Source organism: Schistocerca serialis, chromosome 7, assembly GCF_023864345.2.
Source record: "Schistocerca serialis cubense isolate TAMUIC-IGC-003099 chromosome 7, iqSchSeri2.2, whole genome shotgun sequence".
In the NCBI taxonomy this organism is placed as follows: domain Eukaryota; kingdom Metazoa; phylum Arthropoda; class Insecta; order Orthoptera; family Acrididae; genus Schistocerca; species Schistocerca serialis.
The window spans coordinates 191,715,045-192,664,462 of record NC_064644.1 but is presented as its reverse complement, the minus strand read 5'-3'; the positions used below and the strand labels follow the sequence as shown (position 1 = coordinate 192,664,462).

Here is a 949,418-nt window from a genome sequence, read left to right as displayed (position 1 = left end):
TAGGAAAATATAAAACCAAGACCCATCATTTCAAAATTAGAAGTGAGGGTAAAGTGATAGAAGATGCTCATCAGATAGCCAATATATTCAATCAACATGAGAACATAGCACCGAACCTAATTAAAAGTCTATGCAATTCAAACAACAAAAACATAAACGTACCAACTTGTGAAAAGACAATGTTTCTGTACCCGGTAACAGAATGTGAAATTAGAAATGATATTAATAAACTATTAAATAAATTGTCTTGTGGTATTGACGGAAGTCCAGACAAGGTAATCAAACATAGTTCTACCAGTATAGATACTCACCTAACTGTCATTATTAATACTTCTTTCAGGACAGGAGTGTTCACATCAAAACTAAAATTCTCCATAATAAAGCCACTTCACAGAAAGGATAGTACAGCTAACATAAATAATTATAGGCCAGTGTCATTATTGTCAGGTTTTTCTAAAGTAATTGAAAGAGTAATGTATGAAAGGCTAGCTGACTTCATGAATAAAAATAAAATACTGACTAATGCTCAAAATAGGTTTAGAATGAACAGATCCACAGAAACAGCAGTCTTACGATTCCTGAAAATGGTCCTAAAAGCCTTGGACAATAATGAATTAAGCTGCAGGATATTCTTAGATTTATTTAAAGCATGTGATCTAATCAGCCATGAATTATTGCTTATGAAACTTCAATTTTATGGGATCCAGGGACTCGCCTTCAAATGGTTCAAGACTTATCTCTCGACAGACAACAGAAAGTAAAAGTATGTCATGAAGACAAAGAGTATCTTTCAGATTTAAAAAAAAAACTAACTATGGAGTGCCCTGGGGTTCTGTGTTAGGCCCTGTGTTGTTCTTGGTGTTTATAAACAATTTGCCAAACCATCTGACAGTTGCAGAAATGGTGATGTTTGCTGATGACACTAGCATTTTCATAAACGGAAACACTGAGGATAATCTACAGCACAGTGTCTCTAGGACAATAAATGAAACAGTAAAATGGTTTAGCGATAATGCTTTGATCATAAATAAAGTTAAATGGTATTGATGAATTTCAGTAATATTAAAAGTAAAGCTAGAAGAAGAGTAAAAGCTGAGTTAGGGAAATATGTTATTGCACAAGCTCCATACACAAAATTCCTAGGTATGTGGGTGGATGAGCACTCGAGATGGGAAAAGCATCTACAAGTTTTGTTTAAATGCTGCTACGTGCTAAGAATGCTTCAGGGCTGTTGCAACACTGAATCATTGCTGTGTGCCTATTATGCGTGTATGAACAGTTTGCTTAGATGTGATTTCTGGGGAAATTAAAGTATGGCAAAACAAGCTTTCAAACTTCAAAAAAGGGCTTTTAGGATAATGAAAGGGGTTCCCTGTAGAGTGTCACACAAGGAAATATTTAAAAAATTTAAAATAATTACTCTTCCTAGCTTATACATCTATGAATGTGTCTTCTATCTGAGAATTCACCACGAATTTTCAACATTAAATAATCAGGTTTATAACCATGAGACAAAGAACAGAGATGATTTTCACAGAAACACCCACAAAGGAGTGCTCTACCAAAAAAGTGTAACCTGCCAGCCCAAGATACTTTTTAATGCTTTGCCTGCAACAATAAAGAAAATTAAAGAATTTCATAAATTAAAGGTAGATCAAAAACAATTTTTACTAACACACAGTTTTTATAACGTTTAAGAAAATCTGAATATAGAAAAGTAATATTATTTATATATATTGATATAAAATATTTGTGTTTATTATTCAAGTTTTTGAAACAAATTAAATATAAGAAATTATATTGTAATTGATGACATCCATACAATGTATATTGTTAACAGATGAATAAAGAGATTGATTGAAGACCTACTCCTGCATTACCCCTATTTGATTCTGTAATGATAATCATGAACTAACCTGACCATCACACTTCACTACTTCCCACTGTCTCTGCCTGCTACATGTTCACTTCTTTTTTAAAATTTGCTAACCTACCTACTCAATCAAGGACTCATACATTCTGCATTACAACACACAGAATGTCAGTTTCATTTTTTCTGATGATGTCTTCCTCAAGTAACTACGTAAAAATGGCTGAAGAACATTTTACACAAATTTGTTCTACTGGAAATAATAATAGTGGTACTGATAATGGTACCAATAGTGTGAATCAGTCATCAAAGATTTTATGTGGAAAACTGTACACGCTATTAAAAATGGTGATAAACATTTTATTAATACTTATCATTTCAAGTAAGGGGTTATGGACATAGTTGGCAAGATGTTAAAGACACTCAAGATAATGTTCACGGTAAATGTTATGTTACATTTGCAGCCCAGTGGTATTCTAATCGATTAAGTCAATTTTTATCTAAAGCTCAATTTCATAGTCTACTGGATTATTGTTATGTTAATTCGACTTCTATTGATTTAATACCTGTTGGATTAGAAGCTTTATTTTCCACACAAAGTACATTAAGTGGTCAGGATCTATAACACGTGTGCCATTTATTATTTATAATATAGGCAGAAAATTAGCTGTTGCTCATAAAATAGTTGAAATAAATAGTACATCTGCTAATTTAATGTTAATTAGTGGTACCAAGGGAAAAAATATTTAGCTAAAAATCATGTGGGGAGAGGGATAAAATGACTATCCATCCTGTACAACAGTATTACATGATTGGCCTATTTATGATTCTTGGTCTATTCCATTTGATAATAATGGTTCAGGAAAAAAAAATTATGTGGAGTATTCAAAATGAAGTAAGAGGACCAGTATTATTAAATAAAACATTCACAAGGTACAGCAAGTCGTGCAGTAGATAATTCAGATTTTTTTTTCATGGAATTATAAACCACAAATAGGTATAATTAAAACAGCGTGTCATACTCATGGTGTAGGTTTAGAAGACAATATATATGTGTTAGGTTCAGTGAATAGGCCTGCTTTTTCAATTGTAATCAAAAAAGTAAGTCCAAGTGATGGTGAAAAATTAAAACCAGTATCTAATGATATAACATTATTTGTGTATGATCAGTGTATTGAAAAAGGCCAGGAAGTAGGTACATCGAATGAAATACATCAAGCACCTCAAGTACCTAATTTTAGTTTAGAATAGCGAGATGGCATAATGTTCTTGAACATAAACAAAATGCAAAAGTTTTGTTTTTCTGTGTATAGAATCAGCTACATGCCGTCCAACAAACTTGCAGATGATGTGATGTATGCTGAGAAAAAAAAGCACAGAAAATATCAAACAGTGACAATAACTCTTAAAAACATACCATAACATACAATAAATAAGATTTAAAGATCCTACTGACGAAACACACAATTCTCAAACAGCAACAGCAACCCATGATTGCTTTGTGCATTTTTCGGACACACCTGACATCAGAGACCACAAGGGAGGGGGAGGGGGGGGGGGTCGTGGGCTGCTGTTGGCAAGTGATCATGAAAGCATGAGCTGGTACTTATCAACATAATTAACTTATTTTATTTTTAGAAATGTTGAACGGCTGTCTTTTAAAGCTGTAGAAACTTTGGATACCAATTCTAGTGATTCACTTCCATCTACAACAGATGCACGTGCAATCTTAGAATGGGATTCAGATGAATCTGATGGTATTACAGCTTATCCTGGTGATGAATCAAATACAACTATATCAGATTCACAAATAAAAGAACATTTGAAATGTATTTCCATAAAGTGCACGGAAGATATAAGAAGTATAAATAAAGAACTACATCTAGACCAGACATATTTTGTTTTGAATTAACATGGCCTAAATGAATTTTAAATTCACATATTCATGAAATTATTGGATGAACAACTTATATCCTAATGACAATAATTTTCTGTGGTCTTTCGACTGGAATTAAAAGAGTTTAGAAGATATGATCATTTTATGTGATGTTTGGCTGTAATAACTGAGACACATTGTATAAAATGATCATGGCCAAATGAATGTAAGTTTCCAATTACAGAAATTATTTTGGTCAATTGTATATATCACGAGTGAAATATTGGAAAATTACATTTGTTTTTTAATTTATATCAAAGTAATATTATCAGCACTGTGTCCTGAATGTTACGTAAATGAAATTGTCAATAAGAGAGATAATGATGCATTGAAAGAATTAACTATGTTTCGGTACCAGAACTTACACCTATTCAACTTATTCTCCAAATCAACATCATTATGCTTTCCAAACACTGGAAATTAGATGTAAAGATATTAATAATAAGTTTGAAACATTATTACAAATGAGTTCAATTCTTTTTTTTGAAATGTATGTTTAAAAGCAACGTTTGGAGAAAGAATACATACAAAATTTGTTGATGAATATATTTATCATGATGACACACAAATACAAACTAAAGTGTACTTTTATTTTCAACCAAACCAAAAAGAAATTAACAAATTATTTGGATCGAAAACCATGACCAATAATAAAATTAATGCTACTGATTCTTCTTTAAACTATTCTGATACTGGCAAGATCACTGATCAAGAACCTCCTAAAACACCAGGTAAAGATCTAGAAGTTGTTGTAGAAAAGGAAGAAGAAGACACCAGTTTGAATTCACCATCTAAGAAAACTTGAAAGTACTGATTCAGTAAAATACCTAGGAATTGTAACACTACTAATTAAAATTGTTAAGTTTTATTAGTTGGGACAAGAGTGTATGGACTCCTTGTATGTCTATATAACCACTTTATCAAAAATATACGAGCATCACTATTCAAAATCACTATTCAAACTTTGAGGTTTGCCGATGACATTGTAATTCTGTCAGAGACAGCAAAGGACCTGGAAGAGCAGCTGAACGGAATGGACATGGTCTTGAAAGGAGGATATAAGATGAACATCAACAAAAGCAAAACGAGAATAATGGAATGTAGTCAAATTAAATCGGGTGATGCTGCGGGAATTAGATTAGGAAATGAGACGCTTAAAGTAGTAAATGAGTATTGCTATTTGGGGAGCAAAATAACTGATGATGGTCGAAGTAGAGAGGATATAAAATGTAGACTGGCAATGGCAAGGAAAGCATTTCTGAAAAAGAGAAATTTGTTAACATCGAGTATAGATTTGAGTGTCACGAAGTCGTTTCTGAAAGTATTTGTATGGAGTGTAGCCATGAATGGAAGTGAAACATGGACGATAAATAGTTTGGACAAGAAGAGTATAGAAGCTCTTGAAATGTGGTGCTACAGAAGAATGCTGAAGATTAGATTGGTAGATCACATAACTAATGAGGAGGTATTGAACAGAATTGGGGAGAAGAGAAATTTGTGGCACAACTTGACTAGAAGAAGGGATCGGTTGATAGGGCATATTCTGAGACACCAAGGGATCACCAATTTAGTATTGGAGGGCAGCGTGGAGGGTAAAAATCGCAGAGGGAGACCAAGAGATGAATACACTAAACAGATTCAGAAGGATGTAGGTTGCCGTAGGTACTGGGAGATACAGAACCTTGCACAGGATAGAGTAGCATGGAGGGCTGCATCAAACCAGTCTCTGGACTGTTCACAACAACAACAACAACAATTATTCAAAATAGTGAATCGTATACAAGGCAAATGCAACTGTTCCAAAAACCAGAACATTTCATTAATTTCTGCAACATGTTCAAGTTTCAAAGCAATTGGACACGTAAGATCTTCCAGCAAAACCAATAACTACCATTACAAAATCATTACAATTCCTTGGAAAATTTGTCTTCGTCTTCCTGAAAAAAGCAGGAAGTAATAAAGAACACATCCACTTCATTCATAACTGCAAATGACGTAACGTATCATGCAGATGTATCTTCCACAACAGCATCACTTCTAACTTTGGGCGGGCCGAATTTACGAAAATCAGTCTCCTCAAGTATTTCATTGCGAAACCAAGACAGATGTGTTTCTTCATTATGGTCGGACAAACCAAAAAATGTATTTATGATTTGTCAGTTTTACAATGTACAAAAAATCACAAAACTACCAAGCAATGTTTGGTGCAAAGCCAAACTAAGGGAAATACAAATGTATGTGAATATGGAGAATCCCAATTTGAAAGTGACTTAAGCAGTCCAGAATTTGATAACCAGTATACAAATTTATCTGGGCCATAAATAAGATTGCAAAAGAAAGTAAACATTTTCAGAACTAGTTAATATTGTGGAAAATCATGTTAGTGTTCCAATTAACAAGATACAAAATACATTATTTTGGAGGAATACTATTTCTTTATGTACTTTACATGATAAGATTTTTTCAAATGTTATAAAACATATTCAAATTATGTTAAGTGATTTTTCTGTATGGCAATTATATAATTATCTTTTGAATGCAAAGGAAGTGTATTTTCAAGCATATGCACAAGAGAATGAGATTTTTCACTCTGTTGAGGCTGTGAGGATGGGTTGTGAGTTGTGCTTGGGTAGCTCTGATGGTAGAGCACTTGCCCGTGAAAGGTAATGGTCCCGAGTTCGAGTCTCCGTCTGGCACACAGTTTTAATCTGCAGTAAGTTTCATACGCATGACAATTTGATTCATATTATTTCGATGAAAAAGAATCTTTAGATATAATTAAACATTTATTAGAATATCAATTTGGAAGTGACTGGGATATCATTTACGATTTTATATGTACATTGTATAATATATTAAACAAAGCAAATGGAAAATGGAATTGTATTCAGTTAATAGGTTTACCTAATAGTTTCAAATCTACATTTGCTTGTTTAATGGCAATTGCTATGATTAATAGTGGACGATATAATAAACATTTTACATTTGGATTGATGGAGTGTGCTAATAATGGATGGATGATCCTAATTTTGATCCAGAATCATTTGTTCAATTAAAATGTATTTTTAGTGGCCCAATATTCAAATAAAGTGTGAAGGAGTTTTTACTCTTGATAAAACTCCTGAATTTGTATATTCTAAGATTGAATATTTCAAAGGAGATGTATGGGAACAAAGGATTTGTAAATATTATTGGACTACATAGGATATAAAATTAGAAAAACAATTAAACCCATTGAATATAAATTTTGTCAAAAATAATACAAATTGTTTTATCTTAAATCGTCATCATCCTTAGTACCTGTAATAGGCGATCTACTACGATCATGTTTTTTACATTTTTTCCTTTATTGTTTGGATTAGGTACATTTAAAGTATCAGAAATATGTGCAGAGGATCCAGGTATTATATCAGTACTCTATATTGTATTATAATCAAAACAAACACCTCTAAAATCATCTACAAAATATATAGTTGAAGAAGTCACCCACATTTCATCAGAATGACTTAATGCGCATGTTTGAGACTTATATGTTTCATAATTAGTGCCTATAGTAATTCTAGTTGTCATCTGAATTACCATTTTAGCATTCACAAACAAACTTATCCCAGTAGGAGTATTATTTGGATCAGGATTAACACCTAAACTAAAACTAGGTATTTGAGGTGCTTGATGCATTTCATTTAATTTACCTACTTCCTGACCTTTTTCACTAAACTGATCATACACAAATAATGTTATATTATTAGATACTGGTTTTAATTTTTCACTCTCTTCTTGCACCGCAAAACCACTTGGGCTTACATTCTTCATTAGAGTTGAAAAATCAGGCCTATTCATTGAACATAACATGTGTATCATCTGCTAAACCTACACCCTGAGCACAATGTGCTTTTTAATTCTACTATTTGTGGCTTATAATTCCATGAAAAAATTTCTGAATTATCAACTGCACAACTTACTATACTCTATGAACACATTTTATTTAATAATACTGGTCCACTTACTGCATTATGAATACTCCACATATTTTTTTCCTTAACCATTATTATCAAATGGAATAAACCAAGAGTCATAATTAGGCCAATTTTGTACTACTGTTGTACAGGACAGATGATCATTATATCCCTCCTCCCACATGATTTTAGCTAAATCTTTTTTCCCTTGATACCGCTATTTAACATTGGATTAGTAGATGTACTACTTAATTTCAACTATTTCATGAGCAACAACTAAATTTCCACCTTTAGAATAAATAATAAATGGTACACGTGTTATAGATCCTGATCCACTTAATATACTATGTGCGGAAAATGAACCTTCTAATCCATCAGCTATTACATCAATTTCACTAAACTGATCATACACAAATAATGTTATATTATTAGATACTGGTTTTAATTTTTCACTCTCTTCTTGCACCGCAAAACCACTTGGGCTTACATTCTTCATTAGAGTTGAAAAATCAGGCCTATTCATTGAACATAACATGTGTATCATCTGCTAAACCTACACCCTGAGCACAATGTGCTTTTTAATTCTACTATTTGTGGCTTATAATTCCATGAAAAAATTTCTGAATTATCAACTGCACAACTTACTATACTCTATGAACACATTTTATTTAATAATACTGGTCCACTTACTGCATTATGAATACTCCACATATTTTTTTCCTTAACCATTATTATCAAATGGAATAAACCAAGAGTCATAATTAGGCCAATTTTGTACTACTGTTGTACAGGACGGATGATCATTATATCCCTCCTCCCACATGATTTTAGCTAAATCTTTTTTCCCTTGATACCGCTATTTAACATTGGATTAGTAGATGTACTACTTAATTTCAACTATTTCATGAGCAACAACTAAATTTCCACCTTTAGAATAAATAATAAATGGTACACGTGTTATAGATCCTGATCCACTTAATATACTATGTGCGGAAAATGAACCTTCTAATCCATCAGCTATTACATCAATTTCACTAAACTGATCATACACAAATAATGTTATATTATTAGATACTGGTTTTAATTTTTCACTCTCTTCTTGCACCGCAAAACCACTTGGGCTTACATTCTTCATTAGAGTTGAAAAATCAGGCCTATTCATTGAACATAACATGTGTATCATCTGCTAAACCTACACCCTGAGCACAATGTGCTTTTTAATTCTACTATTTGTGGCTTATAATTCCATGAAAAAATTTCTGAATTATCAACTGCACAACTTACTATACTCTATGAACACATTTTATTTAATAATACTGGTCCACTTACTGCATTATGAATACTCCACATATTTTTTTCCTTAACCATTATTATCAAATGGAATAAACCAAGAGTCATAATTAGGCCAATTTTGTACTACTGTTGTACAGGACAGATGATCATTATATCCCTCCTCCCACATGATTTTAGCTAAATCTTTTTTCCCTTGATACCGCTATTTAACATTGGATTAGTAGATGTACTACTTAATTTCAACTATTTCATGAGCAACAACTAAATTTCCACCTTTAGAATAAATAATAAATGGTACACGTGTTATAGATCCTGATCCACTTAATATACTATGTGCGGAAAATGAACCTTCTAATCCATCAGCTATTACATCAATTATTATTATTATTATTATTATTATTTTGAGCTTTTCCTCATTACAGAGGCTTATCTCCAACATAATAATTTACTCAGAAATTACAATACAAAGAATAAATGTTCTCAAACTATATTTTCAAAATTCAATAGAAATCGATTTAACACAAAAATAATCTGGTAGACTATGAAATTGAGCTTTAGATAAAAATTGACTTAGATAAAAATTGACTTAATTGATTAGAATACCACTGGGCTGCAGATGTAACATAATGTTTACCATAAACATTATCTTGAGCATCATTAACATCTTGCCAGCCATGTCCATAACCCCACACTTGAAACAGATGAATATTAATAAAATGCATATCACTATTTCTAATAGCATTTACACTTTTCCACGTAAAAAATCTTTGACAGTTGATTCACACTATTAATACCACTATCAGTGCCACTATTATTATTTCCAGTAGGACGAATCTGTGCAAAACATTCTTCAGCCATTTCTACTTCATTACTTGAAGTATCTTGTCATGCTTGCTTATATCCTACCGGACCAGCCCGTGGATCTTCTTCAGCTTTCCATTAATTCAAAAATGCTTATCTATTTCCTCAATAGGTGGAGTATTTAATTCACTATTATCATATGCTTCTTGAATAATATCTCATGGTTCTTGTGGTTCATCGTCTAAATTAGGAAACAGATCAACCACGGTGTCAAGTACTTCACTTGTAATAGAATTATCACTAGCAACACCAGCAGTAGCGGATGTAGTAAGTCTTGCAGCATTAATTCTTTTTGTTGCAACCCATGATAAAGCACAAGCTGCAACTGTCCTTTTATCTTTCAATGTTTTCAATTTAGACATCATGTTTCCATTGTTACTGCAACATAACTGAATACCTGTTTCATAGTACCTTCCTTTTATGCCCACATTTGTTTGGATAGCCTTGGCTGATCACTTGCCAACAGCAGCCCACAACCCCATCCCTGCAGTCTCTGACGCCAGCAGCGTACTTTGCACGTTCTTCAAACACTGCTGATGTCGGAGACCATGGAAGAAGGGGGGGAGGGGGGGGGGAGCTGCTGTTGGCAAATTTCTTGCCTACTTTGTGTCGTTGGTAAACTTCTTCTCATGCTTCATCCTGTAAACTTTCTGAATAATGTAACTGAGTCAGCATTTATTGTTCTGCAAAATTTTATTTCTCTTTTCTTAGTTAACCTGACTGCTGTAGATGCTTTATTACTGCCATGGCCATATTAACTATTTATCACGGGCCTTACATCTGTTCATAAAAGGAAGTTGGATTTCAAAATAATTATAAATTGCTGTTGCATTATGTCCTCCTATTCTTGTTGGGAAGATAACTGCGGAGTCGAAACAAAGATGGACATCGCTAGCTATAGATGCCTTCAATGAGGACTACCCAGTGTGAAATATGTATTGAAATCTCCACATGCAGTCACTTCCTCATTATTTCTGCTAAGTCTTAATAATCCCCTAACTAAGTGTTTAATGAAGTTTAAAACATTGGCTGTTGGTGACCTGTAGCCTGTCAGAACTGCTACCTAGAATGTTTCCTAGTATGTTATTGAAGTGATGCACTAATCTTTATATGCATCTGAAAACAGAATTGAAGCAAGATTGCATCTGTGCTCATCAAGGACTGTTGAGAATCTTGTTAAAGAAGAAGGGAAGAAACAACTTGGAAAATAAATTTCATGTTACTCAAATACAAATATGGAGTTCTCTAATAAACTATGAGACAGAATTGCTCGCCAGCCAGTATTTAACTTCCGACCACAAAATGTATAATACTGGTGAAAGACATACATAAAACTGACAAACTACCTACCTTTCGCAATTACAGTTCTTCCTCATGGGAGAGTGAAGGATATGTTGCTGAATTTAGAAAAACAAGGGTAGTTCACTCACGCCTCACATGTAGTGAGGTGATTCTCTCTCAGCTGGGGTCTTAATGACTTGCTTGTCCTTGTTAAATTTACTTACCTTTCCCTCTCTCTTTGACATGGAAGGAACTGTAGCTCCAAAGTAGTTTGTCACTTTTACTTTCATTTGTGTCTGTTGCCATTACTACACATTTCATTTCCTGGAATGAAGTACTTGCCAGCAATTCTGTCTCATAATTTATAGTTTTCTGTATTAAATTTTTCTTTGATACATATGGAGTACTCTACTATATTTAACTAACGGGATAATTAATTCTGATCAGTTATTGGAAGAAAAAGAAATATCCGCAAAAGTTATTTTGAAATGATTAGCAACAGAAACAATATCAGAGGAATAAATAGTGGTAGAATTAGAATTTCAAGCCATTGACTTAAAGTACAGGAGACTCATCAAAACACAAAAACTGGTTTACAATTTTCCTTGTAATACCAGTAATATAATATACAGTACTGAATAACTACTTAATTAAGCAGTTAATAATTTTTCTTCAAAAGTAACAGACTTTTAAGATTAACAGTCTTAAGTACTTGCTCTCTCCTACTCAAATTTTCAGGTTGTCATTTATGAATTCTACTGAATAACAATACTCCTGCTCTAGTTTCTCATATAAGGATTTTTTCAGTGTCTCTAAATTTATGCTGAGTAAGTCTCTTCCTTTCACTTTGTTATAAATTTTCATACCCATATAATGTGGAGTTTGAGCATAAAGTTTCAAACGGTGGGTGGGCAGCATAAAATAATTTTGATTTCTGGTGTTGTAACCATGTCGAAAGTGATTTGCTACAAATAAATCAAGGTTACTGTGTACAAAGGATATCAGCTCATACATGTCTAGTGAGGGAACATTTAATATGTTTATGAGTGGGCGACATGATTTTCTTCACCCTACATTGTGCATATTTCTAATGATGGTTTTCTGAAGTTTTAGTATTCGACACATATGTTTTGAGTTACCCCAAAATACAATTCCATACCTTATTACTGACTCAAAGTAGCTGTGATATACTATTTTTCTTATGCCCATACTGGTAGCATTGTACAGTATTCTCATTGCAAATGCTAGGCTATTTAATTTATTTGCAAGGTACTGTATATGTGATCCGCATGATAGATTTTTATCTAGTTGCATTCCAAGGAATTTCACACAACTAGCTTTCTGCAAATCCTGGTTTCTGTGACTGACCTGAATATCATTTAATTTTGCTTGTTTTGTTCTAAACTGCATTTACTGAGTCTTTTCCATGTTTAACTTAAACCCATTTAAATCAAACCAGGTATCTAATTTTTCTAAAGTATTTAATTCAGTTTGTGGAATTTGATCAGTAATGTTACTTTCAACAATGTATCATCTGCAAATAAAACTGAATGACACCCAATATTAAGTGGCAGACCATTTATGTAAAACAAAAACAGAATGGGACCTAAGACAGAACCTTGGGATACTCCATGTAAAATGGTTTTCCATCTTGAAGTATAAGTTCCTCTCTCTGATGTTATAACCACTCTTTGCCTTCGGTTGGTTAGATAGGACTTAGACCATTCTAATACCATGCCACAAATTCCATACTTTTCCAGTTTACAGAGTACCAGGGAGTGATTCACACTATCTAAGGCCTTTAATAGGTCACAAAAAATTCATGTGGCAGGCAGTGAATTGTCTAGAGATGAGCTAATTTTATCAGGAAAATTATTTATAGTAGATACTGTGGTTTTGCCTTTTTGAAATCCATACCAATTTTTTGAGATAATTTTAAATTTTTCTATGAAATTTTGAATTTGTTTGGTGACTACCTTTACAAATATTTTTGATAGTGATGGATGAAGAGAGACTGGGCGATAGTTTCCCATATGTCCTTTTGTGCCATTTTTGAATAGTGGCTTAACTACAGCATACTTCAGTGTGTTTGGCAAATAGACTGTTTTTAACACTTTTGTTGGTATCTCATCCCATGCTGCTGATGTTTCACTTTTTAGTGATCCTTGACAAGATACTTGAGGATTGTAATGAAATGAGTATAATAGCAAAGTATTACTGGGAGAAAAATCAGTTTTAATTTGAAATAGTCTCTCTTGCCCTAACAGATATTTGGATAATGAGTGTTCAAGGAATTAAAGGGAAAGATGTAGAGTAAGATACTGCTTAACATGAGATATTGCTAAATGATTTCACTATGAGTACTGTAAAACATAATTACAAGGTTAAAACATATTTTTGCCACTCATTTCATGTAATTATTTATTTTTATAGTGACCAAATTTCAACAATTAATGCAGGGAGAATATACAGGATATGTTCAAAACATTATTGAATGCAAAGGAATATTAGAATGGTGTGAAAGAATGAATGACCATCTAACAATGCAAATGTGGGACTGACTGTCAGAAGTGCATACAAAATCTATCTTAATTCTTGTCTCAAGGTTACCCAACAAAAACTGATGGGCAGATTGTAGAAGTAGTATGACCTAAAGAAGCAAAAAATTTATTAGTACTCTGGCTGCTACAGTTGTTTCTAAACACAGCAGTATTCAAATGAGTTATTGCAATTACTATTCAAAGTACAACTGTTAGAGGTGGAACGAACACAGCTGAAGAGAACAACAGTGACATTGTAGTTAATGTGAATAGGGAAGGTCAGCTATTATGGACCAAATTAACAGACTCATGCGATAGGTTTTTAAATAAAAGACAGAAAGGTGTCCACTTATAAGCAGTTGTGAACAGTTTCATACAGAGCTTGCTAGTGAATTGTCAAAACACTTCCCCTTGAATCTATGTACAATATGACAGAAAGCATTAATCCAGTTTAAGGAGGAAGAAGGACAAATCAAAAACATTGTTAAAATAATTGCAGAATGGACTGAAAAAGGCTGTTTTTTACCTGTGACAAGACAAGCATAATAAAATAATTGATTCTATAAAAAAGCACATGTAATAAATAGAAGTTTAGGGAGTCTCCATGGTATACATTATTTTAGTGAAGTTTGATGGGATATTATTACCTGATAGTTCTGTGCACAAGATATAATTTTTTATGCTATTGTATAAATTCATCTGTATGTTTCTCTTTTGCTGCATTAACACCACGTCATGAATGAATGGAGAAAAGTGGAATTAGCCTGTGTACGCAGAGTGTAAGCTGAAGGTCCACAGACATAGTGGTGATGCACTTAGGATGACTGACACACCAGTTGGTGTCTTCAAAGAGGTTGGTGGGTACTATGTGTCTGAGAAGTTTCGGAGTATATCGTATTGTGCAGTGCTTATATAGGATGTCCATCTCAAAACGCTGTAGAAAGAGAACCACCACTTAGAATGATGTCACAATTGAACAGCATATTTTTGATGCATTATGGAACAAAGAAAGTTTAACAAAAATTTTACCAGTATACTTTGTATTGTGCTGCAAGTGTCTTAACGCAAATAGGGTCAGCTGTAAATGACAGACATATCACAATACAACGGCTGTGGTTTGAGTAGCACATTACACCTTCCATACTGTTCAATTTGCATATTGCACAAGTTTGGAAGTCAATAGTTGTGGTGCAGTTAGTTAGGCAAGCCCTTCACTATGGCTGGGTCATACCACATCAGATGGGAAAAATTGGTTTTTAATTGCCCTGAGGCCAAAAATTGCATAAAAAGCAAAATGATATTGGTTTTTAATTTTCTGAGGCCAAAAACCATGTAAAAGGCAAAATGACATCGATTTCCAATTGTAATGAGATTGGTGTAAGACATGTTCTGTATGCTATGCACCTTTTTCTGCCACAAGTTGGTTACACAACAGATTGGATTGCCTTGGGCATCCTGTTCAGACTGTATTGCACAAAGCATGCCTTCAATTTAGCTATGTTTGTAACTTGAGCACTGAATACAACATTTTTCAGATAACTTCATAGACAGAAGTCACTAGGATTAACACCAGGTGGTCTGGACTGCCAGGCTGTAGGCAAATGATGGCTGATAATTCTAGGAATTTTCGAAATGCCACTGCAGCATATGCTTCACTGGCTGTGCGATGTGTGGAGGAGGGCCATCTTGCGTAAAATGATCCTACCCACACATTCGCTCTGTTGAAGGATTGGAATGATACTGATGCGCAAATGCTCTCATGGCATTTACCACTGATGATACAGGCAACAAGATGCACAGGACTCATCTTCTCAAAAAAATATGACCCTATGATGAATGATGCCATCAATCCTTGCCATAAAGTCACCTTTGCAGAATGAAGTGATACCAGTTGATGTGTCTGCTGATATTCCATTGCCAATATTGTGCATATTAACATATCCATGGAGATGGAAGTGGGAGTCGTCTGTTCACAGTACGTTCCACACCCATTCATTGTCCACTTCCATGTGAGCAAGAAATTCCAGAGCGAACATTTTTCTTGCTGGCAGGTCAGCAGGAAGTAACTCCTGAACATGGGTGATTTTATATGGATAGAAATGGAAGTAACTCCTGAACCTGGGTGATTTTATGTGGATAGCAATGGAGGACATTTCATAGGATTTTATACACCATGCTCGCAGGCATGTCGAATGTTCAGGCAGTTCCTTGTGCACTGCACGTTTTCGCACCACCACTCAACCCCTCCACCCCTCCTGCAGTGCTGCGGCCACATCTTTGACAGATGTCAGATCAACTGCTTTCCTCCTCCTGCCACATTGCACTTAAAAAGAACCTATCTTTTCGAATTTTGTAATCATTTTCTCCAGACCCTCATCAGACATCATCCCAATGCCTTTTTCCATACCTTGAGTGAACAGAACTTCTGCAGGGTTAATGGTGCATAGTCACTGTTCGTGTAAAAAATCTTTACCAGCAGTGTGTAATCCTTCATGAAGACAGTCATGTTGGGCATCTCGGTCAGAAATTGAGGAACAGTGTGTCTACTGATGTGCATATTCTGACACAGTGCCATCATTGGTCAAATTTTCATTAAATATTTTTTTGTTCCAAGATGTTTCCCCCTGTATCAATAATATGCTGTTCAAATTTGACATCAATCTCAGTGATGGTTCTCTTTCTACAGCACTTTGAGATTGGAACTTTAATTATGGACACCCTGTACATAAAAACTTTGCATCCTATGGAAAAATACAAATCATATGAAAGCAAAATCGAACTTTTCTTACATGACATCCCGAAAGCCATGGATCAAGGCAGTAAAGTAAATGCAGTGTTTCTGTATTTCTGGAAAACATTTGACTCAGTACCACATTTATGTTTATTATCAAAAGTATGATTATATGGAGTCATCATCATCATTTAAGACTGATTATGCCCTTCAGCGTTCAGTCTGGAGCATAGTCCCCTTTATAAAATTCCTCCATGATCCCCTATTCCGTGCTAACATTGGTGCCTCTTCTGATGTTAAGCCTATTACTTCAAAATCATTCTTAACCGAATCCAGGTACCATCTCCTTGGTCTGCCCTGACTCCTCCTACCCTCTACTGCTGAACCCTTGAGTCTCTTGGGTAACCTTGCTTCTCCCATGCGTGTAACACGACCCCACCATCTAAGCCTGTTCGCCCTGACTGCTACATCTATAGAGTTCACTCCCAGTTTTTCTTTGATTTCCTCATTGTAGACACCCTCCTGCCACTGTTCCCATCTACTAGTACCTGCAATCATCCTAGCTACTTTCATATCCGTTACCTCAACCTTATTGATAAGGTACCCTGAATCCACCCAGCTTTCGCTTGGTCGAAAGATTGAACGGTGCAGAGATAACTTAGTCTTGGTACTGACTTCCTTCTTGCAGAAGAGAGTAGATCATAGCTGAGCACTCACTGCATTAGCTTTGCTACACCTCGCTTCCAGCTCTTTCACTATGTTGCCATCCTGTGAGAATATGCATCCTAAGTACTTGAAACTGTCCACCTGTTCTAACTTTGTTCCTCCTATTTGGCACTCAATCCGTTTATATCTCTTTCCCACTGACATTACTTTCGTTTTGGAGATGCTAATCTTCATACCATAGTCCTTACATTTCTGATATAGCTCTGAAATATTACTTTGCAAACTTTCAATCGAGTCTGCCATCACAACTAAGTCATCCGCATATGCAAGACTGCTTATTTTGTGTTCACACATCTTAATCTCACCCAGCCAGTCTATTGTTTTCAACATATGATCCATATATAATATGAACAACAGTAGAGACAGGTTGCAGCCTTGTCTTACCCCTGAAACTACTCTGAACCATGAATTCAATTTACCGTCAACTCTAACTGCTGCCTGACTATCCATGTAAAGACCTTTAATTGCTTGCAAAAGTTTGCCTCCTATTCCATAATCTCGTAGAACAGACAATAACTTTCTCCTAGGAACCCAGTCATATGCCTTTTCTAGATCTATAAAGCATAGATACAATTCCCCGTTCCATTCATAACACTTCTCCATTATTTGCCGTAAGCTAAAGATCTGGTCCTGACAACCTCTAAGAGGCCTAAACCCACACTGATTTTCATCCAATTGGTCCTCAACTAATACTCGCACTTTCCTTTCAACAATACCTGAGAAGGAGTATCAAGCAAAATTTGTGACTCGACTGAGGATTTATTGGCAGGTAGGATTTAGCATTTTATCTCAGATGGAGAGACACCTACAGATGTAGAAGTGACTTCAAGTGTTCTCCAGGGAAGTGCGTTGGGACCCTTGCTGTTCAAGTTGTATATTAATGATCTTGCAGACAATATTAGTAGTAACCACTGACTTTTCACAGATGATGCAGTTATCTATAATGAAGTACTGTCTGAAAAAAAGATGAACAAATATTCACCCAGCGCTTGATAAGATTTCAAAGTGGTGCAGAGATTGGCAACTTGCTTTAAATGTTCAGAAATATAAAATTCTACACTTCACAAAAATGAAAAAAATGTAGCATCCTATGAGTACAAGTCACAGTTGGAATCAGTCAACTCATTGAAAGGTTCTGTTCACCTTAAGATTTTTGCCACTTGTTCCTGGCCATCCTCGATGCATCTCTGGGTTTGGAAGTGGTATACACTGATGGCTGTATGGTCAATAGACGAACAGGTTTTGGGTATATACATGCAACAATTCTTCTTATTCTTTTACATTTGTTGTTGGTTTACTGTCTCACAGCCATTGTTCTCTTTCCTGAGATTTTATCAACTTGTCTGCATTGCTAGTTTTTCTTGTGGTAATGGAAGATGAGGAAATAACAGATGCCAAGGGTGCATCTCCCACTGCATAACATGCCACGGGGACCTCCAGCTGCTTTCTGAGTGGTGAAACTTACCTGTCTCCAACCTCTTCCTCTGCTCTCATTTCTACTTCTTTCTATCTCTTGGTTCTATTGGTTTTCGGTTACAAAGCGTTCCTCAGGTTTTGTCTTCTGTGTCCTTCCTCTCTAAGGACTTGTCCCAGCTTGACGTATACAGGATGGACAGACTGTTGACCTCATAGTTTGGTCCCTTTAGCTGCATAGCCGCACCAATCCAGTCCAATGAGTCAAGCGACAGACAACTGAGTGTAACACATTTTAGGGATATGAAATTGAGCAATGATCACATAGGTTCACTTGTAGGTACAGCAGGTGGCAGACGTTGGCTAATTGGTAGAATACTAGGGAAATGTGATCAGTCTACAAAGGAGATTGCGTACGAATCACTCGTGCAACCCATGCTATAGTATTGCTCACGTGTATGGGACCTGTACCAAATAGGATTAATAGGAGATACTGAACATATGCAGAGAAAGACAGCCTGAATGATCACAGGTTTGTTTGTCCAATGGGACTGTGTAACAGCCATGCTAAAGAAATTGAATTGCCAGATGCTTGGAGATAGATGCAAACTATCCCGAGAAAGCCTATTTAAAAAGTTCTGAGAACCAGCTTTAAAATAGGCACATACTACAATCCCCCTATTTATCACTCCCATAGCAATCATGAGGACAAGATTACATTGATTACAATGTGCACAGAGGCATTTAAACAGTCATTCTTACCATGCTCCATGTGTGAATCGAATGGAAAGAAGCCCTATTAACTGGCTCAATGGAAAACACCCTTTGCCATGCTCTTCACAGTGGTTTCTAAAGTATGTATATATAAGTAGATTTGTGCATCATCAAGCCTTACTCATAAACTTATGCTATCGGTGTCCTGCTTGATACCTTGCAGAGCATCTGACAAGTAATGCTTTGAAAGATTTCCTCAACCTTTTTGCGCAATTCTCCATTAATGTTTTACTGACACATGGGAGTTCATTATTTCCCATAATGAGTTGACTGGTGTGGTAAGGTGCAAGTTTTGTAGAGGCCACACCAATGGCGCAGGAAATGTTTCTCAACCATGTCCAATCCAGAGGCTTCAAAATTGCTCGTCAAGGAACTCATTCGCCTGAAAAGTAAAATGTGTTGAAGCTTTTTCCTGCTCTAACCACAACTCATTATTTGAGCTGAGGTATTAACCGTACTGGCAACACAGTCAGATATGAATTTTCATTATTGTGCACTTCAGAAAAATAGGGTCTGAACAGTATCATGATAACATCTTGGCCCCTAGCATAACATGAGGTGAGCTCCTTGGCAACTCTTGCACATAACAGGCCTTTTCTTTAGACCAGAAAACCACATTCCTCCTGTGTGAATTGTGATAAATTGTATATCCATCATAAAATAACACTCTTGAGTGAGACATGACATTTGAAAATTGTGCCAACAAAGCACAATAGGCTACAACTTGCTGCTCCTTGATACTTTCAGATAATTCATTCACAAACTTCAGTCAAAATCCTTTCACTTACAAGTCTTTTTTAATGTGGTCATGCACCACAGTACTTGAAGTTTAGCTGCTCTTTTGTGAATGATTTCATTGGAGATTGCTCACTGAGTGGCAGCAGTATACATTTTCTCTTGTGTTTTCTTACATCCAGTAAGTTACCTTTCTTTGACACTGCCTGAAACAATTAGGTAGGGTTGCTTTACAAGGTAGGGCCTTAACCAAAGTAATCTCAGCACATTCCTGACATTGTTTTCCCTTTCTGTGTACATTCTTGCAACCACAGACATGCCACTAATCGCCCCACAACAGTGTAATCCTCTCAAATCAGGCACAGCTTCACAACTGAAACAATACAGTAGTCTAACAAAATTGTCAGCTTCAAAACAGGGATGGCAATAAAAGACCTATTTATTTTCCCCAAGTGTACAAAGTTGAGGAGAGGACAGGATTTGTCAGATACTTTGTAAGTGTTGCTGGTTCCTGCAGCACCATGAAAGAGAAATCATTAGAAGTGTAGGTCAGTCTTTAAATCCTCCACAGTCTTGTACATGTGGTATTGGAATGGTAACTTGCATATCAGGAACTCAGTGCTCGTGGGCACATGGTGACAACATCCAGCATGTAATACTGGGGATTCTTGATGCCGCTAGTGACTGTTTGCGTACACTTTTTCCAAAGATTTACTTGTGGACTCTCTGCTTAATGCGTGCTGTGGTGAATTAGGTAGTAGAATAAGTAGTATAGACAAGGTACAACATGTGCATGCTTACATTACAACCCCTCAGCAGTGACTGAACTGTAGTTTCATCCACATCACATCTGATGCTGTTAATTCAAACCGCAATGAAGATTTGTTGCTGTTTAATTATATTTTAATTGAACATTTATTTGATTATTGCATCTTCTTTTTTGTTTATTCTTTGTGTTCCATACAATACATAATATTAATCTTTATGGGAAACACAATTTCTTTGAATAGAAACTGTAAGGCTTGTATGTGCAATAGGATATTTAATTCATAGTTTCTACAGGAGAATAATTAAAAATATGCAGATCCAAAAGCTAGATTTTAAAGCATAGTTAATGTCATGGTAAAGACACGCGCAAGAAATTCATAGGAAAATCGGAGATATCTCATTATTTCAAAGACCTTTAGAGAAATATTAATACCCAATGAAATGGGTGGGGTAATAAGGGAAACGTAATGAGCTCATAGCATAATGTGGAACAAATAAATCTGTATTTCCTTACATTTTAGTTTTACACTAAAACTAGAAGCCAGCCTAGAACAAGAGGTAATAGGAAATACCCACAATGTAGCAGTTAGATTTGTTATAACAGGATGTCTTTTAAAGGACGGAAATGACACTGGCCCCTTGTGTGTGTGTGTGTGTGTGTGTGTGTGTGTGTGTGTGTGTGTGTGTGTGTGTGTGTGTGTTTTACACTGCCAGTCTGCTGCTCAATACAACTTTTATGTGGTGAGTAGCAGTTTCTCATAATTCATACTGTTGTTATTGCATACTAAATTTTCCATTATTTGAAAAACCACACACAAATTTTCAACGAGGTATTCCTGCCTGTTGTAAGAGGTGACCAAAAGGAGTCTCAGATGTTTCAGCCTATCTGTGATGGTCCCCTATAATGTTGCCTGCCACTCTTCAAAATTTTCCCAAAGAGCGAGCCAAATGGGGAAAGGCGCCTTACATGGTACATCATGTCTCTCGTGTGCTGCGGCCTTAGCATCCTTTATCATCATGGATCTGCAATTCCACTCATTCTCCAGCCATTGGACAAGGATGTCTTCCCAACTGCATTTCCTCCATCTACTGTGCGGTGTCATTTTCTGCACTGACGCTCTGTTGAGATGGGGTCACCATGTACCCTTTTGGTTGTAGCCCCCTGCCAGGTGGCCTTTGCTGAGGCTGGGTGGCGCCCGGGGGGCGGGGGGGGGGGGGGGCTGGTCAGAGTGGGTGGCATCAGGGTGGATGACCCACAATGAAGCGGACTATGTCATCTCTTGTGGTCAAACACCAGCAATCTCTAAGAGTTCAAGGTCTCAATTCAATGCAAGGAAGTTGACCCTTCCCTGGCCACACCGTGGTAGGATCACCAGGCTAAAGGTAGGAGTAAACCTCATTCACCCCAGTACCTAGTATATATGTGAGCTGATGGGGAATCTTTCCTGTTAATGAAGCCTCAGTTTTTTGTGGAGTGTTTAGAGGACAAGTTTGGGGAGGTGGAGGGATTGTCCAAAATATGATCAGGGTCAATCCTGATAAAAACAGCATCCTCTGCCCAGTCACGGGCATTACTCACCTGTGACAAGCTGGGGAATGTTTCTGTTTCCATCATGCCCCATAAGAACTCAAATATGGTGCAGGGTATTATATTCCACAGGGACCTTTTGCAGTCTGATGATGAGTTGCGTGCCAACTTCGAACGACAAGGTGTTCATTTCGTCTGGCACATGCAGAGAGGTCTGAAGGATAATCAGGTTGCCCCCAGTGCCTTCATCTTGGCCTTTGAGGGTGACACATTACCTGAGAAGATCAAAGTGATGGTATATCAATGCGATGTAAACCCATAATTATATCCCTCCCCCAATGTGGTGCTTTAATTGCTGGTAGTTCTTCCTGCTGTACTTCCAGCACCACATATCAAGATTGTGGACATCCATCACATCCCAATACGCCATGTGCCCCACCTCCCATTTGTGTCAGCAGCTGAGAGCACCATTCCCCTTGCTTGCTGGATTGCAGGATTCTCCAGAAAGAAAGGAAAAGCATGGAATACAAGACCCTAGACCAACTGACCTACACGGAGGCTAAGAAGAAATTTGAAAGGCTAAACCCTGTGCACATGACATCGTCTTACACCACAGCTATAACAATGGTTACAGACCATCAGTTCTGCCATTTATAGTTGGTCCTGAGGACTGCAAGACTACAACTGGCCCCCTTGATGGCGGGTGGCATTTGCTCGCTCAACATTTACTTTGGGAGCAATGCCCCCCAACCATCGGGGACATCAGTTCCCACTTCTCAGTCGGTGAAGCACCTGTCTTCTTTGGCTCCTCTTGCTAGGAAAGGGTCCCTTGAGTCACTGCCTTCCCCGGTTCCTACCAGTGGGAAGAGGATGCCCGCCAGCGGCTGAAGAACCCACAGGCAGCTGGTCATGGGGGCTCAAGGTCCTCCTCGGCCTCTGAGACTGAATCAGTGAAGTACTCCAGCCATAGAAATCCAATAAGCAGTGACATCCAAAAAGAAAAAGACTCCCAAGAAAAAAGAAATTGTAGTGGCCCCCACACCACTGCTACCTACAAACTCCATGTCTGAGGACGAGGTGGAGATTCTGGCATCCCCCAAGGACCTAGATCTCGCCGGAGCTTCAGACACGATGGCTATCAATCGCACAGGTAGTCAGTCAGTGGCAGCAGGTGACCCTGAGGCAAAAACTACCTCCTTGGGTCCTTCTTGCCTTCCCAGACTCCAGACAACTTCATCCTCCAGAGGAACTGCAGTGGTTGTTTCCACCTCCTAGATGAGCTACAACAGCTGTTAAACTTTACACCTCCTTTCTGCATTGCCCTCCAGAAAACCTAGTTCCCAGCAATGTGAACACCTACCCTTTGCAGCTATACGGGATATTACAAAAACTGTAGTGAATATAATAGACTGTCAGGTGGAGTATGCATCTATGTCCTGAATGCAGTATGTAGTGAACCCGTCCCCCTTCAAACTACTCTTGAAGCTGTGGCTGTCAGGATAAGGAAACACCGGAAATAACTGCCTGCAATGTATATCTTCCTCCAGATGGTGAGGTACCCCTGAACATATTGGCTACACTGATTAACCAATTCCCCAAATAATTCCAACTTTTGGGAGATTTTAAAGCCTATAAAACCTTGTAGGGTGGCACCGTGCTTACTGGCCGAGGTAGAGATGTCAAAAATTTCCTCTCAACTCAACCTCTGTCTCTTAAATACTGGGTCCCCCACACATTTCAGTAGGACTCATGGCACTTACTCGACCACTGATTTATCTCTTTGCAACCCAGGACTCCTCCCATCTGTCCATGGAGAGCCCACGACATCTTGTGTGGTACTGACCATTTCCCCATCTTCCTGTCACTCCCCCAGCATCATTCCCCCAGATACCTACCCAGCTGGGCTTTAAACAAGGCAGATTGGGAAGTTTTCACCTCCACCGTCACCACTGAAACTTCTCTACACAGTAACGTGTGGTGGTCACGAGTGTAACCACAATGATCGTTTCTGCTGCAGAAAAGGTGATCCCTCATTCCTCAGGGTGGCCCTGGTGAAAGACAGTGCCTTTTTGGTCACCAGAAATTACTGAGGCCATTAAAGAGTGGAGGCGGGCTCTACAGAGACAAAAGTGGCACCTATCACTGGAGCACCTAAAAAGATGGAAACAGGAGTGTTGGGAGAGGCACGTCTCCACCATTGGGTCACTTACATCACCTTCGCAAGTTTGGATGAAGATTAGATGCGTCTTTGGGTACCAGACAACAACAGGTGTCCCTGGCATATCTATCAATGGAGCACTACTACCAATGCAAATGAAATTATGAAATTGCTGAGCACTATGCTCGGGGCTCTGCGTCAAACAATTAGCCCCCCCCTCCGCCTTTCGTATCCTCAAATGATGCATGGAAGGGAGACTCCTCTCGTTCACTGTACGTCACAGTGAACCATATAACGCTCCATGTACTGAGTGGGAGCTCCTCCGCACCCTTGCACATTGTTCTGACACATCTCCTGGGCCAGATTGTGACCACACCCAGATAATTAAACATCTCTCATTGGACTACCAGCGATATATCCTCATCATCTTCAACCGCATCTGGAGTGATGGTGTTGTTGGCTCCTTGAGTCATGGGACCTACTAGCTCCCTGCCAGGACGGTTTCTGCAAGGATCACTCTACCACTGATAACCTAGCGTCCCTCAAGTCTGCCATTTGAACAACCTTTTCCAGATGCCAACACCTGGTAGCCATCTTTTTTGATTTATGAAAAGGCTACGACACAACATGGCAATACCATATCCTCGCCACATTGCACTATAACAATGATTATGTATTTGGGTTTCAAACTATTTTATCAGTAAACATTGATACAGTTTTAAATACTACTTTTGGTTTCCTTTGACATACAGTATAGAGGAGAACTGACTTCTGTATGAACAGGAAATAACCACTCACTTTGAAGTTAATAGTATTTTGTTGGTAGTGCGGATAAACAGTATCATAAATATTTACAAAAGTTGTGGTGTACGTAGGACCGATACTACGTGATTACATGACGCATTATTGTGAGAGAGTCGGCCTGTTAACAATTACCGGATGCCAATCATCCATACAGATTCTTATGGTTTCCCATATTGTGGTTGATGTGATAATTAGATTTGTGAATTCATGTACTTGGATTGACACCCCTATAGATGGAGATTTATCCTTTACTGCTTAAAAGGTAGTGTGTTTGTGCTCGGTTATACCCACTATGAAGTTCACTATGTGGTCAATTCGACAGAGAATTCGCTTTCCCTTGTCAGGCTCCAGATTGGACACATTATCGTCTTTCGCTGTTACAGGTCAGTTTCATCCGAATCACTTAAAAGACCTTGTATTCAGAATAATTTTACTTCCCACTCTCATGCTTGTTCTTGTAATCAGTAGATAGCTTACATTTTAATTATTAATTTAATACAAGAACTGATGTATATGGATAAGCAAAACGAATGAATACCCGTGGTGTAATGGTGGTATTGGTTGTCAGATGTTCCGCCGTCCTAATAAGTAGTGATTAAGCATGTCATCAAGTGTAATTAACCTAATCAACCTTTGACTAGATCACATTTACAATACGAGGGTTATACGCTGTACACTTTACTGTGTGTCTTCGTTCTGATAAGTGTTTATTTATTAGAGGAACAGCAAATATTTTACAGGTGTGACGTATTGTTTCGACTGTCAATATCTAGTTACTTCTTTTGGAGTATTGCTATGAACTTGATCGTTCTATTGACCATGTAAGCATACTAGAATTACACTACGTGTGACCAAGGTTACTGCCATTGATGAGACAAAGGTGTTGAAATAGCGTTTTTCAGTGACATGTTAACTTACATTTTTATTGAAATGAGTAAGTTTTAGATTGATTAGTATGTATTTTACACCACAAACTACCTTTTATTAACTAGGTTCCATATTTGTTTTCCGGTTTCTTATTATTCATTTTGCGACGTTATGATTGACATTGTTTAAGTAACTCGTTTCACCATCACTTTAGTATGATGGCAATGCAGTGTTATACAAACATAACTCTATTTCTACCTTTCCCTCCCTTTACCATTCTTTAATAATGGATCTTACCCTACATATATCTGATTAGCAATGCATATTCTCTTTAGCACTTATTATCCGTAAGTGTAATGGCTTGTCACCTAAGTTTTTTTATGTATACTCCCATTTCATTTAATGCTTGACATTGATCTGTAATATAAATGATCATGTATATATAATTTCATTTGTACTTATTTGTACCACATAAATTGTTAATTTCCAGAATGATTGCATGTAATGAAAACGGCCAAAATGTAATTAATATTATTGAATTCGTCCATTATGTAATATGTTTATAATATATTTGTTTACATAATAACTCATAGATTACTGAGGTCACATTGGTTGTTGTATGTATGGTATATTTTATAGGGCCTGAAGATGATGTTACAACATTGAAACTAGTTGCCAAAATAAAATCGACACTTTAAATACAGCTCGAGGAATTTCTTCATTTTTAATATAAATTTACACCAGCTGACGTTCCACTGTCCTCCATTTCAACTATGAATGTACGAAGATTACATGAGTGGGGTCTCCAGGACCCACTGATGATTTTTATCCAAAACTTCCTGTCGTTCTGTACTTTCTGTGTCCAAGTTGGTGCCTCCTGCAGTTTCTCCCATATCCAGGAGAATGGTGTCATGCAGGGCTCAGCAATGAGTGTCTCTTTATTTTTAGTGGTCATTAACAGTCTAGCACCAACTGTGGAGCCGTCCGTCTCACCTTCTCTGTATGCAGACAACTTTTGCAATTTCTATTGCTCCTCCAAAACTGGTGTTGCTGAGTGACACCTACAGAGAGCCATCCAAAAGGAACAGTCATGGTTTCTAACCCACAGTTTCCAATTTTCAGCCATGAAGTCATGCACTTCTGTCGGTATCGTATAGTTCATCTGGAACCAGAATTTTACCTTGATGATGATCTACTCACTGTAGTGGAGACATGACAATTCTTAGGACTGGTTTTTGGCACCCAATTGATTTGGCTTCCTCACCTTTGTAAGCTTAAGCATAAGTGCTGGCAGCACCATAATGCCCTCAACTGCTTGAGCTACACCAATTGGGGTGCTGATAGCTCTAGGCTCTACAAAGCCCTTGTTCAGTGCTGCCTTGAGTATGGTAGTCTGGTTTATGGTTTGGCAGTGCTCTCAGCATTGTGGTTGCTGGACCGGTCCACCATTGTGGAGTTCAGCTAGCTATGGGAGCTCTTAGGATGAGTCTGGTGATCAACCTGCTGGTGGAGGCTGGGGTCCCTCCATTGCAGATCAGGCGCTGACAACTGCTTGTCAATCATGCTGCGCACATTCGTAGCTCTCCTGAGCAACCAGATCACAATCTCCTTTTCCCAGCCACAGCAGTTCATATCCTACGTCGCCAGCCCAGGTCAGGTCAGGGATTACAACTGCTGTTTGCATCCGATCCCTTCTGTCTGAACTAGAGTCCTTTCCTTTACCACCTCTTCTCTGGGTCCATTCACATACACTTCCGTGGTGCACACCTAAGTCGCAGTTTTGGCTGGAACTTTCGCATGGCCCTAAGGACTCAGTTCCTCCTGAGGCTCTCTGCTGTCACTTTCTCTCGATTCCTGATGTGTCCTGGGGCTCAAAAGTAGTCTACACCGATGCCTTGTTGGTTGATGGTCACATTGGTTTTGCTTATGTGCACATAGGACATATTGGACAGTGCTCCTTGCTGGATGGCTGCACAGTGTTTTCACTGCAGAGCTGGTGGCCACATCACATGCTCTTGAGCATATCCGTTCCTGCTCTGGTGAGTCCTTTCTTGTCTGTAGTGCCTGCTTGAGTGGCTTACAAGCTATTGCCCAGTGCTACCCTCGTCATCCTTTGGTAGTGACCATCCAGGAGTCTGTCTACAGCCTGGAACAGTCCGGTTGTTCAGTGTTGTTTGTCTGGACTCTGGGACACGTTGGAATCCCAAGAAATGAGCTTGCTGAAGGCTAGCCAAACAGGCTACTCAGAAATCGCTTCTGGAGATCGGTATCTCTGAAACTGACCTGTGCCCAGTATTACGCCACAAGGCTTTTGGGATTTGGGATACAGAATGGCATAATCTAGGTATGCCCAATAAACTGTGTGCCACAAAGGAGACTATGAATGTGTGGAAGTCCTCCATGCGGTCCTCTTACACGGACTCGTGGTTCTCTGTCGGCTCCACACCAGCCACGCTTGGCTTACCCACAGCTATCTCCTCCGCTGTGATGACCCACCTGAGTGTTGGTGTGATGGCCAGCTGACGGTGGCCCACATCCTGTTGCACTGTCCTGCTTTAGCTGCCCTGCAATGGAATTTTCAGTTACTGGACTTGTTACCCCTAGTTTTAGCTGACAACCCCTCACTGGCTGATTTAGTTTTATGTTTTATATGTGAGGGAGCGTTTTATCATTCCATCTAAGTTTTAGTGCGTGTCCTGTGCCCATCTGTGTTTAGGCTGGAGGTTTTAATGTGTTGCAGAGAGGCTGGCTTATCCTTTTTTATTCTTGTGATCAGCCAGCCATGGTCATCTGCTCTACTACTTTAATCCCTTCTACATGCTTCTTGTGTCTCTCTGTGGTTTTCTTGTCTTATTTTGTCCACTGTAGTGTCTGTTGCCCTTCTGTAATTCTTTTGGTTTTCCTTTCTCCAGGTTTTGTGCGATAAGTCTTGTTTGTTTTATTCCTTCCCTTTTGGACTTGTTTTATAGGAACAAGGGACCGATGACCAAGCAGTTTGGCCCCTTCAACCCCTCCCACCTTAAACCAACCAACCTACACCTTTTTCCACAGAATGACTTGTGGGCTGTCTGGTTAGTGCACGCTGTGGTGGAGTAGGTAGTACAATAAGCAGTGGACATAGTACAACATGTGCGTGCTTATATTGCGAGCCCTCAGTAGTGACTGAACTGAAATTTCATCCATGTCACATCTGATGCTCTTGATTGAAAGTGCAATGAAGATTCACTGATGTTTAATTATATTTTAATTGAACACTTATTTGATTATTGTGCCTTTTTGTTTATTCTTTGTGTTTCATTTAATTTATAATATTAATCTTTATGGGAAACATAATTTCTCTTTGTGAGACCTGAGTTTCTCCTGGCGTATACAACTTTCAAATAACTTCCGGGAATTCAGCCAGGTAACACTTTCAGCGACCGCCGATATTTCGGCAAACTGCCTTGAAAATGGCGGGGTGTTCTCCAGCCGAAATATCGGCGGTCGCTGAAAGTGTTACCTGGCTGAATTCCCGGAAGTTATTTGATAATTTCTCTTAGTAGTAACTATAAGGCTTTCATGTGCAGTAGGATATCCAATTCATAGTTTTTACATGAAAATGACAAAAAATATGCAGATCCTAAAGCTAGATTTTAAAGCATAGTCAATGTCATGGTAAAGACACATGGAAGAAATTGTTAGGAAAATTAGATCATTAATTTCAAGAGTAATATTAATACCCCGTGAAATGTATTTCTGGGTGTGTCTAATAATTGAAACATAATGAGCACATACTGTAATGTGGGAAAGATAAATTTGTATTTCCCTACAAACTTCTAGGAGAAATTCTTTTTTGTAAAGTGGGACAGATTTTAATTTTGCACAAAGACTAGAACACAGCCTAGAGCAAGTGGTAATAGGAAATACCCACAATTTAGCAATTAGATTTGTTATAACATCTGGCCCTGCGTGTGCATGTGTTTCTAAATCTGAAGGAGAACTGTCTGATTGCTTAAGTGCTTAAGTCTACTTTTAAATGTGCCTGCCTGCTGCTCAATGTCTCTTTTGTGTGGTAAGTAGCAATATATCATAATTCATATTATTGTTATTGCATACCAGATTTTCAATTATTTGAAAAACTTACATACAAATTTTCAAGAAGCAGAATTTATGATCTACTACACCCCTCTATGTGGGGACTTAAAGAGTTAACGTTAAATTTAAACAGTCAGTCTTCCTGTGATCTATATGTAAAGGGAATGGAAGGAGATCCATTTATTTGATAGAATGGAAATTATCCCCTGCTGTGTCACTTCACAGTGGTTTGCAGAATATGGTAAAAAAAGTTGATGCAGTCCTTGCTAAGGGAATTTCACTGTATGGCAGTAGTACCACAAGGAGAATGGTGAATGGTTGGAGATAGTGATGGAAATTAATTGGTTATGTATATTTTTATTGTTTATTAGCTCAAAAACCCCGCATTACTTGGGTGCTCATTTTGCCAATTTTCTATTAGAAACAAAAAGAAAAATGAACACTGTTTGTAGGTAATATCCCCGACAGTTTCTGTACAATTGGCACAGCTGCCTCACTTCTTCATAGCTATACAGATGGTGATTGTTTTTATCTACAGCCATTTGTGCATCACAATTGAAAGCTGTCAAAAATGCTGCCAGGTGTCAGGGATTTCCGTAAGTTGAGTCAACTGTAGGACTGTCTTAGTAGTAAAGATTAAATGTATTAAAACTTCATGCATGATACAGCATTTTTTCATGCATCTCAGTGTTTATGATGTTATCTCTCTACAACCTGGCTACCTACCTTCCAGAAAGCTTGTCAGTTTCTCACATAAATAGGGTTCCAGGTGTGATGGGTGGGAAGAGGTACCTATATTTTTGGTTCTGTGTTCTTTTAATTCCTCAGCTCCAGTATTCTCAAAGTTTATCCTCCTCCTCTCTTCATTTCATCCCAATTTGCACAAAACCTTATTGAAAAGTCTCAGTTCTTCCCCCTTTGTGTTTGTTTCAAACAAACCCTTCCTCATTTTTCCATTCCACCATTCCAAACCAGCTTATTGGGCACCATGTATGATCGCACTCCTGCAGATTAATTCTGATATGAAGAGTAAAAAATTGTAATTTTGTATTGGGCGAGGATTTTATTTTGTGCAAGAAATAATACCTTTCGTAAATTATGACTTACCCTTTGTTTGGACAGCATATTTGTATGAGCCTTTTACAGACAATAGCAAACAATGCAGGAAAAGGTAGAGTGCTACTTACCATAAAGAAGACACATTAAGTTGTAGACAGGCACTATTAAAAGACAGTTACACAAAACTTTCGGCCACAGCCTTCATCAGCAAAAGAGAAACAGAGAAACATGCACCATACGTATACACAAGCATGCAAACGTCACACACACATGCTGGACAGCTCAGGCCACAATGCAACTATCACATGGGATGGCAGCAGCAATCTGGAGGGGGCAGGGAAGGGGAAGGGATAGTAGGGTACAGGTAGGGGGACAGAGGAATGCTGTCCGGTGGAATGTGCAGGGACTTGAATGCCAAAAGACGCAGTATCAGGAAGTTGTGGAGTATGGAGGTAGCGAGAAAAGGAGAGGAATGGGGAAAGATGGGCAGGTATGTTGCCAGAGGGTGGTAAACAAAGAGGGTGGGAGACAGGAATGGGGAGGACGTGATAGGACAGAGGGGGCTGTAAGCTGTTGGGTGGAGGCTGTGGGGACAGTATGTTTCTGCAGATTGAGGCCAGGATAATTACAGGAGTGGAGAATGTTTTGTAAGGATAAGCCCCACCTGCACAGTTCAGAAAAGCTCGTGGTGGAGGAGAGGATCCTTACAGCTTGGGTAGTGAAGCGGCCATTGAAATCAAGCATGTTATGCTCAGCTGCATATTGTGCCACAGGGTGGTCGACTTTGCTCGTGGCCACAGTTTGATGATGGCTGTTCTTCCTGGTGGATAGCTGGTTGGAAGTCATACCAATATCCGTCACACAGTACCACCCCGGACAGGAACAACTGAACCACGTCCTTCACGAGGGCTTTGATTACCTATCATCATGCCCTGAAGTGAGGGACATCCTACCTGAGACCCTTTGCATCCCTCCATCGACCACCAAAGCTCCACAACATCCTCGCTATGCCACTGCCAGTCTCAACCTCTTGCCACAAGGATCATATCCCTGTGCACGAACGAGTTAACAGACCTGCCCAATCCACCAGCCCAGCAATTTCTATTCCAGTCCTGTCACAGGTTTACTCTACCCCAACACAGAATGGACCACCCGTGAAAGCAGCCATGTCACTTACCAGCTCTCTTGCAACCATTGCACAGTGTTTTATATTGGTATGACTACCAAGCAGCCGTCCACCAGGACAAATGGCCACTGCCAAACCGTGGCCATGAACAAAGTCGACCACTCGGTGGCACAACATGCAGCTGAGCATAGCATGCTCGATTTCAATGGCTGCTTCACTACCCAACAGTTTCCACCCCCTCTGTCAGTTATCTCCTCCCCACTCTGATCTCCCAGCCTCTTGGGGCCTCCCGGCCAACAATGCCATATGATCATCTCATTTGCTTGCCGCCCTCTGCCAATGCACTCGCCCATCTTTTCCCGCTTCTCTCCTTTTTGCTCCTTTTTTCGCCATCCCCCTGTCCCATAGCCTCCTGATGCTGCACCTGTCAGCATTCTAGTCCCTGCACACTCTGCCAGACAGGATTCTCTGTACACCAACTTGTACACAGTCACTATTATCCCTTCCCCTTCCCTGACCCCTCCAAACTGCTGCTGCCATCCCATGTGACAGGTGTATTCTGGCCTGGGCTGTTGGGAGTTAGCAGTAATGTGTGCATGAGGTGTGGTTGTGTGCTTGCTTGTGTGTATGGGTGGCGAGTGTTTCTCTTGTGCTGATGAAGGCTGTGGCTGAAAGCTTTGTGTAAGTGTCTTTTTAATTGTGCCTGTCTGCAGCTTCATATGTCTTGTTTATAGTAAGTAGCAATCTATATTTTTCTACATTGTTGATATTTGTACAAAAAAATAGTTAGTATCTGGAATCCTAGTTGAGATATCATTCTAGCTCTCTGTTCAGTGCTCTCTTTCCTACATGCTGTAGATCTTTGAAATCACACTTCATCTGCAATGTTTGGGGTCTTCCCACAGGTCTAGCGCCAGTGATTTTGATATTTAACACTATTTTTGACCTTCGGCTTTCTGGCTAATCATACCTACCCACTATGCATGTTACATTTTGATTACAGCTATAATGTTTGGCTAATTGTATGTGGTGTATAGTTCAAAATTGTGATCGCTTTTTCACTTTCTGCATCCACAATGAGTCGATAGATTTTATGAAGGTTCTTCCACACACCAGTAGCCTGTTCAGGTCTTATCTTGTGGTGCTCCACGTAGCTCCTTGATGCAAAAATACGGGTCAAAGGCCAACTTGCTAGTATTTCAACTTGGTTGGTAGGTTCCTGTTTGAATGTAGCACCCCTAAATGCTTGAACTTGGGAGCATAGTCCATCTGCAGCCTGGAAATGTGGAAGTAGCCCCTGTGAGACATTATGGTCCACATGAAGATTCATGTATTCTGTATTTATCCTGTTGAACTGGAAACTTAATTTACTTGCTGCTCATTGAATGTCTTGATCAATTTACAAACAATAATTTAAAGGGTACAGAAGAAAGACCTACCATATTTCAAAAGGTAGTTACAAACAAACAAAGAAGGATGCACAAAAATACTTTTATTTGTGAACAATAAATACTATTTGATTTTACATTGGTTGATTAAAAAAATTATGTCCAGTAAATGGCATCCTCATTGTTGACACACTGATAATGCCTTTCCCAGAAGCTGTCCATAGTTCTCTGTGCCATTTCCGGTAGAATGGTGATTGGCTCCTTAAGCACTTGCAGGGTTGTGGGGCAATGTTTGTACACCTCATTCTCTTAGTAGCCCCAAAGAAAATAATCACAAGGTGATGGATCAGGTGACCTTGGGGCCCAGACAATTTTTCTTCAGTAAAAAAGAAAATATCCTGAAAACAGCTCTCTTAAAATTTCTGGGAAATGCCAAGAAGTGTGAACTGTGGCTCCGTCTTGTTGGGATCTTCAAGCTCCCCAACAAACTAGTTTAACTTAGGTCAGAGGACAGTCACCATCATGTGAAAGTGGCAATTTGAATTAACTATTTCCATTACAGCATCTTCTTCAATACAATATGGACCCAATACCAAACTCAGCAAAGGTGCACCAAACAGTTACACAACGGCTATGAAGTGGTCCTACATGAAATTCCTGAGGGTTTTCTGCTGCACAGTAGCAGATATTTTCAGGGGATGGTTTGAAGAATTTCCTCACACACAGCTACGCCATTTTCAGACTCTCTCTTGCTTAATTCTTTGGTAACCATCATTTTGTATGGATGCATATGAAAATCTTTATGTAAGATTCTTCTTACACTCCTATCGGAGATCCCTAGGCAGCTGCTTGTTTAAGTACTGAATGATTTGCATATTTCTGGACAGATGCTCTCAAACATGCTACATTTTCCACATTACTGCAGTCCAAGGCCAGCCAGTAGACTCCAAACTTGAATAGTTTTTCTATCATGAACAGAATCATGTCAGCCAAGTTTGAACCAAATGCGAAATGCTTTGCTGAGTAATAATCACTAAACTACCATTACGAATATACTGCTGCGCAACAAACGCACAATGCTCACCTAGCCATGCCATTGCGCCTACTGAAAATGGCACGTACACTATGAAACTTGCTGGCAGACTAAAACTGTGTGCCGGACCGAGACTCGAACTCGGGACCTTTGCCTTTCACGGGCAAGTGCTCTACCAACTGAGCTACCCAAGCATGACTCACGCCCTGTCCTCACAGCTTTACTTCTGCCAGTACCTCGCCTCCTACCTTCCAAACTTAACAGAAGCTCTCCTGCGAACCTTGCAGAACTAGCACTCCTGAAAGAAAGGATATAGTGAAGACATGGCTTAGCCACAGCCTGGGGAATGTTTCCAGAATGAGAAACTTCCTGGCAGATTAAAACTGTGTGCCGGACCAAGACTCGAACTCGGGACCTTAGCCTTTCACGGGCAAGTGCTCTACCAACTGAGCTTCCCAAGCACGACTCACGCCCCGTCCTCACAGCTTTACTTCTGCCAGAGCTTCTGTTAAGTTTGGAAGTTAGGAGGCGAGGTTATGGCAGAAGTAAAGCTGTGAGGACGGGGAGTGAGTCGTGCTTGGGTAACTCAGTTGGTAGAGCACTTGCCCACGAAAGGCAAAGGTCCAGAGTTCGAGTCTCGGTCCGGCACACAGTTTTAATCTGCCAGGAAGTTTCCAGAGTGAAAATCTCATTCTGGTGACGTACACTATTGTTGATCAATATCCCCTCCACATCAGTATCTCCACCACTGTTCGTACAGAGGCCTCTCCAAGTACGGGAGATCTTTTTGATGGACGCTTTATATTAATTCCAATGGAATTAACATAGTCAGGGTAGCTACTCATTTGTTGAACGATTGAAAATCTGGGATGTAATAACTTCAATATGAAGTGGATAGATCACTACTCGCCAAGTTTTGAGTGGCAGACAGGCATGTTGAAAAAGACTGCTAGATAATATCAGCTACTGGACTAAGTACTTCATCAGTTGCAGATAAAACATGTACACACCCCCACTATCATCTCCAGTCAAATAATTATTGCTGAATACTGGTAAAGAAATTAAGAGATAGTGCAGTGGTTATGTGCTTGTACAGTCTGTCAGTGACGGGTGGGCTTCCATTGTCCATGCATAACTGTAGGTATTTTTGGTTCGGAATGAGATATTTACTCGCTGATATAGATTCAATGAATTTTCATGGCTAAGATAATGCAGCAAAGGCTTGTATCAAAGGGCTGTACAAATTGGCATTCATAAGAAGAAGAACAACACCAAAAATGCAACAGGAGCATAATATGTAAGAAATTGTCCATGCAACCTGCCACTGATGATGCCTTGCAGAAAATAAGGGCGAAACACATATGGCACTAAAATTGTGTTTTATTCAGTTGCTGTCAGATGGCCCATAAGTAAAAATTATCAATATACTGTAATTGAAATAGTTAAGCAGTCTGACACCTCTATAAAGTATCTAATACTGAAAAGTGATTATGCATGGATCTATTGCAAGACATTGAAAGTTATCCCAGATTTTCTTTACTTGCTGAGCCTACAACAGAAACAAGATCATATACCAAAATGAATATGCAGTTAGAATGATCAAATATCTTATTACAGCCAATGTTAATGAGACATTTCATCAGTGAATTGATAAGAAACTAACCCAATCAAAAATGGATTCTGTAACAGATGTTCAGCGTGTGTCGATACAGAGTATCTACATGTTCCTGGACTGATGGCAATGTCTCTCACAACTGTTGATGGATAATGTTCCATTATGTTAAGATTTGAAGAATTTTTGGAGCAGGGAAGCCCACAGAACTACTTACCGGGCCCTTCCAGCCACACATGGACATTTCTAGCTATGTGACAAGGCACATTATCTTCCAGAAACATCCCACCCTGTCAAGGAAGTGCAGTCATCATATAGGGGTAGCCATTATGTGCAAGGATAGGCTTCGAAACAAACTGGTCGAGAGTATCTCCCACACAATGTGATGGGTTTGAAGAATGCCATGAAAACATTTCCTGGTGCCCCTATTATCGCATCATCTTGTTTTCAGATTGCTCAATCTCTGGCATCTCTCACTGGTCATCCTAGATGTTTGCCTATAAACTGGACACGAAAAGGTGACTTATAGACAATGGTTAGCCATTGCTATTTAGTAGCAGTTCCATTCTGACTCTGTCAAGAACACTCAGGATGAGAATACTCAGAATGCATTCTCATCATCAGCATGTTTCTGGCATCAATCATCTGTTTTAAAGCCCCATGCAACATGTCTGTGCATCTCCTGCAAGTGTCATATTGATTGCCCTTATTTATTTGAATGATGAGCTGTTCCTCTGTAATGTGTCAAGAGAGCCTCAACACACTCTCATCAACAAAGTTCACTTCAGATATCAATGATACATGAAGCTCTTATATTTCCAAAACAGTTAGTCTTGTGCAATTAGGGAGGGTGGTGGGGAGATGCACAGTAGCAAGAGATAGCATACTGCATAAAGCTGCAGCCCATAGTGTACCTCTCCCACACACAGTAGTATGTTGTGAAAGTTGTTTTTCCTTTTGGGCACATGTATTGACAACTAATTGTCCTTGTGGCATTCATTATGGGAAACCAAAAAGAATATTGAGAAGCATAGCACAAACAAATGAGAGCTGTGTATAATTTCTTCAGAGAGTGTCTCGGAAGCAGATGGTATGTCTCCACGTAGTACCCACCCCACTGATGGCAGTTGTCATGTGAGAGTAATTAAAGCATGTAGTGTATGACACATGAGAATCATGCAACAGACACCTATCAAATTGAATATAAGCATCTTTTAAATCCTCAGGGGAGCCACACAATCACAAAGTAGACATAGGTACTCTAAGCAACTTGGCTAAAAACATTTTATGCCATATGTAATTCCTCTGTATTCTACACATGAATACCTGACTACAAAAATTTTAGTTTCGCAAATGAACAAAGCCATGACTTTTAGTAACAGTAAATGGAAAACATTATGAATACTAGAGAAATGTGCATCAGACATCTTAAAATGACTGTTAGAAAGAAATTAATTATCGAGGTGAGTGATACAGTAGTTGCAAAGAAGAATAAAACAGACGCACAACCTTGCTTTGAAATAGGATATTTCAGTGCCTGTGCTGCTAAGAAGAATGATGCAACGCACTGTGGTGACTACAGTTGTTACAAAATTTATGAAATGTTTTCACAGTTGCGAATATTAACAACAATCAGCTGTACAAGGGAATGATGAAAATGAAAATTTATGCCAGACTGGGACTCAAACCTGGATTTTACACTTTATGAGAGCCATCTCCTTAACTGCATTGGCTATTCATGCGTGACACACGGCTAGACCCAAACTTCCATAAGATGCATGACACACGGCTAGACCCAAACTTCCATAAGTTGTTGTTCCTGAGTCACAACAATAACTTGTACATACATTATGTAATTCTCATACAAGGGAGGACATTTCAACTGAAAGTCGCTTCCTGGTATCAACTGATAAATACAATATCGCAGTGCCTGTGTTATTAAGAAGGATGATGCAGTGCTTCTTCAGACACATAGTCAAAGCTGTTAAGACAACTGGTCACATAAAGCAGGAAATCTAGATTCGAATCCCTGTCCAGTACAAATTTTCATTGTCTTAATTCCTTTACACAGCTGATAGTTGTCCATATTTGCAACTGTGGATATATTTCATGTATTTCATACTGGCTGTAGTCACCACAGTGCCTGTTCCTTCGGACATCCATGAATTCATGTCTGAAGGAACATTTCATCATTCTTCTTAACAACACAGGCACTGCAACATCGTATTTATCTGGCAATATCAGGTAGTAACTTTCAATTAAAATGACCTCCCTTGTATGAGAATTACATAGTGTGTGTACAAGAACATTTTGTGACTCAGGAACAACATCATATGGAAGTTTGGGCCTAGCCATGCGTCATGCATGGATAGCCAAAGTGGGTAAGGAGATCGCTCTCATAAAGCATGGAGTCTGGGTTCGAGTCTGTGTCTCGCACAAATTTTCATTGTCATCATTTCCTTATACAGCTGATGGTTGCCCACATTCACAACTGCAAATACATTTCATGTAATTGCTTGGAAAAGACCACATTCATTACAAAAACATATGTAAACCAGAGTCACAAAACATAAATATGATAGAAAATTAGTGATAGGCTTGGCTGTCTGACATTGGGGTGAATTGTTTATACAGGACCAGCAAGCACATCCTTAATTCTCTAATATTATGTTTAAGGCATAAAAGTCTAAAACCATTGCAAAATGATGTACAGTGTTTTCACACACTGATTTACAAACCAGTAATTCCTGTACCCCTACAAATTCAATCACTGTGGTGGATGTCAGCAACAACGAAGCCCCCAATATGCGTACACTGAAACCAGGTATTACCATTTTGTTACTGAACAATGTGTCACCTCTCTCCCTCTCACAGCTCATCACAAATCAAAGTGAAATTGCTGCTGTTGCCCACAAACTGACAATAAGATTGTAAAACAACATGGGAACCAAGTTAGTAGGCTGCTGACATACTAGTGACATTAAAATCCCACCAAGCTGTTATGAATGCAGGTAAAAATTGCACATATACAAATGAAATTACACAATTTCAGAGACTTTACTGTTCTCATGAAGATATGATTTCATGCTTATAGAGTGAAGTAACGAGTGAAAATTTGTACCAAGGCCAGGAATCAAACCCAGGTCTCCTGCTTGCTAGGTATGTGCATCACTGAGCCACCTTGGCACAGCAGTTAGCACAACTGCATGGATTACCCTGGAATGTCTCCTTCCTCAATCCAAATTCTCACTGCAGCCCTAGTCTGCTTTAAATTCCCCCTTACATACAAGCATTTTGCATAATTTCATTTCTAGAAGTAACTGCACCTGGATTTCAGGCCGGGTCCCTCATTTGCGTTCAATGCTGATGTTCTGTTCCAGAACATGGAGAGTCTTGGCAATTCTGTTCGAGTGTAAGGGCGTATTTAAGTAGACTGGGGCTGCAGTGAGAATCTGGATTGAGGAGGGAGGCATGCCAGGATAATCTGTGCAGGTGTGCTAACCACTGTGCCAAGGTGGCTTAGTGGCTAATCCACCTGCCCTGTAAGCAGGAGACCCAGGTTTGATACCTGGCCTTGGTTCAAATTTTCACTCGCTGTTTCAGTCTGGGTGTATAAAAACTGTGCATGCAAAGAAAAGCAGAACTTCATAAATTGCAAATGTTAAGTCTCTCACACTGATCTAAAGCATAATAAGGTTTTTATGGGCAGAGTGATAAGATGTGCAAGTCGAAGATTTTAAAAATAGCAGCAAGGGTTTTGTCTTGGAGCCTATCATAAACCTTCAGGAATTAGATACCACGAATGTATTTGCATGAACCAATTATCACCTTGTCTGTGTAGCTGTCAAATCCATGAATGCATTGCAAATTTTCAGTCTGTCCTCGGGATGCTTATAGTTTATTTTTGTAGAGGCAAATAGTGATTTCCAGCAGCTGCTATGTGAGTGTAGATTAATTTTTGTGTGTGTGTGTGTGTGTGTGTGTGTGTGTGTGTGTGTGTGTGTGTGTGTGTGTGTTTCACAAAATAATCATTTTGGTCTTCTTCTAATTTCACAAATTGAGCAAGAATGAGACTGTTTAAATCCAACTGGTCACTAAAGTTCATTTGAATATGCAAAGCACACACATATGATCAACAAATATAGTTTCCCTAACTAAATTTCTTTAAGGTTGCTGCCTTTAACAACACACCGTTTATTATTTTCAGTTTGACCAACACACCATCTACTGCTACTACATTTATTAGTTAGTTCCACTTTTGTTGTTAACATGACTCTCTTCCTTATGTGGCACATATGTACTTCAAAATAATTTTTCATCAGAAATTTTTGTTCATCCAGTAAGCAATTAAATTTTTATGTCATTGCTGTCTTCTTTCAACATCTCTCTTTTAATAAATGTACAACACTACCTTTGGAATGATAAACTCTTACCAACAATGATAATGTTTGCTTGTGCACCTCTCCCAGATGTCCACCTAGTGCTGAAATGGCAGCATGCAAGGGGCAATGCTGCAAAGTGTTCTCCCTGTTTCTCTCTCTGTGCAGAATATGCACTAAGTCATCACATTACTTGTACACCACTCAAGTACACAAATAATACACTTTATCATCAGTTTGAGAAACCTCGCCATTTCAGAAATACTTTGTACTTGTTTGAAGCTGTTTAACATGGATGATCATCATCAGGCAGAGTTAAATGACATGAGTTGACAGAAACCACTAGAGAGAGATGTATAAGAAAATGTGTGCATATGTAGAAAAGTTTAAAAAGAAGCATAATAGAAAATATATACTGGCAACTGCAAAGAAGTTTAATTGTGCAATGAATATAGCTTATAAATTGGTAAGATTTTGTTAAAAAAATCTCCCATCATGTCAGTATTCTTTAATATAAAAGTAAATGTTTGAAAAATTTAAGGAGTGCAGTGATCATGGTCTGATTGTCCATGATCGGCCAAAGAATGCAGTTTTAAATGCACTGAATCAAAAACTTTTGTATATAGATTTAAAAGAGAAAACCACATAAACTCCCAAAAGATTAGTTTGTACAAAAGGGAACGAAGGACAAAAAAGACATTAAGTGGTCTGCAGCAGTATTTGTACACACCTTAATCACAGCTGACAGGTATAGTGGAAACAGTATTTTCAATACAGACCAATCATGATTTGAATATAAAACGGCAAGTAGGCAAACTTTATAGAATGTAAGAGAAAAGCATATGTATGCTGTGGTGAAATCTATATTATCTGTAACATATTCTCAGACTGTCCGACTTCATATGCCATCTGCTGAATTTTTTGGTAAGAAGCTGTACATTTGTTTTCAAGAACAAAAAGGACAATTCAGGCCAAAGGTGAGACATGGGAAACTCCTCTTAACATGGTTGTTGATGTTAGCACCTGTAGTAAACTTAAATGGAATCTATTCTCAGTTGATTAAAAAATGTTTGAATTCCAGATTCAAAAGGCAACTCGTTACTTTTGCTTGATTCTTGGACTAGGCAGTCCATGGAGCTACATTTTAAGAACCTGAAATTCAGAAATCCTTAAACTGAAAATGCATTCACAATACATCCAGCCATTTGACTTCTACTTTTTCAGGCAACATAAACTTGTTGTTCACAGGCATGAATACAGCATTAGAAATTGAGATGTTGCAAGTTACACATGACCTAGTATTAACCCCTTAACATAACGATGCTTTTTTTTTTTCAAATTATGTTCCAAAAAATAATATATTTTTTACTGATGAAAAACATTCTACAATTAATGACATTACATATAGACACATAAAAGTAGCTTTTAATGCCCAAAATAATGAGTTACAAAATTCTTAAGATCAACACTAGTAAAATTGCGAGATACTCATGCACCGGACTTTGAAAATATCCTGAAACTTGAAGACTTTTGTAGTTTCTGTGTAGCTGTGAAGTCTAACCACGTATTTCACAATGGTTTCCTGTGAACATAAGTCTTGAAGCAGCTGGCTGAAGCGCAGTTGATGTATTTATCTCACGTCACTGGCAAGCACTTGTCACTCAACTGATGAACTGTCATCACTTCCAGTCTCTAATGAAGTAACATCACTTTCTTCTTCACTTTCTGAGCCACTAAATTCGATGTCAAACTCAGGATCACTATAGCCATGCTTTTTTTAAAGCACTGCCTAAACAGCAACACATGAGAGAGGCTGAAAACACGTTTTGTTGACAAGTATCCAAAGCTGCACATAGTAAAGATGATATTTAGTGGCAACCACCTCAACTAAAACACAACAGCCCCACTACAAATGTAGTACCAGGAGCTCTCTACTGGCTGAACTCGTTAAATTTCAGTGCTGAAACAAATATAAGCAAGGCTTCATTTTTTCGAAGATCTGTTCAGCCTGAGTATACTCGAGATTTTAAGTTTCTGTCAAAATAATAAAAATGAGATAAGTTGGGGTTTTATGTTAAGGGTTAATAACTTCATTCAGTTATTTGCCGCCAAGTGTCTTTACCAGTTTTCAAGGACGTGGTCCTTTATGCCTGGAAGACCAGTGGATATGCGACAGAGAAAACTGATTTGAATTCCAATAGCATACTTAAATCAGTGTTACATGTACCAAATAGTGATTGTTGTATCAAACATTGTGAATACTGTGCTGTTATTAATTGTCTGTACTGTTCTCAGAAGTTCTGTCTTGAACATTTTGTAATCAGACCTCATTATCACATATGAACACCATCATATGATGGAGCAAAATACACCATTTATGTCCATATTAATGTATGTTGGTATGTATGTATGTATGTATGAATGTAGGTAGGTAGGTACATATGCATGTTACAGGATGAAAACAAATGTATCCGTTAGTGTTTACACAGTGTACAGTGTATTGCAGAGTTTATTTTCAGATTGGACTAACACTGCCACTTGCCTGCAAAATGGATATCTGGTCTATGAATGCATGGCCTTACTGATTGAAAACTAGGCACTTCCGTAACAGGATATCAACACCACTGCATTCACTGACTCAAACGGAGCTTGATACGTTAGTTTTTCCCAAACAAGACTTATACAGTTGAAGCACATCTATCTTGAAAGATTATCATGAATTGCATGGAGAAATCAAGCAACAGGAAAAGCTGGCTTTAGAACAAACAACTTGAAAGTTGTGAACAAAACTAGCAATGAAAATTATTACTGTGTTGCCCGACTTATATATATATATATATATTTTTCAAATACTCAGGAAAATATGGTGGAAGATCAAGAATTCATAGAGAATTAAGCAAGGGTGTAATGGGTTTCAGAAACTATTGTTAGTAGTTTCAGAGAAAGTTATCAAGTCTTTATATTGGGAAAAACAAGAAGAAATATCGGTTAATGCACCACACCTGAACCACCTTTTTTTGCTGATGACACATTTTCATTTTCCTCATGTTTTTAACAATTAATGGAAGAAGTTAACAGAGCAAACAGGACAGGTGGCAGTAGCTTTCAAATGCCTTTGGAAGTTGTGACCCCCATTGTAATAATAGCCTTTACACAGGTGCAGTTGGTTCTCCACATAACTGGAGAAGTATCATACCAGTCCTTAACACCAGCACTGGCTGGGTGAAGGGGGTATTCAACTTTTACTTTCCAAAATAAAAATTTACTCGAGAACTAATTTGGACGCATAATTCACCACACACACTGAAGAAAAATAGAGAACATAAAGTATTTGCAGATCTTATTGTAGTAAACAACTTAAAATGAATGTGTGTGTACCTAAAGGATGTCAAACAATATGAAAAATAAAGATGGGATACTGCCCTTCATTTCCTTTGACATGGTATACTAACAACAATAATCATTCTGCGTAAGATGCTGTAGTAATTTCATATCATGTGCCAATTTTTAAAAGCATAAATTATACGGGATGGGGCAGATGAAAATGGCCTGGAGAACAGACTTCTAAGGTACAAAGAGAAATAAACACAGTACTAACCTGACTACAGCAGGTGTTGAAAGCGACCACCATTCATCTCTTGGCACTTTTGGGCCCAGGTCGGCAAGTTGCTGGAGGAGGATCATTGCTGCTAGAATTGCTGCAATCTCATTCAAAATGTTCTGTTGCACTTCTTGAAGACTATGAGGGTCATTCCGATATGCCTTAGACTTGAGAGCTCCCCAAACACAGTAATCACACACTGTCAGATCTGGTGATCTGGGTGGCCACAACAAGACTGACCTCTGCTAACAACTCTGCCAGGTATTAACATTATGTAAATGTGCTCTAATGTTTGGTTGGGTGTGTGGGCAGCTGCTCCATCCTCTTGGTAGTAACTGTAGGTATTTTCCTCCTCCATTAATGCATACATTCAGATCCAGTCTTAGACACTCATCCAGGCCACTTTTATTTGTCCCACATTGTAGTATTCCATATAAACATTGCAGATCCTGTAATATATCTCTAGTGGTTTTTAAAATAATAGAGAACTTTTAGAATTTGAAAAAGGCCTAACATTTATTGCAATAGCTGCATTTTTTACAGTTGTATTTTTCTTAATAATAAATGGTAACATTTTTTAAAATTATTACCAGCAGCAGGAAATTAAATTTGTAGCATGTATGTAATATTTTCAGTTTTTTATTAGAAAAAAATTCTATATTTTCTTTCATTCATTTGGTTTCTTTATTGTACATGAATGTCATCTGCTGAAAGAAAATGTATTCTGCTTCAGTTAAAAAAATCCATTATCTGTGCAGCTTATGAAAGAAACCCCTGAGATAAACATAGCAAATAGCCACTTCACATTTTGTTTTGTTAGTTTCTGTAATAAGAGGTGCCCATTACAGGGCTTATATTTAAAATGTAACAGGCTTACATCATGAAATACTGTTACAATACATAATGTGTAGAAAATAAAACTCTGAGGAGATAATGTGTCAACTGCATAGTCAAGGCAGAATATCCATAAAAACAAATGTGAATGTCGTAAAACACACTCCCTTTATTATGTCTGTCTGTGGGTTGCAATGATGCAATGCAATCAGATGTTCAACAACAAATAGACCTATCAGCATGAGAGTTTGAAACAGTTCTCATATTGCCAAGCATTTTGATTAACAGAGATGTGATCAACGAAAAAAAGAGAAAAAAGCACACTTAATTCGTGCTGAGGTATCTGTCACATTACATCATCTGACAAAGCAAAATTAATTGAATTAAACTTCCACTATCACACTGCACCATTTCAAAAGAAAAAAAAATCAGGTTGACTTCAAAAATATGTAATTTGATCAAATAACATTCACACATACAGATCTTGATCTTCTGAGATGCTAGTATAAAAGTGATAGGAAGGGTTTAAATTGGTGTGCTACAGCTAACCATACTTTCAGAAAAATAAATCCCTGATTTACATCAACTGGCTGTGCCTGTTATTGCATTCTGAGTTTGATACATTTGTTATTCCTCCATTACAACTAATGGATTAAAATGCACTGATTGCTGTGAAGTACACTGTCCAGAAAAAATTGAGTTTTGTAATTTACATTTTCAATGCCTGTAACAACAATGGCTAACAAAATAATTGTAACATTCAATGGTTCCTTTCTGTAGAACTGCAAATGAAGGATCAAATATGGCCTGAATGGTTCAAAGACATAACAATTCTATTTCTTAGTTGACTATTTGAATCATAATTTTGATGAACTAATTGCCAGAATCTACCTAATCCTTAAAAAAATACAGTAATACAACACTGTTATCTCAATTCCTTCCCCATATACAGAAAACTGTGGTAACATATGATTCAAGGAGTGTAATGGTTTTTAATTTGCAAAATTTTCATAGTCATCTTAGTCATTTTTGTGAGCTCACATATACCTGGTGCCTCCCTCCTCATCCACATACTATCTCCTGACACATTTTCAAGATATGTCTCCTTTGTAACAAGAATGAGGGCTACAAAATGAAAACAAATCCCACAATCAGTTATATATTAAATTTTCAACTGTGGGGGTAACCAGGAGGGATTCTATTTACAGTTATACAGAAAGCACCTGATACAGGCAAATCTACAATTTTTTTCAAATTTCTCTTTGCTGAAAGAAATTACATTGCAGTGATATTACTCTTCAAAATAAAGTTACAAACAAAATTATCCAACATGGATATATATAGAGAGAGAACAAATCCTATTTAAAATCGAGAACATACATTCCCTTAACATCTGATGGATGTATTTAGAAACAAAAATAAATTCTCTCTCTCTCTCTCTCTCTCTCTCTCTCTCTCTCTCTCTCTCTCCTCCTCCTCCTCCTTCTCCTCCTCTATCCTTCAAGTTAATCAAACCTGCTGCCAGTCATTGGCACATTATTTTGACTAGGCACCTTCCAGTCATCTTCAGGTGAGCCAGTGAAGACTTAAGATGATTTCCCCCATCCCACAATTAATTACCATGGTATGTGTATTCCACATATGCATTAAGATAGTAATGGGAAACTGATCACACTACCCTGCAGGCAGCACCCAGTGGTGGGTCAGCCAGTAACGTAGTGCGGTCAATCTCTCACTGCTATCTTAAACATGTGTGGAATATATACAGCATGATAATAATAAACTGTGATATGGGGAAAATCATCTTGAGTGTTCGATGGCTCATCTGAAGATGACTGGCAGGTGCCCAGTGGAATTATCATGGACTGTAATTAACAACAGCCAGCAGCAAACCCAAAACTTCTTTGAATATTCACTCCACCAAGAAAATTCACCCAAGTTCATCAGAGTTCTCATTTAAACTCATCTCTCCTTGACAGCTAAAGTTACAAAAGTGCATGTTTTACTACGCATGTGTGCTTTCTTTCCTTGTGGTATACATAAGCAAGCACTCATGTAGATACATTTGTGACCAGTAAATGGGGCGAAAATTTACAGGCATTGATAATATAAGAGCCATACCTTAAGGCTCATTTTTGCCACAGTTCCTTAAAAATTAAACAAAGGAATGTACACAGGAAATAACATCTCTACAGCTAGAGAGCCTTGGAAGTCAGTCACTTAATTAACACAGATTGATGGCATGTAAAAGATTTTTCTGTTGTAGTAAAAATACTGTCAACTATTGGAGAACAATATTATGTTCATTATTAACACACTAACCCCTGCTTATTTAAATAGCACGAAATCATTCGTACTATTATCCTTTAAGCTTTCATGTACTGTAATACAAGAAATTTAACATTCACAACTTTATTTTATTCTAATTCTTTCTGTGACATTCATTCAAACATACATGTGCAATGGCATCACAAGCATGCACACACATGAACATGCGCACGCACGCACGCGCGAGCACGTGCACACGCCCACACACACACACACACACACACACACACACACACACACTCTTTTTGTTAAAGAGAAAAATAATTTAAGTTCAGATACTTTGAAATTAAAACTAAAATAGCTGTCATTGGCAATCATCTTTGTAGATGATTTCAAGAATACTGTTTTCATACTTCGTTCATCTCTGTTGATGTCCATTTCAGTTTCAATGACAAATAATGTAACAATCTGAAACTCCAAATAAAACAAGGGAGTAGGAAAATTATTTCAGTATTACATTATGAAGAAATTTTTTATAACATTAATAAATAACTTCATAAACTGTAGCCTTTTTGTCACCCGAACCAGTCACTATGTATTTATCATCAGCTGATATGTCACAGCTCAGCACCGATGATGATTCTTTTGACTGCAAAAAGAAGTAAAGATTTCATCAGGTTCTCACATAATGTAAGTGGGAAAAAAAAAGAAAAATGTATAAATGCAAAACAGATAGTCCACAGTAGTGTAAGACCCTGTGGCTGCTAGGGTATGTGACAGGAATTAAACCTACCAAGTATTTATGTGACACTCTACAATTTTTGTGTTAAACAATATCAAGTAATGTAAAATTCAGGATGGACAATATTATGGAAAATATTGACTACTACTCACTATATAACACAGATGTTGAGTTGCAGACAGGCACAACAAAAAGACTGTCAAACAAGTAAGCTTTCAGCCGAAAAGGCCTTCTTACATGCGTGCGAGTGCCAGCCCACACACACACACACACACACACACACACACACACACACACACACACACACACACATGCGTGCACATGAGCATGTGAACATAACTGAAGAAGCAATCTGAGTAGTGGGGGTAAGGAGGGGAGGGAGAGGGAGAGAAGGGTAGGGGTGGGGGACAGTAAAGTGCTGCTTGTGGGAGCATACAGGGACGTGGTGTGGAAAGGGTATCACAGTTAGTTGCAATTTGGATGTTAGACGGAAGGCAAGAAAAGGGGAGGGGAGTGGAAAAGGATTGAAGTAAAAAGACTGTGGGTGCGTTGGTGGAATAAGGGCTGTGCAGTGCTGGAATTGGAAGACAGAAGTGGACAGATAGGCACTGGAGAATGACTAACAAAGGTTGAGGCCAGGTGGGTTACGGAAAAGTAAGATATATTGCAGGAAGAGTTCCCACCTGCGCAATTCAGAAAATTTAGTGTTGGTAGGAAGGATCCAGATAACAAAGGCTTTGAAGCGGTCATTGAAATGAAGAATGTTGTGTTGGGCAGTGTGCTCAGCAACTGGGTGGTTCAGCTGTTTCTTGGCCACAGTTTGTCACCGGCCATTCATGCGGACAGACAGATTCTTGACAGTCACACAGCACATTGGTTGCAGCTTAACTTATAGTTCACATGACTGGTTTCACAGCCCTGCCTTTGATGGGATATGTGATGGTGGGAGGAAGTATGGGACAAGTCTTGCACCTAGGTCTATTACAGGGATATGAGCCATGAGGCAAGGAGTTGGGTGCAAGGGTTGTGTAGAGACAGACAATGATATTGTGTCAGTTCAGTAGGCAGCAGGATACCACTGTGGGTGGGGTGGGAAGAACAGTGGGTAGGACATTCCTCATTTCTGGGCACAATGAGAGGTAGTTGAAACCCTCGTAGAGAACCTTACTCAGTTGCTCCAGACCTAGGTGGTACTGAGTCAAGAGGCAAGTGCTCAACTGTGGCTGGATGGTAAGACTTTGGGTGGTGGGTGATGACTGGAGAGACAAGTCATGGGATATCTGTTTCTGTACAAGGCTGGGAGGGTAATTATGGTCTGTGAAGGACTCAGTGAGGCCCTTGGGATATTTCAAGAGAGACTGCTCCTCGTTACAGATGCGATGGCCACAGGTGGCTAAGCTGCATGGAAGGGTCTTCTTGGTATGGAATGGGTAGAAACTGTTGAAGTGGAGGTATTGCTGGTGGTTGGAGGTTTGATATGGACGGAGTACTGATGTAGCAAACTTTGAGGTGGAGGTCAACATCAAGGAAGGTGGATTGTTGGGTTGGGGAAGACCAGGTGAAGGAAATGGAGGAGAAGATGTTGAGGTCCTGGAGGAATGTGGATAGTGTGTCATCATCCTCAGTCCAGATCACACAAATGTTGTCAATGAATCTGAACCAGTTAATGAGTTTGGGATTCTGGGTGGTGAGAAGGGGTTCCTCTAGATGGCCCATGAAAAGGGTGGCATAGGATGGTGCCATGCGGGTACCCATTGCCATGCCCTGAATTTGTTTGTAGGTGATGCTGTCAAAGGAGAAGCAATTGTGGGTGAGGACATATCTGGTCATGGTGACCAGGATGGAGGTTGTAGGTTTGGAATCCATTGAGCCTTTGGAAAGGTAGTGTTTAATGTCCACAAGGCCAGGGGCATTAGGGATGTTAATGTAAGAGGATATGGCATCGATAGTGAGGAGAAGGGCACCATGTGGTAAAGGAACAGGACTGTGGAGAGTCGGTGAGGAAACTGTTGGTATCTTTTATATAGGGTGGAAGGTTGTGGGTAATAGGCTGGAGGTGTCTATGAGAATGGAGATTCTCTCAGTGGGACACAGTAACTGGCCAGAATGGCGTGTCCTGGGTGTTGGATTTATGGACTGTAGGAAGCATTTAGAAGGTGGAAGTGCAGGAAGTGCTAAGTTTGAGGAGAGAGACAGACTCTGGGGTGCTGCTGGTTTTCTGGAATCGAGTCACTGTGGTATGGTTTGCAGGTAGACAAATGTGATAGCTGTCAGAGCCCTTCTGCCAGGTGATCCTTGCAGTTCAAAACAACAATGGAGGAGCCTTTGTCAGCAGGTTAGATAATAAGGTCGGGATCAGTTTTTAGGTGGTGGTTTGTGGTTCTTTCTGCAGATGTACTTGTTTGACAGTCTTTTTGTTGTGCCTATCTGTGACTCAATGTCTCCTCTGTAAGGTGAGTAGTAATCTATTCTTTCCACAATATTGTCATTATTCCATTCTGAATTTTCTATTGTTTCATTTTGCCTAACGGATTTTCTTCCATCCTGTAACCCAGAGCTGTTTTCCTTTGTTACTATTTTCTAATGCATTACTATACACCGTCTGTCCTTCTTTCTCTTCTTTCCTGTGTTTTACATGTCGCCTTCCTGCACTGCATGCTCTTACTTATGAGTCACACTGTACCAACTGTCTCATCCGCGCACAACACAAGGCTACAAGGGTGCACTGATTGTCAGTGCAGCATCTCGTGTCCCACATTTCTACTGCCGATATCATTAATCCTAGACCTTCAAATAGGTCATTCCCCCTGTGTCACTCCCGTATATTTTCATGTGTTATTTTCTGTACCTTCCTGTGCCACACAAACTTGTAACTCATGCTACCAACCCTTCCTCACCCCCCACTCCTTCACCTCTCATATATCAGTTCTCACAAACTAACCTCATCTATCTGGTCACATCTGCTGTCCCTCTTTTCAGACATATCTGGCCACAGACCTGCAAGCAACATCACACTCTATTTTTTCTTTGATTTCATTGTGTTATCACACCAATTTCAGTGGATATTCACCTTTCACTATTGGCCTGGTTCCTTAGGTTTCATCTAGTTTCTGCATACTTCATCCATTCCGTTATTTTAATGATTTTTCCCACATATTTTGGTGTACTTTTGTGAATTTTTTTCACATGTATTTTTATGTTATTTATGTATTTTTACGCATTTTTAGCCTCCACCATGGGTCCTTGCTCCTTCCATCTGCACCAATACAGAAACGCCTCCTTATCCCTAGCCAGAACCCTGTCCAACACACTGTTCCAGTGTTGTTGCCTGGGCCATGGAATCCCCTGTAAACGGCCTTGCCCTCGAATTACCCATCTCCGGCTGCCATCCTTCTTTCCACAATGACCTCCGCCTGTACAGATTCTGCCAATTCTTAACCCTCACCAACATAGTCCTGCAAAACCATATCAATCAGGCCCAAACCACCCTGCAATACCTTCTCTCCATCTGCAAAATTCTCCTGCTATGCACTCCCATATTCCTGGATCGGTACTGCATATTGAATCTCATGCCCTCCAGGAACCAGAGCAACATGCACAATGCGCTCTCAAAAAACTCTCCACCCTCATCACTTCCTACTCCTGCCTTGGACTACCACAATCCATCACCTCTGCAACAACTTCCTACATTTACCCCACCCTCAAAAACTCCCTCCCACCACCATATAGAGTTCAGAACCTAAACAGTCCCAAAACACAGTCATGAAGCTTTCTTCCAAAAGTCTTAGCATCACAGAAGTATCAGTCCTTTCCAGAGGCCTCACCTTTTGCCCCGCTCCCAAATTCAATCATGCTAGACTTGGTAAAGACCTTCTCTTCTTCTCCTGACTCCTACAGTGGAAACACTTTTTCGCCAACATCCCAACCAAAGACCAATATCAAACCCTGCCTGACTCAGTTCACTCCTCCATCCAACTTTGTGCCATCCCCACTGCCCCCCAAATCACCTCCTGTTAACTTTCCACAATTTCTTAACCTTAACCTTGCCTGACTATCATTCTCACAACCCTCAACATGCAAAATACACTAGCATCTGCAGAGAGAACCACAATGTACCACCTAAAAACTGATCCTCATCCTGACCTACTGACAAAGGTTCCATCACAGTTGTATCGAACTGCGCAGATTATCTGGCAGAAGGATCCGCCAGCTGTCAGATTCATCCCTCCTCACCCCTACCACTCCCCCGCACTGCTACCTTCTACATGCTTCACTAAGTCCATAAAACCAACCAGCCAGGATGCTCCATTGTGGCTGGTTTTGTGCCCCCACTGAGAGAACCTCCACTCTCATAGACCAACATCTTTAGCCTATTACCCACAACCTACCATCCTATATAAAAGATACCAACCATTTCCTCCACCGACTTTCCACAGTTCCTGTTCCTTTAACAAAAGGTGCCCTGCTTGTCACTACTAATGCCACCTCCCTTTACACTAACATCCCTAATGCCCATAGCCTTGTTGCAATTGAACACTACCATTCCCAACGCCCAGCAGATTCCATACCTACAACTTCCTACCTGGTCACCATGACCAACTCTATCCTCACCCACAATTACTTCTCCTTTGAAGACATCACCTACAAACAAATCCAGAGCATCGCAATGGGTATCCGCATGGCACCATCCAATCCGAAGGGCCATCTAGAGGAACCCTTCCTTGCCACCCATAATCCCAAACTCCTCACCTGGTTCAGTCACTGATGACATGTTAGTGATCTGGATCGAGGATCAGGACGCCCCATCCACATTCCTATAGCACATCAACACCTTCTTCCCCATTTGCTTCACCTGGGCCTCCTCAATCCAACAAGCCATCTTCCATGATGTCGACTTCCAACTCAAAGATTGCTACATCAGTAGCTCAATCATATCAGACCTACCAACCACCAGCAATACCTCCACTTCAACAGCTGCTACACATGCTATACCAAAAAGTCCCTTCCATGCAGTCTAGCTACCTGTGGCCATCACTTCTGTAGTGACGAACAGTCCCTCTTGAAATATGCAAATGGTCTCACTGAGACCTTCACAGACCAAAATTATGCTCCCAACCTTGTGTGTTATCTCTCTGGTCAACTTTCACCTCCTAAAGTCCCACCATCCAGCTGCAGAAGAGTTTTACCATTATCACTCAGTACCACCCAGGACTGGAGCAATTGAATCACATCCTCCTCCAGGGTTTCAACTACCTCATTGTGGCCTGTAATGAGGAATTTCCTACCCACTATCCTTTCCATTGCACCCACATTGGTATTCTGCTGCCCACCAGACCTTACAATATTCTCCTACCTTACAATATTCTCCTCCATCCCTACACAACCTCTACTCCCAAGCCCTTGCTTCATGTAACAGACCTAGAAACAAGACTGTCCCATACATCCTCCCACAATCACCTACTACAAGCACCTGTGAAACTAGTCATGTGATCGACAAGCTACGCTGCAATCACTGTGCTGTGATCTATGTGAGTATGACAGCCAATAAGTTGTCTGTTCGCATAAATGGCCACCAACAAACTGTGATCAAGAAACAGCTGGACCACCCAGTTGCTGAGTACATTGCCCAATGCAAAGTTCTTCACTCTATAGACTGCCTCACAGCCTGTGCAATCTGGATCCTTCCTATCAACAACAGCTTTTCTGAATTGTCCAGGTGAGAACTCTTCCTGCAAGATATCCTACGTCTCTTAACCCTCCCGACCACAACCTTCATTAAGTCATACATTAAATGTATTTGCAGTTGCAGATATGGATAACCATATAATGAGCTGTATAATGGAATGATGACAATGAAAACTTGTGCCGGACTGGATTTCCCACTTACTGCGATCAGCCACCTTACCATTTGCCTACGCGAGCATGATTCACAGCCAGACCGTCCGCCCCGGTAGCTGAGAGGTCAGCGTGACAGACTGTCAATCCTAAGGGCCCGGGTTCTATTCCCGGCTGGGTCGGAAATTTTCTCCGCTCAGAGACTGGGTGTTGTGTAGTCCTAATCATCATCATTTCATCCCCATCGACACGCAGGTCACCGAAGTGGCGTCAAATCGAAAGACCTGCACCAGGCGAACGGTCTACCCGCCGGGAGGCCCTAGCCACACGACATTTCCATTTTTTACAGCCAGACCCAAACTTCCATATGTTGTCAACAAAGTGTCTCTACTCTGAACTCGTACATCCATTACATATATTCCCATACAGGGATGACAATTTACTTTGAAGCTGCTTGCACTGTGTCTGTGGATAAGTATGACATTGAAGTGCCTGTATCATTCCATTACACAGCTGGTGGTTATCGATATTCGCATGTGCAAATACATTTAATGTATTTCGCAACAGCTATAATCACTGCAGCGCCCATTCCAATGCATCCACAGTCTTTTTTATTTCTCTCCTTTTCTGTCCCCCTTCTCTCCCCCTGTCTGCACCTAGCAGCCGTACCCTCTCCCAACCATGGCTCTGTATGCTCCCACAAGCACCACTTTACTTTACTGTCACCCACCCCAATCCTGTTATCCATTCCCCTCTCTGCCCCAGCCTCCTCCTTTCTGCCACCACAATGATTTCTTCTTCCCCCATAAACAGCTGCTCACAATCTGGTCTCGGCAGCCAAGACAGTGTGTGTGTGTGTGTGTGTGTGTGTGTGTGTGTGTGTGTGTGTGTGTCTATCTACTTTCGAAAAAGGTCTTTCTGGCCTAAAGCTTACTTGTTTGACACTCTTTTTGTTGTATCCATCTGCAACTCAGCACCTCCGCTATGTGATGAGTAGCAGTCTATCCTTTCCATAATATTGTCATTAACTTTGTATATGTTTCTCATGTAATTCTGAAGATGAAAGTACTGTTCTACACCTTACAATTTCAAATGAAACCTAAAATTTACAATTCATTATTAAATAACCTAAACTGAATAAAGAAATGATGAATACACTTGTGAAAGATTCTAATATTATTGACTTACAATTGAAATAATATTGCTATCGACTAAACCATCTTAATTACTTTAAGTCTATTATACAAAATTAACACTGTGGTGCATATATAATTATACTAAAATAAATGATAAATTATAATTTAGTTAACAATATGAGGTAAATCTAATATGTATCTATTTACCTATATTTATCTAAAGTAACTATTTATCTAAAGTAACTATTTATCTAAACAATGGGATTCTTCCAGAATATTGTTCAAGTGCATGTGATCTCAGTGATGTTTTGAATGAAGTATTTTGAATGAACAACAAGCATTCTATGCATTTAGTCAGTGGTAGTTTTGTCTTTAATGTCATGTTAGGATTTTATTTTCTAAAATAAGCAACTATAAAGTATCTTAACATGCATAGCAGAGTGATGAGTTAGGTTGCAAAAGATTTAACTCTTAAGATCTAGGTAGAGAATTTGAGCAAAATGAATTAATACAATATTTTCAGTTTCTGCTGGTTTCAGGTGCTTAAATATCCATACTCTGTCAGTGAAGTTCACTGTCACGACCTTTGATTATTGTGACTGCAATGTGCTTCTTGGCGATACCAGTTAGAATACAATGCTGGCAACCAGTTGCTACACCTATCCATTTTAACATGTGCAAACTATGTCTAGCCCTACCTCACAATACATGTGCCCCTTGCTGTATGAATGGGATATTAAGGGTATGTATAATTGTGGATATGCCATCCTGCAAATAAACAATTTCAGCATTTCATTATTCTTACACAGAAGTAGCAGCACTTGTTGCTTCTGCCTGTTAATCTATAACTTGAGTCGTTCCACATTCTTTAAGGCTGTCTTTCATGATTGAATTTATTGAACTTCTTGAGTTAATGAATCTCTCTCTATTGTGTGCAACATCTATGTATTTACAGAATTTTGAATGTAGTATATGTTCAGAATGATAAATTATTTTTACATGCCCCTTGAAAGCTGAATTTTCAAGAGAGGCCTGAGGATGCTCCCAGTTAATTAAGTCCACCAATGACAAACAAAATGGAATAAATAGAAGCTTCTTACTTGGTTCTTCAGCAACCTGTGTTTACACCACAGTTACGATACAGTTTGCAAATTGTAAAAACCTCTTTGAGAACTTTTTTATGTGGCTTAAAGTCTGGGCAACTATAAGGCATCAGATAAGGCCTTTACGTAGTACATTTAAGTTTTCCAGACTGTATACTTTTATTCCAAGCAATGGTGACTTTCATGCAGAGAGAGGTCTGACTGGGCTTTCCATGTAATTCACTGCTGGGGCCTCCTCTACATTTTCTAGCTGAGGAACAGTCTTCCATCTGACCAAATACTTAATAATCATTCAAGTCCCTGGTTTCATTACATTAAGAGGCAACATACTAGAGAAGGTTTCACTACTTCAGATCCTGTATGCAATGTGCTGGTATCACAAATGATGATACTTGAACCAGGATCAATGCAGCATCAATGCAATGGCATAAAAGTAACAGGCTATCTATGCAACAGCAAAATTCTACTCCAACTTAGTGCCCAAGTACTTAAAACTGTGCTTGAACTTGCACTGTATCTGCTACAATGTGTTGGTCAATAACAAATCTCACTGAGCAATCCATCAGTGTCATCTAATAACATGTGACTGTCTGACTGCGTAAGTAACACCACTATCAGTTTGTGGGCAAACATGAAACCAATCACTGAGAAAACAGGTCACAGAGCAGCATAAGGAACAGTGATGAAGTTTGCATATCAGCTCAATGTGGACAGATGAAGACCACAATGAAGATCAGAGAGATGATGGATATATACACTCAGTGATATTACAGACTGAACTCTATGGCCATGGGATAATTCTAGGAGGAGGTTACTGGTATCCAAGTTGGCAATGATGCTGGAATAACTTAACTTCAGACTTTTCCCAAAGGATATGTTGTTCCATGGAATAATATGTTGGTTTGAATCACCTGTACAAGACCATCCAAGACACTGGATATGATTTGTAACCAAACAATTTAAATGTGGGCTAAATGTAATGGATCACCCTTCATTTGCACTCGAGCTATTACGTGTTTCGCAAACAGCATGAACAAATCTGCCACAATTATGGAATATTCTGATGAGAAAATTGGTATTTTTAAACTATTTGTATGTAACGAAACTTCCTGGCAGATTAAAACTGTGTGCCCGGCCGAGACTCGAACTCGGGACCTTTGCCTTTCGCGGGCAAGTGCTCTACCATCTGAGCTACCGAAGTACGACTCACGCCCGGCACTCACAGCTTTACTTGTATGTAGCTTGAACAGTTCATGGGTGTACCACCAGTTCACAGTGTCCAACAGGCACAATAATTCAATGGTCAGATATGTTGCCATCGTTGGGTGCGCTGACAAACTAAGTTCCTGAGGACGTGCGGCCACTAATATCGCCTGCCCCCATGAGCCACTCCCTTCACAGTCCCTGCCTGCTGTTGAGCATCAGCAGTCACAGAGATGCTAACATCGGTGTCTGTAATAGCATCAATGTAAGTTCACAGTCCGCCATTGTCTCCTGATCATTTTGTCTGCTGAGAGTCTTCTTTATTAAACTCAGTGCTGGTTCCCCAGCCTTGCTAAGATTATAGCTGCAATCTCTGTTGATGATATTGTCCCTGGTGCAAAGTTCTATGACCTTTCTAACAACGCTGCCCCAGTATCTGGAAGTTGGTGCCAAGATCCTGGTACATTTGTACTTCATCATGAACTTCATCATGAACCATGGACCTTGCCGTTGGTGGGGAGGCTTGCGTGCCTCAGCGATACAGATAGCCGTACCGTAGGTGCAACCACAACGGAGAGGTATCTGTTGAGAGGCAAGACAAACGTGTGGTTCCTGAAGAGGGGCAGCAGCCTTTTCAGTAGTTGCAAGGGCAACAGTCTGGATGATTGACTGATCTGGCCTTGTAACAATAACCAAAACGGCCTTGCTGTGCTGGTACTGCGAACGGCTGAAAGCAAGGGGAAACTACAGCCGTAATTTTTCCCGAGGGCATGCAGCTTTACTGTATGATTACATGATGATGGCGTCCTCTTGGGTAAAATATTCTGGAGGTAAAATAGTCCCCCATTCGGATCTCCGGGCGGGGACTACTCAAGAGGATGTCGTTATCAGGAGAAAGAAAACTGGCGTTCTACGGATCGGAGCGTGGAATGTCAGATCCCTTAATCGGGCAGGTAGGTTAGAAAATTTAAAAAGGGAAATGGATAGGTTGAAGTTAGATATAGTGGGAATTAGTGAAGTTCGGTGGCAGGAGGAACAAGACTTCTGGTCAGGTGACTACAGGGTTATAAACACAAAATCAAATAGGGGTAATGCAGGAGTAGGTTTAATAATGAATAGGAAAATAGGAATGCGGGTAAGCTACTACAAACAGCATAGTGAACGCATTATTGTGGCCAAGATAGATACGAAGCCCACACCTACTACAGTAGTACAAGTTTATATGCCAACTAGCTCTGCAGATGACGAAGAAATTGAAGAAATGTATGATGAAATAAAAGAAATTATTCAGATTGTGAAGGGAGACGAAAATTTAATAGTCATGGGTGACTGGAATTCGAGTGTAGGAAAAGGGAGAGAAGGAAACATAGTAGGTGAATATGGATTGGGGGACAGAAATGAAAGAGGAAGCCGCCTTGTAGAATTTTGCACAGAGCACAACATAATCATAACTAACACTTGGTTTAAGAATCATGAAAGAAGGTTGTATACATGGAAGAACCCTGGAGATACTAAAAGGTATCAGATAGATTATATAATGGTAAGACAGAGATTTAGGAACCAGGTTTTAAATTGTAAGACATTTCCAGGGGCAGGTGTGGACTCTGACCACAATCTATTGGTTATGACCTGTAGATTAAAACTGAAGAAACTGCAAGAAGGTGGGAATTTAAGGAGATGGGACCTGGATAAACTAAAAGAACCAGAGGTTGTACAGAGATTCAGGGAGAGCATAAGGGAGCAATTGACAGGAATGGGGGAAATAAATACAGTAGAAGAAGAATGGGTAGCTTTGAGGGATGAAGTAGTGAAGGCAGCAGAGGATCAAGTAGGTAAAAAGACGAGGGCTAGTAGAAATCCTTGGGTAACAGAAGAAATAGTGAATTTAATTGATGAAAGGAGAAAATATAAAAATGCAGTAAGTGAAACAGGCAAAAAGGAATACAAACGTCTCAAAAATGAGATCGACAGGAATTGCAAAATGGCTAAGCAGGGATGGCTAGAGGACAAATGTAAGGATGTAGAGGCCTATCTCACTAGGGGTAAGATAGATACCACCTACAGGAAAATTAAAGAGACCTTTGGAGATAAGAGAACGACTTGTATGAATATCAAGAGCTCAGATGGAAACCCAGTTCTAAGCAAAGAAGGGAAAGCAGAAAGATGGAAGGAGTATATAGAGGGTCTATACAAGGGCGATGTACTTGAGGACAATATTATGGAAATGGAAGAGGATGTAGATGAAGATGAAATGGGAGATATGATACTGCGTGAAGAGTTTGACAGAGCACTGAAAGACCTGAGTCGAAACAAGGCCCCCGGAGTAGACAATATTCCATTGGAACTACTGACGGCCGTGGGAGAGCCATTCCTGACAAAACTCTACCATCTGGTGAGCAAGATGTATGTAACAGGCGAAATACCCTCAGACTTCAAGAAGAACATAATAATTCCAATCCCAAAGAAAGCAGGTGTTGACAGATGTGAAAATTACCGAACTATCAGCTTAATAAGTCACAGCTGCAAAATACTAACACGAATTCTTTACAGACGAATGGAAAAACTAGTAGAAGCCAACCTTGGGGAAGATCAGTTTGGATTCCGTAGAAACACAGGAACACGTGAGGCAATACTGACCTTACGACTTATCTTAGAAGAAAGATTAAGGAAAGGCAAACCTACGTTTCTAGCATTTGTAGACTTAGAGAAAGCTTTTGACAATGTTGACTGGAATACTCTCTTTCAAATTCTAAAGGTGGCAGAGGTAAAATACAGGGAGCGAAAGGCTATTTACAATTTGTACAGAAACCAGATGGCAGTTACAAGAGTCGAGGGACATGAAAGGGAAGCAGTGGTTGGGAAGGGAGTGAGACAGGGTTGTAGCCTCTCCCCGATGTTGTTCAATCTGTATATTGAGCAAGCAGTAAAGGAAACAAAAGAAAAATTAGGGGTAGGTATTAAAATTCATGGAGAAGAAATAAAAACTTTGAGGTTCGCCGATGACATTGTAATTCTGTCAGAGACAGCAAAGGACTTGGAAGAGCAGTTGAATGGAATGGACAGTGTCTTGAAAGGAGGATATAAGATAAACATCAACAAAAGCAAAACAAGGATAATGGAATGTAGTCCAATTAAGTCGGGTGATGCTGAGGGAATTAGATTAGGAAATGAGACACTTAAAGTAGTAAAGGAGTTTTGCTATTTGGGGAGCAAAGTAACTGATGATGGTCGAAGTAGAGAGGATATAAAATGTAGGCTGGCTATGGCAAGGAAAGCGTTTCTGAAGAAGAGAAATTTGTTAACATCCAGTATTGATTTAAGTGTCAGGAAGTCATTTCTGAAAGTATTCGTATGGAGTGTAGCCATGTATGGAGGTGAAACATGGACGATAAATAGTTTGGACAAGAAGAGAATAGAAGCTTTCGAAATGTGGTGCTACAGAAGAATGCTGAAGATTAGATGGGTAGATCACATAACTAATGAGGAAGTATTGAATAGGATTGGGGAGAAGAGAAGTTTGTGGCACAACTTGACCAGAAGAAGGGATCAGTTGGTAGGACATGTTCTGAGGCATCAAGGGATCACCAATTTAGTATTGGAGGGCAGCGTGGAGGGTAAAAATCGTAGAGGGAGACCAAGAGATGAATACACTAAGCAGATTCAGAAGGATGTAGGTTGCAGTAGGTACTGGGAGATGAAAAAGCTTGCACAGGATAGAGTAGCATGGAGAGCTGCATCAAACCAGTCTCAGAACTGAAGACCACAACAACAACAACAACAACAACAACATGTGATTCTTGGACAAATAGTGGTCTGTAACTGCTGATTTGGTGGGATACATCAATCGGTGTGCCTCTGGTGGTCTCAGCAACAATCTTTGATGGCGTGCACTGTGTGTCCAATATATGTCTTCCTGCACTGACATGGAATCTCATATAAGCCGGCCTTCTGCAAACCAACATGATCTTTGATGCTTTCCAATAATGCTCATGTTTTATTGGGAAGGCAAAAGACAGTCTACACTTGGCAAAATAGGCATCCAATTTTTCCTGATCAGTATACAGTATAAAGGCAGTGGCTGCCTCTTTCTCCGTGGCTTCTTCGGCCTCCACAGGTTGTACTATTGTGGTGGGCTGGAAAGCGTGCCTAATCTGCCATTCTGAATACCTCTTTTCTCAGAATACAGTTCTAAGGTGTTCCAGCTTCTGAGGCAGACACTCTGTATCTGAAATGGTGCACGCCCTGTGTATTGGTGCATTTAGTACCCCATTCCTCTGTGTTGGGTGGTGGCAGCTGCCTGCACACAAACACAGGTCCGTGTGCATTTTCTTCTGATACAGACTGTGGTGCAGGGTGCCATCAGCTCCTTTGTTGACTATGATGTCCAGGAATCTTCCCTCTGCTTCAGTCTCCATGGTGAATTTGGTGTTGCGATGTACAGAGTTCAAATGTGTAAGGAAATCAAGGAGTTTGTCCCTTCCATGGAACCAGATGATGAAATGTGTTATCCACATAACAGGAAAAAAACGGGTTTCCATTTGGGTGATGCCAGGGCTTCCTCCTTGAAGTTCTCCATATACAAATTAGTGACCACAGCTGAGAGTGGGCTGTCCATTGCGACTCCTACCACCTCCTCATAGTATTCTCCATTAAACAAAAAATGCGTGGGGGCCAGGACATACATGGGAAGGTCGGTGGTCTTCTCGTCAAATTTCTGGCCAATAGATTCTACTGACTCTCATAGAGGTACACTGGTGATTAATGAAATGACATCAAAGCTCACCATAATATCTAAGTCTTTCACCCTGAAGTTGCTGAGGCTTTTTGCAAAGTCCACAGAATTGCAGATATGATGAGTGCATTTGCCCAAATAAGGGCTTAGTATTTCCATCACGTATTTTTCCAGCAAATATGTAGGTGGCCTAATATTGCTGACATTGGGGTGCAATGATCCATTTGTATGTACATCATAGGGAAAACACCACAGTCACTGAGGATTTCATATCTGGATTAGAATTCATTGAACTTTAATTTGCTGCCAAGAATATTCACAACAGTAAGAGCATCCTTTATTGTTGATACAGACAACATCCAAAAAGACATTATTCTTAATTTTGACAAATGAAATTGTTTTCTTTACAAACTCAACGGCACTGTCCATCGATCTGAGACTCCTACCTTGTAGGATTTATAGTGGAGATAAAAAACATCAAAAATAAAGGAGTGTTTGTTCAGCATGTGTGAGAGCATCCCTGAAACTTTTATCAAACTCTGGAGGCAAACACTAAAAGCGGGCATTGTCCATGATGCAGAATTTTATTCTAAAATTTTGAGAGTCCATGTTCGAAGAAGGGTAAGGCAACATATCACTTCCTCCCACATACGTATCACAAAATGACTATGCCATGAGAGTCAGAGGAATTAGAGCTCATACAGACGCTTACCAATAGTTGTTCATCCAGCACATCATTCACAAAATTAATGGAACAGAAAGGGAGAAAATGATGCTGTATCAGATGTACCCTCAAACATGCATTGGAAGTGGTTTGTGAGGTATAGATGTATATATGGGATCTTTTTTTTTAACATCTGGCACAAGTCAGAACACAAAAAAGAAGTAGTACAAAGTGAACGCTTAAAAAATCTAAGATGGATAACTTGAAAATGATAGAGGGTTGCATGCATTATCAACTTTCACCAATTACAAACGAATATCCACTGGTAATAAGCAATTCAAACCAAAGAAATATTTGAGAGATTGTATTCCAATTTTTCTACTTAAACTAAACACGCACAATACAATCACTTTAAAAAATTTTAAATTCAACTGTTGAGCTAAAAATTATGACCGCCTGCTTAAGAGCATGTTGTTCCATCTTTGGAATGCAATATGAGGTGTGACTATAAAATAATGGGATTATTGCTGTAAATATTTTACTTCAGAACCGTACATATTTAGTTATTGTCACCCTTAATATATTACCCTCATCTATCCCTACAATGCTCCATACGAATTTTCCACTGATGGAAACAATGCTGGAAGTCTTCCTTTGTGAGATCCTTGATGACACATGCCCCTTCAGTGGACTGAAATCTTGTCCCTTTTAATGTTGATTTGGCCTTGGGGAAAAGATAAAAATCATGGTGCATGGTCAAACACTAGGATGCTGTACTTCACTAGAGACCTCTAAACAGACAATGCAGTATGAACTAGTGCACTGTCTTGACGCACACTTGTTCTTTCACAACTTGGATTCTTACTTTCCCGCAGAGTTGAGCAAGAACCTCAAGGTGGTAATGTCAATTAATAGTCTGACCTCCAAGAATCCAGTGAAGATATACAGTTCCATGAATATCAGAAAAAAAAAAACAATCATCATTGCTTTGAGTCTCGACGTGCTCATTCAAGCTATTCGCTCTTGGTGCATGGATCTGGATCACTTGTGAAAAACCAATATTCATCACATGTTATCACTCTTCCCAAGAAATTACGATCATTTTCAATGGTATGCAATGTGTCAGTACAAACATTTTCACGAGCTTCTTTTTGTTTGATAGTGAGAATTTTCAGCACTGTTTTGCGCTTACACTTTTCTAAATTGGTTAGGTAAAATTTGTCTTATGCATTCTTTGTCAGCTCCTACGGTTTCAGAAATCGACTGAATACTCAATCGGCAGTCAGACTGATCATACTACCCACTTTTTCAATTTTTTCATTTGGTTTTTATGTTGATGGGCATCCTGGGAGGGAGTTATCTTCCGCGTCTTCTCGGCTATCTTGGAGATGCTTCAACCACTTAAAAACTCACATATGTGATGAACAGTCTTCAGCATACACTTCTTTTAATAAAAGATAGGTTTCAGCAGCAGTTTTTCCAAGTTTCATGTGAAACTTCACAACAACTTGTTGCTTTATTATTACATTCACCATTTTTGCTGCAAAACAAAACAATAGCTCTCACACAAATGAAGGCCATGGCCACACTGATTTGTCTATAGATGACAGAGATGCTGCGTTCGGCTGAGAAGGCTCCATGCTTCACTGCTATTGATTGTTCATCTTTGGTGAATGGGTACTTAATTTGTGACAGCATCAGTCCCATTAATTTATAGCCACAACCCTTACAGCAGCAGATCCGCATGGCACAGATTTGACATGTCCCTGGTAGGTTTCTGGATGTATGTGGCACGAAATATCTAAGCACAGGTCCTGTAAATTGCAGTCCGGGGGTTTGGGGGGAGGGGGGGGGGGGGGGGGGGGGGGGGGGTCAAACTGCCACCCGACAGTGTCTCAGATGCGTTACACTACATTCAGTTCAGATGAATTTGGAGGCATCCCTGTTGGCGGAGAGATCAAGTGTAAAGTATGTTGATGGTTCACACAGTCCACAGCATTCATAGTGCTTCCAAATAGTATCACAGGGCCCCATGAAAGCCGAGGCAAATGGCCTCCACAGTATAATAAGGCCCCCATTGGCCTGCAACTGTGGCACAATGGCATGTTTTGAGAAGCCATTCATTTGGATGACTGCAAACCCAGGCACAACACTTGACCTGGTCAAACAAGAAATGTGATTCATCTGTCATGTTTCCTCTGATCCACAGTCTGATCTCCATGATCTCATGCCTATTGCAATTGTAATTGACGATGTTATGGGGCCAATACAGGAATAAGTATGGGTTGCCTGCTGCAGAGCCACATGTTCAATAACTTGGGGTGAGGAGTGTGCTCCAAAACACTTGTGTCTGGACCAGCTCTGTACTCTATCATCAGATCTGCCACAGATCATCACCTATCCTGGTTTACAGTGAGCAAGGCTCCGATCTCCATATTTTTTGAAGAGATGCATATATCCAACACATTATCTCCTGCTCGTGGATCCACTGCTTTTAAACCATTTTCCATAAATGTTCCCAACAGTACCACATGAACAGCTGACCAGCTATACTATTTCTGAGATGCTTGTTCCCCAGTCCCAGGCTGTAACAGTATGTCATTCGCAGAAGTCACTTACGTCAGTTGATTTCTCATTTGTGGACTGTATCATTGTTAGAATGATTCTCCATTTATTTCTGCTCTGCTTATATGCTTTCTTTACCATGTCAAGCGCCCATGATGTCGCCAGGTGGTTTTTAATCCCACTATGAACAGTGGTTGTAATGTTTTAGCTCATCAGTATAAACTCATCTGCAGATAAAGTTCAAACAGGAACACCTTACTCTGCAACTTACATCACCATAACAAAAACAAAACTTAATTGAAGTCAGTGTCCTCTCCAAACCATATAAAAAAATGCTCTCCTCATTCACGTACACCAGATTCAATAGCAGTCTTAATCCACTTGTATAGTACCTAATGTGATTATCAACAGGTCTCACTGCCCTCATCATTATTATTGGTAGCTTTTCTTTTCTTTTCTTTTTTTTTTTTTTTTTTAATGAACCTAGACTTTTGCCTTTCATAAACTACCATACCAACTGCTGTATCATGAAACAACTATACATAATTTATTGTTGATATTTATTTCAATACTGGTCTTAAAAATTATGCTTAATATACCTGGAATATTGATGCACCATACGGAGTCCTCCAGGCATTGAGCAAATTGTCTTTGCCAGTAGAGACAAACCACTTTCCACAGGCAGCAAAACGCAATGAAAGTACACAGGATTCATGCAGATGAAGCTGATATTTGTCTGGCTTCACAGCATGCAGCACCTGTAAGAAACAAAGTACATCAGTCTGAATACTGTAACATAGGTAAGACCCATATGTAATTTCGTACAAGAATTTAGTTAAATTTTTGATGAGATTTTATGTTAGAAAGAGGAACAGAAAAATAAGCAATATGCCTGGAAATTTCATCCTTAAAAATTAAAATTTTGCCACTGGCCACTAAGGAAAGAAAAGAGATCAAGAGAGACAACATTTTTGAAAAAAGAAACTTAAAACTGAAACACAGTGTCTATCAACCAATACACATCAAACAAACTGTACTATTTTATAGACAGGATGAGTCAAAAAGTACTTTACAACTTTGGAATGACATAGGAATTTATTGAGAAAGCTTACTGAATTGGTACTGTATCCTTTTGTAGCAAACAACCTCAAGTTTCACATACAAGTGGTGCCACATTGATATGATGTGATTACCACTTGATGCAGCAAACATCTCACTGGTAATCAATTTCTTCTCAAATTTGTTGCAGCAAATCGGGTATAACTTGAGTGTCAGCAGTGTAGATTGAAGATTTCAGGTCAGATAAATTGTTTGGTAGGGAAGGAACATAGCCGGTCGAGGTGACCGAGCGGTTCTAGGAGCTTCAGTCCGGAACCACATGACTGCTGCGGTCGCAGGTTCAAATCCTGCCTCAGTTATGGATGTGTGTGATGTTCTTAGGTTAGTTAGGTTTAAGTAGTTCTAAGTTCTAGGGGACTGATGACCTCAGATGTTAAGTCCCATAGTACTCAGAGCCAATTGAACTATTTGAAGGAACATATATACAGTCTTTAAATGAAACCCCAGAGAAAGGAATTCAATGGTGTGGAGTCTGGGAAGTGAGATGACCACGCATTTGGCCCTTCATGGCCAGCCCACAGACCTGGGAAGTAATTATTGAGGAAGCTTCATACTTACATGAGAAAATGAGGCGATGCACAATTGTGGTATCTGCCATCACTCAGCCACCGGCCGACAACGATGGATGTCAACATGAGCAAAACGCAGCCAGCTGCACAGCTGCAAAGATAACACACATGGACAGGGCATATCGATTCGCTGACTGGCCACATAGTCCATTTCGATATGTCCACTACAGGACCAGTGTCACGAGATGGAAGCAAATTTCCACCTGGCCCCCGGTGCCATCACACACCGTGTTCCCGGATTACCTGGACGGTATATAGGCCGCTGCAACAGCATCGTAGAGGGAGTCCTACATCTACATCTACATCTACATTGATACTCCGCAAGCCACCCAACGGTGTGTGGCGGAGGGCACTTTACGTGCCACTGTCATTACCTCCCTTTCCTGTTCCAGTCGCGTATGGTTCGCGGGAAGAACGACTGTCTGAAAGCCTCCGTGCGCGCTCTAATCTCTCTAATTTTACATTCGTGATCTCCTCGGGAAGTATAAGTAGGGGGAAGCAATATATTCGATACCTCATCCAGAAACGCACCCTCTCGAAACCTGGCGAGCAAGCTACACCGCGATGCAGAGCGCCTCTCTTGCAGAGTCTGCCACTTGAGTTTATTAAACATCTCCGTAACGCTATCACGGTTACCAAATAACCCAGTGACGAAACGCGCCGCTCTTCTTTGGATCTTCTCTATCTCCTCCGTCAACCCGACCTGGTACGGATCCCACACTGATGAGCAATACTCAAGTATAGGTCGAACGAGTGTTTTGTAAGCCACCTCCTTTGTTGATGGACTACATTTTCTAAGCACTCTCCCAATGAATCTCAACCTGGTACCCGCCTTACCAACAATTAATTTTATATGATCATTCCACTTCAAATCGTTCCGTACGCATACTCCAAGATATCCTACGTGTGCTTCCGCTCGCACTTGTGACTAGTGACCACACATACTAGGAACCCTGTGAAACTTAGGGTACTGTCTCTACTATCTCGGATGTGGACTGGAGTGCACTGGACTTGTGCAATTGTTATGGATTGTGAAGTGCTATTGTGCATCAATATCATTGTGAATTAAGCATTTAAGTATTTTGGATGTTATTGTGTTATTCTGATATAATACAATAAAATGGTGATGAGTCAACAAGAATCAACATCTCTGGATCACGCAGTTAATGCAGCAACAGGTGGAGAACCAGAAACAACTCATGGCTAGTCTACAGCCTCTTCTCACCAGCACAATCATTTCATCAAATTCCGGCTTTCCCTTCTTTTGATGAAGCCCTTGAAGAGTGGGAATCATATGAAACAAGTCTGAAGGAACACTTCTAGGCCTTCCAGGCAACTGACATCAAGCTCATGAAATCTCTGTTTCTTTCCTAGTCTAAACCGGTGGTCTATCATTTCCTGTGCAAATTGGGTCCTTGTCTACTCCTTTGGAATTATCATTTCCGGAGATATGTGCCTTGTTGATGCAATTTTACCAGCACCACCCATGCATTATTTCCTCAAGCAAAAAGCACACATCACAATCATATCGTGAGTGGGCAGCTGAATTACAAGGTCTCAGCCACAAATGCCATTTTGTCGCTGCCACATATAATGAATCGTATGCTGAGGAAATGATCCATGATATGATTATTCGTGGTGTACTAGACAGAAAATTCCAGGATGACGCCCAATAACTTGAGGATCCCTCGTTAGACAGAGTTTTAGAACTGGCTCAAATGACTGAAGCCTCGTGCGCTGCAAGCCAAAAATTGGAGACTTGGGAGGAGATTGCAGCTGTCCATGCCACCTTGCCCCGTAATCCTGATGATCCCTATACACCCACTGACGATGTGGAGGTTGCCACCATCCACCCCGACAGGTGTCCTGCATGCCCGTCACGATCTCAGCAGAAGCCCGGGTGCTTTTCTCACCAGTGGACCCCACACTGTCTTCCGTCTTGTCCGGACTGCTACAAACAACATGAAAGGGACAACTGCCCAGATCGTTGGGCCTACTGCTCTCTCTGCACCTTACAAGATCATGTGTCATCGGTGTGTCATTCTGCTAAATCCACGTCCAAGAAGGACTCTTTTAACACTCCAATGGATGTTAATCAGATTTCCACTATTGAGGTCCAGGACACTTCCAATAAATTGTTCCAGGACGCCTCCATTCACAACAGGCCACTAAAATTACAGGTCCACACTGGAGCAGTAGCTAGTTAGATCAATTATGCAACTTATGTACATCTTGGAGCGCTCCCATTGCAGACTTCCTCTCGCCGGCTAGTGGCCTACAACAAACTCAGCATTCCTCTCCTGGGCCAGGTTGATCTTCCTACAAATTATTGTGGCGTAACACAGATGATCACATACATGATAATCAACAGCAGTACTACCACCATCCTTTCTGGCCTCAACGGCTTTTGTGCCTTTTGATTTTCTATCAAGGACTCTGTCAATGTGATTTCTGATGAAGTTCCATATGCTGGCCTGCAAGAGCTTTGTCATGAATACCAAGATATCTTCCGTGACGAATTGGGTAAAGCATGCAATTTTCTGGCACATGTTTCCCTGATGCCCGTCCTCATTATTTTCGTGCCCGTCCGGTCCCTTATCGCTCTCCACGATCTCGTCAAGGAAGAACTAAATCGTCTCACTGCAGTGTGTGTCCTGGAGCCCATATCCTCCAGTCCATGGGCCACACTTGTCATCGTCATCAGGAAACCATCTAGAAATCTTCATTTGTGTGTTGATTTTAAAGTGACCATCAACTCCCAATCGGAAATTGACACATACCCACTACCTCGTACGGAAGAAATATTGGCAAAACTCCACAATGGCAAATATTTCTCTAAGACTGATTTAGCAGAGGTGTATCTGCAGTTACCCTTGGATGATGCTTCTCAGGAGTTCCTCACACTCAATACTCCACATGGCCTGTATCGCCTTAAGTGACTCATGTATGGCATTGCTAGTGCACCGGCCATTTTCCAGCACTTTCTTGAACAACTGGTCAACTCAGTCAAAGGCTGTGTCAACTACCTTGATGATGTGATTGTTACACAACACATGATAAACAACCACCTCCAGAATCTTCCAGGTTCTCCGTAATGGTATCCTCTGCTGCAACAAAAACAAATGCTGCTTTTTCCAGCAGGAAATTGAACATCTGGGACACAAGACCTCCAGCGAAGGAATCAAGCCACTAGACCATCACATCCACGCCACTGTCCAGTTGCCTGGGACCCACCAATCTCATGCAACTGCAGCCCTTTTTTGGTAAAGTGTAATACTACCGAAGTTCCTTCCTGCGGCAGCAACAGTGACAGCTCCTCTTTCCCTACTTTGTATAAATGGGGTGCCTTTCACTTGGTCTCAGTCTTGTGAAACTGCCTCCCAGACCTTGAAATCACAACTGCTTACACCCCCGTGCCTTTCCTGCTTTGACCCATGGCAGCAACTCATCCTGGCCACAGGTGCATCGGAGGCGGGTGTCGGCGCAGTGTTGGTGCATCGATTCACAGATGAAATATATGTCTCTAAAACATTTTCAGATACTCATAAAAAATATTCCCAGATCAAAAAAGAGGCTCTCGCAATTGTCTTTGCACTCAATAAATTTCACATGTTTCTGTATGGCACTAAGTTCCACTTAATAACAGATCACAAACCTCTCATCGCTTTGTTCCACCCTGCCTCCAAAATTCCGGACCAGACAGCTCATCGTTTGCAGCACTGGGAGTTGTTCCTGACCCATTATCAATATGACATTCACTTTCGGCGTACTTCAGAGCATGCTAGTGCAGATGCCCTCTCACACCTTCCCTGGGGCCCCGATCCTGAATTTGACAAAGAACAGCTTCTCTGTTTTCAGATCAATGTTGCAGTCCAAGTGGTGGAGGACTCCTTCCCACTGACTAGTTCCACAGTTGCAAAGGCAACAGGTCAGGATCCTGATCCAGTGGGTCCGCAGTAGCATTCTCCATGCATGGCCAGAGAGGCAGCCACCTCTCTCTTCTCCTGCCTGCCGGTACTACCTTACCATGGGCCACCAGTTCACCACTATAGACAGAGTAGTGCTCCTGCTCCCTGAGGATGGACAACTGCAGGTGATCATTCCAGACGCACTGCGCTCCAGGTCCTGCAACTGTTTCATGAGGGCCATTGGGGCATCACTTACTCCAAGCTCTTGGGTTGCCATTATTTGTACTGGCCTGGCATGAGCCATGACATTGAAGAGATGGGCCGTGACTGCCCAGCTTGCCAGCACCAGCAGCTGGCACAATGTCAGACTTTTTCTTCTGGCCTCCCTGCTGTTGCCCGCTGGAATGTCTACACCTAGATTTCACTGGCTAGTGTTTTGATGATGTGTACCTCATCGTAGAGGATGCTTATTCCCACTTCCCATATTTTGTCCATTGTCCTTCCACGACCACATCTGTTACTGTACCTGCCTTAGAACGTACTTCGCCATTGAAGGCTTCCATGAAGGGAAGGTTACTGACAACAGCCAGGAATTTCTCACCTTCTGCCTGTACCACGGAATCCATCACATTCCTACATCCCCACTTCATCCCCAGTCCAATGCCAAGGCAGAATGCATGGTGCAGACTTTCAAGACCCAACTGCGGAAATAGGATGCTCCTCACTCTCTTGTTCCCACTGCCCAGGTCAGTGCCACCTCCATCAGCGTTGCGTTTCTGTCCCGGAGTGGCTGTTTGGGCTTGAGGTTTTGGTTGCCAACCGAATTGGCTGCTGGGTGTGATCCTCCAACAGTGGGGCCTCAAGATTTTCCGTGTCAAGATCCAGGATCAGGTCATGCTCTAGCATGCTAATCAGCTCCTTCCTCAGTCAGCACAGCAACTATTGACTGCCTGCCAGCCAGATCCCCACCGACAGTTGGATTGCAGGCCCATCAGCCAGATTTCTCCTCCACCTGCTGCGGACCTGCTGGTTCCAGCAAGTGGCATCACGGGTATCCCACCACCTCTGGTCACTGGCCAGTGGCTGTCTCCTAGCCCTGAGGGCGGTTCGGCCATGCCCGATATCCGGAGCCCATCCAGACAACAGCCGCCTTCACTGGGAGCACAACCTTTGGCCGAAGACATTTCCCCCACACTACAATGCTGTTCCTGGACAGGGGCCCAGATGACAAGATGCCTCTGCAACTGCCTCCACCACCTCAGCCCCAGCAGGTCTTCCAGCCTCGCTGTCTCTGCCATCGCCAGGGACATTTTCGGCCTTACTGCACCACTCTCCCACACAAATCTGATGAAGAACACATGGATGTCTCCTAAATCACCAGCCACTGTTTCACAGCTTCCTGTGGGAGGAGGAGTGTGGTATCTGATATCAAACAGCCACCAGCCAACAATGGCGGACGTCAACACACGGAAAGCACAGCCAGCTGCACAGCTGCAAAGATAACACAAATGGACTGGGCACATAGATTCACCGACCGGCTGCGAAGCCCATTTCGAAATGACCACTAGAGGGCCAGTGTTGCGAAATGGAGACGACTCTCCACTCGGCCCCTGGTGCCACCACATGCCGTATTCAGGGACTACAAGGACTGTATATAGGCCACTGCAACAGCTTCGTACAGCGAGTCTAGCACCTGCCTTTGCTTGCACTTGTAACTAGTGACCACACGTACTATGAACCCTGTCGAACTTAGGATACTGTCTCTACCATCTCGAATGTGAACTGGGGTGCCCTGGACTTGTGTAATTGTTATGGATTGTGAAGCGCTGTTGCGAATCAGTATCATTGTGAATGAAGCATTTAAGTATTTTGGATTTTATTGTGTTATTCTGATATAACAGCAATCTTGCTGGTAATAAACCATTCCATTTCGGTTATCTTCATCAATCTGTGGAATTGAAGCTCCTGGTGGCAGACAGGGGTACTGATGCACTATGTAAATCAAACTTGAGGTTGTTTGCTACAAAAGACATATCTCCCATTTCTAACAAATTATTATTTTGGTGCTATCCAAAATTTTCAGGACTGGTGCTGCCATCTGTTGAAAACCTTACCTTTAGACTAATGGTCACCATCATCCTCAAAGTAGTTCCCATATGCACGTACACACTGGTCCCAGAGCTTCTGCCACTGGTCAAACGTTTTCTGTAAGTCCTGTTCTTTGAGCATGCTTATCACCGCCAGCAATGCTTCTTGAATCCTCTCTAGTGTTGAACTGGTGGCCTTTCAACTCGAGTTTCAGCTTTGGGAATAGCACGAAGTCACAAGGTGCCAAATCTGGCAAGTACGGTGAGTGGAATACAACCGCCATGTTGTTTTTTGCCAAAAAGGTCCTGGTGAGCAAGGACGTGTGACAGGGCACATTATCATGATGCAGCAGCCAGTTCCCTTGATGCCAAAGTTTGGGCCATCGTCACCGCACATTTTCACGGAGCCGTCACAAAACGTACACGGAATTCACTGCTTGGTTGGGTGCGATGAATTCCTTGTGCACAGTTCCCTTGGTATAAAAGAAAACGATGATCATGCTCTTCACTTTTCTCTTCACCTATCTCGCTTTTTTGAGTTTTGGAGAGCCTGGGCTCTTCCACTGTGGCAATTGTTGCTTTGTCTCTGGGTCATAACGGTAAACCCAGCTCTCGTCGCCCGTGATAACCTGTCACAAGACGGTTGAATCATCAGATGTGGTCTGACGAAGGTCCATGCACACTTCAACATGCTGTGCCTTCTGATTGGCAGTCAAGACACTTGGCACAAATTTTGCGGCGACACAATGCATCCTCAATTCATCAGTCAACATTCATTGACATGTCCCATAACCAATACCCACTTCATTTGCAAGGTCTTGAATGGTTCGATGTCGATCCACACGAACCGATGTCGATCCACACGAACCAGTTGTTGAAGTTTGGCTACAATCTCTGGCGTTGTGTGGCTAACAGGCCTTCCAGTGTCAGCATAATCTTTGACATCTGTATGGCCGGCCCTGAACTGAGCATGCCACTCAAACACACGGCTCATGCTCTGTCCCTCAAACACTTATTGAATCATTGGAGGAGCCTGCTTTGCACTTTTCCTGAGATTCACACAGAATTTGATACACACGCATTGTTCTGCTCGCAGACCCATCATAAAATCGCCACACACCGAATGCAGAGTATTACGGAAATCATTGTGGACACGCAACATGTCCTCCCAGCTGAATGCCACTCTGCACACTGACTCATCAGATATGCAGCTCTCGCCACCTAGCAGTGCAAAGATCTAGTACTCCTACTTTTCAGATGGAAGCACCAGCCTTGAAAATTTTGGATTCCACCTCTTAACTCACCGAAAGGCAAAAGCGCTGCACCATTGAAAGATGCACAAACAAAATGTATAAAGCTTTGCTTTGCTAGCTTTTGGAACGAAATTCCTTCCTCAAGCTGTAGGAGAAACATGACACACACACACACACACACACACACACACACACACACACACACACACACACACACGAAATCCTCCCCACTCCACCAAGAGTGTCTTTCCGCCATCCACCTAACCTTCGTAACCTCTTGGTTCATCCCTATGAAATCCCCAAACCACCTTCCCTACCCTCTGGCTCCTACCCTTGTAACTGCCCCAAGCTTTCTATGTGGGAATGACCAGCAACAGACTGTCCATTCGCATGAACGAACACAGGCAGACAGTGTTTGTTGGTAATGAGGATCACCCTGTGGCTAAACATGCCTTGGTGCACGGCCAGCACATCTTGGCACAGTGTTACACTGTCCGTGTTATCTGGATACTTCCCACTGACACCAACCTATCAGAAATCCGGAGATGGGAACTTGCCCTTCAATATATCCTCTCTTCCTGTTACCCACCAGGCCTCAACATCCACTAATTTCAAATTGCCGCCGCTCATACCTCACCTGTCATTCAATAACATCTTTGCCTCTGTACTTCCGCCTCGACTGACATCTCTGCCCAAACTCTTTGCCTTTACATATGTCTGCTTGTGTCTGTATATGTGCGGATGGATATGTGTGTGTGGGGGAGTGTATACCTGTCCCTTTTTCCCTCTTAAGGTAAGTCTTTCTGCTCCCGGGATTCGAATGACTCCTTACCCTCTCCCTTAAAACCCACATCTTTTCATCTTTCCCTCTTCTTCCCTCTTTCCTGATGAAGCAACCTTGGGTTGCAAAAGCTTGATATTTGTGTTTGTGTGTCTGGCATGTGATGTGAGTGAGTGAGCGAGTAAGTGTGTGATATATGACTTACCAAATGAAAGTGCTGGCAAGTCGACAGACACACAAACAAACACAAACATACACACAAAATTTAAATGACAATGTAATCACAGTGCATAGGACTTCATATTTTACATTTCAGTATTATTTAATTATTTTTCATGTACTGAAGGCATAATATAATTTTTATCTGGTACAACCTTTTGGAACATGGACAGAGACATAAAATTTCACAGATTTTCATATTCACGTTACCATGTAATTATGACTTACTTAGGTTAATGATGGAAAAAAGCTGTTCTCGCACATACAACCATATTATGAAAAGAATAGATTGCTACTCATCAAAAGGCCTTCTTCTTAAGTAGAAAACACACACACGTGTGAGTTATGCTTGTGCGTATGTTTGTGTTTTCTACTTTATATGGAGGCCTTGTGGACAAATGCTTAAATATATACCATTGTTTGTTTTCACACACACACATGTTGATTCAAATATTTTATCACATTTGAAACCTCACTGTGGAGATGTGGAAACTCTTTCAGAGGAAAACAATGTAGACCTCATGGACACTTTCAATGTAAAAGAATTTTCTTTTAAATAGGAATTATATTGCAGATCACTCAGTTCCAACTGCACATGCAAAGAGGTGCTTTCAACTGAAATAGCAAATGATCTCGAAAACAGCTCAAAAAGAGAGGTAAGATTGGCAGTGTTTCAAAATTTTTAGAAAACTATCCCTGACATTCCTTCATGGCCACAATGAAATTTTCAAACCTTGCATTTTCTTCAATACCAGTGAACTTAAGGAAACAAATAGCGTTTTTTTGTCAGGATTTGTCCCTTACACAATGTGATTTTCTTTTTAAATGCAGCCCCATCCAATCAGAAGTGATATGTTTCTCACACAGCAGTTTCTTAGTGTGGTCAGAGTGCAGTCAAATTCACTTAAAAAGCAAGGTCTGGAATCCCATTCCTACTCTCGATTTTCCTTCATAAATTTGACAACAGCAGGTTTTAAATCAAAAAATCATGCCAGGCATGCTCCTTGATGTAACCAATGTACTTTGCAGTAACTTATAATATCTCTGCACTCAAAAACTATTGCAGCTCACAGTCAAATGATGTGTGTGACTTCAGAAAATTTACTATTCGTACCACTCATTTCATCATGTGTTCCATTCCTGCAAATTTAGCACAAAGTGCTTCTTGATATACAGAACAATTTATTAATCCAATCTGCTGATCACTGTAATTTTTTTGCTCTTTGATCGTCAACTAAATCTTTAAATTCTTTCTGCTTGGTGTAATGATATTTCATAGCAAATTTGCTATACCTGTCGATTATTCGACTGTATATAGCATAATAGATACTGAGATTTCTTAGCCTTTTCTTCAGACATTTCCATTCATTTTTAAAGGCTTCTGTGTTAGATCACTACCGTTCATTTTTAAAGGCTTCTGCATTAGATAACTAGATTGCCTCTTTCTGTGGAAACAGCAACTGGACCTGTGAACTTCTTTTACACTATGAACAAATAGCAGGGGGTAAACAGCACTGACACCATACCAGAAGAATGTCATACTTCCTAGAAGTACTGAGCAAAGCTGACACAGGCTCATCCTTTGCCAGCACATCGTGCTGGCGTGCAGTCTAGTACACCGTGGCTGATCCTGCTATACAGAATTTGCAGCTAAGTTAGCCCCTTTCTTAGCCGTAAGATCAGTATATCCCTCAAAAAAGAACTATGCCCAATGGCTGGAAGAAAGCAGAAGTCACACCCACCTACAAGAAGTGTAGCAAAAGTGATCCACACGGCTATCTTCTGATTTTATTGACATAAATGTGTTATACGATTTTAGAACAGATTCTGAACTCAAACATAATGAGGTATCTTACACAGAATGATCTCCTCCACACCAACCAAACTGAATTCTTAAAACATCTGCCACATGAAACGCATGACACACATTTCTCACATGCCAACTGGAAAGTCAAGGATCAAATCAATGAACTGGATGCAGCATTTTTTGACCTCTCAAATGCATGAAGTCCAGTACCACACCAATGCTTATTAGAGAAAGTATGATTATATGGGGTATCGAAGGAAGTTTGTGACTGGACTGATAGTTTCATGGTACAGAAGACACAGCAAGTTATCTTGCAAGGACAGTCATCAAGAGATGCAGCAGTGACTAAATCTGCCCGAGAGAAATGCGTTGGGACCCTTGCTGTTCAAATTATATATTAATGACCTGGTAGACAACATTAATTCTAACCTTGCACATCTTGCAGTAATTCTGTTACTTATAATGAACAGAAGAAAGTTGCACAAACACCCAGTCAGATCTGGATAAGATTAGTGGTGCAAATATTGGCAGGTTGTTTTAAATGTTCCAAAGCGTTAAACAGTTCTTCAAAAGCACAAAAATGTTGCAGCCACAACTAGCTGGTTGAACCAGACATAAGACAAGTGGCAAATTTCACTTTTTTCTTAGGATACTATGAAAATCCACTCAATTAACAAAAGAGGTTGATTGTAAAGCATTTGTGCAACCCACCCTACAATATTACTCAAGTATCCGAGACCTGTACCAAATAAGACTGGGCTAACAGGAGATACTGAATGTATGCAAAGAAGGGCACCACAAATGGTTACAGGTTTGTCTGACTCATCAAAAAGTGCCATGGCCGAGATCAAAAAGTTTATTGCAGAAGTCAATTATCCTAAGAAAGATTACTTACAAAGTTTTAAGAACCAATACTAAGAGAGGAATCTAGGCCTGTACTACAGCAACTGAAGTATTATTCCCAAAGGCACTATTGAGAAATTTAATTTTATCCACATTTTGCAGTTTCAAACGTGACTGTATTCAGTACACTGGAGGTATGGATTTAAAAATGCCTTCAGTCACATCTTTTTGTGTTTTAGTAAATACACGACGCATTTTGGACACTGTGGGTCCATCATCAGGTGTAATGTGTCTTAATACATGTTTTCAATATAATGGAAGGAAACATTCCACGTGGGAAAAATTATATATAAAAACAAAGATGAGGTGACTTACCGAACAAAAGCGCTGGCAGGTCGATAGACACACAAACAAACACAAACATACACACAAAATTCAAGCTTTCGCAACAAACTGTTGCCTCATCAGGAAAGAGGGAAGGAGAGGGGAAGACGAAAGGAAGTGGGTTTTAAGGGAGAGGGTAAGGAGTCATTCCAATCCCGGGAGCGGAAAGACTTACCTTAGGGGGAAAAAAGGACAGGTATACACTCGCACACACGCACATATCCATCCACACATACAGACACAAGCAGACATATTTAAAGACAAAGAGTTTGGGCAGAGATGTCAGTCGAGGCAGAAGTGTAGAGGCAAAGAAGTTGTTGAAAGACAGGTGAGGTATGAGTGGCGGCAACTTGAAATTAGCGGAGATTGAGGCCTGGCGGATGACGAGAAGAGAGGATATACTGAAGGGCAAGTTCCCATCTCCGGAGTTCGGATAGGTTGGTGTTGGTGGGAAGTATCCAGATAACCCGGACGGTGTAACACTGTGCCAAGATGTGCTGGCTGTTTGTTGGTAATGAGGATCACCCTGTGGCTAAACATGCCTTGGTGCACAGCCAGCACATCTTGGCACAGTGTTACACCGTCCGGGTTATCTGGATACTTCCCACCAACACCAACCTATCCGAACTCCGGAGATGGGAACTTGCCCTTCAGTATATCCTCTCTTCTCGTCATCCGCCAGGCCTCAATCTCCGCTAATTTCAAGTTGCCGCCACTCATACCTCACCTGTCTTTCAACAACTTCTTTGCCTCTACACTTCTGCCTCGACTGACATCTCTGCCCAAACTCTTTGTCTTTAAATATGTCTGCTTGTGTCTGTATGTGTGGATGGATATGTGCGTGTGTGCGAGTGTATACCTGTCCTTTTTTCCCCCTAAGGTAAGTCTTTCCGCTCCCGGGATTGGAATGACTCCTTACCCTCTCCCTTAAAACCCACTTCCTTTCGTCTTCCCCTCTCCTTCCCTCTTTCCTGATGAGGCAACAGTTTGTTGCGAAAGCTTGAATTTTGTGTGTATGTTTGTGTGTCTATCGACCTGCCAGCGCTTTTGTTCGGTAAGTCACCTCATCTTTGTTTTAATACATGTTTTATTTCACCTCATTCAAGATAAGAAATAAAACTGTATTAAGGCACATTACACCTGGTGATGGACCCACAGGGTCCAAAATGCATCCTGTATTTAATAAAACATGAAAAGTTGTAACTGAAGGCATTTTTTAATTCATACCTCCAGTGTACTATGGAGAAAAGTTAAGACTAATTGCAGTGTACACATGGGCATTTAAGCAGTCAATCTATCCACACCCCATTTGTGAATGGAATGACAGGAAACACTACGAGATGGTACACTGGGAAGTACCCTCTGCCATACACTTCACAGATGAAGACTAGAAACGGCAGAGGAAGGTGGAGAGGGAGGGGAGGGGTTGGGGAGGGGAGGGGAGGGGAGGGGAGGGGAGGGGAGGGGGAAGGGAGAAAACCAGCCGTGAAGATTATCAATATCAGAATCAGGGCACTGCTATTACTGGCAATGTTAAAGCATTCACTCCAGAATTGCTGCTCCAACATCCAGCGTGTTCTTAATGAGTTGCTGTGAGATATTTCCTTTGCTTTGCACATTTGAACCATTTCCTTACCACTTGCTTTTTTCAAGGAAAACTGCAGCTCCTCCACGCAATTTCAGTGTGTCATGACTACTACAGTATTATCATTAAATTGAAGACGTATATTTTCACTGTATATCTCTAAATGAGAAGTACCTATCAATAGATAAAGTCTGTATCAATGAACATCACTGCAGTATGAAGTTTCCCACAACAACAAACGGTTCACATATTTTTTCAATGTGTAGAATGTCATCCATTGGCACCAACAATAGTATACTACTGCTCCCAAGGTTTGCCTTATGTTGCAATATAGGAGAGGATCTACAGTAATTTCCGGAAGTCTGGAACACAAGTGCTTTCACAGCATAAAAGACGAGTTGACCACCACATGTGAGGCATTAATAACTTGTCTGCAAGCAGTAAAACCTGTACATCACCTCACCTGCACACTTGACAACAGTGTGTCTATAGACAGTAAAACTTGCTGTGCAAAAGACAGCAGTCTAGCAAGATGGTCTCAATCCAAATGCAATGGTAATCCAATTGCACTGGTAATGTGCAATGGTGTACTCATCGTCTCCGTATGTACAGTTCTTGTGATACTTTTGAAAGTAAAACACAAAAAATGAACATTTCTTACACAAGATATTAATGATTCAAATTGTCATTCCAGTAATTCATATTTTAAGTTATATTTCACCAATGTGATGCTTTTGTAGCTAATTTTATTGTAAAAATAGAGCCTTTTTTGATGTAGTTTCTCACATAGTTAGTCTAGCATCTCTAATAATATTCTATTCACAACACTACTTATTACATCCTATTCCACTTCTTCCACCACCCAAATACCACAATACCTCAACATTTGAGTTCTCCATGCCGACAGCAAGCCACTCCCCTGTTGGGCAGTAACCAAGAGAGAAGATCTGCGATGAGAAGTCATGCTGTTGCAGCTGTCGTCCTTCCCTGAGGTCCCAAGAGCGTACTGTGTTGTCAAGGCCACCTGTCCACAGTTTTGTGCCATCCGCAGAAATATCAATGCATGAAGCACCGTCAGTATGACCTTGAAATTGGCGTACTAATGTCTGATTGTGCAGATCCCAGACAGCAATATTCCCATCAGAACAGCAACTGAAACATACCTTATAGAGAACAGTACTCTATTAGTCATCAATTCACCAATGCCAATACCTTTAATCACTAAATGTATGTACATCCTAACATCTACTCCCCCCCCCCCCCCCCCCCCAAAAAAAAAAAACACTCCACTATTAGGAACACTGACCCATTAACTTAAATATATAAAAAGGAAGAATTATAATAAAGAATAGAGAGACACATCTAGGAGATATTTCCGTAAGTTATGTTAAAATGAAAATGTACTGTCTCTCATGCATTTAATATTGGTCAGTAGGGAATTGACTATTTTAGTAATAGCATACTTTATCCCCTTTTGGGCTAGTGACAGAGACGCAAGTTCACAGCAGATGTCATGCTTTAGTCTGGTGTTATGGCTATAGTGTAAACCTTTTCTTTCATAGTAAGGAATTGTTTAGAACAAGACACACATGTGTTGTTGTTGTTGTTGTTGTTGTTGTGTTCTTCAGTCCAGAGACTGGTTTGGCGCAGCTCTCCATTCTACTCTATCCTGTGCAAGTTTCATCTCCCAGTACATACTACAACCTACATCCTTCTGAATCTGCTTAGTGCATTCATCTCTTGGTCTCCCTTACTTTTGCCATTTGCAGTTGCTGTGGGAAGACACCACATGATAGGAATGAATTGCATATGTCTAATAAAGGAGAGAGTATGTCTCTTGCTGTTATTTTTATAATATAATCTGGGATATCATCAATACCAGTTGAATAATTACTCTTCAGTGAATCAATAGTATTTAGGAGTTCTGTTGGGGCTATTGGACTGAGAAACATGGATATATTGTGTATTTCAATAGATGAAAGTTGTTTCAGTGTTGCATTAGGTGGATTGCCAAATTTTTCCTTCACTAATTTTCCAGCAACAGTTGCATAATGCTGACACACAAATTTATGGTATAACACATTAAAGAATGAAAATATCCAAGATATTCCGATTTAGATACAGCAGTCTCGGCAAATAATTCTTAAGGTGAATGCTGATGATTTTTTTTTTATTGCTTGGAGGATGAATCACAGTTGGGCCTCACATTTTCCCATATGCTGTAGGCGTATCAAACAGTAACACCTATGCAACTGAAGTGACAATTTGGAACAACAAAAAGTGGACTTCAGATGCCTCCAATGCTGACAGACATTTAAAAGCTACTTCAGTAAGAAGTTGTGTGCTACAAATTGCCTAATATGAGTAGAACTGCAAAGAAGTGGTTTCTGACTGAGGATAAAAACGTAAGTACATCACAAACTCAGAGACAACAATTGAGTACTGAGAGAAAATATGCCCAGTCCCACTACTACAGGATCTTCAATTACCAGTAATGCTGATCAGTTACTCAATGAGTATTACCTCTTTCATAAACAGAAGGATGATACAGGTCATGTTAAAAATCTCTTGGTCACTGTGCAGGGGCAATGTACAGTATTATGACTCAATATTTTATTCTAATGGAACAGTAAGACTAGAAAACATTGTTGGTGACAGTACGTTATGTTGGAGGGGAATATGGATAAAGGAGATAGAATAAATTTCCTGATTCTATTACTGCATGCAAGTCAGAGCACAAACTAACTGAAAATTCCTTCAACTTACAACACTTGAAAAATGCTGCAGTGTCTGACTCCTTAAACAGACTGTAATGAAATTGTTGAGGCTTTCGTGGCCACTTGTTGACAAACTGCTTGTTGGCCTCTGCCTCAGGTTCTTCAGCTTATATTTTTTTGGTGAGTTTTCTAACGTTTCGCCAGCATAATTGGCTGGCATTGCCAAAGCTTCACACTCCACCAGCAATGGAGGGTGAAGCTTTGACAATGCCAGTCATTCAAGCTGGTGAAACATCAGAAAAATCATCAACAAACATCAGCCAAAGAGCCCACAACACAAACCAACAGACAGTTTCTCAGACTGCAATGCAATCATACACTGAACTGCAACTGTCAACAGGGGTTTTATTTCCACAAATAAAACTTCAGCAGCTGGTTTTGCAGAAAATGTTATCGTTGCACAATAGAAGAAGAGGAATGGAATGCGCATATTATTAATATTAATCTGTGATAGATGTACAGAACATATCCCTCTGTACCCAGATTTTTTTTTCTACAAAGAGAAGGTTCAGGAGGGGGAGGAAGACGATTTTCTCTATGTAGAATGAGATATTTCCATATTCACAACTGCAAACAATGTGTGCATGTTAATACACAGTAAACAACTAAAGGCACCTGTTGACTTCTTCTAACGATATTTGGTATGTTGATCTGGTGTATGAACATGTCTTTTGAATGTTCCTTTGGAATTATGTTACAGTCAAACATTAGAGATGGATGCAATGGTTTGACAATGAACACAAACATAAAAAACTATGCAACTGTGCCAGAAACTTAAATAAATCTATATAAATAAAAATCAGTTGCCGCAGGTATAAAAGATCATCACTTGAGAAGGGCTCAACCAATTTCGTTTATTTTTCTTTTTTTTGTGTTAATAATTTTTAGGACAAGGTTTGTAACAAAGAACATTTTTGGAAAATCCACTGGAAAAGTTGGTAATAGGGATGGTGTTTTTGTATGAAAATCTCAACGAATAAAATAAAAATGACAGGTGGTTTGACAGTTCTGCTGTCACATTGTAAGAGGTCCGAGCAGATGTAATTTCGATGTATTGCTCATGCGCTGCCTGCGATATGCAAGGTCTCTGACCAGAGAGCAGTGTTGACTGCAATAGGAACTGTGTAGCTGTAGCAGTAAGTTGTGGATAGTCTGGAGTCTGCTCTGGTCTGGTCTGGTGTATCGTGTTGGCTGGCCCGGTCGTGGTGCAGCAATGTCGGAGCCTGAGTATTATTGTATAAGGTAAAAAGCAGCCTCGCGCATATGTAGTAATGTTATCTGAAGTCGCATGTAAATGTTTTAAAACTCTTGTAATAATAATCTTCCTCATAAAAAGTAACTTTTAACAACCATTCATATCAATTTAAAGAATTTACTAATTTCTCCCATCCATGATCAGCCCGATTATTGCAATAAAAAAATCAGTTGCTTCCTTTCATAAATGACACATAGGTCGGCCAGCATTGCACAGAGCTGTGCCGGAAAAATTTATTGCAAGAGCAGATATATCCGGCGACTTCACTGAGGTAAGAATTTTTCCTTTTTTATTCAGAATGATCTTCCAGGGCCATGACGCAACACTGCTGTCGTCCAAAATTTGCCAGGTTAAATTCACAGTGAATTATTGAAAAGTCATAAGTGAGTGACAATTTAATTGAGAGGTTAGTTACATTGTTTTATTAGCAGGTTACTGAATTTTTTTTTTTATTGGGACGTTACACTGAATGTGAACGACATAATTATAATTTTTACTGTTGAGAGGTTTAGGAATTTTTCTGTTATGAGGTCACGCTAAATGTGAATGAATTTTGAGCTTAGATTAAATCGGAAAGAATTTTGTGGGTAGATTAAATGTAAACGAATTTTGTGTGGAGGTTAATGTGAAAAGAATTTTGTAGGGAGGTTACAAATGAGAAAGAATTTTGTGGGGAGGTTACACTAAATCAGAATCATCATTATCCATAATATTTATTAAATTTGGTGGGGAGGTATATATGATATGTCTGCTTGTGTCTGTATATGTGTGGATGGATATGTGTGTGTGTGCGAGTGTATACCCGTCCTTTTTTCCCCCTAAGGTAAGTCTTTCCGCTCCCGGGATTGGAATGACTCCTTACCCTCTCCCTTAAAACCCATACCCTTTCGTCTTTCCCTCTCCTTCCCTCTTTCCTGATGAGGCAACAGTTTGTTGCGAAAGCTTGAATTTTGTGTGTATGTTTGTGTGTCTATCGACGTGCCAGCGCTTTCGTTTGGTAAGTCACATCATCTTTGTTTTTAGATATATTTTTCCCATGTGGAATGTTTCCCTCTATTAATTAATATATATTCTGATGGACAATGGCTGTATATTTTTTTAAATATATGTGGTGCAGAAATGTATATATAGTAGATAAAGGGGAAACATTGGCAAAAAAAACTCTAAAAATCCTTGATCGATTTACTTCAAATTGTGGCACGATACTCTAATAAAGATTCCGATGAACACAGGCTACACATTTTTTAAATATATATGGTACGTAAATATGTATGGAATACATAAAGGGGAACCACTGTTAGTAAAAAATCTCAAAAAAAACTCTTGACCAATTTGTTACTTTTATACGATATTCTAATAAACTTTTGTACAGATAGAGGCTATTTATTTTTTAAATATGAAAAGGACAAACATAGTTAGCAAAAATCTCAAAAACCTTGACCATTTTGCATCAAACTCTTGCAGGATACTCAACTAACACTCACATGGACATAGGCTATATAATTTTTTGAACAATAATGGACAGATTTTCTGTTAAAGCCAACTACGAGAAAGAGAATGGTGTGCTGCAAAAATGGGCAGTTTGATTTTCTTTTCCGTAGTCAGTTTTAACTTAGATATCATGGCCTTTAAACCATTAGACAAAGAGTTTCTTCATTTTCTTTCGCATTATATATAATTTTAAACAAACAATGACAATACATGACAGTGTGCAGTTTTGTTTTCATTGCTGCAATCAGTTTTAAGAGGAATGTTTTATTTATGGCCTCTGATCAACTTCTGATTACAATACTACTATGGAATCTGAATCATCTGAAACTTTGCAATCCTACCCGTTCACAGATTAAAAGTATGAGAAATATTGTCATTGAAGCTACTATCCTCACAGATCCAGCAGTTGGAGAGGTCTCTCCTGTACCCCTTATATTACTTGGATTTACCCATTCAGTTTAAGCGACTTCATTTCCCAATCTAGGTTTCGTTTGCAAACAAGGCCCAAAGTCAGAGAGAAAGAGTACATGGACTGATGGGGGAGGAGGAGAAAATGGACATAGAGAGGGGGAAGGAGAAGATGAATAGAGAGAGCGGTGAGTAGTAGATGGAGAGATATTTTTTTTTTTTTTGGTGGAGGGGGGGGGGGGGGGACTGAAGAGATAGGCTGTGAGAGATAGGAGAAGAAGAAGTGGACGAAGAGAAAGGGGGAAGAGCAGGAGATGGACAAAGGGAAGAGGAGGAGAAGACACACAGAAAAAGGGGAGAGGAGATTAGGATGTATATTCAGTGCCCACATATTTAGCAATTGGAAAGCATTGCCGGATTCACTAATAATAAATAAATTGAGTTGCTGGTCCTTTATACCAAAGCAATGTTGGAACTGCCATTAAGAGAGCCTACAGTTTTGTTTACTTACTGGTGTGCGATTTTTCAGACCTTCAGTCAGGTCCAATTGTGATGTTAACCAAATCAGGGAGGGAAAAAGGATGATCAGAATTAACAAGCCATAGATAGTACAAGCTCAGGTTGGACAAGTAAGGGCAATAAAATCAGTCATCTCTGGTACTTACCTCATATCACCTACAGAAACTGCAGGAAACCTACATAAGAATTTCTGGATAGCATTTTGAATGCATAATCTATTGAAAGTAAGTCTGAAGAGGGAGGTAGTGAAAAAGGATTGCTCCAAAAGCTAGTAAATTTTCTTTCTTTCTTTTGTGTGTGTGTGTGTGTGTGTGTGTGTGTGTGTGTGTCTCGATGCTTCTGTTTTTTGGTGAGCGATCTCCTTTACTTCTAAAGTATTTATATTCTACCAGAACTTTCCACAAAGACATATTAATCAATGTGCCACATCACTAAGTGTTTTTGTATGTATCACTTATTCTTTGTTTAAAGACGGCAGGGTCAAGGAGGGGGAGGGGGGTGGGAGGGAGAGGGAGGGGGGGGGGGGGGGGAGAGAGAAAAGAGAAAGAGAGAGAGAGAGAGAGAGAGAGAGAGAGAGAGAGAGAGAACCATAAAAATCTTAAAAACCTTTAATGCTTTATATTCTTTCTCATCCTTTCCCCTCCCTATGTATTATCTGCCACAGTGCTTCAAAAATATCATGAACAGAATACACCAGGGATGCAACAGTCCAGATATCTGGGTGGTTATTGACAAAAAATATGACTCAACTGATCCACAGAATTGGGGGTATTCTCCACCATTGCTATTAAATTGCCGAGGGTTGAAATCTCCATTGCTCAACTTCTGAATGAATCGATGAAATTTCTGCTGCCTAAAGCTGTTTGCTATGATAACAGTATTTTCCTTTAAACTGATGTGGCTGTATACATGAAAAAAAAATTCCAAGATAATGCAGACTGCTTTTCACAGTGTTGATGCTCTGATCGCAAACATGAAAAAAGATTTTCTTAGACTAGCATGCAAAGTTATACTCTCTCACAACATGGCTCAGGAAGTTACCCTATCCCCTTATCATATCATCATAGGCTTCAGTACTTGGTGAAGTACAGCTAAGTATTATGCATACAGTTTAAAACTGCTTATTAAGCAGCAGTTAAAATACAGAGGTTGATTCTTCAATTGCCATTTTGTGGGATTTGCATTCTAACATAAATTTGAGATCATACCTGGTTTACGTAAAATCAAATTTTACATTAACAACGAAGGTAATCAAAACTTTTTTAGAAACTTCCTACTTGCTTTTGACTGATGCAGTTGGTAAGACTGAGCATGCATTTGCAGCACTCGGAAAGGTAGGCTGAAGTAAGGTCAAATACAATTGCACAAAAAAGCACTTCTCGATTTGCAGCAAATCACAGTTGCAAAGATACGTGGAATATTCCTGCTGCTTTGAATGGTGACACTTCTGCATCATTTCTCATGGACTCACAATTAAACAACTGACTATATTTAAATGTGCAAGACTGCCAACATATACCATGGACTACACCCTGTAATGTGAAAAAGTCTTGTTCCAGGACCATCATCACTCTTTTATGACTGACAGCCTAAACATGGTCTTAGCCATTCACTGTAATGCAATATTATATTTTACCACATAAAAATCCACATTCTAGTCATTACATCTGAACAACCTGCATAAGCAGAAAAATTTTAGGAAAAAGAATAAGTTACTACATCTGAGTTCTCATTGAATTAAATATTTTTCTTTTCTTCTCATAATTTCAACAAAAATAAAATATTGAGCTTAAATTACAATTATGCATTACATTACTTGAAATTCACTGACCTTTGAGTCTGGACTAATTGCAAGAGCATAACATGCTGGTGCATTTGAAGTTAGTTCAGCCTTAATACGTGGTGTTGGTGAGGCCAGATCCCATATGCTTAAATTACTTGCCTCCCCACCAACAATTAAAGTTCTTCCATCAGGCAGCAATTTAACTGATCTGATGTAATTGTCTCTTTGCTGTTTGAAACATAAATAAGGGGAAATATAGTTACAGTCAGAATGTACACTTATAACATACTCCTTTTCCTACAACAGTTGCAAGGAAAAAAATGCTTTAATAATCCTAATGTTGTAATAAGTGATTGAAAGACAAAGCGTAGTAATTTATACAGAGAGAGAGAGAGAGAGAGAGAGAGAGAGAGAGAGAGAGAGAGAGACTAATATTAAAGGTATTTTTCTTCAACTAACTAGAACCTATTACTTTGTGTGTTATTGTGTCCATTCAGGATATAGGTACGAGGAGGGTTTGAAAAGTCCATGCAAAGTCCGAGAGATGGCACCGCTGGTTCGTATCGAGGTCATGTTTAGTTAGTAGAATCTTTGGAAAGAACACACACCAAGTTTCAGCCATATTGGTCTATTTCTTTGTGTTTGGCATTTGTGTGATTCAAGGAAGTCTAGTGATTGTCAAAAAATGGATGAAAAATAATTTCGTGTGGTGATTAAACATTACTTTATGAAAGGCAAAATGCCTCAGGAGACTAAAGAGAAGCTTGATGAACATTACAGTGACTCTGCACCTTCGATTACAACAGTTTATAAGTGGTTTCAAAATTTTCAGAGTGGTCATATGGGCACAAGTGTTGCTGAACATTCTGGATGCCCTGTGGAGGTTACGACTCCAGAAATCATTTATAAAATCCTTGTCATGATGATGGATGACAGAAGAGTTACAGTGCGTGAGATTGCTAGTGCTGTGGGCATCTCAAATGAATGGGTACATAATATTTTGCATAAACATTTGGACATAAGAAAGCTATCCGCAAGATGGGTTCCACGATTGCTCAAGCTTGACCAAAAACGGAATCATGTGAGGTGTTGCAAGGATGGTTTGCAGCTGTTTAGGAAGAATCTGGAGGACTTTAAGCATCATTTTTGTCACTGTGGATGAAACATGGATACATTACTATACTCCTGAGACCAAACAACAATCTAAACAATGGATTACCAAGGGAGAATCTGCACCAAAAAAGGCGAAGACCATTCCTTTGGCTGGAAACGTTATGGCGACTGTCTTTTGGGATTCGCAAGGGATAATCCTCATCGACTATCTGGAAAAGAATAAAACTATTACAGGTGCATATTATTCATCATTATTGGACCGTTTGAAAACCAAGCTGCAAGAAGAATGCTGGCGAATGGACAGCAAAAAAGTCCTTTTCCATCACGACAATACACCAGCACACACCTCAACAGTTGTGGTCGCAAAATTAATGGAAATAGGATTCCAACTCGTTTCACATCCCCCCTATTCTCCAGACTTGGCACCCTCAGACTACTATTTGTTCCCCAATTTGAAGAAATGACTGGCAGGACAAATATTTTATTCAAACGAGGAGGTGATTGCAGCAACTAATAGCTATTTTGCAGACTTGGACAATTCCTATTATTAGGAAGCAATCAACAAATTGGAACAGCGTTGGACGAAATGTGTAAATCTAAAAGGAGACTATGTCGAAAAATGAAAAAGGTTTACCCCAAACACGTGAGTAGTTTTTATTTTTGCATGGAATTTTCAAATGCCCCTTGTATCTAGATACTTAGTTTCAAGGGAAATAATCAATTTTTGAAAATATAATGAATTGGATGGATGAAAAAATCTACTCACCAAGCAGAAGCAGGAGAAAACATGTGTAAAAGATAGGGAAATGCGCAAGCTTTCAGTGCCAGCAGCTCCTTCTTCTGGCAGAAGGGTTGAAGGAAAAGGTAGAAAGAAGGAAAGAGCCTGGCAAGGTTTAGTAGGTGGGAAGAGTTACAGAAAAGTTGCCCAGAACTCTGGGTCAAGGAGATTTGATGGACAGGCTGAGAAGGAAAGACTGATTCAGCCTTTCCATCTCATCCCAACAAGTAAGTTTCGGCTGACCTGGAATTCTGGCTGACTTTTCAGTAATTCTCTCCATTTGCTAAGCATTGCCAGTCCTTTTTCTTCATCTCTCTTCCTTCCCCTTCAATCTTTCTGCCAAAAGAAGGAGCCACTGGCTCCAAAATCTTGCACATGCCCGTAACTTTTATGTGTGTTTTCTCTTGCCACTGCTCGATGAGTAAATTGTTTATTTACCCAGGTACATTAAATATTTTATTTGTAATACATTAATACATAAAAATTAAAATGTCAGTGATAAAAACTTGTACATGAAATGATCATGTCTGCTATACTTCACTGGATTTCTTTGAATTTGGACTGGCAATAATTAGAAATTGTGGTAACAACAAAGCCAGAATGAAGCATCAGGGAACAGTTTCATTGAAACAGTACTTACTAAAAACTGCTAAAAACACAATGTAACAAAATATATGAACTTCAGTGCAACAACAACAGAAAATAAAATGCCATGAAATTTGGTGATATATGGACAGTAGGACTGCAGAATCAACAGATAAATTTTATCTTTGAGAGATGACAGTTCAATAGACAAGTTTTATCTTTGACAAGGATTATCTCTGGTGATCTACCATCATGATATTTATGTGAAATGTGATTTATTATTCTCATTACATGCAGTGTACAAATCATTGAATCTGTTGTACAGGAGAAAAGAATATAATGATTGAAAAGAATATAATCACTCTCGATGTGCCTTCCATCAGTTGGCAAGGCTCAGTAGAATCAGTAGCACCTCTGAAGATGGCACATGCAGCTCTGGACAAAATGTCAAGAACAAAAAACTTTCATGGCCCACAACCATACAATCTGGAAGAGTCACAAGTGACAAAGACAACGAGCTGTGGAAGCCTTCATTGTGTGATTAAATACAGGCTTATACCAGTAAACAAGATGTCATAACCAAGATGAATATAATGTGTCATGGTATTTTTTTGGCTAACAACAAGTGTCAGTTTCCTGGTACCATGTATAAACAGCACAACATGCAACAAGAAAAAGTGGAGAAACTTTACATCCTTTCCTGAATTCCAGGACACAGTTCTATATTTTTGTGCAAAGTCATGGTCAACATAAATCTAACATTAAGGTAAGATAATATCATGTTCATCATATATATATATATATATGTCTAAAAAGAAAGATGATGAAACTTACCAAACAAAAGCGCTGGCAGGTCGATAGACACACAAACAAACACAAACACACACACAAAATTCAAGCTTTCGCAACAAACTGTTGCCTCATCAGGAAAGAGGGAAGGAGAGGGGAAGACGAAAGGAAGTGGGTTGTAAGGGAGAGGGTAAGGAGTCATTCCAATCCCGGGAGCGGAAAGACTTACCTTAGGGGGAAAAAAGGACAGGTATACACTCGCACACACGCACACATCCATCCACACACACAGACACAAGCAGACATACTCAAATGGTCTCTAAATATGTCTGCCTGCGTCCGCACGTGCGGACGGACACGTGCCCGTGTGCGAGTGTACACCCGTCCCTCCCTCCCCCCAAGGCAAGTCCCCCCGCTCCCGGGACCGGAACGACTCCCCACCCCCTCCCCCAAAACCCACCTCCCTTCGTCCTCCCCTCTCCCTCCCCCCCCCCCGACGAGGCAACAGTCTGCCGCGAAAGCCTGAACCTTGTGTGTGCGCCCGCGCCTGCCCGCGCGTCCATCGACCCGCCAGCGCCCCCGTTCGGCAAGTCACCTCATCTTTGTTTTTATATATAATTTTTCCCACGTGGAATGTTTCCTTCCATTATATATATATATATATATATATATATATATATATATATATATATATATATATATATATATATATATATATATGTCTAAAAAGAAAGATGATGAAACTCACCAAACAAAAGCGCTGGCAGGTCGATAGACACACAAACAAACACAAACACACACACAAAATTCCAGCCCTCGCAACCAACGGCCGCCCCGCCAGGAAAGAGGGAAGGAGAAGGAAAGACAAAAGGATACGGGTTCCAAGGGAGAGGGCAAGGAGTCACCCCAATCCCGGGAGCGGAAAGACCCACCCCAGGGGGAAAAAAGGACAGGCATACACTCGCACACACACACACATCCATCCACACATACACAGACACAAGCAGACATTTGTAAAGGCAAAGAGTTTGGGCAGAGATGTCAGTCGGGGCAGATGTACAGAGGCAAAGATGAAGTTGAAAGACAGGTGAGGTATGAGCGGCGGCAAATTGAAATTAGAAATTAGCGGAGATTGAGGCCTGGCGGATAGCGAGAAGAAAGGATATGCTGAAGGGCAAGTTCCCATCTCCGGAGTTCTGACAGGTTGGTGTTAGTGGGAAGTATCCAGATAACCCGGACGGTGTAACACTGTGCCAAGATGTGCTGGCCGTGCACCAAGGCATGTTTAGCCACAGGGTGATCCTCATTACCAACAAACACTGTCTGCCTGTGTCCATTCATGCGAATGGACAGTTTGTTGCTGGTCATTCCCACATAGAACGCTTCACAGTGTAGGCAGGTCAGTTGGTAAATCACGTGGGTGCTTTCACACGTGGCTCTGCCTTTGATCGTGTACACCTTCCGGGTTACAGGACTGGAATAGGTGGTGGTGGGAGGGTGCATGGGACAGGTTTTACACCGGGGGCGGTTACAGGGGTAGGAGCCAGAGGGTAGGGAAGGTGGTTTGGGGATTTCATAGGGATGAACTAAGAGGTTGCGAAGGTTAGGTGGACGGCGGAAAGACACTCTTGGTGGAGTGGGGAGGATTTCATGAAGGATGGATCTCATTTCAGGGCAGGATTTGAGGAAGTCGTATCCCTGCTGGAGAGCCACATTCAGAATCTGATCCAGTCCCGGAAAGTATCCCGTCACAAGTGGGGCACTTTTGGGGTTCTTCTGTGGAAGGTTCCGGGTTTGAGGAGATGAGGATGTGGCTCTGGTTATTTGCTTCTGTACCAGGTCGGGAGGGTAGTTACGGGATGCAAAAGCTGTTTTCAGGTTGTTGGTGTAATGGTTCAAGGATTCCGGACTGGAGCAGATTCGTTTGCCACGAAGACCAAGGCTGTAGGGAAGGGACCGTTTGATGTGGAATGGGTGGCAGCTGTCATAATGGAGGTACTGTTGCTTGTTGGTGGGTTTAATGTGGACGGACGTGTGAAGCTGGCCATTGGACAGGTGGAGGTCAACGTCAAGGAAAGTGGCATGGGATTTGGAGTAGGACCAGGTGAATCTGATGGAACCAAAGGAGTTAAGGTTGGAGAGGAAATTCTGGAGTTCTTCTTCACTGTGAGTCCAGATCACGAAAATGTCATTTCTCAAACGCCTGGAATCCCTACCCAGTCTGTTACCCCCGGAAACCATCCTTGTAACCATTGATGCCACTTCCTTATACACAAATATTCCGCATGTCCAGGGCCTCGCTGCGATGGAGCACTTCCTTTCACGCCGATCACCTGCCGCCCTACCTAAAACCTCTTTCCTCATTACCTTAGCCAGCTTCATCCTGACCCACAACTTCTTCACTTTTGAAGGCCAGACATACCAACAATTAAAGGGAACAGCCATGGGTACCAGGATGGCCCCCTCGTATGCCAACCTATTCATGGGTCGCTTAGAGGAAGCCTTCCTGGTTACCCAGGCCTGCCAACCCGAAGTTTGGTACAGATTTATTGATGACATTTTCGTGATCTGGACTCACAGTGAAGAAGAACTCCAGAATTTCCTCTCCAACCTTAACTCCTTTGGTTCCATCAGATTCACCTGGTCCTACTCCAAATCCCATGCCACTTTCCTTGACGTTGACCTCCACCTGTCCAATGGCCAGCTTCACACGTCCGTCCACATTAAACCCACCAACAAGCAACAGTACCTCCATTATGACAGCTGCCACCCATTCCACATCAAACGGTCCCTTCCCTACAGCCTTGGTCTTCGTGGCAAACGAATCTGCTCCAGTCCGGAATCCTTGAACCATTACACCAACAACCTGAAAACAGCTTTTGCATCCCGTAACTACCCTCCCGACCTGGTACAGAAGCAAATAACCAGAGCCACATCCTCATCTCCTCAAACCCGGAACCTTCCACAGAAGAACCCCAAAAGTGCCCCACTTGTGACGGGATACTTTCCGGGACTGGATCAGATTCTGAATGTGGCTCTCCAGCAGGGATACGACTTCCTCAAATCCTGCCCTGAAATGAGATCCATCCTTCATGAAATCCTCCCCACTCCACCAAGAGTGTCTTTCCGCCGTCCACCTAACCTTCGCAACCTCTTAGTTCATCCCTATGAAATCCCCAAACCACCTTCCCTACCCTCTGGCTCCTACCCCTGTAACCGCCCCCGGTGTAAAACCTGTCCCATGCACCCTCCCACCACCACCTATTCCAGTCCTGTAACCCGGAAGGTGTACACGATCAAAGGCAGAGCCACGTGTGAAAGCACCCACGTGATTTACCAACTGACCTGCCTACACTGTGAAGCGTTCTATGTGGGAATGACCAGCAACAAACTGTCCATTCGCATGAATGGACACAGGCAGACAGTGTTTGTTGGTAATGAGGATCACCCTGTGGCTAAACATGCCTTGGTGCACGGCCAGCACATCTTGGCACAGTGTTACACCGTCCGGGTTATCTGGATACTTCCCACTAACACCAACCTGTCAGAACTCCGGAGATGGGAACTTGCCCTTCAGCATATCCTTTCTTCTCGCTATCCGCCAGGCCTCAATCTCCGCTAATTTCTAATTTCAATTTGCCGCCGCTCATACCTCACCTGTCTTTCAACTTCATCTTTGCCTCTGTACATCTGCCCCGACTGACATCTCTGCCCAAACTCTTTGCCTTTACAAATGTCTGCTTGTGTCTGTGTATGTGTGGATGGATGTGTGTGTGTGTGCGAGTGTATGCCTGTCCTTTTTTCCCCCTGGGGTGGGTCTTTCCGCTCCCGGGATTGGGGTGACTCCTTGCCCTCTCCCTTGGAACCCGTATCCTTTTGTCTTTCCTTCTCCTTCCCTCTTTCCTGGCGGGGCGGCCGTTGGTTGCGAGGGCTGGAATTTTGTGTGTGTGTTTGTGTTTGTTTGTGTGTCTATCGACCTGCCAGCGCTTTTGTTTGGTGAGTTTCATCATCTTTCTTTTTAGACATATATATATATATATATATATATATATATATATATATATATATATATATATAATGGAAGGAAACATTCCACGTGGGAAAAATTATATATAAAAACAAAGATGAGGTGACTTGCCGAACGGGGGCGCTGGCGGGTCGATGGACGCGCGGGCAGGCGCGGGCGCACACACAAGGTTCAGGCTTTCGCGGCAGACTGTTGCCTCGTCGGGGGGGGGGGGGGGGAGGGAGAGGGGAGGACGAAGGGAGGTGGGTTTTGGGGGAGGGGGTGGGGAGTCGTTCCGGTCCCGGGAGCGGGGGGACTTGCCTTGGGGGGAGGGAGGGACGGGTGTACACTCGCACACGGGCACGTGTCCGTCCGCACGTGCGGACGCAGGCAGACATATTTAGAGACCATTTGAGTATGTCTGCTTGTGTCTGTGTGTGTGGATGGATGTGTGCGTGTGTGCGAGTGTATACCTGTCCTTTTTTCCCCCTAAGGTAAGTCTTTCCGCTCCCGGGATTGGAATGACTCCTTACCCTCTCCCTTACAACCCACTTCCTTTCGTCTTCCCCTCTCCTTCCCTCTTTCCTGATGAGGCAACAGTTTGTTGCGAAAGCTTGAATTTTGTGTGTGTGTTTGTGTTTGTTTGTGTGTCTATCGACCTGCCAGCGCTTTTGTTTGGTAAGTTTCATCATCTTTCTTTTTAGACATATTTTTCCCACGTGGAATGTTTCCCTCTATTATATATATATATATATATATATATATATATAAAAAAAACTGTTTGTTGCGAAAGCTTGAATTTTGTGTGTATGTTTGTGTGTCTGTCGACCTGCCAGCACTTTCATTTGGTAAGTCACATCATCTGTGTTTTTAGATATATATTTCCTACGTGGAATGTTTCCATATATAGACACACACACACACACACACACACACACACACACACACACACACACACCTAAAAACAAAGATGATGTGACTTACCAAACGAAAGCGCTGGCACGTCGATAGACACACAAACAAACACAAACATACACACAAAATTCAAGCTTTCGCAACAAACTGTTGCCTCATCAGGAAAGAGGGATGCCTGATGAGGCAACAACCTCTCCTTCCCTCTTTCCTGATGAGGCAACAGTTTGTTGCGAAAGCTTGAATTTCATGTGTATGTTTGTGTGTCTATCGACCTGCCAGTGCTTTCGTTTGGTAAGTCACATCATCTTTGTTTTTAGATATATTTTTCCCCACGTGGAATGTTTCCCTCTATTATATATATATATATATATATATATATATATATATAGAGAGAGAGAGAGAGAGAGAGAGAGAGAGAGAGAGAGAGAGAGAGAGAGAGAGAGGGAATTTTTTAAATATATAAGAACATTGCTCTCTTTAGTTGTAGACACAATACCACAAAGAAAATATTTGTTTTAGACACTCCCAACTAAAATAATGTGAATTCAACTTTATAAGACTCCTTGCAGTTGTGTCAAACATTGTGTCATGCACATCAGTCATTAATTATTGACAAAATTAAAATATGAGCTCTGTGTGGTAGTTTTAGCTTTAATTATCACCTCAAAAAAATTAAGTGACATAATAAAGTTTTCTCTCCAGTTCTATAGTAGACTCTCAGTTTGCCACACAATTTTAATCTGCCAGGAAATTTCAATTAATTGTTTGTTTGTTTGCAAGTACATTTCTGCAGTTGTGTCAGATACAGTACCATACGATGCTGCTAGGAGAAACCCATTTTGTTGTAGCACCGCTACTATTGTGTGGGGGCTTCACTGTGAACCAGGACTGCCACATGTACATGCAAACAAACAAAAAATTCTTTATTTTTTCAAGATGATAATTACAACAGTATAACAACTCCACGTCCACAAAAACCATACCCACAACTTTACAAATACCATACTCACAAGACAATCAAGCTGGGACACAGGGCTTTTGGAACCAGGTTGACTGATATCCCAAACTTTAACACAGCCTTTTCCACCTGTGTACACATACTTAGTTGGATTGCTTATAGTAACAGCACAGACCACCTCACCATGAGCCAATGTATTAATTTGCCTTGCATGCCTTGGAATCCCTGGACCAATCAGTGCATCTGTGGGAAATGGTACAGGCTGCAACTGTCCTTCACCATTCATATGGAAGGAGTAAGCCCTGAAACAAAAGAATATTATTTGCTTTCTGAATCCTTTGTGCTGTAATTTCTTGCCAACTTATGTAAATAAAGCTAAACAGTAAAAGTGTGATTAAAGGAATGAATTCAAGTTCATAAAATTTTTAGGCAAAACTGCTGGCCAATACTTATTTTCAGGAAGCAAAATATTTAGTGCTGCTGAGACACAAAAAAAAATAAGGAACACCACCCTAGTTGTTAGTTCCTTTCACAAGGAAGATAGGGGGATAAGTTGGGGATGTTTACAAAATAAGTGGAAGTCATTCCTTCCTTTTTAACCTTCCTAAAACTATCTATCTCTCCTCCCCAAGGGAGGAACTAATAATTCCAAAAGCTAGAACAGTGTTGTAACATCATGGACCAAGATCACAGCCCAGTGTCATAACTAGGATATTAGCAGCAGCAGTTAGCGACCTGCTTAAGCAGCACTCCTCTGCCGTATGCCTGCTTCTGCACCGACCTAATTTTGCATGACAACACTTAGGACCCAGGACACTGCCCCGTTCAAGAAGTTGCCATGTGACATAGAAATGCCATAACTTCTGCATGGTCAGCCCCGGACAGCTGTATCTAAACCTCCCAATGCTAGCCTGTCATTATTGACCAGCTGGGCTATATTGTGACATCCAGTCTGTGCCAGTCAATGCTGCACCAATGATACTACTGTCACTGGACCTCAAATCTTTGACTGCCACCTGACCATCCAGGTATTTGAAGGAAGGAAGATTACTGTTTAATGTTCCATCAACAACTAGGTCATTAGGAACAGAGCACAATTTCAGAATGCTTCAGGGATGGAGAAGAAACTCAACCATGCCCTTTCAGAGAAATCATCCCAGCATTTGCCTGAAGCAATTTAGGGAAATCACGGAAAACTTAAATCTGGATGGCCCAAACGTGAATCCAGTACACTAACCCCTGTGCCATCTCACTCAGTCTGGGTGTTTGGGCACCTCAGCACTCTGCTGCTTTACTGTGCCTATGATGCCAGGGTCTAGCCATCTCAGCTCTCTGCATCTGACAAGGTTCAAACTTAAGACTCCTTTGCCCTGTGCCACTGGAGCCAGTTGCAGTCTGCTGTATTCTTGGTGATAGCAGCTGACATCTGGTCATCCAGCTAAGAGCTGATAATACAAGACATTCCTCGACAAAAAGGCAGCACACAGTCTGCACTAGTGATGACAGGGTCGAGCTGCAAGTTCAGCACACTGAGACACTCCATGTCAGTGTATTTGGCATAGCCACTAGCAGCATCATAGACTGAAAAATGTAAATAAACAGTAATAAAGGTTTTTTATATCCATTTAGTGTTTTCTTCTTCTCACCATCATATTTGGTGTCAGAAGAACCACTGAAGATGAAGATGGATAACCAACAGAAGATAGCAGTCAGTTCCATGGTTCTGTAGAAAGCACAATTTAACAGCAGCACCTTTCTGAAGAGGAAAGGGGAGTGGATGGACGGAAAAGAATACCGACTGATCAAAAAACTACCACAAGAAGAGAAGGCAGGAAGACAGAACTCTGAACAATTACCATGGACAGCAGCACTATCTGTATGGAGCAGCTCGAATTTTTTCAAATCACCTGTGGGATCCCTACATCCTTGGGCTTGATCTCTCCCTATTTTTTCCACAATGTCAGGATTAGATAGCATTGTAGTATTCGGTAAAGGACTAAGGCTTGAGTCATTCAATCCTGTAACACACACCCAGGGCAATTTACTTGGGCGCTCCGTCCTGTGCATAAACCACACCTAATACTTTGCTGAGTATGCCACCAAAATGGGCGTTACGCCAGCCACTGCCAAGAGACTGCCTGGATGAAGTGTGGGAAACTTTGGGTATCCCAAAAACCTTGGTAATTTTTAAGGATAAGCCAGAAGAGCTGTAAAGCTTTTGTTTTAAATACGAATTTACAGAGGAAATGCTTGAGGATGTTAAGGATGATAACTGTACCATATATGCCACGACAAGAACTGGGCAGAATGTGACCCTAAAAGAAAATAGTTAACAGGTACTGCTTATTTGATAAGGTTAAGCTGTGGTACAATGACAATGAATCAGAAGAAGAGTAAGGAGTCGAATGAATTAGAACAAGAATAAGGAGTTGTAAAAGTATTGTTTGGTAAGGTTTTATTGTCTTCACATCATGTTGCATCATCTCAAAACAGTATAAGTAATGATATGCCACACAGGCACGAGACACATCACTAGCCATGGTGTCATCAACTAAACTGCCCCACATCTCTTGAGAAGCATTATTCATGGTAGTAATAGATTCACCAACAATAGCCGACCAACAGAAAGATTTGACACAGTGGTAAAGTCTTTCAGATGTTAGGAAGATGTGTGGAAGTAAAGGAATTAAAGGGCTTTTTTTTTAATACATGGCACAGATTTGTCTGGTATAGCACCTGTAGCCAAGGAAGAATTAAGGAGAATTACAGAGTTATCGGATAGCACATATGGAGCTGGTATAGCACCAGTAGCGAAAAAATTACTGAATTAGTGTACACCACAGGTGGAGCTGGTATAGTGTCTATACGGGGGTTAGTGGTATTGGAAAGCTTTTCAAGCAGGGCTGCTGTATAAAACTATCAGAGCGAGAGGAATTAATTAAGTGTGAAAAGGGTAATAGTTTATGGAATGTCTTGAAAACATGACCAAAGCATGGTTGCCATGGATTTCTTAATGTTGTAAATAAATTTTTCTGTATTGCTACAGTATAAAAATGCAGTGCAAAAACTGTCAAGTTCACACAGGCCAGAATCAACAAACAATAGGCCAGTGCACATACCATTCAGTTCAGTTCACATAGGTCATATTGTTCCCCACAGGTTAAGGAAGGGATTAGTCCTCAGTACGTATATTCTAATTGACAGCCATTAACAACAGGCAGTAAGTTATCAGTCTAAACTTGTAGAAAATGATACGGGGAGGAGTAGATATGAGGAAATCAGATTGCAGTGCTGAGAAGCCACCCTGATACTCATTCCTTCTGCTATCATGAACCAAAAACTCACTGTGTGTACCAAGTACAAGTGAAACAGCAAAGGAAGTGTAAATAGTGTGCAGGATCAACTGAAGTACAGGGCACAAAGCTTAAATAATTGTAAATAAGTCAGTGCTTATGTTGCAGCCATTCACAAACAGGAATCTGGAGAGTCAGATTTTCCTAGGACAAAGGAAGTGTAATGCCATGGACCTAGGCCACAGCCCCGTCTTGTAATTAGGACATTAGAAGTTGCCTCCAGTAGCCACAGTCAGCGAATCGCTGATGCAGCAACTCTCCGCCATCTACCTGTTTCCACACCGACCTCCTCCCGCATGGTGAAAGTGGGGACACCAGTCACTGGCCCCTGTTTGAAATGTTACCACATGACACAGAAATGCAATAACTTCTGCATGATCAGCCCCAAACAGCTGTATTTAAACTGCCTGAGACCAACCTGTCATTGTCTAAGAGCTGGGCCATTTTGCGATGTCCAGTCTGTGACAGTCAGTACCACATCAATGACGTGGCCGCCACCACTCGAACTTCGGACTGCCGCCTGACTTTCTGGGTGCTTGGCCAGTTCAGCACTCTGCTGCCTTTGTGGGTCAATGACACTTGGAGATCAGCTACCTTCTCATATGCTGAGGTTCAAACTGAGGACTCCTTTGCCCTGTGCCACTGGGACGAGTTGCAGTCTGCTGTATTCTTGATGACAGCAGCCAACACTTGGCCATCTGCTACAGGCCAGTAACACAAGATATTCCTTGATACACCAGCAGCAGTGGTAGTGGTGCATGGTCTGTGTTACCACTGACAGGTCTGGTCTGAGAGATCAACAGACAAGGAAATGCCCTGTCAGCGCATTTGCCACATTTGCCAGGGACCAACACTAACAGCATCAAAGACTGATCACTGGAAATAAATAGTGATAAAGGGTTTCTTGTATCCAAGAGCTGTCTTCTTCATCTGCACCCACATCAATCTCCAGTAGAGAATCACCACACCAAACCACCTAGAGACCTAGTTATAGTGTTGTGTTTTTTTTTTTTGTGTGTGTGTGTGTGTGTGTGTGTGTGTGTGTGTGTGTGTGTTTTGACAGTCCTGAAGGTTAAGTTATGGCCAGTTATTCTGTCTCATAATTACATGGTTTTCTTTTGTTAATTTTTCTTTGGATCAATTATGTGTTAGTTTACAACAGTAGGGAATAGTTTATAATGAAAATCCCTACTAGGATAACAAAAATCTTTGAATTCTGCTAACTCTTGGTCTTTTAGAATTCTCATTTTTTTGTTCAGTATACTGTCGCACAAGAAGCTGAGTAGCACAGTCACCGTGGTGTAGTGGTTATGATACTAGACTGCTGCATGGAGGATCGTGAGTTCAAAACTCACCTGAACTGTAAAATTGTAATTTCTATATTCAGTTCAAGTACATTCTAGAAGTACCCACAAATATCAAGAATCATTGTACTGGAATGTTGTGTAACTGATATACCGTATGTGTAAGTGCTGAATAAACCTTCATTTAGTGAAGTTAGTGTTCCTCATTCATCTATTAGAACTTGTGATAGCGCACATTATCTACAGTGGCTCCCATCAGGCTACGACAGAGCCGCTGTTTACGTGGCAAGAAACCCGAGTTCGAGCCATATTCAACAGATCGCCATCTATCGGAGACAGAAGAAGAGGATGTTACGATGACAGCAATTGTGTGCCATCACATGAGACATCCTTCCAGGTCCAAACAAGTGGCTGAAGTTATATGAGCATATAGCCAAATTTAACAAATGGGATGACACCGTGTGTTTGGCTAACGTATTTTTCTACTTGGAGGGCACTGCCAAGCAATGGTACGAGAACAACAAGGAGAAGTTCACAAGTTGGGAAGTATTCCAGGAGGAACTGCGCAAGTGTTTCGGTGACATACAATGACGGAAGTGCTGTAGATAAATTAAAGTGCAGGGCACAGCGTCCAGGAGAAACTACAGCATCCTACATTCAAGACGTCTCGGAGCTGTGTAAAATAGTAGATCCTAGAATGAAGGAGGAAGATAAGGTTGCACATCTCATGAAGGGTGTTGCTGAGGACATGTATCAAGCCCTACTGCTGAAGGAGGTTTCGACAGCAGACGGCTTCATAAAATGGTGCCAGTATATCGAGACAATGCATTAAAAAAGAATTACACAAAAGAAGTTTGAATGGCTTCCAAACATCGTATCGATGTCTGTGATGGAGGAACAAATTGATTTCACAAGTGTTATTTGTCAGATAGTGAAAGAGGAAGTTCAGAAGGCACTTGGATTGCAAGGCGAGCAAAAAACTGAGACGCTTCAAGAGGTCATAAGGGAGGAATTGGAACAGACATTGAACCAAATCTCTCGTCCTTCATTTCCCTTTAAAACAGTGAAAAAGTCGAGACCTAGGTGAAGTTATGTTCCTACAATGCCGCGTGAGGAACCTGTTTGGGCACCAAGGAAGACTGACGTCTGGAGGACCCAGGATAACCAACCAGTATGTTTCCACTGTGGACAACCGGAACATGTGGTGCACTATTGTCTAGAAAGGGGGCAGATATTTGATGACGCCTGCGCCAGAAGACAGCAAACCAATCTTAGCTTACGCCAACTCCGGGACGACGAAGATGAACAAGAAGATGTGAGTGCAGGACGACATAGGTCACCACCACCGCAAGCTAGCTGCTGGAGAGGATGCTCCCCAACATGCCAATCAAGCTCTTCATCGCCGTTTAGAAGCCCCTGCCAATCACCTATCTGCCGCAACACAGAAAACTAAAGGGTGCGACCTTCCTTGGAGGTGACGCCGCCTAAGAGGAAAATTCTCCACCGTCAATCACTACAAAAATGATAAGAAACTACGTCGATATCCTCATGGATGGCCGAACTGTCCCAGCTCTTGTGGGCTCAGGAGCATCATATTCAGTCATTTTGGAGAAGTACTGTCACCATTGCAGAAAACCGTATTCGTCAACAAACAAAACATCTCTGCTGAAGGTGGATAATGGGAAATATGTAAAACCTACAGGAAGATGTACCATTCGTGTGGGTATAAGTGGCCATACACAGCCCTTAGAATTCATCGTCTTACAAGAGTGTAATCATGATTTCATTTTCAGATGGGACTTTTTGAAAGCTTCTCAGGCAATTATAGATTGTGGTCGCTCGAAGATTATACTAGACAAGATGAGATACTGTGGACAGGAAGATGTGCATCCGTGTGGGTGGAGACTGTGTGTGCTGGATGAAGTGATCATTCCTGCAGTCAGCACTAGAAAGGTAGCTGTCATGTGTCATGTCATGCGTCAACCCATGAATCTTGTAGTGGAATGTAAGAGAAGCATACCACTGAAGAATAACTTGGTCATCCCAGCCTCTGTCGTCTTGTTTAAAAATGGATTCGGTGAATTGTGGATAGTTAACTGTCACTGAGAACCGCAGATCCTTCCAAGATGCATGTGCGTAGCAGACACTGAGCATTTAATTGGCAAACAGCTGAGCATCATAGAAACCTCCCATGCCGAGTCTGTGGGCAAAATTGGTGCTACCACTAGGAGACAAGATCTTATAGCTCGATTATCACCAGATCTCACAAAGGAACAATAGAAGAAGCTACTTGTCATTCTTCAAGAGTTCTCTGAATGCTTCAATCCACAGGTGAAGAGCAAATTAGACAAATCGGCGGTGACGCACTGCATTAGAACTGGAGACCACCAACCAATAAGCCAGAGAGAATACCGTATGTCAGCAACGGAATGTCAAATAATTCACGATGAGGTACAGAAAATGATGAAGAATGACATCATTCAGCCTTCACAGAGCCCATGGTCATCACCAGTGGTTCTTGTCAGGAAGAAGGATAGCAGTTGGCGCTTTTGTGTTGATTGCAGGAAGCTTAATAAGATAACCAAAAAGGATGTTTACCCCCTTCCACGAATTGATGATACTCTAGATTGTCTGAAGGGGGATAAGATTTTCTCAACCATGGGCATGTACTCGGGACACTGGCAAACCGAAGTAGATGAGGCTGATCGTGAGAAAACTGCATTCATCACCCCTGAGGGCATGTATGAGTTTAAGGTCATGCCGTTTGGTTTGTGTAATGCACCAGCAACTTTTGAACGGATGATAGATAATATTCTAAGTCACCTGAAGTGGATGATGTGTCTTTGTTATTTAGATGACATTATAGTGTTCTCAGAGACATTTGATGATCACATAAAAAGACTGAGGGCCGTTCTTAAGTGTCTCCAACAAGGCGGACTGAAACTTAATCCAAGAAAGTATCTCTTTGAAGCAAAAAAAATCAGAACACTTGGACACCTTGTCTCAAACAAAGGCATGCGGCCAGACGCAGAAAAGGCAAGATCTATAACGGAATTTCCTATTACTAAAAGTATCAGCGATGTGAGAAGCTTCCTCGGATTATGTTCTTATTATCGTCATTTTATCAAAGACTTTTGTATCAAAGCCAGGCCACTCCAAGAGTTATTAAAAGCTGATGATAAATTTATCTGTGGTGCTGCTCAACAAGATTCTTTCGATGTGCTGCAAAAATCTGTGACGACTGACACTGTACTTGGTCTGTATGATGAGAAAGCACCTACACAACTACACACAGATGCCAGTGGGTATGGGATTGGTTCTGTTCTGGTGCAAATTTCGGATGGAAAAGAGAAGGTTATAGCCTATGCTTCTAGGACACTTACAAAAGCCGAGAGAAACTACTCAACTACAGAAAGAGAATGTCTTGCAGTGATCTGGGCCATATGCAAATTTCAACAGTATCTCTATGGAAGGCCATTCACAGTTGTTACAGACCATCATTCTCTTTGTTGGTTGACAGATCTTAAGGATCCAACAGGATGACTCTCCAGGTGGGAACTATGTCTTCAAGAGTGTGACATTACCATAGTGTACAAAAGTGGAAGAAAACACCAAGATGCCGACTGTCTCTCAAGAAACCCTGTGCAAGACCATCAAGACATTGATGAAGACTGTCTTGCTGGACTCCAGGATCTCTCTGTTGAGCAGAAGAAGGACACCAAGATACCTCAAATTATGCTTGCCTTAAATCAGTCAGAGGATTTGAAAGGAAAACTTAAGGTAGTTAATGGATTACTTTGCAAGAAAAACTTTGATCCGTTTGGATAGAAGTGGCTACCAGTGATTCCTAAACACATGCGCTTAGATGTACTACAGAAATTCCATGACACACCTGATGCTGGACATCTAGGATTTATTAAGACATTCGATAGAATCTGCAAGAGATTTCTCTGGCCAGGTTTATTTAGGAGTGTCCATCACTATGTGTCGCACTGTTGAGAGTGCCAGAGGAGAAAGGCAGTTCGTCAGAAACCACCTGGCCGACTAATACCAATTCCACCAGCTGAAACCCCTTTCCAGTGTGTTGGGATTGACCTCCTTGGATGATTTCCAACGTCTGCTAGTGGCAACAGATGCACTGATTATCTGACACACTATGCCATTACAAAAGCCATGAAAACAGCCGAAGCATCCGAGGTAGCCAAATTCATCGTGGAAGACCTGGTATTAAAACACGGTGCCCCAAGGTCGTTAATTACAGATCAAGGTAAAGTTTTTCAATCAAATCTTGTGACAGAGATAAACCGTCGGTGCACCATTACTCATCACACGATGACTGCCTACCATCCGCAAACTAACGGGCTAACTGAATGCCTTAATAAGACCTTGGCTGACATGCTATCAATGTTCATCAATGTTGAGCAGAGCAACTGGGATGAGGTGCTACCTTTCATGACATTTGCCTACAACACCGCCAAACAAGACACCAAAGGATTTACGCCATTTTTCCTGGCGCATGGGCATGAGGTGACGACGACGATGGACACTGTGTTTCCGTTACATCCTGATGACGTGGACGACAACTACATTGACCAGGTGTTAGCCAGAGCTGAGGAAGCTCAGCAGTTAGCTCAACTCCACACGCTGCAGGCTCAAGAAAACGATCGGAGGTATGACGCGAGCCACTGCCCTGTTGTCTACCAGCCTGGTGACCTCATCTGGATCTTCACTCCTGTTTGGAAGGTTGGTCTCTCTGAGAAGCACCTCAGGCGCTACTTTGGACCTTATAAGGTTGTAAGACAGTTGTCTGATGTTACTTATGAAGTTGAAGATTTTGACCCCGACACAAGAAGATGAAAGATCAGAGATACGGTCCACATCCTTTGAATGAAGCCCTATAAGGATCCCGCAACCCAGGGTAAATTCAAAGCTCTAACGACAGGAAACAAGCGGAAAGGTGATGAAGAGCATAGCGGCAAAGGAAGTTCTAAGATCACCGCCAGGGCGAACATGTCATCGGGAGACGGAGTATGCAGAACTGATGACTCATCCCCGGACTAGGAGGACATAACACCGAGATGCTGTTTTCTTAAGGAGGGAGCAATGTCGCAGAAGAAGCTAATTAGCACAGTCACTGTAGTGTAGTGGTTTGATACTAGACGGCTGCATGGAGGGTCGTGAGTTCAAAACTCACCTGAACTGTAAAATTGTAATTTCTATATTCGGTTCGAGTACATTCTAGAAGTACCCACAAATGTCAAGAATCATTGTACTGGAATGTTGTGTAACTGTATATATATCGTATGTGTTCCGGCCGGAGGCAGTTTGCTCCGTGCTCTTGTATGTGCAAGTGCTGAATAAACCTTCGTTAAGTGAAGTTAGTGTTCGTAATTCATCTAATTACACCTTCTTCTACGTGACAATATATTATGAAAAAGCAAAGCAGGAATTATAAAGTATATTGTCACTAAGGATATTTCACTGCTTATTCTTTAGAATATATTTTTGTTGTTCTTTCTTAGATTGTCATTCAAATATATATTGAATTTTTTTAAATTTAATATTTAAATATTTATAAAACTCACTCACAGTACAATGAAGTTCACCTCCTTTTCCAAAAACAGGATATTTCTATTCTTCACTTCCAGAAAATTTGTATACATAAATGTTTGGCAACTCTTACACATACTTCACTCGGTTTTATCACTAAAATATCAATTTTCATTAAATGTACCAATACGTTCTGAGCGACGGTCTAGCAACACATCCTCTTTCCACAAGATACAGATTAACAGTCTTTTTTTTTTTTTTTTTAATAAAATCAATTGCCCTTTTTTTAGAGTCCACTCTCAAAGATTCTCTAATACTATCTTTGCGGGGATTGCGCACTAAAGAGTTTCTTGCTGTCCAGCTGCACTTCACTTCACTTCAAGTACTTTTTGAATCACATTTACATTTATGGTATTTACATACATTACTGAGCTTCTCAGAATAAAATCAGGCACAAATTAGTTAAAGAAAAAAAAAGCAGTGAGGCACACATAACATTACAACCTTCTTCCACGTGACAATATATTATGAGAAAGCAAAGCAGGAATTATAAAGTATATTATCACTAAGGATATTTCACTGCTTATTCTTTAGAATATATTTTTGTTGTTTTTACTTAGATTGTCATTCAAATTATATACTGAATTTTATTTATTTAATATTTAAATGTTTATAAAACTCACTCACAGTAAATGCAGAACTTAAAAAGAAACACAGAATCAAATGGAAAATAGCTTCAGAAGGAGGCAATTATCAACGTGAGACTGTAAATAAAAGCGTGCAAATAATAGACACAGTAAACTAAACATAAATGAATCACAAAGTAGAGTATTTAGGCTTGAAAAAATTAACTCTGTTAATGCTGGCATCTTCAAGCAAGATTAAGCATTAGGAATATATCCTATGTATACAGATTTTTAATCACAGCAAATAAGCTGTCACTCAATACCAGAGAATGACTAAAGACAAAAACTTAGAGAATGTTTTCAAGCAATCCTGAAACTGCAATACGTGCTGGAAATTACAGTGTCAACAAATAATACTTTTACCAGTTAGTAAATAGCATTATTCTGAAGCTATTTCACAGGACAACAAAGAATCAGATGCAAAATAACTAATCAGGATGCATTACACTTCAAATGCAACCTTCTATTACCCCAAATAGAGCACAATACCACAAGGTGCCTCTCGAGACTCCATTCTAGGGTTCATTCTGTTTCTAGTGTATGTAATGAGTTGCCCGTAAATATCAGTTCTTCACAGTTTGGTTTGCAGATGATGCATCCGTACTGATCAAAAGTAATGATATCATAAATAAATAAATAAAATAAAATAATAAAGAGAGAGAAGAAAAGAAGAAAGAGAAATCATGTTCAACTGAAGAGACTAGTATCAGGTAACTGGGTTGAAATGAAAAATTTCATAATCCTACATTGTACAATTCAGCAAAGAGATGAAAATAGAACATGACCAACAATATACGGAAGAAGACAGGGCTAGTAATTCAGAAGTTTGATATATCTTTCAAATGATTCTCTATCTGCATACTGGGCTCTTTGATAGTTGCACTTATACCTTGATAAGAATAAGAAAGTGACTGAAATATAATTTCATAGATCAACTAACATGCCTACAACCAATCTAAGAATGAATTGTGTCATACAACAGTCGGTAGCAAATCACATCATCACACACCAATGTAATGTGCTTCATTTCTTCAACTATTGTGTTCATTTTCTGTAACAAAATTTTTGAAGAAGCATTGAAGAATGGGCAGAAAAGTGATAAGTCTTTTATGACCAACAAGCAACTTCACTATTGCATGTTAACAGTAGCATATGAATGTATCCAGTAGTGAACACCAATGCTGTTGCCACCACAGGGCATAGCAGTTGTTAAAGTAATGGCAAACTAAGAACGTCCCCTTTGATGGAACTCTATGGTCGACTATCAATCACTTTGCTATTCTGTTCCCAATACGGGTGTAATTGTACTATTACTAGCTAGGTTTCCATTGCAGAAAAAAACCATGCACATGATGAGAATGGAGGATTATGACAAGACAAAGGAGGAAAAGTTAGAGAGAACAGGGAAATCACAAACAGTGTTATGATATTATATGATCTATATTTTAGCTTATAGCAACTACTTTAACTTACGGTTTTCCTCCAGGGATGCCACCTAGTCCATTTGCACTAAGCCCTGGAGTTCGCACATGTGGATGAGAATCATACCCCAACTGTAAGACACAGAGAACATACTACATTAGCTAATGCATTAGACAACAAACCAAGGTAGATGTATTTTGAATGATCCATAATAATAGTTTATTGGCATACTCAAAAAAAATGTGAAAATCAATTATTTCAGCTGACAGCCAGATAGAGCTATCAACATCTTACTAAAATAGTGCTGTAATCAAGCTGAAGGTTGAGCTGAATGCCACAGTGCACTGCAGTAAATTGTCCTTTTGGAGGTTACATGCCCTTGCCTCCTTTTGACCACTGAAACTCAACCAGCCAGTTATGAGAAGGACCCAGAGCTTTACTGGAAGCTAAATCATAAAATAATACACCATTCCTCGTACACATGGAACAATTTTAGGAACTATCAGAGAAACCTGGTGTCGCTCAGGTACATGTTTGTAACTGTGCCTGAGATTTCACACCCAGAGATTTTATTTTTGACTTATAAAGCTTCTTTGTACACAAATTTTGAAGTAGTGTGACAGGGTCCATGAACAAAGATCTTGCTTGCTTCAGTAACATGGGAGAAAGCCACATAGACCTGGCCATGTGAAAAGCAGCTGACACTAAGGCCTATGGCCAATACTTGCAGTGTCTGGCCTTGAGCTTTGTTTAAAGGATGTTTAAAGCAAAAAGGTAAATCATTAGGTATAAGTGGGATTCATAGTGTAAAAACTCACTGGACTGCACCATTTCTCATCAACATTTCTGCTTATATGATTGGAGAGAAGTAACTTTAAGCACTGTTAGTGAAGGATTCTGAGGAGCAGCATAATGCATAACACTCTTGATCACATCACATTTTAACTTTGGAAGGACTTTCCACAGAGCGAATTAAAGCCTGATATTCTCAGGCCACAGCAAGTCTCACCTCATGATCTTCGTTGAATTCTTCACACTGCATAGGCCTCAGTATTTTACCCATTCCGGTGCATTCAGAAAGACTTGATGTTTTTTTAGGCATTTTTAATCATAATTGAAATTAAAATGTAATGGGTAGGCACCCAAATCATAAAGCAAACTTAGTAAACTTGCTTTCTTAGCAAAGAATACAAACAAAACTTAACGAAAGAAGCAAAGCAATGCTGTTAATTTTTTAAGACACAAAGAAAAACTAGTAAATGCATATATACCAGCCAAATAAATTCACTGTTAGTTTGTATTCGTAAAGGTAATATTGTGGCACTTAGTGCTGTTACTGACATAAACTTCTAAAAATACATGTCACTGAGTTAAGAAACATAACACTGCCATCAACTGGTTCTTTGGTGTATTATGCCATGGTGACTAAACATCTGAACTACTACACTGACCACATGATTTTAAACAAAACTTCAAATTAAGATATATTTTTTCCGTGTTCCAATTTTGATAAAATAATGCCTATATGTTGCCCCAAGCTACACCCAAGTAACTCATGAAAACCCCATGAAAATTCGTCTATCGGTTTTAGAGATTAGTTTGTTCAAAAAAGACAGACATGATGGTGATTTGCGCAATAGTCTAGGTACCAATCAGCAGCTGAACCCCAGGCCTTTAAATCTGTGGTTGACACATAAGATCTGGGTCATGAAATCATGATTTCCTTACAAACTTCCATCAAGTAGCAAACCATTTTCCCAAGGCAGATACATTCCGTTACAGGTAAAAAAATTACTCATTTATTATAAAGTCATAACATGTCACATGGCACATATGAATTAGCATGAAACAAAATTCAAGTTTTGCAGGATTTCAAGTTCATTTAGGCTGGCGCACGACAGGCTGCCTTTTCTACTTCTAGTCTACAAACAAACTTCAATGGAGTTACATGCACTGTATGTACTATAGTCAGTCAAGATGGGAAAGCCTTTACTTACTTACGACAAATTTTCCACTCTAGACAAATTTATCACTTTCTTACCTAAAGCCCATTATTTTCATCTAGCTGCATTTGAGTTCTGTCTGCTATTTCTCATGGGATAACTCTCTTTAATGTACAACATGAGCCAATACTAAGAAAGAGGTTATACAGGGGTTGGACAAAAATATTGCAAACACCATGGGGAATGCATGCTTGAACATAATTGTAGATGATATGCAACACTGCAGGCTGTGATGTTGTATTTGACTACAAACAGCATCCAATATATTGCAAGTGTCAATTAGGGTCAGAATGGTGTTCTGTGCAGCTGTGAGGGTATTATGTCAAAGTGAAATGGTTTGGGATGTGGACAAATTGCTGGTGTTATTGTGGTGGGTACTCATGTAATGAAGGAAGCCAAAGTGTTTGGTGTTTCAAGAAGCACCACATATATTTATAGTGCATACAGGGAAAGTGAAAGAACATCGCCTGATGAGTCATACAGGAATGAAACTGTATGTTGAGTGATCATGACAGATGGGCACTCAAGAGGATTGTAATGAAAAATAAGAGGATGAAGTTGCAAAAGCCACTGTAGAACTGAATCCTACATTTGCGAACCGTGTCAGGGTCAAAACAATATGATGAGAGCTCCTGAAGCAGGGAGTTAAGAGGGCAAGCTAGAATTCCAAAAGCTCTCATCAGTTACACAAATGCCTGTAACAGGAAAACACAGTGTCGAAGCCATAAGCCTGGACTTTAGAACAATGAAAGAAAGTCATTTGGTCACATGAGGCTTGTTTCACACTGTTTCCAACTTCTCGCTGAGTTTACATCCCAGAAGGGAAACATGGAGTGGGCTCTGTGATGATTTGGTCAGTCATACCAGGTATTCCATGGGCCCCATGGTTACACCGCAATGGCACGTTCTTCCCAAGGATTGTGTGACCCATCCCCTGGTACATTGTTTGTTGCCCAATGGTGATGCTGTATTCCAAGAAGACAGAACTCCTGTTCACACTGCTCACACTGTTCAGGACTGGTTTTGTGAGCACGAGGATGAATCTCCCCTGGCCACCACAGTCACCAGATCTCAATATTATTGAGCCTCTGTAGTTTACCTTGAAAAGAAGAGTGCGCAATCGCTCTCTACTTCCATCATCAGTTTGCCACAATCTTGCAGGAAGAATGATACAAGATTCCCTTGAAACATACAGGGCCTGTATTTAACTGTTCCAAGGTGATGAAGCTATTTTGAATGACAACAGATTTCCTACATCATATCAGGCATGGTAATGTGTTGTGTATTTGGTGTTTCCATGTTATCTACCCCTTGCAGTAATGTCAAGCAGTCTCAGCTTCAGTATCTCTATTAACTGAACTAACTAGACATAGTGGTTTCCAAAAAGGAGGTCTGAGGAAAACACAAAATGCTGATGCCCTGATCTAGAAATGGAAGAAACGGTTTCTCAGGTAGACAGCTCTGTTACAATTTTATTGTGTATATGTATAAAGCCTTGAATGGGCTACATAATTCTCATAAGTTATCTAAAGATTTCCGAATAATGTGTTCAGCTACTACATCATTTAAAAGCTGGTACGATTCTAAAAAATTATAGTGACTTCATTCCTGCAAAAGACTTAATAAAAAATGCTTTTACAATCTCTCAATACAGCTTATCTTTTGCTTCCTAAACCTTACATACAATCTTACCCAAAAATAAGTCTCTAATCAAATGATCGAACCTGCCTTGCATAAATGTAGCACTATGTTTTTTTCTGGAAAAACAAGCTTCCAGATATTTCCACGTTTTCATCAGTTTTGGTTTACATGTAGCTGTTCTGCAGGTGTTTCCAAATCTTTAAGCTCAATATTATACATATGGCAGAGGATTCTAAAGGGAGAACTTTGAGATAACTAATCATCAGATCTCTATATTTTGAATTTTTGGTGATGTAAACAATCTATACATAATAGCAATAACTAAAGCTCATAGCAATTTCTCTCAGTGATGATTTCCAGTCTCAATGTCATACTTTACAATGGCACATAAAGTTTGTCATTCTCTCTCCAATATACCTATAGTTTTCTGTACAATGAGAGAGGTAATTATAAACCTACAACCCTATCCTCTTCAGTTTCTAATGGCATTTCATCCACAAATGACTTTGTGTACACCAACAGCAAAAAATTCACGAGAATATAGTTGGGTTTATGAGCTAGCCTTGGGACTGAACCATCCCTTACAATGCAGTGATGAGGGTATCTGTTGTTCATGTGCACACAGACATTAATATCAATGTGTACCATTGTGTTTGAAGCCACATTCTCTTAATGACAACAATAGGCACTGTCTGCAGCAACTGTGACAGCACTTCTGAAATGAACCCCAGGTGATTTGCACCATGCAAATGGGATGGCAACAAACAAGGTTCTGTAAGCCACAAAGAATCACTGCCAGTGATTGAGATGAGTGTGACAAATCACATGGTTATTGCAGCTGTTAAAAAAACCGTCAAGGATCGATTTATCCACGAACACCAGACCCTATAGGATGACCAGCCTGCAATACTGCCTTGGATAATCTAGTGACAGAACTGACCTCTTGGTTCATATTCATTTTGCCTCACAGCTTGTACACACTGTTTATGGTAGAGACATAATTACTGTTCCTCCAATAATCTCCATTTTGTGATCGTCAAAGTGTGCATTTCAAAGACAAGTTGACACATGCTGTTTGCTGAATTTGCCACATGATTCAAGACCCATTTCCTCACATTCTACTGTGTGAACAATTCTCCATTGCCTTTGGCCGGCACTTTGTAGCTTAAGTGACTCAGCTTCTTGTACATTTCCACTCACAGAAATAATTTCTTACAACTACACTACTTGATCAAATGTATCAGGACACCGTTATGTAGTGCAGAATTGACCACTCAGTGTCACAGAGGCAGATTCATCAGTATAAAAGAAGACAAGGAGAATTGTATAGTCGGGTCAGAAGCAATAACAGCTGAATGGGCTGGTTAGGAGAGCTCAGTGACTTTGAATGTGAATTGGTCACTGGGTGTCACCAGAGTAATAAATCCATCAGGGGCATTTCAACACTTCTAAAGCTGCCCAATTTTACTGTTGATGATGTTATTGTGAAGTGGAAATATGAAGCAACAACCACAGTAAACCAAGGTCAGGCAGACTTCGTGCACTAATGGACAGGGAACATCAACAACTGCAGATGGTGTTTGTAAAAAAAGTCACACAAAAGCAGTGAAATGAACCACTGTTCGGTGGTGACATGCTAGCTAGCACAGTGACATGCATAGGGAGTTAAAAATAATGGGCTGCAATGGTTGAGCAGCTCCTCATAACATTACTGCAGTCAATGCTGCGTAATGCTTGAGCTAACGTAAAGCAGCACCACTGAATATGAGTGATTTGGAGTGATGAATCACTATAAACTGTGGGAATCCAAAGGAAGGGTTTGGCTTTGGTAAAAGCCTGGAGCAAATTATCTGTCATCATGTGTAGTGTCAACAGTGAAGTATGGAGGAGCTGGTGTTATAGTATGGAGATGTTCGTCACTGTTAGTGCATGGGCCTCTTATTGCGAGTAAAGAAACATTAAATGTGGAAGGATATGGACACATTTTACAGCATTGAGTACTCTGTACAGTTTGTCCCAAAGATGATGAACATGCAGCATTTCAAAAGCTGATGTATACAGATTTATATTTACATGCAAATAGCTGCCACCATCCTTCCCAGACAATGAGAGTTCTCAGAACTTCGATTCACAATGAATACATCATCGTTGATGAGAGCAGTCTGCAGGAGGAGCTTCTAAATGTAAAGTGTGTTTCTGAAGCCAAAGGGTATCCTCCACAGCAGATATATAAAGTGCTATGAAGGAAACCAAAGATAGGCATCATGAATGCAGGAGGAAACAATGAAAGATTTAAATCCCTTGCTCTCCTCCATTTGTGTGAAGACAGCACCAATCTTGGGTTCTGTTAAAGATGAATGAATGGTCCAGAAGGCTGTGGTTCATAAGATACCCTGCAAGTGTGGACTTTCATTCAGCGGTAAGATGACTCGCACAGTCCATGAAAGATATATGGAACACCATAGGTAACTTGGCTCTTACAGCCCAATAATGCACCTGTGGAAGAGCACTGCACTGACATTGGTCAATGTATGCTGTACAAAAACGTCAACATTCTGGTATCAGTTTAATGTTTTTGGGATTCAGTGATAAAGAAGCATCTGAAATTCATTTGGCAAAGAACTTAATTAATAACGATAGCAGTTTCAGCTGGGACTAGTCTTTGGAAGAAACTTGCCAAGACATTGCCACAATGCAGTTCACAATGATACAGCAACTTCCCATTGTGGCTTGACCGTGTAGCAACAGACTTAGTTCATGTATATTTATTCTTCTTTGCTGCCCATCAACGTGTTTGGTTCTTGCGTATCTGTGGTGACATACACAGTGGCGCAGTCCATGGGTTTAAAAGGATGGAGCAAGGTCTGTAGCATAAGTCTTTAGGCTCACTCTGAAGCTGGCTGAACGGTAATTGGCAAAATATTAAAAGAAGTTGGATTTATGCAGCCGCACATCTGAAATTTAATGGAGTAGTCATTGTGCCATGAAAAAAATGGAGATGATTGATTGACTAACTGAGGGGTGTTATTGAACTAAACAAAGACGATGCACAGTAGAGGGATGGTTCAGAAAAGATGACTGTTTATATCAAAATGACAACGCACCCTGTCGTAAAGCATCATCTGTGAAGCACTGCTTTGTGAACATTAACAATCCTAAAATGGACTGGCCTGCTCAGAGTCCTGACCTGAACCCAAAGTAACACCTTTGGGATGAGTAAGAATGTCGATTTTGCTCGAGACCACAGCATACAGCTTCACTACCTTCTCTGGTTTCAGCTCTTGAGGAAGAATGGGCTGCAATTCCTCCACAGACATTCAACACCTCATTGAAAGTATCCCCAGCAGAGTTAAACCTGTCACGAAGACAGTAAGAGGCATTTTGATACTTTTGATCATTTCTTAGTCCATTCATTCAGGTTTTTTGGGCACTGCATAAATCTACCACACATGAAATGCATGTTTACAAGTACCTGTAACGAATAATACTCCATCTTTGACAACCTCTCATGAACTGCAGGCAGAGATGACCACTAACAAGGTGACTGAGTACTGTTTCCAATGTACATCACGGTTGATGTGAAACATAAGTATCCAGAAGCATGTGCATCACACTCAGTGCTCTTGTATGAACTACTCAGTTCCAGCTATTGGTCTCTTATTTCAAAGTATTCAGTTGACGATTATCTGCTGACTGTATAATTTTGAGCCTAAAGGTTTGTGACAACCAGTAAAAGAAGCTCAGCAGAAAGAAATAAAACTTTATGTGTGTATTCAGTCACTGCTATTGCCTAGTTTGTTCATCAGACAGACCAGCAAGAGTTCACGACCTGTATCAATTATTAGGATTGGGAGGGGAAGCTAAGCAAGAAATACGTGCCGTTTCATGAGTGGAAGAGATTTTATGCTTATTCTTCCCTTAACTTTCAAGTAATTTGAGATTTGTTATATTTTTATGAACTCGGGATATTCCATTTGTAACATTTAAATTTACAGGTGTAGAGGTAGTCAGACATTCTTCATAGAATATTCATAGCTGCGCATCACATGTTGGGCGATCAAGCACCTATATTCCTTCAAAACAAACAAAAATAACCACTATCAAAGTAAAAATATAAGTACCATGGGTGGTCTTGAGTAAGGAGAGGGTGGCACACTGTTGTATGGGCTAGCATCATTACTTCTAGCTGCTCCAACTCCACCAGCCATAAGAGGGAATGGATATGCTCCTGGAGGAAGCACTACAGCAGGTACTCCTGATTTGCCTCCACTCGAACCTGGGGCGCCTGTAGGTGTTGTGGCTTTGGAGACAGGTGTGGATGGTTTATCAGCCTGCAACATAAGTATCATCAGAATTTGTTTTTTTTTTCTGAAGTCAGTACTAACAGTTCAAAAATGCTGCTTATGTTATTTTGTAAGCCACCTGCTTAACAAGCATAATTTGCTGGGTATATACATTCACCTATTGAACCCAGAAAATTACTAAAACAGCCAAATAAAAGCTCAAACTCGTCAAAAAGACATGAACAGTGATCAGCATTTTTAGCTCACAGCTGTGTAATGCCACAGTGTTACAGAAATTCATAGGTGTCAACCTTCCAGCAAAATTACAATTTGTCAACTGAGCATTTACAGTACACTAAGAAACAATAACACTATAGTGTTAATGAAACATTCAATATCTTAATTTCTTTTTTCCTCAATGAAGAGAAATTATTTTGTTGATAGGTAGCAATGTTTTTGTTTCTTGTTATTGCAGTGGCAAAATGTGATATGACATTTAGGAAATAAGTAACTGCTGTACAATATGATGCTGTGTACTCTGCATCTTACATCTTTACTTTTCAGAGATGGCGTAGACCGACTGGAACTGGAACCACTACGACTGGGTGGCCTCTCTGACTTAACACTGCCTAGACCACCGCTTTTCTCACCATTTTCTCTGATATCTGCCCCAGGATGATCACCACCATTGGGGTGAGGTGAATTAGGGTCCTGCAGAGAATACAAAAACAGAAAAGATGTTGTTTAGAGAAGAAAATTTTGCCTTTTTTCATCTAAGATAATGAATATCTACATTTACACTTCAAAAGTCAGTTTAGGGTGTGAATCAGAGGGTACTTCTTGTACCACTGCCACTGTCCCCTCTAGTTGCAAATGGTGCATGGGAAGAACAACTTTTGGTAAGCCTCCTTATGAACTCAAATCTCCCAAATTTTACCTTCAGGGTCTTTTCGTGATATATAAGGAGCGATCAAAAAGTTTGCTTTTGAAGTCATTCCTGCAGCATATTTGCAATGTAGCATGACTCCGATGCGGGTATATGCACACTGACATGTAGGCAAAGGATTAGTGTGGCATTCATGTCTTTCCAATGTGCTTGCTGCAAATGCAGAAATGTGAACTATGGCAACATTATTACAAAATACTTCCAAACAAGACCAATGGGCTGTTATTCTTTTCTTGTGTTCAAATGTGTATGAAATCTTATGGGACTTAAATGCTAAGGTTATCAGTCCCTAAGCTTACACACTACTTAACCTAAATTATCCTAAGGACAAACACATACAACCATGCCCGAGGGAGGACTTGAACCTCTGCCGGGACTAGCCGCACAGTCCCTGACTGCAGCGCCTTAGACCACTCGGCTAATCCCATGTGGCTATTCTTTTCTTAGCTGCCAAATGATGAACATCAGTAGACATCCATTGGAGAATGAAGAATGTGTGTGGGAGCTGCATGTCTGTCAAAACCCAACTGCAACAAGGAGTGCTGCTGCTTCATGATCACACATATTCTTACATCTCAAACGCTGGAGTGAAGAAGTTATGCTGAGTTAAGTGAGGGACAGTCAAGCACTCATCCTATAGCCCTGAACTCTTCCCATGCAATTACCTTGCCTTCAGTTCACAAAAAAGGCCCTGTCAGATGAGGATGTGCAGCACACAGTTCTAGACTTCTTCAGTAATGGGACACAGTGTTTTACCAAACAGGTGTCTCCAAGCTGGTGCACTGGTGGGATGATTGCCTTAAAGGTCATTATCATTTTGCCTGTTCAACATACTGATTCTGGACTGTACGGCTTTTCAAAGGAAACTTGTTGATCGCCCCTATGTAGAAAGAAGCAATGTGTTGGCTGACTCCTGCAGGAACATATGCTCTCTGAATTTTAACTGTAAATTGCACCTTCATGCACAATGCCTCTCTTGTAGTGTCTGGACACATTCTCCATGGAGGCACAATAAAGGTTGTCCTTGTCCTCATAATGTCACTAACCTGAAGCAGACATCCACCATGTTAGTTGCCCCAAACATTAGCTTCTGATGGAAGTGTTTTGACAAAAAGATGCCAGCTGGCATGATTTATGTGTGTACTAATCATTCTGATTATAGTCTGAAGTGTAAAGGAATAACATTTATTTTACATATATGATTTTTGGTTGTATTGTTTACTTTTACTGTAGTGGTTTTATTTCTGTCATGTGACTTTAGATTTCTGATCAATCCAACTTTTAAAGCTCTCTGGATGAAAAATGTGAGAAGGAAAGATTTGAAACCAACCAAATAGAGCAAAATATGTTCTCACCATTTTCAGGAATGGAATATTGTCTGAACATGAGTTTCATCAGCCCACATTAAGGAAAATGCTGGCTTACCAAAGCAGCCTTTTCACATATCATGCTTCTCTTCTTGGTTAATCAAAACATATAACAAAAAAGAAGTTATTTTAACAAGGTTAAATGTGTCCTATTGCCAGATGAAATATGCATTTAAGAGCAGAAAAACGCCCAAAAATTCCTTTCTGATAATGTTTTATTTGCAAAAGCACAGTAACACTTCCTATTTATAATAGCTGTTGTGCACACAAGACAGATATTAAAAACAAGAAACAATCTCAAACAGCAGTTTACTGATGTTCTGAGGCTTCTAACATGGCAGTTGCTGTTGTTGTGATCTTCAGTCCTGAGACTGGTTTGATGCAACTCTCCATGCTACTCTATCCTGTGCAAGCTTTTTCATCTCCCAGTACCTACTGCAACCTACATCCTTCTGAATCTGCTTAGTGTATTCATCCCTTGGTCTCCCTCTACGATTTTTACCCTCCACGCTGCCCTCCAATACTAAATTGGTGATCCCTTGATGCCTCAGAACATGTCCTACCAACCGATCCCTTCTTCTAGTCAAGTTGTGCCACAAACTTCTCTTCTCCCCAATCCTATTCAATACCTCCTCATTAGTTATGTGATCTAACCATCTAATCTTCAGCATTCTTCTGTAGCACCACATTTCAAAAGCTTCTATTCTCTTCTTGTCCAAACTACTTATCGTCCATGTTTCACTTCCATACATGGCTACACTCCATACAAATACTTTCAGAAATGACTTCCTGACACTTAAATCAATACTGGATGGTAACAAATTTCTCTTCTTCAGAAACGCTTTCTTTGCCATTGCCAGCCTACATTTTATATCCTCTCTACTTCGACCATCATCAGTTATTTTACTCCCCAAATAGCAAAACTCCTTTACTACTTTAAGTGCCTCATTTCCTAATCTAATTCCCTCAGCATCACCCGACTTAATTAGACTACATTCCATTATCCTTGTTTTGCTTTTCTTGATGTTCATCTTATATCCTCCTTTCAAGACACTGTCCATTCCATTCAACTGCTCTTCCAAGTCCTTTGCTGTCTCTGACAGAATTACAATGTCATCGGCGAACCTCAATGTTTTTATTTCTTCTCCATGGACTTTAATACCTACTCCGAATTTTTCTTTTGTTTCCTTTACTGCTTGCTCAATATACAGATTGAACAACATCGGGGAGAGGCTACAACCCTGTCTTACTCCCTTCCCAACCACTGCTTCCCTTTCATGTCCCTCGACTCTTATAACTGCCATCTGGTTTCTGTACAAATTGTAAATAGCCTTTTGCTCCCTGTATTTTAACCCTGCCACCTTTAGAATTTGAAAGAGAGTATTCCAGTCAACATTGTCAAAAGCTTTCTCTAAGTCTACAAATGCTAGAAACGAGGTTTGCCTTTCCTTAATCTTTCTTCTAAGATAAGTAGTAACGTCAGTATTGCCTCACGTGTTCCAGTGTTTCTACGGAATCCAAACTGATCTTCCCTGAGGTTGGCTTCTACTAGTTTTTCCATTCGTCTGTAAAGAATTCGTGTTAGTATTTTGCAGCTGTGACTTATTAAACTGATAGTTCGGTAATTTTAACATGGCAGTATTCTTCAAAAAAATGTACAGCGCAAGTCTGTAGTGACATCTCCACGACTTTCACACTCGAAAAACCTTTGATAAAAAGTGCTTATATTCTTTGGAGATGTATTTCCTCTCTCAAGCCTACCTGGCAAGAATCCCAGACTGAGGAAAAATATTCAAGCATTGGCTGAACAAGAATTTTCGCATAGTTTGAGTCTGTGGGTAAGTAGTGTGTATCCTGCCCTGCATCTAGTCTCATACTTATGAAGGAAGCAGTTGTCCACAAAAAATTATGGGTTTCTCTTTGTGAAAATGAGAATATCATAGATGCACATGCTTGTAATGGACATTAGATCTAGCCTTTCAAATAGAGGTTTGCAGTGTCAATTCTTTTTTTCTCCCACCATGGCTCGAATGATCTTTTTATCGTGCTATATTTAACGACTGAAACAAAATATGCATAACACAGTTTTTTAACTGCTAAATCAGTGATACCAGATAAGCTATTCATTACATACACAAGAGTATTCAGTTAACACAAATGCCATCTACATGATCACTCCACACTACATGATCACTCCACAACATATTTTTTGTTATTAACACACCACAGAATTTACACAGCTTGCAGTGTCTAATTTTTTGTCAACACAGCTTATTTCACTTATACATTATGCTGACTTTTTTGTTATGAAATGAATAATTTATTGTTTTGCAAAGTTTAATTTCAAATTATTATTTTTTTCCCTTGCCTCCACTTCCCCAAGTGTCTGCTAAATAAGGCGGATTAAGTCTTCATCGACTTTACAGCAGACTATCACTGTCGAGTCATCTGCATTAAGGATAGTATCTGACTTGACCTGGCATGGCATTTTATTGACGTAATACAAAAATAATAGTGGCCATAATATTTAGCCTTGTGGGACGCCTAACTGTACATGTTTCCAGCCAGAAAGGAATTTTTTGTCACTGTTATTTGCAAGTACTCTTTGTTTTCTGTTTGCCAAGTATGATGACATTTAACTATAGATTTTCCTTGAAAACCATAACTAATCAGTTTTTGGAGAAGCTAGTCACAATTTACAGTGTCGAAGTCTTCGGTAAGATTGCAAAAGATGCCTGATACACCCATTCTATTATTAAGACGACTGCTAACTTTTGTGACCAATTCATTTATTGCATGGGATATGCTGGAGCCATTCTTGAAACCATACTGATTGCATAAAATAGTATTGTTGGATGAATTATAATTTTATGTCTACTCACATGCAGCTCTTTCAAGTATTTTAAAAAAAAATTGATAACAATGAAATAGCCCTCTTCAATAGACTGGTTGATGATGAGGGAGAATGGATGTGAAATACTATGATGTACTAATTTTATTATTCTAGTGGGAACCTCATCACAACTTACGGAGTTTAAATTTTTTAGGGATGTTACGATTTTAATTATATCAGAGCTTAAAACAGGTGAAAACTTAAAACCTGAACAATTTCTCTCTGCCATCCTAGGAATTGTACATTGTGGTGAGCAGTCACCAATTCTGTTACAGCTAATGAAGAAATCATTGAAGGATGCATGTATAGCACCGGGACCTGTAACTGTCCTATTATATATCTTTAGTTTAGAGGGACATTTTCTCTCCATTTCACTGTCAACCTCACTTCTTACAACAGACCAAACAGCTTTGGATTTGTCTTTTTGCATTTCAAATGAATGTATTGTTTGCAGTAAACTTTGCTAGTTTAATTACTTTTTTTATGTGCTTATATATTTAAGAAATTCAGGACTTCAATTAATTTTTGCCTCCATATGCAGTTTCCTCTTCTTAATGTTAGACACTCTAATTCCTTTTGTTACCCATGATCTACTTTTACAAGACTCAGTCCACACTGTTACAAAAGGGAAGCAGTCATTGGAAATGCTCTTGAATTCAATTAATAAGTTATTAATTCTCTTCAAAAACATAACTTACTTCCATAGGTCTACATCTAACTCACTATCAACCTGCAACAATCACATGACTTTACGAACTTTAAAGACATCACTTCACAAATAATATACCTGCAACAACAACAGATACACACTTCTAACATAGAGAATTTTTTGGAAAAAAAATGTATCAGTAGTGGTTTCTAGCAACCTAGTTTCCCTTGTCTGTAAAACAGACGCATTCATGGTATCAGCTGCACCTGATGAGAGTAATGGCTGCACAGAAGAAGAGTGAATGGATGTGTATTTTTGTAATTTTTTGTATGGTGATTGTGCTTGAAAATTGTTTCAATACAGTGTAAAGCATCACTACTGTTCATAAGGAGGAGAGGAGGATGCACTCTGACAGAATAGGCGTGACTGCTGGACTGCACTGTTGTGGTTACATGTATGGGCCAACACTGTCACCAAACAATTTGTTAAAGCCAGTTCAGAGTTATCATTAAAAACTGTCTGATATTATTATTTTTTTAGTACTAACTTCTTGGAACACAGAAAATGCTGCTCCTTTACTTTTCAGCTATAACAGTTCTTACTGACACCTTTGGTGAGAGCAGAAGCTATTTATGAAAATCTCATGGTGAGCTTACGTACCAATGAAAATGCTGTTCCTACTAATGGAACCACAAAGTAATAGGGAAGATAAATATTATGAGACATGTTAAATGATAAGTACCAATACTAAGTGACTCTTGGACCAGGGCCTACAAGAGTTACTCCATAAAACAAACGATGGAGAGGAATAAATAAGTGGTGAGAGTGTAACAGGATGTAGTTTCAAGCAAAAAAGTGTGTAGATTATCTAATACCAAGCTGTAGAGTTGGCATACAGTGATACTATGTATGTGTGAGTGTGATGGGGGTATAGATAGGGATGGGGATGCTTGGAGGCTCTGAAGTGAATAATGGAGACATGAAAGGAGAAAAGACAGAGGAAATGTTTCTGTCAGATAGTCAAAAGTTTTTATGTAAAGTACATTGCATCTCATTTACTTATTCTCTGTACCACACAAAGCTTTGCCAACAGTGTCCAAGAGGGCATCTCCGTATTGTGAGATGATAGTAATTAAGCTGTCATCTTGATGAGCTCAGAGGTGTATAATTCAGTAAAATTACTGTTTTAAGTTGTTACAATGCACCTGCAATATTAGAGAACTACAATTTTAGCAGTCACACTAAGATATGGTTCCATTAAAGTACTGGAGGGACAGGGGAGTTGGGGAGGGGTGAGAGGTCAAAGAGATAAGAAAACACCTTGTGATGCACTGTTATAACCAAGTTTGTAAAAGAACACGTGGAATCTAGCTTGTTAAAATAAGAGAAGAAATTGTTCATCCAGTTACTCAAAAAACCACTCAGTGGTCATTTAAAATTATTTACACATCACTGGGATGGATTTGAATCAAAATATTCACATACAGGAATCCTCTTTAAATTTTGAAAAACCTGTGCTTTCAGTCTGGCATGACTGAGCAATTTACTGACCATGGTGACTAAATGAGAACACATCATGAGGCTGAATTTAAAGTTGTAGAATGTTTACAATGTTACACATTTTCCAGTGGTTCTTACTTTTAATAGTTCCAAATATGAATAACAAATTATTTTCGTGAGATATTGTCAGTTCTTCCATAATTTTGAAGAGCACAGTGATTTTACCTATTTCTAATGAAATCCATAGATTTTTTTTGTGTTTTGTCTTTGAAATTGTATAGAGAACACAAATTAAGAAGGGACTTTTGAGATGATTTATAGACAGAATTTCAGAAAGTAACATTTAAAAGTAAGCCACACAAAAAAACCACATAGAAGAATAGGCAGAATTGACATGGAAATGTCCACTGTTACAGGGTGTCCAGCAAAAGAATCTCCGATTTCAAAATTAAATATCTCAAAAACAAAGATCGCTAGAAGAGTGCAACAAAGGGTACATTTATTGTGAAAGCTGTTAAGAATTTTATACAGAAGTTTTGAAATAGTTCAAAAAGGTACTAACAGGCAGCACTGTACATTGTGCAGCTCATACAGAATCTGCTTGCATAATTAAACTAGTCTTCTGCAAGCAGTCTTTACAAACACATCACAATATTTTCAAAATGTCCGCCACTCACTGTACAGAGGTGGCGCAAGTGAACAACGATATTTGCCATCATGTCCTGCAGCATCTCAACGGAAATGGATTCATATGCCACACAGACTGCTGATTCAAGCTCATCCTGTGTGGTGGAATGGTTCTGGTAGACAGTGTCTCTGAATGTGCTCCATGAAGAGTAGTCACAAGAACTCAGATCAGGTGAATATGAAGGCCATTACCTTTGCCATTAAATTTGCAATAATCCAATGCAATGACTCTAGTCCCAAAGTATTCATTAAGAAAGCAAAACACATGTTTGGTGCGAATGTGGTCAGGCCCCATCCTGCACGAATCACCTGGTGCCCGGTTGAACCTTCAGCACTAGGTGTGTGGCAGCAAATTGTTCCAAAATTGCAATGTAACATTCACTAGTGACCATTTCTCACATGAAAAAGGGCCAATAATGCCTCTTCTGCATACTACACTCCAAACAGTAACTTTTGAAGAATACACTGGTTTCACTTCACTTCAGACAAACGGGGATTTTTTTGGAACTCCACAATTGCCAATTCTGTTTATTCATGACATCATTCAGGTAGAAGTGTGTTTCATCTGCGAACTGGATGCAGCCAACATCAAATCCTTCATTATCAATCATTGTGAGAATATGGCTCACAAAGTCAGCCCTCTGTTGGGCATATCCCACAGTTATGGCCTGGTGGCTTTTGATTTTGAATGGAAATGTGTAGTCTCTGTCGCAGTATTTTCTGCATCCTGGAATGCTGCAAATCAGTCTCTGCTGCAATTCTTCAAACAGATTTCCTTGGATTTTGCAGAATAATTGCAGAAACTTTAATGACAGTTTTGGTTTTCATTTCAGGTAGTTTTGGAACACTACATTGTGTTTGAAAACTGCACCTTGTTACTGTAGGACTGGATTCTAACCTGTGGTACTCCAGTAATAGAAAAACATGTTGTCCAGTGGAATACATAATTTCAACCTCTTCATTCCTTCCTTCCTTCTTTCCTAACCTCCTCTCATGTTTCAATGGTGGAACTCATCAGTGAGCTGCAGCGCACTATTTATAGCCACTACAGATTGTGATTACAGTGTCATGTGTCAGCAGTTTTTTTAACTATTTCGAAACTGCTGTACAACTTTGGTAACAAATTCTTACAGCTTGCACAATAAACATACCATTTCTTGCACTCATCTCTCGATCTCAGCTTTCAAGATATATAATTTTAAAATCAGGGATTCCTTTGATGGAACCATGAATGTATTTAAGTAGAAAATGATATTTAGTACACATTTTCTTATCAGTTTTAGAATTCTACACCAAACAATGCATTAAGTACCACAAATAATTTGATTGGAATAGGTGGACACTGTTGCAATACATCAAGTATTTCATGCTAGAGAGAGAGAGAGAGAGAGAGAGAGAGAGAGAGAGAGAGAGAGATTTAAACAGACCAAGAAAACAAGATGATTAGCTGTTAAAAGAATCAAGACTTCACTTCAATAACCAACCTCATTTGCTACATCCACTACTAAATCTTGGTCACTCTTCTCTCCATCACTTTCCTGGAAAAGAAACAAAAAGAGTTTAAAAGTATTTACACCCAAATGTTGTTCAACAACTCATAATAAAGGGTTTTCTTTGAGGACAACACATAATGCATTGCCATGTGACAGAAATTATAGTGTAAGAAATAATCTCTAAACGAAAACTCTTAATTTATAATTGAATTTGTTTTCATTCAAAAGTTTGTCAAGTTAAGTTTTATTTCTAGAATATTTTTTAAAGAATCTTTCCATCACTTTTTCTCCCTTTTTCAAATGAAAACCAGTTAGTGATTTGCACAAGTATGTATGTAACATATCTTGTTTGAATGGTTTAACAGACATATATTTGTTAACATAAATTAACCCAACAGATGGTAGAATTAGGTAACAAATACACATCCAATGTTACAATAAAAATATTTGTTAAGTTTTTTATTACGTCCTTTCACCAATAAGTTAATCTGTCAAAGTGAAACATGCACCATTTTAATGGATATAAAAGAAAATTTCATGCAATGCTAAGTATTATTAGAAAATAGGATATTTGAAGAGATTAGTAATATGAGAGCATGCAAAATGTGCAGAAAAAGTATAAAATATCATAAGTCACTTAATTTTCTCACAAACATCACTTTGATACATGCTTTACATTAATTGTTAGAGCCACTGACAGATGCTCTAGTATGATGGTTAGATATGTAGAGATGTCGAACCATTGCCCGTGAACAGACAGACATCCTTCTTATCTGAAGTTACTTACGGAAAATTTTGTGGGTAAATCAACTGAAGACATTTGGTGAAAGATTTTTGTAAGTGGCTACTAACTGAAATATTACTATTACAGAACAGTTTGAAGAAGGGGATGGAAGAGAGAGAACACAGAGTCAAAGGAGACAAGAAGATGAAAGAGAAAGGAATATTCTGGTACAGTATCCTGTTGATGATGAGGTCATTAGTGACAGAGCACAAGCATGGATAAAGGAATAATGGAGAATATGTCATTTACAATGGAGTCATCCTGGCATTCACCTTCAATGATTTAGAGAAACCAGAGTAGCTCTAAATCTGGGTAGCTGGAAAGGGATTTAACTGCCGTCTTTCTGATTACAAGTCCACCACATCACTGTATCACCTTACCTAGTACGACAAGATGTGGGAAGAGTAAATTTAAAAGGACATCTACACTTACATCTATAAGCTGAAAGTCACCTCATGGGTTGTCCCACAGTTCATTCCTGACTCTGTTTTCCAGCTGACTTTCCCTTTCGACATGTGAACAGCACAACTTTCTCCAAACTTTTTTGTTATGCAACGTGAAAAGTCCCTGGTTAAATAAACTCAGCTTTTGTGCATTGGCCTGCTACCATATGACAAGTACAAGGTTTTTCTGTCAGTTTGGTCTAGTTTTATTGTGCAGATTCTTTTCATTGTGAAGTGGATAAAATTATGAGCATGCTATGAGACACTAGTATTAGAAGATTGTGTGTATTTGTGAGCTTTAGACATTATTTATTAAGTAGTATTTGGTCATATATGTAAGGCACGGGTGGAAGTGCTAGTACTGCACTATAGCGGTGATGCACAATATGAGTCAGTCAATAATTAGAACACAACTGTGCTATAATATGTGTGAATTCTTGCCATCACTGTGTAACACTGGCAAAGAATAAACTATATAAGAAACTCTCAGTGTCTGTGACAATAAGTGAAATAGCCTCAGGCTGCTGTTATGAAGTAATAAGTTTTATTGCATGATCGATTTCGAGGCCTTATGTCTCATCCTCAAAAGCACTTGTGCACATAGTAAAAACATTTTTTAAAGATTACATACATTAGTTCACATACAACATAACATATAATTTCTTGCAAAGTATACATCATAAGCTAACCAGCCTATATGTTTTAAGGTTAAGTTAGCATTCTATACTAAACCCTAATATCTACGAATTATACTTAGCCATGGCAAATACCAATACCAGCTCAATAACAATTCCTGTCTTCAGATGTTTATGTCATTACACACTGACATTACTCAATTTCCAGATGAAGTGAAGCTAGATGTATTGGGAGTGCATAACCACTTTCTAATACGAGAGACTTCCGAAAGTTTTTGAAAGAGAAGATGGTCCACCATGTGACACAAACAACAAACAAACATAATATGAATCCACACCACTATTGGCTCAACAATAGAAGCTGCATCAGCAGAGGAGGAATGAAACATGCACACAGCACCAAAGAAGAAAGAGTAGCAGCAGACCAGCATACCTGAGGTTATTCGAGTACACATCATGATGGCAGATAGATGTGTACTGAAAATGTGCCCACCAGTGGAAGTGTATTCTGTTATCTGGTATGAATGGGCGCGTGGGACTAAGGTGTCCATATCCACAAATGTCTACACACCGTGTATTGTGAAGAAACCATGCCTCATCAAATGGTTGGTCACTGGTGTTGCATGTTCAGGGTACGAAGGGAGGGTGGGGTAGATGGAAGACTGAAGTGAGTGTCCCTCCACATCCACAAATGAAAACACCATTGCTAGAGTACACGACCTGTTGTTGGTGGACAGGTGTATAATGGTGTCAGATGTGGCATCCTCACTGCGTACTGGCTGTGCTCAGGCCGCATACTCCACGATGTTTTGAGTTACCGAAAAATGTCTGCAAGATGGGTGCTGAGAAACCTGACCTCATTTCACAAGAGAGTGGGAATGGGAATTACCCTTGATCATTTGATGCAGCACGTGCACGAGAGAAATGAGTTCCTGTTCAGAATCAACAAAGACGATGAGACAAGGGTGTGCCACTGCACACCAGAATCCTACATCACCTCAATTATATGGAACCACCCCAGCTCATTAGTGAAGAAAATATTCAGAGTATCACCCTCCATAAAAGATGATATGGCTGCAGTGTTCTGGGACACAAAAGGTGTGATTTCCTCCAGCGAGGGGCCATCAGTACAACTTGCTACTGTGGTACCCTCACCAAACTCAGGTCTGCCATTCAACGAAAAATACCAGGGCTCTTTGAGTGAAGATTTTGTGCTCTTATGTGACAATGCAAAACCACACACAGCAAGGCTCACACAGGGGGCAGAGTCATTCTTTCGGATGGGAGAGATTGGATTGCCCAGCCTACAGGCCCAATCTTGCCCCCATCAGACTTTCATCAGTTTCCTGCATTGAAAGCTGTAGTCTTGGGACATCACTTCCAAATCAATGCTGAGGCAGAGCAGGGTGTGTGACTATTCCTTGCATCACAGGGCACCAAGATTTACCAGAGTGGTTTCCCCAAACTGACTGCAAAATACAATGAATGTCTCAATGTTGGTGGCAACTATGTCAAAAAATAGTAAAAGGTGTGTAGTTCATGATGCAATAGTGTATTTGTTTTTGGTTATACAGTTTCGGTGTGGAGAACAGTGACTAAACCTACTCTCAGAATATCCCCTCATTAAAACTTTATAGTTTTGATTACAGCCTTTACGTTGACCACCAGTAAATATTGATTGGAAAGTACATTGAGACATAATGATAAATTGATTATGAATTGAAGTGTAAAGCAAAATGAATGATGAAAACAAAGGCATTAAACACAGAACAAAATTAAAGGAGACTGAGGGAGGTCTGCAAAATTTTAGAAAAGAAAGGTAGGCTGTTAACAATATATGGCAAGTAACACTGTGGCTTCAGGTAAAGGTGATTGCCAATTTCGTTAACAAGGATATTTCATTACCATATTTCAAAAAAACAGTGTCTGTGATAAGCCTGGAGATGCTTTAGTAGTAAATGGTGGAAGCTTTCCACTTCTTCCACAACCCAACTCAACTTCCTCACTTCATTTCTATAGTTATTTCTCATCCTGCTACAGCTCAAAAGCCTCCAGTCATTGTTTTCACTTTACTTAATTGCAAAGACTTCGTCTTTTTCATACTACCATTTTCACATTCTCTCTTGTTGTATTTGAACTGCTTATTCATCTCATCTAATTTGTGCACTTCTCTCAATCAAATGCCTCTTCCAGTAATGCCCACAAAATGTTTATTCCATCCATTTTCTTCAGTCTCACATTTAAATCCGTGCACCCACTACTCACACCAGTTCTCATGTTCCCACAGTACACATGTTTGTGTGGAATCAATTCCTTTATATACTTGTACTTGTGTTATGTGTCAGACATTCCAGTTAGAATGAAAATCAGACTTGCAAATTCAAGGTAACCATTCTCTTCCATGTAAATATTTGTTATCTGCTGTCCAAGTTTGGCCTACAGGCAATTTCTGATTTACTTTCGCTGAAAGAATAATTATTCTATCTTGATGAATTGTTGTCTGTTGCTGAGGCCCTCAGGAGATATTTGTTAACATTCCAACTAAATAAGCGAAGGCTACATACATAACAAAGCAGAAAAGCCTTCATTCTAAGATATAAATAGATAATTTCACTTACATGACCAAGTTTATCTTCTTTTCGTCTCTTCACATCTGGTTCAACATCCGGAGACCGAGAACGATACTTGTCTCTCTCACCCGGTGACACAGAAGCTCTCTGAAAAAAGAAAAAAAACAACAAAATTCTCAGAGAGAAAGAGAGAGAGAGAGAGACTTATTTTGCCAAATGATATGTAGGTGCATACGGAATAAACCAAGAATTTTAGTAATTTATTTACAAATGTAAATACATTATATTTCCCTGAATTAATCTTTCACTCGGTACTGGAGCAAGTAAAGTAACAAAATTTCCAAATAGCTGAAAACTTTATCCTTGAATGGAATTTGAAACTATAACTATGCCTTTCAACCCCCACATGCCTCTTAGTGAATGATCTATCACAACATGATAGAAAGTCTGACTCAAAGCTTAAAGCATGCAATACTTTTAACAACCTTGGATACCATGATGGACTAGCATCCTTGAGAGAAAGGAGATGGTGGTAAATAACAGTGACAATTCAGCTCACAGTTTTAAACTGTTGGGTAGTTTCAAAATTCTATATTTGTAAACAACTGCTACAGAAAAGTATTAGAACCACGTAGTAAATGAAACAATGTGGAGAAAATAATCAAAAAATAAGAACTTTCGAGTTGTCACTCAGCCAGCAGTTCAGTGTTTCAACAATCATTGTGAAAATTGCTGTTTTTATATCTGCATACACACTGAAGTGAAAATTTTCACCAAGTCCTTTCATGAATAAATATCTTTCACATCATTTCCAATTTCATATCATTTCCAATCATGCAAACTTCTAATTTATTATCAAGACTTCATGATCTGTTCTTCAAAAGCAAATTACTGGTGTCCGCTTGGACGGAAGACCTGTGCCAACTGTCCTATGGGCTGCTATGGACTATCTTGAGCTGTTGTGTCCAGCATCAAAACAGCAAACACATTTTGTATTCAAATCTTACCTGCTAAATGCAGAGTGGAAAAAACCAAACTTATCAGAGAACACTTAGTGGATCATTTATCCTAGCACTGCTTTTTCCAAACTATTCTCAAATCAGGTAAGTGCAAATGGAAGCTTCCAGAGTAGAAGGAGCATAAAACCATGACTAACAAACAACTGATACACGTTTTCTGGTTTCCCAGGAAAATTAACACTATTTCCTACAGTAAGATACATTTACATATGGAGAACACTGGTAGGAAGAATGAAATTCAGATTGTCTGCATCCAATTGTTAATTATCATGAAGGTCTCTCTATGCTCTTGAATAGCTACTGTTGTCAATCGGCCCTACTATCAAACTGAAAGTTCTTTAGTGACACCTAGGAAACAATTTTGTGTGACTACTTTCATTCAGTGGTACTGATACTATTGTAAGAAGCTGACCACATCTTTTGAGGCAATAATTTACCCACTCAGAAAGATAAAAGTGTCCAAGATAAGTTTGACAAACACAAAAATGAAACAATATTCCTTTTGCAACCATCAGGAGTGTCATATTTTAAAATTATATATGTATTCTGGTCTGTACATGTAAAACCATAAAAAGATGTATTATTCTTCTCACAGAAATGGAATTGTTCTTTTGTGGAAAATTGTATCAAATGATGTAAAACACCACTAAAAATTTTAAGCTTTGTCAGACAGAAAGTGGCCTGTTGTCATGAGAAATCACACTGTACACTGTTCTGTAGTAGCCTCGGCCATCACACAGCACAAGCAGCTGAGCAGAAAGTTAATGTTCAGTTTGTTGGCATTGGGTAGGTCTCACGGCAGCAGAATTCTGCATAGTAAGGTTGGTTTTCACTCCAATATAGAATAATAATTACTCTTGTCTGTTCTCCCACTAATTGCCTTTCTCTGCAAAGTACTATCATTAGGCCAGCCCTCTAGTGACTATAACTTACATCATAATATTCACAGGAAACTCCTGACATCAATAGGAAGTCTCAAGCCCTGTGGTTAGCCCAGCTAGCTGCTAAGAACAGACTGTAAATGCAAGAACTCTTCTGTAGTACAGGTTAAGGGATAACTGCTCCACGAGTTCCAGAATGTGAAAAACGCATGAACCCCCTGACAACCAGGTTGGAAATATTTTACAGGACACTGATCATGGTCATTAAATTCAACTTCAGAAGGCTCAGAAACAAAACATTACAATACAGTCAATAAAGACAATGATGAAAATAAAATTGCACGAACGCAAAATGAGAACAATGTTTAAAGATGCACTCACATATTTGAATTGTTTGTTTGTCTTGACCCCACACACACACACACACACACACACACACACACACACACACACACACACACCGGTCACTGATCATCTTTAAAAAGAGGGCATGAAATTGGTACATTGTTAATATGCCAATGTCAAATTTGCCGACACTTTGGTACACTGAACCGTACTAAAGACTACTGGGTCTGGAGACATCTTCTGTGTGATGTATCACTGAAACTGCATATTTTTGTAGCAAGCAAGTTACTTATGAAAATTGCCAAATACGGCATGTTAGCTTTCCAAGTACTTGAATCAACATGGCGGCTGCTGGTCCCCTTCTGTCAGCTGATCACAGCACAGATCACTGTGTTGTCACAAATGTCTGCCAGGATGATATATTACTTGTACAAGCTGTACAAATATTTTGAAAGATAATTAATCAGAATTCAGTTTTTATGCCTTTACTTCAGTAACATTGAGCCAAAGGAAATGTAACTGTGATTCTTCTTGCATCAACATAATTAACATCATAAAAGAGAAGTTTACTCATTACAGATATCATAGAACCCAGTGGCTGTCTGTTAAATGAAATATAACTATAGCTAGCTGCTGTGTATATAATGTATTATTGAATATTACATACACATTAACTCATGAAACAATGAAAGGAATGGATACTACAGTCACTCATATTTGAGACTGAATGAAATAGTCACTGAAAACAGAAAAACAATTATGATTGCTCGTCAGTTAGGAATGGTAAAACTATAGAAATACAAAGTGAAAATAGTGAGATGACATTAGACAAAATGCAATGGAGTCACTGCCTGTATAAAATACTAGTTAGACAATTGGTGTTCGGCAGAATTCTTCGAGACTCTAGGAATGTCTTCCTGCCGCTTGGGGGCTGTGACTGTCTGAGAGGAGCTAACCAAACAGCTTCTATGTTGATTTAGATGTTGACAAAGCTAACGCCCCATATTTGGTGGTTTTCATACTTATGTTTGTGTATTACAAAAATACGTAGTTTCAGTGATACACCATATTAAATATATCTCCAAATTGAGTCATTTTTAGTAAAATTTGCTGTGCTGAAGTGTAGGGAAATGTAAAATTGGTGCTTTAACATGGTAGTGAATATTTCACCAAATGACTTTTTGATACATGACAAAAACTTTGTAGTGATTATTTGTACCTACAAAATTCATAGGATACTTTGTACCAATCTATTTCATGCCCACTGAAGGTGGCCTGTGGCCAATATGAGTCACAAATTTAATAAAATAAATGTGGTCCAAACAAACATAATTAAATTACGTAAGGCATTTCACAGTTCCTATGTGGACTGCAGGGGCTGTAAAGAGGACTTGTAGATAAAGTTTTGCTAAGGAATGCAATATCCTGAAATGTAATCTATGGATGTAAAATAAGTTCGAAGATTAGATCACTTTAAAATCTCCGGCTTCACAATGTGGTATGTAATGGTAATGCTGTGCAATGCAAATATTGAGAATGTTTTCCACATCACCTCAGTCTGTCATATACAATTTTTGTCCAACTACAGCAATGACTGTGAGAAACTGGAACATCATTGACTACACTACTCTATGGGCACATGCCAGGATTTGTGGATTGTGTGTGTGTGTGTGTGTGTGTGGGGGGGGGGGGGGGGGGGGGCACATGCTCGTGCAAACGCACACTGAATGTGCCTCAAACACTCCTCATGCAATGAATAGCGAGGTCACCACGAGAAGCGCATCCTTTAGACCACACATCTAAGAGCTCATTATCTCCGCTCTAGTCATACTGTAAGTGGGAAATTTGAAAGTGATGTGATATTAAAACTTATTTTATAAACTAATGGTACATTTGTAGATATGGGTTCCTCATTAAAACTTTATCTATTAAGTCTCATCTACAGCATATTACAATTTCTTCCTTGGCAAGCCAATGGATTCGTGTTTTGTTACTTCTTTGTTATGGGCTGTGAAAATATACATTGTCAAAACTGAAATGTGGTATGGCATTAACCCTTAAGTGTAAGTGATGATGATGTTTGGTTTGTGGGGCGCGCAACTGCACGGTCATCAGTGCCCGTACAAAGTCCCAATTTGTACACAGTCCAGTTTTTACACAAACCAATCTAGCCACTGTCACAAATGATGATGATGTTGAAATGATGAGGACAACACAAACACCCAACACCCAGTCCCCGGGCAGAGAAAATCCCCAACCTCGCCAGGAATCGAACCCGGGACCCTGTGATCCAGAGGCAGCAATGCTAGCCACTAGACCACGAGCCGCTGACTTAAGTATAAGTGAAATAAAAATGAGACCAATGGAGAAAAGGTAAGTAAACTGTTTATTATTTCAAAAGCAACCATCATAAATGTTTGTGCATTTATCCCCCTGTGAAACGAGATGGTCAATGTCTTTGTGGAAATGTGTTTTGGTTGCCTATGGAAGCATCATTGTATAGAGCCATGAACCCCTTTGTCGAAACAGATTGACAGCTGTGAATGTCTTTCTTCAGGGCCCAAAAAAATGGAAATCACATGGAGAGAGATCATGACTGTATAAAGAATGTGTAAGAGCTATCCAGCGAGACTTCTGTAGTGTACTGAAAAAACCTTGGCAACATGTGGGCAGGAAATATCCTGTAACAGAATGATGCCGTCTGTCACAACATTCTTGGGAGTTTGGACCTGATAATGTGTTTCAATTAATATACAGCAGTACATGGACATTTTGCAAAGTCACAATCTGTCCAAATGCCCAGGAATATTGATGGACAGCTTCATTCTGTTGCATGATAATACCTCCTGCATGTTGCCAAGGTTGTTTCAACTGTGTTTCAGAATGTTCACTAGGAAGCCCATATATGTCCTCCATACCATTCCCATCTCTCCAAATCCAATTTCCACAGTTTCGCAGCCCTGATGAAAGACACTGTCAGCTGTCGATTTGCTTCAGATGAAGGGGTCGATGCCTGGGCACAATCATGGTTCTGTACACAACCTCCAACATTTTTCCATAAAGGCACTGACTGTTCTGTCTCATGGTGAGATAAAAGTATTAATAGTTATGGTGATAACTTCTGAAATAAAAAACAGTTTACTTACTTTTTTCCTCATCTGTCTCATTTTCATTTGATGGCCACTAACACTGTGAACCATCTCTCAGCCTGCTATTATTCTTTTGTCTCTTGATATTCCGCACACACCTGTGAAGTGAAGTGTTTTAGTGATCATGACACTATTCGGAGCATGAAACTGAACGAGATGAAGTGACATCTGATGGTGATGGAGAAGCTTCCTTCTACAGAAGGAGCAGATGTTTTTAATGAGAAAACAAGAGCCACCACCCAACATAAGGTGAAGGCAGCATAACATTGCCTCACAGCTGTCTGGACTGCAACAAATGATGAAAAGAATCTGGGAAACCCTGCTGTTTTGGAGGCCTGAAATCTGTTCTTTACACAGATATTCTATAAGAAATCATTCCATGGACAAATCTGAAAATATCTAAGGACACAAGCCACAGGGCAGCGATATGCATATAAACAGATCATGGTAGTATCGCGTACACAAGATATGAAAGGGCTGTGCATTGATGGAGCTGTCCTCTGCACTCAGGTGATTCACCTGAAAAGATTTACGATATGATTATGGCCGCATGACAGGAACCGACAAATTTGAGCACAGAATTGTAATTGGAGTTAAATGCATGGGACATTCCATTTCAGAAACTGTTAGGAATTCAATATTGCGAGATGCACAGTGTCAAGAGGAATACCAAATTTCTGGCATTACCTCTCACCACGCACAATGCTGCGGCTGGCAGCCTTCACCCACCAACCGAGAGTAGTGGTGTTTGTGTACGGTTGTCAGTGCTTACAGACGAACAACACTTGGTGGAATAACTGCAGATATCAAAGTGGGATGGATGATGAACGTATCCTTTAGGACAGTGCAGTGAAATTTGGTGTTAATGGGCTACGGCATCAGATGTCTGATGTGAATGCCTTTGCTGAGAGACTGGCCTCACCCGCAGAGTCTCTCCTGCACTTGTGGCCATATCAGCTGAGCCCCAGATGACAGGAAATTCGTGGCCTGATCGGAGGAGTCTGGATTTCAGTCGGTAAGAACTGACGGTAACGTTTGAGAGTGGCACAGATCCACGAAGCTGTGGACCCCGGTTATCAACGAGGCACTGTGGAGGCTGTTGGTGATTTAATAATGGTGTGGCCTGTGTTTACATGGAATGGATTGGGTCCTCTGGTCCACCTGAATCAATCTTTGACTGTATAGGATTACGTTTGTCTACTCGGAGACCATTTGCAGCTATTCACAGACTTCACATTTCTAAACAACGACGAAATTTTTAGGGACGACAACGTGCCCGTTCACTGGGCCGCAGTCGTTCGCGACCGATTCGAAGAACATTTTGGACAACCTGAGTGAAAGATTTGACCATCCAGATCACACATCACGAATCTCGTCGAATATTTACGGGACGTAACCGAGAGCTCAGATCGAGCACAAAATTCTGTACCGGCAACATTTCCGCAATTACACACAGCAACAGAGACGGCGAGGCTCAATATTTCTGCACGAGACTTCCGACGACTTGTCGAGTCCGCGCCACGTCGAGTTGCTGCACGAGACGTGATACAATATTAGAAGGTATCCTGTGACATCTGTCAACTCAGAGTAATTGGACTACTAGGGCGCTAAATGACGACTCCCATTATTTTCGTGGTAAATGGGGAAATAGATTCGACATATCGCTACAGATGATCCTAGGTACACTTGCTACCAATCAGTATCTGTTACATGTCCTATCTTTGTTCAAGCTCGTGACTCGTGCTGAACTGATATCTGTGTCTCATCTGACGGAGCAGGATGCAAATTCGTTTTGCGAAGATGAAGTTCATTCTCATTTTATAAAGGGTACAGCTGACATCGTCCATCCCCCACCACCAAGCACTGAACTTCTGAAGTCACAATGTGAAAATGCCGGCCGAGGCGGCGACTTTGTCTCGAAACAGAAGTCGCCGCGGCGGCAGGCTACGTCGGCAGTGAGTTCCTTACCAGCCTCTCGTCGGCGGCCGCCTTGAGGTCGGGGTCCCTGGCGGCGTGCAGGTCGGCGGCCGTCTTGAGCAGCGGGTGCTGCTGCGCCGCTGCCGCCGCCGCCGCCGCCGCGGACAGCGGCCCCGCGCCCGCCGCCGCCGCCGCCGCCGCAGTCGCCGCCTGCGCCGCCGCCGACGCCGCGCCGGGGCCCAGGCCGCCGCCGAACGCCAGCAGGCCCCCGGGGCCCATGGCGGCGGGCAGCGCCGGGTGCGGGCCCATCGGCAGCGCCGCCGGGCCGTGCGGCAGCTGCTGCGCGTGGAGCTGCTGCTGCGGGAACAGCACGGGCCCTCAGCCCGGCCACCAACTCTGCGCACGCCACGGCTGCCTCACACTCTCCCAGCTAAAGGGTCTCCTCATCCGACGGGGACAACCCTACTCTCACACACATGCCTACGCTTCCGCGGCCAGAGTCACTTGGTGTTTTCTCGGTATGGCACCGCGCCATATTGTAAAATAACTGTCACTGAATAAAACCGACGTTTCGACAGAGGCGCAGTTGCAGGGGAGAGGGATTACGAAGTAGGGCGCTTCTGCACTGGGTACTATGCGAGTTGTAAGAACATAATTTATTTTTGTTGTCGATCTGGAGAGGAGCTGAATTTATGAATTAAAATTTGTACGAGAGCCGAGTTTGGTACCCATGTCTCCTGCTCACTAGGTAGATGCGATAGCCACTACACCACTGTGGTTGCCCTCCCTAACACAAACTTAGGTTCACGCCTTCAATGCATTTTTTTCTTCTTAAATCGTCAGCATTGCCGAGGTTCTCCGACAATGGAATAGCACCCCAGCTTTGTACATAATGGGGAATCTGCCTGTACCTCAGGCTCTCTATTTGCCCACCTGCTCCCGTAAATGTCAGGAATGAAAGGATAAAAAATAAATATGATGGAATTACATTTTCCTGAAGACATATGAATCTCAACTTTATCTTCGATGAGGCTAGAAGCTGGAGTGGAGGTGCTATGCCAATATCGGAGAGCCTCAGAAATATTGACTATTTAAGAAAGTAAAACGGGCTGAAGCCGTGAATTGACGTTTGTGTTAGGGACGGCACTGGACTACGGTAGTCCGTACAGCTGTGGTGGCCTCAATGCCACGATCACGTTGTGCTTCGCGCATGTGCCTAGTAGGCAGGAGACCCGCCTTCAAGTCCCAGCCTTCGCACAAATTTTAATTAATTACTTCCATCTTCTATCCTTACTGATGATGAAGCTGAAACACATATGTCTCCAGATAAATGTAATTCCATCATATTTATTTTTGTCGTTTCATTCCTGACACTTACGGGAGAAGGTGGGCAAATAGAGAGCTTATGGACTGGGCCTGGCCCTTTTGCGTGGAAATGTGCATTTTACCGCCAAAATGGCGTAAAGACCAAAATTATTCTCATACAATACTTGAGACAATAATCTCAATGATATTATTTTAATATGTATTTTTTAACAAGCTTCTCAGTCACTATGTTCTAGGATTTGGTTGAGCTCTGAAGATTTTCGTGCTCTTGTTACACAGCGTAACAAAATTGAAGGGTAAAGTCTTTGAAATCCCTTGATTTTCTCCCATTGCGACGCACACATTCGTAATTTGGCTCGAAGGCACCTACAGTCTTCCTCCGTAATGACGCAAAAGCGTGGCAAGCTACGACATCACCCTCTGCCTCCGAGACGCTTGAAACACCAAGGTTTCGACACGCGCACAAAGACGGCCCGAGCTCAGACGTTCATCTGATGTGAACGGCGGGTTCGTCACATTGGCTCAAAATTTCGCCACAGTTACATCCAATGTTCAAAAAATGGCTCCGAGCACTCTGTAGAAAGACACCCATTCATCGATCCCTACCCGTTGGCGAGACAGGCAACCCCCTCAACGCTAGCACCTGCTACCTGCATGTAAAATGTGAAACATGTTCAAAGGGTTGCCTATCCCACCGGCGGTTAGTGTTTGGTGGACGGGTGTCTCCCTAAGGAGACTTTTTAATGCGCCCAACAAAAGCGCGCCGACTGCACGAAGGTAGTTGCTTTGCCATTTTATTCACGCGTATGTCCATGTAGCACCTCCCATGCGCACGCCACACAGTGCGCGAAAAATGAGGGATGAGAAAACAAACTTTCCTGCTTCGTATCACGTTCAAATTTCGTCGAATGGTTTTTAACGGCCGCTAGTAGTTCCACTCTCCATACCAAAACAAAAACTGCACTCACGCCGCATTCCAAAGGGATGAGATCACGTTCAATGGAGTTGCAGCCTAATGATGTCCTTAGAGAAGCGTTGAATTGTCCGAGGGTGGGTTATTAGTGTCAAATTTTGTCGAGATCGTGGTCCTGTTGCACATAATACAGTAAACTCGTTTTCGACTTCGAAATGTGTAAAAATAAACGCCGCAAGAGAAGGGGTGGTTTCATGTCACCCCTGTATGCCACCTCCTAAGGCCTTCTCATGTCGAGTCTGAGCAGCGATGTGTTCGGAATGTTTTCCTCGGGTACCCATAATAAAACAGCGTGATTCCAATGTTGGGTGTCGTGGTTTTGTCCTCCATCGCAGAGATGTCAAGAGGAGAGGCAAAATGTGGATATTTTATGCCAATGTATCATCATTAACCGCCCTAACACGAATTTCTGAGCTAAGCCATTTTTTTTTCCATGTGTCGAAGCCTTGCCGTTTCAAGTGTGTGACGTCCCAGGGCGCCACGCTTTTGCATCATTACAGAGGAAGCTTCGGCACTGGGGGCTGAACCGCACAATAATCCTGTGTTCGGTGTGGGGCGGCGGTGGCGTGAGTGGGCTGCTGTAGCCTGTTGTAAACCACTGAGGGCTACGGCGGGGACGAAGCCTCTCCGTCGTTTCTAGGTCCCCGGTTCCATATAATACAATACAACAATCGTGAACAAAAAATTGAGGTTGTGACTGAAGGAGATATCTGATTTATGGTTCCCCGGAGTCAAAAAAGTGTTTTTCTGCAAAATATGTAGCTGAATACATTTACCAATATCAGTACGTTAAAGAACAATTTTTTTCAAGGTAATGTTAGCCGGTCGTATGTGTTTACAATAAAGACATAGCTGTTACGTTTGTTAAATTATGTTTTTCAAATCTGAAACTATTTTAAGAATTATCTTACGTCCACTATGAATCAAGTGCCTAGTTCGTCAAATTTGTCAATAGAAAATAATGTCGCTAAATCTATCGGTTTGATGACGCACTTTCAATATTTGCAGCAGAAGAAATTAGAAGGAAGATATTCTAAGCCACATATTAAAGCCACCAATCGCTAAAAAGATCTTTGGTTTTGGGTGTGCTTCATTAATAATCAAATAAACCGTGTTATTTGTAAAAGCGCGTTTTATTGATTTGTTCCCATTCAAAAAAAAAAACTGTTTAAAAATGGTTAACATCATATTTTGCTTACTTAACCACTTGTATCAAAAACTGCTTCCACTCAAAACATTATTTTATGTTTCTGTGGGGTGTCAAACTACACAGCTGCGCCACTGCGTTACGGGCACGGTTGCGTTCGCATTCCACTGAGCCTATTGGTGTACTTCATTGTCCGATGTATATTGTTTTTCATCGTGACTCCTCTACTGAATTAATATAAAGTCACAATTTAAAACAAACCCGGTAATACTACTAGGTTTATTGGTCTCCTGTGAGGAAAAAGTGAAAGTGTATTGGATTACATTTTAATTGACCTCGGCAACAAAATACAGTACTGGCCATTAAAATTACTGCACCAAGAAGAAATGCAGATGATAAACAGGTATTCATTGGACAAATATATTATACTAGAACTGACATGTGGTTACATTTTCACCAATTTGGGTGCATAGATCCTGAGAAATCAGTACCCAGAACAACCACCTCTGGCCGTAATAACGGCCTTGATATGCCTGGGCATTGAGTCAAACAGAGCTTGCATGGCGTGTACACGTACAGCTGCCCATGCAGCTTCAACACGATACCACAGTTCATCAACAGTTTTGACTGGCGTATTGTGACGAGCCAGTTGCTCGGCCACCATTGACCACACGTTTCCAATTGGTGAGAGATCTGGAGAATGTACTGGCCAGGGCAGCAGTCGAACATTTTCCGTATCCAGAAAGGCTCGCACAGGACCTGCAACATGCGGTCGTGCATTATCCTGCTGAGATGTAGGGTTTCGCAGGGATCGAATGAAGGGTAGAGCAACGGGTCGCAACACATCTGAAAACCGGCCGAAGTGGCCGTGCGGTTAAAGGCGCTGCAGTCTGGAACCGCAAACCGCTACGGTCGCAGGTTCGAATCCTGCCTGGGGCATGGATGTTTGTGATGTCCTTAGGTTAGTTAGGTTTAACTAGTTCTAAGTTCTAGGGGACTAATGACCTCAGCAGTTGAGTCCCATAGTGCTCAGAGCCATTTGAACCGTTTGAACATCTGAAATGTAACGTCCACTGTTCAAAGTGCCGTCAATGCGAACAAGAGGTGACCGAGACGTGTAACCAATGGCACCCCATACCATCACGCCGGGTGATACGCCAGTATGGCGATGACGAATACACGCTTCCAATGTGCGTTCACCGCGATGTCACCAAACACGGATGCGACCATCATGATGCTGTAAACAGAACCTGGATTCATCCGAAAAAATGACGTTTTGCCATTCTTGCACCAATGTTCGTCGTTGAGTACACCATCGCGGGCGCTCCTGTCTGTGGTGCAGCGTCAAGGGGAACCGCAGCCATGGTCTCCGAGCTGATAGTCCATGCTGCTGCAAACGTTGTAGAACTGTTCGTGCAGATGGTTGTTGTCTTGCAAACGTCCCCATCTGTTAACTCAGGGATCGAGACGTGGCTGCACGATCCGTTACAGCCATGCGGATAAGATGCCTGTCATCTCGACTGCTAGTGATACGAGGCCGTTGGCATCCAGCACGGCGTTCCGTATTACCCTCCTGAACCCGCCGATTCCATATTCTGCTAACAGTCATTGGATCTCGATTAACGCGAGCAGCAATGTCGCGATACGATAAACCGCAATCGCGACAGGCTACAATCCGACCTTTATCAAAGTCGGAAACGTGATGGTACGTATTTCTCCTCCTTACAAGAGGCGTCACAACAACGTTTCACCAGGCAACGCTGGTCAACTGCTCTTTGCGTATGAGAAATCGGTTGCAAACGTTCCTCATGTCAGCACGTTGTAGGTGTCGCCACCGGCGCCAATCTTGTGTGAATGCTCTGAAAAGCTAATCATTTGCAAATCACAGCATCTTCTTCCTGTCGGTTAAATTTCGCGTCTGTGGCACGTCATCTTCGTGGTGCTGCAATTTTAATGGCCGGTAGTGTATATCAGCAGAACGAGAAGGAGACCACCGCAAGCGCGACCGAAATGCTAGTTTCATTCAGTGACCATTATATTAAAATATAAGGCGGCACCATACGCAGGAAATTTGTATGTAACTAAGTCCTACTATCGTCATTCAATGAACACTTGTCACGTCACAACGCCTCATTGGTTTTGGAATTTCCTTACATTCGAAATTATCTTCTGTACATGTTGGTTAAGCGACCTATGGTACCCTTTTTTAACGTTCCTGATAACATGCAATATTCACTTTTATGCGTGGTTTGAACTTTTTGCAGCCATTATCAGAACAGTCTAGATAAACAGGGAGCTAAACTTACTATTTGTACATCAAAGTGTGAAAAATGGAAATAGTGCTATACGACACATAAAGGTTTCAGTATAAAAATATTAGACTAAAGTGTCCAATAATGTTTAAATGGCATCTTCGCAACCACTAAAAACAGCGCATTTATTGTACCTGCGGGTTTACGTTTCACTAATTTAAAACATCGTCAGCGGAATATTTTTGTCCGATTTCAGTTCACATCTGGAAGTGACGTCTGCGTCTACATTTTACAGATACTCCATTTGGAATTGGTATTTTTGGCCAACACACTCGTTTAGCCGTGAGAAAGTTAACAAGTGGCGCAGTACTTTGTTGTATTTCACATTAAGATATGTGTAGTGCTTCAATCCAACGAGACATTAGGCCAAACGCATGAATATCTGCAAAATCGTCCTTGTAGACCACACTTACATATGTAAGCGGAAATCAGACAACATGCATGCCGCTAATGTTGTATTAATTCAGTATAATTAAAGGCGTTTAGTAAAAAAGTAAGCATTTTTTTAGTAGTTGCAATCACGGATACTAATAATAAATATAAAGCAACTATGGACACAGTGGCCATACAAATGAAGATTTAAATGAAAGATGCAACTAAAATACATTAAAATCGCCATCTGTATCAAACGCGCTGTTGTCGATATTGTTACATACACAACTATCTGTAATCTTTGCAAAAACAGACATAATGTCTGAAGGGATACCGCAATCACTGGTTATACAATGTTCCTAATAATCCGTCTTGATCGCAAAAATGTTTATTCACATGACTGGTTTCAGTTCCCCTAGAACCATCTTCAGATTTGAAATGACAATGGTACTAATTTACTATTTCATAAATGCAAACCTATTTCGTACTATCCGATCAACATCAAATGTACCAGAACGTACCTGCAATTCGGTAAACTGTCCACACACAGCAACCTTCACATGCTGTGTCACATTAAATTGATTGGCAGAATGCACGTCATTTATATTAATTATAAAGCTCTTACCGACAGGTGGCGTATGGTACATTTGTTACATTACATATGCACATACTGTATTAAGTAGATTTTTCTAATTTGCTTTTATCTCTAAAAATACATAGATCTGTAGGTGTCAAGGTTAATCTTCTGTACTTGTCAAAATTAAAATACACAATTAAATTCTTGTTTCTTTGAAACAACTGCAATTTACAATAAAATTATCGGCAAGAGTTTTATAATTAATATAAATGACGTGCATTCTGCCAACCAATTTAATGTGACGCAGCATGTGAAGGTGGTTGTGTGTGGGCGGGTTACTTCTGTAACCGAAATTGCTGGTACGTTCTGGTTCATTTGATGTTGATGGGATAGAACGAAATAGATTTGCATTTGTGAAATAGTAAATTAGTATCATTGTCATTTCAGATCTGAAGATTGTTCTAGAGGAACCGAAACCGGTCATGTGAATAAACATTTTTGCAACCAAGATGGATTATAAGCAACACTGTATCTGTAATCTCATCTATATGAAACTCCAGCCAGTTTCTTAATACGTGCAAACTTTACAGCAGATTACCTACCAAAGAAAAGACTGCAATCTGATGAATGACTTGTCTGAGGACTGCTTTTAGCGAGCTAGCCATAAACCCTTTGACAAAACAGCCGTGGGAAATTACCGTCCGCCATAATTTCTTCCTACAGCATCGGCTAAATTTTATAACCTTCGGGAGCTAGGGAAAATCCAGACATTATCTGTATTTCACATCCCCTTTACAACAGTTTTTCCGGTGAACAGAAGATATCAGTACACCAACATAGAGACATGCAAAATTAAACCGCACTCCACTGGGTGTAACAGGTGAAAGTGCAGATATTGCTTTTGGTGACTGAGGATAGTGTACTGAATAACATTTCATCAGTATTTACTGTGGTGTCACCGCCAGACACCACACTTGCTAGGTGGTAGTTTTAAATCGGCCGCGGTCCATTGGTACATGTCGGACCCGCGTGTCGCCACTGTGTGATCGCAGACCGAGCGCCACCACAAGGCAGGTCTCGAGAGACTGACTAGCACTCGTCCCAGTTGTACGGACGACGTAGCTAGCGATGCACACTGACGAAGCCTCGCTCATTTGCAGAGCAGATAGTTAGAATAGCCTTCAGCTAAGTCAATGGCTACGACCTAGCAAGGCGCCATTAGTAACATTGCATGTATCTAAAGAGTCTCACTTGTATCGCCACAATCTCCAGATGTACCAAAAGGATGGATTAAAGTTAAGTATTCCAGAAGCTACGTACTTTTCTTTATAGCATTCATTACGTATCCTGTTTCAGACCTCACGCCATCCTGCTTTAGCTTAGCGCGTGCCTTTCGGCTTCCTCTCATTGTGTCTAGGCTGTCTTGTCTAGACACAACATTTACGTCATTTACAAGCCGATAATTATAGCTATTACAAGTCGTATGTTTTTAAGTTGGTTAGTACCTTCCGGTACTTGTGGCAACAGCAAGCCATTAATGCTTATTTTCCCCTGGGCAGCAGGTCACTTGTTGAAGGGTGGACACATGGATGCAAAACAGTTAGCCTACGCTGACAGATGTTGTACAGTTACTGATGAAGTTACAACTATACAGTAAACATCCGGTAGTAAACTGTGTGACGCGTTTGTAAAAAAGACTGATGCAGAGAAAAAACAAAAAAGATCTGCCATCATATCCGCTACACTCTGCATACCTTTATCAGTGTACTATTCTCTGAAATGATAGTAGAGCTAGCTCACGTTCATCGTGCGAGAACATACATGGTGCCTAAGAAACTGACCTGTCCCCACCACGAACCACAAATCTTGCCAAGGTGGGGTGGCTTCGAGTCTGAACGATACAGGAAGCCGAACTGAAGGTGCAAACAATCAGCGGGGTATCTGACTAACCCGTGGTTCCTGATGAGGGGCACCAGCCATTTTAGCAGTTGCAAGGGCAACAGTCTTGATGACTGGCTATCTGACCAACTGGGCAACACGGTCTTGCCGAGCTAGAAATACAAACGACTCAATGCAACGACAAACTACAGCCGTGATTGCTTTTTTCCCCTGACGGCACGCAGCTCTACTGTATGGTTTAATGATGATGGCACATTCTTGGGAAAAATATTCTGCAAGTAAGATAATCTCCCATTCAAATCTTCAGGCAGGAACTGCTCAGGAGGATGTCGTCACCAGGAGAAAGAAAACTGGCATTCTACGGGGTGGAGCATGGAATGTTAGAACCCTTAACTGGGCAGCTAGGTCGAAAATTTAAAAAGAGTGATGGATAGATTGAAGACAGGTATACTGGGAATTAGTGAATTTCAGTGGCAGGAGGAACAGGATTCCTGGTCACAAGAACAGATATACACATAAATACGAAGACAAATAGGGATAAAGTAGGAGTAGGTTTAATAACGAACAAGAAAATAGGAATGCTACTATGAACAGCGTACTGAACGCATTATCGTAGCCGAGGTAGGCACGAAGACATCACCCACCACATTACTACAAGTTTATAAGATAACTAGTTCTGAAGATGATCCAGAGATTGAAATGATGTATGATGAGATAAAATTATTCAGGTTGTAAAGGGAGACGAACATTCAATTGCGATGGATGACTGGAACTCGATTGTAGGAAACGGAAGAGAAAGAAGAAAAGTAGGAGAACGTGGACTGGAGCAAAGGAATGAAAGAGGAAGACGCCTTTCAGAAATTTGCACAGAGCATAAGTTCATCATCACTATCACTTGGTTTAAGAATCATGAAACAAGATTGAATATCCGCAAGGGATCTCGGGATACTGGAACTTTTCACATAGATTATACACAACTGGCCATTAAAATTTCTACACCACGAGGATGACGTGCCACAGTCCCCGAAATTTAACCGACAGGAAGAAGATGCTGTGATATGCAAATGATTAGCTTTCCAGAGCATTCACACACGGTTGGCGCCGGTGGCGACACCTACAACGTGCTGAAATGAGGAACGTTGCCAACCGATTTCTCATACACAAACAGCAGTTGACCAGCGTTGCCCGGTGAAACGTTGTGACGCCTCGAGTAAGGAGGAGAAATACGTACCATCACGTTTCCGACTTCGATAAAGATGGGATTGTAGCCTATCGCGATTGCGGTTTATCGTATCGCGACACTGCTGCTCGCATTAATCGATATCCAGTGACTGTTAGCAGAATATGGAATCGGTGGGTTCAGAAGGTAATACGGAACGTCGCGCTGGATCCCAACAGCCCCGTATCACTAGCAGACGAGATGACAGGCATCTTATCCGCATGACTGTAACGGATCGTGCAGCCACGTCTCAATCCCTGAGTCAACAGATGGGGACTTTGCAAGATAACAACCATCTGCACGAACAGTTCGACGACGTTTGCAGCAGTATGGACTATCAGCTCGGAGACCGTGGCTGCGGTTACCCTTTACGCTGGATCACAGACAGGAGCGCCTGCGATGGTGTACTCAGCGACGAACCTGGGTGCACGATTACAGCATCATGATGGTCGCATCCGTGTTTGGCGACATCGCGGTGAACGCACATTGGAAGCGTGTATTCGTCATCGCCATACTGGCGTATCACCCGGCGTGATGGTATGGGGTGCCATTGGTTACACGTCTCGGTCTCCTCTTGTTCGCATTGACGGCACTTTGAACAGTAGACGTTACATTTCAGATGTGTTACGAGCCGTGGCTCTACCCTTCATTCGATCCCTGCGAAACCCTATATTTCAGCAGGATAATGCACGACCGCATGTTGCAGGTCCTGTACGGGCCTTTCTGGATACAGAAAATGTTTGACTGCTGCCCTGGCCAACACATTCTCCAGATCTCTCACCGATTGAAAACGTCTGGTCAATGGTGGCTGATCAACTGGCTCGTCACAATAAGCCAGTCACTGCTCTTGATGAACTGTGGTATCGTGTTGAAGCTGCATGGGCAGCTGTACCTGTACACGCCATCTAAGCTCTGTTTGACTCAATGCCCAGACGTATCAAGGCCATTATTACGGCCAAAGGTGGATGTTCTGGGTACTGTCTTCTACGCACCCAAACTGCGTGAAAATGTTATCACGTGTCAGTTCCAGTATAATATATTTGTACAGCGAATACCCGTTTATCATCTGCATTTCTTCTTGGTGTAGCAATTTTAATGGCCAGTAGTGTATAATGAAAAGACAGATATTTCAAAACCAGATTTGTAACCTGGAAGACATTTCCAGGGATAGATGTACACTCTGGCCATAATTTATTGGCTATATACAAGTTACAACCGCAAATTATAACTTGACAAATTGTAAAAAGGTGGGAGATTAATTATTTGGGTCCTGGACAAATTGAAAGAAACAGAGGTTTCTAAGAGTTTCGAGAGAACATTAAGTACCGTTACCCCGGAACAGAGGAAAGAAATATAACAAAGATGGAGATGTAGCTTTGAGTCATGAAATACAGATGGAAGCAGAGGATCACACTGATAAAAGGACAGGACTAGTAGAAATCCTTGTATAACCCAGGAGATATTTAACTGAAGAAAGGAGAAAATATAAAAATGCGAAAAATGATGCAGACAAGAAGAATTGTAGAAGTCTACAAAAATGAGTAACAGAAAATGCTAAACGGCTAAGCAAGAATGGCTACAGGACGAACTCAAGGCTGGAGATGCTTGCATGACTTACAGGAAAAGCATATGCCGTGCACAGGGAAAATGAAGAGACCTTTGGAGAAAAGAGAGCCTGATATATGAATATAAAGAGCTCAGATGACAACCCAGTACTAAGTACAGAAGGGAAAGCTCAAAGGTGAAAAGAATATATAGAGGATCTGCACAAGGAAAACAAACTTAAGAGCATTATTATAGAATGAGAAGTGGAAGTAGGTGACAATATATGATACTGTGAGAATAATATGACATAGCGCTGAAAGTTGTTGGAAACAAGACCCCTGGAGTAGACGACATTCCCTCGGAATTACGGTGATTCTTGCGAGGGTTACTCGTGATAAATCATTCCACCTAGCGTGCAAGATAAATGAGACAGTTCAAATACTGTCAGACTTCAGGAAGGATATAATAATTTCAAGGACGGTAGGTGCCGACTTACCTTCGAAGATAGGTTCAAGAAAGGCAAACCGACGTTTATGGCATTTGTTGATTTACAGAAAGATTAACAATGTGGACCGAATTGGACTACCATCTTCGAAATTCTGAAGGGAGCAAGGATAAAATGCAGGGATCGAAAGGTCATTTATAACTTGTACAGAAACCAGATTGCAGTTACAAGAATCGAATGACATGAAAAGAAACCCATAGTTGAGAAGAGAGTGGGACAAGAGTGTGGCCATCCCCGATGTTATTCAGTCTGTACACTGAGCAAGTGGTAAAGGAAACGAAGGTAAAACTTGGAAAGAAAATTAAAGCTGATGGAGACAAAACTAAAATTTGAAGTTGGTCGATGAGAGTCTAGATTTCTCAGACCGCAATTGGAAGAACAATTGAATGGAAAAGATAGTCTCTTGAAAAGAGGTTGTAAGAGGAACATCAACAATGTAAATGTACCCGAATTCAATTAGGCAATGTACAGAGAATCAGTCTAGGAAACGAGGCATGAACAGTAATACATTAGTTTTGCTATTTGGGCAGCAAAATGGCCGAAGGAGAGAGGATATAAAACTGAAATAGGCAATAGCTAACAAGCCTTTCTGGAAAAACATGAATTTTTAACGTCCAATATACACGGTTGTTCAATACGTAATGCAACACATTTTTGTCGGCCCATTGCGGTGGAAAAAAATGTGGAATTTGTTGAGAGACATTGTGGAATATTCTCGCTTTGGTCCCTACACTTTCATCAAGTCCCGATAGGTGGCGTCTTTATATGTGGCCTTTAAAATGGTGTCTATAAATGAGGTGCGTTCGAAGCATAGAGCTGTCACAGAGTTTCTTTTGGCAGAAAACCAGAGCATCGCAGCTATTCATAGGCGCTTTCAGAATGTTTAAGGAGACCTTGCAGTGGACAAAAGCACGGTGGGTCGTTGGGCGAGACGTCTGTCATCGTCGCAACAAGGTCGAGCAAACCTGTCCGATATCCCGCATACGGCTGGCCGCACACAGCTGACTCCTGCAATGTTGGAACGTGCGGACACTCTCGTTCGAGGTGCAAACGAACCTGTCCTTCTCCATGACAACGCAAGGCCTCGTACAAGTCTGCGCACGCGAGAGGTGTTCACAAAACTTCATTCGACTGTACTTCCTCATCACCCCACAGCCTGGATCTCGCACCTGCAAGCATGTATAAGGACTATCATCAACTGTAGAATGGAATGGCGACAATGAAAATCTGTGTCGGACCGATTTTCAGATTTTCACTGTCGCCATTCCATTCTACAGCTGATGGTAGTCCTTATTCGTAATTGCGAATTAATTGGATATGTTCCAAGTATATCGCGCAATGAAGGATGCACTCTGCGGAAAGCAGTACGTGGATGATGGTGAGATTACTGATGCAGCAAGACGATGGCTCCGACGTCGAGCAGTAGAATGGTACCTTGCGGGCATACAGGCTCTCCCAGTAAAGTGGCGAAAGACCGTCGCACTGAACGGAGATTATGTTAAAAAATAGGGTTTTGTAGTCAAAACAGTAGGGAGCAATATGGTGTATTGGAATCCTCGTTTCCGGAAATAATGTATTGCATTACTTATTGAAAGGACCCTCGGACATTTAAATGTTGGGAAGTCCTTTCTGAAAGTATCGGTATAGGGTGTATCCTTGTATGAAAGTGAAACGTGGACGATAAGCAGTTCAGACGAAAAGGGAATAGAACCTTTTGAAATATAGTGCCACAGATGAATGCTGATGATTATATGAGTAGAACATGTAATTAATGACGAAATACTGAATCAAAGTGGGGAAAAAACCTGACAAAAAAAAGTGCTCAGCTGATAGGACACATCCTAAAGTGTCAAGGAGTCGTTAGTTTGCTAGTGGAGGGAACTGTCGGGTTAAAAATTGTAGATTGAGAGCAAGAATTGGATACAGTAAGCAGATACAGAAGGATTTAGGTTGCAGTAGTTATTTGGAGACGATGAGGCCTGCATAGGGTACACTAGCGTAGAGAGCTGCATCGAACCAGTCTTTGGACTAAAGACCGCAACAACAGTATCAAACCAGTCTTTGCACTAAAGACCGCAACAACAGTAACAAGGAAACTGGTTTTTGGTGTATTTAACGAACTGTTGAGGTGGAATAGAACCGCCATTCAGGCCACAGCCGGGCCAATCGGATCCGACCGACAGTCTTGTCATCCTCAGCTAACGGTGTCATCGATGTACGGTATGGAGGGGCGTGGGGTCAGCACACCGCTCTCCCAGCCGTTGTCGGATAATCAGATCTGGTGCCGCCCGCTACTTCAAAAAATGGCTCTGAGCACTATGGGACTTAACTTCTGAGGTCATCAGTCCCCTAGAACTTAGAACTATTTAAGCCTAACTAACCTAAGGACATCACACACATCCATGCCCGGGGCAGGATTCGAACCTGCGACCGTCGTGGTCCAGGTTGTAGCGCCTAGAACCGCTCGGCCACTCTGGCCGGCCCGTCCGCTACTGTTCGGCCAAACTGCTCCTCAATTGGCATCATGAAGTCGAGTGCATCTCTTGTCAACAAGACACTGTGCACGCAGATGGTGGCTCCAAAGTAGTGTGGGCTGTGTTTACATGGAATGGACTGGCTCCTCTGGTCCAACTGAACCAACACTTGACTGGAAATGGCTACGTTCGCCTACTGGGAGGTCATTTGCAGTGATTCATGGACTTCATATCCCGAAACAACGATAGAATTTTTATGGATGACAATGAATCATGTCACCGGGACAATTATCCGCGACTCATCTGAAGAACGTTCTGGACAATTCGAGTGATTGACTTGGCTACACAGACCGCCCGACATGAATCCCATTGAACATTTATGGGACATAATCGTGGACAAAATCCTGCACCGGCAACACTGCGCCGGCCGCGGTGGCCGAGCGGTTCTAGGAGCTTCAGTCCGGAACCGCGCGACTGCTACAGTCGCAGGTTCGAATCCTGCCTCGGGCATGGATGTGTGTGGTGTCCTTAGGTTAGTTAGGTTTAATTAGTTCTAGGTTCTAGGGGACTGATGACCTCAGATGTTTAGTCCCATAGTGCTCAGAGCCATTTGAACCATTTGGCAACACTGTCGCAGTTATTGAGGGCTACAGAGGCAGCATGGCTCAATACGAGTGTTCCTGCACGGGACTTCCAGCGACTTGTTGAGTCCATGTCGCATCGAGTTGCTGTCCTATGCCGGACATTTGGAGGTCTGGCACGATAACAGGAGTCATCCCACCACTTCAGTCACCTCAGTGTAGAATAATAATTTACACTTGACCTTCACAGAATCCCCGTACCACTATTTAATTGGTGCCCAACATGGGGATGCTAAAGTAATCACGGCAATATTGTGGTATTACAAGCGCTAATATCTCGCAAATCTGACTTTTTTGCATTATTATCCAGTTTCATTTGAAAGACGAAATTTTTAAACAACAGGCAGTAAACATATGCAGGTTTTAACGCGACACATTACATATTGTAACAACACCATCCATGGTACACTTAGTATTTCCAGAAATTTACATATTTCTACTTTATTATATGCTAGTCAAATGTTTTCGTACCCACAGTTTTACACAGTACCGTTTTCCCATATTATAGTCTGATAAATAACTAAGTAGTTTAGTGTTCTGTTTTTTGATAGCAGTCTTACTTTGGCCGTACAAGATCGAATCCGACTGTAGAGCTGAAGATCACATTCGATCACGTCTTAAATTACTATAAAAAGATTACATTATCACTTCTGATTGAGTGTACATGAATTGCAGTGGAGAAAACACTTCCACGGTGCAAAAGAAACAAGACTACACTCAAATTATTCAGTACAGGATGGCACTCACAAACAGTGTGCCACCAGAATAAAGTTTGCATGTAATCAGCTCACTGCACACAAGGATAATTGCGATTCTAATGATTGTTAGTGTATGAAGCTGTGCCAAATATGTATTGATACACAATTAAATCGGCTTCTACGTACTGTTCACGCCATTTGGGAACGCTCTATAGCCGACTGCTTTGGAGATTTTAAATTGTGCTTGTATTTTAGATTTCCAACCACATTGCAAGCGCGAGTGGTGGAACTCGACGGTAAACTAGACGTTCCTGTTCGATTAAATTATTCTTTTAGTAACTAGCGGATGCAGTCCAACTGGCTCGTTGGCCGCCCAACGTGCAAAATTCTCATAGTTTATAATATGTGCTAATGACGCCCACTAAACGAATTTGAGCAAAGAAAAATGCAGAACTTGCACATCATCGCAAATTAGTGCCTTGATAGCAAAAGTAATCTATTACTTTTTAGTTAGTAAAAATATAGAGACTTACGTAAGCCCATCGGGAATGTAGAATCCTCATGAAATGCTTCTACACGTAGCAAGTTCACTGTACTCATTGAGGTGAGGCATTTATTATAGAAATGTGGTTCATTTGTCGAAACACCATCAGACTTCGTTACTTCACGAACTGCTAATTATTTGAAACATATACACTATGGTCAGTGTCCGGTTTCACGCAGAGAAAACCATGCATGCCTCACTATACGAACTATTCCATTTTCAATCTTCAAATATCGAAACTAAATGGCGTTTGATGTGTTACAATTACTGCACATTCACAAAAATTACACATTATTTCCCTCGACGTTAGACCGTGTCACCTAACCAATCCATGCCTCAAATTCATCCATTCATTTTACACCACGAAAAGAACCCCTACTATAGAGACTAGCCAAACGAAACAGTTCCAAAGCATTCAAGAAAACATAATTTCGTGCATATGGTTCACACCTTTTATTTTACACGACTTAGATTCGAGTTACAATACCATTTTCTGGTGTTACTATTTCAAGAAGTTATGCAGGTCTCCTGGTGTACTCAAGAATATTGGAATATTTATTTTAACTACTTGGGGTATTATGACACAGAATTTCAGAATTTGGAACTACCAAAGAAAAGAGCTAACTCTAAAAATATGATCATGTGAGACACGAATGCTTCATATTCTAGTAGATAACGGATTAAACGAATACCTTTTCGCAACACCTTAATGGCAATGGGTACTACTTACTGTATGACAGAGAGTCAAGGTTGTTCCGGCATTTTCACACTATTTAAGAAATTTTTTATATAAATTATATAACTGAACAGCACAGGGTGTTTGGGAGGGAGGAGGTAGTAGGGTAATCAACCATCTTTTGCTTTAACTATTCTGGCACTATTCAGAAAATCCCCCAGGTCGTTCAGAAGCAGTTCTGAATTGCCTTTCTGATGTCTCTTTTTTCTTTTAAATTTATAATATTACAAGCCTTTAAAACTATCTGTGCTCTGTCCGGCGTACTCCAACATCTAAGGAATATTGCTGGTTTGTTTCTAAGCAGTGCTATCATATGTGCAGTCTATGTATCCATGATATTCCTCCAGTCTGTGTGCATACAGATCTCTCTCTTTTCATTGTAATATGTGCCATTTTTTTGCCCACCCGGTTAGCCGTAGGGTCTAACGCACGGCTTTCCGGATTTGGAAGGAGCGCCTGGTCCCCGGCACGAATCCGCCCGGCGGGCTTGGGTCGAGGTCCGGTGAGCCGGCCAGTCTGTGGATGGTTTTTAGGCAGTTTTCCATTTGCCTAGGCGATTGCGGGCTGGTTCCCCTTGTTCCGCCTCGTTTACACTATGTCGTCGATTGCTGCGCACTCAAGTTCTCCACGCACGCGTCCACCCCCATTACTCTACCACGCAAACATAGGGGTTACACTCGTCTAGTGTGAGACGTTCCCTGGGGGGGAGGGGGGGGTCCACCGGGGTTCGAACCGCACAATAACCCTGAAAGAGTGGTTCGGTGTGGGGCGGCGGAGGGGTGAAGTGGACTGCTGTCGTAGTCGTGGGGTTGTAGACCATTGCGGCTGTGGAGGGGACGGAGTCTCTCCCTCGTTTCTAGGCTCCCGGTTAACATACAATACATTATCATTTTCATTCATCGGTGATAGTATTTCTCTATAATTAGATTCTTGCTTATTGTCTCATTAGTGTAGTAGACCACTGAATATTTTTTTGCTTTCAGGATGTTGCTACTTTCGTTTTCAATTTGTCAACAATAGCCAACATATGTCTTTTCTAGACTAGAGTTAACTGTTGAGCGTATTACTGCCTTGTCTTTCTTCAGATTACGCTGTGAATTAAATTGGGCTGGTACGCACCTTTTGAATCTATTGTTTTAATAACAATAATTCCTGATCAAAATCAATGTAGAAACAGGGACAGATAGCAAAAGGTGGAAATCGTGGACAAAAACGAATGTTCTCTTGCGTAACAATTACAATGTTTCGCCAAGAACCCACAACAAAGCCAGTTAAAATAGTTCTAAAATATTTCTCGTGTATCTTGTGAACACCATTACGATTTTTTAAGTGGCATTCCGTTAAGACATGGTTGCTAGGAAAGCTACTAACGTTTCGAATGCAGCTCCCGTGTACACTGACTCAAAACTGCGATCAACTATACTTTGGTCATCATAAGAATAAACCTGATGTAAACATTACGCCACGTATTCTTCCGCGTTTGCTTGAATCTCATTGCATTTTGTTTCACATGGAGCGGAAGCCAAGCTGTGTCCACTACAGTCAAGTACGATCACAAGGATGCCATAGGGACAACTGCTTTACCGTCGCATTAAACTGGGACAGCACTGGCTAGCCCGCTGGTCCAACTAACCTGCAATGATGTGAGCAGATGCAGTTCAGACGTGAAAAGAGACGACCTAAGAAACAACGTAGCTTCGAATACCATTGATTTTTTAAAGAGAATAAAATAATATTAGGCACAACTACAGCACCACCCCGCGCTTCCTGAGTGATCAGACGAAATGCATAAAATGCTCTCGTTCTCACCTAACACAGTATTATAGTTACAAACAAGAGTGATGAAAATTCCTAATTTAAACACATGTCAATTTTTCTGAACGAGCTATGTGTGATGCAAAGCGTACTGCAGAGATTTCACCGTACTGTTGAATATTGAAACCACGGAAGGTATTAATTAGAGTCAGTCGTCTGGTAATCTCTTAGCTCCTCCCTTACCCAAATCCGAAAAATACATTTCAGTTCTGGCACTCTCATCTGCTACGTTGATAACAAGTCGATCAAGAACACAATCCATGAAGCCACCCACGCACCGCATTTTCTTCTTTTACGATGTGCCGTTCTGAATCGCGCTAGCGTTCGGCACTGACATGTGAAAAAGCTGCGTGCGTCAGTTCCTGTAGGTCCGGCAGCTTAATAGATCTGTTATTTCTAGGGCCAAATACCTTGGCTTGGCTCCAGATTAGTTCTGTTGGGTTCGTATTATAATGGTGCAGTGGCAAATGTAAAAATGCAGCATTTGTATGGTGTGCTAGATACTGTGAAAATGATTTTCATGTTTCTACAACACTTATGACTCTGGTTCGGGTGAGACTACATCTAAAGTATAAAACAATGGACACAGTCCAAATAGAGAGAATTTGGTTTTTCATTTTTGCCCCAAAAAATTCAACTTATGTTTTCTTAATTTAAGCAACCTTTATCTTTCATAAAACATAGATAATTAAGAATTTATATTTGAAATGAAAACAGGAATTTTGCGTGCAATATGTAATTAGAAACAAGAACACGTGCATTATCCGTAAAAGGCAATGAATTTTACAATTATGATATGTAGGTATTTCAAATTGAACGAAAAGAAGACTAAGGCGAGACTGGAAACAAAGATTCATGAATTGCACTAGGTTATCAATCGACTACGCTACGGATTCTATTCTACATCCAAGAGGTGTATTTTTGTCTCAACTGTATCAAATACAGTCCCTCAGGGTACTTCAATGCCGATTTTTTCTGTAAATTTACGAACCTATTTCTCGGGAGTTTTTAACTGTGTTCCACATGTTTCGCTACGGAACAGGAATCAGCCTCAGCCAGTTTCATAATGTGTATTATCAGCGCGACAATCAGAGCACAAGAGTACAGAGACTGTGATTACATCATGTTTTAAAATAAAAACTAGCTAAAGCGTGATTATGAAAAACGTTGATGGCTGTTAATACATTAGAATATTTTAAAAGTTCGATTTAACGTAACTTAGTAACAATATACATAATACATACGTAAGACCTACTTGCAAGAGCGTTAACAACATAATTCTAACCATTCATAGCGTTTATGCTTGTTTACATCACGTTTATTCTTATGATGAACAGAATATAGGCAGCACATAAAGTTATCTTCTGTTTATTTCGTTATTTTAATGGTTTCTCCACATACAATACAGTTAATTATCATAGCCGTATTTGTTACGTCATTATCATGGGATTTTGTACAAGTAATAATTTTAATATGTATTACTGGCTAAATTTTAAAATAGCAACAAATCTTTATTCGTTGCCAAGCAGCATTTTCGCTGTGTCACCAATTCCGACAGTCATACACGGAAAATATCAAAACCTTGAACACAATCCGAATTAAGTTCGGCGTCGTCCCTGATGACGTAAAAGCTTCTATTCCGTTTCTACATTGGGGTTGCGCACCTGAAGAAAAACCATGGCTGCAGCTTGTGCTTGACTAAAATAACTTCGAGTAGTCTCATTAATTTTTCTAATTAGTCTAAGACAATGTTTAAAATTATCAAACTTGTATACGTCATGATGTGTAAAGGTAAATTGATAAAAATCACTGTGGCAAAAAATACTCTGTTCAGGCAGGAGAAATTTTTATTTTCTATTCTGCACCACGCAGTACTCTGAGCACAACAGCAACGTTTGGAACTGTTTTTCTTCCAATATTTTTTTTTTACATATGCACTGCAAGTGACAGCCAATAAGACATTATTGACGAAGACCTTAAGGAAATGCTTCTCCTCTTAAAGAGGGCGGTGCAATACGACAATTTTCTGTCGGAAGGCTTCTTGGCTATTCGTGCGGTAATTAAATTCCAATAACGCAAAAGTAACAAAAAAAATTGGAAATGCAGTAACTTGAAAAGTTACTGCAACTGGCCTTTCCCTACAGACGCAGAAAAAGCCGTAAGGCTTTTATTTCCTGTTGATGTGGCGCTGTAGAAGTTTCGGGGATGCCATCCGTTGCTACAAGAAAAAAATTTCCTGCTTGTTATAAACGGCTTTTAGGGGGCCTAGGAAGTGACGAAACTCCGTTTTCTCTTCATGAAAGTGTCAATAACACAATTGTGAAACGTGCGGTAGCACTATATAAACCGAGGACTCAATAAAATGTTTCATACCTTTCTGTATATTTCCAAGCAAAATGCGTGGCGTAAATTTCAATAGTTTAGAATTAAAGGTTAAACCTGGTTTTGTAACTTTTGGATCAACCGGTGCATCAATAAGAACTAGCGATTTATGGAAAAAATGACATGTCTTGGAGATATAGCGATTGACTTACGTTCTTTTATTTGTGTTTTTCGACACAACCAAACAAGTGTTCTAGAAATTCTTTACCAGTTTGGACCAGTCAGTGGTCATCTTCCGACTGTCAAAAGATAAAAGGAGCATACTCAGAATGACTATATAATCCATAAAATCCGACCAGCCGCGGAGATCGAGTTTTGTAAGCGCGCTGCAATCTTCTTTTCGTCTATATTCACTGAAGGAGTAGCTATTTCGGCAAATTTTATAGTTACTTTCATTAGAGTAGCTTTAATGTCTGCCGAATGTCTTCCTTCAGCGAATACATTCATTGCATGCATTAGAGGAATTATAAAATATATCGAAGTAGATATTCCTTCCGCGATTACAAATACTAACTTCGCCTAGAAAAACATCGACCTCCGTCGACAGATTTTCTTCAGTTTTGTTGACTACATAACGGAAACCGCTTGCAGCATGTGCCTTTAGGTACGATTTTATTCTTTCTTTTTACCATTACTTAGATAATGACGTGGCAGATTTTATGGATACTACAGTGGCGTTTTTGTATTCTCTTTTTATCTGTTGACTGTCTGAAGATGCAGCGGCTGGTCGAAACCAGCAAAGAATTTGTAGGATGCTCATGTAGTTATGTCGAAGAAACATAAAAATAAAAGTCAGAGATTTATATTACATTCATTTTTAACACATTATGCATTATACTCGGATATTAGTCGAAGAAACAAAGAAAGAAGCAGGCTAAGACAGCTTCAAGGCAAACTTACCAAGAGTTGATGGAGACCCTGTTGTTGCTGTTGCTAGAAGAGGGGAGAAACAGAAAGAAAAACAACGCTATAGTGACGATAGTTGAAGCAGCGCGTGCCGCAATAGTTTTTTTGGCTTGTACTGTAACATGAAAGCACACAAAGTTCTGAGGTGTGTGTGTGTGTGTGTGTGTGTGTGTGTGTGTGTGTGTGTGCGTGGCAGAGAGCGTGTATTTGAGCGCGTTGCCATGTGTGACACACCAGCAGCTTAGCGGGGTTGCGACACGTGCAATTACAGAGGACAGGACACGTGAGGGGGACGCGTGTGAATTGCCGCATCGCGCCGAGTTCAGCACTCGACGACAGCAAGGGCCTAAACTATGGTCCACTGCGGCGGCCTGTACCACTAGATGTCTGAGCGGATGCAGGTATTATCCCTTGATACATTCGAGAATAGTCGCAGTAACATCGACTTTGAGCATAAAAACTTGCGCCGAAGCGGATATCCGACGTCGTAGCTGCGGACATCCAATATAATAATTACTTTGTAGTTAAAGGACCCGGTCAATATTACGCTTTTCGTCAATTTTCTGCATTAGAAGCGATCGATAACAACGATTACTTTTTAACCAATTTTATAGATATTATATGGAATTGGTTGAGGTCGGCGATTATACTATAAATTTATGAAATAATTTTCACTGCTCCAATCACTTTTTACTAATATTTATTAGCACGCCACGTTTCAGCAGCAAGATGTCATTATTAGGTGCATTACAATTACACGTACAGTAATCTGAAGTGTGATAGGATTATTTGCTGCGTGTGCCAGTGTGGGTATGTTCCGAAATTTAACCATTTTTGCCGGAAATCTGTTGGCACATAACCATCTGAATGTGAACGTGCTTATTACCGTTTCTGCGTACAGAAAAATAAAGTTTCATCAAAATTAAATTTCGGTACATAGCTCGACTGGTATACCCATCAAATAATTCTCATCGCACTTCAGATAAATGTACATGTACAGGTCGCACATAACTTGGCCTGTCCCTGATCGGTGAATTTCCGACTAATTTCGTGCCGCTCCGAAACGTTTCCGCTCTTCCACAACCTTCAGCTGTATAGTAAATATGCCGTAGCCATTGTCAATATAGTAGTGTTGATTCGTGTACCCAACAGTTGTTAATATTATTTATAAAAATCAGCGAAAGGCTGCATTTGGGTCTTCTAGCGACTCGATTACTCATACGTTAAACTGATGGTTATTTTTGTGTGACTGATGCGACGCATTAACCCATTATACGTTCTTTTCTTTTATAAGCTGGCTGCCCTGGCAAAAGGAGTCGGGGCCTACCCCAATTGCCAATCCACAACGAGCCAATCGCAAGCTTCCACTCCCAGTATCCATCGCCCACAGGCCAATTTAAAACGTGCGATGAAAGCATACTGCCAATACGTGTCCTGCAAATAAATATTAGTAAAAAGTGACTTAAGCAGTAGAAATTATTTCATAAATACTGATATTTATTGTTTAAGTCGCTGTTGCTTCACTTTCGGGACAGAAAGCCGTTATTGTGGCTTGAATGCGCAGTATCCTGGCGAATGTAGATGCGTTACTGACCATTGCGAGGGCTACAGATGGCGATTTTTCTGATTTTTCCCACAGTTACAGCTATATCACGACTCCGTCATACCAACAGCTCCTTACATCTGAGTCGTCCCTGTTTCGTTTGCATTAACTCCGTGCAGCTATTAATGTTTCTCTTAAAAACACTAACTAGTAAACAATGCAGTGGTTACTACTTTGAGAAGAGCAGCATGTTAACATGGTTTAGCATTAAGGAGAATAAAGTGCGTTTGATAAACGAACTAATACATGCCAGTATGAAAGTAGTGGCAACAACTTTTAATACATCATTTGATCTCGCAACGTTGTGGGAAAGTCCACAGAAAATTCTACAAAATTCCTTTCAGCGATTGTGAGAGAAAGTTGCAACTTTAAGGACAGACTGTGTTGCAATAAAATGTGTTTATGATTGGCCTCTACCTACTTAGTCTATTGAATACGAAGTGACTTGCGGACGGGGTGCAGATAGCATTTTTCTTATCCCGCAGACCTCTACATATGGCCACCGCAGCGCGACTGAAACAAGCGAAAACAAAACAGAAACATGTATGTGACAATGAATTTCGAGAATCTGACTCTTCCTCGTGGCGCAGAAATATGCACTACTATCTTAATGAGAACATACGCTGAGATGACGAAAGTCATGGGATGGCGGTATGAACATAAACAGATGGCGGTTGTATAGCGTACACAAGGCATAAGACTTAGTTGTCATTTCTACTCAGGTGATTCTTGTGAAAAGATTTCCGACATGAGTAGGGCTGCACGACGGAAATTAACAGACTTAGAACGCGAAATGGAAGTTGGAGCTACAGGTATGGGACATTCTATTTCGAAAATCTTTAGGGATTTCAATACTCCAAGATCCACAGTGTCATGAGTGTGCCGAGAATAACAAATTTCAGGCAGTACCTCTCTCCAAGGACAAGGCAGTGGCCGACGGCCTTCATTTAACGACCGAGAAAAGTGGCGTTTGCGTAGAGCTGAAGAAAATAAATACCGACAGCGGTAATTTTATTACCGAAGTAAATGATTATAGCTCCTTCATAAGTTGCAATGAGAAGTATTTTTTTTTATTTCTTGATGATGACTAGTTTCGGACGCTTGTGTCCATTTCAAACCATCCGTACCGTAAGTGTGACAATCCAGGAGATTTACAAAAACTGCTCCTGGAGTGATGTTCAAAGCGGTATAGTAAATAGACCACGTCGGACCGACATTAGAGAACTATTTCTCACCTGCAGCAAGCTGCAAGTTCGTATTTATTAATTATTTTATTTTTCCATCAGTTTCGGTGCCTCACTGGCATTATTTTCAGGGCTCTATACACGTAGCTAGATAAGTCATCTAAACGTCCACGCTGTTATAGAGGTCACTAATTTCCAATGGCTTCCGTAGATGTTCCCAAACAACGATGGTATTGTTGTGGATGACAGTGTGCCTTGTCACCAGGGCACAACTGTTCGCGGTTCGTTTGAAGAAAATTCTGGATAATTCGAGCCAACCGAATCCCAAACATGTATGGAATATAATCGCGTGGTCAGTTCGTGCACAAAATCCTGCACCGGCAACACTTTCGAAATTATGGACGGCTATAGAGGCAGCAAGGCTCAATATTTCTACAGGGGTTTCCAACGACTTGTTGAGTCCACGCCACGTCCAGTTGCTGCACTACGCCGGGCAAAAGAAGATTAGACAGAGATACTAGGAGGTATTTCATGAGTTTTGCCACCTCAGTGTACATTATCTAATCAAATGCATTCAGATATCTATTAATATGGGATGTTCCACCCTTCGCCTTTATGATGTTTTGAACTCTGCTGGGGACACTTTTAATGAGACATCTGAATGTCTGAGGAGGAAAGGTAGCCCATTTTTCAAGAGCCGAAACCAGAGCGACGTCGATGGTCTAACTCAACCCAAAGTTGTCCCGTTGGGTTCATGTCGAGCTCTGGGCAGGCCAGTCCATCTCAGGAATGTTTATCTCCACAAACCACTGGTTCATAAATACTACTTTATGACACGGTGTATTTTCATGCTGAAACAATCAATCACCGTCTCCGAAATCTTCCTCTACTGTACATACTACACTATGCTGTAAAATGTGTTCACTTCTATTTGTATTTAGCGTTTCCTTATGCGCAATAAGGAGACCACACCATGACCATGAAAAGCACACACAAACCGTAGCACACACTCTTCCGTACTTTTGCATGTACTTAATTAACATAAAAAACAAAGTATACTAAACTGTTGGTACTGCTTGTTTCTAACACTCTGTTCTTTATTCGGTCTGCTATTTGCCAATGGACATCGCAGCTCTTATTCCAAGCTCATTCGGTTCCTCGCCTTTGCTCTTTTTATCGATACCACATTCCAAGCTCCTTCGATTCCTCGCCTTTGATTTTATCGTAACCATACTCAAAAGTATACTTTAAATTCTGCAAGCAAGTCGTGGCAAATGCAATCTTTGTTCTTGAAGTTTTTTCCCTGGACTAATGCAAACTCTTGCGGAATCTTTTCAGTAAATTTTCTCAGTTCTACTTATCAAAATCTATTTATAAAAAGTGTTGCCTTCGCGAATTCCACAAAACTGTACTTTGTCTCGAATGTTATTAGCAGAAAAAAATCCGACAAGCTCTGTAAATAGTCTTAGAACCCAGGAATTGCTTGTCAGTGTTTTAACTCACGAAGATAGTACGGCTGAATGGACAGCGAAAGAGATAAAGAGAGCACTAAAAAATGACTCACAGCGGTTTTGGTATACTAGACAGAGTTTTAAAAACGAAGTTAGCAACCATATATTTCCTCATTCCCAATTCGTGAGAGCAGGGCAGGCCGCTATTCTTTTCGGTCAAATATGACACTGTGGATCTTGAAAATCTTGCTCGGACTGGGGGGATTGGAAATATTTTGATTTTAGTTAAAGTCATACGCGGATGAGACTGATTACAATAAGAATATACTATCAGTTTCGACAAGTAGTTGTGAAGGGCATAGATTTTAAATGCAGAAACCAGTCAAAAACTGAGAGCAGTTTGTCGAGCGACAGAGAGATGCAGGAGAAGGAATGGGCGGATCGTAACGGAAATGAAACGTAGCCAGGTGAATGGGTGGCTGATGGATCAAGAATGTTCTTTCATGGACCCCAAGAGATAAGCAAAGACCAAGACAATGGCGTAATACATGGTCAGTGGCGACATTGGAAAATACGCAAAAGAATCATGCACGCTTTCAGCTGAAGACCTTAATATCGCCAGTTGGTATTTTCGGTAATATTTTCAAGGCGTTTGACTGCGTAGACCACGTTAAACTCTTTGAAATATTAAATTTTATGTAGTTGATGGCTATACACACAAGTAGTTTGAATCATACTTAACAAACATAATGCAAAAAGTTATTGTGAATAAGTGGAACAATGTTGAAAGGAGAGAAAATTTTAGTGATTCAGGAGAACTCACAATGAGAGTCCTGCGGGGTTCAATTTTAAGTCCACTCCTATTCTTTATACAGGGTGTTACAAAAAGGTACGGCCAAACATTCAGGAAACATTCCTCACACACAAATAAAGAAAAGATGTTATGTGGACATGTGTCCGGAAACGCTTAATTTCCATGTTAGAGCTCATTTTAGTTTCGTCAGTATGTACTGTACTTCCTCGATTCACCGCCAGTTGGCCCAATTGAAGGAAGGTAATGTTGACTTCGGTGCTTGTGTTGACATGCGACTCATTGCTCTACGGTACTAGCATCAAGCACATCAGTACGTAGCATCAACAGGTTAGTGTTCATCACGAACGTGGTTTTGCAGTCAGTGCAATGTTTACAAATGCGGAGTTGGCAGATGTCAATTTGATGTATGGATCAGCACGGGGCAATAGCCGTGGCGTGGTACGTTTGCATCGAGACAGATTTCCAGAACGAAGGTGTCCCGACAGGAAGACGTTCGAAGCAATTGATCGGCGTCTCAGGGAGCACGGAACATTCCAGCCTATGACTCGCGACTGGGGAAGACCTAGAATGACGAGGACACCTGCAATGGACGAGGCAATTCTTCGTGCAGTTGACGATAGCCGAAACGTCAGCGTCAGAGAAGTTGCTGCTGTACAAGGTAACGTTGACCACGTCACTGTATGGAGAGTGCTACGGGAGAACCAATTGTTTCCGTACCATGTACAGCGTGTGCAGGCACTATCAGCAGCTGATTGGCCTCCACGGGTACACTTCTGCGAATGGTTCATCCAACAATGTGTCAATCCTCGTTTCAGTGCAAATGTTCTGTTTACGGATGAGGCTTCATTCCAACGTGATCAAATTGTAAATTTTCACAATCAACATGTGTGGGCTGACGAGAATCCGCACGCAATTGTGCAACCAGGTCATCAACACAGATTTTCTGTGAACGTTTGGGCAGGCATTGTTGGTGATGTCTCGATTGGGCCCCATGTTCTTCCACCTACGCTCAATGGAGCACGTTATCATGATTTCATACGGGATACTCTACCTGTGCTGTCAGAACATGTGCCTTTCCAAGTACGACACAACATGTGGTTCATGCACGATGGAGCTCCTGCACATTTCAGTCGAAGTGTTCGTACTCTTCTCAACAACAGATTCGGTGACCGATGGATTGGTAGAGGCGGACCTATTCCATGGCCTCCACGCTCTCCTGACCTCAACCCTCTTGACTTTCATTTATGGGGGCATTTGAAAGCTTTTGTCTATGCAACCCCGGTACCAAATGTAGAGAGACTTCGTGCTCGTATTGTGGACGGCTGTGATACAATACGCCATTCTCCAGGGCTGCATCAGCGCATCAGGGATTCCATGCGACGGAGGGTGGATGCATGTATCCTCGCTAACGGAGGACATTTTGAACATTTCCTGTAACAAAGTGTTTGAAGTCACGCTGGTACGTTCTGTTGCTGTGTGTTTCCATTCCATGATTAATGTGATTTGAAGAGAAGTAATAAAATGAGCTCTAACATGGAAAGTAAGCGTTTCCGGACACATGTCCACATAACATATTTTCTTTATTTGTGTGTGAGGAATGTTTTCTGAAAGTTTGGCCGTGCCCAATTACGTTTAGGTAGTTATTGTTAGTCTTGGAAACAAACGAAACGACCTCCTGACATATTTTGCATGTCATTAATGTCCTGCCGTAGATCATCACTTACAACGAAAGCGCTGACTGCACAAAAGCGAGCAGTAAGAATAATATGTGGTGTTCACTAGCGGTCGTCAAGTAGGTACTTCTTCAAGAAGTCACGCATTGTACTTGGTTAAACGGCACCACCACAATACATACGCTTACAGTAAATTTCCTAATTAAGTTCTTTATGAATAATCCAGCACAATTTCAGAAGAATAGCGATGTCCATTTCTACAACATGCCATTTATTATCCGTTATTAAAGCTGGCCGTGGTTCAGTAAAGAGTTCAATATGAAATTTTTTGTCACTTGCCCAATGACATAACATTTTTGCCAGACAGCAAAACAAGTTTTAAATCTAACCTGAAACTATTTCTTCTGGAGAACTCCTCCTTTTACATGGACGTATTTTTATTTAGAAACCGGTAGTCTCCTAAAAAAGTCATCAAATTATTCAGTGTAGCTGTATGAATAAGACTAAAAAGTAATATGTTCATTAACGTTAACCCTTATGTCTACATATCCTGTAAACTGTCTCAATCACATCATTTCGACAAAAAATTCGTTCCAATGATCTATGGAACATCTCACTAATTTACCAACTTAATGCAGGGAAAAGTCTACATGACGTCTCCATTTAGCGCTGGATGTGAAATTGTTGGCGATAATGATTTCGGTTTTTTGGTTAAAGGGGTTTTTTTCTTTCGATGAGTCACAAAAATAAAATAATCTGATATGGAAAATCAAGAGGAGTCTTTTGTTGCTGAAGCCCTTAATACGGTTCTGGCGCACTTGGACGTGGTAAAAAAATTTAATATTTCTTCTTAATCCACGTCAATTAACAATACACATTAAATTTATTCCACTGAAACGCTATTTTTAATAAACTGCTATTTTTCAATCTGCTAGAACGCGGAAACTATTAGTTCCACATAAAAATTGAATTGAACCTTTTTGTGGGACATTTAATGTAGATTAATTTTGTACGTGGGAACATTTTCGCTAGAAGTCGTGGTTTTCGAGATCGTCAAGAAAAAAATAAAAATGTGACCTTTGATCGCCCTCTCCCCACCCCCAGGCTCACACTGCAAAGATCGGGATTTTTAGTACGGGGTGAATGCTGAAACGTAATGTCTTCGAATTCTTTATTTAAAAATTCTTAAAGATTTTTTTAAAAAGAAACGTTATACCGTTCTACATCTTTATTGTTAATGTCGACATAGCTGCTGTCCTCTGCCGCTAGAAGGTTCCGAATTGTAGTATGTAACATGGCGGTATGTAATGTAACTATGTCGCTGCTAGGGAAACTGCGTGCTTAAAAGAGTTTCGAGTTCGTAGAATTCGTCCACAGATGGAACACCCTGTCCTTCAGCATGACAATACCAGACAGCACACGAGCGCTGCGACATCTGGAACAATCCGACGCCTTGGATTCACTGTTATCGATCATCCTCCATGCGGTACCGACTTGGTCCCAACCGATTTTCATCCGTTTCCAAAATTTTAATTACACCTTCGAGAACTTCTCTTTGACAGTGATGAAGAGGTGTAAGCAGTCAAACATTCTACGGTGACGATATCAAAAACTGGTCTCTCTCGTTGGGAGAAATTTGTTTGTCGCCAGCGTGACTACCTTTGAGAAATAAATATTTGGGCATGAAGAATAGAGATATAGAATGTTAATAACCTTTGTTTCATTTTAAAAAAAACTTTAAGGGTTTTCGGATACAAAGTTCGGAGGCATTACTTTTCAGCACGCCTTCGTATGTTATTTTTAAATTCCCCCAACCACTATATAAAAATTTGTGAATACACTACTTTTCCCTAATTTTTCTTCGCTGATTGGACGCTAATTAGACGATGGTCGACGTTTTCTGCATCCCCGTTCGAGTCGGGCGTATACATATTCACAACTTAGTGCAGTTACTTATCCTACAAAGTAAGACCTAGAACAAACGTGTGTCATTTCGAGAAAAAAAAAAAAGAAAAAAAAATGAAGGGGAGAGAGAGACTTCGAAAGCTTTTGGCTTACAAGCAAACATCAGACCTTGAGACTCCCGATTTTAAAGTTTGGCATACCACTTGAAAGTAAAGACTACTAGAGGGTTTAGGCCGCTAGCTTCCAACTCAATAATAATAATAATAATAATAATAATAATAATAACAATAATAACAGACGCCCAGGCTCTGGAGGTAAGATCCGTTTCGCGCTAACTGGAATCCTAAAAAACGGTCTTACATAAGGAACTTAACGATTATACGTAACAGGTCCACAATCTAACAGTTTTCTGGAAATTAAAGACTTTGTGACTTCGATTCGATGGAATTTTTTGTAAGTCTAGAAGCTGTTTTCCTTTTATGACAATGAATTTGATAAATATCTTAACTGAGAACCTCTCTCGATTTTGTCATGTTTTGGATCCCTGTTTGCTCACAAGGATTTTTCCTCAAGTCATATTTGCACACCTATGCTTTCTGATGCTCAAGAATTTACTTTGTTTTATTGGTGCTGTTTGAATACCCTGCCACAGAACTGCTAGGTCGTTTGCAAAAGCTACGCAGTCTATTCTAACACTGGTTCCTCCTAACCTGAATGGTTCGCCAAAAGAAGCGCCGACTGTAATTTCCGCCACCCTTGAATTACTTTGCGAATTAAACATCTGAAAAGCAGTGGAAAGAGTCGATGACCTTGTGTCACACTGTTTTAATTTCAAAATATTCCGAAATTTCTTCCCTGGAAAAAAAAAAAAAATGCAGTTCGAATCCAAACGTATGAAATTTGGTTGTCACCTGAACGCAGGATTCATAACACTTCGCCACCGTCCCACCAAGCAAGGATTTTCCCGCACCAGTACATCTGCAGTGGATCGAAACCATATTAGTTCTTCAATTTCTGTTAGGTTGCGTATGAGATATCTAGAAACAAAATTTCCGTATTTTCGAATGTTCAAACAATCCCATCGGGTCAAGAAACAGATCTTGCGTCATAGCCTCTGACTGTAATATCTCTTCGAAAACGCAAGCATGTAGGCTACCATGCAGTGGGCCTTGACTATCGCGCTGAAGCTCGTCGAAATGGTTGGAGCGCGAGGTCTGGTGTCTGCTTGTTAGTTGCTATTTCACAAAAACATAAAGGAACTAAAAATTGCGACATGGTATAATCTGAAAGTTAAATAAGGCTCTCTTCACTAGAGCCCCTCACGCGTTTCTCGTGTACCAATAGGACAACGAGCCGACGACAAGAGGCAATCCCACGGGGCAGAAGGTTGCAGCAGCGCCAGCTGGGCGTACGTCTAGGTCTAGATCTAGGTGTAGTATACTCACCCCGATGATGGCGTTCAGCTCGGTCATGGTAACCTGCTTGGCGCGCTCCACCGCCGTCGCCACCTGCTGCTGGTGCTGCCAACAAGAAACAGTCGCGCTTCAGTTCACACACACAGGACTGCGGGAGCCACTTCGCGGCAGAAAATATTTGCAAATGGGCCGAGGAAGGTCTCCGGCAACCGAAACGTTGCGGCGCAGACGGTTTGAGGGGACGATCACGGCACACACTACATGTATACCTGCAAACCTTGTGGTGTGTGACGGAGGGTACTTCGCGATAACCGTGAGGAAAGAACGATTGTTGGTACGCCTCTCTCTGATTTTCTTCGTAGCCTTTTCGGGAGGTCTAAGTAGGAGGACGCAATATATTGGTTGATTTTTCTAGGAATGGACACTTTTCGGAATCACATCGTGATGCAAAAAGCCTCTCTGCCACTGGAGTTAGTTTAGTATCTCCGTAATGCTTTCGCGCTTACTAAATTAACTTGTGACGAAACATACTGCTCTTTTTTGTATCTTCTCTATTTCCTCTATAAATCCTATCTGACGCGTATCCCAGACTAACGAGCAATATTCAAGTAATCCTCGAACGAGGATTTTGTAAGCTAGCTTCTTTGTGGGTCGACTACATTTGAGGATAGGATTCGTTCAATGAATCTCATTCTGGCATCTGCCTTCTGTCCGCCCCCGGTAGCTGAGTGGTCAGCGCGATGGAATGTCAATCCTAAGGGCACGGGTTCGATTCCCGGGTGGATCGGAGATTTTCTCCGCTCAGGGACTGGGTGTTGTGTTGCCCTAATCATCATTTCACCCCCATCGACGCGCAAGTAGCCGAAGTGGCGTCAAATTTTTGCACCCGGCGAATGGTCTACCCGACGGGAGGCCCTAGCCACACGACATTTACATTTATTTATCTGCCTTCTCTGCGGTTAGTGTGGTCGTTCCACTTCAAGTCGCTCCATACGCCTACTCTTCGGTGCACGAACCTGTCACATTAATGTGACTGCAGTAAAGTCTCAATGGTTCGACGTGAATCGGACCGGGATCACCTCGAAGTATTGAACACTGGAACTATCGAAATTTATGTGGGAAAAAGAAATAAAACGATGTTGAAAAGAATAAACCATATGCACAACGTCTTATTCCTTTTTTGAAACTCCCCCTTCTTTATAGTTGTTCGGTTAAGAGATTATTCACACCAATTCTTCCAAGAAAACTGTTCTAATTCCAGTCGACGTATTCGTCAGTCACCGTCGGTAACTTCGCCGACACCGTACTCTAGAGCAATTTTTTTACTGTTGCTCAATTCTTCTAACGTCCCATTCAAAGTCGTAAATTTTGTTTCGTTTGTTACAGCACTAATTTTTAGGTGTACAGAAAAAAGCTGTCAACAAAGTAAATTAAACACAGCACGGTACTGTACTGTACCGACAATGACAAACCAAAGACACCACTTTCAACAAAAAGTTTCTTATGTAAACATTTAAAACATGTAGTTTGACACCGACACAACTAGGAGAGTGGTTCGAGCGGGTCGGGGAAAAGGATCGGCGGGGCTCGGATTTATGGGAAGCTCATAATTCCGAGACTCTGAATATCGAGACTCAACTGTACCACGTACGTTCGACGTCAACGTCATTCACAGACGGCAGCACCAGCAGTGGAGGGTACGTAAAGTGTGTTGGGGGGATGCGGAACACAGTGCAATTGTTGTAATGCGGCAACGGAACTATTTATCTGACTTCCAAAAGGGTATAATCATTGGCTTTCGGGCCAAGGGTGGAAGCATTTCCGAAATGTCTAAGTTTGTTAAACTGCTTGCGTGCCGCCGTGCTTAAAGTACACCGTGCATGGCAAAATGATGCTATCCAGACCGGCGGCGAGGCGACAGTGGTGCACCACGGGACGTACATTACAAAAATGGCTCTGAGCACTATGGGGACTTAACATCTATGGTCATCAGTCCCCTAGAACTTAGAACTACTTAAACCTAACTAACCTAAGGACATCACACAACACCCAGTCATCACGAGGCACAGAAAATCTCAGACCCCGCCGGGAATCGAACCCGGGAACCCGGGCGGGGGAAGCGAGAACGCGTACATTACAGGGAGTGAACAACGGCTACGTTCACGTGTACGGGCGAACAGATGTGCAATGTCGAGCAACTGACCGCCAAGATGAACAAAGGGGCTACCAACAGTGTCTCCTCAAAGACTGTTCAACGGACTGCAGTCCACAGCAAGCACCTGGTTCATGCATGGCTGGAAACTGCACGCCAATACCGCAAATGGGCGCCCACTGGTTGGTGGACAAGTAGGCTTTTCAGATGAGATGCGTTTTATGATCCATGACAGATGGCCGACACCCTGTAACAATCGTCGGAAGGGTTCTGGCTGGAGGAGGGAGCGTGATGGTCTTGGAAATGTTTTCGCGACGTTCCGTGGGTGATCTCACCAATCCGGAAGGCACGACGCATCAACACAAATCTGCATCTATCCCTGGGAACCATCTCCACCCCTAAATGCAGCTTGTTTTTTCCTCGGCACGATGGCATGTACCAGTAGGACAATGCAACGCGCCACGCAGCTTTCGAAGAGCACACCAGGACGAGTTCATCGTGCTCCGATGTTAACCAAAATCCACGGATTTAAACACAATCGAAGATCTGTTGGGCCACTTCCGTCGTGCTGCACGCCTCGCCTCATGATGCCTCAACCGAGAAACCTAGCACAGCTGGCCACGACCCTGCAGTCGGCATGCCTCCACATACCTGTCGGTACCTTCCAGATCCTCACTGACACTCCTCCTGCAGTGTTTATTTTTCCGGAATACCTCGGGTTTGTTTATGCCGAGGTCAGCCGCGAAACCCTGCATCAACTGTCGATCTTTTGTAGGTCTTCTTGCATTTCACTACAATTTTCTAGGCGTTCGACTTCTCTCTATACAACAGCATCATCCGTAAAAAGCCTCATTTCCACGTTATCCAGTAGGTTATTTACACGGTCTGACAAAAAAAAGTGAAGCACCCATATGACATGGATGGGTGCCAATATAATTACGTGCACCACACATCATTGGCGGATGTGTAAATGATCTAAAGTTGCAATTGTAAGTGACAGAAATAACGGCAACCAGAGTGCATCATAGTGTTCGAGTTTAGTGTTGATACCAAGCCTGGGACGGTACGAGATGTTGAATGATCACTATGAAGGATATGGAGATGCCGCGTACGCGTTCGAGGCAGCGTTATCAGCACCTGACAGAGTGTGAAAGGGGTCTCGCTGTGGGTCTTCATTTTGCCAGCTGGTCGAATGGTGCACTATCCAGATTTGTGCGGCATTCAGATGTGACACTGGCGCGATGTTCGACTGCATGGGAACGCGAGAGTAGGCGTACTTGCCGTCAAGGTTCTGGCCGGCCACGTCTGACCACAGCGGAGCACAGTCTTAATTTGCACCAAGCACATCGTGCCTGGCAAGCGACAACATGTAACACTCTGTGTCATCCTGCACCGTTGGTCAGAGACTAGCATCAGCCGGACTAGGGAATTACGAGGGTTGCCCAGAAAGTAATGCATCGCATTTTTTGTCTCAACCGAAAACAATGCTACGAATGCGAAACGTTACGTATGTATTATCTGAAGCCTCTTGAGTGAGCGCGCAAACTTTCCGTCGCTTCCTACAGATAGCGTAGCAGCAGGACAGTTTCAAAATTGTGTCTATAGGTGATGTATGTTACAAGCAACATGCCGCCATTGAATTTCTCACTGCAGGGAAAGAAATTGTAGGGAACATTCACACATGCTTGTACAAAGTCTATGGAGCATCTGCTGTCGACGGAAGTACAGTTAGTCCCTGGGCACGGGGGGTGAGGTCATGAGAAGGCGATTCGGCGGAGCTCCACGACTTGCAGCGGTCGGGGAGACCATCCACGGCTGTCACACCTGATGTAGCCCCCATGGACTTCCACTTGTTTGGGCCAATATAGGACGCCACTCGTGGAAGACATTTTGAGGACGATGAGGAGATGATTCACTCAGTGAAGCACTGGCTCCGCCACCAGGACAAGGATTTGTACCGACAGGGCATACACGTTCTTGTTTCGTGCTGGAGGAAGGCCATAGAACGGATTGGAGATTACGTGGAAAAATAGTATGCGTAGATAAAACACCATTTTTTCATTGTGTAATTCTTATTATGTTCAATAAAGAATTTTTGAAGATAAAAATGCGGTGCATTACTTTCCATGCAACCCTCGTACCATCCCTTGCGTAGGCTGCTGTCAACATCACAGCACAAATAGGTGCATCTGGAGCTGTGCCGTGACTGGCAAGGACAGACTGCTGATGAACGGCGTCGCCTTGTGCTCAGCGATGAATCGCAGTTCTGCACTATGCCAGATGGCCATCGTCGGCGAATATGGTGCCAACCGGGGGAGGTGTGTGGGGTAGGGAAGGGAGGGAGTGGACTTACTCTTCCAGTGTTTTGGAGAGGCAAAGCAGTGCCACTCCTGGCTTCATGATGAGGGGAGCCCCCCGGTACGACTTCAGGTAGTGACTGAGGGTACTCTGACGGTGCAACGGTACGTCATAGACATCCGGCGTTCTCGTGTGTTACCTCCCATGCGACAATGTTGTGGTGCCAGTTTTCAACAGTACAATGCTTGTCCACAAACCGCACGTGTCTCTATGAAATGTCTGCGTGATGTTGAGGTACTCTTGTGGCCCTCAAGATCCCCAGATCAGTCCCAGATATAATATGTGAGGGGCCACCTCGGACGTCAATTCCGTCGCAGGCCCATTATCCAGGATATCAAGGACCAGTTACAACATTTGTGGGCCACCGTGTCTCAGGAGTGGAAACAACGGCTTCCTGACACTCTTCCCAACCGAATTAGTGCGTGCACCCACACCAGAGGAGAGTAACCTCACAATGACAATTGGGCTCAATATTCTTCATTTTAAATTTAACTCGATACTGTAATCACTGAAATAACATCAGACACTCTTTCAGCTCGTGAAGTTTCATTTTGTTTCCTCTTCCCCTACTGGGTGTTTCACTCTTTTGTCAGTATATAATAACCACGGTATCTGGTGATCAAAGTCTTCCTACTCACACACACAAAACTGGATCCCTTGAGGCATATTAGGTAATTTCCTTGCGATATAAACCTCGCCAGGGCAGTGAGCATTTACATTGTCTCCGTAGACGTCCTGTGAGCTAGGCGCTGAGTATGTCCGATTTTGTGGCAGGTCTGAACGGGAGAACTGGTGGTACCCAGGAAGGTGGTGAGTCAGTAATTAAAGTGAGAAATTTATTACACCTACCACGAGGTGCTGCACCGAAGATCAACATGACGCAGCCTATATATTCAGTTGTCGTTTTCCGTGACTGTTTTATAATGAAGGTAATGTGTACATGCTGCAATGTCACAGTATTTAGGCCTTTTAAGTCGGAGCGTCGGAAAAAATCGCCACACCAAAAAATAATTAATGTAATTAAATTTCGGCAATAAATTTGTCTAGGTAACATGTTTAATTGATCAACTTTACAAGATCAAAGGCTAATGTAAGCGCGAGATAGGCCATTATAAATGTCAAATGCTGATACATTAATAACAGGTGTAACATCCAGGATGTTGAACGTAAGCATGCAAACGTGTATGTATTGTATTGTACAAATGAGGGATGTCAAATTGTGGGATGGAAGGATGACGCTGTAGTTGTCGTCTAATGATGACCCATAAGTGCTCGATTGGAGACAGATCAGGTCGAGAAGGTCAAGCCATCATGTCGATACACTGTAGAGCATGTTGGGTTACAACAGCGAATGTGGGCGAGCGTTATCCTATTGGAAGACACCCTCTGGAAAGATGTTCATGAACAGATCGAGTCATCAGACTGACGTACAAATTTGCAGTCAGGGTGCGTGGGACGACCAACGAGTGTGTTCCTGCTGTCATATGAAATCGGACCTCAGACCATATCTCAAGGTGTACTTCCATTGTAGCTGGCACGCAGAGGGGTTGGCTGCAGGCCCTGGACTGGCCTCCTCCTACCCAACACAGGGCCGTCACTGGTACCGAGGCTAGGTTTGCCATACCTAGGTGGGACCTCATCGGGACACCCTCAGATGAGGGTGTAGACATAAAAAATTTATTTAACATAACTTTTACTCTTTGGGACCCGCAGTGCAAAATTTGTCCTCCAATGGCATGATTATTGTGAATATCAGCCAGCTACACAGCTTTTTAAATGGTTTTTATTTTATAAATCACTCACGATGAGCCCATTTCGGGGTATTGCCATCATCAGGTGCTTTGTGAATACATAAGTAAATGATGATACTAATGTAATGCTCTGTAACTATGATCAGAAAATTTACAATAAATTCATTTGGTGTTTTTACCTTACAAGTAATATCATTGCTGGCATAACCTGTGTTTTTTTTTATTATTAGAATTATTACTTCTCCTCTTAGATGTACATTGGAGACATATATCTGACTTAGGTCAGTTTTTATGTTTGCTATTTTTCTCTTGATAGCTTGGATTACAGTGGATTAGCGATATTACGTGTTTACACAGTTACCGTTATAAGTAAGTGATACGTGGAAATTCGACTGGTTATTATTTTAGTAGGTTTGATTACAATAATGTTATTGCCTAAGATACAGTTGTAGTTTTAGTTCAGATTTTTATGTTATATTTTTTTCGTAATAGTTTTTTATTGTCGATGATTAGCGATACTTTCCTGGTGTTACTTCTTTCTTGTATAGTCTTCATGTTGTTATCGCTGCATCTACCATTGATAACATAGACTGCGCACGCACCAATCTCTGCCGTGTTGACTTTTGAAACCAGCAAGTAAGTCACGTGACTCGGGGCAGAAAGCTAGACTCGTTGCAGTAAGCCAAATCACTGCAGCAGCCGAATCAAAGTCATTACGCGCAATGCGGAATGGAGCTGACAATTTTTCTCATTTACACCCGAAATCAAGCACAGATTTTAACAGTAAAATACCTTGTGGTACTGCTACTATACGTCCTGTATTAGTACATTTAACCTAATTTTTCGAAATTCGTAATATTAATGCGATGGTCATCCTTATTACGACAGAATCATAGTTATGTGGTGAATACCTGTTTCTGTTGCAGTGTCAGGCATAATTCGCCACTTCCACGGGAGTAAAAAAATGAAATGATCGTATGGCATTTATTGGCCGGGATATCCCCTTCGGGGTTCGGCCGCCGTATCGCAAGTCATTTTAGTTGACACCACTTCGGCGACTTGCGTGTCAGTGACGATGGAGGACACACAACGCCCAGTTCCCTGCCGAGAATCGAACCCGGGCCCCCTTGCGTGGTAGGCGGTAACGCTACCGCTGCGCTACGGAGGCGGACTCCACGGCAGTAGATGGTGTTCTATCAGTTTGCCAGGCAAGAAATGTAATCCGTTTGTACCCATAATGTCCGTCTTTTCCCATAACAAGCGTTTATATTTTATTACTTTTGCTTAATCCAGTACAGATACCAAAACAATGAACGTAATGTATTAGAAAATATTATACAGAATTCCTGTAGTGAGTTAGATATTAACGTTCTGTCATTTTAAAATATTAGTCTTTCATCGAGGTTTACATCTAAGGATCAACATATATTGTAATTTTCCACTCATGGAAATATCTCTGCAAGTCTTTTATAGTAGTTCACTTTCTCAACTGCGATTTTCGTCCGTTTACCTAATTTGCAGGATACAAAACAAGACTTATCTGAGCGTTTGTGGATTTGATTACTTTTCGTTCTACTTAAAAGCACAACATTTGATCTGTAACAAAAATGTCATAAATTGTGCACTATAAATGCGTAATGACATACTCGGATTCGTGCTCCGAGTCACGTGACCTAGATGTTGGTTTCAATAAAGTGACGTCATGCACAGTCTATGTTATCTATGGTCTATGTTATCGCTATTACTATGGGTAGGTACTATTTAGTGTCTCTGTTTTCTAGCTTTTATAATCTGGATAAAGTTTTCAACACATTTTTTGTGGTTTAGGTCGCTTGCACATTCAGTAAATTTGTGGGGTTGTTGTACGCATGTGAATATATCTCTATTTCCTCAAAGATGTTCATGTTTGCTGCCTTTTGCGTAATACAGAAGATTTCTAGTGCTTCGTTCATGGGTTTTACGTCGTGTTTTCCTGTTTGTAGATGTTGAAAAAATGTGGCTCGGTTGTTTCCACTCTCTCTGGTGTGCTCTTTACATCTAAGTTGAAGTTTCTACCGGTTTGTCCTATGCAGAATTTGGGGCTTGTGTTACATGAAATTTTTGTTAACGCCGGGTCGTTGAGTATGGGAATTTTCGAGCTGCCTTTGTGGATTTTGTGTTTGAGGCCGTGTGTATTTTGCTGTGAAAAGGCGATGTCGGTTTTGATAAATAATTTGTTAATTTTGTTTGACATGTTTCCTATGTAAGTTGTGGTTACGTATGTTATTTTCTTCTTTTTCGTTGTGTATTTGCTTAATGCTATTTCTTTATGTATATTGGGCCTGTTTGGTTGTGTTTTACTGTAGTATAATTTTGTTACAATTTTGGGGTCACAGGAGTTGTGCAGCACTATGTATTCTAAGATTTTTATTTTCTTCTGAATTGCTTCGTCTTCTAGTGGAAAATTTATTAATTTGTTAAGCATTGTATGGAAGAATGCGAGTATGTGGGCTTTAGGATGACATGAATATGCACTGATAATGTAGTCCGTTGTTATAGGCTTTCTGTATATTTCGAAGCCATGTTCGTTGTTAGTATTCTTAATTGTCGAGAAAGTTAATTGTTTCGTTAGTTTCGTGTTCTATGGCAAATTTCATTTTGGTGTGCAATTCATTCAATGCTTGATGTATTTCGTCTATGGTTCAAAATGGTTCAAATGGCTCTGAGCACTATGGGACTCAACTGCTGAGCTCATTAGTCCCCTAGAACTTAGAACTAGTTAAACCTAACTAACCTAAGGACATCACAAACAGCCATGCCCGAGGCAGGATTCGAACCTGCGACCGTAGCGGTCTTGCGGTTCCAGACTGCAGCGCCTTTAACCGCACGGCCACTTCGGCCGGCATTTCGTCTATGCCACTAAGATAACCTTCTATAAGCATTAAAGTGTCTTCTACGTATCTGTAGTACTATATGATTTTCTGATTAGTTGCGTTTTTTGTTTCAAAGAATTTTTCTTCCAAGCTGGTAAGGAGTATCTGAGATATGGTTCCAGCCATGCTACATCCCGTCGCGACTCCATCTGTTTGTGCATATATTTTACTATCAAACACGAAATAATTTTGGTGTAAAACAAGTTTTGTTAGTTTTTGGAAATTTGTGGTAAGGTCTTACGGGACCAAACTGCTGATGTCATCGGTCCCTAAGCTTACCGACTACTTAATCGAACTTGAACTAACTTACGTTAAGGACAACACACACACACACACACACACACACACACACACACACACACACGAGGGAGGACTCGTATCTCCGACGAGGGGAGCCGCGCGGACCGTGCAAGGCGCCTAAGACCGCGCGGCTACCCCGCGTGGGAAGTTTTGTTAGTTGAAAAATTTCTGTAGTGCCTTATATTGAGATTTTTCTGTATTTGAGTAGGTTATGTTGTACGATTTCTATTCTGTAGTGAATTGGAATGTTCGTGTATAGGTTAGTAATGTCGAAAGACACAAATCTTGCATTTTGGCGTATTTTTATGTCTTCGATATTTTTAGCTAATTCCTTACTGTATATGTTTTTGTTATATTGTAAAATTTGTTAAGGAGGTTGTTTAATTTCTTGCTTATGTACCATGTGAGGCTGTTAACATTGTCTACCACAGAACGTATAGGAACAAATCCCATGTGTGTCTTAGGGTGTCCACGGAGCTTTGGTGTCCTAGGGTTCATTGATTTACATGTCCTTTCTTCGTATTGTGTAAGTATTGTATGATATGCTTTGAAGGTTTTCTTGGTTTTGGCTACTAATTTATCTGTGAGATTTCCATTGATTTGTGTGATACCATTACTACCAAAGACGGCGTGATAGGGAAACCCGGCTCGCCCTTGGTGTTACCTGGGCAACGGCGTCATGTCTCCTCCGATGAGCCAAACGTCAAAAGTCGCAACTAATTTTAAACGCACTTAACATAAACTTATTGACATAAATAAAACTAACTGAGGCTGCATTTACACGTTGAGCTAACAGAATGCGTTACTTCAGTGCTTGGGCCAAGTTCGTAAAAGTATTTTGCAAAATCGAGACAAAATTTGATCTTATCAGGATGTCGAGACAGTAAGGTTCATAGCGGTGACGGTGCCGATATATCGGGAAGGACGGCAACCCTAACCGAGGCAAAACCAGCATTCATCAGAGAGCACAATAGACTTCCACCCTGGCCTCCAATGAGCTCTTGCTTCTGACGCCACTGAAGTCGCAAGTGAAGGTGGTTTGTGGTCAGTGGAATGCACGCTGCAAGTCGCGCTTGCAACAACCGATTTGTAACAGTTCACTGCGTCACTGTGGTACCAACCGATGCTCAAATTGCTGCTGCAGATGCAGTACGATGCGTCACAGCCACGCGCCGAACACTATGGTCTCCCGTCACGGTAGCATAACGTGGCCGACCGGAGCCCAGTCCTCTTGCGACCGTACATTCTCGTGGCCACCACTTCCAGCAGTCATGTACAGTGGGTACATTAATACCAAGCCTTTCCGTAGTATCACAGAAAGAACATCTAGCTTCTCGTAGCCGTATTACAAGATTTCGTTCAAACTCAGTGGGGTGTTAATAAAATCGTCATTGTTGCCTTAAAGGCATTTTTGACTAACATCAACTCACCACGTCCAATCTCAAAGTAACTAACGCTCACGACCGTTACAGTGCGACCGAGCGCGGTGGCGCAGTGGTCAGCACACTGGACTTGCATTCGGGAGGACGACGGTTCAAACCCGCGTCCCACGATCCTGATTTAGGTTTTCCGTGATTTCCCTATATCGTTTCAGGCAAATGCCGGGATGGTTCCTTTGAAAGGGCACGGCCGATTTCCTCCCCAATCCTTCCCTAATCCAAACTTGTGTTCCGTCCCTAATGACCTCGTTGTCGACGGGACGTAACACACTAATCTCCTCCTCCTCCGTTACAGTGTGTATTTAAAACCTCATTTGTATCCTCATATGCGACTGGTGTAAAATTTGAACAGACATCATCTTTCAGATATAGAAACAGGCCTACCAACTTTCATTAATGTCGCACATCTCCCTGCTGGTGTTCCGACATATTTTCCGTCAGCGTATTATTGTCATGACAAATGAAAGTGCATCGACCAGAATTGTACTCTAAACGTAATTGTAAAAGGCACACAAGGCTGTATGTACATACACGTGAAACATATACCCTTGTAAATTCTATTTGTTCTTTTCAAAATAAGCAGCTTTATAGTACTGTGCTTAAGTCAAAGTTAGCAAGTTTCTATCTACATTCATACAGAAGATACAGTCTTGTGAAATGGATTAATCTGTTTGGAACACTATGCTTCATAAAGAAGTGCTTCATATTTCTTAGTTTAAAATTTCTTACTACTTACTTACCTCTTGGGCGAGGAATGGCAGCACTTGTGCTATAATAGCGTTCAGTCTCTTAGCAATCTCCGTCTGAAACAGAAGAAAAAAAACATCGTTACTGACAAAAAATTAAGTTATTTACTAAGATTCAGGTCAATAGAAGTACTAACACTACATACAGAATGTCCGCAACAGGTACAACCAACAGAACACGCTGGGATGCTTTTAAATTGACAGAACTAGTAATACACTAAAGGATGGGAAAAAATATCATTTTACAAACAGCAGAGACATTAACATTTCTTCCCTTGGCTGTCAGTACTACGGCTGGATAATGTAGCTATTACGTACAATTCTTTGATTCCATTAAGTACGTAAGTAATCCTTCTTAGCTGCTGGTATCAAACGCGGCGGTGAGGCCCAAGCGTTTTCTTATTGGTTTCCTTACGTGCTACACTTTTGTATCTATGCCGAAAACCGTGTTGTACACTGTCAACTTCTATGAAAATCTTTATTACTGCTACCAATTTCGCTTTTTAATAATAATCAGCTTTTTAATAATAATCAGCATAATACATTTGTAAAAATTGGAATTGGAAGCAACAATAAAATTTTTCTAGCAGTTCACTGTGTGCAACATGATTTTCTACACGTATCTCGAAGTTTTGGGGTGCCAACTACTGGGGCTCTCATTAAGGCACACATCGTTTATTGTATAGCTCCATTACTTTCTCCAGAAACCGGTCTCTGCCAGACCACTGACATTACAGCAAGTGCCATACACATGTTTGGGCACCCTGCTGTTCTGCAGTATGGTCTCCTTGCTGTTACGTAGCACGTCTCTATGTAGCTAAGCCGAATATACATATATGCAGCAGGCGGCTGTGATCTTACAATAACCGATATCTGGCAGACAAGCGTGCCTCTTTCGGAGTTGCTACATTTTGTCAGAAATAAAATTCATGCTTTTGCCTTAAGCAACACAACGTGCAGTTAGTACAGAACAGCAAGCAAAACTTGGGCAGGGTCCAGAGCTTTCTTCTCTCCTACAGTTTTTAAAATTCCTGCTGAACGCTAATATAGTATTTAATCGCGACCGTTTTCGGCCATACACAGAGACAAGCAAGAGAAACATACGTAGTTCGCAGAAGCTTAGTGTGAGCGTCTATCTCCCAAAACAGGCGAGGTGTTTCGTGTATCATTTTGAAAATAAATGATACCGAAGAAGTCTGGCCAACTAAAAAGGTAAGACAACACCACACTCGTGGCATCTTCTGGAAATATTTTACGCGCTAAAAATCTTAAAGAATCTAAAGATAACTGTGACGACAAAGTAGATCCTAAACCACAGTACAGATCTACTTCCCTCAGCTTTCTCGCAAGAAGTTAACGAAGGTAAACGTCGTGTCGCTACGAACCCTTGGCCGCCACAAGAAAGCTTTGTGATGACTTTCCAAACGCGTCTAGCGGGATACTACGCCACATTGATCCATACACCGTACTTTTGCAGTCTCTACACATTCTGAAGATCGGGATTTATCAGCTTTTGCCCTCTGTCCATGTTGCCCTCTTCCCGTTGGCCTTACGAGATTTGCGACTGGGTCTTAGAGAAAAGTTAATGGTACGTATTGTACAATTCTTTTTATTTCTTCACAGCCAAAATCTTTTTTGTCATTTCTTCTTTCGTTGGAGAGAGAGAGAGAGAGAGAGAGAGAGAGAGAGAGAGAGAGAGAGAGAGAGAAAATACAACAAGCGCCACGCGGCAGAGAATTACAAGTCCTTGAATAATTTATTTGCTAAGTAGTTTGCCCCTTACGATTTCTAACATACAACCTACTTTTCACATAGCGATACATGTGTGTCACAGACGATATTTTCTGTAATGTTTCCACAAAACTAGCGACTTAAGTTGTAGACTATGCAAGAATATAACATGTTTTAATCGAAGATCGTGACACGTTACTGTTGCTCCATCAATCTCCCCCTCCTCGTCTCCAAGAGATGATCCACATCTATAACAAAATCGTACCGTCTCTTTTATGAAGAAAATGAGGAATGCAGCCGATAACTTCACTATATCCGTGGAACGTAAATCGGAACAGCCGCCTGTGTAACACAACTGATGCACGATAAACATCTAGTAAAATCGATTCAGATACAAGATGTAAGCATGACAGAAAAAATCGGTTTCCGAAATTCGGTTTCTGTCTTCCGCAATTTGTGTCCCACGTACAGGCGGTAGGATTAAGGTGCCACAGGTCGCTTTGCTCAGGCAGAATGTGGCGATCGTGTGGTGGCCATTAGCTGACTCACTGCGTGGTTCCGCACAAAGCTCGCCTTGCTCCAACTACACCGCCGGTCGTGGAAGTGGAAAGGCAATCACTGCAGCGGAAACGGCGCATCGTAAAAACTCTCCCTGCGAGTCAGACTACCTCTCTGGCCGCTAGTTATCGCCGACACTAAAATCAAATTAAATTACTCGCTGCTCCCGGGGACACGGCGTTCTTCCAGCGAGTTTTCTAGGTACGTTGACTCAAGCCACGCACCCGGCAATGGAAGATTTAGAAAACTGTGACCATGTGTTTTTATCGGTGTACACAAGGTGCGACGCAAATATACCTTGTTCAAAAGAATTAGTAGGCCACGTGCATCGGCGTCAGGTATGTTGAATCTATTTTGATACTTGCGGTACCGGTGATCTTACTTGCATGGCTTGAGATCTTCGCGTTCAATGTAGGCAACAATTAAAACCATTTACCATCTAGGCGCCGTGTTATGCATTACAGTGTCAAGTGACCCCTCAGAAGGAAGTTGGTACCCGCGGTCCTCAGAAGGAAGAACGCACCGGTGTTCCAGTGTTTTCTAGTGATGTACACAGATGGCAGTAGGATATGCTACAGAAAGACAGGTCAGTACAAAGCGCAAATTGGACTAGGTCGCCGACAAATTACAATCAACATGCAGACCGATATCTGACCATCTCTGCGTCGCAGCGTCGTACGAATACCGCCAGAGCACTGAAAGACGATCTCAGAAGAGTCACTGGAGTCGCTGTGTCAGATCAGACTATAATGAAATGGCTACGAGAAAGGTTCTTACGACCCAGACGTCCTTTTTGAATACCCCGCTTGACACAACATGTTGCAGCTCTCTCTCACTTCTGACGTTCCCATGTCAACTGGCAACTTAGTTACTGCCGAAACGTGTTATTCACGACAAGTCCAGATATTCTCTGTTCGTGTGCGGAAACCCGTGGTGAGCGGTACTTGTCAAAAATGTTGACCACCAAATCGACAGATTTCCAACGTTCTGTGATGTTGTGGGGAGGCTTCAGTGTTGACAGCCATAAGGATATTGTCGATGTCCATGGTCGCCTTGTTGGCAGAGAGTACATCGAACAGTTCCTGTTGCACCTTGTGGTGGCTGCTGCATACGGTGGTGGCCCTGAATTTCTTCTTATACCAGGGCCTACGTGGCGGGCGTCAGCAGGAATGTCTTACGAAGTCTGGACATCGAAATAATCGAACGGCCGGTGGTGAGTCCTGATGTAAAACTAATCGTACTTATGTGGGAGATGATCGACAGACATGTTCGCGATCGTCCTGTTACACCACAGACTTTCCAAGAACTCTCGTGAGCTCTCACTGAAGAATGGAAACGGATGCCACATGGTGACCTCCGTAGACTTACACAGAGCATGCCTCGTAGGTGTCAAGCAGTGATAAACGCTCACGAAGAGCGCACACGTTACTGAAGCTCCCGAAGTTCAATGAAAACCACCCAGCATGACGGGATGAACGACTGTTTCCACTTCGTTTTCGACACCTGTCGGACATTCCAGTTCTTCTTGAGGAAACGAAAGAGTGTAATGATGTTTTATTGCGTATTTACTTTGTGAAAGATAAAGGTATAATTTCGTAACACATTCAGTCCTCAATTATTGGTCAGTGGGGCATGGCAGACGCGCAAAATGATATTCCCCTAGTTCTTTTCACCAGTGTACATTTTATCAATGCGAAATTGTGCACGAGGATTACACTGAGGTACCGATCACCAAATTTCAAGAGTTCACAGACGCATATATACGCTGAAAACCATCAAAACTATGCCACCAGGGAGGATAGTATATAACGAAATTATACTTATTGTGCGTACACACGGTGCGGCATTTAGAACTGGTACTTAGGGCAGCATCGTCGGTTCTTACCCAGTTGGGTACCGAGAGAAACTTCTCTCAGGTTCCCTAGGCGCGACTGATTAATAGTGTGCTTCCGGGTATTCTGCCAAGTCGCTGTTTCCATTTTATGGGCAATATTTCGACGACCGACCCAGCCGTCTTCGTCGCGTGCTACGAGTTTTGCACCTGAAGCAGAAGGTTGGGCCGGCCGTCGAAACATTACGCATAAAATGGAAACAACAACTCAGTAGAACACTCGGAAGCACATAGTGAATTCTTCGAAGTAGCTGGCGAGTGGTGCCGTACCAGGCTCTCTCCAACCCATCACCAGATGTTTTCTGTGGGTGAGACATCCAGACAACATGCTGATCGGGGCAGCAGCCTAACACACTATGTATCGAGATAGGTCAGGACAGCACGGGAAACAAATGTCTTTCATTACTTTGTAGAAAGATAATGCAATGGAGAACTCGAAGATAGGGCACAACCACCGGCATTAACATGCCAGAAATGTAACGCTCGTCCAGGTTACCCATTATGCGAGCTAGAGATGATCGTGTTGTGTACCTAATGGCACTGCATACCACCACCACCACCACCACATGCTCGGACAGTATGACGATAATGAATGCAATCGTCGCACTTGTCTTGCTGTGAACAAGTCCATTTCCCGAGTCAAGGCAAGTAACGTGGCTGTAGGATCTTCCAAGACCGAGCGAACAGTATGTCTGACCTCTTGGGCGCTAGTAGCGTTGGGGTGCGGAGATCGTGCATGGCGGTGACTATCGCCATCATGAACCCACCGGTTCCGTAGTCGCACGGCAGTTGTAGGGATGTGACATCTTACTTATTCGTGGGTAAAGTAGATGGTACACTTTGTTTCTGTGGTAGGATACTGGAAAAGTGCTGCCTACAAAGAAAACTACTTAGAAACCACTCGTGCAACTCATCCTAGAATATTGCTCTAGTGCGTGGGACCGATGTCAAACAGGACTAACATGTTAAGTGAATTATTCAAGTAGCGTTGCTACTTCGTTATGACTGACAGTATTTTAGAATTTGTTCGTCGACTGTTGAACATCTACATCGAAATATGGTCAGAGGATGGATGAGACAGATGAATTTCTAAGTACGATGCTTTTTGCTGATGATCAGGTAATCATACAGGACAGTAAGACAAATTACAAATACCGGTACGTAGGTTCTACATCTACATCTACATCTACATTTATACTCCGCAAGCCACCCAACGATGTGTGGCGGAGGGCACTTTACGTGCCACTGTCATTACCTCCCTTTCCTGTTCCAGTCGCGTATGGTTCGCAGGAAGAACGACTACATAGGAGGAACGATCACCACGATAAAATAAGGGAAATCAGATCTCGTACGGAAAGATACAGGTGTTCATTCTTTCCGCGCGCTATACGAGATTGGAATAATAGAGAATTGTGAAGGTGGTTCGATGAACCCTCTGCAAGGCACTTAAATGTGATTTGCAGAGTATCCATGTAGATGTAGATATAGATTTACTCCAAAACTCCCATCAACAACTTATGAAAATTGCACAAGATATTGTTTGGTTAACGCGTTAGTAGTTACTGCAACCAAAGTGAGAAACATTCTTAGAAATTTTCGCGTAATCGAATTTCTAGTGTAAAGCATGACTGTTGGCAACTCTACCAGGAATTGCTATACTCGCTAAATCAAGAAATTTAGTGATAACGAACCCGAATGATCACTTTCACTGGAATGTGAAACTGAAGAAAGCAGTGCAGATGTTTATATTCCTGCGTGTGAAGTTGATAATGCATTGAACGTTAGCATTTCTGTTGTAGCACCTAATATATCCCCCCTTAAACGACCAGGCAAGATACGAAGCACAAGAAGGAAACGGTATATACAAAGAAAAGTGTAAGAACTTGCAACATGTTTTACGTAAGCAACATCTTCAAAACTTTGTGAAGTGTATAATGTAACGCCCGAAGATAGTGACATGTGCACCCAATGTGATGCGTTGTTTCCAAAGCTAAACACTGCGATAGGTATAATTGGTGACACTGATACCAAATAGCTTACTGTTGCTCTGGAATATTACATAAGTGATGACAATTATTGCAACAGGCAAATTCCTAATCAGGCTCTTAGGTTGATGTTATCTCTGTTAGTGAAATCGTGGTTCAAATGGCTCTGAGCACTATGGGACTTAACATCTGAGGTCATCAGTCCCCTAGAACTTAGAACTACTTAAACCTAAGGACATCACACACATCCATGCCCGAGGCAGGATTCGAACCTGCGACCGTAGCGGTCGCGCGGTTCCAGACTGAAGCGCCTAGAATCGCTCGGCCACACTGGCCGGCGTGAAGTCGTGAAAAAGTAAAAAAGATATACGACAAGCCAATAAGAGAAGCATATTAACTGGCAAAAGACGAAAACAAATTTAAAAATTGGTCTCACAAAAACCTCTGCCCTCGCCTTAGAGGAGAGGGAGCTTCTTCCTGACCGCAAGGGTCAGTTTGAATCTATACATCTGCCACCATTACTCTGCGAGTTCGATGGCATCCAATAAGTAATGCAACACTTTTTTTCTTCCGAAAGGAGCTTGGTTTTATTCAGGATTCCAATACAGCAAATTATTACCTACTCTTTTGGCTACAAAACCCTATTTTTCAACATGACCTCGGTTCAATGCGACGAACTTAAGCCACGTTACTGGGGTGGCCTTTGTGCCTGCATGGTTCCACTCTACTGGTCGAGGTCGGAGCCAATGCCTTGCTGCCTCAATAACCTCCTCATCATCAACGTACTGCTTCCCAAGGCGTGTATTTTTCACTGGGCTAAACAGATGGAAGTCGGAAGGTGCGAGATTAGGGCCGTAGGGTGGATGAGGAAGAATAGTCCACTGAAGTTTTGTGAGTTCCTCTCGGGTGGGCAGGTTTGTGTAAGCCTTCCGTTGTCACAGAGAAAGAAAAGTTCACTTGCGTTTTTGTGACGGCGAACACACTGAAGTCGTTTCTTCAGTTTCCTGAGGGTAGCACAACACAATTAAGAGTTAATCGTTGCACCATGAGGGAGGACATCAAACACAACAACCCCTTTGAATTCCCAGAAGACCATCGCCATATCGGCTGAGGGTGCGGCTTTAAACTTTTCCTTCAGAGGAGAGATGATGTGGCGCCACTCCGTGGATTGCCGTTTCTGTCCGGCTGGACGTGATGAACACTTGTTTCATCGCGTGTGATAACGTTCACAAAAAATTGTCACGACCGGCCTCGTAACGCGCACGCAATTCCGCACAGATGGTCCTCCGTTGCTCTTTATGGTCTTCTGTTAGGCAGCGAAGAACACAGCGGACACACACATTTGTGTACCCCAACTGTTGGACCAGTGTATCAGCACTACCAGCAGAGACGTCCAGTTGTACAGCTAAGGTGTGTGATTGTGATCCGTCGATCACCTCGAATGAGAGTGTCCGCTTGTTCCAATTCTGCAGCAATCACAGCTGTTTGCGGCCGGCCGGTACACGGCAGATCGCACAGGTCTGCGCGACCTCGTTGCGATAATGACGACGCCTTTCCCAACTACTCACCATGCTTTTGTTCACTGTCAGGTCTCCGCAGACATTCTGCTTGAAACGGACTCCCGTTCCAGACGCCATTTTGAAAGCTACGTATAGCTCCACCACCTACCGGAACTTCCTGAAACTACATGGGCTGAAGCGAGAATATTTCACGACGTCCCACAACAAATTCCGCATTTTTTCAATCGAAACTGGCCTAGAAAAAAAATGTGTTGCATTACTTATCGAACGCCCCTTGCACAATGTTAGGGAGCAGCCGTACACTTCACTGTTTACGTGTAGTATCAGGCTTGGAGTACACTGTGGAATCGAAGCTGACTTGTTGTCCCCGGGTAGCCGCTGTTTGAGCGTTAAGATGCTGGGAAGGCGGTAGGTAGGCGACGTCGCTGCGAGGCGGGGCGTGGTGCCGCTAGGCCGCTTGTTAGCGGGCTGAGATTGCCAGCCCATGCGGACGCCGGCTAACGAGCGCCGGCTAGTCCGCGCGCCTGACTTGCCATCAGCCCCCCCCCCCCCCCCTCCAATCACTCTTCCTCGCCGCCAGGCGTCTTCCTCGCACTAATCCCCACCGTCGCCTGCGCACTCCTCAATAGTGACACTTTTTCCTACTACTGGCATGACGTGTGCAACCATCCTACGGACCGAGGAGAGCAACAAAGGCTGTGGTAACAGTGGCACCTGCCGGCCGAAGTGGCCGTGCGGTTAAAGGCGCTGCAGTCTGGAACCGCGAGACCGCCACGGTCGCAGGTTCGAATCCTGCCTCGGGCGTGGATGTTTGTGATGTCCTTAGGTTAGTTAGGTTTAACTAGTTCTAAGTTCTAGGGGACTAATGACCTCAGCAGTTGAGTCCCATAGTGCTCAGAGCCATTTGAACCATTTGAACAGTGGCACCGATATTGGTGGATTCCGACGACGACCGATATCGTCCGAAGACGGCCGATCTCTTCAAATCAGTTCTCCACTACTTGCCGATGTTATTGGTGAGACGTACAAACTTGGGACGACAATTGGTAAAATTCAAGTCAGTTTGTTTTTTCCTGGTCAAATCGACCGACGTTCTCACACAAGGAATATGGAGCGTGAGAAACTGATAAATTTAGTCCAAGACAGAATGAGTTTGTTGCATTTCGAGGATGAAAATATCATAATCGGGATATAGTTCGGAATCTATGGACTGAAAACGCAGGTTTATTGCAAACCACAAATAGGCAAAATCTTTACTGGAATAGATTATAATCTTGGAAAATAATTTGTTCAAGTGAGAGTGGTGGTGTAACTAACACGCTTTTAGTTACTGTACTGTATCTTTTTTGTGGTAGGTTGGTATTAGTTGTCTACAAATTATCATTATTACTTACTGGCATTTTTATGCCAGAAGGATAGTGATTCTGTTAATATGAGGTGGTTTGCAAATGTGGTATACGGTACGTATTTCCCCTTTTCAGTGCTTCAGGTGTTCAGAGTATCTTATGCTAAACTTTATGCTTGTCTTTCACACGTGTGCTGAACGACAGTCATTGAAAATTAACTGACGTACGTCAGCACAGCTTTAAATAAATGCAGCGAAACAGTGTGTTTACAACATGCTTTTCAAGTCACCACGAATTATCTTGAGCATGTAACAGAACGTTTCTGCCACCATCTCATATATTCATAAAACTTGTCTGGTTATTCTGATAACTGAGGACAGGGTATACAGCAGTCGCCACGTTCTTTTCGAGACGGAATAGCTCATTCACATGCATTTGACGTCTTTTTAACAGCAAAAGCCGGTATGCAGCACTCGTCTCCAAGCACAGAAGTGTCAGGCATCCATCCCACCCTAAGAAGTTAAAACGTAACCTACTTCATACATAACACAATCTAACCTAACTTCCCTGACTCCGTAAAAACTGACGACGGAGATGGGACGCATTGCAACCACACTGTCGGCCGACGTTATTGGGCGACCTCTAGCGGCGGCGCCTGACGACCGTTGTCGGTGCCACTGTGAAAGCGGGCTAACTGTTAACAACGTACGAGCATAGAGGAATACCAGTCCTGCTTTGTGACTGGATCCTAGTAAACGGAACGCAGCACTATTACTCTTAAGGGAGAGTAATCTGCAGTAAGTTCGGGCGTACCGCAAGGGAGTTTGGAGGGACTGTCACCGTTCAAAATTGTGTCACGGTTGGCACCGTATACAGAGGTTGGCAGTACTCCCCCCTCCTGAATTAGTGATGTCCCTTGTGAGGCAGGTTGTTTATCAGAGGGTGGTAAGTAAGAAGGGGGTCGGTTACGAAACGGTGATCGGGAACTACTGTTTGTTGATGCCCTAGCATTGTAAGCACAGACCGCATCTGGTCGGCCGGGTGATATTGGAGCTGTGTGTTGCCCGGCCGCCAGTCCAGCGAGCCATATGAAGGAAGAGCGTGAATGTAGACGGAGTGGAATTAGCCGTGGTTTTCCTCGTTAAAGGTAATAATATTTGAGACATTCTGCAAGGAATAGTTGCGAGATATTCACTGGAGAGCGTTTGGGCCTTGTGAAGTGCTGTCAGCGTTACTTGCGGGAGGCATTACATGCTAACTAGTTTTCGAAATCAAGTTAACTCCTGTTATATGACTGTCCTGTAATGTGTGTGAAGTTGAACGCTGTTTGTTATTATTGTAACTGGAAAACTTCTCGGATAATAACCTTTGTCACTTCTGCATGTTAATAAGTCTGTTCCGGTTACTGTTAATTTTGCCTACGAGTTTGAAGTTGCCATGTACTAAAGATCTGCCCCATGCGGGAAAGAGTGTAGTGTGACGAAGATCACAGTCAACCATGGAAGCTCTATCTGGCATATGCTTCACTACTTGTAAGTTTAGTGTAGACCTGTGTATTACAAAATCTACTGTGCATCTACAAGCTCATATGATCATGATGGTTTGCGAAGTTGGAATTTCATCTATTGATCCGAAAAAGTTTGAGACTTTACCTTAATATGGTTTTTAACTTAAGCCTTTTAAATTATGATTGTAAAGATGTATAACTTTAAACCATTAGTTTTGTTAGTAAGCTGCCATTTAAGATAACTGGCCAGTTTTCTGCTTGAAATATAAGGGTAGCTGTGTTCTATTAGTTCCAAGTTAGATGGTGCAATTGAATGAACATTTTGGGGAATCCACATTGGTGGGAAATTACTCACTATTTCCAGTCTGATGCTATTGCGACTAGTGATTATAACCTTGAGCTCAGATTCTCACATAACCTTATCTGTCACGGAAAATTAGCTACACCTGTATGATGCCGTATTACATATGGAATCATAGAGAAATGTAATTGTCACTGGCAGCTCTATTCTGACATCGAGTCTGTAAAACTAATTGTCATAGTAAAATATTTATGATTACAATATCCGCTTGGGACATTGGATTTAAGCACATACATTTATTTCTGGCCTACCCAGATGCTCTTGCGCAGTAATGATTTATTGTGCATCTTTTTAATCAAGTTGAATTTATTTTCTCTTATTGTAAATCAGAGCTGAAAATTTCTATTAAATTGGAAGTCACGTTTTTCCTTAGTCAATGAAACTGATGATGAGGCAGAAATTTATGTCAATGTTAAATTTGGGATTTATTGTAATAAACGCTTTGTTAAAGGTGCAACCCAAAGCTCAGTTAATCGCTTCATCCATTGTCCTAACGGCCAAAGTTATACCGCTACAAAACATACAGGATGTTTGAAAAATACTTTTACAAAATTTGGGATGAAAACAAGAAAAAAATGTCTAGTAAACATGAGCTATAAAATGCACACCTTAAAAGCTAAGATCACTTGCTCAATAGAAGAGAGATGTTTCACAGTAGGGAAGATGACTAAGGGCTCATATCTCTTGAGACAAGCATTTTAGAGCCCATTCTCACTGGGCTTTTTTCCCTATTTTGGTCCATACTATATCCTCCCAAAATACGGAAAGCAAAGCGCTTCCAGTAGAAAAGATGTGTTTCACTGTACTGAAAATAAACAAGTCCTAATAGCTCTTGGGGAATCGACATTTTTTTCTTGTTTTGGTGTAAGGAACCTGTTCCCAAAGTTTGTAAAAGGATTTCTTGTGCATAGGTAACCAAGTAAATATGTCAGGAGCTCCAAGTGGCCATTTGCAGACGGTGTCAAGGCCGCACTGAGTGCACGACAAGATAGGCCACCACGAACGACGCAGGCACGCCTACAAGGAGCGAAAAGAAAAGAGGAGAATGGAGAAACATTTTAAAAATGAATCAGAACTGGTACCTAAGTCCTCCTAGCCCCTGTGTTGCTATCTCCTGCCTGTGAGAAGAAGCCTTCCTCTTACCCCGAGACTGTAAACTGAAGATCAGAAACGAAGCGAGTACGAGTCCAATGTTGGCGGGTTGCATACTTTACATATCAAGGCTCCGCTGTTACGTCAGAGCTATACCGGTTTCCTTCCTTCCCGCTGTAGTTAACGTGAGTATGACGAGTCTGAGGACGGTGGCGTGCAGCGACTTCCTACTCGTCTTGCTGTTCTAAAGCACGTCTGTCAGGGTGAAATGACCAATTGTCATGATCAGATGGCATCTTAGGAAGCTGCATTCTGTGAGGCTGTGGGGAGTACTACACGAAAATTAAGTGATGCAACGTATATAGTTTCAAATGTGCTCCATTAGAGGAAGAGTGGTGTTTGGAAAAAGTTTTATGCTGTAGTCCTTCGCAGTTCAGACGAAAAACATACAAAGTTCGTCCAGTGCAAACAAAGTTGTATTCTTGTTTATTTTCGCTCCACAACAGAAAACTGGGCACAGAGCTACGTGCTTTTATGTCCCAGTGACCAAAACGCGCGCTGTTTGGGTCTTCTTTTGATCACGACAATATGCGTTTATAAGCTAGATACGAGTTGTGTAGCTCATTTCTCGTTTCCATATCTTTTTCAAGGCTGCCGTAAATTTATTTTAATAATTAATCAACATTTAGAGAATACACTTCGTGTTCTGTTTTCTTTTACTGTCGACACAGACTCGCTAACATGTCGAAAGTGTGTGCATACCAACGTAATTGTGGGCTGAGGCGCGAATAGGAATTCGGAAGGAAGGAGGAGGAATGCTAGGGTAGTCCGTGCAGCTGTACAAGGCCACTGTGCCAGAAAGACGTAGTGATTAGCGCATCTTTAGCAGCAGACTTGGGTGCAGATCCTTCGTCGTTTCAGTCTGCATAAATACACCATAACTGTTAAACATTCTCTCAATGGAGACTGAATTTTAAAATAAACTTAAGAAACTTACAGCAATCTTCGAAAAAAAAAAAAAAGATTTACACACACACACACACAGAACAATATTCACTGCTAAGCGATCAGTCATTGTATTGGTATATAATTATCACCATGCCCAACGGTAGCGTATGTAGCGGCAATGCAGCGAGTCCTCCTACACTCCTGGAAATGGAAAAAAGAACACATTGACACCGGTGTGTCAGACCCACCATACTTGCTCCGGACACTGCGAGAGGGCTGTACAAGCAATGATCACACGCACGGCACAGCGGACACACCAGGAACTGCGGTGTTGGCCGTCGAATGGCGCTAGCTGCGCAGCATTTGTGCACCGCCGCCGTCAGTGTCAGCCAGTTTGCCGTGGCATACGGAGCTCCATCGCAGTCTTTAACACTGGTAGCATGCCGCGACAGCGTGGACGTGAACCGTATGTGCAGTTGACGGACTTTGAGCGAGGGCGTATAGTGGGCATGCGGGAGGCCGGGTGGACGTACCGCCGAATTGCTCAACACGTGGGGCGTGAGGTCTCCACAGTACATCGATGTTGTCGCCAGTGGTCGGCGGAAGGTGCACGTGCCCGTCGACCTGGGACCGGACCGCAGCGACGCACGGATGCACGCCAAGACCGTAGGATCCTACGCAGTGCCGTAGGGGACCGCACCGCCACTTCCCAGCAAATTAGGGACACTGTTGCTCCTGGGGTATCGGCGAGGACCATTCGCAACCGTCTCCATGAAGCTGGGCTACGGTCCCGCACACCGTTAGGCCGTCTTCCGCTCACGCCCCAACATCGTGCAGCCCGCCTCCAGTAGTGTCGCGACAGGCGTGAATGGAGGGACGAATGGAGACGTGTCGTCTTCAGCGATGAGAGTCGCTTCTGCCTTGGTGCCAATGATGGTCGTATGCGTGTTTGGCGCTGTGCAGGTGAGCGCCACAATCAGGACTGCATACGACCGAGGCACACAGGGCCAACACCCGGCATCATGGTGTGGGGAGCGATCTCCTACACTAGCCGTACACCACTGGTGATCGTCGAGGGGACAGTGAATAGTGCACGGTACATCCAAACCGTCATCGAACCCATCGTTCTACCATTCCTAGACCGGCAACGGAACTTGCTGTTCCAACAGGACAATGCACGTCCGCATGTATCCCGTGCCACCCAACGTGTTCTAGAAGGTGTACGTCAACTACCCTGGCCAGCAAGATCTCCGGATCTGTCCCCCATTGAGCATGTTTGGGACTGGATGAAGCGTCGTCTCACGCGGTCTGCACGTCCAGCACGAACGCTGGTCCAACTGAGGCGCCAGGTGGAAATGGCATGGCAAGCCGTTCCACAGGACTACATCCAGCATCTCTACGATCGTCTCCATGGGAGAATAGCAGCCTGCATTGCTGCGAAAGGTGGATATACACTGTACTAGTGCTGACATTGTGCATGCTCTGTTGCCTGTGTCTATGTGCCTGTGGTTCTGTCAGTATGATCATGTGATGTATATGACCCCAGGAATGTGTCAATAAAGTTTCCCCTTCCTGGGACAATGAATTCACGGTGTTCTTATTTCAATTTCCAGGAGTGTATATACTTGCGAATTCCTGTGCTCGCTCTCCTTTCTACGCCCGTGCAGCCGACTTTTACCCGACAATATACACAACAGACGAGTTTTCAGTTAAATGGTAGCGACGGAGACTCGCGAGACAATGTCTCCGAGCGTACGGAGACGCCAAGTTCGCAGCTGACGTCATAGGACCCGCTGGCGAGTTTAAAGTGAGTACACAGTGCTCATTTCTGATCTGTAAACGCACCCCGTGGTGACAGCGTCAGTTCTCATGTCATTTCGTCCAAGTAGTTTCCTAAAGAGACGTCTAATACCGTCCAGACGTCAGTCGCTAACAAGGATTATGTGGCTAAGTCTCACCCCATAGAACAAATTATACAGACCGTGCATGATGTCATCACTTTAAAACAAACGTCTCGATTATCTGACTGGTGGCGGCATCCAATTGCACACGACTTCTGGAGCACTGTTCAATTTATCTTAACTGGAGTATTTTGACTACAGGTACACTAGTGGCGACATGCATTTGCAGGTGTCTTCAGGAACACTGTTCAGTTTATCTTAATTGGAGTATTTCGACTACAGGTACAACGGTGATATCTCGTACCGAAGGAAATGTTGAAGGAAGTAATATTTCGTTCCCAAAGTAATTTTAAAAATTCAACAAAATTAGCAGACACACTTTTCCAGATTACGGAAGTGAATTTATAGCCTGAAGCAAGGTGTGATATCACTACCAAACAGTGAATGGTCTTCTATTTGATTCTTTTGCGTCTAAATAATACGAACTGAAATACGTTATCATATGGATTGACGGGAAAAATCGCAGCACCAAAAAATAATTAATGTAGAACAATGAAATTTCGGGAATAAATTTGTGTCGGTAAAAAATTCAAATGGCTCTCAGCACTATGGGACTCAACTTCTGAGGTCATCAGTCCCCTAGAACTTAGAACTACTCAAACCTAACTAACCTAAAGACATCTCACACATCCAAGTCCCAAGGCAGGACTCGAACCAGAGACCGTAGCAGCCGCGTGGTTCCGGACTGAAGCGCCTAGAACCGCTCGGCCACAACGGCCGGCTGTGTCGGTAAAATATTATGTAATTTACGCTTTAAGATCACAGGTTAACACACGCGCGAGATAAGATACTGTAAATGTCAAATGCTGGTACATTAATAAGCGCTGTAACTGTGTCAGAATGTTGAATGCAAAAATGAAAACGTGCATGAGCTGTGTTGTACATGTTAGTTTGTGGGATTCAGTTCCACGCCTCTTGAACACAGGGACAGTTAATTCTGTTTACGGATGATTCTGGAATTGTCGTCCGATGATGTGCCATGTGTGCTCGGTTGGAGACAGAGCTGGTGATCGAGCAGGACAAGGCAACATGTCGACACTCTTAGAGCATGCATATTGGGTTACAACAACGGCGTGTGGGCGAGCATTATTCTGTCGGAAAACACCCCCCGAAATACTGTTCGTGAATGGCAGCACAAAAGGTCCAGTCACCAGATGGAGTTACAAATTTGCAGTCATTGTGAGTGGGATAACTACAAGAGTGCTCCTGCTGTCGTACAAAAATGCACCCCAGACGTAACTCCAACTGTAGGTCCAGTGTGTCTAGCACGCAGACAGGTTGGATGCATGCTCTCAACTGGCCTCCTTCTAACCGACACACGATCATCTCTGGTACCGTGGCAGAATCAGTTTTCATCAGAAACACAACAGACCTTCATGCTGTCCACCAATGAGCTCTCGCCTGACACTTCTGAAGTCGCAAGTGGCGTGGTTTGGGGTCAGTTGAATGCACGTTGCAGGGCGTCTAGATCGGTGCTGTCCTTGAAACAATCGATTTGTAACAGTTCGTTGTGTCGTTGTGGTGCCAACTGCTGCTGATATTGCTGCTGCAGATGCAGTACCATGTGCCAAAACCATACGCCGAACTCGATGGTCTTCCCTCTCGGTAGTGGCACATGGCCATCCGGAGCCCAGTCTTCTTGCAACAGTATAGTCCCGTGAACACCACTGCCAGCAATCATGTACAGTAGCTACATTCCTGCCAAGTCTTTCTTTAGCCGTAGGAACCTCCAGTTTCTCGTAGCTCTATTACACGACCTTGTTCAATCTTTGTGTGGTGCTGATCATGGCGTCTTTGTCGCCTTAAACGCACTCTTGCCTAACATCAGCTCACGACGTCCTATCCAACACTCACGACCGTTGCAACGTTTATTTAAAGCAAATCTGATTTGCATCCTCATAGTGCCGTTACTAGCACCACTGTTACACGACTGGCATTATATCTGAATAGACATCATCTTTCAGATACAGAAACAGGCCTGCCAACTGTCGTTAATGTCGCACAACGCCTCCTTGGTGTTACGACCTTTTCAGTCAGTGTATTTCGCACGCTTGTAACACATACTCAGATGTAGCAGATGCTGCTCCGGTACGATTCGCCTCTTAAACGTTTTCAGGAAATCAACATTCGAAGCTTTAGGAGCATGTTTGTATACCATACGAGAACGCCAGCCGTCGGACGATGGCGTCAGAGCAACTGGCTATGGCGCCAAATTACGATTCTGCCAATTCTGTGTTCGATTTTCGTTATTTTCTTTCTTTTTCTAATCTTCCACTAAACATTTCCATCGCTACAATGAACAATGTTTCCTCCGCATGGAGCAGTAATAATAATCGCTACAACGAATAATGTTTCCTCCGCAGGCAGCAGTAACAATAATAATAATACTAACAAGGATCGTGGTACATTCGTAGGGATGTACAATAAGCAATCGCGATGATGGGACCAATTATTTATCGATACATTAATGTGTATATCTTACTAAGTCATGACGGACTACATATCTGCACTGAAAAATGTACACTATATTTTGCCCCGCTTTTTGAGCATCAGTAGAAGGCAGATGTGTCTCCTAATCATGGCATACCGTCTTGCTGCATTGCATATCGCTTCATTTCGATGCTAAACGTGACTGAGTTGTTCGTCAACGGCTTATAACTGCTCAGGGGGCACTTCCTTTCCGTATTCTGGAAAAATACGTTTACCTTGTTCTGGAATGAAGCCGTTACCATGATCTTTAACGATGGCTCAAGAATCATTACACGAGTGTTAAGTGGAGGATTTAAAAATAAAAATTACGAGACTGGAATGCAGTACGGACAGACACCTGGTACGCCGACTTAGCCGGTTAGGCTACATCGCCAATCGCCTGGTTGGCGCTCTTGTGCGGTGTTCACCAGGCTCATACAACTTCGAACCTTTCACGAAAAGGCTTCAGAATAGTATCGTACATGAGTGGCATTTGCTACAGCTAAGTATGAACTACAAACGTCCGAAAGACGAGCAAAATCGGTGACCCGTTGGTTGTAATGTTTCCCTTTTATGTGCACGGTGAGCATATGGTCTTTCGCTGATTATAAAAATTTATTTCTACGGCGCTACGCTAGACAACCATGCGGTTTGTTGCAAATAATAACTTAGCTCAAAGAGTATTTTTTATGGATTCACCTTCGCATGTTTGTACGGTTCTTTTTTTCTTTCAGATGGTAACTCAGAAGTATATACGGAAATATTTCTACTTGTGCACGATGCAGCTCAGCTATGGAAATTCCACCCGTGCGCAGTGTTTAAAAAACGTAGTGTACCGCGACTCCGAGGGTCACATGTTCGCCAGTTCTTGACGAAACCTTTTCAGACAGATGAATCGGTAGAGGCTGTCCGATATTACTGTCACCAAGTTCACCAGACATAACACCTCTTGAATTTTTTGTGGGGTTACGTTAAAGATAAAGTATTCAGTTCACCAATTCTTGCGTCTCTTACGGCAGGAATACCACATGCTATAGAGACGGTTACGGAAGGCATGTCGGCAAAGAAATGAAGAGAAACTGAATAGCCGGCCGGTGTGGCCGAGCGGTTCTAGGCGCTTCAGTCTGGAACCCCGCGACCGCTACAGTCGCAGGTTCGAATCCTGTCTCGGGCGTGGATGGGTGTGATGTCCTTATGTTAGTTAGGTTTAAGTATTTCTAAGTGTAGGGGACTGATGACCTCAGATGTTAAGTCCCATAGTGCTCAGAGCCATTTTGAACCATTTTGAAGAAACAGAATATATCTAGAAGTTCTACGGGCAGCAAACGGAGCAACGATAGGGCATCCATAAAAACCTCAGTGAGGTAAGCAAGTATTCGCAAGAAACTGCATAGTTGTATCTAGCATAGTTTCTTAAAAATAAATTTTCTAATCAGAGGAGATTCTATGCTCACTCTGTACAATAAGATACACAGTAAGGTGGCAGTCATGAGATAGTGTTTAGCACTCTGTTTTCAGGCCACGAGTGGCCTACCAGGACCATCCGACCGCCGTGTCATCCTCACAGGAGGACGCGGATAGAAGGGGTGTGGGGTCAGCACACCGCTCTCCCGGTCGTTATGATGGTATTCTTGACCGAAGCTACTACTATTCGATCGAGTAGCTCCTCAACTGGCATCACGAGGCAGAGTGCACCCCGAAAAATGGCAACAGCGCATGGCGGCCTGGATGGTCACCCATCAAGTGCCGACAATGCCCGACAGCTCTTAACTTCGGTGATCTCACGGGAACCGGTGTGTCCACTGCGGCAAGGCCGTTGCCCATGAGATACTGTACGCCCTAATATCGTGTCGGACCTCCTTTTACTCAGTGTAGTGTAGCAACTCGGCGTGGCATGGGCTCAACAAGTCGTTGGAAGTCCCCTGCAGAAATACTGAGTGGTGTTGCTTCCATATCCGTTCATAATTTCAAAAGTGTTGCCACTGCAGGATTTTGTGCACATACTGACCTCTCGTTTATATCCCAGAAGTACTCGATGGGTGGCCAAATCATTGGTTCCAATTGTCTAGAATGTTCTTCAAATCAGTAGCCAAAAATTGTGGTCCGGTGACATGGCGTATTGTCATTCATAAAAATTCCATCGGTTTGGCAATATGACGTCCACGAATGGCTGCAAATGATCTCCAAGTAGTCGAACATAACCATTTCCAGTCAAAGATTGATTCTGTTGGACCAGAGGACCCGGTCCACTCAAATGTTTACACAGCCTTCACCATTATGGAGCCACCAACAGCTTGCTACGTGCCTTGTTGACAACTTGGGTCCATGGCTTCGGGCGTCTGAGCCACATTCGAACCCTACCATCAGTTCTTACTGACTGAAATACTCTCATCTGACAAGACCACCGTCTAGGGTCCAACCGATATGGTCACGAGCTCAGGAGAGCCGCTGCAGACAGTGTCATCCTATTAGCAAGGGCATTCCCGTCGGTCGTCTACTGCCATAGTCCATTAACGTCAAATTTCGCTGCACTGTCCTAATGGAATGTTCGTCGTACGCCCCACATTGATTTCCGCCGCTATTTCATGCAGTGTTCCTCGTCTGATGGCACTGACAACTCTACGCCAACGCCGCTGCTCTAGGTCGTTAAGGGCCATCGGCCACTTCGTAGTCCGTGGTGAGAGGTAATGCCTGAAATCTAATCTGGTATTCTCGGCACACTCTTTCCACAGTGGATCTCGGAATATTAAATTCCCTAATGTTGTCAACATGGAATGTCCCATGCGTCTAGCTTCAACTACCATTCCGCGTTCAAAGTCCTGTTAATTCCCGCCGTGCGGCCATAATCACGTCGGAAACATTGTCACATGAATCACTTGAGTACAAATAACAATTCCGCCAATTATCTGCACTTTTATACTTTGTGTACGCGATACCACCGCCATCTGTATTTCTGCATGTCGCTACCCCATGACTTTTGTCACCTCAGTATCATAGAGCATGCCGAGTCATTCAGTGGGTCAGTTTTGCTCGCTCGAATGTGACAGAGAGGAATCCGACTAATGACTGTACAAGTGCGTTCAGCTTCATCCCATGCACGGAGCTGCTGAATATCTTACGCAGATGTAACAACGTTGCGAGGTGAAGGATATCACGAGTCGTTCTTCTTTCTTCCCCTTGAACAGTATTAACACTGTATCGAAAAGTTGCCGAGTCCCGAAGTCGTCTCGGACGGTAAAGTCAGATTAGAACAGAAGGGGGCGCCATGTCGGCCACGAGCGGCATCACGCGCCGGAAACGGACGTCCAGCGGCGGCACGCTCGGCGTGTAAAGAGTGCCAGCCAGCGACCAGCGCCATGTATAAAGGAGGCGGCGGCGGCGGCAGCTGTCCACTAGACGGCGTGGTGCTTCCCCTCCGCCAGATATCGATTGCCGGCGCGCCGTGCAGCGATGGCCGCGCTACATCTTTCATCGCCGCCACAGTCGCAGCAACTGTACGTCGCGACGTCACACTCAACTGCCCCCCACCCCCTCTCCCCCACTCACTCTGAGGCACCTGTGGCAACGAACAAACACCAGGACCACCTGTCCACCACTGCAGTTCCTCATGACGTGAGAGGGCCATGTAGCCTAACATGTAATATTTCTATGTAATATTTTTTTTATTTTTAAAAGTGTCATTTCGAATAATATCGTCTTAGCATTAGGTTACGTCATTCTGAAACCAAAAATCACTGTTGAAAGCGATATTTAGACCATCTTTACAGAGGTCCTCTACTGGGAGACTTAAACTTCTGTTTCCTGGGGATGGTCTTTGCCATCTGGTAATCCATACTATCAACATCTTCTTCGAGAATTGTTCACTCCATCTCTTTAAAGGAAGTCCAACGTTCCTCTTGCCGGTTGGGATACACTGTATTGGCGCTTTAGCTATTCTTTCATTAGACGTAAGTTGGAATTGTCTTTCCAGTTCAGTAAGTGTTTTTCAGCTATATTTGTGACAGGTTCAACATTTAATTCTAGTCAAATATCCGTATTTCTTTTACGGTCCAAAAATGAATATCCCGGTTCCAAGCGGAGGAACTTAATCTCTGATAATTCGATTCATCTTAATTGATCATACAACAGAAAAGGTAATGCTATTACTTTTTAGAGTGCAATTAATGTTTCTTTCCCCACTTTGACTTGGGAAATTTAAAACTGCACCCTAAATATTTAAATTCCCTCAGTTGGTCAACAATATTAGCTCTTTTGGGTTCCAATCCTTGAAGTGCCATAATTTTTGTTTTATCTGTCGATATTCTCATTCCGTATTCAGCGGCAATTTGACTGAATTTGTGTACTATAATTTGCATATTTTCTTCAGATTCTCCTATTATAACTTCACTGTCAGCAAATACCATCTTCATAAAATTAAAATTGATTAATTCTTTATGTGTCTTTTAATAAAGTCAGCCATTTACGAATGTCGTCAAAGTAAACATTAAAATGGGTGGGGGACAGTGTGCAGACTTGTCTGACTTCTTAATTGATGTCGGCAGATTCTGTTCCATACCTCACAGTACTGATTCTCATTTTATTTTTGTATAATGGCCGAATTGCCGTAATCAGATGCGCCGGAACTCCCGATTCATTAAGTGATACCCATAGCATTTTCCGCTTTACCTTGTTAATCACCTTTCATAGTCGTTAAAAAGTTGGCAATCTAAATTCCCCACATAGCTATCCTAAATGTTATTGGATAGTTCGAATTCGAGATGCCTGTGGTGGGGTGGCTGTATGTTACGCTATTCAAAGTGGTGCTACTCAAATTGGTGACTGGCAGGCAATAGCGTTCGGCAGTTTGTACCCTGGGACAGCGTTTTCCCGCAGCAAGCCATCGAAGCAACACGACAATTCTCTTGGGGAAGCTTCAGTTTATTAGTCTTAAGGAGTTACTGCCTGGTGAACACTTGACTTACTTTATCCTGTTGCTCTGACGCAGAGCACAAGGCTTCGACAAAACACCGCCAGCGTAATTGATTTCGAGTCAGGATCTTCAACTCTGCAAAAGTTTTCCCCCCCTCCTTTGACTGCTCACGCACTGTCCTCTTCCATGATGTCTTTGGTCTTCCTCGTTTCCTTTTACCGTATGGGTTCCAGCAGAGAGCTCATCTCTATGCAACATCCTGGCTTTGTCGGAGGGTATGTCCGATCCAGCTCCGCTTTCTTCTCTTTAGTTCGATGGCAATAGGCTATTCTCTCGTTTGATTCCAAAGGTTCTCGCTGGGTATCACATGTAGCCAAAAGATTCCAAGAATTTTCCTAACACACACCTACAGGGGAAGACTCGCAGAGTCTTGGTGATCGCAGAGGTAACTCTCCAAGTTTCACATTCGCCGCTGTACAGCTTGTGAACACACGCGGACCCTATTGCTGACTCTGTATCCGCGTGCTTGCTCGGCAACCACTGATGGAGAGCGAAAATCGACAGAGATTGTTGAGTTAATCAAAGACCCTAGCAACATGAACATGTAGGATGGTTACAAGTTGCCGACGGCCTGGCTGCCAGCTATCGCTTTCCAACGAACCGCATGCGTTCGTCAGCCGGCAGCTCGTCAAGATCCTGGTACACCAACACAACCGAGCGGTCACAAGGGAACTACCGTGTGGCATCGACTTCTTGCTGCGTAAAAATGCTACCTCTGGGCACAAGCTCTCGATTCGCTATTGCCTGCCAATCACCTGTGAGATTAGCGCAGGCAATAGCCAGCCTTCCGTACATGCATAGGTAATGTCTATCACGTTCTTGTTTGTAGAACACCGATACATGGAGAAATTCTCATGTGCTTCTTGCAGGATTACGATCTGTCAACTGGATAATATCCTCTACGTCAGTCATACACTGTCCATATGCACATTCCGATGAGATGCAACTACACCAGTCTCAAGCAGTTTAGCGAACGTACGAGTAAATACTCTGTGGCTATGAAATCGCGTACCGTATTCTTTATATTAAAGCAGCAGTAGCAGCAACAATCCCATTACGAAACTGCTACATAAATACCATGTTGGCGTACTCAGCATTTGTAAAAACGCGCACAATGGATAAACGATGCAGTGGAACTGTCCAACAATCACAATCTCATTCACAGTTGAAAAAATTCTGTTACAGTATTTAAACTCAGGCACAATTTCACAACTCGAACTTCGAAACAAAAATGACAATCGATAAAACAAAGCGATAGCTACTGGAGATATGGAAACCTACCTCTGTAATCAGCCTGCGAATGTGTCTAAGCTGCCACCTCTAAAATATTTGTCGTCGCATCCCGCGAGAATATCGTCGTGGTTCGTGTGCACCGTTGCATCCTTTCTTGCCCCACTGTCACGACTTGTTTCGCCTTACCGGCTTCAAGAAATCTTAATATTGCGGAGTCCTCGTGTCGCTCTGCTGACCCCTTTGTTCACAGACTTCCCGAGGAGAGGACCAAAAATTTTCGGCAACACTCGCAGCAAAGAACCAGTGCTGCTAATCGGACGCGCGGCAGTTCTCCCGCGGCGGGGGCGGGGGCCGTGGTCGGGAAATTGGATTTCGATGCGCGAGGCCGCCGCCAGTTTCCCGTCGCCAGTCCTCAAGGGCGGAAACTGCTTCTGTAGAGGTGAAGGGAGGGAGGAAAAGAGAGGGAGAGGGAGAGGGAGGGAGAGAGAGAGAGAGAGAGAGAGAGAGAGAGAGAGAGAGAGAGAGAGAGAGAGAGAGAGAGGGAGGGGGGGGGGGTGACGGTGACACCAAGAACAGCGTCTGCAATCGACTCGTACGAAAATCCTACACATGATTAGACACGCCGGGAAAACAGTTTACGTACAGAATTGCATATGCGATACAACGTGGCTGAGACTGCCACGAACAGGGCTTAGTACTATAATTTAGTACTTTATTGTTTTATTGGAGCTGAAGAGGTCGCTTCAAAAATGTCATAGAGCAGGTGAAAAATGACTGTATTACTCAAATAGCTCGCTTGACGCGTTTCGGATTCATTTCCATGATTAGATATTCGTTACTCTTTCGAAAGAAAATGCTAGTAAGGCAACTCAGAATTGTGTTTAACTGTAAGTGTTTGGTTAATGGTGTGGTTCCTAAATACGTTAAGCATGAGTTTAAATCTTTAGCTTCGAGTGCAAATAGGGTTAAGGGCAAGTGTGGACATTTATACGTCAAAAGTGAGATTCGATTGCCATATAAATCCAAGCATTATGCTGAAATAACAGGTATTTTATGATGGAAACAAATCCGAAACGCATGAAGTGAGCAATCTGGATAATAGTCATTTTTCACCGGCTGTATGACTTTTTTGAAGCGACCTATTCAGCTCCTAATCCGCAGGCCACCCTGTACCACAATTAGACAATTGCTCGTCTGATCTATATGCCTCTGTACGAACCCTAATCTCTCTGATCTTATCTTCGTGGTCCTTATGCGAAATGTGCGTTGGTGGCAGTAGAATGGTCCAGCAGGCAGCCTCAAATGCCGGTTCTCTACATTTTCTCAATAATGTTCCTCGAAAAGAACGTTGCCTTCCCTCAATTGACTCCCAATTCAGTAGCTGAAGCATCTCCATAATATCTGCGCGGTGTTCGAACCCACCGGCAACAAATCAAGCAGCCCGGCTCTACACTGCTTCGATGTCTCCCTTTAATCCGACGTGGTGCGGATCCCAAACACTCGAACAGCACTCAGCAATGTGTCTTACTAGTGGCCTATAAGCGGTATCTCTTCCAATACACCTAAGTTGACCGTTCGCCTTCCCTACTGCAATCCACACATGCTCGTTCCATTTCATACTGAACCCTCTGGCTGGTGCTTAAGTATGATTTGTAGGATATCCATGTAGATGTAGATGTGGATGTGGCTTTGCCAAGATAATCGACGTGTTTGTGACAAGCAGCACAATACTAATACTGTATTCTAACATTATGGGTTTGTTTTTCCGACTCATCTGCATTAACTTGCGTTTTTCTACATTTAGGGCTAGCCGCAGTACGACATTATAATATAACCACGGTTGCCTGCCTCCTATGAGATTCCATGTCTGAACCATAGTGCTTGGTACGTCCAGATATTATGACACTTTAAGACTAAAGCAAACAAACTCGCGATTGCTGTAGTAGTTGAACGAGGAATTGCCGATTAAATTTTTTTTTTCCAAGTTGGAGCAAAGACTGCTCCTATACAGACATTTTCGCATTATTAGTTGACAAGGAATGGCTCTATAGCGTCCAAGTGCGCGAACTTTCGTTCATCCTCTAAACTGTAAACAGTAACGGCCCCTGAGGTTACTCCGGAAGTTCGCTTCACATCCGACGACTTTGCCCCGTTAAGGACGCCATGTTGGTTCCACCAAACAGAAAGTTCTGAATCCAGTCACAAATCTGGTCCTATGCCTAGTAAGTGCATTTTTCGCTCACTGAACGGCAGCTGCTAAACGATGTCGAACACTTCCGCCCATCGTACCGTTCGCTCTCTACCGCTTTATCGCCTATCTACTTGGCGACCGTCTTGGTTTCCACACGCAACGTGGGTCGCGGAGGGAGCGGCGTGCTAATTTCCTGACCGCCGCGCCGCTAGCGCTACGAGCAGGTCGCAGCCAAGTTCACCGCAAGTCCCACACCCAGAGGGCGAACCCAGCAACTTTGTTACCTTCCGTCTTCCACAAGACCTTGCCCATGTATAAGGTCTCTCTCTCTCTCTCTCTCTCTCTCCGTCCCTCCCTCCCCTATGTGTGTGTGTGTGTGTGTGTGTGTGTGTGTGTGTGTGTGTGTCTTCATACTACCCTTACTCAGTTCAAAATTACTTTTCAGACTGACATTTTGGCAGGTGCACTTGGAGGGCCGAGGAGAGTTGCCACATCCCACCTAGAACACACGTATAACCTCACATTGCATTCAAGCTATTCGGCGTGCGTACGTGCCGCACATGGCACTGACATGAGCGTGTTCTAGAAGAACAGCAATATGTAACCTTGCTTTATCTGCTTCGGTAAAATTTCATGATGATATACGGAAAGTATTGCCTAACGACGTTAGTAAATGTTGTGCAAGCGAGAAACTTTTTCGTTATTGAAGGCGGGGGTACATACTGTGGGAACGAAGTTCTAAGGATGTATATCATACCTCCTTCCACTCCAAACCAAAAACCTGTTAGATTTCTATTGTTTAAACAACAAAAAAATGTTATGTCACTATATTGATAACCTTAATCAACATAAAATTTTTTAAGAATATCTTTCAGAAGCAGTAAAAGGAAAACCAACTGAAGATACCACAAGTGTGGTGAAAGATTCTGTTCTTACAGGAAAGCGGACCCTTTAATTATTTGGTTGGTTGGTTGGTTGGTTGGTTGGATGGTTGAAGGGACCAAACTACTAGGTCACCAGTCCCTTTTTCTTCGAAGAGAAGGGTCTACGCAACTGTACATTAGAGATGGCCTTCCGCGCAAAGCCCAGGCGAAGAAAAACCCAAGGTCTATCAAAGGTCAACGAAAGCGAGATAAAGGACAAAAAGAAGGAAGGGAGACATCGGAAGAATGCAGCCAAAATGCTCCATCTAGTGAGCAGCTGGAAGACCCCGAAATCAGAATGCAATGAAGGGACATACATCCCCTAACCTCCGCCACTTACAAGAGGTACCCTACTCAGAAATTGACTATGAAAGACTAGCAACACGGACAGGAAAAGAGAAAAAGACGAACAAGTCAAACAGACCAAGCGAGAGGGGGGAGGAAGAATAAAAGATCAGATAAGGTGAGGACCGGGCTGGACCACCAAGCCTAGACGGCTGCAGCCTGGCCTGGGCAGAGGAGGCAACGGAGTGTTCTGCCAACCCCTCAGTGGGCCAATAAAGTGAAGTAGCCCGCCCTTAAAGAGAGCGTTAAAGGCCTCCTTCACGAATAAAACTTAAAACTAACTCAGCTGATGGGGCACCATCTCCTAACACTAGGGGTAGTGAGTCAGGGAGACAAAGTGTTCGCCACAAGGCGGGTAGGTTGGAATAGTCCAGTAAAATATGGACGACCGTCAAACAGGAACCACAACATCAGTGGGGTGGGTCCTCGCGATAGAGATGACTGTGAGTCGGACAAGTATAGCCCATGAGCAGCCGGCAGATGATAGTACAGTCCTTGCGAGATGCCTGCATGGAAGACCTTCACTTACCCTTCTTTATCACCTGTAGTTTGGTGAAGGCAGAGTGAGCCATTTGGTAGTCCAGGTTCCTAAGACTTGACGGCGAAATACCGATCGGAGGTCTGTTTCCGGAATACCGATCTGAAGAGTTGGTTTACTGGTAGCCAGTTTCGCCAAGCTATTAGCGAGTTCATCCCTGGGATCCCAACGTGGCTCGGTGTCCGGACGAAGGTCACTGAGCAGCCACATTGGTCAAGGGCATACAAGGAATCCTGGATAGCAATGACCAAGGGATGGCGTGGGGCATTCTGGTCGAGAGCTTGCAAACTGCTCAAGGAGTCGCTGCTAATGAGAAAGGGCTCACCAGAGCACAGCAGTGAAAACACTACAGCCAGCCGGCAAACGCGCAGTTCAGTATGTTCCTTGTGAGTATAAGCAAAGCCTAAATGACCAGCAACCATCGACCCATCAGTATAGACTACTTCTGAGCCTGGGGATGCGCTATGGATGTAGAAAAATTGGTAGCGGAGGGCCAAGAGATGAACCGAGTCTTTCGCACCTTGTGGCAGGTCAAGACAAAGCCTTGGCCGATAGATAATCCACGGAGGTATATAGATTGTGTCCAGAGGAGAGGTGGTGGACGAAACAACTGGAGTTCAGAGAGGAGGGACCAGATGGGGACTGTGATCGTAATCCCTGATCTGGGCCGCCGATGCGGGAGACGAATTTCTGTGTTTGGATACAGGAGACGATGGTACGGATGCTTAGAGGAGCTGTGATCATGTGTAGCATAACGGCCAACCTGTTGTTGGCGCCTGATTTGCAATGGTGGGACCCCAGCCTCTACGACTACGCGGTTGTTATGCTGAGATGGAGAGCCTTGCCCAGTGTACACTAGCGTGAAGAGCTGCAGAAGAATAGTCTTTCAAGATCACAAAAATAACAACAAAAGGCAAAGGCGAGCTTAATTCAATTTCTGCTGGCTATATATCTCTAATTTAAGGGCGATTAACTTGGCTTGTCCCTTCATTTTAGGAGTAATAGGATTTAAGGCGGTACACTATGTGACCACCAACGGTATACGGGTTGTATCATAATTAATGGCGTAGACGTATGCAGTCGAAAGTACATGATACTGCAAGCAAAAAAGTCTTGTAAATGAGAGCACTAAAATGTTTATGTAAGAGATGTGAGCACTTGTTCTTCTTCAGTAGTGTGAAACACAACTCTTGTACTACAAGTTCTTTGGTTTCCATATTTTTGGAGGGCGTAATACGGAGCAAAACAAGAAAAAGCGTAACATGCAGATGAGTAAGAGTTTATGGAGATCAAACAGATAAGGTCATCACTCTCCTATTCACCCTTCTTGACAGAACCATTGTACTCAATCCGTCTGCGTATAGAGCAAATTGTGTGTCCAAATGTGAGAAAGTGTTCTAAATGTTTGCGTAGCGTGTTTGTAAGACGAAACATGGGAACCATCCCGGTATTTACCTGGCGGTAATTGGGAAACCGATTGAAAAGGACATCCAGGCTGGCCAGCACTCCGACTCCTCGTCGTCCACCGGGCGGATTCGACTGGGGCTGGCATACCTCCTCGACCCGGAAGCGCTCGCGAGCGGGCCCATACCCTAAGGGCTTGGACACTTGTTCAGCACAAGGGATGCGTTTGACAGTAGCGAAGATGAACAAGTGCTCACAGATCTGAAAGTATGCACTTGTTTACTACACACTTTTTTTTGTTCTGGCCCATACTACCTCCTCGTAAAATATGGAAAGCAAAGAGTTTACAACAGAAGCAGCATCGGAGATGACGAAGTGCCCGTGTATCTTCAGGTACGCATTTTAGAGCCCCTGTGTACTGGACTTTTTCGGTTTTAGTATACGATTACGCCATTAATTACGATCCACCCTATATGTCACTTGTGTAGGGAGGAATTAGAGATTACCATTATGGGCATTACATACCAGAACTGTAATTCAGTAATGAAGATATCCGTTACCTTGGTCTCCGTATCACGTATTTAATCTTATTTCAATGGGCGCCCTCCCCCCCCCCCCCCCCTCCCCTCCGAAGAAAAAACTGCACTGCGAGAGAACAGGCAGCCTTGGGAGACCAGTCGTGGAACACGAATGCGAGAATACGTGCGCTCCTTACGATCAGCAGCACTCTCACCAAAAATCACGTAGTACAGTGTAACTGAATTGCAGCTGTTGAAACGGAGAACGGAAAACGCTTTTTCTTGCCTTTTTATCACCGTCTCGTCTCAGCTCATACACTGAGTCATGGGATGGCGATATGCACATATACAGATGCCGGTAGTATCGTGTACACAAGGCGGAACGGTCATTTGCATTTTATTTCTAAATTTGTGATAAGTTCCTATGGGACCAAACTGCTGAGGTCATCGGTCCATAGGCTTACACACTTCTTAATCTAACTTAGCGCTGAGCACAACACACATAGACACACACACACATATATATATATTGCCCGAAGGAGGAATCGAACCTCCGACGGGGGGAGCCGCGCGAACCGTGGTAGGACGCCTCAGAAAGCGGGGCTACCCCGTGTGGCGGTAATTTGTCCTCGGGTGACTGATGTGAAAAATGTTTCCGACGTGATTATGGCCGCAAGACTTTGAACTCGGAATGATACTTGGAGCTAGAAACACGGGACATTCAATTTCGGAAATCGCCTTGGAATTCAGTGTTTCGGGAGCCACAGTGTCATCAGGGTATCGAGAATACCACATTCCAGGCATTACTTCTCAATCACAGCGGACAAAGCAATGGCCGACGGCTTTCACTTGGCGACCGAGGGCAGCGGCGTTTGCGTAGAGTTGTTAGTACCAAAAAAAACAAGAAACACTGTGTGAAATAACTACAGAAATCGATGTGGCACTTACGACGGACGGATCCATTAGGACAGTGAAATTTGCGGTGAAATTTGGCGCTAATGGGCTATGGCAGCAGACGACCGACGCGAGTGCCTTTGCTAACAACACGACATCGTCTGCAACTCCTCTCCTGGTCTCGTAACCATACCTGTTGGACCCCTAGATGGCTGGAAAACTTTGCCTGGTCATATCAGTCCCGATTTCAATTGATGATAGGGTTCGAGTATCGCGCAGAACCCACGACGCCATGGACCTGATTGTCAACAAGGCACTGTGCATGCTGGTAGTAACTCTGTAATGGTGTGGGCTGTGTTTACATGGAGTGGACTGGGTCCTTTGATCCAATTGAAACGCTCATTGACTGGAAACTGTTATGTTCGGGTACCTGGAGACAATTTTCAACTTCATGTTCCCAAAAAATAATTAATTTTTATGGATGACAACGCGCCAGGTCACAGGCTCAAAATTGTTCGCAACCCGTTTGAAGAACATCCTGGAAAATTCGAGCGAATGATGTGGCCACCCAGATCGCCTGACATGAATACCATCGAACATATATGGGACGTAATCAAGAGGTCAGTTAGTGCTGAAAATCCTTTAGTGGCAACACTTCCGCAATTATAGACGGCTACAGAGGTAGCAGGGCTCAGTATTTCCACTGGAGAGTTCCAACGACTTGTCAAGACCACGCCACGTCGAATTGGCGGACTACGCCGTGCAAGAGGATGTCCGACACGGTATTAGGAGGTATCCCACGACTCCTGTCATCTCAGTATATTGCGTAATGTACAATCGAGGTAGGTAGCTGCAGCTAGCCTGCCGATCAAGGAAACCCCTCTCGGCAACATGAACCGGCAGCTTAGAACTGGCGCTAAGGTAGACTTTTTATTTTCGAAGCCTAATCTGAAATTTACTCTAAGTTGATGTTATATTCACCAGCATTTAATTTTCAATCGTCTACGCTGGGAGAAACTGAAGAATTGCAGGCAATGGAATTACATTTTTATCGAGAATGATCTGTACAAGAAATATACTTCCATGAGATAGTTCGTTTGGGGTATAGAAAATTTCTGACAGCTTGTAAGGGGTCCACGATCCCTTACTCAGAGATGAACACATTTATTGCCTCACTCAGATTGCTGGTAGGCAGAATCGATTGTCAAGCGCCGCGAGAGCTAAGTGGGTGAATGTGCTAGTAGTCTGAGCGTAGCAGTCAGTGAGCATAACGTGGTTGGATTGGCGGGAGAAAGTATCCCGAGATGTATCGGCTGAGAGCGCTCCCACCGCTGCGGGTTGACCCTCAATAAAACATTATACCGAATCGTGACAAGTGATAATACTGACTAGTGTTCAAAAAGTTTATGGAGTGCCGAAAATTCGTGCCCCCCCCCCCCCCCCTCCCTCGCCCCCGGCCACACTTTGGATTGAAGTTAGTATTCTGATTGGTCTTACTAATGTTACAATGTGTGACAATACACCAACGTATTGACCTGTGTTGAGTATTGCCTGCCTCGCATTGTGTCAAGCCAGAATATATCGCTGAAATAGTGTAATATATCTTGACATGGATTACTGCAAAAGACCCTTTCCACTGTGTAACAGTATGCAATATCTACAGCCGTCCTCACAATGTTATTTATTATATAGTTACAAGTTTTGGTGCATCAATGCACCATCTTCAGGCCTTAACTGACACTGAGGGGGTTTACTCCAATTGTATACCCCATTCATCAGTGACCAAAACCTATGAACTGTTTTTTGCAGACTGCGTTTAGTATTGTTGAGAAGGAGCATTCTGATAAGAAACGACTCCAGAAACGTATTCGATTATCACTTATCTATTAACTCACACACGCTGCTGTTCTGTTGTTAAAAATTTACGGAATTAAATAGAGAGCGTTTCAGTCTCCACCTACATCTGTATTTCGAAGCCACCTTACAGTGTGTGGCGTAGGGCACTTGGTGCACCACTATCACCTCTCCTTTCCTAGTTCCAGTCGGCAATGGTTCGCGGGAAGATCGACTGCTGGTAAGCCTTCGAGTGGGGTCGAATCTCTCTAATTTTATCTTCATAGTTTTTTCGAGAGATTTACGTATGAAAGAGCAATACATTGGTTTTCACTTCTAGGAACGTACGCTCTCGGAACTTTTAACAGTAAACCATACCGTGACGCAGAATGCATCTCTCGCAGCATCTGCCACTGAAGTTGACAGAACATCTCCGTGACGCTTTCGCGCTTGCTACATGAACCTGTAACGAAACATGCTGCTGTTTTTTGGATCTTCTCCATTTCCTGTATCAATCGCGTCTGATGCGCATTCCAGGTGACGAGCAGTATTCAAGGATTGGCGAACGAGGGTTTTGCAAGTGAAGCGCTCCATGCACAGGGGAAAACTCTAAAAACAGGTTTCACCGCGCAACTTAAGGCACTTAAGAGTAACAGTTCGTGAGCCAAGAAGATAAACTGGCAGCAGCGGAGCCACCAAACAATACTGTCACAGAAAGTAGGAGTTTCTTGAGTCCCCGACCGGGACTCGAACACGGAATCTTGCCTTTCCTGGGAAGTGCTTTCCCGACTAAGGCATCCGGGTATGACTCACGATCAGCCCATCTCTTCCCGTTTCACAGATTCACGTCTGTCAATATCGCTCTCCTACTTTGCAAACACAAACAAGGTAGAAATAATGTTGTCTACATCCTATGTGTAAGGGAAGATCATGCAGCGGGTTTCTTATGCGGGAAGCACATCTGAATGTCGATTGCACGTGAGATGAGCGTGTTGTGCCTCGAGTTAAGAAACGTACACACTAGGTCGACAAAGGCCAACGAACGAAAGAGGGTGGATTCAGCCGAACGTTGATCGCCAACGCATTGGCGTTCAGCTTCTCATGCACACCAAACGAAGGGCTTGAGGCCAAAGGATTCGGCCATGTGGGATCACAGTTGGCTCTGATAACTTGCCGATGTTGCTCCCGTTTTGTTACTATCGTATAGTAGCGTTTCAGCAACAGTTTGACCGGGCGATATTATGAGGGGAAGAAGAGGGGTTTAGCAATAGCCGCACGTGTAGCGTTTATTTTGCTGCAAGAAGGTGATCATCAGAAAAAGAAAAAGAAGGAACAGCGCTGGTGGACGACTTCTCTTTTTAAAAGTAGAGAGCAGTGTGGTGGGACAAAATGAATGCGCGACCTTAAAGCTAAACTGTAGTACGGGCTATTTCATAATTTTATGTTTTACTGACTAGTTTCGCTCCTTAATTTAACAGCCATCTACTGTAACGTAAACTGTAAATTCCAGACTTTCTAATGATGCTGTTGCTAAATTAAAGAGCGAAACCAGTCAAGAAAGCTTACTAAGTGTGACTTGTGGCTTTCCTGAAAAACTTAATTACACACCCGTTTCAGAGACACAACAAATCGCCACTGAACCAACGAACATTCGACTCAGCGTCCATACTAGGAGAGGGGTCCCAACGACAAACAACCAAAAGCGCTTTGATGTTACCGCCAGCTGACCGGACCGCAACCAAGGCCAACCGCTTCGTTGGGTCCGATTTGCCCTTCGTAAACACTAAGCAAATCTCGGCCAACGAAACGGTTGGTTGGCCTTCGTTGGTCCAGTGTGTTTGCGCCTAAGGAGAAACGTCTACCACCACGTGTCGGAATGCGGCAGCGGTTGGTTAGTGGCCTACCAAGACCGTGTGGTACCGTACCATGATACTGCTGCTCGCATTGATTGGCATCCGACAACTGTCACGCGAATATGGAATCGAAGGGTTCAGAAGAGTCTTACTGAACGGCATGCACAATCTCAGCGGCCAAGGAATAGTGCACGAAAGGACGGATACAAATTTTCGAACAGCCGTGCAGGATCGGACATTTACGCCACGTACCTTGGTCAGGAAATGAGCTTGCTTGCAGTAAGTTAAGTATTCATACCGGCAGTGCGACAGCGTCTGGGTCACGACTGACTGTCAATACGGCGATCACTCTTGTGGGTTGACATGACACGCATCACGACAGACATCTACGTCCGAGGAGAACAAGCGCTGGCTGGTTTTATATTTATTTATTTCTTATTTTGGTCAGGAAAGTTCATAGAGGCAGCAGCAGTAACAAAAATGCCATGTTAACTCAATTGCAGTTTCCATAGTAAACAATAAAAAGAGTTTCACGTACAAACGTAAGTTCTTAACGTAATATAAAAACAATAAAAGACGAACACCATATACGAGTTAGCAATTTTCACAATGGAACAATGGCAAAAGTGTGAATTACAAAGGTAAGTTCATAACATAAATTAAAAACACAAAATTACAACCCAGGTTTCGAACTGGGCTGATTTCAAGTGAGAACAAGATCCACACAACTTATAGGTCAAAGCTGGATACCGGCATCTTTTAAATAGGTCGCACCGGTGAAGTCAAGCAGTTACACCTGTAGAGAGGGTAGCCCCTTGCAACCTTTTTTTTTTTTAGAAGACCGCCTATGCGGCCGAGTACCTGATCTACGCCACGAGCTTCAGATCCGCCACTGCCGTTGTGTCCTGGTGAGAGTGTCCAGAAACGATGATTTTCAATCGGTATAGTTGGGCGGGGTAGTACACGTGTCTCAGCCTCATATGGATGAGAGAGGTTACATGATGTCTACTGAGCTTTATCGGCCGCCAGATGCCCGCACTTGTAGGCTGGGTTACGTAGCATTCGCAATTCCAGTCGTCATAAGCAGCTTTCTTGACCGTTGACATGAAATACGTACAAGGGATTGGTGATGGGCTAACTGTCCTTCACAATCCTCCTCTTAACGAGACGACCTGCAGTTGTTGATTGGTTGATTTGGGGGGTGGACCAAACAACGAGGTCATCGGCCCCATTGAATTGGGGAAAGATGGGAAAAGAAGTCGGTCGTGTCCTTTCAAAGGAACCATCCGGGTATTAGCCTGAAGCGATTTAGGGACATCATGGAAAACCTAAATCAGAATGGGCGGACGCGGGTTTTGAACCGTCGACCTCCCGATTGCGAGCCCACTCTGTTAAACAATGCGCCACCTCGCTCGGTGAGATGGTCTGCAGTTTCATTATGGATAATGCCCTGATGTCCTTTTATCCAAAGTAAGCGGATGTCAGCGCCCAATGTTCGCGCGTCTGTTACGGTATCCAAGATATATCTGTCTGTCAAACGCCGGATGCTGTAGTTTCTGCAACGACTTTGAGAGTGCGTGAGGATAAGTACGAACCGGAAAGTCTTCACGCTCACCTAACGCTAGTAACTCCGCCGAGTATATAGACGATTCAGGTAGCAGTGCAAACATTTGTTATGTCTCGCTAGAGGGGCTGAAGAAGGCTTATCCAAAGCCGCCTCACTTTCACAGCCATCCTTGTAGACGCAATCATGTTGTGACCAATGTCTTGTAAGGAAGTGCTCAAGGTCGTGATGGCGAGTAACGACACCGGGGTCGTGATGAAGAAAGTACCAAACCGAGTGCGAAAGCACGGGTGTTCCGAGTCTTGTAAGACTAGCGGTAAAAGATGTCGCCATTTCTCATAGCTGCGAATCAGAAAGAGAGTTCGGTTCGTCTTTCGTCTGTGATATGCCTGCGTGAGCCCCCAGGACTTAAGCACCGTCTTGAGGGAGGCACAATCAGACGTGGAAGACCGACTAAAGAGTAAATGATCGGGCAGCATCTGCCGACGTTTGGTGAGCGGCTCTGCAGACGCTTCCACTTACTGTGCGTTGACGGGTGTTGATTTCATGACTCCAAGAGCAGGTTGCATTCGCATCGTCCCTCCGGCAAGCACTTGGCGTGATGGTACAGTGTGCCACTGGGCACACACGTGATTACCTCTGATCCGCTTAGCCGGTAATTTGCACAGCAGCTGTTAGACTTCTGATGTGTTAACGCCGATGGCAATGCGATATTTTCGGGGGCTCAGTGGCGCAATCTCTCAACAAAATAACGCAAGACCGCCTTTTCCTGTGCTGTTCTGACTCACCTCGATGTAAGGGCCGTCCGACTGCTGCCGTGGCCAGTTCTGTTCGGTTTATGAAGGCTGGCAAAGAGTTGAAACAGCATGGTATGACGGACCCGATACGGGGGTAAAACGCTTTCTGTTTAGCCTGGAGCAGCGGCTATTCGTATAGCCATTCGAACATCTACCTTACTTTATGTTACAGTATAAAGCAAGGTCTGAACGACGAACCAGAGCTGGTGTCCACGCAAATAGTGCGAATCGATTAACTCATTTTCCAAAAGATTTAAGTGGGCTGAAATTAATGCTCAACTACTGGAACCAATTGTTTGCGCACCCTTCCGATTTTACTTGCAAAAACAATCATACACGTTCGGATTTTATGTGCAAAAACCGACCCTTCAATAACTCCGGACTGGAGCGAAACTGATAGTTAAAATTTGGTCCACCGGTGTATCGGACTTAAATCTACGGTAAGTTTTAACCTTTTGCAAAAAATTTTGCTTCGTTTGGATTTTACGTGCTAAAAGACGCTGTTGCGAGATTTGCACGTGCGCCGCTTTTATATTCCAAATTTTGCGAATCCGAAAAAAATTTGTAAGGATGTAGACAAATACATAAGATTAAAGCTCAATCTGTCGTTCTATACCTGATTAGTCGACCGAGTCAACAAAAATCTACATCGGCAGGGCAAGCTATGGCAGTCTAATGGCAAAATTATGGTAAGGGTTTGGAACCTGAATGAAAAGTGCTCCCATCGCAGGAAAAAATAAAATAAAAAAATAAATGTCCTGGGCAAAGTTAGGGACGTAAAAGAAAGGTTCGACTTAACTGTCAACGTCAATGAAATTTAAATCAAAACATATTCGCACTTTTCTTTCTTACGAGTTAACCATACTTCCCCACCGCACTGAGCTCTCTTAGACCCACCTGCTATCATAAAGGGTGCGGCATGGGAACTTTCTTATTTAAAAAGAATCATGAATCAGGAAGTGTTAGAGCCATCAATTTAATTCTTTTTTCTTTACAAAGAGTAAAATCTAAAGTTTGGTTCCATTAAGTTTTGAAAATGATATCTTCAAAGTGGCCTCCGTTCTGCTCAATGCATTTGGAGAGTCGAAATTGGAAGTTTCGGTCCGCTTTCTCCAACATGTCTCTGTTGATGTTGGCAATAGCAAGACGAATATTGTTCCGTAGCTACGCCAGAGTCTGCGACGATTGGTATACACCAAGGATTTGAGATAGACCCATTAGAAAAAGTCGTATGGCGCTGTATCTGGCGAGCGTGCTGGCCGCTGGAGGAAGAGATGAGACGATCGGGAAAGTGTTGGTGCAACATGGTCATCGATGTTCGTGCCGTGTGAGCTGTGGTGCCATCTTGTTGGAAACAAACATCACCCACATCCATTTCTTCAAGTTCTGGAAGAAAGAACTGTTCAAACATCTGAATAACGCTCAGAAGAGACCGTTCTCTTCGAAAAACCATGGGCCAATAATGCCAACTATAGATAGAGCACAGGAAACAGTCACACGTTCTGTATTCTGGGGCTACTCATGAAGTTCTCGGGGGGTTCGTGCCACTCCAATACCGCAATTTTGTTTATTCACGCAGCCATCAAATGAAAATGTGCCTCGTCGCTGTAGAACACTAAGGCGTCATGAGTCAGTTTATCAAATGTTCAAATGTGTGTGAAATCTTATGGGACTTAACTGCTAAGGTCATCAGTCCCTAAGCCTACACACTACTTAACCTAAAGTATACTAAGGAAAAACACACACACCCAAGCCCGAGGGAGGACTCGAACCTCCACCGGGACCAGCCGCACAGTCCATGACTGCAGCGCCAAGACCTCTCGGCTAATCCGCGCGGCGTCAGTTTATCGATCAAGGCTTCACATGCATTTTTTCGTGAAACAAAATCATGTGGATGAAGTGTGTTCATCACTGACAGTTTATGCGAATGAATTTTCAACCCCCCATGAAGAATTCGCCTCACTGTGTGTTCAGAAACTGCAAGAGCAGCTGCATGTTTGCGTGCAGATCGCTTGGGGGAATTCAAAATCGATATCCATACCCTCTCGATGTTTTCAGGGTTTCTGGTGGTTCTTGAAGGTCCTGATTTCTTTTTCTGCACACTTCCAGTATCCATAAAGGTGTCTAGCCACATAACAATGATTCACCATCAGGAAAACGACATGCAGGCGCGATGTTGAACTGGTTCCTGAATGCACGCTGAGTTCTGATGACCGAACGACCATTCGAAAAGTAGGCCGCAACAGCGAACGCGCGCTCCTCTCTTGCCTGCAGCATGATCGCTACTAAACTAAACTTAATAAAACGTGAAGTCTCGCACTTTTGATTCCACTGAAAACCACGCGACAATGAGTAACAGCCGCTGTGTGCTGCGCGTTTCAAATAAGGAACTTCCCGCACCGCACCCTGTGTGTATGGTGAGGAACCTAAGAATAAGTAAACACAAATTTATGTGCTTCTAGAAAGTGTGCTACATCTTCATCAGGCACTATCCAAGTGTGGGGGCGCATCTATAATATGAAGTACCCTTGAGTGGGGACGCATGCTTCCTAATCTTTAACGACACTGTGTGATACTGCACATGACAAATGCCATGTCGTAAGACGTGACGGCTTGTATCACGTTATACAACATGACATGTATCATCTACATGGCTACTCTGCAAATCACACTTAAATGCCTGGCAGAGAGTCAAGTAGGTCGGCGTCAACAAAATATTTTCGCATTCGGAGGAGAAAGTTGGTGACTGAAATTTCGTGAGAAGATCCCACCTCAACGAGAAACGCCTATGTTTCAATGATGTCCACCCCAAATCCTGTATCATCTCCGTGACAGTCTCTCCCCTATTTCTCAATAATACAAAACGTATTACCCATATTTGAACTTTCTCGATCTACTCCGTTAATTCTGTCTGGTAAGGATCATACATCGCGCAGCGGTACTCCAAAGGAGGACGGACTAGTGTCGGCAGTCTCTTCAGAAGGTCTGTTGCATCTTCTAAATGTTCTGCCATTAAAACTCAGTCTTTGGTTCGCCTTTCCCACAACATTTTCTGTGTGTTCTTTCCAATTTAAGTTGTTGGTAATTGTATTTCCTAGGTATTTAGTTGGAATTTATGGCCTGTAAATTTTATTGATTTATCGTGTAGCCGATGTTTAACGGATTCCTTTCAGCACTCTTGTTGATGACCTCACACTTTTCATTATTTAGGGTCAACTGCCAATTTTCGCACAGTACAGATATCATTTTTTGCAATTGTTTTTGATCTTCTGATGACTTTACTAGACGATAATGTTACTTTACTTGAGGCGATCCATTATTGTGATTAGCACACTGGACACGCATTCGGGAGGACGACGGTTCGAATTTGCGTCCGACCATCCTCATTTCATTTTTCCGTAATTTCACTAAATCGCTTCCGGCAAATGCCGGGATGTTTCCCTTGAAAGTGCTCTGTCCATTTCCTCCCCCATCCTTCCCTAATTCGAGCTTGGGCTCCGTCTCTAACAACCTCTTCGTCAACGGGACGTTAAACACTGACCTCCTCCTCCTTCTTCCCCTCCTCCACCTCCACTATGCATTATTAAATGACATGGGAATTAATACTAAAAAGTGAAAAAGGGCGAATACGTCAAGATCTTTTGATTTAAATGTCTTTGGACAGCTAGAAAGTCGAAAAGCTAGTTTCCTTCTTTTACGTCTCTAACTTTGCGCAGAACGTATTCGTCTTTTGGTGTAACGATAGTAGCATTTTTCGTTCTGGTTTTGTTATATTCTATCCTTCCTTTAAAGATTAGCAGCGTATATTGACACCAGAACAACAATATTCGCTAGCTTCCGAAATCTAACTGTATTGTCTAACACTTTGAGAGATAAGCTGAGATAAAACAACCGAGTTTCCATCAGAAAATCGATTTAGGGCGCGCAGTATTACCGTATCGTCGAGAAGACATTCAATGCGGTTCTACGAAAAGAAAGTACAGTTCAAATAGTCTGCAGGAAATGTAAGCCACGAACGGGGAAGGAAACACAGACTTTAAAACTTATAGCACGTCGACAGTATCGTCTGAAATAAGGAAGGGTAAATATCAACAGCTGAGTGAAATACGAAGTCACCAAGGAAGATAGAAAAGCAAGATCGCAACAAAGAACGGCAAGCTGAGAGGTCGGGAAGTGGGAGGGGAAGTTGAGAGGGGGGGGAGGCGCCGCCGCGAATAAGACAAAAGAAAACTGATAGGTACGCAGTAGGGGACGAGGATGTGCAGAAACAGAGAAACGCGAAAGCTGGACGAAATGAGGACGAGGCGACAGAGGAAAGAGCGGCGGTGCGCCGGTGGCAGAGGCGAAGCGGTCGGTGGCCGGCGAACGAGTGGGCGGGAAGGCGTGATGGGGGCGGGGGTGGCGGGTGGGGGGGGGGTCTGAGAGCGGGGGCCGGCCAGAGTGTTTACCCTGGCGGGGCCGCGCCGCGCTCCGTCTCGCAGATTAACCCGCACTCGAAAAATCGATGCCACCGCGCCGAGAAAAACACAGCACGGCGCGGCGGCCTGGCCAGGCGGGCGAGGCGACGGCAGCGCCACGACCATGCGCCGGACGCTTCCGCAACTAGCTATCGCGATCGTCTCGTCTCGCATTCTGCACACGCGGTGACCGTCTTTACTTTTTCAACTTTTTTATCGTCCGCCGAGATGGGCGACACCCGGCGGATAAGTCGCCCTGCTCCAACAGGTCTGGTGCTGTGCGTACACTGGACAATACAATTCCGGTTACGGCTTTTGTGTCGGTCCGAAAACAAGTTACAAATAATATTGGGCTGATTTCGTATCGTTTGTCCACAAGTTTAATAAATAGAACAGATACACAGAACAGAGACTTTAGTCGTCAATAATATATTCTCCTTCACTATTTATAACATTATGCCAGCGCTGGTGTAACTTTTCGATTCCACGGCGTGTTTAGCCGGCCACTGTGACCGAGCGGTTCTAGGCGCTTCAGTCTGGAACCGCGCGACCGCTATGGTCGCAGGTTCGAATCCTGCCTCGGGCATGGATGTGTGTGATGTCCTTAGGTTAGTTAGGTTTAAGTAGTTCTAAGTTCTAGGGGACTGATGACCTCAGAAATTAAGCCCCATAGTGCTCAGAGCCATTTGAACCATTTTTGAACGACGTGTTTACATATTGTGCACTTTTTTTTTTTTTTTTGGCGAAAAACTTGTCGAGACACGTTCGGAGCGCATTTTCATCCGGAACGGATGTTCCTTGAAGGTTGTTCGATAGAGAGCGGATACAGTGAAAATCAGAGGGCGCATGATCAGCTGAATAAGGTGGGTGCGGAATGACTTCCCAACTCAACTCCTGTATAATGTTTTTTGTCAGTCTACAGAATGCGGACGGCGATATCGTGGAGTAGTAGCACCTTTCGCAGACTTCCAGGTCGTCGTTCTTGGATTGCGTCTGTAAGACGTCTCAGTTATTAGCAATGAATGTCAGCATTGATGGTTATCCTCGGGAAAGCAATTCGTAGTACACCACACCCTCGCTGTTCCACCAGATGCAAAACTTTATACTTTGTGGATGCGCGCAGGTCTTTGGACGGGGAGTTGCTGCTTCGTTTGGGCCCAACCATTACCTTCTTTTCCTAACGTTAGCATAGAGACACCGGTAACGATACAGCTTAGGAATGCTCGCTTTTGTTCACGAGCCAACTGTTGACGAGTAAGCAGAGATGCACATATGGCCACCCACTAATCTCTGTGATATAGGCTTAGAGCATGCGGTACACACAACCGACTTTTGAACCTTCCCCATTCCATTCAAATTTGCACGATGGTGGAATGATCACAGTTCATCACATTTGCCATTTCTCGAGTACACTGGCGTGGATCATTGTGAATTAATGAGTTTGAACGATCTTCATCAAATCCAGAAGGTCTTCCTGAACGTGGAGAGTGATTAACGTCAAAACAATTCTCCTTAAAAAGAGAAAACTCTGTCCAATGGAGTTATCCCGATATACGGCGCAAATTTTTCTGGCTGACTCCGCTGCTGTCACCCCTTGTTCAACTCAAACCGAAGAACATGTCGGTAATGATCCAATTTCTCCATTTGGCACTCCGTTTCCTAGTGTCCATAGCTCCACACACTGTCTCCAAATGACAAAATAACAATATGTAAAGTCAAACGGCTACAGGGAATGACAAATAAAAAATGACAATCGATAAATAAACCCATAGAAACCGGAATCCAACATGCAAAATAAAACCGCAACGAAGTTACGCACCAAGCTAATATATGCGGGAAAAATCACTAAATGAAACAGAATACTCTGAATTCTTGGGTGTTTATAAAGATAAGAAGCTGAACTGGGAGTCTTATGTTAGAGATCTCAGACATCTAATTCTCGAGTCTTTCCATCATGGACAATAGCAGACTTTGGAGACGAATATTTTAATTTTCTAATGTCTTTAGGACGTTGTATTCTGCGTCAACTCTTCATTTAGAAAGAAAATGCTCCTTACACTGAAATCTGTACTAACAATAATCAGTGGAGTCCACTCTGGAGGTTCTTGTGGACGGCTTTTTATAAACAGTCGAGTATACTAACAGCAGCTGACAATGTATTTACTTGCTTATGAAGCTGGTTGACAACAACCAATCACATTTCGAAATACTTGCTTAGAGTGTGACAACGCGAGTGTTGTCGGCAATATAACAGTCAATAAAATTAATTACAAATACAAACTGAAATTATACCCTACTATGCCAAAACCTTATAACCATCTGGAACTTCCTGGCAGATTAGAACTTCGCGCCCAACCGAGATTCGAACTCGGGACCTTTGCTTTTCACAGGAAGTCGGTAGAGCACTTGCTAGAGAAATGCAAGGGTTCTGAGATCGAGCCTCGGTTCTGCACATAGTTTTAATCCGCCATGAAGTTTCATATCAGCGAATATTCCGCTGCAGAGTGAAAATTTTATTCACAGTAACACGTGATTAACAGCTTGTTGGTCCATCTTCGGTATGCAGCACGGCAGATATTGTGAGAGGCATAGATTTGATACGACCTTGGTAAGTTTCTGGAGGTATGTACTACCAGATGTCTACGCATAAGTAACGCACTTCCCGTAAATTACGGGCCGATGCGTTGCACGCGCGGAACTGACGTCCCATAGCGTTCCACGTGTTTTCCACCGGGTTCAGATCAGGCGAATTTGGTGGCGCCAAGACATCAAAGTTGAGTTCAGTATAATGCTCCTCAAGCCACTGTAGCGCTACTACTTTTCCGACACTCATATTTATCATGCTGGAGGATGCCGTCGGCTTCGACATCAAGCATAAAGGAATTCTGGTGGTCATTCAAGCAGTCCACGGAAGTCATGGTGCGTTCGATTACTACCAAAGGTCCCATAAAAGCCCAGTGAATGTCCCCGCGACCAAACGTGGTACATCCGACCAAGTGACACCTTTCCATCGATCTACGGTCCAATCTCGCTGAACCCCTGTTCACTGTAATCATAACTGACGAATTGGGTCATCAAGGGAACATGTAGGGTTTGTCTGCTGCATGTTTAACAATGGGTGCTGAACAGTATGCTCTGAAACACTTGCGCCTACACCAGCACTGTACTCTGACGTCAGATACGTCACAAATCGTCGACTATCTTGCTTTCTGCTGCGGGCACGCTTCCGAAATCCACGCTCTGTTATGACGCGTGGGCGTCTAACGTGATTTCACCGCCCGTCAACCACTTTCCACAGAAGCTCACGAGAACAGACGACCAGCTTCGCCGTTTCCGAGATCCTCATTCCCAGGCGGCGGGCAGTAAAAATCCGCCCTTTATCAAAGTCGCTTTTTTGTCTGCCGATTCCCCCATTTCGGTGGCCTGTATCGTAGGTAAAATGTTCTCGATTCGCGTTGCTCTATTTATGTACTTTTCTTAACGCATCATCGCGCGAAACGCCATAGGGCGAGATTGAGTTTCACGATGGGTAGAGCTCACAATGTTTTGGCTCATCAGTACTGATTAACTCCGACCCGCTGGATAGCCGTGCGTGTTTATACGCCACTCCCTTGAATGCCGGCACCGGATCGAATCCACCTGGCGGATTAAGGAGGAGTGCCGGTATGCCAACCTATCTGGACGTGAAACTTCCTGGTAGATTAAAACTGCGTGCCGGACCGGCACTCGAACATGGGACCTTTGCTTCTCGCGGGGAAAGTGCTCTACTACCGAATGAGCTACCCGAGCTCGTCTCACGACCTGTCTTCAAAGCTGTACTCTCGACAGTACCTCATCTCATACCTTTCAAAGTTCACAGAAGTTATGCTCTCTCGCGAGAGAACTTAGGCGCTAGAGCACTTGCTGTCGAAAGGCAAAGGTCCCAGGTTCGAGTGCCGCTCCGACACTGAGTTTTAATCTGCCAGGAAGATTCATATCAGCGCACACTCTGCTGCAGACAACACTCATTCTGCAAAGCCTGGATGTGGTTATTAGGCGGTTTCTCACACCCGACTAGATGTGCTACCTATAATCCCACCTCAGTTATACACCAGAGGGAGACTGTTACTGTGCACAAATTCTGTGGAGGAGGTACAGTGCCGTGAAAGTCACCGCCACCCCACCCCACCCCCTCTACTAGGAGGTATATTCAGTAAGTAATGCAACACTTTTCTTTCTCAACCACTTTCGGCTGAAAAAATGCCAAATTTGTTGTGGGACATCGTGAAATATTCCCGCTTCAGCCCCTATAGGTTCATGAAGTTCCGATACGTGGCACCGCTACCCGTCGCCTTCAAATTGGCGTCTGTAAGATAGGTGCGTTCCAGGCAGAGAGCTGTCGTTGAGTTTCTTTTGGCGGAAAACCAGTGGGTATCAGTTATTCAAAGACACTTGCAGAATGTCTACGGAGACATGGCGGTGAACAAAGGACAGTGAGTAGTTGGGCGAGGCGTCTGCCATCATCGCAACAAGGTCGCGCAAGCCTATCCGATCTCCCGCGAGCCGACCGGCCGCACACAGCTGTCACTCCTGCTACGTTGGAACACGTGGATACTCCCATTCTAGATGATCGACGGATTGCAATGAAATACACACAACAAAAATGTGCAACTGAACGTCTCTGTTGGTAGTGCTGACACACTCTTCCACCGGTTGGGGTACTCATAAGTGTGTGCCTGCTAGGTTCTTCGCTGCATAACATAACAGCATAAAGAGCAACGAGGGACTAGCTATGCGGATTTGATTGTGCGTTACCAGACTGATAGTGATAACTTTCTTGTCAAAGATCGTCACAGGCAATGAAACATGGGTTCATCACTTCGAATTGGAAACAAAACGGCAGTCCATGGAATGACGCCACACCACCTCTCCACCCAAGAAAAAGTTCAAAGCCAAGAAAAAGTTCAAAGCCGCACCTCCGCCGCTAAGGTCAATCCGATGGGCTACTGGGACTGTGAAGGAGATATTTTCTTTGATATCCTCACTCATGATGTAACGAGTAACTCTTAAGTGTGTTGCGATACCCTCAAGAAATTGAAGAAACGACGTCTGCGTGTTCTTGGCCACAAAAATGCAAACGAACTTCTACTTCTCCATGACAACGCAAGGGCTCGCACAAGTCTGCGCACATGAGAGGAGCTCACAGAGCTTCAGTGGACTGTTCTTCCTCGTCCACCCTACAGCCCGGATCTCACAGCTTCCGACTTCCATCCGTTTGGCCCAATGAAGGACGTACTCCGCGGGAAGCAGTACATAGATGATGCAGAGGTTATTCAAGCAGCAAGACGTTGGCTCCTACGCAGACCAGTAGATTGATACCATGCGGGCATGTGGCTTACGGCCGTCGCATTAAACGTAGATCGTGTGAAAATGAGGGTTCTGTAGCCAAAAGAGTGGGAAATAATGTGATTATTGGAATCCTGAATAAAACCAACCTGCTTTCAGACAAAAAAGTGTTGCATTACTTATTAATATTTCTCGTACCAATATTGCCAAATCCAGTAATTAGCATACCGACCCTGTGAATATGCGGGATGAAGGCTAAGAAAAGGAAAAAAGAGGAGTACTGTAGTAGCTGCGAGGAATAAATTCAGATCACAAACAATGCTGACCGGAGACTAGCACAGTCGGCATGGACTAAAGGTAAATCCAGTGTACGATCATTCCAAGCCAGCCTATTCAGTAGCGCCAGTTCGATAAGGAAACAACGGAAGTACAGGGCCAGAGCAATATGTTCGGCGTGTGGACGGGTGGATGGCGCTGCCTGTAGCGCCCTCGACGACACTAGACATTACTTCTACTTAGTGCCATAACCCGATTTCCCAAAAACTTCGCTCGGTGAAACAGGAACGAAAATAAGCGAAAACGTGTCTTCATAGATATTCGACCGTTTCTGAGAAAACGGCCGTCGAAGTTTTCGACGTAATTTAAACACCTTCTAGTGCGCGATTGGCTTAGCCCGCCAGGTGGCATAGTGACTAGCGTCGTGGCATCTCACTTCGGCGTCCCATGTTCGAAATACGGTTATTGTTATAATCTATACGGTTATTGTTATAATCTATTTTACTTCTTCATTTATCTAACCATGTCCGTAGACTGCAAATACACTAATGTTTAATAACGTGTAGGGGAACAAGGGCGTCATAGTAACTATAAAGTTATAACTGGCTTCCACAATAAGTGCCACACATTTATTATACAATAAGCGGTTGTATCGTATATTCAAGTGTTACAATCTCTTTAAATTCTCATATTCTTTATTTAATTCTCATATCAATTCTTAATTGTTATATTTTATTCTTATGTTTATTCTTCGGGGAAATTTGGTGCATTCCCGTGGATAATACCGATCAAGAACCATTCGCAACACAGAAATTCTGAACACCACGAGCATCGCGAGAAGGCAGGTTCGCAACAGCGACTTTTCTTCGTATGAATCTCACTCCGGGAAGAAACGTAGTTGGCAGCGCTGAAGATTTTACGCGTTGGCAATAATTTTGCAGCAAACTATGCAAAACGGATAACTTTCGCGAAAACTGGCGCTTGCAACTCATCATGAATTCTGCAGAAATTTCATCGAAAACAATTTCAAATCATTTGTCCATTCATTTATTGTTTCTTTCTATAATTCATTCCCCAGATATACAATTAGCACACGAATAAGGACAACGTTACTTCAATACACATAGGGAAACATCGTGGAGTAATCTTCTACGGACATGATAGAGAAATAATAATAATAATAATAATAATGACAAAAATAATAATAATCGGGTTTCGGAAACGGGGCGGAGAAGTGTGAAGCCGAGGTTCTAGCCATTGCGCCACCTCTGCGGTTGAATAGTTTACTCTCTAAAAGGCACATAAAGTATCTCGGGAAGTTTGAAAATCGTTTTCCCAGAAACTATCGAATATCTACGGATAAACCGAGATACCGCTTATTTGATCCCTCATCTACTGCAATAAGTTTCTAGGAAATCAAGTTATGGCCCTTGCCGAATACTCCTCGTTAGGACTAGCCGACAGAGCTTAGTCTTCTTGTGTACTAATACTAGCCTTTGCGTATGCACGCAATACAGGCGTTCCCTCGTCAGAGGTCTCTATCAATGCGTCACACGCGTGGGTGAAACTACCGGTTTGTGGAAGCCGTGTGGGTGCGAGTGAGTGCTTCCGGTAATCGCACAGTTTTATAGACACGGCCGCGGCAACAGGTAGTGCGAGAGCGGGCCGCGCAGATAGCGCTGGCGGCAGCAGCTGAAGCGAAGCGGCAAGTCGCGGAACGGAGCCGCGGCTCTCTCGAACGTAAAGCGCAAAACGCCTGCTAGCTCTGGATAGGCCGTAAAAATTACAAGTCACAAGCTATTTCCTAACACGATAACCTGTACCGCAGATCCCAGGTTTTTTAGCTTTGTTCTAAAAGCACGCAACAACATAAATACCTGTTCGTTCTTTCTTTCTTACTTTTCCAGTACTCCATGTTCTCCCCGCGGCTTCCCTTTCTATCTTCCGTCCATGCTGTAACTGGTTTCTAATCTCTCCAGCTCTGAACGCCTGTTGAACTTACACTGAAGTAACAAAAGTCCTGGGATAGCGATATGCACACATACATATGGCGCTAGTATCGTGTACACAAAGTATAAAAGGCCCGTTTATAATTGGCGGAGCTGTCATTTGTACTCAGGTGATTAATTTAAAAACGTTCCCGACGTGATTACGGCTACACGACGGGTGTTAAAGACTTGGAACGCGTAATGGTAGTTGGAGCAAAACGCTTGGGAAGCTAGACGCTTGGGACATTGCATTTCTCAAATCGTTAGGGAATTCAATATTCCGAGATCCACAGTGTGAACAGTGGGCCGATCAGGCATTACCTCACACCATGGACAACACAATGGCCGACAGCCTTCACGTATCGACCCAATAGACTTGTCAGTGCTAACACACAAGCAACACTGTATGAAATAACTGCAGAAACAAATGTGGGACGTATGACGAACGTATCCGTTAGGATAATGCAACGAAATCTGGAGTTAACGAGCTATGGCAGCAGTAGTACCAGAAATTAGTTATATGTGGCGATTTCAATATAAATTTGGTATATAATGGAGCAAGAAAAAGTATGTTGGTAGATCTCCTAAATTCATATGATCTGATGCAGACTGTGTTTTTTCCAACTAAGGTGCAGGGGAACAGTAGCACAGCCATAGACAATATTTTTGTTAATTCTTCATTACTAGATGGGCATTCTGTTAGTAAAAGGGTGAATGGCCTTTCAGTCCATGAGGTACAAATTTTAACACTAAAAGGCTTTTGTACTCAAACAAATGTCTCATACAATTACAAACTATGTAGGAAAGTAAATCCAACAGCAATAGAGAGTTTTTTAAACCTTGTCAAGGAAGAAGAGTGGCAGGATGTTTATAGCGCTGATAACATAGATGACAAATATAATGCTTTCCTTAACACATTTCTCATGCTCTTTGGGAGTTGCTTTCCATTAGAACGTTCTAAACGGGGTACTATCAGTAACAGGCAGTCCGTGTGGCTGACTAGCGGGATAAGGATATCATGTAGAAAAAAGTGGGAACGATATCAAAATGCTCGAAGTAATCACAATCGGGCTACAGTAGTCCTTTACAAACAGTATTGTAAGGTGCTTAAAAATGTTATTAGGAAAGCAAAGAGTATGTGTTATGCAAATAGAATAGCTAATTCACAGGATAAAATTGAAACAATATGGTAAGTTGTGAAGGAAGTGTCTGGTCAGCAATGCAAGGTCGACGATATAAAGTCAGTTCGTGGTAAAAATATTTCTGTTATTGATAAAATCAGATATATGTACAGTATTTAACAATCATTTTCTGAGCATTGCTGGTGAATTAAATAAAACTTTAGTTTCTACAGGAATCATAACTTTTCGGGATTGATGTCTGAAATACTCCTCAGTGATATTGGCAAGGGGGAGATTGAGTCAATAATTAAGTCACTGAAGACTGAGGACTCTCATGGTTATGATGGAGTGCCTAGTAGAATATTTAAGCACTGCGCTGCACATGTTAGCCCTGTATTTAGCCATATTTGTAATTTTTCCTTTAAGAATGGTCAGTTTCCTGAACGATTAAAGTACGCAACAGTACGAGGGATATGCCGAAAGTTTTTAGCAGCCCGTAAACCGTATGGCGGAGGACAATGGGGTTGTTTCGAAGAAGCGATGTTTTTCGACCTTGGGCCGTGCGCGCGCAGCCCCTGGCTAGCGGTGATCTCCCCACAGCGCGGTAAGAAAGCACAGGCAGTGCTGAGTCAAGAGACGGTGCAGGATGGAGCTGTCGCGCCGCGACTTTCGTGTCATGATTTTTTACGATTATAAAAAGCGTTTAAGTGCCGAAGAATGCCATTCTTCTTTGCTGCGTGTCTTTGGTGAAGCTTCCCCTTCTAGGGCCACAATTAGAAATTGGTTTCCCAAGTTTTCGAGGGATCGGCAGTCAATTGAAGATGAACTTCGTCCGGGTAGGACAGCAACAGCTGTGACTCCTGAAAACATTGATGCTGTGAGGAAAATGATCAAAGAAGATCTACATCTTACATTTTGCGACATTGATGGGGCCCTAAATATTGGATCAACAGCAGCACAGACCATCGTTCATAGTCACTTAGGCCTTACTAAGAGATGTGCCCGTTGGGTGCCACATTCCCTGACAGAAAGCCAAAAGGAGGCGAGAGTGGACTGGTGTCGTTTCATGCTCGAAAAATTCAATGGAGGGAAGTCCCAAGACACCTACAATATCGTCACAGGTAATGAAACGTGGGTCTACCATTATGACCCTGAAACAAAGAGACAGTCTTCTCTGTGGTGCTTTCCGGGGGAGGAACCACCAACAAAAAGTCGGAGCTCTGGAAAAAAGATGGTGGCAACTTTTTTCACAAAGATTGGGCATCTCACCTCTGTGACCTCGGACACACGTCAATACTGAATGGTACGTGAACGATTGTCTTCCAAAAGTCATCGCCACATGGAAGTCACAGCATCCAAAGTCCATGAGTGGGCACCTTCTGCTTCATCACGACAATGCATCTGTTCACAGGGCTGCCAGAACGATGGACTTTCTGGAGAAGGAAAAAGTGCGAGTCTTACTCCATCCCCCCTATTCACCTGACCTGGCCCCCTGTGACTTCTTTCTGTTCCCTAAGACTAAGGAAAAAATTCGAGGGCAGCGGTTTTCATCAGATGAAGAGGCCATTGCAGCGCACGAGAGGGCACTAAGTGGCATACCAAATGAAGCTTGGACTGACACATTTTCTAAGTGGTTTCAGAGAATGTAAAAATGTATACATGCTAGTGGAGAGTATTTTGAAAAGTTGTGAACGTTTTTTTGCAAATTAATTTTTTTTCACACATTCTGCTAAAAACTTTCGGCATAGCCCTCGTACAGAGGCTTTATAAAAAGGGAGAGAGGAATAATGTAGATAATTTTAGACCTATTTCTACGCCATCAGTGTTTGCTAAAGCTATTGAAAAGGCTGTGAATGTAAGGATAATTGATCATTTTATATCACATAATTTGCTATCAAATGTAAAGTTCGGCTTTAGAAGTCGTTTAACAACTGAAAATGCTATATTCTCTTTTCTCTGTGAGGTACTGGATGCGTTAAACAAAAGATTTTGAACGCTAGGCATATTTTTTGATGTAATTAAGGCGTTTGATTTTGTTGATCACAAAATATTGCTCCATAAGTTGGACCATTACAGAATACGGGGAGTAGCTCACAATTGATTCGCCTCTTACTTTAGCAACAGACAGCAAAAGGTCATTATTAACAATGTTGAGAATGGCTGTGATGTGCGGTCTGAGTACGGTCAAGTAGGGGGTGTCACAGGGATCAGTGTTGGGACTACTCTTGTTCCTTATTTGTATAAATGATATGCCCTCTAGTATTACGGGTAACCCAAAAAATATTTCTGTCTGCTGATGACACCAGCTTGGTAGTAAAGGCTGTGTGTGCAACACTGGCTCCGTTTCAAATAGTGCAGTTCATGATATAAGTTCATGGCTTGTAGAAAACAAACTAACTCTAAATCACAGCAAGACTCAGTTTTCACAGTTTTTAACACACAAGTCAACAAAACCTGACGTTTTTATTTCACAGAATGGGCATATGATCAGTGAAACTGAACAGTTCAAATTTCTAGGTGTTCAGATAGATACTTAACTGTCGTGGAAAGCCCACGTTCAGGATCCTGTTCAAGGACTTAATGCTACCATTTTTACGATTCGAACGGTATTTGAAGTGAGTGATCGTTCGACGCGAAAATTAGTCTACTTTCCTTATTTTCATTCGCTTACGTCGTATGGTATTATATTTTGGGGTAACTCTTCCCATTCTAAAAGGATGTTTTTGGCTCAGAAACGGGCGGTTCGGGCAATAAGTTTGTCACCCCTGTTCACAAGTCTGGGTATTTTGACATTGGCCTCTATATATATATATATATATATATATATATATATATATATATATATATATATTCCTTACTGTCATTTCTTGTTAACAATACTAGTTTATTCCCAAGAATAAGCAGCTTTCAGTCAGTTAATACTCGGCAGAAATCAAACCTGCACTAGGATCGGACTTCCTTAACTCTTGTGCAGAAAGGTGTGCAGCATACTGCTGCATCCATTTTCAATAAGCTACCCCTCGAATTCAAAAATCTTAGCAGTAATCCACGCGCTTTCAAATCGAAACTGAAGAGTTTCCTCATGGGTCACTCCTTGTGTTCTGTCGAGGATTTCCTTGAAAAATTATGCTGATTCTTGTTGTATTGTAGATTACGTTTACTAAAACTTATGGATTCACTTTTTTCGGGTTCATAAACACTTTATTTTTATCTGTAATTACTTTTATGTTGTAATTTCATGCACTGTCACGTTCCATAACCTTGAAGATTTGCTCCTCAATTTGGTCCTACGGAACTTGACATGTAAATAAATAAAAACGACCGAAGAGAGAGCCTTTGCTAACGGCATGACATCACCTGCAGCACCTCTCCGGGCTCATGACCATATCGGCTGGAAAACCGTGACCTGGTCACACGGGTCCCGATTTCAGTTGGTAAGAACTGATGGTAGGATTCGAGTGTGGCGCAGACCCCACAAAGCCATGGGTTCAAGTTGTCAACAACACACTATGCAAACTGGTGGTGGCTCGATAATAGTGGAATGGATTGGGTCCTCTGGTCCAACTGAATCGATCATTGACTGAAAGTGGTTCGGCTACTTGGAGACCATTTGCAGCCATTCATGGATGTTATTCTTATGGATGACAATGCGTCATGTCAACGGCCCACAACTGTTCGCGGGTAGTTTGAAGAACATTCTGGATAATTCGAACCAACGATTGGGCCACATAACGATAATTTATGGGATATAATCGAGAGGTGAGTTCGTGCACAAAATCCTGCACTGGCAAAACTTTCGCAATTATGCAGCATGGCTCAGTATTTCTGTTGGGGACTTCTAACGACTTGTTGAATCCAAGCCACATCGAGTTGCTGCATTACGCCTGGAAAATGAAGGTCCGACACGATATTAGGAGGTATCCCACGAATTTTGTTACCACAGTGTAGTACTTCGTACTTAAAAAAGCTTCATTTTGTTGCCGGCCATGGTGGCCACGCGGTTAAAGGCGCTACAGTCTGGAACCGCGCGGCCGCTACGGTCGCAGGTTCGAATCCTGCCTCGGGCATGGATGTGTGTGATGTCCTTAGGTTAGTTAGGTTTAATTAGTTCTAAGTTCTAGGCGACTGATGACCTTAGAAGTTAAGTCGCATAGTGCTCAGAGCCATTTTCATTTTGTTATTTCTGTCTCTTTGATTTTTCTCTTCCTAGTTGTTTTGTTTTTCTGTTTTTAATTTTATTACTATCTTTTTTATCTTTAAAATTTAGTATTTTATTATGCATAAGGTAAAATTACAGTAAAATTTGACACATGGAAAGCAGAAAAATACGGCAAAGAACAAACAGACCAAAATATTAACAAACTAGCACAAAATTACAGCAAGTAAACATTTGGAGACATTAATTTCACAGTTCCATCAGAGATCTATGTCTACGGAAGTTAACCATGCAAAAGCTTTTGGAGAGCCCTTTTCGAAGTAATTCCAGACTCCTTGAAACCTTGTTACCGGGCATTCACGAATAATGCGTTCTGCTGTTTGCTTTACGGCGACAACAATCACTAGGGCAGAGGTTCAGTTGGGGGAGGTCATGTAGAACACCCAAAGCATTAGAAACAACATTTAAAATTACTCTTTTTTTATTACTCGACTCTGGAAACTTTGTGGACTGAAGAGCACAACAGTCCTCAGTCTTGAAACGGTTGATCTACTGATAGGCATTGAAGCATCCCCAAGTCTCTTGTGGTTTCCTTTTTAGGTACTCCACGTCGACGCCTGCTCGTAGATACGTATCGTCGGTAGGTTTTCCGGCTTTACTTCCCGACGTGACAGCGACGACTCACCGATGAGGTGCGGGCCTTGTGTTTTGCTATTACTGCGAGTCTTTTAAATATCGCTTTTATTTAGTAATTTGCCCGGCTAAAACTCTCCCCTTTTATGATTAAGGCAGCCTGCGACACCTTTCGGAGGGAGTGGGGCGTCAAAGAGTCATAAAAGTTCATATTAAGCAGTCAGTAAAACACGTAAACGTTCACTTCAGTTAGCGTGTTCGTTAATGCCTACGCTTTGCGCTAGATTGTGCTGACTTATTGATGAATAGCTTTGGTTCCGTAAAACCTTCACTGATTAGTACTAGGTAAATGAAATAAGTACAACACTCTTGTATTTCACCTTCACGCTATATTCAAGGATTAAGATGGTGATGGATGATGGTCTATTTAAAAGGTTCCGAGCCTGGAGGAATCTAAATAGTCCGCAAAAGCCGATATGCACGCGCTCTACGTCCAGATTCGCAACTAACGGCACACGACACTTTCAAAAGTCCACACGTTAATATCTGAATAGCTGTACCTCTGAATTCATTCGTATCAGCAGATAATTTGAGTTTCTGCCGTCTGTATGTCCGTAAAGTTCCAATCTAGCACTAAAGTCCTAAAATCCCCTTAATACTCCGTTGCTATCAACAGTCAGAGGTCGTACACTACATCACTTTTAATCTTCGTAATATTCTAACAGTTTATCGTGAATCTTAACACGATAAAGTCCAATCTAATTATTGTCTCGCTGACTGACACGGGTTCCCCGCCCTTTAACGAAACATTCAAGGAAAAAAGGGGGCAATAATGACGATCAGGCCTTTTTATAGGTTTTTTCATCACAAGAGTTTTACGTCACTACCTTCTCCATGACGGAGCTTCCGTGGCTTTGCTTTACTTAGACGTTAAACTACTTGCTGATATACTATAATTTTGACCTGCAATTACCGAACTCTGACTCTACACTATTTTCCCCTCTAAAAATTCTATTATTAATTTTAAATTATTCTTTCTATAGCTTTTATCACTGTAAACTTAACCGAGGTGTTACAGCATCCACTGTTTATGTCAGTTCCAAAGGACAAAATAAAAATAATATCTTAGGAATAAGTGAAGCAGCTTTAGGACAGACCCACAAACATATGACTCTTGACTGTTTCGAATAATTCAGAGGAAGCTTATGTGAGGGGCGTTTTCTGAAAGTAAGTTATTTTATTCAGGATTCGAATCCATCGTATTATTCTATAACCTTTTGGCTACAGAACCTTATTTTTCAATATAATCTCCGTTCTATGTGACGGCCTTGCGCCACCTTACTGGGGGAACCTCTACACCTGCATGTTACTAATCTGCTGATGAATGTTGGAGCCAATGTCCTGCTGCATTAATAACCTCCGCACCATCCACGTACTGCACCTGCGAATGCATTGTTCTTTCGGTCAAACGGATGGATGTCTGAAGGTGCGAGATCCGGGCTGTAGTGTAGATGAGGAAAGAACACACCTTTGAGTACCTCTAATGGTGGACGATGTGTCGGCACTACTAACAGAGACGTCCAGTTGAGCAACGATGTATTTGACCGTGATCCGTCGGTCTCCTAGAATGACAGTGTCCATATGTTCCAAAACTGCCGAAGTTACAGCTGTTTGCCGCCCGCCGGCATGCGGTAGACTGGACAAATTTGCGCGATCTTGTTGCAATGATGGCAGACGCCTCGCCCAACGACTCACCGTCCTTTTGTTCACTGCCAAGTCTCCGTAGACATTCTGCAAGCGCCCATGAATATCTGCGATGCTCTGATTTTCGGCCACAAGGAACTTAATAATAGCTCTGTGCTTGGAAGATACCTCCGCTATAGACGTCTTTTTGAAAGGTACGTGTAGCACCGCCACCTATCGGGACTTCATGAACTACAGTGGTTGAAGCGGGAATATTCCGCATCGTCCTACAATAAATTCCGCATTTTTTTTTCAACCGAAATTGGCAAAGAAACAAAATGAGTTCCATTACTTACTGAACGCTCCTCGTACTTGTGGCCTCTGAATCTCGTTCCACATCGCTATAGGAATCAAACGTTATTCACCAGCTGCGCATAATTTTGGTACGAAATAGTGATATAGTACTCCACAGTAAAATTCATACTCTCCTTGTATGAGTCATCGTTCTCGAAACAGTAACAAACAATGATTCCCCAAGTCGTGTACCATTCACCTGAGAATTTACGGGAATATCTCAATGTTTTCATTCGTCTAGTATCTAACAGACAGTGCATAATCACGACACAACTTTACGGCATTCAGTAGTGTGTGTGTTCAAATGTGTGTGTGAAATCTTATGGGAGTTAACTGCTAAGGTCATCAGTCCCTAAGCTTACACACTACTTAACCTAAATTATCCTAAGGACATACACACACGCCCATGCCCGAGGGAGGACTCGAACCTCCACCAGGACCACCTGCACAGTCCATGACTGCAGCGGCTAAGACCGCTCGGCTAATCCCGCGCGGCCATTCAGTAGCGGATTTTCATCTTGCATACAGCAACATCAGAGTATCCAAGATAACGCCACAGTGTCTCCTTTAAAAAGTGTCTTCCGAAATAATAAACGTGTAACAGAAGCGACGAGTCTGTGTTGTGGTGGAAATGTCACCTGGTGCAACTGAGCACTAAAGTAGGCGTAGAAGACAGTGATGTTACGTCAACATTTGCCGAACTGTGGCAAAGACATGAGCGTAACATACCTGCTGCTATAACTGAAGTTAACTATGTGGAGCAGGCAGCGTTGACCTATCTTAAATCGTTGCAAACTTAGCTGTCGATAAAGAAAGGATACTGGTTAAGACCACATTACGGGTACTACGTAGCTTTATTTACCACGTGACTCCGTTTCCCAACGCATTCGTATGTGAAATAACAGTTTTAGAGGAAATACGCCTTGGAAACTGGTCCAGACAATCACCGGGGATTGTGGATTACTGTTGCATGGTTATAAATCATGGTGGTCTTGTGAACACCTTAAATGTCTTGTGGATTCCACGCCTTTTCGTGTTACGAGGGCAAAACCAGTCCAATGAGGTACTTGATGAGTTTACGTAAACTAGCTAGATGAGTTTGCTCCAGCACGTCATGGTCTCCGTCGTTGTCGTCATCATCATCCGTATCACTACTATTACTACTACTACTAATAAAGTAGCTCGCTCAGTCTTCCGTTAATTCTATCCTATGCTTTCCTCACGTCGTTCCAAGTGTCTCATTTCTACGCGTTTCACAGAAGTTCATGCTTCAAATTCCAAACACTGAGATAGTGACTGATTCTATACTTTCCCGTAGCGGTGGCGCCCATACACCGCCATCAATACATTTTTAACTTTAATATTGATCGAAACACAAATTAAAGCCAAGAAAACGGTAACTTACACGTTAAAATATCCCATACATGTTCCATCCACCACCTTACACAGAGGGAAATAAATTTCACAGTTTAAGACTTTACTTATTATCGTTAAATTTTTATGACTGTGATTCAGTTTTTGGCGTCTGTAGCGAGTTCTTATAGTTCCAGGTGACTGAGCGTTAACTTTCACAGTGTCCTTCACAAGCAAGTGGACGTATTCTAAGAACACGACACAGCGATCCCTCTTTTCAGTCACTAAGACGTTTACCTTCTTTCGGATGTCCAACGCATCTCGGGGCAGATGACAGAATTTTCAGGTTTACGACATTGATTCCGTGTTGCTGACATCACCCATCGAGATGAAGATTTCATTTCCACGGATGACATGTTTAAAGCACATGGAAGGACGAGATGTAAGTAAATGCTCTGAACAATATCTGAAACGAATTCAGTGGCCATTGTTTATACAACGTCTTTGGTTGAGGTGAAGAGTGACTAGGTAAAAATACGTTTCACATCTTATCGATCCGCAAAAGTATCGCGGCACTTAAATTAGTACTGTAGAATTATTTTGTGTCTACGTGCTTAATGCCATCCTACTCCATCAACAACGCAGAACTATCTCTGTGTATAAGTGACGTGTGAGAAAAGTAGCAAGACTGATTTTTTATATACTAACTTTTATAATTTTTTTTTCAAACAACAGTATCGTTCTCTTCAAATTAGTTCCCTTCGTCAACTGCGCTGGTAGAGTCGTTGATCCCAGTCTTGGAAGCAGCGCTGAAGGGCTTCAACTGCTAGAGCCTCAGACATGTCAGTTACATTCTTTTGAATGTTCTCCAGAGTCCCAAAATGAGTTCTTTTAAAACATTTTTCAGTTTCGGGAAAAGATAAACGTCACGACGACTCATATCAGGTGAATAAATGGGCTGTCGAACAACAGGAACGTCTTCTGAGGTCAAAAGTTCCATGATGGAAGTGACCCCGTGACATGGGGCGTTGTCAAGATGCAGCCTACAATGTCTCGTCTCACTCGATTAGCCCTTTTCATGAGCCATTCAAAGACATCTTTGTAAAATACTTGGTTGACAATTTGTCCTGGAGACTAATAACACTGCGAGCGATCTGGTAACGCTGTGCTGTTCCACTCGTGTAGACCGGTGTGTTCATCCCTTCCAGATGCTCAGTCCGAGGTTCACTCTGTACAGCCATCACGTGATTTTTGAGAACGCCATCAGTGAAGTTGTTTTCTTGTTGTTACAAAATTGGTTCAAATGGCTCTGAGCACTACGGGACTTAACATCTGAGATCATCAGTCCCCTAGAACTTAGAACTACTTAAACCTAACTAACCTAAGGACATCACACAACACCCAGCCATCACGAGGCAGGATTCGAACCTGCGACCGTAGCGGTCGCGCGGTTCCAGACTGAAGCGCCTTGAACCTCTCTGCCACACCGGCCGGCGTGTGACCACAGGTGATGAATCCTGGACTTTCGAGCACTATCCTGATACAATGCAGTAACTGTGGCACGGTGAGACATCTCGTCGACCGCAAAAATCTCGAATGAATAAATCAAAGATCAAACAACGCTGATTTGCTTTTTTGTGGTAAGGTTCTAGGGGGCCAAACTGCTGAGGTCATCGGTCCCTAGGCTTACACACTAATTCAACTTACGCTAAGGACGACACACACACACACACACACACACACACTCACACACACACACACACACACACACACATGCCCGAGGGAGAACTCAAACCTCCGACGGGGAGCGCCGCGCGAAGCGTGACAAGGCGCCTCAGATCGCACGGCTACCCCGCGCGGCGATTTGCTTTTTTGACAGTAGTGGTATCGTGCACAAAGAATTTGTTCATCTAGGTGAAACAATCAACCAAATGTTGTACAAAGATGTCCTTGAAGGCTCCGGAAAAGGGTTAATCGAATGAGACCGGAAATTTCGGAATAGTGAATGCAGGATCACGACAACGCTCCATATCACACAGCCACTTTCACCACGGAATTTTTTACCTAAAAAGGGATTTCTGTTGTTCGACGGTCTCCCTACTTACCTGGTCTGAGTCCTTGTGACTCATAAAAGGACTTCATTTTGGGACTCTGGAGAACATTCAAAAGAATGTGATTGGCATGTTAAAGGCTCTAGCATTTCAAACTATTCAGCGCTGCTGTCAAGGCCAGAAAGACGATTCCACCGGTGTATAGCTGCCGAAGGGAATTTCTTTGAAGCAGACAATATTGTTGTTTCGAAAAAAAACTTTGGCAGACATAAGGTCAATATCTTCTCTCATACACCTCGCAATGTGCGACACCACCTCCGTCAGCGGAATATAAAGGCGAACCGACACATGTAACTGCGGCAAAAAGAAGACCGAAGATGTATCGTAAAATAAGGAAGTATATGGGAGAAAAATCAAATCTGTACTTACACTGATCAGTCAGAACATTACGACCATAGCGCACCGCAAGACTGAATGTCGTCTGGTGGCTTTACGAGCACGTCACGCGGTAAGGAAAGTTTATAAGCAGAGCACAGGCGAATGGGCGGTCATCCCAGTAACGATACTAGCCGCAAATGGGGTAGCCCAATGACACAAGCGACTTTGACAGAGGGCACATTCTTACGGCCCCCGACGCCTGGGATCGACCAACGGCTAAGCTGGTTGGCCGTCAGCGTACTACTGTCGTGATCATGTATGCGAAGTGGTTGAAGACGATTGAAACCACGAGTAGGCGACAAGGTGTTGAATGCCCACGCCTCATCACAGAACGTGGCGGTTGGAGGCTTGCACGCTGTCCAAAACAGGATAGGCGGCGGCGTTATAGTCTGTCGGTAAACTGAAGAGCGAGCCAGCGAGTCCCCACTCTGCCAACCCAGCTACGTCACTAGGCGCTTCTACAGGCCGTTTCACAACGTAGTACTGGCCCTGCCGAGGCGCGCGGTTTAAATCTGTGGCGAAGCCGTCTACAGATAGGTCTCGGCTGCGTTCATTTTTAGACAAATGCATTAAGACCAGAAGGGATACAAAAAACGACAGCTTCTTCCGAAACACAACATTATAGAGTAAATAATATTAAGATAAGAATGGAAGTCAGGATTACACTACACACATAGAACCGAATACCTGTTCATGAGAATGTATTGTATGATCCTCTATTGCTATTCGTAAAACGAACGCCATATAATGCACTCAATCTGTAGAATTTAAGGCTTGTTCTAACTTTGTGTTTCTACTAAAAGGTAGAAGTTTTCTTTGAAAGACTTGCAACACGAAGAGTGTTTAAAAAGTAAGCAGAAATTTATAATTTTGTGTGTCCGATTTGCACTAGTTTTTTTTTCACTGTCTTCGTAACCATGTCTCGAAAGTATGTGTACAATTTTATACATATTGGGTATTTACTCTGTTGTCAGTTGTTAGAAAGGCTACATGTGTTATGGTAGCATCAAGCATTATTTGTTTTGTATAAAAACAGATTAGAGAATGTGTATTAAATTTTGTTATAGGAATGGAATAAAGTGTATGAAATTTTAAGAAATGTTAAATATTGCTTTTGGTGAGCCTGTTATGAGTGAACCAAGGGCATAGAAGTGGTATAAACATTTCAAAGCATGGATGAGATTAAAAATGCATAGTTAAGAGATCTATAAACTATTCCGAAGAAACAGTTCCTAAAGAATTCGGGAATAGGAAAAAGCACTGACACAAGTGTATAGTACGTACCGTGGAATATTTTGAAGAGGATAACATTGCTGTAGATTAACAAATAAAGTTCTTACCAAAAAATAAAAATTAATATTTGAACGCACCTCGTATGTCAAGCTATTTGCTTATAAGTCCAGAATCGATGTACATGTTTCGAAGAAAATTTCAGCAGTGTTTAGAATAGCTATTGCGCACATATTTCAAGTAATATGTCTCAGAATCAGGCGAATAGTGACCGAGATAGAGATTTAGTGTTCTATAAGTATCAAAGGTTTCACGTGATTTTGAAACTATCTATAACGATCGGTTTCGTCCCAAGATTATTAGTTTTCCTTCGTGGCGATTCCACTAAGCCATGCGGCTTATTTTCGCGTTCGTTCCTTATGCGTCCTATTCGACGAAGCTGACTTTTGCATAAATTTCAGCCCTTTGATTGGGGCTGGTAATATTAGCCAACAGTTCTTTTTGGTTCGCCTCTTTAATACACGCTGTAATAACATAAGAGACGCTCGTTACTCCGCTAATACCTCCTCTTCTTCGTATTCTGCAAGTTTTCTTGCAATGCTAAACGATTATCCATCACTTCCGGATATCGAAGTATATCAGCAAGTATACAAAGCTAACTGACTGACACTGGCAACTAAGGTCCCACGAACAGAAACGACGTATATCACTGCACGCCGATCTACACCGCTAGACAGCATTTTGGGTGCCCCTGTAGGCCGGTGGCAGCATTCTTCCGGGATAGGCCGCTTCCCCCACCAAAAGCGCTGCTCGCTCTAGAGTTAACAGACAGACTATACGTGGTGTATCTGACGACGCAGTATAATACTGCTGCAGGCCCAAGTGTTTCGAAGCACGCCTTTCAGCGCACACTGCTGAACATGAGGTTCCGCAGCAGACGACCACTACGTGTTCCCGTGCTGACCCAACGACACTATCAGTTACGATTGCAGTGAAAACGGAATCATCGAGATTGGATCGTAAGTCAATGGAAACGTGTCGCCTGGTTGGATGGAACAGATTGCGTGTTACATCAGGTAGATGGCCATGTCCAGATACGCTGAGCAAAGGGTTCATCAAGCAGGGAATCCCCACTCCAGCAAACGAGCAGTAATAGCAGTCAGCTTTGCCACCACCAAAAGCCATAAAGGCGACAACCGTTAATATTATTCAGAAGGAAGACGAGCACACTTCGATACGCTCTCGGAAATCCGTCACGCAGGATCCTCACCTCAGCGGAAGACGGAGAATAGAGATCCTAGCCCATAAAACCACATGTCTTTTTGAACAGACTCGGGGTCAGCCACACAGGTGTGCCCTAACCTGTGGCCTCTGTTACCCGACCAGTGATTTAGATTTTGCATTTTCACATCTCACCTCTCCGCCGTCATCGCTGGCAGTACCACGCCTCTCGTTGGACTTGGAATTTTTCGTGCAGGCCCTTTGCATCACCTGCATACTTCTTGTTTAGTCGCTTATGCTCAAAGACAGAAAATCTACATCTACATGATTACTCTGCAATTCACATTTAAGTGCTTGGCAGAGGGTTCATCGAACCACAATCATACTATCTCTCTTACCATTCCACTCCCGAACACCGCGCGGGAAAAACGAACACCTAAACCTTTCTGTTCGAGCTCTGATTTCTCTTATTTTATTTTGATGATCATTCCTACCTATGTAGGTTGGGCACAACAAAATATTTTCGCATTCGGAAGAGAAAGTTGCTGACTGAAATTTCGTAAATAAATCTCGCCGCGACGAAAAACGTCTTTGCTTTAATGACTTCCATCCCAACTTGCGTATCATATCTGCCACACTCACTCTCGTATTACGTGATAATACAAAACGAGCTGCCCTTTTTTGCACCCTTTCGATGTCCTCCGTCAATCCCACCTGGTAAGGAGCCCACACCGCGCAGCAATATTCTAACAGAGGACGAACGAGTGTAGTGTAAGCTGTCTCTTTAGTGGAATCATTAACCATTAAGCTTTAGTGTTGCTTCCTTGGCTTTTCCCTTCTTTTCAAAGATTTCCTCAATTAGCCGAGTCAAATATAGATGTCCTTACCGAATGACAACCGGCTCTGTTTCCAGTGTCAACCTTAAATCAAAAACAGGGGTTGGACAAAAATATAGAAAAAGTGCATACTTGAACATTAATGCAGACACTAGCCAAGCCTGCTGGTCCCGCTGTTGCATCTGATCACGAACGGCACCTGAGCAACGTCCTCAATACGTTGCAAGTGCCAGTCGTAGACGGAGCTATGTGAATTCGAATGTAGCCAGATCATTGGTGCTCATAGGGGTGGGGGGGTGGGGGGGGGGGGGGGGTAGGGGGTGTGTGCTTTCGTAAGCAAGGAGCTGAAGTATTTAGTGTTTCAAGAGACACAGTATAGAAGATTTAAATCGCATTCAGGGAAGGCGGAAAAACACCACCTGCTAAGATAAAACGCGGACGAAAGTGCACGTTGAGTGAACATGGCAGACGGTCATTGAAGAGAATTTTGACGAAAAATATGAGGGCGAGAGCTGCAAAAATCACTGCAGAACTGAATCTCGCACTCGTGAACCAGTCAGCATGAAAACGACACGAAAGGAGCTCCTTAATTAGGAAATCACAGGGCGAGCTGGGATTCCGAAAGCATTCATCAGTGATACAAATGCCTGTAACAGAAAAACGTGGTGCCGAAGCCATAAAACCTGGACTGTGAATCAATGGAACAATGTCACTTGGTCGAATGAGTCTTATAGTATACTGCTTTCAACTTTTTGCCGCGATTGCGTCTGGTGTAAGCCGTCCCTGCCTACGATGTAGACTGCTTGCTGCCACGACTGATACATCATTTGAGCAGCAATAGCGTCGTATTCTACGGGGCTCATGGATACTCTGTGGTTGATCAAGCCCGTCCCAGGGAAACAATATTTGTTCCCCAACGGTGATGCTGTGTTCGAACACGGCAGGGCCCCTACTCACGAAGCTCGCATCATCCAGGACTGGTTTTGTGAGCACGGTAATGAATAATCGCATCACCCCTGTCCCAACAATCATCAGACTTCAACATTATTGTGCCTTTGTCACCTACTTCGGACAGACCTCCACATCGTTACCTGAACTTGCCACTATTTTGCAGGAAGACTGGTAAAAGATTCCCTTGAATGCCATACAGGACCTCTATTTATCCATTCCGAGACGGCTTAAAGCTGTTTTGAATACCAACGGCTTCCCTGTATCGCATTAGTCATGGCAAATTGTTGTTGTTTCTGGTGTTTCCATAGTTTTGTCTAACCCTTGTAGGTGTCGACCGCTCGCAACGTCTAAAGGTGACGTACAGTCCTTCTGGTCCAACAGAGTGCAGTAATCGCGAAGAGAAGGAAGAGGACGGACTGCAAAGTCCTCGGACTGGCCCCTGCAGCTGCTGGACAGAATGGCGCGGCGCTTTCTCCCGCCGGGGGATGCGCTAGTGTCGGGAGCTGCCGCGCAGTAAATATAGCAGCGAAGCGGCGAGGCAGGGCACCTCTATTCACGGCGCGATACCACCGGCACCACTCTGCCGGACCCACGCGCGTCCAACGCCGTCCCTCACCCCGCAGTACGGTCCATTTCGCGTCCTTTCAGCTGACCTAGTGCGCCATCTAAAATTTACCCGCAGTCTAAAGTGCCTGCCAGACCCCAATCACGGCAGATATCACCACTTTTCCCGCCATTACCTCTAGCTTACCCGCTGACCAGTCACCGGTGACGCTGCTCTCCCTCCATTACTGTGGCACTCTGCAAAGGTAGCAAAGGGTATACAAAGGGTCTTGTGCCAAAGCACACAATTCCCACTGCCAATGACGAAGTAAACCAGGTTCTCACCAACCTAGTGGGTGTTTTAGGAGAGTAATGAGACTCGTAATCATTCATAATTTAGTTTTGAAGCTCTAGCAATAACCGAGTTTGCACACGTAAGTTACTGAAATTTAGATCCGCCTATTATGCAATCACTTCGTAGTGATGAGTGTGCAGCTACAGACGCAAATATACCATGAGGTAACATGAGTTATGGAATACCTCCCAGTATCGCGTCGGACCTTCCTTTGCCCTACGTAGTGCAGGAAGATGACTTGGCCTGGACTGAACAAGTCGTTGGAACTCCAATGCAGAAATACTGAGCGATGTTACCTTTATAGCCGCCCATAATTGCGGAGGTGGTGCCGGTCAACGAAATGACCTATCGATTACGTCCCATAAATGTTCGAAGGGATTCATATCTGCGTGGCCAAATCATTCCGTCGAATTGTGTAGAATGCTCTTCAAACCGATTCCCAACAACTGTGGCCGGTTAACATTGCGCAGTGTCGTCCATAAAAATTCTATTGTTGTTTGGGAACATGAAGTCAATCAATGACTGCATACTGTCTCAGCTGGTTCAGTCGGACCAGAGGTCCCAGTTCATTCCATGTTAAAGCCAACACCATTATGGAGCCACCACCAGCTTGCCCAGTGTCTTGTTGACAACTCGGATCCAAGGCTTCGTGGGGACTGCTCCACGCTCCAAACCTGCCATGAGCTCTTACCAACTGAAATCAGGACTCCTCTGACCAGACCACGGTTTCCTAGTCGCCTAGTGTCCAACTGATATGGTCACAAGCCCAGGAGAGTTGGTGTAGGCACACACGTCGATCGTCTGCTGCCGCAGCCCGTTGGCGCCAAATTCAGCGGCGCTGTCGTAACGTATACATTCATCGTACGTCAAACACTTTTTCTGCGGTTATTTCACGAAGCGTTACTTATATGTTAGCAATGACAACTCTACACAAACGCTGCTGCTCTCGATCGTTAAATGAAGGCTGTCGGCCACTGCGTTGTCCGTGGTGAAAGGTAATGCCTTAAATGTGGTATTCTCGGCTCACTGTTGACACTGTGAATCTCAGAATATTGAATTCCCTTAAGATTTTCAAATTGGAATTTCCTATGCGTTTAGCTCCAACTACTATTCCGCATTCAAAGCCTGTTACTTCTCGTCGTGCCGGGCAGGATTAGCCGAGCGGTCTCGGGCGCTGCAGTCATGGACTGTGCGCTGGTCCCGGCGGAGGTTCGAGTCCTCCCTCGGGCATGGGTGTGTGTGTTTGTCCTTAGGATAATTTAGGTTGTGTGTAAGCTTAGGGACTGATGACCTTAGCAGTTAAGTCCAATAAGATTTCACACACATTTGAACAATTCTCGTTGTGGGGGCATAATCACGCCGGAAACCTTCTTGCACGAATCACGTAAGTACAAATGGCAGCGCCGCCACTGCACTGCCCTTTTATTCCTTGTGTACGCGATACTATCGCCATACGTATATGTGAACATCTTGTGAATCCGTTCCCTTTTGTCACTTCAGTGTACAGTTTGTACTTGTGAGGAACAACACTGGAATTATTCAAAGTTCTGTAGGATGTTGCCTCCTCTGAAGTATATTACTTGTCACAAGCTGAAAGTCTGAGATCATCGGGCGCATAGTGTCCCGGGAGCACAGAGTCCGTAGAGAGCGTGGTCGACAGAAGCGATAGCTCCGGCTGCGACTGCTGGTAGCTCGTTGCGGTGTTGCTCCGTGGTTGGTGCAGCTGTTGGAACTGCTGGTTCCATGGCCGAGCGGCCAATGATGTACAGGCTCGGCGGATTGATACTTGCTCGGCTTGCCATGTACCCATGATCGGTAGACGCGAAGTAGCGCCACAGAAGTAACGCCGACGGTGGCAACAGATGTGTCGCTGATGGAGGTAAGAGCGCCGCTTGTTCCCCGGGGAAGGGGAGGGGGGGAAGGTCTGCTGGGCGCCAACTCGTAAACATAATGGCGTGTTTTGATCGGCTGCTGTGCTGGTATACAATCTGGGGACCAATGGTACGGCAACCCGCCAGACGCGTCCGTAGCTAATGTAGGTGCTGTTGCAGGATTTAGCACAACTGGTTTTTTCATATAAACCCAAACATTTTTCCGTACCTCTGTGCCATCCTCAGTGGGCAGCCTTTTTTCTATTCTCTAAAACGTAAACATATTTTAAGTACTAATTCTAACAAAATTAGACCTCAAAACAGCTATTGTCTCTTGTCATTCTCAATTTTTCTACATTGTTGTGTCCTGCAGGACCCTCTTTACAATTACTATATTTTGGCAGTTTGTTAACTGTAATTAAATGATGTTACTGTGAGTTTGGTTGGCGATTTGACAAATCACTTTATCTACAAACGAAATTTTACTGTGCGAAAATATTTTCGCGAATATATTTTGTGATTACTTACAGTTAGTTTCGAAATAGCTATTCTCATCTGCATTTTAATCTGTTATGAAGATGAACACACAAACAGAATACTTGCTTTTGCAGAACTTTATTCGCAAGTTGCATTTATTCGCTTCACCAAACACAGTGTTTACGTTTCTCTTGTGTATCCAGTCAGTGTTGGTGTTCACTTGTTTTCATATAATTCTGGCGCCAATTTTGAACTTTGTTTATTTTGTCTCCTCCTCTCGATGCGTGCGTGCGTGCGCGCGCGTGTGAGTGTGTGTGTGTGTGTGTGTGTGTGTGTGTGTTTCTGTCGTCCCTTTTGTATAGCTCCTTCAATGTGTTAAATACTGCGCTCAAGCCGCCTTCCCCTTCTCATAGAAGTTGCGTTTGTGATCCTACATTTATTTTGTTACGTTTCTGAGCTATACATTAAAATTTAAAAAAAAATTCTACCCGGTTTTCCATGACTCACCAAGAGAAGAGAAAGATGAAAATCACGCATCAGCATACCCCCTGTACAAGAGTAATTTTGGACCAGGTTAATTTTAATGCAACGCGTTTCAACACTAATTGTTGTTGGCCATCGAGATAACGGTGACCACTACTCAGTTTCTAGAAGGACGCCAGGAGCGCGGAGACACCTTCCTGGGAGGTAGTTGCTGGTTAGGGCTAACCAGGAAATGGCAGCCAAAAAGATCTGTAAGACGCTTGTAAGACGGACACAGTATTTTGTTTGCGGTGGTGATGAAAAACAGTGCCTCTCCTATCAGTCTGCTATTTCCTTAATGGGACCGAGTTTTTACACAGAACCCAAGAGGGTCAGCCGCGATCTGCTTATCACAGTGAGATGCTACGACCTACAGCAGTGGTTCCCAGCCTTTCTTAGACCACTGCCCCTGAGTGCAATCAGACATTAGCTAGAACCCCTCAACCCCCCCCCCCCCCCCCCTCCGCCACCATATGTTGAGTTCTTTACATTGTTTTCAATCGTTATTACGTACAATTACGGTCAAATAGGCCGTTTCTCACGTCATGTTTTGGTTGTAGAGCACCGCCGCCCCAAGGAATTTTCACAGCAAGGAGGAATCAAAAGTGAAACCTAATGTAAACAACAAGTAGTCTATCTTAACGTCAACAGCCGTCTGATGATGATCTTGTCGGTTCCAAACCGGTAATGGCGCTACGTGTGTAGGTAAACAGCATTATTACAAGTGGGCCGGTTACTGTTTTCTTCCCTGCAACAACTTACCTGTATTTTGTACTCAGCCAAGGTCTCACAACGTCAATCTTCGTCAAAATACCACTGAAAAAACTAATTCGGCGAGTGATCTTCTTTACGACATAACCCAAAACATAACACCACACGCAAACGCTGAAACGGTTATCCTTTAAGGAATAATAACATTATTTTATACTTAACTGAATACACTAGTCCAGGGTTACTAACTCAAAGAAATAACCTGTTTTTGTTTTCTCATAACTTATCACTATTTTTTGCAGGTGAGAGAGGTAGGTCAGCTCCGCCAACTCTGACTCACATAGGACTTCGTCAGAACTGCACCATCTTAACACGGAACTAAACTCAAAGTACTGCCCTGAACTAACCATCGCTATCGCAGCCGCATTAACCTTACAATTGAGTGTAAAAACTATAGCAAAAATGTGATACAATTTTCAGGGCCGATTTGAGAGGTAGGCAGAATTCATCAGTCGTTTCACGTCCGGTAACGAATCACGGATTTTAGAATACGATCCTGAGAGAAAACACAAAGCAGAGAGTGGCACACTGCAAACTCAACTTTTTTCAGTTGAGAGATCGTCCATATGCCTCCAGAACAAACTGCGAATCAAATGTTTTCTAGGAAAGTATTAGGCTCAGGAAAATTTGGCAAGTGTGTCGCCAGATACCGCATCTCCACAATGTCTGTAAATAAAGTTCCGGTTGGAACCAACATTACCATGGTCCCCCAGCCCCTTTCGCCGGAACCTATTCTCGCAACTTCTTTTTACATCTGTGGCTAAGAAACCTCTGGAAATGGCGTAATGTAGGTAAACTGGATAATATCGAAAAGAGGAAGTGACGAAACGAAACCTATTCCATAACTTCTACGAAAACCAAAACTTCTAGGAAAACGAGAAACAACTTCTCCGTCGCCAGATAAACACCGAAGGGTACTATTTTTAAAGGAACACACAAATGTGAAAAAACACAATTCACGTCCAAAAAACAAATAACACGATTTACTCCTCTCGTATTAATACCTTAAGCAAACGTCATGAAACACAGCTTTGGTTGGCAAACACAGAAAGAGCCTCTCGTCTAAAGTATACTGGCTGACTACTAAGTAACATTAAGAGAGTCCGAGACAATGAACACTTATTGGTATGTCCTACTGACAGGATAAACTGTAGGCGAGCCCCTCTTTTAGGCGTATCTGAAATCAGGAATAAGCCCAATGGATCCAAGAATTTAGGTTCATATTCTCTTCCCTGAGGTCTTTGTGGAACTTCAGGAATAATTGTTCTTGATACAGTAGCTTGTAACACTGACGAAGAGCTAATTTTAGAGCTGGCTGGGTTCCGCCCATGCATACCATGTTCTGACCAAAGTATTGAGCATCACGCAGAATACAGAGGACGGCTTGAATAAGGTTTTTAAGGAGGACAGTGATTTTTTGATCCGCTCAACAGATTAATTAATTGAGTGATGAGTTGGCTGCTTGCCATACCACACGTGGAAGACACTGTGAATCAGCTAAGCCAGTTATATGGAAACCAACTTTTGAGTCAGCAATCACATGGCAAATACGGAGGCATGTTCTGCCCCCCCCCCCCCCCTAGAAAATTTTGATAATTAGAACACTGATTTAGGCCTTTATACGCTATAGGCTATTTCAGATACTTTCCAGCCCTAAATAAAGATTTCCCAGGAATAAAACAATTGTAAAAGAAAAAAATCAGATTAAGTGGAAAATCGTCAAACCGGTATCTTCAACTCAATTGCATTTTTTTTTAATTCACTCACGACATCAGGAAATAGCTCAGTCAACTACTCATGAGAAAGATTTACTTTTTCTAGATTGAATATCTATAACTCCTATGTTTTTTAAGAAGTCATCATCTAGTGGAAATTTTTCTTTTATGTACCTTCATGAGCTGACAAAAAGATCTTCGGAAGTTTTCATAAAATTTTATAACAACAGATTTTTAAAACCAGGTATGACGATTGTAGCTTCTAGTGTCCACACCAAGGAAGTATTTTGGTCCCCTTTCTGATATTTATTTTTTTAAATTTCAATTCCAGCAGACAATCAGACGTCGGTACTGCAGAAGGTTTGATAAATCTTAGAATGAAATCTTTAAGTAAAGTATTTAGGAAGCCATGATGCTTATAAATTTCTGGATGTTCTTTCTGGAGAATTACATTTGCTTTGGTGAATATCGAAAGGATATTCTCCAAAAAAGAAGATACAGTTTAGTAACTGGATCATTTAAAACAAGGTGTACTCTCCGTAAGTGAGAGCTGTTAGCGCCTTTTTTTTTTTTAAAAAAAACTTAGTCACGTAGCCTCCCACCTTCGCTGTATGTGAGGCGAACTGATCTATATCGTATCATATGGCTAGAATGCAGATCACTCGGCAGTTACGACCTCCTCCAGGATTTTGACGAGTTTAAAAGTTTGTTGAGACATTTACATTTAGGTGCTACTGAGATCTACCTATGTTTATTTGACATGACTTTACAATAACACTACAAGTAGTCACATTAATAGGAGGTGAAATCGACCTCCACCGATAAAATTTCATAAATGGTTATTTTGGAATAAGGGATCCACGGACTCCGGTGGTTGGTTAACGAGCAATAGTGTAATTACATTTGTTATGGTATTCCAGTTACCTTTGTTACTGTCAGAACACTTTCACAGCAGTATAAAAGACTGTAAAATGCTATCACCAAAATGTACAATACAAAACACAGAGTAATGCAACAATCCTCACATGGAGAAGTAGAAAGATGTAGTTGCCGTTGCGGCTGAAACATCTCAGCACGGCGCCGCGTGCCGCTGGTACACTGCTTTCAGTGAGGCCCTATACGAAGTGTATACTGGCAATCCTTCATCAGGAAACCTATCCATGCTGCTGTGTATCACTGTTAAGGTACAACTGACACTGTCGAAAACAGCGAGTACCGTGAGTGAATGGAACCAATTTGTATCCTAACAAAGCACACAGGGCATACTGTCGACATTTGTACCGTTGTACACTTGTTTTCAGGGCAATTCAGACACAAAGATAAATGGGGATAGGAAATAAAACGAAATGCTATAACTCTGTAATGAGCCGCCGGAGACCACGGGTCCTTTATGACAAAATACTCAGAAAAGTCAAGGAAGAATTTCCGTAATTTCATCGATGGAGTTTTGGTTCGTATAAGAGAAGAGATATAAGCTGATACTATGTTATAACGTCTATACTACAACAATTAATCCTTCCATAAAACAAGTAAATGCCCTAATAGATACTAAATATCAAAGTATTTCGGGGAATTAAACTTTTATGTAAGGTGGTAGTTTCTACAAGTAATAACTAAACTGTTTTCGGCCGTTCGGACTAAATCCAGGAAAGCCATAATAAAAATATATTCGCTTATTGAATTTTCACCATTAAACAGTCATTGTGTCTGGTTTACGAAGTGTATGAAATCAAGTGTCATCTGAACTTGCCAGCTTCTAAGGTAGTTCTTCACGATAGTACACTTCCATTGTCCTTTACAACGTATGTACAATGAATCACATTCTTTGACACCAATGCTATTCCTTCATTCTTAAATAAATGTCGAAAAATATCTCTTTTTTAAGCATTTATGACAGAACAATTAAGATACAGTAGTGCATCTGCTTTCCTATTTTCCCTTTCTCCAAGACGGTATGAACAAGAGTAAGCCGGTGAGTATACAGGGAAGTCAGAAACAGTCTGAAAAACTTGTATGGGCGCTGCAAATTAGATTGTACTGATGAATAATAGATAAGAAAAAATTCGATACACGGCGCTGTTTCCGCGTTAGTTAGCATTAAGTTAGGCAATCGGGCCGTTGCGCGCCCAAATTCAAGCGGCCCTCCAGAGACGGTGTCGCCAAACATATTTTTCGTCTGATTTCCTGAAACCGATACAAAAATTGGGCATGGGACGGTTGTAAGGATCGAACCATTGCTAAAGGTTGAGCAGTCTCGTGCGCTTTCACCTACGCCATGAGAACAACTTACACTAATTGTATCTGGCGGACCGTTTGAATTTGCGCGCGCGACGGCCTGATCGCCTAATTGTAATGCTGCCTAATTCGGAAACATCGCATCGTATCGAATTTTTTTCTAAATAATTATTTCTCAGCACAACCTACCTTTCAACACCCTTACATACTGCCGGCCGCGGTGGCCGTGCGGTTCTAGGCGCTCCAGTCCGGAGCCGCGCTGCTGCTACGGTCGCAGGTTCGAATCCTGCCTCAGGCATGGGTGTGTGTGATGTCCTTAGGTTAGTTAGGTTTAAGTAGTTCTAAGTTCTAGGGGACTGATGACCACAGCAGTTGAGTCCCGTAGTGCTCAGAGCCATTTGAACCTTACATACTTGTGAAACGGTTTCTGACCATCCTGTGTAATTCCTGACTAAAATCTTTTTCAGCAATTAGGACTAATGTTATTGTACTAGGCTAAGCACCAGAAACCTAAATTTCTTTTCGCTATGAAGCTAGCGCAGACACCAACTTCATTTATCATTATTATTATTATTGACTAAAATACTTCGGACTAACACTCGACCGGCAACTAACATGGAAAACTCAGGTGCTATCACCCAACGGAAAGCTCACGACAATGTAAGACTATTAACTGGCCGAGGATGGGGATTGCAGCTGTCCACTATGCATCAAACCCACGAAACCTTCACCCCACCTTGCCTCCGCCATTGCTGCACGGATAGCCACTCCAGCAAAGTTGTATTACCCCATCTATACCGTTGAACTCCACGCTCAACGCCAGCTCTCCAACTTGCCGTATGTACCATCCTATCTTCCTCCCGCAAAGATCCTTCACCATCTCATCAAATTCCAGCCTTTCCTCAATCACTCTGAACACCTCTTATCACACTACAACATCCGCAAACTTGACTCCAACAGTCCTATTGTTCCCTTCTAATTTCAAATCCTGGTATGCTGCTGCACTTTTATAGACACGTCTCATCAATCCTCTCCCAAGATAACTTCAACTGATTCCCTCTCCCAAACAATGAAATCTGCCCCGACATTTATCCATTCTACCAACACTAACACTTCCTTTTCTATTCCTCCCAATGTCACGTTTCCTTCTTTCCTCTCCATCTTTCTCTATCTCTTTCTTCTTCATGTTACGGCCCTTCCCACATACACTAATCTGCTACAGGGATGTAGCAGATCTGTTTCCTACTATCCACACCAAATAAACTCTTCTCCCTAGTTACAACGCAACGGACATGCGTCAACTGTTCATGCCCACACCTTATTAGCCTGCAAAATACCTCCCCCTCCCAAATATCCTTCCTAAATGAAAACCCTCATTTTAAATTATCACATCTTTACACCTTTCATTTTACGTGTTACGATTAGGATTTGACTAACAATAGAGAGCAAATAATTCAATTTTATATTAATAAGATCAACAAATTCATCTTTTAATTTTAGAAACATATGTAAATATGACATCCTTTAATTACATCGTTTCGTATATACTTATTTTTCGAAACCTTTTGTCTTAAGAGCGAGATATTTGTACAGATGATTGCCCACCCCCGCCCTTATGAGGCGAGAAGGCGAATTTGCAGTAAAGAAAAAATCGTAGAAATACAAAAAGATCAAAAGATCAACAAAACATTCCCCGTCGCCTACAGCAATCTTGCCCGTTACCTAGCTATAGATTTGTTTTGTAAGTACAAGATGAGTTCCCCTAGGGAGCGCTTAATTGCCTGCCTAAACAACATCTAACACAAATCCACACACAGTACGATACTGTAAATACTCATACCTCTCAGGAGATCTTTGTCATTGCCCTTGCTGCAGATCAAGTCGTCGCGGCCGAAAAGTGCGTTTTATGGTTTTCATTCCAAGCCAATGCCATCTTTAGTCCGTTCTCCCGTTGATTCTCAATAAATAGATGGGATATGGTCCCTGGCCAGTAAAGAAGATGTGTGACAATAGAAAGTTAACAGATACCAATTCGACAACAATAGAAGCATGCTACAAGGAAATAACACCTTAGCAGCTACGCATCACGAGAAATGTAATGCTACCTAGATGTCACTGGTACACCTCACACTCATTTTTACTAACGACCATAAAAGTAACTAATTATTTGTACGCTTTTCTTCATTTCTTTGCTGATACTTTAAAAAGTATTTCACACTTCGAAAAAATTATTGAATGCAACTATAAAATCTGCCGAAGAAGATATTCCTCCCGCGAATGTAGACGAAGAGCAGATTTCACTCCACTTAACAAAACTTCGACCTCTACCAATTATTACCTTCAGTATTGATGACAATGCAACGGATACCGCTTGCAACATGTGGCTCTAAATATGATTTACTCTTTGTGTGTCGAAGAAGTATGAAACTAAACGAACATAGGAAGTATGTGCCTGAGGCAGCGTGCTTTGCCGTGCCCCGCGAGACAACGCTTAAGTTAAGGGAACGCGGCTCAGCGTGCGACAATCCTCTTAGAGCGACAAACGCTCGTCACCTCGTCCGCCTTCTGGGGCTTCCGCACTTTCAGCAAAGGTTTGTCCCACTCCTACAACACGTAGCCAATACAGCAAATCCCCTCACTACGTATCAAGTGAATTGTTGACGACCACCAAAGCATGATTGCACTGTTTTATCAGGAGTATCCGAACACCTACAAGTGGACATAAATATGGCGTGTGTCCACCCTTCGCCATTACGACCACTAGAAACACTTTCAATGAGAAGTCTGGAAGTCTGTGAAGTAATGTCACCCCATTCTTCCTCAAGAGCCGAAATTAGAGAGCGTCTTGATATTGGACGCTAGGGTCTGGAGCGAAGTCGACGTTCTAGCTCACCCCAAATGTGTTCCACTGGGTACAAACCTAGACTCTTGGCAGGCCAGTCCATTTTATAAACGTTACTGTCCACAAATCATTGCCTCACACATGCTGGTTTATGAGTGAGTGCTTTACCATGCTGATACAATCATAGTCTCCGAACTCTTCCTGTACTGTGTGCAGTACACAACGCTGCAAAATTTCTTACGAGCAATAAGGGTGCCACACGCTAACCACGAGAAACACTCCCGTACCGTAAAGCCACCTATTCCGTTCTTCACTGTTGGCACTAGACATAGACAGGTAACGTTCTCCACGAAGTAGCAAGTGACTCATCACTCCACGTCACTCGTTTGCAACCATCCACTGCCTATTGGAATGCTCTTTATACCACCTCAAGCATCGTTTAGAATTGACTACGGAAACGTGTCGCTTATGAAGAGCTGCTCGAACACTGTATCCCACTCCTTTTTAGCTCCCTCGGCACAATCACTGTGCTAGCTGGGCTACTGTTAGCACTTTGGAACACACGAGTGATTCCTTCCGCTGATTTCACGCAGATATTTACAACCATCCTCCGCAATGCGCCTAGACAATCCCTTCCCTTCAGTATGTGACATCTGCCTGATCTTTGTTTAGCTTTCGTTGTTCCTTCGAGTCTCCACTTCGCAATCACATCGTCAACAGTCGACCCGGCCAGTTTCAGAAGGGTTGAAATGTCCCTGGTGTATTTGTTAAACAAGTGACATACAATGACTAGTCCACGTCCGAAGTCACTGAGCTCCTCTGATAGGGCCATCCTGCTGTTAACTGCTTCTCTACTGACATATGTTACATAACTACTAACAATACAATACACTCCGCCTCCTTTTGTACCGGCAGGTCTGCTTCTTGTAACATCTAGTGGCCAATTCCGCATTACATAATGGTGTCCAGATACTTTTGCTCATGTTATTTTAAGAACAATTTTAACATACAGACTGGTGGGACGATGACTTTCTTCAAATCTTATTCAGTTTAAATTTACCCACCTCCGTAGACGGAGTCGTCAATGCACGCCTGTGCATTAGCGCTAGACTCGGAGGCAAGACGGTTCGAACCCCTCTGGTGGATGAAGTTTTCAGTGCCAGTATTTCGCAAGCAAGGGGAGAATTGGTGGCGCAAAGTACCTGGTCACCAGACTTCGCGTCAATATCCCGAATTAAGTTCCCCGCGTCTCCTCAATGTCTCGTGAAGTGAAGACATGTGTGATCCGTCTGTCTGATGGGGACGTCAAGCTCGGAAGCTCCCTTGATGTTTTTCGAGAGGAGAACAGATATAACAATGTCGTATAAACCAGGCCACAGTGCCGGGATCATCGTAATTTGAATGGCGCTGCTATCACGCCAAACAGGGGAGCAGCTGCGACAGAAACATATTTGTTACGTAAGCTCCAGATGTCGCTACTGTACAAAAGTTTGACATATGTGTATGTACAGTTAAGCGAAACTGCACAGTTAAGTAAAACCTATTACTGAACTGAAATGTGTTAAGCGTCGATACAGAAATAAAATTAAACACATAAATAACATTAATAAGTTTTTTATTATTAAAAAATGGAGGCAGTGACAAATATGATGTTGAATGCTATGCCGTTGGCTTTAGGAACCGCGATAACATAACAATGTATCATGGGAGGTAAGCAAATCACCAAATTATAAAATATATAATAAAAAGAAGCCGAACGAACAAATCCTAAGATCATAGTAAGTATTCTGCGACATCTATTGGTGTAGTCGTTCGCATGCAACTTTAGACAAGTGCTAATCGGAGGAACACAGCCGCCAGCGTGCCCCCTCGGACCTCGTGCTACCTCGCATTAAGGAAAGGACCAGAACGCACTGTGTATGTGTAGATCACACTCTAGTTTTGAAATGATACAGTACTTTTCGCACTACTTCTGAAACATCGTATGTAAGGTTCGATGAACACGGGCGAGTACTTTATTTAATAATAATGTGATGGAAGATAGGACACCAAGAGAATGGAAAAAAGTATTATAATTCCAGTGTATAAAAAAGGAGATAAACGAGTGTTATATAATTACTGGAGAAGTATCTTGTTCGATACCACCTTAAAACTGCTATTAACAGTAAGCAGACGTAGAATACAGAATGTTATAGGTATAGCAGAAGAAAAGCAAAGATTCGGGAAAAACAGGAGCAAAATACATTGCATTTTCGCTCTAAGACAAATTGTGGAAACACACATACTATTTAATAACACATCCTCTTATGTTTCATTGACTTGTCAAAAGTCATTGACATGATTAGAAACAAGGATATGATTCAAATCTTAATTGACAAAAGAGAGCGGATTAACAGCTGAAATTATAACAGAGAAAGCACGTGCTCGCTGTGCCAGAAGTCGTTTCAATACACATACGGCGATATGGCAGCATAATGATGCAGCAGTATTAGATTGGAAGGCAACTAGTATGGATGTGGGCAGAGGAAAAGCAGGGTTTTGCACTCTTTCACTCGTTAGTTCATGGCCGCTGAAAGTTGCATTTGTGGCACTGTTTATATATTTAAGAGAAGATGAAACTAAAGTTTTGTAGCGAAACCCTCACATAGGTTACTTGATAACATGCAGCTCTCTTCTTACAAAGGGAACATAACCATCTTACCCCCTCCCTCCCCCCCCCCCCCCAACCCCTCAGATTCAGGTCACATGGCCCAGTGGACAGACCGTCAAAAACTGAACACAGATAAAGCATGACAACAGGAAGAAGTTGTACTGAACTAAGGAAAAAGAACAAAATACAAACGGTAAATTGTCTAAGAATAACAAGTACAACACAGAGCAGTTCTAAAGAGCAACGGCGTCGTGGCCACGTTGTCGGACTGCCAAGTGGGCGAGTCGTATTCAAACCTGCCTCGTGCCATTTACTTTTTTTTTCCACAATATTATGAACTGTCCGTCCCGTCATTAAAATGTTTGTTCTCTTTCTGTGGTCTTAGCAGTTGTCGTACTATACATTGGTTATAGATTATGAGTCATGCGATAAGAATACATTGCCGTCGTGATGATACCGTATAGCACTCTCACAGGGAGGGGGGGGGGGGAGGGGACCGGGTCTGAACTATGTTACAACAAAGGAATTCAAGAGTCAAAACTTCCAAAACGAAACGAAACTTCGAAAACGTTGAAAACATGTTTTGAAAGAGAAAAGTGTAACTGTATGATTGCGAAACTGTTGCGTTTACTTGTTGCAACTTATGTGACAAATTATTACGTTTTCTTCATTTCCTTGGGAGTCATCATTCACATTCATACGAAAACCTAACCGGGCAAGGAAGCACATCTCTCACCAGGCGTACAAATTAGATACTCTGGTAAGAGTTTCCCATCATATGACACACGTACGGCTAATGCCGTACATGACACACCAGACGTGTTTTCCGTTGGAGGATTCGCTTGATTTGTCGCCTTGACACAAACGTTTGCGGTTCCCATTCGAAAGCTTCCTTTCGGCTGGTAATACAGTAGTTGTGCAGAATCAACTGTCATTACATGTCCTTTCCTTACACCTCGCTTTGCAAAAGGACATTACAGCAAGACACAGACGAAAATTTGAATATAGCGAACAGCGGAGAAAAAAGTTTGCAACGGGGAGGTTTTAACACGACTCGCCCGCTTGGCAGTCCGGCACCGTGGCCACATAATCGCTGCGCCGTTTCTCTTTTAAAGTGCTCCACATTGCAGTTCTTGTTCTTCGACTGTTCACTCTTTCTATTTTGCACTTTTTTTCACTGTTCAGTACACCTTGTTCCCGATTTCATGCTGTATCTGTGTTCAGTTTTTGACGGGCTGTCCACTGGGTTCAAAATGGTTCAAATGGCTCTGAGCACTAGGGGACTTTACATGTATGGTCATCAGTCCCCTAGAACTGAGAACTACTGAAAGCTAACTAAACTAAGGACATCACACAACAACCAGTCATCACGAGGCAGAGAAAATCCCTGACCCCGCCGGGAATCGAACCCGGGAACTCGGGCGCGGGAAGCGAGAACGCTACCACACGACCACGAGCTGCGGACTGTCCACTGGGTCCTCGTACCACTAAATCTGAGGAGGGTGCGAAGGGGAGTTTCCCGCGAAAAAGCGCGAGGAAACACTGCTAGCTGCGCCTCGTGATAATAAATTGCTTGTATACATAGATGAATTATATAATAATTCCAATCCCAAAGAAAGCAGGTGTTGACAGATGTGAAAATTACCGAACTATCAGTTTAATAAGTCACAGCTGCAAAATACTAACGCGAATTCTTTACAGACGAATGGAAAAACTGGTAGAAGCCGACCTCCGGGAAGATCAGTTTGGATTCCGTAGAAATGTTGGAACACGTGAGGCAATACTGACGTTACGACGTATCTTAGAAAATAGATTAAGGAAAGGCAAACCTACGTTTCTAGCATTTGTAGACTTAGAGAAAGCTTTTGACAATGTTGACTGGAATACTCTCTTTCAAATTCTGAAGGTGGCAGGGGTGAAATACAGGGAGCGAAAGGCTATTTACAATTTGTACAGAAACCAGATGGCAGTAATAAGAGTCGAGGGACATGAAAGGGAAGCAGTGGTTGGGAAGCGAGTGTGAGAGGGTTGTAGCCTCTCCCCGATGCTATTCATCTTTCAACAAGTTCGAGCACCTGTTCATAATGCACGGCCTGTGGCGGAGTGATTGCACGACAATAACATCCCTGTAATGGACTGGCCCGCAAAGAGTCCAGACCTGAATCCTATAGAACAACTTTGGGGTGTTTTGGAACGCCGACTTCGTTGACAGGCCTCACCGACCGACATCGATACCTCTCCTCAGTGCAGCACTCCGTGAAGAATGGGCTGCCATTCCCCCAGAAAGCTTCCAGCACATGACTGAACGTATGCCTGCGAGAGTGGAAGCTGTCATCAAATGTTCAAATGTGTGTGAAGTCTTATGGGACTTAACTGCTAAGGTCATCAGTCCCTAAGCTTACACACTACTTAACGTAGATTATCCTAAGGACAAACACACATCATACCCATGCCCGAGGGAGGACTCGAACATCCGCCGGGATCAGCCGCCTTAGACCGCTCTGCTAATCCCGCGCGGCAAGCTGTCATCAAGGCTAACGGTAGGCCAACACCATATTCAATTCCAGCATTACCGATGGAGGCCGCCACGAACTAGTAAGTCATTTTCAGCCAGGTGTTCAAATGGTTCAAATGGCTCTGAGCACTATGGGACTTAACTGCTGTGGTCATCAGTCCCCTAGAACTTAGAACTACTTAAACCTAACTAACCTAAGGACATCACACACATCCATACCCGAGGCAGGACCGTAGCGGTCGCGCGGTTCCAGACGGTAGCGCCTAGAACCGCTCGGCCACTCTGGCCGGCCAGCCAGGTGTCCGGATACTTTTGATCATATAGTGAATGTCACATGTAGGCCATCTCTCTCTTTTCAGGACAGAGTTGGAAGACGCCATATTCGGATTTCTTTCCAAGCCTATATTTGGTACGCTTTACAACTTACATGCTATGACTAAATACTAATGCGAAGCACCAGCAATTTGAGCATCTACCGAAAACGGATTTTTATTCGTATGATTTGTTACCATAAAATGGCGGGAAACATATTAGTGCTTAAAGAATTTTCGTATTTTGATCTTTTCACATTATGACTTGCGTTTTATGAAAAATATGTCGTTTCGCGTCATTGGTATACTGAATATCCGTCAAAAGCGCGTTTTTCTTCGCACGATTTTTTTATAATTAAATGCTAGTCAAGAACATATCGCCAGCTGAAATCTTCAGGAGATCGTAACTTACAAGACACGACAATGCATTACGGAGAGACGCGGAGTTACGAAGCGGTGTGTGATGCGTGTAGCTGGATGGTGTCTCGCAAAATCCAATTTTTTAGTCATATTTGCCTTTTCCAAAATGTTCTGGGTCCTTCTTACTAATTTAACAGAAGTATGTTTTGTAATGCTCGATATTATGTAAAAAAATTCCAAGAGAGCTTGCAGTAAGATATTTTGCACCTCCTTCTTTCACGGCTTCTGTTTCACACGTTCTAAAGATTCTGGTACTGAATAGAAACAGTGATGAAGTAAGGATGACAACACGGTTTCACTAAAAAGTGAGGCTAGTGAAATACTTATTTATCTTATGTGGTACACTATTTTAAATCGTAATGATGTTCTTACCGGCTGGGCATGGAACTTTTCTTAAGGGTTTATAATATGTTCATGAATAATGAAGTTTTTATTCCTGTATACTAAAGAATGAACAGCATGACTATCATACGGACAAAAGAGGAATTGCGTTTTAATAGCAGTAACCCAGGAATTTTATTCCCGTCCATTTAATAAACTAACTGTGTGCTTTAAGAGCTAGATACAGCTAATAGCTGCAAGCTGGATCGTTTCTGAGCGTTCAGGACCACGGTGGAGATCAAGACAGCGCGTCTGATGTTGAATACTGCGGATAGTGTGACGACGGCATGCGAGAATTTCGCGGGCGTGGAATCTGAAAGTATTTCCTTTTGCGTTGTGATGCCGCCACGTTTCAGTGAGGCGAGAAACGAAGTACGGCACGACGAGGCACCTATCTGCAGCTGGGCTCGCAGTCCTGGTGGCGATCAGTCGGCGAGGCGTGGCGGCCGCAGGTGGCCGGGAGATGGCGACCGCTGGACCGCTGGCAGGTGACCCAGTTCCCAGCGCTGGCGGCCGGCCCGGCCTTACGCGAGCTCAGCTGGCGCGCCGCCGCTTTTACGTGTACATCGATACGGGTCGTGACACGGAGGACGTGGTTTTATCGCAACCCGAGTCAGACCCGGCAACAGTTTTGTCGAAGTCGCAGGTAGCACTTGCGTAATTATTTCTGGTCGAAAACTGCACTAGGTAAAAGTAACACTTCATTTAATGTAATGGAAATACATGCTAAGAAATGGAAATACATGCTAAGAAAATAAAATTAAATGGCTCCACTGTAAAGCCGTCCTCTTACGGGACGCGAAAACGCACGTGGGCGGGGAGCTAGTGACGTCAGAGCGTGCAATTCCACGTTCCACTACACTGCGGAGCGTGAAATAAAAAATCTACCATGACTGATTTTTGGCTCGTGGAGAGGAAGGCAGCCAATGAGATGCGACATTGTTTTACGTCACAAGCGGAACGAAGGAGCCGCCATATTGTACCGAGTGAAACTACGTATTTCGTTGGTTTGCTTTCTCATACAGTGTGCGGTATGAATATAAGGTGCTCCAGCAAACTGAGGCTCTTTCGAAAACGCCTAGGTTTCGCTACTAATCTTTGCAATACGATGATTACATGCCCGTAGGTAACGGCTTTCTGTAGCTGATGTTCTTAGTGCTACGAAAGTACAGCCAACCGTTTTAATGCTACGGCACAATGATGATCTATCTAAAGCGCATCTTGTCGGTACAGTTTGCATACTAAATATCAAATAATGACATTTGAATATACTGTCTTTACACAGTGTTATAATGTTCGGGAGAAAAAACTGCCATGTTGAAGCCGTAGCTAAGTTGATAGCGTCGTGAGCTGTACAGCGGAAAGTAGCAGGTTCGCATCACTCTCCGACCAAAAAATTTTTTTTCGCCTGCTGTTTTCTATACGATTCTGGGTCTTTCTTGTTAATTTAATAGAAGTATTACCTGCCGAAGTCGATAATATTTATTATAAATGGTGTATTTGTTGGAATTCTTATTGCATAGGAATGTTTTCCCTGTGACCAGAAATCTTAAAGTGACTGCCAGCCCATGCCATAAAATAAAGACGAGGCACACTGGAAGTTTTTGCTATGACGACACTTTCTGTAAAATACATATTACTATCTCTGGACTGACTCACGTTTTTATCTTGCCGGTAAATATATTTTTCAGTGACGGTGAGTAGCTTCGAAAAAATCTCTTCAGTTCGAATGAAATTACGAAATGAATCTCGATCTTGAACTAAATGTGATGATGTACGTTATTTTAGGTTGTTGGTAGTCAACGAATCAGCGAGAGTATGGATATTATATATGTACAAATTGATATTAGAAAAAAATGACTTATATACTAGGGTTGGAACTTTAATAGTGGCAACTATTTATTTACAGCTCGTACAAAATAAATAAGTGTTTCAAAGTTTTACTGACCTTCAAAGTAGTCACCAGCATTGTGTATAACCCGTTGCCAGCGATGTGGAAGTCGTAGGATACTCTTAGCAGTTCCAGTTGTGTTGACAGTTCGAGGGTCGCGGTCTATTGCCCGACGAATTTGTAGCAGTTCTAAAGCGAATGCCATTAATTGTTTCCTTCAGTTTAGAAATCGAGTTGAACTCACGAGGGCTTAACTAAGGGAAGTGCAGTATGTGGTATAGCACTTAGCAGCCCGATCAGTTCAAAACAATGGTTCAAATGGCTCTGAACACTATGGGACTTAACTTCTGAGGTCATCAGTCCCCTAGAACTTGCCATGATCGAGGCAGGATTCGAACCTGCGACCGTACCGGTCGCGCGGTTCCAGACTGTAGAGCCTAGAACCGCTCGGCCACTCTGGCCGGCCCCCTATCAGTCAAACAAATCAGTGACAGCCTGCACTGTACGTGCTTGAGCATTGTCCTTCAAAATGATGGTCAGGTCCTTCAGAAAGTGTCATCACTTCGGTCTCTCAGGTGGTCGTCGGTTGTGTTCCAAAAATGAACAGCATAGAGACAGAAGTGATGACACTTTCTGTAGAACCTGACCATCATTTTGCAGGACAATGCTCAAGCATGTACAGTGCAAACTGTTACTGATTTGTTTGACTGATGGGGCTGCTAAGAGCTATACCACCTACTGCACTCCCCTGACTTAAGCCTTCGTGAATTCAACTCGATCTCTAAACTAAAGGAAACACTTCACGGCATTCGCTTCGGAACTGCTACAAATTCATCGGGCAACAGACCGCGCCGCTCGAACTGTCAACACAACTGGCACTGATAAGAGTATCCTACGACTTCCACATCGTTGGCAATGGGTTATACACAATGCTGGTGACTACTCTGAAGGTCAGCAAAACTTTGAAACACATATCTATTATGTACGAGCTGTAAATAAACAGTTGCCTCCAAAGTTCCAACCCTCGTATATTCAATTCAAAACTGAAAATAGCATGGCAGCTCAATTGACTTAACAAATAATAACTTCTACTGGCATGTATCTCAGATCGTTGTACTGCGTTATGTGGTCTTCCTTTACCAGCAATTCACAGTTCAAGTCATACAGTCTACAACCTTCTTCGCGATTTTTTCCGCTCTTTTCCGACAATCGCTAGGAGAGTTGGCGCAGTTATTTAGCGTGCATGCATTTTCGTAGAGAACCTGTGTGGTCTGCGAGCCAAATAAAGCCGACAACGGCCGCTGGAGAGCGCAAATCACGTTAATCAGCTCGTTTCGTGTGCTGTCGGCACTCTCTCTCTTGACGTAGGATGTTCTTATCCGCGTACATGTTCACGTTAACTGCCTCGTGCAGAGTAATGACGGCTTAATTGACCAGTTGGTACAATTGCATTCAGCGTCGAAACCCATCCAGTCCAGGACATTAACGGGATATCCTAAATTTCTATCATTTCACACATTAACTTGTCGATTTCTTTTGATTTAGTTTTCATCGTATACCATTTTTTATTTCACATCAAGATCCTTTCAAACTTACCTATTTCTTAGTTTCTTGTCGTGCAGCTGTAGTGGACGTCGGTAAACTAATCCACCTTTCATATCAAAATTTGCAGTATTCTTCACATTCAGCAGTGTGGAAAGACGTTTATATGCCATTTCAAAGCACTAGCTGCAGCTAGAATACAAAGTGAGGCGCAAACGATCCATTCACTTTCTAGCCTGCCTTGTGTCAAAAATTAGATTGTTCCTACGCACGTCTATTGGGTGTGCATCCACTGTCACGGCACCTTGCGTTCCATTCTTGTTTACAGCTCAGTGAACTGATAACTAAGCGCTCTATTGACACCGTCAAGGATATTTGTGAAAATGCACCTTACTCTAATTCTTGTTTCATGAGCAACGTTAGCGCGTCCACGCTACTTCCAATTTTTTACAAAATATACAATAACTTGTGTATGTAACACCGAGTCACAAGAATTTCAGGATAGCAGGCTAGCGTCGTATTGTACTCACCTGCTTGTGCATCTCGACGTTTAGGCCGTACGACATCTCGTAGTACTGAAAATGGAAAGCAAACAATATATTAGAGTATAGATAACGTTCGAAATAAAACAATTACATGAATGAGAGAAAAACTCGCTGTTCACAGCAACAATGAAAACACAACCACCATCATAACCATTTACACTGACGGTAAAAATTTTCGATGCCAAAAAATAATTAATATCGAGTAAAGAAATTTCGGGAATACGTTTGTCTAGGTAACATATTAACGTGGCTAACATTGCAAGATAACATATTAATGTAAGCACGAGATAAGCCATTGCAAATGGGTAATGCTGGTATATTAATAACCGGCGTAACCGTAGAATTGTGAACGCAAGCACGCGAACGTTAATGCTTTGTGTTGTACAGATGCTGGATGTAATTTTCTTGGATAGAGTTCAATGACTGTTGCACTCGGCCGGTAAGTACAGGGATGGTTATTGCTGGTTGTGGATGACGTTGGAGTTGTCGTCCGGTGATGGCCCACGTGTGCTGGGTTGGATGCATATCTGGTGATCGAGCAGATCAAGGCAACATGTCGACACTCTGTACAGCACGTTGGCGGCATGTTGGCGAGCGTTATCCTGTTGGAAAACATTCCCTGGAATTCTGTTCATAAATGGCAGCACAACAGGTCGAATCACCAGACTGACGTACAAATTTGCAGTCAGGTTGCGTGAGATAACCGCGAGAGTGCACCCCAGACCATAGCTCCAGGTGTATGTCCAGGGTGACTGACATGCAGACAGGTTTGACTGCAGGCCCTCAACCGGCGTCCCCCTACCCAACACACGGCCAACTCTACCCAACACACGGCCATCTCTGCCACCGAGGCAGAACCAGCTTTCATCAGAAAACACGACAAACCTCCATCCTGCCCTCCAATAAGCTCTCGCTTGACACCACTGGAGTTGAAAAATGACGATGGTTTGTGGTCAGTGGAATGCACGCTACAGGGCGTCTGGCTCGGAGCTGTCCTTGAAGTAACCGATTTGCAACAGTTCGTTGTGTGACTGTGATGCCAACTGTTGCTTAAATTGCTGCTGCAGATGCAGTACGATGCATCACAGCCATACATCGATCACGATGGTCTTTCCTCTTTGCAGTGCCACTTGGCCGTCCGCAGCTCCGTCTTCTTCCGATCGCACTTTCTTGTGATCACTGCTACCAGCAGTCATGTACAGTAGCTACATTCCTGCCAAGTCTTTCTGCAATACCTCTGAAAACACATAAGGCATTCTTGACTAACATCAACTCCCCACGTCAAATCTCAAAGCTAACTAATGCTCACGATTGTTGCAGCGTGTTGTTGTTGTTGTTGTTGTGGTGGTGTTCAGTCCTGAGACTGGTTTGATGCAGCTCTCCATGCTACTCTATCCTGTGCAAGCTTCTTCATCTCCCAGTACCTACTGCAACCTACATCCTTCTGAATCTGCTTGGTGTATTCATCTCTTGGTCTCCCTCTACGATTTTTACCCTCCACGCTACCCTCCAATGCTAAAGTTGTGATCCCTTGATGCCTCAGGACATGTCCTACCAACCGATTCCTTCTTCTAGTCAAGTTGTGCCACAAACTTCTCTTCTCCCCAATGCTATTCAATACCTCCTAATCTTCAACATTCTTCATATAAAGCAAATCTGATTTGCTTCCTCATAGAGACGCTACTAGCGCCACTCTCATGTGACTGGCGCGATATCTGATAAGATATATCTCAGGTGTGGAAAGACGTCCACTAACTTTCGTTTATGCAGCACAACTCCTTCTTGGTGATGCGATTTTCTTTTCCGTCATTGTATTATTATTACGACTACTCTAACGTGAACTACTTGTGATACTACATTTACTTTGTAAAATCATCCAAATTTAATCTCCAGATCGCTTTCCTTTGCTTCCACATGACCGGTTTCCTGCCAACTTCCCATCTTCAAATTATGTCTTAAGCTGAACACTAACCCGCCAAATACGTAACTGAAAGTTCACTGTCGTAGGTCAGTGAAAGTCAACTTTCAGTTCCATATTCGACGGGTTATTCTGTAACTATAACAAATTGCCTGAAGATAGGTAGCTGGGCCGAAACTTGTCATATGGAAATAAAGGAAAGCGATATGGCGACTGAATTTGGACAACTGCGGATATTCCCTGAAGAGGAATACGTCTAGTCGATATCCTGATTGCAGTACCCCGTCACCACATACGCCGCTACGGCCAGGTACCAAATTCCCCAGCGCGACGAATTAGTTACTACAGCAATCATCAAAAATATCAACACAAGATTTATACCCCACTCGTGCCTTCATTCTGCCGCCCTTACAACGTAGTAGAGGAAATATAAAGACATAAGGCTCTACTGCAAGCAGTTATTCGACTTGGCCTTGATTGATAGAATTGTTGGATGTCCTCCTGACGGATATCGTGCCAGATTCTGTCCAATTGGCTTGTTACATTGTCAAAATCTTGTGCTGGTTGGAGAATGCTGTCTATAAAGTTCCAAACGTTCTCAATTGGGGAGAGATCCAGCGACCTTGCTAGCCAAGGTATGGTTTGGAAAGTACGAAGGCAAGCAGTGGAAACCTCGCCGTCTGGAGGCTGGCATTATCTTGCTGAAATTTAAGCCCAGGATGGCGTACCATGAAGGGCAACTAAACGGGGCGTACAATATCGCCGAGTTACCGCTGTGCCTGTGAGTGTGCCGCAGCTGTCAACCAAAGGGGACATGCTGTGAAAAGAACTGGCACTCCTGGTAGTAGGGCGTTATTGGTGGGCGACAATCAGGCTGGTTTCCCACCTCTGTGCGTGGCGTCTCCAGACATGCCTTCGCTGGTCATGGAGCTCAATTTGAAGAGAGACTTATCACTGAAGACAATTATACTCCAGTCAATGAGATTCCAGACCGAAGACGTGTTTAGAGATGCCTCAGAGCGCGGTAGGCTGGCAGCCTAACTGTCGCCCGCCATATGGACAGGCGGCTAGGAGTGATGGTCTGAGGTGCCATTGCCTTTGACAGCGAGCCCCTTGGCTGTCATTAGCGCACCCTTACAGCACAGCGGCACGATTCTACGCACTGTTCTTGCAAGCCATTCAGGGCTTACATTTGAACATGATAATCCTGCCCGCACATGGCGAGATTTTCTCCTACCGCTTGTATTCGCGCTTGGCAAACCCTACCTTAGAAAGCAAGCCCGCCAGATCTCTGCTCAACTGAGGGCTTTTGGAGCATTATGGCCAGGGCCTTCCAACCCGCTCGAGATTTTGACTGTCTAACGCGCCTATTAGACAGAATTTGGCACGACACCCCTCAGGACGTCGGACATCTCTATCAATCAATGCCAAATCGAATAACTACTTGTGTAAGAGCTAGAGCTGTAACATGTTGCCGTGTCACGAGGGGTACTCGAACAGGAAGTCTTGGTCGTAAGGTCTTTCCTCGTAACCTCCTTATTACAGTCTGATCGGACACAGCGGCTCCAGTGGCCCTTCTGAGATCAGCTTGCAATGTTCTGGCAATATCCATACGACACTACAATGCAAAGATGGCCAGATATAGGTCGACACGTGGGCTTGTAATGCATCGGCGACCTTTTCCAAGCTGCCTTGCGTACTGACTTGTACAAGCTATTGATGGCACATGGAGAGGCACTGGCATCTCCAACAACCTCCCTTGATTCTTTTTGGATCAAACAGACCCCCCTTGTAACTTGCACTACATTAAGATATCGCACTGCAAGTGCTTGGTTGAATACAACGATCAAAGATGACAACTGCCATCTGTGTACCTTACTAGGAAACACTGGGACACCGGTACACACTTCTTCTGGGGGACTCCTGATACTGTAATACGTAACACAGCCGATAGACGGCAAATGACCTTAGTTGTTTCATACGTTGAAAGTGAAGATCTCAATAAAACCAAAACTACCGCCTGCATCGAAATATATCTACCACACCGGACGTTGATACACGTGGTCCTCTAATACGATTGATTGAGGAAGTGAAATACATTTTTCTACTGGCAGATGGCGTAATGATTAATTTTGCGCCGTATCAGGTTATTTAAATCCACTGATTGTTAGTTTTGATTGCATTATTTAAAAAAATATCGGTTTTACGAGCCGCATTTTGCGTCTGAGAAGAAGTCTGAGAAGGTAGAACTAAGTACTAGTTTATTCCAACATACGGCTTTTACTTCAAGCGTATATTGGAGTGGCAATGTTAAAATGTGATTAGCCGCGCGGAGTGGCCGCGCTGTTTGAGGTGCCATGTCACGGACTGCGCAGCCTCTGCCGCCGGAGGTTGGGTTCGTCCTCGGGCATGGATATGTGTGGTGTTCTTGGCATAAGTAAGTTTAAGTAGAGTTTAAGTGTAGGGACTGATGACCTCAGCAGTTTGGTTCATTAGGAATTCACTCACATCTGAACATTTTGCGATGATTAATCTGCTAATTTACCAGCTGTGCAAGACTTTAATTAACTCGAAAAATACTTCTAGAACAGGCTATAAGTATTTATCGTTTAGAATTACTAGAAAGTCTCTGGGTTATAGATTTTAATGTACCGGCGAATTTTTTCTAGTACGCAGTGAGATGTATATGTACGACAAAAAAAAGAGAATTTCCGTTGCATATATGCGAGGTTTTTGATGTCGGGCCCCTATTGATGGACGTTTCACCTGGATCGGAATGGGATTATTCTCTGAGTGTCCAGAAGGGAGAGTGAGGAACAGATACAGGGTGATTCAGGTGCCCCTACCGCCGTCGTCTTATGCAACCCGCAATATTCTCCCGCTCGCTTGGCGCAAACTATGGCCTACAGAAAAAAATGAACAGAACCTTTCCCGTACAAAAGTCCCCTTCAGACGCACTTCCACCCCTCCCTTCATCCCTCACCAGTCAGGATTTCTAGTATGTTGTTCGTGGCATTCGCTGTACAAAAATTTCCGACTACAAGAACCATTCCTATATACGACCATTTTTGTTCTCTATCGATTGAGCTATTACGCCACCAGCATAGCCGGCCTTTTCGTCAACATAATTAATTTAAACGTGCCGTGACAATGAAAGAAAAAAACGACTTTTGTAAACGTTACGCTAAAACTAATTACACTAACAATTCGATCCGAAGTTAACCCTTACAAGCACAGTAGTTTCGTACTCAGAAGGCCTGACATAATGCAACGATGTAATTGTTTACTTTATGATACTAAAATTCACAAAATTGTATGGTAAAATTCACACAAACGTCAATTTTAAAATCTGTAAATTTCCGACTACAAGAACCATTCCTATATACGACCATTTTTGTTCTCCGTCGATTGAGCCGGTGGCTTTGATAAGGCCAGTCAATGAAGATCAAGAAAGGTCGAATTTGGGAAATAGTTCGCGCAGTCGCAAATTTGTGTACAGCAATAGAAGCAGTGACATAAGCAATAAACTAGAAATACTGACGGATGGGGGCTGGTCAGTTTTTTTACGTTTTTCTTGAATGACTCGAAAATTACGGCCTCTAGCGAAAACTTATACCAATACAAAATTTAACTACATTAAATTTCCTACAAAACTGGGTCCTATTCGTTTCTTCTGTAGGACTAATAGTTTTCGCGTAGTGAGCGGGAGGATACGAAAATCTCGCGCGTGGTTTTGAAAGGCCAGATATAACATTGCGGGTTGCAGTAGAGGCTGCTGAACCACCCTGTATACTGCCACAGCACCCCAAATAGAAGAAGAGCCACACAGGGTAAACTAAATTAGATTATTGCGAAGAAACACTCACTAACCTGACGTCCAGATAGTAAAAGCTTTGGCTCGTAGCATTTCGAGACCAGTTTTCTAATCTTTCGCTAATTGGCGTGCACACAATTTAAGTATGTGGTTTTGGTCCCTGTAGTACCTGCGCTGAGAAGGAGACGGATAATGAGGTGACAAAAGTCATGGGATAGCGATATGCACACATACAGATGGCAGTAGTATCGCATATGCAAGGTATAACAGGACAGTGCATTGGCGGAGATATCATTTGTACTCGCGTGATTGATGTCAAAAGGTTTCCGATGTGATTATGGCCGTACGGCGGAATTTAACAGACTTTGAACGCGTGGTGGTAGTTGGAGGTAAACGATTGGGACATTCCATTTCGGGTATCGTTAGGCAATTCAATATTCCGAGATCCACAGCACAACATCGCCTGCAGCGCCTCTCCTAGGCTTGTGACCATATCGGTTAGACATTAGATGACTGGAAAACGATGGCCTGGTCAGATAAGCCCCGATTTCCGTCGGTAAGAGCTGATGGTAAAGTTGGAGTATGGCGCAAAGCCCATGAAGCCATGGACCCAGGTTGTCAACAAGGCAAGGTGCAAGCTGGTGATGTCTTCATAATGGTGTGAACTGTGTTTACATGGAATGGACTGGATCCTCTGGTTGAACAGAACCGATCATTGACTGGAAATGATTATGTTCAGCTACTTGGAGAGCAATGGCAGCCATTCATGTACTTCATGTTCCCAAACAACGATGGAATTTTTATGGACGACAATAGGCCATGTTACTGGGCCATAGTCGTTCGCGGCTGGTTTGAAGAACATTCTGGACAATTCGAGCGAATGATCTGGCCGGTGAATCCCCCGACATGAATCCCATCGAACATATGTGGGACGTGATCGAGAAGTCAGTTGGTGCACAAAATCCTGCACCGGCAACACTTTCGCAATTACTGACTGCTAGAGCGGCAGTATGGCTCAATATTTCTGCAGGCAACTTCCAACTACTTGCTGAGTCCATTCCACGTCGAATTGCTGCACCGCGCTGGGCAAAAAGGAGGCCAACACGATATTAGGATGTATCCCATGACTTTTGTATCTCAGTGTATACTGCCACAGCACCCAAAATAGCAGAAGCGCCACACAGGGTAAACTATGCTATCGTGAAGAAACACTCAGTAACCTGACGCCTAAATAGTAAAAGTTTTCGGTCGTAGTAACTCGACCCCTGTTTGCAAACACTGTGGCTTCCACACAAGCCAAATGTGTGGTTTCGGTCTCTGTTGTACCTACTCTGAGAAGCAGACAAGACTTTACGGGCTACTCGGTGCCACCGTAGATCCAGCTGGCAGAGCCAGGAAGACTCTGTCAGAGGGAGACACGTAGCGGCCGGCCCATCAAATTACGCCGGCAGACGACATCCAGCGGGAAGCGCATCGGCTTACCTGCCGGGGGCGCGCCGCCGGGGCTCCAAATTAGATTTGCAACCGGCACGGGGTGGGACAAGGCGGCCGAGGCGGCAGTCGGCGAAGGGGAGCGTGGTGCAATACGCGAAGAATGTGCAGGCAGTCCGTGTCCGCTTCTGTGCGCAGCAGCGCACTCTGTGACAGGGGAGGGCTCACTGCCCGATTGTGTCCAATGCTGTGAGGGTTCTCATTACGCGATTGAGCTGTTGTCGAAGATGAGTACTTTCACTGACGGCCGCCCGAACAGACAAGTGAAGTCGGCTTTGCTTCATTAGCTTTTTGTAGTACTGGCGAGGCTTTGAGCTTGACTCGTGTTTTGTTATTGGCCATCTCTCACGAGGGGATCTTCTTGCTGGTATGGTTGTTCAGTGTGTCCAGTGGCGCTAATTAAAGCTTCTGTAAATCAGCGGTAAATTATGTATAGAGCAACGAGTTATCTCTGGAGATTTTTGCCACTTGACCTATGAGAACTGTCACACAAAGCAAGTGGCATAAAATTGTCACATGCAGTTTCGCAGTTAGTCTTTGTAATCTAGCGAGATGCAGAACGATTAGCACAATATCGGAATACAGGCGATGCATTCGCATGTCTGGAGTCGTGAGAGACACGGTGCATTATTTGTAAATACGAGATCTAGACGCCTAGTTCGGCGCTGGAAGTAGGGTGATGCAGAAATCGCAACTTTGAAGCTAGGTCCGAGATTGCAATGGCAGTTGTACTGATATGTCCGGAAGAACTGACACCATGCGGAATCGGCAGCTGTGATAGCTATTACGTAAATTGAAGGTGTAGAGGGAGACGTAAAAAGGAAAGAGAAGAAACTATTGATATCAGCTGCATCGGGAATTTATGTAGAATCTGTGGTGACGAGCCAAAATGTGTGCGACACCGGGATTCAAACCCGGGATCTCCTGCTTACTAGTCACTTTCGTTAACGTTTTCACGACGCCTCTGGTGCTATTTGGGATAGAGGTCGGAACGTGAGAAAGAGCGCGGCAATCCATGATAAACGTGCACTGTATCCCATATAGACCACTCTGAACATCTCTTGTGACACAGATTTAGACATACAGTGTTCCAAGACGACTTGTTGACATTGCATCCACATCGTCCATTCCCGGACACATGTTCGTAAGACCTTCTTTCCTCCATTTCCAGTCAGAAATCCGTCCCTGCAGTTTGTCGGTTTTATTAATGTTCACCCTGTATAATGGGTAACTGTATGGTCCTGATGAAAAAAAAAAGAAATAATTTCTTGTTGTAATCTCAGTTTTGGGGTAAACATTAAAATCGTAAATAATGAAAACAGTTTACTCGGTAAATATCTGTGTATTGCGAATATCCCAGCTACGTCACTCAGAAATAAGGCATTTTTGTCCAATGATTCGGTATCTTTACTGCATACTGTAGAGACGAGGAATATTTCTAGTTCCCTTAAAGCAATTTACAAAGCTCCAACAACGAAGTACGGCGGCGAGATTCAATTATTCTGGCTGATTACTGAGCGCCGACGAACAAGGGAAGGGCACGCAGGCCTTGGCAAAATACGAGACGGCTGCGGCGCCAATCCTGCCGCGTTATTTGTCCTAATTACGGCTGATGACACTTGCCTATGCATGAGAAGGCCACGCAAAACTGATTCGCGAGCGTTTAGCGACCGGTAACGATGCCCCCTCCGCACTTCACACGCGCCATTATTTCTGGCATTTACGCCGCTAATGAGACCGATAACACAGCTATCGCCCACGGTTCCCAGCAGTTCGCCACTCTATTTCGCGTCGCTCGCCGAACCGCAACGGCAATTCCAACTTAACACCGCGCCCGCCCAAATCATTTAGGATCAGGTGTAAGGTAGCTTCTTGTTCAGTAGCTGGCAGCGAGCGTATGAGTGCCAACAGCTGCAACTGCACAGAACGCAAATAAATAATTAGTGTCGTTCTTTATTAATAATCAAAACATTCATACCATTGTGAGGCGTAGATGTCACATGTGATGTCTGTCAAGATAGAGCTGTGCGCGCGCGCGCGCGCACACACACACACACACACACACACACACACACACACACACACACACACACACAGAGAGAGAGAGAGAGATATGCATGCGCCCTGATGATTGCCAGGTGCATATTCTCTGCTTTTGCCGTGCACGAGGTGTGTTAAAAACCATTCATCCAGTTTTACAAGACTATATGAGTATCGTCTACGCGCGTGAAGATTGGGATGAATTTTAACTTATGCATTCTATTAATACTAGGAGCGTATGCATGAGTGCGTCTTGCATATTCTCTGCTTTTGGTGTATACGAGGTGTGTCAAAAACCATTGATCCAGTTACACAAGACTATATGAGTATCGTCTACACGCGCGAAGATAGAAAATTGGGATGAATTTTAACTTATGCATTCTATTACTACTACGAGCGTATGAATGAGTGCGGATTCTATTTCAAAAGAAATTCAATAATAACATTACTGACGTTATCTATGTCAATGAAAGGATACTCAATAAGACAATAGAAGAAGATGAAGCTATACTTTACGTACTTTTGTATACGTACCTGATGTGGGACGACGTAAACAAGAGAGAGAGATGTTTTATAATAATCTTCAAGCTGTTACTGAGACAGTTCCCAAAATGGGAAAGATCTTGCTCTTGGGAGATCTCAATGGACATACTGGCGATTAGATTATTCCAGCCATTAAATAAAAGATTTAAGGAACAAGAATACATAAAACTGGAGAAGATCTAAGTCTTTTTGCGCACTGAACGAACCACGTATTAATAACAAGTACTTCCACCGTAAGCAGCAGTGTAAAGAAACCAGGAGTAATACAAGACTAAGTGCTCGGTTACTGATTACATCATGAGCAATAGAGCCATTCACCCAAGTCACGTATTAGACGTGAGAATGTAACATCGGCCAATGCATTATCAGAATATGGACTGCTGAAGTTTAAATTGAACCAGAAACTTAGATCGAAAAACCAAAAAAATTAGAGACTGGCTGAAGAAATGATTAATACTGAAGTCACGGAGGACCAGAGGACTAAGATGCTGTATCAAACTAGATTAAAGCAGAAAATCCTTCATAGCCATGTCTACATGAACAAGTTAGGCAGAGTACTCTCAGGTCATATATATATCAAGTAGCAGGGGAAGCTATAGGTACGAAAAGAGTAAATGTGATAGGAGACAGTACTACATGGGGAACACCTTGTTAAAAAAAAGGTAGCTACTAAGTAGAAGAAAGCATTTCTGAAATATCAAGAGAGTCAAAGTCAAGATCACTCGTAGTAGGGTAAATTCGGATATTCGAAAAATAAGAGGACTGTTGAGAGCGACATACAAAAGGTATGGGACGAGACCTTACGGAACACAAACGAAAGGATGGTGGATGCTCCAAACACAAATCAAGGACATTAATGAACGCATTGAGATACAGAAAGTAATCAAAATCCAGTGGGAAAATTATTTTAAATTGCAGTATTAGGACATAACAGAGTGTAAATTGAAGCTAGACACCAAAGCATAGCAAATGACAACCAGACTTCTCATTAGAGGAAATATGCTCCACAACAAATAAACTTAAAAACAAGAAATCTCCAGGACCAAATGGCATACACAATGCACAAAAACATGGAAGGCAAGTATTATAACAACAGCTTCTTACTTTATTTAACAAAATTGTGAAGTAAGGTAGGATACCACGAGAATGGAAAGAACGTATTACAATTCCAGTGCATATGTTCAAATGTGTGTGAATTCCTAAGGAACCAAACAGCTTAGGTCATCGGTCCCTGGACTTACACACTACTTAAACAAACTTATGCTAAGAACAACACACACACTCATGCCCGTGGGAGGACTCGAACCTCCGGCGGGAGGGGCCGCGCAGTTCGTGACATGGCGCCAAAAACCGTGCGGCTCTTCCGTGCGGCTTCACTGCATAAAAAAGGAAGTAAACAAGTATTAGATAATTGCTGAAGAAGTATACTTGATACTACCTTAAAACAATAGTACTTAGAGGAGAATGTAGAATTACATAGAAATAGCAGAACAACAACAAGGATTCAGGAAAATCAGGAGCGCAACAGTTGTACTTTCGCTCTAAAACGTATTGTGGTGATATCCATAGAGCTTAACAACCAGCCTACCTGTGTTTCGCTGATCTGTCAAAAGCCTTTGATAGGATCAGAAAAAAACCGTATAATTCAAATCTTAATCGACAAAAGAGTGCCAACTGGCTTAGCGAAACTCTTAGGACATATATATATATATACACTAATAAAACGAAAACTAAAAGATACGAAGAACTGACAGATGAAATTATAACAGATAAAGCAATCAGACAAAGAGACTCATTAAGTCCACTCCTTTTCAACTTGGTAATGGACCACAACAGAATATGAAATGGGAAATAAGGTGGTATATATTATATGTTATGCTGATGATGCTGTACTGATAGCAAATAATGAGGATGCTTTGATCGATTCAGCTATATAAATCGAAATCTCATCAAAAAAATCAAAGAGTGTAGTAATATCGACAACGCCCGCACGATGAAAATTAGAAGCGGGTGGTGTGTCAGTTGAACAGATGACGAGCTATAATTACCTAGAGACCGCTACAACCAGCAACAAAGACTTAAACATGAAAGTGAAAAACCAAGTGAGAAAGGCAGTAAAGGTAGTCCGATTCCTGCAAAATTCTGTGTGCAGAAACAAATATATGAGAACTGAAGAGGAAGTAAAAATATGTATAACAACGGTGTGCCCGGTTATGAGCAGAAACTAGAGCGGAAACGAAAAAGGTGAAACAAAAGTTAACGGCAGGAGACGTGGAAGACACTAAGAACAGACCCAAGGAGTAAGAATGCGGATTAGAGAACAAATGGGTCGAGAAAGGAACCGTGTGGAACACAAGATAAAAATAAATAGATAAAGAAAAGGAAAATAAATTGGCAGGACATTGTGGAAAGGATGGACTCCACAAGACACGTTACAATTTTTAAAGATGCAAGACCGCAAAGGAAACAACTGCCCGGAAGACCATCCAAAAAATTGGGACGACAGTTAATGTATTCCCGGAGAGAGACCGACAACAGGAGAAACCCTAGTCAGCAGCAGCAGTAGAAGAAGTAGAAGAAGAAGAAGAACAATCATAGGACTAAAAAGTTTTTATTTCGATAACTACAACCAGATTTTACACTGGTATGTCTTTTATGTGTCTCTACATACAACGTTGGGGTACTCCACATCCACAGTGTATTCACGAAACTCTACAAGTTGTTGTTCATCGCCTTCATGCAAGGCTTGTAGCAACTGAATCCGGCATTGTTTGTAACACAAACGTCATTCCAAATCAGCCAGATACAGACACACACACACACACACACACACACACACACACACACACACACACGCGCGCGCGCGCGCGCACACACATGAATAATGGCCAACTCTCGACTGGCACGACGAGCAGGCTAGTGTGGACTGTGTGCAAAACTCTCCATCTTTAACTAGCATACTGGGGCGACCTGTGGATTTGCCCTTCATAAACAGCCAGTGTCTAGAAGCAGTTGATGCTATCGTCGATAGTTTGTAGTTGTAAGGGGTGCGAAGATCATACAGCACAGTTGCAAATGAATTGCATCTGCTGAAGCGAACAACCTTAACGCCTTTTGTTGCTGTGACTGAAAACCACATGAAGTGGCAAATTACCACTGGCGCCCAGATAAAGTGTCAGTGTAGTTAAAATTAACTCCAAGTTTCTAACATTTAGTTAGAATACAGGGTGTACATTAAGTCTGGGAACAGTTTCTATTATTTATTGCACAAGAATTCTTCGTTCTGTCTGCCGCCAGTTGTGTTAGTTCATTTAGCGTTACCCAGGGTGCACCACGTGGAGGCGAACTAACTTTACAGGGATATGCGATGACCTGTACGCGGAGTTCCTCAAGAATGGGGACCGGGAAATAGCGGATGAACTATTACATAACATCGATTTTATTAGACGGCAAAAATGGGAGAATACTGTTGAAAATCTAGACTTTTCAAAGTCAAGCCGACAAGCCTGGTCCCTACTGCGTAAACTTGGAGGCGAAAATCCACCTGAACATAGAAAGGACGAAATATCTCCCAACAAGGTTGCATCCCGCATAGTTTCTGTGTCTAGAGCCCCACGAAATAGAAAGCACACAACAAAAGTGAAGAAAGACTTAAAAACATTAAAAAGGACCCTTGCAATGGACTCAGAATATTCATCAGATATTCGCATCGAGGAGGTTACCAATGCCCTGAAGAAGGTTAAATCAGGCAAAGCTCCGGGTTTCGATGGTATCCACCCTGAGTTCCTCATACATGTCGGAGCCTACACAAGACAATGGCTGGCTAAGTTCTTTACGGACATTCTTCAAGTGGGTAACATTCCTCCCTCACTTAAACGAGCAAAGATCATCGCAGTCCTGAAACCTGGTAAACCAGGCGATAGACCAGAGAGTTACCGCCCCATTGCCCTTCTCAGTATGGTCTATAAATTACTAGAAAGACTGCTCCTCAACAGAATAGGCCAGATTATACTCAAAAAAATCCCTATCGAACAAGCAGGATTCCGTCCATATCGCTGCTGTACAGATCAAGTCCTATCACTGACAACATATATAGAGGCGGGGTTCCAGAAGAAACAAAGTAGCTGCAGCATTCATAGACCTAACAGCAGCCTATGATACAGTTTGGAAACAGGGGCTCATGTACAAATTAATCTGTGCCGTCCCCTGCAAGAAGATAACCAACCTCATTGATGATATGTTGTCAAATAGAACCTTCCAAGTAATAATGGGGAATGAGAGAAGTAAACAGATGAAACTCAATAATGGACTCCCACAAGGCTCTGTCCTTGCGCCCCTTCTTTTCAGCCTTTACATCGCTGACATGCCTGCAACTAGATCGCGCAAATTTGGTTATGCTGACGACTGGGCTCTAGCAACAGCCCACAGAAATATAGAAACTGCCGAAGATATCCTTACGAGTGACCTAGGGATTCTCAGCGAGTACTTTATAAAATGGAGGCTACAACCTAGTGCTACAAAGACGGAAGTATCTGCCTTCCATTTGAACAACAAAATGGCCAACAGAGAACTACAAGTCTCTCTAGACGGGAAATTACTAAATCACAACAAACACCCAAAGTACCTTGGGGTTACCCTAGATAGGACACTAACATTCAAAGAACACCTGACGAAAACTGCAGCGAAACTTAAAACACGCAACAACATATTGCAGAAGCTCTGTGGCACCACTTGGGGCTCCACAGCATCTACCTTAAGAACATCCACACTTGGCTTGGTGTATCCAGTGGCAGAATACTGTGCCCCAGTGTGGCTCAACAGCAAACATACACACATGGTAGATAGCCAACTTAATGCAACAATGCGTATTATATCAGGCACAATCAGGCCAACTCCTACAGTGTGGCTGCCCGTTCTCAGTAACATAGCCCCTCCTAACCTGCGCCGTGAACACGCTCTGGTTAGAGAATTTCAAAAAATCATGACCAACCCTCAATTAAAAATCCATGAAGATACTCACGGCATCCAAGGAAACCGACTCCGGTCTAGGCATTCTCCACTAAAGACCGCACAGGCTCTGCACCAAACCAACTTTAAAATAAAATAAATGACCGATGGAAAGAGGAATGGGAGAGCAGAACAGCAGTAAACTGCCACAGTATGCCATGCATCTTTAGTAAACCAAAAGGATTTGATCGCCCTCGCAAAGTTTGGTCAACTCTTAATCGCATCAGAACCAACTGTGGGAGATGCGCCGACTCCTTACACAGATGGGGTAAACTTCCTTCGGCCGCTTGCGACTGTGGCGCTGAGAGACAGACGGTCAAACACATCGTTCAGGAATGCACACTAAGGGCATACGGGATTTCCTAATGGCGACCCTAGAGGCAATCGACTATTTATTATCTAAGCTGGACGTCTGCTTGTGATTGCTCTTCTGTGAGTGTAAATTTACAATTGGCGGTGTTCTTATATACAAACTGTTATTTATTGCTCTGTTTTATACATATGTGATTTTTTCTTAAATCGTGTTGTTTCTGTAATTTTTACTGTGATGTTATGAGCCATACGCTAAATAAAATAAATAAATTGCACAAGAACTAAACATTGTACAGATGTCATACATATTGCATTTTGAAGAAAAACTCTTTTTTTTTTTAATACAAACATTCGATATGCGAACCATGCGTGACCCGGCAGACGTCAATACGGTAATCGAATTTTTGCCATGGCCGTCCCAGCATGGCATCGTCAAGTGTGGCAGTCGCTTCCCGTATTCCCTCCCGGAGAACTGTTACATCACGTTGTAGAGGCGGTACATACACCAGATCTTCAATGTGTCCCCACAGAAAAAAGTCACACGGAGTGAGATCTGATGGTCGGGGAGGCCATTTCATTTCATGAACTCCAACACACAGGAAGCTCGCTCCGCACCTGAACTCGCCATGTTTGCGACTAGCACTGACTATCGGAAAATTACCAAACTACGCTGTGTCGGTACACATGAAAAAAAAAACTTTCAGGGTTTCTCTTCAAAATGACATATGCATGATATCTGTACAATGTTTGGTTCTTATACAATAAATAATTGAAAGTCTTCCCGGACTTCATGTACACCCTCTACACAGTCTTGTCAAATCTGATAAATGTTTTTGAAACACGCCTTGTTACAATTTCATTTTAGTAATTGTATTTCATGCGACGCGCACTGTCACCAAAAAGCATACAGCTGTTTCTATATGCAAATAAAATGATTTCTAAGCATAATGTTACGTGTACATTCGGTAGATCGGTCCCTAAGTGGTCTACTACAACAGGGACTGCAAAACACGAAGAACAGCCAAGTACTCCACTTCTGGAGTAGCACTGCTGCATGGCGATAACCGCCACACGAGACGGCCACGGGCGGCTCTGGCAAGGAGGACGTGGGCGTTTACCGATGTCCCGCAGTCACCTGTTACCGCCCGCATCAGAGGCTGACCGAGAGCAAACCACATACATAGCCACAGTACTAATACAGCCCGACGGCTTTATCATTTTCAGTACAATATCACAAAACAGCCTGTTGTTCTAGTTTACGTATCCGCAACACGGTAATACCTACTGTATTTTACTATGCTTTGAGGTTAAGGAAGCAGCCAGCTCCCGTGTTCATCTAGCACTTACCACACCGCACACATTTGTTAGACCCGTCTTGGTCTTACGAGTTCCCTGTGCGGTGTTCTCGTACGCCGCCTTGCAGTAGAGCTATCCAGTGGCTGATACGAATATTTTCTATGGTCCATTAAGTAAACAATAAAGAATAAATGTTAATGATGGCGCCTTAACTTTAATACTACGAAGGACAGAGAAGAAACGCTTACAGGCTTTTGATATGTAGATTTTGATAGTACATGGAAAAATAAAATCTCGAAAGTAAATATATCGTAAGAAAGTGGAAAATCAGGAGTAGTGTAAAATACTGAAATTGCAGTGATGGACTTGTTTTATCGGCAGGACACATCAAAGAGAGAGAGTCAGGAGGCAAAGGTATTGTCAGGAGTGTCGCAGTGCAGCATGATAGGACCGCTCTTGCTGTCTATATGCATAAATGATACGACGAATAAGGCGAGCAGCAAACTGCTACAGTTTGAGTTACTGTACGAAGAAACAGATGACAGATAGAATTTATATTTGGTATCATGAATGGCCGCTTACTCTAAATGCAGATCAGTGTGGAAAAAAAATTCTGTAATCTTCAAATGCTGTATTACGGGTGTGCTGCTTGGTACAGTCCCGTCAATAAAACATCTAGGTGTAACGTTGCAACACGATATAAAATGGAACGAGCACGTAATGTCGGTTGTACGAAAGGCAAATGTTCGACTTGGCATTATTGAGAGAATTCTGGAAAGTATGGCTCGGTATAAAACAGATCGCGTACAGAACAGTTATGCTATCCGTTCTTGAGTACTGTTCGAGTGTTGGGGATTTCCAACAGGTCGGATTAAAGGAAAACATCGAAGGAACAGAGAAGTGTGCCCTAGATTTGTTACCTGTAGGTTCGATCAACACGAGAGTCTTACGCAAATGCTCAGTCAACTCGAATGGAGAGAAGAACACGTTCTTTTCGACTGGGATCGGTCATAGATCATTTTACACTACAAATTTTTGTTAATGGCAGATATATAGGGCGGTCCATTGATCGTGACCGGGCCAAATATCTCACGAAATAAGCGTCAAACGAAAAAACTACAAAGAACGAAACTTGTCTAGCTTGAAGGGGAAAACCAGATGGCGCTATCGTTGTCCCGCTAGATGGCGCTGCCATAGGTCAAACGGACATCAACTGCGTTTTTTTAAATAGGAACCCCCATTTTTTATTACATATTCGTGTAGTACGTAAAGAAATATGAATGTTTTAGTTGGACACTTTTTTCGCTTTGTGATAGATGGTGCTGTAATAGTCACAAATATATGGCTCACAATTTTAGACGAACAGTTGGTAACAGGAAGGTTTTTTTAATTAAAATACAGAACGTAGGTACGTTTGAACATCTTATTTCAGTTGTTCCAATGTGATACATGTACCTTTGTGAACTTATCATTTCTGAGAACCCATGCTGTTACAGCGTGATTGCCTGTAAATACCACATTAATGCAATAAATGCTCAAAATGATGTCCGTAAACCTCAGTGCACTTGGCAATACGTGTAACGACATTCCTCTCAATAGCGAGTAGTTCGTCTTCCGTAATGTTCGCACATGCATTGGTAATGCGTTGACGCATGTTGTCAGGCGTCGTCGGTGGATCACCATAGCAAATATCCTTCAACTCTCCCCACAGAAAGAAATCCGGGGACGTCAGATCCGGTGAACGTGCGGGCCATGGTATGGTGCTTCGACGACCAATCCACCTGTCATGAAATATGCTGTTCAATACCGCTTCAACCGCACGCGAACTATGTGCCGGACATCCATCATGTTGAAAGTACATCGCCATTCTGTCATGCTGTGAAACATCTTATAGTAACACCGTTAGAACATTACATAGGAAATCAGCATACATTGCACCATTTAGATTTCCATCGATAAAATGGGGGCCAATTATCCTTCCTCCCATAATGCCGCACCATACACTAACCCGGCAAGGTCGCTGATATTCCACTTGTCGCAGCCATCGTGGATTTTCCGTTGCCCAGTATTGCATATTATGCGGTTTACGTTGCCGCTGTTGGTGAATGATGCCTCGTCGCTAAATAGAACGCGTGCAGAAAATCTGTCATCGTCCCGTAATTTCTCTTGTGCCCAGTGGCAGAACTGTACACGACGTTCAGAGTCGTCGCCATGCAGTTCCTGGTGCATAGAAATATGGTACGGGTGCAATCGATGTTGATGTAGCATTCTCAACACCGACGTTTTTGAGATTCCCGATTCTCGCGCAATTTGTCTGCTACTGATGTGTGGGCATCATCAATTGTTGCAGGTCGTGGTTGACATTTCACATGTGGCTGAACACTTCCTGATTCCTTAAATAACGTAACTATCCGGCGAACGGTCCGAAAACTTGGATGATATCGTCCAGGATACCGAGCAGCCCGTTGGGCATTTTCATCACAATAGCCATACATCAACACGATGTCGACCTTTTCCGCAATTGGAAAACGGTCCATTTTAATACGGGTAATGTGTACCGCCGCACTGGCGGAATGTTACGTGATACCACGTACTTATACGTTTGTGGCTATTACAGCGCTATCTATCACAAAGCGAAAAAAGTGTCCAACTAAAATATTCATATTTCTTTACGTACTACACTAATATGTAATAAAAAAATGGGGGTTCTTATTTAAAAAGACGCAGTTGATATTCATTTGACCTATGGCAGCGCCATCTAGTGGGCCAAACACAGCGCCATCTGGTTTTCCCCTTCAAGCTAGACGAGTTTCGTTCTTTGTAGTTTTTTCGTTTGACGCTTACTTCATGAGATATTTGGCCCGGTCACTATCAATGGACCACTATATATATATATATATATATATAACGGATGTCACAGTGTGCTATTTATAAATTATATCTGATTATACAAAGATAGATTCAGCTTAGGGAACCACCGTCCGCGAAAAACTGTAGAACGATTCTATTGCCAACACACGAGTATATCTCGTACATGGATCGTAAGACACGATAAGAGAAATCAGGGATCGCAGAGAAGCATATAGATAGTCGTTCTTCCTTCGCACCATTTTCAAGTGCAACAGGAAAGGGAATGACTAGCAGTGGCACAACGTACCTTCCATTACGCACTGTAGGGTAGCTTGCGGATTATGTACTTAGGAATAGAGAAAAGACTATGATGAGCGTGATGGCTACAAGTACGGTGGTGTGTGGCACAGGGCTTCTGTGTTCGCCGATTGCGCTCATAAAACCGAGCTGACCGGCAAACAATGAAAGCCAATGCCGTAAATTGTTATCACACAGAAATTCTTTTGCCTGTGAACCCCAATGCACACTAAAAAAAGTAAGTTCTAGTGATGAGTTAAAGTGGTTTCAAATCGCTTAATTTCCTCATTTTATTACTAGTGAACTGCAGAAGAAGAAAGGAGAGAGATTTTTGGAGCAGATCAGGGTAGCTATAATATCAGGCTAGAACAGACTGGTAAAGTAAGTGCAGCCCTCCCCACCCCTCATCCCCACCCCAGCCGATTCTGTGAACAATGGTTAAAACAAAGCAATTTTCTTTTACGCCTGGCACTGTTTACGACGTCATAGCTCCTGAACTATGTGTCGCACGATGATATAATTTTGTAGGTAATTTCAGTGGTATATGTCGCTTCTGCCTGCAAAGTTTGTTGCAAATACAGTAAGTAGTAAAGAAATAATAAATTAAAACGTCATGTCTGACACTGTAGTTTCATTGCATGAACAGCGAAAATGTAGCAAGTGATTAGATTTTCCCTCCATCATTTTGGGAGTGTCAGCCAGAAAAAAATATAAATCGGTTTGAAATTATGTGTAAAACTTATTGGAAGTCGGTAAGTCCTCTCGCCCTCAAATACTGGATGGATACAATCTGGGTAACGTGCGCTCCGTGAGAGGTGCTCTCTCAAGACATAATATGGAAATTAATGCACAGTTTCAAACCTCAATACTTCCTGCATTAAACCTTTAACGTAAGATTACCTCTCTTAATGAGTAGATAATGACAGCGTTATAATTTTTTTAAAATTTGGTCAGTTATTACGTGAAACAGCAAAATCAATTTTTGTTGTTCCTGGAGGCCGTCAGATAGTCATCCTGCAATTGCGACCCGTGCGCGGGCTTAGCCGCTTAGTAATTTAGATTACGACGATCTCGGCGAAAGTAACTTTATATTTGGGTCACACTTTCATTTTTCTGTCCGTACCGTGATGAACTGCTGTAGTTTGTATCACGTACATGGAAAGAAGGAAAGTTGCAGGTTGCGGTCATGAGGGGCAGAATAGACGCAGCGACTGGAAAACAAGGAAAATCTGTGGCTAGTAACACGGCAACTAGCGCCATTCATTTGAAGAGATTAGGAAATGCTAAGTATTCTTGACTATGTTTTTGCAATAATAGTAACAGTTTTAGTCGTGTGAAATACCTGTCTTTGGAGTAAATGCCATCTCCATTATGTAAAGAGGACGAGCAGGTACGCATGAGTATGTTCTGCAAAAATAGATTTCAGAACATTCGACAGAGTCTACAATTGGAACAATGCTACGAGAGGATACATCCACTCATGACTGTAGGACTGGATAACAGACCAGAGAATTTGTTCGCAGTACTGAAAGGCCATCAAATAGCGACAAGAGACGTCCGACAACCATCATGGCAGAACCAAAATATTACTGACCGATCTCCCCGCTTAACCCGTCAGGCTGAATCTCTGAAGTGTGTAATTGCTATGCGGGGACTCCAAACAGTAATTTCCACATTATTATGGCACGTCAAGTAACTTTTACTGGATGCTGCACTACACTTCAGAATAACTCAGGCACATGTCACTATCTTTCAACACGGTAACCAAGTCGGTAAACAACGGCCGAAGCGTTCGATCATATGTTCAGTTGCTCGACAGTAGAAATCTGCTCCTTGATCACAGAACCATTCAAGAACCACTGTGTGAACGTCCTCATGATCGGAAAATCTGTGATTCTGCGAATCAATTACACGCTTGCCTGGACATTGTTATTTGTGGCCGATGTAAAGGACTTCTTTTCCAAAGTTTTGTACCACTTCGCTAGGACTGAACGTGGCACTGCATTTGGTCCACATACCGAAAGAATTTAAAGGTGAACACGTGTACAATTCAAACGCATTGCCCACAAGACTCATACTGTCCCCCTATTTCAGTTTTGTAGTACGATTCTAGGTGCCTCGCCATCCAACTCCCACTATGTTGTGCACCTGTTATCCGTACCGCAGCTGAAGTGTGTCAGCAGAAAGTGCGGAACATGTAATCTCTTCTGACATGCGAAACTCTTGTTGCACAATGGTCTTAGCGTGGGAGGAATTGTGTAGCTTTACTTCCTAAATTCCGTACGTCAGTCACTGCCTCAACACTGTTGTACGATACCGATCTGGCGTCAGACAAATAGTAGCACTCGTCGGTGGAAAGAACCTGTCACTGCCAAGTCTGGTTCCACTGCACGTGTTCTCTTGCTCACCTTTGCGCACCATGCTGCGGGGCATTTGTACTCCAACGGAGGCATAGAGACAAAACTGAAATGCACACGAGGTTGCAGACTTTGAGTCGCCACAGCTCTCCCAATTAGTTTCAACGCTTAGTTTTGTTGCATTCTCCTCGGATTACCTATGAACCATAATTTGTGTTAGGTTGGTGCTTCAGTTTATAGCGTATTCGTTTTGCGTGTTGGTATTCCTGTTGCTGCGGGTTTATTTATCTATTGTTTTTTATTTGTAGTTCACTGTTGCTATTTGAGTTTATACATTGTCATTTTGTCATTTGGAGATAGTGAGTGGAGCTGTGGACACTAGAAAATGGAGTGCCAAGTGGAGAAATCGGAACGTTTCCAGCATATTCTTCCGTGAGTTCAATAGAGGAGTAACAACAGCGGGGACAGCTGGAAACATTTGCGCCAGGTATGGGATAATACCATTGGACGGAGCACGGCAAGAAAATGATTTTCTCGTTTTAAGGAGGATCGTTTTGACATTAGCAAGGCCTTTGGGGTTTGATGAAAATCGATTAAACGCATTAATCCACAAAGATCCACGTTAGTGTACTCGAGAAATGTGACGAACTGTGGTCACTTCATCATCGTGCGACGTTTGCATGCAATGGGGAACTTTCGAAAATCGGGTGTATGGCTACCGCATGCTCTAAGCCAAACTTACAAAAATCAAACCTGCGCGCATCTACCAATGTTAATGTTATGTGTCTGGTGGAACCATGACGGCGTGGTGCACTACGAATTACTTCGCCGAGGTGTAACCTTCACTGCTGACATTTAATGTCAATAACTGAGACACCTTGCAGACGCAGTCCAAGAAGAACAACCAGGAAGACTATGTGAAGTGACGCTACTACACGATAACGCCTGCCCGCATTCTGCCAGACTGACAAAAAACTCTATATAGGAGTTGGTTTGGGAAGTCATTCCGCACCCACCTTATTCAGCTGATCTTGCGCCCTCAGATTTTCACCTTTTCCGCTCTCTATCGAAAAACCTGCAAGGAACTCCCTTTCCAGATGAAAATGCGCTCCGAACACGACTCTACGAGTTCTTCGCCTCAAAACAACGTGACTTCTGCAGTCGCGGAATCGAAAAGTTACGCCAGCGCTGGCAGGCTATTGTAAATAGTGAAGAAGAATATTTTATTGATAACTAAAGTCTCTGTTATGTTATCTGTTGTGGCATAGCAGAGTAACCGACGAAAGAGGATCCTGACTTCAGGACACTATACGAGAACTTGACCTTCACGTCACGAATAGGCCACTCAAACCACCTACTTTCCAAAATCGCACGGGTGTGGCAGCAAATATAGATATCAACCTCGCAAACTCGAAAGTCAGTGACCACATTGCCAACTGGTTACAACAGGTGTCCATAATATAACTGCGTAGGCTTCTGCGGCCAGAGTCAGTCGACGTATAAGTTTTCTGGATATGGTACTGCGTCATATTTTATCAAACTACTGCTGGAGGAAAACCATCGTTTCGGCCACGGTTGCAACGGCCTTCTTCTGGGTCTACTGGTGACGCGGTACCATACCCGGAGAACTTTTACGTCAAGTGACCATTATTTCATTCACTTCACAATTATAAACGCAGATAATGACTTAGGCACTAACATCCAGCCCGAGCGAAAATACAATCCACGCAGAGCGAATTAGGAACTTTTAAAGGGAGAATTCAAGAGACAACTACTGCAACGAAGCGGATTTGATGTTGACGCCAAAGGGGACAAAGTGGTGCGAGAACTGCAGATGGCGCAAGACAAGGCGATCCTAACATTTGTTAGGAAGTAAAAAGGGTTAAAATTCCCTTTAGTCCTGTTCTACTGTCCTTAAGACGTAAGCAGGGCAGGCAAGGAGATATTACCAAAGATCTTTAGGGGAAATACGACAAAGAAGGTTGATTCTCTATCGAAGAGCAAAACAACAATATAAAGAACTAGTAGACCAGACAAGAGCAGAAAAATGGAAGGCGTACATTAAGGACCAAATGGTAACATATGTTTGCGGTTTTCGTTCAAACTTGCAACAAATTAGGTTCGATCACCAACTGTATTATCAATCATGAGAAGATCCGACGCCATGATGACGACTGACTGGGAGACATCAGTGCAGCACCTACTCAGAACTTTGCTGTCGGACGATAAAGTGATGAAAGACACAGAGTTCCATCAGCATCTTCACTCTGAATTACTAGAGCAGCACGTGAATAACAGTGTTGTGATTCCATTTGCCCAGGAGGAATTGAGACTGGCCATAATGACGTTAAAGAAGAAGAAAGCACCAAGACCTGACAGCATACTAGCAGAAGTGTTGCATCAGCTACTGGACCATACTGTGCCTTATATAGACTAACAGTGTTATTAAATGAATGTCTTTCGCGGGGTCGGGTGGCCAGAATCTGGAAAATCCCGAATAACATTATACTAAAATAAGGGGAGGACAAACACGCAAGAGAACCGAAATCTTAAAGGTTTATTTGGTTGATAAATGCTGAGCCGAAGTACAGGGAAAGTTCCTGTGCCGCTGCCTGATGGACCACAGGTAGTTAGTAGGCATGAGCCCCATGCAGTACAGTTTCAGGAAAGGGAAATCTACCGACGATGCGATAAATCACGCAATGAATATAGTGGAAACCTCAGAGGACAAGTATGTTATAGGCATTACGATTGATATTGCTGTTGCTTTTGATAATTTGTGGTGGTATGCCTTGTTCAAAAGATTGTAACAGATGAGGTGTCTAAGGTGTCTCTAAAGCAGTCTACGATATTACTGCACAGACAGGAAGGTGCAATTCGAATGTTCTGCACAGAAAATTGTGGAAGACATACCAAAGGCTGCCCACAGGGCTCTGTTTGTAGTCCAGAGTTCTGGGATGTTGGCATAAGGTCATTACCGAACCAGTTCAAGTATATAACAAACATTAGTGGCTGCATCGCCGACGCAGACGATCTGCTAATTACAGTATCTGCTAACACAAGGACTAAATTAGAGGAAACAGGAGATAGTTCTAGAAAGGCTAAACAAATGGTGCACAGAAAACAAACTAACGATAGCAGCGCAAAAAACAGTCTACATGTTACTAAAAGGCACGTTATCAAGCACGAGAAATCGACAATCAGAATAAATAACCAACCTGTGAAAAGAAGAGAAGTATGTAGGTACACTGAAACCTTGAAATTAACATCGACGAAAAGCAAAACTTCCAAGCACATGTAGAAATCGTCTGCCAGAGAGGCACTATAATCATATATACAACAGGAACAAGTGGCCTAATAAAATTTCAGCCGCCACTAAGTGCAGTACGAACGTACCACAAAGCAATCTTACTTGCTATAGGGGTCTGCAGGTCAAACGTTTGGGCTCACAGAACCAGGAAGGTAAGGACGGCACAGTGTACTTCTGCGCCTGACAGGAGTGCACAGAACAACACCGACTGAGGCGTTTCTCGTAATATAAGGCTTGCTACCTCTACACCAAGCAGATCCTGGGCGCAAGAATCGTATCGATAAGGAATTAAAAAGACGGCACTGATAGAGAATGGCAAGAAATCTGGGACAGGACAGAAAAAGGGAGGAGAACCTACCAGTTCCTTCGTAACATAAAAGAAAGAACAAGAGTGTCATCTTCCTTCCGACCTTGGCAGCTATACACTACCTGTTGGGACATGGTCCATATCCCAGCTACTCACTAAAATAGGACAGTGCACCGCAGACACTTGTGAAGCAAGCAGAACACCGGATCACATAGTCTGGAAGTGTGCCGTTAAACAACATGTTACAGACCAGGACAGGAACGCATTCTGAAATACAACAGTCTGTAATATAATATCCAATGAGGAACTGTGGCGTAAACTGAACTCGCTTACAGCTAAGATATCAGCTTATGAAGTGCAAGCCTAGATGGTGAGAGACAACCAAGAAGAGGCCTTACATCATGATAACGAGACGCACCATGGCAGAACATCCACCTACAACAACCTTCTGAAGCAGTGAGGAGGCGAGCCTCAGTGAGGGCCAGGAAGGACTTCCTCAGATCCTGAGAACCATCTCCCAATCTCTACATCGTGGGTAGCACAGCAGCACAACCCCTGTGAATCCTGAGTTCTCAGCGGGCCGAGAGCTAACGATCCTAGCAAATGATAGATCCAGCGTGGTTATAATAACAAGTATAGCAGTGTAGTGTAGTGTAGTGTTGTGTAGTACAGTCTTGTAGTAGTATAGAGAATTATAAATTACAAAGTTTGTGACCTACCAATGCTGCATAGTGTAACAGGCCAGTAGCTTCTGCCTTCTGGATTCCGGATGAACAGATATCTCTGCGCCAGATGGCCAAATGGTCGTATTCAGACTTTTTTTAGTTATTATTATTATTGATTTTTTGTTTTAATGCATTTATTGTAAGTATGTTTTCCTCCAATCAAGAAGCATAATGCTTAGTTATTAGTAGCACATTTGATATAATATTAATCATATTAAAATACTGTATGCTTTATTCATGCTAATTCATGTGCAGCATTCGGTCTGTCCTTTTATATAGATAACGGACTAAAACAAAAGAGCAAATAAATAAATAAAGCTGTCGTTTTTATCAAACTTATGGGAAAACACTAAGGACTTTGTACCAACCCAATAGTTTGCGGTCGGCTGTGGTGTACGTCAGTTCGACTTGCGCACGGTCTAAAGACCTCTATACACAGGCGGACTGGTCCGCCGATCCACTGGGCTGTGTGTGGGCGGTCGGGATCGTCGTCCGCGTCCGTCGGTTCCACAGGCGAGCCTCTACCGACTATTGGGATGTGCATATTACGTCATAAAATATGTTGCGTGACAGTTTGGGCATAAGCTGCCCCGTGACTGTAGGTTATAGGCCACATAAAGTGACGATTCCTGTACGGTCAAATAATGAATATGATGTTGTTGACATTTGTTACTATAGGAATAGAAACTAATTTCGAAAGTACAATAATCGTGTGTTACCTGTCACCAATACTCTCGCAGCTACTTTTCATGGTCTAAAGTGTAATGTTGCAGTAATATATTAAGGGTGGTGAATCACGGGAAAATAGCGAATTACAACAGTATGTCTAGAAGGAAATTGCGTACCAAAAAATGGCGAAAACATTAGCAATTAGAGATTGGCATACAGCTATGGCATACAATAATGCGAAAATTATTGATTATTACCTGCTGCCTAACACTGGTAGTTCCCTGTAGACCAGCATCAATACATGAACTAATATCACACCATAGTATATCTACATCTACGTACATACTACGCAAGCCAGCATACTGGACATGGCGGAGGGTACTTGATAATACTGCTAGTCATGTCCTTTCCCAGTCTAGTCAAAAGTGGAGCGAAAGAAAAACGACTATGTATTGTAGGGACAGGAAAACTTCGCGAAAACGATACCGCGAAAAACAACGCGTAACTGGCAGTTTTCAGCGAAAAAACACGAAACTACCGATTTTTACGAAATTGATAAAAAACACCGAATCTGGCAAAAAGTAACACCACATCTGGCAAGAAAAGTAAAATCCAATCTGGCGAAACAACTCCGAATTTTGCAAATAGTAGCAATTAGAAATTTGTGCTAAGATCTCACGGGACCAAACTGCAGAGGTCATCGGTCCCTAAGCTTACACACTACTTACGGGGATACGGAATCACCTATCCCCGCAATGTTAATATATGCCTACTATAGGGAACATTTTCTCACAAACTACTGGAGACAGAGAGGTAAAAATTTTACTGTATGTGCATTCATATGTTACAACAATACTGAAACAACAGTTTATTGTCAAAGTATTTTCTTACAGAGATATTGTACATTTATTTTTAAGTAAATTTTTTCCATCGCTTTTTACTAGACTATCACCCCTAAGTCTTTTGTAAATCAAGTAATTAAAAAATCGTTGTTTCAGTATGTAATAGGGACCTATGTCACTACGTCATAAAAATTTCAGACTTCTAGGTTGTCCAGTACCTGAGATAATGTTCCTAGATGAAGTAAAAAGTAAACTTACGGGAAACGGAGAAAGAAGATTAAAACATTCCTGATCCGTAGCTAATACCCCCTTCACAGTCTTCATAATCATCTTCAAGTCTTCTTTTGGCACCCCTCTGCACCTGTCTTGCTTTTTTCACTAATGTCTTGATTATATTATCAGCATGCCTTAGTCTGTGCTGATCTAAAAAGAACATAGCACGTACCGTACGGGAACCAACACACATACCCAACTTTTGAAGGACCTGGCATTTAGTTATATTTCCAAGATTGAAGGTTGCCACAGCATCATACACACCAAAATGTAGTGTATTAATTCCGACAAACACTGTTTTTGGGAGACGATGCCATATCACACTATTCAAGCACTCGTTGGGGTTCTGCGTTTTTCCGTGAAGACATTTCATCAGAAGACTTCTGTCAGCCAGATCTCTGAAAATGGGCTTTATTTCTGCCATGATGGCTGATGGTAGACTGTGGTGGTGAATGTATTTCTCTCCTGTTGTTAGTCCCCTATTGTATTTACACCAGCTGTTTTCACCTTTGGGGCACAAACCATGTTGTGGATGCTCATCCGTGGATGCGGTGTGGAAATATAAAGCCCATATAGCTCTCCTCATTTCTTCAAGATTGCCTGTATTTTGCCTGATTGCAAGGCCATAGCAGTTCTGAATGTGGTCTATTATGGAATCAGTCAATCTTCCTCTGCCATCCAAGGTTTTCCCATCATCTAGTTTTTTCCCTTTCATAACTGATTTTAACCTTCTCAGCCTGGCACCCATTCTCTTCTGCACATGTCCTATACATTCAAGTTTGCTTATATTTACACTGTTCCCATATGGTTTGCTTTCCAAAACTTCTTTGAATGCTTTAGAGTCACCATCTCCCAGATATTTGACATAGCGAACATTATACCACTGTGAAGAGCGATGAAAAATTTTCTTCACCCCAGCAACCTCCATGCCACCACTACTACCATAATAATTAGCAATACAGTCATCACTGTGTTCATTTTTCAGCCTGCCTGTGCACCTACAGTATTTAGACATTATTGCAACATCAATAACCTTGCCAGTATCAACACTAGTTGCTGTTACAACACCATTGTTGGAGGTGTGGCCCCTTTTCTGCCACGTGCCATCAAACGCCACTGTGAGGTCACGACTGCCGTCATTTTCTTCCACTGCTTCTTCCACAGCAACCTGCATTGACTTCTGTGCTACATCTTCAACTGCAGATCCTAGTACATAATTGTAAGCTTCAAACTTTGAAGGTGCACTTGGAAGATTTAGAACACCACATAGCATATCACCAGCTGCTTTGCCCTTACCAATTGCTCGCAATCCATAAACTAACCTAATATTTACACTATAAAGTTCAGTTTTCTTGTATCCATTATTTACAGTTACTGAAACCGAACTTGGAAACTTACAGCTGTATTTACAAACACTGCATATTAAATTAAACTGGGCAGCCAGGCCAACATGGGATTCTACTTTCAGAGAAACGTTTCCATGACATTTTTTGCAGCACAAACTGTTTTCAAGAGCTTCACACAATATATTCGTATCAATGAGTTCAAAAACTTCATTCCCTCTATCAAGTAAATTATATTTCTCTTCCAAATCTCTTAGTTTTTTATGAGAAGCACTGTTTTCATTTGGTGTAAGTTCGTTCGGCAAATCAGTAATAAGTGGACTCACATTTTCCAACAGTGATGATGATGAACTGCTTTGCTTTGCTAATGAATCATTATTTCTTTTCTTTTGCCAGTTCACACGCTTTTTAAATACTTTTGCTTTAGCTCTAGGCATTTTCACTGCGAAAAATGAAGCACTAAATACTAAATAACTCAACAACAACTACTTTCTTATATCACACTGTTTACAAAACAGTCCCGCCACAAAGTCAAAGAGTAACTTGAGGAAACCAGAGAGAAACATTTTCGGGCAACTAGTGTATAAATAGTCGCTGGAAACCGGGATATTTGAATTCATGTCACTTTAAAGGTACTGCCAAAAAGTTCATGGTCAGCCACGAGAGACGTGTATAACTAAAGCGCAATACCCGATCTCACAAATATATAAAAATAAAATAGTTATAATTGTAGTAGAGCTATGTATGATACGTCATTTTAAAGAGGAAACATGGCAGAATATAATACGCCAATAAAAAAAATTCGATTTTTTAACCCAAAATCCGATTCCGTATCCCCTTAATGTAACTTAAACTAACTTACGCTAAGGACAACACTCACACCCATGCCCGAGGGAGGACTCGAACCTCCGACGGAAGGAGCCGCGCGGACCGTGACAAGACAGGACGCCCCAAGACCGCGCGGTTACCCCGTGCGGCGCAAAGAATAGCGCCGAATTTGGAAAATATAATGCCAAATATGACAAAAAATAACACCAAAATTGGCAAAGAAACACCGAAAGAAATAACAGCGAAAAGAGAAAAAATAATATAGAAATTGGCAAAAAATAGCAAAACTGGCAAAAATAACGGCCAGCTTCGCAAAAAATCACCGAATATGGAAAAATAGTACCACCGAATGTTACATACAGTAACACCAAATCTGGCAAAAGATAGCATCAAACCCGGCAAAAATTTGCACCGAATCTAGCAAAAAATAACACTGAACTTCGCAAAAAGTAACATCGAATTTGGCTATAAAATAAAACGAATTTTTATTGTTCCTTCTATATGATTCGGTAAGACCTCTGATTTCTCTTATCTTGACTTCGCGGCATTTACGGAAGGTGCACACTGATGCCAGTGGAATTGTTCTATAGTCGACTGCAAATACCGGTTCTACAGAGTTGCTCAGTATGTCTCGGAAAAAGAATGCCTCTTGCCTCCAGGGACTCCCATTTGAGTTCAAGAAGCATTTCTGTAATGCTCCCATATTGATCGAAATCACCGATAACAAATATAGTAAGCCCACCTCTCAATTGCTTCGATGTCCTCTTTTAATCCTAGCTGGTGGAGATCCCAAACACTCGAGCAGTGCCCAAGAATGGGTCGCACAAATGATCTATACCAGGTTTTTTTTTTTTTTTTTTTTTTCTTAATAGCTGAGCGACATTTTCCGAACCCTCACAATATTCCAAAGTCTACCATTCGTCTTTCCTACAACCTACCTTACACGCTCATTCCATTTCACCACGCTTTGTTGCGTGACGCCTCTATATTTAACAGGCGTGATTTTGCCAAGCAGCACACCACTAAAGCGATACTTTTCCTACTCATTTGCATAAACTTACATTTTTTTCACATTTAGAGCAAGCAGTCACTCATCACATCGAATAGAAATACTGTCCAAACCATCCTGTATGCTCCTACAGTCGATCAACAACGTTACCTTTCCTGTACACTACAGCATCATCAGCGAACAGTTGCAGATTGCTGCTCATCCTACCCTACTAAAATGTAGAGTACAGCTCGAATCCACATAATACTAAACTCAAGCGCCAATCGATGTCATCCGGTCATTAGTGCGCCGCGTTAACAGTTTGTGCACAGCTGTCTAACTCACCATAACGTAGTGCCGCTGCATCTCTGTCTTCTCGCTGGCCAGTTTCTCGCACTCCAGCTTCAACCTGAAAAACAGACAAAACCATGTCATTACGTGTTTCTGCCCTTTAATAATCATTCGTTCAAGTTTCAACGGCTCGGATTTTTTTTAGTCTCATACGAATGTGTTCGTCTTTGTGGGTAGATACACTGGTGTGCAAAAGTTAAGGACGAAAGTAGCTTTCACGTGACGTGTTCACAGCTCGACGAAACTCGCACCATACACAGAAAGAACTGCTACAGTACAGTACTGAGGGCAGCAGAAAGAACTACGCAGTGAGATGAACAGATATGACACTTTCATTTAAAGACAATAATTACACCGAAGTCACCGCGATTCATGACATTACGGGCGACGGGACATGGTTCTCAATAGAGTGTGCGATCACTACGGACAGCAATCCATGCTCTACAACGAGCTCCCTCGTTGGGCGCAGGGTTGGTTAGTAGTTCTTTTGGTAGTGCGTTCCATTTCTCGACCAGAGCGGTTGACAAATGATGGACAACCATTTGTCCATGTCGACGATCTGTAACGCGTCTCCCCTATGCATCCCATACGTACTCGATGGGATTTAAGTCGGAGGTACAGCCAGGGCAATCCATTCGCCGAATATCCTCTCGTTCCATGAGCTCCATCTCGCAGTTAGATGCGGCCGCGCGTTGTCATCCATAAAAATGAAGTCAGTGAGGATTGCACCCCAAAAAAACGCACATAATCAAGTAGTATAGTGTAACAATAACGTTGACCGGGGAGTATATCATGCTGAAAGGTCCATAGGTCAGTACCCCCATTCAATACTTCTTGGATGACAGCATATTCAGTCTGAGTGTTGACTGTGGACGCACGTTCATGCTGCGAAAGGTGGGGAACACATAATGCACCCAGGAACATTGTCGGACATGATCGTTTTGGTTGTCCAGATGTTATGGTGTGGGAAAACATTGTCTTCAAACACGATACTCCCACCAGTCACCCTTATTGTGACACTGTACTCCTCCTCCAAATGTGTCTTTTCGCGGAGGCATTCGGCCCTGAGTACATTTTTATGAATGACATGGCGCGACCGCAATGAACTGCGCAGGTGCAGCAGCTGTTGGGACACTCGGCGAATGGATTGACCTGTCCGTTCCCCAACTTAAATCCCATCGAGCACGGGAGGATGCGTTGGGGAGACCTGTTACAGCACGTCCACATGGACAAATGGTTGTCCATCATTTGTCAACCGCTTTGGTCGAGAAATGGAACGCCCTACCATAAGAACTCCTTATCAATCTTTGAGCCGGCAAGGGAGTAAGTTGCAGAGCATGCATTGCTGTCCGTGGCAGTCACATACCCCATGAAGCAGTATGTCCCACATTTTGTAATGTCCAGGGGGAGTTTGTAACACTTTCACGGAGTGACACTTGTAAGGACAGGAAATGTGTTCACATTTGCAGGGAGCCCAGGACACTGTATGTGGTGGACAGGGTGTTCCAGAAGTAGTAGGATACACTGGCGTGTCCGCTGCTACCTGCGACGTATTCTGGGGAAGGCCAAAGCCAATTTCTGCACGAAGTTGCCTGTCCCTGCATCAGCTCGAAGTGGGTTTCTCATCTAGTGCAGTAGTTGACCTCTGAAAGGCAACTAGTGTCCCTTGTAACGGTGAGGTAATGGAGTTCACCGAGACTACTAAAGAGAAGCCTTCACTGATTTACAGGTGCTACACAAACACACAAGAAGTGACTTCTGACGTTGTGTAAACTTCAAAAAGAATACATGCATGGGACGACTATCCACAAAAAGTAACACAGTTTTAGAGGATGTTAGCCATTTTTGTATTCCAGAAGAAGCTACAAAAGAAGCGTGAAAACATTTTTTCAGCGCAAAAAAAGCGAACGAAAGAAGCAGACGCTACAGTTTCTTCAGTTCTCGTTAAAGAAGTAGGGCAGCTCTTCAGTCGTGGCTACGGCTTCGTAACATCGTTACCACCATACAGAAGTGCGAAATAATCGTTACATCGCATTAGGCGAAAATATATGGGAACTACAAAATATCCCATCGATTCTGGAGGAATATTTTTCCAAGAAAATAATTTACTGATGAATGACGGTAGGAATTTTTTACTTGCAGATGATAACGGGGGACCGAACGACAGGATACTGGTGTTTGCCAGCGAAAAGTAAAACCCTTGTTTATCAAACTGCAAATCATTCTTTTTGAATGGAACGTTCAAAATTTCGAGCAAGTAGTTTGGACAGCTGTTTGTACTCCACACCGGCCTTAATCATTCTTGGGTGGAAACAAACACCATCCCAACTGTTGACGTCATTCCAGTCGTTGACTCTTTACTGCCAAATAAAAAGCGAGAAACATATGAAAGTTTTTTAAAGCTATTACAACTAACGTACGTGGATGGAACTCTAAATTTCTGATGATGGACTTCGGAATTGGCATCGTCTAAACAGCTAACAGTTTGTTTCTTGGAACAGAGATTACTGGTTGCAATTATTTTATCCAATGTTTGTGAAAACAAGTTCAGTGTTGTGACCGCGTTCCAGCCTATAAGGAAAACGAGGAAATACGTTGTCACATAAGAAAGTGTTCCGCTCTAGCGCATCTTCCCCTGGAAACGATGGACGATGGTTGGCTGTGTATTCAGGAGAGCACGCCTGAAAAACAAAGGCTTCAGGACTTTTATGACTATTTTTTGGGCGAGTGGATCGATAACGAACATATGCCAAAGGCATGTGGAATTGCATTAGAAGGCGCCATCGCACTAATAACATCTCAGAACGATGGAACCGAATACAGTAATACCAAAAGTTCAAATGGTTCAAATGGCTCTGAGCACTATGGGACTTAACATCTATGGTCATCAGTCCCCTAGAACTTAGAACTACTTAAACCTAACTAACCTAAGGACATCACACAACACCCAGCCATCACGAGGCAGAGAAAATCCCTGACCCCGCCGGGAATCGAACCCGGGAACCCGGGCGTGGGAAGCGAGAACGCTACCGCACGACCACGAGATGCGGGCACCAAAAGTTCATCCGACTGCGTATTCATTTGTGAAAAATCTTCGAGAAGATGCAGAATACCAAAGCTACCAGTTTGATTGATTTATTTTAAATTCTAAAGGGAAAAGATGAAAAAAGTCAGCAATGAAGCCTGATGAAACGATTGCAAAGGCAAAGTCCAAATTAAGGGGAACTCATTTCTGACCTGCGTCGCCTGCGCACACAAGTTACAACGACGAAGAAAACGTCAGAATCATTGAAAAATTTGTAAATATTGAAAAACAGTTTAATGTACTCATTGGCAATACTGTAAATAGATTTCATGGGAGCCAGAAAGAGATTATGTTCGAGTGCTGTTCTCTGGAAACGACACAAAGTCGGCTAAATGTCTCTTGGAATTTGTAAAATATTCCGTAATGAAGACTGACAAAACTATCTCAAAGGACACGCCTTTTCTACGGAATGTTTGTGGCACCCACCTTTAGAGGTTCTTAGAATCAAAATCTGTGTGGGCAGACAACGAATACAAAATCTTTGTATCGAAAGCGCAGGCAATTAAATCCATACTTTCTCCCTCCGTTAGAAGATGAATAAAGCACCATGAAACGAGTAAAGACAAATTAAATTATCGTAAAAAAGTGACTGGGCGCAGTTTTCCAATCTATCAGCAAATGTTAAAACTGATTTCCAGTAACACAAGTCGTAGACTGCAGCAGGCCTGTTGCTGCGGCTATGGGAGCAGCAAGCGCGCTCACGAGCAAGCGGTGAAATGAGACGGTCAGGCGTTACGTAGCGCACAGCGGCCATCTTCTAGCGCAAAAGAAGTGCAAACAATGTGCTGTCTTCAGAGGAATGGCCATAATTAGGATCGACGTAGCGTTAAGCACGAACATACAGTGTATACGGTGCAGTACTTAAGAGAAACTCCATCCAATTTTAAATTTTCTTCTACTTTGCCAATAGCAACTTAATTTTAAAATTGTGTAAAGTCGTGAAAATTTAAATTGAAGAAACATAAGTCTACGAGGCTATTTTTGCTCTAAAAGTAATCATGAAAACATCCCGTAGTAGGTTTATAAGTTCTAACTGTAGCCGAGTTTGCACATTGTCAACTTTACCGAAAAACTTTAAAAAACTTTAAAACTTTTTAAAAAAAAAAAGATGTAGCAATACCCAGGTTTTGAAGTCCATACACATCAACACCACTTCCTGCAAAAATATCGTTCACACTGTTTAATATTTATGACAAAAATGGTGGCACTGAGCTTAGGAAAAGAAACTTAAGATGGAGTGGATTTCAATATTTTATCAAAAAATGAATGTTACTACAAGGCACATACCCATCAAAACTCGCTGGCACCATTACGTTTTCCCTTCCTGCTTATATGAGGCTTCTTGTAATTTCACCATCAGGGTATACTTTCTCTTGAATTTTCTGAATAAAAAAGCTCTAACAGTCTTCTTGAGGAGGTGCAGTGGTAGGCATTTCTGATTGTAAGCCAGTGCTTATTTCTTATAAGCTTGTTGATTGTACTGAACAGGACTTCAGCATATTCCCTAAATTTATATTTACACAGTCAGTAGACAAAGTAACTGATTTCCAACGACTGGCTGACTTCGCGTCTCGCAATTCGTCCTTCACAGTTTGAGTTTGCGTCAGCCTCTTACGCACTTCGTATTTTAAACATTTCTTAGACATAATTTTAATACGAATACAGCCGAATCGTTTTGGGATCTAAGAGAAAGCACATAAAAGATATGAAAGAGCAGTAAAAAAATGAAGTAATAGGATGGTGTATTCCCTCAAGATGGACAGCAGCTGTTTTTAAAAAGATGAAAAGTAGCACGACAGTCGGGTTAGGAACTTCAAAGCGATCAGATACATCAAAATCCACGTGTGAGTCCAGGATGCCTTATCTATACGTTTATTGTATGCGATGGTGCCTTGATACGCTTAGTGTTCTATTAATGTGCTCCAAAATTTTGAACACAACGGAAAAAAACACGCTTTTAAACGATATGACCGAAGAAAGTATTCATAATTCTGGAGCAGAAAAATAAACGTCTCAATAATTTTTCCAACGTTTTCCACATGAAAATACATTTTTGTTTTCAGGAGGAACATTCAACGGATGCATCTGTAGTTAGATCAAGTTACCATACTACTTTTCAGCTTCCAAGGGTTACGCAGTTTAATTGATTTTCCGGTAAAGTTGACAATGTGCAAACTCGGCTACAGTTAGAACTTATATACCTACTACGGGATGTTTTCGTGATTACTTTTAGAGCAAAAATAGCCTCGTAGACTTCTGTTTCTTCAATTTTCACGACTTTACAAGTCTGCAGCTACGATTATGTCGATGTTTAGACTTACATGTACATACTGGTTTTTCACGCAATGAAGAGAACGAAAGTCACCCACAGAAGCTGATTGGCAGACTCCAACTTCAAAGCTTGTCTTCGAATTAGCATTACTCGAAAAGTGTTCTCAGATATTGATCCTTTAGCAAAAAAAATAAATAAATAAATAAATAATATTCATCGATATTCTGTGTTTTTATGTTTAACGTTTAAATAAAATGGTAACGAAATATAAATTTGTCAATTTAAATTTCGTCCTAAAACGCAGTCATCGTAAGGCTGCAACAGTCGTAAGAAATACCATGTTTCTTACTTGGCTGACCCCCATTCTTTGCATCACCAAAACATTAAAAGAGATTTTTTGAAAGATTTCTTGATGCCTTCAGCCGCCATTTTCTTTATTTCATGTGCGATTGTACAATTTCGGCCTTAAGCCACTATGAAGTGTTTTATGGACGGTTTTTAGAGGTAAATTATTCCATGTATATCGCTGCTCCTATGACTCCATGTTATGCTCGTAAAAAAACCATCCACAAAATATTTGAAAATGGCCTAAGGCAGAAATTGTACAATCGTACATGAAATAAAGAGAATGGCAGCTGAAGGCATCACGAAATCTTTCCAAAAATTCATCGCAGCTGCAGACCCTACCGCATTGAAAATTAAAATAGATTTCACTGTCAATTCTAATTAAAACAAGAGTTTTAAAAATAAATTTGCTACGAAACGCGTTAATAAGCCACCCTGAAGCGAAACACTATTGCTCACTGCTGTGGTGTGAGCGCCAGCCACCTCGCACGAACAGCTGTGCTGAACTGGACTTCTTAAGTGTGCCTGTACCCGTGACAAGCCGGTTATCCCGGCAAGAGTCCCAGGCTCCGTGCAAGTGTCACTCCGTGCAAGTGCTCCAACCCCATCCAGGAGACCATAATGAACTGCGGTGAATCCATTGGAATTATTGTCTTTGAATAAAAGTGCCATTTCCGTTTGTCTCATTGCGTATTTCTTTCAGTTACCTTCCGTACTAAAACAGTAGCAGTACTTTCTTTGTATTATCCAAGTTCCATCCAGCTATGTTACTTGTCATTAACACATCACGCGAAAGTTAAATTTGTCCGTAAGTTTGGCACACCAGTGTATCTAGACAGTGACCAGTTTGCAAATGTTCTTTGTAGCAACAGCTTGGAAGAACGCCACGCCGATAATTTGTTAGAAAAATCTTGAGAAAATTTTTCAAACTTTAAAAAACGCCAATCAGGATCATAGCACGACTAAGTCTATAATTCTGCTACACTGCTTGCTGGTCGTAATCAAGTCCATCTGACGAAGAACATTGAAATATTTAGAGACGTGCTGCTAGGATCGGTAATGGAGGCAAGTGAAACCCACCTGCGTAAATTTAAAGGAGGTGTAGACATTGTTTCCATCGTGTATCTCGCATAGGAAACACGTCAATTAAATAAATTTAAAGCGCGTTCGGAAACAATTTCCACTCCTCTATACTCTGAGCGAACAGAAAATTAAATAGCTAATAGTGATGGAAAATGGCACAGCGATTTGTTAAATATATACGTATATGTTGACAAGTTACTGATGGCCGTTGGGTTTTGACGGACTCTGCATTTGAAACATTCTGTCAGATTAAATCTGTATGCTGCACGGAGACGCTAGCCCCCAACGCCTTGCCATTTGCAGTCACTATTCTTGTCAACTGGGCTATCTTGTCTTTCTACAACAACCACACCTGACAGCTTCAGCCGGCCGGTGTGGCCGAGTGGTTCTAGGCGCTTCAGTCTGGAACCGGGAGACCGCTACGGTCGCAGGTTCGAATCCTGCCTCGGGCATAGATGTGTGTGATGTCTTTAGGTTAGCTAGGTTTAAGTAGTTCTAAGTTCTACGGGACTGATGACCTCAGATGTTAAGTCCCATAGTGCTCAGAGCCATTTGAACCATTTGACAGCTTCACTTGTGCCAGTACGTCTCTTTTGCTTTCCGAACTTTACAGAAGGTCTCATGTACACTTTGCTAACACTCGTACAGAAAAGGAAACCGGAAAAAATGAATCTGGTAGCAGTCTAGCTGCGGTAGCCTGTAGTGATTCGTGCCTGGACAGCTCAGTCGGTAACAGCACTGACCGCGAATGGCAAACGTCCCGTGGTCCTTTCCCGGTGGATTACAGTTTTAGACTATGCTGCAGGCAAGTTTCATAACAGGATTTATTCTGGCCTATGTATCTACTGTTAACTGTTATTCTTTCTGAGAATTGCACGGCGATCCCGAAGCCTGCGCGTCGGTTCTGCACCTCGTGCTGAGGTTTGCTGACTCTCCTGTATCCCGCCACCTCACGTGTACGTCGACATCAGATGGACACGGTTCTTTTTTTCTAGTAACTCAGTGTGTTCTAAATCTCCTCCGCCCCCCTCCCCCACGGAGAACACGTTGAGGTTTTAACCAACATTCCATCCTCGTTTTGAACCACTTCGATGAATACGCTGATAAACCCAAAACATTGTGGTCATCTGCTCAGTAGTCCACCATAAATTCGGTATGGCATGGATTCTAGATTGATTTCAAGACTATGTCGCACCAGATGGCTATGCAAAGGTCACAAACCGGCAGTTTATGGGCATGGAGCTGTAGAGCTATACGTGCCAGGTACCTTCTGTAGAGTTGAGATCAAGCGAATTTGGTGGCCCAACATCAACGTGAGTTCATAAACATGCTTCTCAAACCACTGTAACATGATTCTGCTCTTGTAACACCGGCTGCTATGCCGCTGAAAGATGCTGTCTCCGTCAAGGAAGACATCAAGCACGAAGGGATGCAAGTGGCCCGCAATAATTTTCGTGTAGTCCACAGCTGTCATGGTGCCTTCGATTACTACCTCAGGTCCCATCGAAGCCACGCTGACAGTCTCTCAAAGTACAATAATGTCCGCATCAGACTGCAGCTGTGGTGCCTACACTGTCAAGTCATACTAATGCGAGGACCTGTCAATAGTCTAAATAACCACCTTTTGCAGAACAGACGACTGCGAGAGGTACAGGAAGAGATTCGATGAGGTACTGGAACATATTCACAGCAATGTCAAGCCATGCTGAATCTAGTGCCACGGCCAGCTGCGCCAGGCTGAGGATCCATAGCGCAAACATCCCGATCAGAGTCGTTTCAAAGATTCTCCATTAGGTTTAAATACGAGGAGTCTGGTGGCCAGGGGAGTATGGCAAACTCATCCTCATGCTCTTCGAAACACGCACGTACAATGTCAGCTGTGCGACACGTTGCACTGTCCTGCTGGTAGATGCCATCGTGTCGAGGGAAAAACTAACTGCATGTGGAGGTGGGCATAGTCCCCAAAGATAGATGCATATTCGTTTTGGTCCATTGTGCCTTTCCGAATAAAGAATGCCACAAAATCATTCCCCAGACTGTAATGGTCCGTCCTGCAGAATGGATTCTTTGCTTTGAAACTTTTACGCTGTAGACGCCAATAGCCTTCGTCGCCGATGAACAGCAGTCAGCATGGGTGCCTGAACCAGGCACCTACTGCGGATGCCCACCTGATGAGACACTTCTGGCAGCCTCTTGGTTCATATAGGCTGTCAGTTACTCAACAGTTGTACATCTATTCGTCTGTACACTTCTCCGTAGCCATTGTTCACCCCTGTCATCCGCGATCCTTGGTACACCACAGTTTTCTCGGCGCAGATTTTCGACATTGTCCTGTTGCCGTTCACAGTATACTTTGACCACAGCAGCATGCGAACGTTTACAAAATCAGCCGTTTCGGAAATCCTTCCACCCTTGGCCCGAAAGCCGATGATCATACACTTTTGGACATCAGATAAATCGCGCTGTCTGTGCTTAAGGACAACAGCTGCACTGTTTTCCACATTCTATGGACACACTTTATACACTCTCCATTGCTAGTGCTGCCACCTGCTGTTTGTGAGTGGTTATTACACAATAACATCGAACACAGCCGGTCGTCACATTAATGTGATCGGACCGTATATTTCAAGCAGCCATTTGCCTAGACAATAGCATATGTGTACGCAGACAGGCCGTCGACCTGGTGTATGAAGAAACGTGATTTAAGGCACCAAGTGACATGTTTCCACTGATTCACAATTCAATGACAAGAGTGTAACCAAAGGGGAGGGAGGGGGTCCGAGGGGTACAGACACCCCTCCCACTTATCATACGATGAAAAAGGAATACACACAATCGATGGTCAACATGGCCATCAAAGATAAAACCTATCGATATACCGATAGCACTGTCGGCTATCGCCATTCCCTACTTTAGCCAAGACCAACTAGTATACATTGTTGGTCTTAACTGTGATCAATTGTTTTACTAATCAGTTCAGTTCTTACTTGAAGTTGAGTTTAATGTAAGTGCTCCCATTTACAGATTTTGTGTTTTGTGTTGTAGGGAAGAGGTTTTAACAAGAAAGAAGAGGAAAAATCGATTTTGATTCATGCAGTACAGTTACGGTAAGTTGAAAATACATAGGCACTATTGTACTAAGTATCGGGGCAACAGGGGAGCTGGTGCATTTTGTTAGTGCATGTTGTCTACATCAGGTGCAAATGTTTGACTGACTGATCATTAACTTATTGTTCTACTAAGATCCTTCCTTTTGATTGACAGGTCCTTAACCTATTGTTCCTCCACCCCTCCCCCCATCCCCTCAGGAAACCTCAAACCCACCCCACCCACCCCTGCTGATACAAGTAGACTTTCAGGTCTGAGTTATTGGAATAGCCCCTTTCTTTCTAATCATTTTGATTGACTACTTCATTAAACTGAGTAATTAATTAACCCCTCCCATTCCAGTAAACTCCCCATCCCCTTCTCTCACCACCCCTCCCCTATCTGGAAATTGGTGGGTCTGTGGTGGAAAGGAAGGATTTTAGCAGAACAGTATGTTAATGATCTGTCAATCAAAGGAGAACAATAGGTTTGCCCTTGAGTACATACCTGCCCCTGATGTACGCAACCTGCACCAACAAAACACACCAGCACAGCACCCCAACTGCCCCACTACTATACTAGCCTAATTACCTATCTATAGGATGGCCAGAAAAGTTAGAAATTCCCATAAGAGTATTGTGGGATAGGTTATTTCGAGCATGGCTGTTAAGAAAAAAATTCGATACGTTCCACCGTTTACGAGTTAATTAGCATTGAAGTTAGTCAATCAGGCCGTTGCGAGCGCAAATCCGAGACGCTCGCCAGAGACGGTGACGCGAAACGTATTCTTCGTTTTGCTTCCTAGAACCGAAAAAAACAGCGATACGAAAGAGGGACATGGGGCGGCAGTACGGACCGAACCCATGCCAAAGGCGGGGTCGATATCGGTTTCCTAGGGGTCGACATAAACGACAACTGATTTTGGGGGTCAACGATGTCTAAAAATCGACCCCTATTAAATTAACACAAGTTCTTATTTAAAACTTTCAAGATAGGTAGGTACTGTATTGTTTATGTTGTGTTACGTGTACTAAGAATAATTAATATTTTTGTAGGAAATAGCATTGTTGTAGTAATGTAAAGTCTCAAGTTCGTACAAGATGAAAAACTCGGCAAGTCTGTGTGGACAAGTTTGTGCAAGATAATGAGTTCGAGCGTACGTCTTTCACGTGCGTTTTGACTTGCTCTCTATTTGACGCTTACGCGATTTAACACGAACGAATTCATGATCAAGTCCAAACATGTTCCTGATATTTTACTATTTAACGAGCTTGCACTTCGGTTGAAAGTTAATTTGCGTTTTGAAATCATTATAAATTAAACTTGATATTTACTGAATTGTATGTCTCTTTATTTTGTTAAATTTTGATGAGAAAATGAAGTCAACTTTACTCACTTAACCAAATGCAAAGTTTTCCAGTTGGTACCTTAGTACCTAGGTATTTTGTATCAATAGGAAAAAACTAAAGATAGGCCCCCTTATTCATAATAGTCTGCTAACTTAAAGCATTGCTAACTCTCACTCTGTCTTCTTCTATTGACCTAAGTCAGAATGAAAAATAACACTCTGTAGCAGCTGTTTTAAGTTAGCGGACCATTATGAATCAGGGGTTGATCTTCAAAGTAGGTAATTTGGCCATGGGGGTCTGAGGCAACAGTTCATTTTGGAAAAGGGGTCACTTGTCCAAAATAGTTTGGGGATCCCTGGTCTACACTATGAGAATAAGTGACACTACGGGTACCTGGTGGGCGGCTTTAATTTGCGAGCGCTTATGGCCTGATTGTCTAACTTCAATGCTAATGCATTCGGAAACGGCACGAATATATCTAATTTTTTCTGAGCAATTATTTCTCAGCGCAACCTGCCCTGCAACATCCATACAACCGCCCTGTACAGCAGTTAGTTATTATAAATGGAGTCGTTATTTGGAAACAGATAGAACTTTGAGGTCGCAATATTTCGGTATTTGACAAGGAAACGGAGCGGTAAACACCATTACAAGTGAAATTAAATTCAAATCAGTGAATAAAAGTACACTTGGATCTGCCTGTGACGCCCAAAAATCGCAGTGATCAACAAAAATATCTCCCAAACGGCGATGGTTGCATTTCGTTAAAAAATTGGATCAAAATGACACAATGAAAAAGTTGCTCAATCTAGTCACCAGGGCGGTACTAATCATGAAAACCAATTCCAATGTGGAACAAAGGGACCGAGTATGTGGAGAGCTGAAGGGGTATGTCATGACAGAATATTATATAATTTGTTAGTTTCTCGAGGATTTTTTTTTCAGCGTGGTGTTTGAATTCGTCCGAGCCGATTGCGCCCTGCATCCGCTCCCCCTCCTCCCCTTTCGACCAAAATCTATGTACGCTCTTGCAGTATAAAATAACTTAAGCTAGTATTATAGAATTAAATCTTGAAACATGCATGCATTCATGGGCTATCAATGACCAAAAAGTGCTTATCATTATTTGGGGAAAAGTTATTTATTTCTCATGCAGACAGCATTTAATTTTTATGTTGGTTTGCATAAGATTTCGATAACGTGCATAGTTCAGCGATATCTACGTCGGATGACGGCCAGCAATCGTCACTTTGTACTACGTATCCGTGCATAAAGATGGCTCATTTGTGGAACGGCGATATACGCTGTGGTACAAAAATCAAGGGATAGAGATATGCACATATACAGACGACGATAGTATCGTGTACATCAGGTATGAAAGGGCAGTGCATTCGCGGAGATGTCATTGGTACTCAGGTGATTCATGTGAAAAGGTTTCCGGAGTGATTATGGCCGCACGACGGGAATTAACTGCCTTTGAGCGCGGCATGGGAGTTGGAGCTAAATGTATCGGACAGTCCGTGAAATCGTTAGGGAATCCAATATTCCGACATCCAAGGTGTCAAGGCTGTGCCGAGAATACCAAACATCAGGCATTGCCTCTCACCACAGACCACACAGTGGCCGAAGGCCTTCAATTAATGACCGCGAACTGTGGCGTTTGCATAGAGTTGTCCGCGCTAACATACAAGCAACACTGCGTGAAATAACCACATAAAATAAGCGCCGACGTACGACGACAGGGCAGCGAAATTTGGAGTTGAGCTACGACAACACACGACGACGCAAGTCCTTTGCTAACAGCACGACATCGCCCGCAGCGCCTCTCCTGGGCTCGTGATCATGTCGGTTGGACCCTAGACAACTGGAAAACCGTGGCCTGGTCAGATTAGTCCGGATTTCAGTTGGTAAAAGTTGATGCTAGGGTTCAAGTGTGGCGCGGACCCCACGAAGCTATGGACCCAAGTTGTAAACAAGGCGCTGTGCAAGCTAGTGGTGCTCCCATAATGATGTGGGCTGTGTTTATATGGAATGGACTGGGTTTCTGGTCCAACTGAAACGATCACTGACTGGAAATAGTTATGTTCGGCTACTTGGAGATCATCTGCAGCCATTTACGGACATCATTTATATGAATGACTATGAGCCATGTCACCGGGCCACAAATACTCGTGACTGGTTTGAAGAACATTCTAGACAATTCGAGTGAATGATCCGGCCATCCAGATCGCCTGACAGGAATCCCATCGAACATAAACGGGGCATAATAGAGAGGTCAGTTCGTGCACAGAATTGTGCACCGGCAACACTTATTATATTGGGCGGCTGCAGAAGCAGCATGGCTCAATATTTTTGCAGAGAAGTTCCAACGATTTGTTGAGTCCATCCAAAGTGGAGTTGCTGCACTACGCTGGACAAAAGGAGGTTCGATACAATTTTTGGTGGTATTCCAGGAATTTTGTCATCTCGGTGAATCATGTCTTCAAGTTTTACTACCTACTGTGAAATGTCTTATTCGTAACATCTTTGGATAGTGAGTGCAACTGTTACAACTGTCGCGAATTTGTTAATAAACGTCTTATAACTGATAACGTATGTTGTACATCGCAGAGGAGTTGACTAGCATCGAGACTGTATAACCATATTATCATGGATAAATACAAAATCAACTAGGAGGTTGCATAAATTAGAAGTCTAATAGAAATCAGTTTTAAAATCCTAAAACTTTAGCTCGTAGTATTTGTGTATTCTATTTTGAGTTATACATAAATTGGGTTGCTATAGTTTCAAATTAGCTGATGAAAAAATAATTTTAAAAAAAAGTTCTCGATCACTTGAGCAAATTGAGGAATTTTAATTAAATGAAATATACTTTAATCAAATTTAAGATTGAATTGAGGAACTTGTGATGCTTTGACATGCTGAAGGAATTATGACTTGGTCTCAGATTTAAATGCAAGATTGTAGTAGAAGAAATATAGCTCTTGTCAAAACAGATTTGACCCCGTTTAGCTTTATAAGTTATTCAACCCAACGTTAAGATTCTTCTGCTCTGTGACAGTGAATCTTGTATTAGAAGACAAAGCTGTGTTTTTTAGTCCTGATGTGTCTAAAGGTCCGTAAACGGTCCCACACACACACACACACACACACACACACACACACACACACACGAAGAGTTTTTCGCCTATAATCCTTAAGTTACATCGCTGTCTCTGTAGCACTCGTGGATTTTTATGAGGCAACACAGTTCGCCTCTCCTGGGGCGTGTGTCACTCTTTCCTCGAATTAGTAAAACCAATGTAAGAATCCATAGTAATAACATCGTAAGACCACGCTGACTTCTTCTCCCAATCAAATGCTGAGGGTATATGTTGTTCAGATACATACGAACATTAATATCAAAGCGAGATCATGCACGTGGCGTTGAATCCTTTTGACCTTACGTACAACAAGATGTAGCCTCCAAGAGTTGTAGCTGCGAATGAACACCAGGTAGTGAGCAAGACTGTAACAGTTTGGATGTAATTGATGTTCCACTAACTCAATTACACGTCGGTGATTGGCAGCAGATGACAATAACATCAAATAAGAAAACACTTTCCTCAAGTTTCGTAATTGTTTATTTACTCACAAATGGGTGTTCCGCCTCTGAAGTCATTCTCAGGTGATAATATGTCACCTAAGGAGCCGAAAACAGGTTTGTGGTAAAATGAATACGGTAATAATTTTTGCACAACGTAATGATAGTTTTTCCCTTTTTGATTTAATGTCCTATTACAGTGGAGCTTCGTTTACCTCGCCTCATTAACACACACACACACACACACACACACACACACACAATTGACTATTTCCCTTTAGGAGACCGTGTGGACTTGAACCAGTCACAGCTCCACTTCCTTTCCTTCTTTTCTTTTCTTCATTAACTGTTTTTTCTTCCTTTCGTCTGTCGATTTTTCCCCTGTTGTTTCTTTAGTTAAGATTTTTCAAGGTTCTTGTTTTTCGTTCTACTTCTGAACTGTTCTCTGTCTTCAATTTCTTCTTCTGAAATTTCAGTTGTTGCACGTCTTCTAGTGTTTCTTTAATTTGCTTGCATTACGATTAAAATATTTTCTCTGTAAGTCTGTCTTAATCCATCCTGCATAGGTGTCCATAGAAATGTAGGTGTCGTATCCTAAATTTATCTATGATATTGTCTGTGTGTTCGTTGAGTTCCTTTGTAGGTCGTTTGACCCAAGTTCTGCCTCGGAGAACAGCACCGTAGATTTCTCCAAGAATTTTTCGTTTTTGTTTCTTTATGTCATGAATTTTTGTTATGCCTCTAATAACTGTGGTTTCTTTCGCATGCAAGGCTTCAGGTAAAACAACTGTGTTATAGTGCTGAAGAGTCTGCATTACGAGATATTGCTCTTTTCTTTTAGTGATTCGATGTCAGTTTATACGCCTTTTGCAATGTTAATACTCTTTCTGTGTTGGAGATTCTGTTCAGTTCCGTGGGTTGGGTGGTTTCTCCTAAGCACTTGAAGTGAGTGACCTCTGAAATTTTCCATACTGTGTTTTCAGTGGAAGTTTTCCAGTTGATTTGGTGTCCATGTAATGAGTTTTTTCATAGGAAATTTGGAGTCCGGTTTTACAGGAGATTTCGCTTAGTTTTCTAGAGCTAGTCTGGCTTCATCTCTGTTGCTTGTTAATGTAGCCAGGTCATCTGCAAAGTCTAGGCATTTTACAGTGACTCTTTTTCCTTTTTCTTTTCCGATTTGGATGCCTTTGACATGCTTTTCCCACATGTGTGTGTGTGTGTGTGTGTGTGTGTGTGTGTGCGCGCGCTTACAAACAGTACAGCATTTGATACGCCGAAAGTTACAGCGGCAACAGCCGACGGTGACAATCACTATATATAATTCAGCCAACCGCCATACACGGGTCCTGTTACATATTCAGTTAAAAGGTTAACACTGCGACTGCAAAAATGCATAAAAGAGAAAGGTGGCAGTGTCCAAGAAAAATAAAGTTAGACTTACTACGACCGGCTATTTTTGAATCCACTGACGCAGTTTGCACAATAGTAATGAAATTGTGGTGACAATATCGACCCGTCGGAGTTTGTAGAAGCATTTCCAAACATTCCAGGACGCTTGGATATAGGAGTCAACGACGTAAATGCGGTATTATCCCTGCTGACGAAATTATCGTTGTTTGTCGGTCTGCAGAAAATGACGATAGTGATGATGGATTAGCTGACGAAGTTGGCGTTCCATCTGAAGACACTACGTCACACACAGAGTAAGAAATTAAATGTTCGCTTGGAACACAAGATAGAAACTACTTCGGCCGAAATAACGCTGGATTCAAAATTATTTGGCTTGTACACGTTGTTTACGATATGGACATAACTACTACTTCATCAGTACTTTCCACTCAGCGTTCTTCGATGCATGCATGTCACAGGCTAGTTCACGCTTGCTTATTGGTGAATATTCTTTCGCACGATCCAAAGCCATCTCCTCAAATTCCACTGTGTGGACAATTCTTTTCTGTAGGACCCGGTTTCTCCGAAGTTACTAGCCACGAAGACAAATTTATTCCATTGAGCAAGACGGCTGTCGCAAAAGTTTTCACTATGCACTCTTTCGTTTTTCGTGTACTGCATCTGCTGCAATATACTTGAATTTTATGTCTGAAAGGTCCTATAACGAGTAATGCTACATCTTCGACAACCAGTCACCAACTGTACACAGCAGGAAACACTGTTGGAAAGGCAGCCGCCGTGGCACAGCGGTTTTATTTAGGCACTTCAGTCTGGAACCGCGCGATCGATACGGTAGCAGGTTCGAATCCTGCCTCGGGCATGGATGTGTGTGATGTCCTTCGGTTAGTTAGGTTTACGTAGTTCTAAGTTCTAGGGGACTGATGACCTCAGAAGTTAAGTCCCATAGTGCTCAGAGTCATTTTGAACTGTTGAAAAAACACAGACGACTATGTATTGCACTTCGAGATAGCACCTTTCAGATACCTGTAGCACGCAGTTCTTTCTTATGAAAAACAACCAGTTTAAAAATTCGTGCCTCGTATATACTGCTTATTCAAGACTGACAACCGCCTCAAACATAACTTTCTTACTGCAGCATGATCTCAAAATACTTACCGCAAGGTCCTCTACCGTCTGCGTAATATCAGTCCCAAAAGTCGGTGTCGACTCTACGATTCCGCACCTGCACCATCTGAGCACGACTTCTTGGAGGCCCAGCCACGTTCCCCAACCCACAACAGACTTCACTCTGTCTGGGCGCTTCCTGGTCCTTTGCAATTCCTGGGGCACGGCTGCAGACGCTGAACAGACGGCGACGTTCTCTTTGTACTGGCTGACAGTCGTAACTCACTTGTTCGCGCTTTCCAGTCCTACGGCTTTGAAAATAAAGACACTGGTGGCTTACTGCTCGTTTCCGGTCTGACACTGAGAAGACAGTGCAGTCTCGCTTGGCTCTGTGCACCCTCTAACTGCAGAATAAATTTCTACCTCACGACCGTCGCATCGTAACACACATACACGACTTCCGGTAGTCATCGTACACAAAAGACCGAAAAAATTACTGCATTCCCCTGAAACAACACTCACGTCAAAACCTTTACGCAAATCTCGGCACTGCTACGCCCTACTTCTGACGTTCAACGAATATTATTTCATTCTTTTACACCACTAAACTAACGACAACAATTATAGGTTGAGTTGTCTTCCTGCAGTAAGTGCTAGCACACACAGTTAATAGCAAAATCTTCAGTTTCACATACGCACTATCTGCTCAGCCCCACATAATGCGCAACTGACCATTAGATGCCACGAGAGAGATGGCGGCGGAGAGTATTGTGTTCTCAGTTGCAAAGCAGTAAGAATGAACTGGTACGGAGAGCACAACGCCTGCGAGTGTGGTCTAGTCAGCGTATGGTACCTGAGTAACAAATCCATCAGGGACATTTCAACCCTTCTAAAGCTGCCCAAGTCGACTGTTGGTGACGTGATTGTGAAGTGGAAACGCGAAGGCACAACCACAGCTGAACCAAGACCAGCTAGACTTCATGTACTGATGGACAGGGACCGTCGAACATTGCGGAGGCTGGATGGAAGAAACCGCATGAAATCAGTGGAAGGAATCACTCGTGAGTTCCAATGTACGGTACTACCAACAGTCCAGCACGCACAATGACTGTGGGTAGGGAAACAAAAAGAATGGTGTACAATGATCGAGCAGCTCCTTATAAGCCACACATTTCTGTAGGTAAGGCTTGAGGTGGTGCAAAGAGATGCACCACTCGACAGCGATAACTGTAAACGAGAGACGGGGAGCGATGAACCACACTATATCCTGTGGTTCGATAGAAGAGTTTGGGTTTGACGAATTCTTGGAGAACGTTACCTGTCCCCACGTGTAGTGTAGGTGATATTACGACCTGTAAATGTTATCCGTGGTTAGGATATGACCCCTTTATTGCGATTAAGAAAACGCTAGACTGGAAGCATATGAACGCATTTATTTTACAGCATTGTATATTGTGTACATCAGAGGAACAGTTCGGACATGATGATGGTATCAGAACGACACTGCACCCTGTCAAGTAATGGTTTGTGGACAACAACATTTCTGAACTGGACTGGACTGCCCAGAGTCCCCAACCTGAACCCAATGGGAAGATTTAGAACACAGACCTTGCTCCAGACACCAGCGTCCAACATTATTAAATTCTCTGGTTATGGGTCTTGAGGAAAAATGGGCTACCATTCCTCCACAGACCGTCAGACACCTCATTGAAAGCGTTCCCGGCTCAGCTCAGGTCGTTGTAAAGGCGATGGGTGGACATACCCGGCATTAATGTCCGCTAATAGGTGTTCGAATACTTTTGATCAGATAGTGTACTTTTGGTTCAACCGATGGAAAACGATAATTCTCTACTGAAAATTTTTGTGCCTATCTATTGCAAGTAATAAAGACCTGATTATGAAATTCCAACTTCCAGCCTGAATATTACAGACTCTTTAATAAGAAATAAAATCTCACGTAAATTAGAATAATGAACTGTATATCCACGTATTATGCAAAATTCTACTGGGAATTGAAGTGGCATATTCCGAGTTATGTCATCTAGCAGCGTAGTGTTGAATCCAATGATATGATCGATCTCCCACGTAGCGAGGTCAAAAATGCTCAATGAAGTGTGTGCCTCCCATGAGCTAATGGTGCAAAGGCCGCAGTGACAATGAGGTTCTAGGCGCTTCAGTCCGGAACCGCGCTGCTGCTACGGTCGCAGATTCGAATCCTGCCCTCTGGCATGGATGTGTGTGATGTCCTTAGATTAGGGTTTAAGTAGTTCTAAATCTAGGCTACTGATGACCTCAGATGTTAAGCCCCATAGTGCTTAGAGCCATTTGAACCATTTAATGGTGCAAAGACGACGCAAACAACACAACAAAATACACTGTATGCGCCAGTGCTATTAAGATCAGCGAATGCTGAATCAGAAACAGTAATATTTCAATTAGGCACATTTATCTGGAGTCTTTCACGGCGGATTGCCTAAATAAAGTCATTTCAATTTTTTCAAGCCGCGCCATTTCGAATATAATCGTAATTCACGTCACGAGTCTCAAGGGTCGAAACTTCGTCTGTTGGTGGTCAACGTCAAACTTCTTCGCTCTGTGTTCCAACGGATCGAGCCCACTCAGGCGATCTTTGAAAGGCTGATAATGTTGCTGCCTTTCCTGAATGGGCAAAACATCAGGCCAGTAATTTAACCCAACAGGACCACAGCAGAGACAGCTGTCAAAACTTCGAGCACTGTATTCGAAACGACACGGCTTGAACAGCAAGATTTTACTCAACTGTAAATTCACATTATAATCGTCGATTTAAGTTATCGAGGCGACTTAATAAATGAATAAGCAATAATTAGTAGATAAACTGCAAAACCCAACGGTTTCCAATCAAATTATATGTGGAAGTGTTGTCACGTAGTGGAGGAAATGTACACAATTTTGTGCCAAGGAATTCCCTTACATCTACATCTAAATGGTTACTCTGCAATCCACAATTAAGTGCCTGGCAAACGATTCATCGAACCACCTTTAAGCTAGTTCTCTAGCGTTCCACTCTCGAACAGCGCACGGGAAAAACAAACGCTTAAATCTTTCCACACGACCTCTGATTTCTCTTATTTTATTATCATGATCATTTCTCCCTATGTACGTGGGTATCAACAAAATATTTTCACATTCTGGGGAGAAAGTTAGTGATTGGAATTTCACGAGATGGTCCTGCTGCAGAGAAAAACGCCGTTGTTTTAACGACTGCCTCCCCAATTCGTATATCATATTCGCGGCATTCTCTCCCTTATTTCCAGATAATACAAAACGAGCTGCTCTTCTCTGAACTTTTTCGATGTCCTCTGTCAATATCTGATGTAGATCCCAAACCGCACAGCACTACTACAGAAGGCGGACAAGCGTAGTGTAAGAAGCCTCTTTAATAAATCTGTTACATTTTTTAAGTGTTTTGTCAATAAATCGCAGTCTGTTGTTTACTTTCCCCACAACATTATGTATGTGATCGTTCCAGTTTAAGTTATTCGTAATAGTAACCCCTCATTATTTAGTTGCGTTTACAGCCTTTAGATTTGTGTGATCTATCGCGTAACAGAAATTTTGCCTATTCTTTTTCGTGCTCGTGTGGATGACTTCACACTTTTCATGATTTAGAGCCAATTCCCATTTTTTTCCATCAAACTTATCTTGCATAAATCATTTTGCAATTCATTTTAATCGTCTGATGACTTTACATGATGGTAAATGACAATACCATCTGCAAACAATGTAATATGACTGCTCAGATTGTCTCCTAAATCGTTTACGTAGATCAGATACGACAGAGGGCCTATAAGACTTCCTTGGAGAACACTACATATTACGTCTGTTTCACTTGATGACTTTCTGTCAATTATCACTAATTTTGACGTTCTGACAGGGAATCACGAATCTAGTCATACAACTGAGAAGAAACTCCACATGCGCATAATTTAATTAGAAGTCGCTCGTGAGGAACGGTTTGAAAAGCCTTCGGTAAATCTAAAAATATGGAATCAGTCTGACGTCCTCTACCGATAGCACTCATTACTTCGTGAGAATAAAGAACTAGTTGTGTTTCACAACAACGATATTTTCAGAATCCATGTTGACTATTTGTCAATAAATCGTTTTCTTCGAGATGATTCATAATGCTCGAGCACAGTGTATGCTCGAAAATCCTACTGCAAATCGATGTTAGTCACATGGATCTTTATTTCAGCGGATTACTCCTATTTACTTTCTTTGGGTATGGATCTTTCTACGAACGAGCGGTTGTATTTGATCTTTAAGAATGGAGCTATTCTATCAGCATACCCCTAAAAGAACCTGACTTGTATACAATCTGGACCAGAAGCCTTGGCTATCTTAACTCACTGAAGTTCACGCTAAATTTTGAGATGCTGTAAAGCTTCGCCAATCTTGTGGATTTTACGTTCTCTTAAATTTGGCATGCTTTTCTAGTTGCTTCTGCAATAGTGTTCTAGCCAGTTTCGTGTACCATGGGGGATCAAGTACCATCTCTTATTAATTTATTTGATATATATCTCTCAGTTGCCGTCGATACTATTTCAAAATGGTTCAAATGGCTATAAGCTCTATGAGACTCAACATCTGAGGTCATTAGTCCCCTAGACTTAGTACTACTTAAACCTAGCTAACCTAAGGACATACCACACATCCATTCTCGAGGCAGGATTCGAACCTGCGACCGTAGCGGGCGCGCGGTTCCGCGCTGAAGCGCCTAGAACCGCTCGGCCACAGCGGCCGGCTGTCGATACTATTTCTTTGAATTTAATAAACCACATCTGGTCTACACTTACACAGTCAGATTGGAAGGAGTGGAGACTGTTTTTTAGGATGACGTGAAGCGAATTTTTATCTACTTATTTAAATAGATGTATTTTGTGTCTTTTTTTTGGCGGTTTTATATGTTACGGCATTCAGTCTAGCTACATTTTCTCGTCACTAACCCCTGCCATGTCATGATACTCCCCAAATGGCCAGGATTATTTGTTGCCAAGAGGTCAAGTATGTTTTCGTAAGCATTTACACTTCCAGAGGGCTTCTGAACTAGTTGTTCAAATTAATTTTCTGACAAGGCATTCAGTACGATTTCCGACAACGTTTTCTGCCTACCACCCACTTTCCACATACTTTTTCGTTAACATGTCGAGGGTAATTGAAGACACCACCACCTATAATTGTAAGCTGCTGTTGACAATAACACCAATAAGTGGCAGTTTTCATAGTCCATGGCGAGCCATAGCGCTTCTCCTGGTATAGTCAGCTTCATTGTTTCAAAACGTTGCTTGGTTATGGCCTCCATGAATCACCCCCGCAAGAGCTACAGGGAGCGCATGAAAACAAAGACAGGCGGCCGGCGACATGCCTCGTTGTCAAAACCGTCACGCTTGTCTTTGGTAACAATTGCAGTCACGTAAGATTACACTCCTGCTAGTATTAAGCGAACATTTTGAAGCCCCGAAAGTGACGAGTGACAGACAGGACGGTGCAATACGTCCTAGAACATCGATGAGAACACCTGCTGGACTGACAAGTACTTGCTGTGCAAAGATGTTTACCACATTTTTGTTTTGTAGCCCTTTAAGTGACACTGGTAAATACGTACATACCTGGTAAACAACTGGAATTACCACGTATAGTTTTTTGTCGTGATTCATAGGTACGAATACTTTTCACCCTATATTTCATGGTAACCCTAAAAATACGTAATAAATTGCGCAGCTTTACTCATTGCAACCCCCAAAATGTACATACTGACATGTAAGTCATTTTTATGCTGAAAAAGCCTTCTGGCACTTACAGTGTTAAAACTTCCGCCTTCTGGAAATCAGTGTTTTTTTCGTATTCTTTATCCAAACATATTTCGACACCTACGTATCATCTTCTGTGGATCTTGTTTCATTTCTGTAATATACCATACAAACTCTTGGTTGATTATTTTAGAACCTGAAAATGTGTATATTTTATTCTGTTGTGGTTGCTCTCCTGAAACTGATTTAATTTTACAGATGGATTGTATTTTGTGACTTTTAATTATGCGCACTGTTTCTCCCATCTCTATTGACTTCTCTCTTAACCAGTATCTAAATTTTTCACACAAATCGAGATTTAGAGGAACTTATTGGGCATATTTATTGAGGGTTGTTAATTTCCTGTAGCTGTTCACTTGTTATTGTGTTGTTTTTGCCGAGTGCAACGTTAATTTTGAATATTTGGTGAGAATCTATGTGGTGCATTGTGGTGCAAGAATTGAGGCGAATGTATTATATTTATATACATGGTGAACCAAAATCCAAGTTCTCGGACGCCACAGCGCGATTCCTTGCATAGTAACAGAAAATAATGTCCCCCCAACAAAGTTTCGTCTCGCGCATATTTTCAGCAGAAAACACACGTCAAAGAAGGGCAATTTGACAACGCCGTAATACTGTGTAACTGCGCTGTCTAATCAGAGCGATGGATAGAGCTTTGTGATAGGATATTCGATGCTGAGTCACCAGGTAATTTTTTCTGTACCTATGCAGTACGTGATACGGCTTCTGTCTTCTTAACCGTTCTACAGCAATCAAGGCAGGTCTCGTATAAAATGCATACAATTATTTAATACAGACACAGAAATGAGGGTACAATCGTCTGCATCCTCTCCCTTTAAAAAGGTATTTTACCTTTAAACGTTTACTCCGTTCTCTTTCATGTACTACACCCCTCCAAGGTTTCCGGTGTATTGTGAATATTGCTTTCTTATTCTTTAGTTGTACCCTTTTTATAAAAAGAGATCAACCAGCAGAAGACACCAACTATCAACTTCCCCTCCCCTTTCCCCCTCCTTTTTGGTCTGCTCCTGTTCTTTTATGCCAGGTACTTTTCCTGCAACCATGCAAATCACATAGCCACATTATCTAAGTGAATTGTTCGTAAACTACATGCGAACCACTTTCAGTATAACCTCGTGATTTTGATTCTATTGATTAGTAACAACTATCGTGCTTACCATTTTCACGTCCATTACATTAAATTAGGACATCACATCACCAGTAAGTCTAGCAATCCGCTTCACAGATATTTACCAGAATCTGCTACGTTTACTGTGTTCCGCCGATGCATGCGGAAGAACTGTTAAGCGCGCTTCCATGCTGCTCTTGTAACTGAACCAGCGAGTCGCTATATGTTTGGAGGTACGGAGAGATCTGTTTGAGCCACTGCTCCGAAGACTACGTATGTTTTGTGAAACACATACTATCACTAATAACAGATTTAAAATACTACAATTGGCCGCTCCTACTGAATGTTTAATATCTCCACCTTGACAACTTTTGTATGTAGTTATTCCTGTCCTAAGATACGTATTTTACTTTTAACTGATTATTACTCTGCCTGAATACCTCTGACCAATAGCTGGTATGTTCAACGTTTAAAATGCTGCAGTTGGCAGGATCAATATCGTTTAAGAAACAGTGTAAGCTACAGCATTATTGAACTGATCAAAACTAGGAAAAAACTCTCTACACCGGAACTTCAACTATTCCAACCTAAAACTCTATCCAAGCCTCTAATTAGGCAATAAAATTATACAATGTTGAATCAAAGTACTTGCCGCACAGTCATGGACTGTGCGGCTGATCCCGGCGGAGGTTCGAGTCCTCCCTCGGGCATGAGTGTCTGTGTTTGTCCTTAGGATAATTTAGGTTAAGTAGTGTGTAAGCTTAGGAACTGATGACCTTAGCAGTTAAGTCCCATAAGATTTCACACACATTTGAACATTTGAACTTGTCGCACATGTTTTTACAGTGTTGCCAAATTGCCGTTCTCTGATGTCCTTTTTCTACCAAAAATGTGTACGCGACTAAATTTTGTTCGTTCACTTTTTGTATTGTTAATACGGAAGAAATCACGCTGTGGCGTCTGTGTACGCAAATTTTGATTGTGTGTTTGCGAGAGAGTGATAGAGTGATAGACATACACACAGAGAGAGTGAGTAGCAGGCATTTTTTTTTTTTTTTTCGGTAGTAGAGGAGATTTCTCTGAGTATATGTCTTTGTATAATTCACTGACTGTGGCAAATAGTGCTCTTTTTTTGCACGACGTTGTCTAATCGTTCAAAACTTTTCATTACTTCCGTATGCGGAATATCTCTTCTATTGTTTTTGTTGGGAACTATCATTTTTGATACATTTGGGTAAAGAAAAAGCAAAATTATAAAATATAATGTAGCTACCACTGTCGTCAGGTAATAAGTGGCATTACAGCTGGATGTTGTGATTACTTGGTGAATATACACATCTTAGTTAATCCTGGCAACCAAACCGCCGCACTGTAAAACGGTCGTCAGATTTTGTGTATTGCGATACTTTAACACAAAATGGCTCTGAGCACTATGGGACTTTGTTAACTTCTGAGGTCATCAGTCCCCTAGAACTTAGAACTACTTAAACCTAACTAACCTAAGGACATCACACACATCCATGCCCGAGGCAGGATTCGAACCTGCGACCGTAGCGGTAGAACGGTTCCAGACTGTAGCGCCTAGAACCGCTCGGCCACTCCGGCCGGCACTTTAACACATTACATTGCTGTTTTAGCCTGTGCAATAGATGTACTAGTAACACAAACGCGTACACCAATACGTAAATGCACGTGATGCAACGTGACCATCCCACTGAGAGGGGTGGCTTATAACAGCGCGCTGCATTTTTCAACGGTGTTACCACATCGTATTTTAGATCTCAAGATGAACTACACTGGCAGAAACCGCTAATTTCTGCATCAAATAAAAGTAGTCTACAATGTGTTTTGTTCACAGAATTATAAAACCAGATCACAATTATCTCCTGCGAGAGAAATCCGCCTTTCAAACAAAAAGAGAGAGAGGGAGGGGGGGCATAAAGAATGACACAAAAGTCTCAGTGCAACACAGCAAGCACGTGCTGCCCGAGAAACAATTGTGACTGGCTGGTGTCTGGCCCCTATCACTCTACTCGCTGAAACACCTATCACAAAGCTACTTTAATCCTGGGAAAACCTGTGTTGGGCGCATGTGAGAGCATGCAGTTGCTCTAATCGTGCGTCATCAAGTATTATTGCAGATTTGGCTACGGAGGTTCTCCAATGGCAAGCAAAGTATAATCAAAAATGTTCAAATGTGTGTGAAATCTTATGGGACTTAACTGCTACGGTCATCAGTCCCTAAGCTTACACATTATTTAACCTAAATTATCCTAAGGACAAACACACAGACCCACGCCCGAGGGAGGACTCGAACCTCCGCCGGGACCATCCGCACAGTCCATGACTGCAGCGCCTCAGACCGCTCGGCTAATCCCGCGCGGCAAAGTATAATCAAAGCAGCGTTCCGGATAATGACTGCTACAGACTTTCACTTACAAATGTCGCCAGAGTTATAACCCCACTCCGTATTAAGACTACAGGCTACTATGAAATAAAAATCTTGATAGTTACTGTAACCGCTGTTTTACACTGTGCGAGCAATGCCTTCAATGAGTGAACCTCCCACCACGCATGTCTTTAGGTCCTGATCACGGCTCCAATCAGGCAGGACACCTAGTTTCCACATTCTACAAGGGAAGATGGATTTTGTAGACGATCTACAGACTGTAGCAAGCTATCCGCCGTAATATCATTTCTCGCACGAGTTTTGGTACAGCTAATAATACAGAAGAACGTCTGTTGGTGTTTGATGGCAAGGAACAGAAATGAACCATCAGACGTGCCCGAACAGTCGGCAAAGTCGTCTGGGTGGTTGAGAAATCCGATCTGACATATAGTTCCATCCACCCTCCCTCCCCAGTTACTGTTTATTATTATGGTTTTATGTGGCCATTTCACTATAGGTCGCTCCAGATGGTTACTTCTAGGTGCTTTACAGTACTTACAATTTCCAGTGATCTGTCGCCAATATAAGCTCACAATGTAAAAAGTCATGGGATAGCACAATACACACATACAGATTGAGATAGTATAGCGTACACAGTGCATTTGCAGGACATTCCTTTGTACTCAGGTGATTCATGTGAAGAGATTTCCAACGTGATTATGGCTGCACGACGTGAACTATCAGATTTTGAACTTGGAATGATAGTTGGTGCTAGATGCATGGGACATTCCATTTTTGGAAATCGTTAGGGAATTCAATACTCCGAGCTCAACAATATAAAGAGTGTGCCGAGAATACCAAGTTTCAGGGGTTACCTCTCACCATGGACAACGCAGTAGCTGACGGCCTTCATTTAACGACCGAGAGCAGCGGCGTTTGCGTCCAGTTGTCAGTGTTAACAGACAAGCAATACAGCATGAAATAACCGCAGAAATCAATGTGGGAGTGCGACGAAAATATCCCTTAGAAAAGTGCTTGGTGTTAATGGGCTATGGCACCAGACAACCGACGAGGAAGTCTTTACTAACAGCACGTCACCTTTCATGGGTTTGTAACCATATTGATTGGACCCTAGACGACTGAAAACCACGGCCTGGTCAGATGAGTACCGATTTCAGTTGTTGACAGCTGATGGAAGGGTTTGAGTACAGCGCAGACCCCACACAGCGCAGACCCCACGAAGGGGCCAGGTTGTCAACAAGGCTCCGTGCAAGCTGGTGGTTCCTCCATAATGATGTGGGCTGTATTTACTTGGAATAGACCGGGTGCTCTGATCCAACTGAACCGATCACTGACTGGAAATGGTTATTTTCGGCTACTTGCAGACCATTTGCAGCCATTCATGGACTTCATGTCCCCAAACAACGATGGAACTGTTATGGATGACAATGCGCCATGTCATAGGGCCACAATTGTTCTTGATTAGTTTGGAGAACATTCTGGATAATTCGAGCAAACGGTTTGGCCACCATGATGACCCAACATGAAATGTTTATGGGACGGAATCTAGAGGTCACTTCGTGCGCAAAATCCTGCACCGACAGTTATGGACAGCTACAGAGGCAGCATGGGTCGCTATTTCCGCAGGGGACTTTCAGCGACTTATTGAGTTGCTGCACTGTTTCGGGCAAAAGGAGATTGGACACGACTATCGTCTCATCAGTGTTCAAATGTGTGTGAATTTCTAAGAGACCAACTGCTTAGGTCATAGATCCCTAGACTTACACACTACTTACACTAACTTATGCTAAGAACACCACAGACACCCATGCCCGAGGGAGGACTCGAACCTCCGGCGGGAGAGGCCGCGCAGTCAGTAGCACGGCGTTCCGTATTACCCTCCTGAACCCACCGATTCCATATTCTGCTGACGGTCATTGGATCTCGCCCAACACGAGCAGCAATGTCTCCATACGATAAACCGCAATCGCGATGGGCTACAATCCGACCTTTATCAAAGTCGGAAACGTGATGGTACGCATTTCTCCTCCTTTCACGAGGCATCACAACAACGTTTCACCAGGCAACGCCGGTCAACTGCTGTTTGTGTATGAGAAATCGGTTGGAAACTTTCCTCATGTCAGCACGTTGTAGGTGTCGCCACCGGCGCCTAACATGGCGCCTCTAACCGCGCGGCCACTCCACGGGGCTCTCACCAGTGTAGAAATCGAACTGTAATGGATGTCTTTGCCTATTTATCTGTATTACGCTATACTAAAGTATCCGGACACTTGGCTGAAAATGACTTACAAGTTCGTGGCGCCCTCCATCGGCAATGCTGGAATTCAATGTGTGTTGGCCCATCCTTTGCCTTGATGACAGCTTCCACTCTCGCAGTAATACGTTCAATCAGGTGCTTGAAGTGAAGGTTTCTTGGGGAATGAGAGCCCATTCTTGACGGAGTGCTGCACTGAGGAGAGGTATCGATGTCGGTCGGTGAGGCCTGGCACGAAGTCGGCGTTCCGAAACATTTCAAAGGTGTTCTATAGGATTCAGGTCAGGACTCCGTGCAGGCCACTCCACTATAGGGATGTTATTGTCGTGTAACCACTCCGCCACAGGCAGTGCATTTTGAACAGGTGCTCGAGCGTGTTGAAAGATGCAATCGCCATCCCCGAATTGCACTTCAACAGTGGGAAGCAAGAAGGTGCTTAAAACATCAATGTAGGCCTGTGCTGTGATAGTGCCACGCAAAACAACAAGGAGTGCAAACCCCCTTCATGAAAATGACCACACCATAACACCACCGCCTCCGAATTTTACTGTTAGCACTACAAACGCTGGCAGATGACGTTCACCGGGCATTCGCCATACCTACACCCTGCCATCGGATCGCTACATTGTGTACCATGATTCGTCACTCCACACAACGTTTTTCCACAATCTTCAAATGTTTACGCTTCTCACACCAAGCAAGGCGTCGATTGTCATTCGCCGGCATGATGACCTCCCCATAGTACGTGCAGTGTATCCTGATACAGTTTGGAAATCCTGTATGATGGTCTGGATATATGTCTGCCTATTACACATTACGACCGTCTTCAAATGTCGGCGGTCTCTTTCACTCAAAGACGAGGTCAGAGTGTATGCTTTTCTGCTGTACGTGTCCCTTCATGTTTCCACTTCACTATCACATCGGAAACAGTGGACCTACAGGAGTGTGGAAATTTCGCGTGCACACGTATGACACAAGTGACACCCAATCACCTGACCACATTTGAAGTCCGTGAGTTCCGCGGAGCGCTCCATTCTGCTATCTCACAATGTCCAATGACTACTGAGGTCACTGATGTATTGTACCTGGCAGTAGGTGGCAGCACAATGCACCTAATATAAAAAACGTATGTTTTTGGGGGTGTCCGGATACTTTTAATCACATAGTGTATTTTACGGTCAGAGGCAACTGTCGGTCCCAGCACCAGCCGTCGATCCTCTGCAGGTCTTCCTGGATTTCGCTATGGCCCTCTGGCGCTTCAGCTAACCGTAGACAAGAGCATCGTCCGGAAACATTCTCACGGAATCTCTAGTGTTATTCACTACATCACTGCTGACAAGTAGGAACTTGAAGAGGGAAGTTACATCGCTAACTATTTTTGAAAACATCACCAACTTGATCTCATACAGGGTGTTTCAAAAGGGATATACGTATTTCGAACGCATATGTTAACTAAACTGTAAGACATGCAACTACGAAACTTTTAACAATTTTTGATTACAGACGGTCAGTATTTCCTCCGTCAGCGATACGAATAATATCACATCGAGAGTCGTATTCCTCTCATACTCGGGTAAGCATGTCCATCGCGGTTGATGTTGTAGCAGTACGAATTCGACTCTTCAATTCTTCCACTTCTGTTGCAGTGCTGGTGCCTCAACGTTGTCCTTAACGAAAACCCACAGGAAGAAATCACAGCGCCTCTAATCCGGTGAGGGTGGAGACCAGCTGAGAAGTGCTAAGTCGCCGGCTGTTTGATGACCAGTCCAAAGGCTCGGTAGATTTCGTTCGGATATTAACTCACTTGGCGACTCCAGTGTGTGTGGGGGAGGGAGGGGGAGGGGTGGGCGTAAACAGATGAGTGGGACAGCGTACAAAACACGGTGAATCTCGTGCATGTCGGTTCTGTAGGCCCAAAATTCGAATATTATGTTTGCTTACTTTCCTACTAAGGTGGAAAGTCGCTTCATCACTGAACACAATGCGTTGTGCGAAAGCGTTATCATCGTCAATAGCATTCCGAAGCTCGTCAGCAAATGCCACACGTTTGCGTCTGCGGTCACGACGTAGAACCAATAACAGCTGCAACTTGAACGGCTTCATAACCAACCGACATCTGAACACACGCCAAATTGTTGCTGTAAGCAGTTTTAACTCCCGACTGGTACGATGAGTTGATTTTATAGGACTATATTGGAAAGCGGTTTGAATTCGTGCGACATTTTCGTCAGAAACACGACAGCTGCTAGAACTCTTCTCTTTAATACAATCCTGTGTCTACAAACCAGCTGGTCCCTATCAACAACAAGACGCCGCAACAGCCAGACGTACAAAGTATCCTTCTACACGGAGTCGGCCTCTCAATAACAGCCGGCCGCGGTGGTCTAGGGGTTCTGGCGCTGCAGTCCGGAACCGCGGGACTGCTACGGTCGCAGGTTCGAATCCTGCCTCGGGCATGGGTGTGTGTGATGTCCTTAGGTTAGTTAGGTTTAAGTAGTTCTAAGTTCTAGGGGACTTATGACCTAAGATGTTAAGTCCCATAGTGCTCAGAGCCATTTGAACCATTTGAACCATCTCAATAACACCTAGCCACAATGAACTGTATTTAATATCAAATCATTTACCATTTACAATGCTAAATTACTTAACTATGTAAATTTGTAAGATGATTATAAAAATTCATTAAAACAGAGTAACGGCCGAAATATTCTTTGCTTTAATCGTGTCAGTTCTTCAGTGCAAAGAAAATAACCCAAACAACGCGATATTAATAATTAAATAGCGCTACGCTACTTCTTTAATGCCACACTCACTGATTGTATCAATCCACACAGCTTTTGTGAATCGTAAAATAGAAAGCGTTCAAAGCAAAGATATCTCTGGCACCAGCTACGTGTTAGAAACCGCGCAATTTGACACAATGAACAGAGCACTATCGCTTCTTGGTTCACAGACACTGTGACACGAACCTCTCACTCACTTCGTGGTCGGGCATCAGGCGGCAGCAATGCGCAGGAGCGAGTGACAACCTGTGCGTGTGAATGTTTAAAGGCTGTACATTCAGAAGATCGTAAATGCGTACTATCAAGATCATGGCCCAAATTTTTGCGCGGGTGCGATTGTTCATGCAAGTATATGGCAAGTGTGCCTTTTCTCCTTAAAATAATAAGTCGGTGATGTTTCCTTGAAAGATGATTGCGCGACAAAAGTGGGTTATTGTCAGAAGAAAGTAAATGTTCCACGTTTCCTTCGGACGCAGGTTCTGGTGCGTTACGGATAACAGGCGTACCTCAGTGTGCGACTGAAATGGCGCGGCAACTGGAAAACTATTCCAAAATCAAAATACGCCGATCGTTATGATTTTTGTGGGCAAAAGGTCTACGCTGCACCCGGAGTCACCGTGAAATTCTGGCGATATCTGGACCAAATGCAATGTCGCGTCCAGCAGTAGTGAAACGGTGCCAGCACCAGTGTGACTAAAGGCCCAAAGACGTGGGTGATGCTGATAGGAAAGTCCAGCTCTTGCACCAGCCTATTTCCATCTTTTCGGCAAGTTAAAAGAACATGTGAGGTAAAGAGATTTTTGCAACTATAAGGACCTTCACACAGTGGTTCTTGAGTGGCTCCACGATCAAGGAGTAGATCTCTATCGGTGAGTTATTGAATAACTGGCAGAACGTTCAGACCGTTGTTCACAGAGACTACGTGACTATGTCGAAAAATAGTGTCATGTGCGAGGGCGTGCTCAAAAGTAATGCCTAACAATATTTAATATGAAAACTCTTAAAAGCTTTTTAAGTAAAACAAAATTTATTAACATTCTATATCTTTATTCTTCTTGTCCACATACTTGTTTCTAAAGAGTCACCCTGGCTACACATTTCTCCCAATGAGCGACCAGTTTGTTGATACCATCACTATCGAATATTTGACTTTGTTGACCTCACCTCTGCTTGCACCGCTTCATCACAATCAAACTTAACTTTTGAAAACAGATGAAAATCGGCTCAGGCCAAGTCAGGATGGTAAGAAGGATGATCGACGGCAGTGAACCCAAGGCGTCGTCGGATTGTTGCATATGTCGCAGTGCTCGTTTTGGTCCGGCATTATTACGCTGATGGAAGAGGTGTTCCACGTATGGACAAACTCTTCGAATTCGTGTTTTCAGTTTTCTCAGGGTTTCGGAGTATCCTGCAAAGTTTAAGGTGGTGCCTTGATGCATGAGTTCCAAATGCACAACACGTCGAACATCTCAGAACACTGCGAGAATGACCTTGATTACTAATGGCACTGTCTTGAACTTTTTAGCTGTTGGTGATCCTTTGTGGCGGAACTCTATTGACGCTCTTTTGTTTCGGGGTCAAAATGCAAAAGAAATTTCTGACAAATGTCTGATCTCGTCTGTTTCATGTCACGAGTGAACATTCGAGGCACCCGTCGTGCATATAGTTTTCTGTACCGCAGCTCTGCAATGATGGCCTCTTGTGATATGTCACACTTACTTGAGAGCTGTGTCTGTGTTATCCGACGATTTTCTGATGAATTCACCAACCCGATTCCGGCGATTCTCGTCGGTTACCGTACGCAGACGTCCACTCCGAGCGCTGTCACACACGCAGAGGTTAACACCACAGTTTCCCTCATTATGAGCACTAACAACCCAACGTCGCACACTGCTGATGTCGATAGAATCATCACAGTACACAGCTTTCATTCTTCTGTGCATTTCAATTGGAGGCACGTTTTCCGCGGTTAGAAACTCGATTGCAGCACTTTGTTCCTCACGCACCGACATACTGTAGTTACCATGCACTCCGCCATGTTACCAGCTACGATTCGGAGTCTTCTAGCGGTAAATGGTTGCAACTTGCGTCAGCGAAGCGGGAGAGTCAACCGAGTGATATGCTTGACATCTAATGCTTCATCCGTTATCGAGAACAGAATAAAAAATTCCGAGGCATTACTTTTCAGCACGACCTCGTATCTGTGTCAACTCTGAAGTGTAGAGCGGCATTCAGTGAAAGTTACTTGGCCTGCTATAGTAACGCGTAACTTACTTTTTGAAGTCCCGTCGTACAGTGTAAATAGTAGTGGCTCTATGACACCACCTGGGGGTACTCTCGAAATTACCTTCACATTTGTTGGTTTTGTTCAGTTGAGAACGACGTGTTGAACTCCACCTTTAAGGAAGTCCTGCATCAAGTCACAAATAATGTGCGATACTCGGTAAGCTCGTGTTTTGTTCATTAAAAGAGAGTGCGGATCTGTACCCAATGCATTCCGAAAGTCAAGGATCACAGGGTCAACCTAAGCGTCTAGGTCTACTGCGCTCTGTTTCACATGGACGAACAGAACAGGCTCAGTTCAGCAAGATCCCTGTTTGCGGAATCCGTCTCGATTTTTATGGAGTAGATTTTCGTTCTTCAAACACATCACAATTCGTGACCATATAGGTAGTACAGACACCACAGGTCCCGTGGCTTGTTGTTAGCTGTTTACGAGGAGAGGGAGTGAAGCACGGCACGAACTCCCGACCCCCCACCAAGCCACCCCATGCCCGAAACACCGCGAGTCCACACACGCTCGCTTGTGTGTGCGTATTTGTGTAAATATGCCAGCGGCCTCCACCGCGCTGCGCGATTAATGCATTGTTAAAGTGCAAATCCACCTGGGCTCTCCGGTGTCTTCTCTGACATCGCTGTTCGAAAAGGGATCGCCTGCATAATTTATTTTTATTTGTTTTGCGACTTGTAACCCCATGTGTGAGCGCACGCGCGCGCGCCGTACGAAATGAATGGGTTTTGCAGCAATCGAGTGCAGGGGAGAAAGGAGAGAGATTCATCTATACAGTAATAAAAAAAGGACACACTGCAGCACTTACCATACATGCACGTCGTTAGTTCGAAATGCATACGTCCGTACATTGTGGAATCCCGTCTAGTAACGATTTTGTGAACGCTAAGCACTTAGACGCATACATTTATTAAAGCCTATTTCACTAAACGTATCTTAACACTACGCCACTGGGGAAACGCTGTATTCGCGATGTCACAACAATCTCTGCTGTAGACAGTGTAACTAAGCTCATTTAAATTATTTATTCCTTTGTTTAGTCTGGTTATTTAGTCACCTTGAAGCCCTACACTACATCAGCCTACAGGTATTTAATTTTGTAGCGTAGATGCAGAGGGTCGGCGAGACGTCTCCTACCCCTGTAATCCTTGTTTAGTATCAAATGTTATTTTGCAGGTTGGTAACTATGTTACTTGTTATCAGTCATTGGAATCAGTTGCTGGAATTTATTTCTACATGTTTCCGCAGTCAAGTTTTAATTTTTAGTCATGGCATAAGTGAGCGGTCATAGTTACACTATTGAGAAGTGCTTAGTGACAAGTGTGTGACAACACAAAGGGCAGACAATGAGACAGATTATGGAAGCATTGCAGGAAAGGTGTAATAAGACTCCAACGCGAAAGGCAACACTTATGGATTGGGAAAGACGTGCTTGTGCTTTTGCCTTTGGCACTGTTCAAGACAGGTCGCGATGCCGAAGGAAGAAGACACGAGAAGAAACATGTGCCACAGTCTCTGCTTCGATTGGACAATCGCGTATGAAGTCGACACGTGAACGTGCTTCGGAGCTCGGTATGCCGAGGACAACAATGCGAGACCACATGAAAAAAAGGCCTTAGGGTCAGACCATTTCGACCTATGTTCGCGAACGAGTTATCGGATAAAGACCGGACTGAGCGCGTTTTAGTGCCCTGTGCTTTCGTAACTCAATTTCCAAGTGCAGTGAGACGTATCAAAGTTATGTTTTCAGGCGAATGTGCCATTTAACGCAGCTCACGTGCTATAAATATTGTCGTCTGGGCCAAAGAGAATCCTAGTTACACAGTCGAGTCAGAAAGAAACTCGCCTCACATAATGATATGGGCAGCGATGACATCACATTTCCTTGGGCCGTAGTTTTTTAAAGAGACTGTGAATGGTGCAAATTATTTACATCTGTTACAATATGGTTAATGCCTCAGCTCGCGGAAGGGGGCCTCAGGGAACTCACATGTTTGCGCCGAGACGGAACGCCTTCCACTACGCTCCTGGATTAAGCGTGTTCCAAAATGAACACTTTCCAGTACGGTGGATAGGTCTTAGTTCATCAGCAACACCAGCACCCTTGAAACGGCCGTCAAGACGTCCTGACATCCCCACGTCTGACAACTCGTTGTGGGGAGTCATCTAGGCGCATGTATCTGCACCTCGTTATGCTACTAACAAAGAACTGGGCAATGTTATTGAGGATGCATTTCGCATTATAATACCGGAGATGTCAAGACGAACGTGAAGGCGTATGGAAATGTTTTTATAGCACGATGGGAAACGTACCGATATAATGGACACTGAATACGTGAGTACTTGTGTTAAAACAAATCAAATCAATTAGCATCCGATACTGAGGGATACGGGGACTCTTCGCCCACCCTGAAGATATTTTTTACATTACAAACAATGTGTAACAACCATCTTTCGAATAGCTCAGCTCTTCTTAGTTTCCTAGTTAACTTATTTTTACTTATACCCGTACATGATTGACAGCTTCGTGTGCTATCATCAATGGCTTTTGTTATTATTCTGCCTGAAAAGTTTCTGTGGCATGGTGACAACGTGTGGACGTTACTATGAATTCAAATAATTTTGTTTCTATACAAATAGCGGTGATAATCTGACATCATTTCATGTTAGCCCATGTACTTAGCTAACGTCTGTGACACACATTACATATATGAGCTACGAGATATACTACGTCTGTTTATACAGCTTATCATCTATGAACAACAAAGCTTTTTCTATATCTTTTCTTTAATTTTACATAGAAAGTCGCAAAATTATATCTCTGTTTTAGCATGTTTTGCTTAAAAGTTTCTGGTTCTCTCGTCTTGTTCATCGTTGTACCAGGAGGCAAAGACTTGCAAAGTATCATTGGCAAGGCATTTGACACTGGGGTACTACGTTGCGGATACATCAAAAATGATATAGCAAGTCATCAAGTTGCTCTTGTCAAGTGTGTGCACTATTCCATTCCGTTGTGTTTCGACCACATCATAGAAACACTCACATCTGCACTTCGATGCCGGCCGGAGTGGCCGTCTGGTTCTAGGCGCCGAGTCGAGCCGAGCGACCGCTACGGTCGCAGGTTCGAATCCTGCCGCGGGCATGGATGTGTGTGACGTTCTTAGGTTAGTTAGGTTTAAGTAGTTCTAAGTTCTAGGGGACTGATGACCATAGAAGTTAAGTCCCATAGTGCTCAGAGCTGTTTGAGCCAATGTTCACATTCGTTAACCTTCAAAGATCGACTATACAAAAACGCAGATGTTTATATATTTATGGTTTCGATGGATGGTAGAGCAGATGCATCTCGGTATTTTAAAATCCTTTTTTTTAATTAACTTTTAGCCATTCGACCTAGAATAATTCCCTTGGCAGTGTCAATTAATTATTTGGGATAGGAAGCGGACTCCGTATGGAAAATAATGATGTGCAGCGACTGTGACTACTTTTCCATACAAAGGATCTCGAAACGAAGTTATTTTAATAATGCAAACAGGAAGAACACCTCCTCCTCAATCTGTAAGGGTGCCGTTCGCTACTAGAGTAGCCATCCGCATAAATTATATCCTTCGGAAAAGCAGTTGAAGACTACTTACATTTCCTGCCAGTACAAAATACAAATCGTCTTTCTGACATACAACAGACGCGCTTGATCGGCTCCACACTACTGCAGTGTTACACGGTGGCGCATGGTTGCCGTAAAGTGTAAATAGGCGAAACTGGGACCACAAAAGAAATCGTAATTGACAATGAACGCAAGACACTTTAAAAAATGGGAAATATGCGGTTGTGGAACACCATGACTGTGACCAGCATATAACTTTTAATAAAATACCAGTGCTACTAAAAGAATGAGATGTCTACAGGAGGAAAGTCATAGAACGGTGAGCTCTCCAATAAAGAGTGTGATTTCAGTGCGAATGGACGATATCCAGCCTCTGCGCGTGACGAATAGAAGTAAATATGATGCGGGCCTTAAATGAGATATTTTTAGATGGAAAAGAGGGGGGTGGGAGTTGTTTGAACTATGGTTGTATAAGATGCTGCTAGAGTTGGGCCTGATCTAACACACATACACTCTGTTCGAATATTATGAAATACCGCGAACAAAACCATCTACTGACACACAACCAGCAGAGATTCAGAAACTGGCTCTTTAGTCCATGCCAGGTTTCTAGATTTTCAGAGGCCCTCCGATGCCGTTCCTAACAAACGGCTTCTAATCAAATAATGTGTCCGTGGAATTGTGCGACTGGATTGGTGATTTCCTCTCGGAAAATCACAGTTTGTATAATGGACTGGAAGACATCGAGTGAATCATAACTCATATCTGGCGATGCCGAAGAAGAGTTATTGGACGTCTGCCGTTTACCGTCTACTAAACTCATCAGAAGAGTAAAACTAATTGCCAAATGATTAAGATAAAATATCTCTGTACTGCGAAAAGTGGCAATTGCTCTAAATATTGGAATTTGTTAGGTCCTCCACCTGAATAAAAAGAAAAAAAAGGTAAATTTAGGTTACATTATAATACACACCAATACAAAGATTGTAGATTCAATTAAAACCGACCTAAGCATTTCAATTATGAACAAAATAAGCTGGAGAGATCATATGGGTAATGTGTGGGGAACGCGAACCAAATACTGTGTTTTGTTGGGTGAACACTTATAAGATGCAACAGGTCCACTAAAGAGACTGCCTCCACTACGTTTGTCCGTCCTCTTCTGCGGTACTGCTTTGCGGTGTGCGATCCTTACCAGATATGACATCGAAAAAGTTCAAAGAGGAGCTGCTTGTTGTGCTATCGCAAAATGGTGAGAAGAGTTTCACGGATACGATACGTGAGTTGGAGTGTCAATCATTAAAAGTAACGCGTTTTTCGCTGCGGGGAAATCTTTCCACAAAATTTCAATCACCAACTTTTTCCTCCGAATGCGACTATCAGTTACACAGAGAGATAGGACCATCGTAATAGAATGAGAGAAATCAGAGCTCGCACGGAATGACTTAGGTGTGGCACGGTGGAGATATAGTCAAAGTCGTTCTTTGAGTCCTCTGTCAGGCACTGAAGTGTGAATAGCAGAGAAGACCTGTAGGTGTAGACGTACTCCGCTTGGCTTTGGGTAAGACGTTGCCTTTTTTCCGTATTTTGAAATGAATAAAGAGACTATTGCTGGTCCGGCATAGAATTCTATAAAGACTGCCACGACACCAGAAGGGACCAGCGCCCAGCGGTCTGTTGGAAAAGTGTTCCGTTCGTTTAAGATCGCGGCCGACTAGCTCGTTACAGTGCCCGTCCTATATCATGAAATGACAACAATAATACTTCGGTACCTACACCCCCCACCTTTCGTCCTCCTCTTTTGTAGTACATGCGTAATGAGAGCCTGAGCAGTTCTTTTTTTGTATAACTCCATTTTTTTAAGATAAAGCATGGGAAAGCGTCCTTTTATATGAGAACCTGACACTGGTTTTCAACAGTGTTCAATCACTCGGAGGCACCAGCAGTCTTCTTATGAAGATACCACCCGAGAGTCGAAACTTCTTTATCCTTCCGCTACTATTAATATGACTACTACTAGTGTTGTAGCGGAAATAGCAGTGCAAGTGCCAGTGGCACGAGTAAATATTCATAACAGCTGTCGTGTAACGAGTGTGCAGGGCACGCAATGCCTCAGGAGAGGGCGTGCTCGTCTGACAGCGGTACGGTGCGGGAAATCTGCGGGTCGGCGCCGCGTGTACATGCAGATGTTATGTGGGCGCTACAGCCGCCATAACGTGTTAACAGCGGCGCGACACGGGGCCCGCGGACCTGTCACCTATTACACACACACACACACACACACACACACACACACGCACGCACGCACGCACCACCCACCTCTGGCCTTCACAACTGCCTTACCAGCAGTCCGCTGCAAACATGACATCACACCAAAAAGCTCGGCTCCCGTAGAGACCGTGAAGACAAAATTAGACTAATTACAGCACGCAGAGAGGCTTTTAAGCAGTCACTTTGACCGTGCTTCATAGCCGATTGGAGCTGGAAGAAACCCTAAAATGTGGCACCAAGTTGATAAAATGCTGTCAATAAACGAGACTGGTAGGCAAATCATTTGTGCGTATCAATTGCTTACCAAAACAGTTCCGAAGCAGATGAAGCAATCGCAATTTATGTTTATAAAAAGAAATCCACTACTGTACAACGATACTATTGATGGAAAATTGCTGGAAACTGTATCCACCGCAAAATTTCCAGGAGTAGCTATCCAGAGCGACCTTACGTGGAACGACCAATTTCGAGGGGCGTACAATATTTAACGCATTTCTTTTCTCCGCGAATTTCGGTTGAAAAAAATGCAGAATTTGTTGTGGTGGTGGAATACTTCCGCTTCAGCCCCTACAGTTTCATGAAGTACCGATTGGTGGCGGCGCTATACGTAGCTTTCAAAATGGCAACTGTAACGGAGGTGCGTTCAAGTAGAGAGCTGTCACTGAGTTTCTTTTGGCGAAAAACCTGAGCATTGTTGATATTCGTAGGTGCTTGCAGAATGTGTGCGGAGACCTGGCTGTGAGAAAAAGCACGGTGAGTCGTCCGAGGCTTCAGTCATCATCGCAACTAGGTCGCGCTAACCTGCCGCATCTCCCGCGTGCCGGCCTGCAGCACACAGCTGCTGGAACGTGCGGACACTGATAGGAGAGAGAGAGAGAGAGAGAGAGAGAGAGAGAGATCAACCCAAGAGCGGCGCGTTCCTTCACGGGATCGTTTAGTCGGCGCGAGTGTGACAGTAATGCTCAAGAAACCGTAGTGGCGGACGTTACAAGAGAGGGCTTGCGCATCAAGAAGCGGTTTGCCATGGACATTTCGAAACAGCACAACTCGCGAAATGACCACGACGAGAAAATTCGATAAATTAGACCCAATACAGAAGCTTACCGACAATCATTTTTCCCAAGCGCCATTCGCAAGTGGAACAGAGGGGGTGGGATTAGTTAATGGTACCAGAAGTAAGTTTCGTCACACACCGTTAGGTATCTTGCGGAATATGATGTAGACAAATGTAGATGTTACGTCCACCAAGTGGCTGTGCGATTATCACCGATGAGCACCACTGTTATGCATCAGCGTTTCATGAATTCGATGACATTGGTGTGATATCCTTATGAACACCTTGTGCTCTGTAATGCACCAAACCGTCTTCAGCCCCTAAAAAGCGCATCACTTGTCTGTATCGCGTCACCTTATTATCGATTTTCATGTGCTAGGAAAATGAAGAGTTTCTTACGTTGTCTGTATAGTTTTCTTATATTTTTTGTTAAAATGTTGTAGATATGTGTAACACCTAATGGTTGAAAGAAGCAGTGTCCTGTTAAGTCAGTGAGTATGCTGCGCCAATGCCGACTTCTGAATCGCGGGGTGCGTCAAAGATAACAACTACGTTGCGGCTGGCTATACGAACGTTTGCCGACGACTACTAAGAAGATACACTTATTGTTAAAGAGAGAATTAGCGTGATATGGTTGTTCCCAGAGCATGGTTATTGGCTTGTCCTTTTAGAATTTCAGTAGTAGTATCCGAGTATTGTTCGAGTAGCGAGCCTCGAGAGAGATTATCTCACGAGTGTAATGAAGATCGGCTCACATGTACGAGGGTCACTCCAAAAGAAATGCACACTTTTTTTTAAAATCCATCTTTTATTCTACGTGTCTGAAAGTTTTACAGTGTGTAGATACATCCTTTAGGAACAATATTTTCATTTCTCCACAATATTTCCATCCCTCTCAACTGCCTTATGCCATCTTGGAACCAGCGCCTGTATACCCGCACGGTAAAATTCTGGACCAACCTGTTGGAGCCACTGTTTGGCAGCGTGCACAAGGGAGTCGTCATCTTCAAACCTTGTTCCACGAAGAGTCTTTCATTTTCCCAAACAGATGGTAGTCACATGGAGCCAGGTCAGGACTGTAAGGCGGGTGTTTCAGTGTTGTCCATCCGAGTTTTGTGATCGCTTCCATGGTTTTTTGACTGACATGCGGCCGTGCATTGCCGTGCAACAGCAAAACATCCTGCTTTTGCCGATGTGGTCGAACACGACTCAGTCGAGCTTGAAGTTTCTTCAGTGTCGTCACATATGCATCAGAACTTATGGTGGTTCCACTTGGCATGATGTCCACAAGCAAGAGTCCTTCGGAATCGAAAAACACCGTAGCCATAACATTTTCAGCAGAAGTTGTGGTTTAGAATTATTTTTCCTTGGGTGAATTTGCATGATGCCACTCCATTGATTGCCTCTTCGTCTCTGGTGAAAAATGATGGAGCCATGTTTCATCATCTGTCACAATTCTTCCAAGAAATTCATATCCACCATTCTCGTACTGTTTCAAAAGTTCGCTGCATACCGTTTTTCTTGTTTCTTTGTGACCCACTGTCAACATCCTGGGACCCCACCTGGCACAAACGTTTTTTTAACGCCACCACTTACAGTTTTCTGCGCAAACACTTCCTTTCCCTATCCCAACGTAGCGTGATAATTAGTTCACTGTGATGCGTCTGTCAGCAGTCACCAATTCGTTAACTCTCTGCACATTGTCTGGAGTGTGTGCAGTACGAGGCCTGCCGCTGCGAGGACAATCCTCAATATTGCCGTGCCCGCTTTCATCATGTAACCTTCTTGCCCACCAACTAACTGTACTGCGATCGACAGCAGCAACTGCATACACCTTTTTCAACCTCTTGTGGATGTTTCTCACTGTCTCGTTTTCACAGCACAGGAATTCTATGGCAGCACGTTGCTTCTGACGAACGTCAAGTGTAGCAGCCATCTCGAAGACATGCTGTGACGGCACCACTCACGGGAACAGGTTGAACTTATTTTCAAAACAAGCGGGAAGGATGTATCTACACACTATAAAACTTTCACACATGCAGAATGAAAACTGTATTTTTACAAGAATAATGAGCATTTCTTTTGGAGTGACCCTCGAACGATACATGAATTACACTGCAATGGGGATAGAACACAAGTGTGTTGAAAGCAAATATAAGTCGTTTAGAAAGATATTTTAAGAAGATTATCGGCTGGTGTAAAAAATGGTTATATCGCCGATTTTGGTAGACTGTAGACTCACCAGGTATAGGAAAAGTTCCGATTTCTTGAAGTGTGGGATTAGCTTCTCCTATTTGCGATTAATGGTGTGGTTGAGCTGCTTAATAGCCACTCGTTTATAGGCGAACCGTGCAATATTTTTTGGGAGATTTTCCGTTGTATAGTGTATGTGAAGAGACGTGTACACGGAAAGTCGTTTAATTATTTTTTGGTTGACGATTACAGCACGCACTAAGGGATAGTAAAGTATATAGCTATGTCGTAGCGAGCTGTAGTGTGATTTATTGCGTGGAAATCTTACGTAACGTCGTTGCGTTAGTACAGACGAGTATTTCGTCACACAGATTACGTCGTTGAGTGTAGGCAAGGTTTTGAAGGACGACTTATTGTAGTATTACAACAGTGCGCGACACTGTCCGACGTTACTTTTCACCTTCGTATTGCAGTGCTGTTAGAGCTTGTTCATACAGTGTGTCTCCTACGAGTATCTAAAGGGTGGCGCAGAACGACTCCTCAAGGTAAGTAATTTCCAAATGTGGAAATGTTGTGGTAGACGTTACGTTGGCTGCGTGGGTGTTCTACGCGAATCCCAGGTGTGTTCGATAGTTTTCAAATACAGGAAACATGTTAGTCAGGGCATTGAGGAGACATTACTGCAGCGAAGAAACATGTTTAGCTGCGCAGATCCCGTTCTCTCAGCGCTCTGTAGAGGTTGCCCACAGAATCCGCTTACCCTCTATAATAACCAACATAAACCCATAAACTTAATATGAACAACAGTTCTTTAGAGGAGATCTCTCGAGATATGAAACATTCCTAATCCAAAAGATCAGTTTATGCACCGTCATAGTCAAGGTAAAGGATATTACGCCACCACGAGTCGTGCGATATTTTTCGAAGCACTGCTAGTATAACTTCTCTCACAGCATATTTCAGGTCGTCACTGGTAGTGTAATGGCTTTGTGAAACGATACCCTTGCCTGACCACGATGAAGCCCAGACGTCCCCACATGTGATAGTCACTATGGGAATACATAAATTGTAAAGGGTAAAGGGAACACCCTGTAGTAGTAGGTGCGAGTGTTGCGCCTTCGGGAAAGTGTACCTAGGAACGTATAACGTTTCCTGGTCGTAGTTTCAAACTAGTAGCCGATTCTAGAATCACATGAAGAAAGGCACACAACAGAACACCATTTTCTACAGCATTTGCTGTTGTGAGCCATGACATTGTGTTTCCGGTAGCATTTCTAAATATTACCAATTCTACATATTTAAGTTCTGTGTAATAATCGTATATTAAATTTAATAAATTATATAACATATTATACGTTATATAATATGTGGAGAATGTTGTTAATTCTTTAGTTAAAGAGATTTACGGCGAGTAAAATTCCGTATATTTTTAAAACTAGTTACATAACTTGGGGACGGTTAAGCCATTCTTTCTCGGATGTGCACCATCTTTGTATAAAAAAACGGAAGAAACTCGTCTACGATGGAACACGTGATATTTGTAAGTGAAATGGGTTTATGCTTTGTCTTGAAAACAAATTTCTGTTCTTTGTCAATATTTTCTATTTCAATTTGTTTTTAACTTGTAATAGCATTATTATAATACCCTATAAGACAAAAAGAAGACACATCACGGAGGAATTACCCGAATGAAATGGAAACCGATAGGTGTGATGTACATGAACAGACAGACAAATGATTACAGTTTCAGAAAAACTGGATACTTTATTCAAGAGAAGAAGCTTCACGAACTGAGAAAGGCAATAACGCGTTGGTCCGCCTCTAGCGCTTATGCAAACAAGTTATTCGGCTCGACATTGACAGATAAAGAGTTATTGGACGACCTCCTGAGGGATATCGTGCAAAATTGTGTCCAACTGCCGTGTTAGATCGTCAACATCCTGAGCTGGTTGGAGGGCCCTGACCACAGTGCTCCAAACGCGTTCTCAGATCCGGCGACCTTGCTGGCAAAGGTAGGGTATGCAGTGAGGTGGTACTCACGTGTGGTACTGCGCCTGCAGGAAGTTGAACTCCTCCTTGATGCGCTCGCACGTCTCCGCCACAGTGAACTTGAGTTGGCCAGGCTGCGGCGGAGGGCCCTGCGGACACAAACAGCAGCCCTTAGTAACGCCTCCTCGCTCGCCTTATTGAATTGCAGCAGCAGCAGCAGCAGTAGTCGCCAGCTGACTGCCAACGCAGCCGAGGTAGGGGTGTGCGTGCGAACTTGGCAAGTCACCGACGTTGATTTCCAATTCATCACCGTCATCTATACATCGATGGATGATAAAAGTCGACTCTAAAACGTCGATGTTAAATGATCAATATAAATACTGTCGTAAAAAGAACATAAAAACAGCTAATATTATTTTAAAATTCAGTAAAACAGTATCTATCACAACGGACGTTCATTTTATAACTTTTAATGCGATAGGGTCCGCAGCTGCGATAAATTTTTTGAATGATTTCTTGAAGCCTTCAGCTGCCATTTTATTTATTTTCTGTACGATTGTACAATTTCGGCCTTAGGCCACTTTGAAGTATTTTGCGGATGATTTTTTGGCAGCAGATTATGTTATATGCGTCGTTGCTCCTATGAGCGTGACATGATGTCATAGGAGCAACGACACATATGATACAATCTGCTAACAAAAAATCATCCGCAAAATACTTGAAAACGGCCTAAGGCCGAAATTGTACAATCGTACAGAAAATAAAGAAAATGGCAGCTGAAGGCTTCAAGAAATCATTCAAAAGATGTTCATTTTGGTTGGCAACCAGTTTCGGTCTATAATCTAAGAGCATCTTCAAGCTGTAATCACCTTGATGGAGGCTGCTGGCGGTGGACGGAGCTGGATCCGTAACAGCACGGGCGTCAACTGTTCAGAAATCGGTTGCCAATCAAAATACAGTAAACAACTTGCGATAGAGACCGTTTTACTGAATTTTAACATTTTGTACAGAACGCAGCTTACGCTCCATTGATAGAAGGCTTTGTAAAATTTTAAACCTAATTTCACATTTACTAATCAATAATTTTACAGCAATAATTAACACTGTATATCCCACAATTATATGTCTAGAGGATGTAATACGAGAGAGGGTCAATATGTAATTTGGAACCTGGGATAGACGCATCAGAGCCGCGCAGATCAGCCTGAAATTTATTTTGTTTCAACATACTCCCCCTGTTAACTTAAAACACTTATCCTTTTGTCCGACAAGGCGTTAAGAGACTGCAGCATAGAAGTCTTGTGGCAGTGTTCGCTTCTAACAAGTGATCTCTCGCGATATAACAAGTTTATTTTGTTCCTTAACTTGCTGCAACCCGCAAGACCCATCAGACATGGGGGTAGCGAAATTCCCGTAGACTGGGAAAAAATGTGCCATTACGCATAAGCATCACGGGCCAGGACCATTCTTTTTTGTGACTTTTTCTTATCCTTTGCTCAATTCCTTTATACAATTGAGCACAACGATCTCTGAAATAAATTTCTAATCACACATGGGACGAGTTTCGCTATGGACGTCCTCTGTGGACAAGGAGTCGCTCGGCTCACAAAGATGGCGTTGTCCTAAACGGGTACACACTTATAGCACCCCTGCCATCTTGATCTGACTGCAGATCATTAAACACTCGTCGTGTAATACTGTGTATCGGCTACCTTCCACGCGACATGTGTTTCCACCTTCTAGATACATATAAGCACGAAATTTAAAACGATATTCGGCAACCAGGCGTTTGCGATTTATTTATTGACTTCTGTTGGTAGTACCAATAATGATTCAGTTTTAAATAGGTTATTATTGCTCACTCCACATTTAACGCAACACGGATTTCTTCTCCATTTTTTATGCACATCATAACAGCATAAGTGTTCAAAAAGTAAAGTATCAACAACTCGCTGACATCGCTCGTCGCCGAATGGTTCAAGTGGCTCTAAGCACTATGGAACTTAAAATCTGAGGTCATCAGTCCCCTAGACTTATAACTACTTAAACCTAACTAACCTAAGGACATCACACACATCCATGCCAGAGGCAGGATTCGAACCTGCGACCGTAGCAGCAGCGCGGTTGCGTACTGAAGCGCCTAGAACCGCTCGGCCACAGCGGCCGGTTCGTCGCCGAATACGATATTCTGTATCATTTAGTTATCTCTGATGTTAACACATGAAAAGACGCAGTTACTCGAGAACTTCAAGGTTACCAACAAGTGAAAAACTTTAATATGGGTTTACTGGTTTCCTACATATATAAGCATTTATATTTGCGTCGAGCAAATGCAATCTTATGTATAATAAATGTATTTGCATAATGCAAAGTAACAACTTTCGGAATTAACAAAAAAGAAAAATTGCATCAATACGAGCATGAAAGCATGAACTGAATTCACAATGAAAAGTATAGCCAATGTTCCTGCCTTAGTTCGATCAAAAATTTTGCTATATCAAACCCCCCTCCCCCCTTCACGCCAATGGCAGCATTGGACATGTTGCAATTACACTGGTATCGTTATGATAGATGTTCACTAAACGACTTGTTCAAATGACTAAACGACTTATTCAAAGGCCTACGAAATTATTCACAGTGGTAACTCTATGCCGCTGTTCCCCGTGTTGCGCCACAGTACCGTATCACGTCGCTAGAGGCCCACTGATAAAGTGAAATGTCACACGGTAATCGATTTTCTGCATTTGACAACGCTGCATAAATCCTCAGTTGGTGGAAGTGAGTGGCAACAACGCACCATCATATGACACAGTGGTTAGCTGGTGCAGACTCTTCCAGAGCTGTCGAATAGACCTGAATGACGAAAAACAAAGTGGCTCACGCATCTCCGTGAAGCACGAAGGATCGCAAGATAAATGGGGCACCTAGTACTCGAAGACTGGGGGAAGAGAGTGGGAAAAATGAAATCAGTAATCGATCAGTTTTCAACATCTTGCAGTGCATTTTGATCTTGTCAAAGGTCGACTCCCGCTAGGATACGCGACTACCCATTCAAAAAGGGAGCAATGGAATTGTTGCGACTGTGTCACGGCGAACAAGATAATTTCTTTAGCCGCCTAATCACTGTGCTGTCTGTACCTCTATGACGTCGAAAGACAGAGGCATAACAAGCAGTGATGAACTACACTGAGATGACAAGAGTTATGGGGTACTCCTAATACCGTGTTGGATTTTCTTTTGCCCAGCGTAGTGTAGCAACTCGATGTGGCATGGACTCACCAAGTCATTGGAAGTCCCCTGCAGAAATATGAAGCCCATGTTGCCTCTATAGCCGACCATAATTGGAAAAGTGTTGCTGGCGCAGGAATTTGTGCACGATCTGACCTTTCGATTACGTTCGATGGGATTCATGCAGGCCGTAAGGGTGGCCAAATCATTCGCTCGAATTCTCCAGAACTTTCTTCAAACAAATCGTGGAAAATTGTGACCCTGTGATATTGCGCATTGTCATCCATAAAGCAGTTGGACCAGAGGACCAGTCCATTACATGTAAACAAGGCCCACACCGTTATGGGGCCGAGCGAGGTGGCGCAATGGTCAGCACAATGGGCTCGCATTCGGGAGGACGACAGTTCAAACTCGCTTCCAGCCATCCAGCTTTAGGTTTTCTGTGATTTTCCAGGCAAATGCTAGGATGGTGCTTTTGAACAAACACGGCCAGCCTCCTTCCCCATGCTTGAAACCATCCGAGCTTGTGCTCCGTCTCTAATGACCTCGATGTCGACGGGACTTTAAACTCACTTCCCTATTTACCATTATGGAGCCACCAGCAGCATCCACAGTGCCTTGCTGACAAATTGGGTCTACGGTTTCGTGGGGTCTGCGCCACAATCGAACGCTACCATCACCTCTTACCAACTAAAATTGGGACTCATCTGACAACGTCACGGTTTACCAGTCGTCTAGTATCCAACCGATACGGTCACGAGCCTAGGAGAGGCGCTGCAGACGATGTCATGCTGTTAGCAAAGACACTCGCGTCGGTCGTCCGCTGCCATAGCCTATTAACACCAAATTTCACCGCACTGTCGTATCGGATACGTTTGTCATACGTCCAGCATTGATTTCTGTGGCTCTTTCACGCAGTTTGTCTGTTAGCACGGAAAACACAAACGCCGCTGCTCTCGGTCTTCGAGTGAAGGCTGTCGGCCACTGTGTTGTCCGTGGTCAGAGGTAATTCCTGAAATGTGGTATTCTCGGCACACTGTTGACACTGTTCATCTTGAAATATTGAATTCCCAAACGATTCCCGAAATGAAATGTCCCATACGTCTAGCTCCAACTACCATTCCCCATTCAAAGTGTGGTAATTCTCATCGTGCGGCATAATTGGAATCTTTTCACGTGAATCATCTAACTACAAATGACCGCTCTGCCAGCGCACTGTCCTTTTATAACTTGTATACGGCATACTATCGCCATCTGTATACATGCATATCGTTATTCTATGACTTTTGTCACCTCAGTATAAAAGTTCCGCTGTTTACGATACGAATCAGTTCTGGCGAAATTAGCAGACAACGTTCTCACCAGAAGATGATTGCACGACGTTAAGGTGATTGCGTGACCCGACGGCAGACCCAACAAGAAAAAACAACATTTGCTTGATACATTTTTTCTTTAGTTTGCTCCTAGACGAAAAGTTACTTGGAGGCGTCAAGATAAGTGGAGCAGCCTGTATAGACGTAAGCGACGGCTAGAAGTTGGATAGCCGGACGTGTGCGAGGGAAACGGCTCCGGAGTGGAGCTCGCAGTACTCGGGCAGATGCCAGCGGCTGCAGGGGCGGCTGAAGAGGGGCAAGGGGAGGGGGCGGTCGCAGCCACAGGCAGAGCGGCGGACAGCTGCAGAAAGAGACAGAGGCGCAGGCGGCACACCTCGGCTCGCCGCTCGCGCGCCAGAGATCGATACCTGAAGAGCTGCGGGAGGCCGCACCGACATCCATCCACCTGCTGCGACAACCCCCCCTCTGCTGCCGCCCCCACACAGGCACGCTCCGGTCTCGCCAGCACACTGCCCACCGCGGACACATCCTGCTTTCTTCCACCTCCGTTACACTCTGATTTGAATTAGCCGGCGTCTGTCGTATCACCCTTAAAGTGGCGAAATGTCTTATCCACCATGCCGATGACATACTTGTCAGTATGCACACCTTGAGAATAATAATCGATAAAACTGCTCAATTTATTATGTACAAGCCTTTTCCCCGTGGCCTCGCTAGCGAATGCATTTGACACATACATTGCCCACGTTTCTCTTCCCCTTCTCTGGGTCCATCCCTCCCACCCACCCGTCTCTCTATCCACATAATCCTCCCCCTCTATCTGTACATCTTCTCCTCCACCCCCTTTCTCCAACCGTACCTTCCTACCACCTCCTTCTGCTATATCCTCCTCGCCCTCACTCGTCCATCTCCTCCTTTCCCCTCTTCCTTTTCCACCCATTCACTCCCCCTCTACACCTTCCACCTACCTTCTGTTCCCCTTCTCCCTCCCTCCACTGTTTATCTCCTTCTCCTTCCTTTTCTCTATATACCTCAGCCTCCCCCTCTCTCCGTATCCACCTCCTCTTTGGCTCTGCGCACTATGGAACTCAACATCTGAGGTCATCAGTCCCCTAGACTTAGAACTACTTAAACCTAAGGAGATCACACACATCCATGCCCGAGGCAGGATTCGACCTTCGACCGTAGCAGCAGCGCGGTTCCGGACTGGAGCGCCTAGAGCCGCTCGGCCACCGCGGCCGGCACCTCCTCTTTCTCCCTTCTCCCTGTCCATATCCTCCTGCCTGTCTCATCCTATTCCTGTCTTCCTACCCACCCCTCTCTCTGTCCATTCCATCCTGCTCGCCTTTCCCTATTCATCTCCTCCACCCCACCTCTTCTTATTCATCTGTTTCTGCCCCCTCTCACTGTCCATCCCCTCCTGCCCCCTCTCCCAATCCATTTACTCCTCCCTCATCTCTTTGCCCATCTCCTTCTCCTCTGTCTCTCTTTGTTCTCACCTCCTCCCCTTTTCTCCCAATCCATTCGCTCCCAGTCCCCTTTCTTTGCCTAATTCCCCCCCCCCCCTCTATATATGTCAATCTTCCCCAAGTTGTGCCTATCCTCATATGTAGCTCCTGCAAGGCAGTCTTCCACTACCCTATAATACAGGGTGATTCAAAAAGAATACCACAACTTTAGGAGTTTAAAACTCTGCAACGACAAAAGGCAGAGCTAAGCACTATCTGTCGGCGAATTAAGGGAGCTATAAAGTTTCATTTAGTTGTACATTTGTTCGCTTGAGGCGCTGTTGACTAGGCGTCAGCGTCAGTTGATGCTACTGTAACTGGACTACAGTATCTGGAGATGTTAGAGAATTGGCTGTTCCCTCAGCTCGAACAAGAAGCACAATAATTCATATTTCAGCAGGATGGAGCGCCACCACATTGGCACTTATCTGTCCGTAACTACCTGAACGTCAACTACCCGAGGCGATGGATCGGCCGCCAGGCAGCCCGTGACAGAGCACTTCATCACTGGCCTCCAAGAAGCCCTGATCTTACCCCCTGCGATTTTTTCTTATGGGGGTATGTTAAGGATATGGTGTTTCAGCCACCTCTGCCAGCCACCATCGATGATTTGAAACGAGAAATAACAGCAGCTATCCAAACTGTTACGCCTGATATGCTACAGAGTGTGTGGAACGAGTTGGAGTATCGGGTTGATATTGCTCGAGTGTCTGGAGGGGGCCATATTGAACATCTCTGAACTTGTTTTTGAGTGAAAAAAAACAACCTTTTTAAATACTCTTTGTAATGATGTATAACAGAAGGTTATATTATGTTTCTTTCATTAAATACACATTTTTAAAGTTGTGGTATTCTTTTTGAATCACCCTGTACTTCTTACCCTGTCATATAGGTCCTGTATAGTAGATCAGCATGAAATTTATTTTGTTTCAACAGACTTCCCTTGTTAACTTAAAACACTTATCCTATCGTCCGACAAGGCGTTAAGAGACTGCAGCATAGAATTCTTGCGGCAGTGTTCGCTTCTAACAAGTGATCTCCCATCTCATCTTCATATATGTCCTCTTCTATTTCCGTAATATTGCCCTCAAGTACATCTCCCTTGTATGGCCCCTCTATATATTCCTTCCATTATTCTGCTTCGTTTGCTTAGGACTGGTTTTCCATCTGAGCTCATAATATTTATGCAAGTGGTTCTCTTTTCTCCAAAGATCGCTCCCCTAGTGATATATGCTTCCAAATCCTTACATTGGTCCTATAGTAATTCCTGCTTAGCCATTTTGCACTTCCTCTCAATCCCATATTTTAGAAATTTGTATTCCCTATGGGCCTGCTTCATTTACTGCATTTTTATATTTTCTTCTTTCACCAATTAAATTTAATGTCTCTTGCGTTACCCAAGGATTTCCACTAACCCTCGTCTTTTTACCTACTTGATCCTCTGCTGCCTTCCCTGTTTCATCTTTCAAGAGTATCCATTCTACTGTATTCCTCTTCTGTTCTTGTCAATGGTTCGCTAATGCCCTCTCTGAAATTCTCTGCAACCTTTGGTTCTTTTAGTTTATCCAGGTCCCATCTCCTTAAATTCTTATCTTTCTGCACTTTCTTTAGTTTTAATTTACAGTTCATAACCAATAAACTATGATCAGAGGCTACATTTGCCCCTGGAAATGTCTTACAATTTAAAATCTGGTTCCTAAATCTCTGTCCTACCATTATATAATGAATCTGAAACTTTACTGTGTTTCCAGGTCTCTTTCATGTATACAACCTTCTTTCATCATATTTGAACCAAGTGTTAGCTATGATTAAATTATGAGCTGAGCAAAACTCTACCAGACGGTTTCCTCTTTCTGTACTTTCCCCCAGACCATTTTCACCTGCTATTTTTCCTTCTCTTCCTTTTCCTATTCTCGAATTCCAGTCCCCAATGATTATTGACTTTTCGTCTCCCTTAACAATTTGAGTAATTTCTTTTATACCACATATTTCTTCAGATTCTTCATCATCGGCGGGGTTAATCGGCACGTAAACTTGTGCTAATGTGGTGGGTGTAGGTTTGGTGTCTATCTTGGCTACAATAATGCATTCACCATGCTGTTCACAGTAGCTTCACCGCGTTCCTATTTTTTTTTTTTTTATTCATTGTTAAGCCTACTCCTGCATTACCCCTATCTGATTTTGTATTTATTACCCTGTATTCACCTGACTAGAAGTCCTGTTCCTTCTGCTACCGAACTTCACTAACTCCCACTATATCTAACTTTAACCTGTCCATTTCCCTTTTTAACTTTTCTAACCCACCTGCCCGATTAAGCGATCTGACATTCCACGCTCCAATCCGTGGAACGCCAATTTTGTTTCTCCTGATAACGACATCCTCCTGAGTAGTCCCCGCCCGGATATCCGAATGGGGTCTATTTTATCTCCGGAATATTTTACAAAGAGGATGCCATCATCATTTAACCACACGGTAGAGCTGCATGCCCACGGGAAAAATTACGGCTGTCGTTTCCCCTTGCTTTCAACCATTCGCAGCACCAGTACAGAAAGGCCATTTTGGATCAAGTTACAAGGCCACATCAGTTAGCCATTCAGACTGTTGCCCCTGATATTACTGAAAAGGCTGCTGCCCCATTTCAGGAACCACAGGCTTGTCAGGCCTCTCAACCGATACACCTCTTATATTATTATAATTATATATATTATATATAAATATTATCTTATTCTCACGATGCCTACGCGAGATATACAATGGTGACCGCATAATGGTCACACACACTCTTCCTAAAATACATGTTCTCTAAATTTTCCCAAAAAGAGTTTCCCGAGACGTAGATACGTCGTCTTTCTTCCAAGGATTCACAAGTACGCTCCCCGAGCATATCTCATGGTCTATACCGACCTGTTACGATCGCAACAGCGCGTCTCTCAATCTGTTCGAAGTCGTTGGGATGAGCGGATATCGCTGAAAGAACCGGTTTTCGGGTATACCATTTTTTTTCATCTACAGCAGCCTGTTAAAACCGCTGAAAATAAATGGTTTCTGAAATAACCGATTTTCGGTGTTTTGCTGCCATTTTTTACAGTAATAAACGTAGACGTCATGAAAAAAATGACAAATTCTGAAGTTTCAATATACGTAGAAAATAAAAAGTGTGGTTGAATACTATGAACAACCCCCAGCATTCTCCTACTGAATATCAGTTTTTGATAGTCTGCTTAAAAATCATGTTGTAATAGAGGAACATACCACTGTTTGGGCATTACGAATAGTCAGTGCAGTTCTCTATTCTCCGTGTTAAGTTGTCCGTTTCCAAGGGCTACAAGCATATAAGGACATATAATACAGACACATGCAGCAGATCAGCCACTTTCCAGTTTTATTATAAATTATGAATGAATTGTTAAGTTCTGAATTTATTACTGTTGCCATATTTCCTTTCTCTTTTGTTATCCTCACAAAAATGGCAGAGAAATAATAAGCTTATGTATAAAATTTACAGAGTTTTTTCCTCTAATCATTTTAAATGAAAAATCCATTTTGCAGTCAAATATATTTATTCAGTTTTAATAGGAATTTGAATACAACTGATTTTTTATGTAGCGGGTTTTTCTCTAATTACTTCGAATGAAAAACCCGTTTTGTAGTCAAATGTTTTTACTCACTTTTTAACAGGAATTTCAACACAACTGATTTTTTATTTACAAACATAACAACGCCCTATCAAAAAATGCGAAGTGTAACTTTTAACAGGAACATGAAACAGTTGAAACTTAAATAATGAATCACTGCTTTTGGGTAGTAAAGGATGCTGAAAGCAAAGCTATTTCATCTATTTCATTCGGAGACAACAGGCTCCGCTAGACCATCCTTCTTGGCTACTTCCTCATCAAGTGATGACCAAAGAGGGTTTGCAGCTGTCCTAGGCTCCTGCTTTTGAAGCAGAGGCGAAAGTTTGCCGGTTTCGCCCAAGTAGATGTTTATCTCTTATGTCACATTTTCAACAGCTTTGCTGGCAATGAGGGAGACCAAGTACATGTTTTTTACACCGTAGATTTGACAGTGAAGAATTTCTATCAGAACTATAATAATTTTGCCCTTATTTCTTTTAAGGTTCCACAGAAGCTGTCTAGACAGGACTTTGTCTGAACTATGTTTAGGATTGAGATGAATTTTCGGGAGTGGTTACTAAGGGAATAACAAGATTTCTGGTAATGTACTCGCTTCCAGAATTCTCCTAGGGATTGGGTAGCAGTAGACCAGTTGATGGCGACAGTTTCAAAAACATTTCAACATAACTTAGGTGATATTTCAACTTGTTTGTGCTGACTTATCCAAAAGCATTACGTTTCCCTCTGCTTTGTCCTCCCGTTCGTCCCCCACCCTGAGATCCCACACAAATACATTACTCTGCTTTGCAAATATCACGACTGATTTTACTGCGCTTATTACGCTTTTTAAAATTTCATTATTAATGTCCTCCAGACCATCTCCTACTATTAATTGTAGAAGAACGGCAACACAACAAATTACTTCCCTTCACTCAACAACTTTCTTACTCCTATCTTGTTGTTCCCACAATCTGTGCAGACACCAATTATTTTTGAGTTCGCCTGACGGCAACAGGTACATTATTGGCTCACAAATGAGAAACCAGTCCACACTGAACATGCACGCGCATCGTTTGATAAGTCACGACACATGGCAGTGGGAACATCATCACTGTCAGCAATGGTGTGCCAATTCTTATGTCATATGTCCGTTAATCGTTTCCAACTGCCAGCAGCATTGCTATTAAAATACCACTGATCGCTTTTCCCATTTTCTATAATAACAAAGCAACTGAACTTTTACGAGCAAACATTACTCGTTTTTTTTAAAAAAAATGTGATGAATTGACTCACCGGTTCTTTTTATCCGGTTAGTAGCAAAAAATAAAAAAATTAAAACATCTGTTTCAACCGAGACCAAACAAATACCTATACATACCAGTTATTCAGAATTAAAATACTGATATCGGTTTCAGCCGTTCGGTTTTTCCCATGGCCAGTCTGTTGTTGAGCCTACTTGAGAAGGCTCCTAACACTGTAAAAATTGGTATAATTATACAACCTTCAGCATAAACTTTAGATATTCTACAGTACATAATCACTGGTTTCTCGTCTTCAACAAGTAAAAAACGAATAACAGAACGTTGTTCAACTAATGTGGACGTTTCAAGCGGACTCGCCATCGTGAAATGTGTTCTGGAGTTATAAACAAAACAATGTTGATACATCAGCAGATCAGGGCTCGTCCCAGTGATGCCAACTTAATGCCATAAAAGTACCAAATGTACCCTACTAACAGTCTTTCCCCAGAACAATTTGTCTCCTTAATTACTGAATGACCCTCGTAGAATATGAATAAGCGAGAGCGGTATAAAAAAAGGAAAGAAATTAAGGAGGCCATTAGCTGTGAAGTAGGATCAAGATGCATCCCACAGGATATAAAGAAGAAAACCTACTAAAACTTTCGTAGAAATAAAAATATTTATTGATGGCTATAGTACGTACTAAACAGTTATTTGCCTTTAGATGTTTCTCCTTTAATGCTTTATAAATGGCTTCATGCGTTTCTGGTATTATTTTCGTCAATGCACACTGTGGTATTCGAGTGCTGAACTAGAGCAGCTTTCCCCTCTTGTAAAAAATAGTAGTGTTTCGTTAGGTCTGCCTTCTGCGGCTATAGCATTTCCGAGGTGAGTATTCTGCTTAGTAATATGAGGAGTTACGTTTTCGAGCACATACTGAAATGTACTCTCGTCCATTTCACACAACCTTACGTTCTCGACTAGCAGCTCCCTTAACAGATTTTGCTGGTCTCGCCGTGAAAATCCACGGTCTCACCCAAGTATGAAGGGCAGTCAATGAAAATCGAACACCGGCCACAATAGAACCATGGGTTGGTTCCATTCAAAAGTAATCACCACGCGCGTTAAGATATTTATCCCACTGGGAGACGAGACGATCAATTCCCTTTTCGTAGAACGCGGTCGGCCGCTGACTTGTCCAGAACCCCGCCCACTTTCGCATTTTCTCGCCAGACTGAAATCGATGTCCACACATGTCTTTCTCCAGGTCGCCAAAATTGTTAAAATCACACGGTGAAAGATCTGGTTTGTATGGAGGATGTTGCAGTGTTTCTCAAACAAATCGCTGCGTTATCTTGCAAAAGGAAGATTCCGTCCGACGGCATTCCTGGGCTGACTTTATGGCGCGTCGTAGTTTCCGCAAAGTGTCTTCATAACGCTCTCGACGAACTCGACGAGTAGAGGAAGCGTCCTGTTGCGCGGATAACGCCTACCCCTACATTGCCAATCGGACGAAGGCCACGCTCCAACGATTTAGTTGGGAAATAATGCTACGTACTCCGTACACCCCAGATCTTTCACCATATGATTTTCACATCTTTGGCGACATGAAGAGAGACATGCACGGACGTCGATTTCAGGTGGACGAGGAGTGGTTGGGGTTGTGGACCTGTCAGTGGCCGACCGCGTGAGTGTGGAACCAATCCATTTGAATGGAACCAATCCATTGTCCCGTTGTAGCGCGTGTTCATTATATTCAGCCGCTCTTCCTTCCAAAACCTTTGGCATCACTGAGAGACTTAGAAGATATCGGTACAGTAAGTGGGTCCAAATGGAAATAAGGTGCAAAGTTATTTGGAGATGAAGAGGCTTGCACAGAATAGAGTAGCATGGAGAGCTTTATCAAACCTGTCTTCGGACTGAAGTCCACAACAATAATAAAGCAAAACCATTAGGTATTACATTAAGCAGGAACACTGATAATTTACCGAACGTTCCGATGGACCGTCTGCCGTGGGACAAAGCTCAAACTGGCAGCGTTGCAATGTATTCTCCTTGTCCCTCTCTACGCACTACGCGTTACCCGTCCCTTTTAGTTTAAACTCCACTGTAAATCCTTGCGTTTCTCGTCCACCCACTTCTGATCTGGAAATTTCCACTTCGTGTCAATCTCAATTTTTAGACGCTTCATTTTATGCATTATTATACACTGTTGGAAAAAAATAGTACACCTGGAAAGACGACGACGATTTTGATCCGATGATGGCTTATGCTACCTGGAGGATAAGGGGTGTACTGATAATGGTCTCAACGTCGTTGGCCAATGGATAGCGTAGTGGCATAGCTTCCAGAGCGCCATCTGTGTCTATCCTTTAATAGGGAATGCTCTCAGCCAAAAGGCTCAGTGTGGTGAAAACTTGGGAATCAGGCAGGCAACCATGCGGCGGTGACGCAGTCGAGCATCCTCCAACCAACTGAGCGAGTTTGAAATGGGTCAAATTGTGGCCTTCCGAGTGGCGGAATGGCCCTTTCGGAGCACTGCCACACAAGCTGGACGTTCTGCGACAGTTGTGCAACGATACTGCTGTCAGTGGTCACGTGAACATTCTCACACCCGTAAACGAGGTTATGTTCGTCCACGTATCACAGACGCCTGCGAGGATCGTCGTATTGTATGGATAGCAGTGCCATATCATACAGTTATCACAGCACAACTAACAGAGCTCGTGAGCCCAGATGTGTCAACACGAACTGTTCGAACCGGTTACTAGCATTGGGGCTATGGGCACGCACAACTCCTGCCCGTCTTCCACTTGCGCCACAGCATCACTTTGCAAGACGGAATGACGCGCCGAGGGTTCCAGCGATGAAAGCAGATTCAGCCTGCACGCAGGTGGTGGTCGTTTGCGCATACGACGTAGATCTGGTGAGCACTGTCTCGCAGAGTGAATTCGTTCAAGACACAGTGGTCAGGGGTGGATAAGCTACAACTCTCGTTCACCTTTGATGCTAGGGGGGGGGGGGGGGCGGTAACCAGTGCTTGGTACGCGCAGAATGTCGTTAGATCCGTTCTTTTGCCGTTCTTGCAACAAGAAGGTGATGTGTTGTTCCAACACGATAATGCTCTTCCACACACTGCTCATCAAACTCAAAGTGCTCTGCAAGATCGGCTGCAACTTCTCTGGCCAGCATGCCATCCATACTGTGTGCTATCAAGCACGTGTGTGATATGATGGGACGAGAAGTGACTCGTGCGACTCGTCAACCAACAACTCTTACGTGGAGGCTGCACCACCTACTAATATGGGTGTTTCAGCATCAGTCTATACCTGGTACCTCAGAACTGCTCGTGTTATTGGTCTGTATATGTAATCATTTCATGTACTCCATATGCATTATTGCAACAATAAATCTTGAGTGAATTGGAAACCACTAAAATGGTGTTCTAATTCTCTTTTTCAGCAGCGTATTTTTCTCCTTTAGTCAGTTAACACACAGTATCTCTACATACCACATTCACAGTGAATACTAAACACGCTAACACATGTTTATAGTCTGTTGATAGATAGTTTCGCACGGTCAAGCGGATATGGCGTAGAGAGCGGCGCGGGTGAGAGGCGCAAAGTTGGCTGGACATGGGTGGGATGGCGTTGGTGGCAGAGCAGGGGGGGGGGGGGGTCAGGCGTCGGCATAGCCTGTCGCCTCGAGTTGTTACGCTACACGAATGCGCGCCACTCTCTCTCGATAAATAAACAAACACGCAGGCGACAATTATTCAAATGATGGCTGCGACTCTGCTTACACGTCATCGATTTACACTTGTAATAACAAAGTAAAGGTTCGCGTCAACAAAACAAACGCTATTTTTAATTTCGAATTGAAAATTAAAATTCCTCTGACAACAGAAACACAATCTAACATCGGGTGACGAACTCACTCGTTCCATGCAGAAGTGGTAAGGATTTATTTACTGCAGCGAATGGAAACAATGTGTACCAGCGAACAAACCGAATCCATCACGGAAGCGATACGTCGGGAACACGTCACGTGTTAGAGATTCGCCTTTCATTAAGCATCTCGCCATGGACAAAAAATAATTGCTTTTATGTTAAAAATATTAGAATAAAAATATTTTCACTGTGGTCACAAACGGTCTCATATTACTGATAAAATATACATTCATCCAGAATTTCTGAACAGCTCTATGTTAAAATATAACATTATATTACGCAGTGCTTACTCACGAAAATACGCACAAGAGCAGCAGGAGGGGAGGGGGGAGGGAAAAGAGAGAGAGAGAGAGAGAGAGAGAGAGAGGGAGAGAGAGAGACATCGCTAAACTGATAGTTAATAACGTTGCGCTGGAGAAAACTGGTCAATTCCGTGAGAAAGATATTATTTATTCTTGAATCACATATCGTTATAAAAATTAATGTTAGGAGTGTATTCTCTGTTCTTACGACTCTTCTTTTCGTCATATTTTTGGCTTTATGTTAAGAAACTGGCTCCTCCTTGTAAACAAATATCACATTTGATTTTCTTCAGTACTCTCGGTTATAACTGTTCCGGTAAAAGGGCTCCCTTCAAGTGCCGAACTGAAGCTTCACTGTTATCCAACTACAATCAGAAATCGTCGGGGAACAGTACATCATTCTCCTTGACACTTAACATTCTAACATAATTATTATGTTCTTTTATCATAAAGTAACTAAATCAAGCGGAAGATTTTGTTTAAAAGGCAGCAGAAAATCGCCGGTGCTGGACATCACCTAGCGAATTTCGGTCCCTTTACCGTATAAAAAAACAGTAGATTGCCCATAACAGCCGATCACCAACAGCATGCATTTTATCTTAAACTATACGTCTGAATATGATTCAGGGCTGTACTTCGTCGATTTTACATTTGCTGACGCTATTGAAAGGCATTACCCACATCCATATATTGTTTGGGTTTTTTTCAGCAACACTGAGAACATTGTTGCAACCCGAAAAAACTGTTGGGTGCAGTGACACGTCATGCTGTAAAATGTAAAAAAATAAATGAATGACAATATTTCGAAAATACAGTAGCAGTTCTATCAAGGACGTTGTAATTCCTAAAAACCGCAGGTATGCCATTTTTCTTTACAGTCTAATATCGATGTAAGCTGCTGTGCTACACCCCAAAATATTATTGAGGTTGATACTTACATCCTCATTAGTGTGAAGTAAGGTTTAATGAGATCTCGCGTTATTCTCTAAGGACCTACTGAAACTTACACAAAGCCGATAAAAGTCATGGGCAACCTCATAGCATCGTGTCGGACCTCTTTTAGCCCGGCGTAGTGCAGCAACTGGACGTGGCATGTACTCAACAAGTCGGTGTAAGCCTCCCGCAGAAATATTGAACCGTGCTGCCTCCACAGCCATCCGCAACTGTGACAGTATTGCTAGTGCAGGATTTTTTGCCCGAAGTGACCTCTCAATTAAGTTCCATAAATGTTCCATGGGATTCATGTCGGAAACTCTGAATGGCCAAATTATTCACTCGAGTCGTCCAGAATTTTCTTCAAACCAATAACGAACAACTGTGGCCCGTTTGGGAACAAGAAGTCCACGACTGGCTGCAAATGCTCCCAGCCAGCCGAATATAAAAATTTCCACTCAATGATCGGCTCAGTTCGACCACAGGACCCAGTCCATTCCATGCCAATACAGCCCACACCATTATGGAGCCACAACCAGCTTGCACAGTGCTTGTTGACAAACTGGGTTCAGGGCTTCGTGGGGTCTGCGCCACACTCGAACCCTACAATCTGCTCTTACCAACTGAAATCGGAACTCACCGAATCAGGCCACGGTTTTCCAGTCGTCTAGGATCCAGCCGATATGGTCACGAGCCCAGGAGAGGCACTGCAGGCTATTTCATGCTGTTAGCAAAAGCACTTGTGGCGGTCGTCTGCTGCCATAGCCCATTTACGCCAAATTTCACCGCATATGTCCCATATTAATTTCTGCGGTTATTTCACGCAGTGTTGCTTGTCTTTTAGCACTGACAACCCTACGCAAACGCCGCTGCCCTCGGTCAGTAGAAAAGCCGTTATCCGTGATGACAGCTAATGCCTGAAATGTGGCGCCTGCATCTCGTGGTCGTGCGATAGCGTTCTCGCTTCCCACGCCCGGGTTCCCGGGTTCGATTCCCTGGCGGGGTCAGGGATTTTCTCTGCCTCGTGATGGCTGGGTGTTGTGTGATGTCCTTACGTTAGTTAGGTTTAAGTAGTTCTAAGTTCTAGGGGACTGATGACCATAGAAGTTAAGTCCCATAGTGCTCAGAGCCATTTGAACCATTTCAACCTGAAATGTGGTATTCTCGGCACACTCTTGACACTGTGGATCTCGGAATATTGAATTCCCTAGGTCTAATGATTTGCGAAATACAATGTCCCCTGCGTCTAACTCCAAATAGCCTTCCGCGTTCAAAGTCTGTTAATTCCCATCATGCGGCCATAATCACGTCGGAAACCTTTTCACATGAATTACTTGAGTACCAATGACAGCTCAGCCAGTGCACTACCCTTTTATAACTTTTATGCGCGATATTACCGCCATATGTATACATGAGTATCAATATCCCATGACGTTTGTCGCCTCATTGTTTAACGTCCGCCGTTTACGATATGAAACAGTTTCGGCGAGATCAGCAGACAACATTCTCACCTGAAGATGGTGGCCAAGTGGATCGCGAAAATAACATGTCCTATATAGCTTACGTGATACTACCGCCATCTCTATACGTGCACATCGCCATCCCATGACTTTAGTCACCTCAGTGTATCCCGCAAGTGCTTTTCTTTCACTGAAAGGCTGCTATCCTCGTTCCATCTAATCAGTTATGGGCTTCGGTTTATGAATAGTGTCAATATCATGTTTTTTTACCGTGTTGCAGGAAATCGTTCCAAACTGCCTGACAGTTTCGTGAAGTCAAGAGATGATAAAATAAAGTTAGTAGGCCTGTCCAACATGTGAAAAGACGAAAAATGTCAGTTGCATTCGCAAATTTTACATGAGTATTCAGTACACTTCGTAAATTTTGGGCACACACATAGCAGAACACCAAAACACAGAACGTGATTGGATCACATGCGATGTGTTTTCGACTAACGCAGTCCGCATCGAAAACCCGTTTGGCTGCTTCTTTTCCAAACAGTGCAGTCGACGAACGGGAAGATTTTTTTTTTTTTTCAGGTAGTGCACCACGGTTCACAAATGATTCAGGAAAGACGTCATCTAACCGCCAAAGGTTAACACATGAATAATGTTTTATTTAGCTCTTGCTTGTATCAGTCATCATCAGGTCGACATAGCATCGAAAGGTAGTTCATTGACATGAGACATAAAAGCGAGATATGCGAGCCCATTGTAAATTGAGTATCATGACGCTAGAAATGTACAGTTCATTGACATCACATGTACGAACACGTTATGATTCAGTACCCCGAACGAGGTCATAATTTTATCGTTCCCTGTCGCTCGTATTTTACCACAGCGCTTTACTGAACGAACTGCCACCACAATTTTGCCTGAAAAAATATCGTATGAATTGAATGAATCGGGTAGAATCATTAATGACACATGGTTTTCCTACACCCAACTCACGCCGTAGGTCCTTTTCGACTGTAGAAGATAGCGGACATTACTGGTGTATAACATTCACTCCAGCAACTAAATTAACTATTAGGTTGAAATTCGAACGATGGGTTTATTCCAAGTTTATTAAGAAATGTTTCCGAAAGATTTTTTTGGTGCGACGTTCCAGCTGTTTTTGTCACACCTCATACATATTTTTTTCTTGTAATATTACGTCCACGGCAGCCGTGTTACATTATCTCAAAAGTGATAGTTTATTCCGTCGAAGTGCGAGGTCCGCTCAAAAACCACGTTGTGCCAGACCGCGACGTGAATCCGTTCGCCGCTCTCCGAAGACAATGTACTCACAGCTGGCGCATCTGAACACACGTCATGCATCGCCTGAAATGCAAGACCTCGCGCTTCCTCTTTCAGGCAGCTGCCACACGACAAGCCTACAAGTTCGGAATCTGCAACGTAGGGTATGGCTTACCCATGATGTGCGCTTGTGTAGATTTGGCATGGGCTGTGGGTCGGTTTACCTATAGACAACCGGCGTCGGCTTTGCCACTTACGTGATGATGAAGTATCAGGTTGGTGCAGCTGTTTTTGTCACATCTCCTTCACATCTTTTCTTGGTAATATTACGGCTACTGTAGCCATGTTACGTTGTCTCACAAGTGATGGTTCATTCTGTAGAAGTGTGAGGATCGCACAAAAAAACACTTTGTGCCAGATCGCGTCACGAATCCGTTCGTCGCTCTCCGAAGGCAATGTACTAACAGCGCAGCGTTTTCCGATAAGCTTAATAAACACAACAGACAGACATGACAGAGGCTTTAGCCATCAAATCCTCCACTATTTACAACAGTCTGAAAAGGCTGCGTAACTTTTAAATTCCGTGACAGTAGGACTCAGGTGTTTTTCAGGCGAATAACACGTCGTCGAGCCATGATCGAAGCGGATTTTCATCCGGAGAGGAAGTTCCTTGAAGGTTGTTCGCTAGAAGAACGCAGTGGCCGACGGCCTTCTCTTAACGACCGATAGCAGCGGCGTTTGCGTAGTCAGTGCTCACAGAGAAGCAACACTGCGTGAAATAACCGCTGAAATCAATGTGGGACGTACGACGAACGTATCCGTTAAGGCTGACGAAATTTGGAGCCAACAGGCTATGGCAGCAGATGACCGACGCGTGTGCCTTTGCTAACAGCACGAAATCGCCTACAGCGACTCTCCTGGGTTCTTGACCATATCGTTTGGACCCTAGGCGACTGGAAAGCCGTAGCTTGGTCAGATGAGTGTCGATTTCAGTTGGTAAGAGCTGGCGATAAGATTCCACTGTGGCGCACACCCTACGAAGGCATGGACCCAAGTTGTCAACAAAGCACTGTGCAAGCTGTTAGTGGCTGCATACTCTTTAGGCTGTAGTTACATGGTATGGACTGGGTCCTCTGGTCCAGCTGAACCGTTCATTGACTGGAAATAGTTATGTTCGGCTTCTTGGAGATCATTTGCAGCCATTCATTGAATTGATGTTTCCAAACATAGCTGGAATTTTTATGGATGACAATGCGCCTTGTCAGTGGGCCACAAATGTTTGAACAGATCATTCTGGAAAATTCGACTGAATGATCTGGCCACCCAGATCGCCCAACATGAATCCAAACAAACACTTATGGAACATAATGGAGAGGTCAGCTCGTGTACAAAATCCTGCAACAGCAACACTTTCGCAACTATGGACGGCTATAGAGACAGCATGGCTCAGTATTAATGCAGGGGACTTCCAACGACATGTAGCGTCCATGCCACTTCGAGGTGGTGCTCTACTCTGGGCAAAAGGAGGTCCGAAACGATATTACGAGATATCCCATGACTTCAGTCATCCCATTGTACTGCCTCCGCAACTTGCATCCATGGCGCGATGCATGTTTGGAGTAGCCGTTCGTTTGGACGGCGGAGTATCCGGACACGACCATCGAACTGGTATGCGAAGGAAAATGATTCATCTAACCACACAACACTGTCTGTACGACCTCCTGTGCACTGCAGCCGCAACTGACGAAGCCGGATCAACATAGGCACTTCTGCCATGGACTCTTATGTTCATCAATGTGCGCTGTATCATGTACTCTGTAATACTACTTGTGCCTGAACCAGCATCGTACTCTGTCGTCAGATCTGTCACAGATCGCTGCCTGCCCTACTTTACAGAGCAGGTAGGCTACCGACCTAAAAGCTCTGTGATGAGGCGGGAGCGTCCAACATCTCGTCTTTCACCGTTCTTCAACCACTTTAGGCACTCACGACAGCGGAACCCGAAGAGCCGATGAGCTTCGCCGTTTGCGAGATTTTCCTTCCCAGGGGCTGGGCCATAAAAATGTGCCCTTTCTTTGAAGTCTCTAATGTCAGTGGATTTCCCCTTTTGCGGGCCATATCGTTGCTACGCGTCTCTCTCTGCTCCGCTTACATACTTAGCGCGTCCCGTTCCCGTTCGCTACCAGGCGTCATTCATTCTAAGGGTAGGAGACGGTAATAATGTTTTAGCTGAACAGTGTCAATCAGGTCGCTTCTTGCTACGCTAGAATCTCTTATATGTTGTAAAGAGCACTATTAATTACACAGTTTCTTCTGCTAGACTGTCATCTAAACATTAATAATTCACGAATACATGGCGACCACACACACACACACACACACACACACACACACACACTGAAGGCATGTGTCCCCAAAAATTTCACAATTTGTAGTAGCATACAGGCGTTCCCTGCAGAATCCTGTTGTCAATATAAACAAGTCACTGGCGCAAAAAAAAAAAAAAACCTGGGCGTGAAAAACGTAATTATTATAACTACACTGAAAATGTTACGCACAGTCAATTAAATGAGCTGGCTTGAAAAACAAAACTGTTCCCCCGGGAGAGCCGCGAGCTTGTGTTTCTGTTCCCTAATTAATTGCCAGTACCTGGTGTGAAAAAAAAAAAGAATTACTTATAATGACCGCTACCTACTGTAGCGAAGCGCGTATCCTAACTCATTTTCAAGAAAATCTCTCTTATTATCACTAACGGCATGGAGAACAGACCTTTTACGACTATGTTATTTATCTGAGTGTAAAATTTCTCGACAATCAAAAAGGAATTAGTTTCGCTACAACTGGTCGTCCTCTGATAACGGTACACATTACAATATGTGAGCAGTACTTGTGTAAGCCGGTAACGTGACTGCTACTATATTTTAGGGAAGGGTCAATATATCTAAACAAGGCATTTCAAAAGTCTGTATGTTGTTGTGATCATAATTGCGAAGACCGGTGTGATGCAAGTCTCCACGCTAGAATAATCTGTTTAAGTAAGTCTCTGAAAGTCCACGTAACTACTGAACTATATTCATTTGAATGTCAAATGGAACTACAAGGTGCGACAATGAAGTTATGAGACTGATTTTCTTTGCAAGATGTGGCAACCCCGCAGGCTTGTGTAGGCATAATATCTTTGACCTTGGTCTATAAACAGCTTCTAGTCCAAGCAGCACATCGATGCAACTGCTCAGTCGTGAGTTGTGCTGTTATAAGTTAACATGTGTTTGTGTCTCTCGTCACGGAAATGGAACCGCATAATATTGCGCAACGATGCCACTTTTTTTGCGTTAAATTGGGTGAAGGCTTTTGGAGAGGAGGTTATGTCAAGAGTGCAAGTTTTTCGTTGGCATAAAATGTTTAGTGAAGGTAGAACGAATGTTGAAGATGAAGACCGCAGTGAACGACCATCAACCTCACGGACGGATGTCGACTTTGCCAGGATGTGTGAACTCGTACGATTTGATCGAAAATTATCCGTGAAAATGATTGCAGAAGAACTGAACATCAATCGAGAAACGGTTCGTCTAATAATAACAGAAGATCTTGGTGTGAGAAAGATTTGTGCGTAATTGGTTTCTGCATCACGATAATGCGCCATTCCATACTGCTCTGTCAGTGCAGCAATTTTAACCTCAAAACAAATTTCAGTACTGCCACAGCCACCGTATTCACCAGATATCGCTCCGTGCGACTTTTTTCTATTTCCAAGAGTCAAAACGGCGGTCAAGGGACACCATTTTCAAACAACACAAGATGTCCTAAAAGCTGTGACGAGGGTCCGGGAGGAAACAGAAGAGAATAATGGTAATTTGTACGAAGGCTGGGATTTGGCACAGTGGCTTTGAACAGATGCACGGACTACGCTAGCACGCCTCCCTCCTCAATTCATTTGGTATTCTCCCTGATGGTCGAACAGCATTGCAGAGGCTCTGGAACTGTACTGCAGTAGCATCTCAGCATCGACGGAAGCGGAGGATCATGCCTGAAACCCAGGCATACGACTTTAATCAAATGAAACTACGCTGACGGATCAAATCGCTACACCAAGAAATAATAAATGTAGAGTAATGAAATATCAGGTAAAAATCAAACAGTGGAAACTCCAGGTAGGAATATCAACAATGTAGGAAAGACAGGTAGCATATTTAAAGGATTAACATTGTAAGACCACAGGTTAATGTAAGTGAGAGATAAGCCATTTCTACTTTGAAATGCTGGTACAATAATAACCGGTGTAACCGCCATATTGTTGAATGCAAGCATGTAAACGTGCATTCATTCTGTTGTTCAGGTGCTGGATGTCAGTTTGTTGGATGGAGTTCCATGCTTGTTGCACTTCGTCAGCCAATAGAGAGATGGTTAATGCTGTTTGTGAATGAGGCTGGAGTTGTCCGGTGATGTCCCATATGTGCTCAGTTGGAGACAGATCTTGTCATGGAACAGGCCAAAGCAACAAGTAACGCTCTCTAGAGCATGTTGGGTAACAATGACGGTCTGTGGGCGAGCCTTATTCTGTTGGAACGCTTTTCATGAATGGCAGCATAACAGGTCGAATCACCAGATTGTCGTGCAAATTTGCAGTCAGAGTGCGTGGGACAACCACGAGAATGCTCCTGCTGTCATTCGAAATCGCACACCAGACCATAGCTCCAAGTGCAGGTCCAATGTGTCTAGCACGCAGGCATGTTGGTTGCAGGCCCTCAACTGGTTTCCTCCTAAGCAACACACGGCCATCACCAGCACCGAGCCAGAACAAGCAGTCATCAGACAACACAACAGACCTCCACCCTACTCTCCAATGAGCTCTCGCTTCACAACACTGAAGTCGCAAATGGTGGCAGTTTGGAGTCAGTGGAATCCAGGCTACAGGGCGTCTGGCTCGGAGCTATCCTTGAAGTAACCGATTTGCAACAGTTCGTTGTGTCACTGTGGTGCCAACTGCTGCTCAAATTGCTTCTGCAGATGCAGTACGATGCGACAGTGCCATATGCCGAACATCCTGATCTTCCTTCTCGCTACTGCTATACGGCCGCCCGGAACCGGGTGTTCGTGCGACCGTACATTGCCATGACCACTAAAAATGTGTGTGAAATCTTATGGGACTTTAATTGCTAAGGTCATCAGTCCCTAAGCTTATACACTACTTAACCTAAATTATCCTAAGGACAAACACACACACCCATGCCCGAGGTAGGACTCGAACCTCCGCCGGGACCAGCCGCACAGTCCATGACCGCAGCGCCTTAGACCGCTCGGCTAATCCCGCGCGGCTGACCACCACTGCCAGCAATAATGTACAATAGCTGCATTGCTGTCAAAAATCTCTCTACAGTATCGCAGAAGAGATATCCAGCTTCTCGTAGCCCTATTAAACGAGCTCGTTTTAACGCAGTGAGGTGCTGGCAATAGCGTTTTTATCGTCTTAAAGGCATTTTTGACTAATACAAACTCAGCACGTCCAATGCCAAAGGTCACAAACGCCCACGACCGTTACGGTATGTATTTAAAGCAAACCTGATTTGCAACCTCAGAGTGGCGCGAAATACGAACAGACATCATCTTCCAGAGGTAGAAACACGCCTGCCAACTTTCGTTTATGTCGCAAAACTCTTCCCTGGTGCTGCGACTTCTTTTCCGTCAGTATATATGGTTCCAGAAACCTTTCTATGTCTCAGACAGCTATGATGTACATATGCAGGCGGAAGCGACGAATGCATTGAGAGGGAGGCGTTTTAGGGCAGCCCGTGCAGTTATACAAAGCCACTGTGCCAAGGTGGCGTAACGATTAGCGTACTTGCCTAGTGAACAGACTCGGATTCGAATAGTGGCCTTGGTACAAATTTTCATTCATCTCTTCAATCGGCATATCTACATCATTTGAATGTACTTAGTGTAGAAAAGCCTTCGTCTCCTGCTACAATTTTTACTCCGACACTTCCTCCCCTTGTCACATCACCTCAGGATATGTCCTGTTAACCAGTACCTTGTTTTACTGAAGTTATGCCATAACATTCAAACACCATTAAGCGCCTCCACTCGTCCCATCTAAGCATTCTTCTTGCGTATCACATTTCAGGAGCCTGTATTCTCTTCTTGACTAAACTGTTTATCGTCTGCTTTTCACTTCTGAACGAAGTTGTATTCCAGGCAAATACCTTCAGAAAGGGCTTTATTAAGTCTATAATCAATGATGACAAATATGCCATTTTTCAGAAATGGTTTTCTTGCTGGTGCCAGTTTGCATCTTATATCATCAATATTGCGGCCATCGTCAGTTATTTTGGATCTAAATAGCAAAACTACTTTTAGTCTCGCAATTCCTATACTAATCCCTCAGCATGGCCCGGTTTGATTCGACTGCGTTCTGTTATCCAGGTATACTTTTATTAATATTCATCTTATAACTTCTTCTCAAGACATTATCCATTCCGTTCGGTTGATAGTAAGCCATTCTGCCGTCTTTGACAGAATTATAATATAATCGGAAAACAGTACGAAAGGTTTTTTGTTGTGTGGTTGTACTCTTTCTTCAGAAATATTAATACTACTGTCGATGAACTTTCCCCTGAGAATGAAATAGGCTCAGAATGAGCTAAACGGCAAAGAGTGCACGTGCCGCCTCGCTATTCCCTTATAACGTAGAAAAGTAGCAGCAGAACCTGAGGCAGTCAACTCATTCCCGAAATTAGCAAGGTTCAAATCCAAATGCAACAACAATCAGGAACGATAATCTACGCTTTTCTAGATCGTAGTTGGCTATTACCAGGGTGAATTCTTGGACAAGGTCAATCCTTATTTGTTTAACGAGTTTACTCCAAGTCTCTTGTGACCTAGCTTTCTAAAACTGTTTCGTCACTCTTTGTTTTTACTGATTTATTTATAACGGAAAGTCGGAACATAAAGCCTTTCTCACACTGAAGCGCCAAAGAAACTAGTATAGGTATGCGTATTCAAACACAGAGATATGTAAACAGGCATAATGCGGCGCTGCGGTCGGCAACGCCTATATACGACAAGAAGTGTTTGGCGCAGTTGTCAGATCGGTTACTCCTGCTACAATGGCAGGTTATTAAGATTTAAATGAGTTTTTGAACGTGATGTTATAGTCGGCGCACGAGAGATGGGACACAGCGTCTCTGAGGCAGTGATGAAGTAAGTATTTTCCCATACCACAATTCCACGAGTGTACCGTGAATTTCAGGAACCCGGTAAAACATCAAATCTCCGATGTCGCTGCGGCCGGAAAGAGATTCTCCAGAACCAACCAACGACGACCGAAGAGCAAAAAAAAAGTGTATGAAATCTTATGGAACTTAACTGCTAAGGTCATCAGTCCCTACGCTTACACACTACTTAACCTAAAATTATCCTAAGGACAAACACACACACACACACACACACACACACACACACAGACACACACACCCATGCCCGAGGGAGGACTCGAACCTCCTCCGGGACCAGCCGCACAGTCCATGACTGCAGCGCCTCAGACCGCTCGGCTAATCCCGCGCGGCGACTGAAGAGCATCGTTCAACGTCACGGAAGTGCAATCCTTCCGCAAATTGCTGCAGATTTCAATGCTGGACCATCAACAAGTGTCAGCGTGCGAACCATTTAACAAAACATCATCGATTTGGGCGTTCGGAGCCGAAGGCCCACTGGTGTACCCTTTATGACTGGACGACACAAAGCTTTAAGCCTCATCCGTCAACACCGACTTTGCACTGTTGACTGGAAACATGCTGCCTGGTCGGACGAGTCTCGTTTCAAATTGTATCGAGAGGATAGACATGTACGGCTACGGACGCAACCTCATGGACCCTGCATGTCAGCAGGGGCTGTTCAAGCTGGTGGAGGCTCTGTAGTGGTGTGGGGCGTGTGCAGTCAGAGTGATATGGGACCCCTTTTACGTCTAGATACGACTCTGACGGGTGACATTTACGTAAGCATCCTGCCTGATCACCTGCATTCACTCATGTCCATTGTGCATTCCGACGAACTTCGACAATCCCGCAGGACAATGCGACACCCCACACATTCAGAATTGCTAGAGTGGTTCCAGGAACGCTCTTCTGAGTTTAAACACTTCCGCTGGCTTCCACAGTCCCCAGACATAAACATTATTGAGCACATCTGGTGCCTTGCAACATGCTGTTCAGATGATGTCAACACTCCCTCATACCCCTGCGGATTTATAGACAGCGCGGAAGGATTCATGGTGTAAATTCCCTTCAGCATTACTTCAGATATTAGTCGAGTCCATGCCACGTCGTGTTGCGGCACTTCTGTGGGCTTGCGGGGGCCCTACGCGATATTAGGCAGGTGTACCAGTTTCTTTGGCTCTTCAGTGTATATTCAATCAGGCATTCTTATTCTACTTTTTTTAAACATTATACTCATTATGACAGACATGTGAGGTCTTATATCTGGTACGGAAGATAGTGGGAGCAGAACTGATTTAAATATTAGATTGATGCATAAGCTCGTAGCGTTTTTGTATTGCATATCTGTATTCCGGCTGCTATGGGCTTATTTATAGATTGTCATTTTTTATTTTAGTTCACGGTTGGGCTATCTGAGTTTACATATTGTCATTTTGTCATCTGCATACAATGAGTGGAGATGTGGACATTAGAAAATGTAGTGCCAACTGGAGAAATCGTAATGCTCTGTTTGAGTTCATAGGGCACTGGAGCAGCAAGGCAGCCACAAATATTTGCGCAGTGTATGGGGATAATGCCTTTGGACAGACCACGGCTAGAATATGGTTTCCTTGTTTCAAGTACTCTCCACGTTAAGGAAGAAGATCGTTTAAACACATTAATCCACACCATTCCACGTCAGTGTATTCAAGAACTGGCAAATGTGATCAACTATGACAGTTCCACCATCGTGTGGCATTTGCTTCCAAAGGGGAACGTTCAAGAATCGTGTTCCGGCGTAAAGTCAAGCGCCGGCACGACGGCCAGGAACGGCAGAGCAGAGAGGGCTGTGAAGAAGATGTCAGCCAATAGTACGCTGACTGACCCCTCTCTAGGACGACACCGAGACAGCAGCAGCCTCTAGGCGAAGAGAAAATAAGCCGCCTGGCCGCAGCCCAGTTGAAGACTAACCGTTCTGCGAGCTTTAGAACAGCGACTTAGGAACTGTATTCTTACACTTGTATTAAGAGTTGTGTATACTGAAGAGATTTTCTTATTTTGTCTGTCGCCCATTGCTTGCGACACATCACTGTGAATTCTCAAAGTATTGTTATTTATCTTAAAATTCGCTAATACGATTTGCTAGAATTTTTGTCTAGCGATCCGAGGAAGCAAGTTTCCTAGGCACCCCGTATTCGACGAGCAGGCAGGACACAAGAAATGTGTAGCGCATGCTCTAAGCCAAAACCACAAAAATCAGCGGGTAGCCACATGTGGTTCAAATGGCTCTGAGCACTTAACTGCTGAGGTCATCAGTCCCCTATAACTTAGAACTACTTAATCCTAACTAATCTAAGGACTTCACGCACATCCACGCCCGAGGCAGGATTCGAACCTGCGACCGTAGCGGTCGCGCGGTTCCAGACTGTAGCGCCTAGAACCTCTCGAGCCACATGTTCATCTCTCCTTGATCGTCATCTATTGGCTCGTGAACAGTACCGACCATTCCTATCCTGTATCGTTACTGGTGACGAGAAATAGTGTCTATGTACTAACATAAGGGAAAAACAAGAATGGCTGAGCCCCCCCCCCCCCCCCCCAAAAAAAAAGCAGCAACTTCCCGTACAAAGAGTTGCGCGTATACACAAAAGGTAATGTACTGCATCTGGTGAAACAGCGAAGGTGGTATGCAACGAATTGCTTCCCTGGGGTGTAACCATCACTGCTGACATTTATTGTCAGCAACGGAGACGTCTTGCAGACACAATCCACGACACAACGACCACGAAGATTGCGCCCAGTGATGCTACTCCACGATAACGCCCGTCGGCCTTCTGCAAGACTGACAAAAAAACACTCGGTTAGGACGTCATTCAGCATCCACCTTATTCACCTGATCTTACGCCCGCAGTTTTTTTACCTTCTCCGCTCTCAATCGAACAAATTTCAAGGAACTTTCTTTATAGTCAAAAAAGTGCTCGGAACATGGCTCGACGATTTCTTTGCCTCAAAACCACGAGATTTCTACAGTCAGGTAATCGAAATGTTAGCCCAGCGATGGCAGACTGTTGTAAATATTGGACAATATATGACTGATGACTCAAGTCCCTGTTGGGTTTATTAAACTTAATGGAAACGGTTAGGAACTTATTCACAAACCCAATATTATATTCCTTCCTTATGTCACCGGCAATAAGCACGACAGAGGCTAGTGCGATCACAACACCTAGAGTAACGCAGTGTTGAACTACTTACTTATAAGTACATAAACAAAACATTTTCTAACAAACGGCAAGATTTCTGTTTTCTGGCTATAATGAGACCACGACAAGACGGCTGCACGGGATGAGTGGCAAAAGACCACACACGGAAATATCACAAAAAATACAAATGTAAATCGTTGCACTTACAAATGGGAATAAACTCCTAAAACGCGTCGCGCTATGCACGACAATATGTACCTTATGCACTGTTTTAGTTTTTAAATCATTGACACAATTGCTAGCTTTCGAAAAATACCAATTATAGTGATTAAAATTAAGGTAACAGAAGTATCTTCCGCCATACAACGCAAAATTGGCTAGTGAAGTATGGAATAGATGTAAGGTATTATCGATAACGTTAGAGAAAAAGTGACGAACAAAAAGAACATAGTGTTGAGAGACAAGTTGGATTTTTGCAAGGAGAACGAAATTGTTCCTAAAGTGAATGACTTTTTGAGCGGCCGTGTCGTGCTCGCCGCAGCTGCAGTGATTAAATGGCGGCAGATGGTGATGGCGGCTGTTACGCCGACGAGCGCGTCCGTGTCGCGCGTGCAGAGCTAACAAACACCAGGTCATCGAGCAAATATTTGCGGATTACACTGGCGAGTGTTGAACTGAAACCCGCAAATGTTTGAATGTATCCCGGGCAGACCAAAAGAAACTGGCGCATTGTTTGGCCGAGGCACCGCTTTTAATCAAAGTAAATCCCGTCGTGGAACTATCATCGTTAGCGAAATGGATTGACGGCGCCCAGCGCACCTCCGGAACACTAACTAATTCTGTTTGAGTAATAAGCGCGCGCATGCGGCGGGCTTTTAAGGTCAAATGCCGGGATAAATCACGAATGAAGTGCATTTATAAAAGAACGAAGCACCAACTGGGCAAACAAGTGAAACCTAATACGAGAAAAGGATTGAAAAAACGGAATAAATTAACCTTAATAGAGCACCGGCGCTAAAAGTAGACAAGCGTAACTATACAGTGACTTGTAAATAACAAAGGTCAGAAAATTCCTCACCCACAGAGGAAAAAAACCATACAGACGGTCCCATTAGTTGTTTAGTTGTTGTTATTATTCCAAATAACTTTTGGTCCAGAAGCAAAATAAAAAAAAAAAGTATCAGGCAAATGTTGTTTGCCAACCAAATGGACAATAACCAGCTCTAATGCCTCTCTCGTAACTTCGTTCATTACGAATACATAAACAGATGTGCGTCTTTTTTAAATAACGCCCTATACTTTTAGTCGGCAGCCCACTTTTTCTCCTCGACATCTATTCAAAAATGTATCACAGTGCACCATCTGTGTATAAATGACGTTTTTAAAAACATAAGACAAAACTGACTTTGACTCTCTTTTACCAGCACACAGTAACCATCCACCTGCTGAAGATGACAGTCAACAACTTGAAACGCAAGGAGAATGTACACCGGTCATCCATTCAACCATCTTCAGTTGAAGATGTCAACGAGTAGAATGTACGTACATCAACGAAGAGAAAGTAGAATTGTCTTGTTTATCTGAATGGTACACTGTGATACGATTTCAAACAAGCCTCGAAGAGAGGAAATGGATTACCGAACAGTTGTTTAAATAAAAATAAATTTTTAGTATAACGCATTTTCAAATCCGACTAAAAACTACAAATTAAATTCTCCAAGCCTCATACAGATTCCTAATCTGAAACGCACCGTCCTAAAAAATTGTGCTTGTGAATTTATAAAAGCTATAACAATACTTACAAAATTAATAACGAAAACTGTGGGGCGCTTGCAATAATTAATTGATACATAAATAGTTCAACTCCTAACTATTATCTACTGCATGCGCGCCACGCGTTTCATTATAAATCTTACAAGTACTATTATAGCTATTAAAAATTCACAAGCACACGTTTTCAGGACTATCCGGGGTTACGAATTTGTATGGCGCTACGATAAATTATTTTACACTTTTTAATCTAATTTAAAAACTTGTTATATTAAAAAATAATTTTTACTCAAATGTCTTGCGTGTGTGAAATTTATGAATGGATTTTAAACATTTTGATGTTATATTTTTTATTTAGATAATTATTTCTATGCGATATATAAACTAGTTGTTCCTGACCATGCATTGCTGTGGCTCAGTCTGTTTAAACGAAAATGCAAGAAAACAGAGAGCACACGTTTCTAATACTCTCTTTGTCCGTTTCCTCCTCCTACTTCTCCCCCTCTCTGTCCATCTTCTGCACCCCTCTCTCTCTTCATCTCCTCCTGCCTCCTCTCCCTCCCCCTCACTCTGCCTCCCTCTCTCTTTGTCCGTTTCCACTTCCTTCCCCCCCCCCTCTCTATCCATTTTCTCCATCCCCTTCACTCCTCATCTCCTCCTGCTTCCTCTCTCTCCCCTCACTCTGCCCATCATCTCCACCTCCCCCTCTCTTTGTCTATTTCCTCCCTTCCCCTACATCCATCTTCACTAAGCCCCCTTTCTCCACACCCTGCCCAGTAACTCCCACTCTCTCTCCATCTCCTCCTACTCCCCCTCTCTCTGTTCCTCTTCTCCTTTCCACTTCCTATGTCCACACCCATCCTCTCCTCTCCCTCTCTCCATCTCCTGTGGCCACATCTAACTCCCTCTCTCTGTGTTTATTATCTCCTCTCCACCTCTCCCACTTCTGCTCCCTCCCTCTCTTTCCATCTCCTGCTGCTCCCCCCACTCTCCCCCTCTCTCTGTCTAGCACTACCACCCCATTTGCATGTCCAGCCGCCCTCTCTCTTCATCTCCTCCTGCATCTTCTCTCTGTCCATCTCCTCCTTTCTGCTCTCCTCTCGGCCTGTCTCCCATTCCCCCCCCCCCCCCCCTTCTCTGACCGCGAGCAATGTTTATTGTCATTGCAAATTCTGATTCTGTAGTAGCATTCTGATCATAAGACGTTTAGCCATATATACAACTCTCCTCTTTTATAACAACGTTTCACTATATATACATTCATCAGAATAATGTGTAAAAATTTGAAGTAATTCGATCGACTACTTTTTAAGATTTTCTGTAACTGCTCCCCCCTTGATATTTTGCACATGCACACACACTATATATATCGGGTCAAAATTTGATGTAAATTGGTCAAGAATTTTTCGAGATTTTTGATAAGGTTTCATATATATAATAGGTGTATAAAACACACTCTTATTCGAAAGCAACTTTGTGTCAAAATCTGAAGGCAATCAGTGAAGAACTTTTGGTGATTTAAGATTTCGAACAAAAAAAATGTAAATGTTCGTTTGTCCAAAATCTATAAATCTCCGAAAGTTCTTCGCAGCTTCTTTTGAAATTTTGACGCGACGTTGCATCCAAAAAAGCGCGTGTTTTTATATGCCTACAGGAGCGCCATATACCATAAAAATTACATATAAATATTACCTTGTTAATAATACATATATTTATACATCATACGGCGTTCCACTAGGTATATGAAATACACACGTATCCGAATACAGTCTTGTGTCAAAATTTCGAAGGAATCGGATGACCTTCCAGAGACACGATTTGGAACAAACAAACGTAAGGGTTTTGTTAAACGCATAGCGCATATACAGTATATACCACATGGCGCTCCAGTGCGTACATAAAAACAAGCTCGTATTCGAATGCAACTGGAACCGCGGGACTGCTACGGTCGCAGGTTCGAATCCTGCCTCGGGCATGGGTGTGTGTGATGTCCTTAGGTTAGTTAGGTTTAAGTAGTTCTAAGTTCTAGGGGACTTATGACCTAAGATGTTGAGTCCCATAGTGCTCAGAGCCATTTGAACCATTTTTTGAATGCAACTTTGTGGCAAAATATAACGCGATTTCAGAGATAGGCGATTTAGAACAAACAAAGGTTTACATTTTTATTTATACAGACATCAGGGGACTGATGACCATAGCTGTTAAGTCCCATAGTGCTCAGAGCCATTTGAACAGACATCTATTAGTATTTTACACGCGGCTTCGCATATGTATGCATATGTCACGTATATCGCACACATCTCCTTTTCCTCTATCTGCACAACACGCCGGTCATGCAGGGCAGCTGGGATGTCGGTATGTCTAAGAAAACAGTTTTCGTGAAAACACGAGGACAGTCGAAAGGGATGACACAACGCTTGAACCTGTCATGCGAGCCTCGCTTTGAGGTGTTTACACCACAATAGCTAATTGTTGACACCTTTCATTTACATTTATGTACATTTCTCTGATAGTTTTGTGAAATGTTTCAGCGGTTCCACTCTACTCGTTGTTTCAAGATCTTTCGAATGCCATTAAAAAAGCATATAGTTCCAAGTACAGACATTTGCTTCAGTATCACAGTTCATACAAGAGTTAAGTGGATTTAACATATAGAAAACGAGTGCCGCTCATCGTGTCATCGCTTGCTGAAATAAATCATCTCTATATTTTGAACCGAACGATATCACCTGTAGTAATGAACTAGTTTTCTTTTCACCACTAGAGTATTCCTCGAGGACGTTTACCTTCTCTGTAGCTGCAACCTCTGACCTCTGTGTTTTGTTTGTTTTCGAAGTCAGTTTCTCCCGCGTATTCTGCATGACACACAATGTTCAAATGTGTGCTGCTGAGAAGAGCTAGAAATGTTTAAATGTTATACTACAAAATTATTTTAATAATTACGTGAGAACGACACAGGTAATGGTTTGAAATGTATAGACACGTTCCAAACTGGTCACCATGAACTCAAATGTGGACGCTCCTAGGAAAGAAAAATTAAAAATGTGTTAATACACATGAGTACAGTTCATCAGTATGGGATCCTTACGAGATAGGATTGGTGCAGGAAATCGAGATGATCCAAAGAAGAGCAGCGCGTTCCGTCACATGTCCGTTTAGTAAGCGCGAAAACGTCACGGAGAAGCTCATCCAACTCCGCTAGCGTACATTACAAGGAAGGCGTTGTGCATCGCAGTGTGGTGTGGTGTACTGTTAAATTACGTGAGCTTAAGTTCCTAGAAGGGTCAGCCAACACATCGCTCCCTTCCACGGGTATCTCGTGATAAGACCATGAAGATAGCCGGCCGGTGTGGCCTAGCGGTTCTAGGCGCTTCAGTCTGGAACCGCGCGACCGCTACGGTCGCAGGTTCGAATCCTGCCTCGGCCATGGATGTGTGTGATGTCCTTAGGTTAGTTAGGTTCAAGTAGTTGTAAGTTCTAGGGGACTGATGACCTCAGATGTCAAGTCCTATAGTGTTCCGAGCCATTTGAACCAACATGAAGATAAAATTAGAGAGGTGCTCGCCTGGCGGCCTACCTGAGTATTCACGACTGGGACAGGGAAGTGGGTAAGTGGAAGTGGATGGAGATCTATATAGGCCTAACTAATTCTCTACACCCTTCTGTAACACTACAGTCCATTTTTGTAATTTTAGCGTTCTGTTTGTTTATGGTGTAATCAGTCCTAATAAATACTCACGCAGTAGTAGAGTGACATAAATTTCTTTAAGTTTTACTTTTACACTTTACGAGATAAGAGCGTTCGTGTGCAAACAATCCGACCCCTCTCTCTCTACCCCTCTTTTCCGTTTCTCCCCCCCCCCCCCCCTCTCTCTCTCTCTCTCTCTCTCTCTCTCTCTCTCTCTCTATCTCTCTGTGTCCGAATACGACTGATCAAGGTCTCTGCTGGGGCCACGCTCGCACCCCCAGCCCCTGGCGGCGAGTCGCGGCGCGGCGTCCACGGCGGGCAATTAGCGCCGAGGGCCAGCGCGGAGTGGGATCGATGGCGGCGCTGAACAGCGACAGCGGCGCGGCAGCTAATTTTTCAGGAGACACCGGGAGGCCTGTGAAACATTGACGGCGTGTCTTTCCGGCGGCCATTAATCTGCAGGCGACGGCGCCGCCGCGCTGCCAGATGCATTATTCACGCCGGACCCCGGAGCATTGGCGACGCCCGTTTGAGGGTTTGGCACGGAACGGACGCCTACAGCCGCCTCCCGTTGCCCGTTTGTCACTCGCGTTCGCCGGGATACACGCGCCAGATAAACTCTGTGTGGCCCGCTGCTACCCAGTACCAGTAGCAACTACCCCAAAGCGCACACTCTCTGCTCCGATCCATTTTTTCCCCTGTCTTCCTCTACCGTTCGTGCCGCATCCGAACAAGATCCGACTTCCTCGCTGCATCCAGTTTTACTATAAATTACCCTCACCCCACTACCTCCTGATATTTATTGCCCGCCAAGTCAGCATTCGCACGCGTAGCACGCTGTGAGATTCTGCATGCAATGTTGAGCTCTCGGTCCACACTTGGTCCGCCTTAAGTTCAACCCATGCGTAAAAAAAATATACGCTCTGCGACTGGTCGTCATGCAACATACAATTTCCTGACGACGCCGGTTGACAACTGTGAATAGCTGTGCCGGCCTATGGTATCCAAAGGGCAGAGATAGCCCATTTGTTCAGCCTCGAGATGATGGATCATTCTTTTCATAATCCTTCTTAATGGGTCGTTGGTCTGAGCCCACTAGGCTGGTGTACGGGATTGTTGCTTTTCTCTCGGAGGGCTTTGTCCAACGCCTGATGAAAATAATTTTTTTAAACCCTGGCAGGAAGAATCACTTGGCAGAGAGCAATGTTATTAGCGTAAATGGTAAATGGTCAATGAAATTACCGGCATTCTGTTACTGGAGATGACTGGCAGTAAGGCCTAAATGTTAAAATAATTTCTTGGCGCTGCTCGGAGCCCGTCAGATAGACGGCTCAGACGGTGCTTCTCGAGGCTGTACGAGGGATGTCAGACGGCCTCTGGGGCGCAGTTTGTTTTTACTTACTTAGTACAGAAATTCTACATTCATTAGAAATTCTGTCCTGTACCACGTCAGCAGTGGTGCTCATTTCCTAAAGATATTTTTCAGTTCCGAGTAGCCACTTTTTAACTTTCATTGAGACAGAGAAGACTGTGAATTCTATCAGCTCTTCCTGAGATTTCTTTTTCAACCACCTGTGCTCACTGGCCCAAATAGGATTCTTGCATTTTTTTTTTCCTTGTCGTCCTATGTCTGCCTCCAATGATCTAGGTTTCCGATATCTATAATGCTTCCAGTTTCATTCTTGTGTTGAGCCTTAGTTTTTCATCAATACACTGTCTTCGTCAAGGCGTCCATCTGAGCATTTGGCACCATATGCACTTTTCACATCTCGGAAAGTTCTACAGGGCTACATCTGTTCTGAAGATTTCTCCGTTCTGTGCGTCAAGTAGTATAGCTACTTTCTTTAGACCTTTTCCGTGGTTCTTGTACCAGTATAGTCTCATTTTCGATTTACAGTCAAAGATGTTCAAAATGCGCTTCGTACGTATTGAAGCATTCATCCGTTATGCGTCGCCATAAAACTGACCTTTCACGTAGTGTCCGTAAATTATTTTACTGTACAATTATTTTTTGTTTCTATTTTTTTCACAATTGGATCCCAATATTTTGTGTAAAATCTTTCTTTCTGAGTTCACTAGTAGCCTACACATCTCTTAAAGAGAATCAGACAAAAAAATGGTTCAAATGGCTCTGAGCACTATGGGACTTAACATCTGTGGTCATCAGTCCCCTAGAACTTAGGACTACTTAAACCTACCTAACCCAAGGACATCACACACATCCATGCCCGAGGCAGGATTCGAACTTGCGACCGTAGTGGCCACGCGGTTCCAAACTGAAGCGCCTAGAACCGCACGGCCACACCGGCCGGCCGAGAATCAGACACTCGGGTGCATATAGGCACATGGGTTTCATAAGAGAGCCACAATGATGAATTATGGTATTCAAAGAAAAGCACTTTTTTTTTGCATCTTTCGTATGGTTTGGTACGAATTTCCATTTTTACAGTTTTAAAGGTCTTTTTATATAGCCCCTTTGTTGTAATCCCCATTCACCCAGATATCTAAACCATTTAATTGTTTTGTATCGGGTGTTTAAACGGATTTGTAAACGGAAGTTAGGCGACTAACGGGTTTATTCGACGTCTATTTCGATGGCGACTAATGATATAAATTTTACCACCATTACTGGCATATACTTTTGTCCTAGTCTATAGGTAACGCTCCTAAATCACACGTAATCTCTCCAACCGGTGCCGAAATTACTTTTCTAACGATTTTTTGCTTATATCACTTACGAATTAGAGATCTACATCTACATGTTTACAATTAAGTGTCTGGTAGAGGTTTCATCGAACCACATTCAAACTATTTCTCTAGCGTTCCGCTCTCAAAACAGCGCGTGGGAAAAACGGACACTTAAATCTTCCCGTGCGAACTCTGATTCCTCTTACTTTATGATGATGATTATTTCTCTTAACGTAGGTGGGCGCCAAAAAAATATTCTCATATTCTGAGGTGGACGTTGGTGACTGAAACTTCATGATTCATGACTATCCTGCCGCAACGAAAAGCGCCTTTGTTTTAATGACTGATACCCCAAGTCGTATATTGTGAATGTGGCACTCTCTCCCCTATTTCGCGACAGTACAAAAAGTACTTTTTCGATGTCCTCCGTCAATCCTATCTGATGTGAATCCCACACCGCACTGCAATACTCCAGAAGAGGGCATAAAAGCGTAGTGTAAGCAGTCTTCTTAGCAGACCTTTTACATTTGCTAAGTGTTCTGGCAATAAATCACAGTCTTTGGTTTGCTTTCCCCAGAGCATTGTCTATGTGATCGTTCCAATTTAAGTTATTCGTAATTGCTATTCTTAAGTATTTAGCTGAATTTACAGCCTTTAGATTTGTGTTATTTATCGTGTAACCGAAATTTTGCGGATTCCGTTTAGCACTTATGTGAATGGCTTCACACCTTTCATTATTTAGAGTCAATTGTCACTTTCCGCAACATACAGACAGTTTGTCTAAATCATTTTGCAATTTGTTTTGTTCATCTGATGACTGCGCAAGACGGTAACTAACGGCATCATCTGCAAACAATCTAAGAGCGATATTCTGATTGTCTGCTAAATCGTTTATGTTGACCAGGAACAACAGAGGGCCTGTAACTCTTCCTTGGGTGACGCCAGATATTAGCTCTGTTTTACTCGATGACTGTCCGTCAGTTTTACGAACGGTGATCTTTCTGACAGGAAATGACGAATCGAATCGCACAACTGCGACAGTAGTCCACAGGCACGCAATTTGATCAGAAGTCACTTGTGAGGAACGGTGTCATAAGCCTTGTGGAAAAGTGAAAATATGGTATCCATTTGGCACCCCTGTCGATAGCACTCCTTACTTCTCGAGATAAAATATTACTTACTGTCTCACATTTCTTTCTCTCACCGTCGTCAGTAACACACATTTGTTGGGAGAGAGCTCAAAGAAAAAGAATTGGTGTAGTTTATAAAGATTTTTAATGACGTTTTGTTGTTAACAGATTCGTATGGCTGCACTCTTCACATAAATACGTAAAAACGAAACGCAACCTACACACATTCCTTGACACACACATTTACTTGCTGCTCCCTTGTCCATCCACTCACTGGATTCCCCCCACCCACCCACCCACGCCCATCCACACCGGCATATCCTCCAAAGATATTGCTGCGAACTCTAATTTGCTGTGCATGGGAAGTATTAAGAATGCTTACAGGTTATATTATTGTCCTCGATATTTGACATGGTTTTTTTCCCAAATAATATGTGCAAGCCAGTTTGTTCTGCTACTTCTTTCAGTGCATTAGTTTGCTCTGTCGCAATTTCAAAAGATTCTGTAGTTATGGTCTTATCACTAGCTAAGCCTAAACATCATACTTCCTTATTACTATTGTAGGTACAGTGTTCGGGTAACGACGTGGGGTCTTTGATGAAAACAGTGAAAGAAGTCAATGCGGTAACCGCTCTCCATACAAATGAGACTCGCAAACCAGGGCTCGGCTTCGCGTGGCGAGCGCTAAAACGGTTACAGCCCTGGCAGCAAGTGAAGCGGGACAAAGGCTGCGGTGTGGCTGACGCAGGCGTGGCGCCGGCACAGTGAAGTTCCTCCGACTCCTGCGACAGGCACCGGCACTTCTCATTGCGTGGCTACACTAGGGATGGGGAAAAAAAGACCGGTTAAAACCCTTACCGATATTCTAGCTATCAATAATCGGAATTTTTATCTGCTTTTGTTTGGTCTCAGTCATAACAGGTGTTTATTATTTTTACTAATGGCCGGGTAAAAACACTGAAATATCAATTACTGCAGCACCAGTGCTAACATTTTTCGTTTTTAAATAAGAATTTTTTTAAAAAAAAGGAATAATTTTTATCGTAAAATCTGCGCTGGTTCAATATTGCTTTATTATAGAAAATGGTGTCCGCCCCGGTAGCTGAGTGGTCAGCGTGACAGACTGTCAATCCAAAGGGCCCGGGTTCGATTCCCGGCTGGGTCGGGAATTTTCTCCGCTCAGGGACTGGGTGTTGTGTTGTCCTAATCATCATCATTTCATCCCCATCGACGCGCAGGTCGCCGAAGTGGCGTCAAATCGAAAGACCTGCACCAGGCGAACGGTCTACCCGACGGGAGGCCCTAGCCACACGACATTTCCATTTTTATAGAAAATGGTAAATGCGAGCAATGTTACTTTAATAACAATGCCGACATAAAAGAGCAACAAATAGATGGCGTAAGAATTGGTACAGCATTACTAAGACCATAATGTTCCTGTTACCGTGTGTTGCAGCTTAAGGTATGCGTGTACATTCAACGCGCATGACTTCCCCCACCACGTCTATGCGTTAGTTTCGCGCTGTCGTCGCCGGACATCCGTTGTATTGCAGAATGGCACCAGCTCTAATCTGGAAATTCTTTTACGAAGTGACGTAGCAATGAAGTACAATGCCTCACTTTCTTTAAGAGATTAAAGGTTTGTCCGTTTTTTCAATGAGATAGCAAAGGAGGATGGAAATTACGTTAACAGTAACGAATTAAAAAGTTAACTGTAATTTATTCCGAGCATACAATAAAAATAAAAACTAGCTGATCTGCTATCGGTGTTTACATAATGTGACTATCCGCTTGTAATTCTTGAAAACGGGCAAATTATCACGGAAAACAGAGTTCTTCAACCTCGATTCTGACGCTTCAGCACTGACTATTTGTAACGCCCAAATAGCGGTACGATAGTATGCATGATCTCCGTTTACAACATGATTTATGAACAGGGTTTCAAAAAAATTAGAATCAATAGGAGAACACTGGTGATTTCTTGTAATATTCAGCTACTTATCACTTCTCGAGAAAAGCAGCGAACGATGGACTGACTAAGTTTTCATTTGTTTGCCTATTTAATGTAATTTTTTGATTCTGTGTATCCTGAAACTGACAGTCGAAATTTTTCAATCTCCGTTCGCCTTCTACGTTTACTACAGGAAGTAAACAGAATAAAAAACCGAAACTCGGTTATTTCAGAAACTGGTTATTTTGAGAGCTTTTAGAAGTCCAGTTAAAATTGCGTAATAAACATGATATAACCGAGAACCGGTTGTTTCAGCGACAACCGCCATCCAGAAGCTACGATACCACATTTTCAGTTTTCACAAAAACATTTTTGGTATAGATAGTTCAAATGATTTTCAAAAAATTCGCCTTTAAAATTTATACATTTTTGCAAGAGTTCGAGGGAATTATAGAAAATTTTTTTCCACTCCGGTGGTGTCTCAAAAACACGGTTTTGGCAAGCTTTCTGAAGTGATGACAACGCGGTCCACCTGTATCAGTGTTCTACAAAATACGGCTCGCGTGCCGCATCCGGCCGACGAAACGATTCAATCCGGCCCGCGCTCAAGTGAAAGTTGTTTTAAGTAGCGCGCGATTCTGCCGCCTCGTTTAACTCTAGAGAGGCCTCGAGGAGCACTGCCTTCACTTTTTCATAAATAAGAGATGCCACCACGAGTGCTCTGCCTGCACCTGACTGTGACTTACTGACTCTGTTTGCTGTGTTGTTATTTCATGTTCTCTCTTTCGAATACGTATTCAACATAGCACCCGTGGTCTAGGGGTGGAGTGATTAGTAATCAAAACGTCCTGGGTCGCGGGCTGCAAACTCGTTGTCGCTTAAATTTTGAATAAAAATCATCAGCAATGGCTGCCGAAGACTTCCGCCAGAAGAAGTCATCCTCATTCTGCCAACGGCCTTTTCAAAGAGGGCGGAGGAGCAACAGAGGTTCAGGGCACTCTCTTGTCCTTGGGGTGGGAAACTGCCCCTAAATGCGGCAGAATCAGCAACGGATCACAAGACGCATAATGTGTATCCACAGGGCATGTGGCCTGTAATTGAAAAAGAGTCATGATGGTCTATCCATTGGCAAAAGATTTCGGGCTAGTCCCCAATTTGTATCTTCGGGAGGGGACTGCCAAAGAGGAGGCAACCATGAGAAAAAGATGGAATAACTAACGAAAGGACAACGCTCTACGAATCACGGCGTGGAATGGCAGAAGTTTGAACGTGGTAGGGAAGCTAGAAAATTTGAAAACGGAAAGGCTACGGCTCAATCTAGATATAGTGGGGCTCAGTGAAGTGAAATGGTAAGAAGACAAGGATTTCTGGTGCGACAATTATAGGGTAACATCAAACGCGGCAGAAAATGGTATACCGGAAGTAGCAAGCGTTATGAACTGGAAGGCAGTTACTGTGAATAATTCAGTGATAGGATGGTTGTCATCAGAATCGACAGCACACCAACACCGACAACGATAGTTCAGGTATACCTGGCGACATAGCAAGCCGAAGATAAAAAGATACGGGAAGTATACGAGGATATTGAACGGATAATGCAGTACGTAAAAGGAGATGAAAATCTAATAGTCATGGGGGATTGGAACGCGGCTGTACGAGAAGGAGTAGACGAAGACGTTGCGGGAGAATATGGGCTTGGTACTAGGAATAAGAGAGGAGAAAGATTAACTGAGTTCTGCAATAAATTTCAGTTAGTAATAGTGAATACTCTGTTTAAGAATCAAAAGAGGAGGCGGTATACTTGGAAAAGCCCGGAAGATACTGGAAGATTTCAGCGAGATTACATGATCATTTATCCAGTGATATAACATGTCTGACATACAGCAACGTAAAATTTGATAAGAAACTGAGAAAGTCTCTTCGTGACAGCTCCTTCTATTCCGTAGAAGAATTTCTACTATTGTAATGTGTACAAGGTGGTATGTACGAATTACTAACTCACATCTGTATACCTTTTTTTTCTTTTTGTTAAAAAATGTGATGTTCAGAATGTAACCATACGGACAAGTTAATCTGCGCTGTGAATGTATAATGACTCGTTCCACATAATTAAGATCTATCGTGCAAAATGATCCATGGAACAAGTTACCAACCGACTTGGTGGTTGCTAGCTGCAGCCGGGCGGGCTGACGGCAGTAGCCTCCCGCTGTCGGTTGCCTGTGCAAGAAGCCGGGCACTGCTGTCGGGAGTTGTAGCTCGTGCCTGTGTCGTGCTGCAACTGGGCATCACACAGTCGGCATAGTTTTCTTCTCGAAACTCAATGCAGAACTAAGCCATCGACCACTACTCTCGTCAAATGTTACCTTACTTTCAACTGGGTGTGATGATTTCGATGGTTGCAATTCAACTTGTCGGTTCATACCGCTGTGTCTCAGGCTCAAACATTGGGTTGGATATATCTTTGGTGTGTTTTTGAAATTGTGACTTTGAGAAGTAATCAAACCCTTGAGTCTTATGTACGCGCATACAACCACTTGCTGGGACGTCTGTGGACTCCGTGGTAATTGCTTCAACACATTAAGTGTTTTGGAATTTTTGTGATGAATTTTAACCCAGGGTCAGAATCTTCCACCATTTTGATTGCGCTCTTGCATTTTTAATTTACCGCTGTTTTAACTTAACACAACTCAGATACTTGGGTTGTAACATCTGAGGAGTGGAAAAAGCCCTTTAAAAGTCAATCAGAGTGGTATGGGAGGGGGAAATACAGTGGATTACTTTGTATTTCCCACCTCTGTGAAATTAGTACAAATTCGCAGTCTTGGATTTCTTAAATTTTCTGGCATTTTAACTTGGCACAAGTGGGTTAGTTCAGTCACTATTGATTGTCACATCGGAGGGGCGAGGGAAGAAATATGGCAACACTGTATGACATCATAGAGAAAGGTGGTCAGGGAAGTCTGGCAACAATACAGGGTACGCTGAAACAGGTCAGAAGCCTCTAGTCATCTTTATAAACCACAAGCATCATGCAGCATATGGCAAACATGCAGAATATGTGTGTACACAATGCATATCGTATGCACTTACAATATGCATGCCAATGCACAGTCGAAACTGTGTCTCATGTAACTGCTTTAAAAGAAATGAATTCCGTTTACCCAAAGACACTGAAAGCAAACTAATACTAATTGTGAATTGGAGTACATTGGATTCCCTCCTTTAATTACAGTTATTATGAAAATTTTGTTCTACTGGTGAACGAAGTGTGAACCAGGGTCATGTCTACACTCAAAATCGGCATCAGGCTCAGAGCGTAATTCAATCAGATCAATGCACCGACATCACAACAAATCGCAGAACTGCATCCCTAAAGTCTCTCCTTCGTCACTTAACTGGAACCAAAAATCAAAATGATAAAAATGGTAGGAATACACACAAGTTATCTTGTAATGCTATACGTTACAATTACTGTGTCATCTGAATAATGGGGCATTCACAGGCGGTGAGATTATTGCAATGAAACTAGCTCGAGACTGATTCATCCATGAAAGGAGTAATTCTACACAACCCTCTTTCGACCAATACTTGAATATTGCTCGTTAGTCTGGGACCATTATCAGACAGGACTGATGGAGAAAATACAGAAGATCCGAAGAACAGCAGCGCATTGTGTCACATGTCCGCTTAGTAAGCTCTAAAGCGTCATGGTGACGCTCATCCAAACTCCAGTGGCACACGTTACAAGAGAGGCTTTGTGCGTCACGGTGTGATTTACTGTTAACGTTAAGAGGGCTTTCGCTAATACAAAAGTAGTTTTGCCTTCTAGCACGAAGGCCACGAAGTTAAAATTACAGAGATTCGAGCACAAAAGGAGTGTTATAAACAACCGCACTTCCTGTGCAACTTTCGTGACTGGAATAGGAAAGGGAGGGAAGGGAAGTGACAGTGGCAGAGTGTGCACAAAATAACTCGTCCCATACTTCTCTGGACGGCGTGGCACTGAGAGGACAACAGTAGTGGTGGATGCTTGGTAGTGAACAAGCGTCACACAGTAGGAGAGGTGCAGTTCGAGAGCTGAAGCCTACGCGGAAACAAATCTCTCGAACTTACAAGCTACAGCCAACAAGACAAGAAACGATCATACCAACAGGTTACGTCAGTACGACCAACAATTCGACAATCACAGACGTTCAAAGTAAATAGTTCCTCACCATAGCACTGAACAAGAAATAGTCGCATAAACAAAGAATCAACCGAAGCAAAACAAGATCGACAACGCGCTGCCACAAAGAAATCTCTTACTATGAAACTGACAATGTAAAACAAAGAATATGAGCCACTTGTAAACTGTATATCATCCCCCGACAACCTGTTCGGCACAATATTTGAAAAATATAAAATTTTCTTCTGTTCGTTTCGTGTATTTCGGAAGTAGTGGAGTCCTGGAAGAACAGGGAGGTTATAATGAAAGTTTCGCTACTTCAGCTAGTGCAGACGGAAAGCTATTTACCTATGGGTATCTAAACTCTTAGGAATGATGTTCAGGCTGTGCGCTGCAGGATTTGCGTTGTTAGTACTGTTAGTGTCACGAATTGTCGTTGGGCGCCGGTACTGGTGCGGCGAAGCAGGTTTGACATACAAGCGTCAGTGTCCATTACATACAATTGCAGACTGTCAACATCTTCATCTACATAAACACTCCGCAAGCCACCGTACGATACGTGGCTGACGGTACCCTTACCACTACTAATCATTTCATTCCTTGTTCCATTCGCCAATAGAGCGAGGGAAAAACGATTATCACTATGCCTCCATACGAGCCCTGATTTCTGCTATCTTATCTTCGTGGACCTTACGCGAAATGTACATTGGTGGCAGTAAAATCGTTCTGCAGTCAGCTCCAAATGCCGGTTCTCTAAATTTTCTCAACAGCGTTTCTCGAAAAGAACGTCGCTTTCCCTCCAGTGATTCACACTTGGGTTCCTGAAGCTTCTCCCTAATACTTACTTACGTGTTGTTCGAACCTACCAGGCATGAGGTCTGGACAAGACGAGCAGGGTTTACTCGTAAAGCTGTTTTGTCAAATCAAGTGGTACTGCTCTTCGCGAGTATCGACGCATTAAAGGAATACGGAGAGGTCCTTTTTTCCTCTTTCCGCACCGGAGCTGCAGAACATGATTCGGAAGTTCGAATTAACTGGCGATCTGGTTATTGCTCCAGGGAAAGGCCGACGACCAATTCCGCCACAAATTACTGAAGAAGTTACTGTCGTCACGACTTAGAATGCTGGATGCAATGTGCGATCTTCAAGCCGAGCACGAGCTGATCTTTTCATAGTCCACCGTTCGAAAAGTATGCGAACAACTGTGAATTGGTGTCTCTAGTGCGGTTCCAGGCTGTCGTGGATGCAGACAGTCGTCACACTGCGCTGTGTTTGCAACCTGGAACCTAGACATGGCACGCAGTTAACAAATGTTACCCTCCAATGTGTTTCTTTCAATGGTTTATTCGTTATTTCTATTCCGCGTGTCTTTAGAAATGTTTCCAAAATATTTCACTGTCCTATGCTCACTGGTTTTTCACAGGGGTCCTCTAAAGTACCGAAAGTTTAATTATGACCACCGTGTACGTATAACTATGTTTTATTTTTTTTTAATTGAGCGACTGAAGCACTTTTTCTCATGAAATTATTGCTTTCACTTCTGTCCTCCCACAAAAATTTAAAGGTATTGCATATAGTCACACTCGCCTGATTACGAAGAACTTTACCGCGCGTATGTACACGAAGACTGGGGTGCCATGCTGTGCAGTAAAGAGATAACAACGAGAACGTTCAAAATGTGAAAGTCGGGAGGCGAGAATCAACTCAAGCTGCGGCCCCTCAGAACAAAGGTGCAACGTTATTTTGCTCAAGCTTTACAGAAAGTACCCTCCGCCACACACCATAAGGTGGTCAGCGGAAAGTAGACGTAGATTTCTGTCGATACGAATTTTTTCGTTCCTTTTCCTGTTAGGAATCGCCCCTTATTTAATACTGTTAATATTGACCCTAAATTTCCTGAACTCTGGCAGTCCTCTCACTATAGAAAAAAAAGCTATCTGCGTGATGCGAAAATTGGCAATTGACCCTAAATAATGAGAAGTGTGAGGTCATGAACATGATTGCTAAAAGAAATCCGTTAAACTTCGGTTACACGATAAATCAGTCTAATCTAAAGGCCTTAAATTCAACTAAATACCTAGGAATTACAATTACGAACAACTTAAGTTAGAAGGGACACACAGAAAATGTTGTAGGGAAGGCTAACCAAAGACAGCGTTTTATTGGCAGAACACTTAAAAAATGTAACAGACCTGCTAAAGAGACTGCCCACACTATGCTTGTCCGCCCTCTTTTGGAGTACTACCGCGCGGTCTGCGATCCTTACCAGATAGGATCAACGGAGTACATCGAGAAAGTTCAAAGAAGAGAAGCACGTTTTGTATGTTCGCGAAATAGGGGAGGGAGTGTCACTCGCATGATACAGGATTTGGGGTGAGCATCATTAAAACAATCTTCTCACGAAATTTCAATCAACAACTTTCTCCTGCAAATGGGAGAATATTTTGTTGACGCCGACCTACATAGGGAAAAACGGTCTTCATAATAGAATAAAGGAAATCAGAGCTAGCACGGAAAGATATATGTATTTGTTTCTTCCGCGCGCTGTTAAACATTGGAATAATAGAGAATTAATTGTGAAGATGGTTCGATGAAACCTCTGCCAGGCACTTAAGTGTGATTTGCAGAGTATCCATGTAGACGTGTATGTAGATGTACCTTGAGGAGTGCCGGACGCAACCTTCGCATCTAATTATTTATGGTGCCGTCCCCGACGTCGCGATATCGTAGTGAAATCAGCTGTGATAACCACAACGGGCAAACATGCAGCAATTACACTAAAGATTCCTGCATTATGTGTAACCGAATACAAGAGCCAGACGCGAGCCTTGGGTTCTGTTCTTGGGAGAGGTCACTGTTATTTCGATGACTGCTGCCTCCCCCTCCAAATACAGCTTATCGCCACTCTCACTTAACGAGCCCCAGATGCCTTAAGATTTTAATAACAACATTTTATCATTGCCATTACAGTAAAATATTTTATATAGGGTCTTTCACAATTCCTGAAACATGCTTCTAGGAGTTGTTAAGGGGTCTCAGTGGGTAACCTTTGGGAAGGAGCCAATGTCGAGTAATGTACCGTTTGGGCGTAAAAATAAGCTTCTTCATAAAAGCACACAGTTCTACAGGAGCCCACGGGATGGGCAGTGTTTTCGAGTACTCGTCGGCGGGTCCTCTTCTATGTGACGAGGGACGTCCCCTTCAAAGTTGAGAGAGTGGCGCACCCGTGGAGCACCACCGGAACCCTATTTATCGACTGAAGACAAAGTCTGTAAACGAGTCCGCGATCATACTGTGGCAATTTATTTCTAAAGGTCCGTCTTGATCACACAGTTTTTTTTTTTTTTTACAATCATCAACGTAGATTACCGGTTTCGGCTACTGCCATCTTCAGACCAATTACAAATAAAAAACATTGGTGTAACCAACTAAGTTCAATAAGCTGAAGCACAATCCAATACAGACCTAGTGATACATAAGGGAAATAAAATATTTATATGACAAACAGCCTTGCACAGCAGCCATACATACCATAAAACATTCTAATGTGGGTATCAAAGTCAAAGTCAAGGGACTGTCATGTAATGAACCTTTAAAATAAACAAAAGTAAAAAATACGAGACAAGAAGGGGAGAATAGATGCAGAGGGGAAGAAGTCTGTTGCTGTCACACAATGGTGCATTTTCCGACAGAACTGCACAGGCTTTCAGAAAAACGAAAGTAAGAATTGGTTTCAAACGAAAAGTACAACTGGCTCTAGGCTACGTCACAAAGTTGGTAACAAAAGTAACAAATATTTAGAATCTGATGTCTATAAGATCGACTGCCAAGACTGTGACAAGTTTTATATCGGTCTGACCGGCCGCTGTGACCGAGCGGTTCTAGGCGCTTCAGTCCGGAACCACGCTGCTGCTACGGCCGCAGGTTCGAATCCTGCCTCGGGCATGGATTTGTGTGATGTCATTAGGTTAGTTAGGTTTAAGTAGTTCTAGGTCAAGGGGACAGATGACCTCAGATGTTAAGTCCCATAGTGCTTAGAGCCACTTGAACCATATCGGTCTGACGGGAAGGAATTTCAAGACTAGTTTTAGAGAGCATACATATAGCCTAAATAAGAGCGCTTTCGGTACACATCTGCACGCGGCAGGAAACAGAGAATAATACGGAAGTGTTGCATAAATTACCAAAGGGATAGTTACTGAAACTGCTCTGGAAATTTATGTATATAGAAAACGGAAACCGGAATTATTGCGGAATAAACAGAATGAGTTTAACCTGAATGCATATTTGGATGTATTCAGAAACCTACTAGTCTGAGGAAAGTCGAGCGCCGCAGCAGCTTGGCGTGCGGTTGTGTGCCACCCGCCAAGAGCGGCCAGGAGATGGGCCTTCCGCAAGCTCCACCACAGAAAAACAAGAACTTAGTATAGAGAAGCCACGAGGCGACGCCATTGAGACCCCACTCCGATGTCCTTAGGTTAGTTAGGTTTAAGTAGTTTTAAGTTCTAGGGGACTGATGACCACATTAGTTAAGTCCCATAGTGCTCAGAGCCATTTGAACCATTTTATGCGAACATGTAAACAGGGGAAATACTGTAACTTCCCGTAGTTTCCACCAACGTTCGCTGTTACAGTTTTTTTTTTTTTTTTGTTTGTGGAAGAAAATTACTTTTCTCTCCATCTTGCCTTTCCTCAGCTTCCTGATTTTTGCTAGTTCCACTTGTGGGGTCAAGAAGCGTGTCAGATTTGCTATCGGCTGCACGTTCGATCGCTCTATGAATCAGCGCCCTTTCCTGGCTGCACTGTTTTTTTTCTACAGCTAGTAAGACCGTAAACCAAACCACTTGGGCTAACTCTCAGGAATGTAACTGAAAAGTATTCTTCTGTTAAATGAAACTTTTTTTTTTTTTTTTTTTTTTTTTTTTACAATTCTCGTTGTCAATATTCTTAGTTCTCACATGACTGTGTTCTACGAAAGATGGCTGAAAATTTAGAAATAAAATGACATCCCCCCCCTGCCCCGGATCCGAGCCTGTCAGGACGAGTTCCCGCACTGTACAGGCACAGCATGGAGTCGGCACAGACGACGCGATGGCCTTACGAGCGGCAAGGCACGTGCACGGAAACAAAAGTAAAACCTGGGGTACGCCGCAGAGCGAGGCGTGAAACACGCACAGGTCGCATCGCGGGAGAATCATATTGCTTTCTGCAGCAGCGGGGTAGGGTGGGGGGCAAGCGGAAGCAGCGAGAGGGGGACGCGAGAGAGGCTTTCATGCGGCGACGAACAATGAGGATTCAGCGACGTGAAACATTAAATCGAAGTGACGGGGGGAGGCCGCCGCTGTTTGCCGCCTGTGCCGGGGCTGGGGCGACCGGCATTCAACCCCCGCGACAAAAGAACTCTCGGGGCGAGAGACGCGATAGTATTATGGCGGCAAGGAGTGCGTAATGGCAAGGGCGCTCTGCCTCGTCAGGTGTCCTGGGCTGGCCGGCCCATCGCAGCGACTCTTCCTGTCGCCCCCACTGCGTTAAGCAATGACTATTCCCATCTCTGAGCGAATATTACGTTTGTTTCTGCAGCGCGAGAAAGTATTTATTTGCTAGCTGGGACTCGCCAACCGGAGTGTGACACTCGTCTGCTATTAAGAGCCGTCTCGGCGATTGCTGACGGCGACCTGGCAGCATGCGCAGATAGGACGGGCTCAATTTTTATACTATTATTATCATCATCATCATCATCATCATCATCATCATCATCATCATTTCTGACATGCGGTTACTCACTGCTGGAGGCAACAATCAGTCAGGTGGGCACTTCTGTTGCTCAGGTGTAGACTTCACGAACAACTGTATCATATATATAATTCAGGAATAAAAGTCAATCGGTGTTTGTATTCCGTTTTTCGGTTTTTATTTCCAATGTGCATTCTGGAGCGAAAGCTCCACCGTCAAGGTTTTCGAGATTTATTTGAGGATTTTCGTCGTGACCTCGTGGGAGAAGCACACCCCAAAAATATTTTGGTTTGTTGGGCTGGATGGCATGTTCGCAACCCTTTCCGCATTAGCGCAGAAAACGCATTCACTCACATCCCGTCACCAGTAACGGTTCTGTGCAGTAGACCTTTTCCTTCCTCGTCGTAAAATAAAAAGAGTTTAGGTAAGCAGTCAAATGCTGAGGTGTGTGATTGTCAGAAATGCGTTATGGAACCTAAAACAACTGCTGGTCCCTAATCGTTTATCTCATACAAATCACTCCGAGAAATTGAGAAAAGTTTTCCGATATGTAGTGTACAGTGAAACGTCTCTCTTCACGGGTTTATTTTTTAAGTTTTCTGTACCAGTAATTGCTGACAACTACTGTCTTCTTAGGAAGATTGGTCCATCCACTCTTCAATTAACCACGGCAATGATGGACAACACTTTTGCTCATCACAATCGATCTACTCTTAAAATTTCACGATTAATGTCGACTGATTTGAACAATTTTTGCCTTTAAAAATAGTATTACACTAAGGCAGGCTATGAATTGAAAAACTAGTTCTACATCTACCTCCATGCATTGCCGCACTAAGTCAGCGCGGGGAACGTAGCAAGTGCTACAAAGAGGCTTTTGGTTTGCTTTAGGCCTAAACGTTTAGAGCATAAAATAAAACAGCCCATTACAAAAAACTTTCCTCGATTTAACTGGGGCAAATCAATGGCTCTAAGCAAATCACACTCTATGTTCATTACGATGACATCATTTACACGTTCAAGTCCCATGGTGTACCTCACTGTAATGCGATTTAATGCTGAAAAAGGACACTATCCACTGCTGTTAATGATCTTCAAAGACAAGGAAATGTGTAAGACTATTTTTAAATCCGCGAAACACGATTCTAACGAATATAAGGAATGAATGAATGTAATTGTAAATTTACAAAAATAAATACGGCAATCATTAATTATTTTCTTATTGTTATTACGACTAGTTCGGGCAACATTACGGCCCTTTAAGTTTCGCGGTGTTTTCAACTTATTTAATGTATGGTGTGGCCAGCGCTCACTTTTATAAATGAACTAGGAGGGCTTTTCGACAAGAAAGGTCCGATCGGTCGCAAAAATCAAAAATGTTTTGTTTGCAGCAGTTTGCTACGCCTTTCAGCTAATTATCTACATCGTAGCCGCTTCAACCCATATGTTTGTCCTAGCGTTGTATTAACTTTCCAACACCTTCGTCATAAAAGGCAGCCGCCTGTGCTTTCCGCCACTTCTCTACGCTGGTCTGCAGTTCGCTGTCTGTGTCAAAATGTTGTCTTCATTGCCAGCGGTTCATGTGAGCGGAGATGAACATCAGATGGAGCCAACTCCGGGCTGTATGGTGGATGGTCAAATATTTCCCACCGGAAATTCGCTGCAGGGGCGTCATCATTGCTCCTGTAGTGCGAGACCGAAAAATTGTCATGAAGAAGGAAATGCATGGAGGTACCTTATGTGTGTTTGTATGAAATCAGGCGAAACCTAGCAGCGGGCACCCATACCTAGCGGGAGATACTATTGTTGCAGCCACCTTTACTAGCTTACATTGTACTCAGAACTGGAAAGATCGTTGTGACGCGATTGACAGGCATACTAGAGACAGTTACCAGGCCCTTACTCATTGTACATTTGGACGCCACCGTCTTTTCTTTGGACGGTAGGTAGAATACCATTCGTTTCTCTGCTTTTTAGAGCTCGGGCGCGGAGACCATTATGCACGCGGCAATAGCATTTGTTAACTCTTGCTACGTGGCTAATCCGGCACAGCCTCTACATACTTACTTCGCATGTCAGCAAACGGTGCAAGGCGGAGAGTACCTTGCACCACTGATAGCGATTCCTTTTCTGTTCCATTCGCAAATGAGGCGTAGGAAAAACGACTGTCTATATGCTTCCTTAATAGACCCGGTTTCTTTTTTGTCTTCACTGCCCTTAGTCGAGATGTAAGTTGGTGGCAGTACGATTTTTCTGTAGTCTGCCGCAAATGACAGTTCTCTAAACAATGTCAATAGCAGTTTCCGAAGAGAATGTCCTCTTCCCTTCAAGGAATCCAATTTGACTACACCGAGCATTTCCATAACACTCGCATGTCGGCGTACCTACCGGTAACAAATTTAGCAACCGGCCTCTGAATGGCTTCGATGTCGTTCTGTAACCGGACCTAGTAGGATTCCCAAACACCCCAGCGGCAGTCAGAAATGGGTCGCACAACTGTCCTGTCCGCGGTCTGCTTTATACACAACCTACACTTTCCCAGAATATTCCCATAAACCAAAGTCGACCACCATCTGGCTTCCCTACAACCAATCTTATGTGCTCGCTCCATTTCAAGTCTCTTTGCCATGTTAAGCCAACATATTAGGTTGGTGCATAATTTCGTAGCGTTTTTGGATTGCATGCTGGTATTCCGGTTGCTATGGGTTTATTTATCGACTGTCATTTTTTAGTTGTAGTTCACTTTGCTTTTTAAGTTTACATATTGTCGTTTGGAGATACTGAGCGGAGCCGTGGGCGCTAGAAAATGGAGTGGCAAGTGGGAAAATACGGACTTTTCCGACATATTCTTCTGTTTGACTTCAATAGTGAGGTGACGGCAGCTGAGGCAGCCACACACAATTGCGCCTTGTATTGGGATAATGCCACTGGGCAGGGCACGGCAAGAACATCTTTTTCTCGTTTTAAGGAGGATCGTTTTCACGTTAGTGTCCCTCCACGTTCAGGAAGACCTTCGGGGTTTGATGAAGATCGTTTGAACGCATTGATCCACAATGATCCACGTAGTGTACTCGGCAACTGTCAATTATGATGAACTGTTATCTTCCCAATATCGTGCAACATTTGCATGCAATGGGGATCGCTAAAAAAATCAGGTGTGTGGGTAGCGAATGCTCTAAGCCAAAACCACAAAAATCATTGGGTGGCTATAGATGCTTCTCTGCTTGCTCGTCATCTATTGGCTCGTGAACAACACCGACCATTCACATCCTGTATCGTTACTGGTGGCGAGAAATGGTGTGTTGGCGTTAAAATAAGGAAAAGAAAGAAATGGTTGAGCTCAAACAACTCCCCGTACGAAGACCTCTGTGCATGCACAAAAGAGAACGTTAGGTATCTGGTGGAACATTGATGGTGTGGTATACTAAAAATTGCCTCCCCGAGGTGTAACTACTGACATTAACTGTCAACAATGAGACGTCTTGCAGACGCAGTCCAAAAACAGCGAACCGGAAGACTGCGTGAAGTGATGATACTCTACGATAACGCCCCCCCTCCCCCCCCCTTTTGCTATATCGACAAAAAACACCATACAGGAGTTGGGTAGGGTAGTCATTAAGCACCAACATTATTCACCTGATATTGTGTCCTCAGGTTTTCGCCTTTTCTGCTCTCTGTCGAACAACTTTCAAGGAACTTCCTTTCCATATGAAAATGCGCTCCGAGCATGTCTCGGCGAGTTCTTCGACTCAATAACGTGATTTCTACAGTCGTGGAATCGAAAAGTTTCCCCATTGTTGGCAGACTGTTGTAAAAATTGTAGGACGACGCGGCTGTGTCAATCAGCAGACCACCAATACTGTGTTCGAACACTGCATATTTGTATTTTCAACGTATCTGCATCAACTTACAGCAGTCCACATTTTGAGCACGGTGCCATTCACCACACATGTCCTATCCAAGTCATCTGTATTCTCCCACAGTCATCCACAGACGACATTTTCTCGTACACTTCAGCGACATCAACGGATTCTGCTCACCCAGTCCGTCATATTCTAACGGGCTACCGCAGACAAGCGATTTTACTTTCTCGCTATCGCGTTTCTAAATACACTGATCTACTGCTTGGGACGGTGTAGCGACGGTTCTGTACCTTCCATTAATCCCCAGGTTACATGAGCTTTCTTTCCGGACAGTCCCCGTAGTACAGTAAGAAATAGGAGTCAGCTGAAACATAACTAAAGACTAGCGGCGGGTGCCGTGTAATGTTAGAGTTCCCACCCCACGCAGGTCGCGGGATCCGACAGCGACCTGACTGTCGCTGGTGCTAAGAATAGCGGCGCTTAATTACCCCCGCTAACTGCCACGCGCGTCTTCCGCGGCGGCCGCTTCCTCTACCTCTCTCACACATCATGCCTGCTTGCTCACAAAACAGTCTCACAGCATCCATAATAATTCAAAGTAACTCACTCTGCACTTCATTGCAAAGGGAAACAATTGCAGATCACCACGCGCAGCTGCTGCAACTGCAGTAATTAAGATGACGACGTTGCGATACTCAGTCCGGAGAATGGTTTCATGTAGCGCTTCACGCTTGTCTATACTGTGCAAGGCTCTTCGTCTATGAATTATTACTGCAACCAGTAGTCAAGACTTGGTCTCCCTCTACATTTTTTAACCCATCACTTCTCTCCTTTACCAGACTGACGATTCTTTGTGCCTCAGGATGTCTTCCATCAACGGACCGTTTCTTTTAGTCTAGTTATGCCATAAATTTTTGTTTTTTTCCCAATTCGATTCAGTACCTCTTCGTTGGTTGTCCGATCTGTCCAAATACATTCAGATGACGAAAGTCATGAAATACCTCCTAATATCGTGCTGGACGTCGTTATGCCCGGTATAGTGCAGCATCTCGACGTGGCATGGACTCAACAAGTCGTTGGACGTCCCCTGCAGAAATGCTGAGCCACGCTGCCTCTATAGCCGTCCATAATCGCGAAAGTGTTACCGGTTCAAAATTTTGTTCAAGAACTGACTTCTCGATTATGTACCATGAGGTCGGGCAATCTGGGTGGCCAAATCGTACACTCAAACTGTCCAGGATGTTCTTAAAACCAATCGCGAACAGTTGTGGCCCGGTGACAAGGCGCATTGCCATCCATTAAGAATTCTTCCTTTGTTTGAGAACATTAAGTCCATGAACGGCTGTAAATGGTCTCCAAGTAGCCGAACATATCCAGAGGACTCAGTTCGTTCGATGTAAACACAACCTACACCATTATGGAGCCACCACCAGATTGCACAGAGCTTTGTTGATAACTTGAGCCGATGACCTCATGGGGTCTGTGCCAAACTCGAACCCTACCATCAAATCTTTCCTACTGAAATCGGGACTCATCTGACCATGCCACCGTTTTCCAGTCGTCTAGCGTCCAACGCTTGTGGTCACAAGCCCAGGAAAGGCGCTGCAAGCGATATCGTGCTGGTAGCAAAGGCACCATTCGCGTCGGTCGTCTGCTGCCATAGCCCATTAACTCAAAATTGCACCGCACTGTCCCAATGGATATGTTAGTCGTAAGTCCCACATTTATATATTCGGTTTTTTTTCACACACTGCTGCTCGTCTGTTAGCACCGACAACACTACGCAAATGGCGTTGCTCTCGGTTGTTACGTGAAGGCCGTCGGCAACTGCGTTTCCCGCAGCGAGACGCATTGCCTGAAATTCGGTATTCTAGATACACCCTTGTCACTGTGGATCTCGGAATATTGAATTGCATAACGATTTCCGAAATTAAATGCCCCAAGCGTCTAGCTTCAATACATTTCCGCGTTAAAAGTCTGTTAATTACTGTCGTGCGGCCATAATGAAGCCTGAAACTTTTTCACATGAATCACTTGAGAGCAAATGACAGCTCCGCCAATACACTGGCCTTTTATAAGTTGTGTACGCGATACTACGGCTGTCCCATGACTTTTGTCACCTCAGTGTAATTCTACTGTACCAACACATTTCAAACTACTTCAACTGCTTACCGTGCAGATGTCACTTACATACAAGATGCCACACTAGATAAAGGCATTCAGAAAATTTTTTCTGATATTTAAATTTATCTTCTTTGTTATCTAATCTCTTTTTTTATGGATCCTTTTCTTGCTACTGACAGTTTGCGTTGTATACCCTATCTACTTCGGCCATCGTGAGTTATTTTGCTGCCCGACTAACAAAACTCATCTACTAGTTGTGGTGTCTCAGTTCCTAATCTAATTCCTTCAGCGTCACCCGACTTAATTTGACTGCACTCCGTTACTCTTGTTTTACTTTGGTTGATGATCATTCCTTTTTACACACACTATCCATTAAGTACCATTTCTCTTCCATGTCCTCTACCGGTTCTGATAGAACAAAACATGTCAAACCTCAGTTTTTTTCTCCCCCCTCAACTTTATTCACGTTTCCAAGTTTTTTTCTTAATTTTATGCTTGCCGGATGTACATAATAACACCGATGATAAGCTGAGACCCTGCCCCAGTCCTTTCTCACTTAATGCTTCCCTTTCATATCCTTCGACTCTTGGAACTTCAGTCTGGTTTCTGTACAAGTTGTAGCCTAGATAACCTTTTCTTCCCCATACTTACGCCTAGCTCCCTTCAAAATTACATAGAGTGTACAACTGGTTATGACTGCCTCCCCGCTAATTTACATCATATAATGCGGGCATGGATTTTGATTAGAACTGGAAACCGGATTATTCAAAGGGTGACCTACTGGACATGTTTGTCTCTCGATGCTCAACTAAAAGTCTGGTTCGACCCTACACAAACAAATTAAAATGGGATATACAGGGTGACAGTTATTGAACTATATGAAATAAAATCGTCATAACTTCTGCATGTTTTGCGTTAGGACGTTCAAACTGCATGGTTGGCTGCGGGGCATGATGGGAATTAGTATGCGATGGGGCAAGCGCCTTGTTGTTGTTGGCCATTTGGAAGTGAAAATGTCACGGCACAGCACATTTGGAGGACTGACAATCCGCATTTCGCGGTCGAGAAGTCTCTTCACCCTAAGCGGGTGACTGTGTGGTGTACAGTGTCCAGTCACGGAATAATCTATGCGATATTCCTTGATGGCACGGTGACTATTGAACGCTACATGAAGGTTTTGGAAGGTGATTTCATCCCCAATATCCGAAGTGACCCTGATTTCGACAAGACGTGGATCATGGAAAACGGAGCTCGACCCCATCGAAGCAGGAGAGTGTTTGATAAGCTAGACGATCAGTTTGGGGACCGCATTCTGGCTCTGGAGTCTCAGAGGCCATTGGCATGGGCCTTGATTGACCGCCATATTTTCTGGATCTGAACACATGCGACTCCTTTTTGTGGAGCTATATCAAAGACGAGGTATATAGCAATAACCCCAAAACCATTGCTGAACTGGAAACACCGTTCAGGATTTCTCGACAGCACCGATTTTCCGACACTTCAGCGGGTATAGGCAAGCATATCGAACTTGTCATAACTTAAGTCCGAATATCTGTAGTGAGGTTTACATGTTGAATAAAGTGTCTGCACACCGTAGTTTGTAACTAATTTACGTTTTTTTTTCATATCGTTCAATAATTGTCACCCTATATACATATTATACATACAAGCGCGCTTGTGAGTGTGTGTGCACGCCCGGGTTCCCGGGTTCGATTCCCGGCGGGGTCGGGGATTTTCTCTGCCTCGTGATGGCTGGGTGTTGTGTGCTGTCCTTAGGTTAGTTAGGTTTAAGTAGTTCTAAGTTCTAGGGGACTTATGACCACAGCAGTTGAGTCCCATAGTGCTCAGAGCCATTTTTTTTTTGTGTGTGTGTGTGTGTGTGTGTGTGTGTGTGTTCTTCTACGTGCATTGGGTAATTTCATTATAAACCATCAAAAGTGAGTTGTATACTATGAGTTATTCTGTTCGTTGCAAGAATTACCTTTACTTGAGTGAGAATACCTTTACGACAGTGAAAAAAACTTTCGTCGTATTCATTCACCGACAGGTGTATTAGTATTGCGGTCAATAAACCCTCGACTCTTTAAGGAATGGAATTCCCATGTACAAAACAGCTTCAGTTTTCTGATTTCTTTACAGATAAGTTAATGTGTTAAACATTTTACGTTCGGGTACAGGCGACAAAAAGTTTAGAAAAGGTTTGTAGAAAATCACTAAGTGCACTAATTATCAAACAGTGGATGAGTACAGATGGAGTAATTTGCGCTGAGTTATAATCGAAAACTACGTTTTCACGTCACGCTAACGTTTTTGACGTCAATCTCATGAAATGCGTGTGTCGTACAGCGATAAAATTTTGCACGTTCATTCAGTGATATATGTGGATACTGTTTGCAAAATGTGTCGCGAATAGGATTAATAGCAAAAAGTAATCAATTAAATCGTCATACACTTATGTGGCAGTTTTAGTGCATGAACAGCAAAAATAACGGAAATATCAGTGTGTAGGGAGTGTCTGTGACAAAAAGTTTCATACAGATTTGAAATTATGTGTAAATTTTGTTGGAGGTCGCTAAGTGTTCTTTTTCCCAAATACTGTATGTATGTAAAGTGTGTTTCAAAATTACACCGACTAACTTCGGGGGGATGCAGAAGGTGTCTTGAGGAACAAAATGAGACAAGGAACCCGTGTCCGGAAACGTCGTCAAGTGACGCTAAAGAGCGTCAGAGTTATTGTCGCCTCTATATGTATGTATATTGAAGATGATTCCGTGATGATGTTACTAATTCTCAGGGATGAGGAGAAGATAAATGTATCAATCTGTGGTAGGACCTGGTCCCGAAACGAACGAGTTGAACATTATAAGCAAAAATTATTCTGATACATCTGCCAGTGGAATACAAGAACCGGTACTGTTGTTGCTAAGATTGTAGGGTAGACAACTTTCAGAGGTAATAATATGGAACAAAGCAAGAAAAAAGGTCCAGTAAACATGGGCTCTAAAATGCATACCTTAAAAGCTATGAGTATTTGCTCAACAGACGAAACGTGTTTCACACTAGCGAAGATGAACAATTGCTCATAGCTCCTCAGCTCTGCATTTTAGAGCTCATGTTTACTCGGATTTTTTGATCCGTACTGAAAGTTTCCTACCCTACAGTCTTAGCAACAACATTAGCGGTACGTGTATTCCACTGTCAGAGCTGCCAGAAGGATTTTTGCTTATAACTTCGTTTCCGAACCAGGGACTCTCATCTCAAATTGATACATTTATCCGTCTCCATCATCCTTGAAAGTTTGTAACATCATCATGGAATCACCCTGTATATACATACACATACAGTCGCTGGCACCTGTAACTTCGACGCTCTGTAGCGTCGTTGGATGGCGTTTCCTGATACGGCTTCCTCTCCCCATTTTGTTCCTGAAGGCACCTTCTACACCGCCTCGCAGTTTGTCAGTGTCGTTTTGAAACACCCTGCAGGTAAATGGCGCGCTAGGGGCTACACTGCCTCGAGACATATAAGCTGTTTCTAACTGTAATACCCACTGTGTAAAAACTTTAGCATAAGACTATACCTATGAAAGAGCGCATTATGACAGCATTTTAAATTTTTAAATTCGATTAATAATCTAGCGAAATATAGACAATTAAAGGCGTTACACAGGCATCCTGTGACTGGAACAGTGCCGGCCGCGGTGGCCGAGCTGTTCTAGGCGCTCAGTCCGGAGCCGCGCGACTGCTACGGTCGCAGGCTCGAATCCTGCCTCGGGCATGGATGTGTGTGCTGTCCTTAGGTTCGTTAGGTTTAAGTATTTCTAAGTTCTAGGGGACTGATGACCACAGATGTTAAGTCCCATAGTTCTCAGAGCCATTTGACTGGAACAGTGAACCATGAACGAGGTCAGCCGTTTGGTAATGTAAGTTGTGCTGTGACGTATTTGTCCTCGCTGCGGGAACGGCTCTGTATAACGTCGTTGTGCCGCTCTTCTATTGTATTCAATGAACACAAACACGAAGTACACATCGGCCAACTCTCCATCGATAAACTTATCTGTAGTACTACTGTCTATCACTGTCAACGTGCGACTAACACTGCCGGAAAAACAAACCAGACGCAAAACCGGGCAGTACTGGATCCAAGCTTGAGGGCGAAAAGTAAAGTGTTCATAACTGTTGTCAACAGCTAGCACCACGAGTGAGCACAAGTTTGTTATCAAACAAGGAAACAGCGCATATCATCGACATTTGCACTGCTGTGCAGGTATTTTCAGTTCTGTGCGGATACAAAGTGAGGGTAATAAATCGACGAAACGCAATTACTCCGCAACAAAATACGGGAGACCACTGGTCTCTTATACTAAAATTGTCAGAAAACGTTCTTGAAGAATCTCCGAAATTTTGTCGGTTAAGTTCGACTTCACCTTATATAAATTTATTTGAATACATATCTTCGTATTAATTCTTACCAAAATTGGAACTTAACGTTGTGTTTGCTGCAGATATTGCGATTCTTATTAATTGTAGTTACTGGGCTACAAAATCATGGAATGTGCGAGTTTGGAGAATGAATGAATACTGAAATGAATGCGTTTGTTATTTTAGCATACTTGTATGTTGTCAAGTTGCACAGTATTGTTCCGCTTAATATTGCTTCACTTTACCTGGTGTGTGCATTGTTTCATGTGTTATTGTTAAAAGTGATATAATGGCGCACCAGGCTAAATCTATACATTTAGTGTCGTCTGAACTCTTGAAACTAGTCTCTGCAGTCACATCCACCGGGTTTGAGCGCTTTCACTTAATGGGAGACAATCAACAGACGTAAGTCTCTGAATTTACGCCAGTTATATATGATTATCGACTACGCTAAGTTACAGTCTAGCCGTCACTCGGCTGTTATCAAAGACATGAACTATGCGGTGCGTATACAGGGTGTTACAAAAAGGTATGGCCAAACTTTCAGGAAACGTTCCTCACAAACAAAGAAAGAAAATATGTTATGTGGACATGTGTCCGGAAACGCTTACTTTCCATGTTAGCGCTCATTTTATTACTTCTCTTCAAATCACATTAATCGTGGAATGGAAACACACAGCAACAGAACGTACCAGCGTGACTTCAAACACTTTGTTACAGGAAACGTTCAAAATGTCCTCCGTTAGCGAGGATACATGCATCCACCCTCCGTCGCATGGCATCCCTGATGCGCTGATGCAGCCCTGGAGAATGGTGTATTGTATCACAGCCGTCCACAATACGAGCACGAAGAGTCTCTACATTTGGTACCGGGGTTGCGTAGACAAGAGCTTTCAAATGCCCCCATAAATGAAAGTCGAGAGGGTTGAGGTCAGGAGAGCGTGGAGGCCATGGAATTGGTCCGCCTCTACCAATCCGTCGGTCACCGAATCTGTTGTTGACAAGCGCACGAACACTTCGACTGAAATGTGCAGGAGCTCCATCGTGCGTGAACCACATGTTGTGTCGTACTTGTAAAGGCACATGTTCTAGCAGCACAGGTACAGTATCCCGTATGAAATCATGATAACGTGCTCCATTGAGCGTAGGTGGACGAAACTAAAATCAGCTCTAACATGGAAATTAAGCGTTTCCGGACACATGTCCACATAACATATTTTCTTTATTTATGTGCGAGGAATGTTTCCTGAAAGTTTGGCCGTACCTTTTTGTAACACCCTGTATGCATAATCGCTGGATAGTCATGGACTGTGTATCTCTATGGATTGAGCATAGCGTACTGCGCAGGTTCTCAACATCCAACAGGGCTAGTCACGTGATTCTGTGACGACGATGCTTGTCTACAATTTGCGGCAAGCGAAACTTGAATATTACACTTATTCGCCGTGGTTTATATAGGTTTCTGGACGTTTAAGTATTAGTAACAGCTATGGTGCAACATTATTTGTTGCTTCGGACGTAAAGATAAGTATGCAAAAGGAGAACCAGTTATTTTTCATAGGTATGAACAACAAATGTATAACCGTAAATGTCATATTGAGATGAGGCACTTTATATGTTGAAAAACGTTGAGACACGGTATTACAAAGTTTTGTATTGTAAAAATAATTTCTGTTATTTATGGACGTGTGTTTACGAAACACGTGCTATAAATTTGCAAGTGTGTTTGAGTAAACTGTCAGTCAGTGTATACATACTGGTGTTATGTTTATATGAAGATAAAATTTGTACTTTACAGTCTGATTAATTTACTCCTTTTCACGCAGGTTTTGAAACCCTATTATGTATCCACATATTTCTCCATAAGTCAGTTTCCTATATAGTGTCATTATAACGTAATTAATTAGAATAGATTCGACAATATGAATCAGTGCAACAGGAAAACCCCCAAAACGTTGTTGGCTATCACTTCTTTTAATACACCAAAAGTTTGTATTTTTTACTTTTTTGTGATGATTTTACTTTTCTGATGAGATGACGAAAAAATATTATGGATTTTTTACTTGTCTATAAAAGGCAGAAGAGTAAATAAAGAAAAACTGAAAATAATGGACAAGCAGGTGGTGCAAATCGCTTATTGTATTTAATGCAACAGTTTCATAGTTCCAAATGCGATGTCTATAGTGGCATTGTAATGTAATTAGAACACAGATTCGACAATATGAACAAATGCAATATAACGTGAAAGAATATTATTGGATGTCACCTCTTATCGCGCTACCGAAAAAATACAAAGAAAGTGGAATCTGGGCTATGATACTGTCGCCAAAAAGCGCAATACCATTGCTCTTCACATCTTTAAGCCAACTTCTGTTCCTGGTATCAAATGTCTAAGATATCTGTGAAACGCATATGCAAAGTGTCACGTTACTTCTGAAGGTGACATATCTGTAGCAGCGAAATAATAACGCTCAAAATACGTTAGTCACTATATGTGCTAAAATCCTCCGTCCCAAAATCACATAACTTAAGCTGCAGGAGACGTTGCGCACGGAACGGTCGTCTGCGCATCCGAATCAGTCCATAGATATTTACACTCCATGGACAGAGTAAGAGGAGAGAGCCAGTCGGATATAAGATTAAAAGAGACAGTCAGTACGAAATGAAGCCATGGCATTAACTGTGGTCACCGATAGAGAACGTGCCGACGCGAGATTAGCCGTCCCTCTGCGCACATAGACAGAGGGCGAAGTATGGACTAAGTAACAGGAGGCGAGGCGGCCAGTACGTCTGACGGCAGCCTTGTCCGTTGGTAGCAGCGCCACAGGCCTACATTACGGTGCAGGAACTTTGAACGCATCCACCATGAATGCTGAACACTGGAGTTGGTGATCGACTATTTTGCGTAAGCAAATGGTACGTTAACATCGAGAATATTAAAGTGTTTATGTTCGAGAACATAACTGAATTGTATTACGGACGTACTTCCGTACATGTGCAGGCTCTCCACCAAAGAATTAGTGTGCTAGGTCTAATAACAGCTACAACTGATAGTGAGACGAGCTGCTCCGAACTTTGCGTCTTATTCACTTATACACCTCGTTAACGTTACGTCCAGAGAGAGAAGGTACTAGAACCGTTGGGAACCTGACATATATGTTAAGGCAAAATGCAGAAAGTATATGTATATGAAAACTGTTATCGGGCATACGCTCGCTAATAACAAAAGTAACTGAACGTTCTGCGGTAGGGTAAAGCTGGATGAATCAGTTAATTACATTTTTAATTATGAAAAGGTTTTTATGTTTGTGAAGGTTGCTAGTTTAAAGCTATTGCGTTTGTGTATACACAACTTGAAGTGAGCTTTAGTAGTTTTTCATACTTGGCGCATGACTATGTGTCAGCGCACTTAGTAAGGTGTCAACTTGAATTCATTAAAAGTCATGATCACTAACACTGATGTGGTAGAAAACGATGTAAATGTTCAGCAGTGTGTTAAGGTCAAGCTGCTGAGTGTCGAAGTATTTAAAGAATTTCTTTGACAAAGAGTAATCATTCAGTACATTCCACTTCACAAAATCCGTGACTCTCCCCACTTCAACATGAATGTTTACATTCACAAGGGGAGGCCACGACGTTCAGATCACAGATTTACTTTAAACTCTGTACACTTTTGTAGCACATTAGGGCAACGTAATGGGCAAATAGTACGGCGTACTACTCAGGTGATTTCGAGAAAACCGCATGAGATGTTTTACGTGTCAGTGATGTAACTTTACAGATTGCTCCATTTGCTATGCGTTACAAATATGTGCGTTCTTTCCAGTATATTTTCTCCACGGTACATCAGCTGAATTAAAATATCTGCGAGCATGAGCACGAGATGGCGGTAATCATGTGGTTAACGTTCATGTTTCGTTAACGGTAATCTCTTGATCGAGTCCCGCTTACGCTTTTTTTTTTAAATTTGTTTTTGCAACACTACTCATGTTATTTCAAACATATTACGTTTGAGAGGTAATACAATGAAAAGAAGTGTGTATTTGCACGAACTTTTATTGAATTTGCATTGTTACTTGGTTGTTTGCTAATGTTTATTGTCACAACAAATATTATAGTTACAACCATCGACGATTAAACGACCAAACGCCTAAAGTTTTCCTGAAAATGTATGCCTATCAGGATTCCCTAAATCCCTTATACCTGCAATCGGGTAAGGTACCGAGAACTAGTTTCTATCTGGACGTGTCGATCTCAGACACAATTTTCAAGGACGAGGGGCAGACTTGGAAAGCCCAAGTCCCAAATATCGATAAATGAAGATGTAAATAATAATCAATAATACAATGATTTAAAATATGCTGAAATATGAAGGTAACGTACGAGTAATCGTCAGAAGTGCTTTGGACATTACAGGTTGCAGGATGATCTTATTCTTACGAACACGGGAACCATAAATTAAAACGGCATCTCCTACAGCTAATGAAAACAATTTTCTCGTATGCACAAGGAATCTTCAGAGCTCCTAAGGAAAAACAAAGCTCGTTGACATTTTGAAAAATTTCTCTTTGTTCCAACAAGCCGGCCGTCCTGGCCTTGCGGTTCTAGGCGCTTCAGTCCAGAACCGCACTGCTGCTTATGGTCGCACGTTCGCATCCTGCCTCGGGCATGGATGTGTGTGATGTCCTTAGGTTAGTTAGGTTTAAGTAGCCGCGGAGAACAGAGCGCACAGCCTTCTGGGCGAGGAGAGCAGGTGAGCGCAGCAGGCAGCGGGCGATACGCGCCACCTCTCCGCTGCTGCTGTCGCCCTGGGCGGCAGCGCCGGTGACGTAACAAGTCGCTCCACAGGCGTGGGCGAACGTGGGGCGTCGCACTGAATAGTAAGTACTATTTAATACCCGTGAATTACATGCTACTTTCCACAGGCTGTAAAACGTAGCCAGCCGCAATGGCCGAGCGGTTCTAAGCGCTTCAGTCCGGAACCGCCGCGCAGCTGCCGCGGTCGCAGGTTCGAATCCTGCCTGGGGCATGGATGTGTGTGATGTCCTTAGGTTAGTTGGGTTTAAGTAGTTCTAAGTCTAGGGGACTGATGACCTCAGATGTGCTCAGAGCCAGGTGAATCAGGTGTAAAACGTAAACAGAATTGTGTGGACGAACATGATTTGAACGTATGTGTATGTAGCCCGTAACGTTATTTTCTGGACAATATATTAACTTTCCATAAAAATAAAAAGCTAGGTGTTTAAGGGGGGACGTTCATGTAAAACATACACTATTTAAAATATGCATCAAATCCACAATTTTGAAGATACGGCAATGAAATTTTGTACCGTGAGTTACAAGAAATGGAAACATTTACTCTTAAGTTCCTTGGATTATATATAACTTTTTATGAAATTTAAGAATTTTATTTGAAAAAAATATGTATGTACCTTTGTCTCAGAAACTATATACGAGATTTCTACAAAATTTCTGTTTAATCTCTTTGGATACAGTAAGCTTCTCTCATATGGTTTTCTGAAGATATCGAATATTCTGTAAATAGAATATAAAATTCATGCAAAATTCCAAACACTTTGCCCTACATCTCAGCTTACATTCAGAACTTCAAAATTTATCTTGAGAGAACATTTATTGGGTTTATAGAAATAAGTATACAAAATTTCGTAATTCTACCCTTCAAGGATTCTGAGAACAAAGTACACACACTTTAAAAAACACAATTTTCAGGAAATGCAATTATAAGTTCAATCTAACGTTTTTTCTGAATCGCCTCTTCAGAAAGCTCCATATTTGTACTCAGGGTCCTCTTTCCCTTCAATCCTTCTCTTATGATTTCTTGTTTTCTGCCTTCTTTCCTTTAACAGGTCTTCAACTGATATTTCGGCTGCAGCGAGACGATGTCAATCCATTTCTCTCAAGATGTCTTGACTAAAATTCCCTACGTCGAAGCCTCCATTCTCTCTGATACCGTCATGCACCCCACGTTTTCGTTATTCAGTACAAGAACTGCATCCTAAGTTGCAATTCTAACAATTGTAGCAGATGAAAATGTGGCAAACCAAGATATGCTTCATAATAAACAAAGCTGCTGTTTTGTTACTGTCTCTAAGATACAAAACAGTCACAGATGCTCTATAAAACCAAAATGTATAGATCACAGCCTTCTAGATGTATCCCGGTGCAAGTTTGCTTGAAAGTAATCCGCGGACTAGTCGTTCACCGAGCTAGTATTGAAGCGTTGCTTCAGAAAGTGGGCATGGCAGGAAGATCACGTCACACAGTTACTTATTTTTCAGCCACTTCGAATGTGATTTCATCATTGAAACTTTGGAAACTTATTGTCCAGGAGTTCTGCTAATAATCAAAAAACAAAATGAAAATGGACATTTTCGGTCAATTTCACGAACGTCCCCTTTAAGGGCTGCATTCAAACGGTTTTTAACTAATAGATATCATCACTCTTTTTCAGTAAGACGACAGGGCAACAGTCACAAAAATGTGGTAACATTCCTTTCATTTGCACCTGCCCATAAAGGAACTTTTATAATCAACTTTGTAACCACAACGATATATCATCTTAATTAGTTTCGTGTCACTTGCATCTAGCATCGCTTAATCCACAGCAATGTATTAATCAGTTTTAAATGATGAAAAGAATAATTAGTCAATTCAGTACACACTTAAATGAATACGTATAACGTTTATTTTAACTTCGTTATATCACCTTAAGTGTTTTTTAAAGGACGTTTTATTCGCCGTTGACTATAAAAATCTTTTTCACAATTGTAGTTTCAGCCTTTGGCCATTACCAAGTGGTACTGTAAAAGGTAAAAGAATACAAAAAATGAAGCTCAGACTGTGTATACCGAACTGCACAAATATGTCATGTACATAGTAGTAAAATGGTGAAAGTAAGACACCACTTACATTCTGCATCAGCACATATCTGAGTTCTGAAATCCTCCGACATGGATACACGACGTCATCGTAGAAATATAGTAACGTCAAACGAGCACGAAGGTCTGTGCATCATCAAATGACCCCCAGGGGCTCAGCATTCATTTGCTGAGTACGGGCTTGGCGACCCCGGGGTCCTAGCTGGGGACTGGTCAGCGCCGCCAGTCTCCTGTCACCGTAAACCCCGGACATGCTTCAGCGACCACCGCATGGCGCAGCGGTGGAATGTTGTGTGCTGTGGGGAATGGTAATCTTGGCTTGACCGCCTGGATTGCGAGGAAGGTAAACCTCTATAAAAAACCCTCAATCTTACGGTGTGCTGCGCGCCTTTAAGATGCATGGCTGTTGGGGTGGAACAGTCGCAAGCGGGCAACCTCTGGGGCACCTGCCGCACCCCAGTTGTATAAGGCTTACTCAGGCACGCAGGGCTCTGTCTGAACGGACCTTTAGTTCCCTAGCTGCTCGTGGGACCACAATGGACCCTTCGACCTCTACGTTTCCCCCTACCAGTGGATTGGGTGGGCCACTGGTAGGAAAACACACCCAATCGAAAAAGCGACTTCGTGCTGGGAGTCCTCCAGCGCCTGGTGTTACTAGAGATTTATCAGACTGTCGTAACAGAGCACATGCTGATATCCAGAATGTGTTTTTGATTGTCAAACGGAAGGAAGGTAGCTTTGAGAGAGTTTCTCCCTTTTACATCCACAAGGGTCTTGAGGGAATTGCAGGAACACTGAAATCTGTGAAGCGTCTGCGCAATGGGACTCTGTTAGTTGAAACTTCTAGTTCCCGTCAAGTCACTTCTCTTAGGAAAGCAACCTGTCTCGGAGAGTACGCTATCGAGACCGAGCTCCACTCCACTTTGAACTACAGTAAGGGTGTTGTGACATGTAGGGACTTGGTGGATATCCCCAAGGACGAGTTGAAATCTGAGTGGGCTGACGAAGGTATTGTCGACGTGCAGCATATTATGAAACGAGTCGATGGGGACCTAGTCAAATCCGACTCGTTTATTCTCACGTTCAATTGCCAGAGCATGTTAAAGCGGGTTTCTTACGTTTGCCAGTACGGCCATATTTCCCCAACCCAATGCGCTGTTTTAAATGTCAGCGCTTTGGGCATACGACGTTGGGGTGCAATGGGATAGCCACTTGTGGTAAATGTGGTCAGCCTGCCCATGAAGGAGCCGATTGTTCATCGCCTGTGAAGTGCGTGAATTGCTCTGGGAGTCACCCTGTCTGTAGCCGGTCTGCCCCATCTATCTCGAGGAACGGAAGATACAGGAGATCAAAACATCTAAGCGCATCCCCTATGGTGAGGCCAAGAAGCTCTTTAAGGCCATGTTTACAACATCTTTCGCTTCCACTCTGCAGAAACCGGTACAGTTGGCCACTGTTGCTACACAAACGGAGGTTGCTAGTGTCAGCACTAATACCTGCATTTGCCAGTGCACTTGTGCTGCTGCGGTTGTTTTGCAACCTACAGCTCTCCCCACAACGTCGGACAAGGCCGTGGTTGCTGACATTGGGGTACTTCCTGCACCTCCCCATATGGCACCTTCTGCCCAGGCGAGTAAAGCTCCAACTGTTGACAAGGTTCTGCATTCTAAGCCCCCCAAGACGAAGACGCCGAAGGTGAAGGTTTTGCCACCTGAGGAGACTAGTCAGGGTCAGTCCGATGACGATGCCATCGTACTGTCTGACATCTCCCTTGGGTCGCCATCGGAGCTGATGGACATTGATGTCGACCGGGGGCGATCTTCTCGCCCCAGGAATAAATCTCCGGCCAGTATGGGTTCTCCTCCAAAGCACAGGGGCAGGGTGAAAATTCAGCCACCCTGATCACTGGCTCCCATATTACAGTGGAACCTGAATGGGTTCAGGAAGCATGTGGCCGAATTACAACTCCTTGTACGAGAGCGCCCCTTGTGCTTATGTCTCCAAGAGACACATTTCCGGGCCACTGATGCTCCTTCTTTACGGGGCTATACCGTGTATCGAAAAGATGATCTGATGGGGGAAAGGGCAAAGGGTGGTGTTGCGGTTTTTGTCCATGACATGCACCACTCATCTGAGGTCCGTCTCGTTACGGACTTGCAAGCAGTTGCAGTTGACCTTCTTGTGGGGCGGAGGCTCACAATTTGTTCCGTTTACTTACCGCCTCAGGATGCAATAGACTCTGAGGCTCTCACAGACCTTATTACCAAACTCCCCCGCCCATTTCTCCTTCTGGGGGACTTCAATGCTCATAATGTCTTATGGGGCTCTACGACTACTTGCCCCAGGGGTCGCATTCTAGAAAGCCTCATGGCATCTGAAGAACTGTGCATCCTCAACTCTGGTGCTCCCACTCATTTCTGTACTGCTTCTGGGTCGTCGTCAGCTATTGACCTTTCCTTTTGCTCTCCAGCACTCACGGATTCTGCTCTGTGGGAGGTTGCCGCTGACCTCCATTCTAGTGACCACTTCCCCCTTTGGATTCGCCTCCTGGATGAGACGGTGGCATTATCAGTGCCGCCCAGGTGGCACCTCTGCAGAGCTGACTAGACACTTTTCAGCGATTTAGCTGTTTTGGAACACCGTGCCAGCGTCCACGAATGGGTCGACCATGTTACAGCCGTGATCTCCCATGCTGCTGAATTGTCGATCTCACGGTCCTCAAGTCATCCCAAGAGGCGCCCTGTCCCTTGGTGGACCACTGAGTGCCGCTCAGCCATCCGAGCCCGCCGTGCAGCTCTGCGCCGCTTCAAGTGCCGTCCCTCAGCTGACAATCTTGCGGCCTTTCGGGTGGCAAGGGCCAAGGCGCGGCGAGTGATTAAAGAGAGCAAACGACGGTCATGGCAATCGTTCCTGAACTCCATCTCCCGCTCCACTAGTTCTACAAAAGTATGGGAAGCAATCAGGAGGATTTCCGGGAAACGCAGCCAACTACCTGTCACGGCATTGCTGCATCAGGGTTGTCTACTCACGGCGCCGAGAGACATTGCCCAGACACTGGCCATGTATTTTGCCGAATCTACTGCCACTATTAACTGTGATCCAGATTTCTGCCGCTACCGCACTGCCATCGAGAGGGATCACTTGGACTTCCGGTCTCCAAATTCTGAACCCTACAACTGCCCCTTCACAATGTGGGAACTGGATTCGGCGCTGTCTGTGGCTCATGATACTGCGCCAGGTGATGATCAAATCCTGTACAGCATGCTGCAGCACTTGTTGCTACCATCCAAGGAAGTACTCCTGAATTGTTTTAATATGATATGGTCATCCGGCACGTTCCCTGACTCGTGGAGGGAGGCGATTTTCGTTCCCCTCCTCAAACCGGGAAAGGACCGAATGCATCCCAGTAGTTATCGGAGTATTGCTTTGACGAGCTGTGTCGGGAAGACATTGGAACGCATGGTCAACCGTCGCCTGGTTTGGCTGCTCGAGACCAGGCAGCTCCTTAGCCACTCTCAGTGTGGCTTTCGGAGATGTCGTTCAACTATAGACAACTTGACCCTGCTTGAGGCGGCTATCCAGCAGGCCTTCCTACGTAACCAGCATTGTCTAGGTGTATTCTTTGACATTAATAAGGCGTATGACACTACTTGGCGCCGCCTTATTCTCAATCAACTCCATCAGTGGGGCTTTCGTGGCCATCTCCCCATCTTCATTCGGTCCTTTCTTTCCCGCCGCCTCTTTCGATATCGGGTTGGTAATGTGCTATCTGATTTGTACGTGCAGGAGAATGGTGTTCCTCAGGGAAGCGTTTTAAGTGTCACCCTCTTTGCCGTCGCCATTAACAGTATCACGTCCACAATCCGGAGTCCTGCCCAGTGCTCCTTGTTTGTGGACGATTTTGCTGTTTTCTGTTCTTCCTCCAGTCTTGTCACTGCTAGTCGGCAGCTGCAGCTTACGATAAAGCGATTAGAGGCATGGACTGCGAAGACGGGTTTTACCTTTTCTGCAGACAAATGTGTGTGTGTTCATTTTAATCGTTCTCGACGTGCTTTTACCTCCCCTCAATTGCGTCTTAGGGACACCATTCTTCCTTTTAGAGACACTGTGAGGTTCCTGGGCCTCACTTTTGATTCCAAGTTGTCGTGGTTGCCGCACCTTAAAGACCTCAAGGTGCGGGCCCTGAAGGCGCTGAATATTTTGAAGTGTCTGAGCCATCGGTCCTGGGGAGCAGATCGGGCGCGTCTGCTGCAGTTTTATAGGGCTTTCGACCGTCTTGACTATGGATGCACTGTGTATGGGTCAGCGAGGCCTTCGTATCTGAAGATTCTTGACGCAGTACACCATGAGGGTATCAGGCTGGCTACTGGTGCCTTCCGTACCAGTCCCATCCCCAGCCTGTGTGCTGAGGCAGGGGAACCGCCGCTCGCCATCCGGCGGAAACTCCTCATGGTGCGACGGGTGTGTCAATTCCTTGCCTGTCCTACCTCCCCTGCATACCCTACTGTTGCCCGACCGCCTATGGAACGTCTCTTTTCCAGTCGTCCAAGGGCAACGAGACCATTTGGGATTCGTGCCAAGCATTTGCTTGAGTCCCTTGGTGTGGGCCATGTGGCACCTCAACTCTAGGGTTTTACCTGCCTGCCTCCCTGGTTGCTCCAGAGGCCCAGCGTCATTTTAGACTTGTCAGAGTACCGGAGGAGCTGCACTCCTGCGTTTGTTTTTACCTCCTTATTTTACGATATTTTAAACCAGCATGCTGACCATGTACCAGTATTTACGGATGGCTCTAAACAGGGGGACTCTGTTGGTTGTGCTGTTGTTTTCCCTGATCGAGTCGTCAAGTTACGGCTTCCTGCAGCGTTTACCATCTTTGATGCCGAATTGTTTGCGATCTTGCGGGCATTGGATCAGATGAGATGTGTTCCCAGTCTTAAGTTCCTCATCTGTTCTGACTCCCTGAGTGCCCTTCAGACCATGCAACACTTGTACCCAGCGGATACGGTCGTCCAGAACATCCATGATGCCCTACTCCACCTGCAACGGCAGGAGAAGGAGGTTCCTTTCTGCTGGGTGCCGGGGCACGTGGGTATTAGGGGAAACGAACTGGCGGATGTGGCTGCCAAAGATGCATGTTCCCTCCCTCACGTTGTTGAATGTGCCGTCCCCCTCCATGCTGTCACCTCCCTTTTGCGTTTTCGTGTTATGCGTCAATGGGAAGAGGAGTGGCTGGCAGTCGGTGAAAATAAGCTGCGTTTGGTCAAGGCCACCACGCGGCCATGGCGTACGTCCTACCAGTCATGCAAGCGGGATGAGGTTCTCCTCACTCGCCTCCGCATCGGGCACAGTCCCTTAACGCACGGTTTTTTACTCCGGCGGGAGGACCCCCCAATCTGCAGTGCTTGTGGCGTCCAGATAACTGTCCGCCACATTTTACTTGACTGTCCTTTATTCTCTGACCAGAGGGCGGTGGTTTCCTTGCCACCGGATTTGCCCTGTATTTTGCAAGACGACGCAACGACTGTGGTTAAGGTCTTACGGTTTTGTGTCCTGTCCAATTTGTTGCCTCGGATTTTAGGGAGAGGATTTTAATGTGCTGCTGGGTGACTGGCTCACCCAGGCTTTAGGTAAGAGGTCCGCCAGTCACGATTACCTACTTGTTTCACTTCGATTGCTGTTCTCTTTTCCTTGTGTTTCCTTTCCTTTTTAGTGCGTTTCTTCTCCTCTTGTTTTGCCTCTGTATGTGAGGATTTGTAACTGCGTCAGGTCTGTGTCTTTTAGCCGTTCTCCTTGTTCGCTGTCCGTCTTCGTCTCTTCACTGCATGTGTTCCTGTTTCTATGCGTTTGGGCGCTGATGACCACGCTGTTTAGCGCCCGAAAACCTCAAACCACACACACACATATCATCAAATGAAGTAAATTACAAGAACTGTTACCGATGTTAACATCCTTGACATAAATCGTTACAAATCAATGTTCTAACACACTGTTTAGATGTGAATTGCGGCCGTTAGAGCAAAAATACATTCACAAGTCATTCTGTCTGTACACTCATCGGAGATAGTACACTGCAGCTATAACAACTTTAAGCTTCACATCATAACATAATTTTACGTCTGTTGACCAGTCTTCAAATGGGTTCAAATGGCTCTGAGCACTATGGGACTTAACTTCTGAGGTCATCAGTCCTCTAGAACTTAGAACTACATAAACCTAACTAACCTAAGGACATCACATACATCCATGCCCGAGGCAGGATTCGAACCTGCGACCGTAGCAGTCGCGCGGTTCCGGACTGAAGCGCCTAGAACCGCTTGGCCACCGCGGCCGGCACCACAGTCTTCTATGTGATGCTATATTCATAAGAAACAAGGGGACAGGATAGGAAAATGTATTTACAGCAGAGTAGCGTAAAAAAAAGGAACGTACACTGGCTTGGGCACTCGTACAGAACATGACAACAGCAATCTCACACAGCACTTTGTTTGAACATACATTGCATTCTTTATCTTTCCAACACTCCAGTGATATCTACGATGCTGCCACCTTCCTTCAACGGATGATGACAAACGCCATAACTGCAGTGAAAAGTTCCCGGGTTCGATTCCGGGCGGGGTCAGGGATTTTCTCTGCCTCGTGATGACTGGTTGTTGTGTGATGTCCTTAGGTTAGTTAGGTTTAAGTAGTTCTAAGTTCTAGGGGACTGATGACCATAAATGTTAAGTCCCATAGTGCTCAGAGCCATTGTTTTGCAGTGAAAACGCTTAGTTTTGACGGTTATGTATACACGTCTGAGGATTTTAAGTCTGACACGTACTGAAGCAAAATGTAAGTGATGTTCTTTCACCATTTTGTAATGTGCATGACTTGTTCCTGTAGCTCTGTGTATACACGCTATGATTCGTTGTTTTTTAACTTTTGCAGTGCCACTTGATGATGGCCGAAATCGCATAGGCGAAATACATGATTGTACAGCCGACAGGCTTTAAAAAATTCGACATGACTATAAACCCCGACCGCAAGTAGTTCACATGAGATATCTTCACATATCCCTGGGGATAGGAGGTACTCTCCGAGGGAGAGGGGAAAGAGGTACGTGTACGTCGGTTGTACGAGTATATCACTGCTTTAGCTTAACTAATTAAACTATTACAGACTGGTTTCACTCAGAAGAATGAATGGATAGCCCAGTCAACAAGAACACTAAAGAGTGATTTCAGTTGAATGTACGGGTATACGGTTCAGTCGACATAAAAACGACGTACTGGACTGTTTTAATTTGGTTACTCCCACGGACTGGTATCACTCGAAAGAAATGAACGAATAATATCCAAACGATTCATAAAACTGTAACCAAGTGACTCGATTGTTTTCGTTTGGTTGCTCTCGCAGACCGGTTTCACTCAAAATAATGAATCAATAAATCAACCGATACGTAAAACTACAACTGAATGTGTCCATTGTTTTCCAAGAACCGAATGAATTATTTTCATTCGGTTGTTCCCATCACAACACGCAGGGGAGATGTTCAAGTATTTACAGTGCGATCGTTATAAGTGAGGTATGAGAAAGTAATTTTATTGATCTTGGCAGTAACAGTCCAGTTAGCAGGAAGTTAACAGATTAGGTCTACAATTACGTGAGGCTCAATTGTTATTTGACCCGTACCATTACAGGACTGATGACAATGGATGTCTAAAGAGAAACAGTAAAAAAAAAAAAAAAATCATGTGGCTAGGGACTCCAGTCGGGTAGGCCTGTCGCCACTTCGGGGACTTGCGTGTCGATGGGTATGAGATGATGATGATGATGATGATGATTAGGACAACGCAACACGCAATCTCTGTGCTGAGAAAATCTCCGACCTAGTCGGGAATCGCACCCGGGCCCCCTGGCATGAAAGTCCGTCGCGCTGACCACTCAGATATCGGGGCGGACAGAAAAGCAGTAAGCACAAGAGACAAGTGAGCCGCTCTCATTAAGAGCTGGGCCACAACCACAAAAGCGTATCAAGACATTTTCATAAGAGCCACATTTAAGTTGCCAAGAGAGTTGATAACTGTATCCATGTTGGGAAGTAATTTTTGATAATTTGAATGCAACTGTAAATAATTTTCATATTCTTGTATTACTTTTTTTCCACACATTGTTTACTATCTCTTTCTAATTTCTTTGTCATTCCTTTTTCCAGAGTAACCCCAGACTCGCTGAATACTATCGACATTTTTGTCTGAAGCTTCTAACTTCAAATTCTTCCTACTATCTTCCTCTGAGGGTGACATAAATATGAGGCTAGGAAAGACTACACTGGGCAACGAGAAGAACGCCTGCAAGGCGGGAGTCGGAGAGCGGCAACAGTCCCTTACCCTCGTACACTTCCGACCTGTCATGATCTGAGTAGCACAGATGAGATTAAAAACTCAATGCTGCGATTGCAAAAAGCTGTCGGAAAGATAGTGATCCAGAATATTTTCAGGGATTGATAAAACAGCGGCACAAGGGTATATAATACACTAGTGTGCAAAACTTAACGACGAAAGTAACTTTCGAATTATCGGCCACGTAACACAGCTCAATGAAACTTGTATCGTACACAGAAAGAACTACTACAGTGCAGTATAAAAGGCAACTGAAAGAAATGCGCAATGAGACATCCACGGTGGACAGTATGTTCGCGACGCCATTATGAAGAGATGATCATGGTTTGCGGGGGCTTACAATACCTCGCTACTTACAGGAAAATGTGGAAAACTGCATACTATCAGGCAACAGCTGATTTGTGAGCCAATGAAGTGGTCCTAAAAAATGTTCTTCAAAATCTACTTATGATATACTCAAAAGAATTTCGTTGGGCAACGACACAGCTCAAAGAAGTGTTGATGAAATGGGTTATGATATTGGAAGCATTTTGTGTAACCATCTCCAACTGAACCATTCCTCCCTACAACTGGACGAGCCAGTTTTACGTGGTAATGAACCATTATTGCAGGCATATGTTTATTTAGTTGTGGCCCAAGAAAGCCATGAAGAACTTCTCTTCGCAAGAACTGTAACAACAGACACTAAAGGTGAACCAGTATTTAATTTTTTGAAAAATTATTGGAAGGAAAAAGCGATCCCTTTATCAAATACACTACCACCGGCAGCACGTGGAGCACCTGCCATGTTTGGACATTATCATGGATATATACGCCACTTAAAGCAAAAGGTATTCGAGGTGTCTACAATACACTGACTCATCCATCGACAATTTTTAGTTACTAAAAACCTGAGTGGTTGATTCCATCAGTGTCTTAAATTTGTCATTAAAAATGTAAACAAAGTTCGCTGCAATGCGTTGAATGCTAGGTTATATCCGCAGTTGTGTGAAGAAAAAAGTGACAAGAACTTTGATCGATCACTCCTTCACACAGACTTCTAGAAGACTTACGTTTGACAGGATTTTTCTCACTTTTTGAGACTGTTTTGCAGTTTCCGCATGTTACAAATAAAAAATTAAAAATGTTAAAACCGGAAATTCCTAATTTAACAGATCTGTTTACTAAATTCAATAATGTTAACACAGACCTTGAAACTAGGTCTGAGTATGTTTTTGTTATGGAAATACCACAATGGATTATCAATTCATACAGTGACACTGAAGAAACGGATATCATATTAGAGAAGAACTGATAGTAATGAGCACTAACGAAGAACTTAAGGTACAGTTAGAAAGGAATGTCAGCAATTCTGGCTTCAGACAGATAAACCTGTTATTTTCCCTGTATTACGGACTATTGCGAGAAACTATCTGACAGTTTTTTCCATCTTTATATCTCATAGAAAGAGAGGCATTATTTCCATTCTAAATAATAATAATAATAATAATAAGCGGGAAGTTACCGACGAGGCCATTTAAGGCTAAACCTAATTAAACTGAAGCCAAATATTGAAAATCTGCTAATAAAGATTCAGGCTCATCCTTACCATTAAAAACATTTACATATAATTTTACTTACTTCAATTTTTTGTCATTTAAATTACGAAATGTATAAAGCTTAACTTTTTTAGGTTTTTCTCTCTACTCTTTTACAGTTAAACCAATCAAAGTGTGTAGCACCGTATCAGCGATAAAAATACATTTGTGGTTGATGAATTTGTAAAACTTAAATATATAAAAGGCGGGGGGCTACCCCAGACAGAAAAAATTGGCACGTGGTCTACGAGGCAGAAAAGAATCTCTGATGCACATAAATTAAATTCTTTCTAAAAAACAAAAACTCCATTATATTTCGAACACATATCGTGTATAGTTGTCTGTCCTGGAAAACATGAACCCGCTGCTCTTATTTTGTTTTTCTGAGTGCAAACCTACGGCAGCAGACCCTCCACTGTCTTTAACGCATTCCTGCAGGAGGGCAGTTTTTGCCGACAGAGAGGGCGCGGAGCAACAGGCGTGTCTAAAGGCGGAGGGAGAGGGCGGTATGGAGAGGGCAGCAGAACCAAGGAGATGCCAATCTCACCCTCAGCACAACCCCACCTCCCTATCCCCTCTGCCCCACCCTCTGCCACGGTTGCGGTGCGGTGCGGGCAGGGTGGAATGAGGAATTAATTAACACGCGCAGAGTCGGGAAAACACAAGACTAGCGCCTTGCCTCCCGGCTCGCTTTCCCTTTAGCAGGTCCTCCGGGGCGGATGGCTTCCCCTCTGGTTTCAGCTACACGTGTCGCTCGCGCAAGCCCAAGTCTGCGGTGCGGGGGTTGCGTTTTATTTTACGCTAAGTATGGGGGACGGCGCGGAAATGTGATGAAGTGGCAGTCCACGCTAGTTCTCTCTCTCTCTCTCTCTCTCTCTCTCTCTCTCTCTCTCTGTGTGTGTGTGTGTGTGTGTGTGTGTGTGTGTGTGTGTGTGTGTGTGTGTGTGTGTGTTTCTCCCGAATGTGAAATGAACTACTAGTCATCCCTGGTTACTCGAAATTTTTCTTGGTGCGATTGATTACTTGTGTGCATTCAGTCGTAAGGCTGACATTTTTATTTTTATTACTTTATTTGTTGGCCTTGGGGTACGGTAATATAGTCACTACAAACTTACGATGCTAGCCTGTCCTTTGAAGGCATCAAAATGTCCTTATTGCATATCCTGAGAAATTCAAAACAAATTTCACTGCCTTCTTGAATAAAGCAAGTAAATATATTGGCCTCTTAGGGTAAAAAATATACTTCTAATAAATTTAAAAACAAACACACACACACAAACAAACTTAACAGTTACAATTTCATCCCAACTGTTAACATCGGAGGAAGTTGTTGATTCATGCGGGCCAGCTCCGCAAATAGTCAATCTGATTCTCTTCTGTATGAGCGGCGCCCAAAGTTAGATGTGACTGACGTCCTAAATCTCCCCACGGTCACAACACGGTGGTGGCATGATGTGCAGTCTATAGAGGTGTTGTCGGTAGCTGCTGTGATTGAATTTCAGTCTAGACTTACAACCGAGCTGTTGAGTTCGCTTTATGCATAATACTTCGACGAACTACCCAGCGTCGCGAGATGTGTTACGCGTAATAATACTAATCACAGCACCTCAAGAAGACGATTGGTGAATCTTCGAAATATTGTGCATAAAATGAAATCAACAATTCGGTTGTACACCTCAGTGCACGCCATATTTAGTCCTCCCTTTATGGTAATGGCACTGTTGGTTAATCCAACATTATGAGCACGTCTTTAGCTATCACTCAAAAAAGAAAAAGAAGAAGTGCTGAATAGTCTTCTCCGATTTCGACTTACTTTCACTGGATTTGAGTCAGTTTTTTAATTGATATCTGTTGTACCGAAATGTGGTGCTACAGAAGAATGCTGAAGATAAGGTGGGTAGATCACGTAACTAATGAGGAGGTATTGAATAGGGTGGGGGAGAAGAGAAGTTTGTGGCACAACTTGACTAGAAGAAGGGATCGGTTGGTAGGACATGTTTTGAGGCATCGAGGGATCACAAATTTAGCATTGGAGGGCACCGTGGGGGGTAAAAATCGTAGAGGGAGACCAAGAGATGAATACAGTAAGCAGATTCAGAAGGATGTAGGTTGCAGTAGGTACTGGGAGATGAAGAAGCTTGCACAGGATAGAGTAGCATGGAGAGCTGCATCAAACCAGTCTCAGGACTGAAGACCACAACAACAACATCCGTTGTATAAGGTTCTGAAGGGGAGACGATCGTTGTCATGCATGACGTGAAATACCAATGCTGGGGAGAAGAACTACATTCATCTTTTTCTTTCTGACTCGATTGTGGGGGGACAGTGATTGTTAGCATCCGTGACACTCAGTAAGTCACACGTGTCCTCTGGGTAGTGCTAAACAACAGTCACGTCACGCGAAATATCTAAAGCCAAGAAGCAGAGGCTGACACATAATTCTTCTCGCTAAATGAATTTGTCACAAGGCACGAACTCTCACAGTTCTTCTCAGAACTCCCCAGCTATAAACTTTGGACCTGTTGTCGAGATCTATCTAATCAACATTGAAGGCATAAGGAAATCAAACTGCCAAGTCTTACAGAAGATTTTACCAAAATGTAACATCGGTGTTCTTGCTGTTCAGGAAACACATACTGAAAATGGAGAGCTAATGAGTCAGAGAGGAAAAATTCCAGGCTTTGACTTACTAACAGCAACGAACCATCGAAGTGTGGTAAGTTACGTACGATCGTCAGTCAAGAGTGCACATCTAAGCTCTGCATCTGATCTCAGTAACATCCACTAAGTTACAAGAGTTGCGTTTTCACGTCCGGAGCTGTCAATTTTTCGGCCCAGTACTGGGATAAGTCAAAAGCTTCAGGCTTGTTGTCCGCAGCTCGTGGTCGTGCGGTAGCGTTCTCGCTTCCCGCGCCCGGGTTCCCGGGTTCGATTCCCGGCGGGGTCAGGGATTTTCTCTGCCTCGTGATGACTGGGTGCTGGGTGCTGTGTGCTGTCCTTAGGTTAGTTAGGTTTAAGTAGTTCTAAGTTCTAGGGGACTGATGACCATAGATGTTAAGTCCCATGAGCAAGCTGAAGGACAACAGACTACTGTACAAACTCGTTAGTGTTATACGCTGCCAAACCACAATTAAGCTCTTAAACATGTTATCGCAGAGATACTTCCAAGTGATCCTCAGCAATCGATTAAGAAGACGAAGAAACTTCATAATGGTCTTCCCCAACATTGTTTTGATACAAGGTCTGTTCAACTTACATACATATGATCTGGATATAGCCACCCAACGATCTGGATATAGCCACCCAACAGAGAAGCCTTGAAGCCAATGAGGAGGTATTCTCTCCAAATCTAACTAAATGGAATGCATGAATGCTTCGGAAAGTGGAAATTAACACCAAATCCAGTAAGACCTGTTTTCATCTTAACACAATGGCCAATGGAAAGCCAAATGTCACCTTTAATGGCCAGGTTCTCCTCTATCATAACGTCGCCAAAATGGGAGTAACTCTTGACAGAAACTTGTCGTACATGAAACACACATAAAACACCGCAGCAAAGCTCAGACTGCGCAATAACATCACACAGGAGCTGAGTGTTACCTCATGGAGTGCAAAAGCTACAACACTGCGATGTTCTTCCTTAGGACTCGCCAATCTGTGGACGGGCGTTGTGCGCTAGTGTGGCTTAATAGTTCTCATGTGGGAGAAATCGATGTTCAGATAAATGCAGCAATGGGGACAGTTATAGGCTGCGTATCAACTCCTCTTCCCTGGTTACCTCTTCCAAGTCACATTCCGCCGCGAGATCTTCGAATGCAAAATATCTTCTCAAAGAATACAAAAAAATTAACTAAAATTCGTCAGCTCCCAATCCACTCTGCCGTTCCTGCACTTGTCCTCAGCTTGTCGTTTAGTGGCCAGCATTGTTGCCTCTGGATGACGGGGTACCGGGTTCGATTTCCGTCCGGGTTGGGGATTTTCTCTGCCCGGCGACAGGGCGTTTTTGTTGTCCTCATCATTATATCATCATCATCATCATTATTCATCACAGAGGTTAGACTGGACTGCGAAAAAAAATTGGTCTGTGTAAAAATTAGTAATTTGTATGGGGCATGATGGCCAAGTAGTTGAGCGCCCCCCCCCCCACCCCCCACCCTACCCAAACCAAATATCATTATCATCACGTTCCTGTACTTAAAATAATCTATTAAAATCAAGGCAGTCACCTATGATATTCTAAGGGGCTGCAGTCATGGACTGTGTGGCTGGTCCCGGCGGAGGTTCGAGTCCTCCCTCGAGCATGGGTGTGTGTGTTTGTCCCTAGGTTAATTTAGGTTAAGTAGTGTGTAAGCTTAGGGACTGATGAAAAAAATGGCTCTGAGCACTATGCGACTTAACTTCTGAGGTCATCAGTCACCTAGAACTTAGAACTACTTAAACCTAACCAACCTAAGTACATCACACACATCCATGCCCGATGCAGGATTCGAGCCTGCGACCGTAGCGGTCGCTCGGTTCCAGACTGTAGCGCCTAGAACCGCACGGCCACTCCGGCCGGCTAGGGACTGATGACCTTAGCAGTTAAGTCCCATAAGATTTCACACACACACACACCTATCATACTGGCAGAATCGCTGAAAGTAGCGGATTTCAACACGACCAGGAAGTGGTCACAAACGTGGAATAGCATTGCCCATGAGAAATATCATTCCCTCGTAAGACGTGGTACAAGACCTGGCGGCGTGGAATTACATTTTTGGAAGACAATTAATAGGATTCGTACAGTCCGAGGCATCTGTGCAGAAAGCCTCCACCGTTGGGAAAAGGCATCATCTTCTCAATGTGACGGTGGCAATGAACACAAGACCATCAAACACTTTGTAACAAGTTGTAGCCGACGAGCTTACTCCGGAAATGTAGATTTATTTTAAGTGACAGAGGCAACTACTGAATAGATTAAAAAATTGCTTATTAATTTTTAGATTCAGTGTTTTAGTTCATTTTTTTAACATTACACAATCCTTGTAAGTTAGTTCAAAAAATGTTCAAAACCCGCGCGGCTGGAAGTTAGTTGCACTTCAGTTTAGACTGCTATATGCTAAATACATATTCGTGTCATTTTTCGCTGTTGTCATATTCCTTGGAGACGTACGGGATGGTTCAAAAAAAAGAATGTAAAATCAAGAACGATCTCTAAGTTATGGGGTACAGAAGTCACCGTCTAAAAGGTGTACCTTTGCTCATCGCTCGTCAGAAGATGGGTGTAAGACACTGCCATTGGACGTTCGAGACAATGAAAAATGTAGCCTGTACACACTACTTGTGTCGCGTTCGTACATGTCGCAAATCACATGAAGTTATGCAGTCTGCATGCCTTCCACCTTATTTCACGGGCGAACGATACAGGAATCAACTGCGCAACCATCCACCTGTTTGCCAACAGCATGCTGCAGGCTATTTGGTGGCGCCCCAATTGTGTCGGATGGACTGAGGCCGCTACGGTGCTTCAGTGGGCCCCTGGCCACGTGACCTCTATCCTACTGATCGCCTCTGGGACGCCCCAGGGAGCGGTGTGCGCCCCTTGCACGCAGTTGCCATCAATCTCCGAGAGTTGTGGCCAAAGACATGGAACAGGATGCTTCCGCAAAGCTTTCGGTGTCCCTCAGAGTTCATTCCATGATGTGCCGCTGTCGTCATCACTTGAAAAACGGGGTGTTACATGCTGCTATGTAGGTGGCTCTAATTCAGTTGCTCACGAGTGTATAACATCGTTTTCACGAGTGCGCCGCAACCCACAAGAAAGACTAGTGCACCTTTTAAATGCTTTGAGGAAACAACACTTTATGGTACGGCTTTTGCCAGATAGTATTGGAAACATTATAATGCACTGCCGATTTTGGCACTATTGAAAAATATACAAGATAATGGGTGTAAGTGTAAGTGGAATTAAAAACAAGTGTGTATCCGACGCCAAGGAACCTGTCCTAATTTCGTAATGCTAGGTATTTGCCCATAGCTCCAGCGTATTAGCATACAGCACATGTATTTCACATATATTTAACATATTTCGCACACAGTTCATCTCTATCTATATAGAATTTCGCCCTGAAGTTTCCTTTTAATTCCGCTGAAACGTATAAATCTGTCTCTGAAAGAAGTACACCAAAGTCGTGAACAATAGTTCAACTTTTTAGGTGTGAAAATGGAACGAACACTTTCTATATTTACAATGGGATACATCTTTCATCTCATTTCTCGATATTCACTCACATTCCTTCTTTTTTTTAATTTTCTTCGTCTTAAAAGAGAGTTCAACTGAAAATGCGAGGAGTTTTGAAAGCAACATTTATTTCAATTTACAGACACTACACCACAGAACGAAAGAATTCGTGTTCATGCCTTCTCTTCCCGGCACCTAGGGGTAGCAGGGGTACCTTACTCTCTCAGCAGTTTTATAAAAACGAGTCCTGAGTATATCAAATTCGGCTCTTTCAGGCATTCCAGAGAAATGCTTTCATGTCATCTCTTTCCATCCTCGCGCTCAGCCATAAGAGCGCAAGGTCACGGTCATTTTTTCCAGACAGCAAGTGAAATGCTGACCAAATTTGGAAAAAATTGCTTCAGGTGTTATAGCGACATGTTAATACGTTGCTGTCTTTGCACCTCACCGTCACCCCTCACCTCTAGGTGTGAAACGTCATCGAGACTGTGACCGACGCGATCAGCGATTTCAAAAACTGTGGATTCGATACTAATATCAATCCTTATCAAACATTTTTAGACGTTACGTCTTCTCATCACCGCCTCAAGAGGTGTGTTAACCTACAGTATCTTCATACAAATAACTACAAAATGAGTCATACAAATAGTGTATCAAAGTCTTTGCATCAAGCGTCAAGGGTTGATAGAGCACGTCAAGGGGAATAACTTTTCTTACAGACAAAATGCTCACTGGCGCTTCGGGGCGACGCTAGGTGTCCTTTAATATTCGCCGACTCTGGCACGACGAGATTTCGCTGAACTAGCAGGGTCAGCTAACCAGGTGTGCAGCATCTGCACACTAACTACGCCAGGAAACTGACAGAGTGATTTTCAACAAGAAAGCCTTAAGAGTGAGTGTCTCTAAGTGAAGAATCAGAAACTGCTGGCGTACCCCCTTTCGTACGGAGTAGATTAGTGGATTATAGGCACCATGCAAGGCATACGCCGCATTAGAGTGCCTACGTCTTGCAGCCTCTCACGGGCATACAAAAGGATACCTAACGTCGGCGGGATGCGTTAGCGAACATTCTATCTCTATCAAAAGTTATTCCCCTACGAGGTGATCTATCAATCCTATACGTTCCATGCAAACACTTTGGAACACTCTGGTTCTTACTCCCGCAGTACTTCTTTCTATACAGTAAGGATATGTGTACCAAGTTTGGGTCAAACACATCTACTGGTTTAGGAGGATTCCAGTAAATCTCCATTCTTTGAAGAATCGAACTGCCGTGTGTAAAACAGCTTCAAACGTCTAATTACAAATGAGTTAATGTGTCAAATATTTGACGTTAAGCGTATAAGCGAGAAAAAGTTTGGAAATTATCATTCAAGTTTGTTGGAAATCGCTAAGTGTTCCCATTGTGAAACAGTGGATGCGTATAATTGGGTAATTTGCGCACAATTTTAAGAAAGAGCTAGTTTTTCACGCATCTGTATGTCTAAGGCGCCATACTTCCTTAACTATGTGGCGGACAATTATGTAATTTTGCAAGTACTTTCAGTGGCACATGCGAATACTGTCTGCAAAGTGTGTTGCGAATAGAGTCTGTGGTAAAGAAGAAGTAAATTAAAAACATATCGGGCATGAGCAGCAAAACTGTAGTAAGCGAAAAAAAATTTCCTTCCATTATTTTATGGGGTGCACGGGTGTGACAGCGGGAGAAAGTTTCGTTAGGTTTGAAATTACATGTAAAGTTTGTTTTATGCTACCCCCAGACAACCATTACTGCTACAAAAGGGGCTCAATATGGCGCCCATCAGTGTCCATAAGAGTCCGAAAGCGCAGGATTGCACTCTGCACAACAGAACGAAGCATGTCCGTAGGTGTGCTGCCTACCTCTTTTAATGTGCTGCGTTTCAGATCAGCACATGTGTAAATGCTCCGCTGGTAAACCCTGTCCTTCAGGTACCCCACCAACTAGAAGTCACAGGCAGTGAGAACAGGTGATCGTGCCGGTCAAGCATTTGGAAACGATCGGCTCATAATTAGATCTTTCCAAATGTATTTCGGAGAAGCAGGTGAACTTAACGAGCGATGTGCGGTTGGGCCCCGCCAGGCATGAAAACTATTGAATTCAATGCGTTTCTCTCCTGTAGGGCGGGTCTGACATGCTGGCGAAGCATGTAACAGTAACGCAGGCCAGTCACACTGCACGTCTTTGGTCCTTGAGCACCAACCTGTTCAAAAAAGAATGGGCAATTGATGAAAGTGTGTGTGAAGTCACACCACACGGTGGCACGTTCATCATACAGAGGAACTTCAATGCACAGTGACTAGAGGTGAAGATTGAGCCGTGGTAAAAATTGCTGTTTTGAAGAGCGCGCCGCAGAGAATAGCGTGAAGCAATCGCCCTCCGTTTCTGGCGGTGGCGCCGCTGTGGCAATCGCAGCTTTGGTGTCTCCCTCTGGTGGGAAAGGGCAAAGGTTGCCTGTTCACGTGCATTAAAGGGGCGCTATGAGCACGCTAGTGGGTCAGTTCGTGAGTCTCGGCGAGTCTGGTCAGTTGGTCGGTCAGCCGAGTCAATGTGGGGCAGTCAGTGTCAGTCTGTCGTCCGGAGTGCTAGTATATGTTAGGTCGCCAGTCTGCTCGAGTTTGTTCAGGAAATGGTCATTGGCCGTCGGCCGACACGAGAGCAGCAGGAGTCAACCCACGACGTCGGTCTGGCCGGTGCGAGCTGCGACACCGTGAGACAGGAGATCGGCGCGCCTTCATGCGTCCGTTGAAGCGGCTGGCAGCGGACTGTTCGGGAGAGCGTTTTGGGGGTGCTGCGCCAGGTCTTCCCCAGACATTGCAGTTTATTAGAAGTTAAGTGATTCGTGATATGTTGTTTCATGTACTTGTTAAATTCTACTTGTTTTCTTGGTCTGTCTCTCGTCCCCCTTTGTTAGGCAGTTAGTGTCTGTCTGTTTGTCTGTCGGCCTGCCGTACGTTAATAGCTGCCTCTGTCATGTTTGTGGGATTCGGTGTTAACGAATTTATTGCTTAAAGTGTAAAGGCCGAATTGGTTCAAATGGCTCTGAGCACTATGGGACTTAACTTCTAAGGTCATCAGTCCCCTAGAACTTAGAACTACTTAAACCTAACTAACCTAAGGACATCACACACATCCATGCCCGAGGCAGGATTCGAACCTGCGACCGTAGCGGTCGCGCGATTCCAGACTGTAGCGCCTAGAACCGCTCGGCCATCCCGGCCGGCAAAAGCCGAATCCTGAAATATGTTTTTATCTTGCCTATCATCTTGAGAGGCGGTATACGTGTAATGTAGAGCATGTTTGTACATTTTATGTATGACTGCATTTCATGGGTTTTATTTAAATGGTCATTTTAGTATGTAAAGTTGTCACCTTTCCACCGTAAGAGATTTCTTTTAAAAACAAGTTGCACTTTCGGTGGCAAGTAACTTTTTTTTATGTGAGTGTTTTGTACCATTTCCATCCCTCCTACGGGGTGCATAGTTTATGTGTTTGTGTGAGTTGTTAAAATTTTTAGTTTAAAGAAATCTGGTGTGTTGCAGATTTGCACCAGTGTAGTCTTTCAGAGGTGGTTGTGAGCGGTCGTGACTACGGCCGTGTTAAGGGGGGAGCGGCAAGCTTCTCAGCCCGAAAGCTCATACTGTCAAAAGAAAAAAAATTGTTATTTCTGTCTCTGAATAAATTGTAACTTGATATTTAGAGGGTGCTTTCTGATTATAATTTTTAAATCTTTTTATTTTTAAATGGAAAGGGCTTTTAGGAATAAAATTTCCAATTGTTGAAATTTAATTTGTTTTGATCAGTTACCCACTGGCAACTACTGCCACGCTCCCATAGTGTGATTAAATGTGTTAATGTTCGTGATGAATCGTTAGTAAATAAAGTAAATTCTTTAAGAAAACATTTTGAAATTAAATCCACGGTTTAAAGATCCATACTCAGTATTTCTGTGTGTTCACCTCACCAGTCAGAGGAAAATCAGCTTCGTCTGTCCAAAGGACGGTCCAGGACTAGTCCTCGTCAACTTCAATATTTGCGAGGAAGTAGTGAGCGAAGTCAACACGTCGTTGTGCGTTCTGTGGTGCAAGCTGCTGTACAATACGGATCTTGTACGGGTACCATTTTGAGAATGGTTCGAAGCACCTTCCGGACAGTGGACTATTGCTTTTCACAATATATATAAATGACCTAGTAGATAGTGTCGGAAGTTCCATGCGGCTTTTCGCGGATGATGCTGTAGTATACAGAGAAGTTGCAGCATTAGAAAATTGCAGCGAAATGCAGGAAGATCTGCAGCGGATAGGCACTTGGAGCAGAGAGTGGCAACTGACCCTTAACATAGACAAATGTAATGTATTGCGAGTACATAGAAAGAAGGATCCTTTATTGTATGATTATATGATAGCGGAACAAACACTGGTAGCAGTTACTTCTGTAAAATATCTGGGAGTATGCGTACGGAACGATTTGAAGTGGAATGATCATATAAAATTAATTGTTAGTACGGCGGGTGCCAAGTTGAGATTCATTGGGAGAGTCCTTAGAAAATGTAGTCCATCAACAAAGGAGGTGGCTTACAAAACACTCGTTCGACCTATACTTGAGTATTGCTCATCAGTGCAGAATCCGTACCAGGTCGGGTTGACGGAGGAGATAGAGAAGATCCAAAGAAGAGCGGCGCGTTTCGTCACAGGGTTATTTGGTAACCGTGATAGCGTTACGGAGATGTTTAGCAAACTCAAGTGGCAGACTCTGCAAGAGACGCGCTTTTCATCGCGGTGTAGCTTGCTGTCCAGGTTTCGAGAGGGTGCGTTTCTGGATGAGGTATCGTATATATTGCTTCCCCCTACTTATACCTCCCGAGGAGATCTCGAACGTAAAATTAGAGAGATTCGAGCGCGCACGGAGGCTTTCCGGCAGTCGTTCTTCCCGCGAACCATATGCGACTGGAACAGGAAAGATAGGTAATGACAGTGGCACGTAAGGTGCCCTCCGCCACACACCGTTGGGTGGCTTGCGGAGTATAAATGTAGATGATATTCAATTGTCATAAGACAGCACGCGCACTGCCTGACAACCGGGAATTGCGCGCAGTGCTGTCTGCCATAGCAACAGCAACTTCGTCAACCACCTGTGGTGCAACCGGTCATCGGCCTCTTCCCGGAGCGACGCCCAGTTTTCCAGTTTATTCAAACTTTTTCACCATGCTCCGCACAGCAGATGGAGAAAGAGGACCCTTCAGTAATCCTTTCAGCTGGCGGTATTCTCGAAGTGCACATGCAGCATTACTGTTGTTTTGATAATAGAGCTTCACCAATAATGCGCTGCTCCTTTTGTCCAAGCTCATGTTAACACATCAACAAGTGCACTGCGGCTGGTCAGGTGTGAGAGACTATTAATCACGATGACTGGTCACGACACCTGGTGGCCGTAGTGGGAACTTGATGGTGGCGCTGTGACGCCTGGGAATCATGCACCTCATACTCTGGACATTAATGCTATTAAGTTTGGTACTAGTACAAAAATTAGTTTCCGTGTTATACCGTGTTAAATAGGGAAAGTACAACCAGCCGGTACATACAACAACGATTAAGCCGTGACGTGACGATCGCTTGACAAACTAGTTGCAGGTGGGTAACTACTTTTGTTGGATCCACGTTGGTGTTCTTCAAATACGTTGAAGCTACGCAGCGGAGCCTACAGAAAATGGCTCTGAGCACTATGGGACTTAACATCTATGGTCATCAGTCCCCTAGAACTTAGAACTACTTAAACCTAACTAACCTAAGGACAGCACACAACACCCAGCCATCACGAGGCAGAGAAAATCCCTGACCGCCTACAGAAAATCTCCGCTCATTACTGGAGAAGAATAGCGCCAGTTGTGACGTCAACTATCGCAGGGGTCTGCGGTACGGCTGCAGCCGCGGCGCCGCCCTGCTTGTGACCTGGCGGTCATTACTGCGCTCTCGCCTCACGACCCGCGCCGACTAGCCGGCTAGCGATCACACCCGGTCACGAAGCGTGCTCCGCAGCGCTCTTCCGGGTACGTTGAACGCGGCCAGCGGGCGAGGATCGCCTGTAATGCAGGCGGAGAGCGCACAGAGCCCGCGGTCGAGCTGCAGTTACCTAAAAGGCCGCTTGTTTTCTACCTGTCATTGCAGCTGGTTTCATACTAGAGGCATCAGAAAAAATTTCTTTTACTGAGCTCGGTTTGTATATGACTGATGAAACTTCGCACACAGGTCGTCAAACATATTCTAAATACTGCCAGTCATGGACGTGCCTTTGAGAATTTATTCTCTTCCTTGATGAATCACTAGTAGTACCGACCCGAATTATTCGCAACTGTGTAAGGGTAATATCTTGGAGTCCGCGTTAAACTTTAGGAATTTGTTTAACGGCTAAGCACGAGGGTGGAAAAAATATGGAAACACCAGAAACACATGTTAACTACCGTGTAGAGAAAACGTTTCCTTTCAAAACAGCTTTCAATCGTGTCTGAAGATTTTGGTATAATAATCGATACTAATGTACTATAGTACTTTTTTCTGTTCGTACTTCTACAGATGATGTTTGGTTTGTGGGGCGCTCAACTGCGTGGTCATCAGCGCCCATACAATACACAATCAAATTTTTAACACAATCCAATCTAGCCACTGTCACGAATGATGGTGAAGATGATCATGAAATGATGAGAACAGCACAAACACCCAGTCCCCGGGGAGAGAAAAATCCCCAACCCGACCGGGAATCGAACGGGGGACCCCGTGATCCAGAGGCAGCAACGCTAGCCACTAGACCACGAGCTGCGGACAGTGCTTCTACAGAAAGAGGACGGTTTGGTTCAACTGAATGCGAGAAGCGGAGAAAGAGTGACATAGCCTAAACGTCTAAGGGGTCGGGGGGGGGGGGGGGGGGGGGGAGAATGTTTCCCTGTTTCTCGGTCAGAACTCGCAACCCACGGATGCGCTCGCCTCGTACCGATCAGCAGCTATGGTTTAAATAACACACGGAAGTAACAAGGGCTCGTGAAAGCGGATTATAGAGACGCTCATGTTTAAACACACACGTTATATTGTTACATTATTTAGATCTCGACTGGCTCACGCAACATAACCCATTAAGAGTTACTTGAAAAGTTTAAATGACGGTCCAAAAACATTAATGAAACTTTTTAGTGAGTATCCAGATTTTTATATCACCAATGGAACCCATTCCAGGAAAATGCCGTGCAGTTGTGCCATTGAAATTTACTGCGACTATATCTCCCTTAAACCTCCCTTAGAAACACTGTGAAATGTTGGTCATCTTCCTTTGAATCGTTTCCGGGAGTATCGAAACAGTACTTTGTCTGGTGGAATATTCGTTACTCAATAATGAAACTATGCAGTAACCAGCAGCTCCTCTATCAGTGCGTTGTCTCATTACAGGCGCATCTTACCGACACGTCGGGTGGTGGTAAATTGCTGCATTTACACCCGTGCGCCTTGCACCCAGACGCAGTGTAGCCCTGCTTGCTCCCCGCACAAACAGAGGCAGGGGTGGAGGTGCATGCCTCTTTCTCGACGTGATTCTGTTCACTATGTTTACATGCAACATATCTTCCAAAACACGAAAACCGAAGTTTAGAAGCCGTTTTCCAGTGTCATGTTTACATGTTATGGTCAGAAATGGATTTGCTGGCCCAGTAAAATACAGCGTCTGGGAAACAGCTGTTCCAGCTTTTTATTTAGTCAGTGCCCGCATCTCGTGGTCGTGCGGTAGCGTTCTCGCTTCCCACGCCCGGGTTCCCGGGTTCGATTCCCGGCGGGGTCAGGGATTTTCTCTGCCTCGTGATGGCTGGGTGTTGTGTGCTGTCCTTAGGTTAGTTAGGTTTAAGTAGTTCTAAGTTCTAGGGGACTTACGACCACAGCAGTTGAGTCCCATAGTGCTCAGAGCCACTTGAACCATTTTTGAACTTGTGCTGTTCACGCTTCTAATTTTTTCACAAATATATTCTCCAAAGAAAGTAAGATGATCACCCTTCGTGGAAGCTTGATTCTCTGCGTGCAGCACGATAAGTGCCTCGTCATGTACTGGGTGTATGTCATTAGTTATTCTGCGCTTGCGTTTTGGACAGCCCTCCGAATTTGTAGCGGCTTTCTCATAGCGTCTTTCCCCAGAGTAAACCTGGAACAACTGTTATCCAACATATAGGGGAATGTGTAGCGGTGTTTCTCATCGTATCTTTCCCCAGAGTAAACATGGAACAAGTTTTATCCAACATATAGGGTCCCCCATCCTTGCACTCTCCCTCTACCAAGTTGGAACACCGAAAGCGAAGGAAAATACAAAACACAGAGATGCTGCTAGGTTATCACCGACACTTCGAATTCTTGCTATCGGAGCCAATTACCCAAGTTCAAAGTTCTTGTTTCACATACGTACAGCAAAGACACATTTCATTATCTCGTAAATTTGCCAGACTGTCGTAAATCACCTCGAAAATTGCAGTAAGCTAAGTTGATGGCCCGTTAATGTTGTTTCTTCACGCTTCAGCAGTCCCAGAATATGCTATTGTGCGTTAATTTCTGAATATGTACATATCTGTGGGTTTGGCGAGTGAGGAGGTTCTCATTTTGTCAAAAGCAATTACTTAGATTTTTTTATTAGATTCCATTGTGTTAACCTTCAGCCCCCAAACTAGAAGGATTGGAGGTTTCCCTTTCTTACGCCCAAGTTGTTGTAATTTATGAGGATCTCTAGATAGTTCTTTACTTTCACTCTGTCTTTCCAATCCACGGAATTAACGAGGCAAAAAGAGGAAACGCTCGAAAACACTGTTAAAATCCTTTAGTTTCTCGTACGATTACTCGGTCAAAATGGTAAAGGAAAGGTAAATTTGACTTCAAGCGAAAAACTGTATTTTGTAATACTCAGACGTTCTAATACAAATCACCAAACGGAGAGTACCATTAAGGCACGGCTACACCTGTGCAACTTTCCGTGCGCACCGCCGGCCTGAGTGGCCGAGCGGTTCTAGGCGCTACAGTCTGAAACCGCGCGACCGCTACGGTCGCAGGTTCGAATCCTGCCTCGGGCATGGATGTGTGTGATGTCCTTAGGTTAGTTAGGTTTAAGTAGCTCTACGTTCTAGGGGACTGATGGCCTCAGCAGTTAAGTCCTTTAGTGCTCAGAGCCATTTGAACCTTTTTTTTTTCGTGCGCACCTGGTGCATGCGGCCGTTGCACGGAGAGGCAAGCAGGCACATGCACCGGTGCAACGTCACGCATGCCTCTGATTTGTGCGCATGGGCCACCGTGCGCAGGCGCAGGAGCCCTCCTCCCACCCCAGACTGGGAGACACGTCTGCCTATTCGTGTTCCTCAACGTTTGGTTCTTTGTACTAGTACATCCCACTGTTAAGAGGTTCAGTTTTTTTGCAGGCACTCAAGTTTGTCTTGGCGTTAGCACTTTGACCGGGTGGTGTAACGAGAACACATGGAATATGAACAGCATTATCATGCATGTCCTTTTCCTGCCTCATTAGTTTCGTGGATTATAAAGACAGAGCGAAAGTAAAGAAGTGTTTAAAGTTCCTCATAAATAACAATTAACAAATAAGAAAGGGAAACCGGAACAAAATAAAGAGCCTTCGTTCGTACTTCCGATGAATGCATGTTTGAAGAAAAGAACTGATTCTGGAGCCTTCGATATGCCGCAGGAGTCTTGATTGCTTTATGAGCAGCTTTGATTCGTAAATAGTTTGCGTCGACAAGAGAAAATAAAAGAACACTGAAATATCTAGCAGCCACGCGCATCCATAAAGTACTTCTTAATTTTCAAACGGAATCGGAAACCCAACATCTAATATCTGGTATTTGTTCATTAGCTACCGGCCAGACCTTGTGTGTTGCAGATGTAAATACTGCTGGAAGTTCTCCCCTCTATGGCTCTTAGCATTATGGGACTTAACATCTATGGTCATCAGTCCCTTAGAACTTAGAACTACTTAAACCTACTAACCTAAGGACATCACACAACACCCAGTCATCACGAGGCAGAGAAAATCCCTGACCCCGCCGGGAATCGAACCCGGGAACCCGGGTCTCCCCTCTATGCTTCACGAATTTCGCCCCGCAACGAATCCAGCTTAGCCAGCGAGTCGAATTCATCAAAATATACAGACATTTCAGATTATTTCCAATGCTTCTGTGTACGATCTCCCCAAGCGAAGAAAGCATGCAATCATAATACAAACTGAAGGGCTTTCCAAGTCGTTGATTTGATGATTGATTTTTCTTTTCTTAACATGAATTTTTCTCGTGTTTAAAATTATCATTATGGTTCACGATCTGCGAGATAAATGTAATATACATACTTGCATACTGCTGACCTGTTCATTGTAAATATTAAAAATCTGCCACGTGTCTAGTTCTTCACTGTAAGTCCAATAAGAAAAGTTAGATAGCCCTCAACCTGCCTCACTCCTTGCTGTCCCTGATAAACAAACCCACTGCCCACTAACCAGCCACACAGGCGAATTAATTAACCTTCCACTGCAGCTTCATCAATCGAGTCGAGTGAGTGCTTCTCTGTAGGTGTGAATGGATTCACTCATGCGAAGATATTACGCGAAATACGCTTGTATCCACGGTTGCCAGATCCCAAAATAGGAAAGAGGGACCGATGTTATACAGAGCCGAGCATTTTGCTCTAAAAACCGGACTACCAATTTTAAATAGAGATATAGCCAGTTGGATTGGCCTGTTTTGAAACGGCTATAAATTATCAATTACATATAGTTTCTTTCGCAAGATCAATAAACGCCTCCCTCCCCCCAAAAAAACAACAATCAAAATGGTTCAAATGGCTCTGAGCACTATGGGACTTAACATCTATGGTCATCAGTCCCCTAGAACTTAGAACTACTTAAACCTAACTAACCTAAGGACATCACACAACACCCAGTCATCACGAGGCAGAGAATAACAACAATCAGTGAGCATTATAGTTCGGCAACTGTAATAACAACTACACTACTGGCCATTAAAATTACTGCACCACGAAGATGACGTGCTACAGACGCGAAGTTTAACCGACAGGAAGAAGATGCTGTGATAGGCAAATGATTAGCTTATCAGAGCATTCGCACAAGGTTGGCGCCGGTGGCGACACCTACAACGTGCTGACATGAGGAAAGTTTCCAACCTATTTCTCATACACTGCCTGGTGAAACATTGTTCTGATGCCTCGTGTAAGGAGAAGAAATGCGTACCATCACGTTTCCGACTTTGATAAAGGTCGGATTGTAGCCGATCGCGATTGCGGTTTATCGTATCGCGACATTGCTGCTCGCGTTGGTCGAGATCCAATGACTGTTAGCAGAATATGGAATCGGTGGTTTCAGGAGGGTAAATACGGAACGCCGTGCTGGATCCCAACGGCTTCGTGTCACTAGCAGTCGAGATGACAGGCATCTCATCCGCATGGCTGTAACGGATCGTGCAACCACGTCTCGATCTCTGAGTCAACAGATGGGGACGTTTGCAAGACAACAACCATCTGCACGAACAGTTCGACGTCGTTTGCAGCAGCATGGACTACCAGCTCGGAGACCGTGGCTGCGGTTACCCTTGACGCTGCATCACAGACAGGAGCGCCTGCGATGGTGTACTCAACGACGAACCTGGGTGCACGAATGGCAAAACGTCATTTTTTCGGATGAATCCAGGTTCTGTTTACGGCATCATGATAGTGGCATCCGTGTTTGGGGACATCGCGGTGAACGCACATTGGAAGCATGTATTCGTCATCGCTATATTGGCGTAGCACCCGGCGTGATGGTATGGGGTGCCATTGGTTACACGTCTCGGTCACCTCTTGTTCCCATTAACGGCACTTTGAACAGTGGACGTTACATTTCAGATGTGTTACGACCCGTGGCTCTACCCTTCATTCGATCCCTGCGAAACCCTATATTTCAGTAGGATATTGCACGACCGCATGTTGCAGGTCCTGTACGGGCCTTTCTGGATACATGAAACGTTCGACTGCTGCCCTTGTCAGCACATTCTCCAGATCTCTCACCAATTGAAAACGTCTGGTCAATGATGGCCGAGCAACTGGCTCGCCACAATACGCCAGTCACTACTCTTGATGAACTGTGGTATCGTGTTGAAGTTGCATGGGCAGCTGTACCTGTACACGCCATCCAAGCTCTGTTTGACTCAATGCCCAGGCGTATCAAGGCAGTTATTACGGCCAGAGGTGGTTGTTCTGGGCACTGATTTCTCAGGATCTAAGCACCCAAATTGCGTGAAAATGTAATCACATGTCAGTTCTAGTATAATATATTTGTCCAGTGAATACCCGTTTATCATCTGCATTTCTTCTTGGTGTAGCAATTTTAAGGGCCAGTAGTGTAAGTTCTCAATCTTCTGTAATTGCTAAGTCTTCTGAGATAATCTTGTGCCAAAATAAATTGAATGTTCTTATTTTATATAAAACAGTCAATTGCCTCTTATTCTGGGACGGAAAGGATACTAAATAACTTTGGTCAACTCAATTAGGTTTATAAAGAAACAAGAACAATCTGTAATTAATTAATTGTGGCTCCCCCCCCCCCCCCAGTCGGAGGTTGGAGTCAGCTCTCTGGCATATATATATATATATATATATATATATATATATATATATATATATATATATATATATATGTATATGTGTGTGTGTGTGTGTGTGTGTGTGTGTGTTGTCGTTAGCGTAAGTTCGTTTAAGTTAGATTAAGTCGTGTGTTAGTCTATGGACCGATGATCTCAACAGTTTGATCCCACAGAACCTTACCACAAATTTCCAAATTTTCCTAATTAATTATTAAGATTTCTTTAACTCAATTTATAAACAACGTTATTTTTCTTCGAAATCATTTAGTGATACTCTTGTCAAGTTAAAGCTAAAATACACAAGAATAACATTATCTTTGTGATTTTGTCGATTTTTAGTTTATCGTGTTCCTTTGTTCGTTGGGTGTTTATGAAGGAGAAAACTCTTACGACGTTAGCATTATTTTCGTTGAGACGTGATTTGAAATAAATTGTCCACTTTTCGCAAGCCAAAAGTTTTTTTAAAGGCACAGTTTTTTTATATATATGAATTTCGCGAAATATTGTCACTGATCAGTATATCTCCTTATTCTTAATCCTCGCGCTTACGTCATTAGCTTGCAACTGTCCTTAGAAGTAGGTTCTGTACTTCATCGCTAAAATGCCCAACAAAGGCCGAGCTTCCATATATTTGGCCGAAAACGACCGTAAACAGCCGAAACGGAGATTGCGTTTAACGTCTCGTCGACATCGAGGCCATAAGAGACGGAGCGCAAGCTCGGATTGTGTCAAGGTTGGTGAAGGAAATCGGCCATAATCATTCAAAGAACCGTCCCGGCATCTGCCTGGAACGGCTTGGGGAAATCACGGAGAATCTAAGTCTGGATGGCCAGACGTGGGTTTGAACCGTCGCTCTCCCGAGTGCGAGTCCACTAAGCTAACCACCGCGCTACCTCGCTCGCGTAAAAAGTCAGACAAGTCCAGTTAAAGCCCGACACACGGCAATCCTGCTTTCGCCTACAAGTGTGCCTGTACTCGGCTTGTGAGGCGAGCACAGGCGGACGGCGACCATGAGCCAGGCGGTGTAAACGCTTATTTACGGAGACGACGACAGCGAAGTCTGAACCCTCGGGTCGCCCCCCGTCTCCGCTGGCAGCAGATATCGCTCGCAGAGTCCGGCGCTCAGATGTCAGCCCCGCTCGCGCACGGCGCGCACTTTTCCCCGGGCTTTGTGCGGGCCGGCGCCTCGCCGGGAGGAAGGAGCCGTCATTAGCGGCCGGACACGCAATTATCCGTAATTACCGGGGCCAGGCCGGGCAAGCGCTCTCCGCTACGCCTCCTTCCCACGCGCAATCGAGTGAAAGGAGCGCTGGGCGGGGCACAGCCGACTGGCGCTATCTGAATCCGGAGAAACGCGGACGAGCCGCAACGGCTCTTAACGAGCGCAGCGCCGATACGGGACGAGTCGAGAGGAGGCGAGGCGGGGAAACCGAGCGTTGCGGAAGAAAGCGGGGCGCCGGCCGGCCGCTAGCTGCCTTGCCCTGCCCTGCCCTGCCCGCTCGCGGCTCAATTTGAGCGCAGCCTGCAAGCAGACGGTGCGCTTGGAGGTCGGGGTCGTGCACTCGCCTGGAGCCAATGGTACACTTCCGACCATTACAACTGCAGCACCTGGGAGCATAACTACTAACGATTGTTTACTTCCTAGCAGGAAGAATGCATGTTGCAATTTGCAGGTGGAGCAATAAAGTTCCACACTGCCCATCAGTACGTCTTCCCAGCGTCGAGAACTCGCTTCCACGCATCATTAAGATTATAGCCTCTGTTCCAGTTGAATTTTTTCTCACACTTTGTAATCGAAATGCATTCGACAACAATGTCTTCCAAAACGCTGCGTATAAACACGGGTGTTTCCGGTGATCGTATGTCGGGTTCTATTGGCGATAGAAAGATAGCGTCAAGTGTTTTGGATAGCTCACGGGCTAAGGATCATTTATATCCCCAACAGGACGGTCACCTTAGTGTCACTATCTTACAGTACAGGGTCAAAGTATGAATAAATATTACAGGTATTACGCGCTTCCTCCTGCAAAAATGAACCAAATCGGTTGGTTCTTTTTACATTTGCTGAGGTCTATGGTGGGCTTGATGAGATTTATGGAGGTATCGTTAGTTCATGGGCGGTTCCCCGGAAAACCGCACAAAAAGGGATTTTTTACTATATTTTAGCCGTCATCAGCGTACCAAAACACTGGGGACGATTCCAAGGTGGCTATTCATGGCAAATGGCTAAACTTTTTACGATATACTCCTAAGATCCTCATCTAGAACAACCACGAAAATTTTCTTCATATCTTTATCCGTTTCCGAGGTATAGAGGTTCATAGCTACCCTACTTCTACACATAAAATACACATGTAAAATCCGGTGTGAGGGGAAAACGTAGTTTATAAAATGACGTAGCACGGATAAATATGCTGTAAAGCGTCTCAGTAATCATCTGGAAACTCCATTTTGTAGTACTGAAGCACATGCAAATTTTTCTTTTTTTTTTTTTTTTTTTTTTTTTGCACGTAAAATCCGATTTGACGTGGAAAAGTAGTTTTGCGTTATTTCAATTTCACTTAAGTAAAATGTATGTCCCGCTACAACTGGGAAAACGAGGGAACTAGCCGAAAAATGCTCATATTGGAGCATGAAAATGCGAATATGTTCCCGTTTATTTAAAAGACTCTGACTGAAAAGTGGGGTTACCAGCTGCCTCATTCAACCTTCCTCAGCACCTTTAAAAATTTTCTGATAAATTCTGGCACGCGAACATATTCGCGTTTTTTATGCTGAGAGAGAAGACAGTGACAGCAGTAAGGAGAGGGAAAAGTGATTAATACTTGAAGATAGTAGACAATGGCTGTGTTAGCGGAGGAGACAATGGCAGTGTGCGTACAAGAGAGGGACACAGTGGCAGAGGAATACAGTTGATAGTAACAGAACAGTGCTAGGAAACGAGTGCAAGAGACAGTGCAAGGAGTGGGAGGGGGGGGGGGGGGGGGAGGAAAATAAAGGCCGGCAGGAGTGGCCGAGCGGTTCTAGGTGCTTCAGTCTGGAACCGCGCGACCGCTACGATCGCAGGTTCGAATCCTGCCTCGGGCATGGATGTGTGTGATGTCCTTAGGTTAGTTAGGTTTAAGTAGTTCTACGTTCAAGGGGACTGATGGCCTCAGATGTTAAGTCCCATAGTGCTCAGAGCCATTTGAACCATTTGGAGATTAATGAGAAAGAGAAAATGAAGATACGTGAGAGTAAGTGATAATGAGAGACAGAGTATACGACAGTGACAACGAGGAACGCGATGACACAGTGAGAGAAGACAGTAGCAGCTGGAGGAACGGAAGGAATGACATATTAGCAGTAAGTGAGAGCAAGAGGGAGACAGTGACAGTGACAGGAGACTGCAGAAAAGGCAGAACGAATGAGATTGTGGCTGTGAGACAGGAGACAATGACAGAGTAACACGAAGAGATTATCACTTTGGCTGAATGGCAATGAGCGTTTGGCGTCATTGGCCAGGAGGCCCCTTGCGGGGCAGGTCCGGCCGCCTTGGTGGATGTCTTATTACAATCGACGCCACAATGGGCGACCTGCGCGCCGGATGGGAATGAAATGATGATGAAGACATCACAACACCCAGTCCCTGAGCGGAGAAAATCTCCGACCCAGCCGAGAATCGAACCCGGGCCCGTAGGACGGCAATTCGTCACGCTGAACACTCAGCTATCGGGGCGGACAGCTTGCCTAAATTGAGTGAGTGAAAAAGAGAATCTGGGAGTGGATGGGTGTTAGTAACTTACAGCGATGGAGTAGTCATGCGAAAGTTACAGTTAAAGGAGATTGTGGGAATCTGAGGTGAGCTGCTTGTTAAAAAGAGCGCGAGTATGTTCGCGTTCCAAAGCTTTTCAGAAACTTTTAAAGGTCCTGAATATGGCAGAATGAGGCAGCTTTAACGCCAGTTTTCAAAGTCTTTTAAATAAACAAGAACATATTCGCATTTTTTGTACTCCGAGAGGAGCATTTTTCATCTGATTTCTACTGCTTCATTAGTAAAAATACCAGTATTAACTAAGTGATTATAGCTTAAGCGCAAATGTGCCAGTGTGGGCTGTAGCTATCCCACGGCAGTGACAACTGATAGATATTCTAATGAGCTAATGAGGAACCGATTTCCGCTGGAAAAAAAAATTAGGTGGAAATCTGGCGCTGTGAGAGCAAGAACGACGTACAGAAATGTTTCTATATGTAATGGATTAGGAACGGGACATGGGTCGAAAAGTAGCACAGGTGTGAAAGACTTATTGTTGATTTTATTATTTACCTCGACTTGGACAATTTGTTCAATATGAGCAACGCAGATGTCGACAAGTTGTTCTGAAACGCCAGATTTTCACCTGGAACAAATGTCTTCCAGCGTGAATCGGTTCCGTATTAACGCACTGGCATATCGTCTAAATTTCGCTGCCATACCATAATTACAGCTCACACTGCACCTTTGTTAGTAGCTGCACTTTAATTATAACCACCCGGCGTAGAACCGCCCAACAAGAGTTTAATTTCATCAAACATTATAGTTGTAATGCGCGTGTTTTAATGTAACTTCGAACAGGTGTTTGACAATAATAACTTTCCATGCCCATGCGTCAGTTAACAAACACCCCTAGTTTCTTTATTAATTAGGGAACAAGATATTGTCATGTGTAATTGGATACATCTGTTTAAGCCGCGATAACAACATACGAAAGTGAGGCTGACCTACAGATTTGGTCTGTGTGCTGTAATGAAACTTGTAAGACAAGAACCAGTACATACTTTGGCCAATGGGTGCAACGAGAACTAAAATAACCATCGAAAATAAAAGTGGTGGAAAAGCAGTCTGGCATCTATCTAGGATGTGTGGTCCTTTACAGGTGTTAAAACAAGACATTTCAGTCTGTGTGAACAAATATTATCTACATGACCAAAGCATCCGGACAACCCCATATAATGCGGAACTGACCACTAGATGCCACGAGAAGCCGACCCGCCAGTATAAAATATGGCGGGCGGTACTGTGTTGTTGGTAAAGAAGCAGTAACAGCACAATGGGTGAGTTAGGAGAGCTCAGTGACTTCGAATGTGGACTAGTCCGAGTAACAAATCCACCAGGGGCATTTCAACAGTTCTAAAGCTGCCCAAGTCGACTTTTGGCGATGTGATCTTGGAGTGGAAACACTGACGAGCTATCACAGCTAAACCACGACCAGGCAGAACTCGTATGCTTTCCGACAATGTGCAGGGTGGTCGTAAAAAATCGCCTGAAATCAGCGGAAGGAATCACTCATTAGTTCCGAAGTACTACCAGCAGTCCAGCTAGCACAATGACTGTGAGTAGCGAGTTAAAATAATACCGTACAGTATTCGATAAGCCACACTCGTCTGTAGCGAATGTTAAGCGACGCATCAGGTGGTGTCAAGAGAGACGCCACTCTTGATAGTGAATGACTGGAAAAGGGATATCTCTAATGATGAATCAAGCTATACCCTGTGGCAATCCGATGGAAGGGTTTGGGTTTGGCGAATGCCTGGAGGACGTTACCTAGCATTAGGTGTAGTGTCAGTAGTGAAGTAGGGAGGAGGTAGTTTTACGGTAAGGGGATATTTTTCGTGATTAGGATGTGGTCCCATTGTGCGTTTAAGAAAACGCTAAGTGCGGAAGGATACAACACATTATACAGGACTGCTTACAGCAGAGGAACAATTCGTAAAGGATGACTGTGTCAGCATGACATTATACCCTGTCATAGAGCAGCAAATGGTTTGTGGACAATAACATTCCTGAAATTGACTGGCTTGCCCATAACTGCGACTTCAAGCTATTGGAACGCCTTTGGGGTGAGTTAGAGTGTCGACTTCACTCCAGACCGCAGCGTCCAACATCACTACCTTCTCTGATTTCGGCTCTTAAGGAAGAATGGGCTACCATTACTCCACAGACACTAGGGCACGTCACTGAAAGTTTCCGCAGCATTGTTCAAGCCGTTACAACGGTGAAAGGTGGATATCGCACATTTCGGTGTCCGGAAACTTCTGGTCAGCTAGTGTACATGTAAAACTTCCAAGTACAATAACAGAAGAAGGGTTAAATTTTATCAAGAGTGAGTCTGCTAGCGTTGCTGTATGGTAGCGAGTTGGGTAACGTCAAAGAAGGTGAGACTGGAGAGTGAAGAGATGAGATACTTAAAGAGTGACAAAGAGCTGAAAAGATGACATGGAAATAAACTGATATATGTGTAAAAAGAAGCTTAAAGACGAAGATGAAGAAAAGTGAAAATATCTTTAAATTCTAAGAAGAACAGAGCACATTGTGCTACCGAAAATAGCCTACAAGCAAATGGAAGATTTTCAGAGTCGAAAACGGAAGTTAGTGGGGCTGCTGTGAATTTGGGGGGAAGTGACTAAGCAGAAAGAACGCAGAGTAAAGCTGCAACTGCTGTGAAGCGAGAGAGAGAGAGAGAGAGAGGAAACCCCCCAGTATTGCGTTACACCAGAATTTAATCTCGCTAGTCAAATGAATCTGATACTTTTGTGTAAAAAAGGTATCCGTAAATCAGCCCTTCAATAGCAGAACTAAAAAACATGTAACATGGACCAGGCGAACTGATAGCAGAAATTCAATCGACAAGGGGCTAACGCTGCAGCGGATTTGTGCGCCGCTTAACATCAATCCCACGTTCTCTTTGCCTCGTCTTTCTTTCTACCGTTTTCGTTCGCGCACGCTGTTGCAGGTCTTTCAAATTGGGTGCAGAGGCAGATATTTCAGGATAAAAATGCTCAGTCAAAGCACTGCATTTTTATTCCATATGGAATTAACGGAGAAAGAACGTTTGAGAATGTTGGCGACTGTGTGAAAGTAGCGTTCTTACAGTGCCTGCCAGTCAATTACGTTTGAGGGGGAGGGAGGAAGTACAGGCAGCCGCTAAGAAGGCCCACACAGCAACATGGACTGCCAACGCAGCATGTGACCAATGTTTATCTCTCAGCACAATGCTAACGTAACCACTCTCGTTTTTCATAGCCTAAACATGGACATCTTTGGTCTCAGAGCCCAGGCAGATATAACTGGTATTATACCCCCACAAGCAACTCATTGATTGAAGATCTACTTTCCATCAACGAAAAGCTTTCATGATACAATGTGACAGCGAAGCTTCAATAAACCATCACCTTGGATAGATTCTACACGCTAAAATATCTACGTGGCACTAAAAACTGAATTTAGCAAGAACTCTGTAGTGTCGACTTAATTACTTCCGAGCCGGCCGGAGTGACGGAGCGGTTCTAGGCGCTACAGTCTGGAATCGCGCGACCGCTACGGTCGCAGGTTCGAATCCTGCCTCGGGCGTGGATGTGTGTGATGTCCTTAGGTTAGTTAGGTTTAAGTAGTTCTAAGTTCTAGTGGACTGATGACCGCAGCAGTTAAGTCTCATAGTGCTCAGAGCCATTTGAACCATTTTTGAATTACTTCCGAACTAACTGGCTTAGCGAGTACACATCTGAAACACATGACAGATTGATCAACTCTTACTCTTGCCACCACCTCCAAGCATCTACATGAAAGATTTTAATAACCAGCACACGGTTTGACGTAACAGAAACAAAGAGGTACATGGTGTGATGGGCAAAATTTACGTCCCTGTTTTGGGGCTAAATAAAGAAAAAATTTTCGCTCAGCCAGATATAAAGGAAATACTGAAGGCCACTCAAGAATGGTTTTAAATGAAATCTAAAAAATCAGTATCGCCTGGCAATTGTCAGCCTTGAAATTCCATCACTAAGATTCACGGATAAAGTCATATAATATTCAATAGTCGTGTGTGACTTGAGGTGACAAAAGACATGTGATACCTCAAAATATCGTGTCGGACTCCTTTTTGCCCGACGTAGTGCAGCAACTCGACGTGGCATGGGCTCAACAAGTCGCTGGAAGTCATTTGCAGAAGTATTGAGCAGTACTCCCACTACAGTCGTCTGAGAACGGAAGTGTCACCGGTGCCGGATTTTGTACAAGAACTGACCTCTCGATTATGTCCCATAAAGGATCGATGGGCTTCATATCGGGACATTTGGGTGCCAAATCATTCGCTCGAATTTCCCAGAACGTTCTTCGAACCAATAACGAACAACTGCGACCGTGACATGGCACAATGTCATCCATACAAATTCCGGCGTTATATGGCTGCATATGGCCTCCAAGTAGCCGAACATAACCATTTACTTTCAATGATCGGTTGAGCTGAACCAGAGTAACCAGTACATTCGATGTAAACACAACGTACACTATTAAGGAGCCACAACCAGCTTGCGTAGTGCCTTGTTGAGAACTTCGGTTCATGGCCTCTTGGGATCTGCGCCACACTCCAACCCCATCGTCTGCTATTACCAACTGAAATCGGGACTCATCTCACCAGGCCACGGGTTTCCAGTCGTCTAGGGTGCAACCGATACGGTCGCAAGCCCAGGAGAGGGCTGCAAGCGATGTGGGTCAGCAAAGAGCTCGCGTCGGTCGTCTGCTGCCATACCCTATTAAAGACAAATTTCGGGGCACTGCCCTATCCGATATGTTCGTCGAACATCCCACATTGATTTCCGCTGTATTTCACGCAGTGTTGCTTGCCTGTGACCACTGACAACTCTAAGCAAACGCCGCTGCTCTCGGTCGTAAAGAGAAGGCGGTCGGCCCTTGCGTTGTCCACGGTGAGAGGTGATGTCTAAAATTTGGTAGTCTCGGCACACTCTTGACACTGGATCTCTGAATACTCAATTCGCTAACGATTTCCGAAACGGTACGTCCAACGTGTGTAACTTCATTTGCTATTCCGCGTTCAAAGACTGTTAATTCCCGTCGTGCGGTCATAATCAAGTCAGAAATCTTTTGACATGAATCACCTGAGTACAAATAACAGCTCTGCCAACGCACTGCTCTTTTATACCTTGAGTACGCAATACTACTGCCATCTGTATATGTGCAAATCGCTATCCGATGACTTTTGTCACCTTAGTGTTTTCAGCTACGTGACACAGAGAATACAAAAGACCAATAATCTGCAAAACATATATCCTATGTTAAAAAGTTATGAGAGACTCGACGGAGTAATCATTACTGAAGGAAAACGTGACTCCCACATGGATTCTGAAAACACTACGTCCCCTACTGAAATGTAGTGAAGTCATCAGAAAGCTGAAAATGGGGAAAGGAACGGAACTGGACGGAACAATTCTCGATTTAATTCGATATCTAAGAATACATTGAAAATCATTATTAAAGAGTATCGTCAGTCACATTTTAAACACTGGGAATATTTATCCAGAGTTCAAGATGGCTCACAACACAGTGATTTTTCAACCTGTGGATTCAGCAGGTGGTGCATCAAATCACAGGTGTCCTTCATTACTCAACATCAGTTTCGAACTCCTCGCACTTTAATAAATTCAACACATTTCAGGCTATAATGAACAAAACAGTTCCAGCATATCAAAATAGTCCAGAAGCATGTCTAACTGTCCTGAACGGCACTGACATCTAACAATGAGTCAGGATTTCAGAAGAAGTTAAAAAACAGCAACATATTTTGGTAACTAATCTGCCGTGGACGATAACCTGTCGTTGGGTGGACTAGTGGTTACGCATAAATGTTGTGCTAAAAAAAAAAGAGAGATGAATAAAATGCTTACAAATAACTATTTCAATCATCTCACAAGCAACTCATACATAGTAAAGCATGAGGTATCTAAAGGTTCTGTGACGACGAGTATTCTTCACTTAGCACACAAGTGACATGTCTGGCAACAACAGCATCAAATTTAGTTGTGCTGATGACCTACCATGAGTTGTTCAAAATATTACACTTCGAGGCGGAGCAATTTATTTCTAATTACAGCAAAATGTAAGATATTTTTACAATGGACAAACATATTTCTTATGAACCACACACACTATATATAGCTCGGAAAAGGTAAAAGGCCACTTGAGTAAATCTAGCCACTTGTGACGGGATTACGGGGGGCTGTCCTTACAATATCGCACATGCTTCTTTGGGTTATCAAATGCTACCTCGCCTTCACATTCTCCACACGCGACTTGGTTCTCTTCCCTCGGATGAAGAAATCATTGCTTGCTTGGCAGACATTGCCAGAATGAGAACAAGGTGGTATTTTTCAGGAACGGCAAAAATGCAGACTACTACAACCAAGGCTTCCACCAATTCATCCATCGCTGGGAAAAACTGTAAACAGGCTCGCCACGTGTAGGGACGCAAAAACTACCGCGTGCACGGGGCCTCTGACTAAGAAAAAGACCATGGATAATTAATACTCCACACACACATCACTGCAGATTCCGGACCCACTCTTAATTATTACCTCGCTGGTGATCTTATGATCTACATCTACATACACATTCCGCAAGCCACGGTATCGTGCTTGGCGGAAGATGCGTTGCACCACTAATAGTCATTCCTTTCCTGTCTCAGTCGCAAATCGAGCGAGCGAAAAACCTCCGAAAGAACCCCAATTTCTCTAATCTCATGTTCGTGGTCCTTAAGCGAAATGCACGTCGGCGGCAGTAGGATCGTTCTACAGTCAGCTCCAATTTTCTTAACAGCTCTCCTGCCCCCCCCCCCCCCCCCCCGCCCCCTCCCCACCAGAGGTATTCCCATTTCCAATTCCCGAAGCATCTCCGTGAAAAATGTGTGATGATCGAACCTGCCGGTCAGAAACCTAGAAGCCCACCTCTGAATTGTTTCGATATCTTCCTTTTACATGACCCGGTGGTGATCCTACACACTCGAGCAGTACTCAAGAATGTGTCGCAGCAAGGTTCGTTCTATACAACCCCTCCTTTGCAGATGAGCTACAATTTCCTGAAACTCTTCCAACAAACCAAAGTCGATCATTCCCCTTCCCCACTACAATCCTTACATGCTCGTTCTGTTTCACGTCGATTTGCAACGTTACGCCTAGATATTTAATCGGTGCGACTGCACCAGGCAGCACACTACTATGCTGTATTCGAACATTAAGGGTAGTTTTTTTTTTTTTTTTTTTAATTATCTGCGTTAACTTATATTTTTCTACATTTAGAGCTATCTGCCATTCATCACACCAACTAAAAACTTTGTGTAAGTCATCTTGTGTCCTCCCACAGTCAACGAACAAAGCTTCCCGTACACATTAGCATCATTAGCAAATAGCCAGAGATTGCCGCTCATCCTGTCCGCCAGATCACTTACGTATATAGAAAATAACAGCGGTCCTATCACACTTCGCTGGGGCACAACTGACGATACTCTTGTCTCTGGTGGACATTCGCCATTGAGCTTGGGTTCGATTACTTAAGAAGTCTTTGAGTAACATATCTGGGAAACTATTCCACATGCTCGTACCTTCGGTAACAATTTGCAGTGGGGCACATGTCATACGCTTTTCTGAAATCTGGAATTATGGAATCCTCCTGTTGTAATTCATCAATAGCTCGCATTATATTCGGTAAGAAAAGAGCAAGCTGAGTTGCGCACGAGTGATGCTTTCTAAAACCGTGCGCCAGCCGGATGGTCGTGCGGTTCTGGGCGCTACAGTCTGGAGCCGAGCGACCGCTACGGTCGCAGGTTCGAATCCTGCTTCGGGCATGGATATATATGATGTCCTTAGGTTAGTTCTAAGTTCTAGGCGACTGATGACCTCAGAAGTTAAGTCGCATAGTGCTCAGAGCCATTTGAACCATTAGCCGTAAAACCGTGCGAATACGTGGAGAGAAATTGATTACATTCGAACTCAGAATACGTTCAAGAATTCTGCAACAAACAAATGTTACGGATATTGGTCTGTAATTTTGTTGGTGCTTTACCCTTCTTATACAAAAGAGTCGCTTCCACTTTTTTCCAGTCACTCGGGACTTGGCGCTTAGTTAAAAGATTCGTGACAAACGTTAAGCTTAAGTAATGTCTGTAAAACAGGACCGGGCGACCTACTTGTGTTCAACTCTTATACTGCTTCTCTGCGCAAGGGGTGTCTACTACTATGTCGTCTACACGAGAGTCTCTGCGATGATCAAACGACTTTATGTTCTTACGATCCTCCTGCGTGAACGATTTGTTAAATGCGACATTTATTTTTTTTATATTTCTATTGCCGCATCAGATTGGTCAACGAGTGACTGGTTGGAAGCCTATAACGTTTTAAGATTCTTAAGTAGTAACAATGTACTTTTTTGCTGTGACTGCCCAATGTACGAGTACAAAAAAGCACATTTTGGAGGATTTAATCATTCGCTTGAGATGGCTGCAACTGTTCCATTCAGATAAAAATTGAAACAATTCGTATCTTTTTCCTCGAGAAAGGAATGTGATATAATGAGGACTACTTTTCGAAGTTTGGAGACAAGGAAGACTGTGAGACCTCTATGGACGTAACGTTGTCTGTTCTCTTAAATCCCAGCAGAGCGTCCTTGGAAACTGTTCCTCCTCGCAGTTGGTACTAGTCGCATTTTTTGAGGTTAGAAGCGAGTGAACACTCCCGAGGTCATAAAATCCTGTAGCACAGCTGCTATAGCTGCTTTTTTGCCAGATTCCCTTCCGATAAACGGCTGCAGCCACACTGAGTCCAATGCGCTCCCCACTTTGAGCCAGACTGCAGTTTATCTACTGATTAACTTGAGCAGAAGACAGTAATATTGCTCGCGTTTAGGCATCACTGTTTTCACTCCCCTGGGCGACTACACTGCGCTGTTGTCGTGAGACAACATATTCAGTCCTGTAGTAAGCAGTCAAGCAGCCAGCCTCTTCGTTTGTCATCTCAATCGTTGTCACATGGGTTCAGCCCCTCTCTAACGTGATATGATTCTCAAATGCAAACATGCATTCATCTCTCTCCAACATGTTAGTTAGCGCAGGTAGCGTTGAAGGCACATTGTAATTGTACTTATTGATACCTGTATTCGTAGTGATTGAATGCTGTTAGAATATGTCTTTTGTTGCCGTGCTCTGGTTCAAATGGCTCTGAGCACTATGGGACTTAACTTCTGAGGTCGTCAGTCCCCTAGAACTTAAAAACTGCTTAAACCTAACTAAGCTAAGGACATCACACACATCCATGCCCGAGGCAGGATTCGAACCTGCGACCGTAGCAGTCATGCGGTTCCAGACTGTAGCGCCTAGAACCGCTCGGCCACTGCGGCCGGCCGAAGTCTCACAATTACTATTAAAAATTCTTACTGTGAAACAGAGGAATGGAAAAATGTCAAAATCTGGAAGCCCACGGCAGACATCACATGACATCCGTTCAAGTTTGTTTGTTGATCTTTCCACTCAGTTTTTTATTACAGAGGCCAACCAGCTCTCTGACCTAACACGCTAAGCTACCGTGCCGGCGACCGCTCGGCCACCATGGACGGCGCCGTGCTCTGTCCAGTAGCCTTATCCCCATAGACGGTATACATGTTTCTGGCTGCCTCCGCTGCCGTCATCCCTGCATTGAACTAAAACAGAAGAATATGACGGAAATGTTCCGATTTCTTCACTTGGCACTCATTTTCTAGCGTCCACAGCTCCACTCACTATCTCCAAATGACAATATGTAAACTCAAATAGTAACTGTGAACTTCAAATAAAAATGACAGTGGATAAATAAACCCACAGGAACCAGAATACCTACAAGCAAAACAAAAACGCTACGAACTTATGCACGAACCTACTAAGTTTCTTCTCCAGAACGCAGAGTCAGCTGCTGCGGCCTGGAAATTCTGGGGCGAGCTACTTATAACTTGCCGTCCGGCGTTTGGCTCTAACAGGGGGAAGCCGGTAGGAGATAGATAAAACTTTATAGCTGTCACTCATGTGAGAGAAACAGACAGAAGAAACCCACAGATATGTGCAGTGAGCCAATTGTGCCCCCACAGTTTCCAGCCAGCGAGCTGCGGTCAGTGGGATTCGAACAGAGACCCACCGCAGGCTGGACGCACCTGCGATGTTCGCCGGGAGCGGATTACGCACCGCTTTTCAGGGCTACCCTCCCTCCGTCCCCCACTCACTCCCGAACGGCCGCTAACATGGCCCATACCACTCCCCGGCGGCGCGCGTGATACACATGCAAATTGCGTTATGATTATGTAAATTTTATGATGCCTTGCGGCGCGAAAGTGGCGTTTAGCGCCGGACCCAAAATGACATTTTAATGATTTTAAAACAAACTGCCATCCGTAAAGTTCCGCGAGGCGTACTGCTGCCGGGCTGGGTTCACCCGCCGAACAAAAGCCTGAGAGCGGTAATTGCGCGCGCGTGGCCGCCTGCCAACACAACGCCACACAGCGAGGCAGGGCACGACAGCCTCTAGCCGATCCTACTGTTGCTGCTGCTATTGATACGCGCAGCCGTTGCTGCCTCTGATAGGGTCACTACACGGTAGTAGACTGTATCGGGTAGGGCAAGGTTAGTACGCATCAGTAGTATTCCAAGGGAACAGCTCCTTGACACCTGTACTGGGGGACGAAGACAAGCTGGCGGCGGCTCCGTTATGCTCTGAGGAACATTCACGTGGGCATCCATGGGCTCAGTGGAGCTCGTGCAAGGCACCATGACGGCCAAGGAGTACCGTACACTGATTGCAGACCACGTACACCCTTCCGTGACAATCATGTTTTCCGAGGCCAGGAGTACGATGGATTGGTTAGAGGAACACAGTGGCGAGTTCCAGAGGATATGCAGGCCCCCAACTCACCAGATCTGAACCCGATCGAACACATCTGGGTTGTGACTGAACGTGGCGTCAGAGTTAATCGGCCCCTCCCGAAATTTACGGGAAATGAGTTATTTGTGTGTGCAGATGTGGCGCCAGCTCCCTCCAGCAACCTGCCAAGGCCTCGTTGCTTCCATGCCACAACGCGTCGCCGCTGTCATCCGTGCCAATGGTGGACATACCGGCTATTAGGTAGGTGGTCATAACGTTCTGGTTAATCAGTGTATATACATACTCCGCAAGCCACCATACAAGTCATTCTCTTCCGTATTACTCTCAACATGAAGCGAGGGAACAAGCACTCTCTACGCGCCCTAATTTCTCTTCGAGATCCTTGTCTTCGAGGTCATTGCACGAAATGTACCTTGGAGCCAATAGAATCGTTCTGCAGTCAGCTGCACATGCCAGTTCTCCATATTTTCTCCATAGCGTTTTGCGAAAAGAAGGTGATCTTCCCTCCACGGATTCCCTTTTAAATTCACGGAGTATTTCCATAACACTCACGTGCTGCGTGAAAGTACCGATGACAAATCTAATTGCTTCAATGTCTTCTTTGGTAGGGATGGGAAAACCGACCGGTTAAAACCGATATTAGTATTTTAGTTCTGGATAACCGGTATTTTTCCGTTTTGTTTGGTCTCGGTTATCACAAATGTATTTTATTTTTTACAGACGACCGGGTCAAAATCCGAAATGTCAATTAGCCACAGCAGAAGTGGTAAAAATGTTTGGTTTTTAAATATACTTTTTTGAAAAAAAGCGAGTGATTTTTATTCGTAAAACTTCCATTGTTTTGAAATATTACTTTATTATAGAAAATGGAAAAGCAATCAGTGCTATTTTAATAACAATGCTGGCAGAAACGAGCAACAAACACATGGCATAAGAACTGCTACAGGATTGCTGACACAATAATGTACGTGTTACCACGTGACGCGGCCTGTTGGATGATACACATTAACATACAGTTCGTGAGACTTGTCCTATATGGTAGTTTCTCGCTGTTGTCGAACATTTCGTTGTATTCCAGCAAGGCTCCATACCTAGCTTGGAAGTATTTGACGAAATGGGATATCAATGGAGTACAATGCTCGATTTGCTCGACTTGCGACATCAATAAAGAGAAAACTTAGGAAATTAACAAATAATTCACAATAAAAATAAGAAGTAGCTGATCTGTTGCTTGTGTCTACATAGCACGCCTTTACCTGCTTGTAGCCCCTGAAACCGGACAAATTAAAACAAAAAATACGAGTTCTGCACCCTCAGTTCTCGCCCTTTTAGCACTGACTATTCGAAATACCCAAATATTGGTAGGATATTCAATTAAAACATGACTTTTGAGCAGAGTTTCAAAAAATTAGAATTAATAGGACCAATGGTGATTTTTTTGTAGTATTCAACCACTTGTCACTTTTCGTGGAAAGCAGCGAAAGGCGTATTAAGTTTTCTTTTATTTGCCTATTTATTTTGAGTCTTTGCATCTCGAAACTGAGAGAGTCACAGTTTTTCAATCTTTGTTCCATTTATCTCTTATTGTGGGAAATAACAGGAATAAAAAACAGATAAATGCTTACTTTAGAAACCGGATATTTTGAGTAGTTATAACACTCAGGTTAAAACGATGTTTAAAAAAACCGATATAACCGAAACCGGTTGTTTTAGTGATAACTGCCAGCCCTAGCCAGTGGGGATCCCAAACAATCCAGCACTATCCGAGAATGTGTCGCACTAGTGTTCTATACGTGGTCTCCTTTATACACGAGCTACACTTTCCTAAAATTCTCCCACTAAAACCGAAGTCGCCCATTCGCCTTTCCCGCTACAATCCTTACATGCTCGTTCTACTTCACATCGATCTGCTACGTCACGCACAGATATTTAATGGAAGTGACTGCAAAAAGGAGCACACTACTAATGCTGTATCTGAACATTACGGGACAGTTTTCCCTTCTCATCTGCTTTAACTTAATATTTTCTGCCATTTATCACACCAACTATAAATTTTGTCTCAGTCATCTTGCGTCGTCCTACAGTCACTAAACGACGAAAGCTTCCCGTACACTGCAGCATCATCAGCATATAGTCGCCGGCATGCCGCTCACCCTGTCCGCGAGATCATTTACGCATTCGTATACAGAAAATAACATCGGTCCTATCACACTCCCCCATGGCACTCCTGACGGTACACTTGTCTCTGGCGAGCATAACATACTGGGTTCTGTTACTTAGAAAGGCTTTGAGCCAGTGACATATCTGGGACCTTTGCTGACAGTCTGCAGCGAGGCTCTGCATCAAGCACTTTCCGGAGATCTGGGCGTGCGGAATATGTCTGTTGCCCTTCGCCCATGATTTATTCAGTCACTTCGATCGCGGTTTCTACTTATGCCATTTTCAAGTGGTAGCTCATCAAGTGTGTCAATGCATTGTTCCTTTGAAGAGGACGCTAATCATGTTATTCACATTAAAATTTACCCACGTATAACACGACAGGAGGCGTGCTACGTTCTTTTATAGACGGCGAATACTCTGTATTATACACATGGAATATGTAATATGAATGAAACAAGAACAGTACTCTCTTAGAAGGAACGCAATGTCGACGCACTTCTTGATCTCTCACTTGAACATGCCATTATAAGCCGAAATGATGACAAAATAAATTTAATGAGAGACCAGGCGAAAAAATTTGTCTTCTCTTAAAATAATGCAGGACTGTGGACCCAAGTAAACAAAAATAATCAAATAAATGTTAGTATGTTCGCACTAGGCGGATCGTCAACATGACGTCCCTTCGCTTAAACATTTCAGAAATAAGTCAGCAGACGAAGCTGAAAGTGGACTTATGGAGTTAACATTCGTGAGAACAAAAAGCCCGGATACAGTACCAGAATTAAGGAACTAGGAATGAAAAAACTGATAAGTGGCCAAAGGAAACTTCAGATTAGATGTTCTTGATAAAGTTTACCATGTAAATTGCTGAAAAATGAAACAAAATGGGAAGTGTCGTCCAAACATTTCAAAACATCGGCGTTTATTTGATAGCGAAAATACACGCATAAAAACACACAAACATCAAGCAAAGGCAAAGGCCCCATGTTTGAGACCCCGTCCGGCACAAAGTTTTAATCTGACAGAAGTTTCACCTCAAACAATGTTTGCAAGGCAATATATAGAGGCTGTTTAAAGTGATCTGAATTTATAACTGTTAAACAAGTTTATTTAATGAAAATTCCTTCAACAGCATATGTTCTTATTTAGACCCAGTGTATGCCTTTTCTCTGCCTAGGTACTGTAAAACCTACATCATTTTTCGGTTTCAGATATCTGGCCTTTCTTGTAAGAGAATACTCAAGGGAATAAAATATCCAAGTCGTCATGCACGTGATGGCCGGACCGGGATTCTAAGCCGACGTTCTCCAAAGACGATTCCAGCGACAAAAGCCTGACGACGTATCTAATTATTAATTCTTCCGGAAAGCGCCCGATGCTGTTCTGTTCTGTCGCTTAAGGAACAGAATAGGAGCGTGGGAAATATCAGACCATATTTGTGATTAAATTATAGAGTTCCAATAAAAGCTTAGAAATAGCATATCATTTTTAACTGAGAGAAATCATCAAATACAAAAGTAACTCAGGGCGTACGCCAAGTGGACGTTACACACCACTGCTATTAACTATATACAGAGGGTGTTTGCCGGCCGAAGTGGCCGTGCGGTTAAAGGCGCTGCAGTCTGGAACCGCAAGACCGCTACGGTCGCAGGTTCGAATCCTGCCTCGGGCATGGATGTTTGTGATGTCCTTAGGTTAGTTAGGTTTAACTAGTTCTAAGTTCTAGGGGACTAATGACCTCAGCAGTTGAGTCCCATAGTGCTCAGAGCCATTTGAACCATTTTGAACAGAGGGTGTTTCGGAATGAATAATAAATATTTGAGGGGATGGTTATACAGACTAATTCGAATAAAATATTCTATACAGGGCGGTCAGAAACAGTATGAACAGTTTCTAAGGGTGTTGGAGGGTAGGTTGTACTGGAAAATAATTGTTAAGAAGAAAATGCGATACGTTGCTTCGTTTCCCAGTTATTTAGCATTGAAGTCAGACAATCAAGCCATTGCGAGCGTAAATTCAAGCGGCCCGCTGACACACATTGTAGCTGGTGGGCCGCTTGAATTTGCGCGCGTAACGGCCTCATTAGCTAACTTCAATGCTACTTAACTCGGAAAGGGGCAACGTATCGAACTTTTTCTTAACAGTTATTTCGCAGCACACCCTACCCTACAAACACTCCAAGCTGTTCAGACTGGACTACACTGTATAATAAGTGTCCAATTTTTAATGATTACAGAGACATAGCTGTTAGGATGTAACCTAAATATTCATAGAAGATACTAAACAGAGGCAAACGGTTAGGCTCAAAGTTGATTTTCATAAATTGCATATCCGACTTCAACGCACTTTAGTTCTACAGAAAAACACGTTGACTATGGCATACTCAAAAATAAAATCAGAACATGTGAAACATATGGAGTTACGGAACGTATGCAATCAGTCCTTCCTCAGACTAATTAATACGATAATGGAGTAATCATTACTGGGCATGACTTACTTATATGAATTCCATTTTTAAAAGAAAAGAAACAATGGCAGCCCACATGTAACATCGTAGGCGTAAACAAACACTTCACTATCATATTTCTCTACCAAGTTGTAAAATCTCAGTTTCATTTTAACTTCAACGTCTCCAGCGTACATATAATACATTTTCCTTACGATATACATATTTTAAGTACATTGTCCTTGGTTCTTAGTTCTGGTTCATGAGTCGAATAAGCTAGAAGCTTTCTCGGAACGCTCCGATGTGTGCATTTATCCGCTCTTTTATGAAAGCACAGTCTAGTGAAATATTACTGCTGCGTGTGAAGCATTGGCCACAATAATATTAGAATGTAGGGGAAGCATGATGGAAGCTAATATCTGCGCGCTCAGAAATAATCTGAGACCAAGGTACGAAATTCCCTCAGTCGTCATTTAACAGTACCTAGTACTCCTTTAGAAATGTACGTTCGCAGTTAACTGCCAAACATTTACGGAAGATCACAGATAAAATAACTGTTTACGTATCTCGTACGTGATGTCAAAAAAGAAGAAGTATAATATTAATTACTTCGAACTTAAGATTTCTGGACAAAAATATATAATCTTTTATCAAGATATGAAAAAGTACTTTTCTTCCACATTAGTATACTGCTGACATAACTACCCCATTTTTCTGCAGCTAATGGTACACACGCATTACCACGAAGACTTGTTAAGAGACTAGCTATTTATTCCAATAAGACTCCTTTATTGCAGCAAGAAGATGTCTTTACTTACAGATCCACAAAAGTATACGTGCAGAAAACAGCACCACTCACCTGCAACAAAGGAAAAGCACAATTTTAACACTTTCAATACCGCTTCAGTAACAAAAAGACCTTAATGCTGTATGTTCACTTAAGTCTGTGGAAGCCGTAACATAAAAAAGGCACAATTGACAAACGTACATTATACTACAGATTAGGTACCGTGCATGAAAGTACACAAAGCCTTTGTATAACAGAGCAGTGCATGATCGACGATCCTCTAGGCCAAAGGAGAGGATCCAATGCAATTGGGATATCCCTCGTTCCTCGAATTTAACACTGTTGACGAAGCTTCGGAAAGAAAAGGAGAAAGAAGTGTCATATTCGACGGTAGGATTGCTATGGATGAGCGATACTTAAACGTCAGCTCGTCGACATGTGTTGCATATATTGTATTAAATGTTTTCGGTGTACTTGTTGCTTTAATTCTGTATAAAAATCCAAACTATCGACAACATTTAACGTTTTCTTCGTCAGGGAAGCAACTGACTCTCACAGATGTAAATGATGTAGTAGTACCCACGAGAGATTACAATCGTGCCAACGATGATGCATCAATAAGTGTCTTCTTTCCGGTCATGATATACAGCGTGTTCCTTTTTTGGCATTCAAGAACCCAAAATCCCCCAAAGCGGCGTAGACGACACTGAAACATGTAATTTAATATAAGACAAATGTCGGGAAATGCCCCAAAAATCGATGAGAATTGTTGACATGTGACGTCACCAGCGGTTGGGGTGGGCGTGATGGAATGATTGAGGTACGTGATACTTGCAGCCGACCACATTTCGTAAATGCGATCTGTTGTAAACATAAAAAGTACGAAGTTATTGTGCCCGCTGTAACCAAGTAAAATATGTTCTTCATTCGAGTTTTTTTGTCTTTGTCCTCCTTTTTTCCTTTACAGAGATTATTTAGGAAGAAATCGCAAATCATTTACTGGTAACGACGGAATCCGGAACCTTATACTCATTCACTTGTGACACAATGTGGTTGGGTTTTTTTTTTTTTTTTTTTTTTGTCACAATATGGAGGGTTTTCGTTGTACTGTAGTTTGCTACTAACCAGCGGAGACCGCGAGACTGGTAAATAAATCTTACCTCAAGGTAAACACATAACTGTCTAACGCAATGAAAAAAATACTACCTGCCGGGCGCAAGATTCGAACCCTGAGCCCCACGCGCTTAAGTCGAGCGCGTGGGCCCAGAGCTACACCGACATGAATAGCTGACGTGGGTTAGGATGAATAGCTTCAACAGCTGCAAGTGCGGCGAAGTTAGTCGTCTGGAGACATCCGAAGTTCAAAATTTGTCATCCACTTTACGTGTATTTCCCGACATTTGAGATCCCAGGTGTCTTATGTTAAATTACTTGCCTCAACCTCATCTACGTCGCTTCGGTGCTTTTTAAACATTAATAAGAATCACCCTGTATAATAATGTAGATACTCCAAGCAGTCTCTCGTTATCAATTGTCTGGTTCCATGCTTTGCTAAATGCTTAGATGTTTTTTCTATTACAGTTGTTTACACGCATTCTAATTTGCACAATCTGTTTGAAGATAGGTCCCAGTAGTTTCAAGCGTGGTCTACAATCCTGTCTGTGCAAACATCTATTGCTTATTCGTAAGACTGCGGTCGGCAACAGGACATATTTAATAGAATTCTGTACATGCACTGTGAAACGGTTCCACTACTACTACTACTACTACTACAGTAGCAATAGTAGTAGTACCTGTAGTACATGATTTAGATCCGTTTGCCGTTTACTACTGCCCCCTCCCCCTCCCTCTGCAGCTAGGCCGTCAACGTCTCTGACAGCCATGCCTCGAGCGCGGTGGCGCATTGGTTGGTACACTGGGCTCCTATTCGGGAAGACGATGGCTTAAATCTGTGTCCGGCCATCCTGATATAGGTTTTCCATGATTTACCTAAATCGTTTCAGGCAAATGCCGGGACCATTCCTTTGAAAGGACACGGGTGATATCCTTCCCCATCCTTCCCTAATCCCATGGGACCGGTAACATCGCTGTTTGGTCCCCTTCCCTAAATCAACCAACAGCCATGCCTAGAACCTGCGTTCAATTCGCGGCACTGCCATGGATTTTTCGTTGGTGGAATGAATGAAACAGTGTGTCTGTGTTTTACACTATTGGCGATAAATGATAAATCTAAACAGTAACTACTGTAAAAGACCTATGAGTAACCACCCGGAACGACCTAAAGTGGATAGATCGCATAAAACAGATAGCAGAAAAAGCAGATGCCATATTGAGATTCATTGGAAGAACTTTAAGGAAATATAACTCATCTATCGAAGAAATGGTCTACAAAGTAATCGCTCTATAACTTCTTGAGTATTTCCAGAATGAGATTTTCACTCTGCAGCGGAGTGTGCGCTGATATGAAACTTCCTTGCAGATTAAAACTGTGTGCCCGACCGAGACCCGAACTCGGGACCTTTGCCTTTCGCGGGCAAGTGCTCTACCAACTGAGCTACCGAAGCACGACTCACGCCCGCTACTCACAGCTTTACTTCTGCCAGTACCTCGTCTCCTACCTTCCAAACTTTACAGAAGCTCTCCTGCGAACATTGCAGAACTAGCACTCCTGAAAGAAAGGATATTGCGGAGACATGGCTTAGCCACAGCCTGGGGGATGTTTCCAGAATGAGATTTTCAGTCTGCAGCGGAGTGTGCGCTGATATGAAACTTCCTTGCAGATTAAAACTGTGTGCCCGACCGGTCGGGCACACAGTTTTAATCTGCAAGGCAGTTTCTTGAGTATTGTTGATCAGTCTAGGATCAACAAGCGATAGAGAAGCTCCAACCAAGAGAGGGTCGTTGCCGTCACGGGATACCTTAGTCGGCGCGACATATGCTCAACAAACTCCATCGGCAAACGCTGCAAGAGGCGTTATGCATCACGGAAAGGTTTACTGGTGGAATTCCGACAGCGTATGTTTCCAGAAAGTCGGGCAAGGTATTACTGACTCTGACATACGACTGACGAAATGACTACAACGAGAAAATCCGAGAAATTAAAGCTAATACGGAAGTTTACGAGCAATCATTCTTCCCACGCTCCGTTCGCGAATGATAAAGAGAAAGAGACAACAAATACTGGTATGAGAAGTACCCTCCGCTACACCCCATAAGATGGCTTCTGTATATGTAGACGTACACAGTGTTATGGTCGGGTCATACATGACTTCAGCAATAAAATGGATTACGTTAAAAAACAAGCAGAACATTCATCTGTTATTTGTAACGCAACAAAATTCATTTTAAGCGGTTTTACGTCAATAATGAAAATTTGCAATAAAATCAGATAAGAGCCTTCCTGAATGTTGTCGAACACTTACGTTTCAAGGTATTACCATCATCTAAAGGAATGTTCGTTAACTCTCTATTGTCAAGTTCATCATAGTCCAGCCTGGAAAGTAGTTCTCACATTGTACCACAAATGTAATTTTTGTTACACTTCGGTAACTTTTGCTCTTGACTTTGTTTATATAACAGGCAATCAAAAGGTTTACTTTCGAAGCTTTTGAAATACAGAATCAGTATATCAATCAGGCAAAATAGCCGTGATCAGTGGGGCAATCATCCAACCGACGCACCAGGTCGAATATATCCGTTTGATAAAATACAGTGTGCTGCTGCTTGAAGACGTCCAAAACTGCATGTTGCACATCCTCGTCCGACAGGAGTCGTCGACCCTTCAAAGCCTTTTTTAAGCGACGAAGGCGGATATTCTCATGGGGAGAGATTAGGGCTATATTGGGCGGGTTCTCGAGTTGGTGCAATTTCTGCGTTATGACGTTTGCGATATAGGAACATGCGTTATCATGAAGCAGCACGGAACTTGGCCGCACCATTGATCAACGGTGGTTGTCGACAGTTATGCTGCCACGTTATTCATTCTCCGAAGCACGTTGGTACTGTTTAGATGGATTTGGCGATAACGTCGCCATAGTTCACGTTTCCGTCTTTACCGCACGCACGCAGGAAAAACACGAATGCCACGCTAATCGTGTCAGTGGTAAATATCTGCATCGGATTTGCGCTACATTGCAGATACGCTCCAGCAACGCCTTCAAACAGAAACTTCTTGAACGCCTCTTGTATCTCTGATACGATCATATCTCTTTACGAAATTGTTAGTTCCTATATTTGCAACCCTTTACCACACAGATGTCGTTTGTTCCATCTTATAAATGGAAATAATTGGGTAACAGGTGAGTATATCTTTGTCAAAATGAAATGAAATGATCATATGGCATTGTTGGCCGGGAGGCCCCATTCGGGGGAGTTCGGCCGCCGAATTGCAAGTCCTTTTTACATGACGCCACATCGGCGACTTGCTAGTCAATGATGATGAAAATGATGATGAAGGACACACAACACCCAGTCCCCTGCCGGCAATCGAACCCGGGCTCCCTGCGTGGTAGGCTACGGAGGCGGACATCTTTGTCAAGTAACATTATCTCTCTACTCTGCAACAAAACTGACTGATAGTATGGCATCAACGTACCGATCACAGAATTAGTACTGGTTAAACTCGCAATGACGTGTCCACATGGAATAATACAGCTGTCTAAATAATTTCTGTATTTAGGCTATTCGTAATCAGCTGCTACCTATGTTCACAATTAATAGCAAATTTCACTTGCAGAGTTATAAAAACCTTAGCGATACAACAGATTAATAGGACGCATCATTAATAGAGCAATACAAAATACAAATAAGTTTCGAGAGCAACAGTCACATATTCTCCAGGCAGAGCGTTATGTAGGAAGTATGGAATAACGATGAAAGTAAAGCCTGGTGATAGTTCTTGTGTTCCAATGCGCTCACGCATCCAGGAACATTCTAAACTTTTTGGCTTCCGAGTCAAGGTGTATTGAATGTAACAGTTTCGAGTCGGTTGTGTGTGTGTGTGTGTGTGTGTGTGTGTGTGTGTGTGTGTGTCGTCTTGGTGTTGATCATGATCATGATCATGATGATGCAAGATATGTGAGAGGCCGTGGTTCCGGCACACAGCCTACTCCGTTCGAGTGCACCAATGGGGACCACCCAGTTTAACATCCCCACACAACGGACAGATACCCATCAACTACGTCACATGCCGTCATTCCACGGTGCACTGCGAAGAGGTTCGGAAGTTAACTGCCGACACCGGCGCACAGTATGGTGATTAACACTGTTATGCCAGTACCTGCCTTCCCCTTTGCCAGCCACACGCTGCTGATGAAACGGAGCACCACCGCACAGTGCGCGGTAACGAACTCCACTGCCGGGGTAGGTCGCTACAGGCGCCATCTGCTTTAAGTGCATTTAGCGAAGCTGAGGCGCCTAATCTGATCCAGTGGCCTAGAGGTCGCGATATTGTCTACGGCAGACTCTTACGTAAGGCGAATTATTAGATCACAAACGGCAGCGTCTATTCATAACTTTTAATAATCATAAGGTTACAATGCATTTCTCGTTTAAGATTTAAGAATGATATATCTCTCAAAACGGAACTGATGTTTGGCGCAAAACTTCACAATGAAATAATTTACAGCGTAACAAACCAACAATACAATTACGAACAGCGCTATGACTTTCATTGCTGCTCTAGATATTCTCTGGAAAGGAATTACTATGGCAAAAAACAGCAAGAAAGATTAGAATCTTTAAAATCTCAGAAGCAAGAACAGATGTAGCATAAAAATCTAGAGCTGAATGCCGTTTTAAGTAATGCCAGAACTCCATCGGTCATTTGATTTACGCTTTAGGTACTCTTAGAGAATGGAAAATCCTCTCAACAAGATACCGGCCATTTGTTTTTCGACTTTCGTCAGAACCATACAAGCGCCTGTATTTTAATAAACTTAGAATTAGAAATCAAAAGTAAGATGACAGCGCTCGCATCGTAGCCTCCGAGACCAGTTTGGTATAACTCGTAATTGTTTTACTTTTTTTCTCTTTGTTTCAAACAGACACCTCTTACATTCGACGTCATTTGAAAAGCGGAAATGGAAAAGATTCTACAGGCCAAATATAACATTTTTCAGAAGAGTTAAAAAACAATGTCTCTTTCTGTCATACTTGTATCCATAAAATTGAGAAGATATTCAGATACCTTGTGGTACGCTCCCCACCTCATTACTGCAAAAAATGAGAGAAACGAGCAAATAAATAAACTGACTGGTTATACTCGTAAGTGCCAATAAGAAAGTTTTTGTTCCAAGTGCGATCCATACAGAGGCATTACGTTTCATTTGTGACAGGAACAACATAATTAACAACATAATTAAAAACTAGAAAAAAATATCTTTAGTACTGACTTCTGTTTCTTACGCAACTCCATTCTTGGGAACAGACGTTGGGAGCTCCCTGTGCGAGGAAGAAATGGCAATATCGTTAACAGGTCTTTCTGTTTTTCAACTAACACGACAGGTCTTCCAGATCAAGTACGGCACGGCAAAAGTCTGCCGTGGGCTTCTAGATTTTGACATTTTTCCATTCCTCTGTTTCACAGTAAGATTTTTTAATAGTAATTATGAGACTTTGGCCGGCCGAAGTGGCCGAGCGGTTCTAGGCGCTTCAGTCTGGAACCGCGCGACCGCTACAGTCGCAGGTTCGAATCCTGCCTCGGGCATGGATGTGTGTGATGTCCTCAGGTTAGTTAGGTTTAAGTAGTTCTTAAGTTCTAGGGGACTGATGACCTCATAAGTTAAGTCGCATAGTGCTCAGAACCATTTGAACGAAGACCATGCGCCATCGAGTAATGAATTTTTGAAACATTTTCCCCGTCGTTTGGCACCTCGATCAATTCTAGGGACATGCAACAGAGTACCGGGAACACAGCAGAACTAAAATGCGTTTTACGAAAGAATGGCACTTCCATTTCCACTCATCGTTTCATACTGTGTCAAAGAGTGCACGTACGGTAAGTGGTATAATGTAAAGTGGTTCTGAAGTTGGTTTGAAAACCGTAGTCCTTGATCATAAATTTATCCATTTTACTGGTCGTTGAGCTCCGTGGCTGTAGATTCTATAACTTCAAAAGTATATAAAAGTGGCTGGTTGCTGTATTTCTTACTATCCCAATACGCCAATGCGTGTTTCGAATTTGCCCAGGGCGGCTGCAGCATCCAAAATGCAGTCGATGAGTTAATGGTGTGCACATGAGAATTTAAATATGTAGTTTCTACATTAACACAGCCACTTACCGGTTCTTTCACTTCTGGAAATAAGACCGACCAAGGACGCACCACGGGTCTTTGAGTTTGCAGACTTTTCAAGCCACACTCCTGAAATGCACAGAGTAGCCGCAGATTATGGGAGGGCAGTGGGTGGTGATAGCAGTGAGTCGCCCTCCGCGGAAACTCAAAACTGCAGTAACACGACGTGGAATGGGCTCTGACGTACAGGAATCGTTCCGAACAGATACTGACTAACGCATTTTGCAATTGTACGGGCAGCTGTTCTCGTGTAGTTGACGCTAGATTCTTCGAGTGCACCCGAATATCGACAGCAGCGCACAAAAGCTCAGCTGGCTTAAGATCGGATCGCCTGGGGAGCCAATCATTGACGTGAATCCACTGAAGCGGTCGCCAAGCCAAGCAACGAACGGTGTGTAACATTTGTAGCTCTGGGAGCCATAATTTCTACCACAAGCTTCGTTTTGTGGTGCACAGAGAAAGCATTACCCGATGTATGACGCATGTGTGGAGTGAGGTGCAAACAATGGGTGATACAGCGAGTACCACATCGATGAGTAACTGCTCCCACATAGTAATCGTGTAATCTAATTGGCTGTCATGCCCGGAGAAGCAGGAATTACCCTTTGGCCACCGCGTCAATTAATTTTTATCAAGGATTTACATTTCACTGATAATCGTAATAGCTATCCACTTAGCAGTAAGCTGACATCGACTCGACTGAGATTTCATTTTACCAGTCACATTACGGTAAAGATATGCAGACGAATCAGTTCGTTACCTTCGGCTCCCACCAAGAAAAGCACCGAGCGGAGTGGTGCGAGTAAGATATCGAGACTCTGTGTAGAATTCAGCGAAGAACAGAGTGTATGAAGTATACTTTGATTTGTGACCACAATTACATAAATGTATATAATTTTCGAGGATTATCAGCGTCAATTTAACTACTTTGTAGGCATTCGTTTTCATAACTTCTCTGCACAGTTTGTGGTTTCATCTGATCAAAGTGTCATCGGCGGCCCAGAAAACTTAGGATTCTCATCTAATAGCGTAGTGAGCCATGGCCAAATCACACGCAAATTTCATCTAGCCTTGCGTCAAGAACACCGGATTTTCGACCGAAGTACTATTTCTGTGCATTAGAAGACGCCAGCTGGATGGACGTTTCAGAGTTTATCCCCTCACACTTCCTGCATCTGGTACAAATGTGGACAGTTAAGTGTAATATGTGGAATTCATTAAGAGTACTTCGCAATGGACACTAACTGACATCACGGTCAGCTGCAAGCTTTGGTGCTTTGTTAGGATCGTATCGTCATAGGTGGCACGTCGCATAGGTCCTCGGGCTACTCTGAGGCAAGTAAGGGATGCAGATGGTCTACACGAATGTCTATCCAGCGGGCATCCGCCATCCGTATCTGAAGTCAGTTAATGGGGCGTAATTACGGCCATGTGAACGCAGCCCAGTGAGCCATTCCGGCACAGCAGCTTCATGGGGCATGCGCGACACTCTCGACACCACTCGGCTCCATACAACTGAAGCGGAATTCGTCGGCCATGTTATGCGCCGCCAATGTTCCATAGCCCAGTCAAGACATACGCGGGAGCATGTCTGTGTTTGAGGCGTGTGACTCGGTAGCTCATTGTCTTCAATCAGGGGACTGGCCACCCTAAAGCTCAGTGAAGTTCTCATCGATATAATTTGAAAGATGTCATGCGACAGCCGGTCGGTATGGCCGTGCGGTTCTAGGCGCTTCAGTCTGGAGCCGCATGACCGCTACGGTCGCAGGTTCGAATCCTGCCTCGGGTATGGTTGTGTGTGATGTCCTTAGGTTAGTTAGGTTTAAGTAGTTCAAAGTTCTAGGGGACTGATGACCTCAGAAGTTAAGTCCCATAGTGCTCAGAGCCAATTTTTTTTTTTTTTGTCATGCGACAACCGGGAAGATCCACTGACGACATTACGAAGAAGAAACAAATCGAAAAAATGAAAGAAAGGAAGAGAGTCGCAAAGTGCCGGATACAAAGGCAAAGTCTTGTTTCGACCACAGGTCAATACTAGGATTTTTATCCGTCACTTATCACTTCTGTCAACTCTGGCAATGTTTGTTGACGTGAGAGATGCCGAACTGCAGTGTGGTTTGGTAGCCACGTTAAACTGTAGGTCCGCTAGAGCTCGCTGGGTGAGACAGTTCAATGGTCGGAGGAAGGCAGCGGCATAAACTACGTGATCAAAAGTATCCGGACACCCCCAAAAACACACGTTTTTCATATTAGGTGCGTTGTGCTGCCACCTTCTGCCAGGTACTCAATATCAGCGACCTCAGCATTCATTAGACAACGTGAGAGAGCAGAATAGGGCGATCCGCGGAACTCACGGACTTCGAACGTGGTCAGGTGATTGGGTGTCACTTATGTCATAAGTCTGTACGCGAGATTTCCACACTCCTAAACACCACTAGGTCCACTGTTTCCGATGTGATAGGGAAGTGGAAACGTGAAGGGATACGTACAGAACAAAAGCGTACAGGTCGACCTCGTCTGTTGCCTGACAGAGACTGCCGACAATTGAAGAAAGTCGTAATGTACAATAGCAGACATCTATCCAGACCATCACACACGAATACTAAACTGCATCAGGATCCACTGCAAGTACTATGACAGTTAGGCGAGAGGTGAGAAAACTTGGATTTCATGGTCGAGGGGCTACTCATAAACCACATACAACGCCGGTAAATGCCCAACGACGCCTCGCTTGGTGTAAGGAGCGTAAACATTGGACGATTGAACAGTGGAAAAACGTTGTGTGGAGGGACGAATCACGGTACACAATGTAGCGATCCGATGGCAGGATGTGGGTATGGCGAATGCACGGTGAACGTCATCTGCTAGCGTGTGTAGTGCGAACAGTAAAATTCGGAGGCGGTGTTGCAATGGTGTGGTCGTGTTTTTCATGAAGGGGCCTAACACCTTTTGTTGTTTTCAGGGGTACTATCATAGCACAGGCCTACATTGATGTTTTAAGCACCTTCTTGCTTCCCACTGTTGAAGAGCAATTCAGGGCTGGTGATTGCACCTTTCAATACGATCGAGCACCTGTTCATAATGCACGGCCTGTGGCGGAGTGGTTACACGACAATAACATCCCTATAATTAACTGGCCTGGACAGAGTCCTGACCTGAATCCTATAGAACACCTTTGTGATGTTTTGGAACGCCTACTTCGTGCCAGGCCTCTCCTCAGTGCAGCACTCCCTGAAAAATGGGCTGTCATTCTCCAAGAAACCTTCAAGCACCTAAGTGAACGTATGCCTGCGAGAGCGGAATCTGTCATCAAGGCTAAGTGTGGGCCAACACAATATTGAATTCCAGCATTAGCAATGGAGGGCGCCACGAACTTGTAATTCGGTTTCAGTCAGGTGTCCGGATACTTTTGACCACTTAGTGTACCACCTCTAACAGTACCATGCATTCCCCAACACTTGTGGTCGTCCCTTGCGGCGATTTAAGTGTGTCGAAACACTGTTTCCGCTATGTTGAACAACTACCCTTCAGAAACACGAACTCGTTTGTAATCTCCCGTATGCTGAGACCCAAGTATCTTGCATCGATTATCATCTCTAGTACAATGTCGGTTAACTCATAACGTGCTACCATGTTCAACACATAGCTATCTGTAACAGTTATCAGCACGCATGCCAAAGTATGCCCTACCAAAACGCCGGGCATAAAAACGGGATTTTTCTGGTGCTTCATACTTCTGGTTCTATTGGTGATATAAAAGTAGGGTCATGTGTTTTTGAAAGCCCCTTGGGCTGCTATGCCCGACAGAAAGCTCGTCTTACTATAACTGTCCTACAATACAGGATCAAAGTTTGAATATTACACACTTCCTTCAGCACAAAGAAGGTGAATATGCTCATGTTTTTAAAAGATTCTAACTGAAAAGTGCGGTGCCAGCTGCCTCATTATACCTTCATCAGCACCTTTAAAAATTTTCCCAATAATTTTACCATGCAAACATGTTGGTGTTTTTTATGCTGAGTGAGAAGGAGACAGTGACAGTCGGAAAGAGACGAAAAAGTAATAAATACCGGTAGATAATAGACAGTGGTTGTGGTATGGAAAGAGTGAAGGAGGCAATAGCAGTGCGAAAGAAAGAGGGGGTGGGGGGGACAGCGGCAGAGGAGCGTGGTTGACAGTGACAGAACAGCGCTAGAAAAAGAGTGAAGGATATAGTACCAGTGTGAATGGAATAAAGAGATGAAGAAAGTGGAAGTGGGTGAGGGCCAGTAATAATGAGAGAAGGAATCTATGACAATGACAACGAGAGAGAGAAAAATAGTGACAGTGATAAAGAGACAGCAGCAGTGGCAATGAATGAGATAGTAGCATTAAGAGAGAGCAAGAAGGATACAGTGACTATGAGAGCAACGGTAGCAGTACGACAGAAAGAAAGAGACTGTGGCTGTGAGGCAGAAGACAGTCACAGTTAGAGAGACCGAAAGAGATAATGACAATGGTTTGGGCTGAATGAGTGAGTGAGTGAGTGAGAATGGGCAAGTGGGTGTGTATGATTGGTCTAGTGGGTGTGAACGAGTTACAGTTAATGGAGCTTCGAGAGGTGAGCTGCACCTCAAAAAGAGCATGGATATGTTCGCATACCAAAATTTTTAGAAATTTTTAAAGATGGTGAGGAAGGTAGAATGGGGCGGCTGGTACCCACTTATCAGTCAGTCTTTTAAACAGAAGTGTGTTCGCCTTTTTTGTGTATCGATAGGAACATTTCTGCGCTGGCTGCTTCTACACTTGCGTCTTCTCTCGCATTTAACTAAACATTCGGGCTTCATACACAGCACATCTTCAAATGACTCAACCCTTCTCGAGATTTTTTGCCACTCATTTAATACAATCATCAACGTCTGCTCATTCTAGGGAAGACGAAAGAGTAACAAGAACTTCCGTGAGATCGGGGAAAACATCTAGACTGTAATTATATGCTACATTGGAACCTGATTATCACTAACTGTGATGCTAACAGTTTATATCTGTTATAGGAAGCTGAATGAAGGAAGTAGGAAGGAACAAGCGAGCTAGTAGTTAAGGCATCTTTCTACTCGTCATTCATTTCTTTCTTGGATTTACCCTCTGATAAGTACTGTCATACGAAGTGTTACCCATAAGTTCCCGAAACTTGAATGTTGCCCGGAAACAGTTTGGGATACAGTGGAATATTGATAGGTTTCTCCCCTACTCCCCTCTTGGAAGAGGTGAAGTCGGCTGAATGGTTCAGTTAGTTGTTGGTGAGCGTATTTCCATTACCGTATTCCCGTGAGTTTAGGGTTTTGCGGCGGCTGACCTGAAAGGGCAGCATGTATGTATGAAATTTTGTTTTAGAGTTGGGAAAACGCCCAAGAAACGCACGAAACGTTGAAACAATTTTTTGGACGCATGGCTTCAGATCAGACACAGACATACGACTGATACAAGCGGTTCAAAAAATTAGCGAACATCGACTGATGATGACGACGACCGTCGTGATCGGTCGTCGACTGTTATCACGCCAGCAAATGAAGGACCTCAGTCTCACCATTCAATGCCTCTACAACACCTTGAGAACGTATTCCGCAGAACCGAACTTCAGAAACAGTGTGGCGAAGTTTGTACCATGACGGTTTCAACACGATCAGAATGAACATTGCACGGAAATCTGCAGAGAATTTAAGCAACTGCTTGAAGACGATCCAAGCTTGATCTTTCGGGTTTTCTCGGCGTGATTAATTAATGATGTGCTTCGAATATACAGCCGAGTTGTTTCCATTTTACAGGACAGCGCAACGGCTGTGAGGCCTTCAAGATGGATGTTCAGCCGTCTGGTGCAAGTCTCTCAACTGGACGTCACTTCGACGACTTGCTTGGCCTCTAACCCACAATCTAGTGACACTACCGGGGAAAGGGGACCTACAGTTTACCGTGGAATCCAAACGTGTCGTTGCTGGCATATCTTCACACCGCTGAAAGGTGATGGCAAGGGTAAAGGCAGACTGAAAAATATCAAGATATTTTATCCTGCGACCTTCCTGTTTCCAAGCGTATGCTGTACCTCTAGACCAAAAACGAACAATATTTCGATGACCGACCCAGACGTCAACAGATGCTACGAAATCTGTTGTTGTCCGTAGGTGCTGCCTGGTTGAAGTCCAGACAGCGAGCACACATACTAGCACAGCTCACAGCAGCTAAAGAAGACTCTTGGGTCGTACGTCACAATGACTCGTATACCACAATGACCATGGATAAACACATAAGGCCTACACTATTCAAAATGTTTTGATTAAAAAAAGACGGTAGTTGTTCCCTACCCGCCGTACTCACCAGACACGTTGTTCCAGGAGACTTCTTCCTCTTCTTCAGTACGTAATTGAAGTCTAAGCGGCGAAGATTTGATTCAATGGAGGAAATTCAAGCGGGGCCGCAGAGATCACACAAACAAAGGAAGACTTCCAGAACGCGTTTCAAAATTGGCAGAAACGTTGGGATCGGCAAATTCACTCCCAAGCGAACTGCTTTCAAGGATAGGATGCGAGTAAGACGTACTAATTTTAATTAATTAGAACTTTTACATAGTACCATGTAGCATCTGGCTTTTAGTAGGAATAGCTACTAAGATGTAAGTCCCAAAAGACAAAGATGAGGTCTTTACACGAGAACGCACGATCAGATGTGCAGTAGATGGGTGACACTTTGCTCTCGCAATGTCTGTCTGCGTGTCTGTCGGGAGGGGGTGGGAAGGGGGGGGGGGGAGGCAGCCGTATTTTTCATCATGGGAGGACGGCCAGCCTTTTTACACGTGTACGCCAAAAACGTGAACGTGTGTCGGAGCAGAGCACTAACTCTCCTCGTTTCGCTCATCTCTCTCTCTCTCTCTCTCTCTCTCTCTCTCTCTCTCTCTCTGTCTCCCTCTTCATCTCTCTCTCTCTTCCTCTCCCTCTCATTCCCAATCATAGCCAGCCAATAGCCGGGCATTTTTTGAAGGGTTCGCTGCTGTATCAGGAAGGTGTGTGTGTGTGTGTGTGTGTGTGTGTGTGTGTGTGTGTGTGTGTGTGTCCGAGGGTGAGTGAAGGGGGTGTGGAGGTGAGCAGGCACCAGCGGACAGGGTGGGGAGGAAATCGATACTACGTCAGTTTGCTGGCCAAATTTGAGCGGCTAGTCGCCATGCTGGCTTCCATTCGAGCCGCCGCCGCTGCCGCCGCCTCCTCCCTCTTTCCCCTCTCCGGCCAACAGCCGCGCGCCACCCCTCCTCGCCGCCTCGCCACCCCCGTCGGCCGCCGAGGTGACGCAGGGTCAGAGAGGGCCATTTTTATTCCGCGCGTGCGTCATATATCTCTGTACACGGCCGCAGTGTTTCTTCGCCTCCTCTTTCTCTCGCATCCTCTGGCGAGACCGGGAATCACTCTGGCCTCGCACCCTTGTCGCGGAGGGTGTACGCAGGGCAGGGTGGTGCGATGGAGGACAAGGGGGAGGGGAAGGCAAAAAACTGCGAGGGCGCGAGCGCACGACAATAATCCGGCAGCGTAGCGCGGTGCGCTGACGATTATGGCGATCGCTGCGCTCCTTAACGACCGCCCGCTGCGTTGTCATTAACACCCGGACCAGCTTCCTGTGCCCTCTGTACTCTCTACTTGCTGCTCGCGCTCGATATCTTCTCGGAGGCACATCAAGTCTTGCAGCTCCTTCGCCGTATCCGCGTGCAACTAGTCAATAGACTCACGTATTAACGTTACAATAAGGAATGAAAGGATATCTGATCATTTTGTCGGTACGCGCTAACCAACAGACTGACTTGCAAAGTTCATCGGACATGGAGATGTTCCTGTGATACACTGGAGGAAACGCTTTTTATTACCAGTGTATTAGAAGCAGCAGTAGTAATAGTGGCTTTATTCAGGATTGCAATACGTCACATTATTCCCTACTCTTTTGGCTAGATAACCCAAAAACCATCTCGGTTCAATGTGCCGGCCTTACGCAACCTTACTGGCAGGGACTGTACGCCTGGTTGGTACCGCCGTACTGGTCCACTGTGACTATGTTCGACAAAAAACTGTAACGATCAGCCTCGTAATGGGAAGCAATTCCGCACAGATGGTCCTCCGTTGCTCTTGATGGTATTCTGTTATGCGGCGAGGGACTCAGCCGCCACACATCTTTGGAGTACCCCAATTGGTGAACGGGTGAGTCAGCAATACCAATAGAGACGTCAAGTTGAGCCGCAAGGTTTTCGATTGTGATCCGTAGATCACCTCGAATCTGAGTGTCAGCACGTTCTAACATTGCAGGCGCCACGGCTGTGTGCGGCCGGCCAGTGCGCGGGAGATCGGACAGGTTTGCGCGACCTTGTTGCGATGATGCCACACGCCTTGCCCAACGACTCACAGTGCTTTTGTTCACTGCCAGGTCTCCGTAGACATTCTGCAAGCGCCCATTAATATCTGCGACGCTCTGTTTTCCGCCAAAAGAAACTCTCTGTATCGAAAGCACCTCCGTTACAGACGCCAATTGAAAGACTACGTATAGAAATGCCACCTATCTGAACTTCATGACCCTATAAGGCGCGAAGCGGGAATAGTCCACGGTGTCCCACAACAAATCCCGCATTTTTTTTCAACTGATATTGGCAGAGAAAAAAAAAAGTGTTGCATTACTTATTGAACGCTCTCGTAAACCGGCGCATGCTGCGACGGAAAGATACGAAGGCCTCGGGTCGAGTCCGCCAGGCGTATTAACGACGATGGGTCGTGTGCCGGCCAAACTGGATATCGTTTTTAGACGGTTACCCGCACCCGCCTCAGATATACGCTATACGAGCATGTGCAACGCTTTCTCATACTTGCACACAGAATTTACTCTATACGCAAATAGACCGGGTACACTGCTTCTGTCTGACTGGTGAATAAGTGACTGATGAGCGCTGCCTGGTTTCCTTAATCAGCATCAGCAGGTGTAGCATTTTTTATTAATCCATGGAATACTTTTATAGGGATACCAGAAATTTCATGGTATTAGTTTTAGAAAAAACAGGTATTCTCATACTTATAGATCTAGTTTCACTAGGGAGGTGGTCGGCCGTGGCCTTATAGTACAGTAGTGGAAATCAGTATAAAGGCATGAATATTTGTACGAAAATTTACATTGTCGGTTGGAATAGTTGTGCACATAATATGTGGAACAGTATCGAGATCCATAACGAGTACACTTACAAATGCAGTCAAACGGTATTGCGTTTGATGTCGGCAGTACAATATATAACAAGGTATCACGATTCAGGTTGTAGAGGGTGGAACTCGGTATAAATGCAGTCGGCTCTGTGCGGTGTTAGGGTGCGCGTACGTTCCTTTTCTGCAGGTAGGAAACAAGTTACCATTACCGTCAGTGCGTGTTGTGTATATAAACCACCACTGTGACAATGCCACGCGGGAAACAGTAATCGAGTATGGAAAAAGCAAAAATCGGTGTATACAAGGAAATGGGGCGCTCTAATCGTCAAATCGAGAAGAAGTTGAACCGTTCAAGTACAGTGATCATTATTTTCGTTAGATTGGGCACACGATTTGGACAAAATGGAAAATAGGGGCAATATAGAAAATTATCTGAGGCGTCGAAACTGTTACTTTTGCGAAAAGCATGTAAAGTATCACAAACCCTCAACTTGCTGCTGATTTATAGTTGACAGGAACTGCTAGATGCTTACTAAAACATTAGTCGCTTGACAAACATCTTGCATTCAAGAAACGTCTGCAGAAAACAGATCTAATACCCAAACACAAACAGGTTAGATTGAGAATGGGATAAGCGATCTTCAGAGAAGACAAGAAGTTTAATTTACATAGGCCGGGTGGATTTCAATATTATTGGCATGATCTGAGAACAGAGTAGCAGGTAAGAATGAGAAAAGATTTAGGCGCTGAAATTGTTATGGTTTGGGCAGCTTTCTGCGCTAAAGGTAAATCACGCATTATTTGGCTGAACACTAGCATAATCTTTAACATGTGCAGTGAGATGCTAGAGAAAAATTGATTAGAATGTATGAGGACCTAGGAGACAGTCCAGTTCTTCAACACGATTACGCATCTGTGCATATTTCTTCTACAACAGAAAAAGTCATTCAAAGATAAAGATATCGATGTCTTTCCTACCCTGCACGAAGCCTGTATTTGAACCTTGTAGAAAACCTTTGGGGAATACTTGCAAGACGTGTTTATCGCAATGCAAGGCAATTTTTGGTCGAATGTGAGCTGAAAAGAGCGATACTAGAAGTATGGGTGACAGTTTCACTACAAGAACTACATAGCCTAACAAAAGCAGTAGCGAAGAGAATTCTTGAGGTAATTAGGCTGAACAGAGATTGGACAAAATTCGATCAATGCAATAATACAAGAGGACAGTGAGTGTATTTATACCAGTTTCCGTAAAGAAATGCCGACCCCTTAGTTTGTTACTCGTATTATGTAATTTCGTCGTGATTCTTTGTCTTACATGTATCTACCAAAAAATGGTTCAAATGGCTCTGAGCACTATGGGACTCAACTGCTGAGGTCATTAGTCCCCTAGAACTTAGAACTAGTTAAACCTAACTAACCTAAGGACATCACAAACATCCATGCCCGAGGCAGGATTCGAACCTGCGACCGTAGCGGTCTTGCGGTTCCAGACTGCAGCGCCTTTAACCGCACGGCCACTTCGGCCGGCCATGTATCTACCAATTTTATAATAAATTTTATAGAGGCATGCTTCAGACATTGTACCATTACTTTAGTAGTATCCCTGCGTTTATACTGATTTCCACTACTGCAGGTACAATTCTGGCATTTGACTGAGGTAATTTCGAGAAATACATTCGGTTACCGCTAGTGTACAATAACTTCCTCTTTTTGATGTAGTAATGGCCCTTGGTCAACACTCATACGGCCGGCCTCACAATATTTTTTAAACATTTAAATGTGTAGAAGCCTGAGACGATTAAAAACCAACGATTATCAGCTACATTCATTTGACGTAACTTGGTATTTGGGGCTGCAGTAAGTCATTTCAACTAATAAAACCGCTACAGTTGCCAGGAGTTATTAATCTCTCAATCAAAACTAGTCTCGGACCATAAAGTCACAGATTAAGCTGAAAGACAAGTGAACATTACTTTGTGATTTGATCCTCACGAGGGCAATATGTGACTATGCTCACGAAATTAGTTGTGACTGAGTGACTAATAAATCAGTTTCTGGCAGGTGTTGCGGTTTTATTAGTTCAGATACATTCATTTAACCTGAACTGAAGTCCATGATCTAAGAAAATTAAAATACAATCATTAATATAAAAGAAGGGTTGGTAAGACTAATCAAGCTTATTAATTTACTGTATCATAATAAAGAGCGCTTTTACTATACTGACAGTATTGTGAAAAGGATAGATTGCTACTCACTATATAGTGGAGATGTTGAGTCGCAGACAGTCACAATAAAAAGACTGCTACACAATAAGCTTCCTACCAAAAGGCCTTCTTCTGAATTAGGCAACATACACAGACACGTTCACGCAAGCGCAGTTCACACACTGTCTCTCCAACCAACATCACGAGAGTGTGGCAGCTGTGTTGGCTAGCCGGCACACGGGAGATCTGACAAGTTTGTCCGACACTGCTGCGACGATGACAGACGTCTCTCTCAACGACTCGTTGTGCTTTTGTTGAATGCCTTCCGCAAGCTTCTATGAATATCTGCGATGCTCTGGTTCTCTACCAAAAGAAACTCAATGACGGCTCTCTGCTTGGAAGGCACTTCCATTACAGACGCTATTTTGAAGGATACGTATCGCGCCATCATCTATCGGAACTCCATGAAACTACTGGAACAGAAGTGGGAATATTCCACGATGTCCCACAACATATTCCGCATTTTTCAACCGAAATCTGCCGAGAAAAAAAATGTGTAGCATTTCTTACCGAACGCCCCTCGGATATTTTAATGGATGCGACCAGTTTTTGTATGCCATTCATGTAATCATACCACAACTCGAGTTCCGCCTGTTTATTCGTAATAAGTTACATCTGCTGATTTTACGGGTCAATTGCCAGTTTCGGGCCTATACAAGCCTTCCTGCATTTTGCTGCAATTTTCCAGCGTTACTACTTCTCTGTATACAGCAGAGTCATCCACGAAAAGCCTCATGGGACTTCCAACGCTATCCGCAATGTTTCTTTTTTATATATTGTAAAAATTAATGGTCCTACATCTCCCACTTGGAGTACGCCCGAAGTCACTTAAGAGTGACAAGCAGTGCTCTATCTGCTTAGAACTCATCAATCCCTTCACAAAGCTGGACCGAGATTCCCTATGTTCATAGTACCTCCTTGAAGCAACAGTCTGGAACTGTATTGAACGCCTTCCTAAAGTCAAGGAACGCGGCATGGCCACCTGTCCCACCTTCCGCGTCTTCGTTGAAGTACCGCCGAGTACAAAAGGTAACGTACAAGAACTGTGTCTTATTTTAAAACTCCTGCATATTTGCTTTCCTACATTTCCAAAATCTAATATTTTACTTAATTTTATGTAGCTCTTCGAACATATTTCAGTTGCAAGACACGGAGACACGCCATATTGCGTGATTTAGCGCATATGGTTCCGCAGTTACTGAGGAGAATAATTCCTCTCTGTTGGTAAGATTTCGACGATACGCTCTGTGCTTTGGAGTTAACTGAAAAAACACACAGTTTTACAAAAGAGTTAACCTACGAGATTACCCTGTACTACTGCTAGTAATTCCCATTTCTGATGCACTCGCAAGGGGGGATGGAGGGAAAAACGACAGCCTATAAGCATATGCTGCCGTGCGATCCCTGATTTCTCTTATCTTGTCTTCACGGTCCTTAACCTAGGTGTATGTTGGTGGCAGCAGAAGCGTTCTGCAGCCTGTCAGAGCAAATGTCGCAGAAAGCAACTTAAATGGTTCGACATCTTTTAATCCGACCTGGTGGGGATCCCAAACATTCGAGCAGTACGCTAGCAAGGGTCGTGAAAGTGTTTATAGATGAGCTACACTTCCTCAGAATTCTCCCAATAGACCGAAGTCCACCATTTGCCTCCTTGCAACGTTAAGCCTAGATATTTAATAGATGTGACTGTAATCGAATATTACACTATTGTTTTTGTAATCACCAGCATTAAATTATATTTTAAAACATATAGAGTAACCTGCCATTCATCACACAAAATGGGAATTCTGTCCTATTATTTCTGTATCCTCCTATAGTGAATTGAGGACGACACTTTCCTATACACTACAACGTCATCAACAGACAGTTGCAAATTGCAGGGCTGTGTAGTCTAGTTTCCGACCGAAAGAAATCAATCGCCACAATTTCTCGTAGCGAAATTATCATAAAACACGAATTCATTCGTGGTACAACAAATATTGGATAAATGTGGAATCGTATACGGGGGCCACAGGAAAAGCTATTGTTATTAAGTACTACTCCTAGTTCGTCCATAAAGTACCTCTTGGATCACAGACACGATTTTAACAGCTCCATTTTCACTGTATAAATTTAAATAATTATTTAATGGGCATGATTTGTGATTGGCAGCCTGTGATGTCGAACTTCGGAACACTGTTGAGGGGAAAAAAAAGGACAAGGGGCAAGTATATTGCGAAATGATTTCTCTAAAGTAATAAACAAACAAAAAAACATTTTAGAGCAACATTTGACGCACCTTTGAATGATCCTCGAAATCATGGACAGAAAATGAGGTGCCGATTATGAATTTAAAGTTCAGTGTTTAATTTAGAATGCTTGAGGATATCTGCCAGGTGAATTACGAATTACGTAGATCTTGCATTCTACTGCTGTGTAGCATCATTAAAGGGCGTGTCAAATTTTTCACTAATCTATTTTATTTCTTACTTTTAGACAAACCATTTAACAACACAATCGACCTATTCTTTCAATTTTTATTATTTCGCATCTTTAGACAGCGAAATATTTTCACAAGCTAATTTTTTATGTGAAAACAGCTAGACTTTGAAGAGATGAACTTTCTGACAGCTGTCCGAGAAACTACCACTATTTGACATTTTATTAATTACTCTGATTACTTGCAAGCAATTAAATCAGCTTTTCGAAACTAAACATCACGCTGATCAATCTGATGTTCCATTTGTCCACTTCGCACTCTCCGTTTCGCTATGAAAATTCGGACAAAAATCCATTGTATAATTTCTAAAGTTTTGTTTTCGCTCCGCTCAAATATTTGTCCAAAATCAAAACCGCATAGCATCGGCATCGAATGAGATAGTACAGTGTCTAAACGCTGCACTATCAGGCATGTCGACAACAGTTCAGTTCCCCCTCTCGCCATCCAGAAGCACGTTTCGCATTCAAATTCGGGAATAGTTCCCTTGAAAACGCATGGTCGATACTTTTCCCAAATGCCATATTGTCTCAGTCACTAAATGACCTCTTCGTTGACGGAACATTAAACCCTTATCGTTCTTTCTTGTGTCATTCTCAAAGATCCGTGTACCATAAATGACAGAAACGTTCATCTCCTGCGTTTGTTATGTTCGTGCACTTACCTACGACGACGAGAAGAACTGCTATTTTGAAGTAGGGCGTGCATCATTTCCAGCAACGAAGGTGCTTCTCTGGAATGGCTCCACTGTCTTGTTATTGTGTGCGTGCCTGTGTGTGACGCAAGGATGGAAATGAGACACTGTGAAAGTGAAAACCAGCTCGGACACGGAGACCGACGCTATGGAACAGTGTGGACAGCTTATCCATCCATGTCATCAATATTGAAGGCTCTACGCAGCCATCAACACAATTGCGAGATAGAAAGTTAGAGTTTAACCACGGAACAAAATGCTTGACTCCTTTGCACGCTTTTTTCCGCAAATATTACTTACCTATCTTAAATACTTCACGAAATGTTGTGTGAGTCCACATTACAGGAATCATTCTGAAAAGTAATTCCTCAGTTGGGAAAGGTTTTTTTTAATTCCTCATTATTCGAACACACATTACTTCGCCACTTAGATTTTTCTGGCCGTGTAAAAAAAACAAAGAACCTGCTAGTTCCAGTTACTACAGAATTCTTTTTCGGTATCGACACTCTGTACTTACATTCAAGCGTAACTCACGCTCGTACGAATAAAACATTTTAACGGAAAAGCAGATGAAAGTAGATTTACATAAAAAGCCACAAACATGTATCTACTTCGTATTTCGCTTGTATGCCACTGAAATATGTGGAAAGTCTGAAAGAGCTTTCCGCGGTCGATTCACACTTGACGGAATGGAACGTCAAGTTAGTCCACATTCGATTTCAAGTGACTGTATACTCACGGAACGGGGAGTCAACGTTAACGCTTCCGGGAAAGGAAATTTTGACTTTCACGTCGGCAGGGAGACGGCAGCGTCCTCTGCTAACACTGTCTATTCCTGGCCTCCTCACTCATGTTATAGTAGAGAATTTTGTGTCTTCTTAATTTTTATTTTATTGTCTGCATTGTTCTCGAATCTGGTAGTTATATACAGTAGCCACGTCTTACAGAAACACAAGTTTCAGTGTTATGTAATTCATACGGATTACCGTGTAACTATGAATGATCTGAAGATGAGGGACAGTGTATAAAACCGGTAATCAGGAGACAAGAAAAAACAACTAACCGGGTGAAAATAGGTATATCTTCTAAACCATCATTTGACGGCGACGTCGCTTTCCGTTTAGTGGGGATCGGTCTTCATAGGTAGGAGAGTGTGTGACGATGGAAGCTTGTTTGAACAGGAATATGCCCCATCAGTCAAAGTTCTTTCGATTCGGATGACGAGCCAATGGCTCCCGCTACCCTTTCCTTGCCCTATACAGCACCGAACACTGCAGAGTGTTGACAGGTAATATTACGCGCATCGTGATGGCGGCGGATTATTGTGGAAGCAGACCGGCTGCTGGTGCGCGCGTGGGTGATTCGGACGTTATCGTGTGCGCGTCTGCGCTGACAAGTTTGCTATGATAAGCGTCCGCCCTCCGCGACGCTTGTCAGCAACGGGTGACCGAATACAAACACGCGGCACTGTAGACAGGCCAAGCGCTGAGCCCCGGGCATAACGAAGCGCAGTGCCCCACGAGAAATAATCTCCAACGAACTGCCCATAAGTATGAGCGTAAGGCTATCTGCATACCTAAGTGTATTATCCGCATGTCTTTCATCCGCAGCCGTATGTTACTGTTGTTGTAATTGTTGCCGTCATTATTGCGGTCTTCAGTACGAAGCAGCTCTCCACAGCTAATCTCTCCTGAGCAAGCTTTTCATCCCTGCATAACTACTATAAGCTACATCCATTTTATCCTGCTTATGGTACTGAAGTCTTGGTCTTGCTCTACATTTCACACCCCTTTCTCTTCCTTCCATAAATAAACCGACGATTCCTTGATGCCTCATGAAGTGCCCTATCAAAAAATCCCTTCTTTTCGTCATGTCGTACCATACATCTTTTTTTCCGCCCAATTAGTTTCACTTCCTCATTAGTTACCCGATTACCCTTCTAATTCTCTGCTTTTTTCTGTAGCCCCACATTTCAAAAGCTTCATTCCAGAAAAATACCTTCAGAAAATAATGATGTTTGGTTTGTGGGGTGCTTAACTGTGCGGTTATCAGTGCCCGTACAAATTCCCAACCTTTGCTCAGTCCAATCTCGCCACTTTCATGAATGATGATGAAATGATGAGGACAACACAAGCACCCAGTCATCTCGAGGCAGGTGAAAATCCCTGACCCCGCCGGGAATCGAACCCGGGAAGTGACCGCGACACCACGAACTGCCTTCAAATGGCATACTATGATAATAATGCAAGTTACAACAATTCTTTAACCTCGAATATGACGTTTCCCGTCACTTTATTAAAACGAATCATACAATTAACGAAGCCGTTTTGAGAGCTTCTCAATCTGCCGGTTCTCAGAAATGGCCCATGTACATATGGGCTTCAACTGAAAGCCAATATGGCGCTTCGCGACTCTGTACTGAAGGGAGATAGCGCACTTGTCACGTAGGTGGTCTTCTGCCACTGGCCGCGCGGAGTGGCCGCGCGGTTTTAGGCGCCATGTCACGGACTGCGCGGCCTCTCCCGCCGGAGGTTCGAGTCCTCCGTCGGGCTTGGTTGTGTATGTTGTTTTTAGCATAAGTTAGTTTAAGTCAGTTTAAGTAGTGTGTAAGTCTACGGACCGATGACCACAGCAGTTCGGTCCCTTGGGAATTCATACACACACACCCTTCTGCCACCTTACTGGTCAATGTTCAAACTCACGTTCAGAATATCTACCATACTGGACATCGACCTTCGGGGCTTGTTCCCACTGGCTGCTTAGAAAAGGAGAAGTGTGGTGACCAGCGTACCGGCCCGCCCTGAGTAATTTCGGGTTCGTTCGTCCACACCACACTGTCCGACATGTGGTGGTTTCTTATCAGTCAGTTTTCATTGTCTTGTTTCTTTTCAATAAACTCCATTTTAGGTAAACCTGAATTATTTGTTGTATTTTAGCCAAACAGATTCTATAAATTTCTGCCTGTTTTGAAGACTGTTTTCTTAGAACTTTTGAAGAGTTTTTATGTAACTTCAATTGGTGAAACATTATCTTGCTTCCCTTCCTGAAACTCGCCATATTTCGACAATAGTAACCAGTGGCACACAAAATTTATATGTTTTTGGAAAGAGAATAACATTTGTCGTAAATTTAAACTATCATACTGCATGTTCCCATCTTCGATAATTGAGAGCAAGTATCTGGACTAACACAAAACGTTTGTTATTTGATCTCACTGAAATATTTGATAAATTGTTGACCGATTAACAATAATTGTTCTTACATTTTCGCATAGTTTTAAAATGTCAAGGTCCTGTTGACCTAATTAGAAAATCTATTTTTCCTGAGGTGTGTAAATAAAAATCTTTTTACGAATGATATTTAATTCTTACTTGGCCAGATCTTTTCACTCCCAGGCAATCTTACGCCAGTAGTATGTACTAAACATTATTTCGCTTCCCAAACTTCTCCTTAGTTTCCTTCACTGCTTGCTCTGTGTACAGAGTGAATAACATCGGGGGTAGCCTACAATCCTGCCTCACTCACTTCTCAATTACTACTTATCTTTCATATCCGCCGACTACAATAATTGCAGCCTGGTTTCTGTACAAGTTGAGGATAACGCTTCGCTCCCTGTATTTTATTGGTGTCAAAGTTTTCTCCAAATCCACAAACGCTCTTGATTTAGCTTTGTCTTTCTTTAACGCGCGTTCTAATATAAGACATAGGTTCGATACTGCCTCGCGTGTTCCTATATTTCTCTGGAACTCAAACTGATCTTACCTAGCGTCGTCATCTCCCAACAGTTTTTCCCTTCTTCCGCAAATAAAATGTGTCAGTCTTTTGCATTCCTGTTAATATGCATGGATATTCAAACTTCGTAAACGATTTAACCTTTTCATTCCACCGGAGCTCTGACAGTTGATGAAAATTTCAATGGATAGAAAGTCCTACAACAGCTGTCACTTCGCAACCCGCCACACTTACATTTCACAAGTATTTTACCACCATCATCGGTCAAAGGCCATTATGCCCATCTTCAAATAGCTACACTTGTTTTAGAATAACATCAGCACGTCGTCTGCTTGAGCGCTGTGTACGAAAGAAGTTTATCTACCTCAATATGGGGAAAACAGCCAAAACCGAACGTGGCAAAAAAGTAAAGTTGGAAAAAAAAATATTTGTGACTAGTGGCGGTACCACTCGACAATCTTTAATCTTTAATTGACGAGATTGAGCATGGCACAACAATATAACCTTCACATCACTTTGTTTTGCAGTTCTCGCTGACTGTACCAGTGATCTCCCTTGTCGCAAACGCATCACGGATTAATCAGGGGTAGGACAGCTGCAGGTGGGTCAGAAACGAGATGCACGTGTAATTGTAACGCAAACTGAGAGGAAGAGCATGTCTCCATCTTTAACCCTTGCAGATGTCAACGATGTATCTGTTCTCTCCACGACAATGTACAGTCAAGTCACTCCATCCCGAACGCGTAACAATAATAATTGCAATTATTTTTATTACTCTTACAGATCACATGTAATGCAAACACGCGTCAATTGTAATTCTGATACTGTCGTTTTACTTTTAAGCACACTGTAACAATTACAGCAGATATCTGGTGATATACTGGCGGATATCCTAATTCGCTCAGGCTTTCATCGGCAAAACAACATTACTCGTATTACTACGGATATCCGCATCAGCGCTGAACTCTAGCAATAACGTACCACCTCATTTACCTTGGAACCACGGTCCAGGCACGAATATAGCCTACAACACCAATACTTTAAATGACAACGTTGCTCTGAAACAATGCTGATTTCCAATAGGCGTCGTGCGACAAGTAAACAGTCCTTCATAAAATATTATAACCGGCTCTGTTATCATACAAGAGGAGGATCTGACATGTGGCTCACCGATTTTAATCAGGTTTTGCAAGGACGTACTATATTGAAAATAAAGAGACACCATTTTCGGCTTTTTGCTAGACACTCCATAGTTGTTGAAAAATAATCGAGGCCACAGTTGATGATGGAAACTCGAATTTTGAATGCTATACGTCGAAAGATCGTCTAAAACCAAGCACTTTCTATTGACATAACATAGAGTTCAACGTTAGTAATGTTCGAGTTATTAACGTTTTTGTGTTTTCATGACGTAGCTAGGGAATCAGTCATTCGATGTCTAGGGGAGCGACGTCGGCAGTCGAGCGGTCAAGACGTTTAGACTGCCAAACCGCGCTGGTTCTTGGCAATTTTTTACGTTCGATACTTTTTTCGGTGTATGTGCTAATATCCTGATAATGTGAATACCCTTCTTTCCTTTTTCAAGTAAAACATCGGGAAGTGTGATTAATAATCAAGTAAGTAAATGTAATGTACTGACAGTTATTTTCATCGTGATAAATGGCGCGCTAGATAGGACTTTCGTAGATGATGATGCTCAGCCGACCTGCATCGTGAAAGTGATACCGCCAAAATGTACCTCTCTTCGTCAACCGTATGACGTTTACTTTTACCGACAGATAAAGAATTTCATCGCACTACTTCAAAATCAAGCGACATCACAGCAGAGCAAATAGAGCGTATGCTATCAGAATTCATGCGTTGGTCCATAACAAGTTGCCTACGGTTGTCCTTCAAGATCTGCTTAAACACGCTTGGTATGCATGTAATTCGATATCTGAGAGATCTGTTTTCAGCAAAGTGAATCGGATATGTTTTTCACGAACAATGTACCGGTAAACTTGTCAATGCGGCGAGGTTTTGTTCGTGTGTTGTGCGTGGTGCAAAAATATTTATGCTTTGACTGTTTCTATGATAGGTTTCACACCACAGATTGCTAGAATGCTCACGAATAGACGATAAGTTACGATTACGCAAAAACATACTTTAGGTGTATTTTTGTATTACGCATCACGATGAAAATAACTGTCAATACATTATATTTATACTTATTTGATTAATAATCACATCTCCAGATGTTTTACTTAAAAACAAAGGCAAAGAAAAGTAGCCCTATTCTGATTACCAGAATATTATCAAACACGCCGAAAAAATATCGAACGAAATAAAACCACGACCAAGAATCGAACACGGATCAGCGGTTCGATAGTCTAATGCCTTGACAGCGTTTTTCTATCCAAGCCATCTGACCGAACATGTTGAGCTACCGCGTCTGGGAATCCTCGACCGCCGCCGCTCGCTGTATTTGTTTCTAAGCAATCTTTCGATGTGCAACATTGAAAAACCGGTTCTGCGGCATCAACTTTGACCTCGAGGTTTTTTTTAATTTTTAATTTTATTTTTTTAAACTAGGGAATGTCTGGCAAAAAGTCGAAACACAAGTCTTAAGCCGAAACACAAGTCGTCTTATTTTCAACAAGGAACGTCTTTGCAAAATTTAATCAAAATCGGTGACCCACATGTCACACCATCCCCTTGTTAGTCAAACTCTGGCTACGCACAGTAGCAACGCGTATCTTTGTAGTGCGGTGTTTTGCTACCAGGTGTCACATAATGTACAACATGTTGAACACGACCTGTAAAGCCCACATCTCGTGGTCGTGCGGTAGCGTTCTCGCTTCCCACGCCCGGGTTCCCGGGTTCGATTCCCGGCGGGGTCAGGGATTTTCTCTGCCTCGTGATGGCTGGGTGTTGTGTGATGTCCTTAGGTTAGTTAGGTTTAAGTAGTTCTAAGTTCTAGGGGACTGATGACCATAGATGTTAAGTCCCATAGTGCTCAGAGCCATTTGAATTTTGAACGACCTGTGAGATGCCGGACGGCACGTGCTTGCTTATCTTAAGATAACTGAGCGAATAGTTTCACGTAGGCTTCGTCAATTCACTTTTATAAGATATCTGCAGTATGTTCACAGGGAGTTATATAAAAATAAATATTTACGCACTGGAAGGACTTAACTGCTGATAAGAAATAGCCTACATTTTTTAAAAAAATAAATAAAAGCTGCTATACAGATAAACAGCCACACGTCGTGCAATATTTGATTTACTGCGTGCTCATAAAACGCCCTGATGGCAACAGGTAAAACTTCTAACGTGCTCGCGTCTGATGAGTGAAACTAGTCATATGTAATATACGCGACTTGTAGTGGTTTATCTGTAGATTAATTTCTAACAGGTGCTATATACCGTGTAAGCGATGCCTGCTTTTGCTAAATAAAAACTAATTGTATAAATACTTCATTCATTGAGGAATACCCATTTACTAGCAAATAACTATATTTTACCAAATTTTTAAAGGTAAGCCCAATAAACACGATTAACTGGAAGGAAGCAAGTTTATGGCTTAACGTCCCCTCGGACACAACTTGAGTCATTCTCGTCATACAATGACCCGAGTAAAACAATACATGGTGATGATATAACTGAAGGTCAACTTAGTCGAAGTGAAAGCAAATGGCAGGCTTCTGCTCTTTGATAAGGCGCTCTGAAGCTACAGTTCATCTACGAAAGACATTAAATGAATAATTTATCGACGGTAATTTCAAAAATAACAGAAGTGTCTCGAATCCGTATCAGGTCGGACTGCAGAAAGAAATACCGATCTTATAACCACATCAAGAAATGTTTTGCATCACCTCTGTTTCCAGAACTCCTGAAGATAGACGTTGACTGTGGATATCGTATCACAGACACAGTCCCTTTGACTGTTCTGAGATGTCACTAAACCCTCCAAAGACGAGCGGTTCTAGGCGCTACAGTCTGGAGCCGCGCGACCGCTACGGTCGCAGGTTCGAATTCTGCCTCGGGCATGGATGTGTGTGATGTCCTTAGGTTAGTTAGGTTTAAGTAGTTCTAAGTTCTAGGGGACTGATGACCTCAGCAGTTAAGTCCCATAGTGCTCAGAGCCATTTGAACCCCCGAAAGATGTAAACAACCATACATGAACAGTGCCTATTAGACAGAGGGGGACCGACAGCCGATCAGTTCCAGTCGTTCCACCAGGAAGGAGGTACGCGACTCGTATTGTCTGCAGTTCAACCATGCCTAGACGGTCAATACCGCCGTTCGATCGCGTCCGCATTGTTACTCTGTGCCAGGAATGGCTCTCAACAAGGGAAGTGTCCAGGTGTCTCGGAGTGAACCAAAGCAATGTTGTTCAGACATGAAGGAGATAGAAAGAGACATGAACTATCGATGACATGCCTCGCTCAAGCCGCCCAAGGGCTACTACTGCCGTGGATGGCCGCTACCTACGAATTATGGTTCGGAGGAACCCGGAGAAACCCTGCCTGCAACGCCACCCATGTTGAACAATGCTTTTCATGTAGCCACAGGACGTCATGTTACGACTGAAAATGTGTGTAATAGGGTGCATGATACGCAACTTCACTCCCGACGTCCATGGCGAGGTCCACCTTTGCAACCACGAAACCATGCAGCGCGGTACAGATGGGTCCAACAACCTGCCGAATGGACCGCTCACGATTGGCATCACTTTCTCTTCACCGATGAGTGCCCCATATGCCTTCAACCAGACAATCGTCGGAGAAGCAACCTGGTCAGGCTGAACGCCTTAGACACACTGTCCAGCGAGTGCAGCAAGGTGGAGGTTCCCTGCTGTTTTGGGGTAGCATTATGTGGGGCCGACGTACGCCGCTGGTGGTCATGGAAGGTGTCGTATCGGCTATACGATACGCGAATGACATCCTCCGAGCGATAGTGCAACCATATAGGCAGCGTATTGGCGAGGCATTCGTCTTCATGGACGACAATTCGCGCCACCATCGTGCACGTCTTGTCAATGACTTCCTTCAGGATAACGACTTCGCTTGCCTAGGGTGGCCGGCATGTTCTCCAGACATGAACCCTATCGAACACGCCTGGGAGAGATTGAAAAGGGCTGTTTATGGACGACATGACCCATCAACCACTCTGAGGGATCTACGCCGAATCGCCGTTGAAGAGTGGGTCAATCTGGACCAATAGTGCCTTGATGAACTTGTGGATACTATGCCATGGCGAATACAGGCATGCATCAATGCAAGAGGACGTGCTACTGCGTATTAGAGGTACCGGTGTGTACAGCAATCTGGACCACCACCTCTAATGGTCTCGCTCTATGGTGGTAAAACATGCAATGTGTGGTTTTCATGAGCAATAAAAAGGGCGGAAATGATGTTTATGCTGATCTCTATTCCAATTCTCTGCACCGGTTCCGGAACTCTCACAACCAAGGTGTTGGCAAACTTTTTTTTGGTGTGTTCAGAAAGAAGAATGAGGCCTGTTGTCACAATCTTGTTTACGTCGCAGGAGAGTAACAGAATTATGTGCATAACAAATGTTGCAAAAGCTGCCATACATTGTACGACAGGTGTCTACTGTCTGCAGAAAATGCACTTAGGAAAATTATGGGATCGGTTTTCACCGCGCAGTTTCTGAAAATTCTTCGTCCCCCATATGCAAATGCTCCAGCGTTCTCAATTGGAGAGAGATCAGGTCCGGCGACCTTACAGGCCAAGGCAGCGTTTCGCAATAACGAAGACAAGCAGTAGAAACTCTCGCCGTGTGCGGTTGGGAATTACCTTGCTGAAACAAAAGCCCACGATGGCTTGCTGTGGAGGGCACCAACACGGAGCGCAGAATATCGACGACGTACCGGTGTGCTGTAAGGGTGACGCGGATGGCATCCAAAGGGTCCTGCTATGAAAAGAAATGGCACTCCAGACCAACACTTCTAGTTGTTGGACCGTATGGCAGGCAGCAGTGAGCTTGATATCTCACCGCTGTCCAGAGCGTCTCCAGCCACGTCTTCGGCTTGGAATCTGGTTGACTGGAGTAGAATTGTCTTCAGTGCTGACGTGAGTCCCGCTTCGAACTGAGCCCCGGTGACCAGCGAAGACGTGACTATAGACGTCCCAGACAGTGGTGGGATAGCAACTTGACTGTTACCCCTCAGTTCCCCTCGAGAACCACGAGTGATGGTCTGGGGTGCCATTATTTTTCATAGCACAACTTCTTTGGTTGTCATCCGCAACACGAGTCATCAGTCTTCTGACTGGTTTGACGTGACCCTCCACGAATTCCTCTCCTGTGCCAACCTTTTCATGTCTGAGTAGCACTTACAACATATGTCCTCAATTATTTGCTGGATGTGTTCCAATCTCTGTCTTCCCATACAGTTTTTACCCTCTACGGCTCCCTCTAGCACCACGGAAGTCATTCCGCGATGTCTTAACAGGTGTTCTAATATCCTGCCCCTTCCTCTTGTCAGTGTTTCCACATATTCCTTTGTTCAGTGGTTCTGCGGAAAACATCGACATTCTTCACTTTGCCATTCCACCAGCACAACTGTGCGTCAACGATATTCTACGCCCCGTTTTGTTACCCTTCATGGCTAGCCATCCTGTGTTTAGGCTTACATTTCAACAAGATAATACCCGCATCCAAAGGGGGACAGTTTCTACTGCTTGCCTGTGTGCTTGCAAAGCATAGCTGGCCAGCAAGGTCGCAGCATCTCTCCCCAATTGAGCATGTTAGGAGCATTATGGGCAGGGCCCGCCAAACTATGCGGAATTTTGACGCTCTAACGGGCCAGTCGAGTAGACTTTGGCACGATATCTCTCGGGAGGACTCCCAACAACTCTGTCAATCAATACCGAGCCGAATGATGCTTGCATAAGAGCCAGACGTTACTGACTTGCTCGATTTGTGAAGCTCTTTCTCTTGAATAAGTGATCCAGATTTTCTGAAATTGTAGTAATTTGTTTCTCCATACATCTACATCGCATCTACCGATTTCCATCACATTCGGGTAATTCCTTCGTAGTGCGAAGTTTTTCTGTTTTTTTCCTATTTTCTATCTCAGAGTGTATTTCGCTCACATGGCCAGAAGGCGAGATACAATGGAAAGAAAAGTGGTAGAAGGAAAAATTGATGACCGAAAACTGAAGAGTTGACACCATTACGATGGGTACACCTGATGAATTGCGTGACCAGAATGGCACTGCAAAAAGGAAGTCACCTTGCCTGACAGAAAGATTCGTGGAGAGGGGTCGTCAAGGGGCTTACCACGTGATGTCACTACACCAACGTGTAGGATTACGCAGAGGGACAGAAGTCATGGGACACCGATGTGCACATACACAGATGACGGTAGTACCCCGAGCACAAGGTATAAAAGGGAAGTGCACTGGCGTACCTGTCATTTGTACACAGGTGATTCATATAAAAAGGTGGTTTCCTACGTGATCATGGCCGCACGAGGGGAATTAACAGATCTGAACGCAGATCGGTAGACGTAGTGGCCGAAGGCCTTCACTGAACGATCGAAAGCAGCGGTGTTATTTTAGAATTGTCAGTGCTAACAGACAAGCTGGTCAACGGCCTTGCCGCAGTGGTAACACCGGTTCCCGTCAGATAACCGAAGTTAAGCGCTGTCGGGCTGGGCTAGCACTTGGATGGGTGACTATCCGGTCTATCCAGCGCTGTTGGCAAGAGGGGTGCACTCAACCCTTGTGAGGCAAACTGAGGAGCTACTTGATTGAGAAGTAGCGACTCCGGTCACGAAAACTGTCAACGGCCGGGAGAGCGGTGTGCTGACCAGATGCCCCCTCCATATCCGCATCCAGTGACGCCTGTGGGCTGAGGATGGCACGGCGGCCGGTCGGTATTGTTGGGCCTTCATGGCCTGTTCGGACGGAGTTAAGTTTAACTTAGTTTTTAACAGACAAGCAACACTGCATGAAATAACCGGAGAAATCAGTGTGGGGCATACGACGAACTTATCCGTTGGAACAGTAAGGCGAAATATGACGTTAATGGAATATGGCAGTAGACGACCGATGCGAGCTCCTTTGCTTACAGCCTCTCCTGGGCTCGTAACCATATTGGTTGGACCATAGATGTCTAGAAAACTGTGGCCTGCTCAGATGAGACCCGATGTCAGTTGGTAACAGCTCATGGTAGGGTTCGAGTGAGGCGTAGACCCCATGAAGCCATGGATTTATGTTGTCAACACAGCACTGTGCAAGCTGGTGGTAGGTCCATAATTGTGTGTGATGTGTTTACATGGAATGGACTGGATTCTCCGGTCAAGCTGGAGCGATCACTGACTGGAAATGGTTATGTTCGGCTACTTGAAGACCATTTGCAGTCACTGGACGATGTAATTTATTGGTTGACAATGTTGGTGGTTGGTTTGAAGGACGTTCTGGACAATTCGAGCGAATGATTTGGCCATCCAGATCTCCCGAATGAATGCCATCGAACATTAATTGAGAGGTAAGTTCGTGCACAACATCCTGGGCCGGCAACACTTCCCCATTTATGGACGGCTACACAGGTAGCATGGCTGAATATTTCTGCGTTGGAACCACTACGATTTATTGAGTGCTACGCCGGGCAAAAGAGGGTCCGATACAATATTAGGAGGTTATCTGTCACTTCAGTGTGGACCAAAGAGAGAATGAGTGTCAAGATACTTTTTACCTGATAGTATAGGTGTGAAAATGTACAGAAGTCGTGGAACAACTCGTGTAATAGGTACTAGTTGTAGGGGCCAGACAAGCGCAGCGGTCGTGACGAGGCCTGTGTGCGCGACCATTAGTGTAGCGCGCATACTGCAGCGTGGCTATGACGGGCGGCCACGCCAGGCCGCGGGCTGCCGCCGTCTCTACCTCGCCTCGGCTCTGCTGGCCTGGCCTGAGGCAGACGCAGAGCTAGAGGCAGAGCGGCCGGATCGATGGCGCGCCGGGCGACACACAGAGACGGAGGAGGGGGGGGGGGGGCTTTCCATTTCCGCGTGATTAATGGGATTGCTTGCTCGCCGTCCCCGCACGCGTCTACAGTACCCACTGTCCTCGCCCGCCCCGCCCCTGCCGCCGCCCCCACCCACGCCCCACTCTGCCGCGACACCTACACCACCGCCACAGGCGCGCGCGCGCTGACTCGCAGGTGTTGGTGTCGGCGCGGCGTCGGCGCTACAAGCAAAGGCGACGTACGAAAAATTCATTCCGTGACGCTGCACTCGGCCAAACCAATTCCTAACGACAGCATGCATCGTAACTAGGATAACATATGACTTTCTTAACCCTTTCACACACGAAACCTTGTTTAATTTTTTGAATTTTTTGTTAATTTTTTGTTTTCATTAGATTATTGGACTTACATTGAGAATGGAAAATGTGAAAAACAAGTGTTACATACAATTCTTTGAACACATACGTGGTAGTTTCAGATGGAGCCACTTTCCATGAAAAATCGTTACTTTAGGTGATAAGGTAAAATGCAGTTCCTTTCTGCAGATAGACATCGGGCTACTTGACAGAGAGCACACATCCATCTGCTTCTGTGATGTCCCTTCTTCGTGCTAAAGAGTACACAGTGCGCTCTCTCTCTCATAATACAAGACAACACTGATTTTTCCGTTCGAAAATCGAGATCACTGTCTTCAGCTAACACATCTCCACTTTCACTGCTGCTGTCAATCTGAGTCGGCATCAAAAGAAATCCCTTCCAAAGGCACGCCATAATTTCCTCTTGCTTTATTCCGGAGGGTACATCGTATGAAACTGAAAACACAACAACTTCTCACAGCTACTCACGTTGCCCTTGCAGCTGCAGTGCTTTAAAAAGGAACTACCGCAATAATTATGAAAATAAATAAATAAATTTAGTTATTATCACAACTCACAGACTATAAATTTGAACAGGACAGTTTTCTGTAATGCGCAGAACATTCCTTTTTAGCGACAAATTGTCACAATTTGAAAACAAAGACAATCATGCACTGCATACTAAAATGGGACCTACGTTTCGTCGTCTAACTGCTGAGATCTGAAACATGAAGTTGTTGAAGCTTCAGGACAGCATCTACTGGAGACGTAAAGGGTAGCTGTAGGTCTACATACTCTACATAAGCTACGAAATGAGAAATCGTAGGTGTATTCAAATGGAACAACATCAACTGGAAAGATTTCTTAAAATATAATATCCATTGTTGTGTGTATAGTGTATACAACCTAACATTCTCAGGTGAGGGAGACACAGCAATCAATCCTAACAGACTCCAATAGTCTTGATCGCAATGTTGTTGATCTTGTTGTTCTGGTATTTAATACGAAGACTGAATTGATGCAGTTCTCCACGCTAACCTATGCTGTGCAGTGGCAGCTCGAGCAAAATTATGCCAATGCACTACAATGTACTGGCCTATTGCCTTCTCACTCACAACGGTAGTAACAGTGACTAAATTGACTGTGCAGTATTAATTTGTTCTAGATATACCGAAGTGCTTAAACACATTTAAATTTATAATCAACAGTTAAATACTTCGAAGAATAAAATAAAAGTGTTCGTATCTCCAGAGTCGAACCCGCGTCCACAAATTACCAGTCTACACTGAGGTGACAAAAGTCATGGGATACCTTCTAATACCGTGTTGGGCCCCCGTTTGGCCGGCGCAGTGCAGGACCTCGACGTGGCATGGACTGAACGAGTCGCTGAAAGTTCCCAGTAGAAATACTGAGCCACGCTCTTTCTACAATCGTCCAATTTTTGCTCATGCACGAACTGACCTCTCGATCATGTCCCATAAACGTTCTTCAAACCAATCGCGAACAGTCTTGTAAACCATAAAAATTCCATCGTTCTTTAGGAACATGAAGTATATGAATGGCTGCAAATAGTCTCCAGGTAGAGCGACACAACCATTTCTAGTCAATGTCGATTCAGTTGGATATAAGTCCATTCCTTGTAAGTACATTCCACGCCACTATGGAGCCACCACCAGCTTGCACAGGGCTATTCTGACAACTTGGATCCACGGCTTCGTGGAATCTGCGCCACACTCGAACCATAACATCAGCTCTTACCAACTGAAACCGGGACCCGTGTGATCAGGCCATGGTTTTCCAGTCGTCTATGGTCCAACCGAAATGGTCACGAGCCCAGGAGAGGCGAGGCGCTGCAGGCGGTCTCGTGCCGTTAGCAAAGGCACTCTCGTTGGTCGTCTGCTGACGTAGCCCAATAACGTCAAATTTCTCAGCATTGTTCTAACGCATACACTTGCCATACGTCCCATATTGATTTATGCCGTTATTTCACGCAGGGCTGCTTGCCTGTTAACACTGACAACTCTATGCAAAAGCCGCTACTCTCGGCCGTTAAGTGACGGCCGTCGGCTACTGGATTGTCCGTGGTGAGAGATAATGCCTGAAATTTGGTATTCTCGGGACGCTCTTGACACTGGATCTCAGAAATTTGAATTCCCTATCGATTTCCGAAATGGAATGTCCCCTGCGTCTAGCTCCAACTACCATTCCGCGTTCAAAGTCTTATTCCCCATCGTGTGGCCCTAATCACGTCGGAAACCTTTCCACATGAAGTACAAACGACAGGTCTGCCGATGCACTGCCCTTGTACACCTTTCGTGCGCGATACTACCGCCTCCGTATGCTTTAGATCACACGCACACAGTGGAGTCATGACAATGTCGCTTTAAAAATACCTTATACTCTACACTTGCACAATACGTTGTACGTAATTTCAAAGAAAAATACTGTTCTCTTGAATTCAGTAACCTCTGGCAAGTGACCAACTTGAGATTAAATACTTCTTTGGAACCTGATATGCCATTCCCAAAATTACTTCGAGATTCCCCTAAATTATTGTCCATTGTTGTTTCTACCTCGCCCAGCATAATTTTGGAAAATATGTTACATGCAACTGATTGCACAGAAACTCCTGAGTTGTTGATAACATCTTGTTTATTGCCTTTCTTATGTAGTGGGGTCTATCACGGGAACATTCTACTCTCCTGGGAGTTTTCTGTTTTTCAAGTTTTCTCTAAGATTAATTTTAGCTCATTTTTTAATTTTTGGTAAAGATCACTTCAAAACTTCTACGGTAATAGAATCTTCTCCACTAGCTTTATAAGGTTTTAAAAAATTCTTTATTTCTTTGATAGTTGGGGGCAAATCTTCTCCTAGATTTTCATGAGTGTGAGTATTCGAGCCAATAGATTGGTTCTGGACAATTAAGAAGATGATCAAAATATTCTGCAAGTATTTCAACATTTTCAATGTCATGTAGCCGCGCGGGATTAGCCGAGCGGTCTGAGGCGCTGCAGTCATGGACTGTGCGGCTGATCCCGGCGGAGGTTCGAGTCCTCCCTCGGGCATGGGTGTGTGTGTTCGACCTTAGGATAATTTAGGTTAAGTAGTGTGTAAGCTTAGGGACTGATGACCTTAGCAGTTAAGTCCCAAAAGATTTCACACACATTTAAACATTTGAATGTCATGTAAACCAAATTGTGAGCCTTGTGCCACATCCATCTATTGTTAGATTTACATCTAAAGTACATGTACCTACTTATTTAAATCTGAAATCTGTGTGTGAATTCCTAACGGACCAAACTGCCGAGGCCATCGGTCCCTAGACTTACACACTGGTTAAACTAACTGATGCTAAGAACAACACACACACCCATGCCCGAGGGAGGACTCGAACCTCCGGCGAGAGGGACCGCGCGTTTTAAATCTCACTTTCTCCACCAAAGGTCTACTGGAAAAGGGTCTCTTTAGCGTATCATCTACAGAAAACACCCTCATACTAAAGATCTTCATATACTCGCTTGTTTTACAACCTTGTAGTCTAGCCTTTTGACTTATGAGGCCTATAATTGGAACTAAATCGAATCTGTTAACTTCGCATATATAAACTGAACTGTTTATTTTTAAATTTTACAATTAATAGTTTAACAATTATAAAGAATCCGCCTGGACTGCAATCGAGGCGGATTCTTTATAATCATTAAATTATTCACGATTGCTGACGCGCTGCAATGTTAAAAGTTCTCAATAGTTTAACATTTAGAGCAATAAAATAAAATGGAAAAAATGTTGGTATCAGTGGCAATCGATCCCTGCTCTGTAAATTACCGCTCTGTGCTTTATACACTCGCTCGAAGTACCGTCACGACAACGGTTCTTTATAAAGTCCTTACATAATATGGTTGCACAATACGCTACAAGCCATTTTAAACAAAAATACTGAGCAAGTGCTGCCGGAAGGGATGACGTCACATTACAGCATGCGCAGTTGAAAACAGAACCGTGTTGCTTCTCTAAGCACGGCTTACCATGATTTAGACGGTCATCACAGGTTTCTAATTATCGCGGAGACAGCGTTACAGAAACATGTTTTCGTACTTTTATTTGCATGCCAGCACGCATTCGAAGAGAAATGGCGTAAGTTTCATGTTAGCCCGTGATAACCGCCTGTTACGTATCCCGTGCAAGCCTCTTCATCTCCGAATAACTGCAGCAACTCACATCCATTTGAACCTTCTTTACTGTACTCGTCTCTCTCTCTCTCTCTCTCTCTCTCTCTCTCTCTCTCTGTGCGATATTTACCCCCCCCCCCTCCCCCACGTCCCTCCAACATTAAATTTACCATTCCTTGATGTCTCATAATGTGCCCTACCAACCGATCTCTTCTTTTAGTCAAGTTACGCCATAAATTTCTTTTCTCCCCAATTCTATTCAGTACTTCGTCATTAGTTACGCGATCTATCCATCTAATCTTCATCATTCTTCTGTAGCAGCTCACATCAAAAGTTTCTAGTTTCTTCTCATCTACACGTTTTACGTCCCTGTTTCCTTTCCGTACAAAGCTAAAATCCGGCTAAGTGCCTTCAGAAAGCACTTCTTAATACCTGAATTTATGTTACATGTTAACAAATTTCTCTTCTTCACAAATACTTATCTTGCCACTGCCAGTCTGCATTTTATGTCCTCTCTGCTTCAGCCATCATCATCATCATCATTTTACTGTCCAAATAGCGAAACTCATCTCCTTCAATGCCTAGTTTCCTCATCTAATTCCCTCACCAACTGCTGATTTAATTCGATTACATTTGATTGTCTTTGTATTGTTCTGCTGATATTCATCTTATATCCTTCTTCCAAGACACTGTTTATTCCGTTCAAACTGCATTTCAAAAGTTGCTTGCTCAAATGTTTCAAATGGCTCTGAGCACTATGGGACTTAACATCGGTGGTCATCAGTCCCCTAGAACTCAGAACTACTTAAACCTAACTAACCTAAGGACATCACACATATCCATGCCCGAGGCAGTCGCGTGGTTCTGGACTGAAGCGCCTAGAACCTCGGCCACCGCGGCCGGCCAAAAGTTGCTTGCTGTCTCTGGCAGAATTACAGTGTAGTAGACAAACCTCGAAGTTTTTGTTCCTTCTCCTTGAAGTTTAATTCCGTCTCCAAAATTTTCCTTGAATTTGTTTACTAATTGTTCAATGTTTTGTTCACTAATTGCTCAATGTACAGATTGAATAACATCGGGAATAGACTACAACTTGTCTCACTTCCTTCTCAACACCAGTGTCCCATTCTTGCCCTTCAGTTCTTTTAACTGCTGTCTGGTTTCTGCACAAATTGAATATAATATTTCGCTCCCAGAATTCTACCACTGCTACCTTCAGAATTCCTCGTAATACAATTCAAAAATAACCAGATGGTTTCGATTTAGTTAACTACTAGGTACAAACAGAACTACCTTTCGTATTAGATAAAAACCTCTAAAAGATATTTGAAGGGCGGAAATTCAGAAATTCTAAGTTCCAGATTTCATATTTATCAGGAGAATCAAAATCCAAATCGAAAAATTTAGAAAGGTATTCTCATTCTCCAGAATTAGATTGCACATCTCACCACTGCAAAGAGTAATGAGGCAACTTATAAAAACACATTATTTATTAAAGATTTTCGACGTGTGATACCAGGAAACTGACTGGTTGCAAGTGCCAATAAGAAAAATTTGTTTGAAGTCCCACTGGTACTGAGACACTAAGCTTTACTTGTGATAATAAAAGTAGAGAAATACAGCAGTAATATGTTGACTAGTAGAAGTGTAGTCATGAAAAATCACTTCATATTTATTTTAAATTTTTTAGAGGGGAATAACATCATTAAATTCACGAAGAAATCATACAGTATAGTCTTCTGTTCCCTAAATACTTCCATTGCTGGGATCAGATGTTGCAAAGTTTCCTGCGTAGCTCCCTATGCTATTGAGAAATAAACTGATGATCACGGCTGACAAACAAGGATGGAAAAACGAATGTGAGTCCAGTGTGCTACCCACTGCGCCTCCTGGTGTTACGGGTCACCAACTTTCAACTGGGTATTGATGATGGTGAAACATGGATGGTCTTTTAGATGAAATACGGCATAACATAGTCTCACGGTCTTTCCTCTTTTGAACTGACATTTTTCCACTTTCTGTTCCAGTGTATGAATTTTTGTATAAGGGAGGATCAAAAAGTTTCCGTCTGAGGGCGTTGCTGTAGCGTATACGAAACGCAGCGTGACTCAGATGAGGGCATATAAGCATCGACATATAGGCAAGGGACTAGTGCGGCATTCGTGCGTTTCCGGTGTTAACTATTTCGACGCTATTTCCAGACGTTTCCAAACAGGACGAATGTGTTGTTATTCTTTTCTTGGCTGCTGAAAGAAACACCGATGGTCATCCATCGGAGAACGAACAATGTGTATGGGTAATTAAGTCGAAACGTCCGGGAAAATTGCGATAAGGGGTGCTGACGGTTTATGACAATGCTTGTCGCATAATCGCAATTGTCTTAACGCGGAACGTGCCCAACTTAAGTGGGAGACACTCCAGCATCCGACCTACAGTCCTGATCTCTCCCCATGCGATTGTCACGCCTTCGGTCCTTTAGAAAATGGTTGAATAGCCTACGATTCTTCTGCACGAATATGCGCAGTAGGCAGTTACGGACTTTATGCAGCAGAGCACGGCGTTTCACCAAACTGATATCTTCAGCCTGGTGCGTTGTCTTGCAGACAAAAACAATGACGCATGGCACTTGGAAGTCCAGAGACAAGCACTACTTGGCACACAGACTACGCACCATCTGGTAATGAATGCTGGAAACGTTTACACCGTGATTTGGCACTTGGAACAAGTCTCAAGACATGCAACAGAGAAGCGAGAAACAATAACACAGAGAACACGTTTTGTGAAAAACTATTGCTGCCAACGTTTGGCATTTCCACTTTTTTGTTAAAAAGCGTAGAGTTTGAAAAAAAATAGTAACTTCAGTAAACAATGTACCAACCTTTCTCTATAATTGGTACTTAAGACAGTGCTAATACTACAGGCACTTCACTACGAATAACTTATCAAAATATTTTGACAAGCTACCCAGAGGAACGATTTTCTGGTGTTAACACAATCTGATAAGCAATGTTTTACTGTATTTAATGCATCAATATTTTACATAACTATATGCTTTTAAATCTCTTTTCTTCAAAGTTAAACTGGAAGACAAATTTTGGTTTGTTCCATATATTGAAGAAATTGGTTATCATTTAGGTGCTATTGGATTGTACTGCGATCGAAACTGTTAAAATGTGCAGTATTAGTTGTTGTGTTGTTCTGATAACAAACCGAGGCAAGGGGTGTAGCAATGTGAAACAATACTCCCAACGAAACAACATTTTAGTAAAAGAGTTTATGTTTTTACATGCACTTTGAAAAATTTTCAACACGAAAAATCGGTTAACACGAAACAATACTGCGGTACTGAAAAAAATAGTGCGTAATTTCATTCTTTTTTCTTTTAAAACGAAACAAAAACCGATTAATCCGGAAAGTGCAGGCGCAGGCGCCCAGCTGTATTGGTTTATTATATTGCCAGACCTACAAACTAACAGTGGTCGCTACTGCTTGCTACGTTGCTGCTCCTCTTTTGGGTACTGTCATGGTCCAACCACTTCAGTCAGTTTTTGAACTCGGTAACGGTTGTGTCGTACTACTTTGAATTTATGTCAAATCCGCCACACGTTTTTTGTCTTTAAATAGAGATACCGCTATTTTTTACGTGGCGGAGAAATCGAGATGAAACCAAGCCGCCACTTCGCTCAATTGTAGATGGAGCTGCTTAAGGCCATTGGTGAAAAACTGACTTCGAAAGCGGAAATCCTTAAAAATTTTGGCATTGCTAACTCTGAACAGCCGACGATACTTGTGACAGAGAGCAAACTAAGACAATAAGTGAGCGTCGTATGTTCAAGCCAGAGAGAAAACGTAAAAAAACTGCTGAACTGATGTAAAGAATGTGTTTCTGGTTTGGTTCAACCGAGCTATGTCTCAGACTGCTCCCGATAAAGGACTTTTATTACTGGAATGAGCATTACTGGAATGAGCTGATGAACTTGCAAAACAAGTGGTTACTGAAGTTTCTACAAATGCAGACTGGATAAACTTTTCAAGAGAAGGAACGGCGTGGCGTTATAATTTGTTAGCGCTGATGCTAACAATGTTCGTTGCCTTCAATGCTCGAGCAATATGAAGCGAAATATATCTTCAACAACGAAACCGGCTTATTTGAACATCGATCACTGAAAAAAACTTTATCGTATATCAGTCGCATACGGACGCGCCGGGCACAGACCAGACGGGACCTCCATCGTGGTTGCTGCGGAGGTGAAGTAGGTGTGCTGTCCCACGTCTTCTTTGTTGTGTGGAGTTTCTTCACGCTCCTTCTGTGTTAGCATGTTGCCCTTCCACGTTGTTTTGTCTTCTCTTTGCCAGAACTGCCGACAAGGTGTCTTCATTTCTCTCCGCCACTGACCGTGTGGGGAGGGGAGAGGGGGGGGGGGGGGGCAACTGCAGTGGCAGCTGGGAACTGCGCAGTCTTCGCAGGTGCCTGTGCAGTTTTCGTAGATGCTCAGCAATATTCCTGTGGGCACGCACACGTGTCAATAAATATGGAAAACGAGAAACGCCGACGCGCACGAACGAACCATTTCGTTTGATGTACCGACACTGCGCGCAACGTATTCGTTGTTGAGCAGAGCTGCGCGGTTTCACCTCCACACCTATGCGCCGCTTTGCGCTCAACATTTTTGGCCACGCTGGAGTGTTTCAGACTAGTTAACAAGTAAATCAATTCTCCGAATAAGAGTAAAAGCCGTAATTTCTAATGTGATCAAGTTGGTGAAGGAAAATATTTAATCTTTCCCGAACAGGTTATACACTATTCCAGACAAGGTGTAAATCGTTGAAGTTTATATATTTCAGTATTATCTCTAATTCTTTGTGTTGCAGACTTTTAAATAAACAAAGTGCTCTGATTTCTCTGTTTTTATGCATAACTACCAACATATTTTAGAAGAAAAAGATGCTGTAATTGGGCAGGTGTAATGATTTTCCTTTGCAGAAGTTAAACCACAGTTAATTTTCAGATACTTAAGTACGCTTATGCCTTACAGAGAGAGAGAGAGAGAGAGAGAGAGAGAGAGAGACTACGTGGAATACAATTAACGTCACATTTAAAAAAACTGTTCACAACCTGGCTACTATTAATCACAATTTCTTTCAATGTCACTATGTAGAAAAATTACAGAGAAATAACAGCCTTCAACTCGATCCTCCCTGATGTCACTGTTAACTTTACTATCAGTATTTGCTTCATCATTGTCCATACTTTCGTCACTCTCCTTCCTCCCAAAATACGTTGTCGTCAAATACTAAAAATGGCTCTGAGCACTATGGACTTAACTTCTGAGGTCATCAGTCCCCTAGAACTTAGAACTACTTAAACCTATCTAACCTAAGGACATCACACACATCCATGCCCGAGGCAGGATTCGAACCTGCGACCGTAGCGGTCGCGCGGTTCCAAACTGTAGCGCCTAGAACGCCGGCCGGCGTCAAATACTATCCTGGACATTAGACAACCAGCACTTACTGAACGCTTTGAATCTGGTGATACTGCGTGACATGAGACAATTCATATACACATAATGTTGACTGATGGGGTTTTAATCTTGGAAGATGAAGTGGCTGCATGATCCCCTTCGACAAGCAAATGAAAATAGAGTTTCCGTAAGCAAACTTTAAATGGTTTGTTTGCGACAAGAAGTACCTGCACTTTTAGCGATGTACATCTACGAATAACGACTAAATCTGTTTTTACTGCAGCAACCTAAGGAACGAACACTACAGTTTGATGTAAAAAATTGTAGTGACCTACATAAATTTTTCGTGACCGAATTTTGGAGAAAAATTGCGGCATATATTTAGGAAAATACTGTATAACATTAGTGGCAAAGTCAAGCAGGTACCATTTCTCATTAACTAAATCGATGAATGTAATTATAACCAGGTCCTTTCAAGTTGAAGAACTGGAAAACGCATGCTGAACTAATAAAAGGACAGAATCGTATAATACGGGAAAAAATTCTAATTGAGGACCCATACATAGGCAGTCATGAGTGGCCTTTTCAATTGCCCTGGAAAGTGTTGGGATCTAAGATCCCACTCAAGCTTGGTGGCAGAATGAATCGAAAAACAAAATTCGCTAATCGAAACCGTTTAGCACACGTATGTAAGAGAAACACATCTTCAAGCTTTTCTAAGTGGTATAAAGAAAGATTCTTTAGCGCTAACTGCTTTTCATTACAAAAGACAGCGAAGTTGTGAATTGGTAACTGTTAAAATAGACATTCGGGTGCGGCTGCGGTCGCAAAGGCACGGCGAATGCAGTAGCGAGAGGCCAGTTGTGAGTGTCAATAATAATTACTGCCGAGTGCACGTTGGTCCGGAGCCCAGATCGGAGCTGTCACGTAAAACATGCACGAACGATGGCGCCAGGCAGAGAGCGCTGGACCTGTGCCGCCGCCGCGGCGCTACCGTCGCTCTGCGATTCCCCGCAGCCCGGGGATTCCCAGACAGCTGCCGCTCGCCAAGACAAACCGGCTCAGCTTTCGAGACGGCCGCGCTACCTGCGGCCAGCCGCCTCGCCTACATTATTCAGCGCCCTGACGTGGTGCACGCGTTCCTGCTCCTACACGCGCCTCGCCATTTGCCGCTTCGATTAAGAGTACCAGCAGCCAACAGCTCACGCTAATAGGAATCGGACACTTATCGACGGTGACTAAGTGAGCCGTGCAGCACGCCTGGCCGCAGACCTTGGCGCCGCCACCTGGCTGACAACAGGCGACACTTATTCGCAACCCGATCTAGTCACTCCTTTACTAACAATGGCCATGCAAGAGAAACAATCCGTATAGATCGAAATAGCTATTGCTCTTACTTGCGACTTCAATTAGGGAAAGTACCAGCTAGGAACATCTCATTAAATAAATTCTTTAGTCTAATTGTAACCAGATCCTTTCAAGTGGTGAAAGGTTTCTCGCTCCTTCCTAAAAACTGTACCCAATAAGCATACTGACCGTTTGTAGTTATTGGTCATCTGTTCGCCTGCTGATTCGACGTCGCTCTCCTCGTTAGTCTAGCGTGTGGAAGTCTTCTCATCTATGTACAACTACCGCATTGAACCTATCTACTGTATTCTGATTCAAACCTTGCTCCCAGTACAATTTTTACCACCGCATTCACTTTCTCTCTCTCTCTCTCTCTCTCTCTCTCTCTCTCTCTCCCTCTCCCTCTCTCCCCCCCTCACACACACACACACACACACACACACACACACTCATTCTTCTCTTCATTACCAAATCAACTATTAATCGATGTTGCAAGACTGTCCCATCAAGTTGCATGACTGTCAAATCAACTTATTCTTTTATTTTACTCAATCTGTGTTAACGTTTCTTTCTTTCCTCTATTCGATTCAGTGCCTCTTCATTAGTTATGCGATTTAGCCCTCGAAGGTTCAACATTCTTCTGTAGCATTCTTTTTTTGTATGAACTATTTACTGTACACGTTCCATTTCGTACAAGATTGCACTCCAGATAAATATCCTTAGAAAATACTTCCTAACTCTTAAATGAAACTCTATTAGTCTCGACCCCATTGTACACGTAGTTTGGATGATTCCTGTCTACAAGAAGTAGCAGATCTTCAGTCCACACTTTGATCTACAGATGCGCGTCATCAGGCCGCATTCTCAAAATCCACGCCTTTCTGTTTTTTAAAACTATCTACCCAATAATTGCTAGCTGAGAAACTACAATCGTAGATTTTTTGGGGGAGTCATTTGCTTTTCTTTTCCAGAATGCTTCATCTATGCTCTCAGCTTTATCAAGGATTTCGCTCATTCATTTCAAGAGATAATTCTTTGCGTAACGAAATTCAACATCTCAATTTCAGTTAACATTTCCACGTTCCTAGAAACAAAGAGATGTTATAATAACTTTGTCTTCCCTGCAAATACACATTCAACGTATTCAACTTTTCACAAATAAAACACAAACACCCTAGTTTAACGAAATAATACGTTTCCACAAAATATTTGACATATCACTTTTTTTTCTTCAATGAAGTTGTACTCTTCTTTCCGTAAATGGTACATACGTAACGATACATAGCCACAAGAATACCATTCTTACAGTAGTATAATGAAAGTCAATTGATTTTGATCTACATCTAAACTCTGCAAGCCTCTCTGAAGTGCAGGACAGATGGTACTTTCCACTGTACCACGTATAAGGAATTGGCGAGATTTTGAATGATTAAATGCCGCTGTGATCGCTGTAGTTAATCTAACCTTGTCTTCTCGTTCCCTACGGAGCGTTACGTACGGGGATTGTAGTATATTCCAAGATTCTTCAATTAATGGGGAGTGTAGTATATTCAAAAATTCCTCAGTTAATGGGGTTTGTAGTATATTCCAAGATTCCTCATTTAATACTGTCTTCCGAAATTTAGTGCCCGAGTCTCTGTGCAACCATTAATAACAGTACAATTCGCAGACCAAAACGAAAGAAAGCAAATCCCGTAGATATTTGGCGTTACTATCAAGTCAGTTTCTTCGGCATCTTACAACAAAGCCCTTGAGTGCGAGGCCGCAAGTTTAGTCTTTCGTAAGGTTGTGTTGTGTTAACAATCACGACAGGAAAAACATTTAGCTGCTAATGACTCATTATGTGCATCAAGAGGGAGACAGAAAATGGGTGGTCCGGGAGGTGCAGAGGTCAACCTTCTATGGGATGTATGTACTACACTTCACAAAATCGACATCGTCGACCATCAAGAAATGTTCAAAATAAACAATTAACTTGCCATGAACAACGAATGAGAGCTCACATGCCACAGTGATCACAAAGCTTCGCACCAGCAAGATCGAGGGCGAACATCTCGGGAGTTAATCATCTAGGTATCCACTCTTAGAGAATGCTTATAAAGGGCTATGAAAAATTCATGCACTCGGACTTCGCAGCGCGATTCCTCGCATACTGGCAATAAAAAAAATGTTTGTCACAAAATTTCGTCCTGCGCATATTTAGGGCAGTGAATGGGCTTTAAAGACTGGCACTCTGGCAACAATGTAATCACATGTACAATAGAAAGAGCAGTGCCGTGCTGTTGGTGCAGAGGATAGCGTTTTGGGATAGCGTGCAGGAGGTCGAGGGTTCGAGTCTGGGTCGAGGCTTATTTGTTTTTATTTGCTAAACGTAGTCCGCGTGGTACGATATCTGGCGTCTTAATCGTCATATAACGATTACAGTGGGTCTTCTACAAAACACTTGCGATTACATACTATGAACACAGAAATGGAGATACAATCGTTTTCATTGGTCATCTTTTAAAGAAGGCGTGGGCGTGAATAGTTTCGCGCCACTGCATCTATTAGATTTCAGATCTGTTTTCTGTGTACCCTCCCCCATCAAAATTACTTGCAAAACAAGTTGCTAGCCCTACTGGTGACGTAAGGCCCTAACAAAATGTAATGGACCTGAACTTGGCAAGAACAATATGTGGCATTAATCTATAGGACCATTGGGGGAGGGTACACACAAAACAAGTTTGGAATCTACTACATGCAGTGGTGTAAAATAACTCACGTTCACGACATGCAAAAGGTTTCTTTCAAAGCTGACTGGTGAAAACGACTGTATTTCCACTTCTGTGTTCGTAGTACGTGATTGCAAATGTTTTGCAGAAGACCCACTGTAATCTCTGTAAGATGATTAAGACTCCAGGTACCGTACCACGCAGACTGCTTTTAGAAAATAAGACAAATAAGCCTCTACCCAAAATCGAACCCTCGACCTCCTGCATGCTAACCCAAAACGCTATGTACTGCACCAACTGAACAGCACTAGCGTTATATCCTGACAGATGTAGTTACCGAACACGTGATTACAGTGTTGCCAGATTTCCAATCTTTAACGTCCATTTACTGCCCGAAATATGTGAAGGACGAAATTTTGTGACAAACATTTTTGAATTGCCATATGTGAGGAATCCCGCTGCGAAGTCAGAGTGCGTGAATTTTTCTTCACCCTGTAGAATAACACTGGTGTACCGGGGTGACGAGAACTGATGGAATGTGATGGTATTGAACCGAATGCGAAACAGTCTGTCGTGGAGCTTCTCGTGTAACTGGCTATCTTTCAATCCGTAACTGCAGGCAGTGTGATATGTTTTATGGGCACGGAAAAAATGAACATGAAGAGGCCGAATTTGTCCACTGATTCCAGGTGGTATGAACTGCAACGTCACATGCTTTTCAGGAGGGGCAGCTTGCTCTAAAGGAGTATTATTTTCATATGCATACTAGGAATGCACCAAAAGCAAGTCATTTTGATCAGCTAGCCTACTGGCCAAAAGCAGTCCTCATGCCATAGCCGTAGTTCTCTTACGTCCGCTTTCGCACTCTTGCTTGCTATGACTAAATATTCCCTATCGCCCCTGCAAGATCACGCACAAAAGAAATAATCGTAGGGGGCAGAGCATCAACTTCTCGCAGCAAAATAAATAACTTTCCAGCCAATTTACCACTCAGATTAACAGTCGGCATAATTGTATATGAAAGCGTTAAGGCATTGATGTTAATTGATCTTGATACAACTCTCTTGGTACCTCTAATTTCCAGGGTTCCTTTCATATGCATCGCAATGGTTAGTACACTGGATTCGCATTCGGGAGGACGATGGTTCAAACCCATGTCCGGGCATCCTGGTTTAGGTTTTCCATAATGTCCCTAAATCACTTTAGGCAACTGCCGGGATGGTTCCACCGAAAGGGAACACGCGATTTCCTTCCCCATCCTTACCTAATCTAATGGGACCGATGACCTAACTGCGCCTAGAGCGTCTTGTCACGGTCCGCGCGGCTCCCCCCCATCAGGGTTCGAGTCCTCCCTCGGGCATGGGTGTGCGTGTCGTCCTTAGCGTAAATTAGTTTAAGTTAGATTAAATAGTGTGTAACCTTAGGGACCGATGACCTCAGCAGTTTGGTCCTATAAGACCTTTCCACAAATTTCCAATTGCCTAGAATAAATCGGCCAACCAACCTTTGCCGGAGTGGCCGAGCGGTTCTAGACGCTAGAGTCTGGAACCGCGCGACCGCTACGGCCGCAGGTTCGAATCCTGCCTTGGGCATGGATGTGTGTGATGTCCTTAGGTTAGTTAGGTTTAAGTAGTTCTAAGTCTAGGGGACTGATGACCTCAGAAGTTAAGTCCCATAGTGCTCAGAGCCATTTGAATCAACGTTTCATATGCACCACCTCTTCAAGTCCAGATTGGTCGGAGTTGAAAAAAACAAATTCCTTACTGAACGATGGGATACATTTGTTTATCTCATCTACAAATTTTCGGGCCGATTCCGCGGTTTGCTCCGCATTGTCAAGTTGACACTTTGAAATTTCGTTATCTTGTGTCTGCCAATTCTGTAGCACTGTTTGAAGTTATGCAACCATTGAAACCATTGTAATGTATTTCGCCTGCAAGTTGATGTAACAGTGCTGCATGGCATACGGTTTCACGCTCCATAGTGGCACGGCCACTGCAAGGGCTGATCTCTTGGGCCGACGACCAGTACGTTGTATTCCGCTGACATCCGCACATCGGCTACCCGCGATGGTACTAAGAGCATAGGGACTGGACCACTGGCGTCGCGTGCTCATATCGGTTGAGAGCAGATTCAGTCTTAGTAAATATGCTGGACGTATCGTCATATGGGAGAGGTGGGACCACCTAATACACACAGGGAACTCGTCAAACATGATAGTTCTAGTCATATAGGTGTTACGGTATGGAGTGGCATAATGTTGCATGAGCGTAATGACATCCAAATCTTTTAACGCACGAGACTCACCGGCCTTTCCAGGGACTCATTCGACTCCGACTTAATTTTTATGGATGGTAATGGGCGACCACATCGAACTGCGCAAATGGAGGAGCTCTTGGAAAGTGAGGATATTTGGCGAACGGACTGGCCTGACCGCTCCGCCGCCTTCAATTCCATCGAGCACGTGTGGGATGCACGAGGGAGACGTACTGCACCAACGTCCATCCAGCAGTTGTTAGCTGGAGGGCGAATGAAACTCCCCACCACAAAAATTTCTTAACAATCTTGTGGCCAGCGTAGGAGCACATTGCATAGCATGCTTGGGCGGGTGTCCTTGGTGATCACAGACCCTATTAAGAAACATATCCCGCATTTTGCAATGTCCAGGGAACTACTATAAATCATGATGTTGTTGTTGTTGTTGTGGTCTTCAGTCCTGAGACTGGTTTGATGCAGCTCTCCATGCTACTCTATCCTGTGCAAGCTTCTTCATCTCCCAGTACCTACTGCAACCTACATCCTTCTGTATCTGTTTAGTGTATTCATCTCTTGGTCTCCCCCTACGATTTTTACCCTCCACGCTGCCCTCCAATACTACATTGGTGATCCCTTGATGCCTCAGAACATGTCCTACCAACCGATCCCTTCTACTGGTCAAGTTGTGCCACAAGCTTCTCTTCTCACCAATCCTATTCAATACTTCCTCATTAGTTATGTGATCTACCCATCTAATCTTCAGCATTCTTCTGTAGCACCACATTTCGAAAGCTTCTATTCTCTTCTTGTCCAAACTATTTACCGTCCATATTTCACTTCCACACATGGCTACACTCCATACAAATACTTTCAGAAATGACTTCCTGACACTTAAATCTATACTCGAAGTTAACAAATTCCTCTTCTTCAGAAACGCTTTCCTTGCCATTGCCAGTCTACATTTTATATCCTCTCTACTTCGACCATAACCAGTTATTTTGCTCCCCAAATAGCAAAACTCCTTTACTATTTTAAGTGTCTTATTTCCTAATCTAATATTCTCAACATCACCCGACTTAATTCGACTACATTCCATTATACTCGTTTTGCTTTTGTTGATGTTCATCTTATATCCTCCCTTCAAGACACTGTCCAGTCCGTTCAACTGCTCTTCCAAGTCCTTTGCTGTCTCTGACAGAATTACAATGTCATCGGCGAACCTCAAAGTTTTTATTTCTTCTCCATGGATTTTAATACCTACTCCGAATTTTTCTTTTGTTTCCTTTACTGCTTGCTCAATATACAGATTGAATAACACCGGGGAGAGGCTACAACCCTGTCTTACTCCTTTCCCAACCACTGCTTCCCTTTCATGTCCCTCGACTCTTATAACTGCCATCTGGTTTCTGTACAAATTGTAAATAGCCTTTCGCTCCCTGTATTTTACCCCTGCCACCTTTAGAATTTGAAAGAGAGTATTCCAATCAACACTGTCAAAAGCTTTCTCTAAGTCTACAAATGCTAGAAACGTAGGTTTGCCTTTCCTTAATCTTTCTTCTAAGATAAGTCGTAAGGTCAGTATTGCCTCACGTGTTCCAGTATTTCTACGGAATCCAAACTGATCTTCCCCGAGGTCGGCTTCTACTAGTTTTTCCATTCGTCTGTAAAGAATTCGTGTTAGTATTTTGCAGCTGTGGCTTATTAAACTGATTGTTCGGTAATTTTCACATCTGTCAACACCTGCTTTCTTTGGGATTGGAATTATTATATTCTTCTTGAAGTCTGAGGGTACTTCGCCTGTTTCATACATCTTGCTCACCAGATGGTAGAGTTTTGTCAGGACTGGCTCTCCCAAGACTGTCAGTAGTTCTAATGGAATGTTGTCTACATCTACATCTACATCGATACTCCGCAAGCCACCCAACGGTGTGTGGCGGAGGGCACTTTACATGCCACTGTCATTACCTCCCTTTCCTGTTCCAGTCGCGTATGGTTCGCGGGAAGAACGACTGTCTGAAAGCCTCCGTGCGCGCTCTAATCTCTCTAATTTTACATTCGTGATCTCCTCGGGAGGTATAAGTAGGGGGAAGCAATATATTCGATACCTCATCCAGAAACGCACCCTCTCGAAACCTGGCGAGCAAGCTACACCGCGATGCAGAGCGCCTCTCTTGCAGAGTCTGCCACTTGAGTTTATTAGACATCTCCGTAACGCTATCACGGTTACCAAATAACCCTGTGACGAAACGCGCCGCTCTTCTTTGGATCTTCTCTATCTCCTCCGTCAGACCGATCTGGTACGGATCCCACACTGATGAGCAATACTCAAGTATAGGTCGAACGAGTGTTTTGTAAGCCACCTCCTTTGTTGATGGACTACATTTTCTAAGCACTCTCCCAATGAATCTCAACCTGGTACCCGCCTTACCAACAATTAATTTTATATGATCATTCCACTTCAAATCGTTCCGCACGCATACTCCCAGATATTTTACTCCCGGGGCCTTGTTTCGACGCAGGTCTTTCAGTGCTCTGTCAAACTCTTCACGCAGTATCTTATCTCCCATTTCATCTTCATCTACATCCTCTTCCATTTCCATAATATTGTCCTCAAGTACATCGCCCTTGTATAGGCGCTCTATATACTCCTTCCACCTTTCTGCCTTCCCTTCTTTGCTTAGAACTGGGTTGCCATCTGAGCTCTTGATATTCATACAAGTGGTTCTCTTCTCTCCAAAGGTCTCTTTAATTTTCCTGTAGGCAGTATTTATCTTACCCCTAGTGAGATAAGCCTCTACATCCTTACATTTGTCCTCTAGCCATCCCTGCTTAGCCATTTTGCACTTTCCGTCGATCTCGTTTTTGAGATGTTCGTATTCCTTTTTGCCTGCTTCATTTACTGAATTTTTATATTTTCTCCTTTCATCAATTAAATTCAATATTTCTTCTGTTACCCAAGGATTTCTGCTAGCCCTCGTCTTTTTACCTACTTGATCCTCTGCTGCCTTCACTATTTCATCCCTCAAAGCTACCCATTCTTCTTCTAATGTATTTCTTTCCCCCGTTCCTGTCAATTGTTCCCTTACGCTCTCCCTGAAACTCATGATGACAGTGTAATTATTAACTTAGAATAAAAGCGTCCTTCCTGTTCGTCTCATTGCGTATTTCTTTCAATTACCTTCTGTTATATACTGGACCAGTTATTTCTATGTATGGTCTAAGTTTCATCTAGCTGTATTAGTTGGCAGTAGCACACTATGCGGAAGTTACTTTCGCCCTTAAGTTCTGCACACCAGTGTGCTTTCAATCTATAAGGACTATTTCGTAAAGATTCCACACACCTGAGCAGTGTTTCGTGATATGTCTCACGAAAACTTTCCTTTATAGAATGATTGCACGTTTCTAGTATCTTATCTTAGTATTCTACCACCAAACTGAAGTCTGCCCCATAAATAACCTACGACTGAGCCCATGTGGTGAATCCACTTCATATCCTTACAAAATGTTACAGTCAAATATGAGTTCTCTGACTGCAAGTATGACTCACTGATGTTTTAGTCATAGGATACTACTTTTGTGCTCTTTGTTAAGTGCACAGTTTTATGTTTCAATACATTTAAAGCCAGCTGCCAACCTTTGGACCACACTGAAATGTTACACGACCTGACTGAATACAGGTGCAGCTTTTCAACAATAATACCTCATTACAGAGTGTAGAGAAAAATATCTACAGCACGATAAGGGATTTCGAATCGAGCAAAATATTCCGGAAAACCACATGTCGGGAAAACACCGTTGTGGAGCTACGGCCATAACCGCACCAGGCAAATGCCGGGCTGGTGTTCTTTGAAAGGGCACGGCCGATCTCCTTCTCCATCCTTGACACAATCCGAGCTTGTGACCCGGCTCTAATGACTCCATGTCGACGGAACGTTAAACCCAGTCTACTTTCCTTCCTTCAATGCAAATACTTCCCGCGTAAAATTTTTAAAAAGCACTGCTTAGGAATTTGTGCGCCTTCTCCGCTATGCCAACTTTCTCATTCGATTTTGAGCCAACTAATCAAAAAAAAAAAAAAAAAAGTTTCCTTTTGCAGCTTGTTGTAGTATATCACAGTATCACAGCTTGATAAAAAACTGATTTTTTTTCGCTGCTGCCAATGATTATTATGATACTTCGAAGTTAAGGAAAAGAGAATACATGTCGTGGAAAGTTAGCTGTAAAAAATATAGTCACTGGCCAGTTTACGTTTGGTGCATTTTGGATCATACAATGTGTACTTTGCCGCTTGCCGCTTCTCCTTACTGACGCCGACAAGTAGCCGATTTTGCAAGATTATTCAATTTCACGAACGGAGTAACTGCTCGGTGGGATAATAAAAGTTGCGTTAAGTAACACGTGAAGATATTCGTAGCAATGTGCAGTTAGCGGTTGCGTCAAGTTACACGTGAAGATATTCGTAGCAATGTGCAGTTAGCGACAGCCAAGAATAATAACAATTCGTTACGTACCCAATGAAAATTGTTTGAAGTTGTTCATATGTGCGGCACAACTTGCGAGTAAGTGGTGTGCCCAAACCTACTAATCGCAGCCCGTAATCAGCACTATGCTTTGCCCGGCATTAAGTTTCTAGAAGCTACCAGTACAACGCATCTACCTAACTAAAGAAATTTAGAGGAACATATGCTGACGTTTGACTAAATATATTACTTTATGCTTTCCAATGGGTCATTAAATCATTAGTTTTATGATAAAATTTCGTTCACAGATTATTTTACAAATTATTTCGCCTTAAGACTAACCAGATAGGAGCATTAACGTATTCTCATCATAGAAACTATTTCAGTTACTACTGTTTGTCAAAAAACGATCGGTGTAGCTTTCTCTCTTAAATAACAAATTGTGCTTCTGTATTTAGCGGGTGAAGCCCCTAACATTTGAAATTAAGTTATTCTGGCGTAATGGCGGCTGATGGCCGCTAACCAACACTGCTTTAACGACAGAGCCTTGTAAAGCTAGAAAATTTCTTGTTATCCACAGGAGGGAAGTTATTTATTTTTATTTAGCGTATGGCAAGTACAAATCACGTATGAAAAATCTAAAAGTACATAACACACAAAACAGTTACAATGTCACAAACAAACATCTAGGTTAGAAATATAATTGATTGCACTGTTAGTCGCATCCATGAAGTCCCTTGTTGGCCCAGGGTAGGCCCTCAGAGGGCATTCTACCACGATATGGTGAATTGTCTGCCTGTCAGCGCCGCAGTCGCACTGTGGTGATGGCACTATGCTCCATTTGTACAAGGAGTCCGCACAACGGCCGTGGCTCGTCCTGATCCTGTTAAGGGTAGACCAGATTTTGCGGGGCAAATCAAAGCCCCGAGGTCTGTTAGATGTTCCCAATAAGGTGTTAACCTGAGGCGGTGTGTTTTCCTCCCATTCTTCTCTCCAGCGGTCCTCAAGAATAAAAGCGTTCTTTACCAGATCTTTGGCACTTGCGAGAGGGGGGTGTCTGGATTTCAATCTATTTTGCTCAATTCCATTACTCAGGGTGTGGATAGGAAGATCTGGGCTATTTTGGATTTTTCGACACTTCCTGACAAGTGCGTGTTCTCTGCGCAAATGTGGCGGCGGGATATGGCTCAATACAGGCAGCCATTGGACAGGAGTTGACCTGATCGTTCCAGAGATAATCCTCATCGTTTGGTTCAAGACTGCATCCACCAGGAGGGAAGTGAAGGTGAAGGAAACCATGACAACTTGAAATTAACGGTTCATATATTATTCGAACACAATTGCATGATACGTAAAGCTTCAACAAGACGATAATTCCATCGTTTAATCGGATACGCTAGTACAGAGATGCTCTCTCTCTCGAGCGCAGCAGCCGAATCAGAATGAACAAAAGTTAACACGTAAAAGATAAGATTTATAATAATCTGACATAATGTGCCTGGATGGTCTTCACATTGTGCGCTGACCATCGGCTGCGTCACGCACTCCTGCTCTCGCCTTGTAACATGTAGATAGGCATTTCTTTAATGCATCGGTAAACACTTACTATTATACGTTAAAAAAATCATTGTTGCTTACCTGATGTCGCTTAGGAGAGAAAAGAATTCCGTGTTTCAGTTAATATGTTGGAGCATTACAAACTGGGGCCATAATGACGGCCAATCAGCTACGAGTGCGTGGAACTGTGTGCATTTTAGTCACCATACCTAATACTTGTTGCGATAAAGAACGCCTGCTATTTAAGTTAGTCCAACAGTCAAAGAGAGGCAAAGTTTAAATTTCTATTTTCTGTGACGCCTACTAAGTAAAGCTTCACTATTAAATCAGTCACCCAAAAATGTCGTAATGCCATTAATTTATTAAGGTAATAAACTGTATTGCAGAAACAGCATTGCAGTAACGTGGTCGCCTTATGATACTATAAGGTGCAATCTTATTAATGATTAAATTGAATGGTCGCAGCCGACCGGATTGGCCGTGCGGTTCTAGGCGCTACAGTCTGGAGCCGAGCGACCGCTACGGTCGCAGATTCGAATCCTGCCTCGGGCATGGATGTGTGTGATGTCCTTAGGTTAGTTAGGTTTAATTACTTCTAAGTTCTAGGCGACTGATGACCTTAGAAGTTAAGTCGCATAGTGCTCAGAGCCATTTGAACCATTAGCTCCTGAGGTGTAAAATGAAATATTCTGAGGGGTGAAGCCAAAAGGGTTCACCGCGTCTCAGTCACGAAACTAAATTATTTTTGAAAGATCATTACCACTATCATCATTTTGTAAGAGTCAATACTGATTACATACACTACCGATAAGTGTTTTTTTTTTTTTTTTTTTCAAATAGTAATGACACTAGATGGAGGTTACAGCTTGTGAAACAAACGTCATCATCATCTTGGCATAGCACATCCACTACACACGTACTTTGCACCGTGTATCTACGACGGTAAAAACAAACGCTAAACATTTCAAAAACATTTCCTCTCCGAGTCGTTGACAATTCTCGCAATGGCCCAGAAATTGCTTCATTACTCACCTGGAAACACGCAAACGAGCCAATTGACCGCAAAACGTAACAGTAACTACATACTGAAGCATTATTGCTATACGAATTATTATTAGTGGTAATGGTAAGACATAAAGCATTGGCATCCTGAAGTCTTCCAGTTTGAGCCAGTTCAGAAGTAGAGTGTCCAGCAGTCAAGTGATTGACAAACAGTAAATACGGTGCACACATTTTAACTCAGATAATTTAAAATGTGGTTGCAGGGTATGTATGAAGCATATTTTGCAACATGTGTCTACGCTTACTGTGGATGGTTTGCTTTCTCTTATGAGGAGTGGTAGGCAGAGCTCGCAGTGCGTCAGAAACTGCGTCATTATTTATTCCAGCGCATACAGTAACGGAACACAGCATGTGAGAAAAAAACATGGCATTGATGGTTTATAGATGTATAGGTGTGATTTTTGACGGTGATAGCAATAGAAGAGAGAGAGGAAGGAAGAGAGAGAGAGAGAGAGAGAGAGAGAGAGAGAGAGAGAGAGAGAGAGAGAGAGAGGAGAGAGAAGGGGGGGACTAAATGCACTTGGAGCATGATTTATGATGTGCACTGACTGAGGACAAACCAAATCTGAAACAGGGTATTAGAAATAAGCAGTGACAATTGGCTCTGAGCTTTTTCGAGTCTCAAATATCTATGATTATGTATGCAGACTGAAATGACGAACGAATATTTGTGCCAAGGACAGGATTCGAAAGCTCGTCTCCTGCTCACTAGGCAGATTTGCTAACTACTAAGTCACCTTGGCACAGGTTGAAGTTATGTTAGGTGCTAATATTTCTGACAGTGATGTTGGGGGGGGGGGGGGGGGGGGGGGGTGGTTACCGGCTAGTATACGATTGCACTCCAGGGTCTCAGAGAGGTTGGGAACCACTGGCCTAGCAGCCCTCCATGGGGAACACATGTGGTGCCGTCTCAGTGTTGGTCGGGAAGCTAGACTCTGGAGCGGCGAGCGGCCTCTGTTGTGCGGGTTTCTGTGGGCTGGGAGGGAGACGGACGGTGACGTAGGCGGCCGGTGGCGGCCACCGGTCGATACGGAGAAGAGGCGGCGGCGGCGGCGGCCGCGGCGGCTGACGGGCCATCAGCTGATTGCCGGGCAGCTCACGCACCACACCACACACGCTGCCGCTGCAAGCCCGGACGCCAGCTGCGCATGCGCGTGACGCGGCGTGACGTTGCGCTGCACAGACGGCATTCAACCACTCGCCTCGCCACAAAGCCGGCACACACACACACACACACACACACACACACACACACACACACACACACAGAGAGAGAGAGACCCTCAGCACACCATAGCAACTGACTGCTCATGCAGGCTATAGCTCAAACCTAAGTGATACTGGCAAATACGTATACCACTGAGACTATCATTTATCTTCCACCTACTAAACAGACTGCTTACATTACACTTGTCCGTGCTCTTCTAGAGTATAGTTGTTTTGTAAGACTGTCACGGATCTGATACGCGAGATGTGGTGGCAATCACTTGAAACAAAGGCGTTTCTCGTTGCGGCGGGACCCTTCACGAAATTTCAACCACCAATTTTCTACTCCGAATTTGAAAATATTTTGTTAGCTCTCACCCACATGTGGAGAAGTGACCGAGCGTAATAAAATAAGAACAATCAGAACTCGCACGGTAACATGTTAAGTATTCGTTTTTCCCGTGCACTGTTCGAGACTGGAATGGTAGAGAAACAGTCTGAAAGTGATTCTACGAACTCTCTGCCAAGCACTTAAGTGTAAATTGCAGAGCAATCACGTAAAGTGCCCTCCGCCACACACCGTTGGGTGGCTTGCGGAGTATAAATGTAGATGTAGATACGTATTTATAATTTTTTCTCCTCATTCACCGGCTTTAATTTTACCATCCTATACCTCATGGTGGAAATAAACAGTAATTCATTACTATTACCAGAAGAACACATGCTGACATATTTCACTGCTATGCTGCAAAAACATTTAGTCCGTTAAAAGGTTGCACTGTGAGGTATTTGCGAACCGCAGACCACCTAGGAGACATGTGAATATGAGAATACTTCTTTTATCTTCCTCCCTTCCTTCACACAGTTTGTTCTGTTATTCAAATCCTCATGTTTTTGTAATGCATCTGCTCCAAGCCGGTAGGTGTCTTTTGTTGGCAGAATAATTTTCACTTGGACCGGTTTCAACGCCAGAACGCAATCGCAGCACAGGCAGCTTTTTGCCTCCGTCGCAATATCAATGTCATGACTAGTTGCGAACAGGGGCGGATCTAAGGTTCGGTTTTGAAGGGTGTCACCGTCTCCCCCATCATCACACATCACTACAAACACAAGCCTCCATTGCACTCACCTACACTCTCGAAATACACATACGACACGACTCTTACACAGAGTGGCAATTTTGAAACTAAATGAAAAAAAGTATTAATTAGTTACAAATTACGGCGTGCAAACACTTTATTCAACAAGTAAACGTCACTACAGATAGTCGAATTTTGGTTATGACATGTTCGATATGCTTGCTATCGCTGGCGATAATCTGGGGCAGACGAAGAGCGAAATTCTACACGACCCGCTGAAGTGTCGGAATATCGATGCTGGCGATGACCACCTGAATAGCAGTTTTCAGCTCACCAATGGTTTTGGGGTTATTGCTGTATATCTTGTCTTTTATATAGCCCCACGAATAGGAGTCGCATGTGTTCAGATCCGGAGAATATGGTGGCCAATCGAGGCCAATGACAGTGGCCTTTGGGTACCCCAGAGCGAGAATGCGGTCCAGAAAGTGCTCCTCCAGGACATCAAACACACTCCTGCTTCGATGGGGTCGAGCTCCGTCTTGCATGACTCATATCTTGTCGAAATCAGAGTCACTTTGAATAATGGGGATGAAATCATCTTCCAAAAGCTTGACGTACCGTTCGGTAGTCACCGAGCTATCAAGGAAAATCGCACCGATTATTCCGTGACTGGACACTGCATACCATACAGTCACTCTTTGAGGGTGAAGAGACTTCTCGATCGCGAAACGCGGGTTATCAGTCCCTCAATTGCGCCCATTTTGCTTACCGACGAGCCCATCCAAATGAAAGTGGACTTCGTCGTTAAACCAAACCATGCATACGCATACTAATTCCCATCAAGCCCTGCGGCCAGGCCAACCGTGCAGTTTGAATGTCCTGACGTAAACCGTTCTGAAGTTAGACGATTTTATTTCATATAGGTCAATAATTGTCACCCTGTGTATGCGCAAGGGGCCAACCTAATGTGCGCGGAGGAAGAACACCCTTTCCGATATGCGGCTGAACTCACCCCGTGGCAATCCCAACCAAGAATGCCATACGACATTTACATTTTTACTGTCTCCCCTGTTCCCCTCGCCATAAATATTACTAGCGGTCACCGAGACTTTGAAGGCGCCACGAATACCTTCGTTATTAAAACAAAAAAATTATAAAATGTTCGGCTTTTCCTGCAGCTCACGAACCGTGTCAGATTTGATATTGATAGCAGGTTCGATTAGATTGGGAATGTGGGCCTTTATCTGGCTGGAATGTTACAGGTCTCGTCGTACAACCATCAGTATGGGTACACCATTACACAAGCAACTGATAAATATACCGTGCTAAATGTAGCTTACAATTTATGACGTTCCTAGACAATTTCGAGACTTGCAGTTCTCATGCTATCATGCAACTCTATCCTGCGAAACGTAACTGTGAAATTTGGATACCGATTTTTCCTTTTCTCCTTTTAGTTGTCGCTAATACCTTCTATTACGGGCTCCTCTGTATTCAAGATTTTGCAATTTTGTTTTCATTTAACTTTTCGGCCAGATCCCCTTCTTGTCGTCACAATTGCCAGTCACCTGAGGGAGTGGAGTCGATTGCGGCACTCGTCTGTGAATTGTCGTCGTAAACTTTGTTGTGTGTGTGATCGTATTTTAACTGTTTGTGTATTGTATTTTCTGTGGCGGAGATAGGGGACGACCCCTAGCATTTGCCTAAAAGAGCATGAGAAACCGCCTGAAAACCACACTCAAACCATTTATTTATATAGCAGGGACCCTCTGATTGCCATCCGCGGCACCCTTACAGCACAGCGGTGTGTCGATGATATTCTACGTCCTGTTTTGTTGACCTCCCTGTCAAGCCATCCTGGGCTTACATTTCAGCGAGTTAATGCCCGTCCGCATATGGTGGGAGTTTCTATTTCTCGTCTTTGTGCTTGCCAAGCCCTACCTTGGCCAGCGAGGTCGCTGGATCGCTCCCCAGTTGAGAACGTTTGGAGCATTATGGACAGGGCCCTCCAATCAGTTCAGGATTTTGAGGACATAACTCACGAATTGAACAGAATTTGGCACGATATCCCTCGGTAGGGCATCCAACTACTCTATCAATCAATGCCAAGCCGAATTAGTGCTCGCATAAGGGGCAGAGATGGACCAACAGGTTATTGACTTGCTCCACAGGGGGACATGTTTTAGGAGAGGCGCGTCATGACACCCATGATTCTCTCTCCCCCCCCCCCCCCCCCGAACGTAATGCTGAATAGCTGCTGCTGTCTCCCTTCCTGCCGTCTAGGCTTTGACCTCCACGACCTCCGTTCAAACCCAAAAGGACTGGGAGGAAGAACAGCCAAGCGATCCTGACCGACTGAAGAACGGCTTTCTAACCAGCGAATAGCCGCTCCTACTAACCCTACCGCTACAGTACGAAACAGAATATTGTCTTCTACTGTCAACTAACAGTGGAGAGATTTGAATCTCACTGTGGCCATGTAAAGGAGAGGGAATCACAGGATTCTCTTCAGTGTTCGTTGCTTTTCTTAATACACAAACTGAGTTTTTTTTGGGAATCACAGGATTCCGTTCATTGTCCGTTGCTTTTCTGAATATACTAGGTGAGTTTTTTTTTATCTCGAGACAAAGAAATATATCAAAAGCTACACATCGGATTAAAAAACGAAAAACACTTGTCCAATATTTTTAAAAATGGTATCTGGTGATTCCCCTATAAGATGGGAGGGCGAGGGGCAACTTAGAAATATTAAATAGGGGCGTCCCATTTTGTATTGTAAAACCAGATTCCACGGGAGAAAATGTGACACATTTGTCGTTGCACGATGGATGGTGGATGGTGCTGCAATCGAAAAACAACATAATTGAGTTCGAGAACGGTACTATCTCGAGAAATATGCATTGAATCAAAACCATAAAAATGGACGCATGTGGCAAATGACCCAGTGTTTTGTAGTTTTCTCCGTGTAGCTGGTCTGAAACATTCATCCATTCATTATCTGAGTTGGTCTCATTGCGCGTACGTCGTCCCTCATTCCTTAAATATTTCTTTCTTCACAAGCTGACAGCGTTAAGAAAATTAACATACTTTACATTTCTGGTGAAAGCAGCAGGGAAGTAAATACTGCTGTAACCCTTCATGCTCAAGGTTTCCACACAAGGTGTGATCACGCGCTTCTTTCTGTCCGGTTATTCGACATTTCTCTACCGAGGGAACTGTAAACCACAGAAAATGGAACCGTCGAGGAAGAGTTGCTGAAGAAAATAATGAAATTGCGATATTAGTTGCAGTGAATCACAACCCCACATTAGCACTCCGCAATTAAGTCTTGAGTCGGGAATTAGCCAGATTACTGTTTGCCGATTACTGAAACGCAGAAAATATAATCCCCTTCATATTTCCTTCCCTCGGGAGCTTCACGACAATGATTTCCAGAACTGAGTAATAATTTCCCAGAGGTCAGAAAATACAGAGAGATCCCAATTTCTTCGCATCTAGTACACGCGTAGTTCCCCGACGAGTCGACCTTCACGAACCACGGTACGATTAATTGGCACAGCATGCATTATTGGAAAGTGGAGAACCCCTATTGGTTCCGCTAAGCTGAAGTGGAATGTGAATGTTTGGTGTGGAATAATTGGTCATAAACGCATTGATCCGTTCTTTATCGATGTAACTTTAAATGGCGATAAATATGGAACATTTTTGGAGGACGATCTTCCAGTATTACTTGCAGACCTTCGTTTGGAATTGAGACAGACAATACCGTTGCAACATGACGGTTGTCTAGCACATTGTTCTGTAGCACCACGGGAAGTATCAGAACGCGTATACAATCGTCGGTGGATCGGAAGAAGCAGTCCAGCGTCTTATCCTACAAGAACGCCAGATCTTACGTTCCGTGACTTCCGTTTGTAGGGTTACTTGGAGAGTAAGGTTTATAATGAAGAGCGATAACGTGATTCACTGACGTATGTCAGATGATTACACCGGAAACATTTCTCAGTTATATCAAATCATTCCATTTGCGGGTAAATATGAGCATCGAAGTGGGCTGCGACATTTTAGAGCATGCACTGTGAAATAATTCTTACAAACAAGCACTTCGTTGGTGAGAGGCGAGAGCATCCATCTATCGCGCAACAACAGTGTTACAAACAAACGTTACGAATTTTTTCCGGTAGTATCCCAATCTACAATAAAAATTGGATGTTTCTACATAAGATTTCAAAGTTGTCTCCAGTCCCACCCCTTGGGGGTGGGGTAGGGGTGGTCAACGTTGGTATCTACGGATAGCATTTTTAAAAATACACGTCTTTCTATTTTTTAATCCGATGCAGAGTTTTTGAAATATTCCGTTGTATCAAAAAACTCACCCTGTATTTTTTATAACACCGATTTTCGCCAAACGGGACAGATGATGGCAATTTGTTCCTCTTTACAGATGAAAGAATCGTTATCGTGAAAGAAGTGAAATGTAATAAGAATGAGCTAGCTAATAGGATAGTCAGGGTAGTAGGTAACACCAGTACTTGGCTTCCATACAACAGATTAACGTTTAACTGAAACAGAACAGAACGGATAAGCTTTCTGACACGCAACTCTTGTAAAAGCAACCTTTCATTCGCCCAAGTTGGTCAGTCGGTGAAGTCGACCATTTTAAATTCTTGCGATCGAAAGTAGGAGAAAAAATTTCTTGAAAACATCACCTTCAAATACTTGTGCAGAGACTATGCTGGTATCTTCCCCGTAAGAATGAATCAAGCTGCCTCGAAAACTTATACACAAGGCTTGCTTCCATTGTTTACTTTCATTCTACACTGCGCAACTCATTTAACGGGTCACTTTTTTGAAATCCCGTCATTTTCTCCCATTGCGACGCAGAAGTTCGAAATTTAGCTCGTAGGTTTCTACAGCCTTCCTTTGTAATAGTGCAAAAGCGTTTCGGCCTGCGACGTCACCCTCGGGCTCGTGACGCTTCAAACAACAAGGCCTCAACACATGCGGAAAAAAGGCCAGAGCTCAAAAGTTCATGTGGGCGGACCTGTCACACGACGGGAAGGTCGTCACACCCCTCTCTAGCCCACATTTCATCCTTTCCTTTCTCGCCTCTGCAATGGAGATCAGGACTGCGACACTCACCGTTGAAATGACGTGGTTTTCTTATGCGTGGCCGAGGGAGATATTTCAGACATACCACCACTCACGAGTCGACACGAAAAGCTTCATAAGGTGTCACAGACGACGTCAATGGAACCACCACTTCCCTTGGGGCGTTCATTTATACATATTTCGCGGCCGCAAACGAAAGTTTTCTGTGTTTAACAACCTTGGACACTGCTGACACCCACTGGACGATTCAACCCTTCTATAAGGACATCGTGGGGCTGCAACCCCATTCAACGTGGTCTGACCCCTTTGCAGTGGAGCAGACCGTAATTTATGTTCTGGTATACAGGGCAGAACCACTAAGGACCATTCAAATCATCTGACGAAATCTGAGAGTGATCCAAAGCGGCAACGCCACCTCTGTTTCGTGCCCTCCTGTGGCATGATCATGGGGAGTGTAATATTGACACGCACGTGAATGAAGAGACATGCACTCACCGAAGACTACATGCTGGTAGGGTAGGCAACCCTGTTGTCACAACCTCAGCTGAGGGTCTCTACATCTACACCGTTGCATTAGCGCCTGTTGTTCGCAAGCTAAATTTGATGGGTGTCTAAAGTGTTGCCTATCCTGTCAGCGCATAGTCACCAGTGAAAGCATGTCTCTGTGCAGGGACATTTTGAAAGTGGTCAACAAAGGCCCACGGTTGACACTGAGGCTGTTGCTCAACAGGCGCTGGTCTAAGAGTCACCCTTTGCCACTTTATTCGCACATGTGTCAACCTCGTGATCAGGCTACAGGAGGACGCGAAACAAGAAAGCTCAAAGAGCATAAGCGCCCTCTGCTGCTTTGGATCACGTTCAAATTTCGTCGTATGGTTTTGAGGAGCCCCTAGTGGTTCTGTCCTGTATACCATAACACACTCCATTCCAAAGAGTTTAGATGACATTCAACTGCGTTGTAGTATCACAATGCCCTTCGAGAAGGGTTTATTTGTGTGTATGGGGGGGGGGGGGGGGGTGCCAGCAGTGTCAAAGATTGTAAAGAACGTTGTTCTTTACTCATCACACTACGAACTGTCGTTTTCGACCGTGAAATATGTGGGAATCAACGCCCGAAGGTAAAGGGTTGTTTCACTGACTGCTTTTCCATCGTGTGACGCCTTCACGGTGGCGTTATACACAATTTATGGAGAACTTTGGTGCCAATGTGACATCATTGACCCACCTTAAAACACAAATGAACTTCTGACTTCTGGCTATTTTTTTGCGTGTGTTGACATCTTGTTGCTTGAAGCGTTGCCGAAGCCCGATGGTGATATCTCAGGGCGCCATACTTTTGCGCCATTACAGAGAAAGGTTATAGGCACCTTCGAGCCAAATTTCGAACTTCCGCGTCGCAATGAAAGAAAATGACGGGGTCTCAAAAAAGAGACTCTTTAATTGTGTTGCGCAGTGTATGATCTCGTATTGTGTTATATTTAGGGGTAGCTCTGTGCACTCACCAAGAATGTTCTCACCACAGAATTGGGAGGTCAGACTGAACTATAGTGTCAATTTCTTTCCTTTATGAAACGTATTTTCATGATTAACCTACAGTGCTGCGTCCGTGGTTGGTCGATACCGCGGGTTTTTAGCCAATTTATAATCTGCTTTATCTGAGGCTATTTCAGTCCACTGTGTGGAGGATACCTTGTTGCACGAACCTCTGCACTACGTTAACAAGATATAATTGAGGTTTCTGAATGATCTTTTCTGCTAGATCTGTCAAGAAAATGACTACGAATTTGTAGGTCTTTTCCTACACATCGTAGATAAGGTGACTACCAAAAGGAATGTCTTTGAGACGTTTCTGCGAATGTTTTGGTACAGCAGTTGTGTTTCACTGATCGACTGATTCAAGCAATTGTGATTTAATCTAACTACGACGTCCTGATACTGTCTGTCTTCCCGACATATTTGACAGTTTCAACAAAGTCGAAAAATTCAAGGAAATAAAATGTATTTCTCCTTCTTCTTCTTCCTTGTGATGTCACACATTTGTCAATTACGTTCTCTTGTTCAGTATCTTTATTACTTGCGATTAGTTCTATTTGATCTCTACAACTCTTTCTTGGCCTACCTATTAATCTTTTTGCTACTGGTCGATAATTCTTTACTAATTTTAGGTACTCTTTTTTCATTCATTGTCGTGAGTTGATCTCTCCATTTATTTCTATCCTCCTATACTTATTTTAAGGCCTAGTTCTTGTCTGATTGTTCTGCTCGCAATCGTTTCAGAAATTCGGTAGCCAGCTGCTCTTCTTAAAGACCTCATTTTCTGAACTTGTGTCCTACGTTCATTTCTAGCAGTCAGTGTCAAAGTCCCACTATCAAAAAATATTGATGACACTGCCATTGTTTTGTAGAACTTCATTACGGTTTCATTTTTCACATTTTTATTCTGTGTTCAGCATAGCTTTTTTTTCGGCATGTTTCTCTCGTGCCATCAGATAATTTCCTTCGTTAAAGTTATGGGTGTAAACCTATTTCTTTTGGCCATTGTCTCAACATATCACCAACATGGATATTAAAAAATATCGGAGACAAACTGTATCCTTGTCCGTAGTCTAAACTTTTTACTTTTAAATTCTCTTTAATGGCAATACCAATTCTGAAGTATTGGTACATCTATTGGTTTGTTCTTAGTAACTTGTGTGACAAACCTCTCCTGTCTAATATTTCCACACGACGTTAAAGCTAAATGTATAATATCAAATTTTACAAAAATATGTTCAAGATCGTTAATTTTTTTCAACAACATTCCTGGAAGGGGGTGGCCTGCCCAGAGTCCCGACCTGAACCCAACGAAACACCTTTTAGATGAGTTAGGACGTCGACTGCGCTCCAGAACTCAGTGTTCTACATCACTGTGTTTTCTGGTTTCGTTTCTAGAAAAAGAATGGTCTGCCATTCCTCCACAGACATTCAGACACCTCACTGAAAATGACCCCAGCAGAATTTAAGACGTCATAACGGCGAAGGTTGGACACACCCCAGAAACTGGTGTCCAGATATTGTTGATCATACAGTGAATAACGATAGGATATATTAACAGACAAAAATTAATTCCAACTGTTGTGAAGAACAAGTTGAGGAAGATTGATATAAGTGTAATAAAATCTGTGTCTACTATACAACGATGGTGGAAACACGTACCCAGTCCTAAGTTTATGCAGTGTGTTAAACAAAGTATTACGTATTTTGAACGGTGGTAGTATGGACCAAAACAAGAAAAAGAAATCTGCAGTAAACGTGGGCATCAAAATGCATACCAAGAAGTATAAACTCTTGTTCATCTTGGCTATGTGAAACGCACTTCCTCTCTGCAAGTTCTTTGCTATTACGAATGACCTAAGAATGCATAGGTTCTAATCCGTTTCCTATTACATGCGACCTGCAGAGTCATCGCTAAAGGAAATTTTCAACATGGTATCCATTGATAGTAAGGGACGCTTCTATCCAAGATATTAGGGAATCACGCATTCTCTGAGAAACATGGCTGAATAAACGGGCTCGACGGTTGCATCCACTTGCCAGAAGATCATGTCTGCCATTTGGACTGTGGAATAATAGACTTTCACTACGCTGGCAAGTGCCAAGATAAAACTACAATTTAAAAACATTTCATAAATTCATCAAAACCATAAACTAGTTACATTAGAATTAATATATGTGCTGCACATACCCAGGATTGTGAATACGGTTTACAGTAACGACATGTACACATTTTTACTGCACGCTGAATCTATGGGCAATTATACAAGAATGTGTCCTCATTAGTGTTCTGAATTCTGTAGGCCATTCGTAAAAGAAACGAGCTTGCATTACAAGAGGTGTGTTTCAAAGTATCGTAGATGAAAAAGTGCTCATAGCTCCTAAGGTGTGTGCTTTAGAGCCCTTGTTTACTCGACATTTTTGTCTTGTTTTGTACCTTTCTACCCCGCACAAAAATCTGGAATCGTTTTAACGCCGTGTATATGTGAAAATGTAAACGCTTTTACTTTTTTTTAAGGGAAGGGGGGAGTGATGGTCAGCCTCCATAGCTGAATATCAGCCATGTGGGGGACCCGGTTTCGATTCCCGGCACTGCCAGGGATTTTTCGTTGGTGGGAGGAGCAGAGCGTCGTGCACTCAGCCTGCCGGCCGGAATGGCCGAGCGGTTCTAGGCGCTTCAGTCGGAACCGCACGACTGCTACAGTCGCAGGTTCGAATCCTAACTCGGGCATGGATGCGTGTGATGTCCTTAGGTTAGTTAGGTTTACGTAGTTCTAGGGGACTGATGACCTCAGATGTTGAGTCCCATAGTGCTCACAGCCATTTCGCACTCAGCTGCGTGACGCCAACTGAGGAGTTACTTGACCGAGTAGTAGCGGATCCAGGTCACGGAAACTGGCAACGGACAGGAGAGCGCTGTGCTGAACCCACGAGCCTTTATTGCGCATCCAGTGACGCTGTCGGCCGATGACGACACAGCGATCGGTCGGTAGTATCGACGGAGTTTACGGTAGCGGAAGGTGTCATGACTCCCCCCTCCCCCTGCACCTTCATCGACGGTGTTAGGAGAAAAAAATGAAAACGTCGCATCGTTCTTTATGGTCGCGTGTTTAACAAGGAAGTCCTCGTGAAGACAGGAGGCAGCGCCGGCGAGTAGTGAGCAGTGGGTCGGAGGCAGCCCGCTCCTGCTCCGGCTCTTTGTGAGTGGCCGGCGCGGCCAGCCGCCGACATGCTGAGGCGGGGTCGAGCGGCCGGCGGCTCTTAATCAAATTCCGAGGGCAGCCGCCGCCGCCGCCGGCCGCTGCAGCAGCTCTGCCCGAGTTGTCGCCCACGCCCCGGTGCCGCCAGGCGCAGCCGAGCGTTGCAACTGCCACGTCCATCACGAGACAGCAGCACACGTCCACACTGGCGAGCAAAAATTGACAGCGCCACCGTACCGTCAATGTGGAGAGAATGATAGCGTACGGAGAGCCCACAGAGAAGTGATTTTCCGTCCACCATCGAAGATTTTCGACCTGCTGGGATCCGTGAAAGACGATCTGGTATTGCGGAAGGCGAGAATTTATAAAATACCTTGTCCATGTGGCATGTCATATATAGGACAAACATTGCTAACAGTAGAAGAACGTTGCACTGAACAGCAACGCTGTACTCGCCTTTTGCAACCTAGCAAGTCTGCAATTGCTGAGTGTTGCATTTCCACTGGACACTCAATGGAGTATGACAAGACAACAATTTTGGCCACAGCAACATCCTTTTGGGACTCTGTCATAAAAGAATCAGTGGAAATTCGCATGACAGACAATCTTATGAACCGTGACAATGGCTACCAACTAGATAATGCGTGGAACCCCGTCACCTCTAAGATCTGCTCCAGACGAAGACGTCAGAGTACTCCGATGGCCGCGACAATTGACAACGCCGAAGACACCTGAGTTCTGGAGTTCCACCAGCGAGGGCGCTGCTGGCGGGCGGTGTGGTTCGTCTGTCAATATGATTTTGAGGCATGCGCGGAATACTCGCTGCACGCTATACATTGCGGAACGGAGGGCGTCTTCGACAGTCTTCGATGGCTCACCTTAGGATGGCTGGCAGTTGTCCAGTCGAAATATCGTGGATGGAAGCTAACGACGACCGGCTGCAAGCCCGAAATCTTTTTGAATATTTAGTTCGCCGGGAAAATTTTAAATTTCACAGCCCACAGAGAAGTTTGACTAAATGGCTCTTGTTCTCTAAAACATATAAACGATATGACGCATAGGGTCAGCAGCAATATCCACCTCCTTCCTGACGAGGCTGTAGCATTTGACACCGTCCCGCACTGCTGTTTAGAGAAAAAAGAACGGGCGTATCAAATATCGGGTCAGATCTGCGATTGGAATCAAGACTTCCTTGCAGATACAACTGAACACGTCGCTCTTAACGGAACAAAACTGACAGATATAAAGGTAAATTCCGTAGTATCTCCAGGAAGTGTGATACGACCAATTACTGTTTACAATGTACGAGGGACATTTCATAAATAATACACAGGTTGGTGTTAATGTAAATTATTTGATGCAACAACGCTGAAAATTACGTCAGATGTAGTTGGGACCTTGAGAAAGAAACAAGTGTTTTTGTTTTTTCGCTGTATTCTCTAACTTAAAATTGGCGACAGGTGGAAATAGACCCTGAATCGGTCTCGGGCACCGTGACCAGAGGTCGTACATCAAAATCAAAACTTTACGCGACAAAAACCCGACAGAAATCCACAGTGCGTTAAATGAAGTTTGTGGTGAGTTCACAGTGGACCGTAGTATAGTTTCACGCTGGGTTAATCGTTTTCGTGGTGATCGCATGAGCATATACAATAATTCTAGCCCCGGAAGGCCAAAAACGTCATCAGACGAACGAAATGTGGAACTTGTGGCAGATGCACTTGAAGAAGATTAAAAGTGCGACTTGTGAGGCAGAAGAGAAAAATTTCTGCGAGATGGGTCTCACACTGTCCGACAGCTGAAGAGAAACAGAAACGCCTGGACATTGCAACCTTGTTTAAACAACCATTCGACAGTGAAGGCCACGGATTCTTGTGTCGAACTGTCGCTACTGATGAAACGTGGATTAGAGACTTCGAACCGGAGCCGAAATCACAGTCCACTATGTGGAAAGCTTCAGATTATCCACGTCCAAAAGAATTTCGAGACGTTGAATCAAAGCTCAAATAAATGATGATTTTTGCTTAGGATTACCAAAGAATCATCACTACAAATAGAACCCCATGTGGAACAAGTATCACAGCAGTGTTTTATCGTAACTTCATGCAAAATCTACGCAGAAAAATAAATAAAACCCGACCTCAGTTGCTCGAGGCTGGGTCACTCATTCTCCACGACAATGAGCCCGCATATCGGCAATGTTTTAGCCCAAAAACTACGCGAATACGGATGGAAAGCGTTGCCGTATCCTTCCTATAGCCCAGACACGAGTCTATCTGGTTTCGACTAGTTCTCGAAATGAAAAAAAAACTTATGCGTCGGCGTCATTATCTTTCTCCGGAAGGGCTTTCTGCCACAGTCACCCGAGACATTAGATAGATGATTAGAAGTGGTGGGCTGGATAAAGTAACAGAGCCTCCGAGACGCTAGGACTCAGTCATGAAGACTGTACTGAAGGGCTGTAAAAAGATACTAAAAAAAATAAAACGTGAAAGTGAAAAAATAGGGTACAACATTTATTAAATGTCCCTCGTATATAAAAGGTCTAGTAGAAAGCGTCAGAAGCTCTTTAAGACTGTTCGCAGGTGATGTGATTGTCTAAAACAAAATAGCATAGAGTGCCCTGCCTATGACTGATGAATGGTGCAGGCTCTGGCAGCTGACCCTGAATGTAAATAAATGTAACATTGTGCATAACCAGGAAAAAAAATCCATTACTGCGTTCGATACAGTTCCCCACAGTCGTTTAATGAACAAAGTAAGAGCATATGGACTATCAGACCAATTGTGTGATTGGATTGAAGAGTTCCTAGATAACAGAACGCAGCATGTCATTCTCAATGGAGAGAAGTCTTCCGAAGTAAGAGTGATTTCAGGTGTGCCGCAAGGGAGTGTCACAGGACCGTTCCTATTCACAATATACATAAATGACCTTGTGGATGACATCGGAAGTTCACTGAGGCTTTTTGCAGATGATGCTCTGGTGTATCGAGAGGTTGTAACAATGGAAAATTGTACTGAAATGCAGGAGGATCTGCAGCGAATTGACGCATGGTGCAGGGAATGGCAATTGAATCTCAATGTAGACAAGTGTAATGTGCTGCGAATACATAGAAAGATAGATCCCTTATCATTTAGCTACAAAATAGCAGGTCAGCACCTGGAAGCAGTTAATTCCATAAATTATCTGGGAGTACGCATTAGGAGTGATTTAAAACGGAATGATCATATAAAGCAGATCGTCGGTAAAGCAGATGCCAGACTGAGATTCATTGGAAGAATCCTAAGGAAATGCAATCCGAAAACAAAGGAAGTAGGTTACAGTACGCTTGTTCGCCCACTGCTTGAATACTGCTCAGCAGTGTGGGATCCGTACCAGATAGGGTTGATAGAAGAGATAGAGAAGATCCAACGGAGAGCAGCGCGCTTCGTTACAGGATCATTTAGTAATCGCGAAAGTGTTACGGAGATGATAGATAAACTCCAGTGGAAGACTCTGCAGGAGAGACGCTCAGTAGCTCGGTACGGGCATTTGTTAAAGTTTCGAGAACATACCTTCACCGAAGAGTCAAGCAGTATATTGCTCCCTCCTACGTATATCTCGCGAAGAGACCATGAGGATAAAATCAGAGAGATTAGAGCCCACACAGAAGCATACCGACAATCCTTCTTTCCACGAACAATACGAGACTTGAATAGAAGGGAGAACCGATAGAGGTACTCAAGGTACCCTCCGCCACACACCGTCAGGTGGATTGCGGAGTATGGATGTAGATGTAGACTACACCATTGATGACAAATTGCTGGAAACTGTATCTACTGTAAAGTATTTAGGAGTATCTATCTGGAGCGACCTTAAGCCTGATAAAACAAGTGGTAGGAGAAACAGATGCCGGACTGAGATTCATAGGAAGAATCTTGAGGAAATGTAGCTCACCACGAAAAAAGCGACTGGCGCCTGTCCCACCGATTCTTGAGTATTGTTCACAAATCTCGGATCCTTATCAGGTAGAACTGACAGAAGAGATAGAGAAGATCCAACGAAGATCGGAGAGTTTTGCCACGGAATCGCTTAGTCGCCGCGATAGCGTTACTGACGTACTCAACAAACTCCATTGGCAGTCGTGACAAGAAAGGAATTGTGCATCACGGTGAGATTTACTATAGAAATTTCGAGGCAGCTCTTTCCAAGAAGAGTCGGACAACATATTACTTCCTCTCACATACATCTCGCGTATTGAGAATGGAGAGAAAACTAGAGAAATTAGAGCCAATAGAGAGGCTTACCGAGAGTCATTCTTCCTATGCGGCATTCGTGAATGGAAGAGTGTAAGGGGGATCTGCTAGTGGCACCAGAAGTAGCCTCCGCCTCACACCATTAGATGACTGGTGGAGTGTGGTGTAGATGAACGGGTATGGGTTGTCGTTAAGCTACGTTAGGAGAATACAGGATAACTTCGATGGAATGTCTGCTTGACGTGATGAATACCAGCGTGCTTTAAATGTTGTTATATGTATGTTAACTATAATGACTAGAAATCAGTCCTATGGTGTTGTAAATAAAGTACCGGTGTCCTCCTTTGATAAGTCTTGTATTTACGTATCTAGAGGTATCATTTCAAATCGACATGTAACATCGCTTGTACAGAAGGCGAATGGTCGCCTTAGGTTTATTGAGAGAAATCTAGGAAACTGTAGCTCATCTATAGAGTACACTGCGTGCAGAACATTTGCGGGACCAACATTCTTCATTACCGTTCAGCTGTTTCCATTCACTATTATGTAAGATTAAACGAAGACTTCGAAGAACTTCAGAAGTGTGCTGCCCGATTGCTTAAGGGTAGGGTCGAACAACGTGCGAGTATTACAAAAATGCTCCGTGAACTCAAGTGGGATTTTCTTAAAGGAAGAAGACGTTCTTTTCGCGAAGCACTATCGAGACAGTTAAGAAAACCGGCATTTATGGCTGATTACGGAATGATCCTACTGCCACCTACGTACATCCCTCTAAAGGACTGCGAAGACAAGGTAAGAGAAATTGAGGCACGTACAGAAGCATCCAGACAGTAGTTTTTCCCCCGCCCCATTCCGAGTGGAACAGGAAAATCAATGAGTGGCAATGGTACAAGATATCCTTCGCCTTGCACTGTATGGAGCGTTCGCGAATAGGGATGTGGATTTAGATGTAGAGTTGCAGCTGTATTTAATCAGTATACAAGCATGCTCCATGTGCCTAGCCTTTTAAAGTAGTTTTCCAACTTGGGAAAAACTCGTCATTGTAATTCCAGCAAAAAAAATTGACCGAGCGAGGTGGCGCAGTGGTTAGACACTGGACTCGCATTCGGGAGGACGACGGTTCAATCCCGCGTCCGGCCATCCTGATTTAGGTTTTCCGTGAATTCCCTAACTCGCTCCAGGCAAATGCCGGGATGGTTCCTTTCAAAGGGCACGGCCGACTTCCTTCCCCATCCTTCCCTAATCTGATGAGACCGATGACCTCGCTGTCTGGTCTCCTTCCCCCAACAAACCAACCAACCAAAAAAATTGTAATTCGTAAAGACTATTACCGTTCAACATTGCATCTACCTTCGATAATAAGAACAACTCGCCGAGGACTACAATCTACAAGTTTCTTCAGGTGTGCCATATCCAGCTGATGACTGGAACACATATAGTTACCAAATTGCAGGGATACTGATTGCTGCGCTTCGGTTGCGGTTCCCAATAGTCTCGCACATGTTCTAAAAGACTATGATCGGGTGATTTAGCGGGCCAAACGTAATGTCATTGACAAGGCGTTTTCAGACTACGCGTGCACCTATGCGAACACAATAGTTGTCATTTTGGAAGACTAGAGTTCCCAAAGCATATCTTCTCTATGTACAGGGTGGTCACAAACAGTCTTAAAAGCTTGTACGGTGTTGCAGGACGACACTAAACGCCTTCACCATAACAGTTTCTGCCTTGCTTGGACCATTGTAGAATTGAAGTTTTATGAGTCGCAGTGAGCAATGACCTTTTGCGAGTTCCACGACTTTATACGTCCATTCTGTTCAGGTCCCTCCACAATGTTCGTTCGGGAACTCGTAAAGATGGATCTGCATTCACTGGCAGAAGTAATTTCTGTCGTGTTCGAAGCCGAGTGTCATTGATAAGGCATGGCACTTGTCTCTGGCCCTGTCGGTTAGGATACTCTTATAACCACTCACTGTAGTTCGTGTAACATGGCTGCAAGTGGTACAGCGTTCCTTGTAGGCACGTTGGACAGTGCGCGGTTATCAACAAATCGGGCAAGTCCATCACGGTGTAGTCCAAACTCGACAGTACCTTTCTGCTATTCTGTCATGTCTCAACGTCGGCCTGTATTACTGCACTGATTCCTTACAGGCGACTGGTACATACACTATGTGACGAAAAGTATGCGGACACCTATTTGTGGCCATTAACTGGGGTGTGTCCACCTTTCCTCTTCATGATGGCTTGAGCGCTGCTGGGGACACATTCAGTCCGGTGTTTGAATGTCTTTGGAGGAATGGCAGCCCATTATTCCTCAAAGGCCGAAACCAGAGAACATAGTGGTGTTGGGCGCTGGAGTCTGGAGCGAAGTCGGCTTCATAACTCCCATTTGGTCGACGTCGGGTCTCTGGGCAGGCCAGTCCATTTCAGGAATGTTATTGTCCAAACCCATTGCCTCGCAGATGTTGCTTTATGACAGGAAGCATTTTCATACTGATGCAATCAAAGTCTCCGAACGATTCCTCTACAGTACGCTATACATAGTGCAGTGAAATGTCTTCAAATTCTTTCACGATTAGCCTTTTCTAAAGCACAATAAGGTAATCAGAAACATGTGCATATTGTAGCACCACCTCCATCATCTTTCACAGTGGGTTCTACACATGATAACAGACAATGATCTCCAGGAATCGCCAAACCCAAAACGTTGCATCGGATTGCCACAGGATGAAGCACGGTTCATCACGCCAAACCACTAGTTTCGAGTCGTCCACTGTCCAGTGGCGTTTCTCATTACACCTCCACAAGCATCGTTTAATATTGACTACGGTAATGTGTGGACTAGGAGGAGCTGCTCAACCACTGTACGCCATTATTTGTAACTCCCCACGCATACTGGTACCACTTTGTAACTAACGAGTAATTGCTTCCACTGATTTGATACGACTTTTTACAACCACCCTTCGCAGTGCCCGACGGTCCCTGTCCGTTGGCCTACAAGGTCTGTCTGGTCTTGGTTTAGCTGTGGCTGTTCCTCTGCATTTCCACTTCACAATCACATCACCAGCAGGAGACTTGGGCAGGTTTGAAGTGTCCCTGATGGATTTGATACTCGGGTGACTTCCTAAGACTAGTCGACGTTCAAAGCCGCTGAGCTCTCCTGGCTGGCCTGGCCGACACATTCAGCTGTTATTGTTTCTCTATTGACAACACAATATTCCCAGACTACTTTTGCATTGGCGAGACCACGTCTCGTGCATCCAGTGGTCCGCGCTAGATAGGGGTGCTCGGATACTTTTGATCAGGTAGTACATATCACGTCACATACTTACATCACCGGGAACGAATGACCTGGCCGATTGTTACCAGCTCTACACTATACACAGCGCTCCAAATCGACCAGGTTGGTGACTAGAATAATGTCCGGTGAGCCTACACCACACTCTTTCCTTGCAGGCGTTGGCGAACAACAGCCGTTACGTCGGCGTTCCCTCCCTTGGTAGACGGGTACTGGGAGGCGGTGCAAATAAAAACAGACGTCGACACTCACGGAGCGCGACCACGCGCCCCAGCGCGGCACGACAAAAAAATAATAATAAAACCGAGCCCGAGCTATGTATTTTATTTCGGAAATGAGTTTTCCCCTCTGCGCATTGGTTTATTCTATGGACGAGGGTCTCTTTTGTGGCGATGCGGGTTATCTGAAAATTGAATGCCGAGGGCCAGGATAGGGGCGGAAGTGCGGTCCGCGCGCTGCGGCCGCCGGACCCAAAATGGCCGGCGGGCCACCCCCGCCGCCGCCGCCACCAAACCGTTTTTGCCTTTTTTTATTTCAAACTCATTTTTTGTTGTTTCAGTCCTCACGACCAGAGCTGCTTCTCGCTGCAGGCAGCCACCACCACCAGCAACAGCAGCAGCAGCAGCAGCAGCAGCATAACCGGCGCCATCGGAAAATGATTATAGCCACCGCCAGATATTATTAGCTGCCAAATAACGGAACCTCGCGACGATTGCCGGCGATATTTTTTTTTAACCATTTGATGTTTTCGCCGGATGCGCGCGCATGCTTGTTTTTATTGAAAGCGGGAAGTCAGGAGGTGGGCGGAGTGGACGAGGGCAGCAGGTTGCGGAAAAGAGAGGAGAAAAGGGGGGCGGGTTGGAAGCGAGAACGGGTTGGGGGCGGTGTGGACGGGACGGGCACAGAGGACATGTCGAAATTACGTGTGAATTGCCGGCGCGGCCGAACTTCATTATTTACATCTGCGCCGCGTGTACCCCCACCCCGCTCCCACCCTGACGCCTCTGCCCCCCGCCGATGGCACAAGTGGCGTTCGATATCTACTGTTTTAGCTTGTCACGCCTTCATGCAAAAAAATGCTACGGGTGTCAAGTGAGTGTGACGCGCGCTCGCGAACAAAAAACTGCCAGTTAATTCCGCGATCCTGTTCGTATTACAGACCGTTCTATGTGTGTGCAATACCGAGAGCCATGAACACGCCTGCATCGAGCGAGAGTAGGACCAAGAACTTTCAAATTCCTCTGATTACACTTGCACACGTACTCCTTCCCCCGCAACTATACTCCGTAAACTACAATGCGATGTGTGCCGGAGTGTCTGCATGGTACCATGAACTTTTCCCCCTTCCTTAAGCTATTGTCGAATGGTGCGCCGGAACATCTATAAACCGCGTGTGCCGCAGCTATGGTCAACCTTTGGTGACCCGTGGCCCTGATTCACGTACTATCGTAAGTTCGCGGGTCGCCTCGTCACTCTGCGACAGGAACGCTCCTGCAGCATAGAATCAAAATTATAGCGTCCGTGACGTTAATGCTGATGGGGTAACTCACCGATATGAGCTGCAAGATACGCCATGCCGACATGTTATGCCTCAAAATAAGTTTTTTTTTACTTTTCCCCGTGGTGTAATCTCTTTTAAGTTTTCTCCTCTTGCCCATTTCATGAGACGTAAGAGGGAGGAAGTAATACGTTCGTTGTCAGACTCTTCCTGGAACATACAGTCTCAGAATTTCAACAGTAAATCTCTCCGTGAAGCTCACCGCCTCCTTTGTAACGTTTGTCACTGTAGTTCGTTAAAGATCTCCGTACTGCTCTCTTGCTTATTACACAACCCCGCACCGAAACGTGCCGCTTTTCGTTGGATTTTCTCTTCTATTAATCCTACTTAGTAAGAGTCCCAGGCTAACAAGTATTTTGTAAATCACTTCTTCCTGGCATCTCCTTTCCCTACAATTTGTTTTATATGGCCATTCCACTATAGATCGCTCCGGGTGGTTAGTCCTGCATAAGAGGAGCGTTCAGTAAGTAACGCAACACTTTTTGCTCCGCCAATTTAGCTTGAAAAATGCAGAATTTCTCGCGGAACATCGTGGAATATTTTCGCTTTAGTCCTTAAAGTTTCAGTTAGTTCCGATGGTTGGCGGCGCTATACGAAGTCTATAACGGAAGTACCTTCCAAGCACAGAGTTTTCATTAAGTTTTTTTTGTTATTTTTTTTGTTTTTGCGGAAAACCAGGGGATCGCAGATATTCATAGGTGCTTGAAGAATAGCTACGGAGACCTGGCAGTCAACAAAAGCACGGTGAGTCGTCTTTCGACACGTCTGTCATCATTACAACAAAATCGCGCAAACTTATCCTCTATTCCGCGTGCCGGCCGGCCGCACTCAGCTGTGACTCTGACACCGTTGGAACGTGCGGACACTCTCATTCAAGGTGATCGACGGATCACAATCAAACACCTCCCTGCACAACTGTTAGCAATGACACACTCGTCCGCCAGTTGGGGTACTCAAAGGTGTGTGCGCCCGCTGGGTTCGTCGCCACGTAACTGATGACCATAAGGAGCAACGAAGTCCATCTGTGCGGAACTGCCAGCGCGTTGTATTCCAGCAAAACTGTTTAAGCAAGGAGGCAGAGAGCTGGAACGACGCCTTCTGAAAATGGCCACCAGAATATGGGAAGAGGAGAAAATGCCCCAACAATGGAGAGAGGGTATCATATGACCCATATATAAGGAAGGAGATAAGATGGAGTGCGGCAATTACAGAGGGATCACACTACTTAAATTGGGATATAAAATTTTCTCTAATATATTATTCGACAGAATACTCCCAATCACATAGAGGGAGACGGGGGCCGTACCAATGCGGATTCCTTCCCGGGATGTCAAGTATAGATCAAATATTCACCTTAAGACAAATCCTGGAAAAAACAAACGAATACGGGGTTGGTACGCATCACCTATTTATAGATTTATGATAGCATAGATGGAGAGCAGTTATATCAAGCTCTAGATGAACTGGGAATCTCGAGAACGTTGGTAAGGATGGTGAGAATGACAATGAGCGAAACATAAGGTAGTGGAAGAATAGGAGGAATGATGTACAATACATTGAGCATTAAAAACGGAGTGCGACAAGGGGATGCATTGTCATGTCTTCTCTTTAATACCGCCCTGGAGAAGGTGATGAGAAACGCAAAACTTCTGAATAGGGGAACGATCTTCTATAAACTATAAATCAGTGCAGATACTGGCCTATGCGGATGACATAGATATAATATCAAGAGCCCAAAAAGCAATGGAAGAGACATTTACAGCTCTCGAACAGGCTAGTAGGAACATAGGGTTAATTATTAACGAACAAAAAACCAAATATATGGCAGCTGAAAAAGCACATAGAGATAATATGCCAAATGCAACAATAATGGGCAATTATACGTTTGAGAGAGTTGAAAATTTCATCTGGGCTCGACAGTTACGCATCTAAATGATACCTCCTGTGAAATTAAGCAGAGATTAATACTAGCCAATAGAGCCTATTTTGAACTAACAAGACTTCTATCGTCAAGGCTCCTGACTTGTACCACTAAATTAGCTATGTATAAATCACTTATACGACCAGTGCTTACATATGCCTCTGAAGCTTGGACATTAACAACTGCCGGCCGCGGTGGTCTAGCGGTTCTAGGCGCTCAGTCCGGAACCGCGCGACTACTACGGTCGCAGGTTCGAATACTGCCTCGGGCTTGGATGTGTGTGATGTCTTTAGGTTAGTTAGGTTTAAGTAGTTCTAAGTTCTAGGGGACTGATGACCACAGATGTTAAGTCCCATAGTGTTCAGAGCCATTTGAACCAACATTAACAACTAAAGATATTGAAAGACTGGATGCATTTGAAAGAAAGGTACTCAGACGAATTATCGGCCCAATCTGTGAAAGAGGAAGATGGAGATGGAGGAGGAGTTGTATATCACATACAAAGACCAACCCATCAGAAGGCTAGTGAAATCATCCAGACTGAGGTGGGCGGGACACGTGGCTCGCATGAATGATACAGAAGTACCAAAAAGAATATTACAAGGAAAGCCAGGAGGGCAGAGAGGACGTGGTCGACCAAGAGCCAGATGGGAAGATGGATTAATCGAAGATCTTAGGAAGATGGGCTATAGAAACTGGAGAGTATTGGCAAAGGACTGAGAGAAATGGAAGGAAATTGTAGAAGAGGCCAAGGTTCATCATGAGCTGTAGAGCCAACAAAGAAGAAGCCTGCGCGTTATGAAGCTGATCGTGACTATATTTTTTGTCGAACATCGTCACAAGCGATGAAACATCAATCACCAACTTTCTCCTGCGAATGTGAAAATATTTTGATCGCACCGACCTCAATAGGAAGAAATGATCATCTTAATAAAATAAGGGAAATCAGAGCTCGCAAGGAAAAATATAGGTATTGGTTTTCTTCCGCCCGTTGTTCGACCGTGGAATAATCGAGCATTATTGTGAAGGTGGTTCGATGAACACTCTGCCAGGCATTTAAGTGTGATTTACAGAGTATCCATGTAAATGTAGATGAACTTGGGTTCATCACTTCGAAGCGGGAACAAAACGGAAATCCACCGAGTGGCGCCACAGCACCTCTCCTCCGAAGCCACACCCTCAGTCAGTAAAGTCATGGCGACGGTCTTCTGGGACTCTGAAGGCGTTTTCCTGTATGATGTCTTCACTCATGGTGCAACGATCAACTCGTACGTGTACTGTGCTATCCTCTGGAAACATAAAAAGCCTCTTCAGCGTTTTCCTCGTCACAAAAATACAAACGAACTTCTCCTTACCCATGAGAAGCAAGACCTCACCAAGTCTGCGCACTCGAGAGGAGCTCACAAAACTTCATTGGACTGTTCTTCCTTATCCACTCTACAGCCACAATCTCGCACCTCCCGACTTCCATCTGTCTGGCGCAATAAAGGATGCAGTCCTCGGGAAGCAGTAATGATGATGGGGAACTTACTGATGCAGCAAGACGCCGGCACAGACGTCCACCAGTAGAGTGGTACAATGCCGTCGCATTGAACGAAGATTACGTTAAAAAATAGGGTTTTGCAGCCAAAAGAACGGGGAATTATATAGTGTATTGCAATCATTAAAAAAAAATGTGTTGCGTTGTTTACTGACCGCCTCTCGTATTTTTAGGAAGTTACTGTACCCAGTGAATGTCGTCTATAGTGTACCCGAACAGTTGTGGACCTATTCTTTTATTTATGCTCAAGACTTTACATTTATTTACGTTGTTCGTCAACTGCCTCTACCCGCACCAATCATCGATCCTCTGTAGGTCTCCCTGCATGTCACTAGAGTCTCTAGCGTTGCTGCCATTGGTTGGTTGGTTGGTTGGTTGGTTGGTTGGTTGGTTGTTTTGGGGAAGGAGACCAGACAGCGAGGTCATCGGTCTCATCGGATTAGGGAAGGACGGGGAAGGAAGTCGGCCGTGCCCTTTGAAAGGAACCATCCCGGCATTTGCCTGGAGCGATTTAGGGAAATCACGGAAAACCTAAATCAGGATGGCCGGACGCGGGATTGAACCGTCGTCCTCCCGAATGCGAGTCCAGTGTCTAACACTGCCATTGGTGTCCGCAAGGTGGGGGGTGGAGGGTGGGGAAGGGCGCATGAGGGGCACTTGCTCCTCTTGGAATCTGGTGTACAGCGTTCTCAAGGCCGGTTCCCACTAGAGCGCGGCAGCGCGTCGTGCGGCAACGGCAGCGGCAAGCGTTTTCCGCTCTGACGCGGCGGCTCGCGGAATTGGCGCTCCCACCTGGAAGCGGCAGACGCTAGCGGTAGCCAATGACGGACAGCCACTGAGGTACGGGGTAGGACCCACCGAAACGACCGGTGTGTTTGAATAACTATATCTTATACCTACATGAAGGAAAGACGAAGTTGGGTGAAGACAAACAAATTTTTCATTTTCTGTACAATGTACTCTTTTACATATTTCATTATTCATGTTTTCTCATTTCAACATAAACAGATTTCATGACTACCGTTCATGATTGTTCACTATCTCCTAACACATTGAAACAATGTACGATAAAAGAGATTATTCAGATAGTTAAGCGAGACAAAAATTTAAAGTGTGATACGGTAGCAGGTACAGGAAAACACTAAAAACACAAAGGCTTGGAGGAAGGGATGGAAGTGGAAGCCACCTGATAGAATTTCGCACAGAGCATAATGTAATCATAGCCAGCACCTTGCTTAAGAATCATGAAAGAATAATACATACTTGGAACAAAGTTTTCGAAACCAGATTTTAAATTATAAAATATTTCCTGGTGCAGACGCAAACCTACAATAATTTATTGGTTACGAGCTGCGGTTTACAACTAAAGAGACAGTAAACGGTAGCAAATTAAGGAAATGGAACTTGAATAAGTCAAGACCCACAGTTTTTCGATAATCTTAAAGTTACCGTAATGCAACGACTGACTGAAACAGAGAAAGGAATCCGCTAGAATACGAATGGATATCTTTGAGAGAAAAAGTGGTGAATGCAGCAGAGTATGTCAACGGGAAGAAGGTACAGTAGAAATCGTTAGATAAAACGTGATATATTAAATTTGACACGAGGGAAATATATAAAAATGCAGCAAATAAAGTAGGCCATGGGAAATAGAAATGTCTAAACATGACGTTGACAGAAAGTCCAAAATTGCAACGCGATTTTGCACTTGGAAAACAGGGGAATGAAAATGAGAAAGAACAAAGAAAACTTTGCTCAAAGGAGAAGCAACTGTCAAGGACTCATTAGGCAAGCCAGAACTAAACAAATAAGAGAAGGCTAGAAAGTGGAAGGAATATGTAGAGAGGAGAGGGGGAGGGGTTGTACAAACTAACATAAGCACAATGTTAGATTCCTGTGAAATGTCTGAACACGCAAGGCAATACTGATCCTACCACTCAGTTAAGTAGACACACTGAAGAACTGCGAAACTGTGTTTATAGCATTTGCATGTTTAGAGAAAGATTTTGACAATCTTAATTAAAACATTCTTTGAAGCTCTAAAACATAGGGCCACAAGATTATCTACAACTTGTACAGAAACCAAACTGCATTTCTAAGACTTCAATGACTTGCAACGGAAGCAGTAATTGAGAAGGCAGAAGTAGAGAGGATATAAAATGAAGACTGTGAATAGCAAGAAAAGCGTTCTGAAAAAGAAAATTTGTTCACATCGAATATAAATTCTATTTTACAAAGGTATTTGTGTGGAGTGCAGCCTTGTATGTAAGTGAAACGTGGGCTATGAACAGTTCTGTCAAGAAGATAATGGACGCTTTCAAAACGTGGTGATCAATAAGAATGCTGAAGATTAGATATGAGGATCGTGGAACTAAAGAAGAGGAACGGAATTAAATAGAGCAGGAAGAGGAAGAAGAAATTACGGCACAACTTTGACTACAAGAGGGGTAAGTTGACAGGACATATTATGAGGCGTCAAAGAGTGAGGAAAAAGGGGTTAGGTGATAGCATTCTGATAATAATCATCTGTTGAAATGCTATTCTGCTATTTTATCGATTAATGTAAGCAGTGAATTTACTATTCCATGCACTTCTCCACAAAACATTTAAACCAAAACTGAAATCAGCTGAACACCAAATCTTTAAACCACTGTCTGACAACTACTGCATTCTCTTTCAACTTTCTATAACTATCACTGGCTAGCCACACACACATAAAGATATAAGGAGGACAGAAATAAACAAACATTAGTTTTCAGCATTTAATTCTTTAGATTGGCAACATGCACATAAAAAAACCAAACAGGAAGGGACATGAGGTGAACACACTGTAGTCATGACTTCAAATCAGTGTTTTCGGTAAAATGTCTACAGCTAGTGACAGAAGAAAAAAGAGCGAACATGAAAATGTGCTTATGTTCCATAATCTAAGTTTTAGTTCAACCTCCAGCTTGTGACCAGGTGAGGGGAAACGCAGATGTCCGCCAAAAACTCGATTCACTGTAAGTAATCAGTTGTTGTTGTTGTGGTCTTCAGTCCTGAGACTGGTTTGATGCACCTCTCCATGCTACTCTACACTGTGCAAGCTTCTTCATCTCCCAGTACCTACTGCAGCCTACATCCTTCTGAATCTGCTTAGTGTATTCATCTCTTGGTCTCCCTCTACGATTTTTACCCTCCACGCTGCCCTCCAATACTAAATTGGTGATCCCTCGATGTCTCAGAACATGTCCTACCAACCGATCCCTTCTTCTAGTCAAGTTGTCCCACAGACTTCTCTTCTCCCCAATTCTATTCGGTATCTCCTCATTAGTTATGTGAGCTACCCATCTAATCTTCAGCATTCTTCTGTAGCACCACATTTCGAAAGCTTCTATTCTCTTCTTGTCTAAACTATTTATCGCCCACGTTTCACTTCCATACATGGCTACACTCCATACAAGTACTTTCAGAAACGACTTCCTGACATTTAAATCTATACTCGATGTTAACAAATTTTTTTTCTTCAGAAACGCTTTCCTTGCCATTGCCAGTCTACTTTTATATCCTCTCTTTACTTCTACCATCGTCAGTTATTTTGCTCCCCAAATAGCAAAACTCCTTTACTACCTTAAGTGTCTCATTTCCTAATCTAATTCCATCAGCATCACCCGACTTAATTCTTTCAAGACACTGTCCATTCCGTTCAGAGTAATAAGTTACTCACGTAAAAAAAGATGTGAACTGTTTTATAATCTGCAAGTATCACATATCAAAACAAAACTGAATCATTCTAGATTCCACCGAAGATGCCTTAAAGTAAAAGGCGAAACGCGTCTTGAACCAATAAAGTACACTGGATAAAGAAAAAAACGTTTGCTACTTCCAAAGGAAATAATCAATAGCTGTAGATAATTAGCAAATTACATCTTATGACATACCAGCAAATTAGTCTCGGTTTAACTTCTCATTACACATGCTATTAAATGCTGTTTAAAAAAATTCATCTATCCCTTCCGAAAAAATAGTAGTTTCTTTCATATCTTGGTAGTTGAACAGATTTTGGATATTTATCATGCGACGAAATACATGAGTTTTTACAAGTTATCGTTTGCAAAAAAACACGTTTCGATTTCTTGAACCGTTTACGAAATTTGCAGTTGATACAACCAAATGGTATACGACGAGCAGGACGAAAGTATCGGTCGCATAGCGAGCGACCCGCGCGCGCTCACCGCATAGCCCGTCCGCCGACATATCATTCAATATCTCGAGAACGGTGATAGCTATAGATCTGCTCTCAGCTTTAAAAACAATTTCGATATGTTGACTAAATTTCATACGCAATAATATATTACCTAAAATGAACTGTACGCAAAGTCAACGCAATGCGTTTTTACCTCTGCACACTCATTCAAATTTCGTGTAAAGGTTTACGTAAATGCGATACAGCACGTAACCACGACGAATAACGAAAAGAAATCCGGTCCTTTATCGAGAGAAGATATCAGGCTGTAACAAGCCCAAGAATCAAATTTTTCTACCGAATAGTTTCCTTGGAATCGGATGATAAGTATTTCATAGCTGCCGCCGCGTCCGCGCCAGCGGTTCGGCGAAAGTTCGTGTGGCCCGGGGCTCCGTACCTGACGTCACGCTCAGCGCGTTCTGTGATTGGCGGCGCGCACCTGGAACGCGGCACGCGGCAGCGGAAGCGGTTCGACATGGTCAAACCGCGACGCAGAGCCCGCCGCGCCTTGCCGCTGACGCCATTTCCATGGCAACCACGCCGCTGACGCGCGGTTTTGACGCGCGGCAGCCCTAGTGGGAACCAGCCTTCACACGGACGACTATTCACGGGAAATTACGCCTTGTCTTTGGCGCAGCGGCGAATTTTGAGTTGTCCTGCAGTGAAGGGGCATTTGGAGATTTACAGAATATTGCGAAAACATAGTTCCAGAGCTATCCTCAGTCCCTTCCTCAAACAGTAACTATCAAGCTCCAGAAATGGACCACTCTTAACACATTGGCACACAAATTCCTGTACCTATTTCCAGCCGAAAATAAAATATGACTGAGTATCCCTGCCTAGCATCCATCCTCATTTACCAGAACGACATTCCGTCCGCCTACTGCACAACCCAACCACACCAGTAGTTTCAATCTGTCTGTGGCCGAAGAAGACCTGTCAAGTCTTGCTAATACTACATTCAGTTTTATATTTGCACACCAAATGCAGTACGTTCTGAAGAACACTATCTTACTACGACATGGACGTGTTCATACGTACTTCACCTGTGGAACCAAAGCATCAATCGGAAAGAGAAAATACCGTTTTCTGCGCTAACAGAGAGCAAAAAAGTGTGAAAAATATAGGCCAAAAGGATCACCTCCTCAAGAAATGCAACCTTCTCAAATTCTATTGAGTGCAACACAACATTTAATTCAGTCTTAGAATTACGAACTTACCTGTCCTGTTGGCATGTGTACACAATAATGTGTCAAACTTGGGAGACAAGGTTCATCTTGGTGCAATAAGAGTCGATTGTACTGTACAACCATTACTCGCCCGGCTTAGACTTTACCCAAACAAACAAAAAATGTAACTCTGAAACTATATTTTGTTATGACATGGAGTTAATATTTGTAAGTAAACAGTGTTACAGTGGCACGAGTTGAATAAACGTTTTTAAAGTTTATTTCCTGTTTCTCCTCTCAATCAACCGCATTTTTGCTGCATATTTGTTAATAATCAATAGTAATTTCTCAAGTTTTATGATATCCAATACTAGAGGCTTGCCCCCTCTTGCACAAATTTCTGCGGATGGCCATGGTTGCAACCGTGCTATAGACAACAGCTTTGGCCGTGAAAAACGTCTCGGAGCATTCGAGACATCTATTAGATTATTAACGCACACAGTAAACAGTAACCCTGTTACTTTCCGCACGTGGATGCTGTATATCTTCGTGAATTGTCAGTGGCAGCAGAACGCTGGATAACCATTGTTGTAATGCCCCATCAAAAGAAACAGCAACTAATATCGAAAAATATAAACCTTGAAACCAGAAAAAGATTCATAAACAACCCATTTGTGGAGCATACGTCTCGTTTTGTGGGAAACATGGATTATACCGAAGACAGAAACGAAACGATCAAAAGCACTGAAATGTGGTGTTACAGAACACTGTTGACCATCATTTGGATTAGTCGAGTAACAAACGAAGGTGTTCAGCAACAAATCAAAGAGAAAATTGTCTAACAAAGGACATAATGAAACAAAATGATAGAGTTGTGGAGCTTAGGTAAGGACGCGAGTCGTTGCAGTAATAGTGGAAGAGGAATAGAATCGCATCGCAGGAGTAGTTATCATTAGGAATGCATTAAGTAGACCGTTGATGATGTAGAATGCAAAAATCAAGCTGAAGGGAGGATAGCTGGAAAGCAACAGCAATGAAAAACTTCTGCAAAACAACCTTAGATTTGATAGCAAAACAACAACTACTCTCAGTGGTAAGTATGTTCCATCCACTGTTTATATCGATTCTTGTAGCCACATTAATCTCCATTCTTATAAAAAGCATGCATGCAATTCCGATTGCACTTCTCTCGTGTTATGTTCTCCCGTTCTTGCCGTTCTCCCACATAACAATTCCAGCAACTGATGAACTTAAGTCATAAAAGATCTGTTCCTATTTGCTGTGGTCAGTTAACTGCCGAACGCCACGTCGCTTCCTTAGAGGTTGAAACGTGTACCACGCATGCATGCCGATCGAAACGTTATGGGTGTTTTAAATGTCTGAGACGCCCTGCATTCGCCTAAGTTGCTGCCAAAAGGATTAAAAACCAATCACGACCAAGCTAATTGGTCACGAGCCTCACGGCGATTTCTTCGATACGTGGGTCCTATCCAGTCCTGATTCACCTCCCTGTCCCGCAAGACTGTTCTCTACGTGTTACACATAACAGTCTGCCCTTTGTCAGAGTCGCTTATGTCACTGGATTTTCCCATTTGCGGCCCGTATCGTCACTAGAATGATTCCCCATTCGTCACTTCTCCCCTTCTACAGGGAGGATCAAAATCTACGCACTCAGACCCCACAACACTAACTCCACAATAATATCTGTAACTGAAGGAGTGTCATGATGATCTCTCCATTGGCAAAAGATTCCGGAATAATCCCCCATTCAGATCTCCGGGAGGGGACTGCCAAGGGGGAGGTTACCTTGAGAAAAACATTGAATCAACGGAAGGATAAGGTTCTACGAGTCGGGGCGTGGAATGTCAGAAGCTTGAACGTGGGAGGGAAACTAGAAAATCTGAAAATGGAAATGCAAAGGCTCAACCTAGGTATAATAGGGATCAGTGAAGTGAAGTGGAAAGAAAACAAGGATTTCTGGTCAGGTTAGTATAGGTTAATATCAACAGCAGAAGAAAATGGTATAACGGGAGTATGATTCGTTATGAATTGGAAGGTAGGGCATAGAGTGTGTTTACTGTGAACAGTTCAGCGATAGGGTTGTTCTTATCAGAATCGACAGCAAACCAGCACCGACAATGATAGTTCAGGTACACACGCCGACGTCGAAAGCTGAAGATGAAGAGATAGAGAAAGTATACGAGGATATTGAAAGGCTAATACAGTATGTAAAGGGATATGAAAATCTAATAGTCATGGGAGATTGGAATACAATTGTTGGGGAGGGAGTAGAAGAGAAGGTTACAGGAGACTATGGGCTTGGGAAAAGGAATGGGAGAGGAGAAAGACTAATTGAGTGCTGTAACAAGTTTCAGCTAGTAATAGCGAATACTCTGTTCAAGAATCACAAGAGGAGGAGGTATAATTGGAAGAGGCCAGGTGATACAGGCAGATTTCAGTTCGATTACATCATGGTCAGACAGAGATTCCGAAATCAGATGCTGGATTTACGTACCCAGGAGCAGACATAGATCTCAATATAGTAGTGATGAAGAGAAGGCTGAAGTTTAAAACATTAGTCAGGAAGACTCAATATGCAAAGAAGTGGGATACAGAAGTAGTAAGGAATAACGAGATACAGATGAAGTTCTCTAAGGCTGTAAATACAGCAATAAGTAATAGCTCAGTTGGCAGTACCGTTGAAGAGGAATGGACCCCTCTAAAAAGGGCCATCACAGAAGTTGGGAAGGAAAACATAGGTACAAAAAATGGTTCAAATGGCTCTGGGCACTGTGGGACTTAACATCTGAAGTCATCAGTCCTAACTCACTTAAGGACATCACACACATCAATGCCCTTGGCAGGATTCGAACCTGCGACACTAGCGGTACATTACGCAGTACATTACATTGTGTCATGTTAACATCAGGTTTATTCTTATCATGAACACAGTATAATCACTTTCGCGGACAACAAAATCAGAGCACGTCAGAAAGAGGGACCTGACGAACGATGTATGTCACAAATCCAGCCTGGAACTAAACTAACACGATAGTGATGGAATAGTTACTATGCATGATTTATTATACGAATTCCCTATTTAAAGGAAAAGAAAGGGTAACTCACATGAAGCACTGACGGCGTTCACACGCCATATTTCTGCACTACGTCCTTTTTTCACAATCTTGTTTATTGCTGATTATGACTACCTCATGTATTCTTCAGATAATGCCGCCACACGGACTGCTAAAAACAACTGTCGGAGCGTAACTATTTATTGCAATAAGAAGGTCTCTTTTACTTACGGATCCACAAAAATATACGGGCAAAAAATAGCACCACTCACCTGCAACAAAGGAAACGCATATTTTAGTACATTTAAAAACTCTTCAACACTAAAAAGAACAAATCATATGACCTTAGATCTGTATCTATAATTAAGTCTGTGGAACTAGTAATATCTACAGTTAAGTCTGTGAAAGTTGTAATAACAAAAAAGGATACAAGTGTCAAACGTACATTGTAATACAGGTTATGTAAAACGAATAGAAATACGTGCAACTGGGATGTCAATTGTTCTCCGGATTTAACACTATTGGCAGGGCTTCGGGAAGAACAAGAAAAAATACGAGATACATTCAACAATCAGACTGCGGCGGACGAACCTTTTTTAAGCATCGTTTTGTCGATATCGAACACGTTTGGTGCATTTTGTATCAAATGTTTTCGGTCCACTCGTCACTTCAATCATCTATAAAAATCCAAACCATCGACAATATCCAACACTGTTGCCGTCAGGGAAGCAATTAACTCTAGTAGAAGTAACGGAAACTCAAAGATGTAAGTAATGTAGTATTGCTCACCATAGAGTAAGTATCTCTGGAGTGAGCATTACGTTCTGCGCATGTTGTCAACATTAAACCAGGATTGTCACGTGTTTTAGGGACTTCGCTGTGCGTGTGTGCTTTCTGCAGCGTTTGAAGTTTATAATATCAAGAGTTTTTGTTGTGTTTCAAAGTTTGTTGATAGTGTAATAGCGAGGGTGAATTACCGTTGTTGCTACGGATGCAAAGAAAAATATGTGAAAGGAGGGATAGTAACTTTTCATGGGTACATACCATGTAGCTCTAATTATAGTTATCATATTAGTAAGAAACACTGTATATGTTTAAAAATTTCGAGACGTCGTATAATTAAGGCTCGATTCTGTAGACCTATTTTTCTACGATTTTATGACTATATAACATATATTACGGCTCGTACAAAAGTTTAAAAACAATCGCTTTCTCTCGTAAATTTGCTAGTGGAACACGAAAGGGAATGGTTAGTTGTTTCAGTAAATACTATCCTCCATGCATTTATCAGTGACTTGTCGATTATGTATATAGATTACTCAGTCTACTATTTATTTAATAAGCTGGGAGCAAGTACTTAAAATGCGTTAAATAAATGCCTCAAAGTGCCACCAGTAAGAAAAATTGTGCTTTAGGTCGCAAAAACGAGAAAATACATACGCAGAAATACAAGAAAAAAGGACGAATTAGCAGGGATATGATCGCTAAAGTGTGGCAAATTCGGTGTTTTTCGGACACTTGCAAAAGTACTAGCGAACTGTCAAGTCGTTTTGCAAGACCATCACTGCAAAAATGTACGTCAGGCTCTGTAATACTATAAAGTGCCGTATCATACCGAAAACTACCAAAAATCGAGTGCATCTGAACTGTGACACCTATCGCAAAGAAGCAGAATGTAATATCACTTGCCCTTAAAAGTTACGTAGCTGGTTTATTCCAGGTATCAAATGGATACTGTTAAAATGTCTGCGCAACATACATAAATAATCCACGACACGTACGAAAAGAATCCGTCTGTAAAGAGATGTAGTGACATTCTAAATATATAGGGCGCTATACGGACAAACGCACGGCGTCTCGAGATCACGTGACCAGGCCGACAATGTATGTTGACAACACAAAATCTGTTCTGCGCATGTGAATGCTCACTCCAGAGATATTTACTCTATGGTGCTCACCAGAGATTATACTGGTGCCAACGATGACGCATTAGCAGCAGTGCCTTGTTTTCATCAGGATGTATAATATGCAATGTACTCCAATGTAGTCTCTAGTTACCAGGCTTCGCTACGTACTTATCAAGCATCTCTTATCAAGTTGCTGACACGCATTGTAATTTGCACAATCACTTTGAAGATTAGTCCCAGTAATTTCATGCGTGGGATAGACTACACGGTTTAGTGCTTATTTGTAAAACAGTGGTCAGGAACAGTACATTTTTTTCTAGATTTCTGTACATGACGTGCCGCTGTCCGTACAGCTCTGGTAAACAGTTCGAATACGACAGCATGCGCTACCAATACACTCCAAAACGCCGCGCATAAAAACAGGATTCTACCAGGGGCTCATACCTCGGGTCCTGTTGGTAACAGAAAGGTAGAAGTGTTCTAGATAGCTCTTGCGTTAGCGACCATTTGTATACCCAACAGAAGGGTAATCTTACTGAAACTATCCTACTCCGCAAGGTCAAAATTCGAATATTACACACTTTCTCTATCTTAGGAAAATATAGCAAGTCGGTTGGATCTTTTTGCATTAGGTGCGGTATACGGTACGCTTTAAGAGACTTGCTGAGACACCTTTCAGTTCACAGGCGATTCCTGAGAGAACCCGAAAAAGTGTATTTCATCATTTTTTCGCTGTCAGCAGCGGAAATCTAAGGAACTAACTGCAGTAAATTGCACAGATTTTAACGGTATATTCTCTAGACATTTAGATAGAAGTGAGAATTCCCGTTTTCAAAAATCTTTGTCCGTTCTCGAGAAGCATCCTAAAACATGATTTTTGAGTAACAATACGGAGCCGCAGATTCCTATACGGCTATGCAAAGCAAATGGTTGAAATTTTTACAATATATTACTAAGATCTCGATCTCAAAAAATATTGAATATTTTCTTCACAACTTTATCTGTTTCCAAGATACAGAGGTTACCATATTTGTACACGTAAAATGCGCCCGTAATATCTGGAGTGAGGCTGAAACGTAGTTTATAAAGTGACGTAGCACGGAGAAATATGCTGTAAAGTGTTTCCGTTTATCATCAGAAGGGTGCTCGCAACCCCATGTTGCAGTTCTGAAGCACATGTAAAATGTTTTTGCACGTAAACTATCAACAATTTACAGACCAATACATTTCTTTGCATACGAGTGACATGCCCTCATACAGCAGGAAAAAGTAGGGAACCAGCGGAAAAATTCTCCTATCGGAGCCAAGAAAAGCTTATATATTCCTGTTCATTAAAAAGACGGACTGAAGAATGGAGTACCAGTTGCCTCATTCTACTTTTTTCAGCACTTTTAAATTTTTTCCAAAAGTTTTTGCGCGCGAACATATTCGCGATTTTTTATTCTGAGACAGGAGGAGACAGTGGCAGTGGCAAAGAGATGGAAAAGTACTAAATACTGAATGATAGTACACACTGGTTGCGATATAGAAAGAGCGAAGGAGAGCATGACAGTGTGAGAGAAAGAGAAGAACGTAGCGGTGACGGAACCGTGCTAGGAAAAGAGTGAGCCACGCGGTTTGAGGCGCCATGTCGCAGACTGCATGGCGCCTCCTCTCGGATGTTCGAGTCCCCCTCGGGCGTGGGTGTGTGTGTTGTTCTCCGCGTAAGTTAGTTTAAGCAGTGTGTAAGTCTAGCGACCGATGACCTGAGCAGTTTGGTCCCTTAGAAATTCACACACATTTGAACATTTTTGAAAAGAGTGAGGGAGATAGTGCCAGTAGGAGAGGAACAAAGACGAGGAGAAGTGGGTGAGAGCCAGGGATACAGTCTATGACAATGAGAACGAGGAAGAGAGAGATAGCGACAACAGCAAGAGAAAACAGCAGTGGGAAGGCTCAAAAAAATGGCTCTGAGCACTATGGGACTTAACATCTATGGTCATCAGAACATAGAACTAGTTAAACCTAACTAACCTAAGGACATCACACACATCTATGCCCGAGGCAGGATTCGAACCTGCGACCGTAGCGGTTGCGCGGTTCCAGACTGAAGCGCCTAGAACCTCACGGCCACTCCGGCCGGCGGGAAGGAATGAACGAGATAGTGGCAGTAAGAGAGAGAGAGAGCAAGAACGACACAGTGACAGTGAGAGGAGACAATATTAGTAGTAGTAGTAGTAGTAGAACAGAACAAAACAGTCTGTAGCTGAGAAACAGGAGACAGTGAAAGAGGGACGCAAGGAGATAATGAGTTGGGCAGAATGAGAAAGAAAGAGAGAATGGGCAAGTACGAGTAGACTGGTATGAATGACTTACTCCCATGGACTAGTGGGGTTGAGGTTGATTTGTGGGAGGAGACCAAACAACAGCGAGGTCATCGGTCTCATCGAATGAGGGGAGGATGGGGAAGGAAGTCGGCCGTGCCCTTTCAAGGGATCCATCCCGGCATTTGCCTGAAGCGATTAAGGAAAATCACGGAAAACCTAAATCAGGATGGCCGGACGCGGGATTGAACCGTCGCCCTCCCGAATGCGAGTCGAGTGTGCTAACGGCTGCGCCGACTCGCAGTGGGTGTGAGCGAGTTACAGTTAGGGAAGTTTTTCGGAGTGAGAGGTGAGCTATATGTTAAAAGAGCGCGAATATGTCCGCAGGCTAGAATTTGTGGGCAACTTTTTAAAGATGCTGAGGAAAGTAGAAGGAGCCAGCTGGTATCCCACTTTACAGCCAGAGTCTTTTAAACATGAGCATATTCGCATTTTTTCGTGCTCCGATAGAAGATTTTTCCGTTGGTATACTACTACTACTACTACTACTACTACTACTACTACTACTACTACCTGATTTATATCTGGTAGTTATTTACAACTATTACCTCTGTAGGTGATGGGTCAGCGTGTTTGACAGCCGTGTGTGAGACCGGTTCAATTCGAGTTACTATTAGCGATTTTTCCCAGGTGGAACGAGGTCCACTCAGGTCCCTGAGGAGCTCGCGCGCATGCACGTGTGTGTGTGTGTGTGTGTGTGTGTGTGTGTGTGTGTGTGTGTGTGTGTGTGTGTGTAAGCTGGCTAAAATGTCCATTATCGGAATGAAATGGCAGTGGCTATAAAAATGTAATGCAGTGTAAATGTCGAAAAACATAAATAGCTTTTCTTTTCGTAGTCATTTCGTTAACTTATGCCTGAATTTCCGTTATTTTCGACAGCTGCCTGCTAATGGTCCAGAAAATCTGATGATGAACCTGCCATGGTTCGAAAACTAGTTAACTGTAGAATAAGTCGTAGTGGAGTCAAAAAATAGGCTATGTGCGGGCAGGACTCGCGCTGTGAGGGCTCCGTACAAACTTAATAATGGATATGCAGTAGTTAGTCCAAAAATTAACAGTTTTCGGATTTTTTCTTTACTTTTACTTTGAAAGCTTGTTACATGCCAAATTTCATGAATGTAGGTCAACGGGAACTACCCTATAGATTTTGATGAATGAATTTGTGATTATCAAACTGTGTGGCATAAATAGCCGTATCTTCTTTATTTCTTTGACATAGTTGCTTCAATTTTTTAGACCGCCAAAGAAACGTAGACCTTAGTATGTGATACAAATTTCAACTTATACGTCTACCCGTTCCTGAGAAAAGGGGTTTTTAACAGTTAGACAGAGAGAAAGATGGGCAACAAAATGTTCCTATGAGTTCCGTTATTACCGAGGGGCGTACAGAACGCTAAAATGCTACCAGCTGCATATCATACCTACGAATCGCCAGTTTTCATTGTTTTAGTGTCAAATTACTTATAAATTGTCACTTTTAAGAAAGGACTGTTTTTTATCTACAATACGGTTAGGTTCTAAACATTAGTGGGGGTATTTCCTGGTATCTAATCTCTTTCAAGAGTACGGGTTTCACAGAAGTTGACAATCATTCTCCTAATACAGTTTGCTAACTATAGTTGATCCCTGAGAGCTGGCAGCACTGTTGCAGCTTTCAACTCAAAAGCGAAAAGGGCTGCAGCGACTGCAGTAGCCATCTACCCAGCTTCGGCAACACAGACGTTGCCACAGAGACGTGCAACGTGATTGGTTGCTGTAGACGGGCGAAGCTGCTACCCCATCCCACTGCAACTCTCATTCTTACAGCGACTCGATTGTAGTTGCGTTGCAAATGGTTGTCCGTAATTATGGCGCAAAGATATTGGACCATCTTTGGTTGAACTAATCGGTAGGCAGTACGTTTACACTTTGTGTGCCTCTAATGCCCGTTAAGTTGCAACGTATTCACGTGCGTCCAATCACGTATTTTTTTTCGATGTTGCTAAAGATTGCCTATATGGTGCCGCTAGTCTCTGTTGTTGTCTATTCGAATGTTGGTGGTGGAGAAGAAATATTCCAGCATTTCGAATGCCTGTGAGGTATGTTTATTAAAATCTCATCCTTATGCAAGCATATTTTCAGTACAGAAAAAAATCTCTATAGAGAAAGAAATGTGTAAGTATATGATGGCTATTGACAAGGGAAACTCCCCATCGCACCCCCTCAGGTTTAGAGGTAAGATGGCCCCGTATCCCGTCAAAAACTGAACGCAGATCAAGCATGAAAACAGATCGAGTGAGGTGGCGCAGTGGTTAGCGCACTGGACTCGTATTCGGGAGGACGACGATTCAAACTCGCGCCCGGCCATCCTGATTTAGGTTTTCCGTGATTTCCCTAAATCGCTCCAGGCAAATGCCGGGATGGTTCCTTTGAATGGGCACGGCCGACGTCCTTCCCCATCCATCCCTACTCCGATGGGGCTGATGGCCTCGCTGTTTGGCACCCTCCCCCAACTCAACCAACCAACCATAAAAACAGGAAGGAGGTGTAGTAAACTGCTAAAAAAGAAGCACCAGCTAACATCTGACTTACCTCATGGTAATGGTCTCAGAGAGGAGAGGGACCGCTGCCACAGATCATGTCTGGGATACGATGGAAGGACGTATACCTTAATAATAACCTCTCGACAGAAACCTTCTGTGACATGGAAAGAAATTCCTCAAGATGCTGTTCGGAAGCTGCCTACTTCAGTGCCACAACAAACAGGAGGGTATATTCGTGCCCGTGGAGGTCAGACCTAACACTGATGATGATAATGAGTATCACGACGACGATGACGATGACGGGAACTTGTTACAATTGGAATGGAAGTGTTAATGATTTAATATCTGTTATGTGATGAGCATTTCCACAAAATTTGATAAATATTGGACGGCTGCTTCATTCTGCAACGTTCTTCATTTGTGTCAGTGTATTTCAAGTGCAGGGCGAATTTAGTTACAGCAGATAACACATCTTCCGCTAAATACGAGCACTTGTTTGGTGACGTCGTGCTATCTGCAAGGCAGCACTGCCTTCCCCGCTATCCTTTCGAGGGGCAGAGCGCGCCGGCAGAATGTCCCGCTGACGGCCGCGGCGACGAAGACAAGTCCAAGTGCGCGGCCGCTGTCAGCCGCAATCGATGCGTTCCCATGGCAACGGCGGCGTCGCCGGCCTTTGTGGAGCGTCAACAATAAACAAGTGGTGGGGGTGGGGTGGGGTAGGGCGCTCCACTCACGGCCGCTAATGGCGCCTCCTGGCCGCACAGGAGGAGGCGCCATCATTTCCGCCGCGGCAGCTGGGGGCTACACACACCGCCGCACTTATTAAGGCGACCTCTCGCTAAGCGTAGGCAGCTGCGCCACTGTAACATTTGCAATAATATGTAAGCAAAGAGAGACAAGGCAGTAGAGTCCACCTACGGGGGCGTACTGAAAAATAACGACTCCGAATTTCTAGCCGGCCGCAGTGGCCGTGCGGTTAAAGGCGCTACAGTCTGGAACCGCAAGACCGCTACGGTCGCAGGTTCGAATCCTGCCTTGGGCATGGATGTTTGTGATGTCCTTAGGTTAGTTAGGTTTAACTAGTTCTAAGTTCTAGGGGACTAATGACCTCAGCAGTTGAGTCCCATAGTGCTCAGAGCCATTTTTTTGAATTTCTAATGTGAAAACTCTTAAAGCTTTTTACTTAAAACAAACGTTACTACACTACTGGCCATTAAAATTAGTGCACCAAGAAGAAATGCACATGATAAATGGGTATTCACTGGACAAATATATTATACTAGAACTGACATGTGATTACATTTTCATGCAATTTGGGTGCATAGATCCCGAGAAAACAGTACCTAGAACGACCACCTCTGGCCGTAATAACGGCCTTGATACGCCTGGGCATTGAGTCAAACAGAACTTGGATGGCGTGTACAGGTACAGGTGCCCATGCAGCTTCAACACGATACCACAGTTCATCAAGAGTAGTGACTGGCGTATTGTGACGAGCCAGTTTCTCGGCCACCATTGACCACACGTTTTCAATTGGTAAGAGATCTGGAGAATGTGCTGGCCAGGGTAGCAGTCGAACATTTTCTGCATCCAGAAAGGCCCGTACAGGACCTGCAACATGCGATCGTGCATTATCCTGCTCAAATGTAGGGTTTCGCAGGGATCGAATGAAGGGTAGAGCCACGGATCGTAACACATCTGAAATGTAACGTCCACTGTTCAAAGTGACCGAGACGTGTAACCAATGGCACCCCATACCATCACGCCCGGTGATACGCCAGTATGGCGATGACGAATAACGCTTCCAATTTGCGTTCACCGCGATGTCGCCAAACACGGATGCGACTGTCATGATGCTGTAAACAGAACCTGGATTCATCCGAAAAAATGACGTTTTGCCATTCGTGCACCCAGGTTCGTCGTTGAGTACACCATCGCAGGCGCTCCTTTCTGTGATGCAGCGTCAAGGGTAACCGCAGCCACGGTGTCCGAGCTGATAGTCCACGCTGCTGCAAACGTCGTCGAACTGTCCATGCAGATGATTGTTGTCTTGCAAACGTCCGCATCTGTTGACTCAGGCATCGAGACGTGGCTGCACGATCCGTTACAGCCATTCGGATAAGATGCCTCTCATCTCGACTTCTAGTGATACGAGGCCGTTGGTATCCAGCACGTCGTTCCGTATTACCCTCCTGAACCCACCGATTGCCTATTCTGGTAACAATCATTGGATCTCGACCAACGCGAGCAGCATTGCCGCGATACGATAAACCGCAATCGCGCTAGGCTACAATCCGACCTTTATCAAAGTCAGAAACGTGATGGTACGCATTTCTCCTCCTTAGACGAGTCATCACAACAACGTTTCACCGGACAACGCTGGTCAACTGCTCTTTGCGTATGAGAAATCGGTTGCAAACGTTCCTCATGTCAGCACGTTGTAGGTGTCGCCACCGGCGCCAACCTTGTGTGAATGCTCTGGAAAGCTAATCATTTGCATATCACAGCATATTCTTCCTGTCGGTTAAATTTCGCGTCTGTAGCACGTCATCTTCGTGGTGTAGCAATTTTAATGGCCAATGTCTACATCTTCATTCTTCATGTCTCCATATTTATAGCCCTCTGCCACTTGAGCGTTCCGAATTGTAGTCTGTAACTCGGCAGTGTGTAACGTAACTATGTCGGTGCGTTAGAAACAGTGTGCTGTAATCGAGTTTCGAATTCGAAGAGTTTGTACACATGGAGCACACTCTCCTTTAGTATGTTAATGCCAGACCACACTCGAGCGCTGCAACATTTGCAACAATCCTATGCTTTGGGTTCACTGTTACCCATCATCCTCCATGCCGTCCCGACTTGGCCACATCAGATTTTCACCTTCGAGATCTTCACGTTGATAGTGATGAAGCAGTGCTTGCAGAGGTGACGTTGTGGCCACATCAACAAACATTGTACAGTGGCGGTATCAAAGAAGCAGTCTCTCGCTGGGAGAAATTCGTTCATCGCCTGTGTTGAGAAATAAATACGTGTAGACGAAGAATAAAGATGTAGAATGTTAATAACGCTTGCTTCATTTTTTTAAAAAATTAATAGTTTTCACATAAAACATTCGGAGGCGTTACGCCCTAGCGAATTACTAACAAGGGGATGGCACGAACATTCCCTGATCGATTTGATTCATACTGACCGGTTGTGTAGGGCACGACTGACTTCAACGTATGCAAACAAGAAGACGCAACTCAATCATTTTCGAGGTAATCGAATTTGAAAATTTTACGCGTGCTTATATACTTTGTATGGTCGTTAGTATTCAAGGAGAACCCGAGCGAATAAGCACGCGATTTCAAAAGCTTGAAGTCTCTGCAACGAATCTCCCTACCGGCAATTATTTTGCTTTTTTTTCATTCCCGATTAATTCTAAGAACATGTTAATTATACCTGTGCAAAATATCAGTATTTAATGATTCATTTATTGTTTTCATAATCTTTATCCTCAAAAAGGAGAAAAAATTTCGTAATAAGATTGGAAATAAAAAAAAAGAATACACAAGAACATTCAGTCAAATCACTGTACTCATTTTATTTATATTGTAGTGTCTACACTTTTAACGGGTATAATGTGTAGCCCTATTCAGTACTGCACGAATCAGGAAGATACTGATCATAGAAACATGGAAAACAATAATTGCGACATGCCGAATTTTTGCATGTGCATAGTTTTTTCAATGTGTCTGTTGCTAAACAAACTTGATTTACATTCATAGACAGTTCTTCATCATTACACAATTTCGTTTCGAGGTCCTAGCGTACAACAAAAATTTGATTATTAATCGACTTTAAAAATTTAAAAAGCTGTCACAGTCTACTCATTAAGAGGTATAATGTTATATTGAAGACTGAAAACAATAGCCGGCCGAAGTGGCCGAGCGGTTAAAGGAGCTACAGTCTGGAACTGCACGATCGCTACGGTCGCAGGTTCGAATCCTGCTTCGGGCATGGATGTGTGTGATGTCCTTACGTTAGTTAGGTTTAAGTAGCTCTAAGTTCTAGGGGACTTATGACCACAGCAGTTGAGTCCCATAGTGCTCAGCTCAGAGCCATTTGAACCATTTTTTTTTAAACAATAAGACAAATATTACAGTTAGACACTGTGTGTTTGTCTTGATGCAGCCCAACTCACAGCGCGCAAATTATCTAGATTTTATTCATCCAGTATTTGGGAATGAGAGCATTTATCGACTTCCAACAAACCTTACATAAATTCAATCATTTACGAAAATGTTTCTCTCTAACACACTCCACAAAGCAATGAGCAGAAAAAGTTTATCGCTCACTACATTTCTGCTGTTCTAGCGTTAAAACTTAACATAGAGTTTGAAAATTTTGGCATGTTTCAATACTGCGCATTGGTCGATAACATTCAAGGATGCAGCCGAAAGAGTAAGCTCTTAGTTTCATAAGCGCAAGGTCTGTGGATCGAATCTCGCTGTTGGTACTTTTACTCCTTTCTACCAACTCTATTCGCAATACACTTTGCGGACAGCTTCTACATATATATATATATATATATCACTGAATGTATCTGCAAAATTATGTCAGCGTAAAACACATAGTTCAGGAGCTATGAGGTCATAAACGTGGAGATTAGTCAAAAACTTGCTTTTGCTTAGGGTGGAGCGCAAAACTACCCACACTGTATTCATCCAGTGTTTCATAATGAGACGACTTAGCGGCTTCCAACAAACTTCAAGCATAATAGCAAACGTTCTCCAAACTTTTTATCGTTTACGTGCTTAACGCCAAATATTTGACACAGTAACTCATTTGTAATCATATGTTTAATGCTGTTTTATATACGGGATTTCGACAGATTAAAGAATCGGAGGTTCACTGATAGGTATAGAAAACTTCCTGTTCAAGTCGTGGCTGCTCTGCGTCTTAATTCGGCACACACTTCTATCGTATAAGGAAGCTTTCTTGACTTATTTAAGGTACAAATTAATGCAACACACCTGGACAATCTAAGTTTTGCGAAGTACATCGAACAGTTTGCATTTGCTTCAAACGAACTTCAAGAACTTTACTAAAGACATTGCCTGCACTACGCTTGTCCGTCTTGTTCTGGAGTATTTCTGCGCTCCATGGTGTCCCCCACATAGAATTGACGGGGTATAAAGAAAAAGTTCAAAGAAGGGCAGCTCGTTATATATCATAAATAGGGTGGAGAGCATCACGGATGTGATTACGGAGTTGGGGCGGCAGTCACTAAAACGAAGACGTTTTTCTTTGCGGTGACATCTTTCACGAAATTTGAATCATCAGCTTTCTCCTCTGAAAGCGAAAATATTTTGTTGACTCCCACCTACATTACAGGAACTACCATCGTGATAAAGGAGAAATTAGAGGTTGCACAGAAAGATTTAGGTTTTAATTTTTGCCACGTGCAATTCGGGGGTGGGACGGTTAAGTAGTAGTCTGAAAGTGGGACTATGAGCCCTCTGCCAAACACGTAGGTGTGAATTGCAAGGTAGTAAAAGCACATGCAGATGAACAAGCAATGTAAGAATTTCTTTGAGCAAGATCGTTGTGTAGCTGAAATTCAATAACGCATAATCAACAAATCAAAAAGAAAATAGTACAAATTAACAATCAAGCTAGATAACCGGTTGTGAGTTTGTATTTTTGGGCAGTTGAAAAAAATTGGGTTGTCAGCAGCCTGGAGATTTATTTGTCACAGAGCAGTACAAAAATAAATTTAAAAACTTGAGGACTGCTCAGCGAGAAATAGGGAGACGCAACCTGGGAAATGCCAGGAAGGCCTGGGAAATAAGGCACAGACTGGAGTGGAAAACGCAAAGGGATCTAGGCACTGTGCGCAGTGAGTAATCGTACGCATTTAATACAGTGTGATTTTTTTGGGATCTTATAGGCGCCCAACGCAGTGTGATTTTTTCCAACGTGTACAAACTCTAGGGATTGATCGATGAGACGATACGTGCCGGCCGAAGTGGCCGAGCGGTTCTAGGCGCTACAGCCGGGAACAGCGCGACTGCTACGGTCGCAGGTTCGAATTCTGCCTCCGGTATGGATGTGTGTGATGTCCTTAGGTTAGTTAGGTTTAAGTAGTTCTAAGTTCTAGGGGACTGATGACCTCAGAAGTTAAGTCCCATAGTGCTCAGAGCCATTTCATGAGACGATACGTAACAAAAAAGGTCTAATGAAATTATGGCCGGAAATGCTTGTCTTCTATGCTAATGACCATTTATTCAATAATACTTTGTCACAAAGACTGCGGTCTAATACGCGCTGTACAATGCGGCCACAGTTACAGTATCCATGTTTCCTCCTACTTTCATCATACGTCACGCCATAGCGTCGTCTCCTGCCATAGTCATTGGTAACGTTGTGTCTGATTCACCTCTATCGCTGACTCGCCTTGTAGTGTAGTGGATGTGATTCAGCGTTGTACACAATGGTTCCGTACTCGAATCGAGAGCTTGCCGCCATGGTATTTGCTTACGGAAAGGCATGGTAACGGGCGACGGGCAGCAAGGCTGTATCAGGAGACCAATCCCCGCAGACAGCAACCACAGCATTTAGTGTTTGCAACAGCGTTTCGCCGTTTTTCTGACACAGGGTCGTTTCAAGAAGCAGGAAATCCTGAAGGACGTACCCGAAATATTCGGACACCAGACTTGGAAGAAAACGTAACACTGGAAGGCGATCGCCTTGTCAGTAACAGCCAGTTGGCCCGCCGATACAGGGTAAGCCAGACGACCGTGTGGAACACCCTCCATGAGAATTGTTACTACCCTAATCAATTGTTACTACCCTTATTACTTACAGCGTGTGCAGGGATTACTAAAGACAGACTTTCCTCATCGGGAGCAGTTTTGTCGCTGGTTTCTTTACCAGGCAACTACGATTCCGGGATTTGTGTCATCCAACCTATTTTCAGATGAGGCAACCATTACACGGAATGGTATCTCCAACTTTCATAACAGTCACTTGTGGGATAATGTGCAGAACCCCCAGCGAATCATCAGCATCGGTGCAGCAGCAATATGTGGGCCGCGATAACTGGCGACCGTATTTTGGGAACAGTCGTCCTTCCACGTCGCCCAACAGGATGGAACTATCGGTGATTCTTGCGGGTGACTTTGCCTCCCTTCCGAGTAGAAGTACCACTGATGATTCGAAGGGATATGTGGCTGCTACATGGTGGTGCCCACTCTGCCGTTAACTTCTGGACGCATCATAATCGTGTCTTCCCTGGTCGATGGATCGGACGAGGAGGTCCAGTTGCATGGCCTGCTCGTTCAACGGATCTCAACCAGTGAAGTTTCTGGTTATGGGGCCATGTCAGAAGTATCGTGTATGCAGAGTTCATTCCAGATGTGGAGACACTGGAGCAGCGTATTCGTGCTGAGTTTGACACTGTTCAGATGTAGCCTAGCCGATGTGAACGTGTGAGACAGAACATGTTACGGCGCGTGCACGCATTTGTTGAGGCGCATGGTAAGCATTTTCAACACTTACTGTAACTGCGCCTGCATGGTACAGCGCGTATTTGACGACAGACTGTAACAATGTATGATTGAACAAATGGTCTCTAGCATGGAAACGATGCATTTCCGGACTTAAGTTCATTAGATCATGTTTCATATCCTCTTTCATCGACCAATCCCTAGCGTTTGTACACGGTGGAAAAAAATCACCCCGAATACAGGGTTGGTCAGGAGGAAATGTACATGCTTTTAACGGTGATAGTAATTCTGTACAAAAGGAAGTCACATGGACATATGTCTATTCCGAATGGTTTCCGTGATAAACACATTTAATGTATGTTCGTAGCGTATTTCCATGAGTTTATTAAAGACAACAGATAACAGAATATAACAGAGAATTCAGTCATCAATAATATGATTTCCTTCGCTATTTACAAGTCTGCCAACGCTGGGGTAACTTCTCGGTTTCGCAAATGTAGAAATCTGGTTTTGAGGCGAATAACTCTTCGAGCCATGTTTGGTGAGTATTTTCACGCGAAAAGAAGTTCCTTGGTTCAAAAAATGGTTCAAATGGCTCTGAGCACTATGGGACTTAACTTCTGAGGTCATCAGTAGAACTTAGAACTACATAAACCTAACTAAACTAAGGACATCACACACATCCATGCCCGAGGCAGGATTCGAACCTGCGACCGTAGCGGTCGCGCGGTTCCAGACTGTAAAGTTCCTTGGAGGTTATTCGACAGAGAGCGGGAAAGGTGAAAATCTGACGACGCAAGATCGGTGACTAAGGTGGGTGCGGAATGACTTCCCAAGCCGTCTCTTGTATAGTGTTTTTTGTCAGTCTAGCAGAATGCGGGTGGGCGTTATCGCGAAGTTGCACCACTTCACGCGGTCTCCCTGGCCGTTGTTCTTGGATATCGTCTGCACTCAGTTGTTGACAATAAACGTCAATACTTCCGACATTTGTAGGTCGAGAATCATACTTTAAAGCACCAGCTCGGCGATACTGTATATGTGTTACGTGTAAAGATATCCATCGGAATGTGGAATTCAGCAGAGCATCGATTAGCTAATACCGATCACGCGAAAGATCGGTTAAGCGAAAGCGTTCCAATCGGTAAATTCAAATTTGCACCCACCCCACGTGGAAGTTCCGCTGGCACTGGCCAGTTCGGCGTTTTCTGCCCCCTGACAACCTTCAATGTCGCTGTTCGGTGTGTAATCTCCCCTCTCCTCCCTATTTCCAGTTATTGTCCACAATAAGCAAAGTCTTTTGTGAAAAATTTGAGAGGAGCGAAAATTACAATCAACTTTCTAATTTGCTTCGCTTTACGTGCAGAGTTGGCTCCAGTTCTTCTTGTCTAGGGGTCTGATTCTTGAAGCTGAAATTCTCATGGCTGAATTGATGTAAATAAGTTTGAAGATTGTTGTTGCAGAATTTTTATTGTTACGTTAATATATTTTTTCACATTTTAGTGTATCATACAATCTTTTGAATTTTCACATTAACAAAACTGAAATTACATCGTTCGCCCAAGATACAAAAATACGTCCGATCACATCAGATGCATGCTCACTACTCCTTCTCTCTGCGGTAATAACCATATTGCAAAGGGTTTACAATTTTTCTTGACAAATGAATTTCTATTAATTTCGATTATTATTTCATAAATGAATCCAGAAATAAACGCAGTAGACAGGTGTAGATTGCGTAGTTAGTAATATAAATTTTAAGTGTGCAAATAATTCGTAATTTCAAATGTTTCTAGAAAAAAGATAATTTTAACTGTACGTCTAGAACTAGTATTTATCTATTATAACATCCAAAATAAAGTAATTCCTTTTCAAAAAATTTAGCTTGAAATATAACATACTGTTTATAAAATTATATGAAAGTTTTCAGATTAGCAGCTGAGATAATGCAGACCTGTTCAAAATTCGAAAAATAATACTGGTATCGACAACTACTGTCAAGGAAAAGTAGTGCTAGAGGAGGTGTCAACATCTGATTCTTCCTGGTGGCAGATCACGCTGTTGTTACGTAGTTCACAATGGCGACTAAATGTAAACACGATGCTCTTAATGTATCTGCCGAATATAAAATAATAAACCTGTTAAAGAAAGGTGCTAGTAGATCAAACGTACCTCGGGAATATGAAGTCGGAAATGGAACAAAAAAATGGCTCTAAGCACTATGGGACTTAACATCTGAAGTCATCTGTCCCTGGAAATGGAACAATGCCGGACATTAAAAAGAACAGTGATGACATTAAAAAATATGAGTATACTTAACAGTTAAGGTTTTAGCTTCCACAAAAATAGTAAACAAAATGACAGAAAAACAAGATTTAAATACTGCAATTTACACATGGTTCATGCAGGTAAATAGGCAAAGGCAAACAATAAAATGACCCTTTGATTTGTTAAAAACCTCTTAAAATGAGCAAGGGGACATCGCTATTTAAGTACTACTGTCGTTTCAAATCTAGGCACGCAATTAGAGACTCAGAATTTTTAAACAACAGTTTAGCAGTCAGTTCTTCGTGTTATTACGTAGCGACTTCAGAACATTAGCTACACACGTCTTCCAAAGCTAAGACCACTGTTCAACAAGAGTGGCGCATTGTCAGAAGATAATAAACATTCTTGCCTTGTGGGCAAGCTGGAAGAACATCTGGGGAAAGAGGTTTTCCAGAGATGAGGACGTTAACACAGCGGTTTTCTAATGGATCCGTGGCGACGGAGCGGAATTCTATCGCCGAGGAACTGAAGATTGGTAAAATGTTCCAACCTTTGCTTACAGAGACTTGGTGACTTGGTTGAAAAATAGTGTCATGTATCTGTGTCACTTTGAAGCACAGTGCAGCATTCAATAAAAACTGCTTGGCCTACCACAATACTGTGCAACTTACTAAGGTCTCTCAAGTAAGAATAAGATCAAGATGGGTGTTTCGTTTTGTGTTTAGCTCTGGGTCTTTGTATTTCATATGGCTATGGAAATCAGTACAATATGCTTTCATAAATGTTTGGTTATACAAAAATTGTGCTATCCGAATATCTCCCATGCACAGTTGCTCCTGATAATCGATGTTCTACTCTAACGGCAGTTCATCTGAACAGTCTTACTGCAACCCGAGAAATTAATAAATTCCTGGTCATCATTTATGCGGCAGTTCTTATATAAATATAAAAATATGACTCTTACCAGGCAGAAGGAAATGACAACCTTTGATATTCACTTAGGGTGCCATGGTGGTGAAAAATTACATCAAACTGACATACTCCATCCCGATGAAGTGTACCATTGCTTACATAGCGCACGGGCGTTATTTTCTTTCTCTGCAAAGCGAGTGACAAATCTCTACTGGAGCGTTACATCCTTCCTCGCAGCCCCTCTCCAACATCACTGGGAAGGGAAGTCCAATCAGTCTAATGTAGGAGGTACGCACTGCAAGCGCAGATCGTCTCTGAGTCCAACCACACTGCGCTCAGAATGGGACGCCAAACTGTCGTGTTATGAAATGACACTCATAGATAGCAATCGACGTAATCCTTTTGTTATTTGACAGAAAACACTATATTTTAGGAGATCCGAATCTGATGTAACGGCGGCAGTGTTTCCCCCACGAGTGTGAGTGAACATGGCATGTGTTTTGATCAGTGGATCAAACTAGCATCCAGCCATCCAGATTTAGGTTTTCCGTGATTTCCATAACTCTCTCCTGGTAATTACTCGAATGGTTCCTTTGAAAGGTCGTGGCCAATTTCCTTCCCCATCTTGAAGCAATCCGAGCTCGTGGCCCGCCTGTACTGACGCCGAAGTCGACGGGATACTGATCCTTCAATCTTCCTCCCTTCTACGTGTGTGGTGCCTTGAAATTTTCAAAATTGTGTTTTTATGCCAGTCCCACCAAATGGATATGTTCTCTAATTCTACAAGTTGATGAGGACAATAGTGTCAATCGTTTGCTCTTTGTTTCCGACTTGTAGTACTGGACGTGGGGTTCGTGCCTGTAAGAAATTATTCTCTTGTCATTCAAATCTGATATTCATGATATTCTTTCCCGTTATTCTTTGGGGCAGGAATTTACCCTTGGTCGTAGACCATGTTCCGTCTTTTTTCAGGATGGCTATTCAAACAGGGAAAACATAAATTGCCTGTGAATTCCAAGTGTGAACAGGAATACAGTATCAAGAAGCTCCTGATAAATTAACTGTGAGCGGGGAGGGGCAGCATACCACTATAATGACTTTTCTTTTCTCTCATGCCAGCCGCTGTGGCCGAGCGGTTCTAGGCGCTTCAGTCCGGAACCGCACTGCTGCTATGGTCGCAGGTTCGAGTCCTGCCTCGGGCTTGGCTGTGTTCTTAAGTGTAGGGGATTGATGACCTAAGATGTTAAGTCCCACAGCGCTTAGAGCCATTTGAACTATTTTTCTCTCATAATCCATATACTAGCAATAAGCAGTAGTTTAACAGCAGTTTTTAAACATCGATAATTTGTATAGAATAATATTCATATACTTAACACACTATGAAATATTAAGTATTTTAAAATTTATGATTTACAAAATTCGGTAAAATTCAATTTCAGCGCTAGATTAAAAACTCAGAATTCCTTGACATTTTATGAAATTCCCTAAGATTTCCCTGAATTCTCTAGGTAAAATGTAAATCCCTGGGAATTTCAAGTTTTCCAGACGAATCGCCACTTTCTGTTGTTTACAGTATCAATATTTCATAAAAGCCAACCGTAGGAAACTGAGCTGTTCTTATATACAACTGGTTCGCATAGATTCGTGGCGCCTTGACTGTCTACGAAGTTGTCAGCTTCTCATATCTCCAGATTGTACGGCCTTATGGTCCAGCGGTAAGGCGCCTGCCTGGAAACCGAAAATTAGCGGGAGAGAATCCTGATGGGACCTCATAAATGTAAGGCCGGTTTTAACTCAGCCTTCACCTCACAATGGTGTGAAGATTCGCCAAAAGCGACACATGGTTCGGATTTCCCGTTAAACCGTAGCGGCCCTTTTCTCTGTAGGTTAGGGATACCCAAGTCGTCTAAATGGCATCCATTCAAAGAAATGCACAAGGCTGTTTAGCGACACGCAATAATTATCACCCCTGAAGCTGTTACCCACAGAGAGGGATGAAACATTAGTTACCAGCGTTCCGTATGACATTTCTTCACAGATCGTAAGTTCTAAGGCCAACTACACCTACGTCTACAACATGTACACGGTTACTCCGCAATTCATTGACAGATGGTTCACGAAACCAATTTCAGTCGATTTCTAAATACTTCCACTCTGGAATAGCACGTGGGATACAGTAACACCTAAATCTTCCTGTTTGAGCCCTGATTTGTATTATCATAATGGCCACTTCTCCCTATGTAGATTGGTGCCAATAAAATATTCTGCCATACGGAGGAGAAAATTAGTGACTGAAATTTTGTGAAAGGAACTCGGCGCAACGAAAAACGCTTTTGTCTCAATGAGTGCTACCTCAGTTCGATGATTATACGCGTGACACTCTCTCCCCTGTTTCACGATAATACAAAACGAGTTTCCCTTCTTTGAACTTTTTTTTTTATGTCCTCCGTCAACCTTGTTTGGCAAGTAACAGCCAGGCTTCAAAAGCTTCCTCATCACTGTCTGATGAGGAGCATCCGGATACGGCTATGTAATACGGAACTGACCACTAGATGTCACGAGAGGCAGACCCGACAGTATATAATGTCGCGGCAAGTACTTTGTTGTCAGTGGAGAAGCAGCAACAGCAGAATGGGTTCGGTCAGGAGAGTTGATTGACTTCCGAACATGGACTGGATGTCACCCGAGTAATAAATCCACCATCCGAGTAATAAACCCATGTAATGCTGCCGAAGTCGACTGCTGGTGATTTGATTGTGACGTGGAAACGCGAAGGAACAACCACACCTAAACCATGAGCAAGCAGACCTCAAGTACAGACAGGCAGGGACCGATGAGCATTGCTAAGGTTGGTTGTAAAAACTCGCATGACATTAGCGGAAGGATCAGTCGTCAGTCACAAGTGCTACCAGCAATACAGCTGGTACGATGAATGGGCGTAGGAAGTTAAAAATAATGGGTACAATGGTCGAGCATCTTCTCATAAGCCAAACACTTTTTAACCAATCCTATATGACATTTGATGGGGTATATGGAGCGACGCCACTGGTGATTAGGAATGACGAATCAGTCTATACCGTGAGGCAATCGGATGGAAAGATTCAAGTTTGCCGAATGCCTGAAGAGCGTTATCTGTCACCATGTATAGAGCCAATAGTAACCTGCCAGGTTAGCCGAGGGCGCTAACGCGCTGCATCCTGGACTCGGGTGGGCGCGCCGGCCCCAAATCGAATCCGCCCGACGGATTAACGGCAAGGACCGGTGTGCCGGTCAGCCTAGATGTGGTTTTAGGCGGTTTTCCACATCCCACTAGGTGAATACCGGTCTGGTCCCCATGTCCCGCCTCAGTTACACGACTTGCACACATTTGAAACCGTTCGCACTATTTCATGGCTTACACTAGACACAGGCAGTCGGGGTACACGAATTCCATCACGGGCGGTACGGGGTGGCGACATGAAGGGCATCCAGCCACCCTCTGACGTTAACAACGCCAAATCCATAGTAACTAGGCCGACCCCGCGTTAATGCGGATCAAAGGCCCAAAGAAAATGATGATGTGCAACAAAATGGTTCAAATGGCTCTGAACACTATGGGACTTGACTTCTGAGGTCATCAGTCCCCTAGAACTTAGAACTACTTAAACCTAACTAACCTAAGGACATCACACACATCCATGCCAGAGGCAGGATTCGAACCTGCTACCGTAGCGGTAGCGCGGTTCCAGACTGTAGCGCCTAGAACCGCTCGGCCACCCCGGCCGGCTGATGTGCAACACCAATAGTGAGGTACAGGGAGAAGGTGTTTTCCGTAGATAGGGTGTAGTTTTCTTACTGCGTTTAAGTAAACCCCTAACGTGGAAGGACATGAACACATTTTACAGTATTGTGTACTGTAAACGGAAGGGGAACAATTCGGAGAGGATGACTGTATCATCATGACAATGCACCCTGTAATGAAGCATCATCTATGAAGCATTGATTTGTGGACAATAAAATTCCTGAAATGGATTACCTGCCTAGAGTTCACACGCGAAACCAATGGAACACCTTTGGAATGTTCTATAACGTCGACTTTGCTCCAGACCCCTGCGTTAAACACTAGTAGTATCATCTCGTGTATCGGTTCTTGAGGAAGAATGGGCTGCCATTACTCCACAGACATTCTGACACTTCCTTGAAAGTGCACCCAGCAGAGTTCAAGCAGTCATGAAGGACAAGCGTACACACTCCTGATATTAATGTCCACTAATAGCGGGGGTACGTTTGACCTGATAGTTTATTATCTAAAACCTCTTCTTCTTTTAAGTATTTTTCCAGAGGACTTGCTCACTGTTTCACATGTTCATAATGAAAATGAACTTCAAAGAGCGCTAGACAGAAGATCTGATCACTGCAGCACAACCCGGACACAGTCTAAGAATCAAGAAACCCAGCTGTGTGTGCTCGACCTGACAAACCATACGCTAGGTCTGCGTAGCATACGATGCTCACACCCGCGACACGAGATCCCTGACGGATCGGCCAGTGACGCGGTACATGTGGCAGCAGGCTACGATTAAAGCTGCGCCCTCGGCGACGCACGCCGAGAGCGGAGGCACCCCTGCTCGGCTGTCTTAGTAAACAAGGGGAGGCTGATGGGGGATTAGGGCGGCGTGGCCCATGTCGCGACAGCTCTTGCTTTTTCACGCCTGCGTCCCCCCTTCCCCCGCCGCTCATGCCTTGGATTGTGTTGTGGGGAGCCGGTCGTTAGCTTTCAGCAACTGGTGAGCCGACGGCGCTGGCAGCGATGCCTTTATCAAAGTTTCGTATTTATATACGCTGCAGCGATTCACTAAATTTACACTGCACCCTACTTCCTAGTTTCCTACGTTATCAAATTCACAGCCGCTCGGCGCACGCGCATACACACACACACACACACACACACACACACACACACACCATGTCACTGCCATTAGTTAATGTTAGCAGTCGATGCCTACATGATGGACTGGTACCAGCCCCGCGCTTCCTACAGCACTCCAATGTGTAGCGGTTCTAGACGCTCAGTCCGGAACCGCGCGACTGCTACGGTCGCAGGTTCGAATCCTGCCTGGGGCATGGATGTGTGTGATGTCCTTAGGTTAGTTAGGTTTAAGTAGTTCCAAGTTCTAGGGGACTGATGACCTCAGATTTTAAGTCCCATAGTGCTCAGAGCCATTTGAACCATTCTTTGCACCCAACGTACTCAATTATTTGTTCAATATATTCTAATCTCTATCTTTCTCTATAATTTTTGCCCTCTACGACTCCCTCTACTACCACGAAAGTTATTCCCCGTGGAGATTTTAACACAACCTATCATCCTGTCCTCTGTGTTATCCACACACCCCTTTCCTTAATTTCCCGGACAATCCCCTCATTACTTATCCGTCCACATACCAACAATAAGACCACCAGGGTAAGTACCGCAGCAGGGAAGCGGTTCACTTGAGCTTCAGTTCAGCCATACCAACAAAACCGTGGTACAGCCAGAAGGATCTTCCGAGGAGACTTGTCCTATCTGTTCTTCGAATATTGTTTGGTGCAGACTGACATTTGCAATTTTATATTTTATACTTGTGTAAAACAAACGTAGACTTGACATTTAATGTAGTAAATAATTTCAAAAAGCAATTGTGAATCATATTGTTTCCTGCGAAAAAGATAAATAAAATATAATAATTCTAATTCCGCATTGATATTCTTGACTCAGTTCCTACATGTAGATCGTTTACACGCGAAGCGCATTGGCACAGCTGGAATGGCTTGCGATAGCTGTTGGAAAACAAAGCGAAACTGCAGATAAGATACCGTACTCGCGTTTCTAGGAATGGAACGCTACAGAGCTGCGCAAAATGAATGAGCGTAACAGGCAGGATTGCAATCAAAAGAAGCGAATAGGATCAACTTGCGATTTTTGATACGAAGGTCATTTCAAAAGTTCTGCACACTGTAAGAAAGTATTAAAGAAAATAATCTATTTTACAAAATTGCTTTGCAGGCCTTCATTATAATCTCCATTCTTGATTATGACAGCTTCCCAAGCTTTTGGAAACTTCTGTATTCCCGATAGGGCACCTTCAATATTGAACTGTCTGATTATTCGAGTCGTCTCACAGGAACTTTCAATTATATCAAAACGTTTTTACGGAATTATTCCTTCACTTTGGGAAACAAATCAAAGTCTGGTGGGCTCATATCAAGACTGTATGGTGGGTGGGGCAGTATTTGCCTCCCATATTTCTAAAGTGTTTCTCTCACTGGTAAGGCAATATGCGAGCTTGTATTATCGCGCAAAATGAGGACACCAGCTGCAAGCATGTCAGGCCGTCTTTGGAGAATTATCGGGCGCAAAATATTTTGCAGGAACAGCTTGCATTATGCGCCCGTTAAAGAGTCCTCTGGGGCACTCTATTTGTAGCTATAACCCCATTCATACCATACGCAATCATCATCATCAGTTCCACATTTGATTGCGGCGTCGGAACTCAGATGATCAAACCCAACTGCAAAATGACTTATACAAGATATATGTATGGTTGTAAAATTGCCAGTTGACTCTAAATTACGATAAGTGTGAAGCCATCCACATTATTACTAAAAGAGACCCGCTAAATTTCGGTTACAGGATAAACCACAAAAATCTAAAGGCAATTACAATGGCGAATAATTTAAATTGGAAAGATGTAGATAATATTGTGGGGAAAGGAAACCAAAGACTGCGATTTATATACAGAACACTTAGATTTATATGCAGAACACTTAGAGAGTGCAACAGGTCTACTTAAAGAGACTGCTTACACTACGCTTGTCCACCCTATTCTGGAGCACAGTTGTGCAGTGTGTTATCCACCTCAGATGGGACTGACGTAGCACATCGAAAAGGTTCAAAGAAGGGCAGCTTGTTTTGTATTACCGCGAAGTAGGGGAGTGAGTGCCACGGACATGATACGTGAATTGGGGTGGCAATCGTTAAAACAAAGGCATTTTTCGTTGCGGTAGGATCTTCTCATGAAATTTCAATCACCAATATTCTCCTTCGAGTGCGAACATATTCTGTTGGGGCCCACCTACGTAGGGAGTAATCACCATCTTGATAAAATAAATCAGAGCTCGCACAGGAAGATTTAAGGGTTCAGTTTTTCCTTGCGCTCTTCGAGAGTGGAACGGTAGAGAACTAGCTTGAAGACCGTACGATGAACACTCTGTCAGGCACTTAATTGTGAATTGCAGAGAAATCATGTAGATGTGGACAACGTTGAAACAATTCTTCTGCGATCTGGAACTACCTCGGATCATGTAAACCCATCTGGCAGCAACTTTTCTCAGCTTTAACTTTTCAATTACTGTTACTGTACACGGAAGTGAGGAAACGAGCAGACCACTGTGATACTGTCTTATGATTCGCGCTACACTGTCCCCACACACCTCTCTCAAAGCGTTGTAAATTTCCGTTCGGTTCGATTTTGGTGTAGGAACGTTGGTCACAACGTGTAATCCAACCTGACTCGGTTTCAGCTTCCATTTCAAAACCGAAGAACTCACAACACAGCCACGATAACCAGCAAACTCGTATACGACAAGTATTCCAATAATAATTTACGCCCTATGGATTTCTGACACTTGCTGTAATTATACGCAGTGTGGCGACCTACTACTGTGGAAAGTAGGGGGCGTCTCAGCTGTGCAACAGAACCCCTACAGCACCGACAAAGGTATATAATAAACTTCACGAACTGCATTATGCAGTACACAGTTTCTGACAAACGATTTTGGTCACACTCGAATCATCCTCATGTCATATAAGATGTACTCAGCTGTGCCTCCGCGACTCTTCCAAAATCTATCGTCAAAATGAAACTAAGTATTACTGTGTATTGTGTAGTGCAGCTCCTAACTGTTATAAAAGCTGTTAAATAGCATTCACTTACAAATCTAGACAAGGATGAGAAAAGTAGCCTATCGTTGTCCTGAGAGCAGGAACCATTTCGCTACTTGGCGAGAAATTACAGAAAACCACAATAAGGAAGACCGTAGGGAAATCAGAGCCTCACACCTTCCGAATACAAGACTAGTTTGTTTAAAACAGCGAAAACTATTTCCATTTACCTCTATTATACGATAATGTTCTGTTTATGCATTCTTCCAAAGAAGTTTCTAAATAAATTGTCCATACATTTGTTTGAATAGCACTTATATTTAAACACTTTTTATGTTTCATTATATGTGGTAGCTGGACTCCAAAAATAATGTTCACCTAAGATCTTACTATTGTCATTATAAGACATCGAATTACAGTACATCGACATACAATAAGGACTTCGCACTAAATGTGTTTTTATGTCGAATCTTGTCACATAATTAGTACTAAATATATACCAAACATTACGTTGTGTCGAAGTACTGAAATTCTATAGCTCTGCAACATGAAAAATTAATAAAAAACCGACTAGGATCGCTGAAACGAAATTGTTTTGCAAACGGGAATATCGAAACATCCCTGGCAGTTGGGCTCTGAATTGACAGAGTCAATTTCTGTCTGCTGCTGCTACCTTGTGAAGCAGAACGACAAACTTGACAGCAGTTACTGCCTGCTGCATTTCGCTAATGGCGGGACGACGATCCGCTTCAGTGTTTCTGCATTTCAAATTCGAGCCGTAAGTGTACGCTTATTCCACTCTAGCCAGAGAACAAGCTAATGAGGCTACACGCGTTAGAACAATCCCAAACTTGCCCTGTAGCACCTGGAGCATGATGCAAAAAAAAGCTAAAATGGGCTCAAATACTACAACAGACTACAAGACGCTCACGCAAAGTTTTACGAAAAAGCCAGTTCTTTCAGGTTGTGCAGGATTTGTTTGTCATTATGGAAGTGCGTTGACTAGACAAAAAATTTGTCACCTCTCTTCCTGATAGTGTGTATGATATACGAGTGACCACAATTCTTCAGCAACAATTAGAACATTCGGGCAATTTCGCGTGGCGTGGATACCGTCATGTTGCTAGTTATTTCGCTCGAGGTAGTCCCAGTGATTTTCAACGGGGTACAAACCCGCGGCCTCCGTGGCCCATCCAGACATGAGACAGTATATATGTGCCATGAGGAGCGTTCAGGAGCAATCGGGGCCGGGTGGACCCGAGAGTAGTCACCTTGGAAGATAGGGATGGAAACGTGATGACTGGGTGTTGTGTGCTGTCCTTTGGTTAGTTAGGTTTAAGTAGTTCTAAGTTCTAGGGGAGTGATAACACCAGATGTTAAGTTCCATAGTGCTCAGAGCCATTTGAACCATTTTGAATAGGGATGGAAACGTCGGAGTCCATTCTACGACAAGCACATGGCAAAGTATGGCTGATCTGTCCCTTTAATATTAAAAAGGTTAAATCTGTGGCGCAAGTCCGTGGCCAGACTATCGTGCAGCCTTTCCATTGGCCACAGCACGAGGAGGGGTACGGCTGACAGCTCCTACCCTACCAACAGAGATAACCATGTGTCTGCCTGAATGGACCGGGGCCTTTCTGGAGAGATTGAACGAGCAGAAATCCCCGCCCCTATCCGGGATTGAACACAAACCTCCAGGTCCAGTCTAGTGCTCTACCCATTGCTTTCAGTTTGTTCGTCATTGTTCTCGTCATTTGGTCTGGGCGGACGTCAAAGGACACCTCTTCAAGTTAATCGGTGAATACTTCACTCAGTTCAGCTGCGGTGCCGGTCTAGACCACCACGGCCACTTGTTGATTATTTACTTAGATAGAAACCCCGTTGATCATTTCCACGATCACTATCGAAGTGATGGGGGAAGACTCAGTTTACAGGGTACGTATATATGATTTACTTGCATTGTATGGTTGCATATTGGCCCCAAAGGCATTAATAAATAGTACAGTGGTTTACATTTTATCGAAATTAACTTGTCAGCCTTTCTTACTATTACTGTTGCAACTGAAACAAATTTAACAACAAAACAAATCTGTTTGAGAGGCTCAATAGCATGTTTCCTATAATTCAGATTTTTATCAGCATATCTGATGGATCCTACATCATTCATGCACTACATTATTGGTTGATGCGATTCTATTTAGTGTGCAGTACTCAGTATAGACTTGTTTTCTGAATGTGGTGGGAGTGCAACCTTCAGAGAATCATGTAACCATTCTTTGGAAAATTCATTTCGTTAATGTTAATAAAAAAAAGCATCCTAGCTGTATTTCAGGTGCCTTTACTACTTCACAATCTGTCTGGTTCTAAATGAACACCCATATGTGGCCTGGAATTCTACAAGACAAAGGTAGGCTACACGCCACTAACACACACACATAACATAATATACACACAATCTACTAAATGTATATCACACCGGACGTTCATCAATAGTCTTCGTAAATAATTCTCATACAGGCATAAATGTGCCGGTTTCACCGCGCAAAATACTTGCTAAAAGTTCCTGGAACACGCTGGGCGCACTGAAACACTTTGCCGACCGCCTAGCACAAGTTCAGCTATTATTACGTGCCGTAAACATAACAACATGCTGTGCTAGACTAGACTGTCCAGGCGGTACCGCTCATCGATAGAAGTAAACACAGCCGGCCGTTGTTGCCGAGCGGTTCTAGGCGCTTCAGTCCGGAACCGCGCAGCTGCTACGATCGCAGGTTCGAATCCTGCCTCGGGCATGGATGTGTGTGATGTCCTTAGGCTAGTTAGGTTTAAGTAGTTCTAAGTCTAGAGACTGATGACCTCAGATGTTAAGTCCCATAGTGCTCAGGGCCATTTTTTTTAAAAAGTAAACACGTAAACATCCCGCACGGCAACTATCGAGTGCAATATATAAATGTGTGTGTGAATTCATAAGAGACCAAACTGCTGCGGTCAGCGATCCCTACACTTACACACTACTGAAACTAACTTATGCTAAGAACAACACACACACACCCATGCCCGAGAGCGGACTCGAACTTCCAGCAGGAGGGGCCGCGCAATCCGGTACATGGCGCCTCAAATCGCGCGTCCACTCTGTGCGGCAGTGCAATAAACATTCAACCTGATCTGGTTACGGTCATGAGGCCTTTTCTTACATCGCATCAGGGTTTCGAACATACAGCACCTTTTTTACATCGTAGTACCATAAGAAGTAAACATTTTAATATTATTTGTCATATTAAAATGTTGAGTCTATATGGTGACAACGTGAGCAAATAATACTGACTATGAATAATGAAGTTAATACTGGCAGTACTGGTCGGAGGATATAATAACCGTTTCCGGCAAAAGTATTGAGCTTACATGCAATGTAAGGTCAGCTTAAAAGTAAGGCACAAAAATTACTTAACGGACTATTTAAGTCATGAAGGAGTACATGATCCGACCGGAGTGGCCGAGCGGTTCTAGGCGCTACGGTCTGGAACCGCGCGACCGCTACGGTCGCAGGTTCGAATCCTGCCTCGGGCATGGATGTGTGTGATGTCCTTGGGTTAGTTAGGTTTAAGTAGTTCTAAGTTCTAGGGGACTGATGACCTCAGCAATTGAGTCCCATAGTGCTCAGAGCCATTTGAGCCATTTTTGAGTACATGAAATCTTTTAGTTGAACGGATTACAGAGTGGCAGTCAAGTGTGAAAAACACCTTACGGTTATTCAAACATTTTCCAAAACGATATTCTGTACGGATACATCGCTCCCGATACACGCCGAGTAGGATATTTGTACACTGTAAGAAAGAAGGAGAAAAAAGACGCACCACGAAGGAGTTATTCAAACTGATATTCATACAGGTATCGACGGAAATGGGGAACTGGAAACTTTGGCCGCCGATGGAATCGCAGCGCAATTTTACCGCGCAGCTGGTAAGGATTGAAAACACGAAACATGTCGACACCAGGGCATGAAGTCTTTGTGAATTTCATTCCTTGCACTAGTTGGGCAGTAACTACGGCTTGCAGACAGGCGCGTGACCAATGTACGCAGATGTCACTACTTGAGACGACTTGCAGTTGGACTCAAAGAATCCGGATGTAATAATCGGCGAATCGCCCCACATTTGAATAAGAGCGAGGCCACAATTCGACGATGTTGGCAGGAATGGGTGAACCATGACCGAACACATCGCCAAGAAGGAAGCAGTCGACGTAGAGAGACGACAGAACGTGAGGAACGGATTCATCATCATCATCGATCTGACGTGCAACTGGTGCTTTATTGACGACAAAGAACATTAATAGGCGACTCACAGAAAATGGGCTACTCTCAAGACGCCCTTTGCGCCGACAACCATTGACCTCAGTATATCAACTACCCCGTTGACGATAGCGTCGGGCACATTCGGACTGGAATCACATCGACTGGAGTAGAATTATCTTCAGTGATGAGTAACTGTTTCGAACTGAGACCCGATGATCAGCAAAGACGTTCTGGTGACACCCTGGACAGCGGTGGGATACCAACCTGACTGTCGCCCGATAAACAGAAGTGATTATCAGCGGTGCATTTCATTTCATAACAGGACCCCTTTGGCTGTCATCCGCTGGCAACATCACAGCACAGCGGTACGTCGATATTCTACACCCCATTCTGTTGCCCTTCCTGGGCTTATGTTTCAGCAAGGTAATGCCCGTCCGCACGCAGTGGGACTTTCTACTGCTTGTCTTCGTGCTGCCAAACTCTACCTTGGCCATCAAGGTCGCCGGATCTCTCTCCAATTGACAACGTTCCGAGCATTATGGGCAGGACCCTCCAACCAGCTCGCAATTTGGACGATCTATCGCGCCAATTCGACAGAATTTGGCACAGCATTCCCAAGAGCACATCCCACAACCCTATCAATCAAAGCCGAGCCTAATAACTGGTACCCAAGAATGGGTCGCGCTAGCATCCTACATGCGGTCAATTTTACAGATCAACCACACTTTCCATAAACGTCCCCAATAAACCGAAATTGACCATTCGCGCCGGCCGGAGTGGCCGAGCGGTTCTAGGCGCTACAGTCTGGAACCGCGCGAATGCTACGGTCGCAGGTTCGAATCCTGCCTCGGGCATGGATGTGTGTGATGTCCTTAGGTTAGTTAGGTTTAAGTAGTTCTAAGTTCTAGGGGACTGATGACCGCAGCAGTTAAGTCCCATAGTGCTCAGAGCCATTTGAACCATTTGACCATTCGCCTTCCCTACCGTAGTACCTGCATGTTCGTTCCACTTCAACGCTACCCATTTGCATTAACTTACATTTTTCTACATTTAGAGCTATTCACACCAGGTAGAAATTTTGTCTAAGTCGTCTTGTATCATCCTACAGCCATTCACCTTCGACAACTTCCCGCACACCAAACAATCATCATTTAAACTCTTGCTGTCGAGGTCAACATACTGGGTCATGTTACTTAAGAAGTCTTCGATCGACTCACATACCTAGAAACCAGTTCCGTGTACCTTCGTTGGCAGTCTGCAGTGGGCACCGTGTATAATGCTTTTCGAAAATCCAGAAATACGGGATTTTCCTGTTCCCCTACATTCATATTTCGCAGCATATGCTATGAGAAAAAGACAAGTTGGGCTTCGCACGAGCCATGCTTACTAAAGCCGTGCTGATTCATGAAGCTTATATTCGAAATCCGAATATATTAAAGAATTCCGCGTCAAACCTATATTCAGCGATTCAGTACTGTCTTTCTGAGACATGGCGCCCCAGAACTGAAGAATAACACACATTTCCACCTTATTAAAATGTGCCCAGAATGTTACAGGACATCTTCCACCTTTTAGGTTCAAAAAAATGGTTCAAATGGCTCTGAGCACTATGGGACTCAACTGCTGTGGTCATAAGTCCCCTAGAACTTAGAACTACTTAAACCTAACTAACCTAAGGACATCACACACATCCATGCCCGAGGCAGGACTCGAACCTGCGACCGTAGCGGTCGTCCACCTTTTAGGCTGCCAAAACTTGGTAATACGGTTCTCAGACTCGATAAAATGTTGTTTTGACTCTTTAAGCTCTCATGTTGCAGAAGTTAAGGGTGTTTCAAGAACACACGTCTCCACTAACGTTTATGGTGTTGAGCTTGCAAAGTAACGCAACGAAACTTTCGTAGTACAGTTTCGTCACGGCATTAGTCAGTCTCATACGAAATATTTTGAATGCGAAACCAAAAGGCACTGGATGTCACCACAATATCTCACTAAGCTGTTAGAAATATTCAACAACCCCAAGAAGACATCCTGGTTCGTGGAAAGAGACATTTACGGTACGCGATTTCGGTCGCAAGCTTGGCGACATCCGCTTAAGATAACTGTTTTAGTCCGTAAGTGCTGAGCCCATGAGCGGTATTTTGGTGACTAAACAGTAGCAGACTTTTGTTGCGGGTATCAGGCGTTCTGCTCGCAGCGTTCCTCACTGGAGTTCCCGGAAGCCGTGCCAAGCTCCCACTGCCACCAGCCAACTGCGATAAATCACTGTCGGTGTACGGAAGCTAGGGTAAAGAAAACCAAACAAAACAAACACACACACACACCACATTGATCTTTTACTTATTGTGCTGTGTTATGAATTTGAGAATAAATTCAAAGCTACTTTTTCTGAATCTAATCTACACCCATTCCGTGCAAGCCACTTTATGGCGTGTGGCACTGGGTACTATGTATACCACTGTCACATGCCCCCTTCCCGTTGAACGATTGTTGGTGAGCTCGAATATACCGAATATACCGAATTATACCTTCATGGTCTCGTAGCGAGATATACACTACTGGCCATTAAAATTGCTACACCACGAAGACGACGTGCTACAGACACGAAATTTAACCGACAGGAAGAAGATCCTGTGATATGCAAATGATTAGCTTTTCAGAGCATTCACACAAGGTTGGCGCCGGTGGTGACACCTACAACATACTGAAATGAGGAAAGTTTCCAACCGATTTCTCATACACAAACAGCAGTTGACCGGCGTTGCCTGGTGAAACGTTGTTGTGATGCCTCGTGTAAGGAGGAGAAATGCGTACCATCACATTTCCGACTTTGATAAAGGTCGGATGGTAGGCTATCGCGATTGCGGTTTATCGTATCGCGACATTGCTGCTCGCGTTGGTCGAGATCCAATGACTGTTAGTAGAATATGGAATCAGTGGGTTCAGGAGGGTAATACGGAACGCCGTGCTGGATCCCGAGGGCCTCGTATCACTAGCAGTCGAGATGACAGGCATCTTATCCGCATGGCTGTAACGGATCGTGCAGCCACGTCTCGATCCCTGAGTCAATAGATGGGGACGTTTGCAAGACAACAACCATCTGCACGAACAGGTCGACGACGTTTGCAGCAGCACGGGCTATCAGCTCGGAGACCGTGGCTGCGGTTACCCTTGACGCTGCATCACAGACAGGAGCGCCGGCGATGGTGTACTCAACGGCGAACCTGGCTGCACGAATGGCAAAACGTCATTTTTTATGATGAATCCTGGCTCTGTTTACATCATCATGATGATAACATCCGTGTTTGGCGACATCGCGGTGAACGCACATGGGAAGCGCGTATTGGTCGTCGCCAAACTGGCGTAACCCGGCGTGATGGTATGGGGTGCCATTGGTTACACGTCTCGGTCACCTCTTGTTCGCATTGACGGCACTTTGAACAGTGGATGTTACATTTCAGATGTGTTACGACCTGTGGCTCTTCCCTTCATTCGATCCGTGCGAAACCCTACATTTCAGCAGGATAATGCACGACCGCATGTTGCAGGTCCTGTACGGGCCTTTCTGGATACAGAAAATGTTCGACTGCTGCCCTGGCCAGCACATTCTCCAGATCTCTCACCAATTGAAAACGTCTGGTCAATGGTGGCCGAGCAACTGGCTCGTCACAATACGCCAGTCACTACTGTTGATGAACTGTGGTATCGTGTTGAGGCTGCATGGGCAGCTGTACCTGTACACGCCATCCAAGCTCTGTTTGACTCAATGCCCAGGCGTATCAAGGCCGTTATTACGGCTAGAGGTGGTTGTTCTGGGTACTGATTTCTCACGAACTATGCACCCAAATTGCGTGAAAATGTAATCGCATGTTAGTTCTAGTATAATATATTTGTCCAATGAATACGCGGTTGGTATCTGCATTTCTTCTTGGTGTAGCAATTGTAATGGCCAGTAGTGTACGTAGGAGGGTACAACATATCGACTGACTCTTGTAGGACCGTACGGTGTACAAAATCTAGCAGTCAATCAAAAGGTGATGCGGAATGCCTCTCTTACAGCGTCTGCCACTGGAGCTGGCGGAGCATCTCCGGGCGCTTTCGCACGTATACACGATATAAGAGCTGTCTGTTCTGTCGGATATGTCTGACACAACAGACGCCACTCATATCTATAATTCTAAATTGGGAATTTGGGTCTGACGGGAAGCGAGTCTGGATGGGCGAGGCGGAACCGGCGCGGTAGCTCAGCGTGTTCGGTCAGAGGGTTAACTGCCCTCTGCAACAAAAACCTGAGTGACTGGATCAACGACGAAGTTGGACGCGCGTCATAGGACGTCAGCAACGGAAAAAAGGCGGTTCAGGCTACCGTTCTAGAGAAGCGGAGCATCTGCGTTCGTGTCCCGTTCCAGCACCAATTTTCAACTCTCTCCGTTGCATTGCCGCAATACACTGTGCGGCTGGAAGTCGTTATGTCTTTCCCATCCTTTTTTATCTGCGTTCCTTTCAGACCAATTATTCATGCTCTCGCTGGTATTAAATGAACCTGTAACAAAATGCGCTGCTCTTTATTTTTTTATCTCCTTGATTTCCTCTATCAGTCCTATCTGGTACTGATCCCAGACTGAAGAACAATGTTTTAAATATTGGTCAAACGACGGTTTTGTTAAGCTACTTCCTCCGTAGATGGACTAAACTTCCTACGGATTCTTCCAATGAATCCCGGGCTGGCATCTCGTTCCACTTTAAAGAGCTCCTTCTTTGTAGTCCCATATACACTCGGGAAAGAAAGCAGTACACCCTTTTACAGGTTTCCAATTCACTCAATATTTATAGTTGCAACAATGCACATGGAGTACATGAAATGGTTACATTTACATGTCAATAGCAAAAGCGGTTCTGAGGTTCCAGACATCGACGCATGCAGAAACAACCATTTGTACATCACGCAGCCCCCAAGGCCGGCAATGCAGGTGGTGAATCTGGCATCCAATCTGTCGTACAGATGCCGAATGCTGTCCTGAGAAACGTTATGCCACACCTGCTCGACCTGTTCACGTAGTTATGTACGAGTTGGTGGTTGACGAGTCGCACGAGTCACTTCTCGTCCCACCATACTCCACTTGTGCTCGATTGGACGCAAGTCCAAAGATTGTGCTGGCCAGGGGAGTTGCTGCACGTCTTGCAGAGCACGCTGAGTTTCACAGTCAGTGTGTGGACGAGGATTATCCTGTTGGAACACCACATCACCTTCCTGTTGTAAGAAAAAAAACATTCTGAATGTACCGAGCGCTGGTTAGCGTCCCCTCTAGAAACACCAAAAGCGAACACACAAGCAACTAATGCTAACTGTGTGTGTGTGTGTGTGTGTGTGTGTGTGTGAGAGAGTGAGAGAGAGAGAGAGAGAGAGAGAGAGAGAGAGAGAGAGAGAGAGAGGGAGGGAGGGAGGGAGGGACGGAGAGTAAGGTATATCAACATCTGTTCCTACTTTTATTCCGGCTGTCGGCGGACATTACAGCTCAATCGTCCGCAGCTACTGCTTGCAACACGTAGCTTACCGCACTCAAGACCATAACGCCTGGGATGGGGGCAGTGTGTCTTAAATGAAAACACTTTACGAGACAGCACTCACCAGGTCAAATGGTTCAAATGGCTCTGAGCATTATGGGACTTAACTGCTGAGGTCATCAGTCCCCTAGAACTTAGAACTACTTAAACCTAACTAACCTAACGACATCACACACATCCATGCCCGACACAGGATTCGAACCTGCAACCGTGGCGGTCGCGCGGTTCCAGACTGTAGCGCCTTGAACCGCTCGGCCACCCCGGCCGGCCCTTCATTCTTTGTGAGTGGACTTACTTACGGTCTACCGTCTAAGGGACAACATTCTTCTTCTTGGTTGCTCATCTCGGTGTAGCTTGTTCGTCACTGTCTCCTTACGGAAGGAGATCCGTGTCAGCGGAGTCTTGGGGTTTGACTTATAAGATCTAGTTGTCTTCATCCGTATATCTAAACCAGGACGTTGTTGTCTGAATCAAAGAAGTGAAAGATCTTTTTGGTTAACCTGTTTCCTTCCATTGGCTTGAGGTGACAGTAAATCCACGCACATCTTTGCGAGCGAACTTGTAAGTCATTTCTATTTTGCCTTAGACTTCCCTGTTGGATTTTTTTGGTGGACGCCTTTTTTGTAATTGGACCCAATGATTTCCCTAATGACTCTTCGCTCTTTTTTCCCATTCTTCGTGGAGGCCTTTATTTTCATTGAGGGATAGAGTTTCGGCTACATACATAACTACTGGCCTCACAACAATTTCAAAGGTATGTACCTTACTATTTAGCGAAAGGTTTTTTTTTTTTACATCGAGCGCTACGTTCGATAGGCGCCTCTTGTATGATATTTAGCGGGTTCGTAAAACTCTGAATTGTAATTCCGTTAAAATGTTTGAGAAGTGCATCCTAATAGAGCAGCTAAATATGTATTACAGTGACGTGACAGAAGTCATGCGATAGCGATATGCACATACACGGATAGCGGTAACATCGTGAGCACTACGTTTAAATGGCAGTGCATTGACGGAGCTGTCATGTGTTCTCAGGTGATTCATCTGAAAGGGTTTCCAGCGTGATTATAGCCGCACGGCGGGAATTACAAGACTTTGAACGCGGAATGGCAGTTGGAGCAAGACTCATGGGACATTCCATTTCGGAAATCGTTATGGAATTCAATATTCCGAGATGCACAGCGTCAAGAGTGTGTCGAGATTACCATATTTCAGGCATTTCTCTCACCACGGACAACGCAGTGGCCGACGGCTTCCACGTAACGACCGAGAACAGTGACGTTTGCTTACAGTTACCAGTGCTAACAACCAAGCAAGACTGGGTGAAATAACCGCAAAAATCAATGTGGGTCGTGTGACGTAGTACCCCTTAGGACAGTGCGGCGCAATCTGATGTTAATGGACTAAAGCAACCGACGACCCACGCGAGTTCGTTTGCTGCCAGCACGTCATCACCTGCAACGCGTCTCCTGGCTCGCGAGCATACCGGGTGGACGCTACACGACTGGAAAATCGTGAGCTGGTCAGATTTCAGTTGGTAAGCGCTGATGGTAGGGTTCGAGTCTGGCGCAGACCCCACGAAGCCGTGGACACTTGTCAACGGGCACTGTGCAAGCTGGTGGTGACTCCATAATAGTGTGGGCTGTGTTTACATGGAATGGACTGGGTCCTCTGGTCCAACTGAACCGATTATTGATTGGGAATGGTTACGTTCGGCTACTTGGAGAGCACTCGTAGCCATTCATGCACTTCATGTTTACAAACAACGATCGAATTTTTGTGGATGACAACACGCCATGTCGCAGGGCCACATTGTTCGCGATAGGTCTGAAAACATTCTAGACAATTCGAGCGAATGATCTGGCAACCCAGGTCGCTCGACATGAATCTCATCGACATTTATGGGACATAATGGAGAGGTTAGTTCGTGCACGACATCCTGCACCGGGAACACTTTCGTAGTTATGGACGACTATAGAGGCAGCATGGCCTAATAATTCTGCAGGGGACTTCCAACGACTTGGTTAACACGAGTAGCTGCACTAAGCCGGGAAAAATCGGACACGACATTAGGAGGTATCGCATGACTTTTCTCACCTCAGTATGTAAACGAGAGGAAAATGAGAAAAGTCGCCGGCCGCGGTGGTCTAGCGGTTCTGGCGCTGCAGTCCGGAACCGCGGGACTGCTACGGTCGCAGGTTCGAATCCTGCCTCGGGCATGGGTGTGTGTGATGTCCTTAGGTTAGTTAGGTTTAAGTAGTTCTAAGTTCTAGGGGACTGATGACCACAGCTGTTAAGTCCCATAGTGCTCAGAGCCATTTGAACCAACGAGAAAAGTCGGCGGCGCTTCCCTTTAAGAATAAGGATTCACACTGAGAAAAATGTGGTTAAAACCGTCAATCGGGGCACCTTCACTATATCCTCGCATTTCCGTCGAATCTCGTTAGGGCGGCTGCCGCACCACCGGCAATTGGCTCCTTCGGCTTTATGCTCGGCGCGTTCACTCATTTGTCGGCTAACGTACCTCGGAGTTAATAAGCTCGAAGACAACGACGGCGAGACGTTAAAGCCTAGCCTTCCCTTATATCCCACTCACCGTTCGCATAACGCGCAGCTGTCGGCGGTCGGTTCCTTTATGCTCGGGCGGGAAATATCTGTTTAACTGCAGACAGACCGGCAGTTTTGTAGTTCTTAAGTATAGGTGTTCCCCCGAGAAAGCTGGCCGCACTTATAGAAAGTGTAATTACCTGACTTGGCCTCCAGTGTCACCGCTGCGAAGCCGTAGCAATGCAACAACGCACTGCTAGATGACCGCACGCACCCCGCTTTATGTTCAGTGTGTAAAGGATTATTTTTGCGACATGAATTTCCTAGCCCTTCCTTTCCTGGTCCCCTTAAAATATTTAGTTCTGTAAATCACAAAACAAAGAAAAAAAGGCTAACAAACCGTTCCGCAAGATAAAAAAACCACACGTGGATTTCACATGACCCCACGAAACATTCGAAGAACAATACAAAGTACTATGTAACAACTTCAGTGTTTCACTAACCTCGTTCTAACACATTCTTTGCGCTTCCAACATTCTTACCCAGTTAAAACGAAGTTTTCTAATGAAGCTGCTAATGAAAGTGTTCAATACGAACTAATGTGCGTGAGTCACATCCAACGGGAGCAGAAGTAGAATAGTGGAAAGATAATACAGCCATTTTTTTGTTTTCCAAGGTTCTTATAGTTAGTACTATATTCTTGGTGATGTGGACTGCCTATACGTCTAGGAAACTGCACGGAACGAAACAAACAGACTTTCATTTACTTCCCACTGGCGTTGCTGTTTAGATCTCAAGTGCTGCTTAGCACTGACTGCAGAAATGTGCAGATTATGAGGAACTGTTAGACCACTGCAAACCACTCTCTCTAACTCCTCAGCACAGACTACTGGTAGCACTTTCCAACTCACGAGAGGCTCTTTCCACTGATTTCATCCGACTGTTTGCAACCACCTTCCGCAATACTCGACGGTCCCTGTCCGTCAGTTAGTGAGGTCTTCCTGGTCTCCGTCTTGGCTGTGGATGTTCCTTCCCGTTTCCCCACATTACAGTCCTATCGCCGACCCTCCAGTTGGGAAAATTTACAGCGGGTGAAATGTGCCTGATGGATTTGTTAATAAGGTGTCACGCAATGACTGATCTACACCTCCTTCTTGTAGCGATGTACCATAGGTCTCTACAAGAGCGTAGCGTTCCAAACGTTTGGAAAAGGGCACAGGTCATCCCCGTTTTCAAGAAGGCACGTCGAAAAGATGTGCAGAACTATAGACCTATCTCTAACGTCGATCAGTTGTGGAACTTTGGAACACATATTATGTTCGAGTATAATGAGTTTTCTGGAGACCAGAAATCTACTTTGTAGGAATTAGCATGGGTTTCGAAAAAGACGATCGTGTGAAACCCAGCTCGCGCTATTCGTCCGCGAGACTCAGAGGGCCATAGACACGGTTTCCCAGGTGGATGCCGTGTTTCTTGACTTCCGCAAGCCGTTCGATACAGTTCCCCACAGTCGTTTAATGAACATAGTAAGAGCATATGGACTATCAGACCAATTGTGTGATTGGATTGAAGAGTTCCTAAATAACAGAACGCAGCATGTCATTCTCAATGGAGAGAAGTCTTCCGAAGTAAGAGTGATTTCAGGTGTGCCGCAGGGGAGTGTCGTAGGACCGTTGCTATTCACAATATACATAAATGACCTTGTGGATAACATCGTAAGTTCGCTGAGGCTTTTTGCGGATGATGCTGTAGTATATAGAGAGGTTGTAACAATGGAAAATTGTACTGAAATGTAGGAGGATCTGCAACGAATTGACGTATGGTGCAGGAAATGGCAATTCAATCTCAATGTGCTGCGAATACATATAAAGAAAGATCCTTTATCATTTAGCTACAATATAGCATATCAGCAACTGGAAGCAGTTAATTCCATAAATTATCTGGGAATAGGCATTAGGAGTGATTTAAAATGGAATGATCATATAAAATTGATCGTCGGTAAAGCAGATGCCAGACTGAGATTCATTGGAAGAATCCCAAGGAAATGCAATCCGAAAACAAAGGAAGTAGGTTACTGTACACTTGTTCGGCCACTGCTTGAATATTGCTCACCACTGTGGGATCCGTACCAGATAGGGTTGGTAGAAGAGATAGAGAAGATCCAACGGAGAGCATTTAGTAATAGCGAAAGCGTTCCGGAGATGATAGATAAACTTCAATGGAAGACTTTATAGGAGAGACGCTCAGTAGCTCGGTACGGACTTTTGTTGAAGTTTCGAGAACATACCTTCACCGAGGTGAAGTATATTGGTCCCTCCTACGTATATCTCGCGAAGAGACCATGAGGATAAAATCAGAGAGATTAGAGCCCACACAGAAGCATACCGACAACCCTTCTTTCCACGAACAATACGAGACTTGAATAGAAGGGAGAACCGATAGAGGTACTGAGGGTACCCTCCGCCACACACCGTCAGGTGGATTGCGGAGTATGGATGTACATGTAGATGTAAACGTCACTGAGTTCTCCCGGTTGCCACATCCTGCTGTTACTGTTAAGTACTGACGACACAGTACTTCCCCCCGTCTTTTATACTGACGAAGCCGGCCGAAGTGGCCGCGCGGTTCTGACGCTGCAGTCTGGAACCGCGAGACCGCTACGGTCGCAGGTTCGAATCCTGCCTCGGGCATGGATGTGTGTGATGTCCTTAGGTTAGTTAGGTTTAACTAGTTCTAAGTTCTAGGGGACTAATGACCTCAGCAGTTGAGTCCCATAGTGCTCAGAGCCATTTTTATACTGACGAGTCCGCCTCTGGTGACTTCTGGTTAATTCCACACCACTAAGAGGTGAATGGGTACTTTTGATAAGATTTCGTATATACGCAATTAGGAAAAATCCGTTGCCGAGAGAAGTATTTTGGTAACCAACGAAGAAGGAAAGTAAGTCAGTGAGTTATAAGTCTGAGGCTATTTCCCAGATAGGAAAACTTCCACAGTTTCAAAAACAAATTAAGACCAAACTTTTTTGATACGCTTAGAGATACCAAGTGTCAAGTCAAGATTTATTACGTGATTTACTTAGGAGACAGAGACATTATGCTTAGAGATATCGCAGAGTTCTATACCACATACGAAGTCTAGTTTTATGATGTCTTTCATGTAGCAGACAGAGACTTTAAAGAAATTTTCTATCGCTCTAGGCTGCGAAGCGCGGTGGCTCTGTCACCTGGAGGAACAGTACTCGTAGCGACGAAGTCCTAACACTTAGGACCTTAAACGTCTGATACCATCTAATTAATTACACGAAGGTGGGATTTTTTTCATTCGCTGTCTCTTTATGTTGACCATTGGCCGTCAACATCGGCCCGCGTGCCGCATGCTGCCCGAATCAAGGGTTCGTGCGGCCCACGGTTGTGTTTTATTGTATGCTTCTAACAACTCTTGTCAGAATCCAAAAACGTCCAGTACAAAACAACAAACAAAAATACTTACAGATAGAGTAATATTCGTGCTTACTTTTAACTGACTTTGGTGAATTCGGCCATTAGCTTACGTCAGGGGCAGAGTGGTATGTAGCACGGTCGCCGCAGAGTTAACACAAATCAGAGTGAGATGTTTTATTATTCGGCTTCTAACGATAACTCACAAGCGTGTACAAATGGCGCCGACGACCTGCTTTGGTATAAATGTCAAATGAAAGTAATCTGAATTCGTGATGTGCGTTTTACAGGCGGTGCCGGCCGCTGTGGCCGAGTGGTTCCAGGCGTTTCATTCGGGTACCGCGCTGCTGCTACGGTCGTACTTTCGAATCCTGACTCGGGCATGGGTGTGCGTGATGTCCTTAGGTTAGTTAGGTTTAAGTAGTTCTACGTTCTAGGGGACTAATGACCACAGAAGTTAAGTCCCATAGTGCTCAGAGCCATTTGAACCATTTTATACAGGCGGTCATCTTCAAATGTGGTACATGTATGTAACAACTAATATGAAATCAAATTAAGCCTGTAGTAATACAACGCAATGAGCAAAAGAAAGATGACATTCAAAACATTCAGTTAACATTTGTGGTCGTGTCTAATATTGCCATTACTGTTAGTAATTAATATAATTTACTAATTTATGTATGTTACAAATCAATTGTAAGATCGGTAGAAGAAGGCGTGCTGAAGTGGTCAAAACGAGAGAAGTGGCCATTGGATATTTTTTAACCTGAAGAGCGCCGCTGCTTGCCGCGAAGAGGTCAGGCGTCTTGTAACATACATCGCCATTGTTGTCAGTGAGATTGACAGAGGAACCTTGCTCCGTTATTTTTAAGTGAAATAGTTTTTGTTTTAGAGTCGTCTCACGTCAGATACGTAATTTATATTATCCTTGTCAGCTCACTTGTATGAAGAGTAATAATTTCTACAATATCGATGTTTAACAACGTCTTTTGGCTAACAAATGCAGTTCCTTTTTGTTTATTTAAATTTTATCCAAAGTGTTCATCCCAATAAGAGTTCGTCACTTCCATATACGCGCATCCCGCAAAATATTACAGATCAGACTGACATGTACATCCTTTTATATATGCAAAGCTATCATCCGCCATTCTATCCCTCTGTGACAGTTTTGAATTAATAAAGTTATATTATCAAAAGCCGTCACTGTTCTGTCATATTTGGTTAATTACAAAAGTCTTATGCAAAATGGTGTGCTGAAGTGACTTGGTATTCTTTCAGATAGTAGGGCGTTAACAAGACGCCTAGGAAATGTGCCCGGAAATCAAAACAAAAAACGTGGGATCCTGTCGCGGAGGTACTGAGCACAGCATTCGCTTAGGAACTGAAAATTGTTTACTATGTAAGCCTTCAGAAAAGTGAATCTAGTTCCAATATTTGATGCGATACCTTATAATACGTAGATTCATAATGTTTAGTTGGCAGGTTCCTGTCAAAAACCATGGTTTGGTGAAAACTGAATTTCTCTTTGAATGACCATTACACCCCCCCCCCCCCCCCCCCATTCCGATACGGCCCGAGGAGTCGCGTCGCCCTACAATGTCAATATTGGTTCTTAAGCACAGAAGTTTGAGGACGACTGATTCAGACCCTTCACTCGTTCGAGTTTAGTTAGAACAACGTGCTTTACGTATGGCAATGACAGGATATTCACACGTATTCACACGAAGAGCTTCCTTTCTTTTCGATTTACAAATTGTGAGTTTCTTGGTGGTTTGACAGATACTCTTACACAGGACAAGTACAACCAGTAAATCAAACAGAAAGGACGCACTACATGTGAGCACTCTGCCATTTTCATACTATGGCACCTTGCTCTAGCTAAAAACTCAATTTCTTTTTTTTTTTTATCAGTCCTCTGGTTGGATGTGGCCCACCACTAGTTCCTCTCCTGCGCTAACGTCTTCAATTCACAGTAGCGTGCCCTCAACATCCTCAATTATTTATTTTAAGTACTTCATTCTCTGTCTTCCTCTACAGTTTCTACCCTCTACAGCTCCGTCAAATACTGTGGACGTTATTCCCTGATGTATTAACACGTGTCCTACAACCTGACCCTTTTCTTGTCAGCGTTTCCCACATTTTTGCTTGCTCGGCGATTTCTTATCAGTCTACCTAATTTTCAGCAGCATCTCATAGCACCATTTCTCAAAGGCATCGATGCTGTTCTTTTTGATTTCCCCACGCTCCACGATTCACTACCACACAATGCGGTGTTCCAGACGTGCTTTCTCACAAATCCTCAAATAAAGGGCGATGCTTGATACTAGCAGACTTTCTTTAGCAAGGAATGCCACCTTTGCTTCTTCTAGTCTGCTCTTTATGTTTTCCGTGCTTCTTATCCTCGTATTCGATAATGCCCAAACTAAGTATTGAACGAAGCAGAGGTCTAAATGTATACGATTTTTTGGAAATAATTTTATTTATTCGTCTACTTTAATGTGATCTCCTTCAAAGTAGTCCCCATTAGGTATTATACATTTATGCCGGAGCTTCTTGCAATCCCCGAAACAATTGTGAAACTCAGTCTTTGGGATAGCACTTAGCTCTTTCTGCGATTCGCTTTTAATCTCATCTAAGCTTGTAAAACGACGGTCCTTTAAGGTTCTCTTTACTTTTGGAAACGGAAAAAATTCACACGGGACCAGATCCAGCGCATCATTATAGTGTTGTTTTTCGCCAAAAAATCACGAACAAGAAATGAAGTGTGAGCAGGTGCACTATCGTATTGTAAATGTCACAACTGTTCCACAATAAATCAGGGCGTTTTCAGATTGCTTCTCTCAAACGGTGCTGAACCTGTCCGTAGCACTCCGTATTTATCGTTTGCCCTTTTGGTAAGAGCTCTTGATGCACTGTGCCGTTAAAATTGAAGAAAACAATTAAAAGAATCTTCCGATTCGACTGCACTTGCCGTCTCTTGCGATCCAGATAGTCTCCACTGTGAGGATTGAGCCATAGTTTTGACGTCACACTCGTAAACCCATCTTTCGTCACATCGTATGACACATTTCAGTAGTTCTGCATCGTTGCTGACTTCTTTTAGTGACCCTTAAACAACTTCCACTCGCCGCTGTTTTTGCTCAGGCATATTTCATACCCAAAACAACCGTCATGAGCCATCTGATATGCGAACATTATCAGCAACTTCTCTGACTGTGATTCGGCGATCGTTCGTGATCAGTTTTTTTTTCACGTTTTCGTCGATTGTCGTACCGGGCGTCCAGAAAGTTCGTCATCTTCAACTTCTCCAAGGCCATCTTGGATACGCTTATACCACTCGTAGCAGACTCACAAAATAAATATACAATATTTCTGAAACTCTGTTACATTTTATCTATTTTATAGCAAAATTTAATACAAATTCTTACACATTTTTTGAAACGAATCAATAAATCACTCGTAAGCAAACACATGTAACCTTTTTGGCAACTGATGAGAGAACAAACATCCAGGCTACCAGTGTACAGATAAGACTCAGACATGTTTATCAACACAACAACGAAAAATCGCGCAATAGGAATAATGTAGCCTGCGAAATTACAAAACACCCGATACTTTTTGAACACATCTCGTACAGCCTACGTGGAAAAGAATTGGCCGTGTGCGAGTACGACTCGCGGTCTCTCGCACTGACTTAAATATGTGTGCAGACATTTCATCCATTCTGGAAATCGAGAATCTCAACGATTTTTGTCTGCTATCGACATAGTTACTCGCAGGATATCGGTCCCAGGATTCCAAGACCTTCAAAAACGTTTTAATTAAAAGTTTCAAGTCGAATATAAACGATAATCGGAATATTTTTTCGTGCGATATAATTAAAAATATTTTTTCTGATTTGCTATCCCTTTATTTGTACTGTGAAAACCTGCTTCTTGCAAAATTTTTTGATTCGATGTCCATGGGAAATACCCTATAAGTTTTAATAAGTGAGTTTGGGAGTATCAAAATATGTGACGTAAAAGGCTGTATCTTTTGATTGGATGTCTTACAAGTTCAACTTTTTTACTCCACCAGAAAACCTTAGATCCCAATGTGTGATATAAATGATAACTTTACACATCTACACGTTTCTGTGAAAAGGAGGTCTTAACTAAAGTGAACAGGTTTTTCAACCTGCCGTCCCAGTGTCCCGATACATTTTTCGGGACGCCTCTTTGTCCCGTTTTGTTACAAACTTGCATTTATTTTTCATTCTCTGAGTTATGCTAAGTAATATTTAAATCTTTAGGTCCATAATTGCTAAGAACGGAAGTTATATTATCTATGGACAAAATTCGTTACGAAAAACAAATCATCTAAATGGCCACACTGCCGACACTGTTTTGTTTCCTGCGCTTCGCTTCGACAGTTCGATTCCATTCTCTCACAATCAGTGACTCAGTGACATCGTAGTGTGATGTGTATTGTTTCAGCATTTCCGTGGAAGATTCAAGATGCCAAAACGAAAGTGTGTGTTCACCGCTGCGTTGCAGGAAAAGTGTCTAAGCGTATGGTATAGGGCTTGCAATTTATAGCAAATTTTAAATTAACTTGCGATTATTACGCATAAATCAGTAAATACTAAGGAAAGTCTTTTGACTATACTTTACCTTCTATCGTAGGTACACATTCATAAAGAAAACACGGTCGGATTCTGAAGTTCATTGCACCATTTGTAACATTGAGTTTTGGTTGTGTCATGGAGGGATGAGCGACAATCAGCACCATGTAAATTTAAGTAAACATAAAAGGGGCACAAATTTATAATTAGGCAACAGACCCTGAATTGCTCCCGGCTGTAATTGAAGGAGCCTGGGGTTACCACGTGGTTGAAGAAAAGCATAGTTTTCGCTCTAATGACTGTGCTTCGAAACTAGTATCTTTGCTTGAACAGAAATTCTCTTGCGGTCGCGCGAAAACTGAACCACTGTTATGAACGTATTTGCACCTCATTCTTGTTAAATGTTACAAAATTAGTTGCAGGAAGTCATTTATTTTACAGTGTTTACAGATGCTTCCAGTCATGAGGACAGCCCGCCTCCGTTTGCTGAGTGGTCGTGGCGGAATGCCACGCCAAGGGCCCGGGTTCGATTCCCAGCTGGGGTAGGATATTTTTTTTTTCTCCGCTCAGGGACTGGGTGTTGTGTTATCATCATTTCATCCCCATCTCCGACGCGCAAGTCGCCCAATGTGGCGTCGAATGCAGTAAGTACTTGCCTTCGGCGGACGAACTTCTCCCACAATGCCGTACGCTCATTTCCATTTTTTCATGGGGACGAAAACGTTTTTCCCGTTAGGATTAGGTACCTTTTACCGCTGCAGGGTGTCCGTGTCCGACTTTAGAAACTCGATTAATGTCCAAGCGAAACAGCAGACATTGTTTCCAGTTACCTGACTGATGTGCTTCCAAAAAACAACCTCGATAGCAAAATAATCACGTTCTGCGATTATTATACCCACAGTAATTTTTATCAGGTAGTACGTAGAGGAACAAGAAATACTTTTCACAAGTTTAAAATGGTACTGAATCGTGAAAACTTTGGGGTTGGATGCGCAGCACATATAATGAACAACACAATCAGCACTGCTGCAGATTGTTTACCTATCGATATAGAAATAGGTGTTCACAAAATTTATTATCATTTTCACACACACACACGGTGCGAATAGAATTACGGAAAGCTTTCTGCAGCTTTGCTGAGATTTTGAACACAGGAAATTATTAACTAATAGTACCACTGGATAAAAGATTTCTTACACTTTTTGAAGGTCTGAGATCCTATTTTCTGAGTCACGAAAAATGACCGGGGATAATAAAACTCTCTTTTGAAAACTCTTTGGCAAAAGTTTTTGTTCTTTTTCCCCACAACCAAGCCACAACTTTCCATCCAGGCAGTTCTGCAGGTAGAAGACGAGCTTGCAACAGATGTTGAAGTAGCTATGGCTCTTTCCCAGTTGAAAGAAAATATGACAGAGAAAAATGAGAACAGTTTTATGCTACATATTGTAAAATGTGCTTTGCGTGAGTTAGAAGACGACAGTGAGATGAAAGTACAGGATTTCCTAAGAGTAGCATATGCTTTTATGGTTCATGTACTGAATACCGAACGGTCTGGATTGACAGATTTGAACTGTATGAGAAATTTGAATGGTTCTTACTTAACAATGTCCTAAAATAGAGCGATGCTGAAATATGTATGCTAGAGATTAAAAATGCATCTGGCGACTCGACAAAAATCGATGATAATGCCATTTTCAGCGAATTTGTTTACGTTAAGCAATATGCTGCCTCAGACGAAATTGATCAGTGGAATAACGAGGGAAAAGAAGTTCATCTGAGATGGGTAAAAATGTTTTACATTTCTTCTCTCAAAAGTTATTCAGCAAGTTTTCTAAGGTAGTAGAATTCGAATTTTCAATGCCAGCAACTAACGCACCTATGGAGTGGGTTTTTACAATCATGAATAAAATATGCGCATCAGAAAATATGCAACTGAAAATTGAAACGCAGAAAGCACTGTTAATCACCAAAATAAATTTCAAATACAACCATCTTGAGTTTTTCAATTACTTGAAGCAGACTGAGAAACTTCCGAAGAAAATTCATTCTTCAGAAAAGTATGTCCAATAACATACAGTTTTATGACTTATACAACATGATAATTGTTTTGGTGGCTATATTTACATTAACAGTAATGTTAAACACCACATTTTTTGTATATTGTAATAACATTGCCTTTGTCACACTGAGTACGTTGAGTAGTTTCATAATTATACGAGTATTTTGTTTATTAATATAAATACATAAATAAAGTTTTAGATTTCCTATCTGCATTAACTTAAAGGCATATGGTTAACGCCATTTTTTTTTAAAAAAAAGCTCAATTGAGAAGTGGTTCGTTTTCAGCTTCAGTAAATATGGTCACACCATCTTAACAAAGGCAGGGACAGTCACACACTGTGATAACGAATGAGTTTTTTTCGTGTGATACAGTTACAAAATAACAATTTTCGGATTTTTCTCTTTGGTTGTACTGTGAAACATTGCTTGTTGCCAAATTCCGAGATTCTACACAAACGAGAAGTACCCTGCAGATTTTGATGAGTGAGTTTGCGAGAGTCAAAGTATCTGATATAAATACCCGCCCGGTTGGCAGCGCGGTCTAATGCATGGCTTTCGGGGCGGGAAGGGGCGCCGGTCCCCGGCACGAATCCGAGGTCCGGTGAGCCGGCCAGTCTGTGGATGGTTTTTAGGCGGTTTTCCATCTGCCTCGGCGAATGCGGACTGGTTCCCCTTATTCCGCCTCAGCTACATTATGTCGGCGATTGCTGCGCAAACAAGTTGTCCACGTACGCGTACACCACCATTACTGTACCACGCAAACACAGGGGTTACACTCGTCTGGCGTGAAACGTTCCCTGTGGAGTCCACCGGGGGCCGAACCGCACAATAACCGTTGGTTCGGTTTGGGGCGGCGGAGGGGTGAAGTGGACTGCGGTAGTCGTCGTGGGGTTGTGGACCACTGCGGCTGCGGCGGGGACGGATCCTCTCCGTCGTTTCTAGGTCCCCGGTTAACATAACATAACGTGTGATATAAATGACTATATCTTTTGATTGCATGGATCTTGAATGTTACATTTATTACATCGCCAAGGGACTATAGAACTTAGTAAGCGACATAAATTTCGACTTGACACGTACACCTGTATCTGAGAAAAATGGGTTTTAACAGACGGACGGACACACAGTCTGAAAACAAATGAGACCAAAATTTAGAATGTTACAAATTAACAATTTTCGAATTTTTTTTTTCCTTCTGTTGTACGGCGAGACTCTGCTTCCTGATAAATTTTATGATTCTAGGTCAACGGGAAGTACCCTACACGTGAAGATGAAAGAGTTTGCATCATAATATGTGACGTAAATGGCCGTATCTCTTGACTGCATTGACTTAGAAGCTTTACTTTTTTACACCACATAGAGACTGGCGATTTTAATGAACGCCATAAATTTCAACTTGATACGTCAACTTGTTCGTAAGAAAAAGGGTTTTTAACAGTCGGACAGACAGATAGACAGACAGACGCACAACAAAACGATCGTATACGGGTTCCGTTTGTACCGGTGGAGGTACGGAACCCTATAAATGCGACGGTACCTGCGCGCCGCGTCGCCGCCTGCCCTTAACCGGCTGCTGCTGGCGCCCGCGGCAGGCGTCGAAGCGCGGACCCTCGAGGCTGGCGAGGCGGGCGCGCAGCACGTCGCCCATGACGCGGAAGAACTCCTCCTGCTGCTCCGGCGACCACTCGCCAGCCATGGTCGCGTCGCACAGCTCGCGCCACGGACGGCCACCGACTACCCGCCAGTACTGACTCACGCACTCTCCTTGTTGCCGTAATCGCGTTCACACGGCCGGCCCGACTGCAGTCTGTCTCCAGAAACATTCTGATTCACCGAATAGCCAGACCGACGGGCGGCAGTGAGTTGACGATTCGTGTCATTTCGCTAGTCGGCGTTATCGCGTTCGCGCGGCGCCCCCTACGGTTACAAAACTCTCGGAGCTCCGCCGCCGCAGCCCGCCCATACGCCGTGGCTGCGCAACCGCCAACCGCCGGCCTGCAGAGCTGACGAAACTCATCACAGAAGCAGCAGCAATGCCGCCCCCTCTTCCTATTACAACTACTAATGAGGCCATTAACTTATCGTGCCTCCACTAGCTGAAGATAATACTGGCTGATATGGCTGGTGCAGGACATGGCGAAAAAGTTCAGGCGCGCCCGTCCATGATGCTCCGGACTGCCTGACACTATGACAACTTCTCTCAGCAACTTCAAAACATAATAGGAACAGAGTGCGCGAACCCGAATTCCACTGAGAAAATTTCGCAGGCTGTTCAGGAACACTATCTGAAAAATTGGTTAAAATGGCTCTGACCACTATGGGACTTAACTTCTGAGGTCATCAGTCCCCTAGAACTTAGAACTACTTAAACCTAACTAACCTAAGGACATCTCACACATCCATGCCCGAGGCAGGATTCGAACCTGCGACCGTAGCGGTCGCGCGGTTCCAGACTGTAGCGCCTAGAACCGTTCGGCCTCCCCGGCCGGCCCCTACAGTTCTAAGAATGGTTTGGAGAGCACTAGTTAATCCTAAAAAATCCTCTTAATCTTCGCATAAATACTGTAACCTACATCCATCCGCCTAGGACTAGGACTCGCTCTACACGTTTTATACCTCCCCCTCCCCCCCCAATGCACACACTTCACTCCACTCTTCATTGCCAAATTGATGATTCCTCAAGCCTGAGGATGTGACCAACCAACCGAATTTTTTAGTCATGTTGAGCCATAAATTTCAATTTTCCCTATAATGATTCACTGCCTCCTCATTAGCAACCTAGTCAACGAGCAAGCTTGTTTGTCAATTTCGCTCTCATCTAGGCGTCGATTTGTCAAACGTGACTCTTCGTGTTCGTGAGAATGGCCGCAAATGCAGACAAAGCATTTCTGGCACTGACTTGGTCATTGTTTAAAGAAATTAAGAAGAAAGAGAAGAAGTAGAAGAAATTGATTTAGGGGATGCCTTGAGAGATTTGCCCACAAAAATCAGCTGAAGAAAATATTCATCTCAGAAGCCAATTATTACATCAAATTTCTTTGAATGGACAATGAAACATTTAATAACTTCTTAAGGTTATCGACAAAGAGCAAACTTGTCTGTCAAATTCGCTCTCATCTAGCTACGGATATGTCTAACAAGCCCGTGCACGTGCCAGCAATGATGATTATAAATTTAATCTTAGTTTTCAAGCAGACACTTTCCGTGTGTGCTGTATTTTGACACTAGTGGGAACGGCTACAAATGCAGATTAAGCACTTCTAACGTTGACTCTAACACTGTGGTAAAGAAGAACAAGAAGTGGAAAATAAGGCGGAGCCCCAGGGAATGATTTAAAATGAAATATATAAACATGAAAACCTACTAAAGGAAATGTTACCCTCAGAACATGTTGGTTTCATTAACTTTCTGTGAATGGACAGTGAGAGGAGTTACTGCGCCCTCACACTGAAAAAGATGACTAAAGTATGTGAAAATTTATTATCTTCTGCTTGTTCCCCTAATGATTGTTTATTAAAATGACGCAACGTGGGGGTGTACAGCTCCTATCACCCGTGGAAGAACCGGGCAACTTAGCTTTTTTTCACTGCATTTTCGCTTTATCCTGTGCGTAGATTACTGATTTTGTCCATAACCTCATCCCGCGTAATTGGGAAAGATGAGATACCTCTATCATTTTGGTAATTGTCAGTGCTATTTTGTTTTTATTCTTGATCGTAGTTTCCATAGTTGTGGAAACTCACGATACATTGAGATAAATTGTAATAAAACTATTTTTCAGTAAACATATGCGGCGAAACATCGATGCAGACAACGTCCATCATCTTGTCATACTTTCTGTCTATCAAAATTTCTTGCAAACACATCACAAACGGCGGCCGCGGTGGCCGAGTCGTTCTAGGCGCTCCAGTCCGAAACCGCGCTGCTGCTACAGTCGCAGGTTCGAATCCTGCCTCAGGCGTGGATTTTTGTGATGTCCTTAGGTTTAAGTAGTTCTAAGTCTAGGGAACTGATGACCTCAGCAGTTGAGTCCCATAGTGCTCAGAGCCATTTTGAACCACATCAAAAACATTGTCTATTCTTGGCAAACACGTCAAACAGCACCGTACACGGGCAAATGTTTAGCAAATATAGTAAACTTCGACATACTGTTTGTTCGTGTACGGCCGTTTTAGTTATGTGATCTACCCATCTGATCTTCAGCATTCTTCTACGGCACCAAATTTCTAAAGCTTCTATTCTCTTTTTGTCTGGCCTGTTTATCACCGTGTTTCACTTCCGTGCAGGCCTACTCTCCAGACACCACATTTATATTAGATGCTAACAAATTTCTCTTCTTCAGAAATGCTCTTCTTGCTATCGCCTGTATGCATTTTATATGCTATCTACTTTTCGTGATAATCAATAGTAAAATTCATCAACTGCTTCTACTGACTCATATGCTAATCTAATTGTCTCAGCATTGCCTGATTTGATTCGACTAAATTCCGTTACCCTTGTTTTACTTTGACTGTTCTTCATCTAACAATCTCTATTCAAGGCACAATCGATTCCATTCAACTGCTCTTCGAAGTCCTTTGCTGTTTCTGACAGGATTACAATCTCGTAGGCAAACCTCAAAGTTTTTATTTCTTTTCCCTAAACTTTAGTTCCCTTTCCAATTTTCTCCTTTGTATCCCTTCCTTCTTGCTCAATGTACAAACCGAATAGCGTGGGGATAGGCCACAAACGTGTCCCACTTCTCGATTACCGCTTACTTTTCATATCCCTGAACACTTGTAAGTGTACTCCGCTTTTCGTAAAAGTTGCAAATGACCTTTCGTCCCCCGCATTCTGTCCCTGATACCTGGAAGTATCTGGAAGAGTGTATAGAAGTCAACGTTTTGTGGAGCTGTCCTTAAATGTACAAATGCTGTGAGTGTATGTTTGCCTTTCTTCGACGTGTCTTAAAGACAAGAGCTACAAGATTTAAATGTGCATGATTTATCGTATAAGCGAGATATTCTGCGACGCTGTTAATTTGTGCTGCTTTCTTTTCAGTCTCCGGATTATAAATTTATTTGCTGTAATTGTAATCCATTTTCAGGTCAACTATCACAGTTTGCTTTATTGATCTGCCATTCGCAGTTCCCATTTATCCGCACTGAAGCGGGTAAAAATAGAGCATCACTACCAAAACGAAAAGTTCCATTAACACATAATCGTACTTCGTTTTTCCACAGTAATGGGAATCCTGGCTACTCGGATTAACTATTAGTTTATTAGTTTGTCGATGTTTGGAGAGAGCTGCTGTTACGCAACTCTGTACTGAAATGATGAATACCCGCTCCAGTTGCTGAAAAAGGATTCTTTTACATCCAGCAAACTCTTACTTTCGTCTTCATTTGACTTTGAAAAGTTCTGGCAGATTAAAACAAAACTGGGACCTTTGCCTTCAGCACAGTGCTAGGCCCGTATGGTAGGCGGAAGAACTTCTGTGAAGTTTGGAAGTAACAGTTGAGGAGCTGGCGGAAGTGAAGCTACGAGGGCGGGTCGTGAGTCGTGCTTGGGTAGCTCAGTCGATAGAGCACTTGCCCGCGAAAGGTAAAGGTCTTAGGTTCGACGACAGGCCGAGCAAGAAGTTATAACCTTCCAGGAAGTTTCAAATCAAAGCACACTCCGTTGCAAAGTGACAATTCATTCTGGGAATATTTAATTTTGCTTCACTACACCACAGTGTATACTATATTACTTTTTTTTTTTCGTTGTACTTATACTGTATGGATGAAATTTTTACTCACTGTCTACCAATATATCTTTTTAATGTGGCGGTAAAAGGAACTTTATGAAAAAAGGCGTGACGTTTCTTTTGCCAACAGTATGAGGGGAGGAACATACAGGATTATTCCTACTTTCTCCTGGCATTTCAGAAGATTACAGCGCAAAAATACCATATATACCATAGGCCCACAGCACTAGAGGAAGCATCTCTCTGTGGGCACCGCCTGTGAGACGGCAAACGTCAATACGTGCTTGCCATTCAGTAACACGAATTGTAGGGGAATGCGCTGCGGCGGCAAGATAAGCTAATCTGTTCCTTGGGTTGCCTATCTGCAGCCGCGATGATACGAGCAGATGGTTAACAATGAAAGTTGAAAACAGCACAACATACAGGTGCACTCTATAATCATAAGAATTCTGCAAATCATTAACAGACTTCCCATTACCAGAGGAACATTCGCACGCGTCAATAACAGGCAGCAAATTCGTAATGATTCTCTCATAATCTATCTTGGAACACATGTCCTGATAGTAGTTAGCGGGTTAAAGTTTTCTTGTGTCAAAACTCCTGCATTCCTATAACGGGAAGTTTCTAAGTATTCACTGTATCATTATGTACGACTTAACATTTACAATGTCAGTTTTCACTAGAACATGGCTTCCATACACACTACGTGACAAAAGTCATGGGATACCTTCTAATATCGTGTCAGACATCTTTCTGCCTGGGGTAGTACAACAACTCAACATGGCATGAAATCGACAAAAATGGTTCAAATGGCTCTAAGCACTAAGGGACTTACATCTGAGGTCATCAGTCCCCTAGACTTTCAACTACTTAAACCTAACTAACCTAAGGACATCACACACATCCATGCCAGAGGCAGGATTCGAACCAGCGACCTTAACTCGACGTGTCGTTGGAAGTCTTCTGCAGAAATTTTGAGCTATCCTGCCTCTATATCTGTCCATAATTGGGAAAGAGTTGCCGGTGCAGGATTTTGTGCACGAAATGACCTCTCCATTATGTCCCATAGCTGCTCGATGGTCCTCACGTCGTATGATCTGTTGGCAAAACCATTCCCTCGACTTGTGCAGAATGTTCTGAAAACCAGTCGCGAATTATTGAGGCCCGATCAGATGACGCATTCTGATCTGTAAAAATTCCATCAATGTTTGGGTACATGAATTCCATGAATACCTGCAAAGCCGGCCGGTGTGGCCGTGCGGTTCTAGGCGCTATAGTCTGGAACCGCGCGACCGCTACGCTCGCAGGTTTGAATCCTACCTGGGGCATGGATGTGTGTGATGTCCTTAGGTTACTTGGGTTTAATTAGTTCTAAGTTCTAGGCGACTGATGACCTCAGAAGTTAAGTCGCATAGTGCTCAGAGCCATTTGAACCATTTTGAACCAATGCCTGCAAATAGTCTCCAACTCGTAGTTGGACCACACTACTGTGGATCTCAGAACACTGAATTCCTTAACGACTTCCGAAATAGAATGTCCCATGCGTCTAGCGCCAACTACCACTTCGCGTTCAGAGTGTGTTAATTCCCGTTGTGTGGCCGTATTCACGTAGGACACATCTTCACGTGAATCACCTCAGTACAAGTGGGAGCTCCGCCAATGTACTGCCCTTTTATACCCTGAGTACTCGATACTGCCGCCACCGGTATATAAGCGTATCACTATCCCATAACTTTTGTCACCTCAGTGTAAGTATTAGTGGCATAAATTAATTAAGTTTTAAAAGTTTCACGAAGTTCCGAATGGTTCAAATGGCTCTGAGCACTATGCGACTTAACATCGGAGGTCATCAGTGCCCTAGAACTTAGAACTACGTAAACCTAACTAACCTAAGGACATCACGCACATCCATGCCCGAGGCAGGATTCGAACCTACGACCGTAGCAGTCGACTGAAGCGCCTAGAACCGCTCGGCCACCGCGACCGGCTCTCCCGTAATGTTGGAACGTGCGGACACCCTCATTCGAGGTGATGGACGAATCACAAACACCTCGCAGCACAACTGGGCGTCTTTGTTGGTAGTGCTGACACACACGTCCATCAATTGGGACACTCAGAGGCGGGTACCCGCTGGGTTCCCCAGCGCCAGAAGACCATAAAGAGAAACGAAGGACCGTCTGTGCGGAATTGATTGCGCGTTACGAGGCCGATCGTGAAATTTTTGTTGAACATCGTCACAAGCAATGAAGCATGCGTGATCACTTCGAACCGGAAACAGAACGGCAGTCCACCGAGTGGCGCCACACCACCAGCCGGTGAAGTCATGCGACGGCCTTCTGGGACTCTGAAGGTGTTTTTCTGTTTGATGTCCTCACTCATGGTGCAACGTTCAACTCTCTACTACCCTCAGGAAACTGAATACATGACTTCAGCGTGTTCGTCGCCACAAAAATGCAAACGAACTTCTCCTTTTCTATGACAACTCAAAGCTTCACACAAGTCTGTGCACCTGAGAGGAGCTCACAAAACTTCATTGGACTCTTCTTCGTCATCTATCCTACAGCCCGGAACTCAGACCTTCTCACTTCGATCTGTTTGGCCTAATGAAGGATGCAATCCGCGGGGATCAGTTCATGGATGATAGGGAGACTATTGATGCAGGAAGACGCTGGCTCCGACGTCGGCCAGTAAAGTGCTGCCATGAGGGCGTACACGCCGTCCCAGTAAAGTGGCCTAAGACCGTCGCATTGAACGGGCAATTATGTTGAAAAATAGGGTTTTGTAGCCAAAACAGTGGGTAATAATATTGTGTATTGGAATCCTGAATAAAACCGATCTGCTATCAGAAAAAAAGAATTATCATCATCATCCTCTTAAAGGATTAGCTCTCTTGGCCTGTTCTGCCTCAGAATTGTTCACGGTATCTCTTAAATGGACGACGAACGTTCCTCTTGCCGGTCGAATTATATTTAACTGCCGCTTTCGTTATTCCATTATCGGACATATGTTGGACATGTTCTTCCCAGTTCAGTCGATAATTTCAATTATCTTTGAAATAGGTTCAACATTTAGCTGTAGTGCATATCGGAATTTCGTTTATGGTGCAACAATGAATATCTCATTACAAATGGTTCAAATGGCTCTGAGCACTATGGGACTCAACTGCTGTGGTCATCAGTCCCCTAGAACTTAGAACTACTTAAACATAACTAACCTAAGGACATCACACACACCCATGCCCGAGGCAGGAATCGAACCTGCGACCGTAGCAGCAGCGCGGCTCCGGACTGGAGCCCCTAGAACCGCACGGCCACCGCGTCCGGCTATCTCATTACAAAGCGGACGATTTCATCTCTGATGGTTCGATTCGTCGTTATTGATCAGATGTTAAGCTGCAACTTTCGCTACCATACAGCAGGAAAGGTAACGCTATTGCTTTATAGGGTTTAATTAATGTTTCTTTCCGTCCGTTACGTTTTATTGTAGGTTGTATAGTTTCACAGAAATGTCCGATTCCGGTCAATTTCATCTCTATTTCATCTGACTTAGGAAATTTAAAATTGCACCCTAAGTATTTAAACACTATTACTTGTTCAATTATTTGTCCATCTATAACTATTTTGGGTCTTAAGGTTTCCAGTCCTTGAAATGAAATCAGATTTGTGTTATCGGTCGATATTCTCATTTCGTATTTAGCGGCAGTTTCACTCAATTTGTGTACTGAATTTTGGACCTTTTCTTCATATTGTCCTATTACAATCTGATCATCAGCAAATAGTATTAACATAAAATTAAAATCATCACCTCTTAATATGTTATTGAATAAAACCATCATTTGTGAATGATCTTGAATGTAAACATCATAAAGAGTGAGGCATGGTGGGCAGCCGTGTCTGACTCCTGGACTGATGTCAGCGGATTGTGTGGCATTCCTCACAGCACGGATCCATATTTTATTATTTTTGTTTGATGACTGAATTGCCGTAATCAGATGATCTGGGATTCCCGATTCCTTAAGTGCTTCCCACAGAATTTTCCGCATTAATTTGTCAGACTTATTTTCATGGTCGATAAAAATGTAGTAAGTTGATAATCTTTTGTCGGTCACTTGTGTCAAAGTGGAAAGACAATCAGAACATGACCTACTTTTTCTAAAACAATGTTGCACCTGTAACATACGTGCTTCCACTATTAGTACTGATCTCTCGTTTATAATTTTAGCTTACTGTTTGTAGCTGGAATTGAATAGGCTTTTTCCTCGGCAATTTGTGCATTGTGATTTATAGCCTTCCTTGTAAATAAGGTATACCAAAGTTTCGCTGCCTTCGTTAGGTACGTATCCGCTCAACCAGCAAACATTCATAAAATTTAGGAGCCTATGCTTTAGTTGACCAGACGCATATTTAATCATGTTTATATTATCAGTGCCAGGCGACTTTTTGTTTTCTGTTTCTTTAATTATATTTTGTAGCTCAACCAGTTATCATATCTACAGGGTCGACGGAGTCGCTGGGATTGTTGTTTATTTCTGGTTCTTCTTCATTGACATGTTAAGTGTTGTAATCATTCCTTTTCGGATATGTTCGGATTTGTTGCATTACTTACTGAACACCCCGTGTAGCGACTGGAGCGGTTATTCGTGAATGACTGCTGGTTTGTCAGCAGAGCCGATAGTTTCCTCCATTTATCTATTTATTCATCAAGCACCGTCATAATGCTTCGTGTGTGTTACATTAAATAAATAAAGGAGCAAATGAGTCTGAGGAAGGAGGGGAGGGGGTGTGAAGCAGTGACGAGGGGAGGGAGGGAGGGAGGGTTGGACGAAGAGGAAGAGAGAGAGAGAGAGAGAGAGAGAGAGAGAGAGAGAGAGAGAGAGAGAGAGAGGGGGGGGGGGGGGGAGCGCACTTCAAAGGAAGACCGCTTAAAGGTCCGTGACGGGAACGGCAGCAGGGCGCGCGCGCGCTAGGGGCCTAATAACGCGGTCGCCTGATTGCTGTACGGCTCGGGCCGACGCTGGCCGGCATTAACACCGACCCTGGGGCGATCCGCGGCGAGACCGCTCGAGGCGGTCGATGCGACACGCGCCGCCTGTCCTCGAGCCACCGCGCGCGCGCGTGTGTGCGTGTGTGTGTGTGAGAGAGACTGCTTCCACCCGCCCTCCCACTCACCGGTCGGTCGGTCGATAGTGATTTGTGTTTGGCGCCCTTTCGTCCCCGGCAGCTTCGCAAGGCGCACGGCTGACAGCGGGGGCCGCAGGTGCGCCAGCGTCGCTGAAAAATGGACGCGGCGTAGGGTGCAGCGCAGCTTTTACAAAATGTCGCTTGTTACTAAGCTTACCAGACGGAAAGAAGGACATTTATTAATGAAGAGGAGGGAAAATTTTTTCAAGAAGAAAGATGTTTTAAAACAGATAAGTATTAAAATAACTATTACCTTCGGTGCCAGAATTACGGAGAGATTCATGTAGTATTCAGCTTCGGGTACAAAAGGGGTACCAATACGGGTTTTGATTTCTTGGAAAGCTGACGTCGATCATCTTCATCATCATCGAATATAACAAAGTTCCTTGAGAGGGAAAAGCTTCCGTCCAACGATCGGTACGGCTTTAAGAAGCATCGCTCATGCGAAACTCATCTTACCGTTTTTTCACATGAGATGTTGCGAAACCCTGCGACCGCTACGGTAGCAGGTTCGAATCCTGTTCGAATCCTGCCTCGGGCATGGATGTGTGTGATGTCCTTAGGTAGGTTAGGTTTAAGGAGTTCAAAGTTCTAGGGGACTGATGACCTCAGATGTTAAGTCCCATAGTGCTTAGAGCAATTTGAACCAGATCTTGCGAACCATGGATGAAGGGCAACAAACGGATTCCATAACCCTAGAGCTCCGTTACGCATTTGACACGATGGCACTGCCGTCTGTTAACGACGGTACAAGCATACAGAATATGTTCCAAGATATGCTAGTGGCTCGGCGACAATTTATGTAACAGAGCTCAGCTACTGTTCATCAGAGACAAGAGTATCGTCACGAAATAAATAAGGGTATCGTCATGAAATAAACGATCAGTCGAACAGTGTAAGCAGCAGTCTGTGGCTGTTTGCTGATGATGCTGAGCTATACGGGGAGCTATCGTCGTTGAATGACTGTAGGAGGATACAAGATGACTTAGACAAAATTTCTAGTTGGTGTGATGAACGGCCGCTAGCTGTCATGTAGGAAAATGGAAGTTAATGCAGATGAGCAGGAAAAATAAATCAATAATGTTCCGAGTACAGGATTAGTAGTGAGGTGCTTGACATAGTCACTTCGATTACATAACTAGGCGTAACGTTGCAAAGCGATATGAAACGAAACGAGCATTTACGGACTGTAGTAGGGGAGGCGAATGGTCGACTTCGGTTTATTGGGAGAATTTTAGAAACATATGGTACATCTGTAAAGGTTCTCGCAAATAGGACGCTAGTTGACCCATTCCTAAAGGAAGACATCGAAGCAATTCAGTCGCGGGCTGCTAGATTTGTTGCCGGTAGATTGGAACAACAAGCACGTGTTACGGAGATGCTACGGCATCTCAAATGGAAATCCCTTGAGGGACGACGACTTTCTTTTCACGCAACACTAATGAGCAAATTTGGAGAATGGGCATTTGAAGCTGACTGCAAAACGATTCTACTGCCGCCACCGTACAATTCGCTCAGGGACCACGGAGACAATAGAAATTAGGGCTCTTAGAGAGGCAAATAGACAGCAGTTTTTCCCTGCGACTGGAGCAGGAAAGGAAATGAAGAGTACTGGTACAGGGTACCCTTCGAGCGCACCATACGGTGGCTTGCAGAGTATGTATGTAGATCATCATCACCCCATCATGGTGATTTACTAAGAAGTCGAAACCAGTAACTGTACCATTTCTATAACCGAGGTCGAAAAAACAAAAAACAATAAAAGATTTTCGGTATATTTCTGTCCCATTGATTTGATCGAATATGGCATAAAATAACGTATTGAATTTTTAACCATACTGCAAAGAGCTGCTTTATAACGATTTTAAAAAAATATATTTTTCGAGCCCCACCAGACTCATCCTTAGACGGTGCGCCCTACTTACAGGCACTCCCCCATCACTTATACCGGCTGCAGCAACTCTCTAAGATCGTGCTACAGGTGAAAAACTTGCAATGTATATAGATTCTGCCGTTTTATGCACGTAAATAAAGTATTGCAGTGTTCTTTTTGTTACTTAAGCGTTGTGTGATTCCTAAAGTTTTAAGTACAGTACTTTAAAAAAATCGATTACACACCTGCGCTGAAATCACGCCACTTCGAAGCACTTGGTTTAACACCTTCAGTACAAACGTTCGGCTTAATAGATAAGAATAACAAGTTACACGTGATAAGATAATTTACCACTTCACATCCTTTGGCATGTTGTTGTCAGTTGTCGAAAGCTAACACGAGTACAGGAAAGTTTTTACTCTGAAGCGGAGTGTGCGCTTATTTGAAATTTCTTGGCAGATTCAAACCGTGAGCCGACCTGGGACCTTTGCTTCTCGCGGGCAAGTGCTTGGATAGCTCAGTCAGTAGAGCATTTACTTGTTCCGAAGGCAAACAAAGGTCCCGTGTTCGAGTACCGGTCTGGTAGTTTTAATCTGTCTGGAAGGTGCCGATATTACGTAGCCCATAGTTGCACTATCATCATTTCTCGCAAGCAATGCAATGCTATAGACATTGATGGGCCGAAACACCCATAGGCTTAATAGTGTGTTAGACCTAATGGAACACAACACGCAATGTACCCGTGACGTCTTTTACTAGTAATCAAAACATCCTGGATGCCGGGTTCGAAAGTAGTGCTTGAATTTCGCATGTAAATCATCATCGTATGTTATGACCCTAAATGTGTAGACATATATAAAATACATACAGTTCATTTGAGGACTATCTTTGTGTTTAGGGTAAACAGATAAAAGGCGAGTTTTAGCTACGGAAACGTAGGCCTGCTTCTTCGGAGATTTCAAGCTAAGCGATCTTTTTTGATCTCTTACCGTTATTTTTTATTCATTATTTTGTTCTTTCGAGATGTGAGCGAACATAGTATCTCTTTTGCAAAACTCATTGCCGTCATAACAAGTGTCAGAGACTTACAGTCGTGAAAGGAAGGAACAGGTACACTGTTACAAACTGATAAAGTAGGAATCAGACTTTACACAGTCGTAGCACGCAAGAGACAGACGTAGCTTACAAATTGTTGACTATATAGGATGTAACGGGTATAAGAGCAGATATTTGTATTGGTGGCTCAGGGCGGTGTACTTAACAAGATTACATCAGTATTTACGTCATTTGCATACTAATAGTTATATCTGTTACAAGTCGTATGTTTTTAGATTGGTTAGTATCTCCAAGTACATGTGACAAGAGCAAGCCATTAATGCTGTCTTTCCCCTGTGCAGCTAGTCAGGTGTTGAAGTGTGGACGCGTGGGAGAAAAATAGTCAATCTATACTAACAAGCATAGTCCTCTTAGTGGTGTAGTTACGACCACGCAGGAAACATCAGGTCATATGGTTTAGGACCTCTTTGTCAGCACACTGGTGTGTGTGCATATTAAGGTATCACATATAAAGATACCGGCAGTTATACCCATTACACCCTACGTATTCATGTGCTTAGTCACAGCAGGTTCCATATAGCTTAAGAAAAAGATATTCGCGAATGTTTTGTATAGAAACTGCGACGACACCCTTTAAAAACGTATTTTCGCAATAACCAACTTACGAGTCAATAAAGGTTCATCTTCAGATAGTGGGACCGAGCGAGGTGGCGCAGTGGTTAGCACACACAGGACTCACATTCGGTAGGACGATGTTTCAAATTCTCGTCTGACCATCCCGATTTAGGTTTTCCGTGACTTCCGCAACTCACTCCACGCAAATGTCGGGATGGTTCCTTTGAAGGGAAACGGCCGGATTCCTACCTTATCCCTGTACCACTTCGTCCCTAATGATTCCTTCCTTTCTTCTTTCCTTCAGCTAGTGTGTACTCAGGGGCAGTTTATATTTTATACAAGTGCAGCTAGTCACAGAGGCCTAAGCGACGTTGAGACGGAAATTGCAAAGTGTCAGAAGTGTATTAAGTGCCTCATAGCTTTCGAGAATGCCTTCTCTAATGACGTAACGTTGACGGCATAGCAAGTCTTCCTTCCATGCTGAGAATGAGGTCTGAGCACTAAAGTGCAGGTATACGCTGTTACCGAAAGTTGAGTGATGCTCATAAACTAAGAGAACAAGCTGACAGAATGCAACAAGACTTCTAAGCAGAGGGCCAGCTAATCGTTTGTTGCGGGCTGTCGTGTTGTAATGTTTAAAAAACTATATAGGAATGTCGACGGTGAATTATTACCCGTTACACCGTGGGTTTCGTAAGATGCCCAACCCACCTTGCAGAAATGCCATCGTCTATCAATGCTACAGTTTATGAGGGTATGTCTTTCTCTTTCCTAGCAACTGACTGGTTTGGCTACCTCGCGTCTTCTAAAGTTATTTCGTAAGTCTCGTGCAGATTGGCTTCTTCTCGATAAGGGCACAGGATTCGACGTTCAAACAACAAACTATGCTAAACTGAAGTGGCAGTGCGGGCGAAAATCCATTGCTACGAAATAAAGTTACCAATAAATAGGATGTGACTTGCTGTTTATCCATTAACGTTTACTGGTCATCAAGAACAAGAGCCGCAAGTGAGAGCCTGATTATGGTCATTCATTAAATCAAATTCCGTGGAAGATAACTAAGTTCAGTGCATCGCAACAAGACACAATCTAATGGCTCACAATATCACAAGATGTCCAAAACTTCACGAAGTCACTGTTCAACACGACAAACGATTTTCCGTTACACGTTACACTACATCGTCCAAAAAGTGCGAGTTGCCTTTGTTCACACCTGGTATAAAACTTCTAGTGAGTTGTTACACACAAACGTTTTCCGAGGCACTGTTAATCGCGACGAATAATTATCAGAATCACCTTTCCACTTCACTGCCTGACGCGTGTTGCCTCGCTCGTACCCGGTAGAAGACTCGTAGTGAGTTACAGTAACAGTTTGGAGCCTGCTCATTCAGTGCGCGCTTTTGACCAAGTTGGAATGTTCTACACATTTATGATTTTACTTTACTTAATGATTTTATGAAATTATTATTAACCTTCTATCAGTGCAATAATTGTTGACGGTATGGCTGGAGGAGCACAACAGTGTTCAAATTTCTATAAATAAAAGGCAATGTCCAGACTGACTGACTCGCTTACTGACTCATCAGCGCCCAGCGAAAACCTCTAAGGAAAGAAACTTGAAACTTGCAGAGGGAACCGATCTTATACTGTAGGCGTCGTTTACGACGGCATTTTTCGAAATTGCATCCCTAAGGGGACGAAATGCATTTTAAAACATGTGGCTCTTAATGCAATTTTGAAGCTAGAACTACGAAAATTGGTATGTCGTTTATCAGTCAGAAAATTACAAAAAAAAATATGTTTCAACATTTTTGGAAATTCAGCCACTAAAGGGGTAAAATAGTGGTTATTAAAATACTACTACAGCAACATTTATGGAAACTGGTATTTGATGTCTCGGTTAGAAATAAACAAGTACGTGTTCAGTGTTTTTTGGAAATTCATCCCCTAAGGGGATGATTTTTGTGTTTGGGGAGCGAAAGTTTCTGTGGAAACATCACCACAAGAACTCAAAAGGCATCATTAACAAAGACTTCCGACACGATTCGTTTTTTGTCAGATGTATACTCCGAAAAGACTATGCTTCTAAGGCCATAATTAGTGTGAAAAGTTTAAATGATGTTGCAAATTGTTAACAAGATAAAAATTCAATTATAGAAAAACAAAAAAATCTGTACAGACCATACAGTCTACGAGAGCGCAGCAGCGGATGCTAAGCTAGTGATAAATATTAACTAACAACACTGTACTGCTTCGCGCCACGCGAAGTATGTGGTTCCTGGCTGTCTATACGGTACTCCAGCGCGATACAGTCACCGCTAGCGGGCACATTCGCACGCTGTGAAACCATCCGCTGCACAGCTCTGTGCAGGATACTCTCTCCCCACCTTGCTGCTACTGAAAGTTCTTGTCTCAGTGATAGCGAGTAGAAGTAAAATAGAATTGTAATGTGGGCGAAAAATGTGACAGAAACGCCACAGTGTGTTCCTCATTTCCCATCCGTCGCAGGGGACAGAGGCCGCCAAACTGGAGATTGTGCTGTCTGAACAGACTTTCCAAAAGCAGCGACCGCAGTGATCGCCCATTACGAGAACAAACATGCACAGCGCGGACAGAAGCCGAGCGGCGCCGCAAGATTTCACGTGCTCTATCCCGCCCCTGGTTTTCTCATCACACAGGGTAAATATTGCGCAGCTGTTTGGAGACGTTGGCGCAGCGTACGGTGTGTGAGACAGGATCTGTATCCATCTCGTGGCAAGCTTTGGTGAACCGTGCCTTGGAGACTTCCAATAAGAATTTTTCCTTGGAGCGTAATTCTGACACGATCCTATTTTCCTCCAAACTAGATTATACGCTGAGACGACAAAAAGTCATGGGACAGCGATATGCACATATACAGATGGCGCTAGTATCGCGTAAACAAAGTACATCCCGACGTGATTACGGCCGCACGACCGAAATTAACAGACTTGAAACACGGAGTGGCAGTTGGAGCTAGATGCACGAGACACTCAATTTCAGAAATGGTACTGGAATTCAGTATTTCGAGATCCACAGTGTTAAGAATGTGCCGGGGGTACCAAATTTAAGGTATTACCTCTCACCACGGCCAACTCAAGTGCCGGCGGCCTTCACTTAACGACTGAGAACACTGATGTTTGCTTGGAGTTATCAGTGCTAACAGACAAGCAACACTGGGCAAAATAACCGTAGGAATCAATGTGGGTCGCATGACGAACGTATCCGTTACGACAGTGCGGCGAAATTTGGCGTTAATGGGGTATTGCAGTAGGGTTCCGACGCGAGTGCCTTTGTTAACAGTACGATATCGCCTGCAGCGCCTCTCCTGGAATCGTCACCACATCGGTTGGACCCTAGACGGCTGGAAATGCGTGGCCTGGTCACATGAGTGATGATTTCTGTTGGTAAGAGCTGATGGTAGGGTCCGAATGTGGCGCAGGCCCTACGAAGCCATGTACCCAGGTTATCAACAAAGCACTGTGTCATGGTGTCTCCATAGAAGGGTGGGTTGTATTTACATGGAATAGACTGGGTCCTCTGTTCTAACTGAACCGGTCATTGATTGGAAATGGTTATGTTCGGCTACTTGCAGCCATTCATGTTCCCGAACAAGGACAGAATTTTTATGGAAGACAATGCGCCACCTCACCGGGCCACAATTGTTCGCGACTGGTTTCAAGAATAGTCTGCACAATTCACGCGAATGATTTCGCCGCCCACATCACCCCACATGAATCTCATCGAACATATATGGGACATGATCGGGAGGTCAGTTCGCGCATAAAATGCTGCACCGGCAACACTTTCGCAATTACAGACGGCTATAGAAGCAGCATGGCTCAGTATTTCTGCAGGGCACTTCCAACGACTTGTTGAGTTCAAGCCAAGTAGAGTTGCTACACTACGCCGGGCAAAAGAGATCCCACACAATATTACTAGGTATCCCATAACTATTGTTACATCAGTGTATCTTTAGTTCACACTCTTACACTAAACCACACTGAACAACGCATATCACAGTTCCAAAGCAAGGAATATCGCAAGGTAGTCAAAACGGACGTTTTCTGATTTACTGTCCACAGGTTGTAACAAAAACGTACGGGACGAATAGCAGGACAAATTCCTCACACGTAGACGAAGAAATTGTGTTATACAAACATGGGTTTGGAAACGCTTTGTTTCCAGGTTACAACTCATTTAAACGAACCAGTATACCACATTCACCTCTTTCTCACAGGAGATGCTTAATGTGCCCTCCGCAGGCATAGATGCAAATATCAACTCGCCGTCGTAGTGAATATCGGGTGCACTGATGTTTGGCTGAAGCATTGCACATGGTTTCTCAGCCTTCCATAATACGGGCACGGAGACTCCACACATCTTGTACTGATGTTCCATACACAAGAGCTTTCAAATGCACCCACAAATAAAAGTCCAATGGGTTTTCGTCCGGAGAGCGTGGAGGCCAGGCAATTGGTCCATCCCTACCTATCCATCCGTCACCGATTCTGCTATTTAGAAGCTGACGGACTTTAACACTTAAATGAGGAGGTTCTCCCTTCGTACATGAAGTACACGTTTTGTCGCACAGCCAAAGGCACATCTGCTAACAGATCAGGTAGAACATTCTCTACGAAATTATGATAACTTTGTCCGCTGAGCCTGGATGGAAGAAAGCAAGGCCCTACAAAATAGTCACCAACAATGCCGGCTCAAACATTGACAGAGAATCGTCAACAGTTGCGCGAGGACTGACGTCTGCCCATACATGCCGCTTGTGAAAATTTACAATCCGATATCCTTGAAACGAAGCCTCATCTGTGAACAGCATCATTGCACAAACAGTAGGGTTGACACTTTGTTAAATAAAACATTCGCAGAAGGGTACACGTGCAAGAAAATAAGCTGCTGATAGTGCTGCACACGCTGTAAATGGTATGGATACACCTGGCCCTCGCGTAACACTCGTCCGACAATCACGTGGTCAACATTCAGTGTTGCTGCTACATGTCTTGTTCTGACACTACTAGGGTCGTCGTCGACTGCGTGAAGAATTGCCGCCTCCCGTTAAGGTGTCCTTGTCGAATGTATGAATTCTCCGCCCTGCTAACTTTCCGCCCCACTAGAAATCTGCGAACTCTCCGCCCCGTACCTGCGTCCATTGTGCCCCGCCCTACCTGCAGCCGGACCGTCCTAATCACCTTGCTCTACCTTTTCCGTAGACTCGGCCGACTCCGCCTGCACAGTCACAGAGTGACATATGCCACAGTCCCGTCTGCCTGTTAGTATCGCTCTAGTTTTCGTAGACTTCACATCGTGCCATCTGGATATTACCACCTCAGTAATTGTGATATACAAGTTTCAACGACAATTCGTGGTAAGCCTAGTTGCCACTATGAAGGTTATTATTACACAGTGAAGAAAACGAAGGAAGATGAGGCTGTGATTTGGCGCTGTTCAAAACAGAAAGAGAAGCACCGACTAGGAAAGCCTAAAACCAAGGATACTACAGTGCTCTTTTCGCACGAGCATCAATGTGGAGCTCCGGATGACGCAAGGTTGAAAGTACAGAGGACTCTGAACCAGGCAAAGAAGAGGGCACGAGAGGAAAATACGTCTATTTCCAGAATCTATTCAGAGGAGCTACGTAGCCTGCATAATCGAGGGTACCACTTTGTGACAGAAATGCCTGAACAGCGAACAACGAAGAGCACGTTATACAAGCAAAGGGCAAAGTTGCAGGCAAGTGAGAGGGATCCAGAGACAAGAGAAGAGACTGAACTTGAAGCAGAGCTATTAACTACGGATGATGGCAGCAGTTTCCTGTTACGCGACGATAAATCAGGAGACAGGATAAAAAGCTATTTAAATATTAAGTTATTGAATGACTCGCCGATATTTGCCGTGATCAATTTCGAGCTCACACAGAACTGCATTAATTTCCTATTTTGTTATCTACACGTCGAATATTTTGTTCTGCTTCAGACTGATGTTTACGCAGCGGTTTAGCTATGTATTTTGGCACCCAACGCGCTTCTGCCATCCTCACCAATTACCATCCTCACAAAATCATTTATTTATTTACTAATTCCGATACGACCATTCTTCGTTTGAGATGCTGTCTAGTTAAGGTATTTCTGTTTACAGTTAGACTTGATCCTAAGGTTTTACAGTTTAAAAATTCAACCACGCTTGAAAACTTTTAACAAATTCATATGCGTTGTTCAAACTCGTGCCTGTGGTAAAAAGACTATAACAAGAATAGTACAAACTGTGATTTTTAGTTGAATGTGCCATCCAAGTTCTAAAAACATTCTCACGGTGTGACTGATATAGAAGGAGTCAGGCATTACCTGTTAGTTAACACTTTTTTTATCTCATTGTTTGTTAAACAAAAACGAATGAGTAATGTTTGTTTTTAAATATATCGTCACTAACTATTTTGATGATTCAACTGTTAGATTTCCAAGACAGTCAAAGGTCACTGACAGATGTCAGAAAAGAAAATATTACTACTACTTTCACTGGATTCTTTTTCATTTGCTTTTTCTTCAACTAATACACTGTCTTCTTTTGCATGACAATTATGTCAAAGATTTTCTACGTTTTCTTGAAGTCCGTCAGTTTTATCAAGAACTACCTCCTTAACCGGTTCTTAATTTTTGTTAGTCTCCAAAATTTTTTGATCATCTACAAATGCACTCTTCAACTATAATATTTTTGCACCTTCTTTCACGTCCTTTGGGTCAAGTGCTTCTCTGACGTAAGTTTAACAAATTTCAGCATTGAACCAGCCAACAAATGGCCCTTCAAAAACCTGACCGCAATTTACTTATTTACTTACTTATATGGTACTTCACTTGGGCAACGTCGCTGTGTATGTGTTCTAAACCAAATTTCTGCATAAATTAATAGAATCATTGTTTTTTACTTTTTTTTACTTTTAATCGGTAAGAACTCTCTACATAAAAACATATACATGTCAGAACTAATAACACTGAAACTGTTCCATGCAACATATAATATGGCTCGTACGGTAGGGCTTGAGCATGCTAGCTCGCGTCCCCAAGGGATTAGTGGGCCCTTCCTCGACCTTTTCTGGGCGAAACATCATAGGGCGGAAAATTCACAGGGCGGAGAATACACGACACCGTCCTCGTCCTAGGTCTCCCCCGGTCGCAATTATCAAACTCAAATGCTCCTTGCTCTCTAACCCGTGTGCTTGCAAAGGACATTCTGATCGCTGGAATGGTTGATGTTACCGCTAAACAAGCAGTGGCGGAAGTCGCAAGGCAACAATGACATGTAAAACATAACACTGACTGTGCACAACTTAACCAGACGTCTCCAAGAGTGTATGTTCTCCACGATTCTAAATGGTTCAAATGGCTCTGAGCACTATGGGACTTAACTGCTGTGGTCATCAGTCCCCTAGAACTTAGAACTACTTAAACCTAACTAACCTAAGGACATCATACACATCCATGCCCGAGGCAGGATTCGAACCTGCGACCGAAGTGGTCGCACGGTTCCAGACTGTAACGCCTAGAACCGCTCGGCCACCCCGGCCGGCCCACGATTCTAATATTTTCTTCGTCTACGTCTGTGTGTCCTACAATTTGCGCTGTACCACTATTGAAATAAGCCCACCATATGTATGACACCTGTACAATGTTTGGTTCTTGTGCAATTAATAGCTGAAAGTGTTCCCGGACTACGAGTACTTTGCCGAGGAAGTGAACGAGGGAGATGGCAGAGTTGCATAACGGGGGGAGTTTTATTGCTTTGGGACACGAAATGAGATCAGGGCCGTTATTTCAAACTCAGCGAAGATGACAGAGATTTTCGCAATCTGAAGCCTAGTGCAAAATCGAGCTTACCAGAAAACTTAACGGAGATAAATTCTTTTCTTCTCCCTGTGGGAGTAGCATGCCTACGATACCGACTGGGTTGGAAACATGGGACGAACCACTCTAGCAGACACACTGAAGACAATCGGTTTTAGGGGTTTTATAGGAACCCACTCAGCATTAGAGACGAGACGTCCCCAGCACCCTTCTCCATGTAGGAAGGCCCTCTGTTTCCGACGACGGGTCCTTCCACCATTGTGGTCATTGTCGCTGCAGCGACCTAGGTTGCAGCTTAAACGTAAACCCACTGTGCCTTGCGAAACCTTGGCGCAAATGTTTTCCCTCACCTTAACCAGATTCTATACGTTTTTATCATTATACAGTATGCACTGAAAATCACTAATAATAATAATAATAATAATAATAATAATAATAATAATGCAGTTTTTACCAGGAGTCCTTTAAAAATATTTAATTTTGTGTTGCTACCACTTCTCATTTTGCAGCTGTGGAATCGATCCACGACCACAATATTGCTCTCAAATCCTGCAAATGGGATCGAACCGACGCCTTTTGATCCAAAGCGTTTCTATTTCGTTAAACGCAGCATGCAAAATAGCGAGCTTGCCAGTCATGACGAGCAGGGAGGTGGTACCACAATGTGCCGAAGTCCTTCCCGTCTATTAGCTTCCCGTTCCTAAAACTATCGAAGGGGAGATTTTTTGATTAGTTAAGAAAAAGCTTTGAATCTTTGAAAAGAAAAGGTAGTAAATACGAGTAGTTATACAATCTATCAGTAATTTGGAGATAACAACAGGGTGACAAAGAGTGTCATTTTAAAATCTAGCACAATTTCTATCTGTAAGGTAGAAAGGTTTATTCCTACTCAAAATGTATTTAATAGCTTTGCAAAAGAGTTTTCGTACCGTGGGTACTAAAATGCAGCGAAACTTGTTGCCCGAGTACAAATGGCACGTTTCTATACTGTGTCTTCCTTCTTTTTCGTAATATATTTCTGGCAGCTTTCTAAGCTCGAGGGAAAAACCGTAGAATGCTAGGACTCCAGGCCGAGAGCAGAAAGGCGGAAGAGAGATGTACTCTCACCACTAGTTGCACGGCGCACTCGCTTTTAAGATGGCGCACAGGCGAACACGATGCCAACCAGCAATAGTCTCGAGGAAGAAGCAAAGTCGCCGAGGCTTTCCCGAGCTAATATTTACACTCCCAGCTGCTACAGACTCGAAACTCGTCTGGTTGAACCGTCTTGCCCCCCCCCCCCTCTCTCTCTCTCTCTCATTCTCTTTTTTCTCTCTCATATCCTTGAGACAATATATGGTCTTTTTGTGTTTGTCTCAGAAAAATAAGATTACAAATTAGAAGGAAACAAAAGTACAAGTTATGTTAGTAGAACCCCTCTGAACTTACGGCAAACAAGACAAAAAAGGCAAGCAAATTAAGTACAAAACAGAGTAGGTTTGTTAGACTACGGAAGTTGGAATGCCGTAAAACGCTAATAAATCAGATTATCAGCTTTCAAACCTATAAAATAATATAGAATTTTCTGTTTAAAAAGGTGCAAAATTTGTTAAGAAAAGAACTTTATGAAGCTGGCAAAATATTTATAGTTTACTTGAGTGAAACTGAAATAATGTAAAACTAATTTTAAACCTCCGACCGGATTTTTACGTGCACAAAAATTTTGCAAGTGCTTCAGTACTACTTCTGATGATAACAGAGACACTTTGCAACATATTTGTCGGTGGTACATCACTTTATAAACTACGTTTCCGTCTCACACTGGATTTAGAGAGCGTATTTTATATGTAGAAGTAGGATAACTTTGAACCTCTGTAGCTCGGAAACGGATAAAGATATGAAGAATATTTTCAACGATGTTCAAGATCGGAATCTTAGGAACATATCGTAAAAGTTACAGCCATTTGCTGTGCATAAAGTCTGGGAATCCGCGGTTGGTACCCAGAAACCATGTTTCTCGATAACGGATAAAGATTTTTGAAAACGGGAAGAAGGCACTTTTATTTAGACAAATGTCTAGAGAATACATCGTTAAAGTTTGAGCAGTTAGTTACTTAGATATCCGCTGCTGAAGGCGAAAAATAGCGAAAAACTGTTTTTTTTCGGGTTTCTGGGGAACTGGCCATGAACTAAATGGTGTCTTCATAAGCCCTTAAGACGCACCGTAGAACACATCTGATTAAAAAAAAACTGTTTTGCTCCATCTGCCTAAGTTGGAGGAAGTGTGTAATTTAAAACTGGTCCTGTGCCGTATGATAGTCAAAGTAAGACGATCCTTTTTTATTTATACAAATGGTCCTTAGCCCAAGGGCTATCCAAAATATTTGATCCGACCTTTCTATCACCCGTGAATGAGCTCCGGAAAAATCCTGTTTTTATGCGCTACGTTTTGGAACTAATTGGTCCAAATATGCAACTTTCCGCGTCAGAATGCAGCACAAATATTGTCTTCTTGCATTTGCCAGTCGGAACCTAATCTTTTGCTGCAACAAATCACTGATGATTACCACTACGAACAGCTGTATAAACAATTGCCTTGGACCTAATCATTATGGACTAACCGTCGAAACGCATAGTGAATGAAGTAATGTGTGACTGGCGCAGAATATTATATACATCATTATTTTAATCAACAGGTGCAGTCCTCACAACGTAGTCCATAATGGATGCTATTGTTATTTATCTTATTGTTACGAAGGAGCTTTTTTTTGTCTTTTGTGAGATTTGGGCTGAAGGTCATAGAGTCACCGCTCAGTGTTTTGGAATTTTACCGACTAAGGTTGCATTCATTTAAAAATTTCATGATTAATTTTAAAATTAATATGTTATTTTGATGAGGGGTGTTGCTACATCAGTGGGTGATGGTTGATGATGTCTAATTAACTGTTTGATGAAATCAGTTTGCTGGTTTGCACCTACTTTACATTCGGGAAAAAATGTCCTACTGTCATTGCATCACATTCACAGTAAAGAATATCTCAAACTTGTACTCAATGAAGATGGCTAGTGAATGATCTATGGTCAAATCTCACACAAAGTTATTCATGCCATTCTACACAGTGGTTCTTAGATATGGAATCACCCGCCTAAAATAAAAAGAGCTGGATAAACACATACCTAAAGTCAAGTATCAGATTGGGCGAGAGGTGAAAACTTCTGAGGCTATGTTGCCATCATGGTGGTCATTTTGTAAGCCGCCATCCTGGATGTAACCAGTAAATTTCATAAGGAAAGGGGGTCGTGTGACATATCACACAGACAGAATTAGAGTAGAAGAAAGGGTTCCTTTAACTTGAGCACAGCTTTATTCTTTCTCCGGTTAAGACTGATTTTTCTTCATTACACGTTACGTGTAAGCTGATGGCGTTAACACAGGCCCAACGCATTGCTGTTAGCCTCTTTCAGGAGAGAGGGGCACCTGTTTCATAGCAGAGGATTTCAACCGACACCACCTACACGAACACACATTATCCACAGTACGGTGATGAAACTTCTCACCAAATTCGGTAAAACTGTCTCTGTCGCAGGGAAACCAAAAGATGGACGATAGAATACGGCTACGGATGAAACAAGATCAACCTCAGAACTTGCCCCCATTCGCAGTATATTGAGGTCAGCCATACGCCAATAATGGAAATTGTCAGCACGTAAATGACAGGCTTGCAAAACGCTTAAGTTAGAACATCTCGCCGAGTAACGTCCAGATCTTCGCGTTAAGTTTGCAGAATGGGTGACACGCTCGCTAGACGACATTCGTAGTTTCCCCATCTGCCTGGACATTCAGTTACCCCGGAGACGAATGGGTTCTAGAGGGCTGATGGAGTGGCCGCCAGGTTCTTCAGGTTTACCTTTAGAATTCTATCAGTGGGGACATGTAAAGGCAAACAGGTACGCGATGAGGACTGGAAATATCGCATACCTCAGAGAGCGTCTAGTTGTGAACTAGTTTAAGTCAGTGAGGAATCGATGAAACGGATAATAACCTTACAATGTGCTGGACAACATGTCGAGCATGTCCTGCAGCCTGTATCGCCAGTATTTACTTCGTTCTGTGCCAAGGTGACATAACACTCGAATGAATGACACGCTTAAATAAAGGGCACCACTGTTTTTATCGTGTAATTTTACATTGATCTCTGCTAAATTATAAACGGTAATAATCATGAAAAATTCTTTGTGTGTTTTTGTGTGTGTGTGTGTGTGTGTGTGGGGGGGGGGGGGGGGGGGGGGTTGGTTCAAATGGCTCTGAGCACTATCGGACTTAACATCTATGGTCATCAGTCCCCTAGAACTTAGAACTACTTAAACCTAACTAACCTAAGGACATCACACAACACCCAGTCATCACGAGGCGGGGGACAGGGGGGGGGGGGGGGGGAGGGGGGGGGGAGCGTGTGTGTAATTATTTATAGTATGAGGTCTGATGGCTTCATAATGTTTCATTAAAATTTCCGCTGGTAGTTGTTAAAAAAAACTTGTGCCATAGTTCTTTAAAAAATATATGTTTGCATAATCATTTTCCGCAGCAGCTGTTACAATCAGTTGTTACTGGTTTCTCCGTCTTAAGCATACACCAATTAATTAAAGAGTATGTTATACCAGAGGCTTTTTGCTTTTATATACAAATTATGTGCGGTCGTCGGAAATATGGATACATACATTTGTACATTTTGGTTGTCATCGATAAAAAAGAGGATTTCTTTTTTGAACGTCAACTCACGTTAGAAACAGAAACTGCAGTTACCTGTGTTTTGCACAAAGTACAATATTATAGTGTTTATGTTTGTTCAATTGTTTTTCGTGTAGGCTGTGAACGTTGCCAATCTATGATTTTTTATATAATTCGTCTCTCTCTCTCTCTCTCTCTCTCTCTCTCTCTCTCTCTCCCCTCCTACATGCCACAAATAAACACACACACACACACTTAGACGAATTACATATTTTTAAAAAAGCACACGTTGGCAAGGCTCAAAACCTACACGGAAAACAAACTTAAACACTGTAATACAGTGCTGAGTGCGGAACACATGTAACTGCACTTCTATTTGTAAAGTGAGGTGACGTGAAACAACGCCAACGCAGCGTAAGAAAAAGTGCTTTTTAAAAAAAAACGACTGGCAAGTGTAAATGTACAAGGACGTTTCTTTCGACCACAAACTCCGCTAACAAAGAGGGAAAAAGTAATGATTTGCGGCGTATATGACAAGAAGCAGGAACACCGTAAGTAAATTGCACGCCAACTTTATAAAGAAATACATAGAAATAAATTGTACAAATACGTGTATCTACATTTACAGAATGATCGCAATAGATGCTTTGTAAATAAAAGCCAAATGCGTCTGGTGTAAAACTTTCTTTCATTAACTGCAGTAACCTTAAGAAGGAGAGCCCAATAATAATAGACTTAAATAATTATTCATTCTTAGAATATAGGCGTTTCTCTATTATTAACACGTTGCATTTTCCACTTATTTTATTAGTTTAGTTTAGGCCTTTGCTCAATAGAGGATTAATGATATCTTTGCTTATTGGATTGTCTATGCTTTCAAAATAAAAACATCGAATGGGTGAATCACATGTGTGATGCTTAAACTGACATGAAGAATGTTATGTACTGTGTTTTGTGTGTCACAGTGATGTATTTAGAATATGTCTGCTGTCTGGTCTGCAAATGTTTACACACTGTTCAGGGAAATCGTATGGGTCATAGCAAGACAAAGCGCCATCCACTGGCACGTAATAATTGGATACAACTTTTTCACCATTTACGTAAATAAAAAAAGGCCGTTAGCATGTTTTTACTATCGGAGCAACATATATAGTGGCGCTATATATTCAAATATTCATGTGCAATGCTGGAGCTGGCGACATGCTGCTGACGAACAGATTAATGAAATTGGAAACGTTAGCCACCTGAAGAGAGGTATGAATCCCCGGAACCGGTTATGTCACTGAAATAAAACATTTTAGAAGTATCTGTGTCTGCTTGAGCTATGAACCAACAATCATTAAAGACTGTCGATTTCACAAGATCCAGCATGCATGAACTAGCACTAAAATTCTCTCTCTGACGGGTACGTCACCTGTCCTTTCCATCTGAAAATTACGAGTTGCTTCCAAGGTGGTGGCTTTCAAAATGGCTATTATGTTGGTACATTGCCTCACTGGTTTTTTCGCTTTTCCCATTCTCATACTGCCTGACTGCAGACTTCTGTTTACCCAGCTATTTTTGTTTTAGAAGGGTGGTTCCACTCGTACGGACCACCTTGCAGTATGCCGCAGAGGCCGCGCGGACATTTTAGTATCACGCTGTTCCCCGCGACCCGCCTTCTGGCAGTGGCGCGTCAGCGCAGCTGTCTTCCAGGGCTGCGCTTCGGGGCGTAGTGTGGTGTGCGGCAGGGCGCGGGCGGTTTTGCGCACCCCTGGCGCGGTCCCCCCACATTCCTGCCACCGGCACGCTGTTCCCATACACTATACAGTGTCTGCCCGGGTCTTGTAAAGCGCCCCCCGCTACAAGCGAGCCGTGCCGAGCCATGCCGCCGCGTTTACACGCCACCGCCCATCTTAACGAGCCGCTGCTCCTCTTTTCTCGGGTCTCCTTAATGATGTTTACCGGACGCAACTCAAACTTCCAAGTACTTTTTAAAAAGAACAACACTGTCCTTAGCCATTTGGATCGCTGCAAAGACGTTCTATTTCTAATGAATAATAAACGGTTGTTCTGCGTCAGACTTGTCTTTTCATTTATTTATTTTTAAAAAGTTCGTTTACTTTATACGGTAAGCACAAACCACTTCGAAGACATGCCCCTATCAGCACCGTTACATTAATATCACCTGCTTGCTTCTTCCTCGGCGTCCTCTTAGGCCTAGTGGTTTTCCGCGTTAAGTTACGTATGCACGAACATGAAAAACATTCCATAACGGCTTTCAAAAGGCGCCATTCACACAGACCGTTAACGAAACGGTTTCGTCAAAGTTTCTCGGGAATAAACATTTGACGACGGCGTCGGCGTTGGGGAACAGTGGCGTCCTCTGCTAACTTATTCTCCCAACACTCGCTCAGACTACAGCAGTACAATTTTTTCACACAAGGTATCAAACGAAGAGGTGCTTCAAAGCATGGAGAATCGGCCGCGGAATGGAAACCACAGCGAAGATAAAAAATGTTTGATTTGTAACGTTTAGCTACACCTTGCAGCTCTTCTCTACATACGTCAAATGTATTCGCAACCATCAGCTGTGTTAGTGAATGACGGCAGTGAAGATTTGTGCCGGGTCCGGACTGGAATCCGGATTTTCCGCTTTATGCGAGCGATCGCCTTAGCACATTGGCTAACCAGGCACGTCTCACGGCCAGACCAAAACTTCCATATGTCGTCACAACCTGTACTCGCACATAGATTACTTACTTCCCGTACAGCGGAAGACTTTTTAACTGAATGTCACTACCTTGTATGCAGGCCTAATTGTACGAAGGAACATCGCATCGTTCTCCTCAGCAACACAGGCACTGCAATATCTTATTTCTTCGCCGATTCCTGGCAGCGACTTTCAGTTAAAATGTTCTCCCTTGAACTAGAAATATACAGGGTGGTCCATTGATACTGACCGGCCAAATATCTCACGAAATAAGCATCAAACGAAAAAACTACAAAGAACGAAACTCATCTGGCTTGAAGGGGGAAACCAGATGGCGATATGGTTGGCCCGCTAGATGGCCCTGCCATAGGTCTAACGGATATCAACTGCATTTTTAAAAATAGGAATCCCTATTTTTTTTATTACATATTCGTGTAGTACGTAAATAAATATGAATGTTTTAGTTGGACCACTTTTTTCGCTTTGTGACAGATGGCGCTGTAATAGTCACAAACATGTAAGTACATGGTATCACGTAACATTTCGCCAGCGCGGACGGTATTTGCTTCGTGATACATTACCCGTGTTAAAACGGACCGTTTGCCAATTGCGGAAAAAGTCGATATCCTGTTGATGTATGGCGATAATGATCAAAACGCTCAACGGGCATGTGCTATGTATGCTGCTCGGTGTCCTGGATGACATCATCCAAGTGTCCGGACCGTTCGCCGGATAGTTACGTTATTTAAGGAAACAGGAAGTGGTCAGCCACATGTGAAACGTCAACCACGACCTGCAACAAATGATGATGCCCAAGTAGGTGTTTTAGCTGCTGTCGCGGCTAATCCGCACATCAGTAGCAGACAAATTGCGCGAGAATCGGGAATCTCACAAACGTCGGCGTTGAGAATGCTACATCAACATCGATTGCACCCGTACCATATTTCTATGCACCAGGAATTGCATGACAACGACTTTGAACGTAGTGTACATTTCTGCCACTGGGCACAAGAGTAATTACGGGACGATGACAGATTTTTTGCACGCGTTCTATTTAGCAACGAAGCGTCATCCACCAACAGCGGTAACGTAAACCGGCATAATATGCACTATTGGGCAACGGAAAATCCACGATGGCTGCAACAAGTGGAGCATCAGCGACCTTGGCGGGTTAATGTATGGCGTGGCATTATGGGAGGAAGGAAAATTGGCCCCTATTTTATCGATGGCAATATAAATGGTGCAATGTATGCTGATTTCCTACGTAATGTTCTACCGATGTTACTACAAGATGTTTCACTGCATGACTAAATGGCGATGTACTTCCAACATTATGGATGTCCGGCACATAGCTCGCGTGCAGTTGAAGCGGTATTGAATAGCATATTTCATGACAGATGGATTGGTCGTCGAAGCACTATACCATGGCCCGCACGTTCACCGGATCTGACGTCCCCGGATTTCTTTCTGTGGAAAGTTGAAGGATATTTGCTATCGTGATCCACCGGCAACGCCTGACAACATGCGTCAGCGCATTGTCAATGCATGTGCGAACATTACGGAAGGCAAACCACTCGCTGTTGAGAGGAATGTCGTTACACGTATTGCCAAATGCATTGAGGTTGACGGACATCATTTTAAGCAATTGTTGCATTAATGTGGTATTTACAAGTAATCACGCTGTAACAGCATGCGTTCTCAGAAATGATAAGTTCACAAAGGTACATGTATCACATTAGAACAATCGAAATAAAATGTTCAAACGTACCTACGTTCTGTATTTTAATTTAAAAAACCTACCTGTTGCCAACTGTTCGTCTAAAATGTGAGCCATATGTTTGTGACTATTACAGCGCCATCCATCACAAAGTGAAAAAGTGGTCCAATTAAAACATTCATATTTCTTTACGTACTACGCGAATATGTAATAAAAAATGGAGGTTCCTATTTAAAAAATCGCAGTTGCTATCCGTTTGACCTATGGCAGCCCCATCTAGCGGGCCAACCACAGCGTCATCTGGTTTTCTCCTTCAAGCTAGACGAGTTTCGGTCTCTGTAGTTTTTTCGTTTGATGCTTATTTCGTGAGATATTTGCCCGGTCACTATCAATGGACCATCCTGTATAATGTGTGCACGAGTACAGGCTGTGACGCAGGAACGACGACATATGGAAGTTTGGGTCTGGCCGTGAATTGCGCACGGATAGCCAAAGCGAAAATCCGGGCTCCTTCGCGGTCCGGAGCAAATTTTCATTGTCGTCATTCCATTATACAACTAATAGCTGTACGTATTCACAACTGGGAAAACATTTCATGTATTTCATAACGGCTGTAGTCGATGCAGTGGCTGTTCCTTCAGACATGCATGCATGCATGTTGTTCTTAACAGCAGAGGCACTGCAATATCGTACTTCTCTACACAGTCGCCGCTCCGACTTCGGCATCTGTCGTAGCGTGGTACTAACTTTCCAATACTCTCGTTACAGAAGGCTTGTGATTTCCACCTGTTGTCTACGCTGCTCTGCAGCTCGCTGTCTTCGCCAAAATGCTGCCCTCATAGCCAGCTGTTCAGGTGAACAAAGAGAAAAAAAATCAAAGGGAGCCAAGTCCAAGCTGTATGGTGGTTGATAAAACACTTTTCGTCAACAATGCTGCAGGAGCGTCTTCGTGCGCCCGAGAATTGTCATGAAGGAGGAAACGTGTAACTTTTACATTACGTCTACTGAATGAAGTCAGGCTAAAGCCCTCAGCAGGCCTTAACGCATGGCGGGAGACACTATTTTCTAGGCAGCTTATGTGGTCAAGAACGGAAAGGTGCGACGTGACGCGATAGACGGACATACTAGAGACACATCTGCACTAAGCTTCACCCGGATTTTCACGGTCCTCTTAATTTCACGAAAGATCGGAGGTTGAAAAAAGAAATAGCCCTCGCGCAAACGGCGCTCATACCCGGGGTCAAGCCTTCACAGCTCTCAGGCCGGCCGAAGTGGCCGTGCGGTTAAAGGCGCTGCAGTCTGGAACCGCAAGACCGCTACGGTCGCAGGTTCGAATCCTGCCTCGGGCATGGATGTCTGTGATGTCCTTAGGTTAGTTAGGTTTAACTAGTTCTAAGTTCTAGGGGACTAATGACCTCAGCAGTTGAGTCCCATAGTGCTCAGAGCCATTTTTGAACAGCTCTCAGGGAAAGGAAAAAAAATATAGTTTAGTCAGGTATTTTTCCTTAAGGAAATGATATCAGTGTCGCTACTGCGCAGATTTTTAATACATCGGAACTGGAACCTTTTTATGGCTATTTACAATTCACCATTCATCTTTCAAAATATTAAAAATACTCCATACCCGAAGTCTAGCCCCCCCACCCCTACAAACTATCATATGGGCATTATTCCCTCGTATTATAGAAGGGATAGTAGAGAGGTAGAACATAAGAGATAGACCGAGAATGGAATAAATCAACGGAACAATAGAGGATACAGGTAGCGCGACCTTGTACCGCTCTCAAGAGGAAGGCCAAAGACATAATACCATGTCGAGATGCTGCCAACTGATGTCATGGTTGAAGACCTAAGAAGAAGAAGAAGAAGAAGGAGAAGAAGAATAATTTTGTGCTTTACTGTCTTCTTCAAAATACGTACACGAATTATTTATTCAAGAATGGAAAGGCTCTTAGGAGCCGACCTTGGGGGAGATCAGTTTCGGTCCCGGAGAAGTATAGGAAAACCCCTACGCTAAGCAATACTGATCCTACGACTTATACTGACAGAAAACAGACTGAAGAGAGGAAAACCGACACTCATAGCATTTGTAGATTTAGAAGATGCTTTTGACAAAGTTGAATGGCACACTCTCACTGAAATTTTGAAAGCAACTGGAAATCAGTTTCAGGGAAGCCACTAAATGATTAGCTCTCATGGACAGCGGTACTGTTCCTTTATCGATCAGAATTTGTGACATCTTTCACAGTTGGCATCACTGTAACATATACCAGGGTTGGGCAAAAACATGGAAACGCCAAAAACACGACAAACTGCCAGGACTAATACGGTGCAAGACACCCGCTGGCATTTAAAACAGCTTCCAGCCATCTTGGAATAGATAAATACATATCCTGCATGGTTTTCAGGCGATTTTTATACCATCTTTCCAACAAAATAGTGGGAAGTCCATCTAACTATGATGGACCACAAAGGCTCAAATGAGTGCACAATGACTGAAAAACTAAATAATAAAGGCGAACGTAACCAACATCCATACGTACCTCACATAAAATTAAGTCAAAATCTAACTCCTTTAATGTTTGACTACGTTACTAAATTCGTAGATGGATATATTTGGCATACCAATCGATACACCCGTACAGTTCACAAAAAGAAATTAATGTTAATTAAAGAATAACACTTCACTCAGAAACTGAAACCGGAAATTATTTCACCGTTTCAGTTCTACACACGAGTAAAAAACCTTACCATTATCGTTCACTACTAAAGAAACAAATTTACTAAATAAAGACTTAAAATATAACTTTGGACCAGTATTTCACAACACATCTATGAAACACCTAATAGCTACACCAAAGGTAACTACTGACATGGCAAAACTATCCAAAGGCGAAGAAAATGAGCTAACTCCAAAAATAGCAAAACTCACTGAAACAGAAATAAAAAAAACAGGAAACAGAAAAATACAAAGACGTGCACTGAACAACACACACTAAACAGTATAAATACCAAACTGATAATACAAAATGCTACAGCAATAAAATCGGACAAAGGTAATAGTATAGTCATTATTAATGAAAATGACTACAGCGATAAAATAAATTTTTTTTCCTGAATAACAGCATCACGGAAGTACAATATAATTCAGCCAATAAATACAATGCTCAAACCAGAAAAGCAATAAAAATTGTAATGCAGCTTCATTGAACAAGACAAAAATCATGAATTATAACGAATTCACATACACCTTCTTTGAGAGCACAACCAAAGGTACACCATATTCTGATTGTCCAATAATAAATTGTATAGACGGCCGGCGTATAACCTAAGTGCAAAGCTGAGCACATTATTGAACAAACCATATACATACAACAGGAATAGACTATAAAAAACTCACCACCACTAGCCCATAAAATAAAAAAAAAAAAAAAAAAAAAACATTCAAATCTCCCAAGCTGGTAAGTCCATCTCTTTCGATATAAGAAGCTTGTACGAATATACAAACATACCAATAGTCTTGACAATTGAAATTATAAAAGAAAACCTGCTTAGCTATAGACAGGCAACCCTGTTTCAACTTATGAAATCATAAAATTACTACAGCTCACTATATCACAAAACTACCTTGAATTTGATAAGAAAATATACTCACAGACGATGGGGTAGCAATGGAAAATTGTATGGCAGGTACTATTGCAGACATATTTCTCAATGTATTAGAAGAAAAATTTTTCACCTCCAATTCTCTATTCCTCGTCAAATTATCTACTATTAACAGTATGTAGATAATACATTACAACTAATAAATGGATACAACAAGGATATACAAACAATTCACACGCAATTAAAGAAACTGAATCAAAAAAATTAAAAAGAAATCACAACAGACACAGAAAACAACAAATCCATCAATTTATTAGACCTAAAAATAAGCAATGATAATAACCAACACAAGTTACAAATTTACAGAAAACCTACAACAACAGAGGCCATCATCAATAAAAATTCATGCCACCCCAAGTCGCAGAAACATGTGTACTTTAAATCAATAATCAATTGAATCATAAATTTACCGATGGAAGAACCAGCAATAAAAATTGAAATTACAACATTACAATACATAGCACAACAAAATAATTCGACCCAGATACAGTACTCAAAATCTACTAAGATCATACTAAACTTAAAGCAGTCATCATACATAAGGACATAACATAGAAAAGAGATGAAAAAACCTGTACCAACAACATATATAGGAAACATATCACATACAAAAAAAATTGTTGAAGAGTACGAAAATACAACTAGCACTTCGAAGTACCAACAACACAGAAACAAAGCTGAGATCAGGAAAAAGTGACGTCCCAGTCTTTTCTAATCAAAGTCTCTGAAAAATTTCCAGTGACGACTGCAATAGATTTTACATTGGACACATGGTTCAAATGGCTCTGAGCACTATGCGACTTAACTTCTGAGGTCATCAGTCGCCTAGAACTTAGAACTAACTAAACCTAACTAGCCTAAGGACATCACACACATCCATGCCCGAGGCAGGATTCGAACCTGCGACTGTTGCGGTCGCTCGGCTCCAGACTGTAGCGCCTAGAACCGCACGGCCACTCCGGCCGGCTACATTGGACAAAGAGGAGAAGGTTTTAGCATAAGATTTAAAGAGCGCACGAGAGATTGCGAAAGCAACCAATCTAGTTTCACCTACACTTAGGAAATATAAACCAATGAGTGAACATAATCGAAAGCGCTTTGAAAATTTTACATAGGATATCAAAAGGTCAAACCACGAATATTTTGGGAGAGCTAGAAATTTGTACACACACAGATAGATGCCCGAATGACATCCTAAGCGAGCACATTATCTGGGAAACTTTATTAATATAATAGAAAAAGAATGAACGCAATACGATAGACAAAAAACAACAGACAACATTAAAATTAGCACATCTACATAATGCAAATTATCTCTGGCAAATAATATCTTTGACAACCTAAGAATAATTTACTTGTAAACGTAATGCATCAATGGAACGATATGTAAGCTGACAACTGACAAAAGTAACATTAATTTTTTATACACGGTAAATATGGACCTGTCTTAAGAACGCAATAAATAAAAGAAATTACGTTCCAAGAGGTTTTGTGGACATCACTCCATCTAGACGTAAGTAAAAGATTAAAATCTCATAGTATTGTTACATAGACGTAGAATAAAATGCTTAGTAAATGTAATGTCAACAGCAACACTTAACAATGGCAAAAATGCCGAAACTACCTTATCGTGTACATAGTTAAAAGAAAGGAAGAAATAAACTATTTGCAGCTAATTTTGTAAATGTTTGGAGCAGATGTCACATTATTCCCTTTAGTATTTCTCAGTTTTAGGAATAATCACAGAAATGCAATTTTTTTTCTGTTATTGCGTTCCCCATGCCCCCATGTCTGGCGGGGGGGGGGGGGGGGGCTGTCAGCGGTACAATACTCCACTCTTCAGTATACAATATAAAAAATACAATTGCGATGAGATGATATTATTGTTGGAAGAAAGTACTGGAGCACTGGACATTCATTTAACATCTGAAGAACCTGCTCTAGGTGAGAAGTATCGTGGGAGATGAGAATATGTTCCACAGAGGTTGCGGGATTTGAGTAAAGAGACATGGGTCTGTCATGTGAGGTAACAATGGAAATGATGGGTAGGAGGTGAAGCGGATAGTGGGAATGCAGATGGCGAGAGAGACACGGGGTTAGGAGGAGTATGGTGTGTGAGGAAGACAGTGGTACAAGAGGTAAGAGAGAGGAGTGAATGGCGAGGGGAAAGGAGAAAGGAGCCCTGATTAGTGTGGGCTAGGTGGGGAAGAGTTAAAGTACATAGGAAAGATAAATATTAGTGCGGATCTCAGTGTCTGGGAAAGGGAGTTGGTAGAAGCTGCGTTGAGCTACGATGTGGAGTGTGTGTAGGTGTAGGGATGGAGAGAAGTCTTTGTGAAGACGCAGCAGTGTACCACGGTGGTTATCAGACGCGAGACAATGGAGTTATTGGAATCTAGTTTGTGCACAGTATAGCAGATGCGTAGGTGTTTGATGCGGCCGAGGAGGGTTAGGGATATGATGAGGTGGTAGAGGACTCATGTGGGGGAAGGTAAATGGATGCAGAAAGCGAGACGGAGTACACTGCGTTCGAAGATGTGGAGAGACGTAAGAGAACTTCGTTGGGGCGGAAAGCAGTGTCATCAACATACTGGAGGAGGTGGGCTGGTGGGGGTGGTTTGGGCATAGCAGCAATATAAAGGAGATATAAGAGAAGAGGGGGACGGAGCCTTGGAGCACTTCTACAGTGGAAGATACGGAGATCCGGAAATCGGTGTTGTTAACAGTGACGAAAGATGGGCGAATAGACAGGGAGGATGCAATAAGGCGAACATATTTAATTGGAAGTGCTTATGTCTGGAGTTTGAAGAGGAGGCCGGAGTGCCATACACGGTCGTAGGCTCTCAGTCACTCGAGAGAAATGATTTGTTTTGAAATGCGGAATAACTAGTTCAAATTGGTATATAAGTCGCCGATTGCCAGTTAACGAAATTTTATTACCAACCATATCGCTGCAGTTTCCCTGGCTGAAAATCTAAAATCTCGCTGTGACCTCCTTCTGAAATTTGCAAATAAAAAGTTATCATAAGTTTGTATCTCTCGTACATCTGTTATTTCGAAACTTCTTTAGCTACAGTTGCTTTTGCGTTTTGTTTTTCTATCGTCTTTCATCACACTAAAGGCAACTCAAGCTCCCAAGGAAAGATGGGGATTCATGGCAGGCTGTGCAATTAGGCCACGTGTGGACACAACGCCAAGCGATGTACGTTCTTTGCACAAATTTTTGTGCATTCCCTTTCGCTTCCGTACGTCTGCGATTGCGCACGACGAAAGACCCACCGTGTGGACATACCTTATAACTTATCTAATTCTCTCAGAGCGCATCTCCCTAAAACTGTCTACCAAAACTTCTCAAAAATGATTACCAAACATACTAGTTCCCAACTTAAACTCGTGTACTGTACAAAACTCTGACTATATTGAATTATACAAAGATTTAGTATGATTTGCTCAACGCTGCCTATAAACTAAAGTTAACTGTTTCTACAAAAAACTGCAATGCTACTCTGAATGTAACCTGACATCTGAAATAAGTGCGCAACTGAACTTACAAAGAAATTCCTGGCCCTAAACTGTATTTTCGCTTACCACGTGTCTTGATAAACATTTTTGCACGTTTCTTGAAAGCAGCGCACAGCATATAGCAGCAAAGCAATATTAAAAAACAACTGAAAACTGCGTACCAAAAAGTGCAATGTGTGTAAGTACATAATAAACTCAACGAAGGGTACGTGCTTTAACTGATAGGAAGTGACTTCTGACAAAATTCAAATGAAACACTATATTCAAAAATAATGTCAAAATAGTGTTTACGTAACACGACCTTAAGAAATAACTTTACGCAAGAGAATCTCATCTTCTTATCAGAACAATCCACTCAGAACAATCCACATAACAGTACAAGTATCTGAACTTCGTTACTACAGTCTCAATAGAAAAACAATGCTACGCACTTGCGTGCTTACCTCAATCCCTTAACATTCCAGAAAAAACTTACAAATAATCTCGTTAGCTTCTCTCTCCATAAATGCATCAAATGTATTCATACTCAAATACCATTAATCTCATATCACACTTCGAAAGAACATTTCCTGCCCGTTCGTCAAAATACGTCAGCTAATCAACACTGCTGAATTTAGAATGCATGTAACTTTGCTACTGCTTTCAGGTAGAGGCGGTGCAGCAACGCAAAGATACTGGAGCAGTAGTCAAAGATTACTCAGTTACACGGTTTTTCTCTCTGTGTGGGCTACGCATATCGACATTTACGTAGGAAGAAGAATTTACAGAATGACCAAAATAATATTCATTCCTCATAGCTTTGAAAGATATAAGAAAGTGAAGGATCAAATTAAGTCACTGATGCTGGATCATATCTCTGGCATTCTTCATTATCTACAAACGAATAATCAGTAACTGCAGGTGTCGCGTTAGATACTTCATGTGCGGATCTAGGAGAGCGGAACAGCGGTCAATATGTAACCGGTAGTCCCCTCTCCTCCTCCCTCACCCCCCACAGTCGCAGGTGGGGTCCGCCTGTTCTGATGACAGTGTGACAACGAAACATATAGCGCGGATAACATTCTACAATGCGCAAACATCGGTGGCAAAATCCGACTAGCCGCACCACGCATGCTCTACCCCCTCCCTCCCTCCCTAACACACACACACACACACACACACACACACACACACACACACACACACAGAGAGAGAGAGAGAGAGAGAGAGAGAGAGAGAGAGAGAGAGAGAGACAGCAGTCGGACAGAGCGTACATTACTTGAAAATAGCTGTTGATGAACGCCGAACAAATCGCTAGCAACAGGTATAAATCACAGCGAGCGGACACACGCGCGCAGCAGCGCCGCGGTAATCAGCGGCCGGCGTGTGAATCACGGCGGCCGTCATTAATAGAGCAGCCAGAGGTGGGCAGCGCAGAGCAGCGCGCCATATCGGGGAGGCGGGATGATAGGTGGCAGCGTGGCGCGCGTAGATTACTGACAGCAACCCTACCGTGTACGCGACTCGCTAGTGTGCGAACCAACAGAACACGACATCTAGACAGCCGCATGTTGTAATGATACCACAGTCCGTTCTCTACACGTTTTCTCATTTTCAGGATGTTTACAATATTAAGACTACATCGAGTCCTTTTCTAGACACCTTTTTCTTCTTCCCTGAAAAATCTGTGAAGAAAGATGTAGTGTGATACCGAGTCACAGCCTCCATTTAATACAAGGGGTGGAACTTCAATAGAAGCAACATTTATTTATGACATACGAGGCGTGTTCAAAACGTTTAGGCAATTTTCGTTTTTAGTGCTCCGTACTCCAACTGGTAAAAACGGAACGCTTATAGGATGACTTTGTTGCTGCTATCTATCCGATTGTTTCAGTCCCTTTTTCTCAGCAATGGGTGGATGTATAAAGTTGGAACCTGTGTCACATATTAACGTCTATGGTCCCTCGGAGATGTAAAAAAGGGAAGTTTCTAAGACAGAGCAATTGAAAGAAAAGGCCTTGTATGTCACATATTTTGAGACTTGCAAACTCATTCATTAAAACCTATACGCCACTTCTCATTGACCTAGAATCGGCGAGAAGCCAAGTTTCACACTACAACGTAAGAAAAAAAATAAGAAAATTGCTAATCTGTAATTATATCACACAAAAAATTTTGTTACTTATTATCAGACTGTCCGTCTGTTGAGACCTCTTTTTCTCCTCAGGAAGGGGTACACGTGTCATGTTGAAATTTATGTCACATACTACGGACTGTAGTCAGTTGGCGATGTAATAATTCTGAGCTTGTAAGTCGATGCAACCAGGAAGTATGGACAGTTACGTCACAAATTTTGATACTCGCAAATTCACTCACCAGACGAGTTTATTTGCGGGCCATCTTCCGCAGCAATCGCAGAAACATTTGTGTTGTAAACAAAAAACGCCTTCTCTTGCTGCGCTATATTTTAATTTCTGCCAGACGCGTTTCGCCCTTTTCACTTCAAGGTATCATCAGTGAGATCTAGAATAACACAGTTTTGTTGTGATATGTGTTTTCTGACCTATCTACAAATAACACATATGAAAACAAAACTGTATTGTTCCAGATTCCACTGACGATGCCTTAAAGTGAAAAGAGGCGAAATGCGTCTGGGAGAAATAAAATACTTGCACAGTGCAGGAAGAGAAGGCGGTTTTTTATTTACAAAACAAATATCACTTATCAAAACCTGTAAGTTACTTCTCGTCGGTCTAGGATCACGCAATTTGGGAAGAAAAAATGTGTCAGAGTACAGGTAAAGGGAAAAATACGAAACTGTTAATTTTTAATCATATCACACGAAAAAAATTTGGTCTTTTGTTATCCGACTGTCTGTCTGTCCCTCCGTCTGTTAAGACCCGTTTCTCTCAGGAACTGTTCTTGTATCACGTTGAAATTTGTATCACATACTGAGGTCTATAGTCCTTTGTTAGTGTAAAAACGTTAATCTTCTAAGACCAGGGAATCAAAAGATACATATTTTGAAACTCGCGAACTCACACATTAAATACTATAGGGCACGTCATGTACACGTAGAATCATGAAATTTGGCAGGAATAAAGGTTTGAGGCTGCAAGTAAAGGAAATACGTTATGAGACAGTTAATTTGTAATTATATAACACGAAAAAAATTCTCATTTTTATCCAACCCCGAACTTGATATTGAAACTTTCTCGAAAGCCATGCAATCACTGGGACCGATATCTTGCCAGTATCGACGTCGATAACAGGGAAAAGTCGTCGAAATACTCGATTCCCGGAATGGATGAGCTGTCCACATACATAAATCTGTACAGAACCCTCAGTGGTGAGATAATTTTCTTTATTCGTCTGCATTGATGTTATCTCCTTCAATATAGTGCCATTTAGATATTACACACTTGTGCCAGCTCTTCTTCCAATCCCCAAAACACTCCGGAATTCGACCTTTGGGATAGCACTTAGCACTATCAACGACGCGCTTTTAATCTCATCTAAGCTTGTAAAACGACGGCCATTTAAGGTTCTCTTTGTTCCTGGAAACAGGAAACAGCCACACAGGGCCATATGTGGCGAATGTGTTCCAGACATGTTTACCAGCACAAAAATGAAAAATCGCGCGAATCTAATACAACTAGCTAAATTACAAAATTCCCGATGCTTTTTGAACATACCTCGTATATAAAATAGATAAATGTTTCATACGTTTTTACTCTCCTTCAAAGCAATGTATATATCCCGTCGTCAGCCATGTGGAAATCGTCGGATTTAGCACCGCCATGTGCGTTGGTACCTCTAATAGAGCGTAACGGACGATGCCGTTGGAACATGTAGGGTTCGTGTGCTGCGGAGCTCCGTGCTCAACGACGTGCGGTGAATAGTAAGATATGAAATACACTACTGGTCATTAAAATTGCTACACCACGAAGATGGCGTGCTACAGACGCGAAATGTAACCAACAGGAATGCTTTTCAAAGCATTCACACAAGGTTGGCGCCGTTGGCGACACCTACAATGTGCTGACATGAGGAAAGTTTCCAACCGATTTCTCATACACAAACAGCAGTTGACCGGCGTTGTCTGGTGAAACGTTGTTGTGATGACTCGTCTAAGGAGGAGAAATGCGTACCATCACGTTTCCGACTGTGATAAAGGTCGGATTGTAGCCTATCGCAAATGCGGTTTATCGTATCGCGACATTGCTGCTCGCGTTTTCAAGATCCAATGACTGTTAGCAGAATATGGAATCGGTGGGTTTTGGAGGGTAATACGGAACGCCGTGCTGGTTCCCAACGGCTTCGTATCACTAGCAGTCGAGATGGCAGGGATCTTATCCGCATGGCTGTAACGGATCGTGCAGCCACGTCTCGATCCCTGAGTCAATAGATGGGGACGTTTGCAAGACAACAACCATCTGCAAGAACATTTCGACGACGTTTGCATGGACTATCAGCTCGGAGACCATGTCTGGGGTTACCCTTGACGCTGCATCACAGACAGGAGCGCCTGCGATGGTGTACTCAACGACGAACCTGGGTGCACGAATGGCAAAACGTAATTTTTTTCGGATGAATCCAGGCTCTGTTTACAGCATCATGATGGTCGCATCCGTGTTTGGCGACATCGCGGTGAACGCACATTGGAAGCGTGTATTCATCATCGCCATACTGGTGTATCACCGAGCGTGATGGTATGGGGTGCTATTGGTTACACGTCTCGGTTACCTCTTGTTCGCGTTGACGGCCCGTTGAACAGTGGATGTTACATTTCAGATGTGTTACGACCCGTGGCTCTACCCTTCATTCAGTTCCTGCGAAACCCTACATTTCTGCTGTATAATGCACGACCGTATGTTGCAGGTGCTGTACAGGCCTTTCTGGCTACAGAAAATGTTCGACGGATGCCCTGGCCAGCTCATTCTCCAGATCTCTCACTAATTGAAAGCGTGTGGTCAATGGTGGCCGAGCAACTAGCTCGTCACAATACGCCAGTCATCACTCGTGATGAACTGTGATATCGTGTTGAAGCTGCCTGGGCACCTGTACCTGTACACGCCATCCAAGCTCTGTTTGACTCAATGCCCAGGCGTATCAAGGCCGTTATTACGGCCAGAGATGGTTGTTCCGGGTACTGATTTCTCAGGATCTACACACCCAAATTGCGTGAAAATGTAATCACATGTCAGTTCCAGTATAATACATTTGTCCAATGAATACCCGTTTATCACCTGCAGTTCTTCTTGGTGTAGCAATTTTAATGGCTAGTAGTGTACTAGCGCCTGCACCAGTACTTTACTCCGTCGTCAGATCTAATACAGATCTCCACCTATTCTACTTTACAGAGCGGGCAAGCCTCCGAGAATGACATTCCGTGATGAGGCGTGACTCCAACAACTTACAGTCTAATCGTAGTTTCACCGTCCCCCAAGAACTTACCGCACGAGTTCGTAATAGCAGCACATGAGCAGCCGACCAGCATCGCAGTTTCCGAGGCGCTCCTTCGCAAGCGCTGGGTCGTGTAGTCTGCCCGTCCTCAACAAGTCGCTCATGTCACTGTATTTTCATCACAATTGACATGCAAGTCGCCGAAGTGGAGACAACTAAACAGACCTGCAATACGGCGGCCAATAAATGCCGTAAGATCATTTTATTTCATTTCCCCATTTGTAGCCTGTATCGTCACTGGATTGATTTCTCACTGGTCTTTGCTACACTTGTACATTTTTCTTAGTCCGTCACGCGCCCGCAACAGCACCTGGCAACATTCAGTCCCTCATTGGGGATTATTCATTAACATTTGGCTCACCCGTATATTTTCAGAAATATACACTGAGGCGAAAAAATCATGGGATAGCGCTATGCACGTATACAGTGTATTGCTTACAAAAGGTATAAATGGGCCGTACACTGGCCGAGCTGTCACTTACACTGAGGTGATTTAATGAATCGATTTCCGACTTGATTACGATCGCACGACGCGAATTAACATACTTCGAACGTGGAATGGTAATTGGAGCTACACGCTTGGGATATTACATTTAGGAAATTATTAGAGAGTTCAATAATCCGCGATCCACAGTATCAATAGTGTGCCGAGAAACCACGTTTCAGGCATTACCTCTCATCATGGGCAACGCAGTGGCCGACGGCCTTCACTTAACGATCGAGAGCAGTGGCATTTGCGTAGAGTCGTCATTCCTGCGTGAAATACCCCTTGAAATCAAATGGACCATATACCACGAACGTGTCCCTTAGGACATGCGACGATATTGGGCGTTAAAGGGCTGTGGCTGCAGACGACCGACATGCTGACAACACGACTTCGCCTGCAGCGTCTCTCCTGGACTCGTGATCGTATCTGTTGGACGCTGGGCGACTCGAAAATCGTAGCCTGGTCAGATGATTCCGGATTTCAGTTGGTAAGATCTGGTCACAAGATTCGAGTGTGGCGCAGACCCCACGAAGGCATGGGGCCAAGTTGTCAACAAGGCAGTGTGCAAGATGAAGGTGACTCCATAATGGTGCGCGTTGTTTTTACATCGAATTGACTGGGTCTTCCGAATGTTCGGCTACTTGCAGATCATTTGTAGCCAAACAACGATGGCATTCTTATGGATGATATTGCGCCATGTCACCGGGCCACAATCGTTCGCGACTGGTTTGAAGAACATTCTGGACAGTTCGTCCGAATGGTTTGACCACGCAGTTCACCTGACTTGAGTCCCATCGAAATTTTATCGGACCTAACCGAGAGGTCACTTCGTGCACAAAATCCTGCACCGTCAACACTTCCGCCGTTATGGACGACTATAGAGGCAACATGGCTCAATGTTTCCGCACAGGCTTCCAATGGCTTTTTGGATCCATGTCATGTCGAGATGCCGCACTACGCCGACCAAAAAGATGTCAGACACGATATTAGGAGGTATCCTATGACTTTTGTCATCTCAGTGTGAAAATTCTCGTTTAATGTTCTATTGCATAATGGATTCATTAAATTTACAGAATACGAAAAATTTCAGGTAACGTACAACTTCGTATCATTTCAAGTAACATACTACCAGCGGAAAAATGCTTCTGTAGGAGCACGAAAAAGACTAATGTGCTCCTGCTTTTAACGGACTCCGACCGAAAAGTGGGGTAACAGATGCCTCGTTCTATCTTTAAGAATGTTTCCCAAAAGTTTTGGAATGCAAACGTGTTCGCGATCTTTCTATCATGTAACTCACATCTCACTCCCACAAGCTGAGACTTTTACTCGCACGCACACCCACTAGTCCATCGCTGGCAAGTCACTCACACTCATCCATTCCCTCTTTCCCGTTCTCATTTATCTAACTCACTGTCATTATCTCTATGTCTCTCTCTATCACTGTCTCCTGTTTCACAGCCACATTCGCCTTCGTTCTGTCCTACTACTACTGTTATCCTCTGTCACTACCCGACGGGAGGCCCTAGCCACACGACATTTCCATTTACTAGTCCCTCTTACTCTCTCTTATAGCTATCATTTCATTTATTCCTTCCCATTACTGCTGTCTCTTCGTACTGTCACCATCTCAGCCTTCCTCGTTGACACTGTCATAGACAGTCTCTCATTGTCACTAGCTCTCATCCACTGCCACTTTCTCCTTATCTTTATTCCTCTCCCATTCGCATTGTCTCCTCTCTTTTCCTGGCACTGTCAACTTCGTTCCACTGCCACTGTTACACGCTCTTTCTCCCACACTGCCATTGCCTACTGCGCTCTTTCTATACCACAACCACTGTCTACTATCTTCCAGTATTTATTAGTTTTCCTTCTCTCTCAGCATGTTTTCTAAGCACGAATATGTTCGCATGCCAAAATTTTTGGGAAAATTTTTAAAGGTGATGAGGAAGATAGAATGAGGCAACTGGTGCCCCACTTTTCACTCAGAGTCTTTTAAAAACAGGAGCACATTAATTTTATTGTACCCTTTTAGGAGCATTTTTCCCGCTGGTACCCTTCTTTTCCGTACTACAGCAGGGCGTGTCACTCATTTGAAAAGAACTTTATGGTGCAGTAAAATTTTGATAGTGTACTTATACGAAATCGAAATAACGCAAAACTAACTTTACATCTCAGATCGGATATTACGTGTAAAATTTTTTTTTGCTTGTTCTTCAGTTCGACAACATGTGGTTCCCACAACCCTTACACTGATAACACAGACACGTTACAGCTTATTTCTCCGTGTTACGTCACTTTATAAACTACGTTTTCGCTTCACATTGTATTTTCCCTGTACAATTTGGCTAACTTGGAATCTCTGTAACTCGATTAACAGATTGAGGTATCAAGAAAAAATTTTCAAGGTTGTTCGAGATCGGGATCTTAGAAGTATATCGTAAAAATTACAGTCATTTGCTGTGCGTGCCCGTTTGCGAATCCGTAGCTCGGTTTTGGTACCCAAAAACCATGTTTTTAGAGTTTTCTCATGAACCCCCCCAAGAACTAAATGGTGTCTCTATAAGCCCCCTTAAAGTGCACCACAGAGCACATATAACGCAAAAAGAACAACATTTGTCCAAGCTGGAGGAAGTCCATAATATTCGAACTTTGACGCTATACTATTGGATAGTTACAGTAAAACGATCCTCGTGTTGGGTATACAATGTGTCCCTATTCCAAGCTCTATCTACAGCACTTGACCGTACCTTTCAATCACCAACAGAACCCAAGTTATGAGCTCCAGAAAAATCCCGTTTTTATGCGGGGCGTTTTGGAACATACTAGGTAGCGTATCGGTATCGTACCAATTAGTTATAAATGCAGTTCTAACAATAATGCTACTATTCTTAAAATTAAATTTTTTATTTTAAACACATTTTATAAGCTTATTTTCCTAATATTACTGACTCGAAACCCTTGATTTACATTTCATAGGACCTCGTTACATGCGAATTTTGTATTTCACAGAAGCATATTTGTTCAAACTTTGAAGCGTAATGGTAACGAAGAGAGTCGGCTTTGCTCCAACCTTCTGGATTCTGGCATATTTTTATTTGGAACTCTAGTGGCCCAGCAGTAGACTGGCGGCGACGTTGACTCGACGGATGCCTTGGAGCAGTACGACCACGAGAGAACAAACCGAGGGGCCGTTTACGACTCTTGCGCGCTGCTTTTATTGCTACAGATGTGATCAAAATTTTTAGCATAAAAATACTAATTTTCCTTTAAAGTAATTTCCTCCGGACGCTCGCAACGTATAACTTTTAGTGCCTCAGCCACAAGAAAATACCAATAAAATGAGCTTTACTGCTTGTCCTTTATACGGGATATTATTTGCAGCCAAGTAACAGTCTTTCTCTGGCATCCCGTAGTTCGCTGGACGGAGAGGACTAAAATAAACCAAAAGAAGTTCTTAGTTTGTGATAAGATCTGTATCAGTAGGCCCGGGCAGTTACACTACTGCTTCTAATTTCTGCCAACAGTATTGATCTTGTGACACTGTTATTTCCCATGTTGCTTTCGTATATGCGTGTATAAGGTGTTTCACAACTGCTATTACAGGCTTCTAGGGGTTGTGGAGGGGAGCTAGAAGATAAAAGTTTTGATGAGGAACCCATTTTCAGAATGTACTGTTGGGATGTAAAGTAAATTTCAAAATCGGATCACTTTCATATCTACCGCTTCACGCTAAGCACACAGTGGAGCCAACGAACTCCGACATGTGAACTGCTCCACGTAGCGAGTCCGCTGATCGTTGCACAAGGTTTGTCTGCCACGCATCCTTTCATGCAGGGTGACAATTATTGAACTACATGAAATAAAATCATCATAACTTCTGAACGGTTTGCATTAGGACGTTCAAACTGCACGGTTGGCCGCGCAGCATGATGGCAATTAGTGTGTGCATAAGAAGCTCACTTTTTGCAGCATGGTGTAGCCACACGGTCTTGGGCGCCTTGTCAACCCCCCCCCCCCCCCCCCATCGGAGGTTCGAGTCCTCTGGGTGTGTGTGTGTGTGTGTGTGTGTGTGTGTGTGTGTGTGTGTGTGTGTGTTGTACTTAGCGTAAGTTAGTTTAACTTAGATCAAGTAATGTGTAAGCTTAGGGACCGATGACCTCAGCAGTTCACACACATTTGAACATTTTTTTAAGCTCACTTTCATTTGGATGAGTTCGTCAATAATCGAAACTGGCGCATTTGGGGGACTGAGAATCTGCATTTTGCGGTCGAAAAGTCTCTTCACCCTCAACGGATGACTTGTGCGGTGCGCAATGCCTACTCAGGGAATAAACGGTGCGATATCCCTTGATGGCACGGCGACTACCGAACGGTACGTGACGGTTTTGGAAAATGATTTCATCCCAATTTCCAAAGTGACCATGATTTCCACAAGATGTGGTTCACGCAAGACGGAGCTCGATGCCATCGAAGCAAGAGAGTGTTTGATGTCCTGGAGGAGCACTTTGGGGACCACATTCTGACTCTGGGATCCCAGAGGCCACTGGCATGGGCCACGATTGGCCGCCATATTCCCCGGATCTTTACACACGCGACTCCTTTTTGTGGGGCTATATTAAAGACATTGCTGAGCTGAAAACTGCCATTCAGGTGGTTATCGACAGAATCGATGTTCAGACACTTTAGCGGGTCATGCAGAATTTCGCTGTTCGTTTGCGCCACATCATCGCTAATGATGGCAGGCATATCGAACATGTCATGACTTAAATACGAATATCTGTAGTGACGCTTACATGTTGAATAAAGTGTGTGCATGCCATGGTTTGCAAATAATTTACATTTTTTTCATATAGTTCAATAATTGTACACACGGTCCACAAACCCTGATGCGCGTCCGTGAAGTATCAGTCTACCCTCCTACTTGCGAACGTACGAGTTTCTCGTAGCCGCTGTTGTTGTAGGCGGACGAAATTTGTACGTGATGGAGTGAGGCGATCCGGAAAATACTCTCGATGCAGCCCTACCATTAGGTATCGTACTGTGAAGTTGTAAATTTAAATGTTATTCGATCTTCAAATTTATTTTGTATCCAAACGGTAAAATTCCTTGCATTGGGATCCTTCCCAAAACTTTATTTGCTAAGTCCCCTTTACAACCTGTAGACGTCTGTAACAAGAATTGTGAAACACACCGTATATTTGTAGTCCGAAGCTTATTAAAAGCTGAAATGCGTAAGAGAAACCGAAATATTAATTGTAGTGCCCGCAGGAAATAGCCAAGTCTTGTGAGTTCGAAACATAACAAGGGGAAAATTATGAGACAGGAGATACTGGTCGCCTAGACGCGACAACAGCCAGACCGTAGAGGGAGGTTACATAAAATGTGAGAGGCTCCTAAATGCACCTTGGAAAATAACTGACCAGAGGTGCCAGGGATGGCGACAGTCGCATATAGCAATATAGCGGTAACACTATAAGCTGTAAAAACTAGATTTGATGTAATCGCAGAAAAGCGGCGAGGGTAAGAGGGGGATAAAGGGAGAGTCTTTGGAAGAGACACTGACACGTCGTGAAGAGCCTGTAGCACGCCTAAGACATGACTGAACAACGGACGCCTCTCTACGTCCCTCCATTCAGTCTCCGAGGAATATTGCACAGTTAGAGCCAATGAGACGGTAAGGGCCCTTCAACAACAAACCAAGTCAGGGACTGACAGGGGATAACTGAATAAAACTCGGAAGCAGGACACTCCGAGAGGTCTATTGCATTGACAGTAGGAAGCTGGTAGTAGTATCAACAGAGGGAGCCGAAGAGAGTGGCCAGGCAAGGCTAAGCAGAGTTATCTGCAGTAGCTGCAGCGCAGCTAATGGAATCCTAGTCGTTTAGCTACGGACTTAAGCATGTCGTGTCATGAGTGCGACCTCTTACTTATTGAGCGTAATGCACAGAACAGTACTGTCCGTTCCCAGATCTAAAGGAATTTTTTTTTCGCAAGTTTCATATAACAAAGTAAATTACTAAGAAGTAAGTCGTTTTACTCTGGTTACCATCATAGTACGCGGCGCACAAATATTACTGCAACATTTACGATAACATAATAACGTAAGTGCGACTCACTACTTATGTGTGGAACAAAATCACGAAGCAACAAAATCACGAAGCATTCCCAAATTAAGTATCGAGACTTTGTAAATCTGCTATGCTCTGTGAAGTGCGCGGCAGTAATTAGTCTGTCATTGCGTTCGCCTCACCACGTGAGCAATGCGTAGGGGTTGTACGCATTTCTCGATTCCTCACTTAGTACGGGTTCTTCGAAATTCTTAAGCAGGGTTTCGCGGGATAGCTAGCATCTATGTTTAAACGTCTACCAGTTCAGATTTTTAATTATCACAGTGACTCTCTCCCGGATATAAAAAAGCTTGTGTCCATTCACGCTGCGGTACCTGTATACATTCAATAAGCTACGTTGGTCCTATTTGATATGCTTTTGTATGTCCAAAAAAATTAAAAACACCCACAGCCCTCCTTATGATTTGATTTGATTTTATTTTGTCGCTACCAGTTTTGACGCTTCATTGCGTTATCTTCAGGCTGTTTTGGTGCGGTACAGGTTGATATGATCCCCATGCATAACCCATCAGTTACCAGCATTACTAGATTCGCAGATAACCTGAAACTTACGTGTCAGCACCCCAACCATGATGGTTGGTTACGAGGGGTGTTCAATAAGAAAAGCAACACATTGTCTCGGCCAGTTTCGGTTGAAAAAAATGCGGAGTTCGTTATAGGAGATCGTGGAATATTTCCGCCTAAGCCCATATATTATCATGAAGTTCCGATAGGCGGCGGCGCTGTACGTAGCCTTCAAAATGGCGTTCGTACATAAACCTGGCAGTGAACAAAAGCACGATGAGTCTTTGGGCGAGGCGTCTGTCATCATCGCAGCAAGGTCGCGCAAAGGCCTCCGATCACCCGCGTGCCGGCTGGCCGCACATAGCTGTGACCTCTGTAATGTTGGAACCTGCGGACACACTGATACGAGGTGATCGACGGATCAGAATCAAAGACCTGCTTAACTATGAAGTGTATTGTGCTATCCCGAGAAAACTGAATAAACGACTTCAGCGTGTTCGGAAATCACAAAACTTTACGGGACTGTTCTTCCTCATCTACCCTATAGCCCGGGTCAGGCACCTTCCGGCTTCCATCTCTCTGGTCCAATGATGCACTCCACAGGAAGCAGTACGTGGATGACGGGGAACTTATTGATGCAGCAAGACGTTGACCAGTAGAGTGGTATCATGCGGTCAAAGCCCTCCTGGTAAGGTGGCTTAAGGTTTACATCTACATATATACTCCGCTAGCCACCAAGCGGTGTGTGGCGGAAGGCACAATTCGCGCCAAAGTCATATTATACCCCCCCCCCCACCCCACTGTTCCACTCACGGATCGCGCGAGGGAAAAACGACTGTCTGAACGTCTCAATACGAGCTCTTATTTCCCTTATTTTTGAATGATGATCATTACGCGATTTTAAAGTTGGTGGTAAAAATATATGCTCTATATCCTCGGTGAAGATTGGATTTCGGAATTTAGAGACCAGCCACTTCTGTTTAGCGCGTCGTCTACGTGCAAGTGTGTCCCACTTCAAGCTTTCTATGAGATTTGCAACGCTCTCGCGATGGCTAAATGTACCAGTCACGAATCTTGCCGCTCTTCTTTGGATCTTCTCAATCTCTTGAATCAGACCCAACTGGTAAGGGTCTCATACAGACGAACAATACTCTAAGACTGGACGAACTAACGTATTGTAAGCTATTTCCTTTGTTGAAGGACTGCATCGCTTCAGGATTCTACCAATAAACCGCTATCTAAAGTTCGCCTTACCCGTTACTTGTGTAATCTGATCATTCCATTTGGGATAATTTCGAATAGTCACACCCAGATACTTGACTGGTGTTACCGCTTCCAAAGACTGGGCATTTATTTTGTACTCTTACATTAATGGGGATTTTCCCTTTGCTATACGCAGTAGGTTACACTTACTAATATTGAGAAATAACTGGCAGTCATTACACCACGCATTTATTTGCTGCAAATCCTCATTGATTCGTTCACAACTTTCGTGTGATAATACTTTCCTGTAGACTATAGCATCATCGGCAAACAGTCTGAGGCCGCTGTCAATACCATCAACCAGATCGTTTATGTAAATCGTAAAAAGCAGAGGACCTATTACGCTGCCCTGGGGCACACCTGAGGTTACTCTTGTTTCTGTTGAAGTTACCTCGTTCAGGTAACTGTGTTAGAAAACTTTCTATCCAACCGCATATTTCATTGGATAGACCGTAAGCGCGCACTTTTTGTAGCAAGCGACAGTGCGGAACCGAGTCGAACGCCTTTCGAAAGTCGAGAAATATGGCATCAACCTGGGAGCCGGTATCTAGAGCCTGTTGTTTATCATGCACAAAGAGGCCCAGCTGTGTCTCGCATGACCGCTGTTTCCTAAAACCGTGCTGGTTTCTGCATATGAGCTTCTCAGAGTCTAGAAAGGTCATTATGTCGGAACACAAAATATGTTCCATGATTCTACAACAAATCGATGTAAGTGAAATTGGCTGGTAAATATGTGCATCCTATTTTCTACCCTTTTTATAGATTGCTATGACCTGGGCCTTCTTCCAGTCCCGTGGAACTTTCCACCGTTCCAATGATCTCTGATAGATGACGGATAAGAATGGTGCTATATTTATAGGATAATCAACATAAAATCTTACGGGGATACCGTCTGGGCCAGATGCCTTTCTGGCGTCTAAGGATCTTGACTGTTCTACAATCCCAGACACACTAAACACTATGTCAGCCATCCTTTCGTTTGTTCGCACTGAACGGACGTCATGTTAAAAAAATAGGGTCTTGTAGCCCAAAGAGTGGAGGATAATATGGTGTACTGCAATCCTCAATAAAACCAAACTGCCTTAAAAAAAAAAAAAGTTCGCATTGCAGCGCCCCTCGTGCTTGTGGCCTGCGCGACTGCAGAGCGGTACACTGGGCCGCGGCCCGCAAATGCCAGCGCGGCGAGGAGTGGTGGCCGGGTGAAAGGCCGGCAGGAATCGCGGCGCTGACATTTGCGTCGCTATGGCCGCAGTCCGCGGCGAGAAGCGGCGGCAACCGCAAACAGCGCGCCGCGCCGAGCCGCGCCGCCAGCTGCTCGCCCTCACAATGAGTCCGGCAGCGCCCGCAGCCCAAATGCCACCAACCGACCACATTCGCGTTCAAAGTTGCTCCACTGTCCACCGACTTTGCTCTGAAGGCACTCTACGCCGGTCTCAAATCATCCTACAGACAAAACGAGCTACTTTCAAACTTGGTCAGGTCCGGCATCTTTAGCACATCTCTATCAGGTCAGCGCAGGCCACCGTATGGTAAGGTGCAAGGAACATATCGACGGTAGGCAAAGAAAACCTCCTAACTACATTGTGTTAATTTTTACGGGTGAAGTAAAAACGATTTCTTAAAAATTAATATAGTGATACTGATAAGGTTGCTACATTTGTAACTATATAGTAGAGGTCTATTTCTTGAAAGATTAGAGAAATCCATACGCCTTCAAATCTCTTTGATAATGGAGTCTGTGTTTGCTCGGATTACGTGGTTTTCACAGACAGATGGAGCTACGAAGTTTTCATCGCCTACTATCCATATTACAGTATTTCAAAAAGAAACGAGCCGGGGTCGTGAAATGAAAACCCCTGAAGGGACCGTAATATGTGGTCTCTGTAACAGCGCTAAGGCGGCAAACTTCGCCTCCAGAGGGACACGGGCGCACACTCTTAAGACGACAGGGCAAGCACGTGCAATTGTCGAACGTCCACTGAACTCAAAAGTACTGAAAATGGATTTATGAAAATTGCACGCAGAGAAATTTGCACCCAACTAGAAACCTGTAAAATTTGCACCCAGTTTACATACTCACCACGTCACGGCCTACCTGCAACACGGATCCCCGCTCGCTCCCTCCCTCCCTCCGCCCGCAGTGACGTGCTGCACAACCCTGACCGAGCTGTGTCGACGCCGCCATGCAAATGACCAACGTGAACAAAATATCCAACTGCCAAAAGAAGAGCAAGAGTGTCACCAATTGTCGACATAACGATCTACGATATTCTCTCTTACATATGCGTATGGCACTGGTTCTACTTGTTTTAACGTTTATATCTTGCTTTCCTTTTTTTATGATGCATATTTACATCTATATCTGCATGACTACTCTGCAGTGCCTGGCGGATGCACTTTCACGCTATTTCTCTACCGTTGCACTCCCGAATAGCGCACGGGAAAGGCGACCCTGTTTTCTCTTTATTATAATGATCGTTTCGCAACGGAACATTTTCACAACAGGGGGAGAAACTTGTGGATGGAACGTTCGTGAAGAGATTTCCCGGCAACAAAGAACGCCTTTCTTTTAATGGTTGCCACCCCAACTCGTGTGTCATATCCATGACTCTCTCCCCTCTTTCGCGATAATACAATACGAGCTACTATTTTTTGGACATTTGCTATATCCTCCATCAATCCTATCTGATGAGGATCCCATACCACTAAGCAATATTCTAGCAGAAGATGGACAGGCGCAGTGCAGGGAATCTCTTTACTACACCTGTTGCATCTTCTAATCTGGCAATAAAACGCGCAGTCTTCGGTTTCCCTTCCACATATTGTATATCGATCCAGTTAAATTAGTTCGTAAATCTTGTCACTAGATACTTAGTTAAACTGACAGTCTTTGGATTTGTGTGATTTATCATGTAATGGAAATTTAGCGGATTCTTTTTAGTGTCATGTGGATGACCTCTTCCTTTATTCACAGTCAACTGCCACTTTTTTGCACCAAACCGATATTTCGGCTACATTTTCGCAATTGGTTTTGATATTCTGATGACTAATAGACGATAAATGGCAGCATCAAACGATCTAAGAGGACTGCTCAGACTGTCTCCTAAACCGTTTATATAGATACGGAACAGCAGAGTCCCTGTAACATCTCCTTGGGGAACGCCAGATATCACTTCTGTTTTACATGATGACTCTCCATTAATTACTATGAAATTTGATCTGTCTAACAGAAAACCACGAATCCATTCGCACAACTGAGACGATGCTCCATGGGCACGCAATTTGATTAGAAGTCGCTTGTGAGTAACGGTATGAAGTCTATAATTACGGAATTAATTTGAGATGCCCTGTCGATAGCGCTTCACCAGAAAAAGGGCTAGTTGCGCTGCACAAGAACGATTATACCGAATCCGTGCTGACTAAGTGTCAATGGATCGTTTTCTTGGAGGTAATGCATGATTTTCGATCACAGTATAATTATGTTCCAAAATCCTGCTGTAAATCGACGTCCGTGAGATGGGTCTGTGATTCGGCGGCTTACTCCCATTTCGTTTTAGTATTGGTGTGATCTGAGCAACTTCCCCGACTTGTAGTACGGATTTTTCGTCGAGTGATCGGTTATATACCATGGCTAATATAACGCTATTACATCAGTACACATTGAAATACATCTAATTCGTATACAGTGTGGATCGGAAGACTTGCCTTTATTAAGTGATTTGAGTTGCTTCACTACATCGATGATACCTACTCCTAAGTTAACCGGCCGGGGTGGCCGTGCGGTTCTAGGCGCTACAGTCTGGAACCGCGTGACCGCTAAGGTCGCAGGTTCGAATCCTGCTTCGGGCGTGGATGTGTGTGATGTCCTTAGGTTATGGACCAGAACTCCACCGACAAAATTTCAGGGTTTGTTCAGAGATAGTATTTTCTGAGTATTTTGGTATAAAGACATGTGCCTCCGGTGGCACATTACAAAGCGTTACGTAATTTTGACACAACAGGCTTTGTTACTAGAATTATCTTTGTTTCTGTGAAAATACTTTCACGAGAGTGACCAAGGCTGTAATAAGCAATCACCAGAGCGTAATAACACGAAAGGATGAGGTTACTCGTGGGCGCCTATTTAAAGATGCAAAACTGCTGTTACGGGGTCGCCATCACTGCGGAAACAGCTGAACATATCGTCGTCGTGCCGTTTCTCCACTGTGTTCAGTGAACCCATAGACGAGCTACATATCGGCCGACTCTTCATGATTAAACCTATCCACCGACATCTACATGATTACTCTGCTATTCACAATAAAGTGCCTGGGAGAAGGTTCAATGAACCACCATCAAGTTGTGTCTCTACCGTTCCACTATCTAACGGCACGCGGGAAAAACGAGCACAAAAACTTTTCTGTACGAGCCCTGATTGCTCTTATTTTATCGTGATGATCATTTCTCCCTATGTAGGTGGAAACAGAATATTTTCGCAATCGGGGGAGAAAACTGGTGATTGAAATTTCATGAGAAGATCCCGCCGCAACGAAAAACGCCGTTGAATGTCACTGTTTACGTACCAACCCTGGTCGAAAATCAACCCCAGACTGGAGCGGTGCAGTACCGAGTGTAGGCTGGAGCACGAAGAGTAAAGTGTGCCTTACTGTTGTATGTAGTAAGCACCATGCGTTAGTGGAGTGAGTTTGTCTCCAAATAAGACTCACAGCGCATAACCTCAGCAATGTCACTGTTATGCAGATATTTTCAATGAAATACCGGTACAAGGGGTAAGAGAACAAGCGAAAGGTGCTGCTCTGTAACGAACCACTGCAGACCACCCGCACACCAAATTAGTCGGGAAATATCCCTGGACAATATGCGAAATTTTGTCAGTGAAGTTCTGGTTCACCCTGCATACATGCAAAATGGCCTTTTCGTTAGAATGACAACGCATCTTATGCAAATTACATGTACCATACGCTGATCCATGGGAATACACCCAATTTCATTTCAAAGTACTCGCTGTCAAGTAAAGGAGATACCATAAAATTCGTGTTAGTAATTCGGTTTTAATGTTTTCCATTGCATTTTCTGAAGATCTGGTCGTAAAATAAATACAAAATATTTGGTGCGACAGCAAATAAAACTGCAACAATCACTCCGGAATGTAAAAATTTCGGCATTACGGTTCTTCGAGTACCTCCAGTCCACCTCATCAGTCCTACTTCCTGCCGTACAAATCGCAGAGTTGGGAGGGGGGATTAGTGGACCCTTCCTCGGCCTTTTCTGGGCGCAGATTTCATTGGGTGCAATTTTCTGGACACCCATGAAAACAGAACAATGGAGGCTTCCTAATTGCGGAAGGAGTGCGAGGAACGAAAAAAATTCAAAGCATGGCACAAATGTACGAATGGCACTGTAGATCCGTTGCAAGGATCACGAGGTGGAGAGGCGGTTTAGGTAAGGACAGGAATCGCATGCCGAGGACTCACGATCTGGGACGTCACATCGCATTACCGATACTATTGTCCAACAGGTGGATGCCCTCGTTATTGAAGACCTGCGACTTACGGCGGCAGCCATTGCCGCACAAGTCGGATTGAGCGTCGACATGGCAACGGACATGCAGTCTCTCCATACATTTGCGCCATTCTTCGACGAATTTCCGCTTCCCGCATTCCTTCCGCTGAAAGGAACCGCACTACATGCATTTATTCTTCCTTTGAAGCTTCCCTGTAAGGAAACTCATGACATACCTTCGCTCTTCTTTTGAAGACTGCATTTCTGTGTTTTTAGCAGTGCTAAGTGCAGTGGACGGTAAACGCTTACACGTGCTCCCTCCGTCGTCACATGGGTGTGCGCCCACAGTGGCGGATCTCATCGCTCTTATACAGACCACACCTTCTTCGCTAGGCAATGGTATTACAGTGTCTTCAGCGCTTTTCATTCAAGATCTCCCTGTTTGTTTCTTTTTGAGTGACCCTAATAGCTACACTACGCTGTACTATTACTCACCTCCTCCCTCCCCCTCTCCCCCCAAAAAAGCATTTCCTTCATGCTTAGCAGGAAAGACGACTGTCAAATTTTAATAGATTACCGCCATAGTCATAAAGGAGGAAGTGTGTGGGAGGAAGTAATGTGGTTCTTGGCTCTTCCGCTGTAGTTCGTGAATATTCATGTAACTGCCTCACGCTGTCTGTTCATATTGTTCAGGAAATGCAGAGAATCCTCAAATCATTATTTACGGGTCCCTCAGGTGCAGATGCAGGATTCCGTTCTTGTGGGGGGGGGGGGGGGGCATTATTTCATTTATCTTGTGTAGTTCCTTACTCACTAAACTGATTATTTGTCTCCTCTGCGTAGAAAATCTGTCTCTGTGGTCAAATAAAAGGTATAATGTAGAGTAACGAAGAGAAGGTAAAAATCTATGGAGAACGTCAGTTTGCAGAACAGTAACTGCAATTATGTTTTCTTTTTTACAGTACGTGTAAATGTAGTGCAGTATATTTTTTATCGCTGTGTAGCAGTTCTTCCTTCTCTTCGTTAATGCACATTCTACTTACTCAGAAGCAACCCCTTGAGTGCCATATCGCAAAAGGCCAATGATGTTCAGAACATTCGACGCCCCAAACAATGCTAGTGGTGTTGACACAAAGCAGAGCAATGGCAACGATTGACAAAGGAAACGTTGCATTGTATATACGAGGGTGAGTCAAATGAAAACCTTAAAATTTGTAATAACAAATCGAAATTTCGCGCTGTTATCCTGTAAGTTGGTAAGCGTGCTAAAACAGCGTACAGAATGGCCTATAGGTGGCAGCATAGTGCAGATGCACACATACCGTCGCAGTATTAGCACATAGATGGCCGCCTCACTTGCGACTTGCACCAGGAAAGAAAAGTGTTCTGTTATTCGGTTTTTGCGTAGTGAAGGCGTGAAAGCTATTTAAATTCATCGACGAATGAAGGTTCAGTACGGTGATGCATGTTTGTCACAGCAGCAAGTCTACGAATGGAGTAGGAAGTTCGCAAATGGTGTGACTTCAGTGGAAGATGCTCCTCATCCAGGTCAGGGACAACGAGTTGTGACTCCACAGAACATCGCAGCAGTTGAAGCCATAGTGAAGGAAAACCGCCGAGTGACACTGAATGACATTGCAACGTGTTTACAGATTAGTCATGGGTCAGTACACCACATTGTGCATGATGTGGTACAATTTCACAAAGTGTCTGCAAGATGGGTGCCACGGCAGCTGACTCCTGAAACGAGAGAACGACTCGTTGATGCTTGTGAAGAACTTCTTCGGCGCTTTGAACGAGAAGGTGATGGCTTCTTTACAAGAATCGTTACTGGGGACGAAACCTGGGTTCACTTCCACCAACCGGAAACGAAGAGAGCGAGCAAAGAATGGCGCCATTCCTCATCACCAAAACCAAAGAAGTTTCGAACAGAATCATCAGCAGGGAAGGTTAGGCTGACTCTCTCTTGGGACGAAAAAGACATAATTTTGGAGCATTACATGCCTAGAGGGACCACTGTCACCAGTGCATCATACACAGATCTCCTAAAAAAATCATCTGCGAACTGCAATCAAACCAAAGCCACGTGGATTGCTGTCAGCAGGTGTCCGTTTGCAACATGACAATGCAAGGCCCCACACTGCCCGTACAACAGTTGCAACAATCACAGACCTGCATTTTGAGTGTCTTCCTCATGCACCATACTCACCAGACCTTGCCCCAAGTGATTGCCATGTGTTTGGACCACTCAAAGACGCAATGGGAGGAAAGACGTTCCGTTCTGATGAAGAGGTACGCCACGCGTTGCACGAGTGGTTGGCCCGACTACCAAAAGAATTTTTTTCTAAAGGAATTTATCCACTTTGTAAGCGCTGGAGGACTTGTATTGAGAGTGGGGGAGATTATGTTGAAAAGTGATACAGCTTTGTACCACTTCTGCACAATAACTGAAATTTTAAAAAAATATTTATGGTTTTCATTTGACTCACCCTCGTACAAGAACTGTTCCCGAAGACGACCTTTCGTCGGAAACGAACCACGGAATTTCGCATAGTGAGAAAGAAGTGGCAGATGAAATATCAGTGTTTCTGCAAGATGAATCAGTGGCACGTGTGATGTCGTACACGCTCGACTGTGCGGACAATGTACATGAGAAGTGCAGTGATGTCGATTCGTGCTTAACAATTCAAAGTTCATCATCTTTGTCGGACACGGAGCCACAAATCCCGTCTCCAGTGAAACGTAGTAAAGGACAATCGTTGTCCAAGAAGTGGGTACTAAACATAATTGCATACATGGAAGATCATCCGCAGCATACTAAAAAAACAAATATGAACAGATTTCGAAAATGTCCGCAGTAATATGACCGTCTAGTCCATAAGAAAAACTACGAACATTCAAGGGAGGACAAGACGCACTTGTCACAAAAACATGTTTGCGCGTTTCGAGGATGCTCGATACAATTTACAGGATGTGCATAATAGTGACTTACTACGTGATGCACATGAAATTACGCGCGACATAGATTACAATGATTTCAAGGGAAGCAATGGATGCTTGCATAACTTCAGCAGCATGGACTATCAGCTCGGAGACCATGGCTGCGGTTACCCTTGACGCTGCATCACAGACAGGAGCGCCTGCGATGGTGTACTCAATGACATACCTGTGTGCACGAATGGCAAAACGCCATTTTTTCGGATGAATCCAGGTTATGTTTACAGCATCATGATGGTCGCATCCGTGTTTGGCGACATCGCGGTGAACGCACATTGGAAGCGTGTATTCGTCATCGCCATTCTGGCGTATCACCCGGCGTGATGGTATGGGGTGCCATGGATTACACGTCTCGGTCAACTCTTGTTCGCATTGACGGCACTTTGAACAGTGGACGTTACATTTCAGATGTGTTACGACCCGTGGCTCTACCCTTCATTCGATCCCTGCGAAACCCTACATCCCAGCAGGATAATGCACGACCGCATGTTGCAGGTCCTGTACGGGCCTTTCTGGATATAGAAAATGTTCGACTGCTGCCCTGACCAGCACATTCTCCATATCTCTCACCAACTGAAAACGTCTGGTCAATGGTGGCCGAGCAACTGGCTCGTCATAATACGCCAGTCACTACTCTGAATGAACTGTGGTATCGTGTTGAAGCTGCATGGGCAGCTGTACCTGTACACGCCATCCAAGCTCTGTTTGACTCAATGCCCAGGCGTATCAAGGCCGTTATTACGGTCAGAGGTGCTTGTTGTGAGTACTGATTTCTCAGGATCTATTCATCCAAACTGCGTGAAAATGTAATCACACGTCAGTTCTAGTATAATATGTTTGTCCAATGAATACCCGTTTATCATTTGCATTTCTTCTTGGTGCAGCAATTTTAATGGCCAGTAGTGTAGTACACACTGTGTATACGGCGAGTGAATGCGTATGGGAGCGACTGCCAAACGGTGAGAGACGCTCTGCAGAGGAAGGTGGAGGCTCAGGTAGTGGGCTGCGGCTGCTAATGGCCGCTGGCAGGAAGTGGCGACGAGTGGGCGCCGCAGTATAGCTGCCAGCCACTGGCGCCGGAAACGTGCAGGCCACAGGCCGCGGGCTGCCGCCGCTTCCGGTCCGCGGCGCTGCGCTCGCCTCTGACTGCGCTACATCACCACTGGCTCACTGACGTTTCCATCAAAAGCGTGTGTGTGTGTGTGTGTGTGTGTGTGTGTGTGTGTGTGAGTGAGTGAGAATGTCAGGACTCTTTGCGAAATATTGAGGGTATTAAGAAAATATTATTCTGTATCTTGAGACAAAAAACTTCAGTAACCACGGGCTTTAAAAGCTGGAGAGTTATGAGCACTTGTCCCTCTTCGATACTATAAAATACAGATCTTCTAATACAGGCTCTTTATTATTAATAAGTTTCCTTTAATTTACGTCTATGGTCACAAACGTTTTGTTAACAGATTATCGGTTTCCGTCTTTAATGACCATCATCAGATCTGTTTCATAAAAACAAAGTCCTAATGTACTGCAGCCGTAGTGGCACCGTCAGTACATTAGTACATTACGATTTTGTTTGTTATGAAATAGATCTGATGGTGGTCATTAAAGACCGAAACCAGTAATCTGTTAAGAAAACGTTTGTGACCATACAAGTAAATTAAAGGAAACTTATTACATATACGGGTCACATTTTTCGTGACGATGTCGCAGCTTGTGAATCTTTATTATTAGGTACGAGTACTGAATGCAGTAAACAAACGAGGACACGTTCCTCTGCGACTGGTCATGGGCACTTGAAGAGGCAAGACTCCGTGCCGATTGGCAGTTCATGTATGACAGGAATTATGAGCGATGAACTAAGAGTACCTCACGTAATACCAAACTAGTTGATTGTGTAAGGTATCTTCAATTCCTTTCAAACCACTTGCTTGTCCTGCTAGAGCAGATACCGTTCCAACAACGTTGAATGCACGATGGAGCACCATCCCGTTTTCTCCGGAATTTCCGAGAACACTTACACAGACATTTAAAAGGCAATGGATTGGTCGGGGAGGTCCAATACGTTGGCCAACTCGTTTTCCTAATGTTCATCCCTTGGATTTTGGTTGTGGGGACGCTTTAAATCCTTGCTGTTAATAACGTACTAACACTATAGGAACGCGTCATCAAAGCCTGCCAGCACATCGATGACCAACCTGGGGTTTCCAATGTCTCGGCATTATCCGTCGGCTCATGTCTCCCACCACCCACCGCTAGTGCCTTGAGTCGATTTCCAAAAGGCAGTTTTCGCTGTATGCGAGAGCCGTATTTCCTACAACTCCTCCAGGCCTACACGGTAGCGCCTTCTATTTTTTTTCCCCAGCGGCACGCATTCTTACGTTAGTTCCCTCGCAGCCGTCACGCTTCCTTGCGCTCTGCGTCTTGTGTTACACTCCCTGCGGTCCTATAGGCTTTCAATTCCGTCGGAGAATGCCTGCAAAAATCTTCCACGCTTCGCACCTGCATCGTCCAAAATAGAGCGGTTACGCCCCTGCAATGCAGAAAGTGCTATGGTGACTTCTTTGTACCTCTGTTGGTGCTGAGTTGTCGTCGTTTTGGTCTTCAATGCGAAGCCTGGTCTGACGCAGCTTTCCGAGTTAGCCTTTCTATCCTCATCTCTGCTTAACAACAAAAACCTGCATCAATTCTCACATGCTTACTGTATCCAGGCCTTGGTCTCCCACTATAATTTTTACTCTCCACACTTCCATTACAAAACTGACAATTCCTTGATGCCTCGGTATGTGTTATAGCAACCGACCCTTTCTTTTAGTCAAGTTGTGCCACGCCGCTGCACGGCCGTAGCAGTCATCGCGGTCCAGGTCATTGCTTTCGGTTGATTTGGGAGAGGGGACAAAACTGCGAGGTCATGGGTGCCATAGGATTACGGAACGTTGGGAAAGTAAGTAGGCCGTGCCCTTTCACAGGACCTATCCCGGAATTTGCCTGAAGCGATTTAAAGAAATCACAGAAAACCTGAATCAGGATGTCCGGACGCGGATTTGAACCGTTGTCCTCCCGCATGCGAGTCCAGTGTGTTAGCCATTGGGCCACCTCGCTCGATCACAGCTGTCGCTAGTGGACAATACGTTATCCTTCGTGTCCCTGTTAATACATTTCCAGTGAAAGAACATATCACTAAACCAATTCGAAACTGCTCGATCAAGTGGGCACATAAAATTTTGCTTCAAAAGATTATTTTGTTTGTAACGGAACACAAACCAGCGTTTTCCATCAATGCTGAGCGTCGCATGAATGACGCGATGAGCAGTATTTCTTTCGGCTGATACGTTCGAGCTCACAAAGGCTAACCAACTGACATTCTTCGCGAGGAAGGAAACGGTGGGGAGGGGGGGGGAGTGGTACAAAAAGCAACCACAAACCACATATCGTGAGTCTTCTGCCGAGCTGTTGTTTCTACTCTATGTACAATATTTCGACGATCGACCCATCCGTCTTCTTCAGGTGCCCCGAGTATTACTGTTATGCTCACTCGCTGCCTGGATTCCAACCATGCAGCTATAGTTGATGGCATGAAGCTTTTTTAAAAAAATCTGTCAATGCAATACAATTACGGTATTTTAATTGTGAAAATGATCCAGTATATAAAAGGTCGAAATTCATCTACACGGAAAAAGTATTAAACGAGCATGTGAAGACGGCAGAAATCAGATTGGTAGGCTTTTCCACACAGTGAAAAGGCTATTCCGCCCGATGTATTTCAGTGTCAAAACTCACAAGCATTTACCATTTTCCGTCTTTTTGCACCCACAAACACTTCCTGAAACCATGCAGCTAATTGCTGGCACTTCATCCGGAGGAGCTGCCTGTAACGCTTGTTACTTCTAGTTTCACATCTTCCGCGGACCACGAAGAACTTGGCTTTATTTCCTTTTGTATGTACAGACCATCCATAAAGAAACCAAGTTAACGCGTTCTCTACAATTCCGCATTAAAACATCAATTAAACTAATAATTTGACTGAGCGAAAATGGCCCCACGTCCAAGTGTAGACATTTCGAAAGACGCAGCATATCAGATCTTTGTGGAAAAAGCCAGCAATATTTGTTGATACACACGCACTGCATAACCTGTGTTCTTATACCAGCAACAATAAGAGTTAAGAATTTCACATTATTGTGAATGGTACACCTTAACTTCTTACCTTTTGTTCATTAACTATGGCAATAATACATCACAATTTGCTTACCTCTAGAGTTTGCTCTTCTGTTCTGTCAATAATGGAACAGAGAAAAGCCTTAATACAACGACATGCGGCGACACAGACAACCTGCAACTGGTTCCGTGCACAGGGTTAGCTGATTAATAGCGCAGCTGAGACATTTATCTTATAGATACATGTCCTGTAACTGCCACATCATGTTTGTTTCAATTGGCAATTAAATATCAAGTTTCAAGAAAAACTGTTTGCACTTATGGATGCTATATATGTTTATTTTGACAAGACAGATACATGTACGAGTGACGGGCAACTGATTTATGATACAGTGTTCCAAATGCTTGTCAGTTTCCTGCAATAAAGAAACAAAGTGCAAGAAAAATTTCTGGAGCACTAAATTTTCTGCTAACATTGAAGGAAAAATAAATAAATAAAAAAAAATAAAAAAACACGAAAGAGATTATAAAATTCTAACGTTAACGCGGAGGAAGCAATTATGCTGAACTAGTTGAGTATCCGACGTTGCTCGGGTATGTGTTTAACACGATCTTCTATTAGTCCATCTCCTGCTTGTCCCTCTCTCCTTTCCTCCTACGCCCAGTTTTTGTTCATCTCCTCCACCCCCTCTCTCTGTCCACCTTCTCCGCTCTCCACTCTCTCTGGCCACCTCTTCCTCTTCTTTTTCTCTATTCATTTCCTCCTCTCCCTCTCTCTGCCCATCTCCTCCTCTTTCCTTTCTATCTCCTCCACTTCTCTCTCTCTCTCTCTCTCTCTCTCTCTCTCTCTCTCTCTCTCTGCCCATTTCCCTCTCCGCCACTTCTGTCCATCTCCTCCTCTTTGTATCTACCGCCTCCTTCCCCCAAGCTCACTGTCCTCCTCTACCTCACCTGGTCTCTCTCCAGGTTATCATGCTCACCAACAGCAGAATGCTGATTTTTATTCTTAAAATACTGCTTTCCTTATTGTAACTACTTGCGTACCAAAGTTGACTGAAATAGTTCCAGGCGTTAAGGAAGAGATTTTTACCAGTGGCTTTGCCCGCATATGCACATGCCAAATATATTTCACATATTTCACGGATATTTGTACACGTATTTCACCTGTCTGGCTAGCGAATTTCGCTCTGCAGTTTCATTTTCACGCACCTCAATGTTTGTGACGATGTATCTCCTGAACTATGTGCTGTATAATGATACAGTTTTGCAGGTACATCCAGTGTTCTATGTGGCTACTGCTTACAAAATGTGTTACGAATAGAATTGGTAGCAAAGAAGTAATAAATTAAAAAGCCATGCATGATGCGCAGTTTTTCAGGCGTCTCAGTATCAGACGTCATATCTCCTTAACTAGTTGCCATACAACTATGTAATTTTTCTGGTTCATTCAGTGGTATATGTGTCACGAATACAGTTAGTAGTAAAGAAGTTAAAGAAATTAAAACGTCATGCTTCATGCGAAAGTTTTACTGCATGTACAGCGAAAATGTAGTAAGCGACAAGCTTTTGTCCTTTCATCATTTTGTGGTGGTCATCAGGAAGAACAAATTTGGTTTGAAATTATGTGTACAGTTTGTCGCCAGTCTATAACTACCGTCATTCTCAAACACTCGATGACTAAAGTATGGCTGTTTTCGCGTCGTGGATTACAATGCTGTTTCAGTCCCACCCCGATTCCTCTGTTCACTGTTACAGACCATCGCTATGTTTATAATCTGAAATGAGTAAACAGTCCTTAATTACGTACAGACCGATCGAAATATTTGGCCACACTTGATGACTGCGGGAGATGCCGAGTCATCTGTATGCATGCTGCAGTTCTGGACTGAGAGACCAGCGTTGTACTGAACGTGGAGATAGCACAGAGATCACGTCCCGTACTTCAAAGTGGTGTGTCTGCCGGAGTTTCCGCGGCGCCATCTACACGTGAGCCGTGGCGTCACCAGGAATACAAGCAGTCGGACAGAAGGCCGCTGCGGCCGCGACAATTAACCCGGCTGTGAGCCGCGACCCGGCCGGCCGTTGCCACGGACGCGAGGGGGGGGGGGGGGGGGGGGGGGGGAGGGGCACACCTCCCCCCTCCAGCACCGCGGGCGGCCGGGCGAGCGCATTAATTGTGGGCGTGAGTGCGCCGTTGCCGTTGCGCCTGATTGCTCGTAATTGAAGCGACCGGTGGACGGCGCCCCAACGGACGTGCCTACGCCCAGCCAAGATGGCCCAGCCGCTCTGTCTTGCCTCTCAGCACGTCCACAGCTATGCTCCGTAAGGCTCCCAATGGCGTAACTCTAGTTTGTTCAAAATTACTTCGGGATTGAAACTTTCGCAAGGAACACGTGGAGGCGCGGAACAGAGCGGCTACGTCCCACACACAACGTAAGAGAACGAGGGCGACACTGAAAATTTCTAGAAAATCAAACATGGTTTAGTTTTTTGAAAATGTAGATGATTTTATTGTTTCTCAAAATACTCCCATGTAGCCCGCATCTCGTGGTCGTGCGGTAGCGTTCTCGCTTCCCACGCCCGGGTTCCCGGGTTCGATTCCTGGCGGGGTCAGGGATTTTCTCTGCCTCGTGATGGCTGGGTGTTGTGTGATGTCCTTAGGTTAGTTAGGTTTAAGCAGTTCTAAGTTCTAGGGGACTGATGACCATAGATGTTAAGTCCCATAGTGCTCAGAGCCATTTGAACCATTTGAACTCCTATGTAACATCATTACATTTGTTTATTCGACGAGACCTGTGCATACAATTATCACACAAACAACTGCGGTACATCAACACATCAAAAACTTCTCTGTGTCAATTATTCAAAAACAGTCTTAATCGCATTTATTATTATTATACCGCCAACCGGTTTCAACCCGACGTAGTGGTCATCTTCTGAGCGTTTACACTGTGAAATTATAGATATCCGTCAGAAAGACTCCATTATACAACAGCTAAAATTACGTAAATTTAAAATATGTTACCATTGGTCGACTGCTGGTGGTGTCACTCCTGTCTACATAACAGCAGGAAACTATGCGAGACTAACCCTTCGTATGGGCTTAAACAGCGTGCTGAGAACACGTGAATAGACGGCAACACCCCCAGCGGTGAACAACGGCTTTAAATACAGTTTATTATATGTAACTACTAGTCATCTTGGTTTAATATAAATTTAAGTGACAGAAACAGAAAACGGAACCATTACATTTAGAAAATAATACAATTATAGCGTTAATTATAAAATAATAACAAATGTAGTCAACTCATAAAATTCGTAAAAGTATATTACATTATGTGCCATAATATATCTATTCGTACATTTACGTAGAAAATATTTGAGTCAGTTTACTAAAACGGCTAATATGGACGGACTACAGAGCCCTCTACTCCTTGTGGTGAGGACGCCGTTGCCATGAATTATAAAGCGTATGTCAGGCGCACTCTAGCCTGTGTGTAGTGTATTTTATCTACATTGCCAATCCCTTTTGCTTTCTGTTTTAACTTTCCGCAATTTTACGCCATTTTACACTTTAAATCACCATTTTATCGCCTGTTTTTTCTTGTTTCTTTCTTCTTCCTTTATTTAAAAAAAAAGTCTGTAGGCTGCAGAGCAGCGTAGTAAGCTGCTGCCAGCCCGCCCCCTTCGGGGAGAATTGAAAATCAATAAAGGAAAAAAAAAAAAAAAAAAAATTGTGTGTAAACGCCCAGAAGATGACCCCTACTCGGGTTGAAACCGGTTGGCGGTATAATAATAATAATAATAATAATAATACATGCGATTAAGACTGTTTTTGAATAATTTATTAATCATACTAGTCGCTGCTTCATCTCCACAACCATGTTGTCCAAAACTTCTCTCTGTCAGTTGCAGCCGAAGATACGGAATACTATAGAAAGGCAATTCCGCCCCCAGAGTGGAGCAAATTGATCAACCGTACATGTTTCGCATAAGAAAAAGAACTTAGCGTCGTATATGACAATGCGTAAGGAAATTAAGAAATAACTTTCAGCTGCTAGCGTTTACCAATTATACTTATTTACTTGGCGCTACAGCCCATGATGGACCTTGAACAATCTGATAATCGCAGCCCAATCTTGACGATCTTCTGCTCGTTTCTTGCATCTTCTCCTTCTCATCTTCCTCAAGTCATGCTCCATACCATCCAGCCACCGTTTCCGTGGTCTCCTTAGTACCTTCTGCCGCCTGGATTTCCTCTCTGGACCGGCTTCACAGATTTATCCTCTGACATTCGCTTTACACGGCCCAACCATCTGAATCTGTAGCACTTTATTTTCATAACTAGATCAGCAGAACCGTACAGTCCTTCCATTTCCTTGTTTTTCCGTATTCTCCATTGCCCTGCCTCGCTCACTGTTCCAAAAATCTTTCTTAATATTTTCCTGTCCCACCTTCTCAAGAAGTCATGTTCAGCCACAGCCACTGACCATGTTTCTGAGCCACACATAACTACCGGCCTTGCAGTTGTCCGATTGACAGATTTTCTTCTCAGGCAATGTGATAATCTTAATCAGGGCCTAGTAAGCTCTATTTCCCTCAGCAATCCTTGCATTTATTTCTTTGCTCATACTGTTACCATCGGTTACCAGCACTTCTCACATCTTTCATAGTTGGCTCCATTCAACTGGATGTATTTCTCTTTAACTGTAGCGTTTGTCCTGTAGCCGATGAATTACTGTTTTTGTGGCGTTTACTCGAAGACTCCAACTTTTCAGCTTCGTTTTCTAGTCTGCCAAATATTTCTTCCAGTTCTTTCAATCATCTAGAGAGCACACAAACATCATCAGCATATGGGTAGATTTTGGTTTACACAACTGAACAGAGTGTCACCCGGGTTATTAATCTCCACGTTTAGCAATTATAGCCAGCAACAAAATGATCTCTGAGTATAGCACACTAACACTTCACGTACGTCATCTCCTAACAGTAGGCTGGCCGGAGTGGCCGTACGGTTCTAGGCGCTACAGTCTGGAACCGAGCGACCGCTGCGGTCGCAGGTTCGAATCCTGCCTCGGGCATGGATGTGTCTGATGTCCTTAGTTTAGTTCGGTTTAAGTAGTTCCGAGTTCTAGGCGACTGATGACCTCAGAAGTTAAGTCGCATAGTGCTCAGAGCCATTAGAACCATCCTAACAGATGAGTAGCTTTCATATAAATACTGTAACAACAAACAGTCAACAGTGGAGCATTCAAAAGTAAAAGCCATGGCCTGGAAAATTTAGTATGGGATAATATGTAGAACAACATGTAGTAGATGGAACGAGCGCAGGACTCTGCTGTTAATGCTTTGATACGTTCTGTCAACATGCTGAACATATTTCAAAAGGAGTATGCGGCGTACATTTACAAACACTTATTAATACAAAAATATGTTGTAAAGATACAGTTGATGTTGACATCACTTCCGATGCATTGATACTAGCGTGAGTTTACTGCAAATACCTTTCGTTTGACACACTTTCTGTAGGTGGCCGTTTCTGTACATTACTTTTTTGCTGATGACTTGGAAAATACTAGGCAAACCTTTATGTCATTCGCTTCATACATAAATTTGACTTCGAAATGTGAAAAACAAATGTATTTTTCGTCGGAAACCAATCTTCTCTTCTCATCGGACTAACCCATGTCTTTGTCAGTGGCCTGTTTTTCAATGGAAACCTAGGGAAGCTAGGGTAAGCAATAAAATAGCAGATTCATGTAAAGATAAACTCGTGTTTGGCATATAAGACAAGTGCACAAAACCCCTAACAGATAATATTTTTAAACAGTACTGACTTGAAATAGGCCTAAGAAATATTCGTAGTTTTATTGCTTCTCTGAATGCAGTTACATGTTTCACAAACAGCTGGCACCAATTCGAAACGAAATTCGGCAACTGCTTACCTTAAAAGTTAGTACCCGTACTCTCTCGCTTTCCTATCAACCACAGAACGCCTTCACGAAATACCGCGGCTTATGGTAGAGCCTGGTACCGCAACGTGCCACAGCCTCCTTACGTATTTTCTCTCTCTTTGGCTGCAGGTACAGAACGATATTAGAGAGGAGAAAAGAGGAGATGGGCAGAGAGGGGGAGAAGGAGATGGGACAGAGAGAGAGGTAGAAAGAGATAGGGAGAAAGAGAGAGGGGACAGGAGAGGGGCAGTGCGTGGGTGGAGGAGATAGACCAAGAGGTGGAAGGAGGAAGCGATGTGTACATTATATGTGACATACATGTACGTCGACAAATCCATAGAGAAAAGACTAGTTATAGCTGTAAAAGAGAGAGGCGAGTAGAGGCCAATTAAACAATAATCTTAATAAACGTAGGTCTGGGAGGAACTTGTTTACTCGATTTGAAGTACCAGTTTGTGAAAGTGCAGCCATGTGAAAGTTACAGCCATCTAAGGCTAAGTTTATATCGAAACACTGTAAATGATGCGTAAATTAGAGTGGTAAACTTCTCTCGTTCGATTTTAGAATCATCCTGGATACCAGAGTATTGATAAATGTTTTTTTCACTTGTTAATCGGTCATGGGTCGCCAATACCATAGCCTCCCAGGTTCCCTGAGTTGAACCCGTTGAATATTTTTATTCTAACTTTGGGAACGCGCTGCGGATGGTTGTCAATGTATTCAGAACACATCTAGGATTTTCTTCGATGAAGAAACGTGCTAAAGCCCGTATACAAGCGAACGCTACCCGCGGTGAATGCTTGCTGTAATGTGTTTGTCATCAGGTGCGTATCTGCAGTTTGGATCCCCAGGGACTCCGGTAAAAGGTGTACATATACTCAGTCTCATTACGTCGTGTCAGAGAAGCCACTGGTATCTGAATACATGTTTATTATGATTATTTGCTTCTTTCATTGTTCTCTACTCGCCCCTTTCGTTTGTACCAATAATATTAAAATACTCTGCATAGAGGTCTGACTTGAGCTAGCCGCTGCAAGTCGTGGCTGAGGAAGCTATTACTGGTCTGATTTAAAATTAAGTTAAAGTAAGATAATACGTAAGAGGGCTTTACAATGTAGAGATGTCAACAATTATTTGATAACGATTAGGAAGTGCTCTGCCAATAACATGGAAAATATTAAATGCCATGATTAACGTGCTGAAACTGTTCAGTACTACTAGATTGGGCGCGCAAGAACAGCAGAGAAGGTGAATGAAAATGCGACCAAATGCAGCTCTCGGCTTTAGTGGTTAGTCATTAGAAGCAGATTTGGCACACTACGAAATAGGGTACAGTAAAAAAGAATAATCCACAGGAGATAACAAAAAAAAAATGTTGAGCTGAAAGATTTCACCCACTAGAATGAGTTATGAATTCGCCTCTCTCATCGCCGTGAACATCATAAAGCAAACTAGACCCACGATTCTTGTAACGTCCGACTTAAATTCTGGCAACAGAAAGTTTCGTCCGACTCTGGCCAGTAATTCGAGTATGCAAACGTCGTCGGCAAAAGGACTGTGCATTCAAACGTTAAGGTTGGGAGTGCCGAGGTCATCGTGCTGCTGAACGCTCAGGAACGATGCGGCTTGTGCACAGGGTATGCTTGTCTCGATGAGGCGTCAATGGCTACACAAGGGGCGTGGCATACGAGCAGCAGCGTCAGTTATTGGCTGGAAGTGGCTCGCAAATCACACAGTCTGCTTACGAAATCCCTACGTTAGCTCTATTACATTGCACATTTCCGCCTTTGCCGAAACGCTAGTCATGTTTTTCTGTCTGTAGTATAAGTACACAAAGCCTTCAATATCCGTGAACATGTTGTAAGGCAAAAAGTAAGTTCCATGTAGAATCAGTAAGGACATCAGCTGGTAAGTTCCATTACAAATAGTGTGATACAAATTTACAATAGTCTTCCACATAAGATAAAATTTATTTCGCCATTCTTACTTTTTAGCAAAACCCTACGGCCATTCGTATTTGATCGCTGTTCCTCCTCAGTAGCAGAATCTTTAGAACGTGAGACATACACGACTGAACAAGAAAGTACAAAATATCTTACTGCGACTAGTGCAAGCGCTCTTGTAGATAAAGCCAATCGATCAAACACACTTCTGATAAAAAGCGCACTTAAATTTAGATAACATCGAGTATTATAGATTATACTTGTACTAACTATCTTGACCACTAGAATCATAGTTCCTATTTTTTTCCTTTTTTTTGTTTTCGTAACAAGTTCATTGGTAATCAGTGTTCCCACTTCATTGTAACACGTGTGCTAACTGCTTGTAGTTTGTCAACTGGCGCTCAGAAGCTCTTCTACGTTCTACATCTTTAGTCAATCAATGTAGAGGCGCCTTTCTTAGAGAAACGAAGCCATTATTTTTACTGCAACAGCCTTTTTTTTGTATTCTGCGCTTTTGTTTTGTGTCTGAAGAGACTTGTGTAATATTTTTCTACTTTTGTGTTTACCGGGAAAGCAGTATACGTCTTTATTTGTCAGCTTGCCCTGAAAATCACAGAAATATTGCAAGGTAAATTAGTGGGAACTATTTATCCCACTGAACTGTGTGTGATATTCAATCTGTGTAGCCGTGAAATTGGTACGGTGTTTGTTGTTACGTTTTTCACTGTGTAGAATGCCTGGACTGATACCAGACTAGATTCTGAGAAATTTGTACTCCTAATCAAACGATGTAGAAGATTCAGATTTCGATGCTAACTTCGATTCTGATGACGACGTGTATTCACCGCATACTTCACACATTTCGAACGAAATTGGTTAAACCGCAGAAATCAGGTTTTTTTTTCCAAAGAAGATCTATTTCTGCACATTACCAATCAAATGAACTTATATGCTAAACAGGAATGGAAGAAAACAAGTAAAGTAACTTTCAGCTTGCAGGAATTACCGTTCATGAGCTAAAATCTTTTATGCGAATGCTTATTTTAATGGGTATACATCAACCACCACAACTCGGAAATTATTGGAGTAGCGATCTTATTGGTGTACCTGCTTTCTCATCAATGTTCACAAAACATGGATACAATTTTTTTTCTTTTTTTTGAGAATCTGCGTAACAATGACAACAGCGCGCGTGTCAAAAAGGGACAAAGGGACAACCAGGATATGAGAAGCTGCACAAAATCCGATCTGTCATCAATGCTGTAACAAAGAAGTTATGTGAAACGTACACATCTCCTTTTGTTTTGGCAGTTGCCGAATGTGGCATTCAAAGAATGTTGAAGACTAAAGATGGTAGCTCTGTTTTCGTTGTGTGAAGACGTTGTGTTTACGCTAACAAATGCTGAGGTTGGAAGTAAATGCTGACGACATCTGATAATTATTCTACAACGTATCGAATAATGGAAGAGCTACAGTTTCGTGGACTTTATGGCGTTGGTACTGTTCGCTCAAACAGGAAAAATCTACCACACATGCTGAAGAAAATTTAAAACCTAGCAGAGGAGAATTTTAATTTTCTGTCACGTCATGCGTTGCACTAGTCAAGTGGCAAGGTAGTAAACCCGTGTGCATATATCAAATTACCAAAATTCCAAAGCCACAGCTGTTTTGGGAACAAATAAAGATGGTACCAGAAATGAAGTATTCTGCCCTTTGGTTGTGGCAGAGTACAATGAAACAATGGGAGGCAGATTTGATCAGTTGCGAGAATGGTATGCTGTAGGTGATCACTTACTGAAGTGATGACACACTTTTTTTCTTTTTAGTAGATTTGGCAGTTGCCAATTCCTACGTCATATGAAAGCTTCAAAAAGACAGAAACAGACCAACTAACTTTTTGACAACACCTGGCAAGGCAGCGCATCTCTGGTTTGTCAAGACGTAAGCGAAGAGGAAGGCCTGTGCATTTTCAAACACCGAAAAGAGGCGTGTCAGGAATTCCAGATCAGTTCGTCTGTAGATTCCGCGAATGTGGCACAATGGACAACGAAATGAAAACAAAAGTAATGTGTAAAAGCTGTCGTGTGCCTTTGTGTGTACCACTATGCTCCTCGCCTCAAAATTCCACGGTATATCAATTTCGCGAACTCAAAGGACAACATGCATGAAACAATGTAATATTTAAGATTTTTTGTACTTAAAAATAAACTTTTTTAAATTTCCGAGTGGGATTACTCCAGAGTCCAGGGTGAACAATAGGTCCCACTAATGTTCTTACATGTGTAGGCTAATTTCTCACTTTCAACATTTGAATTGTGATTTAGGAATGGTTTCTTAGCCCTATAAACTGCTCATGAAAGGTCCACTACTTCAGTAAATAATTTGGCCACGAAAAGGTTGAATTAATAAGAAAGACTCAGAACCTATATGAAACGCGAAAACAGTGTGTGTAGCGTGACGTGAACCTGCAGCACATCACCCAGCACGTCGTAACTTCACGTCTCTACTCATTATGCTATGCCGAGCTTCTGTAACATGCGACTTTGCCTTCAAACGGCATACTTTCATTACATGCAAGCTACCAATCGAAATTTATTTAACCACCAATCGACGTTTCCCGTTATTCTATCACAACCAATCATGTCAATAAACGATGGGTTTTCGAGAAATCAGTTTGCTGGTGCCTTGAAACTGGTGTATTCACACAGCGGAAGTTATGAGACGAGGCCCACCAAATACGGGCTTGAATATGATGACGACTCAGAACTGATACGTGCAAGTGACGTAGGTGGCTTTCTTCCATCTCAGAGGTCTACGTTCAAGCGCACGTTCAGAATGTTTGTCGCGCATGTTACTGCTCTACATGTTCGGAAAGACTACCCAACATTTCTCTATTACGTCTGGTGACTGAAAGAAATACCACAACGTGTTTCAGAAACAGTCATCCGATTAGACAAGACGATATTTTCTACACGAAAGATAAAACTTGCGATAAATTTTGGCGTCGAAACTAAACTAAAGCTTATGTTAGTTTCAAGTGGGCGGATCATGCGGCTGCCAGTAGAGGAGTCTTGGTGCAACTGGCTCACTCGCTCATTCTTTGCGCAATGTATGACCCGTCGAGATGACCATAACACAGCGTTTCGTGTCCTCCGTTTGAACATGTGCAATTCAGATAGAACAGTGTGGCGTGATATTCGGTGAGAGTAGGTCACTGAGCCTCACACAGCGTAAGGACGCACGGATCCTTATTGCACCACTAGCCTCCAAGACCACTTGATCTCACGGTATGTGACTTTTTCTCGTGGTGGCTTCTGAAATACTCCGTCTATAAGCCTACCCTTCGAAAAACTTTGGGTGAACTGTGACGCCGCAGTGCAACACCAGTGAATGCTTTTATTCCAGACACGTCCGCGAAATTACGGGCAATTTTCACTAACGTCTGCATGTTTGCCGTGCGTCCGTTGGAAGGCACATTGAACGTTAAAGTAACGTAAAAGTAGATGAACGCAATTCTGGAAACTACCCCGAATTTATTGTGCATGCATGTAAAAGATGTACCCCGGTAAAGCCGGATGGTTCTTTCGAAAATAAAAACTTTTCTATCTACATTCATGTAGAACGAGTACGTCGCAAAAATACTTCAGCTTTTCAAAATATTCCCCGTGAGTGCCTCAGCGTTACGTGGAGAGTTGTAATGCCACTTCCTCGGACAACAAATGAAAATCAAAAATTAGCTCCAAAATTCCCAAAGATTTCCCCAAAACAAGTTCCAAATTCCATGAAAAATGAACAAGCAAAAAAAAATTCCAGTTAACACTATTATTTGGATATTAACCAGTAATTGAATCAAACTCAAAATTCAAAATCATAGTAAATCGCAAAATCATTATAATTGAAATTCGCAGAGTAGAACCAACGTTCCCGAAGAATACTACGTGAGTAATGGCTAAGGATAATTCAATCCATTGTCACTTGGTTACGAGAGTTAGCCGAAGCAGGTCATTCTTTTGAATGCTCGTATGTGTAGGCGCAATTAGATTGTTTTTTCAGAATTGATTATTGCGATCTACTATTTCGCAGTGAAACGATACTTTGACTTCAAATATTACGTTATTTAGAATTCAGATAGAGGACTTGCATATATTAGACAGAAGTGACTTTTAATTAGATAACCTGAAGTTAACACTATTTAGGAAGTGAACACAGACAGACAATTTCATTCGTAATAACTGATGGACTATGGAACTTGGCGACAGCTACGAGGCATATAATTTATAATTCCCCCCAACACCTTGGAAAGCTTCTTCCTCACGGCTCTGTTAGGAAGTGACTAATATTGTGTAATAAACCAGCATATCGTGTCAATTCATGCGATATTCTGGCGTTTCTGTTTCGCTAGTACAATAACAAAAATTGCACATCTCTACCTGACCATTTAAACATATCGACCAGTAACGTCCCTGAAAAATTCGGATACGCCCGAAACTACTTTCACATGTTTTCCCGTTTTAATAACGTACTCGGTTCACTGGATTTCTTAGCCTTCAATACATAAGGGAAACTGGTCCGATGTTCCGTTAGTTCCAGTTTTGTTTACTATATAATTGTGCATCACTACAGTCAACCTCCTCTAGAAGTCAAGCAATACATCGGTATAGACGCGGAAATGTGCCTGCCGCAAGGTGTCATGGACGAACAGAACGAGCCGAAATTAACACGAGCGCCGATTTCAGAGTCCATATTGTGTCCTGCAGAAGAGATTTTCAATTAGCAAAAGTAGCATAATACTTAAGCATGAAGCGCGTTGACTGAATGTTAAACAAATTGGTATCAGCGAAATAGGTCTAGGCTGTATGTGTTAGTGACACACGGCTGACCGTAGTGATTACCTCTGTTTCAATACGTCACGATGCTCTTTGTCATTATGCGAACTCCAAGCCTCCGTGTTTGATTTTCTCGTTGTCAACGGGACGCTAAACCATAATCTCAGTACTGGCTGTAATGTTGATAAGCACGTACAAACAACGCGTTTAATGATTAAAAGTCAAAAAGCAATAAAGTCGAATACGTAACACACCACCAGCTGCGAAAAACCGACTTGACGAACGTTTGGAAGATTCTCCAAGAAAGGCACGACACAATGATCTTCATCACACCAATACTAAATCTAATAGTAGTGGCCTCAAACATATATGGGTAAAGAAAGACGTAAAACAATGCCTGACTGCGTTTTCTTTTCCTGGTATGAGTTCAGACTTCTGTTCCCAGTACAATGTTCCCAGTACAATGTTCCAGACCAGTATCACAACCATTTCTCTGTTAAGCCAAATTTGGAACAACGAGATTTATGTTCAGTGTACGAACATGGCTGGCTGCTTTGAGTATTTCTGTGACAGATATGTTCGCCAGAAAAAGCGGAAATTGCCACTTGTAAATAAGTGCCTTACAGTATTAGCAACATGAAAGTATGCGTTGAATTATCTGCGACAGCGTCAAGGATCTTATCATTGCAGCAATATTTATCTCCGACTTGTTTACAACGCCTGTTAATCTCAAGTGACGTGAGTAATGTTAAAGTGTCGTTATACAAAATTTTGAGCACTGAAATCAACGTTTATTATCTTTCTATTAATGACCACCCCGCTCTAATCCAAAACTGAAAAGATAAGGCGAATTTATATAAACCGTGCGAGCTCGATACAAATGTTTCTTAGATACGACGGGGGAAATGAACTTGAAACTAAGTGCGGCCGAAACCAAGGTGCCTGTCAATTAGGTCAGTCCATGCGCCAGATTTGAATCAAATTTCAGGCATCAATCCCAACTGTTAATTACGCGGTAACAAAACAGCAGACAGCTATAAAACCTCGATCTCGATTCGAAAATCCGAAAAAAGGGAACGCTTATGCCTCCGGTTTGTTGTGATGCAACAAACGATCTTTGTTGGGATCCATAGAACGGACTTCAGAATGGTACTTGGAAGTGTGTCATTCGCAGAGAAGAGATTAACCACACGTAAATAATCGAACTGACCCCCACCCCCTCATATAAACACAACACCGATAAGGGCAGATGAAGACGTAATTTTCCTTAGTTCAGGCTAATGAACACTGTAAATCAAATGGATGAACAGACACAAAACTTCAGTCTCATTGATTCAGTTTGTGAATCTTGGAGGTTGTACAACACAATAAGAAACTCATTAAATACTACATTTTAACTTAACGTGGACATAACAAATCAAATGCTGCAGTTTTACTCTTGTGTTTCCGGCTTCTCACTATGCTTCCATCTGACCTAATACATACTGTCGGGGAATGCAAAATATACTAATTGGTCCAGCATGTGAAACCAAATACAGGATGACAGTCCATGTTCGTATCTTGACTTTTTTCCTTTTTGTAAATAAAAACTAAACTTCGTCCGGACAGGCCATGAAGGCCCAACGGTACCGACCGGCCGCAGTTTCATCCTCAAACAGGCGTCCCTGGATGCGGGTATGGAGGGGCATGTGGTCAGTACACCGCTCTCCCAGCCGTATGTCAGTTTACGAGGCCGGAGCCGCTACTTCTCACGTAGCTCCTCAGTTTGTCTCACAAGTACTGCGTTCACTGCACTTGCCAAAAGCGTTCGGTATACCGGATGGTCACCCATCCAAGTGCTAGCCCTGCCCGAAAGCGCTTAGCTTCGGTGAACTGACGGGAACCGGTGCGGCAAGACCGTTGGCCTTTTTTTTACACTGGTCATCAAAAAATAACTGAGTCAAAGATAACACTGGTGCGTTCTGCCTGACTGGGCAAACGAAGCAAACTGTTTTAATAGGAGGTTTAAGCAGTTACTTGTGCAACGCCTTTTTGCGACCAAATGAACGACAGGTGTTTAGTGAAGGGAGCTTGGCTTACTGAACATCAGAGTTCTGCGATATATCGGTCACAGTGTGTACAGAATGCCAGATTAGCTCCTTGCTTGTGGAAGACAGAGACCAATAATTTGACATACGACACTTGGGTCTGTAAAAATATTAAGACATTATATAAATCGCCATGCAATAAGGTCGACTGGCACAAAATATATTCAAATGTTTCCTTCGCTAGTCGTTAGTTCTAACATAACCTACACGACTCCCCATCGTTAATGGCTAAAGAGGTGTTTGCATTGCAATGTTAACGTCATCGACGAATATGAAATGAAAGGAAAGTAGAGGATGAAACCTGGTTACCGTTCATTGACTACATATCTATAATAGCCTCCACATAGCGGCCCATATTTGAATAACAAGTCACCATATGATGAGGTCACTCTGGAGAGTTTGGAGATGTCAGCCATGAGATAGGCATGGGATATGGGGATCATTAACTGCAAGCCACAATCTTTTCTACTTTCAGGCCCAATACCTATCACGAAAATTCCTCCTACCATCTGGATGGGAAACGGAGAAATGCGGATTAACCGCCAGCACACTAGCATTCTCAATTACATAGACTAATCACTTAAGTTCTTAGGGACAATGGGTACTTTTTCAGCTCCACATTATGTGAAAATCAGCACCCGTTTCTTTGATCAACTATTTCTTTTGTAGCCTACGTGTTATACAGTTTTGTAGTTCGTCACTGTCAATGCAGAATACTTTATAAACAATTTGCAAGTAGTTTGACGTATTTATGTTTACAAAAAACAATAATAAAAAACCCTGATAGCCAATATATTATACAACGCTTCTACAACTTATTACCAGATATTGTGACATGATGGCTGAGATACTAGACCTATTTAACCCCGCACAATATGTATATTAACCAGACGAAATATGTTATCGCTTAAAGGGATTAATATGCTCAGCAATAGATATCTACAATTCAGCACTATAGGTAAAATTCTGAGTTTGTGATATAATTTCATAATCGGTTGTCGAAACACCTTCTTTGATAATGGAAATAAGAAAAGTAAACAATCTGGTGGTGTAACTGCCTGGAAGTAATTGAACAGTAAAGTATCAGGATGAGTTTAGTGTCTACTAGAAACTGCTTCACTATTCACGTGAAAATTGAAATCAGCAGGAGGCGATACATGCGGGAGTTCCTCCCCTGAAGAACTCATACACAGCTTCGTCTCATTTTCTAATTATTGCTTTATTTGTCATCTACTAACCACTGAATTTTCTTTTATCAACTTTCCTGATGTGCAGCAGTGTTAGTATTTGTTGCCCACTACAGAATATCTACATTCACTTAGGCAATAAACTTTCAGCAGAACGTAAACAAAACACTTCTCCAACGCCAAAATAAAAAGGAGCGAAGATCATCATTTAGCAGATGCTGGAAAGCAGCAGTGTCACCAACACAAGCAATATATCCGAAGCAGAATCGCTGGAAGCAAAATTTTTTCCAGTTATTTTGCGAAATATTAATGGTTTTATATAATAAAAGTAAAGGGAGGGTGGTAGTGTATACGGCGCTAACTCGAAAATTTAGTACATAGCAGCCATTTTCCTTTTTAAACGCAATAAAGTATATACTGGATGTTTCAAAAACACTTTTTACAAACTTTGTGGACAAGTTCCTTACACCGAAAGAAGAAAAAAAAGTCTAGTAAACATGGGCTCTAAAATGCATACCTTAAGAGCTGTGAAAACATGTTCATCTTCGATACTATGAAACAATCTCTTCTGCTAGAAGCTCTTTGCTTTCCATAATTTGGGAGGTAGTAGTATGGACCAAAACAAAGAAAAAAAGGCCCGTAAAATGTATATCTTAAGAGCTACGAGCACTTGTTCAGTAGAAGAGACGTCTTTCACAGTAGCGAAGATCATTAAGTGCTCAAATCTCTTAAAGTATGCATTGTAGACCCTACGTTTGCTGGACGCTTTCCATTGCTTTGATCAATTTGTAAATATGCAATAGAGCCGACGTTTACTTGACATTTTTTCTTGTTTTGGTGTAAGGAACCTATTCCCAAAGTTTGTAAAAAGTACTTTTGGGGCATTCTGTATATCAATGTAATCAGGAAGACTACAGAAATTCGTTTTTCCACCTTTCACAAGTTCACAGCACCCTTAAAAGAAAATAAACTCAACTACAACGGAGTGCCACGACGCAAGACAGCAGTCGACAGTTTCCTAGGCTCCTCTGTAGCCCCGGAAACTCGCGTGACGCCCCGTTCACACCGTCTGACGTCAGCCAATAATGGCTCCTGACACGGCGCAGTTTCGGAACACTCATAGCCCGAAAAATTCTGCCACCGCCTGCGCTCTGCGCAGATCAAAGCAAGAAATCGTCGCCGACTGCAGTAAGTACGATCCGTGACCCTAAACACAGACTACGAACGGGAAAAAGTCCCATCTATGATAAGTAGATGTCTGCGCGGATACGGAAACACGCAGACAATTACTTTGCGGCGGAAAACCTGCGCCAAATGCGTATGTGTGAATATTTGTAAAAATTATTACTCCATGTTTCGTAGTTACAGGTCAGTGTCAGCATTACGATTTTCATCCATTTGCTTCATATGCTATCGATAAAAATAACAAATGTCCTTTTAAATCTCTGTTATTATACATTTGGGACGGAGTGACACTATATGTATTGCTATGAGCAGGGAGCTGGAAAGTATACATATGTTTGACACCTGGTAAGGCTAAAGGAGGCGATATGGCTGTCTTCCTGGTTTTCCAAATAATCACACGGGATCCTATATGCGTCGTACAAACCGCCTTCGTGCGTCTGTAAAGGGAATGGTCGAATCCGACGTGTCGAAACATGCGCTGAAATTTTTTTTTACGGGAAGAATACAATGAAAGAAATGCCCTGTCAAAATTTTGGCTGCTAAGATGCACTGCAAGTATTTTTTTAAAATGTTAAAAATTGCCAAATTCGTAGTTCGCCAGGTTGCTGGAGAATTGGTGCACCCCCGACTGAAGATAAGCACACTGGGGCCGAACCGCACAATAATCCTGAGTTCGGTGTGGGGCGGCGGTGGGGTTGTGTACCACTAAGGGAAAAATCCTCTCCGTCGTTTCTAGGTCCCAAGTTCCATACAATACAATGCTATGTCGGTTATAAACAACAGTGGCAGTGATGTTTAAAGCTTTCCCGGAACAACAATGGCAGTGATAAGTATGGGTGAATAACTGTTTCCGCAGCCTTTATGTCTGGCTTCAGGGACCTCAAGGCTTATTAGGACCAAAAATAAAAGAAAGGAGTGTTTAGTGGCAAATATCTTGTAATCGACTTTTCAAAATCTGGAATAATAGGAAAGAGTAATTGTTAACATTTCATTCGAAACGTTTTCTAACCAGCTGGTGAAATCAGTTCATTTCTATTGCCGGACTCTTGGCCTGTACGTAGCGCTGGAGAAGAACAACTGGAGCCAACTCAACATGACAAGCTAAGTAAACTAGAAAGTTTATTATAATCTTCGCTCCTCTCAATTCTTCATAAAAGACATTGTATAATGTGGACTACAGATGGAAGTACGAAGGAGGGGTGGGGGGAGATCAGAGCAACGGCCATGACCATTTCTTACTCCACCGCGATTCTGTGCAACAAAAACGAGTAACATCAACAACTCAAAAAAATACTTGCAGTGCATCTTAGTAGCTAAAATATTGACAGCGAATTTCTTTCGTTGTATTCTTCCCGCATACAAATTTTCTGGGTGGGTTTCGATATATCGGGTTGGACCAATTCCTTGTCACTCACGATTCTTTTACAGTAACACAGATCACTTACGCAATTACCATAAGCTGCCAGAAAGCTACCTGGATGCTTTTGTAGGATACTCCATCCACTGGAACCTTCATGCTCTACCTCCTGTTGGTGTATCACGTATATTTTGTGAAGGTGGTGCCCCAAATCTCGCAAATATTTCAAAAACGTCAAAGTACATCGCCAAGAGCTGATAATAAACACTTCTGTATTACAACCAGTTTCAGTCCTCGGACCATCACCAGGTTCATAAGGCATTTAAACCAGCTTACATGGCGATATAAAACCTAAAATGTCAGGTAGTATAAGCTCTATCATAAGCCACTGTTGTCAAGTTGTAAAATACGATACCTGCCAAAATCGAGGCACCCAGAAGGGGAGGAGGTAATAAACTTCACGGGTTAAGAGAGTGTCTGATGTTATTTTAGTGATTGCAATATTAAGTCAAATCTGCAAAGAACTTGACAGTATGAGGCCCCTTATCGGTACGCATGCTCTGATTCGGTTGGGAAGAATGTAATAAAGCTGTTGTATCCTGTCCTGAGGCCAGGTGCCCAAATACTCTCGTAACTGAGCCTTGAAATTCTGGATATTTGCACTGGAACAAAGCTGACATCCGGGCTGTTCCCAGAAATGTTCTAACGGGGTCAAAAGGTATCTTGCAGGCCGTGGGAGTACCTCAACACCTCGCACACAGTTCATACAGACACACGCCACGTGTGGAAAGCGTTGTACTGTTGACAAACGGCATCACGATATTGCGCATGGGAGGGAGCTCACGAACACGTATCATTGTGCCGTCAGAGTTCCCTCAGTCAGCGGCAGGTGTGACCCGAACTCAAACGCGTAGGCTCTCCACACCATGACTTAACACTGCTGTACCCTCCTAAGCACTGGAAGAATGGAATCTCTCCCCACATTCCTGCACATTGGGCAAATTCCCAAGCAAATGTCCATTTATAAATGTCCTGCCCACTAGGCATTTGCTCGGCTCACATTACTGCCCAGCGCACCACCATACTCTCAAGACGAGGGTCACACGGAGTAGTCTACGACCGAAATTCATCGTTGGGCACAATGCGACGCTATTCATAAACAGTCCATACTTCACGGAAAGCGCTCCACTCCGAATGCAGCCGTTTATTTTGTGATGTCAACAGCAGCCTACGGATTGTATGGTAAATACGTCGGTCCTACATTTTGATGTTGAGACGTGGGCAACCGGAACCTTGCCGGCCGGTGTGACCGAGCGGTTCTAGGCATGTCAGTCTGGAACCGCGCGACCGCTACGGTCGCAGGTTCGAATCCTGCTTCGGGCATGGATGTGTGTGATGTCCTTGGGTTAGTTAGGTTTAAGTAGTTCTAAGTTCTAGGGGACTGATGACCTCAGATGTTAAGTCCCATAGTGCTCAGAGCCATTTGATCCATTTTTGAACCGGAGCCGTGACAAGTACAGCTACCCTCAGGTTCCCATGCAGCCCAAGGTTCCACTTAAATGCTGCAGAAATCTGGATACTGCACCATTCGTCTACTCTATCAAGGGCTGATAACACTGTCCCACACGTGTACACAGTGTCTTCGTCTGCTTCACAGTGATCTCTCTACATTTGGCGCTGTTGACGCCCCTTATATACCCTACCAGGCCTGGTAACAACACTAATCATGCAGAGCGTGAGTTCTCCCCAGCTGCCCTTTACGTGTTTGCTAATGGTGCGTACGTGCACGAAGTCATACTGGCGCCCAACCAAGTCTTCTGCCTGAGTCACTTTTTTGCCATGTACTGTAAATTACGTTGTCAATAATAAAATGTAACGAACACTGTTATGCAAATTTAATATTAGGATCTCCCTAAAATAAACCCATGACAGACCGAACCAACCACTGCGTGTTAGGGACACTTCCCATCTGTCGGGGACGACAGACGTCAGCCCTCAATGCACAGTTACGGGAGACTTATGAGTGTCCATAATGATATGGCACTGGAAAATTTACATCCTGCGAGTAAGTACAGATGTGTGTAACAGCTGTAAACATCGCGACAAAGGCATTTCCGACCAGGTATGAGCCGGAAGAGACCTGTAGTGTGGGACGAAATGCGAATACGGCCGCTGCAAGGTGCCTACATCAGGAAGGCGAACAACGGAAAAAATGCTGTGGCCGTTAGATGCGCAGTCGGCTGGGGAAAAGCGGAGTGCGTGTGTGTGTGTGTGGGGGGGGGGGGGGGGGGGTCGAAGAGAGCGCTGTAGGGGGTCGCTGAGAGCGCTGTTCGCTGGAGGGGAAGTGCCGTTCTAAACTGAAGCCTCACATTCTTGGGATATATTAGGCTGGGACCCTCCATGCCCACACTTGCATGGTGACTATTCGAAAAGATGTCACCTCTTCTTTCGTTAGTATCTAAGCAGAATTCCGCCGGAAATGCAGTGATTTATTTTCGCCTGGATTATTAACCACTTGTAACTTTCAGAGAAGAGTCACGCACAAGGAATTTTGAGTAAAACCTACGCATTTCTCTTGTTGCAAAGTTAAAAAAATTTTTTCTTTTGCTAAAACGCAGTGGAGTTCACAGTCTCACCTCACTAACAAGTGCCGACACAATTGCGAGAGAATTCTGAAACAGTGGTTTACTAAGTAAGGAACTGAAGAAAAGTAAGTTCAGCATCTTATGAAATAGCACATCCTCTGTACAAAATGAACGTATACTGACTTCACTTATGTTGTTTCATTTAGCCAACTGTCGATGGCCCTTGAAAATTACATTCTTTCATCAGAAAAGTCTGTAGTTAGCGGAATAACACGGTAGATATGAAGTTTTGCAAAATAACGATAATGCAAATTACTCACCTCTTTGCGTGCTTTCATTTTTCAAAATCTCATTTCGATATATCAAACCATTTATGAACCACGAGGAAAGTTGTAGATATTTCACTCTGGCTTTATCGCTTGCGCGTTGCGATCGCAGATGAGTGCGCTACACCAGATCAATTTTCTTGACATTGGTGACAAATAGAGATCGCCAACCACGTCTAAAGAAAAATTCAATACGTTTGCTAAATTGCATATGCAGCAACACCTTATGTAATATGCACCAAACGCAAAATCATAGGGACCCCTATTTTTCATTGTAAACTTTTTCGAATTCCGCGCAGCGTGTTACTTCCACGTAAATATCACACTAACTATGACTATTAACAAAATGATGGGCACATCACAATGAACCTGATATACAAACTACAAGTAAAGTAACAATGATTTTTTTTTTTTACCGAATGGTTTCTGTAAAATCGTTTGAGAAATATTGCAGGGCGCGCGCGTCGATTCTGTTATCGCCGACTGGCCGAAAGGTAGTACACGCTTGTCGGCCTCCCCTTTTGAACAAAAGAATGAACTCGCCCAGCTCTTAAAGGACGAAAACTGGTAACTGCGCATCGCCCACCATATCCTGCGCGAGCTATAGAAAGGCCTCGCCAGGAGGGGTGACTGCAACTCGCTAACACGGCGGAGGACGATAAGACACAACACCACGGCAGAGGACAATAAAGACAAAAAACACACATGCTGAATTATACTAGAAATTTACGAAAATTATTATTTTTACTTTGTTAAGTTACCATATTATATCTGCGAAGCGAGGAACTGTAGTAGAATATCAATATCACCAAACGTACTTAAAACTCAACAGCACTTACAGTCATGGAAATAAGTATTCATACAGTAGGTGGTGACAAACCACGATAGTGTGTTGGGGATAGTAAATCACCCACAGCGCCGATACGAATAAGTACTATGATGTAGCGTCAAAAAAGAGAATGGTTCAAATGGCTCTGAGCACTATGGGACTTAGAACTAATTAAACCTAACAAACCTAAGGACATCACACACATCCATGCCCGAAGCAGGATTCGAACCTGCGACCATAGCGGTCGCGCGGTTCCAGACTGTAGCGCCTAGAACCGCACTCGGCCACCCTAGCCGGCCGATGTAGCGTCAGATAACCATGTTCTTAGTAATGAAGCTTCCCGTATGCCATGAATCTATTCTGGGAAAATAAAATATGTTACACTCCGCACGCTTTACGACAGGGCAAAATGTATTCATACACCGGACTACTTTCAACCAAACAAACGGCTGACGCAGCCTCTGAGTGCATGCCACACTTGTGTAGTCATGTGGCGACCGTGAAGCAACAGCACGTCGGACGTGGGGTACCGTGGAACAGCAAAATGGGCCGCAAGGGGAAGGAAACGACCATTGAGGAACGGAACATCGTTGTCGCCCAATATCTTCAACACAAGTCGTATGCCGAAATTGCGAACATCGTAGGACGAAGCCGAGCGATTGTGCAATCTATCATTAAGCGATATAGGGACAGACCTGTAGTAATAAACGGTGAACGACACGGTCGTCCACAGAAGCTTACAACAAGAGAGACCAGAATGCTACTAAGAATCATCAAGAAAAACCCGAAAACGACAGCGTCGGCACTTTCCTCATATGTACATGACCACTTCCGAAAGGCCATCACTCCAAGGGAAGTTCGTACCATTCTCAGTCGTTTGGGCTACAGAACCAGGATCCCGAGACGAAAGCCCTACATCAGAAAAAAAAAGAACAGGAAGTGGCGGATGGAATTCGCGAAAGAGCATGTATCCAAGACAGCAGACTTCTGGGATACTGTATTGTTTAGTGATAAAGCAAATTTAATATCGTCCACAATGATGGTAGGATCTTGCTATGGAGAAGACCGAATACAGGCCTCGACCGAAACAACATTCAACCCACGGTGAAGCACAGAGGTGGAGGAGTGATGGTATGGGGATGTATGTCAGCCTGTGTCGGAAAATTAGTGTTTGTCGAAGGTACCATGGACAGATTTGTGTATATGAACATTCTCAAACAGAACTTACAGAGTGTTGACGCCTTGGGTCTTCCTAGAAATTATTATTTCCAACAGGACAATGATCCCAAACATACGGCGCAAATTGTCCGGCTGTGGTTGCTCTACAACACTCTGCACACTCACACCAGCTCAGAGTCCGGACCTGAATCCCATCGAACACTTGTGGAGTGAGCTGGAAACACGAGTGAGAAAACACGACATCTATAGTAAGGCCTCTTTGAAAAAGGCTCTCCTTCGAGAATAGGAAAGTATCCCCTCGGAAACTACAAGAAAACTGGTGCATTCCATGCCACGGAGGTCGCGAGAAGTAATACATCGGAAGGGTATACAAACGAAGTATTAAACATGTTCTGGCTTTGTTAGAAGTGTCATTTGCTGTTGGTGTTTGAATATTTAATTCCCAGCGCAGTAGAGAACTTGGCAGACGTTTTTGTATTTTGTTTTGTAACGGCTTGTTCATTCTCGTTCTATATACCAGCATAGCTGAATTGGCGACTGGCCAATGTGTATAGTGCATATGCAATTAGTGTTTTTGGTTTCGTATTGTCAATAAAGGCTGTTTACTTTTCCACGCTCTAGTGTGTGAGTACTTATTTCCATTACAGTGTAAGTTATGGATGATTGTATGGCCATGAAACCAAAAACTAATAAGAAAGAAGAAGGGTCACCCCTCGGATTCTAGCCGTGGTCTTCGGAAACTGTTCCTTGCTTATAGTAAACCACATAAAATGGCTTGCCTCCAAGCGTGGAGGAACCATATTTGTTGAATGATAATTAACAACAAACTTTCGAAGTTAAAGTTGTTGGCACACCGACTGCAGTATGCAGTAACACTTTTTATCGCTATTACCGTAAATTTCGTGTATCACAACATACACACATACACGAGCGAGAGAGAGGCGGCAGTGGGGTGTGTGTTCGCCAGCACACCGTCAGTCCGGACCCTTCCGTGTCCTCGTCTTACAGCGAAGGGTCAGCCTGTTCTTGGAGATGGAGAACGAGGGACGGACACGGCGGAGTCCGGGAGGTGGGAAAGACTGCGGCAGCGGGCCTTTTGTGTCGCCGCAATAAGCCCTCTCCATCAGCCGCTGTAAATGGGGAAGATCTGGGGAACGATGGAAGGCGAAGGCGCTGGGTGGCCGGTGACCGGCGTTGCCACGTCACGCTACGACCACCCTGCGTCTAGGAGCGGCGAGAGCGCTGCACGAAAAAAAAAAAAATACTACTGGTCACCACGATCTCAACCATTTCTGAGCACTCTGTTGCACCGGATGATAGCAAAGACTGACGATACGTATGATGTGGGCTAAACATTTCCATTACCTGCTTGCGATAACACATTCTTTTACATCAGTTACCCAGCGCCTTTTTGCTGTCACATTACTTCTTTCACCTCTGGCAATGGTCTGTATCTGTGGTCAATGCCGAGTGTCACCGTGGTTCGGAGAATACGTTAAACTGTTGTATGTCCACCTGTATCAGAGGGTACGTAAATTTGCAATATTGCAGTAGTCGATACCAACAAGCCTTCGATACTTACATCTGAAAGATGTCATCACCCTGCCGACGTTTGTTTAATATAAAGTAATAGCGGTTCGTCATCACATCATTTATTTCAAAATAAAGAAAGTAATTGAAACGCAAAAGGGGGCGCCAATGACCCAAATAACGCTTTATATTTCTCTTATAATGTCTATTAAATGTCCGTCTTCGCAACTGTGTCGTCAGCGTGGCTGAAAGTTATGCGGAGGGGTTCGATTGCCGGTACTGCCAAGATTTTATTTATTTTTTTCTCTCTTTCTTGGTTGGAGGACCGGTACGCGGTACACTCAGCCTCGTGAGGCCAACTGGGGGGCTTCTCCACCGATTAACAGCTGTTCGAAGGTCAAGAAACCCGAAAACGACTGGGAGAGCGGTGTGCTGACCACATGTCTCTCCGTATCGCATACAATGATGCACTTCGCAGAGGATGACACGGCGGTCGGTCGGGACTGACTGACCCGCCTAGGGCCAGAACGCCGAACCGTCTATCAAACACGTCATGCATAATCAATATCTTTCGCAAACTGTCGAAATTTTAATAAAGATGTTTCACATTAAACTTTACTTAGTAATCAGTCTTCTGATTGTAATACTATTGTTGTTGTTGTTGTTGTTGTCTTCAGTCCTGAGCCTGGTTTGATGCAGCTCTCCATGCTACTCTATCCTGTGCAAGTTTCTTCATCTCCCAGTACCTACTGCAGCCTACATCCTTCTGAATCTGCTTAGTGTATTCATCTCTTTGTCTCCCTCTACGGATTTTACCCTCCACGCTGCCCTCCAAAACTAAATTGGTGATCTCTTGATGCCTCAGAACATGTCCTAGCAACCGGTCCCTTGTCAAGTTGCGCCACAAACTCCTCTTCTCCCCAATCATATTCAATACCTCCTCATTAGTTATATGATCTACCCATCTAATCTTCAGCAGTCTTCTGTAGCACCACATTTAGAAAGCTTCTATTCTCTTCTTGTCCGAACTATTTATCGTCCACGTTTCACTTCCATACATGGCTACACTCCATACAAATACTTTCAGAAAAGACTTCCTGACACTTAAAACTCCTTTACTACTTTAAGTGTCTCATTTCCTAATCTAATTCCCTCAGCATCACCCGACGTAATTCGACTACATTCCATTATCCTCGTTTTGCTTTTGTTGATGTTCATCTTATATCCTCCTTTCAAGACACTGTCCATTCCGTTCAACTGCTCTTCCAAGTCCTTTGCTGTCTCTGACAGAATTGCAATGTCATCGGCGAACCTGAAAGTTTTTATTTCTTCTCCATGGATTTTAATACCTACTCCTAACTTTTCTTTTGTTTCCTTTACTGCTTGCTCAATATACAGATTGAATAGCATATTGTTAGTTCTACTAAAATATGAAAAACTTACCATTCCTACGAAGTATGTATTTCCTAAAATTTCTACGCGGGACAAAGTAATTTGTGTTAACCATGAGATACCTCAGTTGAATCCTCCATTTCTCCTCATTTGAAAGAACAATTATCTTTATCCAAAAATTTCTTCTTTCAAAAGTTATTGATGATAAAGCTTTCACAATCTAGAATATTCTTTTTTAAAACTGAACACAATACGAATAACTAACATTGCAACAATAATCCTCAGGTTTCCAATATTGTATACTTTTGTCAAAATTACTGTTTTTATTATAAAATCTGTGTACTTAAAAATTATTTGCTTCGCGACAATTCTCGCCAGACTTGCAAACTCATGATTATTGGCGTTGCTGGTCAATTCGGAGAGTCTGTGTTTAGCTTTTGACCTGTGACGATACAATGTCAGTCAGTCTGTTATCAACTTAGTAGCTGACAGATACCGTGGAGTTCAAGGACGTAGCGATGATTCTGTCAAACGGGGAACCAATCTGTTAACCAGGACCTTAAAAGGTTCATGGTTTTCATTTATTACGAAAACACAATTATTTATATATAGCTGAGAAATACCGAAACGCACAGTTAAATATTTCTTTAACTGGCGATATGAGAACTTCATTCTATTGCCAGACAATGTACAATCGTAATACAGTATATTGTCTCTTTGCTAACAAAACGCAGCTCCGCCTTCTAACATAACGTTCACCACGTAGAACAGAAGAATCTTAGCGTTGGATTGAATAACTTACGCAGTTAAGCGGATTCAAATCTCTTTTGACAAAAGCTATCTTTCTCCCACTACAACATCGTATTTAAATCTGAATCTAAACTTATCTGAAACCAGGTCAAACTTCCTTCAGCACAAAGCATCCCAAGTTGCTCTATTCAATCACAAATCTTATTAAAGTATCTTTCATTTAATTAAAATTCTTCAATTTCCTTCAGTAACGAGGAACTTACTTAAATTAAACTTATTATTTCAACAGTCAACCTGAAACTACAGTAACCAATCTTATTTATAAAACAAAACAGAATACATTAAATAATATGAACTGAAGTTTGGGATCCTAACATTGATTCACGCATTGATTTCGACAAGACTTCTAATACATATGACCTCATAAATGAGTTTGCATTTACCCATATAATATGATTATACAGTCTTTGAATGCTAATAAGCTCCTCTATAACGTGCAACATACGTTGTTGTTTGTAAGACATTTATTTACAAATACGTTAAGAGTTGTAATGGTTGGACTCAGTATTCCAAATATATTACGAATAAGACATTTCACAGTACAACATTGTTCTTGTAGTAAAAATTAAGGACATGATATAACGCAATTATGCCCCCAATGCTAGCCGTGAGTTTTCAGTGGAGTCTGCAGTCACATTTTAAATGACAACAGTTGCAAGCTACGTGGCTTCCAAAAGGCAGTGCGGACTAATTGTCGCTCTTTCACGGAGCACGGCAACACGGCTGCCTTTGCAGGACGTTGCCTGTAGTACTGGTGTCCCTGAACCGCTCCCCCTTCCACTTCTCACCACAGTGTCCAAGGAGCCGCCGATCCGTAAATTCAATTTGCCACCCGATCAGTGGCGCCGGCAGGAAGACAGGGAATTGCCCCAGCTCTTTCTGTGCCGGCCAACGCACGGGTGGCGTTCGTGGGCGCAATCTTTCGGTTCTCCCAGTTCGGGATCTTCTACATTGTACGACGCTGGATTGGGGTAGTCTACACTGGGGTGGTGGGGAGGATGACAGTACTAATATACTCTAGAAACAATCTACTTACCTGACGCAATCAGCTGTAATACTAAGGTTATTACACAGGTATAAATGGAACTTCTACACAGCTTATCACAGCAGGCACATAAAGTGCTAGTTACTTGCTGTAAGATGCAGCTATTCTGTGCACATCTCTCCCTGTTTGTATAATGACTGCACTCAAAATCCCCCTAAGACTACTTACTATAGTTAAGCTTTTTTCTTTTCTTTCTCAATTTTTACCTCTCTCCCTCTTCCCGAGAGAAAGCGACGTTTCGTTAATGCATTAGCATGTGTTCCATCAACTGATCCCTTCTGTTAGTCACGTTGTAACAGAAATCCCGGCGGGGTCAGGGATTTTCTCTGCCTCGTGATGACTGGGTGTTGTGTGCTGTCCTTAGGTTAGTTAGGTTTAAGTAGTTCTAAGTTCTAGGGGACTGATGACCATAGATGTTAAGTCCCATAGTGCTCAGAGCAATTTGAACCATTTTTTTGTAACAAAAATTTTTTTTTCCCCTAATCCGATCAAGGACCTCTTACTCACTCGTTACTCGTTCTACCTACCTACGTAATCTATCTAATCAACATCCCAATTCCTAATCTCAGTCTGTCAGAATGACTTCACTTATTTTAACTATAATCCTTGCCTTGTTTTACTTATGTTCATCAAGTAATTTATTTTTAACTCTGTATCCATTGCATCTGATTTGGACCATAATGTGAGGACTGCGAGTGTCGGAGTGAAACAAATATACAGGGTGATCAGAAACAGACTGAAAAACTGTGCTGAGGAATAAATGTTAAGATAAAAAAATTCGATACGCGAGTTAATTAGCCAAGTTAGCGCGGACCGTCAGAGATGGTGTCGCCAAACGTTTTCTTACTTTGGTTTCCTAAAACCGAACAAGAGAGCGATACAAAAATTTGACAGGGACGGTTGCAATGATCGAACCGGAGCCAAAGGCTGCGAAGTCTCTTGCGCTATCATCTACCTAGTGGGAACAGCTGACACTAATTTGTACCTGGTGCCCGCTTGAATTTTCGCGCGTACAGCCTGACTGTTTCTGCGCAACCCGTATAATTGTGTCTCAGTCATGAATTTTTATTTCGTGTACTACATATTTTCAAGGTTGACCATAATCACCAAATGGAAGGCGCCTTTTTACATGGCTGTCCTTACTGATAATCAGTGGTGATTTCGTACACTCTGTGATATCTAGAGGATACAATTACTGAATTGCATGAAATGAACTCGTCATAACTTCTGAACGGTTTGCGTAAGGACGTTCAAATCGCCCGAGTGGCCGCGGAGCATGATGGGATTAGTATTCGCATGCGCACGCGTCTTGTTGTTGTCGGCCATCTGCACGTGAAAATGTCACGGTACAGCGTGCCTGAGCTAATAGCTCTTGTGAAGGCCTACTATGTGAGCAATAACAGCCCAACTGCGGGTCTAAAGAAGTTTTCGACCGAGTTCAAGCTGAAGACAACCAGCCCAAGTGTGCTAACAATCAAGAATTTGATTCGAAAGTATGAGAGAACGGGCAGTGTTCGCGATGACGGTGTTGGCAATGTCAGTCGTCCAAAACGGGCGCAAACGTCAGAAAACATCGACAAGACACGCGCTATGTTTCAAACCAACCACAGGAAATCGATCAGACGAGTTGCACAACAGGTGACAATCAACCGGGAGACACTGCGACAAATTGTTGTTGAAGATCTGCGTCTTTTCCTATACAAAATTCAAACTCGTCAGGCATTAATCCGAATTTCGCGATCGAAAAATCTCTTCATCCTCAACGGGTGACTGCGTGGAGTGTAATGTCTAGTCACGGAATAATCGTTGCGATACTCCGTGATGGCACGCCGACAACCGAACGATACGTGACGGTTTTGGAAGATGATTTCAAAATGGTTCAAATGGCTCTAAGTACTATGGGACTTAACATCTGAGGTCATCAGTCCCCTAGACTTACAGCTACTTAAACCTAACTAATCTAAGGACATCACACACATCCATGCCCGAAGCAGGATTCGAACTTGAGACCGTAGCAGTAGGGCGGTTCCGGACTGAAGGGCCTAGAACAGCTCGGCCACAGCGGCCGGGTAAGATGATTTCATCACCATTATCCAAAGTGAACCTGATTTCGACAAGATGTTGTTCATGCAAGACCGAGCTCGACCCCATCGAAGCAGGAGAGTGTTTGATGTCCTGGAGGAGCACTTTGGAGACCGCATTCTGGTGTCGGGCTACCCAAAGGCCACTGACATGGGCCTCGATCGGCCGCCATATTTTCCGGATCTGAACACATGCGACTCCTTTTTGTGGGGCTATATTAAAGACATGGTGTACAGCAATAACCTCAAAAAGAATGCTGAGCTGAAAACAACCATTCAGTAGGGCATCGACAGCATCAATGTTCCGTCACTTCAGTGGGTCATGCAGAATTTCGCTATTCGTCTGCGGCACATCATCGCCAATGACGGCCGACATATCGAACACGTCATAAGCTAAATCCCAATATGTGTAGTGACGTTTACACGATGAATTAAGTGTTTGCATGCCGTAGTTTGTAACTAATTTACGTTTTTTTCTCATATAGTTCAATAATTGTCACCCTGCAAGTACAAGATGAGCAGTGCGTGTGCTGCATTCTGAGGCTGAAATTCACATATGTTTCTCACTTTACATAATTTACAGTACTGCGTGAGTGACATACATTGGTATACAGAAGCGAATTTCAGCCACAGAAAGCAGCAGTCGCACTGCTATACTTGGATATCACAACCTAACCACACAGCCATCTCGCATACTTGCACGCAATCGCCAGTTCTCAATACTAAGGACAGACAAGTAAAATGACGCCTTTGTACCTGATGATGATGGTTAACCAACGAAACGCTTTGTGGACGAAATAAAAATTAACATCCAGGACATTACTCCAAAATTTGTATGCACTCAAAATTAGTCCCCTGTCCTTGCAGTCAGGTCATACTTTGCAAAACTTCCAATGGATCATATAAAATGCCTCTTCTAGGTCAATAAATACTATACATGTTTTTCTGTTTCCTTCTAATCTTCTTTCCAAAATTTGACCCAGTGCCAATACAGCTTCCCTCATTCCTTTCCGTGATTTGTTATTCTCCGATATTCTTGAACGTAAGCCTTGAGTGGGTCTGGGTCGGTTGATAATCCCTGTCTTAAATAAAGTAAAATTTATTCATAATAAAGGTACCTTTTCTCAGAAACTATTGCGGATAAATATTTGTACAAAAATGGCTTGTAGGTTAAACGTTTCTAACCATTTTACCAGAAGAATTTCTGAAAATGTTGATTAGTTATAAGATAATTATTATTTTTGTAAAAAGCGGTCATCAAAATAAGAAACTGTCAACATTTTTCTATGCGCGTAAGGCTATAACTTCTTTGAGAGTTACCACCATTGAACAAATTCTGGCAAATAGAACCTGAACACACTATATTCATAAAAAAAAACTTACAGGAAACAGCTGTTAAAGTTGTCATTGAATCCCAGCTCCATAAGATGTGTTGTCTGCATCCTTTTTCACCTCATCTTGCAGTGTCCTTTCTCCTGCTCGTCTGCGTTGTTTGCCCCACTGTTTCAGGGTTTCCACTAGCTCTCTCTGCTGCCCTAATTCTTCGTTTATGAAAATTTAACATTTTGTTTCACTGTGATGAAACGACCAAGAGTTTGTAACAGTCTTTTTCAGGACTTGACACCTTGCAACATTTCCTTCATGGAACATTGCCACTGCATCAAAGACAGAAAAATGCAGTGTATTACTTGACACAAACACTGTTTTGGGATTTCTGGCCAAAGTTATGTTGTTCATGGACTCGTTAGGATTCTGGGTGCGGCCAAGAAGACATTTCCTCAATAACGTTACATCTGACATACGAGGTGCGGCTAGAAAAAAAACCGGACTGATGCTGGAAAAAAACATTTATTTACAATTATTTACAATTTCATGTTATCTCCTTCAATGTACTCTCCTCCTCGGTCTCTACACCGCTCCATACGAATTTTCCACTGTTCATAGCAATGCTGCAGATCATTTTCGGTAAGTCCATACATTACTTCCGTCGCTTTTTCTTTTACTGCTTCAACAGTCTCAAATCTAGTTCCTTTCAAAGCTGACTTGACTTTAGGGAAAAGAAAAAAGTCACAGGGGGCCAAATCAGGTGAGTAGGGTGGATGATCTAAGATGGGAATGTTGTGTTTTGCCAAAAACGTCTTCACTGACAACGCACTGTGAGCTGGGGCATTGTCTTGGTGAAGGATCCACGACTTTTTTCTCCACAAATCGTTCCGTTTTCTCCGTACTCGCTCACGTAGGGTAGCCAGGACGCTAATGTAGTAATGCTGATTCACTGTTTGTCCCTCTGGTACCCAATCAATGTGCACAATCCCTTTGATGTCAAAAAAAACAATCATCATTGCCTTGAATTTCGATTTTGACATTCGTGCTTTTTTTTTGTCGTGGAGAACCAGGAGTTTTCCAATGCATCGATTGGCGTTTAGTTTCGGGATCGTAAGTAAAAAACCACGATTCATCGCAAGTAATAACATTTTGGAAGAAGGTGGGATCACTTTCAATATTTTCCAGGATGTCAGAACAAATCATTCTTCGGCGTTCCTTCTGTTCAATTGTGAGACACTTTGGAATCATTTTTGAACACACTTTGTTCATGTTGAAACTTTCATGAAGAATCTGCCTAACACTTTCCTTGTCAACTCCTGTTAACTCAGACACTGCTCTGATTGTTGAACGGCGATCTTGTCGAACAAGTTTACCGATTTTTTCAATGTTTGCTTCAGTTTTTGCTGACAATGGTCTGCCAGTGCGAGTGTCATCACTGGTGTCTTCGCGGCCATCTTTAAATCGTTTAAACCACTCAAACACTTGTGTTCGCGATGAACAATCATCGCCGTACACTTGTTGTAACATTACAAACGTTTCACTTGCAGATTTTCCTAGTTTGAAACAAAATTTGATGTTAACGCGCTGTTCTTACCGTACACTCAACATTTTCCGACGCACAGACAAAACGTCAACTACTTAAATCAGACGCCACGGGCAGACTGAGTGCAGGAGGCAGATGAAACTCGAGCAGTAGGCGGAGCGAGAGTCACGTGACAGGCCACGCGACTTTCTGCCTTATTGCATTCGTTTTATTGTTTCACCAGTACTAGTCCGGTTTTTTTCTAGCCACACCTCGTATCTCTGAAAGCGTTTTTCAAGAGCTCCACTAAGACAACAGCTATCCACTATGACACCAGGTACAGCTATTTTGTGAATAAATTTCTCATCATGTTGCTGTGGTCTTTTGTATTTGCACCACGAATCACTTCGTGGAGGGCACAGGCCGTGAACGGGTTTATCGTTTGTTGACGAGAGGTGAAACAAAACTGCCCCTACAGTTACGCAACTAACATTTTGCCTGACAGTCATGCCACCATAATTTTAGATTTTAACGCTGATACGTTGTGTGAGGCTATATTTACCATCTAATCCTTTGCCATTTTCCATTCTTGTAAGAAATTTCAGTCGTCGCAGCCACGTACCGATTCGCTTTTCGTACATGACCTTTGCACTTCAGTTTAGTGATAGTTACATTCTCTCCATATGGCTTCTCTTCTTGAACTGCTTTGAAAGCATCTCCTAAACAACTGACGAATCTTGCCTTCTTCAATTGTTCAGATTCTTGGAAAATAATCACGCCCACACAGTGTTTTCTTTAAATGAAATAATAAACCGGAGATAAAGCAATAATATATACGTACTATAAACAATGATCAGCCAGAACATTATGACCACTACCTAATAGCCGGTATGTACACTTCTGCCAAGTGTAACGGCGGCGACGCGTCGTGGCATGGAAGCAATGAGGACTTCGTAGGTTGCTGGAGGGAGTTGGCACCACATGGGCACACACAAGTCATCTAATTTCCGTAAATTCCAGGTAAGGGGGCGATGAGCCCTGACGCCACGTTCAGTCACATCCCAGATGTGTTCGATTGGGTCCAGATCTGGCGAGTTAAGGGGCCAGCACATCAACTACGCCTCGCCAATGTCTTTCTCGAACCACTCCAGCACACTCCTGGCCCTGTGACAGGCAGAGTTATCCTGTTGAAAAATGCCACTGCCGTCAGGAAACATGATCTTCACGAAGGGATGTAAGTGGTCTGCAACCAGTGAAGGATATTCCTTGGCTGTAATGGTGCCTTGCACGAGCTCCATTTGGACCCATGGATGCCCACGTAAATGTTCTCCAGAGCGTAGCGGACCGCCACCAGCTTGTCTTCGTCCCGCATACAGGTTTCAAGGTATCCTGTAAGACGACGGATTCGCACCCTCCCATCAGCATGATGATGAAAGTAATGGGGTTCATCAGAGCATGCAACGCTCTGTCACTCAGCCAACGTCCAGTGCCGATGGTCACGTGCCTATTTCAGTTATAGTTGCCGATGTCGTGGTGTAAACAATGGCACATGCATGGACTGTCGGCTGCCCAGACCCATCGTTAGGAGTGTTTGGTGCACTGTCTGTTCAGGCACACTTGTAATCTGCCAATCATTAAAGTCTGAACTATGTTCTACCACAATTCGCCGCTTGCCCTATTTTACCAGCCTGCCCAGCCCACGACATCTAACATCTGTAATGAGTGGTGGCCGCCCAGTCCCAAGACGTCTGGTCGTGGTTTCACCTTAGTTTCGCCACGTGTCGACGACACTCACCGCAGCACTCCTCGAAAACCCATGTAGTGCAGTTTCCGAAATGCTCGTGCCGAGCCTTCGGGTCATCACAATCTGCCCTCGGCCAAACTCAAATAGACCGCACGCTTTCCTCAGTCTACACATGGACAGCACCATCACTGATACTACATGCACCGTGCGTGTGTCTGAGTAGCAGTCATTCCTCGCCAGGTGACGCTGCTATCACCTGAAGGGATTTATCTCGATAGTAGGTCGGTGGTCATAATGTTCTGGCTGATCAGTGTATGACACTGGAAAGGAGAAATTCCGTAGATTACGATCAATGAAGAAAACAAAAATGTCTAGATTTCAACTGGTACATAGCCCCTTAATCCGGGAACTGGCGCAGCATCCCTTTGGCCGACAATACACAGAGGCGTGGCTACGCAGGTGATGTTACTTATGCACGCTGGATGGGTAGACCAATTACGACAGGAGATGGGAGGGGAAGGGGCTCGGCACTACTGTCGGCATCCCCTCTCCACTCCCCTCCAACACTGTCTCACCCCGTGTCCGCTTGCCTGCTTTATGCGCCATAAATCTCTGAGCGCTGGCGTTTCTGATAAGCTGCCTGCGCACATAAACTGAGCGCTCAGATGGCATTCCGATCCGTCAGAAATATTTCACAGCCCGCCCACCCCCCACCACATCTATTTTTTGCGCTTCCTCCCACCTCCCCCTGCCCCTCCTCGTCCGCTTCCCGTCCTTATTCATCGTTTTTGCTCTTTTTCCATTTCTTGTGCGTTACGGGCCACAAAACTCGCGCGCACCTCTCCAGGGCATGTTTTATGCAGCGTGAGAGAGACCCGGCGCTGTGGATACAATGTTCCTGGAAATGGAGGTACTGGCAACGCACTTCCACCACAAGCACTTCTAACGTTGGCGCGTTTCATCTTTCAGGCACTTTGAAATGCGCTCGTTCGTTCTGGGAAGGATCTGCATTCGATTCTAGACTCGATGCGTCAGGTTTAACCGCCCTGTGGCTGTTAGGAAATTACTGCTTGTGGATAGCCAGTCGTACCATAGTCAAAATTACGACTGATTCTTTGGAATGACTCTTTTAATTCCTGACACTGCTGACTGCGTACGAGGTCTGTTCAAAAAATTCCGAAATTTTGATCACAAATTTTTCTACACTTACCTTTGACTTACTTTGTACGGTCTCATTCGAAATACTCTCCACAGTTCATACATCGCTTCGAACGCCGCTTCCACTTCTTGGTGCGCCTGGATCACGCGAAGCGCCATCGGAGAATTTTCTTTTATCTGGTATATCGCTCCAAATTTTCGTCCTTTCAACGTCTGAACATCATAACAGCACCCATGTCTCATGACCGGTTATGATTCTCTTAAGGAACATCTCGTTCTCATTTCCAAAAGCTCTTCACAGATTGCGAGGCGAAGGTCTTTCTGCTCTTGACTCATGGGCCGTGGGACGAACTTGGCGGTAACACGATGCATTCCAAGATGCAGTGTCAGGATTTCAGGACATGATTCAACTACATAGTTACGGCGTAAAGTCAAGCGCCGGCACGCCAGTCGGGAACGAGAGATTATAGAGGGCTGTGAAGGAGACGTCAGCCAATTGCGAGCTGACCAACCTCTCTCCAGGACGACAACGCGATGGCAGTGGCCTCTATCCGAAGAGAACATAAGCGCCGCGACCGCGGCCCAGTTCTACAGCAGCGTGGAGACTAGCAACTACACTACTGGCCATTAAAATTGCTACACCAAGAAGAAATGCAGATGATAAACGGGTATTCATTGGACAAATATTATACTAGAACTGACATGTGATCACATTTTCATGCAATTTAGGTGCATAGATCCTGAGAAATCAGTACCCAGAACATCCACCACTGGCCATAATAATGCGCCTGGGCATTGAGTCAGACAGAGCTTGGATGGCATGTACAGGTACAGCTGTCCATGCAGCTTCAACACGATACCACAGTTCATCAAGCGTAGTGACTGGCGTATTGTGACGGGCCAGTTGCTCGGCCACCATTGACCAGACGTTTTCAATTGGTGAGAGATCTGGAGAATGTGCTGGACAGGGCAGCAGTCTAACACTTTCTGTATCCAGAAAGTCCCGTACAGGACCTGCAAGTATCCTGCTGAAATGTAGGGTCTCGCAGGGATCGAATGAAGGATAGAGCCGCGGGTGGTAACACATCTTAAATGTAACGTCCACTGTTCAAAGTGCCGTCAATGCGAACAAGAGGTGACCGAGACGTGTAACCAATGCCACCCCATACCATCACGCCCGGTGATACGCCAGTATGGCGATGACGAATACACGCTTCCAACGTGCGTTCACTGCGATGTCGCCAAACACGGATGCGACCATCATGATGCTGTAAACAGAACCTGGATTCATCCGAAAAAATGACGTTTTGCCATTCGTGCACCCAGATTCGTCGTTGACTACACCATCGCAAGCGCTCCTGTCTGTGATGCAGCGTCAAGGGTAACCGCAGCCATGGTCTCCGAGCTGATAGTCCATGCTGCTGCAAACGTCGTCGAACTGCTCGTGCAGATGGTTGCTGTCTTGCAAACGTTCCCATCTGTTGACTCAGGGATCGAGACGTGGCTGTACGATCCGTTACAGCCATGCGGGTAAGATGCCTGTCATCTCGACTGCTAGTGACACGAGGCCATTGGGATCCAGCACGGCGTTCCGTATTACCCTCCTGAAACCACAGTCGTTCTGCAAACAGTCATTGGGTCTCGACCAACACCAGCAGCAATGTCGCGATACGATAAATCGCAATCGCGAGAGGCTACAATCCGACCTTTATCAAAGTCGGAAACATGATGGTATGCATTTCTTCTCCTTACACGAGGCATCACAACAACGTTTCACCAGGCAATGTCGGTCAACTGCTGTTTGTGTATGAGAAATCGGTTGGAAACGTTCCTCATGTCAGCACGTCGTAGGTGTCGCCACCGGCGCCAACCTTGTGTGAATGCTCTGAAAAGCTAAACATTTGCATATCACAGCATCTTCTTCCTGTCGGTTAAATTTCGCGTCTGTAGCACGTCATCTTCGTGGTGTAGAAATTTTAATGGCTAGTAGTGCTGACAAAAGCGTCAAAGCTCATTACATCCCTTGTACATTCTATGTATCTCGAACTTGGAATTGTTATACAGAAGAGATTTCTTATTTTGTCAGTTGCCCTTTGCTTGCGACACATCTGTTCAACATAATGTAAAATATTGTATTTTTTCCTTTTCGTAATAAAACTTATTAATACGATTTGTTTGAATTGTTGTCCAGCGATCCGAGAAAGCAGGCTTCCTACACACCTCATAATTCGACGACTAGGCAGGATTCAACAACTGAAGTGTTATATTCTTTTGCAATCTCTCGGACAGTCATCTTAAGACTGGCACGCACAATATCGTTGACGTTCCTGATATGAGCGTCGCCGGTAGACGTCGATGGGCGTCCTGAACGAGGGTTATCTGTAACTTCCGTCCGTTTTAAACCATGTGAACTGTTCGTAACACCGAGTACTGCTTAAGCACTCATCACCATAGGTTTCCTACATCATTTGGCGTGTTCTTGAATTTCGCGCAAAATTTAATGCAGGCGCGTTGTTCTTCTAACTCTGCCATCTCGAAATTCGCAAACTGTGCGACACAACATTCTACTCATTACAGCACTCCACAGTAACTAACAGACATACAACAATGAAACATCCGGCAGTTACACATTAAACACAAACGTGTGCATGGATGTCAACGCAATTGGCTCCAACACACCATTCACCCGAAATTACGGATGTTCTGGAATTTTTTGAACAGACCTCGTGTTTCGGATTGGTTACTGGACTTCTTACCGATATTTCTCGGCTTGTTTTCTTCTTTTTACGGTTTCGTACCTCAATCGGTGAAAACGGAACTCTTGCAGTATTACTATGTTATCCCTCTGTCGGTCCGTCCGACTTACAAACGCATTTTCACAGGAATGGGTAGACGTATCAAGCTGAAACTTTTGTGACATATTAAGGTCTAAGGTCCCTTGACACTACAAATAACTGAAGCTTGTATATCAACGCTATCAAAAGGTACGGTCATGTATGTCAAGGTTTCACAGTGCAACCATAACAGGAAAAAATCCGAAAATGAATAATTTGTAATTACATCACATGAAAAATATATCAATTGAAGACATAAAGTCTGTAAATGAGTCCGCAATCATGATATGGTACTTTATTTGTAAAGATCTGTCTTGATCACACAAATTCTACAATTCGCAATTACCGGTTTCGGCTACTGCCATCTTCAGGTCTATGACAAATAGAGAAACAACGGTGTAACCAACTAAGTTGAGGTAGCTGAAGGTCAGTCTATAACAAGCCTATTGATATATAGGGTGGTCCATAGATAAGTGACCGGGCCAAATACCTCATGAAATAAGCATCAAACGAAAAAACTACAAAGAACGAAACTCGTCTAGCTTGAAGGGGGGAACCAGATGGCGCTAGGGTTGGCCCACTAGATGGCGCTGCCATAGGTCAAACGGATTACAACTGCATTTTTAATAATAGGAACACCCATTTTTTCTTACATATTCGTGTAGTATGTAAAGAAATATGAATGTTTTAGTTGGACCACTTTTTTCGCTTTGTGATAGATGGCGCTGTAATAGTCACAAACATGTAAGTACATGGTATCACGTAACATTTCGCCAGTGCGGACGGTATTTGCTGCGTGATACATTACCCGTGTTAACATGGACCGTTTACCAATTGCGGAAAAGGTCGATATCGTGTTGATGTATGGCTATTGTGATCAAAATGCCCAACGGGCGTGTGCTATGTATGTTGCTCGGAATCCTGGACGACATCATCCAAGTGTCCGGACCGTTCGCCGGATAGTTACGTTGTTTAAGGAAACAGGAAGTGTTCAGCCACATGTGAAATGTCAACCACGATCTGCAACAAATGATGGTGCCCAAGTAGGTGTTTCAGCTGCTGTCATGGCTTATCTGCACATCAGTAGGAGACAAATAGCGCGAGAATCGGGAATCTCAAAAACGTCGATGTTGAGAATGCTACATCAACATCGATTGCATCCGTACCATATTTCAATGCACCAGGAATTGCATGGTGATGACTTTGAACGTCGTGTACAAATCTGCCACTGGGCACAAGAAAAATTACGGGACGATGACAGATTTTTACACGCGTTCTATTTAGCGACGAAGCGTCATTTACCAACAGCGGTAACGTAAATCGGCATTGTATGCACTATTGGGCAACGGAAAATCCACGATGGCTGCGACAAGTGGAACATCAGCGACCTTGGCGGGTTAATGTATGGTGCGGCATTATAGGTATGGTGCAATGTATGCTGATTTCCTACGTAATGTTCTACCGATGTTACTACAAGATGTTTCACTGCATGACAGAATGGCGATGTACTTCCAACATGATGGACGTCCGGCACTAATTCGTGTTGGTTGAAGCGGTATTGAATAGCATATTTCATGACAGGTGGATTGGTCGTCGAAGCACGTTCACCGGATCTGACGTCCCCGGATTTCTTTCTGAGGGGAAAGTTGATCCACCGACAACGCCTGACAACATGCGTCAGCGCATTGTCAATGCATGTGCGAATATTACAGAAGGCGAACTACTCGCAGTTGAGAGAATCGTCGATACACGTATTGCCAAATGCATTGAGATCGACGGACATCATTTTGAGCATTTATTGCATTTAATGTGGTACTTACGGGTAATCACGCTGTAACAGCATGCGTTCTCAGAAATGATAAGTTCACATTGGAACAACCAAAATAAAATGTTCAAATGTACCTACGTTCTGTATTTTAATTCAAAAAAACCTACCTGTCACCAACTGTTCGTCTAAAATTTTGAGCCATGTGTGTGTGGCTATTACAGCGCCATCTATCACAAAGCGAAGAAAGTGGTCAAACTAAAACATTCATATTTCTTTACATACTACACCAATATGTAATAAAAAATAGGGATTCCCAATTAAAAAAAAAACGCAGTTGATATCCGTTTGACCTATGGCAGCGCCATCTAGCGGGCCAACCATAGCGCCGTCTGGTTCCCCCCTTCAAGCTAGACAAGTTTCGTTCTTTGTAGTTTTTTCGTTTGACGCTTATTTCGTGAGATATTTGGCCCCGTCACGATCAATGGACCAACCTGTATAAGAAAAATTACAAAAAATATTTACATATTATTAGCCATGAATACGACAAAATATTCCGATGTAGATATCATCTTCAAAATCTATATATGTAGGTACACAGTAAGTGCTGGTGATGGCCTGGGTGCATCCAGCATTTATACAGATAACTGACGCCAATAAAGGACACTGTAGCTAGGGTACATGAGTAACCAGTATCCTAAATTTAGTAGTTAAAAATGCAGTACGCGTAGTCATTAATTACAATACTTCATATGGAAAAATGAGCGTCTGAAATGAAACACTAACTGACGTGGGATATTTGGGATTAGATCCTTACTTAAAATCCACATAAATCTTGTAAAGAGTAGTAACGAGAAGCTCGTAGATTGGCAAAGTAAATATTCCGACTAGTTTCGGTCATAAGGCACGTTCACGGTCGTCGAAAAATTAATCTGCAGCTAACATTGCGCATCTAAATTAAAAGCATCGTTCATTTCGAACATGACAAGGATAATATCTATCAACTAATTGAAAAGTTGCAGTCAGTTGTTCTTCACACAGCATCATACTTGTAATGTTCGAAATGAACTATTTGATACGTAATGTTGGCCGTAGATTAATTTTTCGACGACCGTGAATATACTTTACGGCCGAGTACATATGGTTTATTGCACAATGTGGTAAGGCAGTGAGAAAGCCATCCACACATGTAATTGAAAGCTTAACAAGTACGCACGATAAGCTTTTTATGGAAACGTACGTGATCGCCTGTACGGTAATGTTGTGCACGTATTACGTCTGTTCCAGCTGCTTAAGGCTTGATCAAGTTTCAATCACGCAAGCTTAACAACATATACATGGTTGACCGTTTGTACATAATTTCTGCACGAACGTCAGCTGTGAGGCACCATTTCGTACTAGCTCTAGGTCCAGTGATGTGAAGCAAATCAACTGCAAATTGCCGGAACAGTTCATTCCAGAATATGAAAACCAGCGTTGCTTCAGTACAGATAAATCCAAAGCCTATTACGATAAGGAAAACATTGGATTGTTGATGACTGGAAACCATATTGCCTGGTCAGACGAGTCAAACTGTATCGAGCGGAAGGACGAGTACGCGTATGGAGACAACCTCATGAATCCATGCATCCCGTATGCTTAGCAGGGGACTGTTCGAGCGGTGGAGGCTCTGTAATGGTATGGGGTGCGTGCAGTTGGAGTGATATGGGAGCCATGATACGTCTAGATACGACTCTGACAGGTGACACGTACATAACCGTCCTGTCTGATAACTTGCATCCATTTGTGTCCATTGTGCATTCCGACGGATTTGGGCAATTCCAGCAGGACAATGCGACACCCCACACGTCCAGAGTTGCTACAGAGTGGCTCGCTCCAGGAACACTCTTCTGACTTTAAACACTTCCGCTGGCCACCAAACTCCCCAGACATGAACATTACTGAGCATATCTGGAATGCCTTGCAACGTGCTGTTCAGAAGAGATCTCCACCCCCTCGTACTCTCTTACGGATTGACGGCCAGCCCTGAAGGATTCATGGTGTCCGTTTCCTCCAACATTAAGTCAGACATTAATCGAAACCTTGCCACGTCGTGTTACGGCACTCTTACGTGCTCGCGGAAGTTCTACACGATACTAGGTAGGTGTACCTGTTTCTTAGGCTCTTCAGTGTATATCACACGGAAAGAATATCTCTTTTGTCATTTGTTAACCGACTCCAAAGCTGAAACTAAAACATTCATATCAATGTCACCATCCTCGATCCCAGAATGGACGAACTGCGTATATACATAATTAAGTTAGTACGAAAACCCTCAGTGAGTCGTACTCGCACCTGGCCAGTTTCCATCTTTTTTTTCCAATCACATAGACAAAGTCGAAAAAAACGAACATCATCGTTCAAGATCAGCGCATTCGAAGCACTCTAAAGCTTGAACAGGTGTATCACGTATGGAGGCTAAGTGGATTTGTGAAGCCGTGCACATGCATGCTTGTCGAACTCGCTGTCTTGTGTGCGGCCGCCTTAATGCCTGGTGAGGTTTGGCTGGCCGTGGCAATAGCGGAAGCTGCGGCAGCTGCGCCAGAGACACGAGCCCAGTGGAGTGGGATTCCTGTGCTCGAGGCGGCGTGTCGGCGCGGAGGCGGTGGCGCGGGCGTGCGGGATGCGCTGCCCCGTGACGAATGCTATAGCAGGAGAAGGGAGGGGGGGGGGGCGGTGGAGAGGGGGGCTCTGGCATCTGGCCGCGAGGCGACAGCTCCCAGGCGGCGCGGGCAAGACTCGAGGCGCTACCAGTTGTTGATACGGATCCACTAGTTTCCAGCCTAGGCGACTACCTTTCACTTCCCATGAATATACACCAGGTTACCACTCGTTTTACAATTTCTTTCTCCCATTCCTAGTACTACCATTTTTGCAGAGCCAATCAGTTTTTCATAGCATAAGCGAGTTATGATTATGTTGTTATGCTCTTCAGTGTGAAAACTGGTTTGATACAGCTCTTCACGCTAATACCCGCCCTCAGCCCAAAATGTTTCCCGACTGCTTTAAGCCGGCCGCTGTGGCCGAGCGGTTCTAGGCGCTTCAGTCCGGAACCGCGCTGCTGCTACGGTCGCAGATTCGAATCCTGCCTCGGGCATGGATGTGTGTGATGTCCTTAGGTTAGTTAGGTTTAAGTAGTTCTAAGTCTATGGGACTGATGACCTCAGATGTTGAGTCCTATAGTGCTTAGAGCCATTTGAACCATTTTAGACTGCTTTAATAAAAGGCAGAGAAAGTTCATACAACCATGTGAAACCACCAGGAAGTGCTTTGGGGTGCGATTCATTGGCTTGAATATCGGTTACGACGTCAAAGCGTTGACCCTTCATGTGATTTCCAGCAGTTTGTTCTTTTGTAGTAGGTTAGTGATGATAATGTCACGTCTCGTCACCCTTGTTGAGTTTTTCCCAGAAAGAATTGTCTGGGTTTTGCATTTCAGTCAAGTCGCGAAAGGCGTCCTAGCATCGTTGTTTTCATTCAGAAGTCAAAGTGTGTGGGGCAAAATTTGTATAATATTCTCTTCTTCAAAACGATTTGGGAAATGTATTAAACACCTGGTTTGGAGATGTTGCTCCATTGGGATTTGTGACAACAACGTTGAGACACTACAACTGCACGTCCACTGTGTTTACAGTTCCGCGCGTTGCACCTAGTCGCCGTGCGATCCTGCTTGTCCCAAACACAAGTAGAGACAAGTGCGTTCACACTAGCCGCCTATACTTCCGTGTGGAGCAAGCTGCGGCCGGACGGCGCTAAGCCACTAGGCGCACAGGTGTAAACGGGCACTCTCGAATTCGGCGACTTTTAATGATCACGAGAAGGGTATTTGAAAAGGCTCAGTTGAAACCTCAGTCGAATTCGGAAACTCTACACTCGGGTAGCAGAATGGCCGGCCCTCTGGATAAGTCACCAGAGATAGAATTTCTGGCTGTAAATACATTCAACAGTTACGTTGTTACCATCCACGGGCTAGCATCTTTGCAGGCTGATATAATGTTTCGTTGTATTCTTCAAGTTTAGGTTATCGAAGAGGAAAATATGGCAAACGGACGTATTTTGCGACCTGTTTATAGTAATCGTGGTAATGTGCATTTAACTTGCGATGACTATAAATTCAAACCTTAAAGAAGCGTTTTAGGATCTGAAGAACGTGGAAGGCGAAGGTGAGGTAAAGATTTGCGGTGCTCTGCGAAACTGTTAACTATAGGCAGAGAAAACTAATTATCGCGCTCGGAAGGTCAACGGGCCACACACCAGTTCCAGAAAACTTCGTAAACAGAAGAACGTTATCAGATTTTATTAAAATAAAAGGCAAAGCTATGGATTAAAGATCAAATAACTGATGTTTCTGGTGACCTGATCAGCATACAACTACAAGACAAGAAACTCACGAAGTTTGCAGATTACATTGTGGAAAATTACATCAATGAGGCAGAACACACATTGTTTCCTCCATACATTCGGGAAGCGGATTCTGCGTCCGTGTGGCGGACTACTAACATTGTGAGGGTTTTCACTCTCGTTTCAATGCTTCGTGTGAATCCGTTCATCCAAGTACCTACAAATTTTTGAAAAGTTTGAAACATGCGCAAACCGGTAAGTACTTAAGAATTAATACTGCCAAAAATGGCCACATGAACACAAACAGCAAAAAGAGGAAAGCTTTCATACAACAAGCAGAATTAGTAAAAGCTGGTGAACTTAGCGAAGTAGGTTTTATAAAGCGCGTATCCTACAAAACAGCCACAAGTTGAGCATGAACATATAAAATAAACTCTGTTCTTTTCTTGAGATATTTCATTATGTATAATGTTAAATAAAATATTTGTTTTCATACACATCTATTTCATTTTGCGCTGTTTTCAATGTTGTTTTCAAACCATTGCAAATAACGGCAGCAGGTAGAAGTTGCTGAATTCGTGTGTTCCGTTTACTGCAGCAGGTAGAAGTTGCCGAAGTCGTGTGTTCCGTTCGTGGACTGATTTAACAGAGTTGCGGAATTCGAGTGTTTGGTTTTCCACAAGCAGGTAGAAGGAACATCTGTTATTTACAGTTGTTAGCTCAAGCAGCCACCATAGTTAATGCTCTGACGCCGGTTACATGCCAGGAATAAAATATGTCTTCGAACTTCTTCGACGGACGATGTATAATTATACGTATATCCTGCGTAGGCTCTTCATCTCTCTGCATAACTACAGAAATCTGCGTCCTTTGAACTTGCTTACTGTAGTCGAGCCTTCATCGCTCTCTGAAATGTTTATTTCAGAGACTGCACTCCTTTACTAAACTGACGATTCCTTGATGCGTCAAATCTGTCCTGGGCCGGCCGGGGTGGACGAGCAGTTCTAGGCGCTACAGTCTGGAACCGCGCGACCGCTACGGTTCAAATCCTGCCTCGGGCATGGATGTGTGTGATGTCCTTAGGTTAGTTAGGTTTAAGTAATTCTAAATTCTAGGGGACTGATAACCTCAGATGTTAAGTCCGATAGCGCTAAGAGCCAAATCTGTCCTGCCAATCGATTTAGTCAAGGTGTATCCTAAATTTCTTATCTTGCCGATTCGATACAGTACCTCTTCATTAGTTACCCTATCTACCTACATAATCTTCAATACCACCACGTAACACCACATGTCAAAAGCTTCTATTCAAATTTTGTCTGAACTGTTAATCGTCCACTTTCCACGTACAAGCCTTCACTACCGACAAATACCTTCAGGAAAGACTTCTTTTACACAAATATTTCTTTTTCAGAAATGCCCTTGCCAATTATTTTTCTGCCCAAATAGCAAAACTCATCTACTACTTCAAGTGTCTCATTTCCTAATGTAATTCCCTCAGCGTCAGCTAATTTAATTCGACTGCAATCCAATACCCTCGAAAAAAATCCATTTTTAAATGTTTGCACGAAAGCTGTTATTTATTTACTGGCTGGCTAGTTTCGGGCTTTGCCCATTTTCACAAGCCAAATACTACAGAGAACAAAATTTTATGAGTAGATGTGTCGAATGTGGATAATAAATGTATCAGTAATACCATAGTGCTGATGGTAACCACTTACATATTGTATTCTATTCAACAGTAAGCAGTGACTTTAGCATTGAAAATTAGGTAGAATAGACTGCAGGAAAAAAAGGAACCGGAGCACGAAGAAAGAATTTGGTAAATAGAATTGAATGAATGAAGAATATAATAAAGGAGAAAATCCAATAAAACGGAAATCGGTGATCAGCATTCAGAGAGAACGCGGTAAAACGAAGGTCAATCACAAAATTTCGGAGGAATGATTAACCTAAAATACGATTACAGTACACTTTAACAGGAACAAATTGTTTCTAAGTTATTTCTCCTCTTTCTCTTCTTGGGATATGGTTCGTCTAATGAACTAAATGAAACGCTGTTTTTACTGTGGCACACGCGTTTCGCTTACTCTAATTGTGAAGCATCTTCAGTGGTTTGTGACACAGTTTGTATTCGTATATAGTATTTGCATTATATAATACTCCTTTGTAGTTACGTGAGAAACAACTTTTCGTACCACAAGTTTCGCGACGTTAAATTAATATTTGTTTCTGTTTAAAGATTTGTAACCTTATTCGTGTGTATGTGGCGTCCTGGAGTTGTGCTTGACTGGTATGAGTACTCAGGAAGTCTGGTTGTCGGTGTTTTACGGATACATTTCGACGTAATACCTCACTTCCATCAATGCTGCGTTTTGGTTTGGTTTGGTATATTTACACTTTACAGTATGTAGTGTTGACAAATGTCGCTGTGGCTTTTTTTTGTTCTTTTGCTTGTGGTGCGGGTTTTTTATTTCTTAATTATTAATTTTATTTAGTCTGGCTATGTTATGCCTCTCTGTTATTGCTTAAGCGGTTAGCATGATCATTTGGTCATTTAATACTGTCTTGTTCTCTGCAAGAGCTCTTTGTATGTTGAAGTTTTCTTGTAATGTTAAGTGTTTTCTGTTGTGGATTTTCATCCTAACAATTTTCATGCCCTGTTCCATGTTAGATGGTTCATGTCCATGCTTCATTAGGTGTTCGCACAGTAGAATGGCTATTTTCATATTAACGAGGGGACTTGTGCAAAACTTAAGCACTTTTATAGTTTTAAGTACGGTCAGTATTGGAACCACTGGAATAAGGGTAGTTGTGGAAATGAAGAGAAAACGTCTTTAAACTGAACCGAACGACGTGACATAATGATTACGAATTTATTATACATTCTTGCACATACAATTCCACGCATTACTGCTTTCGACCGTAATATTTACATTTACCTGCTGTTGAAGAAAAGTTTAAGGAGAACCACGAATATAAAATACAAAGAAGTAAATAAATGAGAAATGTGTAGGTTAGAGCATAGTGTTCGCATCTTACCTGTCACAATAACGTCTAATTTTGAGATTTTAATTGCCTTTCGTACAGGAAAGCACGGAAGGTCATAGTAGCAATAAGTAAACCACTATTCAAGGGTACAATGAAAAATATGTCGTCGTTTCTGAAAGTACATTCGTTTACAAAAGTCAACTTGTTCCACGGGCAGAAATAATGGAAAATAATGGACTACCGCAGGGGTCACGTTCGTAGCCTATGACAACGCTGCATACAAATTATCCAGTTAATAAGTACTTTAAAACAAATACAATGACATTTGTAATAAGATAATACGAAAAGGGAGTCTCTTGTTCGTACTTAATAAGTTAGTTTCGGAAAACGTTGGTATGAAGCCGGGCATCCGTGATGCGCTGTTGCGTGTAACAGTTAAAAGTCTCATTTATGTTAACATTTCCCATAAACAGTAAGTTTTAGCTAAGAATAGGTACGCAATGTCAGAAGCTGGTGAAAAAACCTTTCTAATGGTATCTCACTCATCCCTGTACGATTAATAGTGTTGAAAAAATGGGATGTTGACTTGAGAAATAATATATATGATTACCTCATGAATACATGCAAACAAGACCATCATAAAATGCCTGGCACTTGTAGATGACCTGGCAATACTCAGGAATAACAGACAAGAATCACAAGAAACACTGGAATACTTACATGAAGTGTCTGTCGAAACAGCCCTACATATATCACACGAGCAAACACAATGAATGGAAAGAAAGAATAATAACCACTAAGCCACATGCGCAAAATACAGAAAGGTTAAAAGAGTGAAAAAACTCAAATACCTTGGGGAATATATACAAATAGGAGGATCAAACACGGCATCCAATACAGAAAGAACAGAAAAACTTTAGAAAGCTCACAAAATGACATGGGTGCACTACAATAAAAGAAATATTTCAAGACAGACTGAACTCCGGCACTACGATACAGCGATACTACACGAAGCACTCGACGCATCGGAAACGATCGGAGCATCAGGCATAACAGAGGCAGAATAAATAGAACGTAAAATCCGCAGAATAATTTTTGGAGCACAGCACAGTGATGGTATAGGGGTGAAGAGACCAACCGAAGAATATATGAACGCACACACAGGCATGACCAGAAAACGCCGACTAACTTGGTTGGTTGGTTGGTTGATTAATTGATTTGGGGAAAGGGACCAAACTGCAAGGTCATCGGATTAGGGAAGGATGGGGAAGGAAGTTGGCAGTGCTCTTTCAAAGGAACCATCCCGGCATTTGCCTGAAGCGATTTAGGGAAATCACGGAAATGCTAAATCACGATGGCCGGACGTGGTTTTGAACCGTCGTCCTCCCGAATGCGAGTCCAGTGTGCTAACCACTGCGCCACCTCGCTCGGTAGCTTCTATGGACACACACATAGAATGAACAACAACAGACTCACAAAGAACACAAGCAGTGTTCAGCACTGAAATGATAAATGAAAGAAGATAAATGAACCAAGGTTATTATTACGAAACCTGAAGTAAGAGAAAGGAAGATAACAGGCAAATACGAATAGAGCAAACGAAACAGGAACACAGTCAACGGATGAAGAGGTTTTGGGAAGAGAAAAAGAAGAAAGCAAGAAATAAATAAATACTCATGTAACAGTCAACGCTGTCCTGGAAGCAAAAATGTGTAATAATAATAATAATAATAATAATAATAATAATGATTATTTCTGCTAGGAACAATAATAGCCAATGTTGTTGTTTAACTCAATCGCCCTCACAGGACGATATGATACGCAGATTATTTCTTTCACTGTGCAATACAGGGTGTTTCAAAAGAATATACGTATTTCGAATTCATATATTTATTAAATTGTAAGCCATACGAATATGAAATGGTTCAAATGGCTCTGAGCACTATAGGACTTAACATCGGGGGTCATCAGTCCCATAGAACTAAGAACTACTTAAACCTAACTAACCGAAGGACATCTCACACATCTATGACAGAGGCAGGATTCGAACGTGCGACGTAGCGGTCGCGCGGTTCCAGATTGTAGCACCTACAACCGCTCGGCCACTCCGGCCGGCACGAATATGAAACTTTACACACATATTCACGAACCTCTCGAGTTCAGATTACAGATGTTCAATATGTCCTCTACCAGCGAAACCAACAATATCATATCATATCATATCATATCGATACCGAAATTCCTCCCATACTCGCGCGAGCATGTCTTGGTCACTGATGTTATGGCAGTACGGATCCGGTTCTTCAACGTGGGAGTGGTGGTACATGCACTTTGTCTTTAACGACACCCTCAGGAAGAAGTCAGAGGGTGTCAAATCCGGTGACCGTGGAGCCCAGCTGAGACACGCTAAGTCGTCTGCTCCTTGATCAATTCAACGGTTCGATACAGTTTCATTCGGATATTCACGCACTTGGCGATTCCAGTGAGGGGGTCTTGTTGGAAAATGAAGTTGTTTTCGTGCAGGCTCGGAAACAATCAGTCCTGTAACATAGCGAGATGCTGCTGACCGTTAACCGTGTTTCCATCAAAGAAGAATAGGCCGTAAACAGATGATCGGGATATCGCACAAAACATATTGACTTTGGGCGAATGTCGTACATGTTTCGTACATGTTCAATGGCTGCATCTTGATTCTGAAGGCACAAATTCAAACATTGTGTGTGTGTGTGTGTACCTGACCACTAACGTCGTCGTCAATAGCATCAAGAATCTCTTTACAAAATGCCACACGTTTGCGTTTTTCATCACGACGAAGAGCTCGTAACAGCTGTAACTTGTGCAGTTTCATACCCAACCGAAGTCTCAAAACAAGCCAAGTTGTTGTTGTTGTTGTAAGCAGTTTTAACTCCCGATTGGCACGACGAGTTGATTCTGAAGGACTACGTTGGAAACCAGTTTTATTTCGAGCAACACTTTCTTGAGGAACACGAGGCCGGCCAAGACTCTTTCCTTTACATACACATCCTGTATCTAGAAACTGCCGATACCAACTGCGAATGTTCCACCCATTCGGAGGATGAATTTAGAACCTCAACCTGAAACATCTTTGCACTGTAATCACGGAACTGCACTTCGTAAACTCGAGAACACAAAATGATTTCTGCTGCGGAGTAGCAATTTTAAACATATGACGGTTACCAAGCAAAACAGAAGACAACTGACATCTAGCGGCTATTAATATAAACTAGACTATGTATTCGTTTCTCCAATAGCCGAGCCGAGGCGCAGCGATCGAAAAACCCTGTATATTGCCACTTTCCACGACTTGCTGAGGAAATTCGGCATAATGCAGTAAAGCCTGTACTTTTAGCAGCAATGACACTGTGGTCCGTCGGGTGAAAAGGAGACGCAAGGAAGACATCGATACCTACGACTCTTGGTTGTGTTAGGTCGCAGACAAAGAGGCTTTTATCTCCAGGTAGGGAGCGGTCACACTGGTTCAGCATCGACGGTATTTGTCGTGACACCACGCAGCTCTCTGAGGATGAGGAACAAAAAAGAGGGAGCGGTGGGGGAGTGTGTGTGTGGTGACGGGTGGAGGGGAGAGAGAAGGCGGCAAACCCGTTCCCGGCGGCACGCGCGCCTCAGCCTAACCACAGCAGAGAACAGAGCAGCACGGAATCATCATCCAGTCCGTAAGCAACCTGCACTGCAGGCTTTCAAAAATGTTCCGGACGCACTGGCCAAGCAAGCGACTGGTCCCTATTACTTCACTTCCACCTCCTCCTCCAGAAATTTGTGTTCTTCTGCATCCCCCCCCCCCTCTCTCTCTCTCTCTCTCTCTCTCTCTCTCTCTCTCTCTCTCTCTCTCTCTCTCTCTCTCTCTAACACCATCATCCCATCGCGACTAAGAAATAGCAGAGATGAACAGAGTAATTTAGCTCCAGAAGCAGCGATGACCAACTCACTGACTACATTAATCGTGAATTATTATCGAAGTACCAAACGTTACTGCGTCAGGCATTAGCAACTTGCCTTAATCCGCCGTCGATTTGGTCAAGCTATTACCACACATACCGCCTTGACAAATTGCGTAAGTTACTTCACCAAAAGAGCAAAGTCGTACGACATGAATGGATGGGAGAGTCCGAAAGGAAGGTTCAGCAGCCTAATTGAAAAGGTGTTCCCTATCCTTCGCAGCCGCTGGCACCTTTCCTTCGCGAAGTATTAGAGCTTTGTGTATAAGCCTACCCGTTAAGTGTGCTTGACTGTAATGGTATGGTGTGTAGACTTTTGTAGTATAGTATCATGTTCTTGTTGGAAATGATGAGAGAAGGGAGAAGGTGAAACACATTGGTGGTACATAGCCTACTTCTCTTCTACGTCTACGTCTACATCCATACTCCGCAAGCCACCCGACGGTGTGTGGCGGAGGGTACCTTGAGTACCTCTGTCGGTTCTCCCTTCTATTCAAGTCTTGTATTGTTCGTGGAAAGACAGATTGTCGGTATGCCTCTGTGTGGGCTCTAATCTCTCTGATTTTATCCTCATGGTCTCTTCGCGAGTTATACGTAGGAGGGAGCAATATACTGCTTCACTCCTCGGTGAAGGTATGTTCTCGAAACTTAAACAAAAGCCCGTACCGAGCTACTGAGCGTCTCTCTTGCAGTCTTCCACTGGAGTTTATCTATCATCTCCGTAACGCTTTCGCGATTACTAAATGGTCCTGTAACGAAACGCGCTGCTCTCCGTTGGATCTTCTCTATCCCTTCTATGAACCCTATCTGGTACGCATCCCACACCGGTCAGCAGTACTCAAGCAGTGGGCGAAAAAGCGTACCGTAACCTACTTCCTTTGTTTTCGGGCTGCATTTCCTTACGATTCTTCCAACGAATCTCAGTCTGGCATACGCTTTACCGACGATTAATTTTATATGGCCATTCCATTTTAAATCACTCCTAATGCGTACTCCCAGATAATTTATGGAATTAACTGCTTCCAGTTGCTGACCTGCTATATTGTAGCTAAATGATAAAGGATCTTTCTTTTTATGTATTCGCAGCACATTACACTTGTCTACGTTGAGATTCAAGTGCCATTCTCTGAACCATGCGTCAATTCGTTGCAGATCCTCCTGCATTTCATTACAATTTTCCATTGTTACAACCTCTCGATATACTACAGCATCATCCGCAAAAAGCCTCAGCGAACTTCCGATGTTATCCACATGGTCATTTATATATATTGTGAATAGCAACGGCCCTACGACATCCCCTGCGGCACACCTGAAGTCACTCTTATTTCGGAAGACTTCTCGCTATTGAGAATGACATGCTGCATTCTGTTATCTAGGAACTCTTCAATCCAATCACACAATTGGTCTGATAGTCCATATGCTCTTACTTTGTTCATTAAACGACTGTGGGGAACTGTATCGAACGCCTTGCGGAAGTTAAGAAACACGGCATCTACCTGTGAACCCGTGTCTATGACCCTCTGAGTCTCGTGGACGAATAGCGCGAGCTGGGTTTCACACGACCGTCTTTTTCGAAAGCCATGCTGATTCCTACAGAGTAGATTTCTAGTCTCCAGAAAAGTCATTATATTCGAACACAACACGTGTTCCAAAATTCTACAACTGATCGACGTTAGAGATATAGGTCTACAGTTCTGCACATCTGTTCGACGTACCTTCTTGAAAACAGGGATGACCTGTGCCCTTTTCCAATCCATTGGAACGCTACGGTCTTTTAGAGACCTACGGTACACCGCTGCAAGAAGGGCGGGCAAGTTCCTTCGCGTACTCTGTGTAAAATCGAACTGGTATCCCATCAGGTCCAGCGGCCTTTCCTCTTTCGAGCGATTTTAATTGTTTTTAAACGTCCACGTCCGACGGACGGATGAATTCTGCTGATGGCCTTACTTCGCGAGACACGGCAGCAGTATCACATGCCCTCACTTCATGAGACACTGCGGAAAGGTTTGGAATTTAATTCAGGACGCTGACGCAAAGACTGGTGATCATGGACTCCACACCACCATCACTTCTGTCCTCCCTTAAAGGCAAAGGGACAACTGACAACAGGGCGCGGCGTACCGGGACGGTCACACATCCAAGTACTGGCCACGCCCAACGTTGCTTAACATCAGTGATCTGACGGGAACCGATTCACACGACTCGGCACGGCTGTTGGCTGTAACTTGATACAAATAATGATATTAATTTCGTAGGTTAGTCTTGACTTTTATCTTCTCTGTGAATGAAGGTTGAAACACGGGGTTAATTTCAGCTTATGCATCGAAACTGAGCGTTTACCAACGTAATAGTCCTTGCTGGTTCATGTAGTTGCCAGTAGGTGTCTGCCTGGTGCAGTAAGCTACCTCGCTCGTTTATTACCAATATACGCAGAGTAGGTATGACGGTAACATAGGACAAAAGGTTGGTTTCTTCCTCCGTTTCAACGGATGGAATGCGACTACACCTGTACAGTGTCATGTTCGTCGAGTGTACGCGCACCGCATCTACTGCAGCTAAAAAGCATTCGACGATGGTGATAACATTTGAAGACACTGGTTCTTTATGTAAAGGAGAATGCGTAGATCATTTCTGTGTGCTCGTTCCATACGTGGAGCACATCAAAAGAGTTTCGCTCGTGGTCCACAGAAGTCTACTCCTGGTACCAGCCGAGTCTTCATTTGTCTTTTAGGTGTGCTTGGAGGCCATGTTTATGTCTGAAACCGTACTGGACGTTTGTCGTGCGTATTGTGGACGGCACGCTCAAAATTTTTAGATGGAAAATTTGATGCTAAGCCTAACTTTAAACGTACCCAAAGGCTATATGTACACATATCAAAAGATGTATCCTCGGAAAATCGAATCATATATCTGAAATGAAAAACTTTCACGCGTAACGTAAAATTTACCGTAAGTTTCGATATTGGCTCATGTAGAAGATACAGTCTTATAAAGTCAGATGAATTTTTGTAAAACAACTTGTATTTAAAATCCCACTACTTTTGTAAAGCAATCATTCCACACCAAATCTACAATCACACGTTGCGAACCGCAGTGAAAAGCATGGTAGAGGATACATCGCGTTGTAGTACATATTGGGGTTCCTTCCAGTTCCATTCTCTTATGGAACACTGGAAGAATGACTGTACTGTAGCGGCCCAGTTACATACGTTGTCTATTTCCTGCTAAAATACCAATTTGAAATATAAAGCTAGCTCAATATTAATTTCAAACTACTCCTGAATAATCGGAGAAGATGGAACAGTGGGGAGAAATCTCTTTTATTAATAATTGTAAATATTTGTTCTTTGTAGTCGGCAATGAACTTCCGAGCAGCCACCAGCTGCGAGTTCCGGGGAATGCAGTATCCGCAAGATCGATGTGCTCGCCGTAGAGGCATAGAGTAGAAATATCTCTGGAATGAGCATTGCGTCCTGCGCATGTTGTCAACATTAAACTGGAATTGTCACGTGATCTAGGGACGACGTCGATTGTTTAACGCCAATTCGCGTCCGCCATCACGTGACGTCACGTCTCGCCACACAACACCAAAGCGTTCTAGAATATCTTTCGAATGGAGGCATTCGCACAGGTCGTCAACGGAACGTCACGTCATTTCACAGTACATCAAGGTTTCTCGGCAAGAAAATTCTGACGGTACCAGTCTGTTAACATCTTAAGTTAACCTATTTTCGCCGCACTCATTCTCCTTATAATAGTGGATTTTGTACTGTTGTATCTTCATAATCTTTATTTTATAATAGCGCTTTGTTTTAGTGACAAATTGGAGATGTTCCATGAAGACTGGGATATTTGTTCCACTTTATTACACAACCGAGGTCGTATATCTGAAGGCGAAAAGTTATTTAGGTTTTACGATAACACAAAGGCGCTGACGCCTACAATGTATAAGAACATAAGTAGACGAAGCAAATTCCACCATGTGACATTTTAAGCAAAAAAGTCAGCTTTAATGAAGGAGTCAAATACAGTTGTTTATGACGTTATTAATTACGTAAGAAAAAACATAATGGATAAGTTTAACAGGCCTCATTAATTCGTTTGAAGCTTTCTTTGATGTGTATGAGTGTACATATTTTCCCTAGCAAATAATTGTCGATGTTATGAAATGTTGTCTCACTTCTCAGTAATTTACCAAACATAATTGATCAAGAACATAGGTTATAAAGTTTGCTTCGGCCATTGACAAATTTTGTCGTTGTTAGCTCCTCAGGTCTGATACTATGCTCTAATATTTTATGCATATTAGGGATGGTGACTCAAAACCCCAATTTCGCCGTTCAGTACTGTGTTAAGCGACTTCACGAGATGCGACATGAAAGACAATTGTAAATACATGCTGACGTGAAGCTTCTGTGACGTCATGCTCGTTCATTTTGCTCTTCAAAGCTAAGAGCCCAATTTATTTCAAATATCAGACGTAAACTGCTATGGTGCCTGCAAAACGTCTATACTAAATCCACAGCACTTACGAAGGGAATCTGTATTTACTAGCGATATGACAACATTCAAAATTTATAGGATAAATGTCGGATAAATCTACGACGTCCCGAGATCACGTGACCATTGTGGCAACGTATGTTGACAACACAAAATCAATTCTGCGCTTCTGAATGCTCCCTCCCGAGATATTTCTACTCTATGGGTAGAGGCAGTGATCTCTATACGACCTACACGTAGAACTCTGATCTCAGAGCAAGGAACTACGAGGTGCCCGCAGATCCTAATTTGCACTGTCCTCCATGATACAATTAGGCAAAATAAATTCCCTTGGTCTGTACGTGATAAAGAGATCTTTACTTATTTCTGACTACGAACTTTACACAAATTTGCGATTTAATAGGCTGACGTGGGAGCAAAATCGTGAAGTATATTAATTTTGCATTCTTGCGACGTTTCGCGTCATCCATATCTTACTTACGCCAGAAACGAAAGATGAGCATATTTGGCCGGCACGCTCAAAAATCTGTTAGTATAGTTATCGCTGGGTAACGCACAGAAGAACGTTAAAAAAGGCAGGGTATCAACAACCCGTCTTTGTCGCGGGGAAACAAGAAAATTTTGTAACAGTACCCGGTGGCCTTAGCTCTGTAGTTGCTGTGGTTTACCGATATAAATTTGCGCCCGAGCTACTGAAATTATTATTGATTTCTTTTTGAAGATTGTAGCGAAATTATTAAACGAAGTGCATTGCATGTAACGTTATTTGAAGAATATATGTTCTGTTTTGTTCTCACTAGTCCGTCGTTTCCTTCGCAGCGTGCAGTTTTTTTATTAATTGATGCGTGAAACTGAGACTTATTTGTTGTTTGTGTCGTTATTTAGCAGTCCGGAATATTCTAATTTGAGGTATAGTAGCATGCAGTTGAGTCTTTCAAAGAATGACATCCGTTTTCTATGAATCTGGCGGAAGCTATCTAGAATACTTGATTATGAAGATGAAAACTGACATAATGCTTTCTTGTTCATATTACTAATACAGAAGATCTAGATTTGGGAGGAATTTTAAAGGTATGGTTGTAGTTCCTTCTCAATGAAAGAATTTTGTAATTGTTAGAGTCTTCTTATATTGTGCAGTCTTTGTATCAATACCACTGTTCCATTTCTGAAAAGCGATTTTCTTTAAAGTAAAACCCTTTTCAATGATTCATAGCAAAGCCTTGAACTTTTATCTTGTTTGCATTGCACCTTACGCCACACGAAGCAACAGTTTGTTTCTGACAACAACAAAAAAGAGTGGATTATTTATCTTTACTTCCTGCATCTGTTGATTTGTGCTTGCTTTCGAGGACGTCAGTACTCCAGACACACACACACACACACACACACACACACACACACACACACACACACACAAAAAAACAGCATGCTGTGCATAAGTCACTTTTATTTCAGGGCAGATCTCACCTTGCATCCTTGAGCAAGTAGTGTGTAATCAGGATTGTCACGTGTCGTGGTAGAAAGTGGATTAATTTTCAGTCAACAGTTTTGATAATTTCCAACAGTTATTTTCTTCCGAGTAGAGCGGTAATTTATTTTTGTGGATATTCTTCGTCTAACTTTGCACTTCGTATCACGCATCATTCATAATCTGCTTCCGTACTGAGTTTTAGTTACGTAGTTTTCATTGATCACATAATTAGTTTCTTTGGGAATTTAATTAGGTTCGTTATATTTACTTAAAGTTTGTGTTTCATGAAGTTTGAAGTTTTGTTTCACATGCGCCGCACAGGGTCAACCAAGAGTCAGTTTTGTTGAGCAATGGAATACGATACCTAAGGTACATGTTACACGAGGAGAAAGATTTCGAAATCAATGTATTCTGTATTTTCTCAGACATACATTTAATAAAAAGCTTACAAAAGAAAGGTAGCTGTAACATCAAGAATGCCTCAGGGTGCATTGTAATTAGTACAGGGTGTCTCAAAAGATACGCTTCGACCATGTCTGGCCATTGTGACAGAAAAATTCACGAAGTTTTGTTTTTGTTTCAGGTTGTCGTGAGTGACGGATAATGATAACGGTTCTTGAGAAGGCTTAGTTTGTGGAAGAGTTTACTTAGACCAAATCGGATATACAGATTCAAACGAACTTCCAGTCAGGATACAGGAAGCAACCACCCTCGCGGACGTCGATACACCGGTGACACAGGAATTTAATGAAGACTGAAGGGTCGTCGTGACGCATCATACCGGACGACCTGGAATCAGTGAAGCTGATACAGAACGGATACGGCTGGCTATTCAACGTTCACCGCGAAAAGTCTATTCGGAGAGCGTCGCAGGAGCTCCAAATTCCTAGGGCGACTGTGCTTCGGATCCTTAGGAAACGTTTATCACGCATCCATACCGATTGCAACGTTTGCATGCACTGAACCAGACGACAAGCCACGACCTTTGCATTTCGTTATGGACGTTCTTCACCGTTTAGAAGAGGATGGAAATACCAAAACAATCTAGCATTTACTAGCGAAGCAACTTTCCACACAATTTTCGCACCTGGGTAACGATCGATTCGCATGGTGTGACAGAAGAGACACGTGAAAGCCCGAAAGTGAATGTGTGGTGGTGTTTAATGGTTGATCGCATCAAGGGACAATTTTTTTCCAAGAAAAAACAGTTAATTCTAAAAACTATCTTGATACCCTTGAGCTGTTTGCTTTACCACAACTGACTGGCCGCTGAGACTGACATTTTCTTTGAGACTGTCATTTTCCAGTACGATGGTTCACCGCCGCATTAGGCTCAGAATTTGCGAGATGTTGAAGACCAGGTGTTTCCAGCTCGCTGGATTGGCACAGGAAGTTCAATTCCCTGATCTCCTACGCCGCCTGACATTACACTGATGAACTTCGTTTTATGAGGGTATGTCAAGGACAGATTCTACCAAACGCCTGTGAAACAAATCCATGATTTAAAGAATCGGATCCACAGTTGATGCGGATATGTTGCGCCGAGTGTGGACACAGATTGAACACAGACTGGATGCTGTACATGCCACCAGAGGCGCACACGTTGAAATTGACTGAATGGTATGAAAACTTTGTGAGGTTGTGTATTACATAAGCCGAACATGGTTTGAATATCTTAATTAGTTTGGATTGTATGACATATTAAAGTCGTGAGGTACCTACAGAGACACCCTGTATAATCTTGTCCTCGTTTGTCTTATGGGAGCGATACGTAGGGGGTTAAGTATATACTAAGTTCTTCACAGAGCAGTGTTTCTTCAAGACTGGTAACTAGGCTTTGGTGGGATATTGCTAATATTTGTTTTACGGACATTAGGCAATGGTCCAAGACATAATTCTCTGCCTGACGTTTCGTCTTCCAATGATGAAGTCATCATCAGAGGCTTTTACGACTCAGAAAGCAGTTACAGTCTCATACGTGCTCAGTAAAGCGAACTGTTTGTATGTATCCACGCAACGCCACGACCATTACGTGGATACATATAAATAGTTCGGCTTGCTGAACTTCTGTGAGACTAATTGCTTTCTGAGCCGTTAAAGCCCTTGATGTTGTCTTTTCACGACTAAGCATACGAGACCATACCATTTGATTTTCCCATATACCGTTACATCTAGTCATTTGTAAGAACTGACTAATTCCACTTGTGACTCACTATGCTAATCATAGGACCCTATTTTTCTGCGTTTCGAGAACACCAAAATTTTACATTTCAGTATATTTAAAGCAAGTTGCCAATCTTTGCAGCTCTTCCAATCTTATCAAAACCGAGTGGACATTTGGTCAGATTCTTTTCTGTTATTTCTAGGCTAATAACACATTTAGAATACGTGAATACACAATATCGTTCCGATCATAAAACTGACTACACGAATCCGTGAGACTAACCAACTTATACGCCCTCGACAGTTAACAGAGTGTGCTTTCTGCATTTGTCTCCTTCCTCCTATACCCTGACAGCTGACAGGTCAATCAACAGCGGTGATACTGGTACTAATGTTTCTTTGATCGATGTGAACAGGAAAGGTAATAATCATACGAACTAAATGGCTAAGATTTCTGTCCCCACTTGTAATGTGTTAGTAATTTACTACATTTTTGGGTGTAGCATGAGAAATATTTATATGTTTGCGCCATTTTTATGGTAAAGAACAAAAGACATCAAAAACTACAGGATGTGGATGGAATTGTGGAAATTCCAAAAACACAAATATAACCAAGCCTAATACAGTGTAGGAAAACCGCTCGCGTTCAAAACGGCTTCCACTCGTCTCAGAATGGAAAAATGCAGGTCCTGTATGGTTTTCAGGGAATCTTATACCGTTCAGGTAACGATGATGGAGGTGGATAGCGATCACGCACTCTTCTCTCCATACACCACAAAGGCTCAATAATGTTGAGATCTGAGGACTGATGGCGAGAAGCGATGTGACAATTTATCCGTGTACTCAGAAAACCAGTGTTGGACGATACAGCTGTGTGGACAGTGCCCGTCATCTTTGAACATATCATCAGAGGAACAAACAATGTGCCATGGGATGGACAACATGACTCAAAGTGATCACATGTTCCTTGAAAATAATGTGACCTTGCAGAGTAACCATGGGGACCATAGAGTACCACGATATGGCTGCCCAAATCACAACCGAATCCGTATCATGTCTCATCATTGGGACATAACAGTGTGAAACAAGGAGAACTTTCGATCACTAATTGTCACAAGCAGCCACAACTCATCCCAAAATGTATGTGTGTAGGGGCAGCGGAACCAGTTCAAGGAGGGTAGCTGTGTCATCGATGAAGAGGCATGCACCACTATCACTAAGGATAAAGCAGGGAAGGAAGCTACTACCGTTGCACCAACTGGATCTGGTTTGAACGAAGAACAATGTCAACGAGTAATAAGAATTCCGCGTCAGTTTTCGGACGATGTCATACCTGAAATGGATAAAAGAACAGACTAAGAAGCCAATGATAAAACACCTAAACGCTGGGGATCATCCACCAATTAGACAGCGCTCATTTAGAATGCCGACAGCTAAACGACAGATAATCGGGAGGAAGGAATCCTCACAAGCGACTTCTAATCAAGCTGCGGGCCTATGGGGTATCGTCTCAGTTGTGCGACTGGATTTGTGATTTCCTGTCACGAAGGTCGCAGTTCGTAGTAATAGACGGCAGTTCATCGAGTGAAACTGAAGTGATATCAGGTGTTCCCCAGGGAAGCGTCCTGGGACCTCAGCTGTTCCTGATCTATATAAATGACCTGGGTGACAATCTGAGCAGTTCTCTTAGGTTGTTCGCAGAAGATGCTGTAATTTACCGACTAGTAAGGTCATCCGAAGACCAGTATCAGTTACAAAGCGATTTAGAAAAGATTGCTGTATGGTGTGGCAGGTGGCAGTTGACGCTAAATAACAAAAAGTGTGAGGTGATCCACATGAGTTCCAAAAGAAATCCGTTAGAATTCGATTACCCGAAAAAAAGTACAATTCTCAAGGCTGTCAATTCAACTAAGTACCTGGGTGTAAAAATTACGAACAACTTCAGTTGGAAAGACCACATAGATAATATTGTGGGGAAGGCGAGCCAAAGGTTGCGTTTCATTTTCAGGGCGCTTAGAAGATGCAACAAGTCTACTAAAGAGACAGCTTACACTACACTCGTTCGTCCTCTGTTAGAATATTGCTGCGCGATGTGGGATCCTTACCAGGTGGGATTGACGGAGGACATCGAAAGAGTGCAAAAAAGGGCAGTTCGTTTTGTATTATCACGTAATAGGGGAGAGGGTGTGGCAGATATGATACGCGAGTTGGGAAGGAAGTCATTAAAGCAAAGACGTTTCTCGTCGCGGCGAGGTCTATTTACGAAATTTCAGTCACCAACTTTCTCTTCCGAATGCGAAAATATTTTGTTGATGACTGAACAAAACCACAAAGACTATGGAGATGCAGACAGGCTACTAACACACAGAGGTTGATAAGGGTGACTGTGAGAAGACTTCCTTCATAAGTCCTGAGAGCCTCTATGAGTTCATTCGCCATTTGGACTATCTAGCTCCAGCCACCTTTGAATGTAAATCTGCTTCGTAAATGGACGACATGTCCTTGTTATCTGCATGACACTGTCATTTTTCCAAAGCCATTTGGAGACCATCTAATAAGTGAGCACCATGTTCTACATTCAGACTATAACTCTCGCCTGAACCCGAAAAAGGGCCTTTTTTGTCGCCCGCGGAATAAAAATCTTGCGGCATCTAATCTATTCTGACCCAGAGAAAATTACAGTGGTCACAGGTTTTCCAACTCTTTGTCACATTCGTGATATGAGAAGTTTTCTCCGAATGTGCTCATACTACCGGCAATTTGTAAAGGCAACTCCCTCGAAACAACTACCGCAGGGAGACGCCAAATTTTCCTGGAACGCGGTGCAAGATTGATCTTGACTTGTCCTTATGGAGGCGCTAACATTTTCTCCCGTTCCAGCACTTTATGACAAGAATGCCGAGACAGAACTTCACACTGACGCTAGCGGTTTTGGGATAGGGGCAGGTCTAGCGTAAAATCAGGAAGGTGCCGAAAAGGTGACAGATTTTGCTTCCAGAGTACTCCCCAGGTCCGAGAAGAACTACTCAACAATTGAGAGAGAGAGTGTGCCTTGTAGTTGTTTGGGCCATCAAAAAGTTCCAGCTGTAGTTACTTGTCAAGCCATTCACTGTTGTGATAGATCACCATTCTCATGCCGGCCCACTGGCCCTGAAGGATCCGCCAGGTCGACTGGCGAGATTGGAACTTAGGCCTCTAAAGTATGACGTCACAGTGGTGTACAAAAAGCGGACGCAAACACATGAACGCTGACTGCATTTAACGGAGTCCTTTAGCAGAACACCGCAACATGGACGAAATCTCAGCCATTGTAGCATTAAATGACACTGCTGCAGAACAGTGGGAAGATCCAATACTGCTGAAAGCCATAGTAGCCTTGAAGAAAGAGGAACCGACCCAAGGAGGATGCCACCAAACTGGAACTGAACTACTGGGGAGGTTCCTTGAGTCGACAAATGGGAATCGATGGATAGTAGTCTGTACTGACTTCCTCACTCGCTATACTTTCGACTAAGCTGTGCCAAGCGCTGAAGCTCCAAAAATTACAATGTTCCTTGTAAACGACATTATTTTCACGCGTAGTGCACCCCATGTCATGCTCTATGATCGTGAAAAATTTCCCAGTCGTGATTAGTATTAGGTAATTTCGCGTTGCGACATCTCCCTCAGCATAAATGCCTACCATACACAGACGTATGGCCTAATAGAATGCTTTAATAAGATGTCGTCAGATATGTTCTCACCGTGTATCGATGTCGAACAGGGAGATTAGGATACACTTCTGCCACTCATGACATTCAAACACAACACAGTGGTCAACACTCTACAGATTTCATACAGCTCTTTCCGCTCCACGTCACGAGGCTGTGACGACAATCGATATACTGTTTGTGTCTCAAACTTGACAATACTCAGTATGACTATGTGAAACATCTAACTGAAGAATCCAGCAGCATCCTGGCCCTTATTGCTCAGGAGAAAGACCGAGAGCACTATAACGCCAAGCACTGGCCAGTGAGATACAGGCCGGGAGATTTGGTACGTATCTTCATACGTGTGTAGACAGTGGGACTTCAGAAAAAGTTACTAAAGCACTAGGTTGGGCCGTATCGTATCCTTTGTCGCATGCTGGACGTCACATTTCAAATCTAAGATTATTACCCTCCCTCAAGAAGACAAAAGTGCAGAAACGTCGTCCATAGCTTCCGTATGAAGCCTTCTTACTTTCCAGAGTGGCAGATCGGCGATGGGAGTCTGAAGGAAACATAAGAGCAACTCGACGATGGTGGTGCTTCGAGGGGTTGTCTTCGATACTCATCGTAGTGATGAGGACGTAACAACATGACCAGAATGCGAGGCACCACCAGTGCCGCCATACAGACAACCAGCGGCAAGATCCAGATCCAAACAAAGTGTTGCAGTCAGCTGAAACAGCGGGTCACTGTTTCTCCAGAAGATGGATCAATGTCGTGATTTCTGGTGCTATCAGTGTGGTGCAGTGGTTATCGTCACTAGCTGGCGTGCGGAGGGTCACCGGTTCAGACCGACCACAGAAAATATTTGTTATTAAGTACTTATGATTTCTGGGAGGTTCTTGAAACATTTTACGTTTGAAATGTTTGTATATCTGGAATATTCAATGGTTCTACAAATTCACTAGCTTTCTGGAATATTCGATATTTATAAGAATAACTGCACACTCCATCTAGATCAGTTCTGTTCTGGTTCTACACTGGTGTGCTTAATAAACACGCCTTCAATATTCAGTGATGTATTTATTGACAATCCAGCTTTCGGATTCGGACTTGAGTGTGGTCTTACAAGAATCAGAAAACAATGTATACAGACAGAATGAGTAAAAATTTTCAGTCATCAAACATCTTCGATCCCAGAATACGAAGGAAGAGTTAGAAATGCTCACAGCGCCTCTGTGACTTCAGGCAATTAAGTCTGTAATTGCCACTCAACGCAGATGGGCTTGGAAGCCGTGTACTCAGAATTACATACCGCCATGTTAAGCGCAAATGTACGGGATGAAAGTCATTCTAAGCAGTTCATAGCTTCTTCGTAACTGCGTGGTGAATCGAAAATGTGCCTCAGACTAAAGATACGGCAGCTTAATTTGCTTTTCATTGCAGCTTCTCTCTAGCAGTCATTTCCTTGCATCGTATCTTCATAAATGTGCATTAACGACACATGTTTGTAGTAATTTTTAAAGGATACAGAATCGCGGGTGGCGCACAGCACTTTACATGAATGCCACTTCTGGCATGAATGCTTGTCAGCTGAGCAAATGCATCCGTTTTAGAATACTACAATCTTAAGGTTTCTGTCTGTCAATTTTCCATTCCTTCCAACTATGGCAAAGTATGATAAGTAAAAATGCCAAGTTGCAGCTCCAAGTCTATGCTAAACTGTAGGTTCCCTTACAGCTGGATAAGTCTGTTCAAAGGTCGGAAGAAGGCAATGGCATACCACCTAAAATAGTACGTTGCCTATTAAAAGTAATCTGATATTAGAATCAGCCCTCAGACTGGCAACAGTTTTATCTCCTATGATGATAAAAACGTTGGATCGTTTGCAGTACAAACTATTTCAGCATCAGCTTTATTTTAAGTCACAGACATAGTAGCCATATACACAGTAATTCCGTATCTTCTACGGCTGATCAATTAATGGTGTTTATCTGTGATTACAGTTTACAATCTGCAGCCCAGTCTAAAACATTATACTCCTCTAACCTCCTGAAACCGAATTTGTCTGCAAGGTTGAAGGTACTCTGTTATAGATGATACCTTAACACTTATGGAACTGTCTGCACAAATGTTTCCATGAAATGTGTTTTTCGTGAAGGCCGTAGCTCTACTTTTCGTTGCTGATGTTACCACATTGTAACTTTATTCAACAATATTTGATTAACGAAGACAGCCAGATTGTATGCATGTAGGACGATACTGCCTTGAAGTAAAATATTCCCATGAACTGCTGATCTCCATTTTACGATTGCTTTCACATAAATGTTAAGAGCTACTGATATGAAGCAACATTACTGTACTCCAACATTCATTGCCTCCCATTTAGAAAATTCTGTCCATAACTTCTCTCTTGTTACAAACTGTGACATAAAATAAAAGATCATTCATTTGTTCTAGATAAATCATTCTGTTCATTTTTCGTATGAACATGGTGTATCGTTCCTTCTTGTACCTTCTGCCATGCACTTCCTCGCTTGAACTCATAAGCTTTCACAATGAAAATGCAGACAACCCAGTCTTCCTCAGTCGGTGAAGCAGAGAAAAGTTCTGAACTTCAAGTAGCAGCTGGTAAATTGAGTGGTGGGGGTCATGGTTGTAACGCCGAAAGTGAAAAATATTTCTCTGTCTCTCTCTTTCTCTCACTCTCTCCCGCTTTCTGTCTACCAGCATACATGCTATCGTGATGGATGACTCAACAGATTTAGATGTCCTCTTGCAACACCATATTACAGAGTTACTAAATTCACTGTATGTCGTTTCTATGCATCAAAACTGATTACAAAAAAATGGTAATGAATAGCTGTTCAGGAGTTCAGTCTAGTTTCGTCACCTTGTCTCAAAAGTTACGCAAAGCACATTCCCTGATCCCTGAAACAAAAGAAAAAACAATCTCATCTGACAGTTTTGTACCAGTCACCAAAGATAAATTAAAACTGACGTGGTATGGTGACCTAGAAACAATGCCCATGTTTCAGTTTGTGTACTAGCAATTAATTCGTGCGTAGACGACCTCATTACAGAACTCGTTTACTCACCATTTTTGCGTCCATTCTGATTGGTTGCTTCCACGTAAAATCACTGCTGGCCAAATGAACACTATCTAGCACACGAAGGCCTCTTGTTCTTTCGAAGTTTTCTTTCTGTCCTCCCAGTCAAATTCAGACGTATCCAACCAAACCAATCGGCGTCGTCCCAATTACCACATCGGCCTCGTTATTACCCTTGTTTAGAAACGTTGTACAGGGCGATGACTTCTGAGGCAACAATGATGAAAGCCACAGTCAGTCACGTGAGTTTTGATTGTCGTAACAACAAAATCATGCAATAAGTGTAAGCATCTCGTCAGAGACTGGGTAGAAAGAACAGCAAGGATACCGTTTCTAGCAATTATATGTAGCAAACGTCATCCTTCCTTTGCCAGCTGCAAACAGTGAGTGCTTTGTGTGCGTGTGTGTGCGCGTGTGTGTGTGTTTTTGGCTGTTTGTGTCGCCTTTTCTGTAGAATTACTTTAATGTGTTGAATATGGGCCTTTGCACAGTGTAGTGTATTCGTTTTTAATAATTTTCCTGCTATTAATGTCTTCTGTATTTGATAGTTTTTTTTCTACTGTAAGATTATGGTACAGGTTGTGGCTGAATTTTAGTATTTTTAAATCCGCTTCAATTTTAGTTGGTTTTGGGGCATTAGGTGGTCAGCAAATGTGTGTGGGAGATGTCACTCAGACTTCTGAACTTCAAGTAGCAGCTGGTAAATTGAGTGGTGGGGGTCATGGTTGTAACGCCGAAAGTAAAAATATTTCTCTGTCTCTCTCTTTCTCTCACTCTCTCCCGCTTTCTGTCTACCAGCATACATGCTATCGTGATCCATGAGTACGACACAAGTTAAGCTTCCACAACACTGTAGAGATGAGTCATACAGATCGTAGTGTCAGGGATTGACCTTACAAAATAGTTAAATGGAACATGGGCCAGTGGGACTCCCATATATTTCAGAACCCTAGAACATGTTCCCAACTCAAAAGTAACGAGGTATCTCGCACAATAGGACTTGTTATATATCAGTATGGAATACGAAAATATCGGTCATGCGAAATCCAAAAGCGATGGACTGAGGCAGTCAGGTAGCTTCAGAATTTATTGACTTGCAAGAAGTCTTTCACTCAGAATCATAACAACACTAACTGCCAAAATTTAGTTCATATTGGTATCAAAATTTGTGACAGGATTGAAGGTTTCTTGGTAGGAAGCATATTATCTTGGATAGAGTGTCGTCTCAAGGGAAGTGTATTGAGACCATTGCTGCTCATGTTATACACACGTCAAAAAACGTTTTGCATCACCTCGGATCCGAGAGTCTGGAACCTATACAAAAAATTGGAACAGAGATCTTCATAAACATCATTCCCGCCCTTTTTATTGCTCATGAAAACCACACATTGCATGTTGTACCACCAAACAGCGAGACCTTCAGAGGTGGTGGTCCAGATTGCTGTACACACTGCTACCTCTAATACCCAGTAGCACATCCTCTTGCATTGATGCATGCCTGTATTCGTCATAGCATACTATCCACAAGTTGATCAAGGCACTACTGGTCCAGATTGTCCCACTCCTCAACCGTGATTCGGCGTAGATTCCTCAGATTGGTTGGTGGGTCACCTCGTCCATAAACTGTCCATTTGAATATATCCCAGGCATGTTCGATAGGGTCCATGTCTGGAGAACATGCAGGCCACTCTAGTCGAGCGATGTCGTTATCCTGAAGGAAGTCATCCACAAGATGTGCACGATGGGCGCACGAATTGTCGTCCACGAAGACGAATACCTCGCCAATATGCTGTCAATATGGTTGCACTATCAGTCGCAGGATGGCATTCACGTATCGCACAGCCACCAGTGGCGTACGCCGGCCCCAAATAATGCCACCCTAAAACAGCAGGGAACCTCCACCTTGCTGCATTCGCTGGACAGTGTGTCTAAGGCGTTCAATCTGACTGGGTTGCCTCCAAACACGTCTCCGACGATTGTCTGTTTCAATGTATATGCGACGCTCATCGGTGAAGATAACTTGATGCCAATCCTGAGCGGTCCATTCGGCATGTTGTTGGGTCCATCGGTACTGTACTGCATGGTGCCGTGGTTCCAAAGATGGACCTCGCCATGGACGTCGGGAGTGAAGTTGTGCATCATGCAAGCTATTGCGCACAGTTTGAGTCGTAACACGACGTCTTGTGGCTGCACGAAAAGCATTATTCCACATGGTGGCGTTGCTGTCAGGGTTCATCCGGGCCATAATCAGTAGGCAGCGTTCATCCACTGCAGTAGTAGCCCTTGGGCGGCCTGAGCGAGGCATGTCATCGGCAGTTCCTGTCTCTCTGTATCTCGTCCATGTCCGAACAAGATCACTTTGGTTCACTCCGAGACGCCTGGACACTTTCCTTGTTGAGAGCCCTTCCTGGCACAAAGTAACAATGCGAACGGCGGTATTGACAGTCTAGGCATGGTTGAACTACAGACAACACGAGCTGCGCACCTCCTTCCTGATGGAATGACTGGAACTGATCGGCTGTCGGACCCCTCCGTCTAATAGGCGCTGCTCATGCATGGTTGTTTACATCTTTGGGCGGATTTAGTGACATCTCTGAACAGTCAAAGGGACTGTCTATGTGATAAAATATCCACAGTCAAAGTCTATCTTTAGAAGTTCTGGGAGCCGGGGTGATGAAAAACATTTTTTGATGTGTGTATGTTGATGACTGGGCAGACAATATTAATAGCAACCCCACACTTTTCACATATGATACTGTTATCTGCAATGACATACTGTTCGAAAATAGCTGCACAAATATTCAGTTAGATGCTTTAAAGTTGTGCAAATATTGGCAACGTGCTTAAAATGTTCATAATGTGAAATTATGCACTTTGCGAAACGAGGAAAGTAGTATCTAGACTACACTATTAAAGAGTGACAACTGGAATTAGTCAGTTAATACGGATACCTCAGTGTGTTTGTGGTAATATAGAATGGAATGAGCACAGAGGTTTAGTCATAGGCAGACTTTGGTCCGTTGGTAGGATATTGGAAAATGCAATATATGAACTTACATGCACCTCTTGTCAACCATTATACATGGTGAAAACATGCAGTATTAACACATGAAAACTGAATTCAGTGCTTTTGTATAGTTATCCTCAATTTCAATTCTTTTATCACCCATAAGAGTCTGGACACTGGCTTTGGTGTTCCTGATAGCCTTTACATAGGCCTACTAACAGAATTTGTGTTTTGTGAGAGGCCTTTTGCTACAGTAACCGCTGCTTTCTATTAGGCCTAGTTAAGCTATGAAACAAACTTATTTTTACACGATTCGATCTACTCATTTAATCTTCAACATTCTTCTGTAGCACTACATTTCAAAAGCTTCTACTCTCTTTATGTCTTAAGTGTTGCTCATCCACGATTAACTTCCATACAAAAGCTTCCAGCAAATCTTTCCCAACTCACAAATTTATATTTGATGATAACAAAATTTCTCTTTTTCAGAGATGCTTTCCTTGCCATAGCCAGTATGCATTCTATGTTCTCTCTGCTATGGCCATAGTTAGTTATTTTGTTGCCCAAACAGAAAAACTCATCTGCATATAATATCTCTTTTCTTATCTAACTTCCTCAACATCATTTGATTTAAGACTATATTCCATTGCTGTTTCTTACTTTTGCTGATATTTCTCTTACCTCTTTTCAAGACACTATCCACTTTTTTCAACTGATCTTCCATGTTCTTTGCCTTCTCTGGCAGAATTACGTCGCTGGCAAACATTGAACTTTTTAATTCCTTTTTTCTGAATTTAAGTCTTCTTTCCAATTTTCTTCTTGGTCTCCTTCACAGCTTGCACAATGTACAGATTGAATAACACTGGGAATAAGCTACAACACTGTCTCATTCCTTTCTCTACTACTGATTCCCTTCCACGTTCTTTGACTTTTATAACTGCAGTCTAGTTACTGTACAAGTTGCTAATAACTTTTTGCTTGTATATTTTGTCCCAAACAACTCCGGAATTCCAAAATTTGTATTTCAGTCAGTATTGTCAAAAGCTTTCTCTAAATCTACAGATGCTATAAATGCAGGTTTGTATTTCTGCAGCCTATCTTTTTAGGTAATTCGTTGTGTCAGTACTGCCTTGTGTGTTAATATGTTTCTCCAGAACTCTTAACTGATCTTCACTGAGGTCAGCTTCTATCAGTTTTTCCAATCTTCTGTAAATAATTCGTGTCAGTATTTCTCATCTGCAACTTGTTAAACTGATTGTCCAGTAATATTTACTCCTGTCTGTAGCTGCTTTCTTTCGAATAGGAAATATTACATTCTTCTTGAGGTTGTTGGGCGTTTTTCTTGTGGCACGTTTCTACGGGAATGACATCCATCCCAGGGGCCTTGTTTTGACTTGGGTCTTACAGATTTTTGTCAAATTCTTTTCCCAAACAATAATCTATTTTCTACAATATTTCCTTCAATTTTGTTTTTCTTATATAGAGCTACACATTCATCCTACGTTGTAGTCCTCCTTTCTTAGTGCAACCTTTCCATGCGAGTTCTTTAATATTTACACAGGTGTTTTTCTATTCTTCAAGTCTTTGACTTTCCTATACGTTCATCCATCTCTCCCCTAGTCCTGATTCTACAGCCTTGCATTCTTTGTATTGCCATTCCCGATTTTCAACTTTGCATTTACGGCCAGTCTCATTTTTGGAGATTATTAGTCCATCCCTTTTGCCTGCGCATTTGCTGTTTATAACTTCTCCTTCCATCAGTTACATTACATATCTCTTATGTCAACCAATGATCTCGATTAGGCGTTTTCTGTATGCCTATTTGATCTTTTGCTGCCTTGACTATTTCATTTCTTGGGAGCTAACCACTCGCCTTCTGCTGTATGCTTTTCCTCTGTTTCAGTAAATCCTTGCGTATCTACTTTATGCACAGGATAAGCAACCTTTTGCAATTAGATTAGCTCCTCATTCCTCAAGTTGCTGCTCGACTCCTTTTTACACGTTTCCGGTAATAACTTACTGTAAGCTGTTGGAAACTATTCGTAATTCCGCCACTGATTATGCAGCGTAAGTAGTAACAGCCCGACACAACATCTACATTCACAATCAATTTTCTATGTAAATGCTAAAGGCTTTTCCATTGCCAACCTGGTCTAAACAGCATCGAAGTACCATATCTGATGTTTATGACAGGCTAGATAATCTTTTACTGTAATGGATCGTCTGATCCGTAGTAAAATCGCTTGCACGCTCGATTATTGAAAGTAATTGAGTAACCAGAATTCCTTACGTATGTGTGCGTGTTTCTTGCATTTACGGAACATACGCCGGCAAAAGTACTGTCTTCTGCGGTTACTTAGCAAGCAGTCTAATAGCAATGCTGCTGTGTCATATCAACGTAAGACGCAAGCCTAATGATTATACTGCAACTAACACACACACACACACACACACACACACACACACACAAGCGCGCGCGCTGTCAGAAGTAGTAATTAAAACTAAATGAAGTAGCACACAAAATACGAAGACATAGAATACAGAGGTATGAATGCGGACGGATACTCATAAAAAATACACTGGATTCAGCAAACGTTTTATGCTTGTATCTTCTATACGTAATTACTCTTTTTAGCGTATTACGCGTAAGACTGACACCTCTCTTCATGATCTTCCATTCCTGAAGAAGTACCGGAATTCCGACAACTGGTTATTGGCTTAATATGCTGCTCTCTCAGATGCCTGCTCTGTTCATCTAATAAAAAATAGCTGTCAATGCCACATTAGAGCCGTTAACTATGCGACAAATTATTGTCTTGCAGGAAATGGGCGACGATGTACGTTCTTGTCGTGATAACTTACACGACATATGCAAACGAACGACACGATTTCTCCTTCAGAAGGTGGATAAAAATATCCTCAACTTGCTGTCTCTTTAACTTTGACCGACGACTTTTAGTCAACCAAGAAAATCTTTAGCTCTTTGACTGTACACTACGCTATCGATGGGCTTTCTGCTTGCTTGATTACTCTGGAACTAGAACCCAGGTGCATTGTTTAATGCCCCTCGATTTTTGTCTTGAAAAAGATATACCAAAATTAGTGAATGTTTCAGCGCCATGATGGTGGATACACTTGGTATTAGGAGAATCAGAACTATAAATATACTATTAAGAGGGGTTGAGTAGCACTCCCCAGTCAATATGTCACAGTAATACGGACGAAAATCCGTATGGAGCTTATGCAACTGTTACCTCTGCAGCGGACTGTTGAATTAACAATCTGCACAAATCTGCTGACGCCTAAGCTGGTTTAATAGCGGCAGATAAATTCAAAAACCTGTAGTGACATGTCGATATCCCATTACAAATGAAAATCACTTTCGAAAGAAGTGTGAAGCAACCGCTGCAAAAGCACTCACATAAATCTGTCAATCTCTTCAGACGTAGTTAACAATGGAAAACTTCACTGACAATGTAACCAGAAAACGTAGAAGGAAGCTGAAAGTTATAACACGCAGAATACCATGGCCACTGTGTGGAGGTAATATACAGTGTGACAAAAATCATGTCCCTTGTGACATAAGAATATGCCAGAACTCCACTGACAAACTTTCAGAGGTGGTAGCATGGACCAAACCGAGAAAGAAGCTTCGTGAACATACCTTAAGAGCTATGAAAACTTTATCTTCGATATTGTGAAACAAATCTGTTCTACTGCAAGCTCTTTGCTTTCCAAAACAAGATAAAAAAGTTGTTCAGTAAACATGTGCTCTAAAACGTGTACCTTACGTGCTACGGGAACTTGTTCATCATCGCTACTGTGGCTCTCAAGAACGCATTTTGGAGCCCTTGTTTGTTAGACCTTTTCTTTTCTTTGGTCCGTACCACTACCTCTTAACAATGGAAAGCGAAGTGCATGCAATAGAAGAGATTTGTTTCGCAGTATCAATGATAAAGTAGGGAACATAGCTTTTAAGGTATACATTTCAGAGTACATGTTTACTTCACTTCTTCCTGTTTTGGTCCATGCTACTATCTCGTAAATTGTCGATGGAGTACTGGTTTACCCAGTTCTTCCTATGGGGTATGACTTTTGAATCACCCTGTATTGTGCAGGATAGGGAAAAACCTGTCATGTTTGAGGTCCCTAAGAGCCCATGTATGTTGCTTCCTGTCACGGAGGGCAGTCGATCACGGGCTCTGTAGTCCCAGTACAATCCAAGTAGCCTAGTTACATCTTCATTTCACCATGTTTCAAATTTAAGGTCAACGGCCAATTTCGGACGGTAGGTTTTTCCGGTATGTGCTTTTCGAGTAACCCAGTAATTTCTTGTTTACATAATTAATACCCTATGTGATCTCTCTCGTTATGTCTCAGTTGGAAGCGCACCGTGCATGCCAATAACACTGTAACTGATTTACGGATGATCTCCCAGGAAGATTTGTAATGAAAACAGAAACGAAGAATTTTATCGTCTTCTTTAAGGGGCGAACACTTAACAAAAAATGAAAGATACTCGAGCAATGCTAGATGTAAGATAATGCCTTCCCAAAACAAAATATGGAAACCATGAATCAAGAAAGTATCCAGTACTTTAAATTCTCAGAACTGAAAACTGAAGTCTGCATAGCACGGTGTGACCGTGACTTCACGTATCCCGGAAGGAAGGCTGTGAATGAGATTTAACTGTCGCATCGGCAAGCACATTTTCTCAAGTGGCAGAAATTAAGCCTATTTTCAGACAATTCACTTGATATTAAATCCCCACATTTTCTTAGTTGTGCACCCCCCATAATATTTTTTTTTCTTTTTGAAGCAGTAAAAACCAAAACACGCGACAATTTCTAGATACCTTGTGACCTATCCGTGATCACCAAGCCGAGAGCTACCACTCCTTACCCCTCTTCGTTTCTACCATTCTTCCACCATCCGTCATCACATCTCGGATCCTCTCATTCCTTCGACCTTTTTTTCCCTTCATTTCGACGCGCGAAGCAAGGGCCCTTTGTTCTGCTGCGGCTGCCCGCCACCTTGTTCTATCGTGGCTCATCACGGCTGACCCGGAGCTTGTTGCTGGAGCCCGGGTGGGGAAGAGTGAGAGATGGAGAGAGGCGGCGGGGAGGAGAACGCAGCGGGAATGAGAGAAACAGCGTAAGCTAGAGTGGTAACTACTCGAGCTTGCAAGGAACAATTTAGTAAAATGAGAACGAAATTTATTGTCAGTGTCTGAGCACAATGTTTATTTCCTTATATTTCGGCAAATAAAGCTCAGTTCATTTTTATGAACATCCTTTCTGTAGCTAATCTTGATGTTATAAAAGAAAAAAAAAATATGTCCATGAAGAAACGTTTTCCTTCTTACTAACTTCACTGTAACTAACAGGCCCTCACGGAATGAATGAAGGAAAACATACACAATAACATGCGTAATGTATGTATGTAAACAAATGAAAACTCATGTGTTTGTATTTCACACAATAATTACGTATTTTAAATACCGTCAAATGCTTTAAAATCAACAAGTCTTAATGGCTGGGGCAAATGGATTGTTCAACAACCGAAGACACACATATCTTCTACAACAAGAAACAAAATTTCCTTTAAAAGAGGTAGTAAACAAAACAGTGACTTACCGCGGCAGATGGATGTCTAGCCGGGGCAGGATACATGATGAAACTGTGCACAAAATACACACACGGCTATATGCCAATTGAAGAAAACATCACCTCCACATATTACCACTTTCGGCAAAACCGCAGGTTGCTGAACCCACAACACCGCACACGAAATATTTTACTGTTGTCACACTTTTCCGTTACCAATAATACGAATTACTTTGATCACAATTACATTTCACAGCGCCAGTTAAAAATACACTCATTATTCTTTTCGTTTATTCCATTAGGTAGCCGATTTTCATTCAAATATATAGCTTTCGCACTCTTAACGCGCACAATCCATTGTTCCACTACCGCCACCGCCAGATACTTTGCTTGTAATGGCGTATATCCCACGTGGTATATTGGAGAGAAACGTCACATATTTCTCAGCCAATGATCAGCGAGAACTGCAGAAGCCCCGCCTGCTGGTGGAAGAGTGACAGGTCCCCTTCAACTCCGCGTGGAGCTGAGACCACAGACCATAAAGAGTCAGCCAGCACACTTCCACTACAGCTAATGATATCACTTATTGTACCTTTCACTACGTTAGTCGACGTTCAGTTATCTCTGGTTTCCACATAATTTGTGCAATTTGTTGCATATTTATTCAATAAAAATGTTGCTATATGCTCTATTACAACTTAGTGGTATTTTTATATGTGCGTTAATTACTTTTATTTTCACTAATGAAACAAAATGTAAAGTTAGTCTTTTCACTGATACCTATTGTCAGAATTTTTCGAGGAGTGGTATTGCTGAGCCGCTGAAACTCTTTGGGCTGAGCAGCCTGGCAGTATGGTGGAGACCTCTGGTGAGGGACGTCCGAACCAGGTGCAGACCATATTGTGTTTTTATTCCAGTTTATCCGTTACAGCTGCTGAGGAGAGCTGCAGCGGATAAAATTAGGGAATTGTTTTGATTTGTGAACCTGGGCTGTGGAGTATGTCGGAAAATCAAGAAATGGACATCAAAAATTTTGTATTCAATGCAGCTAGGGATGGCAGATTACGGCGACTGAAGGTAATGTTCTGAAATGTCCTTATGTTTTTAATCACACGATTGCCACTTTATCTGTTCCTAAATATTCTGTCGTCATTATCAGATCCCATTTTCCCTGAATTTCTAAGCTGTTACTGTTTATACGATTGTAATCACTGCATTTCGTAGATGTTGTTTTGTTCCTGTTTAACAGCACTTTAACGCATGCAAAACTAAACGTTAGTAGCAGACATTATAATAGTGCCACAATTTATTGCTTCAAAAATAAAATCATTTTGCAAACAATGCATGAATCGGTTATTAGTCCGTGCCAGCTTAGTGTACAGCATCTCTGGCATTTGGTCTGTACTCTATTTATTAGTCCGTTTATTTTATTTTACTTTATCACGAAGATAGAAACTGAAGAATAGTGATTATGCAAGCTAATCTGACAAGTCGTAATTGTAGATTCATTGTTCACGTATCCAGTAGAAGATAAATGAGGTAGACGTTTTTGGTAGCCCAGTTGAGGTTATGTGCTATTGTTATCAGAGTAGGAAAATTCCTTCGTCACAAGTTCATTAAGCCTTGAATGAAAACAGCTTGTCACCAATTTCATTGGGACAACTTGATTCGTATATTGCCAATTCTAAAGATAAATTTTCGTTTGCTGTAGTCCTTGCAAGAGTTCGAATTTGTCCTTTTTTCCTCAATACTGCTTTCCTCGTAGTGAATGGCGTATTTTGTATTTGCGAGGCATGTCTTTTGTGTGTAAAAAATAAAACTTATAATATGTTAATTGGCTTTAAGAATTCATTGGCTGCTACCCATCTCCGTAATTGTGTTTGGCGTTTCATATATTTTCGTCTCATTTCTTTTCGTATATGTTGATAAACGTACGGAGTTGTGCGATTAGTAGTGCATACATTTTTGCTATTGTTTAGAGTTGTAATTATTGTCAGTTTGACAAACACTCACTATATATCGTTTTACTGGAAACAGTTGCCCTCTCCTGTCGGTTTGCCTTAGTTTGGTTGCTGCCGTATTTTGCTGTTGTGGGTGATTAATGTCGTGAAATGATACACACGAACTTTTTCATTCATATATTAGTACAGTATTACATTCAGTAGTGCTCTCAGATATCTCGAGTCAGTATAAAATTCAGTTGTCTGATAAGTCCGGTAAAGTAGTCTGTTCTCAGTATGGTCTGCTATACAGTTGTTAATTCTTGAGAAACGTTGTTTTGTTAAGGTATTAATCTGTTGACAATTGCAGTGGAAATCCCGCTCAAGTTAGGCATGCTGTATGTTCTTTTCTGTTGGTGTTAGTTTGTATTCTTTCTTTTTAACATCATCAATGTCTGTACAGACATAATTCCAAAAGATGTAATTCAAATGATTTTCTTTAATACGGTAAAGGGAAGCCAGTCTGATTTAAGAAACAAAATGTGTTGTAGATGAAGACAATTATTACGAAAAGTGGTAGCCTTTCAATTTTGATAACTGTATACATTTGTCACAAATGCGACCTGTATGGCATGTAATGGTGTTGGGTTCGTATTTATTATTTTTGCTTTTTTGTGAATGGTTCCAGAGTTCAGAGCTTTGTGAAAGGTCTCATAACCGCAGAGATTTAAAACAAGTCATATTTAATTTTAAACATCGAGATAACTTCAAGGGAATATTTACAAACACGTTTTAATGCAGTCATTTGTCAAGTGCTTGATATGGTTCTCTCTCTTGTCATATTTACTGTTTGTCCAAACTTTTTTTTGTGGTAGAGGATGTTCTACTGCTTTGTGACACGACGGTAGGACTGTGACAAGAATTTGAAACCTTACCTATGATGTGAAAATTTGTGTAGTTGTACAGAGATGGTTGCTTTTCATTAAGCCTATGACAATATTTTTATTAACTTGAGCTAAGTGATTGACTACGAAACAGATACATTTCCATTACTTTACGACCGAAATGACAAATGACCATTAGGTATTCTTTATTGTTGAATATAACCATTCTAAATTTGTAGGATTTCTGAAGATATCTTCATTTTGTGATCGTAGCCTAGGTTGTTCAGTGGATGGAATTCAGTGAAGTGGAATTAAAACATAAAGCTGATGTATAAATTCATTTGCATCTGAAATAACTTGTGCAGGTGACTATTTGCCTTTCTTATGACAGTGTCGAGATTTTTGACACTCGTGAAACTGATGTAAATAATCATATGCAGATGTTATCTTAGTGTTACTTGTTGTAGAATAAATAGCAGTGACAGTTAATGCGAAGGAGAGAGTTTGCAGCCTAAAGATTGGATTGCCCATAATTTTTTAAGTTAGCCGGTCTAGCGAGAAGTGAAGGCCACGATTCCTGTCAGATGCGGAAAAGGTTCAGCTGTTACACTGGCATCGGGCTTAGAGCCTTAGTAGTGTTTGTTTCGGTTTGAGGTGGGAATTCAGACATAGTGAACAAGGCAAGGCGAGCTGTATTCCTTGATGTGTGACGTATGTTTCGTAATTGGTGTCCTCAGATGTATTTGATTGTCAGTCGTGTTCTTTAACTTTCTCGTAGTTATTGTGGATGGCAAGTGCATTGAAGATCGCGATACCGACATTATGCTGTGTACTTTTTATTTTATTTGGTATTGTGACAGATATGTCTATGGGGTGCCCCAGGAGGAATGGTAAATATTAATGGATATGACAAGAACGACCATTCGAAGCAAAAAGTCTAGTAAACGTGGACTCTAAAATGCATGCGCTAACAGGTATAAGTACTTTCAGTAGAAGAGGTGGGTGTCAATCTGATCTGTGACGTAGTTTAAGGCTTGGGTAATGCTGGATAGTGACACTTCGTGAGTTGACGGATCAAAGAAATGTCATAACAATATTTTTTTTAACATTTTGCGTATTCCATGTGCTATACACTTTGCCCTTAAATTTTCAAATTTAACATACTTCTACACGTTAATAACAAAATGCCACTATAAAATACCCTCCATTCCCATGGTGGGTAGCGTTAGTTTGCAAGTTTTGGTTTTGCTAATGTTTTCATGTTGTGACTTCATCCTAGTTGTACTTGACACTTGTAGCTTCACATTGTTAATATCACCGATTTAGCGGAGTTGTATCGCGTTGTTTACTAATTCCAACATTCATCCGATCTTTTGAACATTTCTGTACTCCCCTTTTTTTCCCGTAGACAGTAGATAGCTAATTCTTGTGTGGTATTATTTTTTGTATTACCTCTTACCTTATTTGCCTTATTGCCATGCAACAGAATTCTTTCTCATTGTGACACACTTTTGAGGCAAAAGTGTAGAATTAAATTTATTATTTTGTGAGCAGTAATGTAAATGCTTGGCGTACACGATACATAAATACAGCCGAAGATGCTTTTAGAAAGAACGCTGATTGCATATTTTAAAGAGATAACATTCTGTTTGACGTCTACTTCCATTTAAACTGAAGACTCAGTGCGCGGAGTGTTAGTAGCATACTGTAATCAGATAGCCTTTTACTCACAGATGATTTAATGCGCAGTATTACAGAGCCACTCGTTAGTTTAGCCTGCTGACTGATGTTGATAACTTTCTTTCATTCGGCTCTTGGGAGCATCGCAAACACGTCTTCACACAATACACGTGCCATATTCTATCGTGTATATCATCATCCAAAAACCTCAATGCCTTGTTTATGTAACCACTTTTCTGTCTGAAGTCGGCAATGCGTTTCGGCTATAAAGCTGCAGTTCCACTAGTTAAATTTTTCGGTATGAATTTTCTTGGACAGATTTTTGCTATTCTTCTCAGAATATAAAGTGCAGAACCCACGTCTTACAGAAAATCTCTATTGCATATGTTAAGGCTCGATTTATCTTCTAGAAATAATTTGTGCAGCTGTTACAGTTTCTCTCGCTTCTTTTCCTTCCCAAATCCAATATGAATGTCTTCTAATTGCTGGCGGATAGCTCCACAGGAATGTTTTCCACTTCTTCCTTGGTAATTGTGTTATTATAGACATTTACAATCCCTGCCATTTTTTAGGGTGTTTGTTCCTCAGACCTGCTTCTTTATAGCAAGGGGAATATTACCTGTTGCCTTTGTGGTGCTACAGAAAATTTGTCTCCGTCTAAATTAGTGACGAAGGCACGAGTACTTCCAAAACTACCGCTGATCGAAGAAGATACTATGAAAACTGCAAGAAATTGCTTGGTGCTCTTAACACATCTAGCGTCGTACATGTCTGTCATAATAATACCTGTAAGTACCCCTTCATTATATGCAGGTCACATGTTTTATTTTCACAGATCAGACCCATGAACATAAATATAAAGCACAACATTGCATGTGTATAAAACACCTCGTCCACTATAAAATTCATATTTTGAACTAGAAGAAACTACACGCGCTGCTGTCAGTTGTTTCAGTTTTATAGGTACTTGATGCCGTGTGACGTTACAATTACTGTCACTGCCACAGAATTAGAAAGGAGCGCCCAGAAACCTCTTCACGCCATTTTGGTCTTATTTTGTTACCGGGTTATTTTCATAGTACGAACCGTATAAACTGTGATGCGAACTAATGTGTAAAGCCTAAAGCAGAGAACTTAAGTAAAGAGATTCCACCTGTTTTAATGTACTATTGTACATAGCACCTAAACCAGCCCTAGTTTCCTTAAAATAAGTGAAATAAGCGTTTGCTGCAGCCCTTCACATAAAACAGCTATGCATTTTTTTGTGGACTGGTTTAAAACGGTGCTAAGTAATAATAAGCTCGTTTCCTATACCTTCTTTCCTTTAGTTACCACCCCACTTCCCTGTTGTGAAATACTTGTCTATTTCATACTGAGAAACACTGGTGCTCTGATGCAACCATTGTTTACGATACTGGACTCAGTTTTCGGCAGAAATTCTGTTCAATTTCTTTTCCAGGCATCTTGATGTAGGTTCTTCGTAGTTTTCCCAAGGGTTTCTACTGCAAGGCCAAGGCAGATAGTTATCCTTCTCCGGCTGACTTGGTGCTTAGGCCTTAATGGTATTTCGAAGTGAACGAGGTCTTACATATCTTCCCTTTCTTAGATTCGTAAACGTAGAAACGCTATGGTGAACAGCGAGGTGAAGGGAATTTTCGATGTAAAGGAGTCTGAAGTTACAAGCTCTGGCTGATAGTCTAATTATATCTTTCGACTGGTCGATTGGTTGGCGTGTTCACTAAACCAAATCCGAACGGGTAATCGGAAATCGTTTCGCGTCGATAAAATACAGGGCTCATTTTCTTATCGTCGCTTTTCTTCTCTCCTAACGACAGATCATCGAATGGTTCCGATATTTCACGAATACGCTGCAAACTGAAAAACTGGCATTACTTTCTCGAAAATAAAATTACATCTATTAGAATGAAACTGGAAAACTTTGAAAATTCTTATGATGAAAACTGTCCGTAGCTAATGGTTAGGTTATTGTAACTGGTCATACTAGATAATGGCGGTTCACACCTGTTTCCTAAGAATATTTACGTTAAAATTCGCGTAATTTGTGGAGTAAATATTGATTTCAGTACAACTATCAGAGGAACGGAAGACGCGGGGAATCGATGCTTACATGGGAAACAGAAATAAATATTTTACAGTGTTCAGTAATATACCTCTAGTCAAGAACAATAACTGGAGTTTCCGTGGTCCACAGACTTGTGCATCGCCTCTAAATCGATTCAAGGGTCGCTAACCTACTTTGCGTGCAGCCTTTACGGAAACAGTTTCCTATTATGACTGTAAGACCGGAGGTAATTCCACCTGTCGTTCGAGAAACCACTATATGCTGCATTCGTAGCCTGACATTTCTTGGGTGTTATTGTCAAATGCAAATTAAAGCATTTCTAAGTCCCATCTGTTTCAGGGTATTTTATGTATGTAGAGACCACTCGTTCACTGTGTGTATACACAGGGCTACTTCTCGTTACGTCACTCTATCAAAATCATTCCTGCTGCTCGTCCGTTAAGCTTAAATGAAAGTTTGATTTCGAGATCGCAAATAAATTCGTGTTAACCAGCGAGATAATTACAGAAGCTAGACCTGTTCGTATATATGCGTCGGGGAGAGCAGGAATAGGACTTTCGTCTGATTTTTCTCTCGTGCACTCCACGAAAAGAATCGCAGAAATACATTTTCTTGAATTTCGAGTACATAATTTACCCAGTAGTTCATCCAGTACGTAATTTTATAGACAAGACACAATGTTTTCTTAGTTTCTTCGTTGCTGTTATTTCCTTGGCCCGAGACAGTCGTTTCAGCACATGTCCCCGCCCCCCCCCCCCCGCCCCCCCCCTGTGGTAAGATATTTGGGACTTCTTCTTTAGATTTCAAACTTTTACATAAAGTGAACCATTTTTGTACCTAGAGGAATTGGGAGGAAAAGCTGGGACGATTTGGGGTACTTATGACAGCCAGAAAAAAAGTTCTAAAACATACGAGAAATACTGGATTAAGATTGGAAGAAAGCAGCTTTGTTTTTGTACCACAGCTGATTATGTTATTGATGGCAATTTCGTATATGAACTGATAGTTTGAAGCTTGCATCTTAAGTCACTGTGAGCGGACGGCGTGGTCTGGAACTTGCTACGAAACGGCTAAGTTGTGCCAATATCTGGCACCGAGCCTGTTTTCATTCGTTGGGAACGGCATTTTGTGATGGCCTTCACATCTGCGTAGTTCCCTTCCACGCATAGCTTACCTCTTTGCTCCTGTGTAACTAAACGGACAGTATTAAAAATTTTAATCAAGAACTCTGATATCTAAAATGACCTAAAATAATTTTTCGTGAGGCATGGGCCTATGGTTCACGGTATCCATGTCGCGCGCCATTCCTCTGGTTTACGTTACGAATTAACTGCAAATGGTGTAAGTTAACCTGTTGGGGGCTCAGTGGCGTCTGAGAGACTTCGTGTGTCTGTGGCTACGGACATCACCTATCATTTCGGTCGTATTATGACCGAGAAGAGGGAGAGCAACGACGACGTTGCTACAAGATTAGAAAGTAATGAAACTCACGTGGGGAAAATATAGCTTCAGAAATTGAGTTTTGCTTATCTACATCAAGGAACAAACATTTGCCATTGAGAAATTACATAACGGATACTTTTTACATCCTTTATTAAACACGGAATGTGAATAAACTGTTAACGGAGTAAGATTTTTCCTCAATTGCTGAGAAGACGAGAGTTGGAATTGTAGTCTGCGAAGGGTATACCACACATTCACATAGTAGCCTCTTGTGATAAAGGTGGCCACAAAGATCAGAATGGACAAGAACGGTGCCGTCGACGTAACTGATTCTCGAGTTATCAGCATAAAAGGCGATATGAGTTCCAACTGACAACGATTTGGCTGTTATAGAGGTATGTATGCGGCGTGGTTTGTGAAACCAAAGGTCTCCAATGCGTTATGATGGAATAATTTGACAAGTTCAGGAACATTGATGACTGAATTTCGCTCTAAATATAAATCAGCAACTACTCATTACGTTCTGACTATTGGAGGATAATGTGTACAGGAACATACGACCAAACCACAAAATGATTTTCTAGCTAAACGCACTCTTGTAGGAAATGAATTACAGGCACTGACTGGCATGAAACGAATGGATCGATAGAGATGAAATCAGTATAGATGCAGTGACGGGAAATCATTCTAGTGGAAATCGTTCACACACACTGACCCTACAGTGTAATGAATATCTCGTGATGGGTGAAAATTTGTACCAGACGATAACTAGAACACTAGTTTTCTTGTGTTCACGGTAGTAGTGCCCGTAAATCATTGGTGGAAACAGCATGGTAAATGAAAGCTTCAATCAGATCTGGAAGCGTGCTCGGGTGGCATAATTGTTAAGACGACTTCTTACTAAAATCAGGAAATTCTGCTTCGTATCCCGGTCCGGGACGAATTTTCGGGTATTATGACATTCGTTCCATAATCTGTACCTATTAGTTAGAGCAGCGTCCGCCATGATCATGGCGGACTGGTAAGACCTATCAACTTGCTGTTGTATATGCTTAGGAGTCCCACGGCACTTAGCTACTTGAGCCCAGAAGAAGAAGTTCAAAATGGTTCAAATGGCTCTGAGCACTATGGGACTTAACACCTGAGGTCATCAGTCCCCTAGAACTTAGAACTACTTAAACCTAATTATCCTAAGGACATCACATACATCCATGCCCGAGGCAGGATTCGAACCTGCGACCGTAGCGGTCGCACGGTTCCAGACTGTAGCGCCTTGATCTGCTCGGCCGGCAGAAGAAGTAGTCCTTCGGCGTTATGTCTGTTGATTTAACCTGCGAGTGGACAAGACTACGAGGACAAGGCCACTATTAACTGCTGGTAAATCATCTGTGTTGTATGGTCGTCGTCCGTGAAACTTTTTTGTTCTTGATGTTCTGTACAAAGCTGTGTTGGACGTCTTCAGAGGTGCATCAGATTGCGCTAAGTCTTGCCGACAGATGCACCTCTGAAATGTCCAACGCGGCTGTGGACGAAACGTCATGAACAAAGATTCATGGATCAGGGCCATACAACATGGGAGATTCACCAGTACCCAACAAACGGGCATTATATCCTTTATTGTAAAACCATCTCTGCCCAGGTTGTGCATCAAGGTGCTTCGTAACATTGTGTGCCATTGCCTCATCAAGGTGGAAGCACAGGTCTCAGAATTTTCGAAAGGATATGTTCAAATAACGTTCCGTAGACATCACTTTCAGTCTCCTCGGTAACGAGCCACTGGATTTTTATGGGCTCCTCACATCAATCTAATCGGTAAATATATCAGAACAGGGTGTGAGCGGCGTCGTAGAGATTTTATCCCTCTTTCTTGAGGATGTAGCAAATCGGTACTGCTTTGTGGCTGTTGTCTTGGACAGGTGTGCAGATGATTGTTTGTGTAGCCTGAGAGTACATACATCGTATTTATAGTATGGTTTAAGGAACGTTGGAGTGGTAGGAAGTAGGGACGTGATCAGGGGTTGTGATTCCCCATCTGCTCTACAGACCATCGAGCATCTTGAAGATATCAGAAGTCAGAGGCCATCGTAAGCAAGTTCTTTGAAAGGGTTGAGGCAGCTACGCGCCCAGGCACATAAGCCGCGATGCTGGATACGTTTCAGGTGAGGTGGAATCGTTATAACACTCAAAAACAAAGGATACTTTATTTATTCATACCATGCCCGCGAGATAATAGTTAATAACTAATCGAAGAATTCGCAGTTTATATAGTTTCAATAATATGCAACCAGTCGTTTTCGGAATTCGAATGATTAATTGTGCCGTTAATTATTTTTCGAGTCACCGCAGACACACATCAGCTGAAGACATTACAGGAGTGTTGCGTTCCAGACCACTAGGCGTTAGAGTTGTCCTGTCGAAAATAATGGGAATTTAGCAACTGAAAATTCACGAATGTTTTAGAATACTTACATTGCACTGTCTTGCAGTATCCGCCCAAATTCATATTGCCAGCTTATAAAATGTGCCACAAGGCAGTACAGTGTGTAAGTATCTTAAAACATAATGATCTTCTCGTACATATTTCGTTAGCTACATTGCCGTTATTTCCGCCAGCATCACGACCCTAACGTCTTCCAGCACTTGATCCGGAATATAATATTCCTAAAAGATGTGTCCCTGACGGTGAACCCGCAGGGGCTCCAAAATTAGTTAATGGTCCAGTAAATCGTACCGAATTCGAAAAAGCGACCGGTTGCATATTATACCTACATAAATGGCCATTTTAAATCACAGTCACAGTTCGTGATCCACAATGGGTATACTGAATTAGTTAATTCGTCCCGTCTCAGGTATACTACGGGAGGAAAACCTTCGCTAACTGGCCGAATGCCTAAGTAGTGTAATGCATGCGTGCAGATCAGTCAATTTCCGTGCGAATGGGATCAAAATTACAGTTTTTTTTTGCATTGTGTTGTACATAACCATTTGTCAGTATCCATAACTGTGGTTGTAGCTGAATTACATTTATGAAATTAGTAGTTGTCTCACTGCACTAGTCAATCACAATAAAATATTAACTTCAACATTTGATTATTATTTCAAATTTGCTGTGCGAATCCATTAAGTCCTACCAAAGCGTCGTAAACATCTGATACCAAGTGAGATAGGAGAAGAGCACTTTAGAAGTACACTAACCTTCTGTATGATCACCAGCCAAGACGTTGATCTTGTTCCTCAGCACTTATCCTGCAGTGCAGTGGGGTCCGCCCTTTTGGCTCACTGTCTCAAGGCTACGATCTTGTGTGTCGTCAGAAAGGAGACTGGGTGCCACCCTGTACCGCCTGCGAATGTCATAATTAGTCGCATGATGTAGTGTCAGGCCACACGTCCGCCGGAGCATTTTGGTTTCTGTCGCAGCAAGCCTTTGATCTGCTTCTGTAGTTGCGAGCGAATTTTCTGTAACGTAGAAGGCAACTGGGTGGACTGCAGTGCGGTATATTGTCGACTTGAGTCGATTTGGGATCTTATCACAAAGCACAAACGAATGAGCCGCCAACAGCGATTTTTGAGCAGAGGTGCTTTAGATATTTGTTTTCCGCCGATCTATACCGTCGATCTTGCTGGTTGTCTGTATTATTTGCAACTGTTGGCAGGTACTCAGTGTTCTTTACATTGAGACGTAGTCCAGACTGTTCAGGGGGGTTCATTCACGCTCGGATCGATACTCTGCAAGCGACTATGAAGTGCATGGCAAGCCGCCCGGGATTAGCCGAGCGGTCTTCGGCGCTGCAGTCATGGACTGGGCGGCTGATCCTGGCGGAGGTTAGAGCCCTCCCTCGGGCATGGGTGTGTGTGTTTGCCCTTAGGATAATTTAGGTTAAGTAGTGTGTAAGTTTAGGGACTGATGACCTTAGCAGTTAAGTCCCATAAGATTTCACACACATTTGAACATTTTTAGTGCGTGGAATAGGGTACATCCAACTGTACTGTTTCATTCACGTGTGGACTCGATGTGCTGTAATTATTCTAATCTCACCCTCAAGATCCCTGAGTGAGCGGTACGAAGGGGGTTGTTGAATATTACTAAAGTCATTTAAAGCTGGTACTTGAAAATTTGTTACTAAACTTTCTCGGTGTAGTTTCCGTCTATCTTCAAGAGTCTACGTGTTCAGTGTTTTCGGTATCTCTTTCACCCCCCACGTTTCAAACAAACAAACCTGTGGCCATTCATGCTGTCCTTCTCTGTACACGTTCAGTATCTTCCTTTAGTCCGGTTTCCGCACACTTGAGCAAATTCTAGAATGAGTCGCACGAGTCATTTGTAAGCAATCTTACTTTTAGACTGACTGCATTTCCCCAGTATTCTGTCAATAAACCAAAGTGTGCCACCTGCTTTACCCACGACTGAGCCTGTGTGATGATTCGATTTCTTGTCAGTACCAAGTGTTACAGCCAGGTATTTGTATGAGTCGGCCGATTCCAATTGTGACTTATAGCCATAAGATACTACTTTTTTCGTTTTGTGAAGTGCACAATTTTACATTTCTGAACATTTAAAGCCAATTGCCAGTCTTTGCACCACTTTGAAATCTTATTACCATCTAACTGAAAATTTATTCAGCTTCTTTCAGACTACTTCATCTGCAAAAAGTCTGAGGTTACTATTAATATTCTCCTCAAGGTCATTAACATACAATATGAACCCGAAGGTTACTCCTACATCTGACGGTGAATCTCCATCCAAGCTAACGTGCTGCATCCTCCCTACTAAAAAGTCGTCAATCCAGTCACAAATTTTACATTTACGCTCTTACTTTTGACAGTAAGCATAGGTAGTCCGCAGCTCGTGGTCGTGCGGTAGCGTTCTCGCTTCCCACTCCCGGGTTCCCGGGTTCGGTTCCCGGCGGGGTCAGGGACTTTCTCTGCCTCGTGATGACTGGGTGTTGTGTGCTGTCCTTAGGTTAGTTAGGTTTAAGTAGTTCTAAGTTCTAGGGGACTGATGACCATAGATGTTAAGTCCCATAGTGCTCAGAGCCATTTGAACCATAGGTATGCTACCGAGTCAAGTGCTTCTCGTAAATAAGGAAATACTGCATCTACCTGACTGCCTCGATCCTAAGCTTTCAGTCTGTCACGTGAGTCCAATCTTTCAGTATGTCAAGGGAGAACATTGTGAGTTGGATTTTACATGATCGATAGTTTCGGAATCCATGCTAGTTGGCATGGAGGAGGTCATTCTGTTCGAGACACCTCATTATGTTTGAGCTCAGAATATGTTCTAAGATACCTGATCGACAGCGACAGAAACAGGAAAGTCGCCTGGTATCCCAATAGCAAATAATACTCGACTTTCAGGATTTTGGTAGAGTAGCCGGACCAAAACAGTTAATTTTTCAGGTACTTCATGCTCTTGAACGGCAAGCAGTATGAGATCACGTGGTACTTGGCCCCGGTCCTGGAAAGCGAAGAAAATATGCCAATGCTTGTCCCAGTGTCTCTCGATAAGCAAACGAGTTGCGTTTATAGCATCGGCATTGAGCTATATATATATATATATATATATATATATATATATATATATATATATGTGTGTGTGTGTGTGTGTGTGTGTGTGTGTGTGTGTGTGAGTGAAGGAAACGCTCCTGCCCAGGTGAGGCCTTCCTTACTTGTAGTGACTCCCTGAGCGGTTTACGAGCTATCGACCAGTGTTTCCCTCGCTCTCGCCTGGTGATGGCTATCCAGGAGTCAGGAGTCGCTCCATACTCTTGCCCGTTGCAGCCGCTCTGTGGTCTTTTTGTGGACCCCTGGTCATGTAGGCATCCCGGGAAATGAAAGTGTTGACACGCTGGCCAAACAGGCTGTCGGTGCACCAGCCTTGGAGATTGGCCTTATGGAAAGTGACCTCATGTCAGTTTTGCGGCAGAAGGTACTTCGCACCTGCCTTCACGCAACAAACTTCGGGCCATCAAGGAGGCAACCGGTGCGTGGCGCTCCTCCTTGCGGGTCTCTCGCAGGGACTCTGTTGTCCTCTGCCGACTGCACATTGGCCACACCTGGATAACGCACAGCTATTTATTGCGCCGCTGCGGGTCGGCTTTGACTGTGGTCCACATCTTGTTGGACCGCCCGCCTTTAACTTCGCTCAGGCTGACGTTTTGCGCTGCCTGATACGCTTCCTGCACTTTTTATCAAATGACGTTGCGATGGCAGATTTAGTTTTGAGTTTTATTCGCGCAGGGTTTTTTTTATCGCCTGATCTAAGCGTGTGTCCTTTTTTGTGTTGAGTGTGGCCTTTGGCGTACGATTTTAGACTGGGGTTTTTAGTGCGTTTCTTGCTGGTTGGCTTTGTCTTTTTTGTTTTTGTGGTCGGACAACCATTTTCACACTCGGTGTGATTTTAGTTCCTTTTGTCTGGTCTCTGTGTCTTTCTTGTCCTGTGTCGTCTCTTGTCATCTTCATTGTTTCTATTCCTTGTGGGGGTTTCAAGTTCATGGAAAAAGGGACCGATGGCCCTAGTAGCCTGGTCCCTTCAATCCCACAAACCAACGAACCAACGCTAGAAGCAGCAGGAAATGCGAAAGCAGCTGTAGCGCCACGCTGTGTGGAGGCCGGCACTGTGGCACGCGGCACCTCGACAAGGCGCAAGGCTGTCTGGTGCGGGCCTTGCTCCAGCATATAAGGCAGCAGCTAGTCTGGCCTAGCACGCCGCTTCCGCGCACTCCCAGGGTCACCGTAACCTGCCTGTCTGCCTTCTGCACGGTCTACCCAGCCACGAAAACAAACGCCCGGTGTCGCTAAAATAATTCATTTTATCATCAACCGTATCTTATCTTCACGTTAACATCCTTCGGGGAACTAGAAGTGGGCACCTTGCATTGCAATCTTTGTATACGGTGACACTTGGCGCAGACGCACAATCAAGTCACTGTCACCGGCAGCGGACCAGCGAGTTGTTACATAATTTCATCATCACAGCAAGGCTTGTGTAAGGCAGCGTCATCCCTTTTCAGCGTACCACGACTCTCGTAAGTTTACTATTGCCACAGCGGAAGCACCATAATGCATCTGGCGGATGAAGCTGCTGTTGCACGTAGAAAAATTTGAACGCTATAAATCACAGCGAATGATCGTCGTTTGCTGCAGGGATTTTGACATTTGACCCTCAACATGAACTCGTAAAACTCACCATAGGATAGGCAGCTGCCAGACAGCTTCATCGGAGCAATCACCAGGAAATGTAGTCCCCTCCCAAGGGTGGTAGTGTACAAAACCTTCGTTTGACCAAGTCTTCAGTATTGCTCTTCAGATACGATTGCTGACCAGGTGAGATTGTTGCAGGAAGTAGAGAATATCTAAAAAATAGTTTCGTTTAGTAAACGTGGAAGCATCAAGGGGATCCTCGCCCGTCCACCGTTAGTCAACCAACAAATTGCTTCCTCGAGGCTGGTTTGAAAAGTTCTCGGAATCACAATCTCATGTCAACGCCAGCACAACGAGGTTCCCGCGTAATAACAAGCCATCCTTTACGAGTAAACACGCGACGCGTCAGTGCTCTTGCTCCTGATCCTTTACCAGGATACAGATTAGGAGTTCCTTGCGGAGTGGGGGAATGGCCATGCACATAAAAACCAGTATTCCATTTGAGCCCGTAGATGTATCACGGCACTACACTGGACAGGTATTTGAATGTTGTGCAGGGGCAGTTGAAATTAGTGAAACTAAACTTCTAATTGTTGTTTATAGGTCCCGTAACTCTCGACTTCAGAGCACTTCTGCTCAAGCTAGAGTGGGTTATTGGTTCACTTTGTAGGAAGTACCAAAATTAGTTATGTGGTGACTTCAATATTAATTCTGTAAGTGACTGTGCAAGAAAAAGGATGTTAGAAGATCTCCTAAATTCATATGGTCTGATGAAGAGTGTGTTTTGTTTCCAACCAGGTAGCAGGGGAACGGTAACACTGCCATTGACAACATTTTTAATCATTCTTCATTACTAGATGGGCATTTTGTGAGTAAAAGGGAGAATGGCATTTCAGACCATGAAGCAAAAATGCGTAAAATGGTCATGGAGGATCGTCGACTTAAAGTACAAGAAACTGCTGAAGCTATAGGTATGTCATGTGAATGGCTATACCACATTTTAACAATGTAATTGGATATGAGAACATTTTCTTTTAGATTGGTGTCACATCTCTTGATGGAGGATTGGAAACGCATCAGACTCAAAATATCCAGTCAAAGTTTGACCCATTTTCAGACCAATCAACAAGTTTGTTTTTTTTCCGCCGGTTTTTGACCGCAGAAGAAACTTGGGTCCATTACTCTACCCTAGAGACAAAACAACAAAGGAGTGGAAACTGGTTAGTTTCACCACCACCAAGAAAACCAATACAGTTGGCCAGGAAGGTATTGGCGTGAGTTTGCTGGGATACGAAAGGGATTCTGCTGATAGATTACCTTCCCACTGCTGAAACAATTAAGAGAAAATACTGCGTTAACATCCTGGGCCAATTACAGCAAGAGCTACGCAGAAAGGCCAGATTTGGCAAGGTAAAAAGGTTAGCTAACATCACGACAATGTGCGCCCATACGCAGTTGTAGTTGCCATGTCAGAAGTACATGCATTAAGATGCGAATTGTTGCCACATCCGCCTTAGTCTCCTAATTTGGTACATCAGACTTCCCTCTCTTCTTCAATTCCAAAATTTTGGTCGGGGGACGGAGATTCTCTTCAAACGAAGGACCGAGAGTCGAAGTTGACGGATATTTTGCAGGCCTGGATGGATGAATCTAATTTTTGAGACAGGATCAAGGCACTCAAACATCGCTGGGCCAAGTTCATTAGCGTATAGGGAGACTTCATGGAAAAATAAAAATAAAAAAAAGTTTCGCTGAGGCAAGTCGTTTCTTTCTATTCCATTCCGAGATCTTTTCAAACTACCCTCGTTTAAAACCATGTAAATAAAATCAGAGATTCGCACTCTCACGTACGCTTATCACGAATCGTCCTTCCCGCGCACCATTTTCAACTGTAAAGGCGGGTCCACACTGAGCGCGCCGCGCCGCGCAAAACGGCCTTGCGCGGCTCTGCGCGCTCAGTGCGGACGGCGAACCGAGCTGAGCCGCGTCCTGCCGCGCAGTTTTCCGGCCGTTGTCGGTACATCAAAGGCAGTGGCGCGTTTGCGCGCGCTCTGTTTAGACGGGGCTTCGGCTCGCTCCATCTTCAGACCGTGCGCGCGCTCCAACTGGAACACAGTGCGCGCCTCGGAGCGGCGCGGCGGGGCGCGGAAGGCGCACTCCTCTCTGCTACAGATGTGCGCAGGGTGCAGCAGCACGGCGCGGCGCGCTCAGTGTGGACCCGCCTTAACGGGAAATGTGGGAAATAACAGTGGTACACGAAACTCCATACGTCCCACAGAAAAAGGTGGATTAGGCAGTACCGAGCGAGGTGGTGCAGTGGTTTACACACTGGGACTCCCATTCGCAGGATAATTCCCGGGATGATTCCTGTGAAAGGACACGGCCGACTTCCTTCCCCATCCTTCCCTAATTCGATGGGACCGATGATCTCGCCGTTTAGGCCCCTCCCCCGAATCAACCAACCAACCAAGCAGCAAAGATGTACGCGTGGAACTACACTGTTAGGTTCGTGCAAAATGGACTTGTGGATTTTCTGTAGCACAGGTTATATCATAGAGAAAGCTTTTGACAATGTTAACTGGAATACTCTCTTTCAAATTCTGAAGGTGGCAGGGGTAAAATACAGGGAGCGAAAGGCTATTTACAATTTGTACAGAAACCAGGTGGCAGTTATAAGAGTCGAGGGGCATGAAAGGGAAGCAGTGGTTGGGAAAGGAGTGAGACAGGGTTGTAGCCTCGCCCCGATGTTAGTCAATCTGTATATTGAGCAAGCAGTAAAGGAAACAAAAGAAAAATTCGGAGTAGGTATTAAAATTCATGGAGAAGAAGTAAAAACTTTGAGGTTCGCCGATGACATTGTAATTCTGTCAGAGACAGCAAAGGACTTGGAAGAGCAGTTGAATGGAATGGACAGTGTCTTGAAAGGAGGATATAAGATGAACATCAACAAAAGCAAAACGAGGATAATGGAATGTAGTCAAATTAAATCGGGTGATGCTGAGGGGATTAGATTAGGAAATGAGATACTTAAAGTAGTAAGAGTTTTGCTATTTGGGGAGCAAAATAACTGATGATGGTCGAAGTAGAGAGGATATAAAATGTAGACTGGCAATGGCAAGGAAATCGTTTCTGAAGAAGAGAAATTTGTTAACGTCGAGTATAGATTTAAGTGTCAGGAAGTCGTTTCTGAAAGTATTTGTATGGAGTGTAGCCATGTATGGAAGTGAAACGTGGACGATAAATAGTTTGGATAAGAAGAGAATAGAAGCTTTCGAAATGTGGTGCTACAGAAGAATGCTGAAGATAAGGTGGGTAGATCACGTAACTAATGAGGAGGTATTGAATAGGATTGGGGAGAAGAGAAGTTTGTGGCACAACTTGACTATAAGAAGGGATCGCTTGGTAGGACATGTTTTGAGGCATCAAGGGATCACAAATTTAGCATTGGAGGGCAGCGTGGAGGGTAAAAATCGTAGAGGGAGACCAAGAGATGAATACACTAAACAGATTCAGAAGGATGTAGGTTGCAGTAGGTACTGGGAGATGAAGCAGCATGGAGAGCTGCATCAAATCAGTCTCAGGACTGAAGACCACAACAACAACAGGTTATGTCAGTGTAGTAAACTTGCTTTCTCATACAGCACATTGTGATGTATGGTTCTTTCAAAGTTGCCTTGGGCGATACGACTGTCTAGAGAAGACTGCTTGCAGCAGAAAGTATTCTGAGAACGCACGTTATCGGTGGTAAACTTTTCTCATTACTTTGATGACTAAAGAAAATCTCGACGTATTCCTTGTCTAATGGACGTAAAAGTAAAGCTGTTTTGTTTTTTTAAATCATCAGTACAATTCAGCGCTGTATCTCCATTCGTGAACGACCAGTGTGGCTTGTGTTCTGTCAGCACGCCTGCGTGGGTCACTTCAAACTTAAGACACTGCGCGCATTTCCCACTGAGTCGACGTACACCACTGCGACGGCAGTCGAACAGTGAACCGTCAACGTGAGACACAAAACATTGAAGATCCGTCTCGTAGCGGTCGCCCGCAGTGAGCGCCAGCTGAAAACAGTTACTTACAAGTAATGGCTCGTAAGTCCCCGAGAAGGCAACTGGAAGGCGTGTTGGAATCCACACAGCACGCCTGTCTCCACACGGTTAAGTCAGCTTATCAACACGTCCGGTTGAGCCCAGTTCCTGCACGTTTAGCTCCTTCCAAAATATTGTAATTGGTTTTGAACACCACAGTGCTTTACTAGACCAAGAACTCTCATGGATATGACGGGGTATCTAGCAGAATACTGAAGTATTGTTCCACGTATGTTAGCTCAGTACTTAGCCATATCTGTAACTTTTCCTTTAGGAGTGGTCGGTTTCCTGACCGATTAAAGTACTCGGTAGTGAAGCCACTTTATAAAAAGGGAGACAGGGATAATGTTGACAATTATAGACCTATTTCTATGCCATCGGTGTTTGCTAAAGTTATCGAGAGGGTTGTATATACAAGGTTACTGCAGCATTTAAATTCACATAATGTGCTGTCAAATGTACAGTTCGGTTTTAGAAATGGCTTAACAACTGAAAATGCTATAGTCTCTTTTCTCTGTGAGGTTTTGGACGGATTAAATAAAAGGTTGCGAACGTTGGGTGTTTTCTTTGATTTAACGAAGGCTTTTGACTGTGTTGACCAAAAAATATTACTGCAGAAGTTGGAACATTATGGAGTAAGGGGAGTAGCTTACAATTGGTTCGCCTCCTACTTTAAGAACAGAAACCAGAAGGTAATCCTCCGCAATATTGAGAGTGGTAATGATGTTCAGTCCCAATGGGGCACTGTTAAATGGGGCGTTCCCCAAGGGTCGGTGCTGGGGCCACTGCTGTTTCTTATTTATGTAAATGATATGCCTTCTAGTATTACAGGTGATTCAAAAATATTTCTGTTTGCTGATGACACCACCTTGGTAGTGAAGGATCTTGTGTGTTATATTGAAACATTATCAAATAATGTAGTTCATGAAATAAGTTCGTGGCTTGTGGAAAATAATTTGATGCTAAATCACAGTAAGACTCAGTTTTTACAGTTTCTAACCCACAATTCAACAAGAACTGACATTTTAATCAGACAGAATGGGCATGTTATAAGCGAGACGGAACAGTTAAAGTTCCTAGGCGTACGGATAGATAGTAAGCTGTTGTGGAAAGCCCATGTTCAGGATCTTGTTCAGAAACTAAATGCCGCTTTATTTACCATTAGAACAGTATCTGAAATAAGTGACATTTCAACACGAAAAGTAGTATACTTCGCACATTTTCATACGCTTATGTCATATGGTATTATTTTTTGGGGTAATTCTTCTGATTCAAAAAGGGTATTTTTGGCTCAAAAACGGGCCGTTCGAGCTATGTATGGTGTAAGTTCGAAAACCTCTTGTCGACCCCTATTCAATAGTCTGGGAATTTTGACATTGCCCACACAGTATGTATTTTCTTTAATGTCGTTTGTTGTTAGCAATATTAGCTTATTCCCAAGAGTTAGCAGCTTTCACTCAGTTAATACTAGGCAGAAATCAAATCTGCATGTGGAATGCACTTCCTTGACTCTTGTGCAGAAAGGAGTGCAGTATTCTGCTGCATCCATTTTCAATAAGCTACCACAAGAACTCAAAAATCTTAGCAGTAGCCCAAACACTTTTAAGTCTAAACTGAAGAGTTTCCTCATGGCTCACTCCTTCTATTCTGTCGAGGAGCTCCTGGAAGAGCTAAAAAATTAAGCAAATTCCAGTGTTACATTCTTGATTTTCTTTATTTAAACTAACGACTTGTCGCCTGAATATGTTTCTTATATTTCATTTTATCTGTTTCTACAATCGTGTTATAATTTCGTGTATTGACTCGTTCCATGACCATGGAGACTTCTCCTAAATGTGGTCCCACGGAACAATAAATAAATAAATAAAAATAAATAAATAAACAAATAAATACTGTGTCATATACCCTCGGCTTCCTGGTACCTTGGAACTGGCATACACAGCTACATATCGATAGTAACTCCATTTTGGTAAATTTTACAGTAGAAGCTAGAATTTTGGCATTTGTAACTATATAGTAGAAGCCTAGTTAGTGACACATTAGAGACGTACATGCCATTTCAATTCTCTCTTTGATAGTGGAGGCACTGGTTACTGGATTTAAGGGGATTCCACAGACAGAGTGAGTTAGGTGGTTTCCATTGCCTACCATCGAAATAGATTAATGTGAACTTCGAAACTCCGTATTTCTTGGAATTTTGTCCTCTAAAAGAACCTATGCCACAAAAAACAAATCCTAAGACATGCTGAGGACTGAATCCCAGATCTTTCTTTTTGTAGTGTCATGTCCACTTATTCTCCTAAACACTCATCAGAAGATTCTGCAAAGGTCTATTAGACTAAACTTAACCGTAAATATCAACGAGTATAGGCGGTTATCATACTAGAGGTCTCGAAATCTATGTATTCGTTGCTAATATCGATCGCTGTCGATTATTTTTTACTTAACATCCTCATACTATCCCCACACCTAAGATTGCCGTTTTTGGATATATTCGCAATATATGCAAACAAGACAGCGATTTATTATTATTCTGTGGACATTTTCATTCAACACGTGAAAAAATCCCGCTCGTCGAGAAGAGAATAGGCAGAAAAAAATGCTGACATGGAATACGAAAAGAATAGTTGAGCGCCTGTGGGTCTGAGAAGCGCGGAGGCGGCAAGTGACCTTGATTCTAATTTAAATCCAGCGGTGCTGGTCATCCTCTGCCCGGTCTCATCTGAGCAGCCACAGCTCCAGAATGTCCAGGCATTTCCTGGCTGGGTATTGCGCGTGTGTAAATTACGCATGAGAAGCTAAGGGGTGACCCAGGAGGAATGGTCGATATTAATGAGCGTAACAGTATCGGTCATTCGAAGCGAAAACGTCAAGTAAACATGGGCTCCAAAATGCATACCTTAAGAGCTACGAGCATTTCATCATCTTCGGTATTGTGCAAAACATTTCTTCTAGTGCAGCACTTGCACCCGAAAGTGGCCCAACTAGTACATGACCAACAGTACTTTCTTCTACAGTGAGAAAAGCAGGTAGCATTCTGGCACGTGGTAATTTAGGGAAATAAACAAACAGATTGAGCCGCCAAGGCGGCTTGCAGGCAATGTGACGTGACACAAAGTGCCATCCTCCTGCGGGCTGTCATTTCACTGTTGCACCAGAAATCCAGGTAGTTTCGGGGGGGGGGATAGTAAGCTGTGATTGGTGAAGCCAGCTTATCCGGCCATGATATACCTCAGCTCGGTCAGGCAGGCAGGCAGGATGAAGTGATCAAGGCCTTTGACTTGGACTCTGGAACCCAACACATAGTTTCATACTCCGGCGAGAGGATCCCCCCGGCTGTGACGCTTTTGGCGTACAAATCACTACACCACATTTTTACTGAGTGGTTTTTATACGTAATGAAAGGACATAAATATCAGTGGGGATCTGCCCTCTGTTTTAGAAGATGACAGAATAAGTGTGGTGGTGTTTTAATGTTTAATAAAGTGTCTCGATTCCAGCCTAAGCCTTTAGGCTAGAGATTTTAGTGTTTTACAGAGTGGTCAGCTCATCCTTTTTATTTCAACCAATCTTTCCTCTGCTTTTTCCTTTTTAGTGTGTGTTTTCAGTCTGGCAACGTAAGTGATATGTCGTTTGTGTGTGTGTGTGTGTGTGTGTGTGTGTGTGTGTGTGTGTGTGTGTGTGTGTGTGTGTGTGTTCCTTGTGATTACAGTTATAATCAGTTTGCACGCTTTATCCATACTCCTGCCCCAAAATTTTAGTACCGGAACTAAAGACCTCGCTGTTGTGAGTCCACACTAAATAATAATAATAATAATAATAATAATAATAATAATAATAATAATAACAATAATAACGTCTGAAAAAGGAATATAATAATAATAATAATAATAATAATAATAATAATAATAATCCCCGTGGAAGCCCGGGAAAAGAATAGGCCTCCGGTATGTTCTGTCAGTCGTAAAAGGCGACGAAAAGAACAAACCACTAATAGGGCTAACCCCCCTTTTAGTGTGATTAGTTGGTTCGGGACAGAACTAAAGAAGCCTCGGACAAGCGCCGTCATGGTCGGGGACGAGGCTTGAACCCTATGCCCGCCCACAATGGTAACGACACTGCTAGCCAACTGCAAAATGATTCAAATCCAAATAGAGGTGTTTTGCAGGATATGCTTCCTGCAACCACACTAGAAGGAAAACAAAGACAGAGGATGAGATGGTCAGATGAAGTTAATCGACACCTCATGTTCTGTTATTACCAAGCAACAAACCTAGGAACCAACACAACTGGATACAGATCACAAGTATACACAACATTTATTACCAGATACCCAGAATTAAAATTTTTAACAGAACAACGACTAGCTGATCAGATCCGTGTAATAATCAAAAATAACAGGATACCCCAGTCAGAATTAGAAAACATCAAACAACAAGTACAACAAATACTGGAACAAAATAATGTGCAATCAGAAGAAGAAGATACAGTAATGGACTCAAACATCCCAGAGCAAACAAAGAACAACACGCATCAATTAAACAGTCAGAGGAAAACGAAATCTTAAGACAGCCACCAGAACAAGCACAAATAGAACACATGTGACACACATGTTAGATATAGAAGAAAAATTTCAGCTGACATATATAGAATACAAAGACACAAATACAGACATTAGACCATTCTTGCATAGACCGCCAAATAACCCACAAGTCGAAACAACAATAAAAACTATCAACACAATCATACACAACAAAATCAATGAAAACACAACTATGGAAGAGTTACAACTACTGGTTTATATAGGAGCACTCACTACACTAAATATACACACTAGGCAGAGATCAGAACCAACCAACACACAGAAGAAACCCACAAAACCAGCATGGCAACACAGGCTACAGATCAGAATAGAAAGACTGAGAAAAGACATCGGACAGCTAACACAATTTATAAGAAATGAAATGTCAGGAAAAAAAAACGAAAAAGGTTAGGTAAAATCTCACAACAAGAAGTGATAGAGCAATTAGATGAAAAGAAGCATAAATTACAAGCATTGGCCAAACGACTTAGAAGATGCAAAAAAAGTGAAAATAGAAGGAAACAAAACCAAACATTCAACACAAACCAAAAGAAATTTTACCAGACAATAGATAACACATACATTAAAATAGACAATCCACCAAACATAGAAGACATGGAACACTTCTGGAGCAACATATGGTCAAACCCGGTACAACATAACAGGCATGCACGGTGGATACAAGCAGAAACAGATACGTACAAGATGATACCACAAATGCCTGAAGTGATAATTTTGCAACATGAAGTCACCCAAGCAATTAATTCTACTCACAATTGGAAAGCCCCTGGAAAAGATAAAATAGCAAATTTCTGGCTAAAGAAATTCACCTCAACACATTCACATCTGACTAAATTATGTAACAGTTACATTGCACACCCATACACATTCCCTGATACACTTACGCATGGAATAACTTATCTGAAACCTAAAGATCAAGCAGACACAGCAAACCCAGCTAAATATCGCCCCATAACATGCCTACCAACAATATACAAAATATTAACTTCAGTCATTACACAGAAATTAATGACACATACAACACAGAACAAAATTATAAATGAAGAACAAAAAAGCTGTTGCAAAGGAGCACGAGGATGTAAAGAGCAACTGATAATAGATACAGAGGTGACATATCAAGCTAAAACTAAACAAAGGTCGCTACACTATGCATAGATTGATTACCAAAAAGCTTTTGATAGTGTACCCCACTCATGGTTACTACAAGTATTGGAGATATACAAAGTAGATCCTAAATTGATACAGTTCCTAAACATAGTAATGAAAAATTGGAAAACCACACTTAATATCCAAACAAATTCAAATAATATCACATCACAGCCAATAGAGATTAAGCGTGGAATATATCAAGGAGACTCCTTAAGTCCTTTCTGGTTCTGCCTTGCTCTGAACCCACTATCCAGCATGCTAAATAATACAAATTATGGATACAATATTACTGGAACATACCCACACAAAATCACACATCTGCTATACATGGATGATCTAAAACTACTGGCAGCAACAAATCAACAACTCAACCAATTACTAAAGATAACAGAAGTATTCAGCAATGATATAAATATGGCTTTTGGAACAGACAAATGTAAGAAAAATAGCATAGTCAAGGGAAAACACACTAAACAAGAAGATTACATATTGGATAACCACAGCGACTGCATAGAAGCGATGGAAAAAGCAGATGCCTATAAATATCTAGGATACAGACAAAAAATAGGAATAGATAATACAAATATTAAAGAAGAACTAAAAGAAAAATATAGACAAAGACTAACAAAAATACTGAAAACAGAATTGACAGCAAGAAACAAGACAAAAGCTATAAATACTTATGCTATACCAATATTGACCTACTCATTTGGAGTAGTGAAATGGAGTAACACAGACCTAGAAGCACTCAATACACTTACACGATCACAATGCCACAAATATAGAATACATCACGTACATTCAGCAACTGAAAGATTCACATTAAGCAGAAAGGAAGGAGGAAGGGGATTTATCGACATAAAAAACCTACATTATGGACAGGTAGACAATTTAAGAAAATTCTTTATAGAACGAGCAGAAACTAGCAAAATACACAAAGCAATCACTCATATAAATACATCGGCTACACCACTGCAATTTCATAGCCACTTCTACAACCCTTTAGATCACATAACATCAACAGATACGAAGAAAGTAAATTGGAAAAAGAAAACACTACATGGCAAGCACCCGTAATCTAACACAGCCACACATCGATCAAGACGCATCCAACACATGGCTAAGAAAAGGCAATGTATACAGTGAGACGGAAGGATTCATGATTGCAATACAGGATCAAACGATAAACACCAGATATTACAGCAAGCATATTATTAAAGATCCCAATACCACAACAGATAAATGCAGACTTTGCAAACAACAAATAGAAACAGTAGATCACATCACAAGTGGATGTACAATACTAGCAAATACAGAATACCCCAGAAGACATGACAATGTAGCAAAAATAATACATCAACAGCTTGCCTTACAACATAAACTTATAAAACATTTTCCCACATACAAGTATGTACCAGAAAATGTACTGGAGAACGATGAATACAAATTATACTGGAACAGAACCATTATAACAAATAAAACAACACCACATAACAAACCTGACATCATACTCACCAATAAAAAGAAGAAATTAACACAACTAATCGAAATATCCATACCCAATACAACAAATATACAAAAGAAAACAGGAGAAAAAATTGAAAAATACATCCAGCTGGCTGAGGAAGTCAAGGACATGTGGCATCAGGATAAAGTTGACATTATACCAATTATACTATCAACTACAGGAGTCATACCACACAATATCCACCAGCACACCAATGCAATACAACTACACCCAAACTTATATATAGAACTACAGAAATCTGTAATTATTGATACATGTTCAATTACCCGAAAGTTCCTAAATGCAATATAACATATACCGTACAGTTAAAAGGAAGTCATGCTTGATCAAGGTCCGCGTCACTTTCCATTTTTAACCAGACTTAACGTCTGAGAAAGTAAAGAAAGAATGAATAATAATAATAATAATCATCATCATCCTTGGTTCGGAATCGCCCTGAAGTTTACTCTACACTGGGTGATTCTCAAGTAGATAACCGGCAACTGTAATACCAGATACAATGCTAGCTTTTTAGTGAAACAGCGCTATTCAGTATGGCCTTGTAGTTGAAACAAACTTTACTCCGCAGGTATATATCGCTCAAGTGCCCGTTACAAAGAAAGTGCCAGTATCTATCTCATGCCCCACTAGGTTGTTTCATTTTCTGTGAGTTTTATGTAAAAATGTTTCGTTTAACGTTGCTGATGATGTTTCTTATGCACAGTTCGTTGAGAAGTTAACTATTTAGTGAGCACGTGTGTTGGGAAGTTCACTATATACTGACCGCTCGCACCGGGCGGCATTGAAGTGGCTACATATGGAGTCTGCAACTGTTTCCTTATTGCAGCAGCACCAGCCGATGTCTCGATACCGAAAGCAATTAAGCAGCTTGAATATTAGATGTTTTCCTCACTCCTCGGTGACCTTGGTATTAACATTCTCAAATAACAATATTTGATTCATTCGTCGATTACTGAAAACTGTGGGACCAAACAGTAAGCTCTGTATCGTATAGACCTTTCCTCCACGGCTTCGAGAGAACAGGTTGTGTTAGTTTTGACACCATTGAACCTCGGTTCACTTCAGCGGTAGAATGTACGAGATGAATTAAATAAACGTGGTATTCCTATAGATCACAGTATAAAAGTTCGGTAACCTCTTTGGTTTGCGCTTCAATAGTTGGGAATTACAGTTGTTCCTTACAGTTTGAGGTACGTGTGCGAAATCTCGACAGCATCATATTGGAGGAGCTGCATGGCGTGTGGGTAGCCTAGCCTTGTCATACGTTGTGGGTGAGTAACTGTAATTCGAAGCTAGTTAATCTGCCTTCAGTACACTAAAGACTAATTGTTTCTTAGAAATGTATCTTCCTTAGAACATCGGCTTTTGATAGATGCATTTGACAATTACCACAACACCATTAAGTAAGAACTGTCTGTGCAGTAACTACATCAGTACGCTACTCTTGAGTTGCTTTTCAACGTGGTCCATTTACGTGGATCGGCTTTTAGTGAGTATATACGAGGTAAGATCGGAAAGTAACGCATTCGAATTTTACTACCAAAGATTTTAATTGGTAACAACAAAAACAAACCAAATGAACTTACATCATTCACCTAATTTCCTACATAGTCATCAACGTTCTCAACACATTTCTCCCATCGTGGTACTAGTTTCAATATGCCCACTTTGAAGAAGTCCGTTTCGTTGGTATGTAGTCGTCTGTGGACAACTGATTTCACTTCCGCATGCGTCACAATGATCAGGCCGGCCAGGAATTTGTTCATGGGCCCAAACAGCTTAAAGTCCGACGGTGCAAAGTCCAGACTTTGTGGTGGATGCTGTAATACCACCCAACCAAACCTGGCGTTTTTCTCTCGAACAGGAGCGGCAACATGGGGACGAGCATTGTCATGTAAAGTTTGACAACGTCACCATTAATGTTGAGGCGTTTGTCATGAAGGCGGTTTGCAAACTAACCACAGTTTTAATGCAGGCTACAGCACATACACTGGTCTCCTGTGCAGCATAGTCAATCAGTAACACACCATGCACATCCCAGAACACTGTCACAAGAATTTTCCTAACAGACTGAGTCACTTTTTTTAAAAAATTGATAGTGGGGAACCAGCATGTTTCCGCTCCATAGAGGCCTGCTTGGTTTCGGGCGTGTAGTTTTTGTTTTAGGCGCAAAAACGACTGGGGTAATACGCGCCCAAGTCAAAACTATAGACCACGAAGACAGAGAGGAGTTGAAAAAGACTACACATCAATCCCAAACGACGTAAGAGAAGACAGCTAAAAACAGGGACGTGGAGAAATGTCTATAAAATACATCATAAAGAAACGGAGGTCCAGGACTAAAATTTAAATGGCCTTCGCCATATTGCTACGACGGATGAAAAGTAAAACACAGTCGACAGCTCGCGCGTCGTTCTCTAAAACGACCGATAACTCGGACGGCAATCCCAAGCGGGAACGTAAACGTTTAAAAAATGGGTATTCCGTCAGGAAATGGCGGTCAGTTAAAACTTGGGCGCAGTGTGCAAAAAGCGGTGGGGGAGCACAGATGGCGACGGCTAAGAAGGCAGTGCCCAATACACAACCTAGTTAAAATGCCCTCCTTCCGACGTGTAGTGGTACGCCTTCGGCTCATCACGAGGGACACGAGAAAGACAGGCCGCGGCGCGTACGTCACGAAGGTAGTCCTGAACTCGCTCGCTCGCTCAGCTCAGCAGAAAAAATGCGTTTCTAAACCTGTTAACTCGCAGCTGCGCGTGTAAGTACTAATGAGAATTGCTTCTTCCACTGGAATCTGCTATTATGAAGTCTTACTGATTAACAGTACTACAGAAAAATTTAATTTAAGATCAATACTCGATATAAATGTTATAACGTCTTGTTTATAGCAGATAGTCTCTTCTGCTTAACAATACTCATTACATGCTGGAAGTGGTGCCCTATGCAACTGATAGTCATTTGAGCATTATTTTATTTTATTGCCCGCCAGTACAGCTGTAACAAATTATAAATAGGCCCATGGACTTCCCATCATTATAGGAGTAATAACAATAAGATTCCATAATACTGGATTCCAGTAGAAGATTCAGTTTTTGTTTGTACGGTCACACCTAGTTACGACTTAAAAGGTGTAGAAACATAGTTTGTCTGCTGATTCGAGCGAGCGAGCGCAGGACTACCTTCGTGACGTATGCGCCGCGGCCTGTCTTTCTCGTAGGCCTCGGGCTCATCACCAATGAAGATTTTCTTCTTCCTCCTCCTGAATGTCTGGCTGTTCTGCAGTATAAAGCGTGAAGTAATCCATGCATGTCATCATTCGCTGCCCCGTTAGAGTTGTTCGTCTTTTGTCTTTCTGTGCTTCTCTTGCGCTTATAAGAACACACGTTTCACGCAATGTGCTGAATACTGTGGTACACACAGTGTCGAAAAGTGCCGACGGTATTCGACAACAACATTAGCACCACCATTGCAGAAACCGTAAACATACACCATATCAGCAAAAAAATGGTTCAAATGGCTCTGAGCCCTATGGGACTTAGCATCTGAGGTCATCAGTCCCCTAGAACTTAGAACTACTTAAACCTAACTAACCTAAGGACATCACACACATCCATGCCCAATGCAGGATTCGAACCTGCGACCGTAGCGGTCGCGCGGTTCCAGACTGAAGCGCCTAGAACCGCTCGGTCACACCGGCCTGCGGCCCATATCAGCACATCCTTTATTGATGTAGGTGTGTGGCATACCGGTTTCCGGTAACCTAAAGCCGCGTGAGCTTACAGCTTGCCAGTCAAATATTCACGGTGATATTTAAATAGAATACCAGTGACTTACGTCCAAAATGATAAACTATGATCTTGTAGGGTTGTGCGCCTCTATACTCTGATGGGTATTTTCTTATAACTTTTCCAGTAAGAGCTCGAAGGGACGTGAAAAGAGAACTCACTGCCAAATAGTCACATCTTGAACTAATGACAGGGAGTCAAACGATAATATATGCAGCAAAGTGACCGTTTACTGAAAGACCACCTTAAGAGATATTTCAGAAGCACAAACTTTTGTCGAAGAGAGAAGTTACATCGTGTACCACAAAAACGCGAAAGCTTAGGATAGGAATGTTGACGTCTAAGCAAATGAGCTATTGAAACCCGCTGAATATTATTAATCCAGAAACAGAAGCGTCACCGAATATCCAGTCAGTGCTTTCTAAGCAGTGCACGTAACTAGCAGCCTGGCACGGGAAATCGCATTCCTTTCTCTTTGGAAGTGCCTCGAGGGGCCATATTAAGTGTAAGGGCTAGAGTGTGAGAGGTGGGGGGGGGGGGGGGGGGAGTCCTACATTTAGATCGTACTACATATGACGAACGCAGCATTTTTATCATTCGTGATTCAGCATATCAAGGTGACAACGTTGTCAGAGATAGAAGTGTGTGTTAATAGGTTATCGCTTCTTGCTTCTCGACATTTATTTGCAAGCACGTCACTAAGTTCTGGAAAAGTATGGCGTATGTTTCGACGTTGGGAGACCTCGGAAATGGAAGTGTTTTAGCTAGGTTGTATTTCTTCCAAGGTCTAACCACTTTAACATTTTTAAATATATGCTCACCAGGTTAAACTATTGGACCAACGTGAATGATTTGTAATCCTCACATACCGACTTTATGCTTGGAAGATTCGTGGCGGTATATTATAAAGCTAACAAAATATATAGATATCTAACTTAATCAGAAGACACGTTCCCATGGTCAAGAAGCAAACTTATTGTTCCATTAGGCACAAATGTGCAGCGATGCAGTAGGCTCCCGAAACTCTGCAGTGTTCACTAATTTTTATCGTCTGTTTGTTCTAAAATGTATGTCATCCTGATCAGTGTCACTTTTGGGACATTATTTGTGGGATAAATTCATCATATAATTGTTGTTTTTAAATATTACAACATTTGATGCGAGCTTTTGACGTGCCCTGTAAACTCTTAGCTGTTTTTCAATCATGAGATTGTGGTAATCTCTCTCGCATTTTTGGGAAATTGTGTGACAACAACGGTTAATTCTTCGGAACAGTGTGCTTTACGCAGTCATTAGAACCCGAATTTTTTATGTAGTTACCTACTACTTCTTTTTCTTCGCACCTACGCAACTGAGAAATGTAAATGTTCAGGAATTATGTTGCAAGAGACACATTTCAATTTATCGTCATATATTTTTTACAAATTTGACTACAATTAAATGATTTCAATATTTTAATTTTGTGTTACCTAAAAGTATGTATTATTGATTTTTTTACCCTTCATCATATTTGTCCAGACACCCAGTAGGTTGCTTTCTTAGAAAATCATCCGAATCCGACGTACTACAAAAGCTGGAGAAAGGAAGTAAATCATCTCCAAAAATCACGTTCTAGTGCAATAAAACGTGACTAATTTCACTTTTAGTTGGATTATGAAGGACGTACTTGGGCTTAGTTATCGAAGCCTTGAGATCTGTTTTCAGAATCAAAGCAGACACAACACTATGTGTAGCATTGTAGTATCCATAATTCTTTGAAATAAAGGCATTCATGTGCTGTCGAGATTGGCAGCGGCGCACACAAAAGAGTAGCAAGTGTGTGCACCAAGAAAAGTTACCAAATAGTTGGTTCTTACAGAGTTCATAACTGTTGGCGTTCTTGATGCCTCAAGTTGCATCAAAATCATCGTCAAAATTAAGACCTAGGGCAACAATGGACGACGCTAAGATCCTTGATTGAGAAATTATTCTGTGTCGAACGTGTGCAAAGCCGATCGGATGCTCAACGGAGTCCCGACTTAAGCAGCATACACGTTTGGTGACCCGTGCACATTGACCAGAAAATGAAATCACGTAAGATACAGATGCAAAATAACGCGAACTCCACAAGTGAGTTTCTTTTTGATACTTGCTCCCCAGTGACTGCTACGAAGATTCTTTGGTAGAAACTTCAAGTTCCTGGATATCGCGCGTTGCTACAGCTGTGCGGCAGGCAACATTTATCTGATATTAAGGAAAAACTATTTTTTCTGCCTGGAGGTTCTGAAAACTATGCAGCGGTATATAAGTAAATCACCACATGTGGAAGTTTCGTTGGTAATTTCACTGTTGGCAAATTCGACGGAGAAGATTCCTCAAAGCAATTATTGATTTCGTGCAATGTGTTGCAACGCAAAAAATCACTCGAAGTGCTGTAGAATAAGGGAACTCTTGTTAGTATTTGGATACTGCGGCTTACATGCTGAAGGCGGCAACTACGTAACTTGTTAGTATTTGGATACTGCGGCTTACATGCTGAAGGCGGCAACTACGTAACGTATATTCTGGCCGCGTTTAATCCACTTCGCCTGTCTGGCGCACGCATCGTGAAGTATCACCGAAGAAGTGCGCGGCAGCTACGCAGAGGTAAATACAATAATTTCATACGCCCAGAAAGCTTTTCCGCCTTAGCGTGTCTGTCCTACAGTGGTGGGGGTATATGGACTAAAGCTATCCGCTTTTATAATGAAAGTTTTCAAGGCGTGAAATCTGGGACAGATAGATTTCCGAAAGAATAGTCCTTTTCAGTACAAGAGGCACAAAATGCTTTCAGTGAACTTCAGATCGAAAATTCTGTGGCGTACGGCCATAACACCTTCGGATTCCTTGCCAGAAGCATCAAGTCTATCGGGTTGCCTTTGCAGAAATCGTTAGAAATGGAGGTGATGTTTTGGTAAGAAATCCAGGCTAATCGACCTTCTCTACTAAGTGGAATATCCTCAGTGGAGTGAAGCAGCAGCTCCAGCAGTCATCTGTCTACGAAAATGTCAGCTGCTAAAGCTTGCACCATCTACGTTCTGTAATGTGGAGAGATCAGTTTTCCTCCTACAAAAACCGTCTTTGATTGGCGACGTTCTATGACTGCAGAAAATTTGAAGACGTACCTTGTTGTTCATTGCACTTCAGAATGAAGGGTAAGATAGTACCATAGTAATTTCAGTGAAGATGAATATTTTAGCAGGCAGACGTCACCGAAAATAATTTTTTTACTAGCGCAGTATAGACTTTCAAACTAAGAAATTAAGTAATGTAAAAGATACTTTCTAAGGGACCTTTTCATGTTTCGTTTAAATACATATTGAGGTTATGATGCCATTCAGAAGTTGAGCTGAAATTGTTCAATGTTAAAGATCTGAGAAAATATTTTCGTTGTATTACAAATCTATTAGGTTGGTGCAAAAGTTCGTAGTGCTTTTGTCCTGCATGCTGGGATTCTCGTTGCTGTGAGTTTATTTATGGATTGTAATTTTTTTCTTTGTAGTTCATTGTTGCTATTTGAGATAGTGAGCGGAGCTATGGACGCTATAAAATGGAGTGCCAAGTGGAGAAACCGGAACATTTGCGACTGTTTTGAGTTCAGTAAAGGGGTGACAGCAGTGGAGGCAGTCAGAAACATCTGCGCCGTGTATGGAAAAAAATGCCATTGGACATAGCGCGGCAAGACAATGGTTTTCTCGTATTAAGGAGCATCGTTTTGCTATTAGTGACGCTCCACGTTCAGGAAGACCTTCGGGGTTTGATGAAATTCGTTTAAAAGCATTAATCCACAATGACCTACGTCATTGTACTTGGAGAGTTGGCATATGTTATTAATTGTGATCATTCCACCACCGAGCGACATTTGCATGCTATGAGGAAGGTTCAAAACTCGGTTATACGGGTACTACACGCTCTAAGCCAAAATCACAAAAATCAGTGTCCGCCTGCTTAGCTGAGTGGTAATGTGCTTGCTTACCATGCAGCGGGCTCGGGTTCCATTCCCGACCGGCTTGATTTTCTCCACCAGTGGACTGGGTGTTGTGTTGTCCTCATCACCGACGCGCAAGTAGCCTAGTTTTGCGTGTTGATACAACATAAAAATACAGTCTGTAATGGTTTAGTTGAGGATCGAAATTATTTTGTGATACTAGTATTCTACAGAAGAGATCACGTTTGTCTTAAATACGGAAAAAGCAGGTGTGACCTTACGTACACATGTGCCCCTGCAACAAATGGTGAAGTAGTTACACATTTTACCATTGCAATATTGGACTGTAGCTGTGCATTCTTTTCGAGTTATGCTTCGATATCGCCACGAGTTCAAAAGCTATTAAATTTTCTTCAGTGTCTCTCAGTTAATTTACTGGGGCCCTTACAGCAATTTTAGTTTCCATGATGAACACGAAATGCCTCTCACGAGTCCCCACACAAAATCGTCGTACGTTTGTCTATTCGTGCCAGGTTTACATCCAATTGCCTTTGTACTTAACAAACACCAGTAAATGTTTATTTAGTTCGTCGGAAAGCTGAAGACGACGTAGATTCATCTATGATTAACAATAGAATATAGTCTCATTCTCCGGTAGGGATGAAATTCGTCCAGTGCTTAAATTACGTATGGGTATTACACTGGGAGTCACTGGGCTGGCCCCCCAACTCGGTAACTTACGTATGATTTCCTGTATTTTAGCCATCGTCCAGCAGTAAACAGCCACTGAAGCAGTTGACCTGCCGGCCGAAGTGGCCGTGCGGTTAAAGGCGCTGCAGTCTGGAACCGCAAGACCGCTACGGTCGCAGGTTCGAATCCTGCCTCGGGCATGGATGTTTGTGATGTCCTTAGGTTAGTTAGGTTTAACTAGTTCTAAGTTCTAGGGGACTAATGACCTCAGAAGTTGAGTCCCATAGTGCTCAGAGCCAGCCGAGCAGTTGACCCGAAATTATCGACCTGATGAAGATCCGTGCGGTCTGCGTTACTATTTCCAGTGGCGTTCAATACTTCGTCAGTCCTGCACTTAATCTGCCATGTATCGCAATTTTACACTTCGCCAGTGATGGTTATGTGTGGGAAAAGACAAAATGCGTGTTTCTATGTTTACTTCTAACTGTAGGTCGTATTATAACCGGCAAAATCAGTTCTAAGGTTGGAGTTTGTTTTGAACTGATACATAATTATTTATTGTTATTAAATCTAAATGGATATGAGAGTTGCGATGTATTTTTTGTAGAGGTTTCTCGTCTACCTTAAATGCAGGTTAGTTAGCAGGAGCAACAGAGAGTAGATCAGGCGATGAATGAATGAATGAATAAACGTACGAGTTCGATTTAAGTGAAAACTTTCTTTATTATAATGCAAAGCAGAGTAGAAAAATTACAGATACCTAATTTTTCGACGTATCCCCATGAAGTGTAAAGCACCCAATCACCACTTCCAGAGTGCATGGATGTGTCTTGTTCGATTATGAAAACAGAGACTTGTCTACCGCGGTTCCCATCCCGTAATCGCTTCTGAAGTGCTCGCCTCCCAGAGCTTCGTTTAGCCGTACGAACACGACAGTCACCCTGGCCGAGATAGGGTAAGGTGGATGGTCAGACATTCAGATTTCGTATTTGTATCGTTTGTTCTGTTGAACGGACAGTATGAGGACGGGCATTATCGTGTTCCAACAGAACACCTGCAGTCGGATGCCCTCGCCGTTTATTTCTGATTGCAGAGCAAAGATAATTTCGTAGCTGATTTGAATATGAATTACAGGTCACTGTCAATCCTCATTTTCATGATCATGACGTTTACTGCCGATGATGGATCGCAGAATTTTTTGGGTTTAGCGAAGAGCTATGACGCCATTCGTGCTAGATTTCTTCGTTGCAGGTTGGTGATATTGTATCCAGGTTACATCTGTAACGATTCTGCCGAGATAACTATTACCTTCTACCTGGAGTCGACGCAGAACTTCCTCACAGCAATCCACGCTACAACCTCTCAGTTCAGCAGCCAACTGACGTATTTTCATCTTGCGGATAATTTATTGAATCGCAGCACATAAAGAGCAATATTATGTGCTGAACCAACACTAATATCGAAAACACTGGCTATTTCGTTTACGTTAATACGCCGGTTTTCCTTCACAATCTCTTCCACGGAGGCAACGTGTTCGTCATTATGTGGTGCTGGCCGAGCATGTAGCGTCTTCCATAAAAGCTGCGCCTCTTTTAAACTGTCGCACCACTGGTACACTTACTGCAGGGACGCACACAAATCACGGTTCTATGCTTTCAAGTTAGGGTCCATTTCCACAGGTCAACAGCTTCACCACTGCTCCAACACGTTGGGAGTCGACAATGGGGCGGCCATATTTTCACTGACATAATACCTTCCTTTTCCGTGAATCAACAACAGGCTGCCAAATGTTGGTTATTTGTCGAAACATTGGTGCCAAATCGATACTACCACTTATAGAATTATTTTTGTAGTTTTAAGGTTTTCATTTGGAACATTCTCGTACACCGTTCGTAAGACTGAGAGTTTTTTGCAATATGTTTAACCTGTGAAATACTTCCCTTGGTGAATTCCCTGGATTACCTTACTGTTAATCGAAAAGAGTGACCTGTGTATTTCTCGTAACCTTTCATGTGATACGTGGTTGTAAGGATCTGAGAAAGAGCGAAGATGTACAACAGAGAGGCAGCGCCAGTAAATATACACAGAATGAATGAGGGAGTGACGCTAATTTTTTCAGCTCTTGGAAAGTAAAAGTTTGTGCATATCGAACTGTTACGACTTCAGGAAAAGACTGAATCAAAAGTTTCGCATTATCGTCGCATTTCAACCGGCTGGAGAAGTTCGCAGTCTCTGATAGCGTGAAGAAGCTACGTGACCGTGACTATCCATGACATTACATCCTCCGTATTCTTGATTTAGTTTCCTTATTGATGCTGCCAGGATCCTTTTGCGCATATGGGTTTTATTTTCCTGTGACTCTGAAAGGTAGGAAGTCGATGAGCCTGTCATTTTGTTGATGAACCGACGAACTGTGGTCTTTGGCAATCGTCATTTTTTTTTTTTTTTTGAGTGCCTCAGTCTCTTCCTCTTAGAACGTGATGTTACCTGATGAGGTTGCGGAGACGAGCTTACGCAAACGCCGTTCCGTATGCTTTGGTGAAAACTCCGTTCAGATTTACCTATCTTCGCCGCTGACGTTTGGAGAATGCGGTGTGCGCATGACTTCACCTCTGAACAGGTGCCACGCGTGGGAAACGTCGCTGTCGGACCTTACGAAAATGTCGGTCACGTTGCTATCGAAGCTTCGTTTCCTGTTGGCTGTCTCTGAGAAATCCATGACCAACAAGAGCAGGTGCTCGTAGCGCATCTGTGTCTCTGAAGTTGAACGTAATCGTATTTATTTACACAAGCTCGTTGGAAAGTGAATTTTTATTTGACGGAATCGTAAACAAGTAAATTCGCTGTGTTGAAAAAGCACGGATTCTTCCCCGCTCCAACGAGTAAAGAATGGTTGTAGTGGAGATTTATATATACTCTACAGAGTGGCTGGGGTCACAAGAAGTTAAATGGATTGCGTTACTTTCGCACGAGTGTCAACGCTATGCACGTACCTGTGAAGCTTGTAGCAAAGGATGTCAACATCGAAACTAAACGAATATTTAATATTTGCGTATAAGAACTCTCGGCAAGCAGCTCAGAGTTAACCAGAAGTAGATTTTTGTTTTGCTTCACCTTTCTCCAGCAGTCTTTCGGGGTGGCGTTATGCAATCCCGAGTAAGTTTTTGAGCTATGTTAGGGTGACGAAACATGCCTGAATTTCTACCAATCTGATCTCGAGCAAGAATGGAAATAACGGAATTCCATTTGCGAAAGTGCTCCAATAATGGCGACGGCTGCCCATCGCCTGTAAAAGCCAAGGGTATAAACTTTCAGGATGCGTACGGTGTGCTATTCCTGTATTTTCGTGGTAGAGAACAGCTTAGTGAAGTGTCCGTGTTTCAGTATTTCATATTTTGTGTGACAAATGAAGCGTTTAAAAAGTAGCAAATTTAACTTAAAAAATAGTCTTGCACCCGATCCACATACCCTCCAATATGCTTGCAGTTCCTAACAGCAAAATTGTTGGATTTTGCTACGAACGGTTACATCATTTATAATATTCTTCCTCTTTGGATCAATACTACAGTTTCTTTCTTATACGCAAATTGTTAGAAATGTATGAGGTGAGAAAACTCAAGTTTAAGAGAGAGATCATGGTTGAAGGAAATTGTATTTTAGAGTTTGAGAGCTAATTCGTATTTTGAAAATCTGCAATAAGCTAGGAAAGTATAGGGTGATACTACTGTTCGAAAGGCAGGTTGTATGGAAATAAACTAAATTTTAGTCAGAAAAGTTAGTTTCGAAGGCACCGACCTCTCTAGATCCCCACTTATCCTTTTGATTATTAGTTGTTAAAATACCAGTTTTTCTTAAAGAGTAGAGTGAGACGAAAGTGACAGTTGAACTACATAAATTATTGGGGATGGAGACAGAGAGCGAGAGAGACAGAGAGAGAGCGAGAGAGACAGAGAGAGAGCGAGAGAGACAGAGAGAGAGCGAGAGAGACAGAGAGAGAGCGAGAGAGACAGAGAGAGAGCGAGAGAGACAGAGAGAGAGCGAGAGAGACAGAGAGAGAGCGAGAGAGACAGAGAGAGAGCGAGAGAGAGCGAGAGAGACAGAGAGAGAGCGAGAGAGAGCGAGAGAGACAGAGAGAGAGCGAGAGAGAGCGAGAGAGACAGAGAGAGAGCGAGAGAGACAGAGAGAGAGCGAGAGAGACAGAGAGAGAGCGAGAGAGACAGAGAGAGAGCGAGAGAGACAGAGAGAGAGCGAGAGAGACAGAGAGAGAGCGAGAGAGACAGAGAGAGAGCGAGAGAGACAGAGAGAGAGCGAGAGAGACAGAGAGAGAGAGAGAGAGAGAGAGAGAGAGAGGGGGGGGGGGGCGAGCGGTGGGAGGGAATATCTAACCTTGTGAAGTATGGTAATTGTAGCCCATCAGAGATTCAATAACTGTATTACACAGCCGAAACAAGTATAATGCGGATAAGAAAGGTAGCGACAAGATATCAGTGAAAAACAAACTAATGAGGTGAGCAACTCTGTTATCTGAGAGTACGCAGTAAAATACACCCAAACCAAAAATCAGTCTTAATAAAAGGACCTGGAGAAAGCAGAGTTACCTCAGGTCAGTTGCACAAGTATGAAAGAATCTTGCTGAGAAAGTAAACAGTAGTTAAGCAGAGATTAAATTACTGTGGTTGTTGCTTTGGTCATGCCCGACGACTGGTTTGATGCAGTTCTCCACGCTAGTTTACGCTGTAAAAGCTTCTTCACTCTGCGTAACGAAATCTACTTGAACTTGCTTACTGCAGTCAGAGCTTCGTCTCCCTATACAGTTTCAAAACCCCGCCCTACCCCCCTCCTCCCAGTATACATATACATACGCTTCGGTCTATTACCAAACTGACGATTCCTTGATGATTTAGGATGCGCTCTATGAGCCGTATCCTTCCTTCAGTCACGTTGAGCCACAAATTTATCTCTCGCCAGTTACAGTGATTAGCACTTCGTTAGTAATCCGATCTACCCATTTAATCTTCAGCACTCTTCTGTAGCACCACATTTCAAGACTTCTATTCCCTTCTCGTCTCAAGTTCTTATCGTCCACGACTCACATTCAAGCCTACATTCCATACAGATACCTTCAGAAATGACTTCATGACCTAAAAATTTATATTAGTTGTTAACAAACCCCTCTTTTTTCAGAAACACTATTCTTTCTATTGCCAGTCTGAATTTTATATCCCCTCTGCTTCGGCAACCAACTGTTGTTTTGCTGCCCAAGTAGCAGGACGTGTCTACTATTTTATGAGGCATTTCCTAATCTCATTCCTTCAGCGTCCCTGATTTAATTCGACTACATTCCATTATCCTTGTTTCCCTCCTTTATATTGATCATATAATCTCTTTTTAAGAAATGAACCCATTTCATGCAACCGATCTAAGTTACCTGGCGTCGCCCACAGAATTACAATGTCATCGGCAAAACTCCATTTGTTTTATTTCTTCTTCCTGAATTTTAATTCCATTTCCAAGTAGCCCCTTGGTTTTCTTTCCTACTTGCTCAGTGTACAGAATATCATCTCACTCCCTTCTCAACTACTGCTTCCCTTTCGTGCCCTTCGACTCTTATAACTGTCGTCTGGTTTATGTGTAAGTTATAGATAACGTTTCTCTCATCGTGAAAGTATTTGATCCCTGATGTCTTCAGAATTTCAAAGATATTGTCGAAAGCGTTCTCTAAATCTAGAAATGCTCTAATCGTTTGCCTTTCTGCAGCATAATGTAAGTGGTAGTGTCGGTATTGCCCCTCGTCTTCCTACATTCTCCGGCTGCAAAACAGATCTTACCTGAGCTTAGATTCTTTGTTTTTCCATTGTTTTGTAAATACTTCATGTCAGTATTTTGGAAATTAAATTGTTTTGTTTATTTATGTAACCCTATCACTTAAACCGGACCAGGATTTCATACATATAGTATTATTTTTACATCATTGTTATTTAGCCCTAGAACAGTAAAGGGGAGGGGAGAAAGTTACGCTGCTACTAACCTATCGTCAAGTTCACTAATCCAAATTTTATCCAGTAGAAGTTGTAGGTTATGCATTAGTTAATTACTACTACTACTGTATTAGATCTCCAGTAGTATGTTACATACGAAATTAAGTACAAAATGTAACGTTCAATACCTTGCTGCAGTCGTAAATTTTACTAGGGTTTGGTAATCTGGGGCTAAGAAATATCGGTGGCAGATACAAATTTTTAAAAGTGCACAAAATTGATATTTTCTGATACAGCGAGTTCTGAGGAAGGGAAGTTTAAGTAGACTGCACCAGTTAAGAGCGCTGTGAATGAGGAAGATCGGCTTGGGAAAGAGAATGTAAGGGGGTAACGATTGCTTACAGTTATGTTAATAAAAATTACTGATTACCATTTCATCACTAGAGAGTTAAATGAGAAATTTTAGCTACTGACCCTGAGCACCATAAGTGTATGGCATAATTCTCACCTCAGATTTAAGATTCTAATATGCCGTGAGATTTTGTGAGATGTTTCACTGCTCGTGAGAAAGGAGTTTTCCTACGTTAAGAGCAGACCAGTTCTCATAGATGCTGGCGACCAGCCCATATGTTTCAGGTTTTACTGACGCACAGGCGGTGGCTGGCTCCGCGACTAGCGCGGCATTTTATCTGCCCCATCAGGGCGTAGCGGAAGCGGCGCGCGCAAACCTTGTCCCGTCCTTTCACTTTCCGCATCACGCTCGCCGCGCCACGCCACGCTGCGGCTCAGTGAGGCAACGTAGCCCGTTCCTGTTTCTCACGTCTCTATACCCTTTTAATTTCGAAAGTTCCCGCAAGAACAGTCTCTCCCTCTTGTAGACTAAGCACTTGAGGACAGGTTGTGTTATGGTGGCTTAGTACGGTCAGACCAGCACCACCTGCATTACATAATAAAGACCAGAATTGATACGCCGTCTACAGACTGTTAAACAGCTGGTGTTATACACGTGTAGAAATTACAGTGGGGGATAAAATTTCGTTGTAGCACCGGTCCCCAGATCCTCGGTTTATTATTTGAATGTACTTATTTCCGCACATAGCTCGGTGTCTTTCCTTTTTTTTTTGCAATTTGTTGTTATTTAGACGTAGATATTACTATCAGGCAGGTAGATAAAGGACTCAGTTTCGAGCGTCCTGACGGCCAACCATTATCAGTCCACCTTGACCCGTCCACATCTCCCTGGATGTTTATGGAGTTAGCCACTGGCGCGAATAGGAGTATGTGATGGGGCGCCCTAAAATTTCTTTTTCGTGAATGACTAGCTGAAATTTTTCAAGAACTAAAATTAGGTACCCTCGGCCTTTCAGGCGGGAAGGCGGATGTACGCAGAAGACCAATCAAACCAATATGATGAAAACAGCCGATGTGCTTATATGTTGCGAATATATGATGAGAGGACTTAGCTCGTACCTAATGTGTCTGTTTCCACAATTGCAAGTAGCTCCCCTGGTGTGTTTCGTCGACGACAATTACGTCGTTTAAAAAGGTAGTACGGAGTCCCCTCTCGAACCTGTTCACGTATGGAATACCTGCATACTTACAGCGCTACGCTTGAGTGTGATAACGTGGCAAAATGTTTTCATTCCTGATACAATGTCATAAAAAAGTCAAACGAAAAAGTAGAGAAACATAGTGGAAATGAGTGTCTTAAGCGCTGTACATTTCGTGTTTTATAGAATTGACCCAGATATTACATGTTCTGTATTCTATCTGCTAATGCTATCCAGTGTTGAGGCGTCGCTTGACTTCCCGCGTTACACACACACACACACACACACACACACACACACACACACACACACACACTCACTCACTCTAGATAAGACGCTACAATATGTGAGGTGGGAGGTACACTATGTGATCAAAAGTATCCTGACACCCCCAGAAACATATCTTTATTACGTGCATTGTGCTGCTACCTTCTGCCGGATACTCCGTATCAGTGATCGCAATAGTCATTAGGCATCGTAAGAGAGCAGAATTGGGCGCTCTGCAGAACCCACGGACTTCGAACGTGATCAGATGATTGGCTGTCACTTGTGCCATACGTCTGTACGCGAGATTTCCACTCCTAAACATTCGTAGGTCCACTGCTTCCGATGTGATAGTGAAGTGGCAACGTGGAGGGACTCCTTCAGCTCCAAAACGTACAGGCCGACTTCGTCTGTTGACTGACAGACACTGCCGACAGTTGAAGAGGGTCCTAATGGGTAATAGGCACACATCTATCCAGACCATCACACAACAATTCCAAACAGCATCAGGATTCACTGCAAGTACTATGACAGTCAGGCGGGAGGTGAGAAAACCTGGATTTCATGGTCGAGCGACTGCTCTTAAGCCACACGTCAAGCCGGTAAATGCCAAACGACGCCTTGCTTGGTGTAAGGAGCATAAACATTGGACGATTGAATAGTGGAAAAACGTTGTGTGGAGTGACGAATCACAGTACACAATGTGGCGGTCCGATGGCAGGGGGTGGGTATGGCGAATGCCTGATGAACGTCACCTGTCAGCATGTGTAGTGCTAACAGTAAAATTCGGAGGCGGTGGTGTTGTGGTGGGCCGTGTTTTTCATTGTGGGGCTTGCACCCCTTATTTTGCGTGACACTGTCGCAGCTATGCCTACATTGATGCTTTAAGTACTTTCTTGCTTCCCACTGTTGAAGAGCAATTCGGGGATGGCGATTGCGCCTTTCAACACGATCGAGCACCTGTTCATAACGCACGGCCTGGCGAAGTGGTAACGACACTAACATCCCTGTAATGAACTGGCCTGCACAGAGTCCTGACCTGAATCCTACGGAACACCTTTGGGATGTTTCGGAACGCCGACTTCGTGACAGAACTCACCGACCGACATCGACATCTCTCCTCAGTGCAGTACTCCGTGAGGAATGGGCTGCTATTCCCCAAGAAATCTTCCAGCACCTTACTGAACGTATGCCTGCGAGAGTGGAAGCTGTCATCAAGGGTAAGGGTGGGCCAACACCATACTGAATTCCAACATTACCGACGGAGAGAGTCACGAACTTGTACGTCATTTTCAGCCAGGTGTCCGGATACTTTTGATCGCATAGTGTATTTGAAGCTGTCCTCACCTCAAAGATTGGTCAGAACACCACACTACTTTACTAGCAACTTCGTATTGGAAGGTGGTATGCCCTTGCGTTGCCTACGACCTTTGAACTGACTGACAGACCATAGTTTAACGTTGGCCACCAAACGCGTCACGTCTTGGCATTTTTCACATGTGCGAATCATTGCCAGGGTAGACGATAGTTTACAAAGAAATCTTAGGACCGATAAGAAAGATGCTTTGATCTTTCTGATTTTTAGTCGTATGCCTTACTAAGCCATCTACTTCTTCTTACGCTTTGGTGCAGAAAAGATTATTTTGCGCCCTACGTCGTGGTATGTTCTCCGGACATATAGACTAGCAATATTCTTCGAAATGAATCTTCATTTGAACTCTGGTATCACCTGTCAACAGAATGAAGCAAGCATTTTTGGAAAATTCCTGTAGATTTTGTTGTCTACCGCAGGTGCATCTCACCGAAACATTCCTGTTCTGTATATATACTACAGTCGAATTCTGCTTTGTGAACAAACACGAAGTAAACAGGCGAATGGGGCGTTGATACACTGTTCTTTGACCTGGTTTTTACCTAGAGTAGCGCGCTGCCACGTTAGAACCAAGTCTCTGGTTTGTGCTCTGTTTCAAGTGTGCACTCTCCACGTTAAGATCGCCAGATGGTACCTGTAGATCCCGGTAGCGTAGCAGTGTACTGCCTACCAACACGAGAAAAATATTGACTGTATCAGCTGCAGCAGCTGCACCCCCGTTGCACAGTGAGGACTCTCCTAAGCTCAAACTGCGTAAGAAATGTTTAGCAGAAGAGTGTCGTTTTCTCTGAGATTAGACTGGAGCTTCCCAATTTTTATAGCGCTATGGCATGTTACAGCTGCAGTTAAATAAAGTATACAATTTCTTTGTACGGTATACTGTCCCTATTTGCATCCTATCTAGTTGCTACAATCATGTAGTATTTTATTTCTTCACACCTATGATACTCCAATTCCCATCCTGTTCTTATTAAAAAACACACTACGAGTATTAACTCGGTGGTCCAACATCCATAGGCCGATCTATGCAAAAGAACGGAATTATAATAGAAGTGACCTACAGAAGAGCACATTAGAATCGCTCTGTGGTGTAGCTATATATACAGATGCGAATCTTTACCACATGCCAACGTTACCTCAGAAAATTTGCTGTTGCTGCTCTTAGTTTTTGTAGTAATGTTCAACAGTGTTAAATATGGTTACTACTAGCGTGGATAGTAATTTCTGTACGTGTTACGTTATCTTCTGCGCACTGCTGTGGTAGACCTTACGTTAGAGGCGCCGCAGAAACGGGTTCCTGGTTCGTGTCCAGAACTGGACGCTGCCGCATTTACATCTCAGTTGGCAGTCGTCCTAAGTACGACCTGTGAGCGCGAATTTGAGGCACTTCTGTCTTGTACGAGAACATCGCAGCTTAGTCTATGTAATCCGATTTTTGGTTAGTCCTGCAGTATTTGATAACTACATGTGTGGGAAGTATTTAAATTAAATTTCTATTGAATTCCTTTACTATGTGTCTAATCTTTTACTAAAATAGTATTATGTTTCGCTTACCGCTAACGAAGACAAAAAGATACTATATAAATAAATATGTTTCTCTCTCTCTCTCTCTCTCTCTCTCTCTCTCTCTATATATATATATATATATATATATATATATATATATATTCGTTTAGTCGGTTCAGAAACCAAATCACGCCACTTTTTCCTGTCTTGGACTTTCTCCCGTAGACCTTCCAGGTTGGAACACATTGCTTCTGTGATGCCATCTATCCATCTCATCCTCTGACGTCCTCTTCTCCTAGTTCCTTCTATATGTTCATAGATAATCGCAAATGTTTTTAGATCTGGAATGTTATCTTTCACCATAAGTATGTTTGTAGAACAATGTAATAATCCACCTAATTGTAAATTTTCTGAGAAGCTTGATTTAAAAAGGAACAGTTTTCGCTAGGTATATCTTTCATTTTTCTTGTAATTTTGTCGGGTCGAATAGCCATACCCAGCGCCTTGGTCATTTTAGGTGCATTTTAGTCGATTTTCTCAAACCCTTTGACGTTAAGCAGCCTTCCAAATCATCACTGTCGATACGAAAATTGATTTTAAATCTTGTATCTGTGACAATATTGAGCTTCAACTTATGTCCAATAGGCGCAGACCTCAGCACATCGTATTCGTAACCGGGAAAAGCGGTATTAGGGTGTTCGTTCTACCACCCAGATACATTTTTTCCGTGGTTTCCACAAGTCGATCGAGGTGAATGTCGGGAGACAGCCGATTCCCGTCTTTGTCACAGATTGTGCTCCGTCTCTAATACTTTCGCGGGTGACGAGATTTTGAACTCTAATCTTCCTTTCTTTGAATCAGTGACGTAGGGCGAACTGAAGTTGTATACAAAATTTAGTTTAAGTCTATTTATCGTTTGATATAACCAGAAAGATTTGTTGCGATTTCGTAGACATGCTATGGTCAAGGACTGTACCACATAGTGTAGGTTGTAAGTGTTGCAGCTTCATTGAATCTAGTTGGGTCGGTATGTTTCATTCAATCGCAGCATTCATTTCTTGATGTTCATCACGCATGCAGATACATTCGCCGAGGAAAAGCATTGTCAAACATTTCGGTTAGGAAAAAACACTGCCTTGCCTCTCCGCAGCACCTGCACCCAGAGGACTGCCACGGAGATGACGTGGTGGATTGGTGACACATCTCCCCTACCTCTAGAGCTAGGCGGACGTAGTGACTCAGAGGCGAGGGCAACTTGCTATGCTCCTACCGCTCAACATATGCCTTGCATGCTGCTGAACACCAGTATACAGTTAAGAAAATAATAACACGGCGAGAGCGATTTTCTAGCCTGAAAATAAATTGCAACTGCGCCCATCAGGGCTAGGTACAGTTTGCCCTTTCTACGTTTCCTCTAGTTTTCCGGACAGAAAGGGCGAGTGACATACTGCAGTAAACAGTCTCAGGCTCTCAGCTCGTCATGTTGTGTCGTGTAGCATCAACGTAAGCATCACAGTCAACGTTGCTGTCGTGTTTTATTAGGGGCAATCAAATGAAAACCAGACATCAACCACAACGGGATCATTGGATGATTCCATTCAAAAGTAATCATTACACGCGGTAAGGCTTTTATCCCCCTGGGAGACGAAATAACCAAGCCGGCCGATGTGGCCGAACGGTTCTAGGCGCTTCACTCTGGAACCGCGCGACCGCTACGGTCGCAGGTTCGAATCCTGCCTCGGGCATGGATGTGTTGGGTTAGTTAGGTTTAAGTAGTTCTAAGTTATAGGGGACTGATGACCTTAGAAGTTAAGTCCCATAGTGCTCAGAGCCATTTGAACCATTTTTGAAATAATTAATTCCTGTTTCGTAGAACGCGGTCGGCCACCGACGGACCCTTAATCGCTCGCAATCTTGCACTTCCTCGTCAGACTGAAACGGCGTCTACGAGTATCTTTCTTCAGGTGGCCAAAGATGTGATAATTACACGGTGAAGTATCCGAGCCGTACCGAAAATGTTGCAGCGTTTCCCGATCAAATAGCCAAAGTGTGGCCATCGTCCGATTCGTAGTGTGGGAGGGGGCTTTGTCGTGCAGTGTTGTAAAATACGTTCCACAAACTGTAGAACGCATAGCAATAACCACCAATTTTTTCATCGACTTTAGGGTCGTTACTGAATGCAAGAAGGTTCGATGTAACGGCTGTTGTTGAGAACCGGTTTGCCAGCTTAGCTGTCGCCGCAATAAAAGTCGCACTTTCAATTACTGTTAAGTTTACAAGAATGCATTCGGGGCTGAAGAGAACCACGAACGGCGTTTTGCCACCATTGACGCTGCTGCGCTACGGTCGCAGTTTCGAATTCTGCCTCGGCATGGTTGTGTGTGATGTCCTTAGGTTAGTTAGGTTTAAGTGGTTCTAAGTCTCGGGGACTGATGACCTCAGATGTTAAGTCTCATGGTGCTTAGAGCCATTTTGAGCCACCATTGATGAGATAAAAATCAGAATCACTGAAGGAGTTGAACATAAAGGAAGTGCTTCCAAGATTAGAAAAGCTCTGGCGTAAGTGTATTATACCTGAGAGGGAGTTTTTCGAGGGGGACAAAGTTGATGTTGATGAATAACTAAAGACTCTTTAAGGAAAACAAAAATTCCCTCGTCTAGATGTGTTAATTGGGAGTTGGGTTTTCAACATCAAAATAAGGGTAATCGAAATCGTGGTCGCTGTCGTCACTGCTGTATGTGTGTGCTGCTAGTGATTCCATTCCATATTGAGAAATTCGTAAAAACTGAATTGGAACTGTGGAAACGGCGCTAAAACTAGTGCTACGGCGTTGGTAACCGGCTGAACCAGCGAGAGTGCGGTACTCCTAATCTTCAGTGCGGCGCATTTCAGCAGGCGCTCGTGGGGCAGGTTTGCGGCCTATAATTACCCTCGCGTCCTATATCTGGCGGAGGCAGCCGGCGGACGGCCGCTGAGCCCCCGCACACGCTCCGCAGCTCTCTCTCTCTCTCTCTCTCTCTCTCTCTCTCTCTCTGTGTGTGTGTGTGTGTGTGTGTGTGTGTGTGTGTGTGTGTGTGTGTGGGGGGGGGGGGGGGGGGTGGCTGTCGAAAAGGGTCTTCGACTGTTTCCTGAAATCGTCATAAATCGTTAAATACGTCATTTTGTGCTCAAAACATGCCATGTTTCCTCTTGAATTTCAGATTTTTTTTTTAGGTGGAGGTGGATTTCAAATAATTTGAATTTTTTTCGGTCTTCGCCCTTCAGGCAGTTTCCATAGCGACTAATGACCCTTGGTTTCGACGTCATTCCTTTATAACCAGTTTCGTCACCAGTTGTTGATCGTTGGCGACTTCATTCAGCAGTTTCCTGAGCGATGTTTATGCGAGGTCGTTTTTGCCGAAACTCAACAATTTCGGAACAAACTTTGCTTCTACACGCTTCATGCCCAAAATATCCCAAAAAATTGCTTGGCCTGAGCTGCAGGATATGCCGTCATCATCAGGAACCTCTCTGATGGCGATACGCCGTTTTTCCAGAACCATTTCCTTTCCTTCTTCCACACTGTCGTCGGTAATTGATGTACTAAGACGTCCGGGGCGGTCGTCGTCTTCAACGTCTTCTCGATCCTCTGTGAAACATTTATATCTCTCGTAAACCCTTGTCTTACTCATAGGGGATGGGCCAAAAGCCACATTCAGCATTTCGAATGCGGCGCTGCCACTTTATTCCATTTTTCAGTTTAAATTCACCGAGCACTCGAAAACATGTGTAACCTTTTCGGCTGTCCACAATAAACTAAATATTCAAAGCAGCTGAAAATGCAGACATACGTCAGGAACATTTGTACCACAAGATAAAAAAAGTTTTCGATATCTAATGTATAAAGCCCACGAAATTAAAAAATTCCCGTTACTGTTTAATCACACTGCGCACGTCTATAAAAACTCGTGCAATATGGTTTTTGAGTGTTCCAAAGAATTAGGACCTGCTTAAAACGTGGTTGCACTATACGGACGAAATGCCACCACGTCGATACATCAATTCCCAAACTTAAGACTGTCTTGCACTCTGAAGTTAACATTAATTTACCTTGGAGATATGCTTTCCAACTGTCGCAAGGAAGGACAGCGTCATTCAACGAAATGAAACGCGCAGTGAAAATAGGGAGAAAAGACTGTAGTTACATCCATCCTTATCCGCACGCTTTGGTAACTCAGTAGGCAGTGCGGTGGACTGTAATGCTATTAAAACAGTTATCTATTAGTAGCTGGCTCAAATCCAATCCAAAAGGAAATTTTAACTTACTAATGAACGGCTCAGCAGTCCTCACATATGAAAGCAAAATCACTTTTACATATCTTCATCACATCAATGAGAATCTAATACTGGCGCGTTTTCCCTGCCGTTTACAAGCGCTTGCATTTGCAATAGCTGTTCATACACATCACCTTCGAGATGAGTCCTAGCTAATGTGACCACACACTTTTTACTGGTTTGGAAACAGTCCTTTTTTTCTTCTTCGTACCGTCTGAGATATTTATTGTTTAAATTTCATCATCTTACATAAAAATGAAATAAATCTGCTTCAAACACTGACGTTAGTTCCCATTCACAAACATTCCAGCCCTTACGTTTATGTTGCCTGCGTGTTGTACATGCTTTTCCACGTACAAGACCTCTTCGCCGTACGCTCCCTTAGTTGAGTGGTCAGCGCATCTGACAGTTATGTTGCGGGCAAGGGTTCGACTCCGGGCCGGGTCGGAGATTTTATCTGATTGGGACTGGGTGTTGTCCTCATCATCATTTCACCATCATCGACATTCAAGTCACCGAATGTGTCGTCAACTGAAAAGACTTGCAACTCGTCGGCCGACCTTTTCCAGGTGGGGACTCCGGGCCATCAGTACCATAGAATCATTTAATTTCATGTCATTCCACCTCATCGCCATACACCTCGTTGTACTATGTGCATGTGGTAGTATGTTCACCACTAGCAATATTTTGCAACAGACTGAATTGTGTGTTTACAAATTAAATGCATTTATCATCAGTTGGCCATTTCTCCAATTAAAATTAATGTCAAGCCGTGTATAATACATCCCATCATCGAAACAAGTACCACAACGAGTTCTTGCTAACGCTGATATCGTGTTTCTAGCAACACTTAAACTTTGATGACATTGTTTACGTTTACGTTGTGGCCAGAATTTGAATCTGGAACTTTCTGACCCGTAGTCAGACGCGGTACCCATTGCGCCACAGAGCATAGTACCTTGCATTACCTCCGCTGATTTGTCTCGTATACAAGGAAATCAACCCTAAGATTAGCCATGAATTTTGTTGCGCTTTGGGTCGTAATTCATGAGTACAGGACAATGAACGATGGTATATTGTACAAGTTGAGCTCATCTTACTTTCTGCAAGTGTATTTCGCATGAATGTGATAGTCGACAATCAACATATACTGACCAATTTTGAGCTAATTTAATGATTATGCGTGGAGCGGCGAAAAGAATGCCCAGTCTTACACGTATCTCCGCACTAAATGGGTGGAGTGTGAACGTATCGTCTTTCGGAAGGTTTCCACTGTCATCGTTCACAAAATTCCTTTCCATTGTTACGTACAATTTGTAAATGCGTTTTCCATCGCTAAATAGCTTAATTGTTAGCAGAGAGAGCACAGAGAAACCTTGTAAGTTCGGCTATGACTCCTATAACACGTGTCAAGTTTTGTCTTCCTCCTAATATTTGATGTTACCACAGCTTCAGCTAGTAACAGAGCGTTTTCGATCACGCGACCAAATCTTGAAATTCGATGATTTTTCGTGACAGTATTAACCGAAAATATTTGAATGTTACAATCACTCAGAATAACAACAATCCGAACCATAGTTTTGAACTAAGAAAATAGCGTATTGTAGACATCATAACCACGTCTTACAACAAATAGTGTGCTTCATTGTCTTCTGAATTACCTTTGGATACTGGATTAAAAGAATTAAAAAACCGTAATTAGAATCATTGTCCTTCCCCCCACTTCCACCACAACCCCCTTTCCCGCTTGGGTGGGTGTTTAGGTTGATTGGTTGATTTGGGGGAGGGAACCAGACAGCGAGGTTACTGGTGCCATCAGATTAGGGAAGGATGAGGAAGTAAGTCGGCCGTGCCCTTTCAAAGGAACCATCCCGGCATATGTGTGAAGCGATATAGGGACAATTAAAAACAGGAGAAAAATAATAAAGTAAATAATTAGATATAATAGGAATTGGCTGCTCCTTGAAAAACCTAAATCAGGACGCCCGGACGGGTGTTTGAATCGTCGTCCTCTCGAATGCGAACCCAGTGTGCTAATCACTGTGCCACCTAGATCGATAGGTGAGTGTTTTACACCTATTGTTTTCAGTTCGAAGACTGATTTGATGCAGCTCTCCACGCTGCTCTATCCTGTGTAAGCCTTGTCGCCTCGGACCAACTGTTGCGACCTACATTCATTTGAACTAGCTTAGTGTATTCATGCCTAAGACGACTCCTATAATGTTTACTCCCCGCAGTTTCCTACGTCATTAACGTGACGATTTCTTGATTCCTCAGCATGTTACCATAAACTTCATTTTATCCCCAGTTCTGTTCAGTATCACATCATTTGCTGTTCATTGCATCCATCTAATCTTCACCATTCTTAAACAGCGCCACATTTCAAAAGCTTATATTCTCTTCTTTTCTGAATTGCTTATCGTTAACGTTTCACTTTCTTGCACCCCACAATCCATCTATCGAAGTAGTCCTTGCACATAGCCTGTTAAAAGTCCGGCTGAACACAGCGAATAAGTTTGAGAATAGTCCTATACTGTTGGATACATTGATTTTAAAGTTGGAATTCGCGGCAGATAAAATGTATGTTCTCAGAAAGCTGATCAACAGTGTGTTGATATTTGACGTTTAGAGACAACTCTTGAATAAACCTCTTACGATCTGTTTTCACACACTTACAGAACTTCAAAAAGCGCAACATGTTTGTCTTAGTCTTTATTCAGATTTTTTTTCCACCAGTGTTGCAACTTCGCCCATACACCGTTACAAAGAAGTATTCTCCAAACCCAGAGGTAAAAATTGTGAAAATTGTATGAACTGAAAAAATTATTTTCAATTAAGTTTTTCTATGTCCACCAACGTCGCTTGCCTCGCAACGCCTGCTTGTAGTAAAATGATCGGAGCTGGTGTAATTTTTTATGATAATTTTCTTGAACAAAATATATCTTAGTTACACGTGTCAGTAAAATGAAGGGGTCGGCGGAGGCAAGCGTAGTTTTCAGTTATTTCTCTTCGATTAGATGAAAAAGTACGTACTTCATTGGTGGCGCTTTCTAGCGATATACACTGATGAGACAAAACATTATAACCACCCCCCTGCGGGTCGGGGGTTAGAATAGGCCCGAAGTATTCTTGCCTGTCGTAAGATGCGACTAAAAGGAGTCTCTCACGTTTCGTCCTTTGTGATGGTCCCCTGTAGGGTTTGACCTCCATTTTTCAAAATTTTCCCGAAGAGCGAGCCAATTTAGGAAGGGCGCCTTACATGGTGCATCATGTCTATCATGCGCTGAGACCTATCACATCCTTCATCGACGTGGATCTGCACTTCTGCTCAATTTCCAGCTGTTGGGCGAGGTCACCCTCCTCGGTGCGTATTTTTCCATCAACCGTGCAGTATCGTTTTCTACGCTGACGATGATAGTGGACTTGTTTGCACCTGGTATCCAGCATGGTAGCCAGTCCGTTGTGGTGGGGCTGCCATGTACCCAGTTGGTTGTAGCCTCCTGACCACACAGGGATCGCTCTGCTGACGCTTGCGCCGTTAAATCCTCACGTATGCCAAGAGGTAGATGCCCATCCCCCTGGAGCATCGGGACTCCCGGCAGTGGCCATCCTGCTAGGTGGCCTTTGCTGCGGGTGGGTGGCACCCGTGGGGAGGGCCCCTGGTCGGAGTGGGTGGCATCAGGGTGAACGACACGTGATGAAGTGTAGTACATCACCTCTTGCTGGTGGTCAAACACCAGCAGTCTCAAAGCGTTCACGGACTCAATTCAATGCACAGAAGTACGACCGCAAATCGTTCCCCTTCCTGGCGACACCACAGGAGGAACGTCAGGCTAGGATGACAGCAGCTCGTATTCGCCCTGGTACCGTGAATGTTCGAGAGCTGATGGGGAATCTTTCATGACGATCAAGCCTCAGTTTTTTGTTGAGCATTTAGAGGACAAGTTTGGGGAGGTGGAGGGCTTGTCCAAAATGAGATCCAGGTCAGTCTTGATCAGAACAGCATCATCTGCCCAGTCACGAGCGTTACTCGCTTGTGACAAGCTGGGGGATGTTTCTGTAACCATCACGCCCCATAAGAGCTCAAATATGATCCAAGGTATCATATTTCACAAGGACCTTTTTTTGCAGTCAGACTATGAGCTGCGCACCAATTTAGAATGGTGAGGTGTACATTTCGTTCGGCGTGTCCAACGGGGTTTGAGGGATAATCAGGTTGCCACCGGTGCCTTCAGCTTGGCCTTCGAGGGTGATACCTTACCCGAGAAGTTCCAGGTGATGGTCTACCGCTGTGGTGTAAAACCCATATCCCTCCCCCAATGCGGTGCTTTAAATGTTGGAAGTTCGGTCATATGTCTTCCCACTGTACTTCCAGCGTCACATGTCAAGATTGCAGACGCCCATCACATCCCAATACTTCATGTGCCCCGCCTCCCATCTATGTTGGCTGTGGAGAGCACTGTTCGCCTTGCTCGCCAAATTGCAGGATTCTCCAGAAAGAAAGGGAAATCATGGAGTACAAGACCCTGGACCGAGTGACCTACACTGAGGCTAAGAGGAAATTCGAACGCCCACATCCTATACGCATGACATCGTCTTACACCGCCGCTACAACAGTTCTAGCCCCATCAGCTCCGCCAACCCCAGTCACGTCTCAGAGCCAGAAGACTGCACCTGCCCCCTTGATGGTGGGGGGGGGGGGGAGGAGGAGGGCACTTCCCTCCCTGTTGCTCCTGCACCACCTACTTCAGGAGCAACACCCCCCCCCCCCCCCAACCATCGGCGACGTCTGTCTCCAGGTCTAAGCCGGAGAAGTGTACAACTTCTTCAGCTGCTCTCGCTAGGAAGGGGTCCATTGGGTCACTCCCTTCCCAGGTTTCTGCTGCTGGTGAAGATGACACCCGCCAGTGGCTGAAGAGCCCAAAAGCAGCGTGTCACAGGGTTCACGCTCATCCTCCGTCCCAGAGACTGAGCCACTAAGTCCTCCCAGCCACAGAAACCGAAGGAACAGTGAGAGAAATCCAAAAAGAAGGTCCCCAAAACCAAGGGAATTGCGGTGGCACCCACACCACCACCACCTTCAAGCTCTGCGTCTGCAGATGAGGTGGAGATTCTGGCGTCCGCTGAGGACCTAGATCTCGCCAGATCCTCAGACCAAATGAATAATGACTGCGTTTCATGCCTTCCCAGTCTCACGATGACGTCATTCTCCAGTGGAATTGCGGCGGTTTTTTCCACCGCCTGGCTGAACTACGGCAACTGTTAAGCTTTACACCTGCTTTCTGCCTTGCCCTCCAGGAAACCTGGTTCCCGGCAATGCGGACCCCTGCCCTCCGCGGCTATAAGGGATATTACAGGAACCGTAGCGACAGTAATAGAGTGTCAGGTGGAGTATGCGTTTATGTCCTAAACTCAGTCTGTGCCCCTTCAAACCCCTTTTGTAGCTGTGGCTGTCAGAATAAGGACGACACAGGAAATAACTGTCTCCAATTTATATCTTCTTCCAGATGGTGCAGTACTCCTGAATGTATGAGATGCACTGGTTGATCAACTCCCTAAACCTTTCCTACTTTTGGGAGATTTTAACGCCCATAACCCCTTGTGAGGTGACACCTTGCTTACTGGCCAAGGCAGAGATGTCGAAACTTTACTGATTCAGTTCGACCTCTGCCTCTTAAATGCTGGGTCTGCCACACATTTCAGTGTGGTTCGAGGTAGTTACTCGGCCATTGATTTATCAGTTTGCAGCCCAGGACTTCTCCCATCTATCCACTGGAGAGCACATGACGACCTGTGTGGTAGTGACCTCTTCCCCATCTTCATGTCACTGCTCCGGCGTCAAACCCACTGACGCCTGCCCAGATGGGCTTTAAACAAGGCGGACTGGGAAAATTGTCACCTCTGCTGTAACCGTTGAATCTCCCCCACACGGGAACATCGATGTGATGGTTGAGCAGGTGACTACAACAATAGTTTCTGTGGCAGAAAACACCGATCCCTTGCTCTTTACGGTGCTCCCGGCGAAAGGCAGGCCCTTGGTGGTCGCCAGAAGTCGCTGAAGCAATTTAGGAGCGTCGGCGAGCTCTACAGTGGCATAAGCGACACCTTTCCCTGGAGCACCTCATTTAGCCTTTAAACGGCTCCGTGCTCGCGTTCGCCAACTTATCAAACGACGGAAGCAGGAGTGTTGGGCGAGATATGTCTCGCCCAATGGGTGCCAAACGTCACTTTCCCAAGTCTGGGCAAATATCAAACGTGTTTTCGGGTACCAGACCCCAACAGGTGTCCCCGGTGTTACCATAAATGGCGTGTTATCTACCGACGCAAACGCGATTGCCGAGCACTATGCCTGAACCTCTGTGTCGGAGAATTTTCCCCCAGCCTTTCGCAATCTCAAACGGTGGCTGGAAGGGAAAGTCCTCTCTCTTACTACACTCCACAGTGAATCCTATAATACCCCATTTACAGAGTGGCAGCTCCTCAGTGCCCTTGCACATTGCGCTGGACACAGCTCCTGGGCCAGATCGGATCCACGGTCAGATGATTAAACATCTCTCAAGTGATACCTCCTCGTCATCTTCAAACGGATGTGGTGCGATGGAGCCTTCCCATCGCAATGGCGGGAGAGCACCATCATTCCAGTACTCAAACCCGGTAAAAACCTACTTGATGTGGATAGCTATCGGCCCATCAGCCTCACCAACGTTCTTTGTAAGCTGCTGGAACGTATGGTGTGTAGGCGGTGTTGGGACCTGGAGTTACGTGGCCTACTGCTTCCATATCAGGGCGGCTTCCGCCAGGGTCGCTCTACCACTAATAATCTTGTGTGTCTTTTTTGATTTGCGAAAAGCGTATGACACGACCTGGTGACGTCATATCCTTGCCACGTTATGCGAATGGGGTCTCCGAGGCCTGCTACCGATTTTTATCCAAAATTTCCTGTCGCTTCGTACTTTCGGTCTCCAAGTTGGTGCCTCCCATAGTTTCCCCCATATCCTAGAGAATGGGGTCCCACAGGGCTCTGTATTGAGTGTCTATTTTTAGTGGCCATTAATGGTCTAGCAGCAGCTGCAGGGCCGTCCGTCTCACCTTCTCTGTATGCAGACGACTTCTGCATTTCATACTGCTCCACCAGTACTGGTGTTACTGAATGAATGGCGCCTACAGGGAGCAATCCACAAGGCGCAATCATGGGCTCTAGCCCACGGTTTCCAGTTTTCGGCCGCGAAGTAGTGTGTTATGCACTTCTGTCGGCGTCGTACTGTTCATCCAGAACCAGAACTTTACCTTAATGACGATCACTGTAGTGGAGACATCGATTCTTAGGACTGGTTCTCGTCGCCTGATTGACTTGGCTTCCTCACCTTCGTCAGCTTAAGTGGAAGTGCTGGCAGCACCTCAATACCCTCCGCTGCCTGAGCAACACCAACTGGGGTGCAGATCGCTCTACACTGCTGCAGCTCTACAGAGCCCTTGTTCAATCCCGCCTTGACTAAGGGAGTCTGGTTTATGGTTCGGCGGCGCCCTCAGCGTTGCGTTTACTCGACCCAGTGCACCACTGTGGCGTTCGCCTAGTGGCAGGAGCTTTTAGGACAAGTCCGGTGACCAGCGTCCTTGTGGAAGCCGGAGCGCCTCCATTGCAGGTTAGGCGTGCACAACTGCTGGCCAGTTACGTAGCATACGTCTGAGTTCCCTTGTGCATCCGAATCACTGTCTCCTTTTCCCACCCAGGGTGGTTCATCTCCCGTATCGGTGGCCCAGGTCAGGGCTTCCAATTGCAGTTCCTGTCCGATCCCTTGTTTCTGAACTGGAGGCCTTGCCTTTACCACCTGAGGTCCATTCACGTACACTCCATGGTGTACACCAAGGCCGCAGCTTCGCCTGGACCTTTCACATGGCTCTAAGGACTCAGTTAACCCCGCGGCTCTCTGCTGCCACTTCCTCTCGATTCTTGACGAGTACTGAGGCCACGAAGGGGTTTACACTGACAGCTCGATGGCTGTTGATCACGTCGGCTTTGGGTATGTCCATGGAGGACATATGGAACAGCATTCCTTGCCCGATGGTTGCAGTGTTTTCACTGCCGAGCTGGTGGCTGTATCTCGTGCTCTTGAGCACATCCGTTCGGATCCTGGGGAGGCGTTCTTCTGTGTACTGACTCCTTGAGCAGCCTACAAGCTCTCGACCATTGCTACCCTCGCAATCCTTTGATAGCGACCATCCAGGAGTCTATCTATGCCCTGGAACGGTCCGGTCTTTCAGTGGTGTTTGTCTGGACCCCATATCACGTCGGAATCCCAGGCAACGAACTTGCTGACAGGCTGGCCATACAGGCTACGCGGAAACCCCTTATGGAGATCGGCTTCTCTGCAACTGACCTGCGTTCAGTACTACGCCGCAAGGTTTTGCGGCTTTGGGAGACGAAATGGCATAATTTCAGCACGCACAACAAACTGCGTGTCATTAAGAAGACTACGAATGTGTGGCAGTCCTCCTTGCGGACCTCTCGCAGGGACTATGGTTCTCTGACGGCTACGCATTGGCCACGCTTGGGTGACATACGGCTACCTCCTGCGCCGTGATGACCCACCTCAGTGTCGGTGCGGCGCTCGGCTGACAGTGGCCCATATCTTCGTGAGCTGTCCTCCTTTGGCTGCCCTGCGACGACCTCTTCAGTTACCGGACTCTTTTGCCATTAATTTTAATTGACAACGCCTCATCGGCTAATTCAGTTTTACGTTTTATACGCGACGGTGGGTTTTAACATGGAAGTTTTAGCGCATGTCCTTTGTGCCTTAGTGTTCTCCACTCCAATAGTTTTAGGGTGGATGTATTAATGTGTCGCGGAGTGGCTGGCTTTTCCTTTTTATTCTCGTGGTCAACCAGCCACGGTCATCTGCTCTCTTGTTTTTACTCCTTCTACCTGTTTCTTGCTTCTCTCTATGGTTTTCTTTTCCTGTTTTTGTCCATAGTAGTGTTGTTGTCCTCCTGTCATTCTTCTTGTTCCTCCTTTCTCTTGTTATTGTGCTGTAAGTCTCCTTTCTTTTCCTCTTTCCGTTGTGTAATTATTTTACTGGGAACAAGGGACCGATGACCTCGCAGTTTGGTTCCTTCCACCCTCTTTTAAACCAACCAAGGGATTCAGGTGGTTCGCAGCTGTCAGCGTGTCTCTGATTACTACCACAAGTCTCACTCAAGCGCAGGAGTGTGTCTTCCTTAGCATAATACTGCCCCCATCATCTGCGTCCGTGGAACACTGCACGTTTCGAACCGCCGTTCACCTCGATGATGGCGTTTGTGGAGAAGACCATCGACCCAGTGTAGCAAAAATGTGATTCACCTGAAGAGCCGACTTGTTTCTATTGATCGACGGTAGAATCTCGATGGTCCCGTGTCCACTGCAATCTTATTTGATGATGTCGTTAGGTCAAAATGTGGACACATAGGGGTGGACTACTGCCGAGCTACGTGTTCAGCAGTGTGTAATAAACGGTGTGCTCCGAAACACTTGTCCGTGCACCAGCATTGTACGGTTTTGGCAGAGATGCCACAGATCACCATATATCCTACTTTACAGGGCAGACAAACCTCCGAACCACACGTTCTGTGAGGAGTCGTAAATGTCTAACCATTGAGCGCCTAGTGGTAGTTTCACTGTCCTACCTGTTTCCGTAAATACTCACGGCGGTAGCACGTTAACATTAGACAGCTTCGCCGTTTTCGAGATACTCGCTCACAGGCTTTGCGTAATAATAATTGCCCTTTGTCAAAGTCGTTTATCTGTATGGTTTTCCTCATTTGCAGCCCATACCTTCGCTAGTGTGATCCCACGTCCGTGTCTGCTCCGCTTACACACTTCCGTAACCGCGTTACGTGCCCGCAATGTCACAAGGAGGCATTCAACCTCGCGGTGGGCAGTGGTCATAATGTCTTGGCTTGTCCCTCCATGTGAAGCTACTTATTACCAGAATGTGGTGATCCAAAGGCATCGACTTATTGAATAAGCGTTTAGCACTTTCTTATGCCGACGTCGTCAAATTTCCAGCGGTTTCTATTTGTGTTATCTTCCGCAAGTCAGATTGTATGACGCAAATGAAAACTAGAACTATAGCGTACCCCAGTAAGTGTGTATACTGATGTAAACTATGTCCTCGTTCCTTGCAAGTCTTGTGAGATCGGTCTCAGAAAAAGTTAATTTGATTATTTCCCCAACGCATTAATTATTGCCGTAAAGTAACACGTTTCCAAAACATCAACGCTCTTCCTAATGAATGAAATGGATAGGCTAGTGAGAAAAACAGAAATATGTTGTTTATCTTCCAGAAAACGTAGAAAAATAAATTAGCTGATGAACAGCGCTTGGAAAGGAAAAGAGAAATTGACGAAGTTGATGGTGTCGAAAACATGAAATTAAGATCCGTATCCACCGCGTGTAAAATACATTGCAAGAGACTTAGCAATCGAAAAAGTTGTGTGGAAAATTCCAATCTTGTGTATGCCCTTTCGTAAGCATAAAACAGGTGAACTAACAGAACAAAATTTATATTTAACCCCTGAGACGGAAAATGTGAAATCCATACTTTTTGTGAGAATATTTTAATGTATGAAGCTGGAACAGAGTAAAAGCAGACATCGGAGCAACCTAACGGATTGGTGCTGCTGGCAGATCATATTACAATCACGGGTACACCTACACAAACGCCGCAATGATTCTGTTCTGAAATCCTGTAATGACCCAGGTGTGGTGGGACACAGAGCAAAAAAATTTCCTTAACTTCAGACTCATATTTGTTGTTAGATTTAACCGATCGTGAACAAGGAATGATGTATTTTATGTTCATATGCGTTAACATTTTCAACACCATTTAGTCCAGCTTGAAATTTCTGTTGCTGAGTTTCACGAAATGTTGCTTCTGCTCCACATGAACAAAGAAAGCTTGTCGATTGGATTTTGTATTCTTTGGCAGGAGCATACAGTCGCAGATCTGAAATGAATGTAAAAGGTCATTTAGTAAAGCAGTCATCAATCCGAATATTGATTTGAACACCACAGAGCTTTACTAGCCGTGGTCCTCTTGGAAGTGGCATGCCGTTGCCTTCCTCCGATCTTTGAAATCACATGAGCAGTCAGTTATTGGGGGCTTACAATTCAGTGTGTATTCCGAATTACGGTGCAATTAGACATTTTTTATGCAAGAGAAAACATTACCGGAGGTGAAAGCGATATTTGACAGTTGAAAATCCTTGTATTGAACCGGAGACTATGTATTTGCGATCGGCGCTTAACCACTGAGCCACCGAGTGTAAAAAAAGAGAATTACGCTGGAAAAATAATTTAAAAAAGTTACGCAAGTATATTTGGTTGATGGTCGAAGTAGAGAGGATGTAAAATGTAGACTGGCAATGGGAAGGAAAGCGTTTCTGAAGAAGAGAAATTTGTTAACATCGAGTATAGATTTAAGTGTCAGGAAGTCGTTTCTGAAAGTATTTGTATGGAGTGTAGCCATGTATGGAAGTGAAACATGGACGATAAATAGTTTAGACAAGAAGAGAATAGAAGCTTTGGAAATGTGGTGCTACAGAAGAATGCTGAAGATTAGATGGGTAGATCACATAACTAATGAGGTGGTGTTGAATAGGATTGGGGATGAAGAGAAGTTTGTGGCACAACTTGACTAGAAGAAGGGATTGGTTGGTAGGACATGTTCTGAGGCATCAAGGGATCACCAATTTAGTATTGGAGGGCAGCGTAGAGGGTAAAAATCGTAGAGGGAGACCAAGAGATGAAGACACCAAGCAGATTCAGAAGGATGTAGGTTGCAGTAGGTACTGGGAGATGAAGAAGCTTGCACAGGATAGAGTAGCATAGAGAGCTGCATCAAACCAGTCTCAGGACTGAAGACCACAACAACAACGAAGCATTAAATAGAGCGCATGTAGTTGAGAAACAAACATTCAAGTTTTAGATATATCCAAGTCCAGCGTTGATGCAGTTGTTCCTTGCAAGCTGACATGCCTATGTGCTTTAAACACTTCACTGTCACAAGGAAAAAAATCTATATGGCAGATGTGATATTATTTTGGTGATTATAGAATCGAATCAAATTTACAAATGAGCCCCGATTACAGTATCATTCTGCACCCCCTCTGGCCTGGATGCTTGCACTGATTCCATAGGGGAGGATGTCATGAAGTCGTTGTGGCCTCTCCTGAGGCAGACAGTTCTAACTGGTCATCGCTATTCTGGATGCTGGCACTGGGACAGAGTTGACGTCCAAGCTGGTCCCACACGTGTGCTGTCGAGGACAGATGTGGGGATCTCGGTGGCCACAGGAGTATCTCAACATCACAAAGACAATTCATGAAGACACCTGCCAAGTGTGAACGAGCGTTGGGTCCTACTTAAGAATGGCGCCACGATATTATCAAATGACCGTTAACACAAAAGGACGCAAAATAAAAGTAACCTACTGTTGTGCCGTCATAATTCTCCCAGTCACTACCAGCCGTGACCTGAAGAGCTCCCACACTGTGTGACGCCAGAAGTGACACCACAGTGCCTCTTCAAAACACTGTAAGATTGGAACGTATTCCCTGGTTGCCGTCATAATCACCGACGATGGTCATCAGGGGTAGTGCAGAACCGTAGTGGTGGGACAACCGAGTAGTTTTAATAACCGATCGACCAGTAGACTGTTTCTTCGTCCAATCGTGTTTTTTCAGTCGAATGAAGCAACTGAATGTAACTAGTCTATGCAGCCACGACACATGTATAAATTTTTTGAGTGATTTCATTAACAAACTTTCCAGCCTTTTCTGTTAGACAGAATGGAGCAAATAGAAGTGGCCCGGAGAAAATCGTTCCAGGATACAAAGAAACGCAGCAGAGGAAAGGAAATACAGTACTTACCTGACTATAGCAGATCTTGAAAGTGACCACCGTTCATCTCTTAGTACTTTTGGGCTTGGTGAGCAAGTTGCAGAAGGTGGATCGAAACTGGACGGCTGGAATTGGCGCTGCAGTTCTGGAAGACTGTGAGGGTTGTTGCGCTACATCTTTGACTTGAGGGCTACCCACACAGTGTAATTGCACGCTGACAGATCAGAGGACATGGTCGGCCAGCTAGGGCCGCGACCAGACTGACCTTTGCTAACAACGTTGTGAAGCGTGAAGATTGTGTAAATGTGCTCCAAGGTTCGGCCGGCTGTATGGGCAGTTGCTCCATCCTGTTGGAAATAACTGTAGCTCTTTTCCTCCTCCGTTAATGCACACATTCACTTCCAATCGTATCCGCTCGTAGAAGCAATTTTTATATACCCCACCGTGTACATGAAGCGTAACTGGGGTTGCCAATTTTTGCAGACAAATGTCAAGTAGAGGGGGAATAAAAAGTACATTTGTAAAAATGGACTATTTTCAAAATTTATATATTTATTTAAATACGAATTTTTCGTGCTTCTGACATTACACGTGGATTTGTCGTTGGTTTTAAGTCAGTAATTAGTGCTACTTTACAAATCCATGTTTAAATAAACGAAAAATTACTGTCTTATTAAAATCTCTCTCTCTCTCTCTCTCTCTCTCTCTCTCTCTCTCTCTCTCTCTCTCTCTCTGTCTCTCTCTCTCTCTCTGTCTCTCTCTCTCTCTCTGTCTCTCTCTCTCTCTCTCTCTCTCTGTCTCTCTCTCTCTCTCTCTCTCTCTCTCTCTGATTGCACAACTGGACCAGCCTGTCAAGTGGAGGTCCACAGTGAGGTCCGTTTCAGATGGTTTAGAAGTTGATAACGCTGTTTGGTGCGAGTACGCGGGATCTCCGGACCCTCACGTTCCCTACGGGGCCTGGTAACAACACTAAACACGACCAACACTAACGCACTCCGGTAGCCGTTACATGGTGTGTCACGGAGAATTGCAGCTCTAATCGTTTCGTATCCGACGATGGCGTGCACGTATATGAAATGAAATAGCTATCCGACCATGTCCTCTGGGTACTTAACGTCTTCTGTCATTTAGTCAGTAATGGACTTTGCTATTCACTGTCCACCTCATGTCGTAGAATCTTCCCACTGATTCACTCAAACGGAGTATTACGATGGTAGCGCCTATAGCATACATTTTCTGCTGGAACTGATGAAATTGTCGTTACGCATCGTACCTCGCTTCCGAGGCTACACAAGTTTTTATTCGAAATACTCCAGCTTTGTTTCACATTTCTGCCAAGCAAATTTTATGTCTGACGCTACTACAAGCAATCGTGGGATTACAGTACTCGACATAATGGGGTAATTAAGGTAAATGTGGCAACCGTATTTGCTTCCCGTAACCGATTCTCGCTGGCTCTAATGTGTTCAGCACTTCAGAAACTGTGACCCATTAGGTTTTCTCGGTGAGTTCTCGTTTTCATTTTTATGTTCAGTATTTCGACGACCGAGCCAATCTTCGTCTTCGGATGCTGCGAACTGTGTTCTTAAAGCACATTCACTGTCTGGAATCCAGTTACCCAAGAATGTCGCAGTGAAAAACTAAGTTTTGTAAGCTACGACATAGTCGCGAATAAAAGCAATGATCTAGGAAGTACAGAATTCCTTTCCTAAATTCTAGTTTATCTTCATTATGAATCGAAATTGATAGTCCGACAATTTTGTTTGTAAACATAGACTGGATCTAAAAAAACAAATATTACAGAAACTGCACTCTCCTATTGTTAAGTGACATTGCGATCTTTCTAACATAGAAAATATACGTAGCAAATTATTAGATGTGTTTTTTTGCATTCACGTGATCACACCATTACGATCGGAGCTAAAGGTAGCGTATACTGGTGCCATATGTTTTCTAATTTAAGCGAATGGTCGTTTTTGCTGTGCGTAGTGACGAGTATCAGAATTACGGACTTCCTGTATGCTGTAGTAATTGCATGGCAGCAACTTGTGTCAATCGATACAACGGGAAAACAGCCAAAGTTGTAAATTTCACTTTTATTTTCTTGATAACTTGTTTCGGGTCGGAACCCGTTTTCAGACCATGTTTGGTAACGTTTCATTTTTATTTTGTTATACATATGTTTTATCTTCATGTGGTTCGTATAATTTGGGAAATATTAGTTAAACTAACTGGATGATTTGAAAATTGGTCCCTACTCGAAACTAGTCATGAGGTAAAGAAAAGTGAAATTTTCAACTTTGCTTGTTGTTTCTTTGTATTAGTCTCATAATCTTTGTGCCACCATCGTGGTATAAATGCAACTTATTACCACCACGAGATTATTTGGGTATTTGCTCTCAGAATCTGTGCAAGTGATGCATTCTTATTAATCGTGTACTGGTTTTTGGCGGCTCGGCAGGTGTGCAGTTTCCGCGGGAGTTTTCGCGTCAGCTCTCGTGTGCTTCCGCGTGCCGGCCCCACCAGTGTGGCATTGATGGCGGCTGGCCTTTCTTGTTTTAAATGTCTTTGTGAAGGTTACCATATGTTTGGCGAACTACCTTGGAATCATTCCGAAAGACCCGTCACTTCATCATTCTTCACAAGTGTATACGAAATATCCTTCTGTTTCCACTAACAAGAAAATCTTTTTCAATTAATGCCGCAATTACAACACAACTACTTCATTGAAATACTCAATTTGCACATCGACTGTCAATTTACAATCTCATCGGAGTCGCTACTTCACTATTCAAATAATAATTTGGTTCAGTGAACATGGAGTTATCCAAATTCGAAACACTGAAGACATGTACGACTCCCGTATTCTCTTTTCTGGTGAGATCAGATTCAGATGTACTACGTGATGACTCCATTCAAGCATGACGCAGCTGCAGATAACGACCAAATTTTCGTTTGCAGATTTATCTGCTGAGCCATCTAACTTACGCACCGAAATATATAGTTGTTTCCCTGCCCAGTAAATGTCCTTGACACGAGATTGTTCTGTCTCTAGCTGAATTACGTTACACATATATCCTTTCGGTTTATGAAACATTGTTACTTGCTAAAAATCTGGCTTATGAATATCGCTGTATTTCCTACCAAATTGCGGTTACAATAAGCTGGTGAGCAACATCCTAACTTCCGTCGCGCCCATAACATGTCAATAGTGAGGTGAAACATTTTATAGCTTCTTGATTCGAGGCTACAAAAAAATCTAAACTAAGAAACATCCATGTAGATGGATATCGAAAAGGAAGAATGATTTTCAGGTTGGAAACACATTACCATAATCCACTACTGAATATCTGAATGTATAATTGGTGAAAAGAGATTTTAGTGGCTAAACCGACGGTCGATGTGAAACTTCATACCTATGACGCATGTAATCTTTAAGTGAAGCGCAGAAAAGAGGAAAGTAGCAGTAAAAGAAATCTACTTATAAGACAATTTAGTTCTTGTATGTTGTTACTTGGATTCGCGACGAATGCTCTCTCATACATCTCTATCGATATTTACCAAAGTTTACTAGTGTTCGTAAGTCTCGTCAGCAGTGTAGATACACAAACAAGCGTCTTCTCTCCCCCCACCTCCCACCCCTCCCTCCATCCCTCACACACACACACACACACACACACACACACACACACACACACACACACACACCAAATGCCGGAATGATTCCTTTGAAACGGGCACCGTCAAATCCCTTCCCAAATCGGTCCAAGCTGAAGCTTAGTTTCTGTTGACCGCCCTCTTTTGCCTTGATGGTCACAGTTAGGGTTCTTTGCTAAATCATCGATATCCTGCCGAGGAAGGAAAAAATCTTCGCGTCTACCAGTGCCATTCAGTTACTTCACAAAGGAGTGCAGAAGTGTCTGCAAGGCCTGTTAGCTACAGGGCCTTCAGCCCTAAACACAATTAAAGTCTCCAAATTTGTGCGTCTGTTCAGTACCTGCAACTTTTTGTAAAGGAGTTAGCTTGTGTCATTTTACGTATTGTGTCACTATTTTTCTTCATAGATAGGGTGATGCTCTGCGCTCTCTCTCTCTCTCTCTCTCTCTCTCTCTCTCTCTCTCTCTCTCTCTCTCTCTCTGTCTCTAGAACTTTGAATCATGTTGTCCATACTGTTGCAACGTACTTTGCGGTATATAACCTCAGGTCACGTAATACTGCTATCATCGAATGAGTAGTTTTCGCACACGCTACACCGTTGACTGCCAAATAAATAGCCGTTCTGTGATAACTATTGAAAATAACTATTGCTTCTTTTTTTAGTGGAAGTGCACCGTAACATATTAAGCTGCCAGTGTTTGGAATCGTTTATAAATTTATTGTTATGCACATAATATTACAAAATAGGGTACTTGTATGTAATGTTTATATTTGACATTATCCTCGCACTCTGAGACAGTCGCAAGAAACTTAAATGGGTGGTATTAATCGATAAGCTCAGCTGCTACGCAGGGTGCTGTCGTCACTAGTGCTTTCAAACTGGCAGTGGTCCATCCGAAACAGCTGTGTGGCGGCTCGCAGCACGCCAAAACATCGACGATTGTTTATAAAGGAAGAACTGGAGCACCTCATCTTTAGCCAAGAAAGAAGAAACAGGAGTACTTAGTAGCGTAATAAAATACTGGGCGGGTCATTTAAACAGTCTAAAAATTGAATTGTTGCGAACGGCTCAGTGTATATGTAAATATGTGGCGATTGAAGGCTGCAACGCGGTATTGTTCAGTGGCACCTAGGCGTAGCAATGTACCTGGCCATTCAGTGTTCTTCACACGGGTAAAACGTTTGTGGAGAATTCATTCGGCAAAATACAGTGTATGATAAGCATTATACTCAAGTCTAGATCCGTGGAAAAAGTTAGTTGGGGAATAAAAATGTTCCGGAATAGATCCAAAACGCTCTGTTTCAGGAAAGGGAAGAAACAAGTAATAGATCTGTCAAACAAATAAACAACGAATACATACGTGATGAAGTTCATCAACTAAAAATAAAAATATGCTTGTACAGTTACCCACGCTATAACCTCGTAAACAACTGATTGTTCAGATTGTTCAACGTTAATAAGGAAAGGACTAGTCAGGAGACAAGGATTGATGGAGGAAGCAATGCTTTGCGCGATATTGGAACTTCAAAGAACAAATTAAGGATAATATACACGTCTAGGTAACAAAGATATGTATGCAAAAGACGGTAACACCGGTGAGAGAGATAATAAGTTGGATACGGAGTAATAAATGCCATACACTGAAATTCCTTGACAAAAACAAAATAAGAAAAACTCTGTACAAGAGATAGAAAGAGAATAACCTAAAATTACCAAGAAAGTGGTTCGGTATTGTCTCTTCTTGTGGCTAGAAGAAAGAGAAGGATGCAGACTGAGTGAATATAAGCGTTCTCTATAAGGACTGAAAAGTCCCGTGCTTCTGTCTGCGTGGTCGCACAACGAACATCCCCTGGCGCCCATATGCCCCACGTTGGGAACACGTTTTCTGCGACCTAATGACGCCACAGTCGGCGAAGGTAACGTTAATCGACGACCCTTACCAACTTCCTGCAGTCCTATAGACGCGAAATGGTTTTTAGAAGGGTTCTTTCCGCAAGACAGGATTGAACAACCTCTACACCACTAAACATGGTTCCTGTAGCATTCCGATTGCTACTGACGCAACGACTGAATCATAAGATAAAACGCTGCTCGTCTCCACTTAACTGCCTACTGGTGTCCCCAAATTTTCCTGTAACACTAAGGAAGAATAATCTGTGGGTAAAAGTTTAACACTTCCGTTTCTACAGAAACAATGCAGTTTTATACATTTTAATTCAATATACGTAAATTGAAGGTGGAAGGAGGGAAGGGACAGTTGATGTGCTCTGCGTTGGTTCTTTACGCGGAGTCAGCGGCGACGAGTGAAAATGTATGCCCGACCAGTATTCGAACCCGGGATCTCCTGCTTATAGGCATTTGTGTTAACTATTGCGGACCCAGAACACGGTGCTTATCGCAACTGCGCGAGATATCCCGGTAGGCCTCTCGGCGGACCCACACTGCCACCTAGCGCCACCCATCCGTAGTCCCTGTCCATGTCCTCCATCCCTCCTATTCCGAGATTCCGCAGGTGGTCGGACGTGATTGTGCATCCGTACTGAATAAGGTGGATTCTTGCCCATCGAGGCGAAATCAATTACATGACATGTCCGAAAGAACAGACACCACGAATTCATGTAATTGTAATTCAAGCTCTCAAAACGAATCTTGTCGACCGTAACCGCCTTCATCTGGTTTGAAACTTCCTAACAGATTAAAACTGTGTGCCGAACAGAGACTCGAACTCGGGACCTTTGCCTTTTGCGGGCAAGTGCTCTACCGTCTCGGTCCGGCACACAGTTTTAATCTGCCAGGAAGTTTCATATCAGCGCACACTCCGCTGCAGAGTTAAAATCTGATTCTGGATTCATGTGGTTGTTGACACAGTGGTCGTACACGTGACTACCCCTCCTCTACCTTGTGTTGAACACACCCAAGCAGAGAAGCATGCACCCAACGATTTTATATGAGTAATATAAAAAATTATGCTCTATTATTGTGCGCATCTAAAGTGTTTTCCAGAAATCGAGGTGCAAAGTTTTACGAGCCTATTGAATACCGCGCGAGAGCACCATTTGTCGAGTAGCGGTCTGCGAACAGAAGTAATCTGTTTCTCCTGGGTTTGAGATTCATTATTTTTTTCTCTTGTGTACCTTCGGAATGAAACGGCGACGATGATGATTATGACCGCAGTGGTATATTCGTGATGTATAAGAAAGAATCGTGATTAAATGAAGGTTTATATGCAACCCGCGCACGTGAGAGAGAAATGTGACATCCATCTGAATCTGAGATTACTCGGGAATTGGGCACACCCTTGAGTCCCAGTGCCAAATTTAGTGTGCGCGACGGATTTGTTAACGTTCTGATTGATTAACCCTATCAAAGAATCTGAAGGAGGGAACCTGACATATCATTTAAAGGAATTGGTTATGATAATGAAATCAAGATTTAAGTAACCCAATGGTTTATTATCGAAAGAATATTAATGCAATAAAACACAATTACGACAGCAAGAATGGTACAAATACGTTTTCTGCAATACGTATTGCTAACTAACCCTTGAGTTAGTAAAGTTGAAGTGAAAGAGGCGTAGTTGCATCAAACCTGTGATCTAATTCCATGAAATCAGCACAGTAGCCTGACTATGATCATCGCAGTCTGTCTGGAACCAGCGCCCAAAGATCCCAAGAAACTGAGGAAGTGCTAACAAATGAGCGAGTGGCAGCTATCTTGCAGGTGACAGACTTTCGGTTTCCCTAATATATTGAAGCTGGAGGGAATGCTTACCATAATTTTCTGTGAACAGAGTGGAGACCCGGCGACCGCGAGACTAAAGAACGCAGCTGCAGTGTAGCCTCCGCATCCCTTGATAGACTCCTGTATTCCGCGTCCCAGATACAACTCTTTGTCCACGTCTTTCTCTTTTTTGCATCTCTAAACGAAGCTTGGTGCTGTATTCCCCCCAACATTTCGCATCCACCAATCTTCTGAAAAGTTGCCAGCATTGCCAAATAGTGTAATTATTTCATAGGCAAGATTCCATGCCCAAAAATGCCGCATGTCAACAGACTAATGAATCGTATTTATTCCCCTCTTTTTCTAAAAAGCTTGCTGCTTTGTATTACATCCACATTTCACAACACGCGAGTCGGTGCTCAGTCTGCCATCGGCTGGCCTCGCATTACAGGTCCCGTGAAAACGCAAAAAGCTCGCTATGAGGCTCGTAGCCGACTTTGCTACAATGTCTGACTGTAAAGTTGGTCAGAACTGTTTTAGATATATAAAAAGGGTGTTTTGCTCATGTACTATACCATTTGTAATATAGACTCATTAAGATGATCTGGTTAAATGAGAAATAGGCCTCAGAGCCCTAATCTTGACATGTGAAACAAATGTATGAATGGTTAAATAAATAAATGTTCTTCTATCGCCAATTCAGTTAAGTGGATGTTGGGTTTAATTATCCGATCGAACCATCTAATTTTCTCCATTTTTATGTAATCCTACGTTTCAGAATCTTAAATCTGCTCACAAGAGAAGACTGAGTACCTCAGGATATTCAGACCAGCAAATGAAATTGTTGCACTTAGTTTGCTTCTTAATCTAGAAATGGGTGGCGAGAATTCCCACTCACTTTCGTGAGTGCAAAGACACTTGTAAGCGCTCGCTCGTGGGAAGCCGTGGCGAAACAAACTGCGCTATAGGCTATTGTATAGAAATCGTAGCACATTCCCTTCCTTGGGCGAATGTGATCGGTCCCGTCAGAGTGCACGCGCCTTGCCGGGTGTTGGCGACCTTGTCTTGCTGCTGAGTCACTGCGGCAGGTCGCTGGCTCCGGCTGCTTAGAACTTACCTGATCGCACCTCCCGTTAGCCGGCCATGTGGCTCATTCCTTTGTCACTTTCCCCGTTTCCTGGCGGCGCCAATTGCGCAGTTGGCATGCCTGCCAGCACGCGCTGCCAGTGCCAGGCTCCTCGTGCCTAGTGTGCGCGCGCGCTCTCACTGGCGGAAGGGCCGATGTTCGTGACCCGAGGCCAAGACCGTACCCGAGAGGGGCGGCAACCCCGTCGTAGCGTCGGGGGAGGAAAGACAATTACTTCCACGATAAAACCCATATCTCTTCATTAATCACCGTGTTTATCAGGCCCTCATTAATCTGGATGCCCTGTTCATCGGGATAGGTTTTTCTTTTTAAGTACAGAAACTGCAGTAAATGGACACGGACATATCACCAACAATAGAAGACGATAATCATTCTCTTTAGATTTAGCAAACTGCCAAACACGGTTTACTGAGAGGATGCCGGTTGATAAGTTAACATTGAGTTCTGAAGTATTATATTGGGTGGTGAAAAAATTTCTGTACGAGGGTTGACTGAAAAGGAGCATTGGTGTGCGCCAGCTACTGGCTTGTTCCGTAGCCTTTTCTCTACAGCTCCAGTTGGCGGGAAGCCTTAGCATTGAATGGTTGTATTGTTACAGTGTAAAGTATGGAACCGTGCGCAGATACGAATTAAGCAATATGCAGTCATTGAATTCTTGACAGCAGAAGGTGTGACACCAAAGGAGGTCCATCAGAGATTGAAAGCAGAATGGAGAAGGCGTCACCTTAGTTCTCGTAACGCGAGAGGAGTTCCTCTCTGAGTGATACGACGATCATCCTGAATCAATCTGTCAACATTTTGCTTATGAAACTCGGTGGTTGCTGTCACAGGTCGTCCAACTCTTTGTTTGTCACGCAGGTCAGATGTTCCCGCCTCAACATCTTCAAACTTACTCGCCCAACGACGCACAGTACTCACATCAACACAATCGCCATAAACTGCTTTTACTCTCTAATGAATCTCCTTGGGGTGACACCTTCTGCTGCCAAGAACTCCCTGACTGCACGTTGCTTAAATCGCATTGACAGATCGTTGCGCACGGTTCCATACTTTACACTGTAACAACACAATCATTCAATGCTAAGGCTTCCCGCCAACTGGAGCTGTAGAGAAGAGGCTATGGAACACGCCAGTACCTGCCGCATACCGGTGCTGCCAACTGTTGACGAGTTACGAATGTGGACGATGGATTGGATTTTTATACAATCGTCTCTGGAGTTGATGTCACGGTTTCGCTCGATTAAAAAAGCACAATTTCGAAGGCGCTTGATCAAATTTTTTACCTGCTGGTAAAAATACACGTCACACGGTTGGACGAGAGGAGTGCACTTTGGAGGAATGACTTTTATAGTGCACGTTGGTAACTTCTTATTGTCCTGGAACATCTCATCCTATAACGCCGGGTTCGTTTGCCCACCCCAAGAGTCGATCAGAAGGAGAAATTCTTTCTTTTGTACGTAAGGTTGCAAAGCATTACGCAAGAAGTCCATGAACAAACCCGTTGTTCGTTTACCGGATTTGGAGGATGTAATAGCAACGTTGGTATACTTCTTGGCGTACTCGTCGACTGTCTTCTGTACTTTGCGTCCAAACGTAACTGTTGACTCTTGGAGGCATACGTAAACAAGAGGCAAGACTCGTCCAGAAATGGTGATTGAATATTGTGCCGTATACTAATGCGTCACCTTGTTCATGTCGTGTCGGGTTACCAGGACAGCCTTTGACCCTTTTCCGGCGAGCGTTCTGTTGAACGTGAACTGGTGCTGGCACCCTGACAAACAAAATATAAAAATATCGTTTATATAAGAAATATACGAAATCTGTGTTGTCTATCATATATCAGATTATCATATTCTATCATCATGTCATATGACATTTGTGAACAGCGCTTTACGTACCTGTTTCATCAGTATTAATTATGAAATCTTTGTCGAAGATAGTTATCAACGTTCGCGTCTGGATCCGAAATGTGTCCGCTGCGGCCAAAATTTCGTCTTGGGTAGCCGTCTCTTTCCGGGAAACAAATTTTGTGATTTTCCGTTGCCGAATTCCATGTTTCTTTTTAAATTCGGTGACCCATGTTTTTGAAGCTTTGAAGTTGAAATCTGGGAACTGACTTGCAGCGCCCAAGGCCCACTGCTGCAGGTTTCTTGTAGTAACTTGCTGGAAGTTTTGTCGAGCTTCTACGAAGCGATCATGCAGAAATCGATGGTACAATATTTATCAGATTTGCTACCGCCACGTTTGATTTGCTCTTCCCACCTGGATAAATAGCCCATATTTGTCAAACGAGAGCACCCCTTTTTTTGTAGAGTTTTGAGACTCCAGCCTAGATGTTCTTTGGCCAGATTGACAGCTCTAATTTTGTAATCCAGAGAAATATAGTCGTACCTTTTTTTTTTATTCTCGTCCGGCTCGTATTCGTCTGATGATTCGTTGGAAAGGGGAATCGTTTCAACGTCTTCGTACGCATTACTATCGTCGATTTAATTAATGTATATCAGTTCCTCATCATGAACGAGGGTTTTTTCGGCGAGCATTTGCAGCGTATTCTGGAACATTTCTTCCCCAATTACCATGGCTTCTTCGTTGATTGATGATGACGGTTCTGCTGCGATGCGATTACTGTTACAAAGGAGGCTTTCAAAATACACCAACGCATCTTTCAATTGTTGTTTCGCCACTTCACTGTGTATAGAATCTTCTTCGATCACATCACTTTCATGCGAAGGGCCCGGATCGCTCTCCAATTGTACCGCCCCCATTTTTCCGTTGGTTTAACAGGGTGTACCAAAACTCACGTACGCACTGATTTTCGACGATGTTATAAGTTGCGCTAGGTACCGCAACCACCTTCTTTCGAAGTTAGCAAGCAACTACGCTGTTATGCGGCGGCTCGATTCGGCCCATTCAACATCTGTCCTTCAAGTGTAATGAGCGAGTAACGGAGTTTATATTTCATACCTGCCACAGCAAATTTGTGTTCGTGGGGTCGCTATTCTAATTCGAACATTTGACTTGCACTATACGTATTCGTTTCGCAATATCGTTCCTACGTCTTCCGTTAACTATACGTGGTAAACATTATGAAGACAATTAATAACATTTGTGAAATACAACTTTGTTTGCGGAAAACATAATGATGATCGAAGTCGCCCGTTTTTCCATGACAAACGACTTTCAACAACTTATTATATGCATAATTGTTGCAACTGATTGCCGGGAATTATATATATAATGTGTGTGTGTGTGTGTGTGTGTGTGTGTGTGTGTGTGTGTGTGTGTACATTTGAATTACAAAAAAAAACAAATACTAAAAAAGTTGCATGGCGCGAGATTCGATCCAGCGACCTTCGGCTTACGAACCCGAGCGCTTACCGCTGCGCCCCGTCGCTGTAGAAAATTATAATCGTAGAGAGTATTTCACCGCAACGGTTTCTTTTAACTGTCGGTTTTCTCGACAACGGCTGAGAAGTGTATCTTGGTGCTTTGCCACATTACACCTCTGGCCATGAGCTTTTATTATGCGCAGTATGAATCGAATCTGAATTTCACAATTGGCGGCCTCCCCTTGTTAGTCTTCCTTGCTGCACTCACCTACTCCTGACTTCTGATACAATGAAGACACCGTCCCCACCCCCGCGGTTCCGGCTTTACCACCTTCACTCCACCAGTGCGCACGACGGACTTCACGATCTCACGAACTCCCTACCACTCCACGAAATCCTTTAAAATGTGGGCCTTATAGCGGAACAGAAATCAGGAGCAAGAAATAGGTATTGTCATTAGCTATTCACCTGTCCCTGCTTACAGCGCTCCTGTAAGGTGCTGCCACCCGGCGGGACATTTAGAATCCTTTGTGGAACGGCCATCCTCTCTGTATACCAACGTAGTCAGAGCTCCCAACGGCCACTGTTTCGAGGGATTTGCGAAAACCCAGCCCGTTTTACTGAGGCCGAACAAAAAAACCAGTTCCCACTGCTGCCGGAAATGTCTCAGGCCACTACAATACTGAAACCAAGCGAGAACACCTGGTCGGCAAGGAAATGTGTTACAATTAATGCAAGGTGCCTCGGCACGAAAACGGGGAACCTGGTTATTACAGTATGCGAAGATTGATTTACTTTGTTAGTATAGAATGATTGTAATTAATCTTTCGCCATTTCAACCAGTGGACGGAAAACTACTTACCGTATGGGCACCCAAGTTTACAGGAATGATTCCCAGCAGGATTTGCGTTGTTAGTAGTGTTGAAACACAAGCATTAGTATGCATTACAGCTGCATTCAGTCGAGACGGGTGTGGAGAAGGTGAGCACGCACTAAAGGATTACAAACAGGTTCTATTTCCGCACCGGGACCAATAGCGCCAAAAATTGTCGAATAAGTCGCTGAGAACGCTGACGCAATGTGCGTTCTTCAAGCAGTGTACGTGCTGTTTCACGACTGTTGAACAGTCCATGGTCCACCGTTCGAAAAATGCTGCGAACAGTTGTGAAAAGATGTCTAGTGCTGCTCCATGCTGTCGTGGGTGCAGAATGTCGTCACATTGAGCAACGTTTTTAACCTAGAACATGGGTATGGTGGGCGATTAACAAATGTTGCCCTCTACTGTGGAAATTAAATATGTTTATCTCTGTGGTTTATTCATTATTTCTGTTCCGCGTGTCCTTACCAATGTTTCCACAAAGGCCCTGTCAAGTGGCGAAAGTTTAAATATAACCGCCCTGTACATTTTTGTATTGACTATACAATATTTTACTAGTGGCGGCAGTGACGCAGGATGGCTTTTATTCTATTGGACACCACAGTGAAAATGTAATCGTTATAAAAAATTTTGGATACTTACAGATCTGAAAATCGAAACTATGGGTTGTTGTTGTTGTTGTTGTTGTTGTTGTGGTCTTCAGTCCTGAGACTGGTTTCATGCAGCTCTCCATGCTACTCTATCCTGTGCAAGCTTCTTCATCTCCCAGTACTTACTGCAACCTACATCCTTCTGAATCTGCTTAGTGTATTCATCTCTGGGTCTCCCTCTACAATTTTTATCCTCCACGCTGCCCTCCAATGCTAAATTTGTGATCCTTGATGCCTCAGAACGTGTCCTACCAACCGGTCCCTTCTTCTTGTCAAGTTGTGTCACAAACTCCTCTCCAATTCTATTCAATGCCTCCTATGTGATCTACCCATCTAATCTTCAGCATTCTTCTGTAGCACCACATTTCGAAAGCTTCTATTCTCTTCTTGTCCAAACTATTTATCGTCCATGTTTCACGTCCATACATGGCTACACTCCATACAAATACTTTCAGAAACGACTTCCTGACACTTAAATCTATACTCGATGTTAACAAATTTCTCTTCTTCAGAAACGCTTTCCTTGACATTTCCAGTCTACATTTTATATCCTCTCTACTTCGACCATCATCAGTTATTTTGCTCCCCAAATAGCAAAACTCCTTTACTAATTTAAGTGTCTCATTTCCTAATCTAATTCCCTCAGCATCACCCGACTTAATTCTTCTACATTCCATTATCCTCGTTTTTCTTTTGTTGTTCATCTTATATCCTCCTTCCAAGACACTGTCCATTCCGTTCGGCTGCTCTTCCATGTCCTTTGCTGCCTCTGACAGAATTACAATGTCATCGGCGAACCTCGAAGTTTTAATTTCTTCTCCGTGGATTTTTATTCCTAATCCAAATTTTTCTTTTGTTTCCTTTACTGCTTGCTCAATATAGAGATTGAATAACATCGGGGGTAGGCTACAACCCTGTCTCACTCCCTTCCCAACCACTGCTTCCCTTTCATGTCCCTCGACTCTTATAACTGCCATCTGGTTTCTGTACAAGTTGTAAATAGCCTTTCGCTCCCTATGTTTTACCCCTGCCACCTTCAGAATTTGAAGGAGAGTATTCCAGTCAACACTGTCAAAAGCTTTCTCTAAGTCTACAAATGCTAGAAACGTAGGTTTGCCTTTCCTTAATCTTTCTTCTAAGATAAGTCGTAAGGTCAGTATTGCCTCACGTCTTGCAACATTTCTACGGAATCCAAACTGATCTTCCCCTAGGTCGTCTTCTACCAGTTTTTCCATTCGTCTGTAAAGAATTCGTGTTAGTATTTTGCAGCTGTGACTTATTAAACTGATAGTTCGGTAATTTTCACATCTGTCAACACCTGCTTTCTTTGGGATTGGAATTATTATATTCTTCTTGAAGTCTAAGGGTATTTCGCCTGTCTCATACATCTTGCTCACCAGATGGTAGAGTTTTCATAAAATAATTCTTTATCAGCAGCTCACTGCGGGCTCAAATATGACATTTTTCAAATACTTACCAGCTGACTGCGACACCATCTGTACAAAATATTTTTTAAGTACATTACGAAGAAAACGCTTCCTGGGAAAGGGCTGATGCTGCGCCGTAACACTGATGGTCGTCTTCCTCAATTTCCTGGCGCGTATTCATCCCTTTGTCCCGTCAGCGCGGCTCCTCCGAGCGGTAGATCAGCGGTGGAGGCTGGCGAGCGTTGAGCAAGCGCGGGCGAGGACGGAAGCGGCGCGGCGCGGCACAGCTGGCCGGCTCTCCGTACGGAGCACGCCCAAGGCTGCCCTGCCGGCTGCCGCCAATCGCCGCCGCTCTTTGTTCCACTCATAACTGCAGCCGAGCGTGCTCGTCAACAGACACTGCTACTCTTCCATTTCTCCATTCTCCGCCACATCATTCCTACCAGCGTCTATGCAGACAGTCTCGCACTTCACGTGCATCCAACTGCAGTCCTACCGACCGACCGTACGCAATGGTACAGACAGTGGCCTTGCATTCTGGAAGACCGTGTTTCACATCCCCATACAACCATCCTGTAACCGTCCAAAATATTAGTCACCATCTCAAAATAGCACACTGGTCTCACACTGGAGAGTTGTAGATGTTGTAGAAATGGTACCAGGTGATCGTGTGATCTTAATCCCACTGATTCAGGTTACCGCGAACGTGAACCAGGATGTGTATGTCAAGAATCTTTGTGAACAGCTGTTGACCTTACTTCTGCATCATGCTGCCGTGGACACTTCCGCTTTCCAAGTTAACAGCCGTGTTCAAAGGGCTCCTAGTTTACGGAAACTCAGGTTCAATATCGCTCCTCGACTTGACCTGTGAATTACGCGATCTTAAACCCACAGAAAAACTTAGAGGTTACACTGAGATGACAAAACTCGTGGTTTACCTCCTAATATTATGTCGGACCTCCTTTTGCCCGGTGTAGTGTGCAGCTGGACGTGGCATGGACCCCCTGTAGACATATTGAACCATGCTGCCTCTATAACCGTCTATAATTGCGGAAGCGTTGCCGGTGCAGGATTTTGTGCGCGAACTGACATCTCAGTTCTGGTCCATAAATCTTCGATGGGATTCATGTGGGGCGATCTGGGTGGCAAGACTGTTCGCTCGAATTCTCCATAATGTTCTTCAAACGAATTGCGAACAGTTGTGACCAAGTGACATGGCGCATTGTCATCCACACAAATTCCACCGTTGTTTTGGAACATATGTCTGTGAATGGCTGCAAATCGTCTCCAAGTAGCCGAAGACAGCCATTTCCAGACAATTATCCGATCAGTTGGACCAGAGAACCCAGTCCATTCCACATAAACACAACCCACCCCATTACGGAGGCACAACCGTCTTGCACGGTATCTTGTTGACAACTTGGATCATGGCTTTGTGGGGGCTGCACCACATTCCAACCGTACCATCAGCTCTTACCAATTGAAATCGGGATTAATGTGAGCAGCCCACGGTTTTCCAGTCGTCTGTCCAACCGATATGTCCACGAACCCAGGAGAGGCGCTGCAGGTGATGTCTTGCTGTTATGCACACTTAAAGTGCATATTGAATTCCCTATAGATTTCCGAAATGGAATGTCCCATCCGTGTAGTTCGAGCTACCATTCGGCGTTCAAAGTCTGTTAATGCCCGTCGTGCAGCCATAATCACGTCGGAAGCCTTTCCACATGAATTACCTCGTAAAAATGACAGCTCCGCCAATGCACTGCCGTTTCATACCTTTACGCGATACTGCCGCCTTATGTACCGGGTGATCAAAAAGTCAGTATAAATCTGAAAACTGAATAAATCACGGAATAATGTAGATAGAGAGGTACAAATTGACACACATGCTTGGAATGACATGGAGTTTTATTAGAAACAAAAAATAAAAAAGTTAAAAAAATGTCCGACAGATGGCGCTTCATTTGATCAGAATAGCAATAATTAGCATAACAAAGGAAGACAAAACAAAGATGACGTTCTTTACAGGAAATGCTCAATATGTCCGCCATCATTCCTCAACAATAGCTGTAGTCGAGGAATAATGTTGTGAACAGCACTGTAAGGCATGTCCGGAGTTATGGCGAGGCATTGGTGCCGGATGTTGTCTTTCAGCATCCCTAGAGATGTCGGTCGATCACGATACACTTGCGACTTCAGGTAACCCCAAAGCCAATAATCGCACGGACTGAGGTCTGGGGATCTGGGAGGCCAAGCATGACGAAAGTGACGGCTGAGCACACGATCATCACCAAACGACGCGCGCAAGAGATGTTTCACGCGTCTAGCAGTATGGGGTGGAGCGCCATCCTAATAAAACCCAATGTCATTCCAAGCATGTGTGTCAATTTTTACCCCTCTATCTACATTTATTCCGTGGTTTATTAAGTTTTCAAATTTATACTGACTTTTGGATCACCCGGTATAACTGCATATCGCTATCCCATGACTTTCGTCACAGCAGTGTATCTGGAACAGCATTGGAAACGTAGCAATCAACATCACCTCAATGTTGTAGCTGTAGGGCACGTTATCAGTGAGGTACTTCACCTGAAGTAACTTGTGGACACACGTCGCTGCGGAACTTTGGCCGTTATGAAGACCGAAAGTGGCGTTATGCCTTCTTACCGTGATGGCTCGTGGGGGAGTCAGTTTTCTGTTCAGTGTGCTTACGTTTTCCTAAATTACTTAAACACTAACTGGATGGATGTGTACTTCGATAAACGAATGCAAAATTTCTTTCCCAACTCAGAATATGCTCACTCTCCAGTAGCGGGATGTTACGACGTAATCTTCCTGTAAACTGAAGTTCTCTGCAGTAGCTGGGTTCTTTGCCGCCCAAGGTTAGTTAAAGTAGCTCATAAAATTTTAAGCAGTTTATGACTATGTAGGTCTGTCTCTAGTGTGGGATTCGGAAGGACGACGGTTCAAACCCGCATCTGGGCATCGTGGTTTAGGTTTTTCGTGATTTCCCCAAATCGCTACAGGCAAACGCCGGGGTGGTTCCTTTGAAAGGGCATTGCCGGTTACCTTCCTTTTCCTTCAAGCAGTTCAAGCTTTCACTCTGTCTCTGAAGACCTCGATGTCGACGTAACCTTAAACTGTAATCTTCCTTCCTTCCATTTTGGTTCTGTCAATATTTTACCTTACTCAAACAGTCTAGCTAAGTCACAGACTACGCAGGTGGATCTAAGCAAGAGAACTTCTGTCGTTGCTCAGTGGTTTTCTTTGATTCAGTCTTGAGGATCCACTAAATAGATCACCATACTTACACGATGGAGAATGTCTAGCCTTCAGGGCAGTGGAGACGAGATGCGAATGTGTCACCAGATTCCTCGTGTGTTTCGACACATGATGTGCCCTAGAGATATTACAATGTACGTCTCGAGGAGGTAGAAATATGCAAAATATTCAGAACAGCCTTTTCCACTTACAGAGAAGAAGCAGGAGCTATTGTGCTGAGTACCAGGGCACAACAATATTCGATCTCACTGTGTATCATTCCGACCGTTCACAAAGAATTCAGTACGCCTGCTACCAACCCCCATTCGGATCGGACATTGTCCATGACGCGTGCCTTCCAACTCCTGCATGAGGACCTACCAGCTATACGTACTTGCGGCTTGAAACTTTCGACAGTATTTTAACAGACTGTTTGAATTTCCTGAGAAGACTACAGATGCCAACTTACCTACGAAATTGTCTTGTATTTTTCATCTTACTATAAGACAGATGTTGTAGGCTTTTTATAGTTTAAATGATTGTTTGCCAAACTGTTACGCAGGAAATTGTAATGTCTCCTAAGGACGACATTTCAAATGTGTATTCTGATTTGCTGCTCAACACTTCCTGTTTTCTTATTTAGCTTAAAGTAAGGCGACATTTAATGAAAAAGTTGGTTTGAACACCACAGCGGACGTTGGCCTGTTGGAGGTAATATACACTTGTCTTCTTTCGAAATGGTGTAGTTAGTTAAAGGAAGAACTACATTTCAATGTTGGCTTTGAACTGCAGTGCAACTTCGGTTTTTTGCAGGGACGAGATAAATAATAATCCACGGCTGACCGATCATCACTCAACTTTCGCACCCTTTCAACCACTCAATCTGTCGTTCCTGTAAACTTATTGTGTTTTAAGGATACGTTTCAAACAATGATTATGTTATAGTTTTATAATTCGCGTTCACGTGTATTGGTGAACGTGAAAGTTAGTGAGAGAAAATGCGATTTTCGTTAGATTTTTTGTCTTATTAGTGTACGAATGCGAGTTCTTTTGATTTCCTTAGTCTCTAATTCTTATAGTAATGGGGCTGATTTTCCGTATTAGAAGCAAGCAACATACAACACATATATACACCAATTAATTAAGGACAAAGTATAATACTAAAAATCTTACACTACAGACCAGAACCACACTGGACGTAGGCGACAATGCAGATGCCCTACATTCACAGAACACACTCCGTATTGAGAACACATCTCTGATGATGATTTCCTCTTTGTGACGCCGTAACGGATTCGGTAGAGTGATTTCCAGGTAGTTCATTCTTCTTGTGGTCATGACGGAGTGCTCCTTCAGATGGTGGATTGTAGCACGCTACGATTTATAGTCTAATTTGTTATGCTGGTTCTGTGGGCGCCTCAGTTGTCTAGTCTTTCTGGACTGCGATAGTTGAGCGTGCTTACTGCTAGCTAAACAGAGGATAAGCTGCTTATGCCATTCCTTTCGTCTTCTGTTTTGTAGCGGATAATTCTCGTCAAATGAGAGGGGAAGCGATTCCAGCGAGACAGATGACTTCTCCAGTGGGACTGGCCGTAGATAGTATGTAACAGTGCTATGCAGCTGATTAACAGGCACATCCACTGCTTTGCTATGGTTGCAAGCTATTCAGCTCTTCAGTAGAATGAAGCTAGTGCAAAGTCCTCAGTTCCCCGTAGTTGTCACCAGTTTGTTCCTGATTACGTTTATGGGGTGAGCAGTTACACAAATCCATTCGTTATCTATTGCAAAGAAGTTGTCAGACGTATAAGAGATATACTGGTAGATACAGTCAAATAAGGCGGATGACTGCAAGGTAGATAACTGAGCGTTAAAGATAGTATTATGCTGCGAGGTCGTTGTGACGCACATTTCGGCATGTACTCCTCACCAGAGTACAGCTGCGCTCTCGATGCTGGTTGATATTTGAAGCGACGCTGGCAACTACGTGGTGGGTGTTCCGCCACGTGCTCGGGAGCAGCTGATAGGGGGAGTCACGCCGTTGGCTGTTCACCATCTCCCGTGACCAGCTGCATTGCCTGCTGGGCTCGCGCCAAGCTGGTAGCATTACACGGCGTCCCTACTCGACCGCCCCCTCCTGAATGTGTGTTGCTGAGCCAGTATCGCTCATTCACCTTCGTCGCTGCGGAACAGGATGCTGAGAGAACAAACAGGACGTTGAACAGACATGAAAATGTGACTTATGTGCAGTCCCAGAAATGTTCCATCGTATACTTAAGCAGAACAGCTATAATGCTGAAAGGCGAAGACGCTATTGCGTTGACAACGGTCGTGCGTATGTCAAAAATACACTGGCGTAAACAAAATCGCAACGCCAAGGAGTTGTGCGACATAAACGAAAGTTCGTAGATGTGTTCCTACAACTGGAAGATGACTATTCAGTTGCGTGCCAGTCGCATGAGAGTGGCGCTAGAAGTACCACTACGAGGATGCAAATCAGGTTTGCTTTAAATACACGCTGTAACAATCATGAGAGCTAGTTAGCTTTGAGATTGGACGTTGTGAGCTGAAGTTATTCAAGACCGCATTTAAGGCGCCTTTGAGTTTGAACAAGGGCGTGCAATAGGGCGAGGAGGATGTGTCGGTTTCTTTTGCGATGTATCAGACTGACTTGGCAGGAATGTAGCTACTGTGCATGATCGCTGGCAGCGGTGGTCACGAGAATTTACAGTCGCCAGACCGGGCTCTGGACGGCTACGTGGCATTCCGTGAGGGAAGACCATCGTGTTCGGCGTATGGCTCTGTCGCATCGCACTGCATCTGCAGCAGCAAGCTGAGCAGCAGGTGGCACCTCAGTGACACAACAAACTGTTAGAAATCAGTTACTTGAAGGACGATCCCAGGCAGACATCCTGTAGCGTGCATTCCACTGACCCCAGACCACTGCCATTTTCGACTTCAGTGATGTTAAGAGAGACCTCATTGGAGGGCAGGGTGGGCGTCTGTTGTGTTTTCTGCTGGTTCTGTCTTGGTGCAACGATGGTCGTATGTTGGTTCGGACATCAGTTCAGGGCCTGCAACCAGCCTGTCTGGACCTACAGCTTGAATTACGGTCTGGGTTGCGATTTCATATGACAGCAGGAGCGCTCTCGTGGTTGTCCCACGCACTCACCCGGCAAAACTGCACGTCAGTCTCGTGATTGGACCTTTCGTGCTGCCATTCATGAACAGCGTTCCAGGCGTATTTCCCAACTGGATAATGCTCGCCCACATACCGCTGTTCTAACCCAGCAGTGAGTCGACGTGGTTCCTTGGCCTGCTCGATCACAAGATCAGTCACCGATTGAGTACATATGGTACATCATCGGACGACCACTCCAGCGTCATCCACAACCAGCATTAACCGTCTGTATAGTGACCGGCAAAGCGCAACACGAATGGAAGTCCATCCCTCAAACTGACATCTGGCACCTCTGCGATACAATACACGCACGTCTGCAAGCTTGCATTCAACATTCTGGCGGGTACATCGCTTATTAATGTACCAGCATTTCATATTAGCAATGGCTTATCTCGCGCTTACATTAACCTGTGATCTTGCAATGCAATGTTAATCACTTAAACATGTACCTAGACAGATGTATTAACGAAATTTCATTATTACAAATTACTTTTTGATGTTGACATTTTTCCGTCAGTATAGCTTGTCAGGTATCTTTAAAATGGATAACTTCGCGTAATGAAGAGAAATTGGCATACACAGGCTTGGTTTAAGACCGACGCCAAGCTGAAAGGGCCCTAGAGTCTCCACAACTGCGAGATTTCTATGCATGCCATACCGCAATTCGTAGCGGCCGATTGGGGCGGGGCGCCAAGCGGTCGAGGTCGAGGTCGAAGGCGCCAGGGACACCCGAGCGCTAAAGGGAGGAGGGGGGGGGGGGGGATAGGGCAGGGGGTGACAAATGAATGGTCACTTGTGTGGAAAAATGTTCTGGAACCTTGCCTGGGCATCTACAATCGAAGCAAGACCCAACTTCATGTCCCGAAGACATCGGCGTCATTATAAATGGAGACCAAGCTTGGATTGCACAAACTTGGGAGAAGGGAACTGGCTGTGGTCATTTTGTATGGAACATGGAGGAATTGATCTCAAGAAAGCCGCGAAGCTGTTTTTTTTTTTATCATTCCGAATGCCACAGAGTCGTGTTTATTGACATCCACAGTGCAATCTACACTGCTCCGCACCATCGCCTAGGAACCAAATTACGAGGCAAGTTTAAAAAATATCGGGAATTTTTTTGAAGAATTTATTTATTCGTATACTTCAGTGATATCTCTTGTGTATAGAACTAGATGATATACACTTACGCCAGCCCATTTTCCAACACTTCTAATACTCTTACCATCGAGGGATAGCTTTTAGCGATGCCTATTGAATATCACCTATACTTGTAAAACGATGGCTTTTAAAGGTTTTCTGTTTGCTGGAAGCAGAAGAAATCCACGTAGACTATTTCTGACGAATATGGAGGCTGGGGCAGCATTACAGTATTAATGCGCGACAGTCAATGAAATGTGAGCAGGTGTATTAGTGTGGTGCAAAATCCATGGATTATTGTACTATAGATTTTTTTTTTTTTTTTTTTTTTTTTTTTTTTTTTTTTTTTTTACTGATACACGAAAATGGCGTTAAACTTGCAACTAGTACCCCATATTGTTCGTTCGACTTATGACAAGAACTCATCGTGCACTATGCTGTTAAAATCTAAGAACCCAGTGAACATAACTGTCACATTTGAGCGCACTTGTCAAGCTTTTCTCCATCTTGGCGATCTGGAATGCTTTACAATGGGACGATTGAACCTTACTTTCGACGTTTTCCGACGGGAAATTTGATACAAATTCCCTGATGCGAATTATACAAATAAGTAATCGTTGATACTACCAAAAACACGTCAACTTTTTGACAGCTGACAACAGACTAAATGACGTACATGGGTAACACTGTGCAGATACCTTTTACTCGTGTTGACCAATACAACAACGAAAAAATCGCGCGAATCGGACTAACACAACACGCGAAATTACAGAATTTCTCTTAATTTTTGAACACAACTCGCTAGCAAATAAGGGCTTTTTCAACTGATACACGATTCGATTGAGGGCTTAGGCTGTTTGCGAACAGAACACCCTATGTCATTCGTAGTGGAGAGGCATCCTCAGAAGCAAAGGCAGCCATGTGCGTATGACTTGGCTGATTATGTCTGTGCACCTACGAAGATGGGCGCAGACAACGCTGTTTGAAGATCTTATGAAATACAGACGGACTTGTAGATGGTCACAGCTTGGTGTAAAGAATGGCAGCTCAAGATAAATAAATGTAACGTAATTTGCGTAGACTAAAGAATCCTATTTAAATTGATCACGCATTTGACAATCACTGGAATGAGTTACAAACTTCTAGTATATACAAGCTCCTGCCCGGACTACATAAACCTAACTGTGGGGGAGAAAAATGAGTGACGGACTGTTCTATTGGAAGTATCATAAGAAACTGTACTTTTATACATGAAAGAGTTCGCTTGCAAAATCCTTCTTAAACCAGTTCTTGATTGTTGTTCATCGGCCTGAACCCGTTAAAGTTGTAAAAACAAGAGAGATGGGAAAGAATCAAAGAACAGCTGCAGAATTGTTTCGTCAGCGTGAGAGTCAGGTAGCGATTGTGGCTACCTTCTCTCTCCCCCCCCCCCCCCCCCCCCCCCAATTAAAAACTTACCGGAACGCCGACTTTAGATGAGCTCCAGATGCCTAAGTAATAACAATAAGATACGTCAAATATCTTAGTATAATAAGATGATGATAATGAAACGAAATGTGTTGATAGGGCCTCCCGTCAGGTAGACCAGTCGCCTGGTGCAAGTCTTTTTTGGTGACGCCACTGTTCGATGGGGATATGGTGGTGGTGGTGGTGGTGGTGGTGGTGGTGGTGGTGATGAAGAATAAGAAGAAGAAGAAGACTACAGCAGTGCTGGGCACATCGCTTTGGCGTATCTTTCAAGAAAGACACCATTTGAGAAGCAGCTGTGCATAATAGATCTAATAATTATAATTGCAACAAACTTTCGAAACTTAGTAATTTATACGGTGTAAAATCGAAGTGTGCACTCACCATTATCAATATTCGACTTGGTACTAAAATTATGAACGTGTGTTTCCAGGTTAAAGTTACGCGAACATGTAAAATAGTGGGAATGCTGTATCTGAAAATGAGGCTACTTAGACCTGCGGAGGAGACGGTTATCTTTGTAAAGGACTTAAGTGACGGAAATGAACTGCAATAAATTAATATGTGACCAAGACATCGAATGCTAGATCGAGAACCACGTCGCATTTTTTTGTTGGCAGCACACATGGTCAGCGTGTGAACGGACATCTTTTTCTGGCTGGAATGTTTTCTGGAGCGAGTCAGGCAGCAAACAAATCCACTTGGGTTAACAGCAAGGAAAGCAAGTGCAAAAGTAACGTGTCTTAAACGAAACTTATAATTTTTTGGAATTTCTTGCCACATACGAGACTATTCATGATACTGTATTCTCCAAGAGTTATCTCGAAGATTGGCTTGAACCGGAACTAGGAGACTACCAAGGAGGATTTAGACCCTGGAGATGCTGCCTAGATCAGATAATCACTTTGAAATTGATAATGGATTGCTATAAAAGAAGACAAAAACAAGAAGTTATAACCTTTGAAGACATAAAAAATTCTTATGGTTATGTCCACAGACCTTCAATAATGAGTATTCTAAGGAATTTCGATCTCCATCCCAAATTCATAAAATTGGTAAATTTTCCTCTAACAAACACCAAATTTGAAGTAAAGCTCAGAGGAGAAATATCTGAGCCATTTTCAAAGAATTGAAGCCAAGAAAGATCAAATAACATATTTAAATTGCTTGGGATGCGCAAATGAGTTAGCGTTACTATCTAACAACATTCAAGAAGCCAGAAATGGAGTAACAAGTCTACACAATATAGTACAAAAAATAGGACTCCAGATGTCATTTGAAAAGACTGTGACAATGACAGCAGATCCCCTAGTAATCAACCATATAACAGTAAATAACAGGATTGTAAAAATAGTGAAACAATGTAAATACCTAAGAGAAATTTTAAGATACAACCTGGACGAGAAACCTGCATGGCAAGTAAGAACTACTAAAATGATAAAAGCTCAAATTAACATGGTATACATACAATAATTTCTGTCAGTCAAAACTAAACTGAAACATTACAAGACGTTGGTTCAACCAGAGATGACATACGGAAGTGAAAATCTTCGCAAAGCCACCCAGAAAAACATTATCGACAAAATCCTGTAAGAAGAGAGAATAACAGCAGGAATTTGCATCAATAAGAAATATAAAAAAAGATGGACAGTGGTGAGTAGTTCCAAATGAAATTGTGTACAGCGAACTGGAGCCCATTACAGATGTATCCCTTTTTTGGTCACATTATGAAGACACCAGAAACCAGATAATGAAGAAAAATTGTAGAAAAATTTTGGAACATAAAGCACCAAGGGTGGATCAAGGAAATCAGGGAGGATATGAACAAACAATAACAAGGGTATTTACATCTGAGGAAAGACAAAAAGATCAGAACGAATGAAAAGAAACTGGCAATTCCGAAAGAAAACCATTTTAAGACGACGGGGAAAACGATTAACTGCGAAGTGGTCGAATGAGGCCGTAAAAGCAGAAGAAGAAGAAAAAGGAGAAGAATATAAATGGCTTCAGTAAAATGTTTGGGGTTACAATCAGGCTCTCCCCTTAGATCATCGCCAGGTGAGCGCGTCGCAGAAATATTCAATGAATTGCACTAGGAATCTTTATACGAAAGACGTTCTGTATGGCGAAGAGCGTTACTCAAAAAATGTCGCATTCTCACGTTTCAACAATACTCGAGAAATATACTACTGCATTCCCGCCGACATACGTCACTCGTAGGAATCAAAACGCCAGAATTCGACACGCTCTGCCTCAGAGAGAGACTTACAGATCGTCTTTTTTTATCATTTGCGAATGGAACAGGAAGGATGGGAAAATGGTACTACATCATGTACACTCGACCATGCACCGTGGATGAATGCGACTTTCGACAGGTCGTTTTTTACATGCGTCATGGGCTAGACAGTATGGCGTACGACCGAGTGTGTACGTTTAAGTCCGCCGACTTGGAACCGTGCCACTCCCCCTGAAGTTTGCGCAGTCAGCTGCGGGTAGCGCGTTCGGCAGTGAAGCCACACTCTTGGTTGAGGCAGAATGGAGCGTGGCGCGTCCTTGACCGGCAGGTGGCGCTCCGCAAGCACACGCGGGTCCCGCCCGGAAGGTCGGCTTCCTGCTTCCCGGTATGCCAGTCGTTGCCCCGACCCCGCTGTCGCGAGTGGTGACACGCCACAAGCACAGCACTGGGCGCTCGCCAGCGCCGCGCACAGACTCGCTGCCCCCGCTCGCTAATTATACCCCGTGTTGCAGCCACACCTCCGTCTCCGGTTCGAGAGCACTTAAGACCCGTCCCATTTCAAATATTTCCATCCTCATTCCTCCGTCACGTTAGATGATTCCAATAGATTAGTGGACGTCGTTCACTATCCGTAAAACCATTAGTACAGTATTTGTAGAATAGCCATATTCCGATACTTCTGCCCCATCGTCGCTGATTCTGGAGAGTTTCGTGAGCCTTCGTGTAAGTCAGTCCCATACTGAGGTCATGAGCTCTGGGCAAATGCGGTAATCTCACTCTTGGAAGTGGTTTGCTGTTGTCTTACTCCTATCTGCCGTGAAATGTCAAATGCATTTCTGTCTACCTTAATTACGAGTAATCTCCTGAAATTGTTATGAGATCAGTTATAGTCTGCACTCATTATTTGTTTAACCGATAATTTCTTAACCTACCTTACAGATCGACAAAAATATTCCGAGTTCCAGCAGTAGGAGTATTGCTCATTCACATATTTACTTAACTTTTTTGTGTTAATAACAGTTTGTCCCCCCCCCCCCCCCCCCCTCCCATGAATCATGGACCTTGCCGTTGGTGGGGAGGCTTGCGTGCCTCAGCGACACAGATGGCCGTACCGTAGGTGCAACCACAATGGAGGGGTATGTGTTGAGAGGCCAGACAAATGTGTGGTTCCTGAAGAGGGGCAGCAGGCTTTTCAGTAGTTGCAGGGGCAACAGTCTGGATGATTGACTGATCTGGCCTTGTAACACCAACCAAAACGGCCTTGCTTTGCTGGTACTGTGAACGGCTGAAAGCAAGGGGAAACTACAGCCATAATTTTTCCCGAAGTCCTGCGGCTTTAGTGTATGGTTACATGATGATGGCGTCCTCTTGGGTAAAATATTCTGGAGGTAAAATAGTCCCCCATTCGGATCTCCGGGCGGGGACTACTCAAGAGGACGTCATTGTCAGCAGAAAGAAAACTGGCGTTCTACGCATTGGTGCGTGGAGTGTCAGATCCCTTAATCGGGCAGGTAGGTTAGAAAATTTAAGAAGGGAAATCGATAGGTTAAAGTTAGATATAGTGGGAATTAGTGAAGTTCGGTGGCAGGAGGAACAAGACTTTTGGTCAGGTGAATACAGGGTTATAAATACAAAATCAAATAGGGGTAATGCAGGAGTAGGTTTAGCTCTGCAGATGATGAAGAAATTGATGATATGTATGGTGAGATAAAGAAATTATTCAGGTAGTGAAGGGAGACGAAAATTTAATAGTCACGGGTGACTGGAATTCGATAGTAGGAAAAGGGAGAGAAAGAAACATAGTAGGAGAATAAGAATTGGGGGTAAGAAATGAAAGAGGAAGCCGCCTGGTAGAATTTTGCACGGAGCTTAACTTAATCATAGCTAACACTTGGTTCAAGAATCGTGAAAGAAGGTTGTATACATGGAAGAAGCCTGGAGATACTGGAAGGTATCGGATAGATTATATAATGGTAAGACAGAGATTTAGGAAACAGGTCTTAAATTGTAAGACTTTTCCAGGGGCAGATGTGGACTCCGACCACAATCTATTGGTTATGAACTGTAGAGAAGAAGAACGGGTAGCTTTGAGGGATGAAGTAGTGAAGGCAGCAGAGGATCAAGTAGGTAAAAAGACGAGGGCTAGTAGAAATCCTTAGGTAACAGAAGAAATATAGAATGTAATTGATGAAAGGAGAATATATAAAAATGCAGTAAATGAAGCAGGCAAAAAGGAATACAAACGTCTCAAAAATGAGATTGACAGGAAGTGCACCATGGATATATGTTTACAGGTATTTTTCTTTGAATATATTGGATAGACCATACCGTCCACAGGATTGGACAGTAGCACGAACGTAGAAAGACCCACCAAAATTCAAAAGGCACTCACAATAACGATGCACTATCACATAATCGCGCTATATGAAATTTGTGCCAGTGCAAAACAATTCTTTGCCGGAATAAACTTCAGTGTGGTGTGCAGTTACTAACCATGCTTAGTGTATTTTAACCACATCTAAGCAGTTCACAATCTTAGCCATTTTGGAAGTGTTTCCATGCTTGGCACGAAAGCAAATGATTATGCCCTTTTGGGTCCAGATAAACTGCTCCATTTCTGCATTATGACAATAACTGCACTGTTTTCCGCATCGCCTGAACACTCTTCATGTACCCTCCACTGATAGTGCTGCCACCTTCTGTTTGTGAGTGGTTACTTTACAGTGCCATTGAACATGGCATAGTTGCATTTATATGACTGGAGCATGTATATTGAAATATGCTATATCATGTGTCTACATAAAAAGCCTGGTTTCAACATTAAGTTAAAACATCAGATAGGCTATTAGAGCATGTTTCTCATCCAACAGATGTTGATACTCTGATACAAGTGAACAGTGGTTTGATAAATAATTTTCATTGTATATAGATTATTCCTTATGGATAAATAATAATTATAAAAAGTATTTTGTTTTGCAGGTTTTCCTTGAACAACGTACCAAGGAAGAAGTCCAAATGCTTGTTGGTGCCAGGACCGGTGGAGCTACACCATTGGTAATGGCGTGCCGTAATGGCCATTATGATGTTGCGGAATATCTTGTGGAACGTTGTGGTGCTGATATAGAGCAGCCAGGTTCAGGTTAGTCTGGGAAAACATTCACTGTAAAACTTTTGTCTTCTGTATAGAGAATGGTATTTTAAAGGTGAAAGCAATATTTCCCATTCTCTGAAGTTTGTGCATCTGGAACCCCCAAGGAATGTTTCAGAAAATTGCATTTATTAAATTAAAATCATATTGAACTAGGAAATGCATTTTAATACATTGCTGTGTGTAACATGGTATTCATTTTAGTGGCTTTTGCTAGATCTGCTTGTGTGTTCATGTAATAACTTCTTGTTCCATTCCAGGTAAAATCCTCAGAAGATATATAAGATATATCTGTCACTGTATCTTTTCGTCATTGTACTAAATTGGGAATGGTGTTGTTGGTGTTGAGGAGGAGGATGGGAGGGTAGTAGTAGTAGTAGTAGTAGTAGTAGTAGTAGTAGTAGTAGTGTGACCTGCCTTAAATGTAGGACTGAGCGATAGGTTTGGTATTTAACCCAGGACATTGATACTCAGTGTGTTGACCAAGAACATCATACCTCTTTTTCCTTATCTGGCTGCTCAATTACTGCCGATAAAAATTTCTTATGCCAGCAGGATTGAAACTAAATGTTTCCATGTTAAGGATGCTGCTTTGTATTAATGACCTTGACGGTAGAGGAAGATTCCTCATTCCCATTAAAGTGCTCCTGGGAGAAGCCTGAATTGATGTCATGACTCCTTTTAGGTAGCTGATAAATTAACAAAACTACAACCATCCCCATGCTGAAATTTTCATAAAAATACAATGATAGGCCTTTGCAAATAAAGGACGGACGTCGTTAACCCTCTGCTTACCAGAAAATCTGTATAGGCCTTGCCTAGCATTTAGGGCTTTCAGGCCCGTGTTGTTTAAATTGACACAAATTGATACTGTCGTAATTACGTAAGATGTGAACATCTTTTGAGATATAAATTCTTCTAAAATAATTTTTTAAGTTTTACATTTATACAAAATGAAATTTTTATACTTTTACTGCTGGCTTATATTCTTATTGCAAATTTGTGCGGAGTCTACAGACAGTAGCAGAATATTCTGAGCATACAGGTTTGGTGTACTTATAACATGTAATTTGACATTTACTATCTTTCTACTCTACACAGTACGCCCATCTTCTCCTGTTCTAAGCTGGTGGTTTCACTGCCCTCCCTGGATCCAGTGCTACTGACGAAGTCATTGACTTCTTTATCGCTGCTAGTTGCTTTCCCAAATTGATGTTAGAAGTTGGACATCTCAGTTTCTTATTGGTATCCAACATCATCGAAATTATGTATGCATTCATTACACATACATCGATCATGTTGATGAAAACCACCAATGGGTAGCACCTTGTTTTATCACTTCACACTGTAGCATCACATCTTCTGGTCCATGGTGTCAGTGCCACCCTTTGTGTCATTGTATTTCATTATAACTTCAGGCTTTGTTATTTGTGATGGTGACACCATTGGGTGATCATGAAAAGAGCTAAGGCCGTAACAACTTTGTTTTTCTTGGGAACATAAGAGGCTATCATCACACCTGGTTGTAAACCAAATAATATGGTGTATACGTCACGTCCTTTATTTTTATTAAAATGCCAGGCAGTTCACCTTTGTTTTTTCAGATTAGTACCAACTAGTGTTAGATATTTTGACAGCAAATAATGAGCTGACTCAAGAGATGTAAAAAAATTATCAGAGATGATATTATGTCCAGACTTTTCAAGTTCAGTCACAGGGTTTTCAAAATTACATGGCTCTAGTTTCCTCCTTCTTCCCCAAATACACTTTCATCTTCCAGCAGTAGCTTGTTGCTCTGTTACAAATTGCCCAGAACTGTATTCTGTATCTACCAGGTTTTGACGGGATGTATTGTTGAAATGGAGAGCAACCTCGAAATGTGACCAGCATGTTCATCTCAAAAATTTCTGTTGTTGTCAGGCTACTGCACTTTCAAAACACAACACCCTCAGAACAGCATGGAAGTTTGTTGCGAGACATAATTTCTTTGAACAGTAGTTGGCCATTCTGAACATTCCAGATCTGACTTATATCTTCATTTCTTGACTTGTAAACTACAGTCAGGGTCAGAATACCAAGAAACTTTTTCATGTCATGCATATCCATATCCATCCAATCCTCGTAAATGATTTGACCTACCTTGTTGGTCCACATGCACACTTTGTCAGTGAGGAGTACATGAAAGAACAACGCAAAACAGGATTCTTCATCACCAATCATTTTGATCTTCACCAGAAATTTCAGTTTGAGAAGTTGTAGCCCATATTTCATTCCCATTACAAGAAAACAATAAGTCACACTCATCAGAATTTGTACTAAATTGATATTCTTCATCTTCCTAAAGGGATTCTTCATGATCATGAGCTTTGTGGAGTTCTGAGTTTTCAGCGACATCTACCTCTTTATCATCATCATCAGTGGAAGATTTACACTCACTAGGTGGATTTTCAGAATCAGAAGACTGCTCCAGCAATTCCCTTATCCCATCAGCTGATAGTCCTTGTCTCCTTAACATTTTCAGTTTGTAGAACAGACAAATGTTGAGAAATAATGTGTGTGCATGAAGAACAAAGATTTTAACTATTGGCAAAAGTAGCCTTTTTAACCCTTTAACTGCTCTGGACACTTTCACGCGCGCACCACCAGTCCTTCTACCTGGTACTCTGAACGTGTCTACGCGCAAGCTTGAAGGACTCGTGGCGCATGTAAACACGTTCAGAGCACACAGGGACAGGTACAAAGGTGCGTGTGTTAACACGTCCAGAACAGTTAAAAGGTTAATATCATTTTAAGATTTGACTTTCTGCCTTGTTTTAAGGACAGTTTTGGCCTACTGATGGCATATATTGTATCTTACAGTTACGCAGTTACAGTAGCCAGTTTTCTTTAATGGGATCAGAATTTTTAATTTCTTCAATTGAAATCTTATCCAGGCCAGATGCCTAACCCATTCTCCTCTTCCCAAAAGCCGTTACAGATTCCTTTAATGTGAATGGTTTAGAAACATATGTGCTTTTTGGATTGTCTTTGTCTTGCATACAGTGGAAGAAAATTGTTTTCCCTTTAATGATTTGCTTTAATGCTATAATTGGCGCCTGGTTTCCTACATTAACTATTTCAGTATCAGAACAGCCTCCAGGCTTCTCCTGTTCGTTTTTAACCTACCTAAAGTTGTGCCTCATTCAGAAATAAACTATCTGTGGTCTTACTGCTGGAAAAATCTGGCACACAATCAGTCTGTGTTGGGTGTTGGTAGACATGCAAGCACAAGCTTGAAGCATCACTGTGTGTGTTTCACATTGGCACTTCAGAAGTGGAAGGATTGGCAAGTGAATCACCTTTTAAAGGGGACATTCAAACATTACAATGTTGGTGCCCTATGGGAAGATCCTTCCATGTCGCCCTTGGTTTTGAGCAATAGATACTGAGGGAATCCATATTAGTTTCAGGAGGCAAGTTGTTCATTGCCAAGAACTGTTGTGCGAACACAGATTACTTTCTATAATTCTACAACAAATTGATGTAGGTGAGATGTGTGGAAGGTATTTCTTGTTGGCTACAGGTGATAATTGAACATGACCTTAGGCCCATCCTTGCCTTTCACTGTATGTTTGCAGAAGAGCGTAAATAATAAAAATGATTATACAGCAGTTAGTTGGTGGAACTGGTGTGGACAAAAGTTTGTCAGTGATCATTGGACACAACAAAAACATTATCACAAAAAATAGTTTTCGATAAGGGAAACAACATATGAATCATGTCCAGAAATTAAGAGTATGGAATTGTTCAAAAGAAGAAAAGGCAATATAGTTATGCATAATTTTACACATTCACAGGTGTACACGTACTAGTTTTAAAAATAGTCACCTTGGTTCTCAAGGCACTTTTTGAACTGAGGGCTCTTGCTGATAACTTCATCAGTGAAGTCTCCTGCCATCTCTTTGGCCCATTACTTGACAGCACTTGGTTCTTAATCATCAATAGAAAACGTTCTTGTACCATAAAAAACTTCAGAGATGTTAAAACATGAAAATCTGAAGGTGTCTGATCAAAGCTGCGAGCGGTGTGGTTAATGATGTACATACTGAATGAATCAAAGAGCTGCCTTCTGGTATTGGCTGTGTGGAGGATGTGATTTGTCGTGCAACAAGCGCAGTCCCTTTGTTAACATTCACCGTACTTTGTTTTGTATCACTCAATTTTTTCAGAGTTTCACTGTACTGCACAGTATTAAAAGTATCTCCCTGGGACAGAAATTTAATGAGGAGAATCCTCTTAGAGTCCCTAAAGACAGGGGGCATGAGCTTTTGGCCTGGGGCGAGGGTTTTGAATTTCTTCACCAGGATGAGTGGTGTTGCTCGTTGTTGCTACTGCATTGTCTCCTTTTCAGGGATGTAGTGGACCACCAATGTTCTGTCACAAATCATGATAGCATCAACTAATTGTACACATTTTATTTCAAAGGTTGTGAGAAATTCCTGTGAAGAGGTGATTCTGTCGACTTTGCTTGCGAGCTGTCATGGTATCCATCTTGCAAACAATTTTTGAAAACCAAGTGTATCAGAAAGGATTTCATGCAGAAGAAATCTGGAGATTTCTGGAAACGTTGTGTTCAACTTGCCCAAAGCCATTTGACAGTCCTCATGAATCATTTCTTTGATCTTGTCCACAGTCTCATCAGTCACAATTGAGGACCTCCCTAAGCTTTCTTCATTGTGAACATTTATCCAGTCAGCCTTACACTCTTGATACCACTTGCACACATTAGTACGATCATCACATAATACCCATAAACAGTTTTGATTTCAGCAGAAAATCTGGAAAGCTGCATTTTTCTTTCCAAGAAGAAACCAGATTATGCTCCTTTCGAAATTTCCTTTCAGATTGAAACTGTTTGCTGCACACTCGGCTGCATAGTGAAAATCTCATTATGCTCCTCTTGTTGAACTGGAGGGATTCAAAATAGTAATTCATTTCAACATGGCATTACAATTCAAGTTTTCCGCCAGCTGAGTGCTACTGTGCGTTTCATTGCCAACACCTTGTCTCTCAATTTAGTGCTGCCAAATTTGTCTAAAGAAATGCCCTTGAGAGTATGCGTACTTTCTTGACATGCCTTGTATACATCTTATGAAACTGGGTGAGTTGCATTACTTAGAAAATTAAATTTGGACTTGGATTGAGTTCAGACAGAAGAATGTTAGTATTAATTATTTCAGAGTTTGCTAAGCTTTATGTTCTTAACAAGCCACTTTAACAGGGCACAGTGAAGTGGTAAGGATAACAGGAAGTTACTCTGGTTCCTGTGGTTGCACCTCTGATCTATAGCAGCCGACAAGCACTATGTATGATGAATGCGTCTTCTATGTCTTACGAGAGTTGGCACAACTTCTCCTAGATTTCAGCATAGATTGAAAATTAATGTACCTTTCCTTGCTTTCCTTTTCTCCTATTCACTTCTTTCTCTCAGTGAAATAAATATCTGAAAAACACAAATTCCGTAACTGGGAAATGATTGCTAGTCTAGTCGTGCTGGTTTCAGCATATAGACTGTAAATAAATTTTATTTCCTGTGAATTAGCATGGAAAATGAATTGTATTACATTTTGTGAAGTGTATATAGGCTTCTTCTCTGTATTTATGTATTTGTGTATGTGAGCACAGTGGACCTTTACACTACATTGAACTGGAGTAATATGCTGGTTCACTGTTTCAGTTATGTTTGATGGCGAGACCATAGAGGGGGCTCCCCCTTTGTGGTGTGCTGCTGCAGCTGGGCATCTCTCTGTCGTCAGACTTCTGGTTAGGCATGGTGCATGTGTCAATAATACTACAAGGACCAACTCCACACCACTCCGAGCAGCCTGTTTTGATGGCCACTTCGAAATTGTTAAATTCCTTGTTGACAACGGAGCAGGTGATGACACCATCAGTAACATAAACTTATCAAATAATAATCCATTTTAAAGTGTGAAAAGTCAACAAAGTTATTTTGTTTCACTGGTATTTACTTACTAAAAACTGGCCTTTGGCTTGTCAGGGCAGCATCAGCTGACAGCAATTAGTGTGGTGCGCAATAGAGTAGAAAAATCTGAACTGTGACACACAAAAATATTACCAGTTTACAGAATCTTTCATCATGGACACTAGCTAGAAATTACAAATTAAGTGCTCGTCACTTGTGTTATATAGCAAATATATTAAAAATAGTTAGTGGCCTGTACTTACAGTGTGTTAAAACTGTACATAGAAAGAAGTTGAGAGCGGATAAACTAAAAAGTAAATAGTGGAGGATCAACAATGCAAGGAAAAGATAAATTGCTACTTACAGTAAAGATGACATATTAAGTTGCCGACAGACGCAGTGAAACAACACATATGCATTAACTTTTGCCTAAGCCTTCATCAGAAAAGGAAACACTTAATAAATGTCTCCACTACGTAATAAATCTGTTATATCTAAATGAGATGTGAGCCATGATACTGCATACATAAAATAGTTTTATAACTGAACTGTTACAGAGTTTTTTTTGTCAGTTATACAATTTTCCTAAATATGGAATAGTATACTAGGTATATAAATTGTAGGTGGAGAGAAGAGGGGGGGGGGGGGGGGGGGAGGAAAGGAAAGGAAAGGAAAGGAAAGGAAAGGGAAATGCCTCTTGATATCAGCTGCATCAGGTCTTTGTGTGGAATCAGCAGCAATGAATGAAAATGTCTTCCGGACTGGGATTCAAACCTGGGATCTCCTGCTTTCTAGGCAACTGCTTTAACCACTGCACCAACCAGACATACTGTTTCTCACAATTGTGCAGACTATCTTGGTACCCCTCGCAGCCGACCACATTCCCAACTGATGCCACTTAGCCACAGTTCCTGTCCATGTCCTCCATGCTCGCTACTTTGATGTTCCCACAGGAGGTCGGAAATGATTGTGCATCTGCACTCAAGATGGTGGACCCATTGCCCATCAAGGTGAGTGAATTATATGATTGAATGCTTGGTGTCCATTCTTTCACCTCAGTGGACAACAAATTCCTGCGGGAATCGCAAATTAGTGAGGATGGAGGACGTGGATGGGGACTGCGGATAGGTGGCGCAAGGTGGGAATGTTGGTCGACCAAGGGGAGTACCAAGATAGTTCACACTATTGCGATAAATGCTGTGTTCGGGTGGCATAGGGGTTAATGCAACTGCCTAGTAAGCAGATCCCAGGTTCAAATTCCAGTGCAGCAGAAATTTTCACTCGTCGCTGCTGATTCTACATAAAGTGCAGCTGACATGAATAATCCCTTCACTTTAGTTTCCTTTCTCCTCCCTCCACCTTCAGTTTATTTAATATGTAGCACAGTTATGGATTCTGCATAATGTCTGTTCTTTCAGACCACACATTCATATAGTACACCAGTTGTTTCTAGGTGTGACTATTACTGCAAAAATGGGCATAAAGGTGTGGCAGGATCTGTTGTCTTTGTTTATTGTGCACTTTTTTGTCAATTAAGTCGGGGCTGTAGCCATAGCCAAATGCAAAGAATTTCATTGTGCCTAGTTGTGTAATGAAATCATGTTTTGAAATGTGGATAGGAGGGAGATGATGCACAATGGAATGGAAGGCAGTAGGTTTGTATGATGTTTGATATTCGGAAAAAAGAGCATATTACAGTGTCTCTGAAAAAAGAACATATTAGAGTGTCTGTCTTCAGTTTTCTGTAGATTTTGAAACAACATTCACATGTTCTGGTCTCTGTTAAGATCAAGGAAGTTCATGTACTTCCACCAAGCTCCTTAGTAAAATGTGGTGTTGTGTTGAGAGTTTATATGTCATGAGAATGTTCTAAGCTGTCTGGTGGTGACAGTCCACAGAGACTACTGAGCAGAGTGGCGCAGAGGTTACCACATTGGACTAGCATTCAGGAGGATGACAGTTCAAATACCTATCCAGCTATCCAGATTTAAGCATTCCATGGTTTCTGTAAATCATTTAAGGCAAATGCCAGGATGGTTCTTTCAGAAACGCTATGGCCGTATTCCTCCCTCAACCTGTAATCTGAGCTTGTGCTCAATCTCTTATGACCTCATTGTTCATGAGATGTTAAACTCCTTCTATAGGCACAGTTTAATGCTTACATATATAAAGAAATATTTACACTGTGAAGATATTCATCTAAGAATAGCTTTTCAAAATGGTACGTCAAAATTTCTGCCTCTACATGGCTGAGAGAATACATCATAGCCGAGCCATCTAAATGCTTAAGAGGGTTCTTTAAAATTGAAAATAACTTTGTTCCAGGCACACTTGAATGACATGGCTTGTCTCTTCTACTTCTGCAGGGTAGACACCAGCTCCGCATAGCGATACTTTAAAGTGGTATGAAGTTCTTTTATTGGCATGTTCGAAAATGTTGTTTAACCCTTTGCACTCCATAATGCAGACTCAGGGTGTCTCTGTGCACTTGTTTTTAAATTGTCTGTGAGTGCGCCACAAAGAATTGCATGACTCTTTGTGGAAACAGTGAGGTACCTGATCGACAGTTAAGGTGTACGTTAAAACAAGAAATGCTCTTTCATTCAAAAATATTTACTAAAGCTGAACAACACACAACTTTTCATTGTGTGATATTTGTTGAAACTTGATTCCATCATCTTTTCACTCGCACTGTGTACAAATGAATCCATGTTGTCATTTTTCCTCCGAAAGGACTGTGCGTGGAGACCTATCCATTTTGCACCAACTTGAACATAAGAATTAAAACCTTTCTCACAGCATGAGTGCCACAGTTAATGTAGGCTTCCCTAGATAGCAGTATTTATTTATTTATTTACATTTCTAGTTCAGTAGGACCAAATTGAGGAGCAAATCTCAAAGGTCATGGAACGTGTCAGTACATGAAATTACAACATAAAAGTAATAACAGATAAAAATAAATGTTCATGAATCTGAAAAAATTTAGTCCGTAAGTTAAGTAAACGCAATCAGCAATATAATAAGAATCTACTTAATTTTTCGAGGAACTCCTTGACAGAATAGAAGGAGTGGCCCATGAGGAAACTCTTCAGTTTTGATTTGAAAGCACGTGGATTACTGCTAAGATTTTTGAATTCGAGTGGCAGCTTATTGAAAATGGATGCAGCAGTACACTGCACACCTTTTTGCACAAGAGTTAAGGAAGTCTGATCCAAATACAGGTTTGATTTCTGCAAGTATTAACTGAGTGAAAGCTGCTTATTCTTGGGAATAAACTAATATTGGTAACAAGAAACGAAAATAAGCAATACACATATTGAGAGGCCAATGTCAAAATACCCAGACTCATGAACAGAGGTCGACAAGAGGTTCGTGAAGTCACACCACTTGTTGCCCGAACCGCCTGTTCCTGAGCCAAAAATATCCTTGTAGAATGGGAAGAGTTACCCCAAAATATAATACCATACGACATAAGCGAATGAAAATAAGCGAAGTAGACTAATTTTCGTGTCGAAGCATCACTCACTTTTGATACCGTTCGAATAGTAAAAATGGCAGTATTAAGTCTTTGAACATGATCCTGAACGTGGGCTTTCCACGACAGCTTACTATCTATCTGAACACTTAGAAATTTGAACTGTTCAGTTTCAGTAATCATACGCCCGTTCTCTGAAATTAAAACGTCAGGTTTTGTTGAATTGTGTGTTAGAAACTGTAAAAACTGAGTCTTACTATGATTTAACGTTAGTTTATTTTCTACAAGCCATGAACTGAGGTCATGTATTGCAATATTTGAAACCAAGCCAGTGTTGCACACAACATCCTTTACTACCAAGCTAGTGTCATCAGCAAACAGAAATATTTTGGAGTGACCCGTTATACTAGAGGACATACCATTTATATAAATAAGGAACAGGAGTGGCCCCAACACTGATCCCTGGGGCACCCCCTACTTTACAGTACCCCACTCAGATCACTTCACAGCCGTTATCAACATTGTGAATAATGACCTTTTGCTGCCTGTTGCTAAAGTAAGAGGTGAACCAGTTGTGAGCTACTCCCCGTATTCGGTAATGGTCCAACTTCTGGAGCAATATTTTGTGATCAACTGTGCAGTGTTGGTGCCTAGTATAGTCAGATTCACATTGGAGCATATGAGAGCTGTAAAAAAAAAAAAAGAAAAAAAAAAGTGTTGAATGAGGCTTTGCATCTGAGTGGAAAACAAAATTTGCAATGTCAAGTGCCACCTGCCATCCCTTTGGCATGGAAAAAGGTTAAGGTAGATAAACTTATTATGATTCATTGATAAAGTCTGTTGAATTTACAATACAGATTGATAACCTGTGGACAGTAAAGAAATAAATGCAGACTTGTTGTGCAAGTGCAACAGACTCTACTGTTATAGTAAATGTAATATAATGCTCAGCAGTTTTTAGGTTTGACATTTTGTGAGATTTAGAAATACATTGGTAATATTGATAAAAATTTAATTGAGCTGCAATTGGTTATTAGTTATTAAAAATTTTCTCTCTTGTTTACTTTTCTATTTCTCAGTTTTAACACTTATTTAGTTATTTTCATTTCTACAGATATTGAAGTGGCAAATAGGCATGGTCACACCTGCCTGATGATTGCTTGTTACAAGGGTCACTTTCGGATAGCCAAGTTTCTCCTCAGTCTGAACGCCAGTGTGAACAGGAAGAGTGTTAAAGGCAACACTGCTCTTCATGACTGTGCTGAGTCAGGCAGCTTGGAAATCCTCAAGTTACTTATTGCACATGGCGCTCAAATGGATGTAGACTCATATGGTAATTGCACCTAAATATTTATTCTGTTAAGATAGTGTTTTACATGAAAATTGTTTGACATATCATATTTGAAATGTGTTTTTCTATTGCAATTAACAATATATATTACTAAAAACTACTTGACTATGAACCAATGAAAACAAGTTTTTGAGAGGGCTCAATGGGAGCTACAGTACTATGATTTTTGACTTGTAGTATCTGTTAAAAAGTCATCAATGAAGTATGAGTTTTGGATTGTTAAATTCTTTGATTTTAGTTTATTTGAGATATAATAATCATTAAAATTTAGAAGCATATGACAACGCAGTATTACAACTAAAAGAATGGTTGGTTAGAAGAAAGGAAGAGGTATAAAGAAGGCAAGTTAAAGGTTAAATAGGAAACGACAAAGTCATTCAGAACACAGGGTAGTGAGACAAATTTCAGTTGGGTTGAAAGGAAAATCCTACAACAGGCAGAATTTTTTTTTTTTCAGATACTGGTTGATTGTGCGAATTGGATGTAGAACATAACAATGGATTTATGTTATCCTGTTACCACTTATCCACTGACAACAATAATTTGACATAATTGTTCCCAGCACCATAATTGTTCCTTTCAGACAGACAGGTGGATAACACTGCCACTCCATCACATTTATATGAATTTCATGTGAGGCAACATTTTACATTGTTAAAACAGTGGCTTTGTTGTGGTTTGCTGACAGTGACTTCATGCCAAATTCAAACATCAATCATGTTAGACAGTAGTTATGTTTTTTGGTAAAAGTTAAAATGTGGCATTTGTCACCAAGTAGGTCTCGCTTATAATAAGTATGGCTTTCTACAGGTGAAGTAATACAATTCATTCCTTGTCTGGACATGATGTAATTCTATGTAAGATGTTTGAACTAAAAATCTTTTGCTACTTTTTGTAACTTACTATCTTTCATTCTTACTGCTGCTGGAAAGAAACCAACTACTACTTTAAGTAGGAGTTACCATTTCATTGAAAACTGAATTTGGTTTTTATATTTACTATACAAAATTAATTCATTAATGTTAAAAAAGCATCTCAAAACAAGATACGCTATGGAACTTGAGACAAATGAGATCCACTTATTATGCAAAACATTAAAAAATGGAACATCAAGCAATATAGAAATAAAATTATGTATTTTGCTGCAGGCATGACGCCTCTTTTGGCTGCAAGCGTTACTGGGCATACACATATTGTAGAATATCTAATTAAATTACCAAATCTTGTATCCAGACATGAGCGTGTTGATGCTTTGGAACTACTCGGAGCAACATATGTTGACAAAAAGCGAGATATGATTGGTGCTCTGGGTCTTTGGAAAAGAGCAATGGATGACAGGTAAGCCTGTAATCATATTCTTCTGATTTGGTATTTTGTAAGTTGTTGATCTTGTGTATTGTTATGTTCTAATAAAGCAACAGTCATAGCACTTTCTTGGACTGTGAGATCCGTGCTGCCTTTCCAGTCCATATAAATATGTGTTGATCTTTGGTTCTGATATTTAGAAGCATTTGACTGAGAGTGCTTTGAATACAACTCTGTAAATGTTTAGCATTGGTAATGCATGTCACCAAACACCTCAAAGCCTGGCAGCCTAGTGTACCACAGCTAGGGTTATTGAAGGTTATGCTACTATGTGCAGATTTTTGGGACATTGGTATTCTGTCCAAGGTGAAATTATATTAGGAGTGATCAACTGAAGGAAATCAGGCAGTGGCTCCAGGACATGGGTTAAACCTAGCTACTTCTGCACACTTTTATCCATCCATTGGCTGTACAATAAATTAACATGGAGCATTGAAAACCAACTTCTATTTATTTCTATTTCATGATAATAAATTGCAGAACTTCAGGATCAAAAGCAAAAATGATATATAGTATGGCTGTGATAAATGTGATGCAACAATAAAGGCCAAATTGAATTTAAATCAGGCCAAGGATTTTGCTGAAGAATAGAGCAGTGTGGGAATGCGGACATAACTTTTATTCTAAGAAACAAAATTAAAAGGAATATTACGGATATTGTGCCATCCTTGTTTTGAATTTAAATGAAATATATTTTATCAAATACAGTCCAGTGTATGTACAAAAGTGCTCACATTTTAATGAAGAGGTAGAAGAGCTCTATGAAAAGTTATAGAAAATGACATATGACAAGTAACAACAGTAGCAAATGACGACGAAAATCTCTGTGCAGACGTTGGATACAAACTAAAGAAAAGTTATTCGTATGGAAGCTTTGGTTCTGAAAACAGAAATGACTGAAATTAGTGAAATTTTTTCCAGAAAAATTCGTTTGTTCTTAGCAAATTTTTCTAGAAAAAATCACACAGTATCTTGGCAAAGCAAGGATTAAATGGAACTAACATGAAATAGGTCGCATTTTGCTAGACAGTATAAAATTTACAAGATTTGTTCATCCTAAACCACTTAAGAAACTCCCATAATTACAGATGCATAATATGGAGAACAAAAAAAAGTACAAGGCTAGAAAGAACAGAAAGGCAGAAATGGAGATTTTAATTTATTTAAGAGTAGTCTACTAGGGGCAACAGATTCAGGATATTAAAAGGTCAGTATTACATAAATCTGGGCAGAAGGGGCATCTGTTCAGCAGAGGTACTTCAGAAAACAGCAAGAGATGTTTTAAAAAAATCAAATGGAACAAGGCAACTACTGAAGAGGGGGAAATACTTTCAAGCAAATAATGAGACAAACATTATAGAAAGTGCTGATAAATGAAATTGTTAAGGAGTTTCATCAAGGATGTGAGAAGTTACCTCATAGAAATGATTGAAAACAGTTGGAATGTGAAGAAAACTTATTTCACTTCTGTCACTTATGTTGGGTAGACACCACATTCCATCAATTAAGATGGCAGAGAACACAGCAATAAACAACTGAGAGAGAACTGTACAAATATTCAGAAATTTCTGTAAATGTTTATATAATTCACCGAACGAAAGCGCTGGCAGGTCGATAGACACACAAACAAACACAAACATACACACAAAATTCTAGCTTTCGCAACAAACGGTTGCCTCATCAGGAAAGAGGGAAGGAGAGGGAAAGACGAAAGGATGTGGGTTTTAAGGGAGAGGGTAAGGAGTCATTCCAATCCCGGGAGCGGAAAGACTTACCTTAGGGGGAAGAAAGGACAGGTATACACGCTCACACACATACATATCCATCCACACATACAGACACAAGCAGACATATTTAAAGACAAAGAGTTTGGGCAGAGATGTCAGTCGAGGCGGAAGTGTAGAGGGAAAGAAGCCTTTCCAGCAAACCTCAACCTCCTCTCATTGCACACAAACCCAGTCTCTCCCATCTACTCAATCTCCCACTTCCAGCTCCACTCCCTCCAAAACCTCAAAATCCCGATCAGCACAATCTGGAACCACAACACCCTAATTCAGTAGTTAACCTTTCCTCCAAACCTCTCTCCCAATCCGAAACCTCTGTCCTATCCAAAGGCCTCACCTTCAGCCCCACTCCCAGATTCAACCAAACAGCCCTTGTCAAAGATTTACTGTCCTACACTCGTACTCTCTGCTGGAAATATCACTTTGCCACGAAGAAAAATGATCCTAATCCTACTCCTAATGATCCAACTCCCCAAGACACCATCCAAATTGAACCCTGCCTGGAACAGTTCCGTCCTCCGTCACAGCGGGACCCACCTCCTCTTCCTCAAAATCACCCTCTCCAAACCTTCCAGGAATTTCTGACTTCCAGGCTTGCATCTCAATCCTTCTTAAAAAAACCTTAATCCTACACCCAACATCACCACTGCTGAAGCCCAGGCTATCCGTGATCTGGAGGCTGACCGATCCATCGTCATTCTTCCGGCGGACAAGGGTTCCACGACCGTGGTACTTGATCGTGGGTAGTATGTGGCTGAGGGACTGCGTCAGCTTTCAGACAACACCACATACAAAGTTTGCCAAGGTAACCCCATTCCCGATGTCCAGGCGGAGCTTCAAGGAATCCTCAGAACCTTAGGCCCCCTGCAAAACCTTTCACCTGACTCCATCAACCTCCTGACCCCACCGACACCCCGCACCCCTACCTTCTACCTAAAATCCACAAAGCCAATCATCCCGGCCGCCCCATTGTAGCTGGTTACCAAGCCCCCACAGAACGTATCTCTGCCTACGTAGATTAACACCTTCAACCCATTACATGCAGTCTCCCATCCTTCATCAAAGACACCAACCACTTCCTCAAACTGGAATCCTTACCCAGTCTGTTACCCCCGGAAACCATCCTTGTAACCATTGATGCCACTTCCTTATACACAAATATTCCGCACGTCCAGGGCCTCGCTGCGATGGAGCATTTCCTTTCACGCCGATCACCTGCCACCCTACCTAAAACCTCTTTCCTCATTACCTTAGCCAGCTTCATCCTGACCCACAACTTCTTCACTTTTGAAGGCCAGACATACCAACAATTAAAGGGAACAGCCATGGGTACCAGGATGGCCCCCTCGTACGCCAACCTATTCATGGGTCACTTAGAGGAAGCCTTCTTGGTTACCCAGGTCTGCCAACCCAAAGTTTGGTACAGATTTATTGATGACATCTTCATGATCTGGACTCAAAGTGAAGAAGAACTCCAGAATTTCCTCTCCAACCTCAACTCCTTTGCTTCCATCAGATTCACCTGGTCCTACTCCAAATCCCATGCCACTTTCCTTGACGTTGACCTCCACCTGTCCAATGGCCAACTTCACACGTCCGTCCACATCAAACCCACCAACAAGCAACAGTACCTCCATTATGACAGCTGCCACCCATTCCACATCAAACGGTCCCTTCCCTACAGCCTAGGTCTTCGTGGCAAACGAATCTGCTCCAGTCCGGAATCCCTGAACCATTACACCAACAACCTGACAACAGCTTTCGCATCCCGCAACTACCCTCCCGACCTAGTACAGAAGCAAATAACCAGAGCCACTTCCTCATCCCCTCAAACCCAGAATCCCCCACAGGAGAACCACAAAAGTGCCCCACTTGTGACAGGATACTTTCCGGGACTGGACCAGACTCTGAATGTAGCTCTCCAGCAGGGATACGACTTCCACAAATCCTGCCCTGAAATGAGATCCATCCTTCATGAAATCCTCCCCACTCCGCCAAGAGTGTCTTTCCGCCGTCCACCTAACCTTCGTAACCTGTTAGTTCATCCCTATGAAATCCCCAAACCACCTTCCCTACCCTTTGGCTCCTATCCTTGTAACCACCCCCGGTGCAAAACCTGTCCCATGCACCCTCCCACCACCACCTACTCCAGTCCTGTAACCCGGAAGGTGTACACGATCAAAGGCAGAGCCACGTGTGAAAGCACCCACGTGATTTACCAACTGACCTGCCTACACTGTGATCCATTCTATGTGGGAATGACCAGCAACAAACTGTCCATTCGCATGAATGGACACAGGCAGACAGTGTTTGTTGGTAATGAGGATCACCCTGTCTCTAAACTGCCTTGGTGCACAGCCAGCACATCTTGGCACAGTGTTACACCGTCCGGGTTATCTGGATACTTCCCACCAACACCAACCTATCCTTGCCCTTCAGTATATCCTCTCTTCTCGTTATCCGCCAGGCCTCAATCTCCGCTAATTTCAAGTTGCCACCACTCATACCTCACCTGTCTTTCAACAACTTCTTTGCCTCTACACTTCTGCCTCGACTGACATCTCTGCCCAAACTCTTTGTCTTTAAATATGTCTGCTTGTGTCTGTATGTGTGGATGGATATGTGTGTGTGTGCGAGTGTATACCTGTCCTTTTTTCCCCCTAAGGTAAGTCTTTCCGCTCCCGGGATTGGAATGACTCCTTACTTTCTCCCTTAAAGCCCACATCCTTTCGTCTTTCCCTCTCCTTCCCTCGCCCACATCCTTTCGTCTTTCCCTCTCCTTCCCTCTTTCCTGATGAGGCAACCGTTGCTTGCGAAAGCTAGAATTTTGTGTGTATGTTTGTGTTTGTTTGTGTGTCTATTGACCTGCCAGCGCTTTCGTTCGGTAAGTCACCTCGTCTTTGTTTTTATATATATTTTTTCCCACGTGGAACGTTTATATAATTCGAGTCACACACAGATGACGGTGATGGTGGTGATGTAATTATTGAAGTAATGCCAGACAAACTGTCTAAAGTTATATGAAGTCTGAAGCTAACACTAAGTAAATTAAAAAAGGCCATGTAACACTACGCTACTGCGTACGATACTTATTAAATCCTGTACTGTGGTAAGTTGACGGGCTTCACCTTATAAGAAAGGATTTTGGTATATATGTTGACCGCGTGTACCAGAATGGAGGCAAAATCAGACTTTCACCCACTCAGTAACAACAATGATGCGTCAAGCAAGCCTGAAGTGCAACTACACGTTATGACGGACAAGAAACAACACAGCAGATGCTAACAATTTGTTAATAAAACGGTCGCCAGCCTAATTAGGCATTAACTGAGTTTCTTCCCTGTACAAGTTGCTGTACTTTCATACAAAACAACACGTAATAACACTGCATAATGTGGTAACTTTTAGAACCAGAAAATCTACTGAACTAATAATTTCACTTTCTGTACTAACATGGACAAGCCATAAATACACAACAAAACACTATAATGTTTACTACAAACTTCGTACTGTCTATTGATCTGATTAAAATCGGGCATAGGTTACCCTAGAAATAGCACTTTCGAAACACACATACAGTGTCAATTTTGATAAATGTAAAACACTGATAACTTTTGGGTTTCATATTGGCTTTAACTTTACTGTTCTAATCAGTTTAGAACACTTCAGAATTCAAATGAATAAAAAAAAGGGGGGGGCTGAAACTGTTATGATCACTGTATTGAAACTATTATCTATTGAAAGCATTAAGCACTCAAGATTTCCAATATATGAATTACTACTCTTTTTATCATATTTCCTGTTCATTTAACTACCATTATTTTCGTCTCAAATTAATTAAACTTCATTACTAAACCAATTTCAACGTTATCTTCCAACTTTGTCAGACCTATATATTCATTAACAACAAAGTTCTTTAAACATCATTCTAACATAGATAGGTCTGCAGGTAAGTATCATTAACATAAACTTTAAATCTTCATTTCGGGACACTCGGATTGCACAACATGTGGAAAGGACCCTGTCTAGGTTAGTGATGAGGATAATTAAATGATAGGACAGTTCTGGTAAAAGTTAAGTTGTTATTGAACAGTCAGGAACAAAAGTAACACTGGTCCACACGAATACAGTACTAAAAGTTTCAACCTGTTCGTGTCGATGCGGCGGTTGGCGGGCGGCGAGATGGCGAGGTGCAAAGCACACATACAATCACACATACAATCACAGCTATGGCTCTTGATGTATTGGCACTTTGCTTCTTCTTAGCGTCGCAATACTTTTCCATTTAGTGCCTATGGAATATAGCCATGCTGTATAGTCGTCGGAAACGGCACATCCGAGGCTCAATGAAATCACTTTTTCCAGGAGAGCCTCCTCGATCCAGAGCGTGCTTCTCAGACCGATGCCCAACTCCGACTACTACTGCTGAGCCCGTTATGCCGTGCCACGCCCGCGTGCATTTTCCCGCGCTCGCCTGCCATCCACCTTTTACCGCTCCCCTACAGACAGGGTATTCACCAAAGGTTTTGCATTCTACATATCCTAATACATTGCCTATGTATGGACCAGGCGCACAATTACAACTTTAACATCTTACAACAGTTTCAACATTTCTTACATTTCCATTTTGTTATAATATTGCTTGCAATTTGACATAAACATTAATATTCACATCGAAAATTGTTTACAGTTTCTTTAACATAATGACATGAAAATAAAAAAAGAAATGAAATCAGAACATCGCTTACACTAATTTATCGAAAATCAGAAGAAAAAATTATTATATGTACAGTTGTTGTTGTTACAGCCAGAATGATCCAAGGAATATAGAGGAGGAGAGAGAAGAGGAAGTGAAGTGATAAGAATTTAACGCAGCAATTAAAGATTTGAGCTGAAACAAACAAAGCACATGAAGTGGACAGTATTTCTCCAGAATTGTTTGGGTTCTTGGGAGAACCAAGGAAATAATACTCAAATTTCAAAACAGATATAACTATCCCAATTCTGAAGAAGGCAGATGCTGACAGATCTGAGCAGTACTAAACTGTCCAGTTAACAAGTCATGGCTATAGAATATTACAGTGAACTACTTACGAAAGGTTGAAATGACAGATGATGACCTTGGGAATACCTGTTTAGCTTCTTGAGACATGTAGGAATACACAGAGATATGCTGACCGTAAAGCTTATCTCTGAAGGTAGGAAAAAAAAAATTGCAACAAACATTTATAGCTTTTGTAGATTTAGAAGGGGAAAAAGATCTTTTGATAGTGTTGACAAGAATACACTGTAGAATTCTGAAGATATCAGGGATAAAATTCGAGGAGCGAAAGATCATGTATAACTTGTACAGAAACCAGACTGCAGTTAAGAGGTACAAGACATAAAAGAAAGGGAGTAGTCATAAAGGGCGTGACACAGGGCTGTAGCATATTCACTACTTTATTATGTCTGTTCATAGAGCAAGCAGTAAAGTAAATGAAGAAGAAATTTGCAAATGAAATTGAAGTTCAAGAATAAGAAATAAAGTTGATGTTCGCCAGTGATATTGAAACTTAAACACCACTCACGGGTTAACCCTTGGGCATCTTCTGACTGGCGAACTACTGCATACAAAGCAGTATGAGTAGTGATCTATGATCATAGGGCATGTGATCAGCCTGTTGCAAGAATCTTGATGGTGCATCTGCTTTATTCTAGCAGCTCCTCAACTGGCCTCAAAAGGCTGAATGGACTGCATCCAAAGACCTCCCTTCCACAGAATAAAGAACCTGAGATGGTACTGTAAATTGAATGCAGGTCCTTCAGCACGGAAGGCAGTAGCACTAACGTTTGGGTTTCGAAGTGGTTTAATTGTTCTGTTGAAGATGGCAAAGAACTTGGAACATCCAATGAGTGAAATGGGAACTATTTTAAAAACAGGTTGTGAGAGTAATATCAACAAAAGTAAAACATGGGCAATGTAATGTAGCCAAATTAAATCAGGTGATGCTGTGGGAATTAGATAAGAAAATATGACACTAAAAGCAGTAGATGAGTTTTGCTATTTGAGCAGAAACATGACTGATGATGATTGAAATAGAGAGGATAAAAATTGCAGACTGTCAGCAGCTACAAAAACATTGCTGAAATACCTATTTGTTAACATCGAATATAAATTTGTTAGTTAGTAATTTCGGAAGATATTTGTCTGGAGTGTTGTCCTGAGTAGAAGTGAAATGTGGATGGTAAATAGTTCGAATAAGAAGAGAATAGAAGCTTTAGTATGTTCTGCTCCAGTAGAAAGCTGCAGATTAGATGGGTAAATTGGATAAGCAATGAAGTCGTACTGTAAAATGAGGTGAATCTGATGGTGTAAATCTGATAAACCAATTCTTTAACAGTCAAGTATCTGACTGTGACATCTTACCAAGAACACTGCAGCTGACCATTATTGCAAATTCCTGACTGGTTTGTCAATAAAAATGGTGTGTTGGAAAGTATGGGACCAGCAAATGGCATCGTCAATAGATGTGCAATTCATGTGCTGCACTCGTGAAGTAAATGCCACATGGTTATAATTAAAGTGCAGTTACGCAACAAGGCCCAGTATGGGCTGTAATTATTGTACAGCAACGAAACTTGGTAGATATTCTAGTGTGTTAATGCAGAACCAATTTATGCTGGAAAAAAATTGTTCCAACTTATCCCACCAGGTACAAATCAGGAACTGTGATTGTAAGAAAAATGAATAGAAATGTTTCCATTTGTAATGGATTAGGAATGGGACATGGGCAGAAAAAATGACACAAGTGAGAAAGTAGTTTAATAAACCACTACTTACACTATTTGTTCAGTATGAGCACTGGAGATAGATACTGTACAGTGCCAGATTTGCACCTGGTGGCCAAAATTGGAAGCAATTTTTTTCCAGCATAAATTGGTTCCACATTACAACACTGACATATCCATCAGCTTTAGCTGCCATACGAGAATTACAGCCCACACTGGACCTCCAAGAATACTTCAACTACTGCCATAAGGTACATCAGTAAGAAAACTTCTGCTGGCATCGGGTACTTCCTGTGCGTAATTGGTAAGTTGTAATACTTTTACTTGCATATGAACATTTTAAGTGCTGCTGTTTCATTTTTTTGTTTATTGTTAACACCTCTAAGACATTATGTGTGCTTCATTACGAAACCGCATTTTTGTAGGGTGAATCAGATAGAAGTCCAACTACAACCCAAAATTTCTTCCAAATGTTCTGAAGACTGCTAAATCAGAAAAATTGAGCATTCAGTGTCAGAACAACATATAGTTCCTTAAAAGACAATGACATACTCAAGAACATACGCAAATATAAAATAGATGGCCAAACATTGTTAGCAAATAGTGAGTAAAAAATCTGGTTGAAGGAACATTGCATTACGCGAAATGGGGTTTCCTTTTAGGAATTGTGATTTTAGGGACACTGTACAGTCATATCTTAATCAAGCAGAACATATTGAAAAAAAGATTTCATGATGATCAACTTGATCATAGGTGGGTAAAATGTTATTCGAAAAGAAATGAGAAATGATGGCAAGAGCAAGTGAAAATGCAAAGAGGGCAAGGGTGGCAGTTATGTGAGGTAATAGTGAGTGATTGTTTTAAGAACCTTGAGGGGTCATTGAATGGTGTCCCTCCCTCCAACATTATAAACTGTAACAAGAATATTATTTGTGATGATCCTGGACAATTGGAAGTAATTAGTGAAGCAGCAGTTGCAGATGGCACAATCCTCCCATCCTACATAGTGGGCAAAACATCCCTACTATACTTGCACAGGAGGTGGTTTAATCGGTGCAGCTTATAATAAAAATTGAAGTGATTGGCTTGACCTAACAGTGTTTTGAATTGTGCTGCATTGTAATTGTCTTGCCTTATGTCCAGCATTTAGAGGGACTGAAAATGATGATAGGTAATGATCTCTTGAGTCATCTGTCACTTAACATGATTATAGTATGCCAAGAACATGACATTCAGTTTGTATCTCTGCCACCTAATTTGTGTCAGCCACGTGAGGTGCCCATTTTTAGACCTCAAAAAACTGGCCTGGAGAAACGGGCTAGATGACTGGAAAAGGAAGAATAGAGGGGTGGTAGAAAAATCTAAATTTCCTAGGTTGTTGAAAGGAGCCTTTAAAAATATAGCCATTGCTTCTAAATATGATGTTATATCAGGGCCCAGAAAAGCAGGATTTTTCCTTTTTGCCCCACTAGTTATTTCACAGATCCCAGAAAAAACACACATATTTGAAATGCAATTGAAAGAGGTTCACTGCAATGAAACAAAAGGAATGCTGAGCGAAGCAAAGCAAAGCTCTTGGACTCTAGGAAAAGGTATTTCTGTCAGTGACTTCAATGAAAGTGATAGTGACTGTGCAGAAAGCAGGGAGTCGTTATATTGTGATTCTGACTCTGTATCCAGAACATCTAATGGGGATGTAGAACAGCACAAGTTCAATTGAAAATGAAAGAATGGAGGAGGAAAAGGATAAAGATGTCCATGAATTCAATAAAAATGATTTTGCCATTAGTGGAATTTCCTATCAAAAGAAGGTTTAGGTATTTTATTGGTAAAATTAATATTGTCTCTAATGACACTTAAAATGAAATTTCCGAGAAAGTAAATTCTTAATGGTCATGTTCATTTTCTCTTCCTGAAAGTGGAAAATACAGTTAAGGGTAGAAAGATTCCAAACTATTGAAAAAAAAATGTTACAGATCATGTCTTGTGGCTTGGGTCTCCCAATGGATAGACGACGACGACACCCAGCCCCTGAGTGAAGAAAATCTCAGATCCAGTTGGGAATCGAACTCGAGCTCCTTTCCGTCACGCTGACCAATCAGCTATCAGGGCGGACAAGGGGTAGACGATTATGATATTGAGTAAACATCTTGACGTTCATAGTCTCGCAAAGTATTGAAACAAAACTGTTTGTCAACTTATCTGAGTGCAAGGATTTTTGTGGCAGTAATGTTATAATTTAATGTGCCTATATAATCTTTGAAGGCTAGAAAATTTAATATTTTGTTATAAATATACCAATATGTTTCTTAAAATTCAAAATAGTGATGTGATTCACTAAACTGTAAGATGTGATTCTTGAGTTTCTCCCGGCGTATTTGATAATCAAAATATGCACGGGTGTACTGCCGGTCTACAGTGCCCAATGGGCACAATATTTCGGCGATCATACATGTCGCCATCATCAGGTGAACTGATGGACTGAGCGCCTGTGAACGTGCCGGCATGGAGATCTGTACGCTATGGCTGCTCAGGAGGAACTGGGTTCGGTTGCGGCGGCGGTTGATTTAAATACCCTCCGGACCCAATCACTGGTTCCCAAGCCTTGCTAAGATTATAGCCACAGCCACAGTCACGGTTTATGAGGTTGTCATTGGTGCGAATTTCGATGGCCTCTCTAACAACGCTGTCCCAGTATCTTGACGTCTGTACCAGAATCCGTGCGTTCATACTCCATAGTGTGATTTTCTGACAAACAATGTTCAGCGACCGCCGACTTGCTCGGATACATCAGTCGAGTGTGCCTCTGGTGTTCACGGCATTGTCTGACCAATATACGACTTGCCACATTGACACGGAATCTGGTACACGCCAGCCTTCCTCAAACCGAGGTCGTCTTTGGCACTCCCCACCAGTGCACGAGTTTTATTTGGAGGACAAAACACAGTTCCAACCCGGTGTTTCTTCAAAATGGAGGCGATTTTCCTTGAGAGTGCGCCTGTATAAGGAATAAACGCAGTGCCTACCTCCTCCCTCGTGATTTCATCCATCTCCACAGGTTGTGCTATAGTGGTTGGGCGGAGAGCACGTTGAATCTGCCACTCAGGGTACCCATTTTTTCGAAATACAGTTCTCAGATGTTCCAATTCCAGGGGTAGACTCTCTGCGTCAGAGATAGTGCGTGCCCTATGTACTAGAGTTTTAAGTACCCCATTCCTCTGTGAAGGGTGGTGGCAGCTGTCTGCGTGCAAATACAGACCAGTGTGCGTTGTCTTCCGATACACCCCATGACCTAGGGTGCCATCAGCCCTTCTCTTGACCAAGACGTCAAGGAAAGGTAATTTACCCTGCATTTTAGTCTCTGTAGTGAATTTGACGTTGGGGTGTATGGAGTTTAGATGTGTAAGGAAGTCAAGGAGTTTATCCATACCATGTGGCCAGATGATGAACGTGTCGTCCACGTAACGGAAAAAGCAAGTAGGTTTCCATTCGGATGACGACAGGTCTTCCTCCTCGAAGTTCTCCATGTACAAATTCGCTACCACCGTTGAGAGTGGGCTACCCATGGCGACTCCCTCTGTTTGTTCGTAGTATTCTCCATTAAAAAGAAAATACGTGGAAGTCAAGACATGCCTAAAAAGTTCTGTGGTCTTCTCGTCAAACTTCTGACTAATCAATTCTAGTGACTCTCGCAGGGGTACCCTCGTGAACAAGGAAACGATGTCAAAACTCACCATGATATCTGACTCATCCAACCTGAAGCTATCAAGGCGTTTGACAAAATCCACAGAATTACGGATGTGATGAGGGCATTTACCCACATAAGGACTTAATATTCCCGTCAGGTATTTGGCCAACAAATATGTAGGTGACCTGATGTTGCAATTTTGAATTAAAAATAAATTAATGTGTGAATATACGAACATCAGGGTTGTGCAGTTAACACTCAAATTTGCATTGTGATATCAGTGGGTTGACCCCAGCTTAAAGTACTGAATTGAATTGAATTGAACTGAAGTGAGGTGGGGGACTTACGGTCCAACTACCATAAAGGAAGGGACCACTTGATTGGACGCATGTCGAGGCACCAAGGTATCGTCTGTTTAGGAATAGAAGGAAGTGTAGAGGGAATAAAATTGTAGAGGGAGATCAAGTAAGCTATAGTAAGCAGTTTCAGGTGAATGTAAATTGTAGCAGCTGTATGGAAATGAAGTGGTTTGTACGTGATGCACTAGTGTGGAGAGCTACACAAAACCTGTCTTCAGACAGCTGACCGAAACAACATATTTCGTAACATATAGTATTTGCTTGTTCTCCCTTTTTTGTGTTCTTTCATTCTTATGCTCATCTTGAACCATCAGTCCTGGTGCCTTTTTCAGTGGTTGGCTTACATAGCTCTCCTTCCTCAGACAGGAACTCTAACCTGTAACCCTTACTTCTCATGGGTAAATATTCTGCTGACTCAACTATTCAGGCCGCTTATGACGCATTCACAAAGGTTTGCTTCCACCTGTACCAGTTTCCCTATCTCCCAAACTTCACAGAAGTTCTCTCGTATATCTTGTGGGAAGCCTAGGTCAGTGCACACTACTAAGGAGCAAAAATTCATTCTAGATTGAATTTATTGCCCTTTTGCAATGCTTGTCATTAACTCACTGCATTTCATATTATCATATGCTTCAGTGTATATACAGTTTTGATCTGTATAACCATGCTCTTAACAAAATAGCTTTGCTTGTAAGGAGGGAGTGAAATATTCCAATTTTTTATGCTGATGTACTAGATTTCCGTCCTTTCTATTCATTCTCTCCTGTGTTCAGAAGTCATGTTATGGAAGATGTGTGTTTTTCCATCTCTACCCTGTAATTTGTGTTAGTATTATCCACATTCATTTTTTGCTGATACCTTTTGTGTCAAAGGGATGAGACTTAGTTGCAGTATGTGCTTAAAATATATAATTTTCATATATAATGAAAGACTTGATTTCAGTTTATAAGCTATGCTCCTTATTAACTAGTCTGAAACCAAAATGAATAATTATTTTGTTCAGTTTAATAATGGAATGTAGTCTGATGTTTTACTGGTCGTGGAATGCTTTCAGTTATGACATGTTCTTGCAGGTTTCCTCAGGGAGAACCACCTCTTCCTAAGCCTGTGCAAGTAGTGACAGTTGCTGCATATGATCATGCTCGAGAGGTGACAGATCACGAGACTTTAGAGGAACTCCTTGCAGACCCAGATGAAATGAGAATGCAGGCACTAGTGATTCGTGAGCGCATACTTGGCCCTGCACATCCAGACACAAGTTACTATGTGCGCTACAGAGGAGCTGTCTATGCTGATGCAGGAAAATTTTCACGCTGCATTGCCCTTTGGAACTATGCTTTAGACATGCAGCAGGTGATGTTTTTCAGCGTTTTCTATGTAACTATTGCTGTGTAATTGTGATGGCCAGAGCAACTAATTCCTAGTTTTGTTGAATGGCGTTACTCTTTTGATACAGAGCATTGTAAGTAATAGTTTGAAGTATAGTATGCATGTATTTTGCGATAATTATTTTGATAATTACTTGTTCAAACTTTCATTTGTGTGGATCCTCATATTCAAAGATTGATCGGATAACAGTTCAGTTACATAAGTTGAAGGTAAAGCAAATAAACTTTATAACAAGTGTAAATCCAGGTGTCGAGCTATGTGCCAACCTGGTTAAAAACCCAAAAATTATGGTATATGATCTGTAAATTGTTTTGCATAAATCCCAGACAGAAATTCATTGTCAGCAATAGGTAGCTGATTTTGTGCACTTTGATATCTTTGTAAAGTTTATCAAAACGAACATTTAATTCCTAGCTGTCCAGAGCATTATTGTTGGTGCCAGTGCCAGTGAAATAGATAACTGATTGATCTTATTGTGAAGCTCATGTTATGTACTATGCAAGTGTGTGTAAACTATGCCTAATGCAGCTATCTCTACTGAGAGAAGACATTCCATATGCTATGAAATATGTATTATCCGATTTTAGGTAAACTATTCAGTGAAAAAAATTGGTTTTTGCACCTCTTTGCTCAAGGGCTGAATTTCTTTTCCTTATTTGTCATAGTTACTGTGCCAAATCAAATTAAGTAGAGCATCGCAGAAAATTTTAAAGAGTTTGCAGAGAGAAAAACAAATTACTAAGTTTGAAATGTAGATAAGATGTCGAAATTTTATCTGAAACTGAGAGCAGAATGATAACTCATTTCATTCTCAAGATACTGAGTTTTATATGTGTTGGTTGGTCACTCCCAATGTGCCCATTTCTGTCCCTGTGCATCATGTAGTCATAACAACCATCATATTTTATAAACAGTTTCAGATATTGAAAGGAGGTATTTTGCAAATGGTAACATGCAGAGAGATGTTTATATCTTATGATAAACACTTAAAAGTTTTTTATTCACTGAGATATGGAAATAACTTGTCCGTAGCAGTGAGGTCGGTGAAACAGGATGCGTAAACACATGAATAGTGCTTAAGTTCTAGAAGTGTAGGATATTAGTTCTCAAACACTGATACACACATCAGTTCCTGTAGCCCATTGGTAAAGTGCTTGCACTGGCAGTCTGTCAATTCTTGTTTGATTCCCATTGTTGCCGTCATTTTGTATTTTATTCCTCACACTGTTAAACAATCAATTATGTATTAAATAATCAATTATAAAATTTAAATATATTTAAACAGCTTGATTTAATAAATACACTCCTGGAAATGGAAAAAAGAACACATTGACACCAGTGTGTCAGACCCACCATACTTGCTCCGGACACTGCGAGAGGGCTGTACAAGCAATGATCACACGCACGGCACAGCGGACACACCAGGAACCGCGGTGTTGGCCGTCGAATGGCGCTAGCTGCGCAGCATTTGTGCACCGCCGCCGTCAGTGTCAGCCAGTTTGCCGTGGCATACGGAGCTCCATCGCAGTCTTTAACACTGGTAGCATGCCGCGACAGCGTGGACGTGAACCGTATGTGCAGTTGACGGACTTTGAGCGAGAGCGTATAGTGGGCATGCGGGAGGCCGGGTGGACGTACCGCCGAATTGCTCAACACGTGGGGCGTGAGGTCTCCACAGTACATCGATGTTGTCGCCAGTGGTCGGCGGAAGGTGCACGTGCCCGTCGACCTGGGACCGGACCGCAGCGACGCACGGATGCACGCCAAGACCGTAGGATCCTACGCAGTGCCGTAGGGGACCGCACCGCCACTTCCCAGCAAATTAGGGACACTGTTGCTCCTGGGGTATCGGCGAGGACCATTCGCAACCGTCTCCATGAATCTGGGCTACGGCCCCGCACACCGTTAGGCCGTCTTCCGCTCACGCCCCAACATCGTGCAGCCCGCCTCCAGTGGTGCCGCGACAGGCGTGAATGGAGGGACGAATGGAGACGTGTCGTCTTCAGCGACGAGAGTCGCTTCTGCCTTGGTGCCAATGATGGTCGTATGCGTGTTTGGCGCCGTGCAGGTGAGCGCCACAATCAGGACTGCATACGACCGAGGCACACAGGGCCAACACCCGGCATCATGGTGTGGGGAGCGATCTCCTACACTGGCCGTACACCACTGGTGATCGTCGAGGGGACACTGAATAGTGCACGGTACATCCAAACCGTCATTGAACCCATCGTTCTACCATTCCTAGACCGGCAAGGGAACTTGCTGTTCCAACAGGACAATGCACGTCCGCATGTATCCCGTGCCACCCAACGTGCTCTAGAAGGTGTAAGTCAACTACCCTGGCCAGCAAGATCTCCGGATCTGTCCCCCATTGAGCATGTTTTGGACTGGATGAAGCGTCGTCTCACGCGGTCTGCACGTCCAGCACGAACGCTGGTCCAACTGAGGCGCCAGGTGGAAATGGCATGGCAAGCCATTCCACAGGACTACATCCAGCATCTCTACGATCGTCTCCATGGGAGAATAGCAGCCTGCATTGCTGCGAAATGTGGATATACACTGTACTAGTGCCGACATTGTGCATGCTCTGTTGCCTGTGTCTATGTGCCTGTGGTTCTGTCAGTGTGATCATGTGATGTATCTGACCCCAGGAATGTGTCAATAAAGTTTCCCCTTCCTGGGACAATGAATTCACGGTGTTCTTATTTCAATTTCCAGGAGTGTACATAAAATTATTGTAATCAGTTTAATTAAGATTACTATCCTTGTAAACCTAAAGGCTACGACCCACCACATTGGAGCAGACTGGTAAAATTTTGCACTAGCCGCCACTGTCTCATATGATCAATGATATTGCAGCAGAAGTATCTGCTCCATACTTCAGTTCAAAGTATACCGCTCCTACGTACACTAGCAGGATCTGTAGCTTTTTTTACCAAGTCTGAACTTGGTGGTTATGACTTTTCACTGTATTTTGTGGAGCTTATTACATGTGCAAACTCAAACATATGATTTATCAGAAGTGTTAGACTGAAGATCTTCTTTCTAAAAGTGGTATGCTTTATTTTGTAATGTCTAAATTTTATTAACATTCGTAGATAAATGGTAGCACTGAGGATGTTTTATTGAGGTGTATGTATGTATGTCTGTCTTACCAACGTCAATCTTTGCTTTCTTACATAATGTTCCATTGGACATAAAATGAGTTATAAGCTCCTGCCCCTCCTGCTTCCTTTCGTATTTATCGGTATTCATATTTAAATAAAGCAATGGACAAAATATACAATAAAGAAAAGAATATTTCTGATATTTCAAAATTAGTTCACTTACAGTGTATTCCTTGACATTTGATGCAAAGTTGTGTGTCTGTTACCTCATTGTAGAACTGTACTTTGCAGAGAATGCTGGATCCCTTGAATCAGATGACCCAGAGCTCACTGTCGTCATTCGCTGAGCTGTTTGCTTTCATGGCTGGAGAGCAGGGCCGACCAGCAGCACGTGGTAGGAGAGTTCCTGAAGCATCATTTGAAGAAGTGCTAGATGTACTTCGGAAGGCAGTGAGAGAGGTAGAGGCTGGCTCAACTCAACTGAATCGCATGCCAGCAGCAGCTGTTGGTGAACGAGAAACCCTTCAATTACGTCGAGCTGTTGTTGTTGCCCTGCAGCTTGCATGTTTGCTGGCACGTCTTTTGCCAGGACTTGATGAGGCTCGTACATTTGAACTTCACTGCACTGTTTACAGGTAGGTAACCATGACTCTTCTTATTTGCTGAGAGTTGTTTGGTGTGTAATTATTCCTCTTTCAAGAAGAAAATGACATGTCATGTTAGAAATGGACTGTTGTTAACCTCTATGAAAGGGAAATAACAGGATATTTGAAGGAAGAATCTGTGATTGGGTATCTACGTCTAAATCATACTCCGCAAGCCACCTAATGGTGAATGGTGGAGAGTACTTTTGGTATCACTATATATATATGTGTGTGTGTGTGTGTGTGTGTGTGTGTGTGTGTGTGGCGGGGGGCTGTCCCGAAATTTCAATAGTAAATCTCTCCCTGATGCACAAGGCCTCTCTTGTAATGTCTGCCAGTGGAGTTTGTGTAGCACCTCTGTAACGCGCTCTCACCAGATAAACACTCCCTTGACGAAATGTGTCGCTCTTCATTGAATCTTCTCCATCTCCTCTATCAGTCCTACCTGATAGGGATCCCAGATAGATGAACAGTACTCAAGAATCAGATGAACAAGTGCCTTATAAGCCACTTCTTTCATGGATGAGTTACATTTCCTTATGATTCGTCTGATGAATCTGAGTATGGTGTCCACTTTTCCCACTATTTGTTTTATGTAGTCATTCCACCTAAGCCTGCTCTGGATAGTTACGCCTACATAGTTTACGGCAGACGCTGTATCCAGCTGTCATCAATAGTGTAACTGTACAGTATGCGCAATATGTTACATTTATTTATGTTCAGGGTCAACTGCCAGAGCCTGCACCATTCATCAATTCTCTATGGGACCTGTCTTCATAGATGCTGTCACAGCGTAATGATCACTGATACCTTCCTTCTGTTAACTGATTCGATAAGTTGAGGTGTGTGTGTTGCCAGGAGGTCTAAGATGTTACTCTCATGAGTTGGTTCTCTATCTATCTGCTTAAGGTAATTTTTGGACAAGATATCCAAAACAGTGCCACACGAATCCCTGTCTCTGGCACCAATTTTGATGGCATAACACTTCTGATCTATACCAGCCAAGTTGAAGTCACCCCCTATTACAGTGGCATGATCAGGAAAATTATTAATGATATTCTGCAAGTTCTGTGTGAAGCACTCTACAACTACAGGTCCTGACCCAGGTATCCCACAGAAGCATCTGATCACCATTTTTAGCGTTCTTCGGTACTCAGTTTAATCTATATTAATTCACATTCAGAATCAGTGATAACCTCACGAGATTTTATCAAATTTTTTACTGCAATAAACACACCACCACCTTTGGCGACTAACCTATCCCTACAATAAACACTCCAATCTGAACTTAGGATTTTGTTGTCATTGACGTCTGGTTTCATCCAGCTTTCTGTTCCCAACACTATCTTTGCATTATTACCTTCAATAAGTGGTATAATTCTGCAACCTTTCCTTGGATGCTCGTGCAGTTTACTAGAGTCATATTAATCTTTTCTATCTCTGATCTGCAAGGACCAAGATTCTCTGAGGTCACTGTGGCTAATTTAACAGGCAAACTGTCTTTGAGCCCAATGGAGGGGTTCTCTAAACCGAAAAAGCCGCATGTGCACACCACACATATTCCACTACCCAAGTTGCCGCTTCCTGCAGGTAGGGCACACCTGATCTATTAAGGGGAACCCTACAGTTCTGCACCCGATAGCGGAGGTTGAGAAATTCACATCGGACACAGTTGCAGAGTCGTCTGAGCCTCTGGTTTAAACCTTCAGCTCTGCTCCAAACCAGAGGACCGCGATCAACTCTGGGTGTGATGCTACAAATAGATAGCTTAGCCTGCACCCTGTGTGCATTGCTATTTGCCTCTACCAAATCAGCCAGCCACCAAAAGGAGCCGAGGATGGCCTCAGAACCAAAGCAGCAGGCGTCATTCGTGCCATGCACACTAGAATTATTTCCTGCCTTGGCTGCTGTCTCCCTGAGGGGCTCCGTCACCCGCCTAACATTGGAGTTCCAAATTACAAGCATACCCACCCTCTGTACTTGTCTGGACTGGGCAGGAAAATCAACTGCTGGCCCAACAGGAGAGGAATCCCCTGCTGGCTCAGAGTTATCATCTACAATGGGTAGCACCTTGTGCCTGTTGCTAAGATGTAGGGAGCCAGCCGCACAGCCTGCTTCCTTTTTTGCTTTCCGCCTAGTGACATGTGAACCCACCACTGTCTGCTACGAACTCTGGAGTGAGGACGGACAAGTCAGATGTTGTGTATCAGAAGCTGCAGCAATTTCTGGTTCACCAGGGGATTCCAGTGGCACCAAAGGTGTAACTGGGCTTGTCACTGGCACCCTGATGTCACCGCAACTTTGATTATTAGCTGGAAGCTTGTTGACGGTAGCCAACGCAACTTCCAGCTGTTTACAGACAGCAGCCAACTTTCCTTGTGTCCGCTAACAACAAGCAGAGTCCCTAGCCATATGTACTGTGTATAAAATAGGTATAAGGTGTCAAATGGTGCGGTTGCATTTGAAATGTGTACGAAATATACCAAAGGAGAATAAACTAACACAAAGTTGATGTACAGATTCCTCACTGTACTGTGACACTGCAAGCTATTAAACACAATTAAATTTTTCTACGGAAGTTGATCGATTTACAGGTACCTGTTAGAAATCCTGTTGACCGAAAAGTTACTACACGAGATAAATATTCAAACTAGAATGCACTTATCTAAACTTCATGCTGTCTACTAGCACAAAATTAAAACTTAGTGATGTCTTTGAGTTTCTGGCAATGGGAAAATTTACACTAGGAAGCTGCCCTACACAATGATATTCATAAGATTTATGCAGAAACAAAAACTACAATTAATTTTCTGACTACTAGTCTACACACTAAAATACACACCTAAAGTTCACTTCTTTGCAGAAGCACTTGGGAAAAAAAAGACTAAATTAATTTACTGTTTATCAGAAAAGTACAGCTGCCGCTGCTGCGCATCCTCTCAGCTCGGCGGCTGCAGCTACACTGTATGTGCGTGTTCTTGATGACTCTTGAAAGCTCAGAACAAGATTCAGATTTCAGTAGGCATCTTCAGTCAGCAGCTTACCAGCCCTTACAGTAGTTACAGAGCACAAAAAATGTGGATTTCCTACAGTATTAATTTATTTAAGTAACCAGTTTTTTGCTTACAAAGACATCGCCAAACAAGAGTTACTGTCTTAAAATGGCCTAAAACTTGAAAACAGATTAACTAAATACATTACTATTGTAGAATGAAGACTATTGTGTGCTTTTTGTGTATAAGTATGAAGTTATTTTGCTGAGCAGTAACAAAAGAGTCATTTAAAGGTCTATTAGAAACAAGAAGTGTGATGAAAATGTAATGAGAACTTTAAGAAAAACAAAATTATCTTTATTTATTCATAATTATCAACTTCACCCCCCTACAGTGTGATTACCATCAGATATAATACACTTGTGCCAGCACTTTCTCCAATCGGAAATACTTCTGGAAGTTACTTTTCGTTATGGTGGTCAGCTCCTTCAGCGATTCTTTTATCTTATCAATGGTGCCAAAGTGAGATCCTTTATCATGAACAAGCATTGAGGTGTGAGTGGAAGTATTGTCATAATGCAATTTCCATGAGTGTTTTTTGCCACAGTTCCGGTCATTTTCTTCAGATTTCATCACACAAATGGCGCATAATTTCATAGTAGTGTTCCTTATTGACTGTACGCCCATAGGGCAGGAACTCATGATGCATTATCCAATTGTAATAGAAGAAAAAGATGAGCAGAACCTTCACATGTGATCAGACTTGTCAAATTTTTTTTTCAATTTTTGCTCTTCAGGCAGTGTCCATTGGGATGATAAGGCCTTGATGCTCCGTGTCATCGCACATCTTGCCAGTTGTTTATTTTCTTTGTCTGATCTACTGTCACAACATCACATCCATCCGTATATCCATTTTCATCACCATCTCCATTTTTTAGAAGTTCTGAATATTTTACTTCATTCAGCAGTTCCTGAATGATATCTGCATGATGTTGTTTTTGATCAAAATTCAACAATTTTGCAACAAACTTTGCTGCTACATGTTTCACACCCAACACATATGAAAAAATTGCTTTGGCATGAGCCAAAGGCTATGCTGACATCATCAGCAACTCCTCTAATAGCGATTCAGTGATTTTCCACTTTCTTTACTTCTGCCACATTGTCGTCAGTAATCAATGTGCAGAATTTAATGCAAATTCTTTGATCCATTCTGTTTCTTAAGTAGAAATTCACTGAGGACTCAAAAACACATATGACATCTTAGACTGTCAACAATAAACTAAATATTCAAAACAAACTGAAAATGCGAATATACATCAGTAACATGTTTACTGACAGGATAAAAAAGTTTTGAAAATTATATGTATAAGGTCTACAAAATTAAAAAAAAGTTTTGCTACTTTTTGATATAGTTGTCTATCAAAAGTCTCGTGTTGCTGTTGTTCATAGTGGTTATGGATGTCTTGCTGAACCCACTCTCTATGATCAAATCTACATTTTTTAAAAATTTTTTTATACCCAAAACTTCTTGTGTCTATTATGGAATTATCTATACCTTTATGCCTCAGATTGCTGAATACAATCCTTTGTGCCTTTTTCTTCTTCTGTGTCTGTTTATTGGCTGCAGTAGTAAATTAGAAGTTGGGGGCATGATTAAATCTTTCTTTCACAGCATTTATTACATGTGTCACTAGGGCTTTAAATTATTTTATTTTAAGGATTTATGATAATTTACTGTCAGAGGGCTCAAACGTACTACACTTTGTATGGGAAAAGAAGATCCCTGGCAGCTAGCAGGCTTGTTACCAGCTTTCAACCTTGAAGGGCAAATGGCTGCTGCAATACTGACTGAAACCTGTAGCTGTCAAATACTGTGGCAACAATGAATGCAAACTCTACAGAAAAACTTTGACAGTGAAAGAAAAAGTTTTATTGTGATTTTTTTTTTAAGCAGTTGTTGGCAGGATTTCTGAGTTTCTAACCGAGTACCCATTCCATTTTGCACACAGTGTTGTGATAATTGACATCCTCATCTGTGGACCCCCTAATCAGTGGTCTTGGTGCATGTTGCGTGAATTCTTTTAAACACTTTTAGAATGCTGCTAGGTCACTTCTCTAATATTGTGCATGGAATGAAATTGTTAACTTAGGAGCTAGATACCCAAAAACATTGATTCGTGTACTGCTTCTTCTGTTCCGTGTCCTTTGTATTTCATGTGTACTAATCTGTTCTCTCATACGTAACTGTGTTCCATTACGTCTTTTCAGTTGATTCAAATACATCATCATTAACAATATCATGAGATGGAAAGTTGCTACTCACCATATAGTGGAGATGCTGAGTCACAGATAGGCACAACAGAGAGATTTTCACACTTAAAGCTTTCGGTTAATGGTCTATGTCAACAATACATACACATGCGCGCATGCGCGCACACACACTCATGCGAACGCAACTCACACACATGACTGCAGTCTCAGGCAACTGAAACCACACTGTGAGCAACAGTACCAGTACATGGTGGGAGTGGCGACTGGGTGGGGGAAAGGAAGAGGCTGGGGTGGGGAGGGGGATGGATAGTATGGTGGGATGGCAGACAGTGAAGTGCTGCAGGTTGGGCGGCTGGCAGGGGAGAGGTGGGGAGGGGAGGACCAGTAGCGGAAAAGGAGAGAAACAGAGAAATAAATAAAAAAATAATAAATAAATAAATAAATAAAGGACTGGGTGTGTTAGTGGAATGATGGTTGTGTAGAGCTGGAATGGGAGCAGGGAAGGGGCTGGATGGGTAAGGACAATGACTAACAAAGGTTGAGGCCAGGAGGGTTAAGAGAACGTAGGATATATTGCAGGGAAAGTTCCCATCTGCGCAATTCAGATAAGCTGGTGTTGGTGGGAAGGATCCATATGGCACAGGCTGTGAAGCAGTCATTGAAATGAAGGATATCATGTTTGGCAGCGTGTTCAGCAACAGGGTGGTCCACTTGTTGGTTGACAAACTATATAGAATGCAGCACATTGGTTGCAGCTTAGCTTGTAGACCACATAATGGCTTTCACAGGTAGACTGCCTTTGATGGGATATGTGATTTCAGTGACCGGACTGGAGTAGGTGGTGGTGGGAGGATGTACGGGACAGGCCTTGCATCTAGGTCTATTACAGGGGTATGCGCCATGAGGTAAGGGATTGGGAGCAGGGGTTGTGTATATCGTGTAGGTTTGGTGGACAGCGGAATACCACTGTGGGAGGGGTGGGAAGGACAGTGGGTAGGACATTTCCAATTTCAGGGCACAATGAGAGGTAATCAAAACCCTGGTGGAGAATGTAATTCAGTTGCTCCAGTCATGGGTGTACTGAGTTATGAGGGTAATGCTCCTCTCTGGCCAGACGGTGAGGCTTTAGGAAGTGTTGGGAGACTGGAAAGATAAGGGACGGGAGATTTGTTTTTGTATGAGGTTGGGAGGATAATTACGGTCAGTGAAGGCTTCAGCGAGACCCTCAGTATATTTTGAGAGGGACTGCTTGTCAGGAGGTATTACTGGTGGTTAGTAGGTCAGATGTGGACAGAGGTACTGATGTAGCCATCTCTGAGGTGGACGTCAACATCTAGGAAGGTGGCTTGTTGGGAATCTGTCGGGCACTGGGAAAAGTAGTGTTCAGTAGTGGTAAGGCCATGGGCATTAGGAGTGTTAGTGTACAGGGAGGTGGTATCAATAGTGACGAACAGGGCACCGTGTGGTAAAGGGACAGGAACTGTGGAGAGTCGGTGGAGGAGATGGTTGGTGTATTTTATATAGGAGGGTAGGTTCCGGGTAATAGGTTGAAGGTGTTGGTCTATAAGAGCAGAGATTCTCTCAGTGGCAGCACAGTAACCGGCCACAACGGGGAGTCCTGGGTGGTAGGGTTTATGGACTTTTGGAAGCATGTAGAAGGTAGGAGTGCTGGGAGTGGCAGGGGCGAGTAAAGAGATGGATTGTGGGGAGAGGTTCTGGGATGGAGATCTTGCTAGATTACTGAAATGGGATCACTGTGGGAAGGTTTGTAGGTGGAAGTATCTGACAGCTGGCGGAGCCCATCCCCAGGTAATCCTTGCAGTTCAGAACAACGGCGATGAAGCCTTTGCCCTTAGGTAGGATTATAATGTTGGGATCAGTTTTTCGATGGTGGACTGCGGTTTTTTCTGCGGATGTAAGGTTAGTATGCATGTTGAGGGATTTGGGGAAGAATGGTGAGGCAAGGTTTGAGGTTAAGAAACTCTAAAAAGTTAACGGGGGATGGTTTGGGGGCAGTGCAGGTGGGTCACGGTTGGATGGAAGATTGAACTGAGTTAGGCAAGGTTCAATAATGGTCTTGGTTTGAGTCTGATTGGTAGGGTTAGTGGCGAAAAAGGGTTTCCACTGTAGGGACCGGGAGAAGGAGAGAAGGTCTTTAACAAGTTCTGCATGATTGAATTTGGGAGTTGGGCAAAAGGTGAGGTCTTTGGAAAGGACTGATATTTCTGTGGGGCTAAGGCTTCTGGAGGGGAGGTTCATGACTGTATTAGGGTCTGTTTAGGTTCTGGATTCTGTGTGGTGGTGAGAGTGAGTTTTGGAGGGCGGGGTAAGTGTAGTAGGTTTGCAAGACAGGGTTTGTCAGCTATGAGGGGGTGTGGGGGAGGTTTGGAAGTTGTTGTAGAGGTGGTGGACAGTGGCACTCCAAGGTGTGAGTAGGAAGTGAGCAGGATGGAGAGTTTTTTGAGGTGGCGTCGTGCATGTTGCTTAAGTTCCTGCGGGGCAAGAGTTTGTGTGTTTTATGGGTTCCAGGAATTTGGGATTGCATAGCAGGAGAATCTTGTGGATGGGGAGAAGGTACTACAAGGTGTTTTGGGGTTGGTTGATGTGGTTTTGCAGGACTATGTTGGTGAGGGCTAAAGATTGGCAGAATTTGAACAGGTGGAAGTGATTGTGGGAGGAGGGGTGGCAGCCAGAGATTTGTAATTCGATGGTAAGGCCATTAGGGGGGATTCCATGAGCCAAGCAACAACACAGGAACAGTATGGGGGACTGGGATCTGGGTGGGGATAAGGAGTCTTTTCTGTATTGACACAGATGGAAGGAGCAAGGATCCATGGTGGTGGAAAAATGCGAAAAATTTACATAAATAATGTAGAATAACTTCTGAAAAATTTTGCAAAAATACACCCAAATATGTGTGAAAATATACAAAAAAGATGAGATGGATGCAAAATGAGGGCACAAGAAGAAATCAGAAGGTGTTGATGATAGCGAAATGCGAAAACTTGCTGATATTGTCGAGAAGTCACAAAGTTCTAAGTAAAGAATAACTGATTATATATATATATTGTCTGGAGTGGGGAGTGGTTCGTAGGATGAGATACAATATCCTGTGGCACCGGAAAGGTGGGAGTAAACACGCAAAAATATGTGAAATGGTGCAGGGAGAGTGATCAATTTGAAAGTATAAGATTAATTATATCGGCGGGAGTAATGTGGGACATAAGCTGCTGCACCAACAATCGGTGTGATTTTGTAGCTGTCTGTTGTGTACAGCTGAGAAGGTTGATAAAGTATGGCTTGTAAGTAGAGCGTGCAGTGCAGTTTGTAAGGCGAAAAGTGTGTGTGTGTGTGTGTGTGTGTGTGTGTGTTTGTGTTTGTGTTTGTGTTTGTGTTTGTGTTTGTGTTTGTGGTTGTGGTTGTGGTTGTGGTTGTGGTTGTGGTTGTGGTTGTGGTTGTGGTTGTGGTTGTGGTTGTGGTTGTGGTTGTGGTTGTGGTTGTGGTTGTGGTTGTGGTTGTGGTTGTGGTTGTGGTTGTGGTTGTGGTTGTGGTTGTTGTTGTTGTTGTTGTTATTGTTGTTGACGACATAGGCCATTGGCCAAAAGCTTCAAGTGTGAAAATCTTTTGGTTGTGCCTATATGCGACTCAGTGGGTGGTGGTGGTGGTTAGTGTTTAACGTCCCGTCGACAACGAGGTCATTAGAGACGGAGCGCAAGCTCGGGTTAGGGAAGGATTGGGAAGGAAATCGGCCGTGCCCTTTCAAAGGAACCATCCCGGCATTTGCCTGAAACGATTTAGGGAAATCACGGAAAACCTAAATCAGGATGGCTGGAGACGGGATTGAACCGCGACTCAGTGTCTCCACTATATGGTGAGTAGCAACTTTCTTCTCACAATATTGTTACATTCCATCCTGGATTTTCCATTGTTTGATAAATCATTATTACATATACGAAGGTGATTATAATATATGAACAACATTTAAACAATTTTTAGGGTCCCAACTTCAGTGTTTTATGGTTGCAGGTAACTACGTCACTGAGAGGAGTACACAGACTGAGGAAAATTGTACAGGATGTTCATGTAAGGGGAAATGGGGACTTTTTGGAAAAAAATACATTAAATAAATTAATATTGTAGCTCAGTTTCTGCCCTTTGGTACATGGGCACCTCCTTCATCATTCCACTTTTAAGGGAGAATTGTGTCCTTTTGTTCAAATGTTTTTCTTTTGTGAAGCAGTGACATAGTTCAGTCTTTATGGCCCGTTTAACACAGATGTTGTCTTTTGTGTGTGTGGTTTTCTTTTTGCTTTTTCTTTTGGTTAAATATAAAGCAGTGTGTGTGTTCATATCAAAATTTATCATAGTGAAATATATGTGTGTATATTTTGTCTGTTAATTTGGCATGTCTTTTAGATTGGCAAAGGCACCTGTAACACACAGACTTGGAGGAGCCACACCCTTGCATGTGGCATGTGCTCAGAGAGGTGGAGGGGGAACTGAAGGAGGAAGATATCCAGCCTGCCGTCTCCCTTCAGCAGCTGTTGTATCTTTGCTCCTTGCGTCTGGAGCCAATGCAGATGCAAAGGATGATGATGGCTGCACACCACTTCATTTTGCAGCTGGTGCTACGACAGAGTTAGGTGCACCGTCTCTCATTAGGACTCTGCTTGAAGGAGGTGCACATTTAGATGCTAGGAACGGTCAGGGCCGTACATTTGAACAGCTGCTGCCTGCAGGTGTTGCGCTACATGAATTAATAAATCCAGTACGCTACACAACACTCACTTGTTTAGCTGCAGCCACAATTCGTAAATACAATGTGCCTTATCGTGGACAGATTCCTGTCTCATTGGAAGAATTTGTTGCACGTCATTAAGATAGAGAAAAATGGCTGAATGCCATTGGGTGACACAGATCTTCCAGAGAAGTGGAATTATATCAGCATTAATTAGCACTGTATTGTTACTATGCAAGCAATTTCTTGTAAAGTAATAGGAATTACGGTATGATAATAGCCGTACAGTACTAAGCTTTTATAATATCATTAGCTGATTCTAACTGAGTTTTCACAAAATCACATGAAATGATGGTTTTGTTTGTTCCTGAGAGTGAGAGGATAATTGTTGGGAATGATATCCACTTGGTTGATCACATCTTGAGCTACCATCTTAGTACCGTTGTGTACATTATGGCAGTGGAACACTTGTGATAGAGTATTGTTTTGTGATGACTAACAACTGTGTGGATGAAAACGATCATCACAATGTTCATATAGAGTCCCATTTGATTTTTTCCTGAGCTCTGATCTATGATTGAAGTGTGTTAGCATCATGCTGCGTGAAGTTGAATTTTGGAATAATCATATTTTTGTTCTGTAGAAGATAGGAGAAGTGTTTACTTTGTATCTTCAGTAACTGGGTTAATATTTTACTCTATAAATTAAAAAGTTATTTGCTTGAATTCTTAAAATGACAACCTTATCAAAGCTGCTCGATAAACATATATACTGAAGTGTAATTGTCCCTTCTTTTTTTAACCCATAGTCTCATTTTTAATAAAATACCTACACTTTTTGCTGCTCAAGTGAAAACAACTGTTTAACTACAGGTTAATCATATTGATTGCTTCCTCAGTCTTTATGACTAGACATTAGGGGTTGAACAAGATTGTCACTTATGTTGTATCAAGGTATTCTGATCACAGTACACGGGATGCTGAAGTCATATTGTTTCTGCTGCGGAGATAATATCTGCTCCAGCATTCATCTCTCCTGAATCGTTGACAGTAATTGTAAATTAGGAATTTCTGACTGACAGCATAGTAATCACTATTTGGAGCATAGTTGTGATAATCCTTATGCCCACAAAATAATTCAGCTATAGATCTAAATGTCATTTTTCAGCAGCTCATATCCTTTAGTTACTTAAGTGTAACATGAGTTTGATAGTAGACACTTTAGAGTGTCTAACTGTATTGGACTCAGAGTAAATTGAGAACACATCACATTCGTTTTTGGGTAGTGCCTTAAATATGACTGTACTGTGTAGCAACAGCAGCAAGAATTGTCGAAGAGTGTGACTGGAGCTGTTGTTTGTGTCAAAGTAAGTGACTATATGTTACTGAGACATGTTCAGTAGTCCAGTGCAGTGATTTGAAACAGACCAGTTTTATAACGTTTGTATTGGCTGCTTAAAATATGCCTTTACTAATCAGTCTCAAAAAGAAATCTCTGTTCTCATGTATTCAGCCACTTCTGTCCTACTTATGGAGGGAGAGTGGTGGATCCTTCCAGAGTTGTTGCTTTACAGTATTAAGAATTGTGCCTGAAGAGAATCTGTTACCTTAAATCCTATTCTACAGTCTTCATGTAGTCCATAGAGCTGGTACTCATGACTAGATGAAAGTGCAGATTTTATGGCCTTCACTAAAAGAAGTAAATAGTAAGTAATAAAAAGGAAATATTATGTAATTTATGAAATTTCCTGTCCACAGCTATTTCTTCATGATTTAAAATATCTGTGCTCAGCTGTAAATAGATTGTTTAATTTATGCAAAAAATATGTGGTGTTTATACAGTTATGTTGAGAATTGTGATAAAAAATTATGTTCTACTAAAGAAACAGTTTAATACTTCAACAATAAATGAAAATTTTAGAAATACTTTGTAAAGTAATAAAAGAAAATGATTTGAAGACTTTAATGTAATTCTTTTCATGTTAATAATTGAATCTTACTTCCAGAGTGAAAATTTGATGCAGGCCTCCAGTTTTCATCTCATGCACTTTAAACCATGATTATTTTGAGGGCTGTGAGGTGTAAGGTATACACAGTATGTAACAAAAATGAAGTAAGACTTGCAGTTAATCTGTATTTGTAGGTAAACTTTAAGGCATTTAAGTTTATAATGGTATACAGTGATTGCCCATTGCTCCTATCAATCAACCTGTCTCACAGTGCACAAAGTTTACATTGTTACAATACTTCCTTTCTTTTTTTATATCACAATATTCATACTGACACCAGAGCTGCCTGTTACATTGCACTTTACACATGGAAAATAGCAGACTGCAGTAATGGAAACTGCTTGGAGCTAAAGATAAAAAATGGACTCAAAAATGTAAGCAATATATCTACAGAAGAAAATGTTCATGCCAAGTGACAACTGATTTTTATTTGTTATTTTTATTTTGGAAATATTGCTGGAGTGATATGTGCAATAACACGTTGCCACTGATGAATATTTTGTTTTGTTATGTTATGACTGTAATATTTTAAATCGCAACACAAATAAAATCCTTCATAATACTTGTTTTGTTTTTTATCAGTTACACTGGTATACAGAGTTCCACCAAATGACATAGATATTCTTCAGATTGTGTCTTTGGACTGAGTACCTCAAAGATTGATTGATTTATTAATGATGTAACATTTGTAAATGGAAAATGTTATTTTGAAGAAAACACCTTTAAAAGTGTAAAAGCCATTGCTTTTCTTGTGACCATTTCTCATGACAATAGTGCTATTTGAAAGTTCTAGATCCAAAAGAGCTTGGGAACTCCTCTCTCTCTCTCTCTCTCTCTCTCTCTCTCTCTCTCTCCCTCCTCCCTCCTCCCTCCAAGGGATTACTGTGCTACATGGTTTAGCTGCATCCCTCGATTCATCTGAACTTTGGCCTTTACTTGTTCATATTCTATACATTTTACCAAGGAGATGAATCTCTATTGATATAGAAAAACAAAAAAAGTTGTAGTGTAGAGGCCTGCCTACGTGTTGGCATGCAGAAATTTTGTGGAGAAGCCTCTTACATGTCCTCCATACAGTCCTGATCTACCCCCATGCGATTTCCTGATTTGTGGTGCCCTGAAGGAAGACATTCATGGCCATCGATTTGCTTCGGATGAAGAAGTGTGCACGTGGCCACAATAGTGGTTTCGTAGGTAACAACCAGCATTTTCTCATCAAGGCATTGACTGTCTTCACCTCACAGTGGGTTAATATATTAACTGTTAGGGCCATTACTTTTGAAGTAATAAATAGTTTCCATACTTTCCCATGTGTTTCATTTTCATTTGACTGCTCCTTATATGTACAGGGCTGCCACGGGTTCTGGGAAATAGGGGAGTATCTGGGAATTAAAAAAAAAAAAAAAAAATCTGGAAAAATCTCATTCTTGTCTCAGTAGATGAAAAGGTTTATTTACTAGGGTGTCATACATCTTAGCTGGCTGAGTGCAGCTGAGTATATGCACCACTTCCCTAGTCCCTCATTCTTTCATTCTTACTGCTTCTCCCCTTCCTTCCACTTCCCCCACTTTGCAGTCAGTGCTGCCACCACTTCTTGTCACTAGCCTAGCTGCTGCTGATGAGAGGCAGGATGGCATGAGGAGCGGTTTGTTTGGATCTGACCCTCAGAGATTGTAGATGCAGTGGCCAGACGGTGGTCATGTGTGCACGAGTTACGTCTCTCTCTCTCTCTCTCTCTCTCTCTCTCTCTCTCTCTCTCTCTCTCTCTGTGTGTGTGTGTGTGTGTGTGTGTGTGTGTGTGTGTGTGTGTGTGTGTGTGTGTGTGTGTGCTCACGAATAGCTGGCCACACGACTGGATTCCCATGACAGGCCGAAACAGAGGCCATTTCTGTGAGCATCTGTAATGGATCGGGCCTGTCTATCTGAAGCCATTCAGTTCCCACTAATGTGCAGGTCCTGCCCATCAGATCTATAGTCTTCACGATCTGCCAGTAATTTTTAAGAGCCATCGATAGCTGGTGTAACAAATGCTATGGGTTTTGGAACAACATACGTGAAGACATTACATGTTTTTTTTGGACCGAGGATGTACTTTTTCATACGCTACTGACTTTACTTTTCTTCAGTTCCTCACTTAATAAACACTGTTTCAGAATTCTCTCACAGTTGTGTCTGGCATGGCAACCAGAGAAATGTGTAGGTTTTGCTTAAAATTCGCCGCTCATGACACTTCTCTGAATGTTACAAATGGTTAATATGCCAGGCAAAAATAAATCGCTGCATTTTCGGTGGAATTCTAGATACTAACGAAAGCAGAGGTGACAGTAGACCTTTTAGAATGGTCACCATACAAGTGTGGTCATGGAGGGGACCCACTTAATATTTACAAAAAATGTGAGAGTAGGCTTCAGTTTAGAACAGCATTTTCTCTCCAGTGTTCTGAATGACGCCCGACCACTGCTGCACTCCCCGTACTTCACCAGCTGACTACGCAGCCATAGCATTATGCTATACATCTGAGGGTCGCAGTGGATTAATATTGGAAAGGCTGAAATTGGATTTTGACATTTTTCACAACTCAGAGAATTGCATATAATCTTAAAATAGTGATTGATTTTCTGCATACAGCTTGTCCACATGTTGGCAGTATACATGGTGGCTATCGGGAACTGCATGTCTTACTTCCTCCCCCTCCCCACATTAGGACCGACAAGAGGATGGGAGCTTCTCTGTATGAAATGTAGGTAATATGACTGTTGTAATAGTAACACTGCACGTCTAGGGCACTGTAACATTAGCAGAGATCAGAGGCATATGAATATTATTTAAGTAATGCTGACTCTCTGCTTCTGGCAGCACCAGTAAAATTATCAAGTTATTGTCGACAAGCTGTAAAGGACTAGAGATCTAGATGTGACATTAAAAAACTACATTCCAGTAATAGTTTGTCACCGATATTATATTTCCGGATATTTTTGCACAACCTGAGGAATTGCATTTTTGAGAGCTCTTTAATGCAGTGTATCAATTAAACAGATATTTTGACAGTACGTAAGTACAAATGTGTAAAATTCAAATATGACACTTTAGTTTCCCAAGCATGTAAATCAACACAGTGTCCAGTACCTTTCAACCTAACTGATGTAAAGCAAATGGAGCAGGAACGATTTTGAGTTACTTGTTGATGAAGCTGAAGTGTTGTATTTTGTGAATTTCGTATCTATACTGGTGTGTTACTGAAGTATGCAGTTTAATTGATGCAGCAGATTAAAGATCTCCCTAAACCCTGTCAGTTTTGGTACAATTTGTTTTGCAAAAACATAGAATTTGATGTTGCTGGCTAAAACATTACCTGTATTTAAAGTTAAAAGTGGAGCTTGCTTCATTAGTGTGCAAAGGTGAATTTTTGTGAGTAAACCAGTAATTGTTGGAGAAATATGAAGACAGAGGCAAAGCAAACACTGAAACACACTGGATTGCACCTTTAAATTAGTCTTACAACTCTTTAACACTCACAGATCCCTGTATGACAGTCCAACACAGTGATAAGTGGTAGGGGTATTAAAAACATTTTCATTAGGTTTCCATAAAATTTTGACGAAGTATTTGGTAAGTAATTTTTATATGCTTTTGCTTTCTGAAACTCAGCTTTATAAATTTTACATAGTAAAGTTACTTCTCTCCTTTATCAATCACTATTACTGTGGAACAAGTGTGCAATAAAAAGAGTATTACTAATAGAGACACAAAAGTGGGTAGCAGGTAGAAAATATTGACTACACCTGGTATAACATATACAGTTCGGCACACACTGCTGTGAAAGTTGTTACTGTCGGACAGTTGGGACAATTCTAGCACCCCTAGTGACGTTAAAGTCAGCAGTAATATTGTTTGTTTTCATTTGTTTTTCTACTTAATGAATGAAATACTTGTCTATTTTTTCATTCCAAGTATTAGTAAATGATCAAGAGATATGAGATGATTGTGAAACAAACTTATAAACAGTCGTATCTTACTGATCTAGTGGCATCAATTACAACTTATTAATGAAGAAATTAGTTTGAATATATGTATAATTGCCAGTTACACCACGCATAATTGCTGCGTACAACCCTGAAAGCAAGAGAATATACATACATATTTCATGCAATTCTGACAGTCGCACAGGACGAATGCTACCATATTGCAAATCAATAGTACTGCACAATTGCTGTATTGGTCACTAGTTAGAAGCTACCACTTGATAAACCAATGACTTTATTTGGCATGTTTTGGGTAGAACCCATCCTTGGATTGTCTGCAATCCAGAAATACTTAGCAAATAACAGAAAATGTAACTATACAAAGAGTGTACAATAGTGTGAAACTACTAACAGATATGTGTTAAACAAATGAAGTACGAGTATATACCATGAACATCTTGATCAGATATGTAAAGACAGTACGTAACAAACAAAGCTGTCATTGCAGACTGACTAGCTACAATGTGATAACCAGGAAGACAATTTGAGCCACCAAAGGATGCCCCCCCTTACAGCAACAGCAGTATGTTAATGATGTTCTACAGCCTGTTTTGTTGCCCTTCATGGCAAGCCACCCTTGGCTTACATTTCAGCAAGACTGATGCCTGCCTGCACACAAGAATTTCTGCTGCTTGTCTTTGTGCTTACCAGATCCTGCCTTGGCCAGCAATGTTGCTGGATCTCTCCCCTATTGTGGATGTCTGGAGCGTTATGGGCAGGGCCTTACAAGCAGCTTGGGATTCTGATGATCTAATGCACCAGTTGGACAAAATTTGGCATGCTGCACGCTATCCCTCAGGAGGACATCCAATAACTCTCTCAATGTCAATCTGAATGACTGTTTGCATAAGGGCCAGAGGTGGAGCAACACATTATTGACTTGCTTAATCTGTGTAGCCCTTTCTCTTGAATAAATAATACAATTTTTCTTAAATTGTAATAATTTGTTTGTCTTCACATGTACGGCACATCTACTGAGTGCCAAAAAATTTCGGTTATTTCCTTCATGGTACAGGAAATTATTTATTATTATTATTATTATTACCACCACCATCATCATCATCATCATCATCATCATTATTATGACTTTTACGGTGTATTGAGTAAAAATTGCCTGAGTACCAACATTGCACTATCGACTAGCAAGGATTTGTCAAAACCGGGAAGGACTTTCATGAGGTTCATTCACATCATAGCTGGATGGGAACAATTACAAAAAATGAAAAAAAGACACTATATCTAGATTTTTGGCACTTTCAAATGCTATTGGTACAAATGAAAATATTTTACTCATTGGAAAGGGATTCCTTAATACTGTAAAAACATTTATTGATAAGAAACTCCTTCAAGAACAATTAAAAATAGCTTGCACTTGAACTTTTTTAACTTTTTAGAAGTTTATTATAAAATTTAATCTCTATGGAATAGGGGCTGTTATCTGCACCTTTTGTGTAATGCCTTTCTAGATGACAATCAAACACTTTCATAGTACTACAAATGTGTACATCTCTATTTAGACTAGTGTACTGTTTGTATTTTAGAATCCATTGAACAATTTTATAAACATATATTGATGGAAGTCTTATGGTATGATTAAAACTACTTGTTGGTTGATAGGTCACTTGCCGCTACAGTGTTGCCACATCGGCTACTGCTCAGTTAAAGACAACACAAACATGGTGACTCCTTTCACAAGTGCCATTACTTAAATATGACATGGAGCAGTGTTGGCAATGGCCATCATGAGGTATGACGTTAGGCTCACCACGGTGATACCTCTCTATGACATTACTATGACATGTACATCCCCAATTTTGATGGTTTGGGATGTTTATTACCTTTCACGGTTGTATCGAGTTCTAAGGAGATACCATATTGGATTGCGTTGTTTCAGGTGGAGCTCTTAATTGATTGCTTTTATGTTATAACTCATGTCGTATGAATAGATGCTGTTTCAAATATTGAAGATCCCTCAGAAATTCATAGATACTGGTGCAATTTGTTATAATAAAGTCTAAGGTAATGACTGACTGGCCATTTAAGAGCTTTCAGGAGGTGTAATAAAAACATACAGTCAGGTTTTATGTGCTCACACTATTGTAATAGAAAAAGGTATCACGTTGCAAAGTGCTGGTATGCTGGTTCACATCCTGGATACGGGAAAGCGATGTGCTTTGTTGACAGCTGATTGCAAGTGGCCATTGACTGAAACGTGGCGGACAACATGATTTTACATTTGTGACCTAACATAACCACAACTTTGTTATATCCAGTATATCCAAGAAAACAGTCATCAACTGCCTGTAGCTGAATTATTAATTATGCTCGCTATGTTCATGGCTGTTAAAACTAGTCGCTGTGAGCAAAATAAAGACAGAAAATTTCAGTTTCGGTGCTAAAAGCAAACTGTCCTGTCTCACTTTCAGTGGTTGCTTGAAACTATCCTCACACTGGCTACCAATTAATCAGCAGTTCTGGATGGCCCCTGTTTACAGATTATAGCTGACACAGGGAGATAATGAATGAAAAAAGAATATAGAAAGAGAAAATAAGAGCAAACAGAAAAGTCGGTATGATGATGTAAATCGTGCAACAAAAGTTTAGAAACAAAATAAAATAGAAAAAGAAGTATGTTTAAACCAGTTAATTGAATGAGAATACTAATCAAAGTCACCTTGATAAAGATTTAAAGATTAAAAATTTCAAATCTTCTAATCATATTCGAACACGACGCATCGGGTATGTATCTTAACCACTGCACTACGCCACTGCTCTGCTCTCTCTCTAAAGAACCAGTCACAACATTCAGCTGCTGCTTTCAGAAAGTTCATCTATGTGCAATGTCATACAATGCTTATGTAAGAAACTTCCTGGCAGATTAAAATTGTGTGCCGGACCGAGACACGAACTCGGGACCTTTGCCTTTCGCGGGCAAGTGCTCTACCAACTGAGCTACCATAGCACGACTCATACCCCATCCTCATAGCTTTACTTCTGCCAGTACCTCATCTCCGACCTTCCAAACTTTACAGAAGCTCTCCTGTGAACCTTGCAGAACTAGCACTCCTGAAAAAAAGCTTCTGTAAAGTTTGGAAGGTAGGAGATGAGGTACTGGAAGAAGTAAAGCTGTGAGTACGGGGCGTGAGTCGTGCTTGGGTAGCTCAGTTGATAGAGCACTTGCCCGCGAAAGGCAAAGGTCCCGAGTTCAAGTCTCGGTCCGGCACACAGTTTTAATCTGCCAGGAAGTTTCATATCAGCGCACACTCCACTGCAGAGTGAAAATCTCATTCTGAATGCTTATGTAATGTAGGCCGATCTCTGTGATGATTGTATATGTGACGCCGAATCGCATCTTGTGTGAAAGAGTGTAGTAGTGTTTGGCTGATGCTGTGGATGAAGTGTGCATAATTCATTAAAATCACAGTGTGTGTATTGTTTTTTGTGTTGTGATAATGTCTAATGAATTGCAAAATAACAGTGGCAGATACAGGATTCAGGATCCAAACATGTTAAGAAAGAAAGCCAAACAAGGAATTGGAAGTAGAGTGGCCATTCGTTGTGACAGTTTGGTGGTGACAGACAGTTCTGGCATGACATTGTGCTCTGTGATTGGAGTAAATCAATTCCACTGCGTGAACTGTCAACCAACAAGTAATTTTCATCAGAGTATAGTAAATTCTTACTTTTGGACATCCCTTTCCAAGACTCATTAAAACTGAGATTGTACAGAATCCTTATAGTCTTTTTTGATGGATGAATATCCTATTCATATGCTTGGTAACAGTACATTTATGTACTTCAATTCTGTATGTGAGGTATAAATACACTAAGGCATGATAGATAGTACTCATTTGCTCACAATTCAGATCTTATGACGTTATCATCATTGTGTAAATTGAGTTTCTTAATTTTTGACATAAAAAAGTCAGTGTGATGTTCTCAAGGGAGATGCCTGTCCAATATTACTCCAAGGAGGGCGGTTGTACCATGCAATTCTTTTTTCCCTATACTATCGTCAGACACAGCATTCCAATGTAGTCCATCAGACTGGGGACTACTTGGAAGACCATTAGACTTGTTTTCTAAGGAATAAGCTTAAGTAATTATTTTGGATGTAATACTTCAAGGGAATTTAGAACAAGTCAGGATCAGACAATTCTCGTGGGGTGACTATTGTGTCATCTGCATAATTAAGCACTTTGCTATTGTGCACTATGGTCAGATCATTAATACAAACAATAAAGGTCTCAGAACTGGCCTTGGAGCACATCACACTTGCTATAGCTGGGCTGGATGTGTACTTCTTAATAATGTTATCGACTTTGTGTGCAACTGTGTGTAAACTGATCTCTGTCTTTTAAGTGTGATTAGTCTTTTAGCCGTTTCTCTGATACTATGTTTCCAGTTTATGAAGTATGAAGCCAAACAAACACTGTTTCGTGTGTGAGTTACAGAGGTGAGCAAGTGTGCTAGGACATACCCCAGTTCACTGCTAGTAGCACCACGCCACCTTAAGCGTCCATGTGTAGCGCACAAGTATTGCACCACAATTGAGTTGTTGTTGTAGTTGTTGTTGTGGTCTTCAGTCCTGAGACTGGTTTGATGCAGCTCTCCATGCTGCTCTATCCTGTGCAAGCTTCTTCACCTCCCAGTACCTACTGCAACCTACATCCTTCTGAATCTGCTTAGTGTATTCATCTCTTGGTCTCCCTCTATGATTTTTACCCTCCACGCTGCCCTCCAATACTAAATTGGTGATCCCTTGATGCGTCAGAACATGTCCTACCAACCGATCCCTTCTTCTGGTCAAGTTGTGCCACAAACTTCACTTCTCCCCAATCCTATTCAATACTTCCTCATTAGTTATGTGATCTACCCATCTAATCTTCAGCATTATTCTGTAGCACCACATTTCAAAAGCTTCTATTCTCTTCTTGTCCAAACTATTTATCGTCCATGTTTCACTTCCATACATGGCTACACTCCATACAAATACTTTCAGAAACGACTTCCTGACACTTAAATCTATACTCGATGTTAACAAATTTCTCTGCTTCAGAAATGCTTTCCTTGCCGTTGCCATTACATTTTATATCCTCTCTCCTTCGAACATCATCAGTTATTTTGCTCCCCAAATAGCAAAACTGACTAAACCAGAGGTTGTACAGAGTTTCAGGGACAGCATAAGGGAACAATTGACAGGAATGGGGGAAAGAAATACAGTAGAAGAAGAATGGGTAGCTCTGAGGGATAAAGTAGTGAAGGCAGCAGAGGATCAAGTAGGTAGAAAGACGAGGGCTAGTAGAAATCCTTGGGTAACGGAAGAAATATTGAATTTAATTTATGAAAGGAGAAAATATAAAAATGCAGTAAATGAAGCAGGCAAAAAGGAATACAAACGTCTCAAAAATGAGATTGACAGGAAGTGCAAAATGGCTAAGCAGGCATGACTAGAGGACAAATGTAAGGATGTAGAGACTTACCTCACTACGGGTAAGATAGATACAGCCTACAGGAAAATTAAACAGACCTTTGGAGAAAAGAGAGCCACTTGTATGAATATCAAGAGCTCAGATGGAAATCCAGTTCTAAGCAAAGAAGGGAAAGCAGAACGGTGGAAGGAGTATATAGAGGGTCCATACAGGGGCGACGTACTTGAGGACAATATTCTGGAAATGGAAGAGAATGTAGATGAAGATGAAATGGGAGATATGATACTGCGTGAGGATTTTAACAGAGCACTGAAAGACCTGAGTCGAAACAAGGCCCTGGGAGTAGACAACATTCCATTAGAACTACTGGCCTTGGGAGAGCCAGTCCTGACAAAACTGTACCATCTGGTGAGCAAGATGTATGAGACAGGCGAAATACCCTCAGACTTCAAGAAGAATATAATAATTCCAATCCCAAAGAAAGCAGGTGTTGACAGATGTGAAAATTACCGAACTATCAGTTTAATAAGTCACAGCTACAAAATACTAACGCGAATTATTTACAGACAAATGGAAAAACTAGTAGAAGCTGACCTCGGGGAAGATCAGTTTGGATTCCATAGAAATGTTGGAACACGTGAGGCAATACTGACCTTACGACTTATCTTAGAAGAAAGATGAAGGAAAGCCAAACCTTTGTTTCTAGCATTTGTAGACTTAGAGAAAGCTTTTGACAATGTTGACTGGAATACTCTCTTTCAAATTCTAAAGGTGGCAGGGGTAAAATACAGGGAGCGAAAGGCTATTTACAATTTGTACAGAAACCAGATGGCAGTTATAAGAGTCGAGGGACATGAAAGGGAAGCAGTGGTTGGGAAGGGAGTGAGACAGGGTTGTAGCCTCTCCCCAATGTTATTCAAACTGTATATTGAGCAAGCAGTAAAGGAAACAAAAAAAAAATTTGGAGTAGGTATTAAAATCCAGGGAGAAGAAATAAAAACTTTGAGGTTCGCCGATGACATTGTAATTCTGTTGGAGACAGCAAAGGACTTGGAAGAGCAGTTGAATGGAATGGACAGTGTCTTGAAAGGAGGGTATAAGATGAACATCAACAAAAGCAAAACGAGGATAATGGGATGTAGTCGAATTAAGTCGGGTGATGCTGAGGGAATTAGATTAGGAAATGAGACACTTAAATTAGTAAAGGAGTTTTGCTATTTGGGGAGCAAAATAACTGATGATGGTCGAAGTAGAGAGGATATAAAATGTAGACTGGCAATGGCAAGAAAAGCATTTCTGAAGAAGAGAAATTTGTTAACATCGAGTATAGATTTAAATGTCAGGAAGTCGTTTCTGAAAGTATTTGTATGGAGTGTAGCCATGTATGGAAGTGAAATATGGACAGTAAATAGTTTGGACAAGAATAGAATAGAAGCTTTCGAAATGTGGTGCTACAGAATAATGTTGAAGATTAGGTGGGTAGATCACATAACTAATGAGGTGGTATTGAATAGAATTGGGGAGAAGAGAAATTTGTGGCACAACTTGACTAGAAGAAGGGATCGGTTGGTAGGACATGTTCTGAGGCATCAAGGGATCACAAATTTAGCATTGGAGGGCAGCGTGGAAGGTAAAAATCGTAGTGGGGGACCAAGAGATGAATACACGAAGCAGATTCAGAAGGATGTAGGTTGCAGTAGGTACTGGGAGATGAAGGAGCTTGCGCAGGATAGATCAGCATGGAGAGCTGCATCAAACCAGTCTCAGGACTGAAGACCACAACAACAACAACAATAACAACAACAACAACAATAGCAAAACTCCTTTACTACTTTAAGTGTCTCATTTCCTAATCTAATTCCCTCAGCATCACCCGACTTAATTCAACTACATCCCATTATCCTCGTTTTGCTTTTGTTGATGTTCATCTTATACCCTCCTTTCAAGACACTGTCCATTCCGTTCAACTGCTCTTCCAAGTCCTTTGCTGTCTCTGACAGAATTACAATGTCATCGGCAAACCTCAAAGTTTTTATTTCTTCTCCATAGATTTTAACACCTACTCCGAATTTTTGTTTTGTTACCTTCACTGCTTGCTCGATATAGAGATTGAATAACATCGGGGAGAGGCTACAACCCTGTCTCACTCCCTTCCCAACCACTGCTTCCCTTTCATGTCCCTCGACTCTTATAACTGCCATCTGGTTTCTGTACAAATTGGAAATAGCTTTTCGCTCCCTGTATTTTACCCCTGCCACCTTCAGAATTTGAAAGAGAGTATTCCAGTCAACATTGTCAAAAGCTTTCTCTAAGTCTACAAATGCTAGAAACGCAGGTTTGCCTTTCCTTAATCTAGCTTATAAGATAAGTCGTAGGGTCAGTATTGCCTCACGTGTTCCAATATTTCTACGGAATCCAAACTGATCTTCCCCGAGGTCAGCTTCTACTAGTTTTTCCATTGTATTGAGTATGAAATTAAAAGCCAAAATTTCCATTTAAAACTTTGTCAACATATATTTTATTTTAATAATGTTTTATATATCAAGTCTTAATGTAATTAAACTAATAGTTTCCATAAAAATGCACCTTTAAGAAAAAAAAAGTGGCGCTAAATGATAAAGCTAGAAAGCCAGAATATGGTCAGAAAGTGCCTATGGATGACAGAAATAAATTGTGCAAATTTCAAAGTAAATGAATAAAAATTACAACCTGAATCAACGTTTTTAAGAAAAATAAGTGGCGCTAAATATTTGACTTTGAAATATAAAAATTTGTTTTATGCTTCAGTTCACCCTAAAAATAATAACTAAGAGGCCACATTAAGCTACCTCTTATAGGTTTTGAATAATTTATAAACAAGTTTGTAACTAAAATATACACATTTGTAATAGATTAAGTACCTGTAATTGTTACAGAACATGATAAAACCTACTAAAAATAGAACTATGCCAAATTTTAGAACCATAATAGTAATAACATCCAATACAAGTTCTAGTAAAGGTATGGTTCAGAGGTAACTATCTACTGTTAGTTCCACTATAAAAATTCTAGAAGGCAAAGTTTTTATTCAAGTGAGCTGAAACTTTTTCTGTGCTTTCAAACAACTTACCTAAATACATGTATACATTAAGAAGATTCTAAATTGATTCAAACTTTGTTATTAACGATTATGTGTCCGAGGAAGAGGTCGTTCAGAGGCTGCTGTCTTATACATCACGCAGATGAAAACAGATGTTCCCTCGGTCGTCTGCTGCGGCACACACATAAATACAGCCAGAGAGGTAGGAAGAGGGTTCACTTTGCACACAGCCAAACCTGTTAAACATCGGATTGCACTCTGCCTCGGATGATGTCAGAGACGGACTGTGACAAATCATGTGTTTGTGGCAAAAACTGATAGTGGAGTCGCGAGGTCTGTACACTGTCCTGGATCGCTTAGAATTTGCTAAAGTAACTGTTAGTGTGCCGTCCATGATAATTACAAATCCACATGGAAAGTGGTGACTATTATTTCCACTTTTGTGGCGAGCATTTATTTTGAACATTTATTTGAGTATTAGTAGTCACGACGAAGGACTATTTGGTAAGAATGTACCGTAGAAGTGGCCTCTGAACTGCTAGTTGTGCTTTTTAGAATACAAAGATTTACTCTCAATTGAACCTAGTGACTTTCAAAGTGTGTGTGTGTGAAGTACTTAACTCAATATATGTTTGAACTAGAACTTTATACCTTCATTTATAATCATAGTCCTGATCCCGCTAAGTGGAAGGAGGATAGAAACATTTCTTTCAGTGGGCTGGACCAGAATGTGGCTGTGCAGACTGGAAACTGAGGTCAGTACGTTCTCCATCTCTTTCTGGTTGCCCACAAAATTAGTTGCCAGGCTTGCATGAGAAAGATGGCGACTAAACAACAAAAAATCATCATCTTAAATAATTAAATCCTACCTTCCAAACTTCACAGAAGCTCTTCTGCAAAGGTTCGCAGAAGAGCTTCTGTGAAGTTTGGAAGGTAGGAGACGAGGTAATGGCAGAATTGAAGCTATGAAGGCATGTCTTGAGGCGTGCTTGGGTAGCTCAGTCGGTAGAGCACTTGCCCGCGGAAGGCAAAGGTCCCGAGTTTGAGTCTCGGTCCAGCACACAGTTTTAATCTGCCAGGAAGCTTCATATCGGCGCACACTCTGCTGTAGAGTGAAAATCTCATTCCACTACACTCTTCTTGAAGTCTGAGGGTATTTTGCTTGTCTCATATATTTTGCATGCCAGACGGAAGAGTTTTGTCATGGCTGGTTCTTCCAAAGCTATCAGTAGTTCTAACAGAATATTGTCTACTCCCGGGGCCTTGTTTTGACTTGGGTCTTTCATTGCTCTGTTAAATTCTTCTCACAGTATCATATCTCCCATCTCACCTTTATCTACGTCCTCTTCCATTTCCATAATATTACCCTCAAGTACGTCTACCTTGTATAGATCCTTTATATGGTCCTCCCACCTTTCTGCTTTCCTGTCTTTGTTCAGGACTGGTTTTCCATCTGTGCTCTTGATATTCATACAGGTGGTTCTCTTTTCCTCAAAGGCCTCTTTCATTTTCCTATAAGTGCTGTCTACCTTAACCCAATGATATATGCTTCTAAATCCTTACATTTGTCCTCTAGTCATTCCTGGTTAGGCATTTTGCACTTCCTCTACTAGGCCTTGTCTTTTTACCTATTAGATCCTCTGCTGCCTTCGCTGTTTCATCTCTTAAAGCTACCCATTTGTCTTCTACTGTAGACATTTCCCCTGTTCTAGTTATCTGCTGCCTAACGATCCCTCTGAAACTCTCAACAACCTCTGGTTCTTTTGACTTACCCAGGTCCTATCTCCTTAATTTCCTACCATTTTGGAATTTCTTCAGTTGTAATCTACAGTTTAAAACCAATAAATTGTGGTCAGAACCCCATTTGCCCTTGAAAATGTCTTACAATTTAAAATCTGGTTCCTAAATCTCTGCCTAACCATTATATAATCACTCTGCTGTTTCCATGCATGCAGTCTTCTTTTATTATTCTTAAACCAAGTTTAGTGATGACTAAATTATGCTCTGTTAAAATTCTACCAGGTGGCTTCCTCTTTAATTCTTTCCCCCCAGTCAATTTTCTCCCACTGTTTTTCCTTCTCTTCCTTTTCCTACTATCAAATTCCAGTCCCCCATCACAATTAAATTTTTGTCTCCTTTAACTAACTGAATAATTTCTTGTATCCCATCATACATTTCTTCAGTCTCTCTATCATCTGCAGAGCTAGTTGGCTTATAAACTTTTACTACTGTGGTAGGCATGGGCTTTGTGTCTATCTTGGCTACATTAATGCATTCGCTATGCTGTTCATAGTAGCTTATCCACATTCCTACTTTCTTATTCATTATTAAGCCCATTTGTGCATTACCTCTCTCTCTGATATTGTATTTATAACCCTGTATTCACCTAACCAGAAGTCCAGGATGCTGACTTTCCAAAATTTCTGTGGATGCATACCAGTGGTGGAATGTAATATGTGTCTTCTGGAGAGACTTAATATTTTTTAAAATAATTGTCTTTAATTTATAATCATTTGGGAACATTGCCTGTGTCATAAAGATCTGTGCTGTGATTAAGTAAAATATACCAGTAACTAACACTTCCAGTCTTAACACTGCGTTCACTCAGTGAGTCTGCTCAACCCCAGCTGATTCCAGGTACAATAATCAGGAGCATTTTGATAATCACAATATTACCCCAGGTGGTCAATCCACCATCAGTACTACTGGTGCAATTGGTCTTCCAGATTCTGGGCCAACCAGCAGTGGAAGTTGGAGTCCTCTGGGCAACTTAAAACCAAAACAAATACATTTTTTTGCAACACTTAACATACAAGTACATCTGCAACCAAGTGAACTTCATAAATTGTGAGATACATTAAAAGAACAGAAGATTCAAATTTTGGCACTTCAATAAATGTGAATGATGGACAATAACACCATGGATTTTGGCATTTATTGTCTGTTTAAAAGTAAAACTAATAAAAGAATTCTTAATACTACACCACATCTGGGAGTTGCTTTTGCAGTCTCCAAAAATATTAAAAATTCGATAACAGAGGTAAAACCCATTAATAATAGACTAATGACAATTTCTCTTAAATGTACAAATAAAGCAAACACTTTAATTAATGTCCATATGCCAGTCAATGAGGGTGAATGTATAAAACCTGAAGAAGTTAATGAAACTTGGGAAATGTTAAAAAGCATTATCTCGAAAATTCCCTCAAATCATGTTAAAATTTTAATGGGGTGATTTTAATGCTCAATTAGGTAAAGAGGAAAAATATAAGAAAATGGTGGGTGGATTTCCTGTGATTAAATGGACAAACCAAAATGTTGAAACATGCACAAATTTTCACCTTAAAATAATGTCAACACATTTTTAAAAGTAGCCTTCTAAAGAAAAAACTTGGCGGGCAACCAGCACATTTATTGGAGAGTTTCAAATTGATCGTGTAGCAATTTCATACCCTAATTACAAAGAAATTTTAAATTTGATTAATTGATTCTGAACATTATTTAACACGAATATAAGTAAAACTTCAACCTCAAAAAAATGTTAAAAAAGATGTTATCTCAAAATTTGACACTGCTAAGATAAACCCAAATCTAATAACAAGCAAACTTGATGAAACACAATCCAACAGTTGGCAAAGCCTAAAAGAAAAGTTAATCAAAAGTGCATAAAATTTAATTCTGCTTTGAAAGAAACAAAAACAGCCTTGGTGGAACACGGATTGTGAAACAGTAGTTAAGTCTAGGCATGAGGCATTCAAAAATATGAATAGTAACAAAACTGAAAATATGTACATCACCTTTCTAACTGTAAGAAAAGAAACATCTAACTTAATCTGACAGGCAAAAGCAACTATGTAAGTGCCCAACTTTAAGAAATGGCAGTTCAACTATTAACAACCAGGAAAATTGTAAGGTACTTGCTAAGTAGTTTGAAAAACTGTCCAGAACCAGCGAATAAATTCCAACCACAGCAAACTAACAACACCTACCCTAAAGAACCTGACAAGTTGAAATAACTTAACAAATTGGGAGACTTAAAAACAAAGTATCCAGAGGAGATGGTAGAACTGCAGAACTATTAAAATCAGATGGCCCAAACACTACGAAAGAGATCACTCAACTAATAGGATATATCTGGTAAACTGAGGGAATACCTGAGGACCGGAAACCTGCCCTAATTCATCCACTGCATAAAATATGGGATAGAACTGATGTTAATAATTACCGAGGAACATCTCTTCTCCTGGTCACATACAAAATTCTCTTGAAATATTTACTTGATCGAGCCCAAGAACAGTTAGAACCTAAAACTGGTGAATACCAAGCAGGTTTTTGACCAAACAGATCCTGTCTGGAACAATTTCGTAATTTAAAACTAATCTTCAGGCACCAAAGGATTTCTAGTAACAATAGTGTATGTACATTTGTGGATTTTAAAATGGCCTATGATTCAGTTGATTGTAAATCTCTTTTTCCAAATCTTAAAGGAACAAGGGCTAGATAATAAAACTCCAACACTGATTGAGGAAACGTTAACTGACACTAGCTCTAAAGTTAAATTCATGGGAGAAATTTCTGAACCACCTGATATAAAGACTGGTGTTAGACAGCGTGATGGACTATCCCCATTACTGTTTAACTGTGTTTTGGAAAAGGTAATTACAGAATGGCAAGAGCAAAAGTGAGTCAAAATATAGACCAATCAATCAACTTAGATAGAAGTAATATTTGAGTAGATTTCCTCGCCTTTGCAGATGATCTGGCAATTTTAACTAGGGATATTACCACAGCTCAAACACAAATTAAAATTCTTAAAGAGAAGTTGCGGAAAAAGTAGGACTACAAATATCATTACAATAAACACAATGTATGACATGCAACAAACAAGCACTAACATTTTTGAACACTAAATATGGAAAAATAAACAGTATTTCTCAGTTTAAATACTCAGGGGAAATCATACAAGAAAATGGTCTGGAAAGAGCTGCAAATGAAGTACACTGTCAAAAATGGCAACTGCATTCAAATTAACACAAAATATTTATAATAAAAAATTACTTCTGAATTCAGTAAACTTAGGCATTTAAAGCAGTATAATCAAAACTGAATGTCTTTATGGAGCAGAAACTTTAATTTTAAGTAGAAAGAAGAATATTGAAGAAATTCAAAAGAAAGAAAGAAAGATTATTAGGAAAATATTACACCCCAAAATTACTGATGGAGAAACTTACAGGCTGAGAAGAAATAATAGAAGAATACACAGACATACATAGTGACTTGAGACAATAACGACTTAAATTTTATGGGCACATGAAAAGAATGACAGGCACTATGTTGACAAAACAAGTAGTAGAATTCTGTAAAAACATAAGTAAGACCAAATCTGAGCTAATTAAATGGATCGCTTTGGTTAAGAAGGATCTTGAAGTAGCTGGTATAACTTGGGCAGGCATTACAGACAGAAAAACATTCAGACAAAAGATATTTGATTGGAAAGTTGGTCAAAGGGAGATTAGAAAACAGAATGGAACGATGTGGTTTGTTGAAAGAAAGAGACTTTATTCTGAAAGGGTGAAACAAATTTGGACACAAAGGAAGGCCAACCATCAAAAGTGACATTGACTGACTGAACCATAATAATAATAATAATAATAATAATAATAATAATAATAATAATAATATATACCTGTACTATAGGCATACACTGAGACTGCCCTAGCTCAATTGGTAACAAAGCTGTCTTGAAAGCAACAGTAAAGAGATCAAACTTGGGTTCAAATATACTAAGATAAACCCACAGACCCAGAGGCATAACATACATAATACAGGCCTGCCTGCAGAAATAAAAATCCTGACCCCCTAACATAAAGTATATAGTCTATCATTAACTAACATAACTTTCATTATAGTAGATGGAAACAGAACTTTAATGGAGTTTGTTGTAAAATCCCATGTAATAAAACAAAGAGAGATGTACAGAGGCAATTCTCAATATTGTGTTTCAGCTTTCCATATGTGTCCAGTAATTGCGCAACATTTGAAAACAGTGAAAATTTTTGCCCGGCGAAGAGCTTTTCCTCCACGCATCCCATCAGTAGACCTCTACTTTGTACTAGCTATAAATGTGGTAATACTTCTTCAGTCTACAATATAAGGTCCTGCATCCTTCAAAGCCATTGTCTCAACAAACAAAACAATAACAATCCAGATTACGTGAAAACAGTTTACTGAAATATTAAACCACACTGCTGTTTAAATAAAAATAACTATTGAGGTAGTCTGTAACAATCATCTTCCTTCTATCATAGATTATTCTTTATTATACCTCAGTATTGGCAAGGAGATATTTTAAAACAATTATTGACAAATGGAGTATTGTAGCAAGTCAGTTGTAAGGAAAAATGAAAGCAAGCCAAAAAGATGAGATTCTATTCACAACATAGTGCGACTGTTATTCTGGGGAGTGCTTTGGACCTGGCCAGAGAAAGGCAAGGGATGGGGGAGTGTGTTTCTTGGTTGCCTTTGCACAAAGACATCTGAAACAAACATATATTTTAGAGGTCAGAAATTTTAACTTCCGTCTCAGTGTTTAATAGTTAATAACTTTTTAATGAAGACAAGTGAGAATATTTATTTTATTTTACTTATCAAACTAAAAATTTTGTAGGTGTGGCACACCGATAAGAATATGTATGTTGGTGCTCGACCTCTGGCACACCCACGCGCATCCTAGAAATCCTGTCCCTCCTACCATCGAACTTCTTTAATTCATAATATATCTAACCTCAACATATCCATTTTCCTTTTTAAATTTTGTAATCTACCTGCCTGATTAAGGGATATAACATTACATGTTCCAATCCGTAGAATGCCAGTTTTGTTTCTCCTAATGGTGACATCCTTATGAGTAGTCCCCACCCGGAGATCCAAATGGGGGACTATTTTACCTAAGAGGATGCCATCATCATTTAACCATAAAGTAGGAATGCTCTTGGGAGGAATCATGGCCGTAGTTTCCCCTTGCATTCAGCCATTCGCAGTACCAGCACAGCAAGGCCGTTTTGGCTGATGCTACAATCGTCCAGACTGTTGCCCCTGCAACTACTGAAAAGGCTGCTGCCCTTCTTCAGGAACCACACATTTGTCTGGCCTCTCAACAGATACCCCTTCATTGTGGTTGCACCTGTGGTACGGCTATCTGTGTCAGTGATGCACGCAAGCCACCCTACTGACAGCAAGGTCTATGGTTCATGGGGGAGGGGGAGAATTAACATATAATAGAGTTTTATTTTTCTTGTTGGTTAATTATAATACAGTTACACATACAACATGTGAATATCAAATGTGATATGTAAAAATGTACATTTCTTAGTTGCACTGGGGTTCTGTTTCACTGTTAAGAAACATGAGCATGAAGTTCTGAGGAAAATTGTTTCTGGGATGTAGTGCAGCTGTGGTGCTAAAGGGCATATGTAAGTTCCCTATTATATAACAACAACACAGTATGACTGACCTACAATGAGAAGCATACGTGAATTTCAGTGGTGATGTGCTACATACGTGAGGCTGGTTTAAGCTCAAGCAACATAAGCGGCTGCTTTGGGTGCTAGGATGTCTCTCCCTCCTTTTTTTTTTTTTTAAGTAACAAACTTCAAAATGCCACAATAACTTCAGTAGACTTTTATATAGACTGCTTTTTTTGGCGAACTATGTTGCCATCTTCGGATCTTACACACTACACCTCACAGAATCTAGTCTATGTGTACAAATGCTGTATTAAAGTGATTGTGGCATTTTGAAATATGTTACTTCTATTTCACATAAACATAGATCGCCCCCAGGGTGGAATAATGTTGAGCATATACTTTTAAAAGTGTTGGCCTAACAAGGGAAGTGCTCCAGCTCTTACAGCTACAACTGAACAAAATTGATTTAATAATATAGAGATGTGTTGTTCTACCACCTGTGCAGGTAATTTATATATAAAGCTGTGCATTACCATATAATCAATGTTTGAAGGTTAATCAATGAAACAGTACAGAAGCACAATTCCTGTGGATACTGTTTCCTCTACAAGAAGCATATGATTTATTATTACTCATACACTGGATTGTGAGATGTGGATCAATGGTAGGTCTAGGTGCCGTGTACAGTGGAGACAGGGAGAACTCAAGATGTCACACCCCTCTCGCTAATCAACAAGACTGAGGTACTGTCTTCCACTGAAACTAAAACTGAGCCAGTGAGACTCTTCACCTGATGGGAACATGCTGTGTCTGTGGCAAAAATTGACCAAAGCAAAAGGATAGAGGTCTAATAATCATCTGTAGCTCGAACATGTAGTGAATAATGGTACCGCTTATGTTTTGTAGTAAGGTATGGGCAGGAAGACCACGTGCACTCAGTGTGTATGCCTGGGGGCCTCATTCAACATACTGAAGAGGCTATTCTGGCAGCCACTGAGCAAACAGAGTGCAACTGACTGCAGATTGTGATGCACCATAGAACAAACAATGCCTGTCATCTGGGCTCCAAGGTCATACTTGGATTATTCCAGTGACTGACAGAGATGGTTGAGGAAATGAACGAAAGTTGCTCACAAAATTTCAGCAAAATGTACAATCTTCTGCATTGTTCCCAGACCCAATTGTGGCCTCCTGATTCTGCATCAAGTGGAGGGCTAGAACCAAACTCTTCAAGAATTAATGACTGCAAAGGTCTGTGACATGCTAGACTGTGACTTCCTAGGCTTGCAGCATATGGTGAGAAGAGTAGGGTCCCCCTGAATGGCTCAGGTGTTCACATCAGAGACTCTACCCAAGTAACTGGCTGTGTGTGGGTTAACAGCGTAAGAGTCAAGGAGCCTCACAGGAAAAAGAATTAAAATCCTAGTGGTTAATTGCTGATGTGTTTGCACAAAGTGCCATAGTCTGAAGCACTCCTCAAATGCAGTGCACCTTACAAAAAGCTAGGTACAAAAAGGTGATTAAAGCCTGAGATTTACACCAGTGAGACTTTTAGAAAATTTTTTTAGACATATATTGGAGTGGTTGGCTAATGGGGACATGGAGGTGGTGTACTTGATGCAGTAGATAACAAAAAAAAAAAAAAGTCTGTGTCCACTCCTGACAAATCTCAAATGTAAAGTGATGATATCCTGTTTTCTTAGTTCTACACTATCTACAGGACAATTTTCATAACTTGTCCTTACTTAACCTATTTCAAGTAAGTGCAGCATGTTTCAAAATTTAAAATTTCTATAAGAATGTGTTTATGTGATGAGTTTTTAATCCATGCACCTCTTATTTGAGATGCAGCCCCCCTCCCCCCCCTCCCCCCCCCAACCTCCCCCAAACAGCCACCCACCCATGCACCATGGTTATGCATGCTACTTGAGATACGAGTGTGTAGTTTGTGAGTGTGCCATGCTTCTGTACACATAGGCCATAGATGTATGTTTTGTCGAATTGAACGCAATAGAATGTGCTGCTAAAGTGTTTTTTAAGTGTTATTGTGGTGTGCTATTGTTTGTTTTTGCAAAATTTTGAAAAATGACATCAAAACATAAAGGAGGACTTTTTTCCTCCAGGAAAAGATAGCAAGAAGAGGAAAAATTGAGCAAAAATGAACCAATGTTACTTGGGAACAATGTCAGCAACTTATCATTGTCAACTCAAAAGTCCATCAGGTACATACTTCTACTTATTCTGTACATATGTCAATGAAATTCATATAAATGCTTTTAGTCAAGTTTACGACTTTTTATTTGGTGAGTTTTGTTGGTTTTCAATCCTGTTTGCCTGCCTTACAAGTGACAGTGTGAAGTAATATTTAATGTAAATAATGTAATATAATATCAGTCATCAGGTTTGTTTGGTTATTAATTCTTTTTAAAAACTAGATTTTGTCTCCGTGAATTTCATAGTTTTACGCTGCATTATTTATCTGAAATTGGACAATAATCTTTCAAGGGATTAAGATACTCATCAATAAGAACAACCTTTACTACGGGACCAACTCCAAAATCCCCCACCCCCCTCAAAAATTCAGCTGTTTCATACATTTAGGTCATGTAGGTCATGTAGGCAACAGCTGATTTTTTTGTGATTTTTAAGTTATACTCATAAAAAAAACAACAGTTGCTCATATTGACAGATGAGTATTATTTTAACCCCTTATAGGATTATTGGCCATTTTTAAATAATCCTGCGGAGCACTTCTCAAGATTAAGTTGTTGGTTTGATTATGTATGATTTTCTACTTCATGTAACTGAGTCAAGCAGCAGTTCCATAGATCATGTAATGACCAATTATGAAAATGTTGTGTCAGCACAGACTGTAAACGGGCACATATCTGATCATCTAGGACAATTGTTAGTGATTTGTTGTCTTAATAAACTTAAACAAAACAAAAAAATATGAGAAAAGAAGATTATTTTTTGAATACAACATCACCTTGATAGAGAAAACTTTGGGTCAAGAATCTTGGGAATCAGTCTATAGAGAAAGGGGAGTTCACAGCAAATGGGAAGTATTTGTAAAAATTTTAACTAGACATATAGATATTACTATCCCGGCAAAGAAGATCAATGTAAATATAAATAAACCTTCAGTAGTCAGATATGTAAAACTGGATGAAAAAACGAAAAGACTCAAAGAAGGAATGGAGTATATTATAAGCTACAAAGAGAAACCAGTCTTGATTTATATAAAGAGGATTATAAAAAATATAAATATGAGTATTGCAAGGAAGTAAGGAGAAGGAAAGTAGAACATATTAGCAAACAGATCAGAAATTCTGATTGTGTCTCAAAGTCGTGCTGGGCAGTAGTTAATGATATGAGGAACACTGATTCAAAAACTAAAATTAATAATATAGAGTTAAGTATACATAATGATAATTTTTCTGATTCTTATATAGTTAGCAATATATTTAATGATTACTTTATAGATGCTATTGAAAATGATACTTGCATGAAACAGGAGAGACAGTTCAAATATGATAAGGAAAAGGAACGGGACTCTTATAAGCTACCTACAGTAACCATCAAGGACGTAACACAGCTAATTGACAGCCTAAAAAATAAAAGATCAGCTGCATGGGATGAATTTTCTCCTTTCCTACTGAAAAAATGCAAGGGTGAGTTAGCCAGACCGTTAGTCCATCTAATAAATTGTGTACTTGAAGAAGGTGTGTTTCCGAAGAAACTGAAACTTGCTATAGTTAAACCTTTATATAAAAAGGGGAAAGAAAGCAACTACAGAACTACAGACCAGTTGTCTTAACCTCAGTGTTTGGTAAATTAATTGAAAAAATAATGCTAGAAATCTTAACGAGCACTATAATACGAATAACTCAATAGGAGATTTCCAACATGGCTTTAGAAGTGGTTGGAGCACCATATCTGCAGCAGTACAGTTTGTACACTGTCTGATGGAGAAAATGAATGAGGGTTACAAAACGGCAGGAGTGTTTTTAGATCTTTCCAAAGTGTCTGACAGAGTCCATCATGGCGCTCTTTTAAGTAAACTTGCTTGTAATGGTGTCAGTGGGAAACTGTTGCTTTTAATAGAATCTTACCCTAAAGATAGACAACAATGCACAGAAGTTGTGTATGATAATGGAGAGGTAATGGAAAAAAGAAGATCAAAGATAAGAAATATAAATTTTGGTGTGCCACAAGGCTCTATCTTGGGCCCCTTTTTGTTTATTTGCTGCGTGAATGATTTCCCAAAAGTGTTAGGCAGCAGTCATCGTATTACTATGTGTGCTGATGACACCTCTGGGGTTTGCTGGCCACATAGTAATGATGGCCTAAATTCAGTGGTACAGAATTTGGTTGAAAAAGCACAAACACATTTTGAAAAAGAAAACCTGAGGGTCAATATTAACAAAACTAATTTAATTTATTTTAAGACAAGTGGCTCAAATAAAAATACTGTTGTAAATGAGGACATCCAGGAAAATACCTGTTCAGAATGTAAATTTCTGGGGATATATATAGATGACAGACTTTCGTGGAATCGGCAAATAGATCATGTCTGTGGTAAAATAACATCTAGTCTGTATTTACTAAGGAGATTAGTTCAATATCTAGATATTAAAGCAATAAAAATAGCGTATTTTGGGTTGGTGTATCCCCATCTATCTTATGGAATTGTATTGTGGGGTGGATGTAGCCAATACAATATAAGAAGGGTATTTGTATTGCAGAAAAGAGTAATAAGAGCTATGGAAAAAGTAAGACCCAGAACTTCATGCAAAAACCTGTTTATTAATTTTAATATTATGACTATCTATGCAGTATATATGTTTCAATCAATATTATTAGTGAAAAAAGACAAAAAAGTGACAAACAGAGATATGGAAATCCATGATTACGATACAAGACACAAATCAGACTTTCATATGGTGAGCAGAAGATTGAATCTAACAACAAATACCCCATTCATTAAGGGAGCAATATTTTATAATTCTCTGCCAAACAACCTGAAACAGCTTCCTGGTAGGATTTTTAAAAATGAGTTAAAAATGGCTTATATTGAAGTGCCCATACAGTATGGTGCTGACATGATTTGACCTCAGGAATGCTATGTTAAATATACTTAAATGATCTTTTACTTAATAACATGTAATCTATATACAGGGTGTTACAAAAAGGTACGGCCAAACTTTCAGGAAACATTCCTCGCACACAAAGAAAGAAAATATATTATGTGGACATGTGTCCGGAAACGCTTACTTTCCATGCTAGAGCTCATTTTATTACTTCTCTTCAAATCACATTAATCATGGAATGGAAACACACAGCAACAGAACGTATCAGCATGACTTCAAACACTTTGTTGCAGGAAATGTTCAAAATGTTCTCCGTTAGCGAGGATACATGCACCCACCCTCCATCACATGGAATCCCTGATGCGCTGATGCAGCCCTGGAGAATGGCGTATTGTATGTATCACAGCTGTCCACAATACGAGCACGAAGAGTCTCTACATTTGGTACCGGGGTTGCATAGACAAGAGCTTTCAAATACCCCCATAAATGAAAGTCAAGAGGGTTGAGGTCAGGAGAGCGTGGAGGCCATGGAATTGGTCCACCTCTACCAATCCATCGGTCACCGAATCTGTTGTTGAGACGCGTACGAACACTTCGACTGAAATCTGCAGGAGCTCCATCATGCATGAATCACATGTTGTGTCGTACTTGTAAAGGAACATGTTCTAGCAGCACAGGTAGAGTATCCCATATGAAATCATGATAACGTGCTCCATTGAGCGTAGGTGGAAGAACATGGGGCCCAATCAAGACATCACCAACAAACGTTCACAGAAAATCTGTGTTGATGACGTGATTGCACAACTGCGTGCGGATTCGCGTCAGCCCACACATGTTGATTGTGAAAATTTACAATTTGATAACGTTGGAGTACATTCTGACGAAACTAAAACAAGCTCTAACATGGAAATTAAGCGTTTCCGGACACATGTCCACATAACATCTTTTCTTTATTTGTGTGTGAGGAATGTTTCCTGAAAGTTTGGCCGTACCTTTTTGTAACACCCTGTATATTGTGTATCAATAATGTAAATTTAATTATTGTAACATTGCCCATGCATGTTAAATACATGTTTCGAGCTGTAAGATAAATAAATAAATAAATAAATATAATAGAGGGAAACATTCCACATGGGAAAAATATATCTAAAAACAAAGATGATGTGACTTACCAAATGAAAGCGCTGGCAGGTTGATAGACACACAAACAAACACAAACATACACACAAAATTCAAGCTTTCGCAACCAACGGTTGCTTCATCAGGAAAGAGGGAAGGAGAGGGAAAGACGAAAGGATGTGGGTTTTAAGGGAGAGGGTAAGGAGTCATTCCAATCCCGGGAGTGGAAAGACTTACCTTAGGGAGAAAAAAGGACAGGTATACACTCGCAAACACACACATATCCATCCGCACATACACAGACACAAGCAGACATTTGTAAAGGCAAAGAATTTGGGCAGAGATGTCAGTCGAGGCAGAAGTACAGAGGCAAAGATGTTGTTGAAAGACAGGTGAGGTATGAGTGGCGGCAACTTGATGTTAGCGGAGGTTGAGGCCTGGCGGATAACGAAAAATATGGGTATGATTACTTTGCTTCCTGGTCATGGTTCACCTGATTGCATGATCCATTGTCAGTGTGTATAGGTGTGACTGCTGCAGGGCTGGGGAGCAGAACACCTGAAGCCTCAGAAAGTGGCTTACCTTTCTGCTTATCCCTCTGAGACTTCAGTTTCTGTGAAGATTTCCACATTTTATCTTTTGGAAGTGAAGAGGACTGTACTTTTCTTCAGTCCACATCCTGTGGCTGCTGGTCCTTGTCTTGAGAGGGGGCACCTTGATAGGCATCTTCATCACTGATGCCTGATGGTGGCTCTGATTGTGTGTGAACACTGGTGCTATAGGTGTAGGGGATGAGGGGGCTGACATTCCCTCCCCCAACTGTATGGCAGGTTCTGGAGTGTGTCATCTTGTGAGTTGTGGACTGTGACACAATAGTCACAATATCAAAGACAATATTAGTCGGATAAAGTCTTTCAAACTTTTTCCTTGCATCTTGGTAAAACAGGTCATTAAGCATTTTATACTCCTGAATTTTCTTCTCCCTCTTGAACACTGAGCCTTGTGGTTAATGAGGAGGGTGCAGTTTGGGACAGTTGACACGTTGAGGGGGTTGGTGACAAGGGCTGCCCTTGTGGGATGCCCATTCACATTCCCTGCAGATAACATTGGTAGAACAGCAGGAGGGACATGTGTCTGAATCTTTTTCACTTAACACATCTCATCAGAGGAAGAAAGTACAGCCTGACATCACACCGATAAACAATGCCTTAACCTTCTGAGGCAAAACACTGTCATTGATGGCTAGGATAAAAGATTCAGTGTCCACTCTATTATCTTTGGTCTCATTTTGGATATGGAAAACAAAATGGACTCCACACCACAGCTCTTTGTCAGTTTTAGCATTAGGTCTGAATGGAAGTGAGCACCTTGAATTCTATTGAGCTTGTTATGTAGAAAAAAATAGTGAATAGTGTATTTCCTAACTTGACACAGGCTTGAATTGCCTGTGATTGGTTGGCTTGTGATGTTTTGATGAGCGAAGATCCATTTTTCATCCTCTTTATTGCTGCAACCTCCCCAAACTTATCTGCAACATTTTCAACAAAAAAACATTGGCTTTATTGTAATGAAAGAGCCGCCAGTCAATGTGAGAACAAACCAAGAACTCGGCAAACTGTCGACTTGCATTTCTCCTTGCCTGGCACTCATCTTGGGACATGGTCAATGACAGAAATGCCATAGGATTGTAAATTTCTGCGTTATATCTCAATGTTCCTGACTGACGAGGCATCCATCTTGGCATGGCCACCATTGCGGATCTTTTTCTCCAAAGCCACTCACTCCAATCTCTATGGGCACTGGCCCACCAAGAAAAAGGCCACTTGGCCTATTGCCATTGCCTGGAGTCCCAGTACCCCGAAGTGGACAGGCATCTACACCTTGGCTGACATGGGAAGGTTATAGTTCAGGCATCAGCAGGGTGATCCCTGTGTTGTCAGGAAGCTACCACCAAGAGGGTACATGACAGCCCCACCACAACAAATCGGTTATTGCACTGGATTTTGGGTGCAGAGGTAGATCCAGTTGATTGTTAGGTGCAAAAGATAACAGTGCACAGTGGCCCACACTTTGGTAAAATTTTGGAAGTGGAGGTCAAACACAAAAAAGGTGAGGGAAAGAATGTTATAAAAACGGAAAGAGTAAAAACCTTCAAAAGTCCGAAGAACAGTCACAAGACCAAGGTAAAAAAACTTGACCCAATACAAAAGACTGCTGGATGAAATTTTCACTCTGCAGCGGAGTGTGCGCTGATATGAAACTTCCTGGAAGATTAAAATTGTGTGCCTGACTGAGACTAACTCGGACCTTTGTCTTTCATGGGCAAGTGCTCTACCATTTGAGCTACCCAAGCATGACTCACAACCTGTCCTCACAGCTTTACTTCCACCAATACCTCATCTCTTACCTTCCAAACTTTGCAGAAGCTCTCCTGTGAAACTTGCAGAACTAGCACTCCTTTCTTCCAGCTGCAACCAGTATGGGACCTGTTGTTACCTTATCTGGATGATGCCTCCAGTTCAACAGGAAATATTGGTGACACTAAGGGAGGGAGTAGTGAAGTGTACGGAAACTAATGTACAGTGTATTTGTATGGCATGGTGCTATGCGAAGTGAAAGTTCTCTGCAATATCATCTTTGGCTCTGCCTGTGATCTATGTTTGCTCTTTGTTTTTCCCGATAGATTAGTCTGTTGTTTTATTCACTCTGTCACTTGAATGTCATTTTGTGTTATGGGTTATTTTAATAAAATGAGTTTTGCTAACCTGCAACAGGTGCAACCACAACAGAGGGGTCTCTGTGGAGAGGCCTGACAAGCTTGTGGTTACTGGACAGGAAAAGCAGCCTTTTCAGTAGTCTGGATGATTGATTTCTAACATTTGCCAACGTGGCCTTGCTGTGCTGGTTCTGTGAACGGATGAAAGCTAGGGGAAACTACAGTCATTACTTCTCCTAAGGACATGCAGTTCTTCTGTATGTTTAAATGTTAATGGAATCCTCTTGGGTAAAATATTATGAATGTAAAATTCATAATGTGGGAGAAGACTACTCAGAAGGTTGTTCCTTCCAGAAAAATCAAATGCCATTCTATGGACTGGAGCATGAAATGTTAGGCCCCTTAATTGGGTAGGTAGGGTAGAAAATTTGAAAAGGGAAATGGATAAATAAGTTGAATATAGTGGGAATTAATGAAGTTTGATCGCAGGATGAACAGATTTTGGTCAGCTGAGTACAGGATTACAAATACAAAATCAAACAGTGATAGTGCTGGAGTAGGTCTAATAATGAACAAGAAAATAGGAATGCTGGTGAGCTACTATTAAGCAGCCTAGAGAACATGGTATCATAGCCAAGACAGACACAAAGCCAACATCCATCTCCTGAAACCAACTCCTCCTTTGTCTCACTTAATTGACAATGACACCTCTCCGTTTTTAACAATGATTTTCCGACCAATTGTTGTTGTTGTTGTTGTTGTTGTGTTCTTCAGTCCTGAGACTGGTTTGATGCAGCTCTCCATGCTACTCTATCCTGTGCAAGCTTCTTCATCTCCCAGTACTTACTGCAACCTACATCCTTCTGAATCTGCTTATTGTATTCATCTCTTGGTCTCCCTCTAAGATTTTTACCCTCCACGCTGCCCTCCAATGCTAAATTTGTGATCCTTGATGCCTCAGAACGTGTCCTACCAACCGGTCCCTTCTTCTTGTCAAGTTGTGCCACAAACTCCTCTTCTCTCCCATTCTATTAAATACCTCCTCATTAGTTACGTGATCTACCCATCTAATCTTCAGCATTCTTCTGTAGCACCACATTTCGAAAGCTTCCATTCTCTTCTTGTCCAAACTATTTCTCGTCCATGTTTCACTTCCATACATGGCTACACTCCATACAAATACTTTCAGAAACGACTTCCTGACACTTAAATCTATACTCGATGTTAACAAATTTCTCTTCTTCAGAAACACTTGCCTTGCCATTGTCAGTCTACATTTTATATCCTCTCTACTTCGACCATCATCAGTTATTTTGCTCCCCAAATAGCAAAACTCCTTTACTACTTTAAGTGTCTCATTTCCTAATCTAATTCCCTCAGCATCACCCGACTTAATTCGACTACATTCCATTATCCTAGTTTTGCTTTTGTCGGTGTTCATCTTATATCCTCCTTTCAAGACACTGTCCATTCTGTTCAACTGCTCTTCCAAGTCCTTTTCTGTCTTCTCCATGGATTTTAATACCTACTCCGAATTTTTCTTTTGTTTCCTTTACTGCTTGCTCAACCCTGTCTCACTTCCTTACCAACCACTGCTTCCCTTTCATGCCCCTCGACTCATAACTGCCATCTGGTTTCTGTACAAATTGTAAATAGCCTTTCTCTCCCTGTATTTTACCCCTGCCACCTTCAGAATTTGAAATGAGTATTCCAGTCAACATTGTCAAAAGCGTTCTCTAAGTCCACAAATGCTAGAAACGTAGGTTTGCCTTTTCTTAATCTTTCTTCTAAGATAAGGTGTAAGGTCAGTATTGCCTCACGTGTTCCAACATTTCTATGGAATCCAAACTGATCTTCCCCGAGGTCTGCTTCTACTAGTTTTTCCATTCATCTGTAAAGAATTCGAGTTAGGATTTTGCAACTGTGACTTATTAAACTGATAGTTCGGTAATTTTCACATCTGTCAACAAATGCTTTCTTTGGGATTGGAATTATTATATTCTTCTTGAAGTCTGAGGGTATTTCGCCTGTCTCGTACATCTTGCTCACCAGATGGTAGAGTTTTTTCATGACTGGCTCTCCCAAGGCCGTCAGTAGTTCTAATGGAATGTTGTCTACTCCTGGGACCTTGCTTCGACTCAGGTCTTTCAGTGCTCTGTCAAACTCTTCACACAGTATCGTATCTCCCATTTCATCTTCATCTACATCCTCTTTCATTTCCATAATATTATCCTTCATTACATCGCCCTTGTATAGACCCTCTATATACTCCTTCCACCTTTCTGCTTTCCCTTCTTTGCTTAGAACTGGGTTTCCATCTGAGCTCTTGATATTCATACAAGTGGCTCTCTTTTCTCCAAAGATCTCTTTAATTTTCCTGTAGGTAGTATCTATCTTACCCCTAGTGAGATAATCCTCTTTATCCTTACATCTGTCCTCTAGCCATCCCTGCTTAGCAATTTTGAGACGTTTGTATTCCTTTTTGCCTGCTTCATTTACTGCATTTTTATATTTTCTCCTTTCATAAATTAAATTCAATATTTCTTCTGTTACCCAAGGATTTCTACTAGCCCTTGTCTTTTTACCTACTTGATCGTCTGCTGCGTTCACTACTTCATCCCTCAGAGCTACCCATTCTTCTTTTACTGTTTTTCTTTCCCCCATTTCTGTCAATTGTCCCCTTATGCTCTCCTTGAAACTCTGTACAACCTCTGGTTCTTTCAGTTTATCCAGGTCCCATCTCCTTAAATTCCCACCTTTTTGCAGTTTCTTCAGTTTTAATCTACAGTTCATAACCAATAAATTGTGGTCAGAGTACACATCTGCCCCTGGAAATGCCTTACAATTTAAAACTTGGTTCCTAAATCTGTCTTACCATCATATATAATCTATCTGATACCTTTTAGTATCTCCAGGATTCTTCCATGTATAGAACCTTCTTTCATGATTCTTGAACCAAGTGTTAGCTGTGATTAAGTTAAGCTCCATGCAAAATTTTACCAAGCAGCTTCCTCTTTCATTTCTTACCCCCAATTCATATTCTCCTACTATGTTTCCTTCTCTCCCTTTTCGTACTATCGAATTCCAGTCACCCATGACTATTAAATTTTCGTCTCCCTTCACTACCTGAATTATTTCTTTTATCTCATCATACATTTCATCAATTTCTTTGTCATGTGCAGAGCTAGTTGGCATATAAACTTGTACTATTGTAGTAGGCATGGGCTTCATGTCTATCTTGGCCACAATAATGCGTTCACTATGCTGTTTGTAGTAGCTTACCCGCACTCCTGTTTTTTATTCATAATTAAACGTACTCCTGCATTACCCCTATTTTATTTTGTATTTATAACTCTGCATTCACCTGACCAAAAGTCTTGTTCCTGCTAACTGAACTTCACTAATTCCCACTATAACTAACTTTACCCCATCCATTTCCCTTTTTAAATTTTCTAACCTACCTGCCCGATTAAGGGATCTGACATTCCACGCTTCGATCCATAGAACGCGTTTTCTTTCTCCTGATAACGATTAATAATGTTCAATTACCAGGGGATGAGCTTCAGAATGTACAATAGATTCAGATGCTACTATTGATTTATTAACATCTTTGTGGCTGGCAGTTATTAAACCAGAATAATGAAAACATACCACGAAATTCAAATGACACCTTGTGTTCTGAGATGATTAATTCTGCAATGACTTTCCCTACACTCGCCCTAACATAAAACATGTGCACATGCATCCAAACACATTTTATACCTCCTTTATCTTTACAACTGGCCAACTCTGAATGACAATCACAACTTTCATCCTGTGTGCCCAAAACAAGTAATGTCATATCTGATTGTTGTAACCAGAGAGTTTCAGCCACATGTTGCCCACAGCTCAAAGAGGGCTATATTTATTTTCTAAAGAAAGAGGTGCAGCCATACTAAACTGACATCCCTGGAACTCTAATTTTCAACCTTGGCTTCCTCATGCATATATGAAATCCAAGGGAAGAAATTCAAAACAAACCAAAGACGAGACATTCAAGTTGTCCAACAGCAAGAAAGATCAATCATCATTAACATTGTGGTATGCCTGTAACTAATGTATATATTGTGTATTTAACATAAGTTTAACCAATAGAAAGATATAATATAATGGCAACAAAAACAGAATTACGAAGACATCATCTAAGTAGACAACATATATATACATGGAAACCTTGTCAGTGAAACACAATCACAGAGGAAAAAATGGAAGAATCCAAACTGACTTTAAAGCTGCAGCAAGAAATAAATAATCAAGCAGAAAAGCTCTTGTACAGATATTAAATACTTAACTCAGGGCACTTCCACGTAAGCGAAGTTAATTAATTCTATGTAAGCACTCATTCTTTTATGCAATTAAGTAGGATGAGGGTAAAGCCAAATCTCTAAAGACTTTAAAAGTTTTATCACATTGACTGGCTTGTTACTATCAATAGGTCCAATCATTTAACATAGCAGTTGAAGTAGTTATAACGAGTTTTGCCCAGGACTAAGCCAAATGAAGCATTTAGAAAGGCTTCAGATTGTGGTATTGAACTAATGACTTCATGAGCAATCTGTCATTCTAGTACTCTTCTTGATAACTTTTACCTTGATTATCTTTTTCTGTGGTTCCCTTTCTTGAATTTACTTGGTGCAGTGGACATGTTATGCAGTGCCACCAACTCTTGCCATGTGACTTCTTTTTCATCAGCAGAGGGTCAAAGGCTGGAAGAAAGCTTTGTTATAGTTAGGCTACTAAATGACACAATAACTTTTTAAAGAACTTTTCTGTATTTGATTGTTCTACATAACAATTACAACACTGGGTGTACAGATCTCTTATTAATCAGAACAACATATCTGAAGTGAACCTCAGAACATAACAAAAGATAATGGATTGTCATTGTAGGCAGAGCCTCTTGTTCTGTGCCATCCAAAACACTGCCAACCCCCAACACCAAAGCTCGAGTGATCCCTTCACAACAGATGGAGATGCTCAGCTGTCATCGCACCCTGGTGATGTTCTGTGTTCACATCTTGTGCTCCAACTCCTTACACTGATCAAACCAGTGCATGCTGAGTGGAAAATTCTCTACTGGCTAACTAACCAAACAAGTTTTTACATGAACATCTTTAATTTGATTGTGAGGAACAGATGGAACAACATGATACGCAATGCAGTTGAACTGTGATTATTTACCAAGATAAATTTTTTCATCAAACGTAACTGTATGAAATAGAGAGATCAAAAGACGTAGAAAACATCATGCAGCAGTATACAAATCACAGCTGAACAAGAGAAATGGTGATGCAATCAAACATTATTATCAAATCATTACATTATATGGTATTTGATAAAATTGTATCATCAGGAAAAAGAACACTAAAATTGGAATAACTAAGTTTATGGAAAAGTTGGAATATGGTTTAAAAATACCTTCAACAATGGTAAATTCACTTTTTATATTTATGTACTTTCATGATGCACTATATAATTCAAAACTTCACTATGCTCTGTTACTAAGCACTTCACACACTTCACTGTAGATACGTGTAGCATGAGGATGTTGTAGCAAAGAGAACATGACATTGTGGAGGTTACGGGATACATTTTGAAGAACATGATACATTGAGGTAAGCACTCTGCCTCCATCAAAGTGCTAGGTGTAGTACTTTGCTTGTATGGTGCACTGTCTGGAAGGTATGTTTTGTATCCTGCCTGGAAGGCAGTGCGTGGGTCTACTCCTGAAAACTGAAAGGTTGGCCGAATGAAGGAAGCGAGTAGGAGCAGGTGAGGTAAAACCTATTGGTACTGCAAGTAAGTAAAACTGGTTTACTGGTGCATGAATATATACAGAGTCATACGTAACTTTGTACAGATGAGCATGTAGCCTTAGACCCGTCGTAAGTAGTGCAAAGCCTCTATATGAAGCAAAGCTGAAGAAAAAGTGTCCTGGCCATCTGCTCTTGATCAAATGGGGTGAATCCAAAGCAATGCTCGTAGAGCTCCACAGCGCCAGCTAGAGGGCGCTGTCATCGGTGTCTGTTGTCCAGTGCAGGTGACCAGACCAGCAGCGGCGATGACGTGGCAGGCGCGCCCGCGGTGGATGCGCCGTCAGTGGAGTTGTGGGCTGAGGCGATGGAAGCCGCGAAGCCTCCAATTCTGCCGGAAAACAACCAGTGGCAGAAAACCGAGGACGGCACAAACGGATCTGGCTCTGGTGTCGCTTGACAGTGCCGGAGGGACCAGAAATAACAAATAAGACGCGCCCAAGCTGCCGAAGAATGTGCCCCTGCTCCCAGCGCTGCCTGCCAGAGAAAACACGATAGAACACCAAAGTATGCGGTGCCAAGCCAGAATGAGGTGAAGCAGTGGGAGTGGGCAGCGGTGGGTGCAATAGCTGCAGGAGTGACCGATGGGCGCAGCCATGTAGCAATTCCGTCTGGGAATGTGTGCCACATGGCTGGGAGCGATATGAAGCAAGGAAAGTCCAGAGCATGCACTCACAAGAGTACGCAGTTTGTAACAAGATAACACAGTGGTGTATGGACAAGTTGTGATGTTGCGCAAAGTAATGTTGAACAAGCGGATCATGGATCTGCGTAGCAGATGGAGGCCATTGAGTATGAATATACTGCAAAAGAATCTGCAAAGAAGCATCGATGGCTGTCGCAGAAGCAACGCGACAAAAATCCACTGGAAAACCATCAGCTAATTCCTTATCTAGTGAATCAATAAACATACAGGACAATTTGGAAGAATCAAACACATTGTAAGGACTGATAGGGAGACGAGACAAAGCATCAGCATTTCCATGCTGGGCCATACACCAAAACAAGATTTTGTAATTTTAATTAGATAAAAACAAAGACCAACATTGCAACTTTCGTGCTATACGGGCTGGAAATGGCTTTGACGGGTGAAACGACAACATCAAAGGCTTATGGTCGGTGACCAAATAGAACTTGCGACCGTACAAAAAATCATGAAACTTTGTCACTCCATAGAAATCACTAAAGATGCTTTCTCAATTTGAGAATAGTTTTGCTGGTAGAATTGAGCAACTTAGATGCAAAAGTGATCAGGCAATCGACTGAATTAGTACAATGTGAGAGAACCGCTCCGAGGCTGTGCGAAGATGCGACAGCCAAAACAACTGGTTTGGAGTGATTGAAAGGAATCAGACAGCGATCACTCAACAAAGCAGATTTGAGCTTGGGGAAAGCAGCAAAACATTCCAAAGACCAATCAAAAGAAACATTCTTACGCCGAAAGCGATGCAAAGGCACTGCAATTTGCACTGCATTTGGTATAAACAGAATATAATATGTAATTTTGCCCAACACAGACTGAAGTTCTTTCAAGTTCCTGGGTGCTGGCAAGTCTCTAATCACACTGAGATGTGATGGCGAGGGGTGGATACCCTGTCTGTTAATCATATGTACTACATACTGAATCTCCGTTTGAAAAAATTTGTGCTTGTTTCTGTTACACTTTAATCCTGCCTGCAAAAGTACAGTAAATAAGGCACGCAAATTCTGCAAATGTTTGTCAGGGGTGTGACCTGATACAATAATATCGTCCAGATAATTGGAACAACCAGGGACAGTGGCACACTGCTGCTGCAAGTAAGACTGAAATATAGCAGGAGTCGAAGCACAACCGAACGGAAGGCAGCGAAACTTGAACAAACCAAGGCAGGTGTTGATCACAAAATTGCGCTGCGACTGTTCGTTGAGCAGAATCTGAAAGTATGCGTCTCGCAAGTCAATCGTGGAAAAGAATTTTACTGCACCGAGCTTATCAAAAATGTCCTCAGGACGCGGTAAGGGAAACATAGCTACCACTGCCTGGGGATTTACTGTAGATTTAAAGTCAGCACGGAGACGACCATTTGGTTTCTTCACACACGCTATAGGCGAAGCTCATGGCGAAGCAGAAACAGGTTCAATTACACCACTGTCTTGCAAATGCTTAAGTTCAGAAGCTACCACACGTGCAGTGCGTGCAGTACCCGGCATGCGCACCGGAAAATAAGCATGGCATTGTCTTTAACTATAACACACACTGCAAAGTCTGTGGCACAACCAAGGCCATCAGAAAACAGTTCAGCAAAATCATCGCATAGTGCGCCAACACTGTCTGAATGGTCACTAGCGTTGATGCAAAGTACATTGTCTTGAATTGCGAGGCCAAAAAGTACAAATGCGTCCATGCCAAAAATGTTCGTAGCATCATTAGAGCAGAGCACAGGGAAAGAAACTGTATGGGTCATTGCACCATATGTGGCTTGGAAACTACACACGCCAAGTACTGAGATTTCCTGTCCAGTAAATGCAGTCAGTGTGGAATGCGAACGACGAAGTGGGGGCGAACCAAGCAAGTCATACGTTGATTTCTTCAGTAAAGAAACTGACGCTCCAGTGTCCAGCTGCGTGCGAACCGAATGTCCACAAATGTTCAAAGTCACAAAAAGTTTTCTCGCATCGCGCTGATATGAGAGGAACTGTCTGGCAAAACTTGTTTATACAAACGACGAGCTGTTGATGAACGTGAAGCAGAAGGCTTTGAATAAATGGCATTAATGTCCATAGGCTGATGTGAATCATGATCACAGCGGTTTCCATTGTGGTGACGCCCATGCAAGTCACGCGAATGGGAGACAGGTTGTGACTTAGAATTTCTCTTACCGCACATGGCTTGCACATGTCCCTTCTATTTACAAAAAGAACACTGTGCTTGACGGGCTGGGCAACTGTCCCGTGGGTTCGCACAAAAGCAGTTCAGATATGATTTCAGTTTCTTAGTGGGTGCCTGGTTTGAAACGTGTTTACTTGTGTGCGAGTGGCGTGGCTTGGCTGGCTGTGCTGGGGCCGAATGGTACACACACCTGGGGTCATGTCGAACACGGAAGTAGCCATGTCTAAAGTATCTTGTCTGTCTAGCAAGTCCACTACTCCCTCCAAAGATGGGTTTTTTAATTTGAGGATTTGCTCACAAATGCGGTGATCCACTACATTCTGCACAATAGCATCTCTAATCATATGTTAGTCCCTGTAAGTCCGCTAACCAAGCTTTATTGGACTGAGTAGGGCCACGCCAGAGGCGAAAGAATGTGTAGCATGCAGCTACCACATTTACACTGTCATGGAAGTGGGAGTTCAAAGCATCAATCATTTCGTCGTAAGTTTTAGTTTCTGGGCGGGTAGTGGGAAACAATTTCACAAGCACATGGTACAACACAACACCCGCATTGGCAATGAAAAAGGCAAGCTGCTCTGTACCAGGTATGTTGTACGCTGCGAAGTGTGCCTCGAACTGTGCGATGTATTCTGGCCAACGTTTAACGTCAGGATTGAAGGCATGAAATGGCGGCGCTGTCAGCACAGGCAGTGGTGTCGGAGGTGCCGAAGTATCTGCAGTTTGAAGTGTGACCAGTCCATTTATGGCAGCAAGCAGCTGCGTCATTTGCTGAGCCTGAAAACGTACAAGATCTGAAAGTGAAGGCTGTTCCTATGGCGAAGCCATGGTTTACACAAATGAAAGGCTTATAATGAGCCTAGCATGAAAAGAAAGCAGTACCGTGCAAAGAAAGGAAATGATAGGAGAGGAAAAAAAAGATTTAATTCCTGTTCATCGCCAGCTTTTGTATCCCACCTGGAAGGCGGTGCGTGGGTCTGCTCTGGAAATCTGAAAGGTTGGCCGAATGAAGGAAGCAAGTAGGAGCAGCTGAGGTAAAACACATCAGTACTGTGAGTGAGTAAAAGTGGTTTACTGGTGCATGAATATTTAGAGAGGTACACATATCTTAGTACGTAGGTGCGAAGCTGAAGTGAAGTGTCCCGGCCGTCTGCTCTTGATCAAATGGGTGAATCTGCAGCGGAGCTCGTAGAGCTCTCCTGCGCTGTCATTGGTGTCTGTCGTAATGCCAACTTTAGAACATGTATTTACGCCGTGGCATTGTAGCTATCAATACCACAAAAAACAATTGTTTTCTAATGTGATTTGCTATAATATAATCCAAAATATGCAAATCAATACTGACAGTTTACTGTAGTGTAGATATGATGTGGGATGTGTGGCTCTATATGTTTAAAAGTTAATTTAAAAAAATATGTCATTTAGCAGATTACTGTTAGCTTCAGTTCAATACACACATTTCTTTACTTTTAAAACCCCCATTAACAGTACAATGTATAAAATTTGCAACTAGCAGAATTTTGTGCACACTTCTTATATTTTGCACAAATATAAATTTTGATTTGAGCATTTCTGCAACATCATTTTATTTTCTAGCTTTAACCCTGATCCATAACTTTGAAGATGACAGTTATGAAATCAGAATAATGAAACCATACCAAGAGATTATAACACCATGCTGTGTTCTGAAATGATTCATTTTGGGATGACATTCCCTACTAGTGCTAACATTAAACATTAGTCACTATGTAAGTTTAAGACATTTTGAGATATAGACCTTGAAATTTGTGGAACGATTTTGCCCAGGCTCGCAGAGACTGTGGTCCATGTTGTAATTCTGTGCTTGTAGGTGACTGTTTTGTTCAGGACCAATGTCTTGCGAGCCCAGGTATGGTTGGATGAATACTGAAAGAAAACTGATTGAAAATATTATGGACAAATATCCTAACTGATTATTTTATTGGACAAAATACAGAAACCATTAGCAAATAATCTCAGAATTAACTTCAGAAAGAAAAAAAAAAATAGTGAATACTTTTCAAAATGAAGTACAGTATTAACATCATGTCATTGAAATAGAACAACCCTGCCGGTTGGCCTTTATCATTCTATTTAAACAACAGAGTTTAATTCTGGAACATTAAGTATCCCATTTTACCCAACAATGTAGGAGGTGCTATTTTTCTGATTATGTCCTCAATTCATATTCTAAAGAATATTCTTTAGCAGCTTCTCCCAAACTTTATCACGCAGTTAACAGTGGGTCCTTTCTTCTCAGTAACATAAAGTTTATGGATAGTCCCTGGATACTCTTCTCCATTGTCTCCCTTTTTCAATTCTTTCTTTTGCTCTAATGTCAAACAAGATGTTTTATGAGTAGCTATTTCAGTTTCTGCATCATTGAAGGTCTCATACGGGTCATCAGATGCCAGTTCCATTTCTTTGAGTTTGGCTGAATCATAACTATCTGGCAAGACTAGAGATTTCTTTGAATGTTCAGTCTGCTTCTTTGGCTTTACTGACTCAGTCTCTTTCCTCAAATCATCAACAGTAATGCTCTGCCCAACAGACACACTTACCTTCTTCTTCTTTTGCTTGCCAGGAATATTAACGCCTTCAATATCACTATGTTTATCTTCTAGGTATTGTAGAAATGAGTCTCCTACTGTATGCATGTCAACTTGTTGATTTTGCTTCACATTTTGTGAGACTGTTTCAATTAGCTTCTTTAAAAGAGAATGATAAGTAGTTTTAGGAACTCTAGATATTCTGCTACCACTCTCAGTATCTCTCCATGCCTGGAGTATATATTGCCATTCCAATTTTGGTTGTCTAAACGCAGCAACATCCAGTGGCTGTGTTACATTTAAAGAATTTAGTGGCAGGCATATGAAGTGAACATTTAATTCTTCTCAACCCTTTAGGATTATTTCACTGATTTGGGAAGCAAGATTATCATCTGTCATCACTTTTGGGCCACTTTGATTTTTTAGATTTGGTACCATCGCCTTCATAAACCAATCTTCGAATGTGGCATTGTCAAACCAGCCACTATTTGTTCTGTAGTAATGACAATGTTTCGATCCATTTAGTGTCCAAGTCTCCCCAGAAAATTTTGGCTTTGTAGACAACATAAATCTGTTCTACATATTTAGATCCTCTACAATAAATGACACGTCTTGCACCTGGCTCATTTCATAGGTTCGTGTCGTCATAATTCCACATGTGTGTTGATGAAGTATTGTTAACTTGTTTTGCCAGATTCTCTTGGTATTATTCAAGCAGTTCTTTGCTGATAGCAGCTCTCACTTTTTTTATATCTTTAGAAAAATGAGCTGTCAGAGTAGGATGGAATTTTAAAAATTATGCAACCAAATCTGATACTGGGATCCATTCTTAAACCTTGGGACACTTTTGCCTGTTTTCAATAAGAAATATTTGACACAGAATCTTAAGTCTCTTTTAGTGACAGGAAATCCAAATTCTGCAAATTTCAAGTTGTCGTTCTTAAAACCTTTCTCTTCCTCTTGAGAAAACACCCTTGTCTGCCTAATAACAGAGCTGTATACATCCTTCAGTTTATTTGTTATGGTACCGTGAAGAGTACCACATTTTCCCATGGCTGCGTGACGTGAGAGATGCTTCCATTTCATGTCTTCCAGATATTTTTGCAAAGTTTCAAGTGAATAGTTTACATATGAACAATATCCAGGCACATGTTTGAGCTTTCTGTGCATTATGAACTGAAAGGTGAAAAATTGAACACATTTCAGACACTTCAGGCTAAGAAAAATCAGTTAAAGATTATTTTACTCAATTCAGATGTCAACTCTGAAATTAAACAGTCGGTGACAGTGTTCCAGGCCCCAAGTCAACCCTGTCTAATCTCAAAATTACCTCTTTCAGTTATATATCAGTTATTCGAGAAATAATCATTGATCATCGGAGCGTGGAATGTCAGATCCCTTAATTGGGCAGGCAGGTTAGAAAATTTAAAAACGGAAATGGATAGGTTAAAGTTAGATATAGTGGGAATTAGTGAAGTTCGGTGGCAGGAGGAACAAGACTTTTGGTCAGGTGAATACAGGGTTATAAATACAAAATCAAATAGGGGTAATGCAGGAGTAGGTTTAATAATGAATAAAAAAAATAGGAGTGCGGGTAAACTACTACAAACAGCATAGTGAACGCATTATTGTGGCCAAGATAGACACGAAGCCCACACCTACTGCAGTAGTACAAATTTATATGACAACTAGCTCTGCAGATGATGAAGAAATTGATGAAATGTATGATGGGATAAAAGAAATTATTCAGGTAATGAAGGGAGACGAAAATTTAATAGTCATGGGTGACTGGAATTCAAGAGGAGGAAAAGGGAGAGAAGGAAACATAGTAGGTGAATATGGATTGGGGGGAAGACATGAAAGAGGAAGCCGCCTTGTAGAATTTTGCACAGAGCATAACTTAATCACAGCTAACACTTGGTTCAAGAATCATAAAAGAAGGTTGTATACCTGGAAGAATCCTGGAGATACTAAAAGGTATCAGATAGATTATATAATGGTAAGACAGAGATTTAGGAACCAGGTTTTAAATTGTAAGACATTTCCAGGGGCAGATGTGGATTCTGACCACAATATATTGGTTATGAACTGTAGAAAGGTGGGAATTTAAGGAGATGGGACCTGGACAAACTGATTAAACCAGAGGTTGTACAGAGTTTCAGGGAGAGCATAAGGGAACAATTATCACAAATGGGGGAAAGGAATACAATAGAAGAAGAATGGGTAGCTCTGAGGGATGAAGCAGTGAACGCAGCAGAGGATCAAGCAGGTAAAAAGATGAGGGCTAGTAGAAATCCTTGGGTAACAGAAGAAATATTGAATTTAATTGATGAAAGGAGAAAATATAAAAATGCAGTAAATAAAGCAGGCAAAAAAGAATACAAACGTCTCAAAAATGAGATTGACAGGAAGTGCAAAATGGCTAAGCAGGGATGGCTAGAGGACAAATGTAAGGATGTACAGGCTTATCTCACTAGGGTGAGATAGATACTGCCTACAGGAAAATTAAAGAGACCTTTGGAGAAAAGAGAACGACTTGTATGAATATCAAGAGCTCAGATGGAAATCCAGTTCTAAGCAAAGAAGGGAAAGCAGAAAGGTGGAAGGAGTATATAGAGGGCCCATACAAGGGCGACGTACTTGTGGACAATATTCTGGAAATGGAAGAGAATGTAGATGAAGAAGAAATGGGAGATACAATACTGCGTGAAGAGTTTGACAGAGCACTGAAAGACCTGAGTCGAAACAAAGCCCCGGGAGTAGACAACATTCCATTAGAACTACTGATGGCCTTGGGAGAGCCAGTCGTGACAAAACTGTACCATCTGGTGAGCAAGATGTATGAGACAGGCGAAATACCCTCAGACTTCAAGAAGAATATAATAATTCCAATCCCAAAGAAAGCAGGTGTTGACAGATGTGAAAATTACCAAACAATCAGTTTAATAAGCCACAGCTGCAAAATACTAACGCGAATTCTTTACAGACGAATGGAAAAACTAGTAGAAGCCGACCTTGGGGAAGATCAGTTTGGATTCCATAGAAATATTGGAACATGTGAGGCAATACTGACCTTACGATTTATCTTAGAAAGGCAAACCTACGTTTCTAGCATTTGTAGACTTAGAGAAAGCTTTTGACAATGTTGACTGGAATACCCTCTTTCAAATTCTAAAGGTGGCAGGGGTAAAATACAGGGACCGAAAGGCTGTTTACAATTTGCACAAAAACCAGATGGCAGTTATAAGAGTCGAGGGACATGAAAGTGAAGCAGTGGTTGGGAAGGGAGTGAGACAGGATTGTAGCCTCTCCCCGATGTTATTCAATCTGTATATTGAGCAAGCAGTAAAGAAAACAAAAGAGAAACTTGGAGTAGGTATTAAAATCCATGGAGAAGAAATAAAAACTTTGAGGTTCTCCGATGACACTGTAATTCTGTCAGAGACAGCAAAGGACTTGGAAGAGCAGTTGAACGGAATGGACAGTGTCTTGAAAGGAGGATATAAGATGAACATCAGCAAAAGCAAAACGATGATAATGGAATGTAGTCAAATTAAGACGTGTGATGCTGAGGGAATTAGATTAGGAAATGAGACAATTAAAGGGGTAAAGGAGTTTTGCTATTTTGGGAGCAAAATAACTGATGATGGTCGAAGTAGAGAGGATATAAAATGTAGACTGGCAATGGCAAGGAAAGCGTTTCTGAAGAAGAGCAATTTGTTAACATTGAGTATAGATTTAAGTGTCAGGAAGTCGTTTCTGAAAGTATTTGTATGGAGTGTAGCCACGTATGGAAGTGAAACATGGACGAGAAATAGTTTGGACAAGAAGAGAATAGAAGCTTTTGAAATGTGGTGCTACAGAAGAACGCTGAAGATTAGATGGGTAGATCACATAACTAATGAGGAGGTATTGAATAGAATTGGGGAGAAGAGGAGTTTATGACACAACTTGACAAGAAGAAGGGACCTGTTGGTAGGACATGTTCTGAGGCATCAAGGGATCACAAATTTAGCATTGGAAGGCAGCGTGGAGGGTAAAAATCGTAGAGAGAGACCAAGAGATGAATACACAAAGCACATTCAGAAAGATGTAGGTTCCAGTAAGTACTGGGAGATGAAGAAGCTTGCACAGGATAGAGTAGCATGGTGAGCTGCATCAAACCAGTCTCAGGACTGAAGACCACAACAACAACAACAACAACAACATCGGTAAAGCAGATGCCAGACTGAGATTCATTGGAAGAATCCTAAGGAAATGCAATCCAAAAACAAAGGAAGTAGGTTACAGTACATTTGTTTGGCCACTGCTTGAATATTGCTCAGCAGTGTGGGATCTGTACCAGATAGGGTTGATAGAAGAGATAGAGAAGATCCAACGGAATGCAGCGCGCTTCATCACAGGATCATTTAGTAATCGCGAAAGCGTTACAGAGATGATAGATAAACTCCAGTGGAAGACTTCGCAGGAGAGACGCTCAGTAGCTCGGTACGGGCTTTTGTTGAAGTTTTGAGAACATACCTTCACCGAGGAGTCAAGCAGTATATTGCTCCCTCCTACGTATATCTCGCGAAGAGACCATGAGGATAAAATTAGAGAGATTAGAGCCCACGTGGAGGCACACCGACAATCTTTCTTTCCACGAACACTACGAGACTGGAATAGAAGGGAGAACTGATAGAGATACTCAAAGTACCCTCCACCATGCACCATCGCGTGACTTGCAGAATGTGGATGTAGATGTAGAAATATCACCTTTGGCATAAAAACTCATACTGCAACTGCATTAGCACAGTATTAGGCACCAAATGCTTGCTTACCAGATTTTTTTGTTTGTTATCTTCTGCATCATGGATATGAAAGTTCCCAGACAATCTTTCTCTACAAAATTATTGATCCGAAACATACTAGTGCTGCCTCTACCAGAATTTTCCTGTAGTGCAAACCCTAGTAGCAATATTGCCACCAACATACATTCTTCAACAGACACCAACCATGAAAATCATAATTTCCCCACTAGCTGTGACAGGAAAGAAATTTATAACAAACTACTCGCAGTGCAACAATGTTACCCTGCAGGACCAGTCTCACCCCAGTTTATTGTATATATAGAAGAGACCTGGAGGCACTGGCACATTTCATGTTGATAATATAATGGTGAGACAGAGATTTTGGAAGCAGATTTTAAGCAGGGGCAGATGTGGACTCGAACCATTATTTATTGTGGGTTAAAACTGAAGAAATTGCAAAAAGCTGCAGAATTAAGGAAGGGGATATGGATAAGTTGAAAGAGCCAGCGTTATTGAGAGTTTCAAATGAGTATTAGGCAACAATTGACTGAAAGAGGGGAAAGGAATACAGTGAAAATGGATAGGTAGCTTTGAGAGATGAAATAGTGAAAGCAGCAGAAGATCACATAGTAAAAAGACAAGGCTTAAAAGAAATCCCTGGTTGTCATAGAAGACACTGAATTTAATTGATGAAAGGATAAAAAATAAAGCTGCTGCAAATGAAGCAGGCAAAAGGGAAAGAAAATGTCTAAAAATTAGATTTACAGGCTGGGAGAGTGGTGTGCTGACCACATTCCCTTCCATATCTGCATCCAATGACACCTGTGGGCTGTGGATGACACAGCGGCCCATCAGTATCATTGGGCCTTCATGAGCTGTTTGGGTGGAGTTTTTTAATACAACATGTAAGGAAAATGTAGATAGATAGACACTCAATATTTATCAGTCAAAGAAATTCACTGTTAACTTACGGAACTGCCAGTTCGATAGTGCTCAGCACTAGTAGCTCATCCTGAAATCTTCTCAAATGCCTTTAGAATAGAACAAAGATCTGAGCAGATTAGCTATTCATCTTGAGAAACTGTTGGCAGATCTACATTACAAAGTGCAACTTTAGCTCTAAAAGTGTGTGACAGTTCACTTAGATGCTCCAGAATAAACAGGGTACAGTTTCACCTTGTTGGCATGTCCTGTATCAATATCTAGACATTAATGTTGCCACTGTGTTTTTGGCATATTAACAGTCACTTTGCTACATTGCCGCTCCTTTTAAAGAAACCTATAATTGAAACTTCCTGGCAGATTAAAACTGTATGCCGGACCAAGACTCGAACTCTGGACCTTTGCCTTTTGCGGGAAAGTGCTCTACCAACTGAGCTATCCAAGCACGACTCACGCCCCGTCCTCACAGCTTTACTTCTGCCAGTACCTCGTCTCCTACCTTCCAAACTTTGCAGGAGATGAGGTACTGGCAGAAGTAAAGCTGTGAGGATGGGGCGTGAATCGTACTTGGGTAGCTCAGTTGGTGGAGCACTTGCCTGCGAAAGGCAAAGGTCCTGAGTTCGAGTCTCGGTCTGGCACACAGTTTTAATCTGCCAGGAAGTTTCATATCAGCACACACTCTGCTGCAGAGTGGAAATCTCATTCTGGAAACCTATAATTGTCTTCACTTTGTGGTGAAGTGATTGAAAAGGTGTAAATGCATCTTGAACAACTAAGTTAAGGGTACAAGACTGTTGTTGTTGTTGTTGTTGTGGTCTTCAGTCCTGAGACTGGTTTGATGCAGCTCTCCATGCTACTCTATCCTGTGCAAGCTTCTTCATCTCCCAGTACCTACTGCAACCTACATCCTTCTGAATCTGCTTATTGTATTCATCTCTTGGTCTCCCTCTACGATTTTTACCCTCCATGCTGCCCTCCAATGCTAAATTTGTGATCCCTTGATGCCTCAAAACGTGTCCTACCAACCGATCCCTTCTTCTAGTCAAGTTGTGCCACAAACTTCTCTTCTCCCCAATCCTATTCAATACCTCCTCATTAGTTACGTGATCTACCCACCTTATCTTCAGCATTCTTCTGTAGCACCACTTTTCGAAAGCTTCTATTCTCTTCTTGTCCAAACTGGTTATCGTCCATGTTTCACTTCCATACATGGCTACACTCCATACAAATACTTTCAGAAACGACTTCCTGACACTTAAATCTATACTCGATGTTAACAAATTTCTCTTCTTCAGAAACGCTTTCCTTGCCATTGCCAGTCTACATTTTATATCCTCTTTACATTGACCATCATCAGTTATTTTACTCCCTAAATAGCAAAACTCCTTTACTACTTTAAGTGTCTCATTTCCTAATCTAATCCCCTCAGCATCACCCGATTTAATTTGACTACATTCCATTATCCTCGTTTTGCTTTTGTTGATGTTCATATTATATCCTCCTTTCAAGACACTGTCCATTCCGTTCAACTGCTCTTCCAAGTCCTTTGCTGTCTCTGACAGAATTACAATGTCATGGCGAACCTCAAAGTTTTTACTTCTTCTCCATGAATTTTAATACCTACTCCGAATTTTTCTTTTGTTTCCCTTACTGCTTGCTAAATATACAGATTGAATAACATCGGGGAGAGGCTACAACCCTGTCTCACTCCTTTCCCAACCACTGCTTCCCTTTCATGCCCCTCGATTCTTATAACTGCCATCTGGTTTCTGTACAAATTGTAAATAGCCTTTCGCTCCCTGTATTTGACCCCTGTCACCTTCAGAATTTGAAAGAGAGTATTCCAGTTAACGTTGTCAAAAGCTTTCTCTAAGTCTACAAATGCTAGAAACGTAGGTTTGCCTTTTCTTAATCTTTCTTCTAAGATAAGTCATAAGGTTAGTATTGCCTCACGTGTTCCAACATTTCTATGGAATCCAAACTGATCTTCCCCGAGGTCTGCTTCTACTAGTTTTTCCATTCGTCTGTAAAGAATTCGAGTTAGGATTTTGCAACTGTGACTTATTAAACTGATAGTTCGGTAATTTTCACATCTGTCAACAAATGCTTTCTTTGGGATTGGAATTATTATATTCTTCTTGAAGTCTGTGGACATTTCGCCTGTCTCATACATCTTGCTCACCAGATGGTAGAGTTTTGTCATGACTGGCTCTCCCAAGGCCATCAGTAGTTCTAATGGAATGTTGTCTATTCCCGGGGCCTTGTTTCGACTCAGGTCTTTCAGTGCTCTGTCAAACTCCTCATGCAGTATCTTATCTCCCATTTCATCTTCATCTACATCCTCTTCCATTTCCATAATATTGTCCTCAAGTACATCGCCCTTGTATAAACCCCCTATATACTCCTTCCACCTTTCTGCCTTCCCTTCTTTGCTTAGAACTGGGTTGCCATCTGAGCTCTTGATATTCATACAAGTGGTTCTCTTCTCTCCAAAGGTCTCTTTAATTTTCCTGTAGGCTGTATCTATCTTACCCCTAGTGAGACAAGCCTCTACATCCTTACATTTGTCCTCTAGCCATCCCTGCTTAGCCATTTTGCACTTCCTGTCGATCTCATTTTTGAGACGTTTGTATTCCTTTTTGCCTACTTCATTTACTGCATTTTTATATTTTCTCCTTTCATCAGTCAAATTCAATATTTCTTCTGTTACCCAAGGATTTCTATTAGCCCTCGTCTTTTTACCTATTTGACCCTCTGCTGCTTTCACTACTTCATCCCTCAGAGCTACCCATTCTTCTTCTACTGTATTTCTTTCCCCCATTCCTGTCAATTGTTCCCTTATGCTCTCCCTGAAACTCTGTACAACCTCTGGTTCTTTCAGTTTATCCAGGTCCCATCTCCTTAAATTCCCGCCTTTTTGCAGTTTCTTCAGTTTCAATCTGCAGTTCATAACCAATATATTGTGGTCAGAATCCACATCTGCCCCTGGAAATGTCTTACAATTTAAAACCTGGTTCCTAAATCACTGTCTTACCATTATATAATCTATCTGATACCTTTTAGTATCTCCAGGATTCTTCCAGGTATACAACCTTCTTTTATGATTCTTGAACCAAGTGTTTGCTATGATTAAGTTTTGCTCTGTGCAAAATTCTACAAGGCGGCTTCCTCTTTCATGTCTTCCCCCCAATCCATATTCACCTACTATGTTTCCTTCTCTCCCTTTTCCTACTGACGAATTCCAGTCACCCATGACTATTAAATTTTCGTCTCCCTTCACTACCTGAATAATTTCTTTTATCTCGTCATACATTTCATCAATTTCTTCATCATCTGCATTGCTAGTTGGCATATGAACTTGTACTACTGTAGTAGGAATGGGCTTTGTGTCTATCTTGGGCACAATAATGCGTTCACTATGCTGTTTGTAGTAGCTAACCCGCACTCCTATCTTTTTATTCATTATTAAACCTACTCCTGCATTACCCCTATTTGATTTTGTATTTATAACCCTTTAATCACCTGACCAAAAGTCTTGTTCCTCCTGCCACCGAACTTCACTAATTCCCACTATATCTAACTTTAACCTATCCATTTCCCTTTTTAAATTTTCTAACCTACCTGCCCGATTAAGGGATCTGACATTCCACGCTCCGATCCGTAGAACGCCAGTTTTCTCTCTCCTGATAACGACGTCCTCTTGAGTAGTCCCCACTCGGAGATCCGAATGGGGGACTATTTTACCTCCGGAATATTTTACCCAAGAGGACGCCATCATCATTTAATCATACAGTAAAGCTGCATGTCCTCGGGTACAAGACTTAAAATTCAAAATATTTTCAGTGCAGGCAGACGGAAACTGAATTTTTCATAATGGGTGCCTTGTTGGTTACAACCACTCTGATTTTGTCACTGAGATTAAATGTGTCTGTGATTGCAATTAAAGCAATTGACAAATTTGGGCTATTATGTGCAATTGAAATGATCCAGCAACACAAACTGTAGTTTAAAATCTTCTGAAAAAAATTGTCCCGCCACAGTAATGTAGCTGTAATTTGAAGTGGATGTCCAACAATCTGTTGTCAAACAAACTGCCCTTACACCATGCAGATTATATGGAACTTGTTCTTTTGCATCTACGAGGGTCAGTCAAAAAGTAATGCCTCCTATTTTTTTTCTACGTTTAATTGTCAGGGAATTTAAATGCAATTACATAGGTTGAAAACCACAACATTGAGGATCATTTTGTCATTTTTCAATGTAATCTCCGCCCATCTCTACAGTTTTGGTCCATCTTTGAACAAGGGCATGTATCCCAGCACGGTAAAAATCACAGCTCTGCTTCCTAAGCCATTGACGCACGGATGTTTTGACGGCCTCCTCATCTTCAAAATGAATTCCACGATGAGCTTCTTTTAGTGGCCCGAACAGATGGAAGTCTGATGGTGCCAGGTCAGGGCTGTATGGGGGATGAGGCGAAACTTCCCATCCAATTTTGACAATCTCGTCAGAGGTGTGACGACTGGTGTGTGGTCTTGCATTGTCATGCAAAAGAAGAACATCTGCCATTGATTTTGTTGGGCGAACTCGCTGAAGACGTGCTTTAAGTTTGTTGAGGGTTGTGACGTATTGAACAGAATTTATTGTGCATCCCTGCTCCAAAAAATCAACCAGAATCACACCCTCTGTATCCCAGAAAACTGTTGCCATAACTTTCCCTGCCAATCGCACAGTTTTGAATTTTTTCTTCCTCGGCGAGCTTGTGTGACGCCACTCCATTGACTGCCTCTTTGATTCGGGTTCAAAAAAATGCACCCATGTTTCGTCCCCGGTCACAATTTTTTTCAGAAACTCACCTCCCTCCAAACGGAAGCGCTGCAAGTGTTGGGAGGCTATTGTTTTCCTTGCCTCTTTATTCTGATCGGTTAACATTCTTGGAACCCACCGTGCACAAACTTTTGAGTACCCCAATTGTTTAATAATCGTGATCACACTGCCTTTACTAAGAGAAATAATGCGACACACTTCATCTGCAGTCACCCGACGGTCACCACGAATGATGTCATCAACTTGCTGAATGTTGTGTGGAGTCACTGCACTCACCGGCCTGCCGCTCCGCTTTTCGTCAGTCAACGGTGTTTGCCCTTCAGCTTCCTTACAACGACGAACCCATCATCTAACAGTGCTGACATCCACTGTCACAACACCATACACCTTCTTCAGTCTTTCATGAATGCGTATGGGCGTTTCACCTTCTGCATTCAAGAATTCAATCACACAACGCTGTCTCAAACGAACATCGATGTCGGCCATCTTACAAACTTCTGCTGTGCTGCCACCTGTTGACACAGAAAGTTACTACTGCAATGGATTGCAGAAGAAGGTTTGAGGAATGGCGCCAAATTGAAATTTTTCACTTAACTTAATTTCTTTAAGTAGAAAAAAAATGGGAGGCATTACTTTTTGACCGACCCTCGTATATATGCTATTGGAATTGTTACATTTGTCATAGTGGTCAGGCAGCAGTAGCCGACCGAGACAGACCCAGCAACAGGCAAGTAACCACATTTGTCATTTACGAGTTCCTAATCAGGAGCTAATTCTATTATATCATCTGTGCGCTTTAATAGTTCAGTTTCTTGAGTTTCTGCGTGTAAATTTAATATCTAATAGCCACAGTTGTCACGTTTTTCGTTTGTGTCAGAAAGTAAACCAGTTTTGTGACGTAGCCTATTACAAGTTCCAAATCTGGGTCAAATTATTTAGTTTCACCTGAGTGCTTCGGTAGTTAGGTTATTGAATATCTGCATATTACTAGACACAGTTCGTGTGTTTTCATCAGGTTCTATAGTAGAGTTGAGCAGCACGTGCCAATAGTCCGTTTATCTGCATAGTTTAGTTTTCCACAGTCTTTGGTATGGACAGGGACTGCGATTGTTGTGTGTAGATGCGAGCCAAGTTGGTGACACTTCGCTCTTAGCTTCAGGCTGTGATGGGTTCGGTTACACAGCTTGAGGCTGCAGTGGATGGGCACCACTGTTGTGAGCCGGCTGTGGGGATCCAATGGACGTCCAGCAGGTCAGAGTCCTCCAATCAGTGCTCACTGGTGGCCAACCCAGTTACTGTTCACACTGAGGCTGACCCCTCACCTGTGGTCGAGTGTGAGGTCGCCCCAGGGCGAAGCAGGTGGCGAAAAACTTCCCAGGTGGCCGCACGTAAGGCCTCCCCAGTTTGTCTGACAAACAGATTTCAGGTGCTGTCTATGGCTGACACTGTTGCTGAGACAGATGCTGTCACCTGTCCTGTTCCAGAGGAAACCATTCAGCCTGCAAGTTCCGGGCAATCGCAGAGGGTGGGATTATTGATAGTTGGGAGCTCCAACGTTAGGCGCGTTATGGGGCCCCTTATGGACTTGGCTGACAAGAAGGGTAAGAAATCCAGCGTGCACTCCGTGTGCATACCAGGTGGAGTCATACCAGATATGGAAAGGGTCCTCCCGGATGCCATGAAGAGCACAGGGTGCAGCCAACTGCAGGGGGTGGCTCACATCGGTACCAATGATTTGTGTCACTTTGGATCAGAAGAGATTCTCTCTGGTTTCGAGCGGGTAACAGAAGTGGTAAAGGCTGCCAGTCTTGCTTGCAAGATGAAAGCAGAGTTGACCATTTGCAGCATAGTCGACAGGACTAATTGTGGACCTCTGGTACAGAGCCGAGTGGAGGGTCTGAATCAGAGGCTCAGATGGTTCTGCCACCATGTAGGCTGCAGATTCCTCGTCTTGCGCCACAGGTTGGCTTTTGGGTTTCACTGAATAGATCAGGCGTCCACTATACGCAGGAGGCGGCTACACGGGTAGGGGGGCTGTGTGGCATGGACTGGGCGGTTTTTTAGGTTAGAGGGTCTCGTGAAAACCCAAGAAGGGCTTCAGTCACAAAGGGTGCAGGCTAAATACAGGAAAAATGTAGATACAGGAACCATTGGTGCAACAGTTGTAAATTGTCGTAGCTGTGTTGGGAAAGTACCAGAGCTCTAAGCGCTAATAGAAAGCCGGATATAAGCTCAGCCGAAATTTCTGCTTAGAACCTAACGCTGTTCTGAAAGGATAGGCTAAACACGTTTGGCGGTGGCGTGTTTGTTGCTGTCAGAAGTAGTTATCTTGTCGCGAAATTGAAGTAGACACTTCCTGTGAGTTAGTATCGGCATAGGTCATTGTTGGCAACTGGAATAAAATAATAATTGGGTCCTTTTAACGACCTCTCAATTCAGATGATACAGTTGCTGAAAGGTTAAAGGAAAACTTGAGTTTGATTTCAAACACGTACCCGACTCACAGATGATAATAGTTGGTGGTGACTAATTTACCCTAGATACGTTGGCGAAAATACATGTTTAATTCCGGAGGTACGCATTAAATATCATCCAAAATTGTGCTAAACGCATTCTCTTAAAATTATTTGGAGTAGTTAGTTCATGAGACCACGCGAATAGTAAACGGTTGTGAAAACACACTTGATCTCTTAGCAACAAATAATCCTGAGTTAACAGCGAGCATCAAAACCGATTCAGGGATCAGTGAACACAGGGCTTTCATAGCAAATTTGATAATTGTAATCCCCAAATCCTCGAAAAATATACCTATTCAAAACAGCAGATAAAAATTAACTTGGCGCCTTTCTGAGAGACAATCTCCACACATTCTAAATTAATAAGTGTAGACCAGTTGTGGCTTAAATTCAAAGAAATTGTATCGGCAGCATTTGAAAGATTTATACCAAATAAATTAACAAACGAAGGAGCTGATCCTCCTTGGTACACAAAAATTGTTAGAGCACTGTTGCAGAAACAAACATGCCAAATTTAAACAGACGCAAAATCCCCAAGATTGGGGATGTTTTACAGAAGCTCCAAATTTAGCGTGGACTTCAATTTTAGATGCCTTTAACAGTTTCCACAACGAAATTTCGTGTCGAAACCTGGCAGAAAACCCTAAGAGATTCTGGTCGTATGTGAAGTATGTCAGCGGCAAGAAACAATCAATGCCTTCTCTGCATGATAGCAATGGAGATGCTGTCGAAGACAGTGCTGCCAAAGCAGAGTTACTAAACACAGCCTTCCAAAATGCCTTTATAAAAGAAGACGAAGTAAATATTCCAGAATTCGAATCGAGAACTGCTGCCAACATGAGTAACGTAGAAGTAAATATCCTCGGAGTAGTGCAGCAACTTAAATCACTTAATAAAAGCAAGTCTACTGGTCCAGACTGTATACCAATTAGGTTCCTTTCGGAGTATACTGATGCATTAGCTCCATACTTAACAATCATATATAACCGTTCGCTCTCGACGAAAGATCCGCACCCAAAGACTGAAAAGTTGCACAGGTCACACCGATATTCAAGAAAGGTAGTAGGAGTAATCCACTAAATTACAGGCCCATATCGTTAACGTCGATGTGCAGCAGGATTTTAGAACATATATTGCGTTCGAACATAATGAATTACCTCGAAGAAAACGGTCTATTGACACACAGTCAACATTGGTTTAGAAAACATCGTTCTTGTGAAACACAACTAGCTCTTTATTCACATGAAGTGCTGAGTGCTATTGACAAGGGATTTCAGATCGATTCCGTATTTCTGGATTTCTGGAAGGCTTTAGACACTGTACCACACAAGCGGCTCGTAGTGAAATTGCGTGCTTATGGATTACTGTCTCAGTTATGTAACTGGATTCGTGATTTCACATCAGAGAGGTCACAGTTCATAATAATTGATGGAAAGTCATTGAGTAAAACCGAAGTGATTTCTGGCGTTCCCCAAGGTAGTGTTATAGGCCCTTTGCTGTTCCTTATTTATATAAACGATTTGGGAGACAATCTGAGCAGTCGTCTGGGGTTGTTTGCAGATGGCACTGTCGTTTACTGACTAATAACGTCATCAGAAGATCAAAACAAACTGCAAAACGATTTAGAAGAAATATCGCAATGGTGCGAAAAGTGGCAGTAGACCTTAAATAACGCAAAGTGTGAGGTCATCCACATGAGTGCTAAAAGGAACTCGTTAAACTTCGGTTACACGATAAATCAGTCTAATATAAAAGCCGTAAATTCAACTAAATACCTAGGTATTACAATTACGAACAACTTAAATTCGAAGGAACACACAGAAAATACTGTGGCGAAGGCTAACCAAAGACTGCATGTTATTGGTAGGACACTTAGGAAACTTAACAGACCTTCTAAGGACACTGCTTACACTACACTTGTCCTTCCTCTTTTAGGATACTGCTGTGCGGTGTGGGATCCTCACAAGATAGGACTGACGGAGTACATAAAAAAAGTTCAAAGAAAGGCAGCACGTTTTGTATTATCGCGAAATATATCAGGGAGTGTCAGAGAAATGATATAGGATTTGGGATGGACATAATTAAAAGAAAGGCGTTTTTCGTTGCGACGGAATCTTCTCATGAAATTCCAGTCACCAACTTTTTCCTCTGAATGCGAAAATATTTTGTTGACACCGACTTAAATAGGGAGGAACGATCGCCATGATAAAATAAGGGAAATCAGAGCTCGTACAGAAAGATATAGGTGTTCATTCTTTACGTGCACTATACAAGATTGGAATAACAGAAAATTATGAAGGTGGTTTGATGAACCCTCTGCCAGGCACTTGAATGTGATTTTCAGATTATCCATGTAGATGTTGATGTAGATGTCCTACTTGACATTCTTAACTAGCAGAATTCAGTGTGTGCACAAAACTATGAAATTCCGTCATTTACAACAGAAAAAGGTTGGTAATCTTTCGTAAATAGATTTACTAATTTTCTGTCAACCTTTTTCTTTCTATTCAGTCCCATATTTTGGTGGACACATGAAATAATAGTACTCTGATGAACTTGTGACATGGTGGGAACTGTTTCCTCCAGAGTGTGGCTGGTTGTGGTGCTGTCCCCTAGCAACTCCTCTTGGAAGAGACGCTTCACCTACAAAACCACAAGTTTGATATCGACATAAAGGTTATGTCGGCAACAGAGGGTGGATATAAGCTTAGAGCACAGTTTACTTTCAGAGTACTGTAAATTACAGGTGCAGTGTTTTCTTTTCTCCATGGCACTTGAAGTATGAAAACTTATATAGGCCGTAGTAATTGATAGCCTTATCATTGTAAACCCTGTAGCTTTGATCTGATTCTTTAAGGTATAAGATTACTCTGTCATCAGTAAATATAGACTATATGGTATCACGTAACAAGCAGCAAAGCACTGTCAGTGGTAAAATGTGTCGTCTTGAATAGTTGGAGATAATAAACGGATTCCGATTGAGGCAGTTTCCAAACAAGAACACATGACAGAGTTAGTCAACCCATCCCAAACATGTACAAAATTTGCAAAAGGCACCAAAATTCCGGTAAGAGGGAGGACTAGATGACGTGGAGAATGAAATCAAACTACGTGTACCACATATCACTGTTTGGTTCCCGAGAAACATTATTATCATTTATCAGGGGCAGATTATTCTTAAGGTCCAGACAGACCCAGCTCCACCATAAATTTTGTGATATAAGTTTATTCTGTGTATTTTTTCATTGTAATGCCAGATATTTTGAGTATGACCTGATTTTGGTGTAATACGAGTGACAGAGACCAAAGGTAATCAGGGCCAGTTTCCTCTGCTTCACCGCAGAGACACACATGAAATTACCTTGAGCTGCCAGTAGCCAGGCCAGGTCTTACTACTACTCCCCTCTTACCCCTCCCCTCAGCACATCCTGTTTTCCTTTCCCCAAGCCATTCATCCAGCACTGACAGCCAGTGTCATGTGGCTAGTACACCCACCACACCAACGACTCTGAAAACTGCAGACAGAGTGATGTGACAGCTGTTTCCCTTTCTTCACCTAGCACTTCTTCATGGCATAGCTGAGGGCCACCTTGGGTGAGCCCTGTGGACAGACCATCCTACTTATATCCATCTCTCCCTGCATCCCAGCAGACTCTTCTGTCCCTGTCACATTATCACTCTCCTCTCCCTGCAAACCTGTCCACATGTCTGCACAATGTTTTGAACCAGCTGGCTTGGGCTTGTAGCCCTAATTTTCAACTCCCATTACTTAACCTTTCCCCCTGCTGCCATTTGTCAGTGGCAAATGTTGGAAGCAGCAAATGGGGGCCATCTGTCAGTAGTATTCCACATTCTGGAGCTGTGCTGTTGAAACTCGAGTATTCTCAGTGATTTTAAGATGAAAAAGTAGAGTGTTTTTAATACATATCCTTTAATTTATTAAATGTGAAATTAGATATGGAAGAGAAACAAGAAGTCAAGCGACCAGGTATCATCAACGAAAAGTTTTCTTGAACAATGGAATGTCCATATGAAAAGTGTAGATTGCTGCTCGCCACACAGAGGACGCACTGAGTCACTGACAAGCACGATGAAAAGCCTGATAAATATTTAAGCTTTCAGACAAAAAAGCCCTTCCAAAATAGAAAACACACATGCACAACTCACACACACATGGCTACTGTCTCCAGCTGCTGAGGCTTGACTTCAGGCTGCAACTGACTAACAGTAGCAGCAATACGTGGCAGGGGTGGGGGTAAGGAGGTGGCACTGTGGAGAGGGGGCGGTATAATAGGGTAAGGTAGGAGAAGTTGTGCTTCTTGGGGGGAATATTCAGGGATGTGCTGGGAATAGGATAGAGCTACTGTGTGCAGCATCAGAAGGCTGTGCTGGGGTGGAGGAGAGGAGGAAGGGGAAAGGGACAGAGAAGAGAAAAGGACTGTATAGGTGCATTGGCGGAATAGTAGGTATGTTTAGTACTGAAGTGGGAACTGTGATCAGTGAAGGGGATACGCAAAATTCGAGGCCAGGAGCGTTATGGGTATGGAGGCTATGTTGTAGGTAGAGTTTCCACCTTTGTTATTCAGAAAAGCTGATGAAGGAAGGCTCCAGATGTGCAGGCTGTGAAGCAATTATTGAAGAAAAGCACACTGTGTTGGGTGACATGTTCAGCAACTGGGTGATCCAGCAGTCTCTTGGCAACAATTTGCTAGTGGTCATTGATGTAGACAGACAACTTGTTAGTTGTCATTCACACATAGAAAGCACCACAATTTTTGTATCTTAGTTTGTGGATTGCATGGCTGCTTTCAAAGGAAACCCTGCTTTTGATGCAATAGAAGATGCCTGTGACAGGACTGGACTAGGTGTTAGTGGGAGCGTGTGTCTTGTAGGGGTATGAGCAATTAGGCAAGGAGTTGGGAGCAGGGGTGGACTAGGTATGGGATAGGATATTTCTTAGGTTCAGTGGGCAGTAGAATACCACTGATGGAGGAGTAGGGAGGATGGTGAGTAGGACATTCCTAATTTCAGGGCACAGTGAGAGGTTGTCAAAGTCCTGCCAGAGAAAGTGATTCAGTTGTGCCAATTCTGGATGTTAATTGTCATGGCAGGAGAGCTCCTTTGTGGTTGGATGGTGGGTATGTTGTAGGTGGCAGGTAGCGGGAAAGATGAAGCAAAGGAGATATTTTTCTGGACAAGGTTAGGAGGGTAATTTTGGTCTGGGACTGCTCAACACTACAGGCGATGACTGTGGGTGGTTAGGCTGAATGGAAAGTCTTTTTGGTGTGGAGTAGGTGACATCTGTTGAAGTTGGTAGTTGGTAGGTTTGATGTGGATGGATGAAAAATGTAGGTATCCTTCAGGTGGTCAACATTGAGGATGGTGGCAAGTTAGGTTGAGGGTGACCAGGTGAAGTAAATGGGTGGGAAGGCGTTGAAGTTCTGGAGGAATGTGGATAGGATGTGCTCAACCCTCAGTCCAGATCCTGAAGATTTTCTGATGTATTTAGCTGCTTCAAAATTATTGACCCCAAAATAATTCGCATTTCCCAGCCACTTTACTCATGTATTTTCATTAAGTTACAGTCCATTTATTTGTCATGATGAATTAAAAAATGAACTGTCAGTGATTTATAGCAATGATATGTTTAAAGGCACTATATATGTTTCTGATAAATATAAAACAATTCAGAACAATTTCATCATAAAATTTATTGGATCTTTATCTGGGCCCCACTAATGAAAGTGAGCACTAATTGTTACTGTTATAAATGCAGAGAGGATAGTAACAGGGCATTTAAGTACTGCATAAAGAATAAATGCTACCATAATGCTATCTGGTCAACAAGAACTGTAAACAGCACTAAAGTCATTGGACTATGTATCCAAGAAAATCTAAACTGGAACTAGCATGCAAACTTCATCAGTAAAAAATTAAGTACCGTCATAGGCGTCCACAAGGAGGGGCGGCAAGGGGTGCACTTGCCCCTACTGGAATCTGTGTTTGGCATTCTTATTGATTACAGAATTCTCTCAAATTTCTAGCAATCATTGTCTGTGAATTTATTAAACTGCAGGTTTAACATAGCCATAAACGATGAGAAATACTGCAGCCTTATCAGTCACTTAATGTTGGTTACCACTAAATTCACGGAAAATTGTGCCGATTCCTTGGTGTGGCTGCAGTTTCAACACTAATCTGCGGTCAAGATGGACACAAACCTATGCCAAAATTGTGTCTTTCATCTTTTTTTCTGATGTTTCTGTGGCGTCTAGGAAGCGTGCATTCCCGATTCGCTATATAAACATTCCAACAAATCATATTAATGAGTTTTATTACAAAAAGAACTTTACAATACTTAACTTTTGCAATTACACAGATGTGTTCCAAGCAAAGGGCGTCATACAAAATAAGCAATCTTCTTCACTATAGACAATTCCAAGTCTGTGCTACATGGAGTTGATGCTTCTATCGATGTTGCTAGTCTTGAAGCTAGTACTGAACTGGGCCGTCACCACGCGCTTATGTCCGCTTCACACAGGGGCTGCTGCTGTCATGTTATCATCCTGGAGATGGGTCAGTCAGCATGCGATTGGCTTCTCACAGCCATCTCTTCTCTATCATTCCTAACTGGCGTGCCAGCACTTGGGTTCACACCGCAATAGTCCTCTCCCCCTCCCCCCACCAAATCTATAGACCATCGTCGTATAAGGATCATGAGAACAAGAGGGACGCAGGAGTGTAGACGCTGTGGTGCAGGGGACAGACTTCTGGTCATACCCCACCATCCAACCTGCGCTCTGGTGTAAACACCCCCCAGAAAACGCCCAAAAGGGAACCTGTCCACCTCCTGAGGCTCATTCCAAGATGGAGATGGTGTCTGCAATTGCGGCATGGGCGGGTCAACTCCATCACTAGGACGAGAGGAGGCGAAGGATCCGTCTCCATGGGGCCGTCCCACGGTGTCGTGATGACACCCTCTGGTGGCTGCTGTGGCTGCGCTGTCCTCGACATCCGTGAATCTGGAGGAAGAGATACACAAGGGTCACCATACACATGACAGTGGTGATGCTGGCGCTGAAATCCGTCCGGGCCTGAAATGAGATACATGGATGCTCAAAGTTGACGACTGATCTCGCCATGCGCCCACCGTCTGCTGCTGCTAAAAACTCTGAAAAACTCAATATCATGCAGCGCAGAGAGATGCTTGCGATCTTCCTCTGGTGCCGGATACTGCGGAGGGTGGAGTAGGTGGAGCAGTGTCCAATGGTGGCAGCCGTGAACAATTCTGCCGGCGATCGTCCATCTCGTGGATGCGAATGATAGGAGGCGAGAAACAGTTGAAATGCTTGATCCCTGGTGTGTGCTGTACGAAGTTTGGCCATTTGCTGCTTGAAGGTTCTGAGAAAAAGTCCCTTTTCGCAGTTTGACTGTGGATGGAATGGTGCACTAGTTATATGCTGTATGCCATTCCGTTCACAGAATGTTTGAAATTCATTTGATGTGAACTGAGGGCTGTTGTCCGACACTATGACCTCAGGCAAATCTTTGAGGCAAAAAATTGAGGACAGCACCTGAATTGTGCTATGTGAAATTGTTGAGTTCATTGGCACAGCAAAAGGAAACTTGCTATAAGAGTCAACCACAATCAACCAACAAGTGTTCCAGAAAGGTCCTTCAAAGTCTATGTGCACATGTTGCCATGGTGATTGCAACTTAGGCCAGGCAGAGAATGTTTGTGGTGGAGCAGACTGATTTTCCATACATGCGTGACACTGTGACGCCATCTGTTTTATTTGGTTGTGCATACCGTGCCAAGTATAGTGTCGACGTGCTAACTGTTTCGTACAAACAATCCCCCAGCATCTTTGGTGAAGTAACTGCAACACTTCTTTTTCCAAAGCTTTGGGGATCAACACGCGTGACTTTCCACTGTCATTTTGAACAAGAATAACACCTTGCTGTATAGTGAGGCTATGCCGCTGCACAAAGTATCGTTGCACTACAGAGTTCTTTGTGTTATGCAATGAGCGAGGCCAAGATGTGCAAATGTATTTTAGCAAAATGTTCAGATCTGAATCAGCTTCTCTGCCCTGTGCAATTTTCCTATGGTTCAGAGGAAAGGACTGAAGCAATTCAGAATCCTGGGCATAGAAGTGACAGCAAGATGCAGCAGAAGCATCAAGTCTGTGTCAGGGCCAATGGGAAGACATCAAAGTGCGTCCACATTAGCATGTTGAGCTGTTGGATGATAAACAATCTCGTACTGATATTGAGGCAATAACAAAGCCCATCGTTGCAATTTCTGGGCAGTTTGTACAGGAAGCGGCTTCATCGTATGAAACACGGACTGCAGTGGCTCGTGACAGAAATAGTGGTGGAATTTGGTAACACTATACACAATAGCCAATGTCTCTTTCTCTATTTGTGAATAGTTACACTGAGCTTTGGACAACAGTTTTGATGCAAAAGCAATAGGCCTATCTTTATCACCAAATCTGTGCGAAAGCACTGCAGCATCAACTTGCAAAACAACTGGTAAATATAAAATGTGATTTATTAGTCTCATTACATACATTGTACAGATCATATATGTTGTACAGGAGACATGTCAAGTTTAGCAAAAATATAAAGTATAATGATTTACAGAAATTCTTTGTACACTATTTTAAGAATAATGCCAATAAATACAGTACTAAAATATTTACTATAAATTAACAGTTTACCAATTTCCTTTGTTATATACAGACAACATTGCAGTATTAGCTGTAGATTTTTATTGTTCAAAGTGTCAGACTGTCTTCCATGAATTCTTCAATGGTGTAGTAATATTTATCTATTATAATAGTTTGGAGTAAACTTTTCAGCAAACCAAAGTGCAATGTTAGTATGTTTCTTCCTTTTAATTTGTTATATACACTCCTGGAAATGGAAAAAAGAACACATTGACACCAGTGTGTCAGACCCACCATACTTGCTCCGGACACTGCGAGAGGGCTGTACAAGCAATGATCACACGCACGGCACAGCGGACACACCAGGAACCGCGGTGTTGGCCGTCAAATGGCGCTAGCTGCGCAGCATTTGTGCACCGCCACCTTCAGTGTCAGCCAGTTTGTCATGGCATACGGAGCTCCATCGCAGTCTTTAACACTGGTAGCATGCCGCGACAGCGTGGACGTGAACCGTATGTGCAGTTGACGGACTTTGAGTGAGGGCGTATAGTGGGCATGCGGGCGGCCGGGTCGCGTACCGCCGAATTGCTCAACACGTGGGGCGTGAGGTCTCCACAGTACATCGATGTTGTCGCCAGTGGTCGGCGGAAGCTGCACGTGCCCGTCAACCTGGGACCGGACCGCAGCGACGGACGGATGCACGCCAAGACCGTAGGATCCTACGCAGTGCCGTAGGGGACCGCACCGCCACTTCCCAGCAAATTAGGGACACTGTTGCTCCTGGGGTATCGGCGAGGACCATTCGCAACCGTCTCCATGAAGCTGGGCTACGGTCCCGCACACCGTTAGGCCGTCTTCCGCTCACGCCCCAACATCGTGCAGCCCGCCTCCAGTGGTGTCGCGACAGGCGTGAATGGAGGGACGAATGGAGACGTGTCGTCTTCAGCAATGAGAGTCGCTTCTGCCTTGGTGCCAATGATGGTGGTATGCGTGTTTGGCACCGTGCAGGTGAGCGCCACAATCAGGACTGCATACGACCGAGGCACACAGGGCCAACACCCGGCATCATGGTGTGGGGAGCGATCTCCTACACTGGCCATACACCACTGGTGATTGTCGAGGGGACACTGAATAGCGCACGGTACATCCAAACCGTCATCGAACCCATCGTTCTACCATTCCTAGACCGGCAAGGGAACTTGCTGTTCCAACAGGACAGTGCACGTCCGCATGTATCCCGTGCCACCTAACGTGCTCTAGAAGGTGTAAGTCACCTAACCTGGCCAGCAAGATCTCCGGATCTGTCCCCCATTGAGCATGTTTGGGACTGGATGAAGCGTCGTCTCACGCGGTCTGCACGTCCAGCACGAACGCTGGTCCAACTGAGGCGCCAGGTGGAAATGGCATGGCAAGCCGTTCCACAGGACTACATCCAGCATCTCTACGAACGTCTCCATGGGAGAATAGCAGCCTGCATTGCTGCGAAAGGTGGATATACACTGTACTAGTGCCGACATTGTGCATGCTCTGTTGCCTGTGTCTATGTGCCTGTGGTTCTGTCAGTGTGATCATGTGATGTATCTGACCCCAGGAATGTGTCAATAAAGTTTCCCCTTCCTGGGACAATGAATTCACGGTGTTCTTATTTCAATTTCCAGGAGTGTATTTTTAGCACCATGCACAGTGGTGTCAGAGCATAAAGCTTTAAGTGATGGAAAGGATATTTAAAGTTTTCCTAGTGACAAGTACCATAGCTAGGTTTAAATTGAACTTTTCAAGATTATGTTGATTATTATATACAAAAATCAAGATTTCAAAAATGTACAACGAAGTAATTGTTAGTATTTTTAATTTCTTGAACAATGGGCGATGTGACTCATTTTTGTGGGCAACATACCTTTCTAATGATTTTCTTCTGAAGAATTAGTAGCCTTGTATTGCTTCTAGAGTTTCCCCAGAAAATTATCCCATACGAATAACAGATTCAAAATAACTGTGGTAGACTGCCTTTCTTGTGTCCATATGAGTGGCACCAGATAAAATAAACATTGCAGAAGCTATGGAATTTAATTTATTTGCGAGGAAGTCTTTATGTCTCTTTCAGTTAAAATTTTATCAAGGTTTAGGCCCAAGAATTTCACATGGCTCACTTCTGTCATCAGTCGATTATTATGGGCCATTTGTACAGGACATACTGCTGACAATTTAGAGACAAATTGCATCATCTCGGTCTTACTGACATTGAGCTTTAGTCCATTTTTATGGAACCAGGATTCCGGTTTCTCCAGAACATTTTTTATTCTATCTGGAGTCTTCTCTATCGTCAATTGTTTTTTATTCCAGTCTTTGATCATAATATCAATTCTTTTGACAATGACCAACTTCAGTCCATAATGACCATCCTCAGATCTTTTCTGCACCATGTCCTAAAGTGATTAGACCACAATGGCATCGCCAAAACATATAATCAGCACAGTATTGTCACATAGATCTAAAATAAGGTGTAGAATAGGCCACATCGTCCACACAGTCATTATTGCAACTGGCTGTATCATTTTCTATCAGGACTGAGGTGCCATCTGCAAACAAGACTGAATGAGCATCAATATTTAATGGTAAATCATTTATATACAACAAGAACAGGTAAGGACCCAGTATGGAACCTTGTGGAACTCCTTGGAAAATAGTTTTGCATTTGGAGTGTCAGTTAACTGAATTTGATGTTAAAATAACTTTTTGTTTCCTTTCTGTCAGATAAGATTTGAACCACTATAATGCAGTATCTTCAATCCCACAGCTCATCTGTTTGTGAAGTAATAATGAGTGGTTCACAGAGTCAAAGGCTTTCGTTAGATCACAGAGTATTCCCGAGACTTTTGTACCCTGGTCTAGTGATATGCTTAATTTTTTTGTAAATTCTCTTATGGCATTTATGGTGCTTTTTCCTCTTTGAAAACCAAACTTATTTTTACAAATAATGTCATTTACTGTAAGGAAATTTTCTAGCTGTTTTGCCACAAGTTTTTCAAATATTTTAGAGAAAACAGGAAGGAGAGAGGTAGACCGATAGTTTCCTATATCGTCTGGTGATCCCTTTGTAAATAATGGCTTAATCGCTGTATATTTTCGGACATCTGGGAAAGACCCATTTTCAAAGGACTGGTTTACAATAATAGTGGATATGAAATAATATGGCATACTGCCTTGATTACCATGGAAGGTATTCCATCGCATCCAGCTGAATTTTTGTTTTTTAATGATAATATTGTGTCTTCCACATCTGTCAGAGTGATTTTTCTGAATTTTTTAAAACAAATGTTTCGTATGTCATCTCTATGCCTGAAAATCATATTGTCCTGATGGGCTGTCATGTCTACATCCAATTTTGCTATATTGACAAAGAAATAATTGAAGCAGTTTGACATTTTAACATGATTTGCAATAATATCACCCTGAAACTTAATTTGAGAAATTTCTTGACTTTTACCATTGACTCCCAACTCTGATTTCATAACAGACCAGACTGTATTTGTTTTATTTCTTTGTTTGTTTATGAATATACTATTTGCCAGTTTTTTGCTGCCAGTATCCCTTTTTTTGAATATTGTCTTATAGCGTTTAACATAATTTACAAAATTAGGGTTTCTATCTTTTCTGGCACTTGAAATTTTTATGCCTGGTGTAATCCAATTTCGTTTGTTCCTGACTCTCTTTTGATAAGATTGTGGGGGAAATGTTTCATTGAATACACCCAAAAAACAATTTAGAAATGTATCAAAATTTTTGTTGCTTGAATAAGAGTGGTCTAAAAGATAGCTTGTAACACTTAAATTATCACAAAACAACTCTAAATATTCTCTGCTAAAATTCCTTCTTATATAAGGTTCAGATTTTAATTTCTCTGTTTTTGGGAGCTCTGTAAACAAAGAAGAGTGATCAGATAGCCCTAGATCTAGGCAAAAATTTCTTGCATCATCAAACAGATAATTTACAATAATATTATTTATGCAGGATGCTGAGTGGAAGTTTGCTTTAGGGCACATAGTAAAGTTTAACTTGAAACTAGATTTTTGGATTAAATCACGAAACTTTCAATGTCACTGCTTTCAATTAATGTATTTAATTTGAAGTCTCCTGCAATCACAGTCTTTTTCTTGTTTTCTTTTTTAAGTTTATCTAAGAAATATAGAAATTTTTCTAAGAACAATTTAGTAAAAGAATTCCCAGGAATTCATTAAATTGATATTATCACAGTATTTAAATCACACAGCTCTACACAACAGCTTTCAAAAATACATTCTACATTCAGATAACTAAAATCTTCTTCCACTTTTAAAGTTTAAGGAGGCATGCAGTAAGATACAACAGCCCCCACGAGATTTGTTTTTTCTACAAAAGCTGCTGGCAAGTTTTAAATTACTAATTTTATTTAGAATTTCTACGTATTCTTTTGTGAGCCAGTGTTTGTTTAAGCAGTCTACCTTTATATTTGCCAGTTCAGAAAGTATAACTTGCAGTTCATCAATTTTAGAGTAACCTACCTAACGTTTTTCTGCAAAACCGTTTATATTTAGATGCATCAAGAAAGATTTTTTGAGTTTGTTTAAACTTTGCAGAGCCTCACTTGTTCCATTGTATTTACAGTTTCCATTTTGGATCATATAGTATAATAAAATAATGGAATAGATGATAATAAAATGCGTGGCTTTTTAAAATGTATTGAATTAATGAGATTACTTTTTCGGCGTGAATGACAAGCACAATAAGCTGAGTTATGCCTGGAAATAAGTCCGTATTAGTTCATATTATTTTGCAGGGCGGAGTAGTTTCCTTCTCCGCTGTAGATTTGTGCTTACCATTCTTTATAATACTGCGTTTGGTCGCCGCGTTCACCTTTGAAGTCTTGACCGTGTTCCTATTAAGCTTATCGGATCTTCGTAATTTTCCAAAGTACACAGATGGGCTTCAGTTATTGTAATTATTGTACTATTTGAAATAACAACTCACACGACCTTTCTGTTAATAAAACAATACTGTATTTTTCTAAACGGTGCACATATGAAATCCACACTCCTCACTTATTCATAGCAACCCCAAAATGGCGGTCTACAATTACTCGCTAAAAAATTGACGTGCTTCTCACTCTTTCACTAGCTGAGCGCGAATCCCTCCTTCCTCCTACCGGTACCAGAAAAAATCCTCTGTTTATTAACAACTCAAAGTCAAAAAATACATGACGGTAGGCATAGGCTCTATGATGGGCTACCACTTCATCTTGTCTCTTTGCCTTTAAGGAAGACGAAAACATAAAGGAAATGCAAAAGGTTTATCACAATCACCACTTTTGTTTTCTCACCCTTTTCGGAAGTTTTCAGTTTCCCTTGCTTTTAATGATTCTGTGGATGTATATGACCAGTCTACAAAAATTGCACCCAGCTTATCGCTCTGTTCCCTGATTCCACTGTTTATTTTATTTATGTATGTATCACTTATTGACTTTCTGTGTAAAATTGTACTAATGACAATTTTTGAATTTGCAAACACACTTTTCGCTGAGCAGATCAAGTTCGGTGTTTCACTGATTATTTCTTCCTTACTGCTGCTCCAGATGGAATTTGTTCCTACATGAATGAAAACACCTTCGTATTTGTACATTTTTTTCATTTTCACTTTCAGTTTCACTTCGTTTCGAATTTAGAATATTTTGAGTGTCTGCTGATCTGATGCGATCGGATTCCGGGACGAACATCGATTTCACAGCCTGGAGCTGTAACATTTTTAGTATGGAGTCGCCAACAACAAGAAAGTCCCTTTTTTCAATCAGTTTTGCTGCGGCACTTCCACGTTTGTCCTTTTTGTAGGTCACTGTTTCCCATTTACATTTGTTTGCAGATAGTCCGGCGGGTAGATTTTTTATCACATTTCGCACATGATGTGTATTTTGAAGATTTTGTTTCGTACTTGGCTGGTGTTTTTCAGAAACCCCGGATTCCGTTTTGCTTATTTCCATTTGATGGATGTCACACACACAGAAATGTTTTTCTTGAGTTAATCTATCATTTTCTTTGTTTGTGGTCAGTAATTTGGGTTTCAATACTTCAATGTTCTTGTGTGGCTGCTTTATAATTTCGTTTTTTGTATCTTCTTTTATTTCCGTTTCACACGCACAGGCCTCTTTTTCCCGTATTAATCTCTTTTTCTTTTCTTATAGTCACTGTTTCGGTATTTAATACCTCAATGACCTTTTGCAGCAATTTATAAATTGGTTTTCTGAGTCCACTGTATGGCTGTTTCAACTCGTAAGCAATCGTAGCATGCCCATAGAATATCATCACTGATGAATTTTAGGTTCACTTTCGCGCACTTTTCGTGCAACCAGTAATTGCACTTGACACAGAAAATACCATTCATCACTTGCTTTTCACATTCTCTACAAGAAAAACTGTTTGTTTTTTGATTTTTTGACAAGAGCGAAATGTTACTACACTTTCCTATCGGCGCCATCTTGAGAGGATCCAAGTGAACCAAGCATCGATCACTGAGCAATGCATCTTCAAGTTTTTCAAAAGATTCTTGGCACTCATCTGTCCAACGAAAGGGGATGTTCATACGATGCAAGCGATGCAATGGAGCTGCGATTTGTGCAGCATTCGGTATGAACCGAATATAGTAGTTCATTTTCCCTAAGACTGACTGCAATCCTGTGACATTGTGAGGAAGTGGCAGGTTGCGGATGGATAACAAATGTGACTTCAGAGCATGTATACCTTGACTGTTTATATGACCAAGATACTGCAACTCAGGTTTTAAAAAAATCGCACAGAGGCAAATGCAACCTGAAGGTTTGGGGAGCAAAACCAGTGGACTTGCCCATTGACTAACTTGTAATGGCGCAATAGCTCCACTATCTTCAGTTCTTGAAGTTCAGCGGCTACTTTGTCCTCTAATGCAATGGGAGCATTTTTGGCCCGGCAAAATTTTGGCTGAACATTGTCTTTCATTGTAATATGTGCAACAAAATTGTTAGCCTTGCCTAAACCTCCAGGAAAAAGTTCAGGGAATTCTTTCAGCACTATCTTTAGCAATGACTGCGGTCACTGACAACACATTGTCTTGAATTCGAAAGTCAAACAAATCATGCGAATCAAGGCCAAATATATTCTCACAATCATGTGGTTGTAGCACAGTGAAAGTTACAGTTTACGAATGCAAGTGATACATGGCAGGCAAAGTACGTTTTCTGAGAACGGGAATGTCTTGTACATTATAAACTGTCAGGGGTGTGCTAGTTTTAGACAGGCGTGGGAAGCCTAACAGTTCATAAGTGTTACGATTCAGCAATGTAACAGAGGCACCCATGTCCAACTCAAATGTCACATGTTTTCCACAACTATGCAAATGAACAAGAAGCTTATTCGACTGGTGTATTGCTGAAGAAACTATTTGCTTGCTAGTTTTGCTAATGCCTGCAGCAGGCTTTGAATACACGGCATCAATTATATGGGCCTTGTGACTAGATGTTTGTGAATGGATAGAATTCTTATGTTTGTTCCATTGCAAACATATGGTTTGTGCAAGACCTTTCTGGCCACAAGTGTAACGCTGTGCTTGTCTGGATGGGCAGTCTTGGCGTTTGTGCTGTGAGTAGCACCAAGGGTGTGACAGTTATTTTTGCCTGTTTAGAGGACTGTTTACATGTCTCGGTGTAAGCGTGCTGTTGCTGCCAACTGGGCCATTCGTAAGCAAGGGACGACTCACCTCGACAAATTGGTGGCTGCACATATTTATCGGTTGCTACGGTACCTGAATAATATTGATCGAGAATTTGCACTACGTGCTGAAATGATGGATCTGGCTCTTTCACAACCTGTTCCCTAAGTCTGACATCAGGTACACTGTACATGATCGCATCACACAACATAACCTCTGAATATAAAGCATCACAAGCATATTTGAATTTGCATTTCCTCATCATAACCTGCAATTCTATTACCCACTCATGATAAGTTCGCTCTGACCTTTCCTTACAATGAAAGAATTGGTACCTAGTTGACACCACATTCACTTCTTGATCATAGAAGTTAGTCAGAGAACCTATAACATGGTCGTAGGAAAAGTTCACTTGGAGTTGTGTCAGGTAACAATTTCTGAATGAGGCAAAAGTCTGCACTTCCTACCATTGACAAAAAGTAATGTAGTTTCACAGTGTCTGATACATTGTGAGCAATGATGTGGGCTTCATATTGTTGCAATCGCTCAAGCCATTCCTTTTCGTTTTCATTAAACTGGCAAAAAGGCAGAACGTCACTCAGAGCTACAGTTGCAGCCTGTGGCACAGCATATTGTGCTGTGTTGGCCACTTGAGTGGTTAGTAACTGCTGTACCATGTGTAGTAGAGTTGAGATCTGAAGCTAAAACATCTGTTTTAGCTGTGTTGCATCTATCACTTGAAGCTGTGGCGCCTTAGCAGGGGTAGCAGAGGTGGGTTGCTCATTGTGGAAGAGGCAAATGCGATAAACAGACAATGTGTATTACAAAAATAAGCACACAAACAAAGAAAATTTCGGCAATACCCACCTGAAAACACTGAATAGAAGAAAACACTATAAGAGACACTATTAAAACATGTAAATAAACTCGTGCAGAGAAAAAATAAGGTGGAATTAAGGCACCAGCAAAACACAAAAGCCCACAACAAAATGAAATGGTGGCAGCCAGGATCTGGCTAGACAAACAAATTGTATAAATGAGTTTTATTACAAAAAGAACTTTGCAATACTTAACTTTTGCAATTACACAGATGTGTTGCAAGCAAAGGGTGACATACAAAACAAGCAATCTTCTTCTGTATAGGCAACTCCAAGTCTGTGCCACATAGAGTTCACACTTCTCTCCAAGTTGCTAGTCTTGAAGCTGCTATTGAACTGGACCATCACCAGTCATGGCGCTTATGTCCTCTTGACATAACAGCCACTGATGTCATGTTGTCATCCTGGAGAGGGGTCAGTCAGCATGTGATTGGCTGACGTCTTCTCACAGCCACCTCTTCTCTATAGTTCCTGATTGGCATGCTGGTGCCTGGCTTTATGCCGTAACAAAAATGGTTCAAATGGGTCTGAGCACTATGGGACTTAACTTCTGAGGTCATCAGTCCCCTAGAACTTAGAACTACTTAAGCCTAACTAACCTAAGGACATCTCACACATCAATACCTGAGGCAGGATTCAAACCTGCGACCGTAGTGGTCATGTGGTTCCAGACTGTAGCGCCTAGAACCGTTCAGCCGCTCCGGCCGGCTATGCCGTAACAGTTTCCTCATTCAGACATCAATGAGCAGCAGAAAGTAGCTGGTTCATCGCTTTGGATTCCCTCACTGATTCACAACACAGAAGCATGGTAGGAGTAAATGTACAAGTGAATCATCCCCAATTCTCACAAGGATGAGCCCTCCCCTTGATGCACAACATATTTACAACACTAGTTTATCATATGGCAGTGGAAAAATAAAACCCAAGATGGTTTGCTCGCTCTATTTATAAATTCAGTACTATTTTAATGCACTCATAACAGCACAACAATGCTATACTGTAGGTGTGTAATCTATACTTAATCCCAAACAGATAAGTAGAAAAATGAAAATACCATGTTGTCCTAAAAGCAAAGTGGATGTTTTCATCTAAAAGTACCAAGATTGTGAGGTTTTCTGCACACCTCACCACAACACATTTTCCACTGCACGTGGTGGAAGTTCAGACATTTTACAGCATGAGAAATTAAGAAAAATAAATTGGGTTCAACAGCTGGTGCAACATCACTCAAAATGAGCACCTTCTCCTCCAGTACAGTACTATGTATGTTAAAAGAATATTGTAATATTTAAATCTTATACTTCTGTTATTCACTATTGCATTTTTTACTTTGTTAGTAACTTTTACAAATTCATTCTGTCTCAACCAAAGAAGAATTAAAGTTGGCTATGACAGAAGGAACATTTGCCTACCACACTGTGTCGCACTCACAGTTATAGTTCCATGGACTGCACTTTGATAATAATTAAGAAACTGTATGACATCAAGTTTAGTTGTGCATAGACAAAAACGCAATGTACTATTTATAATGAATTGGTCCATGGTGCAAAGAGCTTCTTACTGAAGCTCTTAATAAAGTGAATTTTATAAGCATTTCTGTCAATACCAGCAATCATAAATCTAATAAATCACTTCCTCTCATTTTCAGACAATTCAAACATGAAAGTGGGGTGTGTATAAAGTTGTTAGATTTCTGTTCTGCATAAATGAAACATCAGCTGTCTTATCACAGTGTGTACAGCACATTGTACAGGCTCACAATTTGGAGTCAAACTTCGTGTGTCTCTCAGCAGATAGAATGAATAGTACGTTTGGTCGGGTTAAGAGAGGTGACAAAGAAAACGTTTTCAGCAAGTCTGAAAAAGTGTCTTGTAGGGGTTGATTGCATTACACACACAATTCACAACAGCATAGAAACAGCAGTAGGCAAGTTACCAATCGATGTAGAAAACATTGTGTATAAAATTTATAAGTATTTCCATACATACAGTGTTTGGGGGGAATGACTAAAGGAATTCTGTGAGTTTGTGAACAGTGAATACTGCATATCAGCAAGGACTGGGTTACAGAAGTACAAGGTGATTAGCATGGTTGCCAGCACTTGAAAGGATTATGAATTTGTATCCTGCTTTACTGTAATTTTTCTGTCGGAATCAGGGTACCCTGCTACTTTGCATTTATTTTTCAGTAATGAGTAATGAGAATTATGGTTTTGGTTTGTGCACAGTCAGCTAAATATCTTTCAAACAAGCATTCTAGAAATTAAGTGGAGTAATATTTGTGTTGCAGAAGCAGCAGGTTATTATAAGCTACGAAAATTGAAGGTAAAAAATAGGAGAGAGAATATTTTTTTGAGTCTGCAAGTTAAACCCACGTTACTGAAATTGTATGTGTGCAACCGATCAGCTTAAAATAGATTTTATTCATTTGTAAATATGTTCTATAGTCTTGCATATTACTACCTCGTTTATGGAGTCATAAAGTTGCACATGACACCGACTTCCATTCGTCTACTTTGAAATCAAAGCCAAAATCGTCATATGTGGAGGTCAATATTTCAACAATAGAATACATAGGTAATGTAATCCTTGGGTGTTCACTCTTGTTTTTTGAATGTTGTATGGCTAAAACAATCTTGTGAATGGAATACTAACAATGTAGCAGCGCAGGATAGGTGGGTGGAAATTTTTAAAGTATTCGAGGAGAAAAACATTGCAATAATCGTCCATAAGGTTATACATAGAATTAATCCTTTGCCAACCAGGGTCGAATGGACACATAGAACTCATTTTTTCAGAAATGAATAAGTACTGGTCATGTGAAAAGATGTATTTTGGAACCTACGATGGTAAGTTCTTTACTGCAAGGATGTAATTTCACTTTCCCAGGCATGGAAATGTATGACAGATTGTTGAGGCTCAGAAAGATTTGTGAAAATATTCACTCTAGTGGAAAATATGTAAATAAGCAATCATG

The 949,418-nt window shown here is 42.6% G+C and overlaps 2 protein-coding genes, 1 non-coding gene and 1 pseudogene across 3 annotated transcripts; 2 read left to right on the top strand and 2 right to left on the bottom strand.

Annotated features, from left to right (window-relative positions):
* Window positions 1–35,041: 35,041 nt before the first annotated feature.
* Window positions 35,042–35,116, bottom strand: Trnas-uga (transfer RNA serine (anticodon UGA)). Its single transcript has one exon. It is a non-coding gene; the product is annotated as a tRNA-Ser (tRNA).
* Window positions 35,117–45,044: 9,928 nt separating this feature from the next.
* Window positions 45,045–742,325, bottom strand: LOC126412196 (protein groucho). The gene is made up of 18 exons (XM_050081679.1): window positions 741,953–742,325; window positions 345,671–345,768; window positions 300,467–300,530; window positions 268,897–268,941; window positions 182,816–182,878; window positions 171,194–171,268; window positions 161,113–161,145; window positions 139,099–139,404; window positions 131,785–131,883; window positions 127,296–127,349; window positions 118,319–118,480; window positions 117,608–117,817; window positions 109,894–109,973; window positions 97,580–97,829; window positions 88,432–88,611; window positions 81,029–81,313; window positions 66,195–66,353; window positions 45,045–48,264 (listed from the first exon to the last, which is right to left on the bottom strand). Exons 1-18 carry the CDS (start codon window positions 741,986–741,988, stop codon window positions 48,157–48,159), a joined length of 2,307 nt encoding a protein of 768 aa, XP_049937636.1. The 5' UTR covers window positions 741,989–742,325; the 3' UTR covers window positions 45,045–48,156.
* Window positions 495,482–495,599, top strand: LOC126413453 (5S ribosomal RNA; annotated as a pseudogene).
* A 446-nt stretch (window positions 742,326–742,771) lies between the features above and the next one.
* On the top strand, window positions 742,772–876,451 carry LOC126412207 (protein fem-1 homolog CG6966). The gene is made up of 8 exons (XM_050081690.1): window positions 742,772–742,999; window positions 833,810–833,969; window positions 839,695–839,895; window positions 844,533–844,751; window positions 845,918–846,107; window positions 859,810–860,089; window positions 863,524–863,867; window positions 873,560–876,451. The coding sequence occupies exons 1-8, from the start codon at window positions 742,922–742,924 to the stop codon at window positions 874,020–874,022; spliced, it is 1,935 nt and encodes a 644-aa protein (XP_049937647.1). The 5' UTR covers window positions 742,772–742,921; the 3' UTR covers window positions 874,023–876,451.
* The last annotated feature ends 72,967 nt before the right edge of the window (window positions 876,452–949,418 follow it).

What these genes read in the sequence shown, in the direction of transcription:
- LOC126412196 (XM_050081679.1), bottom strand. Translation starts at nt 741,988, where the DNA reads ATGTATCCTGCCCCGGCTAGACATCCATCTGCCGCG. An exon ending in AGCTGAACGCCATCATCGGG is followed by an intron (nt 161,146 to 171,193) that starts GTGAGTATACTA and finishes CCCCTCTTCTAG; the next exon opens with CAACAGCAACAACAGGGTCT. An exon ending in TAGTGGATGTAGCAAATGAG is followed by an intron (nt 118,481 to 127,295) that starts GTTGGTTATTGA and finishes TATTCTCTGCAG; the next exon opens with GACCCTAATTCACCTCACCC.
- LOC126412207 (XM_050081690.1), top strand. Translation starts at nt 742,922, where the DNA reads ATGTCGGAAAATCAAGAAATGGACATCAAAAATTTTGTATTCAATGCA. An exon ending in AAAAGAGCAATGGATGACAG is followed by an intron (nt 846,108 to 859,809) that starts GTAAGCCTGTAA and finishes ATGTTCTTGCAG; the next exon opens with GTTTCCTCAGGGAGAACCAC. An exon ending in CTTCACTGCACTGTTTACAG is followed by an intron (nt 863,868 to 873,559) that starts GTAGGTAACCAT and finishes CATGTCTTTTAG; the next exon opens with ATTGGCAAAGGCACCTGTAA.